Source organism: Molothrus aeneus, unplaced genomic scaffold (genome assembly GCF_037042795.1).
Source record: "Molothrus aeneus isolate 106 unplaced genomic scaffold, BPBGC_Maene_1.0 scaffold_35, whole genome shotgun sequence".
In the NCBI taxonomy this organism is placed as follows: Eukaryota; Metazoa; Chordata; class Aves; order Passeriformes; family Icteridae; genus Molothrus; species Molothrus aeneus.
In genome coordinates this window covers 933,092-2,068,500 of record NW_027099016.1, presented here as the reverse complement: position 1 = coordinate 2,068,500, position 1,135,409 = coordinate 933,092, and the positions used below count along the sequence as shown (strand labels likewise).

Genomic DNA, 1,135,409 nt, shown 5'->3' with positions numbered 1-1,135,409 from the left:
CTGTCCATCTGCAGACAACAACAGTCCAGGAGTAGAAATGTGGAGGAGTGAGTACGGTGTCTGAAAAAAACCTGCTGCTTCTTCTCTCCCGCTGCTTCACTCTCTGGAACACTCTTAAAGGTGCAAAACTTATTATTCAACATCATATAAGGTGCAAAACTTATTATTCAGCATAACATAATTGGGGATAAAAGCATCATATAGTCAACCCAGGACACTGAGGCTGTCAAGGAAGCCCAGTTACTTGATGTGGGGGCAAAGTCCATGGGGCAGTAGGGCTACAGCTATTAGAAGGTGACCTGTCAATAGTTCCCGGCCCCAACTCTGATGTTACTGCGGGAGACTCATCACTTGATTCGCTGTCGCTGTCACTGTCAGGTAACGGAGGATACGACCTTGCAGATTGTTCAGGCAGCTCAGAGGGGAGCGAAGGGGCAGATGGCTGGGCTAGAGCAGAGGGAAGCAGGGGGGCAGAAGACTGGGTTTGTCTCTCTGTAAAGACATTTCAGCTACCTGGTGCAGTGGTGTGGTGTATACAGGCACCATTGCAAGCTGCTGCGCAGCTGTGACATAAAGAGGTTTAGGAGTCTGAGAAGGAGATACTATGGCAGTTTGCCCAGAAGCTTTGGCAGCTTTCCCAGAAGCTTTGGCATCCAGCCCAGAAGCTCTGGCAGCTTTCCTGGAAGCTTTGGTAGCCTGCCTGGTAACTTGCATGGCACTTGCACCTTCTTCAAGGATAGATTCACCAAGTTCCCCATCAGAGGCCCCCTCTGCCTCATCCCCTTCATCAGTTTCTGTTATCAACCCCGATTCTTCATCCATGTCCTGCTCTGTTTGTTCTCGCTCGGTTTTCCATTCCTTTAATGCCTCAAAAAGCAATCCCCAGGTAACAGCTAGATCAACAACAGTTTTATCACCCACTCAGATGACTTCCCACAGTCTGTCCCCGACTTTTTCCCATGCTTTAACACTAAATGCTGTGTCAGGATCAGTGCCAAAATCCTGTGATTTAGCCCACAGCAATATACTACGAAGGGCATAGTCTGAAGTATTAATTCCCTTATTTCTTAACAAAACTTTCCATGTAGCCAAAACAGTCTCTTCTTCATTAGATAAATTATTTCCCATTATTACTAGTTGGTGGCTCACCTACTTCCAGGTGTCTTGATAGGAGAAAATCAGGTCTGGACTTCCCTGTGGCTTCCACCCGCCATTCTCAGCTGCACCAACGCCGCCTCCCCTACTACGTCCCAGTGAGCCATGGCTGCCAGTTGCTAGGAGCCCGTTTGGGTCCAGATCAAGTATGTTCTTAAGGGTGTTGAATCACATCAGGGTCACCAGATGTCACTGTCAGGCCAGTCATGACACAAGTCAGAGACCACAAGCAGTCTCAGATGGCAACTCTTTATTATCGAACATGGCTGACCTTTTATACATTTTCTAATTGTTTATACTTCTTCTACCCTAACCCTACCATCACCCTGACATCTCCCAGTGTCCTCTGTCCCCTCTCCAGGGCAGCACTGGCCATGCTGCCTTGGGCTCTCTCCTAACCCTCTTACCAATGCCCACGTACCCAGTTCTACTACCCCCAGCTGTTCTCCCAGATGGTGCCAGGAATGTGGCCAGCCCCACCATCTTGTCTTCTCCCTCTCCAAGTTTTTCTGCCCTTTCTCCACAAAATGGTGCTGACCCCACAAAGGCGATGGCCATTTTGTCACCTCCCTGTTCTGCCAAAAACAACGCCTCTGACCCTCCTCCCACTTTCTCTATTCCTGTAATCACACCCTGCCCCTCCCTTCTGTGTCAGGAAGTGTGTCCATGTTGGGACTTCCCCTCTCTATTGGGAATCCCTCCCCATTGTGCACACCCCATCCCTACACCCTCTTCTCTTGACTCCTCTCCTGATGGTCCCTCCCATTCCCATTCCCACAACACTGGAGTCAGAAGTGGTGATGACAGCGACCAGAAGGAGCCCATATTGGCTTCCACAGCTGCCCACAAACAGGCAGATTCTGGCTGCCCCAAGAGGCCCCATGCAGTCATCAAGTGCCCTCCATCCTCCTCGGAGGATGAGAGTAGGGATTCTGCAGACCCGGATTCCAGTCCTGAGTCTGAGGATCACTGGGCCAAGCTGCAGAGGGAAGCCACTGTGAGGGCTCAGAGCTCACCAAAAATATTGTGGGCTTGCCAATTATATGTAAACACAGCAGAAGAGTGACTGCAATCAATTCCTGGGAGCCGATCCCCTATGGGGAATTGAAGGAGCTCTGCAAAGTGGCTAAGGAATATGGTTGGGGGTTGCATTTCTTAAAAAACTTTCTGGAAGCCACCTTCTCTGACCGTGTCTTGGTCGTGCATGAAAATAAAAATATCATGAATTGCCTACTCTCCCCATGTCACAATCCATCCTTACGAACGGGTTTCGTGATTGTTCGTGGATTTGATCTCAGGGTGCAAAAAACCGACACGGCACAGGGGGGTTTGCAGTGATAATCAAAACAAATGCACCTTTATTGAATAACCAAATGCATTGGGGAGGAATTGGGGAAAAAAGGGAAAAATAAGGAAAAGAGGGAGGAAGAGAAAGGAAGGTATGTAGCTACCAAACATAGAACAGCCAAGTCCTTTGATGTCCAGCCAAGGGAGCTCACCAGGTCACGTCGGGGAGATCTTGAAATCTCTCGCTAACTCAGAGGTTTTTATTATGATAACTCTATTGAAAATTGTGAGGGAGGGGGGGAAACAGATACAATAAGGAATAGATGTAACAGGTAGTCCATGTTCTCAGCAGTAAACGAGAGCCATTGTGTTCTTGGTCCAGCGGTCACAACCTGCAGGCAAACATCTCGCTTTGGTCAGCTTGCCTCCCCCACACAGCTGCCGCGGGCTGGGGGTTTCAGTCCCAGTCCTTGGAAGGAGCAGAGGGGCCTTTTCACATGGGGGTTTCATGTCTCACTCCTTGATGGAGAGGCTCCTTACATCTCAGTCTGTCTGTCACGGTGGTTATAAAACAGGTCAGGGTCTTCTGTGGGGGACCACCCAAGACTCAGGAGAAGTCCAGCCAGGCTGAGAGGTGGGACAGCTTCCAAGGCTATTGCTGCAAAAAGGCAAGATGCCCCCTTCTTCTTTCATTGGGCTCAGTGTAGCATACAGCAAACAACACCTGTGAACAATAGCTTAGCACTGTGCTCAGGTCTCGGAGCCGTTGGCACGTAACTTTCTCCAACAGGGCCAGAAACTTCAGACAAGGGTCTTTTCTTCAGTGGTCCCCAATGGCGATCGTGAGGCAGATGAGAGAAACTTTGGACAGAGTCTCACACCCCGGTCGAGTACATGCTGTGGGAGAGGCAGTAAAAAAGGCATCTCAAATCACTGGCGGACACATATTCAAAAGATGCCAACAAACCAAATTTAACCCTTGAACAAATGGCAGGAGAAGGTGACTTCCAGAAGCCACAAGACCAAGCAAAGGATTTACAAGAAGCTGCACTTGGTGACATCACCACTGCTGCAAAGACATCCCTGCTCCTCACTCTCGACAACACCCTACATACACAGAGCTTCACTAACATTAAACAAGGGCAAGTGAAATTTTCATGAAATTTGTAGACAGACTTAAAGTTGCACTTGAGTGACAAATAGAAAGCCCAGAGGCCAAGAAGGAAGTGCTAAATAAAATGGCCTTGGCAAAGTCAAACAATGACTGCAAAACAATATTAAGACCCAGAACCTACAATCAACCAGATGGATGAGGCCTGCACCAAATTATCTTCCACTGAACACACCGTGGCAAGGGCAATCTCTAAGGGAGAGGGCCTTTTTAACATCCCAAGACGCTGCAAAATGTTTTAATTGTGGGGAACTGGGCCTTTTTTTTGAAGGACTGTGCAGAATACAAAATGCCTAAAGACCAGCAGCCACCAAAGGGGTGCCATTCATCACACTGTATGGATTGCAACAGACATTCTAACAACTGTTCTCAGTTTTGTTATCACCAGTAACCTCACCACAACCAGCACCATTATCAGCCAAAAAACTTCCAACAGACTGCAGGGTGGCCCCGTGTGAAGACAGCAAATGGAAAGCTGTTTCACTGTACCCTCCCCACTATTCTGGAGGTCCAATACGTGGGGAAATTCCTGTGGAGCTCTTCATACTCTGAACAACAGACCAGAGTCACCAAGGCTTTCCAGCAAGTTCAGGTCAGGACCTGACACCAACTGGTGAGTGCTTTGTCTATACAATTTGATGACTCTGCTTTCTATCGTATTCCCACCAGAAAATATGGACCCCTAGAGGGCCTGAGGGATGTGCTGGTAATAGGTAATTGTATTCATGGACCAAATGAAATACATATTATAGTGGAAGTGCAAAGTGTTGGGCCAACTGACGAAATCACAGTCACTTTCTGCTGCACAAAACCACCACACTTCCTGCACAGAGAGACTGTGATCGCCCAAGCCTTTTTATTGCCATTAAGCATAGACAATATCCCAGAGCACCCAATGGCATTCTGGGTTGAAATCATGGGCCAAGACAAGCCCCTTATAAAGTGCAGTCAGTTGAATAAAGGTAATGACATCCACCTACAAGGGATGGTGGACACAGGGGCCAACGTTACTATCATTACACAACCTCAATGGCCCCTGAACCAGGAGCTGACTCCTGTCACTGGAGTCACCTCAGTGATCGGAGGAGCTGCCATCTCCATGAGGAGCGAGCGTATTATCACAACAGAGGGACTGGAGGGCCAAACTGCCACCATCAGGCCATTTGTAGTCAGGGCACCCACCACCCTGTGGGCCAGGGACCTGTTGTCCCAGTGGGGAGCTTGACTTGATATTCCACCTCTGTCCCGGGATTTCTATTTGGGGCCACTGCAGAGTGCACCACCCCACAATCACCTGGAAGACGGACACCCCACCATGGGTGGATCAGTGGCCACTCTCAACAGAGAAATTACATATCCTCGAGCTTCTTGTGGAGGAGCAGCTCTCCAAGGGCCACATCGTACCTTCCAACAGCCCTTGGAACTGCCCTGTCTTTGTTCTTAAAACACCTGGCAAGGACAGGTGGACACTCATCCATGATCTTTGTAAAATTAACGAGGTCATTGCAGTCTGGCCTCTCTCCCTTCATGCTTCCCCATGATTGGAGACTGGTGGTCATAGATATCAAAGGCCACTTTTTAAACATCCCTCTCTATCCTCGAGATGCTCCCAGATTCTCTTTTTCCATCCCCTCCCTGAACAGGCACATCTGAAGCGGTACCACTGGCAAGTCCCCCCACAAAGTGAGAAAAACTCACCCTCTATGCCAGTGGTACATGGCCAATGTCCTATCTCCTATCCAAAGGACTCTCCCAGATGCCATCATACTACATTATATGGATGACATTCCATCATGGTTTGAAAAGACAGGTGTCTGCTAAGGAAGGCAGGAGCTTCCTGTGAAATGGAAAATGTAATCTCCCTCCCTCTGAATTATTATAATTTTGAAATTAAAAAGCTCTCAAGCAAAGATATGGGAATAAGAATAACAGTTCTTTGCTAGGAAAACTAAAAATACAAATGCAATAGTACAAACAAAAAACCCCACTGGCAGAGTCAGAATATGACCTGACACCCTGTGGGTCAGTGTCGTTACAGGGTATGACACAGTATAAAAGCACACGACTCCATCAAATGAGTGCAAGAGCGAAATTTATTAAACCAACATAGCTTTTATAGTTCTTCCAGATATTTACACCCATCTAACACAGATACAATGCCCATTGGCCATAAAAGAGAAACAAAGTGCCTAGTAGGCGACCAGGGAGCCACGTCACTCTGCGAGCCAGCCAGAGTCCATATCTCCCAACTTTCTCTCCTTCCTCTGGTCTCCATGGTAATGACCTTGGTTTTCCTTCAGGAGAGATATGGGGCTTCTCCTTATCTTCAGGAGGCCTTGCTAGCTCACAAGGACAGCACAGAATGTCTTTCCCAAAGGTCAGGATGGTGGTAGCAGTCCAATTAAATGGAGGCTGCAGTGCTCCTGGAGTGACAGGTGGGGTTTGGTTGAAGCAGTGACCCTGTAGAAGGGTGGAGTTTTCCTCTGAAGGTCCAGTGGTGGCGTAGATGGGCCTGGACTTCCTCTGGGAATGCAGTGGAAAAGAAAGCTGCTCCTCTGGGAATCCAGTGGGAAAAGGCTGTCTCTCTTCTTCCAAATGTCAAATTATGCCCAGGTAGGAATGCTTGGCTCCTCCCTCTGGCCGGAGCATCTCACAATGGGACGATGAATTTTTCATCAGTCATGCAGTGACACTCAAGGGCCCAATAACAGAAAATATCTCCCAGAGGGGGGATTGTTGAGGAAGAGATAAAGTAAACTGTTGTAAGAGACGGTCCAAAGTTTCCCTTATTTGCCTCACGACCGTCACAAGGACAGAGAGGAAGACCCTGAAGACCCTGGCTGGAGTTCTGGCCTGGTTGGGGTGGATGCTCGCCAAGTGATTGTTTGCAGCTGTGCTTGCTGTGCCCCCACGTTACAACTGCTTTGAGCAGGGGCTGACAGGGAGCGGCTTGCTCTGTACACTTACACCTGCTTCACGATCCCTGCTCATCACAATGGCCCATGAATTTCCCCACCTCTTGGCCAGATGAACTTTCTGGGGTAACTCTGGTGATCCCCCCATAGAAGATCCCTCATCTGCCTCACAAGCGCTGTAAGGGAAGCCTCCTCCCAAGGACTGAGACTGAGACCCTTAAAATTCTAACACAGGGGCACTGGCCTGACTGAAGTGGGATGTTTGCCAAGTGTTGCCTGCAGGTGTGTTTGCGGGGCCAAGACTGGTTTCTCATAGACACCAATCCTGAAACAATGGGTCTCGCTCACTGCTGAGATTGATTTGTCCTGTTTTGGAACATGGACTGTCTTACTCATTTTCAATAGACTAATTCTCCATTGTCTTTTATCTGTTCTCCCCTTGGTGGATGACTATAAAAGACCCCTGAGTTAACCAAAGAATTTGAGATTCTCCCCAACGTGACAAGATGGATCTATTGGCTGGAACACGAGGATTTTGTCTCTCCATTGGTAGCTATTCCCACCCCGGTCTTTTTCTCTCTCCCTCTATCCTTTATCTCCTTTCTAATCTTTCTATCGCATTTGCTGTGGGCACTCAATAAAAGGTGCATTTGTTTTGATTAAGACTGAAATCCCCTCTGTGTTGTTTTTGCACTCTGAGATCAGTTAATGAACCATCACAACCCCACTTGTACGAGTGGATCGTGACATGAAATTGGCGTCATGGACAGGATTCTGACAGACAGAGGGGTTTGCAGGGTTGTGTGTAGTCTGTAACAGGGGAAGGATGTTTCACTCCAGCTGCACCGAGCCCGATACCCTGAAAGGGGTGAGCGGTTGTCTAGAAAGCAAGGGAGGGTGACTTGAATTTCCCACAAATTGCACATGCCTAGGTGAAAAGCACCCCCATACTCAATTGAGGGCTCTGCCTTCAGAATTTCACAAAAGATCTCTTAGTGCAAAAAGGGAAACTGTTTTTGTGTATGTGTGAATCTGGACTGTCTGGGAAGTGAAGGGACTACTTGAAGTAACTGAGTAGAACCTCCCAGGCACACTTAGTCTCTTCACCCACCCAGGGAAGCAAGGGAAACACAGCAGAGGCTGTGTGGTTGTGTACCTTAAGTCTACACCTCCCTGTCATGGTTTTGGTCCCTTCACAAAATGACTGAAAACCTCAGCGCAAAAGTTAAAGCTGAATTTTATTCTCTCCTAGCCAAACACAATGCCAAACCTTCTCCCGGAGGAGAAGAACGGGCACAAAGTAACTGATTTAATTTAGAAAATGTTATTGATAGAGTATGTTCTTTACAACATGAAATAACTGTCCATTTAAGCTATAATGGACTCCCTTCAAAGCCTAGTTGAAATTTGGAAAAAAATTAAATGAAGAAAGGAATGAGATCCATCTGTTATGAGCTGCCCTTAGAGAGGAACATGTTAAGAATTCACTGAATGCTGATTCCTCAACACAGGCAGAGGAAAAAGAAACTCCTCACATTAAACAGATTTATCCCCATAAGGAACTAGAGGCAGTAAAAAAACTGTGGAGAAAACTGCTGCCCTCATTTGAGACCCTTGGTTAAAACAGAATATCATTATATTAATGATGAAGATTTTGAACCACATATCACAACTAAACAAATACCATTCAGCACTACCAAATTGGCTAAGCTGAAGAAAGAATTTGGGCGCCTCCCACAAGAATCGGAGGCAGAATATGTCTTCCAAGTGTCCCTCACTGGTGGAGATCAAATTAAATTAACTGAACAGGAGGCCCGTGGGTACTGGGGACATGGAGTTTTCCTAACAACAGGAGATAAGCGTGACACGTGGTCCCTGACACAATGTGTGCCTTTCTGGGCCGGGGGAATTAATCCTTTGGAAAGGGGGGACCCTTTAGCTATAGTCAGTGCCCCCGACCAGCTTTTGGAAGGCGCCCACAAAGCCACCTGCCTGCAAATGATTCATGAAAAAGGTTGATTTTCAGTCACCAGTGCAATTACCTGTAAAGCCTGAAATTATGACTCCTTTAATTTGAGGGCTTCCTAAACCTACAGCAATTATTTTACAGAAAACCATAATGGCCTTGGGTCCCGTAGAGAGACTAGATAGATTCCTTGGTAACCCCACTGACCAAACTGGATCTACTGATCCTGGTTTCACTCCATACTCCATCCCCTCACAGCCCCCAGCTTCTCAATCTGATTCACCTGCCAGTAGCCGTAAAGTTTGGACATGGAGCGAGGTTGCAGTAGATTTGATTAATTACAGTAGATGATATGGACCTGTAAAAACCCTGGAAGAGAAATCAGAAAAAACAAACGGTGTTTGGTTTATCAGGGCTCCTCACGGTGAAAATTTAGGGAAGGGAAACCAGATCTCTAACTGCCAACGTTGGTGGTTGTTGGAAGTTAAAAGGGGGGTCCCCAGAGAGGTGATGGATGGTTTGCCCCTTGATAAATTACAGAAAATAATAACTAATTGGCACTATCAGAAACCGAATTTATCAGTTCAACCCAGTGCACCCCTCCCTTCTCAGAATCCAGCCAGTGAGCCAAAAGAAACCCTCTCCCAGCCTCTCCCTCAGAATTTAGGATGTGAGCCAAAGCAAACACAGAACCAGAGAAACTAGGCTCTCCATCCCTTATAGGTGAGCGAAGGGCTGGAGCATGGATGGATCTGAGAATGCTCACTAAACATAAATCAGGAGATATACTGATCACAGCTATCACAGGCCTCAAACAGGCACTTGTAACCTTTCTGATTGACACTGGGGCACAAATCTCTGCACTAACAAAAAGGATGCCCAGAAGTGTAGAATTGTTCCAACAAAGAAACAATGATGTGCTTTAAATGCCCTAGGAACTACAGAATCTATGAATGTGGCCTTAGTAAAACTCACGCTCCATGGAGAGGAGAATCAATTAGTTGTCAAAATTTGGGATATTCCAAACAATTTATTAGAGATGGATGTTATTGCTGGGAGGCAGTGGGAAGATTCTGAGGGATTCCTGTGGTCATTTGGTGTGCCATGTCTCAACATTAGACTGCTCCAAGCTGCATCCTCCTCACTGTCTAGCAAAATTACTCATGTAAAACAATACCCTCTGCATTCTGGTGCCAAAGAGGGCATCAAACCAGTTATACAGGACTTGTGAGACCAAGGAGTGATAGTCAATACCCATTCTCTTTTCAACTTGCCAGTGTGGCCAGTTTGGAAACCCAATGAGAAGTGGAGGCTGACAGTAGACTTCTGCAGGCTTAATGCCAACACAGACCCTCTTACAGCAGCGGTCCCAAATTTGGCTGAATTAATGACATCAATTCAAGAAAAAGCTCACTCAATCATGGCAACTATAGATGTCAAAGACATGTTTTTTATGATACAGCCAGAAGATATGGACCGATTTGCCTTCACATGGGAAGGACCGCAATACACTTTCACTAGGCTTCCCCAAGGCTACAAACACTCCCCCACTTTGGCCCACCCTACTTTAGCCCAGGAATTAGAAAAAATACCCAAACCTGATCCTGTAGCTGTTTATCAATACATTGATGACATTCTGGGGTGGGGGTGGGGGGGTGTGTGTGAAATAGAGGTAGTAGGGAAACATCAGCAGAAAATAATCTCTCACTTAGAAAGTCTTGATTTGCAGATGCCCCCAGAGAAAATTCAGAAGTCTTTTCAGGACGTGAAGTTTTTGGGAATTTGCTGGAAAGGAGGTATGACATGTATTCCACCTGATATCCTAACCTCTTTAGATCAGATCAAAATGCCTGAATCCAGGAAAGATCTCCTGCAAGCTCTAGGATTATTAGTGTTCTGGAGAAAACACATTCCAGATCTTTCAATAATTGCCAGGCCCCTTTATGACTTGCTGAGCAAACGGGGTGAAATGGGATTGGACTCCTTCTCAGGAGGAAGCATTGCAATTGCTGATTTTTGAAGCAACAGCTCACCAAGCACTGGACCCTGTCCATCCCACAGATCCCTTTCAGCTGGAATGGGGATTTGGCTCCTCAGGGCTGTCAGTACAGCTACGGCAGCAGGGTCCTGAGGGTCCGATGTGTGGGAGGTTAAGATATCGCGATGTTACGGTCAGGCAGAACCCCTCCCCTTTTACTGTTACCTTTTACCGTTAACCCCTGTTATAAATGACCTGGTTCAACTGTTAATCAAGGCCATTTTACCGTCCACCATATTGGTGTGTGCGTGTACTTGGTCCGTGTGGCAAAGGTGCTGCCACCGAGCCGTTCTCGACCCAGGACCCCATGCCCCAAGCGGCGGCAACAAGTGGTGCCAAAACCCGGGACAATCTGGGAAGCGGGAACCGCCTGGGCGAGTGAACGGCAGCCGGAGCAGCAGGACTGTCCCCGGCGGGGAGGACGCTCCCAGAGGACCGGCGAGAGGGGAAAGGCTCACGCTTAGGACCGGTGAAGGAGGAAGTCTCGCACCAAGGGCCAGCAAAGGAGGAAGTCTGGCGCCGAGGACCGGCGAAGGAGAAAATGGAGTACCTCCCAAAGGTCATTTTTAAAATTCATAGGCAGTGGGGTGTAGACTGCGAGCCAGGAGATTTTATCCTCGTAGTGTTGACGCTCCTGTGGATTGGGGTTATTGGGCAGCTGGTGGATATTTTCCACCTCGAAGTGTGGGATAGTTGTACTGGGGCCCTAGCAGAGGAGGCTTTGTCCTCAGGCTCGGGGCGAAATCTTATATTATGGGGCAGAGTCACGCAGGCTCTGCGAAAAGTTCAGCAGGAGCAGGAAATGTGGAAAACCACACAGGACTGTGTGCAGGCGGGGCCCCGGCAGGGTGTGGGGGCGGCCGCGCAGACTGCGGGTGATTGTGAGTCTGCCGAGTGTGGGGATTTACAGCCGCGGGGATGCTCTTCGCAGCTCCCAAGCTCAGGCACGCCGGCTGCAGGGAAAAGCGGTCATTTGGGATGGGCTGCTAGAGGAAGCGCGAGGTGCAGCCATTGACTCAGAGGCACGGGGCGCTGCCATTGACTCAGAGGCGTGAGGCGCTGCCATTGACTCAGAGGCGCGGGGCACCACCATTAACTCGGAGGCGCGGGGCGCTGCCATTGACTCGGACGCGCGGGGCACCGCCATTAACTCGGAGGCGCGGGGCGCTGCCATTGACTCAGAGTCCGAGGGAGCCTGGGCGGGGCCTCCGCCTTACGCGCCACGGGGTGGTGGGCGCCAGAAGGGGGGGATGCGGACACGGGCGTGATCGGCAGAGACGGAGAAGGTCTGCAGGACAGCGCAGACACGCGCAGGCAAAAAGGAAGGAAAAGACACGGAGGGGGAGCTGACGCCGCTTGAAGCATGGGTTGGAAATCTCATTACAAGGCACTGGCCTCCCCCAGCAGGAGGCGGGGCAAGCCTAGAGGGAGGGAGCGGCCCAATGCTAAGACAAAGGGGCGAGGTCGAAGCCTGACAGAGGGTTTTACCAATTCCATCCCGCCAAAAGATCAAGCGCGCATCCTAGCAACTGCCCTGCTGGCTTTAAATCAGTTCCCCAGGGGAGACAAAACAAAAAGTCCTGCCCAGAGGCACTGGGCCACCCGGGCACTAGAGGAAGGCCCACAAGTCATGATTAAAAATTAGTTAGGAGAATGGGAAATGGGTTGGAGGCTGGTACTCACAGGGCGAGGGTACACAGCCGTCAAGAAAAATAGTAAAATTAAATGGTGCCTGCTTAAGTCGATAAAACTGGACCTTCAGGGCAAAAACTAATGAAATTTGTAAAGCTTGTTTTGCAGGACTGAATCCTCAGACGCCCCCATGGCCCGTATACCCTGCTTCCTAAAGGCTGTGACGAATCATCAAGCAGCCCGATGGCAGACCATACCGGGGTCGTGAAAAACTCAGTGACCAAACTAAAGGAGAGGCCGGCGCAGAGAAGGACTGGGGGAAAAAGCTCAACAAAAATGTTATCCGTCATGGTTCACATAAATGTTTTTGAAAGTCTTGTTTTAAGTGGTATCCATCAAGTAGAGTTCGAACTCTGGCCAGGTTCTGGCTCTACTTGAATGGAATGATCGCCAATCAGCCCAGAGTTTTTCTGCGTCAAAAGGTTCAAAGGGAGTTTTGGAGAAACGTGAATCCGGACATGAGTTCTCAACATCACTCTTCTTTTAAGGTCAGCTGTCGCAGACTCTGGGAGGATAGTTCGGTGCTGTGGTAAATGTATGATTTCAAATCGTCAACTGTGTTAACAATTATCAGCCAAAAAACTGAGGAAGTCCTGCAAAGATATCCTAAGTCATGGTTCAGTCAGCCCCCATGACTGATTGCCCTTGGTTCCACCTTGTTAGGCCCTATTATTGATCTTGGACCTTATATTTCAAAGAAGTTAGCGTTGTTTATTAAAAACCAGTTAGAAATAGTTACCATTTCACCATCCACCACATTGGTGAGTGCATGTACTTGGTCTGTGTGGCAAAGGTGCTGCCACCGTGCCGTCCACAACCCAGGACGCCACGCCCCAAGCAGTTGCAACACCGAGGAGGCCTGTTGGTTTCTATTCCTGTGGTTTCAAAGATGCTGAGAAAAGATACACTACCTGGGAAAAAGGATTGTTTGTGGTTAGCTTAGCTCTCATAGAAGTGGAAAAAATTGCACGACAACAACCAGTTGTCTTGAGAGGCCCTTTCAAAGTTATTAAGACAGTCACTACTGGGACCTCCCCCCCCACCCCCGCCAACACGGTGGCCCAAAGTGCCTCAGTTGCAAACTGGTATGCTCAGATTGAACATTACTGTAACATTTTCTCAATAACAGAAGGAGCTGTAAAAAATTTAGCGATCCAAGAAACTGAGGATTTGGGCAGCAGCCATGACAAACCTGCCTCTGTAATTAAAACATCCCCTCCTTTCTCCCCCAGACGATCAGCAAATTCTTGGTTCCCTGATGCCCCTGCTAAACGGGAGGGGAAGGAGTGGAGATACAGGGCAGCAGCCCTCCACATTTCCTCTGGTGAACGAATCATTACCAAGGGAGAAGGCAGTGCTCAGGTTGGGGAGCTGAGAGCTGTTTGGAGTGCTTTCCAACATGAGGTACAGAATACCTCTCCTGTCTGCATCTACACGGACTCCTATGCTGTGTATAAAGGATGTACTGAGTGGCTTCCTTTTTGGCAGCAAAATGATTGGGAAGTTAACAGAATTCCAGTATGGCAAAAGGAAAAGTGGCAAGAAATTTTCAACATCGCAAGCCAAGGGAAATTTGTTGGGGTGGGCAGCCTTTCATCAGACAGATGGAAATCCAGCAGGAGAGTGGAACAATAAAGCTGATGATTTAGCAAGACTAAGTCCCCTGAAAAGGAACAAATTACAGAGGACTGGGATCAACTATTTTCGGGTTCGGCTGTCTGTCTCTGCCCGGACACGGGTAGGGTGGTTCTTGGGTGGCACGCGTTTCAAAGGACGAGTCTGGACTCTTCAGCTTTTCGATCTTCAGATTGTTTATTGTTTCTTATCTACAAAATTTTCTGTCTGCCCAGCAGAGGTCTGATCTGCAAGGCAGCCAAGGGCACTCGTGACCACCCACGGGGCGGTCATGTCTTTTTATCCTAAAATCTACGTACATGATATTTACTTTTATTTTCCAATACTTTTCACCCATGTTGGCAAGTACACCTTCACCATGAACCAATCCCCAAGTGCCAACATCACCACAGGAGATGGAAGACAAGAAGAAGAAAGAAGGATGAGACACACCCTGATCCCTCCATCTTGTCTCCATAATCCCCCTGTACCAAAAAGCTTAAAAGTTTATATTTCACCCTCTAAATGTGTCCCTTTTACACCCTTCACTCTAAAGTGATTCTCATGTCCTCAAACTGCTGTCACTTCTGTGGATGGATCAAAATCAAGCCACCAAGCACTCTTGGCAACATTCCAGGATTTTCGAGACCCCCGAGGGTTCTCCTGGCATCTCTGGACATCGGGAGCAATGTGCTGAGTTCCCACATCTCCCCCTTCTGTTTGCACCAAGAAGACTTCTTTGGCAACTTGACTCATGACACGTCGCACACATAAAAAGATGCATGCGATGATGAGCATGAGGACTAAGAGTATTATTAGAATATAAAATCCCATTTTTAAAAACCCTCTCCATAAGGGAGAATGATCAAAAAATCCTGCCACATCATCAATCCATGACCCAGTGATTTCGCTGAGTTTCTTTATACTGTCTTTCATTTTTTGAATACTTTCATGAATTGATCTTGAATGATCTGAGAGATTCATGCAGCACATTCCTTCAAACTCTTCACATCCATGTCCATGAGCAAGCAATAGATAATCGATTGCTGCCCTATTTTGAAGAGTTGCCTCTCTCACACTACTTATGTCTTTTAACATATCACTCAAAGCGAGAGAGACTGATTGAGCATGCTTGCTCAACCAACAACCCATGTGGTCCAGTTGAGTCAAGGCCACCCCCGACGCTGTCTGAGGTGAGAAAATTGCTGCCGCAATTCTCCTTGCCTTGTCCCAGGTGTACACTTCATCATCACAGTTTGCACTGTAATGTTTCAAGGACCTTTTCTCTTTATGTTTTTGCTCTCTCAATACTTTCAAATCTGGTGATAACATTGAAATCCTCCCAATGCTGCATGGACCTCCCTTGCCATTTGCAGGAATGCCGTGCCAAATTCTGTCCCCACAAATTAAAAACAACCCACGTGGCAATTGCACTGGGACCTGGATTGATCCTTTGGCTGGCGTCTCGGTGTGATTGCACCAAGATGACGCGTTTCTATAAAACTTGTGATTTGGAGTGACATCAACGCTTTTGTTTGTCCTTGACACATCCGAAATTTCGAATTTCATGCATAGTCTCATTGTTGTGGACCCGAAAATTTCCAATTCCTGTGGTTCGGTAGAAGCCACAGGTAAAAGATGTGTCCAAGCACACCATTCATTCACAGGATCTTTGATGACCTGCAAAATCTCCATTGGAGAATGCCCTGGAATTGGCCATTCGCCCACTGGCAACCCAACCATGCATGCTGTGAATGGTTTCCCTGGTTTCAAATGTGTCAGGCAGATACTTTCTAAGTTTGCTGCCTGGGCTAAAGTTTCCCAAACATTTTGTTTTGGTTGATTGATGGGTAAATTTGCTCCATTGCTTAAAGCAACAGATGAAAGCATGAGCATCATGAACATCATGACTTCATCCCTATGAAAAATCATTGTTATGCTCTCACTCAAAGCCACAAAGGAAAAACCCCCAAAGTCTTTATTCTTTTTGTCCCTCTTCTGAGTCATTGCTCACAACTTGAGTTTCTTCTTCCCTCTGCGTGCTCGTTTCTCTGCTTCTGGGATCAGTGCTCTCTTGCTCTCTTGACTGAAATGGCTTCATGTGACGCACTGACACCCACTTCAGACCTCGCCCTGTGGAAACACAAGCGAAACCCTTGCCCCAAGTGATTAGTTTGAAAGGACCCTTTAAGAATCATTGACACAAGACATCGAATGTCAAATGGCATGAAATCACACGTATTGAATGTCCCCTTAAGGAGCTGTTTGAAGAATTGTGAATTCAGACCGTTGTTCTGAATGGCCTTTGATAAGTCTTTGATCACTTCATGACCCAACCTTTCCCACCTTGGATTTTGACCTTGTGCATCATATGTCACTGGCATTATTATGTCTCTTGATCCTCTGATCAGACCCTTTTCTTTTGATAATTCATTTCTAATTTCCTTCCAGTCTATTGGTTCTATCAGTCGTTCTTCTTCCTCCTCTGGAAACTCCATTGGCCATTGCCTGCACAATGGAATCGTGGAGGCTCTTGGTGATCCTTCGCTCCATGTTCTTTGACTTGAGGTTTTCGGTCTTGCTCCTAAATCTGAAAAAGAAACTTGAGGTTCTCTTGAACGTGTTCTTTTTGCTGCATCAAAAGACTGCAGAAGATTTCTTGCTGCTTTCGCTGCTGAAAGCATCCATGCTGGAATTCCCTCTCTTGCTGTAATGTGTATCATTTCTTCTCCTTGAGGCTGTGCTTCATCTGAGCTGTCTTCAACTTCATATGATCCTGAAGTTGACGGAAAATTATCCTTTTATTGTGTTGTTGTTTTTGTTTTCTTTAATGTGGTTTTCTTTTTATATATCGTTGGAAAAAATTGTTGCATTGTCACAGTTTGGCCAGCAGGTGATGTGGTGGCGCTGTCGAGCGGGTCCGACATGTCCTGCAGTGTGGTCATCCCTCCACGAGGTGGCGCTGTCGCCTGCCTGGACGACCGTGATGACGACACGAACTCGATCGGTTCCTGCTTGTCAGACTGCAACGCTTGCAATCGTGTTTGAGACCGAGTTTGCATGGCTGTTGACTGAGCTGGCATTGAGGGTTGAATACTTGAATGTTTCTTTTGAGTGGAAGAGGTTTGAACCATAGGGATTGAGGCTAAAGGCATTGGGACCGGAGAGGGGGTGGAGCCCCGGGATGTCGAACCCCGAGCGTGGCCCCTCCTCTTTGCCCGAGACGTCACAGGGGATCGGACCCGCCCCCGTCCTCGCTCTGCACGCACCTCCCTGCGCATGCGCGCCTTCGGGAACGCCCCCTGCCTCCCCTGTACTGACGTCACTGTCTCCATCCCGCTCCACATCCGAAGTCTCCTCCCTATTGTCTGTTCCTGTCCCCCTCTCCTCCTCCTCTGACGCTGTATCCACAACCCCCGCCGGAGCGCACGGCCCTCCCCCTGGGGGCACCCTCTTTCGCGCCGCAATCCGAGCCGATCTCCGCATCCAGATTTCCGGGTCTGACGTCACCACCACGCGTCCCCTGCATCCCCCCATGGTAGCCTGCTGGAGCCCTGCAGCCGCCCCGCCCTTGCTACCCGTGTCTGACGCTGCCGTGTCGGTTTGAGAGCCCTACCCGGCTCTCCCATGAGCCTTGCTCGTCGCGTGCACTTTTGGCACCGCGCCAGTCGAGACTGCCGCCGCCCTCGACGCTGTGCTCGCAAAAGCCGCACCAGAACCCGTGTCCCCCATCGCTTCCGTGCCCCTCCTGCCAGCCGCCACCGCCGCGCCTGCCGCGAGAGAGCGCATCCCCCCCTTCCCTCTTGTTCCCTTTGAAACCCCTCCCCGACTCCGCCACTTTTGCCACCTCCTCTCCCTCTGACTCCTGCGAATCGGGGAGGAATGCTCCTAAAGAGCGACCAGTCTCCTCGATATCGCTGGGAGAAAACCTCATTTCATCAGGGAATGGAATGGTATCATCTGTGTCTGAGTCGGAGCCTGAAGCCCCTGCACTCTCTGGGGTCTCAGGATGCTTTGGGGTTCCCTTGGGTCTTCGGGATGGTGGGACTGAAGGCAATGACATTTTTCCTTGTCCCCCTTTCTCGGGCATTTTTTCCCCCGGGCCAATCGGGATCAGAGCCAATCTCCGTTTCAAACCTTGCTCTCCTCCCTCTGCCCCTGTGGGACTCGCAACAAGTTGTTGCCTGGCTGACCCTCTAAATTGAGTCGAGGTCGCCTCTAAGATAATTCTTGCTGAAGACAGCAATTTCAAGGCTGTCTTATCATCATCGGTGGCTAAAAAATATAGGTGTCTATTAACTTCTTGCCAAAAACCTACTTCAAATAACAAACGTGTCTCTGAGTACGGGTAATTACACCGCACCCACAACAATAACTCTCTAAGTTTTTTCTTTGGGATCCCCTTAGTGTGTGTGTGTCTGCCACGCCCTGTAGGTCGGACAGAATCTCTATTTGTTCCTGGGAAAGTGTACCCCCCATGTTCTTAATTTTTGACCTTCTTACCGAAATTGTCGTCAGAGCAGTCCAAAGGCTCCTGGTCACTGCCCGCAGATTACAGGAGATGGATTCGGAGGCGCCTTTCCGATTCCGATCCGGGCTGTCCTGCTACGAACTTTCTTCGGCCGAAGTGGAGTGCGATGTTCTCAGTGGCTGCTGCATCTCCAGACCCTCCTGGCTGCTTTCTGGCTGCTTTTCCGAGGAGTTATCAGTGCTCTCCTGGGAACGAGTCCAGCTTGGGAGCTGCCCACTCGGCACTTCAAAGCTGCCCCTGTGCAAGAGGTGCACACCAGAGCTCACCGTGGCTCAGCGAGTGCCCGCCGGATGCTGCTGGGTCGCCGGTCGCCGCTGGGTAGCCCCCCGGATCACCCACCGGGTGCCCACCCAGGGACGCCAAATGTCGGGTTCGGCTGTCTGTCTCTGCCCGGACACGGGTAGGGTGGTTCTTGGGTGGCACGCGTTTCAAAGGACGAGTCTGGACTCTTCAGCTTTTCGATCTTCAGATTGTTTATTGTTTCTTATCTACAAAATTTTCTGTCTGCCCAACAGAGGTCTGATCTGCAAGGCAGCCAAAGGCACTCTGACCACCCACGGGGCGGTCATGTCTTTTTATATTAAAATCTACGTACATGATATTTACTTTTATTTTCCAATACTTTTCACCCATGTTGGCAAGTACACCTTCACCATAAACCAATCCCCAAGTGCCAACATCACCACAGGAGATGGAAGACAAGAAGAAGAAAGAAGAAGGACGAGACACACCCTGATCCCTCCATCTTGTCTCCATAATCCCCCTGTACCAAAAACCTTAAAGTTTATATTTCACCCTCTAAATGTGTCCCTTTTACACCCTTCACTCTAAAGTGATTCTCATGTCCTCAAACTGCTGTCACTTCTGTGGATGGATCAAAATCAAGCCACCAAGCACTCTTGGCAACATTCCAGGATTTCCGAGACCCCCAAGGGTTCTCCTGGCATCTCTGGACATCGGGAGTGATGTGCTGAGTTCCCACAAACTATTAGAATAGCTGCATGTAAAAAGACAGCACACAGGTGTGAAAGATTTGTACAAGGAAGCTCTGGCCCAGCCTTGGCCTGTCACCAAGGAAAGGTGTAAAACATGCGTATCAGCCTGTGAGCAATCGCAGACTGGAGACTGGAGAGACATCCTTTGGAAAATGACCCTCTGCATTTCAGAAAGGGTAAAGGCTTATGGGACGCGTGGCAGGTAGACTATATTGGACCCTTTAAGAAGTCAGGAGTTAAACACTTTGTGCTGGTAGGAGTAGAAATTGTATCTGGGATGGTCCAGGCCAATGCTTTTAAAAGAGCTACAGGAGATAATACTGTTAAAGCATTGCAGGGATGGTTTGGAATTTTCCCAAAACCACAGGAAATTCAATCTGATAATGGGTCCACTTCACTGCTAGAATTGTACAGGATTTGGCAAAAAATGAAGGAATTAAATGGACTTTTCACACTCCTTACTACCCTCAAGGTAACGGGATCATAGAAAGGATCAATGGTCTTTTGGAATGACTTTTGAAACCAGAGGAGGGAAATTGGGATGTTCGGTTATGGGAAGCTGTGAAAAGTGTGAATGACAGATGGGGAGTAAATGGGTGTCCCAAAATCACTGCCTTTTGCCCAATAGCTCCAAGCATAATTGCCTCTCTAGGGAGACCAGATGATTTCAAGATTCCAGCACATTACCCTGGACAACCTGTTCTGGTGGACCTCCCTACTGTAGGAGAAGTACCACTAGTGCTAAAAACTCCTCTGAATAAACATGCATGGGTAGCCTCTGATGCTCTAGGGAGAGAGCATTGGATAAATACACACTGGATAATTCCATCATTCTAACTTTTTCTGTCCCTTAGTGGCAGGATTCTGCTGTGTTTACTTTTACAGAAGAACCCTGAGGGACATGAGGATCATCTGAACCATGATAACACTGGTGATACTTTTCTGCATCCTACCACAATTCCATGGACAGAATCCTGCTGAGTGGTCGTGGTCTGAAGCTACCATCCATCACACTAATGTTCTAGGATCATATCCCCAGTGTCACCACCTGAACCTAGAGCCTATAGTGCTGCATGACTCTGAGATATATCGCCCAAGTGAGTGGGGATGGGATCAGAAGGACTGGACTAGAACCCTAACTGGAACAATTGGTGAGTCGATTGTGGTAGCGTGCAGAAAAGTGGAAGGATCTCTCTATGAGAAAGCCACCTCCATTGCACGTGCTGGAAATTTTTTAGAACCAGATGGAAAAAACTATTTGCACATCCCTACAACAGAACTGTGTCCTACGACAAAGTGGGAGTGTACCAAACAAATTCCCCTCACTCTGTGCTGCCGGCAGGAATATGTTGGTAACTACACTTTAGGCCCCAGAACCAACAATGCAATTACAAAGGATTGTAGAAATAAATCAACTGACTGCTGGCATAATTTTACTTTAGCCAAACCAACTTATGTGACACGCCGTTGGCAAAATAACTTGACAAATCCATAAAGTTTAAAAGGCCTGGTTTACAAATTTAAGATAAATGCTATAACAAAGTCCACATTGAGTACAGTAGTCACACCCCAGTGGGTAGAAAGGACTGAGAGCACCCTTAGTCAACTTGATACTGAATGGCCTTGGTCCCAGGCTTTTGTTCATTTTTCCGGATCCATGGGAAACGTGAGGGATTTAAACCTATCAACTGTCATTATGCATGAAAATCAGATATACACTAGGCAGGAATGGGAAAACCAAAAAACCTGGCAGCTTCAAGGGATAGTGGGGAAAAAAATTAGTATAGGATCCGAATGATTAATGGAACTATCCATAGTAACGCAACCTCAATCGGTGTTTTGACAGATCAAACAAATAAGCATGAAAAGGTTTGTACGCACCCAAGCTTACAGGATTGTTGGCACAATTTTACATTGGCACAAACCATAGAAGTGGTTTGTCTTTGGTCCAAAAAATGTAGGCCTGTAGGGCCTACATTTTAAGTTTATAGTAAATGCTATAGCCCAACTTGTTACAATTTACACCACCACCACTCCAGCCCAACCACCGCTTATGCTTAGCCCAAGAATTTTTGAAAATGGACCAGATACAATTAGGAAAACAGGACAACAACAAATACTGTTCAATCCAGCATGGTTCTCTTAAACAAGTCAAATTGCTGATGCAAAATAATGTCTCAGAAATTCAGCCGGCCTGTTCACCTTTTTTGCAAACTTCCTTTGAGGGTTGGATGACCTGGTTGCAAAAGCGGAACTCTTTTAAAAGACGGACACTAAGAGACATAACCGGTGTTGTGGGAACAGGATTGGGAATTCTAAAGAGTATTGATTCAGAAGTATTAATGAATAAAATTGGCTGCTACAACTAGAGATTTGACCAAATTACAACAACCACTGCAGTCATTGGCTTCAGGAACACACCAGTGGCTGCTATCAAACATTTTGCCAAATTGGGAAAAGGTAAATGTAAATGACCACAAATTGGTAAATGATGCACTCGGTGCTACACAAAACAACATTTCTTTGGCTCTCAGCTGTATCCAGGCACAATTGTGGATGCAGTCAGTTGCTGCCTCAATTATAAGAGAAGGTGAAGAAGGCACTTTTCCTACTGAAATTTGGAAAATAATTTGGGACAGTGCCACTGATTTTGAAAGAGAATTCCAATCCTGGTGGAACTTAGTGAATTTTACTTACAATCCCATTACAAACACAGCCATGGCTTTTGTGTTAACCATACGTAATGCCTCAGTGCATTTGATATTTCCTATGCTTGCATTAGGGCTGGATGATGATGGAGCTGTTCTCTATCCTTATGAGCATCAGGAATGGGCCCGTCAAATGGGTGAGAAGTGGCAAACTGTTAATTTAGAATCTTGTATTGTCCGAGAACAACAAGGGTTCATCTGTGAAAGCAATGCAATCATAGCTCAAGACATTTTTTCAGACACAGAGCAAAATATCTGTCATTTTGAAATTCATCCTAATGAGACTTCTGAAACAGTCCTTGTATATATAGGCAATAGATGTGCATGCTTCAGAACTGCTTGTGATTTTGTATTTGTAGAGAATGTTGTAGTAGATACTAAAAATTATTCAAATGTTTGTGCTTTTAACTTTACCAAGATTACAGGATGTGATTTCTCTTATGAAGCTCCAGTTACCTCTCACTACCCATTGCAATCCAACTACACACTGATTCACAAACTGATGCCTACTCCTATTGGGATGGATCTCACTTTGGTAAGACAACTGCTGCTCCATCGAGACTTAGTTGAAATCCTTGAGAAGATTGAGAAAAACGCACAGAAAGCCCTGGTGACTGTTCATCACAATGTGAGACAGATACCCCGTGTCATGGAAAGGGTGGAGAAAGATGCCCAGCACAGGGGGTGGGATACTCTTTTAGGTGGTCTCCTACTGCCACGGGTGTCCTGAGCAGTCTGTGTCATCCCATTGTTATCCTTTTGATACCAAATCTGTTTGGTTTTATTTTATCAGCAGTCCCATTCGTTATGAATTGGAGCATGAAACAGCTGACAAGATTGACATCTATAGTTCATGCACACAACTTGGCTGATGTCCTCTACACTGTGGACATCCCCAAGACTTTGACACAAGGCAATTATGAATGAAGCATATGTGTTTTGGAATAATCCTAATTTCCATTTATGATTTTGTGGGAATTACTTTTGATTTTTAGTGAATTGGTTTAGAAAATCATTTTAAAGTTAGTGCTTATATTATGATTTGTTTATTGCTTTTGCTTTTGATATTTGTGATTTGTTTTGACCATTTGAGAATGGTTATAAAAATAATACTATTTTAATTAATTAACCTTTTGAAAATAGTTATAAAATTGATACTGTTGTGATCAATATTAATTATGTTTGTTTATTGTCTCTCTTTTTTTTTCCCTCTTCTTCCTATCCTTTCTTTTCCTCCTTTCTCTCTCTCTCTCTCTGTCATGCTGTCCCTATTTTTCCGGGTTATACTACCAACATACAGCGAGTCATGAAGACCTATCAGCGACGCTCCAGAGCCCTGCTGATGACGATCCCTTCAAGACAATTGTGAGTCACGGGGTCGTGTGAGAGTCTGTCTGAAATATCCCTCATCTGTCTCACAATTGTCATTGGGGACCACTGAAAATCTCGGGCTTTGTAGGAGAAAGTTACACAAGCCAAAGGCTTCAAGACCTGAGAGCACAATGTTAGGTTATTGTTTTCACAGGTGTTGTTTGCTGTATGCTATACTGAGCCCAATGAGAAGAAGAAGGAAGCACCGTGCCCTTTGTGCAACAACAGCCTTGGGAGCTGTCCCACCTCTCGGCCTGGCTGGATTCTCCTGAGTTCTGGGTGGTCCCCCCACAGAAGACCCTCACCTGTTTTACAACCACTGTGACAGACTGAGATGTAAGGAGCCTCTCCATCAAGGAGTGAGACACGAAACCCCCATGTGAAAAGGCCCCTCTGCTCCTTCCAAGGAGTGGGACTGAAACCCCCAGCCCGGGGCAGGTGTGTGGGGGAGGCAAGCTGACCAAAGCGAGATGTTTGCCTGCAGGTTGTGACCGCTGGACCAAGAACACAATGGCTCTCGTTTACTGCTGAGAACATGGACTACCTGTTACATCTATTCCTTATTGTATCTGTTTCCCCCCTTCGCAATTTCCAATAGAGTTATCATAATAAAAACCTCTGAGTTAGCGAGAGACTTTGAGATCTCCCCGACGTAACAGGCGGATCCTCGACTGGACTGGACCAAAGGACTTCGTCTCTACGTTTGGTAGCTCTATCCCCCTCTTTCTCTCTCTCTCTCTCTCTTTTGTCTCTCTCTTCCTCTATCTTCCTCTCTCCCTTAATCCCTCTATCGGATTTTGCTGTGGTCATTCAATAAAGGTGCATTTGTTTCGATTATCATTGCAAACCCCCTTGTACCGTGTTGGTTCTTTGTGCACCCTGAGATCAAATCCACGAACCATCACGAAACCCGTCCGTGAGGACGGATCGTGACACCCCCCGAGGACTCCTCCCCAAATTCCCCGCCAAAGCCCCCCCCAGCACCCCCAGACCCCGCTAAAACCCCCTCAAGTTCCACCCAGACCCTCCCCAAATGCCCCCCAAACGTCCTCAAGACCCCTCCCCAAATTCCCCTTACGACCCCTCCAGGACCCCTCACCTGTTCCTGCGCCTCCTCAGCAGCTCCCGGAGCCCCCCGTCCTCTCCCAGCGCCTCCCCCGCTCTCTCCAGCGCCTCCCGCAGGACCCGCCCGAGCCCGGGGCGGCTCCCGGGGGTCCCCGAGGGGGTCCCGGGGGGCGGTGGGGGGAAAAGGGGGCGCCCGCTCCATGCCCGGGCCCGGGGTCAGGGGGCGCAGCTTCGGGCTCGGCTCAGATTGGCTGGAGCGGCGCGGGGAGGGCAGGGGTTGCAATGGAAAGACGCCCGGTGATTGGTTGTTTTCGTCGAGGGCGCGGTGATTGACAGGAGGGGCGGGAGAGGCGGGCTTTGCTGAGGGGAGGTGCGCGGTGATTGGTTAGTTCAGCTCGAGAGAGGCGGGCATTCCTGAGGGGAGACCTGCGGTGATTGGTTGGTTCGGCACATCAGAGGCGGGCGTATCTGACGGGAGGTGTGCGGTGATTGGTTGGATTGGCGCACGGGGAGGCCGGTGTTCCTGAGGGGAGGTGATTGGTTGGTTTGGGGCGGGGCGTCCGCTATTGGCTGGGAAAAGTCCGGGATTTTTAAGAGAACATTCCCGGTTTTCTGGGGAAAACCTCTCAGATTGTTAAGGAAAAATTCCCGTTTTTTTGAAGGAGAAACATTCCCTGATTTTTTCTTGCCATATGACCCCCAATAACCCAAATAACCCCGAAACACTCGAAATAAACCCCAAATAACCCTAAAAAAATCCCAAACAATACCTAAAAGTCCGCCAAATAACCCCAAAAAACAAAAACACCCCTCAAATTAAACATAAAAACCCCCAAATGATTTCAAGTACACCTAAAAACAAAAACATATACACCAACATAAACCCCAAGAACCCCAAATAATTCCAAATAAGCCCAAATTAACCCAAATAAGCCCAAATAATTCCAAAGAACCCCAAATAAATAGAAATAAACCAAGTAAAACCCAAGATAAATCCCAAATAGTCCATAAATAACCATAAATAAACCCCAAACAAACCCTAAATAAACCCAAAGAAACCCCAAGTAAGCCCAGTTCCTCAATTCCCACCCCAAAACAGATCCCGACCAATCAGAACGCGCAGCACTGATGACAATCCAGTTGCTGGGCAGAAACTCAGAGCACTGGCCCCGCTCAGCGATTTTCAGCCAATCACCGCCCGGCCCGACTCTGACTCATCAGTTGCCAGGCACAGACCAAGGCCTCTCACTGCGTTCAATAATCAGAGACTGGGCGGGGTAATCTCCAGCCAATCAGAGCGTGTCTCGCTGATGACTCATCAGTTGCGAGGAGCGGAATTTGGGGAGCGGGGGAAGGTGACCCTGAGGATGGGCTGGGGGCCCCAAATTAATCCAAAACGGGGTCGGGACCCCAAAACGGAGCAGGAGGGGCCTGGAGCCCCCAAAACCAAACACAGGGGAGGGTATTGGGGGAACGATCGGAAAGGGGAAGGAGAGAGGGGAAAAGAGGGGGGTGGGACCCCCAAATTGAGCTGAGAGGGGGATGGGACACCCCAAATTGAGCTGGAAGGGGGGTGGGACCCCCAAACAGGATGAAGCCAATTTTCTTCCTGGAATATGTAAAGTAGTTTATGGATATGCAAAAAGTCTATGAATATGCAACAGGCTGATGTCATGGGAGACAAGGACCATCCAGCAAAGGTTGTTATGGCCACTGAGACCTCCGAGTTATTTCCGGGGACACCCCTTAATTAATCTGGTTTTAATTCCATCAGTCTGTCGCATATTCATAGACCCTCATGCATATCGACAAACTCATTTACATATTTCAGGAACTATTTTACATGTCCTGTCTTTGGGAGTGTCTCCCCATTTCAGGAGCCTCCACTGAAATGGAAAATGTAAACCTCCTCCCTTAGAAGACGAAGAAGAAGAAGTAGAAAAGAAGAAGAAGAAGGAGAAGAAGGAGAAGGAGAAGGAGAAGGAAAAGGAGAAGGAGAAGGAGAAGAAAAGCTGAAATTTTGGGAATCCAGTGGGAAAATGGCTGATCCTCTGGGAATCCATTTCTTACCCCCCAAAGACAGGGCAAAGGCAGGGCGGTGGGGTTTTTATAGGGTATCCCAAGGGTGGAGTTGGGGTTTGGGTCAGGGGAGGAGTTCTTAGCAACACAAGAAGGATGAGATCAAATTCCTGCCTCTTAGCAACAGCAGCACTCCACAAAGAACATGTCCCCAAATCCTAAATTTCCTCTAAAACAACTGAGAAATTATGGAACTGCAGATATATTCAATCAATTTCCTTCATTTAACCCAGTTTGGGGTGTTTTTAAAGGATGAAGGTGAAGCAGAGGAAAATTAAGGCCAAACCAAAAGGAGAAGCAGCCAGGTGTGTTCCCAACATGGATCACAGGGAATGTGAGTGACCAGGGCTGTGCCCAAAGTGCCTCCTCCAGTGGGGGATGGAGCTGGATCAGCGCACGAAGCTCTGCCCACACTCGGGGCACTCACAGGGCTTCCCTTATCGGTGCCTCCGTTGGTGTCTGGTCAAGTTAGAGCTGCTGGAGAAGCTCTTCCCACACTGGGGACACTCGTAGGGCCTCTCCCCTGTGTGGATGCGCCGGTGAGTGATGAGGGTGGAGTTGTGCTTGAATCCCTTCCCGCAACTGGGGCACTGGAAGGGCCTCTCCTCTGTGTGAATCCGATAGTGCAGGAGGAGATGGGAGCTGGTCTGAATCTCTTCCCACACTCCCCACACTCGTAGGGCCGTTCCCCAGTGTGGATCCTCTGGTGCACAATCAGGTCGCAGTTCCACCTGAAGCTCTTCCCAATCTCCGTGCACATGTGGGGCTTCTCCCCATCATGGAGCTGCTCATGGAGCACCAGCTCCGAGCTCTGGCTCCATCTCCGGCCGCCTTCCTGGCCCAGGCTGCCTCTTTCCCCCTCACATCCCCGCCATCTGTGTTTGCAGCCCCTCCTCGTGCGGCAGCTCCGGGGCTTTTCCTCCCCGTTGGCTTCCTGCGCCGTGGAGCCGCTCAAAACGGCCTCTGCCACCAGGTTCTGCCGCGGGCATTTGTCCTCCCTGCTCTCCATGCTCAGCTCCTGCTCTGGGGGAGGAAGGACAAGGACAGCATGGGATTTGCCTCCGTGCCACAGGCAAGGGCAAGGAGATCCCCCCAGGGCTGAGCTGCAGCCGGGGGCTGTGCTGGGCTGGGAGATGGAGCAGCACAGAGGGGAAAGGGGCACTGACTTCCTCCTCACCTGCCTCAGTGTCCTGGGGCATCTTCCTCTTCCTCGCAGCCTCCCTGGGGTTGGCAATGGGAAATCCTGGTTTGGGGAAAACAAGGGATGAGCGCGTTTGTAGGAGCGTCAGGGGGTAGGACGGTCAGGACGGATGCAGACGAGAGATCTCTGCAGCCAGGCCCTGGAACTTGCGGTTTATTGCAAAGGGCCTGGGTGCAGGGCCCTGCTTGGAGCTGCCAGGCACAGCTCGGAGCAGGCCCGAGAGAAGAGAGGGGTAGAGAGGGTGACAGGGTAAGACAGTAAAAGGGGAAGAGCGTAAGAGAGGGAGGTTCCCATTACAATACAATAAATCTTCTTCTGTGTTGAATATTCTATTTCTCACTAACCAATCTAGTACAAGATACAAATCCTAGAGCATTTACATACAGCCTGTAAGAATCACTACATCACCATACTGTGTTACATTTTAAATGCTAAAAACTCCTCTTTGGATCCCTTCTGCTGAGCTAGTAGGGTCTGCTCTGACCCTTGGATCTGTCTGCAAGCAGAGGGAATTGTTCCATCAAAAGGGGATTACCTTCAGTTGGGCCACACCATTGTTTTCCAGTTGTTCACTAACTGAGGTATCTCAAAGCTTGCTTTCATTTCAATCTTGCTTATAGTTTCTATATTGTCAAAATCTTTTGCCAGACAATCATATTTATAAGGCTTTCCTGTTTCATCTTCCCCAACACACGTTGAGTTTGAAGGTCCCTCTGCCCGACTCCATCTCTACAAGTCAGTGGCCATCTGGCTCCAGAAAAACCTCCCAAACACCAAGATTCCGCCCTGAAAAAGCCACCCAGGAGTTCCCTGTCCCTGGTCCCTCCCCTCTGTTGTTCTGGGGTTCCCCCCTGTCCCAGCTGCTGGGCTCACGCTTGGATTGGGGGTCCCCCTTCTCCTCGGTGCCCGCCCTGCCCAGGCTGCGGGCAGTCCCAGCAATCCCAAAAGCTCCCCCCGCTTCGCTCTCCCCATTTCGGGATGCCGGGGCTGTTTGGGCTCCCGGGCTCCCTTCTCCCCTCATTCTCTGCTCTGGGCTGCAGTGGCTCCAAGGAGTCCCCCCTGCCCCTCTCCAGGCTCTTGAGGCTCCCGCCAATGGCGGCGCTCCCCCCTCTCTGGGCTCCCCACTTTGGGCTCCTGGGGCACACAGGGCTCTGCTCCTCCAGGCTGCCTCTGCCGGCAGCCGCCACCGCCACCCCCCGATGTCCCCCCAAGGGGCCTTTTCTGCTCAGCCTTGGACTTCTTCATTCTCCAAACATCCCCCCAAAAACCCCAACCCAGGGACCCTCTGGATATCTGGGCCGAGCTCCCCCTCCCCGTTCACCAGAGCCATGGGGGGGGGGGGGGGGGGGGGGGCGATGATCCCACAGGTGGGGGCTGCGAATTCAGGCAGGGATCGAAGGCGTGGTTCCCTCAGTTCAGCCTTGATCCGCTTTTGTCCCTCCTCTTCCATCCCTCCTCCCCCTGCTCCTCCCCCCTAGCCCCACCTCCTCCTCCCCCTTCATCCCTGCCCTTCCCTGCCTCCTCCTCCTCCCCCAGCAGCAGCCACACCCTCGGTGCCCGTTCCCGCAGCCCTCGCAGCCCGCGGCAGGAGCGGCGATGGAGCCGGGACAGGTCGGGATGGGCAGCGCGGGGCTCTCGGCTGCTCTCAGCCGCTGCGGGCGGGGGGAACCCGGCCCGGGCCAAAGGAGAGGCAAACTGGGCAAACTGGGGGCTGCACATCCAAACTGGGCCTTGCTGGGGACCCTGCCTGGGCACTGCCAGCCCTTGGGGCTCCTCTCGGCACATCCGCCAGGGGGAAACGCACACAGGGCTGGGGGATCCCAGCAGTGGCAGCACTGCCAGGGACTGGGCTGCACTGGGATCGTACTGGGAGTGACTGGGGCTGTACTGGGCTTGTACTGACATCATACTGGGATCATACTGGGAGTGACTGGGACTCTACTGGCTTTGTATGGGCATCATACTGGGATCATACTGCCATGCCAGGGTACACTGTGATTGCACTAATGGAGAGTGGGATCATACTGGGATTTTACTGGGAGTGAGTAGGAGCCTGCAGGGGACAACTGAGACCATGTTAGGGGCAAATGGGATATACTGGGAGTGACTGGGAGTCACTGTGAGCAACTGGGAACATACTAGGACCAACTGAAAGGAACTGGGTGCATACTGGGGGTGATTGGAAACTGCTGGGCTTACACGGGGATGAACTGGGATCATGGCTGGAGGTGACTGGGATCATACTGGCAGTGAGTGCCACTACACTGAGGCTGACTGGGAGTGCTTGTGAGCAAATGGGATCATACTGGAAGGAACTGGAAAGATGCTGGAGATAACTGGGGTACACTGGGATATACTGGGAGTGACTGGAAGGAAAGTGAGGGTGAAAGAGAGCAACTGGAACCATGTAGAGCAAAACTGGTTTATTCTGGCAGAGACTGGGAGCACATTGGGTTCATCTTTGGATCATACTGGGAGTGACTGGACTAATACTGGGAGTGACTGAGTGTCACAGTGAGCACACCCTGCACAGCATCCCCCATACTGGGCCTGACTGGGAGCAACTGGGAGCAAATGGCATCGTACTGGGACTCACTGAGTTGATTGAGGAAGCAACTGGAACCATGCTGGCAGCAGCTGGGACCATACTGGGAGAGACTGGAAGTAAGTGGGATTATACTTGTGAAAAGTGCATATTTTGTGATTGGGTTTTTGCAAATATGAAAATGAATATTATACATCTTGTGTTAGAAACTAATGCTGTATTAATTCTCTTAAGAAGTGGGTTAAATACAGTTTTAGGTTATTACAAAATATTAAAATAGAAACTATGCTTGGTAAGAGACTTTCTTTAAAGAAAGGACTTGCAGCAAGATAGCAGCCCCAGGACACCTAAATCATTCAGAGAAAAAGAATTTATTGCTCTCTTATCAGAAGAAATTAACTTCTTCCCGCCTCGAAGGCGCTGTTAGGATTCAGAGGAAGAAGGTGGCACTGACCAGAATCCCATGTTTGAATGGAATTTATGCATCATGTATGAAGTGTATGAATATGCAACAGGCTATTGTTTTTAAGGGTTAATCCTTTGTTAACGGGTGTCCTTTTTAGGGCTTGTGCTGCCCAGAAAAAGGTACCCGGACTCCATAACACTTTGTATTTGTTGTCTCATATTGTCCTAATTCAAATTGTCCAAATTTTTATTACTCTAATTGTATTACTATTATGATAATTATTTTATTACTATTAAACTTTAAAATTTTAAAAACAAGTGATTGGCGTTTTTCACAATTATGGTAGCAGAGGATGGTTACCAACACCTCGCTGCTGGTGCTTTAGGAGAGTCAGAGTGGGGAAGGTGCCCCCTGCCCTCTTCAGCAGCCTCGCTCTGTTTGCCCTGGGGTGACCGACAGACGCAGGTTATGGTGGACAAAAGGAGACAATAAAACAAAGACAAGGGAAAAAGGCTCCCTACAACCGCGGCAATTGACCCCCTAAGAGTAGTAATGTGCACGAAGAACTCGGGAAGGAAAAGGGATTGGTAAGTATTTCTCGGGGGGGATGAATGTGAGTGAATGAGAGGCGGGCTGGTTGTGCCAGACCTGCCAAGTGAGTGCTGGACTCTCCCATGCTGCGTTTCTGACTTTCCGCGGTAAGTGGCCAGTAAAGAGACAAAGTGAATGTTAAAAGGAGTGAGAGAATCCCCCGGGGTAACTGGGACTGGGTCTCAGAGAGGGGCTGGACCCCTCGGAGGAAGGGAGCAGAGGAGTTTCCTAGCCCAATCCACTAGGAAATGGGACAAAAGGGGCTCCTAAAAACCTGCTGGGTTGAGGGATAAGAGTGCCCAAGAGCATCCAGAATTGAAACCTGCTGGGCTGAGGGATTAATATTCCAAGAGCATTCAGGGTAAAGCAAAATTCTGCCGGATTGAGGATATGCTCAAGAGCATCTGGGATTGGACAACACAGGTGGATTGAGAAATAAAAAAATGCCCAAGTGTTGGGGAAGATGAAACAGGAAAGCCTTATAAATATGATTGTCTGGCAAAAGATTTTGACAATATAGAAACTATAAGCAAGATTGAAATGAAAGCAAGCTTTGAGATACCTCAGTTAGTGAACAACTGGAAAACAATGGTGTGGCCCAACTGAAGGTAATCCCCTTTTGATGGAACAATTCCCTCTGCTTGCAGACAGATCCAAGGGTCAGAGCAGATCCTGCCAGCTTGGCAGAAGGGGTCCAAAGTGGAGTTTTTAGGGTTTAAAATGTAACACAGTGTGGTAATGTAATGATTCTTATTGGCTGTATGTAAATGCTATAGGATTTGTATCTTGTACTAGATTGGCTAGTGAGAATCAGATTATTCAACACAGAAGATTTATTGTATTGTAATGGGAACCTCACTCTCTTACACTTTTACCCTCTTACTCTCTTACCCTCTCATCCTCTCTACCCCTCTCTTCTCTCGGGCCTGCTCCAAGCTGTGCCTGGCAGCTCCAAGCAGGGCCCTGCACCCAGGCCCTTTGCAATAAACCTCAAGTGTCACCCTGAGTTTTTAAGATTCTCTAAGCCTTCTGATGTTGACATTCTTGTAGTGAATTTTCTCACACACTTTCTGTAAATAACTTATTGTTTTGCATTCCTCTATGGAGGAGGAGAGAGTTGATGGACTGTTGGTTTAACCAGTGGCATTGGAGAGGTGCCACTGTCACCCTCCAATCCACTGTCACTTTTGGAAAACTATAAATGTTGGAGTCAGAAAATAAACGGCCCTTTTTTCTCGTTCACCTTGAGAACGGTGTGAGCGTGTGTTCCTTTGTGTCCTATAGCGACATTTGGTGACCCTGACGTGTGTATTGCAGCAGATTGCGGTGAGGTTTTCCCCCCCCCTCTCTTTGGTGCTTTGCCTGCGGTTCTTGGGGTAATGGCGAGCGCTGTGGGTTTTGAGGAGGATCTCCTCCTTTTGGATCTTTGGAGGGGGGTCCTGGAGTGGAAACAGATTTCTGTTTCCTGGGATGACTTTGAGAGGTTGTTTCTGTGGGCCCGGGAGCGAGGGTTTCTTTCGGGTCCTGAGAGGGTGTTCTCCAGGGAGGAGTGGTCTCGTGTGGGGACCTGCCTCATGGAGGCCCTTTTTGACGATTGCACGCTAGATGCGGGACCGCTGCTGGTGCAGTGGAAGAAATGTGTGGAGCTTTGGGAGGGGTCTGGCTCTTGTACCCCTCGGAGCTCCCAGGGAAGCTCTTCTGCCTCGGACGTGGAGGAGGGGGAGTTTGAATTTTTGTCCGATGTGGAGTCCCCCTCCCCGCCTCCGGACGGTGTGCTGGGGGGCGGAGCCCCGTGGGTTTCTGCGGGCTCTGTGGATTCGGCGGGCCGTCCTCGTCCTGCTTCGCCCGGCGTGGGCGGTGGGGTGGGGGACGGGTTGCCTTTTCTTTGTGCCTTTCCGGTTCTTGAGGGCCAGCCTCTGCCTCGGCTTGAGTCTGGTTCGGTGACGACCTGGTGTCCGAATTGCGGTGTTTCCACGAAGTTCCCCCTGGCCACGGCGGGGGCGGGGTCGCCCACCTCCGGGCCGGGCTCATCGGCGGGGGGGGCGACTTCGCCCGTCCCTGGACCTGCGCAGCCTGCTGGGCATGCGCAGTCGGTGGAAGCACCCGGGGGCGGGATGTCACCTGCCCCTGGGCCGGCGCAGCCCGCTGGGCGTGTGCAGTCGGTGGACGCAGCCGGGGGCGGGGCGTCGGTCGGCGTTCTGTCCGGCCCCGCTCCGGTGGGCGGGCAGCCCGCCCCTCTCTGCTCGGTGGGGGCGGTACCCGCTGGGCAGTCTTGTGGTTTGGGACGGACCCTCATAGGGGGCTTGCTGGGCTCCCTGGTGCCATCCCGCAGCGACGCAGCTGTGCGGACTGCGTCTCTTTCGGCGTCCCGTTCCTCCCCTGTGTCGAGGGCCGGGGGCCCCGCGCCGGTCTCGTCCCGGCCCGCGCCGGATTTGCGGGCCGGGACGGTACCTGCGTCCACCGGGGCGCCCCCTGCTGGAGCTGTAACACGACAGGGCGCTGGGGTGTTTACCTTTAGCGCACCTGTTGACACGGCCAGCGGGAGGCCGGTGGGTGCCTGGGGCCACGGCACTTCCTCGTCGAATTTGTGGACGCTTCCTGCCTGTCAGGTGATCGTGCGTCCCAGGCATCCCGAACGTTTTTGGCCAGAGGCGAAAATCAAGACTGACAAGATGAATGAGCCTGTTTCCTCGCGGCACCTGCAGGGTCGCGGGGCGGGCTCTCTTGGCTCTGCCGGTGCTGCGGGGGGCCCAGGGCCGAGTGGTGTTGGCCTGGCTCCCAGGCGACTTTCGTCTTTTGCCCCTGTTGGGCCTGAGGACCAGGGAGCGTCAGGTGCGGTGGCTTTGCCAGGGGATCCTCAGGTTTTCCCTGTGCTCAGGGGTGTTGCTCATAACACCTATGAACCCCTTTCGTATAAGCTGGAGAAGGAGCTCCGTGAGGCAGTTGCTCAGCATGGTTTGGGGTCCGCTGAGGTTATGCGGACTCTCCGGAGGGTTGATTCAGACAGGCTCACGCCTTACGATCTCCGTCGTGTGGCACGTTCTCTTTTTGACCCTGTGCAGTATGGTGTTTTTGAGACCAAGTGGGCTCGGTTGGCGGCCCACGCGGTGTTGCGGAATGCTACGCTGGATCCGCAGGACCCCAGGCGTTTGGTTGTCGCTGACATGCTGCTGGGAACAGGGCCTTATGAGAATGTTCAAGGGCAGGTTGGATTTGATCCCCTTGTGCTTAAACAATGCCACTCGCTGGGCATGGCTGCAATTGTTCAGACCCTGGAAATGGCTGCTCCGAGGCAGCCGTTCCCGACCATTGTCCAGGGGGATGACGAGCCTTTCATGACGTTTGCAGAAAGGCTGATTGCATCTGTGGAGAGGCAGGTGCCTGATCCTGTGGCAAGGAGCGTTACGATTACGAACCTTATCAAGTGCAATTGCAATGCTGCTTGTAGGAAAGTCATAGTGGGTCTGCCTGGTGATCCTACTGTCTCTGAGATGGCGGAGGCCTGTGCGGACATTGTCCCCCAGGATCGGAAGTTGGCTGCCGTGGCTGCCACTGTGCAGCCGGTTTGGGCGGCGCCGCAGGGCAAGCGGCCGCAGCGGGGGAGTGCACAGGCTGGCAAGAAGCAGGGGAAGAAAGTGCAGAAGGTGAAGTTCCCCATGTTCTTGTGTGGTCGGTGTGGTAGGCCAAATCATATGTCTGATGTGTGCAAGGCGACTGTTCATGCTAATGGCCAAGCTTTGCCAGGCTCGGGAAACGGCAAGCGGAGCGCGCAGGGGGGACGCGTGCGGACACAAGCTTCTCTCCAGACCCCGGTGCCGATGGAGGTCTCCTTTGCCGGCTTGCAGCCAGCACCCGTGGATCAGCAGGAGTGGATGTCTGCACCGCAGCAACAGTTGTGTTAGAGTCTTCTCAGATATGCAAGGTTCCCCTGGATGCCTTTGGTCCCTTGGGTGGGGGCATGAGTGCTCTCCTTATGGGGAGGTCTAGTGCCACCCTTCAGGGCATCATTGTGCACCTGGGGCTCATCGATGCAGATTTCACGGGGCAGATTTGTGCCATGGTCTCCACACCCACCCCCCCCGTGACAATCCCGAAAGGGACGCGGCTTGCTCAACTTGTGCCTTTCAAGTCCTCTGTTTGCAGGTCAGCTGATCAGTCGCGTGGAGCTGGTGGTTTTGGCTCCACTGGGCCACCTCAAGTTCACTGGACTGCTGTCCTGACCAAGGACCGTCCCGAGATGCTGTGCACCCTGTCTGTTCCTGGTGCAACGCCGCCAGAAGTCCGCGTCCGTGGGCTTCTCGACAGCGGTGCGGATGTCACGGTTCTCTCCCTTGTGACCTGGCCCTCAGAGTGGCCCTTGGATCCGGTGGGGACATCTGTCGCTGGCCTGGGAGGGGCGGCGCAATGTTATGTGAGCCAACGGCCTGTGTTGGTCACGAACCCAGAGGGACAGGTGGCCTGGGTTAGGCCTCATGTTACTTCTACTCCTGCCAACCTTTGGGGGAGGGATGTTCTGTCTGCTTGGGGGGTGCGCATTGGGATGGATTTTTGATGGGGGCCACTGCAGTGAAGGGCGCAGAGTGTCCGACGCCTCCTATACGGTGGCTGGTTGACAAACCTGTATGGGAAAAGCAGTGGCCCCTCCCTCAAGAGAAGTTGAATGCCCTTCGGAATCTGGTGCAGGAGCAGTTGGACCAGGGTCATCTGGAGCCTTCCACCAGCCCCTGGAACACCCCTGTCTTCTGCATCAAAAAGAAGTCTGGGAAATGGAGGTTGTTGCAAGACCTCCGAAAGGTTAATGCCGTGATGGAAAGCATGGGAACATTGCAGGCGGGCATGCCATCGCCTACCATGCTTCCTGCAGACTGGCCGGTCCTCATTGTGGATCTGAAGGATTGTTTCTTTACAATTCCTTTGCATCCCGATGACAGACCGAAGTTTGCCTTCTCAGTGCCAGCAATTAACGAGGCTGAGCCTGCACAGAGGTATCAATGGAGGACATTGCCTCAGGGCATGCGCAATTCTCCGGCCATATGCCAGTGGTATGTGGCCCGTGCCTTGTCTGGAGTTCGCAGGCAGTTTCCTGATGCACGTCTGTATCATTATATGGACGACATTTTGGTGGCCGTGTCCACCCAGGATGAGCTGCTGAGGATTCAGCCTCGGTTGCTCGATGCTTTGCATGCTCAGGGACTGCAGGTGGCTCCGGAGAAGGTCCAACAGCAACCACCTTGGAAGTATTTGGGGGTCAAAATTCTGGAACGGACCATCCGTCACCAGGAGGTGCAATTTGTGCATCCTGTGAGGACACTGAATGATGTTCAGAAATTGGTGGGTGTCATCACTTGGTTGCGTCCATATTTGGGAGTAACCGATGCGCAGCTGTCTCCTCTGTATGATTTGTTGAAAGGAGACGGTGATCTAAAATCACCTCGCACACTGACCCCTGAGGCGCATAAGGCGTTGGAGGTGGTTCAGCGAGCTGTTTCGGCTTGCCAAGTTTATCGCATTGACCCCTCCGTTGATGTCACTGTGTTCGTCACCACTCCAGATTCGTATCCCACAGGTATCATTGGCCAGTGGAGTGACAATTGGTCTGATTCTTTGCACATTTTGGAATGGGTTTTCCTGCCCCATCAGCCGCAGAAGACGGCAACTGCGTTGTTTGAATTGATCGCTCGCTTGATAATCAAATGCCGGCAACGGTGTTTGCAATTGATGGGTGCGGATCCCGCAAAGATCATACTCCCGGTGCAACGGGAGGATTTTGACTGGAGCTTTGCAAACAGTGTGTCCCTGCAGAGTGCTCTGGAGAATTTCTCCGGGCAGATCACTTATCATCTGCCCAGCCATAGGCTACTGCATATGGCAAAATCCACAAAAATCTCTTTGCGGCCCAAAAATAGCCAGGAACCCGTGCAAGGACCCACTGTCTTCACTGATGGTTCAGGGAGGACTGGGAAGGCCATTGTTACCTGGAGGGATGGATCTAAGTGGCAGGTTCTGGAAGGCCGCCAGGATGGGTCAGCCCAGTTGGTTGAACTGAGGGCTGCTGTCATGGCATTTGAAAGATTCTCTCAGGAGCCTTTCAACTTGGTCACGGATTCCGCCTATGTGGCTGATATCGCACAGCGGTTGGGTCATTCGGTCTTGAAGGAGGTCAGTAATCCTGCCTTGTTTCACTTACTGAAGACCTTGTGGTGTGCCATTCAGGCCCGGGTTCATCCATTCTATATTCTGCATGTGAGGAGTCACACCACTTTGCCGGGCTTTATAGTGGAAGGTAACGCGAGGGCTGACAAGCTGGCTAACCCAGCGTGGGCAGCGCCTCAGCCTGATACACTCGCGCAGGCCAAGGCATCGCATGGGTTTTTCCACCAAAATGCACATACCCTGCAGAAGCAGTTTCAGCTGACGCCAACTGAGGCTCGTGACATTGTTGAGTCATGTGATGACTGCCATGCACTTGCCCCGCCTTTGCCGGCAGGGGTGAACCCCAGAGGCCTTAGGGCCTTGGAGCTTTGGCAGACCGATGTCACCCTGATTGCCGAGTTTGGTCGGTTCAAGTATGTGCATGTCACGGTGGACATGTTCTCCTCTGCGATGTGGGCTTCGGCTCACACTGGGGAGAAGGCCCGCGATGTCCTTGCCCACTGGAGGCAGGCCTTTGCCGTTTTGGGCATACCTTCTGCGGTGAAAACCGACAATGGTCCTGCTTACGCATCCCAAAAGGTGCGGCAGTTCCTGCGGTTGTGGGGTGTTTCGCACAAGTTCGGGATCCCTCATTCCCCAACTGGTCAAGCTATTGTAGAACGCGCTCATGGTACTCTGAAGCGGGTTCTTCAAAAACAAAAACGGGGAATGCAGGGTGAAACCCCGCACAGTCGGTTGGCAAAAGCTTTGTACACAATCAATCATCTCACTGTGCCACAGAACTCGAATAACCCTGTCATTTTGAATCACCATCTCTCATTGCAGGCTGCGGACGAGGCACATCAGCCTCGAGCGAAGGTTCGGGTGCGGAATTTAGTCACCAAACAGTGGGAAGGTCCCTACGACCTTATCGCTTCGGGGCGCGGGTATGCTTGTGTATCCACAGATACTGGGGTACGCTGGGTACCTTCGAAATGTGTTCGCCCTGACCTGCGACCGCAGAGGCGGAACCCAGCCGATGAGCAAGACGGAGACCGTGACCAACCTGAAAGGGATCAAGCGGGCAGATCATTGAGTGATGACTCAGATGCAGATGACGGGAGTGATCGCTCTGATGATTCATCCGCAAGTGGACACTGAGCATTGTTCATGTTTTCCTTTTTACATTGTTCATTTTCTTTTCTTTTTCTTTTTAAATGGAAAAAGGGTGAGATGTCACCCTGAGTTTTTAAGATTCTCTAAGCCTTCTGATGTTGACATTCTTGTAGTGAATTTTCTCACACTTTCTGTAAATAACTTATTGTTTTGCATTCCTCTATGGAGGAGGAGAGAGTTGATGGACTGTTGGTTTAACCAGTGGCATTGGAGAGGTGCCACTGTCACCCTCCAATCCACTGTCACTTTTGGAAAACTATAAATGTTGGAGTCAGAAAATAAACGGCCCTTTTTTCTCGTTCACCTTGAGAACGGTGTGAGCGTGTGTTCCTTTGTGTCCTATAGCGACACTCAAGTTCCAGGGCCTGGCTGCAGAGATCTCTCGTCTCCGTCCGTCCCGACCGTCCTAACCCCTGACACTCAAGAGCACCCAAGAGCATCTGGGGTTGGCCAACACAGCTGGGTTGAGGGATATCCAAGAGCACCAGGACTGGCCAGAAACACCTAAAATTGTAATAGGTGATGTGAATGTAAAAGGTACGTTATTGTTGTCTTGTTTGTGTGTGAGAGAGAGTCACACACAAAATCAGCCTCAGCTTCCCGGGCAGGTGGGAAGGGGGGGCTGTGGAAAGAGGTGTGTGTGACCCACAAATAAGCCATTGTCCCTTGGGTGGGTGGGGGCTGTGACAGAGCATGTGTGTGACTGCAAACGGGCCATTGTCCCCCCGGGCCTGTGAGGGGGCCGTAGCTGAAGGGTGTGAGTGACACAAATCAGCCTCACCGGTGAACGGGCACCGGAGGCAGCAGAGTCAGGGCCCTCCCAGGAGGCCGGGAGATACTGAGACCCAGAGGCCAACGCCAAGGGGAGGGGGCCACAGGGACCCGCGATTCTCTGTCAACAGGGATCCACTTTGTGTCCTGAGCGTGTGAAAGAATGTGTGGAAGTGAATGAGAAATAAAAGCGAGTCAAGGTAGATGAATAAAAGTATATGTAATGTAGATTGTGTATTTTAAGCTTCACTATATCTCCTTGGAGGGAGGTGTATTGCACTGAAAGTAGTGTGAGAAAAAGGTTTTTTATTTTTAAGTGTGTAGTTGAAAGAAAAGTGGTATTTAGGTTGTTAGTGAAAGTGAAAAACAGAGGTAGATGATGAATAGATAAGATCTTGAAAAATGAGACAGAAAACCAGTAAGTTGGATTACAGGGAAAAAAAAAGAAAAAAAAAAAGAGGGAATACAAGCATACTAGCAGAGATACCCCAAAATAGTCCTTTGGCAGTTATGTTAGCTAACAGAGATACAACTCCTTGCAAAAGGAGAAAATAGAGGGTATGTAGTAGTTGATGGGAAAAACATGCAAACTATGGAAAAAGGGAAATTAACCTTAAACTAGTAAGCTCAAACTTGTGAATTATATACTTTAAAAAGAGCACTAGAATATTTAACACAAAATAAAGGAACCATATATACTGATTGAAGGTATGCCTTTAGCGTAGTATATACCTTTAAAAATTTGGAAAGGAAAAAGATTACTGAATTCAAGAGGAAAAGGTTTAGTACATGAGGAACTTATTTCAGAGGTTTTAGAGGCATTAAAATTACCTAAAAGAGATAGCTATAGTACATATTAAGGAACCCCAAAAGGGAAAGACCCCAGAAATAAGAGGAAATATTTTGGCAGATCACAAAGCTAAGGATGCAGGAGAAAATGGAGCTGAAAGAGTTATGTTAATATTAACTCCAAACGAAGAAAAACTGGAAATTCCAAAGTTTAGGGAAGCCGAGAAAAAAGAATGAAACAAGACAGGAAGTGAACAAGATAAATCAGGGAAATAGAAACTTCTTGATGGAAGACAATTACTTAATAAAATGTGCTTACTAGGAAAATATTAGAAGACATGCATCAGAAAACCCACTGGGGTAATCAAGCTTTGTGTGATCATTTTTTAAGGAACTATGGGTGCACTCGGATTTTTAGAGTAGCAAAGCAAGAAACTGAAAGATGCTTAATTTGCCAAAGGATAAATAAAAAGGTGATGAGAAAAACAACATTAGGAGGTCGTGAGTTAGCTTGTCGACCATTTCAAAGTATCTAAGCAGAAGTTTAGATTTGTTAGGCTCTGGATTTATTTGTAAAAAAACCCATATAATCTAGAAGAAAGAGAATATGCCAGAGGTTAGACAGTAGATTTTAGGAGAATAAAAATCTTTAAAGTATCGGAAAGCCCCTAGAAAAAACAAGAAAAGAAAAAGAGGAAATGAAAGGGAGGGGAACAAATCAGAAAGGAAAAATCAGAGGAAAAATCAGAAAGAGAGTGGGATCCTCTGCAGCTCTTGCCCCCTCCGTTCGCGGCCGAGGCGCCTGTCCCGGGTCCCGGCTCGCTGCCCGCCTCAGCTCCGCCTGCCCCGGTTTCCATCCCAGGTGCGGGCTCACTGCCCAGGGCAGCTCCACCTGCCCCGGCGCTGGCGGTGAATTTGTGTGCCCTGCTCCCACTGCCCGGCCCGCGGCCGCTCTGCCGGCCATGCTGGGGAAGATGGGGTTCCTCTGTCCTGCCGCGTGGGCCGAGGTCACCGCGCCGACCGCACCGAGGGCGGGTCCCAGCCATCCCATCCCCGGCTGCCCTGCCCGGGCCAGCTGCGCTGGGCACCGCCGCTGCTGCTGCCGGGGTCTCCCACCTGCCTTTTCTCTGCCGGGAGCTGCCGGATCAGCTGCCATAAGCCATGTGGGGGCTGCCCACGCTCCGGCTCGGTCTCCACGGGAAGATCCCCCTCTGGCGATTCCGGCAGCAGACCCTGCCCACACTCCCACCAAGCCTCGGCGGGATATCCTCCCCTGACCCCGGCCTGCTCTGAGTTACATCCCCTTGGTAACCACAGCTCCAGCTGTTCAGGAAAACTCTCTCTCTACAGGAAGCACCTTATCTAAACACTAGGAGCTCAGTTAAAAGGCAGCCCTCTCCAAATTCCTTCTCAAAACACAGGAGAAAGGCTATAGAAGGTAAAAAAGTGACAGAGTTAGATGAAGGGATTGCTCTATTTCCGTTAAGAGAGGTTCCCATGGCAGGGATGCGCTGCCCTGCCCCGCGGGAGCCACCAGCGCCCCTGCCGGCCGTGCCCGGAACTGCACCCAAGGGGAAAGCGCCGCAGCCGAAAGGCCGGGACTGGCTCCGGGCTCTGTTTGTTGTCACTGCCGGAGCTGGTGTCGTTTGTTTGCTTTATTTACACACTGGAAAAGAACTGGTATTCCTATTCCCATATCTTTGCCTGAGAGACTCTATTTCACTAGCCTAAAACTTAAGAGGGAGGGGGTTTGCATTCTCCATTCCAAGAGAGGCTTTTTCTGCCTTCCCAAGCAGACACCTGTCTTGTAAAGCAAGACAAAAACCCACAGGCACTGAGGGGGGCTGCAGGAGGGGCAGAAGAAGGCCCTGCAGCACTTGGGCACAAAGGCCCAGCAGGTGAATGCAAGAAGGGAGCAGTAAAAGGCCAAGCTGAAGGCAAAGGCCAGGGCAGAGCCCCTACAGCCCCTGAGGGATCAGCCCCAGGGCCCAAGGGGGCCCCAGCACCCAGGGCACGGGCTCGGCCACAAGCACCCGGCAGAGGCATTGCCCTCCTCGGCAGGGGACAGCCCACCCAAACAGCCCCTGGCAAGGAATCAGGGCTCCAGCTGCAGGGCACAAGGACACTGCAAGCAGAGACAGCAGCACCCGCAGGACCAGCAAGTCCACCCCTTGATGGACATGGATTGGCAGGGCTGTCACAGCTCCCATCACACCAGGGACCCTCCACACTGGAGCACTTGAGAACATTCAGCTCGGTCTGCATTGAGAGGAGGCCTCTCCTGATGGACACAGGGGCCTCTCAATCCACTCTGAATCTTAGACCTAAGGGGGAAAAATGCCAAAAATGTCTTTGATTATTCATGGCATAAGTGGGAAAGATGTATGGTTTTATTCAACCACTATTAGTAGATCTGGGAGATGGATTGGAAATGCATGAAGTTTTATTTGCTCCTAATTGTTATAATGATTTACTGGGAAGGGATTTGATCGCTAAACTCGGAACGCAAATTAATATTTTAAAAGGTGATACAGAGGCCAGTTCTGTTGTACCTCTGTGTCAAATGTCTGGCCAGGCCTATGCTGAAGTGAACCCTGAAGTGTGGGCAGCCCCAGGGAAATAGGGAAGATCAGATATGGAGCCTCTCCAAAGTACTCTGAAGCAACCAGGACAAGTGGTGTCTAAAAGCAACAGCCTGTTCCAGGGGAGGGAAGGAAGGGGAATCAGACAAAGCGCAGGTCACCGCCCCATGCTCAGCTCAACCCAAGGAGCTCTGGGTGCTTGTAAGAGCCTGGCACTGAAATGCCCTGGGCAGGAAGGCTTCAGTATCTTCTGCTGACACCATGGCACCTAACAAGGGGGCAAAAGCAATTCTGACTGCTTCAGCAAGCACTGGATCAGAGATCAAGGTATATTCTCCCACAGGAAGCTGGGCTGGCACAGAGCCTGCCCTGGCACTTTGCTGTTGCCAACACCCAGCCAGGACATCGGCTCCTGCCTAAGGAGTGCAAAGCAGCACCACTGGTGGCCAAGGGGCCCATGCCAAGTGTCCCTGAGGCCAGAAACAGCCGCCAGCACAGCTGAACACGGGGGGACCCCTCAGCCTGGCCTCAGGGGCTCTGAAGCCCCAGAGATTTGCACTTCCCGCCTGCAGCAGGACCATGGGAGCCGCCACTGAGCCTGCCCTGAAGGCAACGCAGCAGCAGCCAGGGCTCCACAGCGGGCCAAGCCCCTGGGCCTGCCCACAGATCCTCTGCTCAAACCCTCGGGAATCCTGGCCACCCTCCTCTGGCACCTCCAGCCACTGGGGCCAAGCCTTGCTGCCACTGCTGCAGCTTCAGCGCTGGCTGGGCCTGCACTGCCACAGCTGCTGGGGAGCACCACGGCACAATTCCACTCTGGGGCTCACTCACACCCACACTCTGGGCTGACTGCGACTGCATTGCTGCAAAATGTACCCATTTTGGTTCTTTTAAATCTTCTTTCTCTGCTCAGAATGGTTTCTCTACTCAAGGGTCTGCCTTTGGGAAAGAAATTTTAAAGGTTTTATTTAAGGGCTGTTACACCACTCAACAGAGATGAGTTCAACATCTCCACAGACTGGGAATAGCCCAAAAGACACCCACAGAGATAACGACCAGCAACAAAACATCAACGCCCTGCAGCAAACAGCAACCAACAGCTACCCCAGACACTGCCCCCGGCACAGCTGGAGACACCTGGTCTGGAAAAGGCTGAGAAGGAAATCCAGGAGTGTGGACCGAATTCACATCAGAGGGGAAGAAATCCGGGTCCAACAGGAAACCAAATACTAAAAACTTACACAACTTGGAAGCAATGAACATTAAATCAGTGGATTTAGATTGGTTCAGACTACATAAAGTTTAGGAAAAATAGAGTAAAACTCACGTGTCATGGAATGATTTTCTCTGCACAGCCAGGCTATTTGTGAATGAAATTATTTCTGTTGCACATCCTGGCCAGAAACAAGTAATGCCTTGACTCTCTAACACTAAAGGATTCTTGGAGAGTTTTTGTTTTCCCTGCAGTTTCAGTGACAAAATTACAACATGGGAAAATTTTTTCGTAATTTTTTATATTGTCAGGTAGGTTTGGGACAGAAGTGTGAGAATCAATTTTTGCTCTGGGTTTTTCCATGTCCGCCTTTATGTTGCATTTTGCAAAATTGAACAGCTTTAACTGTAACACTTTTAACTCGTAAATAGTTGATACTTTTTTTAAAAAAAAGCAGATTCTGGGGGGGCCACATGTGACTCACCAGATGGCTGCCCTGGAAGAGAAGCTTCATTCCAGGCAGCCTGCAGAGGAGCTTTAGAAATGCAAATGACCACTGCTGGGCAAAGCCTGGACAATGTACCTGGGTCTCTTGCCTGGGGCAGGAGTTGGGCTGATTCCCTCTGCCCTCACCCCAAGCTCTGCCTGCTTGCGCTGATGGAATTTGCACAGCTCAAGGCAGAGCCCAGGGTGAGGATATCTGACCCTGCAACAGAAACGGGTGAAGCTGCAAAGGGAAACAGCAAATGGAGAATGTTGGGAAAACTTCACTATAAATAAATGGGGGGAATCATCTCTCTGCCCACTCCAACATGTGCTGTCACTGGCTGTGTTATATAGGGTGTATTAGAGCACTGAAATGTTCTTGCTACCACAAGTTCAGGGAAATCAGTTGGGAATCCAAGTATTTGATGATTAAATTAGAGAAAAGCATCAATTGATGCAGCCCTGGCTGGACAGAGCAGCTAAAAATGGAGAAAAGATGAACGGCCACCAGAACAAATCCTACAACACCATGCACCAGCCCCTGGGAACCCAAACCAATTCATGTCAGGAGCCACAGAACCCATTTCTCATTTCAATGGCATCATTAGATTACAAGCTGCCCTGGGAATAACCAACCAGACAGCTCCAGCTCCTGACCTTCCTGCTGAGCAATCCCTTAAATGAGGAACACAACACTTAACCATGGGATGGGATCAGATCATCTGTTAGCAGAAAAAGGAGGAGTTTGTAGAAAATAAAATTACTCAAACTGGTCTTGGCAAATAGATGACAAAGGAAAAGTGCTGAAAAAGATAACAAAATAAACAAGAAAGCAGCTCATGTTCTGGCCCAAAAGTGCAAAGAATGGGAATGGGACATTTTTGTGGCTCCCTGGCAGACCATGGGTTAACGATGGTGATGTGATGTGCAGGATCCTCTGATGTGCTACAGCAACTCTCATCTTTTTACCATGCTCCACACCTTGAGAGTGCAGCACATTCAGCAGCTGAGCGAGGGGATGCAGGTGGCAGCCAGGCCTCCTGATCCAGAAACGGCTACAGAAGGACAGGGAATGAGGGCACTGAGAATAATCCCAAAACCAAAGAAGACTCAGTAAGAAAAAACCGAGTCAATGAGTGAGTCTGCCGGAGATAGGGCCAGGGACTTGTAGATAAGGAAGTAACAGGAGAAACCATCAGTTTCAGAAAATGTTAGAAATTGACACGGAAAGCTCCTCAAAGTCCCGCTAAATTCCTGAACTTCCAGAAGAACAAAGACTTAACAGAGCCGTGAATATCGGCTGCTCTACAAAAGTGGGGGTGCACATTAACGAGGACATGCAGTTGGCGGATCGGGAGGTCTGAATCTTCCAAGTACCTCAGCCAGTGGGCAAAGGGAGAGGGAGAATCGGCCAGGAAAATGAAGATAAAAAGGAGGCTGCGAACTACAACAATGGCAGAGAGCGCATGGCAAATGCCCCACGGCCTCTCCCTCTGCTCAGCAATAAAGTCACTTGTACAGGACTCCTCTGTCTCCTCTGGGCACAGAAACCTCCGGCCACGTCAATTTCCCCGCACAGCCCCGGGCACGGGGCAGCCGCCTCTGTCCCAGCCACAGGAACCGGGCCGAGCCAGCGCTGCACCGGCAGCGGCTCCTGCCGAGGCAGCGGCCGCAAGGAGACCGCGGGCAGCCGCTCCCGCAGCGCCCTCACGCCAGCGGCAACACGCGCCGGACACGGCACAACGAACCCGCCTGAGCCCCCTGCCGCCCCCGAGGCCCGCAGCGAGCCCCGAGCCCCCGCACAACCCAGCGCGCCTCCCACCTGCGCTGCGGCCGCCTCCCACCCGCGCTGCGGCCGCCTCCCACCTGCCCCCTGCCGCCGCTCCCGGGCCCGCACAGACGCTCCGCCAATGGCGCCGCTGCCGAGCCACGGCCGCCCTCAGGCCGCCACCGGGGCCCTGCTCCGCCCCGATCCCACCAATCAGCGCGCCAGAACCACGACTGACGGCACCGTCGCCCAATCGCAGCCAGGGGCGGGCTCTGCACACGGCACAGCCTCGCCCCGCGCTCTCAGAGTCCCCCGGGCTGCGTGAGGGCAGAGCTGGAGATGAGGAACAGCCCTGGAACGGGCCCGGGCCCGAGGGGATTGAGCTGAAAACACAAACAAACTTCTCCGCGCCTCCCGCCACGGCTTTCCCGGCACTGCGGCTTCTGTGGCTCCGGCTCCGCGGAAAGCCCTGGAGCCACACTTCTCCTACCCCTAAATAGGAGCATCAGTGCATCGCTTTGATTTCTCCCAAAAAGGGAAAACCGCCCCAAACCCCTGTGGATGAGTGGGCGAGGGGAGAGATTTCTGACAGAAAACTAAAAACTCAGAGGAGGAAAATGAGATGTAAGTGAAGAGCCTTAAATCCAGCCTTCCCCCACGGCTCCCTCCTTCCAGCTGCACCTCCTACCCCGGCAGTGCCGGAGACAGGGAATGGGGCCGTGCTCACTTCATGCCCCGGGGCTTCTCCCTCTGCTCAGGGACAGGAGTCGTTCCCCTGCTGCACCCTGGGCTCTCTCCCACCGGAGACTTCTCCAGGAACTTCTCCAAGCTGAGTCCATCCCACGGGGCACAGCCCCCCTCCAAGTGCTGCAGCGTGGGTCACTGTGCCCCGGGGTCAGTCCTGCCAGGACAGGCTGCTCCAGCGGGGCCCCTCTGGCCACGGGGGCACAGCCTCCTCTCAGGCATCCCCGTGCTCCAGCGTGGCTGCTCCGGGGGCTGCAGGGGGATCTCTGCATCCCCATGGATCTGCAGGGGGATCTCTGCAGCCCCATGGATCTGCAGGGGGATCTCTGCATCTGGCACCGCCGTTTTTGGAGGCACCAGGAATAGGCTGAACTCTGCCTGAAGCTCTTCTCACATTCCCCACACCCTTCCCAGCACAGGGAAGCTTTTACCTCCTCACAGCTCCCCAGGCTGGGTTTGCAGCCCCTCCTCGTGTGGGATCTCTGGGGCTTTTCCTCCCCATTGGATTCCTGCGCCGTGGAGCTGTTCCAAATGGCCTCTTCCACGAGGTTCTGTGGCAGGGATTTGTTCTCCCTGGTCTCTGTCCACAGCTCAGTGCGTGAGGGAGGAAGGACAAGGAGAGGAAGAGACAGGGAGAAGGGAAAAGGAAAAGGCAGGAAGAGAGGAAGGAACGAGAAGGAACAAGGGAGGAAGGAGATGGGAAAGGAACGTGGATGGATGAAGGACAGAATGAGGAGAGGAAGGAGGGCAGAGAAGGAGAAGATGGGATTTGCCTCCATGCCAGAGGGAAGGGGAAGGAGATCCCCCCAGTCCATCCCTGGCAGGATGGCGTTGGCAGTGAGGCTGTCCTGCAGCGATGCTGGGCTGGGAGATGGAGCAGCAGGGAGGGGAAAGGGGCAGTGATTCCTCCTGCCCTGCCTGGCTGTCCCAGTCTGGAGCGTCCTGGCACTGCCGAGGCCCTTGGAGCGTCCGGCACTCAGGAGCCCGGAGCTCACGGCTGCTTTATAAAGCTGACAAAGTCGGCAGGATGGGTCTGGGTATGATCTCAGCAAACTGGGTTTATTGGTACAGGAACAGGGGACAGAGCTGAACAGGGTCCAGGCACAAAGACAGGGTGCCAGCTGAGGGCACAGGGGGTTTTTATATGGGGTAGTGAGGGTGGAGCTGAGGGTCAGGGCCCAATGGATATAGGGGAAAATGGGGCAAAGGAGGGGTTAAGGGTCAGGACAGCTAATAGGGAAACAGGGGCAGAGGAATGCAGTAAACTGGGCGAATGAAGGGACAGAGAGGGAGAACATTCTAGGGACTAAGCAAAGATGGGTAATAGGGGGTGAATTTGGGTAATTAGGCCAATGGGCCAATGGGGTAACATAACTTTCCAAAAGTCAGCATGTACCAGCAAAGATCTATAGGAGAAGCAAGCTTGTCACCATAACCTTGAAATCTATTCTTCTTATTAGGGACCAGTCCTCCACGGGTGGGAGATTGAGACTCCCATGGGCCTCCACACCAGTGCCTCCTTCTCCTCCATCCAGACAAAGTTTAGGATTGACAAATCCTGGCTTTGGGGGAAGAACAAGGGGGTGAGTACCTTGGGTTTTGTGAGAAATGACCCTCACTCTTTAGAATTTTTGAAAGTTTAATAAGGAATAATAAGGGACAAATCAGTAACACTGCTGGGTGTTGGCAATGGCCAGAGGCACACCGGTTAACCACAGCAACTCTTCTTGTCTAGTTTCTCCATTGTATTCTTCAAATACATATTCATAATGATTATACATATTCAAACTTTTCCTGGAACTCGTTTACATGTTCCAGGAATTCTTTAGGTTGGTTTGACCCCCAACTCGCCTTTTTAGAGCACGTGCAGGAATCATGGATTGCTGTTTTGAGGGTTGAGTGTCACTGCCTCACAAGGGCCCTGTTCTGTGGTTTCAGCAGGTGACAGTTATTGACAGTGGAAGGGTCAGTGGCAGGGGCCTCATCACATCCCTTCCTTAGATGTTATCTGACCATGCAGAGGCTTTTAGCTATTTCCACAAGTACTTTAAACCAACATTAGCTATTTCACAAATATCTCTGAGTTGTTATTGTCAGTTAGTTACAAAAATAAAAGCATTAGTTATTATTTCACAATTACAGCTACTTCTACAAAAGTTAACATTCTAATGCACAACACATGGCATCCACTTTAATATTTTGCAAAAGCCAAAACTATAATGTATGTTTTTCACACTGTCCTCAAACTGAAATGTCATCCATAAATGATGTTCTGAGGATATGAGCTACACAGGGGCCAGGGCATTGGCCACAAAAAGCTGACAAATTGTACTATAGCAAAAGCAGTTAAAAGTGATTACAAACTGTACTATATCAAACTCGTTGTGATTAAGAATATTTTGCAGAAGTCAATACATAATAGCAAAAGCCAACACTACCTAGTTATTTATAACAAACCCAGGGCAGGTTTTTCCCTTGCATGGAGCACCTGGGCCTTCCCCAGGCCCCTTCTGCCCTCCTGCAGAGCCGGTGGCATTTTCCAGCACACACAGTTTGTAACCAAGAGCCGGGTGCAGCCGAGAAGGCTCCAAGCGCCTCCTTCCAGGCTGACTCTGCAGGTGCCGAGGCTGCTCTGGGCTCTGCCAGGGCTCTGCTGGGGCTCAGCTCTGGGCCAGGCTGGGCCCGCTCTCCCCTCACATTGCTCCGGGCAGCTGAGTCACGGCGGGAGAAGGAAGGGACACGTCAGGGGAGTTGAGGTTTAAGAGCGTTTTTATTCATAAAACTGCCATAACAAACAGGCTTCTCTAACTACCATAACTAACTAGCAGTGCTAACTACCCTAACTAACTGCCAGTGCTAACTACCATGACTAACTAGCAATGCTAACTACCCTAACTAACTGCCAGTGCTAACTACCATGACTAACTAATTGTCCTAACTACTGTAAGAAGAAGCTGTCCTCAAGTGCTTCATCTGCTCTGCTGCTCCCTCAGTTGCTTTGCTGCAGTGATCAGAGGGGTCAGGCTGGAGAGAGGCTTGGCTGATGATAAAAACGGGTGCTGTCCAAAGGATAAAAAGGAAAGAAATTAACTGTTACTTTCCAGAGTCAAGTTCCTGTTGCAACAGGACAAAGGGAAATGGTTTGAAACTCAGGAGAGGGAAGCAGGCTCAGATTAGATCTAAGGAAGAATTTTTTAACCAGGAGAGTGGGGAAACACTGACAGAAGGTGCCCAGAGATGTGGGAGGTGCCTCCTGCCTGGAAACATCCAAGCTCAGGTCAGGCAGGGCTCTGAGCCCCCTGAGCTGCTTGAAGATGTCCCTGCTCGCTGTGGGGCACCAGGTCCAGATGAGCTCGAAAGGAGCCTGCCAGGCCACAGCAGGCGAGGATTCTGCTCGCTCTGCGCGTGGAACGCAGCGAGACTGGAGACTATCGGAGGGGGCCCCACAAGAAAACCCCTCCCTGGCGCTGCTGCTTCCCCTGCAGCCCTTGGCTCTCACCTGCAGCAGCTCCTGGGCAGCCCAGCGCCGCTCCTCGTCCGGCTCCAGGCTGCACTCGAGGAAGTCCCGCAGCAGAGCCGACAGGCGCCGGGGCTCCTGCAGCTGCGGGGTCCCGTTCTGCCGGATCAGAGCGCGAGCCTGCAGGGAAAGCAAACTCAGCGCTCTGCCAGCTCCCTTCACACCCACACGGGCTCACATCCACCCCGGGGCCTCAGCCCCAGCGCCAGGGGCACTTTCCTCCCTGCCAGAGATGCTGCTCAGAGCTCATTTTGCTATGCCAAGCAAAAAACCCAAACCCTGCGGCTGCCACAGCCACTGCAACATCCAAATGATCTCGCCTTGAGAGCCAGTTTCATTGGCTGGCTTTGTTAGTAGGAACCTCCATCAGAAATAGCACATTTTGCTTTTCCAAATATGGACACCAGCTTTAAAAGCCATTTTCCAGATTCAGTGTGGTCTGCTTGTGTTATTTCAGAGGATTCTTCCATCAAGTGCATCTCTGCAGTGCCACTGACACTCAAGTAAATGCATTCCTGATGCCCCATCCCAGAAACTGCCAGGCAAGAAACAGGAGGTTTGTGATGCTGAAAGCTCAGGCTTGGTGACACAGAAAAAGTAGCTTGGACTAGGAAAGAAATATGTTAAACGATGGGGATGTTCAACAATCATCTTCATGTTTTCAACAAGTTTTCCAGTGAGAAGAATCAGGGGAGATCATCTTGCAAAACCTCTTTTAGAAACTCCTGCAGAAAACTTGTTGGGTTTGGGGCTGGGATTTGGGGATGGTGTGGGGTTTTCTTGCGAGGTAACATTAGAGCTGATGCACTTGCTTCACATTTTCAGGTCATCCTCACAGCCAGAAGAGCTGTAACAACGAAAAGCCCAAAGCAAATTGTTGCTGGGGACTGCAGAATATTCTTCTGTGTGGAGGCACAAGTCCTCTGGGAATTCCCTTCCCATGTGCAGAAACCTCCAGCTGCTGCTCCCAGTGCAGGGTCCCCCTGTGCTCGCAGCCTCTGCAGCCCCTGGAGAATTTGCCTCTTACCATGGCCGCCGTTTCCCTGAAGTAAGGAGGTTCTCCTTCCACCATCTCGATGGTCACAATGCCGAAGGACCAGATGTCCACCTTGGGGCCATAAGGAGATCTGGTCACAACTTCTGGGGCCATCCAGTGAGCAGTGCCCACCATGGAGCTGCGCTGGTCCTGCTCAGGGCTGAGCTGAGCGCAGAGGCCAAAATCAGCTGAGGACAGAAACAAACCCTGTCAAAGACAGCTGGAATGAGGAAACCAAGCACAAAGATTCCCCACGCTCAGTCTGAGAATGCAGTAGTGAAGTCAGCTGGAAAAGCCCTCAGGGCTGTAGCCAAGGAAGGATGGAACTGGGCCCTTCAAGAAACCCTCAGCTTTCCTGCAGTGGCTTTTACTGATTCCCTTGGAGCTTTAGATTCCCACTGCTGCCCCTCTGGAAGGGCCATGGCCAGAGCAAAGGCACTGCTGGCCCCCTGCTCCTCTCCTGAGCTCTCTGCTGGGGCAGCCGCTCTCAGCTGGCAGCAGGGGCCGGGCAGTGCCCCCAGCAGCCCTTGTGGGGCTCTGGCCCTCCCTGGGAAGCAGCCCCAGCCCCGCAGCCCGGGAGCGCCGTGCCTGGCCAGGAACACCCACCCAGCCTGACAGAGCCGTCCATGCCCAGGAGGATGTTGGAGCTCTTCAGATCCCTGTGGATCACCTGGTTGGAATGGAGAAAATCCAGGCCCTGCAGACACTGAGAGAGAACAAGAAACACGAGGGCAAAAATCAAGGGCCGGAATATATCACACCAGAAAGGACAGCTCAGAATTCTGCCAGCAGCAGCTTTGCTGTGACAGGCCAGGAGTGCAGTGCACACAAGCTCCAGACAAACAGCTCAAGGCAAAGCTGAGAACAGCAAATCAAATCCAAACCAGACAGAGAGTACCACAACAGCAGGAGAGAGAACAAGAACAGAGTAGAAGTGCAGTGATACTGGCAGGCCGTTCACTGCAGAGGCTCTTTCTTCTCCAGCTCATAAAAACAACTCAGAAACAAAGCCCTGAGCATGGAGCCACTCCTGTTCTCACGCCCTGTTTGGAAGGACCATCGTGTCCCAGCCATGGGAGTGACAAGCAGGATCCCTCACCTCCCGACTGACAGCTGCCATCTCTCCTTCAGCCATGCGTGTCTGTCTGACAACGTCCCGCAAAGTTCCTCCATCCATGTATTCCATCACCAGCCAGAGATCTCCATCCACAAGGAAGCTGGAAGAGGAAAACAATGGCATGGAGATGAAAGTGCAGAGCTCAATTCCCCCATGGAAAAGCCTGGAGGGGAGTTTTGTTTCCAGGTCACTTGTCAGTGAGGACAGAATCAGATGGAGAGACATTCCTGCCAGGCTGCCCAGCCCTTGGAATCTGCACAGTCTAAAGGGGAAGGAGACACCTGTGAGAAAGGAGAGGCCTTAGATGGCAAGCAGGTGAAAAATGCAGTTTAGCAACAGCCCAGATCAATATGGAATCACAACCCTTGGCCCCAGCTGGTTCAGCTTCTGAACTCATCAGTTCCACCATTCCCTCCAGAACAAGGCAACACAACTGCCAGGGTTATCCAGGGCAGGAGGCCGTGCAGCACTTGGGACAAAAGCAGTCAGAAAACCTTTCAGAAAGTCCCTTCAGAAACAGGCAAGGCCAGTGAAAAATGGGAAATGAGGCATTTCTGGAAACAAGAACTTGGTCTTCCTGGCATCTGTAGCAATGGAAAAGGGCTGGGAAGAAGAAGCCAAGGGAAATAATTTCTGCTGTGGTTTATCAGCACTTGCTGAGAGACACAGCAAACGGGGTCAACTTGAAGGAAAAACCAAAGCAAAGCAACAAAAGCACGTGGAGGGAGTGAACTGCCAGGCTGTTGGTTTGGGAAGATGTGGCTGGGTCAGGCATTTTCAAAACAGGCTACAGACTCCAGATGCCAGGAAAGGTTAACGCAGGGCCCGGGCTCGGGATCAGAGCTGAATCACTCACCTGTCCAAAGAGTTGACAATGTTGGGGTTCTTCTTGTCCTTTAGGAGCAGGATCTCATTCACAGCTCGTTCCCTGTTCTGCCCTCTGAGACTCATTTTCTTGATGGCCACCTGAAGGGACATTGCAGCCTTTAACTGGAGGAGTCTGTGGCAGGAGGCCACAGCAAACACAGAGCGAGTCTTTTTGGAGCAATGGAGCCAGGCTGTGCCAAACTGCCTTGGGATGGACACCAGAGCTCAGCAAGGGCCATTCCCACAGCCCATTGCTCTGCCAGCTGGGGGCTGCTTACAGGACACATGGCCAGGGACATTTGGCCTTGCAAGCTCTGCAGAAATGGCCTCAACACTCCTACTATTATTATTCAAACCCATTTTGCAAGCAGGAAGTAATTCTGGTTCTGTGAAAACAGAGCAAAACAGCCAGGAACCCCTTAGCAATTCTATGGGATTTGGTCATGATTTCAGATCCAGCTGCTCTGTTTGGGATTGCACAACAAAGCAGACATGCACACCCATTGCTCAGGTGATCCCTGTCACAGGCTGTCACTGACACCAGACCCAAACACAACTGCAGGATTAGGAGAGAGCTTTGCTCTGGACATCCATCTTCTCATTTCTCTCCCTCTCTCTGTGAACAGCTGAAGTAGGACTAAAACCCCAAACTGAGCCCAAGCAGGATCTCTCCCTAATTAGGCCTTGAGGTAGCCTTTGAAAATGAAAGGCAGGATGGACATAATAGTGTTATAGTTTAGCTAAGAATAGCTAAATAATGTTCCTATCTGAGGCTGGGATGAAGATAAATTGGGCCTCAGTCTCCAGCAGCTGATGCATTCACACTTTTAGATATGAAGGCCAAGCCAGCGTGTCCTGCTCTGACAGACACCGCTGCCCTCCTTGCATTCCTTTGGCGCTTCAGAAGGACCAAGTCTGTCCCAGCTGTGCTCTGCAGGCTGACACTGCTCTGCCTTCAGAGGAGCAGCCTGGGCAGGAAAGCTCTGCTGGCCCCCAAAGCTGCAGCCACAGCTCCCAGCAGAGGGGAAAGCCCTGGAGAGCTGCCAGGCGTGCTGGGCGTGTTGGCACTGACCTCTCCTCCAGTGGCCCTGTCGAGTCCTTTATAAACGGCTCCGAAAGCCCTGGAGACAAAACAGCAGAGAAGAAAGAAGCAGCGCTTTAGGCCCTGGCAGGGAAAGCCAGCCCAGACAGGAGATCTCTGCTGCCTGCAGCGTTCACAAACACCTGGGTGCATCGACCCTTCCAACAACAGCACAGCAGCCACCAGCCCTCTGCCATGCAAGGTGTGCAGGAGAAAACTGAGACCCAACACAAAGGAATTGGGCTGGAGAAAATCCCAATGTCCACCCTGAATTGCTTTAGTTCAAAACCTGAGGTGAGAAATGGGTGTCTAAAGACCTGGAAAAGAATGCATTTCATCCTTTTCCATTTCCTGCCTAAGACCTGCAGGTTCCACAAGGGCCCTGCCATCAGGCAGGTGATGCTTTTTCCCCCCAAGTGCATCAGCTCTGTGTCTGTTACTGAATGGATGGGGTCTGCTACCTGTGCTAGAATAGAGCACTTATTAGTTCATCTCTGGTTTCTGTTTCTAAACTATTAAATTGATAATCCTGACCAGTGGATATTTTTTGAAGGAAAATATTTGAAAGAAATCTTCTTGAGAACTGTTTTCTGACAGTCACCACATGGTGAGTTGCTCTTTTAGGCAATCCAGTTCCAGGGACAGAAGATCTTCCAGGTCCTGCTCCTTGCTGCAGGCAGGACACTGCCAGCCTCAGGGGCCTTTGACGGCGCCTTCTGACCACAGTTATCAATTCTGATCAGGACTGAGAGACAGCAGGATGGTAGCCCAGTGTCCGAAGGTGTTTGGAGCTCTCCTGACTTCTCACTTGATCCTGCACCAGCACAACACCCGGCCCTGCTTGTGCAGCAGCAGCTGCCGTGCACTTACCCTTGGCCAATCTGCTCCACTTCCAGGTATTTCTCGGCAGGCTCCTCCTCGCTCACGGTGTTCCCTGAAAGAAACCACGTGGAAGACGCTCCCTCCCAGAGTGAGACCCTGCCTTGCAGCAGAGCCACAACCAGCCCCACTCCCTGGGGCCGTGAGCCCCTTGGTGTCAGCTGGGGAAGGACAATCAATGGCTCGGTGACATTCAGCTGCAGAGCAACACTGGGTGCAGCTGATGCCCAGACACACACACAGCACCTGCTCGGGCACCCAGGAACAGAGCAGACGTACTCAGCTGCATCAGGCACCACTCCCCTCTCCCCTCTGGCTGCCCGGCTGTGCTGCTGTCAGAATGTTCAGCCCAGGATCCCACAGCGGAGGGAGGTTCATTGTCCTCTTCCCAAGCAGAGGGAGCTTCTCCATCCTCTCCCCAAAATGCTGCAGCTTCTCCATCCTCTTCCCAAAATGCTGCAGCTTCTCCATCCTCATCCCAAAACGCTGCAGGTTCGCCATCCTCTTTCCAAGCCAGGGGATGTTTGCTGTCCACTTCCCATGCTGGGGGATGTTCACTCTCCTCTTCCCAAGCCACAGGATGTCCTCCATCCTCATCCCACACTGGGAGATGTCCATTGTCCTCATCCCACTCCGTGGGAGCTTGGCCACTCTGGTCCCACACCAGGGGACATCCACCGTCCTCGTCCCAGGCCGGGAGATGTCCCCTGTCCTTGTCCCACCCCGCGGGAGCCTCGCCGTTGCATTCCCACCCCGCGGGATGTTCACCCTCGTCTCCCAGGGCAGCGGGAAGTTCACTGTCATCTCCCGGCACTGAGGGAAGTTCACCATCGTCCCCCAGAGCAGCGGGAAGCTCACTGCTGTCTTCCTCCTTGTTGACCTCCTCTTCGGAAGCAGAGGGAGCCCCAGGAGGTGCTGGTGCTGCTTCTGTGCCCTGTGGACAGACGGCAGCGTGAGGGACGGGAAGTTCTATCTCAGTTATCACCTTATTTATCCTCAGCTGCACATCCAGCTGCACTAAGCAGAAATGGGGTTTGGAGCTGTTCCAACTAACAATGGGCTAAAGTCGACATTGCCACTTATTGTTGGGAATTCCATATTCCACCATGGCTAAAGCCAGCAAGCAATCCTCTGCCTGCAAAACCAGACCTGCAGCTCTTCAAAAGCTCTTCAGCAGAAAACGAGAAAACTGATGGGAATTCCTTTGCTGCTGCTGCTGCTGCCGCAAAGACACTGACAGGAACTTTCCTTCAGCCTCCCAGGCTGGCCCTTGACTGCCACATGCAGAGCTCACAACTTGCTGCACAATTCCAAACACCAAAGGTTCCTTTCCCACTCACCGAAGGAGGAGCTGCTCGGAATCCAGACAGGAGGTGCCCTGCAATGGGAGAGGGAACATGAACCAGATGCTGTTAGGAGAAAAACTGCCAGTGCTGGGGAATGCCACGGAGCAAGGCAACCCCAGGAGAGCATTTTGCTTTCACTGCATCCCTCCAGGAGCCACAGTCCCTTCCCACAGCAAGCAAGAGAACAAGCACAAAACACTGGGCTGGGTCAGTTCTTGGCTGGAGCAGCAAAGGGAGGCAGTTCCAGGCTCTGCTGGCACAGACTCCCTGCTTGAGGGAACAGAACCCCCCAGGGCTCATTGCAGATGCTGTGCACGCCCCGCTGGCTGCAGACACCCCCTTTTTCAGCTGCAGCTGCTGGCAGGAGCTCTCCCAAAGCAATGGTGTCTTCATGGCCATTTGGTTCCAAAGTCAACTCAGCTCCAGAGGAAGAACAGAAAGCACACAGCAAGCCCAAAGCCACAGATGCTGCACTGAGGGAAAACCTCGACTTACGTGCCAAGTGGGTTAAAAAATACCCCGAATAAGCCACAGAGTACAGAGTGCAAACTGCAGCAGCCACGTGCTGGATCATTTTGGCTGCGCTGCACACGCCTGCAGCCTGTAGCCCTGCAAGCACAGAAGGACAGGGCTGGGCTGGCTGCTGAGAATGCCTCGGGCAGGAGGATCCTCTGGCAGCGAGCCCAGAGCCACTCTGGGCACTGAGGCCTCCGTGTCCCACAGCAACGGGAACACCACGGCGACGTGGCGCTGTTCCTGTGACATCCCAGCAGCAGCTCACGCAGAAACCGCCTGGAAGGTTCTCCTGTGTCACAAAGGAGCACAAAGAACCCTCCCAGGGCACAGCCCATGGCCCAAAGGATGCAAGAGGAACTCGGAAAATGCAGCAAACAAGGACACCCCATAGCCCAGCCTGAACACTGAGGAGAACAAGGACGGCTCCAAAGCAAAGGAAACGTGACCTTTAGTCATTGATACTTCTGACTAAAAGCAGCAAGCCTTGTTCCATCTGGGATCTTTGTTCTAGTTCTAAAAACAAGCAAGGTTCTCCACTCTAAATACACAGAAGGCAGGAACTGGGGACGAGGTGGGATTAGGAAGGAGGAGGAGGAGGAGGGAGAGAGGAAAAGGGGGAGCAGGAAGAGGAGGAGCAGGAGCAGGAACAGCAGGAACAGGAGGTTCCAGTGCCCCCTGTGGCCGCAGCCACGGGACCATCGCCCCCACCTCGTCCTGCAGCTCAGTGGGGAGGGGGAGCTCGTCCCAAATCTATCCAGGAGTCCCTGAGAGGGTTTTTTATTGGGGGGTATTTGGAACTTGTAGATTGTGGAATTGACCCCAAATATCATCTGGTGTCTCTGGGAGGTTTTGTTTTCTCTGTGTGTGTAGGTTTGGATCTTGCAGGAGCCCAAAGCTGAGCCCCTTGGGGGGATCTTTGGGGGCCCACGTGGCCATTGCCCAGTATGGGCAGGGGAGGACATTGCTCCTGGGGACCCCTGGGAGAGCAGAGGAGGGGAACCCCTGGGACTCCCAGAGTGGGGAGAGCAGAGAGGGGCAATCCCAGAGCTGGGGGACCCCGGCAGAATGGAAAGGGGGGGAGCCTGGAGAGGAGGGACCCCTGGGATCCCTGGGATCTCAAAGTAGAGCATCAGGGGAGAAGGGCCCCCATGGACCCCCAAAAGGCCCTGGATCATCCCTGAGCAGTATGCCAGAGAATGGAGAATCCCTGGAACCATTGGACCCCCATGATCCTAAGGAAAGGAAACCTCTGGAACCCCAAAAGTGGAGAGATCAGCAATAGGGAACTTCTGGGAGAGTTTTTTGGGACTGAATCTTGACATTGTGGGGATTTTCATGGACACAAGACTCCTGCTGACTTCTAGAGATGGACCTGGCCAGGAGGAGCCTCTACTCCAAGGCGCTCCCACCTTGGTTTCCCCCAAACCAGGATCTGTCATTCCCAAGCTGTGGCCAGATGGAGGAGGAGGAAAAGCCCCAGAGATTCCGCCCGAGGAGGGGCTGCAAACCCAGCCCAGGGAGCTGCAGGGAGGAAAGAGCCCCCCTGAGCCAGGAAGGCGGCCGGAGATCCAGCCGGAGCTCAGAGCTGGTGGAGAAGCCTCGTGGCAGGGAGAAGCCCCACAAATGCTTGGAATGTGGGAAGGGTTTCAGCTACAGCTCCACCCTGATGGAACACCTGAACATCCACACTGGGGAGAGGCCCTGGGAGTGTGGGGAATGTGGGAAGAGCTTCAGTGGGACCTCCGACCTCAGCAAGCACCACAAGATCCACACTGGGGAATGGCCCTGTATGAGTGCTTGGAATGTCAGAGGAGCTTCAGGTGGGATTCAGAGATGATCACTCACCAGCACTTCCACACCCTGCGAGTGTCCCGAGTGTGGGAAGAGCTTTGTGCGCTGCTCCAGCTCCATCCCCCATGGGAGGATCCGCGCTGGATGATCCCCAGTGACCCCCGTTGGGCAGAGCCCTGGTGACCCCTGTTCTGGGTGATCCCCGTTTGGTGGGGGGAAGGTGTTGGAGAGATTTCTTTCCCTTCTCCTTGTGCTGCTGTGATTTGGTTGGTAATAAATTCCCTCCGTGTGCCCAGGCCAGGTCTGTTGTGCCCGTGCGGGATTTGCTGAGGGATCTCTCCCGGTCCTTCTCCCCAGCCAGGATCCCTCGGTTCCATTTTCTGTCCCTGTGCGGCTGCAGGGGCAGGGACAGAGCGGCTCTGGGGGTGCCTGGCATCGGGCCAGCGTCACCGCTCGCCACGGGCACCGCTGAGATCCCGCGCACCTGGGCACGCATTGCTGGGCTCACCTGAGCTCCCACCTGCCCAGCGCCCCAAGGTTCCCCCTCCCCAAAAAACCCCCAGCCCGGGGCTGCAGCAGCCCGGAAAGGCCTCAGCCAATGGCAGCGCAGGCAGGAGGCGGCTCAGCCAATGAGAGCTCGGGGCGTTGTATTGCGTCATCGGTTGCCGGGCAGAGCCCGTGGCCGATCGCTGCCCAAAAGTGGCGGCAGCCAATGAGAGCGCGCGGCGCTGCCGAGCCCGCCCTGCTCCGGACTGGTGCTGCCAGCGCAGCGCGGCTGCTTTGGGGCTGCTGCTCCCTGCCCGGCCCCGGCCATGGGGCGAGGGGCGGCAGCTGGGGCCCTACTGGTGGCACTGGTGGTGCTGGGAGCCCCCCCGGCTGCGGGCGCGGAGCTCTCGGGTGAGCGGGGGGCGGGAGGCGCTGGGACAGGGGGGGAGAAGGGGAAAAAGGGGGCGAAGGGGGGAGCCCAGAATGGAGGGGGAGGAGGAGGGGACCCCCCAAAGGGAGAGCGGGAGGGGCTGAGGGGTGGGGGGAGGGGAGGGACGGGTGGGTGAAGGTGGGGAAGGGGGGAAAAGGGGAGGGGGAACCCCAAAACTGAGCCCGAGGGGTTGTGGATTGGGGGATTTGTGGGAAAATGGGGAAATGGGACCCCAAAAGTGATTTGGGAGGAATGTTTGGAAGGTTTTCATCCTGAGTTCTGTGTGTTTCTTTTTATATATTCTAAGTTTATAAAAATTTTTTTCCTTCTATTCCTAAGCTGGAGCCTGCTTTGCTCTATTCCTGGTCACATCTCACAGTAGACACCAGGGAGAAGGTATTTTCATGGGGGCACTGGGATTGTGCCAGCATCAAACCGTGACAAAAATCCATCCCACTTCCCCCATCGAAAAAGAGTATAATTGGGGTCCAGATGAACTGTGCCTCTGAGATCTCCCCGACGTAACAGGCAGATCCTCAACTGGACTGGACCAAAGGAATTTGTCTCTACGTTTGGTAGCTCTATCCCCCTCTTTCTCTCTCTTTCTCCATCTTTTTCTCTCTCTTAATCCCTCTATTGCATTTTGCTGTGGTCATTCAATAAAGTTATATTTGTTTTGATTATTACTGCAAATCCCCAGTGCTGTGTCAGGTTTTTGCACCCTGAGATCAAACCCACGAACCATCATGACACCCGTTCGTAAGGACGGATCGTGACATCCGGGTGCTGCCTGTCTGGCTGTGGCCAGCAGCTTGTGTCCAAACACAAGCAGGTGCCTTCTGGGCAAGGGAATGGACTGGCACGAGCAGCCATTTTCCCTGGTGAACCTGGGAGGAACCTGGGCAAGTGCAGAAGATTGGGATGACCCTGGCATGAGAGAACCTGTGGTGTGTCTCTGATGATGCTGCCAGCACTGCGAAGGAAGAGCCAAGACAAGTGCTGGAAGCAGACACATCCTGCCGATTTCTGTTCTTCCATGGACACGGAACACACTTGCTCCCCCAGCTCCAGAAGACTTGATGCAGGAACAAAAGCATTCCTGCAGGAACAACCAAAGGCCAAGGGGCGTTTCGCCACTTTCCCTTCCACACCGCACGCTTGGGCAAATTGCACTGACCAAGCAGCCTTTTCCCCTCTTCCCCATTGGCCTGAAGACACTCTGCACCAAGAGAAAGCTCCTGGACAGCCGGCTATCCAACAACAGCAATTTAATGTTCCTCTAGGGGGTGAAGGGAAAGGAAGTGCTGGCAGAGGAGAGGTGTTCCCCGCAGGCTCAGGTGGCCCCAGCAGACGCAGCCTCCCGGAGCAGTTCTGCACAGCGCCGCAGCAGGACACTCAGCCACGGCCACACAGCAAAGGCCGCGAGTGCCAGAGGCGGCGCAGTTGGTCTCGCATCTTCTGGAGTCGGGAGCAGGGAACGCTCTGTAGAGCTAAAAGGATGTACAGAGCTTGAAGCGCCAGGCATGAGATGGCAGGGCTGGTGTCATCCGTCATGTCCTGAAGGGCTGCAGAGAGAGAAACAGAGGCACAGTCAGAGGCTGGATCTGCGGGGAGCTGGGGAGAGCCTCCAGCCTCGTGCATAGCACGCAGCTCCTGGCACGGCCTGGAGGAAGCAGGAGGCAAGAAGGACGAGCTGGCAGCTGCTGGCCAGGAATGTCCCCCAGGCGCCTGCAAGGTGTCTGTGCCGTGGGCACCTTGGGGCGCGCAGGGAGCGGAGCCGTCCGCGGGCGGGCCAGGGAACGCAGGTGCCAGCGGCAGCCCCCGGCGAGAGCCCGCGGGCCGCACTCACCCCTGCAGATGATGCGGAAGTGCGGCTGCTGCCCTGTCAGGAAGCGCCCGGCCATCCCTGGGGAACACAGAGCGTGTCCTGCCTTCAGAGCCGCAGCTGCCGCCCACGGGCGCTGCCAGCCCCGAGGCCACACGCCCTGCTGGCCCGGCAGGGCTCAGCCCGGGCCCCTGGCGCACGCTGCCGCCCCAGGCCACGGCTGCCAGAGGGCGGCAGCAGCAATGCCGAGCCCCGCCGGGGCTGCACATGCCCGCGCCCGGATCCTGCTGCCGGGGCAGCAGGCGGGGCTGGGGCCGAGCTGCGGCGGGCCGGGCCGGGGAGGGAGCCGGCCTTGGCGCTCACCCATGAACCTGACGGCCGCCTCTCGCAGGGGCTCCTGTGCGCTCCGCACGTAGGGCAGGGCCAGGCGCAGCTGCTCGGCCGCTCGGCTCCTGTCCTCTGCCAGCTGCAGAGAGCGGCGGGGCACGGAGGGAAAGGGTTGATGCGGGCCCTGCCCCTGGGCTGGGCGCTGCCTACGGCCGCCACTGCTCCCCCTGCCCACAGAGCCCTGAGGCCCGGCCAGCAGCCGCAGGCGCCGGGCTCGGCACGGGGCGGAGGGCCCGGCGAGCCGCGCTGCCGCCCCGCAGCAGAGCCCGGCTGGCTCGGGGCTCCATCGGCACCGGCCTTGGGGCCACAGGAGCCTGGAGAAGAGCCCGCACGGCCCAGGCAAGGGAGCGGCGTGTGGGGCGCAGGCTGGTGCCCCTGCCTGCGGCACTGGGCAGGGGCCACAGCTGCCAGCCCCACAGACCGGGCGCCGGGGGCAGGCGGCTTCTGCAGGGATTGGGCTGGGCATTCCAGGCTGTCCTTACCAAGCACTCGGCAAATCTCCACATCTGATCCGTCTGCAGCAGCTGCTTGAGATCCTTCCTCTTCAGGAAGCTTACTGCAGAAAGCAGCGTTTCCCGAGAGGCCTGCAGAGCAGCAGAGACCCAGAGATGGCACCGCAGCCCAGGGCACCGGACCCGCATCTCTGTGCCAGGGCCGGGAGGAGGCTGGAGCCCGTCAGGTGCCAGGGGCTGGGGAGACAGCTGAGCTCCTTCCATGGGGACACCCAGGAGGCCTCACCTGTGCCACACGCCCGTTCTCATCGTGGCAGTGGAAGAAGAGTGGGAGCAGGCTCTGGCTCACGTGCTTCTTCAGGGCCTTTTCTCCGTTTGCCACTACCAAGGTGATCACGTCTTGGAAGAGGCGAATGGAGAGCAGCTGCACAAGGCTGTTGTCCTGTTGAAAAGGAAGCCAAAGCCCTCCACATCAGCTGCTCCAGGCCTCCCTGTGCCCAGGCCCAAGACAGCACCCAAGTGCCCGTGGCTGGGGGCACAGAGCCTCACATTGTCAAAGAGGTGCCAGAGCGCTTCAGCCAGCTGCAGGGCGATGGGGCTGGCTATTGCCAGGTCTTTCTGCAGCAGCAGGAGGCTGAGCACAATGAGGGTCTTCTCCACGATGTCTTCATCCCTATCCCACAGTAGCTTCCCAAGGCTTTCAGTCAGGCTGTACATGCTTGGATCCTGTGTGCAAAACAAGGCTGGGCAACCCCATGCTGCTGCTGCTGCTGCTGCTGCTGCTGCAGGGCTCAGAGGCCCAAGGCCTGTCCCAAAGCACTCAGGCAGCTGAACAGCGACCCTGGAGAGCTGGGAGCAGCTGCCACAGCTGCCAAAGCCCAGCTAAGCCCAAGGGGCTGCTTGCCCCAGCCCTACGCTGCCAGCACAGCTTCAGCTGCTGCCTCCTTCTCACCATCGAGGTGAGCACCACGAGGCCTCGCAGCGCCACGCCACGCATCTGCCTGGACTCGCTCTGCAGGTGCCTTGTCAAGATCTCCAGGACTTTTTTACCGCATTCGCTCAAGTCCAGGCAATCCAGGACCTGAAAGGCACAGAGCAGGCACAGAGCAGGCACAGAGCAGGCACAGAGGTGCCCAGCTGGCAGGAGCTCAGGAGTGCACAGGGCCGAGCCAAGGCAGCAGCACAGGGCACGGGCAGCGTCCCAGGCAGCTGCGGCTACGAGAGGGCAGAGGGCTGGGAGGCAGCTCAGCCAGGCAGCGCTGGCCATGGGGCTCACCTCCACCAGGAAGGCCAGGGCGGGCAGCTCCCAGTCTGAAATGCCTTGGCTGAGCAGGTCAAAGAGGCAGGATGCCATGCCGCAACACCAGATGATGGAGACACGGCGCATCTCCCTGGCAGGGAGAAAAAGGCACCATTGCTCCTGGGCCGGGCGGGCAAACCTCTCCCAGGGCTGGCTCGCAGAGCTCTGGTCTGCTCCCGAGCATCCCGAGGGCGCTTTGGGAGGCGGCTGTTCCCGGGCAGCCTCCTGTGCCGGCCTTTTCCAGTCTGCTCATCCCTCCCTTGGTGACAAGGCCCGGCTGCCCATGAGCACGGGGACTGTGTGGGGCGTTGCAGGCACAAAGGAGAGGGGCGGTGGGGAGAACGAGGTCTCACCTGGCCAGCAGACGCACTGCACAGTGGTGGGTGTCGGCACAGAGCAGCGTGTCCCAGGCACGCTTGCGCTCCATGGACAGCACCACGTGCTCATAGCGCATTTGGCAGAGCAGGGCCTTCAGGGTCTGCAGCGCAAAGCTGTGTGCAGAGCAAAGCCCAGGTCACGCTGGGAGCCCCAGCTCCTGCCCTGGGGCATGGGAGGGATGGGGAGACTGGGAGGACTGGCATGGAGCACCTGTTGGGGTTGGCGGAGAGGCCGTGTTGCTCCTGGCACCCCTTCCAGAAGGTCTCAACCTCTTCTGGCATATCCTGCATGCTGATGTAAGCTTGGAAGAGCAGATGCAGAAAGAGATTGGAGAAATACTCCAGCACCACAGGCGAGCGCCAGGCCAGATTGAAGACTCTCCACAGGGCCACGGTTGCCTGCAAGAAATAAAACAGCCAGAGACAAGGCTCAGTGCCAAGACATCCACATGGCAGGGCCTGAGCATGTGGGGGAGAGGCCGGGGGAGACACGGGGGGACCAGCGGGCCTGGTGCCCCTGAACCCCTCCCATAAGGCAGGATTCAGCCCAGTGCCTGAGGCAGGGGGATGCAGCTGGGGGGAGGACAGAGAGCTGGGTGCTGGAGAGGCGGCCTGGGGGCTGGCAAAGGCCAGCACCAGAAACTCACAGCCAGGGCAAAGACTCCTGCGTTGTCCCCATTGGAGGTGTACACGCTGTGCACTGGCCAGGCGCTCAGCACATCGAGGAGTAGCTGCAGCGCCGGCTCCGCAGTCCTGCTCGAGGACATGATGGTTCCCCACATGGTGGCAGCAGCTCTGTGGGGTCAGAGCTCTGTGTCAGGGCGGGCTCGGCCACAGCACCGTGGCCTGGGCAGCTGCAGGGCCCCGCGCTGGCCCTCAGCCCTGCCTCTGCCCACTGCCCCTGGCTGGCAGTGGCCAGCCAGCCCACGTGGGTACAGGGGCCCCGAGGGGCAGGGAGGGAGCGTGGCACCAGGCTCAGGAGCTGACATGGCAGCCCTGGAAAACAGAGGAGCCAGAGGATCCTGGAACTGCCCGCCTGTCTGGCAGTCAGCAGGGACAGGCTCTACAGGGTGATGGGCCGGTGAACCCGAAGCCCTCAAGGCATGTGGGGCTGCCCCACCTGTCACACGATGGGGCCCAGCGCAAGAGGGTGATCAGCACGTCAGAGGGGTATTCCTCGGTCAGCTCCAGAAGGGCCTTGTCCAGACTGTGCCCAGCAGCCTCATTGGCCGTGAGCCACTGGTGGATGGACCTCACCATGGCGGGCACCTGCAGAGGGCACGGGGAGACTTGGAGAGCTGCCAGAGCAGCAACTCCCCCTGAGAAGTGCTTCCCTTCCAACCGCATTGGGCTGGGCCTCAAAGGCCGAGGGAGCCCAGCAGAGCCGGCTCGAGGCGCCGCACCACTGCTGGGGCCATCGAGCCCTTGCCCCAGGCTGCTTACTTGCATTGGATTGGAGACACCCTTCTCCACAAGCAAATCCAGCATGGCAGCATCGATCTCGGCATCGAGGAACGGAAGGTTGCCCAAAACGCCCGTGCCCACACTGGCGGTCTCTTCCTGCCAAAGGCACGTGATGAATTTACAGAGGGGCTGCAGGAGAAGGGCAGCAAGAGAGGGAGAATCCATGCAGCGCTCCAAGCCTGGTGCTTGGCTGAGCAGTGCCAGCAGGCCCAGCCCAGGTGGGGATGGCCGCAGGTACCTGCGCCATTCTGCCCAAGCGGCCACGGGCGGCTTCCTGTTCTTGTGTCCAGTCCTGGGCTGCATCTGGCAAAGAGCGAGCGCAGCCAGAGCTGAGGGGCTGCAGGAGAGGCCGGAGAACACAGCCCAGCCCTGCGCTGCCCAGGCAGGGAGAGCCTCGGGATGCCCCGGGGGATGGAGCGTGGCTGCCAGGTGCTCCAGCCCAGCTTCTGTCCTATCCATGGATATGTCCACAGGGATGGGATGGGATGGGATGGGATGGGATGGGATGGGATGGGATGGGATGGGATGGGATGGGATGGGATGGGATGGGATGGGGCCAAGCATGCTGCAGGCACCAGCCCTGTGGCCCAGCTCTAACACTCACGCTCCTGCAGCAGCTGGAACTGCTCCAGTTCTTCAGGCTGCTGTGCTGAGGTAGCTCCAGCCTCTTCCTCCTCCACCCAGGCCAGCCTGGGCACGCTGGGGCGTCTCTGCTCCATGTCACTCTTTGCAGTTATGAGTGCTTGCTGAAGCAGAGAGGCCTCGGAAGAGCTGAAGATGAGCAAGTGCTGCAGTTGTGCCTTGAAGGCACCTGCAACAGAGGAGCCTCAGGAAGGCTACAGGACAGGAACTCCTGCAGTCTGTCCTCGAGGGCAGCAGCAAGAGAGAAGTCTCAAAAGGGAAATAGGACTGCAAGTCCCGCAGTCTGTCCTCGAGGGCACCGGCCGCAGGGATGGCAGACGCTTGGGAAATGCTCCACGTCACCGTGTCCCACAGCCTGGCCTCGAGGTCACCTGCACAGGGAATGCCTGGGAAAAGCTCCGGGTCAGCAAGGTATGAGTTGGCTGTGTGGGGGCTCCTCACAGCACTGCTCTGTCCCGTCCTGTCCCGTCGCGTGCACCGAGCACTGTGGCATAGCCGTGGCACCACCAGCACCTATGTCACGACGTGTCACAAAGGGTCACCCTTGCACACTCTGTCCCTTTCCATCCCATGGTGACCACAGCGCACTGTGTCACAGAGAGCCCCAGGACACACCTCCACGTGCCCTGGGGACACCCCCACGCCACCCAAACTGCCCCAGCTTGCAGGCAAGACCTTGCCCCAAGTGTTGAAGACACAGCCCAGCAGGAACTTTAGCAACGGCCCAAACAAGAAGCAGCTGCTCCTCTGCTCTGCCCGCTCAGGGCAGCAGAATGAGCCCCCACGGCTGCCACCGCAGCTGAGCAGGAAGGGCACCGGGGCCTTCCACAGGCCCTGCCACGGCCTCTTTGGGACCAGTCCCGGTGCTGGGTGCCCGGCACAATCGCAGGGGCGTGACACAGACACGGGACGTGTGGCTGTCTTGGTTTGGAAAGACAGGAGTCTGCTAAGGAAGGCAGGAGCCTCCCCTGAAATGGAGAATGTAAACCCTCCCCACCCTTCCTGATTGCTACAAACTTTAAATTTAGGGGCTCTCAGGCAAAAATATGGGAGCAGGAAATAACAGTTCTTTAATAGGGAAGGAAAAAAAGAAAAGGATTAAATAAAGAATGCAGTACACTAGAACAACACTGACAGAGTCAGAACCCAACCTGACACCCTGTGGGTAAAGGTGTGGTAGCAGTGCAATTGGAAATGTGGCTGCAGCCCTCCTGAAGTGTCAGGGGTGGTTCTGTTGGAGCAGGGGGGTCCTGTAGAGAAGGATGTGTTCTTCCTGCGAGGATCCAGTGGAAGAAGAGGAAGCTGCTGTTCCTCTGGGGAATCCAGTGGAGAAAGCCGCGCTGGTGTCTCAAAACCTCTGGATTATATCTGGGTAGCAATGCTTGGCTCCTCCCTCTGGGCGGAGCATCTCACAATGGGATGTTACAGTTCTTATCAGTCATGCAGTGACATTCAATAGTCTGTTATCAACAGATGTCCTGTCCCCAGGGAGGTGTGAATGTGGTCACTCAAAGAGAGAGATAAGGCAAACTGCCCGCTTGACAAAGATAATCTGCCATACAGATGGTCATGGAAAACATCTTGCATTGCAATCTGGAACAGCAACTATAACAAACTCCCCTCTCATTCTTTATAAAACATTTAGCTTGAGCAATGTTTCTTATGCTTTGGACTTCGCTGATAATTAGCTGAATAAAACAAGGAATCAAACAAGGAAGAAATATTCAAACAGCTGTAACACATAAATGGAAGAAGCCTAATTTCTTTCACCATTCTATACATGATCTCACCAGCTAGTTTTTTTAACATTGGTTCCCAATTTTGGATCAGTGTGTGGGTTTTTTTTCATTGTGGTCATCTATTTTAATATATCTACACCTGATATATTAAATTTTTCACAAACACTCCCTTCTTTGGCCAGTAGATAGTCTAAAGCCAATCTATTCTGATATATTATGGGTTTTGTTTGGCTTTGTTGACTTGATATTAATTCTAATCCCCGTCTGGTTATGTTTGTTATTATCTCTACAACTGTTTGGAGTCTTATAAGATGATTCAGCTTATTAATTGGGGCTGATACAGAGTCAGATTGCTGTGCTGGTTTTACCTTTTTGTTTACTGATTCTTCTTTTACCAAATCTTGGACTCTACCCTTAAAGGCAAATGTGAAACAAATCCATCTCTCCCCTTTTGGACATTCACTTCCCAATATCTTCTCACTTTTTCCTAAGTTTCTCGCAATGCAATATTTTCCTGTTTTGCCTACAGGTACTTAATTTGGATGGGTCATAGCAGTGACTGCTGACATGGGTGTGTGTAATAAAAGAGGAACTTTGATTTCTTTCCATCTAATGCTTTTGATAGCGTTTGTGACACGATTTTGCTGGTATCCCTAAAGGGAAAAGACAGAAGATGAGTGACAGAAAAAGGAATAACAGAGGTCTGGTATGGCTTATACCCCCACCTGCCATGCCTACGGGGTTGCTGCCCATAGCAGGTGTATTTGATCTTCTCGGTGGCGAGTACAGCGGCCAATCCAGTCTTGCCCTCTTCTCTTTGTCACTCCCTTTTTGCTAATTTCCAGGCAAATCCCTTTTTACACTCTGTACTTGTCATTTCCCACTGTTCCTCAGGTATCTCCTGCTCAACAGGCACTAATAACTCCCATCCACAAAACAAAGTTATTATTTCAGTTGTTTTGAGTTCTATCTGGATAAGGGATAGATTTGGTACTCGACACTTCCTGCAACATGAGCATCGATTGTGGAAACTGCAATACCAATTTTTCCCACAATTTAAACATTTACATTTAACCCAGCATTATAACCCAGCATATCTGATATTAGGATGAAGCAAACAGGGTATATGGTATGGCCCTGATGGAAGTTGTAATTCCTCCTCCTCTTTGTAGAAGTCACAGGCCAAGGCCAGAACATGAGAATTCTCTGACCAAAATAGTCCTGATGCTCCTGTTTGGAGTGGAAGTATTCCTCCCCAAATTGGATATCTGACATGTCTCGGAACTTGTCCAGATGGCACTTGAAACCACTGATATAAACTTGGCCTTGTTTCTCAATTAGCTGTGATTCTTTGTACATTCCTTGGATCATTTGGGTCATCGCAGTTCGTTACCACCCAGTCCCAACTTAGGAGCCAATTTGGTATCACCTGGTTTAAATGTGCTAGTCCACTCCTCAGGTTCCTGCACAGCTCCTTTGATTCTGCTGGCCTGGATCCACTCTCTTTTCCCTTGGCTTGGATTGCCGCCTCATTTGTCAGTAGTACCTGAAAAGGACTTCTCAATAGCACAGAACAGTGACTGGAGGAAAGGCAACTCTACATCAGGATTTGCCATTAGCATTCTTCAAAACTTCCTAGGTTTAGCAACAAGTTGGGTTTTTTGGGTTTTTTTTGGGCACAGCTGCTTGTTCTTCTTGTACCCAGCTGAGTCTTGAGCTGCGCTAGGTTGTTCAGCTCTTGGGATCACTCAAAGGACAGTTCTCCTAGAGAAAAAGGGACTTGCCATGCTTAGGATGCTTCCCTTTCTTTCTAAGGCAGGAAGCCTTAACAGCACTGAAGGGAAAACTCAGAGGCAAATTCCTCTTCTTGTGAGCCACAATTAGTAAAACAAAAAAAACACCCAAAACCAAAGAAAACCAAACCAAACCAAACCAAACAACCAAAAACATAAACAAAAAAAAAAAAAAAAAAAAAAAAGAGAGCCAGGCCAGTCTTAACATCTATTGCCTTTTATCGTCTGAGCAGTATTTAGCTGTTCAGCCTTCACAGATCCATTCTTCTAATACCTTCTCAGAACAAACCCCCCCGCCCCATCCTATCAGCAAAAAAAGAAGAAAGAGAAAAAGAATCTTGCTTTAAGAGAACAAAAATAACTTGGTGAGCTTTTGAGAATTAGCGAGAGATCAAGGCCATCTCTGCTTTGGTCTTATCGCTTATTCTCATGCCACCCCCTCTTCTCTCTCTCTTCACTCATAGCAGGGCCCCTGTGGGGACCTTGGGGATGTGCCTCGCCCCCCTTTCGCCCCTTTTCTCTCTCTCTCTTCACCCACCTACTGGGGCTGAGGCTGCCGCCCTGCACGGGGACCCCAGCAGGCTGGGAGCCACCCCCGGGCAGCTCCGTCCCTGCGGCAGCCGCGCTCCTCAGCAGCAAACTGTGCAAACCGTGCCCAGCGCCGCTGCCGGGCTGCTGAGCGTGTGCAGCAACCCCGCGCCCTCCGAGACCCCGGCACCACCAAGCAGCTGCCGAGCCCCAGCGGCGCCCACACAAACCCGCGCCCCGCGCCGCCTCCACCGGGGGGCAAACGCTGGAAGTTGTCACGCGGGGCCGCCCCCATGGATCAGCCCCTGCCGCAGCCCCGAGACTCTGCCGCCCGCACAAGAGCGGTCAAACACCCACAGCCTCAACACCCCTCACCCTGGCTGCCCAGGGATTCTTTTTCTCTAATAAGCATTTGGATGAACCATCAACATATATCTTTTCCCCCTCTAGGAGGGCTTGTTCTGCTACATCCTCCTGAACTTCAGTTTGGTATTGCACAATTTCTGAACAATCATGGGTTAAGGTACCTTTTTGTTTTCCATAATAGTTGAGGTGGATTCAAACTTTTTTTTACTTCTAGTGTTAAATTATCATTATTTCACATTTTTACATCTTAGAGTCTACTAACCATTTTCCCCCCAGCTTTTTATTTTCCTTTTTTTTTTTCTTTTTGATTTTAACACATTTTGGACTGCATCAGGTGTACACACCACTACTTTATTTCTAAGACTTTGTCCACAGCCTTTTCTTCTTCTGGCATAACCTCTATTCCCAGCTGGATTTGTAAGTCTTTTCCAAAGAAGTTGACACTTGCTCCAGGAAATAAGAAGACATCTCCTACCCCCATTCTGGCTTCCCCTTTAATTACTACATTTTTAATGACAGAGATTTTAAACCCTTCTCCTCTTCCCCCAGCCATTTCCACCGTGACACCATCTACATCACATCCTCCTGGAACATCTACTACAGAAGTTCTCTCTGCATCAGTATGAACTATAAATTCTAATACTTCCTCTTGGGGGCCTACTTTTAAAGTTATCAAAGGCTCCTGACAGCACCCATCCCTCAGAAAACAGGGTCACATTCATATTTTCTGAAAAATCCCTTTACCCAGGATTTTTCTCCTAAGAAGCTGAGAAGCCTCAGAGAAAAAAAAAAAAAAAGAAAACAATATTATCTCATTTGCTTCTCCTGTGTTTTGCTGCTTTGGAATGTGTTCGGAGATTGTTTATTCAACAGGTGATTGTTTCATTAGTTTCTACTGTAAAATATTTTGTCTTATTAGTCAATCAGAGTCAAGCTGTGTTGGGGCTCTGCAAAAGAGTCACAAGTTTTTCATTATTATCTTCTTAATCTTCTGTAAGTATTCTTTCTGTATTCTTTAATATAATATAATATCTTAAAATAATAAATTACCCTTCAGAAAACAAAGTCAAATTCATCATTCCTTCCTTCCTTTGTCAGGCATCCCGCAAATACAATAAAACAGAGCCCAATGTTCCTCCCACTCCCTCACCGGGCACACCCCCTGAGCCATCCCCAGGCCTCCTCCTGAGTGAGGGTGACCTCCCCCCTGCAGCAGAAACAGCACCCCCAGTCCTCTCCCGGGACCCTGACCACGCCGGGCTCTGTCTCCTTCCTGAACCTCCCCCATGGATACAGAGGGAGCTGAAATCACCGAGGGAACAGAGACCAGGCTGAAAGTTGGCTGTAGAGCCAGATCCAAAAGGGGACAGAGGGAAGAGCAGAATTCAACAGTGTGGCTGAAATCAAGGAAGAAACAGGGGTAGGTGCAGGAGCAGTCAGCTGGGAGGAGCCACAGCAGGGACGGGAGTGATCATGCCCGGTGTGGGTGAGGAGGGCTGGAGCTCTTGGCTCAGACAGAGAAGCTGGTATGGGTAGGGAGACTGGAGCTTCTGGCATGAGCAGAGAAACTGGAGACAGGGAGAGACACTGTAGGAAAGACATTTTCATGCTGTTCTTGTGAGCCAGCGAAGGCTTATGGAAGAAAAGGAAAGCCTCGTATCTCTCTCAAGGAAGGTACCAAGGCTATCACCATGACAATATGAAGAAAGAGAGAAAGTCAAAAGATACTGACTGTGGTTGGCTCACAGAGTGACATGGCTCCTTTTCACCTATTGAGAGTTCTGTTTCCTTTTCATGACCAATGGGCAGTGTATGTGTTTGTTAAGCAAATGTAAATATCCTGTAAAAGTATAAAAGCAACATGTTGCTTTAATAAATAGCCCTATACAGCCTTCTGATCTGAGTCTTGGTGCTTGTGCCATGTTGTGCTCTGTAGCGACATCACAGTATTTCCAGACGGTCCCCGCTCTCTTCTCTGGTTCCTTATCTCATTTCCCCAGGACTCCACCCACTCATCCCTGCTGCAATCCATTCCCCTGACAGCTTGAACATTCCTCACAGTACAGAAAATCCTTCCTTTCTGATATTATCCCACACAATCCACCTTCTTCTAGAAAATAAAGTTAAGCAATCTGTATTACATATACTTTCATTCATTCATTCACTCACTGTTATTTATTTAAAACGTCTCACTCATTCCCACTCACAACAGGCCAACACAAAAATAAGGTACCTTTCTTCTCAAGTCACTTGTTAATATCCACCCACGGGCATTATAGAATCTCAAAATGTTCCTGGCCAACCCCAGATTTTCTTGGGTATCCCTCAATCCAGCTGTGTTGTTCAACCCTGGATGCTCTTGGGCATCTTTATCCCTCAATCCAGTTGTGTTGTTCAATCCTGGGTGCTCTTGGGTGTAGGAGAGACATTCTGTGCTGTTCTTGAGCCAGTAAAGGCTTTCTGATGATAAGGAAAGCCCCATATCTCTCCTGAGGAAGACACCAAGGTTGTCACCATGGAGACATGATGAAGGAGAGAAAGTTAAGCGATACAGACTCTAGCTGGCTCACAGAATGATGTGGCTCCTTGGTCACCCACTGAGAACTTTGTTTCTTTCCTATAACCAATGGGCAGTGAATGTGTGTGTTAAGTGAATGTAAATATCATTTAAAAGTATAAAAGCAACATGTTGCTATAATAAATCTCTCTTGCACCCTTCTGATGGAGTTGTGGTACTCTGTGCTGTGTCGTGCTCTATAACAACACTTGGGCATCTTTATCCCTCAATCCAGCAAAATATTAGGGGTCTCCTCCACTTTTTATCCCACTTTCCCAGTTGTCCTGGTTGAGGGCAAATTTGGTAGAGAATTTCCAAAGGGGGGCCCCTCCAGAAAGCAAATCCACATGGCCCCTCCCCCCAACCAGTTCAGGAAGAATTCCTCGGAGAGAAGTGGAAAGAACCTGTTTATTTAACAGGCACAGCACCCCCAGCACACAGAATGAACAATACCGGATGACACCACTCTGAAAAAAGATGACAAATTCAGAAAGCCTCTCTCGGGGGTGGTCACTCTGTTATCAGTCCCTCCGGTGCTGGGGCAGCTGCTGCAGCCACAAGGTGCAAACTCTCGGTGTTCCCAGGTCCCAGTCCGGAGCAGGTTCGAGATGGTCAAAAAAAGGAGAGGAGAAACAATTCAGGAAGAAAAATGGACTGTTTAGCTAAACTAGCTAATGAGCAAAAGCAAAAGCAAGCAGAAGCAAATCAGAAGCAAGAGCGAGAGCAAAGCGAAAGGCAAGAGCAAAAAAGCAAAAGCAGCACTATGGTACTGCCCTGGCTCTGTGTCCCGCCAGGCTGATAAGAAAACCCAAACAAAACTTTCTCTCTTCAGAGCCAGTCTTAAAGGCACAGAACATAATATCCAGCATAAACGGAACACATGAATGGGGATACAAGCATCATAATGTCACCCTAGGACATTCCACCCCTTATCCCCGTATCATCAAAATACTACCACGCATCATGCATTGATTCACACAAAATTTCCATCTGTTCCCCCAGAATTTACAAGCAATACCCATCATGCCCTCATCACATCCCCACACTGGACCACTGAATGCAGGCCCTATACTACAGAGCTGCAGGATTCCCCCCTTTCACTTTACTCACTCAAAGCTCCATCTATCACTTGCCGAGACTTTCAACACTTACACATTTCCTTCTATCTCATGTCTGTATGGTTTAATGTACAGACAATGGCAGTAACATCCGACAAACAGTGATATTGCATATCATTCTCACCCCACAATCAGATCTCCCTGAGGTACACATCGTGTTGTTCCATCTCTTTGCATTATCCACCATGTGCAACCTGGTCCCTGAGCAAAGACAACCCCACGAATGGGTTTGTTTGTACTCGAGGCAGAACTGATCCACACTGTCTTCCCTAACAAACCTCTGACAGGTACCACTGGGACTTTATCTCCATCTATTATAGTCAGGGACACAGACTGGGCAGGACCTGCTTGGTTGGTGGAACCTCGGGTGTTAACTAACCAGGTGGCCTTTGCTAAATGCTGCTCCCAATTTTTGAAAGATCCCGCACCCAAAGCTTTCAGCTGGGTTTTTAGTAGTCTGTTGTACTCTCTACTTTGCCTGCAGCTGGTGCATGGTAGGGGATATGGTACACCCACTCAATGCCATGTTCCCTAGCCCAGGTGTTGATAAGGCTGTTCTTGAAATGAGTCCCATTGTCTAACTCAATCCTCTCAGGGGTGCCATGTCTCCACAGGACCTGCTTTTCCAGGCCCAGGATGGTGTTCCAGACAGTGGCATGAGACACAGGGTGAGTTTCCAACCATCCAGTGGTGGCTTCCACCATGGTCAGCACATAGCGCTTGCCCTGGCGTGTCTGGGGCAGTGCGATGGAGTCAATCTGCCAGGCCTCCCCATACTTGTACTTGGACCATTGCCCACCATACCACAGAGGATTCACTGGCTTGGCCTGCTTGAGGGCAGCACACGTCTCACAGTCATGGATAACCTGTGAAATACTGTCCATGGTTAAATCCACCCCTCGGTCTTGTGCCCACTTATAGGTGGCATCTCTGCCCTGATGGCCTGAGGCATCATGGGCCCATCAAGCTAGGGATATCTCTCCCTTGTGTTCCCAATCTAGGTCTATCTTGGACACCCCTATCTTTGAAGCCTGGTCTACCTGCTCATTGATTTGGTGTTCCTCATTACCTCTACTCTTGGGAACATGAGCATCTACATGGTGGACTTTCACAGGTAGCCTCCCTACCCTGGTAGCAATGTCTTTCCACTCATCAGCAGCCCAAATTGGTTTTCCTCTACGCTGCCAGTTGGACTCTTTCCACCTCTCCAGCCATCCCCACAGAGCATTGGCTACCATCCATGAATCAGTGTAGAGGTAGAGCTTTGGCCACTTCTCTCTTTCTGCAATGTCCAGGGCCAGCTGAACAGCTTTGAATTCTGCAAGTTGACTGGATCCACCTTCTCCTTCAGTGGCCTCTGTGACCTGTCGTGTGGGGCTCCATACGGCTGCTTTCCACTTCCAGTTCATCCCTATGATGCAACAGGAACCGTCAGTGAAAAGAGCGTAGCGCGTTTCCTCTGGGGGCAGTTGGTCATAGGGAGGAGCTTCCTCAGCTCATGTCACTGGTTCTTGTTTTTGGTCTGTGACACCAAAATTCTCACCTTTGGGCCAATTGGTAATTATCTCCAAAATCCCAGGGCGATTCAGTTTACCTGTACGGGTGTGCTGGGTGATAAGAGCAAACCACTTGCTCCATGTGGCACTGGTGGCATGGTGAGTGGAAGGAACCTCACCTTTGAACATCCACCCCAGCACTGGTAGTCGGGGTGCCAGGAGGAGTTGTGCTTCTGTACCAATCACCTCTGAGGCAGCTTGGACTCCATAGGCAGCCAAGATTTCCTTCTCTGTGGGAGTGTAGTTGGCTTCTCACCCTCTGTAGCTTCGACCATAAAATCTCAGTGGTCAGCCTCGAGTCTCCCCAGGCATCTTCTCCCAAAGGCTCCAGGACAAGCCATGGTTCCCGGCTGCAGAGTAGAGCACATTCTGCACCTCTGGTCCTGTCCTGACTAGGCCAAGGGCTACGGCATGAGCGATCTCCTGCTTGATCTGGACAAAGGCTTGTTGCTGCTCAGGGCCCTAGTGGAACTCATTCTTCTTGCGGGTGACCAGGTAAAGAGGGCTCACGATCTGACTGTACTCAGGAATGTGCAACCTCCAAAAGCCTATGGCAGCCACGAAAGGTTGTGTTTCCTTCCTGTTGGTTGACGGAGACATTGCTGTGATCTTGTTGATGGCATTGGTGGGAATCTGACGCCGTCCCTCTTGCCACTTCAGTCCCAGTAATTGGATCTCTTGAGCAGGTCCCTTTATTTTGCTCTTCTTGATGGAGAAGCTGGCTTTCAGGAGAATCTGGATGATCCTCTCTCCTTTCTCAAACACTTCTGCTGCCGTCTTCCCTCACACAACTATGTCATCAATATACTGCAGGTGTTTTGGAGCCTCACCCTTTTCCAGTGCACTCTGGATCAGTCCATGGCAGATGATGGGGCTGTGCTTCCACCCCTAGGGCAGTTGGTTCCAGGTGTACTGCACACCCCTCCAGGTGAAAGCAAACTGAGGCCTGCATTCTGCTGCCAGAGGAATGGAGAAAAACACGTTAGCAATGCCAATGGTGGCGTACCAGTTTGCTGCCTTGGACTCCAGCTCATACTGGAGTTCCAGCATGTCCGGCACATCAGCGCTCTATTGCCATTACATTCCAAAGGTTCCATATTGCTGGAGTTTCGTACCTCCTTGACGTTTCTGGTAGGCAGCTCCTCTAGGCACTGACTCTTCCTTGCCCTCACAGTGGCCAACTGACTCCACTTCCCACCAATCCACTCTTTTATAACACTCTTCTTATTGGCTACAGCTGTGGCCTGTTAACATCAGGCCTGCTCCTAATCTTTAGCAATTGGTTCAGCTGGAACTCTTTAGGGGATAAGATTACATTCTATACCACCTTCATTTACCCATACTGTATCCCCCTACAGCGCTCAGCAGTGGAGTCCATTCATTCAAGGCACAGTCCCTGAATGCACAAGATAGTCCACAGTCAATCTCCATTCTCTGTCAGACTTGCACACAGGCCAGAAGGGACTGTTGAAGGGTGAGTGGGTTTTGCTGACCACCCCTCAGCTCTCCAGCTCGCAGATCATTTTTTAGATGGGGATCACAGCATCCTGATTTGTCCAATACTGCCAGAGGTGCTCTGTTGAGGTGGCAATTGGTATTTGTTGCTATTCTACCCTCAGGAGTCCTACTGCAGATGGGTTTTCTGATAGTCCAGGCAAGGTGTTCAACTGCTTCATGTTCTCTGCCTCTACAGCAGCTATGCCAAAAGCCCACCTGAGTCCCTTTGGGTCTTTGTAAAGCCATTCTGGAGGAATTCTGAATATGCCCAGAATACACGGGGCCTCTGGGCCAGTCACAATAGGATGTTTCTGCCACTCCTTCCCAGTCTGGCTCACCTCAGCTTCCAACAGGGTCAATTGTTGTTATAAATGATCAATGAGAAGCCAAATTAATGAATGCGAAAGATTTTATTTCCACGACTGAAAATACGGTCCTCGATAGCCATAGTGAAAGAGACAGAGTTGAGCCCGGGGTCGGCGCTGGGTGAACCTAGATCTGACCTCTATCGCATCGGACCTCCCTCTGTTCACAAATGCTGTCTCCAGCAGGGCTGTTTTATACATTTTTTTCTGCCTGAGGCAGAGGTGCCCCGATTTCTTTTGTTATCCTGCTATGTATGAAGTTTCTTTGTACGGGGCTGGACAATGCTGTTTCTTGGGTGGTGGTGGGCGCTGATCATGTCAGGAGAAGTCGTGTATTCAGATGTATGTTCTTGACAACTTCAGTTATCTTGATTGATGATACTTATCAAGTACTGATCATCCTCTGGTGTTCCCGGGGAAGCCCATCTCCGCACCAGCCATGTCCTTTTTACTTCTTAACAAGGCATTATTTTCTGCTGCCACCAGGAGTTTCGCAACTTCGGTGGCAATCTGTCTCTGGGTAGTCAGTGGTCAGAGACTTGTTGGAAGTTTAATTTATTTTGCAATTTTTATTTTATATGTTTTCCACCTAAGCATGAATTACTTTACATTACACGTTACATTGTGATCCCACTGTCACCCCCGGAAACAGTTCTGCCCCCACATGCCCCGATGGTATCAGGGTACACTGCACACCAGTATCAACTAAGGCATCGTATTTTTGTGGCTCTGATGTGCCAGGCCATTGGATCCACACTGTCCAAAAGATCCGGTTTTCCTGTGCCTCCTCCTGGCTACAGGCAGGGTTCATCTAACCCTGGTTATTATTTCTTTCTTGGGCATACATGCTGGAGGTACCTTAAGTGGAACTCCCTTGGTTGGTGTTTCCCTCCTTGAGTTCATGCACCCATGATGTCAGGACAGAAGTGGGTTTCCCATTGCACCTTCCTGTGTCTTCCCCATGGTCATGCAGGGAGAACCACAGGTTACACCCTAACCTGGGGTGTACCCTCTCTGTCTAACTGGAGGACATTGGGCTCTGACTCTGGGGCCTGTGACTTGCACTACTGGGATGTGGGAATTGTTCCACCTCACCTCCTCCCTCATCTCCTCTTTGAGTTCCTTGACCACGGCAGAGACATGAGCCTGCATTGGGCCATTGATCATACTCTCATCATTTCTGAGCTTGTTGGCGACAGAGCCCACTGTCTCTCGGTTGGTATCGGCGTCAATCATTGCAATGAAGGCGGTGTATTGAGATGGCCTCAGATTTGCCAGGCTCCACAACATTTACCCTGTGCACCTGACCTTGTCAGGGTCATTTTCATGCTGTCCATCCCTCCCAAAGAGTCCCTCCAATACTGGTACTTCTCTCAGCTGTTGGATCCTCACAGAGTTTTTCAGCACATTCTATGGTGGCGCTCCTGCATGCTCTCCCTGTGGACAAACCTCTCTCTGGCACTCATTAAAAGCCACTCCCAGAGGGAAGGGGACCCTGGCTCCTTACAAAAATCTGATTGATACCAGGGTCAAGGGTCCCAAATTCCTTGCCTCACCACCATCCAGTTGCACACCTGTACTTATAAGGTCCCAGATGCAAAGTAGCCAGGTTGTGTAAGCCTCACGTCCCCTTCATACAATGTCTTTGTGCAGATTTCAGAGATTTTGTACGTCAGGGACTTGGTGATGATTGCAACCTCTGGGTCTCCTGAGGGTTGTGAGGGCCCTCCCCTATCTGGGTGCTCTGATTTCATCCTAGATCTCCTTGTTTCCACAGGAGCAACTGCTGCTGGCTGTGGCTGCCCTTGCAGTTCAGCTGGAACCAGTGCAGTTGCAGCATCTGTGGGTTCCGCTGCTGCACTATTAGACTCTCCCTCTTCAAGGCATGGGGAGGGTTTCTCACCAGCTGGGGAAGTGTGTTCCTTCAGCATCCGGCTATCTCCTTCACCAGACCCTCCAGCAATCTGGGTGGTTCGTATCTGAGGTGGGCTGTGGGGCAGGGTCAGGCTCTGGGGCAGCAGCACCCCTAGACTCTGGTGGTGTGTTACGTTCTGGCGTAGGAGTCAGGGTGGTTATCCAGGTTAGTCTCCCCTTCTCTCTAAATGCTAAATAGAGCAGGCCTATCAGCAACACCAGCCACTGTATGATATCATTAATATTTAGAGTCGATCTCAACCCTTAAAAAACTGGTAGAGCAGACCCAAAGAGATGGCTAAAGGGTTGGGAGAAGATTTCGCTCGGTGTCATTTCCTTACAGCAGGTGCCATTATTAAAGTAACCCCAAAAACATACAGTTAGGGTGTGATAGCTGTGAATCCATGTGCCTGCTTTCCAGAGGAAGTTAAAAATCCATGAATTCCTCCCCTTATTCACCCATAAAACAAACTGGATAACAGCCACAGTAGCCTTGGTTATAGGACCCATGTTTAGATAAGGGCCTACCAATGGGAGCAATACAGCCACGATCACGTGCCACCCAAACCAAGGCAAGCTGGACCACAGGGGGTCACTTAATGAGGTTTCCATAGCCGCACACAAAAAATTAGATTACTCAAGAACTGTTATTCTCTTTTTGTTTCTGTGCCCTCTCTCCGCACGTTGCACGCCAGAATATGTCTTGGTTTGGAAAGACAGGAGTCTGCCTAGGAAGGCAGGAGCCTCCCCTGATATGGAGAATGTAAAGCCTCCCCACTCCTCTGAATTGCTATAAATTTTTAAATTAAGAGGCTCTTAGGCAAAAAATATGGGAGCAGGAAATAACAGATCCTTAATAGGGAAGAAAACATAAAAGGATAAAATAAACAATGCAGTACCTTAGAACAACACTGACAGAGTCAGAAACCAATCTGACACCCTGTGGGGTGTTGGTGGCAGTCCAATTGGAAATGTGGCTGCAGCCCTCCTGAAGTGTCAGGGGTGGTTCTGTTGGAGCAGGGGGGTCCTGTAGAGAGGGATGTGTTCTTCCTCTGAAGATCCAGTGGAAGAAGAGGCAGCTGCTGTTCCTCTGGGGAATCCCGTGAGAAAGCCACACTGGTGTCTCAAAAACCTCTGGATTATATCTGGGTAGCAATGCTTGGCTCCTCCCTCTGGGCAGAGCATCTCCCAATGGGATGTTATAGTTCTTATCAGTCATGCAGTGACATTCAATAGTCTGTTATCAACAGATGTCCCCTCCGGAGGGAGGTGTGATTGTGGTCACTCAAAGAGAGAGATAAGGCAAACTGCCCGCTTGACAAAAGATAATCTGTCATACAGATGGTAATGGAAAACATCTTGCATGCAATGTTCAACAGTGGGATATTTTTTAAAGAAAGGAATGAGGTATTCACACCAGAAAGCAGCCACAGGACAGCTAAATCTTTCAGAAAAAAAGAATTTATTGCTCCATTATCAGAAGAAACTAACTTTTTCCCACCTTGCTCAGCCCTGAAGACTTCATTAGGATTCAAAGGAAGAAATTGACACTGCCCAGATAGAATCCTTTGTTTGAATAGAATTTATGCATCATATATAAGATGTATGAATATGCAATAGGCTATTGCTTTTAAAGGTTAACCTCTGTTCATGTGTGTCCTTGTTTGGGCTTATTTTGCCCAGAAAAAGGTACCTGGAGCATCAGTAACTCTTTGTTCTTATTGCCTCGTGTCGTCCTAAATCTCAGTTATTCAAAATTTTATTACTCTAATTATATTACTATTTTTATAACCATTTTACTATAACCATATTACTATTTTATAACCATTACTATTATACTTTTAAAATTCTAAAACCAAGTGATTGGCGTTTTTCACAAGTACAACCTCCAGCTGAGGCAAGTGAATGGACTATAGCCAACAGAAACAGTAAAGAGTTGAAATTGGTCCTTGCAAGTCTGTCCGAATTTTCCCTCACCTGCCCCATGATCGTCATTTGGGGACCACTGAAGAGAAGACCCCCCCCCCCCGCCATCTGAAAATCTCGGGCTTTGTAGGAGAAAGTTACACAAGCCAAAGGCCCCGAGACCTGAGAGCACAGTGCTAAGTTACTGTTTTCACAGGTGTTGTTTGCTGTACGCTCACTGAGCCCAATGAGAAGAAGAAGGAAGCACCGTGCCCTTTGTGCAACAACAGCCTTGGGAGCTGTCCCACCTCTCGGCCTGGCTGGATTCTCCTGAGTTCTGGGTGGTCCCCCCACAGAAGACCCTCACCTGTTTTACAACCACCGTGACAGACAGACTGAGATGTAAGGAGCCTCTCCATCAAGGAGTGAGACATGAAACCCCCATGCGAAAAGGCCCCTCTGCTCCTTCCAAGGACTGGGACTGAAACCCCCAGCCCGGGGCAGGTGTGTGGGGGAGGCAAGCTGACCAAAGCGAGATGTTTGCCTGCAGGTTGTGACCGCTGGACCAAGAACACAATGGCTCTCGTTTACTGCTGAGAACATGGACTACCTGTTACATCTATTCTTTATTGTATCTGTTTCCCCCCTTCGCAATTTCCAATAGAGTTATCCTAATAAAAACCTCTGAGTTAGCGAGAGACTTTGAGATCTCCCCGACATAACAGGCGGATCCTCGACTGGACTGGACCAAAGGACTTCGTCTCTACGTTTGGTAGCTCTATCCCCCTCTTTCTCTCTCTCTCTCTTTTGTCTCTCTCTTCCTCTATCTTTTTCTCTCCCTTAATCCCTCTATCGCATTTTCTGTAGTCATTCAATAAAGGTGCATTTGTTTCGATTATCATTGCAAACCCCCTTGTACCGTGTTGGTTCTTTTTGCACCCTGAGATCAAATCCACGAACCATCACGAAACCCGTCTGTTAGGACGGATCGTGACAGCCCTCGAGGACCCCTCCCCAAATTCCCCCCAAAGCCCCCCCAGCACCCCCAGACCCCGCTAAAACCCCCTCAAGTTCCCCCCAGGCCCTCCCCAAATCCCCCCCAAACGTCCTCAAGACCCCTCCCCAAATTCCCCTTACGACCCCTCCAGGACCCCTCACCTGTTCCTGCGCCTCCTCAGCAGCTCCCGGAGCCCCCGTCCTCTCCCAGCGCCTCCCCCGCTCTCTCCAGCGCCTCCCGCAGGACCCGCCCGAGCCCGGGGCGGCTCCCGGGGGTCCCTGAGGGGGTCCCGGGGGGCAGCGGGGGGGGAGGGGGCGCCCGCTCCATGCCCGGCCCCGGGGTCAGGGGGCGCCGCATTGGGCTCTGCTCTGATTGGCTGGAGCGGCGCGGGGAGGGCAGGAGTTGCTGAGGGAAGACGCCCGGTGATTTATTTTCGTAGAGGATGTGGTGATTGACAGGAGAGGGGCGGGGGAGACAGGCTTTGTCGAGAGGAGGCGCGCGGTGATTGGTTGGATAGAGGCAAAGAAGGCGGGCATTGCTGAGGGGAGACGCCCGGTGATTGGTTGGTTCCGCTCGAGAGAGGTGGGAGTAGGTGAGGGGAGACCTGCGGATCCTTGGTTGGATCAGCGCACAGAGAGGCCGGTGTTCCTGAGAGGAGACTTGTGGTGATTGGATGGTTTGGGGCGGGGTGCGCCATGATTCGTTAATTTGGGAGATGAAGCGCGGTGATTGATTGTTTTGGGGCGGGGCATGCTGCTATTGGCTGGGAAAAGTCCGGGATTTTTAAGGGAACATTCCTGGTTTTTTGGGGAAAAACTCCGGATTTTTAAGGAAAAATTCACGTTTTTTGCAGGAGAAACATTCCCATATTTTTTGACCCCACATGACCCCAAATAACCTAAAAACACTCAAAATAAACCCCAAAAAATGTGGGAACTCAGCACATCGTTCCCGATGTCCAGAGATGCCAGGAGAACCCTTGGGGGTCTCGGAAATCCTGGAATGTTGCCAAGAGTGCTTGGTGGCTTGATTTTGATCCATCCACAGAAGTGACAGCAGTTTGAGGACATGAGAATCACTTTAGAGTGAAGGGTGTAAAAGGGACACATTTAGAGGGTGAAATATAAACTTTAAGGTTTTTGGTACAGGGGGGTTATGGAGACAAGATGGAGGGATCAGGGTGTGTCTCGTCCTTCTTTCTTCTTCTTGTCTTCCATCTCCTGTGGTGATGTTGGCACTTGGGGATTGGTTCATGGTGAAGGTGCACTTGCCAACATGGGTGAAAAGTATTGGAAAATAAAGGTAAATATCATGTACATAGATTTTAGTATAAAAAGACATGACCGCCTTGTGGGTGGTCAGAGTGCCCTTGGCTGCCTTGCAGATCAGACCTCTGTTGGGCAGACAGAAAATTTTGTAGATAAGAAACAATAAACAATCTGAAGATCGAAAAGCTGAAGAGTCCAGACTCGTCCGGGCAGAGACAGACAGCCGAACCCGACAAAAAAACCCCAAAAAATGCCAAACAATACGTAAAAGTCCCCCAAATAACCCCAAACAAATCCAAATAACCACAAAAAAACAACAAAAAAAAAAAGCTAAATTTAACCCAAAAAATCCCAAATGATTTCAAATACACCTAAAAAAACCCCATATAAATCAACATAAACCCCAAGAACCCCAAATATTTCCAAATAAGCCCAAATATTTCCAAATAAGCCCAAACAAACCCAAATACTTCCAAATAAACCAAATTAATTCCAAAGAAGCCTAAAGAAACAAAAATAAACCAAGTAAAACCCAAGATAAACCCCAAATAGTCCATAAATAACACCAAATAAACCCAAAGAAACCCCAAGTAACCCCAGTTCCTCAATTCCCACCCAAAAACAGATCCCGACCAATCAGAACGCGCAGCACTGATGACAATCCAGTTGCTGGGCAGAAACTCAGAGCACTGGCCCCACTCAGCGATTTTCAGCCAATCACCGCCCGGCCCGACTCTGACTCATCAGTTGCCAGGCACAGACCAAGGCCTCTCACTGCGTTCAATAATCAGAGACGGCGCGGGGTAATTTCCAGCCAATCAGAGCGTGTCTCGCTGATGACTCATCAGTTGCGAGGAGCGGAATTTGGGGAGGGAGGGAAGGTGACCCTGGGGATGGGCTGGGGACCCCAAAATAATCCAAAACGGGGTCGGACCCCAAAACGGAGCAGGAGGGGCCTGGAGCCCCCAAAACCAAACCCGGGGAAGGGAATTGAGGAAACGATCGGAAAGGGGAGGGAGAATGGGGATAAGAGGGTGCTGGGACCCCAAAATTGAGCTGGGAGGGGGATGGGACCCCCAAATTGAGGTGGGAGGGGAATGGGCCCCCCAGCTGAGCTGGGATGAGTACGGGATCCCAAAACTGAGCTGGGAGGGGGGTGGGACCCCCAAACAGGATGATGCCAATTTTCTTCCTGGAATATGTAAAGTAGTTTATGGATATGCATGAGGGTCTATGAATATACAATAGGCTAATGTCATGGGAGACAAGGACCATCGAGCAAAGGTTCTTATGGCCACCAAGACCCCCCAGTTATTTTCGGGGACACCCCTTAATTAATCTGGTTTTAAGTACATCAGCCTGTTGCATATTCATAGACCCTCATGCATATTGGTAAACTCATTTACATATTTCAGGAACTATTTTACATGGCCTGTCCTTGGGGGTGTCTCCCCATTTCAGGAGCCTCCACTGAAATGGAAAATGCAAACCCCATCCCTTTGATTAGTCATAATAATAATAATAATAATAATAATAATAATAATAATAATAATAATAATAATAATAATAATAATAATAATAATAATAATAATAATAATAGAAATAAGAATATTATTAATATATTCTATTAAAATAATTTGAAATTAAGGGTCTCTCAAGCAAAGTTATGGGAGTAAAAATAACAGTTCTTTATTAGGAAAAATTCAAAATACAAATGCATTAGTACAAACAAAAAAAAACCAGTGACAGAGTCAGAATCCTCTGGGAATCCAGTGAAGAAGGTCGATCCTCTTGGAATCCTGTGGCAAAATGGCTGATCTTCTGGGAATCCGGTGGGAAAAAGGCTGATCCTCTGGGAATCCAGTGGGAAAGGGCTGATTCTCTGGGAATCCAATGGGCAAAGCTCAAATTTGGGGAATCCAGTGGGAAAGGGCTGACCCCCTAGGAATCCAGTAGAGAATGAGGCTGATCCTTTGGGAATCCAGGGAGAAAAGGGCTGGTCCTCTGGGAATCCATTTCTTACCCCCCAAAGACAGGGCAAAAGGGCTGTGGAGTTTTTATAGGGTATCCCAAGGGTGGAGTTGGGGTTTGGGTCAGGGGAGGAGTTCTTAGCAACACAAGAAGGGTGAGATCAAATTCCTGCCTCTTAGCAACAGCAGTACTCCACACAGAACGTGTCCCCAAATCCTAAATTCCCTCTAAAACAACTGAGAAATTATGGAACTTCAGATATATTCAATCAATTTCCTTCATTTAACCCACTTTTGGGTGTTTTTAAAGAATGAAGGTGAAGCAGAGGAAAATTAAGACCAAACCAAAAGGAGAAGCAGCCAGGTGTGTTCCCAACATGGATCACAGGGAATGTGCGTGACCAGGGCTGTGCCCAAAGTGCCTCCTCCAGTGGGGGATGGAGCTGGAGCAGCGTACGAAGCTCTGCCTGCACTCGGGGCACTCACAGGGCTTCCCTTACCGGTGCCTCCGTTGGTGTCGGGTCAAGTTAGAGCTCTGTGAGAAGCTCTTCCCACACTGGGGACACTCGTAGGGCCTCTCCCCTGTGTGAATGCGCTGGTGGGTGACGAGGTTGGAGTTCTGCCTGAATCCCTTCCCACAGTCGGGGCAGTGAAAGGGCCTCTCCTCTGTGTGAATCCGATAGTGCAGGAAGAGAGAGGAGCTGGTCAGAAACCTCCTACTACATTTATCACACTCGTAGGGCCTCTCCCCAGTGTGGATGCGCCGGTGGGTGACAAGAGTGGAGTTCTGCCTGAATCCCTTCCCACACTCAGGGCATTGGAAGGGCCTTTCCTCCGTGTGAATCCGATAGTGCAGGAGGAGATTGGAGCTGGTCTGAAACCTCTTCCGGCATTTATCACACTCATAGGGCCTCTCCCCAGTGTGGGTCATCTAGTGCCTGATCAGGCTGATCCTCTGGCTGAAGTGCATCCCACACTCAGAACACTTGTACGGCCTTTCTCCAGTGTGGATCCTCTGGTGCTTGATCAGGCTGGAGCTCTGGCTGAAGCTCTTCCCACACTCCCCACACTCGTAGGGCCGTTCCCCAGTGTGGGTTCTCTGGTGCACAATCAGGTCACAGTTCCACCTGAAGCTCTTCCCACAAACCACGCATGTGTGGGGCTTCTCCCCATCATGGAGCACCAGCTCCGAGCTCTGGCTCCATCTCCGGCCGCCTTCCCGGCCCAGGCTGGCTCTTTCCCCCTCACATCCCTGCCATCTGCGTTTGCAGCCCCTCCTCGTGCGGCAGCTCCGGGGCTTTTCCTCCCCGTTGGCTTCCTGCGCCGTGGAGCCGCTCAAAACGGCCTCTGCCACCAGGTTCTGCCGCGGGCATTTGTCCTCCCTGCTCTCCATGCTCAGCTCCTGCTCTGGGGGAGGAAGGACAAGGACAGGATGGGATTTGCCTCCGTGCCACAGGCAAGGGCAAGGAGATCCCCCCCAGGGCTGAGCTGCAGCCAGGGGCTGTGCTGGGCTGGGAGATGGAGCAGCACAGAGGGGAAAGGGGCACTGACTTCCTCCTCACCTGCCTCAGTGTCCTGGGGCATCTTCCTCTTCCTCGCAGCCTCCCTGGGGTTGGCAATGGGAAATCCTGGTTTGGGGAAAACAAGGGATGAGCACGTTTGTAGGAGCGTCAGGGGGTAGGATGGTCGGGATGGACGGAGACGAGAGATCTCTGCAGCCAGGCCCTGGAACTTGCGGTTTATTGCAAAGGGCCTGGGTGCAGGGCCCTGCTTGGAGCTGCCAGGCACAGCTCGGAGCAGGCCCGAGAGAAGAGAGGGGTAGAGAGGATGAGAGGGTAAGAGAGCAAGAGGGGAAGAGTGTAAGAGAGAAAGATTCCCGTTACAATACAATAAATCTTCTTCTGTGTTGAATATTCTATTTCTCACTAACCAATCTAGTACAATATACAAATCCTATAGCATTTACATACAGCCTGTAAGAATCACTACATCACCATACTGTGTTACATTTTAAATGCTAAAAACTCCTCTTTGGACCCCTTCTGCTGAGCTAGTAGGGTCTGCTCTGACCCTTGGATCTGTCTGCAAGCAGAGGGAATTGTTCCATCAAAAGGGGATTACCTTCAGTTGGGCCACACCATTGTTTTCCAGTTGTTCACTAACTGAGGTATCTCAAAGCTTGCTTTCATTTCAATCTTCCTTATACTTTCTATATTGTCAAAATCTTTTGCCAGACAATCATATTTATAAGGCTTTCCTGTTTCATCTTCCCCAACACACACTGAGTTTGAAGGTCCCTCTGCCTGACTCCATCTCTACAAGTCACCGGCCATGGGGCTCCAGAAAAACCTCCCAAACACCAAGATTCAGCCCTGAAAAAGCCACCCAGGAGTTCCCTGGCCCTGGTCCCTCCCCTCTGGTGTTCGGGGGTTCCAGCCTGTCCCAGCTGCTGGGCTCACGCTTGGATTGGGGGTCCCCCTTCTCCTCGGTGCCCGCCCTGCCCAGGCTGCGGGCAGTCCCAGCAATGCCAAAAGCTCCCCCGGCTTCGCTCTCCCCATTTCGGGATGCCGGGGCTGTTTGGGCTCCCGGGCTCCCTTCTCCCCTCATTCTCTGCTCTGGGCTGCAGCGGCTCCAAGGAGTCCCCCCTGCCCTTCTCCAGGCTCTTGGGGCTCCCGCCAATGGCGGCGCTCCCCCTCTCTGGGCTCCCCACTTTGGGCTCCTGGGGCACACAGGGCTCTGCTCCTCCAGGCTGCCTCTGCCGGCAGCCGCCACCGCCACCCCTCGATGTCCCCCCAAGGGGCCTTTTCCACTCAGCCTTGGACTTCTTCATTCTCCAAACATCCCCCAAAAACCCCAACCCAGGGACCCTCTGGATATCTGGGCCGAGCTCCCCCTCCCCGCTCACAGGAGCCATGGAGGAGGCGATGATCCCACAGGTGGGGGCTGCGAATTCAGGCAGGGATCGACGGCCTGGCTCCCTCAGTTCAGCCTCGATCCGCCTTTGTCCCTCCTCTTCCTACTGCTCCTCCTCTTCCATCCCCCTCATCCTCCTGCTCTGTCTTATCTCCACCTCCTTCTCTGCCATCCCTCCCCTTCCATCCCTTCTCATCCTCCCTAACCCCACCTCCTTTTCCTCCTTCCATCGCTGCTCTCTCTCTGCCTTCATCCCTCCTCTTCCATCCCTCCTCCCCCTGCTCCTCCCACCTAGCCCCACCTCCTTCTCCTCTTCCATCCCTGCCCTTCCCTGCCTCCTCCTCCTCCCCCAGCAGCAGCCACACCCTCGGTGCCCGTTCCCGCAGCCCGCGGCAGGAGCGGGGATGGAGCCGGGACAGGTCGGGATGGGCAGCGCGGGGCTCTCGGCTGCTCCCAGCCGCTGCGGGCGGGGGGAACCCGGCCCGGGCCAAAGGAGAGGCAAACTGGGCAAACTGGGGGCTGCACATCCAAACTGGGCCTTGCTGGGGACCCTGCCTGGCCACTGCCAGCCCTTGGGGCTCCTCTCGGCACATCCGCCAGGGGGGAACGCACACAGGGCTGGGGGATCCCAGCAGTGGCAGCACTGCCAGGGACTGGGCTGCACTGGGATCGTACTGGGAGTGACTGGGGCTGTACTGGGCTTGTACTGACATCATACTGGGATCATACTGGGAGTGACTGGGGCTGTACTGGCTCTGTATGGGCATCATACTGGGATCATACTGCCATGCCAGGGTACACTGTGATTGCACTAATGGAGAGTGGGATCATACTGGGATTGTACTGGGAGTGAGTAGGAGCCTGCAGGGGACAACTGAGACCATGTTAGGGGCAAATGGGATATACTGGGAGTGACTGGGAGTCACTGTAATCAACTGGGAACATTCTAGGACCAACTGAAAGGAACTGGGTGCATACTGGGGGTGATTGGAAACTGCTGGGCTTATACTGGGATGAACTGGGATCATGGCTGGAGGTGACTGGGATCATACTGGCAGTGAGTGCCACTACACTGAGGCTCACTGGGAGTGCTTGTGAGCAAATGGGATCATACTGGAAGGATCTGGGAAGATGGTGGAGGGAACTGGGGTACACTGGAAGATACTGGGAGTGACTGGAAGAAAACTGAGGGTGAAAGAGAGCAACTGGAACCATGTAGTGTAATAAACCCCATAGATTTAGGAAAAGCACCATGGAGGATCTGAATAATAGGAATGCTGAGGCAGCAAAGAAGTTCCTGTCTCCATGGACATTCCCCCCATAGCCTATCTCTGTTACCCTATAAAGCAATGTCATTTTAACCCTAAACTATTGGTCATTTATGGATACCCCTAAACCTTTACTATTGGTCAAGTTTGGACCCTATCCAACCCTATAAAAGAAGCATGCTGTACCCCATTAGTCAGAAGAAGAGCTGTCGCTGGGACCCTTCATGGACCTCCCCGAATAAAGCCATCTCCGTGGAACAGCCTGCGCCTCTCTTTCTCCTCTCTCCCTGTCTGCTGCAGCCTCAAGCCAAGGGCAAACTTACCTAGCAAGCAGGGCTGAAATCCTAAGAGCTTGCCTTCACTATAAGAGCTGAGAACCACTGAGCTTGCTAGGGGTTTGACCCGCGGCGTTGGCATGAGCGAGCTAGCTTCTGGCACCCAGTTCCCACTCGGGGACGGAGCTCCTGAGCCCTATTGCTCTGCCTTATGATAAGGCCAGATCAGAGGCTTCATTAATGCAGAGAAAACTGGTTTATTCTGGCAGAGACTGGGAGCACATTGGGCTCATATCTGGATCATACTGGGAGTGACTGGACTAATACTGGGAGTGACTGAGTGTCACAGTGAGCACACCCTGCACAGCATCCCCCATACTGGGCCTGACTGGGAGCAACTGGGAGCAAATGGCATCGTACTGGGACTCACTGAGTTGATTGAGGAAGCAACTGGAACCATGCTGGCAGCAGCTGGGACCATACTGGGAGAGATTGGAAGTAAGTGGGATTATACTTGTGAAAAGTGCATATTTTGTGATTGGGTTTTTGCAAATATGAAAATGAATATTATATGTCTTGTGTTAGAAACTAATGCTGTATTAATTCTCTTAAGAAGTGGGTTAAATACAGTTTTAGGTTATTACAAAATATTAAAATAGAAACTATGCTTGGTAAGAAACGTTTTTAAAGAGAGGTCTGGCAGCGAGATAGCAGCCACAGGACACCTAAATCATTCAGAGAAAAATAATTTATTATTTTATTATTTTATTATTATTTTATTTAATAAAAGTAATTATTATTATTATTATTATTATTATTATTATTATTATTATTATTATTATTATTATTATTATTATTATTATTATTATTATTATTAATTTATCTCTTACCAGAAAAAACAAACTTCTTCCCGCCTCGAAGGCACTGTTAGGATTCAGAGGAAGAAGGTGGCACTGACCAGAATCCCATGTTTGAATGGAATTTATGCATCATGTATGAAGTGTATGAATATGCAACAGGCTATTGTTTTTAAGGGTTAATCCTTTGTTAATGGGTGTCCTTTTCAGGGCTCATGCTGCTCAGAAAAAGGTACCCGGATGTCTGTAATCCTTGTATTTGTTGTCTCATATTGTCCTAATTAAAATCATCCAAATTTTTATTACTCTAATTGTATTACTATTTTTATAACCATTTTATTACTATTAAACCTTAAAAATTTTAAAAACAAGTGATTGGCGTTTTTCACAATTATGGTGGCAGAGGATGGTTACCAACACCTCGCTGCCGGTGCTTTAGGAGAGTCAGAGTGGGGAAGGTGCCCCCTGCCCTCTTCAGCAGCCTCGCTCTGTTTGCCCTGGGGTGACCGACAGACGCAGGTTATGGTGGACAAAAGGAGACAATAAAACAAAGACAAGGGAAAAAGGCTCCCTACAACCGCGGCAATTGCCCCCTAAGAGTAGTAATGTGCACGAAGAACTCGGGAAGGAAAAGGGATTGGTAAGTATTTCTCGGGGGGGATGAATGGGAGTGAATGAGAGGCGGGCTGGTTGTGCCAGACCTGCCAAGTGAGTGCTGGACTCTCCCATGCTGCGTTTCTGACTTTCCGCGGTAAGTGGCCAGTAAAGAGACAAAGTGAATGTTAAAAGGAGTGAGAGAATCCCCCGGGGTAACTGGGACTGGGTCTCAGAGAGGGGCTGGACCCCTCGGAGGAAGGGAGCAGAGGAGTTTCCTAGCCCAATCCACTAGGAAATGGGACAAAAGGGGCTCCTAAAAGCCTGCTGGGTTGAGGGATTAATATTCCAAGAGCATTCAGGGTAAAGCAAAATTCTGCCAGATTGAAGATATGCTCAAGAACATCTGGGGTTGGCCAACACAGCTGGGTTGAGGGATATCCAAGAGCACCAGGACTGGCCAGAAACACCTAAAATTGTAATAGGTGATTTGAATGTAAAAGGTACCTTATTGTTGTCTTGTTTGTGTGTCAGAGTGAGTCACACACAAAATCAGCCTCAGCTTCCCGGGCAGGTGGGAAGGGGGGGCTGTGGAAAGAGGTGTGTGTGACCCACAAATAAGCCATTGTCCCTTGGGTGGGTGGGGGCTGTGACAGAGCATGTGTGTGACTGCAAACGGGCCATTGTCCCCCCGGGCCTGTGAGGGGGCCGTAGCTGAAGGGTGTGAGTGACACAAATCAGCCTCACCGGTGAACGGGCACCGGAGGCAGCAGAGTCAGGGCCCTCCCAGGAGGCCGGGAGATACTGAGACCCAGAGGCCAACCCCAAGGGGAGGGGGCCACAGGGACCCGCGATTCTCTGTCAACAGGGATCCACTTTGTGTCCTGAGCGTGTGAAAGAATGTGTGGAAGTGAATGAGAAATAAAAGCGAGTCAAGGTAGACGAATGAAAGTATATGTAATGTAGATTGTGTATTTTAAGCTTCACTATATCTCCTTGGAGGGGGCTGTATTGCACTGAAAGTAGTGTGAGAAAAAGGTTTTTTCTTTTTAAGTGTGTAGTTGAAAGAAAAGTGGTATTTAGGTTGTTAGTGAAAGTGAAAAACAGAGGTAGATGATGAATAGATAAGATCTTGAAAAATGAGACAGAAAACCAGTAAGTTGGATTACAGGGAAAAAAAAAGAAAAAAAAAAGAGGGAATACAAGCATACTAGCAGAGATACCCCAAAATAGTCCTTTGGCAGTTATGTTAGCTAACAGAGATACAACTCCTTGCAAAAGGAGAAAATAGAGGGTATGTAGTAGTTGATGGGAAAAACATGCAAACTATGGAAAAAGGGAAATTAACCTTAAACTAGTAAGCTCAAACTTGTGAATTATATACTTTAAAAAGAGCACTAGAATATTTAACACAAAATAAAGGAACCATATATACTGATTGAAGGTATGCCTTTAGCATAGTACATACCTTTAAAAATTTGGAAAGGAAAAAGATTACTTAATTCAAGAGGAAAAGGTTTAGTACATGAGGAACTTATTTTAGAGGTTTTAGAGGCATTAAAATTACCTAAAAGAGATAGCTATAGTACATATTAAGGAACCCCAAAAGGGAAAGACCCCAGAAATAAGAGGAAATAATTTGGCAGATGACGAAGCCAAGGATGCAGCAGAAAGTGGAGCTGAGTGAGTTATGTTAATATTAACTCCAAACGAGGAAAAACTGGAAATTCCAAAGTTTAGGGAAGCCGAGAAAAAAGAATGAAACAAGACAGGAAGTGAACAAGATAAATCAGGGAAATGGAAACTTCTTGATGGAAGACAATTACTTAATAAAATGTGCTTACTAGGAAAATATTAGAAGACATGCATCAGAAAACCCACTGGGGTACTCAAGCTTTGTGTGATCATTTTTTAAGGAACTATGGGTGCACTGGGATTTTTAGAGTAGCAAAGCAAGAAACCGAAAGATGCTTAATTTGCCAAAGGATAAATATAAAGGTGATGAGAAAAACAACATTAGGAGGTCATGAGTTAGCTCGTCGACCATTTCAAAGCATCCAAGCAGAAGTTTAGATTTGTTAGGCTCTGGATTTATTTGTAAAAAAACCCATATAATCTAGAAGAAAGAGAATATGCCATAGGTTAGACAGGAGATTTTAGGAGAATAAAAATCTTTAAAGTATCGGAAAGCCCCTAGACAAAACAAGAAAAGAAAAAGAGGAAATGAAAGGGAGAGGGACAAGAGGAAAAGTCAGAAAGAGAGTGGGATCCTCTGCAGCTCTTGCCCCCTCCGTTCTCGGCCGAGGCGCCTGTCCCGGGTCCCGGCTCGCTGCCCGCCTCAGCTCCGCCTGCCCCGGTTTCCATCCCAGGTGCGGGCTCACTGCCCAGGGCAGCTCCACCTGCCCCGGCGCTGGCGGTGAATTTGTGTGCCCTGCTCCCACTGCCCGGCCCGCGGCCGCTCTGCCGGCCATGCTGGGGAAGATGGGGTTGCTCTGTCCTGCCGCGTGGGCCGAGGTCACCGCGCCGACCGCACCGAGGGCGGGTCCCAGCCATCCCATCCCCGGCTGCCCTGCCCGTGCCAGCTGCGCTGGGCACCGCCGCTGCTGCTGCCGGGGTCTCCCACCTGCCTTTTCTCTGCCGGGAGCTGCCGGATCAGCCGCCATAAGCCATGTGGGGGCTGCCCACGCTCCGGCTCGGTCTCCACGGGAAGATCCCCCTCTGGCGATTCCGGCAGCAGACCCTGCCCACACTCCCACCGAGCCTCGGCGGGATATCCTCCCCTGACCCCGGCCTGCTCCGAGTTACATCCCCTTGGTAACCACAGCTCCAGCTGTTCAGGGAAACTCTCTCTCTACAGGAAGCACCTTATCGAAACACTAGAAGCTCAGTTAAAAGGCAGCCCTCTCCAAATTCTTTCTCAAAACACGGGAGAAAGGCTATGGAAGGTAAAAAAGTGAAAGAGTTAGATGAAGGGATTGCTCTATTTCCGTTAAGAGAGGTTCCCATGGCAGGGATGCGCTGCCCTGCCCCGCGGGAGCCACCAGCGCCCCTGCCGGCCGTGCCCGGAACTGCACCCAAGGGGAAAGCGCCGCAGCCGAAAGGCCGGGACTGGCTCCGGGCTCTGTTTGTTGTCACTGCCGGAGCTGGTGTTGTTTGTTTGCTTTATTTAAACACTAGTAAAAAAATGGTATTTCTATTCCCATATCTTTGCCTGAGAGACCCTTGATTTCACTATTGTAAAACTTAAGAGGGAGGGGGTTTGCATTCTCCATTCCAAGAGAGGCTTTTTCTGCATTCCCAAGCAGACACCTGTCTTGTAAAGCAAGACAAGCACCCACAGGCACTGAGGGGGGCTGCAGGAGGGGCAGAAGAAGGCCCTGCAGCACCTGGGCACAAAGGCCCAGCAGGTGAATGCAAGAAGGGAGCAGAAAAAGGCCAGGCTGAAGGCAAAGGCCAGGGCAGAGTTCCTACAGCCCCTGAGGGATCAGCCCCAGGGCCCAAGGGGGCCCCAGCACCCAGGGCACGGGCTCGGCCACAAGCACCCGGCAGAGGCATTGCCCTCCTCGGCAGGGGACAGCCCACCCAAACAGCCCCTGGCAAGGAATCAGGGCTCCAGCTGCAGGGCACAAGGACACTGCAAGCAGAGACAGCAGCACCCGCAGGACCAGCAAGTCCACCCCTTGATGGACATGGATTGGCAGGGCTGTCCACTCTGAATCTTAGACCTAAGGGATGGAAAAATGCCAAAAATGTCTTTGATTATTCATGGCATAAGTGGGAAAGATGTATGGTTTTATTCAACCAATATTAGTTGATCTGGGAGATGGATTTGAAATGCATGAAGTTTTATTTGCTCCTAATTGCTATCATGATTTACTGGGAAGGGATTTGATCCCTAAATTTGGAACGCAAATTAATATTATAAAAGGTGATACAGAGGCCAGTTCTGTTGTACCTCTGTGTCAAATGTCTGGCCAGGCCTATGCTGAAGTGAACCCAGAAGTGTGGGCAGCCCCAGGGAAATAGGGAAGATCAGATTTGGAGCCTCTCCAAAGTACTCTGAAGCAACCAGGACAAGTGGTGTCTAAAAGCAACAGCCTGTTCCAGGGGAGGGAAGGAAGGCGAATCAGACAAAGCGCAGGTCACCGCCCCATGCTCAGCTCAACCCAAGGAGCTGTGGGTGCTTGTAAGAGCCTGGCACTGAAATGCCCTGAGCAGGAAGGCTTCAATATCTTCTGCTGACACCATGGCACCTAACAGGGGGGCAAAAGCAATTCTGACTGCTTCAGCAAGCACTGGATCAGAGATCAAGGTATATTCTCCCACAGGAAGCTGGGCTGGCACAGAGCCTGCCCTGGCACTTTGCTGTTGCCAACACCCAGCCAGGACATCGGCTCCTGCCTAAGGAGTGCAAAGCAGCACCACTGGTGGCCAAGGGGCCCATGCCAAGTGTCCCTGAGGCCAGAAACAGCCGCCAGCACAGCTGAACACGGGGGGACCCCTCAGCCTGGCCTCAGGGGCTCTGAAGCCCCGGAGATTTGCACTTCCCGCCTGCAGCAGGACCATGGGAGCCGCCACTGAGCCTGCCCTGAAGGCAACGCAGCAGCAGCCAGGGCTCCACAGCGGGCCAAGCCCCTGGGCCTGCCCACAGATCCTCTGCTCAAACCCTCGGGAATCCTGGCCACCCTCCTCTGGCACCTCCAGCCACTGCGGCCAAGCCTTGCTGCCACTGCTGCAGCTTCAGCGCTGGCTGGGCCTGCACTGCCACAGCTGCTGGGGAGCACCACGGCACAATTCCACTCTGGGGCTCACTCACACCCACACTCTGGGCTGCCTGGAATAAGATTACATCATGAGAATGTTTTTTCTAAATAATCCTACTTTCATATTGTCAGTTAGGTTTGGGGGTGAGAATCAGTTTTTATTCTCGGCAGAAGAAGTAGAAAATATCTTTATTGCTTTGGATTCTTTTTCAGTGCGTGTTTGCCTGGCTGGTGGAGATGGAAAAATTTTGGCCCGCGTTTTCTGGTGTTTACCTCCAGGCTGCGTTTAGAAGAGCTTTAAAGGTGACCCTTTAACTCACAAACCGTTAATAGAACACTCTTCAAAAAAACCCCCAAAAATTAAAAATACCCCAAACCCTGGCTTTTGGGGTGGGGCACATATGAGTCATGCTCTGGAAGAGAAGCTTCATTGCAGGCAGCCTGCAGAGGAGCTTTAGAAATGCAAATGAACACTGCTGGGCAAAGCCTGGACAATGTACCTGGGTCTCTTGCCTGGGGCAGGAATTGGGCTGATTCCCTCTGCCCCTCACCCCAAGCTCTGCCTGCTTGCCCTGATGGAATTTGCACAGCTCAAGGCAGAGCCCAGGGTGAGGATATCTGACCCTGCAACAGAAACGGGCGAAGCTGCAAAGGGAAACAGCAAATGAAGAATGTTGGGAAAACTTCACTATAAATAAATGGGGGGGAATCATCCCTCTGCCCACTCCAACATGTGCTGTCACTGTCTGTGTTATATAGGGTGTATTAGAGCACTGAAATGTTCTTGCTACCACAAGTTCAGGGAAATCAGTTGGGAATCCAAGTATTTGATGATTTAAGTAGAGAAAAGCAGTCAATTGATGCAGTCCTTGCTGGAGAGCGCGGCCAAGAATGGAGAAAAGATGAACGGCCAGCAGAACAAATCCTACAACACCATGCACCAGCCCCTGGGAACCCAAACCAATTCATGTCAGGAGCCACAGAACCCATTTCTCATTTCAATGGCATCATTAGATTACAAGCTGCCCTGGGAATAACCAACCAGACAGCTCCAGCTCCTGACCTTCCTGCTGACCAATCCACTGAAATGAGGAACACAACACCTCACCATTGGATGGGATCAGATTACCTTTTAGCCGAAAAAAGAGGAGTTTGTGAAAAATGAAATAACTCAAACTCTATTTGCCAATCTGTTGTTGGCAAATAGATGACAAAGGAAAAGTGGTGGGAAAAAAACCCAACGGAAACAAGAAAGCAGCTCATGTACCAGTCCAAACGTGGAAAGGATGGGAATGGGACACGGTTTTGTGGCTCCCTGGCAGACCATGGGTTAAACGAATGCTGTTTCTCCTCTTATGCGCAACAGCAACTCTCATCTTTTTACCATGCTCCACACCTTGAGAGTGCAGCTCATTCAGCAGCTGAGCGAGGGGATGCAGGTGGCAGCCAGGCCTCCTGATCCAGAAACGGCTACAGAAGGACAGGGAATGAGGGCACTGAGAACAATCCCAAAACCACAAGAGATTCAGTAAGGAGGAAAGGAAAGGAAAGGAAAGGAAAGGAAAGGAAAGGAAAGGAAAGGAAAGGAAAGGAAAGGAAAGGAAAGGAAAGGAAAGGAAGTAATTCACTGAGTGAATCGGCCTGGAGATTGGGTCAGGGACTCGTAGACAAGGAAGGGAGAAACAATCTGTATCAAAAAATGTTACTAATTAACATGCACTGCTGCTCACAGAAAGTCACGCTAAATTCCTGAACTTCCAAAAGAACAAAGACTTAACACAGCCATGAATATCGGCTGTTCTACAAAAGTGGGAATGCACATTAACGAGGACATGCAGTTGGCGGATCGGGAGGTCTGAACCTTCCAAGTACCTCAGCCAGTGGGCAACGGGAAAGGGAGATGAGGCCGGGAAAATGAGGATAAAAAGGAGGTTGCGAACTACAATAATGGCAGAGAGCGCAAGGCAAATGCCCCACGGCCTCTCTCTGCTCAGCAATAAAGTCACTTGTACAGGACTCCTCTGTCTCCTCGGGACACAGAAACCTCCGGCCACGTGAATTTCCCCGCACAGCCCCGGGCACGGGGCAGCCGCCTCTGTCCCAGCCACAGGAACCGGGCCGAGCCAACGCTGCTCCGGCAGCGGCTCCTGCCGAGGCAGCGGCCGCAAGGAGACCGCGGGCAGCCGCTCCCGCAGCGCCCTCACGCCAGCGGCAACACGCGCCGGACACGGCACAACGAACCCGCCTGAGCCCCTTGCCGCCCCCGAGGCCCGCAGCGAGCCCCCGCACAACCCAGCGCGCCTCCCACCTGCGCTGCGGCCGCCTCCCAGCTCCGCCGCCGCCTCCGCCTCACCGCGCTCCGGCCGCTGCCGCCGCTCCCGGGTCCGCACAGACGCTCCGCCAGTGGCGCCGCTGCCGAGCCACGGCCGCCCTCAGGCCGCCACCGGGGCCCTGCCCCGCCCCGATCCCACCAATCAGCGCGCCAGAACCACGACTGACGGCACCGGCGGCCAATCGCAGCCAGGGGCGGGCTCTGCACACGGCACAGCCTCACCCCGCGCTCTCAGGGTCCCCCGGGCTGCGTGAGGGCAGAGCCGGAGATGAGGAACAGCCCTGGAACGGGCCCGGGCCCGAGGGGGATTGAGCTGAAAACACAAACAAACTTCTCCGCACCTCCCGCCACGGCTTTCCCGAAGCACTGCGGCTTCGGTGGCTCCGGTCAGCGAGAAGTCCCGGAGCCTCACTACTGCTACCTCTAATTAGGAGCATCAGTGCATCGCTTTGATTTCCCCCAAAAAGGGAAAACTGCCCCAACCCTGTGGATGAGTGGGCGAGGGGAGAGATTTCTGACAGAGAACTCCAAAAACTCAGAGCAGGATAATGAGAAGTAAGTGAAGAGCCTTAAATCCAGCCTTCCCCCACGCCTCCCTCCTTCCAGCTGCACCTCCTACCCCGGCAGTGCCGGAGACAGGGAATGGGGCCGTGCTCACTTCATGCCCCGGGGCTTCTCCCTCTGCTCAGGGACAGGAGTCGTTCCCCTGCTGCACCCTGGGCTCTCTCCCACCGGAGACTTCTCCAGGAACTTCTCCAAGCTGAGTCCATCCCACGGGGCACAGCCCCCCTCCAAGTGCTGCAGCGTGGGTCACTGTGCCCCGGGGTCAGTCCTGCCAGGACAGGCTGCTCCAGCGGGGCCCCTCTGGCCACGGGGGCACAGCCTCCTCTCAGGCATCCCCGTGCTCCAGCGTGGCTGCTCTGGGGGCTGCAGGGGGATCTCTGCATCCCCATGGATCTGCAGGGGGATCTCTGCTACCCCATGGATCTGCAGGGGGATCTCTGCTACCCCATGGATCTCTGCATCGGGCACCGCCGTTTTTGGTGGCACCAGGAATAGGCTGAGCTCTGCCTGAAGCTCTTCTCACATTCCCCAAACCCTTCCCGGCACAGGGAAGCTTTTACCACCTCACAGCTCCCCAGGCTGGGTTGGCAGCCCCTCCTCATGTGGGATCTCTGGGGCTTTTCCTCCCCATTGGATTCCTGCGCCGTGGAGCTGTTCCAAATGGCCTCTTCCACGAGGTTCTGTGGCAGGGATTTGTTCTCCCTGGTCTCTGTCCACAGCTCAGTGCGTGAGGGAGGAAGGACAAGGAGAGGAAGAGACAGGGAGAAGGGAAAAGGAAAAGGCAGGAACAAGGGAGGAAGGAGATGGGAAAGGAACATAGATGGATGTAGGACAGAATGAGGAGAAGAAGGAGGGTGGACAAGGAGAAGATGGGATTTGCCTCCATGCCAGAGGGAAGGGGAAGGAGATCCCCCCAGTCCATCCCTGGCAGGATGGCGTTGGCAGTGAGGCTGTCCTGCAGCGATGCTGGGCTGGGAGATGGAGCAGCAGGGAGGGGAAAGGGGCAGTGATTCCTCCTGCCCTGCCTGGCTGTCCCAGTCTGGAGCATCCTGGCGCTGCCGAGGCCCTTGGAGCGTCCGGCACTCAGGAGCCCGGAGCTCACGGCTGCTTTATAAAGCTGACAAAGTTGGCAGGATGGGTCTGGGTATGATCTCAGCAAACTGGGTTTATTGGTACAGGAACAGGGGACAGGTAAGGTTCATCTACAACCGGCAACTGTTCATGCACTTTGACAATGACGTGGGTGAGTACAAGGACCGGGAGAGATCCCTCAGCAAATCCGGCACGGGCACAACAGACCTGGCCTGGACACAGGGAGGGAATTTATTACCAACCAAATCACAGCACCACAAGGAGAAGGGAAAGAAATCTCTCCAGCACCTTCCCCCTATCCAACACGGATCACCCAGAACAGGGGTCACCAGGGCTCTGCCCAACGGGGATCACTGGGGATCATCCAGCACGGATCCTCCCATGGGGGATGGAGCTGCAGCAGCGCACAAAGCCCTTCCCACACTCGGGACACTCGCAGGGCCTCTCCCTGGTGTGGAAGTGCTGGTGAGTGACGATCTCTGAATCCCATTTGAAGCTCTTCTGACATTCTAAGCACTCCTAGGGCCATTCCCCAGTGTGGATCTTGTGGTGCTTGCTCAGGTCAGAGGTCCCACTGAAGCTCTTCCCACATTCCCGCACACTCCCAGGGCCTCTCCCCAGTGTGGATGTTCAGGTGTTCCATCAGGATGGAGCTGTAGCTGAAACCCTTCCCACATTCCAAGCACTTGTGGGGCTTCTCCCTGCCATGAGGCTTCTCCACCAGCTCTGAGCTCTGCCTGGATCTCCGGCCTCCTTCCTGGCTCAGGGGGGCTCTTTCCTCCTCACACCTCCCTGGGCTGGGTTTGCAGCCCCTCCTTGGGCGGAATCTCTGGGGCTTTTCCTCCTCCTCCATCTGGCCACAGCTTGGGAATGACAGACCCTGGTTTGGGGAAACCAAGGTGGGAGCGCCTTGGAGTAGAGGCTCCTCCTGGCCAGGTCCATCTCTAGAAGTCAGCAGGACTCTTCTGTCCATGAAAATCCCCACAATGTCAAGATTCAGCCGCAAAAAACTCTCCCAGCAGTTCCCTATTGCTGATCTCTCCACTTTTGGGGTTCCAGAGGTTTCCTTTCCTTAGGATCATGGGGGTCCAATGGTTCCAGGGGTTCTCCATTCTCCGGCATCCTGCTCAGGGATGATCCAGGGCCTTTTGGGGGTCCATGGGGGCCCTTCTCCCCTGATGCTCTACTTTGAGATCCCAGGGATCCCAGGGGTCCCTCCTCTCCAGGCTCCCCCACTTTCCATTCTGCCGGGGTCCCCCAGCTCTGGGATTGCCCCTCTCTGCTCTCCCCACTCTGGGGGTCCCGGGGGTTCCCCTCCTCTGCTCTCCCAGGGGTCCCCAGGACCAATGTCCTCCCCTGCCCATACTGGGCAATGGCCACGTGGGCCCCCAAAGATCCCCCCAAGGGGCTCAGCTTTGGGCTCCTGCAAGATCCAAACCTACACACACAGAGAAAACAAAACCTCCCAGAGACACCAGATGATATTTGGGGTCAATTCCACAATCTACAAGTTCCAAAACCCCCCCAATAAAAAACCCTCTCGGGGACCCCCCGATAGATTTGGGACGAGCTCCCCCTCCCCACTGAGCTGCAAGACGAGGTGGGGGCGATGGTCCCGTGGCTGCGGCCACAGGGGGCACTGGAACCTCCTGTTCCTGCTGTTCCTGCTCCTCCTCTTCCTGCTCCTCCTTTTCCTCTCTCCCTTCTCCTCCTCCTCCTTCCTAATCCCACCTCGTCCCCAGTTCCTGCCTTCTGTGTATTTAGAGTGGAGAACCTTGCTTGTTTTTAGAACTAGAACAAAGATCCCAGATGGAACAAGGCTTGCTGCTTTTAGTCAGAACTATCAGTGACTAAAGGTCACGTTTCCTTTGCTTTGGTGCCGTCCTTGTTCTCCTCAGTGTTCAGGCTGGGCTATGGGGTGTCCTTGTTTGCTGCATTTTCCGAGTTCCTCTTGCATCCTTTGGGCCATGGGCTGTGCCCTGGGAGGGTTCTTTGTGCTCCTTTGTGACACAGGAGAACCTTCCAGGTGGTTTCTGCGTGAGCTGCTGCTGGGATGTCACAGGAACAGCGCCACGTCGCCGTGGTGTTCCCGTTGCTGTGGGACACGGAGGCCTCAGTGCCCAGAGTGGCTCTGGGCTCGCTGCCAGAGGATCCTCCTGCCCGAGGCATTCTCAGCAGCCAGCCCAGCCCTGTCCTTCTGTGCTTGCAGGGCTACAGGCTGCAGGCGTGTGCAGCGCAGCCAAAATGATCCAGCACGTGGCTGCTGCAGTTTGCACTCTGTACTCTGTGGCTTATTCGGGGTATTTTTTAACCCACTTGGCACGTAAGTCGAGGTTTTCCCTCGGTGCAGCATCTGTGGCTTTGGGCTTGCTGTGTGCTTTCTGTTCTTCCTCTGGAGCTGAGTTGACTTTGGAACCAAATGGCCATGAAGACACCATTGCTTTGGGAGAGCTCCTGCCAGCAGCTGCAGCTGAAAAAGGGGGTGTCTGCAGCCAACGGGGCGTGTACAGCATCTGCAATGAGCCCTGGGGGGTTCTGTTCCCTCAAGCAGGGAGTCTGTGCCAGCAGAGCCTGGAACTCCCTCCCTTTGGTGCTCCAGCCAAGAACTGACCCAGCCCAGTGTTTTGTGCTTGTTCTCTTGCTTGCTGTGGGAAGGGACTGTGGCTCCTGGAGGGATGCAGTGAAAGCAAAATGCTCTCTTGGGGTTGCCTTGCTCCATGGCATTCCCCAGCACTGGCAGTTTTTCTCCTAACAGCATCTGGTTCATGTTCCCTCTCCCATTACAGGGCACCTCCTGTCTGGATTCCGAGCAGCTCCTCCTTCGGTGAGTGGGAAAGGAACCTTTGGTGTTTGGAATTGTGCAGCGAGTTGTGAGCTCGGCATGTGGCAGTCGAGGGCTAGCCTGGGAGGCTGAAGGAAAGTTCCTGTCAGTGTCTTTGCAGCAGCAGCAGCAGCAAAGGAATTCCCATCAGTTTTCTCCTTTTCTACTGAAGAGTTTTTGAAGAGCTGCAGGTCTGGTTTTGCAGGCAGAGGATTGCTTGCTGGCTTTAGCCATGGTGGAAAATGGAATTCCCAACAATAAGTGGCAATGTCGACTTTAGCCCATTGTTAGTTGGAACAGCTCCAAACCCCATTTCTGCTTAGTGCAGCTGGATGTGCAGCTGAGGATAAATAAGGTGATAACTGAGATAGAACTTCCCGTCCCTCACGCTGCCGTCTGTCCACAGGGCACAGAAGCAGCACCAGCACCTCCTGGGGCTCCCTCTGCTTCCAAAGAGGAGGTCAACAAGGAAGAAGACAGCAGTGAGCTTCCCGCTGCTCTGGGGGACGATGGTGAACTTCCCTCAGTGCCGGGAGATGACAGTGAACTTCCCGCTGCCCTGGGAGACGAGGGCGAACATCCCGCGGTGTGGGAATGCAACGGCGAGGCTCCCGCGGGGTGGGACAAGGACAGGGGACATCTCCCGGCCTGGGACGAGGACGGTGGATGTCCCCTGGTGTGGGACCAGAGTGGCCAAGCTCCCACGGAGTGGGATGAGGACAATGGACGTCTCCCAGTGTGGGATGAGGATGGAGGATATCCTGTGGCTTGGGAAGATGATGGTGAACCTGCAGCGTTTTGGGATGAGGATGGAGAAGCTGCAGCATTTTGGGAAGAGGATGGAGAAGCTCCCTCTGCTTGGGAAGAGGACAATGAACCTCCCTCCGCTGTGGGATCCTGGGCTGAACATTCTGACAGCAGCACAGCTGGGCAGCCAGAGGGGAGAGGGGAGTGGTGCCTGATGCAGCTGAGTACGTCTGCTCTGTTCCTGGGTGCCCGAGCAGGTGCTGTGTGTGTGTCTGGGCATCAGCTGCACCCAGTGTTGCTCTGCAGCTGAATGTCACCGAGCCATTGATTGTCCTTCCCCAGCTGACACCAAGGGGCTCACGGCCCCAGGGAGTGGGGCTGGTTGTGGCTCTGCTGCAAGGCAGGGTCTCACTCTGGGAGGGAGCGTCTTCCACGTGGTTTCTTTCAGGGAACACCGTGAGCGAGGAGGAGCCTGCCGAGAAATACCTGGAAGTGGAGCAGATTGGCCAAGGGTAAGTGCACGGCAGCTGCTGCTGCACAAGCAGGGCCGGGTGTTGTGCTGGTGCAGGATCAAGTGAGAAGTCAGGAGAGCTCCAAACACCTTCAGACACTGGGCTACCATCCTGCTGTCTCTCAGTCCTGATCAGAATTGATAACTGTGGTCAGAAGGCGCCGTCAAAGGCCCCTGAGGCTGGCAGTGTCCTGCCTGCAGCAAGGAGCAGGACCTGGAAGATCTTCTGTCCCTGGAACTGGATTGCCTAAAAGAGCAACTCACCATGTGGTGACTGTCAGAAAACAGTTCTCAAGAAGATTTCTTTCAAATATTTTCCTTCAAAAAATATCCACTGGTCAGGATTATGAATTTAATAGTTTAGAAACAGAAACCAGAGATGAACTAATAAGTGCTCTATTCTAGCACAGGTAGCAGACCCCATCCATTCAGTAACAGACACAGAGCTGATGCACTTGGGGGGAAAATGCATCACCTGCCTGATGGCAGGGCCCTTGTGGAACCTGCAGGTCTTAGGCAGGAAATGGAAAAGGATGAAATGGATTCTTTTCCAGGTCTTTAGACACCCATTTCTCACCTCAGGTTTTGAACTAAAGCAATTCAGGGTGGACATTGGGATTTTCTCCAGCCCAATTCCTTTGTGTTGGGTCTCAGTTTTCTCCTGCACACCTTGCATGGCAGAGGGCTGGTGGCTGCTGTGCTGTTGTTGGAAGGGTCGATGCACCCAGGTGTTTGTGAACGCTGCAGGCAGCAGAGATCTCCTGTCTGGGCTGGCTTTCCCTGCCAGGGCCTAAAGCGCTGCTTCTTTCTTCTCTGCTGTTTTGTCTCCAGGGCTTTTGGAACCGTTTATAAAGGACTCGACAGGGCCACTGGAGGAGAGGTCAGTGCCAACACGCCCAGCACGCCTGGCAGCTCTCCAGGGCTTTCCCCTCTGCTGGGAGCTGTGGCTGCAGCTTTGGGGGCCAGCAGAGCTTTCCTGCCCAGGCTGCTCCTCTGAAGGCAGAGCAGTGTCAGCCTGCAGAGCACAGCTGGGACAGACTTGGTCCTTCTGAAGCGCCAAAGGAATGCAAGGAGGGCAGCGGTGTCTGTCAGAGCAGGACACGCTGGCTTGGCCTTCATATCTAAAAGTGTGAATGCATCAGCTGCTGGAGACTGAGGCCCAATTTATCTTCATCCCAGCCTCAGATAGGAACATTATCTAGCTATTAGCTAAACTATAACACTATTATGTCCATCCTGCCTTTCATTTTCAAAGGCTACCTCAAGGCCTAATTAGGGAGAGATCCTGCTTGGGCTCAGTTTGGGGTTTTAGTCCTACTTCAGCTGTTCACAGAGAGTGAGGGAGAGAAATGAGAAGATGGATGTCCAGAGCAAAGCTCTCTCCTAATCCTGCAGTTGTGTTTGGTCTGGTGTCAGTGACAGCCTGTGACAGGGATCACCTGAGCAATGGGTGTGCGTGTCTGCTTTGTTCTGCAATCCCAAACAGAGCAGCTGGATCTGAAATCATGACCAAATCCCATAGAATTGCTAAGGGGTTCCTGGCTGTTTTGCTCTGTTTTCACAGAACCAGAATTACCTCCTGCTTGCAAAATGGGTTTGAATAATAATGATAAGAGTGTTGAGGCCATTTGAGAAGACTGTAGGTGCAGAGAATGTTGTTAGAGCTTTGAGGCTGACAGCTGAGGGACCATTTCTGCAGAGCTTGCAGGGCCAAATGTCTCTGGCCATGTGTCCTGTAAGCAGCCCCCAGCTGGCAGAGCAATGGGCTGTGGGAATGGCCCTTGCTGAGCTCTGTGTCCCATCCCAAGGCAGTTTGGCACAGCCCGGCTCCGTCACTCCACAAAGACTCACTCCGTGTTTGCTGTGGCCTCCTGCCACAGACTCCTCCAGTTAAAGGCTGCAATGTCCCTTCAGGTGGCCATCAAGAAAATGAGTCTCAGAGGGCAGAACAGGGAACGAGCTGTGAATGAGATCCTGCTCCTGAAGGACAAGAAGAACCCCAACATTGTCAATTCTTTGGACAGGTGAGTGCTTCAGGTCTGATCCCGTGCCGGGGCCCTGCATTTCCTGGCATCTGGAGTCTGTAGCCTGTTTTGAAAATGCCTGACCCAGCCACATCTTCCCTGTGGGAGATTAGGGACCGGCAGCAAGATCTCGCGTTGTTATGGGCAGACAGAACCCGTCCCCTTTACTGTTACTTAGCCCTGCGTGTTGTTGATCGTTAACCCCCGTTATAAATGACCCTGTCTAACCGTTAATAAACACCATTTCACCGTCCACCACACTGGTGTGTGCGTGTGCTTGGTCCATGTGGCAAAGGTGCTGCCACCGAGCCGTCCTGAACCCGGGATGCCACGCCCCAAGCGTAGCCTGGTTTGAAAATGCCTGACCCAGCCACATCTTCCCAAACCAACAGCCTGGCAGTTCACTCCCTCCATGTACTTTTGTTGCTTTGCTTTGGTTTTTCCTTCAAGTTGACCCCGTTTGCTGTGTCTCTCAGCAAGTGCTGATAAACCACAGCAGAAATTATTTCCCTTGGCTTCTTCTTCCCAGCCCTTTTCCATTGCTACAGATGCCAGGAAGATCGGGTTCTTGTTTCCAGAAATGCCTCATTTCCCATTTTTCACTGGCCTTGCCTGTTTCTGAAGGGACTTTCTGAAAGGTTTTCTGACTGCTTTTGTCCCAAGTGCTGCACGGCCTCCTGCCCTGGATAACCCTGGCAGTTGTGTTGCCTTGTTCTGGAGGGAATGGTGGAACTGGTGAGTTCAGAAGCTGAACCAGCTGGGGCCAAGTGTTGTGATTCCACATTGATCTGGGCTGTTGCTAAACTGCATTTTTCACCTGCTTGCCATCTAAGGCCTCTCCTTTCTCACAGGTGTCTCCTTCCCCTTTAGACTGTGCAGATTCCAAGTGCTGGGCAGCCTGGCAGGAATGTCTCTCCATCTGATTCTGTCCTCACTGACAAGTGACCTGGAAACAAAACTCCACTCCTGGCTTTTCCATGGGGGAATTGAGCTCTGCACTTTCATCTCCATGCCATTGTTTTCCTCTTCCAGCTTCCTTGTTGATGGAGATCTCTGGCTGGTGATGGAATACATGGATGGAGGAACTTTGCGGGACGTTGTCAGACAGACGCGCATGGCTGAAGGAGAGATGGCAGCTGTCAGTCGGGAGGTGAGGGATCCTGCTCGTCACTCCCATGGCTGGGACACGATGGTCCTTCCAAACAGGGCATGAGAACAGGAGTGGCTCCATGCTCAGGGCTTTGTTTCTGTGTTATTTTCATGAGCTGGAGAAGAAAGAGCCTCTGCAGTGAACGGCCTGCCAGCATCACTGCACTTCTACTCTGTTCTTGTTCTCTCTATGGCTGTTGTGGTACTCTCTGTCTGCTTTGGATTTGATTTGCTGTTCTCAGCTTTGCCTTGAGCTGTTTGCCTGGAGCTTGTGTGCACTGCACTCCTGGCCTGTCACAGCAAAGCTGCTGCTGGCAGAATTCTGAGCTGTCCTTCTTGGTGTGATATATTCCAGCCATTGGTTTTTGCCCTCGTGTTTCTTGTTCTCTCTCAGTGTCTGCAGGGCCTGGATTTCCTCCATTCCAACCGGGTGATCCACAGGGATCTGAAGAGCTCCAACATCCTCCTGGGCATGGACGGCTCTGTCAGGCTGGGTGGGTGTTCCTGGCCAGGCACGGCGCTCCCGGGCTGCGGGGCTGGGGCTGCTTCCCAGGGAGGGCCAGAGCCCCACAAGGGCTGCTGGGGGCACTGCCCGGCCCCTGCTGCCAGCTGAGAGCGGCTGCCCCTGCAGAGAGCTCAGGAGAGGAGCAGGGGGCCAGCAGTGCCTTTGCTCTGGCCATGGCCCTTCCAGAGGGGCAGCAGTGGGAATCTAAAGCTCCAAGAGAATCAGTAAAAGCCACTGCAGGAAAGCTGAGGGTTTCTTGAAGGACCCAGTTCCATCTTTCCTTGGCTACAGCCCTGAGGACTTTTCCAGCTGACTTCACTACTGCACTCTCAGATTGAGCGTGCAGTAGATTGAATCTTTGTGCTTGGTTTCCTCATTGCAGCTGCCTTTGACAGGGTTTGTTTCTGTCCTCAGCTGATTTTGGCCTCTGCGCTCAGCTCAGCCCTGAGCAGGACCAGCGCAGCTCCATGGTGGGCACTGCTCACTGGATGGCCCCAGAAGTTGTGACCAGATCTCCTTATGGCCCCAAGGTGGACATCTGGTCCTTTGGCATTGTGACCATCGAGATGGTGGAAGGAGAACCTCCTTACTTCAGGGAAACGGCGGCCATGGTAAGAGGCAAATTCTCCAGGGGCTGCAGAGGCTGCGAGCACAGGGGGACCCTGCACTGGGAGCAGCAGCTGGAGGTTTCTGCACATGGGAAGGGAATTCCCAGAGGACTTGTGCCTCCACACAGAAGAATATTCTGCAATCTCCAGCAACAATTTGCTTTGGGCTTTTCATTGTTGCAGCTCTTCTAGCTGAGAGGATGACCTGGAAATATGAAGCAAGTGCATCAGCTCTAATGTTATCTTGCAAGAAAACCCCACACTATCCCCAAATCCCAGCCCCAAACCCAACAAGATTTCTGCAGGAGTTTCTAAAAGACATTTTGCAAGATGATCTCCCCTGATTCTTCTCACTGGGAAACTTGTTGAAAACATGAAGATGATGGTTTAACATCCCCATAGTCCAACACATTTCTTTCCTAGTCCAAGCTACTTTTTCCGTGTCACCAAGCCTGAGCTTTCAGCATCACAAACCTCCTGTTTCTTGCCTGGCAGTTTCTGGGATGGGGCATCAGGAATGCATTTACTTGAGTGTCAGTGGCACTGCAGAGATGCACTTGATGGAAGAATCCTCTGAAATAACACAGGCAGACCACAGTGAATCTGGAAAATGGCCTGTAAAGCTGGTGTCCATATTTGGAGAAGCAAAATGGGCTATTTCTGATGGAGGTTCCTACTAACAAAGCCCGCCAATGAAACTGGATCTCAAGGCGAGATCATTTGGATGTTGCAGTGGCTGTGGCAGCCGCAGGGTTTGGGTTTTTTGCTTGGCATAGCAAAATGAGCTCTGAGCAGCATCTCTGGCAGGGAGGAAAGTGCCCCTGGAGCTGGGGCTGAGGCCCCGGGGTGGATGTGAGCCCGTGTGGGTGTGAAGGAAGCTGGCAGAGCGCTGAGTTTGCTTTCCCTGCAGGCTCGCGCTCTGATCCGGCAGAACGGGACCCCGCAGCTGCAGGAGCCCCGGCGCCTGTCGGCTCTGCTGCGGGACTGCCTCGAGTGCAGCCTGGAGCCGGACGAGGAGCGGCGCTGGGCTGCCCAGGAGCTGCTGCAGGTGAGAGCCAAGGGCTGCAGGGGAAGCAGCAGCGCCAGGGAGGGGTTTTCTTGTGGGGCCCCCTCCGATAGTCTCCAGTCTCGCTGCGTTCCACGCGCAGAGCGAGCAGAATCCTCGCCTGCTGTGGCCTGGCAGGCTCCTTTCGAGCTCATCTGGACCTGGTGCCCCACAGCGAGCAGGGACATCTTCAAGCAGCTCAGGGGGCTCAGAGCCCTGCCTGACCTGAGCTTGGATGTTTCCAGGCAGGAGGCACCTCCCACATCTCTGGGCACCTTCTGTCAGTGTTTCCCCACTCTCCTGGTTAAAAAATTCTTCCTTAGATCTAATCTGAGCCTGCTTCCCTCTCCTGAGTTTCAAACCATTTCCCTTTGTCCTGTTGCAACAGGAACTTGACTCTGGAAAGTAACAGTTAATTTCTTTCCTTTTTATCCTTTGGACAGCACCCATTTTTATCATCAGCCAAGCCTCTCTCCAGCCTGACCCCTCTGATCACTGCAGCAAAGCAACTGAGGGAGCAGCAGAGGAGATGAAGTACTTGAGGACAGCTTCTTGTTCCAGTAGTTAGGACAACTAGTTAGTCATGGTAGTAAGCACTGGTAGTTAATTATGGTAGTTAGCACTGGTAGTTAGTTAGGGTAGTTAGCATTGCTAGTTAGTTATGGTAGTTAGAGCAGCCTGTTTGTTATGAAAGTTTTATGAATAAAAACTCTCTTAAACCTCAACTCCCCTGACTTGTCCCTTCCCTCTCCCGCCGTGACTCAGCTGCCCGGAACAATGTGAGGGGAGAGCGGGCCCAGCCTGGCCCAGAGCTGAGCCCCAGCAGAGCCCTGGCAGAGCCCAGAGCAGCCTCGGCACCTGCAGAGTCAGCCTGGAAGGAGGCGCTTGGAGCCTTCTCGGCTGCACCCGGCTCCTTGGTTACAAATTGTGTGTGCTGGAAAATGCCACTGGCTCTGCAGGAGGGCAGAAGGGGCCTGGGGAAGGCCCAGGTGCTCCATGCAAGGGAAAAACCTGCCCTGGGTTTGTTATAAATAACTAGGTAGTGTTGGCTTTTGCTACTATGTATTGACTTCTGCAAAATATTCTTAATCACAACAAATTTGATATAGTACAGTTTGTAATCACTTTTCACTGCTTTTGCTATAGTATAATTTGTCAGCTTTTTGTGGCCAATGCCCTGGCCCCTGTGTAGCTCATATCCTCAGAACATCATTTATGGATGATTTTTTAGTTAGTGGACAGTGTGAAAAACATACATTATAGTTTTGGCTTTTGCAAAACATTAAAGTGGATGCCATGTGTTGTGCATTAGAATGTTAACTTTTACAGATGTAGCTGTAGTTGTGAAATAAGAACTAATGCTTTTATTTTTGTAACTAACTGACAATACTGAGAATGAGTCAGAGATATTTGTGAAATAGCTAATGTTCAATTAAAGTACTTGGAAATAGCTAAAAGCGTCTGCATGGTCAGATAACTTTTAAGGAAGGGATGTGATGAGGCCCCTGCCACTGACCCTTCCACTGTCAATAACTGTCACCTGCTGAAACCACAGAACAGGGGCCCTTGTGAGGCAGTGACACACAACCCTCAAAACAGCAATCCAGGATTCCTGCACGTGCTCTAAAAAGGCGAGTTGGGGGTCAAACCAACCTAAAGAATTCCTGGAACATGTAAATGAGTTCAAGGAAATTTTTAATATGTATAATCATTATGAATATGTATTTGAGGAAGAGGAGGGACAAAGGCGGATCGAGGCTGAACTGAGGGAGCCAGGCCATCGATCCCTGACTGAATTTGCAGCCCCCACCTGTGGGATCATCGCCCTCCCCATTGCGCCGGTGAATGGGGAGGGGGAGCTCGGCCCGGATATCCCAGGGGGTCCCTGGGTTGGGTTTTTGGGGGGATGTTTGGAGAATGAAGAAGTCCAAGGCTGAGCGGAAAAGACCCCTTGGGGGGACATCGGGGGGTGGTGGTGGCGGCTGCCGGCAGAGGCAGCCTGGAGGAGCAGAGCCCTGTGTGCCCCAGGAGCCCAAAGTGGGGAGCCCAGAGAGGGGGGAGCGCCGCCATTGGCGGGAGCCTCAAGAGCCTGGAGAGGGGCAGGGGGGACTCCTTGGAGCTGCTGCAGCCCAGAGCAGAGAATGAGGGGAGAAGGGAGCCCGGGAGCCCAAACAGCCCCGGCATCCCGAAATGGGGAGAGCGAAGCGGGGGGAGCTTTTGGCATTGCTGGGACTGCCAGCAGCCTGGGCAGGGTGGGCACCGAGGAGAAGGGGGACCCCCAATCCAAGCGTGACCCCAGCAGCTGGGACAGGGGGGAACCCCAGAACAACAGAGGGGAGGGACCAGGGACAGGGAACTCCTGGGTGGCTTTTTCAGGGCTGAGTCTTGGTGTTTGGGAGGTTTTTCTGGAGCCCAGATGGCCGGTGACTTGTAGAGATGGAGTTGGGCAGAGGGACCTTCAAACTCAGTGTGTGTTGGGGAAGATGAAACAGGAAAGCCTTTTAAATATGATTGTCTGGCGAAAGATTTTGACAATATAGAAACTATAAGCAAGATTGAAATGAAAGCAAGCTTTGAGATACCTCAGTTAGTGAACAACTGGAAAACAATGGTGTGGCCCAACTGAAGGTAATCCCCTTTTGATGGAACAATTCCCTCTGCTTGCAGACAGATCCAAGGGTCAGAGCAGACCCTACTAGCTCAGCAGAAGGGGTCCAAAGAGGAGTTTTTAGGGTGTAAAATGTAACACAGTATGGTGATGTAGTGATTCTTACAGGCTGTATGTAAATGCTCTAGGATTTGTATCTTGTACTAGATTGGTTAGTGAGAAATAGAATATTCAACACAGAAGAAGATTTATTGTATTGTAACGGGAATCTTTCTCTCTTACACTCTTCCCCTCTTGCTCTCTTACCCTCTCATCCTCTCTACCCCTCTCTTCTCTCGGGCCTGCTCTGAGCCGTGCCTGGCAGCTCCAAGCAGGGCCCTGCACCCAGGCCCTTTGCAATAAACCGCAAGTTCCAGGGCCTGGCTGCAGAGATCTCTCATCTCCGTCCGTCCCGACCGTCCTACCCCCCGATTCTCCTACAAACGCGCTCATCCCTTGTTTTCCCCAAACCAGGATTTCCCATTGCCAACCCCAGGGAGGCTGCGAGGAAGAGGAAGATGCCCCGGGACACTGAGGCAGGTGAGGAGGAAGTCAGTGCCCCTTTCCCCTCTGTGCTGCTCCATATCCCAGCCCAGCAGGGCCCCCGGCTGCAGCTCAGCCCTGGGGGGATCTCTTTGCCCTTGCCTGTGGCACGGAGGCAAATCCCATCCTGTCCTTGTCCTTCCTCCCCCAGAGCAGGAGCCGAGCATGGAGAGCAGGGAGGACAAATGCCCGCGGCAGAACCTGGTGGCAGAGGCCGTTTTGAGCGGCTCCACGGCGCAGGAAGCCAACGGGGAGGAAAAGCCCCAGAGATGCCGCACGAGGAGGGGCTGCAAACGCAGATGGCAGGGATGCGAGGGGGAAAGAACCAGCCTGGGCCGGGAAGGCAGCCGGAGATGGAGCCAGAGCTCGGAGCTGGTGCTCCATGATGGGGAGAAGCCCCACACATGCGTGGATTGTGGGAAGAGCTTCAGGTGGAACTGTGACCTGATTGTGCACCAGAGGATCCACACTGGGGAACGGCCCTACGAGTGTGGGGAGTGTGGGAAGAGCTTCAGCCAGAGCTCCAGCCTGATCAAGCACCAGAGGACCCACACTGGAGAGAAGCCCTACGAGTGTGGGGAGTGTGGTAGAAGCTTCAGCCAGAGCTCCAGCCTGATCAAGCACCAGAGGACCCACACTGGGGAACGGCCCTACGAGTGTGGGGAGTGTGGTAGAAGCTTCAGCTTGAGCTCCAGCCTGATCAAGCACCAGAGGACCCACACTGGAGAAAGGCCGTACAAGTGTTCTGAGTGTGGGATGCACTTCAGCCAGAGCTCCAGCCTGATCAGGCACCAGATGACCCACACTGGGGAGAGGCCCTATGAGTGTGATAAATGCAGGAAGAGGTTTCAGACCAGCTCCAATCTCCTCCTGCACTATTGGATTCACACGGAGGAGAGGCCCTTCCAATGCCCTGAGTGTGGGAAGGGATTCAGGCAGAACTCCACCCTTGTCACCCACCAGCGCATCCACACTGGGGAGAGGCCCTACGAGTGTGATAAATGTAGTAGGAGGTTTCTGACCAGCTCCTCTCTCTTCCTGCACTATCGGATTCACACAGAGGAGAGGCCCTTTCACTGCCCCGACTGTGGGAAGGGATTCAGGCAGAACTCCCACCTCATCACCCACCAGCGCATCCACACAGGGGAGAGGCCCTACGAGTGTCCCCAGTGTGGGAAGAGCTTCTCACAGAGCTCTAACTTGACCCGACACCAACGGAGGCACCGGTAAGGGAAGCCCTGCGAGTGCCCCGAGTGCGGGCAGAGCTTCGTACGCTGCTCCAGCTCCATCCCCCACTGGAGGAGGCACTTTGGGCACAGCCCTGGTCACGCACATTCCCTGTGATCCATGTTAGGAACACACCTGGCTGCTTCTCCTTTTGGTTTGGTCTTAATTTTCCTCTGCTTCACCTTCATCCTTTAAAAACACCCAAAAGTGGGTTAAATGAAGGAAATTGATTGAATATATCTGCAGTTCCATAATTTCTCAGTTGTTTTAGAGGGAATTTAGGATTTGGGGACATGTTCTTTGTGGAGTGCTGCTGTTGCTAAGAGGCAGGAATTTGATCTCACCCTTCTTGTGTTGCTAAGAACTCCTCCCCTGACCCAAACCCCAACTCCACCCTTGGGATACCCTATAAAAACCCCACTGCCCTGCCTTTGCCCTGTCTTTGGGGGGTAAGAAATGGATTCCCAGAGGATCAGCCATTTTCCCACTGGATTCCCAAAATTTCAGCTTTTCTCCTCCTTCTCCTTCTCCTTCTCCTTCTCCTTCTCCTTCTCCTTCTCCTTCTCCTTCTCCTTCTCCTTCTCCTTCTTCTTCGTCTTCTAAGGGAGGAGGTTTGCATTTTCCATTTCAGTGGAGGCTCCTGAAATGGGGAGACACTCCCAAAGACGGGACATGTAAAATAGTTCCTGAAATATGTAAATGAGTTTGTCGATATGCATGAGGGTCTATGAATATGCAACAGACTGATGGAATTAAAACCAGATTAATTAAGGGGTATCCCCGGAAATAACTCGGAGGTCTCAGTGGCCATAACAACCTTTGCTGGATGGTCCTTGTCTCCCATGACATCAGCCTGTTGCATATTCATAGACTTTTTGCATATCCATAAACTACTTTACATATTCCAGGAGCAAAATTGGCTTCATCCTGTTTGGGGGTCCCACCCCCCTTCCAGCTCAATTTGGGGGTCCCATCCCCCTCTCAGCTCAATTTGGGGGTCCCACCCCCCTCTTTTCCCCTCTCTCCTTCCCCTTTCCGATCGTTCCCCCAATACCGTCCTCTGTGTTTGGTTTTGGGGGCTCCAGGCCCCTCCTGCTCCGTTTTGGGGTCCCGACCCCGTTTTGGATTAATTTGGGGCCCCCAGCCCATCCTCAGGGTCACCTTCCCCCCTCCCCAAATTCCGCTCCTCGCAACTGATGAGTCATCAGCGAGACACGCTCTGATTGGCTGGAAATTACCCCGCGCGGTCTCTGATTATTGAACGCAGTGAGAGGCCTTGGTCTGTGCCTGGCACCTGATGAGTCAGAGTCGGGCCCGGGCGCTGATTGGCTGAAAATCGCTGAGCGGGGCCAGTGCTCTGAGTTTCTGCCCAGCAACTGGATTGTCATCAGTGCTGCACGTTCTGATTGGTCGGGATCTGTTATGGCGTGGGGACGGGAGGAACTGGGCTTACTTGGGGTTTCTTTGGGTTTATTTAGGGTTTGTTTGGGGTTTATTTATGGTTATTTATGGACTATTTGGGGTTTTTCTTGGGTTTTACTTGGTTTATTTCTATTTATATGGGGTACTTTGGAATTATTTGGGGTTATTTGGGTTAATTTGGGCTTGTTTGGAATTATTTGGGGTTCTTGGGGTTTATGTTGGTGTATATGTTTTTTTTAGGTGTACTTGAAATCATTTGGGGGTTTTTATGTTTAATTTGAGGGTTTTTTTGGTTTTTTGGGGTTATTTGGATTTGTTTGGGGTTATTTGGCAGACTTTTAGGTATTGTTTGGGATTTTTTAGGGTTATTTGGTGTTTATTTCGAGTGTTTCGGGGATATTTGGGTTATTGGGGGTCATGTGGAGACAAAAAATCAGGGAATGTTTCTCCTTCAAAAAACGGGAATTTTTCCTTAATAATCTGAGAGGTTTTCCCCAGAAAACCGGGAATGTTCTCTTAAAAATCCCGGACTTTTCCCAGCCAATAGTGGACGCCCCACCCCAAACCAACCAATCACCTCCCCTCAGGAACACCGGCCTCCCCGTGCGCCAATCCAACCAATCACCGCACACCTCCCGTCAGATACGCCCGCCTCTGATGTGCCGAACCAACCAATCACCGCAGGTCTCCCCTCAGCAATGCCCGCCTCTCTCGAGCTGAACTAACCAATCACTGCGCACCTCCCCTCAGCAAAGCCCGCCTCTCCCGCCCCTCCTGTCAATCACCGCGCCCTCGACGAAAACAACCAATCACCGGGCGTCTTTCCATTGCAACTCCGGCACTCCCCGCGCCGCTCCAGCCAATCAGAGCAGAGCCCGAAGCCGTGCCCCCTGACCCCAGGGCCGGGCATGGAGCGGGCGCCCCCTTTTCCCCCCACCGCCCCTCGGGGACCCCCTCGGGGACCCCCGGGAGCCGCCCCGGGCTCAGGCGGGTCCTGCGGGAGGCGCTGGAGAGAGCGGGGGAGGTGCTGGGAGAGGACGGGGGGCTCCGGGAGCTGCTGAGGAGGCGCAGGAACAGGTGAGTGGTCCTGGAGGGGTCGTAAGGGGAATTTGGGGAGCGGTCTTGAGGACGTTTGGGGGGGATTTGGGGAGGGCCTGGGGGGAATTGAAGGGGTTTTAGCGGGGTCTGGGGGTGCTGGGGGGGCTTTGGGGGGGAATTTGGGGAGGGTTCTTCGGGGGGTGTCACGATCCGTCCTAACAGACGGGTTTCGTGATGGTTCGTGGATTTGATCTCAGGGTGCAAAAAGAACCAACACGGTACAAGGGGGTTTGCAGTGATAATCGAAACAAATGCACCTTTATTGAATGACCACTGCAAAATGCAATAGAGGGATTAAGGGAGAGAAAAAGATAGAGGAAGAGAGAGACAAAAGAGAGAGAGAGAGAAAGAGGGGGATAGAGCTACCAAACGTAGAGACGAAGTCCTTTGGTCCAGTCCAGTCGAGGATCCGCCTGTTACGTCGGGGAGATCTTGAAATCTCTGGCTAACTCAGAGGTTTTTATTATGATAACTCTATTGGAAATTGCAAGGAGGGGGAAAGAGATACAATAAGGAATAGATGTAACAGGTAGTCCATGTTCTCAGCAGTAAACGAGAGCCATTGTCTTCTTGGTCCAGCAGTCACAACCTGCAGGCAAACATCTCGCTTTGGTCAGCTTGCCTCCCCCACACACCTGCCCCGGGCTGGGGGTTTCAGTCCCAGTCCTTGGAAGGAGCAGAGGGGCCTTTTCACATGGGGGTTTCATGTCTCACTCCTTGATGGAGAGGCTCCTTACATCTCAGTCTGTCTGTCACGGTGGTTGTAAAACAGGTGAGGGTCTTCTGTGGGGGGACCACCCAGAACTCAGGAGAAGTCCAGCCAGGCCGAGAGGTGGGACAGCTCCCAAGGCTGTTGCTGCAAAAAGGGCACGGTGCTTCCTTCTTCTTCTCATTGGGCTCAGTGTAGCACACAGCAAACAACACCTGTGAAAACAATAACCTAACATTGTGCTCTCAGGTCTTGAAGCCTTTGGCTTGTGTAACTTTCTCCTACAAAGCCCGAGATTTTCAGTGGTCCCCAGTGACGATTGTGAGGCAGATGAGGGATATTTCAGACAGACTCTCACACGACCCCGTGACTCACAATTGTCTTGAAGGGATCGTCATCAGCAGGGCTCTGGAGCGTCGCTGATAGGTCTTCATGACTCGCTGTACATTGGTAGTATAACCCGGAAAAATAGGGACAGCATGACAGAGAGAGAGAGAGAGAAAGGAGGAAAAGAAAGGATAGGAAGAAGAGGGGAAAAAAAAGAGAGACAATAAACAAACATAATTAATATTGATCACAACAGTATCAATTTTATAACTATTTTCAAATGGTTAATTAATTGAAATAGTATTATTTTTATAACCATTCTCAAATGGTCAAAACAAATCACAAATATCAAAAGCAAAAGCAATAAACAAATCATAATATAAGCACTAACTTTAAAATGATTTTCTAAACCAATTCACTAAAAATCAAAAGTAATTCCCACAAAATCATAAATGGAAATTAGGATTATTCCAAAACACATATGCTTATTCATAATTGCCTTGTGTCAAAGGCTTGGGGATGTTCACAGTGCATGGGACATCAGCCAAGTTGTGTGCATTAACTATAGACGTCAATCTTGTCAGCTGTTTCATGCTCCAATTCATAACGAATGGGACTGCTGATAAAATAAAACCAAGCAGAATTGGTATCAAAAGGATAACAATGGGATGACACAGACTGCTCAGGACACCCGTGGCAGTAGGAGACCACCTAAAAGAGTATCCCACCCCCTGTGCTCGGCATCTTTCTCCGCTCTTTCCATGACACGGGGTATCTGTCTCACATTGTGATGAACAGTCACCAGGGCTTTCTGTGCGTTTTTCTGAATCTTCTCAAGGATTTCAACTAAGTCTCGATGGAGCAGCAGTTGTCTTACAAAAGTGAGATCCATCCCAATAGGAGTAGGCATCAGTTTGTGAATCAGTGTGTAGTTGGATTGCAATGGGTAGTGAGAGGTAACTGGAGCTTCATAAGAGAAATCACATCCTGTAATCTTGGTAAAGTTACAAGCACAAACATTTGAATAATTTTTAGTATCTACTACAACATTCTCTACAAATACAAAATCACAAGCAGTTCTGAAGCATGCACATCTATTGCCTATATATACAAGGACTGTTTCAGAAGTCTCATTAGGATGAATTTCAAAATGACAGATATTTTGCTCTGTGTCTGAAAAAATGTCTTGAGCTGTGATTGCATTGCTTTCACAGATGAACCCTTGTTGTTCTCAGACAATACAAGATTCTAAATTAACAGTTTGCCATTTCTCACCAATTTGATGGGCCCATTCCCAATGCTCATAAGGATAGAGAACAGCTCCATCATCATCCAGCCCTAATGCAATCATAGGAAATATCAAATGCACTGAGGCATTACGTATGGTTAACACAAAAGCCATGGCTGTGTTTGTAATGGGATTGTAAGTTAAATTCACTAAGTTCCACCAGGATTGGAATTCTCTTGCAAAATCAGTGGCACTGTCCCAAATTATTTTCCAAATTTCAGTAGGAAAAGTGCCTTCTTCACCTTCTCTTATCATTGAGGCAGCAACTGACTGCATCCACAATTGTGCCTGGATACAGCTGAGAGCCAAAGAAATGTTGTTCTGTGTAGCACCGAGTGTATCAATTACCAATTTGTGGTCATTTACATTTACCTTTTCCCAATTTGGCAAAATGTTTGATAGCAGCCACTGGTGTGTTCCTGAAGCCAATGACTGCAGTGGTTGTTGTAATTTGGTCAAATCTCTAGTTGTAGCAGCCAATTTTATTCATTAATACTTCTGAATCAATACTCTTTAGAATTCCCAATCCTGTTCCCACAACATCGGTTATGTCTCTTAGCGTCCGTCTTTTAAAGAGTTCCGCTTTTGCAACCAGGTCATCCAACCCTCAAAGGAAGTTTGCAAAAAAGGTGAACAGGCCGGCTGAATTTCTGAGACATTACTTTGCATCAGCAATTTGACTTGTTTAAGAGACCATGCTGGATTGAACAGTATTTGTTGTTGTCCTGTTTTCCTAATTATATCTGGTCCATTTTCAAAAATTCTTGGGCTAAGCATAAGCGGTGGTTGGGCTGGAGTGGTGGTGGTGTAAATTGTAACAAGTTGGGCTATAGCATTTACTATAAACTTAAAATGTAGGACCTACAGGCCTACATTTTTTGGACCAAAGATAAACCACTTCTATGGTTTGTGCCAATGTAAAATTGTGCCAACAATCCTGTAAGCTTGGGTGTGTACAAACCTTTTCATGCTTATTTGTTTGATCTGTCAAAACACCGATTGAGGTTGTGTTACTCTGGGTAGTTCCATTAATCATTCGGATCCTATACTAATTTTTTTCCCCACTATCCCTTGAAGCTGCCAGGTTTTTTGGTTTTCCCATTCCTGCCTAGTGTATATCTGATTTTCATGCATAATGACAGTTGATAGGTTTAAATCCCTCACGTTTCCCATGGATCCGGAAAAATGAACAAAAGCCTGGGACCAAGGCCATTCAGTATCAAGTTGACTAAGGGTGCTCTCAGTCCTTTCTACCCACTGGGGTGTGACTACTGTACTCAATGTGGACTTTGTTATAGCATTTATCTTAAATTTGTAAACCAGGCCTTTTAAACTTTATGGATTTGTCAAGTTATTTTGCCAACGGCGTGTCACATAAGTTGGTTTGGCTAAAGTGAAATTATGCCAGCAAGCAGTTGATTAATTTCTACAATCCTTTGTAATTGCATTGTTGGTTCTGGGGCCTAAAGTGTAGTTACCAACGTACTCCTGCCGGCAGCACAGAGTGAGGGGAATTTGTTTGGTACACTCCCACTTTGTCGTAGGACACAGTTCTGTTGTAGGGATGTGCAAATAGTTTTTTCCATCTGGTTCTAAAAAATTTCCGGCACCTGCAATGGAGGTGGCTTTCTCATAGAGAGATCCTTCCACTTTTCTGCACGCTACCACAATCGACTCACCAATTGTTCCAGTTAGGGTTCTAGTCCAGTCCTTCTGATCCCATCCCCACTCACTTGGGCGATATATCTCAGAGTCATGCAGCACTATAGGCTCTAGGTTCAGGTGGCGACCCTTGGGATATGATCCTAGAACATTAGTGTGATGGATGGTAGCTTCAGACCACGACCACTCAGCAGGATTCTGTCCATGGAATTGTGGTAGGATGCAGAAAAGTATCACCAGTGTTATCATGGTTCAGATGATCCTCATGTCCCTCAGGGTTCTTCTGTAAAAGTAAACACAACAGAATCCTGCCACTAAGGGACAGAAAAAGTTAGAATGATGGAATTATCCAGTGTGTATTTATCCAATGCTCTCTCCCTAGAGCATCAGAGGCTACCCATGCATGTTTATTCAGAGGGGTTTTTAGCACTAGTGGTAGTTCCCCTACAGTAGGGAGGTCCACCAGAACAGGTTGTCCAGGGTAATGTGCTGGAATCTTGAAATCATCTGGTCTCCCTAGAGAGGCAATTATGCTTGGAGCTATGGGGCAAAAGGCAGTGATTTTGGGACACCCATTTACCCCCCATCTGTCATTCACACTTTTCACAGCTTCCCATAACCGAACATCCCAATTTCCCTCCTCTGGTTTCAAAAGTCATTCCAAAAGACCATTGATCCTTTCTATGATCCCGTTACCTTGAGGGTAGTAAGGAGTGTGAAAAGTCCATTTAATTCCTTCATTTTTTGCCAAATCCTGTACAATTCTAGCAGTGAAGTGGGACCCATTATCAGATTGAATTTCCTGTGGTTTTGGGAAAATTCCAAACTATCCCTGCAATGCTTTAACAGTATTATCTCCTGTAGCTCTTTTAAAAGCATTGGCCTGGACCATCCCAGATACAATTTCTACTCCTACCAGCACAAAGTGTTTAACTCCTGACTTCTTAAAGGGTCCAATATAGTCTACCTGCCACGCGTCCCATAAGCCTTTACCCTTTCTGAAATGCAGAGGGTCATCTTCCAAAGGATGTCTCTCCAGTCTCCAGTCTGCGATTGCTCACAGGCTGATACGCATGTTTTACACCTTTCCTTGGTGACAGGCCAACGCTGGGCAAGAGCTTCCTTGTACAAATCTTTCACACCTGTGTGCTGTCTTTTTACATGCAGCTATTCTAATAGTTTGTGGGATCTCAGCACATCGCTCCCGATGTCCAGAGATGCCAGGAGAACCCTTGGGGGTCTCAGAAATCCTGGAATGTTGCCAAGAGTGCTTGGTGGCTTGATTTTGATCCATCCACAGAAGTGACAGCAGTTTGAGGACATGAGAATCACTTTAGAGTGAAGGGTGTAAAAGGGACACATTTAGAGGGTGAAATATAAACTTTAAGGTTTTTGGTACAGGAGGATTATGGAGACAAGATGGAGGGATCAGGGTGTGTCTCGTCCTTCTTTCTTCTTCTTGTCTTCCATCTCCTGTGGTGATGTTGGCACTTGGGGATTGGTTTATGGTGAAGGTGTACTTGCCAACATGGGTGAAAAGTATTGGAAAATAAAAGTAAATATCATGTACGTAGATTTTAATATAAAAAGACATGACCGCCCCGTGGGTGGTCAGAGTGCCTTTGGCTGCCTTGCAGATCAGACCTCTGTTGGGCAGACAGAAAATTTTGTAGATAAGAAACAATAAACAATCTGAAGACCGAAAAGCTGAAGAGTCCAGACTCGTCCTTTGAAACGCGTGCCACCCAAGAACCACCCTACCCGTGTCGGGGCAGAGACAGACAGCCGAACCCGACATTTGGCGTCCCTGGGTGGGCACCCGGTGGGTGATCCGGGGGGCTACCCGGCGGCGACCGGCGACCCAGCAGCATCCGGCGGGCACTCGCTGAGCCACGGTGAGCTCTGGTGTGCACCTCTTGCACAGGGGCAGCCTTGAAGTGCCGAGTGGGCAGCTCCCGAGCTGGACTCGTTCCCAGGAGAGCACTGATAACTCCTCGGAAAAGCAGCCAGAAAGCAGCCAGGAGAGTCTGGAAACGCAGCAGCCACTGAGAACATCGCACTCCACTTCGGCCGAAGAAAGTTCGTAGCAGAACAGCCCGGATCGGAATCGGAAAGGCGCCTCCGAATCCATCTCCTGTAATCTGCGGGCAGTGACCAGGAGCCTTTGGACTGCTCTGACGACAAATTCGGTAAGAAGGTCAAGAATTAAGAACATGGGGGGTACACTTTCCCAGGAACAAATAGAGATTCTGTCCGACCTACAGGGCGTGGCAGACACACACACTAAGGGGATCCCAAAGAAAAAACTTAGAGAGTTATTGTTGTGGGTGCGGTGTAATTACCCGTACTCAGAGACACGTTTGTTATTTGAAGTAGGTTTTTGGCAAGAAGTTAATAGACACCTATATTTTCTAGCCACCAATGATGATAAGACAGCCTTGAAATTGCTGTCTTCAGCAAGAATTATGTTAGAGGCGACCTCGACTCAATTTAGAGGGTCAGCCAGGCAACAACTTGTTGCGAGTCCCACAGGGGCAGAGGGAGGAGAGCAAGGTTTGAAACGGAGATTGGCTCTGATCCCGATTGGCCCGGGGGAAAAAATGCCCGAGAAAGGGGGACAAGGAAAAATGTCATTGCCTTCAGTCCCACCATCCCGAAGACCCAAGGGAACCCCAAAGCGTCCTGAGGCCCCAGAGAGTGCAGGGGCTTCAGGCTCTGACTCAGACACAGATGATACCATTCCATTCCCTGATGAAATGAGGTTTTCTCCCAGCGATATCGAGGAGGCAGGTCGCTCTTTAGGAGCATTCCTCCCCGATTCGCAGGAGTCAGAGGGAGAGGAGGTGGCAAAAGTGGCGGAGTCGGGGAGGGGGGTTCAAAGGGAACAAGAGGGAAGGGGGGGATGCGCTCTCTCGCGGCAGGTGTGGTGGTGCGGCGGCGGCGGCTGGCAGGAGGGGCACGGAAGCGATGGGGGACACGGGTTCTGGTGTGGCTTTTGCGAGCACAACGCCGAGAGCGGCGGCAGTCTCGACTGGCGCGGTGCCAAAAGTGCACGTGACGAGCAAGGCTCATGGGAGAGGCGGGTAGGGCTCTCAAACCGACACGGCAGCGTCAGACACGGGTAGCAAGGGCGGGGCGGCTGCAGGGCTCCAGCAGGCTACCGTGGGGGGACGCAGGGGATGCGTGGTGGTGACGTCAGACCCGGAAATCTGGATGCGGAGATCGGCTCGAATCGCGGCGCGAAAGGGGGTGCCCCCAGGGGGAGGGCCGTGCGCTCCAGCGGGGGTTGTGGATACAGCGTCAGAGGAGGAGGAGAGGGGGACAGGAACAGACACCAGGGAGGAGACTTCGGATGTGGAGCGGGATGGAGACAGTGACGTCAGTACAGGGGAGGCAGGGGGCGTTCCCGAAGGCGCGCATGCGCAGGGAGTGCCTGCGGAGCGAGGACGGGGGCGGGTCCGATCCCCTGTGACGTCTCGGGCAAAGAGGAGGGGCCACGCTCGGGGTTCGACATCCCGGGGCTCCACCCCCTCTCCGGTCCCAATGCCTTTAGCCTCAATCCCTATGGTTCAAACCTCTTCCACTCAAAAGAAACATTCAAGTATTCAACCTTCAATGCCAGCTCAGTCAACAGCCATGCAAACTCGGTCTCAAACACGATTGCAAGCGTTGCAGTCTGACAAGCAGGAACCGATCGAATTCGTGTCGTCATCACGGTCGTCCAGGCAGGCGACAGCGCCACCTCGTGGAGGGATGACCACACTGCAGGACATGTCGGACCTGCTCTACAGCGCCACCACATCACCTGCTGGCCAAACTGTGACAATGCAACAATTTTTTCCAACGATATATAAAAAGAAAACCACATTAAAGAAAACAAAAACAACAACACAATAAAAGGATAATTTTCCGTCAACTTCAGGATCATATGAAGTTGAAGACAGCTCAGATGAAGCACAGCCTCAAGGAGAAGAAATGATACACATTACAGCAAGAGAGGGAATTCCAGCATGGATGCTTTCAGCAGCGGAAGCAGCAAGAAATCTTCTGCAGTCTTTTGATGCAGCAAAAAGAACGCGTTCAAGAGAACCTCAAGTTTCTTTTTCAGATTTAGGAGCAAGACCGAAAACCTCAAGTCAAAGAACATGGAGCGAAGGATCACCAAGAGCCTCCACGATTCCATTGTGCAGGCAATGGCCAATGGAGTTTCCAGAGGAGGAAGAAGAACGACCGATAGAACCAATAGACTGGAAGGAAATTAGAAATGAATTATCAAAAGAAAAGGGTCTGATCAGAGGATCAAGAGACATAATAATGCCAGTGACATATGATGCACAAGGTCAAAATCCAAGGTGGGAAAGGTTGGGTCATGAAGTGATCAAAGACTTATCAAAGGCCATTCAGAACAACGGTCTGAATTCACAATTCTTCAAACAGCTCCTTAAGGGGACATTCAATACATGTGATTTCATGCCATTTGACATTCGATGTCTTGTGTCAATGATTCTTAAAGGGTCCTTTCAAACTAATCACTTGGGGCAAGGGTTTCGCTTGTGTTTCCACAGGGCGAGGTCTGAAGTGGGTGTCAGCGCGACACGTGAAGCCATTTCAGTCAAGAGAGCAAGAGAGCACTGATCCCAGAAGCAGAGAAACGAGCACGCAGAGGGAAGAAGAAACTCAAGTTGTGAGCAATGACTCAGAAGAGGGACAAAAAGAATAAAAACTTTGGGGGTTTTTCCTTTGTGGCTTTGAGTGAGAGCATGACAATGATTTTTCATAGGGATGAAGTCATGATGTTCATGATGCTCATGCTTTCATCTGTTGCTTTAAGCAATGGAGCAAATTTACCCATCAATCAACCAAAACAAAATGTTTGGGAAACTTTAGCCCAGGCAGCAAACTTAGAAAGTATCTGCCTGACACATTTGAAACCAGGGAAACCATTCACAGCATGCATGGTTGGGTTGCCAGTGGGCGAATGGCCAATTCCAGGGCATTCTCCAATGGAGATTTTGCAGGTCATCAAAGATCCTGTGAATGAATGGTGTGCTTGGACACATCTTTTACCTGTGGCTTCTACCGAACCACAGGAATTGGAAATTTTCGGGTCCACAACAATGAGACTATGCATGAAATTCGAAATTTCGGATGTGTCAAGGACAAACAAAAGCGTTGATGTCACTCCAAATCACAAGTTTTATAGAAATGCGTCATCTTGGTGCAATCACACCGAGACGCCAGCCAAAGGATCAATCCAGGTCCCAGTGCAATTGCCACGTGGGTTGTTTTTAATTTGTGGGGACAGAATTTGGCACGGCATTCCTGCAAATGGCAAGGGAGGTCCATGCAGCATTGGGAGGATTTCAATGTTATCACCAGATTTGAAAGTATTGAGAGAGCAAAAACATAAAGAGAAAAGGTCCTTGAAACATTACAGTGCAAACTGTGATGATGAAGTATACACCTGGGACAAGGCAAGGAGAATTGCGGCAGCAATTTTCTCACCTCAGACAGCGTCGGGGGTGGCCTTGACTCAACTGGACCACATGGGTTGTTGGTTGAGCAAGCATGCTCAATCAGTCTCTCTCGCTTTGAGTGATATGTTAAAAGACATAAATAGTGTGAGAGAGGCAACTCTTCAAAATAGGGCAGCAATCGATTATCTATTGCTTGCTCATGGACATGGATGTGAAGAGTTTGAGGGAATGTGCTGCATGAATCTCTCGGATCATTCAAGATCAATTCATGAAAGTATTCAAAAAATGAAAGACAGTATAAAGAAACTCAGCGAAATCACTGGGTCATGGATTGATGATGTGGTGGGATTTTTTGATCATTCTCCCTTATGGAGAGGGTTTTTAAAAATGGGATTTTATATTCTAATAATACTCTTAGTCCTCATGCTCATCATCGCATGCATCTTTTTATGTGTGCGACGTGTCATGAGTCAAGTTGCCAAAGAAGTCTTCTTGGTGCAAACAGAATGGGGAGATGTGGGAACTCAGCACATCGCTCCCGATGTCCAGAGATGCCAGGAGAACCCTCGGGGGTCTCAGAAATCCTGGAATGTTGCCAAGAGTGCTTGGTGGCTTGATTTTGATCCATCCACAGAAGTGACAGCAGTTTGAGGACATGAGAATCACTTTAGAGTGAAGGGTGTAAAAGGGACACATTTAGAGGGTGAAATATAAACTTTAAGGTTTTTGGTACAGGGGGATTATGGAGACAAGATGGAGGGATCAGGGTGTGTCTCGTCCTTCTTTCTTCTTCTTGTCTTCCATCTCCTGTGGTGATGTTGGCACTTGGGGATTGGTTTATGGTGAAGGTGTACTTGCCAACATGGGTGAAAAGTATTGGAAAATAAAAGTAAATATCATGTACGTAGATTTTAGTATAAAAAGACATGACCGCCCCGTGGGTGGTCACGAGTGCCCTTGGCTGCCTTGCAGATCAGACCTCTGTTGGGCAGACAGAAAATTTTGTAGATAAGAAACAATAAACAATCTGAAGATCGAAAAGCTGAAGAGTCCAGACTCGTCCTTTGAAACGCGTGCCACCCAAGAACCACCCTACCCGTGTCCGGGCAGAGACAGAGAGCCGAACCCGAAAATAGTTGATCCCAGTCCTCTGTAATTTGTTCCTTTTCAGGGGACTTAGTCTTGCTAAATCATCAGCTTTATTGTTCCACTCTCCTGCTGGATTTCCATCTGTCTCATGAAAGGCTGCCCACCCCAACAAAGTTCCCTTGGCTTGTGATGTTTAAAATTTCTTGCCACTTTTCCTTTTGCCATACTGGAATTCTGTTAACTTCCCAATCATTTTGCTGCCAAAAAGGAAGCCACTCAGTACATCCTTTATACACAGCATAGGAGTCCGGACAGGAGAGGTATTCTGTACCTCATGTTGGAAAGCACTCCAAACAGCTCTCAGCTCCCCAACCTGAGCACTGCCTTCTCCCTCGGTAATGATTCGTTCACCAGAGGAAATGTGGAGGGCTGCTGCCCTGTATCTCCACACCTTCCCCTCCCGTTTAGCAGAGGCATCAGGGAACCAAGAATTTGCTGATCGTTTGGTGGAGAAAGGAGGGGATACTTTAATTACAGAGGCAGGTTTGTCATGGCTGCTGCCCAAATTCTCAGTTTCTTGGATCGCTAAATTTTTTACAGCATCTTCTGTTATTGAGAAAATGTTACAGTAATGTTCAATCTGAGCATACCAGTTTGCAACTGAGGCACTTTGGGCCACCCTGTTGGCGGGGGTGGGGTGGGGGGTCCCAGTAGTGACTGTCTTAATAACTTTGAAAGGGCCTCTCAAGGCAACTGGTTGTTGTCGTGCAATTTTTCCCACTTCTATGAGAGCTAAGCTAACCACAAACAATCCTTTTTCCCAGGTAGTGTATCTTTTCTCAGCATCTTTGAAACCACAGGAATAGAAACCAACAGGCCTCCTCGGTGTTGCCACCGCTTGGGGCGTGGCGTCCCGGGTCGAGGACGGCTCGGTGGCAGCACCTTTGCCACACAGACCAAGTACATGCACTCACCAATGTGGTGGATGGTGAAATGGTAACTATTTCTAACTGGTTTTTAATAAACAACGCTAACTTCTTTGAAATATAAGGTCCAAGATCAATAATAGGGCCTAATAAGGTAGAACCAAGGGCAATCAGTCATGGGGGCTGACTGAACCATGACTTAGGATATCTTTGCAGGACTTCCTCAGTTTTTGGCTGATAATTGTTAACAGTTGACGATTTGAAATCATACATTTACCACAGCACCGAACTATCCTCCCAGAGTCTGCGACAGCTGACCTTAAAAGAAGAGTGATGTTGAGAACTCATGTCCGGATTCACGTTTCTCCAAAACTCCCTTTGAACCTTTTGACGCAGAAAAACTCTGGGCTGATTGGCGATCATTCCATTCAAGTAGAGCCAGAACCTGGCCAGAGTTCGAACTCTACTTGATGGATACCACTTAAAACAAGACTTTCAAAAACATTTATGTGAACCATGACTGATAACATTTTTGTTGAGCTGTTTTTCCCCAGTCCTTCTCTGTGCCGGCCTCTCCTTTAGTTTGGTCACTGAGTTTTTCACGACCCCGGTATGGTCTGCCATCGGGCTGCTTGATGATTCATCACAGCCTTTAGGAAGCAGGGTATACGGGCCATGGGGGCGTCTGAGGATTCAGTCCTGCAAAACAAGCTTTACAAATTTCATTAGTTTTTGCCCTGAAGGTCCAGTTTTATTGACTTAAGTGGGCACCATTTAATTTTACTATTTTTCTTGACGGCTGTGTACCCTCGCCCTGTGAGTACCAGCCTCCAACCCGTTTCCCATTCTCCTAACTAATTTTTAATCATGACTTGTGGGCCTTCCTCTAGTGCCCGGGTGGCCCAGTGCCTCTGGGCAGGACTTTTTGTTTTGTCTCCCCTGGGGAACTGATTTAAAGCCAGCAGGGCGGTTGCTAGTATGCACGCTTGATCTTTTGGCGAGATGGAATTGGTAAAACCCTCTGTCAGGCTTCGACCTCGCCCCTTTGTCTTAGCATTGGGCCGCTCCCTCCCTCTAGGCTTGCCCCGCCTCCTGCTGGGGGAGGCCAGTGCCTTGTAATGAGATTTCCAACCCATGCTTCAAGCGGCGTCAGCTCCCCCTCCGTGTCTTTTCCTTCCTTTTTGCCTGCGCATGTCTGCGCTGTCCTGCAGACCTTCTCCGTCTCTGCCGATCACGCCCGTGTCCGCATCCCGCCCTTCTGGCGCCCACCACCCCGTGGCGCGTAAGGCGGAGGCCCCGCCCAGGCTCCCTCGGACTCTGAGTCAATGGCAGCGCCTCACACCTCCGAGTTAGTGGTGGTGCCCCGCGCGTCCGAGTCAATGGCAGCGCCTCACGCCTCCGAGTTAATGGTGGTGCCCCGCGCCTCTGAGTCAATGGCAGCGCCTCACGCCTCCGAGTTAATGGTGGTGCCCCGCGCCTCTGAGTCAATGGCAGTGCCCTGCGCCTCTGAGTCAATGGCAGCGCCCCGCGCCTCTGAGTCAATGGCAGCACCCCATGTCTCTAAGTTAACGGCTGCGCTCTGCACCTCTGAGCTAACGCCTGCACCTCGCGCTTCCTCTAGCAGCCCATCCCAAATGACCACTTTTTCCCCTCAGCCAGCGTGCCTGAGCTTGGGAGCTGCGAAGAGCGTCCCCGCGGCTGTAAATCCCCACACTTGGCAGACTCACGATCACCCGCAGTCTGCGCGGCCGCCCCCACACCCAGCCGGGGCCCCACCTGCACACAGTCCTGTGTGGTTTTCCACATTTCCTGCTCCTGCTGAACTTTTTGCAGAGCCTGCGTGACTCTGCCCCATAATTTAAGATTTCGCCCCGAGCCTGAGGACAAAGCCTCCTCTGCTAGGGCCCCGGTACAACTATCCCACACTTCGAGGTGGAAAATATCCACCAGCTGCCCAATAACCCCAATCCGCAGGAGCCTCGACACTACGAGGATAAAATCTCCTGGCTCGCAGTCTACGCCCCACTGCCTATGAATTTTAAAAATGACCTTTGGGAGGTACTCCATTTTCTCCTTCGCCGGTCCTTGGCGCCAGACTTCCTCCTTCACCGGTCCTAAGCACTAGACTTTCCCCTCTCGCCGGTCCTCTGGGAGCGTCCTCCCCGCCGGGGACAGTCCCGCTGCTCCGGCTGCCGTTCACTCGCCCAGGCGGTTCCTGCTTCCCGGATTGTCCCGGGTTTTGGCACCACTTGTTGCCGACACTCGGGGCGTGGGGTCCCGGGTCAAGAACGGCTTGGTGGCAGCACCTTTGCCACACGGACCAAGTACACGCACACACCAATATGGTGGACGGTAAAATGGCCTTGATTAACAGTTGAACCAGGTCATTTATAACAGGGGTTAACGGTAAAAGGTAACAGTAAAAGGGGAGGGGTTCTGCCTGACCGTAACATCGCGATATCTTAACCTCCCACACATCGGACCCTCAGGACCTTGCTGCCGTAGCTGTACTGACAGCCCTGAGGAGCCAAATCCCCATTCCACCTGAAAGGGATCTGTGGGATGGACAGGGTCCAGTGCTTGGTGAGCTGTTGCTTCAAAAAACAGCAATTGCAATGCTTCCTCCTGAGAAGGAGTCCAATCCCATTTCACCCCGTTTGCTCAGCAAGTCATAAAGGGGCCTGGCAATTATTGAAAGATCTGGAATGTGTTTTCTCCAGAACACTAATAATCCTAGAGCTTGCAGGAGATCTTTCCTGGATTCAGGCATTTTGATCTGATCTAAAGAGGTTAGGATATCAGGTGGAATACATGTCATACCTCCTTTCCAGCAAATTCCCAAAAACTTCACTTCCTGAGAAGACTTCTGAATTTTCTCTGGGGGCATCTGCAAATCAAGACTTTCTAAGTGAGAGATTATTTTCTGCTGATGTTTCCCTACTACCTCTATTTCACACACACCCCCCCCCCCCCACCCCAGAATGTCATCAATGTATTGATAAACAGCTACGTTGTCAGGTTTGGGTATTTTTTTCTAATTCCTGGGCTAAAGTAGGGTGGGCCAAAGTGGGGGAGTGTTTGTAGCCTTGGGGAAGCCTAGTGAAAGTGTATTGCTGTCCTTCCCATGTGAAGGCAAATCGGTCCATATCTTCTGGCTGTATCATAAAAAACATGTCTTTGACATCTATAGTTGCCATGATTGAGTGAGCTTTTTCTTGAATTGATGTCATTAATTCAGCCAAATTTGGGACCGCTGCTGTAAGAGGGTCTGTGTTGGCATTAAGCCTGCAGAAGTCTACTGTCAGCCTCCACTTCTCATTGGGTTTCCAAACTGGCCACACTGGCAAGTTGAAAAGAGAATGGGTATTGACTATCACTCCTTGGTCTGTATAACTGGTTTGATGCCCTCTTTGGCACCAGAATGTAGAGGGTATTGTTTTACATGAGTAATTTTTCTAGACAGTGAGGAGGATGCAGCTTGGAGCAGTCTAATGTTGAGACATGGCACACCAAATGACCACAGGAATCCCTCAGAATCTTCCCACTGCCTCCCAGCAATAAAATCCATCTCTAATAAATTGTTTGGAATATCCCCAATTTTGACAACTAATTGATCCTCCTCTCCATGGAGCGTGAGTTTTACTAAGGCCACATTCATAGATTCTGTAGTTCCTAGGGCATTTAAAGCACATCATTGTTTCTTTGTTGGAACAATTCTACACTTCTGGGCATCCTTTTTGTTAGTGCAGAGATTTGTGCCCCAGTGTCAATCAGAAAGGTTACAAGTGCCTGTTTGAGGCCTGTGATAGCTGTGATCAGTATATCTCCTGATTTATGTTTAGTGAGCATTCTCAGATCCATCCATGCTCCAGCCCTTCGCTCACCTATAGGGGATGGAGAGCCTAGTTTCTCTGGTTCTGTGTTTGCTTTGGCTCACATCCTAAATTCTGAGGGAGAGGCTGGGAGAGGGTTTCTTTTGGCTCACTGGCTGGATTCTGAGAAGGGAGGGGTGCACTGGGTTGAACTGATAAATTCGGTTTCTGATAGTGCCAATTAGTTATTATTTTCTGTAATTTATCAAGGGGCAAACCATCCATCACCTCTCTGGGGACCCCCCTTTTAACTTCCAACGACCACCAACGTTGGCAGTTAGAGATCTGGTTTCCCTTCCCTAAATTTTCACCGTGAGGAGCCCTGATAAACCAAACACCGTTTGTTTTTTCTGATTTCTCCTCCAGGGTTTTTACAGGTCCATATCATCTACTGTAATTAATCAAATCTACTGCAACCTCGCTCCATGTCCAAACTTTACGGCTACTGGCAGGTGAATCAGATTGAGAAGCTGGGGGCTGTGAGGGGATGGAGTATGGAGTGAAACCAGGATCAGTAGATCCAGTTTGGTCAGTGGGGTTACCAAGGAATCTATCTAGTCTCTCTACGAGACCCAAGGCCATTATGGTTTTCTGTAAAGTAATTGCTGTAGGTTTAGGAAGCCCTCAAATTAAAGGAGTCATAATTTCAGGCTTTACAGGTAATTGCACTGGTGACTGAAAACCAGGAATCAACCTTTTTCATGAATCATTTGCAGGCAGGTGGCTTTGTGGGCGCCTTCCAAAAGCTGGTCGGGGGCACTGACTATAGCTAAAGGGTCTCCCCTTTCCAAAGGATTAATTCCCCCGGCCCAGAAAGGCACACATTGTGTCAGGGACCACGTGTCACGCTTATCTCCTGTTGTTAGGAAAACTCCATGTCCCCAGTACCCACGGGCCTCCTGTTCAGTTAATTTAATTTGATCTCCACCAGTGAGGGACACTTGGAAGACATATTCTGCCTCCGATTCTTGTGGGAGGCACCCAAATTCTTTCTTCAGCTTAGCCAATTTGGTAGTGCTGAATGGTATTTGTTTAGTTGTGATATGTGGTTCAAAATCTTCATCATTAATATAATGATATTCTGTTTTAACCAAGGGTCTCAAATGAGGGCAGCAGTTTTCTCCACAGTTTTTTTACTGCCTCTAGTTCCTTATGGGGATAAATCTGTTTAATGTGAGGAGTTTCTTTTCCTCTGCCTGTGTTGAGGAATCAGCATTCAGTGAATTCTTAACATGTTCCTCTCTAAGGGCAGCTCATAACAGATGGATCTCATTTCTTTCTTCATTTAATTTTTTTCCAAATTTCAACTAGGCTTTGAAGGGAGTCCATTATAGCTTAAATGGACAGTTATTTCATGTTGTAAAGAACATACTCCATCAATAACATTTTCCAAATTAAATAAATTACTTTGTGCCCGTTCTTCTCCTCCGGGAGAAGGTTTGGCATTGTGTTTGGCTAGGAGAGAATAAAATTCAGCTTTAACTTTTGCGCTGAGGTTTTCAGTCATTTTGTGAAGGGACCAAACCCATGACAGGGAGGTGTAGACTTAAGGTACACAACCACACAGCCTCTGCTGTGTTTCCCTTGCTTCCCTGGGTGGGTGAAGAGACTAAATGTGCCTGGGAGGTTCTACTCAGTTACTTCAAGTAGTCCCTTCACTTCCCAGACAGTCCAGATTCACACATACACAAAAACAGTTTCCCTTTTTGCACTAAGAGATCTTTTGTGAAATTCTGAAGGCAGAGCCCTCAATTGAGTATGGGGGTGCTTTTCACCTAGGCATGTGCAATTTGTGGGAAATTCAAGTCACCCTCCCTTGCTTTCTAGACAACCGCTCACCCCTTTCAGGGTATCGGGCTCGGTGCGGCTGGAGTGAAACATCCTTCCCCTGTTACAGACTACACACAACCCTGCAAACCCCTCTGTCTGTCAGAATCCTGTTCATGATGGCAATTTAATGTCACGATCCACTCGTACAAGTGGGGTTGTGATGGTTCATTAACTGATCTCAGAGTGCAAAAACAACACAGAGGGGATTTCAGTCTTGATCAAAACAAATGCACCTTTTATTAAGTGCCCACAGCAGAAGCAATAGAAGGATTAGAAAGGAGATAAAGGATAGAGGGAGAGAGAAGAAGACCGGGGTGGGAATAGCTACCAATGGAGAGACAAAATCCTCGTGGTCCAGCCAATAGATCCATCTTGTCACGTTGGGGAGAATCTCAAATTCTTTGGTTAACTCAGGGGTCTTTTATAGTCATCCACCAAGGGGAGAACAGATAAAAGACAATGGAGAATTAGTCTATTGAAAATGAGTAAGACAGTCCATGTTCTGAAACAGGACAAATCAATTTCAGCGGTGAGCGAGACCCATTGTTTTCAGGATTGGTGTCTATGAGAAACCAGTCTTGGCCCAGCAAACACACCTGCAGGCAACACTTGGCAAACATCCCACTTCAGTCAGGCCAGTGCCCCTGTGTTAGAATTTTAAGGGTCTCAGTCTCAGTCCTTGGGAGGAGGCTTCCCTTACAGCGCTTGTGAGGCAGATGAGGGATCTTCTATGGGGGGATCACCAGAGTTACCCCAGAAAGTTCATCTGGCCAAGAAGTGGGGAAATTCATGGGCCATTGTGATGAGCAGGGATCGTGAAGCAGGTGTAAGTGTACAGAGCAAGCCGCTCCCTGTCAGCCCCTGCTCGAAGCAGTTGTAACGTGGGGGCACAGCAAGCACAGCTGCAAACAATCACTTGGCGAGCATCCACCCCAACCAGGCCAGAACTCCAGCCAGGGTCTTCAGGGTCTTCCTCTCTGTCCTTGTGACGGTCGTGAGGCAAATGAGGGAAACTTTGGACCGTCTCTTAGAGCAGTTTACTTTATCTCTTCCTCAACAATCCCCCCTCTGGGAGATATCTTCTGTTATTGGGCCCTTGAGTGTCACTGCATGACTGATGAAAAATTCATCATCCCATTGTGAGATGCTCCGGCCAGAGGGAGGAGCCAAGCATTCCTACCTGGGCATAATTTGACATTTGGAAGAAGAGAGACAGCCTTTTCCCACTGGATTCCCAGAGGAGCAGCTTTCTTTTCCACTGCATTCCCAGAGGAAGTCCAGGCCCATCTACGCCACCACTGGACCTTCAGAGGAAAACTCCACCCTTCTACAGGGTCACTGCTTCAACAAAACCCCACCTGTCACTCCAGGAGCACAGCAGCCTCCATTTAATTGGACTGCTACCACCATCCTGACCTTTGGGAAAGACATTCTGTGCTGTCCTTGTGAGCTGTCAGGGCCTCCTGAAGATAAGGAGAAGCCCCATATCTCTCCTGAAGGAAAACCAAGGTCATTACCATGGAGACCAGAGGAAGGAGAGAAAGTTGGGAGATATGGACTCTGGCTGGCTCGCAGAGTGATGTGGCTCCCTGGTCACCTAGTAGGCACTTTGTTTCTCTTTTATGGCCAATGGGCATTGTATATGTGTTAGATGGGTGTAAATATCTGGAAGAACTATAAAAGCTATGTTGGTTTAATAAATTTCTCTCTTGCACCCATTTGATGGAGTCGTGTACTTTTATACTGTGTCATACCCTGTAACGACACTGACCCACAGGGTGTCAGGTCATATTCTGACTCTGCCAGTGGGGTTTTTTGTTTGTACTATTGCATTTGTATTTTTAGTTTTCCTAGCAAAGAACTGTTATTCTTATTCCCATATCTTTGCTTGAGAGCTTTTTAATTTCAAAATTATAATAATTCAGAGGGAGGGAGATTACATTTTCCATTTCACAGGAAGCTCCTGCATTCCTTAGCAGACACCTGTCTTTTCAAACCATGATGGAATGTCATCCATATAATGTAGTATGATGGCATCTGGGAAGGTTCTTTGGGTGGGAGATAGGACATTGGCCATGCACCACTGGTACAGAGGGTGAGTTTTTCTCACTTTGTGGGGGGACTCGCCAGTGGTACCGCTTCAGATGTGCCTGTTCAGGGAGGGGATGGAAAAAGAGAATCTGGGAGCATCTCGAGGATAGAGAGGGGTGTTTAAAAAGTGGCCTTTGATATCTATGACCACCAGTCTCCAATCATGGGGAAGCATGAAGGGAGAGAGGCCAGACTGCAATGACCTCGTTAATTTTACAAAGATCATGGAGGAGTGTCCACCTGTCCTTGCCAGGTGTTTTAAGAACAAAGACAGGGCAGTTCCAAGGGCTGTTGGAAGGTACGATGTGGCCCTTGGAGAGCTGTTCCTCCAAGAGAAGCTCAAGGATATGTAATTTCTCTGTTGAGAGGGGCCACTGATCCACCCACGGTGGGGTGTCAGTCTTCCAGGTGATTGTGGGGTGGTGCACTCTGCAGTGGCCCCAAATAGAAATCCCAGGACAGAGGTGGAATATCAAGTCAAGCTCCCCACTGGGACAACAGGTCCCTGGCCCACAGGGTGGTGGGTGCCCTGACTACAAATGGCCTGATGGTGGCAGTTTGGCCCTCCAGTCCCTCTGTTGTGATAATACGCTCGCTCCTCATGGAGATGGCGGCTCCTCCGATCACTGAGATGACTCCAGTGACAGGAGTCAGCTCCTGGTTCAGGGGCCATTGAGGTTGTGTAATGATAGTAACGTTGGCCCCTGTGTCCACCATCCCTTGTAGGTGGATGTCATTACCTTTATTCAACTGACTGCACTTTATAAGGGGCTTGTCTTGGCCCGTGATTTCAACCCAGAATGCCATTGGGTGCTCTGGGATATTGTCTATGCTTAATGGCAATAAAAAGGCTTGGGCGATCACAGTCTCTCTGTGCAGGAAGTGTGGTGGTTTTGTGCAGCAGAAAGTGACTGTGATTTCGTCAGTTGGCCCAACACTTTGCACTTCCACTATAATATGTATTTCATTTGGTCCATGAATACATTACCTATTACCAGCACATCCCTCAGGCCCTCTAGGGGTCCATATTTTCTGGTGGGAATACAATAGAAAGCAGAGTCATCAAATTGTATAGACAAAGCACTCACCAGTTGGTGTCAGGTCCTGACCTGAACTTGCTGGAAAGCCTTGGTGACTCTGGTCTGTTGTTCGGAGTATGAAGAGCTCCGCGGGAATTTCCCCACGTATTGGACCTCCAGAATAGTGGGGAGGGTACAGTGAAACAGCTTTCCATTTGCTGTCTTCACACGGGGCCGCTCTGCAGTCTGTTGGAAGTTTTTTGGCTGATAATGGTGCTGGTGGTGGTGAGGTTACTGGTGATAACAAAACTGAGAACAGTTGTTAGAATGTCTGTTGCAATCCATACAGTGTGATGAATGGCACCCCTTTGGTGGCTGCTGGTCTTTAGGCATTTTGTATTCTGGACAGTCCTTCAAAAAAAGGCCCAGTTCCCCACAATTGAAACATTTTGCAGTGTCTTGGGATGTTAAAAAGGCCCTCTCCCTTAGACATTGCCCTTGCCACGGTGTGTTCAGTGGAAGATAATTTGTCACAGGCCTCGTTCATCTGGTTGATTGTAGGTTCTGGGTCCAAGGGGAGAGCTCTTAATATTGTTTTGCACTCATCGTTTGCCTTTGCCAAGGCCATTTTATTTAGCACTTCCTTCTTGGCCTCTGGGCCTTCTATTTGTCACTCAAGTGCAACTTTAAGTCTGTCGACAAATTTCATGAAAATTTCACTTGCCCTTGTTTAATGTTAGTGAAGCTCTGTGTATGTAGGGTGTCATTGAGAGTGAGGAGCAGGGATGTCTTTGCAGCAGTGGTGATGTCACCAAGTGCAGCTTCTTGTAAATCCTTTGCTTGGTCTTGTGGCTTCTGGAAGTCACCTTCTCCTGCCATTTGTTCAAGGGTTAAATTTGGTTTGTTGGCATCTTTTGAATATGTGTCCGCCAGTGATTTGAGATGCCTTTTTTACTGCCTCTCCCACAGCATGTACTCGACCGGGGTGTGAGACTCTGTCCAAAGTTTCTCTCATCTGCCTCACAATCGTCATTGGGGACCACTGAAGAAAAGACCCTTGTCTGAAGTTTCTGGCCCTGTTGGAGAAAGTTACGTGCCAACGGCTCCGAGACCTGAGCACAGTGCTAAGCTATTGTTCACAGGTGTTGTTTGCTGTATGCTACACTGAGCCCAATGAAAGAAGAAGGGGGCATCTTGCCTTTTTGCAGCAATAGCCTTGGAAGCTGTCCCACCTCTCAGCCTGGCTTGACTTCTCCTGAGTCTTGGGTGGTCCCCCCACAGAAGACCCTGACCTGTTTTACAACCACCGTGACAGACAGACTGAGATGTAAGGAGCCTCTCCATCAAGGACTGAGACATGAAACCCCCATGTGAAAAGGCCCCTCTGCTCCTTCCAAGGACTGGGACTGAAACCCCCAGCCCGGGGCAGGTGTGTGGGGGAGGCAAGCTGACCAAAGCGAGATGTTTGCCTGCAGGTTGTGACCGCTGGACCAAGAAGACAATGGCTCTCGTTTACTGCTGAGAACATGGACTACCTGTTACATCTATTCTTTATTGTATCTGTTTCCCCCCCTCCCTCACAATTTTCAATAGAGTTATCCTAATAAAAACCTCTGAGTTAGCGAGAGACTTCGAGATCTCCCCAGACGTGACCTGGTGAACTCCATTGGCTGGACATCAAAGGACTTGGCTGTTCTATGTTTGGTAGCTATATACCTTCCTTTCTCTTCCTCCCTCTTTTCCTTATTTTTCCCTTTTTTCCCCAATTCCTCCCCAATGCATTTGGTTATTCAATAAAGGTGCATTTGTTTTGATTATCACTGCAAACCCCCCTGTGCTGTGTCGGTTTTTTGCACCCTGAGATCAAATCCACGAACAATCACGAAACCCGTTCGTAAGGATGGATTGTGACACGGGGAGAGTAGGCAATTCATGATATTTTTATTTTCATGCACGACCAAGACACGGTCAGAGAAGGTGGCTTCCAGAAAGTTTTTGAAGAAATGCAACCCCCAACCATATTCCTTAGCCACTTTGCAGAGCTCCTTCAATTCCCCATAGGGGATCGGCTCCCAGGAATTGATTGCAGTCACTCTTCTGCTGAGTTTACATATAATTGGCAAGCCCACAATCTTTTTGGTGAGCTCTGAGCCCTCCCAGTGGCTTCCCTCTGCAGCTTGGCCCAGTGATCCTCAAACTCAGGACCGGAATCCAAGTCTGGGAATCCCTACTCTCATCCTCCGAGGAGGATGGAGGGCACTTGATGACTGCATGGAGCCTCTTGGGGCAGCCAGAATCTGCCTGTTTGTGGGCAGCTGTGGAAGCCAATATGGGCTCCTTCTGGTCGCTGTCATCACCACTTCTGGCTCCAGTGTTGTGGGAATGGGAATGGGAGGGACCATCAGGAGAGGAGTCAAGAGAAGAGGGTGTAGGGATGGGGTGTGCACAATGGGGAGGGATTCCCAATAGAGAGGGGAAGTCCCAACATGGACACACTTCCTGACACAGAAGGGAGGGGCAGGGCGCGATTACAGGAATAGAGAAAGTGGGAGGAGGGTCAGAGGCGTCATTTTTGGCAGAACAGGGAGGTGACAAAATGGCCATTGCCTTTGTGGAGTCAGCACCATTTTGTGGAGAAAGGGCAGAAAAACTTGGAGAGGGAGAAGACAAGATGGAGGGGCTGGCCACATTCTTGGCACCATCTGGGAGAACAGCTGGGGGTAGTAGAACTGGGTATGTGGGCATTGGTAAGAGGGTTAGGAGAGAGCCCAAGGCAGCATGGCCAGTGCTGCCCTGGAGAGGGGACAGAGGACACTGGGAGATGTCAGGGTGATGGTAGCAACCCTGCGCCTGCTGGCAGGATCCATCTCCCAATCCTGCCTGAGGCAGGGAAGAGGGTTTAGGGATGTGAGGGGAGGAACAGGGAGAAGGGGTGTTAAACTGGGGTCCCGAATGTTTCCCAACGTTTTCTACAGACTTAACAATAAGGCCAAAGGATAAAATTTCCCCACTGAAAGATCCCCTTTAACTCAAAGAATGTAGAACCTTTTCCCTATATGGTCCCAGAACTCATTAGAATGAATTCCCTCATAACATCAGAAAAATACTTGAACAATCAATGAAGAAAACATTTTAAATCTCCCTTTGAAAAATGAAAATTTTCCCCAACAAGGATTCCTTTAACTTGGGTATAAACTTCCCTCTGTGGGTGGATCAGTTTGGCTCCCATCCCCACACTTCCTCCCAACATCCAAGAGGAAAAGAAGGCAAAGGAAAGACAAAAAAGGGTGACCCCCAAATATAGTACTCACATGACAGTGGGTCAACAAAACCTCTCCAGGTTGTCCGTCAGCTTCAACCAATCTTCTCACCTCAAGAAGGTTGCCGGTCGCCTGTGCGATTCCCCCAATAAAACTTAGGAGTCTCCTCTGGGAATTGGCTGCTCTGAACATGGCTCAATTTCAGTAGCAAAAAAGCTACTGAAGACACCTCCAGGAATGCTCCGAACAGGTCCCTGTTCAGGCTGCCAGCTGTCGCAAGACGCAAGCCCGTTGGTGGTGGAGCGAGAGGCAGCGGAGCCGTGACCTTCCAGAAGTGTCTCCAGTAATGAAGCCGCTCGGTGGCACAGGCACACACACACACACACACACACACAATCACTGCAGCACACACTTCTCTCGTAGAATCACCAATGACAAAGAAATGGGAAGGGTCTTTGTATGGACGCCAGAGAAGGAGGTTTATTCCAGCCACGCACAAAGGGGGCCAGAGACAAAGACAAAAAGAACAGTGGAAGCTCTGGGTTTAAATACAGGGGAAAAGAGGGGGGCGGAGCAGAGCATCAGGGCCAATGGGCTGAGGGCTCAGGGCAGTACAGAGGGGAGACAAGGGGTGGCAGCCAATAGGGTAAAGAGGGTGGGACACTGAGGCAATATGGGGCCAATGGATAAGCAGGGAAGGGAGAACATTCAAGGACATATAAATATAAGGAAAAAGGGAGGGAGAGGCCAACAGTCCAACCAGGGAGGTAGAACTGGGTACATTTGCATATACAACAAAGCATCCTGGAAGAGGGTCTGCTCAATTGCCGTGAACAGGGGAGATTTCTCCAACGTGGGGTCTGTCTGTCTGTTCAAAGGCCTAAAATGGCCTTTGTTCTGTAGGCCCACCGGCCTCCACAGACGCTCAGTAGAAAAAGGGGTTCGAAGCTTTGCTTGTGAAATTTGTGGGACATGCAAACCAGAATATTGCAGCCCTCATGACTGACCACCTGGCCGGAGAAGGAAGCCACTCAGACCCTGTTGGGCAAACCCACATTCCTAGTGAAGCCCTTGAGGGTATTACTGATGCTGTGCATAGCACATTTTTAAAGGTTCCTGATGCTGTGAGCCCCCCCAAAAGTATTTACTTATGTAAAGCAAGGACTGGTGGAGCCTTATATGCAATTCAATGGCTGCTTGAAACAAGCTCTTAAAAGACAAATTGAGAATGACATTGCCAGAGAGGTGTTGCTTTCAAAATTAGCTGTTGAAAATGCTAATGAGAATTGTAAAAAACTTCTGAAGTCCTTGTCTAAGGAGGAACCCACCCTGCTATAAATGATAGAGGCATGTAACCACCTGTGTGCCTTCAGCATAGGGCAACCGTTACTAATGAACCTTACTGTGGGCGCTGGTATAGCAAATGCCTTTGTGTGGAAGGGGCCAACAGCGGGCCTGTTAGCTAAAGGAGTGAGAAGAAAGGTAAGAAGCAAGAAGTTGATAAGGAGCTCTCTCCAAGGCTGTAACTGAGGACACCAAGAGAAGTGAGGAATTGAAGAAAGATAAGAAGAGAACTTTGCAGCTGAATGAAGTATTTTTAGAAAGTTAGTTGAAGTCACTGTAACTTATCCCTAATGATATTATGTTGATTTATTGTGGCCAATAGTTAGGGTAGAAGAAATATAAACAATTAGAAAGGGTATAAAAGGTCAGCCATGTTCGATAATAAAGAGTTGCCATCTGAGACTGCTTGTGGTCTCTGCCTTGTGTCATGACTGGCCTGACAGTGACATCTGGTGACCCTGATGTGATTCAACACCCTTAAGAACATACTTGGTCTGGACCCAAACGGGCTCCTAGAGACTGGCAGCCATGACTCACTGGGACGTAGTGGGGGAGGCGGCGTTGGTGCAGCTGAGAATGGCGGGTGGAAGCCACAGGGAAGTCCAGACCTGATTTTCTCCTATCAAGACACCTGGAAGTAGGTGAGCCACCAACTAGTAATAATGGGAAATAATTTATCTAATGAAGTAGAGACTGTTTTGGCTACATGAAAAGTTTTGTTAAGAAATAAGGGAATTAATACTTCAGACTATGCCCTTCGTAGTATATTGCTGTGGGCTAAATCACAGGATTTTGGCACTGATCCTGACACAGCATTTAGTGTTAAAGCATGGGAAAAAGTCGGGGACAGACTGTAGGAAGTCATCTGAGTGGGAGATAAAACTGTTGTTGATCTAGCTGTTACCTGGGGATTGCTTTTTGAGGCATTAAAGGAATGGAAAACCGAGCGAGAACAAACAGAGCAGGACGTGGATGAAGAATCGGGGTTGATAACAGAAACTGATGAAGGGGATGAGGCAGAGGGGGCCTCTGATGGGGAACTTGGTGAATCTATCCTTGAAGAAGGTGCAAGTGCCATGCAAGTTACCAGGCAGGCTACCAAAGCTTCCAGGAAAGCTGCCAGAGCTTCTGGGCTGGATGCCAAAGCTTCTGGGAAAGCTGCCAAAGCTTCTGGGCAAACTGCCATAGTATCTCCTTCTCAGACTCCTAAACCTCTTTATGTCACAGCTGCGCAGCAGCTCGCAATGGTGCCTGTATACACCACACCACTGCACCAGGTAGCTGAAATGTCTTTACAGAGAGAGAAACCCAGTCTTCTGCCCCCCTGCTTCCCTCTGCTCTAGCCCAGCCATCTGCCCCTTCTCTCCCCTCTGAGCTGCATGAACAATCTGCAAGGTCGTATCCTCCGTTACCTGACAGCGACAGCGACAGCGAATCAAGTGATGAGTCTCCCGCAGTAACATCAGAGTTGGGGCCGGGAACTATTGACAGGTCACCTTCTAATAGCTGTAGCCCTACTGCCCCATGGACTTTGCCCCCACGTCATGTAACTGGGCTTCCTTGACAGCCTCAGTGTCCTGGGTTGACTATATGATGCTTTTATCCCCAATTATGTTATGTTGAATAATAAGTTTTGCACCTTATATGATGTTGAATAATAAGTTTTGCACCTTTAAGAGTGTTCCAGAGAGTGAAGCAGCGGGAGAGAGGAAGCAGCAGTTTTTTTTCAGACACCGTACTCACTCCTCCACATTTCTGCTCCTGGACTGTTGTTGTCTGCGGATGGACAGACAGTGGGACAGAGCTCTCTTTTGCTTTTAGTTAGTTTTAGCTAGCTGAGGCAAAGAAGTTCCCTACTGTGGGGACTTTTGTTTTTTTCCCTTTTCCTTGGAGCTCTTGAAACCTGCTCTGGACTGAACACCCAGGGGAGCACGGGCAGCTGCATCTGTGGCCCACCAGGCCGGGCCTGGCCTGCAACATTTCCAGCACCGGAGGGACTGATCAGAGACAGAGTGAGCTGAGCCGCAACCCGGGGAGGGACTTTCTCAGTTTGTCATTTCTTTTGGAGTGGCAAGAGATTTTATTGTTTGATATTGTCAAGGTTTTATTGTTTAATAGACAGGTTTTTTCCACCTTTCTCCAAGGAGGTATTTTCTCCCAGACCAGTTGGGGGGAGAAGAGCAGATTGGATCTGCTTTCCTACTGGAGCTCCTTTGGGGGATTCTCTCCCAAATTTGCTCTAAACCTGGACACTCAGGAGTTTTGGGAATTTGTTAGGAAGAAAGCAGCTGAAGAAAAGAATTGGGACATGATAGAAAGATTAGGTGCTCCAAGAGTACCTCAGGAGAACAGTGCTAATGCAAATGTTGCCTGTGATAACCCTATCTATGGCTTTTCCAGGTTTTAAAGCAGCTCCTGGAACAGGGCAGGATGACAGTCATCACGTCTTTGCCTGGAAGGTTGTGCAAGATCTCCAATCCAAAGTGGCTCAGTATGGCATTAATTCCTCAGAGGTAATGCAATTAATATGTGTAATTAATGCAGATATGCTTGCACCTTATGACATCATGCATATTGCTACTATTTCATTCCAGCCAGTACAATACGGTGTATTTCGAGAAACTTGGAGGCGAGTGGCTGAGCAGACAGCTGTAACAAATATGCAGTTGCCTCAACACGACCCTCATCATGCTGTGGGTGTTGATGCCCTACTGGGCACTGGGCCTTTTGCTAACCCAGATTCACAGGCAAGGTGGGATCCTTCAATTTTGGCACAAGCTCAGCAAATTGGCACGAGTGCTTTAATTAAATCAATGGAAATGGCAGCTCCAAAACAGAGATATGGTACTATACAACAAGGGATGAGAGAACCATTTTTGCAATTTGTGGAAGAGCTTGCTGCAGCTATTGAAAAACAGGGAGATGATGAATCTTTGCGACACAAATTCTGTATACGTTTGGCTAAAGAAAATGCAAACTCAGGCTGCAGAAAGATTATTGACACTTTACCTGGGGAACCCACATTGCCTCAAATGATTACTGCTTGCTCAAAAGTTGGTTCAGTAGAGCATAAAATAGCAGCTCTTGCTGCAGTTCTAAGACCTTCATCGAAATGCTATAATTGTGGACAGCAAGGGCACGTAAGGGCACAGTGTAATACCCAGAAAATAACATCTAAGCCAAGCGCAAACAGCAATGTTGTGTGCAATTCCTGTGCTAAATTTGGGCACTATGCTCAACAATGCAGGAGTAAATATCATGCAAATGGTCAGCTATTGCAGGGAATCAAGAAGAGGAGCGCAAAGGGGCATGTGGGAAAACAAATACCCCAACAACTACAGCAGCAAATATGGGCCTCCCCAGCACTGCAAAGCCAAACATTTGTGAACAATACTCAGGGGCAACAAGTGGGTCTGCAGGGATTGATATACCCACCGCTGACACAGTAACCATTCTGACAAAAGAAATGTGCAAAGTGCCCCTCGATTCCTATGGTTGAATAGGACAGGGATTGAGTGCATTTTTGATAGGAAGATCAAGTACTACAATTAAAAGGTATTCATGTGCATCTAGGGCTTATTGATGCTGATTATTTAGGACAGATTCATGCTATGGTACCCATTGATGACCCTCCTGTCACTATTCAGAAAGGAACTTGCATTGCTCAAATTGTACCTATTGTGAGTTCTGTTCTGAATACAGTGGACCGAAGTCATGGCACAGGAAGTTTTGGATCAACAGGGGTACCTCAAGTGTTCTGGGCTGAGAAAGCTATGGAGAACCATCCAGAAAAGACATGCATCCTCACTGCCAGTGGATGTCATCCAGGAACCATATCATTAACAGCCTTGATTGACACTGGAGCAGATGTCACAATACTCTCGTGACTTTGCTGGCCTCAATCGTGGCCTCTCACTCATGCAAGTTTTGGACTTCTGGGGTTGGGTGGTGCTACAACAGGTGGTTTGTCAGCCATTGTAATTAATGTGAAGCATCCTGATGGCCAACAAGCTAACATCAGACCCTATGTTGCCGATGCTCCTCAAAGTTTGTGGGGATGACATTGTTTATCTCAATGGGGTGTCAAAATACGTATTTTTAATAGGGGCCACTGTGATGCAGGGCAATGAATGTCCAGTTGTAGCCTTGATATGGTTGACAGATGAACCTGTCTGGGTTGGCAACCTCCATCACAGTAACGTTACTTAAGTCATCAGTTCATTTGCTTCCCACAGGAGTTTTAGGACCATCCAGGCAGCGTATGCATGCATTGTTTTTAGGTTGGTCATCCATCTCTTTGATGGGACTTTTTGTTCTCCTTGGAGTTTTAGACTCTGATAATGAGATTATGATCATGGCCTGGACACTCCAACTGCCTTTCACTGTTCCCCAAGGAACTTGAATAGCTCAACTGATTTTATTGCCCCAAACCATGAGCATACCTTTTACAGACGTAATATGAAAAAGGGGATTTGGGTCTACTGGAACACCCCAAATATGTTGGGTACAACCTATACTAGAACAATACCCCACATGCTGGTGTACTCTGACATTAAAAGGGCAAAAGATAACACTTGACAGCCTCATAGACACAGGGGTTGAAGTTACTTATCTCTCAAGCCAAATGGCCCTCACAGTGGTCCCTTGCTAAAGTTCTCCAGGCACTTTCAGGCATTGGAGGAAGCAGCCACAGCTGTCAAACCCACCACTGGATACAGATCAAAGGGCCCGAGGGACACCGTGCTCAATCATACTGTTTGTATTACCAGTACCAATGGTACCGTGGTGGGGGATGTTCTCTCCCAATGGGGCTTTAGGATTCAATCAGCTTTTTAAAGGGGGCCGTTGGAGAGCAACACTTTAAAACTAACCTGGAAAACAGGGAAAATGGTTTGGGTGGATCAATGGCCCCTACCATTGCAAAAACTTTGTGTATTAACAGAGTTGCTCCAAAAACAACTCCAGAAAGAGCATTTTGTCCTTTCTAACCGTCCTTGGAATTCTCACATGTTTGTTATCAAAAAACAAACTGGCAAATGGCGCTTACTCCATGATCTTTGAAAAATAATGCAGCTATGGAGGACACAGAGGCCTTACAGCCAGGTCTCCCATCTCCTACCATGATTCCCAAAAATTGGCACTTGACTGTTACTGATTTAAAAGATTGGTTTTTTGATATTCCTTTACATCCTGATGATGGTCCTAAATTTTCCTTTTCAGTTCCAAGCACAAACATGCAGGCACCCTTAGAGCGATATCACTGGATAGTTTTACCCAAGGGCATGAAAAACAGCTGTACTATTTGCCAGTGGTATATTGCTAGGTCCTCAATTCTGTTCATCAACAAATGCCTAATGTTCTTTTGCACCATTCTATGGATGATATTTTTGTAACAGCTGAACAACAGGAAGTCATGGAGAAAGCCTTAGTTAGCCCTTGTCACCAAAGCTGTAAATCAGGCAGGGCTTAGCATAGCTCCCAAAAGGTACAAAAACATCCTTCGTGGAGGTATTTGGGGTGGTGCATTGGAGTCTCTTCAATTTCTCCCCAAGCTCTTCAAATTCAGACAAATATTTACACCTTACATGATGCACAGAAATGTTTAGGAACAGTCAACTGGGTGCACTCCTTGTTAGGGAATTCAAATACAAAGCTAAAAGTCCTTTGTTTGAATGATTAAAAGGAGATTCAGACCTTTTATCACCTAGACAACTTACATTTCAAGTTCAGCAGGCGCTGCAATGCCCAGCTGATGTCATAATAAACCAACAAGCTGCACACTGGGCACCTGAGCTGCTTTTCTTTTTAATAATCTTGCATCCAGCAAAACAGCCCCATGCCTTGATGTTTCAATGGGACCCCAATGCACCAGACTCTTTGCTTATCACTGAATGGATTTACTTACACCCCAAATGACTAAAACCATCAGTACCCAACATGAAATGATGGCCCAACTGGTTGTTAGGGCCTGACAGAGACTCGTTTCTCTTGCAGGAGGGGAATTTTCCACTGTTTTCCTACCTTTAACCACCTTTTATTTGAATTGGATAGTTCAGGGATCAAGGCTCTTCAGATGGCCTTTCCTGAATTCAGTGGACAAATCTCAATACATCCTCCAAAACATGAGTTGTTTTAACAGCTTTTAAAAGCTTTTTTAAAGCTTTTTTTTTTCCAATTGACAGAGAAACCCAAGAGGAGTGAGTTCCACTTCAAGCCTTAACAGTATTCACAGATGGTTCTGGTCACTCTCAGAAATCTGTGGTAGTATGGAGAGACCCCTCTTCTAGTGGGTCTAATGGAGAGCAGATTTATCCATATCTGAGTGGTCCCCCCCAATTGTTGAACTTGCTGCTGTTGTCAGAGCTTTTCAAAAATTTTATGTTCCTTTTAATCTGCTTACAGATTCAGCTTATGTTGCAGGAATAGTGATGAGAGCCAAAGCATCAGTTTAGAAAGAGTTGAAAATTCACAACAATTTTATTGGTTGCAGCTCCTTGTTTTTTCCTTAGAAAATTGAACATTTCCTTACTTTGTTATGCATATTTGTTCACATACAGACCGTCCCAGATTTTTAGCTGAAGGGAACAGGCAAGCTGGCCTTTTAACAATGCCTGTACAACAATCTGTTCTGCCTAATGAGATAGAACAGCCTAAATTGATCCATTTGTTTTTTCACCAAAATGGTGTCACTTTGATTTGGCACTTTGGCATTAGTAAAGCCCAAGCTTCAAGAATTATTGCTGTTTGTCCTGATTGCCAAAGGTGTTCTTTTCTCTCTATTGCAGGAAGTATTAATCCCAGAGGGCTTCAGAGCCTTCAAGTCTGGCATCAGATGTTACCCATTTTTACTGAATTTGGTCATTTAAAATACATTCATTCCTCTATTGATACCTTTTCTGGTGCTCTTTTTGCATCTGCCCATTCAGGGAAAAGAGCTTACGATGTCTCTAGACACTTCACTGCTGCTTTTGCCACTCTTGGTATACATCTGAAGTGAAGACAGGCAATGGCCCAGTTTATATTTCCCGTCGAGTTGCTAACTCTTTTGCCTTCTGGGGAATTATGCACAAAACAGGTATTGCTCATTCCCCAACAGGCCAATCTGTCACAGGCTCATGGCTCCCTCAAACATCTCTTGGTACAACAGAAAGGGGGGCCAGAGATGGCAACCCTGGCAAGAGACTGCAGAAAGCCCTTTATGTGATCAACTTTTTGAATTGTTCTTTGATGGACCCCAACCCACCAATTGTTTGACATTTTAATCATGATTCACAATTGCAACAAAAGGAAAGAAACCCCTGCATAAGTGAAGGATCCAGAATCTGGTAAGATATTGGGGCCTTATCCTTAGGCCACCTGGGGTAGAGGTTTTGCTTGTGTCTCCACAGAGAATGGTCCCGAGTGGATTCCAGCAAAGAATGTGAAGCCGTTTTTAAGAATCTTTGAGTGCATCACCTGAAGATTCACCTTGAACACCAACATTGGCGGAGAACCCTTGTGAACAGGACCTCACCACCACACCAGCGCCCGTTTAACCTCTAACAGACTTATGCCCTTGGGAAAATGGTTAAGATTACCCAGTGGTATCAGGGTTTACAGGGCTAGGAAAACTTCTGGGGGATTGGAGACTTGGTGGATGGATAAAAAATTTAGTTTAAATAGGCTTCTATGTATTAGGCATTGTATTATGTATTGTTATGGTTATTCCTTGTATTTTACAGTGTGTGAAAAAATTAATAGACAAGTCACTTAAGAGTGTATTTTTGTTTGAATGGATAGGGGGAGGTATGGGGAATAAAACAAAAAGTACAGTGGAACTGATGAAGGGGCCTGATATCTTAGGCCTGATTGAGCAGAAACTGTGGGAGGGACAGACACAGATTAAGGCTCCCTGGGCAAGAGGGGACCAAGAAACAAGATGTGAAACTTAGTGATAAGATAATGTTACCAGGTGACCTGATGTCCTGAAGAATGTGTAACCAAGGGGAAATTGTTACAAAAAATGGAGCCCTATATAACTACCATACAAGTAAAACCCCATATAAATCCCTGGCATACTCAATAAAATTGGCTTCTGATCTAAACTCAGATGTCCCCATCTCTCCATCATCATTAACCTCCCTAGGTGGGGGGAAGATGTTGGAGAGATTCCTTTCCCTTCTCTTTGTCCTGATGTGATTTGGTCGGTAATAAATTCACTCCCTGTGCCCAGGCTGGGTCTGTTCTCCCTGTGGCAGTGCTCGGGGTGGGATCTCTCCCATTCCTTCTCTCAACTCCCAGGCCTCTCCACAGGCAACAAGAGAATGCAATGAACAAGGATCAGCCAATCAGAGAGAGCAGTTCTGATGACTCACCAGTTGCTGGGCAGACCCACAGCACCCAGTGTTCCCTGGCCCCCACCCTCCCTGCTCAGTCACAGCCCCAATCCTCCCTGCGCAATCACAGGAGGTCCCAGTCAGGTGCAAGGCCATGGGAAGGGGCTGCAGCTGCCACTGGCTCAGGAGCTCTGAGGGCAGAAAAAAGGGGGTGACACCGGGATGGGGGACACTGGCAGGGCTTCCCTTAATGGTGCCTCCATTTGTGTTGGCCCAAGTGAGAGCTTCTGGAGAATCTCTTCCCACACACAGGACACTCATTGGGCCTCTCCCCAGTGTGGATGTGCCTGTGGGTGACGAGGGTGGAGTTGCGCCTGAAGCCCTTCCCGCAGTCGGGGCAGTGGAAGGGCCTCTCCTCAGTGTGAATCTGCTGATGTACTGAAGCACAGACAGACAACTCTTCAACTAATTAAAGTTGAAAAGAAGGGTATTTTATCGCAGTGCTGGACATACAAGGAATCATTTCCAAATGGATGTGCAAGGAGTTGCAGACTCCTGCTCTCTATACAGAAAAGGTTTTACATATCCAAGCAGTTTCTAAGGATGCATAATACAGAATCATTATCTGCCCACTTTGTATTATAATCAGCTGAATACCTAATATGTCTGCGCAATTGCACTGCCTTAATTGGGTCTGTGGGATTTTGAAATAAGGCTGTGGGCGTATGTGAAGAAGAAAGCTCTCTTCCTCATGGTAAACTCTTCACCCATGGCGAGTTTGCAGGACTTTTTGATCTGCTGCTCATGGTCCAAGCCTCTCCAAACTGATTATTCTTAAGGCAAGGTATTTCTATGGTCTCTGCTCCTCCACAATTGCTACATCTATCCCTGTCACTCTGAGCATTACTTTCTAATATATTTGTTACTCTTTCACTAACCTATGTGATTTTTGCTTAGCTAACATACCTTCTTAACTAATTTTAAAATCTTAACTAAAATATGTAATCTTCTACTATCTCAGTTATACTCCCAGCTGGCCCCTTGACTCATCCACAGTTTTCAATTATCGTAAATACATTTCCAGCTGATCCCTTGACTCATTATGATGAGATTGGAGCTGCTCAGAAACCACTTCCTACACTCGGGACACTCATAGGTTCTCTCCCCAGTGTGGATCTTGCAGTGATTGATGAGGTTGGAGCTCCACCCAAAGCCCTTCCCACACTCCCCACACTTGTAGGGCCATTTCCCCATGTGGATCACCTGGAGCCAGATCACATCTGAGCTCCAGAGCTCCGGCTGAAGCCCTTCCCACATTCCAAGCACTTGTGGGGTTTCTGCCAGCCACGAGTTGTCTCCACCACCTCTGAGTTCTGAATCAATCTCTGGCTGCCTTCTGGACACAGGGGGCATCTTTCCTCCTCACAGCTGCCAGGGTTGGGTTTGCAACCCCTCCTTGTGTGGGATCTCCAGGGCTTATCCTCCCCATTAGATTCCCATGCCATGGAGCTGCTCAAAACGGCCTTTTCCATGAGGTTCTGCAGCAGGGATTTGCTCTCCCTGGTCTCCGTCTGCAGCTCAGTGCCTGGGGAAGGAAAGGAAAGAAAAGAAGAGGAAGGAATGAGGAAGGAAGAAGGACAGAATGAGAAGGGGAAGGAGCTGTGGACAAGGACAGGATGGGATTTGCCTCTGTGCCAGAGGGAAGGGGAAGGAGATCCCCCCAGTTCATCCTTGGCAGGATGGCATTGGTAGCGGGGTTGTCCTGCAGCCAGAGGAAATGTTGGGCTGAGACATGAAACAGAGGAGAGGGGGAAAGGGGCAGTGACTTCCTCCTTGCCTGCCTCAGTGTCCCAGGCCATCTTCCTTTTCCTCGCAGCCTCCTCCAGCTCCATCCAGACAAAGATTGGGATTGACAAATCCTGGCTTGGGGGAAAAACAACAGGTGAGGCCCTTGGTCCTGCTTCCCAAGTCCAGCTCAAAAAGCAACTGCCCTGTTCACAGATGGATGGGCCCAGACCCTGCTCATCTCCAGCCTCCCCCACCCCTCCAGGCTGACAGGATCCCCCAGCTCCAGGATTGGCCTTCGTTGCTCTCCCCACTCTGATGCCAATCAGAGTCCCAACACCAATGTCCCCCCCAGCTGGTACCACTGCCCCAGCCAGTACAGACAGTTTGCTACAGGAACCTTCCACAGTTCTCCAAAGGGGCATCTGTGTCTCACCCTTGGGGCCCTGCAAGATCCAAACATCCCCTCCCCTGAAACAAACCCTCCCAGAGATCCTCCAATGGATTTGGGGTGAGTTCCCCCTCCCCACTCACCTGTGAGATCTGGGGGGATAGGTGCTGCCAGGGCCAGGGGAGCTGCAGACTCAGCGGGCGAGTGGGAAAACAGCGTGGTTCTGCTGCGGCTCCTCCTCTTTCTATTCTTCTTCCTGCTCTTCCTTTGCCCATCCTCCGCTTCTTCTCTCCCTCCTCTTCCTATTGCTCCTCTTCTGTGCCCAATCCAGATCCTCCTTTCACACCCTTCTCTCTCCCATGGCTGCAGCATTTGGGTGGAGGGAAAGCCCCATGAGCCCCCCAGGGATGGGCAGGGGGCTTGGGAATCCACCCAGTGCAGATCCATTCCCCTCCAGAGCCCCAGGGAATCACTCCAGGGATCAAGCGATGGGGACACAGTGGGATCCCCACGGAACCACCCTTTTTCTATCCCATCCCCAACTTTCCCTCCCCTCTCCTATCGTTCCCCCAACCCAAGGACCCCTCCCAACTCAATCTGGGGATCCCATCCCTCTCCTACTCTGAATCCTCTTTTTCCCTGCACTCCCACCCCTTTCCCATCGTGCCTTCAGCTCCACATCTCGTCCCTATTTGGTTTTGCGGGATGCAGGTCCCTCCTGCTCAGTCTGAGGGGTCACATCCCCCCTTTCCCTCAATTCATGCATCTCCTGGCTGCTTTTTCCTGGGAGCAATCCCTCAGTTTTGGGACTTCTGGGGTGTAGTTTAAGAGTGTGACAGCTCTGTCTGGCTTTCCCCTCCTGTTGTGGCCTCTCAGCTGCCCCTGACACCCTGGGGGTGCTGGGATTTTCTTCCTGGGGACAAAGATGTTCATCCCCTTCCAGGAGCCCAATGCCCAGCTGGGGCTCCAGTTCAGGGGATCCTTGAGCAGCTGCCCCAGAACCTCCCCCAGGGTCTCCCAGCACAGCCAAAGCCACTTGGCCTGGGGTCCCCAAAGGCCTCAGCAAGCCCCAAATCCCTCCCAGGAACCCTCAACTCCCTCAAACCCAGCATCCCCCACATCCCCTGCAAGTTCCCCCCATGGCACCAGCCATGGCCATGTCCCCACATGTCACTGCCCATGTCCCACCATGTCCTCACCCACGGCTGTCTCCCCACCATGTTTCCATCCCTGTCATTGTTCCCCACATCTCCATCCATGCCTGTGTCCACCCACATCCCCGTGAATGGCTATGTCCCCCTCCATGTCCATGTGTCCCCCAACTGGTTCAGGAAAAATAAAATACCTCTTTGAAGAAAAGTGGAAAAAACTGTTTATTACACAATAAAACCTAAACAATATTAAACAATAAAACCTCTTGCTGCTCTAAAAGAGAGACAAACTCACCAAGTCCCTCTGTGGGCTGTAGCTCAGCTCACTCAGTCCCTTATCAGTCCCTCTGGTGCTGGAAATGCCACGGCCCTGGCCCGGCCTGGTGGGGCACAGGTGTGAGCTGCCCGTGCTCTTCTGGTGTTCAGGCCACAGCAGGTTTAAACAGGTCCAAAGAAAAGGGAAAAACAACCCACAGTAGGGAACTACTTTACCTCAGTTAGCTAAAACTAACTAAAAGCAAAGGAGAGCTCTGTCCCGCTGTCTGTCCATCCGCAGACAACACAGTGCAGGAGCAGGAATGTGGAGGAGTGAGTGCAGTTTCTGAAAACAAATTCCACATTTCTTCTCTCCCTCTTCACTCTCAGGACAAGTCTTAAAGGTACAAAACTTGTTATTCAGCATAAACAGAACAGACTGGGGATACAAACATCATATAGTCCACCCTGAACATACCTTCAACACCATTCAGTACTCCCTGATGTCACCAGAAGATAGGATTGAATGCAAAAGATTTTATGGGGTTGAAAGTCAACAAATCTGCCCTCCCCAAGGAATTCCCATTGTAGGTCTGTGTCCCAATGGATGCTCCTGCTGCTGGGTTTATCTAGCTGCCCACAGGGAACCAGGAAGATGTGGAGCCTCCAAGCCAGGTGTCTTCCCAACACGGATCACCAGGACCATGGATCACCAGGGCTCTGCCCAACAACGCTCACTGAGGATCATCCAATGTAGATCGTCTCATGGGGGACAGAGCTGGAGCAGCGCACAAAGCTCTTCCCTCACGTGGGGCACTCACAGGACTTCCCTTAGTGGTGCCTCCGTTGGTGTTCTGTCAAGTGAGAGCTCTGTGAGAAGCTCTTCCCACACTCAGGACACTCGTAGGGCCTCTCTCCAGTGTGGATGCGCCAGTGGATGGTGAGTTTGGCGTTTTCCTTAAAGCCCTTCCCACAGTCGGGGCAGCGGAAGGGCCTCTCCTCTGTGTGAATCCGCTCATGTCTGAGGAGATCGGAGCTCCTGTGAAACCTCTTCCCACACTCAGGACACTCGTAGGGCCTCTCCCCAGAGTGGGTGCGCTGGTGTTTTCTCAGGTCAGAGTTCCACCCATAGCTCTTCCCACATTCCAAGCAGGTGTAGGGCCGTTCCCCCGTGTGGATGACCTGGTGCCGAATCAGGGCCGAGCTTCCTCTGAAGCTCCTCCCACATTCCCCACACTCAAAGGGCTTTTCCCCAGTGTGGATCTTCTGGTGTTCCGTCAGGTGGCCCTTCTGGCTGAAGCTCTTCCCACATTCCCCACACTCAAAGGGCTTTTCCCCAGTGTGGATCCTCTGGTGTTGCATCAGGATGGAGTTGTGGCTGAAACTCCTCCCACATTCCCCACACTCAAAGGGCCTCTCCCCAGTGTGGATCACCTGGTGCTGCCTCAGGCTGGAGCTCCAGCTGAAACATTTCCCACATTCCAAGCACCTGTGGGGCTTCTCCCTGCTATGAGGCTTCTCCACCAGCTCCAAGCTCTGGCTGGATCACAGGATGCATTCCTGGCTCATGGGGGCTCTTTCCTCCCCAGAACTCCCTGGGCAGGGTTTGCAGCCCCTCTTCATGAGGTACATTCGGGGCTTTTCCTCCTCCTCCATCAGGCCACACCCTGAGAATTAAAAATCCTGGTTTGCAGAAAAAATCAAGAGGAGAGCAGCTTGGACTGGGAAAACCTCCATGCCCAAGTTCATCTGGGAAAGTCATTGGGCATCTTGTGTCTGAAAGAACCTCCAAAATACCATGATTCAGCACAAAAATCCTCTAAACATCAAGATGCAGATCAAAAACTTCCCAAACGTCAATATTCAGCAAAAACCTCCTTCAAAATACAGAGATTCAACCCTCACAAAAAACAAAAGCACCAACATTTGCCCAGTAAAGCTCAGAAACCCCAAGATTCAGCCTCTGTGAAAATCATGGATTCCCCCTCCCCTGGTCACCTGCTGCATACGGACAAAGCTCCTGGGGCTGGGGGGGAGGCTGCAGATACAGGGAGGAGTAGAACCGTGTGGTGCCGCCTCTTTCTGCTCCTCCTCCTCCTCCTCTGTTCCTGCTCTTCCTCACATTCTTCTTCCTCCTGCTATTCCTCCTTCTCCTGCACAATCCCACCTTTTCCTCCCACGTCCAGGGTTTCACCATTTTGTTCCTCAACCCTGCTTCTCCTTCCCTTCCCCTCCTGCCCCAGGCCCAGCACCCGCTGCCGGCTCCCTCTTGCCCCCAAACCCACAGCATCCCACGGCAGAGGCAGGGATGGAGCTGGGGCAGGTCGGGCTGGGGCAGCGCTGGGCTCCCGGCCGCTCCCGCCCGCACTCGGTCCCCACTGCAGCCGCTCCCGCCAGGACAGCGCGGGGGGGCCCGGCCTTGGCGCTGCCCCACTCCCACCTCCCCAAATTCCGCTCGAGGGGGGCGCTGGGGCCGAGGGGGGCGCTGAGCGCAGGTGGGGAACGCTGAGAGCTGCGGGTCTGCCTGGCAACTGCTGAGTCATCAGAGCCGCGTGCTCTGATTGGCTGAGCGCTGCCTGAGGGCTGGGGCTGCAGCAAGGGGGGACACCCTGCTCCAGGGGGGATGTCCCACAAACGCGGGATCCCCATGAAAGGAAGAAGAGGAAAGTGTCTTTACAATCAGATGCTGTGAATCTGCTGAGAGATAGAGCCAGGAACTTGTATGTAAGGAAGCGACAGGAGAAGCCATCAGTTTAAGAAAATGTTGTTAACTGATGACACAGGCTGCTGCTCAGCCAAGGTCCTGCCACATTCATGAACTTCGAGAAGAAAAACAAAGACTTCACAGAGCCATGAATATCGGTTGCTACACAAAAGTAGGGAGCATGTCAAGGGGATATGCAGTAAGTGGATTGGGAAGTCTCTTCCTCTCAAGTACACCACCCAATGAGGACAGGAAGAGGGAGATGCAGCTGGGAAAATTAGGATGAACAGGAGGCTGTGTCCTCCACCAACCGGAAAGACTCTGTAGGAAATGTCCCATGGCCTCTCCCTTTCTTTAGGAATGAAATTACTTTTACAGGACTCCTCTGTCTGCTTTGTGGACAGAATCCTCTGGTGATGTCAATTTTTCCACACACCTTGGGACTCGTCCGGAATTCCTTCCACCGTCTGGGGCAGCGGGCAGTGAGTGCAGCTGAAGGTGCCTCACCCAGTTTGGGTGATCGGCCCCCTTGGGGGCGGCAGCACCGAGGACTGATTGGGTACCTGAGAGTGACCAGGAGACAGACGAGTGACACATCAGGGGGGCTGTGAAGAGTCAGCAGGGAGAGAGCACTGAAAATCTCATTAGTGAGTGCACTGGGATCTTTGGGGAGCGAGCATGGCAGGGCACCCATGGAGACAGAAAAGGGAAAGCCAGGAAGGGGTCCTGTGCCAAAGGGATGATGATCCCAAAATATCTCTGAAGGGTCCCTTGGGAGAAGGTTGAGGTAGATTGCACACTCCCTCAGAGGCAATTAAGGACTTGGACACCCAGGGGGGCAATAAGAGAAGTGGAGAAGGGATTTGGACAACAGGGGATGGATGGCATTGGTGTGCTGGGAAGAGACTGGGTGAAGGGGAGTGTGCAGGAATATGGTTAAGGCAGGAAGCAGCAGGAGGAATCTATGTGGTGAGAAAAAGAAAAGGGGAGGAAGAGAAAAATACTCAGAATTTGGATGTTTTTCAGCAGAGTCTTATCCTCAACATTTGCCAGCTGATCATTTGTATCCCCGGTTTCCCGGGGAGGAAAACAAGGAGGTCAGGGTTTCAGGGGGTTTCTCTGTGGGGGGCAGCGGCAGCACCGGGCGCAGAGGTGCGGGACCGGGAGCACGGGCTGGGGGCCTGGGGGGAGCTGCGGGGCCGGGCCGGGGCTGTGGGGCAGCCGGGGCTCAGCGCCGGGCGCTGCCTGACCCCACCAGCCCCGGGCAGGGCCGGCAGTGGCCCCCGGCCCCCAGGAGGCTGCGGGACGCCCCGGCCGCTGCCCGGCCCCGTGGAGCTGCCGGCCCTGCCCGCCGGGGGGCGCCTTTGGACACTGCGGCAGGACAGGGAGCGGCTCTGGGATACGGGCTGGGGAGGGCACCCTGAGCACAGGGACGAGGAGCAAGGAACACCTGGGAAATGTGGATTATACATGGAAGGACTGAGATTTTCTTTTCTTTTCTTTTCTTGGGATCACCACAGAAACGAATGATTTTGCAGAAAGCTCAGCAGCTCTCAGAGGATGAGCACCCACAGGCACTGAGGGGGGCTGCAGGAGGGGCAGAAGAAGGCCCTGCAGCACCTGGGCACAAAGGCCCAGCAGGTGAATGCAAGAAGGGAGCAGAAAAAGGCCAAGCTGAAGGCAAAGGCCAGTGCAGAGCTCCTACAGCCCCTGAGGGATCAACCCCAGGGCCCAAGGGGGCCCCAGCACCCAGGGCACGGGCTCAGCCACAAGCACCCGGCAGAGGCATTGCCCTCCTCGGCAGGGGACAGCCCACCCAAACAGCCCCTGGCAAGGAATCAGGGCTCCAGCTGCAGGGCACAAGGACACTGCAAGCACAGACAGCAGCACCCTCAGGACCAGCAAGTCCACCCCTTGATGGACATGGATTGGCAGGGCTGTCACAGCTCCCATCACACCAGGGACCCTCCACACTGGAGCCCTTGAGAACATTCAGGGTGGGTTGGCATTGAGAGGAGGCCTCTCCTGATGGACACAGGGGCCTCTCAATCCACTCTGAATCTTAGACCTAATGGGCAAAATAGGAAAGGCATGGTTTAATTATTAAGGGAATAAGTGGGAAAGATGAGCAGGTATGATTTCATCAACCACTACGGGGAGATGTAGGGGATAGGCTTGAAATAAATTAATTTCTTTTTCTTCCTCCTGTGATTGCAATTTACTGGGAAGGAATTTGGTGGCTGGATTTTTATATTGTAAAAGTTGATACAGAAGCTTATGATGTTGTACTTATGTGTCAAATGTCTGGCAAGGCCTATGCTGAAGTGAACCCACAAATGTGGACAGTCCAGGGAAAGAGGGAAAATTAGATATGGAGCCTCACCAAATTACTTTGAAGCAACAAGGACAAGAGGTTGCTTGTATTGATTTAAAATCAATACCCTATTCCAAGAGAGGGAAGGAAGGGCTTACAGCTTATTACTGACTCTCTCTTAAAGGCAGGGCTTTGGAGCCAGGGATCTCTCCCTACAACACTCCAGTCAAGAAACTGGATGGATGGACACAAGGAGGAATCACAGAATTTTCAAGTGTTAAAAAGCAGATTAACTGAGGCTCCTGCCCTGGCCCTCCTAGACAGGGAGAAAGAATTTTAATTATAGGTGGATGTTAAACAGGGCCATGCTGAAGAATTGTGTTAAAATGTTTAACCCAGTGGCCAGAGTGGCCTCAATGTCTGCAGAATTGTGCAGACACAGCTCACATGGGAACTGAGGCCTGAAAACTGATGACAACAGGAGGATCTCCTAGAGTTCAAGTCTGGCATCAAGTTAAAGCTCTGACAACCAAAAGAGCCTCTAAATGGATGAGCAGGGCTCGGTTATTACAGTATGAAACTTGTTCAGTGGCACAGGAGGATTCAGAACTGAGGACAGGGCAAGGGTTTAACCCAGCTCCTGTTTGAACAGCCTGGAGAGGGGCTGGCAAGAAACCCAGGACTGCACTCAAGGGACAGAGCTCCAGACCCAGGCTGGGAGAGATTGATGAGACAATCCCTGGACGGAGGGAGAAAATGTGTTTGTGGATGGCTCTGAGAGGGCAGCAGAAGGGAAAAGAGCTACAAGACAGGCTGTTATTAAGGAAGGGGAATCAGACAAAGCGCAGGTCACTGCCCCATGCTCAGCTCAACCCACCGAGCTCTGGGTGCTTGTAAGAGCCTGGCACTGAAATGCCCTGAGCAGGAAGGCTTCAATATCTTCTGATGACACCATGGCACCTAACAGGGGGCAAAAGCAATTCTGACTGCTTCAATCTGACTGATGCAATCACTGCATCACTTATTAGGGTATTTCTGAAATAATTAATTCATAGAGAAGGGATTGTGGAAGCAATAGACTCAGAAAGAAGAACTAATTTTACTCGAAAGATCCTTCAGGGGGTTATGGCAGCTTTAGGAATACAATGGGACCTCCATAACCCCTGGCACCCCCTGAGCTCAGGTCAGGAGAAATAAAGAAACACTTTTGGAAGCTGGTGATAAAAACCAAGATGCCGTGGGTACAGCTTTTGCCATTGGCTATGGCAAGAAGAAGAACCAAACCCAGGGAGATATTCAATTATCTCCCTTGGAATTGATGTCTGGAATTCCTTACCCTGGTAATTCTCCACCTTGTGCAGGGTGGAGATAAGGGACGTATGTTTCAAGCAGTCCGTGGCCAGAATCCTGTCTCTTGTGAAATCTCTCCCCCAGGAAGCTGGGCTGGCACAGAGCCTGCCCTGGGACTTTGCTGTTGCCAACACCCAGCCAGGACATCGGCTCCTGCCTAAGGAGTGCAAAGCAGCACCACTGGTGGCCAAGGGGCCCATGCCAAGTGTCCCTGAGGCCAGAAACAGCCGCCAGCACAGCTGAACACGGGGGGACCCCTCAGCCTGGCCTCAGGGGCTCTGAAGCCCCGGAGATTTGCACTTCCCGCCTGCAGCAGGACCATGGGAGCCGCCCCTGAGCCTGCCCTGAAGGCAACGCAGCAGCAGCCAGGGCTCCACAGCGGCCAAGCCCCTGGGCCTGCCCACAGATCCTCTGCTCAAACCCTCGGAAATCCTGGCCACCCTCCTCTGGCACCTCCAGCCACTGCGGCCAAGCCTTGCTGCCACTGCTGCAGCTTCAGCGCTGGCTGGGCCTGCACTGCCACAGCTGCTGGGGAGCACCACGGCACAATTCCACTCTGGGGCTCACTCACACCCACACTCTGGGCTGCCTGGGATTGCATTGCTGCAAAATGTACCCATTTTGGCTCTTTTAAATCTTATTTCTCTCAGGCTCGTTTGTCTCTGCCTTGGGGAAAGGAATTTTAAAGGTTTTATTTAAAGGATGTTACACCACTCAACAGAGATGAGTTCAACATCTCCACAGACTGGGAATAGCCCAACAGACACCCACAGAGATAACGACCAGCAACAAAACATCAACGCCCAGCAGCAAACAGCAACCAACAGCTACCCCAGACACTGCCCCCGGCACAGCTGGAGACACCTGGTCTGGAAAAGGCTGAGAAGGACATCCAGGAGTGTGGAGCTAATTAACTCCAGAGCGGAAGGAATCTGGATCTAATAGGAAACCAAATACTAAAAACTACACCACTTGGAAGCAATGAACATTAAATCAGTGGATTTAGATTGGTTCAGACTGTAGAAAGTTTAGGAAAAAACTAATAAATCTCACGTGTCATGGAATGATCTTCTCTGCACACTCGGGCTATGTGTGGATGGAATGATGTGTGCTGCATATCTTTGCCAAAACCAAGTAATGCCTTGACTCTCTAACACTAAAGATATTGTTGGAGGGTTTTTGTTTCCCCCGCAGTTTCAGTGACAAGAATACAACATGAGAATCGTTTTTCAAAATAATCCTACTTTATATGGTTAGGTAGGTTTGGGACAGAAGTGTGAGAATCAAGTTTTGCTATGGGTTTTTCAACGTTCACCTAGAACTGCTTTAAAGGTGACCATTTAACTCAGAAACAGTTAATAGTTTGTTTAAATATTGTTTAAAAAACAAACAAAAAACCCTCCCCCCACCTAAAACCATAACAAAACAAAAAAAACCCAACCAAACAAGTAAATAAAAAACAAAAAAACCCACCAAAAACAACAACAACTAAAAAGCAGATTCTGGGGGGGGTGGGGTGGGCTGCATGGCTGCTCTGGAAGAGAAGCTTCATTCCAGGTAGCCCGGAGAGGAGCTTTAGAAATGCAAATTAACCCTGCTGGGGCAAAGCCTGGACAATGTACCTGGGTCTTCCTACCCGGGGCAGGAATTGGGCTGATTCCCTCTGCCCGCTTGCACAGATGGAATTTGCACAGCTAAAGGCAGAGCCCATGGTGAGCATATCTGACTCTGCAACAGAAATTGGTACAGCTGCAAAAGGAAACAGCAAATGGAGAATGTTGTGGATGCAGCACATTCAGCAGGTGAGCGAGGGGATGCAGGTGGCAGCCAGGCCTCCTGATCCAGGAATGCCTAGAGAAGGACAGGGAATGAGGGCACTCAGAATAATTCCAAAACCAAACAAGACTCAGTAAGAAAAAACCAGAGTCAATGAGTCAATCTGCGTGGAGATAGGGCCAGGGACTTGTAGAGAAGGAAGTAATGGGAAAAACCATCAGTTTCAGACAATAGAACAAACTGACACGGACTGCTGCTCAAAATTCCTCTAAATTCATTAACTTTGAGAAAAAGAACAAAGACTTAACAGAGCCAGGAATATCGGCTGTTCTACAAAAGTGGGGGTGCACATTAACGAGGACATGCAGTTGGCGGATCGGGAGGTCTGAACCGTCCAAGTACCTCAGCCAGGGGGCAAAGGGAGAGAGAGAATCGGCCAGGAAAATGAAGATAAAAAGGAGGCTGCGAACTACAATGGCAGAGATCGCACGGCAAATGCGCCACGGCCTCTCCCTCTGCTCAGCAATAAAGTCACTTGTACAGGACTCCTCTGTCTCCTCGGGGCACAGAAACCTCCGGCCACGTCAATTTCCCCGCACAGCCCCGGGCACGGGGCAGCCGCCTCTGTCCCAGCCACAGGAACCGGGCCGAGCCAGCGCTGCTCCGGCAGCGGCTCCTGCCGAGGCAGCGGCCGCAAGGAGACCGCGGGCAGCCGCTCCCGCAGCGCCCTCACGCCAGCGGCAACACGCGCCGGACACAGCACAACGAACCCGCCTGAGCCCCCTGCCGCCCCCGAGGCCCGCAGCGAGCCCCGAGCCCCCGCACAACCCAGCGCGCCGCCCACCTGCGCTGCGGCCGCCTCCCACCTGCGCTGCGGCCGCCTCCCAGCTCCGCCGCCGCCGCCGCCGCCGCCTCACCGCGCTCCGGCCGCTGCCGCCGCTCCCGGACCCGCACAGACGCTCCGCCAGCGGCGCCGCTGCCGAGCCACGGCCGCCCTCAGGCCGCCACCGGGGCCCTACCCCGCCCCGCTCCCACCAATCAGCGCGCCAGAACCACGACTGACGGCACCGTCGCCCAATCGCAGCCGGGGGCGGGCTCTGCACACGGCACAGCCTCGCCCCGCGCTCTCAGGGCCCCCCGGGCTGCGTGAGGGCAGAGCCGGAGATGAGGAACAGCCTTGGAACGGGCCCGGGCCCGAGCCCGAGCCCGAGGGGGATTGAGCTGAAAACACAAACAAACTTCTCCGCACCTCCCGCCACGGCTTTCCCGGCACTGCGGCTCCGGTGGCTCCGGCTCAGCGGGAAGCCAGGAGCCTCACTTCTCATACCCCTGATTAGGAGCATCAGTGCATCGCTTTGATTTCCCTCAAATAGGGAAAACCGCCCCAAAGCCCTGTGGATGAGTGGGGGAGGGGAGAGATTTCTGACAGAGAACTCCAAAAATTCAGAGCAGGATAATGAGGAGTAAGTGAAGAGCCTTAAATCCAGCCTTCCCCCACGCCTCCCTCCTTCCAGCTGCACCTCCTACCCCGGCAGTGCCGGAGACAGGGAATGGGGCCGTGCTCACTTCATGCCCCGGGGCTTCTCCCTCTGCTCAGGGACAGGAGTCGTTCCCCTGCTGCACCCTGGGCTCTCTCCCACCGGAGACTTCTCCAGGAAGTTCTCCAAGCTGAGTCCATCCCACGGGGCACAGCCCCCCTCCAAGTGCTGCAGCGTGGGTCACTGTGCCCCGGGGTCAGTCCTGCCAGGACAGGCTGCTCCAGCGGGGCCCCTCTGGCCACCGGGGCACAGCCTCCTCTCAGGCATCCCCGTGCTCCAGCGCGGCTGCTCCGGGGGCTGCAGGGGGATCTCTGCATCCCCATGGATCTGCAGGGGGATCTCTGCATCCCCATGGATCTGCAGGGGGATCTCTGCATCTGGCACCGCCGTTTTTGGAGGCGCCAGGAATAGGCTGAGCTCTGCCTGAAGCTCTTCTCACATTCCCCACACCCTTCCCAGCACAGGGAGGCTTTTACCTCCTCGCAGCTCCCCAGGCTGGGTTGGTAGCCCCTCCTCATGTGCGGTCTCTGGGGCTTTTCCCCTCCGTTGGATTCCTGCCCTGTGGAGCCGTTCCAAATGGCCTCTTCCACGAGGTTCTGTGGCAGGGATTTGTTCTCCCTGGTCTCTGTCCACAGCTCAGTGCCTGGGAGAGGAAGAGACAGGGAGAAGGGAAAAGGCAGGAGGAGAGGAAGGAAGAAGGAACAAGGGAGGAAGGAGATGGGAAAGGAACGTGGATGGATGAAGGACAGAATGAGGAGAAGAAGGAGGGCGGAGAAGGAGAAGATGGGATTTGCCTCCATGCCAGAGGGAAGGGGAAGGAGATCCCCCCAGTCCATCCCTGGCAGGATGGCGTTGGCAGTGAGGCTGTCCTGCAGCGATGCTGGGCTGGGAGATGGAGCAGCAGGGAGGGGAAAGGGGCAGTGATTCCTCCTGCCCTGCCTGGCTGTCCCACTCTGGAGCGTCCTGGTGCTGCTGAGGCCCTTGGAGCGTCCGGCACTCAGGAGCCCGGAGCTCACGGCTGCTTTATAAAGCTGACAAAGTCGGCAGGATGGGTCTGGGTATGATCTCAGCAAACTGGGTTTATTGGTACAGGAACAGGGGACAGAGCTGAACAGGGTCCAGGCACAAAGACAGGGTGCAAGCTGAGGGCACAGGGGGTTTTTATATGGGGTAGTGAGGGTGGAGCTGAGGGTCAGGGCCCAATGGATATGGGGGAAAATGGGGCAAAGGAGGGGTTAAGGGTCGGGTCAGCTAATAGGGAAACAGGGGTAGAGGAATGCAGTAAACTGGGGCCAATGGAGGGACAGAGAGGGAGAACATTCTAGGGACTAACCAGAGATGGGTAATAGGGGGTGAATTTGGGTAATTAGGCCAACGGGCCAATGGGGTAACATAACTTTCCATAAATCCGCATGTGCCTGCAAAGATCTCTGGGAGAAGCAAGCTTCTCACCATAACCTTGAAATCTATTCTTCTCTTTGGGGACCAGTCCTCCATAGCTGTGGAATTGAGACTCTGATGGTAGAGTCCTGGGCCTCCACACCAGTACATCTTTCTTTTCCTTGCAGCCTCCTCCTCCACCGCCCAGACAAAATTTAGGATTGACAAATCTAGCTTAGGAGAGCAACAAGGGGTGAGCACCTTGGGTTTTGTGAGAAATGAGCCTCACTCTTTAGAATTTTTAAAAGTTTAATAAGGAATAATAAGGGACAAATCAGTAACACTGCTGGGTGTTGGCAATGGCCAGAGGCACACCGGTTAACCACAGCAACTCTTCTTGTCTACTTTTTCCATTGTATTGTTCAAATACATATTCATAATGATTATACATATTCAAACATTTCTTTGAACACATTTACATGTTCCAGGAATTCTTTAGGTTGGTTTGACCCCCAACTCGCCTTTTTAGAGCACATGCAGGAATCGTGGATTGCTGTTTTGAGGGTTGTGTGTCACTGCCTCACAAGGGCCCCTGGTCTGTGGTTTCAGCAGGTGACAGCTATTGACAGTGGAAGGGTCAGTGGCAGGGGCCTCATCACATCCCTTCCATAGATGTTATCTGACCATGCAGACGGTTTTAGCTACTTCCACAAGTACTTTAAACCAACATTAGCTATTTCACAAATATCTCTGACTCATTCTCAGTATTGTCAGTTAGTTACAAAAATAAAAGCATTAGTTCTTATTTCACAATTACGGCTACTTCTGCAAAAGTTAACATTATAATGCACAACATCTGGCATGCACTTCAATATTTTGCAAAAGCCAAAACTATAATGTATGTTTTTCACACTGTCCACAAACTCAAATATCATCCATAAATGATGTTCTGAGGATATGAGCTACACAGGGGCCAGGGCATTGGCCACAAAAAGTTGACAAATTATACTATAGCAAAAGCAGTGAAAAGTGATTACAAACTGTACTATATCAAACTCGTTGTGATTAAGAATATTTTGCAGAAGTCAATACCTAATAGCAAAAGCCAGCACTACCTAGTTATTTATAACAAACCCAGGGCAGGTTTTTCCCTTGCATGGAGCACCTGGGCCTTCCCCAGGCCCCTTCTGCCCTCCTGCAGAGCCGGTGGCATTTTCCAGCACACACAGTTTGTAACCAAGAGCCGGGTGCAGCCGAGAAGGCTCCAAGCGCCTCCTTCCAGGCTGACTCTGCAGGTGCCGAGGCTGCTCTGGGCTCTGCCAGGGCTCTGCTGGGGCTCAGCTCTGGGCCAGGCTGGGCCCGCTCTCCCCTCACATTGCTCCGGGCAGCTGAGTCACAGCGGGAGAGGGAAGGGACACGTCAGGGGAGTTGAGGTTTAAGAGAGTTTTTATTCATAAAACTGCCATAACAAACAGGCTGCTCTAACTACCATAACTAACTAGCAATGCTAACTACCCTAACTAACTGCCAGTGCTAACTACCATAATTAACTACCAGTGCTTACTACCATGACTAACTAGTTGTCCTAACTACTGTAAGAAGAAGCTGTCCTCAAGTACTTCATCTGCTCTGCTGCTCCCTCAGTTGCTTTGCTGCAGTGATCAGAGGGGTCAGGCTGGAGAGAGGCTTGGCTGATGATAAAAATGGGTGCTGTCCAAAGGATAAAAAGGAAAGAAATTAACTGTTACTTTCCAGAGTCAAGTTCCTCACAGGCTCTGTTGCAACAGGACAAAGGGAATGGTTTGAAAATCGAGGGAAGCAGGCTCAGATTAGATCTAAGGAAGAATTTTTTAACCAGGAGAGTGGGGAAACACTGACAGGAGGTGCCCAGAGATGTGGGAGGTGCCTCCTGCCTGGAAACATCCAAGCTCAGGTCAGGCAGGGCTCTGAGCCCCCTGAGCTGCTTGAAGATGTCCCTGCTCGCTGTGGGGCACCAGGTCCAGATGAGCTCGAAAGGAGCCTGCCAGGCCACAGCAGGCGAGGATTCTGCTCGCTCTGCGCGTGGAACGCAGCGAGACTGGAGACTATCGGAGGGGGCCCCACAAGAAAACCCCTCCCTGGCGCTGCTGCTTCCCCTGCAGCCCTTGGCTCTCACCTGCAGCAGCTCCTGGGCAGCCCAGCGCCGCTCCTCGTCCGGCTCCAGGCTGCACTCGAGGAAGTCCCGCAGCAGAGCCGACAGGCGCCGGGGCTCCTGCAGCTGCGGGGTCCCGTTCTGCCGGATCAGAGCGCGAGCCTGCAGGGAAAGCAAACTCAGCGCTCTGCCAGCTTCCTTCACACCCACACGGGCTCACATCCACCCCGGGGCCTCAGCCCCAGCTCCAGGGGCACTTTCCTCCCTGCCAGAGATGCTGCTCAGAGCTCATTTTGCTATGCCAAGCAAAAAACCCAAACCCTGCGGCTGCCACAGCCACTGCAACATCCAAATGATCTCGCCTTGAGAGCCAGTTTCATTGGCTGGCTTTGTTAGTAGGAACCTCCATCAGAAATAGCCCATTTTGCTTTTCCAAATATGGACACCAGCTTTACAGGCCATTTTCCAGATTCAGTGTGGTCTGCTTGTGTTATTTCAGAGGATTCTTCCATCAAGTGCATCTCTGCAGTGCCACTGACACTCAAGTAAATGCATTCCTGATGCCCCATCCCAGAAACTGCCAGGCAAGAAACAGGAGGTTTGTGATGCTGAAAGCTCAGGCTTGGTGACACAGAAAAAGTAGCTTGGACTAGGAAAGAAATATGTTAGACTATGGGGATGTTCAACAATCATCTTCATGTTTTCAACAAGTTTCCCAGTGAGAAGAATCAGGGGAGATCATCTTGCAAAATGTCTTTTAGAAACTCCTGCAGAAATCTTGTTGGGTTTGGGGCTGGGATTTGGGGATGGTGTGGGGTTTTCTTGCAAGATAACATTAGAGCTGATGCATTTGCTTCATATTTCCAGGTCATCCTCACAGCCAGAAGAGCTGTAACAACGAAAAGCCCAAAGCAAATTGTTGCTGGAGACTGCAGAACATTTGTCTGTGTGGAGGCACAAGTCCTCTGGGAATTCCCTTCCCATGTGCAGAAACCTCCAGCTGCTGCTCCCAGTGCAGGGTCCCCCTGTGCTCGCAGCCTCTGCAGCCCCTGGAGAATTTGCCTCTTACCATGGCCGCCGTTTCCCTGAAGTAAGGAGGTTCTCCTTCCACCATCTCGATGGTCACAATGCCGAAGGACCAGATGTCCACCTTGGGGCCATAAGGAGATCTGGTCACAACTTCTGGGGCCATCCAGTGAGCAGTGCCCACCATGGAGCTGCGCTGGTCCTGCTCAGGGCTGAGCTGAGCGCAGAGGCCAAAATCAGCTGAGGACAGAAACAAACCCTGTCAAAGGCAGCTGCAATGAGGAAACCAAGCACAAAGATTCCCCACGCTCAGTCTGAGAGTGCAGTAGTGAAGTCAGCTGGAAAAGCCCTCAGGGCTGTAGCCAAGGAAAGATGGAACAGGGCCCTTCAAGAAACCCTCAGCTTTCCTGCAGTGGCTTTTACTGATTCCCTTGGAGCTTTAGATTCCCACTGCTGCCCCTCTGGAAGGGCCATGGCCAGAGCAAAGGCACTGCTGGCCCCCTGCTCCTCTCCTGAGCTCTCTGCTGGGGCAGCCGCTCTCAGCTGGCAGCAGGGGCCGGGCAGTGCCCCCAGCAGCCCTTGTGGGGCTCTGGCCCTCCCTGGGAAGCAGCCCCAGCCCCGCAGCCCGGGAGCGCCGTGCCTGGCCAGGAACACCCACCCAGCCTGACAGAGCCGTCCATGCCCAGGAGGATGTTGGAGCTCTTCAGATCCCTGTGGATCACCCGGTTGGAATGGAGGAAATCCAGGCCCTGCAGACACTGAGAGAGAACAAGAAACATGAGGGCAAAAACCAATGGCTGGAATATATCACACCAGAAAGGACAGCTCAGAATTCTGCCAGCAGCAGCTTTGCTGTGACAGGCCAGGAGTGCAGTGCACACAAGCTCCAGGCAAACGGTTCAAGGCAAAGCTGAGAACAGCAAATCAAATCCAAAGCAGACAGAGAGTACCACAACAGCAGGAGAGAGAACAAGAACAGAGTAGAAGTGCAGTGATGCTGGCAGGCAGTTCACTGCAGAGGCTCTTTCTTCTCCAGCTCATGAAAACAACTCAGAAACAAAGCCCTGAGCATGGAGCCACTCCTGTTCTCACGCCCTGTTTGGAAGGACCATCGTGTCCCAGCCATGGGAGTGACAAGCAGGATCCCTCACCTCCCGACTGACAGCTGCCATCTCTCCTTCAGCCATGCGCGTCTGTCTGACAACGTCCCGCAAAGTTCCTCCATCCATGTATTCCATCACCAGCCAGAGATCTCCATCCACAAGGAAGCTGGAAGAGGAAAGCAATGGCATGGAGATGAAAGTGCAGAGCTCAATTCCCCCATGGAAAAGCCTGGAGTGGAGTTTTGTTTCCAGGTCACTTGTCAGTGAGGACAGAATCAGATGGAGAGACATTCCTGCCAGGCTGCCCAGCCCTTGGAATCTGCACAGTCTAAAGGGGAAGGAGACACCTGTGAGAAAGGAGAGGCCTTAGATGGCAAGCAGGTGAAAAATGCAGTTTAGCAACAGCCCAGATCAATGTGGAATCACAACCCTTGGCCCCAGCTGGTTCAGCTTCTGAACTCATCAGTTCCACCATTCCCTCCAGAACAAGGCAACACAACTGCCAGGGTTATCCAGGGGAGGAGGCTGTGCAGCACTTGGGACAAAAGCAGTCAGAAAACCTTTCAGAAATTCCCTTCAGAAACAGGCAAGGCCAGTGAAAAATGGGCAAATGAGGCATTTCTGGAAACAAGAACCCGATCTTCCTGGCATCTGTAGCAATGGAAAAGGGCTGGGAAGAAGAAGCCAAGGGAAATAATTTCTGCTGTGGTTTATCAGCACTTGCTGAGAGACACAGCAAACGGGGTCAACTTGAAGGAAAAACCAAAGCAAAGCAACAAAAGTACATGGAGGGAGTGAACTGCCAGGCTGTTGGTTTGGGAAGATGTGGCTGGGTCAGGCATTTTCAAACCAGGCTACGCTTGGGGCGTGGCATCCCGGGTTCAGGACGGCTCGGTGGCAGCACCTTTGCCACATGGACCAAGCACACGCACACACCAGTGTGGTGGACGGTGAAATGGTGTTTATTAACGGTTAGACAGGGTCATTTATAACGGGGGTTAACGATCAACAACACGCAGGGCTAAGTAACAGTAAAGGGGACGGGTTCTGTCTGCTCGTAACAACGCGAGATCTTGCTGCCGGTCCCTAATCTCCCACAGGGAAGATGTGGCTGGGTCAGGCATTTTCAAAACAGGCTACAGACTCCAGATGCCAGGAAATGCAGGGCCCCGGCACGGGATCAGACCTGAAGCACTCACCTGTCCAAAGAGTTGACAATGTTGGGGTTCTTCTTGTCCTTCAGGAGCAGGATCTCATTCACAGCTCGTTCCCTGTTCTGCCCTCTGAGACTCATTTTCTTGATGGCCACCTGAAGGGACATTGCAGCCTTTAACTGGAGGAGTCTGTGGCAGGAGGCCACAGCAAACACGGAGCGAGTCTTTTTGGAGCAATGGAGCCAGGCTGTGCCAAACTGCCTTGGGATGGGACACCAGAGCTCAGCAAGGGCCATTCCCACAGCCCATTGCTCTGCCAGCTGGGGGCTGCTTACAGGACACATGGCCAGAGACATTTGGCCCTGCAAGCTCTGCAGAAATGGTCCCTCAGCTGTCAGCCTCAAAGCTCTAACAACATTCTCTGCACCTACAGTCTTCTCAAATGGCCTCAACACTCTTATTATTATTATTATTCAAACCCATTTTGCAAGCAGGAGGTAATTCTGGTTCTGTGAAAACAGAGCAAAACAGCCAGGAACCCCTTAGCAATTCTATGGGATTTGGTCATGATTTCAGATCCAGCTGCTCTGTTTGGGATTGCAGAACAAAGCAGACACGCACACCCATTGCTCAGGTGATCCCTGTCACAGGCTGTCACTGACACCAGACCAAACACAACTGCAGGATTAGGAGAGAGCTTTGCTCTGGACATCCATCTTCTCATTTCTCTCCCTCACTCTCTGTGAACAGCTGAAGTAGGACTAAAACCCCAAACTGAGCCCAAGCAGGATCTCTCCCTAATTAGGCCTTGAGGTAGCCTTTGAAAATGAAAGGCAGGATGGACATAATAGTGTTATAGTTTAGCTAATAGCTAGATAATGTTCCTATCTGAGGCTGGGATGAAGATAAATTGGGCCTCAGTCTCCAGCAGCTGATGCACTCACACTTTTAGATATGAAGGCCAAGCCAGCGTGTCCTGCTCTGACAGACACCGCTGCCCTCCTTGCATTCCTTTGGCGCTTCAGAAGGACCAAGTCTGTCCCAGCTGTGCTCTGCAGGCTGACACTGCTCTGCCTTCAGAGGAGCAGCCTGGGCAGGAAAGCTCTGCTGGCCCCCAAAGCTGCAGCCACAGCTCCCAGCAGAGGGGAAAGCCCTGGAGAGCTGCCAGGCGTGCTGGGTGTGTTGGCACTGACCTCTCCTCCAGTGGCCCTGTCGAGTCCTTTATAAACGGTTCCAAAAGCCCTGGAGACAAAACAGCAGAGAAGAAAGAAGCAGCGCTTTAGGCCCTGGCAGGGAAAGCCAGCCCAGACAGGAGATCTCTGCTGCCTGCAGCGTTCACAAACACCTGGGTGCATCGACCCTTCCAACAACAGCACAGCAGCCACCAGCCCTCTGCCATGCAAGGTGTGCAGGAGAAAACTGAGACCCAACATGAAGGAATTGGGCTGGAGCAAATCCCAATGTCCACGCTGAATTGCTTTAGTTCAGAACCTGAGGTGAGAAATGGGTGTCTAAAGAACTGGAAAAGAATGCATTTCATCCTTTTCCATTTCCTGCCTAAGATCTGCAGGTTCCATAAGGGCCCTGCCATCAGGCAGGTGATGCATTTTCCCCCCAGAGTGCATCAGCTCTGTGTCTGTTACTGAATGGATGGGGTCTGCTCCTGTGCTAGAATAGAGCACTTATTAGTTCATCTCTGGTTTCTGTTTCTAAACCATTAGGTTGATAATCCTGACTAGTGGATATTTTTTGAAGGAAAATATTTGAAAGAAATCTTCTTGAGAACTGTTTTCTGACAGTCACCACATGGTGAGTTGCTCTTTTAGTCAATCCAGTTCCAGGGACAGAAGATCTTCCAGGTCCTGCTCCTTGCTGCAGGCAGGACACTGCCAGCCTCAGGGGCCTTTGACGGCGCCTTCTGACCACAGTTATCAATTCTGATCAGGACTGAGAGACAGCAGGATGGTAGCCCAGTGTCTGAAGGTGTTTGGAGCTCTCCTGACTTCTCACTTGATCCTGCACCAGCACAACACCCGGCCCTGCTTGTGCAGCAGCAGCTGCCGTGCACTTACCCTTGGCCAATCTGCTCCACTTCCAGGTATTTCTCGGCAGGCTCCTCCTCGCTCACGGTGTTCCCTGAAAGAAACCACGTGGAAGACGCTCCCTCCCAGAGTGAGACCCCGCCTTGCAGCAGAGCCACAACCAGCCCCACTCCCTGGGGCCGTGAGCCCCTTGGTGTCAGCTGGGGAAGGACAATCAATGGCTCGGTGACATTCAGCTGCAGAGCAACACTGGGTGCAGCTGATGCCCAGACACACACACAGCACCTGCTCAGGCACCCAGGAACAGAGCAGACGTACTCAGCTGCATCAGGCACCACTCCCCTCTCCCCTCTGGCTGCCCGGCTGTGCTGCTGTCAGAATGTTCAGCCCAGGATCCCACAGCGGAGGGAGGTTCATTGTCCTCTTCCCAAGCAGAGGGAGCTTCTCCATCCTCTTCCCAAAATGCTGCAGCTTCTCCATCCTCTTCCCAAAATGCTGCAGCTTCTCCATCCTCTTCCCAACACGCTGGAGGTTTGTCATCATATTTCCAAGACAGGGGATGTTCGCTGTCTACTTCCCATGCTGGGGGATGTTCACTCTCCTCTTCCCAAGCCACAGGATATCCTCCATCCTCATCCCACACTGGGAGACGTCCATTGTCCTCATCCCACTCCGTGGGAGCTTGGCCACTCTGATCCCACACCAGGGGACATCCACCGTCCTCGTCCCAGGCCGGGAGATGTCCCCTGTCCTTGTCCCACCCCGCGGGAGCCTCGCCGTTGCATTCCCACCCCGCGGGATGTTCGCCCTCGTCTCCCAGGGCAGCGGGAAGTTCACTGTCATCTCCCGGCACTGAGGGAAGTTCACCATCGTCCCCCAGAGCAGCGGGAAGCTCACTGCTGTCTTCCTCCTCTTGGGCCTCCTCTTCGGAAGCAGAGGGAGCCCCAGGAGGTGCTGGTGCTGCTTCTGTGCCCTGTGGACAGACGGCAGCGTGAGGGACGGGAAGTTCTATCTCAGTTATCACCTTATTTATCCTCAGCTGCACATCCAGCTGCACTAAGCAGAAATGGGGTTTGGAGCTGTTCCAACTAACAATGGGCTAAAGTCGACATTGCCACTTATTGTTGGGAATTCCATATTCCACCATGGCTAAAGCCAGCAAGCAATCCTCTGCCTGCAAAACCAGACCTGCAGCTCTTCAAAAGCTCTTCAGCAGAAAACGAGAAAACTGATGGGAATTCCTTTGCTGCTGCTGCTGCTGCCGCAAAGACACTGACAGGAACTTTCCTTCAGCCTCCCAGGCTGGCCCTTGACTGCCACATGCAGAGCTCACAACTTGCTGCACAATTCCAAACACCAAAGGTTCCTTTCCCACTCACCGAAGGAGGAGCTGCTCGGAATCCAGACAGGAGGTGCCCTGCAATGGGAGAGGGAACATGAACCAGATGCTGTTAGGAGAAAAACTGCCAGTGCTGGGAAATGCCACGGAGCAAGGCAACCCCGAGAGAGCATTTTGCTTTCACTGCATCTCTCCAGGAGCCACAGTCCCTTCCCACAGCAAGCAAGAGAACAAGCACAAAACACTGGGCTGGGTCAGTTCTTGGCTGGAGCAGCAAAGGGAGGCAGTTCCAGGCTCTGCTGGCACAGACTCCCTGCTTGAGGGAACAGAACCCCCCAGGGCTCATTGCAGATGCTGTGCACGCCCCGCTGGCTGCAGACACCCCCTTTTTCAGCTGCAGCTATGGGCAGGAGCTCTCCCAAAGCAATGGTGTCTTCATGGCCATTTGGTTCCAAAGTCAACTCAGCTCCAGAGGAAGAACAGAAAGCACACAGCAAGCCCAAAGCCACAGATGCTGCACCGAGGGAAAACCTCGACTTACGTGCCAAGTGGGTTAAAAAATACCCCGAATAAGCCACAGAGTACAGAGTGCAAACTGCAGCAGCCACGTGCTGGATCATTTTGGCTGCGCTGCACACGCCTGCAGCCTGTAGCCCTGCAAGCACAGAAGGACAGGGCTGGGCTGGCTGCTGAGAATGCCTCGGGCAGGAGGATCCTCCGGCAGCGAGCCCAGAGCCACTCTGGGCACTGAGGCCTCCGTGTCCCACAGCAACGGGAACACCACGGCGACGTGGCGCTGTTCCTGTGACATCCCAGCAGCAGCTCACACAGAAACCGCCTGGAAGGTTCTCCTGTGTCACAAAGGAGCACAAAGAACCCTCCCAGGGCACAGCCCATGGCCCAAAGGATGCAAGAGGAACTCGGAAAATGCAGCAAACAAGGACACCCCATAGCCCAGCCTGAACACTGAGGAGAACAAGGACAGGACCAAAGCAAAGGAAACGTGACCTTTAGTCACTGATAGTTCTGACTAAAAGCAGCAAGCCTTGTTCCATCTGGGATCTTTGTTCTAGTTCTAAAAACAAGCAAGGTTCTCCACTCTAAATACACAGAAGGCAGGAACTGGGGACGAGGTGGGATTAGGAAGGAGGAGGAGGAGGAGGGAGAGAGGAAAAGGAGGAGCAGGAAGAGGAGGAGCAGGAGCAGGAACAGCAGGAACAGGAGGTTCCAGTGCCCCCTGTGGCCGCAGCCACGGGACCATCGCCCCCACCTCGTCTTGCAGCTCAGTGGGGAGGGGAACTCGTCCCAAATCTATCCAGGAGTCCCTGAGAGGGTTTTTTATTGGGGGGGTATTTGGAACTTGTAGATTGTGGAATTGACCCCAAATATCATCTGGTGTCTCTGGGAGGTTTTGTTTTCTCTGGGTGTGTAGGTTTGGATCTTGCAGGAGCCCAAAGCTGAGCCCCTTGGGGGGATCTTTGGGGGCCCACGTGGCCATTGCCCAGTATGGGCAGGGGAGGACATTGGTCCTGGGGACCCCTGGGAGAGCAGAGGAGGGGAACCCATGGGACCCCCAGAGTGGGGAGAGCAGAGGGGGGAGATCTCAGAGCTGGAGGACCCCGGCAGACTGGAAAGGGGGGGGAGCCTGGAGAGGAGGGACCCCTGGGATCCCTGGGATCTCAAAGTAGAATATCAGGGGAGAAGGGCCCCCATGGACCCCCAAAAGCCCCTGAATCATCCCTGAGCAGGACGCCGGAGAATGGAGAACCCCTGGAACCATTGGACCCCCATGATCCCAAGGAAAAGAAATCAGGAAACCTCTGGAACACCAGAAGTGGAGAGATGAGTGATAGGGAAATCGTGGGAGAGCTTTTTGGGCTGAACCTTGACATTGTGGAGGTTTTCATGGACACAAGACTCCTGCTGACTTCTAGAGATGGACCTGGCCAGGAGGAGCCTCTACTCCAAGGTGTTCCCACCTTGGTTTCCCCCAAACCAGGGTCTGGGATTCCCAAGCTGTGGCCAGATGGAGGAGGAGGAAAAGCCCCAGAGATCCCTCATGAGGAGGGGTTGCAAACCCAGCCCAGGGAGGTGTGAGGAGGAAAGAGCCCCCCTGAGCCAGGAAGGAGGCCGGAGATCCAGCCAGAGCTCAGAGCTGGTGGAGAAGCCTCATGGCAGGGAGAAGCCCCACAAATGCTTGGAATGTGGGAAGGGTTTCAGCTACAGCTCCACCCTGATGGAACACCTGAACATCCACACTGGGGAGAGGCCCTGGGAGTGTGGGGAACGTGGGAAGGGCTTCAGTTGGACCTCCGGCCTCAGCAAGCACCACAAGATCCACACTGGGGAATGGCCCTAGGAGTGCTTGGAATGTCAGAGGAGCTTCAGGTGGGATTCAGAGATGATCACTCACCAGCACTTCCACACCAGGGAGAGGCCCTGCGAGTGTCCCGAGTGTGGGAAGAGCTTCGTGCGCTGCTCCAGCTCCATCCCCCATGGGAGGATCCGTGCTGGATGATCCCCAGTGACCCCCGTTGGGCAGAGCCCTGGTGATCCCTGTTCTGGGTGATCCCCGTTGGGTGGGGGGAAGGTGTTGGAGAGATTTCTTTCCCTTCTCCTTGTGCTGCTGTGATTTGGTTGGTAATAAATTCCCTCCGTGTGCCCAGGCCGGGTCTGTTGTGCCCGTGCCGGATTTGCTGAGGGATCTCTCCCGGTCCTTCTCCCCAGCCAGGATCCCTCGGTTCCATTTTCTGTCCCTGTGCGGCTGCGGGGGCAGGGACAGAGCGGCTCTGAGGGTGCCTGGAATCGGGCCAGCGTCACCGCTCGCCACGGGCACCGCTGAGATCCCGCGCCCCTGGGCACGCCTTGCTGGGCTCACCTGAGCTCCCACCGGCCCAGCGCCCCAAGGTTCCCCCTCCCCAAAAAACCCCCAGCCCGGGGCTGCAGCGGCCCGGAAAGGCCTCAGCCAATCAAAACACAGCCGAAACGCGCCGCAGCCAATGAGAACGCGGGGCGTTGAAGAGTCATCAGTTGTGTGGCGGAGCCTCTGAGATCGCTGCCCCAAAAGTGGCGGCAGCCAATGAGAGCGCGCGGCGCTGCCGAGCCCGCCCTGCTCCGGACTGGTGCTGCCAGCGCAGCGCGGCTGCTTTGGGGCTGCTGCTCCCTGCGCGGCCCCGGCCATGGGGCGAGGGGCGGCAGCTGGGGCCCTACTGGTGGCACTGGTGGTGCTGGGAGCCCCCCCGGCTGCGGGCGCGGAGCTCTCGGGTGAGCGGGGAGCGGGAGGCGCTGGGACAGGGGGGGAGAAGGGGGAAAAGGAGGCGAAGGGGGGAGCCCGGAATGGAGGGGGAGGAGGAGGGGACCCCCCAAAGGGAGAGCGGGAGGGGCTGAGGGGTGGGGGGAGGTGAGGAAGGGGTGGGAGACGGTGGGAAAGTGGGGAAAAGGGGAGAGTGGGACCCCAAAACAGGAACCCAGCGCCCCCCGCCCGGACCCCACCTGCGTCCCCCGCCGGGGCTGTTCGGGGAAGGGGCGCATGGGGGGCGCCCAGGTCGGGCCCAGAGCCCAGCGCTGTCCCAGCCCGACCTGCCTCGCCTCTATCCCCGAGCTCCCCCCTCTTCAGTCATCGCCAGATCCCCACTGGGGAAAAGCCCTACGAGGGTGGGGAGTGTGAGAAGAGCTTCAGCAACAGCTCCGACCTAAGGGCACGCTGCCACATCCACTCCGGGAGAGGCCCTGCGAGTGCCCTGATTGCAGGAAGAGCTTTATACGCTGTTCCAGCTCCATCTTTAGTGCAATACAACAATCCTTAATGGGAGGATCCCCATTGGATGATCCCCAGTGACCCCCGTTGGGCAGAACCCTGGTTATGCCCATTCTGGGTGACCCTTGTTGGGTGGGGGGAAGGTGTTGGAGAAATTTATTTCCCCTCTCCTTGTGCTGCTGTGATTTGGTTGGTAATAAATTCCCTCCCTGTGCCCAGGCTGGGCCTGTGATGCCCATTTTGGTGTTGGATGAGGGATCTCTCCCTGTCTTATCCCAACCCAGGAACTCTTGGTTAAATTTTCTCTGCCCTGTGCAGCTGTGGGAGGCAGGGACAGAGTGGCTTTGGTGGGTGGCTGACATCAGGCAGCATCACCCAGGCCATGGGCACCCCTGAGATCTCAGTGTGGTGGTGCATTGCCCCCTCCTCCTTTCCAGGCTGCAGTGTGATCTGAGAAATGCTTGTTAGGTCTTGTCCTTGGAAACGGCACCTGGGTTTTGCTCTTTCCAAACTTATCAGAAACACTGTCTGCTCCCAGGAACTGCTAAAAGGTTCCTGTTTTCCTTATGACCAGCCTTGGAAAATATTCCTGTCTTGGTTTGGAAAGACAGGTATCTGCTTAAGGAAGGCAGGAGCCTCCCCTGAAATGGAAAATGTAAACCTCCTCCCTCTGAATTGTTATGAATTTGAAATTAAGGGGGCTCGCAGGCAAATATATGGAAGCAGGGATAAGAGTTCTTTATTAGGGAAAAAAATACAAGGACAAAATAAACAATGCAGTAAATCCAACCAACACTGCCAGAGTCAGAACACAACCTGACATCCTGTTGTTCAGGGTGTTGGTAGCAGTCCAAGTGGAAATGTGCCTGCAGTCCTCCTGGAGTAGCAGATACGGTTTTGTTGGAGCAGTGGTCCTGTAGAAAGGGTGAAGTCTTCCTCTGAATATCCAGTGGAAGAGGCAGCTGTTTCCTCTGGGGATCCAGTGGAGAAAGCCATGCTGGTGTTCCAGAATCTCAAGATTATATCCGGGTAGCAATGCTTGGCTCCTCTCTCTGGGCTCACATCTCCCAGTGGGATGCTGTAGATCTTATCTGCCATGCAGTGACATTCAACAGCCTATTAACAACAGATGTCTCCCCTGAGGGAGGATTGGTTGTGGAAAAGATAAGGAAAACAGAAGACAACTGCCATTCAGATGGCAAATAGAAAACATCTTGCTTGGCAGTCAGGACATTACCCACCCCTTATTCTATTTCCATCTGCATCACAATGAAACCTTACACAGAGTTCTCACTTAAGACTAGGTTTCCCTGTGGTCCACAATGGCTTTCTCCATCTTTCTGCATTACCCATCAAGTGTAACCAGGTCCTTGAGCAAAAACAATTCCACGGATGGGTTTGTCTTTGCCTGAGGTGGGATTAATCCAAACAGTCTTCCCTAAAATGCCTTTCATATGTACCACAGGAACTTTATCTCCCTCCACTGTGTGCAGGGGTTCAGACTGGGCAGGACCAGCTCGATTTATGGACCCTCTGGTGTTGACCATCCAGGTGGCTTTTGCTAAGTTCATTTCCCAATTTCTAAAAGTCCCCCCACTGAGTGCCTTAAGGGTAGTTTTAAGTAGTCCATTGCACCCATCAACTTTCCCAGCAGTTGGTGCATGATAGAGGATATGGTATATCCATTCAATACTATGTTCCCTGGCCCAGGTGTTAAAGCCATTCTTGAAATGGGTCCCGTTGTCTGACTCAATCCTCTCAGGGGTACCATGCCTCCAAAGGACCTGGTTTTCAAGGCCCAGGATGGTGTTCCAGGCATTAGCATGAGACACAGGGTAGGTTTCCAACCATCCAGTGGTGGCTTCCACCATGGTCAGCAGGTAGCGCTTGCCCTGGCGTGTCTGGGGCAGTGCGATGGAGTCAATCTGCCAGGCCTCCCCATACTTGTACTTGGACCCCTGCCCACCATACCATAGGGGCTTCACTCGCTTGGCCTGCTTGAGGGCAGCACACGTCTCACAGTCATGGATAACCTGTGAAATACTGTCCATGGTTAGATCCACCCCTCGGTCTCGTGCCCACCTATAGGTGGCATCTCTGCCCTGATGGCCTGAGGCATCATGGGCCCATCGAGCTAGGAACAACTCCCCCTTATGTTGCCAATCTAAGTCTATCTTCGACACCTCTATTTTTGCAGCCTGGTCTACCTGCTCATTGTTTCAGTGTTCCTCATTAGCTCTACTCTTGGGAACATGAGCATCTACATGGTGGACTTTCACAGGTAGCCTCCCTACCCTGGTAGCGATGTCTTTCCACTCATCATCAGCCCAAATTGGTTTTCCTCTACGCTGCCAGTTGGACTCTTTCCACCTCTCCAGCCATCCCCACAGAGCATTGGCTACCATCCATGAATCAGTATAAAGGTAGAGTTTTGGCCACTTCTCTCTTTCAGCAATGTCCAGGGCCAGCTGAACAGCTTTGAGTTCAGCAAGTTGACTTGATTCACCTTCTCCTTCAGCGGCCTCTGCAACCTGTCGTGTGGGGCTCCATACGGCTGCTTTCCACTTCCAGTTCATCCCTACGATGCAACAGGAACCGTCAGTGAAAAGAGCGTAGCGCGTTTCCTCTGGGGGCAGTTGGTCATAGGGAGGAGCTTCCTCAGTTCGTGTCACTGGTTCTTGTTCCTCTTCATCAGTGAGACCAAAGTTCTCACCTTCTGGCCAGTTTGTAATTATTGCCAAAATCCCAGGGTGATTCAGTTTCCAATATGGGCGCACTGTGTGATGAGAGCAATCCATTTACTCCATGTGGTGTCAGTGGCGTGGTGGGAGGTGGGAACCTTTCCTTTAAACATCCACCCCAGTACTGGTAGTTGGGGTGCCAGGAGGAGTTGCGCTTTTGTGCCAATCACCTTTGAGGCAGCCTGGACTCCTTCATAGGCAGCCAAGATTTTCCTCTCTGTGGAAGTGTAGTTGGCTTTGGATCTTCTGTAACTTCTGCTCTAGAAGTTGGTTGGCCTCGAGTCTCCCCAGGCATCTTCTGCCAAAGGCTCCAGGACACACCATTGTTCCCGGCTACAGAGCAGAGCACGTTCTGCACCTCTGGTCCTGTCCTGACTGGGCCAAGGGCTACAGCATGAGTGATCTTCTGCTTGATCTGTGCAAAGGCTTGTTGCTGCTCAGGGCCCCAGGGGAAATCGTTCTTCTTGCGGGTGACCAGGTAGAGAGGGCTCACAGTCTGACTGTACTCGGGAATGTGCATTCTCCAAAAACCTATCGCGTCTAGGAGAGCTTGTGTTTCCTTCTTGCTGGTTGGTGGAGACATTGCTGTGATCTTGTTGATGACCTCAGTGGGAATCTGACACCATCCATCTTGCCACTTTACTCCAGGAACTGGATCTTTTGGGTGGGTCCCTTGATTTTGCTCTTCTTGATAGCGAAGCCGGCTTCCAGCAGAATCTGGATGATCCTCTCTCCTTTCTCAAACACTTCCATCGCTGTGTTCCCCCACACAATGATGCCATTGATGTACTGCAAGTTCTCTGGAGCCTCACCCTTTTCCAGTGCACTCTGGATCAGTGCATGGCAGATGATGGGGCTGTGCTTCCACCCCTGGGGCAGTCGGTTCCAGGTGTACTGCGCGCCCCTCCAGGTGAAAGCAAACTGAGGCCTGCATTCTGCTGCCAGAGGAATGGAGAAGAGCACCTTAGCATTGTCAATGGTGGCGTACCCCTTTGCTGCCTTGGACTCCAGCTCGTACTGGAGTTCCAGCATGTCCAGCACAGCAGCACTCAGTGGTGGAGTCACTTCATTCAAGCCACGATAGTCCACAGTCAATCTCTCAAGCCACGATAGTCCACAGTCAATCTCCATTCTCCGTCAGACTTGCACACAGGCCAGATGGGACTGTTGAAGGGTGAGTGGGTTTTGCTGACCACCCCTTGGCTCTCCAGCTCACGGATCATTTTGTGCATGGGGATCACAGCATCCCAATTTGTCCGATACTGCCGGTGGTGCACTGTCGAGGTGGCAATTGCACTCGTTGCTCTTCCACCTTCAGAAGTCCTATTGCAGATGGGTTTTCTGATAGTCCAGGCAAGGTGTTCAACTGCTTCATGTTCTCTGCCTCTACAGCAGCTATTCCAAAAGCTCACTTGAGTCTTTCTGGGTCTTTGTAAAGCCATTCCAGAGGAAGTCTATGCCCAGAACACACAGGGCCTCTGGGCCAGTCACAATAGGATGTTTCTGCCCCTCTTTCCCAGTCAGGCTCACCTCGGCTTCCAACACAGTCAAACCCCATCACCCTGGCAATGGAAACAGGTTCTGCCCCAATGTGTCCCGATGGTATTAGAGTACACTGCACACCAGTATCAACTAAGGCATCATATTTTTGTGGCTTTGATGTGCCAGGCCATCAGATCCACACCGTCTAAAAGAGCCAGTTTTCCCATGCCTCTTCCTGGCTACAGGCAGGGCCCCCCTAATCCTGTTTATTATTTCTTTCCTGGGCACGCATGCTAGAGGTTCTCTCCTTCAAGGAGATCTGATAGATCATACCCAGCAGCTCGGTCATGGGAGGTTGAGGCTACCTTCACTTTACTGGAGTTCCCTTGATTAGTGTTTCCCTCGGTGAGTTGATGCACCCGTGCTGCCAGGACAGAAGTGGGTTTTCCATCCCACCTTCCCATGTCTTCCCCATGGTCATGCAGGGAGAACCACACGTCAGCCCCTGGGGTGTACCCTCTCTGTCTAGCTGGGGAATATTGGGCTCTGACTTTGGGGCTGTGACTTGCACTGGTGCCATATGGGAACTGTTGCTCCTCGCTGTGGTGGTGTTCGCAGGGGTCCCAGGATGAGGGAAGAGACGAGAATGTTGACTCCACAGAAGTCAGGCGGCTTGATTTATTATTTTATGATATATATTATATTAAAACTATACTAAAAGAATAGAAGAAAGGATTTCATCAGAAGGCTAGCTAAGAATAGAAAAAGAATGAGTAACAAAGGCTTGTGACTGACCAAGACAGTCCAGACAGCTGGACAGTGATTGGCCAGTAATTAGAAATAACCACATGAGACCAATCACAGATCCACCTGTTAATTCCACAGCAGCAGATAATTATTTGTGGAGAGCTTTGTGGATAATTGGCTAGCTGAGAAAGGCCACTTCGATGTGATACCGTTGGATAAGGATAGGGGAAACAAGCTGGGGATTAAGTAACCAGTGTCCAATCACTGACAGAGGTCATGGTGACCTTCGCTGAAACAGGAAGATGGGGGAGAAAATCGCTTGCCAGAAAATGAAGATAGCCTAGGTAGAGTAGCTATAAGAATGTAAACATAGAAACAAAATAATCATTAGAGCATAGAAGTAGGTGTGGTTGATCTAAGTGTGCTTTAACCAATAATGAGCTCAGCTTTTGCAATATGTATAAGCTTCATTAACACCAATATAAATATGTGTGAGCTATCAATAAACTTTGGGATTTACTGTTCACGCATATTGTGTGAGGCAATTCTTCCACCGTTCACGACAATTATTGTTTACATTTTGTTCCTGAGGCCTCTCGGCTTCTCAGGAGGAAAAAATCCTAAGGAAAGGATTTTTCATAAAATATGTCTGTGACACCTCACCCCTCCCTCATCTCCTTCATCTCCTCTTTGAGATTTTTAATCACAGCAGAGACATGAGCCAGCATTGGGCCATTGATCATACTCTCATCTTTCTAAGCTTGTTGGCAACAGAGCCCACTGTCTCTTGGTTGGTATCTGCATTAATCATTGCAATGAAGGTGGTGTATTGAGATGGCCTCAGATTTGCCAGGCTCCACAACATTTACCCTGTGCACCCGACCTTGTCAGGGTCATTTTCATGCTGTCCATCCCTCCCAAAGAGTCCCTCCAATGCTGCCACTTCTCTCAGCTGTTGGATCCCTTCCTCAAGGGTCTTCCAGCACATTCTATGGTGGTGCTCCTGCATGCTCTCCCTGTGGACAAACCTCTCTCTGACACTCATTAAAAGCTGCTCCCAGAGGGAAGGGGACCCCTGCTCCTTCAGCATTTGGCTCACCTCGTTTATCTCCTTCACCAGAACCCCCATCCAATCTGGGTAGTTTATAGCTGAGGTGGGCTGTGGGGCAGGGCCAGGCTCTGGGGCAGCATCCCTTGTCTTTGGGGTAGGTGTCAGGGTGGTTATCCAAGTTAATCTTCTCTTATCTCTAAATGCTAAACAGAACAAGCCTTCCAGCAACACCAGCCACTGTTTGATATCATTAGTATTTAGAGTGGATCTGAACCCTTCAAAAACTGGTAGAGCAGACCCAAAGAGATGGCTAAAGGGTTGGGAGAAGATTTCGCCCGGTGTCGTTTCCTCACAGCAGGTGCTATTATTAACGTAACCCCAAAAACATACAGTTAGGGTGTGATAGCTGTGAATCCATGTGCCTGCTTTCCAGAGGAAGTTAAAAATCCATGAATTCCTCCCCTTATTCACCCATAAAACAAACTGGATAACAGCCACAGTAGCCTTGGTTATAGGACCCATGTTTAGATAAGGGCCTGCAAATGGGAGAAATGTAGCCACAACCACATGCCACCCAAACCAAGGTAAGCTGGACCACATGATGACAGCTTAACAAGGTTTCTGTAGCAGCGTACAAAAATTAGATTACTCAAGAACTGTTATTTCCTTTTTATTTCTGTGCCCTCGAGCCTCACGTTAAGCACCAAAATCTGTCTTGGTTTGGAAAGACAGGAGTCTCCTAAGGAAGGCAGGAGCCTCCCCTGAAATGGAGAATGTAAACCCCCTCCTTCCAAATTGCTATAAATTTTAAATTAAGGGGCCCTCAGGCAAAAAATATGGGAGCAGGGATAACAGTTCTTTAGTAGGGAAGAAAATAAAAGGATAAAATAAACAATGCAATAAACTAAAACAACACTGACAGAGTCAGAACACAACCTGACACCCTGTGGGTCAGGGTATTGGTAGCAGTCCAATTGGAATCGTGGCTGCAGCCCTCCTAGAGTGTCAGGTGGGTTCTGTTGGAGCAGGGATCCTGTAGAAGAGTGTAGTCTTCCTCTGAAGATCTAGGGGAAGAGAGCAGCTGTTTCCTCTGGGAAATCCAGTGGAGAAAGCCATGCTGGTGTTCCAGAAATGCAAGATTATATCCAGGTAGGAATGCTTGGCTCTCCCCTCTGGGTGGAGCATCTCACACTGGGATGCTGTAGTTCTTATCAGTTGTGCAGTGACATTCAATAGCCTGTTATCAATGGATGTCTCCCCAGTTGTGGAAGAGATAAGGAAAACTGCCTACTTAACAGAAGACAACTGCCATACAGGTGGCAAATAGAATACAATTTGCTTGACAATCCAGGATATTGCCCCAAGCAGAATTTATTGCCCCAAGCAGGATAATTTCACACCAGAACTGAAGCATTGTGAATATTTGTGGTTATTGGCTTTAAAACACTGGGACATGGAAAAGGGGAAATGGATCTGTTACCAAGAGCTGCGAGGTGGGTGGGAGCAGTGGGATGAGCTCTGCTGGCAGCTCTCAGCTTTCCCAGGAAGAGGGAAGGAGCCGGATCCAGTCCCATGGATCCCTCAGGTAGTGATTACTACCAGATGAGAGAGGGTCACAGTGTCACCCTGTCCCTGTCCCCATTCCACAGGATGGACCTGGCTGGAGCCCCTTGGGAGAGGGAGCTGCTCCAGAATCCTACCTGACCCCACCCCAATCCTGCTCCATCCATCTATCCCACTTGATCCTGCCCCAGTCCTGTCCCAGTCCTGCTCCATTGATCCCACCTGATCCTGCTCCATCCATTCTACCCAATCCTGCACTGGAATCCCTCCCTGATCCCACTCCATCACTCCTGCCCCAATCCTGCTCCATCCATCCCTTCTGATACTGCTCCAGAATCCAGCTCCAATCCCACTTTACAATTCCACCTGATCCCACTCTAGACCCCTGCCCTGATCCAAAATCCCTCCCCAATCCCAGTCTGTCCATCCTGCCCCAATCTCCCTCTGGAATCCCACCCTGATCCCATGCTGTATCTGCAGTGGAGCCATTCATTCCCATGTCTTTTCCTGCAGAGAGAGAAGATCCATGAGATTCCAGCATGGATCACACACTGGGATTAACCCCAGGATCCATCCTGGGATCCACACAGAGGGGATCCAGAGCTGGATCCGCCATTGGAACTCACCGGCTGCCGGGTTGTATCCATTCCTGTCCCTCCTCCCTGTGGAAACAAAGTGGGATCAGCATCGGTGTCACAGGATTCCCAGAACGGTGCTGGGTGGATCCGTGTCCCTTCCCGACCCCCATCCCGTGTGTTACCAGATTGGAGCTTCCAGACACCGAATCTGATGAGGACAACGATGAGGATGAGGATGGCAGCGATGACAGACACAGCGACCACCACGGAGAGATGGGATAGTGAGGAGGGGGAGGGGAATCCCCATTTAGGAATTCCAAATTCCCAATCCCCACATTCCCAGCCTCACCCCAAGCGAAGATCCCGGGCTCTGGCATTCCGGGATGCTCCACCCTGCACCGGTACTGCTCCCGCTCCTCCGGCAGCGCCTCGATCCTGGCCCAGGTGTGGAAGGTGCCATCGCTGTTGGGAACGATCCCGCCCCACTCCGTCTCCTGATCCAAGGTTTCACCCCCCTTCATCCAGCTGACTGCGATTGTGTTGGGGTAGAATCCGTACACGTGGCAGGACAGGATCAGCGTCCTGTGTTCCTCTCTTCCGGACACGTGGACATCAGGGGGCTCTGGAATGGGATAATGGTGAGGGACATCCATGGAATGGTGAGGGACATCCCATTGGAACGGGACTGGGGTGAGTTCTACCTATGGAATTCCCACTGGAATAGGATGAGAGTGACATCTGCCCATGGAATTCTCAGTGGAATGGGATTGGGGTGAGATCTGCCCACAGAATTCCCACTGGAATGGGATCAGGGTGAGATCTGACCATGGAATTCACACTGCAATGGGATTGGGATGAGATCTGACCATAGAATTCCCACTGGAAATACTGTGTTCCCAAGTCCTCCATTCCCAAATCCCTCACAGGAATTCTGCTCCCACCTTTGCACTCCAGCTCCTTCTGCCCATATCTGATGTGCCTCTGGAGCCATTTTGGGCAGATGTGGTTCAGATAATTTGTCCACATCTCAACCCCGTTCAATTCCTGTTCCCAGCGTCTCCTGGTGATCTCAGCAGCGCCGTCGGCCGGCACGAATCTCCTGAATCCCAGGTCAAAGGAGATATGATCCCACCCATCGTAGCCAATCTGGTGGGATCCACGGACACTCCCATTGGACAGGAAGTCACAGCCATAAACTGTCAACCTTGTGTGGAGACCTCAACCTTGTGTGGAGACCTGGGGGGATTGTACCCACAGAGACCCCTGGAATTGTGTCCCAGCCCCACAGAGCCCCATTCCAGCCCTTTGGAGCCGCAGAGTCTGATGGAGACCCACAGAGCCTCATCCCAGCCCCTTGGAGCCCCATGGATCCACATCCCAGCCCCATGGAAGTCAACCCAACAGATCCCATCCCAGCTCCACAGATCCCAGCCCCATGGATCCAATCCCCAGCCCCATGGATCACAAGATATTCCATCCCAGTCTAATGGATCCCCATTGCAGCCCCTTGGAGCCCTATGAATCCACATCTGACACCTATAGATCCCATCCCAGCCCCATGGATGCTCACCCCAGCCCTACAGACCCCACTCCAACCCCATAGATCCCATCCCAGCCCCACGGATCCCCATCCTAACCCCATGGATCCCCATCTCAGCCCTACAGTTCTTATCCTAGCCCCACAGATCCCATCCCAGCCCTACAGTTCCCATTCCAGCTCAACAGATCCCATTCCAGCCCTATGGATCACAAGCTATCCTGTCCCAGTCTAATGGATCTCCATTTTCAGCCCCTTGGAGCCCTGTGAATCCACATCCAAGATCTACAGATCCCATCCCAGCCCCATAGATCTGTACCCAAGTCCCACAGATCCCATTCCAGCCCCACAGATCCCATCCCAGCCCCATGGATTCATATCCCAGCCCCATGGATCCCATCCCAGCTCAACAGATCCCATCCCAGCCCCATGGATCCATATCCCAACCCATGGATCACAAAATATCCCATCCCAGCTTAATGGATCCCCATTTCAGTCCCTTGGAGTCCTGTGAATCCACACTGGGGATCTACAGTTCCCATCCCAGCCCCACGAATCCACATCCCACCCCCATGGATTCCAACCCAAGTGCACAGATCCCATCCCAGCTCCATGAATGACAAGCTATCCCATCCCAGTCTAATGGATCCCCATCTCAGCCCCATCGATCCCCATCTCAGCCCTACAGTTCCCGTTCCAGCCCCACAGATCCCATCCCAACGCCATGGATCCCAACCCAGCCCCATGGATCTCATCCCAGCCCCATGGATCCATATCCCAACCCGTGGATCACAAAATATCCCATTCCAACCTAATGGATCCCCATTTCAGCCACTTAGAGCCCTGTGAATCCACATCTGAGACCTATAGATCCCATTCCAGCCCCATGGATCCAATCCCCAGCCCTACAGTTCCCATTCAAGCCCCACAGATCCCATCCCAGCCCCATGGATCCCAGCCCTACAGATCCCATTCCAGCCCTATGGATCCCCGTTCCAGTCCCACAGCTCCCCTCACTCATCGCCGCTCTGGTTGTACCGCTCACGCAGTATCTTCAGGTTCCTGACATCACTGTGCTGGTTCCTCACATTGGTCTGGGTCCCCATATCCAATATTCTGGCTTGACTCCATCCTTTATCCACTGCATCAGCGGCACTTTCCGGCCCCGCTCGCTGTCGTAGTGCACGAAGGGGATCCCATCCAGGTACCCAATGGACATGTACTGGGGGATCCCCGGGCTGGGCTCTGACACCACCACGTGCAGGTAACGCAGGGAGTGGAGAACTGGGGGGACACGGAGATTTGGGGGGATTGAGGAGATCATGGATCAATGAAAGGGGAACTGGGAGAGCTGGGAAGGGGTTTGGGGTTCCTGGGGACAAGGAAAGGGTGTGCAGGGTGGGAGAGGCGGGATGGACAGGAAAGGGCCTGCAGGGGGTCCTGGTGTCTAGGAATGGGGGCTCAGGGGGTTCCAGGGTTATGGAAAGGGGGAGAGGAGGTACAGGGACTGGGAAAGTGGCATGGGGGTTCCAGGGGATGCATATGCCCAGGAAAGGGGATCCAGGGGTCCCCAGTGCCAAGGAATGAGGGGTCACAGGGTGGGGAGACCTGGGAATAGGAATCTGGGGGTCCTTGATGCAGAGAAATGGGGGGGCTGGGGACTGAGAAAAGAAGGAATGGAAGTCCAGGGGTCTCAGGATCAAGGAAAAGAGGGGTCTGGGGACTGGGGAAGGCAGGATGGATGGGAAAGGGGTTGCAGGGGGGAATTGGTACTGGATAAGGGGGTGCAGGGGGGTCCCAGTGCCCAGAACTGAAAATTCAGGGGGGTCCTGGGGCCCAGAATCCCCCCAGGGACCCTCCTGGACATCCTGAGACACCTCCCCCCGCAGGACGAGCAGGTCCCGGTGCCGGGGAAGAGGGTACAGGGGGGTCTCGGTGCCCGGACATGGGCGCCCAGGAATGGGGGCTCAGTGGATTCTGATGCCTGGGAATGGCGGTTCGGGAGGGTTTTCCTGTCCAGGAATGGGGTTCCGGGTCTGGCGAAGGGGGTTGAGAGGGGTCAGTAGACTCAAAATTGGGGTACAGGGGGGTTCCCTTGCCCAGGAATGGAAGTCTAGGGCGTTCCCGGTGGCCGGAAATGGAACTTCAGGAGTTTCCCCGTTTCGGGGTTCCCACTCACCTTTGGTCGCGCCCCCCGGGTCCCCCAGGAGCCCCAAGAGCAGCCCCAGAGCCAGCGCTGGAGCCATGGCGCTGCTCCGCTGCGGCCCCGCCCACAGCCCTGGCCCCGCCCCAAGGAAAAGCGGGGGCTGGGGTGTCTGAGATGGGGGAGGGCCAGGAAAGGGGGTGCAGGGGGGCTTTGGTGCCGGATAAGGGGGTGCAGGGGGGTCCCTGTGCCTGAGAATGGAGGGTTTGGGAGGGTTCCAGTCCTGGATATGGGGGTGCACGGGGGTCCTGGTGCAGCAGAATGGGGGGGTCAAGGACTCCCAGTGCTGTATAAGGGGATGCAGTGGGGTCCCGGTGCCCAGAAATGGGGGTTCAGGGGGGTTTCCATGCCCGGGATTTGGGGTTCAGGGGGTTCCAGTCTCCAGATAAGGGGGTGCAGGGATTATCGGGGCTGCGGAAGGGGGTACAGGGAGGCTCCCAGTGCCCCGAAATGAACGTTCAAGGCGGTCTCTGTGCCCAAGAAGGGGGGTTCGCCTGGAAATGGAAGTTCGGGGGTCCCCGTGCCCAGGAATTGCGGTTCAGGGGGGTCCCGGTGCCGGGGCAGTCCCCGGTCCCCGGGCGGGTCCCGGTGCCGCAGCTGGGGAGACGCGAAAGTGACCGGGGCAGCGCGGGGAGGGAGAGGGGACAGAGCAAACCCTGGGAATTCCCCTGAACCCCCCCGGGACCTGCCAGGACATCCCCGCAGGACGCACAGGGGGTGGAGAACTGGGGGCACGCAGAGATTGGGCGGTCTGGGGGCGTCCGAGGGCTGGGAAGCAGAACCGGGAGAGCCGGGAAGGGTCCAAGGTTCCAGGAAGGGACTGTGAGAGGTGGGCTGGGGGATCCAGGGGGTCCCTGAGCCCAGAAAAGGGGGTCCAGGAGTCTCCATTGTTCAGGGAAGTGGGGTCTGGGAGCTGGGAAAGGCAGAAAAGGGGGTTCAGGGGGTCCCTGGGTCACGGAAAGGGGGCTCTGGGGCTGGGAGAGGCGGGCGGATGCCGGGGACGCAGCTTGGGTGTGTCACGATCCGTCCTTATGAATGGGTTTCGTGATGGTTCGTGGATTGATCTCAGGGTGCAAAAGAACTGACACGGTACAAGGGGGTTTGCAGTGACAATCAAAACAAATGCACCTTTATTGAAATAACCACAGCAAAAATGCCTTGGGAAGGAATCAGGGAAAAAAGGAAAAAATAAGGGAAAAGAGGGAGGAAAAAGAATGGGTATATAGCTACCAAACGTCAAACTGCCAAGTCCCTCCATGTCCAGCCCATGGAGTTCACCAGGCCGCGTCCAGGGAGATCTCAGAGGCGCAGTTCATCTGGACCCCAATTACACTCTTTTTTGATGGGGGAAGGGGGGATGGATTTTGCAACCAAATCAAAGGTAGTTTACTGTATCTTCAGGGGGAAAGAATGGTGTTTGGAAAGGGGTACACACAGTCCATGTTTGGCAGTAGGTGAGAGCCATTGTTTTCGTGGTTGACTGCCTGCACCTGCAACATCCATCTTGCTTTGGGCAGCTTTCCTTCCCCCGCCACTGCACACCTCTCCCGGGTTGGGGGTTTCAGTCCCAGTCTCTGGAAGAAGGTGAGAGGGGGCCTTCGCACATGGGGATTTCATGTCTCGGTCTCTTGATGAAGAGGCTTCTTACATCTCGGTTTGTCTGTCATGGTGGTTATGAACGAGCGAGAGGCATCTTCTTTGGGGGGAACCACCCTAAAGCCTAGGAGAAGTTCAGCCAGGCCGAGAGGCGGGGAGAATTCCAGAGCTATTGTGCAAAAGGGCAAAATGCCCTTTGAGCTCAGGGTAGCATATAGCAAATGCACCTGTGAAAACAATAATTGAGCAACACTCTCAGGTCTCAGGCATATGACTTTCCCCTACAGGATCAGAAACTTCAGACAGGAGGGGTCTGTTTTTCAGTGCCCCCCCGCAATGACGATCGTGAGGCAGATGAGGGATATTTCAGACAGACTCTCACACGACCCCGTGACTCACAATTGTCTTGAGGGATCTTTATCAGCAGCGCTCTAGAGTATCATTGATGAGTCTTCAGGACTGGCCGTACGTTGGTAGTATAACCCTGAAAAATAGGGACAGTATGACAGAGAGAAGAAAGAGAGAGAGAGAGAGAAAAAGGAGGAAAAGAAAGGATAGGAAAAAGAGGGGGAAAAGGGAGACAATAAACAAACATAATTAATATTGATTATAACAGTATTATTTTCATAACAATTTTCAAAATGCTTAATTGTTGCAGTGTGATGTAATACTCTGTTTCAGCTATCCCACTTCCTCTCTCAGGTGTGCCAACAACCTCTCCCTTCCCCTCCCCCTTGCCCCCTTGCTAAGTGCTGTCCGTCAAGCTTAACATTCCAGCAAGGGCATCATCTGATTGGCAAAGTTCAAAAGATGCTTCTCAGCCCTGGCAACATTGGGCTATCCAGGTGTCACTTGTCCCCTGAGACTTCCCCCCTCACACCTGGTTGGTGCCATACCTACCCCTTCCCTCCCCCTCTCCCCGGGCTTAAAATACACAGCGACCACGTGGCTCTGAGTTCTGTTGGAGCTGTTGCAACAGTCAGAGGTCTGTGACTTAGGAATAAAGCTCTGGATCAAAACCTCCAGCAGGACCCATCTCCTTTTACCTTCACCATCGCCTAAAGTCTTTCCACCAGAGGTAAACCTGAGTTCCTGCTTGCCTGGACTTGTCCCAAGCGCCAGCTTCAATACCCAGCTAGCCAGGGGTGTCTCTGGGGTGAGACCACCAGAGCTGCCACCTTTGGTCCAGCAGCAAGGCCAGACGACCCCAGGCACATTCCATCCGGCAATATTGGGAATTAACCCTAATAGTTAATTAATTAAAATAGTATTATTTTTGTAACAATTTTCAAATGGTTGAAACAAATAACAAATAATCAAAAGCAAAACAATAAACAAATCATAATATAAGCATTAACTTTAAAATTATTTTCTAAAACAATTCACTAAAAATTGAAAGTAATTCTCACAAAATCATAAACGGGAATCAAGGATTGCTCTAAAACGCAAATGCTTAATTTGTAATTGCCTTGTGTCAATTGACTTGGGGATGTCCACAGTGTAGAGGACATCAGCCAAGTTGTGTGCATTGACTATAGACATCAATCTTGTCAGCCGTTTCATCATCCTCCAATTCATAACGAATGGGACTGATGACAAGATAAAACCAAGCACAATTAGAATCAAAAGGGTAACGATGGGTTGACACACACTGTTCAGGACACTCGTGGCAGTAGGTGACCACCCAAAGAGGGTATCCCACCACCTGTGCTCGGCATCTTTCTTTACCCTCTCCATAACACGGTGTATCTGTCTCACATTATGATGAACAGTCACCAGGTCTTCTGTCCGTTTTTCTTTATCTTTTTGAGGATTTCTACCAAGGCTTGATGGAGCAGCACTTGACTTACCAAAGTGAGGTTCATCCTGATAGGAGTAGGCATCAGTTTGTGAATCAGTGTGTAGTTGGATTGCAATAGGTAGTGAGAGGTAACTGGAGCTTCATAAAAGAAATCACATCCTGTAATCCTGGTAAAGTTACAAGCACAAACATTTGAATGATTTTTAGTATCTACTACAATATTCTCTATGAATACAAAATCACAAGCAGTTCTGAAGCATGCACACCTGTTGCCTATATATACAAGGACTGTTTCAGAAGTCTCATTAGGATGAATTTCAAAATGACAGATATTTTGCTCTGTGTCTAAACAAATGTCTTGAGCTATGATTGCATTGCTTTCACAGATGAACCCTTGTTGTTCTCGGACAAGACAAGATTCTAAATTAACAGTTTGCCATTTCTCACCCATTTGACGGGCCCATTCCTGATGCTCATAAGGATAGAGAACAGCTCCATCATGATTCAGCCCTAATGCAATCATAGGAAATATCAAATGCACTGAGGCATTACGTATGGTTAACACAAAAGCCATGGCTGCGTTTGTAATGGGATTGTAAGTTAAATTCACTAAGTTCCACCAGGATTGGAATTCTCTTTCAAAATCAGTGGCACTGTCCCAAATTATTTTCCCAATTTCAGTAGGAAAAGTGCCTTCTTCACCTTCTCTTATCATTGAGGCAGCAACTGACTGCATCCACAATTGTGCCTGGATACAGCTGAGAGCCAAAGAAATGTTGTTTTGTGTAGCACCGAGTGTATCAATTACCAATTTGTGGTCATTTACATTTACCTTTTCCCAATTTGGCAAAATGTTTGATAGCAGCCACTGGTGTGTTCCTAAAGCCAATGACTGCAGTGGTGGTTGTAATTTGGTCAAATCTCTAGTTGTAGCAGCCAATTTTATTCATTAATACTTCTGAATCAATACTCTTTAGAATTCCCAATCCTGTTCCCACAACACCGGTTATGTCTCTTAGCGTCCGTCTTTTAAAAGAGTTCCGCTTTTGCAACCAGGTCATCCAACCCTCAAAGGAAGTTTGCAAAAAAGGCGAACAGGCCGGCTGAATTTCTGAGACATTACTTTGCATCAGCAATTTGACTTGTTTAAGAGAACCATGCTGGATTGAACAGTATTTGTTGTTGTCCTGTTTTCCTAATTGTATATGGTCCATTTTCAAAAATTCTTGGGCTAAGCATAAGCGGTGGTTGGGCTGGAGTGGTGGTGGTGCAAATTGTAACAAGTTGGGCTATAGCATTTACTATAAACTTAAAATGTAGGCCCTACAGGCCTACATTTTTTGGACCAAAGACAAACCACTTCTATGGTTTGTGCCAATGTAAAATTGTGCCAACAATCCTGTAAGCTTGGGTGCGTACAAACCTTTTCATGCTTATTTGTTTGATTTGTCAAAACACTGATTGAGGTTGTGTTACTCTGGGTAGTTCCGTTAATCATTTGGATCCTATACTAATTTTTTTCCCCACTATCCCTTGAAGCTGCCAGGTTTTTTGGTTTTCCCATTCCTGCCTAGTGTATATCTGATTTTCATGCATAATGACAGTTGATAGTTTTAAATCCTTCACATTTCCTGTGGATCCGGAAAAATGAACAAAAGCCTGGGACCAAGGCCATTCAGTATCAAGTTGACTAAGGGTGCTCTCAGTCCTTTCTACCCACTGGGGTGTGACTACTGTACTCAATGTGGACTTTGTTATAGTGTTTATCTTAAATTTGTAAACCAGGCCTTTTAAACTTTATGGATTTGTCAAGTTATTTTGCCAACAGCGTTGAAACATAAGTGTGTTTGGCTAAAGTAAAATTATGCCAGCAAGCAGTAGATTCATTTCTACAATCCTTTGTAATTGCATTGTTGGTTCTGGGGCCTAAAGTGTAGTTAGCAACATATTCCTGCCGGCAGCACAGAGCAAGGGGAATTTGTTTGGTACACTCCCACTTTGTCGTAGGACACAGTTCTGTTGTAGGGATGTGCAAATAGTTTTTTCCATCTGGTTCTAAAAAATTTCCAGCACCTGCAATGGAGGTGGCTTTCTCATAGAGAGATCCTTCCACTTTTCTGCACGCTACCACAATCGACTCACCAATTGTTCCAGTTAGGGTTCTAGTCCAGTCCTTCTGATCCCATCCCCACTCACTTGGGCGATATATCTCAGAGTCATGCAGCACTATAGGCTCTAGGTTCAGGTGGCGACCCTTGGGATATGATCCTAGAACATTAGTGTGATGGATGGTAGCTTCAGACCACGACCACTCAGCAGGATTCTGTCCATGGAATTGTGGTAGGATGCAGAAAAGCATCACCAGTGTTATCATGGTTCAGATGATCCTCATGTCCCTCAGGGTTCTTCTGTAAAAGTAAACACGACAGAATCCTGCCACTAAGGCACAGAAAAAGTTAGAATGATGGAATTATCCAGTGTGTATTTATCCAATGCTCTCTCCCTAGAGCATCAGAGGCTACCCATGCATGTTTATTCAGAGGGGTTTTTAGCACTAGTGGTAGTTCCCCTACAGTAGGGAGGTCCACCAGAACAGGTTGTCCAGGGTAATGTGCTGGAATCTTGAAATCAGCTGGTCTCCCTAGAGAGGCAATTATGCTTGGAGCTATGGGGCAAAAGGCAGTGATTTTGGGACACCCATTTACCCCCCATCTGTCATTCACACTTTTCACAGCTTCCCATAACTGAACATCCCAATTTCCCTCCTCTGGTTTCAAAAGTCATTCCAAAAGACCATTGGTCCTTTCCACGATCCCGTTAGCTTGAGGGTAGTAAGGGGTGTGAAAAGTCCATTTAATTCCTTCATTTTTTGCCAAATCCTGTACAATTCTAGCAGTGAAGTGGGACCCATTATCAGATTGAATTTCCTGTGGTTTTGGGAAAATTCCAAACCATCGCTGCAATGCTTTAACAGTATTATCTCCTGTAGCTCTTTTAAAAGCATTGGCCTGGACCATCCCAGATACAATTTCTACTCCTACCAGCACAAAGTGTTTAACTCCTGACTTCTTAAAGGGTCCAATATAGTCTACCTGCCACGCGTCCCATAAGCCTTTACCCTTCCTGAAATGCAGAGGGTCATCTTCCAAAGGATGTCTCTCCAGTCTCCAGTCTGCGATTGCTCACAGGCTGATACGCATGTTTTACACCTTTCCTTGGTGACAGGCCAACGCTGGGCCAGAGCTTCCCTGTACAAATCTTTCACACCTGTGTGCTGTCTTTTTACATGCAGCCATTCTAATAGTTGATCCCAGTCCTCTGTAATTTGTTCCTTTTCAGGGGACTTAGTCTTGCTAAACCATCAGCTTTATTGTTCCACTCTCCTGCTGGATTTCCATCTGTCTGATGAAAGGCTGCCCACCCCAACAAAGTTCCCTTGGCTTGTGATGTTCAAAATTTCTTGCCACTTTTCCTTTTGCCATACTGGAATTCTGTTAACTTCCCAATCATTTTTCTGCAAAAAGGAAGCCACTCAGTACATCCTTTATACACAGCATAGGAGTCCGTGCAGATGCAGACAGGAGAGGTATTCTGTACCTCATGTTGGAAAGCACTCCAAACAGCTCTCAGCTCCCCAACCTGAGCACTGCCTTCTCCCTCGGTAATGATTCGTTCACCAGAGGAAATGTGGAGGGCTGCTGCCCTGTATCTCCACACCTTCCCCTCCCGTTTAGCAGAGGCATCAGGGAACCAAGAATTTGCTGATCGTTTGGTGGAGAAAGGAGGGGATGTTTTAATTACAGAGGCAGGTTTGTCATGGCTGCTGCCCAAATCCTCAGTTTCTTGTAGTGCTAAATTTTTTACAGCATCTTCTGTTATTGAGAAAATGTTACAGTAATGTTCAATCTGAGCATACCAGTTTGCAACTGAGGCCCTTTGGGCCACCGTGTTGGGGGCGGGGAGGGAGGTCCCAGTAGTGACTGTCTTAATAACTTTGAAAGGGCCTCTCAAGACAACTGGTTGTTGTCGTGCATTTTTTTCCACTTCTATGAAAGCTAAGCTAACCACAAACAATCCTTTTTCCCAGGTAGTGTATCTTTTCTCAGCATCTTTGAAACCATGGGAATGGAAACCAGGAGGCCGCATCGGACCCTCAGGACCCTGCTGCCAAATGTGTACTGACAGCCCTGAGGAGGCAAATCCCCATTCCAGCTGAAAGGGATCTGTGGGATGGACAGGGTCCAGTGCTTGGTGAGCTGTTGCTTCAAAAATCAGCAATTGCAATGCTTCCTCCTGAGAAGGAGTCCAATCCCATTTCACCCTGTTTGCTCAGCAAGTCATAAAGGGGCCTGGCAATTATTGAAAGATCTGGAATGTGTTTTCTCCAGAGCACTAATAATCCTAGAGCTTGCAGGAGATCTTTCCTGGATTCAGGCATTTTGATATGATCTAAAGAGGTTAGGATATCAGGTGGAATACATGTCATACCTCCTTTCCAGCAAATTCCCAAAAACTTCTCTTCCTGAGAAGACTTCTGAATTTTCTCTGGGGGAATTTGCAAACCAAGACTTTCTAAATGGTAGATTCTTTTTTGTTGGGTATCTCCCACTGCTTCTATTTAATCTCCTCCCACAAGGATATCATCATGTATTGATAAACAGCTACAGGATCAGGTTTGGGTATTTTTTCTAATTCCTGGGCTAAAGTAGGGTGGGCCAAAGTGGGGGAGTGTTTGTAGCCTTGGGGAAGCCTAGTGAAAGTGTATTGCTGTCCTTCCCATGTGAAGGCAAATCGGTCCATACCTTCTGGCTGTATCATAAAAAACATGTCTTTGACATCTATAGTTGCCATGATTGAGTGAGCTTTTTCTTGAATTGATGTCATTAATTCAGCCAAATTTGGGACCGCTGCTGTAAGAGGGTCTGTGTTGGCATTAAGCCTGCAGAAGTCTACTGTCAGCCTCCACTTCTCATTGGGTTTCCAAACTGGCCACACTGGCAAGTTGAAAAGAGAATGGGTATTGACTATCACTCCTTGGTCTCACAAGTCCTGTATAACTGGTTTGATGCCCTCTTTGGCACCAGAATGTAGAGGGTATTGTTTTACATGAGTAATTTTGCTAGACAGTGAGGAGGATGCAGCTTGGAGCAGTCTAATGTTAAGACGTGGCACACCAAATGACCACAGGAATCCCTCAGAATCTTCCCACTGCCTCCCAGCAAGAATATCCATCCCTAATTGTTTGGAATATCCCCAATTACCATTTTGAGAACTAATTCATTCTCCTCTGTCGTTATAGAGCACAACACAGTACAATAATACACGACTCCATCAAAAGGGTGCAAGAGAGAAATTTATTAAACCAACATAGCTTTTATAGTTCTTCCAGATATTTACACCCATCTAACACGTATACAGTGCCCATTGGCCATAAAAGAGAAACAAAGTTCCCAGCAGGCGACCAGGGAGCCGCGACACTCTGGGAGCCAGCCAGAGTCCATATCTCCCAACTTTCTCTCCTTCCTCTGGTCTCCATGGTAACGACCTTGGTGTTCCTTCAGGAGAGATATGGGGCTTCTCCTTATCTTCAGGAGGCCCTGACAGCTCACAAGGACAGCACAGAATGTCTTTCCTACACTCCTCTCCATGGAGCGTGATTTTTATTAAGGCCACATTCATAGATTCTGTAGTTCCTAGGATGTTTAAAACACAACATTATTTCTTTGTTGGAACAATTCTACACTTCTGGGCATCCTTTTTGTTAGTGCAGAGATTTGTGCCCCAGTGTCAATCAGAAAGGTTACAAGTGCCTGTTTGAGGCCTGTGATAGCTGTGATCAGTATATCTCCTGATTTATGTTTAGTGAGCATTCTCAGATACATCCATGCTCCAGCCCTTCGCTCACCTATAAGGGATGGAGAGCCTAGTTTCTCTGGTTCTGTGTTTGCTTTGGCTCACATCCTAAATTCTGAGGGAGAGGCTGGGAGAGGGTTTCTTTTGGCTCACTGGCTGGATTCTGAGAAGGGAGGGGTGCACTGGGTTGAACTGATAAATTCGGTTTCTGATAGTGCCAATTAGTTATTATTTTCTGTAATTTATCAAGGGGCAAACCATCCATCACCTCTCTGGGGACCCCCCTTTTAACTTCCAACGACCACCAACGTTGGCAGTTAGAGATCTGGTTTCCCTTCCCTAAATTTTCACCGTGAGGAGCCCTGATAAACCAAACACCGTTTGTTTTTTCTGATTTCTCCTCCAGGGTTTTTACAGGTCCATCTCATCTACTGTAATTAATCAAATCTACTGCAACCTCGCTCCATGTCCAAACTTTACGGCTACTGGCAGGTGAATCAGATTGAGAAGCTGGGGGCTGTGAGGGGATGGAGTATGGAGTGAAACCAGGATCAGTAGATCCAGTTTGGTCGGTGGGGTTACCAAGGAATCTATCTAGTCTCTCTACGGGACCCAAGGCCATTATGGTTTTCTGTAAAGTAATTGCTGTAGGTTTAGGAAGCCCTCAAATTAAAGGAGTCATAATTTCAGGCTTTACAGGTAATTGCATTGGTGACTGAAAACCAGGAATCAACCTTTTTCATGAATCATTTGCAGGCAGGTGGCTTTGTGGGCGCCTTCCAAAAGCTGGTCGGGGGCACTGACTATAGCTAAAGGGTCTCCCCTTTCCAAAGGATTAATTCCCCCGGCCCAGAAAGGCACACATTGTGTCAGGGACCACGTGTCACGCTTATCTCCTGTTGTTAGGAAAACTCCATGTCCCCAGTACCCACGGGCCTCCTGTTCAGTTAATTTAATTTGATCTCCACCAGTGAGGGACACTTGGAAGACATATTCTGCCTCCGATTCTTGTGGGAGGCACCCAAATTCTTTCTTCAGCTTAGCCAATTTGGTAGTGCTGAATGGTATTTGTTTAGTTGTGATATGTGGTTCAAAATCTTCATCATTAATATAATTATATTCTGTTTTAACCAAGGGTCTCAAATGAGGGCAGCAGTTTTCTCCACAGTTTTTTTACTGCCTCTAGTTCCTTATGGGGATAAATCTGTTTAATGTGAGGAGTTTCTTTTTCCTCTGCCTGTGTTGAGGAATCAGCATTCAGTGAATTCTTAACATGTTCCTCTCTAAGGGCAGCTCGTAACAGATGGATCTCATTTCTTTCTTCATTTAATTGTTTTTGCCAAATTTCAACTAGGCTTTGAAGGGAGTCCATTATAGCTTTTTCCTCACTTCTTCACTTTAAGAGAGTTTTTATAGCTGCTGTGAGACAAGCTCCCAAAACTGAGCAGAGAATAGTTTTATTTTTGCCCAGTTTGACTTTTGTTTCATGTTGTAAAGAACATACTCTATCAATAACATTTTCCAAATTAAATCAGTTACTTTGTGCCTGTTCTTCTCCTCCGGGAGAAGGTTTGGCATTGTGTTTGGCTAGGAGAGAATAAAATTCAGCTTCAACTTTTGCGCTGAGGTTTTCCGTCATTTTGTGAAGGGACCAAACCCATGACAGGGAGGTGTAGACTTAAGGTACACAACCACACAGCCTCTGCTGTGTTTCCCTTGCTTCCCTGGGTGGGTGAAGAGACTTAAAGTGCCTGGGAGGTTCTACTCAGTTACTTCAAGGAGTCCCTTCACTTCCCAGACAGTCCAGATTCACACATACACAAAAACAGTTTCCCTTTTTGCACTAAGAGATCTGTTGTGAAATTCTGAAGGCAGAGCCCTCAATTGAGTATGGGGGTGCTTTTCACCTAGGCGTGTGCAGTTTGTGGGAAATTCAAGTCACCCTCCCTTGCTTTCTAGACAACCGCTCACCCCTTTCAGGGTATCGGGCTCGGTGCGGCTGGAGTGAAACATCCTTCCCCTGTTACAGACTACACACAACCCTGCAAACCCCTCTGTCTGTCAGAATCCTGTTCATGACGCCAATTTAATGTCACGATCCACTCGTACAAGTGGGGTTGTGATGGTTCATTAACTGATCTCAGAGTGCAAAAACAACACAGAGGGGATTTCAGTCTTAATCAAAACAAATGCACCTTTTATTGAGTGCCCACAGCAAATGCGATAGAAAGATTAGAAAGGAGATAAAGGATAGAGGGAGAGAGAAAAAGACAGGGGTAGACAGGGGTGGGAATAGCTACCAATGGAGAGACAAAATCCTCGTGTTCCAGCCAATAGATCCATCTTGTCATGTGGGGGAGAATCTCAAATTCTTTGGTTAACTCAGGGGTCTTTTATAGTCATCCACCAAGGGGAGAACAGATAAAAGACAATGGAGAATTAGTCTATTGAAAATGAGTAAGACAGTCCATGTTCCAAAACAGGACAAATCAATCTCAGCGGTGAGCGAGACCCATTGTTTTCAGGATTGGTGTCTATGAGAAACCAGTCTTGGTCCAGCAAACACACCTGCAGGCAACACTTGGCAAACATCCCACTTCAGTCAGGCCAGTGCCCCTGTGTTAGAATTTTAAGGGTCTCAGTCTCAGTCCTTGGGAGGAGGCTTCCCTTACAGCGCTTGTGAGGCAGATGAGGGATCTTCTATGGGGGGATCACCAGAGTTACCCCAGAAAGTTCATCTGGCCAAGAGGTGGGGAAATTCATGGGCCATTGTGATGAGCGGGGATCGTGAAGCAGGTGTAAGTGTACAGAGCAAGCCGCTCCCTGTCAGCCCCTGCTCGAAGCAGTTGTAACGTGGGGGCACAGCAAGCACAGCTGCAAACAATCACTTGGCCAGCATCCACCCCAACCAGGCCAGAACTCCAGCCAGGGTCTTCAGGGTCTTCCTCTCTGTCCTTGTGACGGTCGTGAGGCAAATAAGGGAAACTTTGGACCGTCTCTTACAACAGCTTACTTTATCTCTTCCTCAACAATCCCCCCCTCTGGGAGATATCTTCTGTTATTGGGCCCTTGAGTGTCACTGCATGACTGATAACAATTTCATCATCTCATTGTGAGATGCTCCGGCCAGAGGGAGGAGCCAAGCATTCCTACCTGGATATAATTTGACATTTGGAAGAAGAGAGACAGCCTTTTCCCACTGGATTCCCAGAGGAGCAGCTTTCTTTTCCACTGCATTCCCAGGGGAAGTCCAGGCCCATCTACGCCACCACTGGACCTTCAGAGGAAAACTCCACCCTTCTACAGGATCACTGCTTCAACAAAACCCCACCTGTCACTGCAGGAGCACTGCAGCCTCCATTTAATAGGACTGCTACCACCACTGTGACCCACAGGGTGTCAGGTCATATTCTGACTCTGCCAGTGGGGTTTTTTTGTTTGTACTATTGCGTTTGTATTTTTAGTTTTCCTAGTAAATAACCGTTATTCTTATTCCCATATCTTTGCTTGAGAGCTTTTTAATTTCAAAATTATAATAATTCAGAGGGAGGGGGTTTACATTTTCCATTTCACAGGAAGCTCCTGCCTGCCTTAGCAGACACCTGTCTTCAAACCAAGACAGAATGTCATCCATATAATGTAGGATAATGGCATCTGGGAGAGTCCTTTGGATGGGAGATAGGACAAGGGCCATGTACCACTGGCATATATAGGGGAGTTTTTCTCAGTTTGGGGGAGGACTCACCGGTGGTACCGCTTCAGAGGTGCCTGTCTGTTCAGGGAGGGGATGGAAAAGGTGAATCTGGGAGCATCTCGAGGATGGAGGGGGATGTTGAAAAAGCAGTCTTTGATATCAATGACCACCAGTCTCGAGTCACAAGGAAGCAAGGACGGAGAAGGAAGGCTGCAAGGGACCCATGTCGTCAATGACTTCGTTAATTTTACAAAGGTCATGGAGGAGTGTCCACCTGTCCTTGCCAGGTTTTTTGAGAACAAAGACAGAGGAGTTCCAAGGGCTGTTGGTAGGTACAATGTGGCCCTTGGAGAGCTGCTCCTCCACAAGAAGCTCGAGGATATGTAATTTCTCTGTTGAGAGTGGCCACTGATCCACCCACGGTGGGGCGTCAGTCTTCCAGGTGATTGTGGGGTGGTGCACTCTGCAGTGGCCCCAAATAGAAATCCCGGGACAGAGGTGGAATATCAAGTCAAGCTCCCCACTGGGACAACAGGTCCCTGGCCCACAGGGTGGTGGGTGCCCTGACTACAAATGGCCTGATGGTGGCAGTTTGGCCCTCCAGTCCCTCTGTTGTGATAATACGCTCGCTCCTCATGGAGATGGCAGCTCCTCCAATCACTGAGATGACTCCAGTGACAGGAGTCAGCTCCTGGTTCAGGGGCCATTGAGGTTGTGTAATGATAGTAACGTTGGCCCCTGTGTCCACCATCCCTTGTAGGTGGATGTCATTACCTTTATTCAACAGACTGCACTTTATAAGGGGCTTGTCTTGGCCCATGATTTCAACCCAGAATGCCATTGGGTGCTCTGGGATATTGTCTATGCTTAATGGCAATAAAAAGGCTTGGGCGATCACAGTCTCTCTGTGCAGGAAGTGTGGTGGTTTTGTGCAGCAGAAAGTGACTGTGATTTCGTCAGTTGGCCCAACAGTTTGCACTTCCACTATAATATGCATTTCATTTGGTCCATGAATACAATTACCTATTACCAGCACATCCCTCAGGCCCTCTAGGGGTCCATATTTTCTGGTGGGAATACGATAGAAAGCAGAGTCATCAAATTGTATAGACAAAGCACTCACCAGTTGGTGTCAGGTCCTGACCTGAACTTGCTGGAAAGCCTTGGTGACTCTGGTCTGTTGTTCGGAGTATGAAGAGCTCTGCGGGAATTTCCCACGTATTGGACCTCCAGAATAGTGGGGAGGGTACAGTGAAACAGCTTTCCATTTGCTGTCTTCACACGGGGCCACTCAGCAGTCTGTTGGAAGTTTTTTGGTTGATAATGGTGCTGGTGGTGGTGAGGTTACTGGTGATAACAAAACTGAGAACAGTTGTTAGAATGTCTGTTGCAATCCATACAGTGTGATGAATGGCACCTCTTTTGTGGCTGCTGGTCTTTAGGCATTTTGTATTCTGGACAGTCCTTCAAAAAAAAGGCCCAGTTCCCCACAATTAAAACATTTTGCAGCGTCTTGGGATGTTAAAAAGGCCCTCTCCCTTAGAGATTGCCCTTGCCACAGTGTGTTCAGTGGAAGATAATTTGTCGCAGGCCTCATCCATCTGGTTGATTGTAGGTTCTGGGTCCAAGGGGAGAGCTCTTAATATTGTTTTGCACTCATCGTTTGCCTTTGCCAAGGCCATTTTATTTAGCACTTCCTTCTTGGCCTCTGGGCTTTCTATTTGTCACTCAAGTGGAACTTTAAGTCTTTCTACAAATTTTATGAAAATTTCACTTGCCCTTGTTTAATGTTAGTGAAGCTCTGTGTATGTAGGGTGTCATCGAGAGTGAGGAGCAGGGACATCTTTGCAGCAGTGGTGATGTCACTGAGTGCAGCTTCTTGTAAGTCCTTTGCTTGGTCTTGTGGCTTCTGGAAGTCACCTTCTCCTGCCATTTGTTCAAGGGTTGAATTTGGTTTGTTGGCATCTTTTGAATATGTGTCCGCCAGTGATTTGAGATGCCTTTTTTACTGCCTCTCTCACAGCATGAACTCGACCGGGGTGTGAGACTCTGTCCAAAGTTTCTCTCATCTGCCTCATGATCGCCATTGGGGACCACTGAAGAAAAGACCCTTGTCTGAAGTTTCTGGCCCTGTTGGAGAAAGTTACATGCCAACGGCTCCAAGACCTGAGCACAGTGCTAAGCTATTGTTCACAGGTGTTGTTTGCTGTATGCTACACTGAGCCCAATGAAAGAAGAAGGGGGCATCTTGCCTTTTTGCAGCAATAGCCTTGGAAGCTGTCCCACCTCTCAGCCTGGCTGGACTTCTCCTGAGTTCTGGGTGGTCCCCCCACAGAAGACCCTGACCTGTTTTACAACCACCGTGACAGACAGACTGAGATGTAAGGAGCCTCTCCATCAAGGAGTGAGACATGAAACCCCCATGTGAAAAGGCCCCTCTGCTCCTTCCAAGGACTGGGACTGAAACCCCCAGCCCGGGGCAGGTGTGTGGGGGAGGCAAGCTGACCAAAGCGAGATGTTTGCCTGCAGGTTGTGACCGCTGGACCAAGAACACAATGGCTCTCGTTTACTGCTGAGAACCTGTTACATCTATTCCTTATTGTATCTGTCCCCCCCTGCCTCGCAATTTCCAATAGAGTTATCATAATAAAAACCTCTGAGTTAGCGAGAGACTTCGAGATCTCCCCAGACGTGACCTGGTGAACTCCATCGGCTGGACATCAAAGGACTTGGCTGTTCTATGTTTGGTAGCTATATACCTTCCTTTCTCTTCCTCCCTCTTTTCCTTATTTTTCCCTTTTTTCCCCAATTCCTCCCCAATGCATTTGGTTATTCAATAAAGGTGCATTTGTTTTGATTATCACCGCAAACTCCCCTGTGCCGTGTCGGTTTTTTGCACCCTGAGATCAAATCCATGAACAATCACGAAACCCGTTCGTAAGGATGGATTGTGACACGGGGAGAGTAGGCAATTCATGATATTTTTATTTTCATGCACGACCAAGACACGGGAAGAGAAGGTGGCTTCCAGAAATTTTTTTAAGAAATGCAACCCCCAACCATATTCCTTAGCCACTTTGCAGAGCTCCTTCAATTCCCCATAGGGGATCGGCTCCCAGGAATTGATTGCAGTCACTCTTCTGCTGTGTTTACATATAATTGGCAAGCCCACAATCTTTTTGGTGAGCTCTGAGCCCTCCCAGTGGCTTCCCTCTGCAGCTTGGCCCAGTGATCCTCAAACTCAGGACCAGAATCCAAGTCTGGGAATCCCTACTCTCATCCTCCGAGGAGGATGGAGGGCACTTGATGACTGCATGGAGCCTCTTGGGGCAGCCAGAATCTGCCTGTTTGTGGGCGGCTGTGGAAGCCAATATGGGCTCCTTCTGGTCACTGTCATCACCACTTCTGACTCCAGTGTTGTGGGAATGGGAATGGGAGGGACCATCAGGAGAGGAGTCAAGAGAAGAGGGTGTAGGGATTTTGTGGAGAAAGGGCAGAAAAACTTGGAGAGGGAGAAGACAAGATGGCGGGGCTGGCCACATTCCTGGCACCATCTGGGAGAACAGCTGGGGGTAGTAGAACTGGGTATGTGGGCATTGGTAAGAGGGTTAGGAGAGAGCCCAAGGCAGCATGGCCAGTGCTGCCCTGGAGAGGGGACAGAGGACACTGGGAGATGTCAGGGTGATGGCAGCAACCCTGCGCCTGCTGGCAGGATCCATCTCCCGATCCTCCCTGAGGCAGGGAAGAGAGTTTAGGGATGTGAGGGGAGGAACAGGGAGAAGGGGTGTTAAACTGGGGTCCCGAATGTTTCCCAACGTTTTCTACAGACTTAACAATAAGGCCAAAGGATAAAATTTCCCCACTGAAAGATCCCCTTTAATTCAAAGAATGTAGAACCTTTTTCCTATATGGTCCCAGAACTCATTAGAATGAATTCCCTCATAACATCAGGAAAATACGTGAACAATCAATGAATAAAACATTTTAAATCTCCCTTTGAAAAATGAAAATTTTCCCCAACAAGGATTCCTTTAACTTGGGTATAAACTTCCCTCTGTGGGTGGATCAGTTTGGCTCCCATCCCCACACTTCCTCCCAACATCCAAGAGGAAAAGAAGGCAAAGGAAAGACAAAAAAGGGTGACCCCCAAATATAGTACTCACATGATAGTGGGTCAACAAAACCTCTCCAGGTTGTCTGTCAGCTTCAACCAATCTTCTTGCCTCAAGAAGGTTGCCGGTCGCCTGTGCGATTCCCCCAATAAAACTTAGGAGTCTCCTCTGGGAATTGGCTGCTCCGAACATGGCTTAACTTCAGTAGCAAAAAAGCTACTGAAGCCACCTCCAGGAATGCTCCGAACAGGTCCCTGTTCAGGCTGCCAGCTGTCACAAGCCACAAGCCCGTTGGTGGTGGAGCGAGAGGCAGCGGAGCCGTGACCTTCCAGAAGTGTCTCCAGTAATGGAGCCGCTCGGTGGCACAGGCACACACACACAATCACTGCAGCACACACTTCTCTCGTAGAATCACCAACGACAAAGAAATGGGAAGGGTCTTTGTACGGACGCCAGAGAAGGAGGTTTATTCCAGCCACGCACAAAGGGGGCCAGAGACAAAGACAAAAAGAACAGTGGAAGGTCTGGGTTTAAATACAGGGGAAAAGAGGGGCGGAGCAGAGCATCAGGGCCAATGGGCTGAGGGCTCAGGGCAGTACAGAGGGGAGACAAGGGGTGGCAGCCAATAGGGTAAAGAGGGTGGGACACTGAGGCAATATGGGGCCAATGGATAAGCAGGGAAGGGAGAACATTCAAGGACATAAATATAAGGAAAAAGGGAGGGAGAGGCCAACAGTCCAACCAGGTAGGTAGAACTGGGTACATTTGCATATACAACAAAGCATCCTGGAAGAGGGTCTGCTCAATTGCCCTGAACAGGGGAGATTTCTTCAACTTGGGGTCTGTCTGTCTGTCCAAAGGCCTATAATGGCCTTTGTTCTGTAGGCCCACCGGCCTCCACAGACGCTCAGTGGAAAAAGTGGTTCGAAGCTTTGCTTGTGAAATTTGTGGGACATGCAAACCAGAATATTGCAGCCCTCATGATTGACCACCTGGCCGGAGAAGGAAGCCACTCAGACCCTGTTGGGCAAACCCACATTCCTAGTGAGGCCCTTGAGGGTATTACTGATGCTGTGCATAGCACATTTTTAAAGGTTCCTGATGTTGTGAGCCCCCCCCAAAAGTATTTACTTATGTAAAGCAAGGACTGGTGGAGCCTTATATGCAATTCAATGGCTGCTTGAAACAAGCTCTTAAAAGACAAATTGAGAATGACATTGCCAGAGAGGTGTTGCTTTCAAAATTAGCTGTTGAAAATGCTAATGAGAATTGTAAAAAACTTCTGAAGTCCTTGTCTAAGGAGGAACCCACCCTGCTGTAAATGATAGAGGCATGTAACCACCTGTGTGCCTTCAGCATAGGGCAACCGTTACTAATGAAGCTTACTGTGGGGGCTGGTATAGCAAATGCCTTTGTGTGGAAGGGGCCAACAGCGGGCCTGTTAGCTAAAGGAGTGAGAAGAAAGGTAAGAAGCAAGAAGTTGATAAGGAGCTCTCTCCAAGGCTGCAACTGAGGAGACCAAGAGAAGTGAGGAATTGAAGAAAGATAAGAAGAGAACTTTGCAGCTGGATGAAGTATTTTTAGAAAGTTAGTTGAAGTCACTGTAACTTATCCCCAATGATATTATGTTGATTTATTGTGGCCAATAGTTAGGGAAGAAGAAATACAAACAATTAGAAAGTGTATAAAAGGTCAGCCTTGTTCGATAATAAAGAGTTGCCATCTGAGACTGCTTGTGGTCTCTGCCTTGTGTCATGACTGGCCTGACAGTGACATCTGGTGACCCTGATGTGATTCAACACCCTTAAGAACATATTTGATCTGGACCCAAACGGGCTCCTAGAGACTGGCAGCCATGACTCACTGGGACGTAGTGGGGGAGGCGGCGTTGGTGCAGCTGAGAATGGCGGGTGGAAGCACAGGGAAGTCCAGACCTGATTTTCTCCTATCAAGACACCTGGAAGTAGGTGAGCCACCAACTAGTAATGATGGGAAATAATTTATCTAATGAAGTAGAGACTGTTTTGGCTACATGGAAAGTTTTGTTAAGAAATAAGGGAATTAATACTTCAGACTATGCCCTTCGTAGTATATTGCTGTGGGCTAAATCACAGGATTTTGGCACTGATCCTGACACAGCATTTAGTGTTAAAGCATGGGAAAAAGTCGGGGACAGACTGTAGGAAGTCATCTGAGTGGGAGATAAAACTGTTGTTGATCTAGCTGTTACCTGGGGATTGCTTTTTGTGGCATTAAAAGAATGGAAAACCGAGCGAGAACAAACAGAGCAGGACGTGGATGAAGAATCGGGGTTGATAACAGAAACTGATGAAGGGGATGAGGCAGAGGGGGCCTCTGATGGGGAACTTGGTGAATCTATCCTTGAAGAAGGTGCAAGTGCCATGCAAGTTACCAGGCAGGCTACCAAAGCTTCCAGGAAAGCTGCCAGAGCTTCTGGGCTGGATGCCAAAGCTTCTGGGAAAGCTGCCAAAGCTTCTGGGCAAACTGCCATAGTATCTCCTTCTCAGACTCCTAAACCTCTTTATGTCACAGCTGCGCAGCAGCTCGCAATGGTGCCTGTATACACCACACCACTGCACCAGGTAGCTGAAATGTCTTTACAGAGAGACAAACCCAGTCTTCTGCCCCCCTGCTTCCCTCTGCTCTAGCCCAGCCATCTGCCCCTTCGCTCCCCTCTGAGCTGCCTGAACAATCTGCAAGGTCGTATCCTCCGTTACCTGACAGTGACAGCGACAGTGAATCAAGTGATGAGTCTCCCGCAGTAACATCAGAGTTGGGGCAGGGAACTATTGACAGGTCACCTTCTAATAGCTGTAGCCCTACTGCCCCATGGACTTTGCCCCCACGTCAAGTAACTGGGCTTCCTTGACAGCCTCAGTGTCCTGGGTTGACTATATGATGCTTTTATCCCCAATTATGTTATGTTGAATAATAAGTTTTGCACCTTATACGATGTTGAATAATAAGTTTTGCACCTTTAAGAGTGTTCCAGAGAGTGAAGCAGTGGGAGAGAAGAAGCAGCAGATTTTTTTCAGACACCGTACTCACTCCTCCACATTTCTGCTCCTGGACTGTTGTTGTCTGCGGATGGACAGACAGTGGGACAGAGCTCTCTTTTGCTTTTAGTTAGTTTTAGCCAGCTGAGGCAAAGAAGTTCCCTACTGTGGGGACTTTTGTTTTTTTCCCTTTTCCTTGGAGCTCTTGAAACCTGCTCTGGACTGAACACCCAGGGGAGCACGGGCAGCTGCATCTGTGGCCCACCAGGCCGGGCCTGGCCTGCAACATTTCCAGCACCGGAGGGACTGATCAGAGACAGAGTGAGCTGAGCCGCAACCCGGGGAGGGACTTTCTCAGTTTGTCATTTCTTTTGGAGTGGCAAGAGATTTTATTGTTTGATATTGTCAAGGTTTTATTGTTTAATAGACAGGTTTTTTCCACCTTTCTCCAAGGAGGTATTTTCTCCCAGACCAGTTGGGGGGAGAAGAGCAGATTGGATCTGCTTTCCTACTGGAGCTCCTTTGGGGGATTCTCTCCCAAATTTGCTCTAAACCTGGACACTCAGGAGTTTTGGGAATTTGTTAGGAAGAAAGCAGCTGAAGAAAAGAATTGGGACATGATAGAAAGATTAGGTGCTCCAAGAGTACCTCAGGAGAACAGTGCTAATGCAAATGTTGCCTGTGATAACCCTATCTATGGCTTTTCCAGGTTTTAAAGCAGCTCCTGGAACAGGGCAGGATGACAGTCATCACGTCTTTGCCTGGAAGGTTGTGCAAGATCTCCAATCCAAAGTGGCTCAGTATGGCATTAATTCCTCAGAGGTAATGCAATTAATATGTGTAATTAATGCAGATATGCTTGCACCTTATGACATCATGCATATTGCTACTATTTCATTCCAGCCAGTACAATACGGTGTATTTCAAGAAACTTGGAGGCGAGTGGCTGAGCAGACAGCTGTAACAAATATGCAGTTGCCTCAACACGACCCTCATCATGCTGTGGGTGTTGATGCCCTACTGGGCACTGGGCCTTTTGCTAACCCAGATTCACAGGCAAGGTGGGATCCTTCAATTTTGGCACAAGCTCAGCAAATTGGCACGAGTGCTTTAATTAAATCAATGGAAATGGCAGCTCCAAAACAGAGATATGATACTATACAACAAGGGATGAGAGAACCATTTTTGCAATTTGTGGAAGAGCTTGCTGCAGCCATTGAAAAACAGGTAGATGATGAATCTTTGCGACACAAATTCTGTATACATTTGGCTAAAGAAAATGCAAACTCAGGCTGCAGAAAGATTATTGACACTTTACCTGGGGAACCCACATTGCCTCAAATGATTACTGCTTGCTTGAAAGTTGGTTCAGTAGAGCATAAAATAGCAGCTCTTGCTGCAGTTCTAAGACCTTGATCGAAATGCTATAATTGTGGACAGCAAGGGCAAGTAATGGCACAGTGTAATACCCAGAAAATAACATCTAAGCCAAGCGCAAACAGCAATGTTGTGTGCAATTGTTGTGCTAAATTTGGGCACTATGCTCAACAATGCAGGAGTAAATATCATGCAAATGGTCAGCTATTGCAGGGAAACAAGAAGAGGAGCGCGAATGGGCATGTGGGAAAACAAATACCCCAAGAACCACAGCAGCAAATATGGGCCTCCCCAGCACTGCAAAGCTAAACATTTGTGAACAATACTCAGGGGCAACAAGTGGGTCTGCAGGGATTGATATACCCACCGCTGACACAGTAACCATTCTGACAAAAGAAATGTGCAAAGTGCCCCTCGATTCCTATGGTTGAATAGGACAGGGATTGAGTGCGTTTTTGATAGGAAGATCAAGTACTACAATTAAAAGGTATTCATGTGCATGTAGGACTTATTGATGCTGATTATTTAGGACAGATTCATGCTATGGTATCCATTGATGACCCTCCTGTCACTATTCAGAAAGGAACTTGCATTGCTCAAATTGTACCTTTTGTGAGTTCTGTTCTGAATACAGTGGACTGAAGTCACGGCACAGGAAGTTTTGGATCAACAGGGGTACCTCAAGTGTTCTGGGCTGAGAAAGTATCAGAGAACCATCCAGAAAAGACATGCATCCTCACTGCCAGTGGATGTCATCCAGGAACCATATCATTAACAGCCTTGATTGATACTGGATCAGATGTCACAATACTCTCATGACTTTGCTGGCCTCAATCATGGCCTCTCACTCATGCAAGTTTTGGACTTCTGGGGTTGGGTGGTGCTACAACAGGTGGTTTGTCAGCCATTGTAATTAATGTGAAGCATCCTGATGGCCAACAAGCTAACATCAGACCCTATGTTGCCGATGCTCCTCAAAGTTTGTGGGGATGACATGATTGTTTATCTCAATGGGGTGTCAAAATATGGATTTTTAATAGGGGCCACTGTGATGCAGGGCAATGAATGTCGAGTTGTAGCCTTGATATGGTTGACAGATGAACCTGTCTGGGTTGGCAACCTCCATCACATTAACGTTACTTAAGTCATCAGTTCATTTGCTTCCCACAGGAGTTTTAGGACCATCCAGGCAGCGTATGCATGCATTGTTTTTAGGTTGGTCATCCATCTCTTTGATGGGACTTTTTGTTCTCCTTGGGGTTTTAGACTCTGATAATGAGATTATGATCATGGCCTGGACACTCCAACTGCCTTTCACTGTTCCCCAAGGAACTTGAATAGCTCAACTGATTTTATTGCCCCAAACCATGAGCATACCTTTTACAGACGTAATATGAAAAAGGGGATTTGGGTCTACTGGAACACCCCAAATATGTTGGGTACAACCTATACTAGAACAATACCCCACATGCTGGTGTACTCTGACATTAAAAGGGCAAAAGATAACACTTGACAGCCTCATAGACACAGGGGTTGAAGTTAGTTATCTCTCAAGCCAAATGGCCCTCACAGTGGTCCCTTGCTAAAGTGCTCCAGGCACTTTCAGGCATTGAAGGAAGCAGCCACAGCTGTCAAACCCACCACTGGATACAGATCAAAGGGCCCGAGGGACACCGTGCCTCAATCATACTGTTTGTATTACCAGTACCAATGGTACCGTGGTGGGGGATGTTCTCTCCCAATGGGGCTTTAGGATTCAATCAGCTTTTTAAAGGGGGCCGTTGGAGAGCGACACTTTAAAACTAACCTGGAAAACAGGGAAAATGGTTTGGGTGGATCAATGGCCCCTACCATTGCAAAAACTTTGTGTATTAACAGAGTTGCTCCAACAACAACTCCAGAAAGAGCAATTTGTCCTTTCTAACCGTCCTTGGAATTCTCACATGTTTGTTATCAAAAAACAAACTGGCAAATGGCGCTTACTCCATGATCTTTGAAAAATAATGCAGCTATGGAGGACACAGAGGCCTTACAGCCAGGTCTCCCATCTCCTACCATGATTCCCAAAAATTGGCACTTGACTGTTACTGATTTAAAAGATTGGTTTTTTGATATTCCTTTACATCCTGATGATGGTCCTAAATTTTCCTTTTCAGTTCAAAGCACAAAAATGCAGGCACCCTTAGGCACTATCACTGGATAGTTTTACCTAAGGGCATGAAAAACAGCTGTACTATTTGCCAGTGGTATATTGCTAGGTCCTCAATTCTGTTCATCAACAAATACCTAATGTTCTTTTGCACCATTCTATGGATGATATTTTTGTAACAGCTGAACAACAGGAAGTCATGGAGAAAGCCTTAGTTAGCCCTTGTCACCAAAGCTGTAAATCAGGCAGGGCTTTGCATAGCTCCCAAAAGGTACAAAAACATCCTTCGTGGAGGTATTTGGGGTGGTGCATTGGAGTCTCTTCAATTTCTCCCCAAGCTCTTCAAATTCAGACAAATATTTGCACCTTACATGATGCACAGAAATGTTTGGGAACAATCAACTGGGTGCACTCCTTGTTAGGGAATTCAAATACAAAGCTAAAAGTCCTTTGTTTGAATGATTAAAAGGAGATTCAGACCTTTTATCACCTAGACAACTTACATTTCAAGTTCAGCAGGCGCTGCAATGCCCAGCTGATGTCATAATAAACCAACAAGCTGCACACTGGGCACCTGAGCTGCTTTTCTTTTTAATAATCTTGCATCCAGCAAAACAGCCCCATGCCTTGATGTTTCAATGGGACCCCAATGCACCAGACTCTTTGTTTATCACTGAATGGATTTACTTACCACACCAAATGACTAAAACCATCAGTACCCAACATGAAATGATGACCCAACTGGTTGTTAAGGCTTGACAGAGACTCGTTTCTCTTGCAGGAGGGGAATTTTCCACTCTTTTCCTACCTTTAACCACCTTTTATTTGAATTGGATAGTTCAGGGATCAAGGCTCTTCAGATGGCCTTTCCTGAATTCAGTGGACAAATCTCAATACATCCTCCAAAACATGAGTTGTTTTAACAGCTTTTAAAAGCTTTTTTTAAGCTTTTTTTTTTTTTTTTCAATTGACAGAGAAACCCAAGAGGAGTGAGGTTCCACTTCAAGCCTTAACAGTATTCACAGATGGTTCTGGTCACTCTCAGAAATCTGTGGTAGTATGGAGAGACCCCTCTTCTAGTGGGTCTAATGGAGAGCAGATTTATCCATATCTGAGTGGTCCCCCCCAATTGTTGAACTTGCTGCTGTTGTCAGAGCTTTTCAAAAATTTTCTGTTCCTTTTAATCTGCTTACAGATTCAGCTTATGTTGCAGGAATAGTGATGAGAGCCAAAGCATCAGTTTAGAAAGAGTTGAAAATTCACAACAATTTTATTGGTTGCAGCTCCTTGTTTTTTCCTTAGAAAATTGAACATTTCCTTACTTTGTTATGCATATTTGTTCACATACAGACTGTCCCAGATTTTTAGCTGAAGGGAACAGGCAAGCTGGCCTTTTAACAATGCCTGTACAACAATCTGTTCTACCTAATAAGATAGAACAGCCTAAATTGATCCATTTGTTATTTCACCAAAATGGTGTCACTTTGATTTGGCACTTTGGCATTAGTAAAGCCCAAGCTTCAAGAATTATTGCTGTTTGTCCTGATTGCCAAAGGTGTTCTTTTCTCTCTATTGCAGGAAGTATTAATCCCAGAGGGCTTCAGAGCCTTAAAGTCTGGCATCAGACGTTACCCATTTTTCTGAATTTGGTCATTTAAAATACATTCATTCCTCTATTGATACCTTTTCTGGTGCTCTTTTTGCATCTGCCCATTCAGGGAAAACAGCTTACGATGTCTCTAGACACTTCACTGCTGCTTTTGCCATTCTTGGTATACATCTGAAGTGAAGACAGGCAATGGCCCAGTTTATATTTCCCGTCGAGTTGCTAACTCTTTTGCCTTCTGGGGAATTATGCACAAAACAGGTATTGCTCATTCCCCAACAGGCCAATCTGTCACAGGCTCATGGCTCCCTCAAACGTCTCTTGGTACAACATAAGGGGGGCCAGAGATGGCAACCCTGGCAAGAGACTGCAGAAAGCCCTTTATGTGATCAACTTTTTGAATTGTTCTTTGATGGACCCCAACCCACCAATTGTTTGACATTTTAATCATGATTCACAATTGCAACAAAAGGAAAGAAACCCCTGCATAAGTGAAGGATCCAGAATCTGGTAAGATATTGGGGCCTTATCCTTAGGCCACCTGGGGTAGAGGTTTTGCTTGTGTCTCCACAGAGAATGGTCCCGAGTGGATTCCAGCAAAGAATGTGAAGCCGTTTTTAAGAATCTTTGAGTGCATCACCTGAAGATTCACCTTGAACACCAACATTGGCGGAGAACCCTTGTGAACAGGACCTCACCACCACACCAGCGCCCGTTTAACCTCTAACAGACTTATGCCCTTGGGAAAATGGTTAAGATTACCCAGTGGTATCAGGGTTTACAGGGCTAGGAAAACTTCTGGGGGATTGGAGACTTGGTGGATGGATAAAAAATTTAGTTTAAATAGGCTTCTATGTATTAGGCATTGTATTATGTATTGTTATGGTTATTCCTTGTATTTTACAGTGTGTGAAAAAATTAATAGACAAGTCACTTAAGAGTGTATTTTTGTTTGAATGGATAGGGGGAGGTATGGGGAATAAAACAAAAAGTACAGTGGAACTGATGAAGGGGCCTGATATCTTAGGCCTGATTGAGCAGAAACTGTGGGAGGGACAGACACAGATTAAGGCTCCCTGGGCAAGAGGGGACCAAGAAACAAGATGTGAAACTTAGTGATAAGATAATGTTACCAGGTGACCTGATGTCCTGAAGAATGTGTAACCAAGGGGAAATTGTTACAAAAAATGGAGCCCTATATAACTACCATACAAGTAAAACCCCATATAAATCCCTGGCATACTCAATAAAATTGGCTTCTGATCTAAACTCAGATGTCCCCATCTCTCCATCATCATTAACCTCCCTAGGTGGGGGGAAGATGTTGGAGAGATTCCTTTCCCTTCTCTTTGTCCTGATGTGATTTGGTCGGTAATAAATTCACTCCCTGTGCCCAGGCTGGGTCTGTTCTCCCTGTGCCAGTGCTCGGGGTGGGATCTCTCCCATTCCTTCTCTCAACTCCCAGGCCTCTCCACAGGCAACAAGAGAATGCAATGAACAAGGATCAGCCAATCAGAGAGAGCAGTTCTGATGACTCACCAGTTGCTGGGCAGACCCACAGCACCCAGTGTTCCCTGGCCCCCACCCTCCCTGCTCAGTCACAGCCCCAATCCTCCCTGCGCAATCACAGGAGGTCCCAGTCAGGTGCAAGGCCATGGGAAGGGGCTGCAGCTGCCACTGGCTCAGGAGCTCTGAGGGCAGAAAAAAGGGGGTGACACCGGGATGGGGGACACTGGCAGGGCTTCCCTTAATGGTGCCTCCATTTGTGTTGGCCCAAGTGAGAGCTTCTGGAGAATCTCTTCCCACACACAGGACACTCATTGGGCCTCTCCCCAGTGTGGATGTGCCTGTGGGTGACGAGGGTGGAGTTGCGCCTGAAGCCCTTCCCGCAGTCGGGGCAGTGGAAGGGCCTCTCCTCAGTGTGAATCTGCTGATGTACTGAAGCTGGGACAGACAACTCTTCAACTAATTAAAGTTGAAAAGAAGGGTATTTTATCGCAGTGCTGGACATATAAGGAATCATTTCCAAATGGATGTGCTAGGAGTTGCAGACTCCTGCTCTCTATTTATACAGAAAAGGTTTTACATATCCAAGCAGTTTCTAAGGATGAATAATACAGAATCATTATCTGCCCACTTTGTATTATAATCAGCTGAATACCTAATATGTCTGCGCAATTGCACTGCCTTAATTGGGTCTGTGGGATTTTGAAATAAGGGAGTGGGCGTATGTGAAGAAGAAAGCTCTCTTCCTCATGGTAAACTCTTCACCCATGGCGAGTTTGCAGGACTTTTTGATCTGCTGGTCATGGTCCAAGCCTCTCCAAACTGATTATTCTTAAGGCAAGGTATTTCTATGGTCTCTGCTCCTCCGCAATTGCTACATCTATCCCTGTCACTCTGAGCATTACTTTCTAATATATTTGTTACTCTTTCACTAACCTATGTGATTTTTGCTTAGCTAACATACCTTCTTAACTAATTTTAAAATCTTAACTAAAATATGTAATCTTCTACTATCTCAGTTATACTCCCAGCTGGCCCCTTGACTCATCCACAGTTTTCAATTATCGTAAATACATTTCCAGCTGATCCCTTGACTCATTACGATGAGATTGGAGCTGCTCAGAAACCACTTCCTACACTCGGGACACTCATAGGTTCTCTCCCCAGTGTGGATCTTGCAGTGATTGATGAGGTTGGAGCTCCACCCAAAGCCCTTCCCACACTCCCACACTTGTAGGGCCGTTTCCCCATGTGGATCACCTGGAGCCAGATCACATCTGAGCTCCAGAGCTCCGGCTGAAGCCCTTCCCACATTCCAAGCACTTGTGGGGTTTCTGCCAGCCACGAGTTGTCTCTACCACCTCTGAGTTCTGAATGAATCTCTGGCTGCCTTCTGGACACAGGGGGCATCTTTCCTCCTCACAGCTGCCAGGGCTGGGTTTGCAACCCCTCCTTGTGTGGGATCTCCAGGGCTTTTCCTCCCCATTGGATTCCCATGCCATGGAGCTGCTCAAAACGGCCTTTTCCATGAGGTTCTGCAGCAGGGATTTGCTCTCCCTGGTCTCTGTCTGCAGCTCAGTGCCTGGGGAAGGAAAGGAAAGAAAAGAAGAGGAAGGAATGAGGAAGGAAGAAGGACAGAATGAGAAGGGGAAGGAGCTGTGGACAAGGACAGGATGGGATTTGCCTCTGTGCCAGAGGGAAGGGGAAGGAGATTCCCCCAGTTCATCCCTGGCAGGACGGCATTGGTAGCGGGGTTGTCCTGCAGCCAGAGGAAATGTTGGGCTGAGACATGAAACAGAGGAGAGGGGGAAAGGGGCAGTGACTTCCTCCTTGCCTGCCTCAGTGTCCCAGGCCATCTTCCTTTTCCTCGCAGCCTCCTCCAGCTCCATCCAGACAAAGATTGGGATTGACAAATCCTGGCTTGGGGGAAAAACAACAGGTGAGGCCCTTGGTCCTGCTTCCCAAGTCCAGTTCAAAAAGTAACTGCCCTGTTCACAGTTGGATGGGCCCAGACCCTGCTCATCTCCAGCCTCCCCCACCCCTCCAGGCTGACAGGATCCCCCAGCTCCAGGATTGGCCTTCGTTGCTCTCCCCACTCTGATGCCAATCAGAGTCCCAACACCAATGTCCCCCCCAGCTGGTACCACTGCCCCAGCCAGTACAGACAGTTTGCCACAGGAACCTTCCACAGTTCTCCAAAGGGGCATCTGTGTCTCACCCTTGGGGCCCTGCAAGATCCAAACATCCCCTCCCCTGAAACAAACCCTCCCAGAGATCCTCCAATGGATTTGGGGTGAGTTCCCCCTCCCCACTCACCTGTGAGATCTGGGGGGATAGGTGCTGCCAGGGCCAGGGGAGCTGCAGACTCAGCGGGCGAGTGGGAAAATGGCGTGGTTCTGCTGCGGCTCCTCCTCTTTCTATTCTTCTTCCTGCTCTTCCTTTTCCCATCCTCCGCTTCTTCTCTCCCTCCTCTTCCTATTGCTCCTCCTCCATGCCCAATCCAGATCCTCCTTTCACACCCTTCTCTCTCCCATGGCTGCAGCATTTGGGTGGAGGGAACCAGGGAAACCCCCATGAGCCCCCCAGGGATGGGCAGGGGGCTTGGGAATCCACCCAGTGCAGATCCATTCCCCTCCAGAGCCCCAGGGAATCACTCCAGGGATCAAGCGATGGGGACACAGTGGGATCCCCACGGAACCACCCTTTTTCTATCCCATCCCCAACTTTCCCTCCCCTCTCCTATCGTTCCCCCAACCCAAGGACCCCTCCCAACTCAATCTGGGGATCCCATCCCTCTCCCACTCTGAATCCTCTTTTTCCCTGCACTCCCACCCCTTTCCCATCGTGCCTTCAGCTCCACCTCTCGTCCCTATTTGGTTTTGGGGGATGCAGGTCCCTCCTGCTCAGTTTGGGGGGTCACATCCCCCCTTTCCCTCAATTCATGCATCTCCTGGCTGCTTTTTCCTGGGAGCAATCCCTCAGTTTTGGGACTTTTGGGGTGTAGTTTAAGAGTGTGACAGCTCTGTCTGGCTTTCCCCTCCTGTTGTGGCCTCTCAGCTGCCCCTGTCACCCTGGGGGTGCTGGGATTTCCCTCCTGGGGACAAAGATGTTCATCCCCTTCCAGGAGCCCAATGCCTGGCTGGGGCTCCAGTTCAGGGGGTCCTTGAGCAGCTGCCCCAGAACCTCCCCCAGGGTCTCCCAGCACAGCCAGAGCCACTCGGCCTGGGGTCCCCAAAGGCCTCAGCAAGCCCCAAATCCCTCCCAGGAACCCTCAACTCCCTCAAACCCAGCATCCCCCACATCCCCTGCAAGTTCCCCCCATGGCACCAGCCATGGCCATGTCCCCACATGTCACTGGCCATGTCCCACCATGTCCTCACCCACGGCTGTCTCCCCACCATGTTTCCATCCCTGTCATGGTTCCCCACATCTCCATCCATGCCTGTGTCCACCCACATCCCCATGAATGGCTATGTCCCCCTCCATGTCCATGTGTCCCCCAACTGGTTCAGGAAAAATAAAATACCTCTTTGAAGAAAAGTGGAAAAACTGTTTATTACACAATAAAACCTAAACAATATTAAACAATAAAACCTCTTGCTGCTCTAAAAGAGAGACAAACTCACCAAGTCCCTCTGTGGGCTGTAGCTCAGCTCACTCAGTCCCTTATCAGTCCCTCTGGTGCTGGAAATGCCACGGCCCAGGCCCGGCCTGGTGGGGCACAGGTGTGAGCTGCCCGTGCTCTTCTGGTGTTCAGGCCACAGCAGGTTTAAACAGGTCCAAAGAAAAGGGAAAAACAACCCACAGTAGGGAACTACTTTACCTCAGCTAGCTAAAACTAACTAAAAGCAAAGGAGAGCTCTGTCCCGCTGTCTGTCCATCCGCAGACAACACAGTGCAGGAGCAGGAATGTGGAGGAGTGAGTGCAGTTTCTGAAAACAAATTCCGCATTTCTTCTCTCCCTCTTCACTCTCAGGACAAGTCTTAAAGGTACAAAACTTGTTATTCAGCATAAACAGAACAGACTGGGGATACAAACATCATATAGTCCACCCTGAACATACCTTCAACACCATTCAGTACTCCCTGATGTCACCAGAAGATAGGATTGAATGCAAAAGATCTTATGGGGTTGAAAGTCAACAAATCTGCCCTCCCCAAGGAATTCCCATTGTAGGTCTGTGTCCCAATGGATGCTCCTGCTGCTGGGTTTATCTAGCTGCCCACAGGGAACCAGGAAGATGCGGAGCCTCCAAGCCAGGTGTCTTCCCAACACGGATCACCAGGACCATGGATCACCAGGGCTCTGCCCAACAACACTCACTGAGGATCATCCAATGTAGATCGTCTCATGGGGGACAGAGCTGGAGCAGCGCACAAAGCTCTTCCCTCACGTGGGGCACTCACAGGACTTCCCTTAGTGGCGCCTCCGTTGGTGTTCTGTCAAGTGAGAGCTCTGTGAGAAGCTCTTCCCACACTCAGGACACTCGTAGGGCCTCTCTCCAGTGTGGATGCGCCAGTGGATGGTGAGTTTGGCGTTTTCCTTAAAGCCCTTCCCACAGTCGGGGCAGCGGAAGGGCCTCTCCTCTGTGTGAATCCGCTCATGTTTGAGGAGATCGGAGCTCCTGTGAAACCTCTTCCCACACTCAGGACACTCGTAGGGCCTCTCCCCAGAGTGGGTGCGCTGGTGTTTTCTCAGGTCAGAGTTCCACCCATAGCTCTTCCCACATTCCAAGCAGGTGTAGGGCCGTTCCCCCGTGTGGATGACCTGGTGCCGAATCAGGGCTGAGCTTCCTCTGAAGCTCCTCCCACATTCCCCACACTCAAAGGGCTTTTCCCCAGTGTGGATCTTCTGGTGTTCCGTCAGGTGGCCCTTCTGGCTGAAGCTCTTCCCACACTCCCCACACTCATAGGGCTTTTCCCCAGTGTGGATCACCTGGTGTCGTATCAGTTGGCCCCTCTGCCTGAAGCTCTTCCCACATTCCCCACACTCAAAGGGCTTTTCCCCAGTGTGGATCCTCTGGTGTTGGATCAGGATGGAGTTGTGGCTGAAACTCCTCCCACACTCCTCACACTCAAAGGGCCTCTCCCCAGTGTGGATCACCTGGTGCTGCCTCAGGCTGGAGCTCCAGCTGAAACATTTCCCACATTCCAAGCACCTGTGTGGCTTCTCCCTGCCATGAGGCTTCTCCACCAGCTCCAAGCTCTGGCTGGATCCCAGGATGCATTCCTGGCTCATGGGGGCTCTTTCCTCCCCAGAACTCCCTGGGCAGGGTTTGCAGCCCCTCTTCATGAGGTACATTCGGGGCTTTTCCTCCTCCTCCATCAGGCCACACCCTGAGAATTAAAAATCCTGGTTTGCAGAAAAAAATCAAGAGGAGAGCAGCTTGGACTGGGAAAACCTCCATGCCCAAGTTCATCTGGGAAAGTCATTGGGCATCTTGTGTCTGAAAGAACCTCCAAAATACCATGATTCAGCACAAAAATCCTCTAAACATCAAGATGCAGATCAAAAACTTCCCCAACGTCAATATTCAGCAAAAACCTCCTTCAAAATAGAGATTCAGCCCTCACAAAAAACAAAAGCACCAACATTTGCCCAGTAAAGCTCAGAAACCCCAAGATTCAGCCTCTGTGAAAATCATGGATTCCCCCTCCCCTGGTCACCTGCTGCATATGGACAAAGCTCCTGGGGCTGGGGGGCAGGCTGCAGATACAGGGAAGAGTAGAACCGTGTGGTGCCGCCTCTTTCTGCTCCTCCTCCTCCTCCTCTGTTCCTGCTCTTCCTCACACTCTTCTTCCTCCTGCTATTCCTCCTTCTCCTGCACAATCCCACCTTTTCCTCCCACGTCCAGGGTTTCACCATTTTGTTCCTCAACCCCGCTTCTCCTTCCCTTCTCCTCCTGCCCCAGGCCCAGCACCCGCTGCCGGCTCCCTCTTGCCCCCAAACCCACAGAATCCCACGGCAGGGGCAGGGATGGAGCTGGGGCAGGTCGGGCTGGGGCAGCGCTGGGCTCTCGGCCGCTCCCGCCCGCACTCGGTCCCCACTGCAGCCGCTCCCGCCAGGACAGCGCGGGGGGGCCCGGCCTTGGCGCTGCCCCACTCCCACCTCCCCAAATTCCGCTCGAGGGGGGCGCTGGGGCCGAGGGGAGCGCTGGGCGCAGGTGGGGAACGCTGAGAGCTGCGGGTCTGCCTGGCAACTGCTGAGTCATCAGAGCCGCGTGCTCTGATTGGCTGAGCGCTGCCTGAGGGCTGGGGCTGCAGCAAGGGGGGACACCCTGCTCCAGGGGGGATGTCCCACAAACGCGGGATCCCCATGAAAGGAAGAAGAGGAAAGTGTCTTTACAATCAGATGCTGTGAATCTGCTGAGAGATAGAGCCAGGAACTTGTACATAAGGAAGCGACAGGAGAAGCCATCAGTTTAAGAAAATGTTGTTAACTGATGACACAGACTGCTGCTCAGCCAAGGTCCTGCCACATTCATGAACTTCGAGAAGAAGAACAACAAAGACTTCACAGAGCCATGAATATCGGTTGCTACACAAAAGTAGGGAGCATATCAAGGGGATATGTAAGTGGATTGGGAAGTCTCTTCCTCTCAAGTACACCACCCAATGAGGAAAGGAAGAGGGAGATGCAGCTGGGAAAATTAGGATGAACAGGAGGCTGTGTCCTCCACCAACTGGAGAGACCCTGTAGGAAATGTCCCATGGCCTCTCCCTTTCTTTAGGAATGAAATTACTTTTACAGGACTCCTCTGTCTGCTTTGTGGACAGAATCCTCTGGTGATGTCAATTTTTCCACACACCTTGGGACTCGTCCGGAATTCTATCCACCGTCTGGGGCAGCGGGCAGTGAGTGCAGCTGAAGGTGCCTCACCCAGTTTGGGTGATCGGCCCCCTTGGGGGCGGCAGCACCGGGGACTGATTGGGTACCTGAGAGTGACCAGGAGACAGACGAGTGACACATCGGGGGGGCTGTGAAGAGTCAGCAGGGAGAGAGCACTGAAAATCTCATCAGTGAGTGCACTGGGATCTTTGGGGAGCGAGCACAGCAGGGCACCCATGGAGACAGAAAAGGGAAAGCCAAGAAGGGGTCCTGTGCCAAAGAGATGATGATCCCAAAATATCTCTGAAGGGTCCCTTGGGAGAAGGTTGAGGTAGATTGCACACTCCCTCAGAGGCAATTAAGGACTTGGACACCCAGGGGGGCAATAAGAGAAGTGGAGAAGGGATTTGGACAACAGGGGATGGATGGCATTGGTGTGCTGGGAAGAGACTGGGTGAAGGGGAGTGTGCAGGAATATGGTTAAGGCAGGAAGCAGCAGGAGGAATCTATGTGGTGAGAAAAAGAAAAGGGGAGGAAGAGAAAAATACTCAGAATTTGGATGTTTTTCAGCAGAGTCTTATCCTCAACATTTGCCGGCTGATCATTTGTATCCCCGGTTTCCCGGAGAGGAAAACAAGGAGGTCAGGGTTTCAGGGGGTTTCTCTGTGGGGGGCAGCGGCAGCACCGGGCGCAGAGGTGCGGGACCGGGAGCACGGGCTGGGGGCCTGGGGGGAGCTGCGGGGCCGGGCCGGGGCTGTGGGGCAGCCGGGGCTCAGCGCCGGGCGCTGCCTGACCCCACCAGCCCCGGGCAGGGCCGGCAGTGGCCCCCGGCCCCCAGGAGGCTGCGGGACGCCCCGGCCGCTGCCCGGCCCCGTGGAGCTGCCGGCCCTGCCCGCCGGGGGGGCGCCTTTGGACACTGCGGCAGGACAGGGAGCGGCTCTGGGATCCGGGCTGGGGAGGGCACCCTGAGCACAGGGACGAGGAGCAAGGAACACCTGGGAAATGTGCATTATAAGGGAAGGATCGAGATTTTCTTTTCTTTTCTTTTGTTGGGATCACCACAGAAACGAATGATTTTGCAGAAAGCTCAGCAGCTCTCAGAGGATGAGCACCCACAGGCACTGAGGGGGGCTGCAGGAGGGGCAGAAGAAGGCCCTGCAGCACCTGGGCACAAAGGCCCAGCAGGTGAATGCAAGAAGGGAGCAGCAAAAGGCCAAGCTGAAGGCAAAGGCCAGGGCAGAGCTCCTACAGCCCCTGAGGGATCAACCCCAGGGCCCAAGGGGGCCCCAGCACCCAGGGCACGGGCTCGGCCACAAGCACCCGGCAGAGGCATTGCCCTCCTCGGCAGGGGACAGCCCACCCAAACAGCCCCTGGCAAGGAATCAGGGCTCCAGCTGCAGGGCACAAGGACACTGCAAGCACAGACAGCAGCACCCTCAGGACCAGCAAGTCCACCCCTTGATGGACATGGATTGGCAGGGCTGTCACAGCTCCCATCACACCAGGGACCCTCCACACTGGAGCCCTTGAGAACATTCAGGGTGGGTCTGCATTGAGAGGAGGCCTCTCCTGATGGACACAGGGGCCTCTCAATTCACTCTGAATCTTAGACCTAATGGGCAAAATAGGAAAGGCATGGTTTAATTATTAAGGGAATAAGTGGGAAAGATGAGCAGGTATGATTTCATCAACCACTACGAGGAGATGTAGGGGATAGGCTTGAAATAAATTAATTTCTTTTTCTTCCTCCTGTGATTGCAATTTACTGGGAAGGAATTTGGTGGCTGGATTTTTATATTGTAAAAGGTGATACAGAGGCTTATGATGTTGTACTTATGTGTCAAATGTCTGGCAAGGCCTATGCTGAAGTGAACCCACAAATGTGGACAGTCCAGGGAAAGAGGGAAAATTAGATATGGAGCCTCACCAAATTACTTTGAAGCAACAAGAGGTTGCTTGTATTGATTTAAAATCAATACCCTCTTCCAAGAGAGGGAAGGAAGGGCTTACAGCTTATTACTGACTCTCTCTTAAAGGCAGGGCTTTGGAGCCAGGGATCTCTCCCTACAACACTCCAGTCAAGAAACTGGATGGATGGACACAAGGAGGAATCACAGAATTTTCAAGTGTTAAAAAGCAGATTAACTGAGGCTCCTGCCCTGGCCTTCCTAGACAGGGAGAAAGAATTTTAATTATAGGTGGATGTTAAACAGGGCCATGCCGAAGAATTCTTGTGTTAAAATGTTTAACCCAGTGGCCAGAGTGGCCTCAATGTCTGCAGAATTGTGCAGACACAGCTCACATGGGAACTGAGGCCTGAAAACTGATGACAACAGGAGGATCTCCTAGAGTTCAAGTCTGGCATCAAGTTAAAGCTCTGACAACCAAAAGAGCCTCTAAATGGATGAGCAGGGCTCGGTTATTACAGTATGAAACTTGTTCAGTGGCACAGGAGGATTCAGAACTGAGGACAGGGCAAGGGTTTAACCCAGCTCCTGTTTGAACAGCCTGGAGAGGGGCTGGCAAGAAACCCAGGACTGCACTCAAGGGACAGAGCTCCAGACCCAGGCTGGGAGAGATTGATGAGACAATCCCTGGACGGAGGGAGAAAATGTGTTTGTGGATGGCTCTGAGAGGGCAGCAGAAGGGAAAAGAGCTACAAGACAGGCTGTTATTAAGGAAGGGGAATCAGACAAAGCGCAGGTCACCACCCCATGCTCAGCTCAACCCGCCGAGCTCTGGGTGCTTGTAAGAGCCTGGCACTGAAATGCCCTGGGCAGGAAGGCTTCAATATCTTCTGATGACACCATGGCACCTAACAGGGGGCAAAAGCAATTCTGACTGCTTCAATCTGACTGATGCAATCACTGCATCACTTATTAGCGTATTTCTGAAATAATTAATTCATAGAGAAGGGATTGTGGAAGCAATAGACTCAGAAAGAACTAATTTTACTCGAAAGATCCTTCAGGGGGTTATGGCAGCTTTAGGAATACAATGGGACCTCCATAACCCCTGGCACCCCCAGAGCTCAGGTCAGGAGAAATAAAGAAACACCTATGGAAGCTGGTGATAAAAACCAAGATGCCGTGGGTACAGCTTTTGCCATTGGCTATGGCAAGAAGAAGAACCAAACCCAGGGCAGATATTCAATTATCTCCCTTGGAATTGATGTCTGGAATTCCTTACCCTGGTAACTCTCCACCTAGTGCAGGGTGGAGATAAGGGACATATGTTTCAAGCAGTCCGTGGCCAGAATCCTGTCTCTTGTGAAATCTCTCCCACAGGAAGCTGGGCTGGCACAGAGCCTGCCCTGGGACTTTGCTGTTGCCAACACCCAGCCAGGACATCGGCTCCTGCCTAAGGAGTGCAAAGCAGCACCACTGGTGGCCAAGGGGCCCATGCCAAGTGTCCCTGAGGCCAGAAACAGCCGCCAGCACAGCTGAACACGGGGGGACCCCTCAGCCTGGCCTCAGGGGCTCTGAAGCCCCGGAGATTTGCACTTCCCGCCTGCAGCAGGACCATGGGAGCCGCCACTGAGCCTGCCCTGAAGGCAACGCAGCAGCAGCCAGGGCTCCACAGCGGGCCAAGCCCCTGGGCCTGCCCACAGATCCTCTGCTCAAACCCTCGGAAATCCTGGCCACCCTCCTCTGGCACCTCCAGCCACTGCGGCCAAGCCTTGCTGCCACTGCTGCAGCTTCAGCGCTGGCTGGGCCTGCACTGCCACAGCTGCTGGGGAGCACCACGGCACAATTCCACTCTGGGGCTCACTCACACCCACACTCTGGGCTGACTGCGACTGCATTGCTGCAAAATGTACCCATTTTGGTTCTTTTAAATCTTCTTTCTCTCAGGCTCGTTTGTCTCTGCCTTGGGGAAAGGAATTTTAAAGGTTTTATTTAAAGGATGTTACACCACTCAACAGAGATGAGTTCAACATCTCCACAGACTGGGAATAGCCCAAAAGACACCCACAGAGATAACGACCAGCAACAAAACATCAACGCCCAGCAGCAAACAGCAACCAACAGCTACCCCAGACACTGCCCCCGGCACAGCTGGAGACACCTGGTCTGGAAAAGGCTGAGAAGGAAATCCAGGAGTGTGGAGCTAATTAACTCCAGAGGGGAAGGAATCCGGATCTAATAGGAAACCAAATACTAAAAACTACACCACTTGGAAGCAATGAACATTAAACCAATGGATTTAGATTGGTTCAGACTACATAAAGTTTAGGAAAAAACTAATAAATCTCACGTGTCATGGAATGATCTTCTCTGCACACTCGGGCTATGTGTGGATGGAATGATGTGTGCTGCATATCTTTGCCAAAACCAAGTAATGCCTTGACTCTCTAACACTAAAGATATTGTTGGAGGGTTTTTGTTTTCCCCGCAGTTTCAGTGACAAGAATACAACATGAGAATCGTTTTTCAAAATAATCCTACTTTATATGGTTAGGTAGGTTTGGGACAGAAGTGTGAGAATCAAGTTTTGCTATGGGTTTTTCAACGTTCACCTAGAACTGCTTTAAAGGTGACCATTTAACTCAGAAACAGTTAATAGTTTGTTTAAATATTGTTTAAAAAACAAACAAAAAACCCTCCCCCCACCTAAAACCATAACAAAACAAAAAAAACCCAACCAAACAAATAAATAAAAAACAAACAAAACCCACCAAAAACAACAACAACTAAAAAGCAGATTCTGGGGGGGCTGGGGGGGGCTGCATGGCTGCTCTGGAAGAGAAGCTTCATTCCAGGTAGCCCGGAGAGGAGCTTTAGAAATGCAAATTAACCCTGCTGGGGCAAAGCCTGGACAATGTACCTGGGTCTTCCTACCCGGGGCAGGAATTGGGCTGATTCCCTCTGCCCGCTTGCACAGATGGAATTTGCACAGCTAAAGGCAGAGCCCATGGTGAGCATATCTGACTCTGCAACAGAAATTGGTACAGCTGCAAAAGGAAACAGCAAATGGAGAATGTTGTGGATGCAGCACATTCAGCAGCTGAGCGAGGGGATGCAGGTGGCAGCCAGGTCTCTTGATCCAGGAATGCCTAGAGAAGGACAGGGAATGAGGGCACTCAGAATAATTCCAAAACCAAAGAAGACTCAGTAAGAAAAAAACAGAGTCAATGAGTCAATCTGCGTGGAGATAGGGCCAGGGACTTGTAGAGAAGGAAGTAACGGGAAAAACCATCAGTTTCAGAAAATAGAACAAACTGACACAGACTGCTGCTCAAAATTCCTCTAAATTCATGAACTTTGAGAAAAAGAACAAAGACTTAACAGAGCCAGGAATATCGGCTGTTCTACAAAAGTGGGGGTGCACATTAACGAGGACATGCAGTTGGCGGATCGGGAAGTCTGAACCGTCCAAGTACCTCAGCCAGTGGGCAAAGGGAGAGAGAGAATCGGCCAGGAAAATGAAGATAAAAAGGAGGCTGCGAACTACAACGGCAGAGAGCGCATGGCAAATGCCCCACGGCCTCTCCCTCTGCTCAGCAATAAAGTCACTTGTACAGGACTCCTCTGTCTCCTCGGGGCACAGAAACCTCCGGCCACGTGAATGTCCCCGCACAGCCCCGGGCACGGGGCAGCCGCCTCTGTCCCGGCCACAGCAACCGGGCCGAGCCAGCGCTGCTCCGGCAGCGGCTCCTGCCGAGGCAGCGGCCGCAAGGAGACCGCGGGCAGCCGCTCCCGCAGCGCCCTCACGCCAGCGGCAACACGCGCCGGACACGGCACAACGAACCCGCCTGAGCCCCCTGCCGCCCCCGAGGCCCGCAGCGAGCCCCGAGCCCCCGCACAACCCAGCGCGGCTCCCACCTGCGCTGCGGCCGCCTCCCAGCTCCGCCGCCGCCTCACCGCGCTCCGGCCGGTGCCGCCGATCCCGGGCCCGCACAGACGCTCCGCCAGTGGCGCCGCTGCCGAGCCACGGCCGCCCTCAGGCCGCCACCGGGGCCCTGCCCCGCCCCGCTCCCACCAATCAGCGCGCCAGAACCACGACTGACGGCACCGTCGCCCAATCGCAGCCGGGGGCGGGCTCTGCACACGGCACAGCCTCGCCCCGCGCTCTCAGGGTCCCCCGGGCTGCGTGAGGGCAGAGCCGGAGATGAGGAACAGCCCTGGAACGGGCCCGGGCCCGAGGGGGATTGAGCTGAAAACACAAACAAACTTCTCCGCACCTCCCGCCACGGCTTTCCCGGCACTGCGGCTCCGGTGGCTCCGGTGGCTCCGGCTCAGCGGGAAGCCAGGAGCCTCACTTCTCATACCCCTGATTAGGAGCATCAGTGCATCGCTTTGATTTCCCCCAAAAAGGGAAAACCGCCCCAAACCCCTGTGGATGAGTGGGGGAGGGGAGAGATTTCTGACAGAGAACTCCAAAAATTCAGAGCAGGATAATGAGGAGTAAGTGAAGAGCCTTAAATCCAGCCTTCCCCCACGCCTCCCTCCTTCCAGCTGCACCTCCTACCCCGGCAGTGCCGGAGACAGGGAATGGGGCCGTGCTCACTTCATGCCCCGGGGCTTCTCCCTCTGCTCAGGGACAGGAGTCGTTCCCCTGCTGCACCCTGGGCTCTCTCCCACCGGAGACTTCTCCAGGAACTTCTCCAAGCTGAGTCCATCCCACGGGGCACAGCCCCCCTCCAAGTGCTGCAGCGTGGGTCACTGTGCCCCGGGGTCAGTCCTGCCAGGACAGGCTGCTCCAGCGGGGCCCCTCTGGCCACGGGGGCACAGCCTCCTCTCAGGCATCCCCGTGCTCCAGCGTGGCTGCTCCGGGGGCTGCAGGGGGATCTCTGCATCCCCATGGATCTGCAGGGGGATCTCTGCATCCCCATGGATCTGCAGGGGGATCTCTGCATCCCTATGGATCTGCAGGGGGATCTCTGCATCTGGCACCGCTGTTTTTGGAGGCGCCAGGAATAGGCTGAGCTCTGCCTGAAGCTCTTCTCACATTCCCCACACCCTTCCCGGCACAGGGAAGCTTTTACCTCCTCACAGCTCCCCAGGCTGGGTTTGCAGCCCCTCCTCATGTGGGATCTCTGGGGCTTTTCCCCTCCGTTGGATTCCTGCCCTGTGGAGCCGTTCCAAATGGCCTCTTCCACGAGGTTCTGTGGCAGGGATTTGTTCTCCCTGGTCTCTGTCCACAGCTCAGTGCCTGGGGGAGGAAGACAAGGAGAGGAAGAGACAGGGAGAAGGGAAAAGGCAGGAGGAGAGGAAGGAAGAAGGAACAAGGGAGGAAGGAGATGGAAAAGGAACGTGGATGGATGAAGGACAGAATGAGGAGAGGAAGGGGGGCAGAGAAGGAGAAGATGGGATTTGCCTCCATGCCAGAGGGAAGGGGAAGGAGATCCCCCCAGTCCATCCCTGGCAGGATGGCGTTGGCAGTGAGGCTGTCCTGCAGCGATGCTGGGCTGGGAGATGGAGCAGCAGGGAGGGGAAAGGGGCAGTGATTCCTCCTGCCCTGCCTGGCTGTCCCAGTCTGGAGCATCCTGGCGCTGCCAAGGCCCTTGGAGCGTCCGGCACTCAGGAGCCCGGAGCTCACGGCTGCTTTATAAAGCTGACAAAGTCGGCAGGATGGGTCTGGGTATGATCTCAGCAAACTGGGTTTATTGGTACAGGAACAGGGGACAGAGCTGAACAGGGTCCAGGCACAAAGACAGGGTGCCAGCTGAGGGCACTGGGGGTTTTTATATGGGGTAGTGAGGGTGGAGCTGAGGGTCAGGGTCCAATGGATATGGGGGAAAATGGGGCAAAGGAGGGGTTAAGGGTCGGGTCAGCTCATAGGGAAACGGGGGCAGAGGAATGCAGTAAACTGGGGCCAATGGAGGGACAGAGAGGGAGAACATTCTAGGGACTAACCAGAGATGGGTAATAGGGGGTGAACTTGGGTAATTAGGCCAACGGGCCAATGGGGTAACATAACTTTCCATAAATCCGCATGTGCCTGCAAAGATCTCTGGGAGAAGCAAGCTTCTCACCATAACCTTGAAATCTATTCTTCTCTTTGGGGACCAGTCCTCCATAGCTGTGGAATTGAGACTCTGATGGTAGAGTCCTGGGCCTCCACACCAGTACATCTTTCTTTTCCTTGCAGCCTCCTCCTCCACCGCCCAGACAAAATTTAGGATTGACAAATCTAGCTTAGGAGAGCAACAAGGGGTGAGCACCTTGGGTTTTGTGAGAAATGAGCCTCACTCTTTAGAATTTTTGAAAGTTTAATAAGGAATAATAAGGGACAAATCAGTAACACTGCTGGGTGTTGGCAATGGCCAGAGGCACACCGGTTAACCACAGCAACTCTTCTTGTCTACTTTTTCCATTGTATTGTTCAAATACATATTCATAATGATTATACATATTCAAACATTTCTTTGAACACATTTACATGTTCCAGGAATTCTTTAGGTTGGTTTGACCCCCAACTCGCCTTTGTAGAGCACGTGCAGGAATCGTGGATTGCTGTTTTGAGGGCTGTGTGTCACTGCCTCACAAGGGCCCCTGTTCTGTGGTTTCAGCAGGTGACAGTTATTGACAGTGGAAGGGTCAGTGGCAGGGGTCCTCATCACATCCCTTCCTTAGATGTTATCTGACCATGCACACACTTTTAGCTACTTCCACAAGTACATTAAACCAACATTAGCTATTTCACAAATATCTCTGAGTCATTCTCAGTATTGTCAGTTAGTTACAAAAATAAAAGCATTAGTTCTTATTTCACAATTACAGCTACTTCTGCAAAAGTTAACATTATAATGCACAACATCTGGCATGCACTTCAATATTTTGCAAAAGCCAAAACTATAATGTATATTTTTCACACTGTCCACAAACTAAAAAAATCATCCATAAATGATGTTCTGAGGATATGAGCTACACAGGGGCCAGGGCATTGGCCACAAAAAGCTGACAAATTATACTATAGCAAAAGCAGTGAAAAGTGATTACAAACTGTACTATATCAAACTCGTTGTGATTAAGAATATTTTGCAGAAGTCAATACATAATACCAAAAGCCAACACTACCTAGTTATTTATAACAAACCCAGGGCAGGTTTTTCCCTTGCATGGAGCACCTGGGCCTTCCCCAGGCCCCTTCTGCCCTCGTGCAGAGCCGGTGGCATTTTCCAGCACACACAGTTTGTAACCAAGAGCCGGGTGCAGCCGAGAAGGCTCCAAGCGCCTCCTTCCAGGCTGACTCTGCAGGTGCCGAGGCTGCTCTGGGCTCTGCCAGGGCTCTGCTGGGGCTCAGCTCTGGGCCAGGCTGGGCCCGCTCTCCCCTCACATTGCTCCGGGCAGCTGAGTCACAGCGGGAGAGGGAAGGGACACGTCAAGGGAGTTGAGGTTTAAGAGAGTTTTTATTCAAAAAACTGCCATAACAAACAGGCTGCTCTAACTACCATAACTAACTCGCAATGCTAACTACCCTAACTAACTACCAGTGCTAACTACCATGACTAACTAGCAATGCTTACTACCATAACTAACTAGTTGTCCTAACTACTGTAACAAGAAGCTGTCCTCAAGTGCTTCCTCTGCTCTGCTGCTCCCTCAGTTGCTTTGCTGCAGTGATCAGAGGGGTCAGGCTGGAGAGAGGCTTGGCTGATGATAAAAACGGGTGCTGTCCAAAGCATAAAAAGGAAAGAAATGAACTGTTACTTTCCAGAGTCAAGTTCCTGTTGCAACAGGACAAAGGGAAATGGTTTGAAACTCAGGAGAGGGAAGCAGGCTCAGATTAGATCTAAGGAAGAATTTTTTAACCAGGAGAGTGGGGAAACACTGACAGGAGGTGCCCAGAGATGTGGGAGGTGCCTCCTGCCTGGAAACATCCAAGCTCAGGTCAGGCAGGGCTCTGAGCCCCCTGAGCTGCTTGAAGATGTCCCTGCTCGCTGTGGGGCACCAGGTCCAGATGAGCTCGAAAGGAGCCTGCCAGGCCACAGCAGGCGAGGATTCTGCTCGCTCTGCGCGTGGAACGCAGCGAGACTGGAGACTATCGGAGGGGGCCCCACAAGAAAACCCCTCCCTGGCGCTGCTGCTTCCCCTGCAGCCCTTGGCTCTCACCTGCAGCAGCTCCTGGGCAGCCCAGCGCCGCTCCTCGTCCGGCTCCAGGCTGCACTCGAGGAAGTCCCGCAGCAGAGCCGACAGGCGCCGGGGCTCCTGCAGCTGCGGGGTCCCGTTCTGCCGGATCAGAGCGCGAGCCTGCAGGGAAAGCAAACTCAGCGCTCTGCCAGCTTCCTTCACACCCACACGGGCTCACATCCACCCCGGGGCCTCAGCCCCAGCTCCAGGGGCACTTTCCTCCCTGCCAGAGATGCTGCTCAGAGCTCATTTTGCTATGCCAAGCAAAAAACCCAAACCCTGCGGCTGCCACAGCCACTGCAACATCCAAATGATCTCGCCTTGAGAGCCAGTTTCATTGGCTGGCTTTGTTAGTAGGAACCTCCATCAGAAATAGCCCATTTTGCTTCTCCAAATATGGACACCAGCTTTACAAGCCATTTTCCAGATTCAGTGTGGTCTGCCTGTGTTATTGCAGAGGATTCTTCCATCAAGCGCATCTCTGCAGTGCCACTGACACTCAAGTAAATGCATTCCTGATGCCCCATCCCAGAAACTGCCAGGCAAGAAACAGGAGGTTTGTGATGCTGAAAGCTCAGGCTTGGTGACACAGAAAAAGTAGCTTGGACTAGGAAAGAAATATGTTAGACTATGGGGATGTTCAACCATCATCTTCATGTTTTCAACAAGTTTCCCAGTGAGAAGAATCAGGGGAGATCATCTTGCAAAACCTCTTTTAGAAACTCCTGCAGAAATCTTGTTGGGTTTGGGGCTGGGATTTGGGGATGGTGTGGGTTTTTCTTGCAAGATAACATTAGAGCTGATGCACTTGCTTCATATTTCCAGGTCATCCTCTCAGCTAGAAGAGCTGCAACAATGAAAAGCCCAAAGCAAATTGTTGCTGGAGACTGCAGAAAATTCGTCTGTGTGGAGGCACAAGTCCTCTGGGAATTCCCTTCCCATGTGCAGAAACCTCCAGCTGCTGCTCCCAGTGCAGGGTCCCCCTGTGCTCGCAGCCTCTGCAGCCCCTGGAGAATTTGCCTCTTACCATGGCCGCCGTTTCCCTGAAGTAAGGAGGTTCTCCTTCCACCATCTCGATGGTCACAATGCCGAAGGACCAGATGTCCACCTTGGGGCCATAAGGAGATCTGGTCACAACTTCTGGGGCCATCCAGTGAGCAGTGCCCACCATGGAGCTGCGCTGGTCCTGCTCAGGGCTGAGCTGAGTGCAGAGGCCAAAATCAGCTGAGGACAGAAACAAACCCTGTCAAAGGCAGCTGCAATGAGGAAACCAAGCACAAAGATTCCCCACGCTCAGTCTGAGAGTGCAGTAGTGAAGTCAGCTGGAAAAGCCCTCAGGGCTGTAGCCAAGGAAAGATGGAACTGGACCCTTCAAGAAACCCTCAGCTTTCCTGCAGTGGCTTTTACTGATTCCCTTGGAGCTTTAGATTCCCACTGCTGCCCCTCTGGAAGGGCCATGGCCAGAGCAAAGGCACTGCTGGCCCCCTGCTCCTCTCCTGAGCTCTCTGCTGGGGCAGCCGCTCTCAGCTGGCAGCAGGGGCCGGGCAGTGCCCCCAGCAGCCCTTGTGGGGCTCTGGCCCTCCCTGGGAAGCAGCCCCAGCCCCGCAGCCCGGGAGCGCCGTGCCTGGCCAGGAACACCCACCCAGCCTGACAGAGCCGTCCATGCCCAGGAGGATGTTGGAGCTCTTCAGATCCCTGTGGATCACCCGGTTGGAATGGAGGAAATCCAGGCCCTGCAGACACTGAGAGAGAACAAGAAACACGAGGGAAAAAACCAATGGCTGGAATATATCACACCAAGAAGGACAGCTCAGAATTCTGCCAGCAGCAGCTTTGCTGTGACAGGCCAGGAGTGCAGTGCACACAAGCTCCAGACAAACAGCTCAAGGCAAAGCTGAGAACAGCAAATCAAATCCAAAGCAGACAGAGAGTACCACAACAGCAGGAGAGAGAACAAGAACAGAGTAGAAGTGCAGTGATGCTGGCAGGCCGTTCACTGCAGAGGCTCTTTCTTCTCCAGCTCATGAAAACAACACAGAAACAAAGCCCTGAGCATGGAGCCACTCCTGTTCTCACACCCTGTTTGGAAGGACCATCGTGTCCCAGCCATGGCAGTGACAAGCAGGATCCCTCACCTCCCGACTGACAGCTGCCATCTCTCCTTCAGCCATGCGTATCTGTCTGACAACGTCCCGCAAAGTTCCTCCATCCATATATTCCATCACCAGCCAGAGATCTCCATCCACAAGGAAGCTGGAAGAGGAAAGCAATGGCATGGAGATGAAAGTGCAGAGCTCAATTCCCCCATGGAAAAGCCTGGAGTGGAGTTTTGTTTCCAGGTCACTTGTCAGTGAGGACAGAATCAGATGGAGAGACATTCCTGCCAGGCTGCCCAGCCCTTGGAATCTGCACAGTCTAAAGGGGAAGGAGACACCTGTGAGAAAGGAGAGGCCTTGGATGGCAAGCAGGTGAAAAATGCAGTTTAGCAACAGCCCAGATCAATGTGGAATCACAACACTTGGCCCCAGCTGGTTCAGCTTCTGAACTCATCAGTTCCACCATTCCCTCCAGAACAAGGCAACACAACTGCCAGGGTTATCCAGGGCAGGAGGCCATGCAGCACTTGGGACAAAAGCAGTCAGAAAACCTTTCAGAAAGTCCCTTCAGAAACAGGCAAGGCCAGTGAAAAATGGGCAAATGAGGCATTTCTGGAAACAAGAACTTGATCTTACTGGCATCTTTAGCAATGGAAAAGGGCTGGGAAGAAGAAGCCAAGGGAAATAATTTCTGCTGTGGTTTATCAGCACTTGCTGGGAGACACAGCAAACGGGGTCAACTTGAAGGAAAAACCAAAGCAAAGCAACAAAAGCACGTGGAGGGAGTGAACTGCCAGGCTGTTGGTTTGGGAAGATGTGGCTGGGTCAGGCATTTTCAAACCAGGCTACAGACTCCGGATGCCAGGAAAGGTTAACGCAGGGCCCGGGCTCGGGATCAGACCTGAAGCACTCACCTGTCCAAAGAGTTGACAATGTTGGGGTTCTTCTTGTCCTTTAGGAGCAGGATCTCATTCACAGCTCGTTCCCTGTTCTGCCCTCTGAGACTCATTTTCTTGATGGCCACCTGAAGGGACATTGCAGCCTTTAACTGGAGGAGTCTGTGGCAGGAGGCCACAGCAAACACAGAGCGAGTCTTTGTGGAGCGACGGAGCCGGGCTGTGCCAAACTGCCTTGGGATGGGACACCAGAGCTCAGCAAGGGCCATTCCCACAGCCCATTGCTCTGCCAGCTGGGGGCTGCTTACAGGACACATGGCCAGAGACATTTGGCCTTGCAAGCTCTGCAGAAATGGTCCCTCAGCTGTCAGCCTCAAAGCTCTAACAACATTCTCTGCACCTACAGTCTTCTCAAATGGCCTCAACACTCTTATTATTATTATTATTCAAACCCATTTTGCAAGCAGGAGGTAATTCTGGTTCTCTGAAAACAAAGCAGAACAGCCAGGAACCCCTTAGCAATTCTATGGGATTTGGTCATGATTTCAGATCCAGCTGCTCTGTTTGGGATTGCAGAACAAAGCAGACACGCACACCCATTGCTCAGGTGATCCCTGTCACAGGCTGTCACTGACACCAGACCCAAACACAACTGCAGGATTAGGAGAGAGCTTTGCTCTGGACATCCATCTTCTCATTTCTCTCCCTCACTCTCTGTGAACAGCTGAAGTAGGACTAAAACCCCAAATTGAGCCCAAGCAGGATCTCTCCTTAATCAGGCCTTGAGGTAGCCTTTGAAGATAAAAGGCAGGATGGAAATAATATTGTTATAGTTTAGCTAAGAATAGCTAAATAATGTTCCTGTCTAAGGTTGGGATGAAGATAAATTGGGCCTCAGTCTCCAGCAGCTGATGCATTCACACTTTTAGATATGAAGGCCAAGCCAGCGTGTCCTGCTCTGACAGACACCGCTGCCCTCCTTGCATTCCTTTGGCGCTTCAGAAGGACCAAGTCTGTCCCAGCTGTGCTCTGCAGGCTGACACTGCTCTGCCTTCAGAGGAGCAGCCTGGGCAGGAAAGCTCTGCTGGCCCCCAAAGCTGCAGCCACAGCTCCCAGCAGAGGGGAAAGCCCTGGAGAGCTGCCAGGCGTGCTGGGTGTGTTGGCACTGACCTCTCCTCCAGTGGCCCTGTCGAGTCCTTTATAAACGGTTCCAAAAGCCCTGGAGACAAAACAGCAGAGAAGAAAGAAGCAGCGCTTTAGGCCCTGGCAGGGAAAGCCAGCCCAGACAGGAGATCTCTGCTGCCTGCAGCGTTCACAAACACCTGGGTGCATCGACCCTTCCAACAACAGCACAGCAGCCACCAGCCCTCTGCCATGCAAGGTGTGCAGGAGAAAACTGAGACCCAACATGAAGGAATTGGGCTGGAGCAAATCCCAATGTCCACGCTGAATTGCTTTAGTTCAGAACCTGAGGTGAGAAATGGGTGTGTAAAGAACTGGAAAAGAATCCATTTCATCCTTTTCCATTTCCTGCCTAATATCTGCAGGTTCCACAAGGGCCCTGCCATCAGGCAGGTGATGCTTTTTCCCCCAGAGTGCATCAGCTCTGTGTCTGTTACTGAATGGATGGGGTCTGCTACCTGTGCTAGAATAGAGCACTTATTAGTTCATCTCTGGTTTCTGTTTCTAAACCATTAGGTTGATAATCCTGACCAGTGGATATTTTTTGAAGGAAAATATTTGAAAGAAATCTTCTTGAGAACTGTTTTCTGACAGTCACCACATGGTGAGTTGCTCTTTTAGGCAATCCAGTTCCAGGGACAGAAGATCTTCCAGGTCCTGCTCCTTGCTGCAGGCAGGACACTGCCAGCATCAGGGGCTTTTGACGGCGCCTTCTGACCATAGTTATCAATTCTGATCAGGACTGAGAGACAGCAGGATGGTAGCCCAGTGTCTGAAGGTGTTTGGAGCTCTCCTGACTTCTCACTTGATCCTGCACCAGCACAACACCCGGCCCTGCTTGTGCAGCAGTAGTTGCCGTGCACTTACCCTTGGCCAATCTGCTCCACTTCCAGGTATTTCTCGGCAGGCTCCTCCTCGCTCACGGTGTTCCCTGAAAGAAACCACGTGGAAGACGCTCCCTCCCAGAGTGAGACCCCGCCTTGCAGCAGAGCCACAACCAGCCCCACTCCCTGGGGCTGTGAGCCCCTTGGTGTCAGCTGGGGAAGGACAATCAATGGCTCGGTGACATTCAGCTTCAGAGCAACACTGGGTGCAGCTGATGCCCAGACACACACACAGCACCTGCTCAGGCACCCAGGAACAGAGCAGACGTACTCAGCTGCATCAGGCACCACTCCCCTCTCCCCTCTGGCTGCCCGGCTGTGCTGCTGTCAGAATGTTCAGCCCAGGATCCCACAGCGGAGGGAGGTTCATTGTCCTCTTCCCAAGCAGAGAAAGGTTCTCCATCCTCTTCCCAAAATTCTGCAGCTTCTCCATCCTCATCCCAAAATGCTGCAGCTTCTCCATCCTCTTCCCAACACGCTGGAGGTTCGCCATCCTCTTTCCAAGCCAGGGGATGTTTGCTGTCCACTTCCCATGCTGGGAGATGTTCACTCTCCTCTTCCCAAGCCACAGGATGTCCTCCATCCTCATCCCACACTGGGAGATGTCCATTGTCCTCATCCCACTCCGTGGGAGCTTGGCCACTCTGGTCCCACACCAGGGGACATCCACCGTCCTCGTCCCAGGCCGGGAGATGTCCCCTGTCCTTGTCCCACCCCGCGGGAGCCTCGCTGTTGCATTCCCACCCCGCGGGATGTTCGCCCTCGTCTCCCAGAGCAGCGGGAAGTTCACTGTCATCTCCCGGCACTGAGGGAAGTTCACCATCGTCCCCCAGAGCAGCGGGAAGCTCACTGCTGTCTTCCTCCTTGTTGACCTCCTCTTTGGAAGCAGAGGGAGCCCCAGGAGGTGCTGGTGCTGCTTCTGTGCCCTGTGGACAGACGGCAGCGTGAGGGACGGGAAGTTCTATCTCAGTTATCACCTTATTTATCCTCAGCTGCACATCCAGCTGCACTAAGCAGAAATGGGGTTTGGAGCTGTTCCAACTAACAATGGGCTAAAGTCGACATTGCCACTTATTGTTGGGAATTCCATATTCCACCATGGCTAAAGCCAGCAAGCAATCCTCTGCCTGCAAAACCAGACCTGCAGCTCTTCAAAAGCTCTTCAGCAGAAAACGAGAAAACTGATGGGAATTCCTTTGCTGCTGCTGCTCCTGCTGCAAAGACACTGACAGGAACTTTCCTTCAGCCTCCCAGGCTGGCCCTCGACTGCCACATGCCGAGCTCACAACTTGCTGCACAATTCCAAACACCAAAGGTTCCTTTCCCACTCACCGAAGGAGGAGCTGCTCGGAATCCAGACAGGAGGTGCCCTGCAATGGGAGAGGGAACATGAACCAGATGCTGTTAGGAGAAAAACTGCCAGTGCTGGGAAATGCCATGGAGCAAGGCAACCCCGAGAGAGCATTTTGCTTTCACTGCATCCCTCCAGGAGCCACAGTCCCTTCCCACAGCAAGCAAGAGAACAAGCACAAAACACTGGGCTGGGTCAGTTCTTGGCTGGAGCAGCAAAGGGAGGGAGTTCCAGGCTCTGCTGGCACAGACTCCCTGCTTGAGGGAACAGAACCCCCCAGGGCTCATTGCAGATGCTGTGCACGCCCCACTGGCTGCAGACACCGCCTTTTTCAGCTGCAGCTATGGGCAGGAGCTCTCCCAAAGCAATGGTGTCTTCATGGCAATTTGGTTCCAAAGTCAACTCAGCTCCAGAGGAAGAACAGAAAGCACACAGCAAGCCCAAAGCCAAAGATGCTGCACTGAGGGAAAACCTCGACTTACGTGCCAAGTGGGTTAAAAAATACCCCGAATAAGCCACAGAGTACAGAGTGCAAACTGCAGCAGCCACGTGCTGGATCATTTTGGCTGCGCTGCACACGCCTGCAGCCTGTAGCCCTGCAAGCACAGAAGGACAGGGCTGGGCTGGCTGCTGAGAATGCCTCGGGCAGGAGGATCCTCCGGCAGCGAGCCCAGAGCCACTCTGGGCACTGAGGCCTCCGTGTCCCACAGCAACGGGAACACCACGGCGACGTGGCGCTGTTCCTGTGACATCCCAGCAGCAGCTCACACAGAAACCGCCTGGAAGGTTCTCCTGTGTCACAAAGGAGCACAAAGAACCCTCCCAGGGCACAGCCCATGGCCCAAAGGATGCAAGAGGAACTCGGAAAATGCAGCAAACAAGGACACCCCATAGCCCAGCCTGAACACTGAGGAGAACAAGGACGGCACCAAAGCAAAGGAAACGTGACCTTTAGTCACTGATACTCCTGACTAAAAGCAGCAAGCCTTGTTCCATCTGGGATCTTTGTTCTAGTTCTAAAAACAAGCAAGGTCCTCCACTCTAAATACACAGAAGGCAGGAACTGGGGAGGAGGTGGGATTAGGAAGGAGGAGGAGGAGGAGGAGGGAGAGAGGAAAAGGGGGAGCAGGAAGAGGAGGAGCAGGAGCAGGAACAGCAGGAACAGGAGGTTCCAGTGCCCCCTGTGGCCGCAGCCACGGGACCATCGCCCCCACCTCGTCTTGCAGCTCAGTGGGGAGGGGAACTCGTCCCAAATCTATCCAGGAGTCCCTGAGAGGGTTTTTTATTGGGGGGGTATTTGGAACTTGTAGATTGTGGAATTGACCCCAAATATCATCTGGTGTCTCTGGGAGGTTTTGTTTTCTCTGTGTGTGTAGGTTTGGATCTTGCAGGAGCCCAAAGCTGAGCCCCTTGGGGGGATCTTTGGGGGCCCACGTGGCCATTGCCCAGTATGGGCAGGGGAGGACATTGGTCCTGGGGACCCCTGGGAGAGCAGAGGAGGGGAACCCCTGGCACCCCCAGAGTGGGGAGAGCAGAGAGGGGCGATCCCAGAGCTGGGGGACCCCGGCAGACTGGAAAGGGGGGGAGCCTGGAGAGGAGGGACCCCTGGGATCCCTGAGATCTCAAAGTAGAGCATCAGGGGAGAAGAGCCCCCATGGACCCCCAAAAGCCCCTGAATCATCCCTGAGCAGGACGCTGGAGAATGGAGAACCCCTGGAACCATTGGACCCCCATGATCCCAAGGAAAAGAAATCAGGAAACCTCTGGAACACCAGAAGTGGAGAGATGAGTGATAGGGAAATCCTGGGAGAGCTTTTTGGGCTGAACCTTGACATTGTGGAGGTTTTCATGGACACAAGACTCCTGCTGACTTCTACAGATGGAATTGGGCAGGAGGAGCCTCTACTCCAAGGTGTTCCCACCTTGGTTTCCCCAAACCAGGATCTGTCATTCCCAAGCTGTGGCCAGATGGAGGAGGAGGAAAAGCCCCAGAGATCCCTCATGAGGAGGGGCTGCAAACCCAGCCCAGGGAGCTGCAGGGAGGAAAGAGCCCCCCTGAGCCAGGAAGGCGGACGGAGATCCAGCCAGAGCTCAGAGCTGGTGGAGAAGCCTCATGGCAGGGAGAAGCCCCACAAATGCTTGGAATGTGGGAAGGGTTTCAGCTACAGCTCCACCCTGATGGAACACCTGAACATCCACACTGGGGAGAGGCCCTGGGAGTGTGGGGAACGTGGGAAGGGCTTCAGTGGGACCTCCGGCCTCACCAAGCACCACAAGATCCACACTGGGGAATGGCCCTGTATGAGTGCTTGGAATGTCAGAGGAGCTTCAGGTGGGATTCAGAGATCGTCACTCACCAGCACTTCCACACCAGGGAGAGTCCTGCGAGTGTCCCGACTGTGGGAAGAGCTTCGTGCGCTGCTCCAGCTCCATCCCCCATGGGAGGATCCGTGCTGGATGATCCCCAGTGACCCCCGTTGGGCAGAGCCCTGGTGACCCCTGTTCTGGGTGATCCCCGTTGGGTGGGGGGAAGGTGTTGGAGAGATTTCTTTCCCTTCTCCTTGTGCTGCTGTGATTTGGTTGGTAATAAATTCCCTCCGTGTGCCCAGGCCGGGTCTGTTGTGCCCGTGCCGGATTTGCTGAGGGATCTCTCCCGGTCCTTGTGTCCAGCCAGGATCCCTCGGTTCCATTTTCTGTCCCTGTGCGGCTGCAGGGGCAGGGACAGAGCGGCTCTGGGGGTGCCTGGCATCGGGCAGGCGTCACCGCTCGCCACGGGCACCGCTGAGATCCCGCGCCCCTGGGCACGCATTGCTGGGCTCACCTGAGCTCCCACCGGCCCAGCGCCCCAAGGTTCCCCCTCCCCAAAAAACCCCCAGCCCGGGGCTGCAGCGGCCCGGAAAGGCCTCAGCCAATCAAAACACAGCCAAAACGCGCCGCAGCCAATGAGAACGCGGGGCGTTGAAGAGTCATCAGTTGTGTGGCGGAGCCTCTGAGATCGGGTCCCCAAAAGTGGCGGCAGCCAATGAGAGCGCGCGGCGCTGCCGAGCCCGCCCTGCTCCGGACTGGTGCTGCCAGCGCAGCGCGGCTGCTTTGGGGCTGCTGCTCCCTGCCCGGCCCCGGCCATGGGGCGAGGGGCGGCAGCTGGGGCCCTACTGGTGGCACTGGTGGTGCTGGGAGCCCCCCCGGCTGCGGGCGCGGAGCTCTCGGGTGAGCGGGGAGCGGGAGGCGCTGGGACAGGGGGGGAGAAGGGGGAAAAGGGAGCGAAGGGGGGAGCCCGGAATGGAGGGGGAGGAGGAGGGGACCCCCCCAAAGGCCGAGCGGGAGGGGCTGAGGATTGGGGGGAGGTGAGGAAGGGGTGGGAGACGGTGGGAAAGTGGGGAAAAGGGGAGAGTGGGACCCCAAAACAGGAACCCAGCGCCCCCCACCCGGACCCCACCTGCGTCCCCCGCCGGGGCTGTTCGGGGAAGGGGCGCGTGGGGGGCGCCCAGGTCGGGCCCAGAGCCCAGCGCTGCCCCAGCCCGACCTGCCTCGCCTCTATCCCCGAGCTCCCCCCTCTTCAGTCATCGCCAGATCCCCACTGGGGAAAAGCCCTACGAGGGTGGGGAGTGTGAGAAGAGCTTCAGCAACAGCTCCGACCTAAGGGCACGCTGCCACATCCATTCCGGGAGAGGCCCTGCGAGTGCCCTGATTGCAGGAAGAGCTTTATACGCTGTTCCAGCTCCATCTTTAGTGCAATACAACAATCCCTAATGGGAGGATCCCCATTGGATGATCCCCAGTGACCCCCGTTGGGCAGAGCCCTGGTTATGCCCATTCTGGGTGACCCTTGTTGGGTGGGGGGAAGGTGTTGGAGAAATTTATTTCCCCTCTCCTTGTGCTGCTGTGATTTGGTTGGTAATAAATTCCCTCCCTGTGCCCAGGCTGGGCCTGTGATGCCCATTTTGGTGTTGGATGAGGGATCTCTCCCTGTCTTATCCCAACCCAGGAACTCTTGGTTAAATTTTCTCTGCCCTGTGCAGCTGTGGGAGGCAGGGACAGAGTGGCTTTGGTGGGTGGCTGACATCAGGCAGCATCACCCAGGCCATGGGCACCCCTGAGATCCCAGTGTGGTGGTGCATTGCCCCCTCCTCCTTTCCAGGCTGCAGTGTGATCTGAGAAATGCTTGTTAGGTCTTGTCCTTGGAAACGGCACCTGGGTTTTGCTCTTTCCAAACTTATCAGAAACACTGTCTGCTCCCAGGAACTGCTAAAAGGTTCCTGTTTTCCTTATGACCAGCCTTGGAAAATATTCCTGTCTTGGTTTGGAAAGACAGGTATCTGCTTAAGGAAGGCAGGAGCCTCCCCTGAAATGGAAAATGTAAACCTCCTCCCTCTGAATTGTTATGAATTTGAAATTAAGGGGGCTCGCAGGCAAATATATGGGAGCAGGGATAAGAGTTCTTTATTAGGGAAAAAATACAAGGACAAAATAAACAATGCAGTAAATCCAACCAACACTGCCAGAGTCAGAACACAACCTGACATCCTGTTGTTCAGGGTGTTGGTAGCAGTCCAAGTGGAAATGTGCCTGCAGTCCTCCTGGAGTAGCAGATACGGTTTTGTTGGAGCAGTGGCCCTGTAGAAAGGGTGAAGTCTTCCTCTGAATATCCAGTGGAAGAGGCAGCTGTTTCCTCTGGGGATCCAGTGGAGAAAGCCATGCTGGTGTTCCAGAATCTCAAGATTATATCCGGGTAGCAATGCTTGGCTCCTCTCTCTGGGCTCACATCTCCCAGTGGGATGCTGTAGATCTTATCTGCCATGCAGTGACATTCAACAGCCTATTAACAACAGATGTCTCCCCTGAGGGAGGATTGGTTGTGGAAAAGATAAGGAAAACAGAAGACAACTGCCATTCAGATGGCAAATAGAAAAACATCTTGCTTGGCAGTCAGGACATTACCCACCCCTTATTCTATTTCCATCTGCATCACAATGAAACCTTACACAGAGTTCTCACTTAAGACTAGGTTTCCCTGTGGTCCACAATGGCTTTCTCCATCTTTCTGCATTACCCATCAAGTGTAACCAGGTCCTTGAGCAAAAACAATTCCACAGATGGGTTTGTCTTTGCCTGAGGTGGGATTAATCCAAACAGTCTTCCCTAAAATGCCTTTCATATGTACCACAGGAACTTTATCTCCCTCCACTGTGTGCAGGGGTTCAGACTGGGCAGGACCAGCTCGATTTATGGACCCTCTGGTGTTGACCATCCAGGTGGCTTTTGCTAAGTTCATTTCCCAATTTCTAAAAGTCCCCCCACTGAGTGCCTTAAGGGTAGTTTTAAGTAGTCCATTGCACCCATCAACTTTCCCAGCAGTTGGTGCATGATAGAGGATATGGTATATCCATTCAATACTATGTTCCCTGGCCCAGGTGTTAAAGCCATTCTTGAAATGGGTCCCGTTGTCTGACTCAATCCTCTCAGGGGTACCATGCCTCCAAAGGACCTGGTTTTCAAGGCCCAGGATGGTGTTCCAGGCATTAGCATGAGACACAGGGTAGGTTTCCAACCATCCAGTCATGGCTTCCACCATGGTCAGCAGGTAGCGCTTGCCCTGGCGTGTCTGGGGCAGTGGGATGGAGTCAATCTGCCAGGCCTCCCCATACTTGTACTTGGACCACCGCCCACCATACCATAGGGGCTTCACTCGCTTGGCCTGCTTGAGGGCAGCACACGTCTCACAGTCATGGATAACCTGTGAAATACTGTCCATGGTTAAATCCACCCCTCGGTCTCGTGCCCACTTATAGGTGGCATCTCTGCCCTGATGGCCTGAGGCATCATGGGCCCATCGAGCTAGGAACAACTCCCCCTTATGTTGCCAATCTAAGTCTATCTTCGACACCTCTATTTTTGCAGCCTGGTCTACCTGCTCATTGTTTCAGTGTTCCTCATTAGCTCTACTCTTGGGAACATGAGCATCTACATGGTGGACTTTCACAGGTAGCCTCCCTACCCTGGTAGCGATGTCTTTCCACTCATCAGCAGCCCAAATTGCTTTTCCTCTACGCTGCCAGTTGGACTCTTTCCACCTCTCCAGCCATCCCCACAGAGCATTGGCTACCATCTATGAATCAGTATAAAGGTAGAGTTTTGGCCACTTCTCTCTTTCAGCAATGTCCAGGGCCAGCTGAACAGCTTTGAGTTCAGCAAGTTGACTTGATTCACCTTCTCCTTCAGTGGCCTCTGCAACCTGTCGTGTGGGGCTCCATACGGCTGCTTTCCACTTATAGTTCATCCCTACAATGCGACAGGAACCGTCAGTGAAAAGAGCATAGCGCGTTTCCTCTGGGGGCAGTTGGTCATAGGGAGGAGCTTCCTCAGCTCATGTCACTGGTTCTTGTTCCTCTTCATCAGTGAGACCAAAGTTCTCACCTTCTGGCCAGTTTGTAATTATTGCCAAAATCCCAGGGTGATTCAGTTTCCAATATGGGCGCACTGTGTGATGAGAGCAATCCATTTACTCCATGTGGTGTCAGTGGCGTGGTGGGAGGTGGGAACCTTTCCTTTAAACATCCACCCCAGTACTGGTAGTTGGGGTGCCAGGAGGAGTTGCGCTTTTGTGCCAATCACCTCTGAGGCAGCCTGGACTCCTTCATAGGCAGCCAAGATTTTCCTCTCTGTGGAAGTGTAGTTGGCTTTGGATCTTCTGTAACTTCTGCTCTAGAAGTTGGTTGGCCTCGAGTCTCCCCAGGCATCTTCTGCCAAAGGCTCCAGGACACACCATTGTTCCCGGCTACAGAGCAGAGCACGTTCTGCACCTCTGGTCCTGTCCTGACTGGGCCAAGGGCTACAGCATGAGTGATCTTCTGCTTGATCTGTGCAAAGGCTTGTTGCTGCTCAGGGCCCCAGGGGAAATCGTTCTTCTTGCGGGTGACCAGGTAGAGAGGGCTCACAGTCTGACTGTACTCGGGAATGTGCATTCTCCAAAAACCTATCGCGTCTAGGAGAGCTTGTGTTTCCTTCTTGCTGGTTGGTGGAGACATTGCTGTGATCTTGTTGATGACCTCAGTGGGAATCTGACACCATCCATCTTGCCACTTTACTCCAGGAACTGGATCTTTTGGGTGGGTCCCTTGATTTTGCTCTTCTTGATAGCGAAGCCGGCTTCCAGCAGAATCTGGATGATCCTCTCTCCTTTCTCAAACACTTCCATCGCTGTGTTCCCCCACACAATGATGCCATTGATGTACTGCAAGTTCTCTGGAGCCTCACCCTTTTCCAGTGCACTCTGGATCAGTCCATGGCAGATGATGGGGCTGTGCTTCCACCCCTGGGGCAGTCGGTTCCAGGTGTACTGCACGCCCCTCCAGGTGAAAGCAAACTGAGGCCTGCATTCTGCTGCCAGAGGAATGGAGAAGAGCACCTTAGCATTGTCAATGGTGGCGTACCCCTTTGCTGCCTTGGACTCCAGCTCGTACTGGAGTTCCAGCATGTCCAGCACAGCAGCACTCAGTGGTGGAGTCACTTCATTCAAGCCACGATAGTCCACAGTCAATCTCTCAAGCCACGATAGTCCACAGTCAATCTCCATTCTCTGTCAGACTTGCACACAGGCCAGATGGGACTGTTGAAGGGTGAGTGGGTTTTGCTGACCACCCCTTGGCTCTCCAGCTCACAGATCATTTTGTGCATGGGGATCGCAGCATCCCAATTTGTCCGATACTGCCGGTGGTGCACTGTCGAGGTGGCAATTGCACTCGTTGCTCTTCCACCTTCAGAAGTCCTATTGCAGATGGGTTTTCTGATAGTCCAGGCAAGGTGTTCAACTGCTTCATGTTCTCTGCCTCTACAGCAGCTATTCCAAAAGCTCACTTGAGTCTTTCTGGGTCTTTGTAAAGCCATTCCAGAGGAAGTCTATGCCCAGAACACACAGGGCCTCTGGGCCAGTCACAATAGGATGTTTCTGCCCCTCTTTCCCAGTCAGGCTCACCTCGGCTTCCAACACAGTCAATCCCCGTCACCCTGGCAATGGAAACAGGTTCTGCACCCACATGTCCCGATGGTATTAGAGTACACTGCACACCAGTATCAACTAAGGCATCATATTTTTGTGGATTTGGTGTGCCAGGCCATCAGATCCACACCGTCTAAAAGAGCCAGTTTTCCCATGCCTCTTCCTGGCTACAGACAGGGCCCCCCTAATCCTGTTTATTATTTCTTTCCTGGGCACGCATGCTAGAGATTCTCTCCTTCAAGGAGATCTGATAGATCATACCCAGCAGCTTGGTCATGGGAGGTTGAGGCTACCTTCACTTTACTGGAGTTCCCTTGATGAGTGTTTCCCTCGGTGAGTTGATGCACCCGTGCTGCCAGGACAGAAGTGGGTTTTCCATCCCACCTTCCCATGTCTTCCCCATGGTCATGCAGGGAGAACCACACGTCAGCCCCTGGGGTGTACCCTCTCTGTCTAGCTGGGGAATATTGGGCTCTGACTTTGGGGCTGTGACTTGCACTGGTGCCATATGGGAACTGTTGCTCCTCGCTGTGGTGGTGTTCGCAGGGGTCCCAGGATGAGGGAAGAGACGAGAATGTTGACTCCACAGAAGTCAGGCGGCTTGATTTATTATTTTATGATATATATTATATTAAAACTATACTAAAAGAATAGAAGAAAGGATTTCATCAGAAGGCTAGCTAAGAATAGAAAAAGAATGAGTAACAAAGGCTTGTGACTGACCAAGACAGTCCAGACAGCTGGACTGTGATTGGCCAGTAATTAGAAATAACCACATGAGACCAATCACAGATCCACCTGTTAATTCCACAGCAGCAGATAATTATTTGTGGAGAGCTTTGTGGATAATTGGCTAGCTGAGAAAGGCCACTTCGATGTGTTGGATAAGGATAGGGGAAACAAGCTGGGGATTAAGTAACCAGTGTCCAATCACTGACAGAGGTCATGGTGACCTTCGCTGAAACAGGAAGATGGGGGAGAAAATCGCTTGCCAGAAAATGAAGATAGCCTAGGTAGAGTAGCTATAAGAATGCAAACATAGAAACAAAATAATCATTAGAGCATAGAAGTAGGTGTGGTTGATCTAAGTGTGCTTTAACCAATAATGAGCTCAGCTTTTGCAATATGTATAAGCTTCATTAACACCAATATAAATATGTGTGAGCTATCAATAAACTTTGGGATTTGCTGTTCACGCATATTGTGTGAGGCAATTCTTCCACCGTTCACGACAATTATTGTTTACATTTTGTTCCTGAGGCCTCTCGGCTCCTCAGGAGGAAAAAATCCTAAGGAAAGGCTTTTTCATAAAATATGTCTGTGACACCTCACCCCTCCCTCATCTCCTTCATCTCCTCTTTGAGATTTTTAATCACAGCAGAGACATGAGCCAGCATTGGGCCATTGATCATACTCTCGTCTTTCTAAGCTTGTTGGCGACAGAGCCCACTGTCTCTTGGTTGGTATCTGCATCAATCATTGCAATGAAGGTGGTGTATTGAGATGGCCCCAGATTTGCCAGGCTCCACAACATTTACCCTGTGCACCTGACCTTGTCAGGGTCATTTTCATGCTGTCCATCCCTCCCAAAGAGTACCTCCAATGCTGCCACTTCTCTCAGCTGTTGGATCCCTTCCTCAAAGGCCTTCCAGCACATTCTATGGTGGTGCTCCTGCATGCTCTCCCTGTGGACAAACCTCTCTCTGACACTCATTAAAAGCCGCTCCTAGAGGGAAGGGGACCCTGGCTCCCTTACAAAAATCTGATTGATACCTGAGTCCTGGGTTGAGGGTCCCAAATTTCTTGCCTCACCACCATCCAGTTGCACACCTGTACTTATAAGGTCCCAGACCCAAAGTAGCCAGGTTGTATAAGTCTCATATCCCCATCATACAATGTCTTTGTGCAGATTTTGGAGATTTTCGTACGTCAGGGACTCGGTGACGATCTCAACCTCTGGGTCTCCTGAGGGTTGTGAGGGCCCTCCCTTATCTGGGTGCCCTGCTTTCATCTTAGATCTCCTTGTTTCCACAGGAGTAACTGCTGCTGGCTGTGTCTGCCTTTGCAGTTCAGCTGGAACCTGGACAGTTGTAACATCTGTGGGTTCCACTGCTGCACTATTAGACTCTACCTCTTCGAGGCACTGGGAGGGCTTCTCATGAGCTTGGGAAATGTGCTCCTTCAGCATTTGGCTCACCTCGTTTATCTCCTTCACCAGAACCCCCATCCAATCTGGGTAGTTTATAGCTGAGGTGGGCTGTGGGGCAGGGCCAGGCTCTGGGGCAGCATCCCTTGTCTTTGGGGTAGGTGTCAGGGTGGTTATCCAAGTTAATCTTCTCTTATCTCTAAATGCTAAACAGAACAAGCCTTCCAGCAACACCAGCCACTGTATGATATCATTAGTATTTAGAGTGGATCTGAACCCTTCAAAAACTGGTAGAGCAGACCCAAAGAGATGGCTAAAGGGTTGGGAGAAGATTTCGCCCGGTGTCGTTTCCTCACAGCAGGTGCTATTATTAACGTAACCCCAAAAACATACAGTTAGGGTGTGATAGCTGTGAATCCATGTGCCTGCTTTCCAGAGGAAGTTAAAAATCCATGAATTCCTCCCCTTATTCACCCATAAAACAAACTGGATAACAGCCACAGTAGCCTTGGTTATAGGACCCATGTTTAGATAAGGGCCTGCAAATGGGAGAAATGTAGCCACAACCACATGCCACCCAAACCAAGGTAAGCTGGACCACATGATGACAGCTTAACAAGGTTTCTGTAGCAGCGTACAAAAATTAGATTACTCAAGAACTGTTATTTCCTTTTTATTTCTGTGCCCTCGAGCCTCACGTTAAGCACCAAAATCTGTCTTGGTTTGGAAAGACAGGAGTCTCCTAAGGAAGGCAGGAGCCTCCCCTGAAATGGAGAATGTAAACCCCCTCCTTCCAAATTGCTATAAATTTTAAATTAAGGGGCCCTCGGGCAAAAAATATGGGAGCAGGGATAACAGTTCTTTAGTAGGGAAGAAAATAAAAGGATAAAATAAACAATGCAATAAACTAAAACAACACTGACAGAGTCAGAACACAACCTGACACCCTGTGGGTCAGGGTATTGGTAGCAGTCCAATTGGAATCGTGGCTGCAGCCCTCCTAGAGTGTCAGGTGGGTTCTGTTGGAGCAGGGATCCTGTAGAAGAGTGTAGTCTTCCTCTGAAGATCTAGGGGAAGAGAGCAGCTGTTTCCTCTGGGAAATCCAGTGGAGAAAGCCATGCTGGTGTTCCAGAAACTCAAGATTATATCCAGGTAGGAATGCTTGGCTCTCCCCTCTGGGTGGAGCATCTCACACTGGGATGCTGTAGTTCTTATCAGTTGTGCAGTGACATTCAATAGCCTGTTATCAACGGATGTCTCCCCAGTTGTGGAAGAGATAAGGAAAACTGCCTACTTAACAGAAGACAACTGCCATACAGGTGGCAAATAGAATACAATTTGCTTGACAATCCAGGACATTGCCCCAAGCAGAATTTATTGCCCCAAGCAGGATAATTTCACACCAGAACTGAAGCATTGTGAATGTTTGTGGTTATTGGCTTTAAAACACTGGGACATGGAAAAGGGGAAATGGATCTGTTACCAAGAGCTGCGAGGTGGGTGGGAGCAGTGGGATGAGCTCTGCTGGCAGCTCTCAGCTTTCCCAGGAAGAGGGAAGGGGCCGGATCCAGTCCCATGGATCCCTCAGGTAGTGATTACTACCAGATGAGAGAGGGTCACAGTGTCACCCTGTCCCTGTCCCCATTCCACAGGATGGACCTGGCTGGATCCCCTTGGGAGAGGGAGCTGCTCCAGAATCCTACCTGACCCCACCCCAATCCTGCTCCATCCATCTATCCCACTTGATCGTGCCCCAGTCCTGTCCCAGTCCTGCTCCATTGATCCCACCTGATCCTGCTCCATCCATTCTACCCAATCCTGCACTGGAATCCCTCCCTGATCCCACTCCATCACTCCTGCCCCAATCCTGCTCCATCCATCCCTTCTGATACTGCTCCAGAATCCAGCTCCAATCCCACTTTACAATTCCACCTGATCCCACTCTAGACCCCTGCCCTGATCCAAAATCCTTCCCCAATCCCAGTCTGTCCATCCTGCCCCAATCTCCCTCTGGAATCCCACCCTGATCCCATGCAGTGGAGCCATTCATTCCCATGTCTTTTCCTGCAGAGAGAGAAGATCCATGAGATTCCAGCATGGATCACACACTGGGATTAACCCCAGGATCCATCCTGGGATCCACACAGAGGGGATCCAGAGCTGGATCCGCCATTGGAACTCACCGGCTGCCGGGTTGTATCCATTCCTGTCCCTCCTCCCTGTGGAAACAAAGTGGGATCAGCATCGGTGTCACAGGATTCCCAGAACGGTGCTGGGTGGATCCGTGTCCCTTCCCGACCGCCATCCCGTGTGTTACCAGATTGGAGCTTCCAGACGCCGAATCTGATGAGGACAACGATGAGGATGAGGATGGCAGCGATGACAGACACAGCAACCACCACGGAGAGATGGGATAGTGAGGAGGGGGAGGGGAATCCCCATTTAGGAATTCCAAATTCCCAATCCCCACATTCCCAGCCTCACCCCAAGCGAAGATCCCGGGCTCTGGCATTCCGGGATGCTCCACCCTGCACCGGTACTGCTCCCGCTCCTCCGGCAGCGCCTCGATCCTGGCCCAGGTGTGGAAGGTGCCGTCGCTGTTGGGAACGATCCCGCCCCACTCCGTCTCCTGATCCAAGGTTTCACCCCCCTTCATCCAGCTGACTGCGATTGTGTTGGGGTAGAATCCGTACACGTGGCAGGACAGGATCAGCGTCCTGTGTTCCTCTCTTCCGGACACATGGACATCAGGGGGCTCTGGAATGGGATAATGGTGAGGGACATCCATGGAATGGTGAGGGACATCCCATTGGAACGGGACTGGGGTGAGTTCTACCTATGGAATTCCCACTGGAATAGGATGAGAGTGACATCTGCCCATGGAATTCCCAGTGGAATGGGATTGGGGTGAGATCTGCCCACAGAATTCCCACTGGAATGGGATCAGGGTGAGATCTGACCATGGAATTCCCAGTGGAATGGGATTGGGATGAGATCTGACCATAGAATTCCCACTGGAAATACTGTGTTCCCAAGTCCTCCATTCCCAAATCCCTCACAGGAATTCTTCTCCCACCTTTGCACTCCAGCTCCTTCTGCCCATATCTGATGTGCCTCTGGAGCCATTTTGGGCAGATGTGGTTCAGATAATTTGTCCACATCTCAACCCCGTTCAATTCCTGTTCCCAGCGTCTCCTGGTGATCTCAGCAGCGCCGTCGGCCGGCACGAATCTCCTGAATCCCAGGTCAAAGGAGATATGATCCCACCCATCGTAGCCAATCTGGTGGGATCCACGGACACTCCCATCGGACAGGAAGTCACAGCCATAAACTGTCAACCTTGTGTGGAGACCTCAACCTTGTGTGGAGACCTGGGGGGACTGTACCCACAGAGACCCCTGGAATTGTGTCCCAGCCCCACAGAGCCCCATTCCAGCCCTTTGGAGCCGCAGAGTCTGATGGAGACCCACAGAGCCTCATCCCAGCCCCTTGGAGCCCCATGGATCCACATCCCAACCCCATGGAAGTCAACCCAACAGATCCCATCCCAGCTCCACAGATCCCAGCCCCATGGATGCAATCCCAGCCCCATGGATCACAAGATATTCCATCCCAGTCTAATGGATCCCCATTGCAGCCCCTTGGAGCCCTATGAATCCACATCTGACACCTATAGATCCCATCCCAGCCCCATGGATGCTCACCCCAGCCCTACAGACCCCACTCCAGCCCCACAGATCCCATCCCAGCCCCACGGATCCCCATCCTAACCCCACAAATCCCCATCTCAGCCCTACAGTTCCCATTCCAGCCCCATAGATCCCATTCCAGCCCTATGGATCACAAGCTATCCTATCCCAGTCTAATGGATCTCCATTTTCAGCCCCTTGGAGCCCTGTGAATCCACATCCAAGATCTACAGATCCCATCCCAGCCCCATAGATCTGTACCCAAGTCCCACAGATCCCATTCCAGCCCCACAGATCCCATCCCAGCCCCATGGATTCATATCCCAGCCCCACAGATCCCATCCCAGCCCTATGGATTCATATCCCAGCCCCATGGATCCCATCCCAGCTCAACAGATCCCATCCCAGCCCCATGGATCCATATCCCAACCCATGGATCACAAAATATCCCATCCCAGCTTAATGGATCCCCATTTCAGTCCCTTGGAGTCCTGTGAATCCACACTGGGGATCTACAGTTCCCATCCCAGCCCCACGAATCCACATCCCACCCCCATGGATTCCAACCCAAGTGCACAGATCCCATCCCAGCTCCATGAATGACAAGCTATCCCATCCCAGTCTAATGGATCCCCATCTCAGCCCCATCGATCCCCATCTCAGCCCTACAGTTCCCGTTCCAGCCCCACAGATCCCATCCCAACGCCATGGATCCCAACCCAGCCCCATGGATCTCATCCCAGCCCCATGGATCCATATCCCAACCTGTGGATCACAAAATATCCCATTCCAACCTAATGGATCCCCATTTCAGCCACTTAGAGCCCTGTGAATCCACATCTGAGACCTATAGATCCCATTCCAGCCCCATGGATCCAATCCCCAGCCCTACAGTTCCCATTCAAGCCCCACAGATCCCATCCCAGCCCCATGGATCCCAGCCCTACAGATCCCATTCCAGCCCTATGGATCCCCGTTCCAGTCCCACAGCTCCCCTCACTCATCGCCGCTCTGGTTGTACCGCTCACGCAGTATCTTCAGGTTCCTGACATCACTGTGCTGGCTCCTCACATTGGTCTGGGTCCCCATATCCAATATTCTGGCTTGACTCCATCCTTTATCCACTGCATCAGCGGCACTTTCCGGCCCCGCTCGCTGTCGTAGTGCACGAAGGGGATCCCATCCAGGTACCCAATGGACATGAACTGGGGGATCCCCGGGCTGGGCTCTGACACCACCACGTGCAGGTAACGCAGGGAGTGGAGAACTGGGGGGACACGGAGATTTGGGGGGATTGAGGAGATTATGGATCAATGAAAGGGGAACTGGGAGAGCTGGGAAGGGGTTTGGGGATCCTGGGGACAAGGAAAGGGTGTGCAGGGTGGGAGAGGCGGGATGGACAGGAAAGGGCCTGCAGGGGGTCCTGGTGTCTAGGAATGGGGGCTCAGGGGGTTCCAGGGTTATGGAAAGGGGGAGAGGAGGTACAGGGACTGGGAAAGTGGCATGGGGGTTCCAGGGGATGCATATGCCCAGGAAAGGGGATCCAGGGGTCCCCAGTGCCAAGGAATGAGGGGTCACAGGGTGGGGAGACCTGGGAATAGGAATCTGGGGGTCCTTGATGCAGAGAAATGGGGGGGCGGGGGACTGAGAAAAGAAGGAATGGAAGTCCAGGGGTCTCAGGATCAAGGAAAAGAGGGGTCTGGGGACTGGGGAAGGCAGGATGGATGGGAAAGGGGTTGCAGGGGGGAATTGGTACTGGATAAGGGGGTGCAGGGGGGTCCCAGTGCCCAGAACTGAAAATTCAGGGGGGTCCTGGGGCCCAGAATCCCCCCAGGGACCCTCCTGGACATCCTGAGACACCTCCCCCCGCAGGACGAGCAGGTCCCGGTGCCGGGGAAGAGGGTACAGGGGGGTCTCGGTGCCCGGACATGGGCGCCCAGGAATGGGGGCTCAGTGGATTCTGATGCCTGGGAATGGCGGTTCGGGAGGGTTTTCCTGTCCAGGAATGGGGTTCAGGGGCTGGCGAAGGGGGTTGAGAGGGGTCAGTAGACTCAAAATTGGGGTACAGGGGGGTTCCCCTGCCCAGGAATGGAAGTCTAGGGCGTTCCCGGTGGCCGGAAATGGAACTTCAGGAGTTTCCCCGTTTCGGGGTTCCCACTCACCTTTGGTCGCGCCCCCCGGGTCCCCCAGGAGCCCCAGGAGCAGCCCCAGAGCCAGCGCTGGAGCCATGGCGCTGCTCCGCTGCGGCCCCGCCCACAGCCCTGGCCCCGCCCCAAGGAAAAGCGGGGGCTGGGGTGTCTGAGATGGGGGAGGGCCAGGAAAGGGGGTGCAGGGGGGTCCCTGTGCCTGAGAATGGAGGGTTTGGGAGGGTTCCAGTCCTGGATATGGGGGTGCACGGGGGTCCTGGTGCAGCAGAATGGGGGGGTCAAGGACTCCCAGTGCTGTATAAGGGGATGCAGTGGGGTCCCGGTGCCCAGAAATGGGGGTTCAGGGGGGTTTCCATGCCCGGGATTTGGGGTTCAGGGGGTTCCAGGCTCCAGATAAGGGGGTGCAGGGGTTATCGGGGCTGGGGAAGGGGGTACAGGGAGGCTCCCAGTGCCCCGAAATGAGCGTTCAAGGCGGTCTCTGTGCCCAGGAAGGGGGGTTCGCCCGGAAATGGAAGTTCGGGGGTCCCCATGCCCAGGAATTGCGGTTCAGGGGGGTCCCGGTGCGGGGCAGTCCCCGGTCCCCGGGCGGGTCCCGGTGCCGCAGCTTGGGAGACGCGAAAGTGACCGGGGCAGCGCGGGGAGGGAGAGGGGACAGAGCAAACCCTGGGAATTCCCCTGAACCCCCCCGGGACCTGCCAGGACATCCCCGCAGGACGCACAGGGGGTGGAGAACTGGGGGCACGCAGAGATTGGGCGGTCTGGGGGCGTCCGAGGGCTGGGAAGCAGAACCGGGAGAGCCGGGAAGGGTCCAAGGTTCCAGGAAGGGACTGTGAGAGGCGGGCTGGGGGATCCAGGGGGTCCCTGAGCCCAGAAAAGGGGTCCAGGAGTCTCCATTGTTCAGGGAAGTGGGGTCTGGGAGCTGGGAAAGGCAGAAAAGGGGGTTCAGGGGGTCCCTGGGTCACGGAAAGGGGGCTCTGGGGCTGGGAGAGGCGGGCGGATCCCGGGGACGCAGCTTGGGTGTGTCAGGATCCGTCCTTATGAATGGGTTTCGTGATGGTTCGTGGATTGATCTCAGGGTGCAAAAGAACTGACACGGTACAAGGGGGTTTGCAGTGACAATCAAAACAAATGCACCTTTATTGAAATAACCACAGCAAAAATGCCTTGGGAAGGAATCAGGGAAAAAAGGAAAAAATAAGGGAAAAGAGGGAGGAAAAAGAATGGGTATATAGCTACCAAACGTCAAACTGCCAAGTCCCTCCATGTCCAGCCCATGGAGTTCACCAGGCCGCGTCCAGGGAGATCTCAGAGGCGCAGTTCATCTGGACCCCAATTACACTCTTTTTTGATGGGGGAAGGGGGGATGGATTTTGCAACCAAATCAAAGGTAGTTTACTGTATCTTCAGGGGGAAAGAATGGTGTTTGGAAAGGGGTACACACAGTCCATGTTTGGCAGTAGGTGGGAGCCATTGTTTTCGTGGTTGACTGCCTGCACCTGCAACATCCATCTTGCTTTGGGCAGCTTTCCTTCCCCCGCCACTGCACACCTCTCCCGGGTTGGGGGTTTCAGTCCCAGTCTCTGGAAGAAGGTGAGAGGGGGCCTTCGCACATAGGGATTTCATGTCTCGGTCTCTTGATGAAGAGGCTTCTTACATCTCGGTTTGTCTGTCATGGTGGTTATGAACGAGCGAGAGGCATCTTCTTTGGGGGGAACTACCCTAAAGCCTAGGAGAAGTTCAGCCAGGCCGAGAGGTGGGGAGAATTCCAGAGCTATTGTGCAAAAGGGCAAAATGCCCTTTGAGCTCAGGGTAGCATATAGCAAATGCACCTGTGAAAACAATAATTGAGCAACACTCTCAGGTCTCAGGCATATGACTTTCCCCTACAGGATCAGAAACTTCAGACAGGAGGGGTCTGTTTTTCAGTGCCCCCCTGCAATGAGGATCGTGAGGCAGATGAGGGATATTTCAGACAGACTCTCACACGACCCCGTGACTCACAATTGTCTTGAGGGATCTTTATCAGCAGCGCTCTGGAGTATCATTGATGAGTCTTCAGGACTGGCCGTACGTTGGTAGTATAACCCGGAAAAATAGGGACAGTATGACAGAGAGAAGAAAGAGAGAGAGAGAGAGAAAAAGGAGGAAAAGAAAGGATAGGAAAAAGAGGGGGAAAAGGGAGACAATAAACAAACATAATTAATATTGATTATAACAGTATTATTTTCATAACAATTTTCAAAATGGTTAATTGTTGCAGTGTGATGTAATACTCTGTTTCAGCTATCCCAGTTCCTCCCTCAGGTGTGCCAACAACCTCTCCCTTCCCCTCCCCCTTGCCCCCTTGCTAAGTGCTGTCTGTCAAGCTTAACATTCCAGCAAGGGCATCATCTGATTGGCAAAGTTCAAAAGATGCTTCTCAGCCCTGGCAACATTGGGCTATCCAGGTGTCACTTGTCCCCTGAGACTTCCCCCCTCCCACCTGGTTGGTGCCATACCTACCCCTTCCCTCCCCCTCTCCCCGGGCTTAAAATACACAGCGACCACGTGGTTCTGAGTTCTGTTGGAGCTGTTGCAACAGTCAGAGGTCTGTGACTTAGGAATAAAGCTCTGGATCAAAACCTCCAGCAGGACCCGTCTCCTTTTACCTTCACCATCGCCTAAAGTCTTTCCACCAGAGGTAAACCTGAGTTCCTGCTTGCCTGGACTTGTCCCAAGCGCCAGCTTCAATACCCAGCTAGCCAGGGGTGTCTCTGGGGTGAGACCACCAGAGCTGCCACCTTTGGTCCAGCAGCAAGGCCAGACGACCCCAGGCACATTCCATCCGGCAATATTGGGAATTAACCCTAATAGTTAATTAATTAAAATAGTATTATTTTTGTAACAATTTTCAAATGGTTGAAACAAATAACAAATAATCAAAAGCAAAACAATAAACAAATCATAATATAAGCATTAACTTTAAAATTATTTTCTAAAACAATTCACTAAAAATTGAAAGTAATTCTCACAAAATCATAAACGGGAATCAAGGATTGCTCTAAAACGCAAATGCTTAATTTGTAATTGCCTTGTGTCAATTGACTTGGGGATGTCCACAGTGTAGAGGACATCAGCCAAGTTGTGTGCATTGACTATAGACATCAATCTTGTCAGCCGTTTCATCATCCTCCAATTCATAACGAATGGGACTGATGACAAGATAAAACCAAGCACAATTAGAATCAAAACGGTAACGATGGGTTGACACACACTGTTCAGGACACTCGTGGCAGTAGGTGACCACCCAAAGAGGGTATCCCACCACCTGTGCTCGGCATCTTTCTTTACCCTCTCCATAACACAGTGTATCTGTCTCACATTATGATGAACAGTCACCAGGTCTTCTGTCCGTTTTTCTTTATCTTTTTGAGGATTTCTACCAAGGCTTGATGGAGCAGCACTTGACTTACCAAAGTGAGGTTCATCCTGATAGGAGTAGGCATCAGTTTGTGAATCAGTGTGTAGTTGGATTGCAATGGGTAGTGAGAGGTAACTGGAGCTTCATAAAAGAAATCACATCCTGTAATCCTGGTAAAGTTACAAGCACAAACATTTGAATAATTTTTAGTATCTACTACAATATTCTCTATGAATACAAAATCACAAGCAGTTCTGAAGCATGCACACCTGTTGCCTATATATACAAGGACTGTTTCAGAAGTCTCATTAGGATGAATTTCAAAATGACAGATATTTTGCTCTGTGTCTAAACAAATGTCTTGAGCTATGATTGCATTGCTTTCACAGATGAACCCTTGTTGTTCTCGGACAATACAAGATTCTAAATTAACAGTTTGCCATTTCTCACCCATTTGACGGGCCCATTCCTGATGCTCATAAGGATAGAGAACAGCTCCATCATCATTCAGCCCTAATGCAAGCATAGGAAATATCAAATGCACTGAGGCATTACGTATGGTTAACACAAAAGCCATGGCTGTGTTTGTAATGGGATTGTAAGTTAAATTCACTAAGTTCCACCAGGATTGGAATTCTCTTTCAAAATCAGTGGCACTGTCCCAAATTATTTTCCCAATTTCAGTAGGAAAAGTGCCTTCTTCACCTTCTCTTATCATTGAGGCAGCAACTGACTGCATCCACAATTGTGCCTGGATACAGCTGAGAGCCAAAGAAATGTTGTTTTGTGTAGCACCGAGTGCATCATTTACCAATTTGTGGTCATTTACATTTATCTTTTCCCAATTTGGCAAAATGTTTGATAGCAGCCACTGGTGTGTTCCTAAAGCCAATGACTGCAGTGGTGGTTGTAATTTGGTCAAATCTCTAGTTGTAGCAGCCAATTTTATTCATTAATACTTCTGAATCAATACTCTTTAGAATTCCCAATCCTGTTCCCACAACACCGGTTATGTCTCTTAGCGTCCGTCTTTTAAAAGAGTTCCGCTTTTGCAACCAGGTCATCCAACCCTCAAAGGAAGTTTGCAAAAAAGGCGAACAGGCCGGCTGAATTTCTGAGACATTATTTTGCATCAGCAATTTGACTTGTTTAAGAGACCATGCTGGATTGAACAGTATTTGTTGTTGTCCTGTTTTCCTAATTATATCTGGTCCATTTTCAAAAATTCTTGTGCTAAGAATAAGCGGTGGTTGGGCTGGAGTGGTGGTGGTGCAAATTGTAACAAGTTGGGCTATAGCATTTACTATAAACTTAAAATGTAGGCCCTACAGGCCTTCATTTTTTGGACCAAAGACAAACCACTTCTATGGTTTGTGCCAATGTAAAATTGTGCCAACAATCCTGTAAGCTTGGGTGTGTACAAACCTTTTCATGCTTATTTGTTTGATCTGTCAAAACACCGATTGAGGTTGTGTTACTCTGGGTAGTTCCGTTAATCATTGGGATCCTGTACTAATTTTTTTCCCCACTATCCCTTGAAGCTGCCAGGTTTTTTGGTTTTCCCATTCCTGCCTAGTGTATATCTGATTTTCATGCATAATGACAGTTGATAGTTTTAAATCCTTCACATTTCCTGTGGATCCGGAAAAATGAACAAAAGCCTGGGACCAAGGCCATTCAGTATCAAGTTGACTAAGGGTGCTCTCAGTCCTTTCTACCCACTGGGGTGTGACTACTGTACTCAGTGTGGACTTTGTTATAGTGTTTATCTTAAATTTGTAAACCAGGCCTTTTAAACTTTATGGATTTGTCAAGTTATTTTGCCAACAGCGTGTCACATAAGTTGGTTTGGCTAAAGTAAAATTATGCCAGCAAGCAGTAGATTCATTTCTACAATCCTTTGTAATTACATTGTTGGTTCTGGGGCCTAAAGTGTAGTTAGCAACATATTCCTGCCAGCAGCACAGAGTGAGGGGAATTTGTTTGGTACACTCCCACTTTGTCGTAGGACACAGTTCTGTTGTAGGGATGTGCAAATAGTTTTTTCCATCTGGTTCTAAAAAATTTCCGGGAACTGTAATGGAGGTGGCTTTCTCATAGAGAGATCCTTCCACTTTTCTGCACGCTACCACAATCGACTCACCAATTGTTCCAGTTAGGGTTCTAGTCCAGTCCTTCTGATCCCATCCCCACTCACTTGGGCGATATATCTCAGAGTCATGCAGCACTATAGGCTCTAGGTTCAGGTGGCGACCCTTGGGATATGATCCTAGAACATTAGTGTGATGGATGGTAGCTTCAGACCACGACCACTCAGCAGGATTCTGTCCACGGAATTGTGGTAGGATGCAGAAAAGTATCACCAGTGTTATCATGGTTCAGATGATCCTCATGTCCCTCAGTGTTCTTCTGTAAAAGTAAACACAACAGAATCCTGCCACTAAGGGACAGAAAAAGTTAGAATGATGGAATTATCCAGTGTGTATTTATCCGATGCTCTCTCCCTAGAGCATCAGAGGCTACCCATGCATGTTTATTCAGAGGGATTTTTAGCACTAGTGGTAGTTCCCCTACAGTAGGGAGGTCCACCAGAACAGGTTGTCCAGGGTAATGTGCTGGAATCTTGAAATCAGCTGGTCTCCCTAGAGAGGCAATTATGCTTGGAGCTATGGGGCAAAAGGCAGTGATTTTGGGACACCCATTTACCCCCCCATCTGTCATTCACACTTTTCACAGCTTCCCATAACCGAACATCCCAATTTCCCTCCTCTGGTTTCAAAAGTCATTCCAAAAGACCATTGGTCCTTTCCACGATCCCGTTAGCCTGAGGGTAGTAAGGGGTGTGAAAAGTCCATTTAATTCCTTCATTTTTTGCCAAATCCTGTACAATTCTAGCAGTGAAGTGGGACCCATTATCAGATTGAATTTCCTGTGGTTTTGGGAAAATTCCAAACCATCCCTGCAATGCTTTAACAGTATTATCTCCTGTAGCTCTTTTAAAAGCATTGGCCTGGACCATCCCAGATACAATTTCTACTCCTACCAGCACAAAGTGTTTAACTCCTGACTTCTTAAAGGGTCCAATATAGTCTACCTGCCACGCGTCCCATAAGCCTTTACCCTTTCTGAAATGCAGAGGGTCATCTTCCAAAGGATGTCTCTCCAGTCTCCAGTCTGCGATTGCTCACATGCTGATACACATGTTTTACACCTTTCCTTGGTGACAGGCCAACGCTGGGCCAGAGCTTCCTTGTACAAATCTTTCGCACCTGTGTGCTGTCTTTTTACATGCAGCCATTCTAATAGTTGATCCCAGTCCTCTGTAATTTGTTCCTTTTCAGGGGACTTAGTCTTTCTAAATCATCAGCTTTATTGTTCCACTCTCCTGCTGGATTTCCATCTGTCTGATGAAAGGCTGCCCACCCCAACAAAGTTCCCTTGGCTTGTGATGTTCAAAATTTCTTGCCACTTTTCCTTTTGCCATACTGGAATTCTGTTAACTTCCCAATCATTTTTCTGCAAAAAGGAAGCCACTCAGTACATCCTTTATACACAGCATAGGAGTCCGTGTAGATGCAGACAGGAGAGGTATTCTGTACCTCATGTTGGAAAGCACTCCAAACAGCTCTCAGCTCCCCAACCTGAGCACTGCCTTCTCCCTCGGTAATGATTCGTTCACCAGAGGAAATGTGGAGGGCTGCTGCCCTGTATCTCCACACCTTCCCCTCCCGTTTAGCAGAGGCATCAGGGAACCAAGAATTTGCTGATTGTTTGGTGGAGAAAGGAGGGGATACTTTAATTACAGAGGCAGGTTTGTCATGGCTGCTGCCCAAATTCTCAGTTTCTTGGATCGCTAAATTTTTTACAGCATCTTCTGTTATTGAGAAAATGTTACAGTAATGTTCAATCTGAGCATACCAGTTTGCAACTGAGGCCCTTTGGGCCACCGTGTTGGGGGCGGGGAGGGAGGTCCCAGTAGTGACTGTCTTAATAACTTTGAAAGGGCCTCTCAAGGCAACTGGTTGTTGTCGTGCAATTTTTTCCACTTCTATGAAAGCTAAGCTAACCACAAACAATCCTTTTTCCCAGGTAGTGTATCTTTTCTCAGCATCTTTGAAACCATGGGAATGGAAACCAGGAGGCCGCATCAGACCCTCAGGACCCTGCTGCCAAATGTGTACTGACAGCCCTGAGGAGGCAAATCCCCATTCCAGCTGAAAGGGATCTGTGGGATGGACAGGGTCCAGTGCTTGGTGAGCTGTTGCTTCAAAAATCAGCAATTGCAATGCTTCCTCCTGAGAAGGAGTCCAATCCCATTTCACCCCTTTCCTCAGCAAGTCATAAAGGGGCCTGGCAATTATTGAAAGATCTGGAATGTGTTTTCTCCAGAGTACTAATAATCCTAGAGCTTGCAGGAGATCTTTCCTGGATTCAGGCATTTTGATCTGATCTAAAGAGGTTAGGATATCAGGTGGAATACATGTCATACCTCCTTTCCAGCAAATTCCCAAAAACTTCTCTTCCTGAGAAGGCTTTTGAATTTTCTCTGGGGGAATTTGCAAACCAAGACTTTCTAAATGGGAGATTATTTTTTGTTGGGTATCTCCCACTGCTTCTATTTAATCTCCTCCCACAAGGATATCATCATGTATTGATAAACAGCTACAGGATCAGGTTTGGGTATTTTTTCTAATTCCTGGGCTAAAGTAGGGTGGGCCAAAGTGGGGGAGTGTTTGTAGCCTTGGGGAAGCCTAGTGAAAGTGTATTGCTGTCCTTCCCATGTGAAGGCAAATTGGTCCATACCTTCTGGCTGTATCATAAAAAACATGTCTTTGACATCTATAGTTGCCATGATTGAGTGAGCTTTTTCTTGAATTGATGTCATTAATTCAGCCAAATTTGGGACCGCTGCTGTAAGAGGGTCTGTGTTGGCATTAAGCCTGCAGAAGTCTACTGTCAGCCTCCACTTCTCATTGGGTTTCCAAACTGGCCACACTGGCAAGTTGAAAAGAGAATGGGTATTGACTATCACCCCTTGGTCTCACAAGTCCTGTATAACTGGTTTGATGCCCTCTTTGGCACCAGAATGTAGAGGGTATTGTTTTACATGAGTAATTTTGCTAGACAGTGAGGAGGATGCAGCTTGGAGCAGTCTAATGTTAAGACGTGACACACCAAATGACCACAGGAATCGCTCAGAATCTTCCCACTGCCTCCCAGCAAGAATATCCATCCCTAATTGTTTGGAATATCCCCAATTACCATTTTGAGAACTAATTCATTCTCCTCTGTCGTTATAGAGCACAACACAGTACAATAATACACGACTCCATCAAAAGGGTGCAAGAGCGAAATTTATTAAACCAACATAGCTTTTATAGTACTTCCAGATATTTACACCCATCTAACACGTATACAGTGCCCATTGGCGATAAAAGAGAAACAAAGTTCCCAGCAGGCGACCAGGGAGCCGCGACACTCTGGGAGCCAGCCAGAGTCCATATCTCCCAACTTTCTCTCCTTCCTCTGGTCTCCATGGTAATGACCTTGGTGTTCCTTCAGGAGAGATATGGGGCTTCTCCTTATCTTCAGGAGGCCCTGACAGCTCACAAGGACAGCACAGAATGTCTTTCCTACACTCCTCTCCATGGAGCGTGAGTTTTATTAAGGCCACATTCATAGATTCTGTAGTTCCTAGGATGTTTAAAACACAACATTATTTCTTTGTTGGAACAATTCTACACTTCTGGGCATCCTTTTTGTTAGTGCAGAGATTTGTGCCCCAGTGTCAATCAGAAAGGTTACAAGTGCCTGTTTGAGGCCTGTGATAGCTGTGATCAGTATATCTCCTGATTTATGTTTAGTGAGCATTCTCAGATACATCCATGCTCCAGCCCTTCGCTCACCTATAGGGGATGGAGAGCCTAGTTTCTCTGGTTCTGTGTTTGCTTTGGCTCACATCCTAAATTCTGAGGGAGAGGCTGGGAGAGGGTTTCTTTTGGCTCACTGGCTGGATTCTGAGAAGGGAGGGGTGCACTGGGTTGAACTGATAAATTCGGTTTCTGATAGTGCCAATTAGTTATTATTTTCTGTAATTTATCAAGGGGCAAACCATCCATCACCTCTCTGGGGACCCCCCTTTTAACTTCCAACAACCACCAACGTTGGCAGTTAGAGATCTGGTTTCCCTTCCCTAAATTTTCACCGTGAGGAGCCCTGATAAACCAAACACCGTTTGTTTTTTCTGATTTCTCCTCCAGGGTTTTTACAGGTCCATATCATCTACTGTAATTAATCAAATCTACTGCAACCTCGCTCCATGTCCAAACTTTACGGCTACTGGCAGGTGAATCAGATTGAGAAGCTGGGGGCTGTGAGGGGATGGAGTATGGAGTGAAACCAGGATCAGTAGATCCAGTTTGGTCAGTGGGGTTACCAAGGAATCTATCTAGTCTCTCTACAGGACCCAAGGCCATTATGGTTTTCTGTAAAATAATTGCTGTAGGTTTAGGAAGCCCTCAAATTAAAGGAGTCATAATTTCAGGCTTTACAGGTAATTGCATTGGTGACTGAAAACCAGGAATCAACCTTTTTCATGAATCATTTGCAGGCAGGTGGCTTTGTGGGCGCCTTCCAAAAGCTGGTCGGGGGCACTGACTATAGCTAAAGGGTCTCCCCTTTCCAAAGGATTAATTCCCCCGGCCCAGAAAGGCACACATTGTGTCAGGGGCCACGTGTCACGCTTATCTCCTGTTGTTAAGAAAACTCCATGTCCCCAGTACCCACGGGCCTCCTGTTCAGTTAATTTAATTTGATCTCCACCAGTGAGGGACACTTGGAAGACATATTCTGCCTCCGATTCTTGTGGGAGGCACCCAAATTCTTTCTTCAGCTTAGCCAATTTGGTAGTGCTGAATGGTATTTGTTTAGTTGTGATATGTGGTTCAAAATCTTCATCATTAATATAATTATATTCTGTTTTAACCAAGGGTCTCAAATGAGGGCAGCAGTTTTCTCCACAGTTTTTTTACTGCCTCTAGTTCCTTATGGGGATAAATCTGTTTAATGTGAGGAGTTTCTTTTCCTCTGCCTGTGTTGAGGAATCAGCATTCAGTGAATTCTTAACATGTTCCTCTCTAAGGGCAGCTCGTAACAGATGGATCTCATTCCTTTCTTCATTTAATTGTTTTTCCAAATTTCAACTAGGCTTTGAAGGGAGTCCATTATAGCTTTTTCCTCACTTCTTCACTTTAAGAGAGTTTTTATAGCTGCTGTGAGACAAGCTCCCAAAACTGAGCAGAGAATAGTTTTATTTTTGCCCAGTTTAAATTTTATTTCATGTTGTAAAGAACATACTCTATCAATAAATTTTCCAAATTAAATCAGTTACTTTGTGCCCGTTCTTCTCCTCCGGGAGAAGGTTTGGCATTGTGTTTGGCTAGGAGAGAATAAAATTCAGCTTTAACTTTTGCGCTGAGGTTTTCCGTCATTTTGTGAAGGGACCAAACCCATGACAGGGAGGTGTAGACTTAAGGTACACAACCACACAGCCTCTGCTGTGTTTCCCTTGCTTCCCTGGGTGGGTGAAGAGACTTAAAGTGCCTGGGAGGTTCTACTCAGTTACTTCAAGGAGTCCCTTCACTTCCCAGACAGTCCAGATTCACACATACACAAAAACAGTTTCCCTTTTTGCACTAAGAGATCTTTTGTGAAATTCTGAAGGCAGAGCCCTCAATTGAGTATGGGGGTGCTTTTCACCTAGGCGTGTGCAATTTGTGGGAAATTCAAGTCACCCTCCCTTGCTTTCTAGACAACCGCTCACCCCTTTCAGGGTATCGGGCTCGGTGCGGCTGGAGTGAAACATCCTTCCCCTGTTACAGACTACACACAACCCTGCAAACCCCTCTGTCTGTCAGAATCCTGTTCATGATGGCAATTTAATGTCACGATCCACTCGTACAAGTGGGGTTGTGATGGTTCATTAACTGATCTCAGAGTGCAAAAACAACACAGAGGGGATTTCAGTCTTAAACAAAAGAAATGCACCTTTTATTGAGTGCCCACAGCAAATACGATAGAAATATTAGAAAGGAGATACAGGATAGAGGGAGAGAGAAAAAGACAGGGGTGGGAATAGCTACCAATGGAGAGACAAAATCCTCGTGTTCCAGCCAATAGATCCATCTTGTCACGTTGGGGAGAATCTCAAATTCTTTGGTTAACTCGGGGGTCTTTTATAGTCATCCACCAAGGGGAGAACAGATAAAAGACAATGGAGAATTAGTCTATTGAAAATGAGTACAGAAAGTCCATGTTCCAAAACAGGACAAATCAATCTCAGCAGTGAGCGAGACCCATTGTTTTCAGGATTGGTGTCTATGAGAAACCAGTCTTGGCCCAGCAAACACACCTGCAGGCAACACTTGGCAAACATCCCACTTCAGTCAGGCCACTGCCCCTGTGTTAGAATTTTAAGGGTCTCAGTCTCAGTCCTTGGGAGGAGGCTTCCCTTACAGCGCTTGTGAGGCAGATGAGGGATCTTCTATGGGGGGATCACCAGAGTTACCCCAGAAAGTTCATCTGGCCAAGAGGTGGGGAAATTCATGGGCCATTGTGATGAGCAGGGATCGTGAAGCAGGTGTAAGTGTACAGAGCAAGCCGCTCCCTGTCAGCCCCTGCTCGAAGCAGTTGTAACGTGGGGGCACAGCAAGCACAGCTGCAAACAATCACTTGGCGAGCATCCACCCCAACCAGGCCAGAACTCCAGCCAGGGTCTTCAGGGTCTTCCTCTCTGTCCTTGTGACGGTCGTGAGGCAAATAAGGGAAACTTTGGACCGTCTCTTAGAGCAGTTTACTTTATCTCTTCCTCAACAATCCCCCCTCTGGGAGATATCTTCTGTTATTGGGCCCTTGAGTGTCACTGCATGACTGATAGCAATTTCATCATCTCATTGTGAGATGCTCCGGCCAGAGGGAGGAGCCAAGCATTCCTACCTGGACATAATTTGACATTTGGAAGAAGAGAGACAGCCTTTTCCCACTGGATTCCCAGAGGAGCAGCTTTCTTTTCCACTGCATTCCCAGGGGAAGTCCAGGCCCATCTACGCCACCACTGGACCTTGAGAGGAAAACTCCACCCTTCTACAGGATCACTGCTTCAACAAAACCCCACCTGTCACTCCAGGAGCACTGCAGCCTCCATTTAATTGGACTGCTACCACCATCCTGACCTTTGGGAAAGACATTCTGTGCTGTCCTTGTGAGCTAGCAAGGCCTCCTGAAGATAAGGACAAGCCCTATATCTCTCCTGAAGGAAAACCAAGGTCATTACCATGGAGACCAGAGGAAGGAGAGAAAGTTGGGAGATATGGACTCTGGCTGGCTCGCAGAGTGACGTGGCTCCCTGGTCGCCTAGTAGGCACTTTGTTTCTCTTTTATGGCCAATGGGCATTGTATATGTGTTAGATGGGTGTAAATATCTGGGAGAACTATAAAAGCTATGTTGGTTTAATAAATTTCTCTCTTGCACCCATTTGATGGAGTCGTGTACTTTTATACTGTGTCATACCCTGTAACGACACTGACCCACAGGGTGTCAGGTCATATTCTGACTCTGCCAGTGGGGTTTTTTGTTTGTACTATTGCATTTGTATTTTTAGTTTTCCTGGCAAAGAACTGTTATTCTTATTCCCATATCTTTGCTTGAGAGCTTTTTAATTTCAAAATTATAATAATTCAGAGGGAGGGAGATTACATTTTCCATTTCACAGGAAGCTCCTGCCTTCCTTAGCAGACACCTGTCTTTTCAAACCATGATGGAATGTCATCCATATAATGTAGTATGATGGCATCTGGGAGAGTCCTTTGGATAGGAGATAGGACATTGGCCATGTACCACTGGCATAGAGGGTGAGTTTTTCTCACTTTGTGGGGGGACTCGCCAGTGGTACCGCTTCAGATGTGCCTGTTCAGGGAGGGGATGGAAAAAGAGAATCTGGGAGCATCTCGAGGATAGAGAGGGGTGTTTAAAAAGTGGCCTTTGATATCTATGACCACCAGTCTCCAATCATGGGGAAGCATGAAGGGAGAGAGGCCAGACTGCAATGACCTCGTTAATTTTACAAAGATCATGGAGGAGTGTCCACCTGTCCTTGCCAGGTGTTTTAAGAACAAAGACAGGGCAGTTCCAAGGGCTGTTGGAAGGTACGATGTGGCCCTTGGAGAGCTGCTCCTCCACAAGAAGCTCGAGGATATGTAATTTCTCTGTTGAGAGTGGCCACTGATCCACCCACGGTGGGGTGTCAGTCTTCCAGGTGATTGTGGGGTGGTGCACTCTGCAGTGGCCCCAAATAGAAATCCCGGGACAGAGGTGGAATATCAAGTCAAGCTCCCCACTGGGACAACAGGTCCCTGGCCCACAGGGTGGTGGGTGCCCTGACTACAAATGGCCTGATGGTGGCAGTTTGGCCCTCCAGTCCCTCTGTTGTGATAATACGCTCGCTCCTCATGGAGATGGCGGCTCCTCCGATCACTGAGATGACTCCAGTGACAGGAGTCAGCTCCTGGTTCAGGGGCCATTGAGGTTGTGTAATGATAGTAACGTTGTCCCCTGTGTCCAGCATCCCTTGTAGGTGGATGTTATTACCTTTATTCAACTGACTGCACTTTATAAGGGGCTTGTCTTGGCCCATGATTTCAACCCAGAATGCCATTGGGTGCTCTGGGATATTGTCTATGCTTAAGGGCAATAAAAAGGCTTGGGCGATCACAGTGTCTCTGTGCAGGAAGTGTGGTGGTTTTGTGCAGCAGAAAGTGACTGTGATTTCGTCAGTTGGCCCAACAGTTTGTACTTCCACTATAATATGTATTTCATTTGGTCCATGAATACAATTACCTATTACCAGCACATCCCTCAGGCCCTCTAGGGGTCCATATTTTCTGGTGGGAATACGATAGAAAGCAGAGTCATCAAATTGTATAGACAAAGCACTCACCAGTTGGTGTCAGGTCCTGACCTGAACTTGCTGGAAAGCCTTGGTGACTCTGGTCTGTTGTTCGGAGTATGAAGAGCTCCACGGGAATTTCCCACGTATTGGACCTCCAGAATAGTGGGGAGGGTACAGTGAAACAGCTTTCCATTTGCTGTCTTCACACGGGGCCACCCTGCAGTCTGTTGGAAGGTTTTTGGCTGATAATGGTGCTGGTGGTGGTGAGGTTACTGGTGATAACAAAACTGAGAACAGTTGTTAGAATGTCTGTTGCAATCCATACAGTGTGATGAATGGCACCCCTTTGGTGGCTGCTGGTCTTTAGGCATTTTGTATTCTGGACAGTCCTTCAAAAAAAAGGCCCAGTTCCCCACAATTAAAACATTTTGCAGCGTCTTGGGATGTTAAAAAGGCCCTCTCCCTTAGAGATTGCCCTTGCAACAGTGTGTTCAGTGGAAGATAATTTGGTGCAGGCCTCGTCCATCTGGTTGATTGTAGGTTCTGGGTCCAAGGGGAGAGCTCTTAATATTGTTTTGCAGTCATTGTTTGCCTTTGCCAAGGCCATTTTATTTAGCACTTCCTTCTTGGCCTCTGGGCCTTCTATTTGTCACTCAAGTGCAACTTTAAGTCTGTCTACAAATTTCATGAAAATTTCACTTGCCCTTGTTTAATGTTAGTGAAGCTCTGTGTATGTAGGGTGTCATTGAGAGTGAGGAGCAGGGATGTCTTTGCAGCAGTGGTGATGTCACCAAGTGCAGCTTCTTGTAAATCCTTTGCTTGGTCTTGTGGCTTCTGGAAGTCACCTTCTCCTGCCATTTGTTCAAGGGTTAAATTTGGTTTGTTGGCATCTTTTGAATATGTGTCCGCCAGTGATTTGAGATGCCTTTTTTACTGCCTCTCCCACAGCATGTACTCGACCGGGGTGTGAGTCTCTGTCCAAAGTTTCTCTCATCTGCCTCACGATCGTCATTGGGGACCACTGAAGAAAAGACCCTTGTCTGAAGTTTCTGGCCCTGTTGGAGAAAGTTACGTGCCAACGGCTCCGAGACCTGAGCACAGTGCTAAGCTATTGTTCACAGGTGTTGTTTGCTGTATGCTACACTGAGCCCAATGAAAGAAGAAGGGGGCATCTTGCCTTTTTGCAGCAATAGCCTTGGAAGCTGTTCCACCTCTCAGCCTGGCTGGACTTCTCCTGAGTCTTGGGTGGTCCCCCACAGAAGACCCTCACCTGTTTTACAACCACCGTGACAGACAGACTGAGATGTAAGGAGCCTCTCCATCAAGGAGTGAGACATGAAACCCCCATGTGAAAAGGCCCCTCTGCTCCTTCCAAGGACTGGGACTGAAACCCCCAGCCCGGGGCAGGTGTGTGGGGGAGGCAAGCTGACCAAAGCGAGATGTTTGCCTGCAGGTTGTGACCGCTGGACCAAGAAGACAATGGCTCTTGTTTACTGCTGAGAACATGGACTACCTGTTACATCTATTCCTTATTGTATCTGTTTCCCCCCCTCCCTCACAATTTTCAATAGAGTTATCATAATAAAAACCTCTGAGTTAGCGAGAGATTTCAAGATCTCCCCAGACGTGACCTGGTGAACTCCATTGGCTGGACATCAAAGGACTTGGCTGTTCTATGTTTGGTAGCTATATACCTTCCTTTCTCTTCCTCCCTCTTTTCCTTATTTTTCCCTTTTTTCCCCAATTCCTCCCCAATGCATTTGGTTATTCAATAGAGGTGCATTTGTTTTGATTATCACTGCAAACCCCCCTCTCCCGTGTCGGTTTTTTGCACCCTGAGATCAAATCCACGAACAATCACGAAACCCGTTCGTAAGGATGGATTGTGACATGGGGAGAGTAGGCAATTCATGATATTTTTATTTTCATGCACGACCAAGACACGGTCAGAGAAGGTGGCTTCCAGAAAGTTTTTGAAGAAATGCAACCCCCAACCATATTCCTTAGCCACTTTGCAGAGCTCCTTCAATTCCCCATATGGGATCGGCTCCCAGGAATTGATTGCAGTCACCCTTCTGCTGTGTTTACATATAATTGGCAAGCCCACAATCTTTTTGGTGAGCTCTGAGCCCTCCCAGTGGCTTCCCTCTGCAGCTTGGCCCAGTGATCCTCAGACTCAGGACTGGAATCCAAGTCTGCGGAATCCCTACTCTCATCCTCCGAGGAGGATGGAGGGCACTTGATGACTGCATGGAGCCTCTTGGGGCAGCCAGAATCTGCCTGTTTGTGGGCGGCTGTGGAAGCCAATATGGGCTCCTTCTGGTCACTGTCATCACCACTTCTGACTCCAGTGTTGTGGGAATGGGAATGGGAGGGACCATCAGGAGAGGAGTCAAGAGAAGAGGGTGTAGGGATGGGGAGTGCACAATGGGGAGGGATTCCCAATAGAGAGGGGAAGTCCCAACATGGACACACTTCCTGACACAGAAGGGAGGGGCAGGGCGCGATTACAGGAATAGAGAAAGTGGGAGGAGGGTCAGAGGCGTTGTTTTTGGCAGAACAGGGAGGTGACAAAATGGCCATCGCCTTTGTGGGGTCAGCACCATTTTGTGGAGAAAGGGCAGAAAAACTTGGAGAGGGAGAAGACAAGATGGTGGGGCTGGCCACATTCCTGGCACCATCTGGGAGAACAGCTGGGGGTAGTAGAACTGGGTATGTGGGCATTGGTAAGAGGGTTAGGAGAGAGCCCAAGGCAGCATGGCCAGTGCTGCCCTGGAGAGGGGACAGAGGACACTGGGAGATGTCAGGGTGATGGTAGCAACCCTGTGCCTGCTGCAGGATCCATCTCCCGATCCTCCCTGAGGCAGGGAAGAGGGTTTAGGGATGTGAGGGGAGGAACAGGGAGAAGGGGTGTTAAACTGGGGTCCCGAATGTTTCCCAGCATTTTCTACAGACGTAACAATAAGGCCAAAGGATAAAATTTCCCCACTGAAAGATCCCCTTTAACTCAAAGAACATAGAACCTTTTCCCTATATGGTCCCAGAACTCATTAGAATGAATTCCCTCATAACATCAGGAAAATACGTGAACAATCAATGAATAAAACATTTTAAATCTCCCTTTGAAAAATGAAAATTTTCTCCAACAAGGATTCCTTTAACTTGGGTATAAACTTCCCTGTGTGGGTGGATCAGTTTGGCTCCCATCCCCACACTTCCTCCTAACATCCAAGAGGAAAAGAAGGCAAAGGAAAGACAAAAAAGGGTGACCCCCAAATATAGTACTCACATGACAGTGGGTCAACAAAACCTCTCCAGGTTGTCCGTCAGCTTCAACCGATCTTCTCGCCTCAAGAAGATTGCCGGTCGCCTGTCTGATTCCCCCAATAAAACTTAGGAGTCTCCTCTGGGAATTGGCTGCTCCGAACATGGCTTAACTTCAGTAGCAAAAAAGCTACTGAAGCCACCTCCAGGAATGCTCCGAACAGGTCCCTGTTCAGGCTGCCAGCTGTTGCAAGCCGCAAGCCCATTGGTGGTGGAGCGAGAGGCAGCGGAGCCGTGACCTTCCAGAAGTGTCTCCAGTAATGAAGCCGCTCGGTGGCACAGGCACACACACACACAATCACTGCAGCACACACTTCTCTCGTAGAGTCACCAACGACAAAGAAATGGGAAGGGTCTTTGTACGGACGCCAGAGAAGGAGATTTATTCCAGCCACGCACAAAGGGGGCCAGAGACAAAGACAAAAAGAACAGTGGAAGGTCTGGGTTTAAATACAGGGGAAAACAGGGGCGGAGCAGAGCATCAGGGCCAGTGGGCTGAGGGCTCAGGGCAGTACAGAACCATCCAGAAAAGACATGCATCCTCACTGCCAGTGGATGTGATCCAGGAACCGTATCATTAACAGCCTTGATTGACACTGGAGCAGATGTCACAATTCTCTTGTGACTTTGCTGGCCTCAATCATGGCCTCTCACTCATGCAAGTTTTGGACTTCTGGGGTTGGGTGGTGCTACAACAGGTGGCCTGTCAGCCATTGTAATTAATGTGAAGCATCCTGATGGCCAACAAGCTAACATCAGACCCTATGTTGCCGATGCTCCTCAAAGTTTGTGGGGATGACATTGTTTATCTCAATGGGGTGTCAAAATACGGATTTTTAATAGGGGCCACTGTGATGCAGGGCAATGAATGTCCAGTTGTAGCCTTGATATGGTTGACAGATGAACCTGTCTGGGTTGGCAACCTCCATCACATTAACGTTACTTAAGTCATCAGTTCATTTGCTTCCCACAGGAGTTTTAGGACCATCCAGGCAGCGTATGCATGCATTGTTTTTAGGTTGGTCATCCATCTCTTTGATGGGACTTTTTGTTCTCCTTGGGGTTTTAGACTCTGATAATAAGATTATGATCATGGCCTGGACATTCCAACTGCCTTTCACTGTTCCCCAAGGAACTTGAATAGCTCAACTGATTTTATTGCCCCAAACCATGAGCATACCTTTTACAGACGTAATATGAAAAAGGGGATTTGGGTCTACTGGAACACCCCAAATATGTTGGGTACAACCTATACTAGAACAATACCCCACATGCTGGTGTACTCTGACATTAAAAGGGCAAAAGATAACACTTGACAGCCTCATAGACACAGGGGTTGAAGTTAGTTATCTCTCAAGACAAATGGCCCTCACAGTGGTCCCTTGCTAAAGTGCTCCAGGCACTTTCAGGCATTGGAGGAAGCAGCCGCAGCTGTCAAACCCACCACTGGATACAGATCAAAGGGCCCGAGGGACACCGTGCTCAATCATACTGTTTGTATTACCAGTACCAATGGTACCGTGGTGGGGGATGTTCTCTCCCAATGGGGCTTTAGGATTCAATCAGCTTTTTAAAGGGGGCCGTTGGAGAGCGACACTTTAAAACTAACCTGGAAAACAGGGAAAATGGTTTGGGTGGATCAATGGCCCCTACCATTGCAAAAACTTTGTGTATTAACAGAGTTGCTCCAACAACAACTCCAGAAAGAGCATTTTGTCCTTTCTAACCGTCCTTGGAATTCTCACATGTTTGTTATCAAAAAACAAACTGGCAAATGGCGCTTACTCCATGATCTTTGAAAAATAATGCAGCTATGGAGGACACAGAGGCCTTACAGCCAGGTCTCCCATCTCCTACCATGATTCCCAAAAATTGGCACTTGACTGTTACTGATTTAAAAGATTGGTTTTTTGATATTCCTTTACATCCTGATGATGGTCCTAAATTTTCCTTTTCAGTTCCAAGCACAAACATGCAGGCACCCTTAGAGCGATATCACTGGATAGTTTTACCTAAGGGCATGAAAAACAGCTGTACTATTTGCCAGTGGTATATTGCTAGGTCCTCAATTCTGTTCATCAACAAATGCCTAATGTTCTTTTGCACCATTCTATGGATGATATTTTTGTAACAGCTGAACAACAGGAAGTCATGGAGAAAGCCTTAGTTAGCCCTTGTCACCAAAGCTGTAAATCAGGCAGGGCTTTGCATAGCTCCCAAAAGGTACAAAAACATCCTTCGTGGAGGTATTTGGGGTGGTGCATTGGAGTCTCTTCAATTTCTCCCCAAGCTCTTCAAATTCAGACAAATATTTGCACCTTACATGATGCACAGAAATGTTTGGGAACAATCAACTGGGTGCACTCCTTGTTAGGGAATTCAAATACAAAGCTAAAAGTCCTTTGTTTGAATGACTAAAAGAAGATTCAGACCTTTTATCACCTAGACAACTTACATTTCAAGTTCAGCAGGCGCTGCAATGCCCAGCTGATGTCATAATAAACCAACAAGCTGCACACTGGGCACCTGAGCTGCTTTTCTTTTTAATAATCTTGCATCCAGCAAAACAGCCCCATACCTTGATGTTTCAATGGGACCCCAATGCACCAGACTCTTTGTTTATCACTGAATGGATTTACTTACCACACCAAATGACTAAAACCATCAGTACCCAACATGAAATGATGGCCCAACTGGTTGTTAAGGCTTGACAGAGACTCGTTTCTCTTGCAGGAGGGGAATTTTCCACTCTTTTCCTACCTTTAACCACCTTTTATTTGAATTGGATAGTTCAGGGATCAAGGCTCTTCAGATGGCCTTTCCTGAATTCAGTGGACAAATCTCAATACGTCCTCCAAAACATGAGTTGTTTTAACAGCTTTTAAAAGCTTTTTTAAAGCTTTTTTTTTTTTTTCAATTGACAGAGAAACCCAAGAGGAGTGAGGTTCCACTTCAAGCCTTAACAGTATTCACAGATGGTTCTGGTCACTCTCAGAAATCTGTGGTAGTATGGAGAGACCCCTCTTCTAGTGGGTCTAATGGAGAGCAGATTTATCCATATCTGAGTGGTCCCCCCCAATTGTTGAACTTGCTGCTGTTGTCAGAGCTTTTCAAAAATTTTCTGTTCCTTTTAATCTGCTTACAGATTCAGCTTATGTTGCAGGAATAGTGATGAGAGCCAAAGCATCAGTTTAGAAAGAGTTGAAAATTCACAACAATTTTATTGGTTGCAGCTCCTTGTTTTTTCCTTAGAAAATTGAACATTTCCTTACTTTGTTATGCATATTTGTTCACATACAGACCGTCCCAGATTTTTAGCTGAAGGGAACAGGCAAGCTGGCCTTTTAACTGTCTGTACAACAATCTGTTCTGCCTAATAAGATAGAACAGCCTAAATTGATCCATTTGTTATTTCACCAAAATGGTGTCACTTTGATTTGGCACTTTGGCATTAGTAAAGCCCAAGCTTCAAGAATTATTGCTGTTTGTCCTGGCTGCCAATGGTGCTGTTTTCTCTCTATTGTAGGAAGTATTAATCCCAGAGGGCTTCAGAGCCTTCAAGTCTGGCATCAGACGTTACCCATTTTTACTGAATTTGGTCATTTAAAATACATTCATTCCTCTATTGATACCTTTTCTGGTGCTCTTTTTGCATCTGCCCATTCAGGGAAAACAGCTTACGATGTCTCTAGACACTTCACTGCTGCTTTTGCCACTCTTGGTATACATCTGAAGTAAAGACAATGGCCCAGTTTATATTTCCCGTTGAGTTGCTAACTCTTTTGCCTTCTGGGGAATTATGCACAAAACAGGTATTGCTCATTCCCCAACAGGCCAATCTGTCACAGGCTCATGGCTCCCTCAAACATCTCTTGGTACAACAGAAAGGGGGGTCAGAGATGGAACCCTGCCAAGAGACTGCAGAAAGCCCTTTATGTGATCAACTTTTTGAATTGTTCTTTGATGGAGCCCAACCCACCGATTGTTTGACATTTTAATCATGATTCACAATTGCAACAAAAGGAAAGAAACCCCTGCAGAAGTGAAGGATCCAGAATCTGGTAAGATATTGGGGCCTTATCCTTAGGCCACCTGGGGTAGAGGTTTTGCTTGTGTCTCCACAGAGAATGGTCCCGAGTGGATTCCAGCAAAGAATGTGAAGCCGTTTTTAAGAATCTTTGAGTGCATCACCTGAAGATTCACCTTGAACACCAACATTGGCGGAGAACCCTTGTGAACAGGACCTCACCACCACACCAGCGCCTGTTTAACCTCTAACAGACTTATGCCCTTGGGAAAATGGTTAAGATTACCCAGTGGTATCAGGGTTTACAGGGCTAGGAAAACTTCTGGGGGATTGGAGACTTGGTGGATGGATAAAAAATTTAGTTAAAATAGGCTTCTATGTATTAGGCATTGTATTATGTATTGTTATGGTTATTCCTTGTATTTTACAGTGTGTGAAAAAATTAATAGACAAGTCACTTAAGAGTGTATTTTTGTTTGAATGGATAGGGGGAGGTATGGGGAATAAAACAAAAAGTACAGTGGAACTGATGAAGGGGCCTGATATCTTAGGCCTGGTTGAGCAGAAACTGTGGGAGGGACAGACACAGATTAAGGCTCCCTGGGCAAGAGGGGACCAAGAAACAAGATGTGAAACTTAGTGATAAGATAATGTTACCAGGTGACCTGATGTCCTGAAGAATGTGTAACCAAGGGGAAATTGTTACAAAAAATGGAGCCCTATATAACTACCATACAAGTAAAACCCCATATAAATCCCTGGCATACTCAATAAAATTGGCTTCTGATCTAAACTCAGATGTCCCCATCTCTCCATCATCATTAACCCCCCTAGGTGGGGGGAAGATGTTGGAGAGATTCCTTTCCCTTCTCTTTGTCCTGATGTGATTTGGTCGGTAATAAATTCACTCCCTGTGCCCAGGCTGGGTCTGTTCTCCCTGTGGCAGTGCTCGGGGTGGGATCTCTCCCATTCCTTCTCTCAACTCCCAGGCCTCTCCACAGGCAACAAGAGAATGCAATGAACAAGAATCAGCCAATCAGAGAGAGCAGTTCTGATGACTCACCAGTTGCTGGGCAGACCCACAGCACCCAGTGCTCCCTGGCCCCCACCCTCCCTGCTCAGTCACAGCCCCAATCCTCCCTGCGCAATCACAGGAGGTCCCAGTCAGGTGCAAGGCCACGGGAAGGGGCTGCAGCTGCCACTGGCTCAGGAGCTCTGAGGGCAGAAAAAAGGGGGTGACACCCGGATGGGGGACACTGGCAGGGCTTCCCTTAATGGTGCCTCCATTTGCGTTGGCCCAAGTGAGAGCTTCTGGAGAATCTCTTCCCACACACAGGACACTCATTGGGCCTCTCCCCAGTGTGGATGTGCCTGTGGGTGACGAGGGTGGAGTTGCGCCTGAAGCCCTTCCCGCAGTCGGGGCAGTGGAAGGGCCTCTCCTCAGTGTGAATCTGCTGATGTACTGAAGCACAGACAGACAACTCTTCAACTAATTAAAGTTGAAAAGAAGGGTATTTTATCGCAGTGCTGGACATATAAGGAATCATTTCCAAATGGATGTGCAAGGAGTTGCGGACTCCTGCTCTCTATACAGAAAAGGTTTTACATATCCAAGCAGTTTCTAAGGATGCACAATACATAATCATTATCTGCCCACTTTGTATTATAATCAGCTGAATACCTAATATGTCTGTGCAATTGCGCTGCCTTAATTGGGTCTGTGGGATTTTGAAATAAGGGAGTGGGCGTATGTGAAGAAGAAAGCTCTCTTCCTCATGGTAAACTCTTCACCCATGGCGAGTTTGCAGGACTTTTTGATCTGCTGGTCATGGTCCAAGCCTCTCCAAACTGATTATTCTTAAGGCAAGATATTTCTATGGTCTCTGCTCCTCCACAATTGCTACATCTATCCCTGTCACTCCGACTTTACTTTCTAATATATTTGTTACTCTTTCACTAACCTATGTGATTTTTGCTTAGCTAACATACCTTCTTAACTAATTTTAAAATCTTAACTAAAATATGTAATCTTCTACTATCTCAGTTATACTCCCAGCTGGCCCCTTGACTCATCCACAGTTTTCAATTATCGCAAATACATTTCCAGCTGATCCCTTGACTCATTACGATGAGAAACCACTCATCAGTGGTCACTCAGAAACCACTTCCTACACTCAGGACACTCATAGGTTCTCTCCCCAGTGTGGATCTTGCAGTGATTGATGAGGTTGGAGCTCCACCCAAAGCCCTTCCCACACTCCCCACACTTGTAGGGCCGTTTCCCCATGTGGATCACCTGGAGCCAGATCACATCTGAGCTCCAGAGCTCCGGCTGAAGCCCTTCCCACATTCCAAGCACTTGTGGGGTTTCTGCCAGCCACGAGTTGTCTCCACCACCTCTGAGTTCTGAATCAATCTCTGGCTGCCTTCTGGACACAGGGGGCATCTTTCCTCCTCACAGCTGCCAGGGCTGGGTTTGCAACCCCTCCTTGTGTGGGATCTCCAGGGCTTATCCTCCCCATTGGATTCCCATGCCATGGAGCTGCTCAAAACGGCCTTTTCCATGAGGTTCTGCAGCAGGGATTTGCTCTCCCTGGTCTCCGTCTGCAGCTCAGTGCCTGGGGAAGGAAAGGAAAGAAAAGAAGAGGAAGGAATGAGGAAGGAAGAAGGACAGAATGAGAAGGGGAAGGAGCTGTGGACAAGGACAGGATGGGATTTGCCTCTGTGCCAGAGGGAAGGGGAAGGAGATCCCCCCAGTTCATCCTTGGCAGGACGGCATTGGTAGCGGGGTTGTCCTGCAGCCAGAGGAAATGTTGGGCTGAGACATGAAACAGAGGAGAGGGGGAAAGGGGCAGTGACTTCCTCCTTGCCTGCCTCAGTGTCCCAGGCCATCTTCCTTTTCCTCGCAGCCTCCTCCAGCTCCATCCAGACAAAGACTGGGATTGACAAATCCTGGCTTGGGGGAAAAACAACAGGTGAGGCCCTTGGTCCTGCTTCCCAAGTCCAGCTCAAAAAGCAACCGCCCTGTTCACAGTTGGATGGGCCCAGACCCTGCTCATCTCCAGCCTCCCCCACCCCTCCAGGCTGACAGGATCCCCCAGCTCCAGGATTGGCCTTCGTTGCTCTCCCCACTCTGATGCCAATCAGAGTCCCAACACCAATGTCCCCCCCAACTGGTACCACTGCCCCAGCCAGTACAGACAGTTTGCCACAGGAACCTTCCACAGTTCTCCAAAGGGGCATCTGTGTCTCACCCTTGGGGCCCTGCAAGATCCAAACATCCCCTCCCCTGAAACAAACCCTCCCAGAGATCCTCCAATGGATTTGGGGTGAGTTCCCCCTCCCCACTCACCTGTGAGATCTGGGGGGATAGGTGCTGCCAGGGCCAGGGGAGCTGCAGACTCAGCGGGCGAGTGGGAAAATGGCGTGGTTCTGCTGCGGCTCCTCCTCTTTCTATTCTTCTTCCTGCTCTTCCTTTGCCCATCCTCCGCTTCTTCTCTCCCTCCTCTTCCTATTGCTCCTCCTCTGTGCCCAATCCAGATCCTCCTTTCACACCCTTCTCTCTCCCATGGCTGCAGCATTTGGGTGGAGGGAACCAGGGAAACCCCCATGAGCCCCCCAGGGATGGGCAGGGGACTTGGGAATCCACCCAGTGCAGATCCATTCCCCTCCAGAGCCCCAGGCAATCACTCCAGGGATCAAGCGATGGGGACACAGTGGGATCCCCACGGAACCACCCTTTTTCTATCCCATCCCCAACTTTCCCTCCCCTCTCCTATTGTTCCCCCAACCCAAGGACCCCTCCCAACTCAATCTGGGGATCCCATCCCTCTCCTACTCTGAATCCTCTTTTACCCTGCACTCCCACCCCTTTCCCATCGTGCCTTCAGCTCCACCTCTCGTCCCTATTTGGTTTTGGGGGATGCAGGTCCCTCCTGCTCAGTCTGGGGGGTCACATCCCCCCTTTCCCTCAATTCATGCATCTCCTGGCTGCTTTTTCCTGGGAGCAATCCCTCAGTTTTGGGACTTCTGGGGTGTAGTTTAAGAGTGTGACAGCTCTGTCTGGCTTTCCCCTCCTGTTGTGGCCTCTCAGCTGCCCCTGACACCCTGGGGGTGCTGGGATTTTCTTCCTGGGGACAAAGATGTTCATCCCCTTCCAGGAGCCCAATGCCCGGCTGGGGCTCCAGTTCAGGGGGTCCTTGAGCAGCTGCCCCAGAACCTCCCCCAGGGTCTCCCAGCACAGCCAGAACCACTTGGCCTGGGGTCCCCAAAGGCCTCAGCAAGCCCCAAATCCCTCCCAGGAACCCTCAACTCCCTCAAACCCAGCATCCCCCACATCCCCTGCAAGTTCCCCCCATGGCACCAGCCATGGCCATGTCCCCACATGTCACTGGCCATGTCCCACCATGTCCTCACCCACGGCTGTCTCCCCACCATGTTTCCATCCCTGTCATTGTTCCCCACATCTCCATCCATGCCTGTGTCCACCCACATCCCCATGAATGGCTATGTCCCCCTCCATGTCCATGTGTCCCCCAGCTGGTTCAGGAAAAATAAAATACCTCTTTGGAGAAAAGTGGAAAAAACTGTTTATTACACAATAAAACCTAAACAATATTAAACAATAAAACCTCTTGCTGCTCTAAAAGAGAGACAAACTCACCAAGTCCCTCTGTGGGCTGTAGCTCAGCTCACTCAGTCCCTTATCAGTCCCTCTGGTGCTGGAAATGCCGCGGCCCAGGCCTGGCCTGGTGGGGCACAGGTGTGAGCTGCCCGTGCTCTTCTGGTGTTCAGGCCAGAGCAGGTTTAAACAGGTCCAAAGAAAAGGGAAAAACAACCCACAGTAGGGAACTACTTTACCTCAGTTAGCTAAAACTAACTAAAAGCAAAGGAGAGCTCTGTCCCGCTGTCTGTCCATGGCAGACAACACAGTGCAGGAGCAGGAATGTGGAGGAGTGAGTGCAGTTTCTGAAAACAAATACCGCATTTCTTCTCTCCCTCTTCACTCTCAGGACAAGTCTTAAAGGTACAAAACTTATTATTCAGCATAAAGAGAACAGACTGGGGATACAAACATCATATAGTCCACCCTGAACATACCTTCAACACCATTCAGTACTCCCTGATGTCACCAGAAGATAGGATTGAATGCAAAAGATTTTATGGGGTTGAAAGTCAACAAATCTGCCCTCCCCCCCAAGGAATTCCCATTGTAGGTCTGTGTCCCAATGGATGCTCCTGCTGCTGGGTTTATCTAGCTGCCCACAGGGAACCAGGAAGATGCGGAGCCTCCAAGCCAGGTGTCTTCCCAACACGGATCACCAGGACCATGGATCACCAGGGCTCTGCCCAACAACGCTCACTGAGGATCATCCAATGTAGATCGTCTCATGGGGGACAGAGCTGGAGCAGCGCACAAAGCTCTTCCCTCACGTGGGGCACTCACAGGACTTCCCTTAGTGGCGCCTCCGTTGGTGTTCTGTCAAGTGAGAGCTCTGTGAGAAGCTCTTCCCACACTCAGGACACTCGCAGGGCCTCTCTCCAGTGTGGATGCGCCAGTGGATGGTGAGTTTGGCGTTTTCCTTAAAGCCCTTCCCGCAGTCGGGGCAGCGGAAGGGCCTCTCCTCTGTGTGAATCCGCTCATGTTTGAGGAGATTGGAGCTCCTGTGAAACCTCTTCCCACACTCAGGACACTCGTAGGGCCTCTCCCCAGAGTGGGTGCGCTGGTGTTTTCTCAGGTCAGAGTTCCACCCATAGCTCTTCCCACATTCCAAGCAGGTGTAGGGCCGTTCCCCCGTGTGGATGACCTGGTGCCGAATCAGGGCTGAGCTTCCTCTGAAGCTTATCCCACACTCCCCACACTCAAAGGGCTTTTCCCCAGTGTGGATCTTCTGGTGTTCCGTCAGGTGGCCCTTCTGCCTGAAGCTCATCCCACACTCCCCACACTCATAGGGCTTTTCCCCAGTGTGGATCACCTGGTGTCGTATCAGTTGGCCCCTCTGCCTGAAGCTCTTCCCACATTCCCCACACTCAAAGGGCTTTTCCCCAGTGTGGATCACCTGGTGTTGCATCATGATGGAGTTGTGGCTGAAACTCCTCCCACATTCCTCACACTCAAAGGGCCTCTCCCCAGTGTGGATCACCTGGTGCTGCCTCAGGCTGGAGCTCCAGCTGAAACATTTCCCACATTCCAAGCACCTGTGTGGCTTCTCCCTGCCATGAGGCTTCTCCACCAGCTCCAAGCTCTGGCTGGATCCCAGGATGCATTCCTGGCTCATGGGGGCTCTTTCCTCCCCAGAACTCCCTGGGCAGGGTTTGCAGCCCCTCTTCATGAGGTACATTCGGGGCTTTTCCTCCTCCTCCATCAGGCCACACCCTGAGAATTAAAAATCCTGGTTTGCAGAAAAAAATCAAGAGGAGAGCAGCTTGGACTGGGAAAACCTCCATGCCCAAGTTCATCTGGGAAAGTCATTGGGCATCTTGTGTCTGAAAGAACCTCCAAAATACCATGATTCAGCACAAAAATCCTCTAAACATCAAGATGCAGATCAAAAACTTCCCCAACGTCAATATTCAGCAAAAACCTCCTTCAAAATACAGAGATTCAGCCCTCACAAAAAACAAAAGCACCAACATTTGCCCAGTAAAGCTCAGAAACCCCAAGATTCAGCCTCTGTGAAAATCATGGATTCCCCCTCCCCTGGTCACCTGCTGCATACGGACAAAGCTCCTGGGGCTGGGGGGGAGGCTGCAGATACAGGGAAGAGTAGAACCGTGTGGTGCCGCCTCTTTCTGCTCCTCCTCCTCCTCCTCTGTTCCTGCTCTTCCTCACACTCTTCTTCCTCCTGCTATTCCTCCTTCTCCTGCACAATCCCACCTTTTCCTCCCACGTCCAGGGTTTCACCATTTTGTTCCTCAACCCTGCTTCTCCTTCCCTTCTCCTCCTGCCCCAGGCCCAGCACCCGCTGCCGGCTCCCTCTTGCCCCCAAACCCACAGCATCCCACGGCAGGGGCAGGGATGGAGCTGGGGCAGGTCGGGCGGGGGCAGCGCTGGGCTCCCGGCCGCTCCCGCCCGCACTCGGTCCCCACTGCAGCCGCTCCCGCCAGGACAGCGCGGGGGGGCCCGGCCTTGGCGCTGCCCCACTCCCACCTCCCCAAATTCCGCTCGAGGGGGGCGCTGGGGCCGAGGGGGGCGCTGAGCGCAGGTGGGGAACGCTGAGAGCTGCGGGTCTGCCTGGCAACTGCTGAGTCATCAGAGCCGCGTGCTCTGATTGGCTGAGCGCTGCCTGAGGGCTGGGGCTGCAGCAAGGCGGGGACACCCTGCTCCAGGGGGGATGTCCCACAAACGCGGGATCCCCATGAAAGGAAGAAGAGGAAAGTGTCTTTACAATCAGATGCTGTGAATCTGCTGAGAGATAGAGCCAGGAACTTGTACGTAAGGAAGCGACAGGAGAAGCCATCAGTTTAAGAAAATGTTGTTGACTGATGACACAGACTGCTGCTCAGCCAAGGTCCTGCCACATTCATGAACTTCGAGAAGAAGAACAACAAAGACTTCACGGAGTCATGAATATCGGTTGCTACACAAAAGTAGGGAGCATATCAAGGGGATATGTAAGTGGATTGGGAAGTCTCTTCCTCTCAAGTACACCACCCAATGAGGAAAGGAAGAGGGAGATGCAGCTGGGAAAATTAGGATGAACAGGAAGCTGTGTCCTCCACCAACTGGAGAGACCCTGTAGGAAATGTCCCATGGCCTCTCCCTTTCTTTAGGAATGAAATTACTTTTACAGGACTCCTCTGTCTGCTTTGTGGACAGAATCCTCTGGTGATGTCAATTTTTCCACACACCTTGGGACTCGTCCGGAATTCCTTCCACCGTCTGGGGCAGCGGGCAGTGAGTGCAGCTGAAGGTGCCTCACCCAGTTTGGGTGATCGGCCCCCTTGGGGGCGGCAGCACCGGGGACTGATTGGGTACCTGAGAGTGACCAGGAGACAGACGAGTGACACATCGGGGGGGCTGTGAAGAGTCAGCAGGGAGAGAGCACTGAAAATCTCATCAGTGAGTGCACTGGGATCTTTGGGGAGTGAGCATGGCAGGGCACCCATGGAGACAGAAAAGGGAAAGCCAGGAAGGGGTCCTGTGCCAAAGGGATGATGATCCCAAAATATCTCTGAAGGGTCCCTTGGGAGAAGGTTGAGGTAGATTGCACACTCCCTCAGAGGCAATTAAGGACTTGGACACCCAGGGGGGCAATAAGAGAAGTGGAGAAGGGATTTGGACAACAGGGGATGGATGGCGTTGGTGTGCTGGGAAGAGACTGGGTGAAGGGGAGTGTGCAGGAATACGGTTAAGGCAGGAAGCAGCAGGAGGAATCTATGTGGTGAGAAAAAGAAAAGGGGAGGAAGAGAAAAATACTCAGAATTTGGATGTTTTTCAGCAGAGTCTTATCCTCAACATTTGCCGGCTGATCATTTGTATCCCCGGTTTCCCGGAGAGGAAAACAAGGAGGTCAGGGTTTCAGGGGGTTTCTCTGTGGGGGGCAGCGGCAGCACCGGGCGCAGAGGTGCGGGACCGGGAGCACGGGCTGGGGGCCTGGGGGGAGCTGCGGGGCCGGGCCGGGGCTGTGGGGCAGCCGGGGCTCAGCGCCGGGCGCTGCCTGACCCCACCAGCCCCGGGCAGGGCCGGCAGTGGCCCCCGGCCCCCAGGAGGCTGCGGGACGCCCCGGCCGCTGCCCGGCCCCGTGGAGCTGCCGGCCCTGCCCGCCGGGGGGCGCCTTTGGACACTGCGGCAGGACAGGGAGCGGCTCTGGGATACGGGCTGGGGAGGGCACCCTGAGCACAGGGACGAGGAGCAAGGAACACCTGGGAAATGTGCATTATAAGGGAAGGATCGAGATTTTCTTTTCTTTTCTTTTGTTGGGATCACCACAGAAACGAATGATTTTGCAGAAAGCTCAGCAGCTCTCAGAGGATGAGCACCCACAGGCACTGAGGGGGGCTGCAGGAGGGGCAGAAGAAGGCCCTGCAGCACTTGGGCACAAAGGCCCAGCAGGTGAATGCAAGAAGGGAGCAGCAAAAGGCCAAGCTGAAGGCAAAGGCCAGGGCAGAGCTCCTACAGCCCCTGAGGGATCAACCCCAGGGCCCAAGGGGGCCCCAGCACCCAGGGCACGGGCTCGGCCACAAGCACCCGGCAGAGGCATTGCCCTCCTCGGCAGGGGACAGCCCACCCAAACAGCCCCTGGCAAGGAATCAGGGCTCCAGCTGCAGGGCACAAGGACACTGCAAGCACAGACAGCAGCACCCTCAGGACCAGCAAGTCCACCCCTTGATGGACATGGATTGGCAGGGCTGTCACAGCTCCCATCACACCAGGGACCCTCCACACTGGAGCCCTTGAGAACATTCAGGGTGGGTTGGCATTGAGAGGAGGCCTCTCCTGATGGACACAGGGGCCTCTCAATCCACTCTGAATCTTAGACCTAATGGGCAAAATAGGAAAGGCATGGTTTAATTATTAAGGGAATAAGTGGGAAAGATGAGCAGGTATGATTTCATCAACCACTACTAGGAGATGTAGGGGATACGCTTGAAATAAATTAATTTCTTTTTCTTCCTACTGTGATTGCAATTTACTGGGAAGGAATTTGGTGGCTGGATTTTTATATTGTAAAAGTTGATACAGAGGCTTATGATGTTGTACTTATGTGTCAAATGTCTGGCAAGGCCTATGCGGAAGTGAACCCAGAAATGTGGACAGTCCAGGGAAAGAGGGAAAATTAGATATGGAGCCTCACCAAATTACTTTGAAGCAACAAGGACAAGAGGTTGCTTGTATTGATTTAAATCAATACCCTATTCCAAGAGAGGGAAGGAAGGGCTTACAGCTTATTACTGACTCTCTCTTAAAGGCAGGGCTTTGGAGCCAGGGATCTCTCCCTACAACACTCCAGTCAAGAAACTGGATGGATGGACACAAGGAGGAATCACAGAATTTTCAAGTGTTAAAAAGCAGATTAACTGAGGCTCCTGCCCTGGCCTTCCTAGATAGGGAGAAAGAATTTTAATTATAGGTGGATGTTAAACAGGGCCGTGCCGAAGAATTCTTGTGTTAAAATGTTTAACCCAGTGGCCAGAGTGGCCTCAATGTCTGCAGAATTGTGCAGACACAGCTCACATGGGAACTGAGGCCTGAAAACTGATGACAACAGGAGGATCTCCTAGAGTTCAAGTCTGGCATCAAGTTAAAGCTCTGACAACCAAAAGAGCCTCTAAATGGATGAGCAGGGCTCGGTTATTACAGTATGAAACTTGTTCAGTGGCACAGGAGGATTCAGAACTGAGGACAGGGCAAGGGTTTAACCCAGCTCCTGTTTGAACAGCCTGGAGAGGGGCTGGCAAGAAACCCAGGACTGCATTCAAGGGACAGAGCTCCAGACCCAGGCTGGGAGAGATTGATGAGACAATCCCTGGACTGAGGGAGAAAATGTGTTTGTGGATGGCTCTGAGAGGGCAGCAGAAGGGAAAAGAGCTACAAGACAGGCTGTTATTAAGGAAGGGGAATCAGTCAAAGCGCAGGTCACCGCCCCATGCTCAGCTCAACCCGCGGAGCTCTGGGTGCTTGTAAGAGCCTGGCACTGAAATGCCCTGGGCAGGAAGGCTTCAATATCTTCTGATGACACCATGGCACATAACAGAGGGGCAAAAGCAATTCTGACTGCTTCAATCTGACTGATGCAATCACTGCATCACTTATTAGGGTATTTCTGAAATAATTAATTCATAGAGAAGGGATTGTGGAAGCAATAGAGTCAGAAAGAAGAACTAATTTTACTCGAAAGATCCTTCAGGGGGTTATGGCAGCTTTAGGAATACAATGGGACCTCCATAACCCCTGGCATCCCCTGAGCTCAGGTCAGGAGAAATAAAGAAACACCTATGGAAGCTGGTGATAAAAACCAAGATGCCGTGGGTACAGCTTTTGCCATTGGCTATGGCAAGAAGAAGAACCAAACCCAGGGCAGATATTCAATTATCTCCCTTGGAATTGATGTCTGGAATTCCTTACCCTGGTAACTCTCCACCTAGTGCAGGGTGGAGATAAGGGACGTATGTTTCAAGCAGTCCGTGGCCAGAATCCTGTCTCTTGTGAAATCTCTCCCCCAGGAAGCTGGGCTGGCACAGAGCCTGCCCTGGGACTTTGCTGTTGCCAACACCCAGCCAGGACATCGGCTCCTGCCTAAGGAGTGCAAAGCAGCACCACTGGTGGCCAAGGGGCCCATGCCAAGTGTCCCTGAGGCCAGAAACAGCCGCCAGCACAGCTGAACACGGGGGGACCCCTCAGCCTGGCCTCAGGGGCTCTGAAGCCCCGGAGATTTGCACTTCCCGCCTGCAGCAGGACCATGGGAGCCCCCACTGAGCCTGCCCTGAAGGCAACGCAGCAGCAGCCAGGGCTCCACAGCAGGCCAAGCCCCTGGGCCTGCCCACAGATCCTCTGCTCAAACCCTCGGAAATCCTGGCCACCCTCCTCTGGCACCTCCAGCCACTGCGGCCAAGCCTTGCTGCCACTGCTGCAGCTTCAGCGCTGGCTGGGCCTGCACTGCCACAGCTGCTGGGGAGCACCACGGCACAATTCCACTCTGGGGCTCACTCACACCCACACTCTGGGCTGACTGCGACTGCATTGCTGCAAAATGTACCCATTTTGGTTCTTTTAAATCTTCTTTCTCTCAGGCTCGTTTGTCTCTGCCTTGGGGAAAGGAATTTTAAAGGTTTTATTTAAAGGATGTTACACCACTCAACAGAGATGAGTTCAACATCTCCACAGACTGGGAATAGCCCAAAAGACACCCACAGAGATAACGACCAGCAACAAAACATCAACGCCCAGCAGCAAACAGCAACCAACAGCTACCCCAGACACTGCCCCTGGCACAGCTGGAGACACCTGGTCTGGAAAAGGCTGAGAAGGAAATCCAGGAGTGTGGAGCTAATTAACTCCAAAGGGGAAGGAATCTGGATCTAATAGGAAACCAAATACTAAAAACTACACCACTTGGAAGCAATGAACATTAAACCAATGGATTTAGATTGGTTCTGACTGTAGAAAGTTTAGGAAAAAACTAATAAATCTCACGTGTCATGGAATGATCTTCTCTGCACACTCGGGCTATGTGTGGATGGAATGATGTGTGCTGCATATCTTTGCCAAAACCAAGTAATGCCTTGACTCTCTAACACTAAAGATATTGTTGGAGGGTTTTTGCTTCCCCCGCAGTTTCAGTGACAAGAATACAACATGAGAATCGTTTTTCAAAATAATCCTACTTTATATGGTTAGGTAGGTTTGGGACAGAAGTGTGAGAATCAAGTTTTGCTATGGGTTTTTCAACGTTCACCTAGAACTGCTTTAAAGGGGACCGTTTAACTCAGAAACAGTTAATAGTTTGTTTAAATATTGTTTAAAAAACAAACAAAAAACCCTCCCCCCACCTAAAACCATAACAAAACAAAAAACCAACCAAACAAATAAATAAAAAACAAACAAAACCCACCAAAAACAACAACAACTAAAAAGCAGATTCTGGGGGGGGTGGGGTGGGCTGCATGGCTGCTCTGGAAGAGAAGCTTCATTCCAGGTAGCCCGGAGAGGAGCTTTAGAAATGCAAATTAACCCTGCTGGGGCAAAGCCTGGACAATGTACCTGGGTCTTCCTACCCGGGACAGGAATTGGGCTGATTCCCTCTGCCCGCTTGCACAGATGGAATTTGCACAGCTAAAGGCAGAGCCCATGGTGAGCATATCTGACTCTGCAACAGAAATTGGTACAGCTGCAAAAGGAAACAGCAAATGGAGAATGTTGTGGATGCAGCTCATTCAGCAGGTGAGCGAGGGGATGCAGGTGGCAGCCAGGCCTCCTGATCCAGGAATGCCTAGAGAAGGACAGGGAATGAGGGGCACTCAGAATAATTCCAAAACCAAAGAAGACTCAGTAAGAAAAAACCAGAGTCAATGAGTCAATCTGCGTGGAGATAGGGCCAGGGACTTGTAGAGAAGGAAGTAATGGGAAAAACCATCAGTTTCAGAAAATAGAACAAACTGACTCGGACTGCTGCTCAAAATTCCTCTAAATTCATGAACTTTGAGAAAAAGAACAAAGACTTAACAGAGCCAGGAATATCGGCTGTTCTACAAAAGTGGGGGTGCACATTAACGAGGACATGCAGTTGGCGGATCGGGAAGTCTGAACCGTCCAAATACCTCAGCCAGTGGGCAAAGGGAGAGAGAGAATCGGCCAGGAAAATGAAGATAAAAAGGAGGCTGCGAACTACAATGGCAGAGAGCGCATGGGAAATGCGCCACGGCCTCTCCCTCTGCTCAGCAATAAAGTCACTTGTACAGGACTCCTCTGTCTCCTCGGGGCACAGAAACCTCCGGCCACGTCAATTTCCCCGCACAGCCCCGGGCACGGGGCAGCCGCCTCTGTCCCAGCCACAGCAACCGGGCCGAGCCAGCGCTGCTCCGGCAGCGGCTCCTGCCGAGGCAGCGGCCGCAAGGAGACCGCGGGCAGCCGCTCCCGCAGCGCCCTCACGCCAGCGGCAACACGCGCCGGACACGGCACAACGAACCCGCCTGAGCCCCCTGCCGCCCCCGAGGCCCGCAGCGAGCCCCGAGCCCCCGCACAACCCAGCGCGCCTCCCACCTGCGCTGCGGCCGCCTCCCAGCTCCGCCGCCGCCGCCACCTCACCGCGCTCCGGCCGCTGCCGCCGCTCCCGGGCCCGCACCGACGCTCCGCCAATGGCGCCGCTGCCGAGCCACGGCCGCCCTCAGGCCGCCACCGGGGCCCTGCCCCGCCCCGCTCCCACCAATCAGCGCGCCAGAACCACGACTGACGGCACCGTCGCCCAATCGCAGCCGGGGGCGGGCTCTGCACACGGCACAGCCTCGCCCCGCGCTCTCAAGGCCCCCCGGGCTGCGTGAGGGCAGAGCGGGAGATGAGGAACAGCCCTGGAACGGGCCCGGGCCCGAGGGGGATTGAGCTGAAAACACAAACAAACTTCTCCGCACCTCCCGCCATGGCTTTCCCGAAGCACTGCGGCTTCTGTGGCTCCGGTCAGCGAGAAGTCCCGGAGCCTCACTACTGCTACCCCTAATTAGGAGCATCAAGGAATCGCTTTGATTTCCCCCAAAAAGGGAAAACTGCCCCAACCCTGTGGATGAGTGGGCGAGGGGAGAGATTTCTGACAGAGAACTCCAAAAACTCAGAGCAGGATAATGAGAAGTAAGTGAAGAGCCTTAAATCCAGCCTTCCCCCACGCCTCCCTCCTTCCAGCTGCACCTCCTACCCCGGCAGTGCCGGAGACAGGGAATGGGGCCGTGCTCACTTCATGCCCCGGGGCTTCTCCCTCTGCTCAGGGACAGGAGTCGTTCCCCTGCTGCACCCTGGGCTCTCTCCCACCGGAGACTTCTCCAGGAACTTCTCCAAGCTGAGTCCATCCCACGGGGCACAGCCCCCCTCCAAGTGCTGCAGCGTGGGTCACTGTGCCCCGGGGTCAGTCCTGCCAGGACAGGCTGCTCCAGCGGGGCCCCTCTGGCCACGGGGTCACAGCCTCCTCTCAGGCATCCCCGTGCTCCAGCGTGGCTGCTCTGGGGGCTGCAGGGGGATCTCTGCATCCCCATGGATCTGCAGGGGGATCTCTGCTACCCCATGGATCTCTGCATCTGGCACCGCCATTTTTGGAGGCACCAGGAATAGGCTGAGCTCTGCCTGAAGCTCTTCTCACATTCCTCACACCCTTCCCGGCACAGGGAAGCTTTTACCTCCTCACAGCTCCCCAGGCTGGGTTGGTAGCCCCTCCTCGTGTGGGATCTCTGGGGCTTTTCCTCCCCATTGGATTCCTGCGCGGTGGAGCCGTTCCAAATGGCCTCTTCCACGAGGTTCTGTGGCAGGGATTTGTTCTCCCTGGTCTCTGTCCGCAGCTCAGTGTGTGAGGGAGGAAGGACAAGGTGAGGAAGAGACAGGGAGAAGGGAAAAGGAAAAGGCAGGAACAAGGGAGGAAGGAGATGGGAAAGGAACATAGATGGATGTAGGACAGAATGAGGAGAAGAAGGAGGGTGGACAAGGAGAAGATGGGATTTGCCTCCATGCCAGAGGGAAGGGGAAGGAGATCCCCCCAGTCCATCCCTGGCAGGATGGCGTTGGCAGTGAGGCTGTCCTGCAGCGATGCTGGGCTGGGAGATGGAGCAGCAGGGAGGGGAAAGGGGCAGTGATTCCTCCTGCCCTGCCTGGCTGTCCCAGTCTGGAGCGTCCTGGCGCTGCCGAGGCCCTTGGAGCGTCCGGCACTCAGGAGCCCGGAGCTCACGGCTGCTTTATAAAGCTGACAAAGTCGGCAGGATGGGTCTGGGTATGATCTCAGCAAACTGGGTTTATTGGTACAGGAACAGGGGACAGGTAAGGTTCATCTACAACCGGCAACTGTTCATGCACTTTGACAATGACGTGGTTCAGTACAAGGACCGGGAGAGATCCCTCAGCAAATCCCGCACGGGCACAACAGACCTGGCCAGGACACAGGGAGGGAATTTATTACCAACCAAATCACAGCAGCACAAGGAGAAGGGAAAGAAATCTCTCCAACACCTTCCCCCCACCCAACACGGATCACCCAGAATAGGGGTCACCAGGGCTCTGCCCAACGGGGATCACTGGGGATCATCCAGCACGGATCCTCCCATCGGGGATGGAGCTGCAGCAGCGCACGAAGCCCTTCCCACACTCGGGACACTCGCAGGGCCTCTCCCTGGTGTGGAAGTGCTGGTGAGTGATCATCTCTGAATCCCACTTGAAGCTCTTCTGACATTCCAAGCACTCCTAGGGCCATTCCCCAGTGTGGGTCTTGTGGTGCTTGCTGAGGTCGGAGGTCCCACTGAAGCTCTTCCCACATTCCCCACACTCCCAGGGCCTCTCCCCAGGGTGGATGTTCAGGTGTTCCATCAGGGTGGACCTGTAGCTGAAACCCTTCCCACATTCCAAGCATTTGTGGGGCTTCTCCCTGCCATGAGGCTTCTCCACCAGCTCTGAGCTCTGGCTGGATCTCCGGCTGCCTTCCTGGCTCAGGGGGGCTCTTTCCTCCCTGCAGCTCCCTGGGCTGGGTTTGCAGCCCCTCCTCGTGCGGAATCTCTGGGGCTTTTCCTCCTCCTCCGTCCAGCCACAGCTTGGGAATGACAGGTTTGGGGAAACCAAGGTGGGAGCGCCTTGGAGTAGAGGCTCCTCCTGGCCAGGTCCATCTCTAGAAGTCAGCAGGAGTCTTCTGTCCATGAAAATCCCCACAATGTCAAGATTCAGCCCCAAAAAACTCTCCCAGCAGTTCCCTATTGCTGATCTCTCCACTTTTGGGGTTCCAGAGGTTTCCTTTCCTTAGGATCATGGGGGTCCAATGGTTCCAGGGGTTCTCCATTCTCCAGCGTCCTGCTCAGGGATGATTCAGGGGCTTTTGGGGGTCCATGGGGGCTCTTCTCCCCTGATATTCTACTTTGAGATCCCAGGGATCCCAGGGGTCCCTCCTCTCCAGGCTCCCCCCCTTTCCAGTCTGCCGGGGTCCCCCAGCTCTGGGATTGCCCCTCTCTGCTCTCCCCACTCTGGGGGTCCCAGGGGTTCCCCTCCTCTGCTCTCCCAGGGGTCCCCAGGACCAATGTCCTCCCCTGCCCATACTGGGCAATGGCCAAGTGGGCCCCCAAAGATCCCCCAAGGGGCTCAGCTTTGGGCTCCTGCAAGATCCAAACCTACACACACAGAGAAAACAAAACCTCCCAGAGACACCAGATGATATTTGGGGTCAATTCCACAATCTGCGAGCTCCAAACACACCCCAATAAAAAACCCTCTCGGGGACCCCCCGATAGATTTGGGACGAGCTCCCCCTCCCCGCTCACCTGCAGGACGAGGTGGGGGCGATGGTCCCGTGGCTGCGGCCACAGGGGGCACTGGAACCTCCTGTTCCTGCTGTTCCTGCTCCTGCTCCTCCTCTTCCTGCTCCCCCTTTTCCTCTCTCCCTCCTCCTCCTCCTCCTTCCTAATCCCACCTCCTCCCCAGTTCCTGCCTTCTGTGTATTTAGAGTGGAGGACCTTGCTTGTTTTTAGAACTAGAACAAAGATCCCAGATGGAACAAGGCTTGCTGCTTTTAGTCAGGAGTATCAGTGACTAAAGGTCACGTTTCCTTTGCTTTTGCTGTCCTTGTTCTCCTCAGTGTTCAGGCTGGGCTATGGGGTGTCCTTGTTTGCTGCATTTTCCGAGTTCCTCTTGCATCCTTTAGGCCATGGGCTGTGCCCTGGGAGGGTTCTTTGTGCTCCTTTGTGACACAGGAGTACCTTCCAGGCAGTTTCTGCGTGAGCTGCTGCTGGGATGTCACAGGAACAGCGCCACGTCGCCGTGGTGTTCCCGTTGCTGTGGGACACGGAGGCCTCAGTGCCCAGAGTGGCTCTGGGCTCGCTGCCGGAGGATCCTCCTGCCCGAGGCATTCTCAGCAGCCAGCCCAGCCCTGTCCTTCTGTGCTTGCAGGGCTACAGGCTGCAGGCGTGTGCAGCGCAGCCAAAATGATCCAGCACGTGGCTGCTGCAGTTTGCACTCTGTACTCTGTGGCTTATTCGGGGTATTTTTTAACCCACTTGGCACGTAAGTCGAGGTTTTCCCTCGGTGCAGCATCTGTGGCTTTGGGCTTACTGTGTGCTTTCTGTTCTTCCTCTGGAGCTGAGTTGACTTTGGAACCAAATGGCCATGAAGACACCATTGCTTTGGGAGAGCTCCTGCCAGCAGCTGCAGCTGAAAAAGGCGGTGTCTGCAGCCAGCGGGGCGTGCACAGCATCTGCAATGAGCCCTGGGGGGTTCTGTTCCCTCAAGCAGGGAGTCTGTGCCAGCAGAGCCTGGAACTGCCTCCCTTTGCTGCTCCAGCCAAGAACTGACCCAGCCCAGTGTTTTGTGCTTGTTCTCTTGCTTGCTGTGGGAAGGGACTGTGGCTCCTGGAGGGATGCAGTGAAAGCAAAATGCTCTCTCGGGGTTGCCTTGCTCCGTGGCATTTCCCAGCACTGGCAGTTTTTCTCCTAACAGCATCTGGTTCATGTTCCCTCTCCCATTGCAGGGCACCTCCTGTCTGGATTCCGAGCAGCTCCTCCTTCGGTGAGTGGGAAAGGAACCTTTGGTGTTTGGAATTGTGCAGCAAGTTGTGAGCTCTGCATGTGGCAGTCAAGGGCCAGCCTGGGAGGCTGAAGGAAAGTTCCTGTCAGTGTCTTTGCGGCAGCAGCAGCAGCAGCAAAGGAATTCCCATCAGTTTTCTCGTTTTCTGCTGAAGAGCTTTTGAAGAGCTGCAGGTCTGGTTTTGCAGGCAGAGGATTGCTTGCTGGCTTTAGCCATGGTGGAATATGGAATTCCCAACAATAAGTGGCAATGTCGACTTTAGCCCATTGTTAGTTGGAACAGCTCCAAACCCCATTTCTGCTTAGTGCAGCTGGATGTGCAGCTGAGGATAAATAAGGTGATAACTGAGATAGAACTTCCCGTCCCTCACGCTGCCGTCTGTCCACAGGGCACAGAAGCAGCACCAGCACCTCCTGGGGCTCCCTCTGCTTCCAAAGAGGAGGTCAACAAGGAGGAAGACAGCAGTGAGCTTCCCGCTGCTCTGGGGGACGATGGTGAACTTCCCTCAGTGCCGGGAGATGACAGTGAACTTCCCGCTGCTCTGGGAGACGAGGGTGAACATCCCGCGGGGTGGGAATGCAACGGCGAGGCTCCCGCGGGGTGGGACAAGGACAGGGGACATCTCCCGGCCTGGGACGAGGACGGTGGATGTCCCCTGGTGTGGGACCAGAGTGGCCAAGCTCCCACGGAGTGGGATGAGGACAATGGACGTCTCCCAGTGTGGGATGAGGATGGAGGATATCCTGTGGCTTGGGAAGAGGAGAGTGAACATCCCCCAGCATGGGAAGTAGACAGCGAACATCCCCTGGCTTGGAAAGATGATGACAAACCTCCAGCGTGTTGGGAAGAGGATGGAGAAGCTGCAGCATTTTGGGAAGAGGATGGAGAAGCTGCAGCATTTTGGGAAGAGGATGGAGAAGCTCCCTCTGCTTGGGAAGAGGACAATGAACCTCCCTCCGCTGTGGGATCCTGGGCTGAACATTCTGACAGCAGCACAGCCGGGCAGCCAGAGGGGAGAGGGGAGTGGTGCCTGATGCAGCTGAGTACGTCTGCTCTGTTCCTGGGTGCCCAAGCAGGTGCTGTGTGTGTGTTTGGGCATCAGCTGCACCCAGTGTTGCTCTGCAGCTGAATGTCACCGAGCCATTGATTGTCCTTCCCCAGCTGACACCAAGGGGCTCACGGCCCCAGGGAGTGGGGCTGGTTGTGGCTCTGCTGCAAGGCGGGGTCTCACTCTGGGAGGGAGCGTCTTCCACGTGGTTTCTTTCAGGGAACACCGTGAGCGAGGAGGAGCCTGCCGAGAAATACCTGGAAGTGGAGCAGATTGGCCAAGGGTAAGTGCACGGCAGCTGCTGCTGCACAAGCAGGGCCGGGTGTTGTGCTGGTGCAGGATCAAGTGAGAAGTCAGGAGAGCTCCAAACACCTTCAGACACTGGGCTACCATCCTGCTGTCTCTCAGTCCTGATCAGAATTGATAACTGTGGTCAGAAGGCGCCGTCAAAGGCCCCTGAGGCTGGCAGTGTCCTGCCTGCAGCAAGGAGCAGGACCTGGAAGATCTTCTGTCCCTGGAACTGGATTGACTAAAAGAGCAACTCACCATCTGGTGACTGTCAGAAAACAGTTCTCAAGAAGATTTCTTTCAAATATTTTCCTTCAAAAAATATCCACTGGTCAGGGTTATCAACCTAATGGTTTAGAAACAGAAACCAGAGATGAACTAATAAGTGCTCTATTCTAGCACAGGTAGCAGACCCCATCCATTCAGTAACAGACACAGAGCTGATGCACTTGGGGGGAAAATGCATCACCTGCCTGATGGCAGGGCCCTTATGGAACCTGCAGATCTTAGGCAGGAAATGGAAAAGGATGAAATGCATTCTTTTCCAGTTCTTTAGACACCCATTTCTCACCTCAGGTTCTGAACTAAAGCAATTCAGCGTGGACATTGGGATTTGCTCCAGGCCAATTCCTTTGTGTTGGGTCTCAGTTTTCTCCTGCACACCTTGCATGGCAGAGGGCTGGTGGCTGCTGTGCTGTTGTTGGAAGGGTCGATGCACCCAGGTGTTTGTGAACGCTGCAGGCAGCAGAGATCTCCTGTCTGGGCTGGCTTTCACTGCCAGGGCCTAAAGCACTGCTTCTTTCTTCTCTGCTGTTTTGTCTCCAGGGCTTTTGGAACCGTTTATAAAGGACTCGACAGGGCCACTGGAGGAGAGGTCAGTGCCAACACGCCCAGCACGCCTGGCAGCTCTCCAGGGCTTTCCCCTCTGCTGGGAGCTGTGGCTGCAGCTTTGGGGGCCAGCAGAGCTTTCCTGCCCAGGCTGCTCCTCTGAAGGCAGAGCAGTGTCAGCCTGCAGAGCACAGCTGGGACAGACTTGGTCCTTCTGAAGCGCCAAAGGAATGCAAGGAGGGCAGCGGTGTCTGTCAGAGCAGGACACGCTGGCTTGGCCTTCATATCTAAAAGTGTGAGTGCATCAGCTGCTGGAGACTGAGGCCCAATTTATCTTCATCCCAGCCTCAGACAGGAACATTATTTAGCTATTCTTAGCTAAACTATAACACTATTATTTCCATCCTGCCTTTTATCTTCAAAGGATACCTCAAGGCCTGATTAGGGAGAGATCCTGCTTGGGCTCAATTTGGGGTTTTAGTCCTACTTCAGCTGTTCACAGAGAGTGAGGGAGAGAAATGAGAAGACGAATGTCCAGAGCAAAGCTCTCTCCTAATCCTGCAGTTGTGTTTGGGTCTTGTGTCAGTGACAGCCTGTGACAGGGATCACCTGAGCAATGGGTGTGCGTGTCTGCTTTGTTCTGCAATCCCAAACAGAGCAGCTGGATCTGAAATCATGACCAAATCCCATAGAATTGCTAAGGGGTTCCTGGCTGCTTTGCTCTGTTTTCACAGAACCAGAATTACCTCCTGCTTGCAAAATTGGTTTGAATAATAATAGTCGGAGTGTTGAGGCCATTTGAGAAGACTGTAGGTGCAGAGAATGTTGTTAGAGCTTTGAGGCTGACAGCTGAGGGACCATTTCTGCAGAGCTTGCAAGGCCAAATGTCTCTGGCCATGTGTCTTGTAAGCAGCCCCCAGCTGGCAGAGCAATGGGCTGTGGGAATGGCCCTTGCTGAGCTCTGGTGCCCCATCCCAAGGCAGTTTGGCACAGCCTGGCTCCATCACTCCAAAAAGACTCGCTCCGTGTTTGCTGTGGCCTCCTGCCACAGACTCCTCCAGTTAAAGGCTGCAATGTCCCTTCAGGTGGCCATCAAGAAAATGAGTCTCAGAGGGCAGAACAGGGAACGAGCTGTGAATGAGATCCTGCTCCTGAAGGACAAGAAGAACCCCAACATTGTCTACTCTTTGGACAGGTGAGTGCTTCAGCTCTGATCCCGAGCCCGGGCCCTGCGTTAACCTTTCCTGGCATCCGGAGTCTGTAGCCTGTTTTGAAAATGCCTGACCCAGCCACATCTTCCCAAACCAACAGCCTGGCAGTTCGCTCCCTCCACGTACTTTTGTTGCTTTGCTTTGGTTTTTCCTTCAAGTTGACCCCGTTTGCTGTGTCTCCCAGCAAGTGCTGATAAACCACAGCAGAAATTATTTCCCTTGGCTTCTTCTTCCCAGCCCTTTTCCATTGCTAAAGATGCCAGTAAGACCAAGTTCTTGTTTCCAGAAATGCCTCATTTGCCCATTTTTCACTGGCCTTGCCTGTTTCTGAAGGGACTTTCTGAAAGGTTTTCTGACTGCTTTTGTCCCAAGTGCTGCACGGCCTCCTGCCCTGGATAACCCTGGCAGTTGTGTTGCCTTGTTCTGGAGGGAATGGTGGAACTGATGAGTTCAGAAGCTGAACCAGCTGGGGCCAAGTGTTGTGATTCCACATTGATCTGGGCTGTTGCTAAACTGCATTTTTCACCTGCTTGCCATCTAAGGCCTCTCCTTTCTCACAGGTGTCTCCTTCCCCTTTAGACTGTGCAGATTCCAAGGGCTGGGCAGCCTGGCAGGAATGTCTCTCCATCTGATTCTGTCCTCACTGACAAGTGACCTGGAAACAAAACTCCACTCCAGGCTTTTCCATGGGGGAATTGAGCTCTGCACTTTCATCTCCATGCCATTGTTTTCCTCTTCCAGCTTCCTTGTGGATGGAGATCTCTGGCTGGTGATGGAATACATGGATGGAGGAACTTTGCGGGACGTTGTCAGACAGACGCGCATGGCTGAAGGAGAGATGGCAGCTGTCAGTCGGGAGGTGAGGGATCCTGCTTGTCACTCCCATGGCTGGGACATGATGGTCCTTCCAAACAGGACATGAGAACAGGAGTGGCTCCATGCTCAGGGCTTTGTTTCTGTGTTGTTTTCATGAGCTGGAGAAGAAAGAGCCTCTGCAGTGAATGGCCTGCCAGCATCACTGCACTTCTACTCTGTTCTTGTTCTCTCTCCTGCTGTTGTGGTACTCTCTGTCTGCTTTGGATTTGATTTGCTGTTCTCAGCTTTGCCTTGAGCCCTTTGCCTGGAGCTTGTGTGCACTGCACTCCTGGCCTGTCACAGCAAAGCTGCTGCTGGCAGAATTCTGAGCTGTCCTTTCTGGTGTGATATATTCCAGCCATTGGTTTTTGCCCTCATGTTTCTTGTTCTCTCTCAGTGTCTGCAGGGCCTGGATTTCCTCCATTCCAACCGGGTGATCCACAGGGATCTGAAGAGCTCCAACATCCTCCTGGGCATGGACGGCTCTGTCAGGCTGGGTGGGTGTTCCTGGCCAGGCACGGCGCTCCCGGGCTGCGGGGCTGGGGCTGCTTCCCAGGGAGGGCCAGAGCCCCACAAGGGCTGCTGGGGGCACTGCCCGGCCCCTGCTGCCAGCTGAGAGCGGCTGCCCCAGCAGAGAGCTCAGGAGAGGAGCAGGGGGCCAGCAGTGCCTTTGCTCTGGCCATGGCCCTTCCAGAGGGGCAGCAGTGGGAATCTAAAGCTCCAAGGGAATCAGTAAAAGCCACTGCAGGAAAGCTGAGGGTTTCTTGAAGGGCCCTGTTCCATCTTTCCTTGGCTACAGCCCTGAGGGCTTTTCCAGCTGACTTCACTACTGCACTCTCAGACTGAGCGTGGGGAATCTTTGTGCTTGGTTTCCTCATTGCAGCTGCCTTTGACAGGGTTTGTTTCTGTCCTCAGCTGATTTTGGCCTCTGCGCTCAGCTCAGCCCTGAGCAGGACCAGCGCAGCTCCATGGTGGGCACTGCTCACTGGATGGCCCCAGAAGTTGTGACCAGATCTCCTTATGGCCCCAAGGTGGACATCTGGTCCTTTGGCATTGTGACCATCGAGATGGTGGAAGGAGAACCTCCTTACTTCAGGGAAACGGCGGCCATGGTAAGAGGCAAATTCTCCAGGGGCTGCAGAGGCTGCGAGCACAGGGGGACCCTGCACTGGGAGCAGCAGCTGGAGGTTTCTGCACATGGGAAGGGAATTCCCAGAGGACTTGTGCCTCCACACAGACAAATTTTCTGCAGTCTCCAGCAACAATTTGCTTTGGGCTTTTCATTGTTGCAGCTCTTCTAGCTGAGAGGATGACCTGGAAATATGAAGCAAGTGCATCAGCTCTAATGTTATCTTGCAAGAAAACCCCACACCGTCCCCAAATCCCAGCCCCAAACCCAACAAGATTTCTGCAGGAGTTTCTAAAAGACATTTTGCAAGATGATCACCCCTGATTCTTCTCACTGGGAAACTTGTCTAAAACCTGAAGATGATGGTTTAACATCCTCATAGTCTAACGTATTTCTTTCCTAGTCCAAGCTACTTTTTCCATGTCACCAAGCCTGAGCTTTCAGCATCACAAACCTCCGGTTTCTTGCCTGGCAGTTTCTGGGATGGGGCATCAGGAATGCATTTACTTGAGTGTCAGTGGCACTGCAGAGATGCACTTGATGGAAGAATCCTCTGCAATAACACAAGCAGACCACACTGAATCTGGAAAATGGCTTTTAAAGCTGGTGTCCATATTTGGAGAAGCAAAATGGGCTATTTCTGATGGAGGTTCCTACTAACAAAGCCCGCCAATGAAACTGGATCTCAAGGCGAGATCATTTGGATGTTGCAGTGGCTGTGGAAGCCGCAGGGTTTGGGTTTTTTGCTTGGCATAGCAAAATGAGCTCTGAGCAGCATATCTGGCAGGGAGGAAAGTGCCCCTGGCGCTGGGGCTGAGGCCCCGGGGTGGATGTGAGCCCGTGTGGGTGTGAAGGAAGCTGGCAGAGCGCTGAGTTTGCTTTCCCTGCAGGCTCGCGCTCTGATCCGGCAGAACGGGACCCCGCAGCTGCAGGAGCCCCGGCGCCTGTCGGCTCTGCTGCGGGACTTCCTCGAGTGCAGCCTGGAGCCGGACGAGGAGCGGCGCTGGGCTGCCCAGGAGCTGCTGCAGGTGAGAGCCAAGGGCTGCAGGGGAAGCAGCAGCGCCAGGGAGGGGTTTTCTTGTGGGGCCCCCTCCGATAGTCTCCAGTCTCGCTGCGTTCCACGCGCAGAGCGAGCAGAATCCGCGCCTGCTGTGGCCTGGCAGGCTCCTTTCGAGCTCATCTGGACCTGGTGCCCCACAGCAAGCAGGGACATCTTCAAGAAGCTCAGGGGGCTCAGAGCCCTGCCTGACCTGAGCTTGGATGTTTCCAGGCAGGAGGCACCTCCCACATCTCTGGGCACCTTCTGTCAGTGTTTCCCCACTCTCCCGGTTAAAAAATTCTTCCTTAGATCTAATCTGAGCCTGCTTCCCTCGATTTTCAAACCATTTCCCTGTCCCTCTCCTGGAACAGAGCCTGTGAGGAACTTGACTCTGGAAGTAACTGTTCATTTCTTTATTTTTTATCCTTTGGGCAGCACCCATTTTTATCATCAGCCAAGCCTCTCTCCAGCCTGACCCCTCTGATCACTGCAGCAAAGCAACTGAGGGAGCAGCAGAGCAGATGAAGTACTTGAGGACAGCTTCTTGTTCCAGTAGTTAGGACAACTAGTTAGTCATGGTAGTAAGCACTGGTAGTTAATTATGGTAGTTAGCACTGGTAGTTAGTTAGGGTAGTTAGCATTGCTAGTTAGTTATGGTAGTTAGAGCAGCCTGTTTGTTATGGCAGTTTTATGAATAAAAACGCTCTTAAACCTCAACTCCCCTGACGTGTCCCTTCCCTCTCCCGCCGTGACTCAGCTGCCCGGAGCAATGTGAGGGGAGAGCGGGCCCAGCCTGGCCCAGAGCTGAGCCCCAGCAGAGCCCTGGCAGAGCCCAGAGCAGCCTCGGCACCTGCAGAGTCAGCCTGGAAGGAGGCGCTTGGAGCCTTCTCGGCTGCACCCGGCTCTTGGTTACAAACTGTGTGTGCTGGAAAATGCCACCGGCTCTGCAGGAGGGCAGAAGGGGCCTGGGGAAGGCCCAGGTGCTCCATGCAAGGGAAAAACCTGCCCTGGGTATGTTATAAATAACTAGGTAGTGTTGGCTTTTGCTACTTTGACATCTGCAAAATATTCTTAATCACAACAAATTTGATATAGTACAGTTTGTAATCACTTTTCACTGCTTTTGCTATAGTATAATTTGTCAGCTTTTTGTGGCCAATGCCCTGGCCCCTGTGTAGCTCATATCCTCAGAACATCATTTATGGATGATTTTTTAGTTAGTGGACAGTGTGAAAAACATACATTATAGTTTTGGCTTTTGCAAAATATTAAAGTGGATGCAATGTGTTGTGCATTAGAATGTTAACTTTTACAGATGTAGCTGTAGTTGGGAAATAAGAACTAATGCTTTTATTTTTGTAACTAACTGACAATAACAACTCAGAGATATTTGTGAAAGAGCTAATGTTCATTTAAAGTACTTGTGGAAATAGCTAAAAGCGTCTGCATGGTCAGACAACATCTAAGGAAGGGATGTGATGAGGACCCCTGCCACTGACCCTTCCACTGTCAATAACTGTCACCTGCTGAAACCACAGAACAGGGGCCCTTGTGAGGCAGTGACACACAACCCTCAAAACAGCAATCCAGGATTCCTGCACGTGCTCTAAAAAGGCGAGTTGGGGGTCAAACCAACCTAAAGAATTCCTGGAACATGTAAATGAGTTCAAGGAAATGTTTTAATATGTATAATCATTATGAATATGTATTTGAGGAAGAGGAGGGACAAAGGCGGATCGAGGCTGAGCTGAGGGAGCCAGGCCATCGATCTCTGCCTGAATTCGCAGCCCCCACCTGTGGGATCATCGCCCCCCCCCCATGGCTCCTGTGAGCGGGGAGGGGGAGCTCGGCCCGGATATCCCGGGGGGTCCCTGGGTTGGGTTTTTGGGGGGATGTTTGGAGAATGAAGAAGTCCAAGGCTGAGCAGAAAAGGCCCCTTGGGGGGACATCGGGGGGTGGCGGTGGCGGCTGCCGGCAGAGGCAGCCTGGAGGAGCAGAGCCCTGTGTGCCCCAGGAGCCCAAAGTGGGGAGCCCAGAGAGGGGGAGCGCCGCCATTGGCGGGAGCCTCAAGAGCCTGGAGAGGGGCAGGGGGGACTCCTTGGAGCCGCTGCAGCCCAGAGCAGAGAATGAGGGGAGAGGGGAGCCCGGGAGCCCAAACAGCCCCGGCATCCCGAAATGGGGAGAGCGAAGCGGGGGGAGCTTTTGGCATTGCTGGGACTGCCAGCAGCCTGGGCAGGGCGGGCACCGAGGAGAAGGGGGACCCCCAATCCAAGCGTGACCCCAGCAGCTGGGACAGGGGGGAACCCCCGAACACCAGAGGGGAGGGACCAGGGCCGGGGAACTCCTGGGTGGCTTTTTCAGGGCTGAATCTTGGTGTTTGGGAGGTTTTTCTGGAGCCCAGATGGCCAGTGACTTGTAGAGATGGAGTCGGGCAGAGGGACCTTCAAACTCAACGTGTGTTGGGGAAGATGAAACAGGAAAGCCTTATAAATATGATTGTCTGGCGAAAGATTTTGACAATATAGAAAGTATAAGGAAGATTGAAATGAAAGCAAGCTTTGAGATACCTCAGTTAGTGAACAACTGGAAAACAATGGTGTGGCCCAACTGAAGGTAATCCCCTTTTGATGGAACAATTCCCTCTGCTTGCAGACAGATCCAAGGGTCAGAGCAGACCCTACTAGCTCAGCAGAAGGGGTCCAAAGAGGAGTTTTTAGCATTTAAAATGTAACACAGTATGGTGATGTAGTGATTCTTACAGGCTGTATGTAAATGCTCTAGGATTTGTATCTTGTACTAGATTGGTTAGTGAGAAATAGAATATTCAACACAGAAGAAGATTTATTGTATTGTAATGGGAACCTTACTCTCTTACGCTCTTCCCCTTTTACTGTCTTACCCTGTCACCCTCTCTACCCCTCTCTTCTCTCGGGCCTGCTCCGAGCTGTGCCTGGCAGCTCCAAGCAGGGCCCTGCACCCAGGCCCTTTGCAATAAACCGCAAGTTCCAGGGCCTGGCTGCAGAGATCTCTCGTCTCCGTCCATCCCGACCATCCTACCCCCTGACGCTCCTACAAACGTGCTCATCCCTTGTTTTCCCCAAACCAGGATTTCCCATTGCCAACCCCAGGGAGGCTGCGAGGAAGAGGAAGATGCCCCAGGACACTGAGGCAGGTGAGGAGGAAGTCAGTGCCCCTTTCCCCTCTGTGCTGCTCCATCTCCCAGCCCAGCACAGCCCCTGGCTGCAGCTCAGCCCTGGGGGGATCCCCTTGCCCTTGCCTGTGGCACGGAGGCAAATCCCATGCTGTCCTTGTCCTTCCTCCCCCAGCGCAGGAGCTGAGCATGGAGAGCAGGGAGGACAAATGCCCGCGGCAGAACCTGGTGGCAGAGGCCGTTTTGAGCAGCTCCACAGTGCTTGAAGCCAACGGGGAGGAAAAGCCCCGGAGATGCCGCACGAGGAGGGGCTGCAAACACAGATGGCGGGGATGTGAGGGGGAAAGAACCAGCCTGGGCCGGGAAGGCGGCCGGAGGTGGAGCCAGAGCTCGGAGCTGGTGCTCCATGACTGGGAGAAGCCCCATACATGCGTGGATTGTGGGAAGAGCTTCAGGTGGAACTGCGACCTGATTGTGCACCAGAGAACCCACACTGGGGAGAGGCCCTACGAGTGTGGGGAGTGTGGGAAGAGCTTCAGCCAGAGCTCCAGCCTGATCAAGCACCAGAGGACCCACACTGGAGAGAAGCCCTACGAGTGTGGGGAGTGTGGTAGAAGCTTCAGCTTGAGCTCCAGCCTGATCAAGCACCAGAGGATCCACACTGGAGAAAGGCCGTGCAAGTGTTCTGAGTGTGGAATGCACTTCAGCCAGAGGATCAGCCTGATCAGGCACCAGATGACCCACACTGGGGAGAGGCCCTACGAGTGTGATAAATGCAGGAAGAGGTTTCAGACCAGCTCCAATCTCCTCCTGCACTATCGGATTCACACGGAGGAGAGGCCCTTCCAATGCCCTGAGTGTGGGAAGGGATTCAGGCAGAACTCCACCCTTGTCACCCACCGGCGCATCCACACTGGGGAGAGGCCCTACGAGTGTGATAAATGTAGTAGGAGGTTTCTGACCAGCTCCTCTCTCTTCCTGCACTATCGGATTCACACAGAGGAGAGGCCCTTTCACTGCCCCGACTGTGGGAAGGGATTCAGGCAGAACTCCCACCTCATCACCCACCAGCGCATCCACACAGGGGAGAGGCCCTACGAGTGTCCCCAGTGTGGGAAGAGCTTCTCACAGAGCTCTAACTTGACCAGACACCAACGGAGGCACCGGTAAGGGAAGCCCTGTGAGTGCCCTGAGTGCAGGCAGAGCTTCGTGTGCTGCTCCAGCTCCATCCCCCACTGGAGGAGGCACTTTGGGCACAGCCCTGGTCACGCACATTCCCTGTGATCCATGTTGGGAACACACCTGGCTGCTTCTCCTTTTGGTTTGGCCTTAATTTTCTTCTGCTTCACCTTCATCCTTTAAAAACACCCAAAAGTGGGTTAAATGAAGGAAATTGATTGAATATATCTGCAGTTCCATAATTTCTCAGTTGTTTTAGAGGAAATTTAGGATGTGGGGACACGTTCTGTGTGGAGTGCTGTTGTTGCTAAGAGGCAGGAATTTGATCTCACCCTTCTTGTGTTGCTAAGAACTCCTCCCCTGACCCAAACCCCAACTCCACCCTTGGGATACCCTATAAAAACTCCACAGCCCTTTTGCCCTGTCTTTGGGGGGTAAGAAATGGATTCCCAGAGGATCAGCCCTTTTCTCACTGGATTCCCCAAATTTGAGCTTTTCCCATTGGATTCCCAGAGAATCAGCCCTTTCCCACTGGATTCCCAGAGGATCAGCCTTTTCCCACTGGGTTCCCAGAAGATCAGCCATTTTGCCACAGGATTCCAAGAGGATCGACCTTCTTCACTGGATTCCCAGAGGATTCTGACTCTGTCACTGTTTTTTTTTTGTTTGTACTAATGCATTTGTATTTTGAATTTTTCCTAATAAAGAACTGTTATTTTTACTCCCATAACTTTGCCTGAGAGACCCTTAATTTCAAATTATTTTAATAGAATATATTAATAATATTCTTATTTCTGTTATTATTATTATTATTATTATTATTATTATTATTATTATTATTATTATTATTATTATTATTATTATTATTATTATTATTATTATTATTATTATTATGACTAATCAAAGGAATGGGGTTGGCATTTTCCATTTCAGTGGAGGCTCCTGAAATGGGGAGACACCCCCAAGGACAGGCCATGTAAAATAGTTCCTGAAATATGTAAATGAGTTTATCAATATGCATGAGGGTCTATGAATATGCAACAGGCTGATGTACTTAAAACCAGATTAATTAAGGGGTGTCTCCGAAAATAACTGGGGGGTCTTGGTGGCCATAACAACCTTTGCTCGATGGTCCTTGTCTCCCATGACATTAGCCTATTGTATATTCATAGAGCCTCATGCATATCCATAAACTACTTTACATATTCCAGGAAGAAAATTGGCATCATCCTGTTTGGGGATCCCATCCCCCTCCCAGCTCAATTTGGGGGTCCCAGCCCCCTCTTTTCCCCATTCTCCCTCCCCTTTCCGATCGTTTCCTCAATTCCCTTCCCCGGGTTTGGTTTTGGGGGCTCCAGGCCCCTCCTGCTCCGTTTTGGGGTCCCAACCCCGTTTTGGATTAATTTGGGGTCCCCAGCCCATCCCCAGGGTCACCTTCCCTCCCTCCCCAAATTCCGCTCCTCGCAACTGATGAGTCATCAGCGAGACACGCTCTGATTGGCTGGAAATTACCCCGCGCCGTCTCTGATTATTGAACGCGGTGAGAGGCCTTGGTCTGTGCCTGGCAACTGATGAGTCAGAGTCGGCCCGGGCGCTGATTGGCTGAAAATCGCTGAGTGGGGCCAGTGCTCTGAGTTTCTGCCCAGCAACTGGATTGTCATCCGTGCTGCGCGTTCTGATTGGTCATGAAGCCATTCATTATATTGAACAATAAGTTTTTGAGAAATAAAAGAATTAAAAGACACTTAAAAGTATATCAAGGGAATCGCAGAAGTTAATAAATAACCTAAAATACACTATTAGGAAGAACTTTGATCAGATATTTGGATAAGTTAATAAATAACCTAAAATACACTGTTAGGGAGCCCTAACTTTGATCAGATATCTAGATAAGTTAACCAAAAAACACACACAGAAGAAACTTTGGAATTAGAATATTTGAAGAGGAAACATTGGAATTAGAATATTTGAAGAGAAAAGCAGAAATGGAAGCCAATAAGTTAAAGTGACCTGCCAAGCCATTAGAATCAAGCCAACTACAACAATAACTTCTGCCAAGCCATGGAAAAACATGCCAAGAATAACAGGAAACTGCCCAAATTAGGAAAAGCTTAAAATTTAACTAAGGAAGACCAAGAATTCCTGGAAGACTCCGACTGTACTCCTGCCTACCTATGAATATGCATGTAATAATGATGTAATCCTTTTTCAAAATTGTATAAAAACCTGCTTTTGCTGTACACAATTTGGAAATCCATTTAGCGATTTCTCCAACGCGTTGCCAATAAATACCTCCTGCCTATAGACCTCAAATCCAGTCTCTGGGCAGCTTATTCTCGCCTTTTGGGGCAAAATTCGGCATCATTTTTGGCGACCGCGGCAGGACAGAAAAGGGTCTGTCCGAGCCTTGACTCGGGGGACTGGGACCTCTTCAGGGCCCCTGACGGAATTCTGTCAGAAGAGACCCCCATCCCCCAGCCAACGCGCATCGGTGGACAAGAACTTTCTGCATCTCCTGCTCCAAATTAAGAGGTATTTATCTTTGCTTATACGTTTTATGGTAAAGCGCTTTATTGGGAAACGAGGGTCAGACGTGACCGCTCGAAGGGATTCCAGGGGACGCCCTGGTAAAAAAATCCCAGCTGGGTTAGAGTCCCGGTAATAGAAACGCAGGTTAGAGTCCTGCTGGAAGGAATATTAGAAACGCAGGTTAGAGTCCTGCTGGAAGGAATATTTGTTTTTCATTTATCTTGGTATTTTTGGGTTCTTCTTGTTGTGTGGGAAACTGTTTTAATATTGTGTTTAATGTTATATTTACTGTGAATTAATTGCTCTCTGAGACCGGGAGAGAGGTCGGTCAGTTTGTGGTGTTCTATGTGTCTGTTACAAATCTTACAGGAGACATTTTCGGTCAGTTTGTGGTGTTCTATGTGTCTGTTGCAAATCTTACAGGAGACATTTTGTCACTCTATGTAATCTTGTAGATAAAGGTGTGTGGGTATGGATGAGAGTGAATGAGACGCAGCATCGCTGCGAAGCGAGAGGGAGTCCCGCTCCGCAGTTCCTGTTCTTCGCGAGAAGCCAGGTCGGAAACGGACGAAGCGATTGGAAATTGTGTGTGTGAAGTGTTGCAATAAATTGGCAAACAGTACTTGCGGGAAAGGGACTGATCCGGTTAAACAGTAAACACAGCCACAGGGAATAGTAATGGGAGGTCAACAGAGTAAGGACGTAAATATGAAAACCCCCTTAGGATGTATCCTAAAGCACTGGAAGGACTTGGGAGGGATTCCGGGGGGAAACATAAGTAAAAAGACACTCCTTAAATATTGCACACAGTGGTGGCCATTGTATAAGTTAGATGACGATGAGAAATGGCCGCCGGAGGGAACAACTAATTATAACACTATCTTACAACTGATGCTTTTCCTTCGTCAACTTAATAAATGGGACGAAGTGATGTATGCTGATATGTTCTTTACCTTAAGAAATAAACCGGAGTGGCAAAAAGAGTGCGGGGTAAACGTAGCACCTCAGGACCCCCTAGTACTAGCCCTGGAAAAAGATAAGAAAGGCTCAAAGCCTAAAGAACGTTGCTGTGATGCATGTAGCATTGGGCAACGATGTCTTAAGTTAACAAGAAGGGACAGTGGGAAGGAGAGCGAAATAAGCCTGTGGGAATACCATCCATTCGCCCCAGGACGGGAAGGGCCTCTTCCCAGGCCAAAAGAGGAACAAGGGGATCCTAGCCCATTAAAGGAACTGGAACGATGGTGGAAATCTAAGTTTGGGCACAGCCCTCAGAAGCTAGACAACAGCTGGGAGGGGGGTGGCCCATTAAAATCGGGGACTAACAAGAGGGAAAGCAGCCCACAGGGACTGGATAGTCCACAGGGGTCGGGGAGCTACAGGGATGTTGGCAGCCCACCCAGACTAGAAGTTGAGAGGGAAGGGGGCAGTCCACATGGAGAAGAGAGCCGAGGGGAGACACGCAGCCTGCCTGAACTAAGTCCATGTGGGGATAGTGGCACACCTAGGAATGGAAGTTTAAGGAAATCAGGTACCTGTAGAATGGAAACCAGCACACCGAGGACTGGAGACAAAGGTGACTCACTGGGGGGCGACGTCTCTAAGTTGAAATATAGTGAAAAGAATGACAATGAGACATGCGAAAGGGGGGCCGAGAACAACTCACAGAAGCTGAATATAGTAATTCATATAGAGGATAAGAGAGATGGAAGGGGAACAGAAGATGAGGAGGACGGTAGCCCGGAACAGGATAGGCACCGGCAGATGCGGGAAGAAAGGCGACAGATGCAGAGTGAGAGGCGGTTGGAAGAAGATCACGGGGATTTCTCCAACGCGTTGCCAATAAATACCTCCTGCCTATAGACCTCAAATCCAGTCTCTGGGCAGCTTATTCTCGCCTTTTGGGGCAAAATTCGGCATCAGTCAGTATCTGTTTTGGGGTGGGGATTAAGGAACTGGGGTTACTTGGGGTTTCTTTGGGTTTATTTGGTGTTATTTATGGACTATTTGGGGTTTATCTTGGGTTTTACTTGGTTTATTTTTGTTTCTTTGGGCTTCTTTGGAATTAATTTGGTTTATTTGGAAGTATTTGGGTTTGTTTGGGCTTATTTGGAAATATTTGGGCTTATTTGGAAATATTTGGGGTTCTTGGGGTTTATGTTGATTTATATGGGGTTTTTTTAGGTGTATTTGAAATCATTTGGGATTTTTTGGGTTAAATTTGGCGCTTTTTTTGTTTTGTTTTTTTTGTGGTTATTTGGATTTGTTTGGGGTTATTTGGGGGACTTTTACGTATTGTTTGGCATTTTTTGGAGTTTTTTTGTCGGGTTCGGCTGTCTGTCTCTGCCCGGACGAGTCTGGACTCTTCAGCTTTTCGATCTTCAGATTGTTTATTGTTTCTTATCTACAAAATTTTCTGTCTGCCCAACAGAGGTCTGATCTGCAAGGCAGCCAAGGGCACTCTGACCACCCACGAGGCGGTCATGTCTTTTTATACTAAAATCTATGTACATGATATTTACCTTTATTTTCCAATACTTTTCACCCATGTTGGCAAGTGCACTTTCACCATAAACCAATCCCCAAATGCCAACATCACCACAGGAGATGGAAGACAAGAAGAAGAAAGAAGGACGAGACACACCCTGATCCCTCCATCTTGTCTCCATAACCCCCCTGTACCAAAAACCTTAAAGTTTATATTTCACCCTCTAAATGTGTCCCTTTTACACCCTTCACTCTAAAGTGATTCTCATGTCCTCAAACTGCTGTCACTTCTGTGGATGGATCAAAATCAAGCCACCAAGCACTCTTGGCAACATTCCAGGATTTTCGAGACCCCCAAGGGTTCTCCTGGCATCTCTGGACATCGGGAGCAATGTGCTGAGTTCCCACATCTCCCCATTCTGTTTGCACCAAGAAGATTGCTGCCCTATTTTGAAGAGTTGCCTCTCTCACACTATTTATGTCTTTTAACATATCACTCAAAGCGAGAGAGACTGATTGAGCATGCTTGCTCAACCAACAACTCATGTGGTCCAGTTGAGTCAAGGCCACCCCCGACGCTGTCGGAGGTGAGAAAATTGCTGCCGCAATTCTCCTTGCCTTGTCCGAGGTGTATACTTCATCATCACAGTTTGCACTGTAATGTTTCAAGGACCTTTTCTCTTTATGTTTTTGCTCTCTCAATACTTTCAAATCTGGTGATAACATTGAAATCCTCCCAATGCTGCATGGACCTCCCTTGGCATTTGCAGGAATGCCGTGCCAAATTCTGTCCCCACAAATTAAAAACAACCCACGTGGCAATTGCACTGGGACCTGGATTGATCCTTTGGCTGTCGTCTCGGTGTGATTGCACCAAGATGACGCGTTTCTATAAAATTTGTGATTTGGAGTGACATCAACGCTTTTGTTTGTCCTTGACACATTCGAAATTTCGAATTTCATGCATAGTTCCATTGTTGTGGACCCGAAAATTTCCAATTCCTGCGGTTCGGTAGAAGCCACAGGTAAAAGATGTGTCCAAGCACACCATTCATTCACAGGATCTTTGATGACCTGCGAAATCTCCATTGGAGAGTGTCCTGGAATTGGCCATTCACTCACTGGCAACCCAACCATGCATGCTGTGAATGGTTTCCCTGGTTTCGAATGTGTCAGGCAGATACTTTCTAAGTTTGCTGCCTGGGCTAAAGTTTCCCAAACATTTTGTTTTGGCTGATTGATGGGTAGATTTTCTCCATTGCTTAAAGCAACAGATAAAAGCATGAGCATCATGAAGCCCATGACTTCACCCTTATGAAAAATCATTGTCATGCTCTCACTCAAAGCCACAAAGGAAAAACCCCCAAAGTTTTTATTCTTTTTGTCCCTCTTCTGAGTTGTTGCTCACAACTTGAGTTTCTTCCTCCTTCTGTGTGCTCGTTTCTCTGCTTCTGGGATCCGTGCTCTCTTGCTCTCTTGTCCGAAATGGCTTCACGTGTCGCGCTGACACCCACTTCAGCCCTCGCCCTGTGGAAACACAAGCGAAACCCTTGCCCCAAGTGATTAGTTTGAAAGGACCCTCTATTTGTCCTGTCTCTGGGTTTCTGATCAAAACTAAAGGATTGTCCCTTAGTTTTGCCTGAGAGCTGTTTGAAAAATGCCTCATGATTGGTGGATTGGGTTCAGAAGATGAACTGTTAAGAAAATTCAACACATACAATGCTTTGTTTAACTTCATGTGTGGTGTCGCCTCTGGCTCCCCCTTTTTCTGCCTGTCCAAAAGGGATTTCAGGGTGTGGTGTGTTCTTTCAATGATTGCCTGACCTGTGGGTGAATGTGGAATGCCAAATGTGTGTCTGACACCCCATCTTTTCAGGAATCTGTCAAGCACCCTGCCTGTATATGTTGGACCATTATCCATTTTTATTTCTTGAGGTACACCTAATGATGCAAACGCTTGTAAAAAATGTCGACAAGCATGTTCTGCTGTTTCCCCTGCATGTGCTGAAGCAAAGACTGCCCCTGAGAATGTATCTACTGACACATGAACATTTTTGAGTCTCCCAAATGATGGATATTTTGTGACATCTGTTTGCCACAGCTGAAGACTTTGCAGTCCTCGTGGGCTGACTGCTCCTGTTGAAGCAGGTGGTTGCACGAGTTGACAATCTGGACAAGCACTAATGATTTCCCTCGCCTGAGTTTTTGTGAGACGAAAGGATTCCATCAGCGCCTGCACATTCTGATGAAAAAATGCATGACTCAGTCGTGCTTGCTCAAAAATGTCCGGAAGTGTTTGTGAAATGGGCATTGTCACTCTGTCTGCCTGAGCATTCCCTTCTGCTAGAAATCCTGGAAGTGTTGTGTGCGCTCTGATGTGAGTGATGAAATATTCTTCTTTCCTGCTTTCTAGCACTGTTTTCATGCTTGCTAGATAGGAATATAAAACTTCGTTGCTGACTTCTTTCAAGAGCGAACCTTCCAATCGCTTGACCACACTTGCAACGTATGCAGAGTCCGTGACCAAATTGAGAGGTTGTTGGAACAACTGAAATGCTCGGACAACAGCTGCCAATTCCACAATTTGTGTAGAGCCTTGAACCGTCTTCATGTTTGATTCCCATTCCCCTGTCGTTGAGTTTATCCACATGATTACTGACTTGTGTGTCTTCCCTGAGCCATCAGTGAACACTGTGATCCCGTCCAGAGGTTCTTCACTTATTTTTGGCTTTGCTCTGTAGCATATTTGCGACTGCAACATTCTATGTTGCGGAAAGTTGATGGTGCAAGCTCCTGGAAAAGCTAACAACGCAATTAACAAATCTTTTGATTTCTGCATCGCCCAATCGAAATAATCTTTCTTCAAAGGCAGATAAATCTTTGAAAATTCTCGTCCCGCCATTGTCAGCAATCTTGTTCTCCCCTTTATGATGATCTGTGCTGCCATCTCCAAATCTGTCAGAATTGTCTTTGAAGGCCTATACGGTAAAAAAATCCACTCTATGATTATCAAAGGATCTCTCTGAGACGCATCCCTTTGGAAGATCAAACCATGGAATTGTGCTTTCTTTCCCAACACTGCTAATTGGAAAGGCAACGATTCAACGAATCGATGTGCCTGTCTCTTCTGAATGGCATCTGTAACTTTTTCCAACTCCTTCTTCGCTTCCTCTGTGAGCGTCCTGGGAGATCGAATGTCTGCATCTTCTCTGAAGAGATCAAGCAACGCTGGAATGTCGCTGTTTGTGATTCCCAAAATCGACCTCATCCAGTTGATTTCCCCTAAAAGTTGTTGTAAATCATGCAGATTGTTGACTCTTGTGCTGATTTCCATCTTTTGAGGCCTTATTGTTTTCTCCGAGATCTTCCACCCTAGATATTTCCAAGGCGTGACCTCCTGAATCTTTGAAACACTGATTTCCAGACCGGCCTTTTGCACTTCTGCAATCACACAGTCACGAGCTTTTTGCAGCTCTTGTTGTGTCGATGCCGCAATGAGCAAATCATCCATATAGTGAATGATTCTCACCTTCGGGAATTTCTTCCGCGCTGGTGACAAAGCTTGTGCCACGTACCATTGGCAGATTGTTGGCGAGTTTTTGAGGCCTTGAGGAAGGACCACCCAATGGTACCGCTGCAGAGGCGTTTCCTTGTTGATACTTGGAACTGAAAAGGCAAGCCTCGGAGCATCATCCGGATGAAGCTGAATGCTGAAGAAACAGTCCTTGAGGTCAATGACCACAAGCGGCCAATCTCTGGGAATCATCGAAACAGATGGAAGACCCAGCTGAAGCGGTCCCATGCCTTCGAGGACTTCATTGATCTTCCTGAGATCATGCAACAGCCTCCATTTGCCTGACAGCTTCTTTTTGATGACGAACACTGGAGAATTCCAAGGGCTGTTTGTTGGCTTGATGTGTCCCGTCTGCAACTGTTCTTGGACCAGGGTTTTCAATGCACTCAACTTTTTTCGCTCCAGGGGCCAGTGATCCACCCAGACTGGATCATCCGTTTTCCAAGTCAACTTCAATGTGGCGAGTGCCGCAGTGACCCCGACTAAAAATCCACCTCGATCTTCGTGCCCCATTGTGCCAAGAGATCTCGTCCCCAAACTGTGATTGGCTTCTGCACAACGAAAGGACGAATGATCGCTGTCTTGTTTCCTGGTCCCGTGACAACGATGGCATTCTCACTCTGCAGACACAGAGAAACTCCCCCTATGCCTGAGAGAGATCCCAAGGGTGCAATCAAGCTCCAGTTGCGAGGCCAAAAGATGTAGGATATTACTGTGACATCTGCCCCGGTGTCGAGCATGCCTCTGACCTCTATTGTTCTGTCTCCACAAGTTAATTGGCATGTGAGCGTGGGTCAATCTCGACCTATGTGTTTTATCCATGTGGTATGTATTTCGACATGTTCCCTCAAAGGAAGCCCTTCTCCATCGAAGATTGACATGACTTCAATGGCGTGTGGTGGCAGAGCAAAAGTTCTCGCGATCTGAGTGTTTTCCGCCACGGTCAATGGTGGACGAAGTGCTTTTGCTAGAACTGTCAGTTCCGCATTTTTGTCTGCGGAAACAACTGATGGAGAAACAATAAGTCCAAGGATTCTGCTCCTGTCCTGTCCTATTATTAAGAAATCTTGGTTTTTGTATGAATCTCCGTGGATCCCTGTTGGAACCTCCGCATGACTTTCATCCAGAAAGCAAATTTATTTGGAAGTTGCCATTGTGCACTGTGCTCCTGGTGGAAGGAGCTCTGGGTCGCTTGAGAATCGACTGAGGAGTTTGCTGAGGGCGTCTGCTTGACGATCCCCGATGATTGTCCTGCTGGTTGTTGTGTCACCGCCATCACTTGTGTCGACGCGCGCTGACGGTTTGTGGGCGCACTCCTTCTCCCGTTTCCCGGAAGTGGTAAGGATTCCCTTCCACGTCTGTCTGGGAATAACATTCCTTCACAGAGTGTCTTCCTCTTCCGCACCACGCACAGAGTGGCTTTGCAGGTTTTTGTGTCTGCACTTGTGCGTGCGCTTGTGGACAATTCATTTTCAAGTGTCCAAACACCCCACATTTGTAGCATTGTCCTCCTGATGGATTGTTCTTCTTCTGGATGGTTGCAAGAACTTTATTTATGTTTTCATTCTGTTGTTGGAGTACCTTTTCCAGCATCTTTTCAACTACCTTGTCCTTATCTTCTGACTGCCTCTCCGGGTTTCTTATCTGTTCTCCCCATTCTCCTCTCAGCTCATCCCTCACGATCAACGTGACGTGCTGAGGTGTTCCCACTCTGCTGCATGCCTCCACCATCTCTGCCAAGGATGGCCGTCCTGGCATTGTGCTGATGACCCGTTGACAATCCGGGTTGGCATTGCTGAAAGCTAGACTTTCCATGAGAGGTTGCTTCACCTCGTCAATCGTCACCTGTCGATCCACAGCTTGCGAGAGTCGATCTATGAAAGATGAGAATGGTTCTGTGGGACCTTGCCTGACGCATGAGAATGGGACGTCCGGAACTCCCGCCGGAGCAATCTGCAAGATCGCTTTGCGTGCTGCTTCTTTGATGTCATTCAACACCTGTCGTGGAAGCCGTGCTGCTTGCTCCACTGGATTGTCATCTGGTGGATCTCCTGCCAACTGTGCTTCTGTGAGGTTTGCATTTGGCCCACCTTGATAGCTGGCTCTCAACTCTGTGAGATATCTTCGCCATCTTCTGTCCCAGATAAGACTTTGTGTGTCAGTGAGAATCATTGACACAAGACATCGAATGTCAAATGGCGTGAAATCATACGTATTGAATGTCCCCTTCAGGAGCTGTTTGAAGAATTGTGAATTCAGACCGTTGTTCTGAATGGCCTTTGATAAGTCTTTGATCACTTCATGACCCAACCTTTCCCACCTTGGATTTTGACCTTGCGCATCATATGTCACTGGCATTATTATGTCTCCTGATCCTCTGATCAGACCCTTTTCTTTTGATAATTCATTTCTAATTTCCTTCCAGTCTATTGGTTCTATCGGTCGTTCTTCTTCCTCCTCTGGAAACTCCATTGGCCATTGCCTGCACAATGGAATCGTGGAGGCTCTTGGTGATCCTTCGCTCCATGTTCTTTGACTTGAGGTTTTCGGTCTTGCTCCTAAAGCTTAAAAAGAAACTTGAGGTTCTCTTGAACGCGTTCTTTTTGCTGCATCAAAAGACTGCAGAAGATTTCTTGCTGCTTCCACTGCTGAAAGCATCCATGCTGGAATTGCCTCTCTTGCTGTAATGTGTATCATTTCTTCTTCTTGTGGCTGTGCTTCATCTGAGCTGTCTTCAACTTCATATAATCCTGAAGTTGACGGAAAATTATCCTTTTATTGTGTTGTTGTTGTTGTTTTTGTTTTCTTTAATGTGGTTTTCTTTTTATATATCGTTGGAAAAAATTGTTGCATTGTTGCAGTTTGGCCAGCAGGTGATGTGGTGGCGCTGTCGAGCAGGTCCGACATGTCCTGCAATGTGGTCGTCCCTCCACGAGGTGGCGCTGTCGCCTGCCTGGACAACTGTGATGCTGCCATGAACTCGATCGGTTCCTGCTTGTCAGACTGCAACGCTTGCAATCATGTTTGAGACCGAGTTTGCATGGCTGTTGACTGAGCTGGCATTGAGGGTTGAATACTTGAATGTTTCTTTTGAGTGGAAGAGGTTTGAACCATAAGGATTGAGGCTAAAGGCATTGGGACCGGAGAGGGGGTGGAGCCCCGGGATGTCGAACCCCAAGCGTGGCCCCTCCTCTTTGCCCGAGACGTCACAGGGGATCGGACCCGCCCCCGGCCTCGCTCCGCACGCACCTCCTGCGCATGCGCGCCTTCGGGAACGCCCCCTGCCTCCCCTGTACTGACGTCACTGTCTCCGTCCCTCTCCACCTCCGAAGTCTCCTCCCTATTGTCTGTTCCTGTCCCTCTCTCCTCCTCCTCTGACGCTGTATCCAATCCCCCGCCGAAGCGTGCAGCCCTCCCCCTGGGGGCACCCTCTTTCGCGCCGCAATCCGAGCCAATCTCCGGGTCCAGACTTCCAGGTCTGACGTCACCCTCGCGCGTCCCCTGCGTCCCCCCACGGTAGCCTGCCAGAGCCCTGCAGCTGCTCCACCCTCACTGCCCGTGTCTGACGCTGCCACGTCGGTTTGATAGCCCTCCCCGGCTATCCTGGGAGCCTTGCTCGTCACACGCGCTTTTGGCACCGCGCCAGCTGAGGCTGCCGCCGCTCTCGGCGTTGCGCTTGCAAAAGCCACACCAGAACCCGTGTCCCCCATCGCTTCCATGCCCCCTCGTCAGCTGCCGCCGCGCTGCCGCGCCTGCCGTGAGAGAGCGCATCCCTTCTTCCCTCTTGTTCCCTTTGAACCCCCCTCCCCGACTCCGCCACTTTTGCCACCTCCTCTCCCTCTGACTCCTGCGAATCGGGGAGGTATGCTCCTAAAGAGCGACCTGCCTCCTCGATATCGCTGGGAGAAAACCTCATTTCATCAGGGAGTGGAATGGTATCATCTGCGTCTGAGTCGGAGCCTGAAGTTCCTGCACTCTCTGGGGTCTCAGAACGTTTTGGGGTTCCCTTGGGACTTCGGGATGGTGGGACTGAAGGCAATGACATTTTTCCTTGTCCCCCTTTCTCGGGCACCTTTTCCCCCGGGCCAATCGGGATCAGAGCCAATCTCTGTTTCAAGCCTTGCTCTGCTCCCTCCTTCCCTGTGGGACTCGCAACAAGTTGTTGCCTGGCTGACCCTCTAAATTGAGTTGAGGTCGCCTCTAACATAATTCTTGCTGAAGACAGCAATTTCAAGGCTGTCTTATCATCATTGGTGGCTAGAAAATATAGGTGTCTATTAACTTCTTGCCAAAAACCTACTTCAAATAACAAATGTGTCTCTGAGTATGGGTAATTACACGGCACCCACAACAATAACTCTGTAAATTTTTTCTTTGGGATCCCCTTAGTGTGTGTGTGTCTGCCACGCCCTGTAGGTCGGACAGAATCTCTATTTGTTCCTGGGAAAGTGTACCCCCCATGTTCTTAATTCTTGACCTTCTTACCGAATTTTGTCGTCAGAGCAGTCCGAAGGCTCCTGGTTACTGGCCCGCAGCTCACAGGAGATGGATTCGGAGGCGCCTTTCCGATTCCGATCCGGGCTGTCCTGCTACGAACTTTCTTCGGCCGAAGTGGAGTGCGATGTTCTCAGTGGCTGCTGCATCTCCAGACCCTCCTGGCTGCTTTCTGGCTTCTTTCCTCAGGAGTTACCAGTGCTCTCCTGGGAATGAGTCCAGCTCGGGAGCTGCCCACTCGGCACTTCAAGGCTGCCCCTGTGCGAGAGGTGCACACCAGAGCTCACCGTGGCTCAGCGAGTGCCCGCTGGATGCTGCTGGGTCGCCGGTCGCCGCTGGGTAGCCCCCCGGATCACCCAGCGGGTGCCCACGCAGGGACGCCAAATGTCGGGTCCGGCTGTCTGTCTCTGCCCGGACACGGGTAGGGTGGTTCTTGGGTGGCACGCGTTTCAAAGGACGAGTCTGGACTCTTCAGCTTTTCGGTCTTCAGATTGTTTATTGTTTCTTATCTACAAAATTTTCTGTCTGCCCAACAGAGGTCTGATCTGCAAGGCAGCCAAAGGCACTCTGACCACCCACGAGGCGGTCATGTCTTTTTATACTAAAATCTACGTACATGATATTTACCTTTATTTTCCAATACTTTTCACCCATGTTGGCAAGTGCACTTTCACCATAAACCAATCCCCAAGTGCCAACATCACCACAGGAGATGGAAGACAAGAAGAAGAAAGAAGGACGAGACACGCCCTGATCCCTCCATCTTGTCTCCATAACCCCCCTGTACCAAAAACCTTAAAGTTTATATTTCACCCTCTAAATGTGTCCCTTTTACACCCTTCACTCTAAAGTGATTCTCATGTCCTCAAACTGCTGTCACTTCTGTGGATGGATCAAAATCAAGCCACCAAGCACTCTTGGCAACATTCCAGGATTTCCGAGACCCCCAAGGGTTCTCCTGGCATCTCTGGACATCGGGAACGATGTGCTGAGTTCCCACAGTTTTTGGGGTTTATTTTGAGTGTTTTCAGGTTATTTGGGGTCATGTGGGGTCAAAAAATATGGGAATGTTTCTCCTGCAAAAAACGTGAATTTTTCCTTAAAAATCCGGGAGTTTTTCCCCAAAAAACCAGGAATGTTCCCTTAAAAATCCCGGACTTTTCCCAGCCAATAGCAGCATGCCCCGCCCCAAAACAATCAATCACCGCGCTTCATCTCCCAAATTAACGAATCACGGCGCACCCCGCCCCAAACCATCCAATCACCACAAGTCTCCTCTCAGGAAAACAGGCCTCCCCTTGCGCTGATCCAACCAAGGATCAGCAGGTCTCCTCTCACCTACTCCCACCTCTCTCGAGCAGAACCAACCAATCACCGGGCGTCTCCCCTCAGCAATGCCCGCCTTCTTTGCCTCTATCCAAGCAATCACCGCACGCCTCCTCTCGACAAAGCCTGTCTCTCCCGCCCCTCTCCTGTCAATCACCACATCCTCTATGAAAATAAATCACCGGGCGTCTTCCCTCAGCAACTCCTGCCCTCCCCGCGCCGCTCCAGCCAATCAGAGCAGAGCCCAATGCGGCGCCCCCTGACCCCGGGGCCGGGCATGGAGCGGGCGCCCCCTCCCCCCCCGCCGCCCCCCGGGACCCCCTCAGGGACCCCCGGGAGCCGCCCCGGGCTCGGGCGGGTCCTGCGGGAGGCGCTGGAGAGAGCGGGGGAGGCGCTGGGAGAGGACGGGGGCTCCGGGAGCTGCTGAGGAGGCGCAGGAACAGGTGAGGGGTCCTGGAGAGGTCGTAAGGGGAATTTGGGGAGGGGTCTTGAGGACGTTTGGGGGGGATTTGGGGAGGGTCTGGGGGGAACTTGAGGGGGTTTTAGCGGGGTCTGGGGGTGCTGGGGGGGCTTTGGGGGGGAATTTGGGGAGGGGTCCTCGGGGGCTGTCACGATCCGTCCTCACGGACGGGTTTCGTGATGGTTCGTGGATTTGATCTCAGGGTGCAAAAAGAACCAACACGGTACAAGGGGGTTTGCAATGATAATCGAAACAAATGCACCTTTATTGAATGACCACCGCAAAATGCAATAGAGGGATTAAGGGAGAGAAAAAGATAGAGGAAGAGAGAGACAAAAGAGAGAGAGAGAGAAAGAGGGGGATAGAGCTACCAAACGTAGAGACGAAGTCCTTTGGTCCAGTCCAGTCGTGGATCCGCCTGTTATGTCAGGGAGATCTCGAAGTCTCTGGCTGACTCAGAGGTTTTTATTATGATAACTCTATTGGAAATGGCGAAGGGGGGTAAACAGATACAATAAGGAATAGATGTAGCAGGTAGTCCATGTTCTCAGCAGTAAACGAGAGCCATTGTCTTCTTGGTCCAGCGGTCACAACCTGCAGGCAAACATCTTGCTTTGGTCAGCTTGCCTCCCCCACACACCTTCCCCGGGCTGGGGGTTTCAGTCCCAGTCCTTGGAAGGAGCCGAGGGGCCTTTTCACATGGGGGTTTCATGTCTCAGTCCTTGATGGAGAGGCTCCTTACATCTCAGTCTGTCTGTCACGGTGGTTGTAAAACAGGTGAGGGTCTTCTGTGGGGGACCACCCAGAACTCAGGAGAATCCAGCCAGGCCGAGAGGTGGGACAGCTCCCAAGGCTGTTGTTGCACAAAGGGCACGGTGCTTCCTTCTTCTTCTCATTGGGCTCAGTGAGCGTACAGCAAACAACACCTGTGAAAACAGTAACTTAGCACTGTGCTCTCAGGTCTTGGGGCCGTTGGCGTGTGTAACTTTCTCCTACAAAGCCCGAGATTTTCAGATGGCGGGGGGGGGGGGGTCTTCTCTTCAGTGGTCCCCAAATGACGATCATGGGGCAGGTGAGGGAAAATTCGGACAGACTTGCAAGGACCAGTTTCAACTCTTTACTGTTTCTGTTGGCTATAGTCCATTCACTTGGCTCAGCTGGAGGTTGTACTTGTGAAAAACGCCAATCACTTGGTTTTAGAATTTTAAAAGTATAATAGTAATGGTTATAAAATAGTAATATGGTTATAGTAAAATGGTTATAAAAATAGTAATATAATTAGAGTAATAAAATTTTGAATAACTGAGATTTAGGATGATACGAGGCAATAAGAACAAAGAGTTACTGATGCTCCAGGTACCTTTTTCTGGGCAAAATAAGCCCAAACAAGGACACACATGAACAGAGGTTAACCTTTAAAAGCAATAGCCTATTGCATATTCATACATCTTATACATGATGCATAAATTCTATTCAAACAAAGGATTCTATCTGGGCAGTGTCAATTTCTTCCTTTGAATCCTAATGAAGTCTTCAGGGCTGAGCAAGGTGGGAAAAAGTTAGTTTCTTCTGATAATGGAGCAATAAATTCTTTTTTTCTGAAAGATTTAGCTGTCCTGTGGCTGCTTTCTGGTGTGAATACCTCATTCCTTTCTTTAAAAAATATCCTACTGTTGAACATTGCATGCAAGATGTTTTCCATGACCATCTGTATGGCAGATTATCTTTTGTCAAGCAGGCAGTTTGCCTTATCTCTCTCTTTGAGTGACCACAATCACACCTCCCTCGGGAGGGGACATCTGTTGATAACAGACTATTGAATGTCACTGCATGACTGATAAGAACTATAACATCCCATTGGGAGATGCTCAGCCCAGAGGGAGGAGCCAAGCATTGCTACCCAGATATAATCCAGAGGTTTTTGAGACACCAGTGTGGCTTTCTCACGGGATTCCCCAGAGGAACAGCAGCTGCCTCTTCTTCCAGTGGATCTTCAGAGGAAGAACACATCCATCTCTACAGGACCCCCCTGCTCCAACAGAACCACCCCTGACACTTCAGGAGGGCTGCAGCCACATTTCCAATTGGACTGCCACCAACACCCCACAGGGTGTCAGGTTGGGTTCTGACTCTGTCAGTGTTGTTCTAAGGTACTGCATTCTTTATTTTATCCTTTTATGTTTTCTTCCCTATTAAGGATCTGTTATTTCCTGCTCCCGTATTTTTTGCCTAAGAGCCTCTTAATTTAAAAATTTATAGCAATTCAGAGGGGTGGGGAGGGCTTACATTCTCCATATCAGGGGAGGCTCCTGCCTTCCTAGGCAGACTCCTGTCTTTCCAAACCAAGACATATTCTGGCGTGCAACGTGCGGAGAGAGGGCACAGAAACAAAAAGAGAATAACAGTTCTTGAGTAATCTAATTTTTTGTGTGCGGCTATGGAAACCTCATTAAGTGACCCCCTGTGGTCCAGCTTGCCTTGGTTTGGGTGGCACGTGATCGTGGCTGTATTGCTCCCATTGGTAGGCCCTTATCTAAACATGGGTCCTATAACCAAGGCTACTGTGGCTGTTATCCAGTTTGTTTTATGGGTGAATAAGGGGAGGAATTCATGGATTTTTAACTTCCTCTGGAAAGCAGGCACATGGATTCACAGCTATCACACCCTAACTGTATGTTTTTGGGGTTACTTTAATAATGGCACCTGCTGTAAGGAAATGACACCAGGGGAAATCTTCTCCCAACCCTTTAGCCATCTCTTTGGGTCTGCTCTACCAGTCTTTTAAGGGTTGAGATCCACTCTAAATATTAATGATATCATACAGTGGCTGGTGTTGCTGACAGGCCTGCTCTATTTAGCATTTAGAGAGAAGGGGAGACTAACCTGGATAACCACCCTGACTCCTACGCCAGAACCTAACACACCACCAGAGTCTAGGGATGCTGCTGCCCCAGAGCCTGACCCTGCCCCACAGCCCACCTCAGATACGAACCACCCAGATTGCTGGAGGGTCTGGTGAAGGAGATAGGCCGGATGCTGAAGGAATACACTTCCCCAGCTGGTGAGAAACCCTCCCCATGCCTTGAAGAGGGAGAGTCTAATAGTGCAGCAGTGGAACCCACAGATGCTGCAACTGTCCAGGTTCCAGCTGAACTGCAAGGGCAGCCACAGGCAGCAGCAGTTGCTCCTGTGGAAACAAGGAGATCTAGGATGAAATCAGAGCACCCAGATAGGGGAGGGCCCTCACAACCCTCAGGAGACCCAGAGGTTGCAATCATCACCAAGTCCCTGACGTACAAAATCTCTGAAATCTGCACAAAGACATTGTATGAAGGGGACGTGAGGCTTACACAACCTGGCTACTTTGCATCTGGGACCTTATGGGTACAGGTGTACAACTGGATGGTGGTGAGGTAATAAAGCCTCTTATTTGGCCTTATCATAATGCAGAGCACTAGGGCTCAGGAGCTCAGTCCCTGGGTAGGGACCGGGTGCCCAAAGCTAGCTCGCTCATGCCAAGGCCGCAGGGCTACCATCTAGCAAGCATGGTGATTATCAGCTCTATCGTGATTAGCAAGCTCTCAGGATTTCAGCTTTGCTTGCTAGGTAGTGGTGCCCTGGGCTTGAGGCTGCAGCAGACGGAGAGAGAGGAGAAGGAGAAGGCGCAGGCTGTTCCACGAAGATGGCTTTATTTGGGGAGGTCCATGAAGGGTCTCTGCTCTTCTTCTTTCTCCCCTAATGGGGTACAGTATGCTTCTTTTATAGGGTTGGAAAGGATCCAAGCTTGACCAATGGGTAAGGGGTTAACATGACATTGCCTTATAGGGTTACAGAGGTAGGTTAAGGGGTGGAGGACAAGAAAACAGGAATTTTCTTTTGCTGTTTCAGCATTCCTATTGTTCATATCCTCCATGGTGCTTTTCCTAAATCTATGGGGTTTACTACAGTGAGGCAAGGAATTTGGGACCCTTGACCCTGGTATCAATCAGATTTTTGTAAGGAGCCAGGGTCCCCTTCCCTCTGGGAGTGGCTTTTAATGAGTGCCAGAGAGAGGTTTGTCCACAGGGAGAGACTGCAGGAGCGCCACCATAGAATGTGCTGAAAAACTCTGTGAGGATTCAACAGCTGAGAGAAGTAGCAGTATTGGAGGGACTCTTTGGGAGGGATGGACAGCATGAAAATGACCCTGACAAGGTCAGGTGCACAGGGTAAATGTTGTGGAGCCTGGCAAATCTGAGGCCATCTCAATACACCGCCTTCATTGCAATGATTGACGCCGATACCAACCGAGAGACAGTGGGCTCTGTCGCCAACAAGCTCAGAAATGATGAGAGTATGATCAATGGCCCAATGCAGGCTCATGTCTCTGCCGTGGTCAAGGAACTCAAAGAGGAGATGAGGGAGGAGGTGAGGAGAAACAATTCCCACATCCCAGTAGTGCAAGTCACAGGCCCCAGAGTCAGAGCCCAATGTCCTCCAGTTAGACAGAGAGGGTACACCCCAGGTTAGGGTGTAACCTGTGGTTCTCCCTGCATGACCATGGGGAAGACACAGGAAGGTGCAATGGGAAACCCACTTCTGTCCTGACATCATGGGTGCATGAACTCAAGGAGGGAAACACTAACCAAGGGAGTTCCACTTAAGGTACCTCCAGCATGTATGCCCAAGAAAGAAATAATAACCAGGGTTAGATGAGCCCTGCCTGTAGCCAGGAGGAGGCACAGGAAAACCGGATCTTTTGGACAGTGTGGATCCAATGGCCTGGCACATCAGAGCCACAAAAATACGATGCCTTAGTTGATACTGGTGTGCAGTGTACCCTGATACCATCGGGGCATGTGGGGGCAGAACTGTTTCCGGGGGTGACAGGGGGATCACAATGTAACGTGTAATGTAAAGTAATTCATGCTTAGGTGGAAAACATATAAAATAAAAATTGTAAAATAAATTAAACTTCCAACAAGTCTCTGACCACTGACTACCCAGAGACAGATTGCCACCGAAGTTGCAAAACTCCTGGTGGCAGCAGAAAATAATGCCTTGTTAAGAAGTAAAAAGGACATGGCTGGTGCGGAGATGGGCTTCCCCAGGAACACCAGAGGATGATCAGTACTTGATAAGTATCATCAATCAAGATAACTGAAGTTGTCAAGAACATACATCTGAATACACGACTTCTCCTGACATGATCAGGGCCCACCACCACCCAAGAAACAGCATTGTCCAGCCCCGTACAAAGAAACTTCATACATAGCAGGATAACAAAAGAAATCGGGGCACCTCTGCCTCAGGCAGAAAAAAATGTATAAAACAGCCCTGCTGGAGACAGCATTTGTGAACAGAGGGAGGTCCGATGCAATAGAGGTCAGATCTAGGTTCACCCAGCGCCGACCCCGGGCTCAACTCTGTCTCTTTCACTGTGGCTATCGAGGACCGTATTTTCGGTCGTGGAAATAAAATCTTTCGCATTCATTAATTTGGCTTCTCATTGATCATTTATAACAACAATTGACCCTGTTGGAAGCCGAGGTGAGCCAGACTGGGAAGGAGTGGCAGAAACATCCTATTGTGACTGGCCCAGAGGCCCCGTGTATTCTGGGCATATTCAGAATTCCTCCAGAATGGCTTTACAAAGACCCAAAGGGACTCAGGTGGGCTTTTGGCATAGCTGCTGTAGAGGCAGAGAACATGAAGCAGTTGAACACCTTGCCTGGACTATCAGAAAACCCATCTGCAGTAGGACTCCTGAGGGTAGAATAGCAACAAATACCAATTGCCACCTCGACAGAGCACCTCTGGCAGTATTGGACAAATCAGGATGCTGTGATCCCCATCTAAAAAATGATCTGCGAGCTGGAGAGCTGAGGGGTGGTCAGCAAAACCCACTCACCCTTCAACAGTCCCTTCTGGCCTGTGTGCAAGTCTGACAGAGAATGGAGATTGACTGTGGACTATCTTGTGCATTCAGGGACTGTGCCTTGAATGAATGGACTCCACTGCTGAGCGCTGTAGGGGGATACAGTATGGGTAAATGAAGGTGGTATAGAATGTAATCTTATCCCCTAAAGAGTTGCAGCTGAACCAATTGCTAAAGATTAGGAGCAGGCCTGATGTTAACAGGCCACAGCTGTAGCCAATAAGAAGAGTGTTATAAAAGAGTGGATTGGTGGGAACTGGAGTCAGTTGGCCACTGTGAGGGCAAGGAAGAGTCAGTGCCTAGAGGAGCTGCCTACCAGAAACGTCAAGGAGGTACGAAACTCCAGCAATATGGAACCTTTGGAATGTAATGGCAATAGAGCACTGATGTGCCGGACATGCTGGAACTCCAGTACAAGCTGGAGTCCAAGGCAGCAAACTGGTACACCACCATTGGCATTGCTAACGTGTTTTTCTCCATTCCTCTGGCAGCAGAATGCAGGCCTCCGTTTGCTTTCACCTGGAGGGGTGTGCAGTACGCCTGGAACCGACTGCCCCAGGGGTGGAAGCACAGCCCCATCATCTGCTATAGACTGATCCAGAGTGCACTGGAAAAGGGTGAGGCTCCAAAACACCGGCAGTATATTGATGACATAGTTGTGTGAGGGAAGATGGCAGCAGAAGTGTTTGAGAAAGGAGAGAGGATCATCCAGATTCTCCTGAAAGCCAGCTTCTCCATCAAGAAGAGCAAAATAAAGGGACCTGCTCAAGAGATCCAATTACTGGGACTGAAGTGGCAAGAGGGACGGCGTCAGATTCCCACCAATGCCATCAACAAGATCACAGCAATGTCTCCGTCAACCAACAGGAAGGAAACACAACCTTTCATGGCTGCCATAGGCTTTTGGAGGATGCACATTCCTGAGTACAGTCAGATCGTGAGCCCTCTTTACCTGGTCACCCGCAAGAAGAATGAGTTCCACTAGGGCCCTGAGCAGCAACAAGCCTTTGCACAGATCAAGCAGGAGATTGCTCATGCCGTAGCCCTTGGCCCGGTCAGGACAGGACCAGAGGTGCAGAATGTGCTCTACTCTGCAGCCGGGAACCATGGCTTGTCCTGGAGCCTTTGGCAGAAGATGCCTGGGGAGACTCGAGGCTGACCACTGAGATTTTATGGTCGAAGCTACAGAGGGTGAGAAGCCAACTACACTCCCACAGAGAAGGAAATCTTGGCTGCCTATGGAGTCCAAGCTGCCTCAGAGGTGATTGGTACAGAAGCACAACTCCTCCTGGCACCCCGACTACCAGTGCTGGGGTGGATGTTCAAAGGTGAGGTTCCTTCCACTCACCATGCCACCAGTGCCACATGGAGCAAGTGGTTTGCTCTTATCACCCAGCACACCCGTACAGGTAAACTGAATCGCCCTGGGATTTTGGAGATAATTACCAATTGGCCCAAAGGTGAGAATTTTGGTGTCACAGACCAAAAACAAGAACCAGTGACATGAGCTGAGGAAGCTCCTCCCTATGCCCAACTGCCCCCAGAGGAAATGCGCTACGCTCTTTTCACTGACGGTTCCTGTCGCATCATAGGGATGAACTGGAAGTGGAAAGCAGCCGTATGGAGCCCCACACGACAGGTCACAGAGGCCACTGAAGGAGAAGGTGGATCCAGTCAACTTGCAGAATTCAAAGCTGTTCAGCTGGCCCTGGACATTGCAGAAAGAGAGAAGTGGCCAAAGCTCTACCTCTACACTGATTCATGGATGGTAGCCAATGCTCTGTGGGGATGGCTGGAGAGGTGGAAAGAGTCCAACTGGCAGTGTAGAGGAAAACCAATTTGGGCTGCTGATGAGTGGAAAGACATTGCTACCAGGGTAGGGAGGCTACCTGTGAAAGTCCACCATGTAGATGCCCACGTCCCCAAGAGTAGAGGTAATGAGGAACACCAAATCAATGAGCAGGTAGACCAGGCTTCAAAGATAGGGGTGTCCAAGATAGACCTAGATTGGGAACACAAGGGAGAGATATCCCTAGCTCGATGGGCCCATGATGCCTCAGGCCATCAGGGCAGAGATGCCACCTATAAGTGGGCACAAGACCGAGGGGTGGATTTAACCATGGACAGTATTTCACAGGTTATCCATGACTGTGAGACGTGTGCTGCCCTCAAGCAGGCCAAGCCAGTGAATCCTCTGTGGTATGGTGGGCAATGGTCCAAGTACAAGTATGGGGAGGCCTGGCAGATTGACTCCATCGCACTGCCCCAGACACGCCAGGGCAAGCGCTACGTGCTGACCATGGTGGAAGCCACCACTGGATGGTTGGAAACTCACCATGTGTCTCATGCCACTGTCTGGAACACCATCCTGGGCCTGGAAAAGCAGGTCCTGTGGAGACATGGCACCCCTGAGAGGATTGAGTTAGACAATGGGACTCATTTCAAGAACAGCCTTATCAACACCTGGGCTAGGGAACATGGCATTGAGTGGGTGTACCATATCCCCTACCATGCACCAGCTGCAGGCAAAGTAGAGAGTACAACAGACTACTAAAAACCCAGTTGAAAGCTTTGGGTGGGGGATCTTTCAAAAATTGGGAGCAGCATTTAGCAAAGGCCACCTGGTTAGTTAACACCCGAGGTTCCACCAACCAAGCAGGTCCTGCCCAGTCTGTGTCCCTGACTATAATAGATGGAGATAAAGTCCCAGTGATACCTGTCAGAGGTTTGTTAGGGAAGACAGTGTGGATCAGTTCTGCCTCGAGTACAAACAAACCCATTCGTGGGGTTGTCTTTGCTCAGGGACCAGGTTGCACATGGTGGATAATGCAAAGAGATGGAACAACACGATGTGTACCTCAGGGAGATCTGATTGTGGGGTGAGAATGATATGCAAATATCACTGTTTGTCGGATGTTACTGCCATTGTCTGTACATTAAACCACACAGACAGGAGATAGAAGGAAATGTGTAAGTGTTGAAAGTCTCGGCAAGTGATAGATGAAGCTTTGAGTGAGTAAAGTGAAAGGGGGGAATCCTGCAGCTCTGTAGTATAGGGCCTGCATTCAGTGGTCCAGTGTGGGGATGTGATGAGGGCATGATGGGTATTGCTTGTAAATTCTGGGGGAACAGATGGAAATTCTGTGTGAATCAATGCATGATGCGTGGTAGTTTTTTGATGATACGGGGATAAGGGGTGGAATGTCCTAGGGTGACATTATGATGCTTGTATCCCCATTCATGTGTTCCGTTTATGCTGGATATTATGTTCTGTGCCTTTAAGACTGGCTCTGAAGAGAGAAAGTTTTGTTTGGGTTTTCTTATCAGCCTGGCGGGACACAGAGGCAGGGCAGTACCATAGTGCTGCTTTTGCTTTTTTGCTCTTGCCTTTCGCTTTGCTCTCGCTCTTGCTTCTGCTTTGCTTCTGCTTGCTTTTGCTTTTGCTCATTAGCTAGTTTAGCTAAACAGTCCATTTTTCTTCCTGAATTGTTTCTCCTCTCCTTTTTTTGACCATCTCGAACCTGCTCCAGACTGGGACCTGGGAACACCGAGAGTTTGCACCTTGTGGCTGCAGCAGCTGCCCCAGCACCGGAGGGACTGATAACAGAGTGACCACCCCTGAGAGAGACTTTCTGAATTTGTCATCTTTTTTCAGAGTGGTGTCATCCGGTATTGTTCATTCTGTGTGCTGGGGGTGCTGTGCCTGTTAAATAAACAGGTTCTTTCCACTTCTCTCCGAGGAATTCTTCCTGAACCGGTTGGGGGGAGGGGCCATGTGGATTTGCTTTCTGGAGGGGCCCCCCTTTGGAAATTCTCTACCAAATTTGCCCTCAACCAGGACAACTGGGAAAGTGGGATAAAAAGTGGAGGAGACCCCTAATATTTTGCTGGATTGAGGGATAAAGATGCCCAAGTGTTGTTATAGAGCACGACACAGCACAGAGTACCACAACTCCATCAGAAGGGTGCAAGAGAGATTTATTATAGCAACATGTTGCTTTTATACTTTTAAATGATATTTACATTCACTTAACACACACATTCACTGCCCATTGGTTATAGGAAAGAAACAAAGTTCTCAGTGGGTGACCAAGGAGCCACACCATTCTGTGAGCCAGCTAGAGTCTGTATCGTTTAACTTTCTCTCCTTCATCATGTCTCCATGGTGACAACCTTGGTGTCTTCCTCAGGAGAGATATGGGGCTTTCCTTATCATCAGAAAGCCTTTACTGGCTCAAGAACAGCACAGAATGTCTCTCCTACACCCAAGAGCACCCAGGATTGAACAACACAACTGGATTGAGGGATAAAGATGCCCAAGAGCATCCAGGGTTGAACAACACAGCTGGATTGAGGGATACCCAAGAAAATCTGGGATTGGCCAGGAACATTTTGAGATTCTATAATGCCCGTGGGTGGATATTAACAAGGGACTTGAGAAGAAAGCTACCTTATTTTTGTGTTGGCCTGTTGTGAGTGGGAATGAGTGAGACGTTTTAAATAAATAACAGTGAGTGAATGAATGAATGAAAGTATATGTAATACAGATTGCTTAACTTTATTTTCTAGAAGAAGGTGGATTGTGTGGGATAATATCAGAAAGGAAGGATTTTCTGTACTGTGAGGAATGTTCAAGCTGTCAGGGGAATGGATTGCAGCAGGGATGAGTGGGTGGAGTCCTGGGGAAATGAGATAAGGAACCAGAGAAGAGAGCGGGGACCGTCTGGAAATACTGTGATGTCGCTACAGAGCACAACGTGGCACAAGCACCAAGACTCAGATCAGAAGGTTGTATAGGGCTATTTATTAAAGCAACATGTTGCTTTTATACTTTTACAGGATATTTACATTTGCTTAACAAACACATACACTGCCCATTGGTCATGAAAAGGAAACAGAACTCTCAATAGGTGAAAAGGAGCCATGTCACTCTGTGAGCCAACCACAGTCGGTATCTTTTGACTTTCTCTCTTTCTTCATATTGTCATGGTGATAGCCTTGGTACCTTCCTTGAGAGAGATACGAGGCTTTCCTTTTCTTCCGTAAGCCTTCGCTGGCTCACAAGAACAGCATGAAAATGTCTTTCCTACAGTGTCTCTCCCTGTCTCCAGTTTCTCTGCTCATGCCAGAAGCTCCAGTCTCCCTACCCATACCAGCTTCTCTGTCTGAGCCAAGAGCTTCAGCGCTCCTCACCCACACCGGGCATGATCACTCCCGTCCCTGCTGTGGCTCCTCCCCAGCTGACTGCTCCTGCACCTACCCCTGTTTCTTCCTTGATTTCAGCCACACTGTTGAATTCTGCTCCTCCCTCTGTCCCCTTTTGGATCTGGCTCTACAGCCAACTTTCAGCCTGGTCTCTGTTCCCTCGGTGATTTCAGCTCCCTCTGTATCCATGGGGGAGGTTCAGGAAGGAGACAGAGCCCGGCGTGGTCAGGGTCCCGGGAGAGGACTGGGGGTGCTGTTTCTGCTGCAGGGGGGAGGTCACCCTCACTCAGGAGGAGGCCTGGGGATGGCTCAGGGGGTGTGCCCGGTGAGGGAGTGGGAGGAACATTGGGCTCTGTTTTATTGTATTTGCGGGATGCCTGACAAAGGAAGGAAGAAATTATGAATTTGACTTTGTTTTCTGAAGGGTAATTTATTATTTTAAGATATTATATTATATTAAAGAATACAGAAAGAATACTTACAGAAGATTAAGAAGATAATAATGAAAAACTTGTGACTCTTTTGCAGAGCCCCAACACAGCTTGACTCTGATTGACTAATAAGACAAAATATTTTACAGTAGAAACTAATGAAACAATCACCTGTTGAATAAACAATCTCTGAACACATTCCAAAGCAGCAAAACACAGGAGAAGCAAATGAGATAATATTGTTTTCTTTTTTTTTTTCTCTGAGGCTTCTCAGCTTCTTAGGAGAAAAATCCTGGGTAAAGGGATTTTTCAGAAAATATGAATGTGACCCTGTTTTCTGAGGGATGGGTGCTGTCAGGAGCCTTTGATAACTTTAAAAGTAGGCCCCCAAGAGGAAGTATTAGAATTTATAGTTCATACTGATGCAGAGAGAACTTCTGTAGTAGATGTTCCAGGAGGATGTGATGTAGATGGTGTCACGGTGGAAATGGCTGGGGGAAGAGGAGAAGGGTTTAAAATCTCTGTCATTAAAAATGTAGGAATTAAAGGGGAAGCCAGAATGGGGGTAGGAGATGTCTTCTTAGTTCCTGGAGCAGGTGTCAACTTCTTTGGAAAAGACTTACAAATCCAGCTGGGAATAGAGGTTATGCCAGAAGAAGAAAAGGCTGTGGACAAAGTCTTAGAAATAAAGTAGTGTTGTGTACACCTGATGCAGTCCAAAATGTGTTAAAATCAAAAAGGAAAAAAAAAAGGAAAATAAAAAGCTGGGGGGAAAATGGTTAGTAGACTCTAAGATGTAAAAATGTGAAATAATGATAATTTAACACTAGAAGTAAAAAAAAGTTTGAATCCACCTCAACTATTATGGAAAACAAAAAGGTACCTTAACCCATGATTGTTCAGAAATTGTGCAATACCAAACTGAAGTTCAGGAGGATGTAGCAGAACAAGCCCTCCTAGAGGGGGAAAAGATATATGTTGATGGTTCATCCAAATGCTTACTAGAGAAAAAGAATCCCTGGGCAGCCAGGGTGAGGGGTGTTGAGGCTGTGGGTGTTTGACCGCTCTTGTGCGGGCGGCAGAGTCTCGGGGCTGCGGCAGGGGCTGATCCATGGGGGCGGCCCCGCGTGACAACTTCCAGCGTTTGCCCCCCGGTGGAGGCGGCGCGGGGCGCGGGTTTGTGTGGGCGCCGCTGGGGCTCGGCAGCTGCTTGGTGGTGCCGGGGTCTCGGAGGGCGCGGGGTTGCTGCACACGCTCAGCAGCCCGGCAGCGGCGCTGGGCACGGTTTGCACAGTTTGCTGCTGAGGAGCGCGGCTGCCGCAGGGACGGAGCTGCCCGGGGGTGGCTCCCAGCCTGCTGGGGTCCCCGTGCAGGGCGGCAGCCTCAGCCCCAGTAGGTGGGTGAAGAGAGAGAGAGAAAAGGGGCGAAAGGGGGGCGAGGCACATCCCCAAGGTCCCCACAGGGGCCCTGCTATGAGTGAAGAGAGAGAGAAGAGGGGGTGGCATGAGAATAAGCGATAAGACCAAAGCAGAGATAGCCTTGATCTCTCGCTAATTCTCAAAAGCTCACCAAGTTATTTTTGTTCTCTTAAAGCAAGATTCTTTTTCTCTTTCTTCTTTTTTTGCTGATAGGATGGGGCGGGGGGGTTTGTTCTGAGAAGGTATTAGAAGAATGGATCTGTGAAGGCTGAACAGCTAAATACTGCTCAGACGATAAAAGGCAATAGATGTTAAGACTGGCCTGGCTCTCTTTTTTTTTTTTTTTTTATTTATGTTTTTGGTTGTTTGGTTTGGTTTGGTTTTCTTTGGCTTTGGGTGGTTTTTTTGTTTTACTAATTGTGGCTCACAAGAAGAGGAATTTGCCTCTGAGTTTTCCCTTCAGTGCTGTTAAGGCTTCCTGCCTTAGAAAGAAAGGGAAGCATCCTAAGCATGGCAAGTCCCTTTTTCTCTAGGAGAACTGTCCTTTGAGTGATCCCAAGAGCTGAACAACCTAGCGCAGCTCAAGACTCAGCTGGGTACAAGAAGAACAAGCAGCTGTGCCCAAAAAAAACCCAAAAAACCCAACTTGTTGCTAAACCTAGGAAGTTTTGAAGAATGCTAATGGCAAATCCTGATGTAGAGTTGCCTTTCCTCCAGTCACTGTTCTGTGCTATTGAGAAGTCCTTTTCAGGTACTACTGACAAATGAGGCAGCAATCCAAGCCAAGGGAAAAGAGAGTGGATCCAGGCCAGCAGAATCAAAGGAGCTGTGAAGGAACCTGAGGAGTGGACTAGCACATTTAAACCGGGTGATACCAAATTGGCTCCTAAGTTGGGACTGGGTGGTAACGAACTGCGACGACCCAAATGATCCAAGGAATGTACAAAGAATCACAGCTAATTGAGAAACAAGGCCAGGTTTATATCAGTGGTTTCAAGTGCCATCTGGACAAATTCTGAGACATGTCAGATATCCAATTTGGGGAGGAATACTTCCACTCCAAACAAGGAGCATCAGGACTATTTCGGTCAGAGAATTCTCATGTTCTGGCCTTAGCCTGTGACTTATACAAAGAGGGGGAGGAATTACAACTTCCATCAGGGCCATACCATATACCCTGTTTGCTTCATCCTAATACCAGATATGCTGGGTTATAATGCTGGGTTAAATGTAAATGTTTAAATTGTGGGGAAAATTGGTATTGCAGTTTCCACAATTGATGCTCATGTTGCAGGAAGTGTCGAGCACCAAATCTATCCCCTATCCAGATAGAACTCAAAACAACTGAAATAATAACTTTGTTTTGTGGATGGGAGTTATTAGTGCCTGTTGAGCAGGAGATACCTGAGGAACAGTGGGAAACGACAATTACAGAGTGTCAAAAATGATTTGCCTGGAAATTAGCAAAAAGGGAGTGACAAAGAGAAGAGGGCAAGACTGGATTGGCCGCTGTACTCGCCACCGAGAAGATCAAATACACCTGCTATGGGCAGCAACCCCGTAGGCATGGCAGGTGGGGGTATAAGCCATACCAGACCTCTGTTATTCCTTTTTCTGTCACTCATCTTCTGTCTTTTCCCTTTAGGGATACCAGCAAAATCGTGTCACAAATGCTATCAAAAGCATTAGATGGAAAGAAATCAAAGTTCCTCTTTTATTACACACACCCATGTCAGCAGTCACTGCTATGACCCATCCAAATTAAGTACCTGTATGCAAAATGGGGAAAATATTGCATTGCGAGAAACTTAGGAAAAAGTGAGAATATATTGGGAAGTGAATGTCCAAAAGGGGAGAGATGGATTTGTTTCACATTTGCCTTTAAGGGTAGAGTCCAAGATTTGGTAAAAGAAGAATCAGTAAACAAAAAGATAAAACCAGCACAGCAATCTGACTCTGTATCAGCCCCAATTAATAAGCTGAATCATCTTATAAGACTCCAAAAAGTTGTAGAGATAATAAGAAACATAACCAGATGGGGATTAGAATTAATATCAAGTCAACAAAGCCAAACAAAACCCATAATATATCAGAATAGATTGGCTTTAGACTATCTACTGGCCAAAGAAGGGAGTGTTTGTGAAAAAATTAATATATCAGGTGTAGATATATTAAAATAGATGACCACAATGAAAAAAAACCCACACACTGATCCAAAATTGGGAACCAATGTTAAAAAAACTAGCTGGTGAGATCATGTATAGAATGGTGAAAGAAATTAGGCTTCTTCCATTTATGTGTTACAGCTGTTTGAATATTTCTTCCTTGTTTGATTCCTTGTTTTATTCAGCTAATTATCAGCGAAGTCCAAAGCATAAGAAACATTGCTCAAGCTAAATGTTTTATAAAGAATGAGAGAGGAGTTTGTTATAGTTGCTGTTCCAGATTGCAATGCAAGATGTTTTCCATGACCATCTGTATGGCAGATTATCTTTGTCAAGCAGGCAGTTTGCCTTATCTCTCTCTTTGAGTGACCACATTCACACCTCTCTGGGGAGGGGACATCTGTTGATAAAGGAATGTCACTGCATGACTGATAAGAACTGTAACATCCCATTGGGAGATGCTCCGCCCAGAGGGAGGAGCCAAGCATTGCTACCCAGATATAATCCAGAGGTTTTTGAGACACCAGTGTGGCTTTCTCACTGGATTCCCCAGAGGAACAGCAGCTGCCTCTTCTTCCACTGGATCCTCGGAGGAAGAACACATCCTTCTCTACAGGACCCCCCTGCTCCAACAGAACCACCCCTGACACTTCAGGAGGGCTGCAGCCACATTTCCAATTGCACTGCTACCACACCTTTACCCACAGGGTGTCAGATTGGGTTCTGACTCTGTCAGTGTTGTTCTAGTGTACTGCATTCTTTATTTAATCCTTTTCTTTTTTTCCTTCCCTATTAAAGAACTGTTATTTCCTGCTCCCATATTTTTGCCTGAGAGCCCCTAAATTTAAAGTTTATAGCAGTCAGGAAGGGTGGGGAGGGTTTACATTCTCCATTTCAGGGGAGGCTCCTGCCTTCCTTAGCAGACTCCTGTCTTTCCAAACCAAGGCAGCCACATGTCCCGTGTCCGTGTCACGCCCCTGCGATTGTGCCGGCCACCCAGCACTGGGACTGGTCCCAAAGAGGCCGTGGCAGGGCCTGTGGAAGGCCCCAGTGCCCTTCCTGCTCAGCTGCGGTGGCAGCCGTGGGGGCTCATTCTGCTGCCCTGAGCAGGCAGAGTAGAGGAGCAGCTGCTTCTTGTTTGGGCCGTTGCTAAAGTTCCTGCTGGGCTGTGTCTTCAACACTTGGGGCAAGGTCTTGCCTGCAAGCTGGGGCAGTTTGGGTGGCGTGGGGGTGTCCCCAGGGCATGTGGAGGTGTGTCCTGGGGCTCTCTGTGACACAGTGCACCATGGTCACTGTGGGATGGAAAGGGACAGAGTGTGCAAGGGTGACCCTTTGTGACACGTCGTGACATAGGTGCTGGTGGCGCCACGGCCACGCCACAGTGCTGGGTGCACGCGACGGGACAGGACGGGACAGAGCAGTGCTGTGAGGAGCCCCCACACAGCCAACTCGTTCCTTGCTGACCCGGAGCTTTTCCCAGGCGTTCCCTGTGCAGGTGACCTCGAGGCCAGGCTGCGGGACTCGGTGACGTGGAGCATTTCCCAAGCGTCTGCCATCCCTGCGGCCGGTGCCCTCGAGGACAGACTGCGGGACTTGCAGTCCTATTTCCCTTTTGAGACTTCTCTCTTGCTGCTGCCCTCGAGGACAGACTGCAGGAGTTCCTGTCCTGTAGCCTTCCTGAGGCTCCTCTGTTGCAGGTGCCTTCAAGGCACAACTGCAGCACTTGCTCATCTTTAGCTCTTCCGAGGCCTCTCTGCTTCACCAAGCACTCATAACTGCAAAGAGTGACATGGAGCAGAGACCCCCCAGCGTGCCCAGGCTGGCCTGGGTGGAGGAGGAAGAGGCTGGAGCTACCTCAGCACAGCAGCCTGAAGAACTGGAGCAGTTCCAGCTGCGGCAGGAGCGTGAGTGTTAGAGCTGGGCCACAGGGCTGGTGCCTGCAGCATGCTTGGCCCCATCCCATCCCATCCCATCCCATCCCATCCCATCCCATCCCATCCCATCCCATCCCATCCCATCCCATCCCATCCCATCCCATCCCATCCCATCCCATCCCATCCCTGTGGACATATCCATGGATAGGACAGAAGCTGGGCTGGAGCACCTGGCAGCCACGCTCCATCCCCCGGCGCATCCTGAGGCTCTCCCTGCCTGGGCAGCGCAGGGCTGGGCTGTGTTCTCCGGCCTCTCCCGCAGCCCCTCAGCTCTGGCTGCGCTCGCTCTTTGCCAGATGCAGCCCAGGACCGGACACAAGAACAGGAAGCCGCCCGTGGCCGCTTGGGCAGAATGGCGCAGGTACCTGCGGCCATCCCCACCTGGGCTGGGCCTGCTGGCACTGCTCAGCCAAGCACCAGGCTTGGAGCGCTCCATGGATTCTCCCTCTCTTGCTGCCCTTCTCCTGCCGACCCTCTGTGAATTCATCACGTGCCTTTGGCAGGAAGAGACTGCCGGTGCGGGCACGGGCGTCTTGGCCAACCTTCCGTTCCTTGATGCCGAGATCGATGCTGCCATGCTGGATTTGCTTGTGGAGAAGGGTGTCTCCAATCCAATGCAAGTAAGCAGCCTGGGGCAAGGGCTCGATGGCCCCAGCAGTGGTGCGGCGCCTCGAGCCGGCTCTGCCGGGCTCCCTCGGCCTTTGAGGCCCGGCCCAATGCAGTTGGAAGGGAAGCACTTCTCAGGGGGAGTTGCTGCTCTGGCAGCTCTCCAAGTCTCCCCGTGCCCTCTGCAGGTGCCCGCCATGGTGAGGTCCATCCACCAGTGGCTCACGGCCAATGAGGCTGCTGGGCACAGGCTGGACAAGGCCCTTCTGGAGCTGACCGAGGAATACCCCTCTGATGTGCTGATCACCCTCTTGCGCTGGGCCCCATCGTGTGACAGGTGGGGCAGCCCCACATGCCTTGAGGGCTTCGGGTTCACCGGCCCATCACCCTGTAGAGCCTGTCCCTGCTGACTGCCAGACAGGCAGGCAGTTCCAGGATCCTCTGGCTCCTCTGTTTTCCAGGGCTGCCATGGCAGCTCCTGAGCCTGGTGCCACGCTCCCTCCCTGCCCCTCGGGGCCCCTGTACCCACGTGGGCTGGCTGGCTGCTGCCGGCCAGGGGCAGTGGGCAGAGGCAGGGCTGAGGGCCAGCGCGGGGCCCTGCAGCTGCCCAGGCCACGGTGCTGTGGCCGAGCCCGCCCTGACACAGAGCTCTGACCCCACAGAGCTGCCGCCACCATGTGGGGAACCATCATGTCCTCGAGCAGGACTGCGGAGCCGGCGCTGCAGCTACTCCTCGATGTGCTGAGCGCCTGGCCAGTGCACAGCGTGTACACCTCCGATGGGGACAACGCAGGAGTCTTTGCCCTGGCTGTGAGTTTCTGGTGCTGGCCTTTGCCAGCCCCCAGGCTGCCTCTCCAGCACCCAGCTCTCTGTCCTCCCCCCAGCTGCATCCCCCTGCCTCAGGCACTGGGCTGAATCCTGCCTTATGGGAGGGGTTCAGGGGCACCAGGCCCGCTGGTCCCCCCGTGTCTCCCCCGGCCTCTCCCCCACATGCTCAGGCCCTGCCATGTGGATGTCTTGGCACTGAGCCTTGTCTCTGGCTGTTTTATTTCTTGCAGGCAACCGTGGCCCTGTGGAGAGTCTTCAATCTGGCCTGGCGCTCGCCTGTGGTGCTGGAGTATTTCTCCAATCTCTTTCTGCATCTGCTCTTCCAAGCTTACATCAGCATGCAGGATATGCCAGAAGAGGTTGAGACCTTCTGGAAGGGGTGCCAGGAGCAACACGGCCTCTCCGCCAACCCCAACAGGTGCTCCATGCCAGTCCTCCCAGTCTCCCCATCCCTCCCATGCCCCAGGGCAGGAGCTGGGGCTCCCAGCGTGACCTGGGCTTTGCTCTGCACACAGCTTTGCGCTGCAGACCCTGAAGGCCCTGCTCTGCCAAATGCGCTATGAGCACGTGGTGCTGTCCATGGAGCGCAAGCGTGCCTGGGACACGCTGCTCTGTGCCGACACCCACCACTGTGCAGTGCGTCTGCTGGCCAGGTGAGACCTCGTTCTCCCCACCGCCCCTCTCCTTTGTGCCTGCAACGCCCCACACAGTCCCCGTGCTCATGGGCAGCCGGGCCTTGTCACCAAGGGAGGGATGAGCAGACTGGAAAAGGCCGGCACAGGAGGCTGCCCGGGAACAGCCGCCTCCCAAAGCGCCCTCGGGATGCTCGGGAGCAGACCAGAGCTCTGCGAGCCAGCCCTGGGAGAGGTTTGCCCGGCCCAGGAGCAATGGTGCCTTTTTCTCCCTGCCAGGGAGATGCGCCGTGTCTCCATCATCTGGTGTTGCGGCATGGCATCCTGCCTCTTTGACCTGCTCAGCCAAGGCATTTCAGACTGGGAGCTGCCCGCCCTGGCCTTCCTGGTGGAGGTGAGCCCCATGGCCAGCGCTGCCTGGCTGAGCTGCCTCCCAGCCCTCTGCCCTCTCGTAGCCGCAGCTGCCTGGGACGCTGCCCGTGCCCTGTGCTGCTGCCTTGGCTCGGCCCTGTGCACTTCTGAGCTCCTGCCAGCTGGGCACCTCTGTGCCTGCTCTGTGCCTGCTCTGTGCCTTTCAGGTCCTGGATTGCCTGGACTTGAGCGAATGCGGTAAAAAAGTCCTGGAGATCTTGACAAGGCACCTGCAGAGCGAGTCCAGGCAGATGCGTGGCGTGGCGCTGCGAGGCCTCGTGGTGCTCACCTCGATGGTGAGAAGGAGGCAGCAGCTGAAGCTGTGCTGGCAGCGTAGGGCTGGGGCAAGCAGCCCCTTGGGCTTAGCTGGGCTTTGGCAGCTGTGGCAGCTGCTCCCAGCTCTCCAGGGTCGCTGTTCAGCTGCCTGAGTGCTTTGGGACAGGCCTTGGGCCTCTGAGCCCTGCAGCAGCAGCAGCAGCAGCGTGGGGTTGCCCAGCCTTGTTTTGCACACAGGATCCAAGCATGTACAGCCTGACTGAAAGCCTTGGGAAGCTACTGTGGGATAGGGATGAAGACATCGTGGAGAAGACCCTCATTGTGCTCAGCCACCTGCTGCTGCAGAAAGACCTGGCAATAGCCAGCCCCATCGCCCTGCAGCTGGCTGAGGCGCTCTGGCACCTCTTTGACAATGTGAGGCTCTGTGCCCCCAGCCACGGGCACTTGGGTGCTGTCTTGAGCCTGGGCACAGGGAGGCCTGGAGCAGCTGATGTGGAGGGCTTTGGCTTCCTTTTCAACAGGACAACAGCCTTGTGCAGCTGCTCTCCATTCGCCTCTTCCAAGACGTGATCACCTTGGTAGTGGCAAAGGGAGAAAAGCCCCTGAAGAAGCACGTGAGCCAGAGCCTGCTCCCACTCTTCTTCCACTGCCACGATGAGAACGGGCGTGTGGCACAGGTGAGGCCTCCTGGGTGTCCCCATGGAAGGAGCTCAGCTGTCTCCCCAGCCCCTGGCACCTGACGGGCTCCAGCCTCCTCCCGGCCCTGGCACAGAGATGCGGGTCCGGTGCCCTGGGCTGCGGTGCCATCTCTGGGTCTCTGCTGCTCTGCAGGCCTCTCGGGAAACGCTGCTTTCTGCAGTAAGCTTCCTGAAGAGGAAGGATCTCAAGCAGCTGCTGCAGACGGATCAGATGTGGAGATTTGCCGAGTGCTTGGTAAGGACAGCCTGGAATGCCCAGCCCAATCCCTGGAGAAGCCGCCTGCCCGCGGCGCCCGGTCTGTGGGGCTGGCAGCTGTGGCCCCTGCCCAGTGCCGCAGGCAGGGGCACCAGCCTGCGCCCCACACGCCGCTCCCTTGCCTGGGCCGTGCGGGCTCTTCTCCAGGCTCCTGTGGCCCCAAGGCCGGTGCCGATGGAGCCCCGAGCCAGCCGGGCTCTGCTGCGGGGCGGCAGCGCGGCTCGCCGGGCCCTCCGCCCCGTGCCGAGCCCGGCGCCTGCGGCTGCTGGCCGGGCCTCAGGGCTCTGTGGGCAGGGGGAGCAGTGGCGGCCGTAGGCAGCGCCCGGCCCAGGGGCAGGGCCCGCATCAACCCTTTCCCTCCGTGCCCCGCCGCTCTCTGCAGCTGGCAGAGGACAGGAGCCGAGCGGCCGAGCAGCTGCGCCTGGCCCTGCCCTACGTGCGGAGCGCACAGGAGCCCCTGCGAGAGGCGGCCGTCAGGTTCATGGGTGAGCGCCAAGGCCGGCTCCCTCCCCGGCCCGGGCCGCCCCAGCTCGGCCCCAGCCCCGCCTGCTGTCCCGGCAGCAGGATCCGGGCGCGGGCATGTGCAGCCCCGGCGGGGCTCGGCATTGCTGCTGCCGCCCTCTGGCAGCCGTGGCCTGGGGCGGCAGCGTGCGCCAGGGGCCCGGGCTGAGCCCTGCCGGGCCAGCAGGGCGTGTGGCCTCGGGGCTGGCAGCGCCCGTGGGCGGCAGCTGTGGCTCTGAAGGCAGGACACGCTCTGTGTTCCCCAGGGATGGCCGGGCGCTTCCTGACAGGGCAGCAGCCGCACTTCCGCATCATCTGCAGGGGTGAGTGAGGCCCGCAGGCTCTCGCCGGGGGCTGCCGCTGGCACCTGCGTTCCCTGGCCCGCCCGCGGACGGCTCCGCTCCCTGCGCGCCCCAAGGTGCCCACGGCACAGACACCTTGCAGGCGCCTGGGGGACATTCCTGGCCGGCAGCTGCCAGCTCGTCCTTCTTGCCTCCTGCTTCCTCCAGGCCGTGCCAGGAGCTGCGTGCTATGCACGAGCCTGGAGGCTCTCCCCAGCTCCCCACAGATCCAGCCTCTGACTGTGCCTCTGTTTCTCTCTCGGCAGCCCTTCAGGACATGACGGATGACACCAGCCCTGCCATCTCATGCCTGGCGCTTCAAGCTCTGTACATCCTTTTAGCTCTACAGAGCGTTCCCTGCTCCCGACTCCAGAAGATGCGAGACCAACTGCGCCGCCTCTGGCACTCGCGGCCTTTGCTGTGTGGCCGTGGCTGAGTGTCCTGCTGCGGCGCTGTGCAGAACTGCTCCGGGAGGCTGCGTCTGCTGGGGCCACCTGAGCCTGCGGGGAGCACCTCTCCTCTGCCAGCACTTCCTTTCCCTTCACCCCCTAGAGGAACATTAAATTGCTGTTGTTGGATAGCCGGCTGTCCAGGAGCTTTCTCTTGGTGCAGAGTGTCTTCAGGCCAATGGGGAAGAGGGGAAAAGGCTGCTTGGTCAGTGCAATTTGCCCAAGCGTGCGGTGTGGAAGGGAAAGTGGCGAAACGCCCCTTGGCCTTTGGTTGTTCCTGCAGGAATGCTTTTGTTCCTGCATCAAGTCTTCTGGAGCTGGGGGAGCAAGTGTGTTCCGTGTCCATGGAAGAGCAGAAATCGGCAGGATGTGTCTGCTTCCAGCACTTGTCTTGGCTCTTCCTTCGCAGTGCTGGCAGCATCATCAGAGACACACCACAGGTTCTCTCATGCCAGGGTCATCCCAATCTTCTGCACTTGCCCAGGTTCCTCCCAGGTTCACCAGGGAAAATGGCTGCTCGTGCCAGTCCATTCCCTTGCCCAGAAGGCACCTGCTTGTGTTTGGACGCGAGCTGCTGGCCACAGCCAGACAGGCAGCACCCGGATGTCACGATCCGTCCTTACGAACCGGTGTCATGATGGTTCGTGGGTTTGATCTCAGGGTGCAAAAACCTGACACAGCACTGGGGATTTGCAGTAATAATCAAAACAAACATAACTTTATTGAATGACCACAGCAAAATGCAATAGAGGGATTAAGAGAGAGAAAAAGATGGAGAAAGAGAGAGAAAGAGGGGGATAGAGCTACCAAACGTAGAGACAAATTCCTTTGGTCCAGTCCAGTTGAGGATCCGCCTGTTACGTCGGGGAGATCTCAGAGGCACAGTTCATCTGGACCCCAATTATACTCTTTTTCGATGGGGGAAGGGGGATGGATTTTTGTCACGGTTTGATGCTGGCACAATCCCAGTGCCCCCATGAAAATACCTTCTCCCTGGTGTCTACTGTGAGATGTGACCAGGAATAGAGCAAAGCAGGCTCCAGCTTAGGAATAGAAGGAAAAAAAAAATTATAAACTTAGAATATATAAAAAGAAACACACAGAACTCAGGATGAAAACCTTCCAAACATTCCTCCTCCCCCCAACCAAGTTCCCAATACATCACAGTAAGGCAAAACCTTGGATTCTCAATTCAGTAACCACCCCTCAGATCACCAACTCTCAGTACATCACCACCCCTCAGATAATCAATTCTCAGTTTATCAAGAGGAGAGGAGTCCGTCTTGTACCATAGGCTTCCCCAGGAAACACAGTTGAAACCTCTTGTGTTTCCATGTCACACATGGCACCGCCTGGAGAACATTTGCCATCGTGACATCTTCCTTCCATGTCCAGTGCTCTCACCACTGTACATGGACCAAAGCTGCTTCTGGGGTTCCCCTTTTAAGGATGCTTTGCCCAGTTCCAAAAAAGCACAGTCTCTCACTTTTGGGACACCTGTCCCCTCCAAATTCACCCCCTGGGGCCGAGGGGTCTCGAGAACAGAGATCTTCTTCTTCACTGAAGATCGAGGGCACCACCACACCCTCCTCACCTGCTTCTGTTCACGCTGCTCCTTCACATAACATCACTGCACTCTCTTGGCTCTGAGCCATTGCTCCCCCTAAATGCAGTCTCTGTGTCACAGGAAAAATGGTTCTGTCCATGGCAATACAAGAAAAGTCCAGCCAAAGGCCACTCCATCACCTCCGCCCACCCAATATTCTTCTCAACTTCTCTCGTGGCCCCTTTCCTCCCATTTCATCTGTATCTCTCCTCATTTAATTCCAGGAGGATCAGCATTTGCAAGGTTTCCATCATCCAAGAAAAGGGTTAAAAATCTCAGGCTCTGCCTGTCCAGAACTCCCACGCTGGCCCTGCCCGGCACCTTCTCGCCACACCCCCCCTTCTCCTTCTCGCCGGCCGTGCTATCCAATTTCAAGGTGGCACAAACACAGGCACAGGCACAGACACCGGCTCTCTCTCTCTCTCTCTCCCTCTCTCTCTGGGGCTGCTGCCCGATGCCCCTCCAATGCTCCTCCACCCTCCCATCCTGCAGGGGCCTTCACCTCCCTTCTCTGTCCAAGGCCCGGCTCACCTCACGCGGCCGCATGGCTTCCCCTCCCGCACCGAGCCCGCAGCCGGGCAGGGCAGCTCTGAACCTTTCACCAACGGGAACCAAGAGAGCTTCCCCTGGGCGTTCTCTGCTTTTAACCCCCGTGTTCTCAGAGGCGTATCCATGTCCTCAGTGGCCACACCAGGTGCCAATATTCAAATCTGAGCACCTATTGGTTTGACCACTGCATCCCAAAAAAACTCACTTCCTCTCAAACCACGACAGGGAGGAGGAATGTTTTGGAAGGTTTTCATTCTGCGTTCTATGTGTATCTTTTATATATTGTAGGTTAATAATTTTTTTTTCTTTTATTCCTAAGCTGGAGCCTGCTTTGCTGTATTTCTGGTCACATCTCACAGCAGACTCCGGGGACAATGTATTTTCATGGGGGCACAGGCATTGTGCCAGCATCAAACCATGACACCCGCTCCCCTTCAGAAACACAACTTTATTAACAAGGGGTCAAGACAATTATTAAATATTATTAAAATTTTAAAAAGACATAAATTTAAATTTAAAAAACATTGCATTATATTTTAATAAGTTGTATAAATTTTAAAATAATACTGAATTGTTTTTTAATATTATTTAGAGATTCTTAACAAGGGCTGAGCTCCCCCTTGATGCTCACTGCGGGATGTGGGGAGGGGGCGATGATGACGGAGCTGGGGGGGGCTGCAGCTCCAGGGGGGCGGGGAAACCACGGGGTTCTGGTGCTGCTGCTCTTCCTCCTCCTCCTCCTCCTCCTCCTCCTCCTCCTCCTCCTCCTCCTCCTCCTCCTCCTCCTCCTCCTCCTCCCTCCGGGCCCAGCCCCCACCCTTTGTCCCCCTCCCTTTGCCCAAATCCGTCCCATCGCCGACCCCCAAACCCCTCCCCATCGCCCCCCAATAAACGGCCCCGGGGGCAACTGGGAAGCTTTATTGGGAGCACTGGGAGCAGGCACTGGGCGGGGGCAGAGCGCCAGCGGGGCTGGGGGGACACGGGACCCCCCCCAAAATCAGCGGAGCAGGGACGGAGCGGGGGGTCCCGGCCGGGCCCGAGCCCACGGGGAGGGGCTGCGGCCGCCGCCGGCTCAGGAGCTCTGTGGGCAGAGAAAAGGGGGTGACACCGGGCTGGGGGCCCCGGCGGGAGCGCACACGCTCCGCCACGGCGGGGACGCCACCCCCGGCACCCGCCCTGACCTTCTTGCGCACGTAGAAGCCGAGCCCCAGCGCCAGGAAGACGAAGCCCAAGACGAAGCCCCCGATGCCCGTCAGCATCTTGCTGCGGGCGGCGTCCGGCGGCATCTCTGGGGGGTCCGCAGGGCTCAGCGCCCCCAAAACCTCTCACGGACACCCCCAGCCCCTCCCAGCGCCCTCCCTGTGGCCCCCAGCCCAGCCAGGAGCCCCTGAAACCTCCCCCCGATCCCTTTTTGTCCTGGCCAGGAGCCACCAAAGCCCCTCCTGTTGTGGTTTGTTCGAGGTTTGTTCAGTTTTCCCCCCGTGGATGGATTAGTGGTTCTGCCCAAATTCCAGTTCTTGTCAATTACAGTGCTCCTCCCACGTTTCCATGGTTCCCCCAATGTATCCTGTTTGTCTCCCTCCCCTGGCCGCCTGCCCGTCACCCGGCACCCCTGCCCCTTTTTCCAGAAGCTTCTGGCCGGGGTGTTGGGTGATTGGTTCAGGGGCCAAGGCCCCACCCACAACCATCTCCCGTTGGCTGTTTATGGTTGTCAGTCTTCAATGTATCTTTTGTACCCCTCTTCTGATTTGTTGTTCCTGGCTCCACCCATTCCCTATAAAACCTGAGGCATTTCCCTGCCTCAGTGCTCAGACTTCAGCTCCCCGACCCATTAATACCCCTTCCAATAAAACCTACTTCCCCACTGAGCTCTGAGTCGCCCTTTCTTCCACGCCTGCAGCTTTGGAGTATTTTCGCCTGCGACCAACTGCCCTCAAGCCTAACATCGCTTGGGCACAGGGCCCGGATTTCGAGTCTGGGCAGTGCCCGATTGGCTGGAGGCCGGCTGGACTTCTCTCCTAGCCTGGGCATTTCTCTCATCTTCTGGCCGCTGCTCCAGTTTTGGCGCCCAACGTGGGGCCCACCTCGTCAGACAGCTCCTGACCAGCATTCCGGGTCAGTAGAGCTCAGAAGACCATCGGCCCGCGGACCCCACGGGCAGGATTACAAAATCCCTTGGACGCAAAACTACCCCGAGGTTGAGCAGACCTCACTTTTGAGGCAGCGCTCCCCGGGGACCCCGGACGGCAGCTCCAGCACCCGGAGTCGTCCCTGCTGCAGGACCTTCTCCGCCCCGGTTTTCTGTTCGTCACCCCCCGGACTGGTGAGTGTTCCGTCTCTCTCCCTGTCGCCTCTTTCTTCCCCCGGTGTTCTGTCACCTTCCCTTTAGTGTTCCAGACAGGGGCCGGTGGGTGGCACCCTTTTTGTTTTTTCGTTTTCCTTAGCTGGTGCGGAGAAGGCTTGGCTGTGGCTGCTGATTTATAACCCCTTATAGAGCTATGGGTGCTAGGCTCTCAGCAGCCCAGAAAGGGCTCTTTTTCCAAGTTGCGGGTGTCCTTGTTGGGGGGGGTGTTTCGTTTAATAAAAAGGAAGTTAAGAAATTAGTTAAATGGATCTCCTCTGAGTTCCCCGAGGTCTCCCCTGCCTTGATCCAAGATCCTGCCTTTTGGCGGAGAGTCTCTAAGAGACTCTCGGAGTTGGTTAGGTCAGGGGACGCCTCGCTCTCCCAATTGGCATTTTTGGCAGCTCAAATTAAAAACATTTTGAGAGCAAAAGGGGACTCAGAGAGACCAAGAGTTACGTTTAGTTGTCTCCCCGGTTCAAGTTCGGCTCCCTCTACCCTTAACCCTCCTCCCCATCACCCTAAAAGCAAGTCCGGGATTCTGAAGGGTGCAGCTCGCCCTTCCAGCCAGGCGCAGGGGATTCAGTCGTCCCCCGGCCCGTTTCGGAATTCCCCGTCCCCCCGCCCTAGGAGTCCTGGCCAGACTCCTAGGGACTCCTCATCTTCTCCTGGTTCCCCAGTCCCCGTCCCGAAATCCCCAGTTTCTAGACCCCCGTGTTCACAGTCCCCGGTTGTTAGATCCCCAAGTTCATGCTCCCCAGTTGCTAAATCCCCAGTTTATCCCCGGTTGCCTCCAATGACTCAAAATGGCTCCCAGGGAGCCCAAGATGGAGGCGACCGCATGGCTGAGTTGGCGGGAAAACCCCCTCCTTCTTCCCAGAACCCCTTCCTACAGAGTCCCAGCCCTTTCCTGCCACTCAGCCACTCCCATAGTCCCACCCTTCTGTCCTGCCCCTTTTCCAGTCCCTCCTCCTTCCCAGACCCCTCCTCCGTACCTCCCACTCCTCCTCCCACCTACCCACCCATTTCTCCTCCCCCGTTTCCCACCATAGCTCCTCCCCTGGCACCTCCCAGACCATCTCCCATGACTCCACCCCCTGTTGCTCCACCTCCTGTCGATCACCATGTCCTACCTCCTGACTCCGCCTCCTGGGAGGGTCCTTCAACATCGGACCTCCCTCCCCAGGTTCCCAGCCACGCCCCTGCCTCCCTCTCTTCCGGTTCCCACGCTCCCCCTTCCGGTTCCCACGGTCCGGGGTCCGGGGGGGGGGGGGGGTTGGGAACCAGGGACCGGGGTCTGCTGCCATACCATCGGCAGCCCCGGTCGTTTACCACCCTGAGGGGGACGGTGGGGTGCGCAGGCAGTGGGTCCCCCTTAACCATATTCAGATCAAAGAGCTGGTCAAGGCCCAAAAAGACTATGGCCGGGACAACGAGTACTTCCGGGGAGTGTTGCAGGCGACACTCTCCGAGGCCGATGTCACCCCCTATGACATCCGGCGTCTCTTCACATGCCTGCTCAATCCCACCGAGCGGGCGATGTGGGAGGCCGCCTGGAAGAGGGGAGTGACAGAAGCTCTCCCGGGCCTGTGGGGTCAACCCCATACTGGGGTGGACCTCATGGGCAATGTCCTGGCTGTTGACCAGCTCTTGGGGACCGGGAACTGGGAGGATGGGTACTCGCAGGCGAGTACCCTACCCCAGGAGGCGCTCCGGGTGACGGCCCGTGCGGCCGAGAAGGCGTTCCTGGCGCTGCCGGGGGCGGTCCCCCCTCTCTCCTTTTCAAAGATCTTCCAGGGCGCAGAGGAGCCATTCCTCGACTTCGTTGAGAAGTTGAGGAGAGCTGTCGAGCAGCAGGTGGCCGACGAAGTTGCCCGGGAGCACATCATCAGGGAGGTGGCGTCCTCCAACTGCAACACCGCGTGTAGGGACGCCATCCTTAGCCTCCCGGTGCACCCGTCCCCCTCGCTGCATGACCCGCTCGAGGTCTGCGCCCGGAAGGTCCACATCATACCATCTAGAGAAGGAGAGAGGAGAAGACCACCACCGCCCCGAGTCGGCGCCGCGGAGGAGACGCCGGGAGACGCTTTCGCCGGAGCCGCTAGCCGTCAATCTACCCCTGGAGCTACCGCTGCCACCGCACCTTGCCATCTGTGCGGCCAGCTCGGGCACTGGATGCCAGACTGCCCGTTGCGGCGGGAATTTTATGAGTTTAAGAGGGCTAAGGGACAGAGGGGGACACTCCCGCCAAAAAACTAACAGTACAGCGCAGTTCCCCCCTGCGCAAGGACATAAATAAGGCGGGAAAGATAACATCTCGCAGGGAGGGGAGGAATCAGGGACCGCCGTCCGCCGATTTTGACATTCTAATACCGGATTTGACTTCTACCAGTACTCCCAGGCCGACACCGACTCTAACCACCTTTTCTGCCTTTGAACCCTTCAGGTTGCAGCTGACGGAGCCTCTCCACCTCAAGGACTCCAACTTTCGACTCGTGTCAGTTGACCCGGAGTGCCCAGGTAACTGGGGGCGGATAAGGTGTAAGTACGTCGTTGTCGGGGACACAAAACACACACCACACGAGGTGAACATAATCCCGGGTCTCCTACCATCGGACCCGGGACAGTTCGCCGTGGGGCTGCACTGTGTCCAACCCCCCATTTTCCTGCCCAAAGGACAGGTGATCGCACAAGCGATCCCTGTCCCTGAGATGACTTGGGCCATTGGGCGTCCGCCAGCAGAGAACGCCAACCTAACTGTTGCGTGGGCCCAAGTCCTGGGGCGGGAAAGACCACACCTAAATTGTTACATCTCCAAGGGGGGAGAGGGCAAGCCTCTTCAAGGCTTGTTGGACACCGGGGCAGATGTGACGATCATTCCCTCCCGGGAATGGCCGTCACATTGGGAATTACAAAACGCGCCAGGGCATGTCCGTGGTGTAGGGGGCTTGCAATTGGCCAGACAATCAAAGAGCGTTGTACAAATTACGGGGCCGGATGGGCAATTGGCTTCTGTGCGCCCATTCGTTTTAGATTATGCGGAACCCCTGTGGGGGAGAGACCTCTTGGCCCAATGGGGAGCCCGAATTGACCTCCCAGTGACTCCCCAGGTTTTTTGGGCGGCGGTCACTGATGAGCGCCCTACCTGGAAGCCGAATTGGAGATCAGATAAACCAGTACAGGTAGTGCAGTGGCCGCTCAACAAACAAAAATTGGCGGCGCTCAACGAGCTCGTCAAGGAGCAGCTACTCAAGGGCAACCTGGTGGAGACCACGTCTCCGTGGAACTCCCCAGTGTTTGTCATCAAAAAGCCCAACAAAGATAAGTGGCGGCTCCTTCACGACCTCCGCCAAATTAATAATATCATCGAAGATATGGGGCCTCTCCAACCAGGGATGCCGTCCCCTACAATGCTCCCCCAAAATTGGAATTTGGCAGTCATTGATATAAAAGATTGTTTTTTCCAAATTCCTCTACACCCGGACGATGCTCCGCGTTTCGCCTTCACGGTTCCCTCCATCAACCGTGAAGCCCCAAGTAAGCGCTACCATTGGCGGGTCCTTCCACAGGGCATGAAGAACAGCCCAGTGATCTGTCAATGGTACGTCGCTTCCTTGCTGTCCCCGATACGTGCAGCCACCAAAGACACCATCATATATCATTATATGGATGACATCTTGGTGTGTGCTCCGACCAGCGACCTACTTACCCACGCGCTTGACTTGACAACCGATGCGTTGATTGGTGCAGGGTTCGAGCTTCAGCACGAAAAGATTCAACGGATGCCACCCTGGAAGTACCTGGGTCTTGATATAACAAAGCGGACTGTTGTTCCACAAAAATTGGCTATTAAAACCAACATAAGAAACTTGGCGGATGTCCACCAACTGTGTGGGTCCTTGAACTGGGTAAGGCCTTGGCTAGGCATTCCAACTGAAGACCTAGCCCCCCTTTTCAATTTATTGAAAGGGGGAGAGGAGCTTAGTTCTCCAAGGTCCCTTACCCCAGAGGCCCAGGCAGCGCTAGAGAAAATCCAAAATTCCATCTCGGCCAGGCAGGCCCACAGATGCCATCCGGGTCTGCCATTTAAATTCGTTATCTTGGGTAGACTGCCACACCTCCATGGGGTGATTTTTCAATGGGACGTGACCATCAAAGGCAAGGACCGGGGCTCGGGGGATCCCCTCTTAATTATAGAGTGGGTATTCCTCAGCCATCACAGGTCCAAGAGGATGACGCAGCCCGCCGAGCTGGTGGCAGAACTAATCCGAAAAGCCAGATCGCGGATCAGAGAGCTGGCAGGTGTGGACTTTGAGTGCATACACATTCCATTAAAATTAGATTCGGGCCACTTAAAAAGAAAAATGCTTGATCACCTCCTTGAGACCAATGAAATGCTCCAATTCGCTTTGGACAGCTACACCGGTCAAATCGCAGTTGATCGACCGGCCCACAAATTATTCAATCAGGAATTTACCTTATCTATCAAATCGGTTCAAAGTAGAACCCCTTTGAGGGCTTTGACAATTTTTACAGACGCATCTGGAGCATCCCACAAGTCAGTCATGACTTGGAAGGATCCTCGGACTCAGCGGTGGGAGGCCGATATCACTGAGGTAGAAGGATCGCCTCAGATTGCTGAGTTAGACGCAGTCGTCAGGGCCTTTGAGAGGTTCTCTGAGCCGTTCAATCTTGTTACGGATTCGGCTTATGTAGCAGGTGTAGTGTCCAGAGCTGAGAATGCCATATTGCAGGAGGTATCAAACATTGCTTTGTTTAATTTGCTCTCAAAGCTCGTGTATTTAGTCTCCCACCGAGAGCAACCATACTATGTGATGCACGTCAGGTCTCACACCGATTTGCCGGGGTTCATTGCAGAGGGCAACAGGCGCGCGGACGCCCTTGCCGCTCCAGTTCAAGCTGCCCCTCTCCCTGATCTGTTCGGTCAGGCAAAGATCAGCCACCAGCGATTCCATCAAAACGCCCCTGGCCTTGTTCGGCAATTTCATCTTACCCGCGAACAGGCCAAGGCGATGGTGGCTACATGTCCCCATTGCCAGTCCCACCAGCTCCCGTCTATACCTTTGGGAGCTAACCCCCGCGGTCTATCAAGTTGTGAGGTGTGGCAGATGGATGTCACCCACATTCCATCTTTTGGCCGGCTTCAGTTTGTTCATGTTTCTGTGGACGCTTTCTCTGGCGCCGTCTATGCCTCTGCCCACACAGGGGAAAAGGCGGCAGATTGTGAGAAGCATCTGCTTCAAGCGTTTGCTGTCCTGGGCATCCCCAAAGTTTTAAAAACAGACAACGGCCCAGCGTACAAGTCCAGGGAGCTGCGAAGCTTCCTGCAGCAATGGGGAATAGAACATAAAACCGGCATCCCCTATTCCCCGACAGGCCAAGCCGTGGTGGAAAGGACCCACCAGAGCCTTAAAAGAGTTTTGGATCAACAACGAGTGGCCGTGAAGGTGGAGTCTCCCCACATCCGTCTCGCGAGGGCGCTTTATACCATCAACTTTTTAAATTGTTCGTATGAAAACCTGAACCCGCCCATAGTGCGACACTTCGGGCAACACGAGCAGCTGCAGCTCAGGGCCAGGCCTCCTGTCCTCATTAAGGATCCGGAGACCTGGAAAACGGAAGGGCCTTTCGACCTCGTGACCTGGGGAAGGGGATACGCTTGTGTGTCCACCCCCTCAGGTCCGAGGTGGATCCCAGCAAAATGGGTCAAGCCCTTTCGCCCTGGGAAGACTCCAGGGGCAGAAAACGTGGGGCAGGTCACCGAGGCTTGTTGGCGGCGGCGGCGGAAACCCTAAGGGGATGGGGCCACCCTTAACCTGTATCCCCCCCTGCCTTGGGCAGAACCAAGTTTAAGTTTTTTCTTACGTCTCTCCCTCTTGTTCGTTTTAGTTACTTTCACATCAACATGGACCGGGCCCATCATTTCATCATCCTGACAGTCATCCTCATGTGGTCAACTATACCGTCGGCAGACCCTTGGATCGTTCCCCAGCCAAGGGCGAACGTATGGAGAACCCTCGCTCAAGCCATGGGCCAGGAGCACATCTGCCTGGACCTTGGCTCAGCAGAAGACCCGATGTCGTCATGCCTAGTGGGGATCCCTCTGCCTCTTTTTGAGTTCCCCTTTCCTTTTAACGTTACCTTAGGTTCCTTACTTCATCGCAACCCCCCTTTAATGGTAGACGCCCAGAACGCCTGGAGGGACGGGCTCAGGAAATTGACCCCCCTGCAGTCCGACCCTCCAGAGCTTCATTTAGTTGGCTCCGCAAAGTCTTCTGTTTGTATTTGGTTTCAGTATGCCCCCCTGTTCGGTTCCTCGAAATACTCGGACATCAGACCATCTAGTCCGGAGTACCAGGCAGCGCGATGGTGCAATTTTACCATCAGATTGCCGCTGGCTTCCACCCTTGGCGTAAAACCATTAGCGCTGCCCAGAGGAACCTTTTTTATTTGCGGAGACCGGGCGTGGGCTGGCATCCCCCCTCGTCTGGCCGGAGGCGTCTGCACTTTCGGCAAGCTGACGCTGCTTACCCCCAACGTTACCCAAATTAGAGATTGGAAAATTAAGAAGTCGCAGTCCGAATTGGCAATTTCCAAAAGAGATCTTAGAGACTTCGACCCGGACTGCGACTCAAAAATTGAACATTGGGCAAGACCAAAATCGATTGCGCTCACCATCTTTTTACCTTGGGTGTCAATCGCGAAGTCTCTGGGTGAATTGGGCCGCCTAGAGTGTTGGGTGGCAAAGCAGGCGAATTTTACCTCAGCTGCTTTGACTGACCTCTTCACAGACGAGGAGATAACTAGGAAGGCGACCCTGCAAAATCGGGCGGCCATCGATTTCCTCCTGCTGCTCCACCATCATAGCTGTGAGGAATTCGAGGGCCTGTGCTGCTTGAATTTGTCATCTAAAGCAGAAGATGCGAGGGTCTCCATACGCAAAATGAAAGAACTCGTCCATGAAATCAAAAACGAGACGTTGGACTGGCTGGGGAGCCTGTTTAAAGGCTGGGGACTGTCGGGATGGGCCGGCTCCATACTTCGATCTGTTTTGTATTTAGTTTCAGTTATAGTCATCATCGCTGCCGCCTGCTCCCTGCTGTGGGGACTAATCAAGAGACTTTTATTGAATGCCACCGCAGCCCAAGTGAACCACCTGGAACTCCCCGGAGTCGAGGAGGACCCTGCCTCGATTTCAGGCTCCGAGAGCGCAGACAGCGAAAGTATAGACTCTGAAACAGCTCGAGAGATGACGACCGTTTAGCTTAAAGACTTGGTTGATTCCCCTCCCGGTTTCTTTTTCTTTTTAAACAAAAAAGGGGGAGATGTTGTGGTTTGTTCGAGGTTTGTTCAGTTTTCCCCCCGTGGATGGATTAGTGGTTCTGCCCAAATTCCAGTTCTTGTCAATTACAGTGCTCCTCCCACGTTTCCATGGTTCCCCCAATGTATCTTGTTTGTCTCCCTCCCCTGGCCGCCTGCCCGTCACCCGGCACCCCTGCCCCTTTTTCCAGAAGCTTCTGGCCGGGGTGTTGGGTGATTGGTTCAGGGGCCAAGGCCCCACCCACAACCATCTCCCGTTGGCTGTTTATGGTTGTCAGTCTTCAATGTATCTTTTGTACCCCTCTTCTGATTTGTTGTTCCTGGCTCCACCCATTCCCTATAAAACCTGAGGCATTTCCCTGCCTCAGTGCTCAGACTTCGGCTCCCCGACCCATCAATACCCCTTCCAATAAAACCTACTTCCCCACTGAGCTCTGAGTCGCCCTTTCTTCCACGCCTGCAGCTTTGGAGTATTTTCGCCTGCGACCAACTGCCCTCAAGCCTAACATCGCTTGGGCACAGGGCCCGGATTTCGAGTCTGGGCAGTGCCCTATTGGCTGGAGACCGGCTGGACTTCTCTCCTAGCCTGGGCATTTCTCTCATCTTCTGGCCGCTGCTCCACCCTCCCGTCCCTCTGAGGATCCCACAGCCCCCTCCTAGTTGCCCCCAGCGCCCCAGGAGCCCCAAAGCCTCTCGCAGTCCCTTGGCAGCCCCAGCAGGACTCAGCCAGAGCCCTCCCAGTCTGTGCCCAGCACAACCGAGCTCATGGCGAGCCCCGCTTTGCCATGGCCGATCTCCTTCCAGCCCCTCCGGGCTCACTGCGATCCCTCCCAGTCACACCCAGCGCCCCCAAACTCCCTCCCAGTCACACCCAGCACCCCCAAACTCCCTCCCAGTCACACCCAGCGCCCCCAAACTCCCTCCCAGTCACACCCGGCGTCCCCAAACTCCCTCCCAGTCACATCCAGCACCCCCAAACTCCCTCCCAGTCACACCCAGCACCCCCAAACTCCCTCCCAGTCACACCCAACGCCCCCAAACTCCCTCCCAGTGCCCGCCAGGACCCCCCCCAACCCCATCCCACCCTCCCCAGCATCCCCCAAACCCCTTCCCAGCCCTTGCCCAGCCCCCAGGGCCTCTTCCAGTTCTAGCCCGGCTCTCTCCAGCTCCCTCCCAGTGGCTCCCAGCACAGCCCAGTGGCTCTGCCAGCGCCCCCAGGGGCTCCCCCGTACCCCAGTGCCGGCTCAGGGGCTGCTCCAGGCTGACGTGCTCCACCTGGCAGCTGTAGGTGAGCCCGCGCCGGGGCGGGGTTTCCAGCAGCACCAGCAGCTGGTAGGTCCAGTCCCCGTTGGGGATCACGTCGGTGGCCACCACGTGCTCCGAGAGCTCCTGCTGGCCCTGGAACCACCTCACCTGGATGGCAGCAGGGTAGAAATCCATCACGGAGCAGAGAGAGAGAGAGAGAGAGAGAGAGGGGACACTGGGATCAGCTGGGGGGCACTGGGAGAGAGAGAGGGGAGGGCTGGGGTGGGTTGGAGAGGGACTGGGAGTGACTGGGAATCGGCTGGGAATGGATTGGGAGGGACTGGAAATGGACTGGGAGGGACTGGGAACGGCCTGAGAATGGACTGGGATGGACTGGGAGGGACAGGGGTGGCACTGAGATAGGTGGGAGGGGATGGACGGGCACTGGGAGAGAGAATGGAGGTCTGGGAGTGAACTGGGACTGAGCTTGGAATGGACTGGCAGTTGACTTGGAGGGGCTGGATGGGACTGTGAAAGACCGGGAGAGGCTGAGAGGTAATGGGAGGGATTTTGGTGGCACTGGGAGGAACTGGTAATGAAGTGCGCGGCACTGGGAGGCCGAGTCAGCGCAGGGCACTCGGCGCTGCGGGTCTGCCTGGCAACCCATGAGTCACCAGAGAGACGCGACCTGATTGGCTGAAAAGCGTCACCGTTACGCGTCGCTGAAATGGACGCGCGTGGGGACACTGGAAGGGACTGGGATGGACTGGGAGGGACAGAAGGACCTGAGATGGGCCCAAGGAGGGCTGAGGGATCCAGGGGCGATTCCCAGGGAGGTTTCTGAGGCTCCAGGGCCATTGGCAGGGCAGGGCGCCAGGGGACGCGCTGCCCCGCGATCACCTCGCTGCTCCACGGTGGTGAACTTGGCATAAATATCGTAGTTGTGCCGACAGAGCCAGTCCACCGCAGTCCGTGTTTTCTGCATCCATTCCGGGTCGCTGTTTCTGTCCCTGGCCCACCTCTCCCCATAGTGGGTGAACCCCACGTACACCCCGACGTCGCTGTCGAATATCAGGAACTGATCCCGCTTGTAGATGTATCTCGCAACGAACCTCACCTTTTCGGTGCCGTTAATGAACTGACATTCGTACTTATGCATGTTCTGGAACACCCCTGTGAGTTCAGGACACAGCTAAGGGCTTGCCTCCCCAGTACCCCCCAGCAGCACCCCCAGAGCTCCGGGGCCCACCCCGGATCCCCACTCCGCACCCCCTGTGCCCCACGGCCGCCATGGGACTCTCCTGTCCGCGCTGCCGCTTCCTCTTTGCCGCCCTTCCTCCATTTCCCCTTTCACGTCCTCTCCCCTCCCACCTCCGGCCGCTCCCAAATCACTTTTGGGGTCCCATTTCCCCATTTTCCCACAAATCCCCCAATCCACAACCCCTCGGGCTCAGTTTTGGGGTTCCCCCTCCCCTTTTCCCCACTTCCCCACCTTCTCCCACCCGTCCCTCCCCTCCCCCCACCCCTCAGCCCCTCCCGCTCTCCCTTTGGGGGGTCCCCTCCTCCTCCCCCTCCATTCCGGGCTCCCCCCTTCGCCCCCTTTTCCCCCTTTCCCCCCCCGTCCCAGCGCCTCCCGCCCCCCGCTCACCCGAGAGCTCCGCGCCCGCAGCCGGGGGGGCTCCCAGCACCACCTGTGCCACCAGTAGGGCCCCAGCTGCCGCCCCTCGCCCCATGGCCGGGGCCGGGCAGGGAGCAGCAGCCCCAAAGCAGCCGCGCTGCGCTGGCAGCACCAGTCCGGAGCAGGGCGGGCTCGGCAGCGCCGCGCGCTCTCATTGGCTGCCGCCACTTTTGGGCAGCGATCGGCCACGGGCTCTGCCCGGCAACCGATGACGCAATAAAACGTCCCGAGATCTCATTGGCTGAGCCGCCTCCTGCCTGCGCTGCCATTGGCTGAGGCCTTTCCGGGCCGCTGCAGCCCCGGGCTGGGGGTTTTTTGGGGAGGGGGAACCTTGGGGCGCTGGGCCGGTGGGAGCTCAGGTGAGCCCAGCAATGCGTGCCCAGGGCCGCGGGATCTCAGCGGTGCCCGTGGCGAGCGGTGACGCTGGCCCGATGCCAGGCACCCCCAGAGCCGCTCTGTCCCTGCCCCTGCAGCCGCACAGGGACAGAAAATGGAACCGAGGGATCCTGGCTGGGGACAAGGACCGGGAGAGATCCCTCAGCAAATCCCGCACGGGCACAACAGACCTGGCCTGGGCACACGGAGGGAATTTATTACCAACCAAATCACAGCAGCACAAGGAGAAGGGAAAGAAATCTCTCCTGCACCTTCCTCCCACCCAACACGGATCACCCAGAACAGGGGTCACCAGGGCTCTGCCCAACGGGGATCACTGAGGATCATTCAGCACGGATCCTCCCATGGGCGATGGAGCTGGAGCAGCGCACGAAGCTCTTCCCACACTCGGGACACTCGCAGGGCTCTCCCTGGTGTGCAAGTGCTGGTGAGTGACGATCTCTGAATCCCATTTGAAGCTCTTCTGACATTCCAAGCACTCCTAGGGCCATTCCCTAGTGTGGATCTCGTGGTGCTTGCTGAGGTCGGAGGTCCCACTGAAGCTCTTCCCACATTCCCCACACTCCCAGGGCCTCTCCCCAGTGTGGATGTTCAGGTGTTCCATCAGGGTGGACCTGTAGCTGAAACCCTTCCCACATTCCAAGCATTTGTGGGGCTTCTCCCTGCCATGAGGCTTCTCCACCAGCTCTGAGCTCTGCTGGATCTCCGGCCTCCTTCCTGGCTCAGGGGGGCTCTTTCCTCCTCACACCTCCCTGGGCTGGGTTTGCAGCCCCTCCTCATGAGGGATCTCTGGGCCTTTTCCTCCTCCTCCATCTGGCCACAGCTTGGGAATGACAGACCCTGGTTTGGGGAAACCAAGGTGGGAGCGCCTTGGAGTAGAGGCTCCTCCTGGCCAGGTCCATCTCGAGAAGTCAGCAGGAGTCTTGTGTCCATGAAAATCCCCACAATGTCAAGATTCAGTCCCAAAAAACTCTCCCAGCAGTTCCCTATTGCTGATCTCTCCACATTTGGGGTTCCAGAGGTTTCCTTTCCTTAGGATCATGGGGGTCCAATGGTTCCAGGGGTTCTCCATTCTCCGGCGTCCTGCTCAGGGATGATTCAGGGCCTTTTGGGGGTCCATGGGGGCCCTTCTCCCCTGATGCTCTGCTCTGAGATCCCAGGGATCCCAGGGGTCCCTCCTCTCCAGGCTCCCCCACTTTCCATTCTGCCGGGGTCCCCCAGCTCTGGGATTGCCCCTCTCTGCTCTCCCCACTCTGGGGGTCCCAGGGGTTCCCCTCCTCTGCTCTCCCTGCGGTCCCCAGGACCAATGTCCTCCCCTGCCCATACTGGGCAATGACCACGTGGGCCCCCAAAGATCCCCCCAAGGGGCTCAGCTTTGGGCTCCTGCAAGATCCAAACCTACACACACAGAGAAAAAAAAAAACCTCCCAGAGACACCAGATGATATTTGGGGTCAATTCCACAATCTACAAGTTCCAAATACCCCCCCAATAAAAAACCCTCTCAGGGACTCCTGGATAGATTTGGGACGAGCTCCCCCTCCCCACTGAGCTGCAAGACGAGGTGGGGGCGATGGTCCCGTGGCTGCGGCCACAGGGGGCACTGGAACCTCCTGTTCCTGCTGTTCCTGTTCCTGCTCCTCCTCTTCCTGCTCCCCCTTTTCCTCTCTCCCTCCTCCTCCTCCTCCTTCCTAATCCCACCTCCTCCCCAGTTCCTGCCTTCTGTGTATTTAGAGTGGAGAACCTTGCTTGTTTTTAGAACTAGAACAAAGATCCCAGATGGAACAAGGCTTGCTGCTTTTAGTCAGAACTATCAGTGACTAAAGGTCACGTTTCCTTTGCTTTGGTCCTGTCCTTGTTCTCCTCAGTGTTCAGGCTGGGCTATGGGGTGTCCTTGTTTGCTGCATTTTCCGAGTTCCTCTTGCATCCTTTGGGCCATGGGCTGTGCCCTGGGAGGGTTCTTTGTGCTCCTTTGTGACACAGGAGAACCTTCCAGGCGGTTTCTGCGTGAGCTGCTGCTGGGATGTCACAGGAACAGCGCCACGTCCCCGTGGTGTTCCCGTTGCTGTGGGACACGGAGGCCTCAGTGCCCAGAGTGGCTCTGGGCTCGCTGCCGGAGGATCCTCCTGCCCGAGGCATTCTCAGCAGCCAGCCCAGCCCTGTCCTTCTGTGCTTGCAGGGCTACAGGCTGCAGGCGTGTGCAGCGCAGCCAAAATGATCCAGCACGTGGCTGCTGCAGTTTGCACTCTGTACTCTGTGGCTTATTCGGGGTATTTTTTAACCCACTTGGCACGTAAGTCGAGGTTTTCCCTCAGTGCAGCATCTGTGGCTTTGGGCTTGCTGTGTGCTTTCTGTTCTTCCTCTGGAGCTGAGTTGACTTTGGAACCAAATGGCCATGAAGACACCATTGCTTTGGGAGAGCTCCTGCCAGCAGCTGCAGCTGAAAAAGGGGGTGTCTGCAGCCAGCGGGGCATGCACAGCATCTGCAATGAGCCCTGGGGGGTTCTGTTCCCTCAAGCAGGGAGTCTGTGCCAGCAGAGCCTGGAACTGCCTCCCTTTGCTGCTCCAGCCAAGAACTGACCCAGCCCAGTGTTTTGTGCTTGTTCTCTTGCTTGCTGTGGGAAGGGACTGTGGCTCCTGGAGGGATGCAGTGAAAGCAAAATGCTCTCTCGGGGTTGCCTTGCTCCGTGGCATTTCCCAGCACTGGCAGTTTTTCTCCTAAGAGCATCTGGTTCATGTTCCCTCTCCCATTGCAGGGCACCTCCTGTCTGGATTCCGAGCAGCTCCTCCTTCGGTGAGTGGGAAAGGAACCTTTGGTGTTTGGAATTGTGCAGCAAGTTGTGAGCTCGGCATGTGGCAGTCGAGGGCCAGCCTGGGAGGCTGAAGGAAAGTTCCTGTCAGTGTCTTTGCGGCAGCAGCAGCAGCAGCAGCAAAGGAATTCCCATCAGTTTTCTCCTTTTCTGCTGAAGAGCTTTTGAAGAGCTGCAGGTCTGGTTTTGCAGGCAGAGGATTGCTTGCTGGCTTTAGCCATGGTGGAATATGGAATTCCCAACAATAAGTGGCAATGTCGACTTTAGCCCATTGTTGGAACAGCTCCAAACCCCATTTCTGCTTAGTGCAGCTGGATGTGCAGCTGAGGATAAATAAGGTGATAACTGAGAGAGAACTTCCCGTCCCTCACGCTGCCGTCTGTCCACAGGGCACAAAAGCAGCACCAGCACCTCCTGGGGCTCCCTCTGCTTCTGAAGAGGAGGTCAACAAGGAGGAAGACAGCAGTGAGCTTCCCGCTGCTCTGGGGGACGATGGTGAACTTCCCTCAGTGCCGGGAGATGACAGTGAACTTCCCGCTGCCCTGGGAGACGAGGGCGAACATCCCGCGGGGTGGGAATGCAACGGCGAGGCTCCCGCGGGGTGGGACAAGGACAGGGGACATCTCCCGGCCTGGGACGAGGACGGTGGATGTCCCCTGGTGTGGGACCAGAGTGGCCAAGCTCCCACGGAGTGGGATGAGGACAATGGACATCTCCCAGTGTGGGATGAGGATGGAGGATATCCTGTGGCTTGGGAAGAGGAGAGTGAACATCCCCCAGCATGGGAAGTGGACAGCGAACATCCCCTGGCTTGGAAAGAGGATGGCGAACCTGCAGCGTTTTGGGAAGAGGATGGAGAAGCTGCAGCATTTTGGGAAGAGGATGGAGAAGCTCCCTCTGCTTGGGAAGAGGACAATGAACCTCCCTCCGCTGTGGGATCCTGGGCTGAACATTCTGACAGCAGCACAGCTGGGCAGCCAGAGGGGAGAGGGGAGTGGTGCCTGATGCAGCTGAGTACGTCTGCTCTGTTCCTGGGTGCCCGAGCAGGTGCTGTGTGTGTGTCTGGGCATCAGCTGCACCCAGTGTTGCTCTGCAGCTGAATGTCACCGAGCCATTGATTGTCCTTCCCCAGCTGACACCAAGGGGCTCACGGCCCCAGGGAGTGGGGCTGGTTGTGGCTCTGCTGCAAGGCAGGGTCTCACTCTGGGAGGGAGCGTCTTCCACGTGGTTTCTTTCAGGGAGCACCGTGAGCGAGGCGGAGCCTGCCGAGAAATACCTGGAAGTGGAGCAGATTGGCCAAGGGTAAGTGCACGGCAGCTGCTGCTGCACAAGCAGGGCCGGGTGTTGTGCTGGTGCAGGATCAAGTGAGAAGTCAGGAGAGCTCCAAACACCTTCAGACACTGGGCTACCATCCTGCTGTCTCTCAGTCCTGATCAGAATTGATAATTGTGGTCAGAAGGCACCGTCAAAGGCCCCTGAGGCTGGCAGTGTCCTGCCTGCAGCAAGGAGCAGGACCTGGAAGATCTTCTGTCCCTGGAACTGGATTGCCTAAAAGAGCAACTCACCATGTGGTGACTGTCAGAAAACAGTTCTCAAGAAGATTTCTTTCAAATATTTTCCTTCAAAAAATATCCACTGGTCAGGATTATCAATTTAATAGTTTAGAAACAGAAACCAGAGATGAACTAATAAGTGCTCTATTCTAGCACAGGTAGCAGACCCCATCCATTCAGTAACAGACACAGAGCTGATGCACTTGGGAGGAAAAAGCATCACCTGCCTGATGGCAGGGCCCTTGTGGAACCTGCAGGTCTTAGGCAGGAAATGGAAAAGGATGAAATGCATTCTTTTCCAGGTCTTTAGAAACCCATTTCTCACCTCAGGTTTTGAACTAAAGCAATTCAGGGTGGACATTGGGATTTTCTCCAGCCCAATTCCTTTGTGTTGGGTCTCAGTTTTCTCCTGCACACCTTGCATGGCAGAGGGCTGGTGGCTGCTGTGCTGTTGTTGGAAGGGTCGATGCACCCAGGTGTTTGTGAACGCTGCAGGCAGCAGAGATCTCCTGTCTGGGCTGGCTTTCCCTGCCAGGGCCTAAAGCGCTGCTTCTTTCTTCTCTGCTGTTTTGTCTCCAGGGCTTTCGGAGCCGTTTATAAAGGACTCGACAGGGCCACTGGAGGAGAGGTCAGTGCCAACACGCCCAGCACGCCTGGCAGCTCTCCAGGGCTTTCCCCTCTGCTGGGAGCTGTGGCTGCAGCTTTGGGGGCCAGCAGAGCTTTCCTGCCCAGGCTGCTCCTCTGAAGGCAGAGCAGTGTCAGCCTGCAGAGCACAGCTGGGACAGACTTGGTCCTTCTGAAGCGCCAAAGGAATGCAAGGAGGGCAGCGGTGTCTGTCAGAGCAGGACACGCTGGCTTGGCCTTCATATCTAAAAGTGTGAATGCATCAGCTGCTGGAGACTGAGGCCCAATTTATCTTCATCCCAGCCTCAGATAGGAACATTATCTAGCTATTCTTAGCTAAACTATAACACTATTATGTCCATCCTGCCTTTCATTTTCAAAGGCTACCTCAAGGCCTAATTAGGGAGAGATCCTGCTTGGGCTCAATTTGGGGTTTTAGTCCTACTTCAGCTGTTCACAGAGAGAGGGAGAGAAATGAGGAGATGGATATCCAGAGCAAAGCTCTCTCCTAAACCCTGAAGTTGTGTTTGGGTCTGGTGTCAGTGACAGCCTGTGACAGGGATCACCTGAGCAATGGGTGTGCGTGTCTGCTTTGTTCTGCAATCCCAAACAGAGCAGCTGGATCTGAAATCATGTCCAAATCCCATAGAATTGCTGAGGGGTTCCTGGCTGTTTTGCTCTGTTTTCACAGAACCAGAATTAACTCCTGCTTGCAAAATGGGTTTGAATAATAATAGTAGGAGTGTTGAGGCCATTTGAGAAGACTGTAGGTGCAGAGAATGTTGTTAGAGCTTTGAGGCTGACAGCTGAGGGACCATTTCTGCAGAGCTTGCAAGGCCAAATGTCCCTGGCCATGTGTCCTGTAAGCAGCCCCCAGCTGGCAGAGCAATGGGCTGTGGGAATGGCCCTTGCTGAGCTCTGTGTCCCATCCCAAGGCAGTTTGGCACAGCCCGGCTCCATTGCTCCACAAAGACTCGCTCCGTGTTTGCTGTGGCCTCCTGCCACAGACTCCTCCAGTTAAAGGCTGCAATGTCCCTTCAGGTGGCCATCAAGAAAATGAGTCTCAGAGGGCAGAACAGGGAACGAGCTGTGAATGAGATCCTGCTCCTAAAGGACAAGAAGAACCCCAACATTGTCAACTCTTTGGACAGGTGAGTGCTTCAGCTCTGATCCCGTGCCCGGGCCCTGCGTTGACCTTTCCTGGCATCCGGAGTCTGTAGCCTGGTTTGAAAATGCCTGACCCAGCCACATCTTCCCAAACCAACAGCCTGGCAGTTCACTCCCTCCATGTGCTTTTGTTGCTTTGCTTTGGTTTTTCCTTCAAGTTGACCCCGTTTGCTGTGTCTCCCAGCAAGTGCTGATAAAGCACAGCAGAAATTATTTCCCTTGGCTTCTTCTTCCCAGCCCTTTTCCATTGCTACAGATGCCAGGAAGACCAAGTTCTTGTTTCCAGAAATGCCTCATTTGCCCATTTTTCACTGGCCTTGCCTGTTTCTGAAGGGATTTTCTGAAAGGTTTTCTGACTGCTTTTGTCCCAAGTGCTGCACGGCCTCCTCCCCTGGATAACCCTGGCAGTTGTGTTGCCTTGTTCTGGAGGGAATGGTGGAACTGATGAGTTCAGAAGCTGAACCAGCTGGGGCCAAGTGTTGTGATTCCATATTGATCTGGGCTGTTGCTAAACTGCATTTTTCACCTGCTTGCCATCTAAGGCCTCTCCTTTCTCACAGGTGTCTCCTTCCCCTTTAGACTGTGCAGATTCCAAGGGCTGTGCAGCCTGGCAGGAATGTCTCTCCATCTGATTCTGTCCTCACTGACAAGTGACCTGGAAACAAAACTCCACTCCAGGCTTTTCCATGGGGGAATTGAGCTCTGCACTTTCATCTCCATGCCATTGCTTTCCTCTTCCAGCTTCCTTGTGGATGGAGATCTCTGGCTGGTGATGGAATACATGGATGGAGGAACTTTGCGGGACGTTGTCAGACAGATACGCATGGCTGAAGGAGAGATGGCAGCTGTCAGTCGGGAGGTGAGGGATCCTGCTTGTCACTCCCATGGCTGGGACACGATGGTCCTTCCAAACAGGGCGTGAGAACAGGAGTGGCTCCATGTTCAGGGCTTTGTTTCTGAGTTGTTTTTATGAGCTGGAGAAGAAAGAGCCTCTGCAGGGAATGGCCTGCCAGTATCACTGCACTTCTACTCTGTTCTTGTTCTCTCTCCTGCTGTTGTGGTACTCTCTGTCTGCTTTGGATTTGATTTGCTGTTCTCAGCTTTGCCTTGAACCATTTGCCTGGAGCTTGTGTGCACTGCACTCCTGGCCTGTCACAGCAAAGCTGCTGCTGGCAGAATTCTGAGCTGTCCTTTCTGGTGTGATATATTCCAGCCATTGGTTTTTGCCCTCATGTTTCTTGTTCTCTCTCAGTGTCTGCAGGGCCTGGATTTCCTCCATTCCAACCGGGTGATCCACAGGGATCTGAAGAGCTCCAACATCCTCCTGGGCATGGACGGCTCTGTCAGGCTGGGTGGGTGTTCCTGGCCAGGCACGGCGCTCCCGGGCTGCGGGGCTGGGGCTGCTTCCCAGGGAGGGCCAGAGCCCCACAAGGGCTGCTGGGGGCACTGCCCGGCCCCTGCTGCCAGCTGAGAGTGGCTGCCCCTGCAGAGAGCTCAGGAGAGGAGCAGGGGGCCAGCAGTGCCTTTGCTCTGGCCATGGCCCTTCCAGAGGGGCAGCAGTGGGAATCTAAAGCTCCAAGGGAATCAGTAAAAGCCACTGCAGGAAAGCTGAGGGTTTCTTGAAGGGTCCAGTTCCATCTTTCCTTTCCTTGGCTACAGCCCTAAGGACTTTTCCAGCTGACTTCACTACTGCACTCTCAGATTGAGCGTGGGGAATCTTTGTGCTTGGTTTCCTCATTGCAGCTGCCTTTGACAGGGTTTGTTTCTGTCCTCAGCTGATTTTGGCCTCTGCGCTCAGCTCAGCCCTGAGCAGGACCAGCGCAGCTCCATGGTGGGCACTGCTCACTGGATGGCCCCAGAAGTTGTGACCAGATCTCCTTATGGCCCCAAGGTGGACATCTGGTCCTTCGGCATTGTGACCATCGAGATGGTGGAAGGAGAACCTCCTTACTTCAGGGAAACGGCGGCCATGGTAAGAGGCAAATTCTCCAGGGGCTGCAGAGGCTGCGAGCACAGGGGGACCCTGCACTGGGAGCAGCAGCTGGAGGTTTCTGCACATGGGAAGGGAATTCCCAGAGGACTTGTGCCTACACACAGACAAATTTTCTGCAGTCTCCAGCAACAATTTGCTTTGGGCTTTATGTTGTTGCAGCTCTTCTGGCTGTGAGGATGACCTGGAAATATGAAGCAAGTGCATCAGCTCTAATGTTATCTTGCAAGAAAACTCCACACCATCCCCAAATCCCAGCCCCAAACCCAACAAGATTTCTGCAGGAGTTTCTAAAAGACATTTTGCAAGATGATCTCCCCTGATTCTTCTCACTGGGAAACTTGTCTAAAACCTGAAGATGATGCTTTAACATCCTCATAGTCTAATGTATTTCTTTCCTAGTCCAAGCTACTTTTTCCATGTCACCAAGCCTGAGCTTTCAGCATCACAAACCTCCTGTTTCTTGCCTGGCAGTTTCTGGGATGGGGCATCAGGAATGCATTTACTTGTCAGTGGCACTGCAGAGATGCGCTTGATGGAAGAATCCTCTGAAATAACACAAGCAGACCACACTGAATCTGGAAAATGGCCTGTAAAGCTGGTGTCCATATTTGGAGAAGCAAAATGGGCTATTTCTGATGGAGGTTCCTAATAACAAAGCCAGCCAATGAAACTGGCTCTCAAGGCGAGATCATTTGGATGTTGCAGTGGCTGTGGCAGCTGCAGGGTTTGGGTTTTTTGCTTGGCATAGCAAAATGAGCTCTGAGCAGCATCTCTGGCAGGGAGGAAAGTGCCCCTGGCGCTGGGGCTGAGGCCCCGGGGTGGATGTGAGCCCGTGTGGGTGTGAAGGGAGCTGGCAGAGCGCTGAGTTTGCTTTCCCTGCAGGCTCGCGCTCTGGTCCGGCAGAACGGGACCCCGCAGCTGCAGGAGCCCCGGCGCCTGTCGGCTCTGCTGCGGGACTTCCTCGAGTGCAGCCTGGAGCCGGACGAGGAGCGGCGCTGGGCTGCCCAGGAGCTGCTGCAGGTGAGAGCCAAGGGCTGCAGGGGAAGCAGCAGCGCCAGGGAGGGGTTTTCTTGTGGGGCCCCCTCCGATAGTCTCCAGTCTCGCTGCGTTCCACGCGCAGAGCGAGCAGAATCCTCGCCTGCTGTGGCCTGGCAGGCTCCTTTCGAGCTCATGTGGACCTGGTGCCCCACAGCGAGCAGGGACATCTTCAAGCAGCTCAGGGGGCTCAGAGCCCTGCCTGACCTGAGCTTGGATGTTTCCAGGCAGGAGGCACCTCCCACATCTCTGGGCACCTTCTGTCAGTGTTTCCCCACTCTCCCGGTTAAAAAATTCTTCCTTAGATCTAATCTGAGCCTGCTTCCCTCTCCTGAGTTTCAAACCATTTCCCTTTGTCCTGTTGCAACAGGAACTTGACTCTGGAAAGTAACAGTTAATTTCTTTCCTTTTTATCCTTTGGACAGCATCCATTTTTATCATCAGCCAAGCCTCTCTGCAGCCTGACCCCTCTGATCACTGCAGCAAAGCAACTGAGGGAGCAGCAGAGCAGAGGAAGCACTTGAGGACAGCTTCTTGTTCCAGTAGTTAGGACAACTAGTTAGTTATGGTAGTTAGCATTGCTAGTTAGTCATGGTAGTTAGCACTGGCAGTTAGTTAGGGTAGTTAGCATTGCTAGTTAGTTATGGTAGTTAGAGCAGCCTGTTTGTTATGGCAGTTTTATGAATAAAAACTCTCTTAAACCTCAACTCCCTTGACGTGTCCCTTCCCTCTCCCGCCGTGACTCAGCTGCCCGGAGCAATGTGAGGGGAGAGCGGGCCCAGCCTGGCCCAGAGCTGAGCCCCAGCAGAGCCCTGGCAGAGCCCAGAGCAGCCTCGGCACCTGCAGAGTCAGCCTGGAAGGAGGCGCTTGGAGCCTTCTCGGCTGCACCCGGCTCTTGGTTACAAACTGTGTGTGCTGGAAAATGCCACCGGCTCTGCAGGAGGGCAGAAGGGGCCCGGGGAAGGCCCAGGTGCTCCATGCAAGGGAAAAACCTGCCCTGGGTTTGTTATAAATAACTAGGTAGTGTTGGCTTTTGGTATTATGTATTGACTTCTGCAAAATATTCTTAATCACAACGAGTTTGATATAGTACAGTTTGTAATCACTTTTCACTGCTTTTGCTATAGTACAATTTGTCAACTTTTTGTGGCCAATGCCCTGGCCCCTGTGTAGCTCATATCCTCAGAACATCATTTATGGATGATATTTTAGTTTGTGGACAGTGTGAAAAATATACATTATAGTTTTGGCTTTTGCAAAATATTGAAGTGCATGCCAGATGTTGTGCATTATAATGTTAACTTTTGCAGAAGTAGCTGTAATTGTGAAATAAGAACTAATGCTTTTATTTTTGTAACTAACTGACAATACTGAGAATGACTCAGAGATATTTGTGAAATAGCTAATGTTGGTTTAAAGTACTTGTGGAAGTAGCTAAAAGCGTCTGCATGGTCAGATAACATCTAAGGAAGGGATGTGATGAGGACCCCTGCCACTGACCCTTCCACTGTCAATAACTGTCACCTGCTGAAACCACAGACCAGGGGCCCTTGTGAGGCAGTGACACACAACCCTCAAAACAGCAATCCACGATTCCTGCACGTGCTCTAAAAAGGCGAGTTGGGGGTCAAACCAACCTAAAGAATTCCTGGAACATGTAAATGTGTTCAAGGAAATGTTTGAATATGTATAATCATTATGAATATGTATTTGAACAATACAATGGAAAAAGTAGACAAGAAGAGTTGCTGTGGTTAACCGGTGTGCCTCTGGCCATTGCCAACACCCAGCACTGTTACTGATTTGTCCCTTATTATTCCTTATTAAACTTTCAAAAATTCTAAAGAGTGAGGCTCATTTCTCACAAAACCCAAGGTGCTCACCCCTTGTTGCTCTCCTAAGCTAGATTTGTCAATCCTAAATTTTGTCTGGGCGGTGGAGGAGGAGGCTGCAAGGAAAAGAAAGATGTACTGGTGTGGAGGCCCAGGACTCTACCATCAGAGTCTCAATTCCACAGCTATGGAGGACTGGTCCCCAAAGAGAAGAATAGATTTCAAGGTTATGGTGAGAAGCTTGCTTCTCCCAGAGATCTTTGCAGGCACATGCGGATTTATGGAAAGTTCTGTTACCCCATTGGCCCGTTGGCCTAATTACCCAAATTCACCCCCTATTACCCATCTCTGGTTAGTCCCTAGAATGTTCTCCATCTCTGTCCCTCCATTGGCCCCAGTTTACTGCATTCCTCTGCCCCTGTTTCCCTATTAGCTGTCCTGACCCTTAACCCCTCCTTTGCCCCATTTTCCCCCATATCCATTGGACCCTGACCCTCAGCTCCACCCTCACTACCCCATATAAAAACCCCCTGTGCCCTCAGCTGGCACCCTGTCTTTGTGCCTGGACCCTGTTCAGCTCTGTCCCCTGTTCCTGTACCAATAAACCCAGTTTGCTGCAGATCATACCCAGACCCATCCTGCCGACTTTGTCAGCTTTATAAAGCAGCCGTGAGCTCCGGGCTCCTGAGTGCCGGACACTCCAAGGGCCTCGGCAGCGCCAGGACGCTCCAGAGTGGGACAGCCAGGCAGGGCAGGAGGAATCACTGCCCCTTTCCCCTCCTTGCTGCTCCATCTCCCAGCCCAGCATCGCTGCAGGACAGCCTCACTGCCAACGCCATCCTGCCAGGGATGGACTGGGGGGATCTCCTTCCCCTTCCCTCTGCCATGGAGGCAAATCCCATCTTCTCCTTGTCCACCCTCCTTCTCATTCTGTCCTACATCCATCCACGTTCCTTTTCCATCTCCTTCCTCCCTTGTTCCTTCTTCCTTCCTCTCCTCCTGCCTTTTCCCTTCTCCCTGTCTCTTCCTCTCCTTGTCTTCCTCCCCCAGGCACTGAGCTGCGGACAGAGACCAGGGAGAACAAATCCCTGCCACAGAACCTCGTGGAAGAGGCCATTTGGAACAGCTCCATGGCACAGGAATCCAATGGGGAGGAAAAGCCCCAGAGATCCCACACGAGGAGGGGCTGCAAACCCAGCCTGGGGAGCTGTGAGGAGGTAAAACCCTCCCTGTGCTGGGAAGGGTGTGGGGAATGTGAGAAGAGCTTCAGGCAGAGCTCAGCCTATTCCTGGCGCCTCCAAAAACGGCGGTGCCAGATGCAGAGATCCCCCTGCAGATCCATGGGGCTGCAGAGATCCCCCTGCAGATCCATGGGGATGCAGAGATCCCCCTGCAGCCCCCGGAGCAGCCACGCTGGAGCACGGGGATGCCTGAGAGGAGGCTGTGACCCCGTGGCCAGAGGGGCCCCGCTGGAGCAGCCTGTCCTGGCAGGACTGACCCCGGGGCACAGTGACCCACGCTGCAGCACTTGGAGGGGGGCTGTGCCCCGTGGGATGGACTCAGCTTGGAGAAGTTCCTGGAAAAGTCTCCGGTGGGAGAGAGCCCAGGGTGCAGCAGGGGAACGACTCCTGTCCCTGAGCAGAGGGAGAAGCCCCGGGGCATGAAGTGAGCACGGCCCCATTCCCTGTCTCCGGCACTGCCGGGGTAGGAGGTGCAGCTGGAAGGAGGGAGGCGTGGGGGAAGGCTGGATTAAAGGCTCTTCACTTACTCCTCATTATCCTGCTCTGAATTTTTGGAGTTCTCTGTCAGAAATCTCTCCCCTCCCCCAAACATCCACAGGGGTTTGGGGCGGTTTTCCCTATTTGAGGGAAATCAAAGCGATGCACTGATGCTCCTAATCAGGGGTATGAGAAGTGAGGCTCCCGGCTTCCCGCTGAGCCGGAGCCACCGGAGCCGCAGTGCCGGGAAAGCCGTGGCGGGAGGTGCGGAGAAGTTTGTGTTTTCAGCTCAATCCCCTCGGCCCCGGGCCCGTTCCAGGGCTGTTCCTCATCTCCGGTTCTGCCCTCACGCAGCCCGGGGGGCCCTGAGAGCGCGGGGCGAGGCTGTGCCGTGTGCAGAGCCCGCCCCTGGCTGCGATTGGGCGACGGTGCCGTCAGTCGTGGTTCTGGCGCGCTGATTGGTGGGATCGGGGCGGGGCAGGGCCCCGGTGGCGGCCTGAGGGCGGCCGTGGCTCGGCAGTGGCGCCACTGGCGGAGCGTCTGTGCGGGCCCGGGAGCGGCGGCAGCGGCCGGAGCGCGGTGAGGCGGCGGCGGAGCTGGGAGGCGGCCGCAGCGCAGGTGGGGGGCGCGCTGGGTTGTGCGGGGGCTCGGGGCTCGCTGCGGGCCTCGGGGGCGGCAGGGGGCTCAGGCGGGTTCGTTGTGCCGTGTCCGGCGCGTGTTGCCGCTGGCGTGAGGGCGCTGCGGGAGCGGCTGCCCGCGGTCTCCTTGCGGCCGCTGCCTCGGCAGGAGCCGCTGCCGGAGCAGCGCTGGCTCGGCCCGGTTCCTGTGGCTGGGACAGAGGCGGCTGCCCCGTGCCCGGGGCTGTGCGGGGAAATTGACGTGGCCGGAGGTTTCTGTGCCCCGAGGAGACAGAGGAGTCCTGTACAAGTGACTTTATTGCTGAGCAGAGGGAGAGGCCGTGGCGCATTTGCCGTGCGCTCTCTGCCATTGTTGTAGTTTGCAGCCTCCTTTTTATCCTCATTTTCCTGGCCGATTCTCTCTCTCCCTTTGCCCACTGGCTGAGGTATTTGGACGGTTCAGACTTCCCGATCCGCCAACTGCATGTCCTCGTTAATGTGCATTCCCACTTTTGTAGAACAGCCGATATTCCTGGCTCTGTTAAGTCTTTGTTCTTTTTCTCAAAGTTCATGAATTTAGAGGAATTTTGAGCAGCAGTCCGTGTCAGTTTGTTCTATTTTCTGAAACTGATGGTTTTTCCCGTTACTTCCTTCTCTACAAGTCCCTGGCCCTATCTCCACGCAGATTGACTCATTGACTCTGGTTTTTTCTTACTGAGTCTTCTTTGGTTTTGGAATTATTCTGAGTGCCCTCATTCCCTGTCCTTCTCTAGGCATTCCTGGATCAGGAGGCCTGGCTGCCACCTGCATCCCCTCGCTCACCTGCTGAATGTGCTGCATCCACAACATTCTCCATTTGCTGTTTCCTTTTGCAGCTGTACCAATTTCTGTTGCAGAGTCAGATATGCTCACCATGGGCTCTGCCTTTAGCTGTGCAAATTCCATCTGTGCAAGCGGGCAGAGGGAATCAGCCCAATTCCTGCCCCGGGTAGGAAGACCCAGGTACATTGTCCAGGCTTTGCCCCAGCAGGGTTAATTTGCATTTCTAAAGCTCCTCTCCGGGCTACCTGGAATGAAGCTTCTCTTCCAGAGCAGCCATGCAGCCCACCCCACCCCCCCAGAATCTGCTTTTTAGTTGTTGTTGGTTTTGGTGGGTTTTGTTTGTTTTTTATTTTTTTGTTTGGTTGTTTTTTTGTTTTGTTATGGTTTTAGGTGGGGGGAGGGTTTTTTGTTTGTTTTTAAACAATATTTAAACAAACTATTAACTGTTTCTGAGTTAAATGGTCACCTTTAAAGCAGTTCTAGGTGAACGTTGAAAAACCCATTGCAAAACTTGATTCTCACACTTCTGTCCCAAACCTACCTAACCATATAAAGTAGGATTATTTTGAAAAACAATTCTCATGTTGTATTCTTGTCACTGAAACTGCGGGGAAAACAAAAACCCTCCAACAATATCTTTAGTGTTAGAGAGTCAAGGCATTACTTGGTTTTGGCAAAGATATGCAGCACACATCATTCCATCCACACATAGCCCGAGTGTGCAGAGAAGATCATTCCATGACACGTGAGATTTATTAGTTTTTTCCTAAACTTTCTACAGTCTGAACCAATCTAAATCCATTGGTTTAATGTTCATTGCTTCCAAGTGGTGTAGTTTTTAGTATTTGGTTTCCTATTAGATCCAGATTCCTTCCCCTCTGGAGTTAATTAGCTCCACACTCCTGGATTTCCTTCTCAGCCTTTTCCAGACCAGGTGTCTCCAGCTGTGCGGGGGGCAGTGTCTGGGGTAGCTGTTGGTTGCTGTTTGCTGCTGGGCGTTGATGTTTTGTTGCTGGTCGTTATCTCTGTGGGTGTCTTTTGGGCTATTCCCAGTCTGTGGAGATGTTGAACTCATCTCTGTTGAATGGTGTAACAGCCCTTAAATAAAACCTTTAAAATTCCTTTCCCCAAGGCAGAGACAAACGAGCCTGAGAGAAAGAAGATTTAAAAGAACCAAAATGGGTACATTTTGCAGCAATGCAATCCCAGTCAGCCCAGAGTGTGGGTGTGAGTGAGCCCCAGAGTGGAATTGTGCCGTGGTGCTCCCCAGCAGCTGTGGCAGTGCAGGCCCAGCCAGCGCTGAAGCTGCAGCAGTGGCAGCAAGGCTTGGCCGCAGTGGCTGGAGGTGCCAGAGGAGGGTGGCCAGGATTTCCGAGGGTTTGAGCAGAGGATCTGTGGGCAGGCCCAGGGGCTTGGCCCGCTGTGGAGCCCTGGCTGCTGCTGCGTTGCCTTCAGGGCAGGCTCAGTGGGGGCTCCCATGGTCCTGCTGCAGGCGGGAAGTGCAAATCTCCGGGGCTTCAGAGCCCCTGAGGCCAGGCTGAGGGGTCCCCCCGTGTTCAGCTGTGCTGGCGGCTGTTTCTGGCCTCAGGGACACTTGGCATGGGCCCCTTGGCCACCAGTGGTGCTGCTTTGCACTCCTTAGGCAGGAGCCGATGTCCTGGCTGGGTGTTGGCAACAGCAAAGTGCCAGGGCAGGCTCTGTGCCAGCCCAGCTTCCTGTGGGAGAGATTTCACAAGAGACAGGATTCTGGCCACGGACTGCTTGAAACATATGTCCCTTATCTCCACCCTGCACAAGGTGGAGAATTACCAGGGTAAGGAATTCCAGACATCAATTCCAAGGGAGATAATTGAATATCTGCCCTGGGTCTGGTTCTTCTTCTTGCCATAGCCAATGGCAAAAGCTGTACCCACGGCATCTTGGTTTCTATCACCAGCTTCCAAAAGTGTTTCTTTATTTCTCCTGACCTGAGCTCTGGGGGTGCCAGGGGTTATGGAGGTCCCATTGTATTCCTAAAGCTGCCATAACCCCCTGAAGGATCTTTCGAGTAAAATTAGTTCTTCTTTCTGAGTCTATTGCTTCCACAATCCCTTCTCTATGAATTAATTATTTCAGAAATACCCTAATAAGTGATGCAGTGATTGCATCAGTCAGATTGAAGCAGTCAGAATTGCTTTTGCCCCCTGTTAGGTGCCATGGTGTCATCAGAAGATATTGAAGCCTTCCTGCCCAGGGCATTTCAGTGCCAGGCTCTTACAAGCACCCAGAGCTCGGCGGGTTGAGCTGAGCATGGGGCGGTGACCTGCGCTTTGTCTGATTCCCCTTCCTTAATAACAGCCTGTCTTGTAGCTCTTTTCCCTTCTGCTGCCCTCTCAGAGCCATCCACAAACACATTTTCTCCCTCCGTCCAGGGATTGTCTCATCAATCTCTCCCAGCCTGGGCCTGGAGCTCTGTCCCTTGAGTGCAGTCCTGGGTTTCCTCCCAGCCCCTCTCCAGGCTGTTCAAACAGGAGCTGGGTTAAACCCTTGCCCTGTCCTCAGTTCTGAATCCTCCTGTGCCACTGAACAAGTTTCATACTGTAATAACCGAGCCCTGCTCATCCATTTAGAGGCTCTTTTGGTTGTCAGAGCTTTAACTTGATGCCAGACTTGAACTCTAGGAGATCCTCCTGTTGTCATCAGTTTTCAGGCCTCAGTTCCCATGTGAGCTGTGTCTGCACAATTCTGCAGACATTGAGGCCACTCTGGCCACTGGGTTAAACATTTTAACACAAGAATTCTTCGGCATGGCCCTGTTTAACATCCACCTATAATTAAAATTCTTTCTCCCTGTCTAGGAGGGCCAGGGCAGGAGCCTCAGTTAATCTGCTTTTTAACACTTGAAAATTCTGTGATTCCTCCTTGTGTCCATCCATCCAGTTTCTTGACTGGAGTGTTGTAGGGAGAGATCCCTGGCTCCAAAGCCCTGCCTTTAAGAGAGAGTCAGTAATAAGCTGTAAGCCCTTCCTTCCCTCTCTTGGAATAGAGTATTGATTTTAAATCAATACAAGCAACCTCTTGTTGCTTCAAAGTAATTTGGTGAGGCTCCATATCTAATTTTCCCTCTTTCCCTGGACTGTCCACATTTGTGGGTTCACTTCAGCATAGGCCTTGCCAGACATTTGACACATAAGTACAACATCATAAGCCTCTGTATCACCTTTTACAATATAAAAATCCAGCCACCAAATTCCTTCCCAGTACATTGCAATCACAGGAGGAAGAAAAAGAAATTAATTTATTTCAAGCCTATCCCCTACATCTCCTAGTAGTGGTTGATGAAATCATACCTGCTCATCTTTCCCACTTATTCCCTTAATAATTAAACCATGCCTTTCCTATTTTGCCCATTAGGTCTAAGATTCAGAGTGGATTGAGAGGCCCCTGTGTCCATCAGGAGAGGCCTCCTCTCAATGCAGACCCACCTGAATGTTCTCAAGGGCTCCAGTGTGGAGGGTCCCTGGTGTGATGGGAGCTGTGACAGCCCTGCCAATCCATGTCCATCAAGGGGTGGACTTGCTGGTCCTGAGGGTGCTGCTGTCTGTGCTTGCAGTGTCCTTGTGCCCTGCAGCTGGAGCCCTGATTCCTTGCCAGGGGCTGTTTGGGTGGGCTGTCCCCTGCCGAGGAGGGCAATGCCTCTGCCGGGTGCTTGTGGCCGAGCCCGTGCCCTGGGTGCTGGGGCCCCCTTGGGCCCTGGGGTTGATCCCTCAGGGGCTGTAGGAGCTCTGCCCTGGCCTTTGCCTTCAGCTTGGCCTTTTGCTGCTCCCTTCTTGCATTCACCTGCTGGGCCTTTGTGCCCAAGTGCTGCAGGGCCTTCTTCTGCCCCTCCTGCAGCCCCCCTCAGTGCCTGTGGGTGCTCATCCTCTGAGAGCTGCTGAGCTTTCTGCAAAATCATTCGTTTCTGTGGTGATCCCAACAAAAGAAAAGAAAAGAAAATCTCGATCCTTCCCTTATAATCCACATTTCCCAGGTGTTCCTTGCTCCTCGTCCCTGTGCTCAGGGTGCCCTCCCCAGCCCGTATCCCAGAGCCGCTCCCTGTCCTGCCGCAGTGTCCAAAGGCGCCCCCCGGCGGGCAGGGCCGGCAGCTCCACGGGGCCGGGCAGCGGCCGGGGCGTCCCGCAGCCTCCTGGGGGCCGGGGGCCACTGCCGGCCCTGCCCGGGGCTGGTGGGGTCAGGCAGCGCCCGGCGCTGAGCCCCGGCTGCCCCACAGCCCCGGCCCGGCCCCGCAGCTCCCCCCAGGCCCCCAGCCCGTGCTCCCGGTCCCGCACCTCTGCGCCCGGTGCTGCCGCTGCCCCCACAGAGAAACCCCCTGAAACCCTGACCTCCTTGTTTTCCTCTCCGGGAAACCGGGGATACAAATGATCAGCCGGCAAATGTTGAGGATAAGACTCTGCTGAAAAACATCCAAATTCTGAGTATTTTTCTCTTCCTCCCCTTTTCTTTTTCTCACCACATAGATTCCTCCTGCTGCTTCCTGCCTTAACCATATTCCTGCACACTCCCCTTCACCCAGTCTCTTCCCAGCACACCAACACCATCCATCCCCTGTTGTCCAAATCCCTTCTCCACTTCTCTTATTGCCCCCCTGGGTGTCCAAGTCCTTAATTGCCTCTGAGGGAGTGTGCAATCTACCTCAACCTTCTCCCAAGGGACCCTTCAGAGATATTTTGGGATCATCATCCCTTTGGCACAGAACCCCTTCTTGGCTTTCCCTTTTCTGTTTCCATGGGTGCCCTGCCATGCTCACTCCCCAAAGATCCCAGTGCACTCACTGATGAGATTTTCAGTGCTCTCTCCCTGCTGACTCTTCACAGCCCCCCCGATGTGTCACTCGTCTGTCTCCTGGTCACTCTCAGGTACCCAATCAGTCCTCGGTGCTGCCGCCCCCAAGGGGGCCGATCACCCAAACTGGGTGAGGCACCTTCAGCTGCACTCACTGCCCGCTGCCCCAGACGGTGGAAGGAATTCCGGACGAGTCCCAAGGTGTGTGGAAAATTTGACATCACCAGAGGATTCTGTCCACAAAGCAGACAGAGGAGTCCTGTAAAAGTAATTTCATTCCTAAAGAAAGGGAGAGGCCATGGGACATTTCCTACAGGGTCTTTCCGGTTGGTGGAGGACACAGCCTCCTGTTCATCCTAATTTTCCCAGCTGCATCTCCCTCTTCCTTTCCTCATTGGGTGGTGTACTTGAGAGGAAGAGACTTCCCAATCCACTTACTACATATCCCCTTGACATGCTCCCTACTTTTGTGTAGCAACCGATATTCATGGCTCTGTGAAGTCTTTGTTGTTTTTCTTCTCGAAGTTCATGAATGTGGCAGGACCTTGGCTGAGCAGCAGTCTGTGTCATCAGTTAACAACATTTTCTTAAACTGATGGCTTCTCCTGTCGCTTCCTTACGTACAAGTTCCTGGCTCTATCTCTCAGCAGATTCACAGCATCTGATTGTAAAGACACTTTCCTCTTCTTCCTTTCATGGGGATCCCGCGTTTGTGGGACATCCCCCCTGGAGCAGGGTGTCCCGCCTTGCTGCAGCCCCAGCCCTCAGGCAGCGCTCAGCCAATCAGAGCACGCGGCTCTGATGACTCAGCAGTTGCCAGGCAGACCCGCAGCTCTCAGCGTTCCCCACCTGCGCCCAGCGCCCCCCTCGGCCCCAGCGCCCCCCTCGAGGGGAATTTGGGGAGGTGGGAGTGGGGCAGCGCCAAGGCCGGGCCCCCCCGCGCTGTCCTGGCGGGAGCGGCTGCAGTGGGGACCGAGTGCGGGCGGGAGCGGCCGAGAGCCCAGCGCTGCCCCAGCCCGACCTGCCCCAGCTCCATCCCTGCCCCTGCTGTGGGATGCTGTGGGTTTGGGGGCAAGAGGGAGCCGGCAGCGGGTGCTGGGCCTGGGGCAGGAGGAGAAGGGAAGGAGAAGCAGGGTTGAGGAACAAAATGGTGAAACCCTGGACGTGGGAGGAAAAGGTGGGATTGTGCAGGAGAAGGAGGAATAGCAGGAGGAAGAAGAATGTGAGGAAGAGCAGGAACAGAGGAGGAGGAGGAGGAGCAGAAAGAGGCGGCACCACACGGTTCTACTCCTCCCTGTATCTGCAGCCTCCCCCCCAGCCCCAGGAGCTTTGTCCGTATGCAGCAGGTGACCAGGGGAGGGGGAATCCATGATTTTCACAGAGGCTGAATCTTGGGGTTTCTGAGCTTTACTGGGCAAATGTTGGTGCTTTTGTTTTTTGTGAGGGCTGAATCTCTGTATTTTGAAGGAGGTTTTTGCTGAATATTGACGTTGGGGAAGTTTTTGATCTGCATCTTGATGTTTAGAGGATTTTTGTGCTGAATCATGGTATTTTGGAGGTTCTTTCAGACACAAGATGCCCAATGACTTTCCCAGATGAACTTGGGCATGGAGGTTTTCCCAGTCCAAGCTGCTCTCCTCTTGATTTTTTCTGCAAACCAGGATTTTTAATTCTCAGGGTGTGGCCTGATGGAGGAGGAGGAAAAGCCCCGAATGTACGTCATGAAGAGGGGCTGCAAACCCTGCCCAGGGAGTTCTGGGGACGAAAGAGCCCCTGTGAGCCAGGAATGCATCCTGTGATCCAGCCAGAGCTTGGAGCTGGTGGAGAAGCCTCATGGCAGGGAGAAGCCACACAGGTGCTTGGAATGTGGGAAATGTTTCAGCTGGAGCTCCAGCCTGAGGCAGCACCAGGTGATCCACACTGGGGAGAGGCCCTTTGAGTGTGGGGAATGTGGGAGGAGTTTCAGCCACAACTCCATCATGATGCAACACCAGGTGATCCACACTGGGGAAAAGCCCTTTGAGTGTGGGGAGTGTGGGAAGAGCTTCAGCATCAAGTGCCAGCTGACGGAACACCAGAAGATCCACACTGGGGAAAAGCCCTATGAGTGTGGGGAGTGTGGGATAAGCTTCAGCCAGAAGGGCCACCTGACGGAACACCAGAAGATCCACACTGGGGAAAAGCCCTTTGAGTGTGGGGAATGTGGGAAGAGCTTCAGCCAGAAGGGCCACCTGACGGAACACCAGAAGATCCACACTGGGGAAAAGCCCTTTGAGTGTGGGGAATGTGGGAGGAGCTTCAGAGGAAGCTCGGCCCTGATTCGGCACCAGGTCATCCACACGGGGGAACGGCCCTACACCTGCTTGGAATGTGGGAAGAGCTATGGGTGGAACTCTGACCTGAGAAAACACCAGCGCACCCACTCTGGGGAGAGGCCCTACGAGTGTCCTGAGTGTGGGAAGAGGTTTCACAGGAGCTCCGATCTCCTCAAACATGAGCGGATTCACACAGAGGAGAGGCCCTTCCGCTGCCCCGACTGTGGGAAGGGCTTTAAGGAAAACGCCAAACTCACCATCCACTGGCGCATCCACACTGGAGAGAGGCCCTACGAGTGTCCTGAGTGTGGGATGAGATTCTCACAGAGCTCTCACTTGACAGAACACCAACGGAGGCGCCACTAAGGGAAGCCCTGTGAGTGCCCCACGTGAGGGAAGAGCTTTGTGCGCTGCTCCAGCTCTGTCCCCCATGAGACGATCTACATTGGATGATCCTCAGTGAGTGTTGTTGGGCAGAGCCCTGGTGATCCATGGTCCTGGTGATCCGTGTTGGGAAGACACCTGGCTTGGAGGCTCCGCATCTTCCTGGTTCCCTGTGGGCAGCTAGATAAACCCAGCAGCAGGAGCATCCATTGGGACACAGACCTACAATGGGAATTCCTTGGGGAGGGCAGATTTGTTGACTTTCAACCCCATAAAATCTTTTGCATTCAATCCTATCTTCTGGTGACATCAGGGAGTACTGAATGGTGTTGAAGGTATGTTCAGGGTGGACTATATGATGTTTGTATCCCCAGTCTGTTCTGTTTATGCTGAATAATAAGTTTTGTACCTTTAAGACTTGTCCTGAGAGTGAAGAGGGAGAGAAGAAGTGTGGTATTTGTTTTCAGAAACTGCACTCACTCCTCCACATTCCTGCTCCTGCACTGTGTTGTCTGCGGATGGACAGACAGCAGGACAGAGCCCTCCTTTGCTTTTAGTTAGTTTTAGCTAACTGAGGTAAAGTAGTTCCCTACTGTGGATTGTTTTTCCCTTTTCTTTGAACCTGTTTAAACCTGCTGTGGCCTGAACACCAGAAGAGCACGGGCAGCTCACACCTGTGCCCCACCAGGCCGGGCCAGGGCCGCGGCATTTCCAGCACCAGAGGGACTGATAAGGGACTGAGTGAGCTGAGCTACAGCCCACAGAGGGACTTTGTGAGTTTGTCTCTCTTTTAGAGCAGCAAGAGGTTTTATTGTTTAATATTGTTTAGGTTTTATTGTGTAATAAACAGTTTTTTCCACTTTTCTTCAAAGAGGTATTTTATTTTTCCTGAACCAGTTGGGGGACACATGGACATGGAGGGGGACATAGCCATTCATGGGGATGTGGGTGGACACAGGCATGGATGGAGATGTGGGGAACAATGACAGGGATGGAAACATGGTGGGGAGACAGCCGTGGGTGAGGACATGGTGGGACATGGGCAGTGACATGTGGGGACATGGCCATGGCTGGTGCCATGGGGGGAACTTGCAGGGGATGTGGGGGATGCTGGGTTTGAGGGAGTTGAGGGTTCCTGGGAGGGATTTGGGGCTTGCTGAGGCCTTTGGGGACCCCAGGCCGAGTGGCTCTGGCTGTGCTGGGAGACCCTGGGGGAGGTTCTGGGGCAGCTGCTCAAGGACCCCCTGAACTGGAGCCCCAGCCAGGCATTGGGCTCCTGGAAGGGGATGAACATCTTTGTCCCCAGGAAGAAAATCCCAGCACCCCCAGGGTGTCAGGGGCAGCTGAGAGGCCACAACAGGAGGGGAAAGCCAGACAGAGCTGTCACACTCTTAAACTACACCCCAAAAGTCCCAAAACTGAGGGATTGCTCCCAGGAAAAAGCAGCCAGGAGATGCATGAATTGAGGGAAAGGGGGGATGTGACCCCCCAGACTGAGCAGGAGGGACCTGCATCCCCCAAAACCAAATAGGGATGAGAGGTGGAGCTGAAGGCACGATGGGAAAGGGGTGGGAGTGCAGGGAAAAAGAGGATTCAGAGTGGGAGAGGGATGGGATCCCCAGATTGAGTTGGGAGGGGTCCTTGGGTTGGGGGAACGATAGGAGAGGGGAGGGAAAGTTGGGGATGGGATAGAAAAAGGGTGGTTCCGTGGGGATCCCACTGTGTCCCCATGGCTTGATCCCTGGAGTGATTCCCTGGGGCTCTGGAGGGGAATGGATCTGCACTGGGTGGATTCCCAAGCCCCCTGCCCATCCCTGGGGGGCTCATGGGGGTTTCCCTGGTTCCCTCCACCCAAATGCTGCAGCCATGGGAGAGAGAAGGGTGTGAAAGGAGGATCTGGATTGGGCATGGAGGAGGAGCAATAGGAAGAGGAGGGAGAGAAGAAGCGGAGGATGGGAAAAGGAAGAGCAGGAAGAAGAATAGAAAGAGGAGGAGCCGCAGCAGAACCACGCTGTTTTCCCACTCGCCCGCTGAGTCTGCAGCTCCCCTGGCCCTGGCAGCATCTATCCCCCCAGATCTCACAGGTGAGTGGGGAGGGGGAACTCACCCCAAATCCATTGGAGGATCTCTGGGAGGGTTTGTTTCAGGGGAGGGGATGTTTGGATCTTGCAGGGCCCCAAGGGTGAGACACAGATGCCCCTTTGGAGAACTGTGGAAGGTTCCTGTGGCAAACTGTCTGTACTGGCTGGGGCAGTGGTACCAGCTGGGGGGGACATTGGTGTTGGGACTCTGATTGGCATCAGAGTGGGGAGAGCAACGAAGGCCAATCCTGGAGCTGGGGGATCCTGTCAGCCTGGAGGGGTGGGGGAGGCTGGAGATGAGCAGGGTCTGGGCCCATCCAACTGTGAACAGGGCAGTTGCTTTTTGAGCTGGACTTGGGAAGCAGGACCAAGGGCCTCACCTGTTGTTTTTCCCCCAAGCCAGGATTTGTCAATCCCAATCTTTGTCTGGATGGAGCTGGAGGAGGCTGCGAGGAAAAGGAAGATGGCCTGGGACACTGAGGCAGGCAAGGAGGAAGTCACTGCCCCTTTCCCCCTCTCCTCTGTTTCATGTCTCAGCCCAACATTTCCTCTGGCTGCAGGACAACCCCGCTACCAATGCCATCCTGCCAAGGATGAACTGGGGGGATCTCCTTCCCCTTCCCTCTGGCACAGAGGCAAATCCCATCCTGTCCTTGTCCACAGCTCCTTCCCCTTCTCATTCTGTCCTTCTTCCTTCCTCATTCCTTCCTCTTCTTTTCTTTCCTTTCCTTCCCCAGGCACTGAGCTGCAGACGGAGACCAGGGAGAGCAAATCCCTGCTGCAGAGCCTCATGGAAAAGGCCGTTTTGAGCAGCTCCATGGCATGGGAATCCAATGGGGAGGATAAGCCCTGGAGATCCCACACAAGGAGGGGTTGCAAACCCAGCCCTGGCAGCTGTGAGGAGGAAAGATGCCCCCTGTGTCCAGAAGGCAGCCAGAGATTGATTCAGAACTCAGAGGTGGTAGAGACAACTCGTGGCTGGCAGAAACCCCACAAGTGCTTGGAATGTGGGAAGGGCTTCAGCCGGAGCTCTGGAGCTCAGATGTGATCTGGCTCCAGGTGATCCACATGGGGAAATGGCCCTACAAGTGTGGGGAGTGTGGGAAGGGCTTTGGGTGGAGCTCCAACCTCATCAATCACTGCAAGATCCACACTGGGGAGAGAACCTATGAGTGTCCCGAGTGTAGGAAGTGGTTTCTGAGCAGCTCCAATCTCATCATAATGAGTCAAGGGATCAGCTGGAAATGTATTTACGATAATTGAAAACTGTGGATGAGTCAAGGGGCCAGCTGGGAGTATAACTGAGACAGTAGAAGATTACATATTTTAGTTAAGATTTTAAAATTAGTTAAGAAGGTATGTTAGCTAAGCAAAAATCACATAGGTTAGTGAAAGAGTAACAAATATATTAGAAAGTAAAGCTCGGAGTGACAGGGATAGATGTAGCAATTGCGGAGGAGCAGAGACCATAGAAATATCTTGCCTTAAGAATAATCAGTTTGGAGAGGCTTGGACCATGACCAGCAGATCAAAAAGTCCTGCAAACTCGCCATGGGTGAAGAGTTTACCATGAGGAAGAGAGCTTTCTTCTTCACATACGCCCACAGCCTTATTTCAAAATCCCACAGACCCAATTAAGGCAGTGCAATTGCGCAGACATATTAGGTATTCAGCTGATTATAATACAAAGTGGGCAGATAATGATTCTGTATTATTCATCCTTAGAAACTGCTTGGATATGTAAAACCTTTTCTGTATAAATAGAGAGCAGGAGTCTGCAAATCCTTGCACATCCATTTGGAAATGATTCCTTATATGTCCAGCACTGCGATAAAATACCCTTCTTTTCAACTTTAATTAGTTGAAGAGTTGTCTGTCTGTGCTTCAGTACATCAGCAGATTCACACTGAGGAGAGGCCCTTCCACTGCCCCGACTGCGGGAAGGGCTTCAGGCGCAACTCCACCCTCGTCACCCACAGGCACATCCACACTGGGGAGAGGCCCAATGAGTGTCCTGTGTGTGGGAAGAGATTCTCCAGAAGCTCTCACTTGGGCCAACACAAATGGAGGCACCATTAAGGGAAGCCCTGCCAGTGTCCCCCATCCCGGTGTCACCCCCTTTTTTCTGCCCTCAGAGCTCCTGAGCCAGTGGCAGCTGCAGCCCCTTCCCGTGGCCTTGCACCTGACTGGGACCTCCTGTGATTGCGCAGGGAGGATTGGGGCTGTGACTGAGCAGGGAGGGTGGGGGCCAGGGAACACTGGGTGCTGTGGGTCTGCCCAGCAACTGGTGAGTCATCAGAACTGCTCTCTCTGATTGGCTGATTCTTGTTCATTGCATTCTCTTGTTGCCTGTGGAGAGGCCTGGGAGTTGAGAGAAGGAATGGGACAGATCCCACCCCGAGCACTGCCACAGGGAGAACAGACCCAGCCTGGGCACAGGGAGTGAATTTATTTACCAACCAAACCACATCAGGACAAAGAGAAGGGAAAGGAATCTCTCCAACATCTTCCCCCCACCTAGGGGGGTTAATGATGATGGAGAGACGGGGACATCTGAGTTTAGATCAGAAGCCAATTTTATTGAGTATGCCAGGGATTTATATGGGGTTTTACTTGTATGGTAGTTATATAGGGCTCCATTTTTTGTAACAATTTCCCCTTGGTTACACATTCTTCAGGACATCAGGTCACCTGGTAACATTATCTTATCACTAAGTTTCACATCTTGTTTCTTGGTCCCCTCTTGCCCAGGGAGCCTTAATCTGTGTCTGTCCCTCCCACAGTTTCTGCTCAACCAGGCCTAAGATATCAGGCCCCTTCATCAGTTCCACTGTACTTTTTGTTTTATTCCCCATACCTCCCCCTATCCATTCAAACAAAAATACACTCTTAAGTGACTTGTCTATTAATTTTTTCACACACTGTAAAATACAAGGAATAACCATAACAATACATAATACAATGCCTAATACATAGAAGCCTATTTTAACTAAATTTTTTATCCATCCACCAAGTCTCCAATCCCCCAGAAGTTTTCCTAGCCCTGTAAACCCTGATACCACTGGGTAATCTTAACCATTTTCCCAAGGGCATAAGTCTGTTAGAGGTTAAACGGGCGCTGGTGTGGTGGTGAGGTCCTGTTCACAAGGGTTCTCCGCCAATGTTGGTGTTCAAGGTGAATCTTCAGGTGATGCACTCAAAGATTCTTAAAAACGGCTTCACATTCTTTGCTGGAATCCACTCAGGACCATTCTCTGTGGAGACACAAGCAAAACCTCTACCCCAGGTGGCCTAAGGATAAGGCCCCAATATCTTACCAGATTCTGGATCCTTCACTTATGCAGGGGTTTCTTTCCTTTTGTTGCAATTGTGAATCATGATTAAAATGTCAAACAATCGGTGGGTTAGGGTCCATCAAAGAACAATTCAAAAAGTTGATCACATAAAGGGCTTTCTGCAGTCTCTTGGCAGGGTTCCATCTCTGACCCCCCTTTGTGTTGTACCAAGAGATGTTTGAGGGAGCCATGAGCCTGTGACAGATTGGCCTGTTGGGGAATGAGCAATACCTGTTTTGTGCATAATTCCCCAGAAGGCAAAAGAGTTAGCAACTCGACGGGAAATATAAACTGGGCCATTGCCTGTCTTCACTACAGATGTATACCAAGAATGGCAAAAGCAGCAGTGAAGTGTCTAGAGACATCGTAAGCTGTTTTCCCTGAATGGGCAGATGCAAAAAGAGCACCAGAAAAGGTATCAATAGAGGAATGAATGTATTTTAAATGACCAAATTCAGAAAAATGGGTAACGTCTGATGCCAGACTTTAAGGCTCTGAAGCCCTCTGGGATTAATACTTCCTGCAATAGAGAGAAAAGAACACCTTTGGCAATCAGGACAAACAGCAATAATTCTTGAAGCTTGGGCTTTACTAATGCCAAAGTGCCAAATCAAAGTGACACCATTTTGGTGAAATAACAAATGGATCAATTTAGGCTGTTCTATCTTATTAGGTAGAACAGATTGTTGTACAGGCATTGTTAAAAGGCCAGCTTGCCTGTTCCCTTCAGCTAAAAATCTGGGACGGTCTGTATGTGAACAAATATGCATAACAAAGTAAGGAAATGTTCAATTTTCTAAGGAAAAAACAAGGAGCTGCAACCAATAAAATTGTTGTGAATTTTCAACTCTTTCTTAACTGATGCTTTGGCTCTCATCACTATTCCTGCAACATAAGCTGAATCTGTAAGCAGATTAAAAGGAACAGAAAATTTTTGAAAAGCTCTGACAACAGCAGCAAGTTCAACAATTGGGGGGGACCACTCAGATATGGATAAATCTGCTCTCCATTAGACCCACTAGAAGAGGGGTCTCTCCATACTACCACAGATTTCTGAGAGTGACCAGAACCATCTGTGAATACTGTTAAGGCTTGAAGTGGAACCTCACTCCTCTTGGGTTTCTCTGTCAATTGAAAAAAAAAAAGCTTAATAAAAGCTTTTAAAAGCTGTTAAAACAACTCATGTTTTGGAGGACGTATTGAGATTTGTCCACTGAATTCAGGAAAGGCCATCTGAAGAGCCTTGATCCCTGAACTATCCAATTCAAATAAAAGGTGGTTAAAGGTAGGAAAAGAGTGGAAAATTCCCCTCCTGCAAGAGAAACGAGTCTCTGTCAAGCCTTAACAACCAGTTGGGCCATCATTTCATGTTGGGTACTGATGGTTTTAGTCATTTGGTGTGGTAAGTAAATCCATTCAGTGATAAACAAAGAGTCTGGTGCATTGGGGTCCCATTGAAACATCAAGGCATGGGGCTGTTTTGCTGGATGCAAGATTATTAAAAAGAAAAGCAGCTCAGGTGCCCAGTGTGCAGCTTGTTGGTTTATTATGACATCAGCTGGGCATTGCAGCGCCTGCTGAACTTGAAATGTAAGTTGTCTAGGTGATAAAAGGTCTGAATCTCCTTTTAATCATTCAAACAAAGGACTTTTAGCTTTGTATTTGAATTCCCTAACAAGGAGTGCACCCAGTTGATTGTTCCCAAACATTTTTGTGCATCATGTAAGGTGCAAATATTTGTCTGAATTTGAAGAGCTTGGGGAGAAATTGAAGAGACTCCAATGCACCACCCCAAATACCTCCACGAAGGATGTTTTTGTACCTTTTGGGAGCTATGCAAAGCCCTGCCTGATTTACAGCTTTGGTGACAAGGGCTAACTAAGGCTTTCTCCATGACTTCCTGTTGTTCAGCTGTTACAAAAATATCATCCATAGAATGGTGCAAAAGAACATTAGGTATTTGTTGATGAACAGAATTGAGGACCTAGCAATATACCACTGGCAACTAGTACAGCTGTTTTTCATGCCCTTAGGTAAAACTATCCAGTGATATCGCTCTAAGGGTGCCTGCATTTTTGTGCTTGGAACTGAAAAGGAAAATTTAGGACCATCATCAGGATGTAAAGGAATATCAAAAAACCAGTCTTTTAAATCAGTAACAGTCAAGTGCCAACTTTTGGGAATCATGGTAGGAGATGGGAGACCTGGCTGTAAGGACTCTGTGTCCTCCATAGCTGCATTATTTTTCAAAGATCATGGAGTAAGCGCCATTTGCCAGTTTGTTTTTTGATAACAAACATGTGAGAATTCCAAGGACGGTTAGAAAGGACAAAATGCTCTTTCTGGAGTTGTTGTTGGAGCAACTCTGTTAATACACAAAGTTTTTGCAATGGTAGGGGCCATTGATCCACCCAAACCATTTTCCCTGTTTTCCAGGTTAGTTTTAAAGTGTCGCTCTCCAACGGCCCCCTTTAAAAAGCTGATTGAATCCTAAAGCCCCATTGGGAGAGAACATCCCCCACCACGGTACCATTGGTACTGGTAATACAAACAGTATGATTGAGCACGGTGTCCCTCGGGCCCTTTGATCTGTATCCAGTGGTGGGTTTGACAGCTGCGGCTGCTTCCTCCAATGCCTGAAAGTGCCTGGAGCACTTTAGCAAGGGACCACTGTGAGGGCCATTTGGCTTGAGAGATAACTAACTTCAACCCCTGTGTCTATGAGGCTGTCAAGTGTTATCTTTTGCCCTTTTAATGTCAGAGTACACCAGCATGTGGGGTATTGTTCTAGTATAGGTTGTACTCAACATATTTGGGGTGTTCCAGTAGACCCAAATCCCCTTTTTCATATTATGTCTGTAAAAGGTATGCTCATGGTTTGGGGCAATAAAATCAGTTGAGCTATTCAAGTTCCTTGGGGAACAGTGAAAGGCAGTTGGAATGTCCAGGCCATGATCATAATCTTATTATCAGAGTCTAAAACTCCAAGGAGGACAAAAAGTCCCATCAAAGAGATGGATGACCAACCTAAAAACAATGCATGCATACGCTGCCTGGATGGTCCTAAAACTCCTGTGGGAAGCAAATGAACTGATGACTTAAGTAACGTTAATGTGATGGAGGTTGCCAACCCAGACAGGTTCATCTGTCAACCATATCAAGGCTACAACTGGACATTCATTGCCCTGCATCACAGTGGCCCCTATTAAAAATACGTATTTTGACACCCCATTGAGATAAACAATGTCATCCCCACAAACTTTGAGGAGCATCGGCAACATAGGGTCTGATGTTAGCTTGTTGGCCATCAGGATGTTTCACATTAATTACAATGGCTGACAAACCACCTGTTGTAGCACCACCCAACCCCAGAAGTCCAAAACTTGCATGAGTGAGAGGCCACGATTGAGGCCAGCAAAGTCACAAGAGAATTGTGACATCTGCTCCAGTGTCAATCAAGGCTGTTAATGATATGGTTCCTGGATGACATCCACTGGCGATGAGGATACATGTCTTTTCTGGATGGTTCTCCGTAACTTTCTCAGCCCAGAACACTTGAGGTACCCCTGTTGATCCAAAACTTCCTGTGGCGCGACTTCGGTCCACTGTATTCAGAACAGAACTCACAAAAGGTACAATTTGAGCAATGCAAGTTCCTTTCTGAATAGTGACAGGAGGGTCATCAATGGGTACCATAGCATGAATCTGTCCTAAATAATCAGCATCAATAAGCCCTAGATGCACATGAATACCTCTAAGTGTGGTACTTGATCTTCCTATCAAAAACGCACTCAATCCCTGTCCTATTCAACCATAGGCTTCGAGGGGCACTTTGCACATTTCTTTTGTCAGAATGGTTACTGTGTCAGCGGTGGGTATATCAATCCCTGCAGACCCACTTGTTGCCCCTGAGTATTGTTCACAAATGTTTGGCTTTGCAGTGCTGGGGAGGCCCATATTTGCTGCTGTAGTTGTTGGGGTATTTGTTTTCACACATGCCCCTTTGCGCTCCTCTTCTTGTTTCCCTGCAACAGCTGACCATTTGCATGATATTTACTCCTGCATTGTTGAGCATAGTGCCCAAATTTAGCACAGCAATTGCACACAACATTGCTGTTTGCGCTTGGCTTAGATGTTATTTTCTGGGTATTACACTGTGCCCTTACGTGCCCTTGCTGTCCACAATTATAGCATTTCAATCAAGGTCTTAGAACTGCAGCAAGAGCTGCTATTTTATGCTCTACTGAACCAACTTTCAAGCAAGCAGTAATCATTTGAGGCAATGTGGGTTCCCCAGGTAAAGTGTCAATAATCTTTCTGCAGCCTGAGTTTGCATTTTCTTTAGCCAAATGTATACAGAATTTGTGTCGCAAAGATTCATCATCTACCTGTTTTTCAATGGCTGCAGCAAGCTCTTCCACAAATTGCAAAAATGGTTCTCTCATCCCTTGTTGTATAGTATCATATCTCTGTTTTGGAGCTGCCATTTCCATTGATTTAATTAAAGCACTCGTGCCAATTTGCTGAGCTTGTGCCAAAATTGAAGGATCCCACCTTGCCTGTGAATCTGGGTTAGCAAAAGGTCCAGTGCCCAGTAGGGCATCAACATCCACAGCATGATGAGGGTCGTGTTGAGGCAACTGCATATTTGTTACAGCTGTCTGCTCAGCCACTTGCCTCAAAGTTTCTCGAAATACACCGTATTGTATTGGCTGGAATGAAATAGTAGCAATATGCATGATGTCATAAGGTGCAAGCATAACTGCATTAATTACACATATTAATTGCATTACCTCTGAGGAATTAATGCCATACTGAGCCACTTTGGATTGGAGATCTTGCACAACCTTCCAGGCAAAGACGTGATGACTGTCATCCTGCCCTGTTCCAGGAGCTGCTTTAAAACCTGGAGAAGCCATAGGGTTATCACAGGCAACATTTGCATTAGCACTGTTCTCCTGAGGTACTCTTGGAGCACCTAATCTTTCTATCATGTCCCAATTCTTTTCTTCAGCTGCTTTCTTCCTAACAAATTCCCAAAACTCCTGAGTGTCCAGGTTTAGAGCAAATTTGGGAGAGAATCCCCCAAAGGAGCTCCAGTAGGAAAGCAGATCCAATCTGCTCTTCTCCCCCCAACTGGTCTGGGAGAAAATACCTCCTTGGAGAAAGGTGGAAAAAACCTGTCTATTAAACAATAAAACCTTAACAATATCAAACAATAAAATCTCTTGCCACTCCAAAAGAAATGACAAACTGAGAAAGTCCCTCCCCGGGTTGCGGCTCAGCTCACTCTGTCTCTGATCAGTCCCTCCGGTGCTGGAAATGTTGCAGGCCAGGCCCGGCCTGGTGGGCCACAGATGCAGCTGCCCGTGCTCCCCTGGGTGTTCAGTCCAGAGCAGGTTTCAAGAGCTCCAAGGAAAAGGGAAAAAAACAAAAGTCCCCACAGTAGGGAACTTCTTTGCCTCAGCTAGCTAAAACTAACTAAAAGCAAAAGAGAGCTCTGTCCCACTGTCTGTCCATCTGCAGACAACAACAGTCCAGGAGTAGAAATGTGGAGGAGTGAGTACGGTGTCTGAAAAAAACCTGCTGCTTCTTCTCTCCCGCTGCTTCACTCTCTGGAACACTCTTAAAGGTGCAAAACTTATTATTCAACATCATATAAGGTGCAAAACTTATTATTCAGCATAACATAATTGGGGATAAAAGCATCATATAGTCAACCTGAGACAAGACACTGAGGCTGTCAAGGAAGCCCAGTTACTTGATGTGGGGGCAAAGTCCATGGGGCAGTAGGGCTACAGCTATTAGAAGGTGACCTGTCAATAGTTCCCGGCCCCAACTCTGATGTTACTGCGGGAGACTCATCACTTGATTCGCTGTCGCTGTCACTGTCAGGTAACGGAGGATACGACCTTGCAGATTGTTCAGGCAGCTCAGAGGGGAGCGAAGGGGCAGATGGCTGGGCTAGAGCAGAGGGAAGCAGGGGGGCAGAAGACTGGGTTTGTCTCTCTGTAAAGACATTTCAGCTACCTGGTGCAGTGGTGTGGTGTATACAGGCACCATTGCGAGCTGCTGCACAGCTGTGACATAAAGAGGTTTAGGAGTCTGAGAAGGAGATACTATGGCAGTTTGCCCAGAAGCTTTGGCAGCTTTCCCAGAAGCTTTGGCATCCAGCCCAGAAGCTCTGGCAGCTTTCCTGGAAGCTTTGGTAGCCTGCCTGGTAACTTGCATGGCACTTGCACCTTCTTCAAGGATAGATTCACCAAGTTCCCCATCAGAGGCCCCCTCTGCCTCATCCCCTTCATCAGTTTCTGTTATCAACCCCGATTCTTCATCCATGTCCTGCTCTGTTTGTTCTCGCTCGGTTTTCCATTCCTTTAATGCCTCAAAAAGCAATCCCCAGGTAACAGCTAGATCAACAACAGTTTTATCACCCACTCAGATGACTTCCCACAGTCTGTCCCCGACTTTTTCCCATGCTTTAACACTAAATGCTGTGTCAGGATCAGTGCCAAAATCCTGTGATTTAGCCCACAGCAATATACTACGAAGGGCATAGTCTGAAGTATTAATTCCCTTATTTCTTAACAAAACTTTCCATGTAGCCAAAACAGTCTCTTCTTCATTAGATAAATTATTTCCCATTATTACTAGTTGGTGGCTCACCTACTTCCAGGTGTCTTGATAGGAGAAAATCAGGTCTGGACTTCCCTGTGGCTTCCACCCGCCATTCTCAGCTGCACCAATGCCGCCTCCCCTACTACGTCCCAGTGAGCCATGGCTGCCAGTTGCTAGGAGCCCGTTTGGGTCCAGATCAAATATGTTCTTAAGGGTGTTGAATCACATCAGGGTCACCAGATGTCACTGTCAGGCCAGTCATGACACAAGTCAGAGACCACAAGCAGTCTCAGATGGCAACTCTTTATTATCGAACATGGCTGACCTTTTATACATTTTCTAATTGTTTATACTTCTTCTACCCTAACCCTACCATCACCCTGACATCTCCCAGTGTCCTCTGTCCCCTCTCCAGGGCAGCACTGGCCATGCTGCCTTGGGCTCTCTCCTAACCCTCTTACCAATGCCCACGTACCCAGTTCTACTACCCCCAGCTGTTCTCCCAGATGGTGCCAGGAATGTGGCCAGCCCCACCATCTTGTCTTCTCCCTCTCCAAGTTTTTCTGCCCTTTCTCCACAAAATGGTGCTGACCCCACAAAGGCGATGGCCATTTTGTCACCTCCCTGTTCTGCCAAAAACAACGCCTCTGACCCTCCTCCCACTTTCTCTATTCCTGTAATCGCGCCCTGCCCCTCCCTTCTGTGTCAGGAAGTGTGTCCATGTTGGGACTTCCCCTCTCTATTGGGAATCCCTCCCCATTGTGCACACCCCATCCCTACACCCTCTTCTCTTGACTCCTCTCCTGATGGTCCCTCCCATTCCCATTCCCACAACACTGGAGTCAGAAGTGGTGATGACAGCGACCAGAAGGAGCCCATATTGGCTTCCACAGCTGCCCACAAACAGGCAGATTCTGGCTGCCCCAAGAGGCCCCATGCAGTCATCAAGTGCCCTCCATCCTCCTCGGAGGATGAGAGTAGGGATTCTGCAGACCCGGATTCCAGTCCTGAGTCTGAGGATCACTGGGCCAAGCTGCAGAGGGAAGCCACTGTGAGGGCTCAGAGCTCACCAAAAATATTGTGGGCTTGCCAATTATATGTAAACACAGCAGAAGAGTGACTGCAATCAATTCCTGGGAGCCCATCCCATATGGGGAATTGAAGGAGCTCTGCAAAGTGGCTAAGGAATATGGTTGGGGGTTGCATTTCTTAAAAAACTTTCTGGAAGCCACCTTCTCTGACCGTGTCTTGGTCGTGCATGAAAATAAAAATATCATGAATTGCCTACTCTCCCTCTGTCACAATCCATCCTTACGAACGGGTTTCGTGATTGTTCGTGGATTTGATCTCAGGGTGCAAAAAACCGACACGGCACAGGGGGGTTTGCAGTGATAATCAAAACAAATGCACCTTTATTGAATAACCAAATGCATTGGGGAGGAATTGGGGAAAAAAGGGAAAAATAAGGAAAAGAGGGAGGAAGAGAAAGGAAGGTATGTAGCTACCAAACATAGAACAGCCAAGTCCTTTGATGTCCAGCCAAGGGAGCTCACCAGGTCACGTCGGGGAGATCTTGAAATCTCTCACTAACTCAGAGGTTTTTATTATGATAACTCTATTGAAAATTGTGAGGGAGGGGGGGAAACAGATACAATAAGGAATAGATGTAACAGGTAGTCCATGTTCTCAGCAGTAAACGAGAGCCATTGTGTTCTTGGTCCAGCGGTCACAACCTGCAGGCAAACATCTCGCTTTGGTCAGCTTGCCTCCCCCACACACCTGCCCCGGGCTGGGGGTTTCAGTCCCAGTCCTTGGAAGGAGCAGAGGGGCCTTTTCACATGGGGGTTTCATGTCTCACTCCTTGATGGAGAGGCTCCTTACATCTCAGTCTGTCTGTCACGGTGGTTGTAAAACAGGTCAGGGTCTTCTGTGGGGGACCACCCAAGACTCAGGAGAAGTCCAGCCAGGCTGAGAGGTGGGACAGCTTCCAAGGCTATTGCTGCAAAAAGGCAAGATGCCCCCTTCTTCTTTCATTGGGCTCAGTGCAGCATACAGCAAACAACACCTGTGAACAATAGCTTAGCACTGTGCTCAGGTCTCGGAGCCGTTGGCACGTAACTTTCTCCAACAGGGCCAGAAACTTCAGACAAGGGTCTTTTCTTCAGTGGTCCCCAATGGCGATCGTGAGGCAGATGAGAGAAACTTTGGACAGAGTCTCACACCCCGGTCGAGTACATGCTGTGGGAGAGGCAGTAAAAAAGGCATCTCAAATCACTGGCGGACACATATTCAAAAGATGCCAACAAACCAAATTTAACCCTTGAACAAATGGCAGGAGAAGGTGACTTCCAGAAGCCACAAGACCAAGCAAAGGATTTACAAGAAGCTGCACTTGGTGACATCACCACTGCTGCAAAGACATCCCTGCTCCTCACTCTCGACAACACCCTACATACACAGAGCTTCACTAACATTAAACAAGGGCAAGTGAAATTTTCATGAAATTTGTAGACAGACTTAAAGTTGCACTTGAGTGACAAATAGAAAGCCCAGAGGCCAAGAAGGAAGTGCTAAATAAAATGGCCTTGGCAAAGTCAAACAATGAGTGCAAAACAATATTAAGACCCAGAACCTACAATCAACCAGATGGATGAGGCCTGCACCAAATTATCTTCCACTGAACACACCGTGGCAAGGGCAATCTCTAAGGGAGAGGGCCTTTTTAACATCCCAAGACGCTGCAAAATGTTTTAATTGTGGGGAACTGGGCCTTTTTTTTGAAGGACTGTGCAGAATACAAAATGCCTAAAGACCAGCAGCCACCAAAGGGGTGCCATTCATCACACTGTATGGATTGCAACAGACATTCTAACAACTGTTCTCAGTTTTGTTATCACCAGTAACCTCACCACCACCAGCACCATTATCAGCCAAAAACCTTCCAACAGACTGCAGGGTGGCCCCGTGTGAAGACAGCAAATGGAAAGCTGTTTCACTGTACCCTCCCCACCATTCTGGAGGACCAATACGTGGGGAAATTCCTGTGGAGCTCTTCATACTCTGAACAACAGACCAGAGTCACCAAGGCTTTCCAGCAAGTTCAGGTCAGGACCTGACACCAACTGGTGAGTGCTTTGTCTATACAATTTGATGACTCTGCTTTCTATCGTATTCCCACCAGAAAATATGGACCCCTAGAGGGCCTGAGGGATGTGCTGGTAATAGGTAATGTATTCATGGACCAAATGAAATACATATTATAGTGGAAGTGCAAAGTGTTGGGCCAACTGACGAAATCACAGTCACTTTCTGCTGCACAAAACCACCACACTTCCTGCACAGAGAGACTGTGATCGCCCAAGCCTTTTTATTGCCATTAAGCATAGACAATATCCCAGAGCACCCAATGGCATTCTGGGTTGAAATCATGGGCCAAGACAAGCCCCTTATAAAGTGCAGTCAGTTGAATAAAGGTAATGACATCCACCTACAAGGGATGGTGGACACAGGGGCCAACGTTACTATCATTACACAACCTCAATGGCCCCTGAACCAGGAGCTGACTCCTGTCACTGGAGTCACCTCAGTGATCGGAGGAGCTGCCATCTCCATGAGGAGCGAGCGTATTATCACAACAGAGGGACTGGAGGGCCAAACTGCCACCATCAGGCCATTTGTAGTCAGGGCACCCACCACCCTGTGGGCCAGGGACCTGTTGTCCCAGTGGGGAGCTTGACTTGATATTCCACCTCTTCCCGGGATTTCTATTTGGGGCCACTGCAGAGTGCACCACCCCACAATCACCTGGAAGACGGACACCCCACCATGGGTGGATCAGTGGCCACTCTCAACAGAGAAATTACATATCCTCGAGCTTCTTGTGGAGGAGCAGCTCTCCAAGGGCCACATCGTACCTTCCAACAGCCCTTGGAACTGCCCTGTCTTTGTTCTTAAAACACCTGGCAAGGACAGGTGGACACTCATCCATGATCTTTGTAAAATTAACGAGGTCATTGCAGTCTGGCCTCTCTCCCTTCATGCTTCCCCATGATTGGAGACTGGTGGTCATAGATATCAAAGGCCACTTTTTAAACATCCCTCTCTATCCTCGAGATGCTTCCAGATTCTCTTTTTCCATCCCCTCCCTGAACAGGCACATCTGAAGTGGTACCACTGGCAAGTCCCCCCACAAAGTGAGAAAAACTCACCCTCTATGCCAGTGGTACATGGCCAATGTCCTATCTCCTATCCAAAGGACTCTCCCAGATGCCATCATACTACATTATATGGATGACATTCCATCAGGGTTTGAAAAGACAGGTGTCTGCTAAGGAAGGCAGGAGCTTCCTGTGAAATGGAAAATGTAATCTCCCTCCCTCTGAATTATTATAATTTTGAAATTAAAAAGCTCTCAAGCAAAGATATGGGAATAAGAATAACAGTTCTTTGCTAGGAAAACTAAAAATACAAATGCAATAGTACAAACAAAAAACCCCACTGGCAGAGTCAGAATATGACCTGACACCCTGTGGGTCAGTGTCGTTACAGGGTATGACACAGTATAAAAGCACACGACTCCATCAAATGGGTGCAAGAGCGAAATTTATTAAACCAACATAGCTTTTATAGTTCTTCCAGATATTTACACCCATCTAACACATATACAATGCCCATTGGCCATAAAAGAGAAACAAAGTGCCTAGTAGGCAACCAGGGAGCCACGTCACTCTGCGAGCCAGCCAGAGTCCATATCTCCCAACTTTCTCTCCTTCCTCTGGTCTCCATGGTAATGACCTTGGTTTTCCTTCAGGAGAGATATAGGGCTTCTCCTTATCTTCAGGAGGCCTTGCTAGCTCACAAGGACAGCACAGAATGTCTTTCCCAAAGGTCAGGATGGTGGTAGCAGTCCAATTAAATGGAGGCTGCAGTGCTCCTGGAGTGACAGGTGGGGTTTTGTTGAAGCAGTGATCCTGTAGAAGGGTGGAGTTTTCCTCTCAAGGTCCAGTGGTGGCGTAGATGGGCCTGGACTTCCTCTGGGAATGCAGTGGAAAAGAAAGCTGCTCCTCTGGGAATCCAGTGGGAAAAGGCTGTCTCTCTTCTTCCAAATGTCAAATTATGTCCAGGTAGGAATGCTTGGCTCCTCCCTCTGGCCGGAGCATCTCACAATGGGATGATGAATTTTTCATCAGTCATGCAGTGACACTCAAGGGCCCAATAACAGAAGATATCTCCCAGAGGGGGGATTGTTGAGGAAGAGATAAAGTAAACTGTTGTAAGAGACGGTCCAAAGTTTCCCTTATTTGCCTCACGACCGTCACAAGGACAGAGAGGAAGACCCTGAAGACCCTGGCTGGAGTTCTGGCCTGGTTGGGGTGGATGCTCGCCAAGTGATTGTTTGCAGCTGTGCTTGCTGTGCCCCCACATTACAACTGCTTCGAGCAGGGGCTGACAGGGAGCGGCTTGCTCTGTACACTTACACCTGCTTCACGATCCCCGCTCATCACAATGGCCCATGAATTTCCCCACCTCTTGGCCAGATGAACTTTCTGGGGTAACTCTGGTGATCCCCCCATAGAAGATCCCTCATCTGCCTCACAAGCGCTGTAAGGGAAGCCTCCTCCCAAGGACTGAGACTGAGACCCTTAAAATTCTAACACAGGGGCACTGGCCTGACTGAAGTGGGATGTTTGCCAAGTGTTGCCTGCAGGTGTGTTTGCGGGGCCAAGACTGGTTTCTCATAGACACCAATCCTGAAAACAATGGGTCTCGCTCACCGCTGAGATTGATTTGTCTAGTTTTGGAACATGGACTGTCTTACTCATTTTCAATAGACTAATTCTCCATTGTCTTTTATCTGTTCTCCCCTTGGTGGATGACTATAAAAGACCCCTGAGTTAACCAAAGAATTTGAGATTCTCCCCAACGTGACAAGATGGATCTATTGGCTGGACCAGGAGGATTTTGTCTCTCCGTTGGTAGCTATTCTCACCCCGGTCTTTTTCTCTCTCCCTCTATCCTTTATCTCCTTTCTAATCCTTCTATTGCTTCTGCTGTGGGCACTCAATAAAAGGTGCATTTCTTTTGATTAAGACTGAAATCCCCTCTCTGTTGTTTTTGCACTCTGAGATCAGTTAATGAACCATCACAACCCCACTTGTACGAGTGGATCGTGACATGAAATTGGCGTCATGGACAGGATTCTGACAGACAGAGGGGTTTGCAGGGTTGTGTGTAGTCTGTAACAGGGGAAGGATGTTTCACTCCAGCCGCACCGAGCCCGATACCCTGAAAGGGGTGAGCGGTTGTCTAGAAAGCAAGGGAGGGTGACTTGAATTTCCCACAAATTGCACATGCCTAGGTGAAAAGCACCCCCATACTCAATTGAGGGCTCTGCCTTCAGAATTTCACAAAAGATCTCTTAGTGCAAAAAGGGAAACTGTTTTTGTGTATGTGTGAATCTGGACTGTCTGGGAAGTGAAGGGACTACTTGAAGTAACTGAGTAGAACCTCCCAGGCACTTTTAGTCTCTTCACCCACCCAGGGAAGCAAGGGAAACACAGCAGAGGCTGTGTGGTTGTGTACCTTAAGTCTACACCTCCCTGTCATGGGTTTGGTCCCTTCACAAAATGACTGAAAACCTCAGCGCAAAAGTTAAAGCTGAATTTTATTCTCTCCTAGCCAAACACAATGCCAAACCTTCTCCCGGAGGAGAAGAACGGGCACAAAGTAACTGATTTAATTTGGAAAATGTTATTGATAGAGTATGTTCTTTACAACATGAAATAACTGTCCATTTAAGCTATAATGGACTCCCTTCAAAGCCTAGTTGAAATTTGGAAAAAAATTAAATGAAGAAAGGAATGAGATCCATCTGTTATGAGCTGCCCTTAGAGAGGAACATGTTAAGAATTCACTGAATGCTGATTCCTCAACACAGGCAGAGGAAAAAGAAACTCCTCACATTAAACAGATTTATCCCCATAAGGAACTAGAGGCAGTAAAAAAACTGTGGAGAAAACTGCTGCCCTCATTTGAGACCCTTGGTTAAAACAGAATATCATTATATTAATGATGAAGATTTTGAACCACATATCACAACTAAACAAATACCATTCAGCACTACCAAATTGGCTAAGCTGAAGAAAGAATTTGGGTGCCTCCCACAAGAATCGGAGGCAGAATATGTCTTCCAAGTGTCCCTCACTGGTGGAGATCAAATTAAATTAACTGAACAGGAGGCCCGTGGGTACTGGGGACATGGAGTTTTCCTAACAACAGGAGATGAGCGTGACACGTGGTCCCTGACACAATGTGTGCCTTTCTGGGCCGGGGGAATTAATCCTTTGGAAAGGGGAGACCCTTTAGCTATAGTCAGTGCCCCCGACCAGCTTTTCAAAGGCGCCCACAAAGCCACCTGCCTGCAAATGATTCATGAAAAAGGTTGATTCCTGGTTTTCAGTCACCAGTGCAATTACCTGTAAAGCCTGAAATTATGACTTCTTTAATTTGAGGGCTTCCTAAACCTACAGCAATTATTTTACAGAAAACCATAATGGCCTTGGGTCCCATAGAGAGACTAGATAGATTCCTTGGTAACCCCACTGACCAAACTGGATCTACTGATCCTGGTTTCACTCCATACTCCATCCCCTCACAGCCCCCAGCTTCTCAATCTGATTCACCTGCCAGTAGCTGTAAAGTTTGGACATGGAGCGAGGTTGCAGTAGATTTGATTAATTACAGTAGATGAGATGGACCTGTAAAAACCCTGGAAGAGAAATCAGAAAAAACAAACGGTGTTTGGTTTATCAGGGCTCCTCACGGTGAAAATTTAGGGAAGGGAAACCAGATCTCTAACTGCCAACGTTGGTGGTTGTTGGAAGTTAAAAGGGGGGTCCCCAGAGAGGTGATGGATGGTTTGCCCCTTGATAAATTACAGAAAATAATAACTAATTGGCACTATCAGAAACCGAATTTATCAGTTCAACCCAGTGCACCCCTCCCTTCTCAGAATCCAGCCAGTGAGCCAAAAGAAACCCTCTCCCAGCCTCTCCCTCAGAATTTAGGATGTGAGCCAAAGCAAACACAGAACCAGAGAAACTAGGCTCTCCATCCCTTATAGGTGAGCGAAGGGCTGGAGCATGGATGTATCTGAGAATGCTCACTAAACATAAATCAGGAGATATATTGATCACAGCTATCACAGGCCTCAAACAGGCACTTGTAACCTTTCTGATTGACACTGGGGCACAAATCTCTGCACTAACAAAAAGGATGCCCAGAAGTGTAGAATTGTTCCAACAAAGAAACAATGATGTGCTTTAAATGCCCTAGGAACTACAGAATCTATGAATGTGGCCTTAGTAAAACTCACGCTCCATGGAGAGGAGAATCAATTAGTTGTCAAAATTGGGGATATTCCAAACAATTTATTAGAGATGGATGTTATTGCTGGGAGGCAGTGGGAAGATTCTGAGGGATTCCTGTGGTCATTTGGTGTGCCATGTCTCAACATTAGACTGCTCCAAGCTGCATCCTCCTCACTGTCTAGCAAAATTACTCATGTAAAACAATACCCTCCACATTCTGGTGCCAAAGAGGGCATCAAACCAGTTATACAGGACTTGTGAGACCAAGGGGTGATAGTCAATACCCATTCTCTTTTCAACTTGCCAGTGTGGCCAGTTTGGAAACCCAATGAGAAGTGGAGGCTGACAGTAGACTTCTGCAGGCTTCATGCCAACACAGACCCTCTTACAGCAGCGGTCCCAAATTTGGCTGAATTAATGACATCAATTCAAGAAAAAGCTCACTCAATCATGGCAACTATAGATGTCAAAGACATGTTTTTTATGATACAGCCAGAAGATATGGACCGATTTGCCTTCACATGGGAAGGACAGCAATACACTTTCACTAGGCTTCCCCAAGGCTACAAACACTCCCCCACTTTGGCCCACCCTACTTTAGCCCAGGAATTAGAAAAAATACCCAAACCTGATCCTGTAGCTGTTTATCAATACATTGATGACATTCTGGTGGGGGGGGGGGGGGGGGGGGTGTGTGAAATAGAGGTAGTAGGGAAACATCAGCAGAAAATAATCTCTCACTTAGAAAGTCTTGATTTGCAGATGCCCCCAGAGAAAATTCAGAAGTCTTTTCAGGAAGTGAAGTTTTTGGGAATTTGCTGGAAAGGAGGTATGACATGTATTCCACCTGATATCCTAACCTCTTTAGATCAGATCAAAATGCCTGAATCCAGGAAAGATCTCCTGCAAGCTCTAGGATTATTAGTGCTCTGGAGAAAACATTCCAGATCTTTCAATAATTGCCAGGCCCCTTTATGACTTGCTGAGGAAAGGGGTGAAATGGGATTGACTCCTTCTCAGGAGGAAGCATTGCAATTGCTGATTTTTGAAGCAACAGCTCACCAAGCACTGGACTCTGTCCATCCCACAGATCCCTTTCAGGTGGAATGGGGATTTGCCTCCTCAGGGCTGTCAGTACACATTTGGCAGCGGGGTCCTGAGGGTCCGATGTGGCCTCCTGGTTTCCATTCCCATGGTTTCAAAGATACTGAGAAAAGATACACTACCTGGGAAAAAGGATTGTTTGTGGTTAGCTTAGCTTTCATAGAAGTGGAAAAAATTGCACGACAACAACCAGTTGCCTTGAGAGGCCCTTTCAAAGTTATTAAGACAGTCACTACTGGGACCTCCCCCCCCACCCCCGCCGACAGGGTGGCCCAAAGTGCCTCAGTTGCAAACTGGTATGCTCAGATTGAACATTACTGTAACATTTTCTCAATAACAGAAGGAGCTGTAAAAAATTTAGCGATCCAAGAAACTGAGAACTTGGGCAGCAGCCATGACAAACCTGCCTCTGTAATTAAAACATCCCCTCCTTTCTCCACCAAACGATCAGAAAATTCTTGGTTCCCTGATGCCTCTGCTAAACGGGAGGGGAAGGTGTGGAGATACAGGGCAGCAGCCCTCCACATTTCCTCTGGTGAACGAATCATTACCGAGGGAGAAGGCAGTGCTCAGGTTGGGGAGCTGAGAGCTGTTTGGAGTGCTTTCCAACATGAGGTACAGAATACCTCTCCTGTCTGCATCTACACGGACTCCTATGCTGTGTATAAAGGATGTACTGAGTGGCTTCCTTTTTGCAGCAAAATTATTGGGAAGTTAACAGAATTCCAGTATGGCAAAAGGAAAAGTGGCAAGAAATTTTGAACAACACAAGCCAAGGGAACTTTGTTGGGGTGGGCAGCCTTTCATCAGACAGATGGAAATCCAGCAGGAGAGTGGAACAATAAAGCTGATGATTTAGCAAGACTAAGTCCCCTGAAAAGGAACAAATTACAGAGGACTGGGATCAACTATTAGAATGGCTGCATGTAAAGAGACAGCACACAGGTGCGAAAGATTTGTACAAGGAAGCTCTGGCCCAGCGTTGGCCTGTCACCAAGGAAAGGTGTAAAACATGCGTATCAGCCTGTGAGCAATCGCAGACTGGAGACTGGAGAGACATCCTTTGGAAGATGACCCTCTGCATTTCAGAAAGGGTAAAGGCTTATGGGGCGCGTGGCAGGTAGACTATATTGGACCCTTTAAGAAGTCAGGAGTTAAACACTTTGTGCTGGTAGGAGTAGAAATTGTATCTGGGATGGTCCAGGCCAATGCTTTTAAAAGAGCTACAGGAGATAATACTGTTAAAGCATTGCAGCGATGGTTTGGAATTTTCCCAAAACCACAGGAAATTCAATCTGATAATGGGTCCACTTCACTGCTAGAATTGTACAGGATTTGGCAAAAAATGAAGGAATTAAATGGACTTTTCACACTCCTTACTACCCTCAAGGTAACGGGATCATAGAAAGGATCAATGGTCTTTTGGAATGACTTTTGAAACCAGAGGAGGGAAATTGGGATGTTCGGTTATGGGAAGCTGTGAAAAGTGTGAATGACAGATGGGGAGTAAATGGGTGTCCCAAAATCACTGCCTTTTGCCCAATAGCTCCAAGCATAATTGCCTCTCTAGGGAGACCAGATGATTTCAAGATTCCAGCACATTACCCTGGACAACCTGTTCTGGTGGACCTCCCTACTGTAGGGGAAGTACCACTAGTGCTAAAAACCCCTCTGAATAAACATGCATGGGTAGCCTCTGATGCTCTAGGGAGAGAGCATTGGATAAATACACACTGGATAATTCCATCATTCTAACTTTTTCTGTCCCTTAGTGGCAGGATTCTGCTGTGTTTACTTTTACAGAAGAACCCTGAGGGACATGAGGATCATCTGAACCATGATAACACTGGTGATACTTTTCTGCATCCTACCACAATTCCATGGACAGAATCCTGCTGAGTGGTCGTGGTCTGAAGCTACCATCCATCACACTAATGTTCTAGGATCATATCCCCAGTGTCACCACCTGAACCTAGAGCCTATAGTGCTGCATGACTCTGAGATATATCGCCCAAGTGAGTGGGGATGGGATCAGAAGGACTGGACTAGAACCCTAACTGGAACAATTGGTGAGTCGATTGTGGTAGCATGCAGAAAAGTGGAAGGATCTCTCTATGAGAAAGCCACCTCCATTGCAGGTGCTGGAAATTTTTTAGAACCAGCTGGAAAAAACTATTTGCACATCCCTACAACAGAACTGTGTCCTACGACAAAGTGGGAGTGTACCAAACAAATTCCCCTCACTCTGTGCTGCCGGCAGGAGTACGTTGGTAACTACACTTTAGGCCCCAGAACCAACAATGCAATTACAAAGGATTGTAGAAATTAATCAACTGACTGCTGGCATAATTTTACTTTAGCCAAACCAACTTATGTGACATGCCGTTGGCAAAATAACTTGACAAATCCATAAAGTTTAAAAGGCCTGGTTTACAAATTTAAGATAAATGCTATAACAAAGCCCACACTGAGTACAGTAGTCACACCCCAGTGGGTAGAAAGGACTGAGAGCACCCTTAGTCAACTTGATACTGAATGGCCTTGGTCCCAGGCTTTTGTTCATTTTTCCGGATCCATGGGAAACGTGAGGGATTTAAACCTATCAACTGTCATTATGCATGAAAATCAGATATACACTAGGCAGGAATGGGAAAACCAAAAAACCTGGCAGCTTCAAGGGATAGTGGGGAAAAAAATTAGTATAGGATCCGAATGATTAATGGAACTACCCATAGTAACACAACCTCAATCGGTGTTTTGACAGATCAAACAAATAAGCATGAAAAGGTTTGTACGCACCCAAGCTTACAGGATTGTTGGCACAATTTTACATTGGCACAAACCATAGAAGTGGTTTGTCTTTGGTCCAAAAAATGTAGGCCTGTAGGGCCTACATTTTAAGTTTATAGTAAATGCTATAGCCCAACTTGTTACAATTTACACCACCACCACTCCAGCCCAACCACCGCTTATGCTTAGCCCAAGAATTTTTGAAAATGGACCAGATATAATTAGGAAAACAGGACAACAACAAATACTGTTCAATCCAGCATGGTCTCTTAAACAAGTCAAATTGCTGATGCAAAGTAATGTCTCAGAAATTCAGCCGGCCTGTTCACCTTTTTTGCAAACTTCCTTTGAGGGTTGGATGACCTGATTGCAAAAGCGGAACTCTTTTAAAAGACGGACGCTAAGAGACATAACCGGTGTTGTGGGAACAGGATTGGGAATTCTAAAGAGTATTGATTCAGAAGTATTAATGAATAAAATTGGCTGCTACAACTAGAGATTTGACCAAATTACAACAACCACTGCAGTCATTGGCTTCAGGAACACACCAGTGGCTGCTATCAAACATTTTGCCAAATTGGGAAAAGGTAAATGTAAATGACCACAAATTGGTAAATGATGCACTCGGTGCTACACAAAACAACATTTCTTTGGCTCTCAGCTGTATCCAGGCACAATTGTGGATGCAGTCAGTTGCTGCCTCAATTATAAGAGAAGGTGAAGAAGGCACTTTTCCTACTGAAATTGGGAAAATAATTTAGGACAGTGCCACTGATTTTGAAAGAGAATTCCAATCCTGGTGGAACTTAGTGAATTTTACTTACAATCCCATTACAAACACAGCCATGGCTTTTGTGTTAACCATACGTAATGCCTCAGTGCATTTGATATTTCCTATGATTGCATTAGGGCTGGATGATGATGGAGCTGTTCTCTATCCTTATGAGCATTGGGAATGGGCCCGTCAAATGGGTGAGAAATGGCAAACTGTTAATTTAGAATCTTGTATTGTCCGAGAACAACAAGGGTTCATCTGTGAAAGCAATGCAATCATAGCTCAAGACATTTTTTCAGACACAGAGCAAAATATCTGTCATTTTGAAATTCATCCTAATGAGACTTCTGAAACAGTCCTTGTATATATAGGCAATAGATGTGCATGCTTCAGAACTGCTTGTGATTTTGTATTTGTAGAGAATGTTGTAGTAGATACTAAAAATTATTCAAATGTTTGTGCTTTTAACTTTACCAAGATTACAGGATGTGATTTCTCTTATGAAGCTCCAGTTACCTCTCACTACCCATTGCAATCCAACTACACACTGATTCACAAACTGATGCCTACTCCTATTGGGATGGATCTCACTTTTGTAAGACAACTGCTGCTCCATCGAGACTTAGTTGAAATCCTTGAGAAGATTCAGAAAAACAGACAGAAAGCCCTGATGACTGTTCATCACAATGTGAGACAGATACCCCGTGTCATGGAAAGGGTGGAGAAAGATGCCGAGCACAGGTGGTGGGATACTCTTTTAGGTGGTCTCCTACTGCCACGGGTGTGCTGAGCAGTCTGTGTCATCCCATTGTTATCCTTTTGATACCAATTCTGCTTGGTTTTATTTTATCAGCAGTCCCATTCGTTATGAATTGGAGCATGAAACAGCTGACAAGATTGACATCTATAGTTCATGCACACAACTTGGCTGATGTCCTCTACACTGTGGACATCCCCAAGACTTTGACACAAGGCAATTATGAATAAGCATATGTGTTTTGGAATAATCCTAATTTCCATTTATGATTTTGTGGGAATTACTTTTGATTTTTAGTGAATTGGTTTAGAAAATCATTTTAAAGTTAGTGCTTATATTATGATTTGTTTATTGCTTTTGCTTTTGATATTTGTGATTTGTTTTGACCATTTGAGAATGGTTATAAAAATAATACTATTTTAATTAATTAACCTTTTGAAAATAGTTATAAAATGGATACTGTTGTGATCAATATTAATTATGTTTGTTTATTGTCTCTCTTTTTTTTCCCTCTTCTTCCTATCCTTTCTTTTCCTCCTTTCTCTCTCTCTCTCTCTGTCATGCTGTCCCTATTTTTCCGGGTTATACTACCAACATACAGCGAGTCATGAAGACCTATCAGCGACGCTCCAGAGCCCTGCTGATGACGATCCCTTCAAGACAATTGTGAGTCACGGGGTCGTGTGAGAGTCTGTCTGAAATATCCCTCATCTGCCTCACAATTGTCATTGGGGACCACTGAAAATCTCGGGCTTTGTAGGAGAAAGTTACACAAGCCAAAGGCTTCAAGACCTGAGAGCACAATGTTAGGTTATTGTTTTCACAGGTGTTGTTTGCTGTATGCTACACTGAGCCCAATGAGAAGAAGAAGGAAGCACCGTGCCCTTTGTGCAACAACAGCCTTGGGAGCTGTCCCACCTCTCGGCCTGGCTGGATTCTCCTGAGTTCTGGGTGGTCCCCCCACAGAAGACCCTCACCTGTTTTACAACCACCGTGACAGACAGACTGAGATGTAAGGAGCCTCTCCATCAAGGAGTGAGACACGAAACCCCCATGTGAAAAGGCCCCTCTGCTCCTTCCAAGGACTGGGACTGAAACCCCCAGCCCGGGGCAGGTGTGTGGGGGAGGCAAGCTGACCAAAGCGAGATGTTTGCCTGCAGGTTGTGACCGCTGGACCAAGAACACAATGGCTCTCGTTTACTGCTGAGAACATGGACTACCTGTTACATCTATTCCTTATTGTATCTGTTTCCCCCCTTCGCAATTTCCAATAGAGTTATCATAATAAAAACCTCTGAGTTAGCGAGAGACTTTGAGATCTCCCCGACGTAACAGGCGGATCCTCGACTGGACTGGACCAAAGGACTTCGTCTCTACGTTTGGTAGCTCTATCCCCCTCTTTCTCTCTCTCTCTCTTTTTTCTCTCTCTTCCTCTATCTTCCTCTCTCCCTTAATCCCTCTATCGGATTTTGCTGTGGTCATTCAATAAAGGTGCATTTGTTTCGATTATCATTGCAAACCCCCTTGTACCGTGTTGGTTCTTTGTGCACCCTGAGATCAAATCCACGAACCATCATGAAACCCGTCCGTGAGGACGGATCGTGACACCCCCCGAGGACCCCTCCCCAAATTCCCCCCCAAAGCCCCCCCCAGCACCCCCACACCCCGCTAAAACCCCCTCAAGTTCCACCCAGACCCTCCCCAAATGCCCCCCAAACGTCCTCAAGACCCCTCCCCAAATTCCCCTTACGACCCCTCCAGGACCCCTCACCTGTTCCTGCGCCTCCTCAGCAGCTCCCGGAGCCCCCCCGTCCTCTCCCAGCGCCTCCCCCGCTCTCTCCAGCGCCTCCCGCAGGACCCGCCCAAGCCCGGGGCGGCTCCCGGGGGTCCCCGAGGGGGTCCCGGGGGGCGGTGGGGGGAAAAGGGGGCGCCCGCTCCATGCCCGGGCCCGGGGTCAGGGGGCGCCGCTTCAGGCTCGGCTCAGATTGGCTGGAGCGGCGCGGGGAGGGCAGGAGTTGCAATGGAAAGACGCCCGGTGATTGGTTGTTTTCGTCGAGGGCGCGGTGATTGACAGGAGGGGCGGGAGAGGCGGGCTTTGCTGAGGGGAGGTGCACGGTGATTGGTTAGTTCAGCTCGAGACAGGCGGGCATTGCTGAGGGGAGACCTGCGGTGATTGGTTGGTTCGGCACATCAGAGGCGGGCGTATCTGACGGGAGGTGTGCGGTGATTGGTTGGATTGGCGCACGGGGAGGCCGGTGTTCCTGAGGGGAGGTGATTGGTTGGTTTGGGGCGGGGCGTCCGCTATTGGCTGGGAAAAGTCCGGGATTTTTAAGAGAACATTCCCGGTTTTCTGGGGAAAACCTCTCAGATTGTTAAGGAAAAATTCCCGTTTTTTGAAGGAGAAACATTCCCTGATTTTTTCTTGCCATATGACCCCCAATAACCCAAATAACCCCGAAACACTCGAAATAAACCCCAAATAACCCTAAAAAAATCCCAAACAATACCTAAAAGTCCGCCAAATAACCCCAAAAAACAAAAACACCCCTCAAATTAAACATAAAAACCCCCAAATGATTTCAAGTACACCTAAAAACAAAAACATATACACCAACATAAACCCCAAGAACCCCAAATAATTCCAAATAAGCCCAAATTAACCCAAATAAGCCCAAATAATTCCAAAGAACCCCAAATAAATAGAAATAAACCAAGTAAAACCCAAGATAAATCCCAAATAGTCCATAAATAACCATAAATAAACCCCAAACAAACCCTAAATAAACCCAAAGAAACCCCAAGTAAGCCCAGTTCCTCAATTCCCACCCCAAAACAGATCCCGACCAATCAGAACGCGCAGCACTGATGACAATCCAGTTGCTGGGCAGAAACTCAGAGCACTGGCCCCGCTCAGCGATTTTCAGCCAATCAGCGCCCGGGCCGACTCTGACTCATCAGGTGCCAGGCACAGACCAAGGCCTCGCACTGCGTTCAATAATCAGAGACTGGGCGGGGTAATCTCCAGCCAATCAGAGCGTGTCTCGCTGATGACTCATCAGTTGCGAGGAGCGGAATTTGGGGAGCGGGGGAAGGTGACCCTGAGGATGGGCTGGGGGCCCCAAATTAATCCAAAACGGGGTCGGGACCCCAAAACGGAGCAGGAGGGGCCTGGAGCCCCCAAAACCAAACACAGGGGAGGGTATTGGGGGAACGATCGGAAAGGGGAAGGAGAGAGGGGAAAAGAGGGGGGTGGGACCCCCAAATTGAGCTGAGAGGGGGATGGGACACCCCAAATTGAGCTGGAAGGGGGGTGGGACCCCCAAACAGGATGAAGCCAATTTTCTTCCTGGAATATGTAAAGTAGTTTATGGATATGCAAAAAGTCTATGAATATGCAACAGGCTGATGTCATGGGAGACAAGGACCATCCAGCAAAGGTTGTTATGGCCACTGAGACCTCCGAGTTATTTCCGGGGACACCCCTTAATTAATCTGGTTTTAATTCCATCAGTCTGTTGCATATTCATAGACCCTCATGCATATCGACAAACTCATTTACATATTTCAGGAACTATTTTACATGTCCCGTCTTTGGGAGTGTCTCCCCATTTCAGGAGCCTCCACTGAAATGGAAAATGTAAACCTCCTCCCTTAGAAGACGAAGAAGAAGAAGAAGAAAAGAAGAAGGAGAAGGAGAAGGAGAAGGAGAAGGAGAAGGAGAAGGAGAAGGAGAAGGAGAAGGAGGAGGAGGAGGAGGAGGAGGAGGAGAAGGAGAAGAAAAGCTGAAATTTTGGGAATCCAGTGGGAAAATGGCTGATCCTCTGGGAATCCATTTCTTACCCCCCAAAGACAGGGCAAAGGCAGGGCGGTGGGGTTTTTATAGGGTATCCCAAGGGTGGAGTTGGGGTTTGGGTCAGGGGAGGAGTTCTTAGCAACACAAGAAGGGTGAGATCAAATTCCTGCCTCTTAGCAACAGCAGCACTCCACAAAGAACATGTCCCCAAATCCTAAATTCCCTCTAAAACAACTGAGAAATTATGGAACTGCCGATATATTCAATCAATTTCCTTCATTTAACCCAGTTTGGGGTGTTTTTAAAGGATGAAGGTGAAGCAGAGGAAAATTAAGGCCAAACCAAAAGGAGAAGCAGCCAGGTGTGTTCCCAACATGGATCACAGGGAATGTGAGTGACCAGGGCTGTGCCCAAAGTGCCTCCTCCAGTGGGGGATGGAGCTGGAGCAGCGCACGAAGCTCTGCCCGCACTCGGGGCACTCGCAGGGCTTCCCTTACCGGTGCCTCCGTTGGTGTCTGGTCAAGTTAGAGCTGCTGGAGAAGCTCTTCCCACACTGGGGACACTCGTAGGGCCTCTCCCTGATGTGGATGCGCCGGTGGGTGATGAGGGTGGAGTTGTGCTTGAATCCCTTCCCGCAACTGGAGCACTGGAAGGGCCTCTCCTCTGTGTGAATCCGATAGTGCAGGAGGAGATGGGAGCTGGTCTGAATCTCTTCCCACACTCCCCACACTCGTAGGGCCGTTCCCCAGTGTGGATCCTCTGGTGCACAATCAGGTCGCAGTTCCACCTGAAGCTCTTCCCAATCTCCGTGCACATGTGGGGCTTCTCCCCATCATGGAGCTGCTCATGGAGCACCAGCTCCGAGCTCTGGCTCCATCTCCGGCCGCCTTCCCGGCCCAGGCTGCCTCTTTCCCCCTCACATCCCTGCCATCTGTGTTTGCAGCCCCTCCTCATGCGGCAGCTCCGGGGCTTTTCCTCCCCGTTGGCTTCCTGCGCCGTGGAGCCGCTCAAAACGGCCTCTGCCACCAGGTTCTGCCGCGGGCATTTGTCCTCCCTGCTCTCCATGCTCAGCTCCTGCTCTGGGGGAGGAAGGACAAGGACAGCATGGGATTTGCCTCCGTGCCACAGGCAAGGGCAAGGAGATCCCCCCAGGGCTGAGCTGCAGCCAGGGGCTGTGCTGGGCTGGGAGATGGAGCAGCACAGAGGGGAAAGGGGCACTGACTTCCTCCTCACCTGCCTCAGTGTCCCGGGGCATCTTCCTCTTCCTCGCAGCCTCCCTGGGGTTGGCAATGGGAAATCCTGGTTTGGGGAAAACAAGGGATGAGCGCGTTTGTAGGAGCATCAGGAGGTAGGACGGTCAGGACGGACAGAGATGAGAGATCTCTGCAGCCAGGCCCTGGAACTTGCGGTTTATTGCAAAGGGCCTGGGTGCAGGGCCCTGCTTGGAGCTGCCAGGCACAGCTCGGAGCAGGCCCGAGAGAAGAGAGGGGTAGAGAGGGTGACAGGGTAAGACAGTAAAAGGGGAAGAGCGTAAGAGAGGGAGGTTCCCATTACAATACAATAAATCTTCTTCTGTGTTGAATATTCTATTTCTCACTAACCAATCTAGTACAAGATACAAATCCTAGAGCATTTACATACAGCCTGTAAGAATCACTACATCACCATACTGAATCACACATCACCATACTGAATCACACATCACCATTACATTTTAAATGCTAAAAACTCCTCTTTGGACCCCTTCTGCTGAGCTAGTAGGGTCTGCTCTGACCCTTGGATCTGTCTGCAAGCAGAGGGAATTGTTCCATCAAAAGGGGATTACCTTCAGTTGGGCCACACCATTGTTTTCCAGTTGTTCACTAACTGAGGTATCTCAAAGCTTGCTTTCATTTCAATCTTCCTTATACTTTCTATATTGTCAAAATCTTTTGCCAGACAATCATATTTATAAGGCTTTCCTGTTTCATCTTCCCCAACACACGTTGAGTTTGAAGGTCCCTCTGCCCGACTCCATCTCTACAAGTCAGTGGCCATCTGGCTCCAGAAAAACCTCCCAAACACCAAGATTCCGCCCTGAAAAAGCCACCCAGGAGTTCCCTGTCCCTGGTCCCTCCCCTCTGTTGTTCTGGGGTTCCCCCCTGTCCCAGCTGCTGGGCTCACGCTTGGATTGGGGGTCCCCCTTCTCCTCGGTGCCCGCCCTGCCCAGGCTGCGGGCAGTCCCAGCAATCCCAAAAGCTCCCCCTGCTTCGCTCTCCCCATTTCGGGATGCCGGGGCTGTTTGGGCTCCCGGGCTCCCTTCTCCCCTCATTCTCTGCTCTGGGCTGCAGCGGCTCCAAGGAGTCCCCCCTGCCCCTCTCCAGGCTCTTGAGGCTCCCGCCAATGGCGGCGCTCCCCCCTCTCTGGGCTCCCCACTTTGGGCTCCTGGGGCACACAGGGCTCTGCTCCTCCAGGCTGCCTCTGCCGGCGGCTGCCACCGCCACCCCCCGATGTCCCCCCAAGGGGCCTTTTCTGCTCAGCCTTGGACTTCTTCATTCTCCAAACATCCCCCCAAAAACCCCAACCCAGGGACCCTCTGGATATCTGGGCCGAGCTCCCCCTCCCCGCTCACCAGAGCCATGGGGGGGGGGGGGGGGGGGGGCGATGATCCCACAGGTGGGGGCTGCGAATTCAGGCAGGGATCGAAGGCGTGGTTCCCTCAGTTCAGCCTTGATCCGCTTTTGTCCCTCCTCTTCCATCCCTCCTCCCCCTGCTCCTCCCCCCTAGCCCCACCTCCTTTTCCCCCTTCATCCCTGCCCTTCCCTGCCTCCTCCTCCTCCCCCAGCAGCAGCCACACCCTCGGTGCCCGTTCCCGCAGCCCTCGCAGCCCGCGGCAGGAGCGGCGATGGAGCCGGGACAGGTCGGGATGGGCAGCGCGGGGCTCTCGGCTGCTCTCAGCCGCTGCGGGCGGGGGGAACCCGGCCCGGGCCAAAGGAGAGGCAAACTGGGCAAACTGGGCGCTGCACATCCAAACTGGGCCTTGCTGGGGACCCTGCCTGGCCACTGCCAGCCCTTGGGGCTCCTCTCGGCACATCCGCCAGGGGGAAACGCACACAGGGCTGGGGGATCCCAGCAGTGGCAGCACTGCCAGGGACTGGGCTGCACTGGGATCGTACTGGGAGTGACTGGGGCTGTACTGGGCTTGTACTGACATCATACTGGGATCATACTGGGAGTGACTGGGACTCTACTGGCTTTGTATGGGCATCATACTGGGATCATACTGCCATGCCAGGGTACACTGTGATTGCACTAATGGAGAGTGGGATCATACTGGGATTGTACTGGGAGTGAGTAGGAGCCTGCAGGGGACAACTGAGACCATGTTAGGGGCAAATGGGATATACTGGGAGTGACTGGGAGTCACTGTGAGCAACTGGGAACATACTAGGACCAACTGAAAGGAACTGGGTGCATACTGGGGGTGATTGGAAACTGCTGGGCTTACATGGGGATGACCTGGGATCATGGCTGGAGGTGACTGGGATCATACTGGCAGTGAGTGCCACTACACTGAGGCTGACTGGGAGTGCTTGTGAGCAAATGGGATCATACTGGAAGGAACTGGAAAGATGCTGGAGATAACTGGGGTACACTGGGATATACTGGGAGTGACTGGAAGGAAAGTGAGGGTGAAAGAGAGCAACTGGAACCATGTAGAGCAAAACTGGTTTATTCTGGCAGAGACTGGGAGCACATTGGGTTCATATCTGGATCATACTGGGAGTGACTGGACTAATACTGGGAGTGACTGAGTGTCACAGTGAGCACACCCTGCACAGCATCCCCCATACTGGGCCTGACTGGGAGCAACTGGGAGCAAATGGCATCGTACTGGGACTCACTGAGTTGATTGAGGAAGCAACTGGAACCATGCTGGCGGCAGCTGGGACCATACTGGGAGAGACTGGAAGTAAGTGGGATTATACTTGTGAAAAGTGCATATTTTGTGATTGGGTTTTTGCAAATATGAAAATGAATATTATACATCTTGTGTTAGAAACTAATGCTGTATTAATTCTCTTAAGAAGTGGGTTAAATACAGTTTTAGGTTATTACAAAATATTAAAATAGAAACTATGCTTGGTAAGAGACTTTCTTTAAAGAAAGGACTTGCAGCAAGATAGCAGCCCCAGGACACCTAAATCATTCAGAGAAAAAGAATTTATTGCTCTCTTATCAGAAGAAATTAACTTCTTCCCGCCTCGAAGGTGCTGTTAGGATTCAGAGGAAGAAGGTGGCACTGACCAGAATCCCATGTTTGAATGGAATTTATGCATCATGTATGAAGTGTATGAATATGCAACAGGCTATTGTTTTTAAGGGTTAATCCTTTGTTAAGGGGTGTCCTTTTTAGGGCTTGTGCTGCCCAGAAAAAGGTACCCGGACTCCATAACACTTTGTATTTGTTGTCTCATATTGTCCTAATTCAAATTGTCCAAATTTTTATTACTCTAATTGTATTACTATTATGATAATTATTTTATTACTATTAAACTTTAAAATTTTAAAAACAAGTGATTGGCGTTTTTCACAATTATGGTAGCAGAGGATGGTTACTAACACCTCGCTGCCGGTGCTTTAGGAGAGTCAGAGTGGGGAAGGTGCCCCCTGCCCTCTTCAGCAGCCTCGGTCTGTTTGCCCTGGGGTGACCGACAGACGCAGGTTATGGTGGACAAAAGGAGACAATAAAACAAAGACAAGGGAAAAAGGCTCCCTACAACCGCGGCAATTGACCCCCTAAGAGTAGTAATGTACACGAAGAACTCGGGAAGGAAAAGGGATTGGTAAGTATTTCTCAGGGGGGATGAATGTGAGTGAATGAGAGGCGGGCTGGTTGTGCCAGACCTGCCAAGTGAGTGCTGGAGTCTCCCACGCTGCGTTTCTGACTTTCCGCGGTAAGTGGCCAGTAAAGAGACAAAGTGAATGTTAAAAGGAGTGAGAGAATCCCCTGGGGTAACTGGGACTGGGTCTCAGAGAGGGGCTGGACCCCTCAGAGGAAGGGAGCAGAGGAGTTTCCTAGCCCAATCCACTAGGAAATGGGACAAAAGGGGCTCCTAAAAACCTGCTGGGTTGAGGGATAAGAGTGCCCAAGAGCATCCAGAATTGAAACCTGCTGGGCTGAGGGATTAATATTCCAAGAGCATTCAGGGTAAAGCAAAATTCTGCCGGATTGAGGATATGCTCAAGAGCATCTGGGATTGGACAACACAGGTGGATTGAGAAATAAAAAAATGCCCAAGTGTTGGGGAAGATGAAACAGGAAAGCCTTATAAATATGATTGTCTGGCAAAAGATTTTGACAATATAGAAAGTATAAGGAAGATTGAAATGAAAGCAAGCTTTGAGATACCTCAGTTAGTGAACAACTGGAAAACAATGGTGTGGCCCAACTGAAGGTAATCCCCTTTTGATGGAACAATTCCCTCTGCTTGCAGACAGATCCAAGGGTCAGAGCAGATCCTGCCAGCTTGGCAGAAGGGATCCAAAGTGGAGTTTTTAGGGTTTAAAATGTAACACAGTGTGGTAATGTAATGATTCTTATTGGCTGTATGTAAATGCTATAGGATTTGTATCTTGTACTAGATTGGCTAGTGAGAATCAGATTATTCAACACAGAAGATTTATTGTATTGTAATGGGAACCTCACTCTCTTACACTTTTACCCTCTTACTCTCTTACCCTCTCATCCTCTCTACCCCTCTCTTCTCTCGGGCCTGCTCCAAGCTGTGCCTGGCAGCTCCAAGCAGGGCCCTGCACCCAGGCCCTTTGCAATAAACCGCAAGTTCCAGGGCCTGGCTGCAGAGATCTCTCGTCTCCGTCCGTCCCGACCGTCCTAACCCCTGACACTCAAGAGCACCCAAGAGCATCTGGGGTTGGCCAACACAGCTGGGTTGAGGGATATCCAAGAGCACCAGGACTGGCCAGAAACACCTAAAATTGTAATAGGTGATGTGAATGTAAAAGGTACCTTATTGTTGTCTTGTTTGTGTGTCAGAGAGAGTCACACACAAAATCAGCCTCAGCTTCCCGGGCAGGTGGGAAGGGGGGGCTGTGGAAAGAGGTGTGTGTGACCCACAAATAAGCCATTGTCCCTTGGGTGGGTGGGGGCTGTGACAGAGCATGTGTGTGACTGCAAACGGGCCATTGTCCCCCCGGGCCTGTGAGGGGGCCGTAGCTGAAGGGTGTGAGTGACACAAATCAGCCTCACCGGTGAACGGGCACCGGAGGCAGCAGAGTCAGGGCCCTCCCAGGAGGCCGGGAGATACTGAGACCCAGAGGCCAACGCCAAGGGGAGGGGGCCACAGGGACCCGCGATTCTCTGTCAACAGGGATCCACTTTGTGTCCTGAGCGTGTGAAAGAATGCGTGGAAGTGAATGAGAAATAAAAGCGAGTCAAGGTAGATGAATAAAAGTATATGTAATGTAGATTGTGTATTTTAAGCTTCACTATATCTCCTTGGAGGGAGGTGTATTGCACTGAAAGTAGTGTGAGAAAAAGGTTTTTTATTTTTAAGTGTGTAGTTGAAAGAAAAGTGGTATTTATGTTGTTAGTGAAAGTGAAAAACAGTGGCAGATGATGAAAAGATAAGATCTTGAAAAATGAGACAGAAAACCAGTAAGTTGGATTACAGGGGAAAAAAAAGAAAAAAAAAAGAGGGAATACAAGCATACTAGCAGAGATACCCCAAAATAGTCCTTTGGCAGTTATGTTAGCTAACAGAGATACAACTCCTTGCAAAAGGAGAAAATAGAGGGTATGTAGTAGTTGATGGGAAAAACATGCAAACTATGCAAAAAGGGAAATTAACCTTAAACTAGTAAGCTCAAACTTGTGAATTATATACTTTAAAAAGAGCACTAGAATATTTAACACAAAATAAAGGAACCATATATACTGATTGAAGGTATGCTTTTAGCGTAGTACATACCTTTAAAAATTTGGAAAGGAAAAAGATTACTTAATTCAAGAGGAAAAGGTTTAGTACATGAGGAACTTATTTTAGAGGTTTTAGAGGCATTAAAATTACCTAAAAGAGATAGCTATAGTACATATTAAGGAATCCCAAAAGGGAAAGACCCCAGAAATAAGAGGAAATAATTTGGCAGATCACAAAGCTAAGGATGCAGGAGAAAATGGAGCTGAAAGAGTTATGTTAATATTAACTCCAAACGAAGAAAAACTGGAAATTCCAAAGTTTAGGGAAGCCGAGAAAAAAGAATGAAACAAGACAGGAAGTGAACAAGATAAATCAGGGAAATGGAAACTTCTTGATGGAAGACAATTACTTAATAAAATGTGCTTACTAGGAAAATATTAGAAGACATGCATCAGAAAACCCACTGGGGTACTCAAGCTTTGTGTGATCATTTTTTAAGGAACTATGGGTGCACTGGGATTTTTAGAGTAGCAAAGCAAGAAACTAAAAGATGCTTAATTTGCCAAAGGATAAATAAAAAGGTGATGAGAAAAACAACATTAGGAGGTCGTGAGTTAGCTTGTCGACCATTTCAAAGTATCTAAGCAGAAGTTTAGATTTGTTAGGCTCTGGATTTATTTGTAAAAAAACCCATATAATCTAGAAGAAAGAGAATATGCCAGAGGTTAGACAGTAGATTTTAGGAGAATAAAAATCTTTAAAGTATCGGAAAGCCCCTAGAAAAAACAAGAAAAGAAAAAGAGGAAATGAAAGGGAGGGGAACAAATCAGAAAGGAAAAATCAGAGGAAAAATCAGAAAGAGAGTGGGATCCTCTGCAGCTCTTGCCCCCTCCGTTCGCGGCCGAGGCGCTGTCCCGGGTCCCGGCTCGCTGCCCGCCTCAGCTCCGCCTGCCCCGGTTTCCATCCCAGGTGCGGGCTCACTGCGCAGGGCAGCTCCACCTGCCCCGGCGCTGGCGGTGAATTTGTGTGCCCTGCTCCCCCTGCCCGGCCCGCGGCCGCTCTGCCGGCCATGCTGGGGAAGATGGGGTTGCTCTGTCCTGCCGCGTGGGCCGAGGTCACCGCGCCGACCGCACTGAGGGCGGGTCCCAGCCATCCCATCCCCGGCTGCCCTGCCCGTGCCAGCTGCGCTGGGCACCGCCGCTGCTGCTGCCGGGGTCTCCCACCTGCCTTTTCTCTGCCGGGAGCTGCCGGATCAGCCGCCATAAGCCATGTGGGGGCTGCCCACGCTCCGGCTCGGTCTCCACGGGAAGATCCCCCTCTGCCGATTCCGGCAGCAGACCCTGCCCACACTCCCACCGAGCCTCGGCGGGATATCCTCCCCTGACCCCGGCCTGCTCTGAGTTACATCCCCTTGGTAACCACAGCTCCAGCTGTTCAGGAAAACTCTCTCTCTACAGGAAGCACCTTATCTAAACACTAGGAGCTCAGTTAAAAGGCAGCCCTCTCCAAATTCCTTCTCAAAACACAGGAGAAAGGCTATAGAAGGTAAAAAAGTGACAGAGTTAGATGAAGGGATTGCTCTATTTCCGTTAAGAGAGGTTCCCATGGCAGGGATGCGCTGCCCTGCCCCGCGGGAGCCACCAGCGCCCCTGCCGGCCGTGCCCGGAACTGCACCCAAGGGGAAAGCGCCGCAGCTGAAAGGCCGGGACTGGCTCCGGGCTCTGTTTGTTGTCACTGCCGGAGCTGGTGTCGTTTGTTTGCTTTATTTACACACTGGAAAAGAACTGGTATTCCTATTCCCATATCTTTGCCTGAGAGACTCTATTTCACTAGCCTAAAACTTAAGAGGGAGGGGGTTTGCATTCTCCATTCCAAGAGAGGCTTTTTCTGCCTTCCCAAGCAGACACCTGTCTTGTAAAGCAAGACAAAAACCCACAGGCACTGAGGGGGGCTGCAGGAGGGGCAGAAGAAGGCCCTGCAGCACTTGGGCACAAAGGCCCAGCAGGTGAATGCAAGAAGGGAGCAGTAAAAGGCCAAGCTGAAGGCAAAGGCCAGGGCAGAGCCCCTACAGCCCCTGAGGGATCAGCCCCAGGGCCCAAGGGGGCCCCAGCACCCAGGGCACGGGCTCGGCCACAAGCACCCGGCAGAGGCATTGCCCTCCTCGGCAGGGGACAGCCCACCCAAACAGCCCCTGGCAAGGAATCAGGGCTCCAGCTGCAGGGCACAAGGACACTGCAAGCAGAGACAGCAGCACCCGCAGGACCAGCAAGTCCACCCCTTGATGGACATGGATTGGCAGGGCTGTCACAGCTCCCATCACACCAGGGACCCTCCACACTGGAGCACTTGAGAACATTCAGCTCGGTCTGCATTGAGAGGAGGCCTCTCCTGATGGACACAGGGGCCTCTCAATCCACTCTGAATCTTAGACCTAAGGGGGAAAAATGCCAAAAATGTCTTTGATTATTCATGGCATAAGTGGGAAAGATGTATGGTTTTATTCAACCACTATTAGTAGATCTGGGAGATGGATTGGAAATGCATGAAGTTTTATTTGCTCCTAATTGTTATAATGATTTACTGGGAAGGGATTTGATCGCTAAACTCGGAACGCAAATTAATATTTTAAAAGGTGATACAGAGGCCAGTTCTGTTGTACCTCTGTGTCAAATGTCTGGCCAGGCCTATGCTGAAGTGAACCCTGAAGTGTGGGCAGCCCCAGGGAAATAGGGAAGATCAGATATGGAGCCTCTCCAAAGTACTCTGAAGCAACCAGGACAAGTGGTGTCTAAAAGCAACAGCCTGTTCCAGGGGAGGGAAGGAAGGGGAATCAGACAAAGCGCAGGTCACCGCCCCATGCTCAGCTCAACCCAAGGAGCTCTGGGTGCTTGTAAGAGCCTGGCACTGAAATGCCCTGGGCAGGAAGGCTTCAGTATCTTCTGCTGACACCATGGCACCTAACAAGGGGGCAAAAGCAATTCTGACTGCTTCAGCAAGCACTGGATCAGAGATCAAGGTATATTCTCCCACAGGAAGCTGGGCTGGCACAGAGCCTGCCCTGGCACTTTGCTGTTGCCAACACCCAGCCAGGACATCGGCTCCTGCCTAAGGAGTGCAAAGCAGCACCACTGGTGGCCAAGGGGCCCATGCCAAGTGTCCCTGAGGCCAGAAACAGCCGCCAGCACAGCTGAACACGGGGGGACCCCTCAGCCTGGCCTCAGGGGCTCTGAAGCCCCGGAGATTTGCACTTCCCGCCTGCAGCAGAACCATGGGAGCCGCCCCTGAGCCTGCCCTGAAGGCAACGCAGCAGCAGCCAGGGCTCCACAGCGGGCCAAGCCCCTAGGCCTGCCCACAGATCCTCTGCTCAAACCCTCGGGAATCCTGGCCACCCTCCTCTGGCACCTCCAGCCACTGGGGCCAAGCCTTGCTGCCACTGCTGCAGCTTCAGCGCTGGCTGGGCCTGCACTGCCACAGCTGCTGGGGAGCACCACGGCACAATTCCACTCTGGGGCTCACTCACACCCACACTCTGGGCTGACTGCGACTGCATTGCTGCAAAATGTACCCATTTTGGTTCTTTTAAATCTTCTTTCTCTGCTCAGAATGGTTTCTCTACTCAAGGGTCTGCCTTTGGGAAAGAAATTTTAAAGGTTTTATTTAAGGGCTGTTACACCACTCAACAGAGATGAGTTCAACATCTCCACAGACTGGGAATAGCCCAAAAGACACCCACAGAGATAACGACCAGCAACAAAACATCAACGCCCTGCAGCAAACAGCAACCAACAGCTACCCCAGACACTGCCCCCCGCACAGCTGGAGACACCTGGTCTGGAAAAGGCTGAGAAGGAAATCCAGGAGTGTGGACCGAATTCACATCAGAGGGGAAGAAATCCGGGTCCAACAGGAAACCAAATACTAAAAACTTACACAACTTGGAAGCAATGAACATTAAATCAGTGGATTTAGATTGGTTCAGACTACATAAAGTTTAGGAAAAATAGAGTAAAACTCACGTGTCATGGAATGATTTTCTCTGCACAGCCAGGCTATTTGTGAATGAAATTATTTCTGTTGCACATCCTGGCCAGAAACAAGTAATGCCTTGACTCTCTAAAGGATTCTTGGAGAGTTTTTGTTTTCCCTGCAGTTTCAGTGACAAAATTACAACATGGGAAAATTTTTTCGTAATTTTTTATATTGTCAGGTAGGTTTGGGACAGAAGTGTGAGAATCAATTTTTGCTCTGGGTTTTTCCATGTCCGCCTTTATGTTGCATTTTGCAAAATTGAACAGCTTTAACTGTAACACTTTTAACTCGTAAATAGTTGATACTTTTTTTAAAAAAAAGCAGATTCTGGGGGGGCCACATGTGACTCACCAGATGGCTGCCCTGGAAGAGAAGCTTCATTCCAGGCAGCCTGCAGAGGAGCTTTAGAAATGCAAATGACCACTGCTGGGCAAAGCCTGGACAATGTACCTGGGTCTCTTGCCTGGGGCAGGAGTTGGGCTGATTCCCTCTGCCCCTCACCCCAAGCTCTGCCTGCTTGCGCTGATGGAATTTGCACAGCTCAAGGCAGAGCCCAGGGTGAGGATATCTGACCCTGCAACAGAAACGGGCGAAGCTGCAAAGGGAAACAGCAAATGAAGAATGTTGGGAAAACTTCACTATAAATAAATGGGGGGAATCATCTCTCTGCCCACTCCAACATGTGCTGTCACTGGCTGTGTTATATAGGGTGTATTAGAGCACTGAAATGTTCTTGCTACCACAAGTTCAGGGAAATCAGTTGGGAATCCAAGTATTTGATGATTAAATTAGAGAAAAGCATCAATTGATGCAGCCCTGGCTGGACAGAGCAGCTAAAAATGGAGAAAAGATGAACGGCCACCAGAACAAATCCTACAACACCATGCACCAGCCCCTGGGAACCCAAACCAATTCATGTCAGGAGCCACAGAACCCATTTCTCATTTCAATGGCATCATTAGATTACAAGCTGCCCTGGGAATAACCAACCAGACAGCTCCAGCTCCTGACCTTCCTGCTGAGCAATCCCTTAAATGAGGAACACAACACTTAACCATGGGATGGGATCAGATCATCTGTTAGCAGAAAAAGGAGGAGTTTGTAGAAAATAAAATTACTCAAACTGGTCTTGGCAAATAGATGACAAAGGAAAAGTGCTGAAAAAGATAACAAAATAAACAAGAAAGCAGCTCATGTTCTGGCCCAAAAGTGCAAAGAATGGGAATGGGACATTTTTGTGGCTCCCTGGCAGACCATGGGTTAACGATGGTGATGTGATGTGCAGGATCCTCTGATGTGCTACAGCAACTCTCATCTTTTTACCATGCTCCACACCTTGAGAGTGCAGCACATTCAGCAGCTGAGCGAGGGGATGCAGGTGGCAGCCAGGCCTCCTGATCCAGAAACGGCTACAGAAGGACAGGGAATGAGGGCACTGAGAATAATCCCAAAACCAAAGAAGACTCAGTAAGAAAAAACCGAGTCAATGAGTGAGTCTGCCGGAGATAGGGCCAGGGACTTGTAGATAAGGAAGTAACAGGAGAAACCATCAGTTTCAGAAAATGTTAGAAATTGACACGGAAAGCTCCTCAAAGTCCCGCTAAATTCCTGAACTTCCAGAAGAACAAAGACTTAACAGAGCCGTGAATATCGGCTGCTCTACAAAAGTGGGGGTGCACATTAACGAGGACATGCAGTTGGCGGATCGGGAGGTCTGAATCTTCCAAGTACCTCAGCCAGTGGGCAAAGGGAGAGGGAGAATCGGCCAGGAAAATGAAGATAAAAAGGAGGCTGCGAACTACAACAATGGCAGAGAGCGCATGGCAAATGCCCCACGGCCTCTCCCTCTGCTCAGCAATAAAGTCACTTGTACAGGACTCCTCTGTCTCCTCGGGGCACAGAAACCTCCGGCCACGTCAATTTCCCCGCACAGCCCCGGGCACGGGGCAGCCGCCTCTGTCCCAGCCACAGGAACCGGGCCGAGCCAGCGCTGCACCGGCAGCGGCTCCTGCCGAGGCAGCGGCCGCAAGGAGACCGCGGGCAGCCGCTCCCGCAGCGCCCTCACGCCAGCGGCAACACGCGCCGCACACGGCACAACGAACCCGCCTGAGCCCCCTGCCGCCCCCGAGGCCCGCAGCGAGCCCCGAGCCCCCGCACAACCCAGCGCGCCTCCCACCCGCGCTGCGGCCGCCTCCCACCCGCGCTGCGGCCGCCTCCCACCTGCCCCCTGCCGCCGCTCCCGGGCCCGCACAGACGCTCCGCCAATGGCGCCGCTGCCGAGCCACGGCCGCCCTCAGGCCGCCACCGGGGCCCTGCTCCGCCCCGATCCCACCAATCAGCGCGCCAGAACCACGACTGACGGCACCGTCGCCCAATCGCAGCCAGGGGCGGGCTCTGCACACGGCACAGCCTCGCCCCGCGCTCTCAGAGTCCCCCGGGCTGCGTGAGGGCAGAGCTGGAGATGAGGAACAGCCCTGGAACGGGCCCGGGCCCGAGGGGATTGAGCTGAAAACACAAACAAACTTCTCCGCGCCTCCCGCCACGGCTTTCCCGGCACTGCGGCTTCTGTGGCTCCGGCTCCGCGGAAAGCCCTGGAGCCACACTTCTCCTACCCCTAAATAGGAGCATCAGTGCATCGCTTTGATTTCTCCCAAAAAGGGAAAACCGCCCCAAACCCCTGTGGATGAGTGGGCGAGGGGAGAGATTTCTGACAGAAAACTAAAAACTCAGAGGAGGAAAATGAGATGTAAGTGAAGAGCCTTAAATCCAGCCTTCCCCCACGGCTCCCTCCTTCCAGCTGCACCTCCTACCCCGGCAGTGCCGGAGACAGGGAATGGGGCCGTGCTCACTTCATGCCCCGGGGCTTCTCCCTCTGCTCAGGGACAGGAGTCGTTCCCCTGCTGCACCCTGGGCTCTCTCCCACCGGAGACTTCTCCAGGAACTTCTCCAAGCTGAGTCCATCCCACGGGGCACAGCCCCCCTCCAAGTGCTGCAGCGTGGGTCACTGTGCCCCGGGGTCAGTCCTGCCAGGACAGGCTGCTCCAGCGGGGCCCCTCTGGCCACGGGGGCACAGCCTCCTCTCAGGCATCCCCGTGCTCCAGCGTGGCTGCTCCGGGGGCTGCAGGGGGATCTCTGCATCCCCATGGATCTGCAGGGGGATCTCTGCAGCCCCATGGATCTGCAGGGGGATCTCTGCATCTGGCACCGCCGTTTTTGGAGGCACCAGGAATAGGCTGAACTCTGCCTGAAGCTCTTCTCACATTCCCCACACCCTTCCCAGCACAGGGAAGCTTTTACCTCCTCACAGCTCCCCAGGCTGGGTTTGCAGCCCCTCCTCGTGTGGGATCTCTGGGGCTTTTCCTCCCCATTGGATTCCTGCGCCGTGGAGCTGTTCCAAATGGCCTCTTCCACGAGGTTCTGTGGCAGGGATTTGTTCTCCCTGGTCTCTGTCCACAGCTCAGTGCGTGAGGGAGGAAGGACAAGGAGAGGAAGAGACAGGGAGAAGGGAAAAGGAAAAGGCAGGAAGAGAGGAAGGAACGAGAAGGAACAAGGGAGGAAGGAGATGGGAAAGGAATGTGGATGGATGAAGGACAGAATGAGGAGAGGAAGGAGGGCAGAGAAGGAGAAGATGGGATTTGCCTCCATGCCAGAGGGAAGGGGAAGGAGATCCCCCCAGTCCATCCCTGGCAGGATGGCGTTGGCAGTGAGGCTGTCTTGCAGCGATGCTGGGCTTGGAGATGGAGCAGCAGGGAGGGGAAAGGGGCAGTGATTCCTCCTGCCCTGCCTGGCTGTCCCAGTCTGGAGCGTCCTGGCGCTGCCGAGGCCCTTGGAGCGTCCGGCACTCAGGAGCCCGGAGCTCACGGCTGCTTTATAAAGCTGACAAAGTCGGCAGGATGGGTCTGGGTATGATCTCAGCAAACTGGGTTTATTGGTACAGGAACAGGGGACAGAGCTGAACAGGGTCCAGGCACAAAGACAGGGTGCCAGCTGAGGGCACAGGGGGTTTTTATATGGGGTAGTGAGGGTGGAGCTGAGGGTCAGGGCCCAATGGATATAGGGGAAAATGGGGCAAAGGAGGGGTTAAGGGTCAGGACAGCTAATAGGGAAACAGGGGCAGAGGAATGCAGTAAACTGGGCGAATGAAGGGACAGAGAGGGAGAACATTCTAGGGACTAAGCAAAGATGGGTAATAGGGGGTGAATTTGGGTAATTAGGCCAATGGGCCAATGGGGTAACATAACTTTCCAAAAGTCAGCATGTACCAGCAAAGATCTATAGGAGAAGCAAGCTTGTCACCATAACCTTGAAATCTATTCTTCTTATTAGGGACCAGTCCTCCACGGGTGGGAGATTGAGACTCCCATGGGCCTCCACACCAGTGCCTCCTTCTCCTCCATCCAGACAAAGTTTAGGATTGACAAATCCTGGCTTTGGGGGAAGAACAAGGGGGTGAGTACCTTGGGTTTTGTGAGAAATGAGCCTCACTCTTTAGAATTTTTGAAAGTTTAATAAGGAATAATAAGGGACAAATCAGTAACACTGCTGGGTGTTGGCAATGGCCAGAGGCACACCGGTTAACCACAGCAACTCTTCTTGTCTAGTTTCTCCATTGTATTGTTCAAATACATATTCATAATGATTATACATATTCAAACTTTTCCTGGAACTCGTTTACATGTTCCAGGAATTCTTTAGGTTGGTTTGACCCCCAACTCGCCTTTTTAGAGCACGTGCAGGAATCGTGGATTGCTGTTTTGAGGGTTGAGTGTCACTGCCTCACAAGGGCCCTGTTCTGTGGTTTCAGCAGGTGACAGTTATTGACAGTGGAAGGGTCAGTGGCAGGGGCCTCATCACATCCCTTCCTTAGATGTTATCTGACCATGCAGAGGCTTTTAGCTATTTCCACAAGTACTTTAAACCAACATTAGCTATTTCACAAATATCTCTGAGTTGTTATTGTCAGTTAGTTACAAAAATAAAAGCATTAGTTATTATTTCACAATTACAGCTACTTCTACAAAAGTTAACATTCTAATGCACAACACATGGCATCCACTTTAATATTTTGCAAAAGCCAAAACTATAATGTATGTTTTTCACACTGTCCTCAAACTGAAATGTCATCCATAAATGATGTTCTGAGGATATGAGCTACACAGGGGCCAGGGCATTGGCCACAAAAAGCTGACAAATTGTACTATAGCAAAAGCAGTTAAAAGTGATTACAAACTGTACTATATCAAACTCGTTGTGATTAAGAATATTTTGCAGAAGTCAATACATAATAGCAAAAGCCAACACTACCTAGTTATTTATAACAAACCCAGGGCAGGTTTTTCCCTTGCATGGAGCACCTGGGCCTTCCCCAGGCCCCTTCTGCCCTCCTGCAGAGCCGGTGGCATTTTCCAGCACACACAGTTTGTAACCAAGAGCCGGGTGCAGCCGAGAAGGCTCCAAGCGCCTCCTTCCAGGCTGACTCTGCAGGTGCCGAGGCTGCTCTGGGCTCTGCCAGGGCTCTGCTGGGGCTCAGCTCTGGGCCAGGCTGGGCCCGCTCTCCCCTCACATTGCTCCGGGCAGCTGAGTCACGGCGGGAGAGGGAAGGGACACGTCAGGGGAGTTGAGGTTTAAGAGCGTTTTTATTCATAAAACTGCCATAACAAACAGGCTTCTCTAACTACCATAACTAACTAGCAGTGCTAACTACCCTAACTAACTGCCAGTGCTAACTACCATGACTAACTAGCAATGCTAACTACCCTAACTAACTGCCAGTGCTAACTACCATGACTAACTAATTGTCCTAACTACTGTAAGAAGAAGCTGTCCTCAAGTGCTTCATCTGCTCTGCTGCTCCCTCAGTTGCTTTGCTGCAGTGATCAGAGGGGTCAGGCTGGAGAGAGGCTTGGCTGATGATAAAAACGGGTGCTGTCCAAAGCATAAAAAGGAAAGAAATGAACTGTTACTTTCCAGAGTCAAGTTCCTGTTGCAACAGGACAAAGGGAAATGGTTTGAAACTCAGGAGAGGGAAGCAGGCTCAGATTAGATCTAAGGAAGAATTTTTTAACCAGGAGAGTGGGGAAACACTGACAGAAGGTGCCCAGAGATGTGGGAGGTGCCTCCTGCCTGGAAACATCCAAGCTCAGGTCAGGCAGGGCTCTGAGGCCCCTGAGCTGCTTGAAGATGTCCCTGCTCGCTGTGGGGCACCAGGTCCAGATGAGCTCGAAAGGAGCCTGCCAGGCCACAGCAGGCGAGGATTCTGCTCGCTCTGCGCGTGGAACGCAGCGAGACTGGAGACTATCGGAGGGGGCCCCACAAGAAAACCCCTCCCTGGCGCTGCTGCTTCCCCTGCAGCCCTTGGCTCTCACCTGCAGCAGCTCCTGGGCAGCCCAGCGCCGCTCCTCGTCCGGCTCCAGGCTGCACTCGAGGAAGTCCCGCAGCAGAGCCGACAGGCGCCGGGGCTCCTGCAGCTGCGGGGTCCCGTTCTGCCGGATCAGAGCGCGAGCCTGCAGGGAAAGCAAACTCAGCGCTCTGCCAGCTTCCTTCACACCCACACGGGCTCACATCCACCCCGGGGCCTCAGCCCCAGCGCCAGGGGCACTTTCCTCCCTGCCAGAGATGCTGCTCAGAGCTCATTTTGCTATGCCAAGCAAAAAACCCAAACCCTGCGGCTGCCACAGCCACTGCAACATCCAAATGATCTCGCCTTGAGAGCCAGTTTCATTGGCTGGCTTTGTTAGTAGGAACCTCCATCAGAAATAGCACATTTTGCTTTTCCAAATATGGACACCAGCTTTAAAAGCCATTTTCCAGATTCAGTGTGGTCTGCTTGTGTTATTTCAGAGGATTCTTCCATCAAGTGCATCTCTGCAGTGCCACTGACACTCAAGTAAATGCATTCCTGATGCCCCATCCCAGAAACTGCCAGGCAAGAAACAGGAGGTTTGTGATGCTGAAAGCTCAGGCTTGGTGACACAGAAAAAGTAGCTTGGACTAGGAAAGAAATATGTTAAACGATGGGGATGTTCAACAATCATCTTCATGTTTTCAACAAGTTTTCCAGTGAGAAGAATCAGGGGAGATCATCTTGCAAAACCTCTTTTAGAAACTCCTGCAGAAAACTTGTTGGGTTTGGGGCTGGGATTTGGGGATGGTGTGGGGTTTTCTTGCGAGGTAACATTAGAGCTGATGCACTTGCTTCACATTTTCAGGTCATCCTCACAGCCAGAAGAGCTGTAACAACGAAAAGCCCAAAGCAAATTGTTGCTGGAGACTGCAGAATATTCTTCTGTGTGGAGGCACAAGTCCTCTGGGAATTCCCTTCCCATGTGCAGAAACCTCCAGCTGCTGCTCCCAGTGCAGGGTCCCCCTGTGCTCGCAGCCTCTGCAGCCCCTGGAGAATTTGCCTCTTACCATGGCCGCCGTTTCCCTGAAGTAAGGAGGTTCTCCTTCCACCATCTCGATGGTCACAATGCCGAAGGACCAGATGTCCACCTTGGGGCCATAAGGAGATCTGGTCACAACTTCTGGGGCCATCCAGTGAGCAGTGCCCACCATGGAGCTGCGCTGGTCCTGCTCAGGGCTGAGCTGAGCGCAGAGGCCAAAATCAGCTGAGGACAGAAACAAACCCTGTCAAAGACAGCTGGAATGAGGAAACCAAGCACAAAGATTCCCCACGCTCAGTCTGAGAATGCAGTAGTGAAGTCAGCTGGAAAAGCCCTCAGGGCTGTAGCCAAGGAAGGATGGAACTGGGCCCTTCAAGAAACCCTCAGCTTTCCTGCAGTGGCTTTTACTGATTCCCTTGGAGCTTTAGATTCCCACTGCTGCCCCTCTGGAAGGGCCATGGCCAGAGCAAAGGCACTGCTGGCCCCCTGCTCCTCTCCTGAGCTCTCTGCTGGGGCAGCCGCTCTCAGCTGGCAGCAGGGGCCGGGCAGTGCCCCCAGCAGCCCTTGTGGGGCTCTGGCCCTCCCTGGGAAGCAGCCCCAGCCCCGCAGCCCGGGAGCGCCGTGCCTGGCCAGGAACACCCACCCAGCCTGACAGAGCCGTCCATGCCCAGGAGGATGTTGGAGCTCTTCAGATCCCTGTGGATCACCTGGTTGGAATGGAGAAAATCCAGGCCCTGCAGACACTGAGAGAGAACAAGAAACACGAGGGCAAAAATCAAGGGCCGGAATATATCACACCAGAAAGGACAGCTCAGAATTCTGCCAGCAGCAGCTTTGCTGTGACAGGCCAGGAGTGCAGTGCACACAAGCTCCAGACAAACAGCTCAAGGCAAAGCTGAGAACAGCAAATCAAATCCAAACCAGACAGAGAGTACCACAACAGCAGGAGAGAGAACAAGAACAGAGTAGAAGTGCAGTGATACTGGCAGGCCGTTCACTGCAGAGGCTCTTTCTTCTCCAGCTCATAAAAACAACTCAGAAACAAAGCCCTGAGCATGGAGCCACTCCTGTTCTCACGCCCTGTTTGGAAGGACCATCGTGTCCCAGCCATGGCAGTGACAAGCAGGATCCCTCACCTCCCGACTGACAGCTGCCATCTCTCCTTCAGCCATGCGCGTCTGTCTGACAACGTCCCGCAAAGTTCCTCCATCCATGTATTCCATCACCAGCCAGAGATCTCCATCCACAAGGAAGCTGGAAGAGGAAAACAATGGCATGGAGATGAAAGTGCAGAGCTCAATTCCCCCATGGAAAAGCCTGGAGGGGAGTTTTGTTTCCAGGTCACTTGTCAGTGAGGACAGAATCAGATGGAGAGACATTCCTGCCAGGCTGCCCAGCCCTTGGAATCTGCACAGTCTAAAGGGGAAGGAGACACCTGTGAGAAAGGAGAGGCCTTAGATGGCAAGCAGGTGAAAAATGCAGTTTAGCAACAGCCCAGATCAATATGGAATCACAACCCTTGGCCCCAGCTGGTTCAGCTTCTGAACTCATCAGTTCCACCATTCCCTCCAGAACAAGGCAACACAACTGCCAGGGTTATCCAGGGCAGGAGGCCGTGCAGCACTTGGGACAAAAGCAGTCAGAAAACCTTTCAGAAAGTCCCTTCAGAAACAGGCAAGGCCAGTGAAAAATGGGAAATGAGGCATTTCTGGAAACAAGAACTTGGTCTTCCTGGCATCTGTAGCAATGGAAAAGGGCTGGGAAGAAGAAGCCAAGGGAAATAATTTCTGCTGTGGTTTATCAGCACTTGCTGAGAGACACAGCAAACGGGGTCAACTTGAAGGAAAAACCAAAGCAAAGCAACAAAAGCACGTGGAGGGAGTGAACTGCCAGACTGTTGGTTTGGGAAGATGTGGCTGGGTCAGGCATTTTCAAAACAGGCTACAGACTCCAGATGCCAGGAAAGGTTAACGCAGGGCCCGGGCTCGGGATCAGAGCTGAATCACTCACCTGTCCAAAGAGTTGACAATGTTGGGGTTCTTCTTGTCCTTTAGGAGCAGGATCTCATTCACAGCTCGTTCCCTGTTCTGCCCTCTGAGACTCATTTTCTTGATGGCCACCTGAAGGGACATTGCAGCCTTTAACTGGAGGAGTCTGTGGCAGGAGGCCACAGCAAACACAGAGCGAGTCTTTTTGGAGCAATGGAGCCAGGCTGTGCCAAACTGCCTTGGGATGGACACCAGAGCTCAGCAAGGGCCATTCCCACAGCCCATTGCTCTGCCAGCTGGGGGCTGCTTACAGGACACATGGCCAGGGACATTTGGCCTTGCAAGCTCTGCAGAAATGGCCTCAACACTCCTACTATTATTATTCAAACCCATTTTGCAAGCAGGAAGTAATTCTGGTTCTGTGAAAACAGAGCAAAACAGCCAGGAACCCCTTAGCAATTCTATGGGATTTGGTCATGATTTCAGATCCAGCTGCTCTGTTTGGGATTGCACAACAAAGCAGACATGCACACCCATTGCTCAGGTGATCCCTGTCACAGGCTGTCACTGACACCAGACCCAAACACAACTGCAGGATTAGGAGAGAGCTTTGCTCTGGACATCCATCTTCTCATTTCTCTCCCTCTCTCTGTGAACAGCTGAAGTAGGACTAAAACCCCAAACTGAGCCCAAGCAGGATCTCTCCCTAATTAGGCCTTGAGGTAGCCTTTGAAAATGAAAGGCAGGATGGACATAATAGTGTTATAGTTTAGCTAAGAATAGCTAAATAATGTTCCTATCTGAGGCTGGGATGAAGATAAATTGGGCCTCAGTCTCCAGCAGCTGATGCATTCACACTTTTAGATATGAAGGCCAAGCCAGCGTGTCCTGCTCTGACAGACACCGCTGCCCTCCTTGCATTCCTTTGGCGCTTCAGAAGGACCAAGTCTGTCCCAGCTGTGCTCTGCAGGCTGACACTGCTCTGCCTTCAGAGGAGCAGCCTGGGCAGGAAAGCTCTGCTGGCCCCCAAAGCTGCAGCCACAGCTCCCAGCAGAGGGGAAAGCCCTGGAGAGCTGCCAGGCGTGCTGGGCGTGTTGGCACTGACCTCTCCTCCAGTGGCCCTGTCGAGTCCTTTATAAACGGCTCCGAAAGCCCTGGAGACAAAACAGCAGAGAAGAAAGAAGCAGTGCTTTAGGCCCTGGCAGGGAAAGCCAGCCCAGACAGGAGATCTCTGCCGCCTGCAGCGTTCACAAACACCTGGGTGCATCGACCCTTCCAACAACAGCACAGCAGCCACCAGCCCTCTGCCATGCAAGGTGTGCAGGAGAAAACTGAGACCCAACACAAAGGAATTGGGCTGGAGAAAATCCCAATGTCCACCCTGAATTGCTTTAGTTCAAAACCTGAGGTGAGAAATGGGTGTCTAAAGACCTGGAAAAGAATGCATTTCATCCTTTTCCATTTCCTGCCTAAGACCTGCAGGTTCCACAAGGGCCCTGCCATCAGGCAGGTGATGCTTTTTCCCCCCAAGTGCATCAGCTCTGTGTCTGTTACTGAATGGATGGGGTCTGCTACCTGTGCTAGAATAGAGCACTTATTAGTTCATCTCTGGTTTCTGTTTCTAAACTATTAAATTGATAATCCTGACCAGTGGATATTTTTTGAAGGAAAATATTTGAAAGAAATCTTCTTGAGAACTGTTTTCTGACAGTCACCACATGGTGAGTTGCTCTTTTAGGCAATCCAGTTCCAGGGACAGAAGATCTTCCAGGTCCTGCTCCTTGCTGCAGGCAGGACACTGCCAGCCTCAGGGGCCTTTGACGGCGCCTTCTGACCACAGTTATCAATTCTGATCAGGACTGAGAGACAGCAGGATGGTAGCCCAGTGTCCGAAGGTGTTTGGAGCTCTCCTGACTTCTCACTTGATCCTGCACCAGCACAACACCCGGCCCTGCTTGTGCAGCAGCAGCTGCCGTGCACTTACCCTTGGCCAATCTGCTCCACTTCCAGGTATTTCTCGGCAGGCTCCTCCTCGCTCACGGTGTTCCCTGAAAGAAACCACGTGGAAGACGCTCCCTCCCAGAGTGAGACCCTGCCTTGCAGCAGAGCCACAACCAGCCCCACTCCCTGGGGCCGTGAGCCCCTTGGTGTCAGCTGGGGAAGGACAATCAATGGCTCGGTGACATTCAGCTGCAGAGCAACACTGGGTGCAGCTGATGCCCAGACACACACACAGCACCTGCTCGGGCACCCAGGAACAGAGCAGACGTACTCAGCTGCATCAGGCACCACTCCCCTCTCCCCTCTGGCTGCCCGGCTGTGCTGCTGTCAGAATGTTCAGCCCAGGATCCCACAGCAGAGGGAGGTTCATTGTCCTCTTCCCAAGCAGAGGGAGCTTCTCCATCCTCTCCCCAAAATGCTGCAGCTTCTCCATCCTCTTCCCAAAATGCTGCAGCTTCTCCATCCTCATCCCAAAACGCTGCAGGTTCGCCATCATCTTTCCAAGCCAGGGGATGTTTGCTGTCCACTTCCCATGCTGGGGGATGTTCACTCTCCTCTTCCCAAGCCACAGGATGTCCTCCATCCTCATCCCACACTGGGAGATGTCCATTGTCCTCATCCCACTCCGTGGGAGCTTGGCCACTCTGGTCCCACACCAGGGGACATCCACCGTCCTCGTCCCAGGCCGGGAGATGTCCCCTGTCCTTGTCCCACCCCGCGGGAGCCTCGCCGTTGCATTCCCACCCCGCGGGATGTTCACCCTCGTCTCCCAGGGCAGCGGGAAGTTCACTGTCATCTCCCAGCACTGAGGGAAGTTCACCATCGTCCCCCAGAGCAGCGGGAAGCTCACTGCTGTCTTCCTCCTTGTTGACCTCCTCTTTGGAAGCAGAGGGAGCCCCAGGAGGTGCTGGTGCTGCTTCTGTGCCCTGTGGACAGACGGCAGCGTGAGGGACGGGAAGTTCTATCTCAGTTATCACCTTATTTATCCTCAGCTGCACATCCAGCTGCACTAAGCAGAAATGGGGTTTGGAGCTGTTCCAACTAACAATGGGCTAAAGTCGACATTGCCACTTATTGTTGGGAATTCCATATTCCACCATGGCTAAAGCCAGCAAGCAATCCTCTGCCTGCAAAACCAGACCTGCAGCTCTTCAAAAGCTCTTCAGCAGAAAACGAGAAAACTGATGGGAATTCCTTTGCTGCTGCTGCTGCTGCCGCAAAGACACTGACAGGAACTTTCCTTCAGCCTCCCAGGCTGGCCCTTGACTGCCACATGCAGAGCTCACAACTTGCTGCACAATTCCAAACACCAAAGGTTCCTTTCCCACTCACCGAAGGAGGAGCTGCTCGGAATCCAGACAGGAGGTGCCCTGCAATGGGAGAGGGAACATGAACCAGATGCTCTTAGGAGAAAAACTGCCAGTGCTGGGAAATGCCACGGAGCAAGGCAACCCCAAGAGAGCATTTTGCTTTCACTGCATCCCTCCAGGAGCCACAGTCCCTTCCCACAGCAAGCAAGAGAACAAGCACAAAACACTGGGCTGGGTCAGTTCTTGGCTGGAGCAGCAAAGGGAGGCAGTTCCAGGCTCTGCTGGCACAGACTCCCTGCTTGAGGGAACAGAACCCCCCAGGGCTCATTGCAGATGCTGTGCACGCCCCACTGGCTGCAGACACCCCCTTTTTCAGCTGCAGCTATGGGCAGGAGCTCTCCCAAAGCAATGGTGTCTTCATGGCCATTTGGTTCCAAAGTCAACTCAGCTCCAGAGGAAGAACAGAAAGCACACAGCAAGCCCAAAGCCACAGATGCTGCACTGAGGGAAAACCTCGACTTACGTGCCAAGTGGGTTAAAAAATACCCCGAATAAGCCACAGAGTACAGAGTGCAAACTGCAGCAGCCACGTGCTGGATCATTTTGGCTGCGCTGCACACGCCTGCAGCCTGTAGCCCTGCAAGCACAGAAGGACAGGGCTGGGCTGGCTGCTGAGAATGCCTCGGGCAGGAGGATCCTCTGGCAGCGAGCCCAGAGCCACTCTGGGCACTGAGGCCTCCGTGTCCCACAGCAACGGGAACACCACGGGGACGTGGCGCTGTTCCTGTGACATCCCAGCAGCAGCTCACGCAGAAACCGCCTGGAAGGTTCTCCTGTGTCACAAAGGAGCACAAAGAACCCTCCCAGGGCACAGCCCATGGCCCAAAGGATGCAAGAGGAACTCGGAAAATGCAGCAAACAAGGACACCCCATAGCCCAGCCTGAACACTGAGGAGAACAAGGACAGGACCAAAGCAAAGGAAACGTGACCTTTAGTCACTGATAGTTCTGACTAAAAGCAGCAAGCCTTGTTCCATCTGGGATCTTTGTTCTAGTTCTAAAAACAAGCAAGGTTCTCCACTCTAAATACACAGAAGGCAGGAACTGGGGACGAGGTGGGATTAGGAAGGAGGAGGAGGAGGAGGGAGAGAGGAAAAGGGGGAGCAGGAAGAGGAGGAGCAGGAGCAGGAACAGCAGGAACAGGAGGTTCCAGTGCCCCCTGTGGCCGCAGCCACGGGACCATCGCCCCCACCTCGTCCTGCAGCTCAGTGGGGAGGGGGAGCTCGTCCCAAATCTATCCAGGAGTCCCTGAGAGGGTTTTTTATTGGGGGGTATTTGGAACTTGTAGATTGTGGAATTGACCCCAAATATCATCTGGTGTCTCTGGGAGGTTTTGTTTTCTCTGTGTGTGTAGGTTTGGATCTTGCAGGAGCCCAAAGCTGAGCCCCTTGGGGGGATCTTTGGGGGCCCACGTGGCCATTGCCCAGTATGGGCAGGGGAGGACATTGGTCCTGGGGACCCCTGGGAGAGCAGAGGAGGGGAACCCCTGGGACTCCCAGAGTGGGGAGAGCAGAGAGGGGCAATCCCAGAGCTGGGGGACCCCGGCAGAATGGAAAGGGGGGGAGCCTGGAGAGGAGGGACCCCTGGGATCCCTGGGATCTCAAAGTAGAGCATCAGGGGAGAAGGGCCCCCATGGACCCCCAAAAGGCCCTGGATCATCCCTGAGCAGGATGCCAGAGAATGGAGAATCCCTGGAACCATTGGACCCCCATGATCCTAAGGAAAGGAAACCTCTGGAACCCCAAAAGTGGAGAGATCAGCAATAGGGAACTTCTGGGAGAGTTTTTTGGGACTGAATCTTGACATTGTGGGGATTTTCATGGACACAAGACTCCTGCTGACTTCTAGAGATGGACCTGGCCAGGAGGAGCCTCTACTCCAAGGCGCTCCCACCTTGGTTTCCCCCAAACCAGGATCTGTCATTCCCAAGCTGTGGCCAGATGGAGGAGGAGGAAAAGCCCCAGAGATTCCGCCCGAGGAGGGGCTGCAAACCCAGCCCAGGGAGCTGCAGGGAGGAAAGAGCCCCCCTGAGCCAGGAAGGCGGCCGGAGATCCAGCCGGAGCTCAGAGCTGGTGGAGAAGCCTCGTGGCAGGGAGAAGCCCCACAAATGCTTGGAATGTGGGAAGGGTTTCAGCTACAGGTCCACCCTGATGGAACACCTGAACATCCACACTGGGGAGAGGCCCTGGGAGTGTGGGGAATGTGGGAAGAGCTTCAGTGGGACCTCCGACCTCAGCAAGCACCACAAGATCCACACTGGGGAATGGCCCTGTATGAGTGCTTGGAATGTCAGAGGAGCTTCAGGTGGGATTCAGAGATGATCACTCACCAGCACTTCCACACCCTGCGAGTGTCCCGAGTGTGGGAAGAGCTTTGTGCGCTGCTCCAGCTCCATCCCCCATGGGAGGATCCGCGCTGGATGATCCCCAGTGACCCCCGTTGGGCAGAGCCCTGGTGACCCCTGTTCTGGGTGATCCCCGTTTGGTGGGGGGAAGGTGCAGGAGAGATTTCTTTCCCTTCTCCTTGTGCTGCTGTGATTTGGTTGGTAATAAATTCCCTCCGTGTGCCCAGGCCAGATCTGTTGTGCCCGTGCGGGATTTGCTGAGGGATCTCTCCCGGTCCTTCTCCCCAGCCAGGATCCCTCGGTTCCATTTTCTGTCCCTGTGCGGCTGCAGGGGCAGGGACAGAGCGGCTCTGGGGGTGCCTGGCATCGGGCCAGCGTCACCGCTCGCCACGGGCACCGCTGAGATCCCGCGCACCTGGGCACGCATTGCTGGGCTCACCTGAGCTCCCACCTGCCCAGCGCCCCAAGGTTCCCCCTCCCCAAAAAACCCCCAGCCCGGGGCTGCAGCAGCCCGGAAAGGCCTCAGCCAATGGCAGCGCAGGCAGGAGGCGGCTCAGCCAATGAGATCTCGGGGCGTTTTATTGCGTCATCGGTTGCCGGGCAGAGCCCGTGGCCGATCGCTGCCCAAAAGTGGCGGCAGCCAATGAGAGCGCGCGGCGCTGCCGAGCCCGCCCTGCTCCGGACTGGTGCTGCCAGCGCAGCGCGGCTGCTTTGGGGCTGCTGCTCCCTGCCCGGCCCCGGCCATGGGGCGAGGGGCGGCAGCTGGGGCCCTACTGGTGGCACTGGTGGTGCTGGGAGCCCCCCCGGCTGCGGGCGCGGAGCTCTCGGGTGAGCGGGGGGCGGGAGGCGCTGGGACAGGGGGGGAGAAGGGGAAAAAGGGGGCGAAGGGGGGAGCCCAGAATGGAGGGGGAGGAGGAGGGGACCCCCCAAAGGGAGAGCGGGAGGGGCTGAGGGGTGGGGGGAGGGGAGGGACGGGTGGGTGAAGGTGGGGAAGGGGGGAAAAGGGGAGGGGGAACCCCAAAACTGAGCCCGAGGGGTTGTGGATTGGGGGATTTGTGGGAAAATGGGGAAATGGGACCCCAAAAGTGATTTGGGAGGAATGTTTGGAAGGTTTTCATCCTGAGTTCTGTGTGTTTCTTTTTATATATTCTAAGTTTATAAAAATTTTTTTCCTTCTATTCCTAAGCTGGAGCCTGCTTTGCTCTATTCCTGGTCACATCTCACAGTAGACACCAGGGAGAAGGTATTTTCATGGGGGCACTGGGATTGTGCCAGCATCAAACCGTGACAAAAATCCATCCCCCTTCCCCCATCGAAAAAGAGTATAATTGGGGTCCAGATGAACTGTGCCTCTGAGATCTCCCCGACGTAACAGGCAGATCCTCAACTGGACTGGACCAAAGGAATTTGTCTCTACGTTTGGTAGCTCTATCCCCCTCTTTCTCTCTCTTTCTCCATCTTTTTCTCTCTCTTAATCCCTCTATTGCATTTTGCTGTGGTCATTCAATAAAGTTATATTTGTTTTGATTATTACTGCAAATCCCCAGTGCTGTGTCAGGTTTTTGCACCCTGAGATCAAACCCACGAACCATCATGACACCCGTTCGTAAGGACGGATCGTGACATCCGGGTGCTGCCTGTCTGGCTGTGGCCAGCAGCTTGTGTCCAAACACAAGCAGGTGCCTTCTGGGCAAGGGAATGGACTGGCACGAGCAGCCATTTTCCCTGGTGAACCTGGGAGGAACCTGGGCAAGTGCAGAAGATTGGGATGACCCTGGCATGAGAGAACCTGTGGTGTGTCTCTGATGATGCTGCCAGCACTGCGAAGGAAGAGCCAAGACAAGTGCTGGAAGCAGACACATCCTGCCGATTTCTGTTCTTCCATGGACACGGAACACACTTGCTCCCCCAGCTCCAGAAGACTTGATGCAGGAACAAAAGCATTCCTGCAGGAACAACCAAAGGCCAAGGGGCGTTTCGCCACTTTCCCTTCCACACCGCACGCTTGGGCAAATTGCACTGACCAAGCAGCCTTTTCCCCTCTTCCCCATTGGCCTGAAGACACTCTGCACCAAGAGAAAGCTCCTGGACAGCCGGCTATCCAACAACAGCAATTTAATGTTCCTCTAGGGGGTGAAGGGAAAGGAAGTGCTGGCAGAGGAGAGGTGTTCCCCGCAGGCTCAGGTGGCCCCAGCAGACGCAGCCTCCCGGAGCAGTTCTGCACAGCGCCGCAGCAGGACACTCAGCCACGGCCACACAGCAAAGGCCGCGAGTGCCAGAGGCGGCGCAGTTGGTCTCGCATCTTCTGGAGTCGGGAGCAGGGAACGCTCTGTAGAGCTAAAAGGATGTACAGAGCTTGAAGCGCCAGGCATGAGATGGCAGGGCTGGTGTCATCCGTCATGTCCTGAAGGGCTGCAGAGAGAGAAACAGAGGCACAGTCAGAGGCTGGATCTGCGGGGAGCTGGGGAGAGCCTCCAGCCTCGTGCATAGCACGCAGCTCCTGGCACGGCCTGGAGGAAGCAGGAGGCAAGAAGGACGAGCTGGCAGCTGCTGGCCAGGAATGTCCCCCAGGCGCCTGCAAGGTGTCTGTGCCGTGGGCACCTTGGGGCGCGCAGGGAGCGGAGCCGTCCGCGGGCGGGCCAGGGAACGCAGGTGCCAGCGGCAGCCCCCGGCGAGAGCCCGCGGGCCGCACTCACCCCTGCAGATGATGCGGAAGTGCGGCTGCTGCCCTGTCAGGAAGCGCCCGGCCATCCCTGGGGAACACAGAGCGTGTCCTGCCTTCAGAGCCACAGCTGCCGCCCACGGGCGCTGCCAGCCCCGAGGCCACACGCCCTGCTGGCCCGGCAGGGCTCAGCCCGGGCCCCTGGCGCACGCTGCCGCCCCAGGCCACGGCTGCCAGAGGGCGGCAGCAGCAATGCCGAGCCCCGCCGGGGCTGCACATGCCCGCGCCCGGATCCTGCTGCCGGGGCAGCAGGCGGGGCTGGGGCCGAGCTGCGGCGGGCCGGGCCGGGGAGGGAGCCGGGCTTGGCGCTCACCCATGAACCTGACGGCCGCCTCTCGCAGGGGCTCCTGTGCGCTCCGCACGTAGGGCAGGGCCAGGCGCAGCTGCTCGGCCGCTCGGCTCCTGTCCTCTGCCAGCTGCAGAGAGCGGCGGGGCACGGAGGGAAAGGGTTGATGCGGGCCCTGCCCCTGGGCCGGGCGCTGCCTACGGCCGCCACTGCTCCCCCTGCCCACAGAGCCCTGAGGCCCGGCCAGCAGCCGCAGGCGCCGGGCTCGGCACGGGGCAGAGGGCCCGGCGAGCCGCGGTGCCGCCCCGCAGCAGAGCCCGGCTGGCTCGGGGCTCCATCGGCACCGGCCTTGGGGCCACAGGAGCCTGGAGAAGAGCCCGCACGGCCCAGGCAAGGGAGCGGCGTGTGGGGCGCAGGCTGGTGCCCCTGCCTGCGGCACTGGGCAGGGGCCACAGCTGGCAGCCCCACAGACCGGGCGCCGGGGGCAGGCGGCTTCTGCAGGGATTGGGCTGGGCATTCCAGGCTGTCCTTACCAAGCACTCGGCAAATCTCCACATCTGATCCGTCTGCAGCAGCTGCTTGAGATCCTTCCTCTTCAGGAAGCTTACTGCAGAAAGCAGCGTTTCCCGAGAGGCCTGCAGAGCAGCAGAGACCCAGAGATGGCACCGCAGCCCAGGGCACCGGACCCGCATCTCTGTGCCAGGGCCGGGAGGAGGCTGGAGCCCGTCAGGTGCCAGGGGCTGGGGAGACAGCTGAGCTCCTTCCATGGGGACACCCAGGAGGCCTCACCTGTGCCACACGCCCGTTCTCATCGTGGCAGTGGAAGAAGAGTGGGAGCAGGCTCTGGCTCACGTGCTTCTTCAGGGCCTTTTCTCCCTTTGCCACTACCAAGGTGATCACGTCTTGGAAGAGGCGAATGGAGAGCAGCTGCACAAGGCTGTTGTCCTGTTGAAAAGGAAGCCAAAGCCCTCCACATCAGCTGCTCCAGGCCTCCCTGTGCCCAGGCCCAAGACAGCACCCAAGTGCCCGTGGCTGGGGGCACAGAGCCTCACATTGTCAAAGAGGTGCCAGAGCGCTTCAGCCAGCTGCAGGGCGATGGGGCTGGCTATTGCCAGGTCTTTCTGCAGCAGCAGGTGGCTGAGCACAATGAGGGTCTTCTCCACGATGTCTTCATCCCTATCCCACAGTAGCTTCCCAAGGCTTTCAGTCAGGCTGTACATGCTTGGATCCTGTGTGCAAAACAAGGCTGGGCAACCCCATGCTGCTGCTGCTGCTGCTGCTGCAGGGCTCAGAGGCCCAAGGCCTGTCCCAAAGCACTCAGGCAGCTGAACAGCGACCCTGGAGAGCTGGGAGCAGCTGCCACAGCTGCCAAAGCCCAGCTAAGCCCAAGGGGCTGCTTGCCCCAGCCCTACGCTGCCAGCACAGCTTCAGCTGCTGCCTCCTTCTCACCATCGAGGTGAGCACCACGAGGCCTCGCAGCGCCACGCCACGCATCTGCCTGGACTCGCTCTGCAGGTGCCTTGTCAAGATCTCCAGGACTTTTTTACCGCATTCGCTCAAGTCCAGGCAATCCAGGACCTGAAAGGCACAGAGCAGGCACAGAGCAGGCACAGAGGTGCCCAGCTGGCAGGAGCTCAGAAGTGCACAGGGCCGAGCCAAGGCAGCAGCACAGGGCACGGGCAGCGTCCCAGGCAGCTGCGGCTACGAGAGGGCAGAGGGCTGGGAGGCAGCTCAGCCAGGCAGCGCTGGCCATGGGGCTCACCTCCACCAGGAAGGCCAGGGCGGGCAGCTCCCAGTCTGAAATGCCTTGGCTGAGCAGGTCAAAGAGGCAGGATGCCATGCCGCAACACCAGATGATGGAGACACGGCGCATCTCCCTGGCAGGGAGAAAAAGGCACCATTGCTCCTGGGCCGGGCGGGCAAACCTCTCCCAGGGCTGGCTCGCAGAGCTCTGGTCTGCTCCCGAGCATCCCGAGGGCGCTTTGGGAGGCGGCTGTTCCCGGGCAGCCTCCTGTGCCGGCCTTTTCCAGTCTGCTCATCCCTCCCTTGGTGACAAGGCCCGGCTGCCCATGAGCACGGGGACTGTGTGGGGCGTTGCAGGCACAAAGGAGAGGGGCGGTGGGGAGAACGAGGTCTCACCTGGCCAGCAGACGCACTGCACAGTGGTGGGTGTCGGCACAGAGCAGCGTGTCCCAGGCACGCTTGCGCTCCATGGACAGCACCACGTGCTCATAGCGCATTTGGCAGAGCAGGGCCTTCAGGGTCTGCAGCGCAAAGCTGTGTGCAGAGCAAAGCCCAGGTCACGCTGGGAGCCCCAGCTCCTGCCCTGGGGCATGGGAGGGATGGGGAGACTGGGAGGACTGGCATGGAGCACCTGTTGGGGTTGGCGGAGAGGCCGTGTTGCTCCTGGCACCCCTTCCAGAAGGTCTCAACCTCTTCTGGCATATCCTGCATGCTGATGTAAGCTTGGAAGAGCAGATGCAGAAAGAGATTGGAGAAATACTCCAGCACCACAGGCGAGCGCCAGGCCAGATTGAAGACTCTCCACAGGGCCACGGTTGCCTGCAAGAAATAAAACAGCCAGAGACAAGGCTCAGTGCCAAGACATCCACATGGCAGGGCCTGAGCATGTGGGGGAGAGGCCGGGGGAGACACGGGGGGACCAGCGGGCCTGGTGCCCCTGAACCCCTCCCATAAGGCAGGATTCAGCCCAGTGCCTGAGGCAGGGGGATGCAGCTGGGGGGAGGACAGAGAGCTGGGTGCTGGAGAGGCAGCCTGGGGGCTGGCAAAGGCCAGCACCAGAAACTCACAGCCAGGGCAAAGACTCCTGCGTTGTCCCCATCGGAGGTGTACACGCTGTGCACTGGCCAGGCGCTCAGCACATCGAGGAGTAGCTGCAGCGCCGGCTCCGCAGTCCTGCTCGAGGACATGATGGTTCCCCACATGGTGGCAGCAGCTCTGTGGGGTCAGAGCTCTGTGTCAGGGCGGGCTCGGCCACAGCACCGTGGCCTGGGCAGCTGCAGGGCCCCGCGCTGGCCCTCAGCCCTGCCTCTGCCCACTGCCCCTGGCTGGCAGTGGCCAGCCAGCCCACGTGGGTACAGGGGCCCCGAGGGGCAGGGAGGGAGCGTGGCACCAGGCTCAGGAGCTGACATGGCAGCCCTGGAAAACAGAGGAGCCAGAGGATCCTGGAACTGCCTGCCTGTCTGGCAGTCAGCAGGGACAGGCTCTACAGGGTGATGGGCCGGTGAACCCGAAGCCCTCAAGGCACGTGGGGCTGCCCCACCTGTCACACGATGGGGCCCAGCGCAAGAGGGTGATCAGCACATCAGAGGGGTATTCCTCGGTCAGCTCCAGAAGGGCCTTGTCCAGCCTGTGCCCAGCAGCCTCATTGGCCGTGAGCCACTGGTGGATGGACCTCACCATGGCGGGCACCTGCAGAGGGCACGGGGAGACTTGGAGAGCTGCCAGAGCAGCAACTCCCCCTGAGAAGTGCTTCCCTTCCAACCGCATTGGGCTGGGCCTCAAAGGCCGAGGGAGCCCAGCAGAGCCGGCTCGAGGCGCCGCACCACTGCTGGGGCCATCGAGCCCTTGCCCCAGGCTGCTTACTTGCATTGGATTGGAGACACCCTTCTCCACAAGCAAATCCAGCATGGCAGCATCGATCTCGGCATCGAGGAACGGAAGGTTGCCCAAAACGCCCGTGCCCACACTGGCGGTCTCTTCCTGCCAAAGGCACGTGATGAATTTACAGAGGGGCTGCAGGAGAAGGGCAGCAAGAGAGGGAGAATCCATGCAGCACTCCAAGCCTGGTGCTTGGCTGAGCAGTGCCAGCAGGCCCAGCCCAGGTGGGGATGGCCGCAGGTACCTGCGCCATTCTGCCCAAGCGGCCACGGGCGGCTTCCTGTCCTTGTGTCCGGTCCTTGGCTGCATCTGGCAAAGAGCGAGCGCAGCCAGAGCTGAGGGGCTGCAGGAGAGGCCGGAGAACACAGCCCAGCCCTGCGCTGCCCAGGCAGGGAGAGCCTCGGGATGCCCCGGGGGATGGAGCGTGGCTGCCAGGTGCTCCAGCCCAGCTTCTGTCCTATCCATGGATATGTCCACAGGAATGGGATGGGATGGGATGGGATGGGATGGGATGGGATGGGATGGGATGGGATGGGATGGGATGGGATGGGATGGGATGGGGCCAAGCATGCTGCAGGCACCAGCCCTGTGGCCCAGCTCTAACACTCACGCTCCTGCAGCAGCTGGAACTGCTCCAGTTCTTCAGGCTGCTGTGCTGAGGTAGCTCCAGCCTCTTCCTCCTCCACCCAGGCCAGCCTGGGCACGCTGGGGGGTCTCTGCTCCATGTCACTCTTTGCAGTTATGAGTGCTTGCTGAAGCAGAGAGGCCTCGGAAGAGCTGAAGATGAGCAAGTGCTGCAGTTGTGCCTTGAAGGCACCTGCAACAGAGGAGCCTCAGGAAGGCTACAGGACAGGAACTCCTGCAGTCTGTCCTCGAGGGCAGCAGCAAGAGAGAAGTCTCAAAAGGGAAATAGGACTGCAAGTCCCGCAGTCTGTCCTCGAGGGCACCGGCCGCAGGGATGGCAGGCGCTTGGGAAATGCTCCACGTCACCGAGTCCCGCAGCCTGGCCTCGAGGTCACCTGCACAGGGAACGCCTGGGAAAAGCTCCGGGTCAGCAAGGTATGAGTTGGCTGTGTGGGGGCTCCTCACAGCACTGCTCTGTCCCGTCCTGTCCCGTCGCGTGTACCGAGCACTGTGGCGTGGCCGTGGCACCACCAGCACCTATGTCACGACGTGTCACAAAGGGTCACCCTTGCACACTCTGTCCCTTTCCATCCCATGGTGACCACAGCGCACTGTGTCACAGAGAGCCCCAGGACACACCTCCACGTGCCCTGGGGACACCCCCACGCCACCCAAACTGCCCCAGCTTGCAGGCAAGACCTTGCCCCAAGTGTTGAAGACACAGCCCAGCAGGAACTTTAGCAACGGCCCAAACAAGAAGCAGCTGCTCCTCTGCTCTGCCCGCTCAGGGCAGCAGAATGAGCCCCCACGGCTGCCACCGCAGCTGAGCAGGAAGGGCACCGGGGCCTTCCACAGGCCCTGCCACGGCCTCTTTGGGACCAGTCCCGGTGCTGGGTGCCCGGCACAATCGCAGGGGCGTGACACAGACACGGGACGTGTGGCTGTCTTGGTTTGGAAAGACAGGAGTCTGCTAAGGAAGGCAGGAGCCTCCCCTGAAATGGAGAATGTAAACCCTCCCCACCCTTCCTGATTGCTACAAACTTTAAATTTAGGGGCTCTCAGGCAAAAATATGGGAGCAGGAAATAACAGTTCTTTAATAGGGAAGGAAAAAAAGAAAAGGATTAAATAAAGAATGCAGTACACTAGAACAACACTGACAGAGTCAGAACCCAACCTGACACCCTGTGGGTAAAGGTGTGGTAGCAGTGCAATTGGAAATGTGGCTGCAGCCCTCCTGAAGTGTCAGGGGTGGTTCTGTTGGAGCAGGGGGGTCCTGTAGAGAAGGATGTGTTCTTCCTGCGAGGATCCAGTGGAAGAAGAGGAAGCTGCTGTTCCTCTGGGGAATCCAGTGGAGAAACCCATGCTGGTGTCTCAAAAACCTCTGGATTATATCTGGGTAGCAATGCTTGGCTCCTCCCTCTGGGCAGAGCATCTCCCAATGGGATGTTACAGTTCTTATCAGTCATGCAGTGACATTCAATAGTCTGTTATCAACAGATGTCCTGTCCCCAGGGAGGTGTGAATGTGGTCACTCAAAGAGAGAGATAAGGCAAACTGCCCGCTTGACAAAGATAATCTGCCATACAGATGGTCATGGAAAATATCTTGCATTGCAATCTGGAACAGCAACTATAACAAACTCCCCTCTCATTCTTTATAAAACATTTAGCTTGAGCAATGTTTCTTATGCTTTGGACTTCGCTGATAATTAGCTGAATAAAACAAGGAATCAAACAAGGAAGAAATATTCAAACAGCTGTAACACATAAATGGAAGAAGCCTAATTTCTTTCACCATTCTATACATGATCTCACCAGCTAGTTTTTTTAACATTGGTTCCCAATTTTGGATCAGTGTGTGGGTTTTTTTTCATTGTGGTCATCTATTTTAATATATCTACACCTGATATATTAAATTTTTCACAAACACTCCCTTCTTTGGCCAGTAGATAGTCTAAAGCCAATCTATTCTGATATATTATGGGTTTTGTTTGGCTTTGTTGACTTGATATTAATTCTAATCCCCGTCTGGTTATGTTTGTTATTATCTCTACAACTGTTTGGAGTCTTATAAGATGATTCAGCTTATTAATTGGGGCTGATACAGAGTCAGATTGCTGTGCTGGTTTTACCTTTTTGTTTACTGATTCTTCTTTTACCAAATCTTGGACTCTACCCTTAAAGGCAAATGTGAAACAAATCCATCTCTCCCCTTTTGGACATTCACTTCCCAATATCTTCTCACTTTTTCCTAAGTTTCTCGCAATGCAATATTTTCCTGTTTTGCCTACAGGTACTTAATTTGGATGGGTCATAGCAGTGACTGCTGACATGGGTGTGTGTAATAAAAGAGGAACTTTGATTTCTTTCCATCTAATGCTTTTGATAGCATTTGTGACACGATTTTGCTGGTATCCCTAAAGGGAAAAGACAGAAGATGAGTGACAGAAAAAGGAATAACAGAGGTCTGGTATGGCTTATACCCCCACCTGCCATGCCTACGGGGTTGCTGCCCATAGCAGGTGTATTTGATCTTCTCGGTGGCGAGTACAGCGGCCAATCCAGTCTTGCCCTCTTCTCTTTGTCACTCCCTTTTTGCTAATTTCCAGGCAAATCCCTTTTTACACTCTGTACTTGTCATTTCCCACTGTTCCTCAGGTATCTCCTGCTCAACAGGCACTAATAACTCCCATCCACAAAACAAAGTTATTATTTCAGTTGTTTTGAGTTCTATCTGGATAGGGGACAGATTTGGTGCTCGACACTTCCTGCAACATGAGCATCGATTGTGGAAACTGCAATACCAATTTTTCCCACAATTTAAACATTTACATTTAACCCAGCATTATAACCCAGCATATCTGATATTAGGATGAAGCAAACAGGGTATATGGTATGGCCCTGATGGAAGTTGTAATTCCTCCTCCTCTTTGTAGAAGTCACAGGCCAAGGCCAGAACATGAGAATTCTCTGACCAAAATAGTCCTGATGCTCCTGTTTGGAGTGGAAGTATTCCTCCCCAAATTGGATATCTGACATGTCTCGGAACTTGTCCAGATGGCACTTGAAACCACTGATATAAACTTGGCCTTGTTTCTCAATTAGCTGTGATTCTTTGTACATTCCTTGGATCATTTGGGTCATCGCAGTTCGTTACCACCCAGTCCCAACTTAGGAGCCAATTTGGTATCACCTGGTTTAAATGTGCTAGTCCACTCCTCAGGTTCCTGCACAGCTCCTTTGATTCTGCTGGCCTGGATCCACTCTCTTTTCCCTTGGCTTGGATTGCCGCCTCATTTGTCAGTAGTACCTGAAAAGGACTTCTCAATAGCACAGAACAGTGACTGGAGGAAAGGCAACTCTACATCAGGATTTGCCATTAGCATTCTTCAAAACTTCCTAGGTTTAGCAACAAGTTGGGTTTTTTGGGTTTTTTTTGGGCACAGCTGCTTGTTCTTCTTGTACCCAGCTGAGTCTTGAGCTGCGCTAGGTTGTTCAGCTCTTGGGATCACTCAAAGGACAGTTCTCCTAGAGAAAAAGGGACTTGCCATGCTTAGGATGCTTCCCTTTCTTTCTAAGGCAGGAAGCCTTAACAGCACTGAAGGGAAAACTCAGAGGCAAATTCCTCTTCTTGTGAGCCACAATTAGTAAAACAAAAAAAACACCCAAAACCAAAGAAAACCAAACCAAACCAAACCAAACAACCAAAAACATAAACAAAACAAAAAAAAAAAAAAAAAAAAGAGAGCCAGGCCAGTCTTAACATCTATTGCCTTTTATCGTCTGAGCAGTATTTAGCTGTTCAGCCTTCACAGATCCATTCTTCTAATACCTTCTCAGAACAAACCCCCCCGCCCCATCCTATCAGCAAAAAAAGAAGAAAGAGAAAAAGAATCTTGCTTTAAGAGAACAAAAATAACTTGGTGAGCTTTTGAGAATTAGCGAGAGATCAAGGCCATCTCTGCTTTGGTCTTATCGCTTATTCTCATGCCACCCCCTCTTCTCTCTCTCTTCACTCATAGCAGGGCCCCTGTGGGGACCTTGGGGATGTGCCTCGCCCCCCTTTCGCCCCTTTTCTCTCTCTCTCTTCACCCACCTACTGGGGCTGAGGCTGCCGCCCTGCACTGGGACCCCAGCAGGCTGGGAGCCACCCCCGGGCAGCTCCGTCCCTGCGGCAGCCGCGCTCCTCAGCAGCAAACTGTGCAAACCGTGCCCAGCGCCGCTGCCGGGCTGCTGAGCGTGTGCAGCAACCCCGCGCCCTCCGAGACCCCGGCACCACCAAGCAGCTGCCGAGCCCCAGCGGCGCCCACACAAACCCGCGCCCCGCGCCGCCTCCACCGGGGGGCAAACGCTGGAAGTTGTCACGCGGGGCCGCCCCCATGGATCAGCCCCTGCCGCAGCCCCGAGACTCTGCCGCCCGCACAAGAGCGGTCAAACACCCACAGCCTCAACACCCCTCACCCTGGCTGCCCAGGGATTCTTTTTCTCTAATAAGCATTTGGATGAACCATCAACATATATCTTTTCCCCCTCTAGGAGGGCTTGTTCTGCTACATCCTCCTGAACTTCAGTTTGGTATTGCACAATTTCTGAACAATCATGGGTTAAGGTACCTTTTTGTTTTCCATAATAGTTGAGGTGGATTCAAACTTTTTTTTACTTCTAGTGTTAAATTATCATTATTTCACATTTTTACATCTTAGAGTCTACTAACCATTTTCCCCCCAGCTTTTTATTTTCCTTTTTTTTTTTCTTTTTGATTTTAACACATTTTGGACTGCATCAGGTGTACACACCACTACTTTATTTCTAAGACTTTGTCCACAGCCTTTTCTTCTTCTGGCATAACCTCTATTCCCAGCTGGATTTGTAAGTCTTTTCCAAAGAAGTTGACACTTGCTCCAGGAAATAAGAAGACATCTCCTACCCCCATTCTGGCTTCCCCTTTAATTACTACATTTTTAATGACAGAGATTTTAAACCCTTCTCCTCTTCCCCCAGCCATTTCCACCGTGACACCATCTACATCACATCCTCCAGGAACAACTACTACATAAGTTCTCTCTGCATCAGTATGAACTATAAATTCTAATACTTCCTCTTGGGGGCCTACTTTTAAAGTTATCAAAGGCTCCTGACAGCACCCATCCCTCAGAAAACAGGGTCACATTCATATTTTCTGAAAAATCCCTTTACCCAGGATTTTTCTCCTAAGAAGCTGAGAAGCCTCAGAGAAAAAAAAAAAAAAGAAAACAATATTATCTCATTTGCTTCTCCTGTGTTTTGCTGCTTTGGAATGTGTTCAGAGATTGTTTATTCAACAGGTGATTGTTTCATTAGTTTCTACTGTAAAATATTTTGTCTTATTAGTCAATCAGAGTCAAGCTGTGTTGGGGCTCTGCAAAAGAGTCACAAGTTTTTCATTATTATCTTCTTAATCTTCTGTAAGTATTCTTTCTGTATTCTTTAATATAATATAATATCTTAAAATAATAAATTACCCTTCAGAAAACAAAGTCAAATTCATAATTTCTTCCTTCCTTTGTCAGGCATCCCGCAAATACAATAAAACAGAGCCCAATGTTCCTCCCACTCCCTCACTGGGCACACCCCCTGAGCCATCCCCAGGCCTCCTCCTGAGTGAGGGTGACCTCCCCCCTGCAGCAGAAACAGCACCCCCAGTCCTCTCCCGGGACCCTGACCACGCCGGGCTCTGTCTCCTTCCTGAACCTCCCCCATGGATACAGAGGGAGCTGAAATCACCGAGGGAACAGAGACCAGGCTGAAAGTTGGCTGTAGAGCCAGATCCAAAAGGGGACAGAGGGAGGAGCAGAATTCAACAGTGTGGCTGAAATCAAGGAAGAAACAGGGGTAGGTGCAGGAGCAGTCAGCTGGGAGGAGCCACAGCAGGGACGGGAGTGATCATGCCCGGTGTGGGTGAGGAGGGCTGGAGCTCTTGGCTCAGACAGAGAAGCTGGTATGGGTAGGGAGACTGGAGCTTCTGGCATGAGCAGAGAAACTGGAGACAGGGAGAGACACTGTAGGAAAGACATTTTCATGCTGTTCTTGTGAGCCAGCGAAGGCTTACGGAAGAAAAGGAAAGCCTCGTATCTCTCTCAAGGAAGGTACCAAGGCTATCACCATGACAATATGAAGAAAGAGAGAAAGTCAAAAGATACTGACTGTGGTTGGCTCACAGAGTGACATGGCTCCTTTTCACCTATTGAGAGTTCTGTTTCCTTTTCATGACCAATGGGCAGTGTATGTGTTTGTTAAGCAAATGTAAATATCCTGTAAAAGTATAAAAGCAACATGTTGCTTTAATAAATAGCCCTATACAGCCTTCTGATCTGAGTCTTGGTGCTTGTGCCATGTTGTGCTCTGTAGCGACATCACAGTATTTCCAGATGGTCCCCGCTCTCTTCTCTGGTTCCTTATCTCATTTCCCCAGGACTCCACCCACTCATCCCTGCTGCAATCCATTCCCCTGACAGCTTGAACATTCCTCACAGTACAGAAAATCCTTCCTTTCTGATATTATCCCACACAATCCACCTTCTTCTAGAAAATAAAGTTAAGCAATCTGTATTACATATACTTTCATTCATTCATTCACTCACTGTTATTTATTTAAAACGTCTCACTCATTCCCACTCACAACAGGCCAACACAAAAATAAGGTACCTTTCTTCTCAAGTCACTTGTTAATATCCACCCACGGGCATTATAGAATCTCAAAATGTTCCTGGCCAACCTCAGATTTTCTTGGGTATCCCTCAATCCAGCTGTGTTGTTCAACCCTGGATGCTCTTGGGCATCTTTATCCCTCAATCCAGTTGTGTTGTTCAATCCTGGGTGCTCTTGGGTGTAGGAGAGACATTCTGTGCTGTTCTTGAGCCAGTAAAGGCTTTCTGATGATAAGGAAAGCCCCATATCTCTCCTGAGGAAGACACCAAGGTTGTCACCATGGAGACATGATGAAGGAGAGAAAGTTAAACGATACAGACTCTAGCTGGCTCACAGAATGGTGTGGCTCCTTGGTCACCCACTGAGAACTTTGTTTCTTTCCTATAACCAATGGGCAGTGAATGTGTGTGTTAAGTGAATGTAAATATCATTTAAAAGTATAAAAGCAACATGTTGCTATAATAAATCTCTCTTGCACCCTTCTGATGGAGTTGTGGTACTCTGTGCTGTGTCGTGCTCTATAACAACACTTGGGCATCTTTATCCCTCAATCCAGCAAAATATTAGGGGTCTCCTCCACTTTTTATCCCACTTTCCCAGTTGTCCTGGTTGAGGGCAAATTTGGTAGAGAATTTCCAAAGGGGGGCCCCTCCAGAAAGCAAATCCACATGGCCCCTCCCCCCAACCGGTTCAGGAAGAATTCCTCGGAGAGAAGTGGAAAGAACCTGTTTATTTAACAGGCACAGCACCCCCAGCACACAGAATGAACAATACCGGATGACACCACTCTGAAAAAAGATGACAAATTCAGAAAGCCTCTCTCGGGGGTGGTCACTCTGTTATCAGTCCCTCCGGTGCTGGGGCAGCTGCTGCAGCCACAAGGTGCAAACTCTCGGTGTTCCCAGGTCCCAGTCCGGAGCAGGTTCGAGATGGTCAAAAAAAGGAGAGGAGAAACAATTCAGGAAGAAATTTGGACTGTTTAGCTAAACTAGCTAATGAGCAAAAGCAAAAGCAAGCAGAAGCAAAGCAGAAGCAAGAGCGAGAGCAAAGCGAAAGGCAAGAGCAAAAAAGCAAAAGCAGCACTATGGTACTGCCCTGCCTCTGTGTCCCGCCAGGCTGATAAGAAAACCCAAACAAAACTTTCTCTCTTCAGAGCCAGTCTTAAAGGCACAGAACATAATATCCAGCATAAACGGAACACATGAATGGGGATACAAGCATCATAACGTCACCCTAGGACATTCCACCCCTTATCCCCGTATCATCAAAATACTACCACGCATCATGCATTTATTCACACAAAATTTCCATCTGTTCCCCCAGAATTTACAAGCAATACCCATCATGCCCTCATCACATCCCCACACTGGACCACTGAATGCAGGCCCTATACTACAGAGCTGCAGGATTCCCCCCTTTCACTTTACTCACTCAAAGCTCCATCTATCACTTGCCGAGACTTTCAACACTTACACATTTCCTTCTATCTCATGTCTGTATGGTTTAATGTACAGACAATGGCAGTAACATCCGACAAACAGTGATATTGCATATCATTCTCACCCCACAATCAGATCTCCCTGAGGTACACATCGTGTTGTTCCATCTCTTTGCATTATCCACCATGTGCAACCTGGTCCCTGAGCAAAGACAACCCCACGAATGGGTTTGTTTGTACTCGAGGCAGAACTGATCCACACTGTCTTCCCTAACAAACCTCTGACAGGTACCACTGGGACTTTATCTCCATCTATTATAGTCAGGGACACAGACTGGGCAGGACCTGCTTGGTTGGTGGAACCTCGGGTGTTAACTAACCAGGTGGCCTTTGCTAAATGCTGCTCCCAATTTTTGAAAGATCCCGCACCCAAAGCTTTCAGCTGGGTTTTTAGTAGTCTGTTGTACTCTCTACTTTGCCTGCAGCTGGTGCATGGTAGGGGATATGGTACACCCACTCAATGCCATGTTCCCTAGCCCAGGTGTTGATAAGGCTGTTCTTGAAATGAGTCCCATTGTCTAACTCAATCCTCTCAGGGGTGCCATGTCTCCACAGGACCTGCTTTTCCAGGCCCAGGATGGTGTTCCAGACAGTGGCATGAGACACAGGGTGAGTTTCCAACCATCCAGTGGTGGCTTCCACCATGGTCAGCACGTAGCGCTTGCCCTGGCGTGTCTGGGGCAGTGCGATGGAGTCAATCTGCCAGGCCTCCCCATACTTGTACTTGGACCATTGCCCACCATACCACAGAGGATTCACTGGCTTGGCCTGCTTGAGGGCAGCACACGTCTCACAGTCATGGATAACCTGTGAAATACTGTCCATGGTTAAATCCACCCCTCGGTCTTGTGCCCACTTATAGGTGGCATCTCTGCCCTGATGGCCTGAGGCATCATGGGCCCATCAAGCTAGGGATATCTCTCCCTTGTGTTCCCAATCTAGGTCTATCTTGGACACCCCTATCTTTGAAGCCTGGTCTACCTGCTCATTGATTTGGTGTTCCTCATTACCTCTACTCTTGGGAACATGAGCATCTACATGGTGGACTTTCACAGGTAGCCTCCCTACCCTGGTAGCAATGTCTTTCCACTCATCAGCAGCCCAAATTGGTTTTCCTCTACGCTGCCAGTTGGACTCTTTCCACCTCTCCAGCCATCCCCACAGAGCATTGGCTACCATCCATGAATCAGTGTAGAGGTAGAGCTTTGGCCACTTCTCTCTTTCTGCAATGTCCAGGGCCAGCTGAACAGCTTTGAATTCTGCAAGTTGACTGGATCCACCTTCTCCTTCAGTGGCCTCTGTGACCTGTCGTGTGGGGCTCCATACGGCTGCTTTCCACTTCCAGTTCATCCCTATGATGCAACAGGAACCGTCAGTGAAAAGAGCGTAGCGCGTTTCCTCTGGGGGCAGTTGGGCATAGGGAGGAGCTTCCTCAGCTCATGTCACTGGTTCTTGTTTTTGGTCTGTGACACCAAAATTCTCACCTTTGGGCCAATTGGTAATTATCTCCAAAATCCCAGGGCGATTCAGTTTACCTGTACGGGTGTGCTGGGTGATAAGAGCAAACCACTTGCTCCATGTGGCACTGGTGGCATGGTGAGTGGAAGGAACCTCACCTTTGAACATCCACCCCAGCACTGGTAGTCGGGGTGCCAGGAGGAGTTGTGCTTCTGTACCAATCACCTCTGAGGCAGCTTGGACTCCATAGGCAGACAAGATTTCTTTCTCTGTTGGGGTGTAATTGGCTTCTCACCCTCTGTAGCTTCGACCATAAAATCTCAGTGGTCAGCCTCGAGTCTCCCCAGGCATCTTCTGCCAAAGGCTCCAGGACAAGCCATGGTTCCCAGCTGCAGAGCAGAGCACGTTCTGCACCTCTGGTCCTGTCCTGACTGGGCCAAGGGCTACGGCATGAGCAATCTCCTGCTTGATCTGGACAAAGGCTTGTTGCTGCTCAGGGCCACAGTGGAACTCGTTCTTCTTGCGGGTGACCAGGTAAAGAGGGCTCACCATCTGACTGTACTCAGGAATGTGCATCCTCCAAAAGCCTATGGCAGCCACGAAAGGTTGTGTTTCCTTCCTGTTGGTTGACGGAGACATTGCTGTGATCTTGTTGATGGCATTGGTGGGAATCTGACGCCGTCCCTCTTGCCACTTCAGTCCCAGTAATTGGATCTCTTGAGCAGGTCCCTTTATTTTGCTCTTCTTGATGGAGAAGCTGGCTTTCAGGAGAATCTGGATGATCCTCTCTCCTTTCTCAAACACTTCTGCTGCCGTCTTCCCTCACACAACTATGTCATCAATATACTGCAGGTGTTTTGGAGCCTCACCCTTTTCCAGTGCACTCTGGATCAGTCTATAGCAGATGATGGGGCTGTGCTTCCACCCCTAGGGCAGTCGGTTCCAGGCGTACTGCACACCCCTCCAGGTGAAAGCAAACTGAGGCCTGCATTCTGCTGCCAGAGGAATGGAGAAAAACACGTTAGCAATGCCAATGGTGGCGTACCAGTTTGCTGCCTTGGACTCCAGCTCATACTGGAGTTCCAGCATGTCCGGCACATCAGCGCTCTATTGCCATTACATTCCAAAGGTTCCATATTGCTGGAGTTTCGTACCTCCTTGACGTTTCTGGTAGGCAGCTCCTCTAGGCACTGACTCTTCCTTGTCCTCACAGTGGCCAACTGACTTCAGTTCCCACCAATCCACTCTTTTATAACACTCTTCTTATTGGCTACAGCTGTGGCCTGTTAACATCAGGCCTGCTCCTAATCTTTAGCAATTGGTTCAGCTGCAACTCTTTAGGGGATAAGATTACATTCTATACCACCTTCATTTACCCATACTGTATCCCCCTACAGCGCTCAGCAGTGGAGTCCATTAATTCAAGGCACAGTCCCTGAATGCACAAGATAGTCCACAGTCAATCTCCATTCTCTGTCAGACTTGCACACAGGCCAGAAGGGACTGTTGAAGGGTGAGTGGGTTTTGCTGACCACCCCTCAGCTCTCCAGCTCGCAGATCATTTTTTAGATGGGGATCACAGCATCCTGATTTGTCCAATACTGCCAGAGGTGCTCTGTTGAGGTGGCAATTGGTATTTGTTGCTATTCTACCCTCAGGAGTCCTACTGCAGATGGGTTTTCTGATAGTCCAGGCAAGGTGTTCAACTGCTTCATGTTCTCTGCCTCTACAGCAGCTATGCCAAAAGCCCACCTGAGTCCCTTTGGGTCTTTGTAAAGCCATTCTGGAGGAATTCTGAATATGCCCAGAATACACGGGGCCTCTGGGCCAGTCACAATAGGATGTTTCTGCCACTCCTTCCCAGTCTGGCTCACCTCAGCTTCCAACAGGGTCAATTGTTGTTATAAATGATCAATGAGAAGCCAAATTAATGAATGCGAAAGATTTTATTTCCACGACTGAAAATACGGTCCTCGATAGCCATAGTGAAAGAGACAGAGTTGAGCCCGGGGTCGGCGCTGGGTGAACCTAGATCTGACCTCTATCGCATCGGACCTCCCTCTGTTCACAAATGCTGTCTCCAGCAGGGCTGTTTTATACATTTTTTTCTGCCTGAGGCAGAGGTGCCCCGATTTCTTTTGTTATCCTGCTATGTATGAAGTTTCTTTGTACGGGGCTGGACAATGCTGTTTCTTGGGTGGTGGTGGGCGCTGATCATGTCAGGAGAAGTCGTGTATTCAGATGTATGTTCTTGACAACTTCAGTTATCTTGATTGATGATACTTATCAAGTACTGATCATCCTCTGGTGTTCCCGGGGAAGCCCATCTCCGCACCAGCCATGTCCTTTTTACTTCTTAACAAGGCATTATTTTCTGCTGCCACCAGGAGTTTCGCAACTTCGGTGGCAATCTGTCTCTGGGTAGTCAGTGGTCAGAGACTTGTTGGAAGTTTAATTTATTTTGCAATTTTTATTTTATATGTTTTCCACCTAAGCATGAATTACTTTACATTACACGTTACATTGTGATCCCACTGTCACCCCCGGAAACAGTTCTGCCCCCACATGCCCCGATGGTATCAGGGTACACTGCACACCAGTATCAACTAAGGCATCGTATTTTTGTGGCTCTGATGTGCCAGGCCATTGGATCCACACTGTCCAAAAGATCCGGTTTTCCTGTGCCTCCTCCTGGCTACAGGCAGGGTTCATCTAACCCTGGTTATTATTTCTTTCTTGGGCATACATGCTGGAGGTACCTTAAGTGGAACTCCCTTGGTTGGTGTTTCCCTCCTTGAGTTCATGCACCCATGATGTCAGGACAGAAGTGGGTTTCCCATTGCACCTTCCTGTGTCTTCCCCATGGTCATGCAGGGAGAACCACAGGTTACACCCTAACCTGGGGTGTACCCTCTCTGTCTAACTGGAGGACATTGGGCTCTGACTCTGGGGCCTGTGACTTGCACTACTGGGATGTGGGAATTGTTCCACCTCACCTCCTCCCTCATCTCCTCTTTGAGTTCCTTGACCACGGCAGAGACATGAGCCTGCATTGGGCCATTGATCATACTCTCATCATTTCTGAGCTTGTTGGTGACAGAGCCCACTGTCTCTCGGTTGGTATCGGCGTCAATCATTGCAATGAAGGCGGTGTATTGAGATGGCCTCAGATTTGCCAGGCTCCACAACATTTACCCTGTGCACCTGACCTTGTCAGGGTCATTTTCATGCTGTCCATCCCTCCCAAAGAGTCCCTCCAATACTGGTACTTCTCTCAGCTGTTGGATCCTCACAGAGTTTTTCAGCACATTCTATGGTGGCGCTCCTGCATGCTCTCCCTGTGGACAAACCTCTCTCTGGCACTCATTAAAAGCCACTCCCAGAGGGAAGGGGACCCTGGCTCCTTACAAAAATCTGATTGATACCAGGGTCAAGGGTCCCAAATTCCTTGCCTCACCACCATCCAGTTGCACACCTGTACTTATAAGGTCCCAGATGCAAAGTAGCCAGGTTGTGTAAGCCTCACGTCCCCTTCATACAATGTCTTTGTGCAGATTTCAGAGATTTTGTACGTCAGGGACTTGGTGATGATTGCAACCTCTGGGTCTCCTGAGGGTTGTGAGGGCCCTCCCCTATCTGGGTGCTCTGATTTCATCCTAGATCTCCTTGTTTCCACAGGAGCAACTGCTGCTGGCTGTGGCTGCCCTTGCAGTTCAGCTGGAACCAGTGCAGTTGCAGCATCTGTGGGTTCCGCTGCTGCACTATTAGACTCTCCCTCTTCAAGGCATGGGGAGGGTTTCTCACCAGCTGGGGAAGTGTGTTCCTTCAGCATCCGGCTATCTCCTTCACCAGACCCTCCAGCAATCTGGGTGGTTCGTATCTGAGGTGGGCTGTGGGGCAGGGTCAGGCTCTGGGGCAGCAGCATCCCTAGACTCTGGTGGTGTGTTAGGTTCTGGCGTAGGAGTCAGGGTGGTTATCCAGGTTAGTCTCCCCTTCTCTCTAAATGCTAAATAGAGCAGGCCTATCAGCAACACCAGCCACTGTATGATATCATTAATATTTAGAGTCGATCTCAACCCTTAAAAAACTGGTAGAGCAGACCCAAAGAGATGGCTAAAGGGTTGGGAGAAGATTTCGCTCGGTGTCATTTCCTTACAGCAGGTGCCATTATTAAAGTAACCCCAAAAACATACAGTTAGGGTGTGATAGCTGTGAATCCATGTGCCTGCTTTCCAGAGGAAGTTAAAAATCCATGAATTCCTCCCCTTATTCACCCATAAAACAAACTGGATAACAGCCACAGTAGCCTTGGTTATAGGACCCATGTTTAGATAAGGGCCTACCAATGGAAGCAATACAGCCACGATCACGTGCCACCCAAACCAAGGCAAGCTGGACCACAGGGTGTCACTTAATGAGGTTTCCATAGCCGCACACAAAAAATTAGATTACTCAAGAACTGTTATTCTCTTTTTGTTTCTGTGCCCTCTCTCCGCACGTTGCACGCCAGAATATGTCTTGGTTTGGAAAGACAGGAGTCTGCCTAGGAAGGCAGGAGCCTCCCCTGATATGGAGAATGTAAAGCCTCCCCACTCCTCTGAATTGCTATAAATTTTTAAATTAAGAGGCTCTTAGGCAAAAAATATGGGAGCAGGAAATAACAGATCCTTAATAGGGAAGAAAACATAAAAGGATAAAATAAACAATGCAGTACCTTAGAACAACACTGACAGAGTCAGAAACCAATCTGACACCCTGTGGGGTGTTGGTGGCAGTCCAATTGGAAATGTGGCTGCAGCCCTCCTGAAGTGTCAGGGGTGGTTCTGTTGGAGCAGGGGGGTCCTGTAGAGAGGGATGTGTTCTTCCTCTGAAGATCCAGTGGAAGAAGAGGCAGCTGCTGTTCCTCTGGGGAATCCCGTGAGAAAGCCACACTGGTGTCTCAAAAACCTCTGGATTATATCTGGGTAGCAATGCTTGGCTCCTCCCTCTGGGCTGAGCATCTCACAATGGGATGTTATAGTTCTTATCAGTCATGCGGTGACATTCAATAGTCTGTTATCAACAGATGTCCCCTCCCCAGGGAGGTGTGAATGTGGTCACTCAAAGAGAGAGATAAGGCAAACTGCCCGCTTGACAAAAGATAATCTGTCATACAGATGGTAATGGAAAACATCTTGCATGCAATGTTCAACAGTAGGATATTTTTTAAAGAAAGGAATGAGGTATTCACACCAGAAAGCAGCCACAGGACAGCTAAATCTTTCAGAAAAAAAGAATTTATTGCTCCATTATCAGAAGAAGCTAACTTTTTCCCACCTTGCTCAGCCCTGAAGACTTCATTAGGATTCAAAGGAAGAAATTGACACTGCCCAGATAGAATCCTTTGTTTGAATAGAATTTATGCATCATATATAAGATGTATGAATATGCAATAGGCTATTGCTTTTAAAGGTTAACCTCTGTTCATGTGTGTCCTTGTTTGGGCTTATTTTGCCCAGAAAAAGGTACCTGGAGCATCAGTAACTCTTTGTTCTTATTGCCTCGTGTCGTCCTAAATCTCAGTTATTCAAAATTTTATTACTCTAATTATATTACTATTTTTATAACCATTTTACTATAACCATATTACTATTTTATAACCATTACTATTATACTTTTAAAATTCTAAAACCAAGTGATTGGCGTTTTTCACAAGTACAACCTCCAGCTGAGGCAAGTGAATGGACTATAGCCAACAGAAACAGTAAAGAGTTGAAATTGGTCCTTGCAAGTCTGTCCGAATTTTCCCTCACCTGCCCCATGATCGTCATTTGGGGACCACTGAAGAGAAGACCACCCCCCCTGCCGTCTGAAAATCTCGGGCTTTGTAGGAGAAAGTTACACAAGCCAAAGGCCCCGAGACCTGAGAGCACAGTGCTAAGTTACTGTTTTCACAGGTGTTGTTTGCTGTACGCTCACTGAGCCCAATGAGAAGAAGAAGGAAGCACCGTGCCCTTTGTGCAACAACAGCCTTGGGAGCTGTCCCACCTCTCGGCCTGGCTGGATTCTCCTGAGTTCTGGGTGGTCCCCCACAGAAGACCCTCACCTGTTTTACAACCACCGTGACAGACAGACTGAGATGTAAGGAGCCTCTCCATCAAGGAGTGAGACATGAAACCCCCATGTGAAAAGGCCCCTCTGCTCCTTCCAAGGACTGGGACTGAAACCCCCAGCCCGGGGCAGGTGTGTGGGGGAGGCAAGCTGACCAAAGCAAGATGTGTGCCTGCAGGTTGTGACCGCTGGACCAAGAACACAATGGCTCTCGTTTACTGCTGAGAACATGGACTACCTGTTACATCTATTCTTTATTGTATCTGTTTCCCCCCTTCGCAATTTCCAATAGAGTTATCCTAATAAAAACCTCTGAGTTAGCGAGAGACTTTGAGATCTCCCCGACATAACAGGCGGATCCTCGACTGGACTGGACCAAAGGACTTCGTCTCTACGTTTGGTAGCTCTATCCCCCTCTTTCTCTCTCTCTCTCTTTTGTCTCTCTCTTCCTCTATCTTTTTCTCTCCCTTAATCCCTCTATCGCATTTTCTGTAGTCATTCAATAAAGGTGCATTTGTTTCGATTATCATTGCAAACCCCCTTGTACCGTGTTGGTTCTTTTTGCACCCTGAGATCAAATCCACGAACCATCACAAAACCCGTCTGTTAGGACGGATCGTGACAGCCCTCGAGGACCCCTCCCCAAATTCCCCCCAAAGCCCCCCCAGCACCCCCAGACCCCGCTAAAACCCCCTCAAGTTCCCCCCAGGCCCTCCCCAAATCCCCCCCAAACGTCCTCAAGACCCCTCCCCAAATTCCCCTTACGACCCCTCCAGGACCCCTCACCTGTTCCTGCGCCTCCTCAGCAGCTCCCGGAGCCCCCGTCCTCTCCCAGCGCCTCCCCCGCTCTCTCCAGCGCCTCCCGCAGGACCCGCCCGAGCCCGGGGCGGCTCCCGGGGGTCCCTGAGGGGGTCCCGGGGGGCAGCGGGGGGGGGAGGGGGTGCCCGCTCCATGCCCGGGCCCGGGGTCAGGGGGCGCCGCATTGGGCTCTGCTCTGATTGGCTGGAGCGGCGCGGGGAGGGCAGGAGTTGCTGAGGGAAGACGCCCGGTGATTTATTTTCGTAGAGGATGTGGTGATTGACAGGAGAGGGGCGGGGGAGACAGGCTTTGTCGAGAGGAGGCGCGCGGTGATTGGTTGGATAGAGGCAAAGAAGGCGGGCATTGCTGAGGGGAGACGCCCGGTGATTGGTTGGTTCCGCTCGAGAGAGGTGGGAGTAGGTGAGGGGAGACCTGCTGATCCTTGGTTGGATCAGCGCACAGAGAGGCCGGTGTTCCTGAGAGGAGACTTGTGGTGATTGGATGGTTTGGGGCGGGGTGCGCCATGATTCGTTAATTTGGGAGATGAAGCGCGGTGATTGATTGTTTTGGGGCGGGGCATGCTGCTATTGGCTGGGAAAAGTCCGGGATTTTTAAGGGAACATTCCTGGTTTTTTGGGGAAAAACTCCGGATTTTTAAGGAAAAATTCACGTTTTTTGCAGGAGAAACATTCCCATATTTTTTGACCCCACATGACCCCAAATAACCTAAAAACACTCAAAATAAACCCCAAAAAATGTGGGAACTCAGCACATCGTTCCCGATGTCCAGAGATGCCAGGAGAACCCTTGGGGGTCTCGGAAATCCTGGAATGTTGCCAAGAGTGCTTGGTGGCTTGATTTTGATCCATCCACAGAAGTGACAGCAGTTTGAGGACATGAGAATCACTTTAGAGTGAAGGGTGTAAAAGGGACACATTTAGAGGGTGAAATATAAACTTTAAGGTTTTTGGTACAGGGGGGTTATGGAGACAAGATGGAGGGATCAGGGTGTGTCTCGTCCTTCTTTCTTCTTCTTGTCTTCCATCTCCTGTGGTGATGTTGGCACTTGGGGATTGGTTTATGGTGAAAGTGCACTTGCCAACATGGGTGAAAAGTATTGGAAAATAAAGGTAAATATCATGTACATAGATTTTAGTATAAAAAGACATGACCGCCTTGTGGGTGGTCAGAGTGCCCTTGGCTGCCTTGCAGATCAGACGTCTGTTGGGCAGACAGAAAATTTTGTAGATAAGAAACAATAAACAATCTGAAGATCGAAAAGCTGAAGAGTCCAGACTCGTCCGGGCAGAGACAGACAGCCGAACCCGACAAAAAAACCCCAAAAAATGCCAAACAATACGTAAAAGTCCCCCAAATAACCCCAAACAAATCCAAATAACCACAAAAAAACAACAAAAAAAAAAAGCTAAATTTAACCCAAAAAATCCCAAATGATTTCAAATACACCTAAAAAAACCCCATATAAATCAACATAAACCCCAAGAACCCCAAATATTTCCAAATAAGCCCAAATATTTCCAAATAAGCCCAAACAAACCCAAATACTTCCAAATAAACCAAATTAATTCCAAAGAAGCCTAAAGAAACAAAAATAAACCAAGTAAAACCCAAGATAAACCCCAAATAGTCCATAAATAACACCAAATAAACCCAAAGAAACCCCAAGTAACCCCAGTTCCTCAATTCCCACCCAAAAACAGATCCCGACCAATCAGAACGCGCAGCACTGATGACAATCCTGTTGCTGGGCAGAAACTCAGAGCACTGGCCCCGCTCAGCGATTTTCAGCCAATCAGCGCCCGGCCCGACTCTGACTCATCAGTTGCCAGGCACAGACCAAGGCCTCTCACTGCGTTCAATAATCAGAGACGGCGCGGGGTAATTTCCAGCCAATCAGAGCGTGTCTCGCTGATGACTCATCAGTTGCGAGGAGCGGAATTTGGGGAGGGAGGGAAGGTGACCCTGGGGATGGGCTGGGGACCCCAAAATAATCCAAAACGGGGTCGGACCCCAAAACGGAGCAGGAGGGGCCTGGAGCCCCCAAAACCAAACCCGGGGAAGGGAATTGAGGAAACGATCGGAAAGGGGAGGGAGAATGGGGATAAGAGGGTGCTGGGACCCCAAAATTGAGCTGGGAGGGGGATGGGACCCCCAAATTGAGGTGGGAGGGGAATGGGCCCCCCAGCTGAGCTGGGATGAGTACGGGATCCCAAAACTGAGCTGGGAGGGGGGTGGGACCCCCAAACAGGATGATGCCAATTTTCTTCCTGGAATATGTAAAGTAGTTTATGGATATGCATGAGGGTCTATGAATATACAATAGGCTAATGTCATGGGAGACAAGGACCATCGAGCAAAGGTTGTTATGGCCACCAAGACCCCCCAGTTATTTTCGGGGACACCCCTTAATTAATCTGGTTTTAAGTACATCAGCCTGTTGCATATTCATAGACCCTCATGCATGTTGATAAACTCATTTACATATTTCAAAAACTATTTTACATGGCCTGTCCTTGGGGGTGTCTCCCCATTTCAGGAGCCTCCACTGAAATGGAAAATGCAAACCCCATCCCTTTGATTAGTCATAATAATAATAATAATAATAATAATAATAATAATAATAATAATAATAATAATAATAATAGAAATAAGAATATTATTAATATATTCTATTAAAATAATTTGAAATTAAGGGTCTCTCAAGCAAAGTTATGGGAGTAAAAATAACAGTTCTTTATTAGGAAAAATTCAAAATACAAATGCATTAGTACAAACAAAAAAAAACCAGTGACAGAGTCAGAATCCTCTGGGAATCCAGTGAAGAAGGTCGATCCTCTTGGAATCCTGTGGCAAAATGGCTGATCTTCTGGGAATCCGGTGGGAAAAGGCTGATCCTCTGGGAATCCAGTGGGAAAGGGCTGATTCTCTGGGAATCCAATGGGCAAAGCTCAAATTTGGGGAATCCAGTGGGAAAGGGCTGACCCCCTAGGAATCCAGTAGAGAATGAGGCTGATCCTTTGGGAATCCAGGGAGAAAAGGGCTGGTCCTCTGGGAATCCATTTCTTACCCCCCAAAGACAGGGCAAAAGGGCTGTGGAGTTTTTATAGGGTATCCCAAGGGTGGAGTTGGGGTTTGGGTCAGGGGAGGAGTTCTTAGCAACACAAGAAGGGTGAGATCAAATTCCTGCCTCTTAGCAACAGCAGTACTCCACACAGAACGTGTCCCCAAATCCTAAATTCCCTCTAAAACAACTGAGAAATTATGGAACTTCAGATATATTCAATCAATTTCCTTCATTTAACCCACTTTTGGGTGTTTTTAAAGAATGAAGGTGAAGCAGAGGAAAATTAAGACCAAACCAAAAGGAGAAGCAGCCAGGTGTGTTCCTAACATGGATCACAGGGAATGTGCGTGACCAGGGCTGTGCCCAAAGTGCCTCCTCCAGTTGGGGATGGAGCTGGAGCAGCGTACGAAGCTCTGCCTGCACTCGGGGCACTCACAGGGCTTCCCTTACCGGTGCCTCCGTTGGTGTCGGGTCAAGTTAGAGCTCTGTGAGAAGCTCTTCCCACACTGGGGACACTCGTAGGGCCTCTCCCCTGTGTGAATGCGCTGGTGGGTGACGAGGTTGGAGTTCTGCCTGAATCCCTTCCCACAGTCGGGGCAGTGAAAGGGCCTCTCCTCTGTGTGAATCCGATAGTGCAGGAAGAGAGAGGAGCTGGTCAGAAACCTCCTACTACATTTATCACACTCGTAGGGCCTCTCCCCAGTGTGGATGCGCCGGTGGGTGACAAGAGTGGAGTTCTGCCTGAATCCCTTCCCACACTCAGGGCATTGGAAGGGCCTTTCCTCCGTGTGAATCCGATAGTGCAGGAGGAGATTGGAGCTGGTCTGAAACCTCTTCCGGCATTTATCACACTCATAGGGCCTCTCCCCAGTGTGGGTCATCTAGTGCCTGATCAGGCTGATCCTCTGGCTGAAGTGCATCCCACACTCAGAACACTTGTACGGCCTTTCTCCAGTGTGGATCCTCTGGTGCTTGATCAGGCTGGAGCTCTGGCTGAAGCTCTTCCCACACTCCCCACACTCGTAGGGCCTCTCCCCAGTGTGGGTTCTCTGGTGCACAATCAGGTCACAGTTCCACCTGAAGCTCTTCCCACAATCCACGCATGTGTGGGGCTTCTCCCCATCATGGAGCACCAGCTCCGAGCTCTGGCTCCATCTCCGGCTGCCTTCCCGGCCCAGGCTGGTTCTTTCCCCCTCGCATCCCTGCCATCTGCGTTTGCAGCCCCTCCTCGTGCGGCATCTCTGGGGCTTTTCCTCCCCGTTGGCTTCCTGCGCCGTGGAGCCGCTCAAAACGGCCTCTGCCACCAGGTTCTGCTGCGGGCATTTGTCCTCCCTGCTCTCCATGCTCAGCTCCTGCTCTGGGGGAGGAAGGACAAGGACAGGATGGGATTTGCCTCCGTGCCACAGGCAAGGGCAAGGAGATCCCCCCCAGGGCTGAGCTGCAGCCAGGGGCTGTGCTGGGCTGGGAGATGGAGCAGCACAGAGGGGAAAGGGGCACTGACTTCCTCCTCACCTGCCTCAGTGTCCTGGGGCATCTTCCTCTTCCTCACAGCCTCCCTGGGGTTGGCAATGGGAAATCCTGGTTTGGGGAAAACAAGGGATGAGCGCGTTTGTAGGAGCGTCAGGGGGTAGGACGGTCAGGACGGATGCAGACGAGAGATCTCTGCAGCCAGGCCCTGGAACTTGCGGTTTATTGCAAAGGGCCTGGGTGCAGGGCCCTGCTTGGAGCTGCCAGGCACAGCTCGGAGCAGGCCCGAGAGAAGAGAGGGGTAGAGAGGATGAGAGGGTAAGAGAGCAAGAGGGGAAGAGTGTAAGAGAGAAAGATTCCCGTTACAATACAATAAATCTTCTTCTGTGTTGAATATTCTATTTCTCACTAACCAATCTAGTACAATATACAAATCCTATAGCATTTACATACAGCCTGTAAGAATCACTACATCACCATACTGTGTTACATTTTAAATGCTAAAAACTCCTCTTTGGACCCCTTCTGCTGAGCTAGTAGGGTCTGCTCTGACCCTTGGATCTGTCTGCAAGCAGAGGGAATTGTTCCATCAAAAGGGGATTAACTTCAGTTGGGCCACACCATTGTTTTCCAGTTGTTCACTAACTGAGGTATCTCAAAGCTTGCTTTCATTTCAATCTTCCTTATACTTTCTATATTGTCAAAATCTTTTGCCAGACAATCATATTTATAAGGCTTTCCTGTTTCATCTTCCCCAACACACGTTGAGTTTGAAGGTCCCTCTGCCTGACTCCATCTCTACAAGTCACCGGCCATGGGGCTCCAGAAAAACCTCCCAAACACCAAGATTCAGCCCTGAAAAAGCCTTCCAGGAGTTCCCTGGCCCTGGTCCCTCCCCTCTGGTGTTCGGGGGTTCCAGCCTGTCCCAGCTGCTGGGCTCACGCTTGGATTGGGGGTCCCCCTTCTCCTCGGTGCCCGCCCTGCCCAGGCTGCGGGCAGTCCCAGCAATGCCAAAAGCTCCCCCCGCTTCGCTCTCCCCATTTCGGGATGCCGGGGCTGTTTGGGCTCCCGGGCTCCCTTCTCCCCTCATTCTCTGCTCTGGGCTGCAGCGGCTCCAAGGAGTCCCCCCTGCCCTTCTCCAGGCTCTTGGGGCTCCCGCCAATGGCGGCGCTCCCCCTCTCTGGGCTCCCCACTTTGGGCTCCTGGGGCACACAGGGCTCTGCTCCTCCAGGCTGCCTCTGCCGGCAGCCGCCACCGCCACCCCTCGATGTCCCCCCAAGGGGCCTTTTCCACTCAGCCTTGGACTTCTTCATTCTCCAAACATCCCCCAAAAACCCCAACCCAGGGACCCTCTGGATATCTGGGCCGAGCTCCCCCTCCCCGCTCACAGGAGCCATGGAGGAGGCGATGATCCCACAGGTGGGGGCTGCGAATTCAGGCAGGGATCGACGGCCTGGCTCCCTCAGTTCAGCCTCGATCCGCCTTTGTCCCTCCTCTTCCTACTGCTCCTCCTCTTCCATCCCCCTCATCCTCCTGCTCTGTCTTATCTCCACCTCCTTCTCTGCCATCCCTCCCCTTCCATCCCTTCTCATCCTCCCTAACCCCACCTCCTTTTCCTCCTTCCATCGCTGCTCTCTCTCTGCCTTCATCCCTCCTCTTCCATCCCTCCTCCCCCTGCTCCTCCCACCTAGCCCCGCCTCCTTCTCCTCTTCCATCCCTGCCCTTCCCTGCCTCCTCCTCCTCCCCCAGCAGCAGCCACACCCTCGGTGCCCGTTCCCGCAGCCCGCGGCAGGAGCGGGGATGGAGCCGGGACAGGTCGGGATGGGCAGCGCGGGGCTCTCGGCTGCTCCCAGCCGCTGTGGGCGGGGGGAACCCGGCCCGGGCCAAAGGAGAGGCAAACTGGGCAAACTGGGGGCTGCACATCCAAACTGGGCCTTGCTGGGGACCCTGCCTGGCCACTGCCAGCCCTTGGGGCTCCTCTCGGCACATCCGCCAGGGGGGAACGCACACAGGGCTGGGGGATCCCAGCAGTGGCAGCACTGCCAGGGACTGGGCTGCACTGGGATCGTACTGGGAGTGACTGGGACTGTACTGGGCTTGTACTGACATCATACTGGAATCATACTGCCATGCCAGGGCACACTGTGATTACACTAATGGAGAGTGAGATCATACTGGGATCATACTGGGATTGTACTGGGAGTGAGCAGGAGCCTGCAGGGGGCAATTGAGGGCGTGTTGGGGGCAAATGGGTTATACTGGGAATGACTGGGACTATGCTGAGGGTGACTGGGAGCCACTGTAATCAACTGGGAACATTCTAGGACCAACTGAAAGGAACTGGGTGCATACTGGGGGTGATTGGAAACTGCTGGGCTTATACTGGGATGAACTGGGATCATGGCTGGAGGTGACTGGGATCATACTGGCAGTGAGTGCCACTACACTGAGGCTCACTGGGAGTGCTTGTGAGCAAATGGGATCATACTGGAAGGATCTGGGAAGATGGTGGAGGGAACTGGGGTACACTGGAAGATACTGGGAGTGACTGGAAGAAAACTGAGGGTGAAAGAGAGCAACTGGAACCATGTAGTGTAATAAACCCCATAGATTTAGGAAAAGCACCATGGAGGATCTGAATAATAGGAATGCTGAGGCAGCAAAGAAGTTCCTGTCTCCATGGACATTCCCCCCATAGCCTATCTCTGTTACCCTATAAAGCAATGTCATTTTAACCCTAAACTATTGGTCATTTATGGATACCCCTAAACCTTTACTATTGGTCAAGTTTGGACCCTATCCAACCCTATAAAAGAAGCATGCTGTACCCCATTAGTCAGAAGAAGAGCTGTCGCTGGGACCCTTCATGGACCTCCCCGAATAAAGCCATCTCCGTGGAACAGCCTGCGCCTCTCTTTCTCCTCTCTCCCTGTCTGCTGCAGCCTCAAGCCAAGGGCAAACTTACCTAGCAAGCAGGGCTGAAATCCTAAGAGCTTGCCTTCACTATAAGAGCTGAGAACCACTGAGCTTGCTAGGGGTTTGACCCGCGGCGTTGGCATGAGCGAGCTAGCTTCTGGCACCCAGTTCCCACTCGGGGACGGAGCTCCTGAGCCCTATTGCTCTGCCTTATGATAAGGCCAGATCAGAGGCTTCATTAATGCAGAGAAAACTGGTTTATTCTGGCAGAGACTGGGAGCACATTGGGCTCATATCTGGATCATACTGGGAGTGACTGGACTAATACTGGGAGTGACTGAGTGTCACAGTGAGCACACCCTGCACAGCATCCCCCATACTGGGCCTGACTGGGAGCAACTGGGAGCAAATGGCATCGTACTGGGACTCACTGAGTTGATTGAGGAAGCAACTGGAACCATGCTGGCAGCAGCTGGGACCATACTGGGAGAGATTGGAAGTAAGTGGGATTATACTTGTGAAAAGTGCATATTTTGTGATTGGGTTTTTGCAAATATGAAAATGAATATTATATGTCTTGTGTTAGAAACTAATGCTGTATTAATTCTCTTAAGAAGTGGGTTAAATACAGTTTTAGGTTATTACAAAATATTAAAATAGAAACTATGCTTGGTAAGAGACGTTTTTAAAGAGAGGTCTGGCAGCGAGATAGCAGCCACAGGACACCTAAATCATTCAGAGAAAAATAATTTATTATTTTATTATTTTATTATTATTTTATTTAATAAAAGTAATTATTATTATTATTATTATTATTATTATTATTATTATTATTATTATTATTATTATTATTATTATTATTATTATTATTATTAATTTATCTCTTACCAGAAAAAACAAACTTCTTCCCGCCTCGAAGGCACTGTTAGGATTCAGAGGAAGAAGGTGGCACTGACCAGAATCCCATGTTTGAATGGAATTTATGCATCATGTATGAAGTGTATGAATATGCAACAGGCTATTGTTTTTAAGGGTTAATCCTTTGTTAATGGGTGTCCTTTTCAGGGCTCATGCTGCTCAGAAAAAGGTACCCGGATGTCTGTAATCCTTGTATTTGTTGTCTCATATTGTCCTAATTAAAATCATCCAAATTTTTATTACTCTAATTGTATTACTATTTTTATAACCATTTTATTACTATTAAACCTTAAAAATTTTAAAAACAAGTGATTGGCGTTTTTCACAATTATGGTAGCAGAGGATGGTTACCAACACCTCACTGTTGGTGCTTTAGGAGAGTCAGAGTGGGGAAGGTGCCCCCTGCCCTCTTCAGCAGCCTCGCTCTGTTTGCCCTGGGGTGACCGACAGACGCAGGTTATGGTGGACAAAAGGAGACAATAAAACAAAGACAAGGGAAAAAGGCTCCCTACAACCGCGGCAATTGCCCCCTAAGAGTAGTAATGTGCACGAAGAACTCGGGAAGGAAAAGGGATTGGTAAGTATTTCTCGGGGGGGATGAATGGGAGTGAATGAGAGGCGGGCTGGTTGTGCCAGACCTGCCAAGTGAGTGCTGGACTCTCCCATGCTGCGTTTCTGACTTTCCGCGGTAAGTGGCCAGTAAAGAGACAAAGTGAATGTTAAAAGGAGCGAGAGAATCCCCCGGGGTAACTGGGACTGGGTCTCAGAGAGGGGCTGGACCCCTCGGAGGAAGGGAGCAGAGGAGTTTCCTAGCCCAATCCACTAGGAAATGGGACAAAAGGGGCTCCTAAAAGCCTGCTGGGTTGAGGGATTAATATTCCAAGAGCATTCAGGGTAAAGCAAAATTCTGCCAGATTGAAGATATGCTCAAGAACATCTGGGGTTGGCCAACACAGCTGGGTTGAGGGATATCCAAGAGCACCAGGACTGGCCAGAAACACCTAAAATTGTAATAGGTGATTTGAATGTAAAAGGTACCTTATTGTTGTCTTGTTTGTGTGTCAGAGTGAGTCACACACAAAATCAGCCTCAGCTTCCCGGGCAGGTGGGAAGGGGGGGCTGTGGAAAGAGGTGTGTGTGACCCACAAATAAGCCATTGTCCCTTGGGTGGGTGGGGGCTGTGACAGAGCATGTGTGTGACTGCAAACGGGCCATTGTCCCCTCGGGCCTGTGAGGGGGCCGTAGCTGAAGGGTGTGAGTGACACAAATCAGCCTCACCGGTGAACGGGCACCGGAGGCAGCAGAGTCAGGGCCCTCCCAGGAGGCCGGGAGATACTGAGACCCAGAGGCCAACGCCAAGGGGAGGGGGCCACAGGGACCCGCGATTCTCTGTCAACAGGGATCCACTTTGTGTCCTGAGCGTGTGAAAGAATGTGTGGAAGTGAATGAGAAATAAAAGCGAGTCAAGGTAGACGAATGAAAGTATATGTAATGTAGATTGTGTATTTTAAGCTTCACTATATCTCCTTGGAGGGGGCTGTATTGCACTGAAAGTAGTGTGAGAAAAAGGTTTTTTCTTTTTAAGTGTGTAGTTGAAAGAAAAGTGGTATTTAGGTTGTTAGTGAAAGTGAAAAACAGAGGTAGATGATGAATAGATAAGATCTTGAAAAATGAGACAGAAAACCAGTAAGTTGGATTACAGGGAAAAAAAAAGAAAAAAAAAAGAGGGAATACAAGCATACTAGCAGAGATACCCCAAAATAGTCCTTTGGCAGTTATGTTAGCTAACAGAGATACAACTCCTTGCAAAAGGAGAAAATAGAGGGTATGTAGTAGTTGATGGGAAAAACATGCAAACTATGGAAAAAGGGAAATTAACCTTAAACTAGTAAGCTCAAACTTGTGAATTATATACTTTAAAAAGAGCACTAGAATATTTAACACAAAATAAAGGAACCATATATACTCATTGAAGGTATGCCTTTAGAGCAGTACATACCTTTAAAAATTTGGAAAGGAAAAAGATTACTTAATTCAAGAGGAAAAGGTTTAGTACATGAGGAACTTATTTTAGAGGTTTTAGAGGCATTAAAATTACCTAAAAGAGATAGCTATAGTACATATTAAGGAACCCCAAAAGGGAAAGACCCCAGAAATAAGAGGAAATAATTTGGCAGATGACGAAGCCAAGGATGCAGCAGAAAGTGGAGCTGAGTGAGTTATGTTAATATTAACTCCAAACGAGGAAAAACTGGAAATTCCAAAGTTTAGGGAAGCCGAGAAAAAAGAATGAAACAAGACAGGAAGTGAACAAGATAAATCAGGGAAATGGAAACTTCTTGATGGAAGACAATTACTTAATAAAATGTGCTTACTAGGAAAATATTAGAAGACATGCATCAGAAAACCCACTGGGGTACTCAAGCTTTGTGTGATCATTTTTTAAGGAACTATGGGTGCACTGGGATTTTTAGAGTAGCAAAGCAAGAAACCGAAAGATGCTTAATTTGCCAAAGGATAAATATAAAGGTGATGAGAAAAACAACATTAGGAGGTCATGAGTTAGCTCGTCGACCATTTCAAAGCATCCAAGCAGAAGTTTAGATTTGTTAGGCTCTGGATTTATTTGTAAAAAAACCCATATAATCTAGAAGAAAGAGAATATGCCATAGGTTAGACAGGAGATTTTAGGAGAATAAAAATCTTTAAAGTATCGGAAAGCCCCTAGACAAAACAAGAAAAGAAAAAGAGGAAATGAAAGGGAGAGGGACAAGAGGAAAAGTCAGAAAGAGAGTGGGATCCTCTGCAGCTCTTGCCCCCTCCGTTCTCGGCCGAGGCGCCTGTCCCGGGTCCCGGCTCGCTGCCCGCCTCAGCTCCGCCTGCCCCGGTTTCCATCCCAGGTGCGGGCTCACTGCGCAGGGCAGCTCCACCTGCCCCGGCGCTGGCGGTGAATTTGTGTGCCCTGCTCCCCCTGCCCGGCCCGCGGCCGCTCTGCCGGCCATGCTGGGGAAGATGGGGGTTGCTCTGTCCTGCCGCGTGGGCCGAGGTCACCGCGCCGACCGCACCGAGGGCGGGTCCCAGCCATCCCATCCCCGGCTGCCCTGCCCGTGCCAGCTGCGCTGGGCACCGCCGCTGCTGCTGCCGGGGTCTCCCACCTGCCTTTTCTCTGCTGGGAGCTGCCGGATCAGCCGCCATAAGCCATGTGGGGGCTGCCCACGCTCCGGCTCGGTCTCCACGGGAAGATCCCCCTCTGGCGATTCCGGCAGCAGACCCTGCCCACACTCCCACCGAGCCTCGGCGGGATATCCTCCCCTGACCCTGGGCCTGCTCCGAGTTACATCCCCTTGGTAACCACAGCTCCAGCTGTTCAGGGAAACTCTCTCTCTACAGGAAGCACCTTATCGAAACACTAGAAGCTCAGTTAAAAGGCAGCCCTCTCCAAATTCTTTCTCAAAACACGGGAGAAAGGCTATGGAAGGTAAAAAAGTGAAAGAGTTAGATGAAGGGATTGCTCTATTTCCGTTAAGAGAGGTTCCCATGGCAGGGATGCGCTGCCCTGCCCCGCGGGAGCCACCAGCGCCCCTGCCGGCCGTGCCCGGAACTGCACCCAAGGGGAAAGCGCCGCAGCCGAAAGGCCGGGACTGGCTCCGGGCTCTGTTTGTTGTCACTGCCGGAGCTGGTGTTGTTTGTTTGCTTTATTTAAACACTAGTAAAAAAATGGTATTTCTATTCCCATATCTTTGCCTGAGAGACCCTTGATTTCACTATTGTAAAACTTAAGAGGGAGGGGGTTTGCATTCTCCATTCCAAGAGAGGCTTTTTCTGCATTCCCAAGCAGACACCTGTCTTGTAAAGCAAGACAAGCACCCACAGGCACTGAGGGGGGCTGCAGGAGGGGCAGAAGAAGGCCCTGCAGCACCTGGGCACAAAGGCCCAGCAGGTGAATGCAAGAAGGGAGCAGAAAAAGGCCAGGCTGAAGGCAAAGGCCAGGGCAGAGTTCCTACAGCCCCTGAGGGATCAACCCCAGGGCCCAAGGGGGCCCCAGCACCCAGGGCACGGGCTCGGCCACAAGCACCCGGCAGAGGCATTGCCCTCCTCGGCAGGGGACAGCCCACCCAAACAGCCCCTGGCAAGGAATCAGGGCTCCAGCTGCAGGGCACAAGGACACTGCAAGCAGAGACAGCAGCACCCGCAGGACCAGCAAGTCCACCCCTTGATGGACATGGATTGGCAGGGCTGTCCACTCTGAATCTTAGACCTAAGGGATGGAAAAATGCCAAAAATGTCTTTGATTATTCATGGCATAAGTGGGAAAGATGTATGGTTTTATTCAACCAATATTAGTTGATCTGGGAGATGGATTTGAAATGCATGAAGTTTTATTTGCTCCTAATTGCTATCATGATTTACTGGGAAGGGATTTGATTGCTAAATTTGGAACGCAAATTAATATTATAAAAGGTGATACAGAGGCCAGTTCTGTTGTACCTCTGTGTCAAATGTCTGGCCAGGCCTATGCTGAAGTGAACCCAGAAGTGTGGGCAGCCCCAGGGAAATAGGGAAGATCAGATTTGGAGCCTCTCCAAAGTACTCTGAAGCAACCAGGACAAGTGGTGTCTAAAAGCAACAGCCTGTTCCAGGGGAGGGAAGGAAGGCGAATCAGACAAAGCGCAGGTCACCGCCCCATGCTCAGCTCAACCCAAGGAGCTGTGGGTGCTTGTAAGAGCCTGGCACTGAAATGCCCTGAGCAGGAAGGCTTCAGTATCTTCTGCTGACACCATGGCACCTAACAGGGGGGCAAAAGCAATTCTGACTGCTTCAGCAAGCACTGGATCAGAGATCAAGGTAGATTCTCCCACAGGAAGCTGGGCTGGCACAGAGCCTGCCCTGGCACTTTGCTGTTGCCAACACCCAGCCAGGACATCGGCTCCTGCCTAAGGAGTGCAAAGCAGCACCACTGGTGGCCAAGGGGCCCATGCCAAGTGTCCCTGAGGCCAGAAACAGCCGCCAGCACAGCTGAACACGGGGGGACCCCTCAGCCTGGCCTCAGGGGCTCTGAAGCCCCGGAGATTTGCACTTCCCGCCTGCAGCAGGACCATGGGAGCCGCCACTGAGCCTGCCCTGAAGGCAACGCAGCAGCAGCCAGGGCTCCACAGCGGGCCAAGCCCCTGGGCCTGCCCACAGATCCTCTGCTCAAACCCTCGGGAATCCTGGCCACCCTCCTCTGGCACCTCCAGCCACTGCGGCCAAGCCTTGCTGCCACTGCTGCAGCTTCAGCGCTGGCTGGGCCTGCACTGCCACAGCTGCTGGGGAGCACCACGGCACAATTCCACTCTGGGGCTCACTCACACCCACACTCTGGGCTGCCTGGAATAAGATTACATCATGAGAATGTTTTTTCTAAATAATCCTACTTTCATATTGTCAGTTAGGTTTGGGGGTGAGAATCAGTTTTTATTCTCGGCAGAAGAAGTAGAAAATATCTTTATTGCTTTGGATTCTTTTTCAGTGTGTGTTTGCCTGGCTGGTGGAGATGGAAAAATTTTGGTCCGCGTTTTCTGGTGTTTACCTCCAGGCTGCGTTTAGAAGAGCTTTAAAGGTGACCCTTTAACTCACAAACCGTTAATAGAACACTCTTCAAAAAAACCCCCAAAAATTAAAAATACCCCAAACCCTGGCTTTTGGGGTGGGGCACATATGAGTCATGCTCTGGAAGAGAAGCTTCATTGCAGGCAGCCTGCAGAGGAGCTTTAGAAATGCAAATGAACACTGCTGGGCAAAGCCTGGACAATGTACCTGGGTCTCTTGCCTGGGGCAGGAGTTGGGCTGATTCCCTCTGCCCCTCACCCCAAGCTCTGCCTGCTTGCCCTGATGGAATTTGCACAGCTCAAGGCAGAGCCCAGGGTGAGGATATCTGACCCTGCAACAGAAACGGGCGAAGCTGCAAAGGGAAACAGCAAATGAAGAATGTTGGGAAAACTTCACTATAAATAAATGGGGGGGAATCATCCCTCTGCCCACTCCAACATGTGCTGTCACTGTCTGTGTTATATAGGGTGTATTAGAGCACTGAAATGTTCTTGCTACCACAAGTTCAGGGAAATCAGTTGGGAATCCAAGTATTTGATGATTTAAGTAGAGAAAAGCAGTCAATTGATGCAGTCCTTGCTGGCGAGCGCGGCCAAGAATGGAGAAAAGATGAACGGCCAGCAGAACAAATCCTACAACACCATGCACCAGCCCCTGGGAACCCAAACCAATTCATGTCAGGAGCCACAGAACCCATTTCTCATTTCAATGGCATCATTAGATTACAAGCTGCCCTGGGAATAACCAACCAGACAGCTCCAGCTCCTGACCTTCCTGCTGACCAATCCACTGAAATGAGGAACACAACACCTCACCATTGGATGGGATCAGATTACCTTTTAGCCGAAAAAAGAGGAGTTTGTGAAAAATGAAATAACTCAAACTCTATTTGCCAATCTGTTGTTGGCAAATAGATGACAAAGGAAAAGTGGTGGGAAAAAAACCCAACGGAAACAAGAAAGCAGCTCATGTACCAGTCCAAACGTGGAAAGGATGGGAATGGGACACGGTTTTGTGGCTCCCTGGCAGACCATGGGTTAAACGAATGCTGTTTCTCCTCTTATGCGCAACAGCAACTCTCATCTTTTTACCATGCTCCACACCTTGAGAGTGCAGCTCATTCAGCAGCTGAGCGAGGGGATGCAGGTGGCAGCCAGGCCTCCTGATCCAGAAACGGCTACAGAAGGACAGGAAATGAGGGCACTGAGAACAATCCCAAAACCACAAGAGATTCAGTAAGGAGGAAAGGAAAGGAAAGGAAAGGAAAGGAAAGGAAAGGAAAGGAAAGGAAAGGAAAGGAAAGGAAAGGAAAGGAAAGGAAGTAATTCACTGAGTGAATCGGCCTGGAGATTGGGTCAGGGACTCGTAGACAAGGAAGGGAGAAACAATCTGTATCAAAAAATGTTACTAATTAACATGCACTGCTGCTCACAGAAAGTCACGCTAAATTCCTGAACTTCCAAAAGAACAAAGACTTAACACAGCCATGAATATCGGCTGTTCTACAAAAGTGGGAATGCACATTAACGAGGACATGCAGTTGGCGGATCGGGAGGTCTGAACCTTCCAAGTACCTCAGCCAGTGGGCAACGGGAAAGGGAGATGAGGCCGGGAAAATGAGGATAAAAAGGAGGTTGCGAACTACAATAATGGCAGAGAGCGCAAGGCAAATGCCCCACGGCCTCTCCCTCTGCTCAGCAATAAAGTCACTTGTACAGGACTCCTCTGTCTCCTCGGGACACAGAAACCTCCGGCCACGTGAATTTCCCCGCACAGCCCCGGGCACGGGGCAGCCGCCTCTGTCCCAGCCACAGGAACCGGGCCGAGCCAGCGCTGCTCCGGCAGCGGCTCCTGCCGAGGCAGCGGCCGCAAGGAGACCGCGGGCAGCCGCTCCCGCAGCGCCCTCACGCCAGCGGCAACACGCGCCGGACACGGCACAACGAACCCGCCTGAGCCCCTTGCCGCCCCCGAGGCCCGCAGCGAGCCCCCGCACAACCCAGCGCGCCTCCCACCTGCGCTGCGGCCGCCTCCCAGCTCCGCCGCCGCCGCCGCCTCACCGCGCTCCGGCCGCTGCCGCCGCTCCCGGGCCCGCACAGACGCTCCGCCAGTGGCGCCGCTGCCGAGCCACGGCCGCCCTCAGGCCGCCACCGGGGCCCTGCCCCGCCCCGATCCCACCAATCAGCGCGCCAGAACCACGACTGACGGCACCGGCGGCCAATCGCAGCCAGGGGCGGGCTCTGCACACGGCACAGCCTCACCCCGCGCTCTCAGGGTCCCCCGGGCTGCGTGAGGGCAGAGCCGGAGATGAGGAACAGCCCTGGAACGGGCCCGGGCCCGAGGGGGATTGAGCTGAAAACACAAACAAACTTCTCCGCACCTCCCGCCACGGCTTTCCCGAAGCACTGCGGCTTCTGTGGCTCCGGTCAGCGAGAAGTCCCGGAGCCTCACTACTGCTACCTCTAATTAGGAGCATCAGTGCATCGCTTTGATTTCCCCCAAAAAGGGAAAACTGCCCCAACCCTGTGGATGAGTGGGCGAGGGGAGAGATTTCTGACAGAGAACTCCAAAAACTCAGAGCAGGATAATGAGAAGTAAGTGAAGAGCCTTAAATCCAGCCTTCCCCCACGCCTCCCTCCTTCCAGCTGCACCTCCTACCCCGGCAGTGCCGGAGACAGGGAATGGGGCCGTGCTCACTTCACGCCCCGGGGCTTCTCCCTCTGCTCAGGGACAGGAGTCGTTCCCCTGCTGCACCCTGGGCTCTCTCCCACCGGAGACTTCTCCAGGAACTTCTCCAAGCTGAGTCCATCCCACGGGGCACAGCCCCCCTCCAAGTGCTGCAGCGTGGGTCACTGTGCCCCGGGGTCAGTCCTGCCAGGACAGGCTGCTCCAGCGGGGCCCCTCTGGCCACGGGGGCACAGCCTCCTCTCAGGCATCCCCGTGCTCCAGCGTGGCTGCTCTGGGGGCTGCAGGGGGATCTCTGCATCCCCATGGATCTGCAGGGGGATCTCTGCTACCCCATGGATCTGCAGGGGGATCTCTGCTACCCCATGGATCTCTGCATCGGGCACCGCCGTTTTTGGTGGCACCAGGAATAGGCTGAGCTCTGCCTGAAGCTCTTCTCACATTCCCCAAACCCTTCCCGGCACAGGGAAGCTTTTACCACCTCACAGCTCCCCAGGCTGGGTTGGCAGCCCCTCCTCATGTGGGATCTCTGGGGCTTTTCCTCCCCATTGGATTCCTGCGCCGTGGAGCTGTTCCAAATGGCCTCTTCCACGAGGTTCTGTGGCAGGGATTTGTTCTCCCTGGTCTCTGTCCGCAGCTCAGTGCGTGAGGGAGGAAGGACAAGGAGAGGAAGAGACAGGGAGAAGGGAAAAGGAAAAGGCAGGAGGAGAGGAAGGAGATGGGAAAGGAACATAGATGGATGTAGGACAGAATGAGGAGAAGAAGGAGGGTGGACAAGGAGAAGATGGGATTTGCCTCCATGCCAGAGGGAAGGGGAAGGAGATCCCCCCAGTCCATCCCTGGCAGGATGGCGTTGGCAGTGAGGCTGTCCTGCAGCGATGCTGGGCTGGGAGATGGAGCAGCAGGGAGGGGAAAGGGGCAGTGATTCCTCCTGCCCTGCCTGGCTGTCCCAGTCTGGAGCATCCTGGCGCTGCCGAGGCCCTTGGAGCGTCCGGCACTCAGGAGCCCGGAGCTCACGGCTGCTTTATAAAGCTGACAAAGTTGGCAGGATGGGTCTGGGTATGATCTCAGCAAACTGGGTTTATTGGTACAGGAACAGGGGACAGGTAAGGTTCATCTACAACCGGCAACTGTTCATGCACTTTGACAATGACGTGGGTGAGTACAAGGACCGGGAGAGATCCCTCAGCAAATCCGGCACGGGCACAACAGACCTGGCCTGGACACAGGGAGGGAATTTATTACCAACCAAATCACAGCACCACAAGGAGAAGGGAAAGAAATCTCTCCAGCACCTTCCCCCTATCCAACACGGATCACCCAGAACAGGGGTCACCAGGGCTCTGCCCAACGGGGATCACTGGGGATCATTCAGCGCGGATCCTCCCATTGGGGATGGAGCTGCAGCAGCGCACAAAGCCCTTCCCACACTCGGGACACTCGCAGGGCCTCTCCCTGGTGTGGAAGTGCTGGTGAGTGACGATCTCTGAATCCCACTTGAAGCTCTTCTGACATTCCAAGCACTCCTAGGGCCATTCCCCAGTGTGGATCTTGTGGTGCTTGCTCAGGTCAGAGGTCCCACTGAAGCTCTTCCCACATTCCCCACACTCCCAGGGCCTCTCCCCAGTGTGGATGTTCAGGTGTTCCATCAGGATGGAGCTGTAGCTGAAACCCTTCCCACATTCCAAGCACTTGTGGGGCTTCTCCCTGCCATGAGGCTTCTCCACCAGCTCTGAGCTCTGCCTGGATCTCCGGCCTCCTTCCTGGCTCAGGGGGGCTCTTTCCTCCTCACACCTCCCTGGGCTGGGTTTGCAGCCCCTCCTTGGGCGGAATCTCTGGGGCTTTTCCTCCTCCTCCATCTGGCCACAGCTTGGGAATGACAGATCCTGGTTTGGGGAAACCAAGGTGGGAGCGCCTTGGAGTAGAGGCTCCTCCTGGCCAGGTCCATCTCTAGAAGTCAGCAGGACTCTTCTGTCCATGAAAATCCCCACAATGTCAAGATTCAGCCGCAAAAAACTCTCCCAGCAGTTCCCTATTGCTGATCTCTCCACTTTTGGGGTTCCAGAGGTTTCCTTTCCTTAGGATCATGGGGGTCCAATGGTTCCAGGGGTTCTCCATTCTCCGGCATCCTGCTCAGGGATGATCCAGGGCCTTTTGGGGGTCCATGGGGGCCCTTCTCCCCTGATGCTCTACTTTGAGATCCCAGGGGTCCCTCCTCTCCAGGCTCCCCCCCTTTCCATTCTGCCGGGGTCCCCCAGCTCTGGGATTGCCCCTCTCTGCTCTCCCCACTCTGGGGGTCCCAGGGGTTCCCCTCCTCTGCTCTCCCAGGGGTCCCCAGGACCAATGTCCTCCCCTGCCCATACTGGGCAATGGCCACGTGGGCCCCCAAAGATCCCCCCAAGGGGCTCAGCTTTGGGCTCCTGCAAGATCCAAACCTACACACACAGAGAAAACAAAACCTCCCAGAGACACCAGATGATATTTGGGGTCAATTCCACAATCTACAAGTTCCAAATACCCCCCCAATAAAAAACCCTCTCAGGGACTCCTGGATAGATTTGGGACGAGCTCCCCCTCCCCACTGAGCTGCAAGACGAGGTGGGGGCGATGGTCCCGTGGCTGCGGCCACAGGGGGCACTGGAACCTCCTGTTCCTGCTGTTCCTGCTCCTGCTCCTCCTCTTCCTGCTCCTCCTTTTCCTCTCTCCCTTCTCCTCCTCCTCCTTCCTAATCCCACCTCGTCCCCAGTTCCTGCCTTCTGTGTATTTAGAGTGGAGAACCTTGCTTGTTTTTAGAACTAGAACAAAGATCCCAGATGGAACAAGGCTTGCTGCTTTTAGTCAGAACTATCAGTGACTAAAGGTCACGTTTCCTTTGCTTTGGTGCCGTCCTTGTTCTCCTCAGTGTTCAGGCTGGGCTATGGGGTGTCCTTGTTTGCTGCATTTTCCGAGTTCCTCTTGCATCCTTTGGGCCATGGGCTGTGCCCTGGGAGGGTTCTTTGTGCTCCTTTGTGACACAGGAGAACCTTCCAGGTGGTTTCTGCGTGAGCTGCTGCTGGGATGTCACAGGAACAGCGCCACGTCGCCGTGGTGTTCCCGTTGCTGTGGGACACGGAGGCCTCAGTGCCCAGAGTGGCTCTGGGCTCGCTGCCGGAGGATCCTCCTGCCCGAGGCATTCTCAGCAGCCAGCCCAGCCCTGTCCTTCTGTGCTTGCAGGGCTACAGGCTGCAGGCGTGTGCAGCGCAGCCAAAATGATCCAGCACGTGGCTGCTGCAGTTTGCACTCTGTACTCTGTGGCTTATTCGGGGTATTTTTTAACCCACTTGGCACGTAAGTCGAGGTTTTCCCTCAGTGCAGCATCTGTGGCTTTGGGCTTGCTGTGTGCTTTCTGTTCTTCCTCTGGAGCTGAGTTGACTTTGGAACCAAATGGCCATGAAGACACCATTGCTTTGGGAGAGCTCCTGCCAGCAGCTGCAGCTGAAAAAGGGGGTGTCTGCAGCCAACGGGGCGTGTACAGCATCTGCAATGAGCCCTGGGGGGTTCTGTTCCCTCAAGCAGGGAGTCTGTGCCAGCAGAGCCTGGAACTGCCTCCCTTTGCTGCTCCAGCCAAGAACTGACCCAGCCCAGTGTTTTGTGCTTGTTCTCTTGCTTGCTGTGGGAAGGGACTGTGGCTCCTGGAGGGATGCAGTGAAAGCAAAATGCTCTCTTGGGGTTGCCTTGCTCCATGGCATTCCCCAGCACTGGCAGTTTTTCTCCTAACAGCATCTGGTTCATGTTCCCTCTCCCATTACAGGGCACCTCCTGTCTGGATTCCGAGCAGCTCCTCCTTCGGTGAGTGGGAAAGGAACCTTTGGTGTTTGGAATTGTGCAGCGAGTTGTGAGCTCGGCATGTGGCAGTCGAGGGCTAGCCTGGGAGGCTGAAGGAAAGTTCCTGTCAGTGTCTTTGCAGCAGCAGCAGCAGCAAAGGAATTCCCATCAGTTTTCTCCTTTTCTACTGAAGAGTTTTTGAAGAGCTGCAGGTCTGGTTTTGCAGGCAGAGGATTGCTTGCTGGCTTTAGCCATGGTGGAAAATGGAATTCCCAACAATAAGTGGCAATGTCGACTTTAGCCCATTGTTAGTTGGAACAGCTCCAAACCCCATTTCTGCTTAGTGCAGCTGGATGTGCAGCTGAGGATAAATAAGGTGATAACTGAGATAGAACTTCCCGTCCCTCACGCTGCCGTCTGTCCACAGGGCACAGAAGCAGCACCAGCACCTCCTGGGGCTCCCTCTGCTTCCAAAGAGGAGGTCAACAAGGAAGAAGACAGCAGTGAGCTTCCCGCTGCTCTGGGGGACGATGGTGAACTTCCCTCAGTGCTGGGAGATGACAGTGAACTTCCCGCTGCCCTGGGAGACGAGGGCGAACATCCCGCGGGGTGGGAATGCAACGGCGAGGCTCCCGCGGGGTGGGACAAGGACAGGGGACATCTCCCGGCCTGGGACGAGGACGGTGGATGTCCCCTGGTGTGGGACCAGAGTGGCCAAGCTCCCGCAGAGTGGGATGAGGACAATGGATGTCTCCCAGTGTGGGATGAGGATGGAGGATATCCTGTGGCTTGGGAAGATGATGGTGAACCTGCAGCGTTTTGGGATGAGGATGGAGAAGCTGCAGCATTTTGGGAAGAGGATGGAGAAGCTCCCTCTGCTTGGGAAGAGGACAATGAACCTCCCTCCGCTGTGGGATCCTGGGCTGAACATTCTGACAGCAGCACAGCTGGGCAGCCAGAGGGGAGAGGGGAGTGGTGCCTGATGCAGCTGAGTACGTCTGCTCTGTTCCTGGGTGCCCGAGCAGGTGCTGTGTGTGTGTCTGGGCATCAGCTGCACCCAGTGTTGCTCTGCAGCTGAATGTCACCGAGCCATTGATTGTCCTTCCCCAGCTGACACCAAGGGGCTCACGGCCCCAGGGAGTGGGGCTGGTTGTGGCTCTGCTGCAAGGCGGGGTCTCACTCTGGGAGGGAGCGTCTTCCACGTGGTTTCTTTCAGGGAACACCGTGAGCGAGGAGGAGCCTGCCGAGAAATACCTGGAAGTGGAGCAGATTGGCCAAGGGTAAGTGCACGGCAGCTGCTGCTGCACAAGCAGGGCCGGGTGTTGTGCTGGTGCAGGATCAAGTGAGAAGTCAGGAGAGCTCCAAACACCTTCAGACACTGGGCTACCATCCTGCTGTCTCTCAGTCCTGATCAGAATTGATAACTGTGGTCAGAAGGCGCCGTCAAAGGCCCCTGAGGCTGGCAGTGTCCTGCCTGCAGCAAGGAGCAGGACCTGGAAGATCTTCTGTCCCTGGAACTGGATTGCCTAAAAGAGCAACTCACCATGTGGTGACTGTCAGAAAACAGTTCTCAAGAAGATTTCTTTCAAATATTTTCCTTCAAAAAATATCCACTGGTCAGGATTATGAATTTAATAGTTTAGAAACAGAAACCAGAGATGAACTAATAAGTGCTCTATTCTAGCACAGGTAGCAGACCCCATCCATTCAGTAACAGACACAGAGCTGATGCACTTGGGGGGAAAATGCATCACCTGCCTGATGGCAGGGCCCTTGTGGAACCTGCAGGTCTTAGGCAGGAAATGGAAAAGGATGAAATGGATTCTTTTCCAGGTCTTTAGACACCCATTTCTCACCTCAGGTTTTGAACTAAAGCAATTCAGGGTGGACATTGGGATTTTCTCCAGCCCAATTCCTTTGTGTTGGGTCTCAGTTTTCTCCTGCACACCTTGCATGGCAGAGGGCTGGTGGCTGCTGTGCTGTTGTTGGAAGGGTCGATGCACCCAGGTGTTTGTGAACGCTGCAGGCAGCAGAGATCTCCTGTCTGGGCTGGCTTTCCCTGCCAGGGCCTAAAGCGCTGCTTCTTTCTTCTCTGCTGTTTTGTCTCCAGGGCTTTCGGAACCGTTTATAAAGGACTCGACAGGGCCACTGGAGGAGAGGTCAGTGCCAACACGCCCAGCACGCCTGGCAGCTCTCCAGGGCTTTCCCCTCTGCTGGGAGCTGTGGCTGCAGCTTTGGGGGCCAGCAGAGCTTTCCTGCCCAGGCTGCTCCTCTGAAGGCAGAGCAGTGTCAGCCTGCAGAGCACAGCTGGGACAGACTTGGTCCTTCTGAAGCGCCAAAGGAATGCAAGGAGGGCAGCGGTGTCTGTCAGAGCAGGACACGCTGGCTTGGCCTTCATATCTAAAAGTGTGAATGCATCAGCTGCTGGAGACTGAGGCCCAATTTATCTTCATCCCAGCCTCAGATAGGAACATTATCTAGCTATTAGCTAAACTATAACACTATTATGTCCATCCTGCCTTTCATTTTCAAAGGCTACCTCAAGGCCTAATTAGGGAGAGATCCTGCTTGGGCTCAGTTTGGGGTTTTAGTCCTACTTCAGCTGTTCGCAGAGAGTGAGGGAGAGAAATGAGAAGATGGATGTCCAGAGCAAAGCTCTCTCCTAATCCTGCAGTTGTGTTTGGTCTGGTGTCAGTGACAGCCTGTGACAGGGATCACCTGAGCAATGGGTGTGCGTGTCTGCTTTGTTCTGCAATCCCAAACAGAGCAGCTGGATCTGAAATCATGACCAAATCCCATAGAATTGCTAAGGGGTTCCTGGCTGTTTTGCTCTGTTTTCACAGAACCAGAATTACCTCCTGCTTGCAAAATGGGTTTGAATAATAATGATAAGAATGTTGAGGCCATTTGAGAAGACTGTAGGTGCAGAGAATGTTGTTAGAGCTTTGAGGCTGACAGCTGAGGGACCATTTCTGCAGAGCTTGCAGGGCCAAATGTCTCTGGCCATGTGTCCTGTAAGCAGCCCCCAGCTGGCAGAGCAATGGGCTGTGGGAATGGCCCTTGCTGAGCTCTGGTGTCCCATCCCAAGGCAGTTTGGCACAGCCTGGCTCCATTGCTCCAAAAAGACTCGCTCCGTGTTTGCTGTGGCCTTCTGCCACAGACTCCTCCAGTTAAAGGCTGCAATGTCCCTTCAGGTGGCCATCAAGAAAATGAGTCTCAGAGGGCAGAACAGGGAACGAGCTGTGAATGAGATCCTGCTCCTGAAGGACAAGAAGAACCCCAACATTGTCAATTCTTTGGACAGGTGAGTGCTTCAGGTCTGATCCCGTGCCGGGGCCCTGCATTTCCTGGCATCTGGAGTCTGTAGCCTGTTTTGAAAATGCCTGACCCAGCCACATCTTCCCTGTGGGAGATTAGGGACCGGCAGCAAGATCTCGCGTTGTTATGGGCAGACAGAACCCGTCCCCTTTACTGTTACTTAGCCCTGCGTGTTGTTGATCGTTAACCCCCGTTATAAATGACCCTGTCTAACCGTTAATAAACACCATTTCACCGTCCACCACACTGGTGTGTGCGTGTGCTTGGTCCATGTGGCAAAGGTGCTGCCACCGAGCCGTCCTGAACCCGGGATGCCACGCCCCAAGCGTAGCCTGGTTTGAAAATGCCTGACCCAGCCACATCTTCCCAAACCAACAGCCTGGCAGTTCACTCCCTCCATGTACTTTTGTTGCTTTGCTTTGGTTTTTCCTTCAAGTTGACCCCGTTTGCTGTGTCTCTCAGCAAGTGCTGATAAACCACAGCAGAAATTATTTCCCTTGGCTTCTTCTTCCCAGCCCTTTTCCATTGCTACAGATGCCAGGAAGATCGGGTTCTTGTTTCCAGAAATGCCTCATTTCCCATTTTTCACTGGCCTTGCCTGTTTCTGAAGGGACTTTCTGAAAGGTTTTCTGACTGCTTTTGTCCCAAGTGCTGCACAGCCTCCTCCCCTGGATAACCCTGGCAGTTGTGTTGCCTTGTTCTGGAGGGAATGGTGGAACTGATGAGTTCAGAAGCTGAACCAGCTGGGGCCAAGTGTTGTGATTCCATATTGATCTGGGCTGTTGCTAAACTGCATTTTTCACCTGCTTGCCATCTAAGGCCTCTCCTTTCTCACAGGTGTCTCCTTCCCCTTTAGACTGTGCAGATTCCAAGGGCTGGGCAGCCTGGCAGGAATGTCTCTCCATCTGATTCTGTCCTCACTGACAAGTGACCTGGAAACAAAACTCCACTCCTGGCTTTTCCATGGGGGAATTGAGCTCTGCACTTTCATCTCCATGCCATTGTTTTCCTCTTCCAGCTTCCTTGTTGATGGAGATCTCTGGCTGGTGATGGAATACATGGATGGAGGAACTTTGCGGGACGTTGTCAGACAGACGCGCATGGCTGAAGGAGAGATGGCAGCTGTCAGTCGGGAGGTGAGGGATCCTGCTTGTCACTCCCATGGCTGGGACACGATGGTCCTTCCAAACAGGGCATGAGAACAGGAGTGGCTCCATGCTCAGGGCTTTGTTTCTGTGTTGTTTTCATGAGCTGGAGAAGAAAGAGCCTCTGCAGTGAACGGCCTGCCAGCATCACTGCACTTCTACTCTGTTCTTGTTCTCTCTATGGCTGTTGTGGTACTCTCTGTCTGCTTTGGATTTGATTTGCTGTTCTCAGCTTTGCCTTGAGCTGTTTGCCTGGAGCTTGTGTGCACTGCACTCCTGGCCTGTCACAGCAAAGCTGCTGCTGGCAGAATTCTGAGCTGTCCTTCTTGGTGTGATATATTCCGGCCCTTGATTTTTGCCCTCGTGTTTCTTGTTCTCTCTCAGTGTCTGCAGGGCCTGGATTTCCTCCATTCCAACCGGGTGATCCACAGGGATCTGAAGAGCTCCAACATCCTCCTGGGCATGGACGGCTCTGTCAGGCTGGGTGGGTGTTCCTGGCCAGGCACGGCGCTCCCGGGCTGCGGGGCTGGGGCTGCTTCCCAGGGAGGGCCAGAGCCCCACAAGGGCTGCTGGGGGCACTGCCCGGCCCCTGCTGCCAGCTGAGAGCGGCTGCCCCAGCAGAGAGCTCAGGAGAGGAGCAGGGGGCCAGCAGTGCCTTTGCTCTGGCCATGGCCCTTCCAGAGGGGCAGCAGTGGGAATCTAAAGCTCCAAGAGAATCAGTAAAAGCCACTGCAGGAAAGCTGAGGGTTTCTTGAAGGGTCCAGTTCCATCTTTCCTTGGCTACAGCCCTGAGGACTTTTCCAGCTGACTTCACTACTGCACTCTCAGATTGAGCGTGCAGTAGATTGAATCTTTGTGCTTGGTTTCCTCATTGCAGCTGCCTTTGACAGGGTTTGTTTCTGTCCTCAGCTGATTTTGGCCTCTGCGCTCAGCTCAGCCCTGAGCAGGACCAGCGCAGCTCCATGGTGGGCACTGCTCACTGGATGGCCCCAGAAGTTGTGACCAGATCTCCTTATGGCCCCAAGGTGGACATCTGGTCCTTTGGCATTGTGACCATCGAGATGGTGGAAGGAGAACCTCCTTACTTCAGGGAAACGGCGGCCATGGTAAGAGGCAAATTCTCCAGGGGCTGCATAGGCTGCGAGCACAGGGGGACCCTGCACTGGGAGCAGCAGCTGGAGGTTTCTGCACATGGGAAGGGAATTCCCAGAGGACTTGTGCCTCCACACAGACGAATTTTCTGCAATCTCCAGCAACAATTTGCTTTGGGCTTTTCATTGTTGCAGCTCTTCTAGCTGAGAGGATGACCTGGAAATATGAAGCAAGTGCATCAGCTCTAATGTTATCTTGCAAGAAAACCCCACACCATCCCCAAATCCCAGCCCCAAACCCAACAAGATTTCTGCAGGAGTTTCTAAAAGACATTTTGCAAGATGATCTCCCCTGATTCTTCTCACTGGGAAACTTGTTGAAAACATGAAGATGATGGTTTAACATCCCCATAGTCCAACACATTTCTTTCCTAGTCCAAGCTACTTTTTCCGTGTCACCAAGCCTGAGCTTTCAGCATCACAAACCTCCTGTTTCTTGCCTGGCAGTTTCTGGGATGGGGCATCAGGAATGCATTTACTTGAGTGTCAGTGGCACTGCAGAGATGCACTTGATGGAAGAATCCTCTGAAATAACACAGGCAGACCACAGTGAATCTGGAAAATGGCCTGTAAAGCTGGTGTCCATATTTGGAGAAGCAAAATGGGCTATTTCTGATGGAGGTTCCTACTAACAAAGCCCGCCAATGAAACTGGCTCTCAAGGCGAGATCATTTGGATGTTGCAGTGGCTGTGGCAGCCGCAGGGTTTGGGTTTTTTGCTTGGCATAGCAAAATGAGCTCTGAGCAGCATCTCTGGCAGGGAGGAAAGTGCCCCTGGAGCTGGGGCTGAGGCCCCGGGGTGGATGTGAGCCCGTGTGGGTGTGAAGGAAGCTGGCAGAGCGCTGAGTTTGCTTTCCCTGCAGGCTCGCGCTCTGATCCGGCAGAACGGGACCCCGCAGCTGCAGGAGCCCCGGCGCCTGTCGGCTCTGCTGCGGGACTTCCTCGAGTGCAGCCTGGAGCCGGACGAGGAGCGGCGCTGGGCTGCCCAGGAGCTGCTGCAGGTGAGAGCCAAGGGCTGCAGGGGAAGCAGCAGCGCCAGGGAGGGGTTTTCTTGTGGGGCCCCCTCCGATAGTCTCCAGTCTCGCTGCGTTCCACGCGCAGAGCGAGCAGAATCCTCGCCTGCTGTGGCCTGGCAGGCTCCTTTCGAGCTCATCTGGACCTGGTGCCCCACAGTGAGCAGGGACATCTTCAAGCAGCTCAGGGGCCTCAGAGCCCTGCCTGACCTGAGCTTGGATGTTTCCAGGCAGGAGGCACCTCCCACATCTCTGGGCACCTTCTGTCAGTGTTTCCCCACTCTCCTGGTTAAAAAATTCTTCCTTAGATCTAATCTGAGCCTGCTTCCCTCTCCTGAGTTTCAAACCATTTCCCTTTGTCCTGTTGCAACAGGAACTTGACTCTGGAAAGTAACAGTTAATTTCTTTCCTTTTTATCCTTTGGACAGCACCCATTTTTATCATCAGCCAAGCCTCTCTCCAGCCTGACCCCTCTGATCACTGCAGCAAAGCAACTGAGGGAGCAGCAGAGGAGATGAAGTACTTGAGGACAGCTTCTTGTTACAGTAGTTAGGACAACTAGTTAGTCATGGTAGTAAGCACTGGTAGTTAATTATGGTAGTTAGCACTGGTAGTTAGTTAGGGTAGTTAGCATTGCTAGTTAGTTATGGTAGTTAGAGCAGCCTGTTTGTTATGAAAGTTTTATGAATAAAAACTCTCTTAAACCTCAACTCCCCTGACTTGTCCCTTCCCTCTCCCGCCGTGACTCAGCTGCCCGGAACAATGTGAGGGGAGAGCGGGCCCAGCCTGGCCCAGAGCTGAGCCCCAGCAGAGCCCTGGCAGAGCCCAGAGCAGCCTCGGCACCTGCAGAGTCAGCCTGGAAGGAGGCGCTTGGAGCCTTCTCGGCTGCACCCGGCTCTTGGTTACAAACTGTGTGTGCTGGAAAATGCCACCGGCTCTGCAGGAGGGCAGAAGGGGCCTGGGGAAGGCCCAGGTGCTCCATGCAAGGGAAAAACCTGCCCTGGGTTTGTTATAAATAACTAGGTAGTGTTGGCTTTTGCTACTATGTATTGACTTCTGCAAAATATTCTTAATCACAACAAATTTGATATAGTACAGTTTGTAATCACTTTTCACTGCTTTTGCTATAGTATAATTTGTCAGCTTTTTGTGGCCAATGCCCTGGCCCCTGTGTAGCTCATATCCTCAGAACATCATTTATGGATGATTTTTTAGTTAGTGGACAGTGTGAAAAACATACATTATAGTTTTGGCTTTTGCAAAACATTAAAGTGGATGCCATGTGTTGTGCATTAGAATGTTAACTTTTACAGATGTAGCTGTAGTTGTGAAATAAGAACTAATGCTTTTATTTTTGTAACTAACTGACAATACTGAGAATGAGTCAGAGATATTTGTGAAATAGCTAATGTTCAATTAAAGTACTTGGAAATAGCTAAAAGCGTCTGCATGGTCAGATAACATTTAAGGAAGGGATGTGATGAGGCCCCTGCCACTGACCCTTCCACTGTCAATAACTGTCACCTGCTGAAACCACAGAACAGGGGCCCTTGTGAGGCAGTGACACACAACCCTCAAAACAGCAATCCAGGATTCCTGCACGTGCTCTAAAAAGGCGAGTTGGGGGTCAAACCAACCTAAAGAATTCCTGGAACATGTAAATGAGTTCAAGGAAATTTTTAATATGTATAATCATTATGAATATGTATTTGAGGAAGAGGAGGGACAAAGGCGGATCGAGGCTGAACTGAGGGAGCCAGGCCATCGATCCCTGCCTGAATTTGCAGCCCCCACCTGTGGGATCATCGCCCTCCCCATTGCGCCGGTGAATGGGGAGGGGGAGCTCGGCCCGGATATCCCAGGGGGTCCCTGGGTTGGGTTTTTGGGGGGATGTTTGGAGAATGAAGAAGTCCAAGGCTGAGCAGAAAAGGCCCCTTGGGGGGACATCGGGGGGTGGTGGTGGCGGCTGCCGGCAGAGGCAGCCTGGAGGAGCAGAGCCCTGTGTGCCCCAGGAGCCCAAAGTGGGGAGCCCAGAGAGGGGGGAGCGCCGCCATTGGCGGGAGCCTCAAGAGCCTGGAGAGGGGCAGGGGGGACTCCTTGGAGCTGCTGCAGCCCAGAGCAGAGAATGAGGGGAGAAGGGAGCCCGGGAGCCCAAACAGCCCCGGCATCCCGAAATGGGGAGAGCGAAGCGGGGGGAGCTTTTGGCATTGCTGGGACTGTCCGCAGCCTGGGCAGGGCGGGCACCGAGGAGAAGGGGGACCCCCAATCCAAGCGTGACCCCAGCAGCTGGGACAGGGGGGAACCCCAGAACAACAGAGGGGAGGGACCAGGGACAGGGAACTCCTGGGTGGCTTTTTCAGGGCTGAATCTTGGTGTTTGGGAGGTTTTTCTGGAGCCCAGATGGCCGGTGACTTGTAGAGATGGAGTCGGGCCGAGGGACCTTCAAACTCAACGTGTGTTGGGGAAGATGAAACAGGAAAGCCTTTTAAATATGATTGTCTGGCGAAAGATTTTGACAATATAGAAAGTATAAGGAAGATTGAAATGAAAGCAAGCTTTGAGATACCTCAGTTAGTGAACAACTGGAAAACAATGGTGTGGCCCAACTGAAGGTAATCCCCTTTTGATGGAACAATTCCCTCTGCTTGCAGACAGATCCAAGGGTCAGAGCAGACCCTACTAGCTCAGCAGAAGGGGTCCAAAGAGGAGTTTTTAGGGTGTAAAATGTAACACAGTATGGTGATGTAGTGATTCTTACAGGCTGTATGTAAATGCTATAGGATTTGTATCTTGTACTAGATTGGTTAGTGAGAAATAGAATATTCAACACAGAAGAAGATTTATTGTATTGTAACGGGAATCTTTCTCTCTTACACTCTTCCCCTCTTGCTCTCTTACCCTCTCATCCTCTCTACCCCTCTCTTCTCTCGGGCCTGCTCCGAGCTGTGCCTGGCAGCTCCAAGCAGGGCCCTGCACCCAGGCCCTTTGCAATAAACCGCAAGTTCCACGGCCTGGCTGCAGAGATCTCTCATCTCCGTCCGTCCCGACCGTCCTACCCCCCGATTCTCCTACAAACGCGCTCATCCCTTGTTTTCCCCAAACCAGGATTTCCCATTGCCAACCCCAGGGAGGCTGCGAGGAAGAGGAAGATGCCCCGGGACACTGAGGCAGGTGAGGAGGAAGTCAGTGCCCCTTTCCCCTCTGTGCTGCTCCATATCCCAGCCCAGCAGGGCCCCCGGCTGCAGCTCAGCCCTGGGGGGATCTCTTTGCCCTTGCCTGTGGCACGGAGGCAAATCCCATCCTGTCCTTGTCCTTCCTCCCCCAGAGCAGGAGCCGAGCATGGAGAGCAGGGAGGACAAATGCCCGCGGCAGAACCTGGTGGCAGAGGCTGTTTTGAGCGGCTCCACGGCGCAGGAAGCCAACGGGGAGGAAAAGCCCCAGAGATGCCGCACGAGGAGGGGCTGCAAACGCAGATGGCAGGGATGCGAGGGGGAAAGAACCAGCCTGGGCCGGGAAGGCAGCCGGAGATGGAGCCAGAGCTCGGAGCTGGTGCTCCATGATGGGGAGAAGCCCCACACATGCGTGGATTGTGGGAAGAGCTTCAGGTGGAACTGTGACCTGATTGTGCACCAGAGGATCCACACTGGGGAGAGGCCCTACGAGTGTGGGGAGTGTGGGAAGAGCTTCAGCCAGAGCTCCAGCCTGATCAAGCACCAGAGGACCCACACTGGAGAGAAGCCCTACGAGTGTGGGGAGTGTGGTAGAAGCTTCAGCCAGAGCTCCAGCCTGATCAAGCACCAGAGGACCCACACTGGGGAACGGCCCTACGAGTGTGGGGAGTGTGGTAGAAGCTTCAGCTTGAGCTCCAGCCTGATCAAGCACCAGAGGACCCACACTGGAGAAAGGCCGTACAAGTGTTCTGAGTGTGGGATGCACTTCAGCCAGAGCTCCAGCCTGATCAGGCACCAGATGACCCACACTGGGGAGAGGCCCTACGAGTGTGATAAATGCAGGAAGAGGTTTCAGACCAGCTCCAATCTCCTCCTGCACTATTGGATTCACACGGAGGAGAGGCCCTTCCAATGCCCTGAGTGTGGGAAGGGATTCAGGCAGAACTCACCCTTGTCACCCACCAGCGCATCCACACTGGGGAGAGGCCCTATGAGTGTGATAAATGTAGTAGGAGGTTTCTGACCAGCTCCTCTCTCTTCCTGCACTATCGGATTCACACAGAGGAGAGGCCCTTTCACTGCCCCGACTGTGGGAAGGGATTCAGGCAGAACTCCCACCTCATCACCCACCAGCGCATCCACACAGGGGAGAGGCCCTACGAGTGTCCCCAGTGTGGGAAGAGCTTCTCCAGCAGCTCTAACTTGACCCAACACCAACGGAGGCACCGGTAAGGGAAGCCCTGCGAGTGCCCCGAGTGCGGGCAGAGCTTCGTGCGCTGCTCCAGCTCCATCCCCCACTGGAGGAGGCACTTTGGGCACAGCCCTGGTCACTCACATTCCCTGTGATCCATGTTGGGAACACACCTGGCTGCTTCTCCTTTTGGTTTGGTCTTAATTTTCCTCTGCTTCACCTTCATCCTTTAAAAACACCCAAAAGTGGGTTAAATGAAGGAAATTGATTGAATATATCTGCAGTTCCATAATTTCTCAGTTGTTTTAGAGGGAATTTAGGATTTGGGGACATGTTCTTTGTGGAGTGCTGCTGTTGCTAAGAGGCAGGAATTTGATCTCACCCTTCTTGTGTTGCTAAGAACTCCTCCCCTGACCCAAACCCCAACTCCACCCTTGGGATACCCTATAAAAACCCCACTGCCCTGCCTTTGCCCTGTCTTTGGGGGGTAAGAAATGGATTCCCAGAGGATCAGCCATTTTCCCACTGGATTCCCAAAATTTCAGCTTTTCTCCTCCTTCTCCTTCTCCTTCTCCTTCTCCTTCTCCTTCTCCTTCTCCTTCTCCTTCTCCTTCTCCTTCTCCTTCTCCTTCTCCTTCTCCTTCTCCTTCTCCTTCTCCTTCTCCTTCGTCTTCTAAGGGAGGAGGTTTGCATTTTCCATTTCAGTGGAGGCTCCTGAAATGGGGAGACACTCCCAAAGACGGGACATGTAAAATAGTTCCTGAAATATGTAAATGAGTTTGTCGATATGCATGAGGGTCTATGAATATGCAACAGACTGATGGAATTAAAACCAGATTAATTAAGGGGTATCCCCGGAAATAACTCGGAGGTCTCAGTGGCCATAACAACCTTTGCTGGATGGTCCTTGTCTCCCATGACATCAGCCTGTTGCATATTCATAGACTTTTTGCATATCCATAAACTACTTTACATATTCCAGGAGCAAAATTGGCTTCATCCTGTTTGGGGGTCCCACCCCCCTTCCAGCTCAATTTGGGGGTCCCATCCCCCTCTCAGCTCAATTTGGGGGTCCCACCCCCCTCTTTTCCCCTCTCTCCTTCCCCTTTCCGATCGTTCCCCCAATACCCTCCCCTGTGTTTGGTTTTGGGGGCTCCAGGGCCCTCCTGCTCCGTTTTGGGGTCCCGACCCGGTTTTGGATTAATTTGGGGCCCCCAGCCCATCCTCAGGGTCACCTTCCCCCGCTCCCCAAATTCCGCTCCTCGCAACTGATGAGTCATCAGCGAGACACGCTCTGATTGGCTGGAAATTACCCCGCGCCGTCTCTGACTATTGAACGCAGTGAGAGGCCTTGGTCTGTGCCTGGCACCTGATGAGTCAGAGTCGGGCCCGGGCGCTGATTGGCTGAAAATCGCTGAGCGGGGCCAGTGCTCTGAGTTTCTGCCCAGCAACTGGATTGTCATCAGTGCTGCACGTTCTGATTGGTCGGGATCTGTTATGGCGTGGGGACGGGAGGAACTGGGCTTACTTGGGGTTTATTTGGGTTTATTTAGGGTTTGTTTGGGGTTTATTTATGGTTATTTATGGACTATTTGGGGTTTTTCTTGGGTTTTACTTGGTTTATTTCTATTTATATGGGGTACTTTGGAATTATTTGGGGTTATTTGGGTTAATTTGGGCTTGTTTGGAATTATTTGGGGTTCTTGGGGTTTATGTTGGTGTATATGTTTTTTTTAGGTGTACTTGAAATCATTTGGGGGTTTTTATGTTTAATTTGAGGGTTTTTTTGTTTTTTTGTGGTTATTTGGATTTGTTTGGGGTTATTTGGCAGACTTTTAGGTATTGTTTGGGATTTTTTAGGGTTATTTGGTGTTTATTTCGAGTGTTTCGGGGATATTTGGGTTATTGGGGGTCATGTGGAGACAAAAAATCAGGGAATGTTTCTCCTTCAAAAAACGGGAATTTTTCCTTAATAATCTGAGAGGTTTTCCCCAGAAAACCGGGAATGTTCTCTTAAAAATCCCGGACTTTTCCCAGCCAATAGTGGACGCCCCACCCCAAACCAACCAATCACCTCCCCTCAGGAACACCGGCCTCCCCGTGCGCCAATCCAACCAATCACCGCACACCTCCCGTCAGATACGCCCGCCTCTGATGTGCCGAACCAACCAATCACCGCAGGTCTCCCCTCAGCAATGCCCGCCTCTCTCGAGCTGAACTAACCAATCACTGCGCACCTCCCCTCAGCAAAGCCCGCCTCTCCCGCCCCTCCTGTCAATCACCGCGCCCTCGACGAAAACAACCAATCACCGGGCGTCTTTCCATTGCAACTCCGGCACTCCCCGCGCCGCTCCAGCCAATCAGAGCAGAGCCCGAAGCCGTGCCCCCTGACCCCAGGGCCGGGCATGGAGCGGGCGCCCCCTTTTCCCCCCACCGCCCCTCGGGGACCCCCTCGGGGACCCCCGGGAGCCGCCCCGGGCTCAGGCGGGTCCTGCGGGAGGCGCTGGAGAGAGCGGGGGAGGTGCTGGGAGAGGACGGGGGGCTCCGGGAGCTGCTGAGGAGGCGCAGGAACAGGTGAGGGGTCCTGGAGGGGTCGTAAGGGGAATTTGGGGAGCGGTCTTGAGGACGTTTGGGGGGGATTTGGGGAGGGCCTGGGGGGAATTGAAGGGGTTTTAGCGGGGTCTGGGGGTGCTGGGGGGGCTTTGGGGGGAATTTGGGGAGGGTTCTTCGGGGGGTGTCACGATCCGTCCTAACAGACGGGTTTCGTGATGGTTCGTGGATTTGATCTCAGGGTGCAAAAAGAACCAACACGGTACAAGGGGGTTTGCAGTGATAATCGAAACAAATGCACCTTTATTGAATGACCACTGCAAAATGCAATAGAGGGATTAAGGGAGAGAAAAAGATAGAGGAAGAGAGAGACAAAAGAGAGAGAGAGAGAAAGAGGGGGATAGAGCTACCAAACGTAGAGACGAAGTCCTTTGGTCCAGTCCAGTCGAGGATCCGCCTGTTACGTCGGGGAGATCTTGAAATCTCTGGCTAACTCAGAGGTTTTTATTATGATAACTCTATTGGAAATTGCAAGGAGGGGGAAAGAGATACAATAAGGAATAGATGTAACAGGTAGTCCATGTTCTCAGCAGTAAACGAGAGCCATTGTGTTCTTGGTCCAGCAGTCACAACCTGCAGGCAAACATCTCGCTTTGGTCAGCTTGCCTCCCCCACACACCTGCCCCGGGCTGGGGGTTTCAGTCCCAGTCCTTGGAAGGAGCAGAGGGGCCTTTTCACATGGGGGTTTCATGTCTCACTCCTTGATGGAGAGGCTCCTTACATCTCAGTCTGTCTGTCACGGTGGTTGTAAAACAGGTGAGGGTCTTCTGTGGGGGGACCACCCAGAACTCAGGAGAATCCAGCCAGGCCGAGAGGTGGGACAGCTCCCAAGGCTGTTGTTGCAAAAAGGGCACGGTGCTTCCTTCTTCTTCTCATTGGGCTCAGTGTAGCACACAGCAAACAACACCTGTGAAAACAATAACCTAACATTGTGCTCTCAGGTCTTGAAGCCTTTGGCTTGTGTAACTTTCTCCTACAAAGCCCGAGATTTTCAGTGGTCCCCAGTGACGATTGTGAGGCAGATGAGGGATATTTCAGACAGACTCTCACACGACCCCGTGACTCACAATTGTCTTGAAGGGATCGTCATCAGCAGGGCTCTGGAGTGTCGCTGATAGGTCTTCATGACTCGCTGTACGTTGGTAGTATAACCCGGAAAAATAGGGACAGCATGACAGAGAGAGAGAGAGAGAAAGGAGGAAAAGAAAGGATAGGAAGAAGAGGGGAAAAAAAAGAGAGACAATAAACAAACATAATTAATATTGATCACAACAGTATCAATTTTATAACTATTTTCAAATGGTTAATTAATTGAAATAGTATTATTTTTATAACCATTCTCAAATGGTCAAAACAAATCACAAATATCAAAAGCAAAAGCAATAAACAAATCATAATATAAGCACTAACTTTAAAATGATTTTCTAAACCAATTCACTAAAAATCAAAAGTAATTCCCACAAAATCATAAATGGAAATTAGGATTATTCCAAAACACATATGCTTATTCATAATTGCCTTGTGTCAAAGGCTTGGGGATGTTCACAGTGCATGGGACATCAGCCAAGTTGTGTGCATTAACTATAGACGTCAATCTTGTCAGCTGTTTCATGCTCCAATTCATAACGAATGGGACTGCTGATAAAATAAAACCAAGCAGAATTGGTATCAAAAGGATAACAATGGGATGACACAGACTGCTCAGGACACCCGTGGCAGTAGGAGACCACCTAAAAGAGTATCCCCACCCCCTGTGCTCGGCATCTTTCTCCGCTCTTTCCATGACACGGGGTATCTGTCTCACATTGTGATGAACAGTCACCAGGGCTTTCTGTGTGTTTTTCTGAATCTTCTCAAGGATTTCAACTAAGTCTCGATGGAGCAGCAGTTGTCTTACAAAAGTGAGATCCATCCCAATAGGCATAGGCATCAGTTTGTGAATCAGTGTGTAGTTGGATTGCAATGGGTAGTGAGAGGTAACTGGAGCTTCATAAGAGAAATCACATCCTGTAATCTTGGTAAAGTTACAAGCACAAACATTTGAATAATTTTTAGTATCTACTACAACATTCTCTACAAATACAAAATCACAAGCAGTTCTGAAGCATGCACATCTATTGCCTATATATACAAGGACTGTTTCAGAAGTCTCATTAGGATGAATTTCAAAATGACAGATATTTTGCTCTGTGTCTGAAAAAATGTCTTGAGCTATGATTGCATTGCTTTCACAGATGAACCCTTGTTGTTCTCGGACAATACAAGATTCTAAATTAACAGTTTGCCATTTCTCACCCATTTGATGGGCCCATTCCCAATGCTCATAAGGATAGAGAACAGCTCCATCATCATCCAGCCCTAATGCAATCATAGGAAATATCAAATGCACTGAGGCATTACGTATGGTTAACACAAAAGCCATGGCTGTGTTTGTAATGGGATTGTAAGTTAAATTCACTAAGTTCCACCAGGATTGGAATTCTCTTGCAAAATCAGTGGCACTGTCCCAAATTATTTTCCAAATTTCAGTAGGAAAAGTGCCTTCTTCACCTTCTCTTATCATTGAGGCAGCAACTGACTGCATCCACAATTGTGCCTGGATACAGCTGAGAGCCAAAGAAATGTTGTTCTGTGTAGCACCGAGTGTATCAATTACCAATTTGTGGTCATTTACATTTACCTTTTCCCAATTTGGCAAAATGTTTGATAGCAGCCACTGGTGTGTTCCTGAAGCCAATGACTGCAGTGGTTGTTGTAATTTGGTCAAATCTCTAGTTGTAGCAGCCAATTTTATTCATTAATACTTCTGAATCAATACTCTTTAGAATTCCCAATCCTGTTCCCACAACATCGGTTATGTCTCTTAGCGTCCGTCTTTTAAAGAGTTCCGCTTTTGCAACCAGGTCATCCAACCCTCAAAGGAAGTTTGCAAAAAAGGTGAACAGGCCGGCTGAATTTCTGAGACATTACTTTGCATCAGCAATTTGACTTGTTTAAGAGACCATGCCGGATTGAACAGTATTTGTTGTTGTCCTGTTTTCCTAATTATATCTGGTCCATTTTCAAAAATTCTTGGGCTAAGCATAAGCGGTGGTTGGGCTGGAGTGGTGGTGGTGTAAATTGTAACAAGTTGGGCTATAGCATTTACTATAAACTTAAAATGTAGGACCTACAGGCCTACATTTTTTGGACCAAAGATAAACCACTTCTATGGTTTGTGCCAATGTAAAATTGTGCCAACAATCCTGTAAGCTTGGGTGTGTACAAACCTTTTCATGCTTATTTGTTTGATCTGTCAAAACACCGATTGAGGTTGTGTTACTCTGGGTAGTTCCATTAATCATTCGGATCCTATACTAATTTTTTTCCCCACTATCCCTTGAAGCTGCCAGGTTTTTTGGTTTTCCCATTCCTGCCTAGTGTATATCTGATTTTCATGCATAATGACAGTTGATAGTTTTAAATCCCTCACGTTTCCCATGGATCCGGAAAAATGAACAAAAGCCTGGGACCAAGGCCATTCAGTATCAAGTTGACTAAGGGTGCTCTCAGTCCTTTCTACCCACTGGGGTGTGACTACTGTACTCAATGTGGACTTTGTTATAGCATTTATCTTAAATTTGTAAACCAGGCCTTTTAAACTTTATGGATTTGTCAAGTTATTTTGCCAACGGCGTGTCACATAAGTTGGTTTGGCTAAAGTGAAATTATGCCAGCAAGCAGTTGATTAATTTCTACAATCCTTTGTAATTGCATTGTTGGTTCTGGGGCCTAAAGTGTAGTTACCAACGTACTCCTGCCGGCAGCACAGAGTGAGGGGAATTTGTTTGGTACACTCCCACTTTGTCGTAGGACACAGTTCTGTTGTAGGGATGTGCAAATAGTTTTTTCCATCTGGTTCTAAAAAATTTCCGGCACCTGCAATGGAGGTGGCTTTCTCATAGAGAGATCCTTCCACTTTTCTGCACGCTACCACAATCGACTCACCAATTGTTCCAGTTAGGGTTCTAGTCCAGTCCTTCTGATCCCATCCCCACTCACTTGGGCGATATATCTCAGAGTCATGCAGCACTATAGGCTCTAGGTTCAGGTGGCGACCCTTGGGATATGATCCTAGAACATTAGTGTGATGGATGGTAGCTTCAGACCACGACCACTCAGCAGGATTCTGTCCATGGAATTGTGGTAGATGCAGAAAAGTATCACCAGTGTTATCATGGTTCAGATGATCCTCATGTCCCTCAGGGTTCTTCTGTAAAAGTAAACACAACAGAATCCTGCCACTAAGGGACAGAAAAAGTTAGAATGATGGAATTATCCAGTGTGTATTTATCCAATGCTCTCTCCCTAGAGCATCAGAGGCTACCCATGCATGTTTATTCAGAGGGGTTTTTAGCACTAGTGGTACTTCCCCTACAGTAGGGAGGTCCACCAGAACAGGTTGTCCAGGGTAATGTGCTGGAATCTTGAAATCATCTGGTCTCCCTAGAGAGGCAATTATGCTTGGAGCTATGGGGCAAAAGGCAGTGATTTTGGGACACCCATTTACCCCCCATCTGTCATTCACACTTTTCACAGCTTCCCATAACCGAACATCCCAATTTCCCTCCTCTGGTTTCAAAAGTCATTCCAAAAGACCATTGATCCTTTCTATGATCCCGTTACCTTGAGGGTAGTAAGGAGTGTGAAAAGTCCATTTAATTCCTTCATTTTTTGCCAAATCCTGTACAATTCTAGCAGTGAAGTGGGACCCATTATCAGATTGAATTTCCTGTGGTTTTGGGAAAATTCCAAACTATCCCTGCAATGCTTTAACAGTATTATCTCCTGTAGCTCTTTTAAAAGCATTGGCCTGGACCATCCCAGATACAATTTCTACTCCTACCAGCACAAAGTGTTTAACTCCTGACTTCTTAAAGGGTCCAATATAGTCTACCTGCCACGCGTCCCATAAGCCTTTACCCTTTCTGAAATGCAGAGGGTCATCTTCCAAAGGATGTCTCTCCAGTCTCCAGTCTGCGATTGCTCACAGGCTGATACGCATGTTTTACACCTTTCCTTGGTGACAGGCCAACGCTGGGCAAGAGCTTCCTTGTACAAATCTTTCACACCTGTGTGCTGTCTTTTTACATGCAGCTATTCTAATAGTTTGTGGGATCTCAGCACATCGCTCCCGATGTCCAGAGATGCCAGGAGAACCCTTGGGGGTCTCAGAAATCCTGGAATGTTGCCAAGAGTGCTTGGTGGCTTGATTTTGATCCATCCACAGAAGTGACAGCAGTTTGAGGACATGAGAATCACTTTAGAGTGAAGGGTGTAAAAGGGACACATTTAGAGGGTGAAATATAAACTTTAAGGTTTTTGGTACAGGAGGATTATGGAGACAAGATGGAGGGATCAGGGTGTGTCTCGTCCTTCTTTCTTCTTCTTGTCTTCCATCTCCTGTGGTGATGTTGGCACTTGGGGATTGGTTTATGGTGAAGGTGTACTTGCCAACATGGGTGAAAAGTATTGGAAAATAAAAGTAAATATCATGTACGTAGATTTTAGTATAAAAAGACATGACCACCCCGTGGGTGGTCACGAGTGCCTTTGGCTGCCTTGCAGATCAGACCTCTGTTGGGCAGACAGAAAATTTTGTAGATAAGAAACAATAAACAATCTGAAGACCGAAAAGCTGAAGAGTCCAGACTCGTCCTTTGAAACGCGTGCCACCCAAGAACCACCCTACCCGTGTCGGGGCAGAGACAGACAGCCGAACCCGACATTTGGCGTCCCTGGGTGGGCACCCGGTGGGTGATCCGGGGGGCTACCCGGCGGCGACCGGCGACCCAGCAGCATCCGGCGGGCACTCGCTGAGCCACGGTGAGCTCTGGTGTGCACCTCTTGCACAGGGGCAGCCTTGAAGTGCCGAGTGGGCAGCTCCCGAGCTGGACTCGTTCCCAGGAGAGCACTGATAACTCCTCGGAAAAGCAGCCAGAAAGCAGCCAGGAGAGTCTGGAAACGCAGCAGCCACTGAGAACATCGCACTCCACTTCGGCCGAAGAAAGTTCGTAGCAGAACAGCCCGGATCGGAATCGGAAAGGCGCCTCCGAATCCATCTCCTGTAATCTGCGGGCAGTGACCAGGAGCCTTTGGACTGCTCTGACGACAAATTCGGTAAGAAGGTCAAGAATTAAGAACATGGGGGATACACTTTCCCAGGAACAAATAGAGATTCTGTCCGACCTACAGGGCGTGGCAGACACACACACTAAGGGGATCCCAAAGAAAAAACTTAGAGAGTTATTGTTGTGGGTGCGGTGTAATTACCCGTACTCAGAGACACGTTTGTTATTTGAAGTAGGTTTTTGGCAAGAAGTTAATAGACACCTATATTTTCTAGCCACCAATGATGATAAGACAGCCTTGAAATTGCTGTCTTCAGCAAGAATTATGTTAGAGGCGACCTCGACTCAATTTAGAGGGTCAGCCAGGCAACAACTTGTTGCGAGTCCCACAGGGGCAGAGGGAGGAGAGCAAGGTTTGAAATGGAGATTGGCTCTGATCCCGATTGGCCCGGGGGAAAAAATGCCCGAGAAAGGGGGACAAGGAAAAATGTCATTGCCTTCAGTCCCACCATCCCAAAGACCCAAGGGAACCCCAAAGCGTCCTGAGGCCCCAGAGAGTGCAGGGGCTTCAGGCTCCGACTCAGACACAGATGATACCATTCCATTCCCTGATGAAATGAGGTTTTCTCCCAGCGATATCGAGGAGACTGGTCGCTCTTTAGGAGCATTCCTCCCCGATTCGCAGGAGTCAGAGGGAGAGGAGGTGGCAAAAGTGGCGGAGTCGGGGAGGGGGGTTCAAAGGGAACAAGAGGGAAGGGGGGGATGCGCTCTCTCGCGGCAGGTGTGGCGGTGCGGTGGCGGCGGCTGGCAGGAGGGGCACGGAAGCGATGGGGGACACGGGTTCTGGTGTGGCTTTTGCGAGCACAACGCCGAGAGCGGCGGCAGCCTCAGCTGGCGCGGTGCCAAAAGTGCACGTGACGAGCAAGGCTCATGGGAGAGGCGGGTAGGGCTCTCAAACCGACACGGCAGCGTCAGACACGGGTAGCAAGGGCGGGGCGGCTGCAGGGCTCCAGCAGGCTACCGTGGGGGGACGCAGGGGATGCGTGGTGGTGACGTCAGACCCGGAAATCTGGATGCGGAGATCGGCTCGAATCGCGGCGCGAAAGGGGGTGCCCCCAGGGGGAGGGCCGTGCGCTCCAGCGGGGGTTGTGGATACAGCGTCAGAGGAGGAGGAGAGGGGGACAGGAACAGACACCAGGGAGGAGACTTCGGATGTGGAGCGGGATGGAGACAGTGACGTCAGTACAGGGGAGGCAGGGGGCGTTCCCGAAGGCGCGCGTGCGCGGGAGGTGCGTGCAGAGCGAGGACGGGGGCGGGTCCGATCCCCTGTGACGTCTCGGGCAAAGAGGAGGGGCCACGCTCGGGGTTCGACATCCCGGGGCTCCACCCCCTCTCCGGTCCCAATGCCTTTAGCCTCAATCCCTATGGTTCAAACCTCTTCCACTCAAAAGAAACATTCAAGTATTCAACCTTCAATGCCAGCTCAGTCAACAGCCATGCAAACTCGGTCTCAAACACGATTGCAAACGTTGCAGTCTGACAAGCAGGAACCGATCGAGTTCATGGCAGCATCACAGTTGTCCAGGCAGGCGACAGCGCCACCTCGTGGAGGGATGACCACACTGCAGGACATGTCGGACCTGCTCTACAGCGCCACCACATCACCTGCTGGCCAAACTGTGACAATGCAACAATTTTTTCCAACGATATATAAAAAGAAAACCACATTAAAGAAAACAAAAACAACAACACAATAAAAGGATAATTTTCCGTCAACTTCAGGATCATATGAAGTTGAAGACAGCTCAGATGAAGCACAGCCTCAAGGAGAAGAAATGATACACATTACAGCAAGAGAGGGAATTCCAGCATGGATGCTTTCAGCAGCGGAAGCAGCAAGAAATCTTCTGCAGTCTTTTGATGCAGCAAAAAGAACGCGTTCAAGAGAACCTCAAGTTTCTTTTTCAGATTTAGGAGCAAGACCGAAAACCTCAAGTCAAAGAACATGGAGCGAAGGATCACCAAGAGCCTCCACGATTCCATTGTGCAGGCAATGGCCAATGGAGTTTCCAGAGGAGGAAGAAGAACGACCGATAGAACCAATAGACTGGAAGGAAATTAGAAATGAATTATCAAAAGAAAAGGGTCTGATCAGAGGATCAAGAGACATAATAATGCCAGTGACATATGATGCACAAGGTCAAAATCCAAGGTGGGAAAGGTTGGGTCATGAAGTGATCAAAGACTTATCAAAGGCCATTCAGAACAACGGTCTGAATTCACAATTCTTCAAACAGCTCCTTAAGGGGACATTCAATACATGTGATTTCATGCCATTTGACATTCGATGTCTTGTGTCAATGATTCTTAAAGGGTCCTTTCAAACTAATCACTTGGGGCAAGGGTTTCGCTTGTGTTTCCACAGGGCGAGGTCTGAAGTGGGTGTCAGCGCGACACGTGAAGCCATTTCAGTCAAGAGAGCAAGAGAGCACTGATCCCAGAAGCAGAGAAACGAGCACGCAGAGGGAAGAAGAAACTCAAGTTGTGAGCAATGACTCAGAAGAGGGACAAAAAGAATAAAAACTTTGGGGGTTTTTCCTTTGTGGCTTTGAGTGAGAGCATGACAATGATTTTTCATAGGGATGAAGTCATGATGTTCATGATGCTCATGCTTTCATCTGTTGCTTTAAGCAATGGAGCAAATTTACCCATCAATCAACCAAAACAAAATGTTTGGGAAACTTTAGCCCAGGCAGCAAACTTAGAAAGTATCTGCCTGACACATTTGAAACCAGGGAAACCATTCACAGCATGCATGGTTGGGTTGCCAGTGGGCGAATGGCCAATTCCAGGGCATTCTCCAATGGAGATTTTGCAGGTCATCAAAGATCCTGTGAATGAATGGTGTGCTTGGACACATCTTTTACCTGTGGCTTCTACCGAACCACAGGAATTGGAAATTTTCGGGTCCACAACAATGAGACTATGCATGAAATTCGAAATTTCGGATGTGTCAAGGACAAACAAAAGCGTTGATGTCACTCCAAATCACAAGTTTTATAGAAATGCGTCATCTTGGTGCAATCACACCGAGACGCCAGCCAAAGGATCAATCCAGGTCCCAGTGCAATTGCCACGTGGGTTGTTTTTAATTTGTGGGGACAGAATTTGGCACGGCATTCCTGCAAATGGCAAGGGAGGTCCATGCAGCATTGGGAGGATTTCAATGTTATCACCAGATTTGAAAGTATTGAGAGAGCAAAAACATAAAGAGAAAAGGTCCTTGAAACATTACAGTGCAAACTGTGATGATGAAGTATACACCTGGGACAAGGCAAGGAGAATTGCGGCAGCAATTTTCTCACCTCAGACAGCGTCGGGGGTGGCCTTGACTCAACTGGACCACATGGGTTGTTGGTTGAGCAAGCATGCTCAATCAGTCTCTCTCGCTTTGAGTGATATGTTAAAAGACATAAATAGTGTGAGAGAGGCAACTCTTCAAAATAGGGCAGCAATCGATTATCTATTGCTTGCTCATGGACATGGATGTGAAGAGTTTGAGGGAATGTGCTGCATGAATCTCTCGGATCATTCAAGATCAATTCATGAAAGTATTCAAAAAATGAAAGACAGTATAAAGAAACTCGGCGAAATCACTGGGTCATGGATTGATGATGTGGTGGGATTTTTTGATCATTCTCCCTTATGGAGAGGGTTTTTAAAAATGGGATTTTATATTCTAATAATACTCTTAGTCCTCATGCTCATCATCGCATGCATCTTTTTATGTGTGCGACGTGTCATGAGTCAAGTTGCCAAAGAAGTCTTCTTGGTGCAAACAGAATGGGGAGATGTGGGAACTCAGCACATCGCTCCCGATGTCCAGAGATGCCAGGAGAACCCTCGGGGGTCTCAGAAATCCTGGAATGTTGCCAAGAGTGCTTGGTGGCTTGATTTTGATCCATCCACAGAAGTGACAGCAGTTTGAGGACATGAGAATCACTTTAGAGTGAAGGGTGTAAAAGGGACACATTTAGAGGGTGAAATATAAACTTTAAGGTTTTTGGTACAGGAGGATTATGGAGACAAGATGGAGGGATCAGGGTGTGTCTCGTCCTTCTTTCTTCTTCTTCTTTTCTTCCATCTCCTGTGGTGATGTTGGCACTTGGGGATTGGTTCATGGTGAAGGTGTACTTGCCAACATGGGTGAAAAGTATTGGAAAATAAAAGTAAATATCATGTACGTAGATTTTAGTATAAAAAGACATGACCGCCCCGTGGGTGGTCACGAGTGCCCTTGGCTGCCTTGCAGATCAGACCTCTGTTGGGCAGACAGAAAATTTTGTAGATAAGAAACAATAAACAATCTGAAGATCGAAAAGCTGAAGAGTCCAGACTCGTCCTTTGAAACGCGTGCCACCCAAGAACCACCCTACCCGTGTCCGGGCAGAGACAGAGAGCCGAACCCGAAAATAGTTGATCCCAGTCCTCTGTAATTTGTTCCTTTTCAGGGGACTTAGTCTTGCTAAATCATCAGCTTTATTGTTCCACTCTCCTGCTGGATTTCCATCTGTCTGATGAAAGGCTGCCCACCCCAACAAAGTTCCCTTGGCTTGTGATGTTTAAAATTTCTTGCCACTTTTCCTTTTGCCATACTGGAATTCTGTTAACTTCCCAATCATTTTGCTGCCAAAAAGGAAGCCACTCAGTACATCCTTTATACACAGCATAGGAGTCCGGACAGGAGAGGTATTCTGTACCTCCTGTTGGAAAGCACTCCAAACAGCTCTCAGCTCCCCAACCTGAGCACTGCCTTCTCCCTCGGTAATGATTCGTTCACCAGAGGAAATGTGGAGGGCTGCTGCCCTGTATCTCCACACCTTCCCCTCCCGTTTAGCAGAGGCATCAGGGAACCAAGAATTTGCTGATCGTTTGGTGGAGAAAGGAGGGGATACTTTAATTACAGAGGCAGGTTTGTCATGGCTGCTGCCCAAATTCTCAGTTTCTTGGATCGCTAAATTTTTTACAGCATCTTCTGTTATTGAGAAAATGTTACAGTAATGTTCAATCTGAGCATACCAGTTTGCAACTGAGGCCCTTTGGGCCACCCTGTTGGCGGGGGTGGGGTGGGGGGTCCCAGTAGTGACTGTCTTAATAACTTTGAAAGGGCCTCTCAAGGCAACTGGTTGTTGTCGTGCAATATTTCCCACTTCTATGAGAGCTAAGCTAACCACAAACAATCCTTTTTCCCAGGTAGTGTATCTTTTCTCAGCATCTTTGAAACCACAGGAATAGAAACCAACAGGCCTCCTCGGTGTTGCCACCGCTTGGGGCGTGGCGTCCCGGGTCGAGGACGGCTCGGTGGCAGCACCTTTGCCACACAGACCAAGTACATGCACTCACCAATGTGGTGGATGGTGAAATGGTAACTATTTCTAACTGGTTTTTAATAAACAACGCTAACTTCTTTGAAATATAAGGTCCAAGATCAATAATAGGGCCTAATAAGGTAGAACCAAGGGCAATCAGTCATGGGGGCTGACTGAACCATGACTTAGGATATCTTTGCAGGACTTCCTCAGTTTTTGGCTGATAATTGTTAACAGTTGACGATTTGAAATCATACATTTACCACAGCACCGAACTATCCTCCCAGAGTCTGCGACAGCTGACCTTAAAAGAAGAGTGATGTTGAGAACTCATGTCCGGATTCACGTTTCTCCAAAACTCCCTTTGAACCTTTTGACGCAGAAAAACTCTGGGCTGATTGGCGATCATTCCATTCAAGTAGAGCCAGAACCTGGCCAGAGTTCGAACTCTACTTGATGGATACCACTTAAAACAAGACTTTCAAAAACATTTATGTGAACCATGACTGATAACATTTTTGTTGAGCTGTTTTTCCCCAGTCCTTCTCTGCGCCGGCCTCTCCTTTAGTTTGGTCACTGAGTTTTTCACGACCCCGGTATGGTCTGCCATCGGGCTGCTTGATGATTCATCACAGCCTTTAGGAAGCAGGGTATACGGGCCATGGGGGCGTCTGAGGATTCAGTCCTGCAAAACAAGCTTTACAAATTTCATTAGTTTTTGCCCTGAAGGTCCAGTTTTATTGACTTAAGTGGGCACCATTTAATTTTACTATTTTTCTTGACGGCTGTGTACCCTCGCCCTGTGAGTACCAGCCTCCAACCCGTTTCCCATTCTCCTAACTAATTTTTAATCATGACTTGTGGGCCTTCCTCTAGTGCCCGGGTGGCCCAGTGCCTCTGGGCAGGACTTTTTGTTTTGTCTCCCCTGGGGAACTGATTTAAAGCCAGCAGGGCGGTTGCTAGTATGCACGCTTGATCTTTTGGCGAGATGGAATTGGTAAAACCCTCTGTCAGGCTTCGACCTCGCCCCTTTGTCTTAGCATTGGGCCGCTCCCTCCCTCTAGGCTTGCCCCGCCTCCTGCTGGGGGAGGCCAGTGCCTTGTAATGAGATTTCCAACCCATGCTTCAAGCGGCGTCAGCTCCCCCTCCGTGTCTTTTCCTTCCTTTTTGCCTGCGCATGTCTGCGCTGTCCTGCAGACCTTCTCCGTCTCTGCCGATCACGCCCGTGTCCGCATCCCCCCCTTCTGGCGCCCACCACCCCGTGGCGCGTAAGGCGGAGGCCCCGCCCAGGCTCCCTCGGACTCTGAGTCAATGGCAGCGCCTCACACCTCCGAGTTAGTGGTGGTGCCCCGCGCGTCCGAGTCAATGGCAGCGCCTCACGCCTCCGAGTTAATGGTGGTGCCCCGCGCCTCTGAGTCAATGGCAGTGCCCTGCGCCTCTGAGTCAATGGCAGCGCCCCGCGCCTCTGAGTCAATGGCAGCACCCCATGTCTCTAAGTTAACGGCTGCGCTCTGCACCTCTGAGCTAACGCCTGCACCTCGCGCTTCCTCTAGCAGCCCATCCCAAATGACCACTTTTTCCCCTCAGCCAGCGTGCCTGAGCTTGGGAGCTGCGAAGAGCGTCCCCGCGGCTGTAAATCCCCACACTCGACAGACTCACAATCACCCGCAGTCTGCGCGGCCGCCCCCACACCCTGCCGGGGCCCCACCTGCACACAGTCCTGTGTGGTTTTCCACATTTCCTGCTCCTGCTGAACTTTTTGCAGAGCCTGCGTGACTCTGCCCCATAATTTAAGATTTCGCCCCGAGCCTGAGGACAAAGCCTCCTCTGCTAGGGCCCCGGTACAACTATCCCACACTTCGAGGTGGAAAATATCCACCAGCTGCCCAATAACCCCAATCCGCAGGAGCCTCGACACTACGAGGATAAAATCTCCTGGCTCGCAGTCTACGCCCCACTGCCTATGAATTTTAAAAATGACCTTTGGGAGGTACTCCATTTTCTCCTTCGCCGGTCCTTGGCGCCAGACTTCCTCCTTCACCGGTCCTAAGCACTAGACTTTCCCCTCTCGCCGGTCCTCTGGGAGCGTCCTCCCCGCCGGGGACAGTCCCGCTGCTCCGGCTGCCGTTCACTCGCCCAGGCGGTTCCCGCTTCCCGGATTGTCCCGGGTTTTGGCACCACTTGTTGCCGACACTCGGGGCGTGGGGTCCCGGGTCAAGAACGGCTTGGTGGCAGCACCTTTGCCACACGGACCAAGTACACGCACACACCAATATGGTGGACGGTAAAATGGCCTTGATTAACAGTTGAACCAGGTCATTTATAACAGGGGTTAACGGTAAAAGGTAACAGTAAAAGGGGAGGGGTTCTGCCTGACCGTAACATCGCGATATCTTAACCTCCCACACATCGGACCCTCAGGACCTTGCTGCCGTAGCTGTACTGACAGCCCTGAGGAGCCAAATCCCCATTCCACCTGAAAGGGATCTGTGGGATGGACAGGGTCCAGTGCTTGGTGAGCTGTTGCTTCAAAAAACAGCAATTGCAATGCTTCCTCCTGAGAAGGAGTCCAATCCCATTTCACCCCGTTTGCTCAGCAAGTCATAAAGGGGCCTGGCAATTATTGAAAGATCTGGAATGTGTTTTCTCCAGAACACTAATAATCCTAGAGCTTGCAGGAGATCTTTCCTGGATTCAGGCATTTTGATCTGATCTAAAGAGGTTAGGATATCAGGTGGAATACATGTCATACCTCCTTTCCAGCAAATTCCCAAAAACTTCACTTCCTGAGAAGACTTCTGAATTTTCTCTGGGGGCATCTGCAAATCAAGACTTTCTAAGTGAGAGATTATTTTCTGCTGATGTTTCCCTACTACCTCTATTTCACACACACCCCCCCCCCCCCACCCCAGAATGTCATCAATGTATTGATAAACAGCTACAGGATCAGGTTTGGGTATTTTTTCTAATTCCTGGGCTAAAGTAGGGTGGGCCAAAGTGGGGGAGTGTTTGTAGCCTTGGGGAAGCCTAGTGAAAGTGTATTGCTGTCCTTCCCATGTGAAGGCAAATCGGTCCATATCTTCTGGCTGTATCATAAAAAACATGTCTTTGACATCTATAGTTGCCATGATTGAGTGAGCTTTTTCTTGAATTGATGTCATTAATTCAGCCAAATTTGGGACCGCTGCTGTAAGAGGGTCTGTGTTGGCATTAAGCCTGCAGAAGTCTACTGCCATCCTCCACTTCTCATTGGGTTTCCAAACTGGCCACACTGGCAAGTTGAAAAGAGAATGGGTATTGACTATCACTCCTTGGTCTCACAAGTCCTGTATAACTGGTTTGATGCCCTCTTTGGCACCAGAATGTAGAGGGTATTGTTTTACATGAGTAATTTTTCTAGACAGTGAGGAGGATGCAGCTTGGAGCAGTCTAATGTTGAGACATGGCACACCAAATGACCACAGGAATCCCTCAGAATCTTCCCACTGCCTCCCAGCAATAAAATCCATCTCTAATAAATTGTTTGGAATATCCCCAATTTTGACAACTAATTGATCCTCCTCTCCATGGAGCGTGAGTTTTACTAAGGCCACATTCATAGATTCTGTAGTTCCTAGGGCATTTAAAGCACATCATTGTTTCTTTGTTGGAACAATTCTACACTTCTGGGCATCCTTTTTGTTAGTGCAGAGATTTGTGCCCCAGTGTCAATCAGAAAGGTTACAAGTGCCTGTTTGAGGCCTGTGATAGCTGTGATCAGTATATCTCCTGATTTATGTTTAGTGAGCATTCTCAGATCCATCCATGCTCCAGCCCTTCGCTCACCTATAGGGGATGGAGAGCCTAGTTTCTCTGGTTCTGTGTTTGCTTTGGCTCACATCCTAAATTCTGAGGGAGAGGCTGGGAGAGGGTTTCTTTTGGCTCACTGGCTGGATTCTGAGAAGGGAGGGGTGCACTGGGTTGAACTGATAAATTCGGTTTCTGATAGTGCCAATTAGTTATTATTTTCTGTAATTTATCAAGGGGCAAACCATCCATCACCTCTCTGGGGACCCCCCTTTTAACTTCCAACGACCACCAACGTTGGCAGTTAGAGATCTGTTTTCCCTTCCCTAAATTTTCACCGTGAGGAGCCCTGATAAACCAAACACCGTTTGTTTTTTCTGATTTCTCCTCCAGGGTTTTTACAGGTCCATCTCATCTACTGTAATTAATCAAATCTACTGCAACCTCGCTCCATGTCCAAACTTTACGGCTACTGGCAGGTGAATCAGATTGAGAAGCTGGGGGCTGTGAGGGGATGGAGTATGGAGTGAAACCAGGATCAGTAGATCCAGTTTGGTCAGTGGGGTTACCAAGGAATCTATCTAGTCTCTCTACGAGACCCAAGGCCATTATGGTTTTCTGTAAAGTAATTGCTGTAGGTTTAGGAAACCCTCAAATTAAAGGAGTCATAATTTCAGGCTTTACAGGTAATTGCACTGGTGACTGAAAACCAGGAATCAACCTTTTTCATGAATCATTTGCAGGCAGGTGGCTTTGTGGGCGCCTTCCAAAAGGTGGTCGGGGGCACTGACTATAGCTAAAGGGTCTCCCCTTTCCAAAGGATTAATTCCCCCGGCCCAGAAAGGCACACATTGTGTCAGGGACCACGTGTCACGCTTATCTCCTGTTGTTAGGAAAACTCCATGTCCCCAGTACCCACGGGCCTCCCGTTCAGTTAATTTAATTTGATCTCCACCAGTGAGGGACACTTGGAAGACATATTCTGCCTCCGATTCTTGTGGGAGGCACCCAAATTCTTTCTTCAGCTTAGCCAATTTGGTAGTGCTGAATGGTATTTGTTTAGTTGTGATATGTGGTTCAAAATCTTCATCATTAATATAATGATATTCTGTTTTAACCAAGGGTCTCAAATGAGGGCAGCAGTTTTCTCCACAGTTTTTTTACTGCCTCTAGTTCCTTATGGGGATAAATCTGTTTAATGTGAGGAGTTTCTTTTCCTCTGCCTGTGTTGAGGAATCAGCATTCAGTGAATTCTTAACATGTTCCTCTCTAAGGGCAGCTCATAACAGATGGATCTCATTTCTTTCTTCATTTAATTTTTTTCCAAATTTCAACTAGGCTTTGAAGGGAGTCCATTATAGCTTAAATGGACAGTTATTTCATGTTGTAAAGAACATACTCCATCAATAACATTTTCCAAATTAAATAAATTACTTTGTGCCCATTCTTCTCCTCCGGGAGAAGGTTTGGCATTGTGTTTGGCTAGGAGAGAATAAAATTCAGCTTTAACTTTTGCGCTGAGGTTTTCAGTCATTTTGTGAAGGGACCAAACCCATGACAGGGAGGTGTAGACTTAAGGTACACAACCACACAGCCTCTGCTGTGTTTCCCTTGCTTCCCTGGGTGGGTGAAGAGACTAAATGTGCCTGGGAGGTTCTACTCAGTTACTTCAAGGAGTCCCTTCACTTCCCAGACAGTCCAGATTCACACATACACAAAAACAGTTTCCCTTTTTGCACTAAGAGATCTTTTGTGAAATTCTGAAGGCAGAGCCCTCAATTGAGTATGGGGGTGCTTTTCACCTAGGCATGTGCAATTTGTGGGAAATTCAAGTCACCCTCCCTTGCTTTCTAGACAACCGCTCACCCCTTTCAGGGTATCGGGCTCGGTGCGGCTGGAGTGAAACATCCTTCCCCTGTTACAGACTACACACAACCCTGCAAACCCCTCTGTCTGTCAGAATCCTGTTCATGATGGCAATTTAATGTCACGATCCACTCGTACAAGTGGGGTTGTGATGGTTCATTAACTGATCTCAGAGTGCAAAAACAACACAGAGGGGATTTCAGTCTTGATCAAAACAAATGCACCTTTTATTGAGTGCCCACAGCAGAAGCAATAGAAGGATTAGAAAGGAGATAAAGGATAGAGGGAGAGAGAAGAAGACCGGGGTGGGAATAGCTACCAATGGAGAGACAAAATCCTCGTGGTCCAGCCAATAGATCCATCTTGTCACGTTGGGGAGAATCTCAAATTCTTTGGTTAACTCAGGGGTCTTTTATAGTCATCCACCAAGGGGAGAACAGATAAAAGACAATGGAGAATTAGTCTATTGAAAATGAGTAAGACAGTCCATGTTCTGAAACAGGACAAATCAATTTCAGCGGTGAGCGAGACCCATTGTTTTCAGGATTGGTGTCTATGAGAAACCAGTCTTGGCCCAGCAAACACACCTGCAGGCAACACTTGGCAAACATCCCACTTCAGTCAGGCCAGTGCCCCTGTGTTAGAATTTTAAGGGTCTCAGTCTCAGTCCTTGGGAGGAGGCTTCCCTTACAGCGCTTGTGAGGCAGATGAGGGATCTTCTATGGGGGGATCACCAGAGTTACCCCAGAAAGTTCATCTGGCCAAGAAGTGGGGAAATTCATGGGCCATTGTGATGAGCAGGGATCGTGAAGCAGGTGTAAGTGTACAGAGCAAGCCGCTCCCTGTCAGCCCCTGCTCGAAGCAGTTGTAACGTGGGGGCACAGCAAGCACAGCTGCAAACAATCACTTGGCGAGCATCCACCCCAACCAGGCCAGAACTCCAGCCAGGGTCTTCAGGGTCTTCCTCTCTGTCCTTGTGACGGTCGTGAGGCAAATGAGGGAAACTTTGGACCATCTCTTACAACAGTTCACTTTATCTCTTCCTCAACAATCCCCCCTCTGGGAGATATCTTCTGTTATTGGGCCCTTGAGTGTCACTGCATGACTGATAGCAATTTCATCATCTCATTGTGAGATGCTCCGGCCAGAGGGAGGAGCCAAGCATTCCTACCTGGGCATAATTTGACATTTGGAAGAAGAGAGACAGCCTTTTCCCACTGGATTCCCAGAGGAGCAGCTTTCTTTTCCACTGCATTCCCAGAGGAAGTCCAGGCCCATCTACGCCACCACTGGACCTTCAGAGGAAAACTCCACCCTTCTACAGGGTCACTGCTTCAACAAAACCCCACCTGTCACTGCAGGAGCACTGCAGCCTCCATTTAATTGGACTGCTACCACCATCCTGACCTTTGGGAAAGACATTCTGTGCTGTCCTTGTGAGCTGTCAGGGCCTCCTGAAGATAAGGAGAAGCCCCATATCTCTCCTGAAGGAAAACCAAGGTCATTACCATGGAGACCAGAGGAAGGAGAGAAAGTTGGGAGATATGGACTCTGGCTGGCTCGCAGAGTGACGTGGCTCCCTGGTCACCTAGTAGGCACTTTGTTTCTCTTTTATGGCCAATGGGCATTGTATATGTGTTAGATGGGTGTAAATATCTGGAAGAACTATAAAAGCTATGTTGGTTTAATAAATTTCTCTCTTGCACCCATTTGATGGAGTCGTGTACTTTTATACTGTGTCATACCCTGTAACGACACTGACCCACAGGGTGTCAGGTCATATTCTGACTCTGCCAGTGGGGTTTTTTGTTTGTACTATTGCATTTGTATTTTTAGTTTTCCTAGCAAAGAACTGTTATTCTTATTCCCATATCTTTGCTTGAGAGCTTTTTAATTTCAAAATTATAATAATTCAGAGGGAGGGAGATTACATTTTCCATTTCACAGGAAGCTCCTGCATTCCTTAGCAGACACCTGTCTTTTCAAACCATGATGGAATGTCATCCATATAATGTAGTATGATGGCATCTGGGAAGGTCCTTTGGGTGGGAGATAGGACATTGGCCATGCACCACTGGTACAGAGGGTGAGTTTTTCTCACTTTGTGGGGGGACTCGCCAGTGGTACCGCTTCAGATGTGCCTGTTCAGGGAGGGGATGGAAAAAGAGAATCTGGGAGCATCTCGAGGATAGAGAGGGGTGTTTAAAAAGTGGCCTTTGATATCTATGACCACCAGTCTCCAATCATGGGGAAGCATGAAGGGAGAGAGGCCAGACTGCAATGACCTCGTTAATTTTACAAAGATCATGGAGGAGTGTCCACCTGTCCTTGCCAGGTGTTTTAAGAACAAAGACAGGGCAGTTCCAAGGGCTGTTGGAAGGTACGATGTGGCCCTTGGAGAGCTGTTCCTCCAAGAGAAGCTCAAGGATATGTAATTTCTCTGTTGAGAGGGGCCACTGATCCACCCACGGTGGGGTGTCAGTCTTCCAGGTGATTGTGGGGTGGTGCACTCTGCAGTGGCCCCAAATAGAAATCCCAGGACAGAGGTGGAATATCAAGTCAAGCTCCCCACTGGGACAACAGGTCCCTGGCCCACAGGGTGGTGGGTGCCCTGACTACAAATGGCCTGATGGTGGCAGTTTGGCCCTCCAGTCCCTCTGTTGTGATAATACGCTCGCTCCTCATGGAGATGGCGGCTCCTCCGATCACTGAGATGACTCCAGTGACAGGAGTCAGCTCCTGGTTCAGGGGCCATTGAGGTTGTGTAATGATAGTAACGTTGGCCCCTGTGTCCACCATCCCTTGTAGGTGGATGTCATTACCTTTATTCAACTGACTGCACTTTATAAGGGGCTTGTCTTGGCCCGTGATTTCAACCCAGAATGCCATTGGGTGCTCTGGGATATTGTCTATGCTTAATGGCAATAAAAAGGCTTGGGCGATCACAGTCTCTCTGTGCAGGAAGTGTGGTGGTTTTGTGCAGCAGAAAGTGACTGTGATTTCGTCAGTTGGCCCAACACTTTGCACTTCCACTATAATATGTATTTCATTTGGTCCATGAATACAATTACCTATTACCAGCACATCCCTCAGGCCCTCTAGGGGTCCATATTTTCTGGTGGGAATACAATAGAAAGCAGAGTCATCAAATTGTATAGACAAAGCACTCACCAGTTGGTGTCAGGTCCTGACCTGAACTTGCTGGAAAGCCTTGGTGACTCTGGTCTGTTGTTCGGAGTATGAAGAGCTCCGCGGGAATTTCCCCACGTATTGGACCTCCAGAATAGTGGGGAGGGTACAGTGAAACAGCTTTCCATTTGCTGTCTTCACACGGGGCCGCTCTGCAGTCTGTTGGAAGTTTTTTGGCTGATAATGGTGCTGGTGGTGGTGAGGTTACTGGTGATAACAAAACTGAGAACAGTTGTTAGAATGTCTGTTGCAATCCATACAGTGTGATGAATGGCACCCCTTTGGTGGCTGCTGGTCTTTAGGCATTTTGTATTCTGGACAGTCCTTCAAAAAAAGGCCCAGTTCCCCACAATTGAAACATTTTGCAGTGTCTTGGGATGTTAAAAAGGCCCTCTCCCTTAGACATTGCCCTTGCCACGGTGTGTTCAGTGGAAGATAATTTGTCACAGGCCTCGTTCATCTGGTTGATTGTAGGTTCTGGGTCCAAGGGGAGAGCTCTTAATATTGTTTTGCACTCATCGTTTGCCTTTGCCAAGGCCATTTTATTTAGCACTTCCTTCTTGGCCTCTGGGCCTTCTATTTGTCACTCAAGTGCAACTTTAAGTCTGTCGACAAATTTCATGAAAATTTCACTTGCCCTTGTTTAATGTTAGTGAAGCTCTGTGTATGTAGGGTGTCATTGAGAGTGAGGAGCAGGGATGTCTTTGCAGCAGTGGTGATGTCACCAAGTGCAGCTTCTTGTAAATCCTTTGCTTGGTCTTGTGGCTTCTGGAAGTCACCTTCTCCTGCCATTTGTTCAAGGGTTAAATTTGGTTTGTTGGCATCTTTTGAATATGTGTCCGCCAGTGATTTGAGATGCCTTTTTTACTGCCTCTCCCACAGCATGTACTCGACCGGGGTGTGAGACTCTGTCCAAAGTTTCTCTCATCTGCCTCACAATCGTCATTGGGGACCACTGAAGAAAAGACCCTTGTCTGAAGTTTCTGGCCCTGTTGGAGAAAGTTACGTGCCAACGGCTCCGAGACCTGAGCACAGTGCTAAGCTATTGTTCACAGGTGTTGTTTGCTGTATGCTACACTGAGCCCAATGAAAGAAGAAGGGGGCATCTTGCCTTTTTGCAGCAATAGCCTTGGAAGCTGTCCCACCTCTCAGCCTGGCTGGACTTCTCCTGAGTCTTGGGTGGTCCCCCACAGAAGACCCTGACCTGTTTTACAACCACCGTGACAGACAGACTGAGATGTAAGGAGCCTCTCCATCAAGGACTGAGACATGAAACCCCCATGTGAAAAGGCCCCTCTGCTCCTTCCAAGGACTGGGACTGAAACCCCCAGCCCGGGGCAGGTGTGTGGGGGAGGCAAGCTGACCAAAGCGAGATGTTTGCCTGCAGGTTGTGACCGCTGGACCAAGAAGACAATGGCTCTCGTTTACTGCTGAGAACATGGACTACCTGTTACATCTATTCTTTATTGTATCTGTTTCCCCCCCTCCCTCACAATTTTCAATAGAGTTATCCTAATAAAAACCTCTGAGTTAGCGAGAGACTTCGAGATCTCCCCAGACGTGACCTGGTGAACTCCATTGGCTGGACATCAAAGGACTTGGCTGTTCTATGTTTGGTAGCTATATACCTTCCTTTCTCTTCCTCCCTCTTTTCCTTATTTTTCCCTTTTTTCCCCAATTCCTCCGCAATGCATTTGGTTATTCAATAAAGGTGCATTTGTTTTGATTATCACTGCAAACCCCCCTGTGCTGTGTCGGTTTTTTGCACCCTGAGATCAAATCCACGAACAATCACGAAACCCGTTCGTAAGGATGGATTGTGACACGGGGAGAGTAGGCAATTCATGATATTTTTATTTTCATGCACGACCAAGACACGGTCAGAGAAGGTGGCTTCCAGAAAGTTTTTTAAGAAATGCAACCCCCAACCATATTCCTTAGCCACTTTGCAGAGCTCCTTCAATTCCCCATATGGGATCGGCTCCCAGGAATTGATTGCAGTCACCCTTCTGCTGTGTTTACATATAATTGGCAAGCCCACAATCTTTTTGGTGAGCTCTGAGCCCTCCCAGTGGCTTCCCTCTGCAGTTTGGCCCAGTGATCCTCAAACTCAGGACCGGAATCCAAGTCTGGGAATCCCTACTCTCATCCTCCGAGGAGGATGGAGGGCACTTGATGACTGCATGGAGCCTCTTGGGGCAGCCAGAATCTGCCTGTTTGTGGGCAGCTGTGGAAGCCAATATGGGCTCCTTCTGGTCGCTGTCATCACCACTTCTGGCTCCAGTGTTGTGGGAATGGGAATGGGAGGGACCATCAGGAGAGGAGTCAAGAGAAGAGGGTGTAGGGATGGGGTGTGCACAATGGGGAGGGATTCCCAATAGAGAGGGGAAGTCCCAACATGGACACACTTCCTGACACAGAAGGGAGGGGCAGGGCGCGATTACAGGAATAGAGAAAGTGGGAGGAGGGTCAGAGGCGTCATTTTTGGCAGAACAGGGAGGTGACAAAATGGCCATTGCCTTTGTGGAGTCAGCACCATTTTGTGGAGAAAGGGCAGAAAAACTTGGAGAGGGAGAAGACAAGATGGAGGGGCTGGCCACATTCTTGGCACCATCTGGGAGAACAGCTGGGGGTAGTAGAACTGGGTATGTGGGCATTGGTAAGAGGGTTAGGAGAGAGCCCAAGGCAGCATGGCCAGTGCTGCCCTGGAGAGGGGACAGAGGACACTGGGAGATGTCAGGGTGATGGTAGCAACCCTGTGCCTGCTGGCAGGATCCATCTCCCAATCCTGCCTGAGGCAGGGAAGAGGGTTTAGGGATGTGAGGGGAGGAACAGGGAGAAGGGGTGTTAAACTGGGGTCCCGAATGTTTCCCAACGTTTTCTACAGACTTAACAATAAGGCCAAAGGATAAAATTTCCCCACTGAAAGATCCCCTTTAACTCAAAGAATGTAGAACCTTTTCCCTATATGGTCCCAGAACTCATTAGAATGAATTCCCTCATAACATCAGAAAAATACTTGAACAATCAATGAAGAAAACATTTTAAATCTCCCTTTGAAAAATGAAAATTTTCCCCAACAAGGATTCCTTTAACTTGGGTATAAACTTCCCTCTGTGGGTGGATCAGTTTGGCTCCCATCCCCACACTTCCTCCCAACATCCAAGAGGAAAAGAAGGCAAAGGAAAGACAAAAAAGGGTGACCCCCAAATATAGTACTCACATGACAGTGGGTCAACAAAACCTCTCCAGGTTGTCCGTCAGCTTCAACCAATCTTCTCACCTCAAGAAGGTTGCCGGTCGCCTGTGCGATTCCCCCAATAAAACTTAGGAGTCTCCTCTGGGAATTGGCTGCTCTGAACATGGCTCAATTTCAGTAGCAAAAAAGCTACTGAAGACACCTCCAGGAATGCTCCGAACAGGTCCCTGTTCAGGCTGCCAGCTGTCGCAAGCCGCAAGCCCGTTGGTGGTGGAGCGAGAGGCAGCGGAGCCGTGACCTTCCAGAAGTGTCTCCAGTAATGAAGCCGCTCGGTGGCACAGGCACACACACACACACACACACACACAATCACTGCAGCACACACTTCTCTCGTAGAATCACCAATGACAAAGAAATGGGAAGGGTCTTTGTATGGACGCCAGAGAAGGAGGTTTATTCCAGCCACGCACAAAGGGGGCCAGAGACAAAGACAAAAAGAACAGTGGAAGCTCTGGGTTTAAATACAGGGGAAAAGAGGGGGGCGGAGCAGAGCATCAGGGCCAATGGGCTGAGGGCTCAGGGCAGTACAGAGGGGAGACAAGGGGTGGCAGCCAATAGGGTAAAGAGGGTGGGACACTGAGGCAATATGGGGCCAATGGATAAGCAGGGAAGGGAGAACATTCAAGGACATAAATATAAGGAAAAAGGGAGGGAGAGGCCAACAGTCCAACCAGGGAGGTAGAACTGGGTACATTTGCATATACAACAAAGCATCCTGGAAGAGGGTCTGCTCAATTGCCGTGAACAGGGGAGATTTCTCCAACGTGGGGTCTGTCTGTCTGTTCAAAGGCCTAAAATGGCCTTTGTTCTGTAGGCCCACCGGCCTCCACAGACGCTCAGTAGAAAAAGGGGTTCGAAGCTTTGCTTGTGAAATTTGTGGGACATGCAAACCAGAATATTGCAGCCCTCATGACTGACCACCTGGCCGGAGAAGGAAGCCACTCAGACCCTGTTGGGCAAACCCACATTCCTAGTGAAGCCCTTGAGGGTATTACTGATGCTGTGCATAGCACATTTTTAAAGGTTCCTGATGCTGTGAGCCCCCCCAAAAGTATTTACTTATGTAAAGCAAGGACTGGTGGAGCCTTATATGCAATTCAATGGCTGCTTGAAACAAGCTCTTAAAAGACAAATTGAGAATGACATTGCCAGAGAGGTGTTGCTTTCAAAATTAGCTGTTGAAAATGCTAATGAGAATTGTAAAAAACTTCTGAAGTCCTTGTCTAAGGAGGAACCCACCCTGCTATAAATGATAGAGGCATGTAACCACCTGTGTGCCTTCAGCATAGGGCAACCGTTACTAATGAACCTTACTGTGGGCGCTGGTATAGCAAATGCCTTTGTGTGGAAGGGGCCAACAGCGGGCCTGTTAGCTAAAGGAGTGAGAAGAAAGGTAAGAAGCAAGAAGTTGATAAGGAGCTCTCTCCAAGGCTGTAACTGAGGACACCAAGAGAAGTGAGGAATTGAAGAAAGATAAGAAGAGAACTTTGCAGCTGAATGAAGTATTTTTAGAAAGTTAGTTGAAGTCACTGTAACTTATCCCTAATGATATTATGTTGATTTATTGTGGCCAATAGTTAGGGTAGAAGAAATATAAACAATTAGAAAGGGTATAAAAGGTCAGCCATGTTCGATAATAAAGAGTTGCCATCTGAGACTGCTTGTGGTCTCTGCCTTGTGTCATGACTGGCCTGACAGTGACATCTGGTGACCCTGATGTGATTCAACACCCTTAAGAACATACTTGGTCTGGACCCAAACGGGCTCCTAGAGACTGGCAGCCATGACTCACTGGGACGTAGTGGGGGAGGCGGCGTTGGTGCAGCTGAGAATGGCGGGTGGAAGCCACAGGGAAGTCCAGACCTGATTTTCTCCTATCAAGACACCTGGAAGTAGGTGAGCCACCAACTAGTAATAATGGGAAATAATTTATCTAATGAAGTAGAGACTGTTTTGGCTACATGAAAAGTTTTGTTAAGAAATAAGGGAATTAATACTTCAGACTATGCCCTTCGTAGTATATTGCTGTGGGCTAAATCACAGGATTTTGGCACTGATCCTGACACAGCATTTAGTGTTAAAGCATGGGAAAAAGTCGGGGACAGACTGTAGGAAGTCATCTGAGTGGGAGATAAAACTGTTGTTGATCTAGCTGTTACCTGGGGATTGCTTTTTGAGGCATTAAAGGAATGGAAAACCGAGCGAGAACAAACAGAGCAGGACGTGGATGAAGAATCGGGGTTGATAACAGAAACTGATGAAGGGGATGAGGCAGAGGGGGCCTCTGATGGGGAACTTGGTGAATCTATCCTTGAAGAAGGTGCAAGTGCCATGCAAGTTACCAGGCAGGCTACCAAAGCTTCCAGGAAAGCTGCCAGAGCTTCTGGGCTGGATGCCAAAGCTTCTGGGAAAGCTGCCAAAGCTTCTGGGCAAACTGCCATAGTATCTCCTTCTCAGACTCCTAAACCTCTTTATGTCACAGCTGCGCAGCAGCTCGCAATGGTGCCTGTATACACCACACCACTGCACCAGGTAGCTGAAATGTCTTTACAGAGAGACAAACCCAGTCTTCTGCCCCCCTGCTTCCCTCTGCTCTAGCCCAGCCATCTGCCCCTTCTCTCCCCTCTGAGCTGCATGAACAATCTGCAAGGTCGTATCCTCCGTTACCTGACAGCGACAGCGACAGCGAATCAAGTGATGAGTCTCCCGCAGTAACATCAGAGTTGGGGCCGGGAACTATTGACAGGTCACCTTCTAATAGCTGTAGCCCTACTGCCCCATGGACTTTGCCCCCACGTCATGTAACTGGGCTTCCTTGACAGCCTCAGTGTCCTGGGTTGACTATATGATGCTTTTATCCCCAATTATGTTATGTTGAATAATAAGTTTTGCACCTTATATGATGTTGAATAATAAGTTTTGCACCTTTAAGAGTGTTCCAGAGAGTGAAGCAGCGGGAGAGAGGAAGCAGCAGTTTTTTTTCAGACACCGTACTCACTCCTCCACATTTCTGCTCCTGGACTGTTGTTGTCTGCGGATGGACAGACAGTGGGACAGAGCTCTCTTTTGCTTTTAGTTAGTTTTAGCTAGCTGAGGCAAAGAAGTTCCCTACTGTGGGGACTTTTGTTTTTTTCCCTTTTCCTTGGAGCTCTTGAAACCTGCTCTGGACTGAACACCCAGGGGAGCACGGGCAGCTGCATCTGTGGCCCACCAGGCCGGGCCTGGCCTGCAACATTTCCAGCACCGGAGGGACTGATCAGAGACAGAGTGAGCTGAGCCGCAACCCGGGGAGGGACTTTCTCAGTTTGTCATTTGTTTTGGAGTGGCAAGAGATTTTATTGTTTGATATTGTTAAGGTTTTATTGTTTAATAGACAGGTTTTTTCCACCTTTCTCCAAGGAGGTATTTTCTCCCAGACCAGTTGGGGGGAGAAGAGCAGATTGGATCTGCTTTCCTACTGGAGCTCCTTTGGGGGATTCTCTCCCAAATTTGCTCTAAACCTGGACACTCAGGAGTTTTGGGAATTTGTTAGGAAGAAAGCAGCTGAAGAAAAGAATTGGGACATGATAGAAAGATTAGGTGCTCCAAGAGTACCTCAGGAGAACAGTGCTAATGCAAATGTTGCCTGTGATAACCCTATGGCTTCTCCAGGTTTTAAAGCAGCTCCTGGAACAGGGCAGGATGACAGTCATCACGTCTTTGCCTGGAAGGTTGTGCAAGATCTCCAATCCAAAGTGGCTCAGTATGGCATTAATTCCTCAGAGGTAATGCAATTAATATGTGTAATTAATGCAGATATGCTTGCACCTTATGACATCATGCATATTGCTACTATTTCATTCCAGCCAGTACAATACGGTGTATTTCGAGAAACTTGGAGGCGAGTGGCTGAGCAGACAGCTGTAACAAATATGCAGTTGCCTCAACACGACCCTCATCATGCTGTGGGTGTTGATGCCCTACTGGGCACTGGGCCTTTTGCTAACCCAGATTCACAGGCAAGGTGGGATCCTTCAATTTTGGCACAAGCTCAGCAAATTGGCACGAGTGCTTTAATTAAATCAATGGAAATGGCAGCTCCAAAACAGAGATATGGTACTATACAACAAGGGATGAGAGAACCATTTTTGCAATTTGTGGAAGAGCTTGCTGCAGCTATTGAAAAACAGGGAGATGATGAATCTTTGCGACACAAATTCTGTATACGTTTGGCTAAAGAAAATGCAAACTCAGGCTGCAGAAAGATTATTGACACTTTACCTGGGGAACCCACATTGCCTCAAATGATTACTGCTTGCTCAAAAGTTGGTTCAGTAGAGCATAAAATAGCAGCTCTTGCTGCAGTTCTAAGACCTTCATCGAAATGCTATAATTGTGGACAGCAAGGGCACGTAAGGGCACAGTGTAATACCCAGAAAATAACATCTAAGCCAAGCGCAAACAGCAATGTTGTGTGCAATTCCTGTGCTAAATTTGGGCACTATGCTCAACAATGCAGGAGTAAATATCATGCAAATGGTCAGCTATTGCAGGGAATCAAGAAGAGGAGCGCAAAGGGGCATGTGGGAAAACAAATACCCCAACAACTACAGCAGCAAATATGGGCCTCCCCAGCACTGCAAAGCCAAACATTTGTGAACAATACTCAGGGGCAACAAGTGGGTCTGCAGGGATTGATATACCCACCGCTGACACAGTAACCATTCTGACAAAAGAAATGTGCAAAGTGCCCCTCGATTCCTATGGTTGAATAGGACAGGGATTGAGTGCGTTTTTGATAGGGAGATCAAGTACCACACTTACAGGTATTCATGTGCATCTAGGGCTTATTGATGCTGATTATTTAGGACAGATTCATGCTATGGTACCCATTGATGACCCTCCTGTCACTATTCAGAAAGGAACTTGCATTGCTCAAATTGTACCTATTGTGAGTTCTGTTCTGAATACAGTGGACCGAAGTCATGGCACAGGAAGTTTTGGATCAACAGGGGTACCTCAAGTGTTCTGGGCTGAGAAAGCTATGGAGAACCATCCAGAAAAGACATGCATCCTCACTGCCAGTGGATGTCATCCAGGAACCATATCATTAACAGCCTTGATTGACACTGGAGCAGATGTCACAATACTCTCGTGACTTTGCTGGCCTCAATCGTGGCCTCTCACTCATGCAAGTTTTGGACTTCTGGGGTTGGGTGGTGCTACAACAGGTGGTTTGTCAGCCATTGTAATTAATGTGAAGCATCCTGATGGCCAACAAGCTAACATCAGACTCTATGTTGCCGATGCTCCTCAAAGTTTGTGGGGATGACATTGTTTATCTCAATGGGGTGTCAAAATACGTATTTTTAATAGGGGCCACTGTGATGCAGGGCAATGAATGTCCAGTTGTAGCCTTGATATGGTTGACAGATGAACCTGTCTGGGTTGGCAACCTCCATCACAGTAACGTTACTTAAGTCATCAGTTCATTTGCTTCCCACAGGAGTTTTAGGACCATCCAGGCAGCGTATGCATGCATTGTTTTTAGGTTGGTCATCCATCTCTTTGATGGGACTTTTTGTTCTCCTTGGAGTTTTAGACTCTGATAATGAGATTATGATCATGGCCTGGACACTCCAACTGCCTTTCACTGTTCCCCAAGGAACTTGAATAGCTCAACTGATTTTATTGCCCCAAACCATGAGCATACCTTTTACAGACGTAATATGAAAAAGGGGATTTGGGTCTACTGGAACACCCCAAATATGTTGGGTACAACCTATACTAGAACAATACCCCACATGCTGGTGTACTCTGACATTAAAAGGGCAAAAGATAACACTTGACAGCCTCATAGACACAGGGGTTGAAGTTACTTATCTCTCAAGCCAAATGGCCCTCACAGTGGTCCCTTGCTAAAGTTCTCCAGGCACTTTCAGGCATTGGAGGAAGCAGCCACAGCTGTCAAACCCACCACTGGATACAGATCAAAGGGCCCGAGGGACACCGTGCTCAATCATACTGTTTGTATTACCAGTACCAATGGTACCGTGGTGGGGGATGTTCTCTCCCAATGGGGCTTTAGGATTCAATCAGCTTTTTAAAGGGGGCCGTTGGAGAGCAACACTTTAAAACTAACCTGGAAAACAGGGAAAATGGTTTGGGTGGATCAATGGCCCCTACCATTGCAAAAACTTTGTGTATTAACAGAGTTGCTCCAACAACAACTCCAGAAAGAGCATTTTGTCCTTTCTAACCATCCTTGGAATTCTCACATGTTTGTTATCAAAAAACAAACTAGCAAATGGCGCTTACTCCATGATCTTTGAAAAATAATGCAGCTATGGAGGACACAGAGGCCTTACAGCCAGGTCTCCCATCTCCTACCATGATTCCCAAAAATTGGCACTTGACTGTTACTGATTTAAAAGATTGGTTTTTTGATATTCCTTTACATCCTGATGATGGTCCTAAATTTTCCTTTTCAGTTCCAAGCACAAACATGCAGGCACCCTTAGAGCGATATCACTGGATAGTTTTACCTAAGGGCATGAAAAACAGCTGTACTATTTGCCAGAGGTATATTGCTAGGTCCTCAATTCTGTTCATCAACAAATGCCTAATGTTCTTTTGCACCATTCTATGGATGATATTTTTGTAACAGCTGAACAACAGGAAGTCATGGAGAAAGCCTTAGTTAGCCCTTGTCACCAAAGCTGTAAATCAGGCAGGGCATAGCATAGCTCCCAAAAGGTACAAAAACATCCTTCGTGGAGGTATTTGGGGTGGTGCATTGGAGTCTCTTCAATTTCTCCCCAAGCTCTTCAAATTCAGACAAATATTTACACCTTACATGATGCACAGAAATGTTTAGGAACAGTCAACTGGGTGCACTCCTTGTTAGGGAATTCAAATACAAAGCTAAAAGTCCTTTGTTTGAATGATTAAAAGGAGATTCAGACCTTTTATCACCTAGACAACTTACATTTCAAGTTCAGCAGGCGCTGCAATGCCCAGCTGATGTCATAATAAACCAACAAGCTGCACACTGGGCACCTGAGCTGCTTTTCTTTTTAATAATCTTGCATCCAGCAAAACAGCCCCATGCCTTGATGTTTCAATGGGACCCCAATGCACCAGACTCTTTGTTTATCACTGAATGGATTTACTTACCACACCAAATGACTAAAACCATCAGTACCCAACATGAAATGATGGCCCAACTGGTTGTTAGGGCCTGACAGAGACTCGTTTCTCTTGCAGGAGGGGAATTTTCCACTGTTTTCCTACCTTTAACCACCTTTTATTTGAATTGGATAGTTCAGGGATCAAGGCTCTTCAGATGGCCTTTCCTGAATTCAGTGGACAAATCTCAATACATCCTCCAAAACATGAGTTGTTTTAACAGCTTTTAAAAGCTTTTTTAAAGCTTTTTTTTTTCCAATTGACAGAGAAACCCAAGAGGAGTGAGTTCCACTTCAAGCCTTAACAGTATTCACAGATGGTTCTGGTCACTCTCAGAAATCTGTGGTAGTATGGAGAGACCCCTCTTCTAGTGGGTCTAATGGAGAGCAGATTTATCCATATCTGAGTGGTCCCCCCCAATTGTTGAACTTGCTGCTGTTGTCAGAGCTTTTCAAAAATTTTATGTTCCTTTTAATCTGCTTACAGATTCAGCTTATGTTGCAGGAATAGTGATGAGAGCCAAAGCATCAGTTTAGAAAGAGTTGAAAATTCACAACAATTTTATTGGTTGCAGCTCCTTGTTTTTTCCTTAGAAAATTGAACATTTCCTTACTTTGTTATGCATATTTGTTCACATACAGACCGTCCCAGATTTTTAGCTGAAGGGAACAGGCAAGCTGGCCTTTTAACAATGCCTGTACAACAATCTGTTCTGCCTAATGAGATAGAACAGCCTAAATTGATCCATTTGTTTTTTCACCAAAATGGTGTCACTTTGATTTGGCACTTTGGCATTAGTAAAGCCCAAGCTTCAAGAATTATTGCTGTTTGTCCTGATTGCCAAAGGTGTTCTTTTCTCTCTATTGCAGGAAGTATTAATCCCAGAGGGCTTCAGAGCCTTCAAGTCTGGCATCAGATGTTACCCATTTTTACTGAATTTGGTCATTTAAAATACATTCATTCCTCTATTGATACCTTTTCTGGTGCTCTTTTTGCATCTGCCCATTCAGGGAAAAGAGCTTACGATGTCTCTAGACACTTCACTGCTGCTTTTGCCATTCTTGGTATACATCTGAAGTGAAGACAGGCAATGGCCCAGTTTATATTTCCCGTCGAGTTGCTAACTCTTTTGCCTTCTGGGGAATTATGCACAAAACAGGTATTGCTCATTCCCCAACAGGCCAATCTGTCACAGGCTCATGGCTCCCTCAAACATCTCTTGGTACAACAGAAAGGGGGGCCAGAGATGGCAACCCTGGCAAGAGACTGCAGAAAGCCCTTTATGTGATCAACTTTTTGAATTGTTCTTTGATGGACCCCAACCCACCAATTGTTTGACATTTTAATCATGATTCACAATTGCAACAAAAGGAAAGAAACCCCTGCATAAGTGAAGGATCCAGAATCTGGTAAGATATTGGGGCCTTATCCTTAGGCCACCTGGGGTAGAGGTTTTGCTTGTGTCTCCACAGAGAATGGTCCCGAGTGGATTCCAGCAAAGAATGTGAAGCCGTTTTTAAGAATCTTTGAGTGCATCACCTGAAGATTCACCTTGAACACCAACATTGGCGGAGAACCCTTGTGAACAGGACCTCACCACCACACCAGCGCCCGTTTAACCTCTAACAGACTTATGCCCTTGGGAAAATGGTTAAGATTACCCAGTGGTATCAGGGTTTACAGGGCTAGGAAAACTTCTGGGGGATTGGAGACTTGGTGGATGGATAAAAAATTTAGTTAAAATAGGCTTCTATGTATTAGGCATTGTATTATGTATTGTTATGGTTATTCCTTGTATTTTACAGTGTGTGAAAAAATTAATAGACAAGTCACTTAAGAGTGTATTTTTGTTTGAATGGATAGGGGGAGGTATGGGGAATAAAACAAAAAGTACAGTGGAACTGATGAAGGGGCCTGATATCTTAGGCCTGATTGAGCAGAAACTGTGGGAGGGACAGACACAGATTAAGGCTCCCTGGGCAAGAGGGGACCAAGAAACAAGATGTGAAACTTAGTGATAAGATAATGTTACCAGGTGACCTGATGTCCTGAAGAATGTGTAACCAAGGGGAAATTGTTACAAAAAATGGAGCCCTATATAACTACCATACAAGTAAAACCCCATATAAATCCCTGGCATACTCAATAAAATTGGCTTCTGATCTAAACTCAGATGTCCCCATCTCTCCATCATCATTAACCTCCCTAGGTGGGGGGAAGATGTTGGAGAGATTCCTTTCCCTTCTCTTTGTCCTGATGTGATTTGGTCGGTAATAAATTCACTCCCTGTGCCCAGGCTGGGTCTGTTCTCCCTGTGCCAGTGCTCGGGGTGGGATCTCTCCCATTCCTTCTCTCAACTCCCAGGCCTCTCCACAAGCAACAAGAGAATGCAATGAACAAGGATCAGCCAATCAGAGAGAGCAGTTCTGATGACTCACCAGTTGCTGGGCAGACCCACAGCACCCAGTGTTCCCTGGCCCCCACCCTCCCTGCTCAGTCACAGCCCCAATCCTCCCTGCGCAATCACAGGAGGTCCCAGTCAGGTGCAAGGCCATGGGAAGGGGCTGCAGCTGCCACTGGCTCAGGAGCTCTGAAGGCAGAAAAAAGGGGGTGACACCGGGATGGGGGACACTGGCAGGGCTTCCCTTAATGGTGCCTCCATTTGTGTTGGCCCAAGTGAGAGCTTCTGGAGAATCTCTTCCCACACACAGGACACTCATTGGGCCTCTCCCCAGTGTGGATGTGCCTGTGGGTGACGAGGGTGGAGTTGCGCCTGAAGCCCTTCCCGCAGTCGGGGCAGTGGAAGGGCCTCTCCTCAGTGTGAATCTGCTGATGTACTGAAGCACAGACAGACAACTCTTCAACTAATTAAAGTTGAAAAGAAGGGTATTTTATCGCAGTGCTGGACATACAAGGAATCATTTCCAAATGGATGTGCAAGGAGTTGCAGACTCCTGCTCTCTATACAGAAAAGGTTTTACATATCCAAGCAGTTTCTAAGGATGCATAATACAGAATCATTATCTGCCCACTTTGTATTATAATCAGCTGAATACCTAATATGTCTGTGCAATTGCACTGCCTTAATTGGGTCTGTGGGATTTTGAAATAAGGCTGTGGGCGTATGTGAAGAAGAAAGCTCTCTTCCTCATGGTAAACTCTTCACCCATGGCGAGTTTGCAGGACTTTTTGATCTGCTGCTCATGGTCCAAGCCTCTCCAAACTGATTATTCTTAAGGCAAGGTATTTCTATGGTCTCTGCTCCTCCACAATTGCTACATCTATCCCTGTCACTCTGAGCATTACTTTCTAATATATTTGTTACTCTTTCACTAACCTATGTGATTTTTGCTTAGCTAACATACCTTCTTAACTAATTTTAAAATCTTAACTAAAATATGTAATCTTCTACTATCTCAGTTATACTCCCAGCTGGCCCCTTGACTCATCCACAGTTTTCAATTATCGTAAATACATTTCCAGCTGATCCCTTGACTCATTATGATGAGATTGGAGCTGCTCAGAAACCACTTCCTACACTCGGGACACTCATAGGTTCTCTCCCCAGTGTGGATCTTGCAGTGATTGATGAGGTTGGAGCTCCACCCAAAGCCCTTCCCACACTCCCCACACGTGTAGGGCCGTTTCCCCATGTGGATCACCTGGAGCCAGATCACATCTGAGCTCCAGAGCTCCGACTGAAGCCCTTCCCACATTCCAAGCACTTGTGGGGTTTCTGCCAGCCACGAGTTGTCTCCACCACCTCTGAGTTCTGAATCAATCTCTGGCTGCCTTCTGGACACAGGGGGCATCTTTCCTCCTCACAGCTGCCAGGGCTGGGTTTGCAACCCCTCCTTGTGTGGGATCTCCAGGGCTTATCCTCCCCATTAGATTCCCATGCCATGGAGCTGCTCAAAACGGCCTTTTCCATGAGGTTCTGCAGCAGGGATTTGCTCTCCCTGGTCTCCGTCTGCAGCTCAGTGCCTGGGGAAGGAAAGGAAAGAAAAGAAGAGGAAGGAATGAGGAAGGAAGAAGGACAGAATGAGAAGGGGAAGGAGCTGTGGACAAGGACAGGATGGGATTTGCCTCTGTGCCAGAGGGAAGGGGAAGGAGATCCCCCCAGTTCATCCTTGGCAGGATGGCATTGGTAGCGGGGTTGTCCTGCAGCCAGAGGAAATGTTGGGCTGAGACATGAAACAGAGGAGAGGGGGAAAGGGGCAGTGACTTCCTCCTTGCCTGCCTCAGTGTCCCAGGCCATCTTCCTTTTCCTCGCAGCCTCCTCCAGCTCCATCCAGACAAAGATTGGGATTGACAAATCCTGGCTTGGGGGAAAAACAACAGGTGAGGCCCTTGGTCCTGCTTCCCAAGTCCAGCTCAAAAAGCAACTGCCCTGTTCACAGATGGATGGGCCCAGACCCTGCTCATCTCCAGCCTCCCCCACCCCTCCAGGCTGACAGGATCCCCCAGCTCCAGGATTGGCCTTCGTTGCTCTCCCCACTCTGATGCCAATCAGAGTCCCAACACCAATGTCCCCCCCAGCTGGTACCACTGCCCCAGCCAGTACAGACAGTTTGCCACAGGAACCTTCCACAGTTCTCCAAAGGGGCATCTGTGTCTCACCCTTGGGGCCCTGCAAGATCCAAACATCCCCTCCCCTGAAACAAACCCTCCCAGAGATCCTCCAATGGATTTGGGGTGAGTTCCCCCTCCCCACTCACCTGTGAGATCTGGGGGGATAGATGCTGCCAGGGCCAGGGGAGCTGCAGACTCAGCGGGCGAGTGGGAAAACAGCGTGGTTCTGCTGCGGCTCCTCCTCTTTCTATTCTTCTTCCTGCTCTTCCTTTGCCCATCCTCCGCTTCTTCTCTCCCTCCTCTTCCTATTGCTCCTCTTCTGTGCCCAATCCAGATCCTCCTTTCACACCCTTCTCTCTCCCATGGCTGCAGCATTTGGGTGGAGGGAAAGCCCCATGAGCCCCCCAGGGATGGGCAGGGGGCTTGGGAATCCACCCAGTGCAGATCCATTCCCCTCCAGAGCCCCAGGGAATCACTCCAGGGATCAAGCGATGGGGACACAGTGGGATCCCCACGGAACCACCCTTTTTCTATCCCATCCCCAACTTTCCCTCCCCTCTCCTATTGTTCCCCCAACCCAAGGACCCCTCCCAACTCAATCTGGGGATCCCATCCCTCTCCCACTCTGAATCCTCTTTTTCCCTGCACTCCCACCCCTTTCCCATCGTGCCTTCAGCTCCACATCTCGTCCCTATTTGGTTTTGCGGGATGCAGGTCCCTCCTGCTCAGTCTGGGGGGTCACATCCCCCCTTTCCCTCAATTCATGCATCTCCTGGCTGCTTTTTCCTGGGAGCAATCCCTCAGTTTTGGGACTTCTGGGGTGTAGTTTAAGAGTGTGACAGCTCTGTCTGGCTTTCCCCTCCTGTTGTGGCCTCTCAGCTGCCCCTGACACCCTGGGGGTGCTGGGATTTTCTTCCTGGGGACAAAGATGTTCATCCCCTTCCAGGAGCCCAATGCCCAGCTGGGGCTCCAGTTCAGGGGGTCCTTGAGCAGCTGCCCCAGAACCTCCCCCAGGGTCTCCCAGCACAGCCAGAGCCACTTGGCCTGGGGTCCCCAAAGGCCTCAGCAAGCCCCAAATCCCTCCCAGGAACCCTCAACTCCCTCAAACCCAGCATCCCCCACATCCCCTGCAAGTTCCCCCCATGGCACCAGCCATGGCCATGTCCCCACATGTCACTGCCCATGTCCCACCATGTCCTCACCCACGGCTGTCTCCCCACCATGTTTCCATCCCTGTCATTGTTCCCCACATCTCCATCCATGCCTGTGTCCACCCACATCCCCGTGAATGGCTATGTCCCCCTCCATGTCCATGTGTCCCCCAACTGGTTCAGGAAAAATAAAATACCTCTTTGAAGAAAAGTGGAAAAAACTGTTTATTACACAATAAAACCTAAACAATATTAAACAATAAAACCTCTTGCTGCTCTAAAAGAGAGACAAACTCACCAAGTCCCTCTGTGGGCTGTAGCTCAGCTCACTCAGTCCCTTATCAGTCCCTCTGGTGCTGGAAATGCCACGGCCCTGGCCCGGCCTGGTGGGGCACAGGTGTGAGCTGCCCGTGCTCTTCTGGTGTTCAGGCCACAGCAGGTTTAAACAGGTCCAAAGAAAAGGGAAAAACAACCCACAGTAGGGAACTACTTTACCTCAGTTAGCTAAAACTAACTAAAAGCAAAGGAGAGCTCTGTCCCGCTGTCTGTCCATCCGCAGACAACACAGTGCAGGAGCAGGAATGTGGAGGAGTGAGTGCAGTTTCTGAAAACAAATTCCACATTTCTTCTCTCCCTCTTCACTCTCAGGACAAGTCTTAAAGGTACAAAACTTGTTATTCAGCATAAACAGAACAGACTGGGGATACAAACATCATATAGTCCACCCTGAACATACCTTCAACACCATTCAGTACTCCCTGATGTCACCAGAAGATAGGATTGAATGCAAAAGATTTTATGGGGTTGAAAGTCAACAAATCTGCCCTCCCCAAGGAATTCCCATTGTAGGTCTGTGTCCCAATGGATGCTCCTGCTGCTGGGTTTATCTAGCTGCCCACAGGGAACCAGGAAGATGTGGAGCCTCCAAGCCAGGTGTCTTCCCAACACGGATCACCAGGACCATGGATCACCAGGGCTCTGCCCAACAACGCTCACTGAGGATCATCCAATGTAGATCGTCTCATGGGGGACAGAGCTGGAGCAGCACACAAAGCTCTTCCCTCACGTGGGGCACTCACAGGACTTCCCTTAGTGGTGCCTCCGTTGGTGTTCTGTCAAGTGAGAGCTCTGTGAGAAGCTCTTCCCACACTCAGGACACTCGTAGGGCCTCTCTCCAGTGTGGATGCGCCAGTGGATGGTGAGTTTGGCGTTTTCCTTAAAGCCCTTCCCACAGTCGGGGCAGCGGAAGGGCCTCTCCTCTGTGTGAATCCGCTCATGTCTGAGGAGATCGGAGCTCCTGTGAAACCTCTTCCCACACTCAGGACACTCGTAGGGCCTCTCCCCAGAGTGGGTGCGCTGGTGTTTTCTCAGGTCAGAGTTCCACCCATAGCTCTTCCCACATTCCAAGCAGGTGTAGGGCCGTTCCCCCGTGTGGATGACCTGGTGCCGAATCAGGGCCGAGCTTCCTCTGAAGCTCCTCCCACATTCCCCACACTCAAAGGGCTTTTCCCCAGTGTGGATCTTCTGGTGTTCCGTCAGGTGGCCCTTCTGGCTGAAGCTCTTCCCACATTCCCCACACTCAAAGGGCTTTTCCCCAGTGTGGATCCTCTGGTGTTGCATCAGGATGGAGTTGTGGCTGAAACTCCTCCCACATTCCCCACACTCAAAGGGCCTCTCCCCAGTGTGGATCACCTGGTGCTGCCTCAGGCTGGAGCTCCAGCTGAAACATTTCCCACATTCCAAGCACCTGTGGGGCTTCTCCCTGCTATGAGGCTTCTCCACCAGCTCCAAGCTCTGGCTGGATCACAGGATGCATTCCTGGCTCATGGGGGCTCTTTCCTCCCCAGAACTCCCTGGGCAGGGTTTGCAGCCCCTCTTCATGAGGTACATTCGGGGCTTTTCCTCCTCCTCCATCAGGCCACACCCTGAGAATTAAAAATCCTGGTTTGCAGAAAAAATCAAGAGGAGAGCAGCTTGGACTGGGAAAACCTCCATGCCCAAGTTCATCTGGGAAAGTCATTGGGCATCTTGTGTCTGAAAGAACCTCCAAAATACCATGATTCAGCACAAAAATCCTCTAAACATCAAGATGCAGATCAAAAACTTCCCAAACGTCAATATTCAGCAAAAACCTCCTTCAAAATACAGAGATTCAACCCTCACAAAAAACAAAAGCACCAACATTTGCCCAGTAAAGCTCAGAAACCCCAAGATTCAGCCTCTGTGAAAATCATGGATTCCCCCTCCCCTGGTCACCTGCTGCATACGGACAAAGCTCCTGGGGCTGGGGGGGAGGCTGCAGATACAGGGAGGAGTAGAACCGTGTGGTGCCGCCTCTTTCTGCTCCTCCTCCTCCTCCTCTGTTCCTGCTCTTCCTCACATTCTTCTTCCTCCTGCTATTCCTCCTTCTCCTGCACAATCCCACCTTTTCCTCCCACGTCCAGGGTTTCACCATTTTGTTCCTCAACCCTGCTTCTCCTTCCCTTCCCCTCCTGCCCCAGGCCCAGCACCCGCTGCCGGCTCCCTCTTGCCCCCAAACCCACAGCATCCCACGGCAGAGGCAGGGATGGAGCTGGGGCAGGTCGGGCTGGGGCAGCGCTGGGCTCCCGGCCGCTCCCGCCCGCACTCGGTCCCCACTGCAGCCGCTCCCGCCAGGACAGCGCGGGGGGGCCCGGCCTTGGCGCTGCCCCACTCCCACCTCCCCAAATTCCGCTCGAGGGGGGCGCTGGGGCCGAGGGGGGCGCTGAGCGCAGGTGGGGAACGCTGAGAGCTGCGGGTCTGCCTGGCAACTGCTGAGTCATCAGAGCCGCGTGCTCTGATTGGCTGAGCGCTGCCTGAGGGCTGGGGCTGCAGCAAGGCGGGGACACCCTGCTCCAGGGGGGATGTCCCACAAACGCGGGATCCCCATGAAAGGAAGAAGAGGAAAGTGTCTTTACAATCAGATGCTGTGAATCTGCTGAGAGATAGAGCCAGGAACTTGTATGTAAGGAAGCGACAGGAGAAGCCATCAGTTTAAGAAAATGTTGTTAACTGATGACACAGGCTGCTGCTCAGCCAAGGTCCTGCCACATTCATGAACTTCGAGAAGAAAAACAAAGACTTCACAGAGCCATGAATATCGGTTGCTACACAAAAGTAGGGAGCATGTCAAGGGGATATGCAGTAAGTGGATTGGGAAGTCTCTTCCTCTCAAGTACACCACCCAATGAGGACAGGAAGAGGGAGATGCAGCTGGGAAAATTAGGATGAACAGGAGGCTGTGTCCTCCACCAACCAGAAAGACTCTGTAGGAAATGTCCCATGGCCTCTCCCTTTCTTTAGGAATGAAATTACTTTTACAGGACTCCTCTGTCTGCTTTGTGGACAGAATCCTCTGGTGATGTCAATTTTTCCACACACCTTGGGACTCGTCCGGAATTCCTTCCACCGTCTGGGGCAGCGGGCAGTGAGTGCAGCTGAAGGTGCCTCACCCAGTTTGGGTGATCGGCCCCCTTGGGGGCGGCAGCACCGAGGACTGATTGGGTACCTGAGAGTGACCAGGAGACAGACGAGTGACACATCAGGGGGGCTGTGAAGAGTCAGCAGGGAGAGAGCACTGAAAATCTCATCAGTGAGTGCACTGGGATCTTTGGGGAGTGAGCATGGCAGGGCACCCATGGAGACAGAAAAGGGAAAGCCAGGAAGGGGTCCTGTGCCAAAGGGATGATGATCCCAAAATATCTCTGAAGGGTCCCTTGGGAGAAGGTTGAGGTAGATTGCACACTCCCTCAGAGGCAATTAAGGACTTGGACACCCAGGGGGGCAATAAGAGAAGTGGAGAAGGGATTTGGACAACAGGGGATGGATGGCATTGGTGTGCTGGGAAGAGACTGGGTGAAGGGGAGTGTGCAGGAATATGGTTAAGGCAGGAAGCAGCAGGAGGAATCTATGTGGTGAGAAAAAGAAAAGGGGAGGAAGAGAAAAATACTCAGAATTTGGATGTTTTTCAGCAGAGTCTTATCCTCAACATTTGCCGGCTGATCATTTGTATCCCCGGTTTCCCGGAGAGGAAAACAAGGAGGTCAGGGTTTCAGGGGGTTTCTCTGTGGGGGGCAGCGGCAGCACCGGGCGCAGAGGTGCGGGACCGGGAGCACGGGCTGGGGGCCTGGGGGGAGCTGCGGGGCCGGGCCGGGGCTGTGGGGCAGCCGGGGCTCAGCGCCGGGCGCTGCCTGACCCCACCAGCCCCGGGCAGGGCCGGCAGTGGCCCCCGGCCCCCAGGAGGCTGCGGGACGCCCCGGCCGCTGCCCGGCCCCGTGGAGCTGCCGGCCCTGCCCGCCGGGGGGCGCCTTTGGACACTGCGGCAGGACAGGGAGCGGCTCTGGGATACGGGCTGGGGAGGGCACCCTGAGCACAGGGACGAGGAGCAAGGAACACCTGGGAAATGTGGATTATACATGGAAGGACTGAGATTTTCTTTTCTTTTCTTTTCTTGGGATCACCACAGAAACGAATGATTTTGCAGAAAGCTCAGCAGCTCTCAGAGGATGAGCACCCACAGGCACTGAGGGGGGCTGCAGGAGGGGCAGAAGAAGGCCCTGCAGCACCTGGGCACAAAGGCCCAGCAGGTGAATGCAAGAAGGGAGCAGAAAAAGGCCAAGCTGAAGGCAAAGGCCAGTGCAGAGCTCCTACAGCCCCTGAGGGATCAACCCCAGGGCCCAAGGGGGCCCCAGCACCCAGGGCACGGGCTCAGCCACAAGCACCCGGCAGAGGCATTGCCCTCCTCGGCAGGGGACAGCCCACCCAAACAGCCCCTGGCAAGGAATCAGGGCTCCAGCTGCAGGGCACAAGGACACTGCAAGCACAGACAGCAGCACCCTCAGGACCAGCAAGTCCACCCCTTGATGGACATGGATTGGCAGGGCTGTCACAGCTCCCATCACATCAGGGACCCTCCACACTGGAGCCCTTGAGAACATTCAGGGTGGGTCGGCATTGAGAGGAGGCCTCTCCTGATGGACACAGGGGCCTCTCAATCCACTCTGAATCTTAGACCTAATGGGCAAAATAGGAAAGGCATGGTTTAATTATTAAGGGAATAAGTGGGAAAGATGAGCAGGTATGATTTCATCAACCACTACGGGGAGATGTAGGGGATAGGCTTGAAATAAATTAATTTCTTTTTCTTCCTCCTGTGATTGCAATTTACTGGGAAGGAATTTGGTGGCTGGATTTTTATATTGTAAAAGTTGATACAGAAGCTTATGATGTTGTACTTATGTGTCAAATGTCTGGCAAGGCCTATGCTGAAGTGAACCCACAAATGTGGACAGTCCAGGGAAAGAGGGAAAATTAGATATGGAGCCTCACCAAATTACTTTGAAGCAACAAGGACAAGAGGTTGCTTGTATTGATTTAAAATCAATACCCTATTCCAAGAGAGGGAAGGAAGGGCTTACAGCTTATTACTGACTCTCTCTTAAAGGCAGGGCTTTGGAGCCAGGGATCTCTCCCTACAACACTCCAGTCAAGAAACTGGATGGATGGACACAAGGAGGAATCACAGAATTTTCAAGTGTTAAAAAGCAGATTAACTGAGGCTCCTGCCCTGGCCCTCCTAGACAGGGAGAAAGAATTTTAATTATAGGTGGATGTTAAACAGGGCCATGCTGAAGAATTGTGTTAAAATGTTTAACCCAGTGGCCAGAGTGGCCTCAATGTCTGCAGAATTGTGCAGACACAGCTCACATGGGAACTGAGGCCTGAAAACTGATGACAACAGGAGGATCTCCTAGAGTTCAAGTCTGGCATCAAGTTAAAGCTCTGACAACCAAAAGAGCCTCTAAATGGATGAGCAGGGCTCGGTTATTACAGTATGAAACTTGTTCAGTGGCACAGGAGGATTCAGAACTGAGGACAGGGCAAGGGTTTAACCCAGCTCCTGTTTGAACAGCCTGGAGAGGGGCTGGCAAGAAACCCAGGACTGCACTCAAGGGACAGAGCTCCAGACCCAGGCTGGGAGAGATTGATGAGACAATCCCTGGACGGAGGGAGAAAATGTGTTTGTGGATGGCTCTGAGAGGGCAGCAGAAGGGAAAAGAGCTACAAGACAGGCTGTTATTAAGGAAGGGGAATCAGACAAAGCGCAGGTCACCGCCCCATGCTCAGCTCAACCCACCGAGCTCTGGGTGCTTGTAAGAGCCTGGCACTGAAATGCCCTGAGCAGGAAGGCTTCAATATCTTCTGATGACACCATGGCACCTAACAGGGGGCAAAAGCAATTCTGACTGCTTCAATCTGACTGATGCAATCACTGCATCACTTATTAGGGTATTTCTGAAATAATTAATTCATAGAGAAGGGATTGTGGAAGCAATAGACTCAGAAAGAAGAACTAATTTTACTCGAAAGATCCTTCAGGGGGTTATGGCAGCTTTAGGAATACAATGGGACCTCCATAACCCCTGGCACCCCCTGAGCTCAGGTCAGGAGAAATAAAGAAACACTTTTGGAAGCTGGTGATAAAAACCAAGATGCCGTGGGTACAGCTTTTGCCATTGGCTATGGCAAGAAGAAGAACCAAACCCAGGGAGATATTCAATTATCTCCCTTGGAATTGATGTCTGGAATTCCTTACCCTGGTAATTCTCCACCTTGTGCAGGGTGGAGATAAGGGACGTATGTTTCAAGCAGTCCGTGGCCAGAATCCTGTCTCTTGTGAAATCTCTCCCCCAGGAAGCTGGGCTGGCACAGAGCCTGCCCTGGGACTTTGCTGTTGCCAACACCCAGCCAGGACATCGGCTCCTGCCTAAGGAGTGCAAAGCAGCACCACTGGTGGCCAAGGGGCCCATGCCAAGTGTCCCTGAGGCCAGAAACAGCCGCCAGCACAGCTGAACACGGGGGGACCCCTCAGCCTGGCCTCAGGGGCTCTGAAGCCCCGGAGATTTGCACTTCCCGCCTGCAGCAGGACCATGGGAGCCCCCACTGAGCCTGCCCTGAAGGCAACGCAGCAGCAGCCAGGGCTCCACAGCGGGCCAAGCCCCTGGGCCTGCCCACAGATCCTCTGCTCAAACCCTCGGAAATCCTGGCCACCCTCCTCTGGCACCTCCAGCCACTGCGGCCAAGCCTCGCTGCCACTGCTGCAGCTTCAGCGCTGGCTGGGCCTGCACTGCCACAGCTGCTGGGGAGCACCAGGGCACAATTCCACTCTGGGGCTCACTCACACCCACACTCTGGGCTGCCTGGGATTGCATTGCTGCAAAATGTACCCATTTTGGCTCTTTTAAATCTTATTTCTCTCAGGCTCGTTTGTCTCTGCCTTGGGGAAAGGAATTTTAAAGGTTTTATTTAAAGGATGTTACACCACTCAACAGAGATGAGTTCAACATCTCCACAGACTGGGAATAGCCCAAAAGACACCCACAGAGATAACGACCAGCAACAAAACATCAACGCCCAGCAGCAAACAGCAACCAACAGCTACCCCAGACACTGCCCCCGGCACAGCTGGAGACACCTGGTCTGGAAAAGGCTGAGAAGGACATCCAGGAGTGTGGAGCTAATTAACTCCAGAGCGGAAGGAATCTGGATCTAATAGGAAACCAAATACTAAAAACTACACCACTTGGAAGCAATGAACATTAAATCAGTGGATTTAGATTGGTTCAGACTGTAGAAAGTTTAGGAAAAAACTAATAAATCTCACGTGTCATGGAATGATCTTCTCTGCACACTCGGGCTATGTGTGGATGGAATGATGTGTGCTGCATATCTTTGCCAAAACCAAGTAATGCCTTGACTCTCTAACACTAAAGATATTGTTGGAGGGTTTTTGTTTCCCCCGCAGTTTCAGTGACAAGAATACAACATGAGAATCGTTTTTCAAAATAATCCTACTTTATATGGTTAGGTAGGTTTGGGACAGAAGTGTGAGAATCAAGTTTTGCTATGGGTTTTTCAACGTTCACCTAGAACTGCTTTAAAGGTGACCATTTAACTCAGAAACAGTTAATAGTTTGTTTAAATATTGTTTAAAAAACAAACAAAAAACCCTCCCCCCACCTAAAACCATAACAAAACAAAAAAAAACCAACCAAACAAGTAAATAAAAAACAAAAAAACCCACCAAAAACAACAACAACTAAAAAGCAGATTCTGGGGGGGGTGGGGTGGGCTGCATGGCTGCTCTGGAAGAGAAGCTTCATTCCAGGTAGCCCGGAGAGGAGCTTTAGAAATGCAAATTAACCCTGCTGGGGCAAAGCCTGGACAATGTACCTGGGTCTTCCTACCCGGGGCAGGAATTGGGCTGATTCCCTCTGCCCGCTTGCACAGATGGAATTTGCACAGCTAAAGGCAGAGCCCATGGTGAGCATATCTGACTCTGCAACAGAAATTGGTACAGCTGCAAAAGGAAACAGCAAATGGAGAATGTTGTGGATGCAGCTCATTCAGCAAGTGAGCGAGGGGATGCAGGTGGCAGCCAGGCCTCCTGATCCAGGAATGCCTAGAGAAGGACAGGGAATGAGGGCACTCAGAATAATTCCAAAACCAAAGAAGACTCAGTAAGAAAAAACCAGAGTCAATGAGTCAATCTGCGTGGAGATAGGGCCAGGGACTTGTAGAGAAGGAAGTAATGGGAAAAACCATCAGTTTCAGACAATAGAACAAACTGACACGGACTGCTGCTCAAAATTCCTCTAAATTCATTAACTTTGAGAAAAAGAACAAAGACTTAACAGAGCCAGGAATATCGGCTGTTCTACAAAAGTGGGGGTGCACATTAACGAGGACATGCAGTTGGCGGATCGGGAGGTCTGAACCGTCCAAGTACCTCAGCCAGTGGGCAAAGGGAGAGAGAGAATCGGCCAGGAAAATGAAGATAAAAAGGAGGCTGCGAACTACAATGGCAGAGAGCGCACGGCAAATGCCCCACGGCCTCTCCCTCTGCTCAGCAATAAAGTCACTTGTACAGGACTCCTCTGTCTCCTCGGGGCACAGAAACCTCCGGCCACGTCAATTTCCCCGCACAGCCCCGGGCACGGGGCAGCCGCCTCTGTCCCAGCCACAGGAACCGGGCCGAGCCAGCGCTGCTCCGGCAGCGGCTCCTGCCGAGGCAGCGGCCGCAAGGAGACCGCGGGCAGCCGCTCCCGCAGCGCCCTCACGCCAGCGGCAACACGCGCCGGACACGGCACAACGAACCCGCCTGAGCCCCCTGCCGCCCCCGAGGCCCGCAGCGAGCCCCGAGCCCCCGCACAACCCAGCGCGCCGCCCACCTGCGCTGCGGCCGCCTCCCACCTGCGCTGCGGCCGCCTCCCAGCTCCGCCGCCGCCGCCGCCGCCGCCTCACCGCGCTCCGGCCGCTGCCGCCGCTCCCGGACCCGCACAGACGCTCCGCCAGCGGCGCCGCTGCCGAGCCACGGCCGCCCTCAGGCCGCCACCGGGGCCCTACCCCGCCCCGCTCCCACCAATCAGCGCGCCAGAACCACGACTGACGGCACCGTCGCCCAATCGCAGCCGGGGGCGGGCTCTGCACACGGCACAGCCTCGCCCCGCGCTCTCAGGGCCCCCCGGGCTGCGTGAGGGCAGAGCCGGAGATGAGGAACAGCCTTGGAACGGGCCCGGGCCCGAGCCCGAGCCCGAGGGGGATTGAGCTGAAAACACAAACAAACTTCTCCGCACCTCCCGCCACGGCTTTCCCGGCACTGCGGCTCCGGTGGCTCCGGCTCAGCGGGAAGCCAGGAGCCTCACTTCTCATACCCCTGATTAGGAGCATCAGTGCATCGCTTTGATTTCCCTCAAATAGGGAAAACCGCCCCAAAGCCCTGTGGATGAGTGGGGGAGGGGAGAGATTTCTGACAGACAACTCCAAAAATTCAGAGCAGGATAATGAGGAGTAAGTGAAGAGCCTTAAATCCAGCCTTCCCCCACGCCTCCCTCCTTCCAGCTGCACCTCCTACCCCGGCAGTGCCGGAGACAGGGAATGGGGCCGTGCTCACTTCATGCCCCGGGGCTTCTCCCTCTGCTCAGGGACAGGAGTCGTTCCCCTGCTGCACCCTGGGCTCTCTCCCACCGGAGACTTCTCCAGGAACTTCTCCAAGCTGAGTCCATCCCACGGGGCACAGCCCCCCTCCAAGTGCTGCAGCGTGGGTCACTGTGCCCCGGGGTCAGTCCTGCCAGGACAGGCTGCTCCAGCGGGGCCCCTCTGGCCACGGGGTCACAGCCTCCTCTCAGGCATCCCCGTGCTCCAGCGTGGCTGCTCCGGGGGCTGCAGGGGGATCTCTGCATCCCCATGGATCTGCAGGGGGATCTCTGCATCCCCATGGATCTGCAGGGGGATCTCTGCATCTGGCACCGCCGTTTTTGGAGGCGCCAGGAATAGGCTGAGCTCTGCCTGAAGCTCTTCTCACATTCCCCACACCCTTCCCAGCACAGGGAGGCTTTTACCTCCTCGCAGCTCCCCAGGCTGGGTTGGTAGCCCCTCCTCATGTGCGGTCTCTGGGGCTTTTCCCCTCCGTTGGATTCCTGCCCTGTGGAGCCGTTCCAAATGGCCTCTTCCACGAGGTTCTGTGGCAGGGATTTGTTCTCCCTGGTCTCTGTCCACAGCTCAGTGCCTGGGGGAGGAAGACAAGGAGAGGAAGAGACAGGGAGAAGGGAAAAGGCAGGAGGAGAGGAAGGAAGAAGGAACAAGGGAGGAAGGAGATGGGAAAGGAACGTGGATGGATGAAGGACAGAATGAGGAGAAGAAGGAGGGCGGAGAAGGAGAAGATGGGATTTGCCTCCATGGCAGAGGGAAGGGGAAGGAGATCCCCCAGTCCATCCCTGGCAGGATGGCGTTGGCAGTGAGGCTGTCCTGCAGCGATGCTGGGCTGGGAGATGGAGCAGCAGGGAGGGGAAAGGGGCAGTGATTCCTCCTGCCCTGCCTGGCTGTCCCACTCTGGAGCGTCCTGGTGCTGCTGAGGCCCTTGGAGCGTCCGGCACTCAGGAGCCCGGAGCTCACGGCTGCTTTATAAAGCTGACAAAGTCGGCAGGATGGGTCTGGGTATGATCTGCAGCAAACTGGGTTTATTGGTACAGGAACAGGGGACAGAGCTGAACAGGGTCCAGGCACAAAGACAGGGTGCAAGCTGAGGGCACAGGGGGTTTTTATATGGGGTAGTGAGGGTGGAGCTGAGGGTCAGGGCCCAATGGATATGGGGGAAATTGGGGCAAAGGAGGGGTTAAGGGTCGGGTCAGCTAATAGGGAAACAGGGGCAGAGGAATGCAGTAAACTGGGGCCAATGGAGGGACAGAGAGGGAGAACATTCTAGGGACTAACCAGAGATGGGTAATAGGGGGTGAATTTGGGTAATTAGGCCAACGGGCCAATGGGGTAACATAACTTTCCATAAATCCGCATGTGCCTGCAAAGATCTCTGGGAGAAGCAAGCTTCTCACCATAATCTTGAAATCTATTCTTCTCTTTGGGGACCAGTCCTCCATAGCTGTGGAATTGAGACTCTGATGGTAGAGTCCTGGGCCTCCACACCAGTACATCTTTCTTTTCCTTGCAGCCTCCTCCTCCACCGCCCAGACAAAATTTAGGATTGACAAATCTAGCTTAGGAGAGCAACAAGGGGTGAGCACCTTGGGTTTTGTGAGAAATGAGCCTCACTCTTTAGAATTTTTAAAAGTTTAATAAGGAATAATAAGGGACAAATCAGTAACACTGCTGGGTGTTGGCAATGGCCAGAGGCACACCGGTTAACCACAGCAACTCTTCTTGTCTACTTTTTCCATTGTATTGTTCAAATACATATTCATAATGATTATACATATTCAAACATTTCTTTGAACACATTTACATGTTCCAGGAATTCTTTAGGTTGGTTTGACCCCCAACTCGCCTTTGTAGAGCACGTGCAGGAATCGTGGATTGCTGTTTTGAGGGTTGTGTGTCACTGCCTCACAAGGGCCCCTGGTCTGTGGTTTCAGCAGGTGACAGCTATTGACAGTGGAAGGGTCAGTGGCAGGGGCCTCATCACATCCCTTCCATAGATGTTATCTGACCCTGCAGACGGTTTTAGCTACTTCCACAAGTACTTTAAACCAACATTAGCTATTTCACAAATATCTCTGACTCATTCTCAGTATTGTCAGTTAGTTACAAAAATAAAAGCATTAGTTCTTATTTCACAATTACGGCTACTTCTGCAAAAGTTAACATTATAATGCACAACATCTGGCATGCACTTCAATATTTTGCAAAAGCCAAAACTATAATGTATGTTTTTCACACTGTCCACAAACTCAAATATCATCCATAAATGATGTTCTGAGGATATGAGCTACACAGGGGCCAGGGCATTGGCCACAAAAAGTTGACAAATTATACTATAGCAAAAGCAGTGAAAAGTGATTACAAACTGTACTATATCAAACTCGTTGTGATTAAGAATATTTTGCAGAAGTCAATACCTAATAGCAAAAGCCAGCACTACCTAGTTATTTATAACAAACCCAGGGCAGGTTTTTCCCTTGCATGGAGCACCTGGGCCTTCCCCAGGCCCCTTCTGCCCTCCTGCAGAGCCGGTGGCATTTTCCAGCACACACAGTTTGTAACCAAGAGCCGGGTGCAGCCGAGAAGGCTCCAAGCGCCTCCTTCCAGGCTGACTCTGCAGGTGCCGAGGCTGCTCTGGGCTCTGCCAGGGCTCTGCTGGGGCTCAGCTCTGGGCCAGGCTGGGCCCGCTCTCCCCTCACATTGCTCCGGGCAGCTGAGTCACAGCGGGAGAGGGAAGGGACACGTCAGGGGAGTTGAGGTTTAAGAGAGTTTTTATTCATAAAACTGCCATAACAAACAGGCTGCTCTAACTACCATAACTAACTAGCAATGCTAACTACCCTAACTAACTGCCAGTGCTAACTACCATAATTAACTACCAGTGCTTACTACCATGACTAACTAGTTGTCCTAACTACTGTAAGAAGAAGCTGTCCTCAAGTACTTCATCTGCTCTGCTGCTCCCTCAGTTGCTTTGCTGCAGTGATCAGAGGGGTCAGGCTGGAGAGAGGCTTGGCTGATGATAAAAATGGGTGCTGTCCAAAGGATAAAAAGGAAAGAAATTAACTGTTACTTTCCAGAGTCAAGTTCCTCACAGGCTCTGTTGCAACAGGACAAAGGGAATGGTTTGAAAATCGAGGGAAGCAGGCTCAGATTAGATCTAAGGAAGAATTTTTTAACCAGGAGAGTGGGGAAACACTGACAGGAGGTGCCCAGAGATGTGGGAGGTGCCTCCTGCCTGGAAACATCCAAGCTCAGGTCAGGCAGGGCTCTGAGCCCCCTGAGCTGCTTGAAGATGTCCCTGCTCGCTGTGGGGCACCAGGTCCAGATGAGCTCGAAAGGAGCCTGCCAGGCCACAGCAGGCGAGGATTCTGCTCGCTCTGCGCGTGGAACGCAGCGAGACTGGAGACTATCGGAGGGGGCCCCACAAGAAAACCCCTCCCTGGCGCTGCTGCTTCCCCTGCAGCCCTTGGCTCTCACCTGCAGCAGCTCCTGGGCAGCCCAGCGCCGCTCCTCGTCCGGCTCCAGGCTGCACTCGAGGAAGTCCCGCAGCAGAGCCGACAGGCGCCGGGGCTCCTGCAGCTGCGGGGTCCCGTTCTGCCGGATCAGAGCGCGAGCCTGCAGGGAAAGCAAACTCAGCGCTCTGCCAGCTCCCTTCACACCCACACGGGCTCACATCCACCCCGGGGCCTCAACCCCAGCTCCAGGGGCACTTTCCTCCCTGCCAGAGATGCTGCTCAGAGCTCATTTTGCTATGCCAAGCAAAAAACCCAAACCCTGCGGCTGCCACAGCCACTGCAACATCCAAATGATCTCGCCTTGAGAGCCAGTTTCATTGGCTGGCTTTGTTAGTAGGAACCTCCATCAGAAATAGCCCATTTTGCTTTTCCAAATATGGACACCAGCTTTACAGGCCATTTTCCAGATTCAGTGTGGTCTGCTTGTGTTATTTCAGAGGATTCTTCCATCAAGTGCATCTCTGCAGTGCCACTGACACTCAAGTAAATGCATTCCTGATGCCCCATCCCAGAAACTGCCAGGCAAGAAACAGGAGGTTTGTGATGCTGAAAGCTCAGGCTTGGTGACACAGAAAAAGTAGCTTGGACTAGGAAAGAAATATGTTAGACTATGGGGATGTTCAACCATCATCTTCATGTTTTCAACAAGTTTCCCAGTGAGAAGAATCAGGGGAGATCATCTTGCAAAACCTCTTTTAGAAACTCCTGCAGAAATCTTGTTGGGTTTGGGGCTGGGATTTGGGGATGGTGTGGGGTTTTCTTGCAAGATAACATTAGAGCTGATGCATTTGCTTCATATTTCCAGGTCATCCTCACAGCCAGAAGAGCTGTAACAACGAAAAGCCCAAAGCAAATTGTTGCTGGAGACTGCAGAACATTTGTCTGTGTGGAGGCACAAGTCCTCTGGGAATTCCCTTCCCATGTGCAGAAACCTCCAGCTGCTGCTCCCAGTGCAGGGTCCCCCTGTGCTCGCAGCCTCTGCAGCCCCTGGAGAATTTGCCTCTTACCATGGCCGCCGTTTCCCTGAAGTAAGGAGGTTCTCCTTCCACCATCTCGATGGTCACAATGCCGAAGGACCAGATGTCCACCTTGGGGCCATAAGGAGATCTGGTCACAACTTCTGGGGCCATCCAGTGAGCAGTGCCCACCATGGAGCTGCGCTGGTCCTGCTCAGGGCTGAGCTGAGTGCAGAGGCCAAAATCAGCTGAGGACAGAAACAAACCCTGTCAAAGGCAGCTGCAATGAGGAAACCAAGCACAAAGATTCCCCACGCTCAGTCTGAGAGTGCAGTAGTGAAGTCAGCTGGAAAAGCCCTCAGGGCTGTAGCCAAGGAAAGATGGAACAGGGCCCTTCAAGAAACCCTCAGCTTTCCTGCAGTGGCTTTTACTGATTCCCTTGGAGCTTTAGATTCCCACTGCTGCCCCTCTGGAAGGGCCATGGCCAGAGCAAAGGCACTGCTGGCCCCCTGCTCCTCTCCTGAGCTCTCTGCTGGGGCAGCCGCTCTCAGCTGGCAGCAGGGGCCGGGCAGTGCCCCCAGCAGCCCTTGTGGGGCTCTGGCCCTCCCTGGGAAGCAGCCCCAGCCCCGCAGCCCGGGAGTGCCGTGCCTGGCCAGGAACACCCACCCAGCCTGACAGAGCCGTCCATGCCCAGGAGGATGTTGGAGCTCTTCAGATCCCTGTGGATCACCCGGTTGGAATGGAGGAAATCCAGGCCCTGCAGACACTGAGAGAGAACAAGAAACATGAGGGCAAAAACCAATGGCTGGAATATATCACACCAGAAAGGACAGCTCAGAATTCTGCCAGCAGCAGCTTTGCTGTGACAGGCCAGGAGTGCAGTGCACACAAGCTCCAGGCAAACGGTTCAAGGCAAAGCTGAGAACAGCAAATCAAATCCAAAGCAGACAGAGAGTACCACAACAGCAGGAGAGAGAACAAGAACAGAGTAGAAGTGCAGTGATGCTGGCAGGCCGTTCACTGCAGAGGCTCTTTCTTCTCCAGCTCATGAAAACAACACAGAAACAAAGCCCTGAGCATGGAGCCACTCCTGTTCTCATGCCCTGTTTGGAAGGACCATCGTGTCCCAGCCATGGGAGTGACAAGCAGGATCCCTCACCTCCCGACTGACAGCTGCCATCTCTCCTTCAGCCATGCGCGTCTGTCTGACAACGTCCCGCAAAGTTCCTCCATCCATGTATTCCATCACCAGCCAGAGATCTCCATCCACAAGGAAGCTGGAAGAGGAAAGCAATGGCATGGAGATGAAAGTGCAGAGCTCAATTCCCCCATGGAAAAGCCTGGAGTGGAGTTTTGTTTCCAGGTCACTTGTCAGTGAGGACAGAATCAGATGGAGAGACATTCCTGCCAGGCTGCCCAGCCCTTGGAATCTGCACAGTCTAAAGGGGAAGGAGACACCTGTGAGAAAGGAGAGGCCTTGGATGGCAAGCAGGTGAAAAATGCAGTTTAGCAACAGCCCAGATCAATGTGGAATCACAACACTTGGCCCCAGCTGGTTCAGCTTCTGAACTCATCAGTTCCACCATTCCCTCCAGAACAAGGCAACACAACTGCCAGGGTTATCCAGGGCAGGAGGCCATGCAGCACTTGGGACAAAAGCAGTCAGAAAACCTTTCAGAAAGTCCCTTCAGAAACAGGCAAGGCCAGTGAAAAATGGGCAAATGAGGCATTTCTGGAAACAAGAACTTGATCTTACTGGCATCTTTAGCAATGGAAAAGGGCTGGGAAGAAGAAGCCAAGGGAAATAATTTCTGCTGTGGTTTATCAGCACTTGCTGGGAGACACAGCAAACGGGGTCAACTTGAAGGAAAAACCAAAGCAAAGCAACAAAAGCACGTGGAGGGAGTGAACTGCCAGGCTGTTGGTTTGGGAAGATGTGGCTGGGTCAGGCATTTTCAAACCAGGCTACAGACTCCGGATGCCAGGAAAGGTTAACGCAGGGCCCGGGCTCGGGATCAGACCTGAAGCACTCACCTGTCCAAAGAGTTGACAATGTTGGGGTTCTTCTTGTCCTTTAGGAGCAGGATCTCATTCACAGCTCGTTCCCTGTTCTGCCCTCTGAGACTCATTTTCTTGATGGCCACCTGAAGGGACATTGCAGCCTTTAACTGGAGGAGTCTGTGGCAGGAGGCCACAGCAAACACAGAGCGAGTCTTTGTGGAGCGACGGAGCCGGGCTGTGCCAAACTGCCTTGGGATGGGACACCAGAGCTCAGCAAGGGCCATTCCCACAGCCCATTGCTCTGCCAGCTGGGGGCTGCTTACAGGACACATGGCCAGAGACATTTGGCCTTGCAAGCTCTGCAGAAATGGTCCCTCAGCTGTCAGCCTCAAAGCTCTAACAACATTCTCTGCACCTACAGTCTTCTCAAATGGCCTCAACACTCTTATTATTATTATTATTCAAACCCATTTTGCAAGCAGGAGGTAATTCTGGTTCTCTGAAAACAAAGCAGAACAGCCAGGAACCCCTTAGCAATTCTATGGGATTTGGTCATGATTTCAGATCCAGCTGCTCTGTTTGGGATTGCAGAACAAAGCAGACACGCACACCCATTGCTCAGGTGATCCCTGTCACAGGCTGTCACTGACACCAGACCCAAACACAACTGCAGGATTAGGAGAGAGCTTTGCTCTGGACATCCATCTTCTCATTTCTCTCCCTCACTCTCTGTGAACAGCTGAAGTAGGACTAAAACCCCAAATTGAGCCCAAGCAGGATCTCTCCTTAATCAGGCCTTGAGGTAGCCTTTGAAGATAAAAGGCAGGATGGAAATAATATTGTTATAGTTTAGCTAAGAATAGCTAAATAATGTTCCTGTCTAAGGTTGGGATGAAGATAAATTGGGCCTCAGTCTCCAGCAGCTGATGCATTCACACTTTTAGATATGAAGGCCAAGCCAGCGTGTCCTGCTCTGACAGACACCGCTGCCCTCCTTGCATTCCTTTGGCGCTTCAGAAGGACCAAGTCTGTCCCAGCTGTGCTCTGCAGGCTGACACTGCTCTGCCTTCAGAGGTGCAGCCTGGGCAGGAAAGCTCTGCTGGCCCCCAAAGCTGCAGCCACAGCTCCCAGCAGAGGGGAAAGCCCTGGAGAGCTGCCAGGCGTGCTGGGTGTGTTGGCACTGACCTCTCCTCCAGTGGCCCTGTCGAGTCCTTTATAAACGGCTCCGAAAGCCCTGGAGACAAAACAGCAGAGAAGAAAGAAGCAGCGCTTTAGGCCCTGGCAGGGAAAGCCAGCCCAGACAGGAGATCTCTGCTGCCTGCAGCGTTCACAAACACCTGGGTGCATCGACCCTTCCAACAACAGCACAGCAGCCACCAGCCCTCTGCCATGCAAGGTGTGCAGGAGAAAACTGAGACCCAACATGAAGGAATTGGGCTGGAGCAAATCCCAATGTCCACGCTGAATTGCTTTAGTTCAGAACCTGAGGTGAGAAATGGGTGTGTAAAGAACTGGAAAAGAATCCATTTCATCCTTTTCCATTTCCTGCCTAATATCTGCAGGTTCCACAAGGGCCCTGCCATCAGGCAGGTGATGCTTTTTCCCCCAGAGTGCATCAGCTCTGTGTCTGTTACTGAATGGATGGGGTCTGCTACCTGTGCTAGAATAGAGCACTTATTAGTTCATCTCTGGTTTCTGTTTCTAAACCATTAGGTTGATAATCCTGACCAGTGGATATTTTTTGAAGGAAAATATTTGAAAGAAATCTTCTTGAGAACTGTTTTCTGACAGTCACCACATGGTGAGTTGCTCTTTTAGGCAATCCAGTTCCAGGGACAGAAGATCTTCCAGGTCCTGCTCCTTGCTGCAGGCAGGACACTGCCAGCATCAGGGGCTTTTGACGGCGCCTTCTGACCATAGTTATCAATTCTGATCAGGACTGAGAGACAGCAGGATGGTAGCCCAGTGTCTGAAGGTGTTTGGAGCTCTCCTGACTTCTCACTTGATCCTGCACCAGCACAACACCCGGCCCTGCTTGTGCAGCAGCAGCTGCCGTGCACTTACCCTTGGCCAATCTGCTCCACTTCCAGGTATTTCTCGGCAGGCTCCTCCTCGCTCACGGTGTTCCCTGAAAGAAGCCACGTGGAAGACGCTCCCTCCCAGAGTGAGACCCTGCCTTGCAGCAGAGCCACAACCAGCCCCACTCCCTGGGGCCGTGAGCCCCTTGGTGTCAGCTGGGGAAGGACAATCAATGACTCGGTGACATTCAGCTGCAGAGCAACACTGGGTGCAGCTGATGCCCAGACACACACACAGCACCTGCTGGGGCACCCAGGAACAGAGCAGACGTACTCAGCTGCATCAGGCACCACTCCCCTCTCCCCTCTGGCTGCCCGGCTGTGCTGCTGTCAGAATGTTCAGCCCAGGATCCCACAGCGGAGGGAGGTTCATTGTCCTCTTCCCAAGCAGAGAAAGGTTCTCCATCCTCTTCCCAAAATTCTGCAGCTTCTCTGTTGTAGTGCGTTTTTATATTTTGTAATATTTTGAAGTAGTTTTGTTTTGTATTCCAATATTTTTCCCAAATGGTTTATCCCAGACTGTACTCCCCTCCCTTTATCTGTGTTATCCCTCTCCTGGGATGAGATCATCCCCAAACCCCCACCCTGGCTCTCTGTCAATCACTCACCATCCCATCCCCCCCATCCAGAAGTTTCGGTCCAAGTTGTCGAGTGATTTGCCAGAGGCCAGGGGTCAGCCCCCCAGGCCTAGTCCCATACGCTGCCCTATATGTCTATCCCCCAGTTCCCATCCCTCAGAGATACCTATTGGTTGGTAAAATGTTATCTACTTTTGGTTTCCTGCTCCCTTGAAATGTGACCTTCGGAGATCTCCCGGGGCTCTCGGCAGGAGGCCCCCTGAGGCGCAGGAGCTCCTTTGGGATCTGAATAAAACCATGGACTAACCCCTGCTAAGAGTCGGCCCTTTATCTTCTACCGATGTCTCTGGTGTCTCTTGTGCTGCACAGGCGCCCAGCCCAGGTGCCCTCAGTACCCTCGGGGCACACACAGAGAGTGTCTCCCCGCTGTCGGCCGTGTCGGGGCTGCCCTCCCCGGTGTCTGCCGACTCGAGACTGGCCCAGGGTTCCTGAGAGGCTCGCAGAGAGACCGAGACATTTTGGCGACCAACGTCGGGCTCTGAGACCATCCCCGGACCTCATGGACGGGGCTCGGACATTATTTCAGACTGTTCGCAAAGCCTTTGGCCGGCAAGCTTCCTTAGAAGAACACACTCCGTTTTAATGAATTGCTTCTCTGTGCAAGAAACTCTTCCCTCAAGAGTCAGTTTCAGGTAGAAGTCACCATCCCAGGACCTCCTGTTTTCCTGTCCCACAGCTGGATTGGTAAGTTTACCTTTTTCTTGTTTCTCCCCTCTTCGGGAGGGGGGGTGTTTCCCTGCCTTTGCTTTCAGGCTCGCTGCAGAGAGCCGAAGTTTTTTTTTTCTCTATTTTTGGCAGGCTGCCAGCTTCAGGTTTTTCTTCTCCCCCCCACCTGGGTTGGTGAAATTTGAGATACAAAATTTAAAATCACAGCTACAATGGGTGCAAAGCTTTCTGTATCTCACAAAGATGTCTATTACCATTTTTTGAACTTTCTTAAGAGTGAAGAAATCCGATTTTCAAAATCAGATGTTAAACAATTTGTTAGATGGCTGTTTCTTCACTTTCCCGATGTATCAACTGAAAATATTAGTGATTTGGCTTTTTGGGACAAAATTGGTAATGAGTTATTGAGAGCAGGGAAATCTGGTGACACATCTCCGTCAAAATTTGTTTTTTTAGCCCTGCAGATAAGAAATGTTGTAAAATCTAATTTAAAGATGCAAGAACAGCCAACCGGGAACAGTTTCAACACCTCTGCTTCCCAGAAACCCGATCTACCCCCCTCCAAGTTATGTTCTCCCTCTCCTAACCCTCTTTCCTCACCCCCAGCCCCGGCACAGGGCATTCTGAAGAAAGTTACACTCCCTAGCTTCCCTCAGAAGCTCCCTGTCTCCAACCCGGACAGTTCTGGCCAGACTCCCCGGGACCCTACCCTTTCCCCTGCTTCCCCCGGTTGTGAAACCCCGTCCCACAATCTTAGTGCCCGCCTTTGTACCCCCGATCCGCTTCAGGTAACTTCCCCAGACCATGATGGTGGATACCACATGGCAATGCCTGGTTCTTCTCTCCACAATCCTTTACGCTCTCCCAACAGCCCATTCTGGTCGGAAAACCGCGCCCCCGAAACCCTCCCTCCCGGCACCCTCCCGCCGCCCCCCTCCGCCCCCTCAGGGCTTTGCCCACCAGCCGCGGCCTCCCTCCGCCCCTCCCTCAGCCCGCCCTCCAGCTCCCAGGTCAGAGAAACCGGAGGTGCTGAGTTCGGCAGCCAGAAGCCGGAAACATCACTGGTTCTTTCTGCAGCCCCTGTGTCATATATTTCAGATTTAAACGGGGGGATTCAGCCACATTATACCCCCCTTTCTGTGGATTCTGTCAAAGAACTTGCCAAAGCCCAAAAAGATTTTGGTAGATCAAGTGAATATTTTAGAGGACTCCTTAAAGCTACACTTTCTGCTAATACCTTAACACCCGCTGATATCAAACACCTTTTTACCTGCCTGTTATCCTCGTCTGAATATCTCTTGTGGGATGCAGCATGGAAAAAAGGATTGAGAGAAATTTTACCAGCTGTGTGGGCTGATGAAGCTACTGCCCATGATGTTTATGGTAAATTGATATCTCTCGACCATCTCTGTGGACAGGGGGAATGGGAGGATGGAGCAAGTCAGGCAGAGGGCATTCCCAGAAAGGTTTTCAAAGAATGTGCTAGAGCAGCTGAGAAAGCTTTCTTCGGGCTCCGTCCTGGTGTTCCACTTGAAAATTATTTGAAAATAACACAATCTTCATCTGAGTCCTTTTTGAGTTTTGTGGAAAGGTTGAGAAAAGCTGTCGAATTTCAAGTTCAGAACGAAAGAGCCAGGATGGAAATCCTCACCGAGATTGCTAAAGAAAATGCCAATGAGAAGTGTAAAGCTGCCATCCTGAGCCTGCCTCTCGATCCAGCACCAACACTACAGTCAATGCTAGAAGTGTGTGAGAGGAAAGTTACCATCACTCTTGCTGACCAGGACGAGAGACCAAAACCACAGAGAAAGATTGCAGCTGTGGACGCCCCTGATCCACCATCCACCAACCAGCTTCAGCGTGTCACAATGCCACAAGAGAGAACCTCCAACTCTAATCGACCTTGCCATCTTTGTGGGAAGTTAGGGCATTGGATGCCTGACTGCCCTCTGAAAAAGCAGTTTTTAGATTTTAAATACAATAACCTTGAAGATCAGAATTCCCCAAAAGACAACCTTTCAAAAAACTGAATAATGAGCGCTCTTTTTCCCAGCGCTATGACAAAAATAGGGTGTGTTCAATTCCAGCACAGGACAGGGCCGAGCCTGAGCACAGACGTCAGCGCCAGGAGCGGAATGCATTTCATACAGCAGCGCACCAGCAACACCAACACAAACCCACTGGCAAAGGTAAAAAAGTCCTTGCCATGAACATTTTGGGGACAGTAAAATGGTTCAATGTAAAAAACAAATATGGTTTCATAACCCGGAATGATAACAAAGAAGATGTGTTTGTTCATCAGACTGCTATAAAAAAGAATAACCCCAGGAAATATCTCCCCAGTTTAGGAGATGGAGAAATTGTGGAATTTAATATAGTACAAGGAAGAAAAGGCCCCCAAGCAGCCGATGTGACAGGACCTGGTGGAGTTCCAGTACAAGGCAGTAAACACGCTCCAGACTACAAACCTGTAAAATATTATCTGCATCATAGAAGTCCTCCACATGTCTACCAAGGAAATAGAACCCAAAACCAACAACCATCAAGCCCCAGCAACAGCCTAAAAGCAAGAAGAGCACAGAACACTGGCAAGCTGCCCTGCATTCAAAAGCCCATGTCAATAATAAAAGAACCTTCCAGTCCGATAAGTCCCACTTCTAATACCCTTCCCCAATTCCTGTGGCCTTCCTACCCCTCTCCCACTTTCCCCTTTTCCCTTCCATTGTGTTATTACCCCTTTTTTATGTTCCCACAAATTCCTACCACCCTTTCCCCTCTCCCATGGTCTCCCTCCACTAATCCCTATCCCCAGAGTTCCTTTAGAATACCAGAGGGAGCATGAAGTTTCCCTAAAGTAACCATCCTTTTCTTAAACTAATGATTTTTATTTGGAGTTTCCAACAGGCACACCACCACCTACACTGCCTTGTGCAGAGTCTATCACAGCCAACCACTTTACCACAGGAGACAAAGAAACAGCCCCTGCTGAAAAAACCTTTTCCTGACTCAGTTTCCTGAAAAACCGTGTCTTTTTAGTGTTTCCCCTTAATCTGAACTCAGCCCCTCTACCATCAGAATGAGCCCCATCCTTCTGCTGCTCATGTTGACAGCCATCCATCCAAGTCAGATGTGGAAGAGTTTGAAGGTCTCTGTTGCCTGAATCTTTGCCTGAATCTGTCATCCAAAGCTGACCATGTCCACAAAATCATCAGAAAGATGCAACAGATGGTCCAAGACATCAAGCAAGAAACAGCAGACTGGATGGATGGACTTTCCCAAAAATGGGGACTCTCGGGCTGGGTCAGATCCATATTGAAATCTGTATTTTTAGTTTTGTTTGTTCTTCTTGTTATTTTGGTCAGTTTTGGGATCATCAAGAGCATTGTGACCAAACTGATATCGAAAGCTATTTCCCCTTTAGAGATCAATCAGGTGACTGTTCCTACCTCTTCTGAGGAAGAGACAGAAACCTCTGCAGAATTTACAAAACAGCCTTGGTTTGCTGATGCTTGATATCACTCCGAGCTGAAATTTAATGTCTAGGTGCCTCTCCTTTTTTATTTAAACGAAAAGAGGGAGATGTTGTAGTGCGTTTTTATATTTTGTAATATTTTGAAGTAGTTTTGTTTTGTATTCCAATATTTTTCCCAAATGGTTTATCCCAGACTGTACTCCCCTCCCTTTATCTGTGTTATCCCTCTCCTGGGATGAGATCATCCCCAAACCCCCACCCTGGCTCTCTGTCAATCACTCACCATCCCATCCCCCCCATCCAGAAGTTTCGGTCCAAGTTGTCGAGTGATTTGCCAGAGGCCAGGGGTCAGCCCCCCAGGCCTAGTCCCATACGCTGCCCTATATGTCTATCCCCCAGTTCCCATCCCTCAGAGATACCTATTGGTTGGTAAAATGTTATCTACTTTTGGTTTCCTGCTCCCTTGAAATGTGACCTTCGGAGATCTCCCGGGGCTCTCGGCAGGAGGCCCCCTGAGGCGCAGGAGCTCCTTTGGGATCTGAATAAAACCATGGACTAACCCCTGCTAAGAGTCGGCCCTTTATCTTCTACCGATGTCTCTGGTGTCTCTTGTGCTGCACAGGCGCCCAGCCCAGGTGCCCTCAGTACCCTCGGGGCACACACAGAGAGTGTCTCCCCGCTGTCGGCCGTGTCGGGGCTGCCCTCCCCGGTGTCTGCCGACTCGAGACTGGCCCAGGGTTCCTGAGAGGCTCGCAGAGAGACCGAGACACTTCTCCATCCTCATCCCAAAATGCTGCAGCTTCTCCATCCTCTTCCCAACACGCTGGAGGTTCGCCATCCTCTTTCCAAGCCAGGGGATGTTTGCTGTCCACTTCCCATGCTGGGAGATGTTCACTCTCCTCTTCCCAAGCCACAGGATGTCCTCCATCCTCATCCCACACTGGGAGATGTCCATTGTCCTCATCCCACTCCGTGGGAGCTTGGCCACTCTGGTCCCACACCAGGGGACATCCACCGTCCTCGTCCCAGGCCGGGAGATGTCCCCTGTCCTTGTCCCACCCCGCGGGAGCCTCGCTGTTGCATTCCCACCCCGCGGGATGTTCGCCCTCGTCTCCCAGAGCAGCGGGAAGTTCACTGTCATCTCCCGGCACTGAGGGAAGTTCACCATCGTCCCCCAGAGCAGCGGGAAGCTCACTGCTGTCTTCCTCCTTGTTGACCTCCTCTTTGGAAGCAGAGGGAGCCCCAGGAGGTGCTGGTGCTGCTTCTGTGCCCTGTGGACAGACGGCAGCGTGAGGGACGGGAAGTTCTATCTCAGTTATCACCTTATTTATCCTCAGCTGCACATCCAGCTGCACTAAGCAGAAATGGGGTTTGGAGCTGTTCCAACTAACAATGGGCTAAAGTCGACATTGCCACTTATTGTTGGGAATTCCATATTCCACCATGGCTAAAGCCAGCAAGCAATCCTCTGCCTGCAAAACCAGACCTGCAGCTCTTCAAAAGCTCTTCAGCAGAAAACGAGAAAACTGATGGGAATTCCTTTGCTGCTGCTGCTCCTGCTGCAAAGACACTGACAGGAACTTTCCTTCAGCCTCCCAGGCTGGCCCTCGACTGCCACATGCCGAGCTCACAACTTGCTGCACAATTCCAAACACCAAAGGTTCCTTTCCCACTCACCGAAGGAGGAGCTGCTCGGAATCCAGACAGGAGGTGCCCTGCAATGGGAGAGGGAACATGAACCAGATGCTGTTAGGAGAAAAACTGCCAGTGCTGGGAAATGCCATGGAGCAAGGCAACCCCGAGAGAGCATTTTGCTTTCACTGCATCCCTCCAGGAGCCACAGTCCCTTCCCACAGCAAGCAAGAGAACAAGCACAAAACACTGGGCTGGGTCAGTTCTTGGCTGGAGCAGCAAAGGGAGGGAGTTCCAGGCTCTGCTGGCACAGACTCCCTGCTTGAGGGAACAGAACCCCCCAGGGCTCATTGCAGATGCTGTGCACGCCCCACTGGCTGCAGACACCGCCTTTTTCAGCTGCAGCTGCTGGCAGGAGCTCTCCCAAAGCAATGGTGTCTTCATGGCAATTTGGTTCCAAAGTCAACTCAGCTCCAGAGGAAGAACAGAAAGCACACAGCAAGCCCAAAGCCAAAGATGCTGCACTGAGGGAAAACCTCGACTTACGTGCCAAGTGGGTTAAAAAATACCCCGAATAAGCCACAGAGTACAGAGTGCAAACTGCAGCAGCCACGTGCTGGATCATTTTGGCTGCGCTGCACACGCCTGCAGCCTGTAGCCCTGCAAGCACAGAAGGACAGGGCTGGGCTGGCTGCTGAGAATGCCTCGGGCAGGAGGATCCTCCGGCAGCGAGCCCAGAGCCACTCTGGGCACTGAGGCCTCCGTGTCCCACAGCAACGGGAACACCACGGCGACGTGGCGCTGTTCCTGTGACATCCCAGCAGCAGCTCACACAGAAACCGCCTGGAAGGTTCTCCTGTGTCACAAAGGAGCACAAAGAACCCTCCCAGGGCACAGCCCATGGCCCAAAGGATGCAAGAGGAACTCGGAAAATGCAGCAAACAAGGACACCCCATAGCCCAGCCTGAACACTGAGGAGAACAAGGACGGCACCAAAGCAAAGGAAACGTGACCTTTAGTCACTGATACTCCTGACTAAAAGCAGCAAGCCTTGTTCCATCTGGGATCTTTGTTCTAGTTCTAAAAACAAGCAAGGTCCTCCACTCTAAATACACAGAAGGCAGGAACTGGGGAGGAGGTGGGATTAGGAAGGAGGAGGAGGAGGAGGAGGGAGAGAGGAAAAGGGGGAGCAGGAAGAGGAGGAGCAGGAGCAGGAACAGCAGGAACAGGAGGTTCCAGTGCCCCCTGTGGCCGCAGCCACGGGACCATCGCCCCCACCTCGTCTTGCAGCTCAGTGGGGAGGGGAACTCGTCCCAAATCTATCCAGGAGTCCCTGAGAGGGTTTTTTATTGGGGGGGTATTTGGAACTTGTAGATTGTGGAATTGACCCCAAATATCATCTGGTGTCTCTGGGAGGTTTTGTTTTCTCTGTGTGTGTAGGTTTGGATCTTGCAGGAGCCCAAAGCTGAGCCCCTTGGGGGGATCTTTGGGGGCCCACGTGGCCATTGCCCAGTATGGGCAGGGGAGGACATTGGTCCTGGGGACCCCTGGGAGAGCAGAGGAGGGGAACCCCTGGGACCCCCAGAGTGGGGAGAGCAGAGAGGGGCGATCCCAGAGCTGGGGGACCCCGGCAGACTGGAAAGGGGGGGAGCCTGGAGAGGAGGGACCCCTGGGATCCCTGAGATCTCAAAGTAGAGCATCAGGGGAGAAGAGCCCCCATGGACCCCCAAAAGCCCCTGAATCATCCCTGAGCAGGACGCTGGAGAATGGAGAACCCCTGGAACCATTGGACCCCCATGATCCCAAGGAAAAGAAATCAGGAAACCTCTGGAACACCAGAAGTGGAGAGATGAGTGATAGGGAAATCCTGGGAGAGCTTTTTGGGCTGAACCTTGACATTGTGGAGGTTTTCATGGACACAAGACTCCTGCTGACTTCTACAGATGGAATTGGGCAGGAGGAGCCTCTACTCCAAGGCGCTCCCACCTTGGTTTCCCCAAACCAGGATCTGTCATTCCCAAGCTGTGGCCAGATGGAGGAGGAGGAAAAGCCCCAGAGATCCCTCATGAGGAGGGGCTGCAAACCCAGCCCAGGGAGCTGCAGGGAGGAAAGAGCCCCCCTGAGCCAGGAAGGCGGACGGAGATCCAGCCAGAGCTCAGAGCTGGTGGAGAAGCCTCATGGCAGGGAGAAGCCCCACAAATGCTTGGAATGTGGGAAGGGTTTCAGCTACAGCTCCACCCTGATGGAACACCTGAACATCCACACTGGGGAGAGGCCCTGGGAGTGTGGGGAACGTGGGAAGGGCTTCAGTGGGACCTCCGGCCTCACCAAGCACCACAAGATCCACACTGGGGAATGGCCCTGTATGAGTGCTTGGAATGTCAGAGGAGCTTCAGGTGGGATTCAGAGATGATCACTCACCAGCACTTCCACACCAGGGAGAGCCCTGCGAGTGTCCCGACTGTGGGAAGAGCTTCGTGCGCTGCTCCAGCTCCATCCCCCATGGGAGGATCCGTGCTGGATGATCCCCAGTGACCCCCGTTGGGCAGAGCCCTGGTGACCCCTGTTCTGGGTGATCCCCGTTGGGTGGGGGGAAGGTGTTGGAGAGATTTCTTTCCCTTCTCCTTGTGCTGCTGTGATTTGGTTGGTAATAAATTCCCTCCGTGTGCCCAGGCCGGGTCTGTTGTGCCCGTGCCGGATTTGCTGAGGGATCTCTCCCGGTCCTTGTGTCCAGCCAGGATCCCTCGGTTCCATTTTCTGTCCCTGTGCGGCTGCAGGGGCAGGGACAGAGCGGCTCTGGGGGTGCCTGGCATCGGGCCAGCGTCACCGCTCGCCACGGGCACCGCTGAGATCCCGCGCCCCTGGGCACGCACTGCTGGGCTCACCTGAGCTCCCACCGGCCCAGCGCCCCAAGGTTCCCCCTCCCCAAAAAACTCCCAGCCCGGGGCTGCAGCGGCCCGGAAAGGCCTCAGCCAATCAAAACACAGCCAAAACGCGCCGCAGCCAATGAGAACGCGGGGCGTTGAAGAGTCATCAGTTGTGTGGCGGAGCCTCTGAGATCGGGTCCCCAAAAGTGGCGGCAGCCAATGAGAGCGCGCGGCGCTGCCGAGCCCGCCCTGCTCCGGACTGGTGCTGCCAGCGCAGCGCGGCTGCTTTGGGGCTGCTGCTCCCTGCCCGGCCCCGGCCATGGGGCGAGGGGCGGCAGCTGGGGCCCTACTGGTGGCACTGGTGGTGCTGGGAGCCCCCCCGGCTGCGGGCGCGGAGCTCTCGGGTGAGCGGGGAGCGGGAGGCGCTGGGACAGGGGGGGAGAAGGGGGAAAAGGGAGCGAAGGGGGGAGCCCGGAATGGAGGGGGAGGAGGAGGGGACCCCCCCAAAGGCCGAGCGGGAGGGGCTGAGGATTGGGGGGAGGTGAGGAAGGGGTGGGAGACGGTGGGAAAGTGGGGAAAAGGGGAGAGTGGGACCCCAAAACAGGAACCCAGCGCCCCCCACCCGGACCCCACCTGCGTCCCCCGCCGGGGCTGTTCGGGGAAGGGGCGCGTGGGGGGCGCCCAGGTCGGGCCCAGAGCCCAGCGCTGCCCCAGCCCGACCTGCCTCGCCTCTATCCCCGAGCTCCCCCCTCTTCAGTCATCGCCAGATCCCCACTGGGGAAAAGCCCTACGAGGGTGGGGAGTGTGAGAAGAGCTTCAGCAACAGCTCCGACCTAAGGGCACGCTGCCACATCCACTCCGGGAGAGGCCCTGCGAGTGCCCTGATTGCAGGAAGAGCTTTATACCTTGTTCCAGCTCCATCTTTAGTGCAATACAACAATCCCTAATGGGAGGATCCCCATTGGATGATCCCCAGTGACCCCCGTTGGGCAGAGCCCTGGTTATGCCCATTCTGGGTGACCCTTGTTGGGTGGGGGGAAGGTGTTGGAGAAATTTATTTCCCCTCTCCTTGTGCTGCTGTGATTTGATTGGTAATAAATTCCCTCCCTGTGCCCAGGCTGGGCCTGTGATGCCCATTTTGGTGTTGGATGAGGGATCTCTCCCTGTCTTATCCCAACCCAGGAACTCTTGGTTAAATTTTCTCTGCCCTGTGCAGCTGTGGGAGGCAGGGACAGAGTGGCTTTGGTGGGTGGCTGACATCAGGCAGCATCACCCAGGCCATGGGCACCCCTGAGACCCCAGTGTGGTGGTGCATTGCCCCCTCCTCCTTTCCAGGCTGCAGTGTGATCTGAGAAATGCTTGTTAGGTCTTGTCCTTGGAAACGGCACCTGGGTTTTGCTCTTTCCAAACTTATCAGAAACACTGTCTGCTCCCAGGAACTGCTAAAAGGTTCCTGTTTTCCTTATGACCAGCCTTGGAAAATATTCCTGTCTTGGTTTGGAAAGACAGGTATCTGCTTAAGGAAGGCAGGAGCCTCCCCTGAAATGGAAAATGTAAACCTCCTCCCTCTGAATTGTTATGAATTTGAAATTAAGGGGGCTCGCAGGCAAATATATGGGAGCAGGGATAAGAGTTCTTTATTAGGGAAAAAATACAAGGACAAAATAAACAATGCAGTAAATCCAACCAACACTGCCAGAGTCAGAACACAACCTGACATCCTGTTGTTCAGGGTGTTGGTAGCAGTCCAAGTGGAAATGTGCCTGCAGTCCTCCTGGAGTAGCAGATACGGTTTTGTTGGAGCAGTGGTCCTGTAGAAAGGGTGAAGTCTTCCTCTGAATATCCAGTGGAAGAGGCAGCTGTTTCCTCTGGGGATCCAGTGGAGAAAGCCATGCTGGTGTTCCAGAATCTCAAGATTATATCTGGGTAGCAATGCTTGGCTCCTCTCTCTGGGCTCACATCTCCCAGTGGGATGCTGTAGATCTTATCTGCCATGCAGTGACATTCAACAGCCTATTAACAACAGATGTCTCCCCTGAGGGAGGATTGGTTGTGGAAAAGATAAGGAAAACAGAAGACAACTGCCATTCAGATGGCAAATAGAAAACATCTTGCTTGGCAGTCAGGACATTACCCACCCCTTATTCTATTTCCATCTGCATCACAATGAAACCTTACACAGAGTTCTCACTTAAGACTAGGTTTCCCTGTGGTCCACAATGGCTTTCTCCATCTTTCTGCATTACCCATCAAGTGTAACCAGGTCCTTGAGCAAAAACAATTCCACAGATGGGTTTGTCTTTGCCTGAGGTGGGATTAATCCAAACAGTCTTCCCTAAAATGCCTTTCATATGTACCACAGGAACTTTATCTCCCTCCACTGTGTGCAGGGGTTCAGACTGGGCAGGACCAGCTCGATTTATGGACCCTCTGGTGTTGACCATCCAGGTGGCTTTTGCTAAGTTCATTTCCCAATTTCTAAAAGTCCCCCCACTGAGTGCCTTAAGGGTAGTTTTAAGTAGTCCATTGCACCCATCAACTTTCCCAGCAGTTGGTGCATGATAGAGGATATGGTATATCCATTCAATACTATGTTCCCTGGCCCAGCTGTTAAAGCCATTCTTGAAATGGGTCCCGTTGTCTGACTCAATCCTCTCAGGGGTACCATGCCTCCAAAGGACCTGGTTTTCAAGGCCCAGGATGGTGTTCCAGGCATTAGCATGAGACACAGGGTAGGTTTCCAACCATCCAGTCATGGCTTCCACCATGGTCAGCAGGTAGCGCTTGCCCTTGCGTGTCTGGGGCAGTGGGATGGAGTCAATCTGCCAGGCCTCCCCATACTTGTACTTGGACCACCGCCCACCATACCATAGGGGCTTCACTCGCTTGGCCTGCTTGAGGGCAGCACACGTCTCACAGTCATGGATAACCTGTGAAATACTGTCCATGGTTAAATCCACCCCTCGGTCTCGTGCCCACTTATAGGTGGCATCTCTGCCCTGATGGCCTGAGGCATCATGGGCCCATCGAGCTAGGAACAACTCCCCCTTATGTTGCCAATCTAAGTCTATCTTCGACACCTCTATTTTTGCAGCCTGGTCTACCTGCTCATTGTTTCAGTGTTCCTCATTAGCTCTACTCTTGGGAACATGAGCATCTACATGGTGGACTTTCACAGGTAGCCTCCCTACCCTGGTAGCGATGTCTTTCCACTCATCAGCAGCCCAAATTGGTTTTCCTCTACGCTGCCAGTTGGACTCTTTCCACCTCTCCAGCCATCCCCACAGAGCATTGGCTACCATCTATGAATCAGTATAAAGGTAGAGTTTTGGCCACTTCTCTCTTTCAGCAATGTCCAGGGCCAGCTGAACAGCTTTGAGTTCAGCAAGTTGACTTGATTCACCTTCTCCTTCAGTGGCCTCTGCAACCTGTCGTGTGGGGCTCCATACGGCTGCTTTCCACTTATAGTTCATCCCTACAATGCGACAGGAACCGTCAGTGAAAAGAGCATAGCGCGTTTCCTCTGGGGGCAGTTGGTCATAGGGAGGAGCTTCCTCAGCTCATGTCACTGGTTCTTGTTCCTCTTCATCAGTGAGACCAAAGTTCTCACCTTCTGGCCAGTTTGTAATTATTGCCAAAATCCCAGGGTGATTCAGTTTCCAATATGGGCGCACTGTGTGATGAGAGCAATCCATTTACTCCATGTGGTGTCAGTGGCGTGGTGGGAGGTGGGAACCTTTCCTTTAAACATCCACCCCAGTACTGGTAGTTGGAGTGCCAGGAGGAGTTGCGCTTTTGTGCCAATCACCTCTGAGGCAGCCTGGACTCCTTCATAGGCAGCCAAGATTTTCCTCTCTGTGGAAGTGTAGTTGGCTTTGGATCTTCTGTAACTTCTGCTCTAGAAGTTGGTTGGCCTCGAGTCTCCCCAGGCATCTTCTGCCAAAGGCTCCAGGACACACCATTGTTCCCGGCTACAGAGCAGAGCACGTTCTGCACCTCTGGTCCTGTCCTGACTGGGCCAAGGGCTACAGCATGAGTGATCTTCTGCTTGATCTGTGCAAAGGCTTGTTGCTGCTCAGGGCCCCAGGGGAAATCGTTCTTCTTGCGGGTGACCAGGTAGAGAGGGCTCACAGTCTGACTGTACTCGGGAATGTGCATTCTCCAAAAACCTATCGCGTCTAGGAGAGCTTGTGTTTCCTTCTTGCTGGTTGGTGGAGACATTGCTGTGATCTTGTTGATGACCTCAGTGGGAATCTGACACCATCCATCTTGCCACTTTACTCCAGGAACTGGATCTTTTGGGTGGGTCCCTTGATTTTGCTCTTCTTGATAGCGAAGCCGGCTTCCAGCAGAATCTGGATGATCCTCTCTCCTTTCTCAAACACTTCCATCGCTGTGTTCCCCCACACAATGATGCCGTTGATGTACTGCAAGTTCTCTGGAGCCTCACCCTTTTCCAGTGCACTCTGGATCAGTCCATGGCAGATGATGGGGCTGTGCTTCCACCCCTGGGGCAGTCGGTTCCAGGTGTACTGCACGCCCCTCCAGGTGAAAGCAAACTGAGGCCTGCATTCTGCTGCCAGAGGAATGGAGAAGAGCACCTTAGCATTGTCAATGGTGGCGTACCCCTTTGCTGCCTTGGACTCCAGCTCGTACTGGAGTTCCAGCATGTCCAGCACAGCAGCACTCAGTGGTGGAGTCACTTCATTCAAGCCACGATAGTCCACAGTCAATCTCTCAAGCCACGATAGTCCACAGTCAATCTCCATTCTCTGTCAGACTTGCACACAGGCCAGATGGGACTGTTGAAGGGTGAGTGGGTTTTGCTGACCACCCCTTGGCTCTCCAGCTCACAGATCATTTTGTGCATGGGGATCGCAGCATCCCAATTTGTCCGATACTGCCGGTGGTGCACTGTCGAGGTGGCAATTGCACTCGTTGCTCTTCCACCTTCAGAAGTCCTATTGCAGATGGGTTTTCTGATAGTCCAGGCAAGGTGTTCAACTGCTTCATGTTCTCTGCCTCTACAGCAGCTATTCCAAAAGCTCACTTGAGTCTTTCTGGGTCTTTGTAAAGCCATTCCAGAGGAAGTCTATGCCCAGAACACACAGGGCCTCTGGGCCAGTCACAATAGGATGTTTCTGCCCCTCTTTCCCAGTCAGGCTCACCTCGGCTTCCAACACAGTCAATCCCCGTCACCCTGGCAATGGAAACAGGTTCTGCACCCACATGTCCCGATGGTATTAGAGTACACTGCACACCAGTATCAACTAAGGCATCATATTTTTGTGGATTTGGTGTGCCAGGCCATCAGATCCACACCGTCTAAAAGAGCCAGTTTTCCCATGCCTCTTCCTGGCTACAGACAGGGCCCCCCTAATCCTGTTTATTATTTCTTTCCTGGGCACGCATGCTAGAGATTCTCTCCTTCAAGGAGATCTGATAGATCATACCCAGCAGCTTGGTCATGGGAGGTTGAGGCTACCTTCACTTTACTGGAGTTCCCTTGATGAGTGTTTCCCTCGGTGAGTTGATGCACCCGTGCTGCCAGGACAGAAGTGGGTTTTCCATCCCACCTTCCCATGTCTTCCCCATGGTCATGCAGGGAGAACCACACGTCAGCCCCTGGGGTGTACCCTCTCTGTCTAGCTGGGGAATATTGGGCTCTGACTTTGGGGCTGTGACTTGCACTGGTGCCATATGGGAACTGTTGCTCCTCGCTGTGGTGGTGTTCGCAGGGGTCCCAGGATGAGGGAAGAGACGAGAATGTTGACTCCACAGAAGTCAGGCGGCTTGATTTATTATTTTATGATATATATTATATTAAAACTATACTAAAAGAATAGAAGAAAGGATTTCATCAGAAGGCTAGCTAAGAATAGAAAAAGAATGAGTAACAAAGGCTTGTGACTGACCAAGACAGTCCAGACAGCTGGACTGTGATTGGCCAGTAATTAGAAATAACCACATGAGACCAATCACAGATCCACCTGTTAATTCCACAGCAGCAGATAATTATTTGTGGAGAGCTTTGTGGATAATTGGCTAGCTGAGAAAGGCCACTTCGATGTGTTGGATAAGGATAGGGGAAACAAGCTGGGGATTAAGTAACCAGTGTCCAATCACTGACAGAGGTCATGGTGACCTTCGCTGAAACAGGAAGATGGGGGAGAAAATCGCTTGCCAGAAAATGAAGATAGCCTAGGTAGAGTAGCTATAAGAATGCAAACATAGAAACAAAATAATCATTAGAGCATAGAAGTAGGTGTGGTTGATCTAAGTGTGCTTTAACCAATAATGAGCTCAGCTTTTGCAATATGTATAAGCTTCATTAACACCAATATAAATATGTGTGAGCTATCAATAAACTTTGGGATTTGCTGTTCACGCATATTGTGTGAGGCAATTCTTCCACCGTTCACGACAATTATTGTTTACATTTTGTTCCTGAGGCCTCTCGGCTCCTCAGGAGGAAAAAATCCTAAGGAAAGGATTTTTCATAAAATATGTCTGTGACACCTCACCCCTCCCTCATCTCCTTCATCTCCTCTTTGAGATTTTTAATCACAGCAGAGACATGAGCCAGCATTGGGCCATTGATCATACTCTCATCTTTCTAAGCTTGTTGGCGACAGAGCCCACTGTCTCTTGGTTGGTATCTGCATCAATCATTGCAATGAAGGTGGTGTATTGAGATGGCCCCAGATTTGCCAGGCTCCACAACATTTACCCTGTGCACCTGACCTTGTCAGGGTCATTTTCATGCTGTCCATCCCTCCCAAAGAGTACCTCCAATGCTGCCACTTCTCTCAGCTGTTGGATCCCTTCCTCAAAGGCCTTCCAGCACATTCTATGGTGGTGCTCCTGCATGCTCTCCCTGTGGACAAACCTCTCTCTGACACTCATTAAAAGCCGCTCCTAGAGGGAAGGGGACCCTGGCTCCCTTACAAAAATCTGATTGATACCTGAGTCCTGGGTTGAGGGTCCCAAATTTCTTGCCTCACCACCATCCAGTTGCACACCTGTACTTATAAGGTCCCAGACCCAAAGTAGCCAGGTTGTATAAGTCTCATATCCCCATCATACAATGTCTTTGTGCAGATTTTGGAGATTTTCGTACGTCAGGGACTCGGTGACGATCTCAACCTCTGGGTCTCCTGAGGGTTGTGAGGGCCCTCCCTTATCTGGGTGCCCTGCTTTCATCTTAGATCTCCTTGTTTCCACAGGAGTAACTGCTGCTGGCTGTGTCTGCCTTTGCAGTTCAGCTGGAACCTGGACAGTTGTAACATCTGTGGGTTCCACTGCTGCACTATTAGACTCTACCTCTTCGAGGCACTGGGAGGGCTTCTCATGAGCTTGGGAAATGTGCTCCTTCAGCATTTGGCTCACCTCGTTTATCTCCTTCACCAGAACCCCCATCCAATCTGGGTAGTTTATAGCTGAGGTGGGCTGTGGGGCAGGGCCAGGCTCTGGGGCAGCATCCCTTGTCTTTGGGGTAGGTGTCAGGGTGGTTATCCAAGTTAATCTTCTCTTATCTCTAAATGCTAAACAGAACAAGCCTTCCAGCAACACCAGCCACTGTATGATATCATTAGTATTTAGAGTGGATCTGAACCCTTCAAAAACTGGTAGAGCAGACCCAAAGAGATGGCTAAAGGGTTGGGAGAAGATTTCGCCCGGTGTCGTTTCCTCACAGCAGGTGCTATTATTAACGTAACCCCAAAAACATACAGTTAGGGTGTGATAGCTGTGAATCCATGTGCCTGCTTTCCAGAGGAAGTTAAAAATCCATGAATTCCTCCCCTTATTCACCCATAAAACAAACTGGATAACAGCCACAGTAGTCTTGGTTATAGGACCCATGTTTAGATAAGGGCCTGCAAATGGGAGAAATGTAGCCACAACCACATGCCACCCAAACCAAGGTAAGCTGGACCACATGATGACAGCTTAACAAGGTTTCTGTAGCAGCGTACAAAAATTAGATTACTCAAGAACTGTTATTTCCTTTTTATTTCTGTGCCCTCGAGCCTCACGTTAAGCACCAAAATCTGTCTTGGTTTGGAAAGACAGGAGTCTCCTAAGGAAGGCAGGAGCCTCCCCTGAAATGGAGAATGTAAACCCCCTCCTTCCAAATTGCTATAAATTTTAAATTAAGGGGCCCTCGGGCAAAAAATATGGGAGCAGGGATAACAGTTCTTTAGTAGGGAAGAAAATAAAAGGATAAAATAAACAATGCAATAAACTAAAACAACACTGACAGAGTCAGAACACAACCTGACACCCTGTGGGTCAGGGTATTGGTAGCAGTCCAATTGGAATCGTGGCTGCAGCCCTCCTAGAGTGTCAGGTGGGTTCTGTTGGAGCAGGGATCCTGTAGAAGAGTGTAGTCTTCCTCTGAAGATCTAGGGGAAGAGAGCAGCTGTTTCCTCTGGGAAATCCAGTGGAGAAAGCCATGCTGGTGTTCCAGAAACTCAAGATTATATCCAGGTAGGAATGCTTGGCTCTCCCCTCTGGGTGGAGCATCTCACACTGGGATGCTGTAGTTCTTATCAGTTGTGCAGTGACATTCAATAGCCTGTTATCAACGGATGTCTCCCCAGTTGTGGAAGAGATAAGGAAAACTGCCTACTTAACAGAAGACAACTGCCATACAGGTGGCAAATAGAATACAATTTGCTTGACAATCCAGGACATTGCCCCAAGCAGAATTTATTGCCCCAAGCAGGATAATTTCACACCAGAACTGAAGCATTGTGAATGTTTGTGGTTATTGGCTTTAAAACACTGGGACATGGAAAAGGGGAAATGGATCTGTTACCAAGAGCTGCGAGGTGGGTGGGAGCAGTGGGATGAGCTCTGCTGGCAGCTCTCAGCTTTCCCAGGAAGAGGGAAGGGGCCGGATCCAGTCCCATGGGTCCCTCAGGTAGTGATTACTACCAGATGAGAGAGGGTCACAGTGTCACCCTGTCCCTGTCCCCATTCCACAGGATGGACCTGGCTGGATCCCCTTGGGAGAGGGAGCTGCTCCAGAATCCTACCTGACCCCACCCCAATCCTGCTCCATCCATCTATCCCACTTGATCGTGCCCCAGTCCTGTCCCAGTCCTGCTCCATTGATCCCACCTGATCCTGCTCCATCCATTCTACCCAATCCTGCACTGGAATCCCTCCCTGATCCCACTCCATCACTCCTGCCCCAATCCTGCTCCATCCATCCCTTCTGATACTGCTCCAGAATCCAGCTCCAATCCCACTTTACAATTCCACCTGATCCCACTCTAGACCCCTGCCCTGATCCAAAATCCTTCCCCAATCCCAGTCTGTCCATCCTGCCCCAATCTCCCTCTGGAATCCCACCCTGATCCCATGCAGTGGAGCCATTCATTCCCATGTCTTTTCCTGCAGAGAGAGAAGATCCATGAGATTCCAGCATGGATCACACACTGGGATTAACCCCAGGATCCATCCTGGGATCCACACAGAGGGGATCCAGAGCTGGATCCGCCATTGGAACTCACCGGCTGCCGGGTTGTATCCATTCCTGTCCCTCCTCCCTGTGGAAACAAAGTGGGATCAGCATCGGTGTCACAGGATTCCCAGAACGGTGCTGGGTGGATCCGTGTCCCTTCCCGACCGCCATCCCGTGTGTTACCAGATTGGAGCTTCCAGACACCGAATCTGATGAGGACAACGATGAGGATGAGGATGGCAGCGATGACAGACACAGCGACCACCACGGAGAGATGGGATAGTGAGGAGGGGGAGGGGAATCCCCATTTAGGAATTCCAAATTCCCAATCCCCACATTCCCAGCCTCACCCCAAGCGAAGATCCCGGGCTCTGGCATTCCGGGATGCTCCACCCTGCACCGGTACTGCTCCCGCTCCTCCGGCAGCGCCTCGATCCTGGCCCAGGTGTGGAAGGTGCCATCGCTGTTGGGAACGATCCCGCCCCACTCCGTCTCCTGATCCAAGGTTTCACCCCCCTTCATCCAGCTGACTGCGATTGTGTTGGGGTAGAATCCGTACGCATGGCAGGACAGGATCAGCGTCCTGTGTTCCTCTCTTCTGGACACGTGGACATCAGGGGGCTCTGGAATGGGATAATGGTGAGGGACATCCATGGAATGGTGAGGGACATCCCATTGGAACGGGACTGGGGTGAGTTCTACCTATGGAATTCCCACTGGAATAGGATGAGAGTGACATCTGCCCATGGAATTCCCAGTGGAATGGGATTGGGGTGAGATCTGCCCACAGAATTCCCACTGGAATGGGATCAGGGTGAGATCTGACCATGGAATTCCCAGTGGAATGGGATTGGGATGAGATCTGACCATAGAATTCCCACTGGAAATACTGTGTTCCCAAGTCCTCCATTCCCAAATCCCTCACAGGAATTCTTCTCCCACCTTTGCACTCCAGCTCCTTCTGCCCATATCTGATGTGCCTCTGGAGCCATTTTGGGCAGATGTGGTTCAGATAATTTGTCCACATCTCAACCCCGTTCAATTCCTGTTCCCAGCGTCTCCTGGTGATCTCAGCAGCGCCGTCGGCCGGCACGAATCTCCTGAATCCCAGGTCAAAGGAGATATGATCCCACCCATCGTAGCCAATCTGGTGGGATCCACGGACACTCCCATCGGACAGGAAGTCACAGCCATAAACTGTCAACCTTGTGTGGAGACCTCAACCTTGTGTGGAGACCTGGGGGGATTGTACCCACAGAGACCCCTGGAATTGTGTCCCAGCCCCACAGAGCCCCATTCCAGCCCTTTGGAGCCGCAGAGTCTGATGGAGACCCACAGAGCCTCATCCCAGCCCCTTGGAGCCCCATGGATCCACATCCCAACCCCATGGAAGTCAACCCAACAGATCCCATCCCAGCTCCACAGATCCCAGCCCCATGGATGCAATCCCAGCCCCATGGATCACAAGATATTCCATCCCAGTCTAATGGATCCCCATTGCAGCCCCTTGGAGCCCTATGAATCCACATCTGACACCTATAGATCCCATCCCAGCCCCATGGATGCTCACCCCAGCCCTACAGACCCCACTCCAGCCCCACAGATCCCATCCCAGCCCCACGGATCCCCATCCTAACCCCACAAATCCCCATCTCAGCCCTACAGTTCCCATTCCAGCCCCATAGATCCCATTCCAGCCCTATGGATCACAAGCTATCCTATCCCAGTCTAATGGATCTCCATTTTCAGCCCCTTGGAGCCCTGTGAATCCACATCCAAGATCTACAGATCCCATCCCAGCCCCATAGATCTGTACCCAAGTCCCACAGATCCCATTCCAGCCCCACAGATCCCATCCCAGCCCCATGGATTCATATCCCAGCCCCACAGATCCCATCCCAGCCCTATGGATTCATATCCCAGCCCCATGGATCCCATCCCAGCTCAACAGATCCCATCCCAGCCCCATGGATCCATATCCCAACCCATGGATCACAAAATATCCCATCCCAGCTTAATGGATCCCCATTTCAGTCCCTTGGAGTCCTGTGAATCCACACTGGGGATCTACAGTTCCCATCCCAGCCCCACGAATCCACATCCCACCCCCATGGATTCCAACCCAAGTGCACAGATCCCATCCCAGCTCCATGAATGACAAGCTATCCCATCCCAGTCTAATGGATCCCCATCTCAGCCCCATCGATCCCCATCTCAGCGCTACAGTTCCCATTCCAGCCCCACAGATCCCATCCCAACGCCATGGATCCCAACCCAGCCCCATGGATCTCATCCCAGCCCCATGGATCCATATCCCAACCTGTGGATCACAAAATATCCCATTCCAACCTAATGGATCCCCATTTCAGCCACTTAGAGCCCTGTGAATCCACATCTGAGACCTATAGATCCCATTCCAGCCCCATGGATCCAATCCCCAGCCCTACAGTTCCCATTCAAGCCCCACAGATCCCATCCCAGCCCCATGGATCCCAGCCCTACAGATCCCATTCCAGCCCTATGGATCCCTGTTCCAGTCCCACAGCTCCCCTCACTCATCGCTGCTCTGGTTGTACCGCTCACGCAGTATCTTCAGGTTCCTGACATCACTGTGCTGGTTCCTCACATTGGTCTGGGTCCCCATATCCAATATTCTGGCTTGACTCCATCCTTTATCCACTGCATCAGCGGCACTTTCCGGCCCCGCTCGCTGTCGTAGTGCACGAAGGGGATCCCATCCAGGTACCCAATGGACATGAACTGGGGGATCCCCGGGCTGGGCTCTGACACCACCACGTGCAGGTAACGCAGGGAGTGGAGAACTGGGGGGACACGGAGATTTGGGGGGATTGAGGAGATTATGGATCAATGAAAGGGGAACTGGGAGAGCTGGGAAGGGGTTTGGGGATCCTGGGGCCAAGGAAAGGGTGTGCAGGGTGGGAGAGGTGGGATGGACAGGAAAGGGCCTGCAGGGGGTCCTGGTGTCTAGGAATGGGGGCTCAGGGGGTTCCAGGGTTATGGAAAGGGGGAGAGGAGGTACAGGGACTGGGAAAGTGGCATGGGGGTTCCAGGGGATGCATATGCCCAGGAAAGGGGATCCAGGGGTCCCCAGTGCCAAGGAATGAGGGGTCACAGGGTGGGGAGACCTGGGAATAGGAATCTGGGGGTCCTTGATGCAGAGAAATGGGGGGGCGGGGGACTGAGAAAAGAAGGAATGGAAGTCCAGGGGTCTCAGGATCAAGGAAAAGAGGGGTCTGGGGACTGGGGAAGGCAGGATGGATGGGAAAGGGGTTGCAGGGGGGAATTGGTACTGGATAAGGGGGTGCAGGGGGGTCCCAGTGCCCAGAACTGAAAATTCAGGGGGGTCCTGGGGCCCAGAATCCCCCCAGGGACCCTCCTGGACATCCTGAGACACCTCCCCCCGCAGGACGAGCAGGTCCCGGTGCCGGGGAAGAGGGTACAGGGGGGTCTCGGTGCCCGGACATGGGCGCCCAGGAATGGGGGCTCAGTGGATTCTGATGCCTGGGAATGGCAGTTCGGGAGGGTTTTCCTGTCCAGGAATGGGGTTCAGGGGCTGGCGAAGGGGGTTGAGAGGGGTCAGTAGACTCAAAATTGGGGTACAGGGGGGTTCCCCTGCCCAGGAATGGAAGTCTAGGGCGTTCCCGGTGGCCGGAAATGGAACTTCAGGAGTTTCCCCGTTTCGGGGTTCCCACTCACCTTTGGTCGCGCCCCCCGGGTCCCCCAGGAGCCCCAGGAGCAGCCCCAGAGCCAGCGCTGGAGCCATGGCGCTGCTCCGCTGCGGCCCCGCCCACAGCCCTGGCCCCGCCCCAAGGAAAAGCGGGGGCTGGGGTGTCTGAGATGGGGGAGGGCCAGGAAAGGGGGTGCAGGGGGGTCCCTGTGCCTGAGAATGGAGGGTTTGGGAGGGTTCCAGTCCTGGATATGGGGGTGCACGGGGGTCCTGGTGCAGCAGAATGGGGGGGTCAAGGACTCCCAGTGCTGTATAAGGGGATGCAGTGGGGTCCCGGTGCCCAGAAATGGGGGTTCAGGGGGGTTTCCATGCCCGGGATTTGGGGTTCAGGGGGTTCCAGGCTCCAGATAAGGGGGTGCAGGGGTTATCGGGGCTGGGGAAGGGGGTACAGGGAGGCTCCCAGTGCCCCGAAATGAGCGTTCAAGGCGGTCTCTGTGCCCAGGAAGGGGGGTTCGCCTGGAAATGGAAGTTCGGGGGTCCCGGTGCCCAGGAATTGCGGTTCAGGGGGGTCCCGGTGCCGGGGCAGTCCCCGGTCCCCGGGCGGGTCCCGGTGCCGCAGCTTGGGAGACGCGAAAGTGACCGGGGCAGCGCGGGGAGGGAGAGGGGACAGAGCAAACCCTGGGAATTCCCCTGAACCCCCCCGGGACCTGCCAGGACATCCCCGCAGGACGCACAGGGGGTGGAGAACTGGGGGCACGCAGAGATTGGGCGGTCTGGGGGCGTCCGAGGGCTGGGAAGCAGAACCGGGAGAGCCGGGAAGGGTCCAAGGTTCCAGGAAGGGACTGTGAGAGGCGGGCTGGGGGATCCAGGGGGTCCCTGAGCCCAGAAAAGGGGTCCAGGAGTCTCCATTGTTCAGGGAAGTGGGGTCTGGGAGCTGGGAAAGGCAGAAAAGGGGGTTCAGGGGGTCCCTGGGTCACGGAAAGGGGGCTCTGGGGCTGGGAGAGGCGGGCGGATCCCGGGGACGCAGCTTGGGTGTGTCAGGATCCGTCCTTATGAATGGGTTTCGTGATGGTTTGTGGATTGATCTTAGGGTGCAAAAGAACTGACACGGTACAAGGGGGTTTGCAGTGACAATCAAAACAAATGCACCTTTATTGAAATAACCACAGCAAAAATGCCTTGGGAAGGAATCAGGGAAAAAAGGAAAAAATAAGGGAAAAGAGGGAGGAAAAAGAATGGGTATATAGCTACCAAACGTCAAACTGCCAAGTCCCTCCATGTCCAGCCCATGGAGTTCACCAGGCCGCGTCCAGGGAGATCTCAGAGGCGCAGTTCATCTGGACCCCAATTACACTCTTTTTTGATGGGGGAAGGGGGGATGGATTTTGCAACCAAATCAAAGGTAGTTTACTGTATCTTCAGGGGGAAAGAATGGTGTTTGGAAAGGGGTACACACAGTCCATGTTTGGCAGTAGGTGAGAGCCATTGTTTTCGTGGTTGACTGCCTGCACCTGCAACATCCATCTTGCTTTGGGCAGCTTTCCTTCCCCCGCCACTGCACACCTCTCCCGGGTTGGGGGTTTCAGTCCCAGTCTCTGGAAGAAGGTGAGAGGGGGCCTTCGCACATAGGGATTTCATGTCTCGGTCTCTTGATGAAGAGGCTTCTTACATCTCGGTTTGTCTGTCATGGTGGTTATGAACGAGCGAGAGGCATCTTCTTTGGGGGGAACTACCCTAAAGCCTAGGAGAAGTTCAGCCAGGCCGAGAGGTGGGGAGAATTCCAGAGCTATTGTGCAAAAGGGCAAAATGCCCTTTGAGCTCAGGGTAGCATATAGCAAATGCACCTGTGAAAACAATAATTGAGCAACACTCTCAGGTCTCAGGCATATGACTTTCCCCTACAGGATCAGAAACTTCAGACAGGAGGGGTCTTTTTTTCAGTGCCCCCCGCAATGACGATCGTGAGGCAGATGAGGGATATTTCAGACAGACTCTCACACGACCCCGTGACTCACAATTGTCTTGAGGGATCTTTATCAGCAGCGCTCTAGAGTATCATTGATGAGTCTTCAGGACTGGCCGTACGTTGGTAGTATAACCCGGAAAAATAGGGACAGTATGACAGAGAGAAGAAAGAGAGAGAGAGAGAGAAAAAGGAGGAAAAGAAAGGATAGGAAAAAGAGGGGGAAAAGGGAGACAATAAACAAACATAATTAATATTGATTATAACAGTATTATTTTCATAACAATTTTCAAAATGGTTAATTGTTGCAGTGTGATGTAATACTCTGTTTCAGCTATCCCAGTTCCTCCCTCAGGTGTGCCAACAACCTCTCCCTTCCCCTCCCCCTTGCCCCCTTGCTAAGTGCTGTCTGTCAAGCTTAACATTCCAGCAAGGGCATCATCTGATTGGCAAAGTTCAAAAGATGCTTCTCAGCCCTGGCAACATTGGGCTATCCAGGTGTCACTTGTCCCCTGAGACTTCCCCCCTCCCACCTGGTTGGTGCCATACCTACCCCTTCCCTCCCCCTCTCCCCGGGCTTAAAATACACAGCGACCACGTGGTTCTGAGTTCTGTTGGAGCTGTTGCAACAGTCAGAGGTCTGTGACTTAGGAATAAAGCTCTGGATCAAAACCTCCAGCAGGACCCGTCTCCTTTTACCTTCACCATCGCCTAAAGTCTTTCCACCAGAGGTAAACCTGAGTTCCTGCTTGCCTGGACTTGTCCCAAGCGCCAGCTTCAATACCCAGCTAGCCAGGGGTGTCTCTGGGGTGAGACCACCAGAGCTGCCACCTTTGGTCCAGCAGCAAGGCCAGACGACCCCAGGCACATTCCATCCGGCAATATTGGGAATTAACCCTAATAGTTAATTAATTAAAATAGTATTATTTTTGTAACAATTTTCAAATGGTTGAAACAAATAACAAATAATCAAAAGCAAAACAATAAACAAATCATAATATAAGCATTAACTTTAAAATTATTTTCTAAAACAATTCACTAAAAATTGAAAGTAATTCTCACAAAATCATAAACGGGAATCAAGGATTGCTCTAAAACGCAAATGCTTAATTTGTAATTGCCTTGTGTCAATTGACTTGGGGATGTCCACAGTGTAGAGGACATCAGCCAAGTTGTGTGCATTGACTATAGACATCAATCTTGTCAGCCGTTTCATCATCCTCCAATTCATAACGAATGGGACTGATGACAAGATAAAACCAAGCACAATTAGAATCAAAAGGGTAACGATGGGTTGACACACACTGTTCAGGACACTCGTGGCAGTAGGTGACCACCCAAAGAGGGTATCCCACCACCTGTGCTCGGCATCTTTCTTTACCCTCTCCATAACACAGTGTATCTGTCTCACATTATGATGAACAGTCACCAGGTCTTCTGTCCGTTTTTCTTTATCTTTTTGAGGATTTCTACCAAGGCTTGATGGAGCAGCACTTGACTTACCAAAGTGAGGTTCATCCTGATAGGAGTAGGCATCAGTTTGTGAATCAGTGTGTAGTTGGATTGCAATGGGTAGTGAGAGGTAACTGGAGCTTCATAAAAGAAATCACATCCTGTAATCCTGGTAAAGTTACAAGCACAAACATTTGAATAATTTTTAGTATCTACTACAATATTCTCTATGAATACAAAATCACAAGCAGTTCTGAAGCATGCACATCTATTGCCTATGTATGTAAGGACTGTTTCAGAAGTCTCATTAGGATGAATTTCAAAATGACAGATATTTTGCTCTGTGTCTAAACAAATGTCTTGAGCTATGATTGCATTGCTTTCACAGATGAACCCTTGTTGTTCTCGGACAATACAAGATTCTAAATTAACAGTTTGCCATTTCTCACCCATTTGACGGGCCCATTCCTGATGCTCATAAGGATAGAGAACAGCTCCATCATCATTCAGCCCTAATGCAAGCATAGGAAATATCAAATGCACTGAGGCATTACGTATGGTTAACACAAAAGCCATGGCTGTGTTTGTAATGGGATTGTAAGTTAAATTCACTAAGTTCCACCAGGATTGGAATTCTCTTTCAAAATCAGTGGCACTGTCCCAAATTATTTTCCCAATTTCAGTAGGAAAAGTGCCTTCTTCACCTTCTCTTATCATTGAGGCAGCAACTGACTGCATCCACAATTGTGCCTGGATACAGCTGAGAGCCAAAAAATGTTGTTTTGTGTAGCACCGAGTGCATCATTTACCAATTTGTGGTCATTTACATTTACCTTTTCCCAATTTGGCAAAATGTTTGATAGCAGCCACTGGTGTGTTCCTAAAGCCAATGACTGCAGTGGTGGTTGTAATTTGGTCAAATCTCTAGTTGTAGCAGCCAATTTTATTCATTAATACTTCTGAATCAATACTCTTTAGAATTCCCAATCCTGTTCCCACAACACCGGTTATGTCTCTTAGCGTCCGTCTTTTAAAAGAGTTCCGCTTTTGCAACCAGGTCATCCAACCCTCAAAGGAAGTTTGCAAAAAAGGCGAACAGGCCGGCTGAATTTCTGAGACATTATTTTGCATCAGCAATTTGACTTGTTTAAGAGACCATGCTGGATTGAACAGTATTTGTTGTTGTCCTGTTTTCCTAATTATATCTGGTCCATTTTCAAAGATTCTTGTGCTAAGAATAAGCGGTGGTTGGGCTGGAGTGGTGGTGGTGCAAATTGTAACAAGTTGGGCTATAGCATTTACTATAAACTTAAAATGTAGGCCCTACAGGCCTTCATTTTTTGGACCAAAGACAAACCACTTCTATGGTTTGTGCCAATGTAAAATTGTGCCAACAATCCTGTAAGCTTGGGTGTGTACAAACCTTTTCATGCTTATTTGTTTGATCTGTCAAAACACCGATTGAGGTTGTGTTACTCTGGGTAGTTCCGTTAATCATTGGGATCCTGTACTAATTTTTTTCCCCACTATCCCTTGAAGCTGCCAGGTTTTTTGGTTTTCCCATTCCTGCCTAGTGTATATCTGATTTTCATGCATAATGACAGTTGATAGTTTTAAATCCTTCACATTTCCTGTGGATCCGGAAAAATGAACAAAAGCCTGGGACCAAGGCCATTCAGTATCAAGTTGACTAAGGGTGCTCTCAGTCCTTTCTACCCACTGGGGTGTGACTACTGTACTCAGTGTGGACTTTGTTATAGTGTTTATCTTAAATTTGTAAACCAGGCCTTTTAAACTTTATGGATTTGTCAAGTTATTTTGCCAACAGCGTGTCACATAAGTTGGTTTGGCTAAAGTAAAATTATGCCAGCAAGCAGTAGATTCATTTCTACAATCCTTTGTAATTACATTGTTGGTTCTGGGGCCTAAAGTGTAGTTAGCAACGTATTCCTGCCAGCAGCACAGAGTGAGGGGAATTTGTTTGGTACACTCCCACTTTGTCGTAGGACACAGTTCTGTTGTAGGGATGTGCAAATAGTTTTTTCCATCTGGTTCTAAAAAATTTCCAGGAACTGTAATGGAGGTGGCTTTCTCATAGAGAGATCCTTCCACTTTTCTGCACGCTACCACAATCGACTCACCAATTGTTCCAGTTAGGGTTCTAGTCCAGTCCTTCTGATCCCATCCCCACTCACTTGGGCGATATATCTCAGAGTCATGCAGCACTATAGGCTCTAGGTTCAGGTGGCGACCCTTGGGATATGATCCTAGAACATTAGTGTGATGGATGGTAGCTTCAGACCACGACCACTCAGCAGGATTCTGTCCACGGAATTGTGGTAGGATGCAGAAAAGTATCACCAGTGTTATCATGGTTCAGATGATCCTCATGTCCCTCAGTGTTCTTCTGTAAAAGTAAACACAACAGAATCCTGCCACTAAGGGACAGAAAAAGTTAGAATGATGGAATTATCCAGTGTGTATTTATCCGATGCTCTCTCCCTAGAGCATCAGAGGCTACCCATGCATGTTTATTCAGAGGGGTTTTTAGCACTAGTGGTAGTTCCCCTACAGTAGGGAGGTCCACCAGAACAGGTTGTCCAGGGTAATGTGCTGGAATCTTGAAATCAGCTGGTCTCCCTAGAGAGGCAATTATGCTTGGAGCTATGGGGCAAAAGGCAGTGATTTTGGGACACCCATTTACTCCCCATCTGTCATTCACACTTTTCACAGCTTCCCATAACCGAACATCCCAATTTCCCTCCTCTGGTTTCAAAAGTCATTCCAAAAGACCATTGGTCTTTTCCACGATCCCGTTAGCCTGAGGGTAGTAAGGGGTGTGAAAAGTCCATTTAATTCCTTCATTTTTTGCCAAATCCTGTACAATTCTAGCAGTGAAGTGGGACCCATTATCAGATTGAATTTCCTGTGGTTTTGGGAAAATTCCAAACCATCCCTGCAATGCTTTAACAGTATTATCTCCTGTAGCTCTTTTAAAAGCATTGGCCTGGACCATCCCAGATACAATTTCTACTCCTACCAGCACAAAGTGTTTAACTCCTGACTTCTTAAAGGGTCCAATATAGTCTACCTGCCACGCGTCCCATAAGCCTTTACCCTTCCTGAAATGCAGAGGGTCATCTTCCAAAGGATGTCTCTCCAGTCTCCAGTCTGCGATTGCTCACAGGCTGATACGCATGTTTTACACCTTTCCTTGGTGACAGGCCAACGCTGGGCCAGAGCTTCCTTGTACAAATCTTTCGCACCTGTGTGCTGTCTCTTTACATGCAGCCATTCTAATAGTTGATCCCAGTCCTCTGTAATTTGTTCCTTTTCAGGGGACTTAGTCTTGCTAAACCATCAGCTTTATTGTTCCACTCTCCTGCTGGATTTCCATCTGTCTGATGAAAGGCTGCCCACCCCAACAAAGTTCCCTTGGCTTGTGTTGTTCAAAATTTCTTGCCACTTTTCCTTTTGCCATACTGGAATTCTGTTAACTTCCCAATAATTTTTCTGCAAAAAGGAAGCCACTCAGTACATCCTTTATACACAGCATAGGAGTCCGTGTAGATGCAGACAGGAGAGGTATTCTGTACCTCCTGTTGGAAAGCACTCCAAACAGCTCTCAGCTCCCCAACCTGAGCACTGCCTTCTCCCTCGGTAATGATTCGTTCACCAGAGGAAATGTGGAGGGCTGCTGCCCTGTATCTCCACACCTTCCCCTCCCGTTTAGCAGAGGCATCAGGGAACCAAGAATTTGCTGATTGTTTGGTGGAGAAAGGAGGGGATACTTTAATTACAGAGGCAGGTTTGTCATGGCTGCTGCCCAAATTCTCAGTTTCTTGGATCGCTAAATTTTTTACAGCATCTTCTGTTATTGAGAAAATGTTACAGTAATGTTCAATCTGAGCATACCAGTTTGCAACTGAGGCCCTTTGGGCCACCGTGTTGGGGGCGGGGAGGGAGGTCCCAGTAGTGACTGTCTTAATAACTTTGAAAGGGCCTCTCAAGGCAACTGGTTGTTGTCGTGCAATTTTTTCCACTTCTATGAAAGCTAAGCTAACCACAAACAATCCTTTTTCCCAGGTAGTGTATCTTTTCTCAGCATCTTTGAAACCATGGGAATGGAAACCAGGAGGCCGCATCGGACCCTCAGGACCCTGCTGCCAAATGTGTACTGACAGCCCTGAGGAGGCAAATCCCCATTCCAGCTGAAAGGGATCTGTGGGATGGACAGGGTCCAGTGCTTGGTGAGCTGTTGCTTCAAAAATCAGCAATTGCAATGCTTCCTCCTGAGAAGGAGTCCAATCCCATTTCACCCCTTTCCTCAGCAAGTCATAAAGGGGCCTGGCAATTATTGAAAGATCTGGAATGTGTTTTCTCCAGAGTACTAATAATCCTAGAGCTTGCAGGAGATCTTTCCTGGATTCAGGCATTTTGATCTGATCTAAAGAGGTTAGGATATCAGGTGGAATACATGTCATACCTCCTTTCCAGCAAATTCCCAAAAACTTCTCTTCCTGAGAAGGCTTTTGAATTTTCTCTGGGGGAATTTGCAAACCAAGACTTTCTAAATGGGAGATTATTTTTTGTTGGGTATCTCCCACTGCTTCTATTTAATCTCCTCCCACAAGGATATCATCATGTATTGATAAACAGCTACAGGATCAGGTTTGGGTATTTTTTCTAATTCCTGGGCTAAAGTAGGGTGGGCCAAAGTGGGGGAGTGTTTGTAGCCTTGGGGAAGCCTAGTGAAAGTGTATTGCTGTCCTTCCCATGTGAAGGCAAATCGGTCCATATCTTCTGGCTGTATCATAAAAAACATGTCTTTGACATCTATAGTTGCCATGATTGAGTGAGCTTTTTCTTGAATTGATGTCATTAATTCAGCCAAATTTGGGACCGCTGCTGTAAGAGGGTCTGTGTTGGCATTAAGCCTGCAGAAGTCTACTGTCAGCCTCCACTTCTCATTGGGTTTCCAAACTGGCCACACTGGCAAGTTGAAAAGAGAATGGGTATTGACTATCACCCCTTGGTCTCACAAGTCCTGTATAACTGGTTTGATGCCCTCTTTGGCACCAGAATGTAGAGGGTATTGTTTTACATGAGTAATTTTGCTAGACAGTGAGGAGGATGCAGCTTGGAGCAGTCTAATGTTAAGACGTGGCACACCAAATGACCACAGGAATCCCTCAGAATCTTCCCACTGCCTCCCAGCAAGAATATCCATCCCTAATTGTTTGGAATATCCCCAATTACCATTTTGAGAACTAATTCATTCTCCTCTGTTGTTATAGAGCACAACACAGTACAATAATACATGACTCCATCAAAAGGGTGCAAGAGAGAAATTTATTAAACCAACATAGCTTTTATAGTACTTCCAGATATTTACACCCATCTAACACATATACAGTGCCCATTGGCCATAAAAGAGAAACAAAGTTCCCAGCAGGCGACCAGGGAGCCGCGACACTCTGGGAGCCAGCCAGAGTCCATATCTCCCAACTTTCTCTCCTTCCTCTGGTCTCCATGGTAATGACCTTGGTGTTCCTTCAGGAGAGATATGGGGCTTCTCCTTATCTTCAGGAGGCCCTGACAGCTCACAAGGACAGCACAGAATGTCTTTCCTACACTCCTCTCCATGGAGCGTGAGTTTTATTAAGGCCACATTCATAGATTCTGTAGTTCCTAGGATGTTTAAAACACAACATTATTTCTTTGTTGGAACAATTCTACACTTCTGGGCATCCTTTTTGTTAGTGCAGAGATTTGTGCCCCAGTGTCAATCAGAAAGGTTACAAGTGCCTGTTTGAGGCCTGTGATAGCTGTGATCAATATATCTCCTGATTTATGTTTAGTGAGCATTCTCAGATCCATCCATGCTCCAGCCCTTCGCTCACCTATAAGGGATGGAGAGCCTAGTTTCTCTGGTTCTGTGTTTGCTTTGGCTCACATCCTAAATTCTGAGGGAGAGGCTGGGAGAGGGTTTCTTTTGGCTCACTGGCTGGATTCTGAGAAGGGAGGGGTGCACTGGGTTGAACTGATAAATTCGGTTTCTGATAGTGCCAATTAGTTATTATTTTCTGTAATTTATCAAGGGGCAAACCATCCATCACCTCTCTGGGGACCCCCCTTTTAACTTCCAACAACCACCAACGTTGGCAGTTAGAGATCTGTTTTCCCTTCCCTAAATTTTCACCGTGAGGAGCCCTGATAAACCAAACACCGTTTGTTTTTTCTGATTTCTCCTCCAGGGTTTTTACAGGTCCATCTCATCTACTGTAATTAATCAAATCTACTGCAACCTCGCTCCATGTCCAAACTTTACGGCTACTGGCAGGTGAATCAGATTGAGAAGCTGGGGGCTGTGAGGGGATGGAGTATGGAGTGAAACCAGGATCAGTAGATCCAGTTTGGTCAGTGGGGTTACCAAGGAATCTATCTAGTCTCTCTACGGGACCCAAGGCCATTATGGTTTTCTGTAAAGTAATCGCTGTAGGTTTAGGAAACCCTCAAATTAAAGGAGTCATAATTTCAGGCTTTACAGGTAATTGCACTGGTGACTGAAAACCAGGAATCAACCTTTTTCATGAATCATTTGCAGGCAGGTGGCTTTGTGGGCGCCTTCCAAAAGCTGGTCGGGGGCACTGACTATAGCTAAAGGGTCTCCCCTTTCCAAAGGATTAATTCCCCCGGCCCAGAAAGGCACACATTGTGTCAGGGGCCACGTGTCACGCTCATCTCCTGTTGTTAGGAAAACTCCATGTCCCCAGTACCCACGGGCCTCCTGTTCAGTTAATTTAATTTGATCTCCACCAGTGAGGGACACTTGGAAGACATATTCTGCCTCCGATTCTTGTGGAAGGCACCCAAATTCTTTCTTCAGCTTAGTCAATTTGGTAGTGCTGAATGGTATTTGTTTAGTTGTGATATGTGGTTCAAAATCTTCATCATTAATATAATTATATTCTGTTTTAACCAAGGGTCTCAAATGAGGGCAGCAGTTTTCTCCACAGTTTTTTTACTGCCTCTAGTTCCTTATGGGGATAAATCTGTTTAATGTGAGGAGTTTCTTTTCCTCTGCCTGTGTTGAGGAATCAGCATTCAGTGAATTCTTAAAATGTTCCTCTCTAAGGGCAGCTCATAACAGATGGATCTCATTCCTTTCTTCATTTAATTGTTTTTCCAAATTTCAACTAGGCTTTGAAGGGAGTCCATTATAGCTTTTTCCTCACTTCTTCACTTTAAGAGAGTTTTTATAGCTGCTGTGAGACAAGCTCCCAAAACTGAGCAGAGAATAGTTTTATTTTTGCCCAGTTTAAATTTTATTTCATGTTGTAAAGAACATACTCTATCAATAACATTTTCCAAATTAAATCAGTTACTTTGTGCCCATTCTTCTCCTCCGGGAGAAGGTTTGGCATTGTGTTTGGCTAGGAGAGAATAAAATTCAGCTTTAACTTTTGCGCTGAGGTTTTCAGTCATTTTGTGAAGGGACCAAACCCATGACAGGGAGGTGTAGACTTAAGGTACACAACCACACAGCCTCTGCTGTGTTTCCCTTGCTTCCCTGGGTGGGTGAAAAGACTAAGTGTGCCTGGGAGGTTCTACTCAGTTACTTCAAGGAGTCCCTTCACTTCCCAGACAGTCCAGATTCACACATACACAAAAACAGTTTCCCTTTTTGCACTAAGAGATCTTTTGTGAAATTCTGAAGGCAGAGCCCTCAATTGAGTATGGGGGTGCTTTTCACCTAGGCATGTGCAATTTGTGGGAAATTTGAGTCACTCCCTTTCCTTTTTAGACAACCGCTCACCCCTTTCAGGGTATCGGGCTCGGTGCGGCTGGAGTGAAACATCCTTCCCCTGTTACAGACTACACACAACCCTGCAAACCCCTCTGTCTGTCAGAATCCTGTCCATGACGCCAATTTAATGTCACGATCCACTCGTACAAGTGGGGTTGTGATGGTTCATTAACTGATCTCAGAGTGAAAAAACAACATGGAGGGGATTTCAGTCTTAATCAAAACAAATGCACCTTTTATTGAGTGCCCACAGCAGAAGCAATAGAAGGATTAGAAAGGAGATAAAGGATAGAGGGAGAGAGAAGAAGACCGGGGTGGGAATAGCTACCAATGGAGAGACAAAATCCTCGTGGTCCAGCCAATAGATCCATCTTGTCACGTTGGGGAGAATCTCAAAATCTTTGGTTAACTCGGGGGTCTTTTATAGTCATCCACCAAGGGGAGAACAGATAAAAGACAATGGAGAATTAGTCTATTGAAAATGAGTAAGACAGTCCATATTCCAAAACAGGACAAATCAATCTCAGCGGTGAGCGAGACCCATTGTTTCAGGATTGGTGTCTATGAGAAACCAGTCTTGGCCCCGCAAACACACCTGCAGGCAACACTTGGCAAACATCCCACTTCAGTCAGGCCAGTGCCCCTGTGTTAGAATTTTAAGGGTCTCAGTCTCAGTCCTTGGGAGGAGGCTTCCCTTACAGCGCTTGTGAGGCAGATGAGGGATCTTCTATGGGGGGATCACCAGAGTTACCCCAGAAAGTTCATCTGGCCAAGAGGTGGGGAAATTCATGGGCCATTGTGATGAGCGGGGATCGTGAAGCAGGTGTAAGTGTACAGAGCAAGCCGCTCCCTGTCAGCCCCTGCTCGAAGCAGTTGTAACGTGGGGGCACAGCAAGCACAGCTGCAAACAATCACTTGGCCAGCATCCACCCCAACCAGGCCAGAACTCCAGCCAGGGTCTTCAGGGTCTTCCTCTCTGTCCTTGTGACGGTCGTGAGGCAAATAAGGGAAACTTTGGACCGTCTCTTACAACAGTTTACTTTATCTCTTCCTCAACAATCCCCCCTCTGGGAGATATCTTCTGTTATTGGGCCCTTGAGTGTCACTGCATGACTGATGAAAAATTCATCATCCCATTGTGAGATGCTCCGGCCAGAGGGAGGAGCCAAGCATTCCTACCTGGACATAATTTGACATTTGGAAGAAGAGAGACAGCCTTTTCCCACTGGATTCCCAGAGGAGCAGCTTTCTTTTCCACTGCATTCCCAGAGGAAGTCCAGGCCCATCTACGCCACCACTGGACCTTCAGAGGAAAACTCCACCCTTCTACAGGATCACTGCTTCAACAAAACCCCACCTGTCACTCCAGGAGCACTGCAGCCTCCATTTAATTGGACTGCTACCACCATCCTGACCTTTGGGAAAGACATTCTGTGCTGTCCTTGTGAGCTAGCAAGGCCTCCTGAAGATAAGGAGAAGCCCCATATCTCTCCTGAAGGAAAACCAAGGTCATTACCATGGAGACCAGAGGAAGGAGAGAAAGTTGGGAGATATGGACTCTGGCTGGCTCGCAGAGTGACGTGGATCCCTGGTTGCCTAATAGGCACTTTGTTTCTCTTTTATGGCCAATGGGCATTGTATATGTGTTAGATGGGTGTAAATATCTGGAAGAACTATAAAAGCTATGTTGGTTTAATAAATTTCTCTCTTGCACCCATTTGATGGAGTCATGTACTTTTATACTGTGTCATACCCTGTAACGACACTGACCCACAGGGTGTCAGGTCATATTCTGACTCTGCCAGTGGGGTTTTTTGTTTGTACTATTGCATTTGTATTTTTAGTTTTCCTAGCAAAGAACTGTTATTCTTATTCCCATATCTTTGCTTGAGAGCTTTTTAATTTCAAAATTATAATAATTCAGAGGGAGGGAGATTACATTTTCCATTTCACAGGAAGCTCCTGCCTTCCTTAGCAGACACCTGTCTTTTCAAACCATGATGGAATGTCATCCATATAATGTAGTATGATGGCATCTGGGAGAGTCCTTTGGATAGGAGATAGGACATTGGCCATGTACCACTGGCATAGAGGGTGAGTTTTTCTCACTTTGTGGGGGGACTCGCCAGTGGTACCGCTTCAGATGTGCCTGTTCAGGGAGGGGATGGAAAAAGAGAATCTGGGAGCATCTCGAGGATAGAGAGGGGTGTTTAAAAAGTGGCCTTTGATATCTATGACCACCAGTCTCCAATCATGGGGAAGCATGAAGGGAGAGAGGCCAGACTGCAATGACCTCGTTAATTTTACAAAGATCATGGAGGAGTGTCCACCTGTCCTTGCCAGGTGTTTTAAGAACAAAGACAGGGCAGTTCCAAGGGCTGTTGGAAGGTACGATGTGGCCCTTGGAGAGCTGCTCCTCCACAAGAAGCTCGAGGATATGTAATTTCTCTGTTGAGAGGGGCCACTGATCCACCCACGGTGGGGCGTCAGTCTTCCAGGTGATTGTGGAGTGGTGCACTCTGCAGTGGCCCCAAATAGAAATCCCGGGACAGAGGTGGAATATCAAGTCAAGCTCCCCACTGGGACAACAGGTCCCTGGCCCACAGGGTGGTGGGTGCCCTGACTACAAATGGCCTGATGGTGGCAGTTTGGCCCTCCAGTCCCTCTGTTGTGATAATACGCTCGCTCCTCATGGAGATGGCGGCTCCTCCGATCACTGAGATGACTCCAGTGACAGGAGTCAGCTCCTGGTTCAGGGGCCATTGAGGTTGTGTAATGATAGTAACGTTGGCCCCTGTGTCCACCATCCCTTGTAGGTGGATGTCATTACCTTTATTCAACTGACTGCACTTTATAAGGGGCTTGTCTTGGCCCATGATTTCAACCCAGAATGCCATTGGGTGCTCTGGGATATTGTCTATGCTTAATGGCAATAAAAAGGCTTGGGCAATCACAGTCTCTCTGTGCAGGAAGTGTGGTGGTTTTGTGCAGCAGAAAGTGACTGTGATTTCGTCAGCTGGCCCAACAGTTTGCACTTCCACTATAATATGTATTTCATTTGGTCCATGAATACATTACCTATTACCAGCACATCCCTCAGGCCCTCTAGGGGTCCATATTTTCTGGTGGGAATACGATAGAAAGCAGAGTCATCAAATTGTATAGACAAAGCACTCACCAGTTGGTGTCAGGTCCTGACCTGAACTTGCTGGAAAGCCTTGGTGACTCTGGTCTGTTGTTCGGAGTATGAAGAGCTCTGCGGGAATTCCCCACGTATTGGACCTCCAGAATAGTGGGGAGGGTACAGTGAAACAGCTTTCCATTTGCTGTCTTCACACGGGGCCACCCTGCAGTCTGTTGGAAGTTTTTTGGCTGATAATGGTGCTGGTGGTGGTGAGGTTACTGGTGATACCAAAACTGAGAACAGTTGTTAGAATGTCTGTTGCAATCCATACAGTGTGATGAATGGCACCCCTTTGGTGGCTGCTGGTCTTTAGGCATTTTGTATTCTGCACAGTCCTTCAAAAAAAAGGCCCAGTTCCCCACAATTAAAACATTTTGCAGCGTCTTGGGATGTTAAAAAGGCCCTCTCCCTTAGAGATTGCCCTTGCCACGGTGTGTTCAGTGGAAGATAATTTGTCACAGGCCTCATCCATCTGGTTGATTGTAGGTTCTGGGTCCAAGGGGAGAGCTCTTAATATTGTTTTGCAGTCATTGTTTGCCTTTGCCAAGGCCATTTTATTTAGCACTTCCTTCTTGGCCTCTGGGCCTTCTATTTGTCACTCAAGTGCAACTTTAAGTCTGTCTACAAATTTCATGAAAATTTCACTTGCCCTTGTTTAATGTTAGTGAAGCTCTGTGTATGTAGGGTGTCATTGAGAGTGAGGAGCAGGGATGTCTTTGCAGCAGTGGTGATGTCACCAAGTGCAGCTTCTTGTAAATCCTTTGCTTGGTCTTGTGGCTTCTGGAAGTCACCTTCTCCTGCCATTTGTTCAAGGGTTAAATTTGGTTTGTTGGCATCTTTTGAATATGTGTCCGCCAGTGATTTGAGATGCCTTTTTTACTGCCTCTCTCACAGCATGTACTCGACCGGGGTGTGAGACTCTGTCCAAAGTTTCTCTCATCTGCCTCACGATCATCATTGGGGACCACTGAAGAAAAGACCCTTGTCTGAAGTTTCTGGCCCTGTTGGAGAAAGTTACGTGCCAATGGCTCCGAGACCTGAGCACAGTGCTAAGCTATTGTTCACAGGTGTTGTTTGCTGTATGCTACACTGAGCCCAATGAAAGAAGAAGGGGGCATCTTGCCTTTTTGCAGCAATAGCCTTGGAAGCTGTCCCACCTCTCAGCCTGGCTGGACTTCTCCTGAGTCTTGGGTGGTCCCCCACAGAAGACCCTGACCTGTTTTACAACCACCGTGACAGACAGACTGAGATGTAAGGAGCCTCTCCATCAAGGAGTGAGACATGAAACCCCCATGTGGAAAGGCCCCTCTGCTCCTTCCAAGGACTGGGACTGAAACCCCCAGCCCGGGGCAGGTGTGTGGGGGAGGCAAGCTGACCAAAGCGAGATGTTTGCCTGCAGGTTGTGACTGCTGGACCAAGAACACAATGGCTCTCGTTTACTGCTGAGAACATGGACTACCTGTTACATCTATTCCTTATTGTATCTGAACAATCACGAAACCCGTTCGTAAGGATGGATTGTGACACAGGGAGAGTAGGCAATTCATGATATTTTTATTTTCATGCACGACCAAGACACGGGAAGAGAAGGTGGCTTCCAGAATTTTTTTTAAGAAATGCAACCCCCAACCATATTCCTTAGCCACTTTGCAGAGCTCCTTCAATTCCCCATAGGGGATTGGCTCCCAGGAATTGATTGCAGTCACTCTTCTGCTGAGTTTACATATAATTGGCAAGCCCACAATCTTTTTGGTGAGCTCTGAGCCCTCCCAGTGGCTTCCCTCTGCAGTTTGGCCCAGTGATCCTCAAACTCAGGACCGGAATCCAAGTCTGGGAATCCCTACTCTCATCCTCCGAGGAGGATGGAGGGCACTTGATGACTGCATGGAGCCTCTTGGGGCAGCCAGAATCTGCCTGTTTGTGGGCGGCTGTGGAAGCCAATATGGGCTCCTTCTGGTCGCTGTCATCACCACTTCTGACTCCAGTGTTGTGGGAATGGGAATGGGCGGGACCATCAGGAGAGGAGTCAAGAGAAGAGGGTGTAGGGATTTTGTGGAGAAAGGGCAGAAAAACTTGGAGAGGGAGAAGACAAGATGGTGGGGCTGGCCACATTCTTGGCACCATCTGGGGGAACAACCGGGGGTGGTAGAACTGGGTACATGGGCATTGGTAAGAGGGTTAGGAGAGAGCCCAAGGCAGCATGGCCAGTGCTGCCCTGGAGAGGGGACAGAGGACACTGGGAGATGTCAGGGTGATGGTAGCAACCCTGTGCCTGCTGGCAGGATCCATCTCCCAATCCTGCCTGAGGCAGGGAAGAGGGTTTAGGGATGTGAGGGGAGGAACAGGGAGAAGGGGTGTTAAACTGGGGTCCCGAATGTTTCCCAACGTTTTCTACAGACTTAACAATAAGGCCAAAGGATAAAATTTCCCCACTGAAAGATCCCCTTTAATTCAAAGAATGTAGAACCTTTTTCCTATATGGTCCCAGAACTCGTTAGAACGGATTCCCTCATAACATCAGGAAAATACTTGAACAACCAATGAAGAAAACATTTTAAATCTCCCTTTGAAAAATGAAAATTTCCCCCAACAAGGATTCCTTTAACTTGGGTATAAACTTCCCTGTGTGGGTGGATCAGTTTGGCTCCCATCCCCACACTTCCTCCCAACATCCAAGAGGAAAAGAAGGCAAAGGAAAGACAAAAAAGGGTGACCCCCAAATATAGTACTCACATGACAGTGGGTCAACAAAACCTCTCCAGGTTGTCTGTCAGCTTCAACCAATCTTCTCGCCTCAAGAAGGTTGCTGGTCGCCTGTGCGATTCCCCCAATAAAACTTAGGAGTCTCCTCTGGGAATTGGCTGCTCTGAACATGGCTTAACTTCAGTAGCAAAAAAGCTACTGAAGACGCCTCCAGGAATGCTCTGAACAGGTCCCTGTTCAGGCTGCCAGCTTCACAAGCCGCAAGCCCGTTGGTGGTGGAGCGAGAGGCAGCGGAGCCGTGACCTTCCAGAAGTGTCTCCAGTAATGAAGCCGCTCGGTGGCACAGGCACACACACACACACACACACACACAATCACTGCAGCACACACTTCTCTCGTAGAATCACCAACGACAAAGAAATGGGAAGGGTCTTTGTACGGACGCCAGAGAAGGAGGTTTATTCCAGCCACGCACAAAGGGGTCCAGGGACAAAGACAAAAAGAACAGTGGAAGGTCTGGGTTTAAATATAGGGGAAAAGAGGGGCAGAGCAGAGCATCAGGGCCAATGGGCTGAGGGCTCAGGGCAGTACAGAGGGGAGACAAGGGGTGGCAGCCAATAGGGTAAAGAGGGTGGGACACTGAGGCAATATGGGGCCAATGGATAAGCAGGGAAGGGAAAACATTCAAGGACATATAAATATAAAGAAAAAGGGAGGGAGAGGCCAACAGTCCAACCAGGGAAGTAGAACTGGGTACATTTGCATATACAACAAAGCATCCTGGAAGAGGGTCTGCTCAATTGCCCTGAACAGGGGAGATTTCTCCAACGTGGGGTCTGTCTGTCTGTCCAAAGGCCTATAATGGCCTTTGTTCTGTAGGCCCACCGGCCTCCACAGACGCTCAGTGGAAAAAGGGGTTCGAAGCTTTGCTTGTGAAATTTGTGGGACATGCAAACCAGAATATTGCAGCCCTCATGATTGACCACCTGGCCGGAGAAGGAAGCCACTCAGACCCTGTTGGGCAAACCCACATTCCTAGTGAGGCCCTTGAGGGTATTACTGATGCTGTGCATAGCACATTTTTAAAGGTTCCTGATGCTGTGACCCCCCAAAAAGTATTTACTTATGTAAAGCAAGGACTGGTGGAGCCTTATATGCAATTCAATGGCTGCTTGAAACAAGCTCTTAAAATACAAATTGAGAATGACATTGCCAGAGAGGTGTTGCTTTCAAAATTAGCTGTTGAAAATGCTAATGAGAATTGTAAAAAACTTCTGAAGGCCTTGTCTAAGGAGGAACCCACCCTGCTGTAAATGATAGAGGCATGTAACCACCTGTGTGCCTTCAGCATAGGGCAACCGTTAGTAATGAAGCTTACTGTGGGGGCTGGTATAGCAAATGCCTTTGTGTGGAAGGGGCCAACAGCGCGCCTGTTAGCTAAAGGAGTGAGAAGAAAGGTAAGAAGCAAGAAGTTGATAAGGATTCTCTCCAAGGCTGTAACTAAGGACACCAAGAGAAGTGAGGAATTGAAGAAAGATAAGAAGAGAACTTTGCAGCTGGATGAAGTATTTTTAGAAAGTTAGTTGAAGTCACTGTAACTTATCCCCAATGATATTATGTTGATTTATTGTGGCCAATAGTTAGGGTAGAAGAAATACAAACAATTAGAAAGGGTATAAAAGGTCAGCCATGTTCGATAATAAAGAGTTGCCATCTGAGACTGCTTGTGGTCTCTGCCTTGTGTCATGACTGCCTTGAAAGCGACATCTGGTAACCCCAACGTGATTCAACACCCTTAAGAACATACTTGGTCTGGACCCATACGGGGTCCTTGCGACTGGCAAATGTGACTCACTGGGACGTAGTGGGGGAGGCGGCGTTGGTGCAGCTGAGAATGGCGGGTGGAAGCCACAGGGAAGTCCAGACCTGATTTTCTCCTATCAAGACACCTGGAAGTAGGTGAGCCACCAACTAGTAATAATGGGAAATAATTTATCTAATGAAGTAGAGAGACTGTTTTGGCTACATGAAAAGTTTTGTTAAGAAATAAGGGAATTAATACTTCAGACTATGCCCTTCGTAGTATATTGCTGTGGGCTAAATCACAGGATTTTGGCACTGATCCTGACACAGCATTTAGTGTTAAAGCATGGGAAAAAGTCGGGGACAGACTGTGGGAAGTCATCTGAGTGGGAGATAAAACTGTTGTTGATCTAGCTGTTACCTGGGGATTGCTTTTTGAGGCATTAAAGGAATGGAAAACCGAGCGAGAACAAACAGAGCAGGACGTGGATGAAGAATCGGGGTTGATAACAGAAACTGATGAAGGGGATGAGGCAGAGGGGGCCTCTGATGGGGAACTTGGTGAATCTATCCTTGAAGAAGCTGCAGGTGCCATGCAAGTTACCAGGCAGGCTACCAAAGCTTCCAGGAAAGCTGCCAGAGCTTCTGGGCTGGATGCCAAAGCTTCTGGGAAAGCTGCCAAAGCTTCTGGGCAAACTGCCATAGTATCTCCTTCTCAGACTCCTAAACCTCTTTATGTCACAGCTGCGCAGCAGCTCGCAATGGTGCCTGTATACACCACACCACTGCACCAGGTAGCTGAAATGTCTTTACAGAGAGACAAACCCAGTCTTCTGCCCCCCTGCTTCCCTCTGCTCTAGCCCAGCCATCTGCCCCTTCGCTCCCCTCTGAGCTGCCTGAACAATCTGCAAGGTCGTATCCTCCGTTACCTGACAGTGACAGCGACAGCGAATCAAGTGATGAGTCTCCCGCAGTAACACCTGAGTTGGGGCCGGGAACTATTGACAGTTCACCTTCTAATAGCTGTAGCCCTACTGCCCCATGGACTTTGCCCCCACGTCAAGTAACTGGGCTTCCTTGACAGCCTCAGTGTCCTGGGTTGACTATATGATGCTTTTATCCCCAATTATGTTATGTTGAATAATAAGTTTTGCACCTTATACGATGTTGAATAATAAGTTTTGCACCTTTAAGAGTGTTCCAGAGAGTGAAGCAGCGGGAGAGAAGAAGCAGCAGGTTTTTTTCAGACACCGTACTCACTCCTCCACATTTCTGCTCCTGGACTGTTGTTGTCTGCGGATGGACAGACAGTGGGACAGAGCTCTCTTTTGCTTTTAGTTAGTTTTAGCTAGCTGAGGCAAAGAAGTTCCCTACTGTGGGGACTTTTGTTTTTTTCCCTTTTCCTTGGAGCTCTTGAAACCTGCTCTGGACTGAACACCCAGGGGAGCACGGGCAGCTGCATCTGTGGCCCACCAGGCCGGGCCTGGCCTGGAACATTTCCAGCACCGGAGGGACTGATCAGAGACAGAGTGAGCTGAGCCGCAACCCGGGGAGGGACGTTCTCAGTTTGTCATTTCTTTTGGAGTGGCAAGAGATTTTATTGTTTGATATTGTCAAGGTTTTATTGTTTAATAGACAGGTTTTTTCCACCTTTCTCCAAGGAGGTATTTTCTCCCAGACCAGTTGGGGGGAGAAGAGCAGATTGGATCTGCTTTCCTACTGGAGCTCCTTTGGGGGATTCTCTCCCAAATTTGCTCTAAACATGGACACTCAGGAGTTTTGGGAATTTGTTAGGAAGAAAGCAGCTGAAGAAAAGAATTGGGACATGATAGAAAGATTAGGTGCTCCAAGAGTACCTCAGGAGAACAGTGCTAATGCAAATGTTGCCTGTGATAACCCTATCTATGGCTTCTCCAGGTTTTAAAGCAGCTCCTGGAAGAGGGCAGGATGACAGTCATCACATCTTTGCCTGGAAGGTTGTGCAAGATCTCCAATCGAAAGTGGCTCAGTATGGCATTAATTCCTCAGAGGTAATGCAATTAATATGTGTAATTAATGCAGATATGCTTGCACCTTATGACATCATGCATATTGCTACAATTCGATTCCAGCCAGTACAATAGGTGTATTTCGAGAAACTTGGAGGCGAGTGGCTGAGCGCACAGCTGTAACAAATATGCAGTTGCCTCAACACGACCCTCATCATGCTGTGGGTGTTGATGCCCTACTGGGCACTGGGCCTTTTGCTAACCCAGATTCACAGGCAAGGTGGGATCCTTCAATTTTGGCACAAGCTCAGCAAATTGGCACGAGTGCTTTAATTAAATCAATGGAAATGGCAGCTCCAAAACAGAGATATGGTACTATACAACAAGGGATGAGAGAAGCATTTTTGCAATTTGTGGAAGAGCTTGCTGCAGCCATTGAAAAACAGGTAGATGATGAATCTTTGCGACACAAATTCTGTATACGTTTGGCTAAAGAAAATGCAAACTCAGGCTGCAGAAAGATTATTGACACTTTACCTGGGGAACCCACATTGCCTCAAATGATTACTGCTTGCTTGAAAGTTGGTTCAGTAGAGCATAAAATAGCAGCTCTTGCTGCAGTTCTAAGACCTTGATCGAAATGCTATAATTGTGGACAGCAAGGGCAAGTAATGGCACAGTGTAATACCCAGAAAATAACATCTAAGCCAAGCACAAACAGCAATGTTGTGTGCAATTGCTGTGCTAAATTTGGGCACTATGCTCAACAATGCAGGAGTAAATATCATGCAAATGGTCAGCTATTGCAGGGAAACAAGAAGAGGAGCGCAAAGGGGCATGTGGGAAAACAAATACCCCAACAACTACAGCAGCAAATATGGGCCTCCCCAGCCCTGCAAAGCTAAACATTTGTGAACAATACTCAGGGGCAACACGTGGGTCTGCAGGGATTGATATACCCACCGCTGACACAGTAACCATTCTGACAAAAGAAATGTGCAAAGTGCCCCTCGATGCCTATGGTTGAATAGGACAGGGATTGAGTGCATTTTTGATAGGAAGATCAAGTACTACAATTAAAAGGTATTCATGTGCATTTAGGACTTATTGATGCTGATTATTTAGGACAGATTCATGCTATGGTATCCATTGATGACCCTCCTGTCACTATTCAGAAAGGAACTTGCATTGCTCAAATTGTACCTTTTGTGAGTTCTGTTCTGAATACAGTGGACCGAAGTCACGGCACAGGAAGTTTTGGATCAACAGGGGTACCTCAAGTGTTCTGGGCTGAGAAAGTATCAGAGAACCATCCAGAAAAGACACGCATCCTCACTGCCAGTGGATGTCATCCAGGAACCATATCATTAACAGCCTTGATTGACACTGGAGCAGATATCACAATACTCTCATGACTTTGCTGGCCTCAATCATGGCCTCTCACTCATGCAAGTTTTGGACTTCTGGGGTTGGGTGCTGCTACAACAGGTGGTTTGTCAGCCATTGTAATTAATGTGAAGCATCCTGATGGCCAACAAGCTAACATCAGGCCCTATGTTGCCGATGCTCCTCAAAGTTTGTGGGGATGACATTGTTTATCTCAATGGGGTGTCAAAATACGGATTTTTAATAGGGGCCACTGTGATGCAGGGCAATGAATGTCCAGTTGTAGCCTTGATATGGTTGACAGATGAACCTGTCTGGGTTGGCAACCTCCATCACATTAACGTTACTTAAGTCATCAGTTCATTTGCTTCCCACAGGAGTTTTAGGACCATCCAGGCAGCGTATGCATGCATTGTTTTTAGGTTGGTCATCCATTTCTTTGATGGGACTTTTTGTTCTCCTTGGGGTTTTAGACTCTGATAATGAGATTATGATCATGGCCTGGACACTCCAACTGCCTTTCACTGTTCCCCAAGGAACTTGAATAGCTCAACTGATTTTATTGCCCCAAACCATGAGCATAGCTTTTACAGACGTAATATGAAAAAGGGGATTTGGGTCTACTGGAACACCCCAAATATGTTGGGTACAACCTATACTAGAACAATACCCCACATGCTGGTGTACCCTGACATTAAAAGGGCAAAAGATAACACTTGACAGCCTCATAGACACAGGGGTTGAAGTTAATTATCTCTCAAGACAAATGGCCCTCACAGTGGTCCCTTGCTAAAGTGCTCCAGGCAATTTCAGGCATTGAAGGAAGCAGCCGCAGCTGTCAAACCCACCACTGGATACAGATCAAAGGGCCCGAGGGACACCGTGCTCAATCATACTGTTTGTATTACCAGTACCAATGGTACCGTGGTGGGGGATGTTCTCTCCCAATGGGGCTTTAGGATTCAATCAGCTTTTTAAAGGGGGCCGTTGGAGAGCGACACTTTAAAACTAACCTGGAAAACAGGGAAAATGGTTTGGGTGGATCAATGGCCCCTACCATTGCAAAAACTTTGTGTATTAACAGAGTTGCTCCAACAACAACTCCAGAAAGAGCATTTTGTCCTTTCTAACCGTCCTTGGAATTCTCACATGTTTGTTATCAAAAAACAAACTGGCAAATGGCGCTTACTCCATGATCTTTGAAAAATAATGCAGCTATGGAGGACACAGAGGCCTTACAGCCAGGTCTCCCATCTCCTACCATGATTCCCAAAAATTGGCACTTGACTGTTACTGATTTAAAAGATTGGTTTTTTGATATTCCTTTACATCCTGATGATGGTCCTAAATTTTCCTTTTCAGTTCCAAGCACAAAAATGCAGGCACCCGTAGAGCGATATCACTGGATAGTTTTACCCAAGGGCATGAAAAACAGCTGTACTATTTGCCAGTGGTATATTGCTAGGTCCTCAATTCTGTTCATCAACAAATGCCTAATGTTCTTTTGCACCATTCTATGGATGATATTTTTGTAACAGCTGAACAACAGGAAGTCATGGAGAAAGCCTTAGTTAGCCCTTGTCACCAAAGCTGTAAATCAGGCAGGGCTTTGCATAGCTCCCAAAAGGTACAAAAACATCCTTCGTGGAGGTATTTGGGGTGGTGCATTGGAGTCTCTTCAATTTCTCCCCAAGCTCTTCAAATTCAGACAAATATTTGCACCTTACATGATGCACAAAAATGTTTGGGAACAATCAACTGGGTGCACTCCTTGTTAGGGAATTCAAATACAAAGCTAAAAGTCCTTTGTTTGAATGATTAAAAGGAGATTCAGACCTTTTATCACCTAGACAACTTACATTTCAAGTTCAGCAGGCGCTGCAATGCCCAGCTGATGTCATAATAAACCAACAAGCTGCACACTGGGCACCTGAGCTGCTTTTCTTTTTAATAATCTTGCATCCAGCAAAACAGCCCCATGCCTTGATGTTTCAATGGGACCCCAATGCACCAGACTCTTTGTTTATCACTGAATGGATTTACTTACACCCCAAATTACTAAAACCATCAGTACCCAACAGGAAATGATGGCCCAACTGGTTGTTAAGGCTTGACAGAGACTCGTTTCTCTTGCAGGAGGGGAATTTTCCACTCTTTTCCTACCTTTAACCACCTTTTATTTGAATTGGATAGTTCAGGGATCAAGGCTCTTCAGATGGCCTTTCCTGAATTCAGTGGACAAATCTCAATACATCCTCCAAAACATGAGTTGTTTTAACAGCTTTTAAAAGCTTTTTTAAAGCTTTTTTTTTTCAATTGACAGAGAAACCCAGGAGGAGTGAGGTTCCACTTCAAGCCTTAACAGTATTCACAGATGGTTCTGGTCACTCTCAGAAATCTGTGGTAGTATGGAGAGACCCCTCTTCTAGTGGGTCTAATGGAGAGCAGATTTATCCATATCTGAGTGGTCCCCCCCAGTTGTTGAACTTGCTGCTGTTGTCAGAGCTTTTCAAAAATTTTATGTTCCTTTTAATCTGCTTACAGATTCAGCTTATGTTGCAGGAATAGTGATGAGAGCCAAAGCATCAGTTTAGAAAGAGTTGAAAATTCACAACAATTTTATTGGTTGCAGCTCCTTGTTTTTTCCTTAGAAAATTGAACATTTCCTTACTTTGTTATGCATATTTGTTCACATACAGACCGTCCCAGATTTTTAGCTGAAGGGAACAGGCAAGCTGGCCTTTTAACAATGCCTGTACAACAATCTGTTCTGCCTAATAAGATAGAACAGCCTAAATTGATCCATTTGTTTTTTCAGCAAAATGGTGTCACTTTGATTTGGCACTTTGGCATTAGTAAAGCCCAAGCTTCAAGAATTATTGCTGTTTGTCCTGGCTGCCAATGGTGCTGTTTTCTCTCTATTGCAGGAAGTATTAATCCCAGAGGGCTTCAGAGCCTTCAAGTCTGGCATCAGACGTTACCCATTTTTCTGAATTTGGTCATTTAAAATACATTCATTCCTCTATTGATACCTTTTCTGGTGCTCTTTTTGCATCTGCCCATTCAGGGAAAACAGCTTACGATGTCTCTAGACACTTCACTGCTGCTTTTGCCACTCTTGGTATACATCTGAAGTAAAGACAATGGCCCAGTTTATATTTCCCGTTGAGTTGCTAACTCTTTTGACTTATGGGGAATTATGCACAAAACAGGTATTGCTCATTCCCCAACAGGCCAATCTGTCACAGGCTCATGGCTCCCTCAAACATCTCTTGGTACAACATAAGGGGGGCCAGAGATGGCAACCCTGCCAAGAGACTGCAGAAAGCCCTTTATGTGATCAACTTTTGGAATTGTTCTTTGATGGACCCCAACCCACCGATTGTTTGACATTTTAATCATGATTCACAATTGCAACAAAAGGAAAAAAAACCTGCATAAGTGAAGGATCCAGAATCTGGTAAGATATTGGGGCCTTATCCTTAGGCCACCTAGGGTAGAGGTTTTGCTTGTGTCTCCACAGAGAATGGTCCCGAGTGGATTCCAGCAAAGAATGTGAAGCCGTTTTTAAGAATCTTTGAGTGCATCACCTGAAGATTCACCTTGAACACCAACATTGGCGGAGAACCCTTGTGAACAGGACCTCACCACCACACCAGCGCCCGTTTAACCTCTAACAGACTTATGCCCTTGGGAAAATGGTTAAGATTACCCAGTGGTATCAGGGTTTACAGGGCTAGGAAAACTTCTGGGGGATTGGAGACTTGGTGGATGGATAAAAAATTTAGTTAAAATAGGCTTCTATGTATTAGGCATTGTATTATGTATTGTTATGGTTATTCCTTGTATTTTACAGTGTGTGAAAAAATTAATAGACAAGTCACTTAAGAGTGTATTTTTGTTTGAATGGATAGGGGGAGGTATGGGGAATAAAACAAAAAGTACAGTGGAACTGATGAAGGGGCCTGATATCTTAGGCCTGATTGAGCAGAAACTGTGGGAGGGACAGACACAGATTAAGGCTCCCTGGGCAAGAGGGGACCAAGAAACAAGATGTGAAACTTAGTGATAAGATAATGTTACCAGGTGACCTGATGTCCTGAAGAATGTGTAACCAAGGGGAAATTGTTACAAAAAATGGAGCCCTATATAACTACCATACAAGTAAAACCCCATATAAATCCCTGGCATACTCAATAAAATTGGCTTCTGATCTAAACTCAGATGTCCCCGTCTCTCCATCATCATTAACCCCCCTAGGTGGGGGGAAGATGTTGGAGAGATTCCTTTCCCTTCTCTTTGTCCTGATGTGATTTGGTCGGTAATAAATTCACTCCCTGTGCCCAGGCTGGGTCTGTTCTCCCTGTGCCAGTGCTCGGGGTGGGATCTGTCCCATTCCTTCTCTCAACTCCCAGGCCTCTCCACAGGCAACAAGAGAATGCAATGAACAAGGATCAGCCAATCAGAGAGAGCAGTTCTGATGACTCACCAGTTGCTGGGCAGACCCACAGCACCCAGTGTTCCCTGGCCCCCACCCTCCCTGCTCAGTCACAGCCCCAATCCTCCCTGCGCAATCACAGGAGGTCCCAGTCAGGTGCAAGGCCACGGGAAGGGGCTGCGGCTGCCACTGGCTCAGGAGCTCTGAGGGCAGAAAAAAGGGGGTGACACCGGGATGGGGGACACTGGCAGGGCTTCCCTTAATGGTGCCTCCATTTGTGTTGGCCCAAGTGAGAGCTTCTGGAGAATCTCTTCCCACACACAGGACACTCATTGGGCCTCTCCCCAGTGTGGATGTGCCTGTGGGTGACGAGGGTGGAGTTGCGCCTGAAGCCCTTCCCGCAGTCGGGGCAGTGGAAGGGCCTCTCCTCAGTGTGAATCTGCTGATGTACTGAAGCCCGGACAGACAACTCTTCAACTAATTAAAGTTGAAAAGAAGGGTATTTTATCGCAGTGCTGGACATATAAGGAATCATTTCCAAATGGATGTGCAAGGAGTTGCGGACTCCTGCTCTCTATACAGAAAAGGTTTTACATATCCAAGCAGTTTCTAAGGATGCACAATACATAATCATTATCTGCCCACTTTGTATTATAATCAGCTGAATACCTAATATGTCTGCGCAATTGCACTGCCTTAATTGGGTCTGTGGGATTTTGAAATAAGGGAGTGGGTGTATGTGAAGAAGAAAGCTCTCTTCCTCATGGTAAACTCTTCACCCATGGCGAGTTTGCAGGACTTTTTGATCTGCTGGTCATGGTCCAAGCCTCTCCAAACTGATTATTCTTAAGGCAAGATATTTCTATGGTCTCTGCTCCTCCACAATTGCTACATCTATCCCTGTCACTCCGAGCTTTACTTTCTAATAGATTTGTTACTCTTTCACTAACCTATGTGATTTTTGCTTAGCTAACATACCTTCTTAACTAATTTTAAAATCTTAACTAAAATATGTAATCTTCTACTATCTCAGTTATACTCCCAGCTGGCCCCTTGACTCATCCACAGTTTTCAATTATCGTAAATACATTTCCAGCTGATCCCTTGACTCATTACGATGAGATTGGAGCTGCTCAGAAACCACTTCCTACACTCGGGACACTCATAGGTTCTCTCCCCAGTGTGGATCTTGCAGTGATTGATGAGGTTGGAGCTCCACCCAAAGCCCTTCCCACACTCCCACACTTGTAGGGCCGTTTCCCCATGTGGATCACCTGGAGCCAGATTGTGGTGGTGTGTGATGTAACGTTGTTTGATTTGGTCTGGTTCATCCTGAATAGTTCCCCCCTCTTTCCCTGGAGGTCCCCAATTTCTTGTCGTTATTTGTCTGTCACGTTTCCCCTCCCCTATCCATCAGATGTGTCTTGTTGTCCCCACCCCTGGCCTTTGTCCATCACTCGGCAGCCCTGCCTTTCCTTCTAGAACCTTCTCCCCAGGGTGTCGAGTGATTGGGCAGGGGCAGGGACCCCTCCCCAGTTTTTTGCTGATTTGTTGGTTTCATGCGTTCATCAACCTATGTATCAGTTCTTTCATACCCTCATTGGTTGTCATGTTGCCCCTCCCGGGCCCTCCCCCTTCCCTTATAAGCTGTTACTTGCCCTCAGTTCGGTGCTCAGTCCTTCTCCCTCCACCCTGCTTTTTCTCCCCGACCGACCTTCCTCCAATAAACCTGCCTACCCCTCCCGAAGGCTGAGTCCCTCTTTCTTCGCCTGCGCCTCCCTGCGTTGCCGCCCTCCTCCGCTCTCGCTTGCGGACCCATAGGCGCGATAGGAGCTTCGGGCTCCTCAAGCGCCCCACCGTTGCTGATCGGGGCTGGACGTGAGCCGGGCAAACTCTCCACCCCAGCACCGCAGCAGTTTGGCGCCCAACGCGTGGCGTGAAGACCCCTGCATCTGAGGCAGTCTGCGGATCCTGAACACCGTTCGGAGGACTGCATCTCGGAACAGGAGTCCCGCGACGCGCGGGTTGGATTGCTCTAATCCTTTGGGCGACTCACCGCTCTCCGTGTAGCACGCCCTCGTTTCGGGAGGTGCGGTGCTCCGGAGAGAAGAAGGCGACACCCTCTCAGCGCACCCTAAAGAGGCCGCCTTCGGCGCAGGCAGCTCCCGCTAGCAGCAGCCTTGGTTCGTCCCCCTGACGGGTGAGTCTCTTGGCTGTGTTGTACAGCCCACCACCTGACCTCACGGAAAACCTGGCATAGGCATCCCGGTCCTCTCCTCGGCCAGTGGGAGGGGGAGGTCAGGGTCAGTGGGGACCCCGTTTAGTTTTATTTTAGATTCCTTTTGATTTTCCTGTTGCTAGCGGTAGAGCGAGTGGCTGACCCCTGCGTATTCCATCTGCAAATATGGGTGCTAAACTGTCGGCCACTCAGAAAGGGGTTTTTTACCAAGTTGTGGGTACCCTGGGGGGTGGGAATTATAAGTTTAATAAAAGGGAAGTTAAAAGTTTAGTCCGCTGGCTGACCCGTACCTACCCTGATTTAAATGCTGAATCAGTCCTGGATCCCAGATTTCTGAGGCGGGTTCAATCCCGCCTTCAGAGAGAGATCCAAGCTGGCAGCAAATCTTTTCAGAGCCATTTTTGTTTAATATCCCTTTTGATTTCTGCCCTCGCTGCTAAACCCTCTTCCCGGACTCAGCCAGCGGACCCCCAGTTATACCCCAGTTCTCCCCGTCCCCATGCACCTGCCCTTCGTTCCTCGCGCCCTCCCTCCCGAACCGAGTCCCTGCGGGGAGCAGCCCGCGACAGCCCCGCGCCAGGGAAACACCCGTCCCTAAGTTCCTCGCGGGCGACCCGGTCCCCGAGCCTCCGAAGGTCTGGCCAACCTCCGGAGGAGACTGTTCCTGCTCCCTCTTTCCACACCCCCTCGACCCCAGTTGTTAAACCCAAAGTTCGTTTCAGTTCTCCGCGGTCCTCTCGCCAAGATGGCGTCAAATCATCCCAAAATGGAGGGGACCGCGTGTTCAATCCTAAAAAACCCCCTTCTCCTTCCCAGAGTTCCCTCACTCCTTCCCGAGCCCCCCCCCAAATCCCTTCCCTTCCCCTCTCGCGAGATACTCCCACGCCCCCTCCCCTTCCCCCGCCCCCTTCTCCTCCCCTTCCTCCCCCGCCTTCACCCCCTGCAACTCCTCCCCCTTCCCCTCCTCTCCCACCACCCCCCGCCTCCGCAACGACGTCATGGGGCCCCTCCCATAAGGGGAGGCACTTTGCTGCAGAACCCTCCCTCCAGTTCCCACGCCGGGACCCTCCCTCCCCCGCTCCCGGTTCCCACGCCCTCCCTTCCGGTTCCCACGCTCTGGGGGCTAGCGGGGGGGGGGTCCCGAGCCGGGGACCGGAGCTGTCTGCAGTCCCATCAGCAGCCCCGGTCGTTTTTCATCCCGCGGGAGATGGGACAACCCTGGCTCAATGGGTCCCCTTCTCTCACTCATCCATGAAAGAGCTGTGCAAAGCACAGAAAGAGTTCGGGAGGGACTCCGAATATTTTCGGGGACTCCTTCAGGCCGTCCTGGCGGAGTCGGTCATTACACCTGCCGACCTCCGCCGAGTCTTCCGCTGCCTCCTCAATTCCACCGAGCAAGTGCTCTGGGAGGCAGCGTGGAGAAAGGAAGCCTTGAAGGTGCTCCCGTCCCTATGGGATTCCCCGAACTCCGGGATGAGTGTAGACGGAGAGGTCATTTCCATTGACCATATGCTTGGGATGGGGAACTGGAGTGACGGAGCAACTCAAGCCAGAGCCATACCTGTGGAGGTCCTGCAGCAAACTGCCCGGGCGGCTGAAAAGGCTTTCTTGGGGTTGCGAGCGGCCACACCCCAGGTCCCATATGCCAAGGTCCTGCAGGGTGCCGAGGAACCATTCCTCGAGTTTGTGGAGCGGCTCCGAAAGTCTATCAACTATCAAGTTGAGGGAGAGCACTTGCAGGCCGAGCTGTTAAAAGAGATGGCATTCCTCAATGCCAACTCAGCCTGCAAAGATGCGATCAACAGCCTCCCTCTGGAGCCAGCTCCCACCCTGCGGGACATGCTTTTGGTGTGTGGAAAAAAGGTATTAGTTCCATCAGGTACCGGACCATCACCTGCCGCAGCCGCCCGCATGAAGACACCTTTCCGTCCCGCCGCCGCCGCCGTCGAGGAGCCCCCATTCACCACCGACGTCTGTCCCACTACCGCGCAACCGCTGCCACCAATGTCGACCCCGGTGCCCAAGCCTCCAGCCACACCGTGTCATCTATGTGGGAAGCTGGGGCACTGGATGCCCGCATGCCCCCTCAAACAGCAGTTTTATGAGTTTAAAAAGTCCGTGCAGGGGACCCACGGGCAAACTGTTCAAAAAAACTAATTAAACAGCGCAGCGGCCCCCTGCGCCAGGACACAAATGCGGAGGCCTGTTCACACCATCCGTCCTGGCGGGAGAAGAGGGAGAACAGTGAAATAATGCCTCCAACTGGACTTGACTTTCATGCCGGACTGACACAAACACCACCCATTAATACTCATGCTCTTTCATCCTGTGTTTCCTCCCGTAGGTTGCAGCTTGCGGAACCATTACATCTCCGTTCCGCCGGTTTTCACCACGTTGCTGTCCTCCCGGAGGGTCTAACAAACTGGGAACGTCAAAGCCACAGTCTCCTCGTCCTAGGCGACACAAAGGCGACCCCACCAGAAGTGAGTATTGTCCCGAGCCTGCTTCCCGCTGGCTCGGAACAAATCTCACTCATGCTGCATTGTGTCCACCCCCCGCTCTTCCTACCGAAGGGGCAAATAATGGCCCAATTCTTTGTCGTGTCACCACCGTATGCTGTTTCCGATTTATCACCTCCGGAATTTCAATCGGCAACCCAGGCTCCAGACATACCCACAGTAGCCTGGGCTCAAACTCTTGGGCATGAAAAGCCCAAACTTATTTGTAAACTAAAAAAGGGGGGAGAGCAAGTCGCTCTACGCGGCTTGCTGGACACAGGGGCAGACGTCACGGTTATTCCCTCTCGGGATTGGCCGTCGCGTTGGGAATTGCAAAGCGTCCCTGGCCACATCAGAGGTGTAGGAGGGCTTCAATTGGCGAAGCAATCGAAAGGCATCGTACAAATTACGGGGCCCGACGGACAATTGGCTTCTGTTCGTCCGTTTGTATTAGATTATACGGAACCCCTGTGGGGGAGGGATCTCTTGGCCCAGTGGGGAGCCCGAATTGACTTACCAGTGACTCCCCAGGTTTTTCGGGCAGCGACCACTGCTGAGCGCCCCACCTGGAAGCTGGATTGGCTTTCAGATGAACCAGTACAGGTGGCGCAGTGGCCGCTAAACAAACAAAAATTAGCGGCGCTCAACGAGCTCGTGCAGGAACAACTACAGAAAGGGCATTTAGTAGAGTCCATGTCGCCTTGGAACTCTCCCATCTTTGTCATCAAAAAGCCCAACAAAGACAAATGGCGACTCCTGCATGACCTCCGTCAAATTAATGCAGTCATTAAAGATATGGGACCCCTCCAACCAGGGATGCCGTCCCCTGCGATGCTCCCTAAAGATTGGAATTTGGCAGTTGTTGACATAAAAGATTGTTTTTTCCAAATTCCTCTACACCCTGATGATGCGCCGCGCTTCGCCTTCACGGTTCCATCTATTAACCGTGAAGCCCCAGGCAAGCGCTACCATTGGACCGTATTGCCACAAGGCATGAAGTGCAGCCCGGTGATCTGCCAATGGTACGTCGCTTCCCTGCTGACCCCTGTTCGTGCAGCTGTGGAGTCAGCCGTCATTCATCATTATATGGATGACATTTTGATTTGTGCGCCAGACGACGACCTGTTGGCTCATGCGCTTGACCTGACAACCGCTGCGTTGGTTGCTGCAGGGTTTGAGCTGGCGCAAGAAAAGATTCAAAGGATGCCGCCCTGGCGGTACCTTGGCCTTGAAATTACCAAGCGGACCATTGTTCCGCAAAAATTGGCAATAAAAAGCAATATTCGAAGCCTAGCAGATGCCCACCAACTGTGTGGTTCTTTAAATTGGGTGAGACCTTGGTTAGGTATTCCCACCGAAGACCTAACCCCTCTCTTCAATTTGTTGAAGGGGGGAGAGGAGCTGAGTTCTCCTAGGACCCTCACCCCGGAGGCCAAAACCGCTCTGGAGAAAATTCAGAGTTTAATCTCGGCCAGGCAGGCCCACCGGTACCAACCGGGTCTGCCATTCCGTTTTATTGTTCTGGGGAAACTGCCACACCTTCACGGCATGCTCTTCCAGTGGGACGGAGTCATCGGGAAGAGCAAGGACCGCGGGGCGAAGGACCCTCTCTTGATCATAGAGTGGGTATTCCTGAGCCACCATAGGTCCAAAAGAATGACATCGCCACTGGAGCTGGTGGCTGACCTGATCCGGAAAGCGAGATCACGGATCAGGGAGCTGGCAGGTGAGGACTTGACGTGCATTCATCTTCCCATTAAATTCGGCACGGGCCACCTCAAATTAACAATGTTTGAGAACGTCCTTCAGACGAATGAACTTTTACAACTAGCTCTGGACAGCTACACGGGCCAAATTACGATAGATCGGCCGGCCCACAAATTGTTTAATCAAGAATTTATTTTCACCATTAAGTCAGTACAGAGCAAGAGACCCCTCGATGCCCTGACCGTTTTTACTGACGCATCTGGAGCATCCCACAAGTCAGTGATGACTTGGCGGGACCCTCAAACTCAGCGGTGGGAGGCAGACATCTCTGTGGTGGAAGGATCGCCACAAGTGGCTGAGTTAGATGCAGTCGTCCGGGCTTTTGAGAGGTTCTCTGAGCCCTTCAATTTGGTAACTGATTCGGCATATGTAGCCGGTGTAGTGTCCAGAGCGGAGGGAGCAATCCTCCAGGACGTCTTGAATGTTCGCCTCTTCGAGCTACTCTCCAAACTTGTAAATTTAGTCTCCCACCGAGAGCAGCCCTTCTACGTAATGCACGTTAGGTCACACACCGATTTGCCGGGGTTCATTGCGGAAGGCAACAGGCGCGCTGATGCCCTTGCCGCTCCTGTTCAGGTAGCCCCGCTCCCTGATCGCTTCGGTCAGGCCAAACTAAGCCACCAGCTGTTCCACCAAAACGCGCCTGGCCTTGTTCGCCAGTTCAATCTGACGCGCGAACAGGCCAAAGCTATCGTGGCGACATGTCCCCAGTGCCAGTCCCACCAGCTTCCATCATTGGGCCTGGGGGCAAATCCTAGAGGACTTTCGAGCTGTGAAGTGTGGCAAACAGATGTCACTCATGTTCCCTCCTTTGGCCGGTTGAGCTTTGTTCATGTCTCGATAGACACTTTCTCCGGCGCGGTATTCGCCTCCGCCCACACGGGGGAAAGAGCAGCGGATGTCGAAAAACACCTACTTCAGGCATTTGCTGTTCTGGGCATCCCTAGGCTGCTCAAAACTGATAATGGGCCTGCGTACAAGTCCAGGGAACTGCGTCAGTTCCTGCAGCAATGGGGAATAGAACATCGAACAGGCATCCCCTATTCCCCGACAGGCCAAGCCATGGTAGAGAGGGCTCACCAAAGCCTTAAGAAAACTTTAGAACACCAGAAATCCACCCTAAAGGTAGAGCCCCCTCACATCAGACTCTCAAGGGCGATGTTCACCTTGAATTTTTTGAACTGCTCCTTTGAGAGTCTGAATCCGCCCATGGTTAGGCACTTCGGGAACCACAACGCGCTGCAACCTACAGCCAAGCCTCCGGTCCTCATTAAGGACCCGGAGACTTGGCAGACCCAAGGGCCCTTTGACTTGGTGACCTGGGGGAGAGGGTACGCTTGCGTCCTCACTCCTTCTGGTCCCAAGTGGGTGCCCTCAAAGTGGGTACGGCCTTTTGTGCCCAGGGAAGCGAAACACCGGGCGAAAGAGCAACAAGTCCGTGTCGCCAGTTGGAGGCGCCGAAGAAAGCCCCCTGACCCCCTTCTTCCGCCCATATGTTCCTTGTTCAGCGATGAGCCAGAACCGTTCGAATACTTAGTTCCCATTTCTTAAAGCCCAGTTCTCCACCCTGATACTGCCTCTTTTTAGTTTTCAGGTATGGCACAGCCCCAGACACGCTCAGTTGCCACCTACCTCCTTTGGGCCACGCTCACCACCAGCTGCTCTGCATGGACTCTCCCCCAGCCGAAACCTAATGTTTGGCGGACCCTCGCGGAAGCCCTGGGGCAAGATCACCTTTGCCTGAACACGGCGGCAGCTGAAGACCCGATGGCGTCTTGCCTCGTGGGGATCCCGCTCCCCCCTTCCCAGCTTCCCTCCCCTTTCAATTATATTTACTCCTTCAGAACTACCCCGAAATCCCCCACTGCTTTTTGGGACGCCTGGAGAGACCACCTCCGCTTACAACCTACTCTTGAGGTGAACCCTCCAGAGCTCCATTTGCTCGGCTCTGCACTTGCCCCAGTTTGCCTCATTTTTCGATATATCCCCAGCCCCGGTAATCCTCTATATTTTAGAGAAGCCCCGGGTTCCCAACACCCCCCCTCTGCCTCACTCCGGTATCCACGCACTCTGACCCTGTTGAACCCCTCCAATGCCTCCTATCCCCCGAACCAATGGTGCAAACGTGTTGAAAAAATCCCTCTAGCCACCTCCCCGAATGACAAAGCAGTGACCCTTCCCCATGGTTTGTTCTTAATTTGCGGAAACCGAGCTTGGGCGGGAATCCCATCTAATCCTATCGGGGGACCATGTGCATTAGGCCGGCTGTCCCTGTTTACGCCCAACCTGACCCATATTATTGATTGGCAAAATAAAAGCGCAAGCCTCAATTCGACCTTCGATTCAAAACGTATCAAAAGAGATTTAAAGAATTTAGATGAAGGCTGCGACTCTGTGATTGAACATTGGGACCGTACAAAAGCGACTGCCCTCACAGTTTTACTCCCTTGGGTAGCGATCGCGAAGTCACTAGGCGAATTGGGCCGCCTAGAGTGTTGGGTTGTAAAACAGGCCAATCTTACATCAGCCGCCCTAACGGACCTCCTTTATGATGAGAAAGTCACGAGGCAAGCCACACTCCAAAACAGAGCCGCCATCGATTTCCTCCTCCTGTTACACCAGCACAAGTGCGAGGAGTTTGAAGGTCTCTGCTGCCTCAACCTCTCATCCAGGGCTGAAGACGCGAGAGTCTCCATTGAGCGCATGCAAAATCATCTTGAAAATATTAAAGCGCAAACTACCGACTGGCTGGGGGACATGTTCCGCGGGTGGGGGTTTTCAAACTGGGCAGTGGCCATCCTGAAGCCAATCGTTTATTTATGTTTTTCACTTATACTTGTGTTACTCGCTACCTCCATACTATGGAAAGTACTGAAAAACTTTATTAACCGAGCCCTCTCCTCTCCGGAAGTCCTCCAACTCCAAGCACCCCCTAACTCACCAGAAGAAAACTCTTGGGAGGATCCGGACGAAAGAGACAGCATGGGGCCCGTGGACCAAGAACTGTCTTATGAAGACAGCGAACTTGAACAATGAGAGCAAAAGACTCAGATACTTATAATAAGTTAGTCCCCCCGTCCCCCCTTTCCTTTTTTGTTGTTTGCGAAAGGGGGAGATGTGGTGGTGTGTGATGTAACGTTGTTTGATTTGGTCTGGTTCATCCTGAATAGTTCCCCCCTCTTTCCCTGGAGGTCCCCAATTTCTTGTCGTTATTTGTCTGTCACGTTTCCCCTCCCCTATCCATCAGATGTGTCTTGTTGTCCCCACCCCTGGCCTTTGTCCATCACTCGGCAGCCCTGCCTTTCCTTCTAGAACCTTCTCCCCAGGGTGTCGAGTGATTGGGCAGGGGCAGGGACCCCTCCCCAGTTTTTTGCTGATTTGTTGGTTTCATGCGTTCATCAACCTATGTATCAGTTCTTTCATACCCTCATTGGTTGTCATGTTGCCCCTCCCGGGCCCTCCCCCTTCCCTTATAAGCTGTTACTTGCCCTCAGTTCGGTGCTCAGTCCTTCTCCCTCCACCCTGCTTTTTCTCCCCGACCGACCTTCCTCCAATAAACCTGCCTACCCCTCCCGAAGGCTGAGTCCCTCTTTCTTCGCCTGCGCCTCCCTGCGTTGCCGCCCTCCTCCGCTCTCGCTTGCGGACCCATAGGCGCGATAGGAGCTTCGGGCTCCTCAAGCGCCCCACCGTTGCTGATCGGGGCTGGACGTGAGCCGGGCAAACTCTCCACCCCAGCACCGCAGCACCAGATCACATCTGAGCTCCAGAGCTCCGGCTGAAGCCCTTCCCACATTCCAAGCACTTGTGGGGTTTCTGCCAGCCACGAGGTGTCTCCACCACCTCTGAGTTCTGAATGAATCTCTGGCTGCCTTCTGGACACAGGGGGCATCTTTCCTCCTCACAGCTGCCAGGGCTGGGTTTGCAACCCCTCCTTGTGTGGGATCTCCAGGGCTTTTCCTCCCCATTGGATTCCCATGCCATGGAGCTGCTCAAAATGGCCTTTTCCATGAGGTTCTGCAGCAGGGATTTGCTCTCCCTGGTCTCTGTCTGCAGCTCAGTGCCTGGGGAAGGAAAGGAAAGAAAAGAAGAGGAAGGAATGAGGAAGGAAGAAGGACAGAATGAGAAGGGGAAGGAGCTGTGGACAAGGACAGGATGGGATTTGCCTCTGTGCCAGAGGGAAGGGGAAGGAGATCCCCCCAGTTCATCCCTGGCAGGACGGCATTGGTAGCGGGGTTGTCCTGCAGCCAGAGGAAATGTTGGGCTGAGACATGAAACAGAGGAGAGGGGGAAAGGGGCAGTGACTTCCTCCTTGCCTGCCTCAGTGTCCCAGGCCATCTTCCTTTTCCTCGCAGCCTCCTCCAGCTCCATCCAGACAAAGATTGGGATTGACAAATCCTGGCTTGGGGGAAAAACAACAGGTGAGGCCCTTGGTCCTGCTTCCCAAGTCCAGCTCAAAAAGTAACCGCCCTGTACACAGTTGGATGGGCCCAGACCCTGCTCATCTCCAGCCTCCCCCACCCCTCCAGGCTGACAGGATCCCCCAGCTCCAGGATTGGCCTTCGTTGCTCTCCCCACTCTGATGCCAATCAGAGCCCCAACACCAATGTCCCCCCCCAGCTGGTACCACTGCCCCAGCCAGTACAGACAGTTTGCCACAGGAACCTTCCACAGTTCTCCAAAGGGGCATCTGTGTCTCACCCTTGGGGCCCTGCAAGATCCAAACATCCCCTCCCCTGAAATAAACCCTCCCAGAGATCCTCCAATGGATTTGGGGTGAGTTCCCCCTCCCCACTCACCTGTGAGATCTGGGGGGATAGGTGCTGCCAGGGCCAGGGGAGCTGCAGACTCAGCGGGCGAGTGGGAAAACAGCGTGGTTCTGCTGCGGCTCCTCCTCTTTCTATTCTTCTTCCTGCTCTTCCTTTGCCCATCCTCCGCTTCTTCTCTCCCTCCTCTTCCTATTGCTCCTCCTCCGTGCCCAATCCAGATCCTCCTTTCACACCCTTCTCTCTCCCATGGCTGCAGCATTTGGGTGGAGGGAACCAGGGAAACCCCCATGAGCCCCCCAGGGATGGGCAGGGGGCTTGGGAATCCACCCAGTGCAGATCCATTCCCCTCCAGAGCCCCAGGGAATCACTCCAGGGATCAAGCGATGGGGACACAGTGGGATCCCCACGGAACCACCCTTTTTCTATCCCATCCCCAACTTTCCCTCCCCTCTCCTATCGTTCCCCCAACCCAAGGACCCCTCCCAACTCAATCTGGGGATCCCATCCCTCTCCCACTCTGAATCCTCTTTTTCCCTGCACTCCCACCCCTTTCCCATCGTGCCTTCAGCTCCACCTCTCGTCCCTATTTGGTTTTGGGGGATGCAGGTCCCTCCTGCTCAGCCTGGGGGGTCACATCCCCCCTTTCCCTCAATTCATGCATCTCCTGGCTGCTTTTTCCTGGGAGCAATCCCTCAGTTTTGGGACTTCTGGGGTGTAGTTTAAGAGTGTGACAGCTCTGTCTGGCTTTCCCCTCCTGTTGTGGCCTCTCAGCTGCCCCTGACACCCTGGGGGTGCTGGGATTTTCTTCCTGGGGACAAAGATGTTCATCCCCTTCCAGGAGCCCAATGCCCGGCTGGGGCTCCAGTTCAGGGGGTCCTTGAGCAGCTGCCCCAGAACCTCCCCCAGGGTCTCCCAGCACAGCCAGAGCCAGTTGGCCTGGGGTCCCCAAAGGCCTCGGCAAGCCCCAAATCCCTCCCAGGAACCCTCAACTCCCTCAAACCCAGCATCCCCCACATCCCCTGCAAGTTCCCCCCATGGCACCAGCCATGGCCATGTCCCCACATGTCACTGGCCATGTCCCACCATGTCCTCACCCACGGCTGTCTCCCCACCATGTTTCCATCCCTGTCATTGTTCCCCACATCTCCATCCATGCCTGTGTCCACCCACATCCCCATGAATGGCTATGTCCCCCTCCATGTCCATGTGTCCCCCAGCTGGTTCAGGAAAAATAAAATACCTCTTTGAAGAAAAGTGGAAAAAACTGTTTATTACACAATAAAACCTAAACAATATTAAACAATAAAACCTCTTGCTGCTCTAAAAGAGAGACAAACTCACCAAGTCCCTCTGTGGGCTGTAGCTCAGCTCACTCAGTCCCTTATCAGTCCCTCTGGTGCTGGAAATGCCGCGGCCCAGGCCCGGCCTGGTGGGGCACAGGTGTGAGCTGCCCGTGCTCTTCTGGTGTTCAGGCCACAGCAGGTTTAAACAGGTCCAAAGAAAAGGGAAAAACAATCCACAGTAGGGAACTACTTTACCTCAGCTAGCTAAAACTAACTAAAAGCAAAGGAGAGCTCTGTCCCGCTGTCTGTCCATCCGCAGACAACACAGTGCAGGAGCAGGAATGTGGAGGAGTGAGTGCAGTTTCTGAAAACAAATTCGGCATTTCTTCTCTCCCTCTTCACTCTCAGGACAAGTCTTAAAGGTACAAAACTTATTATTCAGCATAAAGAGAACAGACTGGGGATACAAACATCATATAGTCCACCCTGAACATACCTTCAACACCATTCAGTACTCCCTGATGTCACCAGAAGATAGGATTGAATGCAAAAGATTTTATGGGGTTGAAAGTCAACAAATCTGCCCTCCCCAAGGAATTCCCATTGTAGGTCTGTGTCCCAATGGATGTTCCTGCTGCTGGGTTTATCTAGCTGCCCACAGGGAACCAGGAAGATGTGGAGCCTCCAAGCCAGGTGTCTTCCCAACACGGATCACCAGGACCATGGATCACCAGGGCTCTGCCCAGCAACGCTCACTGAGGATCATCCAATGTAGATCGTCTCATGGGGGACAGAGCTGGAGCAGCGCACAAAGCTCTTCCCTCACGTGGGGCACTCACAGGACTTCCCTTAGTGGTGCCTCTGTTGGTGTTCTGTCAAGTGAGAGCTCTGTGAGAAGCTCTTCCCACACTCAGGACACTCGTAGGGCCTCTCTCCAGTGTGGATGCGCCAGTGGATGGTGAGTTTGGCGTTTTCCTTAAAGCCCTTCCCGCAGTCGGAGCAGCGGAAGGGCCTCTCCTCTGTGTGAATCCGCTCATGTTTGAGGAGATCGGAGCTCCTGTGAAACCTCTTCCCACACTCAGGACACTCGTAGGGCCTCTCCCCAGAGTGGGTGCGCTGGTGTTTTCTCAGGTCAGAGTTCCACCCATAGCTCTTCCCACATTCCAAGCAGGTGTAGGGCCGTTCCCCCGTGTGGATGACCTGGTGCCGAATCAGGGCCGAGCTTCCTCTGAAGCTCATCCCACACTCCCCACACTCAAAGGGCTTTTCCCCAGTGTGGATCTTCTGGTGTTCCGTCAGCTGGCACTTGATGCTGAAGCTCTTCCCACATTCCCCACACTCATAGGGCTTTTCCCCAGTGTGGATCACCTGGTGTCGTATCAGTTGGCCCCTCTGCCTGAAGCTCTTCCCACATTCCCCACACTCAAAGGGCTTTTCCCCAGTGTGGCTCCTCTGGTGTTGGATCAGGATGGAGTTGTGGCTGAAACTCCTCCCACATTCCCCACACTCAAAGGGCCTCTCCCCAGTGTGGATCACCTGGTGCTGCCTCAGGCTGGAGCTCCAGCTGAAACATTTCCCACATTCCAAGCACCTGTGTGGCTTCTCCCTGCCATGAGGCTTCTCCACCAGCTCCAAGCTCTGGCTGGATCCCAGGATGCATTCCTGGCTCATGGGGGCTCTTTCCTCCCCAGAACTCCCTGGGCAGGGTTTGCAGCCCCTCTTCATGAGGTACATTCGGGGCTTTTCACCCTCCTCCATCAGGCCACACCCTGAGAATTAAAAATCCTGGTTTGCAGAAAAAATCAAGAGGAGAGCAGCTTGGACTGGGAAAACCTCCATGCCCAAGTTCATCTGGGAAAGTCATTGGGCATCTTGTGTCTGAAAGAACCTCCAAAATACCATGATTCAGCACAAAAATCCTCTAAACATCAAGATGCAGATCAAAAACTTCCCAAACGTCAATATTCAGCAAAAACCTCCTTCAAAATACAGACATTCAACCCTCACAAAAAACAAAAGCACCAACATTTGCCCAGTAAAGCTCAGAAACCCCAAGTTTCGGCCTCTGTGAAAATCATGGATTCCCCCTCCCCTGGTCACCTGCTGCATACGGACAAAGCTCCTGGGGCTGGGGGGGAGGCTGCAGATACAGGGAGGAGTAGAACCGTGTGGTGCCGCCTCTTTCTGCTCCTCCTCCTCCTCCTCTGTTCCTGCTCTTCCTCACATTCTTCTTCCTCCTGCTATTCCTCCTTCTCCTGCACAATCCCACCTTTTCCTCCCACGTCCAGGGTTTCACCATTTTGTTCCTCAACCCTGCTTCTCCTTCCCTTCTCCTCCTGCCCCAGGCCCAGCACCCGCTGCCGGCTCCCTCTTGCCCCCAAACCCACAGAATCCCACGGCAGGGGCAGGGATGGAGCTGGGGCAGGTCGGGCTGGGGCAGCGCTGGGCTCCCGGCCGCTCCCACCCGCACTCGGTCCCCACTGCAGCCGCTCCCGCCAGGACAGCGCGGGGGGGGCCCGGCCTTGGCGCTGCCCCACTCCCACCTCCCCAAATTCCGCTCGAGGGGGGCGCTGGGGCCGAGGGGAGCGCTGGGCGCAGGTGGGGAACGCTGAGAGCTGCGGGTCTGCCTGGCAACTGCTGAGTCATCAGAGCCGCGTGCTCTGATTGGCTGAGCGCTGCCTGAGGGCTGGGGCTGCAGCAAGGGGGGACACCCTGCTCCAGGGGGGATGTCCCACAAACGCGGGATCCCCATGAAAGGAAGAAGAGGAAAGTGTCTTTACAATCAGATGCTGTGAATCTGCTGAGAGATAGAGCCAGGAACTTGTACGTAAGGAAGCGACAGGAGAAGCCATCAGTTTAAGAAAATGTTGTTAACTGATGACACAGACTGCTGCTCAGCCAAGGTCCTGCCACATTCATGAACTTCGAGAAGAAAAACAACAAAGACTTCACAGAGCCATGAATATCGGTTGCTACACAAAAGTAGGGAGCATGTCAAGGGGATATGTAAGTGGATTGGGAAGTCTCTTCCTCTCAAGTACACCACCCAATGAGGAAAGGAAGAGGGAGATGCAGCTGGGAAAATTAGGATGAACAGGAGGCTGTGTCCTCCACCAACCGGAAAGACCCTGTAGGAAATGTCCCATGGCCTCTCCCTTTCTTTAGGAATGAAATTACTTTTACAGGACTCCTCTGTCTGCTTTGTGGACAGAATCCTCTGGTGATGTCAATTTTTCCACACACCTTGGGACTCGTCTGGAATTCCTTCCACCGTCTGGGGCAGCGGGCAGTGAGTGCAGCTGAAGGTGCCTCACCCAGTTTGGGTGATCGGCCCCCTTGGGGGCGGCAGCACCGGGGACTGATTGGGTACCTGAGAGTGACCAGGAGACAGACGAGTGACACATCGGGGGGGCTGTGAAGAGTCAGCAGGGAGAGAGCACTGAAAATCTCATCAGTGAGTGCACTGGGATCTTTGGGGAGTGAGCATGGCAGGGCACCCATGGAGACAGAAAAGGGAAAGCCAGGAAGGGGTCCTGTGCCAAAGGGATGATGATCCCAAAATATCTCTGAAGGGTCCCTTGGGAGAAGGTTGAGGTAGATTGCACACTCCCTCAGAGTCAATTAAGGACTTGGACACCCAGGGGGGCAATAAGAGAAGTGGAGAAGGGATTTGGACAACAGGGGATGGATGGTGTTGGTGTGCTGGGAAGAGACTGGGTGAAGGGGAGTGTGCAGGAATATGGTTAAGGCAGGAAGCAGCAGGAGGAATCTATGTGGTGAGAAAAAGAAAAGGGGAGGAAGAGAAAAATACTCAGAATTTGGATGTTTTTCAGCAGAGTCTTATCCTCAACATTTGCCAGCTGATCATTTGTATCCCCGGTTTCCCGGAGAGGAAAACAAGGAGGTCAGGGTTTCAGGGGGTTTCTCTGTGGGGGGCAGCGGCAGCACCGGGCGCAGAGGTGCGGGACCGGGAGCACGGGCTGGGGGCCTGGGGGGAGCTGCGGGGCCGGGCCGGGGCTGTGGGGCAGCCGGGGCTCAGCGCCGGGCGCTGCCTGACCCCACCAGCCCCGGGCAGGGCCGGCAGTGGCCCCCGGCCCCCAGGAGGCTGCGGGACGCCCCGGCCGCTGCCCGGCCCCGTGGAGCTGCCGGCCCTGCCCGCCGGGGGGCGCCTTTGGACACTGCGGCAGGACAGGGAGCGGCTCTGGGATACGGGCTGGGGAGGGCACCCTGAGCACAGGGACGAGGAGCAAGGAACATCTGGGAAATGTGGATTATAAGGGAAGGATCGAGATTTTCTTTTCTTTTCTTTTGTTGGGATCACCACAGAAACGAATGATTTTGCAGAAAGCTCAGCAGCTCTCAGAGGATGAGCACCCACAGACACTGAGGGGGGCTGCAGGAGGGGCAGAAGAAGGCCTGCAGCACTTGGGCACAAAGGCCCAGCAGGTGAATGCAAGAAGGGAGCAGAAAAAGGCCAAGCTGAAGGCAAAGGCCAGGGCAGAGTTCCTACAGCCCCTGAGGGATCAACCCCAGGGCCCAAGGGGGCCCCAGCACCCAGGGCACGGGCTCGGCCACAAGCACCCGGCAGAGGCATTGCCCTCCTCGGCAGGGGACAGCCCACCCAAACAGCCCCTGGCAAGGAATCAGGGCTCCAGCTGCAGGGCACAAGGACACTGCAAGCACAGACAGCAGCACCCTCAGGACCAGCAAGTCCACCCCTTGATGGACATGGATTGGCAGGGCTGTCACAGCTCCCATCACACCAGGGACCCTCCACACTGGAGCCCTTGAGAACATTCAGGTGGGTCTGCATTGAGAGGAGGCCTCTCCTGATGGACACAGGGGCCTCTCAATCCACTCTGAATCTTAGACCTAATGGGCAAAATAGGAAAGGCATGGTTTAATTATTAAGGGAATAAGTGGGAAAGATGAGCAGGTATGATTTCATCAACCACTACTAGGAGATGTAGGGGATAGGCTTGAAATAAATTAATTTCTTTTTCTTCCTACTGTGATTGCAATTTACTGGGAAGGAATTTGGTGGCTGGATTTTTATATTGTAAAAGGTGATACAGAGGCTTATGATGTTGTACTTATGTGTCAAATGTCTGGCAAGGCCTATGCTGAAGTGAACCCAGAAATGTGGACAGTCCAGGGAAAGAGGGAAAATTAGATATGGAGCCTCACCAAATTACTTTGAAGCAACAAGGACAAGAGGTTGCTTGTATTGATTTAAAATCAACACCCTATTCCAAGAGAGGGAAGGAAGGGCTTACAGCTTATTACTGACTCTCTCTTAAAGGCAGGGCTTTGGAGCCAGGGATCTCTCCCTACAACACTCCAGTCAAGAAACTGGATGGATGGACACAAGGAGGAATCACAGAATTTTCAAGTGTTAAAAAGCAGATTAACTGAGGCTCCTGCCCTGGCCCTCCTAGACAGGGAGAAAGAATTTTAATTATAGGTGGATGTTAAGCAGGGCCGTGCCGAAGATTTCTTGTGTTAAAATGTTTAACCCAGTGGCCAGAGTGGCCTCAATGTCTGCAGAATTGTGCAGACACAGCTCACATGGGAACTGAGGCCTGAAAACTGATGACAACAGGAGGATCTCCTAGAGTTCAAATCTGGCATCAAGTTAAAGCTCTGACAACCAAAAGAGCCTCTAAATGGATGAGCAGGGCTCGGTTATTACAGTATGAAACTTGTTCAGTGGCACAGGAGGATTCAGAACTGAGGACAGGGCAAGGGTTTAACCCAGCTCCTGTTTGAACAGCCTGGAGAGGGGCTGGCAAGAAACCCAGGACTGCACTCAAGGGACAGAGCTCCAGACCCAGGCTGGGAGAGATTGATGGGACAATCCCTGGACGGAGGGAGAAAATGTGTTTGTGGATGGCTCTGCAAGGGCAGCAGAAGGGAAAAGAGCTACAAGACAGGCTGTTATTAAGGAAGGGGAATCAGACAAAGCGCAGGTCACCACCCCATGCTCAGCTCAACCCAAGGAGCTCTGGGTGCTTGTAAGAGCCTGGCACTGAAATGCCCTGGGCAGGAAGGCTTCAATATCTTCTGATGACACCATAGCACCTAACAGGGGGCAAAAGCAATTCTGACTGCTTCAATCTGACTGATGCAATCACTGCATCACTTATTAGGGTATTTCTGAAATAATTAATTCATAGAGAAGGGATTGTGGAAGAATAGACTCAGAAAGAAGAACTCATTTTACTCGAAAGATACTTCAGGGGGTTATGGCAGCTTTAGGAATACAATGGGACCTCCATAACCCCTGGCACCCCCTGAGATCAGGTCAGGAGAAATAAAGAAACACCTATGGAAGCTGGTGATAGAAACCAAGATGCCGTGGGTACAGCTTTTGCCATTGGCTATGGCAAGAAGAAGAACCAAACCCAGGGCAGATATTCAATTATCTCCCTTGGAATTGATGTCTGGAATTCCTTACCCTGGTAACTCTCCACCTAGTGCAGGGTGGAGATAAGGGATGTATGTTTCAAGCAGTCCGTGGCCAGAATCCTGTCTCTTGTGAAATCTCTCCCACAGGAAGCTGGGCTGGCACAGAGCCTGCCCTGGGACTTTGCTGTTGCCAACACCCAGCCAGGACATCGGCTCCTGCCTAAGGAGTGCAAAGCAGCACCACTGGTGGCCAAGGGGCCCATGCCAAGTGTCCCTGAGGCCAGAAACAGCCGCCAGCACAGCTGAACACGGGGGGACCCCTCAGCCTGGCCTCAGGGGCTCTGAAGCCCCGGAGATTTGCACTTCCCGCCTGCAGCAGGACCATGGGAGCCGCCACTGAGCCTGCCCTGAAGGCAACGCAGCAGCAGCCAGGGCTCCACAGCGGGCCAAGCCCCTGGGCCTGCCCACAGATCCTCTGCTCAAACCCTCGGAAATCCTGGCCACCCTCCTCTGGCACCTCCAGCCACTGCGGCCAAGCCTTGCTGCCACTGCTGCAGCTTCAGCGCTGGCTGGGCCTGCACTGCCACAGCTGCTGGGGAGCACCAGGGCACAATTCCACTCTGGGGCTCACTCACACCCACACTCTGGGCTGACTGCGACTGCATTGCTGCAAAATGTACCCATTTTGGTTCTTTTAAATCTTCTTTCTCTCAGGCTCGTTTGTCTCTGCCTTGGGGAAAGGAATTTTAAAGGTTTTATTTAAAGGATGTTACACCACTCAACAGAGATGAGTTCAACATCTCCACAGACTGGGAATAGCCCAAAAGACACCCACAGAGATAACGACCAGCAACAAAACATCAACGCCCAGCAGCAAACAGCAACCAACAGCTACCCCAGACACTGCCCCCGGCACAGCTGGAGACACCTGGTCTGGAAAAGGCTGAGAAGGAAATCCAGGAGTGTGGAGCTAATTAACTCCAGAGGGGAAGGAATCCGGATCTAATAGGAAACCAAATACTAAAAACTACACCACTTGGAAGCAATGAACATTAAATCAGTGGATTTAGATTGGTTCAGACTGTAGAAAGTTTAGGAAAAAACTAATAAATCTCACGTGTCATGGAATGATCTTCTCTGCACACTCGGGCTATGTGTGGATGGAATGATGTGTGCTGCATATCTTTGCCAAAACCAAGTAATGCCTTGACTCTCTAACACTAAAGATATTGTTGGAGGGTTTTTGTTTCCCCCGCAGTTTCAGTGACAAGAATACAACATGAGAATCGTTTTTCAAAATAATCCTACTTTATATGGTTAGGTAGGTTTGGGACAGAAGTGTGAGAATCAAGTTTTGCTATGGGTTTTTCAACGTTCACCTAGAACTGCTTTAAAGGTGACCGTTTAACTCAGAAACAGTTAATAGTTTGTTTAAATATTGTTTAAAAAACAAACAAAAAACCCTCCCCCCACCTAAAACCATAACAAAACAAAAAAACAACCAAACAAATAAATAAAAAACAAACAAAACCCACCAAAAACAACAACAACTAAAAAGCAGATTCTGGGGGGTCTGGGGGGGGCTGCATGGCTGCTCTGGAAGAGAAGCTTCATTCCAGGTAGCCACGAGAGGAGCTTTAGAAATGCAAATTAACCCTGCTGGGGCAAAGCCTGGACAATGTACCTGGGTCTTCCTACCCGGGGCAGGAATTGGGCTGATTCCCTCTGCCCGCTTGCACAGATGGAATTTGCACAGCTAAAGGCAGAGCCCATGGTGAGCATATCTGACTCTGCAACAGAAATTGGTACAGCTGCAAAAGGAAACAGCAAATGGAGAATGTTGTGGATGCAGCTCATTCAGCAGGTGAGCGAGGGGATGCAGGTGGCAGCCAGGCCTCCTGATCCAGGAATGCCTAGAGAAGGACAGGGAATGAGGGCACTCAGAATAATTCCAAAACCAAACAAGACTCAGTAAGAAAAAACCAGAGTCAATGAGTCAATCTGCGTGGAGATAGGGCCAGGGACTTGTAGAGAAGGAAGTAACGGGAAAAACCATCAGTTTCAGAAAATAGAACAAACTGACACGGACTGCTGCTCAAAATTCCTCTAAATTCATGAACTTTGAGAAAAAGAACAAAGACTTAACAGAGCCGTGAATATCGGCTGTTCTACAAAAGTGGGAATGCACATTAACGAGGACATGCAGTTGGCGGATCGGGAGGTCTGAACCGTCCAAATACCTCAGCCAGTGGGCAAAAGGAGAGAGAGAATCGGCCAGGAAAATGAAGATAAAAAGGAGGCTGCGAACTACAACAATGGCAGAGAGCGCATGGCAAATGCCCCACGGCCTCTCCCTCTGCTCAGCAATAAAGTCACTTGTACAGGACTCCTCTGTCTCCTCGGGGCACAGAAACCTCCGGCCACGTGAATGTCCCCGCACAGCCCCGGGCACGGGGCAGCCGCCTCTGTCCCAGCCACAGGAACCGGGCCGAGCCAGCGCTGCTCCGGCAGCGGCTCCTGCCGAGGCAGCGGCCGCAAGGAGACCGCGGGCAGCCGCTCCCGCAGCGCCCTCACGCCAGCGGCAACACGCGCCGGACACGGCACAACGAACCCGCCTGAGCCCCCTGCCGCCCCCGAGGCCCGCAGCGAGCCCCGAGACCCCGCACAACCCAGCGCGCCTCCCACCTGCGCTGCGGCCGCCTCCCAGCTCCGCCGCCACCGGGGCCCTGCCCCGCCCCGCTCCCACCAATCAGCGCGCCAGAACTACGACTGACGGCACCGTCGCCCAATCGCAGCCGGGGGCGGGCTCTGCACACGGCACAGCCTCGCCCCGCGCTCTCAGGGGCCCCCGGGCTGCGTGAGGGCAGAGCCGGAGATGAGGAACAGCCCTGGAACGGGCCCGGGCCCGAGCCCGAGGGGGATTGAGCTGAAAACACAAACAAACTTCTCCGCACCTCCCGCCACGGCTTTCCCGGCACTGCGGCTCCGGTGGCTCCGGCTCAGCGGGAAGCCAGGAGCCTCACTTCTCATACCCCTGATTAGGAGCATCAGTGCATCGCTTTGATTTCCCTCAAATAGGGAAAACCGCCCCAAAGCCCTGTGGATGAGTGGGGGAGGGGAGAGATTTCTGACAGAGAACTCCAAAAACTCAGAGCAGGATAATGAGGAGTAAGTGAAGAGCCTTTAATCCAGCCTTCCCCCACGGCTCCCTCCTTCCAGCTGCACCTCCTACCCCGGCAGTGCCGGAGACAGGGAATGGGGCCGTGCTCACTTCATGCCCCGGGGCTTCTCCCTCTGCTCAGGGACAGGAGTCGTTCCCCTGCTGCACCCTGGGCTCTCTCCCACCGGAGACTTCTCCAGGAACTTCTCCAAGCTGACTCCATCTCACGGGGCACAGCCCCCCTCCAAGTGCTGCAGCGTGGGTCACTGTGCCCCGGGGTCAGTCCTGCCAGGACAGGCTGCTCCAGCGGGGCCCCTCTGGCCACGGGGGCACAGCCTCCTCTCAGGCATCCCCGTGCTCCAGCGTGGCTGCTCCGGGGGCTGCAGGGGGATCTCTGCATCCCCATGGATCTGCAGGGGGATCTCTGCATCCCCATGGATCTGCAGGGGGATCTCTGCAGCCCCATGGATCTGCAGGGGGATCTCTGCATCTGGCACCGCCGTTTTTGGAGGCGCCAGGAATAGGCTGAGCTCTGCCTGAAGCTCTTCTCACATTCCCCAAACCCTTCCCGGCACAGGGAGGCTTTTACCTCCTCACAGCTCCCCAGGCTGGGTTTGCAGCCCCTCCTCGTGTGGGATCTCTGGGGCTTTTCCTCCCCATTGGATTCCTGCGCCGTGGAGCTGTTCCAAATGGCCTCTTCCACGAGGTTCTGTGGCAGGGATTTGTTCTCCCTGGTCTCTGTCCACAGCTCAGTGCCTGGGGGAGGAAGACAAGGAGAGGAAGAGACAGGGAGAAGGGAAAAGGCAGGAGGAGAGGAAGGAAGAAGGAACAAGGGAGGAAGGAGATGGAAAAGGAACGTGAATGGATGTAGGACAGAATGAGGAGAGGAAGGAGGGCAGAGAAGGAGAAGATGGGATTTGCCTCCATGCCAGAGGGAAGGGGAAGGAGGTCCCCCCAGTCCATCCCTGGCAGGATGGCGTTGGCAGTGAGGCTGTCCTGCAGCGATGCTGGGCTGGGAGATGGAGCAGCAGGGAGGGGAAAGGGGCAGTGATTCCTCCTGCCCTGCCTGGCTGTCCCAGTCTGGAGCGTCCTGGCGCTGCCGAGGCCCTTGGAGCGTCCGGCACTCAGGAGCCCGGAGCTCACGGCTGCTTGATAAAGCTGACAAAGTCGGCAGGATGGGTCTGGGTATGATCTCAGCAAACTGGGTTTATTGGTACAGGAACAGGGGACAGAGCTGAACAGGGTCCAGGCACAAAGACAGGGTGCAAGCTGAGGGCACAGGGGGTTTTTATATGGGGTAGTGAGGGTGGAGCTGAGGGTCAGGGTCCAATGGATATGGGGGAAATTGGGGCAAAGGAGGGGTCAAGGGTCGGGTCAGCTAATAGGGAAACAGGGGCAGAGGAATGCAGTAAACTGGGGCCAATGGAGGGACAGAGAGGGAGAACATTCTAGGGGCTAACCAGAGATGGGTAATAGGGGGTGAACTTGGGTAATTAGGCCAACGGGCCAATGGGGTAACATAACTTTCCATAAATCAGCATGTGCCTGCAAAGATCTATGGGAGAAGCAAGCTTCTCACCATAACCTTGAAATCTATTCTTCTCTTTGGGGACCAGTCCTCCATAGCTGTGGAATTGAGACTCTGATGGTAGAGTCCTGGGCCTCCACACCAGTACATCTTTCTTTTCCTTGCAGCCTCCTCCTCCACCGCCCAGACAAAATTTAGGATTGACAAATCTGGCTTAGGAGAGCAACAAGGGGTGAGCACCTTGGGTTTTGTGATAAAGGAACCTCACTCTTTAGAATTTTTAAAAGTTTAATAAGGAATAATAAGGGACAAATCAGTAACAGCGCTGGGTGTTGGCAATGGCCAGAGGCACACCGGTTAACCACAGCAACTCTTCTTGTCTACTTTTTCCATTGTATTGTTCAAATACATATTCATAATGATTATACATATTCAAACATTTCTTTGAACACATTTACATGTTCCAGGAATTCTTTAGGTTGGTTTGACCCCCAACTTGCCTTTTTAGAGCACGTGCAGGAATCCTGGATTGCTGTTTTGAGGGTTGTGTGTCACTGCCTCACAAGGGCCCCTGTTCTGTGGTTTCAGCAGGTGACAGTTATTGACAGTGGAAGGGTCAGTGGCAGGGGCCTCATCACATCCCTTCCTTAGATGTTATCTGACCATGCAGACGGTTTTAGCTACTTCCACAAGTACTTTAAACCAACATTAGCTATTTCACAAATATCTCTGAGTCATTCTCAGTATTGTCAGTTAGTTACAAAAATAAAAGCATTAGTTCTTATTTCACAATTACGGCTACTTCTGCAAAAGTTAACATTATAATGCACAACATCTGGCATCCACTTCAATATTTTGCAAAAGCCAAAACTATAATGTATGTTTTTCACACTGTCCACAAACTAAAATATCATCCATAAATGATGTTCTGAGGATATGAGCTACACAGGGGCCAGGGCATTGGCCACAAAAAGCTGACAAATTATACTATAGCAAAAGCAGTGAAAAGTGATTACAAACTGTACTATATCAAATTTGTTGTGATTAAGAATATTTTGCAGAAGTCAAAGTAGCAAAAGCCAACACTACCTAGTTATTTATAACAAACCCAGGGCAGGTTTTTCCCTTGCATGGAGCACCTGGGCCTTCCCCAGGCCCCTTCTGCCCTCCTGCAGAGCCGGTGGCATTTTCCAGCACACACAGTTTGTAACCAAGAGCCGGGTGCAGCCGAGAAGGCTCCAAGCGCCTCCTTCCAGGCTGACTCTGCAGGTGCCGAGGCTGCTCTGGGCTCTGCCAGGGCTCTGCTGGGGCTCAGCTCTGGGCCAGGCTGGGCCCGCTCTCCCCTCACATTGCTCCGGGCAGCTGAGTCACGGCGGGAGAGGGAAGGGACACGTCAAGGGAGTTGAGGTTTAAGAGCGTTTTTATTCATAAAACTGCCATAACAAACAGGCTGCTCTAACTACCATAACTAACTAGCAAAGCTAACTACCCTAACTAACTCCCAGTGCTAACTACCATGACTAACTAGCAATGCTAACTACCATAACTAACTAATTGTCCTAACTACTGTAACAAGAAGCTGTCCTCAAGTGCTTCATCTGCTCTGCTGCTCCCTCAGTTGCTTTGCTGCAGTGATCAGAGGGGTCAGGCTGGAGAGAGGCTTGGCTGATGATAAAAATGGGTGCTGTCCAAAGGATAAAAAATAAAGAAATGAACTGTTACTTTCCAGAGCCAAGTTCCTGTTGCAACAGGACAAAGGGAAATGGTTTGAAACTCAGGAGAGGGAAGCAGGCTCAGATTAGATCTAAGGAAGAATTTTTTAACCAGGAGAGTGGGGAAACACTGACAGAAGGTGCCCAGAGATGTGGGAGGTGCCTCCTGCCTGGAAACATCCAAGCTCAGGTGAGGCAGGGCTCTGAGCCCCCTGAGCTGCTTGAAGATGTCCCTGCTCGCTGTGGGGCACCAGGTCCAGATGAGCTCGAAAGGAGCCTGCCAGGCCACAGCAGGCGAGGATTCTGCTCGCTCTGTGCGTGGAACGCAGCGAGACTGGAGACTATCGGAGGGGGCCCCACAAGAAAACCCCTCCCTGGCGCTGCTGCTTCCCCTGCAGCCCTTGGCTCTCACCTGCAGCAGCTCCTGGGCAGCCCAGCGCCGCTCCTCGTCCGGCTCCAGGCTGCACTCGAGGAAGTCCCGCAGCAGAGCCGACAGGCGCCGGGGCTCCTGCAGCTGCGGGGTCCCGTTCTGCCGGATCAGAGCGCGAGCCTGCAGGGAAAGCAAACTCAGCGCTCTGCCAGCTTCCTTCACACCCACACGGGCTCACATCCACCCCGGGGCCTCAGCCCCAGCTCCAGGGGCACTTTCCTCCCTGCCAGAGATGCTGCTCAGAGCTCATTTTGCTATGCCAAGCAAAAAACCCAAATCCTGCGGCTGCCACAGCCACTGCAACATCCAAATGATCTCGCCTTGAGAGCCAGTTTCATTGGCTGGCTTTGTTAGTAGGAACCTCCATCAGAAATAGCCCATTTTGCTTCTCCAAATATGGACACCAGCTTTAAAAGCCATTTTCCAGATTCAGTGTGGTCTGCCTGTATTATTTCAGAGGATTCTTCCATCAAGTGCATCTCTGCAGTGCCACTGACACTCAAGTAAATGCATTCCTGATGCCCCATCCCAGAAACTGCCAGGCAGGAAACAGGAGGTTTGTGATGCTGAAAGCTCAGGCTTGGTGACATGGAAAAAGTAGCTTGGACTAGGAAAGAAATACATTAGACTATGAGGATGTTAAACCATCATCTTCAGGTTTTAGACAAGTTTCCCAGTGAGAAGAATCAGGGGAGAAATCATCTTGCAAAACCTCTTTTAGAAACTCCTGCAGAAATCTTGTTGGGTTTGGGGCTGGGATTTGGGGATGGTGTGGGGTTTTCTTGCAAGATAACATTAGAGCTGATGCACTTGCTTCATATTTCCAGGTCATCCTCTCAGCTAGAAGAGCTGCAACAATGAAAAGCCCAAAGCAAATTGTTGCTGGAGACTGCAGAAAATTAATCTGTGTGGAGGCACAAGTCCTCTGGGAATTCCCTTCCCATGTGCAGAAACCTCCAGCTGCTGCTCCCAGTGCAGGGTCCCCCTGTGCTCGCAGCCTCTGCAGCCCCTGGAGAATTTGCCTCTTACCATGGCCGCCGTTTCCCTGAAGTAAGGAGGTTCTCCTTCCACCATCTCGATGGTCACAATGCCGAAGGACCAGATGTCCACCTTGGGGCCATAAGGAGATCTGGTCACAACTTCTGGGGCCATCCAGTGAGCAGTGCCCACCATGGAGCTGCGCTGGTCCTGCTCAGGGCTGAGCTGAGCGCAGAGGCCAAAATCAGCTGAGGACAGAAACAAACCCTGTCAAAGGCAGCTGCAATGAGGAAACCAAGCACAAAGATTCCCCACGCTCAATCTGAGAGTGCAGTAGTGAAGTCAGCTGGAAAAGTCCTCAGGGCTGTAGCCAAGGAAGGATGGAACTGGGCCCTTCAAGAAACCCTCAGCTTTCCTGCAGTGGCTTTTACTGATTCCCTTGGAGCTTTAGATTCCCACTGCTGCCCCTCTGGAAGGGCCATGGCCAGAGCAAAGGCACTGCTGGCCCCCTGCTCCTCTCCTGAGCTCTCTGCAGGGGCAGCCGCTCTCAGCTGGCAGCAGGGGCCGGGCAGTGCCCCCAGCAGCCCTTGTGGGGCTCTGGCCCTCCCTGGGAAGCAGCCCCAGCCCCACAGCCCGGGAGCGCCGTGCCTGGCCAGGAACACCCACCCAGCCTGACAGAGCCGTCCATGCCCAGGAGGATGTTGGAGCTCTTCAGATCCCTGTGGATCACCCGGTTGGAATGGAGGAAATCCAGGCCCTGCAGACACTGAGAGAGAACAAGAAACACGAGGGCAAAAACCAATGGCTGGAATATATCACACCAGAAAGGACAGCTCAGAATTCTGCCAGCAGCAGCTTTGCTGTGACAGGCCAGGAGTGCAGTGCACACAAGCTCCAGGCAAACAGCTCAAGGCAAAGCTGAGAACAGCAAATCAAATCCAAAGCAGACAGAGAGTACCACAACAGCAGGAGAGAGAACAAGAACAGAGTAGAAGTGCAGTGATGCTGGCAGGCTGTTCACTGCAGAGGCTCTTCTCCAGCTCATGAAAACAACTCAGAAACAAAGCCCTGAGCATGGAGCCACTCCTGTTCTCACGCCCTGTTTGGAAGGACCATCATGTCCCAGCCATGGGAGTGACAAGCAGGATCCCTCACCTCCCGACTGACAGCTGCCATCTCTCCTTCAGCCATGCGTGTCTGTCTGACAACGTCCCGCAAAGTTCCTCCATCCATGTATTCCATCACCAGCCAGAGATCTCCATCAACAAGGAAGCTGGAAGAGGAAAACAATGGCATGGAGATGAAAGTGCAGAGCTCAATTTCCCCATGGAAAAGCCTGGAGTGGAGTTTTGTTTCCAGGCCACTTGTCAGTGAGGACAGAATCAGATGGAGAGACATTCCTGCCAGGCTGCCCAGCCCTTGGAATCTGCACAGTCTAAAGGGGAAGGAGACACCTGTGAGAAAGGAGAGGCCTTAGATGGCAAGCAGGTGAAAAATGCAGTTTAGCAACAGCCCAGATCAATGTGGAACCACAACACTTGGCCCCAGCTGGTTCAGCTTCTGAACTCATCAGTTCCACCATTCCCTCCAGAACAAGGCAACACAACTGCCAGGGTTATCCAGGGCAGGAGGCCATGCAGCACTTGGGACAAAAGCAGTCAGAAAACCTTTCAGAAAGTCCCTTCAGAAACAGGCAAGGCCAGTGAAAAATGGGCAAATGAGGCATTTCTGGAAACAAGAACTTGGTCTTACTGGCATCTGTAGCAATGGAAAAGGGCTGGGAAGAAGAAGCCAAGGGAAATAATTTCTGCTGTGGTTTATCAGCACTTGCTGGGAGACACAGCAAACGGGGTCAACTTGAAGGAAAAACCAAAGCAAAGCAACAAAAGCCCGTGGAGGGAGTGAACTGCCAGGCTGTTGGTTTGGGAAGATGTGGCTGGGTCAGGCATTTTCAAAACAGGCTACAGACTCCGGATGCCAGGAAAGGTTAACGCAGGGCCCGGGCTCGGGATCAGAGCTGAAGCACTCACCTGTCCAAAGAGTTGACAATGTTGGGGTGCTTCTTGTCCTTCAGGAGCAGGATCTCATTCACAGCTCGTTCCCTGTTCTGCCCTCTGAGACTCATTTTCTTGATGGCCACCTGAAGGGACATTGCAGCCTTTAACTGGAGGAGTCTGTGGCAGGAGGCCACAGCAAACACGGAGAGAGTCTTTGTGGAGCGACGGAGCCAGGCTGTGCCAAACTGCCTTGGGATGGGACACAGAGCTCAGCAAGGGCCATTCCCACAGCCCATTGCTCTGCCAGCTGGGGGCTGCTTACAGGACACATGGCCAGGGACATTTGGCCTTGCAAGCTCTGCAGAAATGGTCCCTCAGCTGTCAGCCTCAAAGCTCTAACAACATTCTCTGCACCTACAGTGTTCTTAAATGGCCTCAACACTCCTACTATTATTATTCAAACCCATTTTGCAAGCAGGAGGTAATTCTGGTTCTCTGAAAACAGAGCAAAACAGCCAGGAACTCCTTAGCAATTCTATGGGATTTGGTCATGATTTCAGATCCAGCTGCTCTGTTTGGGATTGCAGAACAAAGCAGACACGCACACCCATTGCTCAGGTGATCCCTGTCACAGGCTGTCACTGACACCAGACCAAACACAATTTCAGGGTTTAGGAGAGAGCTTTGCTCTGGACATCCATCTCCTCATTTCTCTCCCTCTCTCTCTGTGAACAGCTGAAGTAGGACTAAAACCCCAAATTGAGCCCAAGCAGGATCTCTGCCTGATTAGGCCTTGAGGTATCCTTTGAAGATAAAAGGCAGGATGGAAATAATATTGTTATAGTTTAGCTAAGAATAGCTAAATAATGTTCCTGTCTAAGGTTGGGATGAAGATAAATTGGGCCTCAGTCTCCAGCAGCTAATGCATTCACACTTTTAGATATGAAGGCCAAGCCAGCGTGTCCTGCTCTGACAGACACCGCTGCCCTCCTTGCATTCCTTTGGCGCTTCAGAAGGACCAAGTCTGTCCCAGCTGTGCTCTGCAGGCTGACACTGCTCTGCCTTCAGAGGAGCAGCCTGGGCAGGAAAGCTCTGCTGGCCCCCAAAGCTGCAGCCACAGCTCCCAGCAGAGGGGAAAGCCCTGGAGAGCTGCCAGGCGTGCTGGGTGTGTTGGCACTGACCTCTCCTCCAGTGGCCCTGTCGAGTCCTTTATAAACGGTTCCAAAAGCCCTGGAGACAAAACAGCAGAGAAGAAAGAAGCAGCGCTTTAGGCCCTGGCAGGGAAAGCCAGCCCAGACAGGAGATCTCTGCTGCCTGCAGCGTTCACAAACACCTGGGTGCATCGACCCTTCCAACAACAGCACAGCAGCCACCAGCCCTCTGCCATGCAAGGTGTGCAGGAGAAAACTGAGACCCAACATGAAGGAATTGGGCTGGAGAAAATCCCAATGTCCACCCTGAATTGCTTTAGTTCAGAACCTGAGGTGAGAAATGGGTGTCTAAAGAATTGGAAAAGAATCCATTTCATCCTTTTCCATTTCCTGCCTAATATCTGCAGGTTCCACAAGGGCCCTGCCATCAGGCAGGTGATGCTTTTTCCCCCAGAGTGCATCAGCTCTGTGTCTGTTACTGAATGGATGGGGTCAGCTACCTGTGCTAGAATAGAGCACTTATTAGTTCATCTCTGGTTTCTGTTTCTAAACCATTAGGTTGATAATCCTGACCAGTGGATATTTTTTGAAGGAAAATATTTGAAAGAAACCTTCTTGAGAACTGTTTTCTGACAGTCACCACATGGTGAGTTGCTCTTTTAGGCAATCCAGTTCCAGGGACAGAAGATCTTCCAGGTCCTGCTCCTTGCTGCAGGCAGGACACTGCCAGCCTCAGGGGCCTTTGACGGCGCCTTCTGACCACAGTTATCAATTCTGATTAGGACTGAGAGACAGCAGGATGGTAGCCCAGTGTCTGAAGGTGTTTGGAGCTCTCCTGACTTCTCACTTGATCCTGCACCAGCACAACACCCGGCCCTGCTTGTGCAGCAGCAGCTGCCGTGCACTTACCCTTGGCCAATCTGCTCCACTTCCAGGTATTTCTCGGCAGGCTCCTCCTCGCTCACGGTGTTCCCTGAAAGAAACCACGTGGAAGACGCTCCCTCCCAGAGTGAGACCCCGCCTTGCAGCAGAGCCACAACCAGCCCCACTCCCTGGGGCTGTGAGCCCCTTGGTGTCAGCTGGGGAAGGACAATCAATGGCTCGGTGACATTCAGCTTCAGAGCAACACTGGGTGCAGCTGATGCCCAGACACACACACAGCACCTGCTCAGGCACCCAGGAACAGAGCAGACGTACTCAGCTGCATCAGGCACCACTCCCCTCTCCCCTCTGGCTGCCCGGCTGTGCTGCTGTCAGAATGTTCAGCCCAGGATCCCACAGCGGAGGGAGGTTCATTGTCCTCTTCCCAAGCAGAGAAAGGTTCTCCATCCTCTTCCCAAAATTCTGCAGCTTCTCCATCCTCATCCCAAAATGCTGCAGCTTCTCCATCCTCTTCCCAAAACGCTGTAGGTTCGCCATCCTCTTTCCAAGCCAGGGGATGTTTGCTGTCCACTTCCCATGCTGGCGTCTGTTCACTCTCCTCTTCCCAAGCCACAGGATATCCTCCATCCTCATCCCACACTGGGAGACGTCCATTGTCCTCATCCCACTCCGTGGGAGCTTGGCCACTCTGGTCCCACACCAGGGGACATCCACCGTCCTCGTCCCAGGCCGGGAGATGTCCCCTGTCCTTGTCCCACCCAGCGGGAGCCTCGCCGTTGCATTCCCACCCCGCGGGATGTTCGCCCTCGTCTCCCAGAGCAGCGGGAAGTTCACTGTCATCTCCCGGCACTGAGGGAAGTTCACCATCGTCCCCCAGAGCAGCGGGAAGCTCACTGCTGTCTTCCTCCTCTTTGGCCTCCTCTTCGAGAGCAGAGGGAGCCCCAGGAGGTGCTGGTGCTGCTTCTGTGCCCTGTGGACAGACGGCAGCGTGAGGGACGGGAAGTTCTATCTCAGTTATCACCTTATTTATCCTCAGCTGCACATCCAGCTGCACTAAGCAGAAATGGGGTTTGGAGCTGTTCCAACTAACAATGGGCTAAAGTCGACATTGCCACTTATTGTTGGGAATTCCATATTCCACCATGGCTAAAGCCAGCAAGCAATCCTCTGCCTGCAAAACCAGACCTGCAGCTCTTCAAAAACTCTTCAGCAGAAAAGGAGAAAACTGATGGGAATTCCTTTGCTGCTGCTGCTGCTGCAAAGACACTGACAGGAACCTTCCTTCAGCCTCCCAGGCTGGCCCTCGACTGCCACATGTTGAGCTCACAACTTGCTGCACAATTCCAAACACCAAAGGTTCCTTTCCCACTCACCGAAGGAGGAGCTGCTCGGAATCCAGATAGGAGGTTCCCTGCAGTGGGAGAGGGAACATGAACCAGATGCTGTTAGGAGAAAAACTGCCAGTGCTGGGAAATGCCACGGAGCAAGGCAACCCCAAGAGAGCATTTTGCTTTCACTGCATCCCTCCAGGAGCCACAGTCCCTTCCCACAGCAAGCAAGAGAACAAGCACAAAATACTGGGCTGGGTCAGTTCTTGGCTGGAGCAGCAAAGGGAGGGAGTTCCAGGCTCTGCTGGCACAGACTCCCTGCTTGAGGGAACAGAACCCCCCAGGGCTCATTGCAGATGCTGTGCACGCCCCACTGGCTGCAGACACCCCCTTTTTCAGCTGCAGCTGCTGGCAGGAGCTCTCCCAAAGCAATGGTGTCTTCATGGCCATTTGGTTCCAAAGTCAACTCAGCTCCAGAGGAAGAACAGAAAGCACACAGCAAGCCCAAAGCCACAGATGCTGTACCGAGGGAAAACCTCAACTTACGTGCCAAGTGGGTTAAAAAATACCCCGAATAAGCCACAGAGTACAGAGTGCAAACTGCAGCAGCCACGTGCTGGATCATTTTGGCTGCGCTGCACACGCCTGCAGCCTGTAGCCCTGCAAGCACAGAAGGACAGGGCTGGGCTGGCTGCTGAGAATGCCTCGGGCAGGAGGATCCTCCGGCAGCGAGCCCAGAGCCACTCTGGGCACTGAGGCCTCCGTGTCCCACAGCAACGGGAACACCACGGCGACGTGGCGCTGTTCCTGTGACATCCCAGCAGCAGCTCACGCAGAAACCGCCTGGAAGGTTCTCCTGTGTCACAAAGGAGCACAAAGAACCCTCCCAGGGCACAGCCCATGGCCCAAAGGATGCAAGACGAACTCGGAAAATGCAGCAAACAAGGACACCCCATAGCCCAGCCTGAATACTGAGGAGAACAAGGACGGCACCAAAGCAAAGGAAACGTGACCTTTAGTCACTGATAGTTCTGACTAAAAGCAGCAAGCCTTGTTCCATCTGGGATCTTTGTTCTAGTTCTAAAAACAAGCAAGGTCCTCCACTCTAAATACACAGAAGGCAGGAACTGGGGACGAGGTGGGATTAGGAAGGAGGAGGAGGAGGAGGGAGAGAGGAAAAGGAGGAGCAGGAAGAGGAGGAGCAGGAGCAGGAAGAGGAGGAACAGGAGGTTCCAGTGCCCCCTGTGGCCGCAGCCACGGGACCATCGCCCCCACCTCGTCTTGCAGGTGAGTGGGGAGGGGGACTCGTCCCAAATCTATCCAGGAGTCCCTGAGAGGGTTTTTTATTGGGGGGGTATTTGGAGCTAGCAGATTGTGGAATTGACCCCAAATATCATCTGGTGTCTCTGGGAGGTTTTGTTTTCTCTGTGTGTGTAGGTTTGGATCTTGCAGGAGCCCAAAGCTGAGCCCCTTGGGGGATCTTTGGGGGCCCACGTGGCCATTGCCCAGTATGGGCAGGGGAGGACATTGGTCCTGGGGACCCCTGGGAGAGCAGAGGAGGGGAACCCCTGGGACCCCCAGAGTGGGGAGAGCAGAGAGGGGCATTCCCAGAGCTGGGGGACCCCGGCAGACTGGAAAGGGGGGGAGCCTGGAGAGGAGGGACCCCTGGGATCCCTGGGATCTCAAAGTAGAGCATCAGGGGAGAAGGGCCCCCATGGACCCCCAAAAGCCCCTGAATCATCCCTGAGCAGGACGCCGGAGAATGGAGAACCCCTGGAACCATTGGACCCCCATGATCCCAAGGAAAGGAAATCAGGAAACCTCTGGAACACCAGAAGTGGAGAGATGAGTGATAGGGAAATCCTGCGAGAGCTTTTTGGGCTGAACCTTGACATTGTGGAGATTTTCATGGACACAAGACTCCTGCTGACTTCTACAGATGGAATTGGGCAGGAGGAGTCTCTACTCCAAGGTGTTCCCACCTTGGTTTCCCCCAAACCAGGATCTGTCATTCCCAAGCTGTGGCCAGATGGAGGAGGAGGAAAAGCCCCAGAGATCCCTCACGAGGAGGGGCTGCAAACCCTGCCCAGGGAGCTGCAGGGAGGAAAGAGCCCCCCTGAGCCAGGAAGGAGGCCGGAGATCCAGCCAGAGCTCAGCGCTGGTGGAGAAGCCTCATGGCAGGGAGAAGCCCCACAAGTGCTTGGAATGTGGGAAGGGTTTCAGCTACAGCTCCACCCTGATGGAACACCTGAACATCCACACTGGGGAGAGGCCCTGGGAGTGTGGGGAATGTGGGAAGAGCTTCAGTGGGACCTCCGGCCTCAGCAAGCACCACAAGATCCACACTGGGGAATGGCCCTAGGAGTGCTTGGAATGTCAGAGGAGCTTCAGGTGGGATTCAGAGATGATCACTCACCAGCACTTCCACACCAGGGAGAGGCCCTGCGAGTGTCCCGAGTGTGGGAAGGGCTTCGTGCGCTGCTCCAGCTCCATCGCCCATGGGAGGATCCGTGCTGGATGATCCCCAGTGACCCCCGTTGGGCAGAGCCCTGGTGACCCCTGTTCTGGGTGATCCCCGTTGGGTGGGGGGAAGGTGTTGGAGAGATTTCTTTCCCTTCTCCTTGTGCTGCTGTGATTTGGTTGGTAATAAATTCCCTCCGTGTGCCCAGGCCGGGTCTGTTGTGCCCGTGCCGGATTTGCTGAGGGATCTCTCCCGGTCCTTGTCCCCAGCCAGGAACTCTCGGTTCCATTTTCTCTCCCTGTGCGGCTGCGGGGGCAGGGACAGAGCGGCTCTGGGGGTGCCTGGCATCGGGCCAGCGTCACCGCTCGCCACGGGCACCGCTGAGATCCCGCGCCCCTTGGCACGCACTGCTGGGCTCACCTGAGCTCCCACCTGCCCAGCGCCCCAAGGTTCCCCCTCCCCAAAAAACTCCCAGCCCGGGGCTGCAGCGGCCCGCAAAGGCCTCAGCCAATCAAAACACAGCCAAAACGCGCCGCAGCCAATGAGAACGCGGGGCGTTGAAGAGTCATCAGTTGTGTGGCGGAGCCTCTGCGATCGGGTCCCCAAAAGTGGCGGCAGCCAATGAGAGCGCGCGGCGCTGCCGAGCCCGCCCTGCTCCGGACTGGTGCTGCCAGCGCAGCGCGGCTGCTTTGGGGCTGCTGCTCCCTGCCCGGCCCCGGCCATGGGGCGAGGGGCGGCAGCTGGGGCCCTACTGGTGGCACTGGTGGTGCTGGGAGCCCCCCCGGCTGCGGGCGCGGAGCTCTCGGGAGGCGCTGGGACAGGGGGGGAGAAGGGGGAAAAGGGGGCGAAGGGGGGAGCCCGGAATGGAGGGGGAGGAGGAGGGGATCCCCCAAAGGCCGAGCGGGAGGGGCCGAGGATTGGGGGGAGGTGAGGAAGGGGTGGGAGACGGTGGGAAAGTGGGGAAAAGGGGAGAGTGGGACCCCAAAACAGGAACCCAGCGCCCCCCGCCCGGACCCCACCTGCGTCCCCCGCCGGGGCTGTTCGGGGAAGGGGCGCATGGGGGGCGCCCAGGTCGGGCCCAGAGCCCAGCGCTGCCCCAGCCCGACCTGCCTCGCCTCTATCCCCGAGCTCCCCCCTCTTCAGTCATCGCCAGATCCCCACTGGGGAAAAGCCCTACGAGGGTGGGGAGTGTGAGAAGAGCTTCAGCAACAGCTCCGACCTAAGGGCACGCTGCCACATCCATTCCGGGAGAGACCCTGCGAGTGCCCTGATTGCAGGAAGAGCTTTATACGCTGTTCCAGCTCCATCTTTAGTGCAATACAACAATCCTCCATGGGAGGATCCCCATTGGATGATCCCCAGTGACCCCCGTTGGGCAGAGCCCTGGTTATGCCCATTCTGGGTGACCCTTGTTGGGTGAGGGGAAGGTGTTGGAGAAATTTATTTCCCCTCTCCTTGTGCTGCTGTGATTTGGTTGGTAATAAATTCCCTCCCTGTGCCCAGGCTGGGCCTGTGATGCCCATTTTGGTGTTTGATGAGGGATCTCTCCCTGTCTTATCCCAACCCAGGAACTCTTGGTTAAATTTTCTCTGCCCTGTGCAGCTGTGGGAGGCAGGGACAGAGTGGCTTTGGTGGGTGGCTGACATCAGGCAGCATCACCCAGGCCATGGGCACCCCTGAGATCCCAGTGTGGTGGTGCATTGCCCCCTCCTCCTTTCCAGGCTGCAGTGTGATCTGAGAAATGCTTGTTAGGTCTTGTCCTTGGAAACGGCACCTGGGTTTTGCTCTTTCCAAACTTATCAGAAACACTGTCTGCTCCCAGGAACTGCTAAAAGGTTCCTGTTTTCCTTATGACCAGCCTTGGAAAATATTCCTGTCTTGGTTTGGAAAGACAGGTATCTGCTTAAGGAAGGCAGGAGCCTCCCCTGAAATGGAAAATGTAAACCTCCTCCCTCTGAATTGTTATGAATTTGAAATTAAGGGGGCTCGCAGGCAAATATATGGAAGCAGGGATAAGAGTTCTTTATTAGGGAAAAAAAATACAAGGACAAAATAAACAATGCAGTAAATCCAACCAACACTGCAGAGTCAGAACACAACCTGACATCCTGTTGTTCAGGGTGTTGGTAGCAGTCCAAGTGGAAATGTGCCTGCAGTCCTCCTGGAGTAGCAGATACGGTTTTGTTGGAGCAGTGGTCCTGTAGAAAGGGTGAAGTCTTCCTCTGAATATCCAGTGGAAGAGGCAGCTGTTTCCTCTGGGAAATCCAGTGGAGAAAGCCATGCTGGTGTTCCAGAATCTCAAGATTATATCCAGTAGCAATGCTTGGCTCTCCCCTCTGGGTGGAGCATCTCACACTGGGATGCTGTAGTTCTTATCAGCTGTGCAGTGACATTCAACAGCCTATTAACAACAGATGTCTCCCCTGAGGGAGGATTGGTTGTGGAAAAGATAAGGAAAACAGAAGACAACTGCCATTCAGATGGCAAATAGAAAACATCTTGCTTGGCAGTCAGGACATTACCCACCCCTTATTCTATTTCCATCTGCATCACAATGAAACCTTACACAGAGTTCTCACTTAAGACTAGGTTTCCCTGTGGTCCACAATGGCTTTCTCCATCTTTCTGCATTACCCATCAAGTGTAACCAGGTCCTTGAGCAAAAACAATTCCACGGATGGGTTTGTCTTTGCCTGAGGTGGGATTAATCCAAACAGTCTTCCCTAAAATGCCTTTCATATGTACCACAGGAACTTTATCTCCCTCCACTGTGTGCAGGGGTTCAGACTGGGCAGGACCAGCTCAATTTATGGACCCTCTGGTGTTGACCATCCAGGTGGCTTTTGCTAAGTTCATTTCCCAATTTCTAAAAGTCCCCCCACTGAGTGCCTTAAGGGTAGTTTTAAGTAGTCCATTGCACCCATCAACTTTCCCAGCAGTTGGTGCATGATAGAGGATATGGTATATCCATTCAATACTATGTTCCCTGGCCCAGCTGTTAAAGCCATTCTTGAAATGGGTCCCGTTGTCTGACTCAATCCTCTCAGGGGTACCATGCCTCCAAAGGACCTGGTTTTCAAGGCCCAGGATGGTGTTCCAGGCATTAGCATGAGACACATGGTGAGTTTCCAACCATCCAGTGGTGGCTTCCACCATGGTCAGCAGGTAGCGCTTGCCCTGGCGTGTCTGGGGCAGTGCGATGGAGTCAATCTGCCAGGCCTCCCCATACTTGTACTTGGACCACCGCCCACCATACCATAGGGGCTTCACTCGCTTGGCCTGCTTGAGGGCAGCACACGTCTCACAGTCATGGATAACCTGTGAAATACTGTCCATGGTTAAATCCACCCCTCGGTCTTGTGCCCACTTATAGGTGGCATCTCTGCCCTGATGGCCTGAGGCATCATGGGCCCATCGAGCTAGGAACAACTCCCCCTTATGTTGCCAATCTAAGTCTATCTTCGACACCTCTATTTTTGCAGCCTGGTCTACCTGCTCATTGTTTCAGTGTTCCTCATTAGCTCTACTCTTGGGAACATGAGCATCTACATGGTGGACTTTCACAGGTAGCCTCCCTACCCTGGTAGCGATGTCTTTCCACTCATCAGCAGCCCAAATTGCTTTTCCTCTACGCTGCCAGTTGGACTCTTTCCACCTCTCCAGCCATCCCCACAGAGCATTGGCTACCATCCATGAATCAGTATAAAGGTAGAGTTTTGGCCACTTCTCTCTTTCAGCAATGTCCAGGGCCAGCTGAACAGCTTTGAGTTCAGCAAGTTGACTTGATCCACCTTCTCCTTCAGTGGCCTCTGCAACCTGTCGTGTGGGGCTCCATACGGCTGCTTTCCACTTCCAGTTCATCCCTACGATGCGACAGGAACCGTCAGTGAAAAGAGCGTAGCGCATTTCCTCTGGGGGCAGTTGGTCATAGGGAGGAGCTTCCTCAGCACGTCACTGGTTCTTGTTCCTCTTCATCAGTGAGACCAAAGTTCTCACCTTCTGGCCAGTTTGTAATTATTGCCAAAATCCCAGGGTGATTCAGTTTCCAATATGGGCGCACTGTGTGATGAGAGCAATCCATTTACTCCACGTGGTGTCAGTGGCGTGGTGGGAGGTGGGAACCTTTCCTTTAAACATCCACCCCAGTACTGGTAGTTGGGGTGCCAGGAGGAGTTGCGCTTTTGTGCCAATCACCTCTGAGGCAGCCTGGACTCCTTCATAGGCAGCCAAGATTTTCCTCTCTGTGGAAGTGTAGTTGGCTTTGGATCTTCTGTAACTTCTGCTCTAGAAGTTGGTTGGCCTCGAGTCTCCCCAGGCATCTTCTGCCAAAGGCTCCAGGACACACCATTGTTCCCGGCTACAGAGCAGAGCATGTTCTGCACCTCTGGTCCTGTCCTGACTGGGCCAAGGGCTACAGCATGAGTGATCTTCTGCTTGATCTGTGCAAAGGCTTGTTGCTGCTCAGGGCCCCAGGGGAAATCGTTCTTCTTGCGGGTGACCAGGTAGAGAGGGCTCACAGTCTGACTGTACTCGGGAATGTGCATTCTCCAAAAACCTATCGTGTCTAGGAGAGCTTGTGTTTCCTTCTTGCTGGTTGGTGGAGACATTGCTGTGATCTTGTTGATGACCTCAGTGGGAATCTGACACCATCCATCTTGCCACTTTACTCCAGGAACTGGATCTTTTGGGTGGGTCCCTTGATTTTGCTCTTCTTGATAGCGAAACCGGCTTCCCGCAGAATCTGGATGATCCTCTCTCCTTTCTCAAACACTTCCATCGCTGTGTTCCCCCACACAATGATGCCATTGATGTACTGCAAGTTCTCTGGAGCCTCACCCTTTTCCAGTGCACTCTGGATCAGTCCATGGCAGATGATGGGGCTGTGCTTCCACCCCTGGGGCAGTCGGTTCCAGGTGTACTGCACGCCCCTCCAGGTGAAAGCAAACTGAGGCCTGCATTCTGCTGCCAGAGGAATGGAGAAGAGCACCTTAGCATTGTCAATGGTGGCGTACCCCTTTGCTGCCTTGGACTCCAGCTCGTACTGGAGTTCCAGCATGTCCAGCACAGCAGCACTCAGTGGTGGAGTCACTTCATTCAAGCCACGATAGTCCACAGTCAATCTCTCAAGCCACGATAGTCCACAGTCAATCTCCATTCTCCGTCAGACTTGCACACAGGCCAGATGGGACTGTTGAAGGGTGAGTGGGTTTTGCTGACCACCCCTTGGCTCTCCAGCTCACAGATCATTTTGTGCATGGGGATCACAGCATCCCAATTTGTCCGATACTGCCGGTGGTGCACTGTCGAGGTGGCAATTGCACTCGTTGCTCTTCCACCTTCAGAAGTCCTGTTGCAGATGGGTTTTCTGATAGTCCAGGCAAGGTGTTCAACTGCTTCATGTTCTCTGCCTCTACAGCAGCTATTCCAAAAGCTCACTTGAGTCTTTCTGGGTCTTTGTAAAGCCATTCCAGAGGAAGTCTATGCCCAGAACACACAGGGCCTCTGGGCCAGTCACAATAGGATGTTTCTGCCCCTCTTTCCCAGTCAGGCTCACCTCGGCTTCCAACACAGTCAATCCCCGTCAGCCTGGCAATGGAAACAGGTTCCGCCCCAATGTGTCCCGATGGTATTAGAGTACACTGCACACCAGTATCAACTAAGGCATCATATTTTTGTGGCTTTGATGTGCCAGGCCATCAGATCCACACCGTCTAAAAGATCCAGTTTTCCCATGCCTCTTCCTGGCTACAGGCAGGGCCCTCCTAATCCTGTTTATTATTTCTTTCCTGGGCACGCATGCTAGAGGTTCTCTCCTTCAAGGAGATCTGATAGATCATACCCAGCAGCTCGGTCATGGGAGGTTGAGGCTACCTTCACTTTACTGGAGTTCCCTTGATGAGTGTTTCCCTCGGTGAGTTGATGCACCCGTGCTGCCAGGACAGAAGTGGGTTTTCCATCCCACCTTCCCATGTCTTCCCCATGGTCATGCAGGGAGAACCACACGTCAGCCCCTGGGGTGTACCCTCTCTGTCTAGCTGGGGAATATTGGGCTCTGACTTTGGGGCTGTGATTTGCACTGGTGCCATATGGGAACTGTTGCTCCTCGCTGTGGTGGTGTTCGCAGGGGTCCCAGGATGAGGGAAGAGACGAGAATGTTGACTCCACAGAAGTCAGGCGGCTTGATTTATTATTTTATGATATATATTATATTAAAACTATACTAAAAGAATAGAAGAAAGGATTTCATCAGAAGGCTAGCTACGAATAGAAAAAGAATGAGTAACAAAGGCTTGTGACTGACCAAGACAGTCCAGACAGCTGGACTGTGATTGGCCAGTAATTAGAAATAACCACATGAGACCAATCACAGATCCACCTGTTAATTCCACAGCAGCAGATAATTATTTGTGGAGAGCTTTGTGGATAATTGGCTAGCTGAGAAAGGCCACTTCGATGTGATACCGTTGGATAAGGATAGGGGAAACAAGCTGGGGATTAAGTAACCAGTGTCCAATCACTGACAGAGGTCATGGTGACCTTCGCTGAAACAGGAAGATGGGGGAGAAAATCGCTTGCCAGAAAATGAAGATAGCCTAGGTAGAGTAGTTATAAGAATGTAAACATAGAAACAAAATAATCATTAGAGCATAGAAGTAGGTGTGGTTGATCTAAGTGTGCTTTAACCAATAATGAGCTCAGCTTTTGCAATATGTATAAGCTTCATTAACACCAATATAAATATGTGTGAGCTATCAATAAACTTTGGGATTTGCTGTTCACGCATATTGTGTGAGGCAATTCTTCCACCGTTCACGACAATTATTGTTTACATTTTGTTCCTGAGGCCTCCTGGCTTCTCAGGAGGAAAAAATCCTAAGGAAAGGATTTTTCATAAAATATGTCTGTGACACCTCACCCCTCCCTCATCTCCTTCATCTCCTCTTTGAGATTTTTAATCACAGCAGAGACATGAGCCAGCATTGGGCCATTGATCATACTCTCATCTTTCTAAGCTTGTTGGCGACAGAGCCCACTGTCTCTTGGTTGGTATCTGCATTAATCGTTGCAATGAAGGTGGTGTATTGAGATGGCCCCAGATTTGCCAGGCTCCACAACATTTACCCTGTGCACCCGACCTTGTCGGGGTCATTTTCATGCTGTCCATCCCTCCCAAAGAGTACCTCCAATGCTGCCACTTCTCTCAGCTGTTGGATGCCTTCCTCAAGGGTCTTCCAGCACATTCTATGGTGGTGCTCCTGCATGCTCTCCCTGTGGACAAACCTCTCTCTGACACTCATTAAAAGCCGCTCCTAGAGGGAAGGGGACCCTGGCTCCCTTACAAAAATCTGATTGATACCTGAGTCCTGGGTCGAGGGTCCCAAATTTCTTGCCTCACCACCATCCAGTTGCACACCTGTACTTATAAGGTCCCAGACCCAAAGTAGCCAGGTTGTATAAGTCTCATATCCCCATCATACAATGTCTTTGTGCAGATTTTGGAGATTTTCGTACGTCAGGGACTCGGTGACGATCTCAACCTCTGGGTCTCCTGAGGGTTGTGAGGGCCCTCCCTTATCTGGGTGCCCTGCTTTCATCTTAGATCTCCTTGTTTCCACAGGAGCAACTGCTGCTGGCTGTGTCTGCCTTTGCAGTTCAGCTGGAACCTGGACAGTTGTAACATCTGTGGGTTCCACTGCTGCACTATTAGACTCTCCCTCTTCGAGGCACTGGGAGGGCTTCTCACGAGCTTGGGAAATGTGCTCCTTCAGCATTTGGCTCACCTCGTTTATCTCCTTCACCAGAACCCCCATCCAATCTGGGTAGTTTATAGCTGAGGTGGGCTGTGGGGCAGGGCCAGGCTCTGGGGCAGCATCCCTTGTCTTTGGGGTAGGTGTCAGGGTGGTTATCCAAGTTAATCTTCTCTTATCTCTAAATGCTAAACAGAACAAGCCTTCCAGCAACACCAGCCACTGTATGATATCGTTAGTATTTAGAGTGGATCTGAACCCTTCAAAAACTGGTAGAGCAGACCCAAAGAGATGGCTAAAGGGTTGGGAGAAGATTTCCCCTGGTGTCATTTCCTCACAGCAGGTGCTAATATTAAAGTAACCCCAAAAACATACAGTTAGTGTGTGATAGCTGTGAATCCATGTGCCTGCTTTCCAGAGGAAGTTAAAAATCCATGAATTCCTCCCCTTATTCACCCATAAAACAAACTGGATAACAGCCACAGTAGTCTTGGTTATAGGACCCATGTTTAGATAAGGGCCTGCAAATGGGAGAAATGTAGCCACAACCACATGCCACCCAAACCAAGGTAAGCTGGACCACATGATGACAGCTTAACAAGGTTTCTGTAGCAGCGTACAAAAATTAGATTACTCAAGAACTGTTATTTCCTTTTTATTTCTGTGCCCTCGAGCCTCACGTTAAGCACCAAAATCTGTCTTGGTTTGGAAAGACAGGAGTCTCCTAAGGAAGGCAGGAGCCTCCCCTGAAATGGAGAATGTAAACCCCCTCCTTCCAAATTGCTATAAATTTTAAATTAAGGGGCCCTCAGGCAAAAAATATGGGAGCAGGGATAACAGTTCTTTAGTAGGGAAGAAAATAAAAGGATAAAATAAACAATGCAATAAACTAAAACAACACTGACAGAGTCAGAACACAACCTGACACCCTGTGGGTCAGGGTATTGGTAGCAGTCCAATTGGAATCGTGGCTGCAGCCCTCCGAGAGTGTCAGGTGGGTTCTGTTGGAGCAGGGATCCTGTAGAAGAGTGTAGTCTTCCTCTGAAGATCTAGGGGAAGAGAGCAGCTGTTTCCTCTGGGAAATCCAGTGGAGAAAGCCATGCTGGTGTTCCAGAAACTCAAGATTATATCCAGGTAGGAATGCTTGGCTCTCCCCTCTGGGTGGAGCATCTCACACTGGGATGCTGTAGTTCTTATCAGTTGTGCAGTGACATTCAATAGCCTGTTATCAACGGATGTCTCCCCAGTTGTGGAAGAGATAAGGAAAACTGCCTACTTAACAGAAGACAACTGCCATACAGGTGGCAAATAGAATACAATTTGCTTGACAATCCAGGACATTGCCCCAGGCAGAATTTATTGCCCCAAGCAGGATAATTTCACACCAGAACTGAAGCATTGTGAATATTTGTGGTTATTGGCTTTAAAACACTGGGACATGGAAAAGGGGAAATGGATCTGTTACCAAGAGCTGTGGGGTGGGTGGGAGCAGTGGGATGAGCTCTGCTGGCAGCTCTCAGCTTTCCCAGGAAGAGGGAAGGAGCCGGATCCAGTCCCATGGATCCCTCAGGTAGTGATTACTACCAGATGAGAGAGGGTCACAGTGTCACCCTGTCCCTGTCCCCATTCCACAGGATGGACCTGGCTGGATCCCCTTGGGAGAGGGAGCTGCTCCAGAATCCTACCTGACCCCACCCCAATCCTGCTCCATCCATCTATCCCACTCGATCCTGCCCCAGTCCTGTCCCAGTCCTGCTCCATCGATCCCACCTGATCCTGCTCCATCCATTCTACCCAATCCTGCACTGGAATCCCTCCCTGATCCCACTCCATCACTCCTGCCCCAATCCTGCTCCATCCACCCCTTCTGATACTGCTCCAGAATCCAGCTCCAATCCCACTTTACAATTCCACCTGATCCCACTCTAGACCCCTGCCCTGATCCAAAATCCCTCCCCAATCCCAGTCTGTCCATCCTGCCCCAATCTCCCTCTGGAATCTCACCCTGATCCCATGCTGTATCTGCAGTGGAGCCATTCATTCCCATGTCTTTTCCTGCAGAGAGAGAAGATCCATGAGATTCCAGCATGGATCACACATTGGGATTAACCCCAGGATCCATCCTGGGATCCGCACAGAGGGGATCCAGAGCTGGATCTGCCATTGGAACTCACCGGCTGCCGGGTTGTATCCATTCCTGTCCCTCCTCCCTGTGGAAACAAAGTGGGATCAGCATTGGTGGCACAGGATTCCCAGAACGGTGCTGGGTGGATCCGTGTCCCTTCCCGACTGCCATCCCGTGTGTTACCAGATTGGAGCTTCCAGACACCGAATCTGATGAGGACAACGATGAGGATGAGGATGGCAGCGATGACGGACACAGCAACCACCACGGAGAGATGGGATAGTGAGGAGGGGGAGGGGAATCCCCATTTAGGAATTCCAAATTCCCAATCCCCACATTCCCAGCCTCACCCCAAGCGAAGATCCCGGGCTCTGGCATTCCGGGATGCTCCACCCTGCACCGGTACTGCTCCCGCTCCTCCGGCAGCGCCTCGATCCTGGCCCAGGTGTGGAAGGTGCCATCGCTGTTGGGAACGATCCCGCCCCACTCCGTCTCCTGATCCAAGGTTTCACCCCCCTTCATCCAGCTGACTGCGATTGTGTTGGGGTAGAATCCGTACACGTGGCAGGACAGGATCAGCGTCCTGTGTTCCTCTCTTCTGGACACGTGGACATCAGGGGGCTCTGGAATGGGATAATGGTGAGGGACATCCATGGAATGGTGAGGGACATCCCATTGGAACGGGACTGGGGTGAGTTCTACCTATGGAATTCCCACTGGAATAGGATGAGAGTGACATCTGCCCATGGAATTCCCAGTGGAATGGGATTGGGGTGAGATCTGGTAACACAGGGAGTGGAGAACTGGGGGGACATGGAGATTTGGGGGGATTGAGGAGATCGTGGATCAATGAAAGGGGAACTGGGAGAGCTGGGAAGGGGTTTGGGGATCCTGGGGACAAGGAAAGGGTGTGCAGGGTGGGAGAGGTGGGATGGACAGGAAAGGGCCTGCAGGGGGTCCTGGTGTCCAGGAATGGGGGCTCAGGGGGTTCCAGGGTTATGGAAAGGGGGAGAGGAGGTACAGGGACTGGGAAAGTGGCATGTGGGTTCCAGGGGATGCCTGTGCCCAGGAAAGGGGATCCAGGGGTCCCCAGTGCCAAGGAATGAGGGGTCACAGGGTGGGGAGACCTGGGAATAGGAATCTGGGGGTCCTTGATGCAGAGAAATGGGGGGGGCGGGGGACTGAGAAAAGAAGGAATGGAAGTCCAGGGGTCTCAGGATCAAGGAAAAGAGGGGTCTGGGGACTGGGGAAGGCAGGATGGATGGGAAAGGGGTTGCAGGGGGGAATTGGTACTGGATAAGGGGGTGCAGGGGGGTCCCAGTGGCCAGAACTGAAAATTCAGGGGGGTCCTGGGGCCCAGAATCCCCCCAGGGACCCTCCTGGACATCCTGAGACACCTCCCCCCGCAGGACGAGCAGGTCCCGGTGCCGGGGAAGAGGGTACAGGGGGGTCTCGGTGCCCGGACATGGGCGCCCAGGAATGGGGGCTCAGTGGATTCTGATGCCTGGGAATGGCGGTTCGGGAGGGTTTTCCTGTCCAGGAATGGGGTTCAGGGGCTGGCGAAGGGGGTTGAGAGGGGTCAGTAGACTCAAAATTGGGGTACAGGGGGGTTCCCCTGCCCAGGAATAGAAGTCTAGGGCGTTCCCGGTGGCCGGAAATGGAACTTCAGGAGTTTCCCCGTTTCGGGGTTCCCACTCACCTTTGGTCGCGCCCCCCGGGTCCCCCAGGAGCCCCAAGAGCAGCCCCAGAGCCAGCGCTGGAGCCATGGCGCTGCTCCGCTGCGGCCCCGCCCACAGCCCTGGCCCCGCCCCAAGGAAAAGCGGGGGCTGGGGTGTCTGAGATGGGGGAGGGCCAGGAAAGGGGGTGCAGGGGGGCTTTGGTGCCGGATAAGGGGGTGCAGGGGGGTCCCTGTGCCTGAGAATGGAGGGTTTGGGAGGGTTCCAGTCCTGGATATGGGGGTGCACGGGGGTCCTGGTGCAGCAGAATGGGGGGGTCAAGGACTCCCAGTGCTGTATAAGGGGATGCAGTGGGGTCCCGGTGCCCAGAAATGGGGGTTCAGGGGGGTTTCCATGCCCGGGATTTGGGGTTCAGGGGGTTCCAGGCTCCAGATAAGGGGGTGCAGGGGTTATCGGGGCTGGGGAAGGGGGTACAGGGAGGCTCCCAGTGCCCCGAAATTAGCGTTCAAGGCGGTCTCTGTGCCCAGGAAGGGGGGTTCGCCTGGAAATGGAAGTTCGGGGGTCCCCATGCCCAGGAATTGCGGTTCAGGGGGGTCCCGGTGCCGGGGCAGTCCCCGGTCCCCGAGCGGGTCCCGGTGCCGCAGCTTGGGAGACGCGAAAGTGACCGGGGCAGCGCGGGGAGGGAGAGGGGACAGAGCAAACCCTGGGAATTCCCCTGAACCCCCCCGGGACCTGCCAGGACCCCCCCGCAGGACGCACAGGGGGTGGAGAACTGGGGGCACGCAGAGATTGGGCGGTCTGGGGGCGTCCGAGAGCCGGGAAGCAGAACCGGGAGAGCCGGGAAGGGTCCAAGGTTCCAGGAAGGGACTGTGAGAGGTGGGCTGGGGGATCCAGGGGGTCCCTGAACCCAGAAAAGGGGTCCAGGAGTCTCCACTGTTCAGGGAAGTGGGGTCTGGGAGCTGGGAAAGGCAGAAAAGGGGGTTCAGGGGGTCCCTGGGTCACGGAAAGGGGGCTCTGGGGCTGGGAGAGGCGGGCGGATGCCGGGGACGCAGCTTGGGTGTGTCACGATCCGTCCTTATGAATGGGTTTCGTGATGGTTCGTGGATTGATCTCAGGGTGCAAAAGAACTGACACGGTACAAGGGGGTTTGCAGTGACAATCAAAACAAATGCACCTTTATTGAAATAACCACAGCAAAAATGCCTTGGGAAGGAATCAGGGAAAAAAGGAAAAAATAAGGGAAAAGAGGGAGGAAAAAGAATGGGTATATAGCTACCAAACGTCAAACTGCCAAGTCCCTCCATGTCCAGCCCATGGAGTTCACCAGGCCGCGTCCAGGGAGATCTCAGAGGCGCAGTTCATCTGGACCCCAATTACACTCTTTTTTGATGGGGGAAGGGGGGATGGATTTTGCAACCAAATCAAAGGTAGTTTACTGTATCTTCAGGGGGAAAGAATGGTGTTTGGAAAGGGGTAAACACAGTCCATGTTTGGCAGTAGGTGAGAGCCATTGTTTTCGTGGTTGACTGCCTGCACCTGCAACATCCATCTTGCTTTGGGCAGCTTTCCTTCCCCCGCCACTGCACACCTCTCCCGGGTTGGGGGTTTCAGTCCCAGTCTCTGGAAGAAGGTGAGAGGGGGCCTTCTCACATGGGGATTTCATGTCTCGGTCTCTTGATGAAGAGGCTTCTTACATCTCGGTTTGTCTGTCATGGTGGTTATGAACGAGCGAGAGGCATCTTCTTTGGGGGGAACCACCCTAAAGCCTAGGAGAAGTTGAGCCAGGCCGAGAGGTGGGGAGAATTCCAGAGTTATTGTGCAAAAGGGCAAAATGCCCTTTGAGCTCAGGGTAGCATATAGCAAATGCACCTGTGAAAACAATAATTGAGCAACACTCTCAGGTCTCAGGCATAGGACTTTCCCCTACAGGATCAGAAACTTCAGACAGGAGGGGTCTGTTTTTCAGTGCCCCCCGCAATGACGATCGTGAGGCAGATGAGGGATATTTCAGACAGACTCTCACACGACCCCGTGACTCACAATTGTCTTGAGGGATCTTTATCAGCAGCGCTCTGGAGTATCATTGATGAGTCTTCAGGACTGGCTGTACGTTGGTAGTATAACCCAGAAAAATAGGGACAGTATGACAGAGAGAAGAAAGAGAGAGAGAGAGAGAAAAAGGAGGAAAAGAAAGGATAGGAAAAAGAGGGGGAAAAGGGAGACAATAAACAAACATAATTAATATCGATTATAACAGTATTATTTTCATAACAATTTTCAAAATGCTTAATTGTTGCAGTGTGATGTAATACTCTGTTTCAGCTATCCCAGTTCCTCCCTCAGGTGTGCCAACAACCTCTCCCTTCCCCTCCCCCTTGCCCCCTTGCTAAGTGCTGTCCGTCAAGCTTAACATTCCAGCAAGGGCATCATCTGATTGGCAAAGTTCAAAAGATGCTTCTCAGCCCTGGCAACATTGGGCTATCCAGGTGTCACTTGTCCCCTGAGACTTCCCCCCTCCCACCTGGTTGGTGCCATACCTACCCCTTCCCTCCCCCTCTCCCCAGGCTTAAAATACACAGCGACCACGTGGTTCTGAGTTCTGTTGGAGCTGTTGCAACAGTCAGAGGTCTGTGACTTAGGAATAAAGCTCTGGATCAAAACCTCCAGCAGGACCCGTCTCCTTTTACCTTCACCATCGCCTAAAGTCTTTCCACCAGAGGTAAACCTGAGTTCCTGCTTGCCTGGACTTGTCCCAAGCGCCAGCTTCAATACCCAGCTAGCCAGGGGTGTCTCTGGGGTGAGACCACCAGAGCTGCCACCTTTGGTCCAGCAGCAAGGCCAGACGACCCCAGGCACATTCCATCCGGCAATATTGGGAATTAACTCTAATAGTTAATTAATTAAAATAGTATTATTTTTGTAACAATTTTCAAATGGTTGAAACAAATAACAAATAATCAAAAGCAAAACAATAAACAAATCATAATATAAGCATTAACTTTAAAATTATTTTCTAAAACAATTCACTAAAAATTGAAAGTAATTCTCACAAAATCATAAACGGGAATCAAGGATTGCTCTAAAACACAAATGCTTAATTTGTAATTGCCTTGTGTCAATTGACTTGGGGATGTCCACAGTGTAGAGGACATCAGCCCAGTTGTGTGCATTGACTATAGACATCAATCTTGTCAGCCGTTTCATCATCCTCCAATTCATAACGAATGGGACTGATGACAAGATAAAACCAAGCACAATTAGAATCAAAAGGGTAACGATGGGTTGACACACAGTGTTCAGGACACTCGTGGCAGTAGGTGACCACCCAAAGAGGGTATCCCACCACCTGTGCTCGGCATCTTTCTTTACCCTCTCCATAACACGGTGTATCTGTCTCACATTATGATGAACAGTCACCAGGTCTTCTGTCCGTTTTTCTCAATCTTTTTGAGGATTTCTACCAAGGCTTGATGGAGCAGCAGTTGTCTTACCAAAGTGAGGTTCATCCTGATAGGAGTAGGCATCAGTTTGTGAATCAGTGTGTAGTTGGATTGCAATAGGTAGTGAGAGGTAACTGGAGCTTCATAAAAGAAATCACATCCTGTAATCTTGGTAAAGTTACAAGCACAAACATCTGAATAATTTTTAGTATCTACTACAACATTCTCTACTAATACCAAATCACAAGCAGTTCTGAAGCATGCACACCTGTTGCCTATATATACAAGGACTGTTTCAGAAGCCTCATTAGGATGAATTTCAAAATGACAGATATTTTGCTCTGTGTCTGAAAAAAATGCCTTGAGCTATGATTGCATTGCTTTCACAGATGAGCCCTTGTTGTTCTTGGACAAGACAAGATTCTAAATTAACAGTTTGCCATTTCTCACCCATTTGACGGGCCCATTCCCAATGCTCATAAGGATAGAGAACAGCTCCATCATCATTCAGCCCTAATGCAATCATAGGAAATATCAAATGCATTGAGGCATTACGTATGGTTAACACAAAAGCCATGGCTGTGTTTGTAATGGGATTGTAAGTTAAATTCACTAAGTTCCACCAGGATTGAAATTCTCTTTCAAAATCAGCGGCACTGTCTCAAATTATTTTCCCAATTTCAGTAGGAAAAGTGCCTTCTTCACCTTCTCTTATCATTGAGGCAGCAACTGACTGCATCCACAATTGTGCCTGGATACAGCTGAGAGCCAAAGAAATGTTGTTCTGTGTAGCACCGAGTGTATCAATTACCAATTTGTGGTCATTTACATTTACCTTTTCCCAATTTGGCAAAATGTTTGATAGCAGCCACTGGTGTGTTCCTAAAGCCAATGACTGCAGTGGTGGTTGTAATTTGGTCAAATCTCTAGTTGTAGCAGCCAATTTTATTCATTAATACTTCTGAATCAATACTCTTTAGAATTCCCAATCCTGTTCCCACAACACTGGTTATGTCTCTTAGCGTCCGTCTTTTAAAAGAGTTCCGCTTTTGCAACCAGGTCATCCAGCCCTCAAAGGAAGTTTGTAAAAAAGGCGAACAGGCCGGCTGAATTTCTGAGACATTACTTTGCATCAGCAATTTGACTTGTTTAAGAGACCATGCTGGATTGAACAGTATTTGTTGTTGTCCTGTTTTCCTAATTATATCTGGTCCATTTTCAAAAATTCTTGGGCTAAGCATAAGCGGTGGTTGGGCTGGAGTGGTGGTGGTGCAAATTGTAACAAGTTGGGCTATAGCATTTACTATAAACTTAAAATGTAGGCCCTACAGGCCTACATTTTTTGGACCAAAGTCAAACCACTTCTATGGTTTGTGCCAATGTAAAATTGTGCCAACAATCCTGTAAGCTTGGGTGTGTACAAACCTTTTCATGCTTATTTGTTTGATCTGTCAAAACACCGATTGAGGTTGTGTTACTCTGGGTAGTTCCGTTAATCATTGGGATCCTGTACTAATTTTTTTCCCCACTATCCCTTGAAGCTGCCAGGTTTTTTAGTTTTCCCATTCCTGCCTAGTGTATATCTGATTTTCATGCGTAACAACAGTTGATAGGTTTAAATCCTTCACATTTCCTGTGGATCCGGAAAAATGAACAAAAGCCTGGGACCAAGGCCATTCAGTATCAAGTTGACTAAGGGTGCTCAGTCCTTTCTACCCACTGGGGTGTGACTACTGTACTCAATGTGGACCTTGTTATAGTGTTTATCTTAAATTTGTAAACCAGGCCTTTTAAACTTTATGGATTTGTCAAGTTATTTTGCCAACGGCGTGTCACATAAGTTGGTTTGGCTAAAGTAAAATTATGCCACCAAGGAGTAGATTCATTTCTACAATCCTTTGTAATTGCATTGTTGGTTCTGGGGCCTAAAGTGTAGTTACCAACGTACTCCTGCCGGCAGCACAGAGTGAGGGGAATTTGTTTGGTACACTCCCACTTTGTCGTAGGACACAGTTCTGTTGTAGGGATGTGCAAATAGTTTTTTCCATCTGGTTCTAAAAAATTTCCGGGAACTGTAATGGAGGTGGCTTTCTCATAGAGAGATCCTTCCACTTTTCTGCACGCTACCACAATCGACTCACCAATTGTTCCAGTTAGGGTTCTAGTCCAGTCCTTCTGATCCCATCCCCATTCACTTGGGCGATATATCTCAGAGTCATGCAGCACTATAGGCTCTAGGTTCAGGTGGCGACCCTTGGGATATGATCCTAGAACATTAGTGTGATGGATGGTAGCTTCAGACCACGACCACTCAGCAGGATTCTGTCCACAGAATTGTGGTAGGATGCAGAAAAGTATCACCAGTGTTATCATGGTTCAGATGATCCTCATGACCCTCAGGGTTCTTCTGTAAAATAAACACAACAGAATCCTGCCACTAAGGGACAGAAAAAGTTAGAATGATGGAATTATCCAGTGTGTATTTATCCGATGCTCTCTCCCTAGAGCATCAGAGGCTACCCATGCATGTTTATTCAGAGGGGTTTTTAGCACTAGTGGTACTTCTCCTACAGTAGGGAGGTCCACCAGAACAGGTTGTCCAGGGTAATGTGCTGGAATCTTGAAATCATCTGGTCTCCCTAGAGAGGCAATTATGCTTGGAGCTATTGGGCAAAAGGCAGTGATTTTGGGACACCCATTTACCCCCCATCTGTCATTCACACTTTTCACAGCTTCCCATAACCGAACATCCCAATTTCCCTCCTCTGGTTTCAAAAGTCATTCCAAAAGACCATTGGTCTTTTCCACGATCCCGTTAGCTTGAGGCAGTAAAGGGTGTGAAAAGTCCATTTAATTCCTTCATTTTTTTCCAAATCCTGTACAATTCTAGCAGTGAAGTGGGACCCATTATCAGATTGAATTTCCTGTGGTTTTGGGAAAATTCCAAACCATCCCTGCAATGCTTTAACAGTATTATCTCCTGTAGCTCTTTTAAAAGCATTGGCCTGGACCATCCCAGATACAATTTCTACTCCTACCAGCACAAAGTGTTTAACTCCTGACTTCTTAAAGGGTCCAATATAGTCTACCTGCCACGCGTCCCATAAGCCTTCACCCTTTCTGAAATGCAGAGGGTCATCTTCCAAAGGATGTCTCTCCAGTCTCCAGTCTGCGATTGCTCACAGGCTGATACGCATGTTTTACACCTTTCCTTGGTGACAGGCCAACGCTGGGCCAGAGCTTCCTTGTACAAATCTTTCGCACCTGTGTGCTGTCTTTTTACATGCAGCCATTCTAATAGTTGATCCCAGTCCTCTGTAATTTGTTCCTTTTCAGGGGACTTAGTCTTGCTAAACCATCAGCTTTATTGTTCCACTCTCCTGCTGGATTTCCATCTGTCTGATGAAAGGCTGCCCACCCCAACAAAGTTCCCTTGGATTGCGATGTTCAAAATTTCTTGCCACTTTTCCTTTTGCCATACTGGAATTCTGTTAACTTCCCAATTATTTTGCTGCCAAAAAGGAAGCCACTCAGTACATCCTTTATACACAGCATAGGAGTCCGTGTAGATGCAGACAGGAGAGGTATTCTGTACCTCCTGTTGGAAAGCACTCCAAACAGCTCTCAGCTCCCCAACCTGAGCACTGCCTTCTCCCTCGGTAATGATTCGTTCACCAGAGGAAATGTGGAGGGCTACTGCCCTGTATCTCCACACCTTCCCCTCCCGTTTAGCAGAGGCATCAGGGAACCAAGAATTTGCTGATTGTTTGGTGGAGAAAGGAGGGGATACTTTAATTACAGAGGCAGGTTTGTCATGGCTGCTGCCCAAATTCTCAGTTTCTTGGATCGCTAAATTTTTTACAGCATCTTCTGTTATTGAGAAAATGTTACAGTAATGTTCAATCTGAGCATACCAGTTTGCAACTGAGGCCCTTTGGGCCACCGTGTTGGGGGTGGGGGGGGAGGTCCCAGTAGTGACTGTCTTAATAACTTTGAAAGGGCCTCTCAAGGCAACTGGTTGTTGTCGTGCAATTTTTTCCACTTCTATGAGAGCTAAGCTAACCACAAACAATCCTTTTTCCCAGGTAGTGTATCTTTTCTCAGCATCTTTGAAACCATGGGAATGGAAACCAGGAGGCCGCATCAGACCCTCAGGACCCTGCTGCCAAATGTGTACTGACAGCCCTGAGGAGGCAAATCCCCATTCCAGCTGAAAGGGATCTGTGGGATGGACAGGGTCCAGTGCTTGGTGAGCTGTTGCTTCAAAAACAGCAATTGCAATGCTTCCTCCTGAGAAGGAGTCCAATCCCATTTCACCCCTTTCCTCAGCAAGTCATAAAGGGGCCTGGCAATTATTGAAAGATCTGGAATGTGTTTTCTCCAGAGCACTAATAATCCTAGAGCTTGCAGGAGATCTTTCCTGGATTCAGGCATTTTGATCTGATCTAAAGAGGTTAGGATATCAGGTGGAATACATGTCATACCTCCTTTCCAGCAAATTCCCAAAAACTTCTCTTCCTGAGAAGGCTTTTGAATTTCCTCTGGGGGAATTTGCAAACCAAGACTTTCTAAATGGGAGATTATTTTTTGTTGGGTATCTCCCACTGCTTCTATTTAATCTCCTCCCACAAGGATATCATCATGTATTGATAAACAGCTACGTTGTCAGGTTTGGGTATTTTTTCTAATTCCTGGGCTAAAGTAGGGTGGGCCAAAGTGGGGGAGTGTTTGTAGCCTTGGGGAAGCCTAGTGAAAGTGTATTGCTGTCCTTCCCATGTGAAGGCAAATCGGTCCATATCTTCTGGCTGTATCATAAAAAACATGTCTTTGACATCTATAGTTGCCATGACTGAGTGAACTTTTTCTTGAATTGATGTCACTAATTCAGCCAAATTTGGGACCGCTGCTGTAAGAGGGTCTGTGTTGGCATTAAGCCTGCAGAAGTCTACTGTCAGCCTCCACTTCTCATTGGGTTTCCAAACTGGCCACACTGGCAAGTTGAAAAGAGAATGGGTATTGACTATCACTCCTTGGTCTCACAAGTCCTGTATAACTGGTTTGATGCCCTCTTTGGCACCACCAGGTGGAGGGTATTGTTTTACATGAGTAATTTTGCTAGACAGTGAGGAGGATGCAGCTTGGAGCAGTCTAATGTTAAGACGTGGCACACCAAATGACCACAGGAATCCCTCAGAATCTTCCCACTGCCTCCCAGCAAGAATATCCATCTCTAATAAATTGTTTGGAATATCCCCAATTACCATTTTGAGAACTAATTCATTCTCTTCTGTCGTTATAGAGCACGACACAGTACAATAATACACGACTCCATCAAAAGGGTGCAAGAGAGAAATTTATTAAACCAACATAGCTTTTATAGTTCTTCCAGATATTTACACCCATCTAACACGTATACAGTGCCCATTGGCGATAAAAGAGAAACAAAGTTCCCAGCAGGCGACCAGGGAGCCGCGACACTCTGGGAGCCAGCCAGAGTCCATATCTCCCAACTTTCTCTCCTTCCTCTGGTCTCCATGGTAACGACCTTGGTGTTCCTTCAGGAGAGATATGGGTCTTCTCCTTATCTTCAGGAGGCCCTGACAGCTCACAAGGACAGCACAGAATGTCTTTCCCACACTCCTCTCCATGGAGCGTGAGTTTTATTAAGGCCACATTCATAGATTCTGTAGTTCCTAGGATGTTTAAAACACAACATTGTTTCTTTGTTGGAACAATTCTACACTTCTGGGCATCCTTTTTGTTAGTGCAGAGATTTGTGCCCCAGTGTCAATCAGAAAGGTTACAAGTGCCTGTTTGAGGCGTGTGATAGCTGTGATCAGTATATCTCCTGATTTATGTTTAGTGAGCATTCTCAGATACATCCATGCTCCAGCCCTTCGCTCACCTATAAGGGATGGAGAGCCTAGTTTCTCTGGTTCTGTGTTTGCTTTGGCTCACATCCTAAATTCTGAGGGAGAGGCTGGGAGAGGGTTTCTTTTGGCTCACTGGCTGGATTCTGAGAAGGGAGGGGTGCACTGGGTTGAACTGATAAATTTGGTTTCTGATAGTGCCAATTAGTTATTATTTTCTGTAATTTATCAAGGGGCAAACCATCCATCACCTCTCTGGGGACCCCCCTTTTAACTTCCAACAACCACCAACGTTGGCAGTTAGAGATCTGGTTTCCCTTCCCTAAATTTTCACCGTGAGGAGCCCTGATAAACCAAACACCGTTTGTTTTTTCTGATTTCTCCTCCAGGGTTTTTACAGGTCCATCTCATCTACTGTAATTAATCAAATCTACTGCAACCTCGCTCCATGTCCAAACTTTACGGCTACTGGCAGGTGAATCAGATTGAGAAGCTGGGGGCTGTGAGGGGATGGAGTATGGAGTGAAACCAGGATCAGTAGATCCAGTTTGGTCAGTGGGGTTACCAAGGAATCTATCTAGTCTCTCTACGGGACCCAAGGCCATTATGGTTTTCTGTAAAATAATTGCTGTAGGTTTAGGAAGCCCTCAAATTAAAGGAGTCATAATTTCAGGCTTTACACGTAACTGCACTGGTGACTGAAAACCAGGAATCAACCTTTTTCATGAATCATTTGCAGGCAGGTGGTTTTGTGGGCGCCTTCCAAAAGCTGGTCGGGGGCACTGACTATAGCTAAAGGGTCTCCCCTTTCCAAAGGATTAATTCCCCCGGCCCAGAAAGGCACACATTGTGTCAGGGACCACGTGTCACGCTTATCTCCTGTTGTTAGGAAAACTCCATGTCCCCAGTACCCACTGGCCACCTGTTCAGTTAATTTGATTTGATCTCCACCAGTGAGGGACACTTGGAAGACATATTCTGTCTCCGATTCTTGTAGAAGGCACCCAAATTCTTTCTTCAGCTTAGTCAATTTGGTAGTGCTGAATGGTATTTGTTTAGTTGTGATATGTGGTTCAAAATCTTCATCATTAATATAATTATATTCTGTTTTAACCAGGGGTCTCAAATGAGGGCAGAAGTTTTCTCCACAGTTTTTTTACTGCTTCTAGTTCCTTATGGGGATAAATCTGTTTAATGTGAGGAGTTTCTTTTCCTCTGCCTGTGTTGAGGAATCAGCATTCAGTGAATTCTTAACATGTTCCTCTCTAAGGGCAGCTCATAACAGATGGATCTCATTTCTTTCTTCATTTAATTGTTTTTGCCAAATTTCAACTAGGTTTTGAAGGGAGTCCATTATAGCTTTTTCCTCACTTCTTCACTTTAAGAGAGTTTTTATAGCTGCTGTGAGACAAGCTCCCAAAACTGAGCAGAGAATAGTTTTATTTTTGCCCAGTTTAAATTTTATTTCATGTTGTAAAGAACATACTCTATCAATAACATTTTCCAAATTAAATCAGTTACTTTGTGCCCTATCTTCTCTGAGTCTGAGGATCCTTCCAAGTCATCACTGACTTATGGGATGCTCCAGACGCGTCCGTGAAAACTGTCAAAGCTTTCAAAGGGGTTCTGCTCTGAACTGGTTTAGTAGCTAGAGTAAATTCCTGATTAAATAATTTGTGGGCCGGCCGATCTACTGCAATTTGACCGGTGTAGCTGTCCAGAGCAAACTGAAGCATTTCATTTGTTTCAAGGAGGTGATCAAGCATTTTTCTTTTTAGATGGCCCGAATTGAATTTTAAAGGAATGTGGATGCAGTCAAAGTCACAACCTGCCAACTCTCTGATCCGTGATCTAGCCTTTCTGATCAATTCTGCCACCAGCTCGGCTGGCTGCGTCATCCTTTTGGACCTGTGATGGCTGAGGAACACCCACTCTATGATTAAGAGAGGATCCCCCGAGCCCCGGTCCTTGCCCTTGATGGAATCGTCCCACTGGAAAATCACCCCATGGAGGTGTGGCAGCTTACCTAGAACAACGAATTTAAATGGCAGGCCCGGGTGATATCTGTGGGCCTGCCTGGCCGAGATGGACTTTTGGATCTTCTCCATCGCTGTCTGGGCCTCTGGGGTAAGGGACTTTGGAGAACTAAGCTCTTCTCCCCCTTTCAATAAATTGAAAAGGGGGGCTAGGTCTTCTGTTGGAATGCCTAGCCAAGGCCTTACCCAATTCAAGGACCCACACAGCTGGTGGACATCCGCCAGGTTTTTGATGTTAGTTTTAATAGCCAATTTTTGTGGAACAATGGTCCGCTTCGTTATTTCCAGGCCCAGGTACTTCCAGGGTGGCATCTGTTGAATCTTATCTTGCTGGAGCTCGAACCCTGCAACAACCAATGCATCGATTGTCAGGTCAAGCGCGTGGGTAAGTAGGTCGTTGGTCGGAGCGCACACTAGGATGTCATCCATATAGTGGTAAATAATGGTGTCTTTGGTGACTGCACGTACTGGGGACAGCAAGGAAGCGACGTACCATTGGCAGATCACTGGGCTGGCCTTTAGGCCTTGTGGAAGAACTCGCCAATGATAGCGCTTGCTTGGGGCTTCACTGTTGATGGCAGGAACCGTGAAGGCGAAACGCGGAGCATCGTCCAGGTGTAAGGGAATTTGGAAAAAGCAATCTTTTATGTCAATAACGGCCAAATTCCAATTTTGGGGGAGCATCGTTGGGGACGGCATCCCTGGTTGGAGAGGCCCCATATCTTCAATGATGTTGTTAATTTGGCGGAGGTCGTGAAGGAGCCGCCACTTATCTTTGTTGGGCTTTTTGATAACGAACACTGGGGAGTTCCATTCGGACATGGTCTCCACCAGGTTGCCTTTAAGTAGCTGTTCCTTAACGAGCTCGTTGAGCGCCGCTAATTTTTGCTTGTTGAGCGGCCACTGCACTACCTGTACTGGTTTGTCTGATTTCCAATTCAGTTTCCAGGTAGGGCGCTCATCAGTGACCGCTGCCCGAAAAACCTGGGGAGCAGGTGTAAGTGTACAGAGCAAGCCGCTCCCTGTCAGCCCCTGCTCGAAGCAGTTGTAACGTGGGGGCACAGCAAGCACAGCTGCAAACAATCACTTGGCCAGCATCCACCCCAACCAGGCCAGAACTCCAGCCAGGGTCTTCAGGGTCTTCCTCTCTGTCCTTGTGACGGTCGTGAGGCAAATAAGGGAAACTTTGGACCGTCTCTTAGAGCAGCTTACTTTATCTCTTCCTCAACAATCCCCCCTCTGGGAGATATCTTCTGTTATTGGGCCCTTGAGTGTCACTGCATGACTGATAGCAATTTCATCATCTCATTGTGAGATGCTCTGGCCAGAGGGAGGAGCCAAGCATTCCTACCTGGATATAATTTGACATTTGGAAGAAGAGAGACAGCCTTTTCCCACTGGATTCCCAGAGGAGCAGCTTTCTTTTCCACTGCATTCCCAGAGGAAGTCCAGGCCCATCTACACCACCACTGGACCTTGAGAGGAAAACTCCACCCTTCTACAGGATCACTGCTTCAACAAAACCCCACCTGTCACTGCAGGAGCACTGCAGCCTCCATTTAATAGGACTGCTACCACCACTGTGACCCACAGGGTGTCAGGTCATATTCTGACTCTGCCAGTGGGGTTTTTTTGTTTGTACTATTGCGTTCATATTTTTAGTTTTCCTAGTAAATAACTGTTATTCTTATTCCCATATCTTTGCTCGAGAGCTTTTTAATTTCAAAATTATAATAATTCAGAGGGAGGGGGTTTACATTTTCCATTTCACAGGAAGCTCCTGCCTTCCTTAGCAGACACCTGTCTTCAAACCAAAACAGAATGTCATCCATATAATGTAGGATAATGGCATCTGGGAGAGTCCTTTGGATGGGAGATAGGACAAGGGCCATGTACCACTGGCATATATAGGGGAGTTTTTCTCAGTTTGGGGGAGGACTCACCGGTGGTACCGCTTCAGAGCTGCCTATCTGTTCAGGGAGGGGATGGAAAAGGTGAATCTGGGAGCATCTCGAGGATGGAGGGGGATGTTGAAAAAGCAGTCTTTGATATCAATGACCACCAGTCTCGAGTCACAAGGAAGCAAGGACGGAGAAGGAAGGCTGCAAGGGACCCATGTCCTCAATGACCTCATTAATTTTACAAAGGTCATGGAGGAGCGTCCACCTGTCCTTGCCAGGTGTTTTAAGAACAAAGACAGGGCAGTTCCAAGGGCTGTTGTAGGTACAATGTGGCCCTTGGAGAGCTGCTCCTCCACAAGAAGCTCAAGGATATGTAATTTCTCTGTTGAGAGGGGCCACTGATCCACCCACGGTGGGGCGTCAGTCTTCCAGGTGATTGTGGGGTGGTGCACTCTGCAGTGGCCCCAAATAGAAATCCCGGGACAGAGGTGGAATATCAAGTCAAGCTCCCCACTGGGACAACAGGTCCCTGGCCCACAGGGTGGTGGGTGCCCTGACTACAAATGGCCTGATGGTGGCAGTTTGGCCCTCCAGTCCCTCTGTTGTGATAATACGCTCGCTCCTCATGGAGATGGCAGCTCCTCCAATCACTGAGATGACTCCAGTGACAGGAGTCAGCTCCTGGTTCAGGGGCCATTGAGGTTGTGTAATGATAGTAACGTTGGCCCCTGTGTCCACCATCCCTTGTAGGTGGATGTCATTACCTTTATTCAACTGACTGCACTTTATAAGGGGCTTGTCTTGGCCCATGATTTCAACCCAGAATGCCATTGGGTGCTCTGGGATATTGTCTATGCTTAATGGCAATAAAAAGGCTTGGGCAATCACAGTGTCTCTGTGCAGGAAGTGTGGTGGTTTTGTGCAGCAGAAAGTGACTGTGATTTCGTCAGTTGGCCCAACACTTTGCACTTCCACTATAATATGTATTTCATTTGGTCCATGAATACAATTACCTATTACCAGCACATCCCTCAGGCCCTCTAGGGGTCCATATTTTCTGGTGGGAATACGATAGAAAGCAGAGTCATCAAATTGTATAGACAAAGCACTCACCAGTTGGTGTCAGGTCCTGACCTGAACTTGCTGGAAAGCCTTGGTGACTCTGGTCTGTTGTTCGGAGTATGAAGAGCTCCACGGGAATTTCCCCACGTATTGGACCTCCAGAATAGTGGGGAGGGTACAGTGAAACAGCTTTCCATTTGCTGTCTTCACACGGGGCCACTCTGCAGTCTGTTGGAAGTTTTTTGGCTGATAATGGTGCTGGTTGAGGTGAGGTTACTGGTGATAACAAAACTGAGAACAGTTGTTAGAATGTCTGTTGCAATCCATACAGTGTGATGAATGGCACCCCTTTGGTGGCTGCTGGTCTTTAGGCATTTTGTATTCTGGACAGTCCTTCAAAAAAAGGCCCAGTTCCCCACAATTAAAACATTTTGCAGTGTCTTGGGATGTTAAAAAGGCCCTCTCCCTTAGAGATTGCCCTTGCCACGGTGTGTTCAGTGGAAGATAATTTGTCACAGGCCTCGTCCATCTGGTTGATTGTAGGTTCTGGGTCTTAATATTGTTTTGCACTCATTGTTCACCTTTGCCAAGGCCATTTTATTTAGCACTTCCTTCTTGGCCTCTGGGCTTTCTATTTGTCACTCAAGTGCAACTTTAAGTCTGTCTACAAATTTCATGAAAATTTCACTTGCCCTTGTTTAATGTTAGTGAAGCTCTGTGTATGTAGGGTGTTGTCGAGAGTGAGGAGCAGGGATGTCTTTGCAGCAGTGGTGATGTCACCAAGTGCAGCTTCTTGTAAGTCCTTTGCTTGGTCTTGTGGCTTCTGGAAGTCACCTTCTCCTGCCATTTATTCAAGGGTTAAATTTGGTTTGTTGGCATCTTTTGAATATGTGTCCGCCAGTGATGTGAGATGCCTTTTTTACTGCCTCTCCCACAGCATGTACTCGACCAGGGTGTGAGACTCTGTCCAAAGTTTCTCTCATCTGCCTCATGATCGTCATTGGGGACCACTGAAGAAAAGACCCTTGTCTGAAGTTTCTGGCCCTGTTGGAGAAAGTTACGTGCCAACGGCTCTGAGACCTGAGCACAGTGCTAAGCTATTGTTCACAGGTGTTGTTTGCTGTATGCTACACTGAGCCCAATGAAAGAAGAAGGGGGCATCTTGCCTTTTTGCAGCAATAGCCTTGGAAGCTGTCCCACCTCTCAGCCTGGCTGGACTTCTCCTGAGTCTTGGGTGGTCCCCCCACAGAAGACCCTCACCTGTTTTACAACCACCGTGACAGACAGACTGAGATGTAAGGAGCCTCTCCATCAAGGAGTGAGACACGAAACCCCCATGTGAAAAGGCCCCTCTGCTCCTTCCAAGGACTGGGACTGAAACCCCCAGCCCGGGGCAGGTGTGTGGGGGAGGCAAGCTGACCAAAGCGAGATGTTTGCCTGCAGGTTGTGACTGCTGGACCAAGAACACAATGGCTCTCGTTTACTGCTGAGAACATGGACTACCTGTTACATCTATTCCTTATTGTATCTGTCCCCCCCTGCCTCACAATTTCCAATAGAGTTATCATAATAAAAACCTCTGAGTTAGCGAGAGATTTCAAGATCTCCCCAGATGTGACCTGGTGAACTCCATCAGCTGGACATCAAAGGACTCGGCTGTTCTATGTTTGGTAGCTATATACCTTCCTTTCTCTTCCTCCCTCTTTTCCTTATTTTTCCCTTTTTTCCCCAATTCCTCCCCAATGCATTTGGTTATTCAATAAAGGTGCATTTGTTTTGATTATCACTGCAAACCCCCCTGTGCCGTGTCGGTTTTTTGCACCCTGAGATCAAATCCACGAACAATCACAAAACCCGTTCGTAAGGATGGATTGTGACACAGGGAGAGTAGGCAATTCATGATATTTTTATTTTCATGCACGACCAAGACACGGTCAGAGAAGGTGGCTTCCAGAAAGTTTTTTAAGAAATGCAACCCCCAACCATATTCCTTAGCCACTTTGCAGAGCTCCTTCAATTCCCCATAGGGGATCGGCTCCCAGGAATTGATTGCAGTCACTCTTCTGCTGTGTTTACATATAATTGGCAAGCCCACAATCTTTTTGGTGAGCTCTGAGCCCTCCCAGTGGCTTCCCTCTGCAGCTTGGCCCAGTGATCCTCAGACTCAGGACCGGAATCCAAGTCTGCAGAATCCCTATTTTCATCCTCCGAGGAGGATGGAGGGCACTTGATGACTGCATGGGGCCTCTTGGGGCAGCCAGAATCTGCCTGTTTGTGGGCGGCTGTGGAAGCCAATATGGGCTCCTTCTGGTCACTGTCATCACCACTTCTGACTCCAGTGTTGTGGGAATGGGAATGGGAGGGACCATCAGGAGAGGAGTCAAGAGAAGAGGGTGTAGGGATGGGGTGTGCACAATGGGGAGGGATTCCCAATAGAGAGGGGAAGTCCCAGCATGGACACACTTCCTGACACAGAAGGGAGGGGCAGGGTGCGATTACAGGAATAGAGAAAGTGGGAGGAGGGTCAGAGGCGTCATTTTTGGCAGGACAGGGAGGTGACAAAATGGCCATCGCCTTTGTGGGGTCAGCACCATTTTGTGGAGAAAGGGCAGGAAAACTTGGAGAGGGAGAAGACAAATGGCGGGGCTGGCCACATTCCTGGTACCATCTGGGAGAACAGCTGGGGTAGTAGAACTGGATATGTGGGCATTGGTAAGAGGGTTAGGAGAGAGCCCAAGGCAGCATGGCCAGTGCTGCCCTGGAGAGGGGACAGAGGATGTCGGGTTCGGCTGTCTGTCTCTGCCCCGACACGGGTAGTGTGGTTCTTGGGTGGCACGCGTTTTAAAGGACGAGTCTGGACTCTTCAGCTTTTCGGTCTTCAGGTTGTTTATTATTACTTATCTACAAAATTTTCTGTCTGCCCAACAGAGGTCTGATCTGCAAGCAGTCACAGGCACTCTCTGACCACCCACGGGGCGGTCATGTCTTTTATACTAATATCTACGTACATAATATTTACCTTTATTTCCCAATGCTTTTCATCCATGTTGGCAAGTGCACTTTCACCATAAACCAATCCCCAAATGCCAACATCACCACAGGAGATGGAGGACAAGAAGAAGGAAGAAGAAGGACAAGACACGCCCTGATCCCTCCATCTTGTCTCCATAACCCCCCTGTACCCAAAAACCTTAAAGTCTATATTTCACCCTCTAAATGTGTCTCTTTTACACCTTTTACTCTAAAGTGATTCTCTTGTCCTCAAACTCTTGTTATTTCTGTGGATGGATCAAAATCAAGCCACCAGACACTCTTGGCAACATTCCAGGATTTTCGAGACCCCCAAGGGTTCTCCTGGCATCTCTGGACATCGGGAGCGATGTGCTGAGTTCCCACATCTCCCCCTTCTGTTTGCATCAAGAATACTTCTTTGGCAACTTGACTCATGACACGTCTCACACACAAAAAGATGCATGGGATGATGAGCATGAGGACTAAGAGTATTATTAGAATATAAAATCCCATTTTTAAAAACCCTCTCCATAAGGGAGAAAGATCAAAAAATCCCGCCACATCATCAATCCATGACCCAGTGATTTCGCCTAATTTCTTTATACTGTCTTTTATATTTTGAATACTTTCATGAATTGATCTTGAATGATCTGAGAGATTCATGCAGCACATTCCCTCAAACTCTTCACATCCATGTCCATGAGCAAGCAATAGATAATCGATTGCTGCCCTATTTTGCAGAGTTGCCTCTCTCACACTGCTTATGTCTTTTAACATATCACTCAAAGCGAGAGAGATTGATTGAGCATGCTTGCTCAACCAACAACCCATGTGGTCCAGTTGAGTCAAGGCCACCCCCGACGCTGTCTGAGGTGAGAAAATTGCTGCCGCAATTCTCCTTGCCTTGTCCCAAGTGTACACTTCATCATCACAGTCTGCACTGTAATGTTGCAAGGACCTTTTTTCTTTGTGTTTTTGCTCTCTTAATACTTTCAAATCTGGTGACAACATTGAAATTCTCCCAATGCTGCATGGACCTCCCTTGGCATTTGCAGGAATGCCGTGCCAAATTCTGTCCCCACAAATTAAAAACAACCCACGTGGCAATTGCACTGGGACCTGGATTGATCCTTTGGCTGTCGTCACAGTGTGATTGCACCAAGCTGATGCGTTTCTATAATATTCGTGATTTGGTGTGACATCAACACTTTTGTTTGTCCTTGACACATTCGAAATTTCGAATTTCATGCATAGCTCCATTGTTGTGGACCCAAAAATTTCCAGTTCCTGCGGTTCGGTAGAAGCCACAGGTAGAAGATGTGTCCAAGCACACCATTCATTCACAGGATCTTTGATGACCTGCGAAATCTCCATTGGAGAATGTCCTGGAATTGGCCATTCGCCCACTGGCAACCCAACCATGCATGCTGTGAATGGTTTCCCTGGTTTCGAATGTGTCAGGCAGATACTTTCTAAATTTGCTGCCTGGGCTAACGCTTCCCAAACATTTTGTTTTGGCTGATTGATGGGTAGATTTGCTCCATTGCTTAAAGCAACAGATGAAAGCATGAGCATCATGAAGCTCACGACTTCACCCTTATAAAATTTCATTGTCATGCTCCCACTCAAAGCCACAAAGGAAAAAAACCCCCAAAGTTTTTATTCTTTTCGTCCCTCTTCCGAGTCGCTGCTCACAACTTGAGTTTCTTCCTCCGTCTGCGTGCTCGTTTTTCTGCCTCTGGGATCTGTGCTCTCCTGCTCTCTTCCCCGAAATGGCTTCACGTGTCGCGCTGACACCCACTTCAGCCCTCGCCCTGTGGAAACACAAGCGAAACCCTTTCCCCAAGTGATTAGTTTGAAAGGACCCTCTATTTGTCCTGTCTCTGGGTTTCTGATCAAAACCAAAGGATTGTCCCTTAGTTTTGCCTGAGAGCTGTTTGAAAAATGCCTCACGATTGGTGGATTGGGTTCAGAAGATGAACTGTTAAGAAAATTCAACACATACAATGCTTTGTTTAACTTCATGTGTGGTGTCGCCTCTGGCTCCCCCCTTTTCTGCCTGTCTAAAAGGGATTTCAGGGTGTGATGTGTTCTTTCAATGATTGCCTGACCTGTGGGTGAATGTGGAATGCCAAATGTGTGTCTGACACCCCATCTTTTCAGGAATCTGTCAAGCACCCTGCCTGTATATGTTGGACCATTATCTGTTTTTATTTCTTGAGGCACACCTAATGATGCAAATGCTTGTAAAAAATGTCGACAAGCATGTTCTGCTGTTTCCCCTGCATGTGCTGAAGCAAAGACTGCCCCTGAGAATGTATCTACTGACACATGAACATTTTTGAGTCTCCCAAATGATGGATATTTTGTGACATCTGTTTGCCACAGCTGAAGACTTTGCAGTCCTCGTGGGTTGACTGCTCCTGTTGAAGCAGGTGGCTGCACAAGCTGACAGTCTGGACAAGCACTAATGATTTCCCTCGCCTGAGTTTTTGTGAGACGAAAGGATTCCATCAGCGCCTGCGCATTCTGATGAAAAAATGCATGACTCAGTTGTGCTTGCTCAAAAATGTCCGGAAGTGTTTGTGAAATGGGCATTGTCAATCTGTCTGCCTGAGCATTCCCTTCCGCTAGAAATCCTGGAAGTGTTGTGTGCGCTCTGATGTGAGTGATGAAATATTCTTCTTTCCTGCTTTCTAGTACTATTTTCATGCTCACTAGATAGGAATATAAAACTTCATTGCTGACTTCTTTCAAGAGCGAACCTTCCAATCGCTTGACCACACCTGCAACATATGCAGAGTCCGTGACCAAATTGAGAGGTTGTTGGAACAACTGAAATGCTCGGACAACAGCTGCCAACTCCACAATTTGTGTAGAGCCTTGAACCGTCTTCACGTTTGATTCCCATTCCCCTGTCGTTGAGTTCATCCACGTGATCACTGACTTGTGTGTCTTCCCTGAGCCATCAGTGAATACTGTGATCCCGTCCAGAGGTTCTTCACTTATTTTTGGCTTTGCTCTGTAGCATATTTGCAATTGCAACATTCTATGTTGTGGAAAATTGATTGTGCAAGCTCCTGGAAAAGCTAACAATGCAATTAACAAATCTTTTGATTTCTGCATCGCCCAATCAAAATAATCTTTTTTCAAAGGCAGATAAATCTTTGAAAATTCTCGTCCCGCCATTGTCAGCAATCTTGTTCTCCCCTTTATGATGATCTGTGCTGCCATCTCCCGTTTCCCGGGAGTGGTAGAGGATTCCCTTCCACGTCTGTCTGGGAAAAACATTCTTTCACAGAGTGTCTTCCTCTTCCACACTGCGCACAAAGTGGCTTTGCAGGCTTTTGTGTCTGCACTTGTGTGTGTGCATGTGGACAATTCTTTTTCAAGTGTCCAAACGCCCCACATTTGTAGCATTGTCCTCTTGATGGATTGCTCTTCTTCTGGATGGTTGCAAGAACTTTATTTATGTTTTCATTCTGTTGTTGGAGTACCTTTTCCAGCATCTTTTCAACTACCTTGTCCTTATCTTCTGACTGCCTCTCCGGGTTTCTTATCTGTTCTCCCCATTCTCCTCTCAGTTCATCCCTCACGATCGACGCAACGTGCTGAGGTGTTCCCACTCTGCTGCATGCCTCCACCATCTCTGCCAAGGATGGCCGTCCTGGCATTGCGCTGATGACCCGTTGACAATCCGGGTTGGCATTGCCGAAAGCTAGACTTTCCATGAGAGGTTCCTTCGCCTCGTCAATCGTCACCTGTCGATCCACAGCTTGCGAGAGTCTATCTATGAAAGATGAGAATGGTTCTGTGGGACCTTGCCTGACGCATGAGAATGGGATGTCCGGAACTCCCGCCAGAGCAATCTGCAAGATCGCTTTGCGTGCTGCTTCTTTGATGTCATTCAACACCCGTCGTGGAAGCCGTGCTGCTTGCTCCACTGGATTGTCATCTGGAGGATCTCCTGCTAGCTGTCCTTCTGTGAGGTTTGCGTTTGGCCCACCTTGATAGCTGGCTCTCAACTCTGTGAGATATCTTCGCCATCTTCTGTCCCAGATAAGACTTTGTGTGTCAGTGAGAATCATCGACACAAGACATCGAATGTCGAATGGCGTGAAATCATACGTATTGAATGTCCCCTTCAGGAGCTGTTTGAAGTACTGCGAATTCAGACCATTGTTCTGAATGGCCTTTGATAAGTCTTTGATCACTTCGTGACCCAACCTTTCCCACCTTGGATTTTGGCCTTGTGCATCATACGTCACTGGCATTATTATGTCTCCTGATCCTCTGATCAAACCCTTTTCTTTTGATAATTCATTTCTAATTTCCCTCCAGTCTATTGGTTCTATTGGCTGTTCTTCTTCCTCCTCTGGAAACTCCATTGGCCATTGCCTGCACAATGGAATCGTGGAGGCTCTTGGTGATCCTTCGTTCCATGTTCTTCGACTTGAGGTCTTCTGTCTTGCTCCTAAATCTGGAAATGAAACTTGAGGCTCTCTTGAACGTGTTCTTTTTGCTGCATCAAAAGACTGCAGAAGATTTCTTGCTGCTTCCGCTGCTGAAAGCATCCATGCTGGAATTCCCTCTCTTGCTGTAATGTGTATCATTTCTTCTTCTTGAGGCTGTGCTTCATCTGAGCTGTCTTCAACTTCATATGATCCTGAAGTTGATGGAATATTATCCTTTTGCTGTGTTGTTGTTGTTGTTTTTGTTTTCTTTAATGTAGCTTTCCTTTTATAAATTGTTGGAAAAAATTGCTGCATTGTCGCAGTTTGGCCAGCAGGTGATGTGGTGGCGCTGTCGAGCAGTTCCGAAATGTCCTGCAATGTGGTCGTCCCTCCACGAGGTGGCGCTGTCGCCTGCCTGGACAACCTTGATGACGACACGAACTCCGTCGCTTCCTGCTCGGCAGACTGCAGCGCTTGCAGCCGTGTTTGAGACCGAGTTTGCATGGCTGTTAACTGAGCTGGCATTGAGGGCTGAATACTTGAGTGTTTCTTTTGAGTGGAAGGGGTTTGAACCATAGGGTTTGAGACTAAAGGCATCGGGCTCGGAGAGGGGGTGGAGCCCCGGGATGTCGAACCCCGAGCGTGGCCCCTCCTCTTCGCCCCAGACGTCACAGAGGGTCGGACCCGCCCCCGACCTCGCTCCGCCGGCACTTCCCGCGCATGCGTGCCTTCGGGGACGCCCCCTGCCTCCCCTGTACTGACGTCACTGTCTCCGTCCCGCTCCACCTCCGAAGTCTCCTCCCTATTGTCTGTTCCTGTCCCTCTCTCCTCCTCCTCTGACGTTGTATCCACACCCCCCGCCGAAGCGCGCAGCCCCCCCCCCGCGGGTGCCCCCCTTCGCGCTGCAATTCGAGCCGATCTCCGGGTCCAGATTTCCGGGTCTGACGTCACCACCGCGCGTCTCCTGCGTCCCTCCGTGGCAGCTCGCTGGAGCTCTGCAGCTGCTCCGCCCTTGCTGCCCGTGTCTGACGCTGCCGCATCGGTTTGAGAGCTCTCCCCGGCTGTTCCCCGAACCTTGCTCGACCCGCGCGCTCTTGGCACCGCGCTAAACGGGGCCGCCGCTGCTTTCGGCGTCGCGCTCGCAAAAGCCGCACCAAAACCCGTGTCTCCCATCGCCTCCACGCCCCCCCCGCCGGCCGCCGCTGCTTCCGCGCCGCCGCGCATGCCGCGAGAGAGCGCATCCCCCCTCCCCGCTTGTTCCCTTTGAACCCCCCTCCCCGACTCTGCCACTTTTTCCACCTCCTCTCCCTCTGATTCCTCAATATCTCTAGGAGAAAACTTTATTTCATCAGGGAGCAGAATGGCATCATCTGTGTCTGAGTCAGAGTCTGAAGCCCCTGCACTCTCTGGAGTTTCAGGGCGCTTTAGGGTTCCCTTGGGTTTTCGGGATGGTGGGACTGAAGGCAATGACATTTCTCCCGGTCCCCTTTTCTCGGGCACCTTTCCCCCCGGGCTAATTGAGATCAGAGCCAATCTCTGCTTGGAGCCTTGCTCTGGTCCCTCCGCCCTTTTGGGACCCGCAACAACTTGTTGCCTGGCTGACCCTCTCAACTGAGTCGAGGTCGCCTCTAACATAATTCTTGCTGAAGACAGCAATTTCAAGGCTGTCTTATCATCATTGGTGGCTAGAAAATATAGGTGTCTGTTAACTTCTTGCCAAAAGCCTACTTCAAATAACAGCCGTGTTTCTGAGTACGGGTAATTACACCGCACCCACAGCAATAATTCTCTAAGCTTTTTCTTTGGGATCCCCCTAGTGTGTGTGTCTGCCACGCCCTGTAGGTCGGACAGAATCTCTATTTGTTCCTGGGAAAGTGTACCCCCCATGTTCTTAATTCTTGACCTTCTCACCGAATTCCTGTTGTCAGAGCAGTCCGAAGGCTCCTGGTCACTGGCCTGCAGGTCACAGGAGATGGATTCAGAGGCGCCTTTCCAATTCCGATCCGGGCTGTCCTGCTACGAACTTTCTTCGTTGGAGGTGGAGTGCGGTGTTCTCTGCGGCCGCTGCGTCTGCAGATTCTGCTGGCTGCTTTCTGGCTGTTTTCCCAAGGAGTTATCAGTGCTCTCCTGGGAAGAGAGAGCTCGGGAGCTGCCCACTCGGTGTTTCAAGGCTGTGCTGTGCAAGAGGTGCACAACAGAGCTCACCGTGGCTCAGCGAGTGCTGCCGGATGCTGCTGGATCGCCGGTTGCTGCCGAGTAGCTCACTGGGTCGTCCGCCGGGTGCCCACCGGGTGCCCACTGGGTGCCCACCCAGGGACGCCAAATGTCGGGTTCGGCTGTCTGTCTCTGCCCCGACACGGGTAGGGTGGTTCTTGGGTGGCACGCGTTTTAAAGGACGAGTCTGGACTCTTCAGCTTTTCGGTCTTCAGGTTGTTTATTATTACTTATCTACAAAATTTTCTGTCTGCCCAACAGAGGTCTGATCTGCAAGCAGTCACAGGCACTCTCTGACCACCCACGGGGCGGTCATGTCTTTTATACTAATATCTACGTACATAATATTTACCTTTATTTCCCAATGCTTTTCATCCATGTTGGCAAGTGCACTTTCACCATAAACCAATCCCCAAATGCCAACATCACCACAGGAGATGGAGGACAAGAAGAAGGAAGAAGAAGGACAAGACACGCCCTGATCCCTCCATCTTGTCTCCATAACCCCCCTGTACCCAAAAACCTTAAAGTCTATATTTCACCCTCTAAATGTGTCTCTTTTACACCTTTTACTCTAAAGTGATTCTCTTGTCCTCAAACTCTTGTTATTTCTGTGGATGGATCAAAATCAAGCCACCAGACACTTCTGGCAACATTCCAGGATTTTCGAGACCCCCAAGGGTTCTCCTGGCATCTCTGGACATCAGGAATGATGTGCTGAGATCCCACAGAGGACACTGGGAGATGTCAGGGTGATGGTAGCAACCCTGTGCCTGCTGGCAGGATCCATCTCCCAATCTTGCCTGAGGCAGGGAAGAGGGTTTAGGGGTGCGAGGGGAGGAACGGGGAGAAGCGGTGTTAAACTGGGGTCCCGAATGTTTCCCAACATTTTCTACAGACTTAACAATAAGGCCAAAGGATAAAATTTCCCCACTGAAAGATCCCCTTTAATTCAAAGAATGTAGAACCTTTTCCCTATATGGTCCCAGAACTCATTAAAATGAATTCCCTCATAACATCAGGAAAATACTTGAACAATCAATGAAGAAAACATTTTAAATCTCCCTTTGAAAAATGAAAATTTTCCCCAACAAGGATTCCTTTAACTTGGGTATAAACTTCCCTGTGTGGGTGGATCAGTTTGGCTCCCATCCCCACACTTCCTCCCAACATCCAAGAGGAAAAGAAGGCAAAGGAAAGACAAAAAAGGGTGACCCCCAAATATAGTACTCACATGACAGTGGGTCAACAAAACCTCTCCAGGTTGTCCGTCAGCTTCAACCAATCTTCTCGCCTCATGAAGGTTGCCGGTCGCCTGTGCGATTCCCCCAATAAAACTTAGGAGTCTCCTCTGGGAATTGGCTGCTCTGAACATGGCTTAACTTCAGTAGCAAAAAAGCTACTGAAGACGCCTCCAGGAATGCTCTGAACAGGTCCCTGTTCAGGCTGCCAGCTTCACAAGCCACAAGCCCATTGGTGGTGGAGCGAGAGGCAGCGGAGCCGTGACCTTCCAGAAGTGTCTCCAATAATGAAGCCGCTCGGTGGCACAGGCACACACACACACACACACACAATCACTGCAACACACACTTCTCTTGTAGAATCACCAACGACAAAGAAATGGGAAGGGTCTTTGTACGGACGCCAGAGAAGGAGGTTTATTCCAGCCACGCACAAAGGGGTCCAGAGACAAAGACAAAAAGAACAGTGGAAGGTCTGGGTTTAAATACAGAGGAAAAGAGGGGGGCGGAGCAGAGCATCAGGGCCAATGGGCTGAGGGCTCAGGGCAGTACAGAGGGGAGACAAGGGGTGGCAGCCAATAGGGTAAAGAGGGTGGGACACTGAGGCAATATGGGGCCAATGGATAAGCAGGGAAGGGAGAACATTCAAGGACATATAAATATAAGGAAAAAGGGAGGGAGAGGCCAACAGTCCAACCAGGGAGGTAGAACTGGGTACATTTGCATATACAACAAAGCATCCTGGAAGAGGGTCTGCTCAATTGCCCTGAACAGGGGAGATTTCTCCAACGTGGGGTCTGTCTGTCTGTCCAAAGGCCTATAATGGCCTTTGTTCTGTAGGCCCACCAGCCTCCACAGATGCTCAGTGGAAAAAGGGGTTAGAAGCTTTGCTTGTGAAATTTGTGGGACATGCAAACTAGAATATTGCAGCCCTCATGACTGACCACCTGGCCGGAGAAGGAAGCCACTCAGACCCTGTTGGGCAAACCCACATTCCTAGTGAGGCCCTTGAGGGTATTACTGATGCTGTGCATAGCACATTTTTAAAGGTTCCTGATGCTGTGACCCCCCAAAAAGTATTTACTTATGTAAAGCAAGGACTGGTGGAGCCTTATATGCAATTCAATGGCTGCTTGAAACAAGCTCTTAAAAGACAAATTGAGAATGACATTGCCAGAGAGGTGTTGCTTTCAAAATTAGCTGTTGAAAATGCTAATGAGAATTGTAAAAAACTTCTGAAGTCCTTGTCTAAGGAGGAACCCACCCTGCTGTAAATGATAGAGGCATGTAACCACCTGTGTGCCTTCAGCATAGGGCAACCGTTACTAATGAAGCTTACTGTGGGGGCTGGTATAGCAAATGCCTTTGTGTGGAAGGGGCCAACAGCGGGCCTGTTAGCTAAAGGAGTGAGAAGAAAGGAAACAAGCAAGAAGTTGATAAGGAGCTCTCTCCAAGGCTGTAACTAAGGACACCAAGAGAAGTGAGGAATTGAAGAAAGATAAGAGGAGAACTTTGCAGCTGGATGAAGTATTTTTAGAAAGTTAGTTGAAGTCACTGTAACTTATCCCCAATGATATTATGTTGATTTATTGTGGCCAATAGTTAGGGTAGAAGAAATACAAACAATTAGAAAGGGTATAAAATGTCAGCCATGTTCGATAATAAAGAGTTGCCATCTGAGACTGCTTGTGGTCTCTGCCTTGTGTCATGACTGCCTTGAAAGCGACATCTGGTGACCCTGATGTGATTCAACACCCTTAAGAACATACTTGGTCTGGACCCAAACGGGGTCCTTGCGACTGGCAAATGTGACTCACTGGGACGTAGTGGGGGAGGCGGCGTTGGTGCAGCTGAGAATGGCAGGTGGAAGCCACAGGGAAGTCCAGACCTGATTTTCTCCTATCAAGACACCTGGAAGTAGGTGAGCCACCAACTAGTAATAATGGGAAATAATTTATGTAATGAAGTAGAGACTGTTTTGGCTACATGAAAAGTTTTGTTAAGAAATAAGGGAATTAATACTTCAGACTATGCCCTTCGTAGTATATTGCTGTGGGCTAAATCACAGGATTTTGGCACTGATCCTGACACAGCATTTAGTGTTAAAGCATGGGAAAAAGTCGGGGACAGACTGTAGGAAGTCATCTGAGTGGGAGATAAAACTGTTGTTGATCTAGCTGTTACCTGGGGATTGCTTTTTGAGGCATTAAAGGAATGGAAAACCGAGCGAGAACAAACAGAGCAGGACGTGGATGAAGAATCGGGGTTGATAACAGAAACTGATGAAGGGGATGAGGCAGAGGGGGCCTCTGATGGGGAACTTGGTGAATCTATCCTTGAAGAAGGTGCAGGTGCCATGCAAGTTACCAAGCAGGCTACCAAAGCTTCCAGGAAAGCTGCCAGAGCTTCTGGGCTGGATGCCAAAGCTTCTGGGACAGCTGCCAAAGCTTCTGGGCAAACTGCCATAGTATCTCCTTCTCAGACTCCTAAACCTCTTTATGTCACAGCTGCGCAGCAGCTCGCAATGGTGCCTGTATACACCACACCACTGCACCAGGTAGCTGAAATGTCTTTAGCAGAGAGAGAAACCCAGTCTTCTGCCCCCCTGCTTCCCTCTGCTCTAGCCCAGCCATCTGCCCCTTCGCTCCCCTCTGAGCTGCCTGAACAATCTGCAAGGTCGTATCCTCCGTTACCTGACAGTGACAGCGACAGCGAATCAAGTGATGAGTCTCCCGCAGTAACATCAGAGTTGGGGCAGGGAACTATTGACAGGTCACCTTCTAATAGCTGTAGCCCTACTGCCCCATGGACTTTGCCCCCACATCAAGTAACTGGGCTTCCTTGACAGCCTCAGTGTCCTGGGTTGACTATATGATGCTTTTATCCCCAATTATGTTATGCTGAATAATAAGTTTTGCACCTTATATGATGTTGAATAATAAGTTTTGCACCTTTAAGAGTGTTCCAGAGAGTGAAGCAGCGGGAGAGAAGAAGCAGCAGTTTTTTTTCAGACACCGTACTCACTCCTCCACATTTCTGCTCCTGGACTGTTGTTGTCTGCGGATGGACAGACAGTGGGACAGAGCTCTCTTTTGCTTTTAGTTAGTTTTAGCTAGCTGAGGCAAAGAAGTTCCCTACTGTGGGGACTTTTGTTTTTTTCCCTTTTCCTTGGAGCTCTTGAAACCTGCTCTGGACTGAACACCCAGGGGAGCACGGGCAGCTGCATCTGTGGCCCACCAGGCCAGGCCTGGCCTGCAACATTTCCAGCACCGGAGGGACTGATCAGAGACAGAGTGAGCTGAGCCGCAACCCGGGGAGGGACTTTCTCAGTTTGTCATTTCTTTTGGAGTGGCAAGAGATTTTATTGTTTGATATTGTTAAGGTTTTATTGTTTAATAGACAGGTTTTTTCCACCTTTCTCCAAGGAGGTATTTTCTCCCAGACCAGTTGGGGGGAGAAGAGCAGATTGGATCTGCTTTCCTACTGGAGCTCCTTTGGGGGATTCTCTCCCAAATTTGCTCTAAACCTGGACACTCAGGAGTTTTGGGAATTTGTTAGGAAGAAAGCAGCTGAAGAAAAGAATTGGGACATGATAGAAAGATTAGGTGCTCCAAGAGTACCTCAGGAGAACAGTGCTAATGCAAATGTTGCCTGTGATAACCCTATCTATGGCTTTTCCAGGTTTTAAAGCAGCTCCTGGAAGAGGGCAGGATGACAGTCATCACGTCTTTGCCTGGAAGGTTGTGCAAGATCTCCAATCGAAAGTGGCTCAGTATGGCATTAATTCCTCAGAGGTAATGCAATTAATATGTGTAATTAATGCAGATATGCTTGCACCTTATGACATCATGCATATTGCTACTATTTCATTCCAGCCAATACAATACGGTGTATTTCAAGAAACTTGGAGGCGAGTGGCTGAGCAGACAGCTGTAACAAATATGCAGTTGCCTCAACACGACCCTCATCATGCTGTGGATGTTGATGCCCTACTGGGCACTGGACCTTTTGCTAACCCAGATTCACAGGCAAGGTGGGATCCTTCAATTTTGGCACAAGCTCAGCAAATTGGCACAAGTGCTTTAATTAAATCAATGGAAATGGCAGCTCCAAAACAGAGATATGATACTATATAACAAGGGATGAGAGAACCATTTTTGCAATTTGTGGAAGAGCTTGCTGCAGCCATTGAAAAACAGGTAGATGATGAATCTTTGCAACACAAATTCTGTATACATTTGGCTAAAGAAAATGCAAACTCAGGCTGCAGAAAGATTATTGACACTTTACCTGGGGAACCCACATTGCCTCAAATGATTACTGCTTGCTTGAAAGTTGGTTCAGTAGAGCATAAAATAGCAGCTCTTGCTGCAGTTCTAAGACCTTCATCGAAATGCTATAATTGTGGACAGCAAGGGCACGTAAGGGCACAGTGTAATACCCAGAAAATAACATCTAAGCCAAGCGCAAACAGCAATGTTGTGTGCAATTGTTGTGCTAAATTTGGGCACTATGCTCAACAATGCAGGAGTAAATATCATGCAAATGGTCAGCTGTTGCAGGGAAACAAGAAGAGGAGCGCAAATGGGCATGTGGGAAAACAAATACCCCAAGAACCACAGCAGCAAATATGGGCCTCCCCAGCACTGCAAAGCCAAACATTTGTGAACAATACTCAGGGGCAACAAGTGGGTCTGCAGGGATTGATATACCCACCGCTGACACAGTAACCATTCTGACAAAAGAAATGTGCAAAGTGCCCCTCGATTCCTATGGTTGAATAGGACAGGGATTGAGTGCATTTTTGATAGGAAGATCAAGTACTACAATTAAAAGGTATTCATGTGCATTTAGGACTTATTGATGCTGATTATTTAGGACAGATTCATGCTATGGTATCCATTGATGACCCTCCTGTCACTATTCAGAAAGGAACTTGCATTGCTCAAATTGTACCTTTTGTGAGTTCTGTTCTGAATACAGTGGACTGAAGTCACGGCACAGGAAGTTTTGGATCAACAGGGGTACCTCAAGTGTTCTGGGCTGAGAAAGTATCAGAGAACCATCCAGAAAAGACATGCATCCTCACTGCCAGTGAATGTCATCCAGGAACCATATCATTAACAGCCTTGATTGACACTGGAGCAGATGTCACAATACTCTCGTGACTTTGCTGGCCTCAATCGTGGCCTCTCACTCATGCAAGTTTTGGACTTCTGGGGTTGGGTGGTGCTACAACAGGTGGTTTGTCAGCCATTGTAATTAATGTGAAACATCCTGATGGCCAACAAGCTAACATCAGACCCTATGTTGCCGATGCTCCTCAAAGTTTGTGGGGATGACATTGTTTATCTCAATGGGGTGTCAAAATACGTATTTTTAATAGGGGCCACTGTGATGCAGGGCAATGAATGTCCAGTTGTAGCCTTGATATGGTTGACAGATGAACCTGTCTGGGTTGGCAACCTCCATCACATTAACGTTACTTAAGTCATCAGTTCATTTGCTTCCCACAGGAGTTTTAGGACCATCCAGGCAGCGTATGCATGCATTGTTTTTAGGTTGGTCATCCATCTCTTTGATGGGACTTTTTGTTCTCCTTGGGGTTTTAGACTCTGATAATAAGATTATGATCATGGCCTGGACACTCCAACTGCCTTTCACTGTTCCCCAAGGAACTTGAATAGCTCAACTGATTTTATTGCCCCAAACCATGAGCATACCTTTTACAGACGTAATATGAAAAAGGGGATTTGGGTCTACTGGAACACCCCAAATATGTTGGGTACAACCTATACTAGAACAATACCCCACATGCTGGTGTACCCTGACATTAAAAGGGCAAAAGATAACACTTGACAGCCTCATAGACACAGGGGTTGAAGTTAGTTATCTCTCAAGACAAATGGCCCTCACAGTGGTCCCTTGCTAAAGTTCTCCAGGCACTTTCAGGCATTGAAGGAAGCAGCCACAGCTGTCAAACCCACCACTGGATACAGATCAAAGGGCCCGAGGGACACCGTGCTCAATCATACTGTTTGTATTACCAGTACCAATGGTACTGTGGTGGGGGATGTTCTCTCCCAATGGGGCTTTAGGATTCAATCAGCTTTTTAAAGGGGGCCGTTGGAGAGCAACACTTTAAAACTAACCTGGAAAACAGGGAAAATAGTTTGGGTGGATCAATGGCCCCTACCATTGCAAAAACTTTGTGTATTAACAGAGTTGCTCCAACAACAACTCCAGAAAGAGCAATTTGTCCTTTCTAACCGTCCTTGGAATTCTCACATGTTTGTTATCAAAAAACAAACTGGCAAATGGCACTTACTCCATGATCTTTGAAAAATAATGCAGCTATGGAGGACACAGAGGCCTTACAGCCAGGTCTCCCATCTCCTACCATGATTCCCAAAAATTGGCACTTGACTGTTACTGATTTAAAAGATTGGTTTTTTGATATTCCTTTACATCCTGATGATGGTCCTAAATTTTCCTTTTCAGTTCAAAGCACAAAAATGCAGGCACCCTTAGGCACTATCACTGGATAGTTTTACCTAAGGGCATGAAAAACAGCTGTACTATTTGCCAGAGGTATATTGCTAGGTCCTCAATTCTGTTCATCAACAAATGCCTAATGTTCTTTTGCACCATTCTATGGATGATATTTTTGTAACAGCTGAACAACAGGAAGTCATGGAGAAAGCCTTAGTTAGCCCTTGTCACCAAAGCTGTAAATCAGGCAGGGCTTTGCATAGCTCCCAAAAGGTACAAAAACATCCTTCGTGGAGGTATTTGGGGTGGTGCATTGGAGTCTCTTCAATTTCTCCCCAAGCTCTTCAAATTCAGACAAATATTTGCACCTTACATGATGCACAGAAATGTTTGGGAACAATCAACTGGGTGCACTCCTTGTTAGGGAATTCAAATACAAAGCTAAAAGTCCTTTGTTTGAATGATTAAAAGGAGATTCAGACCTTTTATCACCTAGACAACTTACATTTCAAGTTCAGCAGGCGCTGCAATGCCCAGCTGATGTCATAATAAACCAACAAGCTGCACACTGGGCACCTGAGCTGCTTTTCTTTTTAATAATCTTGCATCCAGCAAAACAGCCCCATGCCTTGATGTTTCAATGGGACCCCAATGCACCAGACTCTTTGTTTATCACTGAATGGATTTACTTACACCCCAAATTACTAAAACCATCAGTACCCAACATGAAATGATGGCCCAACTGGTTGTTAAGGCCTGACAGAGACTCGTTTCTCTTGCAGGAGGGGAATTTTCCACTCTTTTCCTACCTTTAACCACCTTTTATTTGAATTGGATAGTTCAGGGATCAAGGCTCTTCAGATGGCCTTTCCTGAATTCAGTGGACAAATCTCAATACATCCTCCAAAACATGAGTTGTTTTAACAGCTTTTAAAAGCTTTTTTTAAGCTTTTTTTTTTTTTTTTCAATTGACAGAGAAACCCAAGAGGAGTGAGGTTCCACTTCAAGCCTTAACAGTATTCACAGATGGTTCTGGTCACTCTCAGAAATCTGTGGTAGTATGGAGAGACCCCTCTTCTAGTGGGTCTAATGGAGAGCAGATTTATCCATATCTGAGTGGTCCCCCCCAATTGTTGAACTTGCTGCTGTTGTCAGAGCTTTTCAAAAATTTTCTGTTCCTTTTAATCTGCTTACAGATTCAGCTTATGTTGCAGGAATAGTGATGAGAGCCAAAGCATCAGTTTAGAAAGAGTTGAAAATTCACAACAATTTTATTGGTTGCAGCTCCTTGTTTTTTCCTTAGAAAATTGAACATTTCCTTACTTTGTTATGCATATTTGTTCACATACAGACCATCCCAGATTTTTAGCTGAAGGGAACAGGCAAGCTGGCCTTTTAACCATGCCTGTACAACAATCTGTTCTACCTAATAAGATAGAACAGCCTAAATTGATCCATTTGTTTTTTCACCAAAATGGTGTCACTTTGATTTGGCACTTTGGCATTAGTAAAGCCCAAGCTTCAAGAATTATTGCTGTTTGTCCTGGCTGCCAATGGTGCTGTTTTCTCTCTATTGCAGGAAGTATTAATCCCAGAGGGCTTCAGAGCCTTCAAGTCTGGCATCAGACGTTACCCATTTTTACTGAATTTGGTCATTTAAAATACATTCATTCCTCTATTGATACCTTTTCTGGTGCTCTTTTTGCATCTGCCCATTCAGGGAAAACAGCTTACGATGTCTCTAGACACTTCACTGCTGCTTTTGCCATTCTTGGTATACATCTGAAGTGAAGACAGGCAATGGCCCAGTTTATATTTCCCGTCGAGTTGCTAACTCTTTTGACTTACGGGGAATTATGCACAAAACAGGTATTGCTCATTCCCCAACAGGCCAATCTGTCACAGGCTCATGGCTCCCTCAAACATCTCTTGGTACAACAGAAAGGGGGGTCAGAGATGGAACCCTGCCAAGAGACTGCAGAAAGCCCTTTATGTGATCAACTTTTGGAATTGTTCTTTGATGGACCCCAACCCACCGATTGTTTGGCATTTTAATCATGATTCACAATTGCAACAAAAGGAAAAAAAACCCTGCATAAGTGAAGGATCCAGAATCTGGTAAGATATTGGGGCCTTATCCTTAGGCCACCTGGGGTAGAGGTTTTGCTTGTGTCTCCACAGAGAATGGTCCCGAGTGGATTCCAGCAAAGAATGTGAAGCCGTTTTTAAGAATCTTTGAGTGCATCACCTGAAGATTCACCTTGAACACCAACATTGGCGGAGAACCCTTGTGAACAGGACCTCACCACCACACCAGCGTCTGTTTAACCTCTAACAGACTTATGTACTTGGGAAAATGGTTAAGATTACCCAGTGGTATCAGGGTTTACAGGGCTAGGAAAACTTCTGGGGGATTGGAGACTTGGTGGATGGATAAAAAATTTAGTTAAAATAGGCTTCTATGTATTAGGCATTGTATTATGTATTGTTATGGTTATTCCTTGTATTTTACAGTGTGTGAAAAAATTAATAGACAAGACACTTAAGAGTGTATTTTTGTTTGAATGGATAGGGGGAGGTATGGGGAATAAAACAAAAAGTACAGTGGAACTGATTAAGGGGCCTGATATCTTAGGCCTGATTGAGCAGAAACTGTGGGAGGGACAGACACAGATTAAGGCTCCCTGGGCAAGAGGGGACCAAGAAACAAGATGTGAAACTTAGTGATAAGATAATGTTACCAGGTGACCTGATGTCCTGAAGAATGTGTAACCAATGGGAAATTGTTACAAAAAATGGAGCCCTATATAACTACCATACAAGTAAAACCCCATATAAATCCCTGGCATACTCAATAAAATTGGCTTCTGATCTAAACTCAGATGTCCCGTCTCTCCATCATCATTAACCCCCCTAGGTGGGGGGAAGATGTTGGAGAGATTCCTTTCCCTTCTCTTTGTCCTGATGTGATTTGGTTTGTAAATAAATTCACTCCCTGTGCCCAGGCTGGGTCTGTTCTCCCTGTGGCAGTGCTCAGGGTGGGATCTGTCCCATTCCTTCTCTCAACTCCCAGGCCTCTCCACAGGCAACAAGAGAATGCAATGAACAAGGATCAGCCAATCAGAGAGAGCAGTTCTGATGACTCACCAGTTGCTGGGCAGACCCACAGCACCCAGTGTTCCCTGGCCCCCACCCTCCCTGCTCAGTCACAGCCCCAATCCTCCCTGCGCAATCACAGGAGGTCCCAGTCAGGTGCAAGGCCACGGGAAGGGGCTGCGGCTGCCACTGGCTCAGGAGCTCTGAGGGCAGAAAAAAGGGGGTGACACCGGGATGGGGGACACTGGCAGGGCTTCCCTTAATGGTGCCTCCATTTGTGTTGGCCCAAGTGAGAGCTTCTGGAGAATCTCTTCCCACACACAGGACACTCATTGGGCCTCTCCCCAGTGTGGATGTGCCTGTGGGTGACGAGGGTGGAGTTGTGCCTGAAGCCCTTCCCGCAGTCGGGGCAGTGGAAGGGCCTCTCCTCAGTGTGAATCTGCTGATGTACTGAAGCCCGGACAGACAACTCTTCAACTAATTAAAGTTGAAAAGAAGGGTATTTTATCGCAGTTCTGGACATATAAGGAATCATTTCCAAATGGATGTGCAAGGAGTTGCAGACTCCTGCTCTCTATTTATACAGAAAAGGTTTTACATATCCAAGCAGTTTCTAAGGATGCATAATACATAATCATTATCTGCCCACTTTGTATTATAATCAGCTGAATACCTAATATGTCTGCGCAATTGCACTGCCTTAATTGGGTCTGTGGGATTTTGAAATAAGGGAGTGGGCGTATGTGAAGAAGAAAGCTCTCTTCCTCATGGTAAACTCTTCACCCATGGCGAGTTTGCAGGACTTTTTGATCTGCTGGTCATGGTCCAAGCCTCTCCAAACTGATTATTCTTAAGGCAAGATATTTCTATGGTCTCTGCTCCTCCACAATTGCTACATCTATCCCTGTCACTCCGAGCTTTACTTTCTAATAGATTTGTTACTCTTTCACTAACCTATGTGATTTTTGCTAGCTAACATACCTTCTTAACTAATTTTAAAATCTTAACTAAAATATGTAATCTTCTACTATCTCAGTTATACTCCCAGCTGGCCCCTTGACTCATCCACAGTTTTCAATTATCGTAAATACATTTCCAGCTGATCCTTTGACTCATTATGATGAGATTGGAGCTGCTCAGAAACCACTTCCTACACTCGGGACACTCATAGGTTCTCTCCCCAGTGTGGATCTTGCAGTGATTGATGAGGTTGGAGCTCCACCCAAAGCCCTTCCCACACTCCCCACACGTGTAGGGCCATTTCCCCATGTGGATCACCTGGAGCCAGATCACATCTGAGCTCCAGAGCTCCGACTGAAGCCCTTCCCACATTCCAAGCACTTGTGGGGTTTCTGCCAGCCACGAGTTGTCTCCACCACCTCTGAGTTCTGAATGAATCTCTGGCTGCCTTCTGGACACAGGGGGCATCTTTCCTCCTCACAGCTGCCGGGGCTGGGTTTGCAACCCCTCCTTGTGTGGGATCTCCAGGGCTTTTCCTCCCCATTGGATTCCAATGCCATGGAGCTGCTCAAAACGGCCTTTTCCATGAGGTTCTGCAGCAGGGATTTGCTCTCCCTGGTCTCCGTCTGCAGCTCAGTGCCTGGGGAAGGAAAGGAAAGAAAAGGAGAGGAAGGAATGAGGAAGGAAGAAGGACAGAATGAGAAGGGGAAGGAGCTGTGGACAAGGACAGGATGGGATTTGCCTCTGTGCCAGAGGGAAGGGGAAGGAGATCCCCCCAGTTCATCCTTGGCAGGATGGCATTGGTAGCGGGGTTGTCCTGCAGCCAGAGGAAATGTTGGGCTGAGACATGAAACAGAGGAGAGGGGGAAAGGGGCAGTGACTTCCTCCTTGCCTGCCTCAGTGTCCCAGGCCATCTTCCTTTTCCTCGCAGCCTCCTCCAGCTCCATCCAGACAAAGATTGGGATTGACAAATCCTGGCTTGGGGGAAAAACAACAGGTGAGGCCCTTGGTCCTGCTTCCCAAGTCCAGCTCAAAAAGCAACTGCCCTGTTCACAGTTGGATGGGCCCAGACCCTGCTCATCTCCAGCCTCCCCCACCCCTCCAGGCTGACAGGATCCCCCAGCTCCAGGATTGGCCTTCGTTGCTCTCCCCACTCTGATGCCAATCAGAGCCCCAATACCAATGTCCCCCCCAATTGGTACCACTGCCCCAGCCAGTACAGACAGTTTGCCACAGGAACCTTCCACAGTTCTCCAAAGGGGCATCTGTGTCTCACCCTTGGGGCCCTGCAAGATCCAAACATCCCCTCCCCTGAAACAAACCCTCCCAGAGATCCTCCAATGGATTTGGGGTGAGTTCCCCCTCCCCACTCACCTGTGAGATCTGGGGGGATAGGTGCTGCCAGGGCCAGGGGAGCTGCAGACTCAGCGGGCGAGTGGGAAAACAGCGTGGTTCTGCTGCGGCTCCTCCTCTTTCTATTCTTCTTCCTGCTCTTCCTTTGCCCATCCTCCGCTTCTTCTCTCCCTCCTCTTCCTATTGCTCCTCCTCCATGCCCAATCCAGATCCTCCTTTCACACCCTTCTCTCTCCCATGGCTGCAGCATTTGGGTGGAGGGAAAGCCCCATGAGCCCCCCAGGGATGGGCAGGGGGCTTGGGAATCCACCCAGTGCAGATCCATTCCCCTCCAGAGCCCCAGGGAATCACTCCAGGGATCAAGCGATGGGGACACAGTGGGATCCCCACGGAACCACCCTTTTTCTATCCCATCCCCAACTTTCCCTCCCCTCTCCTATCGTTCCCCCAACCCAAGGACCCCTCCCAACTCAATCTGGGGATCCCATCCCTCTCCTACTCTGAATCCTCTTTTTCCCTGCACTCCCACCCCTTTCCCATCGTGCCTTCAGCTCCACCTCTCGTCCCTATTTGGTTTTGCGGGATGCAGGTCCCTCCTGCTCAGTCTGGGGGGTCACATCCCCCCTTTCCCTCAATTCATGCATCTCCTGGCTGCTTTTTCCTGGGAGCAATCCCTCAGTTTTGGGACTTTTGGGGTGTAGTTTAAGAGTGTGACAGCTCTGTCTGGCTTTCCCCTCCTGTTGTGGCTTCTCAGCTGCCCCTGACACCCTGGGGGTGCTGGGATTTTCTTCCTGGGGACAAAGATGTTCATCCCCTTCCAGGAGCCCAATGCCCGGCTGGGGCTCCAGTTCAGGGGGTCCTTGAGCAGCTGCCCCAGAACCTCCCCCAGGGTCTCCCAGCACAGCCAGAGCCACTTGGCCTGGGGTCCCCAAAGGCCTCAGCAAGCCCCAAATCCCTCCCAGGAACCCTCAACTCCCTCAAACCCAGCATCCCCCACATCCCCTGCAAGTTCCCCCCATGGCACCAGCCATGGCCATGTCCCCACATGTCACTGGCCATGTCCCACCATGTCCTCACCCACGGCTGTCTCCCCACCATGTTTCCATCCCTGTCATTGTTCCCCACATCTCCATCCATGCCTGTGTCCACCCACATCCCCATGAATGGCTATGTCCCCCTCCATGTCCATGTGTCCCCCAACTGGTTCAGGAAAAATAAAATACCTCTTTGAAGAAAAGTGGAAAAAACTGTTTATTACACAATAAAACCTAAACAATATTAAACAATAAAACCTCTTGCTGCTCTAAAAGAGAGACAAACTCACCAAGTCCCTCTGTGGGCTGTAGCTCAGCTCACTCAGTCCCTTATCAGTCCCTCTGGTGCTGGAAATGCCGCGGCCCAGGCCCGGCCTGGTGGGGCACAGGTGTGAGCTGCCCGTGCTCTTCTGGTGTTCAGGACACAGCAGGTTTAAACAGGTCCAAAGAAAAGGGAAAAACAATCCACGGTAGGGAACTACTTTACCTCAGTTAGCTAAAACTAACTAAAAGCAAAGGAGAGCTCTGTCCCGCTGTCTGTCCATGGCAGACAACACAGTGCAGGAGCAGGAATGTGGAGGAGTGAGTGCAGTTTCTGAAAACAAATACCGCATTTCTTCTCTCCCTCTTCACTCTCAGGACAAGTCTTAAAGGTACAAAACTTATTATTCAGCATAAACAGAACAGACTGGGGATACAAACATCATATAGTCCACCCTGAACATACCTTCAACACCATTCAGTACTCCCTGATGTCACCAGAAGATAGGATTGAATGCAAAAGATTTTATGGGGTTGAAAGTCAACAAATCTGCCCTCCCCAAGGAATTCCCATTGTAGGCCTGTGTCCCAATGGATGCTCCTGCTGCTGGGTTTATCTAGCTGCCCACAGGGAACCAGGAAGATGTGGAGCCTCCAAGCCAGGTGTCTTCCCAACACGGATCACCAGGACCATGGATCACCAGGGCTCTGCCCAACAACGCTCACTGAGGATCATCCAATGTAGATCGTCTCATGGGGGACAGAGCTGGAGCAGCGCACAAAGCTCTTCCCTCACGTGGGGCACTCACAGGACTTCCCTTAGTGGTGCCTCCGTTGGTGTTCTGTCAAGTGAGAGCTCTGTGAGAATCTCATCCCACACTCAGGACACTCGTAGGGCCTCTCTCCAGTGTGGATGCGCCAGTGGATGGTGAGTTTGGCGTTTTCCTTAAAGCCCTTCCCACAGTCGGGGCAGCGGAAGGGCCTCTCCTCTGTGTGAATCCGCTCATGTTTGAGGAGATCGGAGCTCCTGTGAAACCTCTTCCCACACTCAGGACACTCGTAGGGCCTCTCCCCAGAGTGGGTGCGCTGGTGTTTTCTCAGGTCAGAGTTCCACCCATAGCTCTTCCCACATTCCAAGCAGGTGTAGGGCCGTTCCCCCGTGTGGATGACCTGGTGCCGAATCAGGGCTGAGCTTCCTCTGAAGCTCCTCCCACATTCCCCACACTCAAAGGGCTTTTCCCCAGTGTGGATCTTCTGGTGTTCCGTCAGGTGGCCCTTCTGGCTGAAGCTCTTCCCACACTCCCCACACTCAAAGGGCTTTTCTTTTCCCCAGTGTGGATCCTCTGGTGTTGGATCAGGATGGAGTTGTGGCTGAAACTCCTCCCACATTCCCCACACTCAAAGGGCCTCTCCCCAGTGTGGATCACCTGGTGCTGCCTCAGGCTGGAGCTCCAGCTGAAACATTTCCCACATTCCAAGCACCTGTGTGGCTTCTCCCTGCCATGAGGTTTCTCCACCAGCTCCAAGCTCTGGCTGGATCACAGGATGCATTCCTGGCTCATGGGGGCTCTTTCCTCCCCAGAACTCCCTGGGCAGGGTTTGCAGCCCCTCTTCATGACATACATTCAGGGCTTTTCCTCCTCCTCCATCAGGCCACACCCTGAGAATTAAAAATCCTGGTTTGCAGAAAAAATCAAGAGGAGAGCAGCTTGGACTGGGAAAACCTCCATGCCCAAGTTCATCTGGTAAAGTCATTGGGCATCTTGTGTCTGAAAGAACCTCCAAAATACCATGATTCAGCACAAAAATCCTCTAAACATCAAGATGCAGATCAAAAACTTCCCCAACGTCAATATTCAGCAAAAACCTCCTTCAAAATACAGAGATTCAGCCCTCACAAAAAACAAAAGCACCAACATTTGCCCAGTAAAGCTCAGAAACCCCAAGATTCGGCCTCTGTGAAAATCATGGATTCCCCCTCCCCTGGTCACCTGCTGCATACGGACAAAGCTCCTGGGGCTGGGGGGGAGGCTGCAGATACAGGGAGGAGTAGAACCGTGTGGTGCCGCCTCTTTCTGCTCCTCCTCCTCCTCCTCTGTTCCTGCTCTTCCTCACATTCTTCTTCCTCCTGCTATTCCTCCTTCTCCTGCACAATCCCACCTTTTCCTCCCACGTCCAGGGTTTCACCATTTTGTTCCTCAACCCTGCTTCTCCTTCCCTTCTCCTCCTGCCCCAGGCCCAGCACCCGCTGCCGGCTCCCTCTTGCCCCCAAACCCACAGCATCCCACGGCAGGAGCAGGGATGGAGCTGGGGCAGGTCGGGCTGGGGCAGCGCTGGGCTCCCGGCCGCTCCCGCCCGCACTCGGTCCCCACTGCAGCCGCTCCCGCCAGGACAGCGCGGGGGGGCCCGGCCTTGGCGCTGCCCCACTCCCACCTCCCCAAATTCCGCTCGAGGGGGGCGCTGGGGCCGAGGGGGGCGCTGGGCGCAGGTGGGGAACGCTGAGAGCTGCGGGTCTGCCTGGCAACTGCTGAGTCATCAGAGCCGCATGCTCTGATTGGCTGAGCGCTGCCTGAGGGCTGGGGCTGCAGCAAGGCGGGGACACCCTGCTCCAGGGGGGATGTCCCACAAACGCGGGATCCCCATGAAAGGAAGAAGAGGAAAGTGTCTTTACAATCAGATGCTGTGAATCTGCTGAGAGATACACCCAGGAACTTGTACGTAAGGAAGCGACAGGAGAAGCCATCAGTTTAAGAAAATGTTGTTGACTGATGACACAGACTGCTGCTCAGCCAAGGTCCTGCCACATTCATGAACTTCGAGAAGAAGAACAACAAAGACTTCACAGAGCCATGAATATCGGTTGCTACACAAAAGTAGGGAGCATGTCAAGGGGATATGTAGTAAGTGGATTGGGAAGTCTCTTCCTCTCAAGTACACCACCCAATGAGGAAAGGAAGAGGGAGATGCAGCTGGGAAAATTAGGATGAACAGGAGGCTGTGTCCTCCACCAACTGGAGAGACCCTGTAGGAAATGTCCCATGGCCTCTCCCTTTCTTTAGGAATGAAATTACTTTTACAGGACTCCTCTGTCTGCTTTGTGGACAGAATCCTCTGGTGATGTCAATTTTTCCACACACCTTGGGACTCGTCTGGAATTCCTTCCACCGTCTGGGGCAGCGGGCAGTGAGTGCAGCTGAAGGTGCCTCACCCAGTTTGGGTGATCGGCCCCCTTGGGGGCGGCAGCACCGGGGACTGATTGGGTACCTGAGAGTGACCAGGAGACAGACGAGTGACACATCGGGGGGGCTGTGAAGAGTCAGCAGGGAGAGAGCACTGAAAATCTCATCAGTGAGTGCACTGGGATCTTTGGGGAGTGAGCATGGCAGGGCACCCATGGAGACAGAAAAGGGAAAGCCAGGAAGGGGTCCTGTGCCAAAGGGATGATGATCCCAAAATATCTCTGAAGGGTCCCTTGGGAGAAGGTTGAGGTAGATTGCACACTCCCTCAGAGGCAATTAAGGACTTGGACACCCAGGGGGGCAATAAGAGAAGTGGAGAAGGGATTTGGACAACAGGGGATGGATGGTGTTGGTGTGCTGGGAAGAGACTGGGTGAAGGGGAGTGTGCAGGAATATGGTTAAGGCAGGAAGCAGCAGGAGGAATCTATGTGGTGAGAAAAAGAAAAGGGGAGGAAGAGAAAAATACTCAGAATTTGGATGTTTTTCAGCAGAGTCTTATCCTCAACATTTGCCGGCTGATCATTTGTATCCCCGGTTTCCAGGAGAGGAAAACAAGGAGGTCAGGGTTTCAGGGGGTTTCTCTGTGGGGGGCAGCGGCAGCACCGGGCGCAGAGGTGCGGGACCGGGAGCACGGGCTGGGGGCCTGGGGGGAGCTGCGGGGCCGGGCCGGGGCTGTGGGGCAGCCGGGGCTCAGCGCCGGGCGCTGCCTGACCCCACCAGCCCCGGGCAGGGCCGGCAGTGGCCCCCGGCCCCCAGGAGGCTGCGGGACGCCCCGGCCGCTGCCCGGCCCCGTGGAGCTGCCGGCCCTGCCCGCCGGGGGGCGCCTTTGGACACTGCGGCAGGACAGGGAGCGGCTCTGGGATACGGGCTGGGGAGGGCACCCTGAGCACAGGGACGACGAGCAAGGAACACCTGGGAAATGTGGATTATACATGGAAGGACTGAGATTTTCTTTTCTTTTCTTTTCTTGGGATCACCACAGAAACGAATGATTTTGCAGAAAGCTCAGCAGCTGTCAGAGGATGAGCACCCACAGGCACTGAGGGGGGCTGCAGGAGGGGCACAAGAAGGCCCTGCAGCACTTGGGCACAAAGGCCCAGCAGGTGAATGCAAGAAGGGAGCAGCAAAAGGCCAGGCTGAAGGCAAAGGCCAGGGCAGAGCTCCTACAGCCCCTGAGGGATCAACCCCAGGGCCCAAGGGGGCCCCAGCACCCAGGGCACGGGCTCGGCCACAAGCACCCGGCAGAGGCATTGCCCTCCTCGGCAGGGGACAGCCCACCCAAACAGCCCCTGGCAAGGAATCAGGGCTCCAGCTGCAGGGCACAAGGACACTGCAAGCACAGACAGCAGCACCCTCAGGACCAGCAAGTCCACCCCTTGATGGACATGGATTGGCAGGGCTGTCACAGCTCCCATCACACCAGGGACCCTCCACACTGGAGCCCTTGAGAACATTCAGGTGGGTCTGCATTGAGAGGAGGCCTCTCCTGATGGACACAGGGGCCTCTCAATCCACTCTGAATCTTAGACCTAATGGGCAAAATAGGAAAGGCATGGTTTAATTATTAAGGGAATAAGTGGGAAAGATGAGCAGGTATGATTTCATCAACCACTACTAGGAGATGTAGGGGATAGGCTTGAAATAAATTAATTTCTTTTTCTTCCTACTGTGATTGCAATTTACTGGGAAGGAATTTGGTGGCTGGATTTTTATATTGTAAAAGGTGATACAGAGGCTTATGATGTTGTACTTATGTGTCAAATGTCTGGCAAGGCCTATGCTGAAGTGAACCCACAAATGTGGACAGTCCAGGGAAAGAGGGAAAATTAGATATGGAGCCTCACCAAATTACTTTGAAGCAACAAGGACAAGAGGTTGCTTGTATTGATTTAAAATCAATACCCTATTCCAAGAGAGGGAAGGAAGGGCTTACAGCTTATTACTGACTCTCTCTTAAAGGCAGGGCTTTGGAGCCAGGGATCTCTCCCTACAACACTCCAGTCAAGAAACTGGATGGATGGACACAAGGAGGAATCACAGAATTTTCAAGTGTTAAAAAGCAGATTAACTGAGGCTCCTGCCCTGGCCCTCCTAGACAGGGAGAAAGAATTTTAATTATAGGTGGATGTTAAACAGGGCCATGCTGAAGAATTCTTGTGTTAAAATGTTTAACCCAGTGGCCAGAGTGGGTTAAACACTCAATGTCTGCAGAATTGTGCAGACACAGCTCACATGGGAACTGAGGCCTGAAAACTGATGACAACAGGAGGATCTCCTAGAGTTCAAGTCTGGCATCAAGTTAAAGCTCTGACAACCAAAAGAGCCTCTAAATGGATGAGCAGGGCTCGGTTATTACAGTATGAAACTTGTTCAGTGGCACAGGAGGATTCAGAACTGAGGACAGGGCAAGGGTTTAACCCAGCTCCTGTTTGAACAGCCTGGAGAGGGGCTGGCAAGAAACCCAGGACTGCATTCAAGGGACAGAGCTCCAGACCCAGGCTGGGAGAGATTGATGGGACAATCCCTGGACTGAGGGAGAAAATGTGTTCGTGGATGGCTCTGCAAGGGCAGCAGAAGGGAAAAGAGCTACAAGATAGGCTGTTATTAAGGAAGGGGAATCAGACAAAGCGCAGGTCACCGCCCCATGCTCAGCTCAACCCGCCGAGCTCTGGGTGCTTGTAAGAGCCTGGCACTGAAATGCCCTGAGCAGGAAGGCTTCAATATCTTCTGCTGACACCATGGCACCTAACAGGGGGGCAAAAGCAATTCTGACTGCTTCAGCAAGCACTGGATCAGAGATCAAGGTATATTCTCCCACAGGAAGCTGGGCTGGCACAGAGCTTGCCCTGGGACTTTGCTGTTGCCAACACCCAGCCAGGACATCGGCTCCTGCCTAAGGAGTGCAAAGCAGCACCACTGGTGGCCAAGGGGCCCATGCCAAGTGTCCCTGAGGCCAGAAACAGCCGCCAGCACAGCTGAACACGGGGGGACCCCTCAGCCTGGCCTCAGGGGCTCTGAAGCCCCGGAGATTTGCACTTCCCGCCTGCAGCAGGACCATGGGAGCCCCCACTGAGCCTGCCCTGAAGGCAACGCAGCAGCAGCCAGGGCTCCACAGCGGGCCAAGCCCCTGGGCCTGCCCACAGATCCTCTGCTCAAACCCTCGGAAATCCTGGCCACCCTCCTCTGGCACCTCCAGCCACTGGGCCAAGCCTTGCTGCCACTGCTGCAGCTTCAGCGCTGGCTGGGCCTGCACTGCCACAGCTGCTGGGGAGCACCACGGCACAATTCCACTCTGGGGCTCACTCACACCCACACTCTGGGCTGACTGCGACTGCATTGCTGCAAAATGTACCCATTTTGGTTCTTTTAAATCTTATTTCTCTCAGGCTCGTTTGTCTCTGCCTTGGGGAAAGGAATTTTAAAGGTTTTATTTAAAGGATGTTACACCACTCAACAGAGATGAGTTCAACATCTCTACAGACTGGGAATAGCCCAAAAGACACCCACAGAGATAACGACCAGCAACAAAACATCAACGCCCAGCAGCAAACAGCAACCAACAGCTACCCCAGACACTGCCCCCGGCACAGCTGGAGACACCTGGTCTGGAAAAGGCTGAGAAGGAAATCCAGGAGTGTGGAGCTAATTAACTCCAGAGGGGAAGGAATCTGGATCTAATAGGAAACTGACACGGACTGCTGCTCAAAATTCCTCTAAATTAATGAACTTTGAGAAAAAGAACAAAGACTTAACAGAGCCAGGAATATCGGCTGTTCTACAAAAGTGGGGGTGCACATTAACGAGGACATGCAGTTGGCGGATCGGGAGGTCTGAACCGTCCAAGTACCGCAGCCAGTGGGCAAAGGGAGAGGGCGATGAGGCCGGGAAAATGAGGATAAAAAGGAGACTGCGAACTACAACAATGGCAGCGAGCGCACGGCAAATGCCCCACGGCCTCTCCCTCTGCTCAGCAATAAAGTCACTTGTACAGGACTCCTCTGTCTCCTCTAGGCACAGAAACCTCCGGCCACGTGAATGTCCCGCACAGCCCCGGGCACGGGGCAGCCGCCTCTGTCCCAGCCACAGGAACCGGGCCGAGCCAGCGCTGCTCCGGCAGCGGCTCCTGCCGAGGCAGCGGCCGCAAGGAGACCGCGGGCAGCCGCTCCCGCAGCGCCCTCACGCCAGCGGCAACACGCGCCGGACACGGCACAACGAACCCGCCTGAGCCCCCTGCCGCCCCCGAGACCCGCAGCGAGCCCCGAGACCCCGCACAACCCAGCGCGGCTCCCACCTGCGCTGCGGCCGCCTCCCAGCTCCCCCGCCGCCGCCTCACCGCGCTCCGGCCGCTGCCGCCGCTCCCGGGCCCGCACAGACGCTCCGCCAGTGGCGCCGCTGCCGAGCCACGGCCGCCCTCAGGCCGCCACCGGGGCCCTGCCCCGCCCCGATCCCACCAATCAGCGCGCCAGAACCACGACTGACGGCACCGTCGCCCAATCGCAGCCAGGGGCGGGCTCTGCACACGGCACAGCCTCGCCCCGCGCTCTCAGGGCCCCCCGGGCTGCGTGAGGGCAGAGCCGGAGATGAGGAACAGCCCTGGAACGGGCCCGGGCCCGAGGGGATTGAGCTGAAAACACAAACAAACTTCTCCGCACCTCCCGCCATGGCTTTGCCGAAGCACTGCGGCTTCGGTGGCTCCGGTCAGCGGGAAGCCCCGGAGCCTCACTACTGCTACCTTTAATTAGGAGCATCAAGGAATCGCTTTGATTTCCCCCAAAAAGGGAAAACTGCCCCAGCCCTGTGGATGAGTGGGCGAGGGGAGAGATTTCTGACAGAAAACTCCAAAAACTCAGAGCAGGATAATGAGAAGTAAGTGAAGAGCCTTAAATCCAGCCTTCCCCCACGCCTCCCTCCTTCCAGCTGCACCTCCTACCCCGGCAGTGCCGGAGACAGGGAATGGGGCCGTGCTCACTTCATGCCCCGGGGCTTCTCCCTCTGCTCAGGGACAGGAGTCGTTCCCCTGCTGCACCCTGGGCTCTCTCCCACCGGAGACTTCTCCAGGAACTTCTCCAAGCTGAGTCCATCCCACGGGGCACAGCCCCCCTCCAAGTGCTGCAGCGTGGGTCACTGTGCCCCGGGGTCAGTCCTGCCAGGACAGGCTGCTCCAGCGGGGCCCCTCTGGCCACGGGGTCACAGCCTCCTCTCAGGCATCCCCGTGCTCCAGCGTGGCTGCTCCGGGGGCTGCAGGGGGATCTCTGCATCCCCATGGATCTGCAGGGGGATCTCTGCATCCCCATGGATCTGCAGGGGGATCTCTGCATCCCCATGGATCTGCAGGGGGATCTCTGCATCCCCATGGATCTGCAGGGGGATCTCTGCATCTGGCACCGCCGTTTTTGGAGGCACCAGGAATAGGCTGAGCTCTGCCCGAAGCTCTTCTCACATTCCCCACACCCTTCCCGGCACAGGGAGGCTTTTACCTCCTCACAGCTCCCCAGGCTGGGTTGGTAGCCCCTCCTCATGTGGGATCTCTGGGGCTTTTCCTCCCCATTGGATTCCTGTGCGGTGGAGCCGTTCCAAATGGCCTCTTCCACGAGGTTCTGTGGCAGGGATTTGTTCTCCCTGGTCTCTGTCCGCAGCTCAGTGTGTGAGGGAGGAAGGACAAGGAGAGGAAGAGACAGGGAGAAGGGAAAAGGAAAAGGCAGGAACAAGGGAGGAAGGAGATGGGAAAGGAACATCGATGGATGTAGGACAGAATGAGGAGAAGAAGGAGGGTGGACAAGGAGAAGATGGGATTTGCCTCCATGCCAGAGGGAAGGGGAAGGAGATCCCCCCAGTCCATCCCTGGCAGGATGTCGTTGGCAGTGAGGCTGTCCTGCAGCGATGCTGGGCTGGGAGATGGAGCAGCAGGGAGGGGAAAGGGTCAGTGATTCCTCCTGCCCTGCCTGGCTGTCCCACTCTGGAGCATCCTGGCGCTGCCGAGGCCCTTGGAGCGTCCGGCACTCAGGAGCCCGGAGCTCACGGCTGCTTTATAAAGCTGACAAAGTCGGCAGGATGGGTCTGGGTATGATCTCAGCAAACTGGGTTTATTGGTACAGGAACAGGGGACAGGTAATGTTCATCTACAACCGGCAACTGTTCATGCACTTTGACAATGACGTGGGTCAGTACAAGGACCGGGAGAGATCCCTCAGCAAATCCGGCACGGGCACAACAGACCTGGCCAGGACACAGGGAGGGAATTTATTACCAACCAAATCACAGCAGCACAAGGAGAAGGGAAAGAAATCTCTCCAGCACCTTCCCCCTATCCAACACGGATCACCCAGAACAGGGGTCACCAGGGCTCTGCCCAACGGGGGTCACTGGGGATCATCCAGCACGGATCCTCCCATGGGGGATGGAGCTGCAGCAGTGCACGAAGCCCTTCCCACACTCGGGACACTCGCAGGGCCTCTCCATGGTGTGGAAGTGCTGCTGAGTGACGATCTCTGAATCCCACTTGAAGCTCTTCTGACATTCCAAGCACTCCTAGGGCCATTCCCCAGTGTGGGTCTTGTGGTGCTTGCTGAGGTCGGAGGTCCCACTGAAGCTCTTCCCACATTCCCCACACTCCCAGGGCCTCTCCCCAGTGTGGATGTTCAGGTGTTCCATCAGGGTGGAGCTGTAGCTGAAACCCTTCCCACATTCCAAGCACTTGTGGGGCTTCTCCCTGCCATGAGGCTTCTCCACCAGCTCTGAGCTCTGGCTGGATCTCCGGCCGCCTTCCTGGCTCAGGGGGGCTCTTTCCTCCCTGCAGCTCCCTGGGCTGGGTTTGCAGCCCCTCCTCGTGCGGAATCTCTGGGGCTTTTCCTCCTCCTCCGTCCAGCCACAGCTTGGGAATGACAGACCCTGGTTTGGGGAAACCAAGGTGGGAGCGCCTTGGAGTAGAGGCTCCTCCTGGCCAGGTCCATCTCTAGAAGTCAGCAGGAGTCTTCTGTCCATGAAATTCCCCACAATGTCAAGATTCAGCCCCAAAAAGCTCTCCCAGCAGTTCCCTATTGCTGATCTCTCCACTTTTGGGGTTCCAGAGGTTTCCTTTCCTTAGGATCATGGGGGTCCAATGGTTCCAGGGGTTTTCCATTCTCCAGCGTCCTGCTCAGGGATGATTCAGGGGCTTTTAGGGGTCCATGGGGGCTCTTCTCCCCTGATGCTCTACTTTGAGATCCCAGGGATCCCAGGGGTCCCTCCTCTCCAGGCTCCCCCCCTTTCCAGTCTGCCGGGGTCCCCCAGCTCTGGGATTGCCCCTCTCTGCTCTCCCCACTCTGGGGGTCCCAGGGGTTCCCCTCCTCTGCTCTCCCAGGGGTCCCCAGGACCAATGTCCTCCCCTGCCCATACTGGGCAATGGCCACGTGGGCCCCCAAATATCCCACAAGGGGCTCAGCTTTGGGCTCCTGCAAGATCCAAACCTACACACACAGAGAAAACAAAACCTCCCAGAGACACCAGATGATATTTGGGGTCAATTCCACAATCTGCGAGCTCCAAACACACCCCAATAAAAAACCCTCTCGGGGACCCCCCGATAGATTTGGGACGAGCTCCCCCTCCCCACTGAGCTGCAAGACGAGGTGGGGGCGATGGTCCCGTGGCTGCGGCCACAGGGGGCACTGGAACCTCCTGTTCCTGCTGTTCCTGCTCCTGCTCCTCCTCTTCCTGCTCCCCCTTTTCCCCTCTCCCTCCTCCTCCTCCTCCTTCCTAATCCCACCTCGTCCCCAGTTCCTGCCTTCTGTGTATTTAGAGTGGAGGACCTTGCTTGTTTTTAGAACTAGAACAAAGATCCCAGATGGAACAAGGCTTGCTGCTTTTAGTCAGAACTATCAGTGACTAAAGGTCACGTTTCCTTTGCTTTGGTCCTGTCCTTGTTCTCCTCAGTGTTCAGGCTGGGCTATGGGGTGTCCTTGTTTGCTGCATTTTCCGAGTTCGTCTTGCATCCTTTGGGCCATGGGCTGTGCCCTGGGAGGGTTCTTTGTGCTCCTTTGTGACACAGGAGAACCTTCCAGGCGGTTTCTGCGTGAGCTGCTGCTGGGATGTCACAGGAACAGCGCCACGTCGCCGTGGTGTTCCCGTTGCTGTGGGACACGGAGGCCTCAGTGCCCAGAGTGGCTCTGGGCTCGCTGCCGGAGGATCCTCCTGCCCGAGGCATTCTCAGCAGCCAGCCCAGCCCTGTCCTTCTGTGCTTGCAGGGCTACAGGCTGCAGGCGTGTGCAGCGCAGCCAAAATGATCCAGCACGTGGCTGCTGCAGTTTGCACTCTGTACTCTGTGGCTTATTCGGGGTATTTTTTAACCCACTTGGCACGTAAGTTGAGGTTTTCCCTCGGTGCAGCATCTGTGGCTTTGGGCTTGCTGTGTGCTTTCTGTTCTTCCTCTGGAGCTGAGTTGACTTTGGAACCAAATTGCCATGAAGACACCATTGCTTTGGGAGAGCTCCTGCCAGCAGCTGCAGCTGAAAAAGGGGGTGTCTGCAGCCAGTGGGGCGTGCACAGCATCTGCAATGAGCCCTGGGGGGTTCTGTTCCCTCAAGCAGGGAGTCTGTGCCAGCAGAGCCTGGAACTCCCTCCCTTTGCTGCTCCAGCCAAGAATTGACCCAGCCCAGTGTTTTGTGCTTGTTCTCTTGCTTGCTGTGGGAAGGGACTGTGGCTCCTGGAGGGATGCAGTGAAAGCAAAATGCTCTCTTGGGGTTGCCTTGCTCCGTGGCATTCCCCAGCACTGGCAGTTTTTCTCCTAACAGCATCGGGTTCATGTTCCCTCTCCCATTGCAGGGCACCTCCTGTCTGGATTCCGAGCAGCTCCTCCTTCGGTGAGTGGGAAAGGAACCTTTGGTGTTTGGAATTGTGCAGCAAGTTGTGAGCTCGGCATGTGGCAGTCAAGGGCCAGCCTGGGAGGCTGAAGGAAAGTTCCTGTCAGTGTCTTTGCGGCAGCAGCAGCAGCAGCAAAGGAATTCCCATCAGTTTTCTCATTTTCTGCTGAAGAGCTTTTGAAGAGCTGCAGGTCTGGTTTTGCAGGCAGAGGATTGCTTGCTGGCTTTAGCTATGGTGGAAAATCGAATTCCCAACAATAAGTGGCAATGTCGACTTTAGCCCATTTTTAGTTGGAACAGCTCCAAACCCCATTTCTGCTTAGTGCAGCTGGATGTGCAGCTGAGGATAAATAAGGTGATAACTGAGATAGAACTTCCCGTCCCTCACGCTGCCGTCTGTCCACAGGGCACAGAAGCAGCACCAGCACCTCCTGGGGCTCCCTCTGCTTCCGAAGAGGAGGCCCAAGAGGAGGAAGACAGCAGTGAGCTTCCCGCTGCTCTGGGGGACGATGGTGAACTTCCCTCAGTGCCGGGAGATGACAGTGAACTTCCCGCTGCTCTGGGAGACAAGGGCGAACATCCCGCGGGGTGGGAATGCAACGGCGAGGCTCCCGCGGGGTGGGACAAGGACAGGGGACATCTCCCGGCCTGGGACGAGGACGGTGGATGTCCCCTGGTGTGGGACCAGAGTGGCCAAGCTCCCACGGAGTGGGATGAGGACAATGGATGTCTCCCAGTGTGGGATGAGGATGGAGGACATCCTGTGGCTTGGGAAGAGGAGAGTGAACATCTCCCAGCATGGGAAGTGGACAGCAAACATCCCCTGGCTTGGAAAGAGGATGGCGAACCTCCAGCGTGTTGGGAAGAGGATGGAGAAGCTGCAGCGTTTTGGGAAGAGGATGGAGAAGCTGCAGCATTTTGGGAAGAGGATGGAGAAGCTCCCTCTGCTTGGGAAGAGGACAATGAACCTCCCTCCGCTGTGGGATCCTGGGCTGAACATTCTGACAGCAGCACAGCCGGGCAGCCAGAGGGGAGAGGGGAGTGGTGCCTGATGCAGCTGAGTACGTCTGCTCTGTTCCTGGGTGCCCGAGCAGGTGCTGTGTGTGTGTCTGGGCATCAGCTGCACCCAGTGTTGCTCTGCAGCTGAATGTCACCGAGCCATTGATTGTCCTTCCCCAGCTGACACCAAGGGGCTCACGGCCCCAGGGAGTGGGGCTGGTTGTGGCTCTGCTGCAAGGCGGGGTCTCACTCTGGGAGGGAGCGTCTTCCACGTGGTTTCTTTCAGGGAACACCGTGAGCGAGGCGGAGCCTGCCGAGAAATACCTGGAAGTGGAGCAGATTGGCCAAGGGTAAGTGCACGGCAACTACTGCTGCACAAGCAGGGCCGGGTGTTGTGCTGGTGCAGGATCAGGTGAGAAGTCAGGAGAGCTCCAAGCACCTTCAGACACTGGGCTACCATCCTGCTGTCTCTCAGTCCTGATCAGAATTGATAACTGTGGTCAGAAGGCGCCGTCAAAGGCCCCTGAGGCTGGCAGTGTCCTGCCTGCAGCAAGGAGCAGGACCTGGAAGATCTTCTGTCCCTGGAACTGGATTGCCTAAAAGAGCAACTCACCATCTGGTGACTGTCAGAAAACAGTTCTCAAGAAGATTTCTTTCAAATATTTTCCTTCAAAAACTATCCACTGGTCAGGATTATCAACCTAATGGTTTAGAAACAGAAACCAGAGATGAACTAATAAGTGCTCTATTCTAGCACACGTAGCAGACCCCATCCATTCAGTAACAGACACAGAGCTGATGCACTTGGGGGGAAAAAGCATCACCTGCCTGATGGCAGGGCCCTTGTGGAACCTGCAGGTCTTAGGCAGGAAATGGAAAAGGATGAAATGCATTCTTTTCCAGGTCTTTAGACACCCATTTCTCACCTCAGGTTTTGAACTAAAGCAATTCAGGGTGGACATTTGGGATTTTCTCCAGCCCAATTCCTTTGTGTTGGGTCTCAGTTTTCTCCTGCACACCTTGCATGGCAGAGGGCTGGTGGCTGCTGTGCTGTTGTTGGAAGGGTCGATGCACCCAGGTGTTTGTGAACGCTGCAGGCAGCAGAGATCTCCTGTCTGGGATGGCTTTCCCTGCCAGGGCCTAAAGCGCTGCTTCTTTCTTCTCTGCTGTTTTGTCTCCAGGGCTTTCGGAACCGTTTATAAAGGACTCGACAGGGCCACTGGAGGAGAGGTCAGTGCCAACACGCCCAGCACGCCTGGCAGCTCTCCAGGGCTTTCCCCTCTGCTGGGAGCTGTGGCTGCAGCTTTGGGGGCCAGCAGAGCTTTCCTGCCCAGGCTGCTCCTCTGAAGGCAGAGCAGTGTCAGCCTGCAGAGCACAGCTGGGACAGACTTGGTCCTTCTGAAGCGCCAAAGGAATGCAAGGAGGGCAGCGGTGTCTGTCAGAGCAGGACACGCTGGCTTGGCCTTCATATCTAAAAGTGTGAATGCATCAGCTTCTGGAGACTGAGGCTCAATTTATCTTCATCCCAGCCTCAGACAGGAACATTATCTAGCTATTCTTAGCTAAACTATAACACTATTATGTCCATCCTGCCTTTCATTTTCAAAGGCTACCTCAAGGCCTAATTAGGCAGAGATCCTGCTTGAGCTCAATTTGGGGTTTTAGTCCTCCTTCAGCTGTTCACAGAGAGAGAGGGAGAGAAATGAGGAGATGGATGTCCAGAGCAAAGCTCTCTCCTAAACCCTGAAGTTGTGTTTGGGTCTGGTGTCAGTGACAGCCTGTGACAGGGATCACCTGAGCAATGGGTGTGCGTGTCTGCTTTCTTGTGCAATCCCAAACAGAGCAGCTGGATCTGAAATCATGACCAAATCCCATAGAATTGCTAAGGGGTTCCTGGCTGTTTTGCTCTGTTTTCACAGAACCAGAATTACCTCCTGCTTGCAAAATGGGTTTGAATAATAATAGTAGGAGTGTTGAGGCCATTTGAGAAGACTGTAGGTGCAGAGAATGTTGTTAGAGCTTTGAGGCTGACAGCTGAGGGACCATTTCTGCAGAGCTTGCAAGGCCAAATGTCTCTGGCCATGTGTCCTGTAAGCAGCCCCCAGCTGGCAGAGCAATGGGCTGTGGGAATGGCCCTTGCTGAGCTCTGTGTCCCATCCCAAGGCAGTTTGGCACAGCCCGGCTCCGTCGCTCCACAAAGACTCACTCCGTGTTTGCTGTGGCCTCCTGCCACAGACTCCTCCAGTTAAAGGCTGCAATGTCCCTTCAGGTGGCCATCAAGAAAATGAGTCTCAGAGGGCAGAACAGGGAACAAGCTGTGAATGAGATCCTGCTCCTGAAGGACAAGAAGAACCCCAACATTGTCAACTCTTTGGACAGGTGAGTGATTCAGCTCTGATCCCGAGCCCGGGCCCTGCGTTAACCTTTCCTGGCATCCGGAGTCTGTAGCCTGTTTTGAAAATGCCTGACCCAGCCACATCTTCCCAAAGCAACAGCCTGGCAGTTCACTCCCTCCATGTGCTTTTGTTGCTTTGCTTTGGTTTTTCCTTCAAGTTGACCCCATTTGCTGTGTCTCTCAGCAAGTGCTGATAAACCACAGCAGAAATTATTTCCCTTGGCTTCTTCTTCCCAGCCCTTTTCCATTGCTACAGATGCCAGGAAGACCAAGTTCTTGTTTCCAGAAATGCCTCATTTGCCCATTTTTCACTGGCCTTGCCTGTTTATGAAGGGACTTTCTGAAAGGTTTTCTGACTGCTTTTGTCCCAAGTGCTGCATGACCTCCTGCCCTGGATAACCCTGGCAGTTGTGTTGCCTTGTTCTGGAGGGAATGGTGGAACTGATGAGTTCAGAAGCTGAACCAGCTGGGGCCAAGTGTTGTGATTCCATATTGATCTGGGCTGTTGCTAAACTGCATTTTTCACCTGCTTGCCATCTAAGGCCTCTCCTTTCTCACAGGTGTCTCCTTCCCCTTTAGACTGTGCAGATTCCAAGGGCTGGGCAGCCTGGCAGGAATGTCTCTCCATCTGATTCTGTCCTCACTGACAAGTGACCTGGAAACAAAACTCCCCTCCAGGCTTTTCCATGGGAGAATTGTGCTCTGCACTTTCATCTCCATGCCATTGTTTTCCTCTTCCAGCTTCCTTGTGGATGGAGATCTCTGGCTGGTGATGGAATACATGGATGGAGGAACTTTGCGGGACGTTGTCAGACAGACGCGCATGGATGAAGGAGAGATGGCAGCTGTCAGTCGGGAGGTGAGGGATCCTGCTTGTCACTCCCATGGCTGGGACACGATGGTCCTTCCAAACAGGGCGTGAGAACAGGAGTGGCTCCATGCTCAGGGCTTTGTTTCTGTGTTGTTTTCATGAGCTGGAGAAGAAAGAGCCTCTGCAGTGAATGGCCTTCCAGCATCACTGCACTTCTACTCTGTTCTTGTTCTCTCTCCTGCTGTTGTGGTACTCTCTGTGTGCTTTGGATTTGATTTGCTGTTCTCAGCTTTGCCTTGAACCGTTTGCCTGGAGCTTGTGTGCACTGCACTCCTGGCCTGTCACAGCAAAGCTGCTGCTGGCAGAATTCTGAGCTGTCCTTTCTGGTGTGATATATTCCAGCCATTGGTTTTTGCCCTAGTGTTTCTTGTTCTCTCTCAGTGTCTGCAGGGCCTGGATTTCCTCCATTCCAACCGGGTGATCCACAGGGATCTGAAGAGCTCCAACATCCTCCTGGGCATGGACGGCTCTGTCAGGCTGGGTGGGTGTTCCTGGCCAGGCACGGCGCTCCCGGGCTGCGGGGCTGGGGCTGCTTCCCAGGGAGGGCCAGAGCCCCACAAGGGCTGCTGGGGGCACTGCCTGGCCCCTGCTGCCAGCTGAGAGCGGCTGCCCCTGCAGAGAGCTCAGGAGAGGAGCAGGGGGCCAGCAGTGCCTTTGTTCTGGCCATGGCCCTTCCAGAGGGGCAGCAGTGGGAATCTAAAGCTCCAAGGGAATCAGTAAAAGCCACTGCAGGAAAGCTGAGGGTTTCTTGAAGGACCCAGTTCCATCTTTCCTTGGCTACAGCCCTAAGGACTTTTCCAGCTGACTTCACTACTGCAGTCTCAGATTGAGCGTGCAGTAGATTGAATCTTTGTGCTTGGTTTCCTCATTGCAGCTGCCTTTGACAGGGTTTGTTTCTGTCCTCAGCTGATTTTGGCCTCTGCGCTCATCTCAGCCCTGAGCAGGACCAGCGCAGCTCCATGGTGGGCACTGCTCACTGGATGGCCCCAGAAGTTGTGACCAGATCTCCTTATGGCCCCAAGGTGGACATCTGGTCCTTTGGCATTGTGACCATCGAGATGGTGGAAGGAGAACCTCCTTACTTCAGGGAAACGGCGGCCATGGTAAGAGGCAAATTCTCCAGGGGCTGCAGAGGCTGCGAGCACAGGGGGACCCTGCACTGGGAGCAGCAGCTGGAGGTTTCTGCACATGGGAAGGGAATTCCCAGTGGACTTGTGCCTCCACACAGACGAATTTTCTGCAGTCTCCAGCAACAATTTGCTTTGGGCTTTTCATTGTTGCAGCTCTTCTAGCTGAGAGGATGACCTGGAAATATGAAGCAAGTGCATCAGCTCTAATGTTATCTTGCAAGAAAACCCCACACCATCCCCAAATCCCAGCCCCAAACCCAACAAGTTTTCTGCAGGAGTTTCTAAAAGAGGTTTTGCAAGATGATCTCCCCTGATTCTTCTCACTGGGAAACTTGTTGAAAACATGAAGATGATGGTTGAACATCCCCATAGTCTAACATATTTCTTTCCTAGTCCAAGCTACTTTTTCTGTGTCACCAAGCCTGAGCTTTCAGCATCACAAACCTCCTGTTTCTTGCCTGGCAGTTTCTGGGATGGGGCATCAGGAATGCATTTACTTGAGTGTCAGTGGCACTGCAGAAATGCACTTGATGGAAGAATCCTCTGAAATAACACAGGCAAACCACAGTGAATCTGGAAAATGGCCTGTAAAGCTGGTGTCCATATTTGGAGAAGCAAAATGGGCTATTTCTGATGGAGGTTCCTACTAACAAAGCCAGCCAATGAAACTGGCTCTCAAGGCGAGATCATTTGGATGTTGCAGTGGCTGTGGCAGCCCCAGGGTTTGGGTTTTTTGCTTGGCATAGCAAAATGAGCTCTGAGCAGCATCTCTGGCAGGGAGGAAAGTGCCCCTGGAGCTGGGGCTGAGGCCCCGGGGTGGATGTGAGCCCGTGTGGGTGTGAAGGAAGCTGGCAGAGCACTGAGTTTGCTTTCCCTGCAGGCTCGCGCTCTGATCCGGCAGAACGGGACCCCGCAGCTGCAGGAGCCCCGGCGCCTGTCGGCTCTGCTGCGGGACTTCCTCGAGTGCAGCCTGGAGCCGGACGAGGAGCGGCGCTGGGCTGCCCAGGAGCTGCTGCAGGTGAGAGCCAAGGGCTGCAGGGGAAGCAGCAGCGCCAGGGAGGGGTTTTCTTGTGGGGCCCCCTCCGATAGTCTCCAGTCTCGCTGCGTTCCACGCGCAGAGCGAGCAGAATCCTCGCCTGCTGTGGCCTGGCAGGCTCCTTTCGAGCTCATCTGGACCTGGTGCCCCACAGCGAGCAGGGACATCTTCAAGCAGCTCAGGGGGCTCAGAGCCCTGCCTCACCTGAGCTTGGATGTTTCCAGGCAGGAGGCACCTCCCACATCTCTGGGCACCTTCTGTCAGTGTTTCCCCACTCTCCCGGTTAAAAAATTCTTCCTTAGATCTAATCTGAGCCTGCTTCCCTCGATGTTCAAACCATTTCCCTTTGTCCTGTTGCAACAGAGCCTGTGAGGAACTTGACTCTGGAAAGTAACAGTTCATTTCTTTCCTTTTTATGCTTTGGACAGCACCCGTTTTTATCATCAGCCAAGCCTCTCTCCAGCCTGACCCCTCTGATCACTGCAGCAAAGCAACTGAGGGAGCAGCAGAGCAGATGAAGCACTTGAGGACAGCTTCTTCTTACAGTAGTTAGGACAATTAGTTAGTCATGGTAGTTAGCACTGGCAGTTAGTTAGGGTAGTTAGCATTGCTAGTTAGTTATGGTAGTTAGAACAGCCTGTTTGTTATGAAAGTTTTATGAATAAAAACTCTCTTAAACCTCAACTCCCCTGACGTGTCCCTTCCTTCTCCCGCCGTGACTCAGCTGCCCGGAGCAATGTGAGGGGAGAGCGGGCCCAGCCTGGCCCAGAGCTGAGCCCCAGCAGAGCCCTGGCAGAGCCCAGAGCAGCCTCGGCACCTGCAGAGTCAGCCTGGAAGGAGGCGCTTGGAGCCTTCTCGGCTGCACCCGGCTCTTGGTTACAAACTGTGTGTGCTGGAAAATGCCACCGGCTCTGCAGGAGGGCAGAAGGGGCCTGGGGAAGGCCCAGGTGCTCCATGCAAGGGAAAAACCTGCCCTGGGTTTGTTATAAATAACTAGGTAGTGTTGGCTTTTGCTATTATGTATTGACTTCTGCAAAATATTCTTAATCACAACGAGTTTGATATAGTACAGTTTGTAATCACTTTTAACTGCTTTTGCTATAGTACAATTTGTCAGCTTTTTGTGGCCAATGCCCTGGCCCCTGTGTAGCTCATATCCTCAGAACATCATTTATGGATGACATTTCAGTTTGAGGACAGTGTGAAAAACATACATTATAGTTTTGGCTTTTGCAAAATATTAAAGTGGATGCCATGTGTTGTGCATTAGAATGTTAACTTTTGTAGAAGTAGCTGTAATTGTGAAATAAGAACTAATGCTTTTATTTTTGTAACTAACTGACAATAACAACTCAGAGATATTTGTGAAAGAGCTAATGTTCATTTAAAGTTCTTGTGGAAATAGCTAAAAGCCTCTGCATGGTCAGATAACATCTAAGGAAGGGATGTGATGAGGCCCCTGCCACTGACCCTTCCACTGTCAATAACTGTCACCTGCTGAAACCACAGAACAGGGGCCCTTGTGAGGCAGTGACACACAACCCTCAAAACAGCAATCCAGGATTCCTTCACGTGCTCTAAAAAGGCGAGTTGGGGGTCAAACCAACCTAAAGAATTCCTAGAACATGTAAATGAGTTCCAGGAAAAGTTTGAATATGTATAATCATTATGAATATGTATTTGAACAATACAATGGAGAAGCTAGACAAGAAGAGTTGCTGTGGTTAACCAGTGTGCCTCTGGCCATTGCCAACACCCAGCGCTGTTACTGATTTGTCCCTTATTATTCCTTATTAAACTTTCAAAAATTCTAAAGAGTGAGGCTCATTTCTCACAAAACCCAAGGTACTCACCCCCTTGTTCTTCCCCCAAAGCCAGGATTTGTCAATCCTAAACTTTGTCTGGATGGAGGAGAAGGAGGCCGCGAGGAAAAGGAAGATGCACTGGTGTGGAGGCCCATGGGAGTCTCAATCTCCCACCCGTGGAGGACTGGTCCCTAATAAGAAGAATAGATTTAAAGGTTATGGGGAGAAGCTTGCTTCTCCTATAGATCTTTGCTGGTACATGCTGACTTTTGGAAAGTTATGTTACCCCATTGGCCCGTTGGCCTAATTACCCTAGTTCAACCCCTGTTACCCATCTTTGCTTAGTCCCTAGAATGTTCTCCCTCTCTGTCCCTTCATTCGCCCAGTTTACTGCATTCCTCTGCCCCTGTTTCCCTATTAGCTGTCCTGACCCTTAAACCCTCCTTTGCCCCATTTTCCCCTATATCCATTGGACCCTGACCCTCAGCTCCACCCTCACTACCCCATATAAAAACCCCCTGTGCCCTCAGCTGGCACCCTGTCTTTGTGCCTGGACCCTGTTCAGCTCTGTCCCCTGTTCCTGTACCAATAAACCCAGTTTGCTGAGATCATACCCAGACCCATCCTGCCGACTTTGTCAGCTTTATAAAGCAGCCGTGAGCTCCGGGCTCCTGAGTGCCGGACGCTCCAAGGGCCTTGGCAGCGCCAGGACGCTCCAGACTGGGACAGCCAGGCAGGGCAGGAGGAATCACTGCCCCTTTCCCCTCCCTGCTGCTCCATCTCCCAGCCCAGCATCGCTGCAGGACAGCCTCACTGCCAACGCCATCCTGCCAGGGATGGACTGGGGGGACCTCCTTCCCCTTCCCTCTGGCATGGAGGCAAATCCCATCTTCTCCTTCTCCGCCCTCCTTCCTCTCCTCATTCTGTCCTTCATCCATCCATGTTCCTTTCCCATCTCCTTCCTCCCTTGTTCCTTCTCGTTCCTTCCTCTCTTCCTGCCTTTTCCTTTTCCCTTCTCCCTGTCTCTTCCTCTCCTTGTCCTTCCTCCCCCAGGCACTGAGCTGCGGACAGAGACCAGGGAGAACAAATCCCTGCCACAGAACCTCGTGGAAGAGGCCATTTGGAACAGCTCCACGGCGCAGGAATCCAATGGGGAGGAAAAGCCCCAGAGATCCCACACGAGGAGGGGCTGCCAACCCAGCCTGGGGAGCTGTGAGGAGGTAAAACCCTCCCTGTGCTGGGAAGGGTGTGGGGAATGTGAGAAGAGCTTCAGGCAGAGTTCAGCCTATTCCTGGTGCCTCCAAAAATGGCGGTGCCAGATGCAGAGATCTCCCCGCAGATCCATGGGGATGCAGAGATCCCCCTGCAGCCCCCGGAGCAGCCACGCTGGAGCACGGGGATGCCTGAGAGGAGGCTGTGACCCCGTGGCCAGAGGGGCCCCGCTGGAGCAGCCTGTCCTGGCAGGACTGACCCCGGGGCACAGTGACCCACGCTGCAGCACTTGGAGGGGGGCTGTGCCCCGTGGGATGGACTCAGCTTGGAGAAGTTCCTGGAGAAGTCTCCGGTGGGAGAGAGCCCAGGGTGCAGCAGGGGAACGACTCCTGTCCCTGAGCAGAGGGAGAAGCCCCGGGGCATGAAGTGAGCACGGCCCCATTCCCTGTCTCCGGCACTGCCGGGGTAGGAGGTGCAGCTGGAAGGAGGGAGGCGTGGGGGAAGGCGGGATTTAAGGCTCTTCACTTACATCTCATTTTCCTCCTCTGAGTTTTTAGTTTTCTGTCAGAAATCTCTCCCCTCCCCCACTCATCCACAGGGCTTTGGGGCGGTTTTCCCTTTTTGGGAGAAATCAAAGCGATGCACTGATGCTCCTAATTAGGGGTAGCAGTAGTGAGGCTCCGGGGCTTTCCGCGGAGCCGGAGCCACAGAAGCCGCAGTGCCGGGAAAGCCGTGGCGGGAGGCGCGGAGAAGTTTGTTTGTGTTTTCAGCTCAATCCCGCTCGGGCCCGGGCCCGTTCCAGGGTTGTTCCTCATCTCCGGCTCTGCCCTCACGCAGCCCGGGGGGCCCTGAGAGCGCGGGGCGAGGCTGTGCCGTGTGCAGAGCCCGCCCCCGGCTGCGATTGGGCGACGGTGCCGTCAGTCGTGGTTCTGGCGCGCTGATTGGTGGGATCGGGGCGGGGCAGGGCCCCGGTGGCGGCCTGAGGGCGGCCGTGGCTCGGCAGCGGCGCCACTGGCGGAGCGTCTGTGCGGGCCCGGGAGCGGCGGCAGCGGCCGGAGCGCGGTGAGGCGGCGGCGGAGCTGGGAGGCGGCCGCAGCGCAGGTGGGAGGCGCGCTGGGTTGTGCGGGGTCTCGGGGCTCGCTGCGGGTCTCGGGGGCGGCAGGGGGCTCAGGCGGGTTCGTTGTGCCGTGTCCGGCGCGTGTTGCCGCTGGCGTGAGGGCGCCGCGGTAGCGGCTGCCCGCGGTCTCCTTGCGGCCGCTGCCTCGGCAGGAGCCGCTGCCGGAGCAGCGCTGGCTCGGCCCGGTTCCTGTGGCTGGGACAGAGGCGGCTGCCCCGTGCCCGGGGCTGTGCGGGGAAATTCACGTGGCCGGAGGTTTCTGTGCCCCGAGGAGACAGAGGAGTCCTGTACAAGTGACTTTATTGCTGAGCAGAGGGAGAGGCCGTGGGGCATTTGCCGTGCGCTCTCTGCCATTGTTGTAGTTCGCAGCCTCCTTTTTATCCTCATTTTCCCGGCCTCATCTCCCTCTCCCTTTGCCCACTGGCTGAGGTACTTGGAAGGTTCAGACTTCCCCATCCGCCAACTGCATGTCCTCGTTAATGTGCAACCCCACTTTTGTGGAACAGCCGATATTCCTGGCTCTGTTAAGTCTTTGTTCTTCTGGAAGTTCAGGAATTTAGTGGGACTTTGAGGAGCTTTCCGTGTCAATTTCTAACATTTTCTGAAACTGATGGTTTCTCCTGTTACTTCCTTATCTACAAGTCCCTGGCCCTATCTCCGGCAGACTCACTCATTGACTCGGTTTTTTCTTACTGAGTCTTCTTTGGTTTTGGGATTATTCTCAGTGCCCTCATTCCCTGTCCTTCTGTAGCCGTTTCTGGATCAGGAGGCCTGGCTGCCACCTGCATCCCCTCGCTCAGCTGCTGAATGAGCTGCACTCTCAAGGTGTGGAGCATGGTAAAAAGGTGAGAGTTGCTGTAGCACATCAGAGGATCCTGCACATCACATCACCATCGTTAACCCATGGTCTGCCAGGGAGCCACAAAAATGTCCCATTCCCATTCTTTGCACATTTGGGCCAGAACATGAGCTGCTTTCTTGTTTCTTTTGTTATATTTTTCAGCACTTTTCCTTTGTCATCTATTTGCCAAGACCAGTTTGAGTCATTTTATTTTCTACAAACTCCTCCTTTTTCTGCTAACAGATGATCTGATCCCATCCCATGGTGAAATGTTGTGTTCCTCATTTCAGTGGATTGGTCAGCAGGAAGGTCAGGAGCTGGAGCTGTCTGGTTGGTTATTCCCAGGGCAGCTTGTAATCTAATGATGCCATTGAAATGAGAAATGGGTTCTGTGGCTCCTGACATGAATTGGTTTGGGTTCCCAGGGGCTGGTGCATGGTGTTGTAGGATTTGTTCTGCTGGCCGTTCATCTTTTCTCCATTTTTGGCTGCTCTCTCCAGCCAGGACTGCATCAATTGATGCTTTTCTCTAATTTAATCATCAAATACTTGGATTCCCAACTGATTTCCCTGAACTTGTGGTAGCAAGAACATTTCAGTGCTCTAATACGCCCTATATAACACAGACAGTGACTGCACATGTTGGAGTGGGCAGAGAGATGATTCCCCCCCATTTATTTATAGTGAAGTTTTCCCAACATTCTCCATTTGCTGTTTCCCTTTGCAGCTTCACCCGTTTCTGTTGCAGGGTCAGATATCCTCACCCTGGACTCTGCCTTGAGCTGTGCAAATTCCATCAGGGCAAGCAGGCAGAGCTTGGGGTGAGGGCAGAGGGAATCAGACCAATTCCTGCCCCAGGCAAGAGACCCAGGTACATTGTCCAGGCTTTGCCCAGCAGTGTTCATTTGCATTTCTAAAGCTCCTCTGCAGGCTGCCTGCAATGAAGCTTCTCTTCCAGGGCAGCCGTCTGGTGAGTCACATGTGGCCCCCCCAGAATCTGCTTTTTTTAAAAAAAGTATCAACTATTTACGAGTTAAAAGTGTTACAGTTAAAGCTGTTCAATTTTGCAAAATTCAACATAAAGGCGGACATGGAAAAACCCAGAGCAAAAATTGATTCTCACACTTCTGTCCCAAACCTACCTGACAATATAAAAAATTACGAAAAAATTTTCCCATGTTGTAATTTTGTCACTGAAACTGCAGGAAAACAAAAACTCTCCAAGAATCCTTTAGTGTTAGAGAGTCAAGGCATTACTTGTTTCTGGCCAGGATGTGCAACAGAAATAATTTCTTTCACAAATAGCCCGGCTGTGCAGAGAAATCATTCCATGACACGTGAGTTTTACTAGATTTTTCCTAAACTTTATGTAGTCTGAACCAATCTAAATCCAGTGCTTTAATGTTCATTGCTTCCAAGTTGTGTAAGTTTTTAGTATTTGGTTTCCTATTGTGAAGCCATTTATTATATTGAACAATAGTTTTTGAGAAATAAAAGAATTAAAAGACACTTAAAAGTATATCAAGGGGATCGCAGAAGTTAATAAATAACCTAAAATACACTATTAGGAAGAAGTTAATAAATAACCTAAAATACACTGTTAGGGAGCCCTAACTTTGATCAGATATCTAGATAAGTTAACCAAAAACACTCACAGAAGAGACTTTGGAATTAGAATATTTGAAGAGGAAACATTGGAATTAGAATATGTGAAGAGAAAAGCAGAAATGGAAGCCAATAAGTTAAAGTGACCTGCCAAGCCGTTAGAATCAAGCCAACTACAACAGTAACTTCTGCCAAGCCATGGAAAGACATGCCAAGAATAACAGGAAACTGCCCAAATTAGGAAAAGCTTGAAATTTAACTAAGGAAGACCAAGAATTCCTGGAAGACTCCACCTGTACTCCTGCCTACCTATGAATATGCATGTAATAATGATGTAATCCTTCTTCAAAAATTGTATAAAAACCTGCTTTTGCTGTACATAATTCGGAAATCCATTTAGCGATTTCTCCAACGCGTTGCCAATAAATACCTCCTGCCTATAGACCTCAAATCCAGTCTCTGGGCAGCTTATTCTCGCCTTTTGGGGCAAAATTCGGCATCAATTGGACCCGGATTCTTCCCCTCTGCTGTGAATTCGTTCCACACTCCTGGATTTCCTTCTCAGCCTTTTCCAGACCAGGTGTCTCCAGCTGTGCCGGGGGCAGTGTCTGGGGTAGCTGTTGGTTGCTGTTTGCTGCTGGGCGTTGATGTTTCGTTGCTGGTCGTTATCTCTGTGGGTGTCTTTTGGGCTATTCCCAGTCTGTGGAGATGTTGAACTCATCTCCATTGAGTGGTGTAACATCCATTAAATAAAACCTTTAAAATTTCTTTCCCAAAGGCAAACCCTTGAGTAGAGAAACCATTCTGAGCAGAGAAACAAGATTTAAAAGAAACAAAATCGGTACATTTTGCAGCAATGCAATCCCAAGCAGCCCAGAGTGGAATTGTGCCGTGGTGCTCCCCAGCAGCTGTGGCAGTGCAGGCCCAGCCAGCGCTGAAGCTGCAGCAGTGGCAGCAAGGCTTGGCCGCAGTGGCTGGAGGTGCCAGAGGAGGGTGGCCAGGATTTCCGAGGGTTTGAGCAGAGGATCTGTGGGCAGGCCCAGGGGCTTGGCCCGCTGTGGAGCCCTGGCTGCTGCTGCGTTGCCTTCAGGGCAGGCTCAGTGGGGGCTCCCATGGTCCTGCTGCAGGCGGGAAGTGCAAATCTCCGGGGCTTCAGAGCCCCTGAGGCCAGGCTGAGGGGTCCCCCCGTGTTCAGCTGTGCTGGCGGCTGTTTCTGGCCTCAGGGACACTTGGCATGGGCCCCTTGGCCACCAGTGGTGCTGCTTTGCACTCCTTAGGCAGGAGCCGATGTCCTGGCTGGGTGTTGGCAACAGCAAAGTGCCAGGGCAGGCTCTGTGCCAGCCCGGCTTCCTGTGGGAGAATATACCTTGATCTCTGATCCAGTGCTTGCTGAAGCAGTCAGAATTGCTTTTGCCCCCCTGTTAGGTGCCATGGTGTCAGCAGAAGATATTGAAGCCTTCCTGCTCAGGGCATTTCAGTGCCAGGCTCTTACAAGCACCCACAGCTCCTTGGGTTGAGCTGAGCATGGGGCGGTGACCTGCGCTTTGTCTGATTCCCCTTCCTTCCCTCCCCTGGAACAGGCTGTTGCTTTTAGACACCACTTGTCCTGGTTGCTTCAGAGTACTTTGGAGAGGCTCCATATCTAATTTTCCCTATTTCCCTGGGGCTGCCCACACTTCTGGGTTCACTTCAGCATAGGCCTGGCCAGACATTTGACACAGAGGTACAACAGAACTGGCCTCTGTATCACCTTTTATAATATTAATTTGCGTTCCAAATTTAGGGATCAAATCCCTTCCCAGTAAATCATGATAGCAATTAGGAGCAAATAAAACTTCATGCATTTCAAATCCATCTCCCAGATCTACTAATAGTGGTTGAATAAAACCATACATCTTTCCCACTTATGCCATGAATCATCAAAGACATTTTTGGCATTTCTCCCTCCCTTAGGTCTAAGATTCAGAGTGGATTGAGAGGCCCCTGTGTCCATCAGGAGAGGCCTCCTCTCAATGCAGACCCACCCTGAATGTTCTCAAGGGCTCCAGTGTGGAGGGTCCCTGATGTGATGGGAGCTGTGACAGCCCTGCCAATCCATGTCCATCAAGGGGTGGACTTGTTGGTCCTGAGGGTGCTGCTGTCTGTGCTTGCAGTGTCCTTGTGCCCTGCAGCTGGAGCCCTGATTCCTTGCCAGGGGCTGTTTGGGTGGGCTGTCCCCTGCCGAGGAGGGCAATGCCTCTGCCGGGTGCTTGTGGCCGAGCCCGTGCCCTGGGTGCTGGGGCCCCCTTGGGCCCTGGGGTTGATCCCTCAGGGGCTGTAGGAACTCTGCCCTGGCCTTTGCCTTCAGCTTGGCCTTTTGCTGCTCCCTTCTTGCATTCACCTGCTGGGCCTTTGTGCCCAAGTGCTGCAGGGCCTTCTTCTGCCCCTCCTGCAGCCCCCCTCAGTGCCTGTGGGTGTTTGTCTTGCTTTACAAGACAGGTGTCTGCTTGGGAAGGCAGAAAAAGCCTCTCTTGGAATGGAGAATGCAAACCCCCTCCCTCTTAATTTTTAGGCTAGTGAAATAGAGTCTCTCAGGCAAAGCTATGGGAATAGGAATACCAGTTCTTTACTAGCGTGTAAATAAAGCAAACAAACAACCACAGCTCCGGCAGTGACAACAAACAGAGCCCGGAGCCAGTCCCGGCCTTTCGGCTGCGGCGCTTTCCCCTTGGGTGCAGTTCCGGGCACGGCCGGCAGGGGCGCTGGTGGCTCCCGCGGGGCAGGGCAGCGCATCCCTGCCATGGGAACCTCTCTTAACGGGAATAGAGCAATCCCTTCATCTAACTCTTTCACTTTTTTACCTTCCATAGCCTTTCTCCTGTGTTTTGAGAAGGAATTTGGAGAGGGCTGCCTTTTAACTGAGCTCCTAGTGTTCAGATAAGGTGCTTCCTGTAGAGAGAGAGTTTCCCTGAACAGCCGGAGCTGTGGTTACCAAGGGGATGTAACTCAGAGCAGGACGGGGTCAGGGGAGGATATCCCGCCGAGGCTCGGTGGGAGTGTGGGCAGGGTCTGCTGCCGGAATCGGCAGAGGGGGATCTTCCCGTGGAGACCGAGCCGGAGCGTGGGCAGCCCCCACATGGCTTATGGCGGCTGATCCGGCAGCTCCCGGCAGAGAAAAGGCAGGTGGGAGACCCCGGCAGCAGCGGCAGTGCCCAGCGCAGCTGGCACGGGCAGGGCAGCCGGGGATGGGATGGCTGGGACCCGCCCTCGGTGCGGTCGGCGCGGTGACCTCGGCCCACGCGGCAGGACAGAGCAACCCCATCTTCCCCAGCATGGCCGGCAGAGCGGCCGCGGGCCGGGCAGTGGGAGCAGGGCACACAAATTCACCGCCAGCGCCGGGGCAGGTGGAGCTGCCCTGGCCCTGGGCAGTGAGCCCGCACCTGGGATGGAAACCGGGGCAGGCGGAGCTGAGGCGGGCAGCGAGCCGGGACCCGGGACAGCGCCTCGGCCGCGAACGGAGGGGGCAAGAGCTGCAGAGGATCCCACTCTCTTTCTGATTTTTCCTCTTGTTCCCCTCCCTTTCATTTCCCCTTGTTCTCTTCCTGTTTTGTCTAGGGGGTTTCTCATACTTTAAAGATTTTTATTCTCCTAAAATCTCCTGTCTAACCTATGGCATATTCTCTTTCTTCTAGATTATATGGGTTTTTTTACAAATAAATCCAGAGCCTAACAAATCTAAACTTCTGCTTGGATACTTTGAAATGGTCGACAAGCTAACTCACGACCTCCTAATGTTGTTTTTCTCATCACCTTTTTATTTATCCTTTGGCAAATTAAGCATCTTTCAGTTTCTTGCTTTGCTACTCTAAAAATCTGAGTGCACACATAGTTCCTTAAAAAATGATCACACAAAGCTTGAGTACCCCAGTGGGTTTTCTGATGCATGTCTTCTAATATTTTCCTAGTAAGTACATTTTATTAAGTAATTGTCTTCCATCAAGAAGTTTCTATTTCCCTGATTTATCTTGTTCACTTCCTGTCTTGTTTCATTCTTTTTTCTCGGCTTCCCTAAACTTTGGAATTTCCAGTTTTTCTTCGTTTGGAGTTAATATTAACATAACTCACTCAGCTCCACTTTCTGCTGCATCCTTAGCTTTGTGATCTGCCAAATTATTTCCTCTTATTTCTGGGGTCTTTCCCTTTTGGGATTCCTTAATATGTACTATAGCTATCTCTTTTAGGTAATTTTAATGCCTCTAAAACCTCTGAAATAAGTTCCTCATGTACTAAACCTTTTCCTCTTGAATTAAGTAATCTTTTTCCTTTCCAAATTTTTAAAGGTATGTACTACGCTAAAGGCATACCTTCAATCAGTATATATGGTTCCTTTATTTTGTGTTAAATATTCTAGTGCTCTTTTTAAAGTATATAGTTCACAAGTTTGAGCTTACTAGTTTAAGGTTAATTTCCCTTTTTCCATAGTTTGCATGTTTTTCCCATCAACTACTACATACCCTCTATTTTCTCCTTTTGCAAGGAGTTGTATCTCTGTTAGCTAACATAACTCCCAAAGCGCCATTTTTTTTTCTTTTTTTTTCCCTGTAATCCAACTTACTGGTTTTCTGTCTCATTTTTCAAGATCTTATCTATTCATCATCTGCCACTGTTTTTCACTTTCACTAACAACCTAAATACCACTTTTCTTTCAACTACACACTTAAAAATAAAAAACCTTTTTCTCACACTACTTTCAGTGCATTACAGCCCCCTTCAAGGAGATATAGTGAAGCTTAAAATACACAATCCACATTACATATACTTTTATTCATCTACCTTGACTCGCTTTTATTTCTCATTCACTTCCACACATTCTTTCACACGCTCAGGACACAAAGTGGATCCCTGTTGACAGAGAATCGCGGGTCCCTGTGGCCCCCTCCCCTTGGGGTTGGCCTCTGGGTCTCAGTATCTCCCGGCCTCCTGGGAGGGCCCTGACTCTGCTGCCTCCGGTGCCCGTTCACCGGTGAGGCTGATTTGTGTCACTCACACCCTTCAGCTACGGCCCCCTCACATGTCCAGGGGGGACAAAGGCCCGTTTGCAGGTCACCTATACCTTATGCCACAGCCCCCACACGCCCAGGAGAACAATGCCTTATTTGCAGGTCCCACACACCTCTTTCCACAGCCCCCCCTTCCCACTTGCCCGGGAAGCTGAGGCTGATTTTGTGTGTGACTCTCTCTCACACACACAACAACAATAAGGTACCTTTTACACTCACATCACCTATTACAATTTTAGGTGTTTCTGGCCAGTCCTGGTGCTCTTGGATATCCCTCAACCCAGCTGTGTTGTCCAACCCCAGATGCTCTTGGGTGCTCTTGAGTGTCAGGGGGTAGGACGGTCGGGACGGACGGAGACGCGAGATCTCTGCAGCCAGGCCCTGGAACTTGCGGTTTATTGCAAAGGGCCTGGGTGCAGGGCCCTGCTTGGAGCTGCCAGGCACAGCTCGGAGCAGGCCCGAGAGAAGAGAGGGGTAGAGAGGATGAGAGGGTAAGAGAGTAAGAGGGTAAAAGTGTAAGAGAGTGAGGTTCCCGTTACAATACAATAAATCTTCTGTGTTGAATATTCTGATTCTCACTAGCCAATCTAGTACAATATACAAATCCTATAGCATTTACATACAGCCTATAAGAATCATTACATTACCACACTGTGTTATATTTTAAACCGTAAAAACTCCTCTTTGGACCCCTTCTGCTGAGCTAGTGGGATCTGCTCTGACCCTTGGATCTGTCTGCAAGCAGTGGGAATTGTTCCATCAAAAGGGGATTACTTTCAGTTGGGCCACACCATTGTTTTCCTGTTGTTCAGTAACTGAGGTATCTCAAAGCTTGCTTTCATTTCAATCTTGCTTATAGTTTCTATATTGTCAAAATCTTTTGCCAGACAATCATATTTATAAGGCTTTCCTGTTTCATCTTCCCCAACACTTGGGCATTTTTTTATTTCTCAATCCACCTGTGTTGTCCAATCCCAGATGCTCTTGAGCATATCCTCAATCCGGCAGAATTTTGCTTTACCCTGAATGCTCTTGGAATATTAATCCCTCAGCCCAGCAGGTTTCAATTCTGGATGCTCTTGGGCACTCTTATCCCTCAACCCAGCAGGTTTTAGGAGCCCCTTTTGTCCCATTTCCTAGTGGATTGGGCTAGGAAACTCCTCTGCTTCCTTCCTCCGAGGGGTCCAGCCCCTCTCTGAGACCAGTCCCAGTTACCCCGGGGGATTCTCTCACTCCTTTTAACATTCACTTTGTCTCTTTACTGGCCACTTACCGCGGAAAGTCAGAAACGCAGCATGGGAGAGTCCAGCACTCACTTGGCAGGTCTGGCACAACCAGCCCGCCTCTCATTCACTCACATTCATCCCCCCTGAGAAATACTTACCAATCCCTTTTCCTTCCCGAGTTCTTCGTGCACATTACTACTCTTAGGGGGCAATTGCCGCGGTTGTAGGGAGCCTTTTTCCCTTGTCTTTGTTTTATTGTCTCCTTTTGTCCACCATAACCTGCGTCTGTCGGTCACCCCAGGGCAAACAGAGCGAGGCTGCTGAAGAGGGCAGGGGGCACCTTCCCCACTCTGACTCTCCTAAAGCACCAACAGCGAGGTGTTGGTAACCATCCTCTGCTACCATAATTGTGAAAAACGCCAATCACTTGTTTTTAAAATTTTAAAGTTTAATAGTAAAAAAATAATTATCATAATAGTAATACAATTAGAGTAATAAAAATTTGGACAATTTGAATTAGGACAATATGAGACAACAAATACAAAGTGTTATGGAGTCCGGGTACCTTTTCCTGGGCAAAGTAAGCCCAAAAAAGGACACCCCTTAACAAAGGATTAACCCTTAAAAACAATAGCCTGTTGCATATTCATACACTTCATACATGATGCATAAATTCCATTCAAACATGGGATTCTGGTCAGTTCCACCTTCTTCCTCTGAATCCTAACAGTGCCTTCGAGGTGGGAAGAAGTTAATTTCTTCTGATAAGAGAGCAATAAATTCTTTTTCTCTGAATGATTTAGGTGTCCTGGGGCTGCTATCTCGCTGCAAGTCCTTTCTTTAAAGAAAGTCTCTTACCAAGCATAGTTTCTATTTTAATATTTTGTAATAACCTAAAACTGTATTTAACCCACTTCTTAAGAGAATTAATACAGCATTAGTTTCTAACACAAGATGTATAATATTCATTTTCATATTTGCGAAAATCCAGTCACAAAATATGCACTTTTCACAAGTATAATCCCACTTACTCCAGTCTCTCCCAGTATGGTCCCAGCTGCCGCCAGCATGGTTCCAGTTGCTTCCTCAATCAACTCAGTGAGTCCCAGTATGATGCCATTTGCTCCCAGTTGCTCCCAGTCAGGCCCAGTATGGGGGATGATGTGCAGGGTGTGCTCACTGTGACACTCAGTCACTCCCAGTATTAGTCCAGTCACTCCCAGTATGATCCAAAGATGAGCCCAGTGTGCTCCCAGTCTCTGCCAGAATAAACCAGTTTTGCTCTACATGGTTCCAGTTGCTCTCTTTCACCCTCACTTTCCTTCCAGTCACTCCCAGTATATCCCAGTGTACCCCAGTTATCTCCAGCATCTTTCCAGTTCCTTCCAGTATGATCCCATTTGCTCACAAGCACTCCCAGTGAGCCTCAGTGTAGTGGCACTCACTGCCAGTATGATCCCAGTCACCTCCAGCCATGATCCCAGTTCATCCCCGTGTAAGCCCAGCAGTTTCCAATCACCCCCAGTATGCACCCAGTTCCTTTCAGTTGGTCCTAGTATGTTCCCAGTTGCTCACAGTGACTCCCAGTCACTCCCAGTATATCCCATTTGCCCCTAACATGGTCTCAGTTGTCCCCTGCAGGCTCCTACTCACTCCCAGTACAATCCCAGTATGATCCCACTCTCCATTAGTGCAATCACAGTGTACCCTGGCATGGCAGTATGATCCCAGTATGATGCCCATACAGAGCCAGTACAGCCCCAGTCACTCCCAGTATGATCCCAGTATGATGTCAGTACAAGCCCAGTACAGCCCCAGTCACTCCCAGTACGATCCCAGTGCAGCCCAGTCCCTGGCAGTGCTGCCACTGCTGGGATCCCCCAGCCCTGTGTGCGTTCCCCCCTGGCGGATGTGCCGAGAGGAGCCCCAAGGGCTGGCAGTGGCCAGGCAGGGTCCCCAGCAAGGCCCAGTTTGGATGTGCAGCCCCCAGTTTGCCCAGTTTGCCTCTCCTTTGGCCCGGGCCGGGTTCCCCCCGCCCGCAGCGGCTGGGAGCAGCCGAGAGCCCCGCGCTGCCCATCCCGACCTGTCCCGGCTCCATCCCCGCTCCTGCCGCGGGCTGCGAGGGCTGCGGGAACGGGGCACCGAGGGTGTGGCTGCTGCTGGGGGAGGAGGAGGAGGCAGGGAAGGGCAGGGATGAAGGGGGAAAAGGAGGTGGGGTTACGGGGGAGGAGCAGGGGGAGGAGGGATGGAAGAGGAGGGACAAAAGCGGATCAAGGCTGAACTGAGGGAACCACGCCTTTGATCCCTGCCTGAATTCGCAGCTCCCACCTGTGGGATCATCGCCCCCCCCATGGCTCTGGTGAGCGGGGAGGGGGAGCTCGGCCCAGATATCCAGAGGGTCCCTGGGTTGGGGTTTTGGGGGGATGTTTGGAGAATGAAGAAGTCCAAGGCTGAGCAGAAAAGGCCCCTTGGGGGGACATCGGGGGGTGGCGGTGGCGGCTGCCGGCAGAGGCAGCCTGGAGGAGCAGAGCCCTGTGTGCCCCAGGAGCCCAAAGTGGGGAGCCCAGAGAGGGGGAGCGCCGCCATTGGCGGGAGCCTCAAGAGCCTGGAGAGGGGCAGGGGGGACTCCTTGGAGCCGCTGCAGCCCAGAGCAGAGAATGAGGGGAGAAGGGAGCCCGGGAGCCCAAACAGCCCCGGCATCCCGAAATGGGGAGAGCGAAGCGGGGGGAGCTTTTGGCATTGCTGGGACTGCCAGCAGCCTGGGCAGGGCGGGCACCGAGGAGAAGGGGGACCCCCAATCCAAGCGTGACCCCCAGCAGCTGGGACAGGGGGGAACCCCCGAACAGCAGAGGGGAGGGACCAGGGACAGGGAACTCCTGGGTGGCTTTTTCAGGGCTGAATCTTGGTGTTTGGGAGGTTTTTCTGGAGCCCAGATGGCCGGTGACTTGTAGAGATGGAGTCGGGCCGAGGGACCTTCAAACTCAACGTGCTCATCCCTTGTTTTCCCCAAACCAGGATTTCCCATTGCCAACACTTGGGAGGCTGTGAGGAAGAGGAAGATGCCCTGGGACACTGAGGGAGGTGAGGAGGAAGTCAGTGTCTCTGGAATGCTTAAAATCAGAGGGTTTTGGGAAAGCTTCAAAAGACAAGCCTCAGAGACAGTAGAACTGATTAGAGCTTTGCAGTAACCATAAGATTGGTCAGCAGAAAAGTTATATAAGAAGTAGAAAGTAGGGAGAAATAGAACAATGGTCTGTGCATTAACACTTATCTAGAATAACTCCCTAACCTGCGGAAAAGTGTATCTAGAAAGATATTAGGAAGTTCCAAGCTTAATAGTGGAGCTCTGTGCATTGTGTTTTAAGGCTTACAAGCAGGTATTGTATTTGAAATAAGGGAGCATTGTTTTAACCGTCAATGTGCTTATAGGGCTTGGATAGAACTACTGTCAGTATGCCTTTGCTTTGCGTGATTGGTCAAAAACCTTTTAAAGTAAGTTTTGACATTAAGTTCTTTGTCTGCTACCTGTGATGTGAGCTACTGGCATCTTCCCATTGTCATAACCAAGTAATGAGACAGATGCTGGGAAATAAAACAGCTCAAGACACATTCCTAGCAGTCCAGTCCTGTTTGTGATTTGTGCACAGCCCTGAGCTGGCGATGAGCGCCCCTTTCCCCTCTGTGCTGCTCCATCTCCTAGCCCAGCACAGCCCCCGGCTGCAGCTCAGCCCTGGGGGGATCTCCTTGCCCTTGCCTGTGGCACGGAGGCAAATCCCATCCTGTCCTTGTCCTTCCTCCCCCAGAGCAGGAGCTGAGCGTGGAGAGCAGGGAGGACAAATGCCCGCAGCAGAACCTGGTGGCAGAGGCTGTTTTGAGCGGCTCCACGGCGCAGGAAGCCAACAGGGAGGAAAAGCCCCGGAGATGCCGCACGAGGAGGGGCTGCAAACGCAGATGGCAGGGATGTGAGGGGGAAAGAGCCAGCCTGGGCCGGGAAGGCGGCCGGAGATGGAGCCAGAGCTCGGAGCTGGTGCTCCATGAGCAGCTCCATGATGGGGAGAAGCCCCACACGTGTGTGGAGATTGGGAAGAGCTTCAGGTGGAACTGCGACCTGATTGTGCACCAGAGGATCCACACTGGGGAGAGGCCCTACGAGTGTGGGGAGTGTGGGAAGACCTTCAGCCGTAGCTCCCACCTGATCAGGCACCAGAGGACCCACACTGGAGAGAAGCCCTATGAGTGTTCCGAGTGTGGGAAGTGCTTCAGCCGGAGCTCTCACCTGATCCAGCACCAGAGGACCCACACTGGAGAGAAGCCCTACGAATGTGGGGAGTGTGGGAAGAGCTTCAGCCAGAGCTCCAGCCTGATCAAGCACCAGAGGACCCACACTGGAGAAAGGCCATACAAGTGTTCTGAGTGTGGGATGCACTTCAGCCAGAGCTCCAGCCTGATCACGCACCAGAGGACCCACACTGGGGAGAGGCCCTATGAGTGTTCCAAGTGTGGGAAGGGGTTTAGGATCAGCTCCCATCTCCTCCTGCACTATCGGATTCACATGGAGGAGAGGCCCTTCCAATGCCCTGAGTGCGGGAAGGGATTCAGGCAGAACTCCACCCTCATCACCCACCGGCGCATCCACACTGGGGAGAGGCCCTACGAGTGTGATAAATGCAGGAAGAGGTTTCTGACCAGCTCCTACCTCCTCCAGCACTATCGGATTCACACAGAGGAGAGGCCCTTCTGCTGCCCTGACTGCGGGAAGGGATTCAAGCACAACTCCAACCTCGTCACCCACCGGCGCATCCACACAGGGGAGAGGCCCTACGAGTGTCCCCAGTGTGGGAAGAGCTTCTCCAGCAGCTCTAACTTGACCCAACACCAACGGAGGCACCGGTAAGGGAAGCCCTGTGAGTGCCCCGAGTGCGGGCAGAGCTTCGTGCGCTGCTCCAGCTCCATCCCCCACTGGAGGAGGCACTTTGGGCACAGCCCAGGTGAACCACATTCCCTGTGATCCATGTTGGGAACACACCTGGCTGCTTCTACTTTTAATTTCACCTTAATTTTTTTCTATTCTCCATCTCTTTGCACTCCAAAAGCCAAGGGGGATGGATCTGTCACCTCAAAACCACTCAAATCCCAGTGAAAACAGCTCAATCTTACCCCAAAAGGGCTCAAACCCACCTCAAAAAACTCAACCCCACACCAAACTCACTCGATTCCACAGCCACCAGGCTGAGATGGGGTTGGGAGGTGATTAGAGTTGTGGGAGCTCAGTTAGAGTGGTGGGATGGGGATTGTGTGGGGCTGGGTGTGTGGGATGTATTTGATAGCAAATAAAACTCTCAGACTTACTGATTTCTTTCCCATTCATGTTCAGTCCATTGCAGTTCTGTTTGCAGAGTGCCACCTTCTCAGCTCATTGTCTTTGTGTCCCCTTTTCTCTCCTGCCTCTCTTTGCCTGCTCTGTTTCTCTCTCAGTGTCTCCTTGACCCACGGACCACCAGAAACCCTCCCCTGATTGAATTGACCCAGGCACCACCAGAGACCCTCCCTATATTTAATTGCCTCAGGGACCACCAAATACCCTCCCCTGATTTTTTACCCCAGTGACCACCAAAGACCCTCCCCTGATTTAATTGACCCCATCCCTGATTTAATTGACCTCTGCCCTCTTTTAATTGACCTCTCAGCCACCAAAGATCCTCCCCTGATTTAATTGACCCCTGCCCTGATTTAACTGCCCCCTTCCCTGATTTACTTGACCCTGCATTGATTTAATTGACCCCTCTGTCCCCACAGACCCTCCCCTGATTATTTATTATTTTATTTCCCAATTATTATTTTAATTCGCAGTCCCAGGAGCTGAAGTCCTGAAGGCTGGCAGGGAAATGTCTCTGTAGGATTTTGCTCCATTTGCCTTCACGGGTGGGAACATCTTTTCCTGGCTGGGAGCTGGAATTCCAGACTTTTGGAATGTGTGCAGGGCAATACGGACTGGGATCAAATATGGACTGAGATCAGATAGGGACGGGGATCAAATAGGGGTTGGGATCAAATATGGAGTAGGATCAAACAGGGGCTGGGAGCAAATATGGACTGGGAATAAACAGGGACTGGGATCCTACAGAGTGGGATGAAATAGGGGCTGGGATGAAATAGGGACTGGGATCAAATATGGACTGGGATCAAATATGGACTGGGATCGGATATGGACTGGGATCAAATGGACTGGGATCAAATATGGATTGGGTTCAAATGGACTGGGTTCCTACAGAGTGGGATAAAATAGACTGAGATTATATAGACTGGGATCTGTGGGAAGTGAGGGACAGGCGATCGGAAGATATCGCGTTGTACGGGCAGACAGAACCCCTCCCCTCAGCTGTTAAAGTTACCTAAGCCCCATTTATGACACAAGCAGAACCGAGGTTATATAACCCCATGTAACCAGTTAATAAACGCCATTTTGCCATCCACCATATTGGTGTTTGTGAGCACATGGCCCGAGCAGCTGGAGGTTTGCTGCCGTGCTGTTCCTGAACCAGGTCATCACACCTCAGCAGAGGCAATAAAGTGGTGCCGAAACCCAGGAAATTACCTGGGAAACGGGAATCGCCTGGACAGGTGAACGGCGGCTGAAGCGGCTGTGCCAGCTCAGCGGGAAGGACACTCCCGGACCAGCAAGGAGGATGGAAGCTCTCACAAAGGTCGTATTTCAGATTCATAGGCAATGGGGTATTGATTGGAAACCGAAAGTCTTAACCCTCGCTGTGTCGAGGCTGTTGCAAATTGGGGTCATTGACTAGCCGGTGGACATATCCACCCAGAAATATGGGACAAGTGTACTAAGGCTCTGACCGAGGAAACAATATCCTCAGGTTCGGGGAAGAATCTTAAATCATGGGGAAGAGTCGTACAGGCTCTCCAAAAGGCTCGGCAAGAGCAGGAAACTTGGAAAGCCGCACGGGACTGTTTGCTGGCCGTGCCCTGGCTGGGGATGGAGGCAGCTACGCAGACTATGGGCGATTGCGGTCCTGCTGAGCGCAGGGATTTGCAGCTACGGGGACGCTCTTCACGGCTCTTGAGCCCAAGCCCACTGGCTGAGGGAAAAGAGCAGGCACGGTCTTTTTGGGACGGGCTGGCAAAGGAGGCGAGGAGCGCTGCCATTGGAGTCTGAGGGGGCCTGGGAGGGACCTCCGCCCTACGCGCCACAGGGTGGTGCCGAACCCCAGAGAGATGGCAGGGATGCGGACGCGGTTGGCAGGGACAGAGAAGGTCTGCCAAATAACGCAGACACGCGCGAGCAGGAAAGAGGGGAGACGCGGAGGGGGAATTAGGCCCACTCAGAGTGTTTGTCTGAAAACATATTCATATAAGACACGAGCCTCACCCAGCAGGAGGCGGGGCAAGCCTAGAGGGAAGGAGCGGCCCAATGCTAGTTAAAAGGGGCAGGGTCGAAGCCTGACAAAAAGGTCCCGGAGTCTGGAAGTATCCAGTCAGTCGACTTCCGGACCCGAGTCAGACTCGAGCTGGGACGAATGGTTTGACAAGTGGTCCGTAGCCAACTCCCAACTCTGATAAAGAGGGAGTGAGAGTATACAAGATTAGTAATCACAATGCTCCTGCTTTGGTCAAGGGGAAGTTAGGAAAGAAACGAACCCCGCTTACAGACTGGAGGAAAATAAAAATAGCATGCGCCGATTAAGCCCCATCAGTCACGCTAGCGTTCCCGGTCCAAGTGGGGGGGCAAGGCAGAAACCAGAGGACCTACTCACCGGTAAACCCCAAGGATGTGCAAGCCATTGTTAAAGCAATTGCAGACAGAGGGATTAATTCAGCTATGGTTTCCACTCTTATCGATAGTGTTTTTGGAGGAGATAACATGCTCCCATTTGACATTAAACAAACCTGCAGATTAATTTTTGACGGGGTGGGGATGATCGTCTTCAAACAGGAATGGGAGGACAACTGCACAAAGCAGCTGGCCTTAGTGACTGGGGCAGACCACCCGCTGCACGGTTCCAGTATACAGCGACTAATGGGCACAGACCCAACCATGATCACCCCCCAGGCACAGGCCGAGGGCCTTCAGGCCCATGAGGTTATGACAACTACCCGCGCCTCTAGAGAGCTATCCACTCTGCTTCTAAGGTCATTGCTAGACCATTGCCATGGTCTCCTATAAAGCAAAGCGATAGTGAAAGTTTTACACAATTTGTGGACCACCTCCAGGCAGCACTCGATTCCTCGGCTTTACCCTCAGAAGAGAAGGGCCCTGTGTTAGCGGAGTGTTTGTGCCAACAATGCAATTCAGCTACTAAGGACGTTTTACGGTCATTACGGCCCCGGTCTAACATAGCGGACATGATTAGGCATGTCACAAAAGAAGAACATCTAGCTCCAATCCAGGCAGCCGTCCGCACTGCAATAACCAGTGTGATAGCATGCTTTAAGTGTGGCCAGGCAGGTCACGTTGCAATGAATTGCCCCCAGTCAGGGCATCCACTAACAGCTGTTCCCCCATGCCAGACGAGACCTAGGGGGCCATGCTGGGCATGTGGGAAAAAGGGGCATTTTGCCAAAGAGTGCAGATCTAAACATCAGGGAAGCGGGAGGGGGAGGGGGCACCCGGGCCGCACACAGCTCCCTCCCACCTGGGACATGAAGCGGCCCAGTTACACCAATTTTCAATGGGGCACGGAGCTCCCGCACCCACTGCCCCCTCCAATGACCAATTTCGCAATTCAACCAACGGCTCAGCCAAACCCATCAACACCCCAGGAATGCCAAGAACGGCTCCCTGGGGGCGAGGCCCCTGGGTGGCCCTGGCCATGAAAGCATGGGAGCGGGACCCCTGGGTGGCCTTTGCCGTGAAGGTGGGCAGGCACCCGCTGATAGTGAGGGCAGTTTGCCGTCTCTATAACAACCCTGATAATTCTGCTATCTGCCTCCCCTTTTGGGTTGATACGGGATCAGACGTTACCATCATCCTGAACATACACTGGCCTTCACAGTGGAAACTGGAAGAAGCCCCCATGGTGGGCAGGGCTGGAGGGCTGTCCCGGGCCTGAAAAAGCACCCAACCGGTAGCGATAATGCTCTGCACCGAAAGAGGACTGGGGAGAACTATCACCCTTTCCCCATATGTCATGTCAGAATGCCCACCCTTGCTGGGGAGGGATGCCCTAGCCCTGTTGGATGTCAGGATGATAAATTTAGTCTAAGGACCACTGCTGCATACCCGCTGCTACCTATCAAACTAACATGGAAATCAGTGGACCCAGTGTGGGTCAAGCAGTGACCCTTGTCAAAGCCTCGAATGATTGCCCTTCTTGAGCTAATTAGCCGTGAGCTACAGCGGAACCACATAGAACCCTCCGCAAGCCCATGGAACATCCCAATCTTTGTAATACCCAAATGATCTGGTGAGGGCTTCCGCCTCCTGCATGACCTGCGAAAGGTGAACAAAAGAATTCAACCAATGGGTCCTGTACAAACTTTGTTGCCGATGAATTTGATGATACCAAGAGGACAGCCCTGTGCGGTGCTTGACATTAAAGACTGTTTCTTTTCCATTCCCCTGCACGATGAAGACAAAGAGTGGTTTGCCTTTTCTGTCATCTTCCTGAACAGCCAGCGGCCCAACCTGCGATTCCAGTGGAGAGTATTGCCCCAAGGAACGGTCAACTCCCCAACCATTTGTCAAATCACGGTAGACTGAGCACTAGCGCCAGTCTGGCAGAGCGATCCGACTGCGACCATCGTTCGACAACATTCTGATCGCTATGCCATCAGCGAGCCAAGTAGACCAGCTAGTGTCGACCTAGCTTGGAGAGAGACCTTCTCCAAGTCTTGGAGACCTTGAAAATAAATGGGTTCAAAATCGTGAGTGCAAAAATAAAAAAGGGATCGTGCATAACCTTTTTAGGGGTGGGAATTTCGAACTCCTATATAACCCCTCCCCAAATAAAAATTCAACGAGACATCAAGGCACTCCATGGCATGCAGCAGCTGGTAGGATCCCTACAATGGCTCCGCAATATCATCCTGATCCCTCCCGAGGTCATGGACCCCCTAAACGACCTCCTGAGAGGGAAAAACCCATGGGAGCAGAAAACTCTGACACTAGAAGCGATGAGCTCGCTCAATTTTATTGAACATCAAATGTCGGTAAGCACGCTCTCCAGATGGGACCCAGGCGCACCAATTGACTTGTATGTCCACTTTACAAAGAAAGGGGGAGTAGGAGCACTAGCCCAAGGGCTCCTGACAAAGCCCAACCAATACAATGGGTAATCTTAGGAAAACCATCACGCACTTTTTCCCCAGGAGTTGAGTGCTTTAGCAGCCTTATCATGAAAGGCAGGAAACTCGCCCTAAGGCATTTGGGCATCAAACCCGCCAAGATATATCTGCCCATCCGCAAATAGCTTTCCACGCAGTCAGCGTCAATATCAGAGCATCTAGCCATAGCCCTTGCTGGATTTGGAGGAGAGATTCGCTACGCAGCAAAACCCGCTTGGACTCAGCTGCTTGCGATCGTCGACATTGATCTCCCATCAAAAATAATGGATCGGCCACGAGCAGGACCCAGGGTCTTCACGGACGCATCTTCGCTAACCTCCACCGCAGCAGGGGGATGGCAGTCAGGAGTACAGTGGCAATGCATCAAAACCACTGACCCTACGCTTTCAGTCCAGCAACTCAAAGCAGCCACAGTAGTACTAGCATGTGGACTGTTCCCAGAAGAGCACCTCAATGTTGTAACGGACTCTATATTTGTGGGTAAACTCTGCCTAGCCATGTCTGGACCCGGCATATCAGTGTCCACAGTGGTGATTATGCTTGAAGAGGCACTTTTTTCGCAAAAAGGCACCATATCTATCATCCACGTTAACAGCCATAATCCGGTTAAGGGATTCTTTCAAATCGGCAATGACAAGGCAGACGCTGCCGCAAGAGGACTGTGAACGCTGAGAGATGCCGGTCAACTACATGAGTCCCTTCATATCGGAGCTAAAGCACTTGCGAAAAAATGCGGGATTTCGGCTGCTGATTCGAAGCACGTTGTCGCCACATGTCCCCACTGCCAAAAATCACCACTGTGGTCTAGCGGCATCAACCCCAGAGGCCTCAAAGCAGCAGAAATATGGCAGACAGACTTTACATAATGTCAGCTGCTAAGACCCCAGGCGTGGCTTGTGGTGACTGTGGATACATATAGCAGGGTGATCGTGGCCACATGGACACACAACATCAAAAAACTGACTCCAAAGCAACCATCCAACATTGGTTAATGGCCATGGCGTGGCTTGGTGTTCCAAAACAGATCAAGACAGACAATGGCCCAAATTTTGTTTCAAAATTGATCCAAGCATTCGTTTCAAAATGGGGTATCACTTCAGTACATGGCATCTCATACAATAGCACTGGGCAGGCCATTGTTGAGCGAGCAAATCAAACTCTGAAAGCCAAATTGAGGTATTGGCTAAAACCTCTGAGCCAAGGAGGTATTGGCTAAAACAGAGGGTTTTACTAACTCCATTCCCCCGAGAGACCAAGCGCGCATACTGGCAACCTCTCTGTTAGCATTAAATCAATTCCCTAGGGGGGATGAAACAAGCAGCCCCACCCAGAGACAATGGGCCACCTGAGCGCTAGAGGAAGGCCCACAGGTTATAATTAGAAATGAACTAGGGGAATGGGAGCGAGGTTGGAGACCAGTGCTCACGGGGCGAGGGTACGCAGCTGTTAAAAAAGCCGGTATAGTCAAATGGTGCCCACTTAAGTCTATCAAACCAGACCTTCAGAGTTGAACTAATGAGAATTGTGAAGTTTTATTTGCAGGACTGGATCCTTGGACATCCCCACAACCCATATACCCCAGTACCTGAAGAAAGCGACAAATCACCAAGCAGCCTGACAGCTCCCAAGAATCCCACACCAGTGAGATCCAAGCGGCAATGGTATCTCTGTGTGATCTTGCTTTTAGGGTTAATTGGCAGAGGGCAGGCCGATGCAGGGCATTACCCTCACCAGCCATTCAGGTGGGTTTTACGCCATCTCTCAAGCGATAATGCTATCAAAGAAACCATCACACCTGACAGCCCATCTTTTGAGTTTCAGCTAAGGGACATTTTTCCCCCACGGCTAGGATTCCCTGATTTTAGAGATTTATCACTATACCAGACCTATTGGTGCCCTGCTTCCAACCCAGGCAAAAGTTTCTGTAACTATCCAGGGTATGGATATTGCAGATATTGGGGGTGTGAAACTATCATGACAAGCGATAGGTAGCAACCACAGCAACCTGATAAGTTCCTGCAAGTCAGGTATGCTCCCCATGGTTGTCTGGAACCAAAATTTAGAAGACACAATCAAATATACACGGCCCAAGATGGGAGAAAACACAATTGTACGAGCTACACAATGACACAATGACAATTTTGCAGCCGACCCATGAGAGTTGGACCACTGGTAAGGTGTGGTCAGTGTTTATCCGCACCTTTCACGACATTTGGGTGAACATAAAAATTATCAGGCTTCTACTGTCAGTATCCCAATCAATCGGACCCAATCTAATTCTTACGGGCCCAAGAGGGGGATCACAACTAGCACCAATTTTACCCTTAATGTACAAGCATTAAATCCTACCTCGTCCCCATACAGCCTTTTAGATAAACCAGCTCCTTACAATTAGTTTCTTGATGTATTAAATGCCACCTTTTTATCACTGAACCAATCTAACCCAAACCTTACAAAATCATGCTGGTTATGCTATGATGCAAAGCCCCCTTTTTACGAGGGTGTTGCCCTTAATGTCCCCTTTAACTATTTGATAGCAGAGAATCCACATCAGTGCAGGTGGGACACCGCGAGTCAGGTCACAGGCCAAGGCAAGTGCTTCGGCAATGCAATTTTAGCAAGGCAGATGGGCAACATCTGCACTGAATTTATCGAACCTAATGGAAGGATCTATAAGTGGGCGATTCTGACTACTTTAGGAATATGGGTCTGTCAGCAATCTGGAGTAAGCCCCTGTGTGCTCCTTGATAAATTCAATAACTCTGTTGATTTTTGTGTCCAAGTTCTAATTGTTCCTAGAGTCCTGTACCACCGAGAAGAAGAAGTATATCAACTTTTAGAGGAATCCAACCGGCTCCACAGAAGGGAAGTAATAAAGGGCATAACCATTGCAATGCTCTTTGGTCTAGGAGCTATTGGCACAGCCACAGGTGTCTCGGCCATGTACCTCCACACCAAGAACTTTCTCAACTGCAGATGACCATCGATGAGGACTTACAGAGAATTGAAAAATCCATCTCCTTTCTAGAGAAATCCCTCTCCTCGCTTTCAGAGGTTGTCCTGCAGAACAAACGAGGATTAGGCCTCTTGTTCATGCAACAAGGAGGCCTGTGTGTCGCCTAGAAGGAACAATGTTTTTATGCAGACCATACCAGGGTCATACGAGACTCGATGGCTGAACTAAGGGAAAGGCTAGCCCAGAGAAAGAGCAAAAGAGAAGCTCAACAAGGATGGTTCGAGTCATGGTTCAATCAGTTCCCATGGCTGACTACCCTTGTTTCCACTTTAATAGGCCCTCTTACTATGATACTCCTGACATTGATTTTTGGGCCTTGCATATTGAACAAATTAGTGTTGTTTGTTAAAAACCGTTTAGAAAAACTTAACATTTTATTTGTTGACCACCAACAATTGCTTTGAGGCACGCTTGTTGCGGATATGTTGCATTGCCTTTTACCATTTGTCGGTTTTACCATAAATCAGTTTAACAGCCTTTGCATTTTTATAACCTTTACACTTCGTGTGTTTTTAATTAATCATGAGGGAAGGGGGAAATGTGGGAAGTTAGGGACAGGCGATCGGAAGATATCGCGTTGTACGGGCAGACAGAACCCCTCCCCTCAGCTGTTAAAGTTACCTAAGCCCCATTTATGACACAAGCAGAACCGAGGTTATATAACCCCATGTAACCAGTTAATAAACGCCATTTTGCCATCCACCATATTGGTGTCTGTGAGCACATGGCCCAAGCAGCTGGAGGTTTGCTACCGTGCCGTTCCTGAACCAGGTCATCACACCTCAGCAGAGGTAACAGGGATCAAATGTGGGCTGGGATTAAATATGGATTGGGATAAAATATAGATTGGGATAAAATATGAACTGGGACCAAATATGGACTGGGATCAAATAGGGGTTGGGATCAAATATGGACTAGGATCAAATATGGACTGGGATCAAATAGGGTCTGGGATCCTACAGAGTGGGATAAAATAGGGACAGATCAAATACGGACTGGGATCAAATACGGACTGGGATCAAATACGGACTGGGATCAAATATGGACTGGGGTCAAATAGGGACTAGGACCAAATATGGACTGGAATCAAATATGGACTGGGATCAAATATGGAATGGGATCAAATATGGACTAGGATAAACTATGGACTGGGATCAAATATGGATTGGGTTCCTACAGACTGGGATAAAATAGACTGAGATTATATAGACTGGGTTCAAACATGGGCTGGGATCAAATATGGATTGGGATAAAATATGAACTGGGACCAAATATGGACTGGGATCAAATAGGGGTTGGGATCAAATATGGACTAGGATCAAACATCGACTGGGATCAAATAGGGTCTGGGATCCTACAGAGTGGGATAAAATAGGGACAGATCAAATATGGACTGGGATCAAATATGGACTGGGATCATACTGACTGGAATCCAATATGGACTGGGATCAAATACAGACCGGGGTCAACTATTGACTGGGATCAAATAGGGACTTGATCAAATATGGACTGGGATCAGATAGGAACACAGATCAAACATGGACTGGGATCAAATATTGACTGGGATTGTACAGACTGGGATAAACTGGACTGAGATTATTTAGACTGGGATCAAATATGGACTGGGATCCTATGGATTGGGATCCTATGGATTGGGACCATACAGACTGAGATAAACTGGACTGGGATCATATATGGACTGGGATAAATATGGACTGGTATAATTTGGACTGGGATCAAATATGGAAGTAGGATCAAATATGGACTTGGATTAAATTTGGAATGGGATGAAATATGAATTGAGATCAAATATAGACAGGGATTAAATATGGATTGGGATCGAATATGGACTTTGATCAAATGGACTGGGATCAAATATGGACTGGCATCAAATATGGACTGGGATCCCACAGACTGAGATAAACTGGACAGAGATTATATAGACTGAGATGAAATATGGACTTGGATTAAATATGGACTGGGATCAAATAGGGAGTCACTCCCACTTGCCCCCAGCGTGTTCCCAGTTCCCCCAGCACATTTCCAGTCGCTCCCAGTCTGGTCCCAGTCCCACAGCCTTGTGGTCTCAGACCCTCCCAGTATATCCCAGTTGCGCTGAACATTCTGGCAGTTGTTGCCAGGCACTCCCAGTCACCTCAGTGTTGTTCATGTGCCGCCAGTTGTCTCTCAGTTGCTCCCAGTTCCTCTAATTAAGTCCCCAGTTGGCTCCCAGCATGGGCCTGGTAGCTCCCAGTAACCCCCAGTCAGGGTCCAATCACACCCACTCTAATCCCAGTATGATTGTAGCCACTCCCAGTATGATCCCAGTCACTTGCAGTCTAATCCCAGTTGCTCTCAGACACTCCCAGTACAATTCCAGTGCCTCCAGTGTGATCCCAGTTGCTCCCTGTCAATGCCAGCATGACCCCAGTAGCCTCCAGTATGATCCCAGTGATTCCCTGTCTCTCCCAGTTTATCCCAGTTGCTTCCAGTTTGTTCCCAGTCACTCCCACCTCTTCTCAGTTTATTTCAGCACCATCCCAGTTACTCCCAGTCAATGCCAGCATGATTCCAGTCACCCTCAGAGTGATCCCAGTTGCTCCCAGCATGGGCCCAGCTGTTCCCAGTGTGCTTCCATCACTCCACTGTGGTTACAGACACTCCCAGTATGGTCCCAGTTGAACCCTGTTGCCCCTGCTCTAGTCACAGTCCCTCCCCATATGATCCCAGTCCCTCCCAGTATGATCCCACTCACTCCCGGTTGCTCCCAGCATGGTCCCAGTTCTCCCCAGCATGGTCCCGGTTGTTCCCAGTGTGATTCCAGTCCCCCCAGTGTGGTTCCAGACACTCCCAGTATATCCCAGTTGCCCCCAGAATGTCTGTAGTCATTTCTGGCAGTGTCATGTAGACACTGCCAGTAGCCCCAGTAAGGTGTTAGTTATGCCCAGTATATCCCAGTTGCCTCCAGCATGCATCCAGTCCTTCCCAGTTCCTCCAATTTGCTTTGCAGCATGATTCCAGTTTCCCTCAGTTGCTCCCAGTAGCCCAAAGTGTGATCCCAGTCACTTCCTTTTGACTCCAAATATGATCCCAGTAAGCTCCAGTTTGATCCCAGTCACATGCCAGCCCGCCCAGCGTGGTCCCAGTATAATCCCAGTTGCTCCCAATCTCTCCCAGTATGGTCCCAGCTGCCTCCAGCGTGGCCCCAGTTGCTTCCTAGATCAGCCCAGTCAGTCCCAGTATGAGCCCATTTTCTCGCAGCGTGCTCCCAGTTGCTCCCAGTCACTCCCAGTCTTGCCCAGTATGGGGGATGATGTGCAGGGTATGTTCCCAGTCACTCTCAGTTAGTCCCAGTATTAGTCCAGTCACTCCCAGTATGATCCAAAGATGGCCCCAGTGTGCTCCCAGTCACTGACAGAATAAACCAGTTTTGCTCCACATGATTCCAGTTGGTCTCTTTCACCCTCACTTTCCTTCCAGTCACTTCCAAAATCTCCCAGGGTACCCCAGTTCCCTCCAGCATCTTTCCAGTTCCTTCCAGTATGATCCCATTTGCTCACAAGCACTCGCAGTCAGCCTCAGTGTAGTGGCACTCACTGCCAGTATGATCCTAACCATCCTCAGCAAAATCCCAGTTCATCCCAGTATATCCCATTTACCCCTGACATGGTCTCAATTGCCCCCCCCAGGCTCCTACTCATTCCCAGTGTGATCTCAGCATGATCCCAGTATGATCGCAGTATGGAGTCAGTACAAACTCAGTACAATCCCAGTATGATGCCAATAGGATGTCAATACAAAGCCAGTAAAGTCCAAATCACTCCCAGTATGATCCCAGGGTCCATCAGTACGATCACAGTCTGCCCTGGCATGGCAATATGATCCCAGAATAATGTCAATACAAACCCAGTACAGACCCATCATGATCCCAGTATGATCCCAGTATGATGTCAGTACAAACCCAGTACAGCCCCAGTCACTCCCAGTATGATCCCAGTATGATGTCAGTACAAGCCCAGTACAGCCCCAGTCACTCCCAGTACGATCCCAGTGCAGCCCAGTCCCTGGCAGTGCTGCCACTGCTGGGATCCCCCAGCCCTGTGTGCGTTCCCCCCTGGCGGATGTGCCGAGAGGAGCCCCAAGGGCTGGCAGTGGCCAGGCAGGGTCCCCAGCAAGGCCCAGTTTGGATGTGCAGCCCCCAGTTTGCCCAGTTTGCCTCTCCTTTGGCCCGGGCCGGGTTCCCCCCGCCCGCAGCGGCTGGGAGCAGCCGAGAGCCCCGCGCTGCCCATCCCGACCTGTCCCGGCTCCATCCCCGCTCCTGCCGCGGGCTGCGAGGGCTGCGGAACGGGGCACCGAGGGTGTGGCTGCTGCTGGGGGAGGAGGAGGAGGCAGGGAAGGGCAGGGATGAAGGGGGAAAAGGAGGTGGGGCTAGGGGGGAGGAGCAGGGGGAGGAGGGATGGAAGAGGAGGGATGAAGGTGGACAGAGAGCAGCGATGGAAGGAGGAAAAGGAGGTGGGGTTAGGGAGGAGGAGGAGGAGGAGGAGGAGGAGGAGGAGGAGGAGGAGGAGGAGGGACAAAGGCGGATCAAGGCTGAGCTGAGGGAGCCAGGCCGTTGATCCCTGCCTGGCGCCCTCAGCTCAGCCTTGATCCGCCTTTGTCCCTCCTCCTCCTCCTCCTCCTGTGGGATCATCGCCGCCCCCATCACGCTGGTGAACGGGGAGGGGGAGCTCGGCCCAGATATCCAGAGGGTCCCTGGGTTGGGTTTTTGGGGGGATGTTTGGAGAATGAAGAAGTCCAAGGCTGAGCGGAAAAGGCCCCTTGGGGGGACATCAGGGGGTGGCGGTGGCGGCTGCCGGCAGAGGCAGCCTGGAGGAGCAGAGCCCTGTGTGCCCCAGGAGCCCAAAGTGGGGAGCCCAGAGAGGGGGGAGCGCCGCCATTGGCGGGAGCCTCAAGAGCCTGGAGAGGGGCAGGGGGGACTCCTTGGAGCCGCTGCAGCCCAGAGCAGAGAATGAGGGGAGAAGGGAGCCCGGGAGCCCAAACAGCCCCGGCATCCTGAAATGGGGAGAGCAAAGCGGGGGGAGCTTTTGGCATTGCTGGGACTGCCAGCAGCCTGGGCAGGGCGGGCACCGAGGAGAAGGGGGACCCCCAATCCAAGCGTGACCCCCAGCAGCTGGGACAGGGGGGAACCCCCGAACAGCAGAGGGGAGGGACCAGGGACAGGGAACTCCTGGGTGGCTTTTTCAGGGCTGAATCTTGGTGTTTGGGAGGTTTTTCTGGAGCCCAGATGGCCGCTGACTTGTAGAGATGGAGTCGGGCAGAGGGACCTTCAAACTCAGTGTGTGTTGGGGACGGTGAAACAGGAAAGCCTTATAAATATGATTGTCTGGCAAAAGATTTTGACAATATAGAAAGTATAAGGAAGATTGAAATGAAAGCAAGCTTTGAGATACCTCAGTTAGTGAACAACTGGAAAACAATGGTGTGGCCCAACTGAAGGTAATCCCCTTTTAATGAAACAATTCCCTCTGCTTGCAGACTGATCCAAGGGTCAGAGCAGACCCTACTAGCTCAGCAGAAGGGGTCCAAAGAGGAGTTTTTAGCATTTAAAATGTAACACAGTATGGTGATGTAGTGATTCTTACAGGCTGTATGTAAATGCTATAGGATTTGTATCTTGTACTAGATTGGTTAGTGAGAAATAGAATATTCAACACAGAAGAAGATTTATTGTGTTGTAACAGGAACCTTACTCTCTTACGCTCTTCCCCTCTTACTCTCTTACCCTGTCACCCTCTCTACCCCTCTCTTCTCTCAGGCCTGCTCCGAGCTGTGCCTGGCAGCTCCAAGCAGGGCCCTGCACCCAGGCCCTTTGCAATAAACCACAAGTTCCACGGCCTGGCTGCAGAGATCTCTCGTCTCCGTCCATCCCGACCGTCCTACCCCCTGACGCTCCTACAAACGCGCTCATCCCTTGTTTTCCTCAAACCAGGATTTCCCATTGCCAACCCCAGGGAAGCTGCGAGGAAGAGGAAGATGCCCCAGGACACTGGGGCAGGTGAGGAGGAAGTCAGTGCCCCTTTCCCCTCTGTGCTGCTCCATCTCCCAGCCCAGCACAGCCCCTTGCTGCAGCTCAGCCCTGGGGGGATCCCCTTGCCCTTGCCTGTGGCATGGAGGCAAATCCCATCCTGTCCTTGTCCTTCCTCCCCCAGAGCAGGAGTTGAGCATGGAGAGCAGGGAGGACAAATCCCCGCGGCAGAACCTGGTGGCAGAGGCCGTTTTGAGCGGCTCCACGGCGCAGGAAGCCAACGGGGAGGAAAAGCCCCGGAGATGCCGCACGAGGAGGGGCTGCAAACACAGATGGCGGGGATGTGAGGGGGAAAGAGCCCGCCTGGGCCGGGAAGGCGGCCGGAGATGGAGCCAGAGCTCGGAGCTGGTGCTCCATGAGCAGCTCCATGATGGGGAGAAGCCCCACATGTGTGTGGAGATTGGGAAGAGCTTGGTGGAACTGCGACCTGATTGTGCACCAGAGGATCCACACTGGGGAGAGGCCCTACGAGTGTGGGGAGTGTGGGAAGAGATTCAGACCAGCTCCCATCTCCTCCTGCACTATCGGATTCACACGGAGGAGAGGCCCTTCCAGTGCCCCAACTGCGGGAAGGGATTCAAGCACAACTCCACCCTCATCACTCAGCGGCGCATCCACACAGGGGAGAGGCCCTACGAGTGTCCCCAGTGTGGGAAGAGCTTCTCCAGCAGCTCTAACTTGACCCGACACCAACGGAGGCACCGGTAAGGGAAGCCCTGTGAGTGCCCCGAGTTCGGGCAGAGCTTCGTGCGCTGCTCCAGCTCCATCCCCCACTGGAGGAGGCACTTTGGGCACAGCCCTGGTCACTCACATTCCCTCTGATCCATGTTGGGAACACACCTGGCTGCTTCTCCTTTTGGTTTGGCCTTAATTTTCCTCTGCTTCACCTTCATCCTTTAAAAACACCCCAAACTGGGTTAAATGAAGGAAATTGATCGAATATATCTGCAGTTCCATAATTTCTCAGTTGTTTTAGAGGAAATTTAGGATTTGGGGACACGTTCTTTGTGGAATGCTGCTGTTGCTAAGAGGCAGGAATTTGATCTCATCCTTCTTGTGTTGCTAAGAACTCCTCCCCTGACCCAAACCCCAACTCCACCCTTGGGATACCCTATAAAAACCCCACTGCCCTGCCTTTGCCCTGTCTTTGGGGGGTAAGAAATGGATTCCCAGAGGATCAGCCGTTTTCCCACTGGATTCCCAAAATTTCAGCTTTTCTTCTCCTTCTCCTTCTCCTTCTCCTTCTCCTTCTCCTTCTCCTTCTTCTGCTTCTTCTTCTTCTTCTTTTCTACTTCTTCTTCTTCGTCTTCTAAGGGAGGAGGTTTACATTTTCCATTTCAGTGGAGGCTCCTGAAATGTGGAGACACTCCCAAAGACAGGACATGTAAAATAGTTCCTGAAATATGTAAATGAGTTTGTCGATATGCATGAGGGTCTATGAATATGCAACAGACTGATGGAATTAAAACCAGATTAATTAAGGGGTGTCCCTGGAAATAACTCGGAGGTCTCAGTGGCCATAACAACCTTTGCTGGATGGTCCTTGTCTCCCATGACATCAGCCTGTTGCATATTCATAGACTTTTTGCATATCCATAAACTACTTTACATATTCCAGGAGCAAAATTGGCTTCATCCTGTTTGGGGGTCCCACCCCCCTTCCAGCTCAATTTGGGGTGTCCCATCCCCCTCTCAGCTCAATTTGGGGGTCCCACCCCCCTCTTTTCCCCTCTCTCCTTCCCCTTTCCGATCGTTCCCCCAATACCGTCCTCTGTGTTTGGTTTTGGGGGCTCCAGGCCCCTCCTGCTCCGTTTTGGGGTCCCGACCCCGTTTTGGATTAATTTGGGTCCCCCAGCCCATCCTCAGGGTCACCTTCCCCCGCTCCCCAAATTCCCCTCCTCGCAACTGATGAGTCATCAGAGAGACACGCTCTGATTGGCTGGAAATTACCCCGCGCCGTCTCTGATTATTGAACGCAGTGAGAGGCCTTGGTCTGTGCCTGGCAACTGATGAGTCAGAGTCGAGCCTGGCGCTGATTGGCTGAAAATCGCTGAGCGGGGCCAGTGCTCTGAGTTTCTGCCCAGCAACTGGATTGTCATCAGTGCTGCACGTTCTGATTGGTCGGGATCTGTTATGGCGTGGGGACGGGAGGAACTGGGTTTACTTGGGGTTTCTTTGGGTTTATTTAGGGTTTGTTTGGGGTTTATTTATGGTTATTTATGGACTATTTGGGGTTTATCTTGGGTTTTACTTGGTTCATTTCTATTTATTTGGGGTTCTTTGGAATTATTTGGGGTTATTTGGGTTAATTTGGGCTTATTTGGAATTATTTGGGGTTCTTGGGGTTTATGTTGGTGTATATGTTTTTTTTTTAGGTGTACTTGAAATCATTTGGGGATTTTTATGTTTAATTTGAGGGGTGTTTTTATTTTTTGGGGTTATTTGGCAGACTTTTAGGTATTATTTGGGATTTTTTTAGGGTTATTTGGGGTTTATTTCGAGTGTTTCGGGGTTATTTGGGTTATTGGGGGTCATGTGGAGACAAAAAAATCAGGGAATGTTTCTCCTTCAAAAAACGGGAATTTTTCCTTAATAATCTGAGAGGTTTTCCCCAGAAAACCGGGAATGTTCTCTTAAAAATCCCGGACTTTTCCCAGCCAATAGCGGACGCCCCGCCCCAAACCAACCAATCACCTCCCCTCAGGAACACCGGCCTCCCCGTGCGCCAATCCAACCAATCACCGCACACCTCCCGTCAGATACGCCCGCCTCTGATGTGCCGAACCAACCAATCACCGCAGGTATCCCCTCAGCAATGCCCGCCTGTCTCGAGCTGAACTAACCAATCACCGCGCACCTCCCCTCAGCAAAGCCCGCCTCTCCCGCCTCTCCTGTCAATCACCGTGCCCTCGACGAAAACAACCAATCACCGGGCGTCTTTCCATTGCAACTCCTGCCCTCCCCGCGCCGCTCCAGCCAATCTGAGCCGAGCCTGAAGCGGCGCCCCCTGAGCCCGGTCCCGCCATGGAGCGGGCGCCCCCTTTTCCCCCCGCCGCCCCCCGGGACCCCCTCGGGGACCCCCGGGAGCCGCCCCGGGCTCGGGCGGGTCCCGCGGGAGGCGCTGGAGAGAGCGGGGGAGGCGCTGGGAGAGGACGGGGGGCTCCGGGCGCTGCTGAGGAGGCGCAGGAACAGGTGAGGGGTCCTGGAGGGGTCGTGAGGGGAATTTGGGGAGGGGTCTTGAGGACGTTTGGGGGGCATTTGGGGAGGGCCTGGGGGGAACTTGAGGGGGTTTTAGCGGGGTCTGGGGGTGCTGGGGGGGCTTTGGGGGGGAATTTGGGGAGGGGTCCTCGGGGGCTGTCACGATCCGTCCTCACAGACGGGTTTCGTGATGGTTCGTGGATTTGATCTCAGGGTGCAAAAAGAAGCGACACGGTACAAGGGGGTTTGCAGTGATAATCAAAACAAATGCACCTTTATTGAATGACCACAGCAAAATGCGATAGAGGGATTAAGGGAGAGAGGAAGATAGAGGAAGAGAGAGACAAAAGAGAGAGAGAGAGAAAGAGGGGGATAGAGCTACCAAATGTAGAGACGAAGTCCTTTGGTCCAGTCCAGTCGAGGATCCGCCTGTTACGTCGGGGAGATCTTGAAATCTCTGGCTAACTCAGAGGTTTTTATTATGATAACTCTATTGGAAATTGCGAGGAGGGGGAAACAGATACAATAAGGAATAGATGTAACAGGTAGTCCATGTTCTCAGCAGTAAACGAGAGCCATTGTGTTCTTGGTCCAGCGGTCACACCCTGCAGGCAAACATCTCGCTTTGGTCAGCTTGCCTCCCCCACACACCTGCCCCGGGCTGGGGGTTTCAGTCCCAGTCCTTGGAAGGAGCAGAGGGGCCTTTTCACATGGGGGTTTCGTGTCTCACTCCTTGATGGAGAGGCTCCTTACATCTCAGTCTGTCTGTCACGGTGGTTGTAAAACAGGTGAGGGTCTTGTGTGGGGGACCACCCAGAACTCAGGAGAATCCAGCCAGGCCGAGAGGTGGGACAGCTCCCAAGGCTGTTGTTGCAAAAAGGGCACGGTGCTTCCTTCTTCTTCTCATTGGGCTCAGTGTAGCATACAGCAAACAACACCTGTGAAAACAATAACCTAACATTGTGCTCTCAGGTCTCGAAGCCTTTGGCTTGTGTAACTTTCTCCTACAAAGCCCGAGATTTTCAGTGGTCCCCAGTGACGATTGTGAGGCAGATGAGGGATATTTCAGACAGACTCTCACACGACCCCGTGACTCACAATTGTCTTGAAGGGATCGTCATCAGCAGGGCTCTGGAGCGTCGCTGATAGGTCTTCATGACTCGCTGTACATTGGTAGTATAACCCGGAAAAATAGGGACAGCATGACAGAGAGAGAGAGACAGAGAAAGGAGGAAAAGAAAGGATAGGAAGAAGAAAAAAAAAGAGAGACAATAAACAAACATAATTAATATTGATCACAACAGTATCAATTTTATAACTATTTTCAAATGGTTAATTAATTAAAATAGTATTATTTTTATAACAATTCTCAAATGGTCAAAACAAATCACAAATATCAAAAGCAAAAGCAATAAACAAATCATAATATAAGCACTAACTTTAAAATTATTTTCTAAACCAATTCACTAAAAATCAAAAGTAATTCCCACAAAATCATAAATGGAAATTAGGATTATTCCAAAACACATATGCTTATTCATAATTGCCTTGTGTCAAAGTCTTGGGGATGTCCACAGTGCATGGGACATCAGCCAAGTTGTGTGCATTAACTATAGACGTCAATCTTGTCAGCTGTTTCATGCTCCAATTCATAACGAATGGGACTGCTGATAAAATAAAACCAAGCAGAATTGGTATCAAAAGGATAGCAATGGGATGACACAGACTGCTCAGGACACCCGTGGCAGTAGGAGACCACCTAAAAGAGTATCCCACCCCCTGTGCTCGGCATCTTTCTCCACCCTTTCCATGACACGGGGTATCTGTCTCACATTGTGATGAACAGTCATCAGGGCTTTCTGTGCGTTTTTCTCAATCTTCTCAAGGATTTCAACTAAGTCTCGATGGAGCAGCAGTTGTCTTACCAAAGTGAGATCCATCCCAATAGGAGTAGGCATCAGTTTGTGAATCAGTGTGTAGTTGGATTGCAATAGGTAGTGAGAGGTAACTGGAGCTTCATAAGAGAAATCCCATCCTGCAATCTTGGTAAAGTTACAAGCACAGAAATTTGAAAGATTTTTAGTATCTACTACAACATTGTCTACTAATACAAAATCACAAGCAGGTCTGAAGCATGCACATCTATTGCCTATGTATGTAAGGACTGTTTCAGAAGTCTCATTAGGATGAATTTCAAAATGACAGATATTTTGCTCTGTGTCTGAAAAAATGTCTTGACCTATGATTGCATTGCTTTCACAGATGAACCCTTGTTGTTCTCGGACAATACAAGATTCTAAATTAACAGTTTGCCATTTCTCACCCATTTGACGGGCCCATTCCTGATGCTCATAAGGATAGAGAACAGCTCCATCATCATTCAGCCCTAATGCAATCATAGGAAATATCAAATGCACTGAGGCATTACGTATGGTTAACACAAAAGCCATGGCTGTGTTTGTAATGGGATTGTAAGTTAAATTCACTAAGTTCCACCAGGATTGGAATTCTCTTGCAAAATCAGTGGCACTGTCCCAAATTATTTTCCCAATTTCAGTAGGAAAAGTGCCTTCTTCACCTTCTCTTATAATCGAGGCAGCAACTGACTGCATCCACAATTGTGCCTGGATACAGCTGAGAGCCAAAGAAATGTTGTTTTGTGTAGCACCGAGTGTATCAATTACCAATTTGTGGTCATTTACATTTACCTTTTCCCAATTTGGCAAAATGTTTGATAGCAGCCACTGGTGTGTTCCTAAAGCCAATGACTGCAGTGGTTGTTGTAATTTGGTCAAATCTCTAGTTGTAGCAGCCAATTTTATTCATTAATACTTCTGAATCAATACTCTTTAGAATTCCCAATCCTGTTCCCACAACACCGGTTATGTCTCTTAGCGTCCGTCTTTTAAAAGAGTTCCGCTTTTGCAACCAGGTCATCCAACCCTCAAAGGAAGTTTGCAAAAAAGGTGAACAGGCCGGCTGAATTTCTGAGACATTACTTTGCATCAGCAATTTGACTTGTTTAAGAGACCATGCCGGATTGAACAGTATTTGTTGTTGTCCTGTTTTCCTAATTATATCTGGTCCATTTTCAAAAATTCTTGGGCTAAGCATAAGCGGTGGTTGGGCTGGAGTGGTGGTGGTGTAAATTGTAACAAGTTGGGCTATAGCATTTACTATAAACTTAAAATGTAGGCCCTACAGGCCTACATTTTTTGGACCAAAGACAAACCACTTCTATGGTTTGTGCCAATGTAAAATTGTGCCAACAATCCTGTAAGCTTGGGTGTGTACAAACCTTTTCATGCTTATTTGTTTGATCTGTCAAAACACCGATTGAGGTTGCGTTACTCTGGGTAGTTCCGTTAATCATTGGGATCCTGTACTAATTTTTTTCCCCACTATCCCTTGAAGCTGCCAGGTTTTTTAGTTTTCCCATTCCTGCCTAGTGTATATCTGATTTTCATGCGTAACAACAGTTGATAGTTTTAAATCCTTCACATTTCCTGTGGATCCGGAAAAATGAACAAAAGCCTGGGACCAAGGCCATTCAGTATCAAGTTGACTAAGGGTGCTCTCAGTCCTTTCTACCCACTGGGGCGTGACTACTGTACTCAGTGTGGACTTTGTTATAGTGTTTATCTTAAATTTGTAAACCAGGCCTTTTAAACTTTATGGATTTGTCAAGTTATTTTGCCAACGGCATGTCACATAAGTTGGTTTGGCTAAAGTAAAATTATGCCAGCAGTCAGTTGATTAATTTCTACAATCCTTTGTAATTACATTGTTGGTTCTGGGGCCTAAAGTGTAGTTACCAACGTACTCCTGCCGGCAGCACAGAGTGAGGGGAATTTGTTTGGTACACTCCCACTTTGTCGTAGGACACAGTTCTGTTGTAGGGATGTGCAAATAGTTTTTTCCATCTGGTTCTAAAAAATTTCCGGGAACTGTAATGGAGGTGGCTTTCTCATAGAGAGATCCTTCCACTTTTCTGCACGCTACCACAATCGACTCACCAATTGTTCCAGTTAGGGTTCTAGTCCAGTCCTTCTGATCCCATCCCCACTCACTTGGGCGATATATCTCAGAGTCATGCAGCACTATAGGCTCTAGGTTCAGGTGGCGACCCTTGGGATATGATCCTAGAACATTAGTGTGATGGATGGTAGCTTCAGACCACGACCACTCAGCAGGATTCTGTCCACGGAATTGTGGTAGGATGCAGAAAAGTATCACCAGTGTTATCATGGTTCAGATGATCCTCATGTCCCTCAGGGTTCTTCTGTAAAAGTAAACACGACAGAATCCTGCCACTAAGGGACAGAAAAAGTTAGAATGATGGAATTATCCAGTGTGTATTTATCCAATGCTCTCTCCCTAGAGCATCAGAGGCTACCCATGCATGTTTATTCAGAGGAGTTTTTAGCACTAGTGGTACTTCTCCTACAGTAGGGAGGTCCACCAGAACAGGTTGTCCAGGGTAATATGCTGGAATCTTGAAATCATCTGGTCTCCCTAGAGAGGCAATTATGCTTGGAGCTATGGGGCAAAAGGCAGTGATTTTGGGACACCCATTTACCCCCCCATCTGTCATTCACACTTTTCACAGCTTCCCATAACCGAACATCCCAATTTCCCTCCTCTGGTTTCAAAAGTCATTCCAAAAGACCATTGGTCCTTTCTATGATCCCGTTAGCTTGAGGGTAGTAAGGGGTGTGAAAAGTCCATTTAATTCCTTCATTTTTTGCCAAATCCTGTACAATTCTAGCAGTGAAGTGGGACCCATTATCAGATTGAATTTCCTGTGGTTTTGGGAAAATTCCAAACCATCGCTGCAATGCTTTAACAGTATTATCTCCTGTAGCTCTTTTAAAAGCATTGGCCTGGACCATCCCAGATACAATTTCTACTCCTACCAGCACAAAGTGTTTAACTCCTGACTTCTTAAAGGGTCCAATATAGTCTACCTGCCACGCGTCCCATAAGCCTTTACCCTTTCTGAAATGCAGAGGGTCATCTTCCAAAGGATGTCTCTCCAGTCTCCAGTCTGCGATTGCTCACAGGCTGATACGCATGTTTTACACCTTTCCTTGGTGACAGGCCAACGCTGGGCCAGAGCTTCCTTGTACAAATCTTTCGCACCTGTGTGCTGTCTTTTTACATGCAGCCATTCTAATAGTTGATCCCAGTCCTCTGTAATTTGTTCCTTTTCAGGGGACTTAGTCTTGCTAAACCATCAGCTTTATTGTTCCACTCTCCTGCTGGATTTCCATCTGTCTGATGAAAGGCTGCCCACCCCAACAAAGTTCCCTTGGCTTGTGTTGTTCAAAATTTCTTGCCACTTTTCCTTTTGCCATACTGGAATTCTGTTAACTTCCCAATAATTTTTCTGCAAAAAGGAAGCCACTCAGTACATCCTTTATACACAGCATAGGAGTCCGTGTAGATGCAGACAGGAGAGGTATTCTGTACCTCCTGTTGGAAAGCACTCCAAACAGCTCTCAGCTCCCCAACCTGAGCACTGCCTTCTCCCTCGGTAATGATTCGTTCACCAGAGGAAATGTGGAGGGCTGCTGCCCTGTATCTCCACACCTTCCCCTCCCGTTTAGCAGAGGCATCAGGGAACCAAGAATTTGCTGATTGTTTGGTGGAGAAAGGAGGGGATACTTTAATTACAGAGGCAGGTTTGTCATGGCTGCTGCCCAAATTCTCAGTTTCTTGGATCGCTAAATTTTTTACAGCATCTTCTGTTATTGAGAAAATGTTACAGTAATGTTCAATCTGAGCATACCAGTTTGCAACTGAGGCCCTTTGGGCCACCGTGTTGGGGGTGGGGGGGGAGGTCCCAGTAGTGACTGTCTTAATAACTTTGAAAGGGCCTCTCAAGACAACTGGTTGTTGTCGTGCAATTTTTTCCACTTCTATGAGAGCTAAGCTAACCACAAACAATCCTTTTTCCCAGGTAGTGTATCTTTTCTCAGCATCTTTGAAACCACAGGAATAGAAACCAACAGGCCTCCTCGGTGTTGCCACTGCTTGGGGCGTGGCGTCCCGGGTTGAGGACGGCTCGGTGGCAGCACCTTTGCCACACAGACCAAGTACATGCACTCACCAATGTGGTGGATGGTGAAATGGTAACTATTTCTAACTGGTTTTTAATAAACAACGCTAACTTCTTTGAAATATAAGGTCCAAGATCAATAATAGGGCCTAATAAGGTGGAACCAAGGGCAATCAGTCATGGGGGCTGACTGAACCATGACTTAGGATATCTTTGCAGGACTTCCTCAGTTTTTTGGCTGATAATTGTTAACACAGTTGACGATTTGAAATCATACATTTACCACAGCACCGAACTATCCTCCCAGAGTCTGCGACAGCTGACCTTAAAAGAAGAGTGATGTTGAGAACTCATGTCCGGATTCACGTTTCTCCAAAACTCCCTTTGAACCTTTTGACGCAGAAAAACTCTGGGCTGATTGGTGATCATTCCATTCAAGTAGAGCCAGAACCTGGCCAGAGTTCGAACTCTACTTGATGGATACCACTTAAAACAAGACTTTCAAAAACATTTATGTGAACTATGACTGATAACATTTTTGTTGAGCTTTTTCCCCCAGTCCTTCTCTGCGCCGGCCTCTCCTTTAGTTTGGTCACTGAGTTTTTCACGACCCCGGTATGGTCTGCCATCAGGCTGCTTGATGATTCGTCACAGCCTTTAGGAAGCAGGGTATACGGGCCATGGGGGCATCTGAGGATTCAGTCCTGCAAAACAAGCTTTACAAATTTCATTAGTTTTTGCCCTGAAGGTCCAGTTTTATTGACTTAAGTGGGCACCATTTAATTTTACTATTTTTCTTGACGGCTGTGTACCCTCACCCTATGAGTACCAGCCTCCAACCCGTTTCCCATTCTCCTAACTAATTTTTAATCATGACTTGTGGGCCTTCCTCTAGTGCCCGGGTGGCCCAGTGCCTCTGGGCAGGACTTTTTGTTTTGTCTCCCCTGGGGAACTGATTTAAAGCCAGCAGGGCGGTTGCTAGGATGCGCGCTTGATCTTTTGGCGGGATGGAATTGGTAAAACCCTCTGTCAGGCTTCGACCTCGCCCCTTTGTCTTAGCATTGGGCCGCTCCCTCCCTCTAGGCTTGCCCCGCCTCCTGCTGGGGGAGGCCAGTGCCTTGTAATGAGATTTCCAACCCATGCTTCAAGCGGCGTCAGCTCCCCCTCTGTGTCTTTTCCTTCCTTTTTGCCTGCGCGTGTCTGCGTTGTCCTGCAGACCTTCTCCGTCTCTGCCGATCACGCTCGTGTCCGCATCCCGCCCTTCTGGCGCCCACCACCCCGTGGCGCGTAAGGCGGAGGCCCCGCCCAGGCTCCCTCGGACTCTGAGTCAATGGCAGCGCCCCGCGCCTCCGAGTTAATGGCGGTGCCCCGCGCCTCTGAGTCAATGGCAGCGCCTCACACCTCCGAGTTAATGGCGGTGCCCCGCGCCTCCGAGTCAATGGCAGCGCCCCGCGCCTCCGAGTTAATGGCAGTGCCCCGCGCCTCCAAGTCAATGGCAGCGCCCCACGCCTCCGAGTTAATGGCAGTGCCCCGCGCCTCCAAGTCAATGGCAGCGCCTCACACCTCCGAGTTAATGGCGGTGCCCCGCGCCTCCGAGTCAATGGCAGCGCCCCGCGCCTCCGAGTTAATGGTGGTGCCCCACGCCTCCGAGTCAATGGCAGCGCCCCGTGCCTCTAAGTTAACGGCTGCACCTCGCGCTTCCTCTAGCAGCCCGTCCCAAATGACCGCTTTTCCCTGCAGCCGGTGTGCCTGAGCTTGGGAGCTGCGAAGAGCATCCCCGCGGCTGTAAATCCCCACACTCGGCAGACTCACAATCACCCGCAGTCTGCGCGGCCGCCCCCACACCCTGCCGGGGCCCCGCCTGCACACAGTCCTGTGTGGTTTTCCACATTTCCTGCTCCTGTTGAACTTTTCGCAGAGCCTGCGTTGTGGTGGTGTGTGATGTAACGTTGTTTGATTTGGTCTGGTTCATCCTGAATAGTTCCCCCCTCTTTCCCTGGAGGTCCCCAATTTCTTGTCGTTATTTGTCTGTCACGTTTCCCCTCCCCTATCCGTCAGATGTGTCTTGTTGTCCCCACCCCTGGCCTTTGTCCATCACTCGGCAGCCCTGCCTTTCCTTCTAGAACCTTCTCCCCAGGGTGTCGAGTGATTGGGCAGGGGCAGGGACCCCTCCCCAGTTTTTTTGCTGATTTGTTAGCTTCATGTGTTCATCAAACTATGTATCAGTTTTTTCATACCCTCATTTGCTGTCGTGTTGCCCCTCCCGGGCCCTCCCCCTTCCCTTATAAGCTGTTACTTGCCCTCAGTTCGGTGCTCAGTCCTTCTCCCTCCACCCTGCTTTTTCTCCCCGACCGACCTTCCTCCAATAAACCTGCCTACCCCTCCCGAAGGCTGAGTCCCTCTTTCTTCGCCTGCGCCTCCCTGCGTTGCCGCCCTCCTCCGCTCTCGCTTGCGGACCCATAGGCGCGATAGGAGCTTCGGGCTCCTCAAGCGCCCCACCGTTGCTGATCGGGGCTGGACGTGAGCCGGGCAAACTCTCCACCCCAGCACCGCAGCAGTTTGGCGCCCAACGCGTGGCGTGAAGACCCTTGCATCTGAGGCAGTCTGTGGATCCTGGAACATCGTTCGGAGGACTGTATCTCGGAGCAGGAGTCCCACGACGCGCGGGTTGGATTGTTCTAATCCTTTGGGCGACTCACCGCTCTCCGTGTAGCACGCCCTCGTTTCGGGAGGCGCGGTGCTCCGGAGAGAAGAAGGCGACACCCTCCCAGCGCACCCTAAAGAGGCCGCCTTCGGCGCAGGCAGCTCCCGCTAGCAGCAGCCTTGTTTCGTCCCCCTGACTGGTGAGTCTCTTGGCTGTGTTGTGCAGCCCACCACCTGACCCCACGGAAAACCTGGCGTAGGCATCCCGGTCCTCTCCTCGGCCAGCGGGAGGGGGAGGTCAGGGTCAGTGGGGACCCCGTTCAGTTTTATTTCAGATTCTTTTCGCTTTCCCTGTTGCTAGTGGTAGAGCGAGTGGCCGACCCCTGCGTGTTCCATCAGCAATTATGGGTGCTAAACTGTCGGCCACTCAGAAAGGGGTTTTTTACCAAGTTGTGGGTACCCTGGGGGGTGGGAATTATAAGTTTAATAAAAAGGAAGTTAAAAGTTTAGTCCGCTGGCTGACCCGTACCTACCCCGATTTAAATCCCGAGTCAGTCCTGGATCCCAGATTTCTGAGGCGGGTTCAATCCCGCCTTCAGAGAGAGATCCAAGCTGGCAGCAAATCTTTTCAGAGCCATTTTTGTTTAATATCCCTTTTGATTTCTGCCCTCGCTGCTAAACCCTCTTCCCGGACTCAGCCAGCGGACCCCCAGTTATACCCCAGTTCTCCCCGTCCCCATGCACCTGCCCTTCGTTCCTCGCGCCCTCCTTCCCGAACCGAGTCCCTGCGGGGAGCAGCCCGCGACAGCCCCGCGCCAGGGAGTCATCCGTCCCTGAGCTCCTCGCGGGCGACCCGGTCCCCGAGCCTCCGGAGGTCTGGCCAACCTCCGGAGGAGACTGTCCCTGTTCCCTCTTCCCGCGCCCCCTCGACCCCAGTTGTTAAACCCAAAGTTCGGTTCAGTTCTCCGCAGTCCCCTCGCCAAGATGGCGTCAAATCATCCCAAAATGGAGGGGACCGCGTGTTCAATCCTAAAAAACCCCCTTCTCCTTCCCAGAGTTCCCCCACTCCTTCCCGAGCCCCCCCCCAAATCCCTTCCCTTCCCCTTTCGCGGGTTCCTCCCACGTCCCCTCCCCTTCCCCCGCCCCCTTCTCCTCCCCTTCCTCCCCCGCCTTCACCCCCTGCAACTCCTCCCCCTTCCCCTCCTCTCCCACCACCCCCCGCCTCCGCAACGACGTCATGGGGCCCCTCCCATAAGGGGAGGCACTTTGCTGCAGAACCCTCCCTCCAGTTCCCACGCCGGGACCCTCCCTCCCCCGCTCCCGGTTCCCACGCCCTCCCTTCCGGTTCCCACGCTCTGGGGGCTAGCGGGGGGGGGGTCCCGAGCCGGGGACCGGAGCTGTCTGCAGTCCCATCAGCAGCCCCGGTCGTTTTTCATCCCGCGGGAGATGGGACAACCCTGGCTCAATGGGTCCCCTTCTCTCATTCGTCCATGAAGGAGCTGTGCAAAGCACAGAAAGAGTTCGGGAGGGACTCCGAATATTTTCGGGGACTCCTTCAGGCCGTCCTGGCGGAGTCGGTCATTACACCTGCCGACCTCCGCCGAGTCTTCCGCTGCCTCCTCAATTCCACCGAGCAAGTGCTCTGGGAGGCAGCGTGGAGAAAGGAAGCCTTGAAGGTGCTCCCGTCCCTATGGGATTCCCCGAACTCCCGGACGAGTGTAGATGGAGAGGTCATTTCCATTGACCATATGCTTGGGACGGGGAACTGGAGTGACGGAGCAACCCAAGCCAGAGCCATACCCGTAGAAGTCCTGCAGCAAACTGCCCGGGCGGCTGAGAAAGCTTTCTTGGGGTTGCGAGCGGCCACACCCCAAGTCCCATATGCCAAAGTCCTGCAGGGTGCCGAGGAACCATTCCTCGAGTTTGTGGAGCGGCTCCGAAAGTCCATTAACTATCATGTTGAAGGAGAACACTTGCAAGCCGAGCTGTTAAAAGAGATGGCATTCCTCAATGCCAACTCGGCTTGCAAAGATGCAATCAACAGCCTCCCTCTGGAGCCAGCTCCCACCCTGCGGGACATGCTTTTGGTGTGTGGGAAAAAAGTATTAGTTCCATCAGGTACCGGACCACCACCTGCCGCAGCCGCCCGCCTGAGGACACCTTTCCGTCCCGCCGCCGCCGCCGTCGAGGAGCCCCCATTCACCACCGACGTCTGTCCCACTACCGCGCAACCGCTGCCACCAATGTCGACCCCGGTGCCCAAGCCTCCAGCCACACCGTGTCATCTATGTGGGAAGCTGGGGCACTGGATGCCCGCATGCCCCCTCAAACAGCAGTTTTATGAGTTTAAAAAGTCCGTGCAGGGGACCCACGGGCAAACTGTTCAAAAAAACTAATTAAACAGCGCAGCGGCCCCCTGCGCCAGGACACAAATGCGGAGGCCTGTTCACACCATCCGTCCTGGCGGGAGAAGAGGGAGAACAGTGAAATAATGCCTCCAACTGGACTTGACTTTCATGCCGGACTGACACAAACACCACCCATTAATACTCATGCTCTTTCATCCTGTGTTTCCTCCCGTAGGTTGCAGCTTGCGGAACCATTACATCTCCGTTCCGCCGGTTTTCACCACGTTGCTGTCCTCCCGGAGGGTCTAACAAACTGGGAACGTCAAAGCCACAGTCTCCTCGTCCTAGGCGACACAAAGGCGACCCCACCAGAAGTGAGTATTGTCCCGAGCCTGCTTCCCGCTGGCTCGGAACAAATCTCACTCATGCTGCACTGTGTCCACCCCCCGCTTTTCCTACCGAAGGGGCAAATAATAGCCCAATTCTTTATCGTGTCACCACCATATGCTGTTTCCGCTTTACCACCTCCGGAACTTCGGTCAGCAACCCAGGCTACAGACATACCTACAGTAGCCTGGGCTCAAACTCTTGGGCATGAAAAGCCCAAACTTATTTGTAAACTAAAAAAGGGGGGAGAGCAAGTCGCTCTACGCGGCTTGCTGGACACAGGGGCAGACGTCACGGTTATTCCCTCTCGGGATTGGCCGTCGCGTTGGGAATTGCAAAGCGTCCCTGGCCACATCAGAGGTGTAGGAGGGCTTCAATTGGCGAAGCAATCGAAAGGCATCGTACAAATTACGGGGCCCGACGGACAATTGGCTTCTGTTCGTCCGTTTGTATTAGATTATACGGAACCCCTGTGGGGGAGGGATCTCTTGGCCCAGTGGGGAGCCCGAATTGACTTACCAGTGACTCCCCAGGTTTTTCGGGCAGCGACCACTGCTGAGCGCCCCACCTGGAAGCTGGATTGGCTTTCAGATGAACCAGTACAGGTGGCGCAGTGGCCGCTAAACAAACAAAAATTAGCGGCGCTCAACGAGCTCGTGCAGGAACAACTACAGAAAGGGCATTTAGTAGAGTCCATGTCGCCTTGGAACTCTCCCATCTTTGTCATCAAAAAGCCCAACAAAGACAAATGGCGACTCCTGCATGACCTCCGTCGAATTAACGCAGTCATTAAAGATATGGGACCCCTCCAACCAGGGATGCCGTCCCCTGCGATGCTCCCTAAAGATTGGAATTTGGCAGTTGTTGACATAAAAGATTGTTTTTTCCAAATTCCTCTACACCCTGATGATGCGCCGCGCTTCGCCTTCACGGTTCCATCTATTAACCGTGAAGCCCCAGGCAAGCGCTACCATTGGACCGTATTGCCACAAGGCTTGAAGTGCAGCCCGGTGATCTGCCAATGGTACGTCGCTTCCCTGCTGACCCCTGTTCGTGCAGCTGTGGAGTCAGCCGTCATCCATCATTATATGGATGACATTTTGATTTGTGCGCCAGACGACGACCTGTTGGCTCATGCGCTTGACCTGACAACCGCTGCGTTGGTTGCTGCAGGGTTTGAGCTGGCGCAAGAAAAGATTCAAAGGATGCCGCCCTGGCGGTACCTTGGCCTTGAAATTACCAAGCGGACCATTGTTCCGCAAAAATTGGCAATAAAAAGCAATATTCGAAGCCTAGCAGATGCCCACCAACTGTGTGGTTCTTTAAATTGGGTGAGACCTTGGTTAGGTATTCCCACCGAAGACCTAACCCCTCTCTTCAATTTGTTGAAGGGGGGAGAGGAGCTGAGTTCTCCTAGGACCCTCACCCCGGAGGCCAAAACCGCTCTGGAGAAAATTCAGAGTTTAATCTCGGCCAGGCAGGCCCACCGGTACCAACCGGGTCTGCCATTCCGTTTTATTGTTCTGGGGAAACTGCCACACCTTCACGGCATGCTCTTCCAGTGGGACGGAGTCATCGGGAAGAGCAAGGACCGCGGGGCGAAGGACCCTCTCTTGATCATAGAGTGGGTATTCCTGAGCCACCATAGGTCCAAAAGAATGACATCGCCACTGGAGCTGGTGGCTGACCTGATCCGGAAAGCGAGATCACGGATCAGGGAGCTGGCAGGTGAGGACTTGACGTGCATTCATCTTCCCATTAAATTCGGCACGGGCCACCTCAAATTAACAATGTTTGAGAACGTCCTTCAAACGAACGAACTTTTGCAATTAGCTCTGGACAGCTACACGGGCCAAATTACGATAGATCGGCCGGCCCACAAATTGTTTAATCAAGAATTTATTTTTACCATCAAGTTAGTACAGAGCAAGAGACCCCTCGATGCCCTGACCGTTTTCACTGACGCATCTGGAGCATCCCACAAGTCAGTGATGACTTGGCGGGACCCTCAAACTCAGCGGTGGGAGGCAGACATCTCTGTGGTGGAAGGATCGCCACAAGTGGCTGAGTTAGATGCAGTCGTCCGGGCTTTTGAGAGGTTCTCTGAGCCCTTCAATTTGGTAACTGATTCGGCATATGTAGCCGGTGTAGTGTCCAGAGCGGAGGGAGCAATCCTCCAGGACGTCTCGAATGTTCGTCTCTTCGAGCTACTCTCCAAAATTGTAAATTTAGTCTCCCACCGAGAGCAGCCCTTCTACGTAATGCACGTAAGGTCGCACACCGACTTGCCGGGGTTCATTGCGGAGGGCAACAGGCGCGCTGATGCCCTTGCCGCTCCTGTTCAGGTAGCCCCGCTCCCTGATCGCTTCGGTCAGGCCAAACTAAGCCACCAGCTGTTCCACCAAAACGCGCCTGGCCTTGTTCGCCAGTTCAATCTGACGCGCGAACAGGCCAAAGCTATCGTGGCGACATGTCCCCAGTGCCAGTCCCACCAGCTTCCATCATTGGGCCTGGGGGCAAATCCTAGAGGACTTTCGAGCTGTGAAGTGTGGCAAACAGATGTCACTCATGTTCCCTCCTTTGGCCGGTTGAGCTTTGTTCATGTCTCGATAGACACTTTCTCCGGCGCGGTATTCGCCTCCGCCCACACGGGGGAAAGAGCAGCAGATGTCGAAAAACACCTACTTCAGGCATTTGCTGTTCTGGGCATCCCTAGGCTGCTCAAAACTGATAATGGGCCTGCGTACAAGTCCAGGGAACTGCGTCAGTTCCTGCAGCAATGGGGAATAGAACATCGAACAGGCATCCCCTATTCCCCGACAGGCCAAGCCATGGTAGAGAGGGCTCACCAAAGCCTTAAGAAAACTTTAGAACACCAGAAATCCACCCTAAAGGTAGAGCCCCCTCACATCAGACTCTCAAGGGCGATGTTCACCTTGAATTTTTTGAACTGCTCCTTTGAGAGTCTGAATCCGCCCATGGTTAGGCACTTCGGGAACCACAACGCGCTGCAACCTACAGCCAAGCCTCCGGTCCTCATTAAGGACCCGGAGACTTGGCAGACCCAAGGGCCCTTTGACTTGGTGACCTGGGGGAGAGGGTACGCTTGCGTCCTCACTCCTTCTGGTCCCAAGTGGGTGCCCTCAAAGTGGGTTCGGCCTTTTGTGCCCAGGGAAGCGAAACACCGGGCGAAAGAGCAACAAGTCCGTGTCGCCAGTTGGAGGCGCCGAAGAAAGCCCCCTGACCCCCTTCTTCCGCCTATCTGTTTTTTATTCAGTGATGAGCCAGAACCATTCGAATATTTAGTTCACGTTTCTTAAAGCCCAGTTCTCCACCCTGATACTGCCTCTTTTTAGTTTTCAGGTATGGCACAGCCCCAGACACGCTCAGTTACCATCTACCTCCTTTGGGCCACGCTCACCACCAGCTGCTCTGCATGGACTCTCCCCCAGCCGAAACCTAATGTTTGGCGGACCCTCGCGGAAGCCCTGGGGCAAGATCACCTTTGCCTGAACACGGCGGCAGCTGAAGACCCGATGGCGTCTTGCCTCGTGGGGATCCCGCTCCCCCCTTCCCAGCTTCCCTCCCCTTTCAATTATATTTACTCCTTCAGAACTACCCCGAAATCCCCCACTGCTTTTTGGAACGCCTGGAGAGACCACCTCCGCTTACAACCTACTCTTGAGGTGAACCCTCCAGAGCTCCATTTGCTCGGCTCTGCACTTGCCCCAGTTTGCCTCATTTTTCGATATATCCCCAGCCCCGGTAATCCTCTATATTTTAGAGAAGCCCCGGGTTCCCAACACCCCCCCTCTGCCTCACTCCGGTATCCACGCACTCTGACCCTGTTGAACCCCTCCAATGCCTCCTATCCCCCGAACCAATGGTGCAAACGTGTTGAAAAAATCCCTCTAGCCACCTCCCCGAATGACAAAGCAGTGACCCTTCCCCATGGTTTGTTCTTAATTTGCGGAAACCGAGCTTGGGCGGGAATCCCATCTAATCCTATCGGGGGACCATGTGCATTAGGCCGGCTGTCCCTGTTTACACCCAACCTGACCCATATTATCGATTGGCAGAATAAAAGCGCAAGCCTCAATTCGACCTTCGATTTAAAACGTATCAAAAGAGATTTAAAGAATTTAGATGAAGGCTGCGACTCTGTGATTGAACATTGGGACCGTACAAAAGCGACTGCCCTCACAGTTTTACTTCCTTGGGTAGCGATCGCGAAGTCACTAGGCGAATTGGGCCGCCTAGAGTGTTGGGTTGTAAAACAGGCCAATCTTACGTCAGCCGCCCTAACGGACCTCCTTTATGATGAGAAAGTCACGAGGCAAGCCACACTCCAAAACAGAGCCGCCATCGATTTCCTCCTCCTGTTACACCAGCACAAGTGCGAGGAGTTTGAAGGTCTCTGCTGCCTCAACCTCTCATCCAGGGCTGAAGACGCGAGAGTCTCCATTGAATGCATGCAAAATCATATTGAAAATATCAAAGCGCAAACTACCGACTGGCTGGGGGACATGTTCCGCGGGTGGGGGTTTTCAAACTGGGCAGTAGCCATCCTGAAACCGACCGTTTATTTATGTTTCTCACTTATACTTGTGTTACTCGCTGCCTCAATACTGTGGAAAGTACTGAAAAACTTTATTAACCGAGCCCTCTCCTCTCCGGAAGTCCTCCGACTTCAAGCACCCCCTAACTCTCCGGAAGAGAACTCTTGGGAGGATCCGGACGAAAGAGACAGCATGGGGCCCGTGGACCAAGAACTGTCTTATGAAGACAGCGAACTTGAACAATGAGAGCAAAAGACTCAGATACTTATAATAAGTTAGTCCCCCCGTCCCCCCTTTCCTTTTTTGTTGTTTGCGAAAGGGGGAGATGTGGTGGTGTGTGATGTAACGTTGTTTGATTTGGTCTGGTTCATCCTGAATAGTTCCCCCCTCTTTCCCTGGAGGTCCCCAATTTCTTGTCGTTATTTGTCTGTCACGTTTCCCCTCCCCTATCCGTCAGATGTGTCTTGTTGTCCCCACCCCTGGCCTTTGTCCATCACTCGGCAGCCCTGCCTTTCCTTCTAGAACCTTCTCCCCAGGGTGTCGAGTGATTGGGCAGGGGCAGGGACCCCTCCCCAGTTTTTTTGCTGATTTGTTAGCTTCATGTGTTCATCAAACTATGTATCAGTTTTTTCATACCCTCATTTGCTGTCGTGTTGCCCCTCCCGGGCCCTCCCCCTTCCCTTATAAGCTGTTACTTGCCCTCAGTTCGGTGCTCAGTCCTTCTCCCTCCACCCTGCTTTTTCTCCCCGACCGACCTTCCTCCAATAAACCTGCCTACCCCTCCCGAAGGCTGAGTCCCTCTTTCTTCGCCTGCGCCTCCCTGCGTTGCCGCCCTCCTCCGCTCTCGCTTGCGGACCCATAGGCGCGATAGGAGCTTCGGGCTCCTCAAGCGCCCCACCGTTGCTGATCGGGGCTGGACGTGAGCCGGGCAAACTCTCCACCCCAGCACCGCAGCACTGCGTGACTCTGCCCCATAATTTAAGATTTCGCCCCGAGCCTGAGGACAAAGCCTCCTCTGCTAGGGCCCTGGTACAACTATCCCACACTTCGAGGTGGAAAATATCCACCAGCTGCCCAATAACCCCAATCCACAGGAGCGTCAACACTACGAGGATAAAATCTCCTGGCTCGCAGTCTACGCCCCACTGCCTATGAATTTTAAAAATGACCTTTGGGAGGTACTCCATTTTCTCCTTCGCCGGTCCTCGGCGCCAGACTTCCTCCTTTGCTGGCCCTTGGTGCGAGACTTCCTCCTTTGCCGGTCCTAAGCGCGAGACTTTCCCCTCTCGCCGGTCCTCTGGGAGCGTCCTCCCCGCCGGGGACAGTCCTGCTGCTCTGGCTGCCGTTCACTCGCCCAGGCGGTTCCTGCTTCCCAGATTGTCCCGGGTTTTGGCACCACTTGTTGCCGCCGCTTGGGGCATGGAGTCCTGGGTCGAGAACGGCTCGGTGGCAGCACCTTTGCCACACAGACCAAGTACACGCACACACCAATGTGGTGGACGGTAAAATGGCCTTGATTAACAGTTGAACCAGGTCATTTATAACAGGGGTTAACGGTAAAAGGTAACAGTAAAAGGGGAGGGGTTCTGCCTGACCATAACATTGAGATATCTTAACCTCCCACACATCGGACCCTCAGGACCCTGCTGCCGTAGCTGTACTGACAGCCCTGAGGAGCCAAATCCCCATTCCACCTGAAAGGGATCTGTGGGATGGACAGGGTCCAGTGCTTGGTGAGCTGTTGCTTCAAAAAACAGCAATTGCAATGCTTCCTCCTGAGAAGGAGTCCAATCCCATTTCACCCCGTTTGCTCAGCAAGTCATAAAGGGGCCTGGCAATTATTGAAAGATCTGGAATGTGTTTTCTCCAGAGCACTAATAATCCTAGAGCTTGCTGGAGATCTTTCCTGGATTCAGGCATTTTGATCTGATCTAAAGAGGTTAGGATATCAGGTGGAATACATGTCATACCTCCTTTCCAGCAAATTCCCAAAAACTTCTCTTCCTGAGAAGACTTCTGAATTTTCTCTGGGGGCATCTGCAAATCAAGACTTTCTAAGTGAGAGATTATTTTCTGCTGATGTTTCCCTACTACCTCTATTTCACACACCGCCCCCCCACCCCACCCCAGAATGTCATCAATGTATTGATAAACAGCTACGTTGTCAGGTTTGGGTATTTTTTTCTAATTCCTGGGCTAAAGTAGGGTGGGCCAAAGTGGGGGAGTGTTTGTAGCCTTGGGGAAGCCTAGTGAAAGTGTATTGCTGTCCTTCCCATGTGAAGGCAAATCGGTCCATATCTTCTGGCTGTATCATAAAAAACATGTCTTTGACATCTATAGTTGCCATGATTGAGTGAGCTTTTTCTTGAATTGATGTCATTAATTCAGCCAAATTTGGGACCGCTGCTGTAAGAGGGTCTGTGTTGGCATTAAGCCTGCAGAAGTCTACTGCCATCCTCCACTTCTCATTGGGTTTCCAAACTGGCCACACTGGCAAGTTGAAAAGAGAATGGGTATTGACTATCACTCCTTGGTCTCACAAGTCCTGTATAACTGGTTTGATGCCCTCTTTGGCACCAGAATGCAGAGGGTATTGTTTTACATGAGTAATTTTGCTAGACAGTGAGGAGGATGCAGCTTGGAGCAGTCTAATGTTAAGACGTGGCACACCAAATGACCACAGGAATCGCTCAGAATCTTCCCACTGCCTCCCAGCAAGAATATCCATCTCTAATAAATTGTTTGGAATATCCCCAATTTTGACAACTAATTGATTCTCCTCTCCATGGAGCGTGAGTTTTACTAAGGCCACATTCATAGATTCTGAGTTCCTAGGGCATTTAAAGCACATCATTGTTTCTTTGTTGGAACAATTCTACACTTCTGGGCATCCTTTTTGTTAGTGCAGAGATTGTGCCCCAGTGTCAATCAGAAAGGTTACAAGTGCCTGTTTGAGGCCTGTGATAGCTGTGATCAGTATATCTCCTGATTTATGTTTAGTGAGCATTCTCAGATACATCCATGCTCCAGCCCTTCGCTCACCTATAGGGGATGGAGAGCCTAGTTTCTCTGGTTCTGTGTTTGCTTTGGCTCACATCCTAAATTCTGAGGGAGAGGCTGGGAGAGGGTTTCTTTTGGCTCACTGGCTGGATTCTGAGAAGGGAGGGGTGCACTGGGTTGAACTGATAAATTCGGTTTCTGATAGTGCCAATTAGTTATTATTTTCTGTAATTTATCAAGGGGCAAACCATCCATCACCTCTCTGGGGACCCCCCTTTTAACTTCCAACAACCACCAACGTTGGCAGTTAGAGATCTGGTTTCCCTTCCCTAAATTTTCACCGTGAGGAGCCCTGATAAACCAAACACCGTTTGTTTTTTCTGATTTCTCCTCCAGGGTTTTTACAGGTCCATATCATCTACTGTAATTAATCAAATCTACTGCAACCTCGCTCCATGTCCAAACTTTACGGCTACTGGCAGGTGAATCAGATTGAGAAGCTGGGGGCTGTGAGGGGATGGAGTATGGAGTGAAACCAGGATCAGTAGATCCAGTTTGGTCAGTGGGGTTACCAAGGAATCTATCTAGTCTCTCTACGGGACCCAAGGCCATTATGGTTTTCTGTAAAATAATTGCTGTAGGTTTAGGAAGCCCTCAAATTAAAGGAGTCATAATTTCAGGCTTTACACGTAACTGCACTGGTGACTGAAAACCAGGAATCAACCTTTTTCATGAATCATTTGCAGGCAGGTGGCTTTGTGGGCACCTTCCAAAAGCTGGTCGGGGGCACTGACTATAGCTAAAGGGTCTCCCCTTTCCAAAGGATTAATTCCCCCGGCCCAGAAAGGCACACATTGTGTCAGGGGCCACGTGTCACGCTTATCTCCTGTTGTTAAGAAAACTCCATGTCCCCAGTACCCACTGGCCTCCTGCTCAGTTAATTTAATTTGATCTCCACCAGTGAGGGACACTTGGAAGACATATTCTGCCTCCGATTCTTGTGGGAGGCACCCAAATTCTTTCTTCAGCTTAGCCAATTTGGTAGTGCTGAATGGTATTTGTTTAGTTGTGATATGTGGTTCAAAATCTTCATCATTAATATAATTATATTCTGTTTTAACCAGGGGTCTCAAATGAGGGCAGCAGTTTTCTCCACAGTTTTTTTACTGCCTCTAGTTCCTTATGGGGATAAATCTGTTTAATGTGAGGAGTTTCTTTTCCTCTGCCTGTGTTGAGGAATCAGCATTCAGTGAATTCTTAACATGTTCCTCTCTAAGGGCAGCTCGTAACAGATGGATCTCATTCCTTTCTTCATTTAATTGTTTTTCCAAATTTCAACTAGGCTTTGAAGGGAGTCCATTATAGCTTTTTCCTCACTTCTTCACTTTAAGAGAGTTTTTATAGCTGCTGTGAGACAAGCTCCCAAAACTGAGCAGAGAATAGTTTTATTTTTGCCCAGTTTAAATTTTATTTCATGTTGTAAAGAACATACTCTATCAATAACATTTTCCAAATTAAATCAGTTACTTTGTGCCCGTTCTTCTCCTCCGGGAGAAGGTTTGGCATTGTGTTTGGCTGGGAGAGAATAAAATTCAGCTTTAACTTTTGCGCTGAGGTTTTCCGTCATTTTGTGAAGGGACCAAACCCATGACGGGGAGGTGTAGACTTAAGGTACACAACCACACAGCCTCTGCTGTGTTTCCCTTGCTTCCCTGGGTGGGTGAAGAGACTAAAAGTGCCTGGGAGGTTCTACTCAGTTACTTCAAGGAGTCCCTTCACTTCCCAGACAGTCCAGATTCACACATACACAAAAACAGTTTCCCTTTTTGCACTAAGAGATCTTTTGTGAAATTCTGAAGGCAGAGCCCTCAATTGAGTATGGGGGTGCTTTTCACCTAGGCGTGTGCAATTTGTGGGAAATTCAAGTCACCCTCCCTTGCTTTCTAGACAACCGCTCACCCCTTTCAGGGTATCGGGCTCGGTGCGGCTGGAGTGAAACATCCTTCCCCTGTTACAGACTACACACAACCCTGCAAACCCCTCTGTCTGTCAGAATCCTGTTCATGATGGCAATTTAATGTCACGATCCACTCGTACAAGTGGGGTTGTGATGGTTCATTAACTGATCTCAGAGTGCAAAAACAACACAGAGGGGATTTCAGTCTTAAACAAAAGAAATGCACCTTTTATTGAGTGCCCACAGCAAATACGATAGAAATATTAGAAAGGAGATACAGGATAGAGGGAGAGAGAAAAAGACAGGGGTGGGAATAGCTACCAATGGAGAGACAAAATCCTCGTGTTCCAGCCAATAGATCCATCTTGTCACGTTGGGGAGAATCTCAAATTCTTTGGTTAACTCGGGGGTCTTTTATAGTCATCCACCAAGGGGAGAACAGATAAAAGACAATGGAGAATTAGTCTATTGAAAATGAGTACAGAAAGTCCATGTTCCAAAACAGGACAAATCAATCTCAGCAGTGAGCGAGACCCATTGTTTTCAGGATTGGTGTCTATGAGAAACCAGTCTTGGTCCAGCAAACACACCTGCAGGCAACACTTGGCAAACATCCCACTTCAGTCAGGCCACTGCCCCTGTGTTAGAATTTTAAGGGTCTCAGTCTCAGTCCTTGGGAGGAGGCTTCCCTTACAGCGCTTGTGAGGCAGATGAGGGATCTTCTATGGGGGGATCACCAGAGTTACCCCAGAAAGTTCATCTGGCCAAGAGGTGGGGAAATTCATGGGCCATTGTGATGAGCAGGGATCGTGAAGCAGGTGTAAGTGTACAGAGCAAGCCGCTCCCTGTCAGCCCCTGCTCGAAGCAGTTGTAACGTGGGGGCACAGCAAGCACAGCTGCAAACAATCACTTGGCGAGCATCCACCCCAACCAGGCCAGAACTCCAGCCAGGGTCTTCAGGGTCTTCCTCTCTGTCCTTGTGACGGTCGTGAGGCAAATAAGGGAAACTTTGGACCGTCTCTTAGAGCAGTTTACTTTATCTCTTCCTCAACAATCCCCCCTCTGGGAGATATCTTCTGTTATTGGGCCCTTGAGTGTCACTGCATGACTGATAGCAATTTCATCATCTCATTGTGAGATGCTCCGGCCAGAGGGAGGAGCCAAGCATTCCTACCTGGACATAATTTGACATTTGGAAGAAGAGAGACAGCCTTTTCCCACTGGATTCCCAGAGGAGCAGCTTTCTTTTCCACTGCATTCCCAGGGGAAGTCCAGGCCCATCTACGCCACCACTGGACCTTGAGAGGAAAACTCCACCCTTCTACAGGATCACTGCTTCAACAAAACCCCACCTGTCACTCCAGGAGCACTGCAGCCTCCATTTAATTGGACTGCTACCACCATCCTGACCTTTGGGAAAGACATTCTGTGCTGTCCTTGTGGGCTAGCAAGGCCTCCTGAAGATAAGGACAAGCCCTATATCTCTCCTGAAGGAAAACCAAGGTCATTACCATGGAGACCAGAGGAAGGAGAGAAAGTTGGGAGATATGGACTCTGGCTGGCTCGCAGAGTGACGTGGCTCCCTGGTCGCCTAGTAGGCACTTTGTTTCTCTTTTATGGCCAATGGGCATTGTATATGTGTTAGATGGGTGTAAATATCTGGGAGAACTATAAAAGCTATGTTGGTTTAATAAATTTCTCTCTTGCACCCATTTGATGGAGTCGTGTACTTTTATAGTGTGTCATACCCTGTAACGACACTGACCCACAGGGTGTCAGGTCATATTCTGACTCTGCCAGTGGGGTTTTTTGTTTGTACTATTGCATTTGTATTTTTAGTTTTCCTGGCAAAGAACTGTTATTCTTATTCCCATATCTTTGCTTGAGAGCTTTTTAATTTCAAAATTATAATAATTCAGAGGGAGGGAGATTACATTTTCCATTTCACAGGAAGCTCCTGCCTTCCTTAGCAGACACCTGTCTTTTCAAACCATGATGGAATGTCATCCATATAATGTAGTATGATGGCATCTGGGAGAGTCCTTTGGATAGGAGATAGGACATTGGCCATGTACCACTGGCATAGAGGGTGAGTTTTTCTCACTTTGTGGGGGGACTCGCCAGTGGTACCGCTTCAGATGTGCCTGTTCAGGGAGGGGATGGAAAAAGAGAATCTGGGAGCATCTCGAGGATAGAGAGGGGTGTTTAAAAAGTGGCCTTTGATATCTATGACCACCAGTCTCCAATCATGGGGAAGCATGAAGGGAGAGAGGCCAGACTGCAATGACCTCGTTAATTTTACAAAGATCATGGAGGAGTGTCCACCTGTCCTTGCCAGGTGTTTTAAGAACAAAGACAGGGCAGTTCCAAGGGCTGTTGGAAGGTACGATGTGGCCCTTGGAGAGCTGCTCCTCCACAAGAAGCTCGAGGATATGTAATTTCTCTGTTGAGAGGGGCCACTGATCCACCCACGGTGGGGTGTCAGTCTTCCAGGTGATTGTGGGGTGGTGCACTCTGCAGTGGCCCCAAATAGAAATCCCGGGACAGAGGTGGAATATCAAGTCAAGCTCCCCACTGGGACAACAGGTCCCTGGCCCACAGGGTGGTGGGTGCCCTGACTACAAATGGCCTGATGGTGGCAGTTTGGCCCTCCAGTCCCTCTGTTGTGATAATACGCTCGCTCCTCATGGAGATGGCGGCTCCTCCGATCACTGAGATGACTCCAGTGACAGGAGTCAGCTCCTGGTTCAGGGGCCATTGAGGTTGTGTAATGATAGTAACGTTGTCCCCTGTGTCCACCATCCCTTGTAGGTGGATGTTATTACCTTTATTCAACTGACTGCACTTTATAAGGGGCTTGTCTTGGCCCATGATTTCAACCCAGAATGCCATTGGGTGCTCTGGGATATTGTCTATGCTTAAGGGCAATAAAAAGGCTTGGGCGATCACAGTGTCTCTGTGCAGGAAGTGTGGTGGTTTTGTGCAGCAGAAAGTGACTGTGATTTCGTCAGTTGGCCCAACAGTTTGTACTTCCACTATAATATGTATTTCATTTGGTCCATGAATACAATTACCTATTACCAGCACATCCCTCAGGCCCTCTAGGGGTCCATATTTTCTGGTGGGAATACGATAGAAAGCAGAGTCATCAAATTGTATAGACAAAGCACTCACCAGTTGGTGTCAGGTCCTGACCTGAACTTGCTGGAAAGCCTTGGTGACTCTGGTCTGTTGTTCGGAGTATGAAGAGCTCCACGGGAATTTCCCACGTATTGGACCTCCAGAATAGTGGGGAGGGTACAGTGAAACAGCTTTCCATTTGCTGTCTTCACACGGGGCCACCCTGCAGTCTGTTGGAAGGTTTTTGGCTGATAATGGTGCTGGTGGTGGTGAGGTTACTGGTGATAACAAAACTGAGAACAGTTGTTAGAATGTCTGTTGCAATCCATACAGTGTGATGAATGGCACCCCTTTGGTGGCTGCTGGTCTTTAGGCATTTTGTATTCTGGACAGTCCTTCAAAAAAAAGGCCCAGTTCCCCACAATTAAAACATTTTGCAGCGTCTTGGGATGTTAAAAAGGCCCTCTCCCTTAGAGATTGCCCTTGCAACAGTGTGTTCAGTGGAAGATAATTTGGTGCAGGCCTCGTCCATCTGGTTGATTGTAGGTTCTGGGTCCAAGGGGAGAGCTCTTAATATTGTTTTGCAGTCATTGTTTGCCTTTGCCAAGGCCATTTTATTTAGCACTTCCTTCTTGGCCTCTGGGCCTTCTATTTGTCACTCAAGTGCAACTTTAAGTCTGTCTACAAATTTCATGAAAATTTCACTTGCCCTTGTTTAATGTTAGTGAAGCTCTGTGTATGTAGGGTGTCATTGAGAGTGAGGAGCAGGGATGTCTTTGCAGCAGTGGTGATGTCACCAAGTGCAGCTTCTTGTAAATCCTTTGCTTGGTCTTGTGGCTTCTGGAAGTCACCTTCTCCTGCCATTTGTTCAAGGGTTAAATTTGGTTTGTTGGCATCTTTTGAATATGTGTCCGCCAGTGATTTGAGATGCCTTTTTTACTGCCTCTCCCACAGCATGTACTCGACCGGGGTGTGAGTCTCTGTCCAAAGTTTCTCTCATCTGCCTCACGATCGTCATTGGGGACCACTGAAGAAAAGACCCTTGTCTGAAGTTTCTGGCCCTGTTGGAGAAAGTTACGTGCCAACGGCTCCGAGACCTGAGCACAGTGCTAAGCTATTGTTCACAGGTGTTGTTTGCTGTATGCTACACTGAGCCCAATGAAAGAAGAAGGGGGCATCTTGCCTTTTTGCAGCAACAGCCTTGGGAGCTGTCCCACCTCTCAGCCTGGCTGGACTTCTCCTGAGTCTTGGGTGGTCCCCCACAGAAGACCCTCACCTGTTTTACAACCACCGTGACAGACAGACTGAGATGTAAGGAGCCTCTCCATCAAGGAGTGAGACATGAAACCCCCATGTGAAAAGGCCCCTCTGCTCCTTCCAAGGACTGGGACTGAAACCCCCAGCCCGGGGCAGGTGTGTGGGGGAGGCAAGCTGACCAAAGCGAGATGTTTGCCTGCAGGTTGTGACCGCTGGACCAAGAAGACAATGGCTCTTGTTTACTGCTGAGAACATGGACTACCTGTTACATCTATTCCTTATTGTATCTGTTTCCCCCCCTCCCTCACAATTTTCAATAGAGTTATCATAATAAAAACCTCTGAGTTAGCGAGAGATTTCAAGATCTCCCCAGACGTGACCTGGTGAACTCCATTGGCTGGACATCAAAGGACTTGGCTGTTCTATGTTTGGTAGCTATATACCTTCCTTTCTCTTCCTCCCTCTTTTCCTTATTTTTCCCTTTTTTCCCCAATTCCTCCCCAATGCATTTGGTTATTCAATAGAGGTGCATTTGTTTTGATTATCACTGCAAACCCCCCTCTCCCGTGTCGGTTTTTTGCACCCTGAGATCAAATCCACGAACAATCACGAAACCCGTTCGTAAGGATGGATTGTGACATGGGGAGAGTAGGCAATTCATGATATTTTTATTTTCATGCACGACCAAGACACGGTCAGAGAAGGTGGCTTCCAGAAAGTTTTTGAAGAAATGCAACCCCCAACCATATTCCTTAGCCACTTTGCAGAGCTCCTTCAATTCCCCATATGGGATCGGCTCCCAGGAATTGATTGCAGTCACCCTTCTGCTGTGTTTACATATAATTGGCAAGCCCACAATCTTTTTGGTGAGCTCTGAGCCCTCCCAGTGGCTTCCCTCTGCAGCTTGGCCCAGTGATCCTCAGACTCAGGACTGGAATCCAAGTCTGCGGAATCCCTACTCTCATCCTCCGAGGAGGATGGAGGGCACTTGATGACTGCATGGAGCCTCTTGGGGCAGCCAGAATCTGCCTGTTTGTGGGCGGCTGTGGAAGCCAATATGGGCTCCTTCTGGTCACTGTCATCACCACTTCTGACTCCAGTGTTGTGGGAATGGGAATGGGAGGGACCATCAGGAGAGGAGTCAAGAGAAGAGGGTGTAGGGATGGGGAGTGCACAATGGGGAGGGATTCCCAATAGAGAGGGGAAGTCCCAACATGGACACACTTCCTGACACAGAAGGGAGGGGCAGGGCGCGATTACAGGAATAGAGAAAGTGGGAGGAGGGTCAGAGGCGTTGTTTTTGGCAGAACAGGGAGGTGACAAAATGGCCATTGCCTTTGTGGAGTCAGCACCATTTTGTGGAGAAAGGGCAGAAAAACTTGGAGAGGGAGAAGACAAGATGGTGGGGCTGGCCACATTCCTGGCACCATCTGGGAGAACAGCTGGGGGTAGTAGAACTGGGTATGTGGGCATTGGTAAGAGGGTTAGGAGAGAGCCCAAGGCAGCATGGCCAGTGCTGCCCTGGAGAGGGGACAGAGGACACTGGGAGATGTCAGGGTGATGGCAGCAACCCTGTGCCTGCTGGCAGGATCCATCTCCCGATCCTCCCTGAGGCAGGGAAGAGGGTTTAGGGATGTGAGGGGAGGAACAGGGAGAAGGGGTGTTAAACTGGGGTCCCGAATGTTTCCCAGCATTTTCTACAGACGTAACAATAAGGCCAAAGGATAAAATTTCCCCACTGAAAGATCCCCTTTAACTCAAAGAACATAGAACCTTTTCCCTATATGGTCCCAGAACTCATTAGAATGAATTCCCTCATAACATCAGGAAAATACGTGAACAATCAATGAATAAAACATTTTAAATCTCCCTTTGAAAAATGAAAATTTTCTCCAACAAGGATTCCTTTAACTTGGGTATAAACTTCCCTGTGTGGGTGGATCAGTTTGGCTCCCATCCCCACACTTCCTCCTAACATCCAAGAGGAAAAGAAGGCAAAGGAAAGACAAAAAAGGGTGACCCCCAAATATAGTACTCACATGACAGTGGGTCAACAAAACCTCTCCAGGTTGTCCGTCAGCTTCAACCGATCTTCTCGCCTCAAGAAGATTGCCGGTTGCCTGTCTGATTCCCCCAATAAAACTTAGGAGTCTCCTCTGGGAATTGGCTGCTCCGAACATGGCTTAACTTCAGTAGCAAAAAAGCTACTGAAGCCACCTCCAGGAATGCTCCGAACAGGTCCCTGTTCAGGCTGCCAGCTGTTGCAAGCCGCAAGCCCATTGGTGGTGGAGCGAGAGGCAGCGGAGCCGTGACCTTCCAGAAGTGTCTCCAGTAATGAAGCCGCTCGGTGGCACAGGCACACACACACACAATCACTGCAGCACACACTTCTCTCGTAGAGTCACCAACGACAAAGAAATGGGAAGGGTCTTTGTACGGACGCCAGAGAAGGAGATTTATTCCAGCCACGCACAAAGGGGGCCAGAGACAAAGACAAAAAGAACAGTGGAAGGTCTGGGTTTAAATACAGGGGAAAACAGGGGCGGAGCAGAGCATCAGGGCCAGTGGGCTGAGGGCTCAGGGCAGTACAGAACCATCCAGAAAAGACATGCATCCTCACTGCCAGTGGATGTGATCCAGGAACCGTATCATTAACAGCCTTGATTGACACTGGAGCAGATGTCACAATTCTCTTGTGACTTTGCTGGCCTCAATCATGGCCTCTCACTCATGCAAGTTTTGGACTTCTGGGGTTGGGTGGTGCTACAACAGGTGGCCTGTCAGCCATTGTAATTAATGTGAAGCATCCTGATGGCCAACAAGCTAACATCAGACCCTATGTTGCCGATGCTCCTCAAAGTTTGTGGGGATGACATTGTTTATCTCAATGGGGTGTCAAAATACGGATTTTTAATAGGGGCCACTGTGATGCAGGGCAATGAATGTCCAGTTGTAGCCTTGATATGGTTGACAGATGAACCTGTCTGGGTTGGCAACCTCCATCACATTAACGTTACTTAAGTCATCAGTTCATTTGCTTCCCACAGGAGTTTTAGGACCATCCAGGCAGCGTATGCATGCATTGTTTTTAGGTTGGTCATCCATCTCTTTGATGGGACTTTTTGTTCTCCTTGGGGTTTTAGACTCTGATAATAAGATTATGATCATGGCCTGGACATTCCAACTGCCTTTCACTGTTCCCCAAGGAACTTGAATAGCTCAACTGATTTTATTGCCCCAAACCATGAGCATACCTTTTACAGACGTAATATGAAAAAGGGGATTTGGGTCTACTGGAACACCCCAAATATGTTGGGTACAACCTATACTAGAACAATACCCCACATGCTGGTGTACTCTGACATTAAAAGGGCAAAAGATAACACTTGACAGCCTCATAGACACAGGGGTTGAAGTTAGTTATCTCTCAAGACAAATGGCCCTCACAGTGGTCCCTTGCTAAAGTGCTCCAGGCACTTTCAGGCATTGGAGGAAGCAGCCGCAGCTGTCAAACCCACCACTGGATACAGATCAAAGGGCCCGAGGGACACCGTGCTCAATCATACTGTTTGTATTACCAGTACCAATGGTACCGTGGTGGGGGATGTTCTCTCCCAATGGGGCTTTAGGATTCAATCAGCTTTTTAAAGGGGGCCGTTGGAGAGCGACACTTTAAAACTAACCTGGAAAACAGGGAAAATGGTTTGGGTGGATCAATGGCCCCTACCATTGCAAAAACTTTGTGTATTAACAGAGTTGCTCCAACAACAACTCCAGAAAGAGCATTTTGTCCTTTCTAACCGTCCTTGGAATTCTCACATGTTTGTTATCAAAAAACAAACTGGCAAATGGCGCTTACTCCATGATCTTTGAAAAATAATGCAGCTATGGAGGACACAGAGGCCTTACAGCCAGGTCTCCCATCTCCTACCATGATTCCCAAAAATTGGCACTTGACTGTTACTGATTTAAAAGATTGGTTTTTTGATATTCCTTTACATCCTGATGATGGTCCTAAATTTTCCTTTTCAGTTCAAAGCACAAAAATGCAGGCACCCTTAGAGCGATATCACTGGATAGTTTTACCTAAGGGCATGAAAAACAGCTGTACTATTTGCCAGTGGTATATTGCTAGGTCCTCAATTCTGTTCATCAACAAATGCCTAATGTTCTTTTGCACCATTCTATGGATGATATTTTTGTAACAGCTGAACAACAGGAAGTCATGGAGAAAGCCTTAGTTAGCCCTTGTCACCAAAGCTGTAAATCAGGCAGGGCTTTGCATAGCTCCCAAAAGGTACAAAAACATCCTTCGTGGAGGTATTTGGGGTGGTGCATTGGAGTCTCTTCAATTTCTCCCCAAGCTCTTCAAATTCAGACAAATATTTGCACCTTACATGATGCACAGAAATGTTTGGGAACAATCAACTGGGTGCACTCCTTGTTAGGGAATTCAAATACAAAGCTAAAAGTCCTTTGTTTGAATGACTAAAAGAAGATTCAGACCTTTTATCACCTAGACAACTTACATTTCAAGTTCAGCAGGCGCTGCAATGCCCAGCTGATGTCATAATAAACCAACAAGCTGCACACTGGGCACCTGAGCTGCTTTTCTTTTTAATAATCTTGCATCCAGCAAAACAGCCCCATACCTTGATGTTTCAATGGGACCCCAATGCACCAGACTCTTTGTTTATCACTGAATGGATTTACTTACCACACCAAATGACTAAAACCATCAGTACCCAACATGAAATGATGGCCCAACTGGTTGTTAAGGCTTGACAGAGACTCGTTTCTCTTGCAGGAGGGGAATTTTCCACTCTTTTCCTACCTTTAACCACCTTTTATTTGAATTGGATAGTTCAGGGATCAAGGCTCTTCAGATGGCCTTTCCTGAATTCAGTGGACAAATCTCAATACGTCCTCCAAAACATGAGTTGTTTTAACAGCTTTTAAAAGCTTTTTTAAAGCTTTTTTTTTTTTTTCAATTGACAGAGAAACCCAAGAGGAGTGAGGTTCCACTTCAAGCCTTAACAGTATTCACAGATGGTTCTGGTCACTCTCAGAAATCTGTGGTAGTATGGAGAGACCCCTCTTCTAGTGGGTCTAATGGAGAGCAGATTTATCCATATCTGAGTGGTCCCCCCCAATTGTTGAACTTGCTGCTGTTGTCAGAGCTTTTCAAAAATTTTCTGTTCCTTTTAATCTGCTTACAGATTCAGCTTATGTTGCAGGAATAGTGATGAGAGCCAAAGCATCAGTTTAGAAAGAGTTGAAAATTCACAACAATTTTATTGGTTGCAGCTCCTTGTTTTTTCCTTAGAAAATTGAACATTTCCTTACTTTGTTATGCATATTTGTTCACATACAGACCGTCCCAGATTTTTAGCTGAAGGGAACAGGCAAGCTGGCCTTTTAACTGTCTGTACAACAATCTGTTCTGCCTAATAAGATAGAACAGCCTAAATTGATCCATTTGTTATTTCACCAAAATGGTGTCACTTTGATTTGGCACTTTGGCATTAGTAAAGCCCAAGCTTCAAGAATTATTGCTGTTTGTCCTGGCTGCCAATGGTGCTGTTTTCTCTCTATTGTAGGAAGTATTAATCCCAGAGGGCTTCAGAGCCTTCAAGTCTGGCATCAGACGTTACCCATTTTTACTGAATTTGGTCATTTAAAATACATTCATTCCTCTATTGATACCTTTTCTGGTGCTCTTTTTGCATCTGCCCATTCAGGGAAAACAGCTTACGATGTCTCTAGACACTTCACTGCTGCTTTTGCCACTCTTGGTATACATCTGAAGTAAAGACAATGGCCCAGTTTATATTTCCCGTTGAGTTGCTAACTCTTTTGCCTTCTGGGGAATTATGCACAAAACAGGTATTGCTCATTCCCCAACAGGCCAATCTGTCACAGGCTCATGGCTCCCTCAAACATCTCTTGGTACAACAGAAAGGGGGGTCAGAGATGGAACCCTGCCAAGAGACTGCAGAAAGCCCTTTATGTGATCAACTTTTTGAATTGTTCTTTGATGGAGCCCAACCCACCGATTGTTTGACATTTTAATCATGATTCACAATTGCAACAAAAGGAAAGAAACCCCTGCAGAAGTGAAGGATCCAGAATCTGGTAAGATATTGGGGCCTTATCCTTAGGCCACCTGGGGTAGAGGTTTTGCTTGTGTCTCCACAGAGAATGGTCCCGAGTGGATTCCAGCAAAGAATGTGAAGCCGTTTTTAAGAATCTTTGAGTGCATCACCTGAAGATTCACCTTGAACACCAACATTGGCGGAGAACCCTTGTGAACAGGACCTCACCACCACACCAGCGCCTGTTTAACCTCTAACAGACTTATGCCCTTGGGAAAATGGTTAAGATTACCCAGTGGTATCAGGGTTTACAGGGCTAGGAAAACTTCTGGGGGATTGGAGACTTGGTGGATGGATAAAAAATTTAGTTAAAATAGGCTTCTATGTATTAGGCATTGTATTATGTATTGTTATGGTTATTCCTTGTATTTTACAGTGTGTGAAAAAATTAATAGACAAGTCACTTAAGAGTGTATTTTTGTTTGAATGGATAGGGGGAGGTATGGGGAATAAAACAAAAAGTACAGTGGAACTGATGAAGGGGCCTGATATCTTAGGCCTGGTTGAGCAGAAACTGTGGGAGGGACAGACACAGATTAAGGCTCCCTGGGCAAGAGGGGACCAAGAAACAAGATGTGAAACTTAGTGATAAGATAATGTTACCAGGTGACCTGATGTCCTGAAGAATGTGTAACCAAGGGGAAATTGTTACAAAAAATGGAGCCCTATATAACTACCATACAAGTAAAACCCCATATAAATCCCTGGCATACTCAATAAAATTGGCTTCTGATCTAAACTCAGATGTCCCCATCTCTCCATCATCATTAACCCCCCTAGGTGGGGGGAAGATGTTGGAGAGATTCCTTTCCCTTCTCTTTGTCCTGATGTGATTTGGTCGGTAATAAATTCACTCCCTGTGCCCAGGCTGGGTCTGTTCTCCCTGTGGCAGTGCTCGGGGTGGGATCTCTCCCATTCCTTCTCTCAACTCCCAGGCCTCTCCACAGGCAACAAGAGAATGCAATGAACAAGAATCAGCCAATCAGAGAGAGCAGTTCTGATGACTCACCAGTTGCTGGGCAGACCCACAGCACCCAGTGCTCCCTGGCCCCCACCCTCCCTGCTCAGTCACAGCCCCAATCCTCCCTGCGCAATCACAGGAGGTCCCAGTCAGGTGCAAGGCCACGGGAAAGGGCTGCAGCTGCCACTGGCTCAGGAGCTCTGAGGGCAGAAAAAAGGGGGTGACACCCGGATGGGGGACACTGGCAGGGCTTCCCTTAATGGTGCCTCCATTTGCGTTGGCCCAAGTGAGAGCTTCTGGAGAATCTCTTCCCACACACAGGACACTCATTGGGCCTCTCCCCAGTGTGGATGTGCCTGTGGGTGACGAGGGTGGAGTTGCGCCTGAAGCCCTTCCCGCAGTCGGGGCAGTGGAAGGGCCTCTCCTCAGTGTGAATCTGCTGATGTACTGAAGCACAGACAGACAACTCTTCAACTAATTAAAGTTGAAAAGAAGGGTATTTTATCGCAGTGCTGGACATATAAGGAATCATTTCCAAATGGATGTGCAAGGAGTTGCGGACTCCTGCTCTCTATACAGAAAAGGTTTTACATATCCAAGCAGTTTCTAAGGATGCACAATACATAATCATTATCTGCCCACTTTGTATTATAATCAGCTGAATACCTAATATGTCTGTGCAATTGCGCTGCCTTAATTGGGTCTGTGGGATTTTGAAATAAGGGAGTGGGCGTATGTGAAGAAGAAAGCTCTCTTCCTCATGGTAAACTCTTCACCCATGGCGAGTTTGCAGGACTTTTTGATCTGCTGGTCATGGTCCAAGCCTCTCCAAACTGATTATTCTTAAGGCAAGATATTTCTATGGTCTCTGCTCCTCCACAATTGCTACATCTATCCCTGTCACTCCGACTTTACTTTCTAATATATTTGTTACTCTTTCACTAACCTATGTGATTTTTGCTTAGCTAACATACCTTCTTAACTAATTTTAAAATCTTAACTAAAATATGTAATCTTCTACTATCTCAGTTATACTCCCAGCTGGCCCCTTGACTCATCCACAGTTTTCAATTATCGCAAATACATTTCCAGCTGATCCCTTGACTCATTACGATGAGAAACCACTCATCAGTGGTCACTCAGAAACCACTTCCTACACTCAGGACACTCATAGGTTCTCTCCCCAGTGTGGATCTTGCAGTGATTGATGAGGTTGGAGCTCCACCCAAAGCCCTTCCCACACTCCCCACACTTGTAGGGCCGTTTCCCCATGTGGATCACCTGGAGCCAGATCACATCTGAGCTCCAGAGCTCCGGCTGAAGCCCTTCCCACATTCCAAGCACTTGTGGGGTTTCTGCCAGCCACGAGTTGTCTCCACCACCTCTGAGTTCTGAATCAATCTCTGGCTGCCTTCTGGACACAGGGGGCATCTTTCCTCCTCACAGCTGCCAGGGCTGGGTTTGCAACCCCTCCTTGTGTGGGATCTCCAGGGCTTATCCTCCCCATTGGATTCCCATGCCATGGAGCTGCTCAAAACGGCCTTTTCCATGAGGTTCTGCAGCAGGGATTTGCTCTCCCTGGTCTCCGTCTGCAGCTCAGTGCCTGGGGAAGGAAAGGAAAGAAAAGGAGAGGAAGGAATGAGGAAGGAAGAAGGACAGAATGAGAAGGGGAAGGAGCTGTGGACAAGGACAGGATGGGATTTGCCTCTGTGCCAGAGGGAAGGGGAAGGAGATCCCCCCAGTTCATCCTTGGCAGGACGGCATTGGTAGCGGGGTTGTCCTGCAGCCAGAGGAAATGTTGGGCTGAGACATGAAACAGAGGAGAGGGGGAAAGGGGCAGTGACTTCCTCCTTGCCTGCCTCAGTGTCCCAGGCCATCTTCCTTTTCCTCGCAGCCTCCTCCAGCTCCATCCAGACAAAGACTGGGATTGACAAATCCTGGCTTGGGGGAAAAACAACAGGTGAGGCCCTTGGTCCTGCTTCCCAAGTCCAGCTCAAAAAGCAACCGCCCTGTTCACAGTTGGATGGGCCCAGACCCTGCTCATCTCCAGCCTCCCCCACCCCTCCAGGCTGACAGGATCCCCCAGCTCCAGGATTGGCCTTCGTTGCTCTCCCCACTCTGATGCCAATCAGAGTCCCAACACCAATGTCCCCCCCAGCTGGTACCACTGCCCCAGCCAGTACAGACAGTTTGCCACAGGAACCTTCCACAGTTCTCCAAAGGGGCATCTGTGTCTCACCCTTGGGGCCCTGCAAGATCCAAACATCCCCTCCCCTGAAACAAACCCTCCCAGAGATCCTCCAATGGATTTGGGGTGAGTTCCCCCTCCCCACTCACCTGTGAGATCTGGGGGGATAGGTGCTGCCAGGGCCAGGGGAGCTGCAGACTCAGCGGGCGAGTGGGAAAATGGCGTGGTTCTGCTGCGGCTCCTCCTCTTTCTATTCTTCTTCCTGCTCTTCCTTTTCCCATCCTCCGCTTCTTCTCTCCCTCCTCTTCCTATTGCTCCTCCTCTGTGCCCAATCCAGATCCTCCTTTCACACCCTTCTCTCTCCCATGGCTGCAGCATTTGGGTGGAGGGAACCAGGGAAACCCCCATGAGCCCCCCAGGGATGGGCAGGGGACTTGGGAATCCACCCAGTGCAGATCCATTCCCCTCCAGAGCCCCAGGCAATCACTCCAGGGATCAAGCGATGGGGACACAGTGGGATCCCCACGGAACCACCCTTTTTCTATCCCATCCCCAACTTTCCCTCCCCTCTCCTATTGTTCCCCCAACCCAAGGACCCCTCCCAACTCAATCTGGGGATCCCATCCCTCTCCTACTCTGAATCCTCTTTTACCCTGCACTCCCACCCCTTTCCCATCGTGCCTTCAGCTCCACCTCTCGTCCCTATTTGGTTTTGGGGGATGCAGGTCCCTCCTGCTCAGTCTGGGGGGTCACATCCCCCCTTTCCCTCAATTCATGCATCTCCTGGCTGCTTTTTCCTGGGAGCAATCCCTCAGTTTTGGGACTTCTGGGGTGTAGTTTAAGAGTGTGACAGCTCTGTCTGGCTTTCCCCTCCTGTTGTGGCCTCTCAGCTGCCCCTGACACCCTGGGGGTGCTGGGATTTTCTTCCTGGGGACAAAGATGTTCATCCCCTTCCAGGAGCCCAATGCCCGGCTGGGGCTCCAGTTCAGGGGGTCCTTGAGCAGCTGCCCCAGAACCTCCCCCAGGGTCTCCCAGCACAGCCAGAACCACTTGGCCTGGGGTCCCCAAAGGCCTCAGCAAGCCCCAAATCCCTCCCAGGAACCCTCAACTCCCTCAAACCCAGCATCCCCCACATCCCCTGCAAGTTCCCCCCATGGCACCAGCCATGGCCATGTCCCCACATGTCACTGGCCATGTCCCACCATGTCCTCACCCACGGCTGTCTCCCCACCATGTTTCCATCCCTGTCATTGTTCCCCACATCTCCATCCATGCCTGTGTCCACCCACATCCCCATGAATGGCTATGTCCCCCTCCATGTCCATGTGTCCCCCAGCTGGTTCAGGAAAAATAAAATACCTCTTTGGAGAAAAGTGGAAAAAACTGTTTATTACACAATAAAACCTAAACAATATTAAACAATAAAACCTCTTGCTGCTCTAAAAGAGAGACAAACTCACCAAGTCCCTCTGTGGGCTGTAGCTCAGCTCACTCAGTCCCTTATCAGTCCCTCTGGTGCTGGAAATGCCGCGGCCCAGGCCTGGCCTGGTGGGGCACAGGTGTGAGCTGCCCGTGCTCTTCTGGTGTTCAGGCCAGAGCAGGTTTAAACAGGTCCAAAGAAAAGGGAAAAACAATCCACAGTAGGGAACTACTTTACCTCAGTTAGCTAAAACTAACTAAAAGCAAAGGAGAGCTCTGTCCCGCTGTCTGTCCATGGCAGACAACACAGTGCAGGAGCAGGAATGTGGAGGAGTGAGTGCAGTTTCTGAAAACAAATACCGCATTTCTTCTCTCCCTCTTCACTCTCAGGACAAGTCTTAAAGGTACAAAACTTATTATTCAGCATAAAGAGAACAGACTGGGGATACAAACATCATATAGTCCACCCTGAACATACCTTCAACACCATTCAGTACTCCCTGATGTCACCAGAAGATAGGATTGAATGCAAAAGATTTTATGGGGTTGAAAGTCAACAAATCTGCCCTCCCCCCCAAGGAATTCCCATTGTAGGTCTGTGTCCCAATGGATGCTCCTGCTGCTGGGTTTATCTAGCTGCCCACAGGGAACCAGGAAGATGCGGAGCCTCCAAGCCAGGTGTCTTCCCAACACGGATCACCAGGACCATGGATCACCAGGGCTCTGCCCAACAACGCTCACTGAGGATCATCCAATGTAGATCGTCTCATGGGGGACAGAGCTGGAGCAGCGCACAAAGCTCTTCCCTCACGTGGGGCACTCACAGGACTTCCCTTAGTGGCGCCTCCGTTGGTGTTCTGTCAAGTGAGAGCTCTGTGAGAAGCTCTTCCCACACTCAGGACACTCGCAGGGCCTCTCTCCAGTGTGGATGCGCCAGTGGATGGTGAGTTTGGCGTTTTCCTTAAAGCCCTTCCCACAGTCGGGGCAGCGGAAGGGCCTCTCCTCTGTGTGAATCCGCTCATGTTTGAGGAGATCGGAGCTCCTGTGAAACCTCTTCCCACACTCAGGACACTCGTAGGGCCTCTCCCCAGAGTGGGTGCGCTGGTGTTTTCTCAGGTCAGAGTTCCACCCATAGCTCTTCCCACATTCCAAGCAGGTGTAGGGCCGTTCCCCCGTGTGGATGACCTGGTGCCGAATCAGGGCTGAGCTTCCTCTGAAGCTTATCCCACACTCCCCACACTCAAAGGGCTTTTCCCCAGTGTGGATCTTCTGGTGTTCCGTCAGGTGGCCCTTCTGCCTGAAGCTCATCCCACACTCCCCACACTCATAGGGCTTTTCCCCAGTGTGGATCACCTGGTGTCGTATCAGTTGGCCCCTCTGCCTGAAGCTCTTCCCACATTCCCCACACTCAAAGGGCTTTTCCCCAGTGTGGATCACCTGGTGTTGCATCAGGATGGAGTTGTGGCTGAAACTCCTCCCACATTCCTCACACTCAAAGGGCCTCTCCCCAGTGTGGATCACCTGGTGCTGCCTCAGGCTGGAGCTCCAGCTGAAACATTTCCCACATTCCAAGCACCTGTGTGGCTTCTCCCTGCCATGAGGCTTCTCCACCAGCTCCAAGCTCTGGCTGGATCCCAGGATGCATTCCTGGCTCATGGGGGCTCTTTCCTCCCCAGAACTCCCTGGGCAGGGTTTGCAGCCCCTCTTCATGAGGTACATTCGGGGCTTTTCCTCCTCCTCCATCAGGCCACACCCTGAGAATTAAAAATCCTGGTTTGCAGAAAAAAATCAAGAGGAGAGCAGCTTGGACTGGGAAAACCTCCATGCCCAAGTTCATCTGGGAAAGTCATTGGGCATCTTGTGTCTGAAAGAACCTCCAAAATACCATGATTCAGCACAAAAATCCTCTAAACATCAAGATGCAGATCAAAAACTTCCCCAACGTCAATATTCAGCAAAAACCTCCTTCAAAATACAGAGATTCAGCCCTCACAAAAAACAAAAGCACCAACATTTGCCCAGTAAAGCTCAGAAACCCCAAGATTCAGCCTCTGTGAAAATCATGGATTCCCCCTCCCCTGGTCACCTGCTGCATACGGACAAAGCTCCTGGGGCTGGGGGGGAGGCTGCAGATACAGGGAAGAGTAGAACCGTGTGGTGCCGCCTCTTTCTGCTCCTCCTCCTCCTCCTCTGTTCCTGCTCTTCCTCACACTCTTCTTCCTCCTGCTATTCCTCCTTCTCCTGCACAATCCCACCTTTTCCTCCCACGTCCAGGGTTTCACCATTTTGTTCCTCAACCCTGCTTCTCCTTCCCTTCTCCTCCTGCCCCAGGCCCAGCACCCGCTGCCGGCTCCCTCTTGCCCCCAAACCCACAGCATCCCACGGCAGGGGCAGGGATGGAGCTGGGGCAGGTCGGGCGGGGGCAGCGCTGGGCTCCCGGCCGCTCCCGCCCGCACTCGGTCCCCACTGCAGCCGCTCCCGCCAGGACAGCGCGGGGGGGCCCGGCCTTGGCGCTGCCCCACTCCCACCTCCCCAAATTCCGCTCGAGGGGGGCGCTGGGGCCGAGGGGAGCGCTGGGCGCAGGTAGGGAACGCTGAGAGCTGCGGGTCTGCCTGGCAACTGCTGAGTCATCAGAGCCGCGTGCTCTGATTGGCTGAGCGCTGCCTGAAGGCTGGGGCTGCAGCAAGGCGGGGACACCCTGCTCCAGGGGGGATGTCCCACAAACGCGGGATCCCCATGAAAGGAAGAAGAGGAAAGTGTCTTTACAATCAGATGCTGTGAATCTGCTGAGAGATAGAGCCAGGAACTTGTACGTAAGGAAGCGACAGGAGAAGCCATCAGTTTAAGAAAATGTTGTTGACTGATGACACAGACTGCTGCTCAGCCAAGGTCCTGCCACATTCATGAACTTCGAGAAGAAGAACAACAAAGACTTCACGGAGTCATGAATATCGGTTGCTACACAAAAGTAGGGAGCATATCAAGGGGATATGTAAGTGGATTGGGAAGTCTCTTCCTCTCAAGTACACCACCCAATGAGGAAAGGAAGAGGGAGATGCAGCTGGGAAAATTAGGATGAACAGGAAGCTGTGTCCTCCACCAACTGGAGAGACCCTGTAGGAAATGTCCCATGGCCTCTCCCTTTCTTTAGGAATGAAATTACTTTTACAGGACTCCTCTGTCTGCTTTGTGGACAGAATCCTCTGGTGATGTCAATTTTTCCACACACCTTGGGACTCGTCCGGAATTCCTTCCACCGTCTGGGGCAGCGGGCAGTGAGTGCAGCTGAAGGTGCCTCACCCAGTTTGGGTGATCGGCCCCCTTGGGGGCGGCAGCACCGGGGACTGATTGGGTACCTGAGAGTGACCAGGAGACAGACGAGTGACACATCGGGGGGGCTGTGAAGAGTCAGCAGGGAGAGAGCACTGAAAATCTCATCAGTGAGTGCACTGGGATCTTTGGGGAGTGAGCATGGCAGGGCACCCATGGAGACAGAAAAGGGAAAGCCAGGAAGGGGTCCTGTGCCAAAGGGATGATGATCCCAAAATATCTCTGAAGGGTCCCTTGGGAGAAGGTTGAGGTAGATTGCACACTCCCTCAGAGGCAATTAAGGACTTGGACACCCAGGGGGGCAATAAGAGAAGTGGAGAAGGGATTTGGACAACAGGGGATGGATGGCGTTGGTGTGCTGGGAAGAGACTGGGTGAAGGGGAGTGTGCAGGAATACGGTTAAGGCAGGAAGCAGCAGGAGGAATCTATGTGGTGAGAAAAAGAAAAGGGGAGGAAGAGAAAAATACTCAGAATTTGGATGTTTTTCAGCAGAGTCTTATCCTCAACATTTGCCGGCTGATCATTTGTATCCCCGGTTTCCCGGAGAGGAAAACAAGGAGGTCAGGGTTTCAGGGGGTTTCTCTGTGGGGGGCAGCGGCAGCACCGGGCGCAGAGGTGCGGGACCGGGAGCACGGGCTGGGGGCCTGGGGGGAGCTGCGGGGCCGGGCCGGGGCTGTGGGGCAGCCGGGGCTCAGCGCCGGGCGCTGCCTGACCCCACCAGCCCCGGGCAGGGCCGGCAGTGGCCCCCGGCCCCCAGGAGGCTGCGGGACGCCCCGGCCGCTGCCCGGCCCCGTGGAGCTGCCGGCCCTGCCCGCCGGGGGGCGCCTTTGGACACTGCGGCAGGACAGGGAGCGGCTCTGGGATACGGGCTGGGGAGGGCACCCTGAGCACAGGGACGAGGAGCAAGGAACATCTGGGAAATGTGGATTATAAGGGAAGGATCGAGATTTTCTTTTCTTTTCTTTTGTTGGGATCACCACAGAAACGAATGATATTGCAGAAAGCTCAGCAGCTCTCAGAGGATGAGCACCCACAGGCACTGAGGGGGGCTGCAGGAGGGGCACAAGAAGGCCCTGCAGCACTTGGGCACAAAGGCCCAGCAGGTGAATGCAAGAAGGGAGCAGCAAAAGGCCAAGCTGAAGGCAAAGGCCAGGGCAGAGCTCCTACAGCCCCTGAGGGATCAGCCCCAGGGCCCAAGGGGGCCCCAGCACCCAGGGCACGGGCTCGGCCACAAGCACCCGGCAGAGGCATTGCCCTCCTCGGCAGGGGACAGCCCACCCAAACAGCCCCTGGCAAGGAATCAGGGCTCCAGCTGCAGGGCACAAGGACACTGCAAGCACAGACAGCAGCACCCTCAGGACCAGCAAGTCCACCCCTTGATGGACATGGATTGGCAGGGCTGTCACAGCTCCCATCACACCAGGGACCCTCCACACTGGAGCCCTTGAGAACATTCAGGGTGGGTTGGCATTGAGAGGAGGCCTCTCCTGATGGACACAGGGGCCTCTCAATCCACTCTGAATCTTAGACCTAATGGGCAAAATAGGAAAGGCATGGTTTAATTATTAAGGGAATAAGTGGGAAAGATGAGCAGGTATGATTTCATCAACCACTACTAGGAGATGTAGGGGATACGCTTGAAATAAATTAATTTCTTTTTCTTCCTACTGTGATTGCAATTTACTGGGAAGGAATTTGGTGGCTGGATTTTTATATTGTAAAAGTTGATACAGAGGCTTATGATGTTGTACTTATGTGTCAAATGTCTGGCAAGGCCTATGCGGAAGTGAACCCAGAAATGTGGACAGTCCAGGGAAAGAGGGAAAATTAGATATGGAGCCTCACCAAATTACTTTGAAGCAACAAGGACAAGAGGTTGCTTGTATTGATTTAAATCAATACCCTATTCCAAGAGAGGGAAGGAAGGGCTTACAGCTTATTACTGACTCTCTCTTAAAGGCAGGGCTTTGGAGCCAGGGATCTCTCCCTACAACACTCCAGTCAAGAAACTGGATGGATGGACACAAGGAGGAATCACAGAATTTTCAAGTGTTAAAAAGCAGATTAACTGAGGCTCCTGCCCTGGCCTTCCTAGATAGGGAGAAAGAATTTTAATTATAGGTGGATGTTAAACAGGGCCGTGCTGAAGAATTCTTGTGTTAAAATGTTTAACCCAGTGGCCAGAGTGGCCTCAATGTCTGCAGAATTGTGCAGACACAGCTCACATGGGAACTGAGGCCTGAAAACTGATGACAACAGGAGGATCTCCTAGAGTTCAAGTCTGGCATCAAGTTAAAGCTCTGACAACCAAAAGAGCCTCTAAATGGATGAGCAGGGCTCGGTTATTACAGTATGAAACTTGTTCAGTGGCACAGGAGGATTCAGAACTGAGGACAGGGCAAGGGTTTAACCCAGCTCCTGTTTGAACAGCCTGGAGAGGGGCTGGCAAGAAACCCAGGACTGCATTCAAGGGACAGAGCTCCAGACCCAGGCTGGGAGAGATTGATGAGACAATCCCTGGACTGAGGGAGAAAATGTGTTTGTGGATGGCTCTGAGAGGGCAGCAGAAGGGAAAAGAGCTACAAGACAGGCTGTTATTAAGGAAGGGGAATCAGTCAAAGCGCAGGTCACCGCCCCATGCTCAGCTCAACCCGCGGAGCTCTGGGTGCTTGTAAGAGCCTGGCACTGAAATGCCCTGGGCAGGAAGGCTTCAATATCTTCTGATGACACCATGGCACATAACAGAGGGGCAAAAGCAATTCTGACTGCTTCAATCTGACTGATGCAATCACTGCATCACTTATTAGGGTATTTCTGAAATAATTAATTCATAGAGAAGGGATTGTGGAAGCAATAGACTCAGAAAGAAGAACTAATTTTACTCGAAAGATCCTTCAGGGGGTTATGGCAGCTTTAGGAATACAATGGGACCTCCATAACCCCTGGCATCCCCTGAGCTCAGGTCAGGAGAAATAAAGAAACACCTATGGAAGCTGGTGATAAAAACCAAGATGCCGTGGGTACAGCTTTTGCCATTGGCTATGGCAAGAAGAAGAACCAAACCCAGGGCAGATATTCAATTATCTCCCTTGGAATTGATGTCTGGAATTCCTTACCCTGGTAACTCTCCACCTAGTGCAGGGTGGAGATAAGGGACGTATGTTTCAAGCAGTCCGTGGCCAGAATCCTGTCTCTTGTGAAATCTCTCCCACAGGAAGCTGGGCTGGCACAGAGCCTGCCCTGGGACTTTGCTGTTGCCAACACCCAGCCAGGACATCGGCTCCTGCCTAAGGAGTGCAAAGCAGCACCACTGGTGGCCAAGGGGCCCATGCCAAGTGTCCCTGAGGCCAGAAACAGCCGCCAGCACAGCTGAACACGGGGGGACCCCTCAGCCTGGCCTCAGGGGCTCTGAAGCCCCGGAGATTTGCACTTCCCGCCTGCAGCAGGACCATGGGAGCCCCCACTGAGCCTGCCCTGAAGGCAACGCAGCAGCAGCCAGGGCTCCACAGCAGGCCAAGCCCCTGGGCCTGCCCACAGATCCTCTGCTCAAACCCTGGGAAATCCTGGCCACCCTTCTCTGGCACCTCCAGCCACTGCGGCCAAGCCTTGCTGCCACTGCTGCAGCTTCAGCGCTGGCTGGGCCTGCACTGCCACAGCTGCTGGGGAGCACCACGGCACAATTCCACTCTGGGGCTCACTCACACCCACACTCTGGGCTGACTGCGACTGCATTGCTGCAAAATGTACCCATTTTGGTTCTTTTAAATCTTCTTTCTCTCAGGCTCGTTTGTCTCTGCCTTGGGGAAAGGAATTTTAAAGGTTTTATTTAAAGGATGTTACACCACTCAACAGAGATGAGTTCAACATCTCCACAGACTGGGAATAGCCCAAAAGACACCCACAGAGATAACGACCAGCAACAAAACATCAACGCCCAGCAGCAAACAGCAACCAACAGCTACCCCAGACACTGCCCCTGGCACAGCTGGAGACACCTGGTCTGGAAAAGGCTGAGAAGGAAATCCAGGAGTGTGGAGCTAATTAACTCCAAAGGGGAAGGAATCTGGATCTAATAGGAAACCAAATACTAAAAACTACACCACTTGGAAGCAATGAACATTAAACCAATGGATTTAGATTGGTTCTGACTGTAGAAAGTTTAGGAAAAAACTAATAAATCTCACGTGTCATGGAATGATCTTCTCTGCACACTCGGGCTATGTGTGGATGGAATGATGTGTGCTGCATATCTTTGCCAAAACCAAGTAATGCCTTGACTCTCTAACACTAAAGATATTGTTGGAGGGTTTTTGCTTCCCCCGCAGTTTCAGTGACAAGAATACAACATGAGAATCGTTTTTCAAAATAATCCTACTTTATATGGTTAGGTAGGTTTGGGACAGAAGTGTGAGAATCAAGTTTTGCTATGGGTTTTTCAACGTTCACCTAGAACTGCTTTAAAGGGGACCGTTTAACTCAGAAACAGTTAATAGTTTGTTTAAATATTGTTTAAAAAACAAACAAAAAACCCTCCCCCCACCTAAAACCATAACAAAACAAAAAAACAACCAAACAAAAAAATAAAAAACAAACAAAACCCACCAAAAACAACAACAACTAAAAAGCAGATTCTGGGGGGGGTGGGGTGGGCTGCATGGCTGCTCTGGAAGAGAAGCTTCATTCCAGGTAGCCCGGAGAGGAGCTTTAGAAATGCAAATTAACCCTGCTGGGGCAAAGCCTGGACAATGTACCTGGGTCTTCCTACCCGGGGCAGGAATTGGGCTGATTCCCTCTGCCCGCTTGCACAGATGGAATTTGCACAGCTAAAGGCAGAGCCCATGGTGAGCATATCTGACTCTGCAACAGAAATTGGTACAGCTGCAAAAGGAAACAGCAAATGGAGAATGTTGTGGATGCAGCTCATTCAGCAGGTGAGCGAGGGGATGCAGGTGGCAGCCAGGCCTCCTGATCCAGGAATGCCTAGAGAAGGACAGGGAATGAGGGGCACTCAGAATAATTCCAAAACCAAAGAAGACTCAGTAAGAAAAAACCAGAGTCAATGAGTCAATCTGCGTGGAGATAGGGCCAGGGACTTGTAGAGAAGTAAGTAACGGGAAAAACCATCAGTTTCAGAAAATAGAACAAACTGACTCGGACTGCTGCTCAAAATTCCTCTAAATTCATGAACTTTGAGAAAAAGAACAAAGACTTAACAGAGCCAGGAATATCGGCTGTTCTACAAAAGTGGGGGTGCACATTAACGAGGACATGCAGTTGGCGGATCGGGAAGTCTGAACCGTCCAAATACCTCAGCCAGTGGGCAAAGGGAGAGAGAGAATCGGCCAGGAAAATGAAGATAAAAAGGAGGCTGCGAACTACAATGGCAGAGAGCGCATGGGAAATGCGCCACGGCCTCTCCCTCTGCTCAGCAATAAAGTCACTTGTACAGGACTCCTCTGTCTCCTCGGGGCACAGAAACCTCCGGCCACGTCAATTTCCCCGCACAGCCCCGGGCACGGGGCAGCCGCCTCTGTCCCAGCCACAGCAACCGGGCCGAGCCAGCGCTGCTCCGGCAGCGGCTCCTGCCGAGGCAGCGGCCGCAAGGAGACCGCGGGCAGCCGCTCCCGCAGCGCCCTCACGCCAGCGGCAACACGCGCCGGACACGGCACAACGAACCCGCCTGAGCCCCCTGCCGCCCCCGAGGCCCGCAGCGAGCCCCGAGCCCCCGCACAACCCAGCGCGCCTCCCAGCTCCGCCGCCGCCGCCACCTCACCGCGCTCCGGCCGCTGCCGCCGCTCCCGGGCCCGCACCGACGCTCCGCCAATGGCGCCGCTGCCGAGCCACGGCCGCCCTCAGGCCGCCACCGGGGCCCTGCCCCGCCCCGCTCCCACCAATCAGCGCGCCAGAACCACGACTGACGGCACCGTCGCCCAATCGCAGCCGGGGGCGGGCTCTGCACACGGCACAGCCTCGCCCCGCGCTCTCAAGGCCCCCCGGGCTGCGTGAGGGCAGAGCGGGAGATGAGGAACAGCCCTGGAACGGGCCCGGGCCCGAGCGGGATTGAGCTGAAAACACAAACAAACTTCTCCGCACCTCCCGCCATGGCTTTCCCGAAGCACTGCGGCTTCTGTGGCTCCGGTCAGCGAGAAGTCCCGGAGCCTCACTACTGCTACCCCTAATTAGGAGCATCAAGGAATCGCTTTGATTTCCCCCAAAAAGGGAAAACTGCCCCAACCCTGTGGATGAGTGGGCGAGGGGAGAGATTTCTGACAGAGAACTCCAAAAACTCAGAGCAGGATAATGAGAAGTAAGTGAAGAGCCTTAAATCCAGCCTTCCCCCACGCCTCCCTCCTTCCAGCTGCACCTCCTACCCCGGCAGTGCCGGAGACAGGGAATGGGGCCGTGCTCACTTCATGCCCCGGGGCTTCTCCCTCTGCTCAGGGACAGGAGTCGTTCCCCTGCTGCACCCTGGGCTCTCTCCCACCGGAGACTTCTCCAGGAACTTCTCCAAGCTGAGTCCATCCCACGGGGCACAGCCCCCCTCCAAGTGCTGCAGCGTGGGTCACTGTGCCCCGGGGTCAGTCCTGCCAGGACAGGCTGCTCCAGCGGGGCCCCTCTGGCCACGGGGTCACAGCCTCCTCTCAGGCATCCCCGTGCTCCAGCGTGGCTGCTCTGGGGGCTGCAGGGGGATCTCTGCATCCCCATGGATCTGCAGGGGGATCTCTGCTACCCCATGGATCTCTGCATCTGGCACCGCCATTTTTGGAGGCACCAGGAATAGGCTGAGCTCTGCCTGAAGCTCTTCTCACATTCCTCACACCCTTCCCGGCACAGGGAAGCTTTTACCTCCTCACAGCTCCCCAGGCTGGGTTGGTAGCCCCTCCTCGTGTGGGATCTCTGGGGCTTTTCCTCCCCATTGGATTCCTGCGCGGTGGAGCCGTTCCAAATGGCCTCTTCCACGAGGTTCTGTGGCAGGGATTTGTTCTCCCTGGTCTCTGTCCGCAGCTCAGTGTGTGAGGGAGGAAGGACAAGGTGAGGAAGAGACAGGGAGAAGGGAAAAGGAAAAGGCAGGAACAAGGGAGGAAGGAGATGGGAAAGGAACATAGATGGATGTAGGACAGAATGAGGAGAAGAAGGAGGGTGGACAAGGAGAAGATGGGATTTGCCTCCATGCCAGAGGGAAGGGGAAGGAGATCCCCCCAGTCCATCCCTGGCAGGATGGCGTTGGCAGTGAGGCTGTCCTGCAGCGATGCTGGGCTGGGAGATGGAGCAGCAGGGAGGGGAAAGGGGCAGTGATTCCTCCTGCCCTGCCTGGCTGTCCCAGTCTGGAGCGTCCTGGCGCTGCCGAGGCCCTTGGAGCGTCCGGCACTCAGGAGCCCGGAGCTCACGGCTGCTTTATAAAGCTGACAAAGTCGGCAGGATGGGTCTGGGTATGATCTCAGCAAACTGGGTTTATTGGTACAGGAACAGGGGACAGGTAAGGTTCATCTACAACCGGCAACTGTTCATGCACTTTGACAATGACGTGGGTCAGTACAAGGACCGGGAGAGATCCCTCAGCAAATCCCGCACGGGCACAACAGACCTGGCCAGGACACAGGGAGGGAATTTATTACCAACCAAATCACAGCAGCACAAGGAGAAGGGAAAGAAATCTCTCCAACACCTTCCCCCCACCCAACACGGATCACCCAGAATAGGGGTCACCAGGGCTCTGCCCAACGGGGATCACTGGGGATCATCCAGCACGGATCCTCCCATCGGGGATGGAGCTGCAGCAGCGCACGAAGCCCTTCCCACACTCGGGACACTCGCAGGGCCTCTCCCTGGTGTGGAAGTGCTGGTGAGTGATCATCTCTGAATCCCACTTGAAGCTCTTCTGACATTCCAAGCACTCCTAGGGCCATTCCCCAGTGTGGGTCTTGTGGTGCTTGCTGAGGTCGGAGGTCCCACTGAAGCTCTTCCCACATTCCCCACACTCCCAGGGCCTCTCCCCAGGGTGGATGTTCAGGTGTTCCATCAGGGTGGACCTGTAGCTGAAACCCTTCCCACATTCCAAGCATTTGTGGGGCTTCTCCCTGCCATGAGGCTTCTCCACCAGCTCTGAGCTCTGGCTGGATCTCCGGCTGCCTTCCTGGCTCAGGGGGGCTCTTTCCTCCCTGCAGCTCCCTGGGCTGGGTTTGCAGCCCCTCCTCGTGCGGAATCTCTGGGGCTTTTCCTCCTCCTCCGTCCAGCCACAGCTTGGGAATGACAGGTTTGGGGAAACCAAGGTGGGAGCGCCTTGGAGTAGAGGCTCCTCCTGGCCAGGTCCATCTCTAGAAGTCAGCAGGAGTCTTCTGTCCATGAAAATCCCCACAATGTCAAGATTCAGCCCCAAAAAACTCTCCCAGCAGTTCCCTATTGCTGATCTCTCCACTTTTGGGGTTCCAGAGGTTTCCTTTCCTTAGGATCATGGGGGTCCAATGGTTCCAGGGGTTCTCCATTCTCCAGCGTCCTGCTCAGGGATGATTCAGGGGCTTTTGGGGGTCCATGGGGGCTCTTCTCCCCTGATATTCTACTTTGAGATCCCAGGGATCCCAGGGGTCCCTCCTCTCCAGGCTCCCCCCCTTTCCAGTCTGCCGGGGTCCCCCAGCTCTGGGATTGCCCCTCTCTGCTCTCCCCACTCTGGGGGTCCCAGGGGTTCCCCTCCTCTGCTCTCCCAGGGGTCCCCAGGACCAATGTCCTCCCCTGCCCATACTGGGCAATGGCCAAGTGGGCCCCCAAAGATCCCCCAAGGGGCTCAGCTTTGGGCTCCTGCAAGATCCAAACCTACACACACAGAGAAAACAAAACCTCCCAGAGACACCAGATGATATTTGGGGTCAATTCCACAATCTGCGAGCTCCAAACACACCCCAATAAAAAACCCTCTCGGGGACCCCCCGATAGATTTGGGACGAGCTCCCCCTCCCCGCTCACCTGCAGGACGAGGTGGGGGCGATGGTCCCGCAGCTGCGGCCACAGGGGGAACTGGAACCTCCTGTTCCTCCTGTTCCTGCTCCTGCTCCTCCTCTTCCTGCTCCCCCTTTTCCTCTCTCCCTCCTCCTCCTCCTCCTTCCTAATCCCACCTCCTCCCCAGTTCCTGCCTTCTGTGTATTTAGAGTGGAGGACCTTGCTTGTTTTTAGAACTAGAACAAAGATCCCAGATGGAACAAGGCTTGCTGCTTTTAGTCAGAAGTATCAGTGACTAAAGGTCACGTTTCCTTTGCTTTTGCTGTCCTTGTTCTCCTCAGTATTCAGGCTGGGCTATGGGGTGTCCTTGTTTGCTGCATTTTCCGAGTTCCTCTTGCATCCTTTGGGCCATGGGCTGTGCCCTGGGAGGGTTCTTTGTGCTCCTTTGTGACACAGGAGAACCTTCCAGGCAGTTTCTGCGTGAGCTGCTGCTGGGATGTCACAGGAACAGCGCCATGTCGCCGTGGTGTTCCCGTTGCTGTGGGACACGGAGGCCTCAGTGCCCAGAGTGGCTCTGGGCTCGCTGCCGGAGGATCCTCCTGCCCGAGGCATTCTCAGCAGCCAGCCCAGCCCTGTCCTTCTGTGCTTGCAGGGCTACAGGCTGCAGGCGTGTGCAGCGCAGCCAAAATGATCCAGCACGTGGCTGCTGCAGTTTGCACTCTGTACTCTGTGGCTTATTCGGGGTATTTTTTAACCCACTTGGCACGTAAGTCGAGGTTTTCCCTCGGTGCAGCATCTGTGGCTTTGGGCTTGCTGTGTGCTTTCTGTTCTTCCTCTGGAGCTGAGTTGACTTTGGAACCAAATGGCCATGAAGACACCATTGCTTTGGGAGAGCTCCTGCCAGCAGCTGCAGCTGAAAAAGGGGGTGTCTGCAGCCAGTGGGGCGTGCACAGCATCTGCAATGAGCCCTGGGGGGTTCTGTTCCCTCAAGCAGGGAGTCTGTGCCAGCAGAGCCTGGAACTCCCTCCCTTTGCTGCTCCAGCCAAGAACTGACCCAGCCCAGTGTTTTGTGCTTGTTCTCTTGCTTGCTGTGGGAAGGGACTGTGGCTCCTGGAGGGATGCAGTGAAAGCAAAATGCTCTCTTGGGGTTGCCTTGCTCCGTGGCATTCCCCAGCACTGGCAGTTTTTCTCCTAAGAGCATCTGGTTCATGTTCCCTCTCCCATTACAGGGCACCTCCTGTCTGGATTCCGAGCAGCTCCTCCTTCGGTGAGTGGGAAAGGAACCTTTGGTGTTTGGAATTGTGCAGCGAGTTGTGAGCTCGGCATGTGGCAGTCAAGGGCCAGCCTGGGAGGCTGAAGGAAAGTTCCTGTCAGTGTCTTTGCGGCAGCAGCAGCAGCAAAGGAATTCCCATCAGTTTTCTCGTTTTCTGCTGAAGAGCTTTTGAAGAGCTGCAGGTCTGGTTTTGCAGGCAGAGGATAGCTTGCTGGCTTTAGCCATGGTGGAATATGGAATTCCCAACAATAAGTGGCAATGTCGACTTTAGCCCATTTTTAGTTGGAACAGCTCCAAACCCCATTTCTGCTTAGTGCAGCTGGATGTGCAGCTGAGGATAAATAAGGTGATAACTGAGATAGAACTTCCCGTCCCTCACGCTGCCGTCTGTCCACAGGGCACAAAAGCAGCACCAGCACCTCCTAGGGCTCCCTCTGCTTCCGAAGAGGAGGCCCAAGAGGAGGAAGACAGCAGTGAGCTTCCCGCTGCTCTGGGGGACGATGGTGAACTTCCCTCAGTGCCGGGAGATGACAGTGAACTTCCCGCTGCCCTGGGAGACGAGGGTGAACATCCCGCGGGGTGGGAATGCAATGGCGAGGCTCCCGCGGGGTGGGACAAGGACAGGGGACATCTCCCGGCCTGGGACGAGGACGGTGGATGTCCCCTGGTGTGGGACCAGAGTGGCCAAGCTCCCACGGAGTGGGATGAGGACAATGGACATCTCCCAGTGTGGGATGAGGATGGAGGACATCCTGTGGCTTGGGAAGAGGAGAGTGAACATCTCCCAGCATGGGAAGTGGACAGCGAACATCCCCTGGCTTGGAAAGAGGATGGCGAACCTGCAGCATTTTGGGAAGAGGATGGAGAAGCTGCAGCATTTTGGGAAGAGGATGGAGAAGCTGCAGCATTTTGGGAAGAGGATGGAGAAGCTCCCTCTGCTTGGGAAGAGGACAATGAACCTCCCTCCGCTGTGGGATCCTGGGCGGAACATTCTGACAGCAGCACAGCCGGGCAGCCAGAGGGGAGAGGGGAGTGGTGCCTGATGCAGCTGAGTACGTCTGCTCTGTTCCTGGGTGCCTGAGCAGGTGCTGTGTGTGTGTCTGGGCATCAGCTGCACCCAGTGTTGCTCTGCAGCTGAATGTCACCAAGCCATTGATTGTCCTTCCCCAGCTGACACCAAGGGGCTCACGGCCCCAGGGAGTGGGGCTGGTTGTGGCTCTGCTGCAAGGCGGGGTCTCACTCTGGGAGGGAGCGTCTTCCACGTGGTTTCTTTCAGGGAACACCGTGAGCGAGGAGGAGCCTGCCGAGAAATACCTGGAAGTGGAGCAGATTGGCCAAGGGTAAGTGCACGGCAGCTGCTGCTGCACAAGCAGGGCCGGGTGTTGTGCTGGTGCAGGATCAAGTGAGAAGTCAGGAGAGCTCCAAGCACCTTCAGACACTGGGCTACCATCCTGCTGTCTCTCAGTCCTGATCAGAATTGATAACTGTGGTCAGAAGGCGCCGTCAAAGGCCCCTGAGGCTGGCAGTGTCCTGCCTGCAGCAAGGAGCAGGACCTGGAAGATCTTCTGTCCCTGGAACTGGATTGCCTAAAAGAGCAACTCACCATGTGGTGACTGTCAGAAAACAGTTCTCAAGAAGATTTCTTTCAAATATTTTCCTTCAAAAACTATCCACTGGTCAGGATTATCAACCTAATGGTTTAGAAACAGAAACCAGAGATGAACTAATAAGTGCTCTATTCTAGCACAGGTAGCAGACCCCATCCATTCAGTAACAGACACAGAGCTGATGCACTCTGGGGGAAAAAGCATCACCTGCCTGATGGCAGGGCCCTTGTGGAACCTGCAGATCTTAGGCAGGAAATGGAAAAGGATGAAATGGATTCTTTTCCAGGTCTTTAGACACCCATTTCTCACCTCAGGTTTTGAACTAAAGCAATTCAGCGTGGACATTGGGATTTTCTCCAGCCCAATTCCTTTGTGTTGGGTCTCAGTTTTCTCCTGCACACCTTGCATGGCAGAGGGCTGGTGGCTGCTGTGCTGTTGTTGGAAGGGTCGATGCACCCAGGTGTTTGTGAACGCTGCAGGCAGCAGAGATCTCCTGTCTGGGCTGGCTTTCCCTGCCAGGGCCTAAAGCGCTGCTTCTTTCTTCTCTGCTGTTTTGTCTCCAGGGCTTTCGGAACCGTTTATAAAGGACTCGACAGGGCCACTGGAGGAGAGGTCAGTGCCAACACGCCCAGCACGCCTGGCAGCTCTCCAGGGCTTTCCCCTCTGCTGGGAGCTGTGGCTGCAGCTTTGGGGGCCAGCAGAGCTTTCCTGCCCAGGCTGCTCCTCTGAAGGCAGAGCAGCGTCAGCCTGCAGAGCACAGCTGGGACAGACTTGGTCCTTCTGAAGCGCCAAAGGAATGCAAGGAGGGCAGCGGTGTCTGTCAGAGCAGGACACGCTGGCTTGGCCTTCATATCTAAAAGTGTGAATGCATCAGCTGCTGGAGACTGAGGCCCAATTTATCTTCATCCCAACCTTAGACAGGAACATTATTTAGCTATTCTTAGCTAAACTATAACAATATTATTTCCATCCTGCCTTTTATCTTCAAAGGATACCTCAAGGCCTGATTAGGGAGAGATCCTGCTTGGGCTCAATTTGGGGTTTTAGTCCTCCTTCAGCTGTTCACAGAGAGAGAGGGAGAGAAATGAGAAGACAAATGTCCAGAGCAAAGCTCTCTCCTAATCCTGCAGTTGTGTTTGGGTCTGGTGTCAGTGACAGCCTGTGACAGGGATCACCTGAGCAATGGGTGTGCGTGTCTGCTTTGTTGTGCAATCCCAAACAGAGCAGCTGGATCTGAAATCATGACCAAATCCCATAGAATTGCTAAGGGGTTCCTGGCTGTTTTGCTCTGTTTTCACAGAACCAGAATTACCTCCTGCTTGCAAAATGGGTTTGAATAATAATAATAATAAGAGTGTTGAGGCCATTTGAGAAGACTGTAGGTGCAGAGAATGTTGTTAGAGCTTTGAGGCTGACAGCTGAGGGACCATTTCTGCAGAGCTTGCAAGGCCAAATGTCTCTGGCCATGTGTCCTGTAAGCAGCCCCCAGCTGGCAGAGCAATGGGCTGTGGGAATGGCCCTTGCTGAGCTCTGTGTCCCATCCCAAGGCAGTTTGGCACAGCCTGGCTCCCTTGCTCCAAAAAGACTCGCTCTGTGTTTGCTGTGGCCTCCTGCCACAGACTCCTCCAGTTAAAGGCTGCAATGTCCCTTCAGGTGGCCATCAAGAAAATGAGTCTCAGAGGGCAGAACAGGGAACGAGCTGTGAATGAGATCCTGCTCCTGAAGGACAAGAAGAACCCCAACATTGTCTACTCTTTGGACAGGTGAGTGCTTCAGCTCTGATCCCGAGCCCGGGCCCTGCGTTGACCTTTCCTGGCATCCGGAGTCTGTAGCCTGTTTTGAAAATGCCTGACCCAGCCACATCTTCCCAAACCAACAGCCTGGCAGTTCACTCCCTCCATGTGCTTTTGTTGCTTTGCTTTGGTTTTTCCTTCAAGTTGACCCCGTTTGCTGTGTCTCTCAGCAAGTGCTGATAAACCACAGCAGAAATTATTTCCCTTGGCTTCTTCTTCCCAGCCCTTTTCCATTGCTACAGATGCCAGGAAGATCGGGTTCTTGTTTCCAGAAATGCCTCATTTGCCCATTTTTCACTGGCCTTGCCTGTTTCTGAAGGGACTTTCTGAAAGGTTTTCTGACTGCTTTTGTCCCAAGTGCTGCACGGCCTCCTGCCCTGGATAACCCTGGCAGTTGTGTTGCCTTGTTCTGGAGGGAATGGTGGAACTGATGAGTTCAGAAGCTGAACCAGCTGGGGCCAAGTGTTGTGATTCCACATTGATCTGGGCTGTTGCTAAACTGCATTTTTCACCTGCTTGCCATCTAAGGCCTCTCCTTTCTCACAGGTGTCTCCTTCCCCTTTAGACTGTGCAGATTCCAAGGGCTGTGCAGCCTGGCAGGAATGTCTCTCCATCTGATTCTGTCCTCACTGACAAGTGACCTGGAAACAAAACTCCACTCCAGGCTTTTCCATGGGGGAATTGAGCTCTGCACTTTCATCTCCATGCCATTGTTTTCCTCTTCCAGCTTCCTTGTGGATGGAGATCTCTGGCTGGTGATGGAATACATGGATGGAGGAACTTTGCGGGACGTTGTCAGACAGACACGCATGGCTGAAGGAGAGATGGCAGCTGTCAGTCGGGAGGTGAGGGATCCTGCTTGTCACTCCCATGGCTGGGACATGATGGTCCTTCCAAACAGGGCGTGAGAACAGGAGTGGCTCCATGCTCAGGGCTTTGTTTCTGAGTTGTTTTCATGAGCTGGAGAAGAAAGAGCCTCTGCAGTGAACGGCCTGCCAGCATCACTGCACTTCTACTCTGTTCTTGTTCTCTCTCCTGCTGTTGTGGTACTCTCTGTGTGCTTTGGATTTGATTTGCTGTTCTCAGCTTTGCCTTGAGCCCTTTGCCTGGAGCTTGTGTGCACTGCACTCCTGGCCTGTCACAGCAAAGCTGCTGCTGGCAGAATTCTGAGCTGTCCTTCTTGGTGTGATATATTCCGGCCCTTGATTTTTGCCCTTGTGTTTCTTGTTCTCTCTCAGTGTCTGCAGGGCCTGGATTTCCTCCATTCCAACCGGGTGATCCACAGGGATCTGAAGAGCTCCAACATCCTCCTGGGCATGGACGGCTCTGTCAGGCTGGGTGGGTGTTCCTGGCCAGGCACGGCGCTCCCGGGCTGCGGGGCTGGGGCTGCTTCCCAGGGAGGGCCAGAGCCCCACAAGGGCTGCTGGGGGCACTGCCCGGCCCCTGCTGCCAGCTGAGAGCGGCTGCCCCAGCAGAGAGCTCAGGAGAGGAGCAGGGGGCCAGCAGTGCCTTTGCTCTGGCCATGGCCCTTCCAGAGGGGCAGCAGTGGGAATCTAAAGCTCCAAGGGAATCAGTAAAAGCCACTGCAGGAAAGCTGAGGGTTTCTTGAAGGACCCAGTTCCATCTTTCCTTGGCTACAGCCCTGAGGGCTTTTCCAGCTGACTTCACTACTGCATTCTCAGACTGAGCATGGGGAATCTTTGTGCTTGGTTTCCTCATTGCAGCTGCCTTTGACAGGGTTTGTTTCTGTCCTCAGCTGATTTTGGCCTCTGCGCTCAGCTCAGCCCTGAGCAGGACCAGCGCAGCTCCATGGTGGGCACTGCTCACTGGATGGCCCCAGAAGTTGTGACCAGATCTCCTTATGGCCCCAAGGTGGACATCTGGTCCTTTGGCATTGTGACCATCGAGATGGTGGAAGGAGAACCTCCTTACTTCAGGGAAACGGCGGCCATGGTAAGAGGCAAATTCTCCAGGGGCTGCAGAGGCTGCGAGCACAGGGGGACCCTGCACTGGGAGCAGCAGCTGGAGGTTTCTGCACATGGGAAGGGAATTCCCAGAGGACTTGTGCCTCCACACAGACAAATGTTCTGCAGTCTCCAGCAACAATTTGCTTTGGGCTTTTCATTGTTGCAGCTCTTCTAGCTGAGAGGATGACCTGGAAATATGAAGCAAGTGCATCAGCTCTAATGTTATCTTGCAAGAAAACCCCACACCATCCCCAAATCCCAGCCCCAAACCCAACAAGATTTCTGCAGGAGTTTCTAAAAGACATTTTGCAAGATGATCTCCCCTGATTCTTCTCACTGGGAAACTTGTTGAAAACATGAAGATGATGGTTGAACATCCCCATAGTCTAACATATTTCTTTCCTAGTCCAAGCTACTTTTTCTGTGTCACCAAGCCTGAGCTTTCAGCATCACAAACCTCCTGTTTCTTGCCTGGCAGTTTCTGGGATGGGGCATCAGGAATGCATTTACTTGAGTGTCAGTGGCACTGCAGAGATGCGCTTGATGGAAGAATCCTCTGAAATAACACAGGCAGTCCACACTGAATCTGGAAAATGGCTTTTAAAGCTGGTGTCCATATTTGGAGAAGCAAAATGGGCTATTTCTGATGGAGGTTCCTACTAACAAAGCCCGCCAATGAAACTGGCTCTCAAGGCGAGATCATTTGGATGTTGCAGTGGCTGTGGCAGCCGCAGGGTTTGGGTTTTTTGCTTGGCATAGCAAAATGAGCTCTGAGCAGCATCTCTGGCAGGGAGGAAAGTGCCCCTGGCGCTGGGGCTGAGGCCCCGGGGTGGATGTGAGCCCGTGTGGGTGTGAAGGGAGCTGGCAGAGCGCTGAGTTTGCTTTCCCTGCAGGCTCGCGCTCTGATCCGGCAGAACGGGACCCCGCAGCTGCAGGAGCCCCGGCGCCTGTCGGCTCTGCTGCGGGACTTCCTCGAGTGCAGCCTGGAGCCGGACGAGGAGCGGCGCTGGGCTGCCCAGGAGCTGCTGCAGGTGAGAGCCAAGGGCTGCAGGGGAAGCAGCAGCGCCAGGGAGGGGTTTTCTTGTGGGGCCCCCTCCGATAGTCTCCAGTCTCGCTGCGTTCCACGCGCAGAGCGAGCAGAATCCTCGCCTGCTGTGGCCTGGCAGGCTCCTTTCGAGCTCATCTGGACCTGGTGCCCCACAGCAAGCAGGGACATCTTCAAGCAGCTCAGGGGGCTCAGGGCCCTGCCTCACCTGAGCTTGGATGTTTCCAGGCAGGAGGCACCTCCCACATCTCTGGGCACCTTCTGTCAGTGTTTCCCCACTCTCCCGGTTAAAAAATTCTTCCTTAGATCTAATCTGAGCCTGCTTCCCTCGATTTTCAAACCATTTCCCTGTCCCTCTCCTGGAACAGAGCCTGTGAGGAACTTGACTCTGGAAAGTAACAGTTCATTTCTTTATTTTTTATCCTTTGGACAGCACCCATTTTTATCATCAGCCAAGCCTCTCTCCAGCCTGGCACTTGTGATCACTGCAGCAAAGCAACTGAGGGAGCAGCAGAGGAGATGAAGTACTTGAGGACAGCTTCTTGTTACAGTAGTTAGGACAACTAGTTAGTCATGGTAGTAAGCACTGGTAGTTAATTATGGTAGTTAGCACTGGCAGTTAGTTAGGGTAGTTAGCATTGCTAGTTAGTTATGGTAGTTAGAGCAGCCTGTTTGTTATGGCAGTTTTTTGAATAAAAACTCTCTTAAACCTCAACTCCCTTGACGTGTCCCTTCCCACTCCCGCCGTGACTCAGCTGCCCGGAGCAATGTGAGGGGAGAGCGGGCCCAGCCTGGCCCAGAGCTGAGCCCCAGCAGAGCCCTGGCAGAGCCCAGAGCAGCCTCGGCACCTGCAGAGTCAGCCTGGAAGGAGGCGCTTGGAGCCTTCTCGGCTGCACCCGGTTCTTGGTTACAAACTGTGTGTGCTGGAAAATGCCACCGGCTCTGCAGGAGGGCAGAAGGGGCCTGGGGAAGGCCCAGGTGCTCCATGCAAGGGAAAAACCTGCCCTGGGTTTGTTATAAATAACTAGGTAGTGTTGGCTTTTGCTATTATGTATTGACTTCTGCAAAATATTCTTAATCACAACAAATTTGATATAGTACAGTTTGTAATCACTTTTCACTGCTTTTGCTATAGTATAATTTGTCAGCTTTTTGTGGCCAATGCCCTGGCCCCTGTGTAGCTCATATCCTCAGAACATCATTTATGGATGATATTTTAGTTAGTGGACAGTGTGAAAAACATACTTTATAGTTTTGGCTTTTGCAAAATATTAAAGTGGATGCAATGTGTTGTGCATTAGAATGTTAACTTTTACAGATGTAGCTGTAGTTGGGAAATAAGAACTAATGCTTTTATTTTTGTAACTAACTGACAATAACAACTCAGAGATATTTGTGAAAGAGCTAATGTTCATTTAAAGTACTTGTGGAAATAGCTAAAAGCGTCTGCATGGTCAGACAACATCTAAGGAAGGGATGTGATGAGGACCCCTGCCACTGACCCTTCCACTGTCAATAACTGTCACCTGCTGAAACCACAGAACAGGGGCCCTTGTGAGGCAGTGACACACAACCCTCAAAACAGCAAACCACGATTCCTGCACGTGCTCTAAAAAGGCGACCTGGGGGTCAAACCAACCTAAAGAATTCCTGGAACATGTAAATGAGTTCAAGGAAATGTTTGAATATGTATAATCATTATGAATATGTATTTGAGGAAGAGGAGGGACAAAGGCAGATCGAGGCTGAACTGAGGGAGCCAGGCCATCGATCTCTGCCTGAATTCGCAGCCCCCACCTGTGGGATCATCACCCTCCCCATCGCGCCGGTGAATGGGGAGGGGGAGCTCGGCCCGGATATCCCGGGGGGTCCCTGGGTTGGGTTTTTGGGGGGATGTTTGGAGAATGAAGAAGTCCAAGGCTGAGCAGAAAAGGCCCCTTGGGGGGACATCGGGGGGTGGCGGTGGCGGCTGCCGGCAGAGGCAGCCTGGAGGAGCAGAGCCCTGTGTGCCCCAGGAGCCCAAAGTGGGGAGCCCAGAGAGGGGGAGCGCCGCCATTGGCGGGAGCCTCAAGAGCCTGGAGAGGGGCAGGGGGGACTCCTTGGAGCCGCTGCAGCCCAGAGCAGAGAATGAGGGGAGAAGGGAGCCCGGGAGCCCAAACAGCCCCGGCATCCCGAAATGGGGAGAGCGAAGCGGGGGGAGCTTTTGGCATTGCTGGGACTGCCCGCAGCCTGGGCAGGGCGGGCACCGAGGAGTAGGGGGACCCCCAATCCAAGCGTGAGCCCAGCAGCTGGGACAGGGGGGAACCCCCGAACACCAGAGGGGAGGGACCAGGGACAGGGAACTCCTGGGTGGCTTTTTCAGGGCTGAATCTTGGTGTTTGGGAGGTTTTTCTGGAGCCAGATGGCCGGTGACTTGTAGAGATGGAGTCGGGCAGAGGGACCTTCAAACTCAACGTGTGTTGGGGAAGATGAAACAGGAAAGCCTTATAAATATGATTGTCTGGCAAAAGATTTTGACAATATAGAAAGTATAAGGAAGATTGAAATGAAAGCAAGCTTTGAGATACCTCAGTTAGTGAACAACTGGAAAACAATGGTGTGGCCCAACTGAAGGTAATCCCCTTTTGATGGAACAATTCCCTCTGCTTGCAGACAGATCCAAGGGTCAGAGCAGACCCTACTAGCTCAGCAGAAGGGGTCCAAAGAGGAGTTTTTAGCATTTAAAATGTAACACAGTATGGTGATGTAGTGATTCTTACAGGCTGTATGTAAATGCTCTAGGATTTGTATCTTGTACTAGATTGGTTAGTGAGAAATAGAATATTCAACACAGAAGAAGATTTATTGTATTGTAACGGGAACCTTACTCTCTTACGCTCTTCCCCTTTTACTGTCTTACCCTCTCACCCTCTCTACCCCTCTCTTCTCTCGGGCCTGCTCCGAGCTGTGCCTGGCAGCTCCAAGCAGGGCCCTGCACCCAGGCCCTTTGCAATAAACCGCAAGTTCCAGGGCCTGGCTGCAGAGATCTCTCATCTCCGTCCGTCCCGACCGTCCTACCCCCTGACGCTCCTACAAACGCACTCATCCCTTGTTTTCCCCAAACCAGGATTTCCCATTGCCAACCCCAGGGAAGCTGCGAGGAAGAGGAAGATGCCCCAGGACACTGGGGCAGGTGAGGAGGAAGTCAGTGCCCCTTTCCCCTCTGTGCTGCTCCATCTCCCAGCCCAGCACAGCCCCTGGCTGCAGCTCAGCCCTGGGGGGGATCTCCTTGCCCTTGCCTGTGGCACGGAGGCAAATCCCATCCTGTCCTTGTACTTCCTCCCCCAGAGCAGGAGCCAAGCATGGAGAGCAGGGAGGACAAATGCCTGCAGCAGAACCTGGTGGCAGAGGCCGTTTTGAGCAGCTCCACGGCGCAGGAAGCCAACGGGGAGGAAAAGCCCCGGAGATGCCGCACGAGGACGGGCTGCAAACGCAGATGGCGGGGATGTGAGGGGGAAAGAACCAGCCTGGGCCGGGAAGGCGGCCGGAGATGGAGCCAGAGCTCGGAGCTGGTGCTCCATGACTGGGAGAAGCCCCATACATGCGTGGATTGTGGGAAGAGCTTCAGGTGGAACTGTGACCTGATTGTGCACCAGAGAACCCACACTGGGGAACGGCCCTACGAGTGTGGGGAGTGTGGGAAGTGCTTCAGCCAGAGCTCCAGCCTGATCAAGCACCAGAGGATCCACACTGGAGAAAGGCCGTACAAGTGTTCTGAGTGTGGGATGCACTTCAGCCAGAGGATCAGCCTGATCAGGCACCAGATGACCCACACTGGGGAGAGGCCCTACGAGTGTGATAAATGCAGGAAGAGGTTTCAGACCAGCTCCAATCTCCTCCTGCACTATTGGATTCACACGGAGGAGAGGCCCTTCCAAAGCCCTGAGTGTGGGAAGGGATTCAGGCAGAACTCACCCTTGTCACCCACCGGCGCATCCACACTGGGGAGAGGCCCTACGAGTGTGATAAACGTAGTAGGAGGTTTCTGACCAGCTCCTCTCTCTTCCTGCACTATCGGATTCACACAGAGGAGAGGCCCTTTCACTGCCCCGACTGTGGGAAGGGATTCAGGCAGAACTCCCACCTCATCACCCACCAGCGCATCCACACAGGAGAGAGGCCCTATGAGTGTCCCCAGTGTGGGAAGAGCTTCTCACAGAGCTCTAACTTGACCAGACACCAACGGAGGCACCGGTAAGGGAAGCCCTGCGAGTGCCCCGAGTGCGGGCAGAGCTTCGTGTGCTGCTCCAGCTCCATCCCCCACTGGAGGAGGCACTTTGGGCACAGCCCTGGTCACTCACATTCCCTGTGATCCATGTTGGGAACACACCTGGCTGCTTCTCCTTTTGGTTTGGTCTTAATTTTGCTCTGCTTCACCTTCATTCTTTAAAAACACCCAAAAGTGGGTTAAATGAAGGAAATTGATTGAATATATCTGCAGTTCCATAATTTCTCAGTTGTTTTAGAGGGAATTTAGGATGTGGGGACACGTTCTGTGTGGAGTGCTGCTGTTGCTAAGAGGCGGGAATTTGATCTCACCCTTCTTGTGTTGCTAAGAACTCCTCCCCTGACCCAAACCCCAACTCCACCCTTGGGATACCCTATAAAAACTCCACAGCCCTTTTGCCCTGTCTTTGGGGGGTAAGAAATGGATTCCCAGAGGATCAGCCTTTTCCCACTGGATTCCCAGAAGATCAGCCATTTTGCCACAGGATTCCAAGAGGATCGACCTTCTTCACTGGATTCCCAGAGGATTCTGACTCTGTCACTGGTTTTTTTTTGTTTGTACTAATGCATTTGTATTTTGAATTTTTCCTAATAAAGAACTGTTATTTTTACTCCCATAACTTTGCCTGAGAGACCCTTAATTTCAAATTATTTTAATAGAATATATTAATAATATTCTTATTTCTATTATTATTATTATTATTATTATTATTATTATTATTATTATTATTATTATTATTATTATTACTAATCAAAGGGATGGCGTTTGCATTTTCCATTTCAGTGGAGGCTCCTGAAATGGGGAGACACCCCCAAGGACAGGCCATGTAAAATAGTTCCTGAAATATGTAAATGAGTTTCTCAACATGCATGAGGGTCTATGAATATGCAACAGGCTGATGTACTTAAAACCAGATTAATTAAGGGGTGTCCCCGAAAATAACTGGGGGGTCTTGGTAGCCATAACAACCTTTGCTCGATGGTCCTTGTCTCCCATGACATTAGCCTATTGTATATTCATAGACCCTCATGCATATCCATAAACTACTTTACATATTCCAGGAAGAAAATTGGCATCATCCTGTTTGGGGGTCCCACCCCCCTCCCAGCTCAGTTTTGGGATCCCGTACTCATCCCAGCTCAGCTGGGGGGCCCATTCCCCTCCCACCTCAATTTGGGGGTCCCATCCCCCTCCCAGCTCAATTTTGGGGTCCCAGCCCCCTCTTATCCCCATTCTCCCTCCCCTTTCCGATCGTTTCCTCAATTCCCTTCCCCGGGTTTGGTTTTGGGGGCTCCAGGCCCCTCCTGCTCCGTTTTGGGGTCCCGACCCCGTTTTGGATTATTTTGGGGTCCCCAGCCCATCCCCAGGGTCACCTTCCCCCCCTCCCCAAATTCCGCTCCTGGCAACTGATGAGTCATCAGCGAGACACGCTCTGATTGGCTGGAAATTACCCCGCGCCGTCTCTGATTATTGAACGCGGTGAGAGGCCTTGGTCTGTGCCTGGCAACTGATGAGTCAGAGTCGGCCCGGGCGCTGATTGGCTGAAAATCGCTGAGCGGGGCCAGTGCTCTGAGTTTCTGCCCAGCAACTGGATTGTCATCCGTGCTGCACGTTCTGATTGGTCAGTATCTGTTTTGGGGTGGGGATTAAGGAACTGGGGTTACTTGGGGTTTCTTTGGGTTTATTTGGTGTTATTTATGGACTATTTGGGGTTTATCTTGGGTTTTACTTGGTTTATTTTTGTTTCTTTGGGCTTCTTTGGAATTAATTTGGTTTATTTGGAAGTATTTGGGTTTGTTTGGGCTTATTTGGAAATATTTAGGCTTATTTGGAAATATTGGGGGTTCTTGGGGTTTATGTTGATTTATATGGGGGTTTTTTAGGTGTATTTGAAATCATTTGGGATTTTTTGGGTTAAATTTGGCTTTTTTTTTTTGGTTTTTTGTGGTTATTTGGATTTGTTTGGGGTTATTTGGGGGACTTTTACGTATTGTTTGGCATTTTTTGGGGTTTTTTTGTCGGGTTCGGCTGTCTGTCTCTGCCCGGATGAGTCTGGACTCTTCAGCTTTTCGATCTTCAGATTGTTTATTGTTTCTTATCTACAAAATTTTCTGTCTGCCCAACAGAGGTCTGATCTGCAAGGCAGCCAAGGGCACTCTGACCACCCACGAGGCGGTCATGTCTTTTTATACTAAAATCTATGTACATGATATTTACCTTTATTTTCCAATACCTTTCACCCATGTTGGCAAGTGCACTTTCACCATAAACCAATCCCCAAGTGCCAACATCACCACAGGAGATGGAAGACAAGAAGAAGAAAGAAGGACGAGACACACCCTGATCCCTCCATCTTGTCTCCATAACCCCCCTGTACCAAAAACCTTAAAGTTTATATTTCACCCTCTAAATGTGTCCCTTTTACACCCTTCACTCTAAAGTGATTCTCATGTCCTCAAACTGCTGTCACTTCTGTGGATGGATCAAAATCAAGCCACCAAACACTCTTGGCAACATTCCAGGATTTCCGAGACCCCCAAGGGTTCTCCTGGCATCTCTGGACATCGGGAGCGATGTGCTGAGTTCCCACAAACTATTAGAATAGCTGCATGTAAAAAGACAGCACACAGGTGTGAAAGATTTGTACAAGGAAGCTCTGGCCCAGCGTTGGCCTGTCACCAAGGAAAGGTGTAAAACATGCGTATCAGCCTGTGAGCAATCGCAGACTGGAGACTGGAGAGACATCCTTTGGAAGATGACCCTCTGCATTTCAGAAAGGGTAAAGGCTTATGGGACGCGTGGCAGGTAGACTATATTGGACCCTTTAAGAAGTCAGGAGTTAAACACTTTGTGCTGGTAGGAGTAGAAATGTATCTGGGATGGTCCAGGCCAATGCTTTTAAAAGAGCTACAGGTGATAATACTGTTAAAGCATTGCAGGGATGGTTTGGAATTTTCCCAAAACCACAGGAAATTCAATCTGATAATGGGTCCCACTTCACTGCTAGAATTGTACAGGATTTGGCAAAAAATGAAGGAATTAAATGGACTTTTCACACTCCTTACTACCCTCAAGCTAACGGGATCGTGGAAAGGACCAATGGTCTTTTGAATGACTTTTGAAACCAGAGGAGGGAAATTGGGATGTTCGGTTATGGGAAGCTGTGAAAAGTGTGAATGACAGATGGGGGGGTAAATGGGTGTCCCAAAATCACTGCCTTTTGCCCCATAGCTCCAAGATAATTGCCTCTCTAGGGAGACCAGATGATTTCAAGATTCCAGCACATTACCCTGGACAACCTGTTCTGGTGGACCTCCCTACTGTAGGGGAACTACCACTAGTGCTAAAAACCCCTCTGAATAAACATGCATGGGTAGCCTCTGATGCTCTAGGGAGAGAGCATTGGATAAATACACACTGGATAATTCCATCATTCTAACTTTTTCTGTCCCTTAGTGGCAGGATTCTGTCGTGTTTACTTTTACAGAAGAACACTGAGGGTCATGAGGATCATCTGAACCATGATAACACTGGTGATACTTTTCTGCATCCTACCACAATTCCATGGACAGAATCCTGCTGAGTGGTCGTGGTCTGAAGCTACCATCCATCACACTAATGTTCTAGGATCATATCCCCAGTGTCACCACCTGAACCTAGAGCCTATAGTGCTGCATGACTCTGAGATATATCGCCCAAGTGAGTGGGGATGGGATCAGAAGGACTGGACTAGAACCCTAACTGGAACAATTGGTGAGTCGATTGTGGTAGCGTGCAGAAAAGTGGAAGGATCTCTCTATGAGAAAGCCACCTCCATTGCAGGTGCTGGAAATTTTTTAGAACCAGCTGGAAAAAACTATTTGCACATCCCTACAACAGAACTGTGTCCTACGACAAAGTGGGAGTGTACCAAACAAATTCCCCTCACTCTGTGCTGCCGGCAGGAGTACGTTGGTAACTACACTTTAGGCCCCAGAACCAACAATGCAATTACAAAGGATTGTAGAAATGAGTCTACTGCTTTCTGGCATAATTTTACTTTAGCCAAACCAACTTATGTGACATGCCGTTGGCAAAATAACTTGACAAATCCATAAAGTTTAAAAGGCCTGGTTTACAAATTTAAGATAAACACTATAACAAAGTCCACATTGAGTACAGTAGTCACACCCCAGTGGGTAGAAAGGACTGAGAGCACCCTTAGTCAACTTGATACTGAATGGCCTTGGTCCCAGGCTTTTGTTCATTTTTCCAGATCCATGGGAAACGTGAGGGATTTAAACCTATCAACTGTCATTATGCATGAAAATCAGATATACACTAGGCAGGAATGGGAAAACCAAAAAACCTGGCAGCTTCAAGGGATAGTGGGGAAAAAAATTAGTATAGGATCCAAATGATTAACGGAACTACCCATAGTAAAACAATCTCAATCGGTGTTTTGACAGATCAAACAAATAAGCATGAAAAGGTTTGTACGCACCCAAGCTTACAGGATTGTTGGCACAATTTTACATTGGCACAAACCATAGAAGTGGTTTGACTTTGGTCCAAAAAATGAAGGCCTGTAGGGCCTACATTTTAAGTTTATAGTAAATGCTATAGCCCAACTTGTTACAATTTACACCACCACCACTCCAGCCCAACCACCGCTTATGCTTAGCCCAAGAATTTTTGAAAATGGACCAGATATAATTAGGAAAACAGGACAACAACAAATACTGTTCAATCCAGCATGGTCTCTTAAACAAGTCAAATTGCTGATGCAAAATAATGTCTCAGAAATTCAGCCAGCCTGTTCGCCTTTTTTGAAAACTTCCTTTGAGGGTTGGATGACCTGGTTGCAAAAGCGGAACTCTTTTAAAAGACGGACGCTAAGAGACATAACCGGTGTTGTGGGAACAGGATTGGGAATTCTAAAGAGTATTGATTCAGAAGTATTAATGAATAAAATTGGCTGCTACAACTAGAGATTTGACCAAATTACAACAACCACTGCAGTCATTGGCTTTAGGAACACACCAGTGGCTGCTATCAAACATTTTGCCAAATTGGGAAAAGATAAATGTAAATGACCACAAATTGGTAATTGATACACTCGGTGCTACACAGAACAACATTTCTTTGGCTCTCAGCTGTATCCAGGCACAATTGTGGATGCAGTCAGTTGCTGCCTCAATTATAAGAGAAGGTGAAGAAGGCACTTTTCCTACTGAAATTGGGAAAATAATCTGGGACAGTGCCACTGATTTTGAAAGAGAATTCCAATCCTGGTGGAACTTAGTGAATTTAACTTACAATCCCATTACAAACACAGCCATGGCTTTTGTGTTAACCATACGTAATGCCTCAGTGCATTTGATATTTCCTATGATTGCATTAGGGCTGAATGATGATGGAGCTGTTCTCTATCCTTATGAGCATCAGGAATGGGCCCGTCAAATGGGTGAGAAATGGCAAAATGTTAATTTAGAATCTTGTCTTGTCCGAGAACAACAAGGGCTCATCTGTGAAAGCAATGCAATCATAGCTCAAGACATTTTTTCAGACACAGAGCAAAATATCTGTCATTTTGAAATTCATCCTAATGAGGCTTCTGAAACAGTCCTTGTATATATAGGCAACAGGTGTGCATGCTTCAGAACTGCTTGTGATTTGGTATTAGTAGAGAATGTTGTAGTAGATACTAAAAATTATTCAAATGTTTGTGCTTGTAACTTTACCAAGATTACAGGATGTGATTTCTTTTATGAAGCTCCAGTTACCTCTCACTACCTATTGCAATCCAACTACACACTGATTCACAAACTGATGCCTACTCCTATCAGGATGAACCTCACTTTGGTAAGTCAAGTGCTGCTCCATCAAGCCTTGGTAGAAATCCTCAAAAAGATAAAGAAAAACGGACAGAAGACCTGGTGACTGTTCATCATAATGTGAGACAGATACACTGTGTTATGGAGAGGGTAAAGAAAGATGCCGAGCACAGGTGGTGGGATACCCTCTTTGGGTGGTCACCTACTGCCACGAGTGTCCTGAACAGTGTGTGTCAACCCATCGTTACCCTTTTGATTCTAATTGTGCTTGGTTTTATCTTGTCATCAGCCCCATTCGTTATGAATTGGAGGATGATGAAACGGCTGACAAGATTGATGTCTATAGTCAATGCACACAACTTGGCTGATGTCCTCTACACTGTGGACATCCCCAAGTCAATTGGCACAAGGCAATTACGAATTAAGCATTTGCGTTTTAAAGCAATCCTTGATTCCCATTTATGATTTTGTGAGAATTACTTTCAATTTTTAGTGAATTGTTTTAGAAAATAATTTTAAAGTTAATGCTTATATTATGATTTGTTCATTGTTTTGCTTTTGATTATTTGTTATTTGTTTCAACCATTTGAAAATTGTTACAAAAATAATACTATTTTAATTAATTAACTATTAGAGTTAATTCCCAATATTGCCGGATGGAACGTGCCTGGGGTCGTCTGGCCTTGCTGCTGGACCAAAGGTGGCAGCTGTGGTGGTCTCACCCCAGAGACACCCCTGGCTAGCTGGGTATTGAAGCTGGCGCTTGGGACAAGTCCAGGCAAGCAGGAACTCAGGTTTACCTCTGGTGGAAAGACTTTAGGCGATGGTGAAGGTAAAAGGAGACGGGTCCTGCTGGAGGTTTTGATCCAGAGCTTTATTCCTAAGTCACAGACCTCTGACTGTTGCAACAGCTCCAACAGAACTCAGAACCACGTGGTCGCTGTGTATTTTAAGCCCGGGGAGAGGGGGAGGGAAGGGGTAGGTATGGCACCAACCAGGTGGGAGGGGGGAAGTCTCAGGGGACAAGTGACACCTGGATAGCCCAATGTTGCCAGGGCTGAGAAGCATCTTTTGAACTTTGCCAATCAGATGATGCCCTTGCTGGAATGTTAAGCTTGACGGACAGCACTTAGCAAGGGGGCAAGGGGGAGGGGAAGGGAGAGGTTGTTGGCACACCTGAGGGAGGAACTGGGATAGCTGAAACAGAGTATTACATCACGCTGCAACAATTAACCATTTTGAAAATTGTTATGAAAATAATACTGTTATAATCGATATTAATTATGTTTGTTTATTGTCTCCCTTTCCCCCCTCTTTTTCCTATCCTTTCTTTTCCTCCTTTTTCTCTTTCTCTCTCTTTCTTCTCTCTGTCATACTGTCCCTATTTTTCCGGGTTATACTACCAACGTACGGCCAGTCCTGAAGACTCATCAATGATACTCCAGAGCGCTGCTGATAAAGATCCCTCAAGACAATTGTGAGTCACGGGGTCGTGTGAGAGTCTGTCTGAAATATCCCTCATCTGCCTCATGATCGTCATTGCGGGGGGGCACTGAAAAACAGACCCCTCCTGTCTGAAGTTTCTGATCCTGTAGGGGAAAGTCATATGCCTGAGACCTGAGAGTGTTGCTCAATTATTGTTTTCACAGGTGCATTTGCTATATGCTACCCTGAGCTCAAAGGGCATTTTGCCCTTTTGCACAATAGCTCTGGAATTCTCCCCGCCTCTCGGCCTGGCTGAACTTCTCCTAGGCTTTAGGGTGGTTCCCCCCAAAGAAGATGCCTCTCGCTCGTTCATAACCACCATGACAGACAAACCGAGATGTAAGAAGCCTCTTCATCAAGAGACCGAGACATGAAATCCCCATGTGAGAAGGCCCCCTCTCACCTTCTTCCAGAGACTGGGACTGAAACCCCCAACCCGGGAGAGGTGTGCAGTGGCGGGGGAAGGAAAGCTGCCCAAAGCAAGATGGATGTTGCAGGTGCAGGCAGTCAACCACGAAAACAATGGCTCTCACCTACTGCCAAACATGGACTGTGTGTACCCCTTTCCAAACACCATTCTTTCCCCCTGAAGATACAGTAAACTACCTTTGATTTGGTTGCAAAATCCATCCCCCCTTCCCCCATCAAAAAAGAGTGTAATTGGGGTCCAGATGAACTGCACCTCTGAGATCTCCCTGGACGCGGCCTGGTGAACTCCATGGGCTGGACATGGAGGGACTTGGCAGTTTGACGTTTGGTAGCTATATACCCATTCTTTTTCCTCCCTCTTTTCCCTTATTTTTTCCTTTTTTCCCTGATTCCTTCCCAAGGCATTTTTGCTGTGGTTATTTCAATAAAGGTGCATTTGTTTTGATTGTCACTGCAAACCCCCTTGTACCATGTCAGTTCTTTTGCACCCTGAGATCAATCCACGAACCATCACGAAACCCATTCATAAGGACAGATCGTGACACACCCAAGCTGCGTCCCCGGCATCCGCCCGCCTCTCCCAGCCCCAGAGCCCCCTTTCCGTGACCCAGGGACCCCCTGAACCCCCTTTTCTGCCTTTCCCAGCTCCCAGACCCCACTTCCCTGAACAATGGAGACTCCTGGACCCCTTTTCTGGGCTCAGGGACCCCCTGGATCCCCCAGCCCGCCTCTCACAGTCCCTTCCTGGAACCTTGGACCCTTCCCGGCTCTCCCGGTTCTGCTTCCCGGCTCTCGGACGCCCCCAGACCGCCCAATCTCTGCGTGCCCCCAGTTCTCCACCCCCTGTGCGTCCTGCGGGGGGGTCCTGGCAGGTCCCGGGGGGGTTCAGGGGAATTGCCAGGGTTTGCTCTGTCCCCTCTCCCTCCCCGCGCTGCCCCGGTCACTTTCGCGTCTCCCAAGCTGCGGCACCGGGACCCGCCCGGGGACCGGGGACTGCCCCGGCACCGGGACCCCCCTGAACCGCAATTCCTGGGCATGGGGACCCCCGAACTTCCATTTCCGGGCGAACCCCCCTTCCTGGGCACAGAGACCGCCTTGAACGTTCATTTCGGGGCACTGGGAGCATCCCTGTACCCCCTTCCCCAGCCCCAATAACCCCTGCACCCCCTTATCTGGAGCCTGGAACCCCCTGAACCCCAAATCCCGGGCATGGAAACCCCCCTGAACCCCCATTTATGGGCACCGGGACCCCACTGCATCCCCTTATACAGCACTGGGAGTCCTTGACCCCCCCATTCTGCTGCACCAGGACCCCCGTGCACCCCCATATCCAGGACTGGAACCCTCCCAAACCCTCCATTCTCAGGCACAGGGACCCCCCTGCACCCCCTTATCCGGCACCAAAGCCCCCCTGCACCCCCTTTCCTGGCCCTCCCCCATCTCAGACACCCCAGCCCCCGCTTTTCCTTGGGCGGGGCCAGGGCTGTGGGCGGGGCCGCAGCGGAGCAGCGCCATGGCTCCAGCGCTGGCTCTGGGGCTGCTCCTGGGGCTCCTGGGGGACCCGGGGGGCGCGACCAAAGGTGAGTGGGAACCCCGAAACGGGGAAACTCCTGAAGTTCCATTTCCGGCCACCGGAAATGCCCTAGACTTCCATTCCTGGGCAGGGGAACCCCCCTGTACCCCAATTTTGAGTCTACTGACCCCTCTCAACCCCCTTCGCCAGACCCGGAACCCCATTCCTGGACAGGAAAACCCTCCCGAACCGCCATTCCCAGGCATCAGAATCCACTGAGCCCCCATTCCTGGGCGCCCATGTCCGGGCACCGAGACCCCCCTGTACCCTCTTCCCCGGCACCGGGACCTGCTCGTCCTGCGGGGGGAGGTGTCTCAGGATGTCCAGGAGGGTCCCTGGGGGGATTCTGGGCCCCAGGACCCCCCTGAATTTTCAGTTCTGGGCACTGGGACCCCCCTGCACCCCCTTATCCAGTACCAATTCCCCCCTGCAACCCCTTTCCCATCCATCCTGCCTTCCCCAGTCCCCAGACCCCTCTTTTCCTTGATCCTGAGACCCCTGGACTTCCATTCCTTCTTTTCTCAGTCCCCAGCCCCCCCATTTCTCTGCATCAAGGACCCCCAGATTCCTATTCCCAGGTCTCCCCACCCTGTGACCCCTCATTCCTTGGCACTGGGGACCCCTGGATCCCCTTTCCTGGGCATATGCATCCCCTGGAACCCCCATGCCACTTTCCCAGTCCCTGTACCTCCTCTCCCCCTTTCCATAACCCTGGAACCCCCTGAGCCCCCATTCCTAGACACCAGGACCCCCTGCAGGCCCTTTCCTGTCCATCCCACCTCTCCCACCCTGCACACCCTTTCCTTGGCCCCAGGATCCCCAAACCCCTTCCCAGCTCTCCCAGTTCCCCTTTCATTGATCCATGATCTCCTCAATCCCCCCAAATCTCCGTGTCCCCCCAGTTCTCCACTCCCTGCGTTACCTGCACGTGGTGGTGTCAGAGCCCAGCCCGGGGATCCCCCAGTTCATGTCCATTGGGTACCTGGATGGGATCCCCTTCGTGCACTACGACAGCGAGCGGGGCCGGAAAGTGCCGCTGATGCAGTGGATAAAGGATGGAGTCAAGCCAGAATATTGGATATGGGGACCCAGACCAATGTGAGGAACCAGCACAGTGATGTCAGGAACCTGAAGATACTGCGTGAGCGGTACAACCAGAGCAGCGATGAGTGAGGGGAGCTGTGGGACTGGAATGGGGATCCATAGGGCTGGAATGGGATCTGTAGGGCTGGGATCCATGGGGCTGGGATGGGATCTGTGGGGCTTGAATGGGAACTGTAGGGCTGGGGATTGGATCCATGGGGCTGGAATGGGATCTATAGGTCTCAGATGTGGATTCACAGGGCTCTAAGTGGCTGAAATGGGGATCCATTAGGTTGGAATGGGATATTTTGTGATCCACGGGTTGGGATATGGATCCATGGGGCTGGGATGAGATCCATGGGGCTGGGTTGGGATCCATGGCGTTGGGATGGGATCTGTGGGGCTGGAATGGGAACTGTAGGGCTGAGATGGGGATCGATGGGGCTGAGATGGGGATCCATTAGACTGGGATGGGATAGCTTGTCATTCATGGAGCTGGGATGGGATCTGTGCACTTGGGTTGGAATCCATGGGGCTGGGATGGGAACTGTAGATCCCCAGTGTGGATTCACAGGACTCCAAGGGACTGAAATGGGGATCCATTAAGCTGGGATGGGATATTTTGTGATCCATGGGTTGGGATATGGATCCATGGGGCTGGGATGGGATCTGTTGAGCTGGGATGGGATCCATGGGGCTGGGATATGAATCCATGGGGCTGGGATGGGATCTGTGGGGCTGGAATGGGATCTGTGGGACTTGGGTACAGATCTATGGGGCTGGGATGGGATCTGTAGATCTTGGATGTGGATTCACAGGGCTCCAAGGGGCTGAAAATGGAGATCCATTAGACTGGGACAGGATAGCTTGTGATCCATAGGGCTGGAATGGGATCTATGGGGCTGGAATGGGAACTGTAGGGCTGAGATGGGGATCCATGGGGTTAGGATGGGGATCCGTGGGGCTGGGATGGGATCTATGGGGCTGGAGTGGGGTCTGTAGGGCTGGGGTGAGCATCCATGGGGCTGGAATGGGATCTATAGGTGTCAGATGTGGATTCATAGGGCTCCAAGGGGCTGCAATGGGGATCCATTAGACTGGGATGGAATATCTTGTGATCCATGGGGCTGGGATTGGATCCATGGGGCTGGGATCTGTGGAGCTGGGATGGGATCTGTTGGGTTGACTTCCATGGGGTTGGGATGTGGATCCATGGGGCTCCAAGGGGCTGGGATGAGGCTCTGTGGGTCTCCATCAGACTCTGCGGCTCCAAAGGGCTGGAATGGGGCTCTGTGGGGCTGGGACACAATTCCAGGGGTCTCTGTGGGTACAATCCCCCCAGGTCTCCACACAAGGTTGAGGTCTCCACACAAGGTTGACAGTTTATGGCTGTGACTTCCTGTCCAATGGGAGTGTCCGTGGATCCCACCAGATTGGCTACGATGGGTGGGATCATATCTCCTTTGACCTGGGATTCAGGAGATTCGTGCCGGCCGACGGCGCTGCTGAGATCACCAGGAGACGCTGGGAACAGGAATTGAACGGGGTTGAGATGTGGACAAATTATCTGAACCACATCTGCCCAAAATGGCTCCAGAGGCACATCAGATATGGGCAGAAGGAGCTGGAGTGCAAAGGTGGGAGCAGAATTCCTGTGAGGGATTTGGGAATGGAGGACTTGGGAACACAGTATTTCCAGTGGGAATTCTATGGTCAGATCTCATCCCAATCCCATTCCACTGGGAATTCCATGGTCAGATCTCACCCCGATCCCATTCCACTGGGAATTCCATGGGCAGATGTCTGTCTCATGCTATTCCAGTGGGAATTCCATAGGTAGAACTCACCCCAGTCCCGTTCCAATGGGATGTCCCTCACCATTCCATGGATGTCCCTCACCATTATCCCATTCCAGAGCCCCCTGATGTCCATGTGTCCGGAAGAGAGGAACACAGGACGCTGATCCTGTCCTGCCACGTGTACGGATTCTACCCCAACACAATCGCAGTCAGCTGGATGAAGGGGGGTGAAACCTTGGATCAGGAGACGGAGTGGGGCGGGATCGTTCCCAACAGCGACGGCACCTTCCACACCTGGGCCAGGATCGAGGCGCTGCCGGAGGAGCGGGAGCAGTACCGGTGCAGGGTGGAGCATCCCGGAATGCCAGCGCCCAGGATCTTCGCTTGGGGTGAGGCTGGGAATGTGGGGATTGGGAATTTGGAATTCCTAAATGGGGATTCCCCTCCCCCTCCTCACTATCCCATCTCTCCGTGGTGGTCGCTGTGTCTGTCATCGCTGCCATCCTCATCCTCATCGTTGTCCTCATCAGATTCGGCGTCTGGAAGCTCCAATCTGGTAACACACGGGATGGGGGTCGGGAAGGGACACGGATCCACCCAGCACCGTTCTGGGAATCCTGTGCCACTGATGCTGATCCCACTTTGTTTCCACAGGGAGGAGGGACAGGAATGGATACAACCCGGCAGCCGGTGAGTTCCAATGGCGGATCCAGCTCTGGATCCCCTCTGTGCGGATCCCAGGATGGATCCTGGGGTTAATCCCAGTGTGTGATCCATGCTGGAATCTCATGGATCTTCTCTCTCTGCAGGAAAAGACATGGGAATGAATGGCTCCACTGTAGATACAGCATGGGATCAGGGTGGGATTCCAGAGGGAGATTGGGGCAGGATGGACAGACTGGGATTGGGGAGGGATTTTGGATCAGGGCAGGGGTCTAGAGTGGGATCAGGTGGAATTGTAAAGTGGGATTGGAGCTGGATTCTGGAGCAGTATCAGAAGGGATGGATGGAGCAGGATTGGGGCAGGAGTGATGGAGTGGGATCAGGGAGGGATTCCAGTGCAGGATTGGGTAGAATGGATGGAGCAGGATCAGGTGGGATCGATGGAGCAGGATTGGGGCAGGACTGGGGCAGGATCAAGTGGGATAGATGGATGGAGCAGGATTGGGGTGGGGTCAGGTAGGATTCTGGAGCAGCTCCCTCTCCCAAGGGGCTCCAGCCAGGTCCATCCTGTGGAATGGGGACAGGGACAGGGTGACACTGTGACCCTCTCTCATCTGGTAGTAATCACTACCTGAGGGATCCATGGGGCTGGGTCCGGCTCCTTCCCTCTTCCTGGGAAAGCTGAGAGCTGCCAGCAGAGCTCATCCCACTGCTCCCACCCACCTCACAGCTCTTGGTAACAGATCCATTTCCCCTTTTCCATGTCCCAGTGTTTTAAAGCCAATAACCACAAATATTCACAATGCTTCAGTTCTGGTGTGAAATTATCCTGCTTGGGGCAATAAATTCTGCTTGGGGCAATGTCCTGGATTGTCAAGCAAATTGTATTCTATTTGCCATCTGTATGGCAGTTGTCTTCTGTTAAGTAGGCAGTTTTCCTTATCTCTTCCACAACTGGGGAGACATCCATTGATAACAGGCTATTGAATGTCACTGCACAACTGATAAGAACTACAGCATCCCAGTGTGAGATGCTCCACCCAGAGGGGAGAGCCAAGCATTCCTACCTGGATATAATCTTGCATTTCTGGAACACCAGCATGGCTTCCTCCACTGGATTTCCCAGAGGAAACAGCTGCTCTCTTCCCCTAGATCTTCAGAGGAAGACTACACTCTTCTACAGGATCCCTGCTCCAACAGAACCCACCTGACACTCTAGGAGGGCTGCAGCCACGATTCCAATTGGACTGCTACCAATACCCTGACCCACAGGGTGTCAGGTTGTGTTCTGACTCTGTCAGTGTTGTTTTAGTTTATTGCATTGTTTATTTTATCCTTTTATTTTCTTCCCTACTAAAGAACTGTTATCCCTGCTCCCATATTTTTTGCCTGAGGGCCCCTTAATTTAAAATTTATAGCAATTTGGAAGGAGGGGGTTTACATTCTCCATTTCAGGGGAGGCTCCTGCCTTCCTTAGGAGACTCCTGTCTTTCCAAACCAAGACAGATTTTGGTGCTTAACGTGAGGCTCAAGGGCACAGAAATAAAAAGGAAATAACAGTTCTTGAGTAATCTAATTTTTGTACGCTGCTACAGAAACCTTGTTAAGCTGTCATCATGTGGTCCAGCTTACCTTGGTTTGGGTGGTGTGGTAGGCTAGGGACAGGCGTTCGGAAGATTTCGGGCTGTGACGGAAAATTACAGGAATCCTTCTGCCCCTCTCCCCATAGATAAGGATCACCCTTGGAATGTAGCCAAACGTGTAGCCCCCCTAACCTATGCATGCCAGTAACTTTCCACTCCATACTAACCCTAGAAAGAATAGCCAAACCCCTGTCTGACGTAGAGAAACCCCTTAGTCCATAAATACCCTCGAGACCCCTCAATAAACGCCTTTAACCGTCCACCACATTGGTGTCAGCGTCCGTTATTGGCCCCGAGGGATCCCAAGGAGGGGATCGCTGTGCTGGACTCCGAAACCAGGTCACCGCGGCCTTCACAAGAAGGCAACATAGTGGTGCCGAAACCCGGGATCAACGAGTCCGGGCGACGGGGGAACTCCTGGCCAGGGGACAGCGTCCACAGTGCGGGAACGACTGTGGCGAAACAGGGGGACGCCCCAAAGAATCGCGATTCGTATGGAAGCAATAGCGAAGGTCGTAAGTTTGATACATATGAAATGGGGAATCAAATGTGAGCTCAAGAATTTTAATCTCGCATTGACGAGACTCTTGGAGCTTGGGGTCATTGCTCGACCCATAGATATATTGCACTCTGAAGTGTGGCAGAAATGTACTGTCGCGCTAGCAGAGGACACAAAAGCCACAGGCAGCAGCAAAAGCTTGAAAGCGTGGGGGAAGGCAGAAGCCGCCCTACGCAAAGCATTAGAAGAACAGGAGGCGTGGAACACTGCGCGCTCCTGTCTGTTAATCACGCCACAGCGGGGGGAGGGGGCAATAACGGAAAAGCACCCAGCTGGTGGCTATAACACTTCACACGAACAAGGGACCAGAACAAACAGTAGCAATTTACCCCTACATTTTGCAAAACTCTCCGCCACTAATAGGGAGGGACGTCCTTGCTATGCTAGGAGTCAAGATTACAAATTTATCATAGGGGCCACTGCTGTACACCCTCAGCTGCCAATCAAATTGACTTGGAAATCGTCAGATCCTATTTGGAGGGAGCAGTGGCCTTTGTCAGAGCCTCGAGTGGCAGCTTTGCTGGAACTGGTCAACCGCGAACTGCAAAAGGGTCACATAGAACCCTCCACCAGTCCGTGGAACACCCCTGTGTTTGTAATCCCCAAAAGGTCCGGAGAGGGTTATTGTCTCGTCCACGACCTGAGAGAAGTGAACAAGATGATTCAACCCATGGGCCCAGTCCAGACACTGCTACCCATGAATTCAGCTATCCCTGAAGGACAGCCGTGCGCAGTGCTGGACATCAAAGACTGCTTCTTCTCGATACCCCTGCATCCGGACGACAGAGAACGCTTTGCCTTTTCCGTGGCATTTCCGAACGGTAATCAGCCTAACCTCCGTTTCCAGTGGAGGGTGCTTCCACAAGGCCTAGTGGACAGTCCTGTTATCTGCCAGATCACCGTGGACAGAGCACTGATGCCAGTCCGACATTCCTACCCTGCCGCAACCATCATCCAATACATGGACGACATCCTGGTCGCTGCACCATCGACGAGCCAGGTGGACCACCTGGTGTCTACAATCACAGAAACCCTCCGGGCCAACGGCTTCGAGATCGCAAGCGCAAAGGTCAAGAGAGGACCCTGCATGACCTTCCTAGGAGTGGGAATCACGAGTTCCTACGTGACTCCTCCCAAGGTAAAGATCAACCGGGATATCAAGACACTTCACGATGTGCAACGCCTGGTGGGATCGTTGCAGTGGGTCCGCAACGTCGTCCTGATCCCCCCCGAGGTCATGGACCCTTTATATGACCTCCTGAAGGGACAACACCCCTGGGAACCCAAGGAACTGACACCACAAGCGGCGAGCTCCCTCGATTTCATCGACCAGCAGATGTCCACTAGCACGCTAGCCAGGTGGAACCCGGCCATGCCCCTGGACTTATACGTTCACTTCACACCAAAGGGCGGAGTGGGAGCACTAGCACAAGGACCTTCCGAAAAATCCCGACCGATCCAATGGGTAGTTCTCGGGAGACCTGCTCGTGCATTCTCCCCGGGAATCGAATGCGTCGCCAACCTCATCAGAAAAGGCAGGAAACTGGCCTTGAGACACCTAGGAACTGAGCCAACGAGAATACACCTTCCCTTTCGCAAGCAACCGTCTGTGGAGTCACCCGCAATTTCAGAACACCTAGCCCTTGCTCTCACCGGCTTCGGAGGAGAAATCTCCTACTCTGCAAAACCACCCTGGACTCAGCTGCTGACCATCGTCGACATAGACATACCACTAAAGGTCAAGGACCGACCGCAGCCAGGACCAACGGTCTTCACGGACGCTTCCTCCACGACTTCTACTGCGACGGCAGTGTGGCAGGCAGGGGAGCAATGGCATTGCATCAAAGCGTGTGACCCCACACTGTCAGTGCAGCAACTGGAAGCCACAGCAGTGGTCTTAGCGTGCAGACTTTTCAAAGATGAACACCTCAATATAGTAACGGACTCTATATTCGTGGCGAGGCTTTGCCTAGCCATGGCAGGACCAGGTGTGTCAACATCTACAGCAGCCCTAATGCTGGAAGAAGCGCTCTCCTCACGACAGGGCACCGTGTCCATCATTCACGCCAACAGCCACGACCCGATCAAAGGTTACTTCCAGATGGGCAACGACAAGGCGGACGCCGCAGCAAAAGGCGTATGGACGTTGCAGGAAGCTCGTCAGCTGCATGAATCACTCCATATCGGGGCCAAGGCCCTGGCGAAGAGGTGTGGGATTTCTACAGCAGACGCAAGACATGTGGTGGCGACCTGTCCTTACTGCCAGAAATCACCCCTGTGGACCAGTAGAGTCAACCCGAGAGGTCTCAAGCCTTCACAAATCTGGCAGTCAGACTTCACCTTGTGTCAACTGCTGAAGCCCCGAGCGTGGCTTGCTGTGACGGTGGACACTTTCAGCGGAATGATCGTGGCCACACAGCACCCCAAAACTAACTCTAAAGCCACAATTCAGCACTGGCTGACGGCCATGGCGTGGCTTGGCATCCCCAAACAGATCAAAACTGACAACGGTTCCAATTTCACCTCCAAACCAGTACAAGAATTCGCCTCGAAATGGGGCATCACATTAGTACAGGGTATCCCGTACAACAGTACCGGGCAGGCCATAGTCGAGCGGGCGAATCAAACCCTGAAAACCAGGCTGGAGGTGTTGGCAAAAGCAGAGGGTTTTGCCAATTCTATTCCCCCGGGAGATCAGGCACACATACTAGCAACCGCCTTGCTAGCACTGAATCAATTCCCTAGGGGGGATGAAACAAACAGCCCCATCCAGAAACACTGGGCCACCAAGGCGTTAGAGGAAGGCCCACAGGTTGCAATTAGAAATGAGCTAGGCGAATGGGAACAGGGCTGGAGGTTGATGCTCACGGGACGAGGGTACGCGGCTGTCAAAAAGGACGGCGAAATTAGGTGGTGTCCGCTTAGGTCGATCAAGCCCGACCTTCACACTGGGCGGGACAAGATTGATGAGAATTGTGAGTTTCTATTTACAGGACATGCTTATGGGTCGTCCCCGGGATGCGTATGTTCCCCTCCCAGAGGAAAGTGACAGTCCACCGAGCCGCCGGACAGCACCCGAGAGACCCACACGGGCGAGACCCAAGCTACAACGGTGTTTCTGTGTGATTATGCTATTGGGGCTTGTTGCCAGAGGACAAGCCAGCCCAGACCACTACCCTCACCAGCCCTTCAGGTGGGTCATGCAGCATCTTGATGGTGACAAGATGCTCAGAGACATCACCACGCCAAACGCCCCGTCCTTCATGCTTAGCATCACCAGCCTGTTTCCGGAACAGCCAAAGGTAGACCCCCATTCTTCACACGCCACACACATGTACCTAACTTACTGGTGCCCAGCATCAAACCCAGGAAAAAGTTATTGCAATCGCCCAGGGTGGGGATACTGTGGGCACTGGGGCTGCGAAACAATAGTTACAGACGCCAGGCCATCAGGACCTGGGTGGGACACACAAGAGCCCGACAGATTCCTACAGTTCACCTGGGCACCCGCAGGTTGCAAAACACCCATCTTCCTTCAGGGAAGTTTCTATCGAAACCACCATAAAGTCCCCAAATTCCAGAAATGCACTCACTATAACATGACAGTCTTGCAGCCAAATCACCCTAGCTGGGCCGTGGGCAAAACGTGGACGGTAGTCCTTCAAGGGTCAAGAAAATGGGTGAATGTGCGAATTATCAGACTCCAACCGTCAGCACCCAGAGCAGTTGGGCCCAACAAAGTAATCAAAAACACACAGAAAGGGAGGAACATGACCTACCCCAAACCCTTGCCCACAAGGGTCACCGAGGTCCCGACTGGCGATGAGGAAGCCTTCCAGATAGGCCGCTCAGCCAGGTTGGACCCGGACCCAATCCTTCGCATGTTAGAAGCTACCTTTCTATCCCTGAATGAATCTAACCCTAACCTAACCGACTCCTGCTGGCTTTGTTACGATGTTAAACCCCCCTTTTACGAAGGAATCGCTTTAGATACCCCCTTCAGCTATTCCACAGCCGATGCCCCTCGCCAGTGCAGATGGGACACACCCCGCAAAGGAATTACCCTGAGTCAAGTCACAGGTCAAGGCAGATGCTTTGGCAATGCAACCCTAGCTAAGCGGAAAGGCGACGTCTGCACCGAAGTAGTTGAGCCCGACAGGAAGAATAATAAGGGGGTAGTCCCATCCGCATCTGGAATGTGGGTTTGCCAGAGATCTGGAGTGAGTCCCTGCGTGTCTCTTGCCAAATTCGATAACTCTAACGACTTTTGTGTCCAAGTTCTGATCATCCCTAGGATCCTGTATCACTCAGACGAGGAGGTGTACCACCTTCTCGAGGAAAACAGCCGGCTCCACAAGAGAGAGATATTAACAGGTATAACTATCGCAATGCTGCTCGGCCTAGGAGCGGCTGGAACAGCAACAGGTGTCTCAGCCCTAGCAACTCAACACCAAGGACTGTCTCAGCTGCAGATGACCATCGATGAGGACCTGCAGAGGATCGAGAAATCCATTTCCTTTCTAGAAAAGTCAGTCTCCTCGCTCTCGGAAGTGGTCCTGCAGAACAGGCGAGGACTGGATCTCCTGTTCATGCAGCAAGGGGGCCTGTGTGCTGCCTTGAAAGAGGAATGTTGTTTCTACGCTGACCACACAGGAGTCGTTAGAGACTCCATGGCAGAACTCCGAAACAGACTGGCTCAGAGACAGAAAGACAGGGAAGCCCAACAGGGCTGGTTCGAATCCTGGTACAATCAATCACCATGGTTAACCACCCTGATGTCTACCCTAATAGGTCCATTGGCAATGCTGCTTTTAGCTATTACCTTCGGGCCATGCCTGCTGAACAAGCTAGTCTCATTCGTTCAGGCCCGACTAGAATGGACTAACATCCTGTTCGTGGGACAGCAACAGTTACTGTGAATTCAACAGAGAACACTGCCAGTCACGAGAGACTTGCCTGGCAGAAACTTACTCAGGTTTCCCAAGACCCTTTTCCCTAGTCAGATCTCAACCTCCTACCTCATTTCAGTGCCTATGTATAAGACTACCTCGTTCATTTGTGAAAGAGGGGGGGGAAGTGTGGTAGGCTAGGGACAGGCGTTCGGAAGATTTCGGGCTGTGATGGAAAATTACAGGAATCCTTCTGCCCCTCTCCCCATAGATAAGGATCACCCTTGGAATGTAGCCAAACGTGTAGCCCCCCTAACCTATGCATGCCAGTAACTTTCCACTCCATACTAACCCTAGAAAGAATAGCCAAACCCCTGTCTGACGTAGAGAAACCCCTTAGTCCATAAATACCCTCGAGACCCCTCAATAAACGCCTTTAACCGTCCACCACATTGGTGTCAGCGTCCGTTATTGGCCACGAGGGATCCCAAGGAGGGGATCGCCGTGCTGGACTCCGAAACCAGGTCACCGCGGCCTTCACAAGAAGGCAACAGGGTGGCATGTGGTTGTGGCTACATTTCTCCCATTTGCAGGCCCTTATCTAAACATGGGTCCTATAACCAAGGCTACTGTGGCTGTTATCCAGTTTGTTTTATGGGTGAATAAGGGGAGGAATTCATGGATTTTTAACTTCCTCTGGAAAGCAGGCACATGGATTCACAGCTATCACACCCTAACTGTATGTTTTTGGGGTTACTTTAATATTAGCACCTGCTGTGAGGAAATGACACCAGGGGAAATCTTCTCCCAACCCTTTAGCCATCTCTTTGGGTCTGCTCTACCAGTTTTTGAAGGGTTCAGATCCACTCTAAATACTAATGATATCATACAGTGGCTGGTGTTGCTGGAAGGCTTGTTCTGTTTAGCATTTAGAGATAAGAGAAGATTAACTTGGATAACCACCCTGACACCTACCCCAAAGACAAGGGATGCTGCCCCAGAGCCTGACCCTGCCCCACAGCCCACCTCAGCTATAAACTATCCAGATTGGATGGGGGTTCTGGTGAAGGAGATAAACGAGGTGAGCCAAATGCTGAAGGAGCACATTTCCCAAGCTCGTGAGAAGCCCTCCCAGTGCCTCGAAGAGGGAGAGTCTAATAGTGCAGCAGTGGAACCCACAGATGTTACAACTGTCCAGGTTCCAGCTGAACTGCAAAGGCAGACACAGCCAGCAGCAGTTGCTCCTGTGGAAACAAGGAGATCTAAGATGAAAGCAGGGCACCCAGATAAGGGAGGGCCCTCACAACCCTCAGGAGACCCAGAGGTTGAGATCGTCACTGAGTCCCTGACGTATGAAAATCTCCAAAATCTGCACAAAGACATTGTATGATGGGGATATGAGACTTATACAACCTGGCTACTTTGGGTCTGGGACCTTATAAGTACAGGTGTGCAACTGGATGGTGGTGAGGCAAGAAATTTGGGACCCTCAACCCAGGACTCAGGTATCAATCAGATTTTTGTAAGGGAGCCTGGGTCCCCTTCCCTCTAGGAGCGGCTTTTAATGAGTGTCAGAGAGAGGTTTGTCCACAGGGAGAGCATGCAGGAGCACCACCATAGAATGTGCTGGAAGACCCTTGAGGAAGGGATCCAACAGCTGAGAGAAGTGGCAGCATTGGAGGTACTCTTTGGGAGGGATGGACAGCATGAAAATGACCCTGACAAGGTCAGGTGCACAGGGTAAATGTTGTGGAGCCTGGCAAATCTGAGGCCATCTCAATACACCACCTTCATTGCAATGATTAATGCAGATACCAACCAAGAGACAGTGGGCTCTGTCGCCAACAAGCTTAGAAAGATGAGACTATGATCAATGGCCCAATGCTGGCTCATGTCTCTGCTGTGATTAAAAATCTCAAAGAGGAGATGAAGGAGATGAGGGAGGGGTGAGGTGTCACAGACATATTTTATGAAAAATCCTTTCCTTAGGATTTTTTCCTCCTGAGAAGCCGAGAGGCCTCAGGAACAAAATGTAAACAATAATTGTCGTGAACGGTGGAAGAATTGCCTCACACAATATGCGTGAACAGCAAATCCCAAAGTTTATTGATAGCTCACACATATTTATATTGGTGTTAATGAAGCTTATACATATTGCAAAAGCTGAGCTCATTATTGGTTAAAGCACACTTAGATCAACCACACCTACTTCTATGCTCTAATGATTATTTTGTTTCTATGTTTACATTCTTATAACTACTCTACCTAGGCTATCTTCATTTTCTGGCAAGCGATTTTCTCCCCCATCTTCCTGTTTCAGCGAAGGTCACCATGACCTCTGTCAGTGATTGGACACTGGTTACTTAATCCCCAGCTTGTTTCCCTTATCCTTATCCAACGGTATCACATCGAAGTGGCCTTTCTCAGCTAGCCAATTATCCACAAAGCTCTCCACAAATAATTATCTGCTGCTGTGGAATTAACAGGTGGATCTGTGATTGGTCTCATGTGGTTATTTCTAATTACTGGCCAATCACAGTCCAGCTGTCTGGACTGTCTTGGTCAGTCACAAGCCTTTGTTACTCATTCTTTTTCTATTCTTAGCTAGCCTTCTGATGAAATCCTTTCTTCTATTCTTTTAGTATAGTTTTAATATAATATATATCATAAAATAATAAATCAAGCCGCCTGACTTCTGTGGAGTCAACATTCTCGTCTCTTCCCTCATCCTGGGACCCCTGCGAACACCACCACAGCGAGGAGCAACAGTTCCCATATGGCACCAGTGCAAATCACAGCCCCAAAGTCAGAGCCCAATATTCCCCAGCTAGACAGAGAGGGTACACCCCAGGGGCTGACGTGTGATTCTCCCTGCATGACCATGGGGAAGACATGGGAAGGTGGGATGGAAAACCCACTTCTGTCCTGGCAGCACGGGTGCATCAACTCACCGAGGGAAACACTAATCAAGGGAACTCCAGTAAAGTGAAGGTAGCCTCAACCTCCCATGACCGAGCTGCTGGGTATGATCTATCAGATCTCCTTGAAGGAGAGAACCTCTAGCATGCGTGCCCAGGAAAGAAATAATAACCAGGATTAGGGGGGCCCTGCCTGTAGCCAGGAAGAGGCATGGGAAAACTGGCTCTTTTAGACGGTGTGGATCTGATGGCCTGGCACATCAAAGCCACAAAAATATGATGCCTTAGTTGATACTGGTGTGCAGTGTACTCTAATACCATCGGGACACATTGGGGCGGAACCTGTTTCCATTGCCAGGCTGACGGGGATTGACTGTGTTGGAAGCCGAGGTGAGCCTGACTGGGAAAGAGGGGCAGAAACATCCTATTGTGACTGGCCCAGAGGTCCTGTGTGTTCTGGGCATAGACTTCCTCTGGAATGGCTTTACAAAGACCCAGAAAGACTCAAGTGAGCTTTTGGAATAGCTGCTGTAGAGGCAGAGAACATGAAGCAGTTGAACACCTTGCCTGGACTATCAGAAAACCCATCTGCAATAGGACTTCTGAAGGTGGAAGAGCAACGAGTGCAATTGCCACCTCGACAGTGCACCACCGGCAGTATCGGACAAATTGGGATGCTGCGATCCCCATGCACAAAATGATCCGTGAGCTGGAGAGCCAAGGGGTGGTCAGCAAAACCCACTCACCCTTCAACAGTCCCATCTGGCCTGTGTGCAAGTCTGACGGAGAATGGAGATTGACTGTGGACTATCGTGGCTTGAGAGATTGACCGTGGACTATCGTGGCTTGAATGAAGTGACTCCACCACTGAGTGCTGCTGTGCTGGACATGCTGGAACTCCAGTACGAGCTGGAGTCCAAGGCAGCAAAGGGGTACGCCACCATTGACAATGCTAAGGTGCTCTTCTCCATTCCTCTGGCAGCAGAATGCAGGCCTCAGTTTGCTTTCACCTGGAGGGGTGTGCAGTACACCTGGAACCGACTGCCCCAGGGGTGGAAGCACAGCCCCATCATCTGCCATGCACTGATCCAGAGTGCACTGGAAAAGGGTGAGGCTCCAGAGAACTTGCAGTACATCAATGGCATCATTGTGTGGGGGAACACAGCGATGGAAGTGTTTGAGAAAGGAGAGAGGATCATCCAGATTCTGCTGGAAGCCGGCTTCGCTATCAAGAAGAGCAAAATCAAGGGACCCACCCAAAAGATCCAGTTCCTGGAGTAAAGTGGCAAGATGGATGGTGTCAGATTCCCACTGAGGTCATCAACAAGATCACAGCAATGTCTCCACCAACCAGCAAGAAGGAAACACAAGCTCTCCTAGACGCGATAGGTTTTTGGAGAATGCACATTCCCGAGTACAGTCAGACTGTGAGCCCTCTCTACCTGGTCACCCGCAAGAAGAACGATTTCCCCTGGGGCCCTGAGCAGCTACAAGCCTTTGCACAGATCAAGCAGAAGATCACTCATGCTGTAGCCCTTGGCCCAGTCAGGACGGGACCAGAGGTGCAGAACATGCTCTGCTCTGTAGCCGGGAACAATGGTGTGTCCTGGAGCCTTTGGCAGAAGATGCCTGGGGAGACTCGTGGCCAACCAACTTCTAGAGCAGAAGTTACAGAAGATCCAAAGCCAACTACACTTCCACAGAGAGGAAAATCTTGGCTGCCTATGAAGGAGTCCAGGCTGCCTCAAAGGTGATTGGCACAAAAGCGCAACTCCTCCTGGCACCCCAACTACCAGTACTGGGGTGGATGTTTAAAGGAAAGGTTCCCACCTCCCACCACGCCACTGACACCACATGGAGTAAATGGATTGCTCTCATCACACAGTGCGCCCATATTGGAAACTGAATCACCCTGGGATTTTGGCAATAATTACAAACTGGCCAGAAGGTGAGAACTTTGGTCTCACTGATGAAGAGGAACAAGAACCAGTGACATGAACTGAGGAAGCTCCTCCCTATGACCAACTGCCCCCAGAGGAAACGCGCTACGCTCTTTTCACTGATGGTTCCTGTTGCATCGTAGGGATGAACTGGAAGTGGAAAGCAGCCGTATGGAGCCCCACACGACAGGTTGCAGAGGCCACTGAAGGAGAAGGTGAATCAAGTCAACTTGCTGAACTCAAAGCTGTTCAGCTGGCCCTGGACATTGCTGAAAGAGAGAAGTGGCCAAAACTCTACCTTTATACTGATTCATGGATGGTAGCCAATGCTCTGTGGGGATGGCTGGAGAGGTGGAAAGAGTCCAACTGGCAGCGTAGAGGAAAAGCAATTTGGGCTGCTGATGAGTGGAAAGACATCGCTACCAGGGTAGGGAGGCTACCTGTGAAAGTCCACCATGTAGATGCTCATGTTCCCAAGAGTAGAGCTAATGAGGAACACTGAAACAATGAGCAGGTAGACCAGGCTGCAAAAATAGAGGTGTCGAAGATAGACTTAGATTGGCAACATAAGGGGGAGTTGTTCCTAGCTCGATGGGCCCATGATGCCTCAGGCCATCAGGGCAGAGATGCCACCTATAAGTGGGCACGAGACCGAGGGGTGGATTGAAGCATGGACGGTATTTCACAGGTTATCCATGACTGTGAGATGTGTGCTGCCCTCAAGCAGGCCAAGCGAGTGAAGCCCCTATGGTATGGTGGGCGGTGGTCCAAGTACAAGTATGGGGAGGCCTGGCAGATTGACTCCATCGCACTGCCCCAGACACGCCAGGGCAAGCGCTACCTGCTGACCATGGTGGAAGCCACCACTGGATGGTTGGAAACCTACCCTGTGTCTCATGCTAATGCCTGGAACACCATCCTGGGCCTTGAAAACCAGGTCCTTTGGAGGCATGGTACCCCTGAGAGGATTGAGTCAGACAACGGGACCCATTTCAAGAATGGCTTTAACACCTGGGCCAGGGAACATAGTATTGAATGGATATACCATATCCTCTATCATGCACCAACTGCTGGGAAAGTTGATGGGTGCAATGGACTACTTAAAACTACCCTTAAGGCACTCAGTGGGGGGACTTTTAGAAATTGGGAAATGAACTTAGCAAAAGCCACCTGGATGGTCAACACCAGAGGGTCCATAAATCGAGCTGGTCCTGCCCAGTCTGAACCCCTGCACACAGTGGAGGGAGATAAAGTTCCTGTGGTACATATGAAAGGCATTTTAGGGAAGACTGTTTGGATTAATCCCACCTCAGGCAAAGACAAACCCATCCGTGGAATTGTTTTTGCTCAAGGACCTGGTTACACTTGATGGGTAATGCAGAAAGATGGAGAAAGCCATTGTGGACCACAGGGAAACCTAGTCTTAAGTGAGAACTCTGTGTAAGGTTTCATTGTGATGCAGATGGAAATAGAATAAGGGGTGGGTAATGTCCTGACTGCCAAGCAAGATGTTTTCTATTTGCCATCTGAATGGCAGTTGTCTTCTGTTTTCCTTATCTTTTCCACAACCAATCCTCCCTCAGGGGAGACATCTGTTGTTAATAGGCTGTTGAATGTCACTGCATGGCAGATAAGATCTACAGCATCCCACTGGGAGATGTGAGCCCAGAGAGAGGAGCCAAGCATTGCTACCCAGATATAATCTTGAGATTCTGGAACACCAGCATGGCTTTCTCCACTGGATCCCCAGAGGAAACAGCTGCCTCTTCCACTGGATATTCAGAGGAAGACTTCACCCTTTCTACAGGACCACTGCTCCAACAAAACCGTATCTGCTACTCCAGGAGGACTGCAGGCACATTTCCACTTGGACTGCTACCAACACCCTGAACAACAGGATGTCAGGTTGTGTTCTGACTCTGCAGTGTTGGTTGGATTTACTGCATTGTTTATTTTGTCCTTGTATTTTTTTCCCTAATAAAGAACTCTTATCCCTGCTCCCATATATTTGCCTGCGAGCCCCCTTAATTTCAAATTCATAACAATTCAGAGGGAGGAGGTTTACATTTTCCATTTCAGGGGAGGCTCCTGCCTTCCTTAAGCAGATACCTGTCTTTCCAAACCAAGACAGGAATATTTTCCAAGGCTGGTCATAAGGAAAACAGGAACCTTTTAGCAGTTCCTGGGAGCAGACAGTGTTTCTGATAAGTTTGGAAAGAGCAAAACCCAGGTGCTGTTTCCAAGGACAAGACCTAACAAGCATTTCTCAGATCACAGTGCAGCCTGGAAAGGAGGGGGCAATGCACCACCACACTGGGATCTCAGGGGTGCCCATGGCCTGGGTGATGCTGCCTGATGTCAGCCACCCACCAAAGCCACTCTGTCCCTGCCTCCCACAGCTGCACAGGGCAGAGAAAATTTAACCAAGAGTTCCTGGGTTGGGATAAGACAGGGAGAGATCCCTCATCCAACACCAAAATGGGCATCACAGGCCCAGACTGGGCACACGGAGGGAATTTATTACCAACCAAATCACAGCAGCACAAGGAGAGGGGAAATAAATTTCTCCAACACCTTCCCCCCACCCAACAAGGGTCACCCAGAATGGGCATAACCAGGGCTCTGCCCAACGGGGGTCACTGGGGATCATCCAATGGGGATCCTCCCATTAGGGATTGTTGTATTGCACTAAAGATGGAGCTGGAACAAGGTATAAAGCTCTTCCTGCAATCAGGGCACTCGCAGGGCCTCTCCCGGAGTGGATGTGGCAGCGTGCCCTTAGGTCGGAGCTGTTGCTGAAGCTCTTCTCACACTCCCCACCCTCGTAGGGCTTTTCCCCAGTGGGGATCTGGCGATGACTGAAGAGGGGGGAGCTCGGGGATAGAGGCGAGGCAGGTCGGGCTGGGACAGCGCTGGGCTCTGGGCCCGACCTGGGCGCCCCCCACGCGCCCCTTCCCCGAACAGCCCCGGCGGGGGACGCAGGTGGGGTCCGGGCGGGGGGCGCTGGGTTCCTGTTTTGGGGTCCCACTCTCCCCTTTTCCCCACTTTCCCACCGTCTCCCACCCCTTCCTCACCTCCCCCCAATCCTCAGCCCCTCCCGCTCGGCCTTTGGGGGGTCCCCTCCTCCTCCCCCTCCATTCCGGGCTCCCCCCTTCGCCCCCTTTTCCCCCTTCTCCCCCCCTGTCCCAGCGCCTCCCGCCCCCCGCTCACCCGAGAGCTCCGCGCCCGCACCCGGGGGGGCTCCCAGCACCACCAGTGCCACCAGTAGGGCCCCAGCTGCCGCCCCTCGCCCCATGGCCGGGGCCGGGCAGGGAGCAGCAGCCCCAAAGCAGCCGCGCTGCGCTGGGAGCACCAGTCCGGAGCAGGGCGGGCTCGGCAGCGCCGCGCGCTCTCATTGGCTGCCGCCACTTTTGGGGACCCGATCTCAGAGGCTCAGCCACACAACTGATGACTCTTCAACGCCCCGCGTTCTCATTGGCTGCGGCGCGTTTTGGCTGTGTTTTGATTGGCTGAGGCCTTTCCGGGCCGCTGCAGCCCCGGGCTGGGGGTTTTTTGGGGAGGGGGAACCTTGGGGCGCTGGGCCGGTGGGAGCTCAGGTGAGCCCAGCAGTGCGTGCCCAGGGGCGCGGGATCTCAGCGGTGCCCGTGGCGAGCGGTGACGCTGGCCCGATGCCAGGCACCCCCAGAGCCGCTCTGTCCCTGCCCCCGCAGCCGCACAGGGACAGAAAATGGAACCGAGGGTTCCTGGCTGGGGACAAGGACCGGGAGAGATCCCTCAGCAAATCCGGCACGGGCACAACAGACCCGGCCTGGGCACACGGAGGGAATTTATTACCAACCAAATCACAGCAGCACATGGAGAAGGGAAAGAAATCTCTCCAACACCTTCCCCCCACCCAACGGGGATCACCCAGAACAGGGGTCACCAGGGCTCTGCCCAACGGGGGTCACTGGGGATCATCCAGCACGGATCCTCCCATGGGGGATGGAGCTGGAGCAGCGCACGAAGCTCTTCCCACACTCGGGACACTCGCAGGGCCTCTCCCTGGTGTGGAAGTGCTGGTGAGTGATCATCTCTGAATCCCACCTGAAGCTCCTCTGACATTCCAAGCACTCCTAGGGCCATTCCCCAGTGTGGATCTTGTGGTGCTTGCTGAGGCCGGAGGTCCCACTGAAGCCCTTCCCACATTCCCCACACTCCCAGGGCCTCTCCCCAGGGTGGATGTTCAGGTGTTCCATCAGGGTGGAGCTGTAGCTGAAACCCTTCCCACATTCCAAGCATTTGTGGGGCTTCTCCCTGCCATGAGGCTTCTCCACCAGCGCTGAGCTCTGGCTGGATCTCCGGCCTCCTTCCTGGCTCAGGGGGGCTCTTTCCTCCCTGCAGCTCCCTGGGCTGGGTTTGCAGCCCCTCCTCGTGAGGGATCTCTGGGGCTTTTCCTCCTCTGCCATCTGGCCACAGCTTGGGAATGACAGATCCTGGTTTGGGGGAAACCAAGGTGGGAACACCTTGGAGTAGAGGCTCCTCCTGCCCAATTCCATCTGTAGAAGTCAGCAGGAGTCTTGTGTCCATGAAAACCTCCACAATGTCAAGGTTCAGCCCAAAAAGCTCTCCCAGGATTTCCCTATCACTCATCTCTCCACTTCTGGTGTTCCAGAGGTTTCCTGATTTCTTTTCCTTGGGATCATGGGGGTCCAATGGTTCCAGGGGTTCTCCATTCTCCGGCGTCCTGCTCAGGGATGATTCAGGGGCTTTTGGGGGTCCATGGGGGCCCTTCTCCCCTGATATTCTACTTTGAGATCCCAGGGATCCCAGGGGTCCCTCCTCTCCAGGCTCCCCCCCTTTCCAGTCTGCCGGGGTCCCCCAGCTCTGAGATCTCTCCCCTCTGCTCTCCCCACTCTGGGGGTCCCAGGGGTTCCCCTCCTCTGCTCTCCCAGGGGTCCCCAGGACCAATGTCCTCCCCTGCCCATACTGGGCAATGGCCACGTGGGCCCCCAAAGATCCCCCCAAGGGGCTCAGCTTTGGGCTCCTGCAAGATCCAAACCTACACACACAGAGAAAACAAAACCTCCCAGAGACACCAGATGATATTTGGGGTCAATTCCACAATCTACAAGTTCCAAATATCCCCCCAATAAAAAACCCTCTCAGGGACTCCTGGATAGATTTGGGACGAGCTCCCCCTCCCCACTGAGCTGCAAGACGAGGTGGGGGCGATGGTCCCGCGGCTGCGGCCACAGGGGGCACTGGAACCTCCTGTTCCTGCTGTTCCTGCTCCTGCTCCTCCTCTTCCTGCTCCCCCTTTTCCTCTCTCCCTCCTCCTCCTCCTCCTTCCTAATCCCACCTCCTCCCCAGTTCCTGCCTTCTGTGTATTTAGACTGGAGGACCTTGCTTGTTTTTAGAACTAGAACAAAGATCCCAGATGGAACAAGGCTTGCTGCTTTTAGTCAGGAGTATCAGTGACTAAAGGTCACGTTTCCTTTGCTTTTGCTGTCCTTGTTCTCCTCAGTGTTCAGGCTGGGCTATGGGGTGTCCTTGTTTGCTGCATTTTCCGAGTTCCTCTTGCATCCTTTAGGCCATGGGCTGTGCCCTGGGAGGGTTCTTTGTGCTCCTTTGTGACACAGGAGTACCTTCCAGGCAGTTTCTGCGTGAGCTGCTGCTGGGATGTCACAGGAACAGCGCCACGTCGCCGTGGTGTTCCCGTTGCTGTGGGACACGGAGGCCTCAGTGCCCAGAGTGGCTCTGGGCTCGCTGCCAGAGGATCCTCCTGCCCGAGGCATTCTCAGCAGCCAGCCCAGCCCTGTCCTTCTGTGCTTGCAGGGCTACAGGCTGCAGGCGTGTGCAGCGCAGCCAAAATGATCCAGCACGTGGCTGCTGCAGTTTGCACTCTGTACTCTGTGGCTTATTCGGGGTATTTTTTAACCCACTTGGCACGTAAGTCGAGGTTTTCCCTCAGTGCAGCATCTGTGGCTTTGGGCTTACTGTGTGCTTTCTGTTCTTCCTCTGGAGCTGAGTTGACTTTGGAACCAAATGGCCATGAAGACACCATTGCTTTGGGAGAGCTCCTGCCAGCAGCTGCAGCTGAAAAAGGCGGTGTCTGCAGCCAGCGGGGCGTGCACAGCATCTGCAATGAGCCCTGGGGGGTTCTGTTCCCTCAAGCAGGGAGTCTGTGCCAGCAGAGCCTGGAACTGCCTCCCTTTGCTGCTCCAGCCAAGAACTGACCCAGCCCAGTGTTTTGTGCTTGTTCTCTTGCTTGCTGTGGGAAGGGACTGTGGCTCCTGGAGGGATGCAGTGAAAGCAAAATGCTCTCTCGGGGTTGCCTTGCTCCATGGCATTTCCCACCACTGGCAGTTTTTCTCCTAACAGCATCTGGTTCATGTTCCCTCTCCCATTACAGGGCACCTCCTGTCTGGATTCCGAGCAGCTCCTCCTTCGGTGAGTGGGAAAGGAACCTTTGGTGTTTGGAATTGTGCAGCAAGTTGTGAGCTCTGCATGTGGCAGTCAAGGGCCAGCCTGGGAGGCTGAAGGAAAGTTCCTGTCAGTGTCTTTGCGGCAGCAGCAGCAGCAGCAAAGGAATTCCCATCAGTTTTCTCGTTTTCTGCTGAAGAGCTTTTGAAGAGCTGCAGGTCTGGTTTTGCAGGCAGAGGATTGCTTGCTGGCTTTAGCCATGGTGGAATATGGAATTCCCAACAATAAGTGGCAATGTCGACTTTAGCCCATTGTTAGTTGGAACAGCTCCAAACCCCATTTCTGCTTAGTGCAGCTGGATGTGCAGCTGAGGATAAATAAGGTGATAACTGAGATAGAACTTCCCGTCCCTCACGCTGCCGTCTGTCCACAGGGCACAGAAGCAGCACCAGCACCTCCTGGGGCTCCCTCTGCTTCCAAAGAGGAGGTCAACAAGGAGGAAGACAGCAGTGAGCTTCCCGCTGCTCTGGGGGACGATGGTGAACTTCCCTCAGTGCCGGGAGATGACAGTGAACTTCCCGCTGCTCTGGGAGACGAGGGTGAACATCCCGCGGGGTGGGAATGCAACGGCGAGGCTCCCGCGGGGTGGGACAAGGACAGGGGACATCTCCCGGCCTGGGACGAGGACGGTGGATGTCCCCTGGTGTGGGACCAGAGTGGCCAAGCTCCCACGGAGTGGGATGAGGACAATGGACGTCTCCCAGTGTGGGATGAGGATGGAGGATATCCTGTGGCTTGGGAAGAGGAGAGTGAACATCCCCCAGCATGGGAAGTAGACAGCGAACATCCCCTGGCTTGGAAAGATGATGACAAACCTCCAGCGTGTTGGGAAGAGGATGGAGAAGCTGCAGCATTTTGGGAAGAGGATGGAGAAGCTGCAGCATTTTGGGAAGAGGATGGAGAAGCTCCCTCTGCTTGGGAAGAGGACAATGAACCTCCCTCCGCTGTGGGATCCTGGGCTGAACATTCTGACAGCAGCACAGCCGGGCAGCCAGAGGGGAGAGGGGAGTGGTGCCTGATGCAGCTGAGTACGTCTGCTCTGTTCCTGGGTGCCCAAGCAGGTGCTGTGTGTGTGTTTGGGCATCAGCTGCACCCAGTGTTGCTCTGCAGCTGAATGTCACCGAGCCATTGATTGTCCTTCCCCAGCTGACACCAAGGGGCTCACGGCCCCAGGGAGTGGGGCTGGTTGTGGCTCTGCTGCAAGGCGGGGTCTCACTCTGGGAGGGAGCGTCTTCCACGTGGTTTCTTTCAGGGAACACCGTGAGCGAGGAGGAGCCTGCCGAGAAATACCTGGAAGTGGAGCAGATTGGCCAAGGGTAAGTGCACGGCAGCTGCTGCTGCACAAGCAGGGCCGGGTGTTGTGCTGGTGCAGGATCAAGTGAGAAGTCAGGAGAGCTCCAAACACCTTCAGACACTGGGCTACCATCCTGCTGTCTCTCAGTCCTGATCAGAATTGATAACTGTGGTCAGAAGGCGCCGTCAAAGGCCCCTGAGGCTGGCAGTGTCCTGCCTGCAGCAAGGAGCAGGACCTGGAAGATCTTCTGTCCCTGGAACTGGATTGCCTAAAAGAGCAACTCACCATGTGGTGACTGTCAGAAAACAGTTCTCAAGAAGGTTTCTTTCAAATATTTTCCTTCAAAAAATATCCACTGGTCAGGGTTATCAACCTAATGGTTTAGAAACAGAAACCAGAGATGAACTAATAAGTGCTCTATTCTAGCACAGGTAGCAGACCCCATCCATTCAGTAACAGACATAGAGCTGATGCACTTGGGGGGAAAATGCATCACCTGCCTGATGGCAGGGCCCTTGTGGAACCTGCAGATCTTAGGCAGGAAATGGAAAAGGATGAAATGCATTCTTTTCCAGTTCTTTAGACACCCATTTCTCACCTCAGGTTCTGAACTAAAGCAATTCAGCGTGGACATTGGGATTTGCTCCAGGCCAATTCCTTTGTGTTGGGTCTCAGTTTTCTCCTGCACACCTTGCATGGCAGAGGGCTGGTGGCTGCTGTGCTGTTGTTGGAAGGGTCGATGCACCCAGGTGTTTGTGAACGCTGCAGGCAGCAGAGATCTCCTGTCTGGGCTGGCTTTCACTGCCAGGGCCTAAAGCACTGCTTCTTTCTTCTCTGCTGTTTTGTCTCCAGGGCTTTTGGAACCGTTTATAAAGGACTCGACAGGGCCACTGGAGGAGAGGTCAGTGCCAACACGCCCAGCACGCCTGGCAGCTCTCCAGGGCTTTCCCCTCTGCTGGGAGCTGTGGCTGCAGCTTTGGGGGCCAGCAGAGCTTTCCTGCCCAGGCTGCTCCTCTGAAGGCAGAGCAGTGTCAGCCTGCAGAGCACAGCTGGGACAGACTTGGTCCTTCTGAAGCGCCAAAGGAATGCAAGGAGGGCAGCGGTGTCTGTCAGAGCAGGACACGCTGGCTTGGCCTTCATATCTAAAAGTGTGAGTGCATCAGCTGCTGGAGACTGAGGCCCAATTTATCTTCATCCCAGCCTCAGACAGGAACATTATTTAGCTATTCTTAGCTAAACTATAACACTATTATTTCCATCCTGCCTTTTATCTTCAAAGGATACCTCAAGGCCTGATTAGGGAGAGATCCTGCTTGGGCTCAATTTGGGGTTTTAGTCCTCCTTCAGCTGTTCACAGAGAGTGAGGGAGAGAAATGAGAAGACGAATGTCCAGAGCAAAGCTCTCTCCTAATCCTGCAGTTGTGTTTGGGTCTTGTGTCAGTGACAGCCTGTGACAGGGATCACCTGAGCAATGGGTGTGCGTGTCTGCTTTGTTCTGCAATCCCAAACAGAGCAGCTGGATCTGAAATCATGACCAAATCCCATAGAATTGCTAAGGGGTTCCTGGCTGCTTTGCTCTGTTTTCACAGAACCAGAATTACCTCCTGCTTGCAAAATGGGTTTGAATAATAATAGTCGGAGTGTTGAGGCCATTTGAGAAGACTGTAGGTGCAGAGAATGTTGTTAGAGCTTTGAGGCTGACAGCTGAGGGACCATTTCTGCAGAGCTTGCAAGGCCAAATGTCTCTGGCCATGTGTCTTGTAAGCAGCCCCCAGCTGGCAGAGCAATGGGCTGTGGGAATGGCCCTTGCTGAGCTCTGGTGCCCCATCCCAAGGCAGTTTGGCACAGCCTGGCTCCATCACTCCAAAAAGACTCGCTCCGTGTTTGCTGTGGCCTCCTGCCACAGACTCCTCCAGTTAAAGGCTGCAATGTCCCTTCAGGTGGCCATCAAGAGAATGAGTCTCAGAGGGCAGAACAGGGAACGAGCTGTGAATGAGATCCTGCTCCTGAAGGACAAGAAGAACCCCAACATTGTCAACTCTTTGGACAGGTGAGTGCTTCAGCTCTGATCCCGAGCCCGGGCCCTGCGTTAACCTTTCCTGGCATCCGGAGTCTGTAGCCTGGTTTGAAAATGCCTGACCCAGCCACATCTTCCCAAACCAACAGCCTGGCAGTTCGCTCCCTCCACGTACTTTTGTTGCTTTGCTTTGGTTTTTCCTTCAAGTTGACCCCGTTTGCTGTGTCTCCCAGCAAGTGCTGATAAACCACAGCAGAAATTATTTCCCTTGGCTTCTTCTTCCCAGCCCTTTTCCATTGCTACAGATGCCAGGAAGATCGGGTTCTTGTTTCCAGAAATGCCTCATTTGCCCATTTTTCACTGGCCTTGCCTGTTTCTGAAGGGACTTTCTGAAAGGTTTTCTGACTGCTTTTGTCCCAAGTGCTGCACGGCCTCCTGCCCTGGATAACCCTGGCGGTTGTGTTGCCTTGTTCTGGAGGGAATGGTGGAACTGATGAGTTCAGAAGCTGAACCAGCTGGGGCCAAGTGTTGTGATTCCACATTGATCTGGGCTGTTGCTAAACTGCATTTTTCACCTGCTTGCCATCTAAGGCCTCTCCTTTCTCACAGGTGTCTCCTTCCCCTTTAGACTGTGCAGATTCCAAGGGCTGGGCAGCCTGGCAGGAATGTCTCTCCATCTGATTCTGTCCTCACTGACAAGTGACCTGGAAACAAAACTCCACTCCAGGCTTTTCCATGGGGGAATTGAGCTCTGCACTTTCATCTCCATGCCATTGTTTTCCTCTTCCAGCTTCCTTGTGGATGGAGATCTCTGGCTGGTGATGGAATACATGGATGGAGGAACTTTGCGGGACGTTGTCAGACAGACGCGCATGGCTGAAGGAGAGATGGCAGCTGTCAGTCGGGAGGTGAGGGATCCTGCTTGTCACTCCCATGGCTGGGACATGATGGTCCTTCCAAACAGGACGTGAGAACAGGAGTGGCTCCATGCTCAGGGCTTTGTTTCTGTGTTGTTTTCATGAGCTGGAGAAGAAAGAGCCTCTGCAGTGAATGGCCTGCCAGCATCACTGCACTTCTACTCTGTTCTTGTTCTCTCTCCTGCTGTTGTGGTACTCTCTGTCTGCTTTGGATTTGATTTGCTGTTCTCAGCTTTGCCTTGAGCCCTTTGCCTGGAGCTTGTGTGCACTGCACTCCTGGCCTGTCACAGCAAAGCTGCTGCTGGCAGAATTCTGAGCTGTCCTTTCTGGTGTGATATATTCCAGCCATTGGTTTTTGCCCTCATGTTTCTTGTTCTCTCTCAGTGTCTGCAGGGCCTGGATTTCCTCCATTCCAACCGGGTGATCCACAGGGATCTGAAGAGCTCCAACATCCTCCTGGGCATGGACGGCTCTGTCAGGCTGGGTGGGTGTTCCTGGCCAGGCACGGCGCTCCCGGGCTGCGGGGCTGGGGCTGCTTCCCAGGGAGGGCCAGAGCCCCACAAGGGCTGCTGGGGGCACTGCCCGGCCCCTGCTGCCAGCTGAGAGCGGCTGCCCCAGCAGAGAGCTCAGGAGAGGAGCAGGGGGCCAGCAGTGCCTTTGCTCTGGCCATGGCCCTTCCAGAGGGGCAGCAGTGGGAATCTAAAGCTCCAAGGGAATCAGTAAAAGCCACTGCAGGAAAGCTGAGGGTTTCTTGAAGGGCCCTGTTCCATCTTTCCTTGGCTACAGCCCTGAGGGCTTTTCCAGCTGACTTCACTACTGCACTCTCAGACTGAGCGTGGGGAATCTTTGTGCTTGGTTTCCTCATTGCAGCTGCCTTTGACAGGGTTTGTTTCTGTCCTCAGCTGATTTTGGCCTCTGCGCTCAGCTCAGCCCTGAGCAGGACCAGCGCAGCTCCATGGTGGGCACTGCTCACTGGATGGCCCCAGAAGTTGTGACCAGATCTCCTTATGGCCCCAAGGTGGACATCTGGTCCTTTGGCATTGTGACCATCGAGATGGTGGAAGGAGAACCTCCTTACTTCAGGGAAACGGCGGCCATGGTAAGAGGCAAATTCTCCAGGGGCTGCAGAGGCTGCGAGCACAGGGGGACCCTGCACTGGGAGCAGCAGCTGGAGGTTTCTGCACATGGGAAGGGAATTCCCAGAGGACTTGTGCCTCCACACAGACAAATTTTCTGCAGTCTCCAGCAACAATTTGCTTTGGGCTTTTCATTGTTGCAGCTCTTCTAGCTGAGAGGATGACCTGGAAATATGAAGCAAGTGCATCAGCTCTAATGTTATCTTGCAAGAAAACCCCACACCGTCCCCAAATCCCAGCCCCAAACCCAACAAGATTTCTGCAGGAGTTTCTAAAAGACATTTTGCAAGATGATCACCCCTGATTCTTCTCACTGGGAAACTTGTCTAAAACCTGAAGATGATGGTTGAACATCCTCATAGTCTAACGTATTTCTTTCCTAGTCCAAGCTACTTTTTCCATGTCACCAAGCCTGAGCTTTCAGCATCACAAACCTCCTGTTTCTTGCCTGGCAGTTTCTGGGATGGGGCATCAGGAATGCATTTACTTGAGTGTCAGTGGCACTGCAGAGATGCACTTGATGGAAGAATCCTCTGCAATAACACAAGCAGACCACACTGAATCTGGAAAATGGCTTTTAAAGCTGGTGTCCATATTTGGAGAAGCAAAATGGGCTATTTCTGATGGAGGTTCCTACTAACAAAGCCCGCCAATGAAACTGGCTCTCAAGGCGAGATCATTTGGATGTTGCAGTGGCTGTGGCAGCCGCAGGGTTTGGGTTTTTTGCTTGGCATAGCAAAATGAGCTCTGAGCAGCATCTCTGGCAGGGAGGAAAGTGCCCCTGGCGCTGGGGCTGAGGCCCCGGGGTGGATGTGAGCCCGTGTGGGTGTGAAGGAAGCTGGCAGAGCGCTGAGTTTGCTTTCCCTGCAGGCTCGCGCTCTGATCCGGCAGAACGGGACCCCGCAGCTGCAGGAGCCCCGGCGCCTGTCGGCTCTGCTGCGGGACTTCCTCGAGTGCAGCCTGGAGCCGGACGAGGAGCGGCGCTGGGCTGCCCAGGAGCTGCTGCAGGTGAGAGCCAAGGGCTGCAGGGGAAGCAGCAGCGCCAGGGAGGGGTTTTCTTGTGGGGCCCCCTCCGATAGTCTCCAGTCTCGCTGCGTTCCACGCGCAGAGCGAGCAGAATCCTCGCCTGCTGTGGCCTGGCAGGCTCCTTTCTAGCTCATCTGGACCTGGTGCCCCACAGCAAGCAGGGACATCTTCAAGAAGCTCAGGGGGCTCAGAGCCCTGCCTGACCTGAGCTTGGATGTTTCCAGGCAGGAGGCACCTCCCACATCTCTGGGCACCTTCTGTCAGTGTTTCCCCACTCTCCCGGTTAAAAAATTCTTCCTTAGATCTAATCTGAGCCTGCTTCCCTCGATTTTCAAACCATTTCCCTGTCCCTCTCCTGGAACAGAGCCTGTGAGGAACTTGACTCTGGAAGTAACTGTTCATTTCTTTATTTTTTATCCTTTGGGCAGCACCCATTTTTATCATCAGCCAAGCCTCTCTCCAGCCTGACCCCTCTGATCACTGCAGCAAAGCAACTGAGGGAGCAGCAGAGCAGATGAAGTACTTGAGGACAGCTTCTTGTTCCAGTAGTTAGGACAACTAGTTAGTCATGGTAGTAAGCACTGGTAGTTAATTATGGTAGTTAGCACTGGTAGTTAGTTAGGGTAGTTAGCATTGCTAGTTAGTTATGGTAGTTAGAGCAGCCTGTTTGTTATGGCAGTTTTATGAATAAAAACGCTCTTAAACCTCAACTCCCCTGACGTGTCCCTTCCCTCTCCCGCCGTGACTCAGCTGCCCGGAGCAATGTGAGGGGAGAGCGGGCCCAGCCTGGCCCAGAGCTGAGCCCCAGCAGAGCCCTGGCAGAGCCCAGAGCAGCCTCGGCACCTGCAGAGTCAGCCTGGAAGGAGGCGCTTGGAGCCTTCTCGGCTGCACCCGGCTCTTGGTTACAAACTGTGTGTGCTGGAAAATGCCACCGGCTCTGCAGGAGGGCAGAAGGGGCCTGGGGAAGGCCCAGGTGCTCCATGCAAGGGAAAAACCTGCCCTGGGTATGTTATAAATAACTAGGTAGTGTTGGCTTTTGCTACTTTGACATCTGCAAAATATTCTTAATCACAACAAATTTGATATAGTACAGTTTGTAATCACTTTTCACTGCTTTTGCTATAGTATAATTTGTCAGCTTTTTGTGGCCAATGCCCTGGCCCCTGTGTAGCTCATATCCTCAGAACATCATTTATGGATGATTTTTTAGTTAGTGGACAGTGTGAAAAACATACATTATAGTTTTGGCTTTTGCAAAATATTAAAGTGGATGCAATGTGTTGTGCATTAGAATGTTAACTTTTACAGATGTAGCTGTAGTTGGGAAATAAGAACTAATGCTTTTATTTTTGTAACTAACTGACAATAACAACTCAGAGATATTTGTGAAATAGCTAATGTTCATTTAAAGTACTTGTGGAAATAGCTAAAAGCGTCTGCATGGTCAGACAACATCTAAGGAAGGGATGTGATGAGGACCCCTGCCACTGACCCTTCCACTGTCAATAACTGTCACCTGCTGAAACCACAGAACAGGGGCCCTTGTGAGGCAGTGACACACAACCCTCAAAACAGCAATCCAGGATTCCTGCACGTGCTCTAAAAAGGCGAGTTGGGGGTCAAACCAACCTAAAGAATTCCTGGAACATGTAAATGAGTTCAAGGAAATGTTTTAATATGTATAATCATTATGAATATGTATTTGAGGAAGAGGAGGGACAAAGGCGGATCGAGGCTGAGCTGAGGGAGCCAGGCCATCGATCTCTGCCTGAATTCGCAGCCCCCACCTGTGGGATCATCGCCCCCCCCCCATGGCTCCTGTGAGCGGGGAGGGGGAGCTCGGCCCGGATATCCCGGGGGGTCCCTGGGTTGGGTTTTTGGGGGGATGTTTGGAGAATGAAGAAGTCCAAGGCTGAGCAGAAAAGGCCCCTTGGGGGGACATCGGGGGGTGGCGGTGGCGGCTGCCGGCAGAGGCAGCCTGGAGGAGCAGAGCCCTGTGTGCCCCAGGAGCCCAAAGTGGGGAGCCCAGAGAGGGGGAGCGCCGCCATTGGCGGGAGCCTCAAGAGCCTGGAGAGGGGCAGGGGGGACTCCTTGGAGCCGCTGCAGCCCAGAGCAGAGAATGAGGGGAGAAGGGAGCCCGGGAGCCCAAACAGCCCCGGCATCCCGAAATGGGGAGAGCGAAGCGGGGGGAGCTTTTGGCATTGCTGGGACTGCCAGCAGCCTGGGCAGGGCGGGCACCGAGGAGAAGGGGGACCCCCAATCCAAGCGTGACCCCAGCAGCTGGGACAGGGGGGAACCCCCGAACACCAGAGGGGAGGGACCAGGGCCGGGGAACTCCTGGGTGGCTTTTTCAGGGCTGAATCTTGGTGTTTGGGAGGTTTTTCTGGAGCCCAGATGGCCAGTGACTTGTAGAGATGGAGTCGGGCAGAGGGACCTTCAAACTCAACGTGTGTTGGGGAAGATGAAACAGGAAAGCCTTATAAATATGATTGTCTGGCAAAAGATTTTGACAATATAGAAAGTATAAGGAAGATTGAAATGAAAGCAAGCTTTGAGATACCTCAGTTAGTGAACAACTGGAAAACAATGGTGTGGCCCAACTGAAGGTAATCCCCTTTTGATGGAACAATTCCCTCTGCTTGCAGACAGATCCAAGGGTCAGAGCAGACCCTACTAGCTCAGCAGAAGGGGTCCAAAGAGGAGTTTTTAGCATTTAAAATGTAACACAGTATGGTGATGTAGTGATTCTTACAGGCTGTATGTAAATGCTCTAGGATTTGTATCTTGTACTAGATTGGTTAGTGAGAAATAGAATATTCAACACAGAAGAAGATTTATTGTATTGTAATGGGAACCTTACTCTCTTACGCTCTTCCCCTTTTACTGTCTTACCCTGTCACCCTCTCTACCCCTCTCTTCTCTCGGGCCTGCTCCGAGCTGTGCCTGGCAGCTCCAAGCAGGGCCCTGCACCCAGGCCCTTTGCAATAAACCGCAAGTTCCAGGGCCTGGCTGCAGAGATCTCTCGTCTCCGTCCATCCCGACCATCCTACCCCCTGACGCTCCTACAAACGTGCTCATCCCTTGTTTTCCCCAAACCAGGATTTCCCATTGCCAACCCCAGGGAGGCTGCGAGGAAGAGGAAGATGCCCCAGGACACTGAGGCAGGTGAGGAGGAAGTCAGTGCCCCTTTCCCCTCTGTGCTGCTCCATCTCCCAGCCCAGCACAGCCCCTGGCTGCAGCTCAGCCCTGGGGGGATCCCCTTGCCCTTGCCTGTGGCACGGAGGCAAATCCCATGCTGTCCTTGTCCTTCCTCCCCCAGCGCAGGAGCTGAGCATGGAGAGCAGGGAGGACAAATGCCCGCGGCAGAACCTGGTGGCAGAGGCCGTTTTGAGCAGCTCCACAGTGCTTGAAGCCAACGGGGAGGAAAAGCCCCGGAGATGCCGCACGAGGAGGGGCTGCAAACACAGATGGCGGGGATGTGAGGGGGAAAGAACCAGCCTGGGCCGGGAAGGCGGCTGGAGATGGAGCCAGAGCTCGGAGCTGGTGCTCCATGACTGGGAGAAGCCCCATACATGCGTGGATTGTGGGAAGAGCTTCAGGTGGAACTGCGACCTGATTGTGCACCAGAGAACCCACACTGGGGAGAGGCCCTACGAGTGTGGGGAGTGTGGGAAGAGCTTCAGCCAGAGCTCCAGCCTGATCAAGCACCAGAGGACCCACACTGGATAGAAGCCCTACGAGTGTGGGGAGTGTGGTAGAAGCTTCAGCTTGAGCTCCAGCCTGATCAAGCACCAGAGGATCCACACTGGAGAAAGGCCGTGCAAGTGTTCTGAGTGTGGGATGCACTTCAGCCAGAGGATCAGCCTGATCAGGCACCAGATGACCCACACTGGGGAGAGGCCCTACGAGTGTGATAAATGCAGGAAGAGGTTTCAGACCAGCTCCAATCTCCTCCTGCACTATCGGATTCACACGGAGGAGAGGCCCTTCCAATGCCCTGAGTGTGGGAAGGGATTCAGGCAGAACTCCACCCTTGTCACCCACCGGCGCATCCACACTGGGGAGAGGCCCTACGAGTGTGATAAATGTAGTAGGAGGTTTCTGACCAGCTCCTCTCTCTTCCTGCACTATCGGATTCACACAGAGGAGAGGCCCTTTCACTGCCCCGACTGTGGGAAGGGATTCAGGCAGAACTCCCACCTCATCACCCACCAGCGCATCCACACAGGGGAGAGGCCCTACGAGTGTCCCCAGTGTGGGAAGAGCTTCTCACAGAGCTCTAACTTGACCAGACACCAACGGAGGCACCGGTAAGGGAAGCCCTGTGAGTGCCCTGAGTGCAGGCAGAGCTTCGTGTGCTGCTCCAGCTCCATCCCCCACTGGAGGAGGCACTTTGGGCACAGCCCTGGTCACGCACATTCCCTGTGATCCATGTTGGGAACACACCTGGCTGCTTCTCCTTTTGGTTTGGCCTTAATTTTCTTCTGCTTCACCTTCATCCTTTAAAAACACCCAAAAGTGGGTTAAATGAAGGAAATTGATTGAATATATCTGCAGTTCCATAATTTCTCAGTTGTTTTAGAGGAAATTTAGGATGTGGGGACACGTTCTGTGTGGAGTGCTGCTGTTGCTAAGAGGCAGGAATTTGATCTCACCCTTCTTGTGTTGCTAAGAACTCCTCCCCTGACCCAAACCCCAACTCCACCCTTGGGATACCCTATAAAAACTCCACAGCCCTTTTGCCCTGTCTTTGGGGGGTAAGAAATGGATTCCCAGAGGATCAGCCCTTTTCTCACTGGATTCCCCAAATTTGAGCTTTTCCCATTGGATTCCCAGAGAATCAGCCCTTTCCCACTGGATTCCCAGAGGATCAGCCTTTTCCCACTGGGTTCCCAGAAGATCAGCCATTTTGCCACAGGATTCCAAGAGGATCGACCTTCTTCACTGGATTCCCAGAGGATTCTGACTCTGTCACTGTTTTTTTTTTGTTTGTACTAATGCATTTGTATTTTGAATTTTTCCTAATAAAGAACTGTTATTTTTACTCCCATAACTTTGCCTGAGAGACCCTTAATTTCAAATTATTTTAATAGAATATATTAATAATATTCTTATTTCTGTTATTATTATTATTATTATTATTATTATTATTATTATTATTATTATTATTATTATTATTATTATTATTATTATTATTATTATTATTATTATTATTATTATGACTAATCAAAGGAATGGGGTTGGCATTTTCCATTTCAGTGGAGGCTCCTGAAATGGGGAGACACCCCCAAGGACAGGCCATGTAAAATAGTTCCTGAAATATGTAAATGAGTTTATCAATATGCATGAGGGTCTATGAATATGCAACAGGCTGATGTACTTAAAACCAGATTAATTAAGGGGTGTCTCCGAAAATAACTGGGGGGTCTTGGTGGCCATAACAACCTTTGCTCGATGGTCCTTGTCTCCCATGACATTAGCCTATTGTATATTCATAGAGCCTCATGCATATCCATAAACTACTTTACATATTCCAGGAAGAAAATTGGCATCATCCTGTTTGGGGATCCCATCCCCCTCCCAGCTCAATTTGGGGGTCCCAGCCCCCTCTTTTCCCCATTCTCCCTCCCCTTTCCGATCGTTTCCTCAATTCCCTTCCCCGGGTTTGGTTTTGGGGGCTCCAGGCCCCTCCTGCTCCGTTTTGGGGTCCCAACCCCGTTTTGGATTAATTTGGGGTCCCCAGCCCATCCCCAGGGTCACCTTCCCTCCCTCCCCAAATTCCGCTCCTCGCAACTGATGAGTCATCAGCGAGACACGCTCTGATTGGCTGGAAATTACCCCGCGCCGTCTCTGATTATTGAACGCGGTGAGAGGCCTTGGTCTGTGCCTGGCAACTGATGAGTCAGAGTCGGCCCGGGCGCTGATTGGCTGAAAATCGCTGAGTGGGGCCAGTGCTCTGAGTTTCTGCCCAGCAACTGGATTGTCATCCGTGCTGCGCGTTCTGATTGGTCATGAAGCCATTCATTATATTGAACAATAAGTTTTTGAGAAATAAAAGAATTAAAAGACACTTAAAAGTATATCAAGGGAATCGCAGAAGTTAATAAATAACCTAAAATACACTATTAGGAAGAACTTTGATCAGATATTTGGATAAGTTAATAAATAACCTAAAATACACTGTTAGGGAGCCCTAACTTTGATCAGATATCTAGATAAGTTAACCAAAAAACACACACAGAAGAAACTTTGGAATTAGAATATTTGAAGAGGAAACATTGGAATTAGAATATTTGAAGAGAAAAGCAGAAATGGAAGCCAATAAGTTAAAGTGACCTGCCAAGCCATTAGAATCAAGCCAACTACAACAATAACTTCTGCCAAGCCATGGAAAAACATGCCAAGAATAACAGGAAACTGCCCAAATTAGGAAAAGCTTAAAATTTAACTAAGGAAGACCAAGAATTCCTGGAAGACTCCGACTGTACTCCTGCCTACCTATGAATATGCATGTAATAATGATGTAATCCTTTTTCAAAATTGTATAAAAACCTGCTTTTGCTGTACACAATTTGGAAATCCATTTAGCGATTTCTCCAACGCGTTGCCAATAAATACCTCCTGCCTATAGACCTCAAATCCAGTCTCTGGGCAGCTTATTCTCGCCTTTTGGGGCAAAATTCGGCATCATTTTTGGCGACCGCGGCAGGACAGAAAAGGGTCTGTCCGAGCCTTGACTCGGGGGACTGGGACCTCTTCAGGGCCCCTGACGGAATTCTGTCAGAAGAGACCCCCATCCCCCAGCCAACGCGCATCGGTGGACAAGAACTTTCTGCATCTCCTGCTCCAAATTAAGAGGTATTTATCTTTGCTTATACGTTTTATGGTAAAGCGCTTTATTGGGAAACGAGGGTCAGACGTGACCGCTCGAAGGGATTCCAGGGGACGCCCTGGTAAAAAAATCCCAGCTGGGTTAGAGTCCCGGTAATAGAAACGCAGGTTAGAGTCCTGCTGGAAGGAATATTAGAAACGCAGGTTAGAGTCCTGCTGGAAGGAATATTTGTTTTTCATTTATCTTGGTATTTTTGGGTTCTTCTTGTTGTGTGGGAAACTGTTTTAATATTGTGTTTAATGTTATATTTACTGTGAATTAATTGCTCTCTGAGACCGGGAGAGAGGTCGGTCAGTTTGTGGTGTTCTATGTGTCTGTTACAAATCTTACAGGAGACATTTTCGGTCAGTTTGTGGTGTTCTATGTGTCTGTTGCAAATCTTACAGGAGACATTTTGTCACTCTATGTAATCTTGTAGATAAAGGTGTGTGGGTATGGATGAGAGTGAATGAGACGCAGCATCGCTGCGAAGCGAGAGGGAGTCCCGCTCCGCAGTTCCTGTTCTTCGCGAGAAGCCAGGTCGGAAACGGACGAAGCGATTGGAAATTGTGTGTGTGAAGTGTTGCAATAAATTGGCAAACAGTACTTGCGGGAAAGGGACTGATCCGGTTAAACAGTAAACACAGCCACAGGGAATAGTAATGGGAGGTCAACAGAGTAAGGACGTAAATATGAAAACCCCCTTAGGATGTATCCTAAAGCACTGGAAGGACTTGGGAGGGATTCCGGGGGGAAACATAAGTAAAAAGACACTCCTTAAATATTGCACACAGTGGTGGCCATTGTATAAGTTAGATGACGATGAGAAATGGCCGCTGGAGGGAACAACTAATTATAACACTATCTTACAACTGATGCTTTTCCTTCGTCAACTTAATAAATGGGACGAAGTGATGTATGCTGATATGTTCTTTACCTTAAGAAATAAACCGGAGTGGCAAAAAGAGTGCGGGGTAAACGTAGCACCTCAGGACCCCCTAGTACTAGCCCTGGAAAAAGATAAGAAAGGCTCAAAGCCTAAAGAACGTTGCTGTGATGCATGTAGCATTGGGCAACGATGTCTTAAGTTAACAAGAAGGGACAGTGGGAAGGAGAGCGAAATAAGCCTGTGGGAATACCATCCATTCGCCCCAGGACGGGAAGGGCCTCTTCCCAGGCCAAAAGAGGAACAAGGGGATCCTAGCCCATTAAAGGAACTGGAACGATGGTGGAAATCTAAGTTTGGGCACAGCCCTCAGAAGCTAGACAACAGCTGGGAGGGGGGTGGCCCATTAAAATCGGGGACTAACAAGAGGGAAAGCAGCCCACAGGGACTGGATAGTCCACAGGGGTCGGGGAGCTACAGGGATGTTGGCAGCCCACCCAGACTAGAAGTTGAGAGGGAAGGGGGCAGTCCACATGGAGAAGAGAGCCGAGGGGAGACACGCAGCCTGCCTGAACTAAGTCCATGTGGGGATAGTGGCACACCTAGGAATGGAAGTTTAAGGAAATCAGGTACCTGTAGAATGGAAACCAGCACACCGAGGACTGGAGACAAAGGTGACTCACTGGGGGGCGACGTCTCTAAGTTGAAATATAGTGAAAAGAATGACAATGAGACATGCGAAAGGGGGGCCGAGAACAACTCACAGAAGCTGAATATAGTAATTCATATAGAGGATAAGAGAGATGGAAGGGGAACAGAAGATGAGGAGGACGGTAGCCCGGAACAGGATAGGCACCGGCAGATGCGGGAAGAAAGGCGACAGATGCAGAGTGAGAGGCGGTTGGAAGAAGATCCCGGGGAGGGGACTAGTCACTCGTATTATACCAGATCTGTGGCACGGAGGGAAGCAGAGCAAAGAGAGGAGGGGAACCATACGATAGCTCCTCTCCGACAACTTATGCCAATGGTAGGGGAGAGGACTAGAATAAAGGTGCCGTTCTCAACAAGTGATCTGAACAATTGGAGGGATGAGGCAAGGAACTTCAGGAGGAATCCAGAGGGAGTAGCGAAGAGGTTTGAATTAATGGCAAAGAATTTGGATATTGATTGGGAAGATATAGAGGTGATGCTGTCAGAGTTGACAGATACAGAAAGGGAACTCGTATTGGAAACAGGAAAACGACATGCTCAAGTGTTATCGGGGAGACTAGAAGATAATTTCCCCAGCAGTAAACCAGAATGGGACCCGGGCAATGAAGAGCATTATTGGAGGCTGGTGCAGTATAGAAAACTGATAGCGATGGGCTTGCGTAATGCGATCCCTAAGGCTATCAATTGGTCGATGCTATATGACATCAGGCAGGGAAAAGATGAGACCCCATCAGAGTTTTTGGATAGACTTCGGGCAGCCATGAGACAATACACACCCCTGGACCCAGCAACGGAAGAAGGGAAACAACACCTGTTAGGATTAATGATGGGACAGAGTAACCCAGACATTAGGAAGAGATTACAAAAGCTTGAGCATCCAGCAAACAAAAACCTGGAGGCATTGCTGAATGAGGCGTGGAAAGTGTATAATAATAGAGAAATAGAGGAAAAGAAAAAGGAAGATAAGAGGCTAGGTCGAATAGTGGCTGCAGCAATAACAGCTCAAAATACAAACCATTTGGGACCTAATACCAGGGGTAGGGGAAGAGGCTACCCAGTGAGAGGGGGAGGGAGGTTCCAACCCCACCCAGCTAGAATAGGGCCAAACCAGTGTGCCTATTGCTTCCAAACGGGACACTGGAAACGTGAGTGCCCTCAACTAAGAGAAAGATCAATGGACACTACAACTATCGCACATCAGGGCAGTGAATGAGGGGGACTGGTGGGCCGTACCCTAGCAGACCCACTGGTTAAAATGGAGCTAGGGGAAGGTAAAAAGGAATTGGATTTTTTGATTGATACAGGAGCAACATTTTCGGTTTTTAAATCAAGAATTGGTACCTAAGAGTGATGAATTTGTACAAGTTGTGGGAGCAACAGGCCAACCAGAAAAAGCTTACTTTTTGAGACCTATCAAATACAAAATTGGGAAACAAATGGGGATTCACCAGTTTCTGTATTTGCCAAATTCACCAAAGCCTCTATTAGGAAGAGACTTACTGGAGAACTTGGGAGCCGTAATAAAATTCAACAAAGACAAATTGGAATTTCAAGTAAGGGAAGAGCAACTGATTACAGCCCTAAGCCTAACAATCAGTTGTATAGAACCGAAGCCTGAAAGTCACAATATTGAGCGTATCCTGAGTGAAACATATCCATTAGTATGGGCTACTGATATACCTGGGAAATCACAACAAGCAACACCTATCATTATTGAACTTATACCTGGAGCAAGGCCGGTAAGTAGGAAACAATACCCACTGAGGTTAGAAGATAGAAAGGGAATTGAGCCCATAATCACAAGGTTTTTAGAATTAGGGTTATTGATAGAATGTGAATCAGATTTTAACACCCCAATCCTGCCAGTAAAGAAACCTAATGGAACTTATAGATTAGTCCAAGACCTGAGGGCAGTAAATGAAATAACCAAGACACTACATCCGGTAGTTGCTAACCCTTACACACTCTTAACTAAATTAAAAGATAATTTGACATGGTTCACAGTGTTAGATTTAAAAGACGCATTCTTCTGCCTTCCTTTAGCTCCGGAGAGCCAAAAGATCTTTGCATTTGAATGGGAATCTGTAGATAGGGGAAGAAAAACCCAACTCACCTGGACGGTGTTGCCACAAGGATACAAAAACAGCCCTACAATTTTTGGGAATCAACTAGCCAAAGAACTAGAACAGTGGGAAAGGCCGCTGGGAGATGGTACTCTCTTGCAATATGTAGATGACCTCCTAATAGCAACAGAAACAGAAGAAGAATGCATTGAATGGACTATTTCCCTGTTAAACTTTCTGGGTTTAAGTGGATATCGAGTTTCTCAACAGAAAGCACAGCTGGTACAAGAAGAAGTGGTGTATCTGGGATATGAAGTTTCCAGAGGACAGCGATCCCTGGGAGCAGCCAGGAAAGAAGCCATCTGCCAAATGCCTAAACCAGAGACGGTAAGAGATTTGCGTGCCTTCCTGGGGATGACCGGTTGGTGTCGGTTATGGATCTATCAATACGGAATACTCGCCAAACCACTCTATGACTTACTAAAGGAAAGTAAGGGTGTTCTAGTTTGGACTCCCGAGGCAAAGGGAGCCTATAAGAGACTGAAACAGGAACTCATGAGAGCACCAGCCTTGGGTCTTCCAGACGTGACAAAACCATTCTGGCTGTTTTCTCATGAGCGACAAGGAATGGCCCTAGGAGTCCTAGCACAACAGTTAGGACCGCACAAAAGGGCTGTGGCCTACTTCTCCAAACAGTTGGATGAAGTGAGTAAAGGATGGCCTGGCTGTCTAAGAGCAGTAGCCGCAGTGATAATCAACATTGAAGAAGCCAGAAAGCTCACTCTGGGCCAGAAAATGACTGTGTTAGTAGCTCACACTGTGTCTGCTGTGTTAGAGCAGAAAGGAAATCACTGGCTGTCACCTTCCAGATTCCTAAAGTACCAAGCTATCTTGGCTGAGTCAGATGATGTTACTATCCAGGTAACTAACGTTGTGAACCCAGCTTCATTCCTAGAAGGGAAGACTTCAGCAGAACCCATCGAGCATGATTGCCTGGAAACAATCGAAGCCGTTTACTCCAGTCGCCCGGATCTCAAAGAAGAGCCATTCGAAGATGCAGATGACTGGTTCTCGGATGGTAGCAGCTTCGTAAAACAAGGAGTAAGAATGGCTGGTTATGCAGTAACTACCACAGAAGAGGTAATCGAGTCAAACCCTTTGCCTGCAGGGACCTCAGCCCAGAAGGCAGAATTGATAGCTCTGACTCGAGCTCTGGAATTGGCAGAGAACATGCGAATAAATATTTGGACAGACTCTAAATATGCCTTTTCTGTTGTGCACGCTCATGGAGCCATCTGGAAAGAAAGAGGACTGTTGACTACTCAAGGGAAAATAGTCAAACATGCAGAGGAAATCCTATGATTGCTAGAAGCAGTCCAACTCCCAGCACAAGTGGCCATAATGCATTGTAAAGGACACCTAAAAGGTAACACTACTCCAGAAGTTGGGAATAGAAAGGCAGATGCAGAAGCTAAATTAGCTGCTGCAAGGACCAGAGAGGTAAATATAACAGCTCTAATACCAGGAGAGCTGGATGTAAACCTCCAACCAAATTATCAGGAATCAGATCATAGATGGATTCAAAGGAATAAAGGTAAACTGTTAGACAGTGGATGGGGACAATTGGAGACAGGACAGTTGATAATACCAGGGAACCTAATGTGGCAGATTGTAAAGACAGAGCATGAAAAGGCCCATTGGGGTCTAGATCCGCTTTACCAATATTTGCAAGCCAGGATAGCAGGACCGAAATTATTTACTACCGTAAAACACGTTACACCCCAGTGCGAGCGGTGTCTGAAAAACAACCCAAATACGGGGACCAAGGTACACCAAGGAGCCATAAATCGAGGTAAATTCCCAGGTGAAGTATGGCAAATTGATTTTTCTGAACTCCCAAGAAAAGGGGGGTTTCGGTATCTGTTGGTATTAACTGATACATTTTCTGGGTGGCCTGAAGCATTCCCTTGTAGGACAAATAAGGAAAGGGAAGTAACTAAAGTACTGTTGAATGAAATTATTCCACGGTTTGGGGTACCGAAGAGCATTTCTTCGGATAGGGGTACACATTTCTGTGCAAAAGTGGTGAGAGCAATAAGCAAAGCATTACAAATCAAATGGCAATTACACACGCCTTACCGTCCACAGGCCAGTGGGCAAGTGGAAAAGATTAATCATCTCATCAAACAGCAAATTGCCAAAATATGCCAGGAGACTAATTTGCAGTGGTATCAAGCTTTGCCTATTGCTCTGCTTAGGCTGAGAGTCAAACCAAGATCAAAAGAAAAGTTAAGCCCATTTGAAATTTTGTATGGTAGACCTTATGCTATGCAAATTGTAAATGGGGACGCTATAGACCAAATCGGTAACCAGTACATTTATGATTATGTAATTACGGTGGGGAAACAGTTCAATAAGAATGCTGCTGTGGTGATAGAGCACCAACCTAAACAACCTGATTGCAAATTGCATCCGTTTAATCCCGGTGATTGGGTGTATGTTAAGAATCTTTTAGGAAAACCCCTACAAGAGAAGTGGGAGGGACCTTTCCAAGTGCTGCTGACTACCTTCACCGCGGTTCGGATCAAGGAGCGACCCACGTGGATTCATTACTCTCGGGTCAAGAAGGCTCCGGAGAATAAACAAGAGGAACAGATATCATGATCCTGACTCCACCTCAGACCTTCACAACCCTGATCATTGGACTCTCGATAAGTATAGTTCTTCCCCAAGACTCTGCCCCAATAGACCCATGGTCTAATGCACACCAGTGTATCCACCCGGAGATGGAAACGGAACCGAAGGGACCCTATTTTGAGGTTTATGCCTTACGTAACAATCAGCCATACGCAAGTAAAGCGTGGAATCAGCCCACCATGGTAGCATACAAGGGAGACCTAATCCAAATTGGGTGTCGAGAGCTTGACCCAGTAGAAGGAAAAACAAGGCGGCTAGTATTAACAATTCATCCCTTGATGGCAGCCTCTGAACATAACCTAATTACTTTTAGTCCAGTGAAAATGGGCAAGCCCACCGTCTGGATTCAGCAAAAGGGCCCAATTTCATGTCAGTGGAGTGACTTCAGGGAAGATCCACCCGGATCACAACCCCGAGACTCAGTAATTTATACAGAAGATCCGCTTGGGGAACTACATCCTCAAAACATAACCCTTGACCTTCACCCTCTTCTCTTTTCTGCAGGAAAGATTGTAGCATCTAGTGGTCCTGAGGAAGGGAAAGCACAGTGTGAGATGGCATTTAGATTGGATCAGTCGATGACGTTCACATGTGAAAGAGAGTTGAAAATGCTGGAACTGGGTTCTAGCTTCCCTAAGCGTGCTGTCGGATATAAGGTGGCATTACCAGAAGACGTGATCCCATTGTACCCAGATCTAGACTTGCCCCAAGAAACCACTCCACTGGTGGAATGTATAGCAGTACATAACCTAACCTTTATAGGGCCTCAGGTGATAAGAAAATCTAATGAACAAAAATTATTGTTAGACCCCACTTATTCCCTGAAAAAGGTACAGATGAACATCCACACCGATATTACATATTTGCAGAAGGATTGCCAACCATTTATACAGCAAAGCCTTAAGGGATGGAATGCATGGTTAGCAACAAGGTCTCATCACAGAAGAGCACAAAGAGATGTAAGTGGGTGGATTGGCACCGGATTTGGTATATTAAACACGATAGATCAAGAAGTGTTAGTAAACAAATTGAGTACTGTCACGCCGAACCTGGGGAAGCTTAAAATGCCTCTCAGTTCATCCATGATCACATTAGCAGAAACACAATCGCTAGTAGTAAAATTGCTAACCATGGTAGCAAACAACACTGCAGAGGATTTTGCAAAGTTTGCTGACTATACAGGGGAACTTAGCAAAGAAATTGCACTAGCTATCCAATGCCCTCAGACGCAACAATGGGTACAATCAGTAGCAGCAGGAATAATGAGAGAAGGAACGTCAGGTATATTACCTCAAGAGATAAGAGAAACAATATTAAAGGACAATCATACTACACAATTTGAGAAGGACCACCAAGCCTGGTGGCAATTAGTAAATTTCACTTATGAGCCTCAACAAGAACACATTGAAGCCTATGTCCTCACCATTAGTGCAGCAGAGGAAAGAGCTATCTTTCCTATCCTCACTCTTGGGACAATACATCAAGATGTCATTGTCAGGCCAATAGACCATAATGTCTGGGCCAGTTATGATAATACCAAAAATAGGTGGCAATCGGTTAGCACAGAAGCATGTATTCCTAGAGGACAATTAGGCTATGTCTGCGAGAACGCTGTAGTAGAAGCAGAAGATTTATGCTTAGATGCCGAAAATAGTGTATGTACATTTGAAATGCTTCCGCATAATAGAACACAATCACAAGTTTACTATATAGGGAATGGGTGCGCTTGCGTAAGGACAGCTTGTGACAACATCACTATAGATAATTGCCAAATGGAGACTAACAATACTAACTTCTGTGTATGCAACTTCACCAAGATAGTAGGTTGTGATTTTCATTATACTGTCCCAATAACTACTCAACAGCTAATTAACGCAGATTTTAACCTATATCGAGAGATACCGAAATTACAAATAGGGATGGACGTCAAAGTTCTTAAAGCAATGCTCGCACATCCTAAAGTAAAGAAATTGGTGCAAAAGGTGAATCAAACAACTAAACGAATGGTATGGCAGGTAGAACATAATTCAGAAAAAATAAAGAATGTCCTGACCGAAGTGGAACAAGTAGGCCAGCATCATTGGTGGGATATCTTTATAGGATACTCCCCAACAGCTACACAGGTCTTCAACTACCTGGTACACCCAATGCTAATAGTAATTGTAATTCTGTTACTATTAACTCTCACAAATATTTGTATGTGGTGGAGACTAAGAATCATAATGAGAAGGACCCAAATGATTTGGGCTATGGTACGAGCGTATCAGCGCCCTATAGGATTAGAATTTGACGAAAGAATTCGTAAGTTATAAGAAAAGGGGGGAATGAAGCCATTCATTATATTGAACAATAAGTTTTTGAGAAATAAAAGAATTAAAAGACACTTAAAAGTATATCAAGGGAATCGCAGAAGTTAATAAATAACCTAAAATACACTATTAGGAAGAGCTTTGATCAGATATTTGGATAAGTTAATAAATAACCTAAAATACACTGTTAGGGAGCCCTAACTTTGATCAGATATCTAGATAAGTTAACCAAAAAACACACACAGAAGAAACTTTGGAATTAGAATATTTGAAGAGGAAACATTGGAATTAGAATATTTGAAAAGAAAAGCAGAAATGGAAGCCAATAATTTAAAGTGACCTGCCAAGCCATTAGAATCAAGCCAACTACAACAATAACTTCTGCCAAGCCATGGAAAAACATGCCAAGAATAACAGGAAACTGCCCAAATTAGGAAAAGCTTAAAATTTAACTAAGGAAGACCAAGAATTCCTGGAAGACTCCGACTGTACTCCTGCCTACCTATGAATATGCATGTAATAATGATGTAATCCTTTTTCAAAATTGTATAAAAACCTGCTTTTGCTGTACACAATTTGGAAATCCATTTAGCGATTTCTCCAACGCGTTGCCAATAAATACCTCCTGCCTATAGACCTCAAATCCAGTCTCTGGGCAGCTTATTCTCGCCTTTTGGGGCAAAATTCAGCATCAGTCAGTATCTGTTTTGGGGTGGGGATTAAGGAACTGGGGTTACTTGGGGTTTCTTTGGGTTTATTTGGTGTTATTTATGGACTATTTGGGGTTTATCTTGGGTTTTACTTGGTTTATTTTTGTTTCTTTGGGCTTCTTTGGAATTAATTTGGTTTATTTGGAAGTATTTGGGTTTGTTTGGGCTTATTTGGAAATATTTGGGCTTATTTGGAAATATTTGGGGTTCTTGGGGTTTATGTTGATTTATATGGGGTTTTTTTAGGTGTATTTGAAATCATTTGGGATTTTTTGGGTTAAATTTGGCGCTTTTTTTGTTTTGTTTTTTTTGTGGTTATTTGGATTTGTTTGGGGTTATTTGGGGGACTTTTACGTATTGTTTGGCATTTTTTGGAGTTTTTTTGTCGGGTTCGGCTGTCTGTCTCTGCCCGGACGAGTCTGGACTCTTCAGCTTTTCGATCTTCAGATTGTTTATTGTTTCTTATCTACAAAATTTTCTGTCTGCCCAACAGAGGTCTGATCTGCAAGGCAGCCAAGGGCACTCTGACCACCCACGAGGCGGTCATGTCTTTTTATACTAAAATCTATGTACATGATATTTACCTTTATTTTCCAATACTTTTCACCCATGTTGGCAAGTGCACTTTCACCATAAACCAATCCCCAAATGCCAACATCACCACAGGAGATGGAAGACAAGAAGAAGAAAGAAGGACGAGACACACCCTGATCCCTCCATCTTGTCTCCATAACCCCCCTGTACCAAAAACCTTAAAGTTTATATTTCACCCTCTAAATGTGTCCCTTTTACACCCTTCACTCTAAAGTGATTCTCATGTCCTCAAACTGCTGTCACTTCTGTGGATGGATCAAAATCAAGCCACCAAGCACTCTTGGCAACATTCCAGGATTTTCGAGACCCCCAAGGGTTCTCCTGGCATCTCTGGACATCGGGAGCAATGTGCTGAGTTCCCACATCTCCCCATTCTGTTTGCACCAAGAAGATTGCTGCCCTATTTTGAAGAGTTGCCTCTCTCACACTATTTATGTCTTTTAACATATCACTCAAAGCGAGAGAGACTGATTGAGCATGCTTGCTCAACCAACAACTCATGTGGTCCAGTTGAGTCAAGGCCACCCCCGACGCTGTCGGAGGTGAGAAAATTGCTGCCGCAATTCTCCTTGCCTTGTCCGAGGTGTATACTTCATCATCACAGTTTGCACTGTAATGTTTCAAGGACCTTTTCTCTTTATGTTTTTGCTCTCTCAATACTTTCAAATCTGGTGATAACATTGAAATCCTCCCAATGCTGCATGGACCTCCCTTGGCATTTGCAGGAATGCCGTGCCAAATTCTGTCCCCACAAATTAAAAACAACCCACGTGGCAATTGCACTGGGACCTGGATTGATCCTTTGGCTGTCGTCTCGGTGTGATTGCACCAAGATGACGCGTTTCTATAAAATTTGTGATTTGGAGTGACATCAACGCTTTTGTTTGTCCTTGACACATTCGAAATTTCGAATTTCATGCATAGTTCCATTGTTGTGGACCCGAAAATTTCCAATTCCTGCGGTTCGGTAGAAGCCACAGGTAAAAGATGTGTCCAAGCACACCATTCATTCACAGGATCTTTGATGACCTGCGAAATCTCCATTGGAGAGTGTCCTGGAATTGGCCATTCACTCACTGGCAACCCAACCATGCATGCTGTGAATGGTTTCCCTGGTTTCGAATGTGTCAGGCAGATACTTTCTAAGTTTGCTGCCTGGGCTAAAGTTTCCCAAACATTTTGTTTTGGCTGATTGATGGGTAGATTTTCTCCATTGCTTAAAGCAACAGATAAAAGCATGAGCATCATGAAGCCCATGACTTCACCCTTATGAAAAATCATTGTCATGCTCTCACTCAAAGCCACAAAGGAAAAACCCCCAAAGTTTTTATTCTTTTTGTCCCTCTTCTGAGTTGTTGCTCACAACTTGAGTTTCTTCCTCCTTCTGTGTGCTCGTTTCTCTGCTTCTGGGATCCGTGCTCTCTTGCTCTCTTGTCCGAAATGGCTTCACGTGTCGCGCTGACACCCACTTCAGCCCTCGCCCTGTGGAAACACAAGCGAAACCCTTGCCCCAAGTGATTAGTTTGAAAGGACCCTCTATTTGTCCTGTCTCTGGGTTTCTGATCAAAACTAAAGGATTGTCCCTTAGTTTTGCCTGAGAGCTGTTTGAAAAATGCCTCATGATTGGTGGATTGGGTTCAGAAGATGAACTGTTAAGAAAATTCAACACATACAATGCTTTGTTTAACTTCATGTGTGGTGTCGCCTCTGGCTCCCCCTTTTTCTGCCTGTCCAAAAGGGATTTCAGGGTGTGGTGTGTTCTTTCAATGATTGCCTGACCTGTGGGTGAATGTGGAATGCCAAATGTGTGTCTGACACCCCATCTTTTCAGGAATCTGTCAAGCACCCTGCCTGTATATGTTGGACCATTATCCATTTTTATTTCTTGAGGTACACCTAATGATGCAAACGCTTGTAAAAAATGTCGACAAGCATGTTCTGCTGTTTCCCCTGCATGTGCTGAAGCAAAGACTGCCCCTGAGAATGTATCTACTGAAACATGAACATTTTTGAGTCTCCCAAATGATGGATATTTTGTGACATCTGTTTGCCACAGCTGAAGACTTTGCAGTCCTCGTGGGCTGACTGCTCCTGTTGAAGCAGGTGGTTGCACGAGTTGACAATCTGGACAAGCACTAATGATTTCCCTCGCCTGAGTTTTTGTGAGACGAAAGGATTCCATCAGCGCCTGCACATTCTGATGAAAAAATGCATGACTCAGTCGTGCTTGCTCAAAAATGTCCGGAAGTGTTTGTGAAATGGGCATTGTCACTCTGTCTGCCTGAGCATTCCCTTCTGCTAGAAATCCTGGAAGTGTTGTGTGCGCTCTGATGTGAGTGATGAAATATTCTTCTTTCCTGCTTTCTAGCACTGTTTTCATGCTTGCTAGATAGGAATATAAAACTTCGTTGCTGACTTCTTTCAAGAGCGAACCTTCCAATCGCTTGACCACACTTGCAACGTATGCAGAGTCCGTGACCAAATTGAGAGGTTGTTGGAACAACTGAAATGCTCGGACAACAGCTGCCAATTCCACAATTTGTGTAGAGCCTTGAACCGTCTTCATGTTTGATTCCCATTCCCCTGTCGTTGAGTTCATCCACGTGATCACTGACTTGTGTGTCTTCCCTGAGCCATCAGTGAACACTGTGATCCCGTCCAGAGGTTCTTCACTTATTTTTGGCTTTGCTCTGTAGCATATTTGCGACTGCAACATTCTATGTTGCGGAAAGTTGATGGTGCAAGCTCCTGGAAAAGCTAACAACGCAATTAACAAATCTTTTGATTTCTGCATCGCCCAATCGAAATAATCTTTCTTCAAAGGCAGATAAATCTTTGAAAATTCTCGTCCCGCCATTGTCAGCAATCTTGTTCTCCCCTTTATGATGATCTGTGCTGCCATCTCCAAATCTGTCAGAATTGTCTTTGAAGGCCTATACGGTAAAAAAATCCACTCTATGATTATCAAAGGATCTCTCTGAGACGCATCCCTTTGGAAGATCAAACCATGGAATTGTGCTTTCTTTCCCAACACTGCTAATTGGAAAGGCAACGATTCAACGAATCGATGTGCCTGTCTCTTCTGAATGGCATCTGTAACTTTTTCCAACTCCTTCTTCGCTTCCTCTGTGAGCGTCCTGGGAGATCGAATGTCTGCATCTTCTCTGAAGAGATCAAGCAACGCTGGAATGTCGCTGTTTGTGATTCCCAAAATCGACCTCATCCAGTTGATTTCCCCTAAAAGTTGTTGTAAATCATGCAGATTGTTGACTCTTGTGCTGATTTCCATCTTTTGAGGCCTTATTGTTTTCTCCGAGATCTTCCACCCTAGATATTTCCAAGGCGTGACCTCCTGAATCTTTGAAACACTGATTTCCAGACCGGCCTTTTGCACTTCTGCAATCACACAGTCACGAGCCTTTTGCAGCTCTTGTTGTGTCGATGCCGCAATGAGCAAATCATCCATATAGTGAATGATTCTCACCTTCGGGAATTTCTTCCGCGCTGGTGACAAAGCTTGTGCCACGTACCATTGGCAGATTGTTGGCGAGTTTTTGAGGCCTTGAGGAAGGACCACCCAATGGTACCGCTGCAGAGGCGTTTCCTTGTTGATACTTGGAACTGAAAAGGCAAGCCTCGGAGCATCATCCGGATGAAGCTGAATGCTGAAGAAACAGTCCTTGAGGTCAATGACCACAAGCGGCCAATCTCTGGGAATCATCGAAACAGATGGAAGACCCAGCTGAAGCGGTCCCATGCCTTCGAGGACTTCATTGATCTTCCTGAGATCATGCAACAGCCTCCATTTGCCTGACAGCTTCTTTTTGATGACGAACACTGGAGAATTCCAAGGGCTGTTTGTTGGCTTGATGTGTCCCGTCTGCAACTGTTCTTGGACCAGGGTTTTCAATGCACTCAACTTTTTTCGCTCCAGGGGCCAGTGATCCACCCAGACTGGATCATCCGTTTTCCAAGTCAACTTCAATGTGGCGAGTGCCGCAGTGACCCCGACTAAAAATCCACCTCGATCTTCGTGCCCCATTGTGCCAAGAGATCTCGTCCCCAAACTGTGATTGGCTTCTGCACAACGAAAGGACGAATGATCGCTGTCTTGTTTCCTGGTCCCGTGACAACGATGGCATTCTCACTCTGCAGACACAGAGAAACTCCCCCTATGCCTGAGAGAGATCCCAAGGGTGCAATCAAGCTCCAGTTGCGAGGCCAAAAGATGTAGGATATTACTGTGACATCTGCCCCGGTGTCGAGCATGCCTCTGACCTCTATTGTTCTGTCTCCACAAGTTAATTGGCATGTGAGCGTGGGTCAATCTCGACCTATGTGTTTTATCCATGTGGTATGTATTTCGACATGTTCCCTCAAAGGAAGCCCTTCTCCATCGAAGATTGACATGACTTCAATGGCGTGTGGTGGCAGAGCAAAAGTTCTCGCGATCTGAGTGTTTTCCGCCACGGTCAATGGTGGACGAAGTGCTTTTGCTAGAACTGTCAGTTCCGCATTTTTGTCTGCGGAAACAACTGATGGAGAAACAATAAGTCCAAGGATTCTGCTCCTGTCCTGTCCTATTATTAAGAAATCTTGGTTTTTGTATGAATCTCCGTGGATCCCTGTTGGAACCTCCGCATGACTTTCATCCAGAAAGCAAATTTATTTGGAAGTTGCCATTGTGCACTGTGCTCCTGGTGGAAGGAGCTCTGGGTCGCTTGAGAATCGACTGAGGAGTTTGCTGAGGGCGTCTGCTTGGCGATCCCCGATGATTGTCCTGCTGGTTGTTGTGTCACCGCCATCACTTGTGTCGACGCGCGCTGACGGTTTGTGGGCGCACTCCTTCTCCCGTTTCCCGGAAGTGGTAAGGATTCCCTTCCACGTCTGTCTGGGAATAACATTCCTTCACAGAGTGTCTTCCTCTTCCGCACCACGCACAGAGTGGCTTTGCAGGTTTTTGTGTCTGCACTTGTGCGTGCGCTTGTGGACAATTCATTTTCAAGTGTCCAAACACCCCACATTTGTAGCATTGTCCTCCTGATGGATTGTTCTTCTTCTGGATGGTTGCAAGAACTTTATTTATGTTTTCATTCTGTTGTTGGAGTACCTTTTCCAGCATCTTTTCAACTACCTTGTCCTTATCTTCTGACTGCCTCTCCGGGTTTCTTATCTGTTCTCCCCATTCTCCTCTCAGCTCATCCCTCACGATCAACGTGACGTGCTGAGGTGTTCCCACTCTGCTGCATGCCTCCACCATCTCTGCCAAGGATGGCCGTCCTGGCATTGCGCTGATGACCCGTTGACAATCCGGGTTGGCATTGCTGAAAGCTAGACTTTCCATGAGAGGTTGCTTCACCTCGTCAATCGTCACCTGTCGATCCACAGCTTGCGAGAGTCGATCTATGAAAGATGAGAATGGTTCTGTGGGACCTTGCCTGACGCATGAGAATGGGACGTCCGGAACTCCCGCCGGAGCAATCTGCAAGATCGCTTTGCGTGCTGCTTCTTTGATGTCATTCAACACCTGTCGTGGAAGCCGTGCTGCTTGCTCCACTGGATTGTCATCTGGTGGATCTCCTGCCAACTGTGCTTCTGTGAGGTTTGCATTTGGCCCACCTTGATAGCTGGCTCTCAACTCTGTGAGATATCTTCGCCATCTTCTGTCCCAGATAAGACTTTGTGTGTCAGTGAGAATCATTGACACAAGACATCGAATGTCAAATGGCGTGAAATCATACGTATTGAATGTCCCCTTCAGGAGCTGTTTGAAGAATTGTGAATTCAGACCGTTGTTCTGAATGGCCTTTGATAAGTCTTTGATCACTTCATGACCCAACCTTTCCCACCTTGGATTTTGACCTTGCGCATCATATGTCACTGGCATTATTATGTCTCCTGATCCTCTGATCAGACCCTTTTCTTTTGATAATTCATTTCTAATTTCCTTCCAGTCTATTGGTTCTATCGGTCGTTCTTCTTCCTCCTCTGGAAACTCCATTGGCCATTGCCTGCACAATGGAATCGTGGAGGCTCTTGGTGATCCTTCGCTCCATGTTCTTTGACTTGAGGTTTTCGGTCTTGCTCCTAAAGCTTAAAAAGAAACTTGAGGTTCTCTTGAACGCGTTCTTTTTGCTGCATCAAAAGACTGCAGAAGATTTCTTGCTGCTTCCACTGCTGAAAGCATCCATGCTGGAATTGCCTCTCTTGCTGTAATGTGTATCATTTCTTCTTCTTGTGGCTGTGCTTCATCTGAGCTGTCTTCAACTTCATATAATCCTGAAGTTGACGGAAAATTATCCTTTTATTGTGTTGTTGTTGTTGTTTTTGTTTTCTTTAATGTGGTTTTCTTTTTATATATCGTTGGAAAAAATTGTTGCATTGTTGCAGTTTGGCCAGCAGGTGATGTGGTGGCGCTGTAGAGCAGGTCCGACATGTCCTGCAATGTGGTCGTCCCTCCACGAGGTGGCGCTGTCGCCTGCCTGGACAACTGTGATGCTGCCATGAACTCGATCGGTTCCTGCTTGTCAGACTGCAACGCTTGCAATCATGTTTGAGACCGAGTTTGCATGGCTGTTGACTGAGCTGGCATTGAGGGTTGAATACTTGAATGTTTCTTTTGAGTGGAAGAGGTTTGAACCATAAGGATTGAGGCTAAAGGCATTGGGACCGGAGAGGGGGTGGAGCCCCGGGATGTCGAACCCCAAGCGTGGCCCCTCCTCTTTGCCCGAGACGTCACAGGGGATCGGACCCGCCCCCGGCCTCGCTCCGCACGCACCTCCTGCGCATGCGCGCCTTCGGGAACGCCCCCTGCCTCCCCTGTACTGACGTCACTGTCTCCGTCCCTCTCCACCTCCGAAGTCTCCTCCCTATTGTCTGTTCCTGTCCCTCTCTCCTCCTCCTCTGACGCTGTATCCAATCCCCCGCCGAAGCGTGCAGCCCTCCCCCTGGGGGCACCCTCTTTCGCGCCGCAATCCGAGCCAATCTCCGGGTCCAGACTTCCAGGTCTGACGTCACCCTCGCGCGTCCCCTGCGTCCCCCCACGGTAGCCTGCCAGAGCCCTGCAGCTGCTCCACCCTCACTGCCCGTGTCTGACGCTGCCACGTCGGTTTGATAGCCCTCCCCGGCTATCCTGGGAGCCTTGCTCGTCACACGCGCTTTTGGCACCGCGCCAGCTGAGGCTGCCGCCGCTCTCGGCGTTGCGCTTGCAAAAGCCACACCAGAACCCGTGTCCCCCATCGCTTCCATGCCCCCTCGTCAGCTGCCGCCGCGCTGCCGCGCCTGCCGTGAGAGAGCGCATCCCTTCTTCCCTCTTGTTCCCTTTGAACCCCCCTCCCCGACTCCGCCACTTTTGCCACCTCCTCTCCCTCTGACTCCTGCGAATCGGGGAGGTATGCTCCTAAAGAGCGACCTGCCTCCTCGATATCGCTGGGAGAAAACCTCATTTCATCAGGGAGTGGAATGGTATCATCTGCGTCTGAGTCGGAGCCTGAAGTTCCTGCACTCTCTGGGGTCTCAGAACGTTTTGGGGTTCCCTTGGGACTTCGGGATGGTGGGACTGAAGGCAATGACATTTTTCCTTGTCCCCCTTTCTCGGGCACCTTTTCCCCCGGGCCAATCGGGATCAGAGCCAATCTCTGTTTCAAGCCTTGCTCTGCTCCCTCCTTCCCTGTGGGACTCGCAACAAGTTGTTGCCTGGCTGACCCTCTAAATTGAGTTGAGGTCGCCTCTAACATAATTCTTGCTGAAGACAGCAATTTCAAGGCTGTCTTATCATCATTGGTGGCTAGAAAATATAGGTGTCTATTAACTTCTTGCCAAAAACCTACTTCAAATAACAAATGTGTCTCTGAGTATGGGTAATTACACGGCACCCACAACAATAACTCTGTAAATTTTTTCTTTGGGATCCCCTTAGTGTGTGTGTGTCTGCCACGCCCTGTAGGTCGGACAGAATCTCTATTTGTTCCTGGGAAAGTGTACCCCCCATGTTCTTAATTCTTGACCTTCTTACCGAATTTTGTCGTCAGAGCAGTCCGAAGGCTCCTGGTTACTGGCCCGCAGCTCACAGGAGATGGATTCGGAGGCGCCTTTCCGATTCCGATCCGGGCTGTCCTGCTACGAACTTTCTTCGGCCGAAGTGGAGTGCGATGTTCTCAGTGGCTGCTGCATCTCCAGACCCTCCTGGCTGCTTTCTGGCTTCTTTCCTCAGGAGTTACCAGTGCTCTCCTGGGAATGAGTCCAGCTCGGGAGCTGCCCACTCGGCACTTCAAGGCTGCCCCTGTGCGAGAGGTGCACACCAGAGCTCACCGTGGCTCAGCGAGTGCCCGCTGGATGCTGCTGGGTCGCCGGTCGCCGCTGGGTAGCCCCCCGGATCACCCAGTGGGTGCCCACGCAGGGACGCCAAATGTCGGGTCCGGCTGTCTGTCTCTGCCCGGACACGGGTAGGGTGGTTCTTGGGTGGCACGCGTTTCAAAGGACGAGTCTGGACTCTTCAGCTTTTCGGTCTTCAGATTGTTTATTGTTTCTTATCTACAAAATTTTCTGTCTGCCCAACAGAGGTCTGATCTGCAAGGCAGCCAAAGGCACTCTGACCACCCACAAGGCGGTCATGTCTTTTTATACTAAAATCTACGTACATGATATTTACCTTTATTTTCCAATACTTTTCACCCATGTTGGCAAGTGCACTTTCACCATAAACCAATCCCCAAGTGCCAACATCACCACAGGAGATGGAAGACAAGAAGAAGAAAGAAGGACGAGACACGCCCTGATCCCTCCATCTTGTCTCCATAACCCCCCTGTACCAAAAACCTTAAAGTTTATATTTCACCCTCTAAATGTGTCCCTTTTACACCCTTCACTCTAAAGTGATTCTCATGTCCTCAAACTGCTGTCACTTCTGTGGATGGATCAAAATCAAGCCACCAAGCACTCTTGGCAACATTCCAGGATTTCCGAGACCCCCAAGGGTTCTCCTGGCATCTCTGGACATCGGGAACGATGTGCTGAGTTCCCACAGTTTTTGGGGTTTATTTTGAGTGTTTTCAGGTTATTTGGGGTCATGTGGGGTCAAAAAATATGGGAATGTTTCTCCTGCAAAAAACGTGAATTTTTCCTTAAAAATCCGGGAGTTTTTCCCCAAAAAACCAGGAATGTTCCCTTAAAAATCCCGGACTTTTCCCAGCCAATAGCAGCATGCCCCGCCCCAAAACAATCAATCACCGCGCTTCATCTCCCAAATTAACGAATCACGGCGCACCCCGCCCCAAACCATCCAATCACCACAAGTCTCCTCTCAGGAAAACAGGCCTCCCCTTGCGCTGATCCAACCAAGGATCAGCAGGTCTCCTCTCACCTACTCCCACCTCTCTCGAGCAGAACCAACCAATCACCGGGCGTCTCCCCTCAGCAATGCCCGCCTTCTTTGCCTCTATCCAAGCAATCACCGCACGCCTCCTCTCGACAAAGCCTGTCTCTCCCGCCCCTCTCCTGTCAATCACCACATCCTCTATGAAAATAAATCACCGGGCGTCTTCCCTCAGCAACTCCTGCCCTCCCCGCGCCGCTCCAGCCAATCAGAGCAGAGCCCAATGCGGCGCCCCCTGACCCCGGGGCCGGGCATGGAGCGGGCGCCCCCTCCCCCCCCGCCGCCCCCCGGGACCCCCTCAGGGACCCCCGGGAGCCGCCCCGGGCTCGGGCGGGTCCTGCGGGAGGCGCTGGAGAGAGCGGGGGAGGCGCTGGGAGAGGACGGGGGCTCCGGGAGCTGCTGAGGAGGCGCAGGAACAGGTGAGGGGTCCTGGAGAGGTCGTAAGGGGAATTTGGGGAGGGGTCTTGAGGACGTTTGGGGGGGATTTGGGGAGGGTCTGGGGGGAACTTGAGGGGGTTTTAGCGGGGTCTGGGGGTGCTGGGGGGGCTTTGGGGGGGAATTTGGGGAGGGGTCCTCGGGGGCTGTCACGATCCATCCTCACAGATGGGTTTTGTGATGGTTCGTGGATTTGATCTCAGGGTGCAAAAAGAACCAACACGGTACAAGGGGGTTTGCAATGATAATCGAAACAAATGCACCTTTATTGAATGACCACCGCAAAATGCAATAGAGGGATTAAGGGAGAGAAAAAGATAGAGGAAGAGAGAGACAAAAGAGAGAGAGAGAGAAAGAGGGGGATAGAGCTACCAAACGTAGAGACGAAGTCCTTTGGTCCAGTCCAGTCGAGGATCCGCCTGTTATGTCAGGGAGATCTCGAAGTCTCTGGCTGACTCAGAGGTTTTTATTATGATAACTCTATTGGAAATGGCGAAGGGGGGTAAACAGATACAATAAGGAATAGATGTAGCAGGTAGTCCATGTTCTCAGCAGTAAACGAGAGCCATTGTCTTCTTGGTCCAGCGGTCACAACCTGCAGGCAAACATCTTGCTTTGGTCAGCTTGCCTCCCCCACACACCTTCCCCGGGCTGGGGGTTTCAGTCCCAGTCCTTGGAAGGAGCAGAGGGGCCTTTTCACATGGGGGTTTCATGTCTCAGTCCTTGATGGAGAGGCTCCTTACATCTCAGTCTGTCTGTCACGGTGGTTGTAAAACAGGTGAGGGTCTTCTGTGGGGGGACCACCCAGAACTCGGGAGAATCGAGCCAGGCCGAGAGGTGGGACAGCTCCCAAGGCTGTTGTTGCACAAAGGGCACGGTGCTTCCTTCTTCTTCTCATTGGGCTCAGTGAGCGTACAGCAAACAACACCTGTGAAAACAGTAACTTAGCACTGTGCTCTCAGGTCTTGGGGCCGTTGGCGTGTGTAACTTTCTCCTACAAAGCCCGAGATTTTCAGATGGCGGGGGGGGGGGGTCTTCTCTTCAGTGGTCCCCAAATGACGATCATGGGGCAGGTGAGGGAAAATTCGGACAGACTTGCAAGGACCAGTTTCAACTCTTTACTGTTTCTGTTGGCTATAGTCCATTCACTTGGCTCAGCTGGAGGTTGTACTTGTGAAAAACGCCAATCACTTGGTTTTAGAATTTTAAAAGTATAATAGTAATGGTTATAAAATAGTAATATGGTTATAGTAAAATGGTTATAAAAATAGTAATATAATTAGAGTAATAAAATTTTGAATAACTGAGATTTAGGATGATACGAGGCAATAAGAACAAAGAGTTACTGATGCTCCAGGTACCTTTTTCTGGGCAAAATAAGCCCAAACAAGGACACACATGAACAGAGGTTAACCTTTAAAAGCAATAGCCTATTGCATATTCATACATCTTATACATGATGCATAAATTCTATTCAAACAAAGGATTCTATCTGGGCAGTGTCAATTTCTTCCTTTGAATCCTAATGAAGTCTTCAGGGCTGAGCAAGGTGGGAAAAAGTTAGTTTCTTCTGATAATGGAGCAATAAATTCTTTTTTTCTGAAAGATTTAGCTGTCCTGTGGCTGCTTTCTGGTGTGAATACCTCATTCCTTTCTTTAAAAAATATCCTACTGTTGAACATTGCATGCAAGATGTTTTCCATGACCATCTGTATGGCAGATTATCTTTTGTCAAGCAGGCAGTTTGCCTTATCTCTCTCTTTGAGTGACCACAATCACACCTCCCTCGGGAGGGGACATCTGTTGATAACAGACTATTGAATGTCACTGCATGACTGATAAGAACTATAACATCCCATTGGGAGATGCTCAGCCCAGAGGGAGGAGCCAAGCATTGCTACCCAGATATAATCCAGAGGTTTTTGAGACACCAGTGTGGCTTTCTCACGGGATTCCCCAGAGGAACAGCAGCTGCCTCTTCTTCCAGTGGATCTTCAGAGGAAGAACACATCCATCTCTACAGGACCCCCCTGCTCCAACAGAACCACCCCTGACACTTCAGGAGGGCTGCAGCCACATTTCCAATTGGACTGCCACCAACACCCCACAGGGTGTCAGGTTGGGTTCTGACTCTGTCAGTGTTGTTCTAAGGTACTGCATTCTTTATTTTATCCTTTTATGTTTTCTTCCCTATTAAGGATCTGTTATTTCCTGCTCCCGTATTTTTTGCCTAAGAGCCTCTTAATTTAAAAATTTATAGCAATTCAGAGGGGTGGGGAGGGCTTACATTCTCCATATCAGGGGAGGCTCCTGCCTTCCTAGGCAGACTCCTGTCTTTCCAAACCAAGACATATTCTGGCGTGCAACGTGCGGAGAGAGGGCACAGAAACAAAAAGAGAATAACAGTTCTTGAGTAATCTAATTTTTTGTGTGCGGCTATGGAAACCTCATTAAGTGACCCCCTGTGGTCCAGCTTGCCTTGGTTTGGGTGGCACGTGATCGTGGCTGTATTGCTCCCATTGGTAGGCCCTTATCTAAACATGGGTCCTATAACCAAGGCTACTGTGGCTGTTATCCAGTTTGTTTTATGGGTGAATAAGGGGAGGAATTCATGGATTTTTAACTTCCTCTGGAAAGCAGGCACATGGATTCACAGCTATCACACCCTAACTGTATGTTTTTGGGGTTACTTTAATAATGGCACCTGCTGTAAGGAAATGACACCAGGGGAAATCTTCTCCCAACCCTTTAGCCATCTCTTTGGGTCTGCTCTACCAGTCTTTTAAGGGTTGAGATCCACTCTAAATATTAATGATATCATACAGTGGCTGGTGTTGCTGACAGGCCTGCTCTATTTAGCATTTAGAGAGAAGGGGAGACTAACCTGGATAACCACCCTGACTCCTACGCCAGAACCTAACACACCACCAGAGTCTAGGGATGCTGCTGCCCCAGAGCCTGACCCTGCCCCACAGCCCACCTCAGATACGAACCACCCAGATTGCTGGAGGGTCTGGTGAAGGAGATAGGCCGGATGCTGAAGGAATACACTTCCCCAGCTGGTGAGAAACCCTCCCCATGCCTTGAAGAGGGAGAGTCTAATAGTGCAGCAGTGGAACCCACAGATGCTGCAACTGTCCAGGTTCCAGCTGAACTGCAAGGGCAGCCACAGGCAGCAGCAGTTGCTCCTGTGGAAACAAGGAGATCTAGGATGAAATCAGAGCACCCAGATAGGGGAGGGCCCTCACAACCCTCAGGAGACCCAGAGGTTGCAATCATCACCAAGTCCCTGACGTACAAAATCTCTGAAATCTGCACAAAGACATTGTATGAAGGGGACGTGAGGCTTACACAACCTGGCTACTTTGCATCTGGGACCTTATGGGTACAGGTGTACAACTGGATGGTGGTGAGGTAATAAAGCCTCTTATTTGGCCTTATCATAATGCAGAGCACTAGGGCTCAGGAGCTCAGTCCCTGGGTAGGGACCGGGTGCCCAAAGCTAGCTCGCTCATGCCAAGGCCGCAGGGCTACCATCTAGCAAGCATGGTGATTATCAGCTCTATCGTGATTAGCAAGCTCTCAGGATTTCAGCTTTGCTTGCTAGGTAGTGGTGCCCTGGGCTTGAGGCTGCAGCAGACGGAGAGAGAGGAGAAGGAGAAGGCGCAGGCTGTTCCACGAAGATGGCTTTATTTGGGGAGGTCCATGAAGGGTCTCTGCTCTTCTTCTTTCTCCCCTAATGGGGTACAGTATGCTTCTTTTATAGGGTTGGAAAGGATCCAAGCTTGACCAATGGGTAAGGGGTTAACATGACATTGCCTTATAGGGTTACAGAGGTAGGTTAAGGGGTGGAGGACAAGAAAACAGGAATTTTCTTTTGCTGTTTCAGCATTCCTATTGTTCATATCCTCCATGGTGCTTTTCCTAAATCTATGGGGTTTACTACAGTGAGGCAAGGAATTTGGGACCCTTGACCCTGGTATCAATCAGATTTTTGTAAGGAGCCAGGGTCCCCTTCCCTCTGGGAGTGGCTTTTAATGAGTGCCAGAGAGAGGTTTGTCCACAGGGAGAGACTGCAGGAGCGCCACCATAGAATGTGCTGAAAAACTCTGTGAGGATTCAACAGCTGAGAGAAGTAGCAGTATTGGAGGGACTCTTTGGGAGGGATGGACAGCATGAAAATGACCCTGACAAGGTCAGGTGCACAGGGTAAATGTTGTGGAGCCTGGCAAATCTGAGGCCATCTCAATACACCGCCTTCATTGCAATGATTGACGCCGATACCAACTGAGAGACAGTGGGCTCTGTCACCAACAAGCTCAGAAATGATGAGAGTATGATCAATGGCCCAATGCAGGCTCATGTCTCTGCCGTGGTCAAGGAACTCAAAGAGGAGATGAGGGAGGAGGTGAGGAGAAACAATTCCCACATCCCAGTAGTGCAAGTCACAGGCCCCAGAGTCAGAGCCCAATGTCCTCCAGTTAGACAGAGAGGGTACACCCCAGGTTAGGGTGTAACCTGTGGTTCTCCCTGCATGACCATGGGGAAGACACAGGAAGGTGCAATGGGAAACCCACTTCTGTCCTGACATCATGGGTGCATGAACTCAAGGAGGGAAACACTAACCAAGGGAGTTCCACTTAAGGTACCTCCAGCATGTATGCCCAAGAAAGAAATAATAACCAGGGTTAGATGAGCCCTGCCTGTAGCCAGGAGGAGGCACAGGAAAACCGGATCTTTTGGACAGTGTGGATCCAATGGCCTGGCACATCAGAGCCACAAAAATACGATGCCTTAGTTGATACTGGTGTGCAGTGTACCCTGATACCATCGGGGCATGTGGGGGCAGAACTGTTTCCGGGGGTGACAGGGGGATCACAATGTAACGTGTAATGTAAAGTAATTCATGCTTAGGTGGAAAACATATAAAATAAAAATTGTAAAATAAATTAAACTTCCAACAAGTCTCTGACCACTGACTACCCAGAGACAGATTGCCACCGAAGTTGCAAAACTCCTGGTGGCAGCAGAAAATAATGCCTTGTTAAGAAGTAAAAAGGACATGGCTGATGCGGAGATGGGCTTCCCCAGGAACACCAGAGGATGATCAGTACTTGATAAGTATCATCAATCAAGATAACTGAAGTTGTCAAGAACATACATCTGAATACACGACTTCTCCTGACATGATCAGGGCCCACCACCACCCAAGAAACAGCATTGTCCAGCCCCGTACAAAGAAACTTCATACATAGCAGGATAACAAAAGAAATCGGGGCACCTCTGCCTCAGGCAGAAAAAAATGTGTAAAACAGCCCTGCTGGAGACAGCATTTGTGAACAGAGGGAGGTCCGATGCAATAGAGGTCAGATCTAGGTTCACCCAGCGCCGACCCCGGGCTCAACTCTGTCTCTTTCACTGTGGCTATCAAGGACCGTATTTTCGGTCGTGGAAATAAAATCTTTCGCATTCATTAATTTGGCTTCTCATTGATCATTTATAACAACAATTGACCCTGTTGGAAGCCGAGGTGAGCCAGACTGGGAAGGAGTGGCAGAAACATCCTATTGTGACTGGCCCAGAGGCCCCGTGTATTCTGGGCATATTCAGAATTCCTCCAGAATGGCTTTACAAAGACCCAAAGGGACTCAGGTGGGCTTTTGGCATAGCTGCTGTAGAGGCAGAGAACATGAAGCAGTTGAACACCTTGCCTGGACTATCAGAAAACCCATCTGCAGTAGGACTCCTGAGGGTAGAATAGCAACAAATACCAATTGCCACCTCGACAGAGCACCTCTGGCAGTATTGGACAAATCAGGATGCTGTGATCCCCATCTAAAAAATGATCTGCGAGCTGGAGAGCTGAGGGGTGGTCAGCAAAACCCACTCACCCTTCAACAGTCCCTTCTGGCCTGTGTGCAAGTCTGACAGAGAATGGAGATTGACTGTGGACTATCTTGTGCATTCAGGGACTGTGCCTTGAATGAATGGACTCCACTGCTGAGCGCTGTAGGGGGATACAGTATGGGTAAATGAAGGTGGTATAGAATGTAATCTTATCCCCTAAAGAGTTGCAGCTGAACCAATTGCTAAAGATTAGGAGCAGGCCTGATGTTAACAGGCCACAGCTGTAGCCAATAAGAAGAGTGTTATAAAAGAGTGGATTGGTGGGAACTGGAGTCAGTTGGCCACTGTGAGGGCAAGGAAGAGTCAGTGCCTAGAGGAGCTGCCTACCAGAAACGTCAAGGAGGTACGAAACTCCAGCAATATGGAACCTTTGGAATGTAATGGCAATAGAGCACTGATGTGCCGGACATGCTGGAACTCCAGTACAAGCTGGAGTCCAAGGCAGCAAACTGGTACACCACCATTGGCATTGCTAACGTGTTTTTCTCCATTCCTCTGGCAGCAGAATGCAGGCCTCCGTTTGCTTTCACCTGGAGGGGTGTGCAGTACGCCTGGAACCGACTGCCCCAGGGGTGGAAGCACAGCCCCATCATCTGCTATAGACTGATCCAGAGTGCACTGGAAAAGGGTGAGGCTCCAAAACACCGGCAGTATATTGATGACATAGTTGTGTGAGGGAAGATGGCAGCAGAAGTGTTTGAGAAAGGAGAGAGGATCATCCAGATTCTCCTGAAAGCCAGCTTCTCCATCAAGAAGAGCAAAATAAAGGGACCTGCTCAAGAGATCCAATTACTGGGACTGAAGTGGCAAGAGGGACGGCGTCAGATTCCCACCAATGCCATCAACAAGATCACAGCAATGTCTCCGTCAACCAACAGGAAGGAAACACAACCTTTCATGGCTGCCATAGGCTTTTGGAGGATGCACATTCCTGAGTACAGTCAGATGGTGAGCCCTCTTTACCTGGTCACCCGCAAGAAGAATGAGTTCCACTAGGGCCCTGAGCAGCAACAAGCCTTTGCACAGATCAAGCAGGAGATTGCTCATGCCGTAGCCCTTGGCCCGGTCAGGACAGGACCAGAGGTGCAGAATGTGCTCTACTCTGCAGCCGGGAACCATGGCTTGTCCTGGAGCCTTTGGCAGAAGATGCCTGGGGAGACTCGAGGCTGACCACTGAGATTTTATGGTCGAAGCTACAGAGGGTGAGAAGCCAACTACACTCCCACAGAGAAGGAAATCTTGGCTGCCTATGGAGTCCAAGCTGCCTCAGAGGTGATTGGTACAGAAGCACAACTCCTCCTGGCACCCCGACTACCAGTGCTGGGGTGGATGTTCAAAGGTGAGGTTCCTTCCACTCACCATGCCACCAGTGCCACATGGAGCAAGTGGTTTGCTCTTATCACCCAGCACACCCGTACAGGTAAACTGAATCGCCCTGGGATTTTGGAGATAATTACCAATTGGCCCAAAGGTGAGAATTTTGGTGTCACAGACCAAAAACAAGAACCAGTGACATGAGCTGAGGAAGCTCCTCCCTATGCCCAACTGCCCCCAGAGGAAATGCGCTACGCTCTTTTCACTGACGGTTCCTGTCGCATCATAGGGATGAACTGGAAGTGGAAAGCAGCCGTATGGAGCCCCACACGACAGGTCACAGAGGCCACTGAAGGAGAAGGTGGATCCAGTCAACTTGCAGAATTCAAAGCTGTTCAGCTGGCCCTGGACATTGCAGAAAGAGAGAAGTGGCCAAAGCTCTACCTCTACACTGATTCATGGATGGTAGCCAATGCTCTGTGGGGATGGCTGGAGAGGTGGAAAGAGTCCAACTGGCAGTGTAGAGGAAAACCAATTTGGGCTGCTGATGAGTGGAAAGACATTGCTACCAGGGTAGGGAGGCTACCTGTGAAAGTCCACCATGTAGATGCCCACGTCCCCAAGAGTAGAGGTAATGAGGAACACCAAATCAATGAGCAGGTAGACCAGGCTTCAAAGATAGGGGTGTCCAAGATAGACCTAGATTGGGAACACAAGGGAGAGATATCCCTAGCTCGATGGGCCCATGATGCCTCAGGCCATCAGGGCAGAGATGCCACCTATAAGTGGGCACAAGACCGAGGGGTGGATTTAACCATGGACAGTATTTCACAGGTTATCCATGACTGTGAGACGTGTGCTGCCCTCAAGCAGGCCAAGCCAGTGAATCCTCTGTGGTATGGTGGGCAATGGTCCAAGTACAAGTATGGGGAGGCCTGGCAGATTGACTCCATCGCACTGCCCCAGACACGCCAGGGCAAGCGCTACGTGCTGACCATGGTGGAAGCCACCACTGGATGGTTGGAAACTCACCATGTGTCTCATGCCACTGTCTGGAACACCATCCTGGGCCTGGAAAAGCAGGTCCTGTGGAGACATGGCACCCCTGAGAGGATTGAGTTAGACAATGGGACTCATTTCAAGAACAGCCTTATCAACACCTGGGCTAGCGAACATGGCATTGAGTGGGTGTACCATATCCCCTACCATGCACCAGCTGCAGGCAAAGTAGAGAGTACAACGGACTACTAAAAACCCAGTTGAAAGCTTTGGGTGGGGGATCTTTCAAAAATTGGGAGCAGCATTTAGCAAAGGCCACCTGGTTAGTTAACACCCGAGGTTCCACCAACCAAGCAGGTCCTGCCCAGTCTGTGTCCCTGACTATAATAGATGGAGATAAAGTCCCAGTGATACCTGTCAGAGGTTTGTTAGGGAAGACAGTGTGGATCAGTTCTGCCTCGAGTACAAACAAACCCATTCGTGGGGTTGTCTTTGCTCAGGGACCAGGTTGCACATGGTGGATAATGCAAAGAGATGGAACAACACGATGTGTACCTCAGGGAGATCTGATTGTGGGGTGAGAATGATATGCAATATCACTGTTTGTCGGATGTTACTGCCATTGTCTGTACATTAAACCATACAGACATGAGATAGAAGGAAATGTGTAAGTGTTGAAAGTCTCGGCAAGTGATAGATGAAGCTTTGAGTGAGTAAAGTGAAAGGGGGGAATCCTGCAGCTCTGTAGTATAGGGCCTGCATTCAGTGGTCCAGTGTGGGGATGTGATGAGGGCATGATGGGTATTGCTTGTAAATTCTGGGGGAACAGATGGAAATTCTGTGTGAATCAATGCATGATGCGTGGTAGTATTTTGATGATACGGGGATAAGGGGTGGAATGTCCTAGGGTGACATTATGATGCTTGTATCCCCATTCATGTGTTCCGTTTATGCTGGATATTATGTTCTGTGCCTTTAAGACTGGCTCTGAAGAGAGAAAGTTTTGTTTGGGTTTTCTTATCAGCCTGGCGGGACACAGAGGCAGGGCAGTACCATAGTGCTGCTTTTGCTTTTTTGCTCTTGCCTTTCGCTTTGCTCTCGCTCTTGCTTCTGCTTTGCTTCTGCTTGCTTTTGCTTTTGCTCATTAGCTAGTTTAGCTAAACAGTCCATTTTTCTTCCTGAATTGTTTCTCCTCTCCTTTTTTTGACCATCTCGAACCTGCTCCAGACTGGGACCTGGGAACACCGAGAGTTTGCACCTTGTGGCTGCAGCAGCTGCCCCAGCACCGGAGGGACTGATAACAGAGTGACCACCCCCGAGAGAGACTTTCTGAATTTGTCATCTTTTTTCAGAGTGGTGTCATCCGGTATTGTTCATTCTGTGTGCTGGGGGTGCTGTGCCTGTTAAATAAACAGGTTCTTTCCACTTCTCTCCGAGGAATTCTTCCTGAACCGGTTGGGGGGAGGGGCCATGTGGATTTGCTTTCTGGAGGGGCCCCCCTTTGGAAATTCTCTACCAAATTTGCCCTCAACCAGGACAACTGGGAAAGTGGGATAAAAAGTGGAGGAGACCCCTAATATTTTGCTGGATTGAGGGATAAAGATGCCCAAGTGTTGTTATAGAGCACGACACAGCACAGAGTACCACAACTCCATCAGAAGGGTGCAAGAGAGATTTATTATAGCAACATGTTGCTTTTATACTTTTAAATGATATTTACATTCACTTAACACACACATTCACTGCCCATTGGTTATAGGAAAGAAACAAAGTTCTCAGTGGGTGACCAAGGAGCCACACCATTCTGTGAGCCAGCTAGAGTCTGTATCGTTTAACTTTCTCTCCTTCATCATGTCTCCATGGTGACAACCTTGGTGTCTTCCTCAGGAGAGATATGGGGCTTTCCTTATCATCAGAAAGCCTTTACTGGCTCAAGAACAGCACAGAATGTCTCTCCTACACCCAAGAGCACCCAGGATTGAACAACACAACTGGATTGAGGGATAAAGATGCCCAAGAGCATCCAGGGTTGAACAACACAGCTGGATTGAGGGATACCCAAGAAAATCTGGGATTGGCCAGGAACATTTTGAGATTCTATAATGCCCGTGGGTGGATATTAACAAGGGACTTGAGAAGAAAGCTACCTTATTTTTGTGTTGGCCTGTTGTGAGTGGGAATGAGTGAGACGTTTTAAATAAATAACAGTGAGTGAATGAATGAATGAAAGTATATGTAATACAGATTGCTTAACTTTATTTTCTAGAAGAAGGTGGATTGTGTGGGATAATATCAGAAAGGAAGGATTTTCTGTACTGTGAGGAATGTTCAAGCTGTCAGGGGAATGGATTGCAGCAGGGATGAGTGGGTGGAGTCCTGGGGAAATGAGATAAGGAACCAGAGAAGAGAGCGGGGACCGTCTGGAAATACTGTGATGTCGCTACAGAGCACAACGTGGCACAAGCACCAAGACTCAGATCAGAAGGTTGTATAGGGCTATTTATTAAAGCAACATGTTGCTTTTATACTTTTACAGGATATTTACATTTGCTTAACAAACACATACACTGCCCATTGGTCATGAAAAGGAAACAGAACTCTCAATAGGTGAAAAGGAGCCATGTCACTCTGTGAGCCAACCACAGTCGGTATCTTTTGACTTTCTCTCTTTCTTCATATTGTCATGGTGATAGCCTTGGTACCTTCCTTGAGAGAGATACGAGGCTTTCCTTTTCTTCCGTAAGCCTTCGCTGGCTCACAAGAACAGCATGAAAATGTCTTTCCTACAGTGTCTCTCCCTGTCTCCAGTTTCTCTGCTCATGCCAGAAGCTCCAGTCTCCCTACCCATACCAGCTTCTCTGTCTGAGCCAAGAGCTCCAGCCCTCCTCACCCACACCGGGCATGATCACTCCCGTCCCTGCTGTGGCTCCTCCCCAGCTGACTGCTCCTGCACCTACCCCTGTTTCTTCCTTGATTTCAGCCACACTGTTGAATTCTGCTCCTCCCTCTGTCCCCTTTTGGATCTGGCTCTACAGCCAACTTTCAGCCTGGTCTCTGTTCCCTCGGTGATTTCAGCTCCCTCTGTATCCATGGGGGAGGTTCAGGAAGGAGACAGAGCCCGGCGTGGTCAGGGTCCCGGGAGAGGACTGGGGGTGCTGTTTCTGCTGCAGGGGGGAGGTCACCCTCACTCAGGAGGAGGCCTGGGGATGGCTCAGGGGGTGTGCCCGGTGAGGGAGTGGGAGGAACATTGGGCTCTGTTTTATTGTATTTGCGGGATGCCTGACAAAGGAAGGAAGAAATTATGAATTTGACTTTGTTTTCTGAAGGGTAATTTATTATTTTAAGATATTATATTATATTAAAGAATACAGAAAGAATACTTACAGAAGATTAAGAAGATAATAATGAAAAACTTGTGACTCTTTTGCAGAGCCCCAACACAGCTTGACTCTGATTGACTAATAAGACAAAATATTTTACAGTAGAAACTAATGAAACAATCACCTCTTGAATAAACAATCTCTGAACACATTCCAAAGCAGCAAAACACAGGAGAAGCAAATGAGATAATATTGTTTTCTTTTTTTTTTTCTCTGAGGCTTCTCAGCTTCTTAGGAGAAAAATCCTGGGTAAAGGGATTTTTCAGAAAATATGAATGTGACCCTGTTTTCTGAGGGATGGGTGCTGTCAGGAGCCTTTGATAACTTTAAAAGTAGGCCCCCAAGAGGAAGTATTAGAATTTATAGTTCATACTGATGCAGAGAGAACTTCTGTAGTAGATGTTCCAGGAGGATGTGATGTAGATGGTGTCACGGTGGAAATGGCTGGGGGAAGAGGAGAAGGGTTTAAAATCTCTGTCATTAAAAATGTAGGAATTAAAGGGGAAGCCAGAATGGGGGTAGGAGATGTCTTCTTAGTTCCTGGAGCAGGTGTCAACTTCTTTGGAAAAGACTTACAAATCCAGCTGGGAATAGAGGTTATGCCAGAAGAAGAAAAGGCTGTGGACAAAGTCTTAGAAATAAAGTAGTGTTGTGTACACCTGATGCAGTCCAAAATGTGTTAAAATCAAAAAGGAAAAAAAAAAGGAAAATAAAAAGCTGGGGGGAAAATGGTTAGTAGACTCTAAGATGTAAAAATGTGAAATAATGATAATTTAACACTAGAAGTAAAAAAAAGTTTGAATCCACCTCAACTATTATGGAAAACAAAAAGGTACCTTAACCCATGATTGTTCAGAAATTGTGCAATACCAAACTGAAGTTCAGGAGGATGTAGCAGAACAAGCCCTCCTAGAGGGGGAAAAGATATATGTTGATGGTTCATCCAAATGCTTACTAGAGAAAAAGAATCCCTGGGCAGCCAGGGTGAGGGGTGTTGAGGCTGTGGGTGTTTGACCGCTCTTGTGCGGGCGGCAGAGTCTCGGGGCTGCGGCAGGGGCTGATCCATGGGGGCGGCCCCGCGTGACAACTTCCAGCGTTTGCCCCCCGGTGGAGGCGGCGCGGGGCGCGGGTTTGTGTGGGCGCCGCTGGGGCTCGGCAGCTGCTTGGTGGTGCCGGGGTCTCGGAGGGCGCGGGGTTGCTGCACACGCTCAGCAGCCCGGCAGCGGCACTGGGCACGGTTTGCACAGTTTGCTGCTGAGGAGCGCGGCTGCCGCAGGGACGGAGCTGCCCGGGGGTGGCTCCCAGCCTGCTGGGGTCCCCGTGCAGGGCGGCAGCCTCAGCCCCAGTAGGTGGGTGAAGAGAGAGAGAGAAAAGGGGCGAAAGGGGGGCGAGGCACATCCCCAAGGTCCCCACAGGGGCCCTGCTATGAGTGAAGAGAGAGAGAAGAGGGGGTGGCATGAGAATAAGCGATAAGACCAAAGCAGAGATAGCCTTGATCTCTCGCTAATTCTCAAAAGCTCACCAAGTTATTTTTGTTCTCTTAAAGCAAGATTCTTTTTCTCTTTCTTCTTTTTTTGCTGATAGGATGGGGCGGGGGGGTTTGTTCTGAGAAGGTATTAGAAGAATGGATCTGTGAAGGCTGAACAGCTAAATACTGCTCAGACGATAAAAGGCAATAGATGTTAAGACTGGCCTGGCTCTCTTTTTTTTTTTTTTTTTATTTATGTTTTTGGTTGTTTGGTTTGGTTTGGTTTTCTTTGGCTTTGGGTGGTTTTTTTGTTTTACTAATTGTGGCTCACAAGAAGAGGAATTTGCCTCTGAGTTTTCCCTTCAGTGCTGTTAAGGCTTCCTGCCTTAGAAAGAAAGGGAAGCATCCTAAGCATGGCAAGTCCCTTTTTCTCTAGGAGAACTGTCCTTTGAGTGATCCCAAGAGCTGAACAACCTAGCGCAGCTCAAGACTCAGCTGGGTACAAGAAGAACAAGCAGCTGTGCCCAAAAAAAACCCAAAAAACCCAACTTGTTGCTAAACCTAGGAAGTTTTGAAGAATGCTAATGGCAAATCCTGATGTAGAGTTGCCTTTCCTCCAGTCACTGTTCTGTGCTATTGAGAAGTCCTTTTCAGGTACTACTGACAAATGAGGCAGCAATCCAAGCCAAGGGAAAAGAGAGTGGATCCAGGCCAGCAGAATCAAAGGAGCTGTGAAGGAACCTGAGGAGTGGACTAGCACATTTAAACCGGGTGATACCAAATTGGCTCCTAAGTTGGGACTGGGTGGTAACGAACTGCGACGACCCAAATGATCCAAGGAATGTACAAAGAATCACAGCTAATTGAGAAACAAGGCCAGGTTTATATCAGTGGTTTCAAGTGCCATCTGGACAAATTCTGAGACATGTCAGATATCCAATTTGGGGAGGAATACTTCCACTCCAAACAAGGAGCATCAGGACTATTTCGGTCAGAGAATTCTCATGTTCTGGCCTTAGCCTGTGACTTATACAAAGAGGGGGAGGAATTACAACTTCCATCAGGGCCATACCATATACCCTGTTTGCTTCATCCTAATACCAGATATGCTGGGTTATAATGCTGGGTTAAATGTAAATGTTTAAATTGTGGGGAAAATTGGTATTGCAGTTTCCACAATTGATGCTCATGTTGCAGGAAGTGTCGAGCACCAAATCTATCCCCTATCCAGATAGAACTCAAAACAACTGAAATAATAACTTTGTTTTGTGGATGGGAGTTATTAGTGCCTGTTGAGCAGGAGATACCTGAGGAACAGTGGGAAACGACAATTACAGAGTGTCAAAAATGATTTGCCTGGAAATTAGCAAAAAGGGAGTGACAAGGAGAAGAGGGCAAGACTGGATTGGCCGCTGTGCTCGCCACCGAGAAGATCAAATACACCTGCTATGGGCAGCAACCCCGTAGGCATGGCAGGTGGGGGTATAAGCCATACCAGACCTCTGTTATTCCTTTTTCTGTCACTCATCTTCTGTCTTTTCCCTTTAGGGATACCAGCAAAATCGTGTCACAAATGCTATCAAAAGCATTAGATGGAAAGAAATCAAAGTTCCTCTTTTATTACACACACCCATGTCAGCAGTCACTGCTATGACCCATCCAAATTAAGTACCTGTATGCAAAATGGGGAAAATATTGCATTGCGAGAAACTTAGGAAAAAGTGAGAATATATTGGGAAGTGAATGTCCAAAAGGGGAGAGATGGATTTGTTTCACATTTGCCTTTAAGGGTAGAGTCCAAGATTTGGTAAAAGAAGAATCAGTAAACAAAAAGGTAAAACCAGCACAGCAATCTGACTCTGTATCAGCCCCAATTAATAAGCTGAATCATCTTATAAGACTCCAAAAAGTTGTAGAGATAATAAGAAACATAACCAGATGGGGATTAGAATTAATATCAAGTCAACAAAGCCAAACAAAACCCATAATATATCAGAATAGATTGGCTTTAGACTATCTACTGGCCAAAGAAGGGAGTGTTTGTGAAAAAATTAATATATCAGGTGTAGATATATTAAAATAGATGACCACAATGAAAAAAAACCCACACACTGATCCAAAATTGGGAACCAATGTTAAAAAAACTAGCTGGTGAGATCATGTATAGAATGGTGAAAGAAATTAGGCTTCTTCCATTTATGTGTTACAGCTGTTTGAATATTTCTTCCTTGTTTGATTCCTTGTTTTATTCAGCTAATTATCAGCGAAGTCCAAAGCATAAGAAACATTGCTCAAGCTAAATGTTTTATAAAGAATGAGAGAGGAGTTTGTTATAGTTGCTGTTCCAGATTGCAATGCAAGATGTTTTCCATGACCATCTGTATGGCAGATTATCTTTGTCAAGCAGGCAGTTTGCCTTATCTCTCTCTTTGAGTGACCACATTCACACCTCTCTGGGGAGGGGACATCTGTTGATAAAGGAATGTCACTGCATGACTGATAAGAACTGTAACATCCCATTGTGAGATGCTCCGCCCAGAGGGAGGAGCCAAGCATTGCTACCCAGATATAATCCAGAGGTTTTTGAGACACCAGTGTGGCTTTCTCACTGGATTCCCCAGAGGAACAGCAGCTGCCTCTTCTTCCACTGGATCCTCGGAGGAAGAACACATCCTTCTCTACAGGACCCCCCTGCTCCAACAGAACCACCCCTGACACTTCAGGAGGGCTGCAGCCACATTTCCAATTGCACTGCTACCACACCTTTACCCACAGGGTGTCAGATTGGGTTCTGACTCTGTCAGTGTTGTTCTAGTGTACTGCATTCTTTATTTAATCCTTTTCTTTTTTTCCTTCCCTATTAAAGAACTGTTATTTCCTGCTCCCATATTTTTGCCTGAGAGCCCCTAAATTTAAAGTTTATAGCAGTCAGGAAGGGTGGGGAGGGTTTACATTCTCCATTTCAGGGGAGGCTCCTGCCTTCCTTAGCAGACTCCTGTCTTTCCAAACCAAGGCAGCCACATGTCCCGTGTCCGTGTCACGCCCCTGCGATTGTGCCGGCCACCCAGCACTGGGACTGGTCCCAAAGAGGCCGTGGCAGGGCCTGTGGAAGGCCCCAGTGCCCTTCCTGCTCAGCTGCGGTGGCAGCCGTGGGGGCTCATTCTGCTGCCCTGAGCAGGCAGAGTAGAGGAGCAGCTGCTTCTTGTTTGGGCCGTTGCTAAAGTTCCTGCTGGGCTGTGTCTTCAACACTTGGGGCAAGGTCTTGCCTGCAAGCTGGGGCAGTTTGGGTGGCGTGGGGGTGTCCCCAGGGCATGTGGAGGTGTGTCCTGGGGCTCTCTGTGACACAGTGCACCATGGTCACTGTGGGATGGAAAGGGACAGAGTGTGCAAGGGTGACCCTTTGTGACACGTCGTGACATAGGTGCTGGTGGCGCCACGGCCACGCCACAGTGCTGGGTGCACGCGACGGGACAGGACGGGACAGAGCAGTGCTGTGAGGAGCCCCCACACAGCCAACTCGTTCCTTGCTGACCCGGAGCTTTTCCCAGGCGTTCCCTGTGCAGGTGACCTCGAGGCCAGGCTGCGGGACTCGGTGACGTGGAGCATTTCCCAAGCGTCTGCCATCCCTGCGGCCGGTGCCCTCGAGGACAGACTGCGGGACTTGCAGTCCTATTTCCCTTTTGAGACTTCTCTCTTGCTGCTGCCCTCGAGGACAGACTGCAGGAGTTCCTGTCCTGTAGCCTTCCTGAGGCTCCTCTGTTGCAGGTGCCTTCAAGGCACAACTGCAGCACTTGCTCATCTTTAGCTCTTCCGAGGCCTCTCTGCTTCACCAAGCACTCATAACTGCAAAGAGTGACATGGAGCAGAGACCCCCCAGCGTGCCCAGGCTGGCCTGGGTGGAGGAGGAAGAGGCTGGAGCTACCTCAGCACAGCAGCCTGAAGAACTGGAGCAGTTCCAGCTGCGGCAGGAGCGTGAGTGTTAGAGCTGGGCCACAGGGCTGGTGCCTGCAGCATGCTTGGCCCCATCCCATCCCATCCCATCCCATCCCATCCCATCCCATCCCTGTGGACATATCCATGGATAGGACAGAAGCTGGGCTGGAGCACCTGGCAGCCACGCTCCATCCCCCGGCGCATCCCGAGGCTCTCCCTGCCTGGGCAGCGCAGGGCTGGGCTGTGTTCTCCGGCCTCTCCCGCAGCCCCTCAGCTCTGGCTGCGCTCGCTCTTTGCCAGATGCAGCCCAGGACCGGACACAAGAACAGGAAGCCGCCCGTGGCCGCTTGGGCAGAATGGCGCAGGTACCTGCGGCCATCCCCACCTGGGCTGGGCCTGCTGGCACTGCTCAGCCAAGCACCAGGCTTGGAGCGCTCCATGGATTCTCCCTCTCTTGCTGCCCTTCTCCTGCCGACCCTCTGTGAATTCATCACGTGCCTTTGGCAGGAAGAGACTGCCGGTGCGGGCACGGGCGTCTTGGCCAACCTTCCGTTCCTTGATGCCGAGATCGATGCTGCCATGCTGGATTTGCTTGTGGAGAAGGGTGTCTCCAATCCAATGCAAGTAAGCAGCCTGGGGCAAGGGCTCGATGGCCCCAGCAGTGGTGCGGCGCCTCGAGCCGGCTCTGCCGGGCTCCCTCGGCCTTTGAGGCCCGGCCCAATGCAGTTGGAAGGGAAGCACTTCTCAGGGGGAGTTGCTGCTCTGGCAGCTCTCCAAGTCTCCCCGTGCCCTCTGCAGGTGCCCGCCATGGTGAGGTCCATCCACCAGTGGCTCACGGCCAATGAGGCTGCTGGGCACAGGCTGGACAAGGCCCTTCTGGAGCTGACCGAGGAATACCCCTCTGATGTGCTGATCACCCTCTTGCGCTGGGCCCCATCGTGTGACAGGTGGGGCAGCCCCACATGCCTTGAGGGCTTCGGGTTCACCGGCCCATCACCCTGTAGAGCCTGTCCCTGCTGACTGCCAGACAGGCAGGCAGTTCCAGGATCCTCTGGCTCCTCTGTTTTCCAGGGCTGCCATGGCAGCTCCTGAGCCTGGTGCCACGCTCCCTCCCTGCCCCTCGGGGCCCCTGTACCCACGTGGGCTGGCTGGCTGCTGCCGGCCAGGGGCAGTGGGCAGAGGCAGGGCTGAGGGCCAGCGCGGGGCCCTGCAGCTGCCCAGGCCACGGTGCTGTGGCCGAGCCCGCCCTGACACAGAGCTCTGACCCCACAGAGCTGCCGCCACCATGTGGGGAACCATCATGTCCTCGAGCAGGACTGCGGAGCCGGCGCTGCAGCTACTCCTCGATGTGCTGAGCGCCTGGCCAGTGCACAGCGTGTACACCTCCGATGGGGACAACGCAGGAGTCTTTGCCCTGGCTGTGAGTTTCTGGTGCTGGCCTTTGCCAGCCCCCAGGCTGCCTCTCCAGCACCCAGCTCTCTGTCCTCCCCCCAGCTGCATCCCCCTGCCTCAGGCACTGGGCTGAATCCTGCCTTATGGGAGGGGTTCAGGGGCACCAGGCCCGCTGGTCCCCCCGTGTCTCCCCCGGCCTCTCCCCCACATGCTCAGGCCCTGCCATGTGGATGTCTTGGCACTGAGCCTTGTCTCTGGCTGTTTTATTTCTTGCAGGCAACCGTGGCCCTGTGGAGAGTCTTCAATCTGGCCTGGCGCTCGCCTGTGGTGCTGGAGTATTTCTCCAATCTCTTTCTGCATCTGCTCTTCCAAGCTTACATCAGCATGCAGGATATGCCAGAAGAGGTTGAGACCTTCTGGAAGGGGTGCCAGGAGCAACACGGCCTCTCCGCCAACCCCAACAGGTGCTCCATGCCAGTCCTCCCAGTCTCCCCATCCCTCCCATGCCCCAGGGCAGGAGCTGGGGCTCCCAGCGTGACCTGGGCTTTGCTCTGCACACAGCTTTGCGCTGCAGACCCTGAAGGCCCTGCTCTGCCAAATGCGCTATGAGCACGTGGTGCTGTCCATGGAGCGCAAGCGTGCCTGGGACACGCTGCTCTGTGCCGACACCCACCACTGTGCAGTGCGTCTGCTGGCCAGGTGAGACCTCGTTCTCCCCACCGCCCCTCTCCTTTGTGCCTGCAACGCCCCACACAGTCCCCGTGCTCATGGGCAGCCGGGCCTTGTCACCAAGGGAGGGATGAGCAGACTGGAAAAGGCCGGCACAGGAGGCTGCCCGGGAACAGCCGCCTCCCAAAGCGCCCTCGGGATGCTCGGGAGCAGACCAGAGCTCTGCGAGCCAGCCCTGGGAGAGGTTTGCCCGGCCCAGGAGCAATGGTGCCTTTTTCTCCCTGCCAGGGAGATGCGCCGTGTCTCCATCATCTGGTGTTGCGGCATGGCATCCTGCCTCTTTGACCTGCTCAGCCAAGGCATTTCAGACTGGGAGCTGCCCGCCCTGGCCTTCCTGGTGGAGGTGAGCCCCATGGCCAGCGCTGCCTGGCTGAGCTGCCTCCCAGCCCTCTGCCCTCTCGTAGCCGCAGCTGCCTGGGACGCTGCCCGTGCCCTGTGCTGCTGCCTTGGCTCGGCCCTGTGCACTTCTGAGCTCCTGCCAGCTGGGCACCTCTGTGCCTGCTCTGTGCCTGCTCTGTGCCTTTCAGGTCCTGGATTGCCTGGACTTGAGCGAATGCGGTAAAAAAGTCCTGGAGATCTTGACAAGGCACCTGCAGAGCGAGTCCAGGCAGATGCGTGGCGTGGCGCTGCGAGGCCTCGTGGTGCTCACCTCGATGGTGAGAAGGAGGCAGCAGCTGAAGCTGTGCTGGCAGCGTAGGGCTGGGGCAAGCAGCCCCTTGGGCTTAGCTGGGCTTTGGCAGCTGTGGCAGCTGCTCCCAGCTCTCCAGGGTCGCTGTTCAGCTGCCTGAGTGCTTTGGGACAGGCCTTGGGCCTCTGAGCCCTGCAGCAGCAGCAGCAGCAGCGTGGGGTTGCCCAGCCTTGTTTTGCACACAGGATCCAAGCATGTACAGCCTGACTGAAAGCCTTGGGAAGCTACTGTGGGATAGGGATGAAGACATCGTGGAGAAGACCCTCATTGTGCTCAGCCACCTGCTGCTGCAGAAAGACCTGGCAATAGCCAGCCCCATCGCCCTGCAGCTGGCTGAGGCGCTCTGGCACCTCTTTGACAATGTGAGGCTCTGTGCCCCCAGCCACGGGCACTTGGGTGCTGTCTTGAGCCTGGGCACAGGGAGGCCTGGAGCAGCTGATGTGGAGGGCTTTGGCTTCCTTTTCAACAGGACAACAGCCTTGTGCAGCTGCTCTCCATTCGCCTCTTCCAAGACGTGATCACCTTGGTAGTGGCAAAGGGAGAAAAGCCCCTGAAGAAGCACGTGAGCCAGAGCCTGCTCCCACTCTTCTTCCACTGCCACGATGAGAACGGGCGTGTGGCACAGGTGAGGCCTCCTGGGTGTCCCCATGGAAGGAGCTCAGCTGTCTCCCCAGCCCCTGGCACCTGACGGGCTCCAGCCTCCTCCCGGCCCTGGCACAGAGATGCGGGTCCGGTGCCCTGGGCTGCGGTGCCATCTCTGGGTCTCTGCTGCTCTGCAGGCCTCTCGGGAAACGCTGCTTTCTGCAGTAAGCTTCCTGAAGAGGAAGGATCTCAAGCAGCTGCTGCAGACGGATCAGATGTGGAGATTTGCCGAGTGCTTGGTAAGGACAGCCTGGAATGCCCAGCCCAATCCCTGGAGAAGCCGCCTGCCCGCGGCGCCCGGTCTGTGGGGCTGGCAGCTGTGGCCCCTGCCCAGTGCCGCAGGCAGGGGCACCAGCCTGCGCCCCACACGCCGCTCCCTTGCCTGGGCCGTGCGGGCTCTTCTCCAGGCTCCTGTGGCCCCAAGGCCGGTGCCGATGGAGCCCCGAGCCAGCCGGGCTCTGCTGCGGGGCGGCAGCGCGGCTCGCCGGGCCCTCCGCCCCGTGCCGAGCCCGGCGCCTGCGGCTGCTGGCCGGGCCTCAGGGCTCTGTGGGCAGGGGGAGCAGTGGCGGCCGTAGGCAGCGCCCGGCCCAGGGGCAGGGCCCGCATCAACCCTTTCCCTCCGTGCCCCGCCGCTCTCTGCAGCTGGCAGAGGACAGGAGCCGAGCGGCCGAGCAGCTGCGCCTGGCCCTGCCCTACGTGCGGAGCGCACAGGAGCCCCTGCGAGAGGCGGCCGTCAGGTTCATGGGTGAGCGCCAAGGCCGGCTCCCTCCCCGGCCCGGCCCGCCCCAGCTCGGCCCCAGCCCCGCCTGCTGTCCCGGCAGCAGGATCCGGGCGCGGGCATGTGCAGCCCCGGCGGGGCTCGGCATTGCTGCTGCCGCCCTCTGGCAGCCGTGGCCTGGGGCGGCAGCGTGCGCCAGGGGCCCGGGCTGAGCCCTGCCGGGCCAGCAGGGCGTGTGGCCTCGGGGCTGGCAGCGCCCGTGGGCGGCAGCTGTGGCTCTGAAGGCAGGACACGCTCTGTGTTCCCCAGGGATGGCCGGGCGCTTCCTGACAGGGCAGCAGCCGCACTTCCGCATCATCTGCAGGGGTGAGTGAGGCCCGCAGGCTCTCGCCGGGGGCTGCTGCTGGCACCTGCGTTCCCTGGCCCGCCCGCGGACGGCTCCGCTCCCTGCGCGCCCCAAGGTGCCCACGGCACAGACACCTTGCAGGCGCCTGGGGGACATTCCTGGCCAGCAGCTGCCAGCTCGTCCTTCTTGCCTCCTGCTTCCTCCAGGCCGTGCCAGGAGCTGCGTGCTATGCACGAGCCTGGAGGCTCTCCCCAGCTCCCCACAGATCCAGCCTCTGACTGTGCCTCTGTTTCTCTCTCGGCAGCCCTTCAGGACATGACGGATGACACCAGCCCTGCCATCTCATGCCTGGCGCTTCAAGCTCTGTACATCCTTTTAGCTCTACAGAGCGTTCCCTGCTCCCGACTCCAGAAGATGCGAGACCAACTGCGCCGCCTCTGGCACTCGCGGCCTTTGCTGTGTGGCCGTGGCTGAGTGTCCTGCTGCGGCGCTGTGCAGAACTGCTCCGGGAGGCTGCGTCTGCTGGGGCCACCTGAGCCTGCGGGGAGCACCTCTCCTCTGCCAGCACTTCCTTTCCCTTCACCCCCTAGAGGAACATTAAATTGCTGTTGTTGGATAGCCGGCTGTCCAGGAGCTTTCTCTTGGTGCAGAGTGTCTTCAGGCCAATGGGGAAGAGGGGAAAAGGCTGCTTGGTCAGTGCAATTTGTCCAAGCGTGCGGTGTGGAAGGGAAAGTGGCGAAACGCCCCTTGGCCTTTGGTTGTTCCTGCAGGAATGCTTTTGTTCCTGCATCAAGTCTTCTGGAGCTGGGGGAGCAAGTGTGTTCCGTGTCCATGGAAGAGCAGAAATCGGCAGGATGTGTCTGCTTCCAGCACTTGTCTTGGCTCTTCCTTCGCAGTGCTGGCAGCATCATCAGAGACACACCACAGGTTCTCTCATGCCAGGGTCATCCCAATCTTCTGCACTTGCCCAGGTTCCTCCCAGGTTCACCAGGGAAAATGGCTGCTCGTGCCAGTCCATTCCCTTGCCCAGAAGGCACCTGCTTGTGTTTGGACGCGAGCTGCTGGCCACAGCCAGACAGGCAGCACCCGGATGTCACGATCCGTCCTTACGAACCGGTGTCATGATGGTTCGTGGGTTTGATCTCAGGGTGCAAAAACCTGACACAGCACTTGGGATTTGCAGTAATAATCAAAACAAACATAACTTTATTGAATGACCACAGCAAAATGCAATAGAGGGATTAAGAGAGAGAAAAAGATGGAGAAAGAGAGAGAAAGAGGGGGATAGAGCTACCAAACGTAGAGACAAATTCCTTTGGTCCAGTCCAGTTGAGGATCCGCCTGTTACGTCGGGGAGATCTCAGAGGCACAGTTCATCTGGACCCCAATTATACTCTTTTTCGATGGGGGAAGGGGGATGGATTTTTGTCACGGTTTGATGCTGGCACAATCCCAGTGCCCCCATGAAAATACCTTCTCCCTGGTGTCTACTGTGAGATGTGACCAGGAATAGAGCAAAGCAGGCTCCAGCTTAGGAATAGAAGGAAAAAAAAAATTATAAACTTAGAATATATAAAAAGAAACACACAGAACTCAGGATGAAAACCTTCCAAACATTCCTCCTCCCCCCAACCAAGTTCCCAATACATCACAGTAAGGCAAAACCTTGGATTCTCAATTCAGTAACCACCCCTCAGATCACCAACTCTCAGTACATCACCACCCCTCAGATAATCAATTCTCAGTTTATCAAGAGGAGAGGAGTCCGTCTTGTACCATAGGCTTCCCCAGGAAACACAGTTGAAACCTCTTGTGTTTCCATGTCACACATGGCACCGCCTGGAGAACATTTGCCATCGTGACATCTTCCTTCCATGTCCAGTGCTCTCACCACTGTACATGGACCAAAGCTGCTTCTGGGGTTCCCCTTTTAAGGATGCTTTGCCCAGTTCCAAAAAAGCACAGTCTCTCACTTTTGGGACACCTGTCCCCTCCAAATTCACCCCCTGGGGCCGAGGGGTCTCGAGAACAGAGATCTTCTTCTTCACTGAAGATCGAGGGCACCACCACACCCTCCTCACCTGCCTCTGTTCACGCTGCTCCTTCACATAACATCACTGCACTCTCTTGGCTCTGAGCCATTGCTCCCCCTAAATGCAGTCTCTGTGTCACAGGAAAAATGGTTCTGTCCATGGCAATACAAGAAAAGTCCAGCCAAAGGCCACTCCATCACCTCCGCCCACCCAATATTCTTCTCAACTTCTCTCGTGGCCCCTTTCCTCCCATTTCATCTGTATCTCTCCTCATTTAATTCCAGGAGGATCAGCATTTGCAAGGTTTCCATCATCCAAGAAAAGGGTTAAAAATCTCAGGCTCTGCCTGTCCAGAACTCCCACGCTGGCCCTGCCCGGCACCTTCTCGCCACACCCCCCCTTCTCCTTCTCGCCGGCCGTGCTATCCAATTTCAAGGTGGCACAAACACAGGCACAGGCACAGACACCGGCTCTCTCTCTCTCTCTCTCCCTCTCTCTCTGGGGCTGCTGCCCGATGCCCCTCCAATGCTCCTCCACCCTCCCATCCTGCAGGGGCCTTCACCTCCCTTCTCTGTCCAAGGCCCGGCTCACCTCACGCGGCCGCATGGCTTCCCCTCCCGCACCGAGTCCGCAGCCGGGCAGGGCAGCTCTGAACCTTTCACCAACGGGAACCAAGAGAGCTTCCCCTGGGCGTTCTCTGCTTTTAACCCCCGTGTTCTCAGAGGCGTATCCATGTCCTCAGTGGCCACACCAGGTGCCAATATTCAAATCTGAGCACCTATTGGTTTGACCACTGCATCCCAAAAAAACTCACTTCCTCTCAAACCACGACAGGGAGGAGGAATGTTTTGGAAGGTTTTCATTCTGCGTTCTATGTGTATCTTTTATATATTGTAGGTTAATAATTTTTTTTTCTTTTATTCCTAAGCTGGAGCCTGCTTTGCTGTATTTCTGGTCACATCTCACAGCAGACTCCGGGGACAATGTATTTTCATGGGGGCACAGGCATTGTGCCAGCATCAAACCATGACACCCGCTCCCCTTCAGAAACACAACTTTATTAACAAGGGGTCAAGACAATTATTAAATATTATTAAAATTTTAAAAAGACATAAATTTAAATTTAAAAAACATTGCATTATATTTTAATAAGTTGTATAAATTTTAAAATAATACTGAATTGTTTTTTAATATTATTTAGAGATTCTTAACAAGGGCTGAGCTCCCCCTTGATGCTCACTGCGGGATGTGGGGAGGGGGCGATGATGACGGAGCTGGGGGGGGCTGCAGCTCCAGGGGGGCGGGGAAACCACGGGGTTCTGGTGCTGCTGCTCTTCCTCCTCCTCCTCCTCCTCCTCCTCCTCCTCCTCCTCCTCCTCCTCCTCCTCCTCCTCCCTCCGGGCCCAGCCCCCACCCTTTGTCCCCCTCCCTTTGCCCAAATCCGTCCCATCGCCGACCCCCAAACCCCTCCCCATCGCCCCCCAATAAACGGCCCCGGGGGCAACTGGGAAGCTTTATTGGGAGCACTGGGAGCAGGCACTGGGCGGGGGCAGAGCGCCAGCGGGGCTGGGGGGACACGGGACCCCCCCCAAAATCAGCGGAGCAGGGACGGAGCGGGGGGTCCCGGCCGGGCCCGAGCCCACGGGGAGGGGCTGCGGCCGCCGCCGGCTCAGGAGCTCTGTGGGCAGAGAAAAGGGGGTGACACCGGGCTGGGGGCCCCGGCGGGAGCGCACACGCTCCGCCACGGCGGGGACGCCACCCCCGGCACCCGCCCTGACCTTCTTGCGCACGTAGAAGCCGAGCCCCAGCGCCAGGAAGACGAAGCCCAAGACGAAGCCCCCGATGCCCGTCAGCATCTTGCTGCGGGCGGCGTCCGGCGGCATCTCTGGGGGGTCCGCAGGGCTCAGCGCCCCCAAAACCTCTCACGGACACCCCCAGCCCCTCCCAGCGCCCTCCCTGTGGCCCCCAGCCCAGCCAGGAGCCCCTGAAACCTCCCCCCGATCCCTTTTTGTCCTGGCCAGGAGCCACCAAAGCCCCTCCTGTTGTGGTTTGTTCGAGGTTTGTTCAGTTTTCCCCCCGTGGATGGATTAGTGGTTCTGCCCAAATTCCAGTTCTTGTCAATTACAGTGCTCCTCCCACGTTTCCATGGTTCCCCCAATGTATCCTGTTTGTCTCCCTCCCCTGGCCGCCTGCCCGTCACCCGGCACCCCTGCCCCTTTTTCCAGAAGCTTCTGGCCGGGGTGTTGGGTGATTGGTTCAGGGGCCAAGGCCCCACCCACAACCATCTCCCGTTGGCTGTTTATGGTTGTCAGTCTTCAATGTATCTTTTGTACCCCTCTTCTGATTTGTTGTTCCTGGCTCCACCCATTCCCTATAAAACCTGAGGCATTTCCCTGCCTCAGTGCTCAGACTTCAGCTCCCCGACCCATTAATACCCCTTCCAATAAAACCTACTTCCCCACTGAGCTCTGAGTCGCCCTTTCTTCCACGCCTGCAGCTTTGGAGTATTTTCGCCTGCGACCAACTGCCCTCAAGCCTAACATCGCTTGGGCACAGGGCCCGGATTTCGAGTCTGGGCAGTGCCCGATTGGCTGGAGGCCGGCTGGACTTCTCTCCTAGCCTGGGCATTTCTCTCATCTTCTGGCCGCTGCTCCAGTTTTGGCGCCCAACGTGGGGCCCACCTCGTCAGACAGCTCCTGACCAGCATTCCGGGTCAGTAGAGCTCAGAAGACCATCGGCCCGCGGACCCCACGGGCAGGATTACAAAATCCCTTGGACGCAAAACTACCCCGAGGTTGAGCAGACCTCACTTTTGAGGCAGCGCTCCCCGGGGACCCCGGACGGCAGCTCCAGCACCCGGAGTCGTCCCTGCTGCAGGACCTTCTCCGCCCCGGTTTTCTGTTCGTCACCCCCCGGACTGGTGAGTGTTCCGTCTCTCTCCCTGTCGCCTCTTTCTTCCCCCGGTGTTCTGTCACCTTCCCTTTAGTGTTCCAGACAGGGGCCGGTGGGTGGCACCCTTTTTGTTTTTTCGTTTTCCTTAGCTGGTGCGGAGAAGGCTTGGCTGTGGCTGCTGATTTATAACCCCTTATAGAGCTATGGGTGCTAGGCTCTCAGCAGCCCAGAAAGGGCTCTTTTTCCAAGTTGCGGGTGTCCTTGTTGGGGGGGGTGTTTCGTTTAATAAAAAGGAAGTTAAGAAATTAGTTAAATGGATCTCCTCTGAGTTCCCCGAGGTCTCCCCTGCCTTGATCCAAGATCCTGCCTTTTGGCGGAGAGTCTCTAAGAGACTCTCGGAGTTGGTTAGGTCAGGGGACGCCTCGCTCTCCCAATTGGCATTTTTGGCAGCTCAAATTAAAAACATTTTGAGAGCAAAAGGGGACTCAGAGAGACCAAGAGTTACGTTTAGTTGTCTCCCCGGTTCAAGTTCGGCTCCCTCTACCCTTAACCCTCCTCCCCATCACCCTAAAAGCAAGTCCGGGATTCTGAAGGGTGCAGCTCGCCCTTCCAGCCAGGCGCAGGGGATTCAGTCGTCCCCCGGCCCGTTTCGGAATTCCCCGTCCCCCCGCCCTAGGAGTCCTGGCCAGACTCCTAGGGACTCCTCATCTTCTCCTGGTTCCCCAGTCCCCGTCCCGAAATCCCCAGTTTCTAGACCCCCGTGTTCACAGTCCCCGGTTGTTAGATCCCCAAGTTCATGCTCCCCAGTTGCTAAATCCCCAGTTTATCCGCGGTTGCCTCCAATGACTCAAAATGGCTCCCAGGGAGCCCAAGATGGAGGCGACCGCATGGCTGAGTTGGCGGGAAAACCCCCTCCTTCTTCCCAGAACCCCTTCCTACAGAGTCCCAGCCCTTTCCTGCCACTCAGCCACTCCCATAGTCCCACCCTTCTGTCCTGCCCCTTTTCCAGTCCCTCCTCCTTCCCAGACCCCTCCTCCGTACCTCCCACTCCTCCTCCCACCTACCCACCCATTTCTCCTCCCCCGTTTCCCACCATAGCTCCTCCCCTGGCACCTCCCAGACCATCTCCCATGACTCCACCCCCTGTTGCTCCACCTCCTGTCGATCACCATGTCCTACCTCCTGACTCCGCCTCCTGGGAGGGTCCTTCAACATCGGACCTCCCTCCCCAGGTTCCCAGCCACGCCCCTGCCTCCCTCTCTTCCGGTTCCCACGCTCCCCCTTCCGGTTCCCACGGTCCGGGGTCCGGGGGGGGGGGGGGGGTTGGGAACCAGGGACCGGGGTCTGCTGCCATACCATCGGCAGCCCCGGTCGTTTACCACCCTGAGGGGGACGGTGGGGTGCGCAGGCAGTGGGTCCCCCTTAACCATATTCAGATCAAAGAGCTGGTCAAGGCCCAAAAAGACTATGGCCGGGACAACGAGTACTTCCGGGGAGTGTTGCAGGCGACACTCTCCGAGGCCGATGTCACCCCCTATGACATCCGGCGTCTCTTCACATGCCTGCTCAATCCCACCGAGCGGGCGATGTGGGAGGCCGCCTGGAAGAGGGGAGTGACAGAAGCTCTCCCGGGCCTGTGGGGTCAACCCCATACTGGGGTGGACCTCATGGGCAATGTCCTGGCTGTTGACCAGCTCTTGGGGACCGGGAACTGGGAGGATGGGTACTCGCAGGCGAGTACCCTACCCCAGGAGGCGCTCCGGGTGACGGCCCGTGCGGCCGAGAAGGCGTTCCTGGCGCTGCCGGGGGCGGTCCCCCCTCTCTCCTTTTCAAAGATCTTCCAGGGCGCAGAGGAGCCATTCCTCGACTTCGTTGAGAAGTTGAGGAGAGCTGTCGAGCAGCAGGTGGCCGACGAAGTTGCCCGGGAGCACATCATCAGGGAGGTGGCGTCCTCCAACTGCAACACCGCGTGTAGGGACGCCATCCTTAGCCTCCCGGTGCACCCGTCCCCCTCGCTGCATGACCCGCTCGAGGTCTGCGCCCGGAAGGTCCACATCATACCATCTAGAGAAGGAGAGAGGAGAAGACCACCACCGCCCCGAGTCGGCGCCGCGGAGGAGACGCCGGGAGACGCTTTCGCCGGAGCCGCTAGCCGTCAATCTACCCCTGGAGCTACCGCTGCCACCGCACCTTGCCATCTGTGCGGCCAGCTCGGGCACTGGATGCCAGACTGCCCGTTGCGGCGGGAATTTTATGAGTTTAAGAGGGCTAAGGGACAGAGGGGGACACTCCCGCCAAAAAACTAACAGTACAGCGCAGTTCCCCCCTGCGCAAGGACATAAATAAGGCGGGAAAGATAACATCTCGCAGGGAGGGGAGGAATCAGGGACCGCCGTCCGCCGATTTTGACATTCTAATACCGGATTTGACTTCTACCAGTACTCCCAGGCCGACACCGACTCTAACCACCTTTTCTGCCTTTGAACCCTTCAGGTTGCAGCTGACGGAGCCTCTCCACCTCAAGGACTCCAACTTTCGACTCGTGTCAGTTGACCCGGAGTGCCCAGGTAACTGGGGGCGGATAAGGTGTAAGTACGTCGTTGTCGGGGACACAAAACACACACCACACGAGGTGAACATTGTGGTGGTGTGTGATGTAACGTTGTTTGATTTGGTCTGGTTCATTCTGAATAGTTCCCCCCTTTTTCCCTGGAAATCCCCAATTTCTTATCGTTATTTGTCTATCACGTTTCCCCTCCCCTATCCATCAAATGTGTCCTGTTGTCCCCACCCCTGCTCCTTTGTCCATCACTCGGCAGCCTCGCCTTTCCTTCTAGAACCTTCTCCCCAGGGTGTCGAGTGATTGGGCAAGGGCAGGGACCCCTCCCCAGTTTTTTGCTGATTTGTCAGTTTCATGCGTTCATCAACCTATGTATCAGTTTTTTCATACCCTCATTGGTTGTCATGTTGCCCCTCCCGGGCCCTCCCCCTTTCCTTATAAGCTGTTACTCGCCCTCAGTTCGGTGCTCAGTCCTTCTCCCTCCACCCTGCTTTTTCTCCCCGACCGACCTTCCTCCAATAAATCTGCCTACCCCTCCCGAAGGCTGAGTCCCTCTTTCTTCGCCTGCGCCTCCCTGCGTTGCCGCCCTCCTCCGCTCTCGCTTGCGGACCCATAGGCGCGATAGGAGCTTCGGGCTCCTCAAGCGCCCCACCGTTGCTGATCGGGGCTGGACGTGAGCCGGGCAAACTCTCCACCCCAGCACCGCAGCAGTTTGGCGCCCAACGCGTGGCGTGAAGACCCCTGCATCTGAGGCAGTCTGCGGATCCTGAACACCGTTCGGAGGACTGCATCTCGGAACAGGAGTCCCGCGACGCGCGGGTTGGATTGCTCTAATCCTTTGGGCGACTCACCGCTCTCCGTGTAGCACGCCCTCGTTTCGGGAGGTGCGGTGCTCCGGAGAGAAGAAGGCGACACCCTCTCAGCGCACCCTAAAGAGGCCGCCTTCGGCGCAGGCAGCTCCCGCTAGCAGCAGCCTTGGTTCGTCCCCCTGACGGGTGAGTCTCTTGGCTGTGTTGTACAGCCCACCACCTGACCTCACGGAAAACCTGGCATAGGCATCCCGGTCCTCTCCTCGGCCAGTGGGAGGGGGAGGTCAGGGTCAGTGGGGACCCCGTTTAGTTTTATTTTAGATTCCTTTTGATTTTCCTGTTGCTAGCGGTAGAGCGAGTGGCTGACCCCTGCGTATTCCATCTGCAGATATGGGTGCTAAACTGTCGGCCACTCAGAAAGGGGTCTTTTACCAAGTTGTGGGTACCCTGGGGGGTGGGAATTATAAGTTTAATAAGAGGGAAGTTAAAGGTTTAGTCCGCTGGCTGACCCATACCTACCCTGAATTGACTGCTGAGTCAGTCTTGGATCCCAGATTCCTGAAGCGGGTTCAATCCCGCCTTCAGAAAGAGATCCAAGCTGGCGGCAAATCTTTTCAGAGCTATTTCTGTTTAATATCCCTTTTGATTTCTGCCCTCGCTGTTAAACCCTCTTCCCGGACTCAGCCAGCGGACCCCCAGTTATACCCCAGTTCTCCCCGTCCCCATGCACCTGCCCTTCGTTCCTCGCGCCCTCCCTCCCGAACCGAGTCCCTGCGGGGAGCAGCCCGCGACAGCCCCGCGCCAGGGAAACACCCGTCCCTAAGTTCCTCGCGGGCGACCCGGTCCCCGAGCCTCCGAAGGTCTGGCCAACCTCCGGAGGAGACTGTTCCTGCTCCCTCTTTCCACACCCCCTCGACCCCAGTTGTTAAACCCAAAGTTCGTTTCAGTTCTCCGCGGTCCTCTCGCCAAGATGGCGTCAAATCATCCCAAAATGGAGGGGACCGCGTGTTCAATCCTAAAAAACCCCCTTCTCCTTCCCAGAGTTCCCCCACTCCTTCCCGAGCCCCCCCCCAAATCCCTTCCCTTCCCCTCTCGCGGGTTCCTCCCACGTCCCCTCCCCTTCCCCCGCCCCCTTCTCCTCCCCTTCCTCCCCCGCCTTCACCCCCTGCAACTCCTCCCCCTTCCCCTCCTCTCCCACCACCCCCCGCCTCCGCAACGACGTCATGGGGCCCCTCCCATAAGGGGAGGCACTTTGCTGCAGAACCCTCCCTCCAGTTCCCACGCCGGGACCCTCCCTCCCCCGCTCCCGGTTCCCACGCCCTCCCTTCCGGTTCCCACGCTCTGGGGGCTAGCGGGGGGGGGGTCCCGAGCCGGGGACCGGAGCTGTCTGCAGTCCCATCAGCAGCCCCGGTCGTTTTTCATCCCGCGGGAGATGGGACAACCCTGGCTCAATGGGTCCCCTTCTCTCATTCGTCCATGAAGGAGCTGTGCAAAGCACAGAAAGAGTTCGGGAGGGACTCCGAATATTTTCGGGGACTCCTTCAGGCCGTCCTGGCGGAGTCGGTCATTACACCTGCCGACCTCCGCCGAGTCTTCCGCTGCCTCCTCAATTCCACCGAGCAAGTGCTCTGGGAGGCAGCGTGGAGAAAGGAAGCCTTGAAAGTGCTCCCGTCCCTATGGGATTCCCCGAACTCCCGGACGAGTGTAGATGGAGAGGTCATTTCCATTGACCATATGCTTGGGACGGGGAACTGGAGTGACGGAGCAACCCAAGCCAGAGCCATACCCGTAGAAGTCCTGCAGCAAACTGCCCGGGCGGCTGAGAAAGCTTTCTTGGGGTTGCGAGCGGCCACACCCCAAGTCCCATATGCCAAAGTCCTGCAGGGTGCCGAGGAACCATTCCTCGAGTTTGTGGAGCGGCTCCGAAAGTCCATTAACTATCATGTTGAAGGAGAACACTTGCAAGCCGAGCTGTTAAAAGAGATGGCATTCCTCAATGCCAACTCGGCTTGCAAAGATGCAATCAACAGCCTCCCTCTGGAGCCAGCTCCCACCCTGCGGGACATGCTTTTGGTGTGTGGGAAAAAGGTATTAGTTCCATCAGGTACCGGACCACCACCTGCCGCAGCCGCCCGCCTGAGGACACCTTTCCGTCCCGCCGCCGCCGCCGTCGAGGAGCCCCCATTCACCACCGACGTCTGTCCCACTACCGCGCAACCGCTGCCACCAATGTCGACCCCGGTGCCCAAGCCTCCAGCCACACCGTGTCATCTATGTGGGAAGCTGGGGCACTGGATGCCCGCATGCCCCCTCAAACAGCAGTTTTATGAGTTTAAAAAGTCCGTGCAGGGGACCCACGGGCAAACTGTTCAAAAAAACTAATTAAACAGCGCAGCGGCCCCCTGCGCCAGGACACAAATGCGGAGGCCTGTTCACACCATCCGTCCTGGCGGGAGAAGAGGGAGAACAGTGAAATAATGCCTCCAACTGGACTTGACTTTCATGCCGGACTGACACAAACACCACCCATTAATACTCATGCTCTTTCATCCTGTGTTTCCTCCCGTAGGTTGCAGCTTGCGGAACCATTACATCTCCGTTCCGCCGGTTTTCACCACGTTGCTGTCCTCCCGGAGGGTCTAACAAACTGGGAACGTCAAAGCCACAGTCTCCTCGTCCTAGGCGACACAAAGGCGACCCCACCAGAAGTGAGTATTGTCCCGAGCCTGCTTCCCGCTGGCTCGGAACAAATCTCACTCATGCTGCATTGTGTCCACCCCCCGCTCTTCCTACCGAAGGGGCAGATAATAGCCCAATTCTTCGTCGTGCCACAACCATCCACTGTTTCCGCTTTACCATCTCTGGAACCTCAATCAGCGGCCCAGGCCTCAAACATACCTACAGTAGCCTGGGCTCAAGCTCTTGGGCATGAAAAGCCCAAACTTATCTGTAAATTGAAAAAAGGGGGAGAGCAAGTCGCTCTACGCGGCTTGCTGGACACAGGGGCAGACGTCACGGTTATTCCCTCTCGGGATTGGCCGTCACGTTGGGAATTGCAAAGCGTCCCTGGCCACATCAGAGGTGTAGGAGGGCTTCAATTGGCGAGGCAATCGAAAGGCATCGTACAAATTACGGGGCCCGACGGACAATTGGCTTCTGTTCGTCCGTTTGTATTAGATTATACGGAACCCCTGTGGGGGAGGGATCTCTTGGCCCAGTGGGGAGCCCGAATTGACTTACCAGTGACTCCCCAGGTTTTTCGGGCAGCGACCACTGCTGAGCGCCCCACCTGGAAGCTGGATTGGCTTTCAGATGAACCAGTACAGGTGGCGCAGTGGCCGCTAAACAAACAAAAATTAGCGGCGCTCAACGAGCTCGTGCAGGAACAACTACAGAAAGGGCATTTAGTAGAGTCCATGTCGCCTTGGAACTCTCCCATCTTTGTCATCAAAAAGCCCAACAAAGACAAATGGCGACTCCTGCATGACCTCCGTCAAATCAATGAAGTTATCAAAGACATGGGATCCCTCCAACCAGGGATGCCGTCCCCTGCGATGCTCCCTAAAGATTGGAATTTGGCAATTGTTGATATAAAAGATTGTTTTTTCCAAATTCCCCTACACCCTGATGACGCGCCGCGCTTCGCCTTCACGGTTCCATCTATTAACCGTGAAGCCCCAGGCAAGCGCTACCATTGGACCGTATTGCCACAAGGCATGAAGTGCAGCCCGGTGATCTGCCAATGGTACGTCGCTTCCCTGCTGACCCCTGTTCGTGCAGCTGTGGAGTCAGCCGTCATCCATCATTATATGGATGACATTTTGGTTTGTGCGCCAGACGACGACCTGTTGGCCCATGCGCTTGACCTGACAACCACTGCGTTGGTTGCTGCAGGGTTTGAGCTGGCGCAGGAAAAGATTCAAAGGATGCCACCCTGGCGGTACCTCGGCCTTGAAATTACCAAGCGGACCATTGTTCCGCAAAAATTGGCAATAAAAAATAATATCCAAAGCCTAGCAGATGCCCACCAACTGTGTGGTTCTTTAAATTGGGTGAGACCTTGGCTAGGTATTCCCACGGAAGACCTAACCCCTCTCTTCAATTTGTTGAAGGGGGGAGAGGAGCTGAGTTCTCCCAGGACCCTCACCCCGGAGGCCAAAACCGCTCTGGAGAAAATTCAGGGTTTAATCTCGGCCAGGCAGGCCCACCGGTACCAACCGGGCCTGCCATTCCGTTTCATTGTTTTGGGGAAACTGCCACATCTTCACGGCATGCTCTTCCAGTGGGACGGAGTCATTGGGAAGAGCAAGGACCGCGGGGCGAAGGACCCCCTCTTGATCATAGAGTGGGTATTCCTGAGCCACCACAGGTCCAAGAGAATGACATCGCCACTGGAGCTGGTGGCTGACCTGATCCGGAAAGCGAGATCACGGATCAGGGAGCTGGCAGGTGAGGACTTGACGTGCATTCATCTTCCCATTAAATTCGGCACGGGCCACCTCAAATTAGCAATGTTTGAGAACGTCCTTCAAACGAACGAACTTTTACAATTAGCTTTGGACAGCTACACGGGCCAAATTACGATAGATCGGCCGGCCCACAAATTGTTTAATCAAGAATTTATTTTTACCATCAAGTCTGTACAGAGCAAGAGACCCCTCGATGCCCTGACCGTTTTCACTGACGCATCTGGAGCATCCCACAAGTCAGTGATGACTTGGCGGGATCCTCAAACTCAGCGGTGGGAGACAGACATCACTGTGGTAGAAGGATCGCCACAAGTGGCTGAGTTGGATGCAGTCGTCCGAGCTTTTGAGAGGTTCTCTGAGCCCTTCAATTTAGTAACTGATTCGGCATATGTAGCCGGTGTAGTGTCCAGAGCGGAGGGAGCAATCCTCCAGGACGTTTCGAACGTTCGCCTCTTCGAGCTACTCTCCAAACTTGTAAATTTAGTCTCCCACCGAGAGCAGCCCTTCTACGTAATGCACGTTAGGTCACACATCGATTTGCCGGGGTTCATTGCGGAAGGCAACAGGCGCGCTGATGCCCTTGCCGCTCCTGTTCAGGTAGCCCCGCTCCCTGATCGCTTCGGTCAGGCCAAACTAAGCCACCAGCTGTTCCACCAAAACGTGCCTGGCCTTGTTCGCCAGTTCAATCTGACGCGTGAACAAGCCAAAGCTATCGTGGCGACATGTCCCCAGTGCCAGTCCCACCAGCTTCCATCATTGGGCCTGGGGGCAAATCCTAGAGGACTTTCAAGCTGCGAAGTGTGGCAAACAGACGTCACTCATGTTCCCTCCTTTGGCCGGTTGAGCTTTGTTCATGTCTCGATAGACACTTTCTCCGGCGCGGTATTCGCCTCCGCCCACACGGGAGAAAGGGCAGCAGATGTCGAAAAACACCTACTTCAGGCATTTGCTGTTCTGGGCATCCCTAGGCTGCTCAAAACTGATAATGGGCCTGCGTACAAGTCCAGGGAACTGCGCCAGTTCCTGCAGCAATGGGGAATAGAACATCGAACAGGCATCCCCTATTCCCCGACAGGCCAAGCCATGGTAGAGAGGGCTCACCAAAGCCTTAAGAAAATCTTAGAGCGACAGAAATCCACCACAAAGGTAGAGCCCCCTCACATCAGACTCTCAAAGGCGATGTTCACTTTGAATTTTTTGAACTGTTCCTTTGAGAGCCTGAACCCGCCCATGGTTAGACACTTCGGGAGCCACAACGCGCTGCAACCTACAGCCAAGCCTCCGGTCCTCATCAAGGACCCGGAGACTTGGCAGACCCAAGGACCCTTTGACTTGGTGACCTGGGGGAGAGGGTACGCTTGCGTCCTCACTCCTTCTGGTCCCAAGTGGGTGCCCTCAAAATGGGTTCGGCCTTTTGTGCCCAGGGAAGAGAAACACCGGACGAAAGAGCAACAAGTCCGTGTCGCCAGTTGGAGGCGCCGAAGAAAGCCCCCTGACCCCCTTCTTCCGCCTATCTGTTTTTTATTCAGTGATGAGCCAGAACCATTCGAATATTTAGTTCACGTTTCTTAAAACCCAGTTCTCCTTCCCTGATACTGCCTCTTTTTAGTTTTTCAGGTATGGCACGGCCCCAGACACACCCAGTTGCCACCTACCTCCTTTGGGCCACGCTCACCACCAGCTGCTCTGCATGGACTCTCCCCCAGCCGAAACCTAATGTTTGGCGGACCCTCGCAGAAGCCCTGGGGCAAGATCACCTTTGCCTGAACACGGCGGCGGCAGAAGACCCGATGGCGTCTTGCCTCGTGGGGATCCCGCTCCCCCCTTCCCAACTTCCCTCCCCTTTCAATTATATTTACTCCTTCAAAACCACCCCGAAATCCCCCACTGCCTTTTGGAGCGCCTGGAGAGACCATCTCCGCATACAACCTACTCTTGAAGAGAACCCTCCAGAGCTCCATTTGCTCGGCTCCGCACTTGCCCCAGTTTGCCTCATTTTCCGATACATTCCCAGTCCCGGAAATCCTCTATATTTTAGAGAAGCCCCAGGTTCCCGACACCCCCCCTCTGCCTCACTCCGATACCCACGTACTCTGACCCTGTTGAACCCCTCCAATGCCTCCTATCTTCCAAACCACTGGTGCAAACGCATTGAAAAAATCCCTCTAGCCACCTCCCCGAATGACAAAGCAGTGACCCTTCCCCATGGTTTGTTCTTAATTTGCGGAAACCGAGCTTGGGCGGGAATCCCATCTAATCCTATCGGGGGACCATGTGCATTAGGCCGGCTGTCCCTGTTTACACCCAACCTGACCCATATTATTGATTGGCAAAATAAAAGCGCAAGCCTCAACTCGACCTTCAATTCGGTACGTACCAAAAGAGATCTAAAGAATCTAGATGAAGGCTGCGACTCTGTGATTGAACATTGGGACCGTACAAAAGCGACTGCCCTCACAGTTTTACTCCCTTGGGTAGCGATCGCGAAGTCACTAGGCGAATTGGGCCGCCTAGAGTGTTGGGTTGTAAAACAGGCCAATCTTACGTCAGCCGCCCTAACGGACCTCCTTTATGATGAGAAAGTCACGAGGCAAGCCACACTCCAAAACAGAGCCGCCATCGATTTCCTCCTCCTGTTACACCAGCACAAGTGCGAAGAGTTTGAAGGTCTCTGCTGCCTCAACCTCTCATCCAGGGCTGAGGACGCGAGAGTCTCCATTGAGCGCATGCAAAATCATCTTGAAAATATTAAAGCGCAAACTACCGACTGGCTGGGGGACATGTTCCGCGGGTGGGGGTTTTCAAACTGGGCAGTGGCCATCCTGAAGCCAATCGTTTATTTATGTTTTTCACTTATACTTGTGTTACTCGCTGCCTCAATACTATGGAAAGTACTGAAAAACTTTATTAACCGAGCCCTCTCCTCTCCGGAAGTCCTCCAACTCCAAGCACCCCCTAACTCACCAGAAGAAAACTCTTGGGAGGACCCTGACGAAGGAGACAGCATGGGGCCCGTGGACCAAGAACTGTCCTATGAGGACAGCGAACTCGAACCTTGAGAACATGAACTCAGATACTTATAATAAGTTAGTCCCCCCGTCCCCCCTTTCCTTTTTTTTTGTTGTTTGCGAAAGGGGGAGATGTGGTGGTGTGTGATGTAACGTTGTTTGATTTGGTCTGGTTCATTCTGAATAGTTCCCCCCTTTTTCCCTGGAAATCCCCAATTTCTTATCGTTATTTGTCTATCACGTTTCCCCTCCCCTATCCATCAAATGTGTCCTGTTGTCCCCACCCCTGCTCCTTTGTCCATCACTCGGCAGCCTCGCCTTTCCTTCTAGAACCTTCTCCCCAGGGTGTCGAGTGATTGGGCAAGGGCAGGGACCCCTCCCCAGTTTTTTGCTGATTTGTCAGTTTCATGCGTTCATCAACCTATGTATCAGTTTTTTCATACCCTCATTGGTTGTCATGTTGCCCCTCCCGGGCCCTCCCCCTTTCCTTATAAGCTGTTACTCGCCCTCAGTTCGGTGCTCAGTCCTTCTCCCTCCACCCTGCTTTTTCTCCCCGACCGACCTTCCTCCAATAAATCTGCCTACCCCTCCCGAAGGCTGAGTCCCTCTTTCTTCGCCTGCGCCTCCCTGCGTTGCCGCCCTCCTCCGCTCTCGCTTGCGGACCCATAGGCGCGATAGGAGCTTCGGGCTCCTCAAGCGCCCCACCGTTGCTGATCGGGGCTGGACGTGAGCCGGGCAAACTCTCCACCCCAGCACCACAGCAGAACATAATCCCGGGTCTCCTACCATCGGACCCGGGACAGTTCGCCGTGGGGCTGCACTGTGTCCAACCCCCCATTTTCCTGCCCAAAGGACAGGTGATCGCACAAGCGATCCCTGTCCCTGAGATGACTTGGGCCATTGGGCGTCCGCCAGCAGAGAACGCCAACCTAACTGTTGCGTGGGCCCAAGTCCTGGGGCGGGAAAGACCACACCTAAATTGTTACATCTCCAAGGGGGGAGAGGGCAAGCCTCTTCAAGGCTTGTTGGACACCGGGGCAGATGTGACGATCATTCCCTCCCGGGAATGGCCGTCACATTGGGAATTACAAAACGCGCCAGGGCATGTCCGTGGTGTAGGGGGCTTGCAATTGGCCAGACAATCAAAGAGCGTTGTACAAATTACGGGGCCGGATGGGCAATTGGCTTCTGTGCGCCCATTCGTTTTAGATTATGCGGAACCCCTGTGGGGGAGAGACCTCTTGGCCCAATGGGGAGCCCGAATTGACCTCCCAGTGACTCCCCAGGTTTTTTGGGCGGCGGTCACTGATGAGCGCCCTACCTGGAAGCCGAATTGGAGATCAGATAAACCAGTACAGGTAGTGCAGTGGCCGCTCAACAAACAAAAATTGGCGGCGCTCAACGAGCTCGTCAAGGAGCAGCTACTCAAGGGCAACCTGGTGGAGACCACGTCTCCGTGGAACTCCCCAGTGTTTGTCATCAAAAAGCCCAACAAAGATAAGTGGCGGCTCCTTCACGACCTCCGCCAAATTAACAATATCATCGAAGATATGGGGCCTCTCCAACCAGGGATGCCGTCCCCTACAATGCTCCCCCAAAATTGGAATTTGGCAGTCATTGATATAAAAGATTGTTTTTTCCAAATTCCTCTACACCCGGACGATGCTCCGCGTTTCGCCTTCACGGTTCCCTCCATCAACCGTGAAGCCCCAAGTAAGCGCTACCATTGGCGGGTCCTTCCACAGGGCATGAAGAACAGCCCAGTGATCTGTCAATGGTACGTCGCTTCCTTGCTGTCCCCGATACGTGCAGCCACCAAAGACACCATCATATATCATTATATGGATGACATCTTGGTGTGTGCTCCGACCAGCGACCTACTTACCCACGCGCTTGACTTGACAACCGATGCGTTGATTGGTGCAGGGTTCGAGCTTCAGCACGAAAAGATTCAACGGATGCCACCCTGGAAGTACCTGGGTCTTGATATAACAAAGCGGACTGTTGTTCCACAAAAATTGGCTATTAAAACCAACATAAGAAACTTGGCGGATGTCCACCAACTGTGTGGGTCCTTGAACTGGGTAAGGCCTTGGCTAGGCATTCCAACTGAAGACCTAGCCCCCCTTTTCAATTTATTGAAAGGGGGAGAGGAGCTTAGTTCTCCAAGGTCCCTTACCCCAGAGGCCCAGGCAGCGCTAGAGAAAATCCAAAATTCCATCTCGGCCAGGCAGGCCCACAGATGCCATCCGGGTCTGCCATTTAAATTCGTTATCTTGGGTAGACTGCCACACCTCCATGGGGTGATTTTTCAATGGGACGTGACCATCAAAGGCAAGGACCGGGGCTCGGGGGATCCCCTCTTAATTATAGAGTGGGTATTCCTCAGCCATCACAGGTCCAAGAGGATGACGCAGCCCGCCGAGCTGGTGGCAGAACTAATCCGAAAAGCCAGATCGCGGATCAGAGAGCTGGCAGGTGTGGACTTTGAGTGCATACACATTCCATTAAAATTAGATTCGGGCCACTTAAAAAGAAAAATGCTTGATCACCTCCTTGAGACCAATGAAATGCTCCAATTCGCTTTGGACAGCTACACCGGTCAAATCGCAGTTGATCGACCGGCCCACAAATTATTCAATCAGGAATTTACCTTATCTATCAAATCGGTTCAAAGTAGAACCCCTTTGAGGGCTTTGACAATTTTTACAGACGCATCTGGAGCATCCCACAAGTCAGTCATGACTTGGAAGGATCCTCGGACTCAGCGGTGGGAGGCCGATATCACTGAGGTAGAAGGATCGCCTCAGATTGCTGAGTTAGACGCAGTCGTCAGGGCCTTTGAGAGGTTCTCTGAGCCGTTCAATCTTGTTACGGATTCGGCTTATGTAGCAGGTGTAGTGTCCAGAGCTGAGAATGCCATATTGCAGGAGGTATCAAACATTGCTTTGTTTAATTTGCTCTCAAAGCTCGTGTATTTAGTCTCCCACCGAGAGCAACCATACTATGTGATGCACGTCAGGTCTCACACCGATTTGCCGGGGTTCATTGCAGAGGGCAACAGGCGCGCGGACGCCCTTGCCGCTCCAGTTCAAGCTGCCCCTCTCCCTGATCTGTTCGGTCAGGCAAAGATCAGCCACCAGCGATTCCATCAAAACGCCCCTGGCCTTGTTCGGCAATTTCATCTTACCCGCGAACAGGCCAAGGCGATCGTGGCTACATGTCCCCATTGCCAGTCCCACCAGCTCCCGTCTATACCTTTGGGAGCTAACCCCCGCGGTCTATCAAGTTGTGAGGTGTGGCAGATGGATGTCACCCACATTCCATCTTTTGGCCGGCTTCAGTTTGTTCATGTTTCTGTGGACGCTTTCTCTGGCGCCGTCTATGCCTCTGCCCACACAGGGGAAAAGGCGGCAGATTGTGAGAAGCATCTGCTTCAAGCGTTTGCTGTCCTGGGCATCCCCAAAGTTTTAAAAACAGACAACGGCCCAGCGTACAAGTCCAGGGAGCTGCGAAGCTTCCTGCAGCAATGGGGAATAGAACATAAAACCGGCATCCCCTATTCCCCGACAGGCCAAGCCGTGGTGGAAAGGACCCACCAGAGCCTTAAAAGAGTTTTGGATCAACAACGAGTGGCCGTGAAGGTGGAGTCTCCCCACATCCGTCTCGCGAGGGCGCTTTATACCATCAACTTTTTAAATTGTTCGTATGAAAACCTGAACCCGCCCATAGTGCGACACTTCGGGCAACACGAGCAGCTGCAGCTCAGGGCCAGGCCTCCTGTCCTCATTAAGGATCCGGAGACCTGGAAAACGGAAGGGCCTTTCGACCTCGTGACCTGGGGAAGGGGATACGCTTGTGTGTCCACCCCCTCAGGTCCGAGGTGGATCCCAGCAAAATGGGTCAAGCCCTTTCGCCCTGGGAAGACTCCAGGGGCAGAAAACGTGGGGCAGGTCACCGAGGCGTGTTGGCGGCGGCGGCGGAAACCCTAAGGGGATGGGGCCACCCTTAACCTGTATCCCCCCCTGCCTTGGGCAGAACCAAGTTTAAGTTTTTTCTTACGTCTCTCCCTCTTGTTCGTTTTAGTTACTTTCACATCAACATGGACCGGGCCCATCATTTCATCATCCTGACAGTCATCCTCATGTGGTCAACTATACCGTCGGCAGACCCTTGGATCGTTCCCCAGCCAAGGGCGAACGTATGGAGAACCCTCGCTCAAGCCATGGGCCAGGAGCACATCTGCCTGGACCTTGGCTCAGCAGAAGACCCGATGTCGTCATGCCTAGTGGGGATCCCTCTGCCTCTTTTTGAGTTCCCCTTTCCTTTTAACGTTACCTTAGGTTCCTTACTTCATCGCAACCCCCCTTTAATGGTAGACGCCCAGAACGCCTGGAGGGACGGGCTCAGGAAATTGACCCCCCTGCAGTCCGACCCTCCAGAGCTTCATTTAGTTGGCTCCGCAAAGTCTTCTGTTTGTATTTGGTTTCAGTATGCCCCCCTGTTCGGTTCCTCGAAATACTCGGACATCAGACCATCTAGTCCGGAGTACCAGGCAGCGCGATGGTGCAATTTTACCATCAGATTGCCGCTGGCTTCCACCCTTGGCGTAAAACCATTAGCGCTGCCCAGAGGAACCTTTTTTATTTGCGGAGACCGGGCGTGGGCTGGCATCCCCCCTCGTCTGGCCGGAGGCGTCTGCACTTTCGGCAAGCTGACGCTGCTTACCCCCAACGTTACCCAAATTAGAGATTGGAAAATTAAGAAGTCGCAGTCCGAATTGGCAATTTCCAAAAGAGATCTTAGAGACTTCGACCCGGACTGCGACTCAAAAATTGAACATTGGGCAAGACCAAAATCGATTGCGCTCACCATCTTTTTACCTTGGGTGTCAATCGCGAAGTCTCTGGGTGAATTGGGCCGCCTAGAGTGTTGGGTGGCAAAGCAGGCGAATTTTACCTCAGCTGCTTTGACTGACCTCTTCACAGACGAGGAGATAACTAGGAAGGCGACCCTGCAAAATCGGGCGGCCATCGATTTCCTCCTGCTGCTCCACCATCATAGCTGTGAGGAATTCGAGGGCCTGTGCTGCTTGAATTTGTCATCTAAAGCAGAAGATGCGAGGGTCTCCATACGCAAAATGAAAGAACTCGTCCATGAAATCAAAAACGAGACGTTGGACTGGCTGGGGAGCCTGTTTAAAGGCTGGGGACTGTCGGGATGGGCCGGCTCCATACTTCGATCTGTTTTGTATTTAGTTTCAGTTATAGTCATCATCGCTGCCGCCTGCTCCCTGCTGTGGGGACTAATCAAGAGACTTTTATTGAATGCCACCGCAGCCCAAGTGAACCACCTGGAACTCCCCGGAGTCGAGGAGGACCCTGCCTCGATTTCAGGCTCCGAGAGCGCAGACAGCGAAAGTATAGACTCTGAAACAGCTCGAGAGATGACGACCGTTTAGCTTAAAGACTTGGTTGATTCCCCTCCCGGTTTCTTTTTCTTTTTAAACAAAAAAGGGGGAGATGTTGTGGTTTGTTCGAGGTTTGTTCAGTTTTCCCCCCGTGGATGGATTAGTGGTTCTGCCCAAATTCCAGTTCTTGTCAATTACAGTGCTCCTCCCACGTTTCCATGGTTCCCCCAATGTATCTTGTTTGTCTCCCTCCCCTGGCCGCCTGCCCGTCACCCGGCACCCCTGCCCCTTTTTCCAGAAGCTTCTGGCCGGGGTGTTGGGTGATTGGTTCAGGGGCCAAGGCCCCACCCACAACCATCTCCCGTTGGCTGTTTATGGTTGTCAGTCTTCAATGTATCTTTTGTACCCCTCTTCTGATTTGTTGTTCCTGGCTCCACCCATTCCCTATAAAACCTGAGGCATTTCCCTGCCTCAGTGCTCAGACTTCAGCTCCCCGACCCATCAATACCCCTTCCAATAAAACCTACTTCCCCACTGAGCTCTGAGTCGCCCTTTCTTCCACGCCTGCAGCTTTGGAGTATTTTCGCCTGCGACCAACTGCCCTCAAGCCTAACATCGCTTGGGCACAGGGCCCGGATTTCGAGTCTGGGCAGTGCCCTATTGGCTGGAGACCGGCTGGACTTCTCTCCTAGCCTGGGCATTTCTCTCATCTTCTGGCCGCTGCTCCACCCTCCCGTCCCTCTGAGGATCCCACAGCCCCCTCCTAGTTGCCCCCAGCGCCCCAGGAGCCCCAAAGCCTCTCGCAGTCCCTTGGCAGCCCCAGCAGGACTCAGCCAGAGCCCTCCCAGTCTGTGCCCAGCACAACCGAGCTCATGGCGAGCCCCGCTTTGCCATGGCCGATCTCCTTCCAGCCCCTCCGGGCTCACTGCGATCCCTCCCAGTCACACCCAGCGCCCCCAAACTCCCTCCCAGTCACACCCAGCACCCCCAAACTCCCTCCCAGTCACACCCAGCGCCCCCAAACTCCCTCCCAGTCACACCCGGCGTCCCCAAACTCCCTCCCAGTCACATCCAGCACCCCCAAACTCCCTCCCAGTCACACCCAGCACCCCCAAACTCCCTCCCAGTCACACCCAACGCCCCCAAACTCCCTCCCAGTGCCCGCCAGGACCCCCCCCAACCCCATCCCACCCTCCCCAGCATCCCCCAAACCCCTTCCCAGCCCTTGCCCAGCCCCCAGGGCCTCTTCCAGTTCTAGCCCGGCTCTCTCCAGCTCCCTCCCAGTGGCTCCCAGCACAGCCCAGTGGCTCTGCCAGCGCCCCCAGGGGCTCCCCCGTACCCCAGTGCCGGCTCAGGGGCTGCTCCAGGCTGACGTGCTCCACCTGGCAGCTGTAGGTGAGCCCGCGCCGGGGCGGGGTTTCCAGCAGCACCAGCAGCTGGTAGGTCCAGTCCCCGTTGGGGATCACGTCGGTGGCCACCACGTGCTCCGAGAGCTCCTGCTGGCCCTGGAACCACCTCACCTGGATGGCAGCAGGGTAGAAATCCATCACGGAGCAGAGAGAGAGAGAGAGAGAGAGAGAGAGAGAGAGAGAGGGGACACTGGGATCAGCTGGGGGGCACTGGGAGAGAGAGAGGGGAGGGCTGGGGTGGGTTGGAGAGGGACTGGGAGTGACTGGGAATCGGCTGGGAATGGATTGGGAGGGACTGGAAATGGACTGGGAGGGACTGGGAACGGCCTGAGAATGGACTGGGATGGACTGGGAGGGACAGGGGTGGCACTGAGATAGGTGGGAGGGGATGGACGGGCACTGGGAGAGAGAATGGAGGTCTGGGAGTGAACTGGGACTGAGCTTGGAATGGACTGGCAGTTGACTTGGAGGGGCTGGATGGGACTGTGAAAGACCGGGAGAGGCTGAGAGGTAATGGGAGGGATTTTGGTGGCACTGGGAGGAACTGGTAATGAAGTGCGCGGCACTGGGAGGCCGAGTCAGCGCAGGGCACTCGGCGCTGCGGGTCTGCCTGGCAACCCATGAGTCACCAGAGAGACGCGACCTGATTGGCTGAAAAGCGTCACCGTTACGCGTCGCTGAAATGGACGCGCGTGGGGACACTGGAAGGGACTGGGATGGACTGGGAGGGACAGAAGGACCTGAGATGGGCCCAAGGAGGGCTGAGGGATCCAGGGGCGATTCCCAGGGAGGTTTCTGAGGCTCCAGGGCCATTGGCAGGGCAGGGCGCCAGGGGACGCGCTGCCCCGCGATCACCTCGCTGCTCCACGGTGGTGAACTTGGCATAAATATCGTAGTTGTGCCGACAGAGCCAGTCCACCGCAGTCCGTGTTTTCTGCATCCATTCCGGGTCGCTGTTTCTGTCCCTGGCCCACCTCTCCCCATAGTGGGTGAACCCCACGTACACCCCGACGTCGCTGTCGAATATCAGGAACTGATCCCGCTTGTAGATGTATCTCGCAACGAACCTCACCTTTTCGGTGCCGTTAATGAACTGACATTCGTACTTATGCATGTTCTGGAACACCCCTGTGAGTTCAGGACACAGCTAAGGGCTTGCCTCCCCAGTACCCCCCAGCAGCACCCCCAGAGCTCCGGGGCCCACCCCGGATCCCCACTCCGCACCCCCTGTGCCCCACGGCCGCCATGGGACTCTCCTGTCCGCGCTGCCGCTTCCTCTTTGCCGCCCTTCCTCCATTTCCCCTTTCACGTCCTCTCCCCTCCCACCTCCGGCCGCTCCCAAATCACTTTTGGGGTCCCATTTCCCCATTTTCCCACAAATCCCCCAATCCACAACCCCTCGGGCTCAGTTTTGGGGTTCCCCCTCCCCTTTTCCCCACTTCCCCACCTTCTCCCACCCGTCCCTCCCCTCCCCCCACCCCTCAGCCCCTCCCGCTCTCCCTTTGGGGGGGTCCCCTCCTCCTCCCCCTCCATTCCGGGCTCCCCCCTTCGCCCCCTTTTCCCCCTTTCCCCCCCCGTCCCAGCGCCTCCCGCCCCCCGCTCACCCGAGAGCTCCGCGCCCGCAGCCGGGGGGGCTCCCAGCACCACCTGTGCCACCAGTAGGGCCCCAGCTGCCGCCCCTCGCCCCATGGCCGGGGCCGGGCAGGGAGCAGCAGCCCCAAAGCAGCCGCGCTGCGCTGGCAGCACCAGTCCGGAGCAGGGCGGGCTCGGCAGCGCCGCGCGCTCTCATTGGCTGCCGCCACTTTTGGGCAGCGAACGGCCACGGGCTCTGCCCGGCAACCGATGACGCAATAAAACGTCCCGAGCTCTCATTGGCTGAGCCGCCTCCTGCCTGCGCTGCCATTGGCTGAGGCCTTTCCGGGCCGCTGCAGCCCCGGGCTGGGGGTTTTTTGGGGAGGGGGAACCTTGGGGCGCTGGGCCGGTGGGAGCTCAGGTGAGCCCAGCAATGCGTGCCCAGGGCCGCGGGATCTCAGCGGTGCCCGTGGCGAGCGGTGACGCTGGCCCGATGCCAGGCACCCCCAGAGCCGCTCTGTCCCTGCCCCTGCAGCCGCACAGGGACAGAAAATGGAACCGAGGGATCCTGGCTGGGGACAAGGACCGGGAGAGATCCCTCAGCAAATCCCGCACGGGCACAACAGACCTGGCCTGGGCACACGGAGGGAATTTATTACCAACCAAATCACAGCAGCACAAGGAGAAGGGAAAGAAATCTCTCCTGCACCTTCCCCCCACCCAACACGGATCAGCCAGAACAGGGGTCACCAGGGCTCTGCCCAACGGGGATCACTGAGGATCATTCAGCACGGATCCTCCCATGGGCGATGGAGCTGGAGCAGCGCACGAAGCTCTTCCCACACTCGGGACACTCGCAGGGCTCTCCCTGGTGTGCAAGTGCTGGTGAGTGACGATCTCTGAATCCCATTTGAAGCTCTTCTGACATTCCAAGCACTCCTAGGGCCATTCCCTAGTGTGGATCTCGTGGTGCTTGCTGAGGTCGGAGGTCCCACTGAAGCTCTTCCCACATTCCCCACACTCCCAGGGCCTCTCCCCAGTGTGGATGTTCAGGTGTTCCATCAGGGTGGAGCTGTAGCTGAAACCCTTCCCACATTCCAAGCATTTGTGGGGCTTCTCCCTGCCATGAGGCTTCTCCACCAGCTCTGAGCTCTGCTGGATCTCCGGCCTCCTTCCTGGCTCAGGGGGGCTCTTTCCTCCTCACACCTCCCTGGGCTGGGTTTGCAGCCCCTCCTCATGAGGGATCTCTGGGCCTTTTCCTCCTCCTCCATCTGGCCACAGCTTGGGAATGACAGACCCTGGTTTGGGGAAACCAAGGTGGGAGCGCCTTGGAGTAGAGGCTCCTCCTGGCCAGGTCCATCTCGAGAAGTCAGCAGGAGTCTTGTGTCCATGAAAATCCCTACAATGTCAAGATTCAGTCCCAAAAAACTCTCCCAGCAGTTCCCTATTGCTGATCTCTCCACATTTGGGGTTCCAGAGGTTTCCTTTCCTTAGGATCATGGGGGTCCAATGGTTCCAGGGGTTCTCCATTCTCCGGCATCCTGCTCAGGGATGATCCAGGGCCTTTTGGGGGTCCATGGGGGCCCTTCTCCCCTGATGCTCTGCTCTGAGATCCCAGGGATCCCAGGGGTCCCTCCTCTCCAGGCTCCCCCACTTTCCATTCTACCGGGGTCCCCCAGCTCTGGGATTGCCCCTCTCTGCTCTCCCCACTCTGGGGGTCCCAGGGGTTCCCCTCCTCTGCTCTCCCTGCGGTCCCCAGGACCAATGTCCTCCCCTGCCCATACTGGGCAATGACCACGTGGGCCCCCAAAGATCCCCCCAAGGGGCTCAGCTTTGGGCTCCTGCAAGATCCAAACCTACACACACAGAGAAAAAAAAAAACCTCCCAGAGACACCAGATGATATTTGGGGTCAATTCCACAATCTACAAGTTCCAAATACCCCCCCAATAAAAAACCCTCTCAGGGACTCCTGGATAGATTTGGGACGAGCTCCCCCTCCCCACTGAGCTGCAAGACGAGGTGGGGGCGATGGTCCCGTGGCTGCGGCCACAGGGGGCACTGGAACCTCCTGTTCCTGCTGTTCCTGCTCCTGCTCCTCCTCTTCCTGCTCCCCCTTTTCCTCCCTCTCTCCTCCTCCTCCTCCTTCCTAATCCCACCTCGTCCCCAGTTCCTGCCTTCTGTGTATTTAGAGTGGAGAACCTTGCTTGTTTTTAGAACTAGAACAAAGATCCCAGATGGAACAAGGCTTGCTGCTTTTAGTCAGAACTATCAGTGACTAAAGGTCACGTTTCCTTTGCTTTGGTCCTGTCCTTGTTCTCCTCAGTGTTCAGGCTGGGCTATGGGGTGTCCTTGTTTGCTGCATTTTCCGAGTTCCTCTTGCATCCTTTGGGCCATGGGCTGTGCCCTGGGAGGGTTCTTTGTGCTCCTTTGTGACACAGGAGAACCTTCCAGGCGGTTTCTGCGTGAGCTGCTGCTGGGATGTCACAGGAACAGCGCCACGTCCCCGTGGTGTTCCCGTTGCTGTGGGACACGGAGGCCTCAGTGCCCAGAGTGGCTCTGGGCTCGCTGCCGGAGGATCCTCCTGCCCGAGGCATTCTCAGCAGCCAGCCCAGCCCTGTCCTTCTGTGCTTGCAGGGCTACAGGCTGCAGGCGTGTGCAGCGCAGCCAAAATGATCCAGCACGTGGCTGCTGCAGTTTGCACTCTGTACTCTGTGGCTTATTCGGGGTATTTTTTAACCCACTTGGCACGTAAGTTGAGGTTTTCCCTCGGTGCAGCATCTGTGGCTTTGGGCTTGCTGTGTGCTTTCTGTTCTTCCTCTGGAGCTGAGTTGACTTTGGAACCAAATGGCCATGAAGACACCATTGCTTTGGGAGAGCTCCTGCCAGCAGCTGCAGCTGAAAAAGGGGGTGTCTGCAGCCAGTGGGGCGTGCACAGCATCTGCAATGAGCCCTGGGGGGTTCTGTTCCCTCAAGCAGGGAGTCTGTGCCAGCAGAGCCTGGAACTGCCTCCCTTTGCTGCTCCAGCCAAGAACTGACCCAGCCCAGTGTTTTGTGCTTGTTCTCTTGCTTGCTGTGGGAAGGGACTGTGGCTCCTGGAGGGATGCAGTGAAAGCAAAATGCTCTCTCGGGGTTGCCTTGCTCCGTGGCATTTCCCAGCACTGGCAGTTTTTCTCCTAAGAGCATCTGGTTCATGTTCCCTCTCCCATTGCAGGGCACCTCCTGTCTGGATTCCGAGCAGCTCCTCCTTCGGTGAGTGGGAAAGGAACCTTTGGTGTTTGGAATTGTGCAGCAAGTTGTGAGCTCGGCGTGTGGCAGTCGAGGGCCAGCCTGGGAGGCTGAAGGAAAGTTCCTGTCAGTGTCTTTGCGGCAGCAGCAGCACCAGCAGCAAAGGAATTCCCATCAGTTTTCTCCTTTTCTGCTGAAGAGCTTTTGAAGAGCTGCAGGTCTGGTTTTGCAGGCAGAGGATTGCTTGCTGGCTTTAGCCATGGTGGAATATGGAATTCCCAACAATAAGTGGCAATGTCGACTTTAGCCCATTGTTGGAACAGCTCCAAACCCCATTTCTGCTTAGTGCAGCTGGATGTGCAGCTGAGGATAAATAAGGTGATAACTGAGAGAGAACTTCCCGTCCCTCACGCTGCCGTCTGTCCACAGGGCACAAAAGCAGCACCAGCACCTCCTGGGGCTCCCTCTGCTTCTGAAGAGGAGGTCAACAAGGAGGAAGACAGCAGTGAGCTTCCCGCTGCTCTGGGGGACGATGGTGAACTTCCCTCAGTGCCGGGAGATGACAGTGAACTTCCCGCTGCCCTGGGAGACGAGGGCGAACATCCCGCGGGGTGGGAATGCAACGGCGAGGCTCCCGCGGGGTGGGACAAGGACAGGGGACATCTCCCGGCCTGGGACGAGGACGGTGGATGTCCCCTGGTGTGGGATCAGAGTGGCCAAGCTCCCACGGAGTGGGATGAGGACAATGGACATCTCCCAGTGTGGGATGAGGATGGAGGATATCCTGTGGCTTGGGAAGAGGAGAGTGAACATCTCCCAGCATGGGAAGTGGACAGCAAACATCCCCTGGCTTGGAAAGAGGATGGCGAACCTGCAGCGTTTTGGGAAGAGGATGGAGAAGCTGCAGCATTTTGGGAAGAGGATGGAGAAGCTCCCTCTGCTTGGGAAGAGGACAATGAACCTCCCTCCGCTGTGGGATCCTGGGCTGAACATTCTGACAGCAGCACAGCCGGGCAGCCAGAGGGGAGAGGGGAGTGGTGCCTGATGCAGCTGAGTACGTCTGCTCTGTTCCTGGGTGCCCGAGCAGGTGCTGTGTGTGTGTCTGGGCATCAGCTGCACCCAGTGTTGCTCTGCAGCTGAATGTCACCGAGCCATTGATTGTCCTTCCCCAGCTGACACCAAGGGGCTCACGGCCCCAGGGAGTGGGGCTGGTTGTGGCTCTGCTGCAAGGCAGGGTCTCACTCTGGGAGGGAGCGTCTTCCACGTGGTTTCTTTCAGGGAGCACCGTGAGCGAGGCGGAGCCTGCCGAGAAATACCTGGAAGTGGAGCAGATTGGCCAAGGGTAAGTGCACGGCAGCTGCTGCTGCACAAGCAGGGCCGGGTGTTGTGCTGGTGCAGGATCAAGTGAGAAGTCAGGAGAGCTCCAAACACCTTCAGACACTGGGCTACCATCCTGCTGTCTCTCAGTCCTGATCAGAATTGATAATTGTGGTCAGAAGGCGCCGTCAAAGGCCCCTGAGGCTGGCAGTGTCCTGCCTGCAGCAAGGAGCAGGACCTGGAAGATCTTCTGTCCCTGGAACTGGATTGCCTAAAAGAGCAACTCACCATGTGGTGACTGTCAGAAAACAGTTCTCAAGAAGATTTCTTTCAAATATTTTCCTTCAAAAAATATCCACTGGTCAGGATTATCAATTTAATAGTTTAGAAACAGAAACCAGAGATGAACTAATAAGTGCTCTATTCTAGCACAGGTAGCAGACCCCATCCATTCAGTAACAGACACAGAGCTGATGCACTTGGGGGGAAAAAGCATCACCTGCCTGATGGCAGGGCCCTTGTGGAACCTGCAGGTCTTAGGCAGGAAATGGAAAAGGATGAAATGCATTCTTTTCCAGGTCTTTAGAAACCCATTTCTCACCTCAGGTTTTGAACTAAAGCAATTCAGGGTGGACATTGGGATTTTCTCCAGCCCAATTCCTTTGTGTTGGGTCTCAGTTTTCTCCTGCACACCTTGCATGGCAGAGGGCTGGTGGCTGCTGTGCTGTTGTTGGAAGGGTCGATGCACCCAGGTGTTTGTGAACGCTGCAGGCAGCAGAGATCTCCTGTCTGGGCTGGCTTTCCCTGCCAGGGCCTAAAGCGCTGCTTCTTTCTTCTCTGCTGTTTTGTCTCCAGGGCTTTCGGAGCCGTTTATAAAGGACTCGACAGGGCCACTGGAGGAGAGGTCAGTGCCAACACGCCCAGCACGCCTGGCAGCTCTCCAGGGCTTTCCCCTCTGCTGGGAGCTGTGGCTGCAGCTTTGGGGGCCAGCAGAGCTTTCCTGCCCAGGCTGCTCCTCTGAAGGCAGAGCAGTGTCAGCCTGCAGAGCACAGCTGGGACAGACTTGGTCCTTCTGAAGCGCCAAAGGAATGCAAGGAGGGCAGCGGTGTCTGTCAGAGCAGGACACGCTGGCTTGGCCTTCATATCTAAAAGTGTGAATGCATCAGCTGCTGGAGACTGAGGCCCAATTTATCTTCATCCCAGCCTCAGATAGGAACATTATCTAGCTATTCTTAGCTAAACTATAACACTATTATGTCCATCCTGCCTTTCATTTTCAAAGGCTACCTCAAGGCCTAATTAGGGAGAGATCCTGCTTGGGCTCAATTTGGGGTTTTAGTCCTACTTCAGCTGTTCACAGAGAGAGGGAGAGAAATGAGGAGATGGATATCCAGAGCAAAGCTCTCTCCTAAACCCTGAAGTTGTGTTTGGGTCTGGTGTCAGTGACAGCCTGTGACAGGGATCACCTGAGCAATGGGTGTGCGTGTCTGCTTTGTTCTGCAATCCCAAACAGAGCAGCTGGATCTGAAATCATGTCCAAATCCCATAGAATTGCTGAGGGGTTCCTGGCTGTTTTGCTCTGTTTTCACAGAACCAGAATTAACTCCTGCTTGCAAAATGGGTTTGAATAATAATAGTAGGAGTGTTGAGGCCATTTGAGAAGACTGTAGGTGCAGAGAATGTTGTTAGAGCTTTGAGGCTGACAGCTGAGGGACCATTTCTGCAGAGCTTGCAAGGCCAAATGTCCCTGGCCATGTGTCCTGTAAGCAGCCCCCAGCTGGCAGAGCAATGGGCTGTGGGAATGGCCCTTGCTGAGCTCTGTGTCCCATCCCAAGGCAGTTTGGCACAGCCCGGCTCCATTGCTCCACAAAGACTCGCTCCGTGTTTGCTGTGGCCTCCTGCCACAGACTCCTCCAGTTAAAGGCTGCAATGTCCCTTCAGGTGGCCATCAAGAAAATGAGTCTCAGAGGGCAGAACAGGGAACGAGCTGTGAATGAGATCCTGCTCCTAAAGGACAAGAAGAACCCCAACATTGTCAACTCTTTGGACAGGTGAGTGCTTCAGCTCTGATCCCGTGCCCGGGCCCTGCGTTGACCTTTCCTGGCATCCGGAGTCTGTAGCCTGGTTTGAAAATGCCTGACCCAGCCACATCTTCCCAAACCAACAGCCTGGCAGTTCACTCCCTCCATGTGCTTTTGTTGCTTTGCTTTGGTTTTTCCTTCAAGTTGACCCCGTTTGCTGTGTCTCCCAGCAAGTGCTGATAAAGCACAGCAGAAATTATTTCCCTTGGCTTCTTCTTCCCAGCCCTTTTCCATTGCTACAGATGCCAGGAAGACCAAGTTCTTGTTTCCAGAAATGCCTCATTTGCCCATTTTTCACTGGCCTTGCCTGTTTCTGAAGGGATTTTCTGAAAGGTTTTCTGACTGCTTTTGTCCCAAGTGCTGCACGGCCTCCTCCCCTGGATAACCCTGGCAGTTGTGTTGCCTTGTTCTGGAGGGAATGGTGGAACTGATGAGTTCAGAAGCTGAACCAGCTGGGGCCAAGGCTTGTGGTTCCACATTGATCTGGGCTGTTGCTAAACTGCATTTTTCACCTGCTTGCCATCTAAGGCCTCTCCTTTCTCACAGGTGTCTCCTTCCCCTTTAGACTGTGCAGATTCCAAGGGCTGTGCAGCCTGGCAGGAATGTCTCTCCATCTGATTCTGTCCTCACTGACAAGTGACCTGGAAACAAAACTCCACTCCAGGCTTTTCCATGGGGGAATTGAGCTCTGCACTTTCATCTCCATGCCATTGCTTTCCTCTTCCAGCTTCCTTGTGGATGGAGATCTCTGGCTGGTGATGGAATACATGGATGGAGGAACTTTGCGGGACGTTGTCAGACAGATACGCATGGCTGAAGGAGAGATGGCAGCTGTCAGTCGGGAGGTGAGGGATCCTGCTTGTCACTCCCATGGCTGGGACACGATGGTCCTTCCAAACAGGGCGTGAGAACAGGAGTGGCTCCATGTTCAGGGCTTTGTTTCTGAGTTGTTTTTATGAGCTGGAGAAGAAAGAGCCTCTGCAGGGAATGGCCTGCCAGCATCACTGCACTTCTACTCTGTTCTTGTTCTCTCTCCTGCTGTTGTGGTACTCTCTGTCTGCTTTGGATTTGATTTGCTGTTCTCAGCTTTGCCTTGAACCATTTGCCTGGAGCTTGTGTGCACTGCACTCCTGGCCTGTCACAGCAAAGCTGCTGCTGGCAGAATTCTGAGCTGTCCTTTCTGGTGTGATATATTCCAGCCATTGGTTTTTGCCCTCATGTTTCTTGTTCTCTCTCAGTGTCTGCAGGGCCTGGATTTCCTCCATTCCAACCAGGTGATCCACAGGGATCTGAAGAGCTCCAACATCCTCCTGGGCATGGACGGCTCTGTCAGGCTGGGTGGGTGTTCCTGGCCAGGCACGGCGCTCCCGGGCTGCGGGGCTGGGGCTGCTTCCCAGGGAGGGCCAGAGCCCCACAAGGGCTGCTGGGGGCACTGCCCGGCCCCTGCTGCCAGCTGAGAGTGGCTGCCCCTGCAGAGAGCTCAGGAGAGGAGCAGGGGGCCAGCAGTGCCTTTGCTCTGGCCATGGCCCTTCCAGAGGGGCAGCAGTGGGAATCTAAAGCTCCAAGGGAATCAGTAAAAGCCACTGCAGGAAAGCTGAGGGTTTCTTGAAGGGTCCAGTTCCATCTTTCCTTTCCTTGGCTACAGCCCTAAGGACTTTTCCAGCTGACTTCACTACTGCACTCTCAGATTGAGCGTGGGGAATCTTTGTGCTTGGTTTCCTCATTGCAGCTGCCTTTGACAGGGTTTGTTTCTGTCCTCAGCTGATTTTGGCCTCTGCGCTCAGCTCAGCCCTGAGCAGGACCAGCGCAGCTCCATGGTGGGCACTGCTCACTGGATGGCCCCAGAAGTTGTGACCAGATCTCCTTATGGCCCCAAGGTGGACATCTGGTCCTTCGGCATTGTGACCATCGAGATGGTGGAAGGAGAACCTCCTTACTTCAGGGAAACGGCGGCCATGGTAAGAGGCAAATTCTCCAGGGGCTGCAGAGGCTGCGAGCACAGGGGGACCCTGCACTGGGAGCAGCAGCTGGAGGTTTCTGCACATGGGAAGGGAATTCCCAGAGGACTTGTGCCTCCACACAGACAAATTTTCTGCAGTCTCCAGCAACAATTTGCTTTGGGCTTTATGTTGTTGCAGCTCTTCTGGCTGTGAGGATGACCTGGAAATATGAAGCAAGTGCATCAGCTCTAATGTTATCTTGCAAGAAAACTCCACACCATCCCCAAATCCCAGCCCCAAACCCAACAAGATTTCTGCAGGAGTTTCTAAAAGACATTTTGCAAGATGATCTCCCCTGATTCTTCTCACTGGGAAACTTGTCTAAAACCTGAAGATGATGCTTTAACATCCTCATAGTCTAATGTATTTCTTTCCTAGTCCAAGCTACTTTTTCCATGTCACCAAGCCTGAGCTTTCAGCATCACAAACCTCCTGTTTCTTGCCTGGCAGTTTCTGGGATGGGGCATCAGGAATGCATTTACTTGTCAGTGGCACTGCAGAGATGCGCTTGATGGAAGAATCCTCTGAAATAACACAAGCAGACCACACTGAATCTGGAAAATGGCCTGTAAAGCTGGTGTCCATATTTGGAGAAGCAAAATGGGCTATTTCTGATGGAGGTTCCTAATAACAAAGCCAGCCAATGAAACTGGCTCTCAAGGCGAGATCATTTGGATGTTGCAGTGGCTGTGGCAGCTGCAGGGTTTGGGTTTTTTGCTTGGCATAGCAAAATGAGCTCTGAGCAGCATCTCTGGCAGGGAGGAAAGTGCCCCTGGCGCTGGGGCTGAGGCCCCGGGGTGGATGTGAGCCCGTGTGGGTGTGAAGGGAGCTGGCAGAGCGCTGAGTTTGCTTTCCCTGCAGGCTCGCGCTCTGGTCCGGCAGAACGGGACCCCGCAGCTGCAGGAGCCCCGGCGCCTGTCGGCTCTGCTGCGGGACTTCCTCGAGTGCAGCCTGGAGCCGGACGAGGAGCGGCGCTGGGCTGCCCAGGAGCTGCTGCAGGTGAGAGCCAAGGGCTGCAGGGGAAGCAGCAGCGCCAGGGAGGGGTTTTCTTGTGGGGCCCCCTCCGATAGTCTCCAGTCTCGCTGCGTTCCACGCGCAGAGCGAGCAGAATCCTCGCCTGCTGTGGCCTGGCAGGCTCCTTTCGAGCTCATCTGGACCTGGTGCCCCACAGCGAGCAGGGACATCTTCAAGCAGCTCAGGGGGCTCAGAGCCCTGCCTGACCTGAGCTTGGATGTTTCCAGGGAGGAGGCACCTCCCACATCTCTGGGCACCTTCTGTCAGTGTTTCCCCACTCTCCCGGTTAAAAAATTCTTCCTTAGATCTAATCTGAGCCTGCTTCCCTCTCCTGAGTTTCAAACCATTTCCCTTTGTCCTGTTGCAACAGGAACTTGACTCTGGAAAGTAACAGTTAATTTCTTTCCTTTTTATCCTTTGGACAGCATCCATTTTTATCATCAGCCAAGCCTCTCTGCAGCCTGACCCCTCTGATCACTGCAGCAAAGCAACTGAGGGAGCAGCAGAGCAGAGGAAGCACTTGAGGACAGCTTCTTGTTCCAGTAGTTAGGACAACTAGTTAGTTATGGTAGTTAGCATTGCTAGTTAGTCATGGTAGTTAGCACTGGCAGTTAGTTAGGGTAGTTAGCATTGCTAGTTAGTTATGGTAGTTAGAGCAGCCTGTTTGTTATGAAAGTTTTATGAATAAAAACTCTCTTAAACCTCAACTCCCTTGACGTGTCCCTTCCCTCTCCCGCCGTGACTCAGCTGCCCGGAGCAATGTGAGGGGAGAGCGGGCCCAGCCTGGCCCAGAGCTGAGCCCCAGCAGAGCCCTGGCAGAGCCCAGAGCAGCCTCGGCACCTGCAGAGTCAGCCTGGAAGGAGGCGCTTGGAGCCTTCTCGGCTGCACCCGGCTCTTGGTTACAAACTGTGTGTGCTGGAAAATGCCACCGGCTCTGCAGGAGGGCAGAAGGGGCCCGGGGAAGGCCCAGGTGCTCCATGCAAGGGAAAAACCTGCCCTGGGTTTGTTATAAATAACTAGGTAGTGTTGGCTTTTGGTATTATGTATTGACTTCTGCAAAATATTCTTAATCACAACGAGTTTGATATAGTACAGTTTGTAATCACTTTTCACTGCTTTTGCTATAGTACAATTTGTCAACTTTTTGTGGCCAATGCCCTGGCCCCTGTGTAGCTCATATCCTCAGAACATCATTTATGGATGATATTTTAGTTTGTGGACAGTGTGAAAAATATACATTATAGTTTTGGCTTTTGCAAAATATTGAAGTGCATGCCAGATGTTGTGCATTATAATGTTAACTTTTGCAGAAGTAGCTGTAATTGTGAAATAAGAACTAATGCTTTTATTTTTGTAACTAACTGACAATACTGAGAATGACTCAGAGATATTTGTGAAATAGCTAATGTTGGTTTAAAGTACTTGTGGAAGTAGCTAAAAGCGTCTGCATGGTCAGATAACATCTAAGGAAGGGATGTGATGAGGACCCCTGCCACTGACCCTTCCACTGTCAATAACTGTCACCTGCTGAAACCACAGACCAGGGGCCCTTGTGAGGCAGTGACACACAACCCTCAAAACAGCAATCCACGATTCCTGCACGTGCTCTAAAAAGGCGAGTTGGGGGTCAAACCAACCTAAAGAATTCCTGGAACATGTAAATGTGTTCAAGGAAATGTTTGAATATGTATAATCATTATGAATATGTATTTGAACAATACAATGGAAAAAGTAGACAAGAAGAGTTGCTGTGGTTAACCGGTGTGCCTCTGGCCATTGCCAACACCCAGCAGTGTTACTGATTTGTCCCTTATTATTCCTTATTAAACTTTCAAAAATTCTAAAGAGTGAGGCTCATTTCTCACAAAACCCAAGGTGCTCACCCCTTGTTGCTCTCCTAAGCTAGATTTGTCAATCCTAAATTTTGTCTGGGCGGTGGAGGAGGAGGCTGCAAGGAAAAGAAAGATGTACTGGTGTGGAGGCCCAGGACTCTACCATCAGAGTCTCAATTCCACAGCTATGGAGGACTGGTCCCCAAAGAGAAGAATAGATTTCAAGGTTATGGTGAGAAGCTTGCTTCTCCCAGAGATCTTTGCAGGCACATGCGGATTTATGGAAAGTTCTGTTACCCCATTGGCCCGTTGGCCTAATTACCCAAATTCACCCCCTATTACCCATCTCTGGTTAGTCCCTAGAATGTTCTCCATCTCTGTCCCTCCATTGGCCCCAGTTTACTGCATTCCTCTGCCCCTGTTTCCCTATTAGCTGTCCTGACCCTTAACCCCTCCTTTGCCCCATTTTCCCCCATATCCATTGGACCCTGACCCTCAGCTCCACCCTCACTACCCCATATAAAAACCCCCTGTGCCCTCAGCTGGCACCCTGTCTTTGTGCCTGGACCCTGTTCAGCTCTGTCCCCTGTTCCTGTACCAATAAACCCAGTTTGCTGCAGATCATACCCAGACCCATCCTGCCGACTTTGTCAGCTTTATAAAGCAGCCGTGAGCTCCGGGCTCCTGAGTGCCGGACACTCCAAGGGCCTCGGCAGCGCCAGGACGCTCCAGAGTGGGACAGCCAGGCAGGGCAGGAGGAATCACTGCCCCTTTCCCCTCCTTGCTGCTCCATCTCCCAGCCCAGCATCGCTGCAGGACAGCCTCACTGCCAACGCCATCCTGCCAGGGATGGACTGGGGGGATCTCCTTCCCCTTCCCTCTGCCATGGAGGCAAATCCCATCTTCTCCTTGTCCACCCTCCTTCTCATTCTGTCCTACATCCATCCACGTTCCTTTTCCATCTCCTTCCTCCCTTGTTCCTTCTTCCTTCCTCTCCTCCTGCCTTTTCCCTTCTCCCTGTCTCTTCCTCTCCTTGTCTTCCTCCCCCAGGCACTGAGCTGCGGACAGAGACCAGGGAGAACAAATCCCTGCCACAGAACCTCGTGGAAGAGGCCATTTGGAACAGCTCCATGGCACAGGAATCCAATGGGGAGGAAAAGCCCCAGAGATCCCACACGAGGAGGGGCTGCAAACCCAGCCTGGGGAGCTGTGAGGAGGTAAAACCCTCCCTGTGCTGGGAAGGGTGTGGGGAATGTGAGAAGAGCTTCAGGCAGAGCTCAGCCTATTCCTGGCGCCTCCAAAAACGGCGGTGCCAGATGCAGAGATCCCCCTGCAGATCCATGGGGCTGCAGAGATCCCCCTGCAGATCCATGGGGATGCAGAGATCCCCCTGCAGCCCCCGGAGCAGCCACGCTGGAGCACGGGGATGCCTGAGAGGAGGCTGTGACCCCGTGGCCAGAGGGGCCCCGCTGGAGCAGCCTGTCCTGGCAGGACTGACCCCGGGGCACAGTGACCCACGCTGCAGCACTTGGAGGGGGGCTGTGCCCCGTGGGATGGACTCAGCTTGGAGAAGTTCCTGGAAAAGTCTCCGGTGGGAGAGAGCCCAGGGTGCAGCAGGGGAACGACTCCTGTCCCTGAGCAGAGGGAGAAGCCCCGGGGCATGAAGTGAGCACGGCCCCATTCCCTGTCTCCGGCACTGCCGGGGTAGGAGGTGCAGCTGGAAGGAGGGAGGCGTGGGGGAAGGCTGGATTAAAGGCTCTTCACTTACTCCTCATTATCCTGCTCTGAATTTTTGGAGTTCTCTGTCAGAAATCTCTCCCCTCCCCCAAACATCCACAGGGGTTTGGGGCGGTTTTCCCTATTTGAGGGAAATCAAAGCGATGCACTGATGCTCCTAATCAGGGGTATGAGAAGTGAGGCTCCCGGCTTCCCGCTGAGCCGGAGCCACCGGAGCCGCAGTGCCGGGAAAGCCGTGGCGGGAGGTGCGGAGAAGTTTGTTTGTGTTTTCAGCTCAATCCCCTCGGCCCCGGGCCCGTTCCAGGGCTGTTCCTCATCTCCGGTTCTGCCCTCACGCAGCCCGGGGGGCCCTGAGAGCGCGGGGCGAGGCTGTGCCGTGTGCAGAGCCCGCCCCTGGCTGCGATTGGGCGACGGTGCCGTCAGTCGTGGTTCTGGCGCGCTGATTGGTGGGAGCGGGGCGGGGCAGGGCCCCGGTGGCGGCCTGAGGGCGGCCGTGGCTCGGCAGTGGCGCCACTGGCGGAGCGTCTGTGCGGGCCCGGGAGCGGCGGCAGCGGCCGGAGCGCGGTGAGGCGGCGGCGGAGCTGGGAGGCGGCCGCAGCGCAGGTGGGGGGCGCGCTGGGTTGTGCGGGGGCTCGGGGCTCGCTGCGGGCCTCGGGGGCGGCAGGGGGCTCAGGCGGGTTCGTTGTGCCGTGTCCGGCGCGTGTTGCCGCTGGCGTGAGGGCGCTGCGGGAGCGGCTGCCCGCGGTCTCCTTGCGGCCGCTGCCTCGGCAGGAGCCGCTGCCGGAGCAGCGCTGGCTCGGCCCGGTTCCTGTGGCTGGGACAGAGGCGGCTGCCCCGTGCCCGGGGCTGTGCGGGGAAATTGACGTGGCCGGAGGTTTCTGTGCCCCGAGGAGACAGAGGAGTCCTGTACAAGTGACTTTATTGCTGAGCAGAGGGAGAGGCCGTGGCGCATTTGCCGTGCGCTCTCTGCCATTGTTGTAGTTTGCAGCCTCCTTTTTATCCTCATTTTCCTGGCCGATTCTCTCTCTCCCTTTGCCCACTGGCTGAGGTATTTGGACGGTTCAGACTTCCCGATCCGCCAACTGCATGTCCTCGTTAATGTGCATTCCCACTTTTGTAGAACAGCCGATATTCCTGGCTCTGTTAAGTCTTTGTTCTTTTTCTCAAAGTTCATGAATTTAGAGGAATTTTGAGCAGCAGTCCGTGTCAGTTTGTTCTATTTTCTGAAACTGATGGTTTTTCCCGTTACTTCCTTCTCTACAAGTCCCTGGCCCTATCTCCACGCAGATTGACTCATTGACTCTGGTTTTTTCTTACTGAGTCTTCTTTGGTTTTGGAATTATTCTGAGTGCCCTCATTCCCTGTCCTTCTCTAGGCATTCCTGGATCAGGAGGCCTGGCTGCCACCTGCATCCCCTCGCTCACCTGCTGAATGTGCTGCATCCACAACATTCTCCATTTGCTGTTTCCTTTTGCAGCTGTACCAATTTCTGTTGCAGAGTCAGATATGCTCACCATGGGCTCTGCCTTTAGCTGTGCAAATTCCATCTGTGCAAGCGGGCAGAGGGAATCAGCCCAATTCCTGCCCCGGGTAGGAAGACCCAGGTACATTGTCCAGGCTTTGCCCCAGCAGGGTTAATTTGCATTTCTAAAGCTCCTCTCCGGGCTACCTGGAATGAAGCTTCTCTTCCAGAGCAGCCATGCAGCCCACCCCACCCCCCCAGAATCTGCTTTTTAGTTGTTGTTGGTTTTGGTGGGTTTTGTTTGTTTTTTATTTTTTTGTTTGGTTGTTTTTTTGTTTTGTTATGGTTTTAGGTGGGGGGAGGGTTTTTTGTTTGTTTTTAAACAATATTTAAACAAACTATTAACTGTTTCTGAGTTAAATGGTCACCTTTAAAGCAGTTCTAGGTGAACGTTGAAAAACCCATTGCAAAACTTGATTCTCACACTTCTGTCCCAAACCTACCTAACCATATAAAGTAGGATTATTTTGAAAAACAATTCTCATGTTGTATTCTTGTCACTGAAACTGCGGGGAAAACAAAAACCCTCCAACAATATCTTTAGTGTTAGAGAGTCAAGGCATTACTTGGTTTTGGCAAAGATATGCAGCACACATCATTCCATCCACACATAGCCCGAGTGTGCAGAGAAGATCATTCCATGACACGTGAGATTTATTAGTTTTTTCCTAAACTTTCTACAGTCTGAACCAATCTAAATCCATTGGTTTAATGTTCATTGCTTCCAAGTGGTGTAGTTTTTAGTATTTGGTTTCCTATTAGATCCAGATTCCTTCCCCTCTGGAGTTAATTAGCTCCACACTCCTGGATTTCCTTCTCAGCCTTTTCCAGACCAGGTGTCTCCAGCTGTGCCGGGGGCAGTGTCTGGGGTAGCTGTTGGTTGCTGTTTGCTGCTGGGCGTTGATGTTTTGTTGCTGGTCGTTATCTCTGTGGGTGTCTTTTGGGCTATTCCCAGTCTGTGGAGATGTTGAACTCATCTCTGTTGAATGGTGTAACAGCCCTTAAATAAAACCTTTAAAATTCCTTTCCCCAAGGCAGAGACAAACGAGCCTGAGAGAAAGAAGATTTAAAAGAACCAAAATGGGTACATTTTGCAGCAATGCAATCCCAGTCAGCCCAGAGTGTGGGTGTGAGTGAGCCCCAGAGTGGAATTGTGCCGTGGTGCTCCCCAGCAGCTGTGGCAGTGCAGGCCCAGCCAGCGCTGAAGCTGCAGCAGTGGCAGCAAGGCTTGGCCGCAGTGGCTGGAGGTGCCAGAGGAGGGTGGCCAGGATTTCCGAGGGTTTGAGCAGAGGATCTGTGGGCAGGCCCAGGGGCTTGGCCCGCTGTGGAGCCCTGGCTGCTGCTGCGTTGCCTTCAGGGCAGGCTCAGTGGGGGCTCCCATGGTCCTGCTGCAGGCGGGAAGTGCAAATCTCCGGGGCTTCAGAGCCCCTGAGGCCAGGCTGAGGGGTCCCCCCGTGTTCAGCTGTGCTGGCGGCTGTTTCTGGCCTCAGGGACACTTGGCATGGGCCCCTTGGCCACCAGTGGTGCTGCTTTGCACTCCTTAGGCAGGAGCCGATGTCCTGGCTGGGTGTTGGCAACAGCAAAGTCCCAGGGCAGGCTCTGTGCCAGCCCAGCTTCCTGTGGGAGAGATTTCACAAGAGACAGGATTCTGGCCACGGACTGCTTGAAACATATGTCCCTTATCTCCACCCTGCACTAGGTGGAGAATTACCAGGGTAAGGAATTCCAGACATCAATTCCAAGGGAGATAATTGAATATCTGCCCTGGGTCTGGTTCTTCTTCTTGCCATAGCCAATGGCAAAAGCTGTACCCACGGCATCTTGGTTTCTATCACCAGCTTCCAAAAGTGTTTCTTTATTTCTCCTGACCTGAGCTCTGGGGGTGCCAGGGGTTATGGAGGTCCCATTGTATTCCTAAAGCTGCCATAACCCCCTGAAGGATCTTTCGAGTAAAATTAGTTCTTCTTTCTGAGTCTATTGCTTCCACAATCCCTTCTCTATGAATTAATTATTTCAGAAATACCCTAATAAGTGATGCAGTGATTGCATCAGTCAGATTGAAGCAGTCAGAATTGCTTTTGCCCCCTGTTAGGTGCCATGGTGTCATCAGAAGATATTGAAGCCTTCCTGCCCAGGGCATTTCAGTGCCAGGCTCTTACAAGCACCCAGAGCTCGGCGGGTTGAGCTGAGCATGGGGCGGTGACCTGCGCTTTGTCTGATTCCCCTTCCTTAATAACAGCCTGTCTTGTAGCTCTTTTCCCTTCTGCTGCCCTCTCAGAGCCATCCACAAACACATTTTCTCCCTCCGTCCAGGGATTGTCTCATCAATCTCTCCCAGCCTGGGCCTGGAGCTCTGTCCCTTGAGTGCAGTCCTGGGTTTCCTCCCAGCCCCTCTCCAGGCTGTTCAAACAGGAGCTGGGTTAAACCCTTGCCCTGTCCTCAGTTCTGAATCCTCCTGTGCCACTGAACAAGTTTCATACTGTAATAACCGAGCCCTGCTCATCCATTTAGAGGCTCTTTTGGTTGTCAGAGCTTTAACTTGATGCCAGACTTGAACTCTAGGAGATCCTCCTGTTGTCATCAGTTTTCAGGCCTCAGTTCCCATGTGAGCTGTGTCTGCACAATTCTGCAGACATTGAGGCCACTCTGGCCACTGGGTTAAACATTTTAACACAAGAATTCTTCGGCATGGCCCTGTTTAACATCCACCTATAATTAAAATTCTTTCTCCCTGTCTAGGAGGGCCAGGGCAGGAGCCTCAGTTAATCTGCTTTTTAACACTTGAAAATTCTGTGATTCCTCCTTGTGTCCATCCATCCAGTTTCTTGACTGGAGTGTTGTAGGGAGAGATCCCTGGCTCCAAAGCCCTGCCTTTAAGAGAGAGTCAGTAATAAGCTGTAAGCCCTTCCTTCCCTCTCTTGGAATAGAGTATTGATTTTAAATCAATACAAGCAACCTCTTGTTGCTTCAAAGTAATTTGGTGAGGCTCCATATCTAATTTTCCCTCTTTCCCTGGACTGTCCACATTTGTGGGTTCACTTCAGCATAGGCCTTGCCAGACATTTGACACATAAGTACAACATCATAAGCCTCTGTATCACCTTTTACAATATAAAAATCCAGCCACCAAATTCCTTCCCAGTACATTGCAATCACAGGAGGAAGAAAAAGAAATTAATTTATTTCAAGCCTATCCCCTACATCTCCTAGTAGTGGTTGATGAAATCATACCTGCTCATCTTTCCCACTTATTCCCTTAATAATTAAACCATGCCTTTCCTATTTTGCCCATTAGGTCTAAGATTCAGAGTGGATTGAGAGGCCCCTGTGTCCATCAGGAGAGGCCTCCTCTCAATGCCAACCCACCCTGAATGTTCTCAAGGGCTCCAGTGTGGAGGGTCCCTGGTGTGATGGGAGCTGTGACAGCCCTGCCAATCCATGTCCATCAAGGGGTGGACTTGCTGGTCCTGAGGGTGCTGCTGTCTCTGCTTGCAGTGTCCTTGTGCCCTGCAGCTGGAGCCCTGATTCCTTGCCAGGGGCTGTTTGGGTGGGCTGTCCCCTGCCGAGGAGGGCAATGCCTCTGCCGGGTGCTTGTGGCCGAGCCCGTGCCCTGGGTGCTGGGGCCCCCTTGGGCCCTGGGGTTGATCCCTCAGGGGCTGTAGGAGCTCTGCCCTGGCCTTTGCCTTCAGCTTGGCCTTTTGCTGCTCCCTTCTTGCATTCACCTGCTGGGCCTTTGTGCCCAAGTGCTGCAGGGCCTTCTTCTGCCCCTCCTGCAGCCCCCCTCAGTGCCTGTGGGTGCTCATCCTCTGAGAGCTGCTGAGCTTTCTGCAAAATCATTCGTTTCTGTGGTGATCCCAACAAAAGAAAAGAAAAGAAAATCTCGATCCTTCCCTTATAATCCACATTTCCCAGGTGTTCCTTGCTCCTCGTCCCTGTGCTCAGGGTGCCCTCCCCAGCCCGTATCCCAGAGCCGCTCCCTGTCCTGCCGCAGTGTCCAAAGGCGCCCCCCGGCGGGCAGGGCCGGCAGCTCCACGGGGCCGGGCAGCGGCCGGGGCGTCCCGCAGCCTCCTGGGGGCCGGGGGCCACTGCCGGCCCTGCCCGGGGCTGGTGGGGTCAGGCAGCGCCCGGCGCTGAGCCCCGGCTGCCCCACAGCCCCGGCCCGGCCCCGCAGCTTCCCCCAGGCCCCCAGCCCGTGCTCCCGGTCCCGCACCTCTGCGCCCGGTGCTGCCGCTGCCCCCACAGAGAAACCCCCTGAAACCCTGACCTCCTTGTTTTCCTCTCCGGGAAACCGGGGATACAAATGATCAGCCGGCAAATGTTGAGGATAAGACTCTGCTGAAAAACATCCAAATTCTGAGTATTTTTCTCTTCCTCCCCTTTTCTTTTTCTCACCACATAGATTCCTCCTGCTGCTTCCTGCCTTAACCATATTCCTGCACACTCCCCTTCACCCAGTCTCTTCCCAGCACACCAACACCATCCATCCCCTGTTGTCCAAATCCCTTCTCCACTTCTCTTATTGCCCCCCTGGGTGTCCAAGTCCTTAATTGCCTCTGAGGGAGTGTGCAATCTACCTCAACCTTCTCCCAAGGGACCCTTCAGAGATATTTTGGGATCATCATCCCTTTGGCACAGGACCCCTTCCTGGCTTTCCCTTTTCTGTCTCCATGGGTGCCCTGCCATGCTCACTCCCCAAAGATCCCAGTGCACTCACTGATGAGATTTTCAGTGCTCTCTCCCTGCTGACTCTTCACAGCCCCCCCGATGTGTCACTCGTCTGTCTCCTGGTCACTCTCAGGTACCCAATCAGTCCTCGGTGCTGCCGCCCCCAAGGGGGCCGATCACCCAAACTGGGTGAGGCACCTTCAGCTGCACTCACTGCCCGCTGCCCCAGACGGTGGAAGGAATTCCGGACGAGTCCCAAGGTGTGTGGAAAATTTGACATCACCAGAGGATTCTGTCCACAAAGCAGACAGAGGAGTCCTGTAAAAGTAATTTCATTCCTAAAGAAAGGGAGAGGCCATGGGACATTTCCTACAGGGTCTTTCCGGTTGGTGGAGGACACAGCCTCCTGTTCATCCTAATTTTCCCAGCTGCATCTCCCTCTTCCTTTCCTCATTGGGTGGTGTACTTGAGAGGAAGAGACTTCCCAATCCACTTACTACATATCCCCTTGACATGCTCCCTACTTTTGTGTAGCAACCGATATTCATGGCTCTGTGAAGTCTTTGTTGTTTTTCTTCTCGAAGTTCATGAATGTGGCAGGACCTTGGCTGAGCAGCAGTCTGTGTCATCAGTTAACAACATTTTCTTAAACTGATGGCTTCTCCTGTCGCTTCCTTACGTACAAGTTCCTGGCTCTATCTCTCAGCAGATTCACAGCATCTGATTGTAAAGACACTTTCCTCTTCTTCCTTTCATGGGGATCCCGCGTTTGTGGGACATCCCCCCTGGAGCAGGGTGTCCCGCCTTGCTGCAGCCCCAGCCCTCAGGCAGCGCTCAGCCAATCAGAGCACGCGGCTCTGATGACTCAGCAGTTGCCAGGCAGACCCGCAGCTCTCAGCGTTCCCCACCTGCGCCCAGCGCCCCCCTCGGCCCCAGCGCCCCCCTCGAGGGGAATTTGGGGAGGTGGGAGTGGGGCAGCGCCAAGGCCGGGCCCCCCCGTGCTGTCCTGGCGGGAGCGGCTGCAGTGGGGACCGAGTGCGGGCGGGAGCGGCCGGGAGCCCAGCGCTGCCCCAGCCCGACCTGCCCCAGCTCCATCCCTGCCCCTGCCGTGGGATGCTGTGGGTTTGGGGGCAAGAGGGAGCCGGCAGCGGGTGCTGGGCCTGGGGCAGGAGGAGAAGGGAAGGAGAAGCAGGGTTGAGGAACAAAATGGTGAAACCCTGGACGTGGGAGGAAAAGGTGGGATTGTGCAGGAGAAGGAGGAATAGCAGGAGGAAGAAGAATGTGAGGAAGAGCAGGAACAGAGGAGGAGGAGGAGGAGCAGAAAGAGGCGGCACCACACGGTTCTACTCCTCCCTGTATCTGCAGCCTCCCCCCCAGCCCCAGGAGCTTTGTCCGTATGCAGCAGGTGACCAGGGGAGGGGGAATCCATGATTTTCACAGAGGCTGAATCTTGGGGTTTCTGAGCTTTACTGGGCAAATGTTGGTGCTTTTGTTTTTTGTGAGGGCTGAATCTCTGTATTTTGAAGGAGGTTTTTGCTGAATATTGACGTTGGGGAAGTTTTTGATCTGCATCTTGATGTTTAGAGGATTTTTGTGCTGAATCATGGTATTTTGGAGGTTCTTTCAGACACAAGATGCCCAATGACTTTCCCAGATGAACTTGGGCATGGAGGTTTTCCCAGTCCAAGCTGCTCTCCTCTTGATTTTTTCTGCAAACCAGGATTTTTAATTCTCAGGGTGTGGCCTGATGGAGGAGGAGGAAAAGCCCCGAATGTACCTCATGAAGAGGGGCTGCAAACCCTGCCCAGGGAGTTCTGGGGACGAAAGAGCCCCTGTGAGCCAGGAATGCATCCTGTGATCCAGCCAGAGCTTGGAGCTGGTGGAGAAGCCTCATGGCAGGGAGAAGCCACACAGGTGCTTGGAATGTGGGAAATGTTTCAGCTGGAGCTCCAGCCTGAGGCAGCACCAGGTGATCCACACTGGGGAGAGGCCCTTTGAGTGTGGGGAATGTGGGAGGAGTTTCAGCCACAACTCCATCATGATGCAACACCAGGTGATCCACACTGGGGAAAAGCCCTTTGAGTGTGGGGAGTGTGGGAAGAGCTTCAGCATCAAGTGCCAGCTGACGGAACACCAGAAGATCCACACTGGGGAAAAGCCCTTTGAGTGTGGGGAATGTGGGAAGAGCTTCAGCCAGAAGGGCCACCTGACGGAACACCAGAAGATCCACACTGGGGAAAAGCCCTTTGAGTGTGGGGAATGTGGGAGGAGCTTCAGAGGAAGCTCGGCCCTGATTCGGCACCAGGTCATCCACACGGGGGAACGGCCCTACACCTGCTTGGAATGTGGGAAGAGCTATGGGTGGAACTCTGACCTGAGAAAACACCAGCGCACCCACTCTGGGGAGAGGCCCTATGAGTGTCCTGAGTGTGGGAAGAGGTTTCACAGGAGCTCCGATCTCCTCAAACATGAGCGGATTCACACAGAGGAGAGGCCCTTCCGCTGCCCCGACTGTGGGAAGGGCTTTAAGGAAAACGCCAAACTCACCATCCACCGGCGCATCCACACTGGAGAGAGGCCCTACGAGTGTCCTGAGTGTGGGATGAGATTCTCACAGAGCTCTCACTTGACAGAACACCAACGGAGGCGCCACTAAGGGAAGCCCTGTGAGTGCCCCACGTGAGGGAAGAGCTTTGTGCGCTGCTCCAGCTCTGTCCCCCATGAGACGATCTACATTGGATGATCCTCAGTGAGTGTTGTTGGGCAGAGCCCTGGTGATCCATGGTCCTGGTGATCCGTGTTGGGAAGACACCTGGCTTGGAGGCTCCGCATCTTCCTGGTTCCCTGTGGGCAGCTAGATAAACCCAGCAGCAGGAGCATCCATTGGGACACAGACCTACAATGGGAATTCCTTGGGGAGGGCAGATTTGTTGACTTTCAACCCCATAAAATCTTTTGCATTCAATCCTATCTTCTGGTGACATCAGGGAGTACTGAATGGTGTTGAAGGTATGTTCAGGGTGGACTATATGATGTTTGTATCCCCAGTCTGTTCTGTTTATGCTGAATAATAAGTTTTGTACCTTTAAGACTTGTCCTGAGAGTGAAGAGGGAGAGAAGAAGTGTGGTATTTGTTTTCAGAAACTGCACTCACTCCTCCACATTCCTGCTCCTGCACTGTGTTGTCTGCGGATGGACAGACAGCAGGACAGAGCCCTCCTTTGCTTTTAGTTAGTTTTAGCTAACTGAGGTAAAGTAGTTCCCTACTGTGGATTGTTTTTCCCTTTTCTTTGAACCTGTTTAAACCTGCTGTGGCCTGAACACCAGAAGAGCACGGGCAGCTCACACCTGTGCCCCACCAGGCCGGGCCAGGGCCGCGGCATTTCCAGCACCAGAGGGACTGATAAGGGACTGAGTGAGCTGAGCTACAGCCCACAGAGGGACTTTGTGAGTTTGTCTCTCTTTTAGAGCAGCAAGAGGTTTTATTGTTTAATATTGTTTAGGTTTTATTGTGTAATAAACAGTTTTTTCCACTTTTCTTCAAAGAGGTATTTTATTTTTCCTGAACCAGTTGGGGGACACATGGACATGGAGGGGGACATAGCCATTCATGGGGATGTGGGTGGACACAGGCATGGATGGAGATGTGGGGAACAATGACAGGGATGGAAACATGGTGGGGAGACAGCCGTGGGTGAGGACATGGTGGGACATGGCCAGTGACATGTGGGGACATGGCCATGGCTGGTGCCATGGGGGGAACTTGCAGGGGATGTGGGGGATGCTGGGTTTGAGGGAGTTGAGGGTTCCTGGGAGGGATTTGGGGCTTGCTGAGGCCTTTGGGGACCCCAGGCCAAGTGGCTCTGGCTGTGCTGGGAGACCCTGGGGGAGGTTCTGGGGCAGCTGCTCAAGGACCCCCTGAACTGGAGCCCCAGCCGGGCATTGGGCTCCTGGAAGGGGATGAACATCTTTGTCCCCAGGAAGAAAATCCCAGCACCCCCAGGGTGTCAGGGGCAGCTGAGAGGCCACAACAGGAGGGGAAAGCCAGACAGAGCTGTCACACTCTTAAACTACACCCCAAAAGTCCCAAAACTGAGGGATTGCTCCCAGGAAAAAGCAGCCAGGAGATGCATGAATTGAGGGAAAGGGGGGATGTGACCCCCCAGACTGAGCAGGAGGGACCTGCATCCCCCAAAACCAAATAGGGATGAGAGGTGGAGCTGAAGGCACGATGGGAAAGGGGTGGGAGTGCAGGGAAAAAGAGGATTCAGAGTGGGAGAGGGATGGGATCCCCAGATTGAGTTGGGAGGGGTCCTTGGGTTGGGGGAACGATAGGAGAGGGGAGGGAAAGTTGGGGATGGGATAGAAAAAGGGTGGTTCCGTGGGGATCCCACTGTGTCCCCATGGCTTGATCCCTGGAGTGATTCCCTGGGGCTCTGGAGGGGAATGGATCTGCACTGGGTGGATTCCCAAGCCCCCTGCCCATCCCTGGGGGGCTCATGGGGGTTTCCCTGGTTCCCTCCACCCAAATGCTGCAGCCATGGGAGAGAGAAGGGTGTGAAAGGAGGATCTGGATTGGGCATGGAGGAGGAGCAATAGGAAGAGGAGGGAGAGAAGAAGCGGAGGATGGGAAAAGGAAGAGCAGGAAGAAGAATAGAAAGAGGAGGAGCCGCAGCAGAACCACGCTGTTTTCCCACTCGCCCGCTGAGTCTGCAGCTCCCCTGGCCCTGGCAGCATCTATCCCCCCAGATCTCACAGGTGAGTGGGGAGGGGGAACTCACCCCAAATCCATTGGAGGATCTCTGGGAGGGTTTGTTTCAGGGGAGGGGATGTTTGGATCTTGCAGGGCCCCAAGGGTGAGACACAGATGCCCCTTTGGAGAACTGTGGAAGGTTCCTGTGGCAAACTGTCTGTACTGGCTGGGGCAGTGGTACCAGCTGGGGGGGACATTGGTGTTGGGACTCTGATTGGCATCAGAGTGGGGAGAGCAACGAAGGCCAATCCTGGAGCTGGGGGATCCTGTCAGCCTGGAGGGGTGGGGGAGGCTGGAGATGAGCAGGGTCTGGGCCCATCCAACTGTGAACAGGGCAGTTGCTTTTTGAGCTGGACTTGGGAAGCAGGACCAAGGGCCTCACCTGTTGTTTTTCCCCCAAGCCAGGATTTGTCAATCCCAATCTTTGTCTGGATGGAGCTGGAGGAGGCTGCGAGGAAAAGGAAGATGGCCTGGGACACTGAGGCAGGCAAGGAGGAAGTCACTGCCCCTTTCCCCCTCTCCTCTGTTTCATGTCTCAGCCCAACATTTCCTCTGGCTGCAGGACAACCCCGCTACCAATGCCGTCCTGCCAAGGATGAACTGGGGGGATCTCCTTCCCCTTCCCTCTGGCACAGAGGCAAATCCCATCCTGTCCTTGTCCACAGCTCCTTCCCCTTCTCATTCTGTCCTTCTTCCTTCCTCATTCCTTCCTCTTCTTTTCTTTCCTTTCCTTCCCCAGGCACTGAGCTGCAGACGGAGACCAGGGAGAGCAAATCCCTGCTGCAGAGCCTCATGGAAAAGGCCGTTTTGAGCAGCTCCATGGCATGGGAATCCAATGGGGAGGATAAGCCCTGGAGATCCCACACAAGGAGGGGTTGCAAACCCAGCCCTGGCAGCTGTGAGGAGGAAAGATGCCCCCTGTGTCCAGAAGGCAGCCAGAGATTGATTCAGAACTCAGAGGTGGTAGAGACAACTCGTGGCTGGCAGAAACCCCACAAGTGCTTGGAATGTGGGAAGGGCTTCAGCCGGAGCTCTGGAGCTCAGATGTGATCTGGCTCCAGGTGATCCACATGGGGAAATGGCCCTACAAGTGTGGGGAGTGTGGGAAGGGCTTTGGGTGGAGCTCCAACCTCATCAATCACTGCAAGATCCACACTGGGGAGAGAACCTATGAGTGTCCCGAGTGTAGGAAGTGGTTTCTGAGCAGCTCCAATCTCATCATAATGAGTCAAGGGATCAGCTGGAAATGTATTTACGATAATTGAAAACTGTGGATGAGTCAAGGGGCCAGCTGGGAGTATAACTGAGACAGTAGAAGATTACATATTTTAGTTAAGATTTTAAAATTAGTTAAGAAGGTATGTTAGCTAAGCAAAAATCACATAGGTTAGTGAAAGAGTAACAAATATATTAGAAAGTAAAGCTCGGAGTGACAGGGATAGATGTAGCAATTGCGGAGGAGCAGAGACCATAGAAATATCTTGCCTTAAGAATAATCAGTTTGGAGAGGCTTGGACCATGACCAGCAGATCAAAAAGTCCTGCAAACTCGCCATGGGTGAAGAGTTTACCATGAGGAAGAGAGCTTTCTTCTTCACATACGCCCACAGCCTTATTTCAAAATCCCACAGACCCAATTAAGGCAGTGCAATTGCGCAGACATATTAGGTATTCAGCTGATTATAATACAAAGTGGGCAGATAATGATTCTGTATTATTCATCCTTAGAAACTGCTTGGATATGTAAAACCTTTTCTGTATAAATAGAGAGCAGGAGTCTGCAAATCCTTGCACATCCATTTGGAAATGATTCCTTATATGTCCAGCACTGCGATAAAATACCCTTCTTTTCAACTTTAATTAGTTGAAGAGTTGTCTGTCTGTGCTTCAGTACATCAGCAGATTCACACTGAGGAGAGGCCCTTCCACTGCCCCGACTGCGGGAAGGGCTTCAGGCACAACTCCACCCTCGTCACCCACAGGCACATCCACACTGGGGAGAGGCCCAATGAGTGTCCTGTGTGTGGGAAGAGATTCTCCAGAAGCTCTCACTTGGGCCAACACAAATGGAGGCACCATTAAGGGAAGCCCTGCCAGTGTCCCCCATCCCGGTGTCACCCCCTTTTTTCTGCCCTCAGAGCTCCTGAGCCAGTGGCAGCTGCAGCCCCTTCCCGTGGCCTTGCACCTGACTGGGACCTCCTGTGATTGCGCAGGGAGGATTGGGGCTGTGACTGAGCAGGGAGGGTGGGGGCCAGGGAACACTGGGTGCTGTGGGTCTGCCCAGCAACTGGTGAGTCATCAGAACTGCTCTCTCTGATTGGCTGATTCTTGTTCATTGCATTCTCTTGTTGCCTGTGGAGAGGCCTGGGAGTTGAGAGAAGGAATGGGACAGATCCCACCCCGAGCACTGCCACAGGGAGAACAGACCCAGCCTGGGCACAGGGAGTGAATTTATTTACCAACCAAACCACATCAGGACAAAGAGAAGGGAAAGGAATCTCTCCAACATCTTCCCCCCACCTAGGGGGGTTAATGATGATGGAGAGACGGGGACATCTGAGTTTAGATCAGAAGCCAATTTTATTGAGTATGCCAGGGATTTATATGGGGTTTTACTTGTATGGTAGTTATATAGGGCTCCATTTTTTGTAACAATTTCCCCTTGGTTACACATTCTTCAGGACATCAGGTCACCTGGTAACATTATCTTATCACTAAGTTTCACATCTTGTTTCTTGGTCCCCTCTTGCCCAGGGAGCCTTAATCTGTGTCTGTCCCTCCCACAGTTTCTGCTCAACCAGGCCTAAGATATCAGGCCCCTTCATCAGTTCCACTGTACTTTTTGTTTTATTCCCCATACCTCCCCCTATCCATTCAAACAAAAATACACTCTTAAGTGACTTGTCTATTAATTTTTTCACACACTGTAAAATACAAGGAATAACCATAACAATACATAATACAATGCCTAATACATAGAAGCCTATTTTAACTAAATTTTTTATCCATCCACCAAGTCTCCAATCCCCCAGAAGTTTTCCTAGCCCTGTAAACCCTGATACCACTGGGTAATCTTAACCATTTTCCCAAGGGCATAAGTCTGTTAGAGGTTAAACGGGCGCTGGTGTGGTGGTGAGGTCCTGTTCACAAGGGTTCTCCGCCAATGTTGGTGTTCAAGGTGAATCTTCAGGTGATGCACTCAAAGATTCTTAAAAACGGCTTCACATTCTTTGCTGGAATCCACTCAGGACCATTCTCTGTGGAGACACAAGCAAAACCTCTACCCCAGGTGGCCTAAGGATAAGGCCCCAATATCTTACCAGATTCTGGATCCTTCACTTATGCAGGGGTTTCTTTCCTTTTGTTGCAATTGTGAATCATGATTAAAATGTCAAACAATCGGTGGGTTAGGGTCCATCAAAGAACAATTCAAAAAGTTGATCACATAAAGGGCTTTCTGCAGTCTCTTGGCAGGGTTCCATCTCTGACCCCCCTTTCTGTTGTACCAAGAGATGTTTGAGGGAGCCATGAGCCTGTGACAGATTGGCCTGTTGGGGAATGAGCAATACCTGTTTTGTGCATAATTCCCCAGAAGGCAAAAGAGTTAGCAACTCGACGGGAAATATAAACTGGGCCATTGCCTGTCTTCACTACAGATGTATACCAAGAATGGCAAAAGCAGCAGTGAAGTGTCTAGAGACATCGTAAGCTGTTTTCCCTGAATGGGCAGATGCAAAAAGAGCACCAGAAAAGGTATCAATAGAGGAATGAATGTATTTTAAATGACCAAATTCAGAAAAATGGGTAACGTCTGATGCCAGACTTTAAGGCTCTGAAGCCCTCTGGGATTAATACTTCCTGCAATAGAGAGAAAAGAACACCTTTGGCAATCAGGACAAACAGCAATAATTCTTGAAGCTTGGGCTTTACTAATGCCAAAGTGCCAAATCAAAGTGACACCATTTTGGTGAAATAACAAATGGATCAATTTAGGCTGTTCTATCTTATTAGGTAGAACAGATTGTTGTACAGGCATTGTTAAAAGGCCAGCTTGCCTGTTCCCTTCAGCTAAAAATCTGGGACGGTCTGTATGTGAACAAATATGCATAACAAAGTAAGGAAATGTTCAATTTTCTAAGGAAAAAACAAGGAGCTGCAACCAATAAAATTGTTGTGAATTTTCAACTCTTTCTTAACTGATGCTTTGGCTCTCATCACTATTCCTGCAACATAAGCTGAATCTGTAAGCAGATTAAAAGGAACAGAAAATTTTTGAAAAGCTCTGACAACAGCAGCAAGTTCAACAATTGGGGGGGACCACTCAGATATGGATAAATCTGCTCTCCATTAGACCCACTAGAAGAGGGGTCTCTCCATACTACCACAGATTTCTGAGAGTGACCAGAACCATCTGTGAATACTGTTAAGGCTTGAAGTGGAACCTCACTCCTCTTGGGTTTCTCTGTCAATTGAAAAAAAAAAAAGCTTAATAAAAGCTTTTAAAAGCTGTTAAAACAACTCATGTTTTGGAGGACGTATTGAGATTTGTCCACTGAATTCAGGAAAGGCCATCTGAAGAGCCTTGATCCCTGAACTATCCAATTCAAATAAAAGGTGGTTAAAGGTAGGAAAAGAGTGGAAAATTCCCCTCCTGCAAGAGAAACGAGTCTCTGTCAAGCCTTAACAACCAGTTGGGCCATCATTTCATGTTGGGTACTGATGGTTTTAGTCATTTGGTGTGGTAAGTAAATCCATTCAGTGATAAACAAAGAGTCTGGTGCATTGGGGTCCCATTGAAACATCAAGGCATGGGGCTGTTTTGCTGGATGCAAGATTATTAAAAAGAAAAGCAGCTCAGGTGCCCAGTGTGCAGCTTGTTGGTTTATTATGACATCAGCTGGGCATTGCAGCGCCTGCTGAACTTGAAATGTAAGTTGTCTAGGTGATAAAAGGTCTGAATCTCCTTTTAATCATTCAAACAAAGGACTTTTAGCTTTGTATTTGAATTCCCTAACAAGGAGTGCACCCAGTTGATTGTTCCCAAACATTTTTGTGCATCATGTAAGGTGCAAATATTTGTCTGAATTTGAAGAGCTTGGGGAGAAATTGAAGAGACTCCAATGCACCACCCCAAATACCTCCACGAAGGATGTTTTTGTACCTTTTGGGAGCTATGCAAAGCCCTGCCTGATTTACAGCTTTGGTGACAAGGGCTAACTAAGGCTTTCTCCATGACTTCCTGTTGTTCAGCTGTTACAAAAATATCATCCATAGAATGGTGCAAAAGAACATTAGGCATTTGTTGATGAATAGAATTGAGGACCTAGCAATATACCACTGGCAACTAGTACAGCTGTTTTTCATGCCCTTAGGTAAAACTATCCAGTGATATCGCTCTAAGGGTGCCTGCATTTTTGTGCTTGGAACTGAAAAGGAAAATTTAGGACCATCATCAGGATGTAAAGGAATATCAAAAAACCAGTCTTTTAAATCAGTAACAGTCAAGTGCCAACTTTTGGGAATCATGGTAGGAGATGGGAGACCTGGCTGTAAGGACTCTGTGTCCTCCATAGCTGCATTATTTTTCAAAGATCATGGAGTAAGCGCCATTTGCCAGTTTGTTTTTTGATAACAAACATGTGAGAATTCCAAGGACGGTTAGAAAGGACAAAATGCTCTTTCTGGAGTTGTTGTTGGAGCAACTCTGTTAATACACAAAGTTTTTGCAATGGTAGGGGCCATTGATCCACCCAAACCATTTTCCCTGTTTTCCAGGTTAGTTTTAAAGTGTCGCTCTCCAACGGCCCCCTTTAAAAAGCTGATTGAATCCTAAAGCCCCATTGGGAGAGAACATCCCCCACCACGGTACCATTGGTACTGGTAATACAAACAGTATGATTGAGCACGGTGTCCCTCGGGCCCTTTGATCTGTATCCAGTGGTGGGTTTGACAGCTGCGGCTGCTTCCTCCAATGCCTGAAAGTGCCTGGAGCACTTTAGCAAGGGACCACTGTGAGGGCCATTTGGCTTGAGAGATAACTAACTTCAACCCCTGTGTCTATGAGGCTGTCAAGTGTTATCTTTTGCCCTTTTAATGTCAGAGTACACCAGCATGTGGGGTATTGTTCTAGTATAGGTTGTACTCAACATATTTGGGGTGTTCCAGTAGACCCAAATCCCCTTTTTCATATTACGTCTGTAAAAGGTATGCTCATGGTTTGGGGCAATAAAATCAGTTGAGCTATTCAAGTTCCTTGGGGAACAGTGAAAGGCAGTTGGAATGTCCAGGCCATGATCATAATCTTATTATCAGAGTCTAAAACTCCAAGGAGGACAAAAAGTCCCATCAAAGAGATGGATGACCAACCTAAAAACAATGCATGCATACGCTGCCTGGATGGTCCTAAAACTCCTGTGGGAAGCAAATGAACTGATGACTTAAGTAACGTTAATGTGATGGAGGTTGCCAACCCAGACAGGTTCATCTGTCAACCATATCAAGGCTACAACTGGACATTCATTGCCCTGCATCACAGTGGCCCCTATTAAAAATACGTATTTTGACACCCCATTGAGATAAACAATGTCATCCCCACAAACTTTGAGGAGCATCGGCAACATAGGGTCTGATGTTAGCTTGTTGGCCATCAGGATGTTTCACATTAATTACAATGGCTGACAAACCACCTGTTGTAGCACCACCCAACCCCAGAAGTCCAAAACTTGCATGAGTGAGAGGCCACGATTGAGGCCAGCAAAGTCACAAGAGAATTGTGACATCTGCTCCAGTGTCAATCAAGGCTGTTAATGATATGGTTCCTGGATGACATCCACTGGCGATGAGGATACATGTCTTTTCTGGATGGTTCTCCGTAACTTTCTCAGCCCAGAACACTTGAGGTACCCCTGTTGATCCAAAACTTCCTGTGGCGCGACTTCGGTCCACTGTATTCAGAACAGAACTCACAAAAGGTACAATTTGAGCAATGCAAGTTCCTTTCTGAATAGTGACAGGAGGGTCATCAATGGGTACCATAGCATGAATCTGTCCTAAATAATCAGCATCAATAAGCCCTAGATGCACATGAATACCTCTAAGTGTGGTACTTGATCTTCCTATCAAAAACGCACTCAATCCCTGTCCTATTCAACCATAGGCTTCGAGGGGCACTTTGCACATTTCTTTTGTCAGAATGGTTACTGTGTCAGCGGTGGGTATATCAATCCCTGCAGACCCACTTGTTGCCCCTGAGTATTGTTCACAAATGTTTGGCTTTGCAGTGCTGGGGAGGCCCATATTTGCTGCTGTAGTTGTTGGGGTATTTGTTTTCACACATGCCCCTTTGCGCTCCTCTTCTTGTTTCCCTGCAACAGCTGACCATTTGCATGATATTTACTCCTGCATTGTTGAGCATAGTGCCCAAATTTAGCACAGCAATTGCACACAACATTGCTGTTTGCGCTTGGCTTAATGTTATTTTCTGGGTATTACACTGTGCCCTTACGTGCCCTTGCTGTCCACAATTATAGCATTTCAATCAAGGTCTTAGAACTGCAGCAAGAGCTGCTATTTTATGCTCTACTGAACCAACTTTCAAGCAAGCAGTAATCATTTGAGGCAATGTGGGTTCCCCAGGTAAAGTGTCAATAATCTTTCTGCAGCCTGAGTTTGCATTTTCTTTAGCCAAATGTATACAGAATTTGTGTCGCAAAGATTCATCATCTACCTGTTTTTCAATGGCTGCAGCAAGCTCTTCCACAAATTGCAAAAATGGTTCTCTCATCCCTTGTTGTATAGTATCATATCTCTGTTTTGGAGCTGCCATTTCCATTGATTTAATTAAAGCACTCGTGCCAATTTGCTGAGCTTGTGCCAAAATTGAAGGATCCCACCTTGCCTGTGAATCTGGGTTAGCAAAAGGTCCAGTGCCCAGTAGGGCATCAACATCCACAGCATGATGAGGGTCGTGTTGAGGCAACTGCATATTTGTTACAGCTGTCTGCTCAGCCACTTGCCTCAAAGTTTCTCGAAATACACCGTATTGTATTGGCTGGAATGAAATAGTAGCAATATGCATGATGTCATAAGGTGCAAGCATAACTGCATTAATTACACATATTAATTGCATTACCTCTGAGGAATTAATGCCATACTGAGCCACTTTGGATTGGAGATCTTGCACAACCTTCCAGGCAAAGACGTGATGACTGTCATCCTGCCCTGTTCCAGGAGCTGCTTTAAAACCTGGAGAAGCCATAGGGTTATCACAGGCAACATTTGCATTAGCACTGTTCTCCTGAGGTACTCTTGGAGCACCTAATCTTTCTATCATGTCCCAATTCTTTTCTTCAGCTGCTTTCTTCCTAACAAATTCCCAAAACTCCTGAGTGTCCAGGTTTAGAGCAAATTTGGGAGAGAATCCCCCAAAGGAGCTCCAGTAGGAAAGCAGATCCAATCTGCTCTTCTCCCCCCAACTGGTCTGGGAGAAAATACCTCCTTGGAGAAAGGTGGAAAAAACCTGTCTATTAAACAATAAAACCTTAACAATATCAAACAATAAAATCTCTTGCCACTCCAAAAGAAATGACAAACTGAGAAAGTCCCTCCCCGGGTTGCGGCTCAGCTCACTCTGTCTCTGATCAGTCCCTCCGGTGCTGGAAATGTTGCAGGCCAGGCCCGGCCTGGTGGGCCACAGATGCAGCTGCCCGTGCTCCCCTGGGTGTTCAGTCCAGAGCAGGTTTCAAGAGCTCCAAGGAAAAGGGAAAAAAACAAAAGTCCCCACAGTAGGGAACTTCTTTGCCTCAGCTAGCTAAAACTAACTAAAAGCAAAAGAGAGCTCTGTCCCACTGTCTGTCCATCTGCAGACAACAACAGTCCAGGAGTAGAAATGTGGAGGAGTGAGTACGGTGTCTGAAAAAAACCTGCTGCTTCTTCTCTCCCGCTGCTTCACTCTCTGGAACACTCTTAAAGGTGCAAAACTTATTATTCAACATCGTATAAGGTGCAAAACTTATTATTCAGCATAACATAATTGGGGATAAAAGCATCATATAGTCAACCCAGGACACTGAGGCTGTCAAGGAAGCCCAGTTACTTGACGTGGGGGCAAAGTCCATGGGGCAGTAGGGCTACAGCTATTAGAAGGTGACCTGTCAATAGTTCCCGGCCCCAACTCTGATGTTACTGCGGGAGACTCATCATTTGATTCGCTGTCGCTGTCACTGTCAGGTAACGGAGGATACAACCTTGCAGATTGTTCAGGCAGCTCAGAGGGGAGCGAAGGGGCAGATGGCTGGGCTAGAGCAGAGGGAAGCAGGGGGGCAGAAGACTGGGTTTGTCTCTCTGTAAAGACATTTCAGCTACCTGGTGCAGTGGTGTGGTGTATACAGGCACCATTGCGAGCTGCTGCACAGCTGTGACATAAAGAGGTTTAGGAGTCTGAGAAGGAGATACTATGGCAGTTTGCCCAGAAGCTTTGGCAGCTTTCCCAGAAGCTTTGGCATCCAGCCCAGAAGCTCTGGCAGCTTTCCTGGAAGCTTTGGTAGCCTGCCTGGTAACTTGCATGGCACTTGCACCTTCTTCAAGGATAGATTCACCAAGTTCCCCATCAGAGGCCCCCTCTGCCTCATCCCCTTCATCAGTTTCTGTTATCAACCCCGATTCTTCATCCATGTCCTGCTCTGTTTGTTCTCGCTCGGTTTTCCATTCCTTTAATGCCTCAAAAAGCAATCCCCAGGTAACAGCTAGATCAACAACAGTTTTATCACCCACTCAGATGACTTCCCACAGTCTGTCCCCGACTTTTTCCCATGCTTTAACACTAAATGCTGTGTCAGGATCAGTGCCAAAATCCTGTGATTTAGCCCACAGCAATATACTACGAAGGGCATAGTCTGAAGTATTAATTCCCTTATTTCTTAACAAAACTTTCCATGTAGCCAAAACAGTCTCTTCTTCATTAGATAAATTATTTCCCATTATTACTAGTTGGTGGCTCACCTACTTCCAGGTGTCTTGATAGGAGAAAATCAGGTCTGGACTTCCCTGTGGCTTCCACCCGCCATTCTCAGCTGCACCAATGCCGCCTCCCCTACTACGTCCCAGTGAGCCATGGCTGCCAGTTGCTAGGAGCCCGTTTGGGTCCAGATCAAATATGTTCTTAAGGGTGTTGAATCACATCAGGGTCACCAGATGTCACTGTCAGGCCAGTCATGACACAAGTCAGAGACCACAAGCAGTCTCAGATGGCAACTCTTTATTATCGAACATGGCTGACCTTTTATACATTTTCTAATTGTTTATACTTCTTCTACCCTAACCCTACCATCACCCTGACATCTCCCAGTGTCCTCTGTCCCCTCTCCAGGGCAGCACTGGCCATGCTGCCTTGGGCTCTCTCCTAACCCTCTTACCAATGCCCACGTACCCAGTTCTACTACCCCCAGCTGTTCTCCCAGATGGTGCCAGGAATGTGGCCAGCCCCACCATCTTGTCTTCTCCCTCTCCAAGTTTTTCTGCCCTTTCTCCACAAAATGGTGCTGACCCCACAAAGGCGATGGCCATTTTGTCACCTCCCTGTTCTGCCAAAAACAACGCCTCTGACCCTCCTCCCACTTTCTCTATTCCTGTAATCGCGCCCTGCCCCTCCCTTCTGTGTCAGGAAGTGTGTCCATGTTGGGACTTCCCCTCTCTATTGGGAATCCCTCCCCATTGTGCACACCCCATCCCTACACCCTCTTCTCTTGACTCCTCTCCTGATGGTCCCTCCCATTCCCATTCCCACAACACTGGAGTCAGAAGTGGTGATGACAGCGACCAGAAGGAGCCCATATTGGCTTCCACAGCTGCCCACAAACAGGCAGATTCTGGCTGCCCCAAGAGGCCCCATGCAGTCATCAAGTGCCCTCCATCCTCCTCGGAGGATGAGAGTAGGGATTCTGCAGACCCGGATTCCAGTCCTGAGTCTGAGGATCACTGGGCCAAGCTGCAGAGGGAAGCCACTGTGAGGGCTCAGAGCTCACCAAAAATATTGTGGGCTTGCCAATTATATGTAAACACAGCAGAAGAGTGACTGCAATCAATTCCTGGGAGCCCATCCCATATGGGGAATTGAAGGAGCTCTGCAAAGTGGCTAAGGAATATGGTTGGGGGTTGCATTTCTTAAAAAACTTTCTGGAAGCCACCTTCTCTGACCGTGTCTTGGTCGTGCATGAAAATAAAAATATCATGAATTGCCTACTCTCCCTCTGTCACAATCCATCCTTACGAACGGGTTTCGTGATTGTTCGTGGATTTGATCTCAGGGTGCAAAAAACCGACACGGCACAGGGGGGTTTGCAGTGATAATCAAAACAAATGCACCTTTATTGAATAACCAAATGCATTGGGGAGGAATTGGGGAAAAAAGGGAAAAATAAGGAAAAGAGGGAGGAAGAGAAAGGAAGGTATGTAGCTACCAAACATAGAACAGCCAAGTCCTTTGATGTCCAGCCAAGGGAGCTCACCAGGTCACGTCGGGGAGATCTTGAAATCTCTCACTAACTCAGAGGTTTTTATTATGATAACTCTATTGAAAATTGTGAGGGAGGGGGGGAAACAGATACAATAAGGAATAGATGTAACAGGTAGTCCATGTTCTCAGCAGTAAACGAGAGCCATTGTGTTCTTGGTCCAGCGGTCACAACCTGCAGGCAAACATCTCGCTTTGGTCAGCTTGCCTCCCCCACACACCTGCCCCGGGCTGGGGGTTTCAGTCCCAGTCCTTGGAAGGAGCAGAGGGGCCTTTTCACATGGGGGTTTCATGTCTCACTCCTTGATGGAGAGGCTCCTTACATCTCAGTCTGTCTGTCACGGTGGTTGTAAAACAGGTCAGGGTCTTCTGTGGGGGACCACCCAAGACTCAGGAGAAGTCCAGCCAGGCTGAGAGGTGGGACAGCTTCCAAGGCTATTGCTGCAAAAAGGCAAGATGCCCCCTTCTTCTTTCATTGGGCTCAGTGCAGCATACAGCAAACAACACCTGTGAACAATAGCTTAGCACTGTGCTCAGGTCTCGGAGCCGTTGGCACGTAACTTTCTCCAACAGGGCCAGAAACTTCAGACAAGGGTCTTTTCTTCAGTGGTCCCCAATGGCGATCGTGAGGCAGATGAGAGAAACTTTGGACAGAGTCTCACACCCCGGTCGAGTACATGCTGTGGGAGAGGCAGTAAAAAAGGCATCTCAAATCACTGGCGGACACATATTCAAAAGATGCCAACAAACCAAATTTAACCCTTGAACAAATGGCAGGAGAAGGTGACTTCCAGAAGCCACAAGACCAAGCAAAGGATTTACAAGAAGCTGCACTTGGTGACATCACCACTGCTGCAAAGACATCCCTGCTCCTCACTCTCGACAACACCCTACATACACAGAGCTTCACTAACATTAAACAAGGGCAAGTGAAATTTTCATGAAATTTGTAGACAGACTTAAAGTTGCACTTGAGTGACAAATAGAAAGCCCAGAGGCCAAGAAGGAAGTGCTAAATAAAATGGCCTTGGCAAAGTCAAACAATGAGTGCAAAACAATATTAAGACCCAGAACCTACAATCAACCAGATGGATGAGGCCTGCACCAAATTATCTTCCACTGAACACACCGTGGCAAGGGCAATCTCTAAGGGAGAGGGCCTTTTTAACATCCCAAGACGCTGCAAAATGTTTTAATTGTGGGGAACTGGGCCTTTTTTTTGAAGGACTGTCCAGAATACAAAATGCCTAAAGACCAGCAGCCACCAAAGGGGTGCCATTCATCACACTGTATGGATTGCAACAGACATTCTAACAACTGTTCTCAGTTTTGTTATCACCAGTAACCTCACCACAACCAGCACCATTATCAGCCAAAAAACTTCCAACAGACTGCAGGGTGGCCCCGTGTGAAGACAGCAAATGGAAAGCTGTTTCACTGTACCCTCCCCACTATTCTGGAGGTCCAATACGTGGGGAAATTCCTGTGGAGCTCTTCATACTCTGAACAACAGACCAGAGTCACCAAGGCTTTCCAGCAAGTTCAGGTCAGGACCTGACACCAACTGGTGAGTGCTTTGTCTATACAATTTGATGACTCTGCTTTCTATCGTATTCCCACCAGAAAATATGGACCCCTAGAGGGCCTGAGGGATGTGCTGGTAATAGGTAATTGTATTCATGGACCAAATGAAATACATATTATAGTGGAAGTGCAAAGTGTTGGGCCAACTGACGAAATCACAGTCACTTTCTGCTGCACAAAACCACCACACTTCCTGCACAGAGAGACTGTGATCGCCCAAGCCTTTTTATTGCCATTAAGCATAGACAATATCCCAGAGCACCCAATGGCATTCTGGGTTGAAATCATGGGCCAAGACAAGCCCCTTATAAAGTGCAGTCAGTTGAATAAAGGTAATGACATCCACCTACAAGGGATGGTGGACACAGGGGCCAACGTTACTATCATTACACAACCTCAATGGCCCCTGAACCAGGAGCTGACTCCTGTCACTGGAGTCACCTCAGTGATCGGAGGAGCTGCCATCTCCATGAGGAGCGAGCGTATTATCACAACAGAGGGACTGGAGGGCCAAACTGCCACCATCAGGCCATTTGTAGTCAGGGCACCCACCACCCTGTGGGCCAGGGACCTGTTGTCCCAGTGGGGAGCTTGACTTGATATTCCACCTCTGTCCTGGGATTTCTATTTGGGGCCACTGCAGAGTGCACCACTCCACAATCACCTGGAAGACTGACGCCCCACCGTGGGTGGATCAGTGGCCACTCTCAACAGAGAAATTACATATCCTTGAGCTTCTTGTGGAGGAGCAGCTCTCCAAGGGCCACATCGTACCTTCCAACAGCCCTTGGAACTCCCCTGTCTTTGTTCTTAAAACACCTGGCAAGGACAGGTGGACGCTCCTCCATGATCTTTGTAAAATTAACGAGGTCATTGCAGTCTGGCCTCTCTCCCTTCATGCTTCCCCATGATTGGAGACTGGTGGTCATAGATATCAAAGGCCACTTTTTAAACACCCCTCTCTATCCTCGAGATGCTCCCAGATTCTCTTTTTCCATCCCCTCCCTGAACAGGCACATCTGAAGCGGTACCACTGGCGAGTCCCCCCACAAAGTGAGAAAAACTCACCCTCTGTACCAGTGGTAAATGGCCAATGTCCTATCTCCTATCCAAAGGACTCTCCCAGATGCCATCATACTACATTATATGGATGACATTCCATCATGGTTTGAAAAGACAGGTGTCTGCTAAGGAAGGCAGGAGCTTCCTGTGAAATGGAAAATGTAATCTCCCTCCCTCTGAATTATTATAATTTTGAAATTAAAAAGCTCTCAAGCAAAGATATGGGAATAAGAATAACAGTTCTTTGCTAGGAAAACTAAAAATACAAATGCAATAGTACAAACAAAAAACCCCACTGGCAGAGTCAGAATATGACCTGACACCCTGTGGGTCAGTGTCGTTACAGGGTATGACACAGTATAAAAGTACACGACTCCATCAAATGGGTGCAAGAGAGAAATTTATTAAACCAACGTAGCTTTTATAGTTCTTCCAGATATTTACACCCATCTAACACATATACAATGCCCATTGGCCATAAAAGAGAAACAAAGTGCCTAGTAGGCGACCAGGGAGCCACGTCACTCTGCGAGCCAGCCAGAGTCCATATCTCCCAACTTTCTCTCCTTCCTCTGGTCTCCATGGTAATGACCTTGGTTTTCCTTCAGGAGAGATATGGGGCTTCTCCTTATCTTCAGGAGGCCTTGCTAGCTCACAAGGACAGCACAGAATGTCTTTCCCAAAGGTCAGGATGGTGGTAGCAGTCCAATTAAATGGAGGCTGCAGTGCTCCTGCAGTGACAGGTGGGGTTTTGTTGAAGCAGTGATCCTGTAGAAGGGTGGAGTTTTCCTCTGAAGGTCCAGTGGTGGCGTAGATGGGCCTGGACTTCCTCTGGGAATGCAGTGGAAAAGAAAGCTGTTCCTCTGGGAATCCAGTGGGAAAAGGCTGTCTCTCTTCTTCCAAATGTCAAATTATGTCCAGGTAGGAATGCTTGGCTCCTCCCTCTGGCCGGAGCATCTCACAATGAGATGATGAAATTGCTATCAGTCATGCAGTGACACTCAATGGCCCAATAACAGAAGATATCTCCCAGAGGGGGATTGTTGAGGAAGAGATAAAGTAAACTGTTGTAAGAGACGGTCCAAAGTTTCCCTTATTTGCCTCACGACCATCACAAGGACAGAGAGGAAGACCCTGAAGACCCTGGCTGGAGTTCTGGCCTGGTTGGGGTGGATGCTCGCCAAGTGATTGTTTGCAGCTGTGCTTGCTGTGCCCACACGTTACAACTGCTTCGAGCAGGGGCTGACAGGGAGCGGCTTGCTCTGTACACTTACACCTGCTTCACGATCCCCGCTCATCACAATGGCCCATGAATTTCCCCACCTCTTGGCCAGATGAACTTTCTGGGGTAACTCTGGTGATCCCCCCATAGAAGATCCCTCATCTGCCTCACAAGCGCTGTAAGGGAAGCCTCCTCCCAAGGACTGAGACTGAGACCCTTAAAATTCTAACACAGGGGCACTGGCCTGACTGAAGTGGGATGTTTGCCAAGTGTTGCCTGCAGGTGTGTTTGCTGGACCAAGACTGGTTTCTCATAGACACCAATCCTGAAACAATGGGTCTCGCTCACTGCTGAGATTGATTTGTCTGGTTTTGGAACATGGACTGTCTTACTCATTTTCAATAGACTAATTCTCCATTGTCTTTTATCTGTTCTCCCCTTGGTGGATGACTATAAAAGACCCCTGAGTTAACCAAAGATTTTGAGATTCTCCCCCACGTGACAAGATGGATCTATTGGCTGGAACACGAGGATTTTGTCTCTCCATTGGTAGCTATTCTCACCTCGGTCTTTTTCTCTCTCCCTCTATCCTTTATCTCCTTTCTAATCTTTCTATCGCATTTGCTGTGGGCACTCAATAAAAGGTGCATTTGTTTTGATTAAGACTGAAATCCCCTCTGTTTTTTCACTCTGAGATCAGTTAATGAACCATCACAACCCCACTTGTGCGAGTGGATCGTGACATTAAATTGCCATCATGAACAGGATTCTGACAGACAGAGGGGTTTGCAGGGTGGTGTGTAGTCTGTAACAGGGGAAGGATGTTTCACTCCAGCCGCACCGAGCCCGATACCCTGAAAGGGGTGAGTGGTTGTCTAGAAAGCAAGGGAGGGTGACTTGAATTTCCCACAAATTGCACACGCCTAGGTGAAAAGCACCCCCATACTCAATTGAGGGCTGTGCCTTCAGAATTTTACAAAAGATCTCTTAGTGCAAAAAGGGAAACTGTTTTTGTGTATGTGTGAATCTGGACTGTCTGGGAAGTGAAGGGACTCCTTGAAGTAACTGAGTAGAACCTCCCAGGCACACTTAGTCTCTTCACCCACCCAGGGAAGCAAGGGAAACACAGCAGAGGCTGTGTGGTTGTGTACCTTAAGTCTACACCTCCCTGTCATGGGTTTGGTCCCTTCACAAAATGACGGAAAACCTCAGCGCAAAAGTTAAAGCTGAATTTTATTCTCTCCCAGCCAAACACAATGCCAAACCTTCTCCCGGAGGAGAAGAACGGGCACAAAGTAACTGATTTAATTTGGAAAATGTTATTGATAGAGTATGTTCTTTACAACATGAAATAAAATTTAAACTGGGCAAAAATAAAACTATTCTCTGCTCAGTTTTGGGAGCTTGTCTCACAGCAGCTATAAAAACTCTCTTAAAGTGAAGAAGTGAGGAAAAAGCTATAATGGACTCCCTTCAAAGCCTAGTTGAAATTTGGAAAAACAATTAAATGAAGAAAGGAATGAGATCCATCTGTTACGAGCTGCCCTTAGAGAGGAACATGTTAAGAATTCACTGAATGCTGATTCCTCAACACAGGCAGAGGAAAAAGAAACTCCTCACATTAAACAGATTTATCCCCATAAGGAACTAGAGGCAGTAAAAAAACTGTGGAGAAAACTGCTGCCCTCATTTGAGACCCTTGGTTAAAACAGAATATAATTATATTAATGATGAAGATTTTGAACCACATATCACAACTAAACAAATACCATTCAGCACTACCAAATTGGCTGAGCTGAAGAAAGAATTTGGGTGCCTCCCACAAGAATCGGAGGCAGAATATGTCTTCCAAGTGTCCCTCACTGGTGGAGATCAAATTAAATTAACTGGAGGCCAGTGGGTACTGGGGACATGGAGTTTTCTTAACAACAGGAGATGAGCGTGACACGTGGTCCCTGACACAATGTGTGCCTTTCTGGGCCGGGGGAATTAATCCTTTGGAAAGGGGAGACCCTTTAGCTATAGTCAGTGCCCCCGACCAGCTTTTGGAAGGCGCCCACAAAGCCACCTGCCTGCAAATGATTCATGAAAAAGGTTGATTCCTGGTTTTCAGTCACCAATGCAATTACCTGTAAAGCCTGAAATTATGACTCCTTTAATTTGAGGGCTTCCTAAACCTACAGCAATTACTTTACAGAAAACCATAATGGCCTTGGGTCCCGTAGAGAGACTAGATAGATTCCTTGGTAACCCCACCGACCAAACTGGATCTACTGATCCTGGTTTCACTCCATACTCCATCCCCTCACAGCCCCCAGCTTCTCAATCTGATTCACCTGCCAGTAGCCGTAAAGTTTGGACATGGAGCGAGGTTGCAGTAGATTTGATTAATTACAGTAGATGATATGGACCTGTAAAAACCCTGGAGGAGAAATCAGAAAAAACAAACGGTGTTTGGTTTATCAGGGCTCCTCACGGTGAAAATTTAGGGAAGGGAAAACAGATCTCTAACTGCCAACGTTGGTGGTTGTTGGAAGTTAAAAGGGGGGTCCCCAGAGAGGTGATGGATGGTTTGCCCCTTGATAAATTACAGAAAATAATAACTAATTGGCACTATCAGAAACCGAATTTATCAGTTCAACCCAGTGCACCCCTCCCTTCTCAGAATCCAGCCAGTGAGCCAAAAGAAACCCTCTCCCAGCCTCTCCCTCAGAATTTAGGATGTGAGCCAAAGCAAACACAGAACCAGAGAAACTAGGCTCTCCATCCCTTATAGGTGAGCGAAGGGCTGGAGCATGGATGGATCTGAGAATGCTCACTAAACATAAATCAGGAGATATATTGATCACAGCTATCACAGGCCTCAAACAGGCACTTGTAACCTTTCTGATTGACACTGGGGCACAAATCTCTGCACTAACAAAAAGGATGCCCAGAAGTGTAGAATTGTTCCAACAAAGAAATAATGTTGTGTTTTAAACATCCTAGGAACTACAGAATCTATGAATGTGGCCTTAATAAAACTCACGCTCCATGGAGAGGAGTGTAGGAAAGACATTCTGTGCTGTCCTTGTGAGCTAGCAAGGCCTCCTGAAGATAAGGAGAAGCCCCATATCTCTCCTGAAGGAACACCAAGGTCGTTACCATGGAGACCAGAGGAAGGAGAGAAAGTTGGGAGATATGGACTCTGGCTGGCTCCCAGAGTGTCGCGGCTCCCTGGTCGCCTGCTGGGAACTTTGTTTCTCTTTTATGGCCAATGGGCATTGTATATGTGTTAGATGGGTGTAAATATCTGGAAGAACTATAAAAGCTATGTTGGTTTAATAAATTTCTCTCTTGCACCCTTTTGATGGAGTCGTGTATTATTGTACTGTGTTGTGCTCTATAACGACAGAGGAGAATGAATTAGTTCTCAAAATGGTAATTGGGGATATTCCAAACAATTAGGGATGGATATTCTTGCTGGGAGGCAGTGGGAAGATTCTGAGGGATTCCTGTGGTCATTTGGTGTGCCATGTCTTAACATTAGACTGCTCCAAGCTGCATCCTCCTCACTGTCTAGCAAAATTACTCATGTAAAACAATACCCTCCACCTGGTGGTGCCAAAGAGGGCATCAAACCAGTTATACAGGACTTGTGAGACCAAGGAGTGATAGTCAATACCCATTCTCTTTTCAACTTGCCAGTGTGGCCAGTTTGGAAACCCAATGAGAAGTGGAGGCTGACAGTAGACTTCTGCAGGCTTAATGCCAACACAGACCCTCTTACAGCAGCGGTCCCAAATTTGGCTGAATTAATGACATCAATTCAAGAAAAAGCTCACTCAGTCATGGCAACTATAGATGTCAAAGACATGTTTTTTATGATACAGCCAGAAGGTATGGACCAATTTGCCTTCACATGGGAAGGACAGCAATACACTTTCACTAGGCTTCCCCAAGGCTACAAACACTCCCCCACTTTGGCCCACCCTACTTTAGCCCAGGAATTAGAAAAAATACCCAAACCTGATCCTGTAGCTGTTTATCAATACATGATGATATCCTTGTGGGAGGAGATTAAATAGAAGCAGTGGGAGATACCCAACAAAAAAGAATCTCCCATTTAGAAAGTCTTGGTTTGCAAATTCCCCCAGAGAAAATTCAAAAGCCTTCTCAGGAAGAGAAGTTTTTGGGAATTTGCTGGAAAGGAGGTATGACATGTATTCCACCTGATATCCTAACCTCTTTAGATCAGATCAAAATGCCTGAATCCAGGAAAGATCTCCTGCAAGCTCTAGGATTATTAGTGCTCTGGAGAAAACACATTCCAGATCTTTCAATAATTGCCAGGCCCCTTTATGACTTGCTGAGGAAAGGGGTGAAATGGGATTGGACTCCTTCTCAGGAGGAAGCATTGCAATTGCTGTTTTTTGAAGCAACAGCTCACCAAGCACTGGACCCTGTCCATCCCACAGATCCCTTTCAGCTGGAATGGGGATTTGCCTTCTCAGGGCTGTCAGTACACATTTGGCAGCAGGGTCCTGAGGGTCCGATGCGGCCTCCTGGTTTCCATTCCCATGGTTTCAAAGATACTGAGAAAAGATACACTACCTGGGAAAAAGGATTGTTTGTGGTTAGCTTAGCTTTCATAGAAGTGGAAAAAAATGCACGACAACAACCAGTTGTCTTGAGAGGCCCTTTCAAAGTTATTAAGACAGTCACTACTGGGACCTCCCCCCCCGCCCCCAACACGGTGGCCCAAAGTGCCTCAGTTGCAAACTGGTATGCTCAGATTGAACATTACTGTAACATTTTCTCAATAACAGAAGATGCTGTAAAAAATTTAGCGATCCAAGAAACTGAGAACTTGGGCAGCAGCCATGACAAACCTGCCTCTGTAATTAAAACATCCCCTCCTTTCTCCCCCAAACGATCAGCAAATTCTTGGTTCCCTGATGCCTCTGCTAAACGGGAGGGGAAGGTGTGGAGATACAGGGCAGCAGCCCTCCACATTTCCTCTGGTGAACGAATCATTACCGAGGGAGAAGGCAGTGCTCAGGTTGGGGAGCTGAGAGCTGTTTGGAGTGCTTTCCAACATGAGGTACAGAATACCTCTCCTGTCTGCATCTACACGGACTCCTATGCTGTGTATAAAGGATGTACTGAGTGGCTTCCTTTTTGCAGCAAAATTATTGGGAAGTTAACAGAATTCCAGTATGGCAAAAGGAAAAGTGGCAAGAAATTTTCAACATCACAAGCCAAGGGAACTTTGTTGGGGTGGGCAGCCTTTCATCAGACAGATGGAAATCCAGCAGGAGAGTGGAACAATAAAGCTGATGATTTAGCAAGACTAAGTCCCCTGAAAAGGAACAAATTACAGAGGACTGGGATCAACTATAGAATAGCTGCATGTAAAAAGACAGCACACAGGTGCAAAAGATTTGTACAAGGAAACTCTGGCCCAGCGTTGGCCTGTCACCAAGGAAAGGTGTAAAACATGCGTATCAGCCTGTGAGCAATCGCAGACTGGAGACTGGAGAGACATCCTTTGGAAGATGACCCTCTGCATTTCAGAAAGGGTAAAGGCTTATGGGGCGCGTGGCAGGTAGACTATATTGGACCCTTTAAGAAGTCAGGAGTTAAACACTTTGTGCTGGTAGGAGTAGAAATTGTATCTGGGATGGTCCAGGCCAATGCTTTTAAAAGAGCTACAGGAGATAATACTGTTAAAGCATTGCAGGGATGGTTTGGAATTTTCCCAAAACCACAGGAAATTCAATCTGATAATGGGTCCCACTTCACTGCTAGAATTGTACAGGATTTGGCAAAAAATGAAGGAATTAAATGGACTTTTCACACCCCTTACTACCCTCAAGCTAACAGGATCGTGGAAAGGACCAATGGTCTTTTGGAATGACTTTTGAAACCAGAGGAGGGAAATTGGGATGTTCGGTTATGGGAAGCTGTGAAAAGTGTGAATGACAGATGGGGGGGTAAATGGGTGTCCCAAAATCACTGCCTTTTGCCCCATAGCTCCAAGCATAATTGCCTCTCTAGGGAGACCAGCTGATTTCAAGATTCCAGCACATTACCCTGGACAACCTGTTCTGGTGGACCTCCCTACTGTAGGAGAAGTACCACTAGTGCTAAAAACCCCTCTGAATAAACATGCATGGGTAGCCTCTGATGCTCTAGGGAGAGAGCATTGGATAAATACACACTGGATAATTCCATCATTCTAACTTTTTCTGTCCCTTAGTGGCAGGATTCTGTTGTGTTTACTTTTACAGAAGAACCCTGAGGGACATGAGGATCATCTGAACCATGATAACACTGGTGATACTTTTCTGCATCCTACCACAATTCCATGGACAGAATCCTGCTGAGTGGTCGTGGTCTGAAGCTACCATCCATCACACTAATGTTCTAGGATCATATCCCAAGGGTCGCCACCTGAACCTAGAGCCTATAGTGCTGCATGACTCTGAGATATATCGCCCAAGTGAGTGGGGATGGGATCAGAAGGACTGGACTAGAACCCTAACTGGAACAATTGGTGAGTCGATTGTGGTAGCATGCAGAAAAGTGGAAGGATCTCTCTATGAGAAAGCCACCTCCATTGCAGGTGCTGGAAATTTTTTAGAACCAGCTGGAAAAAACTATTTGCACATCCCTACAACAGAACTGTGTCCTACGACAAAGTGGGAGTGTACCAAACAAATTCCCCTCACTCTGTGCTGCCGGCAGGAGTACGTTGGTAACTACACTTTAGGCCCCAGAGCCAACAATGCAATTACAAAGGATTGTAGAAATGAATCTACTGCTTGCTGGCATAATTTTACTTTAGCCAAACCAACTTATGTGACATGCCGTTGGCAAAATAACTTGACAAATCCATAAAGTTTAAAAGGCCTGGTTTACAAATTTAAGATAAACACTATAACAAAGTCCACACTGAGTACAGTAGTCACACCCCAGTGGGTAGAAAGGACTGAGAGCACCCTTAGTCAACTTGATACTGAATGGCCTTGGTCCCAGGCTTTTGTTCATTTTTCCGGATCCACAGGAAATGTGAGGGATTTAAAACTATCAACTGTCATTATGCATGAAAATCAGATATACACTAGGCAGGAATGGGAAAACCAAAAAACCTGGCAGCTTCAAGGGATAGTGGGGAAAAAAATTAGTATAGGATCCCAATGATTAAAGGAACTACCCATAGTAACACAACCTCAATCGGTGTTTTGACAGATCAAACAAATAAGCATGAAAAGGTTTGTACGCACCCAAGCTTACAGGATTGTTGGCACAATTTTACATTGGCACAAACCATAGAAGTGGTTTGTCTTTGGTCCAAAAAATGTAGGCCTGTAGGGCCTACATTTTAAGTTTATAGTAAATGCTATAGCCCAACTTGTTACAATTTACACCACCACCACTCCAGCCCAACCACCGCTTATGCTTAGCCCAAGAATTTTTGAAAATGGACCAGATATAATTAGGAAAACAGGACAACAACAAATACTGTTCAATCCGGCATGGTCTCTTAAACAAGTCAAATTGCTGATGCAAAGTAATGTCTCAGAAATTCAGCCGGCCTGTTCGCCTTTTTTGCAAACTTCCTTTGAGGGTTGGATGACCTGGTTGCAAAAGCGGAACTCTTTTAAAAGACGGACGCTAAGAGACATAACCGGTGTTGTGGGAACAGGATTGGGAATTCTAAAGAGTATTGATTCAGAAGTATTAATGAATAAAATTGGCTGCTACAACTAGAGATTTGACCAAGTTACAACAACCACTGCAGTCATTGGCTTTAGGAACACACCAGTGGCTGCTATCAAACATTTTGCCAAATTGGGAAAAGGTAAATGTAAATGACCACAAATTGGTAATTGATGCACTCGGTGCTACACAGAACAACATTTCTTTGGCTCCCAGCTGTATCCAGGCACAATTGTGGATGCAGTCAGTTGCTGCCTCAATGATAAGAGAAGGTGAAGAAGGCACTTTTCCTACTGAAATTGGGAAAATAATTTGAGACAGCGCCACTGATTTTGAAAGAGAATTCCAATCCTGGTGGAACTTAGTGAATTTAACTTACAATCCCATTACAAACACAGCCATGGCTTTTGTGTTAACCATACGTAATGCCTCAGTGCATTTGATATTTCCTATGCTTGCATTAGGGCTGGATGATGATGGAGCTGTTCTCTATCCTTATGAGCATTGGGAATGGGCCTGTCAAATGGGTGAGAAATGGCAAACTGTTAATTTAGAATCTTGTCTTGTCCGAGAACAACAAGGGTTCATCTGTGAAAGCAATGCAATCATAGCTCAAGACATTTTTTCAGACACAGAGCAAAATATCTGTCATTTTGAAATTCATCCTAATGAGGCTTCTGAAACAGTCCTTGTATATATAGGAAACAGGTGTGCATGCTTCAGAACTGCTTGTGATTTGGTATTAGTAGAGAATGTTGTAGTAGATACTAAAAATTATTCAAATGTTTGTGCTTGTAACTTTACCAAGATTACAGGATGTGATTTCTTTTATGAAGCTCCAGTTACCTCTCACTACCTATTGCAATCCAACTACACACTGATTCACAAACTGATGCCTACTCCTATCAGGATGAACCTCACTTTGGTAAGACAACTGCTGCTCCATCAAGCCTTGGTAGAAATCCTCAAAAAGATAAAGAAAAACGGACAGAAGACCTGGTGACTGTTCATCATAATGTGAGACAGATACACCGTGTTATGGAGAGGGTAAAGAAAGATGCCGAGCACAGGGGGTGGGATACCCTCTTTGGGTGGTCACCTACTGCCACGAGTGTCCTGAACAGTGTGTGTCAACCCATCGTTACCCTTTTGATTCTAATTGTGCTTGGTTTTATCTTGTCATCAGTCCCATTCGTTATGAATTGGAGGATGATGAAACGGCTGACAAGATTGATGTCTATAGTCAATGCACACAACTTGGCTGATGTCCTCTACACTGTGGACATCCCCAAGTCAATTGGCACAAGGCAATTATGAATTAAGCATTTGCGTTTTAGAGCAATCCTTGATTCCCGTTTATGATTTTGTGAGAATTACTTTCAATTTTTAGTGAATTGTTTTAGAAAATAATTTTAAAGTTAATGCTTATATTATGATTTATTGTTTTGCTTTTGATTATTTGTTATTTGTTTCAACCATTTGAAAATTGTTACAAAAATAATACTATTTTAATTAATTAACTATTAGAGTTAATTCCCAATATTGCCGGATGGAACGTGCCTGGGGTTGTCTGGCCTTGCTGCTGGACCAAAGGTGGCAGCTGTGGTGGTCTCACCCCAGAGACACCCCTGGCTAGCTGGGTATTGAAGCTGGCGCTTGGGACAAGTCCAGGCAAGCAGGAACTCAGGTTTACCTCTGGTGGAAAGACTTTAGGCGATGGTGAAGGTAAAGGAGACGGGTCCTGCTGGAGGTTTTGATCCAGAGCTTTATTCCTAAGTCACAGACCTCTGACTGTTGCAACAGCTCCAACAGAACTCAGAACCACGTGGTCGCTGTGTATTTTAAGCCCGGGGAGAGGGGGAGGGAAGGGGTAGGTATGGCACCAACCAGGTGGGAGGGGGGAAGTCTCAGGGGACAAGTGACACCTGGATAGCCCAATGTTGCCAGGGCTGAGAAGCATCTTTTGAACTTTGCCAATCAGATGATGCCCTTGCTGGAATGTTAAGCTTGACGGACAGCACTTAGCAAGGGGGCAAGGGGGAGGGGAAGGGAGAGGTTGTTGGCACACCTGAGGGAGGAACTGGGATAGCTGAAACAGAGTATTACATCACACTGCAACAATTAAGCATTTTGAAAATTGTTATGAAAATAATACTGTTATAATCGATATTAATTATGTTTGTTTATTGTCTCCCTTTTCCCCCTCTTTTTCCTATCCTTTCTTTTCCTCCTTTTTCTCTCTCTCTCTCTCTTTCTTCTCTCTGTCATACTGTCCCTATTTTTCTGGGTTATACTACCAACGTACAGCCAGTCCTGAAGACTCATCAATGATACTCCAGAGCGCTGCTGATAAAGATCCCTCAAGACAATTGTGAGTCACGGGGTCGTGTGAGAGTCTGTCTGAAATATCCCTCATCTGCCTCATGATCGTCATTGCAGGGGGGCACTGAAAAACAGACCCCTCCTGTCTGAAGTTTCTGATCCTGTAGGGGAAAGTCCTATGCCTGAGACCTGAGAGTGTTGCTCAATTATTGTTTTCACAGGTGCATTTGCTATATGCTACCCTGAGCTCAAAGGGCATTTTGCCCTTTTGCACAATAGCTCTGGAATTCTCCCCGCCTCTCGGCCTGGCTGAACTTCTCCTAGGCTTTAGGGTGGTTCCCCCCAAAGAAGATGCCTCTCGCTCGTTCATAACCACCATGACAGACAAACCGAGATGTAAGAAGCCTCTTCATCAAGAGACCGAGACATGAAATCCCCATGTGCGAAGGCCCCCTCTCACCTTCTTCCAGGGACTGGGACTGAAACCCCCAACCCGGGAGAGGTGTGCAGTGGCGGGGGAAGGAAAGCTGCCCAAAGCAAAATGGATGTTGCAGGTGCAGGCAGTCAACCACGAAAACAATGGCTCTCACCTACTGCCAAACATGGACTGTGTGTACCCCTTTCCAAACACCATTCTTTCCCCCTGAAGATAAACTACCTTTGATTTGGTTGCAAAATCCATCCCCCCTTCCCCCATCAAAAAAGAGTGTAATTGGGGTCCAGATGAACTGCGCCTCTGAGATCTCCCTGGACGCGGCCTGGTGAACTCCATGGGCTGGACATGGAGGGACTTGGCAGTTTGACGTTTGGTAGCTATATACCCATTCTTTTTCCTCCCTCTTTTCCCTTATTTTTTCCTTTTTTCCCTGATTCCTTCCCAAGGCATTTTTGCTGTGGTTATTTCAATAAAGGTGCATTTGTTTTGATTGTCACTGCAAACCCCCTTGTACCATGTCAGTTCTTTTGCACCCTGAGATCAATCCACGAACCATCACGAAACCCATTCATAAGGACGGATCGTGACACACCCAAGCTGCGTCCCCGGGATCCGCCCGCCTCTCCCAGCCCCAGAGCCTCCTTTCCGTGACCCAGGGACCCCCTGAACCCCCTTTTCTGCCTTTCCCAGCTCCCAGACCCCACTTCCCTGAACAATGGAGACTCCTGGACCCCCTTTTCTGGGCTCAGGGACCCCCTGGATCCCCCAGCCTGCCTCTCACAGTCCCTTCCTGGAACCTTGGACCCTTCCCGGCTCTCCCGGTTCTGCTTCCCAGCCCTCGGACGCCCCCAGACCGCCCAATCTCTGCGTGCCCCCAGTTCTCCATCCCCTGTGCGTCCTGCGGGGATGTCCTGGCAGGTCCCGGGGGATTCAGGGGAATTCCCAGGGTTTGCTCTGTCCCCTCTCCCTCCCCGCGCTGCCCCGGTCACTTTCGCGTCTCCCCAGCTGCGGCACCGGGACCCGCCCGGGGACCGGGGACTGCCCCGGCACCGGGACCCCCCTGAACCGCAATTCCTGGGCATGGGGACCCCCGAACTTCCATTTCCAGGCGAACCCCCCTTCCTGGGCACAGAGACCGCCTTGAACGCTAATTTCGGGGCACTGGGAGCCTCCCTGTACCCCCTTCCCCAGCCCCGATAATCCCTGCACCCCTTATCTGGAGACTGGAACCCCCTGAACCCCAAATCCCGGGCATGGAAACCCCCCTGAACCCCCATTTCTGGGCACCGGGACCCCACTGCATCCCCTTATACAGCACTGGGAGTCCTTGACCCCCCCATTCTGCTGCACCAGGACCCCCGTGCACCCCCATATCCAGGACTGGAACCCTCCCAAACCCTCCATTCTCAGGCACAGGGACCCCCCTGCACCCCCTTATCCGGCACCAAAGCCCCCCTGCACCCCCTTTCCTGGCCCTCCCCCATCTCAGACACCCCAGCCCCCGCTTTTCCTTGGGGCGGGGCCAGGGCTGTGGGCGGGGCCGCAGCGGAGCAGCGCCATGGCTCCAGCGCTGGCTCTGGGGCTGCTCTTGGGGCTCCTGGGGGACCCGGGGGGCGCGACCAAAGGTGAGTGGGAACCCCGAAACGGGGAAACTCCTGAAGTTCCATTTCCGGCCACCGGGAACGCCCTAGACTTCCATTCCTGGGCAGGGGAACCCCCCTGTACCCCAATTTTGAGTCTACTGACCCCTCTCAACCCCCTTCGCCAGCCCCGGAACCCCATTCCTGGACAGGAAAACCCTCCCGAACCGCCATTCCCAGGCATCAGAATCCACTGAGCCCCCATTCCTGGGCGCCCATGTCCGGGCACCGAGACCCCCCTGTACCCTCTTCCCCGGCACCGGGACCTGCTCGTCCTGCGGGGGGAGGTGTCTCAGGATGTCCAGGAGGGTCCCTGGGGGGATTCTGGGCCCCAGGACCCCCCTGAATTTTCAGTTCTGGGCACTGGGACCCCCCTGCACCCCCTTATCCAGTACCAATTCCCCCCTGCAACCCCTTTCCCATCCATCCTGCCTTCCCCAGTCCCCAGACCCCTCTTTTCCTTGATCCTGAGACCCCTGGACTTCCATTCCTTCTTTTCTCAGTCCCCAGCCCCCCCATTTCTCTGCATCAAGGACCCCCAGATTCCTATTCCCAGGTCTCCCCACCCTGTGACCCCTCATTCCTTGGCACTGGGGACCCCTGGATCCCCTTTCCTGGGCATATGCATCCCCTGGAACCCCCATCCCACTTTCCCAGTCCCTGTACCTCCTCTCCCCCTTTCCATAACCCTGGAACCCCCTGAGCCCCCATTCCTGGACACCAGGACCCCCTGCAGGCCCTTTCCTGTCCATCCCGCCTCTCCCACCCTGCACACCCTTTCCTTGTCCCCAGGATCCCCAAACCCCTTCCCAGCTCTCCCAGTTCCCCTTTCATTGATCCATGATCTCCTCAATCCCCCCAAATCTCCGTGTCCCCCCAGTTCATGTCCATTGGGTACCTGGATGGGATCCCCTTTGTGCACTACGACAGCGAGCAGGGCCGGAAAGTGCCGCTGATGCAGTGGATAAAGGATGGAGTCAAGCCAGAATATTGGATATGGGGACCCAGACCAATGTGAGGAGCCAGCACAGTGATGTCAGGAACCTGAAGATACTGCGTGAGCGGTACAACCAGAGCAGCGATGAGTGAGGGGAGCTGTGGGACTGGAATGGGGATCCATAGGGCTGGAATGGGAACTGTAGGGCTGAGATCCATGGGGCCTGGGATGGGATCTGTGGGGCTTGAATGGGAACTGTAGGGCTGGGGATTGGATCCATGGGGCTGGAATGGGATCTATAGGTCTCAGATGTGGATTCACAGGGCTCTAAGTGGCTGAAATGGGGATCCATTAGGTTGGAATGGGATATTTTGTGATCCACGGGTTGGGATATGGATCCATGGGGCTGGGATGAGATCCATGGGGCTGGGTTGGGATCCATGGCGTTGGGATGGGATCTGTGGGGCTGGAATGGGAACTGTAGGGCTGAGATGGGGATCGATGGGGCTGAGATGGGGATCCATTAGACTGGGATGGGATAGCTTGTCATTCATGGAGCTGGGATGGGATCTGTGCACTTGGGTTGGAATCCATGGGGGTGGGATGTGGATTCGTGGGGCTGGGATGGGAACTGTAGATCCCCAGTGTGGATTCACAGGACTCCAAGGGACTGAAATGGGGATCCATTAAGCTGGGATGGGATATTTTGTGATCCATGGGTTGGGATATGGATCCATGGGGCTGGGATGGGATCTGTTGAGCTGGGATGGGATCCATGGGGCTGGGATATGAATCCATGGGGCTGGGATGGGATCTGTGGGGCTGGAATGGGATCTGTGGGACTTGGGTACAGATCTATGGGGCTGGGATGGGATCTGTAGATCTTGGATGTGGATTCACAGGGCTCCAAGGGGCTGAAAATGGAGATCCATTAGACTGGGATAGGATAGCTTGTGATCCATAGGGCTGGAATGGGATCTATGGGGCTGGAATGGGAACTGTAGGGCTGAGATGGGGATCCATGGGGTTAGGATGGGGATCCGTGGGGCTGGGATGGGATCTATGGGGCTGGAGTGGGGTCTGTAGGGCTGGGGTGAGCATCCATGGGGCTGGGATGGGATCTATAGGTGTCAGATGTGGATTCATAGGGCTCCAAGGGGCTGCAATGGGGATCCATTAGACTGGGATGGAATATCTTGTGATCCATGGGGCTGGGATTGGATCCATGGGGCTGGGATCTGTGAGGCTGGGATGGGATCTGTTGGGTTGACTTCCATGGGGTTGGGATGTGGATCCATGGGGCTCCAAGGGGCTGGGATGAGGCTCTGTGGGTCTCCATCAGACTCTGCGGCTCCAAAGGGCTGGAATGGGGCTCTGTGGGGCTGGGACACAATTCCAGGGGTCTCTGTGGGTACAATCCCCCCAGGTCTCCACACAAGGTTGAGGTCTCCACACAAGGTTGACAGTTTATGGCTGTGACTTCCTGTCCAATGGGAGTGTCCGTGGATCCCACCAGATTGGCTACGATGGGTGGGATCATATCTCCTTTGACCTGGGATTCAGGAGATTTGTGCCGGCCGACGGCGCTGCTGAGATCACCAGGAGACGCTGGGAACAGGAATTGAACGGGGTTGAGATGTGGACAAATTATCTGAACCACATCTGCCCAAAATGGCTCCAGAGGCACATCAGATATGGGCAGAAGGAGCTGGAGCGCAAAGGTGGGAGCAGAATTCCTGTGAGGGATTTGGGAATGGAGGACTTGGGAACACAGTATTTCCAGTGGGAATTCTATGGTCAGATCTCATCCCAATCCCATTCCACTGGGAATTCCATGGTCAGATCTCACCCTGATCCCATTCCAGTGGGAATTCTGTGGGCAGATCTCACCCCAATCCCATTCCACTGGGAATTCCATGGGCAGATGTCACTCTCATCCTATTCCATTGGGAATTCCATAGGTAGAACTCACCCCAGTCCCGTTCCAATGGGATGTCCCTCACCATTCCATGGATGTCCCTCACCATTATCCCATTCCAGAGCCCCCTGATGTCCACGTGTCCAGAAGAGAGGAACACAGGACGCTGATCCTGTCCTGCCACGTGTACGGATTCTACCCCAACACAATCGCAGTCAGCTGGATGAAGGGGGGTGAAACCTTGGATCAGGAGACGGAGTGGGGCGGGATCGTTCCCAACAGCGATGGCACCTTCCACACCTGGGCCAGGATCGAGGCGCTGCCGGAGGAGCGGGAGCAGTACCGGTGCAGGGTGGAGCATCCCGGAATGCCAGAGCCCGGGATCTTCGCTTGGGGTGAGGCTGGGAATGTGGGGATTGGGAATTTGGAATTCCTAAATGGGGATTCCCCTCCCCCTCCTCACTATCCCATCTCTCCGTGGTGGTTGCTGTGTCTGTCATCGCTGCCATCCTCATCCTCATCGTTGTCCTCATCAGATTCGGTGTCTGGAAGCTCCAATCTGGTAACACACGGGATGGCGGTCGGGAAGGGACACGGATCCACCCAGCACCGTTCTGGGAATCCTGTGACACCGATGCTGATCCCACTTTGTTTCCACAGGGAGGAGGGACAGGAATGGATACAACCCGGCAGCCGGTGAGTTCCAATGGCGGATCCAGCTCTGGATCCCCTCTGTGTGGATCCCAGGATGGATCATGGGGTTAATCCCAGTGTGTGATCCATGCTGGAATCTCATGGATCTTCTCTCTCTGCAGGAAAAGACATGGGAATGAATGGCTCCACTGCAGATACAGCATGGGATCAGGGTGGAATTCCAGAGGGAGACTGGGGCATGATGGACAGACTGGGATTGGGGAGGGATTTTGGATCAGGGCAGGGGTCTAGAGTGGGATCAGGTGGAATTGTAAAGTGGGATTGGAGCTGGATTCTGGAGCAGTATCAGAAGGGATGGATGGAGCAGGATTGGGGCAGGAGTGATGGAGTGGGATCAGGGAGGGATTCCAGTGCAGGATTGGGTAGAATGGATGGAGCAGGATCAGGTGGGATCAATGGAGCAGGACTGGGACAGGACTGGGGCAGGATCAAGTGGGATAGATGGATGGAGCAGGATTGGGGTGGGGTCAGGTAGGATTCTGGAGCAGCTCCCTCTCCCAAGGGGCTCTAGCCACATCCATCCTGTGGAATGGGGACAGGGACAGGGTGACACCGTGACCCTCTCTCATCTGGTAGTAATCACTACCTGAGGGATCCATGGGGCTGGATCCGGCTCCTTCCCTCTTCCTGGGAAAGCTGAGAGCTGCCAGCAGAGCTCATCCCACTGCTCCCACCCACCTCGCAGCTCTTGGTAACAGATCCATTTCCCCTTTTCCATGTCCCAGTGTTTTAAAGCCAATAACCACAAATATTCACAATGCTTCAGTTCTGGTGTGAAATTATCCTGCTTGGGGCAATAAATTCTGCCTGGGGCAATGTCCTGGATTGTCAAGCAAATTGTATTCTATTTGCCACCTGTATGGCAGTTGTCTTCTGTTAAGTAGGCAGTTTTCCTTATCTCTTCCACAACTGGGGAGACATCCGTTGATAACAGGCTATTGAATGTCACTGCACAACTGATAAGAACTACAGCATCCCAGTGTGAGATGCTCCACCCAGAGGGGAGAGCCAAGCATTCCTACCTGGATATAATCTTGCATTTCTGGAACACCAGCATGGCTTTCTCCACTGGATTTCCCAGAGGAAACAGCTGCTCTCTTCCCCTAGATCTTCAGAGGAAGACTACACTCTTCTACAGGATCCCTGCTCCAACAGAACCCACCTGACACTCTAGGAGGGCTGCAGCCGCGATTCCAATTGGACTGCTACCAATACCCTGACCCACAGGGTGTCAGGTTGTGTTCTGACTCTGTCAGTGTTGTTTTAGTTTATTGCATTGTTTATTTTATCCTTTTATTTTCTTCCCTACTAAAGAACTGTTATCCCTGCTCCCATATTTTTTGCCTGAGGGCCCCTTAATTTAAAATTTATAGCAATTTGGAAGGAGGGGGTTTACATTCTCCATTTCAGGGGAGGCTCCTGCCTTCCTTAGGAGACTCCTGTCTTTCCAAACCAAGACAGATTTTGGTGCTTAACGTGAGGCTCGAGGGCACAGAAATAAAAAGGAAATAACAGTTCTTGAGTAATCTAATTTTTGTATGCTGCTACAGAAACCTTGTTAAGCTGTCATCATGTGGTCCAGCTTACCTTGGTTTGGGTGGCACGTGGTTGTGGCTACATTTCTCCCATTTGCAGGCCCTTATCTAAACATGGGTCCTATAACCAAGGCTACTGTGGCTGTTATCCAGTTTGTTTTATGGGTGAATAAGGGGAGGAATTCATGGATTTTTAACTTCCTCTGGAAAGCAGGCACATGGATTCACAGCTATCACACCCTAACTGTATGTTTTTGGGGTTACGTTAATAATAGCACCTGCTGTGAGGAAACGACACCGGGCGAAATCTTCTCCCAACCCTTTAGCCATCTCTTTGGGTCTGCTCTACCAGTTTTTGAAGGGTTCAGATCCACTCTAAATACTAATGATATCAAACAGTGGCTGGTGTTGCTGGAAGGCTTGTTCTGTTTAGCATTTAGAGATAAGAGAAGATTAACTTGGATAACCACCCTGACACCTACCCCAAAGACAAGGGATGCTGCCCCAGAGCCTGGCCCTGCCCCACAGCCCACCTCAGCTATAAACTACCCAGATTGGATGGGGGTTCTGGTGAAGGAGATAAACGAGGTGAGCCAAATGCTGAAGGAGCACATTTCCCAAGCTCGTGAGAAGCCCTCCCAGTGCCTCGAAGAGGGAGAGTCTAATAGTGCAGCAGTGGAACCCACAGATGTTACAACTGTCCAGGTTCCAGCTGAACTGCAAAGGCAGACACAGCCAGCAGCAGTTGCTCCTGTGGAAACAAGGAGATCTAAGATGAAAGCAGGGCACCCAGATAAGGGAGGGCCCTCACAACCCTCAGGAGACCCAGAGGTTGAGATCGTCACCGAGTCCCTGACGTACGAAAATCTCCAAAATCTGCACAAAGACATTGTATGATGGGGATATGAGACTTATACAACCTGGCTACTTTGGGTCTGGGACCTTATAAGTACAGGTGTGCAACTGGATGGTGGTGAGGCAAGAAATTTGGGACCCTCAACCCAGGACTCAGGTATCAATCAGATTTTTGTAAGGGAGCCAGGGTCCCTTTCCCTCTAGGAGCGGCTTTTAATGAGTGTCAGAGAGAGGTTTGTCCACAGGGAGAGCATGCAGGAGCACCACCATAGAATGTGCTGGAAGGCCTTTGAGGAAGGGATCCAACAGCTGAGAGAAGTGGCAGCATTGGAGGTACTCTTTGGGAGGGATGGACAGCATGAAAATGACCCTGACAAGGTCAGGTGCACAGGGTAAATGTTGTGGAGCCTGGCAAATCTGGGGCCATCTCAATACACCACCTTCATTGCAATGATTAATGCAGATACCAACCAAGAGACAGTGGGCTCTGTCGCCAACAAGCTTAGAAAGATGAGAGTATGATCAATGGCCCAATGCTGGCTCATGTCTCTGCTGTGATTAAAAATCTCAAAGAGGAGATGAAGGAGATGAGGGAGGGGTGAGGTGTCACAGACATATTTTATGAAAAATCCTTTCCTTAGGATTTTTTCCTCCTGAGAAGCCGAGAGGCCTCAGGAACAAAATGTAAACAATAATTGTCGTGAACGGTGGAAGAATTGCCTCACACAATATGCGTGAACAGCAAATCCCAAAGTTTATTGATAGCTCACACATATTTATATTCGTGTTAATGAAGCTTATACATATTGCAAAAGTTGAGCTCATTATTGGTTAAAGCACACTTAGATTAAGTGGTGACGTGTGGTTCTCCCTGCATGACCATGGGGAAGACATGGGAAGGTGGGATGGAAAACCCACTTCTGTCCTGGCAGCACGGGTGCATCAACTCACCGAGGGAAACACTCATCAAGGGAACTCCAGTAAAGTGAAGGTAGCCTCAACCTCCCATGACCGAGCTGCTGGGTATGATCTATCAGATCTCCTTGAAGGAGAGAACCTCTAGCATGCGTGCCCAGGAAAGAAATAATAAACAGGATTAGGGGGGCCCTGCCTGTAGCCAGGAAGAGGCATGGGAAAACTGGCTCTTTTAGACGGTGTGGATCTGATGGCCTGGCACATCAAAGCCACAAAAATATGATGCCTTAGTTGATACTGGTGTGCAGTGTACTCTAATACCATCGGGACATGTGGGTGCAGAACCTGTTTCCATTGCCAGGCTGACGGGGATTGACTGTGTTGGAAGTCGAGGTGAGCCTGACTGGGAAAGAGGGGCAGAAACATCCTATTGTGACTGGCCCAGAGGCCCTGTGTGTTCTGGGCATAGACTTCCTCTGGAATGGCTTTACAAAGACCCAGAAAGACTCAAGTGAGCTTTTGGAATAGCTGCTGTAGAGGCAGAGAACATGAAGCAGTTGAACACCTTGCCTGGACTATCAGAAAACCCATCTGCAATAGGACTTCTGAAGGTGGAAGAGCAACGAGTGCAATTGCCACCTCGACAGTGCACCACCGGCAGTATCGGACAAATTGGGATGCTGTGATCCCCATGCACAAAATGATCCGTGAGCTGGAGAGCCAAGGGGTGGTCAGCAAAACCCACTCACCCTTCAACAGTCCCATCTGGCCTGTGTGCAAGTCTGACGGAGAATGGAGATTGACTGTGGACTATCGTGGCTTGAGAGATTGACTGTGGACTATCGTGGCTTGAATGAAGTGACTCCACCACTGAGTGCTGCTGTGCTGGACATGCTGGAACTCCAGTACGAGCTGGAGTCCAAGGCAGCAAAGGGGTACGCCACCATTGACAATGCTAAGGTGCTCTTCTCCATTCCTCTGGCAGCAGAATGCAGGCCTCAGTTTGCTTTCACCTGGAGGGGCGCGCAGTACACCTGGAACCGACTGCCCCAGGGGTGGAAGCACAGCCCCATCATCTGCCATGCACTGATCCAGAGTGCACTGGAAAAGGGTGAGGCTCCAGAGAACTTGCAGTACATCAATGGCATCATTGTGTGGGGGAACACAGCGATGGAAGTGTTTGAGAAAGGAGAGAGAATCATCCAGATTCTGCTGGAAGCCGGCTTTGCTATCAAGAAGAGCAAAATCAAGGGACCCACCCAAAAGATCCAGTTCCTGGAGTAAAGTGGCAAGATGGACGGTGTCAGATTCCCACTGAGGTCATCAACAAGATCACAGCAATGTCTCCACCAACCAGCAAGAAGGAAACACAAGCTCTCCTAGACGCGATAGGTTTTTGGAGAATGCACATTCCCGAGTACAGTCAGACTGTGAGCCCTCTCTACCTGGTCACCCGCAAGAAGAACGATTTCCCCTGGGGCCCTGAGCAGCAACAAGCCTTTGCACAGATCAAGCAGAAGATCACTCATGCTGTAGCCCTTGGCCCAGTCAGGACAGGACCAGAGGTGGAGAACGTGCTCTGCTCTGTAGCCGGGAACAATGGTGTGTCCTGGAGCCTTTGGCAGAAGATGCCTGGGGAGACTCGAGGCCAACCAACTTCTAGAGCAGAAGTTACAGAAGATCCAAAGCCAACTACACTTCCACAGAGAGGAAAATCTTGGCTGCCTATGAAGGAGTCCAGGCTGCCTCAGAGGTGATTGGCACAAAAGCGCAACTCCTCCTGGCACTCCAACTACCAGTACTGGGGTGGATGTTTAAAGGAAAGGTTCCCACCTCCCACCACGCCACTGACACCACGTGGAGTAAATGGATTGCTCTCATCACACAGTGCGCCCATATTGGAAACTGAATCACCCTGGGATTTTGGCAATAATTACAAACTGGCCAGAAGGTGAGAACTTTGGTCTCACTGATGAAGAGGAACAAGAACCAGTGACATGAGCTGAGGAAGCTCCTCCCTATGACCAACTGCCCCCAGAGGAAACGCGCTACGCTCTTTTCACTGATGGTTCCTGTCGCATCGTAGGGATGAACTGGAAGTGGAAAGCAGCCGTATGGAGCCCCACACGACAGGTTGCAGAGGCCACTGAAGGAGAAGGTGAATCAAGTCAACTTGCTGAACTCAAAGCTGTTCAGCTGGCCCTGGACATTGCTGAAAGAGAGAAGTGGCCAAAACTCTACCTTTATACTGATTCATGGATGGTAGCCAATGCTCTGTGGGGATGGCTGGAGAGGTGGAAAGAGTCCAACTGGCAGCGTAGAGGAAAACCAATTTGGGCTGCTGATGAGTGGAAAGACATCGCTACCACGGTAGGGAGGCTACCTGTGAAAGTCCACCATGTAGATGCTCATGTTCCCAAGAGTAGAGCTAATGAGGAACACTGAAACAATGAGCAGGTAGACCAGGCTGCAAAAATAGAGGTGTCGAAGATAGACTTAGATTGGCAACATAAGGGGGAGTTGTTCCTAGCTCGATGGGCCCATGATGCCTCAGGCCATCAGGGCAGAGATGCCACCTATAAGTGGGCACGAGACCGAGGGGTGGATCTAACCATGGACAGTATTTCACAGGTTATCCATGACTGTGAGACGTGTGCTGCCCTCAAGCAGGCCAAGCGAGTGAAGCCCCTATGGTATGGTGGGCAGGGGTCCAAGTACAAGTATGGGGAGGCCTGGCAGATTGACTCCATCCCACTGCCCCAGACACGCAAGGGCAAGCGCTACATGCTGACCATGGTGGAAGCCACCACTGGATGGTTGGAAACCTACCCTGTGTCTCATGCTAATGCCTGGAACACCATCCTGGGCCTTGAAAACCAGGTCCTTTGGAGGCATGGTACCCCTGAGAGGATTGAGTCAGACAATGGGACCCATTTCAAGAATGGCTTTAACACCTGGGCCAGGGAACATAGTATTGAATGGATATACCATATCCTCTATCATGCACCAACTGCTGGGAAAGTTGATGGGTGCAATGGACTACTTAAAACTACCCTTAAGGCACTCAGTGGGGAGACTTTTAGAAACTGGGAAATGAACTTAGCAAAAGCCACCTGGATGGTCAACACCAGAGGGTCCATAAATCGAGCTGGTCCTGCCCAGTCTGAACCCCTGCACACAGTGGAGGGAGATAAAGTTCCTGTGGTACATATGAAAGGCATTTTAGGGAAGACTGTTTGGATTAATCCCACCTCAGGCAAAGACAAACCCATCCGTGGAATTGTTTTTGCTCAAGGACCTGGTTACACTTGATGGGTAATGCAGAAAGATGGAGAAAGCCATTGTGGACCACAGGGAAACCTAGTCTTAAGTGAGAACTCTGTGTAAGGTTTCATTGTGATGCAGATGGAAATAGAATAAGGGGTGGGTAATGTCCTGACTGCCAAGCAAGATGTTTTCTATTTGCCATCTGAATGGCAGTTGTCTTCTGTTTTCCTTATCTTTTCCACAACCAATCCTCCCTCAGGGGAGACATCTGTTGTTAATAGGCTGTTGAATGTCACTGCACAGCTGATAAGAACTACAGCATCCCAGTGTGAGATGCTCCACCCAGAGGGGAGAGCCAAGCATTGCTACTGGATATAATCTTGAGATTCTGGAACACCAGCATGGCTTTCTCCACTGGATCCCCAGAGGAAACAGCTGCCTCTTCCACTGGATATTCAGAGGAAGACTTCACCCTTTCTACAGGACCACTCCTCCAACAAAACTGTATCTGCTACTCCAGGAGGACTGCAGGCACATTTCCACTTGGACTGCTACCAACACCCTGAACAACAGGATGTCAGGTTGTGTTCTGACTCTGGCAGTGTTGGTTGGATTTACTGCATTGTTTATTTTGTCCTTGTATTTTTTTCCCTAATAAAGAACTCTTATCCCTGCTCCCATATATTTGCCTGCGAGCCCCCTTAATTTCAAATTCATAACAATTCAGAGGGAGGAGGTTTACATTTTCCATTTCAGGGGAGGCTCCTGCCTTCCTTAAGCAGATACCTGTCTTTCCAAACCAAGACAGGAATATTTTCCAAGGCTGGTCATAAGGAAAACAGGAACCTTTTAGCAGTTCCTGGGAGCAGACAGTGTTTCTGATAAGTTTGGAAAGAGCAAAACCCAGGTGCCGTTTCCAAGGACAAGACCTAACAAGCATTTCTCAGATCACACTGCAGCCTGGAAAGGAGGAGGGGGCAATGCACCACCACACTGGGATCTCAGGGGTGCCCATGGCCTGGGTGATGCTGCCTGATGTCAGCCACCCACCAAAGCCACTCTGTCCCTGCCTCCCACAGCTGCACAGGGCAGAGAAAATTTAACCAAGAGTTCCTGGGTTGGGATAAGACAGGGAGAGATCCCTCATCCAACACCAAAATGGGCATCACAGGCCTAGCCTGGGCACACGGAGGGAATTTATTACCAACCAAATCACAGCAGCACAAGGGGAGGGGAAATAAATTTCTCCAACACCTTCCCCCCACCCAACAAGGGCCACCCAGAATGGGCATAACCAGGGCTCTGCCCAACGGGGGTCACTGGGGATCATCCAATGGGGATCCTCCCATTAAGGATTGTTGTATTGCACTAAAGATGGAGCTGGAACAACGTATAAAGCTCTTCCTGCAATCAGGGCACTCGCAGGGCCTCTCCCGGAGTGGATGTGGCAGCGTGCCCTTAGGTCGGAGCTGCTGCTGAAGCTCTTCTCACACTCCCCACCCTCGTAGGGCTTTTCCCCAGTGGGGATCTGGCGATGACTGAAGAGGGGGGAGCTCGGGGATAGAGGCGAGGCAGGTCGGGCTGGGACAGCGCTGGGCTCTGGGCCCGACCTGGGCGCCCCCCACGCGCCCCTTCCCCGAACAGCCCCGGCGGGGGACGCAGGTGGGGTCCGGGCGGGGGGCGCTGGGTTCCTGTTTTGGGGTCCCACTCTCCCCTTTTCCCCACTTTCCCACCGTCTCCCACCCCTTCCTCACCTCCCCCCAATCCTCAGCCCCTCCCGCTCGGCCTTTGGGGGGTCCCCTCCTCCTCCCCCTCCATTCCGGGCTCCCCCCTTCGCCCCCTTTTCCCCCTTCTCCCCCCCTGTCCCAGCGCCTCCCGCTCCCCGCTCACCCGAGAGCTCCGCGCCCGCAGCCGGGGGGGCTCCCAGCACCACCAGTGCCACCAGTAGGGCCCCAGCTGCCGCCCCTCGCCCCATGGCCGGGGCCGGGCAGGGAGCAGCAGCCCCAAAGCAGCCGCGCTGCGCTGGCAGCACCAGTCCGGAGCAGGGCGGGCTCGGCAGCGCCGCGCGCTCTCATTGGCTGCCGCCACTTTTGGGGACCCGATCTCAGAGGCTCCGCCACACAACTGATGACTCTTCAACGCCCCGCGTTCTCATTGGCTGCGGCGCGTTTCGGCTGTGTTTTGATTGGCTGAGGCCTTTCCGGGCCGCTGCAGCCCCGGGCTGGGGTTTTTTTGGGGAGGGGGAACCTTGGGGCGCTGGGCAGGTGGGAGCTCAGGTGAGCCCAGCAATGCGTGCCCAGGGGCGCGGGATCTCAGCGGTGCCCGTGGCGAGCGGTGACGCTGGCCCGATGCCAGGCACCCCCAGAGCCGCTCTGTCCCTGCCCCTGCAGCCGCACAGGGACAGAAAATGGAACCGAGGGATCCTGGCTGGGGAGAAGGACCGGGAGAGATCCCTCAGCAAATCCGGCACGGGCACAACAGACCCGGCCTGGGCACACGGAGGGAATTTATTACCAACCAAATCACAGCAGCACAAGGAGAAGGGAAAGAAATCTCTCCAACACCTTCCCCCCACCCAACGGGGATCACCCAGAACAGGGATCACCAGGGCTCTGCCCAACGGGGGTCACTGGGGATCATCCAGCACGGATCCTCCCATGGGGGATGGAGCTGGAGCAGCGCACGAAGCTCTTCCCACACTCGGGACACTCGCAGGGCTCTCCCTGGTGTGGAAGTGCTGGTGAGTGATCATCTCTGAATCCCACCTGAAGCTCCTCTGACATTCCAAGCACTCCTAGGGCCATTCCCCAGTGTGGATCTTGTGGTGCTTGCTGAGGCCGGAGGTCCCACTGAAGCCCTTCCCACGTTCCCCACACTCCCAGGGCCTCTCCCCAGTGTGGATGTTCAGGTGTTCCATCAGGGTGGAGCTGTAGCTGAAACCCTTCCCACATTCCAAGCATTTGTGGGGCTTCTCCCTGCCATGAGGCTTCTCCACCAGCTCTGAGCTCTGGCTGGATCTCCGGCCTCCTTCCTGGCTCAGGGGGGCTCTTTCCTCCCTGCAGCTCCCTGGGCTGGGTTTGCAGCCCCTCCTCATGAGGGATCTCTGGGCCTTTTCCTCCTCCTCCATCCAGCCACAGCTTGGGAATGACAGATCCTGGTTTGGGGGAAACCAAGGTGGGAACACCTTGGAGTAGAGGCTCCTACTGGCCAGGTCCATCTGTAGAAGTCAGCAGGAGTCTTGTGTCCATGAAAACCTCCACAATGTCAAGGTTCAGCCCAAAAAGCTCTCCCAGGATTTCCCTATCACTCATCTCTCCACTTCTGGTGTTCCAGAGGTTTCCTGATTTCTTTTCCTTGGGATCATGGGGGTCCAATGGTTCCAGGGGTTCTCCATTCTCCGGCGTCCTGCTCAGGGATGATCCAGGGCCTTTTGGGGGTCCATGGGGGCCCTTCTCCCCTGATGCTCTACTTTGAGATCCCAGGGGTCCCTCCTCTCCAGGCTCCCCCCCTTTCCATTCTGCCGGGGTCCCCCAGCTCTGGGATCGCCCCTCTCTGCTCTCCCCACTCTGGGGGTCCCAGGGGTTCCCCTCCTCTGCTCTCCCAGGGGTCCCCAGGACCAATGTCCTCCCCTGCCCATACTGGGCAATGGCCACGTGGGCCCCCAAAGATCCCCCCAAGGGGCTCAGCTTTGGGCTCCTGCAAGATCCAAACCTACACACCCAGAGAAAACAAAACCTCCCAGAGACACCAGATGATATTTGGGGTCAATTCCACAATCTACAAGTTCCAAATACCCCCCCAATAAAAAACCCTCTCAGGGACTCCTGGATAGATTTGGGACGAGCTCCCCCTCCCCACTGAGCTGCAAGACGAGGTGGGGGCGATGGTCCCGTGGCTGCGGCCACAGGGGGCACTGGAACCTCCTGTTCCTGCTGTTCCTGCTCCTGCTCCTCCTCTTCCTGCTCCTCCTTTTCCTCTCTCCCTCCTCCTCCTCCTCCTTCCTAATCCCACCTCGTCCCCAGTTCCTGCCTTCTGTGTATTTAGAGTGGAGGACCTTGCTTGTTTTTAGAACTAGAACAAAGATCCCAGATGGAACAAGGCTTGCTGCTTTTAGTCAGGAGTATCAGTGACTAAAGGTCACGTTTCCTTTGCTTTGGTCCTGTCCTTGTTCTCCTCAGTGTTCAGGCTGGGCTATGGGGTGTCCTTGTTTGCTGCATTTTCCGAGTTCCTCTTGCATCCTTTGGGCCATGGGCTGTGCCCTGGGAGGGTTCTTTGTGCTCCTTTGTGACACAGGAGAACCTTCCAGGCGGTTTCTGTGTGAGCTGCTGCTGGGATGTCACAGGAACAGCGCCACGTCGCCGTGGTGTTCCCGTTGCTGTGGGACACGGAGGCCTCAGTGCCCAGAGTGGCTCTGGGCTCGCTGCCGGAGGATCCTCCTGCCCGAGGCATTCTCAGCAGCCAGCCCAGCCCTGTCCTTCTGTGCTTGCAGGGCTACAGGCTGCAGGCGTGTGCAGCGCAGCCAAAATGATCCAGCACGTGTGGCTGCTGCAGTTTGCACTCTGTACTCTGTGGCTTATTCGGGGTATTTTTTAACCCACTTGGCACGTAAGTCGAGGTTTTACCTCGGTGCAGCATCTGTGGCTTTGGGCTTACTGTGTGCTTTCTGTTCTTCCTCTGGAGCTGAGTTGGCTTTGGAACCAAATGGCCATGAAGACACCATTGCTTTGGGAGAGCTCCTGCCAGCAGCTGCAGCTGAAAAAGGGGGTGTCTGCAGCCAGCGGGGCGTGCACAGCATCTGCAATGAGCCCTGGGGGGTTCTGTTCCCTCAAGCAGGGAGTCTGTGCCAGCAGAGCCTGGAACTGCCTCCCTTTGCTGCTCCAGCCAAGAACTGACCCAGCCCAGTGTTTTGTGCTTGTTCTCTTGCTTGCTGTGGGAAGGGACTGTGGCTCCTGGAGGGATGCAGTGAAAGCAAAATGCTCTCTTGGGGTTGCCTTGCTCCGTGGCATTCCCCAGCACTGGCAGTTTTTCTCCTAACAGCATCTGGTTCATGTTCCCTCTCCCATTGCAGGGCACCTCCTGTCTGGATTCCGAGCAGCTCCTCCTTCGGTGAGTGGGAAAGGAACCTTTGGTGTTTGGAATTGTGCAGCAAGTTGTGAGCTCGGCATGTGGCAGTCAAGGGCCAGCCTGGGAGGCTGAAGGAAAGTTCCTGTCAGTGTCTTTGCAGCAGGAGCAGCAGCAGCAAAGGAATTCCCATCAGTTTTCTCGTTTTCTGCTGAAGAGCTTTTGAAGAGCTGCAGGTCTGGTTTTGCAGGCAGAGGATTGCTTGCTGGCTTTAGCCATGGTGGAATATGGAATTCCCAACAATAAGTGGCAATGTCGACTTTAGCCCATTGTTAGTTGGAACAGCTCCAAACCCAATTTCTGCTTAGTGCAGCTGGATGTGCAGCTGAGGATAAATAAGGTGATAACTGAGATAGAATTTCCCGTCCCTCACGCTGCCGTCTGTCCACAGGGTACAGAAGCAGCACCAGCACCTCCTGGGGCTCCCTCTGCTTCCGAAGAGGAGGCCCAAGAGGAAGAAGACAGCAGTGAGCTTCCCGCTGCTCTGGGGGACGATGGTGAACTTCCCTCAGTGCCGGGAGATGACAGTGAACTTCCTGCTGCCCTGGGAGACGAGGGCGAACATCCCGCGGGGTGGGAATGCAACGGCGAGGCTCCCGCGGGCTGGGACAAGGACAGGGGACATCTCCCGGCCTGGGACGAGGACGGTGGATGTCCCCTGGTGTGGGACCAGAGTGGCCAAGCTCCCACGGAGTGGGATGAGGACAATGGACATCTCCCAGTGTGGGATGAGGATGGAGGACATCCTGTGGCTTGGGAAGAGGAGAGTGAACATCCCCCAGCATGGGAAGTGGACAGCGAACATCCCCTGGCTTGGAAAGAGGATGGCGAACCTCCAGCGTGTTGGGAAGAGGATGGAGAAGCTGCAGCATTTTGGGATGAGGATGGAGAAGCTGCAGCATTTTGGGAAGAGGATGGAGAAGCTCCCTCTGCTTGGGAAGAGGACAATGAACCTCCCTCTGCTGTGGGATCCTGGGCTGAACATTCTGACAGCAGCACAGCCAGGCAGCCAGAGGGGAGAGGGGAGTGGTGCCTGATGCAGCTGAGTACGTCTGCTCTGTTCCTGGGTGCCTGAGCAGGTGCTGTGTGTGTGTCTGGGCATCAGCTGCATCCAGTGTTGCTCTGCAGCTGAATGTCACCGAGCCATTGATTGTCCTTCCCCAGCTGACACCAAGGGGCTCACGGCCCCAGGGAGTGGGGCTGGTTGTGGCTCTGCTGCAAGGGGGGGTCTCACTCTGGGAGGGAGCGTCTTCCACGTGGTTTCTTTCAGGGAACACCGTGAGCGAGGCGGAGCCTGCCGAGAAATACCTGGAAGTGGAGCAGATTGGCCAAGGGTAAGTGCACGGCAGCTGCTGCTGCACAAGCAGGGCCGGGTGTTGTGCTGGTGCAGGATCAAGTGAGAAGTCAGGAGAGCTCCAAACACCTTCAGACACTGGGCTACCATCCTGCTGTCTCTCAGTCCTAATCAGAATTGATAACTGTGGTCAGAAGGCGCCGTCAAAGGCCCCTGAGGCTGGCAGTGTCCTGCCTGCAGCAAGGAGCAGGACCTGGAAGATCTTCTGTCCCTGGAACTGGATTGCCTAAAAGAGCAACTCACCATGTGGTGACTGTCAGAAAACAGTTCTCAAGAAGATTTCTTTCAAATATTTTCCTTCAAAAACTATCCACTGGTCAGGATTATCAACCTAATGGTTTAGAAACAGAAACCAGAGATGAACTAATAAGTGCTCTATTCTAGCACAGGTAGCAGACCCCATCCATTCAGTAACAGACACAGAGCTGATGCACTCTGGGGGAAAAAGCATCACCTGCCTGATGGCAGGGCCCTTGTGGAACCTGCAGGTCTTAGGCAGGAAATGGAAAAGGATGAAATGGATTCTTTTCCAGGTCTTTAGACACCCATTTCTCACCTCAGGTTTTGAACTAAAGCAATTCAGGGTGGACATTTGGGATTTGCTCCAGCCCAATTCCTTCATGTTGGGTCTCAGTTTTCTCCTGCACACCTTGCATGGCAGAGGGCTGGTGGCTGCTGTGCTGTTGTTGGAAGGGTCGATGCACCCAGGTGTTTGTGAACGCTGCAGGCAGCAGAGATCTCCTGTCTGGGCTGGCTTTCCCTGCCAGGGCCTAAAGCGCTGCTTCTTTCTTCTCTGCTGTTTTGTCTCCAGGGCTTTCGGAACCGTTTATAAAGGACTCGACAGGGCCACTGGAGGAGAGGTCAGTGCCAACACGCCCAGCACGCCTGGCAGCTCTCCAGGGCTTTCCCCTCTGCTGGGAGCTGTGGCTGCAGCTTTGGGGGCCAGCAGAGCTTTCCTGCCCAGGCTGCTCCTCTGAAGGCAGAGCAGTGTCAGCCTGCAGAGCACAGCTGGGACAGACTTGGTCCTTCTGAAGCGCCAAAGGAATGCAAGGAGGGCAGCGGTGTCTGTCAGAGCAGGACACGCTGGCTTGGCCTTCATATCTAAAAGTGTGAATGCATCAGCTGCTGGAGACTGAGGCCCAATTTATCTTCATCCCAGCCTCAGATAGGAACATTATCTAGCTATTCTTAGCTAAACTATAACACTATTATGTCCATCCTGCCTTTCATTTTCAAAGGCTACCTCAAGGCCTAATTAGGTAGAGATCCTGCTTGGGCTCAATTTGGGGTTTTAGTCCTACTTCAGCTGTTCACAGAGAGAGAGGGAGAGAAATGAGGAGATGGATATCCAGAGCAAAGCTCTCTCCTAAACCCTGAAGTTGTGTTTGGTCTGGTGTCAGTGACAGCCTGTGACAGGGATCACCTGAGCAATGGGTGTGCGTGTCTGCTTTGTTCTGCAATCCCAAACAGAGCAGCTGGATCTGAAATCATGACCAAATCCCATAGAATTGCTAAGGGGTTCCTGGCTGTTTTGCTCTGTTTTCACAGAACCAGAATTACCTCCTGCTTGCAAAATGGGTTTGAATAATAATAGTAGGAGTGTTGAGGCCATTTAAGAAGACTGTAGGTGCAGAGAATGTTGTTAGAGCTTTGAGGCTGACAGCTGAGGGACCATTTCTGCAGAGCTTGCAAGGCCAAATGTCTCTGGCCATGTGTCCTGTAAGCAGCCCCCAGCTGGCAGAGCAATGGGCTGTGGGAATGGCCCTTGCTGAGCTCTGTGTCCCATCCCAAGGCAGTTTGGCACAGCCCGGCTCCGTCGCTCCACAAAGACTCGCTCCGTGTTTGCTGTGGCCTCCTGCCACAGACTCCTCCAGTTAAAGGCTGCAATGTCCATTCAGGTGGCCATCAAGAAAATGAGTCTTAGAGGGCAGAACAGGGAACGAGCTGTGAATGAGATCCTGCTCCTAAAGGACAAGAAGCACTCCAACATTGTCAACTCTTTGGACAGGTGAGTGCTTCAGCTCTGATCCCGAGCCCGGGCCCTGCGTTAACCTTTCCTGGCATCCGGAGTCTGTAGCCTGTTTTGAAAATGCCTGACCCAGCCACATCTTCCCAAACCAACAGCCTGGCAGTTCACTCCCTCCACGTGCTTTTGTTGCTTTGCTTTGGTTTTTCCTTCAAGTTGACCCCGTTTGCTGTGTCTCTCAGCAAGTGCTGATAAACCACAGCAGAAATTATTTCCCTTGGCTTCTTCTTCCCAGCCCTTTTCCATTGCTAAAGATGCCAGTAAGACCAAGTTCTTGTTTCCAGAAATGCCTCATTTGCCCATATTTCACTGGCCTTGCCTGTTTCTGAAGGGACTTTCTGAAAGGTTTTCTGACTGCTTTTGTCCCAAGTGCTGCACGGCCTCCTGCCCTGGATAACCCTGGCAGTTGTGTTGCCTTGTTCTGGAGGGAATGGTGGAACTGATGAGTTCAGAAGCTGAACCAGCTGGGGCCAAGTGTTGTGATTCCACATTGATCTGGGCTGTTGCTAAACTACATTTTTCACCTGCTTGCCATCCAAGGCCTCTCCTTTCTCACAGGTGTCTCCTTCCCCTTTAGACTGTGCAGATTCCAAGGGCTGTGCAGCCTGGCAGGAATGTCTCTCCATCTGATTCTGTCCTCACTGACAAGTGACCTGGAAACAAAACTCCACTCCAGGCTTTTCCATGGGGGAATTGAGCTCTGCACTTTCATCTCCATGCCATTGCTTTCCTCTTCCAGCTTCCTTGTGGATGGAGATCTCTGGCTGGTGATGGAATATATGGATGGAGGAACTTTGCGGGACGTTGTCAGACAGACACGCATGGCTGAAGGAGAGATTGCAGCTGTCAGTCGGGAGGTGAGGGATCCTGCTTGTCACTCCCATGGCTGGGACATGATGGTCCTTCCAAACAGGGCGTGAGAACAGGAGTGGCTCCATGCTCAGGGCTTTGTTTCTGTGTTGTTTTCATGAGCTGGAGAAGAAAGAGCCTCTGCAGTGAACGGCCTGCCAGCATCACTGCACTTCTACTCTGTTTTTGTTCTCTCTCCTGCTGTTGTGGTACTCTCTGTGTGCTTTGGATTTGATTTGCTGTTCTCAGCTTTGCCTTGAGCTGTTTGTCTGGAGCTTGTGTGCACTGCACTCCTGGCCTGTCACAGCAAAGCTGCTGCTGGCAGAATTCTGAGCTGTCCTTTCTGGTGTGATATATTCCAGCCATTGGTTTTTGCCCTCGTGTTTCTTGTTCTCTCTCAGTGTCTGCAGGGCCTGGATTTCCTCCATTCCAACCGGGTGATCCACAGGGATCTGAAGAGCTCCAACATCCTCCTGGGCATGGACGGCTCTGTCAGGCTGGGTGGGTGTTCCTGGCCAGGCACGGCGCTCCCAGGCTGCGGGACTGGGGCTGCTTCCCAGGGAGGGCCAGAGCCCCACAAGGGCTGCTGGGGGCACTGCCCGGCCCCTGCTGCCAGCTGAGAGCAGCTGCCCCTGCAGAGAGCTCAGGAGAGGAGCAGGGGGCCAGCAGTGCCTTTGCTCTGGCCATGGCCCTTCCAGAGGGGCAGCAGTGGGAATCTAAAGCTCCAAGGGAATCAGTAAAAGCCACTGCAGGAAAGCTGAGGGTTGCTTGAAGGGTCCAGTTCCATCTTTCCTTGGCTACAGCCCTGAGGGCTTTTCCAGCTGACTTCACTACTGCACTCTCAGACTGAGCGTGGGGAATCTTTGTGCTTGGTTTCCTCATTGCAGCTGCCTTTGACAGGGTTTGTTTCTGTCCTCAGCTGATTTTGGCCTCTGCGCTCAGCTCAGCCCTGAGCAGGACCAGCGCAGCTCCATGGTGGGCACTGCTCACTGGATGGCCCCAGAAGTTGTGACCAGATCTCCTTATGGCCCCAAGGTGGACATCTGGTCCTTTGGCATTGTGACCATCGAGATGGTGGAAGGAGAACCTCCTTACTTCAGGGAAACGGCGGCCATGGTAAGAGGCAAATTCTCCAGGGGCTGCAGAGGCTGCGAGCACAGGGGGACCCTGCACTGGGAGCAGCAGCTGGAGGTTTCTGCACATGGGAAGGGAATTCCCAGAGGACTTGTGCCTCCACACAGACAAATGTTCTGCAGTCTCCAGCAACAATTTGCTTTGGGCTTTTCGTTGTTGCAGCTCTTCTAGCTGAGAGGATGACCTGGAAATATGAAGCAAGTGCATCAGCTCTAATGTTATCTTGCAAGAAAACCCCACACCATCCCCAAATCCCAGCCCCAAACCCAACAAGATTTCTGCAGGAGTTTCTAAAAGAGGTTTTGCAAGATGATCTCCCCTGATTATTCTCACTGGGAAACTTGTTGAAAACATGAAGATGATGGTTTAACATCCCCATAGTCTAACATATTTCTTTCCTAGTCCAAGCTACTTTTTCTGTGTCACCAAGCCTGAGCTTTCAGCATCACAAACCTCCTGTTTCTTGCCTGGCAGTTTCTGGGATGGGGCATCAGGAATGCATTTACTTGAGTGTCAGTGGCACTGCAGAGATGCGCTTGATGGAAGAATCCTCTGCAATAACACAGGCAGACCACACTGAATCTGGAAAATGGCCTGTAAAGCTGGTGTCCATATTTGGAGAAGCAAAATGGGCTATTTCTGATGGAGGTTCCTACTAACAAAGCCAGCCAATGAAACTGGCTCTCAAGGCGAGATCATTTGGATGTTGCAGTGGCTGTGGCAGCCGCAGGGTTTGGGTTTTTTGCTTGGCATAGCAAAATGAGCTCTGAGCAGCATCTCTGGCAGGGAGGAAAGTGCCCCTGGAGCTGGGGCTGAGGCCCCGGGGTGGATGTGAGCCCGTGTGGGTGTGAAGGAAGCTGGCAGAGCGCTGAGTTTGCTTTCCCTGCAGGCTCGCGCTCTGATCCGGCAGAACGGGACCCCGCAGCTGCAGGAGCCCCGGCGCCTGTCGGCTCTGCTGCGGGACTTCCTCGAGTGCAGCCTGGAGCCGGACGAGGAGCGGCGCTGGGCTGCCCAGGAGCTGCTGCAGGTGAGAGCCAAGGGCTGCAGGGGAAGCAGCAGCGCCAGGGAGGGGTTTTCTTGTGGGGCCCCCTCCGATAGTCTCCAGTCTCGCTGCGTTCCACGCGCAGAGCGAGCAGAATCCTCGCCTGCTGTGGCCTGGCAGGCTCCTTTCGAGCTCATCTGGACCTGGTGCCCCACAGCGAGCAGGGACATCTTCAAGCAGCTCAGGGGGCTCAGAGCCCTGCCTGACCTGAGCTTGGATGTTTCCAGGGAGGAGGCACCTCCCACATCTCTGGGCACCTCCTGTCAGTGTTTCCCCACTCTCCCGGTTAAAAAATTCTTCCTTAGATCTAATCTGAGCCTGCTTCCCTCGATGTTCAAACCATTCCCTTTGTCCTGTTGCAACAGAGCCTGTGAGGAACTTGACTCTGGAAAGTAACAGTTCATTTCTTTATTTTTTATGCTTTGGACAGCACCCATTTTTATCATCAGCCAAGCCTCTCTCCAGCCTGGCACTTGTGATCACTGCAGCAAAGCAACTGAGGGAGCAGCGGAGGAGATGAAGTTCTTGAGGACAGCTTCTTGTTCCAGTAGTTAGGACAATTAGTTAGTCATGGTAGTTAGCACTGGTAGTTAGTTAGGGTAGTTAGCATTGCTAGTTAGTTATGGTAGTTAGAGCAGCCTGTTTGTTATGAAAGTTTTATGAATAAAAACTCTCTTAATCCTCAACTCCCCTGACGTGTCCCTTCCCTCTCCCGCTGTGACTCAGCTGCCCGGAGCAATGTGAGGGGAGAGCGGGCCCAGCCTGGCCCAGAGCTGAGCCCCAGCAGAGCCCTGGCAGAGCCCAGAGCAGCCTCGGCACCTGCAGAGTCAGCCTGGAAGGAGGCGCTTGGAGCCTTCTCGGCTGCACCCGGCTCTTGGTTACAAACTGTGTGTGCTGGAAAATGCCACCGGCTCTGCAGGAGGGCAGAAGGGGCCTGGGGAAGGCCCAGGTGCTCCATGCAAGGGAAAAACCTGCCCTGGGTTTGTTATAAATAACTAGGTAGTGTTGGCTTTTGCTATTATGTATTGACTTCTGCAAAATATTCTTAATCACAACAATTTTGATATAGTACAGTTTGTAATCACTTTTAACTGCTTTTGCTATAGTATAATTTGTCAGCTTCTTGTGGCCAATGCCCTGGCCCCTGTGTAGCTCATATCCTCAGAACATCATTTATGAATGACATTTCAGTTTGAGGACAGTGTGAAAAACATACATTATAGTTTTGGCTTTTGCAAAATATTAAAGTAGATGCCATGTGTTGTGCATTAGAATGTTAACTTTTACAGATGTAGCTGTAGTTGTGAAATAATAACTAGTGCTTTTATTTTTGTAACTAACTGACAATAACAACTCAGAGATATTTGTGAAAGAGCTAATGTTCATTTAAAGTTCTTGTGGAAATAGCTAAAAGCCTCTGCATGGTCAGATAACATTTAAGGAAGGGATGTGATGAGGCCCCCTGCCACTGACCCTTCCACTGTCAATAACTGTCAGCTGCTGAAACCACAGAACAGGGGCCCTTGTGAGGCAGTGACACACAACCCTCAAAACAACAATCCACGATTCCTGCACGTGCTCTAAAAAGGCGAGCTGGGGGTCAAATCAACCTAAAGAATTCCTGGAACATGTAAATGTGTTCAAAGAAATGTTTGAATATGTATAATCATTATGAATATGTATTTGAAGAATACAATGGAGAAACTAGACAAGAAGAGTTGCTGTGGTTAACCGGTGTGCCTCTGGCCATCGCCAACACCCAGCACTGTTACTGATTTGTCCCTTATTATTCCTTATTAAACTTTCAAAAATTCTAAAGAGTGAGGCTCATTTCTCACAAAACCCAAGGTACTCACCCCCTTGTTCTTCCCCCAAAGCCAGGATTTGTCAATCCTAAACTTTTTCTGGATGGAGGAGAAGGAGGCTGCGAGGAAAAGGAAGATGCACTGGTGTGGAGGCCCATTGGGAGTCTCAATCTCCCACCCGTGGAGGACTGGTCCCTAATAAGAAGAATAGATTTCAAGGTTATGGTGAGAAGCTTGCTTCTCCTATAGATCTTTGCAGGCACATGCTGATTTATGGAAAGTTATGTTACCCCATTGGCCTGTTGGCCTAATTACCCTAGTTCAACCCCTGTTACCCATCTTTGCTTAGTCCCTAGAATGTTCTCCCTCTCTGTCCCTCCATTGGCCCCAGTTTACTGCATTCCTCTGCCCCCGTTTCCCTATGAGCTGACCCGACCCTTAACCCCTCCTTTGCCCCATTTTCCCCCATATCCATTGGACCCTGACCCTCAGCTCCACCCTCACTACCCCATATAAAAACCCCCTGTGCCCTCAGCTGGCACCCTGTCTTTGTGCCTGGACCCTGTTCAGTTCTGTCCCCTGTTCCTGTACCAATAAACCCAGTTTGCTGAGATCATACCCAGACCCATCCTGCCGACTTTGTCAGCTTTATAAAGCAGCTGTGAGCTTCGGGCTCCTGAGTGCCGGACGCTCCAAGGGCCTTGGCAGCGCCAGGACGCTCCAGACTGGGACAGCCAGGCAGGGCAGGAGGAATCACTGCCCCTTTCCCCTCCCTGCTGCTCCATCTCCCAGCCCAGCATCGCTGCAGGACAGCCTCACTGCCAACGCCATCCTGCCAGGGATGGACTGGGGGGATCTCCTTCCCCTTCCCTCTGCCATGGAGGCAAATCCCATCTTCTCCTTGTCCACCCTCCTTCTTCTCCTCATTCTGTCCTACATCCATCTATGTTCCTTTCCCATCTCCTTCCTCTCCTCCTGCCTTTTCCTTTTCCCTTCTCCCTGTCTCTTCCTCTCCTTGTCCTTCCTCCCTCACGCACTGAGCTGCGGACAGAGACCAGGGAGAACAAATCCCTGCCACAGAACCTCGTGGAAGAGGCCATTTGGAACAGCTCCACGGCGCAGGAATCCAATGGGGAGGAAAAGCCCCAGAGATCCCACACGAGGAGGGGCTGCAAACCCAGCCTGGGGAGCTGTGAGGAGGTAAAAGCCTCCCTGTGCCGGGAAGGGTGTGGGGAATGTGAGAAGAGCTTCAGGCAGAGTTCAGCCTATTCCTGGTGCCTCCAAAAACGGCGGTGCCAGATGCAGAGATCCCCCTGCAGATCCATGGGGATGCAGAGATCCCCCTGCAGATCCATGGGGTAGCAGAGATCCCCCTGCAGCCCCCGGAGCAGCCACGCTGGAGCACGGGGATGCCTGAGAGGAGGCTGTGACCCCGTGGCGAGAGGGGCCCCGCTGGAGCAGCCTGTCCTGGCAGGACTGACCCCGGGGCACAGTGACCCACGCTGCAGCACTTGGAGGGGGGCTGTGCCCCGTGGGATGGACTCAGCTTGGAGAAGTTCCTGGAGAAGTCTCCGGTGGGAAAGAGCCCAGGGTGCAGCAGGGGAACGACTCCTGTCCCTGAGCAGAGGGAGAAGCCCCGGGGCATGAAGTGAGCACGGCCCCATTCCCTGTCTCCGGCACTGCCGGGGTAGGAGGTGCAGCTGGAAGGAGGGAGGCGTGGGGGAAGGCTGGATTTAAGGCTCTTCACCTACATCTCATTTTCCTCCTCTGAGTTTTTAGTTTTCTGTCAGAAATCTCTCCCCTCCCCCACTCATCCACAGGGGTTTGGGGCAGTTTTCCCTTTTTGGGAGAAATCAAAGCGATGCACTGATGCTCCTAATTAGGGGTAGGAGAAGTGAGGCTCCAGGGCTTTCCGCGGAGCCGGAGCCACAGAAGCCGCAGTGCCGGGAAAGCCGTGGCGGGAGGTGCGGAGAAGTTTGTTTGTGTTTTCAGCTCAATCCCCTCGGGCCCGGGCCCGTTCCAGGGCTGTTCCTCATCTCCGGCTCTGCCCTCACGCAGCCCGGGGGACCCTGAGAGCGCGGGGCGAGGCTGTGCCGTGTGCAGAGCCCGCCCCCGGCTGCGATTGGGCGACGGTGCCGTCAGTCGTGGTTCTGGCGCGCTGATTGGTGGGAGCGGGGCGGGGCAGGGCCCCGGTGGCGGCCTGAGGGTGGCCGTGGCTCGGCAGCGGCGCCACTGGCGGAGCGTCTGTGCGGGCCCGGGAGCGGCGGCAGCGGCCGGAGCGCGGTGAGGCGGCGGCGGAGCTGGGAGGCGGCCGCAGCGCAGGTGGGAGCCGCGCTGGGTTGTGCGGGGGCTCGGGGCTCGCTGCAGGCCTCGGGGGCGGCAGGGGGCTCAGGCGGGTTCGTTGTGCCGTGTCCGGCGCGTGTTGCCGCTGGCGTGAGGGCGCTGCGGGAGCGGCTGCCCGCGGTCTCCTTGCGGCCGCTGCCTCGGCAGGAGCCGCTGCCGGAGCAGCGCTGGCTCGGCCCGGTTCCTGTGGCTGGGACAGAGGCGGCTGCCCCGTGCCCGGGGCTGTGCGGGGAAATTGACGTGGCCGGAGGTTTCTGTGCCCCGAGGAGACAGAGGAGTCCTGTACAAGTGACTTTATTGCTGAGCAGAGGGAGAGGCGCAATTTGCCGTGCGCTCTCTGCCATTGTTGTAGTTCGCAGCCTCCTTTTTATCCTCATTTTCCCGGCCTCATCGCCCTCTCCCTTTGCCCACTGGCTGAGGTACTTGGAAGGTTCAGACCTCCCGATCCGCCAACTGCATGTCCTCGTTAATGTGCAACCCCACTTTTGTAGAACAGCCGATATTCACGGCTCTGTTAAGTCTTTGTTCTTCTGGAAGTTCAGGAATTTAGCGGGACTTTGAGGAGCTTTCCGTGTCAATTTCTAACATTTTCTAAAACTGATGGTTTCTCCCATTACTTCCTTATCTACAAGTCCCTGGCCCTATCTCCGGCAGACTCACTCATTGACTCGGTTTTTTCTTACTGAGTCTTCTTTGGTTTTGGGATTATTCTGAGTGCCCTCATTCCCTGTCCTTCTGTAGCCGTTTCTGGATCAGGAGGCCTGGCTGCCACCTGCATCCCCTCGCTCAGCTGCTGAATGAGCTGCACTCTCAAGGTGTGGAGCATGGTAAAAAGATGAGAGTTGCTGTAGCACATCAGAGGATCCTGCACATCACATCACCATCGTTAACCCATGGTCTGCCAGGGAGCCACAAAAATGTCCCATTCCCATTTTTTGCACTTTTGGGCCAGAACATGAACTGCTTTCTTGTTTATTTTGTTATCTTTTTCAGCACTTTTCCTTTGTCATCTATTTGCCAAGACCAGTTTGAGTCATTTTATTTTCTACAAACTCCTCCTTTTTCTGCTAACAGATGATCTGATCCCATCCCATGGTTAAGTGTTGTGTTCCTCATTTAAGGGATTGTTCAGCAGGAAGGTCAGGAGCTGGAGCTGTCTGGTTGGTTATTCCCAGGGCAGCTTGTCATCTAATGATGCCATTGAAATGAGAAATGGGTTCTGTGGCTCCTGACATGAATTGGTTTGGGTTCCCAGGGGCTGGTGCATGGTGTTGTAGGATTTGTTCTGCTGGCCGTTCATCTTTTCTCCATTTTTGGCCGCTCTCTCCAGCCAGGGCTGCATCAATTGATGCTTTTCTCTAATTTAATCATCAAATACTTGGATTCCCAACTGATTTCCCTGAACTTGTGGTAGCAAGAACATTTCAGTGCTCTAATACACCCTATATAACACAGCCAGTGACAGTACATGTTGGAGTGGGCAGAGAGATGATTCCCCCCATTTATTTATAGTGAAGTTTTTCCAACATTCTTCATTTGCTGTTTCCCTTTGCAGCTTCGCCCGTTTCTGTTGCAGGGTCAGATATCCTCACCCTGGGCTCTGCCTTGAGCTGTGCAAATTCCATCAGGGCAAGCAGGCAGAGCTTGGGGTGAGGGGCAGAGGGAATCAGCCCAACTCCTGCCCCAGGCAAGAGACCCAGGTACATTGTCCAGGCTTTGCCCAGCAGTGTTCATTTGCATTTCTAAAGCTCCTCTCCAGGCTGCCTGGAATGAAGCTTCTCTTCCAGGGCAGCGATCTGGTGAGTCACATGTGGCCCCCCCAGAATCTGCTTTTTTTTAAAAAAAGTATCAACTATTTACGAGTTAAAAGTGTTACAGTTAAAGCTGTTCAATTTTGCAAAATGCAACATAAAGGCGGACATGGAAAAACCCAGAGCAAAAATTGATTCTCACACTTCTGTCCCAAACCTACCTGACAATATAAAAAATTACGAAAAAATTTTCCCATGTTGTAATTTTGTCACTGAAACTGCAGGGAAAACAAAAACTCACCAAGAATCCTTTAGTGTTAGAGAGTCAAGGCATTACTTGTTTCTGGCCAGGATGTGCAACAGAAATAATTTCTTTCACAAATAGCCCGGCTGTGCAGAGAAAATCATTCCATGACACGTGAGTTTTACTCTATTTTTCCTAAACTTTATGTAGTCTGAACCAATCTAAATCCCCTGCTTTAATGTTCATTGCTTCCAAGTTGTGTAAGTTTTTAGTATTTGGTTTCCTGTTGGACCCGGATTTCTTTCCCTCTGATGTGAATTCGGTCCACACTCCTGGATGTCCTTCTCAGCCTTTTCCAGACCAGGTGTCTCCAGCTGTGCCGGGGGCAGTGTCTGGGGTAGCTGTTGGTTGCTGTTTGCTGCTGGGCGTTGATGTTTTGTTGCTGGTCGTTATCTCTGTGGGTGTCTTTTGGGCTATTCCCAGTCTGTGGAGATGTTGAACTCATCCCTGTTGAGTGGTGTAACAGCCCTTAAATAAAACCTTTAAAATTTCTTTCCCAAAGGCAGACCCTTGAGTAGAGAAACCATTCTGAGCAGAGAAAGAAGATTTAAAAGAACCAAAATGGGTACATTTTGCAGCAATGCAGTCGCAGTCAGCCCAGAGTGTGGGTGTGAGTGAGCCCCAGAGTGGAATTGTGCCCTGGTGCTCCCCAGCAGCTGTGGCAGTGCAGGCCCAGCCAGCGCTGAAGCTGCAGCAGTGGCAGCAAGGCTTGGCCGCAGTGGCTGGAGGTGCCAGAGGAGGGTGGCCAGGATTCCCGAGGGTTTGAGCAGAGGATCTGTGGGCAGGCCCAGGGGCTTGGCCCGCTGTGGAGCCCTGGCTGCTGCTGCGTTGCCTTCAGGGCAGGCTCGGGGGCGGCTCCCATGGTCCTGCTGCAGGCGGGAAGTGCAAATCTCCGGGGCTTCAGAGCCCCTGAGGCCAGGCTGAGGGGTCCCCCGTGTTCAGCTGTGCTGGCGGCTGTTTCTGGCCTCAGGGACACTTGGCATGGGCCCCTTGGCCACCAGTGGTGCTGCTTTGCACTCCTTAGGCAGGAGCCGATGTCCTGGCTGGGTGTTGGCAACAGCAAAGTGCCAGGGCAGGCTCTGTGCCAGCCCAGCTTCCTGTGGGAGAATATACCTTGATCTCTGATCCAGTGCTTGCTGAAGCAGTCAGAATTGCTTTTGCCCCCCTGTTAGGTGCCATGGTGTCAGCAGAAGATATTGAAGCCTTCCTGCTCAGGGCATTTCAGTGCCAGGCTCCTACAAGCACCCAGAGCTCCGTGGGTTGAGCTGAGCATGGGGCGGTGACCTGCGCTTTGTCTGATTCCCCTTCCTTCCCTCCCCTGGAACAGGCTGTTGCTTTTAGACACCACTTGTCCTGGTTGCTTCAGAGTACTTTGGAGAGGCTCCATATCTAATTTTCCCTATTTCCCTGGGGCTGCCCACACTTCTGGGTTCACTTCAGCATAGGCCTGGCCAGACATTTGACACAGAGGTACAACGGAACTGGCCTCTGTATCACCTTTTATAATATTAATTTGCGTTCCAAATTTAGCGATCAAATCCCTTCCCAGTAAATCATGATAGCAATTAGGAGCAAATAAAACTTCATGCATTTCAAATCCATCTCCCAGATCTACTAATAGTGGTTGAATAAAACCATACATCTTTCCCACTTATGCCATGAATAATCAAAGACATTTTTGGCATTTTTCCCTCCCTTAGGTCTAAGATTCAGAGTGGATTGAGAGGCCCCTGTGTCCATCAGGAGAAGCCTCCTCTCAATGCAGACCGAGCTGAATGTTCTCAAGGGCTCCAGTGTGGAGGGTCCCTGGTGTGATGGGAGCTGTGACAGCCCTGCCAATCCATGTCCATCAAGGGGTGGACTTGCTGGTCCTGAGGGTGCTGCTGTCTGTGCTTGCAGTGTCCTTGTGCCCTGCAGCTGGAGCGCTGATTCCTTGCCAGGGGCTGTTTGGGTGGGCTGTCCCCTGCCGAGGAGGGCAATGCCTCTGCCGGGTGCTTGTGGCCGAGCCCGTGCCCTGGGTGCTGGGGCCCCCTTGGGCCCTGGGGCTGATCCCTCAGGGGCTGTAGGAACTCTGCCCTGGCCTTTGCCTTCAGCTTGGCCTTTTTCTGCTCCCTTCTTGCATTCACCTGCTGGGCCTTTGTGCCCAAGTGCTGCAGGGCCTTCTTCTGCCCCTCCTGCAGCCCCCCTCAGTGCCTGTGGGTGTTTGTCTTGCTTTACAAGACAGGTGTCTGCTTGGGAAGGCAGAAAAAGCCTCTCTTGGAATGGAGAATGCAAACCCCCTCCCTCTTAATTTTTAGGCTAGTGAAATAGAGTCTCTCAGGCAAAGCTATGGGAATAGGAATACCAGTTCTTTACTAGTGTGTATAATAAAGCAAACAAAGAACACCAGCTCCGGCAGTGACAACAAACAGAGCCCGGAGCCAGTCCCGGCCTTTCGGCTGCGGCGCTTTCCCCTTGGGTGCAGTTCCGGGCACGGCCGGCAGGGGCGCTGGTGGCTCCCGCGGGGCAGGGCAGCGCATCCCTGCCATGGGAACCTCTCTTAACGGAAATAGAGCAATCCCTTCATCTAACTCTGTCACTTTTTTACCTTCTGTGGCTTTTCTCCTGTGTTTTGAGAAGGAATTTGGAGAGGGCTGCCTTTTAACTGAGCTCCTAGTGTTTCGATAAGGTGCTTCCTGTAGAGAGAGAGTTTCCCTGAACAGCCGGAGCTGTGGTTACCAAGGGGATGTAACTCGGAGCAGGACGGGGTCAGGGGAGGATATCCCACCGAGGCTCGGTCGGAGTGTGGGCAGGGTCTGCTGCCGGAATCGGCAGAGGGGGATCTTCCCGTGGAGACCGAGCCGGAGCGTGGGCAGCCCCCACATGGCTTATGGCGGCTGATCCGGCAGCTCCCGGCAGAGAAAAGGCAGGTGGGAGACCCCGGCAGCAGCAGCGGCGGTGCCCAGCGCAGCTGGCACGGGCAGGGCAGCCGGGGATGGGATGGCTGGGACCCGCCCTCGGTGCGGTCGGCGCGGTGACCTCGGCCCACGCGGCAGGACAGAGGAACCCCATCTTCCCCAGCATGGCCGGCAGAGCGGCCGCGGGCCGGGCAGTGGGAGCAGGGCACACAAATTCACCGCCAGCGCCGGGGCAGGTGGAGCTGCCCTGGGCAGTGAGCCCGCACCTGGGATGGAAACCGGGGCAGGCGGAGCTGAGGCGGGCAGCGAGCCGGGACCCGGGACAGGCGCCTCGGCCGCGAACGGAGGGGACAAGAGCTGCAGAGGATCCCACTCTCTTTCTGATTTTTCCTCTTGTTCCCCCTCCTTTTCATTTCCCCTTGTTCTCTTCCTGTTTTGTCTCGGGTGTTTCTCATACTTTAAAGATTTTTATTCTCCTAAAATCTCCTGTCTAACCTATGGCATATTCTCTTTCTTCTAGATTAAATGGGGTTTTTTACAAATAAATCCAGAGCCTAACAAATCTAAACTTCTGCTTAGATACTTTGAAATGGTCGACAAGCTAACTCACGACCTCCTAATGTTGTTTTTCTCATCACCTTTTTATTTATCCTTTGGCAAATTAAGCATCTTTCAGTTTCTTGCTTTGCTACTCCAAAAATCCCAGTGCACCCATAGTTCCTTAAAAAATGATCACACAAAGCTTGAGTACCCCAGTGGGTTTTCTGATGCATGTCTTCTAATATTTTCCTAGTAAGCACATTTTATTAAGTAATTGTCTTCCATCAAGAAGTTTCTATTTCCCTGATTTATCTTGTTCACTTCCTGTCTTGTTTCATTCTTTTTTCTCGGCTTCCCTAAACTTTGGAATTTCCAGTTTTTCTTCGTTTGGAGTTAATATTAACATAACTCTTTCAGCTCCATTTTCTCCTGCATCCTTAGCTTTGTGATCTGCCAAATTATTTCCTCTTATTTCTGGGGTCTTTCCCTTTTGGGGTTCCTTAATATGTACTATAGCTATCTTTTTTAGGTAATTTTAATGCCTCTAAAACCTCTGAAATACGTTCCTCATGTACTAAACCTTTTCCTCTTGAATTAAGTAATCTTTTTCCTTTCCAAATTTTTAAAGGTATATACTACGCTAAAGGCATACCTTCAATCAGTATATATGGTTCCTTTATTTTGTGTTAAATATTCTAGTGCTCTTTTTAAAGTATATAATTCACAAGTTTGAGCTTACTAGTTCAAGGTTAATTTCCCTTTTTCCATAGTTTGCATGTTTTTCCCATCAACTACTACATACCCTGTACTTTCTCCTTTTGCAAGGAGTTGTATCTCTGTTAGCTAACATAACTCCCAAAGCGCCATTTTTTTTCTTTTTTTTTCCCTGTAATCCAACTTACTGGTTTTCTGTCTCATTTTTCAAGATCTTATCTATTCATCATCTGCCTCTGTTTTTCACTTTCACTAACAACATAAATACCACTTTTCTTTCAACTACACACTTAAAAATAAAAAACCTTTTTCTCACACTACTTGCAATACACCTCCCTCCAAGGAGATATAGTGAAGCTTAAAATACACAATCTACATTACATATACTTTTATTCATCTACCTTGACTCGCTTTTATTTCTCATTCACTTCCACACATTCTTTCACACGCTCAGGACACAAAGTGGATCCCTGTTGACAGAGAATCGCGGGTCCCTGTGGCCCCCTCCCCTTGGGGTTGGCCTCTGGGTCTCAGTATCTCCCGGCCTCCTGGGAGGGCCCTGACTCTGCTGCCTCCGGTGCCCGTTCACCGGTGAGGCTGATTTGTGTCACTCACACCCTTCAGCTACGGCCCCCTCACAGGCCCGGGGGGACAATGGCCCGTTTGCAGGTCACCTATACCTTATGCCACAGCCCCCACATGCCCAGGAGAACAATGCCTTATTTGCAGGTCCCACACACCTCTTTCCACAGCCCCCCCTTCCCACCTGCCCGGGAAGCTGAGGCTGATTTTGTGTGTGACTCTCTCTCACACACACAAGACAACAATAAGGTACCTTTTACACTCACATCACCTATTACAATTTTAGGTGTTTCTGGCCAGTCCTGGTGCTCTTGGATATCCCTCAACCCAGCTGTGTTGGCCAACCCCAGATGCTCTTGGGTGCTCTTGAGTGTCGGGGGGTAGGACGGTCGGGACGGACGGAGACGAGAGATCTCTGCAGCCAGGCCCTGGAACTTGCGGTTTATTGCAAAGGGCCTGGGTGCAGGGCCCTGCTTGGAGCTGCCAGGCACAGCTCGGAGCAGGCCCGAGAGAAGAGAGGGGGAGAGAGGGTGACAGGGTAAGAGAGTAAGAGGGTAAAAGTGTAAGAGAGTGAGGTTCCCATTACAATACAATAAATCTTCTGTGTTGAATATTCTGATTCTCACTAGCCAATCTAGTACAAGATACAAATCCTATAGCATTTACATACAGCCTATAAGAATCATTACATTACCACACTGTGTTACATTTTAAACCGTAAAAACTCCTCTTTGGACCCCTTCTGCCAAGCTGGCAGGATCTGCTCTGACCCTTGGATCTGTCTGCAAGCAGTGGGAATTGTTCCATCAAAAGGGGATTACCTTCAGTTGGGCCACACCATTGTTTTCCAGTTGTTCACTAACTGAGGTATCTCAAAGCTTGCTTTCTTTTCAATCTTGCTTATAGTTTCTATATTGTCAAAATCTTTTGCCAGACAATCATATTTATAAGGCTTTCCTGTTTCATCTTCCCCAACACTTGGGCATTTTTTTATTTCTCAATCCACCTGTGTTGTCCAATCCCAGATGCTCTTGAGCATATCCTCAATCCAGCAGAATTTTGCTTTACCCTGAATGCTCTTGGAATATTAATCCCTCAGCCCAGCAGGTTTCAATTCTGGATGCTCTTGGGCACTCTTATCCCTCAACCCAGCAGGTTTTTAGAAGCCCCTTTTGTCCCATTTCCTAGTGGATTGGGCTAGGAAACTCCTCTGCTCCCTTCCTCCGAGGGGTCCAGCCCCTCTCTGAGACCCAGTCCCAGTTACCCCGGGGGATTCTCTCACTCCTTTTAACATTCACTTTGTCTCTTTACTGGCCACTTACCGCGGAAAGTCAGAAACTCAGCGTGGGAGAGTCCAGCACTCACTTGGCAGGTCTGGCACAACCAGCCTGCCTCTCATTCACTCACATTCATCCCCCCCGAGAAATACTTACCAATCCCTTTTCCTTCCCGAGTTCTTCGTGCACATTACTACTCTTAGGGGGCCAATTGCCGTGGTTGTAGGGAGCCTTTTTCCCTTCTCTTTGTTTTATTGTCTCCTTTTGTCCACCATAACCTGTGTCTGTTGGTCACCCCAGGGCACACAGAGCGAGGCTGCTGAAGAGGGCAGGGGGCACCTTCCCCACTCTGACTCTCCTAAAGCACCGGCAGCGAGGTGTTGGTAACCATCCTCTGCTACCATAATTGTGAAAAACGCCAATCACTTGTTTTTAAAATTTTAAAGTTTAATAGTAATAAAATGGTTATAAAAATAGTAATACAATTAGAGTAATAAAAATTTGGACAATTTGAATTAGGACAATATGAGACAACAAATACAAGGATTACAGACATCCAGGTACGTTTTTCTGGGCAGCATGAGCCCTGAAAAGGACACCCGTTAACAAAGGATTAACCCTTAAAAACAATAGCCTGTTGCATATTCATACACTTCATACATGATGCATAAATTCCATTCAAACATGGGATTCTGGTCAGTTCCACCTTCTTCCTCTGAATCCTAACAGCGCCTTCGAGGCGGGAAGAAGTTCATTTCTTCTGATAAGAGAGCAATAAATTCTTTTTCTCTGAATGATTTAGGTGTCCTGGGGCTGCTATCTCGCTGCAAGTCCTTTCTTTAAAGAAAGTCTCTTACCAAGCATAGTTTCTATTTTAATATTTTGTAATAACCTAAAACTGTATTTAACCCACTTCTTAAGAGAATTAATACAGCATTAGTTTCTAACACAAGATGTATAATATTCATTTTCATATTTGCGAAAACCCAATCACAAAATATGCACTTTTCACAAGTATAATCCCACTTACTTCCAATCTCTCCCAGTATGGTCCCAGCTGCCGCCAGCATGGTTCCAGTTGCTTCCTCAATCAACTCAGTGAGTCCCAGTATGATGCCATTTGCTCCCAGTTGCTCCCAGTCAGGCCCAGTATGGGGGATGCTGTGCAGGGTGTGCTCACTGTGACACTCAGTCACTCCCAGTATTAGTCCAGTCACTCCCAGTATGATCCAAAGATGAGCCCAGTGTGCTCCCAGTCTCTGCCAGAATAAACCAGTTTTGCTCTACATGGTTCCAGTTGCTCTCTTTCACCCTCACTTTCCTTCCAGTCACTCCCAGTATATCCCAGTGTACCCCAGTTATCTTCAGCATCTTTCCAGTTCCTTCCAGTATGATCCCATTTGCTCACAAGCACTCCCAGTCAGCCTCAGTGTAGTGGCACTCACTGCCAGTATGATCCCAGTCACCTCCAGCCATGATCCCAGTTCATCCCCGTGTAAGCCCAGCAGTTTCCAATCACCCCCAGTATGCATCCAGTTCCTTTCAGTTGGTCCTAGTATGTTCCCAGTTGCTCACAGTGACTCCCAGTCACTCCCAGTATATCCCATTTGCCCCTAACATGGTCTCAGGTGTCCCCTGCAGGCTCCTACTCACTCCCAGTACAATCCCAGTATGATCCCACTCTCCATTAGTGCAATCACAGTGTACCCTGGCATGGCAGTATGATCCCAGTATGATGCCCATACAGAGCCAGTAGAGTCCCAGTCACTCCCAGTATGATCCCAGTATGATGTCAGTACAAGCCCAGTACAGCCCCAGTCACTCCCAGTACGATCCCAGTGCAGCCCAGTCCCTGGCAGTGCTGCCACTGCTGGGATCCCCCAGCCCTGTGTGCGTTCCCCCCTGGCGGATGTGCCGAGAGGAGCCCCAAGGGCTGGCAGTGGCCAGGCAGGGTCCCCAGCAAGGCCCAGTTTGGATGTGCAGCCCCCAGTTTGCCCAGTTTGCCTCTCCTTTGGCCCGGGCCGTGTTCCCCCCGCCCGCAGTGGCTGAGAGCAGCCGAGGGCCCCGCGCTGCCCATCCCGACCTGTCCCGGCTCCATCCCCGCTCCTGCCGCGGGCTGCGAGGGCTGCGGGAACGGGCACCGAGGGTGTGGCTGCTGCTGGGGGAGGAGGAGGAGGCAGGGAAGGGCAGGGATGAAGGGGGAAAAGGAGGTGGGGCTAGGGGGGAGGAGCAGGGGGAGGAGGGATGGAAGAGGAGGGACAAAAGCGGATCAAGGCTGAACTGAGGGAACCACGCCTTCGATCCCTGCCTGAATTCGCAGCCCCCACCTGTGGGATCATCACCCCCCCCCATGGCTCCGGTGAGCGGGGAGGGGGAGCTCGGCCCAGATATCCAGAGGGTCCCTGGGTTGGGGTTTTTGGGGGAATGTTTGGAGAATGAAGAAGTCCAAGGCTGAGCAGAAAAGGCCCCTTGGGGGGACATCGGGGGGTGGCGGTGGCGGCTGCCGGCAGAGGCAGCCTGGAGGAGCAGAGCCCTGTGTGCCCCAGGAGCCCAAAGTGGGGAGCCCAGAGAGGGGGGAGCGCCGCCATTGGCGGGAGCCTCAAGAGCCTGGAGAGGGGCAGGGGGGACTCCTTGGAGCCGCTGCAGCCCAGAGCAGAGAATGAGGGGAGAAGGGAGCCCGGGAGCCCAAACAGCCCCGGCATCCCGAAATGGGGAGAGCGAAGCGGGGGGAGCTTTTGGCATTGCTGGGACTGCCCGCAGCCTGGGCAGGGCGGGCACCGAGGAGAAGGGGGACCCCCAATCCAAGCGTGACCCCCAGCAGCTGGGACAGGGGGGAACCCCCGAACACCAGAGGGGAGGGACCAGGGACAGGGAACTCCTGGGTGGCTTTTTCAGGGCAGAATCTTGGTGTTTGGGAGGTTTTTCTGGAGCCCAGATGGCCACTGACTTGTAGAGATGGAGTCGGGCAGAGGGACCTTCAAACTCAATGTGTGTTGGGGAAGATGAAACAGGAAAGCCTTATAAATATGATTGTCTGGCAAAAGATTTTGACAATATAGAAAGTATAAGGAAGATTGAAATGAAAGCAAGCTTTGAGATACCTCAGTTAGTGAACAACTGGAAAACAATGGTGTGGCCCAACTGAAGGTAATCCCCTTTTAATGGAACAATTCCCTCTGCTTGCAGACAGATCCAAGGGTCAGAGCAGACCCTACCAGCTTGGCAGAAGGGGTCCAAAGAGGAGTTTTTAGCATTTAAAATGTAACACAGTATGGTGATGTAGTGATTCTTACAGGCTGTATGTAAATGCTATAGGATTTGTATCTTGTACTAGATTGGTTAGTGAGAAATAGAATATTCAACACAGAAGAAGATTTATTGTATTGTAACAGGAACCTTACTCTCTTACGCTCTTCCCCTCTTACTCTCTTACCCTCTCACCCTCTCTACCCCTCTCTTCTCTCGGGCCTGCTCCGAGCTGTGCCTGGCAGCTCCAAGCAGGGCCCTGCACCCAGGCCCTTTGCAATAAACCGCAAGTTCCAGGGCCTGGCTGCAGAGATCTCTCGTCTCCGTCCGTCCCGACCGTCCTACCCCGCAATGCTCCTACAAACGCGCTCATCCCTTGTTTTCCCCAAACCAGGATTTCCCATTGCCAACCCCAGGGAGGCTGCGAGGAAGAGGAAGATGCCCCGGGACACTGGGGCAGGTGAGGAGGAAGTCAGTGCCCCTTTCCCCTCTGTGCTGCTCCAAATCCCAGCCCAGCACAGCCCCTGGCTGCAGCTCAGCCCTGGGGGGATCTCCTTGCCCTTGCCTGTGGCACGGAGGCAAATCCCATGCTGTCCTTGTCCTTCCTCCCCCAGAGCAGGAGCTGAGCATGGAGAGCAGGGAGGACAAATGCCCGCAGCAGAACCTGGTGGCAGAGGCTGTTTTGAGCGGCTCCACGGCGCAGGAAGCCAACGGGGAGGAAAAGCCCCGGAGATGCCGCACGAGGAGGGGCTGCAAACGCAGATGGCAGGGATGTGAGGGGGAAAGAGCCAGCCTGGGCCGGGAAGGCGGCCGGAGATGGAGCCAGAGCTCGGAGCTGGTGCTCCATGAGCAGCTCCATGATGGGGAGAAGCCCCACACATGCGTGGATTGTGGGAAGAGCTTCAGGTGGAACTGCGACCTGATTGTGCACCAGAGGACCCACACTGGGGAGAGGCCCTACGAGTGTGGGAAGAGATTCAGACCAGCTCCCATCTCCTCCTGCACTATCGGATTCACACAGAGGAGAGGCCCTTCCAGTGCCCCAACTGCGGGAAGGGATTCAAGCACAACTCCACCCTCATCACCCACCAGCGCATCCACACAGGAGAGAGGCCCTACGAGTGTCCCCAGTGTGGGAAGAGCTTCTCCAGCAGCTCTAACTTGACCCGACACCAACGGAGGCACCGGTAAGGGAAGCCCTGCGAGTGCCCCGAGTGTGGGCAGAGCTTCGTGCGCTGCTCCAGCTCCATCCCCCACTGGAGGAGGCACTTTGGGCACAGCCCTGGTCACTCACATTCCCTGTGATCCATGTTGGGAGCACACCTGGCTGCTTCTCCTTTTGGTTTGGCCTTAATTTTGCTCTGCTTCACCTTCATCCTTTAAAAACACCCCAAACTGGGTTAAATGAAGGAAATTGATCGAATATATCTGCAGTTCCATAATTTCTCCATTGTTTTAGAGGAAATTTAGGATTTGGGGACATGTTCTTTGTGGAGTGCTGCTGTTGCTAAGAGGCAGGAATTTGATTTCATCCTTCTTGTGTTGCTAAGAACTCCTCCCCTGACCCAAACCCCAACTCCACCCTTGGGATACCCTATAAAAACCCCACCGCCCTGCCTTTGCCCTGTCTTTGGGGGGTAAGAAATGGATTCCCAGAGGATCAGCCTTTTTCCCACTGGATTCCCAAAATTTCAGCTTTTCTTCTCCTTCTCCTTCTCCTCCTTCTTCTTCTTCTTTTCTACTTCTTCTTCTTCGTCTTCTAAGGGAGGAGGTTTACATTTTCCATTTCAGTGGAGGCTCCTGAAATGGGGAGACACTCCCAAAGACGGGACGTGTAAAATAGTTCCTGAAATATGTAAATGAGTTTGTCGATATGCATGAGGGTCTATGAATATGCAACAGACTGATGGAATTAAAACCAGATTAATTAAGGGGTGTCCCCGGAAATAACTCGGAGGTCTCAGTGGCCATAACAACCTTTGCTGGATGGTCCTTGTCTCCCATGACATCAGCCTGTTGCATATTCATAGACTTTTTGCATATCCATAAACTACTTTACATATTCCAGGAAGAAAATTGGCTTCATCCTGTTTGGGGGTCCCACCCCCCTTCCAGCTCAATTTGGGGTGTCCCATCCCCCTCTCAGCTCACTTTGGGGGTCCCACCCCCCTCTTTTCCCCTCTCTCCTTCCCCTTTCCGATCGTTCCCCCAGTACCCTCCCCTGTGTTTGGTTTTGGGGGCTCCAGGGCCCTCCTGCTCCGTTTTGGGGTCCCGACCCCGTTTTGGATTAATTTGGGGCCCCCAGCCCATCCCCAGGGTCACCTTCCCCCGCTCCCCAAATTCCGCTCCTCGCAACTGATGAGTCATCAGCGAGACACGCTCTGATTGGCTGGAAATTACCCCGCGCCGTCTCTGATTATTGAACGCAGTGAGAGGCCTTGGTCTGTGCCTGGCAACTGATGAGTCAGAGTCGGGCCGGGCGCTGATTGGCTGAAAATCGCTGAGCGGGGCCAGTGCTCTGAGTTTCTGCCCAGCAACTGGATTGTCATCAGTGCTGCGCGTTGTGATTGGTCGGGATCTGTTATGGAGTGGGGACGGGAGGAACTGGGCTTACTTGGGGTTTCTTTGGGTTTATTTAGGGTTTGTTTGTGGTTTATTTATGGTTATTTATGGACTATTTGGGGTTTATCTTGGGTTTTACTTGGTTTATTTCTATTTATTTGGGGTTCTTTGGAATTATTTGGGCTTATTTGGGTTAATTTGGGCTTATTTGGAATTATTTGGGGTTCTTGGGGTTTATGTTGGTGTATATGGTTTTTTTTTTTAGGTGTACTTGAAATCATTTGGGGGTTTTTATGTTTAATTTGAGGGGTGTTTTTGTTTTTTGGGGTTATTTGGCGGACTTTTAGGTATTGTTTGGGATTTTTTTAGGGTTATTTGGGGTTTATTTCGAGTGTTTCGGGGTTATTTGGGTTATTGGGGGTCATGTGGCGACAAAAAATCAGGGAATGTTTCTCCTTCAAAAAACGGGAATTTTTCCTTAATAATCTGAGAGGTTTTCCCCAGAAAACCGGGAATGTTCTCTTAAAAATCCCGGACTTTTCCCAGCCAATAGCGGACGCCCCGCCCCAAACCAACCAATCACCTCCCCTCAGGAACACCGGCCTCCCCGTGCGCCAATCCAACCAATCACCGCACACCTCCCGTCAGATACGCCCCCCTCTGATGTGCCGAACCAACCAATCACCGCAGGTCTCCCCTCAGCAATGCCCACCTGTCTCGAGCTGAACTAACCAATCACCGCGCACCTCCCCTCAGCAAAGCCCGCCTCTCCCGCCCCTCCTGTCAATCACCGCGCCCTCGACGAAAACAACCAATCACCGGGCGTCTTTCCATTGCAACTCCTGCCCTCCCCGCGCCGCTCCAGCCAATCAGAGCCGAGCCCGAAATGGCGCCCCCTGACCCCAGGGCCGGGCATGGAGCGGGCGCCCCCTTTTCCCCCCACCGCCCCCCGGGACCCCCTCGGGGACCCCCGGGAGCCGCCCCGGGCTCGGGCGGGTCCTGCGGGAGGCGCTGGAGAGAGCGGGGGAGGCGCTGGGAGAGGACGGGGGGCTCCGGGCGCTGCTGAGGAGGCGCAGGAACAGGTGAGGGGTCCTGGAGGGGTCGTGAGGGGAATTTGGGGAGGGGTCTTGAGGACGTTTAGGGGGCATTTGGGGAGGGCCTGGGGGCAACTTGAGGGGGTTTTAGCGGGGTCTGGGGGTGCTGGGGGGGCTTTGGGGGGGAATTTGGGGAGGGGTCCTCGGGGGGTGTCACGATCCGTCCTCACAGACGGGTTTCGTGATGGTTCGTGGATTTGATCTCAGGGTGCAAAAAGAACCAACACGGTACAAGGGGGTTTGCAATGATAATCGAAACAAATGCACCTTTATTGAATGACCACAGCAAAATGCGATAGAGGGATTAAGGGAGAGAGGAAGATAGAGGAAGAGAGAGACAAAAGAGAGAGAGAGAGAAAGAGGGGGATAGAACTACCAAATGTAGAGACGAAGTCCTTTGGTCCAGTCCAGTCGAGGATCCGCCTGTTATGTCGGGGAGATCTCAAAGTCTCTCGCTAACTCAGAGGTTTTTATTAGGATAACTCTATTGGAAATTGCCGGGGAGGGGGGAAACAGATACAATAAGGAATAGATGTAGCAGGTAGTCCATGTTCTCAGCAGTAAACGAGAGCCATTGTCTTCTTGGTCCAGCGGTCACAACCTGCAGGCAAACATCTCGCTTTGGTCAGCTTGCCTCCCCCACACACCTGCCCCGGGCTGGGGGTTTCAGTCCCAGTCCTTGGAAGGAGCAGAGGGGCCTTTTCACATGGGGGTTTCATGTCTCACTCCTTGATGGAGAGGCTCCTTACATCTCAGTCTGTCTGTCACGGTGGTTGTAAAACAGGTCAGGGTCTTCTGTGGGGGGACCACCCAGAACTCAAGAGAATCCAGCCAGGCCGAGAGGTGGGACAGCTCCCAAGGCTGTTGTTGCACAAAGGGCACGGTGCTTCCTTCTTCTTCTCATTGGGCTCAGTGTAGCATACAGCAAACAACACCTGTGAAAACAATAACCTAACATTGTGCTCTCAGGTCTCGAAGCCTTTGGCTTGTGTAACTTTCTCCTACAAAGCCCGAGATTTTCAGTGGTCCCCAGTGACGATTGTGAGGCAGATGAGGGATATTTCAGACAGACTCTCACAGGACCCCATGACTCACAATTGTCTTGAAGGGATCGTCATCAGCAGGGCTCTGGAGCGTCGCTGATAGGTCTTCATGACTCGCTGTACGTTGGTAGTATAACCCGGAAAAATAGGGACAGCATGACAGAGAGAGAGAGACAGAGAAAGGAGGAAAAGAAAGGATAGGAAGAAGAAAAAAAAAGAGAGACAATAAACAAACATAATTAATATTGATCACAACAGTATCAATTTTATAACTATTTTCAAATGGTTAATTAATTAAAATAGTATTATTTTTATAACCATTCTCAAATGGTCAAAACAAATCACAAATATCAAAAGCAAAAGCAATAAACAAATCATAATATAAGCACTAACTTTAAAATTATTTTCTAAACCAATTCACTAAAAATCAAAAGTAATTCCCACAAAATCATAAATGGAAATTAGGATTATTCCAAAACACATATGCTTATTCATAATTGCCTTGTGTCAAAGGCTTGGGGATGTCCACAGTGTAGAGGACATCAGCCAAGTTGTGTGCATTAGCTATAGACGTCAATCTTGTCAGCTGTTTCATGCTCCAATTCATAACGAATGGGACTGCTGATAAAATAAAACCAAGCAGAATTGGTATCAAAAGGATAACAATGGGATGACACAGACTGCTCAGGATACCCGTGGCAGTAGGAGACCACCTAAAAGAGTATCCCACCCCCTGTGCTCGGCATCTTTCTCCACCCTTTCCATGACACGGGGTATCTGTCTCACATTGTGATGAACAGTCACCAGGGCTTTCTGTGCGTTTTTCTGAATCTTCTCAAGGATTTCAACTAAGTCTCGATGGAGCAGCAGTTGTCTTACCAAAGTGAGATCCATCCCAATAGGAGTAGGCATCAGTTTGTGAATCAGTGTGTAGCTGGATTGCAATGGGTAGTGAGAGGTAACTGGAGCTTCATAAGAGAAATCCCATCCTGTAATCTTGGTAAAGTTACAAGCACAGAAATTTGAAAGATTTTTAGTATCTACTACAACATTGTCTACTAATACAAAATCACAAGCAGTTCTAAGCATGCACATCTATTGCCTATATATACAAGGACTGTTTCAGAAGTCTCATTAGGATGAATTTCAAAATGACAGATATTTTGCTCTGTGTCTGAAAAAATGTCTTGAGCTATGATTGCATTGCTTTCACAGATGAACCCTTGTTGTTCTCAGACAATACAAGATTCTAAATTAACAGTTTGCCATTTCTCACCCATTTGACGGGCCCATTCCCAATGCTCATAAGGATAGAGAACAGCTCCATCATCATCCAGCCCTAATGCAATCATAGGAAATATCAAATGCACTGAGGCATTACGTATGGTTAACACAAAAGCCATGGCTGTGTTTGTAATGGGATTGTAAGTTAAATTCACTAAGTTCCACCAGGATTGGAATTCTCTTGCAAAATCAGTGGCACTGTCCCAAATTATTTTCCCAATTTCAGTAGGAAAAGTGCCTTCTTCACCTTCTCTTATCATTGAGGCAGCAACTGACTGCATCCACAATTGTGCCTGGATACAGCTGAGAGCCAAAGAAATGTTGTTCTGTGTAGCACCGAGTGTATCAATTACCAATTTGTGGTCATTTACATTTACCTTTTCCCAATTTGGCAAAATGTTTGATAGCAGCCACTGGTGTGTTCCTAAAGCCAATGACTGCAGTGGTTGTTGTAACTTGGTCAAATCTCTAGTTGTAGCAGCCAATTTTATTCATTAATACTTCTGAATCAATACTCTTTAGAATTCCCAATCCTGTTCCCACAACACCGGTTATGTCTCTTAGCGTCCGTCTTTTAAAAGAGTTCCGCTTTTGCAACCAGGTCATCCAACCCTCAAAGGAAGTTTGCAAAAAAGGCGAACAGGCCGGCTGAATTTCTGAGACATTACTTTGCATCAGCAATTTGACTTGTTTAAGAGACCATGCCGGATTGAACAGTATTTGTTGTTGTCCTGTTTTCCTAATTATATCTGGTCCATTTTCAAAAATTCTTGGGCTAAGCATAAGCGGTGGTTGGGCTGGAGTGGTGGTGGTGTAAATTGTAACAAGTTGGGCTATAGCATTTACTATAAACTTAAAATGTAGGCCCTACAGGCCTACATTTTTTGGACCAAAGACAAACCACTTCTATGGTTTGTGCCAATGTAAAATTGTGCCAACAATCCTGTAAGCTTGGGTGCGTACAAACCTTTTCATGCTTATTTGTTTGATCTGTCAAAACACCGATTGAGGTTGTGTTACTATGGGTAATTCCGTTAATCATTCAGCATCCCATACTAATTTTTTTCCCCACTATCCCTTGAAGCTGCCAGGTTTTTGGTTTTCCCATTCCTGCCCAGTGTATATCTGATTTTCATGCATAATGACAGTTGATAGTTTTAAATCCTTCACATTTCCTGTGGATCTGGAAAAATGAACAAAAGCCTGGGACCAAGGCCATTCAGTATCAAGTTGACTAAGGGTGCTCTCAGTCCTTTCTACCCACTGGGGTGTGACTACTGTACTCAGTGTGGACTTTGTTATAGTGTTTATCTTAAATTTGTAAACCAGGCCTTTTAAACATAACCGATTTGTCAAGTAATTTTGCCAACGGCATGTCACATAAGTTGATTTGGCTAAAGTAAAATTATGCCAGCAAGCAGTAGATTCATTTCTACAATCCTTTGTAATTGCATTGTTGGTTCTGGGGCCTAAAGTGTAGTTACCAACGTACTCCTGCCGGCAGCACAGAGTGAGGGGAATTTGTTTGGTACACTCCCACTTTGTCGTAGGACACAGTTCTGTTGTAGGGATGTGCAAATAGTTTTTTCTATCTGGTTCTAAAAAATTTCCAGCACCTGCAATGGAGGTGGCTTTCTCATAGAGAGATCCTTCCACTTTTCTGCACGCTACCACAATCGACTCACCAATTGTTCCAGTTAGGGTTCTAGTCCAGTCCTTCTGATCACATCCCCACTCACTTGGGCGATATATCTCAGAGTCATGCAGCACTATAGGCTCTAGGTTCAGGTGGCGACCCTTGGGATATGATCCTAGAACATTAGTGTGATGGATGGTAGCTTCAGACCACGACCACTCAGCAGGATTCTGTCCACGGAATTGTGGTAGGATGCAGAAAAGTATCACCAGTGTTATCATGGTTCAGATGATCCTCATGTCCCTCAGGGTTCTTCTGTAAAATAAACACAACAGAATCCTGCCACTAAGGGACAGAAAAAGTTAGAATGATGGAATTATCCAGTGTGTATTTATCCAATGCTCTCTCCCTAGAGCATCAGAGGCTACCCATGCATGTTTATTCAGAGGGGTTTTTAGCACTAGTGGTACTTCCCCTACAGTAGGGAGGTCCACCAGAACAGGTTGTCCAGGGTAATGTGCTGGAATCTTGAAATCATCTGGTCTCCCTAGAGAGGCAATTATGCTTGGAGCTATGGGGCAAAAGGCAGTGATTTTGGGACACCCATTTACCCCCCCATCTGTCATTCACACTTTTCACAGCTTCCCATAACTGAACATCCCAATTTCCCTCCTCTGGTTTCAAAAGTCATTCCAAAAGACCATTGGTCCTTTCCACGATCCCGTTAGCTTGAGGCTAGTAAGGGGTATGAAAAGTCCATTTAATTCCTTCATTTTTTGCCAAATCCTGTACAATTCTAGCAGTGAAGTGGGACCCATTATCAGATTGAATTTCCTGTGGTTTTGGGAAAATTCCAAACCATCCCTGCAATGCTTTAACAGTATTATCTCCTGTAGCTCTTTTAAAAGCATTGGCCTGGACCATCCCAGATACAATTTCTACTCCTACCAGCACAAAGTGTTTAACTCCTGACTTCTTAAAGGGTCCAATATAGTCTACCTGCCACGCGTCCCATAAGCCTTTACCCTTTCTGAAATGCAGAGGGTCATCTTCCAAAGGATGTCTCTCCAGTCTCCAGTCTGCGATTGCTCACAGGCTGATACGCATGTTTTACACCTTTCCTTGGTGACAGGCCAACGCTGGGCCAGAGCTTCCTTGTACAAATCTTTCGCACCTGTGTGCTGTCTCTTTACATGCAGCCATTCTAATAGTTGATCCCAGTCCTCTGTAATTTGTTCCTTTTCAGGGGACTTAGTCTTGCTAAACCATCAGCTTTATTGTTCCACTCTCCTGCTGGATTTCCATCTGTCTGATGAAAGGCTGCCCACCCCAACAAAGTTCCCTTGGCTTGTGATGTTGAAAATTTCTTGCCACTTTTCCTTTTGCCATACTGGAATTCTGTTAACTTCCCAATAATTTTGCTGCAAAAAGGAAGCCACTCAGTACATCCTTTATACACAGCATAGGAGTCCGTGTAGATGCAGACAGGAGAGGTATTCTGTACCTCATGTTGGAAAGCACTCCAAACAGCTCTCAGCTCCCCAACCTGAGCACTGCCTTCTCCCTCGGTAATGATTCGTTCACCAGAGGAAATGTGGAGGGCTGCTGCCCTGTATCTCCACACCTTCCCCTCCCGTTTAGCAGAGGCATCAGGGAACCAAGAATTTGCTGATCGTTTGGGGGAGAAAGGAGGGGATGTTTTAATTACAGAGGCAGGTTTGTCATGGCTGCTGCCCAAATCCTTAGTTTCTTGTAGTGCTAAATTTTTTACAGCTCCTTCTGTTATTGAGAAAATGTTACAGTAATGTTCAATCTGAGCATACCAGTTTGCAACTGAGGCACTTTGGGCCACCCTGTCGGCGGGGGTGGGGGGGGAGGTCCCAGTAGTGACTGTCTTAATAACTTTGAAAGGGCCTCTCAAGACAACTGGTTGTTGTCATGCAATTTTTTCCACTTCTATGAAAGCTAAGCTAACCACAAACAATCCTTTTTCCCAGGTAGTGTATCTTTTCTCAGTATCTTTGAAACCACAGGAATGGAAACCAACAGGCCTCCTCAGTGTTGCCACTGCTTGAGGCGTGGCGTCCCGGGTCGAGGACGGCTCGGTGGCAGCACCTTTGCCACACAGACCAAGTACACGCACTCACCAATGTGGTGGATGGTGAAATGGTAACTATTTCTAACTGGTTTTTAATAAACAACACTAACTTCTTTGAAATATAAGGTCCACGATCAATAATAGGGCCTAATAAGGTGGAACCAAGGGCAATCATTCATGGGGGCTGACTGAACCATGACTTAGGATATCTTTGCAGGACTTCCTCAGTTTTTTGGCTGATTGTCGAGGTTTAGGGCAAATTTGGAGGAGAATTTCCAAATTAGGGCTCCTCCAGTAAGCAAACCCACACAGCCCCTCCCCCCAACCGGTTCGGGAAGGATTTCTTGGAGAGAAGTGGAAAGAACCTGTTTATTTAACAAGCACAGCACCCCCCAGCACACAAAATGAACAATACCGGATGACACCACTCTGAAAAAAGATGACAAATTCAGAAAGTCTCTCTGGGGGTGGTCCCTCTGTTCTCAGTCCCTCCAGCGCTGGGGCTGCTGCTGCAGGCCAGAAGGTGCAGGATCTTGGTGTTTCCCAGGTCCCAGTCCGGAGCAGGTTCGAAATGATCAGAAAAAGGAAAGGAGAAACCGTCCAGGAAGAAATTGGACAGTTTAGCTGAACTAGCTAAAGAGCAAAAGCAAGCAGAAGCGAAGCAAGCAAGAGCGAGAGAGCAAAAGCAAAAAGCAAAAGCAGCAAAAGCAAAAGCTGCAGTCTCTGTGTCCCGCCAGGCTGATAAGAAAACCAAAACAAAACTTTCCCTCTTCAGAGCCGGTCTTAAAGGTACAGAACATAATATCCAACATTAACAGAACACATGAATGGGGATACAAGCATCATAACGTCACCCTAGGACACTGATAATTGTTAACACAGTTGACGATTTGAAATCATACATTTACCACAGCACCAAACTATCCTCCCAGAGTCTGCGACAGCTGACCTTAAAACAAGAGTGATGTTGAGAACTCATGTCTGGATTCATGTTTCTCCAAAACTCCCTTTGAACCTTTTGACGCAGAAAAACTCTGGGCTGTTTGGCGATCATTCCATTCAAGTAGAGCCAGAACCTGGCCAGAGTTCGAACTCTACTTGATGGATACCACTTAAAACAAGACTTTCAAAAACATTTATGTGAACCATGACTGATAACATTTTTGTTGAGCTTTTTCCCCCAGTCCTTCTCTGCGCCGGCCTCTCCTTTAGTTTGGTCACTGAGTTTTTCACGACCCCGGTATGGTCTGCCATCGGGCTGCTTGATGATTCATCACAGCCTTTAGGAAGCAGGGTATACGGGCCATGGGGGCGTCTGAGGATTCAGTCCTGCAAAACAAGCTTTACAAATTTCATTAGTTTTTGCCCTGAAGGTCCAGTTTTATTGACTTAAGCAGGCACCATTTAATTTTACTATTTTTCTTGACGGCTGTGTACCCTCGCCCTGTGAGTACCAGCCTCCAACCCATTTCCCATTCTCCTAACTAATTTTTAATCATGACTTGTGGGCCTTCCTCTAGTGCCCGGGTGGCCCAGTGCCTCTGGGCAGGACTTTTTGTTTTGTCTCCCCTGGGGAACTGATTTAAAGCCAGCAGGGCGGTTGCTAGGATGCGCGCTTGATCTTTTGGCGGGATGGAATTGGTAAAACCCTCTGTCAGGCTTCGACCTCGCCCCTTTGTCTTAGCATTGGGCCGCTCCCTCCCTCTAGGCTTGCCCCGCCTCCTGCTGGGGGAGGCCAGTGCCTTGTAATGAGATTTCCAACCCATGCTTCAAGCGGCGTCAGCTCCCCCTCCGTCTCTTTTCCTTCCTTTTTGCCTGCGCATGTCTGCGCTGTCCTGCAGACCTTCTCCGTCTCTGCCGATCACGCCCGTGTCCGCATCCCCCCCTTCTGGCGCCCACCACCCCGTGGCGCGTAAGGCGGAGGCCCCGCCCAGGCTCCCTCGGACTCTGAGTCAATGGCAGCGCCTCACGCCTCCGAGTTAATGGCAGCGCCTCACGCCTCCGAGTCAATGGCAGCGCCCCGCGCCTCCAAGTCAATGGCAGCGCCTCACGCCTCCGAGTTAATGGCGGTGCCCCGCGCCTCTGAGTCAATGGCAGCGCCCCGCGCCTCCGAGTTAATGGTGGTGCCCCGCGCGTCCGAGTTAATGGCGGTGCCCCGCGCCTCCAAGTCAATGGCAGCGCCCCGTGCCTCTGAGTCAATGGCAGCGCCCCGTGCCTCTAAGTTAACGGCTGCACCTCGCGCTTCCTCTAGCAGCCCGTCCCAAATGACCGCTTTTCCCCGCAGCCAGCGTGCCTGAGCTTGGGAGCTGCGAAGAGCGTCCCCGCGGCTGTAAATCCCCACACTCAGCAGACTCACGATCACCCGCAGTCTGCGCGGCCGCCCCCACACCCAGCCAGGGCCCCGCCTACACACAGTCCTGTGTGGTTTTCCACATTTCCTGCTCCTATTGAACTTTTCGCAGAGCCTGCGTGACTCTGCCCCATAATTTAAGATTTCGCCCCGAGCCTGAGGACAAAGCCTCCTCTGCTAGGGCCCTGGTACAACTATCCCACACTTCGAGGTGGAAAATATCCACCAGCTGCCCAATAACCCCAATCCACAGGAGCGTCGACACTACGAGGATAAAATCTCCTGGCTCGCAGTCTACGCCCCACTGCCTATGAATTTTAAAAATGACCTTTGGGAGGTACTCCATTTTCTCCTTCGCCGGTCCTTGGCGCCAGACTTCCTCCTTCACCGGTCCTAAGCACTAGACTTTCCCCTCTCGCCGGTCCTCTGGGAGCGTCCTCCCCGCCGGGGACAGTCCCGCTGCTCCGGCTGCCGTTCACTCGCCCAGGCGGTTCCTGCTTCCCGGATTGTCCCGGGTTTTGGCACCACTTGTTGCCGCCGCTTGGGGCATGGGGTCCTGGGTCGAGAACGGCTCGGTGGCAGCACCTTTGCCACACAGACCAAGTACACACACACACCAATATGGTGGACGGTAAAATGGCCTTGATTAACAGTTGAACCAGGTCATTTATAACAGGGGTTAACGGTAAAAGGTAACAGTAAAAGGGGAGGGGTTCTGCCTGACCGTAACATCGCGATATCTTAACCTCCCACACATCGGACCCTCAGGACCCTGCTGCCGTAGCTGTACTGACAGCCCTGAGGAGCCAAATCCCCATTCCACCTGAAAGGGATCTGTGGGATGGACAGGGTCCAGTGCTTGGTGAGCTGTTGCTTCAAAAAACAGCAATTGCAATGCTTCCTCCTGAGAAGGAGTCCAATCCCATTTCACCCCGTTTGCTCAGCAAGTCATAAAGGGGCCTGGCAATTATTGAAAGATCTGGAATGTGTTTTCTCCAGAACACTAATAATCCTAGAGCTTGCAGGAGATCTTTCCTGGATTCAGGCATTTTGATCTGATCTAAAGAGGTTAGGATATCAGGTGGAATACATGTCATACCTCCTTTCCAGCAAATTCCCAAAAACTTCACTTCCTGAGAAGACTTCTGAATTTTCTCTGGGGGCATCTGCAAATCAAGACTTTCTAAGTGAGAGATTATTTTCTGCTGATGTTTCCCTACTACCTCTATTTCACACACACCCCCCCCCCCCCACCCCAGAATGTCATCAATGTATTGATAAACAGCTACAGGATCAGGTTTGGGTATTTTTTCTAATTCCTGGGCTAAAGTAGGGTGGGCCAAAGTGGGGGAGTGTTTGTAGCCTTGGGGAAGCCTAGTGAAAGTGTATTGCTGTCCTTCCCATGTGAAGGCAAATCGGTCCATATCTTCTGGCTGTATCATAAAAAACATGTCTTTGACATCTATAGTTGCCATGATTGAGTGAGCTTTTTCTTGAATTGATGTCATTAATTCAGCCAAATTTGGGACCGCTGCTGTAAGAGGGTCTGTGTTGGCATTAAGCCTGCAGAAGTCTACTGTCAGCCTCCACTTCTCATTGGGTTTCCAAACTGGCCACACTGGCAAGTTGAAAAGAGAATGGGTATTGACTATCACTCCTTGGTCTCACAAGTCCTGTATAACTGGTTTGATGCCCTCTTTGGCACCAGAATGTAGAGGGTATTGTTTTACATGAGTAATTTTTCTAGACAGTGAGGAGGATGCAGCTTGGAGCAGTCTAATGTTGAGACATGGCACACCAAATGACCACAGGAATCCCTCAGAATCTTCCCACTGCCTCCCAGCAATAAAATCCATCTCTAATAAATTGTTTGGAATATCCCCAATTTTGACAACTAATTGATCCTCCTCTCCATGGAGCGTGAGTTTTACTAAGGCCACATTCATAGATTCTGTAGTTCCTAGGGCATTTAAAGCACATCATTGTTTCTTTGTTGGAACAATTCTACACTTCTGGGCATCCTTTTTGTTAGTGCAGAGATTTGTGCCCCAGTGTCAATCAGAAAGGTTACAAGTGCCTGTTTGAGGCCTGTGATAGCTGTGATCAGTATATCTCCTGATTTATGTTTAGTGAGCATTCTCAGATCCATCCATGCTCCAGCCCTTCGCTCACCTATAGGGGATGGAGAGCCTAGTTTCTCTGGTTCTGTGTTTGCTTTGGCTCACATCCTAAATTCTGAGGGAGAGGCTGGGAGAGGGTTTCTTTTGGCTCACTGGCTGGATTCTGAGAAGGGAGGGGTGCACTGGGTTGAACTGATAAATTCGGTTTCTGATAGTGCCAATTAGTTATTATTTTCTGTAATTTATCAAGGGGCAAACCATCCATCACCTCTCTGGGGACCCCCCTTTTAACTTCCAACGACCACCAACGTTGGCAGTTAGAGATCTGGTTTCCCTTCCCTAAATTTTCACCATGAGGAGCCCTGATAAACCAAACACCGTTTGTTTTTTCTGATTTCTCCTCCAGGGTTTTTACAGGTCCATCTCATCTACTGTAATTAATCAAATCTACTGCAACCTCGCTCCATGTCCAAACTTTACGGCTACTGGCAGGTGAATCAGATTGAGAAGCTGGGGGCTGTGAGGGGATGGAGTATGGAGTGAAACCAGGATCAGTAGATCCAGTTTGGTCAGTGGGGTTACCAAGGAATCTATCTAGTCTCTCTACGAGACCCAAGGCCATTATGGTTTTCTGTAAAGTAATTGCTGTAGGTTTAGGAAACCCTCAAATTAAAGGAGTCATAATTTCAGGCTTTACAGGTAATTGCACTGGTGACTGAAAACCAGGAATCAACCTTTTTCATGAATCATTTGCAGGCAGGTGGCTTTGTGGGCGCCTTCCAAAAGCTGGTCGGGGGCACTGACTATAGCTAAAGGGTCTCCCCTTTCCAAAGGATTAATTCCCCCGGCCCAGAAAGGCACACATTGTGTCAGGGACCACGTGTCACGCTTATCTCCTGTTGTTAGGAAAACTCCATGTCCCCAGTACCCACGGGCCTCCTGTTCAGTTAATTTAATTTGATCTCCACCAGTGAGGGACACTTGGAAGACATATTCTGCCTCCGATTCTTGTGGGAGGCACCCAAATTCTTTCTTCAGCTTAGCCAATTTGGTAGTGCTGAATGGTATTTGTTTAGTTGTGATATGTGGTTCAAAATCTTCATCATTAATATAATGATATTCTGTTTTAACCAAGGGTCTCAAATGAGGGCAGCAGTTTTCTCCACAGTTTTTTTACTGCCTCTAGTTCCTTATGGGGATAAATCTGTTTAATGTGAGGAGTTTCTTTTCCTCTGCCTGTGTTGAGGAATCAGCATTCAGTGAATTCTTAACATGTTCCTCTCTAAGGGCAGCTCATAACAGATGGATCTCATTTCTTTCTTCATTTAATTTTTTTCCAAATTTCAACTAGGCTTTGAAGGGAGTCCATTATAGCTTAAATGGACAGTTATTTCATGTTGTAAAGAACATACTCCATCAATAACATTTTCCAAATTAAATAAATTACTTTGTGCCCATTCTTCTCCTCCGGGAGAAGGTTTGGCATTGTGTTTGGCTAGGAGAGAATAAAATTCAGCTTTAACTTTTGCGCTGAGGTTTTCAGTCATTTTGTGAAGGGACCAAACCCATGACAGGGAGGTGTAGACTTAAGGTACACAACCACACAGCCTCTGCTGTGTTTCCCTTGCTTCCCTGGGTGGGTGAAGAGACTAAATGTGCCTGGGAGGTTCTACTCAGTTACTTCAAGGAGTCCCTTCACTTCCCAGACAGTCCAGATTCACACATACACAAAAACAGTTTCCCTTTTTGCACTAAGAGATCTTTTGTGAAATTCTGAAGGCAGAGCCCTCAATTGAGTATGGGGGTGCTTTTCACCTAGGCATGTGCAATTTGTGGGAAATTCAAGTCACCCTCCCTTGCTTTCTAGACAACCGCTCACCCCTTTCAGGGTATCGGGCTCGGTGCGGCTGGAGTGAAACATCCTTCCCCTGTTACAGACTACACACAACCCTGCAAACCCCTCTGTCTGTCAGAATCCTGTTCATGATGGCAATTTAATGTCACGATCCACTCGTACAAGTGGGGTTGTGATGGTTCATTAACTGATCTCAGAGTGCAAAAACAACACAGAGGGGATTTCAGTCTTGATCAAAACAAATGCACCTTTTATTGAGTGCCCACAGCAGAAGCAATAGAAGGATTAGAAAGGAGATAAAGGATAGAGGGAGAGAGAAGAAGACCGGGGTGGGAATAGCTACCAATGGAGAGACAAAATCCTCGTGGTCCAGCCAATAGATCCATCTTGTCACGTTGGGGAGAATCTCAAATTCTTTGGTTAACTCAGGGGTCTTTTATAGTCATCCACCAAGGGGAGAACAGATAAAAGACAATGGAGAATTAGTCTATTGAAAATGAGTAAGACAGTCCATGTTCCAAAACAGGACAAATCAATCTCAGCGGTGAGCGAGACCCATTGTTTTCAGGATTGGTGTCTATGAGAAACCAGTCTTGGCCCAGCAAACACACCTGCAGGCAACACTTGGCAAACATCCCACTTCAGTCAGGCCAGTGCCCCTGTGTTAGAATTTTAAGGGTCTCAGTCTCAGTCCTTGGGAGGAGGCTTCCCTTACAGCGCTTGTGAGGCAGATGAGGGATCTTCTATGGGGGGATCACCAGAGTTACCCCAGAAAGTTCATCTGGCCAAGAAGTGGGGAAATTCATGGGCCATTGTGATGAGCAGGGATCGTGAAGCAGGTGTAAGTGTACAGAGCAAGCCGCTCCCTGTCAGCCCCTGCTCGAAGCAGTTGTAACGTGGGGGCACAGCAAGCACAGCTGCAAACAATCACTTGGCGAGCATCCACCCCAACCAGGCCAGAACTCCAGCCAGGGTCTTCAGGGTCTTCCTCTCTGTCCTTGTGACGGTCGTGAGGCAAATGAGGGAAACTTTGGACCATCTCTTACAACAGTTTACTTTATCTCTTCCTCAACAATCCCCCCTCTGGGAGATATCTTCTGTTATTGGGCCCTTGAGTGTCACTGCATGACTGATAGCAATTTCATCATCTCATTGTGAGATGCTCCGGCCAGAGGGAGGAGCCAAGCATTCCTACCTGGGCATAATTTGACATTTGGAAGAAGAGAGACAGCCTTTTCCCACTGGATTCCCAGAGGAGCAGCTTTCTTTTCCACTGCATTCCCAGAGGAAGTCCAGGCCCATCTACGCCACCACTGGACCTTCAGAGGAAAACTCCACCCTTCTACAGGGTCACTGCTTCAACAAAACCCCACCTGTCACTGCAGGAGCACTGCAGCCTCCATTTAATTGGACTGCTACCACCATCCTGACCTTTGGGAAAGACATTCTGTGCTGTCCTTGTGAGCTGTCAGGGCCTCCTGAAGATAAGGAGAAGCCCCATATCTCTCCTGAAGGAAAACCAAGGTCATTACCATGGAGACCAGAGGAAGGAGAGAAAGTTGGGAGATATGGACTCTGGCTGGCTCGCAGAGTGACGTGGCTCCCTGGTCACCTAGTAGGCACTTTGTTTCTCTTTTATGGCCAATGGGCATTGTATATGTGTTAGATGGGTGTAAATATCTGGAAGAACTATAAAAGCTATGTTGGTTTAATAAATTTCTCTCTTGCACCCATTTGATGGAGTCGTGTACTTTTATACTGTGTCATACCCTGTAACGACACTGACCCACAGGGTGTCAGGTCATATTCTGACTCTGCCAGTGGGGTTTTTTGTTTGTACTATTGCATTTGTATTTTTAGTTTTCCTAGCAAAGAACTGTTATTCTTATTCCCATATCTTTGCTTGAGAGCTTTTTAATTTCAAAATTATAATAATTCAGAGGGAGGGAGATTACATTTTCCATTTCACAGGAAGCTCCTGCATTCCTTAGCAGACACCTGTCTTTTCAAACCATGATGGAATGTCATCCATATAATGTAGTATGATGGCATCTGGGAAGGTCCTTTGGGTGGGAGATAGGACATTGGCCATGCACCACTGGTACAGAGGGTGAGTTTTTCTCACTTTGTGGGGGGACTCGCCAGTGGTACCGCTTCAGATGTGCCTGTTCAGGGAGGGGATGGAAAAAGAGAATCTGGGAGCATCTCGAGGATAGAGAGGGGTGTTTAAAAAGTGGCCTTTGATATCTATGACCACCAGTCTCCAATCATGGGGAAGCATGAAGGGAGAGAGGCCAGACTGCAATGACCTCGTTAATTTTACAAAGATCATGGAGGAGTGTCCACCTGTCCTTGCCAGGTGTTTTAAGAACAAAGACAGGGCAGTTCCAAGGGCTGTTGGAAGGTACGATGTGGCCCTTGGAGAGCTGTTCCTCCAAGAGAAGCTCAAGGATATGTAATTTCTCTGTTGAGAGGGGCCACTGATCCACCCACGGTGGGGTGTCAGTCTTCCAGGTGATTGTGGGGTGGTGCACTCTGCAGTGGCCCCAAATAGAAATCCCAGGACAGAGGTGGAATATCAAGTCAAGCTCCCCACTGGGACAACAGGTCCCTGGCCCACAGGGTGGTGGGTGCCCTGACTACAAATGGCCTGATGGTGGCAGTTTGGCCCTCCAGTCCCTCTGTTGTGATAATACGCTCGCTCCTCATGGAGATGGCGGCTCCTCCGATCACTGAGATGACTCCAGTGACAGGAGTCAGCTCCTGGTTCAGGGGCCATTGAGGTTGTGTAATGATAGTAACGTTGGCCCCTGTGTCCACCATCCCTTGTAGGTGGATGTCATTACCTTTATTCAACTGACTGCACTTTATAAGGGGCTTGTCTTGGCCCGTGATTTCAACCCAGAATGCCATTGGGTGCTCTGGGATATTGTCTATGCTTAATGGCAATAAAAAGGCTTGGGCGATCACAGTCTCTCTGTGCAGGAAGTGTGGTGGTTTTGTGCAGCAGAAAGTGACTGTGATTTCGTCAGTTGGCCCAACACTTTGCACTTCCACTATAATATGTATTTCATTTGGTCCATGAATACAATTACCTATTACCAGCACATCCCTCAGGCCCTCTAGGGGTCCATATTTTCTGGTGGGAATACAATAGAAAGCAGAGTCATCAAATTGTATAGACAAAGCACTCACCAGTTGGTGTCAGGTCCTGACCTGAACTTGCTGGAAAGCCTTGGTGACTCTGGTCTGTTGTTCGGAGTATGAAGAGCTCCGCGGGAATTTCCCCACGTATTGGACCTCCAGAATAGTGGGGAGGGTACAGTGAAACAGCTTTCCATTTGCTGTCTTCACACGGGGCCGCTCTGCAGTCTGTTGGAAGTTTTTTGGCTGATAATGGTGCTGGTGGTGGTGAGGTTACTGGTGATAACAAAACTGAGAACAGTTGTTAGAATGTCTGTTGCAATCCATACAGTGTGATGAATGGCACCCCTTTGGTGGCTGCTGGTCTTTAGGCATTTTGTATTCTGGACAGTCCTTCAAAAAAAGGCCCAGTTCCCCACAATTGAAACATTTTGCAGTGTCTTGGGATGTTAAAAAGGCCCTCTCCCTTAGACATTGCCCTTGCCACGGTGTGTTCAGTGGAAGATAATTTGTCACAGGCCTCGTTCATCTGGTTGATTGTAGGTTCTGGGTCCAAGGGGAGAGCTCTTAATATTGTTTTGCACTCATCGTTTGCCTTTGCCAAGGCCATTTTATTTAGCACTTCCTTCTTGGCCTCTGGGCCTTCTATTTGTCACTCAAGTGCAACTTTAAGTCTGTCGACAAATTTCATGAAAATTTCACTTGCCCTTGTTTAATGTTAGTGAAGCTCTGTGTATGTAGGGTGTCATTGAGAGTGAGGAGCAGGGATGTCTTTGCAGCAGTGGTGATGTCACCAAGTGCAGCTTCTTGTAAATCCTTTGCTTGGTCTTGTGGCTTCTGGAAGTCACCTTCTCCTGCCATTTGTTCAAGGGTTAAATTTGGTTTGTTGGCATCTTTTGAATATGTGTCCGCCAGTGATTTGAGATGCCTTTTTTACTGCCTCTCCCACAGCATGTACTCGACCGGGGTGTGAGACTCTGTCCAAAGTTTCTCTCATCTGCCTCACAATCGTCATTGGGGACCACTGAAGAAAAGACCCTTGTCTGAAGTTTCTGGCCCTGTTGGAGAAAGTTACGTGCCAACGGCTCCGAGACCTGAGCACAGTGCTAAGCTATTGTTCACAGGTGTTGTTTGCTGTATGCTACACTGAGCCCAATGAAAGAAGAAGGGGGCATCTTGCCTTTTTGCAGCAATAGCCTTGGAAGCTGTCCCACCTCTCAGCCTGGCTTGACTTCTCCTGAGTCTTGGGTGGTCCCCCACAGAAGACCCTGACCTGTTTTACAACCACCGTGACAGACAGACTGAGATGTAAGGAGCCTCTCCATCAAGGACTGAGACATGAAACCCCCATGTGAAAAGGCCCCTCTGCTCCTTCCAAGGACTGGGACTGAAACCCCCAGCCCGGGGCAGGTGTGTGGGGGAGGCAAGCTGACCAAAGCGAGATGTTTGCCTGCAGGTTGTGACCGCTGGACCAAGAAGACAATGGCTCTCGTTTACTGCTGAGAACATGGACTACCTGTTACATCTATTCTTTATTGTATCTGTTTCCCCCCCTCCCTCACAATTTTCAATAGAGTTATCCTAATAAAAACCTCTGAGTTAGCGAGAGACTTCGAGATCTCCCCAGACGTGACCTGGTGAACTCCATTGGCTGGACATCAAAGGACTTGGCTGTTCTATGTTTGGTAGCTATATACCTTCCTTTCTCTTCCTCCCTCTTTTCCTTATTTTTCCCTTTTTTCCCCAATTCCTCCGCAATGCATTTGGTTATTCAATAAAGGTGCATTTGTTTTGATTATCACTGCAAACCCCCCTGTGCTGTGTCGGTTTTTTGCACCCTGAGATCAAATCCACGAACAATCACGAAACCCGTTCGTAAGGATGGATTGTGACACGGGGAGAGTAGGCAATTCATGATATTTTTATTTTCATGCACGACCAAGACACTGTCAGAGAAGGTGGCTTCCAGAAAGTTTTTTAAGAAATGCAACCCCCAACCATATTCCTTAGCCACTTTGCAGAGCTCCTTCAATTCCCCATAGTGGATCGGCTCCCAGGAATTGATTGCAGTCACTCTTCTGCTGTGTTTACATATAATTGGCAAGCCCACAATCTTTTTGGTGAGCTCTGAGCCCTCCCAGTGGCTTCCCTCTGCAGCTTGGCCCAGTGATCCTCAAACTCAGGACCGGAATCCAAGTCTGGGAATCCCTACTCTCATCCTCCGAGGAGGATGGAGGGCACTTGATGACTGCATGGAGCCTCTTGGGGCAGCCAGAATCTGCCTGTTTGTGGGCAGCTGTGGAAGCCAATATGGGCTCCTTCTGGTCGCTGTCATCACCACTTCTGGCTCCAGTGTTGTGGGAATGGGAATGGGAGGGACCATCAGGAGAGGAGTCAAGAGAAGAGGGTGTAGGGATGGGGTGTGCACAATGGGGAGGGATTCCCAATAGAGAGGGGAAGTCCCAACATGGACACACTTCCTGACACAGAAGGGAGGGGCAGGGCGCGATTACAGGAATAGAGAAAGTGGGAGGAGGGTCAGAGGCGTCATTTTTGGCAGAACAGGGAGGTGACAAAATGGCCATTGCCTTTGTGGAGTCAGCACCATTTTGTGGAGAAAGGGCAGAAAAACTTGGAGAGGGAGAAGACAAGATGGAGGGGCTGGCCACATTCTTGGCACCATCTGGGAGAACAGCTGGGGGTAGTAGAACTGGGTATGTGGGCATTGGTAAGAGGGTTAGGAGAGAGCCCAAGGCAGCATGGCCAGTGCTGCCCTGGAGAGGGGACAGAGGACACTGGGAGATGTCAGGGTGATGGTAGCAACCCTGCGCCTGCTGGCAGGATCCATCTCCCAATCCTGCCTGAGGCAGGGAAGAGGGCTTAGGGATGTGAGGGGAGGAACAGGGAGAAGGGGTGTTAAACTGGGGTCCCGAATGTTTCCCAACGTTTTCTACAGACTTAACAATAAGGCCAAAGGATAAAATTTCCCCACTGAAAGATCCCCTTTAACTCAAAGAATGTAGAACCTTTTCCCTATATGGTCCCAGAACTCATTAGAATGAATTCCCTCATAACATCAGAAAAATACTTGAACAATCAATGAAGAAAACATTTTAAATCTCCCTTTGAAAAATGAAAATTTTCCCCAACAAGGATTCCTTTAACTTGGGTATAAACTTCCCTCTGTGGGTGGATCAGTTTGGCTCCCATCCCCACACTTCCTCCCAACATCCAAGAGGAAAAGAAGGCAAAGGAAAGACAAAAAAGGGTGACCCCCAAATATAGTACTCACATGACAGTGGGTCAACAAAACCTCTCCAGGTTGTCCGTCAGCTTCAACCAATCTTCTCACCTCAAGAAGGTTGCCGGTCGCCTGTGCGATTCCCCCAATAAAACTTAGGAGTCTCCTCTGGGAATTGGCTGCTCTGAACATGGCTTAACTTCAGTAGCAAAAAAGCTACTGAAGACACCTCCAGGAATGCTCCGAACAGGTCCCTGTTCAGGCTGCCAGCTGTCGCAAGCCGCAAGCCCGTTGGTGGTGGAGCGAGAGGCAGCGGAGCCGTGACCTTCCAGAAGTGTCTCCAGTAATGAAGCCGCTCGGTGGCACAGGCACACACACACACACACACACACACAATCACTGCAGCACACACTTCTCTCGTAGAATCACCAATGACAAAGAAATGGGAAGGGTCTTTGTATGGACGCCAGAGAAGGAGGTTTATTCCAGCCACGCACAAAGGGGGCCAGAGACAAAGACAAAAAGAACAGTGGAAGCTCTGGGTTTAAATACAGGGGAAAAGAGGGGGGCGGAGCAGAGCATCAGGGCCAATGGGCTGAGGGCTCAGGGCAGTACAGAGGGGAGACAAGGGGTGGCAGCCAATAGGGTAAAGAGGGTGGGACACTGAGGCAATATGGGGCCAATGGATAAGCAGGGAAGGGAGAACATTCAAGGACATAAATATAAGGAAAAAGGGAGGGAGAGGCCAACAGTCCAACCAGGGAGGTAGAACTGGGTACATTTGCATATACAACAAAGCATCCTGGAAGAGGGTTTGCTCAATTGCCGTGAACAGGGGAGATTTCTCCAACTTGGGGTCTGTCTGTCTGTTCAAAGGCCTAAAATGGCCTTTGTTCTGTAGGCCCACCGGCCTCCACAGACGCTCAGTAGAAAAAGGGGTTCGAAGCTTTGCTTGTGAAATTTGTGGGACATGCAAACCAGAATATTGCAGCCCTCATGACTGACCACCTGGCCGGAGAAGGAAGCCACTCAGACCCTGTTGGGCAAACCCACATTCCTAGTGAAGCCCTTGAGGGTATTACTGATGCTGTGCATAGCACATTTTTAAAGGTTCCTGATGCTGTGAGCCCCCCCAAAAGTATTTACTTATGTAAAGCAAGGACTGGTGGAGCCTTATATGCAATTCAATGGCTGCTTGAAACAAGCTCTTAAAAGACAAATTGAGAATGACATTGCCAGAGAGGTGTTGCTTTCAAAATTAGCTGTTGAAAATGCTAATGAGAATTGTAAAAAACTTCTGAAGTCCTTGTCTAAGGAGGAACCCACCCTGCTATAAATGATAGAGGCATGTAACCACCTGTGTGCCTTCAGCATAGGGCAACCGTTACTAATGAACCTTACTGTGGGCGCTGGTATAGCAAATGCCTTTGTGTGGAAGGGGCCAACAGCGGGCCTGTTAGCTAAAGGAGTGAGAAGAAAGGTAAGAAGCAAGAAGTTGATAAGGAGCTCTCTCCAAGGCTGTAACTGAGGACACCAAGAGAAGTGAGGAATTGAAGAAAGATAAGAAGAGAACTTTGCAGCTGAATGAAGTATTTTTAGAAAGTTAGTTGAAGTCACTGTAACTTATCCCTAATGATATTATGTTGATTTATTGTGGCCAATAGTTAGGGTAGAAGAAATATAAACAATTAGAAAGGGTATAAAAGGTCAGCCATGTTCGATAATAAAGAGTTGCCATCTGAGACTGCTTGTGGTCTCTGCCTTGTGTCATGACTGGCCTGACAGTGACATCTGGTGACCCTGATGTGATTCAACACCCTTAAGAACATACTTGGTCTGGACCCAAACGGGCTCCTAGAGACTGGCAGCCATGACTCACTGGGACGTAGTGGGGGAGGCGGCGTTGGTGCAGCTGAGAATGGCGGGTGGAAGCCACAGGGAAGTCCAGACCTGATTTTCTCCTATCAAGACACCTGGAAGTAGGTGAGCCACCAACTAGTAATAATGGGAAATAATTTATGTAATGAAGTAGAGACTGTTTTGGCTACATGAAAAGTTTTGTTAAGAAATAAGGGAATTAATACTTCAGACTATGCCCTTCGTAGTATATTGCTGTGGGCTAAATCACAGGATTTTGGCACTGATCCTGACACAGCATTTAGTGTTAAAGCATGGGAAAAAGTCGGGGACAGACTGTAGGAAGTCATCTGAGTGGGAGATAAAACTGTTGTTGATCTAGCTGTTACCTGGGGATTGCTTTTTGAGGCATTAAAGGAATGGAAAACCGAGCGAGAACAAACAGAGCAGGACGTGGATGAAGAATCGGGGTTGATAACAGAAACTGATGAAGGGGATGAGGCAGAGGGGGCCTCTGATGGGGAACTTGGTGAATCTATCCTTGAAGAAGGTGCAAGTGCCATGCAAGTTACCAGGCAGGCTACCAAAGCTTCCAGGAAAGCTGCCAGAGCTTCTGGGCTGGATGCCAAAGCTTCTGGGAAAGCTGCCAAAGCTTCTGGGCAAACTGCCATAGTATCTCCTTCTCAGACTCCTAAACCTCTTTATGTCACAGCTGCGCAGCAGCTCGCAATGGTGCCTGTATACACCACACCACTGCACCAGGTAGCTGAAATGTCTTTACAGAGAGAGAAACCCAGTCTTCTGCCCCCCTGCTTCCCTCTGCTCTAGCCCAGCCATCTGCCCCTTCTCTCCCCTCTGAGCTGCATGAACAATCTGCAAGGTCGTATCCTCCGTTACCTGACAGCGACAGCGACAGCGAATCAAGTGATGAGTCTCCCGCAGTAACATCAGAGTTGGGGCCGGGAACTATTGACAGGTCACCTTCTAATAGCTGTAGCCCTACTGCCCCATGGACTTTGCCCCCACGTCATGTAACTGGGCTTCCTTGACAGCCTCAGTGTCCTGGGTTGACTATATGATGCTTTTATCCCCAATTATGTTATGTTGAATAATAAGTTTTGCACCTTATATGATGTTGAATAATAAGTTTTGCACCTTTAAGAGTGTTCCAGAGAGTGAAGCAGCGGGAGAGAGGAAGCAGCAGTTTTTTTTCAGACACCGTACTCACTCCTCCACATTTCTGCTCCTGGACTGTTGTTGTCTGCGGATGGACAGACAGTGGGACAGAGCTCTCTTTTGCTTTTAGTTAGTTTTAGCTAGCTGAGGCAAAGAAGTTCCCTACTGTGGGGACTTTTGTTTTTTTCCCTTTTCCTTGGAGCTCTTGAAACCTGCTCTGGACTGAACACCCAGGGGAGCACGGGCAGCTGCATCTGTGGCCCACCAGGCCGGGCCTGGCCTGCAACATTTCCAGCACCGGAGGGACTGATCAGAGACAGAGTGAGCTGAGCCGCAACCCGGGGAGGGACTTTCTCAGTTTGTCATTTCTTTTGGAGTGGCAAGAGATTTTATTGTTTGATATTGTTAAGGTTTTATTGTTTAATAGACAGGTTTTTTCCACCTTTCTCCAAGGAGGTATTTTCTCCCAGACCAGTTGGGGGGAGAAGAGCAGATTGGATCTGCTTTCCTACTGGAGCTCCTTTGGGGGATTCTCTCCCAAATTTGCTCTAAACCTGGACACTCAGGAGTTTTGGGAATTTGTTAGGAAGAAAGCAGCTGAAGAAAAGAATTGGGACATGATAGAAAGATTAGGTGCTCCAAGAGTACCTCAGGAGAACAGTGCTAATGCAAATGTTGCCTGTGATAACCCTATGGCTTCTCCAGGTTTTAAAGCAGCTCCTGGAACAGGGCAGGATGACAGTCATCACGTCTTTGCCTGGAAGGTTGTGCAAGATCTCCAATCCAAAGTGGCTCAGTATGGCATTAATTCCTCAGAGGTAATGCAATTAATATGTGTAATTAATGCAGATATGCTTGCACCTTATGACATCATGCATATTGCTACTATTTCATTCCAGCCAGTACAATACGGTGTATTTCGAGAAACTTGGAGGCGAGTGGCTGAGCAGACAGCTGTAACAAATATGCAGTTGCCTCAACACGACCCTCATCATGCTGTGGGTGTTGATGCCCTACTGGGCACTGGGCCTTTTGCTAACCCAGATTCACAGGCAAGGTGGGATCCTTCAATTTTGGCACAAGCTCAGCAAATTGGCACGAGTGCTTTAATTAAATCAATGGAAATGGCAGCTCCAAAACAGAGATATGGTACTATACAACAAGGGATGAGAGAACCATTTTTGCAATTTGTGGAAGAGCTTGCTGCAGCTATTGAAAAACAGGGAGATGATGAATCTTTGCGACACAAATTCTGTATACGTTTGGCTAAAGAAAATGCAAACTCAGGCTGCAGAAAGATTATTGACACTTTACCTGGGGAACCCACATTGCCTCAAATGATTACTGCTTGCTCAAAAGTTGGTTCAGTAGAGCATAAAATAGCAGCTCTTGCTGCAGTTCTAAGACCTTCATCGAAATGCTATAATTGTGGACAGCAAGGGCACGTAAGGGCACAGTGTAATACCCAGAAAATAACATCTAAGCCAAGCGCAAACAGCAATGTTGTGTGCAATTCCTGTGCTAAATTTGGGCACTATGCTCAACAATGCAGGAGTAAATATCATGCAAATGGTCAGCTATTGCAGGGAATCAAGAAGAGGAGCGCAAAGGGGCATGTGGGAAAACAAATACCCCAACAACTACAGCAGCAAATATGGGCCTCCCCAGCACTGCAAAGCCAAACATTTGTGAACAATACTCAGGGGCAACAAGTGGGTCTGCAGGGATTGATATACCCACCGCTGACACAGTAACCATTCTGACAAAAGAAATGTGCAAAGTGCCCCTCGATTCCTATGGTTGAATAGGACAGGGATTGAGTGCGTTTTTGATAGGGAGATCAAGTACCACACTTACAGGTATTCATGTGCATCTAGGGCTTATTGATGCTGATTATTTAGGACAGATTCATGCTATGGTACCCATTGATGACCCTCCTGTCACTATTCAGAAAGGAACTTGCATTGCTCAAATTGTACCTATTGTGAGTTCTGTTCTGAATACAGTGGACCGAAGTCATGGCACAGGAAGTTTTGGATCAACAGGGGTACCTCAAGTGTTCTGGGCTGAGAAAGCTATGGAGAACCATCCAGAAAAGACATGCATCCTCACTGCCAGTGGATGTCATCCAGGAACCATATCATTAACAGCCTTGATTGACACTGGAGCAGATGTCACAATACTCTCGTGACTTTGCTGGCCTCAATCGTGGCCTCTCACTCATGCAAGTTTTGGACTTCTGGGGTTGGGTGGTGCTACAACAGGTGGTTTGTCAGCCATTGTAATTAATGTGAAGCATCCTGATGGCCAACAAGCTAACATCAGACTCTATGTTGCCGATGCTCCTCAAAGTTTGTGGGGATGACATTGTTTATCTCAATGGGGTGTCAAAATACGTATTTTTAATAGGGGCCACTGTGATGCAGGGCAATGAATGTCCAGTTGTAGCCTTGATATGGTTGACAGATGAACCTGTCTGGGTTGGCAACCTCCATCACAGTAACGTTACTTAAGTCATCAGTTCATTTGCTTCCCACAGGAGTTTTAGGACCATCCAGGCAGCGTATGCATGCATTGTTTTTAGGTTGGTCATCCATCTCTTTGATGGGACTTTTTGTTCTCCTTGGAGTTTTAGACTCTGATAATGAGATTATGATCATGGCCTGGACACTCCAACTGCCTTTCACTGTTCCCCAAGGAACTTGAATAGCTCAACTGATTTTATTGCCCCAAACCATGAGCATACCTTTTACAGACGTAATATGAAAAAGGGGATTTGGGTCTACTGGAACACCCCAAATATGTTGGGTACAACCTATACTAGAACAATACCCCACATGCTGGTGTACTCTGACATTAAAAGGGCAAAAGATAACACTTGACAGCCTCATAGACACAGGGGTTGAAGTTACTTATCTCTCAAGCCAAATGGCCCTCACAGTGGTCCCTTGCTAAAGTTCTCCAGGCACTTTCAGGCATTGGAGGAAGCAGCCACAGCTGTCAAACCCACCACTGGATACAGATCAAAGGGCCCGAGGGACACCGTGCTCAATCATACTGTTTGTATTACCAGTACCAATGGTACCGTGGTGGGGGATGTTCTCTCCCAATGGGGCTTTAGGATTCAATCAGCTTTTTAAAGGGGGCCGTTGGAGAGCAACACTTTAAAACTAACCTGGAAAACAGGGAAAATGGTTTGGGTGGATCAATGGCCCCTACCATTGCAAAAACTTTGTGTATTAACAGAGTTGCTCCAAAAACAACTCCAGAAAGAGCATTTTGTCCTTTCTAACCGTCCTTGGAATTCTCACATGTTTGTTATCAAAAAACAAACTGGCAAATGGCGCTTACTCCATGATCTTTGAAAAATAATGCAGCTATGGAGGACACAGAGGCCTTACAGCCAGGTCTCCCATCTCCTACCATGATTCCCAAAAATTGGCACTTGACTGTTACTGATTTAAAAGATTGGTTTTTTGATATTCCTTTACATCCTGATGATGGTCCTAAATTTTCCTTTTCAGTTCCAAGCACAAACATGCAGGCACCCTTAGAGCGATATCACTGGATAGTTTTACCTAAGGGCATGAAAAGCAGCTGTACTATTTGCCAGTGGTATATTGCTAGGTCCTCAATTCTGTTCATCAACAAATGCCTAATGTTCTTTTGCACCATTCTATGGATGATATTTTTGTAACAGCTGAACAACAGGAAGTCATGGAGAAAGCCTTAGTTAGCCCTTGTCACCAAAGCTGTAAATCAGGCAGGGCTTAGCATAGCTCCCAAAAGGTACAAAAACATCCTTCGTGGAGGTATTTGGGGTGGTGCATTGGAGTCTCTTCAATTTCTCCCCAAGCTCTTCAAATTCAGACAAATATTTACACCTTACATGATGCACAGAAATGTTTAGGAACAGTCAACTGGGTGCACTCCTTGTTAGGGAATTCAAATACAAAGCTAAAAGTCCTTTGTTTGAATGATTAAAAGGAGATTCAGACCTTTTATCACCTAGACAACTTACATTTCAAGTTCAGCAGGCGCTGCAATGCCCAGCTGATGTCATAATAAACCAACAAGCTGCACACTGGGCACCTGAGCTGCTTTTCTTTTTAATAATCTTGCATCCAGCAAAACAGCCCCATGCCTTGATGTTTCAATGGGACCCCAATGCACCAGACTCTTTGTTTATCACTGAATGGATTTACTTACCACACCAAATGACTAAAACCATCAGTACCCAACATGAAATGATGGCCCAACTGGTTGTTAGGGCCTGACAGAGACTCGTTTCTCTTGCAGGAGGGGAATTTTCCACTGTTTTCCTACCTTTAACCACCTTTTATTTGAATTGGATAGTTCAGGGATCAAGGCTCTTCAGATGGCCTTTCCTGAATTCAGTGGACAAATCTCAATACATCCTCCAAAACATGAGTTGTTTTAACAGCTTTTAAAAGCTTTTTTAAAGCTTTTTTTTTCCCAATTGACAGAGAAACCCAAGAGGAGTGAGTTCCACTTCAAGCCTTAACAGTATTCACAGATGGTTCTGGTCACTCTCAGAAATCTGTGGTAGTATGGAGAGACCCCTCTTCTAGTGGGTCTAATGGAGAGCAGATTTATCCATATCTGAGTGGTCCCCCCCAATTGTTGAACTTGCTGCTGTTGTCAGAGCTTTTCAAAAATTTTATGTTCCTTTTAATCTGCTTACAGATTCAGCTTATGTTGCAGGAATAGTGATGAGAGCCAAAGCATCAGTTTAGAAAGAGTTGAAAATTCACAACAATTTTATTGGTTGCAGCTCCTTGTTTTTTCCTTAGAAAATTGAACATTTCCTTACTTTGTTATGCATATTTGTTCACATACAGACCGTCCCAGATTTTTAGCTGAAGGGAACAGGCAAGCTGGCCTTTTAACAATGCCTGTACAACAATCTGTTCTGCCTAATGAGATAGAACAGCCTAAATTGATCCATTTGTTTTTTCACCAAAATGGTGTCACTTTGATTTGGCACTTTGGCATTAGTAAAGCCCAAGCTTCAAGAATTATTGCTGTTTGTCCTGATTGCCAAAGGTGTTCTTTTCTCTCTATTGCAGGAAGTATTAATCCCAGAGGGCTTCAGAGCCTTCAAGTCTGGCATCAGATGTTACCCATTTTTACTGAATTTGGTCATTTAAAATACATTCATTCCTCTATTGATACCTTTTCTGGTGCTCTTTTTGCATCTGCCCATTCAGGGAAAAGAGCTTACGATGTCTCTAGACACTTCACTGCTGCTTTTGCCATTCTTGGTATACATCTGAAGTGAAGACAGGCAATGGCCCAGTTTATATTTCCCGTCGAGTTGCTAACTCTTTTGCCTTCTGGGGAATTATGCACAAAACAGGTATTGCTCATTCCCCAACAGGCCAATCTGTCACAGGCTCATGGCTCCCTCAAACATCTCTTGGTACAACAGAAAGGGGGGCCAGAGATGGCAACCCTGGCAAGAGACTGCAGAAAGCCCTTTATGTGATCAACTTTTTGAATTGTTCTTTGATGGACCCCAACCCACCAATTGTTTGACATTTTAATCATGATTCACAATTGCAACAAAAGGAAAGAAACCCCTGCATAAGTGAAGGATCCAGAATCTGGTAAGATATTGGGGCCTTATCCTTAGGCCACCTGGGGTAGAGGTTTTGCTTGTGTCTCCACAGAGAATGGTCCCGAGTGGATTCCAGCAAAGAATGTGAAGCCGTTTTTAAGAATCTTTGAGTGCATCACCTGAAGATTCACCTTGAACACCAACATTGGCGGAGAACCCTTGTGAACAGGACCTCACCACCACACCAGCGCCCGTTTAACCTCTAACAGACTTATGCCCTTGGGAAAATGGTTAAGATTACCCAGTGGTATCAGGGTTTACAGGGCTAGGAAAACTTCTGGGGGATTGGAGACTTGGTGGATGGATAAAAAATTTAGTTTAAATAGGCTTCTATGTATTAGGCATTGTATTATGTATTGTTATGGTTATTCCTTGTATTTTACAGTGTGTGAAAAAATTAATAGACAAGTCACTTAAGAGTGTATTTTTGTTTGAATGGATAGGGGGAGGTATGGGGAATAAAACAAAAAGTACAGTGGAACTGATTAAGGGGCCTGATATCTTAGGCCTGATTGAGCAGAAACTGTGGGAGGGACAGACACAGATTAAGGCTCCCTGGGCAAGAGGGGACCAAGAAACAAGATGTGAAACTTAGTGATAAGATAATGTTACCAGGTGACCTGATGTCCTGAAGAATGTGTAACCAAGGGGAAATTGTTACAAAAAATGGAGCCCTATATAACTACCATACAAGTAAAACCCCATATAAATCCCTGGCATACTCAATAAAATTGGCTTCTGATCTAAACTCAGATGTCCCCATCTCTCCATCATCATTAACCTCCCTAGGTGGGGGGAAGATGTTGGAGAGATTCCTTTCCCTTCTCTTTGTCCTGATGTGATTTGGTCGGTAATAAATTCACTCCCTGTGCCCAGGCTGGGTCTGTTCTCCCTGTGCCAGTGCTCGGGGTGGGATCTCTCCCATTCCTTCTCTCAACTCCCAGGCCTCTCCACAGGCAACAAGAGAATGCAATGAACAAGGATCAGCCAATCAGAGAGAGCAGTTCTGATGACTCACCAGTTGCTGGGCAGACCCACAGCACCCAGTGTTCCCTGGCCCCCACCCTCCCTGCTCAGTCACAGCCCCAATCCTCCCTGCGCAATCACAGGAGGTCCCAGTCAGGTGCAAGGCCATGGGAAGGGGCTGCAGCTGCCACTGGCTCAGGAGCTCTGAGGGCAGAAAAAAGGGGGTGACACCGGGATGGGGGACACTGGCAGGGCTTCCCTTAATGGTGCCTCCATTTGTGTTGGCCCAAGTGAGAGCTTCTGGAGAATCTCTTCCCACACACAGGACACTCATTGGGCCTCTCCCCAGTGTGGATGTGCCTGTGGGTGACGAGGGTGGAGTTGCGCCTGAAGCCCTTCCCGCAGTCGGGGCAGTGGAAGGGCCTCTCCTCAGTGTGAATCTGCTGATGTACTGAAGCACAGACAGACAACTCTTCAACTAATTAAAGTTGAAAAGAAGGGTATTTTATCGCAGTGCTGGACATACAAGGAATCATTTCCAAATGGATGTGCAAGGAGTTGCAGACTCCTGCTCTCTATACAGAAAAGGTTTTACATATCCAAGCAGTTTCTAAGGATGCATAATACAGAATCATTATCTGCCCACTTTGTATTATAATCAGCTGAATACCTAATATGTCTGCGCAATTGCACTGCCTTAATTGGGTCTGTGGGATTTTGAAATAAGGCTGTGGGCGTATGTGAAGAAGAAAGCTCTCTTCCTCATGGTAAACTCTTCACCCATGGCGAGTTTGCAGGACTTTTTGATCTGCTGCTCATGGTCCAAGCCTCTCCAAACTGATTATTCTTAAGGCAAGGTATTTCTATGGTCTCTGCTCCTCCACAATTGCTACATCTATCCCTGTCACTCTGAGCATTACTTTCTAATATATTTGTTACTCTTTCACTAACCTATGTGATTTTTGCTTAGCTAACATACCTTCTTAACTAATTTTAAAATCTTAACTAAAATATGTAATCTTCTACTATCTCAGTTATACTCCCAGCTGGCCCCTTGACTCATCCACAGTTTTCAATTATCGTAAATACATTTCCAGCTGATCCCTTGACTCATTATGATGAGATTGGAGCTGCTCAGAAACCACTTCCTACACTCGGGACACTCATAGGTTCTCTCCCCAGTGTGGATCTTGCAGTGATTGATGAGGTTGGAGCTCCACCCAAAGCCCTTCCCACACTCCCCACACTTGTAGGGCCGTTTCCCCATGTGGATCACCTGGAGCCAGATCACATCTGAGCTCCAGAGCTCCGGCTGAAGCCCTTCCCACATTCCAAGCACTTGTGGGGTTTCTGCCAGCCACGAGTTGTCTCCACCACCTCTGAGTTCTGAATCAATCTCTGGCTGCCTTCTGGACACAGGGGGCATCTTTCCTCCTCACAGCTGCCAGGGCTGGGTTTGCAACCCCTCCTTGTGTGGGATCTCCAGGGCTTATCCTCCCCATTAGATTCCCATGCCATGGAGCTGCTCAAAACGGCCTTTTCCATGAGGTTCTGCAGCAGGGATTTGCTCTCCCTGGTCTCCGTCTGCAGCTCAGTGCCTGGGGAAGGAAAGGAAAGAAAAGAAGAGGAAGGAATGAGGAAGGAAGAAGGACAGAATGAGAAGGGGAAGGAGCTGTGGACAAGGACAGGATGGGATTTGCCTCTGTGCCAGAGGGAAGGGGAAGGAGATCCCCCCAGTTCATCCTTGGCAGGACGGCATTGGTAGCGGGGTTGTCCTGCAGCCAGAGGAAATGTTGGGCTGAGACATGAAACAGAGGAGAGGGGGAAAGGGGCAGTGACTTCCTCCTTGCCTGCCTCAGTGTCCCAGGCCATCTTCCTTTTCCTCGCAGCCTCCTCCAGCTCCATCCAGACAAAGATTGGGATTGACAAATCCTGGCTTGGGGGAAAAACAACAGGTGAGGCCCTTGGTCCTGCTTCCCAAGTCCAGCTCAAAAAGCAACTGCCCTGTTCACAGATGGATGGGCCCAGACCCTGCTCATCTCCAGCCTCCCCCACCCCTCCAGGCTGACAGGATCCCCCAGCTCCAGGATTGGCCTTCGTTGCTCTCCCCACTCTGATGCCAATCAGAGTCCCAACACCAATGTCCCCCCCAGCTGGTACCACTGCCCCAGCCAGTACAGACAGTTTGCCACAGGAACCTTCCACAGTTCTCCAAAGGGGCATCTGTGTCTCACCCTTGGGGCCCTGCAAGATCCAAACATCCCCTCCCCTGAAACAAACCCTCCCAGAGATCCTCCAATGGATTTGGGGTGAGTTCCCCCTCCCCACTCACCTGTGAGATCTGGGGGGATAGATGCTGCCAGGGCCAGGGGAGCTGCAGACTCAGCGGGCGAGTGGGAAAACAGCGTGGTTCTGCTGCGGCTCCTCCTCTTTCTATTCTTCTTCCTGCTCTTCCTTTGCCCATCCTCCGCTTCTTCTCTCCCTCCTCTTCCTATTGCTCCTCTTCTGTGCCCAATCCAGATCCTCCTTTCACACCCTTCTCTCTCCCATGGCTGCAGCATTTGGGTGGAGGGAAAGCCCCATGAGCCCCCCAGGGATGGGCAGGGGGCTTGGGAATCCACCCAGTGCAGATCCATTCCCCTCCAGAGCCCCAGGGAATCACTCCAGGGATCAAGCGATGGGGACACAGTGGGATCCCCACGGAACCACCCTTTTTCTATCCCATCCCCAACTTTCCCTCCCCTCTCCTATTGTTCCCCCAACCCAAGGACCCCTCCCAACTCAATCTGGGGATCCCATCCCTCTCCCACTCTGAATCCTCTTTTTCCCTGCACTCCCACCCCTTTCCCATCGTGCCTTCAGCTCCACATCTCGTCCCTATTTGGTTTTGCGGGATGCAGGTCCCTCCTGCTCAGTCTGAGGGGTCACATCCCCCCTTTCCCTCAATTCATGCATCTCCTGGCTGCTTTTTCCTGGGAGCAATCCCTCAGTTTTGGGACTTCTGGGGTGTAGTTTAAGAGTGTGACAGCTCTGTCTGGCTTTCCCCTCCTGTTGTGGCCTCTCAGCTGCCCCTGACACCCTGGGGGTGCTGGGATTTTCTTCCTGGGGACAAAGATGTTCATCCCCTTCCAGGAGCCCAATGCCCAGCTGGGGCTCCAGTTCAGGGGGTCCTTGAGCAGCTGCCCCAGAACCTCCCCCAGGGTCTCCCAGCACAGCCAGAGCCACTTGGCCTGGGGTCCCCAAAGGCCTCAGCAAGCCCCAAATCCCTCCCAGGAACCCTCAACTCCCTCAAACCCAGCATCCCCCACATCCCCTGCAAGTTCCCCCCATGGCACCAGCCATGGCCATGTCCCCACATGTCACTGCCCATGTCCCACCATGTCCTCACCCACGGCTGTCTCCCCACCATGTTTCCATCCCTGTCATTGTTCCCCACATCTCCATCCATGCCTGTGTCCACCCACATCCCCGTGAATGGCTATGTCCCCCTCCATGTCCATGTGTCCCCCAACTGGTTCAGGAAAAATAAAATACCTCTTTGAAGAAAAGTGGAAAAAACTGTTTATTACACAATAAAACCTAAACAATATTAAACAATAAAACCTCTTGCTGCTCTAAAAGAGAGACAAACTCACCAAGTCCCTCTGTGGGCTGTAGCTCAGCTCACTCAGTCCCTTATCAGTCCCTCTGGTGCTGGAAATGCCACGGCCCTGGCCCGGCCTGGTGGGGCACAGGTGTGAGCTGCCCGTGCTCTTCTGGTGTTCAGGCCACAGCAGGTTTAAACAGGTCCAAAGAAAAGGGAAAAACAACCCACAGTAGGGAACTACTTTACCTCAGTTAGCTAAAACTAACTAAAAGCAAAGGAGAGCTCTGTCCCGCTGTCTGTCCATCCGCAGACAACACAGTGCAGGAGCAGGAATGTGGAGGAGTGAGTGCAGTTTCTGAAAACAAATTCCACATTTCTTCTCTCCCTCTTCACTCTCAGGACAAGTCTTAAAGGTACAAAACTTGTTATTCAGCATAAACAGAACAGACTGGGGATACAAACATCATATAGTCCACCCTGAACATACCTTCAACACCATTCAGTACTCCCTGATGTCACCAGAAGATAGGATTGAATGCAAAAGATTTTATGGGGTTGAAAGTCAACAAATCTGCCCTCCCCAAGGAATTCCCATTGTAGGTCTGTGTCCCAATGGATGCTCCTGCTGCTGGGTTTATCTAGCTGCCCACAGGGAACCAGGAAGATGTGGAGCCTCCAAGCCAGGTGTCTTCCCAACACGGATCACCAGGACCATGGATCACCAGGGCTCTGCCCAACAACACTCACTGAGGATCATCCAATGTAGATCGTCTCATGGGGGACAGAGCTGGAGCAGCGCACAAAGCTCTTCCCTCACGTGGGGCACTCACAGGACTTCCCTTAGTGGTGCCTCCGTTGGTGTTCTGTCAAGTGAGAGCTCTGTGAGAAGCTCTTCCCACACTCAGGACACTCGTAGGGCCTCTCTCCAGTGTGGATGCGCCAGTGGATGGTGAGTTTGGCGTTTTCCTTAAAGCCCTTCCCACAGTCGGGGCAGCGGAAGGGCCTCTCCTCTGTGTGAATCCGCTCATGTCTGAGGAGATCGGAGCTCCTGTGAAACCTCTTCCCACACTCAGGACACTCGTAGGGCCTCTCCCCAGAGTGGGTGCGCTGGTGTTTTCTCAGGTCAGAGTTCCACCCATAGCTCTTCCCACATTCCAAGCAGGTGTAGGGCCGTTCCCCCGTGTGGATGACCTGGTGCCGAATCAGGGCCGAGCTTCCTCTGAAGCTCCTCCCACATTCCCCACACTCAAAGGGCTTTTCCCCAGTGTGGATCTTCTGGTGTTCCGTCAGGTGGCCCTTCTGGCTGAAGCTCTTCCCACATTCCCCACACTCAAAGGGCTTTTCCCCAGTGTGGATCCTCTGGTGTTGGATCAGGATGGAGTTGTGGCTGAAACTCCTCCCACATTCCCCACACTCAAAGGGCCTCTCCCCAGTGTGGATCACCTGGTGCTGCCTCAGGCTGGAGCTCCAGCTGAAACATTTCCCACATTCCAAGCACCTGTGGGGCTTCTCCCTGCTATGAGGCTTCTCCACCAGCTCCAAGCTCTGGCTGGATCACAGGATGCATTCCTGGCTCATGGGGGCTCTTTCCTCCCCAGAACTCCCTGGGCAGGGTTTGCAGCCCCTCTTCATGAGGTACATTCGGGGCTTTTCCTCCTCCTCCATCAGGCCACACCCTGAGAATTAAAAATCCTGGTTTGCAGAAAAAATCAAGAGGAGAGCAGCTTGGACTGGGAAAACCTCCATGCCCAAGTTCATCTGGGAAAGTCATTGGGCATCTTGTGTCTGAAAGAACCTCCAAAATACCATGATTCAGCACAAAAATCCTCTAAACATCAAGATGCAGATCAAAAACTTCCCAAACGTCAATATTCAGCAAAAACCTCCTTCAAAATACAGAGATTCAACCCTCACAAAAAACAAAAGCACCAACATTTGCCCAGTAAAGCTCAGAAACCCCAAGATTCAGCCTCTGTGAAAATCATGGATTCCCCCTCCCCTGGTCACCTGCTGCATACGGACAAAGCTCCTGGGGCTGGGGGGGAGGCTGCAGATACAGGGAGGAGTAGAACCGTGTGGTGCCGCCTCTTTCTGCTCCTCCTCCTCCTCCTCTGTTCCTGCTCTTCCTCACATTCTTCTTCCTCCTGCTATTCCTCCTTCTCCTGCACAATCCCACCTTTTCCTCCCACGTCCAGGGTTTCACCATTTTGTTCCTCAACCCTGCTTCTCCTTCCCTTCTCCTCCTGCCCCAGGCCCAGCACCCGCTGCCGGCTCCCTCTTGCCCCCAAACCCACAGAATCCCACGGCAGGGGCAGGGATGGAGCTGGGGCAGGTCGGGCTGGGGCAGCGCTGGGCTCTCGGCCGCTCCCACCCGCACTCGGTCCCCACTGCAGCCGCTCCCGCCAGGACAGCGCGGGGGGGGCCCGGCCTTGGCGCTGCCCCACTCCCACCTCCCCAAATTCCGCTCGAGGGGGGCGCTGGGGCCGAGGGGGGCGCTGGGCGCAGGTGGGGAACGCTGAGAGCTGCGGGTCTGCCTGGCAACTGCTGAGTCATCAGAGCCGCGTGCTCTGATTGGCTGAGCGCTGCCTGAGGGCTGGGGCTGCAGCAAGGCGGGGACACCCTGCTCCAGGGGGGATGTCCCACAAACGCGGGATCCCCATGAAAGGAAGAAGAGGAAAGTGTCTTTACAATCAGATGCTGTGAATCTGCTGAGAGATAGAGCCAGGAACTTGTACGTAAGGAAGCGACAGGAGAAGCCATCAGTTTAAGAAAATGTTGTTAACTGATGACACAGACTGCTGCTCAGCCAAGGTCCTGCCACATTCATGAACTTCGAGAAGAAAAACAACAAAGACTTCACAGAGCCATGAATATCGGTTGCTACACAAAAGTAGGGAGCATGTCAAGGGGATATGTAAGTGGATTGGGAAGTCTCTTCCTCTCAAGTACACCACCCAATGCGGAAAGGAAGAGGGAGATGCAGCTGGGAAAATTAGGATGAACAGGAGGCTGTGTCCTCCACCAACCGGAAAGACCCTGTAGGAAATGTCCCATGGCCTCTCCCTTTCTTTAGGAATGAAATTACTTTTACAGGACTCCTCTGTCTGCTTTGTGGACAGAATCCTCTGGTGATGTCAATTTTTCCACACACCTTGGGACTCGTCTGGAATTCCTTCCACCGTCTGGGGCAGCGGGCAGTGAGTGCAGCTGAAGGTGCCTCACCCAGTTTGGGTGATCGGCCCCCTTGGGGGCGGCAGCACCGGGGACTGATTGGGTACCTGAGAGTGACCAGGAGACAGACGAGTGACACATCGGGGGGGCTGTGAAGAGTCAGCAGGGAGAGAGCACTGAAAATCTCATCAGTGAGTGCACTGGGATCTTTGGGGAGTGAGCATGGCAGGGCACCCATGGAGACAGAAAAGGGAAAGCCAGGAAGGGGTCCTGTGCCAAAGGGATGATGATCCCAAAATATCTCTGAAGGGTCCCTTGGGAGAAGGTTGAGGTAGATTGCACACTCCCTCAGAGGCAATTAAGGACTTGGACACCCAGGGGGGCAATAAGAGAAGTGGAGAAGGGATTTGGACAACAGGGGATGGATGGTGTTGGTGTGCTGGGAAGAGACTGGGTGAAGGGGAGTGTGCAGGAATATGGTTAAGGCAGGAAGCAGCAGGAGGAATCTATGTGGTGAGAAAAAGAAAAGGGGAGGAAGAGAAAAATACTCAGAATTTGGATGTTTTTCAGCAGAGTCTTATCCTCAACATTTGCCAGCTGATCATTTGTATCCCCGGTTTCCCGGAGAGGAAAACAAGGAGGTCAGGGTTTCAGGGGGTTTCTCTGTGGGGGGCAGCGGCAGCACCGGGCGCAGAGGTGCGGGACCGGGAGCACGGGCTGGGGGCCTGGGGGGAGCTGCGGGGCCGGGCCGGGGCTGTGGGGCAGCCGGGGCTCAGCGCCGGGCGCTGCCTGACCCCACCAGCCCCGGGCAGGGCCGGCAGTGGCCCCCGGCCCCCAGGAGGCTGCGGGACGCCCCGGCCGCTGCCCGGCCCCGTGGAGCTGCCGGCCCTGCCCGCCGGGGGGCGCCTTTGGACACTGCGGCAGGACAGGGAGCGGCTCTGGGATACGGGCTGGGGAGGGCACCCTGAGCACAGGGACGAGGAGCAAGGAACATCTGGGAAATGTGGATTAACATGGAAGGATCGAGATTTTCTTTTCTTTTCTTTTGTTGGGATCACCACAGAAACGAATGATTTTGCAGAAAGCTCAGCAGCTCTCAGAGGATGAGCACCCACAGACACTGAGGGGGGCTGCAGGAGGGGCAGAAGAAGGCCCTGCAGCACTTGGGCACAAAGGCCCAGCAGGTGAATGCAAGAAGGGAGCAGAAAAAGGCCAGGCTGAAGGCAAAGGCCAGGGCAGAGTTCCTACAGCCCCTGAGGGATCAACCCCAGGGCCCAAGGGGGCCCCAGCACCCAGGGCACGGGCTCGGCCACAAGCACCCGGCAGAGGCATTGCCCTCCTCGGCAGGGGACAGCCCACCCAAACAGCCCCTGGCAAGGAATCAGGGCTCCAGCTGCAGGGCACAAGGACACTGCAAGCACAGACAGCAGCACCCTCAGGACCAGCAAGTCCACCCCTTGATGGACATGGATTGGCAGGGCTGTCACAGCTCCCATCACACCAGGGACCCTCCACACTGGAGCCCTTGAGAACATTCAGGTGGGTCTGCATTGAGAGGAGGCCTCTCCTGATGGACACAGGGGCCTCTCAATCCACTCTGAATCTTAGACCTAATGGGCAAAATAGGAAAGGCATGGTTTAATTATTAAGGGAATAAGTGGGAAAGATGAGCAGGTATGATTTCATCAACCACTACTAGGAGATGTAGGGGATAGGCTTGAAATAAATTAATTTCTTTTTCTTCCTACTGTGATTGCAATTTACTGGGAAGGAATTTGGTGGCTGGATTTTTATATTGTAAAAGGTGATACAGAGGCTTATGATGTTGTACTTATGTGTCAAATGTCTGGCAAGGCCTATGCTGAAGTGAACCCACAAATGTGGACAGTCCAGGGAAAGAGGGAAAATTAGATATGGAGCCTCACCAAATTACTTTGAAGCAACAAGGACAAGAGGTTGCTTGTATTGATTTAAAATCAACACCCTATTCCAAGAGAGGGAAGGAAGGGCTTACAGCTTATTACTGACTCTCTCTTAAAGGCAGGGCTTTGGAGCCAGGGATCTCTCCCTACAACACTCCAGTCAAGAAACTGGATGGATGGACACAAGGAGGAATCACAGAATATTCAAGTGTTAAAAAGCAGATTAACTGAGGCTCCTGCCCTGGCCCTCCCAGACAGGGAGAAAGAATTTTAATTATAGGTGGATGTTAAACAGGGCCATGCTGAAGAATTCTTGTGTTAAAATGTTTAACCCAGTGGCCAGAGTGGCCTCAATGTCTGCAGAATTGTGCAGACACAGCTCACATGGGAACTGAGGCCTGAAAACTGATGACAACAGGAGGATCTCCTAGAGTTCAAGTCTGGCATCAAGTTAAAGCTCTGACAACCAAAAGAGCCTCTAAATGGATGAGCAGGGCTCAGTTATTACAGTATGAAACTTGTTCAGTGGCACAGGAGGATTCAGAACTGAGGACAGGGCAAGGGTTTAACCCAGCTCCTGTTTGAACAGCCTGGAGAGGGGCTGGCAAGAAACCCAGGACTGCATTCAAGGGACAGAGCTCCAGACCCAGGCTGGGAGAGATTGATGAGACAATCCCTGGAAGAAGAGAGAAAATGTGTTTGTGGATGGCTCTGCAAGGGCAGCAGAAGGGAAAAGAGCTACAAGACAGGCTGTTATTAAGGAAGGGGAATCAGACAAAGCGCAGGTCACCGCCCCATGCTCAGCTCAACCCAAGGAGCTCTGGGTGCTTGTAAGAGCCTGGCACTGAAATGCCCTGGGCAGGAAGGCTTCAATATCTTCTGATGACACCATAGCACCTAACAGGGGGCAAAAGCAATTCTGACTGCTTCAATCTGACTGATGCAATCACTGCATCACTTATTAGGGTATTTCTGAAATAATTAATTCATAGAGAAGGGATTGTGGAAGAATAGACTCAGAAAGAAGAACTAATTTTACTCGAAAGATACTTCAGGGGGTTATGGCAGCTTTAGGAATACAATGGGACCTCCATAACCCCTGGCACCCCCTGAGCTCAGGTCAGGAGAAATAAAGAAACACCTATGGAAGCTGGTGATAGAAACCAAGATGCCGTGGGTACAGCTTTTGCCATTGGCTATGGCAAGAAGAAGAACCAAACCCAGGGCAGATATTCAATTATCTCCCTTGGAATTGATGTCTGGAATTCCTTACCCTGGTAACTCTCCACCTAGTGCAGGGTGGAGATAAGGGATGTATGTTTCAAGCAGTCCGTGGCCAGAATCCTGTCTCTTGTGAAATCTCTCCCACAGGAAGCTGGGCTGGCACAGAGCCTGCCCTGGGACTTTGCTGTTGCCAACACCCAGCCAGGACATCGGCTCCTGCCTAAGGAGTGCAAAGCAGCACCACTGGTGGCCAAGGGGCCCATGCCAAGTGTCCCTGAGGCCAGAAACAGCCGCCAGCACAGCTGAACACGGGGGGACCCCTCAGCCTGGCCTCAGGGGCTCTGAAGCCCCGGAGATTTGCACTTCCCGCCTGCAGCAGGACCATGGGAGCCGCCCCCGAGCCTGCCCTGAAGGCAACGCAGCAGCAGCCAGGGCTCCACAGCGGGCCAAGCCCCTGGGCCTGCCCACAGATCCTCTGCTCAAACCCTCGGAAATCCTGGCCACCCTCCTCTGGCACCTCCAGCCACTGCGGCCAAGCCTTGCTGCCACTGCTGCAGCTTCAGCGCTGGCTGGGCCTGCACTGCCACAGCTGCTGGGGAGCACCACGGCACAATTCCACTCTGGGGCTCACTCACACCCACACTCTGGGCTGACTGCGACTGCATTGCTGCAAAATGTACCCATTTTGGTTCTTTTAAATCTTCTTTCTCTCAGGCTCGTTTGTCTCTGCCTTGGGGAAAGGAATTTTAAAGGTTTTATTTAAAGGATGTTACACCACTCAACAGAGATGAGTTCAACATCTCCACAGACTGGGAATAGCCCAACAGACACCCACAGAGATAACGACCAGCAACAAAACATCAACGCCCAGCAGCAAACAGCAACCAACAGCTACCCCAGACACTGCCCCCGGCACAGCTGGAGACACCTGGTCTGGAAAAGGCTGAGAAGGACATCCAGGAGTGTGGAGCTAATTAACTCCAGAGGGGAAGGAATCCGGATCTAATAGGAAACCAAATACTAAAAACTACACCACTTGGAAGCAATGAACATTAAATCAGTGGATTTAGATTGGTTCAGACTGTAGAAAGTTTAGGAAAAAACTAATAAATCTCACGTGTCATGGAATGATCTTCTCTGCACACTCGGGCTATGTGTGGATGGAATGATGTGTGCTGCATATCTTTGCCAAAACCAAGTAATGCCTTGACTCTCTAACACTAAAGATATTGTTGGAGGGTTTTTGTTTCCCCCGCAGTTTCAGTGACAAGAATACAACATGAGAATCGTTTTTCAAAATAATCCTACTTTATATGGTTAGGTAGGTTTGGGACAGAAGTGTGAGAATCAAGTTTTGCTATGGGTTTTTCAACGTTCACCTAGAACTGCTTTAAAGGTGACCGTTTAACTCAGAAACAGTTAATAGTTTGTTTAAATATTGTTTAAAAAACAAACAAAAAACCCTCCCCCCACCTAAAACCATAACAAAACAAAAAAACAACCAAACAAATAAATAAAAAACAAACAAAACCCACCAAAAACAACAACAACTAAAAAGCAGATTCTGGGGGGTCTGGGGGGGGCTGCATGGCTGCTCTGGAAGAGAAGCTTCATTCCAGGTAGCCACGAGAGGAGCTTTAGAAATGCAAATTAACCCTCCTGGGGCAAAGCCTGGACAATGTACCTGGGTCTTCCTACCCGGGGCAGGAATTGGGCTGATTCCCTCTGCCCGCTTGCACAGATGGAATTTGCACAGCTAAAGGCAGAGCCCATGGTGAGCATATCTGACTCTGCAACAGAAATTGGTACAGCTGCAAAAGGAAACAGCAAATGGAGAATGTTGTGGATGCAGCACATTCAGCAGCTGAGCGAGGGGATGCAGGTGGCAGCCAGGCCTCCTGATCCAGGAATGCCTAGAGAAGGACAGGGAATGAGGGCACTGAGAATAATTCCAAAACCAAAGAAGACTCAGTAAGAAAAAAACAGAGTCAATGAGTCAATCTGCGTGGAGATAGGGCCAGGGACTTGTAGAGAAGGAAGTAACGGGAAAAACCATCAGTTTCAGAAAATAGAACAAACTGACACGGACTGCTGCTCAAAATTCCTCTAAATTCATGAACTTTGAGAAAAAGAACAAAGACTTAACAGAGCCGTGAATATCGGCTGTTCTACAAAAGTGGGAATGCACATTAACGAGGACATGCAGTTGGCGGATCGGGAGGTCTGAACCGTCCAAATACCTCAGCCAGTGGGCAAAAGGAGAGAGAGAATCGGCCAGGAAAATGAAGATAAAAAGGAGGCTGCGAACTACAACAATGGCAGAGAGCGCAAGGCAAATGCCCCACGGCCTCTCCCTCTGCTCAGCAATAAAGTCACTTGTACAGGACTCCTCTGTCTCCTCTGGGCACAGAAACCTCCGGCCACGTGAATGTCCCCGCACAGCCCCGGGCACGGGGCAGCCGCCTCTGTCCCAGCCACAGGAACCGGGCCGAGCCAGCGCTGCTCCGGCAGCGGCTCCTGCCGAGGCAGCGGCCGCAAGGAGACCGCGGGCAGCCGCTCCCGCAGCGCCCTCACGCCAGCGGCAACACGCGCCGGACACGGCACAACGAACCCGCCTGAGCCCCCTGCCGCCCCCGAGGCCCGCAGCGAGCCCCGAGCCCCCGCACAACCCAGCGCGGCTCCCACCTGCGCTGCGGCCGCCTCCCAGCTCCGCCGCCACCGGGGCCCTGCCCCGCCCCGCTCCCACCAATCAGCGCGCCAGAACTACGACTGACGCCACGGTCGCCCAATCGCAGCCGGGGGCGGGCTCTGCACACGGCACAGCCTCGCCCCGCGCTCTCAGGGGCCCCCGGGCTGCGTGAGGGCAGAGCCGGAGATGAGGAGCAGCCCTGGAACGGGCCCGGGCCCGAGCCCGAGGGGGATTGAGCTGAAAACACAAACAAACTTCTCCGCACCTCCCGCCACGGCTTTCCCGGCACTGCGGCTCCGGTGGCTCCGGCTCAGCGGGAAGCCAGGAGCCTCACTTCTCATACCCCTGATTAGGAGCATCAGTGCATCGCTTTGATTTCCCTCAAATAGGGAAAACCGCCCCAAAGCCCTGTGGATGAGTGGGGGAGGGGAGAGATTTCTGACAGAGAACTCCAAAAACTCAGAGCAGGATAATGAGGAGTAAGTGAAGAGCCTTTAATCCAGCCTTCCCCCACGGCTCCCTCCTTCCAGCTGCACCTCCTACCCCGGCAGTGCCGGAGACAGGGAATGGGGCCGTGCTCACTTCATGCCCCGGGGCTTCTCCCTCTGCTCAGGGACAGGAGTCGTTCCCCTGCTGCACCCTGGGCTCTCTCCCACCGGAGACTTCTCCAGGAACTTCTCCAAGCTGACTCCATCTCACGGGGCACAGCCCCCCTCCAAGTGCTGCAGCGTGGGTCACTGTGCCCCGGGGTCAGTCCTGCCAGGACAGGCTGCTCCAGCGGGGCCCCTCTGGCCACGGGGGCACAGCCTCCTCTCAGGCATCCCCGTGCTCCAGCGTGGCTGCTCCGGGGGCTGCAGGGGGATCTCTGCATCCCCATGGATCTGCAGGGGGATCTCTGCATCCCCATGGATCTGCAGGGGGATCTCTGCAGCCCCATGGATCTGCAGGGGGATCTCTGCATCTGGCACCGCCGTTTTTGGAGGCGCCAGGAATAGGCTGAGCTCTGCCTGAAGCTCTTCTCACATTCCCCAAACCCTTCCCGGCACAGGGAGGCTTTTACCTCCTCACAGCTCCCCAGGCTGGGTTTGCAGCCCCTCCTCGTGTGGGATCTCTGGGGCTTTTCCTCCCCATTGGATTCCTGCGCCGTGGAGCTGTTCCAAATGGCCTCTTCCACGAGGTTCTGTGGCAGGGATTTGTTCTCCCTGGTCTCTGTCCACAGCTCAGTGCCTGGGGGAGGAAGACAAGGAGAGGAAGAGACAGGGAGAAGGGAAAAGGCAGGAGGAGAGGAAGGAAGAAGGAACAAGGGAGGAAGGAGATGGAAAAGGAACGTGAATGGATGTAGGACAGAATGAGGAGAGGAAGGAGGGCAGAGAAGGAGAAGATGGGATTTGCCTCCATGCCAGAGGGAAGGGGAAGGAGATCCCCCCAGTCCATCCCTGGCAGGATGGCGTTGGCAGTGAGGCTGTCCTGCAGCGATGCTGGGCTGGGAGATGGAGCAGCAGGGAGGGGAAAGGGGCAGTGATTCCTCCTGCCCTGCCTGGCTGTCCCAGTCTGGAGCGTCCTGGCGCTGCCGAGGCCCTTGGAGCGTCCGGCACTCAGGAGCCCGGAGCTCACGGCTGCTTGATAAAGCTGACAAAGTCGGCAGGATGGGTCTGGGTATGATCTCAGCAAACTGGGTTTATTGGTACAGGAACAGGGGACAGAGCTGAACAGGGTCCAGGCACAAAGACAGGGTGCAAGCTGAGGGCACAGGGGGTTTTTATATGGGGTAGTGAGGGTGGAGCTGAGGGTCAGGGTCCAATGGATATGGGGGAAATTGGGGCAAAGGAGGGGTCAAGGGTCGGGTCAGCTAATAGGGAAACAGGGGCAGAGGAATGCAGTAAACTGGGGCCAATGGAGGGACAGAGAGGGAGAACATTCTAGGGGCTAACCAGAGATGGGTAATAGGGGGTGAACTTGGGTAATTAGGCCAACGGGCCAATGGGGTAACATAACTTTCCATAAATCAGCATGTGCCTGCAAAGATCTATGGGAGAAGCAAGCTTCTCACCATAACCTTGAAATCTATTCTTCTCTTTGGGGACCAGTCCTCCATAGCTGTGGAATTGAGACTCTGATGGTAGAGTCCTGGGCCTCCACACCAGTACATCTTTCTTTTCCTTGCAGCCTCCTCCTCCACCGCCCAGACAAAATTTAGGATTGACAAATCTGGCTTAGGAGAGCAACAAGGGGTGAGCACCTTGGGTTTTGTGATAAAGGAACCTCACTCTTTAGAATTTTTAAAAGTTTAATAAGGAATAATAAGGGACAAATCAGTAACAGCGCTGGGTGTTGGCAATGGCCAGAGGCACACCGGTTAACCACAGCAACTCTTCTTGTCTACTTTTTCCATTGTATTGTTCAAATACATATTCATAATGATTATACATATTCAAACATTTCTTTGAACACATTTACATGTTCCAGGAATTCTTTAGGTTGGTTTGACCCCCAACTTGCCTTTTTAGAGCACGTGCAGGAATCCTGGATTGCTGTTTTGAGGGTTGTGTGTCACTGCCTCACAAGGGCCCCTGGTCTGTGGTTTCAGCAGGTGACAGCTATTGACAGTGGAAGGGTCAGTGGCAGGGGCCTCATCACATCCCTTCCTTAGATGTTATCTGACCATGCAGACGGTTTTAGCTACTTCCACAAGTACTTTAAACCAACATTAGCTATTTCACAAATATCTCTGAGTCATTCTCAGTATTGTCAGTTAGTTACAAAAATAAAAGCATTAGTTCTTATTTCACAATTACGGCTACTTCTGCAAAAGTTAACATTATAATGCACAACATCTGGCATCCACTTCAATATTTTGCAAAAGCCAAAACTATAATGTATGTTTTTCACACTGTCCACAAACTAAAATATCATCCATAAATGATGTTCTGAGGATATGAGCTACACAGGGGCCAGGGCATTGGCCACAAAAAGCTGACAAATTATACTATAGCAAAAGCAGTGAAAAGTGATTACAAACTGTACTATATCAAATTTGTTGTGATTAAGAATATTTTGCAGAAGTCAATACATAATAGCAAAAACCAGCACTACCTAGTTATTTATAACAAACCCAGGGCAGGTTTTTCCCTTGCATGGAGCACCAGGGCCTTCCCCGGGCCCCTTCTGCCCTCCTGCAGAGCCGGTGGCATTTTCCAGCACACACAGTTTGTAACCAAGAGCCGGGTGCAGCCGAGAAGGCTCCAAGCGCCTCCTTCCAGGCTGACTCTGCAGGTGCCGAGGCTGCTCTGGGCTCTGCCAGGGCTCTGCTGGGGCTCAGCTCTGGGCCAGGCTGGGCCCGCTCTCCCCTCACATTGCTCCGGGCAGCTGAGTCACGGCGGGAGAGGGAAGGGACACGTCAAGGGAGTTGAGGTTTAAGAGCGTTTTTATTCATAAAACTGCCATAACAAACAGGCTGCTCTAACTACCATAACTAACTAGCAAAGCTAACTACCCTAACTAACTCCCAGTGCTAACTACCATGACTAACTAGCAATGCTAACTACCATAACTAACTAATTGTCCTAACTACTGTAACAAGAAGCTGTCCTCAAGTGCTTCATCTGCTCTGCTGCTCCCTCAGTTGCTTTGCTGCAGTGATCAGAGGGGTCAGGCTGGAGAGAGGCTTGGCTGATGATAAAAATGGGTGCTGTCCAAAGGATAAAAAATAAAGAAATGAACTGTTACTTTCCAGAGCCAAGTTCCTGTTGCAACAGGACAAAGGGAAATGGTTTGAAACTCAGGAGAGGGAAGCAGGCTCAGATTAGATCTAAGGAAGAATTTTTTAACCAGGAGAGCGGGGAAACACTGACAGGAGGTGCCCAGAGATGTGGGAGGTGCCTCCTGCCTGGAAACATCCAAGCTCAGGTCAGGCAGGGCTCTGAGGCCCCTGAGCTGCTTGAAGATGTCCCTGCTCGCTGTGGGGCACCAGGTCCAGATGAGCTCGAAAGGAGCCTGCCAGGCCACAGCAGGCGAGGATTCTGCTCGCTCTGCGCGTGGAACGCAGCGAGACTGGAGACTATCGGAGGGGGCCCCACAAGAAAACCCCTCCCTGGCGCTGCTGCTTCCCCTGCAGCCCTTGGCTCTCACCTGCAGCAGCTCCTGGGCAGCCCAGCGCCGCTCCTCGTCCGGCTCCAGGCTGCACTCGAGGAAGTCCCGCAGCAGAGCCGACAGGCGCCGGGGCTCCTGCAGCTGCGGGGTCCCGTTCTGCCGGACCAGAGCGCGAGCCTGCAGGGAAAGCAAACTCAGCGCTCTGCCAGCTTCCTTCACACCCACACGGGCTCACATCCACCCCGGGGCCTCAGCCCCAGCTCCAGGGGCACTTTCCTCCCTGCCAGAGATGCTGCTCAGAGCTCATTTTGCTATGCCAAGCAAAAAACCCAAATCCTGCGGCTGCCACAGCCACTGCAACATCCAAATGATCTCGCCTTGAGAGCCAGTTTCATTGGCTGGCTTTGTTAGTAGGAACCTCCATCAGAAATAGCCCATTTTGCTTCTCCAAATATGGACACCAGCTTTAAAAGCCATTTTCCAGATTCAGTGTGGTCTGCCTGTGTTATTTCAGAGGATTCTTCCATCAAGTGCATCTCTGCAGTGCCACTGACACTCAAGTAAATGCATTCCTGATGCCCCATCCCAGAAACTGCCAGGCAGGAAACAGGAGGTTTGTGATGCTGAAAGCTCAGGCTTGGTGACATGGAAAAAGTAGCTTGGACTAGGAAAGAAATACATTAGACTATGAGGATGTTAAACCATCATCTTCAGGTTTTAGACAAGTTTCCCAGTGAGAAGAATCAGGGGAGAAATCATCTTGCAAAACGTCTTTTAGAAACTCCTGCAGAAATCTTGTTGGGTTTGGGGCTGGGATTTGGGGATGGTGTGGGGTTTTCTTGCAAGATAACATTAGAGCTGATGCACTTGCTTCATATTTCCAGGTCATCCTCTCAGCTAGAAGAGCTGCAACAATGAAAAGCCCAAAGCAAATTGTTGCTGGAGACTGCAGAAAATTCATCTGTGTGGAGGCACAAGTCCTCTGGGAATTCCCTTCCCATGTGCAGAAACCTCCAGCTGCTGCTCCCAGTGCAGGGTCCCCCTGTGCTCGCAGCCTCTGCAGCCCCTGGAGAATTTGCCTCTTACCATGGCCGCCGTTTCCCTGAAGTAAGGAGGTTCTCCTTCCACCATCTCGATGGTCACAATGCCGAAGGACCAGATGTCCACCTTGGGGCCATAAGGAGATCTGGTCACAACTTCTGGGGCCATCCAGTGAGCAGTGCCCACCATGGAGCTGCGCTGGTCCTGCTCAGGGCTGAGCTGAGCGCAGAGGCCAAAATCAGCTGAGGACAGAAACAAACCCTGTCAAAGGCAGCTGCAATGAGGAAACCAAGCACAAAGATTCCCCACGCTCAATCTGAGAGTGCAGTAGTGAAGTCAGCTGGAAAAGTCCTCAGGGCTGTAGCCAAGGAAGGATGGAACTGGGCCCTTCAAGAAACCCTCAGCTTTCCTGCAGTGGCTTTTACTGATTCCCTTGGAGCTTTAGATTCCCACTGCTGCCCCTCTGGAAGGGCCATGGCCAGAGCAAAGGCACTGCTGGCCCCCTGCTCCTCTCCTGAGCTCTCTGCTGGGGCAGCTGCTCTCAGCTGGCAGCAGGGGCCGGGCAGTGCCCCCAGCAGCCCTTGTGGGGCTCTGGCCCTCCCTGGGAAGCAGCCCCAGCCCCGCAGCCCGGGAGCGCCGTGCCTGTCCAGGAACACCCACCCAGCCTGACAGAGCCGTCCATGCCCAGGAGGATGTTGGAGCTCTTCAGATCCCTGTGGATCACCCGGTTGGAATGGAGGAAATCCAGGCCCTGCAGACACTGAGAGAGAACAAGAAACACGAGGGCAAAAACCAATGGCTGGAATATATCACACCAGAAAGGACAGCTCAGAATTCTGCCAGCAGCAGCTTTGCTGTGACAGGCCAGGAGTGCAGTGCACACAAGCTCCAGGCAAACAGCTCAAGGCAAAGCTGAGAACAGCAAATCAAATCCAAAGCAGACAGAGAGTACCACAACAGCAGGAGAGAGAACAAGAACAGAGTAGAAGTGCAGTGATGCTGGCAGGCTGTTCACTGCAGAGGCTCTTCTCCAGCTCATGAAAACAACTCAGAAACAAAGCCCTGAGCATGGAGCCACTCCTGTTCTCACGCCCTGTTTGGAAGGACCATCATGTCCCAGCCATGGGAGTGACAAGCAGGATCCCTCACCTCCCGACTGACAGCTGCCATCTCTCCTTCAGCCATGCGTGTCTGTCTGACAATGTCCCGCAAAGTTCCTCCATCCATGTATTCCATCACCAGCCAGAGATCTCCATCAACAAGGAAGCTGGAAGAGGAAAACAATGGCATGGAGATGAAAGTGCAGAGCTCAATTTCCCCATGGAAAAGCCTGGAGTGGAGTTTTGTTTCCAGGCCACTTGTCAGTGAGGACAGAATCAGATGGAGAGACATTCCTGCCAGGCTGCCCAGCCCTTGGAATCTGCACAGTCTAAAGGGGAAGGAGACACCTGTGAGAAAGGAGAGGCCTTAGATGGCAAGCAGGTGAAAAATGCAGTTTAGCAACAGCCCAGATCAATGTGGAACCACAACACTTGGCCCCAGCTGGTTCAGCTTCTGAACTCATCAGTTCCACCATTCCCTCCAGAACAAGGCAACACAACTGCCAGGGTTATCCAGGGCAGGAGGCCATGCAGCACTTGGGACAAAAGCAGTCAGAAAACCTTTCAGAAAGTCCCTTCAGAAACAGGCAAGGCCAGTGAAAAATGGGCAAATGAGGCATTTCTGGAAACAAGAACTTGGTCTTACTGGCATCTGTAGCAATGGAAAAGGGCTGGGAAGAAGAAGCCAAGGGAAATAATTTCTGCTGTGGTTTATCAGCACTTGCTGGGAGACACAGCAAACGGGGTCAACTTGAAGGAAAAACCAAAGCAAAGCAACAAAAGCCCGTGGAGGGAGTGAACTGCCAGGCTGTTGGTTTGGGAAGATGTGGCTGGGTCAGGCATTTTCAAAACAGGCTACAGACTCCGGATGCCAGGAAAGGTTAACGCAGGGCCCGGGCTCGGGATCAGAGCTGAAGCACTCACCTGTCCAAAGAGTTGACAATGTTGGGGTGCTTCTTGTCCTTCAGGAGCAGGATCTCATTCACAGCTCGTTCCCTGTTCTGCCCTCTGAGACTCATTTTCTTGATGGCCACCTGAAGGGACATTGCAGCCTTTAACTGGAGGAGTCTGTGGCAGGAGGCCACAGCAAACACAGAGCGAGTCTTTGTGGAGCGACGGAGCCGGGCTGTGCCAAACTGCCTTGGGATGGGACACAGAGCTCAGCAAGGGCCATTCCCACAGCCCATTGCTCTGCCAGCTGGGGGCTGCTTACAGGACACATGGCCAGGGACATTTGGCCTTGCAAGCTCTGCAGAAATGGTCCCTCAGCTGTCAGCCTCAAAGCTCTAACAACATTCTCTGCACCTACAGTCTTCTTAAATGGCCTCAACACTCCTACTATTATTATTCAAACCCATTTTGCAAGCAGGAGGTAATTCTGGTTCTCTGAAAACAGAGCAAAACAGCCAGGAACTCCTTAGCAATTCTATGGGATTTGGTCATGATTTCAGATCCAGCTGCTCTGTTTGGGATTGCAGAACAAAGCAGACACGCACACCCATTGCTCAGGTGATCCCTGTCACAGGCTGTCACTGACACCAGACCAAACACAATTTCAGGGTTTAGGAGAGAGCTCTGCTCTGGACATCCATCTCCTCATTTCTCTCCCTCTCTCTCTGTGAACAGCTGAAGTAGGACTAAAACCCCAAATTGAGCCCAAGCAGGATCTCTGCCTGATTAGGCCTTGAGGTATCCTTTGAAGATAAAAGGCAGGATGGAAATAATATTGTTATAGTTTAGCTAAGAATAGCTAAATAATGTTCCTATCTGAGGCTGGGATGAAGATAAATTGGGCCTCAGTCTCCAGCAGCTGATGCATTCACACTTTTAGATATGAAGGCCAAGCCAGCGTGTCCTGCTCTGACAGACACCGCTGCCCTCCTTGCATTCCTTTGGCGCTTCAGAAGGACCAAGTCTGTCCCAGCTGTGCTCTGCAGGCTGACACTGCTCTGCCTTCAGAGGAGCAGCCTGGGCAGGAAAGCTCTGCTGGCCCCCAAAGCTGCAGCCACAGCTCCCAGCAGAGGGGAAAGCCCTGGAGAGCTGCCAGGCGTGCTGGGCGTGTTGGCACTGACCTCTCCTCCAGTGGCCCTGTCGAGTCCTTTATAAACGGTTCCAAAAGCCCTGGAGACAAAACAGCAGAGAAGAAAGAAGCAGCGCTTTAGGCCCTGGCAGGGAAAGCCAGCCCAGACAGGAGATCTCTGCTGCCTGCAGCGTTCACAAACACCTGGGTGCATCGACCCTTCCAACAACAGCACAGCAGCCACCAGCCCTCTGCCATGCAAGGTGTGCAGGAGAAAACTGAGACCCAACATGAAGGAATTGGGCTGGAGAAAATCCCAATGTCCACCCTGAATTGCTTTAGTTCAGAACCTGAGGTGAGAAATGGGTGTCTAAAGAATTGGAAAAGAATCCATTTCATCCTTTTCCATTTCCTGCCTAATATCTGCAGGTTCCACAAGGGCCCTGCCATCAGGCAGGTGATGCTTTTTCCCCCAGAGTGCATCAGCTCTGTGTCTGTTACTGAATGGATGGGGTCAGCTACCTGTGCTAGAATAGAGCACTTATTAGTTCATCTCTGGTTTCTGTTTCTAAACCATTAGGTTGATAATCCTGACCAGTGGATATTTTTTGAAGGAAAATATTTGAAAGAAACCTTCTTGAGAACTGTTTTCTGACAGTCACCACATGGTGAGTTGCTCTTTTAGGCAATCCAGTTCCAGGGACAGAAGATCTTCCAGGTCCTGCTCCTTGCTGCAGGCAGGACACTGCCAGCCTCAGGGGCCTTTGACGGCGCCTTCTGACCACAGTTATCAATTCTGATTAGGACTGAGAGACAGCAGGATGGTAGCCCAGTGTCTGAAGGTGTTTGGAGCTCTCCTGACTTCTCACTTGATCCTGCACCAGCACAACACCCGGCCCTGCTTGTGCAGCAGCAGCTGCCGTGCACTTACCCTTGGCCAATCTGCTCCACTTCCAGGTATTTCTCGGCAGGCTCCTCCTCGCTCACGGTGCTCCCTGAAAGAAACCACGTGGAAGACGCTCCCTCCCAGAGTGAGACCCCGCCTTGCAGCAGAGCCACAACCAGCCCCACTCCCTGGGGCTGTGAGCCCCTTGGTGTCAGCTGGGGAAGGACAATCAATGGCTCGGTGACATTCAGCTTCAGAGCAACACTGGGTGCAGCTGATGCCCAGACACACACACAGCACCTGCTCAGGCACCCAGGAACAGAGCAGACGTACTCAGCTGCATCAGGCACCACTCCCCTCTCCCCTCTGGCTGCCCGGCTGTGCTGCTGTCAGAATGTTCAGCCCAGGATCCCACAGCGGAGGGAGGTTCATTGTCCTCTTCCCAAGCAGAGAAAGGTTCTCCATCCTCTTCCCAAAATTCTGCAGCTTCTCCATCCTCATCCCAAAATGCTGCAGCTTCTCCATCCTCTTCCCAAAACGCTGCAGGTTCGCCATCCTCTTTCCAAGCCAGGGGATGTTTGCTGTCCATTTCCCATGCTGGGGTCTGTTCACTCTCCTCTTCCCAAGCCACAGGATATCCTCCATCCTCATCCCACACTGGGAGACGTCCATTGTCCTCATCCCACTCCGTGGGAGCTTGGCCACTCTGGTCCCACACCAGGGGACATCCACCGTCCTCGTCCCAGGCCGGGAGATGTCCCCTGTCCTTGTCCCACCCCGCGGGAGCCTCGCCGTTGCATTCCCACCCCGCGGGATGTTCACCCTCGTCTCCCAGAGCAGCGGGAAGTTCACTGTCATCTCCCGGCACTGAGGGAAGTTCACCATCGTCCCCCAGAGCAGCGGGAAGCTCACTGCTGTCTTCCTCCTCTTTGGCCTCCTCTTCGAGAGCAGAGGGAGCCCCAGGAGGTGCTGGTGCTGCTTCTGTGCCCTGTGGACAGACGGCAGCGTGAGGGACGGGAAGTTCTATCTCAGTTATCACCTTATTTATCCTCAGCTGCACATCCAGCTGCACTAAGCAGAAATGGGGTTTGGAGCTGTTCCAACTAACAATGGGCTAAAGTCGACATTGCCACTTATTGTTGGGAATTCCATATTCCACCATGGCTAAAGCCAGCAAGCAATCCTCTGCCTGCAAAACCAGACCTGCAGCTCTTCAAAAACTCTTCAGCAGAAAAGGAGAAAACTGATGGGAATTCCTTTGCTGCTGCTGCTGCTGCAAAGACACTGACAGGAACCTTCCTTCAGCCTCCCAGGCTGGCCCTCGACTGCCACATGTTGAGCTCACAACTTGCTGCACAATTCCAAACACCAAAGGTTCCTTTCCCACTCACCGAAGGAGGAGCTGCTCGGAATCCAGACAGGAGGTGCCCTGCAGTGGGAGAGGGAACATGAACCAGATGCTGTTAGGAGAAAAACTGCCAGTGCTGGGAAATGCCACGGAGCAAGGCAACCCCAAGAGAGCATTTTGCTTTCACTGCATCCCTCCAGGAGCCACAGTCCCTTCCCACAGCAAGCAAGAGAACAAGCACAAAATACTGGGCTGGGTCAGTTCTTGGCTGGAGCAGCAAAGGGAGGGAGTTCCAGGCTCTGCTGGCACAGACTCCCTGCTTGAGGGAACAGAACCCCCCAGGGCTCATTGCAGATGCTGTGCACGCCCCACTGGCTGCAGACACCCCCTTTTTCAGCTGCAGCTGCTGGCAGGAGCTCTCCCAAAGCAATGGTGTCTTCATGGCCATTTGGTTCCAAAGTCAACTCAGCTCCAGAGGAAGAACAGAAAGCACACAGCAAGCCCAAAGCCACAGATGCTGCACCGAGGGAAAACCTCAACTTACGTGCCAAGTGGGTTAAAAAATACCCCGAATAAGCCACAGAGTACAGAGTGCAAACTGCAGCAGCCACGTGCTGGATCATTTTGGCTGCGCTGCACACGCCTGCAGCCTGTAGCCCTGAAAGCACAGAAGGACAGGGCTGGGCTGGCTGCTGAGAATGCCTCGGGCAGGAGGATCCTCCGGCAGCGAGCCCAGAGCCACTCTGGGCACTGAGGCCTCCGTGTCCCACAGCAACGGGAACACCACGGCGACGTGGCGCTGTTCCTGTGACATCCCAGCAGCAGCTCACGCAGAAACTGCCTGGAAGGTTCTCCTGTGTCACAAAGGAGCACAAAGAACCCTCCCAGGGCACAGCCCATGGCCCAAAGGATGCAAGAGGAACTCAGAAAATGCAGCAAACAAGGACACCCCATAGCCCAGCCTGAACACTGAGGAGAACAAGGACAGGACTAAAGCAAAGGAAACGTGACCTTTAGTCACTGATAGTTCTGACTAAAAGCAGCAAGCCTTGTTCCATCTGGGATCTTTGTTCTAGTTCTAAAAACAAGCAAGGTCCTCCACTCTAAATACACAGAAGGCAGGAACTGGGGACGAGGTGGGATTAGGAAGGAGGAGGAGGAGGAGGGAGAGAGGAAAAGGAGGAGCAGGAAGAGGAGGAGCAGGAGCAGGAACAGCAGGAACAGGAGGTTCCAGTGCCCCCTGTGGCCGCAGCCACGGGACCATCGCCCCCACCTCGTCTTGCAGGTGAGTGGGGAGGGGGGAGCTCGTCCCAAATCTATCCAGGAGTCCCTGAGAGGGTTTTTTATTGGGGGGGTATTTGGAACTTGTAGATTGTGGAATTGACCCCAAATATCATCTGGTGTCTCTGGGAGGTTTTGTTTTCTCTGTGTGTGTAGGTTTGGATCTTGCAGGAGCCCAAAGCTGAGCCCCTTGGGGGATCTTTGGGGGCCCACTTGGCCATTGCCCAGTATGGGCAGGGGAGGACATTGGTCCTGGGGACCGCTGGGAGAGCAGAGGAGGGGAACCCCTGGGACCCCCAGAGTGGGGAGAGCAGAGAGGGGAGATCTCAGAGCTGGGGGACCCCGGCAGACTGGAAAGGGGGGGAGCCTGGAGAGGAGGGACCCCTGGGATCCCTGGGATCTCAAAGTAGAGCATCAGGGGAGAAGGGCCCCCATGGACCCCCAAAAGCCCCTGAATCATCCCTGAGCAGGACGCTGGAGAATGGAGAACCCCTGGAACCATTGGACCCCCATGATCCCAAGGAAAAGAAATCAGGAAACCTCTGGAACACCAGAAGTGGAGAGATGAGTGATAGGGAAATCCTGCGAGAGCTTTTTGGGCTGAACCTTGACATTGTGGAGATTTTCATGGACACAAGACTCCTGCTGACTTCTACAGATGGAATTGGGCAGGAGGAGTCTCTACTCCAAGGTGTTCCCACCTTGGTTTCCCCCAAACCAGGATCTGTCATTCCCAAGCTGTGGCCAGATGGAGGAGGAGGAAAAGCCCCAGAGATCCCTCACGAGGAGGGGCTGCAAACCCAGCCCAGGGAGCTGCAGGGAGGAAAGAGCCCCCCTGAGCCAGGAAGGCAGCCAGAGATCCAGCCAGAGCTCAGAGCTGGTGGAGAAGCCTCATGGCAGGGAGAAGCCCCACAAGTGCTTGGAATGTGGGAAGGGTTTCAGCTACAGCTCCACCCTGATGGAACACCTAAACATCCACACTGGGGAGAGGCCCTGGGAGTGTGGGGAATGTGGGAAGAGCTTCAGTGGGACCTCCGGCCTCAGCAAGCACCACAAGATCCACACTGGGGAATGGCCCTAGGAGTGCTTGGAATGTCAGAGGAGCTTCAGGTGGGATTCAGAGATCGTCACTCACCAGCACTTCCACACCAGGGAGAGGCCCTGCGAGTGTCCCGAGTGTGGGAAGAGCTTCGTGCGCTGCTCCAGCTCCATCGCCCATGGGAGGATCCGTGCTGGATGATCCCCAGTGACCCCCGTTGGGCAGAGCCCTGGTGACCCCTGTTCTGGGTGATCCCCGTTGGGTGGGGGGAAGGTGTTGGAGAGATTTCTTTCCCTTCTCCTTGTGCTGCTGTGATTTGGTTGGTAATAAATTCCCTCCGTGTGCCCAGGCCGGGTCTGTTGTGCCCGTGCCGGATTTGCTGAGGGATCTCTCCCGGTCCTTGTCCCCAGCCAGGAACTCTCGGTTCCATTTTCTGTCCCTGTGCTGCTGCGGGGGGCAGGGACAGAGCGGCTCTGGGGGTGCCTGGCATCGGGCCAGCGTCACCGCTCGCCACGGGCACCGCTGAGATCCCGCGCCCCTTGGCACGCACTGCTGGGCTCACCTGAGCTCCCACCGGCCCAGCGCCCCAAGGTTCCCCCTCCCCAAAAAACTCCCAGCCCGGGGCTGCAGCGGCCCGCAAAGGCCTCAGCCAATCAAAACACAGCCAAAACGCGCCGCAGCCAATGAGAACGCGGGGCGTTGAAGAGTCATCAGTTGTGTGGCGGAGCCTCTGCGATCGGGTCCCCAAAAGTGGCGGCAGCCAATGAGAGCGCGCGGCGCTGCCGAGCCCGCCCTGCTCCGGACTGGTGCTGCCAGCGCAGCGCGGCTGCTTTGGGGCTGCTGCTCCCTGCCCGGCCCCGGCCATGGGGCGAGGGGCGGCAGCTGGGGGCCTACTGGTGGCACTGGTGGTGCTGGGAGCCCCCCCGGCTGCGGGCGCAGAGCTCTCGGGAGGCGCTGGGACAGGGGGGGAGAAGGGGGAAAAGGGGGCGAAGGGGGGAGCCCGGAATGGAGGGGGAGGAGGAGGGGATCCCCCAAAGGCCGAGCGGGAGGGGCCGAGGATTGGGGGGAGGTGAGGAAGGGGTGGGAGACGGTGGGAAAGTGGGGAAAAGGGGAGAGTGGGACCCCAAAACAGGAACCCAGCGCCCCCCGCCCGGACCCCACCTGCGTCCCCCGCCGGGGCTGTTCGGGGAAGGGGCGCGTGGGGGGCGCCCAGGTCGGGCCCAGAGCCCAGCGCTGCCCCAGCCCGACCTGCCTCGCCTCTATCCCCGAGCTCCCCCCTCTTCAGTCATCGCCAGATCCCCACTGGGGAAAAGCCCTACGAGGGTGGGGAGTGTGAGAAGAGCTTCAGCAACAGCTCCGACCTAAGGGCACGCTGCCACATCCACTCCGGGAGAGACCCTGCAAGTGCCCTGATTGCAGGAAGAGCTTTATACGCTGTTCCAGCTCCATCTTTAGTGCAATACAACAATCCTCCATGGGAGGATCCCCATTGGATGATCCCCAGTGACCCCCGTTGGGCAGAGCCCTGGTTATGCCCATTCTGGGTGACCCTTGTTGGGTGAGGGGAAGGTGTTGGAGAAATTTATTTCCCCTCTCCTTGTGCTGCTGTGATTTGGTTGGTAATAAATTCCCTCCCTGTGCCCAGGCTGGGCCTGTGATGCCCATTTTGGTGTTTGATGAGGGATCTCTCCCTGTCTTATCCCAACCCAGGAACTCTTGGTTAAATTTTCTCTGCCCTGTGCAGCTGTGGGAGGCAGGGACAGAGTGGCTTTGGTGGGTGGCTGACATCAGGCAGCATCACCCAGGCCATGGGCACCCCTGAGATCCCAGTGTGGTGGTGCATTGCCCCCTCCTCCTTTCCAGGCTGCAGTGTGATCTGAGAAATGCTTGTTAGGTCTTGTCCTTGGAAACGGCACCTGGGTTTTGCTCTTTCCAAACTTATCAGAAACACTGTCTGCTCCCAGGAACTGCTAAAAGGTTCCTGTTTTCCTTATGACCAGCCTTGGAAAATATTCCTGTCTTGGTTTGGAAAGACAGGTATCTGCTTAAGGAAGGCAGGAGCCTCCCCTGAAATGGAAAATGTAAACCTCCTCCCTCTGAATTGTTATGAATTTGAAATTAAGGGGGCTCGCAGGCAAATATATGGAAGCAGGGATAAGAGTTCTTTATTAGGGAAAAAAAATACAAGGACAAAATAAACAATGCAGTAAATCCAACCAACACTGCAGAGTCAGAACACAACCTGACATCCTGTTGTTCAGGGTGTTGGTAGCAGTCCAAGTGGAAATGTGCCTGCAGTCCTCCTGGAGTAGCAGATACGGTTTTGTTGGAGCAGTGGTCCTGTAGAAAGGGTGAAGTCTTCCTCTGAATATCCAGTGGAAGAGGCAGCTGTTTCCTCTGGGAAATCCAGTGGAGAAAGCCATGCTGGTGTTCCAGAATCTCAAGATTATATCCAGTAGCAATGCTTGGCTCTCCCCTCTGGGTGGAGCATCTCACACTGGGATGCTGTAGTTCTTATCAGCTGTGCAGTGACATTCAACAGCCTATTAACAACAGATGTCTCCCCTGAGGGAGGATTGGTTGTGGAAAAGATAAGGAAAACAGAAGACAACTGCCATTCAGATGGCAAATAGAAAACATCTTGCTTGGCAGTCAGGACATTACCCACCCCTTATTCTATTTCCATCTGCATCACAATGAAACCTTACACAGAGTTCTCACTTAAGACTAGGTTTCCCTGTGGTCCACAATGGCTTTCTCCATCTTTCTGCATTACCCATCAAGTGTAACCAGGTCCTTGAGCAAAAACAATTCCACGGATGGGTTTGTCTTTGCCTGAGGTGGGATTAATCCAAACAGTCTTCCCTAAAATGCCTTTCATATGTACCACAGGAACTTTATCTCCCTCCACTGTGTGCAGGGGTTCAGACTGGGCAGGACCAGCTCAATTTATGGACCCTCTGGTGTTGACCATCCAGGTGGCTTTTGCTAAGTTCATTTCCCAATTTCTAAAAGTCCCCCCACTGAGTGCCTTAAGGGTAGTTTTAAGTAGTCCATTGCACCCATCAACTTTCCCAGCAGTTGGTGCATGATAGAGGATATGGTATATCCATTCAATACTATGTTCCCTGGCCCAGCTGTTAAAGCCATTCTTGAAATGGGTCCCGTTGTCTGACTCAATCCTCTCAGGGGTACCATGCCTCCAAAGGACCTGGTTTTCAAGGCCCAGGATGGTGTTCCAGGCATTAGCATGAGACACATGGTGAGTTTCCAACCATCCAGTGGTGGCTTCCACCATGGTCAGCAGGTAGCGCTTGCCCTGGCGTGTCTGGGGCAGTGGGATGGAGTCAATCTGCCAGGCCTCCCCATACTTGTACTTGGACCACCGCCCACCATACCATAGGGGCTTCACTCGCTTGGCCTGCTTGAGGGCAGCACACGTCTCACAGTCATGGATAACCTGTGAAATACTGTCCATGGTTAAATCCACCCCTCGGTCTTGTGCCCACTTATAGGTGGCATCTCTGCCCTGATGGCCTGAGGCATCATGGGCCCATCGAGCTAGGAACAACTCCCCCTTATGTTCCCAATCTAAGTCTATCTTCGACACCTCTATTTTTGCAGCCTGGTCTACCTGCTCATTGTTTCAGTGTTCCTCATTAGCTCTACTCTTGGGAACATGAGCATCTACATGGTGGACTTTCACAGGTAGCCTCCCTACCCTGGTAGCGATGTCTTTCCACTCATCAGCAGCCCAAATTGCTTTTCCTCTACGCTGCCAGTTGGACTCTTTCCACCTCTCCAGCCATCCCCACAGAGCATTGGCTACCATCCATGAATCAGTATAAAGGTAGAGTTTTGGCCACTTCTCTCTTTCAGCAATGTCCAGGGCCAGCTGAACAGCTTTGAGTTCAGCAAGTTGACTTGATCCACCTTCTCCTTCAGTGGCCTCTGCAACCTGTCGTGTGGGGCTCCATACGGCTGCTTTCCACTTCCAGTTCATCCCTACGATGCGACAGGAACCGTCAGTGAAAAGAGCGTAGCGCATTTCCTCTGGGGGCAGTTGGTCATAGGGAGGAGCTTCCTCAGCACGTCACTGGTTCTTGTTCCTCTTCATCAGTGAGACCAAAGTTCTCACCTTCTGGCCAGTTTGTAATTATTGCCAAAATCCCAGGGTGATTCAGTTTCCAATATGGGCGCACTGTGTGATGAGAGCAATCCATTTACTCCACGTGGTGTCAGTGGCGTGGTGGGAGGTGGGAACCTTTCCTTTAAACATCCACCCCAGTACTGGTAGTTGGGGTGCCAGGAGGAGTTGCGCTTTTGTGCCAATCACCTCTGAGGCAGCCTGGACTCCTTCATAGGCAGCCAAGATTTTCCTCTCTGTGGAAGTGTAGTTGGCTTTGGATCTTCTGTAACTTCTGCTCTAGAAGTTGGTTGGCCTCGAGTCTCCCCAGGCATCTTCTGCCAAAGGCTCCAGGACACACCATTGTTCCCGGCTACAGAGCAGAGCACGTTCTGCACCTCTGGTCCTGTCCTGACTGGGCCAAGGGCTACAGCATGAGTGATCTTCTGCTTGATCTGTGCAAAGGCTTGTTGCTGCTCAGGGCCCCAGGGGAAATCGTTCTTCTTGCGGGTGACCAGGTAGAGAGGGCTCACAGTCTGACTGTACTCGGGAATGTGCATTCTCCAAAAACCTATCGTGTCTAGGAGAGCTTGTGTTTCCTTCTTGCTGGTTGGTGGAGACATTGCTGTGATCTTGTTGATGACCTCAGTGGGAATCTGACACCATCCATCTTGCCACTTTACTCCAGGAACTGGATCTTTTGGGTGGGTCCCTTGATTTTGCTCTTCTTGATAGCGAAACCGGCTTCCCGCAGAATCTGGATGATCCTCTCTCCTTTCTCAAACACTTCCATCGCTGTGTTCCCCCACACAATGATGCCATTGATGTACTGCAAGTTCTCTGGAGCCTCACCCTTTTCCAGTGCACTCTGGATCAGTCCATGGCAGATGGTGGGGCTGTGCTTCCACCCCTGGGGCAGTCGGTTCCAGGTGTACTGCACGCCCCTCCAGGTGAAAGCAAACTGAGGCCTGCATTCTGCTGCCAGAGGAATGGAGAAGAGCACCTTAGCATTGTCAATGGTGGCGTACCCCTTTGCTGCCTTGGACTCCAGCTCGTACTGGAGTTCCAGCATGTCCAGCACAGCAGCACTCAGTGGTGGAGTCACTTCATTCAAGCCACGATAGTCCACAGTCAATCTCTCAAGCCACGATAGTCCACAGTCAATCTCCATTCTCCGTCAGACTTGCACACAGGCCAGATGGGACTGTTGAAGGGTGAGTGGGTTTTGCTGACCACCCCTTGGCTCTCCAGCTCACGGATCATTTTGTGCATGGGGATCACAGCATCCCAATTTGTCCGATACTGCCGGTGGTGCACTGTCGAGGTGGCAATTGCACTCGTTGCTCTTCCACCTTCAGAAGTCCTGTTGCAGATGGGTTTTCTGATAGTCCAGGCAAGGTGTTCAACTGCTTCATGTTCTCTGCCTCTACAGCAGCTATTCCAAAAGCTCACTTGAGTCTTTCTGGGTCTTTGTAAAGCCATTCCAGAGGAAGTCTATGCCCAGAACACACAGGGCCTCTGGGCCAGTCACAATAGGATGTTTCTGCCCCTCTTTCCCAGTCAGGCTCACCTCGGCTTCCAACACAGTCAATCCCCGTCAGCCTGGCAATGGAAACAGGTTCCGCCCCAATGTGTCCCGATGGTATTAGAGTACACTGCACACCAGTATCAACTAAGGCATCATATTTTTGTGGCTTTGATGTGCCAGGCCATCAGATCCACACCGTCTAAAAGATCCAGTTTTCCCATGCCTCTTCCTGGCTACAGGCAGGGCCCTCCTAATCCTGTTTATTATTTCTTTCCTGGGCACGCATGCTAGAGGTTCTCTCCTTCAAGGAGATCTGATAGATCATACCCAGCAGCTCGGTCATGGGAGGTTGAGGCTACCTTCACTTTACTGGAGTTCCCTTGATGAGTGTTTCCCTCGGTGAGTTGATGCACCCGTGCTGCCAGGACAGAAGTGGGTTTTCCATCCCACCTTCCCATGTCTTCCCCATGGTCATGCAGGGAGAACCACACGTCAGCCCCTGGGGTGTACCCTCTCTGTCTAGCTGGGGAATATTGGGCTCTGACTTTGGGGCTGTGACTTGCACTGGTGCCATATGGGAACTGTTGCTCCTCGCTGTGGTGGTGTTCGCAGGGGTCCCAGGATGAGGGAAGAGACGAGAATGTTGACTCCACAGAAGTCAGGCGGCTTGATTTATTATTTTATGATATATATTATATTAAAACTATACTAAAAGAATAGAAGAAAGGATTTCATCAGAAGGCTAGCTAAGAATAGAAAAAGAATGAGTAACAAAGGCTTGTGACTGACCAAGACAGTCCAGACAGCTGGACTGTGATTGGCCAGTAATTAGAAATAACCACATGAGACCAATCACAGATCCACCTGTTAATTCCACAGCAGCAGATAATTATTTGTGGAGAGCTTTGTGGATAATTGGCTAGCTGAGAAAGGCCACTTCGATGTGATACCGTTGGATAAGGATAGGGGAAACAAGCTGGGGATTAAGTAACCAGTGTCCAATCACTGACAGAGGTCATGGTGACCTTCGCTGAAACAGGAAGATGGGGGAGAAAATCGCTTGCCAGAAAATGAAGATAGCCTAGGTAGAGTAGTTATAAGAATGTAAACATAGAAACAAAATAATCATTAGAGCATAGAAGTAGGTGTGGTTGATCTAAGTGTGCTTTAACCAATAATGAGCTCAGCTTTTGCAATATGTATAAGCTTCATTAACACCAATATAAATATGTGTGAGCTATCAATAAACTTTGGGATTTGCTGTTCACGCATATTGTGTGAGGCAATTCTTCCACCGTTCACGACAATTATTGTTTACATTTTGTTCCTGAGGCCTCCTGGCTTCTCAGGAGGAAAAAATCCTAAGGAAAGGATTTTTCATAAAATATGTCTGTGACACCTCACCCCTCCCTCATCTCCTTCATCTCCTCTTTGAGATTTTTAATCACAGCAGAGACATGAGCCAGCATTGGGCCATTGATCATACTCTCATCTTTCTAAGCTTGTTGGCGACAGAGCCCACTGTCTCTTGGTTGGTATCTGCATTAATCGTTGCAATGAAGGTGGTGTATTGAGATGGCCCCAGATTTGCCAGGCTCCACAACATTTACCCTGTGCACCCGACCTTGTCGGGGTCATTTTCATGCTGTCCATCCCTCCCAAAGAGTACCTCCAATGCTGCCACTTCTCTCAGCTGTTGGATGCCTTCCTCAAGGGTCTTCCAGCACATTCTATGGTGGTGCTCCTGCATGCTCTCCCTGTGGACAAACCTCTCTCTGACACTCATTAAAAGCCGCTCCTAGAGGGAAGGGGACCCTGGCTCCCTTACAAAAATCTGATTGATACCTGAGTCCTGGGTCGAGGGTCCCAAATTTCTTGCCTCACCACCATCCAGTTGCACACCTGTACTTATAAGGTCCCAGACCCAAAGTAGCCAGGTTGTATAAGTCTCATATCCCCATCATACAATGTCTTTGTGCAGATTTTGGAGATTTTTGTACATCAGGGACTCGGTGACGATCTCAACCTCTGGGTCTCCTGAGGGTTGTGAGGGCCCTCCCTTATCTGGGTGCCCTGCTTTCATCTTAGATCTCCTTGTTTCCACAGGAGTAACTGCTGCTGGCTGTGTCTGCCTTTGCAGTTCAGCTGGAACCTGGACAGTTGTAACATCTGTGGGTTCCACTGCTGCACTATTAGACTCTCCCTCTTCGAGGCACTGGGAGGGCTTCTCACGAGCTTGGGAAATGTGCTCCTTCAGCATTTGGCTCACCTCGTTTATCTCCTTCACCAGAACCCCCATCCAATCTGGGTAGTTTATAGCTGAGGTGGGCTGTGGGGCAGGGCCAGGCTCTGGGGCAGCATCCCTTGTCTTTGGGGTAGGTGTCAGGGTGGTTATCCAAGTTAATCTTCTCTTATCTCTAAATGCTAAACAGAACAAGCCTTCCAGCAACACCAGCCACTGTATGATATCGTTAGTATTTAGAGTGGATCTGAACCCTTCAAAAACTGGTAGAGCAGACCCAAAGAGATGGCTAAAGGGTTGGGAGAAGATTTCCCCTGGTGTCATTTCCTCACAGCAGGTGCTAATATTAAAGTAACCCCAAAAACATACAGTTAGTGTGTGATAGCTGTGAATCCATGTGCCTGCTTTCCAGAGGAAGTTAAAAATCCATGAATTCCTCCCCTTATTCACCCATAAAACAAACTGGATAACAGCCACAGTAGTCTTGGTTATAGGACCCATGTTTAGATAAGGGCCTGCAAATGGGAGAAATGTAGCCACAACCACGTGCCACCCAAACCAAGGTAAGCTGGACCACATGATGACAGCTTAACAAGGTTTCTGTAGCAGCGTACAAAAATTAGATTACTCAAGAACTGTTATTTCCTTTTTATTTCTGTGCCCTCGAGCCTCACGTTAAGCACCAAAATCTGTCTTGGTTTGGAAAGACAGGAGTCTCCTAAGGAAGGCAGGAGCCTCCCCTGAAATGGAGAATGTAAACCCCCTCCTTCCAAATTGCTATAAATTTTAAATTAAGGGGCCCTCAGGCAAAAAATATGGGAGCAGGGATAACAGTTCTTTAGTAGGGAAGAAAATAAAAGGATAAAATAAACAATGCAATAAACTAAAACAACACTGACAGAGTCAGAACACAACCTGACACCCTGTGGGTCAGGGTATTGGTAGCAGTCCAATTGGAATCGTGGCTGCAGCCCTCCGAGAGTGTCAGGTGGGTTCTGTTGGAGCAGGGATCCTGTAGAAGAGTGTAGTCTTCCTCTGAAGATCTAGGGGAAGAGAGCAGCTGTTTCCTCTGGGAAATCCAGTGGAGAAAGCCATGCTGGTGTTCCAGAAATGCAAGATTATATCCAGGTAGGAATGCTTGGCTCTCCCCTCTGGCTGGAGCATCTCACACTGGGATGCTGTAGTTCTTATCAGTTGTGCAGTGACATTCAATAGCCTGTTATCAACGGATGTCTCCCCAGTTGTGGAAGAGATAAGGAAAACTGCCTACTTAACAGAAGACAACTGCCATACAGGTGGCAAATAGAATACAATTTGCTTGACAATCCAGGACATTGCCCCAGGCAGAATTTATTGCCCCAAGCAGGATAATTTCACACCAGAACTGAAGCATTGTGAATATTTGTGGTTATTGGCTTTAAAACACTGGGACATGGAAAAGGGGAAATGGATCTGTTACCAAGAGCTGTGGGGTGGGTGGGAGCAGTGGGATGAGCTCTGCTGGCAGCTCTCAGCTTTCCCAGGAAGAGGGAAGGAGCCGGATCCAGTCCCATGGATCCCTCAGGTAGTGATTACTACCAGATGAGAGAGGGTCACAGTGTCACCCTGTCCCTGTCCCCATTCCACAGGATGGACCTGGCTGGATCCCCTTGGGAGAGGGAGCTGCTCCAGAATCCTACCTGACCCCACCCCAATCCTGCTCCATCCATCTATCCCACTCGATCCTGCCCCAGTCCTGTCCCAGTCCTGCTCCATCGATCCCACCTGATCCTGCTCCATCCATTCTACCCAATCCTGCACTGGAATCCCTCCCTGATCCCACTCCATCACTCCTGCCCCAATCCTGCTCCATCCACCCCTTCTGATACTGCTCCAGAATCCAGCTCCAATCCCACTTTACAATTCCACCTGATCCCACTCTAGACCCCTGCCCTGATCCAAAATCCCTCCCCAATCCCAGTCTGTCCATCCTGCCCCAATCTCCCTCTGGAATCTCACCCTGATCCCATGCTGTATCTGCAGTGGAGCCATTCATTCCCATGTCTTTTCCTGCAGAGAGAGAAGATCCATGAGATTCCAGCATGGATCACACATTGGGATTAACCCCAGGATCCATCCTGGGATCCGCACAGAGGGGATCCAGAGCTGGATCTGCCATTGGAACTCACCGGCTGCCGGGTTGTATCCATTCCTGTCCCTCCTCCCTGTGGAAACAAAGTGGGATCAGCATTGGTGGCACAGGATTCCCAGAACGGTGCTGGGTGGATCCGTGTCCCTTCCCGACTGCCATCCCGTGTGTTACCAGATTGGAGCTTCCAGACACCGAATCTGATGAGGACAACGATGAGGATGAGGATGGCAGCGATGACAGACACAGCGACCATCACGGAGAGATGGGATAGTGAGGAGGGGGAGGGGAATCCCCATTTAGGAATTCCAAATTCCCAATCCCCACATTCCCAGCCTCACCCCAAGCGAAGATCCCGGGCTCTGGCATTCCGGGATGCTCCACCCTGCACCGGTACTGCTCCCGCTCCTCCGGCAGCGCCTCGATCCTGGCCCAGGTGTGGAAGGTGCCATCGCTGTTGGGAACAATCCCGCCCCACTCCGTCTCCTGATCCAAGGTTTCACCCCCCTTCATCCAGCTGACTGCGATTGTGTTGGGGTAGAATCCGTACACGTGGCAGGACAGGATCAGCGTCCTGTGTTCCTCTCTTCTGGACACGTGGACATCAGGGGGCTCTGGAATGGGATAATGGTGAGGGACATCCATGGAATGGTGAGGGACATCCCATTGGAACGGGACTGGGGTGAGTTCTACCTATGGAATTCCCACTGGAATAGGATGAGAGTGACATCTGCCCATGGAATTCCCAGTGGAATGGGATTGGGGTGAGATCTGGTAACACAGGGAGTGGAGAACTGGGGGGACATGGAGATTTGGGGGGATTGAGGAGATCGTGGATCAATGAAAGGGGAACTGGGAGAGCTGGGAAGGGGTTTGGGGATCCTGGGGACAAGGAAAGGGTGTGCAGGGTGGGAGAGGTGGGATGGACAGGAAAGGGCCTGCAGGGGGTCCTGGTGTCCAGGAATGGGGGCTCAGGGGGTTCCAGGGTTATGGAAAGGGGGAGAGGAGGTACAGGGACTGGGAAAGTGGCATGTGGGTTCCAGGGGATGCCTGTGCCCAGGAAAGGGGATCCAGGGGTCCCCAGTGCCAAGGAATGAGGGGTCACAGGGTGGGGAGACCTGGGAATAGGAATCTGGGGGTCCTTGATGCAGAGAAATGGGGGGGGCGGGGGACTGAGAAAAGTAGGAATGGAAGTCCAGGGGTCTCAGGATCAAGGAAAAGAGGGGTCTGGGGACTGGGGAAGGCAGGATGGATGGGAAAGGGGTTGCAGGGGGGAACTGGTACTGGATAAGGGGGTGCAGGGGGGTCCCAGTGGCCAGAACTGAAAATTCAGGGGGGTCCTGGGGCCCAGAATCCCCCCAGGGACCCTCCTGGACATCCTGAGACACCTCCCCCCGCAGGACGAGCAGGTCCCGGTGCCGGGGAAGAGGGTACAGGGGGGTCTCGGTGCCCGGACATGGGCGCCCAGGAATGGGGGCTCAGTGGATTCTGATGCCTGGGAATGGCGGTTCGGGAGGGTTTTCCTGTCCAGGAATGGGGTTCAGGGGCTGGCGAAGGGGGTTGAGAGGGGTCAGTAGACTCAAAATTGGGGTACAGGGGGGTTCCCCTGCCCAGGAATAGAAGTCTAGGGCGTTCCCGGTGGCCGGAAATGGAACTTCAGGAGTTTCCCCGTTTCGGGGTTCCCACTCACCTTTGGTCTCGCCCCCCAGGAGCCCCAGGAGCAGCCCCAGAGCCAGCGCTGGAGCCATGGCGCTGCTCCGCTGCGGCCCCGCCCACAGCCCTGGCCCCGCCCCAAGGAAAAGCGGGGGCTGGGGTGTCTGAGATGGGGGAGGGCCAGGAAAGGGGGTGCAGGGGGGCTTTGGTGCCGGATAAGGGGGTGCAGGGGGGTCCCTGTGCCTGAGAATGGAGGGTTTGGGAGGGTTCCAGTCCTGGATATGGGGGTGCACGGGGGTCCTGGTGCAGCAGAATGGGGGGGTCAAGGACTCCCAGTGCTGTATAAGGGGATGCAGTGGGGTCCCGGTGCCCAGAAATGGGGGTTCAGGGGGGTTTCCATGCCCGGGATTTGGGGTTCAGGGGGTTCCAGGCTCCAGATAAGGGGGTGCAGGGGTTATCGGGGCTGGGGAAGGGGGTACAGGGAGGCTCCCAGTGCCCCGAAATTAGCGTTCAAGGCGGTCTCTGTGCCCAGGAAAGGGGGTTCGCCTGGAAATGGAAGTTCGGGGGTCCCGGTGCCCAGGAATTGCGGTTCAGGGGGGTCCCGGTGCCGGGGCAGTCCCCGGTCCCCGGGCGGGTCCCGGTGCCGCAGCTTGGGAGACGCGAAAGTGACCGGGGCAGCGCGGGGAGGGAGAGGGGACAGAGCAAACCCTGGGAATTCCCCTGAACCCCCCCGGGACCTGCCAGGACATCCCCGCAGGACGCACAGGGGGTGGAGAACTGGGGGCACGCAGAGATTGGGCGGTCTGGGGGCGTCCGAGAGCCGGGAAGCAGAACCGGGAGAGCCGGGAAGGGTCCAAGGTTCCAGGAAGGGACTGTGAGAGGCGGGATGGGGGATCCAGGGGGTCCCTGAACCCAGAAAAGGGGTCCAGGAGTCTCCACTGTTCAGGGAAGTGGGGTCTGGGAGCTGGGAAAGGCAGAAAAGGGGGTTCAGGGGGTCCCTGGGTCACGGAAAGGGGGCTCTGGGGCTGGGAGAGGCGGGCGGATGCCGGGGACGCAGCTTGGGTGTGTCACGATCCGTCCTTATGAATGGGTTTCGTGATGGTTCGTGGATTGATCTCAGGGTGCAAAAGAACTGACACGGTACAAGGGGGTTTGCAGTGACAATCAAAACAAATGCACCTTTATTGAAATAACCACAGCAAAAATGCCTTGGGAAGGAATCAGGGAAAAAAGGAAAAAATAAGGGAAAAGAGGGAGGAAAAAGAATGGGTATATAGCTACCAAACGTCAAACTGCCAAGTCCCTCCATGTCCAGCCCATGGAGTTCACCAGGCCGCGTCCAGGGAGATCTCAGAGGCGCAGTTCATCTGGACCCCAATTACACTCTTTTTTGATGGGGGAAGGGGGGATGGATTTTGCAACCAAATCAAAGGTAGTTTACTGTATCTTCAGGGGGAAAGAATGGTGTTTGGAAAGGGGTACACACAGTCCATGTTTGGCAGTAGGTGAGAGCCATTGTTTTCGTGGTTGACTGCCTGCACCTGCAACATCCATCTTGCTTTGGGCAGCTTTCCTTCCCCCGCCACTGCACACCTCTCCCAGGTTGGGGGTTTCAGTCCCAGTCTCTGGAAGAAGGTGAGAGGGGGCCTTCTCACATGGGGATTTCATGTCTCGGTCTCTTGATGAAGAGGCTTCTTACATCTCGGTTTGTCTGTCATGGTGGTTATGAACGAGCGAGAGGCATCTTCTTTGGGGGGAACCACCCTAAAGCCTAGGAGAAGTTCAGCCAGGCCGAGAGGCGGGGAGAATTCCAGAGTTATTGTGCAAAAGGGCAAAATGCCCTTTGAGCTCAGGGTAGCATATAGCAAATGCACCTGTGAAAACAATAATTGAGCAACACTCTCAGGTCTCAGGCATAGGACTTTCCCCTACAGGATCAGAAACTTCAGACAGGAGGGGTCTGTTTTTCAGTGCCCCCCGCAATGACGATCGTGAGGCAGATGAGGGATATTTCAGACAGACTCTCACACGACCCCGTGACTCACAATTGTCTTGAGGGATCTTTATCAGCAGCGCTCTGGAGTATCATTGATGAGTCTTCAGGACTGGCTGTACGTTGGTAGTATAACCCAGAAAAATAGGGACAGTATGACAGAGAGAAGAAAGAGAGAGAGAGAGAGAAAAAGGAGGAAAAGAAAGGATAGGAAAAAGAGGGGGAAAAGGGAGACAATAAACAAACATAATTAATATCGATTATAACAGTATTATTTTCATAACAATTTTCAAAATGCTTAATTGTTGCAGTGTGATGTAATACTCTGTTTCAGCTATCCCAGTTCCTCCCTCAGGTGTGCCAACAACCTCTCCCTTCCCCTCCCCCTTGCCCCCTTGCTAAGTGCTGTCCGTCAAGCTTAACATTCCAGCAAGGGCATCATCTGATTGGCAAAGTTCAAAAGATGCTTCTCAGCCCTGGCAACATTGGGCTATCCAGGTGTCACTTGTCCCCTGAGACTTCCCCCCTCCCACCTGGTTGGTGCCATACCTACCCCTTCCCTCCCCCTCTCCCCGGGCTTAAAATACACAGCGACCACGTGGTTCTGAGTTCTGTTGGAGCTGTTGCAACAGTCAGAGGTCTGTGACTTAGGAATAAAGCTCTGGATCAAAACCTCCAGCAGGACCCGTCTCCTTTTACCTTCACCATCGCCTAAAGTCTTTCCACCAGAGGTAAACCTGAGTTCCTGCTTGCCTGGACTTGTCCCAAGCGCCAGCTTCAATACCCAGCTAGCCAGGGGTGTCTCTGGGGTGAGACCACCAGAGCTGCCACCTTTGGTCCAGCAGCAAGGCCAGACGACCCCAGGCACATTCCATCCGGCAATATTGGGAATTAACTCTAATAGTTAATTAATTAAAATAGTATTATTTTTGTAACAATTTTCAAATGGTTGAAACAAATAACAAATAATCAAAAGCAAAACAATAAACAAATCATAATATAAGCATTAACTTTAAAATTATTTTCTAAAACAATTCACTAAAAATTGAAAGTAATTCTCACAAAATCATAAACGGGAATCAAGGATTGCTCTAAAACACAAATGCTTAATTTGTAATTGCCTTGTGTCAATTGACTTGGGGATGTCCACAGTGTAGAGGACATCAGCCCAGTTGTGTGCATTGACTATAGACATCAATCTTGTCAGCCGTTTCATCATCCTCCAATTCATAACGAATGGGACTGATGACAAGATAAAACCAAGCACAATTAGAATCAAAAGGGTAACGATGGGTTGACACACAGTGTTCAGGACACTCGTGGCAGTAGGTGACCACCCAAAGAGGGTATCCCACCACCTGTGCTCGGCATCTTTCTTTACCCTCTCCATAACACGGTGTATCTGTCTCACATTATGATGAACAGTCACCAGGTCTTCTGTCCGTTTTTCTCAATCTTTTTGAGGATTTCTACCAAGGCTTGATGGAGCAGCAGTTGTCTTACCAAAGTGAGGTTCATCCTGATAGGAGTAGGCATCAGTTTGTGAATCAGTGTGTAGTTGGATTGCAATAGGTAGTGAGAGGTAACTGGAGCTTCATAAGAGAAATCCCATCCTGCAATCTTGGTAAAGTTACAAGCACAAACATCTGAATAATTTTTAGTATCTACTACAACATTCTCTACTAATACCAAATCACAAGCAGTTCTGAAGCATGCACACCTGTTGCCTATATATACAAGGACTGTTTCAGAAGCCTCATTAGGATGAATTTCAAAATGACAGATATTTTGCTCTGTGTCTGAAAAAAATGCCTTGAGCTATGATTGCATTGCTTTCACAGATGAGCCCTTGTTGTTCTTGGACAAGACAAGATTCTAAATTAACAGTTTGCCATTTCTCACCCATTTGACGGGCCCATTCCTGATGCTCATAAGGATAGAGAACAGCTCCATCATCATTCAGCCCTAATGCAATCATAGGAAATATCAAATGCATTGAGGCATTACGTATGGTTAACACAAAAGCCATGGCTGTGTTTGTAATGGGATTGTAAGTTAAATTCACTAAGTTCCACCAGGATTGAAATTCTCTTTCAAAATCAGCGGCACTGTCTCAAATTATTTTCCCAATTTCAGTAGGAAAAGTGCCTTCTTCACCTTCTCTTATCATTGAGGCAGCAACTGACTGCATCCACAATTGTGCCTGGATACAGCTGAGAGCCAAAGAAATGTTGTTCTGTGTAGCACCGAGTGTATCAATTACCAATTTGTGGTCATTTACATTTACCTTTTCCCAATTTGGCAAAATGTTTGATAGCAGCCACTGGTGTGTTCCTAAAGCCAATGACTGCAGTGGTGGTTGTAATTTGGTCAAATCTCTAGTTGTAGCAGCCAATTTTATTCATTAATACTTCTGAATCAATACTCTTTAGAATTCCCAATCCTGTTCCCACAACACTGGTTATGTCTCTTAGCGTCCGTCTTTTAAAAGAGTTCCGCTTTTGCAACCAGGTCATCCAGCCCTCAAAGGAAGTTTGTAAAAAAGGCGAACAGGCCGGCTGAATTTCTGAGACATTACTTTGCATCAGCAATTTGACTTGTTTAAGAGACCATGCTGGATTGAACAGTATTTGTTGTTGTCCTGTTTTCCTAATTATATCTGGTCCATTTTCAAAAATTCTTGGGCTAAGCATAAGCAGTGGTTGGGCTGGAGTGGTGGTGGTGCAAATTGTAACAAGTTGGGCTATAGCATTTACTATAAACTTAAAATGTAGGCCCTACAGGCCTACATTTTTTGGACCAAAGTCAAACCACTTCTATGGTTTGTGCCAATGTAAAATTGTGCCAACAATCCTGTAAGCTTGGGTGTGTACAAACCTTTTCATGCTTATTTGTTTGATCTGTCAAAACACCGATTGAGGTTGTGTTACTCTGGGTAGTTCCGTTAATCATTGGGATCCTGTACTAATTTTTTTCCCCACTATCCCTTGAAGCTGCCAGGTTTTTTGGTTTTCCCATTCCTGCCCAGTGTATATCTGATTTTCATGCATAATGACAGTTGATAGGTTTAAATCCTTCACATTTCCTGTGGATCCGGAAAAATGAACAAAAGCCTGGGACCAAGGCCATTCAGTATCAAGTTGACTAAGGGTGCTCAGTCCTTTCTACCCACTGGGGTGTGACTACTGTACTCAATGTGGACCTTGTTATAGTGTTTATCTTAAATTTGTAAACCAGGCCTTTTAAACTTTATGGATTTGTCAAGTTATTTTGCCAACGGCGTGTCACATAAGTTGGTTTGGCTAAAGTAAAATTATGCCACCAAGGAGTAGATTCATTTCTACAATCCTTTGTAATTGCATTGTTGGTTCTGGGGCCTAAAGTGTAGTTACCAACGTACTCCTGCCGGCAGCACAGAGTGAGGGGAATTTGTTTGGTACACTCCCACTTTGTCGTAGGACACAGTTCTGTTGTAGGGATGTGCAAATAGTTTTTTCCATCTGGTTCTAAAAAATTTCCAGCACCTGCAATGGAGGTGGCTTTCTCATAGAGAGATCCTTCCACTTTTCTGCACGCTACCACAATCGACTCACCAATTGTTCCAGTTAGGGTTCTAGTCCAGTCCTTCTGATCCCATCCCCATTCACTTGGGCGATATATCTCAGAGTCATGCAGCACTATAGGCTCTAGGTTCAGGTGGCGACCCTTGGGATATGATCCTAGAACATTAGTGTGATGGATGGTAGCTTCAGACCACGACCACTCAGCAGGATTCTGTCCACGGAATTGTGGTAGGATGCAGAAAAGTATCACCAGTGTTATCATGGTTCAGATGATCCTCATGTCCCTCAGGGTTCTTCTGTAAAAGTAAACACAGCAGAATCCTGCCACTAAGGGACAGAAAAAGTTAGAATGATGGAATTATCCAGTGTGTATTTATCCGATGCTCTCTCCCTAGAGCATCAGAGGCTACCCATGCATGTTTATTCAGAGGGGTTTTTAGCACTAGTGGTACTTCTCCTACAGTAGGGAGGTCCACCAGAACAGGTTGTCCAGGGTAATGTGCTGGAATCTTGAAATCATCTGGTCTCCCTAGAGAGGCAATTATGCTTGGAGCTATTGGGCAAAAGGCAGTGATTTTGGGACACCCATTTACCCCCCATCTGTCATTCACACTTTTCACAGCTTCCCATAACCGAACATCCCAATTTCCCTCCTCTGGTTTCAAAAGTCATTCCAAAAGACCATTGGTCTTTTCCACGATCCCATTAGCTTGAGGGTAGTAAGGGGTGTGAAAAGTCCATTTAATTCCTTCATTTTTTTCCAAATCCTGTACAATTCTAGCAGTGAAGTGGGACCCATTATCAGATTGAATTTCCTGTGGTTTTGGGAAAATTCCAAACCATCCCTGCAATGCTTTAACAGTATTATCTCCTGTAGCTCTTTTAAAAGCATTGGCCTGGACCATCCCAGATACAATTTCTACTCCTACCAGCACAAAGTGTTTAACTCCTGACTTCTTAAAGGGTCCAATATAGTCTACCTGCCACGCGTCCCATAAGCCTTCACCCTTTCTGAAATGCAGAGGGTCATCTTCCAAAGGATGTCTCTCCAGTCTCCAGTCTGCGATTGCTCACAGGCTGATACGCATGTTTTACACCTTTCCTTGGTGACAGGCCAACGCTGGGCCAGAGCTTCCTTGTACAAATCTTTCGCACCTGTGTGCTGTCTTTTTACATGCAGCCATTCTAATAGTTGATCCCAGTCCTCTGTAATTTGTTCCTTTTCAGGGGACTTAGTCTTGCTAAACCATCAGCTTTATTGTTCCACTCTCCTGCTGGATTTCCATCTGTCTGATGAAAGGCTGCCCACCCCAACAAAGTTCCCTTGGCTTGTGATGTTCAAAATTTCTTGCCACTTTTCCTTTTGCCATACTGGAATTCTGTTAACTTCCCAATCATTTTTCTGCAAAAAGGAAGCCACTCAGTACATCCTTTATACACAGCATAGGAGTCCGTGTAGATGCAGACAGGAGAGGTATTCTGTACCTCATGCTGGAAAGCACTCCAAACAGCTCTCAGCTCCCCAACCTGAGCACTGCCTTCTCCCTCGGTAATGATTCGTTCACCAGAGGAAATGTGGAGGGCTGCTGCCCTGTATCTCCACACCTTCCCCTCCCGTTTAGCAGAGGCATCAGGGAACCAAGAATTTGCTGATCGTTTGGTGGAGAAAGGAGGGGATGTTTTAATTACAGAGGCAGGTTTGTCATGGCTGCTGCCCAAATCCTCAGTTTCTTGTAGTGCTAAATTTTTTACAGCATCTTCTGTTATTGAGAAAATGTTACAGTAATGTTCAATCTGAGCATACCAGTTTGCAACTGAGGCACTTTGGGCCACCGTGTTGGGGGCGGGGAGGGAGGTCCCAGTAGTGACTGTCTTAATAACTTTGAAAGGGCCTCTCAAGACAACTGGTTGTTGTCGTGCATTTTTTTCCACTTCTATGAAAGCTAAGCTAACCACAAACAATCCTTTTTCCCAGGTAGTGTATCTTTTCTCAGCATCTTTGAAACCATGGGAATGGAAACCAGGAGGCCGCATCGGACCCTCAGGACCCTGCTGCCAAATGTGTACTGACAGCCCTGAGGAGGCAAATCCCCATTCCAGCTGAAAGGGATCTGTGGGATGGACAGGGTCCAGTGCTTGGTGAGCTGTTGCTTCAAAAATCAGCAATTGCAATGCTTCCTCCTGAGAAGGAGTCCAATCCCATTTCACCCTGTTTGCTCAGCAAGTCATAAAGGGCCTGGCAATTATTGAAAGATCTGGAATGTGTTTTCTCCAGAGCACTAATAATCCTAGAGCTTGCAGGAGATCTTTCCTGGATTCAGGCATTTTGATATGATCTAAAGAGGTTAGGATATCAGGTGGAATACATGTCATACCTCCTTTCCAGCAAATTCCCAAAAACTTCTCTTCCTGAGAAGACTTCTGAATTTTCTCTGGGGGAATTTGCAAACCAAGACTTTCTAAATGGTAGATTCTTTTTTGTTGGGTATCTCCCACTGCTTCTATTTAATCTCCTCCCACAAGGATATCATCATGTATTGATAAACAGCTACAGGATCAGGTTTGGGTATTTTTTCTAATTCCTGGGCTAAAGTAGGGTGGGCCAAAGTGGGGGAGTGTTTGTAGCCTTGGGGAAGCCTAGTGAAAGTGTATTGCTGTCCTTCCCATGTGAAGGCAAATCGGTCCATACCTTCTGGCTGTATCATAAAAAACATGTCTTTGACATCTATAGTTGCCATGATTGAGTGAGCTTTTTCTTGAATTGATGTCATTAATTCAGCCAAATTTGGGACCGCTGCTGTAAGAGGGTCTGTGTTGGCATTAAGCCTGCAGAAGTCTACTGTCAGCCTCCACTTCTCATTGGGTTTCCAAACTGGCCACACTGGCAAGTTGAAAAGAGAATGGGTATTGACTATCACTCCTTGGTCTCACAAGTCCTGTATAACTGGTTTGATGCCCTCTTTGGCACCAGAATGTAGAGGGTATTGTTTTACATGAGTAATTTTGCTAGACAGTGAGGAGGATGCAGCTTGGAGCAGTCTAATGTTAAGACGTGGCACACCAAATGACCACAGGAATCCCTCAGAATCTTCCCACTGCCTCCCAGCAAGAATATCCATCCCTAATTGTTTGGAATATCCCCAATTACCATTTTGAGAACTAATTCATTCTCCTCTGTCGTTATAGAGCACAACACAGTACAATAATACACGACTCCATCAAAAGGGTGCAAGAGAGAAATTTATTAAACCAACATAGCTTTTATAGTACTTCCAGATATTTACACCCATCTAACACGTATACAGTGCCCATTGGCCATAAAAGAGAAACAAAGTTCCCAGCAGGCGACCAGGGAGCCGCGACACTCTGGGAGCCAGCCAGAGTCCATATCTCCCAACTTTCTCTCCTTCCTCTGGTCTCCATGGTAACGACCTTGGTGTTCCTTCAGGAGAGATATGGGGCTTCTCCTTATCTTCAGGAGGCCCTGACAGCTCACAAGGACAGCACAGAATGTCTTTCCTACACTCCTCTCCATGGAGCGTGAGTTTTATTAAGGCCACATTCATAGATTCTGTAGTTCCTAGGATGTTTAAAACACAACATTATTTCTTTGTTGGAACAATTCTACACTTCTGGGCATCCTTTTTGTTAGTGCAGAGATTTGTGCCCCAGTGTCAATCAGAAAGGTTACAAGTGCCTGTTTGAGGCCTGTGATAGCTGTGATCAGTATATCTCCTGATTTATGTTTAGTGAGCATTCTCAGATCCATCCATGCTCCAGCCCTTCGCTCACCTATAAGGGATGGAGAGCCTAGTTTCTCTGGTTCTGTGTTTGCTTTGGCTCACATCCTAAATTCTGAGGGAGAGGCTGGGAGAGGGTTTCTTTTGGCTCACTGGCTGGATTCTGAGAAGGGAGGGGTGCACTGGGTTGAACTGATAAATTCGGTTTCTGATAGTGCCAATTAGTTATTATTTTCTGTAATTTATCAAGGGGCAAACCATCCATCACCTCTCTGGGGACCCCCCTTTTAACTTCCAACAACCACCAATGTTGGCAGTTAGAGATCTGGTTTCCCTTCCCTAAATTTTCACCGTGAGGAGCCCTGATAAACCAAACACCGTTTGTTTTTTCTGATTTCTCCTCCAGGGTTTTTACAGGTCCATCTCATCTACTGTAATTAATCAAATCTACTGCAACCTCGCTCCATGTCCAAACTTTACGGCTACTGGCAGGTGAATCAGATTGAGAAGCTGGGGGCTGTGAGGGGATGGAGTATGGAGTGAAACCAGGATCAGTAGATCCAGTTTGGTCGGTGGGGTTACCAAGGAATCTATCTAGTCTCTCTACGGGACCCAAGGCCATTATGGTTTTCTGTAAAGTAATTGCTGTAGGTTTAGGAAGCCCTCAAATTAAAGGAGTCATAATTTCAGGCTTTACAGGTAATTGCATTGGTGACTGAAAACCAGGAATCAACCTTTTTCATGAATCATTTGCAGGCAGGTGGCTTTGTGGGCGCCTTCCAAAAGCTGGTCGGGGGCACTGACTATAGCTAAAGGGTCTCCCCTTTCCAAAGGATTAATTCCCCCGGCCCAGAAAGGCACACATTGTGTCAGGGACCACGTGTCACGCTTATCTCCTGTTGTTAGGAAAACTCCATGTCCCCAGTACCCACGGGCCTCCTGTTCAGTTAATTTAATTTGATCTCCACCAGTGAGGGACACTTGGAAGACATATTCTGCCTCCGATTCTTGTGGGAGGCACCCAAATTCTTTCTTCAGCTTAGCCAATTTGGTAGTGCTGAATGGTATTTGTTTAGTTGTGATATGTGGTTCAAAATCTTCATCATTAATATAATTATATTCTGTTTTAACCAAGGGTCTCAAATGAGGGCAGCAGTTTTCTCCACAGTTTTTTTACTGCCTCTAGTTCCTTATGGGGATAAATCTGTTTAATGTGAGGAGTTTTTTTTTCCTCTGCCTGTGTTGAGGAATCAGCATTCAGTGAATTCTTAACATGTTCCTCTCTAAGGGCAGCTCGTAACAGATGGATCTCATTTCTTTCTTCATTTAATTGTTTTTGCCAAATTTCAACTAGGCTTTGAAGGGAGTCCATTATAGCTTTTTCCTCACTTCTTCACTTTAAGAGAGTTTTTATAGCTGCTGTGAGACAAGCTCCCAAAACTGAGCAGAGAATAGTTTTATTTTTGCCCAGTTTGACTTTTGTTTCATGTTGTAAAGAACATACTCTATCAATAACATTTTCCAAATTAAATCAGTTACTTTGTGCCTGTTCTTCTCCTCCGGGAGAAGGTTTGGCATTGTGTTTGGCTAGGAGAGAATAAAATTCAGCTTCAACTTTTGCGCTGAGGTTTTCCGTCATTTTGTGAAGGGACCAAACCCATGACAGGGAGGTGTAGACTTAAGGTACACAACCACACAGCCTCTGCTGTGTTTCCCTTGCTTCCCTGGGTGGGTGAAGAGACTTAAAGTGCCTGGGAGGTTCTACTCAGTTACTTCAAGGAGTCCCTTCACTTCCCAGACAGTCCAGATTCACACATACACAAAAACAGTTTCCCTTTTTGCACTAAGAGATCTGTTGTGAAATTCTGAAGGCAGAGCCCTCAATTGAGTATGGGGGTGCTTTTCACCTAGGCGTGTGCAGTTTGTGGGAAATTCAAGTCACCCTCCCTTGCTTTCTAGACAACCGCTCACCCCTTTCAGGGTATCGGGCTCGGTGCGGCTGGAGTGAAACATCCTTCCCCTGTTACAGACTACACACAACCCTGCAAACCCCTCTGTCTGTCAGAATCCTGTTCATGACGCCAATTTAATGTCACGATCCACTCGTACAAGTGGGGTTGTGATGGTTCATTAACTGATCTCAGAGTGCAAAAACAACACAGAGGGGATTTCAGTCTTAATCAAAAGAAATGCACCTTTTATTGAGTGCCCACAGCAAATGCGATAGAAAGATTAGAAAGGAGATAAAGGATAGAGGGAGAGAGAAAAAGACAGGGGTAGACAGGGGTGGGAATAGCTACCAATGGAGAGACAAAATCCTCGTGTTCCAGCCAATAGATCCATCTTGTCATGTGGGGGAGAATCTCAAATTCTTTGGTTAACTCAGGGGTCTTTTATAGTCATCCACCAAGGGGAGAACAGATAAAAGACAATGGAGAATTAGTCTATTGAAAATGAGTAAGACAGTCCATGTTCCAAAACAGGACAAATCAATCTCAGCGGTGAGCGAGACCCATTGTTTTCAGGATTGGTGTCTATGAGAAACCAGTCTTGGTCCAGCAAACACACCTGCAGGCAACACTTGGCAAACATCCCACTTCAGTCAGGCCAGTGCCCCTGTGTTAGAATTTTAAGGGTCTCAGTCTCAGTCCTTGGGAGGAGGCTTCCCTTACAGCGCTTGTGAGGCAGATGAGGGATCTTCTATGGGGGGATCACCAGAGTTACCCCAGAAAGTTCATCTGGCCAAGAGGTGGGGAAATTCATGGGCCATTGTGATGAGCGGGGATCGTGAAGCAGGTGTAAGTGTACAGAGCAAGCCGCTCCCTGTCAGCCCCTGCTCGAAGCAGTTGTAACGTGGGGGCACAGCAAGCACAGCTGCAAACAATCACTTGGCCAGCATCCACCCCAACCAGGCCAGAACTCCAGCCAGGGTCTTCAGGGTCTTCCTCTCTGTCCTTGTGACGGTCGTGAGGCAAATAAGGGAAACTTTGGACTGTCTCTTACAACAGCTTACTTTATCTCTTCCTCAACAATCCCCCCCTCTGGGAGATATCTTCTGTTATTGGGCCCTTGAGTGTCACTGCATGACTGATAACAATTTCATCATCTCATTGTGAGATGCTCCGGCCAGAGGGAGGAGCCAAGCATTCCTACCTGGATATAATTTGACATTTGGAAGAAGAGAGACAGCCTTTTCCCACTGGATTCCCAGAGGAGCAGCTTTCTTTTCCACTGCATTCCCAGGGGAAGTCCAGGCCCATCTACGCCACCACTGGACCTTCAGAGGAAAACTCCACCCTTCTACAGGATCACTGCTTCAACAAAACCCCACCTGTCACTGCAGGAGCACTGCAGCCTCCATTTAATAGGACTGCTACCACCACTGTGACCCACAGGGTGTCAGGTCATATTCTGACTCTGCCAGTGGGGTTTTTTTGTTTGTACTATTGCGTTTGTATTTTTAGTTTTCCTAGTAAATAACCGTTATTCTTATTCCCATATCTTTGCTTGAGAGCTTTTTAATTTCAAAATTATAATAATTCAGAGGGAGGGGGTTTACATTTTCCATTTCACAGGAAGCTCCTGCCTGCCTTAGCAGACACCTGTCTTCAAACCAAGACAGAATGTCATCCATATAATGTAGGATAATGGCATCTGGGAGAGTCCTTTGGATGGGAGATAGGACAAGGGCCATGTACCACTGGCATATATAGGGGAGTTTTTCTCAGTTTGGGGGAGGACTCACCGGTGGTACCGCTTCAGAGGTGCCTGTCTGTTCAGGGAGGGGATGGAAAAGGTGAATCTGGGAGCATCTCGAGGATGGAGGGGGATGTTGAAAAAGCAGTCTTTGATATCAATGACCACCAGTCTCGAGTCACAAGGAAGCAAGGACGGAGAAGGAAGGCTGCAAGGGACCCATGTCGTCAATGACTTCGTTAATTTTACAAAGGTCATGGAGGAGTGTCCACCTGTCCTTGCCAGGTTTTTTGAGAACAAAGACAGAGGAGTTCCAAGGGCTGTTGGTAGGTACAATGTGGCCCTTGGAGAGCTGCTCCTCCACAAGAAGCTCGAGGATATGTAATTTCTCTGTTGAGAGTGGCCACTGATCCACCCACGGTGGGGCGTCAGTCTTCCAGGTGATTGTGGGGTGGTGCACTCTGCAGTGGCCCCAAATAGAAATCCCGGGACAGAGGTGGAATATCAAGTCAAGCTCCCCACTGGGACAACAGGTCCCTGGCCCACAGGGTGGTGGGTGCCCTGACTACAAATGGCCTGATGGTGGCAGTTTGGCCCTCCAGTCCCTCTGTTGTGATAATACGCTCGCTCCTCATGGAGATGGCAGCTCCTCCAATCACTGAGGTGACTCCAGTGACAGGAGTCAGCTCCTGGTTCAGGGGCCATTGAGGTTGTGTAATGATAGTAACGTTGGCCCCTGTGTCCACCATCCCTTGTAGGTGGATGTCATTACCTTTATTCAACTGACTGCACTTTATAAGGGGCTTGTCTTGGCCCGTGATTTCAACCCAGAATGCCATTGGGTGCTCTGGGATATTGTCTATGCTTAATGGCAATAAAAAGGCTTGGGCGATCACAGTCTCTCTGTGCAGGAAGTGTGGTGGTTTTGTGCAGCAGAAAGTGACTGTGATTTCGTCAGTTGGCCCAACAGTTTGCACTTCCACTATAATATGCATTTCATTTGGTCCATGAATACAATTACCTATTACCAGCACATCCCTCAGGCCCTCTAGGGGTCCATATTTTCTGGTGGGAATACGATAGAAAGCAGAGTCATCAAATTGTATAGACAAAGCACTCACCAGTTGGTGTCAGGTCCTGACCTGAACTTGCTGGAAAGCCTTGGTGACTCTGGTCTGTTGTTCGGAGTATGAAGAGCTCTGCGGGAATTTCCCACGTATTGGACCTCCAGAATAGTGGGGAGGGTACAGTGAAACAGCTTTCCATTTGCTGTCTTCACACGGGGCCACTCAGCAGTCTGTTGGAAGTTTTTTGGTTGATAATGGTGCTGGTGGTGGTGAGGTTACTGGTGATAACAAAACTGAGAACAGTTGTTAGAATGTCTGTTGCAATCCATACAGTGTGATGAATGGCACCTCTTTTGTGGCTGCTGGTCTTTAGGCATTTTGTATTCTGGACAGTCCTTCAAAAAAAAGGCCCAGTTCCCCACAATTAAAACATTTTGCAGCGTCTTGGGATGTTAAAAAGGCCCTCTCCCTTAGAGATTGCCCTTGCCACAGTGTGTTCAGTGGAAGATAATTTGTCGCAGGCCTCATCCATCTGGTTGATTGTAGGTTCTGGGTCCAAGGGGAGAGCTCTTAATATTGTTTTGCACTCATCGTTTGCCTTTGCCAAGGCCATTTTATTTAGCACTTCCTTCTTGGCCTCTGGGCTTTCTATTTGTCACTCAAGTGGAACTTTAAGTCTTTCTACAAATTTTATGAAAATTTCACTTGCCCTTGTTTAATGTTAGTGAAGCTCTGTGTATGTAGGGTGTCATCGAGAGTGAGGAGCAGGGACATCTTTGCAGCAGTGGTGATGTCACTGAGTGCAGCTTCTTGTAAGTCCTTTGCTTGGTCTTGTGGCTTCTGGAAGTCACCTTCTCCTGCCATTTGTTCAAGGGTTGAATTTGGTTTGTTGGCATCTTTTGAATATGTGTCCGCCAGTGATGTGAGATGCCTTTTTTACTGCCTCTCCCACAGCATGAACTCGACCGGAGTGTGAGACTCTGTCCAAAGTTTCTCTCATCTGCCTCATGATCGCCATTGGGGACCACTGAAGAAAAGACCCTTGTCTGAAGTTTCTGGCCCTGTTGGAGAAAGTTACATGCCAACGGCTCCGAGACCTGAGCACAGTGCTAAGCTATTGTTCACAGGTGTTGTTTGCTGTATGCTACACTGAGCCCAATGAAAGAAGAAGGGGGCATCTTGCCTTTTTGCAGCAATAGCCTTGGAAGCTGTCCCACCTCTCAGCCTGGCTGGACTTCTCCTGAGTTCTGGGTGGTCCCCCCACAGAAGACCCTGACCTGTTTTACAACCACCGTGACAGACAGACTGAGATGTAAGGAGCCTCTCCATCAAGGAGTGAGACATGAAACCCCCATGCGAAAAGGCCCCTCTGCTCCTTCCAAGGACTGGGACTGAAACCCCCAGCCCGGGGCAGGTGTGTGGGGGAGGCAAGCTGACCAAAGCGAGATGTTTGCCTGCAGGGTGTGACCGCTGGACCAAGAACACAATGGCTCTCGTTTACTGCTGAGAACCTGTTACATCTATTCCTTATTGTATCTGTCCCCCCCTGCCTCGCAATTTCCAATAGAGTTATCATAATAAAAACCTCTGAGTTAGCGAGAGACTTCGAGATCTCCCCAGACGTGACCTGGTGAACTCCATTGGCTGGACATCAAAGGACTTGGCTGTTCTATGTTTGGTAGCTATATACCTTCCTTTCTCTTCCTCCCTCTTTTCCTTATTTTTCCCTTTTTTCCCCAATTCCTCCCCAATGCATTTGGTTATTCAATAAAGGTGCATTTGTTTTGATTATCACCGCAAACTCCCCTGTGCCGTGTCGGTTTTTTGCACCCTGAGATCAAATCCATGAACAATCACGAAACCCGTTCGTAAGGATGGATTGTGACACGGGGAGAGTAGGCAATTCATGATATTTTTATTTTCATGCACGACCAAGACACGGTCAGAGAAGGTGGCTTCCAGAAAGTTTTTTAAGAAATGCAACCCCCAACCATATTCCTTAGCCACTTTGCAGAGCTCCTTCAATTCCCCATAGGGGATCGGCTCCCAGGAATTGATTGCAGTCACTCTTCTGCTGTGTTTACATATAATTGGCAAGCCCACAATCTTTTTGGTGAGCTCTGAGCCCTCCCAGTGGCTTCCCTCTGCAGCTTGGCCCAGTGATCCTCAAACTCAGGACCAGAATCCAAGTCTGGGAATCCCTACTCTCATCCTCCGAGGAGGATGGAGGGCACTTGATGACTGCATGGAGCCTCTTGGGGCAGCCAGAATCTGCCTGTTTGTGGGCGGCTGTGGAAGCCAATATGGGCTCCTTCTGGTCACTGTCATCACCACTTCTGACTCCAGTGTTGTGGGAATGGGAATGGGAGGGACCATCAGGAGAGGAGTCAAGAGAAGAGGGTGTAGGGATTTTGTGGAGAAAGGGCAGAAAAACTTGGAGAGGGAGAAGACAAGATGGCGGGGCTGGCCACATTCCTGGCACCATCTGGGAGAACAGCTGGGGGTAGTAGAACTGGGTATGTGGGCATTGGTAAGAGGGTTAGGAGAGAGCCCAAGGCAGCATGGCCAGTGCTGCCCTGGAGAGGGGACAGAGGACACTGGGAGATGTCAGGGTGATGGTAGCAACCCTGCGCCTGCTGGCAGGATCCATCTCCCGATCCTCCCTGAGGCAGGGAAGAGAGTTTAGGGATGTGAGGGGAGGAACAGGGAGAAGGGGTGTTAAACTGGGGTCCCGAATGTTTCCCAACGTTTTCTACAGACTTAACAATAAGGCCAAAGGATAAAATTTCCCCACTGAAAGATCCCCTTTAATTCAAAGAATGTAGAACCTTTTTCCTATATGGTCCCAGAACTCATTAGAATGAATTCCCTCATAACATCAGGAAAATACGTGAACAATCAATGAATAAAACATTTTAAATCTCCCTTTGAAAAATGAAAATTTTCCCCAACAAGGATTCCTTTAACTTGGGTATAAACTTCCCTCTGTGGGTGGATCAGTTTGGCTCCCATCCCCACACTTCCTCCCAACATCCAAGAGGAAAAGAAGGCAAAGGAAAGACAAAAAAGGGTGACCCCCAAATATAGTACTCACATGATAGTGGGTCAACAAAACCTCTCCAGGTTGTCTGTCAGCTTCAACCAATCTTCTCACCTCAAGAAGGTTGCCGGTCGCCTGTGCGATTCCCCCAATAAAACTTAGGAGTCTCCTCTGGGAATTGGCTGCTCCGAACATGGCTTAACTTCAGTAGCAAAAAAGCTACTGAAGCCACCTCCAGGAATGCTCCGAACAGGTCCCTGTTCAGGCTGCCAGCTGTCACAAGCCACAAGCCCGTTGGTGGTGGAGCGAGAGGCAGCGGAGCCGTGACCTTCCAGAAGTGTCTCCAGTAATGGAGCCGCTCGGTGGCACAGGCACACACACACACAATCACTGCAGCACACACTTCTCTCGTAGAATCACCAACGACAAAGAAATGGGAAGGGTCTTTGTACGGACGCCAGAGAAGGAGATTTATTCCAGCCACGCACAAAGGGGGCCAGAGACAAAGACAAAAAGAACAGTGGAAGGTCTGGGTTTAAATACAGGGGAAAAGAGGGGCGGAGCAGAGCATCAGGGCCAATGGGCTGAGGGCTCAGGGCAGTACAGAGGGGAGACAAGGGGTGGCAGCCAATAGGGTAAAGAGGGTGGGACACTGAGGCAATATGGGGCCAATGGATAAGCAGGGAAGGGAGAACATTCAAGGACATAAATATAAGGAAAAAGGGAGGGAGAGGCCAACAGTCCAACCAGGTAGGTAGAACTGGGTACATTTGCATATACAACAAAGCATCCTGGAAGAGGGTCTGCTCAATTGCCCTGAACAGGGGAGATTTCTCCAACTTGGGGTCTGTCTGTCTGTCCAAAGGCCTATAATGGCCTTTGTTCTGTAGGCCCACCGGCCTCCACAGACGCTCAGTGGAAAAAGTGGTTCGAAGCTTTGCTTGTGAAATTTGTGGGACATGCAAACCAGAATATTGCAGCCCTCATGATTGACCACCTGGCCGGAGAAGGAAGCCACTCAGACCCTGTTGGGCAAACCCACATTCCTAGTGAGGCCCTTGAGGGTATTACTGATGCTGTGCATAGCACATTTTTAAAGGTTCCTGATGTTGTGAGCCCCCCCCAAAAGTATTTACTTATGTAAAGCAAGGACTGGTGGAGCCTTATATGCAATTCAATGGCTGCTTGAAACAAGCTCTTAAAAGACAAATTGAGAATGACATTGCCAGAGAGGTGTTGCTTTCAAAATTAGCTGTTGAAAATGCTAATGAGAATTGTAAAAAACTTCTGAAGTCCTTGTCTAAGGAGGAACCCACCCTGCTGTAAATGATAGAGGCATGTAACCACCTGTGTGCCTTCAGCATAGGGCAACCATTACTAATGAACCTTACTGTGGGGGCTGGTATAGCAAATGCCTTTGGGTGGAAGGGGCCAACAGCGGGCCTGTTAGCTAAAGGAGTGAGAAGAAAGGAAACAAGCAAGAAGTTGATAAGGAGCTCTCTCCAAGGCTGCAACTGAGGAGACCAAGAGAAGTGAGGAATTGAAGAAAGATAAGAAGAGAACTTTGCAGCTGGATGAAGTATTTTTAGAAAGTTAGTTGAAGTCACTGTAACTTATCCCCAATGATATTATGTTGATTTATTGTGGCCAATAGTTAGGGAAGAAGAAATACAAACAATTAGAAAGTGTATAAAAGGTCAGCCTTGTTCGATAATAAAGAGTTGCCATCTGAGACTGCTTGTGGTCTCTGCCTTGTGTCATGACTGGCCTGACAGTGACATCTGGTGACCCTGATGTGATTCAACACCCTTAAGAACATATTTGATCTGGACCCAAACGGGCTCCTAGAGACTGGCAGCCATGACTCACTGGGACGTAGTGGGGGAGGTGGCGTTGGTGCAGCTGAGAATGGCGGGTGGAAGCACAGGGAAGTCCAGACCTGATTTTCTCCTATCAAGACACCTGGAAGTAGGTGAGCCACCAACTAGTAATGATGGGAAATAATTTATCTAATGAAGTAGAGACTGTTTTGGCTACATGGAAAGTTTTGTTAAGAAATAAGGGAATTAATACTTCAGACTATGCCCTTCGTAGTATATTGCTGTGGGCTAAATCACAGGATTTTGGCACTGATCCTGACACAGCATTTAGTGTTAAAGCATGGGAAAAAGTCGGGGACAGACTGTAGGAAGTCATCTGAGTGGGAGATAAAACTGTTGTTGATCTAGCTGTTACCTGGGGATTGCTTTTTGTGGCATTAAAAGAATGGAAAACCGAGCGAGAACAAACAGAGCAGGACGTGGATGAAGAATCGGGGTTGATAACAGAAACTGATGAAGGGGATGAGGCAGAGGGGGCCTCTGATGGGGAACTTGGTGAATCTATCCTTGAAGAAGCTGCAGGTGCCATGCAAGTTACCAGGCAGGCTACCAAAGCTTCCAGGAAAGCTGCCAGAGCTTCTGGGCTGGATGCCAAAGCTTCTGGGAAAGCTGCCAAAGCTTCTGGGCAAACTGCCATAGTATCTCCTTCTCAGACTCCTAAACCTCTTTATGTCACAGCTGCGCAGCAGCTCGCAATGGTGCCTGTATACACCACACCACTGCACCAGGTAGCTGAAATGTCTTTACAGAGAGACAAACCCAGTCTTCTGCCCCCCTGCTTCCCTCTGCTCTAGCCCAGCCATCTGCCCCTTCGCTCCCCTCTGAGCTGCCTGAACAATCTGCAAGGTCGTATCCTCCGTTACCTGACAGTGACAGCGACAGCGAATCAAGTGATGAGTCTCCCGCAGTAACATCAGAGTTGGGGCAGGGAACTATTGACAGGTCACCTTCTAATAGCTGTAGCCCTACTGCCCCATGGACTTTGCCCCCACGTCAAGTAACTGGGCTTCCTTGACAGCCTCAGTGTCCTGGGTTGACTATATGATGCTTTTATCCCCAATTATGTTATGTTGAATAATAAGTTTTGCACCTTATACGATGTTGAATAATAAGTTTTGCACCTTTAAGAGTGTTCCAGAGAGTGAAGCAGTGGGAGAGAAGAAGCAGCAGTTTTTTTTCAGACACCGTACTCACTCCTCCACATTTCTGCTCCTGGACTGTTGTTGTCTGCGGATGGACAGACAGTGGGACAGAGCTCTCTTTTGCTTTTAGTTAGTTTTAGCCAGCTGAGGCAAAGAAGTTCCCTACTGTGGGGACTTTTGTTTTTTTCCCTTTTCCTTGGAGCTCTTGAAACCTGCTCTGGACTGAACACCCAGGGGAGCACGGGCAGCTGCATCTGTGGCCCACCAGGCCGGGCCTGGCCTGCAACATTTCCAGCACCGGAGGGACTGATCAGAGACAGAGTGAGCTGAGCCGCAACCCGGGGAGGGACTTTCTCAGTTTGTCATTTCTTTTGGAGTGGCAAGAGATTTTATTGTTTGATATTGTCAAGGTTTTATTGTTTAATAGACAGGTTTTTTCCACCTTTCTCCAAGGAGGTATTTTCTCCCAGACCAGTTGGGGGGAGAAGAGCAGATTGGATCTGCTTTCCTACTGGAGCTCCTTTGGGGGATTCTCTCCCAAATTTGCTCTAAACCTGGACACTCAGGAGTTTTGGGAATTTGTTAGGAAGAAAGCAGCTGAAGAAAAGAATTGGGACATGATAGAAAGATTAGGTGCTCCAAGAGTACCTCAGGAGAACAGTGCTAATGCAAATGTTGCCTGTGATAACCCCATCTATGGCTTTTCCAGGTTTTAAAGCAGCTCCTGGAACAGGGCAGGATGACAGTCATCACATCTTTGCCTGGAAGGTTGTGCAAGATCTCCAATCCAAAGTGGCTCAGTATGGCATTAATTCCTCAGAGGTAATGCAATTAATATGTGTAATTAATGCAGATATGCTTGCACCTTATGACATCATGCATATTGCTACTATTTCATTCCAGCCAGTACAATACGGTGTATTTCAAGAAACTTGGAGGCGAGTGGCTGAGCAGACAGCTGTAACAAATATGCAGTTGCCTCAACACGACCCTCATCATGCTGTGGGTGTTGATGCCCTACTGGGCACTGGGCCTTTTGCTAACCCAGATTCACAGGCAAGGTGGGATCCTTCAATTTTGGCACAAGCTCAGCAAATTGGCACGAGTGCTTTAATTAAATCAATGGAAATGGCAGCTCCAAAACAGAGATATGATACTATACAACAAGGGATGAGAGAAGCATTTTTGCAATTTGTGGAAGAGCTTGCTGCAGCCATTGAAAAACAGGTAGATGATGAATCTTTGCGACACAAATTCTGTATACGTTTGGCTAAAGAAAATGCAAACTCAGGCTGCAGAAAGATTATTGACACTTTACCTGGGGAACCCACATTGCCTCAAATGATTACTGCTTGCTTGAAAGTTGGTTCAGTAGAGCATAAAATAGCAGCTCTTGCTGCAGTTCTAAGACCTTGATCGAAATGCTATAATTGTGGACAGCAAGGGCAAGTAATGGCACAGTGTAATACCCAGAAAATAACATCTAAGCCAAGCGCAAACAGCAATGTTGTGTGCAATTGTTGTGCTAAATTTGGGCACTATGCTCAACAATGCAGGAGTAAATATCATGCAAATGGTCAGCTATTGCAGGGAAACAAGAAGAGGAGCGCGAATGGGCATGTGGGAAAACAAATACCCCAAGAACCACAGCAGCAAATATGGGCCTCCCCAGCACTGCAAAGCTAAACATTTGTGAACAATACTCAGGGGCAACAAGTGGGTCTGCAGGGATTGATATACCCACCGCTGACACAGTAACCATTCTGACAAAAGAAATGTGCAAAGTGCCCCTCGATTCCTATGGTTGAATAGGACAGGGATTGAGTGCGTTTTTGATAGGAAGATCAAGTACTACAATTAAAAGGTATTCATGTGCATGTAGGACTTATTGATGCTGATTATTTAGGACAGATTCATGCTATGGTATCCATTGATGACCCTCCTGTCACTATTCAGAAAGGAACTTGCATTGCTCAAATTGTACCTTTTGTGAGTTCTGTTCTGAATACAGTGGACTGAAGTCACGGCACAGGAAGTTTTGGATCAACAGGGGTACCTCAAGTGTTCTGGGCTGAGAAAGTATCAGAGAACCATCCAGAAAAGACATGCATCCTCACTGCCAGTGGATGTCATCCAGGAACCATATCATTAACAGCCTTGATTGATACTGGATCAGATGTCACAATACTCTCATGACTTTGCTGGCCTCAATCATGGCCTCTCACTCATGCAAGTTTTGGACTTCTGGGGTTGGGTGGTGCTACAACAGGTGGTTTGTCAGCCATTGTAATTAATGTGAAGCATCCTGATGGCCAACAAGCTAACATCAGACCCTATGTTGCCGATGCTCCTCAAAGTTTGTGGGGATGACATGATTGTTTATCTCAATGGGGTGTCAAAATATGGATTTTTAATAGGGGCCACTGTGATGCAGGGCAATGAATGTCGAGTTGTAGCCTTGATATGGTTGACAGATGAACCTGTCTGGGTTGGCAACCTCCATCACATTAACGTTACTTAAGTCATCAGTTCATTTGCTTCCCACAGGAGTTTTAGGACCATCCAGGCAGCGTATGCATGCATTGTTTTTAGGTTGGTCATCCATCTCTTTGATGGGACTTTTTGTTCTCCTTGGGGTTTTAGACTCTGATAATGAGATTATGATCATGGCCTGGACACTCCAACTGCCTTTCACTGTTCCCCAAGGAACTTGAATAGCTCAACTGATTTTATTGCCCCAAACCATGAGCATACCTTTTACAGACGTAATATGAAAAAGGGGATTTGGGTCTACTGGAACACCCCAAATATGTTGGGTACAACCTATACTAGAACAATACCCCACATGCTGGTGTACTCTGACATTAAAAGGGCAAAAGATAACACTTGACAGCCTCATAGACACAGGGGTTGAAGTTACTTATCTCTCAAGCCAAATGGCCCTCACAGTGGTCCCTTGCTAAAGTGCTCCAGGCACTTTCAGGCATTGAAGGAAGCAGCCACAGCTGTCAAACCCACCACTGGATACAGATCAAAGGGCCCGAGGGACACCGTGCCTCAATCATACTGTTTGTATTACCAGTACCAATGGTACCGTGGTGGGGGATGTTCTCTCCCAATGGGGCTTTAGGATTCAATCAGCTTTTTAAAGGGGGCCGTTGGAGAGCGAAACTTTAAAACTAACCTGGAAAACAGGGAAAATGGTTTGGGTGGATCAATGGCCCCTACCATTGCAAAAACTTTGTGTATTAACAGAGTTGCTCCAACAACAACTCCAGAAAGAGCAATTTGTCCTTTCTAACCGTCCTTGGAATTCTCACATGTTTGTTATCAAAAAACAAACTGGCAAATGGCGCTTACTCCATGATCTTTGAAAAATAATGCAGCTATGGAGGACACAGAGGCCTTACAGCCAGGTCTCCCATCTCCTACCATGATTCCCAAAAATTGGCACTTGACTGTTACTGATTTAAAAGATTGGTTTTTTGATATTCCTTTACATCCTGATGATGGTCCTAAATTTTCCTTTTCAGTTCAAAGCACAAAAATGCAGGCACCCTTAGGCACTATCACTGGATAGTTTTACCTAAGGGCATGAAAAACAGCTGTACTATTTGCCAGTGGTATATTGCTAGGTCCTCAATTCTGTTCATCAACAAATACCTAATGTTCTTTTGCACCATTCTATGGATGATATTTTTGTAACAGCTGAACAACAGGAAGTCATGGAGAAAGCCTTAGTTAGCCCTTGTCACCAAAGCTGTAAATCAGGCAGGGCTTTGCATAGCTCCCAAAAGGTACAAAAACATCCTTCGTGGAGGTATTTGGGGTGGTGCATTGGAGTCTCTTCAATTTCTCCCCAAGCTCTTCAAATTCAGACAAATATTTGCACCTTACATGATGCACAGAAATGTTTGGGAACAATCAACTGGGTGCACTCCTTGTTAGGGAATTCAAATACAAAGCTAAAAGTCCTTTGTTTGAATGATTAAAAGGAGATTCAGACCTTTTATCACCTAGACAACTTACATTTCAAGTTCAGCAGGCGCTGCAATGCCCAGCTGATGTCATAATAAACCAACAAGCTGCACACTGGGCACCTGAGCTGCTTTTCTTTTTAATAATCTTGCATCCAGCAAAACAGCCCCATGCCTTGATGTTTCAATGGGACCCCAATGCACCAGACTCTTTGTTTATCACTGAATGGATTTACTTACCACACCAAATGACTAAAACCATCAGTACCCAACATGAAATGATGACCCAACTGGTTGTTAAGGCTTGACAGAGACTCGTTTCTCTTGCAGGAGGGGAATTTTCCACTCTTTTCCTACCTTTAACCACCTTTTATTTGAATTGGATAGTTCAGGGATCAAGGCTCTTCAGATGGCCTTTCCTGAATTCAGTGGACAAATCTCAATACATCCTCCAAAACATGAGTTGTTTTAACAGCTTTTAAAAGCTTTTTTTAAGCTTTTTTTTTTTTTTTTTCAATTGACAGAGAAACCCAAGAGGAGTGAGGTTCCACTTCAAGCCTTAACAGTATTCACAGATGGTTCTGGTCACTCTCAGAAATCTGTGGTAGTATGGAGAGACCCCTCTTCTAGTGGGTCTAATGGAGAGCAGATTTATCCATATCTGAGTGGTCCCCCCCAATTGTTGAACTTGCTGCTGTTGTCAGAGCTTTTCAAAAATTTTCTGTTCCTTTTAATCTGCTTACAGATTCAGCTTATGTTGCAGGAATAGTGATGAGAGCCAAAGCATCAGTTTAGAAAGAGTTGAAAATTCACAACAATTTTATTGGTTGCAGCTCCTTGTTTTTTCCTTAGAAAATTGAACATTTCCTTACTTTGTTATGCATATTTGTTCACATACAGACCGTCCCAGATTTTTAGCTGAAGGGAACAGGCAAGCTGGCCTTTTAACAATGCCTGTACAACAATCTGTTCTACCTAATAAGATAGAACAGCCTAAATTGATCCATTTGTTATTTCACCAAAATGGTGTCACTTTGATTTGGCACTTTGGCATTAGTAAAGCCCAAGCTTCAAGAATTATTGCTGTTTGTCCTGATTGCCAAAGGTGTTCTTTTCTCTCTATTGCAGGAAGTATTAATCCCAGAGGGCTTCAGAGCCTTAAAGTCTGGCATCAGACGTTACCCATTTTTCTGAATTTGGTCATTTAAAATACATTCATTCCTCTATTGATACCTTTTCTGGTGCTCTTTTTGCATCTGCCCATTCAGGGAAAACAGCTTACGATGTCTCTAGACACTTCACTGCTGCTTTTGCCATTCTTGGTATACATCTGAAGTGAAGACAGGCAATGGCCCAGTTTATATTTCCCGTCGAGTTGCTAACTCTTTTGCCTTCTGGGGAATTATGCACAAAACAGGTATTGCTCATTCCCCAACAGGCCAATCTGTCACAGGCTCATGGCTCCCTCAAACATCTCTTGGTACAACATAAGGGGGGCCAGAGATGGCAACCCTGCCAAGAGACTGCAGAAAGCCCTTTATGTGATCAACTTTTTGAATTGTTCTTTGATGGACCCCAACCCACCAATTGTTTGACATTTTAATCATGATTCACAATTGCAACAAAAGGAAAGAAACCCCTGCATAAGTGAAGGATCCAGAATCTGGTAAGATATTGGGGCCTTATCCTTAGGCCACCTGGGGTAGAGGTTTTGCTTGTGTCTCCACAGAGAATGGTCCCGAGTGGATTCCAGCAAAGAATGTGAAGCCGTTTTTAAGAATCTTTGAGTGCATCACCTGAAGATTCACCTTGAACACCAACATTGGCGGAGAACCCTTGTGAACAGGACCTCACCACCACACCAGCGCCCGTTTAACCTCTAACAGACTTATGCCCTTGGGAAAATGGTTAAGATTACCCAGTGGTATCAGGGTTTACAGGGCTAGGAAAACTTCTGGGGGATTGGAGACTTGGTGGATGGATAAAAAATTTAGTTTAAATAGGCTTCTATGTATTAGGCATTGTATTATGTATTGTTATGGTTATTCCTTGTATTTTACAGTGTGTGAAAAAATTAATAGACAAGTCACTTAAGAGTGTATTTTTGTTTGAATGGATAGGGGGAGGTATGGGGAATAAAACAAAAAGTACAGTGGAACTGATTAAGGGGCCTGATATCTTAGGCCTGATTGAGCAGAAACTGTGGGAGGGACAGACACAGATTAAGGCTCCCTGGGCAAGAGGGGACCAAGAAACAAGATGTGAAACTTAGTGATAAGATAATGTTACCAGGTGACCTGATGTCCTGAAGAATGTGTAACCAAGGGGAAATTGTTACAAAAAATGGAGCCCTATATAACTACCATACAAGTAAAACCCCATATAAATCCCTGGCATACTCAATAAAATTGGCTTCTGATCTAAACTCAGATGTCCCCGTCTCTCCATCATCATTAACCCCCCTAGGTGGGGGGAAGATGTTGGAGAGATTCCTTTCCCTTCTCTTTGTCCTGATGTGATTTGGTCGGTAATAAATTCACTCCCTGTGCCCAGGCTGGGTCTGTTCTCCCTGTGGCAGTGCTCGGGGTGGGATCTGTCCCATTCCTTCTCTCAACTCCCAGGCCTCTCCACAGGCAACAAGAGAATGCAATGAACAAGAATCAGCCAATCAGAGAGAGCAGTTCTGATGACTCACCAGTTGCTGGGCAGACCCACAGCACCCAGTGTTCCCTGGCCCCCACCCTCCCTGCTCAGTCACAGCCCCAATCCTCCCTGCGCAATCACAGGAGGTCCCAGTCAGGTGCAAGGCCACGGGAAGGGGCTGCAGCTGCCACTGGCTCAGGAGCTCTGAGGGCAGAAAAAAGGGGGTGACACCGGGATGGGGGACACTGGCAGGGCTTCCCTTAATGGTGCCTCCATTTGTGTTGGCCCAAGTGAGAGCTTCTGGAGAATCTCTTCCCACACACAGGACACTCATTGGGCCTCTCCCCAGTGTGGATGTGCCTGTGGGTGACGAGGGTGGAGTTGCGCCTGAAGCCCTTCCCGCAGTCGGGGCAGTGGAAGGGCCTCTCCTCAGTGTGAATCTGCTGATGTACTGAAGCACAGACAGACAACTCTTCAACTAATTAAAGTTGAAAAGAAGGGTATTTTATCGCAGTGCTGGACATATAAGGAATCATTTCCAAATGGATGTGCAAGGAGTTGCAGACTCCTGCTCTCTATTTATACAGAAAAGGTTTTACATATCCAAGCAGTTTCTAAGGATGAATAATACAGAATCATTATCTGCCCACTTTGTATTATAATCAGCTGAATACCTAATATGTCTGCGCAATTGCACTGCCTTAATTGGGTCTGTGGGATTTTGAAATAAGGGAGTGGGCGTATGTGAAGAAGAAAGCTCTCTTCCTCATGGTAAACTCTTCACCCATGGCGAGTTTGCAGGACTTTTTGATCTGCTGGTCATGGTCCAAGCCTCTCCAAACTGATTATTCTTAAGGCAAGATATTTCTATGGTCTCTGCTCCTCCGCAATTGCTACATCTATCCCTGTCACTCTGAGCATTACTTTCTAATATATTTGTTACTCTTTCACTAACCTATGTGATTTTTGCTTAGCTAACATACCTTCTTAACTAATTTTAAAATCTTAACTAAAATATGTAATCTTCTACTATCTCAGTTATACTCCCAGCTGGCCCCTTGACTCATCCACAGTTTTCAATTATCGTAAATACATTTCCAGCTGATCCCTTGACTCATTACGATGAGATTGGAGCTGCTCAGAAACCACTTCCTACACTCGGGACACTCATAGGTTCTCTCCCCAGTGTGGATCTTGCAGTGATTGATGAGGTTGGAGCTCCACCCAAAGCCCTTCCCACACTCCCACACTTGTAGGGCCGTTTCCCCATGTGGATCACCTGGAGCCAGATCACATCTGAGCTCCAGAGCTCCGGCTGAAGCCCTTCCCACATTCCAAGCACTTGTGGGGTTTCTGCCAGCCACGAGTTGTCTCTACCACCTCTGAGTTCTGAATGAATCTCTGGCTGCCTTCTGGACACAGGGGGCATCTTTCCTCCTCACAGCTGCCAGGGCTGGGTTTGCAACCCCTCCTTGTGTGGGATCTCCAGGGCTTTTCCTCCCCATTGGATTCCCATGCCATGGAGCTGCTCAAAACGGCCTTTTCCATGAGGTTCTGCAGCAGGGATTTGCTCTCCCTGGTCTCTGTCTGCAGCTCAGTGCCTGGGGAAGGAAAGGAAAGAAAAGAAGAGGAAGGAATGAGGAAGGAAGAAGGACAGAATGAGAAGGGGAAGGAGCTGTGGACAAGGACAGGATGGGATTTGCCTCTGTGCCAGAGGGAAGGGGAAGGAGATTCCCCCAGTTCATCCCTGGCAGGACGGCATTGGTAGCGGGGTTGTCCTGCAGCCAGAGGAAATGTTGGGCTGAGACATGAAACAGAGGAGAGGGGGAAAGGGGCAGTGACTTCCTCCTTGCCTGCCTCAGTGTCCCAGGCCATCTTCCTTTTCCTCGCAGCCTCCTCCAGCTCCATCCAGACAAAGATTGGGATTGACAAATCCTGGCTTGGGGGAAAAACAACAGGTGAGGCCCTTGGTCCTGCTTCCCAAGTCCAGTTCAAAAAGTAACTGCCCTGTTCACAGTTGGATGGGCCCAGACCCTGCTCATCTCCAGCCTCCCCCACCCCTCCAGGCTGACAGGATCCCCCAGCTCCAGGATTGGCCTTCGTTGCTCTCCCCACTCTGATGCCAATCAGAGTCCCAACACCAATGTCCCCCCCAGCTGGTACCACTGCCCCAGCCAGTACAGACAGTTTGCCACAGGAACCTTCCACAGTTCTCCAAAGGGGCATCTGTGTCTCACCCTTGGGGCCCTGCAAGATCCAAACATCCCCTCCCCTGAAACAAACCCTCCCAGAGATCCTCCAATGGATTTGGGGTGAGTTCCCCCTCCCCACTCACCTGTGAGATCTGGGGGGATAGGTGCTGCCAGGGCCAGGGGAGCTGCAGACTCAGCGGGCGAGTGGGAAAATGGCGTGGTTCTGCTGCGGCTCCTCCTCTTTCTATTCTTCTTCCTGCTCTTCCTTTTCCCATCCTCCGCTTCTTCTCTCCCTCCTCTTCCTATTGCTCCTCCTCCATGCCCAATCCAGATCCTCCTTTCACACCCTTCTCTCTCCCATGGCTGCAGCATTTGGGTGGAGGGAACCAGGGAAACCCCCATGAGCCCCCCAGGGATGGGCAGGGGGCTTGGGAATCCACCCAGTGCAGATCCATTCCCCTCCAGAGCCCCAGGGAATCACTCCAGGGATCAAGCGATGGGGACACAGTGGGATCCCCACGGAACCACCCTTTTTCTATCCCATCCCCAACTTTCCCTCCCCTCTCCTATCGTTCCCCCAACCCAAGGACCCCTCCCAACTCAATCTGGGGATCCCATCCCTCTCCCACTCTGAATCCTCTTTTTCCCTGCACTCCCACCCCTTTCCCATCGTGCCTTCAGCTCCACCTCTCGTCCCTATTTGGTTTTGGGGGATGCAGGTCCCTCCTGCTCAGTTTGGGGGGTCACATCCCCCCTTTCCCTCAATTCATGCATCTCCTGGCTGCTTTTTCCTGGGAGCAATCCCTCAGTTTTGGGACTTTTGGGGTGTAGTTTAAGAGTGTGACAGCTCTGTCTGGCTTTCCCCTCCTGTTGTGGCCTCTCAGCTGCCCCTGTCACCCTGGGGGTGCTGGGATTTCCCTCCTGGGGACAAAGATGTTCATCCCCTTCCAGGAGCCCAATGCCTGGCTGGGGCTCCAGTTCAGGGGGTCCTTGAGCAGCTGCCCCAGAACCTCCCCCAGGGTCTCCCAGCACAGCCAGAGCCACTCGGCCTGGGGTCCCCAAAGGCCTCAGCAAGCCCCAAATCCCTCCCAGGAACCCTCAACTCCCTCAAACCCAGCATCCCCCACATCCCCTGCAAGTTCCCCCCATGGCACCAGCCATGGCCATGTCCCCACATGTCACTGGCCATGTCCCACCATGTCCTCACCCACGGCTGTCTCCCCACCATGTTTCCATCCCTGTCATGGTTCCCCACATCTCCATCCATGCCTGTGTCCACCCACATCCCCATGAATGGCTATGTCCCCCTCCATGTCCATGTGTCCCCCAACTGGTTCAGGAAAAATAAAATACCTCTTTGAAGAAAAGTGGAAAAACTGTTTATTACACAATAAAACCTAAACAATATTAAACAATAAAACCTCTTGCTGCTCTAAAAGAGAGACAAACTCACCAAGTCCCTCTGTGGGCTGTAGCTCAGCTCACTCAGTCCCTTATCAGTCCCTCTGGTGCTGGAAATGCCACGGCCCAGGCCCGGCCTGGTGGGGCACAGGTGTGAGCTGCCCGTGCTCTTCTGGTGTTCAGGCCACAGCAGGTTTAAACAGGTCCAAAGAAAAGGGAAAAACAACCCACAGTAGGGAACTACTTTACCTCAGCTAGCTAAAACTAACTAAAAGCAAAGGAGAGCTCTGTCCCGCTGTCTGTCCATCCGCAGACAACACAGTGCAGGAGCAGGAATGTGGAGGAGTGAGTGCAGTTTCTGAAAACAAATTCCGCATTTCTTCTCTCCCTCTTCACTCTCAGGACAAGTCTTAAAGGTACAAAACTTATTATTCAGCATAAACAGAACAGACTGGGGATACAAACATCATATAGTCCACCCTGAACATACCTTCAACACCATTCAGTACTCCCTGATGTCACCAGAAGATAGGATTGAATGCAAAAGATTTTATGGGGTTGAAAGTCAACAAATCTGCCCTCCCCAAGGAATTCCCATTGTAGGTCTGTGTCCCAATGGATGCTCCTGCTGCTGGGTTTATCTAGCTGCCCACAGGGAACCAGGAAGATGCGGAGCCTCCAAGCCAGGTGTCTTCCCAACACGGATCACCAGGACCATGGATCACCAGGGCTCTGCCCAACAACGCTCACTGAGGATCATCCAATGTAGATCGTCTCATGGGGGACAGAGCTGGAGCAGCACACAAAGCTCTTCCCTCACGTGGGGCACTCACAGGACTTCCCTTAGTGGCGCCTCCGTTGGTGTTCTGTCAAGTGAGAGCTCTGTGAGAAGCTCTTCCCACACTCAGGACACTCGTAGGGCCTCTCTCCAGTGTGGATGCGCCAGTGGATGGTGAGTTTGGCGTTTTCCTTAAAGCCCTTCCCACAGTCGGGGCAGCAGAAGGGCCTCTCCTCTGTGTGAATCCGCTCATGTTTGAGGAGATCGGAGCTCCTGTGAAACCTCTTCCCACACTCAGGACACTCGTAGGGCCTCTCCCCAGAGTGGGTGCGCTGGTGTTTTCTCAGGTCAGAGTTCCACCCATAGCTCTTCCCACATTCCAAGCAGGTGTAGGGCCGTTCCCCCGTGTGGATGACCTGGTGCCGAATCAGGGCTGAGCTTCCTCTGAAGCTCCTCCCACATTCCCCACACTCAAAGGGCTTTTCCCCAGTGTGGATCTTCTGGTGTTCCGTCAGGTGGCCCTTCTGGCTGAAGCTCATCCCACACTCCCCACACTCATAGGGCTTTTCCCCAGTGTGGATCACCTGGTGTCGTATCAGTTGGCCCCTCTGCCTGAAGCTCTTCCCACATTCCCCACACTCAAAGGGCTTTTCCCCAGTGTGGCTCCTCTGGTGTTGGATCAGGATGGAGTTGTGGCTGAAACTCCTCCCACACTCCTCACACTCAAAGGGCCTCTCCCCAGTGTGGATCACCTGGTGCTGCCTCAGGCTGGAGCTCCAGCTGAAACATTTCCCACATTCCAAGCACCTGTGTGGCTTCTCCCTGCCATGAGGCTTCTCCACCAGCTCCAAGCTCTGGCTGGATCCCAGGATGCATTCCTGGCTCATGGGGGCTCTTTCCTCCCCAGAACTCCCTGGGCAGGGTTTGCAGCCCCTCTTCATGAGGTACATTCGGGGCTTTTCCTCCTCCTCCATCAGGCCACACCCTGAGAATTAAAAATCCTGGTTTGCAGAAAAAAATCAAGAGGAGAGCAGCTTGGACTGGGAAAACCTCCATGCCCAAGTTCATCTGGGAAAGTCATTGGGCATCTTGTGTCTGAAAGAACCTCCAAAATACCATGATTCAGCACAAAAATCCTCTAAACATCAAGATGCAGATCAAAAACTTCCCCAACGTCAATATTCAGCAAAAACCTCCTTCAAAATAGAGATTCAGCCCTCACAAAAAACAAAAGCACCAACATTTGCCCAGTAAAGCTCAGAAACCCCAAGATTCAGCCTCTGTGAAAATCATGGATTCCCCCTCCCCTGGTCACCTGCTGCATATGGACAAAGCTCCTGGGGCTGGGGGGCAGGCTGCAGATACAGGGAAGAGTAGAACCGTGTGGTGCCGCCTCTTTCTGCTCCTCCTCCTCCTCCTCTGTTCCTGCTCTTCCTCACACTCTTCTTCCTCCTGCTATTCCTCCTTCTCCTGCACAATCCCACCTTTTCCTCCCACGTCCAGGGTTTCACCATTTTGTTCCTCAACCCCGCTTCTCCTTCCCTTCTCCTCCTGCCCCAGGCCCAGCACCCGCTGCCGGCTCCCTCTTGCCCCCAAACCCACAGAATCCCACGGCAGGGGCAGGGATGGAGCTGGGGCAGGTCGGGCTGGGGCAGCGCTGGGCTCTCGGCCGCTCCCGCCCGCACTCGGTCCCCACTGCAGCCGCTCCCGCCAGGACAGCGCGGGGGGGCCCGGCCTTGGCGCTGCCCCACTCCCACCTCCCCAAATTCCGCTCGAGGGGGGCGCTGGGGCCGAGGGGAGCGCTGGGCGCAGGTGGGGAACGCTGAGAGCTGCGGGTCTGCCTGGCAACTGCTGAGTCATCAGAGCCGCGTGCTCTGATTGGCTGAGCGCTGCCTGAGGGCTGGGGCTGCAGCAAGGGGGGACACCCTGCTCCAGGGGGGATGTCCCACAAACGCGGGATCCCCATGAAAGGAAGAAGAGGAAAGTGTCTTTACAATCAGATGCTGTGAATCTGCTGAGAGATAGAGCCAGGAACTTGTACATAAGGAAGCGACAGGAGAAGCCATCAGTTTAAGAAAATGTTGTTAACTGATGACACAGACTGCTGCTCAGCCAAGGTCCTGCCACATTCATGAACTTCGAGAAGAAGAACAACAAAGACTTCACAGAGCCATGAATATCGGTTGCTACACAAAAGTAGGGAGCATATCAAGGGGATATGTAAGTGGATTGGGAAGTCTCTTCCTCTCAAGTACACCACCCAATGAGGAAAGGAAGAGGGAGATGCAGCTGGGAAAATTAGGATGAACAGGAGGCTGTGTCCTCCACCAACTGGAGAGACCCTGTAGGAAATGTCCCATGGCCTCTCCCTTTCTTTAGGAATGAAATTACTTTTACAGGACTCCTCTGTCTGCTTTGTGGACAGAATCCTCTGGTGATGTCAATTTTTCCACACACCTTGGGACTCGTCTGGAATTCCTTCCACCGTCTGGGGCAGCGGGCAGTGAGTGCAGCTGAAGGTGCCTCACCCAGTTTGGGTGATCGGCCCCCTTGGGGGCGGCAGCACCGGGGACTGATTGGGTACCTGAGAGTGACCAGGAGACAGACGAGTGACACATCGGGGGGGCTGTGAAGAGTCAGCAGGGAGAGAGCACTGAAAATCTCATCAGTGAGTGCACTGGGATCTTTGGGGAGCGAGCACAGCAGGGCACCCATGGAGACAGAAAAGGGAAAGCCAAGAAGGGGTCCTGTGCCAAAGAGATGATGATCCCAAAATATCTCTGAAGGGTCCCTTGGGAGAAGGTTGAGGTAGATTGCACACTCCCTCAGAGGCAATTAAGGACTTGGACACCCAGGGGGGCAATAAGAGAAGTGGAGAAGGGATTTGGACAACAGGGGATGGATGGCATTGGTGTGCTGGGAAGAGACTGGGTGAAGGGGAGTGTGCAGGAATATGGTTAAGGCAGGAAGCAGCAGGAGGAATCTATGTGGTGAGAAAAAGAAAAGGGGAGGAAGAGAAAAATACTCAGAATTTGGATGTTTTTCAGCAGAGTCTTATCCTCAACATTTGCCGGCTGATCATTTGTATCCCCGGTTTCCCGGAGAGGAAAACAAGGAGGTCAGGGTTTCAGGGGGTTTCTCTGTGGGGGGCAGCGGCAGCACCGGGCGCAGAGGTGCGGGACCGGGAGCACGGGCTGGGGGCCTGGGGGGAGCTGCGGGGCCGGGCCGGGGCTGTGGGGCAGCCGGGGCTCAGCGCCGGGCGCTGCCTGACCCCACCAGCCCCGGGCAGGGCCGGCAGTGGCCCCCGGCCCCCAGGAGGCTGCGGGACGCCCCGGCCGCTGCCCGGCCCCGTGGAGCTGCCGGCCCTGCCCGCCGGGGGGCGCCTTTGGACACTGCGGCAGGACAGGGAGCGGCTCTGGGATACGGGCTGGGGAGGGCACCCTGAGCACAGGGACGAGGAGCAAGGAACATCTGGGAAATGTGGATTAACATGGAAGGATCGAGATTTTCTTTTCTTTTCTTTTGTTGGGATCACCACAGAAACGAATGATTTTGCAGAAAGCTCAGCAGCTCTCAGAGGATGAGCACCCACAGACACTGAGGGGGGCTGCAGGAGGGGCAGAAGAAGGCCCTGCAGCACCTGGGCACAAAGGCCCAGCAGGTGAATGCAAGAAGGGAGCAGCAAAAGGCCAAGCTGAAGGCAAAGGCCAGGGCAGAGCTCCTACAGCCCCTGAGGGATCAACCCCAGGGCCCAAGGGGGCCCCAGCACCCAGGGCACGGGCTCGGCCACAAGCACCCGGCAGAGGCATTGCCCTCCTCGGCAGGGGACAGCCCACCCAAACAGCCCCTGGCAAGGAATCAGGGCTCCAGCTGCAGGGCACAAGGACACTGCAAGCACAGACAGCAGCACCCTCAGGACCAGCAAGTCCACCCCTTGATGGACATGGATTGGCAGGGCTGTCACAGCTCCCATCACACCAGGGACCCTCCACACTGGAGCCCTTGAGAACATTCAGGGTGGGTCTGCATTGAGAGGAGGCCTCTCCTGATGGACACAGGGGCCTCTCAATTCACTCTGAATCTTAGACCTAATGGGCAAAATAGGAAAGGCATGGTTTAATTATTAAGGGAATAAGTGGGAAAGATGAGCAGGTATGATTTCATCAACCACTACGAGGAGATGTAGGGGATAGGCTTGAAATAAATTAATTTCTTTTTCTTCCTCCTGTGATTGCAATTTACTGGGAAGGAATTTGGTGGCTGGATTTTTATATTGTAAAAGGTGATACAGAGGCTTATGATGTTGTACTTATGTGTCAAATGTCTGGCAAGGCCTATGCTGAAGTGAACCCACAAATGTGGACAGTCCAGGGAAAGAGGGAAAATTAGATATGGAGCCTCACCAAATTACTTTGAAGCAACAAGAGGTTGCTTGTATTGATTTAAAATCAATACCCTCTTCCAAGAGAGGGAAGGAAGGGCTTACAGCTTATTACTGACTCTCTCTTAAAGGCAGGGCTTTGGAGCCAGGGATCTCTCCCTACAACACTCCAGTCAAGAAACTGGATGGATGGACACAAGGAGGAATCACAGAATTTTCAAGTGTTAAAAAGCAGATTAACTGAGGCTCCTGCCCTGGCCTTCCTAGACAGGGAGAAAGAATTTTAATTATAGGTGGATGTTAAACAGGGCCATGCCGAAGAATTCTTGTGTTAAAATGTTTAACCCAGTGGCCAGAGTGGCCTCAATGTCTGCAGAATTGTGCAGACACAGCTCACATGGGAACTGAGGCCTGAAAACTGATGACAACAGGAGGATCTCCTAGAGTTCAAGTCTGGCATCAAGTTAAAGCTCTGACAACCAAAAGAGCCTCTAAATGGATGAGCAGGGCTCGGTTATTACAGTATGAAACTTGTTCAGTGGCACAGGAGGATTCAGAACTGAGGACAGGGCAAGGGTTTAACCCAGCTCCTGTTTGAACAGCCTGGAGAGGGGCTGGCAAGAAACCCAGGACTGCACTCAAGGGACAGAGCTCCAGACCCAGGCTGGGAGAGATTGATGAGACAATCCCTGGACGGAGGGAGAAAATGTGTTTGTGGATGGCTCTGAGAGGGCAGCAGAAGGGAAAAGAGCTACAAGACAGGCTGTTATTAAGGAAGGGGAATCAGACAAAGCGCAGGTCACCACCCCATGCTCAGCTCAACCCGCCGAGCTCTGGGTGCTTGTAAGAGCCTGGCACTGAAATGCCCTGGGCAGGAAGGCTTCAATATCTTCTGATGACACCATGGCACCTAACAGGGGGCAAAAGCAATTCTGACTGCTTCAATCTGACTGATGCAATCACTGCATCACTTATTAGCGTATTTCTGAAATAATTAATTCATAGAGAAGGGATTGTGGAAGCAATAGACTCAGAAAGAACTAATTTTACTCGAAAGATCCTTCAGGGGGTTATGGCAGCTTTAGGAATACAATGGGACCTCCATAACCCCTGGCACCCCCAGAGCTCAGGTCAGGAGAAATAAAGAAACACCTATGGAAGCTGGTGATAAAAACCAAGATGCCGTGGGTACAGCTTTTGCCATTGGCTATGGCAAGAAGAAGAACCAAACCCAGGGCAGATATTCAATTATCTCCCTTGGAATTGATGTCTGGAATTCCTTACCCTGGTAACTCTCCACCTAGTGCAGGGTGGAGATAAGGGATGTATGTTTCAAGCAGTCCGTGGCCAGAATCCTGTCTCTTGTGAAATCTCTCCCACAGGAAGCTGGGCTGGCACAGAGCCTGCCCTGGGACTTTGCTGTTGCCAACACCCAGCCAGGACATCGGCTCCTGCCTAAGGAGTGCAAAGCAGCACCACTGGTGGCCAAGGGGCCCATGCCAAGTGTCCCTGAGGCCAGAAACAGCCGCCAGCACAGCTGAACACGGGGGGACCCCTCAGCCTGGCCTCAGGGGCTCTGAAGCCCCGGAGATTTGCACTTCCCGCCTGCAGCAGGACCATGGGAGCCGCCACTGAGCCTGCCCTGAAGGCAACGCAGCAGCAGCCAGGGCTCCACAGCGGGCCAAGCCCCTGGGCCTGCCCACAGATCCTCTGCTCAAACCCTCGGAAATCCTGGCCACCCTCCTCTGGCACCTCCAGCCACTGCGGCCAAGCCTTGCTGCCACTGCTGCAGCTTCAGCGCTGGCTGGGCCTGCACTGCCACAGCTGCTGGGGAGCACCACGGCACAATTCCACTCTGGGGCTCACTCACACCCACACTCTGGGCTGACTGCGACTGCATTGCTGCAAAATGTACCCATTTTGGTTCTTTTAAATCTTCTTTCTCTCAGGCTCGTTTGTCTCTGCCTTGGGGAAAGGAATTTTAAAGGTTTTATTTAAAGGATGTTACACCACTCAACAGAGATGAGTTCAACATCTCCACAGACTGGGAATAGCCCAAAAGACACCCACAGAGATAACGACCAGCAACAAAACATCAACGCCCAGCAGCAAACAGCAACCAACAGCTACCCCAGACACTGCCCCCGGCACAGCTGGAGACACCTGGTCTGGAAAAGGCTGAGAAGGAAATCCAGGAGTGTGGAGCTAATTAACTCCAGAGGGGAAGGAATCCGGATCTAATAGGAAACCAAATACTAAAAACTACACCACTTGGAAGCAATGAACATTAAACCAATGGATTTAGATTGGTTCAGACTACATAAAGTTTAGGAAAAAACTAATAAATCTCACGTGTCATGGAATGATCTTCTCTGCACACTCGGGCTATGTGTGGATGGAATGATGTGTGCTGCATATCTTTGCCAAAACCAAGTAATGCCTTGACTCTCTAACACTAAAGATATTGTTGGAGGGTTTTTGTTTTCCCCGCAGTTTCAGTGACAAGAATACAACATGAGAATCGTTTTTCAAAATAATCCTACTTTATATGGTTAGGTAGGTATGGGACAGAAGTGTGAGAATCAAGTTTTGCTATGGGTTTTTCAACGTTCACCTAGAACTGCTTTAAAGGTGACCATTTAACTCAGAAACAGTTAATAGTTTGTTTAAATATTGTTTAAAAAACAAACAAAAAACCCTCCCCCCACCTAAAACCATAACAAAAAAACAACCAAACAAATAAATAAAAAACAAACAAAACCCACCAAAAACAACAACAACTAAAAAGCAGATTCTGGGGGGGTGGGGTGGGCTGCATGGCTGCTCTGGAAGAGAAGCTTCATTCCAGGTAGCCCGGAGAGGAGCTTTAGAAATGCAAATTAACCCTGCTGGGGCAAAGCCTGGACAATGTACCTGGGTCTTCCTACCCGGGGCAGGAATTGGGCTGATTCCCTCTGCCCGCTTGCACAGATGGAATTTGCACAGCTAAAGGCAGAGCCCATGGTGAGCATATCTGACTCTGCAACAGAAATTGGTACAGCTGCAAAAGGAAACAGCAAATGGAGAATGTTGTGGATGCAGCACATTCAGCAGCTGAGCGAGGGGATGCAGGTGGCAGCCAGGCCTCTTGATCCAGGAATGCCTAGAGAAGGACAGGGAATGAGGGCACTCAGAATAATTCCAAAACCAAAGAAGACTCAGTAAGAAAAAAACAGAGTCAATGAGTCAATCTGCGTGGAGATAGGGCCAGGGACTTGTAGAGAAGGAAGTAACGGGAAAAACCATCAGTTTCAGAAAATAGAACAAACTGACACAGACTGCTGCTCAAAATTCCTCTAAATTCATGAACTTTGAGAAAAAGAACAAAGACTTAACAGAGCCAGGAATATCGGCTGTTCTACAAAAGTGGGGGTGCACATTAACGAGGACATGCAGTTGGCGGATCGGGAAGTCTGAACCGTCCAAATACCTCAGCCAGTGGGCAAAGGGAGAGAGAGAATCGGCCAGGAAAATGAAGATAAAAAGGAGGCTGCGAACTACAACGGCAGAGAGCGCATGGCAAATGCCCCACGGCCTCTCCCTCTGCTCAGCAATAAAGTCACTTGTACAGGACTCCTCTGTCTCCTCGGGGCACAGAAACCTCCGGCCACGTGAATGTCCCCGCACAGCCCCGGGCACGGGGCAGCCGCCTCTGTCCCGGCCACAGCAACCGGGCCGAGCCAGCGCTGCTCCGGCAGCGGCTCCTGCCGAGGCAGCGGGCGCAAGGAGACCGCGGGCAGCCGCTCCCGCAGCGCCCTCACGCCAGCGGCAACACGCGCCGGACACGGCACAACGAACCCGCCTGAGCCCCCTGCCGCCCCCGAGGCCCGCAGCGAGCCCCGAGCCCCCGCACAACCCAGCGCGGCTCCCACCTGCGCTGCGGCCGCCTCCCAGCTCCGCCGCCGCCTCACCGCGCTCCGGCCGCTGCCGCCGATCCCGGGCCCGCACAGACGCTCCGCCAGTGGCGCCGCTGCCGAGCCACGGCCGCCCTCAGGCCGCCACCGGGGCCCTGCCCCGCCCCGCTCCCACCAATCAGCGCGCCAGAACCACGACTGACGGCACCGTCGCCCAATCGCAGCCGGGGGCGGGCTCTGCACACGGCACAGCCTCGCCCCGCGCTCTCAGGGTCCCCCGGGCTGCGTGAGGGCAGAGCCGGAGATGAGGAACAGCCCTGGAACGGGCCCGGGCCCGAGGGGGATTGAGCTGAAAACACAAACAAACTTCTCCGCACCTCCCGCCACGGCTTTCCCGGCACTGCGGCTCCGGTGGCTCCGGTGGCTCCGGCTCAGCGGGAAGCCAGGAGCCTCACTTCTCATACCCCTGATTAGGAGCATCAGTGCATCGCTTTGATTTCCCCCAAAAAGGGAAAACCGCCCCAAACCCCTGTGGATGAGTGGGGGAGGGGAGAGATTTCTGACAGAGAACTCCACAAACTCAGAGCAGGATAATGAGGAGTAAGTGAAGAGCCTTTAATCCAGCCTTCCCCCACGCCTCCCTCCTTCCAGCTGCACCTCCTACCCCGGCAGTGCCGGAGACAGGGAATGGGGCCGTGCTCACTTCATGCCCCGGGGCTTCTCCCTCTGCTCAGGGACAGGAGTCGTTCCCCTGCTGCACCCTGGGCTCTCTCCCACCGGAGACTTCTCCAGGAACTTCTCCAAGCTGAGTCCATCCCACGGGGCACAGCCCCCCTCCAAGTGCTGCAGCGTGGGTCACTGTGCCCCGGGGTCAGTCCTGCCAGGACAGGCTGCTCCAGCGGGGCCCCTCTGGCCACGGGGGCACAGCCTCCTCTCAGGCATCCCCGTGCTCCAGCGTGGCTGCTCCGGGGGCTGCAGGGGGATCTCTGCATCCCCATGGATCTGCAGGGGGATCTCTGCATCCCCATGGATCTGCAGGGGGATCTCTGCATCCCTATGGATCTGCAGGGGGATCTCTGCATCTGGCACCGCTGTTTTTGGAGGCGCCAGGAATAGGCTGAGCTCTGCCTGAAGCTCTTCTCACATTCCCCACACCCTTCCCGGCACAGGGAAGCTTTTACCTCCTCACAGCTCCCCAGGCTGGGTTTGCAGCCCCTCCTCATGTGGGATCTCTGGGGCTTTTCCCCTCCGTTGGATTCCTGCCCTGTGGAGCCGTTCCAAATGGCCTCTTCCACGAGGTTCTGTGGCAGGGATTTGTTCTCCCTGGTCTCTGTCCACAGCTCAGTGCCTGGGGGAGGAAGACAAGGAGAGGAAGAGACAGGGAGAAGGGAAAAGGCAGGAGGAGAGGAAGGAAGAAGGAACAAGGGAGGAAGGAGATGGAAAAGGAACGTGGATGGATGAAGGACAGAATGAGGAGAGGAAGGGGGGCAGAGAAGGAGAAGATGGGATTTGCCTCCATGCCAGAGGGAAGGGGAAGGAGATCCCCCCAGTCCATCCCTGGCAGGATGGCGTTGGCAGTGAGGCTGTCCTGCAGCGATGCTGGGCTGGGAGATGGAGCAGCAGGGAGGGGAAAGGGGCAGTGATTCCTCCTGCCCTGCCTGGCTGTCCCAGTCTGGAGCATCCTGGCGCTGCCAAGGCCCTTGGAGCGTCCGGCACTCAGGAGCCCGGAGCTCACAGCTGCTTTATAAAGCTGACAAAGTCGGCAGGATGGGTCTGGGTATGATCTCAGCAAACTGGATTTATTGGTACAGGAACAGGGGACAGAGCTGAATAGGGTCCAGGCACAAAGACAGGGTGCCAGCTGAGGGCACTGGGGGTTTTTATATGGGGTAGTGAGGGTGGAGCTGAGGGTCAGGGTCCAATGGATATGGGGGAAAATGGGGCAAAGGAGGGGTTAAGGGTCGGGTCAGCTCATAGGGAAACGGGGGCAGAGGAATGCAGTAAACTGGGGCCAATGGAGGGACAGAGAGGGAGAACATTCTAGGGACTAACCAGAGATGGGTAATAGGGGGTGAACTTGGGTAATTAGGCCAACGGGCCAATGGGGTAACATAACTTTCCATAAATCCGCATGTGCCTGCAAAGATCTCTGGGAGAAGCAAGCTTCTCACCATAACCTTGAAATCTATTCTTCTCTTTGGGGACCAGTCCTCCATAGCTGTGGAATTGAGACTCTGATGGTAGAGTCCTGGGCCTCCACACCAGTACATCTTTCTTTTCCTTGCAGCCTCCTCCTCCACCGCCCAGACAAAATTTAGGATTGACAAATCTAGCTTAGGAGAGCAACAAGGGGTGAGCACCTTGGGTTTTGTGAGAAATGAGCCTCACTCTTTAGAATTTTTAAAAGTTTAATAAGGAATAATAAGGGACAAATCAGTAACACTGCTGGGTGTTGGCAATGGCCAGAGGCACACCGGTTAACCACAGCAACTCTTCTTGTCTACTTTTTCCATTGTATTGTTCAAATACATATTCATAATGATTATACATATTCAAACATTTCTTTGAACACATTTACATGTTCCAGGAATTCTTTAGGTTGGTTTGACCCCCAACTCGCCTTTGTAGAGCACGTGCAGGAATCGTGGATTGCTGTTTTGAGGGTTGTGTGTCACTGCCTCACAAGGGCCCCTGTTCTGTGGTTTCAGCAGGTGACAGTTATTGACAGTGGAAGGGTCAGTGGCAGGGGCCTCATCACATCCCTTCCTTAGATGTTATCTGACCATGCACACACTTTTAGCTACTTCCACAAGTACATTAAACCAACATTAGCTATTTCACAAATATCTCTGAGTCATTCTCAGTATTGTCAGTTAGTTACAAAAATAAAAGCATTAGTTCTTATTTCACAATTACAGCTACTTCTGCAAAAGTTAACATTATAATGCACAACATCTGGCATGCACTTCAATATTTTGCAAAAGCCAAAACTATAATGTATATTTTTCACACTGTCCACAAACTAAAAAAATCATCCATAAATGATGTTCTGAGGATATGAGCTACACAGGGGCCAGGGCATTGGCCACAAAAAGCTGACAAATTATACTATAGCAAAAGCAGTTAAAAGTGATTACAAACTGTACTATATCAAATTTGTTGTGATTAAGAATATTTTGCAGAAGTCAATACATAATAGCAAAAGCCAACACTACCTAGTTATTTATAACAAACCCAGGGCAGGTTTTTCCCTTGCATGGAGCACCTGGGCCTTCCCCAGGCCCCTTCTGCCCTCCTGCAGAGCCGGTGGCATTTTCCAGCACACACAGTTTGTAACCAAGAGCCGGGTGCAGCCGAGAAGGCTCCAAGCGCCTCCTTCCAGGCTGACTCTGCAGGTGCCGAGGCTGCTCTAGGCTCTGCCAGGGCTCTGCTGGGGCTCAGCTCTGGGCCAGGCTGGGCCCGCTCTCCCCTCACATTGCTCCGGGCAGCTGAGTCACGGCGGGAGTGGGAAGGGACACGTCAAGGGAGTTGAGGTTTAAGAGAGTTTTTATTCAAAAAACTGCCATAACAAACAGGCTGCTCTAACTACCATAACTAACTAGCAATGCTAACTACCCTAACTAACTACCAGTGCTAACTACCATGACTAACTAGCAATGCTTACTACCATAACTAACTAGTTGTCCTAACTACTGTAACAAGAAGCTGTCCTCAAGTGCTTCCTCTGCTCTGCTGCTCCCTCAGTTGCTTTGCTGCAGTGATCAGAGGGGTCAGGCTGGAGAGAGGCTTGGCTGATGATAAAAATGGATGCTGCCCAAAGGATAAAAAGGAAAGAAATGAACTGTTACTTTCCAGAGTCAAGTTCCTGTTGCAACAGGACAAAGGGAAATGGTTTGAAACTCAGGAGAGGGAAGCAGGCTCAGATTAGATCTAAGGAAGAATTTTTTAACCAGGAGAGTGGGGAAACACTGACAGGAGGTGCCCAGAGATGTGGGAGGTGCCTCCTGCCTGGAAACATCCAAGCTCAGGTCAGGCAGGGCTCTGAGGCCCCTGAGCTGCTTGAAGATGTCCCTGCTCGCTGTGGGGCACCAGGTCCAGATGAGCTCGAAAGGAGCCTGCCAGGCCACAGCAGGCGAGGATTCTGCTCGCTCTGCGCGTGGAACGCAGCGAGACTGGAGACTATTGGAGGGGGCCCCACAAGAAAACCCCTCCCTGGCGCTGCTGCTTCCCCTGCAGCCCTTGGCTCTCACCTGCAGCAGCTCCTGGGCAGCCCAGCGCCGCTCCTCGTCCGGCTCCAGGCTGCACTCGAGGAAGTCCCGCAGCAGAGCCGACAGGCGCCGGGGCTCCTGCAGCTGCGGGGTCCCGTTCTGCCGGATCAGAGCGCGAGCCTGCAGGGAAAGCAAACTCAGCGCTCTGCCAGCTTCCTTCACACCCACACGGGCTCACATCCACCCCGGGGCCTCAGCCCCAGCGCCAGGGGCACTTTCCTCCCTGCCAGAGATGCTGCTCAGAGCTCATTTTGCTATGCCAAGCAAAAAACCCAAACCCTGCGGCTGCCACAGCCACTGCAACATCCAAATGATCTCGCCTTGAGAGCCAGTTTCATTGGCTGGCTTTGTTAGTAGGAACCTCCATCAGAAATAGCCCATTTTGCTTCTCCAAATATGGACACCAGCTTTACAAGCCATTTTCCAGATTCAGTGTGGTCTGCCTGTGTTATTGCAGAGGATTCTTCCATCAAGCGCATCTCTGCAGTGCCACTGACACTCAAGTAAATGCATTCCTGATGCCCCATCCCAGAAACTGCCAGGCAAGAAACAGGAGGTTTGTGATGCTGAAAGCTCAGGCTTGGTGACACAGAAAAAGTAGCTTGGACTAGGAAAGAAATATGTTAGACTATGGGGATGTTCAACCATCATCTTCATGTTTTCAACAAGTTTCCCAGTGAGAAGAATCAGGGGAGATCATCTTGCAAAACCTCTTTTAGAAACTCCTGCAGAAATCTTGTTGGGTTTGGGGCTGGGATTTGGGGATGGTGTGGGTTTTTCTTGCAAGATAACATTAGAGCTGATGCACTTGCTTCATATTTCCAGGTCATCCTCTCAGCTAGAAGAGCTGCAACAATGAAAAGCCCAAAGCAAATTGTTGCTGGAGACTGCAGAAAATTCGTCTGTGTGGAGGCACAAGTCCTCTGGGAATTCCCTTCCCATGTGCAGAAACCTCCAGCTGCTGCTCCCAGTGCAGGGTCCCCCTGTGCTCGCAGCCTCTGCAGCCCCTGGAGAATTTGCCTCTTACCATGGCCGCCGTTTCCCTGAAGTAAGGAGGTTCTCCTTCCACCATCTCGATGGTCACAATGCCGAAGGACCAGATGTCCACCTTGGGGCCATAAGGAGATCTGGTCACAACTTCTGGGGCCATCCAGTGAGCAGTGCCCACCATGGAGCTGCGCTGGTCCTGCTCAGGGCTGAGCTGAGTGCAGAGGCCAAAATCAGCTGAGGACAGAAACAAACCCTGTCAAAGGCAGCTGCAATGAGGAAACCAAGCACAAAGATTCCCCACGCTCAGTCTGAGAGTGCAGTAGTGAAGTCAGCTGGAAAAGCCCTCAGGGCTGTAGCCAAGGAAAGATGGAACTGGACCCTTCAAGAAACCCTCAGCTTTCCTGCAGTGGCTTTTACTGATTCCCTTGGAGCTTTAGATTCCCACTGCTGCCCCTCTGGAAGGGCCATGGCCAGAGCAAAGGCACTGCTGGCCCCCTGCTCCTCTCCTGAGCTCTCTGCTGGGGCAGCCGCTCTCAGCTGGCAGCAGGGGCCGGGCAGTGCCCCCAGCAGCCCTTGTGGGGCTCTGGCCCTCCCTAGGAAGCAGCCCCAGCCCCGCAGCCCGGGAGCGCCGTGCCTGGCCAGGAACACCCACCCAGCCTGACAGAGCCGTCCATGCCCAGGAGGATGTTGGAGCTCTTCAGATCCCTGTGGATCACCCGGTTGGAATGGAGGAAATCCAGGCCCTGCAGACACTGAGAGAGAACAAGAAACACGAGGGAAAAAACCAATGGCTGGAATATATCACACCAAGAAGGACAGCTCAGAATTCTGCCAGCAGCAGCTTTGCTGTGACAGGCCAGGAGTGCAGTGCACACAAGCTCCAGACAAACAGCTCAAGGCAAAGCTGAGAACAGCAAATCAAATCCAAAGCAGACAGAGAGTACCACAACAGCAGGAGAGAGAACAAGAACAGAGTAGAAGTGCAGTGATGCTGGCAGGCCGTTCACTGCAGAGGCTCTTTCTTCTCCAGCTCATGAAAACAACACAGAAACAAAGCCCTGAGCATGGAGCCACTCCTGTTCTCACACCCTGTTTGGAAGGACCATCGTGTCCCAGCCATGGCAGTGACAAGCAGGATCCCTCACCTCCCGACTGACAGCTGCCATCTCTCCTTCAGCCATGCGTATCTGTCTGACAACGTCCCGCAAAGTTCCTCCATCCATATATTCCATCACCAGCCAGAGATCTCCATCCACAAGGAAGCTGGAAGAGGAAAGCAATGGCATGGAGATGAAAGTGCAGAGCTCAATTCCCCCATGGAAAAGCCTGGAGTGGAGTTTTGTTTCCAGGTCACTTGTCAGTGAGGACAGAATCAGATGGAGAGACATTCCTGCCAGGCTGCCCAGCCCTTGGAATCTGCACAGTCTAAAGGGGAAGGAGACACCTGTGAGAAAGGAGAGGCCTTGGATGGCAAGCAGGTGAAAAATGCAGTTTAGCAACAGCCCAGATCAATGTGGAATCACAACACTTGGCCCCAGCTGGTTCAGCTTCTGAACTCATCAGTTCCACCATTCCCTCCAGAACAAGGCAACACAACTGCCAGGGTTATCCAGGGCAGGAGGCCATGCAGCACTTGGGACAAAAGCAGTCAGAAAACCTTTCAGAAAGTCCCTTCAGAAACAGGCAAGGCCAGTGAAAAATGGGCAAATGAGGCATTTCTGGAAACAAGAACTTGATCTTACTGGCATCTTTAGCAATGGAAAAGGGCTGGGAAGAAGAAGCCAAGGGAAATAATTTCTGCTGTGGTTTATCAGCACTTGCTGGGAGACACAGCAAACGGGGTCAACTTGAAGGAAAAACCAAAGCAAAGCAACAAAAGCCCGTGGAGGGAGTGAACTGCCAGGCTGTTGGTTTGGGAAGATGTGGCTGGGTCAGGCATTTTCAAAACAGGCTACAGACTCCGGATGCCAGGAAAGGTTAACGCAGGGCCCGGGCTCGGGATCAGAGCTGAAGCACTCACCTGTCCAAAGAGTTGACAATGTTGGGGTGCTTCTTGTCCTTCAGGAGCAGGATCTCATTCACAGCTTGTTCCCTGTTCTGCCCTCTGAGACTCATTTTCTTGATGGCCACCTGAAGGGACATTGCAGCCTTTAACTGGAGGAGTCTGTGGCAGGAGGCCACAGCAAACACGGAGAGAGTCTTTGTGGAGCGACGGAGCCAGGCTGTGCCAAACTGCCTTGGGATGGGACACAGAGCTCAGCAAGGGCCATTCCCACAGCCCATTGCTCTGCCAGCTGGGGGCTGCTTACAGGACACATGGCCAGGGACATTTGGCCTTGCAAGCTCTGCAGAAATGGTCCCTCAGCTGTCAGCCTCAAAGCTCTAACAACATTCTCTGCACCTACAGTGTTCTTAAATGGCCTCAACACTCCTACTATTATTATTCAAACCCATTTTGCAAGCAGGAGGTAATTCTGGTTCTGTGAAAACAGAGCAAAACAGCCAGGAACCCCTTAGCAATTCTATGGGATTTGGTCATGATTTCAGATCCAGCTGCTCTGTTTGGGATTGCAGAACAAAGCAGACACGCACACCCATTGCTCAGGTGATCCCTGTCACAGGCTGTCACTGACACCAGACCCAAACACAACTGCAGGATTAGGAGAGAGCTTTGCTCTGGACATCCATCTTCTCATTTCTCTCCCTCACTCTCTGTGAACAGCTGAAGTAGGACTAAAACCCCAAATTGAGCCCAAGCAGGATCTCTCCTTAATCAGGCCTTGAGGTAGCCTTTGAAGATAAAAGGCAGGATGGAAATAATATTGTTATAGTTTAGCTAAGAATAGCTAAATAATGTTCCTGTCTAAGGTTGGGATGAAGATAAATTGGGCCTCAGTCTCCAGCAGCTGATGCATTCACACTTTTAGATATGAAGGCCAAGCCAGCGTGTCCTGCTCTGACAGACACCGCTGCCCTCCTTGCATTCCTTTGGCGCTTCAGAAGGACCAAGTCTGTCCCAGCTGTGCTCTGCAGGCTGACACTGCTCTGCCTTCAGAGGAGCAGCCTGGGCAGGAAAGCTCTGCTGGCCCCCAAAGCTGCAGCCACAGCTCCCAGCAGAGGGGAAAGCCCTGGAGAGCTGCCAGGCGTGCTGGGTGTGTTGGCACTGACCTCTCCTCCAGTGGCCCTGTCGAGTCCTTTATAAACGGCTCCGAAAGCCCTGGAGACAAAACAGCAGAGAAGAAAGAAGCAGCGCTTTAGGCCCTGGCAGGGAAAGCCAGCCCAGACAGGAGATCTCTGCTGCCTGCAGCGTTCACAAACACCTGGGTGCATCGACCCTTCCAACAACAGCACAGCAGCCACCAGCCCTCTGCCATGCAAGGTGTGCAGGAGAAAACTGAGACCCAACATGAAGGAATTGGGCTGGAGCAAATCCCAATGTCCACGCTGAATTGCTTTAGTTCAGAACCTGAGGTGAGAAATGGGTGTGTAAAGAACTGGAAAAGAATCCATTTCATCCTTTTCCATTTCCTGCCTAATATCTGCAGGTTCCACAAGGGCCCTGCCATCAGGCAGGTGATGCTTTTTCCCCCAGAGTGCATCAGCTCTGTGTCTGTTACTGAATGGATGGGGTCTGCTACCTGTGCTAGAATAGAGCACTTATTAGTTCATCTCTGGTTTCTGTTTCTAAACCATTAGGTTGATAATCCTGACCAGTGGATATTTTTTGAAGGAAAATATTTGAAAGAAATCTTCTTGAGAACTGTTTTCTGACAGTCACCACATGGTGAGTTGCTCTTTTAGGCAATCCAGTTCCAGGGACAGAAGATCTTCCAGGTCCTGCTCCTTGCTGCAGGCAGGACACTGCCAGCATCAGGGGCTTTTGACGGCGCCTTCTGACCATAGTTATCAATTCTGATCAGGACTGAGAGACAGCAGGATGGTAGCCCAGTGTCTGAAGGTGCTTGGAGCTCTCCTGACTTCTCACTTGATCCTGCACCAGCACAACACCCGGCCCTGCTTGTGCAGCAGCAGCTGCCGTGCACTTACCCTTGGCCAATCTGCTCCACTTCCAGGTATTTCTCGGCAGGCTCCTCCTCGCTCACGGTGTTCCCTGAAAGAAGCCACGTGGAAGACGCTCCCTCCCAGAGTGAGACCCTGCCTTGCAGCAGAGCCACAACCAGCCCCACTCCCTGGGGCCGTGAGCCCCTTGGTGTCAGCTGGGGAAGGACAATCAATGACTCGGTGACATTCAGCTGCAGAGCAACACTGGGTGCAGCTGATGCCCAGACACACACACAGCTCCTGCTGGGGCACCCAGGAACAGAGCAGACGTACTCAGCTGCATCAGGCACCACTCCCCTCTCCCCTCTGGCTGCCCGGCTGTGCTGCTGTCAGAATGTTCAGCCCAGGATCCCACAGCGGAGGGAGGTTCATTGTCCTCTTCCCAAGCAGAGAAAGGTTCTCCATCCTCTTCCCAAAATTCTGCAGCTTCTCCATCCTCATCCCAAAATGCTGCAGCTTCTCCATCCTCTTCCCAACACGCTGGAGGTTCGCCATCCTCTTTCCAAGCCAGGGGATGTTTGCTGTCCACTTCCCATGCTGGGAGATGTTCACTCTCCTCTTCCCAAGCCACAGGATGTCCTCCATCCTCATCCCACACTGGGAGATGTCCATTGTCCTCATCCCACTCCGTGGGAGCTTGGCCACTCTGGTCCCACACCAGGGGACATCCACCGTCCTCGTCCCAGGCCGGGAGATGTCCCCTGTCCTTGTCCCACCCCGCGGGAGCCTCGCTGTTGCATTCCCACCCCGCGGGATGTTCGCCCTCGTCTCCCAGAGCAGCGGGAAGTTCACTGTCATCTCCCAGCACTGAGGGAAGTTCACCATCGTCCCCCAGAGCAGCGGGAAGCTCACTGCTGTCTTCCTCCTTGTTGACCTCCTCTTTGGAAGCAGAGGGAGCCCCAGGAGGTGCTGGTGCTGCTTCTGTGCCCTGTGGACAGACGGCAGCGTGAGGGACGGGAAGTTCTATCTCAGTTATCACCTTATTTATCCTCAGCTGCACATCCAGCTGCACTAAGCAGAAATGGGGTTTGGAGCTGTTCCAACTAACAATGGGCTAAAGTCGACATTGCCACTTATTGTTGGGAATTCCATATTCCACCATGGCTAAAGCCAGCAAGCAATCCTCTGCCTGCAAAACCAGACCTGCAGCTCTTCAAAAGCTCTTCAGCAGAAAACGAGAAAACTGATGGGAATTCCTTTGCTGCTGCTGCTCCTGCTGCAAAGACACTGACAGGAACTTTCCTTCAGCCTCCCAGGCTGGCCCTCGACTGCCACATGCCGAGCTCACAACTTGCTGCACAATTCCAAACACCAAAGGTTCCTTTCCCACTCACCGAAGGAGGAGCTGCTCGGAATCCAGACAGGAGGTGCCCTGCAATGGGAGAGGGAACATGAACCAGATGCTGTTAGGAGAAAAACTGCCAGTGCTGGGAAATGCCATGGAGCAAGGCAACCCCGAGAGAGCATTTTGCTTTCACTGCATCCCTCCAGGAGCCACAGTCCCTTCCCACAGCAAGCAAGAGAACAAGCACAAAACACTGGGCTGGGTCAGTTCTTGGCTGGAGCAGCAAAGGGAGGGAGTTCCAGGCTCTGCTGGCACAGACTCCCTGCTTGAGGGAACAGAACCCCCCAGGGCTCATTGCAGATGCTGTGCACGCCCCACTGGCTGCAGACACCGCCTTTTTCAGCTGCAGCTGCTGGCAGGAGCTCTCCCAAAGCAATGGTGTCTTCATGGCAATTTGGTTCCAAAGTCAACTCAGCTCCAGAGGAAGAACAGAAAGCACACAGCAAGCCCAAAGCCAAAGATGCTGCACTGAGGGAAAACCTCGACTTACGTGCCAAGTGGGTTAAAAAATACCCCGAATAAGCCACAGAGTACAGAGTGCAAACTGCAGCAGCCACGTGCTGGATCATTTTGGCTGCGCTGCACACGCCTGCAGCCTGTAGCCCTGCAAGCACAGAAGGACAGGGCTGGGCTGGCTGCTGAGAATGCCTCGGGCAGGAGGATCCTCCGGCAGCGAGCCCAGAGCCACTCTGGGCACTGAGGCCTCCGTGTCCCACAGCAACGGGAACACCACGGCAACGTGGCGCTGTTCCTGTGACATCCCAGCAGCAGCTCACACAGAAACCGCCTGGAAGGTTCTCCTGTGTCACAAAGGAGCACAAAGAACCCTCCCAGGGCACAGCCCATGGCCCAAAGGATGCAAGAGGAACTCGGAAAATGCAGCAAACAAGGACACCCCATAGCCCAGCCTGAACACTGAGGAGAACAAGGACGGCACCAAAGCAAAGGAAACGTGACCTTTAGTCACTGATACTCCTGACTAAAAGCAGCAAGCCTTGTTCCATCTGGGATCTTTGTTCTAGTTCTAAAAACAAGCAAGGTCCTCCACTCTAAATACACAGAAGGCAGGAACTGGGGAGGAGGTGGGATTAGGAAGGAGGAGGAGGAGGAGGAGGGAGAGAGGAAAAGGGGGAGCAGGAAGAGGAGGAGCAGGAGCAGGAACAGCAGGAACAGGAGGTTCCAGTGCCCCCTGTGGCCGCAGCCACGGGACCATCGCCCCCACCTCGTCTTGCAGCTCAGTGGGGAGGGGAACTCGTCCCAAATCTATCCAGGAGTCCCTGAGAGGGTTTTTTATTGGGGGGGTATTTGGAACTTGTAGATTGTGGAATTGACCCCAAATATCATCTGGTGTCTCTGGGAGGTTTTGTTTTCTCTGTGTGTGTAGGTTTGGATCTTGCAGGAGCCCAAAGCTGAGCCCCTTGGGGGGATCTTTGGGGGCCCACGTGGCCATTGCCCAGTATGGGCAGGGGAGGACATTGGTCCTGGGGACCCCTGGGAGAGCAGAGGAGGGGAACCCCTGGGACCCCCAGAGTGGGGAGAGCAGAGAGGGGCGATCCCAGAGCTGGGGGACCCCGGCAGACTGGAAAGGGGGGGAGCCTGGAGAGGAGGGACCCCTGGGATCCCTGAGATCTCAAAGTAGAGCATCAGGGGAGAAGAGCCCCCATGGACCCCCAAAAGCCCCTGAATCATCCCTGAGCAGGACGCTGGAGAATGGAGAACCCCTGGAACCATTGGACCCCCATGATCCCAAGGAAAAGAAATCAGGAAACCTCTGGAACACCAGAAGTGGAGAGATGAGTGATAGGGAAATCCTGGGAGAGCTTTTTGGGCTGAACCTTGACATTGTGGAGGTTTTCATGGACACAAGACTCCTGCTGACTTCTACAGATGGAATTGGGCAGGAGGAGCCTCTACTCCAAGGTGTTCCCACCTTGGTTTCCCCAAACCAGGATCTGTCATTCCCAAGCTGTGGCCAGATGGAGGAGGAGGAAAAGCCCCAGAGATCCCTCATCAGGAGGGGCTGCAAACCCAGCCCAGGGAGCTGCAGGGAGGAAAGAGCCCCCCTGAGCCAGGAAGGCGGACGGAGATCCAGCCAGAGCTCAGAGCTGGTGGAGAAGCCTCATGGCAGGGAGAAGCCCCACAAATGCTTGGAATGTGGGAAGGGTTTCAGCTACAGCTCCACCCTGATGGAACACCTGAACATCCACACTGGGGAGAGGCCCTGGGAGTGTGGGGAACGTGGGAAGGGCTTCAGTGGGACCTCCGGCCTCACCAAGCACCACAAGATCCACACTGGGGAATGGCCCTGTATGAGTGCTTGGAATGTCAGAGGAGCTTCAGGTGGGATTCAGAGATCGTCACTCACCAGCACTTCCACACCAGGGAGAGCCCTGCGAGTGTCCCGACTGTGGGAAGAGCTTCGTGCGCTGCTCCAGCTCCATCCCCCATGGGAGGATCCGTGCTGGATGATCCCCAGTGACCCCCGTTGGGCAGAGCCCTGGTGACCCCTGTTCTGGGTGATCCCCGTTGGGTGGGGGGAAGGTGTTGGAGAGATTTCTTTCCCTTCTCCTTGTGCTGCTGTGATTTGGTTGGTAATAAATTCCCTCCGTGTGCCCAGGCCGGGTCTGTTGTGCCCGTGCCGGATTTGCTGAGGGATCTCTCCCGGTCCTTGTGTCCAGCCAGGATCCCTCGGTTCCATTTTCTGTCCCTGTGCGGCTGCAGGGGCAGGGACAGAGCGGCTCTGGGGGTGCCTGGCATCGGGCAGGCGTCACCGCTCGCCACGGGCACCGCTGAGATCCCGCGCCCCTGGGCACGCACTGCTGGGCTCACCTGAGCTCCCACCGGCCCAGCGCCCCAAGGTTCCCCCTCCCCAAAAAACCCCCAGCCCGGGGCTGCAGCGGCCCGGAAAGGCCTCAGCCAATCAAAACACAGCCAAAACGCGCCGCAGCCAATGAGAACGCGGGGCGTTGAAGAGTCATCAGTTGTGTGGCGGAGCCTCTGAGATCGGGTCCCCAAAAGTGGCGGCAGCCAATGAGAGCGCGCGGCGCTGCCGAGCCCGCCCTGCTCCGGACTGGTGCTGCCAGCGCAGCGCGGCTGCTTTGGGGCTGCTGCTCCCTGCCCGGCCCCGGCCATGGGGCGAGGGGCGGCAGCTGGGGCCCTACTGGTGGCACTGGTGGTGCTGGGAGCCCCCCCGGCTGCGGGCGCGGAGCTCTCGGGTGAGCGGGGAGCGGGAGGCGCTGGGACAGGGGGGGAGAAGGGGGAAAAGGGAGCGAAGGGGGGAGCCCGGAATGGAGGGGGAGGAGGAGGGGACCCCCCCAAAGGCCGAGCGGGAGGGGCTGAGGATTGGGGGGAGGTGAGGAAGGGGTGGGAGACGGTGGGAAAGTGGGGAAAAGGGGAGAGTGGGACCCCAAAACAGGAACCCAGCGCCCCCCACCCGGACCCCACCTGCGTCCCCCGCCGGGGCTGTTCGGGGAAGGGGCGCGTGGGGGGCGCCCAGGTCGGGCCCAGAGCCCAGCGCTGCCCCAGCCCGACCTGCCTCGCCTCTATCCCCGAGCTCCCCCCTCTTCAGTCATCGCCAGATCCCCACTGGGGAAAAGCCCTACGAGGGTGGGGAGTGTGAGAAGAGCTTCAGCAACAGCTCCGACCTAAGGGCACGCTGCCACATCCATTCCGGGAGAGGCCCTGCGAGTGCCCTGATTGCAGGAAGAGCTTTATACGCTGTTCCAGCTCCATCTTTAGTGCAATACAACAATCCCTAATGGGAGGATCCCCATTGGATGATCCCCAGTGACCCCCGTTGGGCAGAGCCCTGGTTATGCCCATTCTGGGTGACCCTTGTTGGGTGGGGGGAAGGTGTTGGAGAAATTTATTTCCCCTCTCCTTGTGCTGCTGTGATTTGGTTGGTAATAAATTCCCTCCCTGTGCCCAGGCTGGGCCTGTGATGCCCATTTTGGTGTTGGATGAGGGATCTCTCCCTGTCTTATCCCAACCCAGGAACTCTTGGTTAAATTTTCTCTGCCCTGTGCAGCTGTGGGAGGCAGGGACAGAGTGGCTTTGGTGGGTGGCTGACATCAGGCAGCATCACCCAGGCCATGGGCACCCCTGAGATCCCAGTGTGGTGGTGCATTGCCCCCTCCTCCTTTCCAGGCTGCAGTGTGATCTGAGAAATGCTTGTTAGGTCTTGTCCTTGGAAACGGCACCTGGGTTTTGCTCTTTCCAAACTTATCAGAAACACTGTCTGCTCCCAGGAACTGCTAAAAGGTTCCTGTTTTCCTTATGACCAGCCTTGGAAAATATTCCTGTCTTGGTTTGGAAAGACAGGTATCTGCTTAAGGAAGGCAGGAGCCTCCCCTGAAATGGAAAATGTAAACCTCCTCCCTCTGAATTGTTATGAATTTGAAATTAAGGGGGCTCGCAGGCAAATATATGGGAGCAGGGATAAGAGTTCTTTATTAGGGAAAAAATACAAGGACAAAATAAACAATGCAGTAAATCCAACCAACACTGCCAGAGTCAGAACACAACCTGACATCCTGTTGTTCAGGGTGTTGGTAGCAGTCCAAGTGGAAATGTGCCTGCAGTCCTCCTGGAGTAGCAGATACGGTTTTGTTGGAGCAGTGGTCCTGTAGAAAGGGTGAAGTCTTCCTCTGAATATCCAGTGGAAGAGGCAGCTGTTTCCTCTGGGGATCCAGTGGAGAAAGCCATGCTGGTGTTCCAGAATCTCAAGATTATATCTGGGTAGCAATGCTTGGCTCCTCTCTCTGGGCTCACATCTCCCAGTGGGATGCTGTAGATCTTATCTGCCATGCAGTGACATTCAACAGCCTATTAACAACAGATGTCTCCCCTGAGGGAGGATTGGTTGTGGAAAAGATAAGGAAAACAGAAGACAACTGCCATTCAGATGGCAAATAGAAAAACATCTTGCTTGGCAGTCAGGACATTACCCACCCCTTATTCTATTTCCATCTGCATCACAATGAAACCTTACACAGAGTTCTCACTTAAGACTAGGTTTCCCTGTGGTCCACAATGGCTTTCTCCATCTTTCTGCATTACCCATCAAGTGTAACCAGGTCCTTGAGCAAAAACAATTCCACGGATGGGTTTGTCTTTGCCTGAGGTGGGATTAATCCAAACAGTCTTCCCTAAAATGCCTTTCATATGTACCACAGGAACTTTATCTCCCTCCACTGTGTGCAGGGGTTCAGACTGGGCAGGACCAGCTCGATTTATGGACCCTCTGGTGTTGACCATCCAGGTGGCTTTTGCTAAGTTCATTTCCCAATTTCTAAAAGTCCCCCCACTGAGTGCCTTAAGGGTAGTTTTAAGTAGTCCATTGCACCCATCAACTTTCCCAGCAGTTGGTGCATGATAGAGGATATGGTATATCCATTCAATACTATGTTCCCTGGCCCAGGTGTTAAAGCCATTCTTGAAATGGGTCCCGTTGTCTGACTCAATCCTCTCAGGGGTACCATGCCTCCAAAGGACCTGGTTTTCAAGGCCCAGGATGGTGTTCCAGGCATTAGCATGAGACACAGGGTAGGTTTCCAACCATCCAGTCATGGCTTCCACCATGGTCAGCAGGTAGCGCTTGCCCTGGCGTGTCTGGGGCAGTGGGATGGAGTCAATCTGCCAGGCCTCCCCATACTTGTACCTGGACCACCGCCCACCATACCATAGGGGCTTCACTCGCTTGGCCTGCTTGAGGGCAGCACACGTCTCACAGTCATGGATAACCTGTGAAATACTGTCCATGGTTAAATCCACCCCTCGGTCTCGTGCCCACTTATAGGTGGCATCTCTGCCCTGATGGCCTGAGGCATCATGGGCCCATCGAGCTAGGAACAACTCCCCCTTATGTTGCCAATCTAAGTCTATCTTCGACACCTCTATTTTTGCAGCCTGGTCTACCTGCTCATTGTTTCAGTGTTCCTCATTAGCTCTACTCTTGGGAACATGAGCATCTACATGGTGGACTTTCACAGGTAGCCTCCCTACCCTGGTAGCGATGTCTTTCCACTCATCAGCAGCCCAAATTGCTTTTCCTCTACGCTGCCAGTTGGACTCTTTCCACCTCTCCAGCCATCCCCACAGAGCATTGGCTACCATCCATGAATCAGTATAAAGGTAGAGTTTTGGCCACTTCTCTCTTTCAGCAATGTCCAGGGCCAGCTGAACAGCTTTGAGTTCAGCAAGTTGACTTGATTCACCTTCTCCTTCAGTGGCCTCTGCAACCTGTCGTGTGGGGCTCCATACGGCTGCTTTCCACTTATAGTTCATCCCTACAATGCGACAGGAACCGTCAGTGAAAAGAGCATAGCGCGTTTCCTCTGGGGGCAGTTGGTCATAGGGAGGAGCTTCCTCAGCTCATGTCACTGGTTCTTGTTCCTCTTCATCAGTGAGACCAAAGTTCTCACCTTCTGGCCAGTTTGTAATTATTGCCAAAATCCCAGGGTGATTCAGTTTCCAATATGGGCGCACTGTGTGATGAGAGCAATCCATTTACTCCACGTGGTGTCAGTGGCGTGGTGGGAGGTGGGAACCTTTCCTTTAAACATCCACCCCAGTACTGGTAGTTGGAGTGCCAGGAGGAGTTGCGCTTTTGTGCCAATCACCTCTGAGGCAGCCTGGACTCCTTCATAGGCAGCCAAGATTTTCCTCTCTGTGGAAGTGTAGTTGGCTTTGGATCTTCTGTAACTTCTGCTCTAGAAGTTGGTTGGCCTCGAGTCTCCCCAGGCATCTTCTGCCAAAGGCTCCAGGACACACCATTGTTCCCGGCTACAGAGCAGAGCACGTTCTGCACCTCTGGTCCTGTCCTGACTGGGCCAAGGGCTACAGCATGAGTGATCTTCTGCTTGATCTGTGCAAAGGCTTGTTGCTGCTCAGGGCCCCAGGGGAAATCGTTCTTCTTGCGGGTGACCAGGTAGAGAGGGCTCACAGTCTGACTGTACTCGGGAATGTGCATTCTCCAAAAACCTATCGCGTCTAGGAGAGCTTGTGTTTCCTTCTTGCTGGTTGGTGGAGACATTGCTGTGATCTTGTTGATGACCTCAGTGGGAATCTGACACCATCCATCTTGCCACTTTACTCCAGGAACTGGATCTTTTGGGTGGGTCCCTTGATTTTGCTCTTCTTGATAGCGAAGCCGGCTTCCAGCAGAATCTGGATGATCCTCTCTCCTTTCTCAAACACTTCCATCGCTGTGTTCCCCCACACAATGATGCCATTGATGTACTGCAAGTTCTCTGGAGCCTCACCCTTTTCCAGTGCACTCTGGATCAGTCCATGGCAGATGATGGGGCTGTGCTTCCACCCCTGGGGCAGTCGGTTCCAGGTGTACTGCACGCCCCTCCAGGTGAAAGCAAACTGAGGCCTGCATTCTGCTGCCAGAGGAATGGAGAAGAGCACCTTAGCATTGTCAATGGTGGCGTACCCCTTTGCTGCCTTGGACTCCAGCTCGTACTGGAGTTCCAGCATGTCCAGCACAGCAGCACTCAGTGGTGGAGTCACTTCATTCAAGCCACGATAGTCCACAGTCAATCTCTCAAGCCACGATAGTCCACAGTCAATCTCCATTCTCTGTCAGACTTGCACACAGGCCAGATGGGACTGTTGAAGGGTGAGTGGGTTTTGCTGACCACCCCTTGGCTCTCCAGCTCACAGATCATTTTGTGCATGGGGATCGCAGCATCCCAATTTGTCCGATACTGCCGGTGGTGCACTGTCGAGGTGGCAATTGCACTCGTTGCTCTTCCACCTTCAGAAGTCCTATTGCAGATGGGTTTTCTGATAGTCCAGGCAAGGTGTTCAACTGCTTCATGTTCTCTGCCTCTACAGCAGCTATTCCAAAAGCTCACTTGAGTCTTTCTGGGTCTTTGTAAAGCCATTCCAGAGGAAGTCTATGCCCAGAACACACAGGGCCTCTGGGCCAGTCACAATAGGATGTTTCTGCCCCTCTTTCCCAGTCAGGCTCACCTCGGCTTCCAACACAGTCAATCCCCGTCACCCTGGCAATGGAAACAGGTTCTGCACCCACATGTCCCGATGGTATTAGAGTACACTGCACACCAGTATCAACTAAGGCATCATATTTTTGTGGATTTGGTGTGCCAGGCCATCAGATCCACACCGTCTAAAAGAGCCAGTTTTCCCATGCCTCTTCCTGGCTACAGACAGGGCCCCCCTAATCCTGTTTATTATTTCTTTCCTGGGCACGCATGCTAGAGATTCTCTCCTTCAAGGAGATCTGATAGATCATACCCAGCAGCTTGGTCATGGGAGGTTGAGGCTACCTTCACTTTACTGGAGTTCCCTTGATGAGTGTTTCCCTCGGTGAGTTGATGCACCCGTGCTGCCAGGACAGAAGTGGGTTTTCCATCCCACCTTCCCATGTCTTCCCCATGGTCATGCAGGGAGAACCACACGTCAGCCCCTGGGGTGTACCCTCTCTGTCTAGCTGGGGAATATTGGGCTCTGACTTTGGGGCTGTGACTTGCACTGGTGCCATATGGGAACTGTTGCTCCTCGCTGTGGTGGTGTTCGCAGGGGTCCCAGGATGAGGGAAGAGACGAGAATGTTGACTCCACAGAAGTCAGGCGGCTTGATTTATTATTTTATGATATATATTATATTAAAACTATACTAAAAGAATAGAAGAAAGGATTTCATCAGAAGGCTAGCTAAGAATAGAAAAAGAATGAGTAACAAAGGCTTGTGACTGACCAAGACAGTCCAGACAGCTGGACTGTGATTGGCCAGTAATTAGAAATAACCACATGAGACCAATCACAGATCCACCTGTTAATTCCACAGCAGCAGATAATTATTTGTGGAGAGCTTTGTGGATAATTGGCTAGCTGAGAAAGGCCACTTCGATGTGTTGGATAAGGATAGGGGAAACAAGCTGGGGATTAAGTAACCAGTGTCCAATCACTGACAGAGGTCATGGTGACCTTCGCTGAAACAGGAAGATGGGGGAGAAAATCGCTTGCCAGAAAATGAAGATAGCCTAGGTAGAGTAGCTATAAGAATGCAAACATAGAAACAAAATAATCATTAGAGCATAGAAGTAGGTGTGGTTGATCTAAGTGTGCTTTAACCAATAATGAGCTCAGCTTTTGCAATATGTATAAGCTTCATTAACACCAATATAAATATGTGTGAGCTATCAATAAACTTTGGGATTTGCTGTTCACGCATATTGTGTGAGGCAATTCTTCCACCGTTCACGACAATTATTGTTTACATTTTGTTCCTGAGGCCTCTCGGCTCCTCAGGAGGAAAAAATCCTAAGGAAAGGATTTTTCATAAAATATGTCTGTGACACCTCACCCCTCCCTCATCTCCTTCATCTCCTCTTTGAGATTTTTAATCACAGCAGAGACATGAGCCAGCATTGGGCCATTGATCATACTCTCATCTTTCTAAGCTTGTTGGCGACAGAGCCCACTGTCTCTTGGTTGGTATCTGCATCAATCATTGCAATGAAGGTGGTGTATTGAGATGGCCCCAGATTTGCCAGGCTCCACAACATTTACCCTGTGCACCTGACCTTGTCAGGGTCATTTTCATGCTGTCCATCCCTCCCAAAGAGTACCTCCAATGCTGCCACTTCTCTCAGCTGTTGGATCCCTTCCTCAAAGGCCTTCCAGCACATTCTATGGTGGTGCTCCTGCATGCTCTCCCTGTGGACAAACCTCTCTCTGACACTCATTAAAAGCCGCTCCTAGAGGGAAGGGGACCCTGGCTCCCTTACAAAAATCTGATTGATACCTGAGTCCTGGGTTGAGGGTCCCAAATTTCTTGCCTCACCACCATCCAGTTGCACACCTGTACTTATAAGGTCCCAGACCCAAAGTAGCCAGGTTGTATAAGTCTCATATCCCCATCATACAATGTCTTTGTGCAGATTTTGGAGATTTTCGTACGTCAGGGACTCGGTGACGATCTCAACCTCTGGGTCTCCTGAGGGTTGTGAGGGCCCTCCTTATCTGGGTGCCCTGCTTTCATCTTAGATCTCCTTGTTTCCACAGGAGTAACTGCTGCTGGCTGTGTCTGCCTTTGCAGTTCAGCTGGAACCTGGACAGTTGTAACATCTGTGGGTTCCACTGCTGCACTATTAGACTCTACCTCTTCGAGGCACTGGGAGGGCTTCTCATGAGCTTGGGAAATGTGCTCCTTCAGCATTTGGCTCACCTCGTTTATCTCCTTCACCAGAACCCCCATCCAATCTGGGTAGTTTATAGCTGAGGTGGGCTGTGGGGCAGGGCCAGGCTCTGGGGCAGCATCCCTTGTCTTTGGGGTAGGTGTCAGGGTGGTTATCCAAGTTAATCTTCTCTTATCTCTAAATGCTAAACAGAACAAGCCTTCCAGCAACACCAGCCACTGTATGATATCATTAGTATTTAGAGTGGATCTGAACCCTTCAAAAACTGGTAGAGCAGACCCAAAGAGATGGCTAAAGGGTTGGGAGAAGATTTCGCCCGGTGTCGTTTCCTCACAGCAGGTGCTATTATTAACGTAACCCCAAAAACATACAGTTAGGGTGTGATAGCTGTGAATCCATGTGCCTGCTTTCCAGAGGAAGTTAAAAATCCATGAATTCCTCCCCTTATTCACCCATAAAACAAACTGGATAACAGCCACAGTAGTCTTGGTTATAGGACCCATGTTTAGATAAGGGCCTGCAAATGGGAGAAATGTAGCCACAACCACATGCCACCCAAACCAAGGTAAGCTGGACCACATGATGACAGCTTAACAAGGTTTCTGTAGCAGCGTACAAAAATTAGATTACTCAAGAACTGTTATTTCCTTTTTATTTCTGTGCCCTCGAGCCTCACGTTAAGCACCAAAATCTGTCTTGGTTTGGAAAGACAGGAGTCTCCTAAGGAAGGCAGGAGCCTCCCCTGAAATGGAGAATGTAAACCCCCTCCTTCCAAATTGCTATAAATTTTAAATTAAGGGGCCCTCGGGCAAAAAATATGGGAGCAGGGATAACAGTTCTTTAGTAGGGAAGAAAATAAAAGGATAAAATAAACAATGCAATAAACTAAAACAACACTGACAGAGTCAGAACACAACCTGACACCCTGTGGGTCAGGGTATTGGTAGCAGTCCAATTGGAATCGTGGCTGCAGCCCTCCTAGAGTGTCAGGTGGGTTCTGTTGGAGCAGGGATCCTGTAGAAGAGTGTAGTCTTCCTCTGAAGATCTAGGGGAAGAGAGCAGCTGTTTCCTCTGGGAAATCCAGTGGAGAAAGCCATGCTGGTGTTCCAGAAACTCAAGATTATATCCAGGTAGGAATGCTTGGCTCTCCCCTCTGGGTGGAGCATCTCACACTGGGATGCTGTAGTTCTTATCAGTTGTGCAGTGACATTCAATAGCCTGTTATCAACGGATGTCTCCCCAGTTGTGGAAGAGATAAGGAAAACTGCCTACTTAACAGAAGACAACTGCCATACAGGTGGCAAATAGAATACAATTTGCTTGACAATCCAGGACATTGCCCCAAGCAGAATTTATTGCCCCAAGCAGGATAATTTCACACCAGAACTGAAGCATTGTGAATGTTTGTGGTTATTGGCTTTAAAACACTGGGACATGGAAAAGGGGAAATGGATCTGTTACCAAGAGCTGCGAGGTGGGTGGGAGCAGTGGGATGAGCTCTGCTGGCAGCTCTCAGCTTTCCCAGGAAGAGGGAAGGAGCCGGATCCAGCCCCATGGATCCCTCAGGTAGTGATTACTACCAGATGAGAGAGGGTCACAGTGTCACCCTGTCCCTGTCCCCATTCCACAGGATGGACCTGGCTGGATCCCCTTGGGAGAGGGAGCTGCTCCAGAATCCTACCTGACCCCACCCCAATCCTGCTCCATCCATCTATCCCACTTGATCGTGCCCCAGTCCTGTCCCAGTCCTGCTCCATTGATCCCACCTGATCCTGCTCCATCCATTCTACCCAATCCTGCACTGGAATCCCTCCCTGATCCCACTCCATCACTCCTGCCCCAATCCTGCTCCATCCATCCCTTCTGATACTGCTCCAGAATCCAGCTCCAATCCCACTTTACAATTCCACCTGATCCCACTCTAGACCCCTGCCCTGATCCAAAATCCTTCCCCAATCCCAGTCTGTCCATCCTGCCCCAATCTCCCTCTGGAATCCCACCCTGATCCCATGCAGTGGAGCCATTCATTCCCATGTCTTTTCCTGCAGAGAGAGAAGATCCATGAGATTCCAGCATGGATCACACACTGGGATTAACCCCAGGATCCATCCTGGGATCCACACAGAGGGGATCCAGAGCTGGATCCGCCATTGGAACTCACCGGCTGCCGGGTTGTATCCATTCCTGTCCCTCCTCCCTGTGGAAACAAAGTGGGATCAGCATCGGTGTCACAGGATTCCCAGAACGGTGCTGGGTGGATCCGTGTCCCTTCCCGACCGCCATCCCGTGTGTTACCAGATTGGAGCTTCCAGACGCCGAATCTGATGAGGACAACGATGAGGATGAGGATGGCAGCGATGACAGACACAGCAACCACCACGGAGAGATGGGATAGTGAGGAGGGGGAGGGGAATCCCCATTTAGGAATTCCAAATTCCCAATCCCCACATTCCCAGCCTCACCCCAAGCGAAGATCCCGGGCTCTGGCATTCCGGGATGCTCCACCCTGCACCAGTACTGCTCCCGCTCCTCCGGCAGCGCCTCGATCCTGGCCCAGGTGTGGAAGGTGCCATCGCTGTTGGGAACAATCCCGCCCCACTCCGTCTCCTGATCCAAGGTTTCACCCCCCTTCATCCAGCTGACTGCGATTGTGTTGGGGTAGAATCCGTACACGTGGCAGGACAGGATCAGCGTCCTGTGTTCCTCTCTTCTGGACACGTGGACATCAGGGGGCTCTGGAATGGGATAATGGTGAGGGACATCCATGGAATGGTGAGGGACATCCCATTGGAACGGGACTGGGGTGAGTTCTACCTATGGAATTCCCACTGGAATAGGATGAGAGTGACATCTGCCCATGGAATTCCCAGTGGAATGGGATTGGGGTGAGATCTGCCCACAGAATTCCCACTGGAATGGGATCAGGGTGAGATCTGACCATGGAATTCCCAGTGGAATGGGATTGGGATGAGATCTGACCATAGAATTCCCACTGGAAATACTGTGTTCCCAAGTCCTCCATTCCCAAATCCCTCACAGGAATTCTTCTCCCACCTTTGCACTCCAGCTCCTTCTGCCCATATCTGATGTGCCTCTGGAGCCATTTTGGGCAGATGTGGTTCAGATAATTTGTCCACATCTCAACCCCGTTCAATTCCTGTTCCCAGCGTCTCCTGGTGATCTCAGCAGCGCCGTCGGCCGGCACGAATCTCCTGAATCCCAGGTCAAAGGAGATATGATCCCACCCATCGTAGCCAATCTGGTGGGATCCACGGACACTCCCATCGGACAGGAAGTCACAGCCATAAACTGTCAACCTTGTGTGGAGACCTCAACCTTGTGTGGAGACCTGGGGGGATTGTACCCACAGAGACCCCTGGAATTGTGTCCCAGCCCCACAGAGCCCCATTCCAGCCCTTTGGAGCCGCAGAGTCTGATGGAGACCCACAGAGCCTCATCCCAGCCCCTTGGAGCCCCATGGATCCACATCCCAACCCCATGGAAGTCAACCCAACAGATCCCATCCCAGCTCCACAGATCCCAGCCCCATGGATGCAATCCCAGCCCCATGGATCACAAGATATTCCATCCCAGTCTAATGGATCCCCATTGCAGCCCCTTGGAGCCCTATGAATCCACATCTGACACCTATAGATCCCATCCCAGCCCCATGGATGCTCACCCCAGCCCTACAGACCCCACTCCAGCCCCACAGATCCCATCCCAGCCCCACGGATCCCCATCCTAACCCCACAAATCCCCATCTCAGCCCTACAGTTCCCATTCCAGCCCCATAGATCCCATTCCAGCCCTATGGATCACAAGCTATCCTATCCCAGTCTAATGGATCTCCATTTTCAGCCCCTTGGAGCCCTGTGAATCCACATCCAAGATCTACAGATCCCATCCCAGCCCCATAGATCTGTACCCAAGTCCCACAGATCCCATTCCAGCCCCACAGATCCCATCCCAGCCCCATGGATTCATATCCCAGCCCCACAGATCCCATCCCAGCCCTATGGATTCATATCCCAGCCCCATGGATCCCATCCCAGCTCAACAGATCCCATCCCAGCCCCATGGATCCATATCCCAACCCATGGATCACAAAATATCCCATCCCAGCTTAATGGATCCCCATTTCAGTCCCTTGGAGTCCTGTGAATCCACACTGGGGATCTACAGTTCCCATCCCAGCCCCACGAATCCACATCCCACCCCCATGGATTCCAACCCAAGTGCACAGATCCCATCCCAGCTCCATGAATGACAAGCTATCCCATCCCAGTCTAATGGATCCCCATCTCAGCCCCATCGATCCCCATCTCAGCCCTACAGTTCCCGTTCCAGCCCCACAGATCCCATCCCAACGCCATGGATCCCAACCCAGCCCCATGGATCTCATCCCAGCCCCATGGATCCATATCCCAACCTGTGGATCACAAAATATCCCATTCCAACCTAATGGATCCCCATTTCAGCCACTTAGAGCCCTGTGAATCCACATCTGAGACCTATAGATCCCATTCCAGCCCCATGGATCCAATCCCCAGCCCTACAGTTCCCATTCAAGCCCCACAGATCCCATCCCAGCCCCATGGATCCCAGCCCTACAGATCCCATTCCAGCCCTATGGATCCCCGTTCCAGTCCCACAGCTCCCCTCACTCATCGCTGCTCTGGTTGTACCGCTCACGCAGTATCTTCAGGTTCCTGACATCACTGTGCTGGCTCCTCACATTGGTCTGGGTCCCCATATCCAATATTCTGGCTTGACTCCATCCTTTATCCACTGCATCAGCGGCACTTTCCGGCCCCGCTCGCTGTCGTAGTGCACGAAGGGGATCCCATCCAGGTACCCAATGGACATGAACTGGGGGATCCCCGGGCTGGGCTCTGACACCACCACGTGCAGGTAACGCAGGGAGTGGAGAACTGGGGGGACACGGAGATTTGGGGGGATTGAGGAGATCATGGATCAATGAAAGGGGAACTGGGAGAGCTGGGAAGGGGTTTGGGGATCCTGGGGCCAAGGAAAGGGTGTGCAGGGTGGGAGAGGTGGGATGGACAGGAAAGGGCCTGCAGGGGGTCCTGGTGTCTAGGAATGGGGGCTCAGGGGGTTCCAGGGTTATGGAAAGGGGGAGAGGAGGTACAGGGACTGGGAAAGTGGCATGGGGGTTCCAGGGGATGCCTGTGCCCAGGAAAGGGGATCCAGGGGTCCCCAGTGCCAAGGAATGAGGGGTCACAGGGTGGGGAGACCTGGGAATAGGAATCTGGGGGTCCTTGATGCAGAGAAATGGGGGGGCGGGGGACTGAGAAAAGAAGGAATGGAAGTCCAGGGGTCTCAGGATCAAGGAAAAGAGGGGTCTGGGGACTGGGGAAGGCAGGATGGATGGGAAAGGGGTTGCAGGGGGGAATTGGTACTGGATAAGGGGGTGCAGGGGGGTCCCAGTGCCCAGAACTGAAAATTCAGGGGGGTCCTGGGGCCCAGAATCCCCCCAGGGACCCTCCTGGACATCCTGAGACACCTCCCCCCGCAGGACGAGCAGGTCCCGGTGCCGGGGAAGAGGGTACAGGGGGGTCTCGGTGCCCGGACATGGGCGCCCAGGAATGGGGGCTCAGTGGATTCTGATGCCTGGGAATGGCAGTTCGGGAGGGTTTTCCTGTCCAGGAATGGGGTTCAGGGGCTGGCGAAGGGGGTTGAGAGGGGTCAGTAGACTCAAAATTGGGGTACAGGGGGGTTCCCCTGCCCAGGAATGGAAGTCTAGGGCGTTCCCGGTGGCCGGAAATGGAACTTCAGGAGTTTCCCCGTTTCGGGGTTCCCACTCACCTTTGGTCGCGCCCCCCGGGTCCCCCAGGAGCCCCAGGAGCAGCCCCAGAGCCAGCGCTGGAGCCATGGCGCTGCTCCGCTGCGGCCCCGCCCACAGCCCTGGCCCCGCCCCAAGGAAAAGCGGGGGCTGGGGTGTCTGAGATGGGGGAGGGCCAGGAAAGGGGGTGCAGGGGGGTCCCTGTGCCTGAGAATGGAGGGTTTGGGAGGGTTCCAGTCCTGGATATGGGGGTGCACGGGGGTCCTGGTGCAGCAGAATGGGGGGGTCAAGGACTCCCAGTGCTGTATAAGGGGATGCAGTGGGGTCCCGGTGCCCAGAAATGGGGGTTCAGGGGGGTTTCCATGCCCGGGATTTGGGGTTCAGGGGGTTCCAGGCTCCAGATAAGGGGGTGCAGGGGTTATCGGGGCTGGGGAAGGGGGTACAGGGAGGCTCCCAGTGCCCCGAAATGAGCGTTCAAGGCGGTCTCTGTGCCCAGGAAGGGGGGTTCGCCTGGAAATGGAAGTTCGGGGGTCCCGGTGCCCAGGAATTGCGGTTCAGGGGGGTCCCGGTGCCGGGGCAGTCCCCGGTCCTCGGGCGGGTCCCGGTGCCGCAGCTGGGGAGACGCGAAAGTGACCGGGGCAGCGCGGGGAGGGAGAGGGGACAGAGCAAACCCTGGCAATTCCCCTGAACCCCCCCGGGACCTGCCAGGACATCCCCGCAGGACGCACAGGGGGTGGAGAACTGGGGGCACGCAGAGATTGGGCGGTCTGGGGGCGTCCGAGGGCTGGGAAGCAGAACCGCGAGAGCCGGGAAGGGCCCAAGGTTCCAGGAAGGGACTGTGAGAGGTGGGCTGGGGGATCCAGGGGGTCCCTGAGCCCAGAAAAGGGGGTCCAGGAGTCTCCATTGTTCAGGGAAGTGGGGTCTGGGAGCTGGGAAAGGCAGAAAAGGGGGTTCAGGGGGTCCCTGGGTCACGGAAAGGGGGCTCTGGGGCTGGGAGAGGCGGGCGGATCCCGGGGACGCAGCTTGGGTGTGTCAGGATCCGTCCTTATGAATGGGTTTCGTGATGGTTTGTGGATTGATCTCAGGGTGCAAAAGAACTGACACGGTACAAGGGGGTTTGCAGTGACAATCAAAACAAATGCACCTTTATTGAAATAACCACAGCAAAAATGCCTTGGGAAGGAATCAGGGAAAAAAGGAAAAAATAAGGGAAAAGAGGGAGGAAAAAGAATGGGTATATAGCTACCAAACGTCAAACTGCCAAGTCCCTCCATGTCCAGCCCATGGAGTTCACCAGGCCGCGTCCAGGGAGATCTCAGAGGCGCAGTTCATCTGGACCCCAATTACACTCTTTTTTGATGGGGGAAGGGGGGATGGATTTTGCAACCAAATCAAAGGTAGTTTACTGTATCTTCAGGGGGAAAGAATGGTGTTTGGAAAGGGGTACACACAGTCCATGTTTGGCAGTAGGTGGGAGCCATTGTTTTCGTGGTTGACTGCCTGCACCTGCAACATCCATCTTGCTTTGGGCAGCTTTCCTTCCCCCGCCACTGCACACCTCTCCCGGGTTGGGGGTTTCAGTCCCAGTCTCTGGAAGAAGGTGAGAGGGGGCCTTCGCACATAGGGATTTCATGTCTCGGTCTCTTGATGAAGAGGCTTCTTACATCTCGGTTTGTCTGTCATGGTGGTTATGAACGAGCGAGAGGCATCTTCTTTGGGGGGAACTACCCTAAAGCCTAGGAGAAGTTCAGCCAGGCCGAGAGGTGGGGAGAATTCCAGAGCTATTGTGCAAAAGGGCAAAATGCCCTTTGAGCTCAGGGTAGCATATAGCAAATGCACCTGTGAAAACAATAATTGAGCAACACTCTCAGGTCTCAGGCATATGACTTTCCCCTACAGGATCAGAAACTTCAGACAGGAGGGGTCTGTTTTTCAGTGCCCCCCGCAATGACGATCGTGAGGCAGATGAGGGATATTTCAGACAGACTCTCACACGACCCCGTGACTCACAATTGTCTTGAGGGATCTTTATCAGCAGCGCTCTAGAGTATCATTGATGAGTCTTCAGGACTGGCTGTACGTTGGTAGTATAACCCGGAAAAATAGGGACAGTATGACAGAGAGAAGAAAGAGAGAGAGAGAGAGAAAAAGGAGGAAAAGAAAGGATAGGAAAAAGAGGGGGGAAAGGGAGACAATAAACAAACATAATTAATATTGATTATAACAGTATTATTTTCATAACAATTTTCAAAATGGTTAATTGTTGCAGTGTGATGTAATACTCTGTTTCAGCTATCCCAGTTCCTCCCTCAGGTGTGCCAACAACCTCTCCCTTCCCCTCCCCCTTGCCCCCTTGCTAAGTGCTGTCCGTCAAGCTTAACATTCCAGCAAGGGCATCATCTGATTGGCAAAGTTCAAAAGATGCTTCTCAGCCCTGGCAACATTGGGCTATCCAGATGTCACTTGTCCCCTGAGACTTCCCCCCTCCCACCTGGTTGGTGCCATACCTACCCCTTCCCTCCCCCTCTCCCCGGGCTTAAAATACACAGCGACCACGTGGTTCTGAGTTCTGTTGGAGCTGTTGCAACAGTCAGAGGTCTGTGACTTAGGAATAAAGCTCTGGATCAAAACCTCCAGCAGGACCCATCTCCTTTTACCTTCACCATCGCCTAAAGTCTTTCCACCAGAGGTAAACCTGAGTTCCTGCTTGCCTGGACTTGTCCCAAGCGCCAGCTTCAATACCCAGCTAGCCAGGGGTGTCTCTGGGGTGAGACCACCAGAGCTGCCACCTTTGGTCCAGCAGCAAGGCCAGACGACCCCAGGCACATTCCATCCGGCAATATTGGGAATTAACTCTAATAGTTAATTAATTAAAATAGTATTATTTTTGTAACAATTTTCAAATGGTTGAAACAAATAACAAATAATCAAAAGCAAAACAATAAACAAATCATAATATAAGCATTAACTTTAAAATTATTTTCTAAAACAATTCACTAAAAATTGAAAGTAATTCTCACAAAATCATAAACGGGAATCAAGGATTGCTCTAAAACGCAAATGCTTAATTTGTAATTGCCTTGTGTCAATTGACTTGGGGATGTCCACAGTGTAGAGGACATCAGCCAAGTTGTGTGCATTGACTATAGACATCAATCTTGTCAGCCGTTTCATCATCCTCCAATTCATAACGAATGGGACTGATGACAAGATAAAACCAAGCACAATTAGAATCAAAAGGGTAACGATGGGTTGACACACACTGTTCAGGACACTCGTGGCAGTAGGTGACCACCCAAAGAGGGTATCCCACCACCTGTGCTCGGCATCTTTCTTTACCCTCTCCATAACACAGTGTATCTGTCTCACATTATGATGAACAGTCACCAGGTCTTCTGTCCGTTTTTCTTTATCTTTTTGAGGATTTCTACCAAGGCTTGATGGAGCAGCACTTGACTTACCAAAGTGAGGTTCATCCTGATAGGAGTAGGCATCAGTTTGTGAATCAGTGTGTAGTTGGATTGCAATGGGTAGTGAGAGGTAACTGGAGCTTCATAAAAGAAATCACATCCTGTAATCCTGGTAAAGTTACAAGCACAAACATTTGAATAATTTTTAGTATCTACTACAATATTCTCTATGAATACAAAATCACAAGCAGTTCTGAAGCATGCACACCTGTTGCCTATATATACAAGGACTGTTTCAGAAGTCTCATTAGGATGAATTTCAAAATGACAGATATTTTGCTCTGTGTCTAAACAAATGTCTTGAGCTATGATTGCATTGCTTTCACAGATGAACCCTTGTTGTTCTCGGACAATACAAGATTCTAAATTAACAGTTTGCCATTTCTCACCCATTTGACGGGCCCATTCCTGATGCTCATAAGGATAGAGAACAGCTCCATCATCATTCAGCCCTAATGCAAGCATAGGAAATATCAAATGCACTGAGGCATTACGTATGGTTAACACAAAAGCCATGGCTGTGTTTGTAATGGGATTGTAAGTTAAATTCACTAAGTTCCACCAGGATTGGAATTCTCTTGCAAAATCAGTGGCACTGTCCCAAATTATTTTCCCAATTTCAGTAGGAAAAGTGCCTTCTTCACCTTCTCTTATCATTGAGGCAGCAACTGACTGCATCCACAATTGTGCCTGGATACAGCTGAGAGCCAAAGAAATGTTGTTTTGTGTAGCACCGAGTGCATCATTTACCAATTTGTGGTCATTTACATTTACCTTTTCCCAATTTGGCAAAATGTTTGATAGCAGCCACTGGTGTGTTCCTAAAGCCAATGACTGCAGTGGTGGTTGTAATTTGGTCAAATCTCTAGTTGTAGCAGCCAATTTTATTCATTAATACTTCTGAATCAATACTCTTTAGAATTCCCAATCCTGTTCCCACAACACCGGTTATGTCTCTTAGCGTCCGTCTTTTAAAAGAGTTCCGCTTTTGCAACCAGGTCATCCAACCCTCAAAGGAAGTTTGCAAAAAAGGCGAACAGGCCGGCTGAATTTCTGAGACATTATTTTGCATCAGCAATTTGACTTGTTTAAGAGACCATGCTGGATTGAACAGTATTTGTTGTTGTCCTGTTTTCCTAATTATATCTGGTCCATTTTCAAAAATTCTTGTGCTAAGAATAAGCGGTGGTTGGGCTGGAGTGGTGGTGGTGCAAATTGTAACAAGTTGGGCTATAGCATTTACTATAAACTTAAAATGTAGGCCCTACAGGCCTTCATTTTTTGGACCAAAGACAAACCACTTCTATGGTTTGTGCCAATGTAAAATTGTGCCAACAATCCTGTAAGCTTGGGTGTGTACAAACCTTTTCATGCTTATTTGTTTGATCTGTCAAAACACCGATTGAGGTTGTGTTACTCTGGGTAGTTCCGTTAATCATTGGGATCCTGTACTAATTTTTTTCCCCACTATCCCTTGAAGCTGCCAGGTTTTTTGGTTTTCCCATTCCTGCCTAGTGTATATCTGATTTTCATGCGTAACAACAGTTGATAGTTTTAAATCCTTCACATTTCCTGTGGATCCGGAAAAATGAACAAAAGCCTGGGACCAAGGCCATTCAGTATCAAGTTGACTAAGGGTGCTCTCAGTCCTTTCTACCCACTGGGGTGTGACTACTGTACTCAGTGTGGACTTTGTTATAGTGTTTATCTTAAATTTGTAAACCAGGCCTTTTAAACTTTATGGATTTGTCAAGTTATTTTGCCAACAGCGT

General features: G+C 51.1%; 22 protein-coding genes and 13 pseudogenes across 22 annotated transcripts; 12 read left to right on the top strand and 23 right to left on the bottom strand.

The window, feature by feature from the left end:
• Window positions 1–47,126: 47,126 nt before the first annotated feature.
• Window positions 47,127–59,261, bottom strand: LOC136570632 (serine/threonine-protein kinase PAK 3-like). Its single transcript, XM_066571079.1, has 12 exons — window positions 59,196–59,261; window positions 58,754–58,850; window positions 55,735–56,415; window positions 55,480–55,543; window positions 54,601–54,649; window positions 53,518–53,627; window positions 52,644–52,761; window positions 52,151–52,250; window positions 51,536–51,732; window positions 50,491–50,628; window positions 47,409–47,542; window positions 47,127–47,358 (listed from the first exon to the last, which is right to left on the bottom strand). Exons 1-12 carry the CDS (start codon window positions 59,259–59,261, stop codon window positions 47,127–47,129), a joined length of 1,986 nt encoding a protein of 661 aa, XP_066427176.1.
• Window positions 59,262–86,573: 27,312 nt separating this feature from the next.
• On the bottom strand, window positions 86,574–88,635 carry LOC136570598 (zinc finger protein 879-like). The gene is made up of 4 exons (XM_066571055.1): window positions 88,574–88,635; window positions 87,640–87,830; window positions 87,073–87,484; window positions 86,574–86,988 (listed from the first exon to the last, which is right to left on the bottom strand). The coding sequence occupies exons 1-4, from the start codon at window positions 88,633–88,635 to the stop codon at window positions 86,574–86,576; spliced, it is 1,080 nt and encodes a 359-aa protein (XP_066427152.1).
• Window positions 88,636–114,091: 25,456 nt separating this feature from the next.
• On the top strand, window positions 114,092–114,565 carry LOC136570597 (zinc finger protein 239-like). Its single transcript, XM_066571054.1, has one exon. The coding sequence runs from the start codon at window positions 114,092–114,094 to the stop codon at window positions 114,563–114,565; it is 474 nt and encodes a 157-aa protein (XP_066427151.1).
• A 39,250-nt stretch (window positions 114,566–153,815) lies between these two features.
• On the bottom strand, window positions 153,816–155,529 carry LOC136570595 (zinc finger protein 892-like; annotated as a pseudogene).
• An 11,026-nt stretch (window positions 155,530–166,555) lies between these two features.
• LOC136570594 (serine/threonine-protein kinase PAK 3-like) lies at window positions 166,556–176,220 on the bottom strand. The gene is made up of 10 exons (XM_066571053.1): window positions 176,144–176,220; window positions 173,183–173,364; window positions 172,422–172,485; window positions 171,543–171,591; window positions 170,395–170,504; window positions 169,244–169,361; window positions 168,751–168,850; window positions 168,136–168,332; window positions 167,091–167,228; window positions 166,556–166,645 (listed from the first exon to the last, which is right to left on the bottom strand). The coding sequence occupies exons 1-10, from the start codon at window positions 176,218–176,220 to the stop codon at window positions 166,556–166,558; spliced, it is 1,125 nt and encodes a 374-aa protein (XP_066427150.1).
• An 8,293-nt stretch (window positions 176,221–184,513) lies between these two features.
• On the bottom strand, window positions 184,514–189,441 carry LOC136570593 (class I histocompatibility antigen, F10 alpha chain-like; annotated as a pseudogene).
• Window positions 189,442–198,709: 9,268 nt separating this feature from the next.
• On the bottom strand, window positions 198,710–200,278 carry LOC136570592 (uncharacterized; annotated as a pseudogene).
• A 15,988-nt stretch (window positions 200,279–216,266) lies between these two features.
• Window positions 216,267–283,969, bottom strand: LOC136570619 (zinc finger protein 850-like). Its single transcript, XM_066571069.1, has 6 exons — window positions 282,559–283,969; window positions 279,244–279,383; window positions 278,387–278,572; window positions 260,534–260,561; window positions 220,544–221,274; window positions 216,267–216,535 (listed from the first exon to the last, which is right to left on the bottom strand). Exons 1-6 carry the CDS (start codon window positions 283,452–283,454, stop codon window positions 216,342–216,344), a joined length of 2,175 nt encoding a protein of 724 aa, XP_066427166.1. The 5' UTR covers window positions 283,455–283,969; the 3' UTR covers window positions 216,267–216,341.
• Window positions 229,592–241,847, bottom strand: LOC136570627 (uncharacterized). The gene is given in 13 exon segments (XM_066571076.1): window positions 229,592–229,827; window positions 229,872–230,037; window positions 232,988–233,125; window positions 234,033–234,229; window positions 234,648–234,747; window positions 235,141–235,258; window positions 236,016–236,125; window positions 237,168–237,216; window positions 238,047–238,110; window positions 238,302–238,989; window positions 241,337–241,426; window positions 241,772–241,814; window positions 241,816–241,847. Coding segments are annotated over 13 exon segments (2,031 nt in total).
• LOC136570555 (class I histocompatibility antigen, F10 alpha chain-like) lies at window positions 249,299–255,483 on the bottom strand (annotated as a pseudogene).
• Window positions 283,970–295,770: 11,801 nt separating the features above from the next.
• LOC136570591 (serine/threonine-protein kinase PAK 3-like) lies at window positions 295,771–302,202 on the top strand. Its single transcript, XM_066571052.1, has 9 exons — window positions 295,771–295,849; window positions 296,547–296,610; window positions 297,441–297,489; window positions 298,529–298,638; window positions 299,396–299,513; window positions 299,907–300,006; window positions 300,425–300,621; window positions 301,529–301,666; window positions 302,113–302,202. The coding sequence occupies exons 1-9, from the start codon at window positions 295,771–295,773 to the stop codon at window positions 302,200–302,202; spliced, it is 945 nt and encodes a 314-aa protein (XP_066427149.1).
• A 1,650-nt stretch (window positions 302,203–303,852) lies between these two features.
• LOC136570612 (zinc finger protein 208-like) lies at window positions 303,853–929,187 on the top strand (annotated as a pseudogene).
• LOC136570554 (maestro heat-like repeat-containing protein family member 7) lies at window positions 335,415–343,030 on the top strand. Its single transcript, XM_066571028.1, has 16 exons — window positions 335,415–335,421; window positions 337,711–337,917; window positions 338,244–338,308; window positions 338,451–338,567; window positions 338,742–338,890; window positions 339,216–339,363; window positions 339,612–339,799; window positions 339,897–340,034; window positions 340,293–340,407; window positions 340,592–340,720; window positions 340,938–341,114; window positions 341,222–341,377; window positions 341,532–341,633; window positions 342,037–342,139; window positions 342,422–342,478; window positions 342,763–343,030. Exons 1-16 carry the CDS (start codon window positions 335,415–335,417, stop codon window positions 342,930–342,932), a joined length of 2,028 nt encoding a protein of 675 aa, XP_066427125.1. The 3' UTR covers window positions 342,933–343,030.
• LOC136570553 (class II histocompatibility antigen, B-L beta chain-like) lies at window positions 346,018–357,760 on the bottom strand. Its single transcript, XM_066571026.1, has 6 exons — window positions 357,676–357,760; window positions 356,928–357,200; window positions 356,568–356,616; window positions 356,015–356,244; window positions 346,282–346,388; window positions 346,018–346,179 (listed from the first exon to the last, which is right to left on the bottom strand). Exons 1-6 carry the CDS (start codon window positions 357,758–357,760, stop codon window positions 346,018–346,020), a joined length of 906 nt encoding a protein of 301 aa, XP_066427123.1.
• On the top strand, window positions 358,880–370,561 carry LOC136570638 (serine/threonine-protein kinase PAK 3-like). Its single transcript, XM_066571083.1, has 11 exons — window positions 358,880–358,960; window positions 361,300–361,957; window positions 362,149–362,212; window positions 363,043–363,091; window positions 364,129–364,238; window positions 364,996–365,113; window positions 365,507–365,606; window positions 366,030–366,226; window positions 367,130–367,267; window positions 370,212–370,331; window positions 370,391–370,561. The coding sequence occupies exons 1-11, from the start codon at window positions 358,880–358,882 to the stop codon at window positions 370,559–370,561; spliced, it is 1,806 nt and encodes a 601-aa protein (XP_066427180.1).
• On the bottom strand, window positions 423,364–435,498 carry LOC136570631 (serine/threonine-protein kinase PAK 3-like). Its single transcript, XM_066571078.1, has 12 exons — window positions 435,433–435,498; window positions 434,991–435,087; window positions 431,972–432,652; window positions 431,717–431,780; window positions 430,838–430,886; window positions 429,755–429,864; window positions 428,881–428,998; window positions 428,388–428,487; window positions 427,773–427,969; window positions 426,728–426,865; window positions 423,646–423,779; window positions 423,364–423,595 (listed from the first exon to the last, which is right to left on the bottom strand). The coding sequence occupies exons 1-12, from the start codon at window positions 435,496–435,498 to the stop codon at window positions 423,364–423,366; spliced, it is 1,986 nt and encodes a 661-aa protein (XP_066427175.1).
• Window positions 462,763–464,824, bottom strand: LOC136570552 (zinc finger protein 879-like; annotated as a pseudogene).
• LOC136570620 (zinc finger protein 850-like) lies at window positions 530,842–611,776 on the bottom strand (annotated as a pseudogene).
• LOC136570551 (class I histocompatibility antigen, F10 alpha chain-like) lies at window positions 564,679–570,863 on the bottom strand (annotated as a pseudogene).
• LOC136570626 (uncharacterized) lies at window positions 619,870–632,105 on the bottom strand. Its single transcript, XM_066571075.1, is given in 12 exon segments — window positions 619,870–620,096; window positions 620,138–620,315; window positions 623,259–623,396; window positions 624,306–624,502; window positions 624,921–625,020; window positions 625,410–625,527; window positions 626,285–626,394; window positions 627,433–627,481; window positions 628,312–628,375; window positions 628,567–629,259; window positions 631,601–631,706; window positions 632,043–632,105. Coding segments are annotated over 12 exon segments (2,043 nt in total).
• Window positions 681,987–684,331, bottom strand: LOC136570549 (zinc finger protein 892-like). Its single transcript, XM_066571025.1, is given in 3 exon segments — window positions 681,987–683,365; window positions 683,368–683,581; window positions 684,327–684,331. Coding segments are annotated over 3 exon segments (717 nt in total). The 3' UTR covers window positions 681,987–682,867.
• Window positions 691,399–703,846, top strand: LOC136570548 (serine/threonine-protein kinase PAK 3-like). Its single transcript, XM_066571024.1, is given in 12 exon segments — window positions 691,399–691,443; window positions 692,084–692,194; window positions 694,531–695,218; window positions 695,410–695,473; window positions 696,305–696,353; window positions 697,393–697,502; window positions 698,260–698,377; window positions 698,771–698,870; window positions 699,296–699,492; window positions 700,400–700,537; window positions 703,461–703,606; window positions 703,645–703,846. Coding segments are annotated over 12 exon segments (1,968 nt in total).
• LOC136570666 (zinc finger protein 892-like) lies at window positions 772,006–774,313 on the bottom strand. Its single transcript, XM_066571135.1, has one exon. The coding sequence runs from the start codon at window positions 773,796–773,798 to the stop codon at window positions 772,890–772,892; it is 909 nt and encodes a 302-aa protein (XP_066427232.1). The 5' UTR covers window positions 773,799–774,313; the 3' UTR covers window positions 772,006–772,889.
• LOC136570654 (class I histocompatibility antigen, F10 alpha chain-like) lies at window positions 805,512–809,212 on the top strand (annotated as a pseudogene).
• Window positions 825,050–834,438, top strand: LOC136570547 (serine/threonine-protein kinase PAK 3-like). Its single transcript, XM_066571023.1, has 10 exons — window positions 825,050–825,126; window positions 827,904–828,085; window positions 828,783–828,846; window positions 829,677–829,725; window positions 830,765–830,874; window positions 831,632–831,749; window positions 832,143–832,242; window positions 832,661–832,857; window positions 833,765–833,902; window positions 834,349–834,438. Exons 1-10 carry the CDS (start codon window positions 825,050–825,052, stop codon window positions 834,436–834,438), a joined length of 1,125 nt encoding a protein of 374 aa, XP_066427120.1.
• LOC136570546 (maestro heat-like repeat-containing protein family member 7) lies at window positions 875,107–882,657 on the top strand. Its single transcript, XM_066571022.1, has 16 exons — window positions 875,107–875,113; window positions 877,403–877,609; window positions 877,871–877,935; window positions 878,078–878,194; window positions 878,369–878,517; window positions 878,843–878,990; window positions 879,239–879,426; window positions 879,524–879,661; window positions 879,920–880,034; window positions 880,219–880,347; window positions 880,565–880,741; window positions 880,849–881,004; window positions 881,159–881,260; window positions 881,664–881,766; window positions 882,049–882,105; window positions 882,390–882,657. Exons 1-16 carry the CDS (start codon window positions 875,107–875,109, stop codon window positions 882,557–882,559), a joined length of 2,028 nt encoding a protein of 675 aa, XP_066427119.1. The 3' UTR covers window positions 882,560–882,657.
• On the bottom strand, window positions 885,633–906,364 carry LOC136570545 (class II histocompatibility antigen, B-L beta chain-like). Its single transcript, XM_066571021.1, has 6 exons — window positions 906,280–906,364; window positions 905,531–905,803; window positions 905,171–905,219; window positions 904,606–904,835; window positions 885,897–886,003; window positions 885,633–885,794 (listed from the first exon to the last, which is right to left on the bottom strand). Exons 1-6 carry the CDS (start codon window positions 906,362–906,364, stop codon window positions 885,633–885,635), a joined length of 906 nt encoding a protein of 301 aa, XP_066427118.1.
• Window positions 907,484–919,165, top strand: LOC136570637 (serine/threonine-protein kinase PAK 3-like). The gene is made up of 11 exons (XM_066571082.1): window positions 907,484–907,564; window positions 909,904–910,561; window positions 910,753–910,816; window positions 911,647–911,695; window positions 912,733–912,842; window positions 913,600–913,717; window positions 914,111–914,210; window positions 914,634–914,830; window positions 915,734–915,871; window positions 918,816–918,935; window positions 918,995–919,165. The coding sequence occupies exons 1-11, from the start codon at window positions 907,484–907,486 to the stop codon at window positions 919,163–919,165; spliced, it is 1,806 nt and encodes a 601-aa protein (XP_066427179.1).
• A 28,604-nt stretch (window positions 929,188–957,791) lies between the features above and the next one.
• Window positions 957,792–963,874, top strand: LOC136570590 (class I histocompatibility antigen, F10 alpha chain-like; annotated as a pseudogene).
• A 6,804-nt stretch (window positions 963,875–970,678) lies between these two features.
• LOC136570630 (serine/threonine-protein kinase PAK 3-like) lies at window positions 970,679–982,841 on the top strand (annotated as a pseudogene).
• A 45,024-nt stretch (window positions 982,842–1,027,865) lies between these two features.
• Window positions 1,027,866–1,096,410, bottom strand: LOC136570629 (zinc finger protein 420-like). Its single transcript, XM_066571077.1, has 4 exons — window positions 1,095,339–1,096,410; window positions 1,091,211–1,091,330; window positions 1,031,506–1,032,150; window positions 1,027,866–1,028,340 (listed from the first exon to the last, which is right to left on the bottom strand). The coding sequence occupies exons 1-4, from the start codon at window positions 1,096,223–1,096,225 to the stop codon at window positions 1,028,139–1,028,141; spliced, it is 1,854 nt and encodes a 617-aa protein (XP_066427174.1). The 5' UTR covers window positions 1,096,226–1,096,410; the 3' UTR covers window positions 1,027,866–1,028,138.
• Window positions 1,040,393–1,052,635, bottom strand: LOC136570625 (uncharacterized). The gene is given in 12 exon segments (XM_066571073.1): window positions 1,040,393–1,040,619; window positions 1,040,661–1,040,838; window positions 1,043,787–1,043,924; window positions 1,044,834–1,045,030; window positions 1,045,449–1,045,548; window positions 1,045,938–1,046,055; window positions 1,046,813–1,046,922; window positions 1,047,961–1,048,009; window positions 1,048,840–1,048,903; window positions 1,049,095–1,049,787; window positions 1,052,131–1,052,236; window positions 1,052,573–1,052,635. Coding segments are annotated over 12 exon segments (2,043 nt in total).
• Window positions 1,061,343–1,077,354, bottom strand: LOC136570544 (uncharacterized; annotated as a pseudogene).
• A 7,970-nt stretch (window positions 1,096,411–1,104,380) lies between the features above and the next one.
• On the bottom strand, window positions 1,104,381–1,116,631 carry LOC136570623 (uncharacterized). Its single transcript, XM_066571071.1, is given in 13 exon segments — window positions 1,104,381–1,104,616; window positions 1,104,661–1,104,826; window positions 1,107,776–1,107,913; window positions 1,108,821–1,109,017; window positions 1,109,436–1,109,535; window positions 1,109,929–1,110,046; window positions 1,110,804–1,110,913; window positions 1,111,952–1,112,000; window positions 1,112,831–1,112,894; window positions 1,113,077–1,113,773; window positions 1,116,121–1,116,210; window positions 1,116,556–1,116,598; window positions 1,116,600–1,116,631. Coding segments are annotated over 13 exon segments (2,040 nt in total).
• Window positions 1,116,632–1,124,082: 7,451 nt separating this feature from the next.
• On the bottom strand, window positions 1,124,083–1,130,266 carry LOC136570589 (class I histocompatibility antigen, F10 alpha chain-like; annotated as a pseudogene).
• Between the last annotated feature and the right edge of the window lie 5,143 nt (window positions 1,130,267–1,135,409).

Excerpts from the sequence above, each read along its gene's own strand:
- LOC136570666 (XM_066571135.1), bottom strand. The coding sequence starts at position 773,798 with ATGGAGGAGGAGGAAAAGCCCCGAATGTACCTCATGAAGAGGGGCTGC.
- LOC136570597 (XM_066571054.1), top strand. The coding sequence starts at position 114,092 with ATGCACTTCAGCCAGAGCTCCAGCCTGATCAGGCACCAGATGACCCAC.
- LOC136570638 (XM_066571083.1), top strand. The coding sequence starts at position 358,880 with ATGAGGGATCTCTGGGCCTTTTCCTCCTCCTCCATCTGGCCACAGCTT. Across the intron at positions 361,958-362,148 it reads GTTCCTGGGTGCCCGAGCAG|GGAGCACCGTGAGCGAGGCG; the intron begins GTGCTGTGTGTG and ends GGTTTCTTTCAG. Across the intron at positions 363,092-364,128 it reads ACAGGGCCACTGGAGGAGAG|GTGGCCATCAAGAAAATGAG; the intron begins GTCAGTGCCAAC and ends ATGTCCCTTCAG.
- LOC136570591 (XM_066571052.1), top strand. The coding sequence starts at position 295,771 with ATGGTGAACTTCCCTCAGTGCCGGGAGATGACAGTGAACTTCCCGCTG. Across the intron at positions 300,007-300,424 it reads GGACGGCTCTGTCAGGCTGG|CTGATTTTGGCCTCTGCGCT; the intron begins GTGGGTGTTCCT and ends TTCTGTCCTCAG. Across the intron at positions 300,622-301,528 it reads TCAGGGAAACGGCGGCCATG|GCTCGCGCTCTGATCCGGCA; the intron begins GTAAGAGGCAAA and ends CTTTCCCTGCAG.
- LOC136570631 (XM_066571078.1), bottom strand. The coding sequence starts at position 435,498 with ATGGAGCTGGAGCAGCGCACAAAGCTCTTCCCACACTCGGGACACTCG. Across the intron at positions 435,088-435,432 it reads CGCAGGGTGTGGAAGTGCTG|CCCCTCCTCGGGCGGAATCT; the intron begins GTGAGTGATCAT and ends CTGGGTTTGCAG. Across the intron at positions 431,781-431,971 it reads GTTCCTGGGTGCCCGAGCAG|GGAACACCGTGAGCGAGGAG; the intron begins GTGCTGTGTGTG and ends GGTTTCTTTCAG.
- LOC136570598 (XM_066571055.1), bottom strand. The coding sequence starts at position 88,635 with ATGGGGAGAGCGAAGCCGGGGGAGCTTTTGGCATTGCTGGGACTGCCC. Across the intron at positions 87,831-88,573 it reads CTGCCCGCAGCCTGGGCAGG|GCCCTTTGCAATAAACCGCA; the intron begins GCGGGCACCGAG and ends CCCTGCACCCAG. Across the intron at positions 86,989-87,072 it reads AGGATCCACACTGGAGAAAG|GCCCTATGAGTGTGATAAAT; the intron begins GCCGTACAAGTG and ends CACTGGGGAGAG.
- LOC136570547 (XM_066571023.1), top strand. The coding sequence starts at position 825,050 with ATGGAGCTGGAGCAGCGCACGAAGCTCTTCCCACACTCGGGACACTCG. Across the intron at positions 831,750-832,142 it reads TGGCAGCTGTCAGTCGGGAG|TGTCTGCAGGGCCTGGATTT; the intron begins GTGAGGGATCCT and ends GTTCTCTCTCAG. Across the intron at positions 832,858-833,764 it reads TCAGGGAAACGGCGGCCATG|GCTCGCGCTCTGATCCGGCA; the intron begins GTAAGAGGCAAA and ends CTTTCCCTGCAG.
- LOC136570545 (XM_066571021.1), bottom strand. The coding sequence starts at position 906,364 with ATGGGGCGAGGGGCGGCAGCTGGGGCCCTACTGGTGGCACAGGTGGTG. Across the intron at positions 886,004-904,605 it reads GCCCCTGAGCCGGCACTGGG|AGATGCCGCCGGACGCCGCC; the intron begins GTACGGGGGAGC and ends CGGACCCCCCAG. Across the intron at positions 885,795-885,896 it reads GCTTCTACGTGCGCAAGAAG|CTCCTGAGCCGGCGGCGGCC; the intron begins GTCAGGGCGGGT and ends CTGCCCACAGAG.
- LOC136570554 (XM_066571028.1), top strand. Across the intron at positions 338,891-339,215 it reads TGGGCCCCATCGTGTGACAG|AGCTGCCGCCACCATGTGGG; the intron begins GTGGGGCAGCCC and ends CTGACCCCACAG. Across the intron at positions 342,479-342,762 it reads CTTCCGCATCATCTGCAGGG|CCCTTCAGGACATGACGGAT; the intron begins GTGAGTGAGGCC and ends CTCTCTCGGCAG.
- LOC136570619 (XM_066571069.1), bottom strand. The coding sequence starts at position 283,454 with ATGGAGGAGGAGGAAAAGCCCCGAATGTACCTCATGAAGAGGGGCTGC. Across the intron at positions 260,562-278,386 it reads CTCCAGAAGCTCTCACTTGG|ATAAACACTATAACAAAGTC; the intron begins GCCAACGCAAAT and ends TACAAATTTAAG. Across the intron at positions 216,536-220,543 it reads CTCACAGAGCTCTCACTTGA|CAGTACATCAGCAGATTCAC; the intron begins CAGAACACCAAC and ends CTGTCCCAGCTT.
- LOC136570629 (XM_066571077.1), bottom strand. The coding sequence starts at position 1,096,225 with ATGGAGGAGGAGGAAAAGCCCCGAATGTACCTCATGAAGAGGGGCTGC. Across the intron at positions 1,032,151-1,091,210 it reads ACTGGGGAGAGGCCCAATGA|GTGCTTGGAATGTGGGAAAT; the intron begins GTGTCCTGTGTG and ends GAAGCCCCACAG. Across the intron at positions 1,028,341-1,031,505 it reads CACTTGACAGAACACCAACG|GATCCACATGGGGAAACGGC; the intron begins GAGGCACCACTA and ends CTGGCTCCAGGT.
- LOC136570594 (XM_066571053.1), bottom strand. The coding sequence starts at position 176,220 with ATGGAGCTGGAGCAGCGCACGAAGCTCTTCCCACACTCGGGACACTCG. Across the intron at positions 173,365-176,143 it reads TCCCTGGTGTGGAAGTGCTG|GGCACAGAAGCAGCACCAGC; the intron begins GTGAGTGATCAT and ends GTCTGTCCACAG. Across the intron at positions 172,486-173,182 it reads GAGGGCGAACATCCCGCGGG|GGAACACCGTGAGCGAGGAG; the intron begins GTGGGAATGCAA and ends GGTTTCTTTCAG.
- LOC136570632 (XM_066571079.1), bottom strand. The coding sequence starts at position 59,261 with ATGGAGCTGGAGCAGCGCACAAAGCTCTTCCCACACTCGGGACACTCG. Across the intron at positions 55,544-55,734 it reads GTTCCTGGGTGCCCGAGCAG|GGAACACCGTGAGCGAGGAG; the intron begins GTGCTGTGTGTG and ends GGTTTCTTTCAG. Across the intron at positions 50,629-51,535 it reads TCAGGGAAACGGCGGCCATG|GCTCGCGCTCTGATCCGGCA; the intron begins GTAAGAGGCAAA and ends CTTTCCCTGCAG.
- LOC136570546 (XM_066571022.1), top strand. Across the intron at positions 878,195-878,368 it reads GTGTCTCCAATCCAATGCAA|GTGCCCGCCATGGTGAGGTC; the intron begins GTAAGCAGCCTG and ends TGCCCTCTGCAG. Across the intron at positions 879,662-879,919 it reads GCAGTGCGTCTGCTGGCCAG|GGAGATGCGCCGTGTCTCCA; the intron begins GTGAGACCTCGT and ends TCTCCCTGCCAG.
- LOC136570637 (XM_066571082.1), top strand. The coding sequence starts at position 907,484 with ATGAGGGATCTCTGGGCCTTTTCCTCCTCCTCCATCTGGCCACAGCTT. Across the intron at positions 914,211-914,633 it reads GGACGGCTCTGTCAGGCTGG|CTGATTTTGGCCTCTGCGCT; the intron begins GTGGGTGTTCCT and ends TTCTGTCCTCAG. Across the intron at positions 918,936-918,994 it reads GCCTGGGGAGCTGTGAGGAG|CTCAGCCTATTCCTGGCGCC; the intron begins GTAAAACCCTCC and ends CTTCAGGCAGAG.
- LOC136570553 (XM_066571026.1), bottom strand. The coding sequence starts at position 357,760 with ATGGGGCGAGGGGCGGCAGCTGGGGCCCTACTGGTGGCACAGGTGGTG. Across the intron at positions 357,201-357,675 it reads TGCGGGCGCGGAGCTCTCGG|GGGTGTTCCAGAACATGCAT; the intron begins GTGAGCGGGGGG and ends CTGAACTCACAG. Across the intron at positions 346,180-346,281 it reads GCTTCTACGTGCGCAAGAAG|CTCCTGAGCCGGCGGCGGCC; the intron begins GTCAGGGCGGGT and ends CTGCCCACAGAG.